General features: G+C 41.9%; 11 protein-coding genes, 2 long non-coding RNA genes, 2 other non-coding genes and 2 pseudogenes across 31 annotated transcripts; 11 read left to right on the top strand and 6 right to left on the bottom strand.

Annotated features, from left to right (window-relative positions):
- Positions 1-8,359: 8,359 nt before the first annotated feature.
- Positions 8,360-64,323, top strand: MGAT4D (MGAT4 family member D). Its single transcript, XM_043902476.1, has 11 exons — positions 8,360-8,453; positions 32,494-32,652; positions 36,294-36,431; positions 42,083-42,216; positions 45,485-45,531; positions 52,384-52,497; positions 54,206-54,281; positions 55,575-55,689; positions 58,195-58,325; positions 60,478-60,585; positions 63,340-64,323. The coding sequence occupies exons 1-11, from the start codon at positions 8,360-8,362 to the stop codon at positions 63,346-63,348; spliced, it is 1,125 nt and encodes a 374-aa protein (XP_043758411.1). The 3' UTR covers positions 63,349-64,323.
- Positions 64,324-68,592: 4,269 nt separating this feature from the next.
- On the top strand, positions 68,593-113,753 carry CLGN (calmegin). Of its 5 annotated transcripts, none has more exons than XM_043902473.1 (15): positions 68,593-68,737; positions 79,120-79,266; positions 84,245-84,318; positions 85,551-85,609; positions 88,869-89,010; positions 92,576-92,657; positions 94,216-94,408; positions 97,615-97,804; positions 105,736-105,849; positions 105,963-106,113; positions 107,711-107,926; positions 109,167-109,292; positions 109,919-110,081; positions 111,310-111,410; positions 113,206-113,753. In XM_043902473.1, the coding sequence occupies exons 2-15, from the start codon at positions 79,129-79,131 to the stop codon at positions 113,284-113,286; spliced, it is 1,830 nt and encodes a 609-aa protein (XP_043758408.1). In that variant the 5' UTR covers positions 68,593-68,737; positions 79,120-79,128; the 3' UTR covers positions 113,287-113,753. The 5 variants fall into 5 exon arrangements, with proteins under 5 accessions (XP_043758408.1, XP_043758410.1, XP_043758409.1 ...); XM_043902475.1 differs by having other exon boundaries at positions 68,644-68,791; XM_043902474.1 differs by lacking the exon at positions 68,593-68,737 and adding an exon at positions 68,761-68,893.
- A 7,147-nt stretch (positions 113,754-120,900) lies between these two features.
- SCOC (short coiled-coil protein) lies at positions 120,901-159,523 on the bottom strand. 6 transcript variants are annotated; one of them, XM_043902465.1, is made up of 4 exons: positions 159,313-159,500; positions 124,390-124,461; positions 123,946-124,026; positions 120,901-122,484 (listed from the first exon to the last, which is right to left on the bottom strand). In XM_043902465.1, exons 1-4 carry the CDS (start codon positions 159,443-159,445, stop codon positions 122,342-122,344), a joined length of 429 nt encoding a protein of 142 aa, XP_043758400.1. In that variant the 5' UTR covers positions 159,446-159,500; the 3' UTR covers positions 120,901-122,341. The 6 variants fall into 6 exon arrangements, with proteins under 6 accessions (XP_043758400.1, XP_043758399.1, XP_043758403.1 ...); XM_043902464.1 differs by having other exon boundaries at positions 123,946-124,029; positions 159,313-159,488; XM_043902468.1 differs by lacking the exon at positions 159,313-159,500 and adding an exon at positions 131,847-131,960 and having other exon boundaries at positions 123,946-124,029.
- Positions 132,180-255,803, top strand: LOC122694142. Its single transcript, XR_006341123.1, has 3 exons — positions 132,180-132,282; positions 140,142-140,182; positions 255,775-255,803. It is a non-coding gene; the product is annotated as an uncharacterized LOC122694142 (long non-coding RNA).
- Positions 218,303-218,374, top strand: TRNAH-GUG. The gene has a single exon. It is a non-coding gene; the product is annotated as a tRNA-His (tRNA).
- Positions 255,804-341,414: 85,611 nt separating the features above from the next.
- MAML3 (mastermind like transcriptional coactivator 3) lies at positions 341,415-787,376 on the top strand. 2 transcript variants are annotated; one of them, XM_043902458.1, is made up of 5 exons: positions 341,415-342,766; positions 610,105-611,628; positions 774,309-774,554; positions 778,955-779,042; positions 784,147-787,376. In XM_043902458.1, the coding sequence occupies exons 1-5, from the start codon at positions 342,296-342,298 to the stop codon at positions 785,142-785,144; spliced, it is 3,327 nt and encodes a 1,108-aa protein (XP_043758393.1). In that variant the 5' UTR covers positions 341,415-342,295; the 3' UTR covers positions 785,145-787,376. The 2 variants fall into 2 exon arrangements, with proteins under 2 accessions (XP_043758393.1, XP_043758394.1); XM_043902459.1 differs by lacking the exon at positions 341,415-342,766 and adding an exon at positions 540,758-542,468.
- Positions 539,287-542,508, bottom strand: LOC122694139. The gene is made up of 3 exons (XR_006341122.1): positions 542,429-542,508; positions 541,363-541,482; positions 539,287-540,772 (listed from the first exon to the last, which is right to left on the bottom strand). It is a non-coding gene; the product is annotated as an uncharacterized LOC122694139 (long non-coding RNA).
- Positions 787,377-791,101: 3,725 nt separating the features above from the next.
- MGST2 (microsomal glutathione S-transferase 2) lies at positions 791,102-828,598 on the bottom strand. Of its 3 annotated transcripts, XM_043902461.1 has the most exons (6): positions 828,373-828,598; positions 822,959-823,058; positions 796,349-796,419; positions 793,617-793,782; positions 793,035-793,116; positions 792,492-792,557 (listed from the first exon to the last, which is right to left on the bottom strand). In XM_043902461.1, the coding sequence occupies exons 1-5, from the start codon at positions 828,428-828,430 to the stop codon at positions 793,041-793,043; spliced, it is 471 nt and encodes a 156-aa protein (XP_043758396.1). In that variant the 5' UTR covers positions 828,431-828,598; the 3' UTR covers positions 792,492-792,557; positions 793,035-793,040. The 3 variants fall into 3 exon arrangements, with proteins under 3 accessions (XP_043758397.1, XP_043758396.1, XP_043758398.1); XM_043902462.1 differs by lacking the exon at positions 793,617-793,782 and having other exon boundaries at positions 791,102-792,557; positions 828,373-828,580; XM_043902463.1 differs by lacking the exons at positions 793,617-793,782; positions 796,349-796,419 and having other exon boundaries at positions 828,373-828,594.
- On the top strand, positions 823,437-824,432 carry LOC122695653 (ribosomal biogenesis factor-like). Its single transcript, XM_043905779.1, has 3 exons — positions 823,437-823,449; positions 824,114-824,250; positions 824,358-824,432. Exons 1-3 carry the CDS (start codon positions 823,437-823,439, stop codon positions 824,430-824,432), a joined length of 225 nt encoding a protein of 74 aa, XP_043761714.1.
- Positions 828,599-848,210: 19,612 nt separating the features above from the next.
- On the top strand, positions 848,211-848,282 carry TRNAS-GGA. The gene has a single exon. It is a non-coding gene; the product is annotated as a tRNA-Ser (tRNA).
- Positions 848,283-851,965: 3,683 nt separating this feature from the next.
- On the top strand, positions 851,966-852,778 carry LOC122693322 (40S ribosomal protein S6-like). The gene has a single exon (XM_043900840.1). It carries the CDS (start codon positions 851,985-851,987, stop codon positions 852,729-852,731), a length of 747 nt encoding a protein of 248 aa, XP_043756775.1. The 5' UTR covers positions 851,966-851,984; the 3' UTR covers positions 852,732-852,778.
- A 48,386-nt stretch (positions 852,779-901,164) lies between these two features.
- Positions 901,165-921,116, top strand: LOC122693159 (annotated as a pseudogene).
- Positions 921,117-921,139: 23 nt separating this feature from the next.
- On the top strand, positions 921,140-973,742 carry SETD7 (SET domain containing 7, histone lysine methyltransferase). 3 transcript variants are annotated; one of them, XM_043902457.1, is made up of 9 exons: positions 921,140-921,410; positions 922,234-922,366; positions 932,527-932,656; positions 946,928-947,129; positions 951,940-952,129; positions 958,110-958,191; positions 960,640-960,757; positions 962,255-962,412; positions 968,163-973,742. In XM_043902457.1, exons 1-9 carry the CDS (start codon positions 921,396-921,398, stop codon positions 968,341-968,343), a joined length of 1,209 nt encoding a protein of 402 aa, XP_043758392.1. In that variant the 5' UTR covers positions 921,140-921,395; the 3' UTR covers positions 968,344-973,742. The 3 variants fall into 3 exon arrangements, with proteins under 3 accessions (XP_043758392.1, XP_043758390.1, XP_043758391.1); XM_043902455.1 differs by having other exon boundaries at positions 921,381-921,431; XM_043902456.1 differs by lacking the exon at positions 921,140-921,410 and adding an exon at positions 921,491-921,535.
- Positions 973,743-1,003,666: 29,924 nt separating this feature from the next.
- On the bottom strand, positions 1,003,667-1,025,834 carry RAB33B (RAB33B, member RAS oncogene family). Its single transcript, XM_043902454.1, has 2 exons — positions 1,024,216-1,025,834; positions 1,003,667-1,006,439 (listed from the first exon to the last, which is right to left on the bottom strand). The coding sequence occupies exons 1-2, from the start codon at positions 1,024,462-1,024,464 to the stop codon at positions 1,005,999-1,006,001; spliced, it is 690 nt and encodes a 229-aa protein (XP_043758389.1). The 5' UTR covers positions 1,024,465-1,025,834; the 3' UTR covers positions 1,003,667-1,005,998.
- Positions 1,015,323-1,016,235, bottom strand: LOC122694134 (annotated as a pseudogene).
- Positions 1,025,835-1,059,919: 34,085 nt separating the features above from the next.
- NAA15 (N-alpha-acetyltransferase 15, NatA auxiliary subunit) lies at positions 1,059,920-1,134,962 on the bottom strand. 2 transcript variants are annotated; one of them, XM_043902452.1, is made up of 20 exons: positions 1,134,595-1,134,962; positions 1,110,336-1,110,420; positions 1,108,068-1,108,172; positions 1,105,634-1,105,791; positions 1,104,249-1,104,383; positions 1,102,870-1,103,023; positions 1,099,392-1,099,511; positions 1,097,993-1,098,088; positions 1,097,729-1,097,835; positions 1,095,596-1,095,668; positions 1,092,854-1,093,023; positions 1,091,519-1,091,671; positions 1,090,652-1,090,780; positions 1,089,234-1,089,447; positions 1,084,581-1,084,774; positions 1,079,569-1,079,677; positions 1,076,034-1,076,132; positions 1,071,115-1,071,261; positions 1,070,116-1,070,213; positions 1,059,920-1,069,084 (listed from the first exon to the last, which is right to left on the bottom strand). In XM_043902452.1, exons 1-20 carry the CDS (start codon positions 1,134,646-1,134,648, stop codon positions 1,068,884-1,068,886), a joined length of 2,601 nt encoding a protein of 866 aa, XP_043758387.1. In that variant the 5' UTR covers positions 1,134,649-1,134,962; the 3' UTR covers positions 1,059,920-1,068,883. The 2 variants fall into 2 exon arrangements, with proteins under 2 accessions (XP_043758387.1, XP_043758388.1); XM_043902453.1 differs by having other exon boundaries at positions 1,071,115-1,071,258; positions 1,134,595-1,134,942.
- Positions 1,134,963-1,142,266: 7,304 nt separating this feature from the next.
- NDUFC1 (NADH:ubiquinone oxidoreductase subunit C1) lies at positions 1,142,267-1,149,132 on the top strand. Of its 2 annotated transcripts, XM_043902451.1 has the most exons (4): positions 1,142,299-1,142,454; positions 1,142,966-1,143,069; positions 1,145,020-1,145,099; positions 1,146,038-1,146,255. In XM_043902451.1, the coding sequence occupies exons 1-3, from the start codon at positions 1,142,388-1,142,390 to the stop codon at positions 1,145,077-1,145,079; spliced, it is 231 nt and encodes a 76-aa protein (XP_043758386.1). In that variant the 5' UTR covers positions 1,142,299-1,142,387; the 3' UTR covers positions 1,145,080-1,145,099; positions 1,146,038-1,146,255. The 2 variants fall into 2 exon arrangements, with proteins under 2 accessions (XP_043758385.1, XP_043758386.1); XM_043902450.1 differs by lacking the exons at positions 1,145,020-1,145,099; positions 1,146,038-1,146,255 and adding an exon at positions 1,148,857-1,149,132 and having other exon boundaries at positions 1,142,267-1,142,454.
- Positions 1,149,133-1,152,172: the final 3,040 nt, after the last annotated feature.

The following is a 1,152,172-nucleotide window of genomic DNA, read 5'->3' as shown; positions in this document are numbered from 1 at the left end:
TTCTGTCTCCTGCATTAGCAGGTGGGTTCTAGAGCCCCCAGGGAAGCCCCGATCCATGGAGGACACAAACAAAACATCAGGTCCTCTTTTGAGGTGTGTGAACTCTGGGATGCAGCAAGTTTATACTGAGAAGGAAAACTATGTACTCCTTCCACTAACAGTGAAATGGATTACTTCTGTGGAAGCATTAAAAATGTTAAGGACAATCGACAGATGAATGGATAAAGAAGTTGTGGTACATATACACAATGGAATATTACTCGGCCATAAAAAGGAGTGAATTTGAGTTAATTGTAATGAGGTGGATGAACGTGGAGCCTGGTATTCAGGGTGAAGTAAGTCAGAAAAACAAATTTTGTTTATTAAAACATATGTGGACTCCAGAAAAACAGTACGGATGAACCTATTTACAGGGAAGGAATGGAGACAGACACAAAAAATGGACTTGGGACACAGCAGGGATAGGAGAGGGTGGGACGAATTGAGAAAGTAGCATTGACAAATATATACTACCATGCATAAAATAGACAGCTAGAGGGAAGCTGCTGTATAACACAGGGAGCCCAGCCTGGTGCTCTGTGACGACCTAGAGGGGTGCGATGGAGGCTCAAGAGGGAAGGGATACACACACACACACACACACACACACACACACAGAGTTGTGACTCATATGTGATGTTGTACAGCAGAAGCTAACACAACATTTTAAAGCAATTATCCTCCAATAAAAAATTTTTTTAAATGTTATGGACAGTGACAACCCTGATTGGTTTTATGATGACTTGTGTTGCACTTCCCTGAAACTATGTTGGACACTGTGCTTAGGGGACCCCCAGTGTGTGAATTCCCCATATAATTCCTTTAATGGAAGAACAAGGAAATACACAGAATTACAAGGTAAATTTGTACAGCTTCTAGTAATGGGCTTTACCAATGAAAAGAAAATTTAAGCTGTGCAGAATTAAGGTAATGGGCTGGGGTAAGCCAGAACAAAGCAAATAAACATTGAATTGAGTAGAACTATTTATATGATCAAAACAAAACAAAAACCAAACAAACAGAGGGTAAGAATGGGGGGGAGTAAAGAAGCAAGAATTTTGACAGGGACCCTACAGAGAGTTTGGTGGCACATTAACAATGATTGGGAGCAGGGAGACCTACTCTAGCTCCTACTCTTAGCGCCACCTCACCTAAGTTAACCTAAATCTGTTCCAGTTATCCCAGCCTGGATGAGTTAAGGGCTAAGGATGCTGAAGATAAGAGGGAAATAATGTGTGTTTAGCACAGAGAAGTTATTTTATTCCGTCTATTAGGATTGTGGGAGAAAAGGACAACTAACTTGAGGGTCAGGAAGTCTTCAATTGACCACTGGTAGGAGGTCCAAAATTGTATGATACAGTTTATGTTGAGTGGCAGAGGATAGTGAAAAATCTTTGGGGGATTATCTAACTGTGGTGCAAAATGTACTGTATTATCATCAGGGGAATGGAAGGACAATGTTAAGGTATGAAATCAAAATTTAGGACAAATGAAAATGTTATGGTGTGTGCATGCATGCTCAGTCACATCAATTGTGCCTGACTCTCTGCAACCCCATGGACTGTAGCCCACCAGGCTCCTCTGTCCATGGGATTCTCCAGGCAAGAATACTGGAGTGGGTTGCCATGCCCTCCTCCAGGGGATCTTCCTGACCCAGGGATTGAACCCACATCTCTTTTGCCTCCTGCATTGGCAGGCAGGTTCTTTACTACTAGCCCCGCCTGGGAAGCCCGAGTGTTATGGTAGGCAGCACCAGAATCACAATGAGGCTGAAGCTGGAGAAATAAAGTAGGAACTATCCAGTGCTTGTCATTCCCCGAATCTCTTAATTAGAGTGGATGTGATGAAGTGCCTTGTCACTACTAGCTTAAAGCTATATGTCTTTTAAGAGAGAGAAGTTTGCCCTTTTATGTGTTTTCAATTAAACACACAAAAGGAGGGCCCTGAGGACTGCTCAGACCTGCGTTTGTAGTTAATACCAGGCAGTGTCAGGTTTGGGAAAGACATAGGAAACCTCATCTCTCATTAGGAAACAATGCAAGCAGCAGCGCTAATCTCCACCAGTGCTTTCTATTAATCCTCTGTGGTCCACAAGAAAAGACCCTTGGAAATAACTGTTAGTGATAGTGATTTAAACAAAGTAGCTGGACTTCCCTGATGATCAGGTGGTTAAGACTTCACTTTCCAATTCAGGGGGCACGGGTTTGATTCCTGGTCGAGGAGCTAAGATCCCATAAGCTTTCAGGGTCAAAAAACCAGAACATAAACAAAAGAAGCAATATTTTAACAAATTCAATAAAGACTTTAAAATGGCCCACATTTAAAAAATCTTAAAATAAGCGAGGTAGTTACCATAATTTAAGTTAGTGTCTGTTGTACCAAGTATTTTTAAAAAACCATATAAGAGGTTCAACAAACTAACTTTGCAATATTTTTTGTGACATCAATGCCGTCTTCTTTTTTTTTAACATTTATTTGACCTCAGTTGATTTACAGTATTGTGTTAGTTTTAGGTATACAGCTTCGGATTGTTTTCCCTATAGGTTATTACAAGATACTGAATATGGTTTCATGTGCTAGACAGTGAATCCTTGTTGTTTATTATATTTAGTGGTGTGTATCTATTAATCACATACTACTACTCTCCTTTTCCCTTTGGTAACCATAAATTTGTTTTCTATATCTGTGAGTCTGCTTTTGTTTTGCAAGTGAGTTGATTTGTACTTTTTTAAAAGATTCCACATATAAGTGATATGATATGATATTTGTCTTTGTCTGACTTACTTGACATAGTGTGATAATCTCTAGGTCCATCCATGTTGTTGTGGATGACATTAGTTCATTATTTTTTATGGCTGAGTAATATTCCATTGTGTATATGTACCACATCTTCTTTACCCATTCATCCGTCAGTGCACATTAGGCTGCTTCCATGTGTTGGCTGCTATGAACCTTGGTGTGTGTGTAACTTTTTGTTTTCCACTCTTCCAAATGTATGCCAGGAGTGGTGGTCTTTTTAGGAACCTCCAGACTGTTCTGCATAGTGGGTACACCAACTGACATTCCCATCAACAATAGAGGAGGGTTCCCTTCACAGCTGGGGTATCTTCTGATGTCACTCTCAGAGTAAGATCAGTTTCCTTATACAGGAAAAGGAATGTATAATATGTTTATGGTTCTTCCTCAACGACATCTGACCCTGGGGATTCCAACTCACTGCTACAATTTGGTGAGATTATATTTAGAGATGATCACTATCAAAATGAAGTTAATTCATTATACTGATTACATCATGATCATTCCCCACCCTGGAAGGAGACACTCAGGAGATATGAGAGCTGTTACTGGTCCATATGACGCACAGAATCAATCCAGTTTAGATTAAGAGCTTAGCTAAATCAGTGAAATTTCTAAAGCTGGCTTAGGGCCTCTAGAGGTGTTATAACAAATATATATATATATAACAAACAATACATTACTCCCCCTCCAGGACTCTGTCAATAAAAAGGAGGCTGCTGCTACTGCTGCTACTGCTAAGTTGCTTCAGTTGTGTCCGACTCTGTGCGACCCCATAGATGGCAGCCCACCAGGCTCCCCCGTCCCTGGGATTCTCCAGGCAAGAATACTGGAGTGGGTTGCCATTTTCTCCTCCAATGCATGAAAGTGAAAAGTGAAAGTGAAGTCGCTCAGTTGTGTCTGACTCTTAGACGGACTCATGGACGGAGAAACCTGGCAGGCTGCAGTCCATGGGATTTTCCAGGCAAGAGTACTGGAGTGGGGTGCCATTGCCTTCTCCGAAAAAGGAGGCACCACGCCTTAAAGGAATATTTGACAAGCTATGAAAAATATATAATGGGTATTGGCCCAAGGCTGCTGCCGCAACCCTCGGTTCTAACACATTCATACACAAGTTTACATTATTCATACATAAGTTTCTGATACCACAATATATTCACATTGGAAACTTTGAATTAAATATAACACTGCCACCTCGTGGTGACCACTGGGATTTGGGGCTCAAAAAGTTCCTGATGATGGCACTAAGAGAGCCAGTTTGCCAGCATGTTGTTTGTGCTCTGGTATAAACAGTCCCCATGGCGCTAGTGGTAAAGAACCTGCTTGCCAGTGCAGAAGATGGAGGAGACATGGGTTTGATCCTTGTGTTGAGAAGATCGCCTGGAGAAGGGCATGGCAAGCCACTCTAGTATTCGTGACTGGAGAATCCCATGGACAGAGGAGTCTAGTGGGCTATAGTCCATAGGATCGAGAGTTAGACATTACTGAAGCAACTTAGCACACATAAACAGTCCCCATAACTTAAGAGTGGCAAATTATATTAAGATCTGAACTACCTGTGATATAATATGGGTGATATCAGAAAGAAGCTGCACAACAAAATTCTCAAATAAAATGAAATTCTTGTCCTGAGAAGTGTCTCTGTGGAGTTATAAGACATAGCAGGCAGCATCTCTGCTTTTGGACTAATTAGAAGTTCACTTCTGTTGCTAAACTGTCTAAACCTCATGACTCTTTCTACTAAAATGAGACAACTTTCTTGGTTTATCCATAAGAGACCCTCCATTGTACAAACCTGAATATAAAAAGCAGCTACTGTTTGTTCTATAGACAGTAAAAACAGTCAGATGATGTCAAGGTAAGTTCAAGCAATGGGCCGAATTGAGAGCATATAAGATGCTGGAGGGAGAACTTAGTTCTTTGCCTCGGGCAATGTTTGGACATGTTCAAAAGAGTTATAGGCAGTAACCAATAAGCCAATCTGGGTGATGCCCCTATTGGTTACTACCTGTAAATTATAATACTGTACATCAACGAAAATAAAAAGTGTTTATTCTAGTCCAAGTTTCTTCTCCACACACTTGCCCCCAATCCCCCAGTGAAATGGAAAGAATCCAAAACCTGAGAGGAAAAGGGAGCCACACCATGGAAGGGCCTGGAATCTCAAGCGATCACATAGAAAATTGCTGGTCAATTGGACATTACTTGAGCAAGAACAAAACGTCTATTGTATTAATTCATGGAGGTTTCGAAGTTCATGTGTTCCTGGAGCTGGTTGTACTTTAATTAATTGGTTGTTAATATGTTTAAATCATCACTATGAAGTAAATAAATAGTGAATATGAAGATAATGTGTTTGGATTTATGATTTAGACTATATATACAGATTTGAATTATAATAGCATACAGCTTATAGCAAAATGTACAGAAATAAGCAGTAAGCTTGGCTTTTCACTATTTGGATCTAAGAGTCTTGATGCAAATACAAAGTGTTTCTACAACCGTCGAGTGTGTCACACAGAGCCTGGGTGTTGTGAATAAATCCATCATCCTTTTGAGGTTAGCATCATGGCCTCCTTGAGTTTTCCAACAGAGGTGAACTATGTGGATAAATTAAAGCACCAGCTCTTTTTCCATTGGATCTCCTGATTAGCTCCTTCCAATACCAACAAAAATCTAGTGACATTCAGAAGCAGTTAAGAGCCAAATTTAGAGAGATTCAACAGTTAGAAACTCTTGGCTACTATATTGCTTTCCTTCAGTTTAGCAGTATGGAAAATAATCCTAGGACTTTTTTCTGGGCAAATGGACTTGTTCAATTAGGCCTGTTTACACTGAGGTTTTTCTTTATATATAACAGTGACGGCCTTGTAAGTTATCAACGTTAACTACATCTACCAACATTTTGTTGGGCTCTCATTGTACCTTACCCATGAGGTTTATGTGTACAGGCTTGTTCCAGTATATTTATTGTTTATTTGGGGAAATTAGGCTCTGAAGCAGTTTTTCCTCCTGTGAGTCCCATGGTCTCCTTGGAAACAGGCCTCCGGCTTCTGCCCACAGCCAGCTCTTTTTCTCCCAGAGCTGGTCTACATGGTATGGTAAAGAAGCAGGAAGCCCTCTTTTCCCAGGCATCCATGCACAAGTATTCTCTATACCATTAACCTTCTTAACCACTGACATGAGTGTCTGGAAGTGCATTTCTTAGGAAAATCATCAGTTATTCAATCTGCTTTAAATACATTTCTCCCTTAACCGTGGATGTAACTCAGGCTCACCTTGGGGATCTCCGCCCCTATAGCAAAATGAAAGCAGATACCTGATACACTAAAAGCATTCAGAGAAGCAGTCTGCTGTAGTCACATTTTGATTCATGAAACACAGAAAACTTGAGGCCTTCAGGTGGAAAAGAGTTGAACGGTCAGGGAGGAGACTGGGTATCGTGGACTGTGTGTAAATATTAAGAGAGAAGGCACAGAAAGAGAAGAGTGAACATGACATGTTCAGGATAGAATAGAGTCTGGCAGGTCCTTAAGGCATGTAAGGAAATATCAGGAAATACTCTTGAGAAAGCAGAGAGCATGGATTGAGCTTTATCACTAAGGAAGAATGGAGCTACTTAAATAAAACAGTTGACACTAGGGAACTGGTAATCTACTGGAGTAAAAAGTGGTCTGCAGAGTGTAGATACTACAGATAGTGTGGCCAGCCTGAGTATCATCGTAAGAATATGGCTATTGGGGTAGTGTAGAGCAACAGAAATGCAGGTCTGGAAGATGAGACATTCCAAAGGAGGACTTTACAGATTTATAGATCATGGGGCGTAATGAAAAAGAGTAAATTGATCGGGAAAACTATGGTGACCTTGACAAAAGTCAGATGACTGTGGGAAGATAGCTAGGTTGGGGAGGAAGTTTGAACATCATCTTTCGGGACATCCAAGAAGTGCTGAGAAGACAGGTAATGAGACAATGGAGCTCAGGTAAGAGAACAATGAAATATTGATTTGGAAATTCCTTTGTGCTGGATAGCTGGGTGCTCCCACTTCAATCTACTCTACATCTTTTCCCACCCTGCTTCATATGCCGGGAGGAAGGGTCGTATAATATAGCATATAGTACATCAAGCTGAAGTTCCTTTTCTTTTGGTTTCCAGTAGAGCTTAGCCAGTAGGAAGCACTGGCAAGAGACTGAAGGGATGGAGGAGAAGAAAGTAGAGGTATTTATTCCTCTGGGCTTCCTCTTTTGGCATCTGGGTAGATCACTGCTTAACTGAAGGCCACAACTTCTAGCCTTTCACTCATGAGTAAATGCATCTTAAATGGCATCCTCATGCTGGCTTGTGTTCAAATCTTTCTCCTGTCATGGGGCCAGAAACTAGCCCAGCCAGTGGTGCACTGCTGGTTTGAAGTAGTAGTAGAATGATTGCTACCAGATATTGCCAGGGAATCCCAAATAAGATCAGAGCAGAGAACCCAAAACACAAACCACATTTAACCTGCCCAGAGAGTATAACCCTACTGATGTTCTCCTAGTGTTTCCCAGTTTGGGGTAAAAATATGAGAAACTGATACCTTGAACTTGGCTGAGCCCAGCAAATCTCTTTTGGGCTGTTGCTCATTGTATTCACAACCCCCCCTCCCCCCGGAACAAAACTTGACTCCCTGCTCCTTTCTTGGGGGATGGGGTACCAAAATATTTAAAGATAAAGGTAAGGGGATTAAACTAAATGTCTAGTCTTGGTCACTCCCCACGCAAAAATCTAAGCCTCCCAAGTCACTTGGGCACTTGACAGCTACTGTTTAAGGCTGTGCTGTGTGTGTGTTAGCCGCTCGGTCCTCTGTCCATGGGATTCTCCAGGCAAGAATGCTGGAGGGGGTTGCCATGCCCTCCTCCAGGGGATCTTCCCAACCCAGGATCAAACCCTTGTCTCCCACATTGCAGGCGGATTTTGTACTGAGTCACCAGGAAAGTCCATTTAAGGCTAGCAAATTCCAAGTAAAGACATATTTTCTTTAGGAAATTCTTGTCCATGTACAAAGTTTGTACTTTGTACGAGAAAAAAGGAACCGCTTCCAGCTGTGCAACTTGCAGCTAGTTGCTCAGCATATTAGGAAGATGATGTTATTCTCATTTTATACTTAAAAAGAAAGACTGAGATTTTGTGAGGACTTAATGAGGTCATGTATGCAAACTGTTTAGGCCAGTCTGGCTAAAGCGACATCTTACAGGACAATAAAGTTACTGAGCATTCACCTGGAGTGGGAGCTTTCGCATAGTTTATTTCATTTAATAATCAGCAGCCCTGGCAAGCGGTTCAGGATCGAAGGCAGAAACTGCTGCTGGGGAACGGGGCTGGGTGCGTGTGTGGGTTGGGGGTGGGTGGGATGAGTGGGGAGTTAGTTTTCTTGTGCAGCGGCGCGCGCAGCGCCCAGCGCGTGACCATCCTTAGCCGGCGGGGTGGTTGCTGCGTGCTCTGCTATTCTAGTCAAGCTGCCGGTTGCCGCCGCCATCGAATCCGCACCATGAGGACCAGGCACGTGAACCTGCTCATCACGCTCATCGCTGTGGTGCTCTTCAGCTTCTCCTGCTTCTGCATCTCCAGGATGACTCAAACCAGTAAGCGGTGCCTGGCTTCTCCCGCCTTTTTTCTCGGTTCTGGGACTTCCGGGCTCCAAGATGACTGGAGCGGCCGGGTTGGAGAAAAGTGGGAAGATGTGGAACATGATGGCTGTCTCTCGCTCTCATATTAGGGACTTTCAGACGTGACTCCCACACCCAACCACCACCACGCCCTTAACCGGCCAGCGGTTAAACTGTAAAGAGCGCCCTGGTTCACCGGGTGGTCGTGACCCCTGTGGGGCGCGCGCTAGTGGTCGGTCCGCGGGGCTCCCGGGTCCTCTCACCTCTTCGGGCTCTTTTCCCCTCAGAGGTTTAAGGGCCCCTTCCGTGCCCCGCATTCCCCACAGTTCGTCGTTCTTTTCCCCATCGTTTTTAAAAAAAACAAAAAAACAACGGATGTCTTACTTCAGGAACTACTTTTACACAGCCAGCCTCTTTCCTCTTTCCTGTTCTATCAAAACGTCATAGTTTTGAGCCACACTTCAGGGCTCCCTAGCGTGTTTTGTTTTGTTTTGTTTTTAGAGATGAGGTGACTGGGAGAGAGACACTATGAATTTAGAGTGCTGGTTTAGCACCTGATCTTCCTCAAATGGACCATGTGTATTAGTTACCGATTTAGCAAGTAAAAATGGAGGTTGTCATCTTAAATTTGAATCTCAGATGAACAATGAATGCATTAGTTTGAAGTACAAAAACTGCATGGGATATATTTATACAGAAAATATTATCATTTGGCTGAAATTCAAAGCTAACTAGGTTTCCAGTATTTTTTCTTTCAACTGTAGTCCATAGTGACCATATATATAGTTGAATTTTGAATTTAAGACTCAGGAATCCAGCAAATATATTAACTCAGCCTTCCAAGATTATTCTTAGGTTGTTTTTGGTTAAATTTTAATTCTTCTTATTAAGCACATTTATGTATGACTCAGGGTGCACACTAAGTAATCTTAGTAGTAACGGGCCAGTGCAAGCAGGAAGAGAATTGTAGAAGGAAGAGATTATGGAGACCACAGTAAGAGTTATGACTTTTATTCTGAGTGAGATAAGAAGCCATCTAACAAGTGTTGGTGAAGATGTGGTGAACAGAGAAACCTTCCTCATTGTTAATGGGAATGTAAATTGGTGCAGCCACTATGGAAAACAGTAATGGAGGATCCTGAAAACATTAAAAATAGAACTCTCAGGGAGATTAGTACGAGATGGCAGAGTAGAAGAATGTGCACTCATTTGCGAGAGCACCAAAATTGCAACTGGCTATTTCACAACCATTAACAGGAGGACGCTGGAAACCACCAGAAAAAAGATATCCCACCTCCAAAGACAAAGGAGAAGTTGCAATGTCATGGTATGAGGTGTGCAATCACAGTAAAATAAAATCCCATACCCACCCAGTAGACAACCCACAAACTGCAGAACAATAATACCAAAGAAGTTCTTCCTGTGTTGGGAAGGCTCTGAGCCCCACATCAGGTTTCCCAGCCTGGGGATCCAGCAAAAGGACTAGGACTCCCCAGGGAAATCTTACTTTGAAGGTCAGTGAGATTTGATTATAGGACTTCCACAGAACTAGGGAAACAGAGAGATTTCATTTTTGGAGGCCACAAGCAAAATCTTGCATGTACCAGTACCCAGGGTAAGGAGCAGTGACCCCACCGGAGATGGAACCAGACCTCGCTGCTCGTATTGGAGGATCTCCTGTGACAGCGTGGGGCAGCAGTGGCTGACTGAGGAGATGAGGTATTGGCAGCAGCAGTCCTGGGAGGTGACTCTGGGGGTGAGCCCTTTTGGAGCTCACCATTAACCCTACCATAGAGCCTGTAGACTCCAGGGCCGAGTCGCCTCAGGCCAATCAACTAACAGGGAAGAAATGCAACCCCACCAATCAGCAGACAATTAGATTAAAGTTTTACTGAGTGTGGCCCTGCCCACCAGAGCAAGAGTCAATTTTTCCCAGAAAGGTTCTCATCAGGAAGCTTACACAAGCCTGTTAGCCTCATTCACCAGAGAGAAGACAGAGAAGCAAGAAAAACTACAATTCAGCAGCCACCAGAATGAAAACCACATCACAGAAAGTTAATCAAAATGAAAAGGCAGAGGGTCATGACCCAGATGAAGGGACAAGATAAAACCTCAGAAGAACAACTAAATGAAGTGGAGATAGGCAACCTTCCAGAAAAAGAGATCAGAATAATGATAGTGAAGATGATCCATAGTCTCAGAAAAAGAATGGAGAAGATGCAGAAAAGGTTACCAAAAGCCTAGAAGAACTAAGATACAAACAAACAGAGATGAACAATATTCTAGAAGGAACCAATAGCAGAGTAACTATTGGTTATTAGCTATAAGCAGAAGAGTGTATAAGTGACCTGGAAGACAGAATGATGGAAATCACTGCCACAAAACAGAATAAGCAAAAAAGCATAAGAGACCTCTAGGACACATTAAATGCACCTATATTTGCATTATAGGGATCCCAGAAGGAGAAGAGAGAGAGAAAGGACTGGAGAAAATATTTGAAGAGATAATAACTGAAAACTTCCTTAACATGGGAAAGGAAATGGTGTCAACCAAGTCCAAGAAATGCAAAGTCCCAGGCATAATCAAAGTGACAAAAATTAAAGACAAAAAAATGAAGATAAAATATTAAAAACAACAAGGGGAAAATGGCAAATAACATACAAGGGATCTCCCATAAGGTTATCAGCTGTTTTCTCAACAGAAACTCTAAAAGTCAGAAGGGAATGGCATGATGTATTTAAAGTGATAAAGGAGAAGAACCTAAAACCAAGAATACTCTATGCAGCAAGACTCTCCTTCAGAGTTGACAGAGAAATCTAGAGTTACAGATTAGCAAAAATTAAGAGAATTCAGCACTACCAAACCAGCTTTACAACAAATGCTAAAGAACTTCTCTAGGCAGGAAACACAAGAGAAGGAAAAGGCCTACACAAAATAAATCCAAAACAGTTAAGAAAATGGTAATAGGTTCATACATATCAATAATTACCTGAAATGTAAATGGATTGTACGCACCAACCAAAAGCCAGGCTGGATAGATGGATGAAAACATGTATACGTATGTACTTGCACTTACCACATCACTCTGCTTGACCCTCCCCCAAATTGTGTGTAATTATTTTATATTGTTAGGTTATCATGTTTTCATTGTGGCTTGCAATTGTAATTATCTTTTATTTTTTGTCTGGCTATTGATTGTGAAAACTAATAAACATCTTTTATTATTTTGTAACTTTTTTGTTTAATACCATTGTATCATGATTGGTCAACAGAAGATAATTTTCTATTACTAAAACTACCATTTAATAGAAAAACTTGTAGTCACTTTTTAAAATCCAGATGCACATTAGAACTATCTCGGAATTTTTTGAAAAATACTAATGCCCAGGTATTGTTATTTTCCTCCAAAGCTCCAGATGTGATTCAAATGAGCAGCCATGTTTAAAAACAACTGGACTATATGACGGTGTTTTATCTTGTTTGTTTTACTTTTTCTATTTCATATTCAGTGCTCCCATTTAATTTAGTTTATCTTTTCCAATTTCTCCATCTCTTTTTGTTGTTGTTCTTTCTTAAGCCTTGATCAAGTGTAGTAAAAAAGCTTTTGTAATTCTGAGAATATAAAGAAATACTATGTTGTAAAAAAAAATCAAGAAATTAACACATGATACAGTATTAACTAAAGTACAGATTTTGTTCAAATTTCACAAAATTTTATGCTAGTGTCCATTACTTGTATTCATACTTTATTCAAGATTCCACATTGTATTTAGTTGCATTGAGCAGCTTCAGCTGCATGCAACAAATTCTGATAAATTCCCTTCTCATTTTTATTCTGTTAAAAATATTTTCTAATTTTTCTTGTTACTTCTTAGATACACTCATCATTTAAAAGTGGACATTTGATTTCCAATACTTGGGGTTTTAAAAATATCTTGGATATTAATTTCTCATTTTGATATTAATTCCTCATTTAAATGCTTTTTTCACTGCAGTCAGCCTCTGTGTTTTTTCAGTCTTTTAACTTTATTGAGGCTTTCAATGGCTAAGTCAAAAATCTCTCTTGGTAAATGTCTTATTGTACTTGAAAATATGTGGTTATTTTAAAATATCTTTTGACATTGATTTCTAACATAATTCCACAGTGATAAGAGAACAGACTCTGTATGATTTCAACACCTTTAGACCATGAGATTTTTGCACCTTGTTTTATGTCCCTCAATATGTTCCAGTGACTCCTGGTTTATAGTCTATGGGAACGTGAATAGAATTTATATCCTGTTGTGTGAAAATTGTATAAATCAATTATGTTGAATTGGTTCATAGTGCTTTTCAGGTCTACTATATCCTTCTGCTTTTCTGTCTATTCATTCTATTAATTTTTGAGAGTTTGATATTGAAACTCCAACTAAATATCTTAATTTATCTACTTAAAAATAATTGTAATATATAGTGAAACTATGTGTAACTTAGTTCTGTGTTTTCTAAGTCTCCAAGTAAATATGTTATCATACTTTCATAATTTGAAAAAGAAAAAAATACTTTTAGGAAAAAAATAGAACTGCCATATGATGCAATAATTCCACTTCTGGGTACTTATCTGAAAGAAAGGAAAACTAGAGTATTACTCATGCATTTGCTTCCAACAGTGGATAACTTTCCTACCTCATCTCACTGATGTTAACTACTCTCCTGAATTATGTGCTTATTGTTTCTTTGCTTTTTAGAATATAGTCTTTATCAGTTTATACATGTCCCTTATAATATGCTGTTTAGTTTGCTTTGTCCCTGAGCTCTCTAAAACTCCCATCTGCTGACAGTCTTTATACGCCCTTCTAAATTCTCTGTCATGATCAAAACCAGTAGTCTGTTAGATGCCCTGGCCAGCTGTGTTCTCATTCCATCTTGCCAATGGGAGGCATTTGTGCCAGATTAGAGGGTGCACAAAGGTAGTAGTCACCTTGCTTTTTGTGGTTCCTCAGCCAAACTACTAGCCCTCACTGGAGTGTAGGGGTTCAGGCAGCAGCAGCAGGTCTAGTATTGTCAGGGATGACAGGCATGGGAGGTAGCTAGCAGATGGCCAGGGGTCCCTGAGGAGGCTGCATCACCCAATGCACTTTCACGAAAGAGAATCTGGAATTGCTTATTTGCCTTACTTGGGCTTAAGAAAACAAAAGAAAAAGTGAAAGTGTTAGTTGTTCAGTCCTCTTTGACTCTTTGTGACCCCATGGACTGTAGCCTTCTGGGCTCCTCTGTCCATGGAATTCTCTGCAAGAATACTGGAGTGGGTTGCCATTCCCTTCTCCAGGGGATCTTCCCAAGCCAGGGATCAAACCCAGGTCTCCCGTGTTGCAGGCAGATTCTTTACCTCTGAGCCACCAGGGAAGCCCCAAGAACACTGGAGTGGGTAGCCATTCCTTTCTCCAGGGGATCACTTGGACTTAACCATAGTGATATGATAACCTACCACACTGCCAGGGAGCTACCCTTCTGGTGGATACTGGAAGTCCAGCTGATAGACACTAGCAAAAGTTCTCTCGATTATCATCTGTGGTCAACTGGGATGAAGTACCTATGAGCACTGAGGCCTTGGAGATCAAGTGGCTGCTGCTTTCACCAATTACATGTGAGTGATGGCTTTAAGGATTGTGGATGCAGTGGCTTTTTATTACTGTGCTGGAGAACTTTATCTGTATACTTTTTTTTTTTTTTTTTTGGTCACTGTTACACTCTTCTTCTTGAAATATTTTCTTGGCTTAGGTCTCTCAGTTTCCTAGTTTTTCCTTGAGTTTGAAATACTGGAACTGAGGGTGGAAATGCTCCCCAGCCTTAACTTGGTGGAGAGAAGCCTCATTCTGGAGCACCCAGACTTTATGAGTGAATTTTGGGGGTCCTCTCTGTTCTTATTGGAAGGAATACACCCTTCTCCCCAGCCAAGTGGGAGAGTATATGGGTGCACATATTTATGTAAAACCTTGTTGGAGTATGCCTACAAAATAGCATGGAGCAGAACTGCTGAGGAAGATAGCTCCCAGGAGTAGCTCTAAGTCAGCAGAGTCCAGGATCCAAGTATGGGCTGTTCAAGACAATAGTTGAAATGGCTTGTGGAATTTAAGCTATGTAGAACAAAATACATGAAAACAATTACAAGAAAAAGTAGGAGACGGGTAAATAGAGTTAAATGGTACTCAACTTGTAGCACTATTGAGAAGTGAGGGTGTAAGAATGTGTATTAAAGTGTAGTAAGTCAAGGATTCATGTTGAAATCTCTAGTCTAACCACTAAAATAATGTTCAAATAATGCATAATGATATCACTAATTGTATTAATAGTAAATTCTTCAAAAGAGAAATTAAAATATTTCCTGATTGGATATAAACACAACGCCCTGCTTCATGATGTTTACGAAAGAAACACTTAAATTTTAAAGTATAGACATGTTGGAAGAAAAGGATGGAAAAATATATATCAGCAACCCAAACCAAAAGAAAGTGTAGCAATAAATATCAGCAAAGTAGACTCTAAGACCAAGTGCAACGTAAGTGTTGAACAAACGTTGAGAAACTTCATGAGTGATCAAGGAAATGCAAATTAAAAACACAAGATATCATTTAATACCATTCAGATTTTTAAAATTAGGAAATCACATTTGGTGAGGATGTGGAACTGTGGATTCACACACACATTCCCCTTTGGGGGGATGTGAAGTATATATTTAATTACTTTCATCATGAAACATATGCATTTCCTGTGTCTTTGCAACTCTACTACTAGTCAGGGCTGAAATTGGTGTGCAGTGTTATCAGTGTCTTATGATCAAATTCTCTTTTTACTGCTGAACAGACTGTAGCCCGCCAGGCTCCTCTGTAATTGGAATTCTCCAGGCAAGAATCCTGGAGTGGGTAGCCATTCCCTTCTCCAGGGAATCTTCCCAACCCAGGGGTCGAATCAGGATCTCCTGCATCGCAGGCAGATTCTTTACCATCTGAGCCACCAAGGAAGCCCACTCATGCCATACAGATTGCTAAATATTTAAAATAATACCCTCAGCACCAGCTGAAATTGGTATGCAGCCCTATCAATGGCTTATGGGCTTCCCTGATAGCTCTGCACGCAGCCTGTGGGATCTTCCTGGATCAGGGATTGAACCCATGTCTCCTGCACTGGTAGGTGGATTCTTCAGCCATCAGGGAAGTCTCCAAGACCCTGCTTCTTTAACATGAAGGACTCAGCCAGTAAAAAGCCATGGCCTCTGTTACTGTAGTGCTGCCTACTTCCTTTTCCCCTCTGTTAAAGAGTGCTTCTTCCTTTGCTGTGGAGGGACTTGCATATGGCTCACCATGGTTGTGGACTCTGGATTGCAATTCTCTGCTGATACCGAATAAACTCTTTTTTTTTTTTTTTTCGGGCGAAATAACCAGCAATCTTGGAGAAGGCAATGGCAGCCCACTCCAGTACTCTTTTTTTTTTTTTTTTTTTAATTTTTTTATTAGTTGGAGGCTAATTACTTCACAACATTTCAGTGGGTTTTGTCATACATTGATATGAATCAGCCATAGATTTACACTTATTCCCCATCCCGATCCCCCCTCCCATCTCCCTCTCCACCCGATTCCTCTGGGTCTTCCCAGTGCACCAGGCCCAAGCACTTGTCTCATGCATCCCACCTGGGCTGGTGATCTGTTTCACCATAGATAGTATACATGCTGTTCTTTTGAAACACCCCACCCTCACCTTCTCCCACAGAGTTCAAAAGTCTGTTCTGTATTTCTGTGTCTCTTTTTCTGTTTTGCATATAGGGTTATCATTACCATCTTTCTAAATTCCATATATATGTGTTAGTATGCTGTAATGTTCTTTATCTTTCTGGCTTACTTCACTCTGTATAAGGGGCTCCAGTTTCATCCATCTCATTAGGACTGGTTCAAATGAATTCTTTTTGACGGCTGAGTAAAATTCCATGGTGTATATGTACCACAGCTTCCTTATCCATTCATCTGCTGATGGGCATCTAGGTTGCTTCCATGTCCTGGCTATTATAAACAGTGCTGCGATGAACATTGGGGTGCACGTGTCTCTTTCAGATCTGGTTTCCTCAGTGTGTATGCCCAGAAGTGGGATTGCTGGGTCATATGGCAGTTCTATTTCCAGTTTTTTAAGGAATCTCCACACTGTTTTCCATAGTGGCTGTACTAGTTTGCATTCCCACCAACAGTGTAAGAGGGTTCCCTTTTCTCCACAGCCTCTCCAGCATTTATTGCTTGTAGACTTTTGGATAGCAGCCATCCTGACTGGTGTGTAATGGTACCTCATTGTGGTTTTGATTTGCATTTCTCTAATAATGAGTGATGTTGAGCACCTTTTCATGTGTTTGTTAGCCATCTGTATGTCTTCTTTGGAGAAATGTCTGTTTAGTTCTCTGGCCCATTTTTTGATTGGGTCATTTATTTTTCTGGAATTGAGCTGCAGGAGTTGCTTGTATATTTTTGAGATTAATCCTTTGTCTGTTTCTTCATTTGCTATTATTTTCTCCCAATCTGACGGCTGTCTTTTCACCTTACTTATAGTTTCTTTTGTAGTGCAAAAGCTTTTAAGTTTCATTAGATCCCATTTGTTTAGTTTTGCTTTTATTTCCAATATTCTGGGAGGTGGGTCATAGAGGATCTTGCTGTGATTTATGTCGGAGAGTGTTTTGCCTATGTTCTCCTCTAGGAGTTTTATAGTTTCTGGTCTTACATTTAGATCTTTAATCCATTTTGAGTTTATTTTTGTGTATGGTGTTAGAAAGTGTTCTAGTTTCATTCTTTTGCAAGTGGTTGACCAGTTTTCCCAGCACCACTTGTTAAAGAGGTTGTCTTTTTTCCATTGTATATCCTTGCCTCCTTTGTCAAAGATAAGGTGTCCATAGGTTCGTGGATTTATCTCTGGGCTTTCTATTCTGTTCCATTGGTCTATATTTCTGTCTTTGTGCCAGTACCACACTGTCTTGATGACTGTGGCTTTGTAGTAGAGTCTGAAGTCAGGCAGGTTGATTCCTCCAGTTCCATTCTTCTTTCTCAAGATTACTTTGGCTATTCGAGGTTTTTTGTATTTCCATACAAATTGTGAAATTCTTTGGTCTAGTTCTGTGAAAAATACCGTTGGTAGCTTGATAGGGATTGCATTGAATCTATAGATTGCTTTGGGTAGAATAGCCATTTTGACAATATTGATTCTTCCAATCCATGAACACGGTATGTTTCTCCATCTGTTTGTGTCCTCTTTGATTTCTTTCATCAGTGTTTTATAGTTTTCTATGTATAGGTCTTTTGTTTCTTTAGGTAGATATACTCCTAAGTATTTTATTCTTTTTGTTGCAATGGTGAATGGTATTGTTTCCTTAATTTCTCTTTCTGTTTTTTCATTGTTAGTATATAGGAATGCAAGGGATTTCTGTGTGTTAATTTTATATCCTGCAACTTTACTATATTCGTTGATTAGTTCTAGTAATTTTCTGGTAGAGTCTTTAGGGTTTTCTATGTAGAGGATCATGTCATCTGCAAACAGTGAGAGTTTCACTTCTTCTTTTCCTATCTGGATTCCTTTTACTTCTTTTTCTGCTCTGATTGCTGTGGCCAAAACTTCCAACACTATGTTGAACAGTAGTGGTGAGAGTGGGCACCCTTGTCTTGTTCCTGATTTCAGGGGAAATGCTTTCAATTTTTCACCATTGAGGGTGATGCTTGCTGTGGGTTTGTCATATATAGCTTTTATTATGTTGAGGTATGTTCCTTCTATTCCTGCTTTTTGGAGAGTTTTAATCATAAATGAGTGTTGAATTTTGTCAAAGGCTTTCTCTGCATCTATTGAGATAATCATATGGTTTTTATCTTTCAATTTGTTAATGTGGTGTATTACATTGATTGATTTGCAGATATTGAAGAATCCTTGCATTCCTGGGATAAAGCCCACTTGGTCGTGGTGTATGATTTTTTTAATATGTTGTTGGATTCTGTTTGCTAGAATTTTGTTAAGGATTTTTGCATCTATGTTCATCAGTGATATTGGCCTGTAGTTTTCTTTTTTTGTGGCATCTTTGTCAGGTTTTGGAATTAGGGTGATGGTGGCCTCATAGAATGAGTTTGGAAGTTTACCTTCTTCTGCAATTTTCTGGAAGAGTTTGAGTAAGGTAGGTGTTAGCTCTTCTCTAAATTTTTGGTAGAATTCAGCTGTGAAGCCATCTGGTCCTGGGCTTTTGTTTGCTGGAAAATTTTTGATTACAGTTTCGATTTCCTTGCCTGTGATGGGTCTGTTAAGATCTTCTATTTCTTCCTGGTTCAGTTTTGGAAAGTTACACTTTTCTAAGAATTTGTCCATTTCATCCAAGTTGTCCATTTTATTGGCATAGAGCTGCTGGTAGTAGTCTCTTATGATCCTTTGTATTTCAGTGTTGTCTGTTGTGATCTCTCCATTTTCATTTCTAATTTTGTTAATTTGGTTCTTCTCTCTTTGTTTCTTAATGAGTCTTGCTAATGGTTTGTCAATTTTGTTTATTTTTTCAAAAAACCAGCTTTTAGCTTTGTTGATTTTTGCTATGGTCTCTTTAGTTTCTATTGCATTTATTTCTGCCTTAATTTTCAAGATTTCTTTCCTTCTGCTAACCCTGGGGTTCTTCATTTCTTCCTTCTCTAGTTGCTTTAGGTGTAGAGTTAGGTTATTTATTTGGCTTTTTTCTTGTTTCTTGATGTAAGCCTGTAATGCTATGAACCTTCCCCTTAGCACTGCTTTTACAGTGTCCCATAGGTTTTGGGTTGTTGTGTTTTCATTTTCATTCATTTCTATACATATTTTGATTTCTTTTTTGATTTCTTCTATGATTTGTTGGTTATTCAGAAGCGTGTTATTTAGCCTCCACGTGTTTGAATTTTTAACAGTTTTTTTCCTGTAATTGAGATCTAATCCTACTGCATTCTGGTCAGAAAAGATGACTGGAATGATTTCAATTTTTTTGAATTTTCCAAGACTAGATTTATGGCCCAGGATGTGATCTATTCTGGAGAATGTTCCGTGTGCACTTGAGAAAAAGGTGAAGTTGATTGTTTTGGGGTGAAATGTCCTATAGATATCAGTTAGGTCTAGCTGGTCCATTGTGTCATTTAAAGTTTGTGTTTCCTTGTTGATTTTCTGTTTAGTTGATCTATCCATAGTTGTGAGTGGGGTATTAAAGTCTCCCACTATTATTGTGTTACTATTAATTTCCTCTTTCATACTCGTTAGTGTTTGCCGTACATATTGCGGTGCTCCTATGTTGGGTGCATATATGTTTATAATTGTTATATCTTCTTCTTGGATTGATCCTTTGATCATTATGTAGTGTCCTTCTTTGTCTCTTTTCACAGCTTTTATTTGAAAGTCTATTTTATCTGATATGAGTATTGCGACTCCTGCTTTCTTTTGGTCTCCATTTGCATGAAATATTTTTTTCCAGCCCTTCACTTTTAGTCTGTATGTGTCTCTTGTTTTGAGGTGGGTCTCTTGTAGACAGCATATATGGGGGTCTTGTTTTTGTATCCATTCAGCCAATCTTTGTCTTTTGGTTGGGGCATTCAACCCATTTACATTTAAGGTAATTATTGATAGGTGTGGTCCCGTTGCCATTTACTTTGTTGTTTTGGGTTCACGTTTATACAACCTTTCTGCATTTCCTGTCTAGAGAAGATCCTTTAGCATTTGTTGAAGAGCTGGTTTGGTGGTGCTGAATTCTCTCAGCTTTTGCTTATCTGTAAAGCTTTTGAGTTCTCCTTCATATCTGAATGAGATCCTTGCTGGATACAGTAATCTAGGTTGTAGGTTATTCTCTTTCATTACTTTCAGGACATCCTGCCATTCCCTTCTGGCCTGGAGGGTTTCTATTGATAGGTCAGCTGTTATCCTTATGGGAATCCCTTTGTGTGTTATTTGTTGTTTTTCCCTTGCTGCTTTTAATATTTGTTCTTTGTGTTTGATCTTTGTTAGTTTGATTAATATGTGTCTTGGGGTGTTTCGCCTTGGGTTTATCCTGTTTGGGACTCTCTGGGTTTCTTGGACTTGAGTGGCTATTTCCTTCCCCATTTTAGGGAAGTTTTCAGCTATTATCTCCTCGAGTATTTTCTCATGGCCTTTCTTTTTGTCTTCTTCTTCTGGAACTCCTATGATTCGAATGTTGGGGCGTTTCACAGTGTCCCAGAGGTCCCTGAGGTTGTCCTCATTTCTTTTGATCCTTTTTTCTTTTTTCCTCTCTGCTTCATTTATTTCCACCATTTTATCTTCTACCTCACTTATCCTATCTTCTGCCTCCGTTATTCTACTCTTGGTTCCCTCCAAAGTGTTTTTGATCTCATTCATTGCATTGTTCATTTTTAATTGACTCTTTTTTATTTCTTCTAGGTCTTTATTAAACAATTCTTGTATCTTTTCAATCTTTGTCTCCAGGCTATTTATCTGTAACTCCATTTTGTTTTCAAGATTTTGGATCATTTTTATTATCATTATTCTAAATTCTTTTTCAGGTAGATTCCCTATCTCCTCCTCTTTTGTTTGACTTGGTGGGCATTTTTCATGTTCCTTTACCTGTTGGGTATTTCTTTGCCTTTTCATCTTGTTTAGATTGCTGTGTCTGGAGTGGACTTTCTGTATTCTGGAGGTCTGTGGTTCCTTTTTATTGTGGAGGATTTACCCAGTGGGTGGGGTTAGACGATTGGCTTGTCAAGGTTTCCCGGTTAGGGAAGCTTGCGTCAGTGTACTGGTGCGTGGAACTTGATTTCTTCTTTTTGGAGAGCAATGGAGTGCCCAGTAATGAGTTTTGAGATGGGTCTATGTGTTAGGTGTCACCTTGGGCAGCCTGTATGTTGACATTCGGGGCTATGTTCCTGTGTTGCTGGAGAATTTGCGTGGTATGTCTTGCTCTAAAACTTACTGGCTCTTGGGTGGTGGTTGGTTTCAGTGTAGGTATGGAGGCTTTTGGACGGTCACTTATTGCTTAAAGTTCCATGTAGTCAGGAGTTTTCTGGTGTTCTCAGGTTTTGGGCTTAAGTTTCCTGCCTCTGGATTTCAGTTTTATTCTTCCTGTAGTCTCAGGACTTCTCCAACTATACAGCACTGATAATAAAACTTCTAGGTTAATGGCGAAAAGATTCTCCCCTGTTAGGGACACCCAGAGAGGTTCACAGAGTTACATGAACAGGAGAAAAGGGAGGAGGGAGATAGAGATGAGCAGGAGGAGAAAAAGGGGGACTCAAGAGGAGAGAGACAGATCTACGCAGCTGTCTGTTCCCAGAGTGTTCTCCGTATCTCAGACACCTACAAGGATTCACAGAATTGGATTGGGAAGAGAAGGGGAAAGGAGGAAATAGAGGTGTTCTGAGGTAGAAAACAGAGATTCAAGATTGGGAGAGAATAATCTTCGCTTTAAAGATAGGGCTTCTCTTTTTTTTTTTTTGGTAAGGTTATAGTGTAGTGAAAATGAAAATGAAGAGTAGTAGAGGAGTTCTAGAGGACTTTAAAAGAAATAAGAGAAAAAGAAAAATAGAAAATAAAAGAGAAAACAGAAAGGAAAAAAAAGAAGAAAAAAGAAAAAAAAGAAAAAGAAAAAAATAAAAAAAAAACAAAAAAAAAAAAGAAAGAAAAAAAAAAGTTTTTTTTTTCCCCTAATTAAAAAAATCGTAAAAATCTATGAAAATGAAAGTTAAGGAGTAATGGGGGAGTAATAGGGAATTTTAAAGGAAAATAAAAGAGAAAAAATAAAAAAGAAAAAATATAAAAAGAAAAAAAAATTTTTTTTTTTTTTTTCCTTACTTAGAAAAAAAAAAGTAAAAATATATCTAGGAGTTTCTCTGGAGCTGTTGCGGTCAGTGTGGGTTCGGCTCAGTTTCAGATAGCTCCTCGTTCCAGCTTACACTTCTCGATATCTACAGGGCCCTTCCCGTGAAGTCGGTGTTTTCTACAGGGATTTTAATCTGTTGCACCAGTCCCTTCTGAAGCGGGTCCCTTTGTTTATTTGGCTTCTGTTTGCCGGTCTCTTCAGAGCCTCATTTCCGCCGTGACACAGGCGGGCGGAGGTGGACTCTTATTCAGTTAGCTAGTTCCCTTGCGCTGCTGGGAGGGGCTGACGCTGCGGGGCGGGGCTGACGCTGCGGGGAGGGGCTGGCCCTGTGGGGGCGGGCTGGCGCTGCCGGGAGGGGCTGACGCTGCTTTCTCCGTCTGCGCTGCTCAGGCTCCCGGCTGTTCTATATGGAGCGCGCCCCGCGCTGCGCTAGGTTCCAGCCCTCGGGTGTTACACAAAAGCGCGGAAGGAAAACCTGCGCCTGCTCTCTGTGCCTTCCCCGTCAGAGCGGTCCAGGCAGCGAGGGGCTTGATGGGCGCACTATCCCCAGGTGTGGCACACTCACTCCCTTCCGCGGACCCAGTCTCAGTTTCCGCTGGCGCCAGTCGGGTGCGCGCGCCTTCCGCCCTCTGCGTCCCCAGCCCCAGTCCCCGCCCGCGCCGGTCGGGTGCCTGCGCCCTGTGTCTCGCTGCGACCTTCCCCTACCCCCTGCCTCCTGCCTCCGGCGGGGCTGGGCGGGTCCGCGCGGGTCCGCAGCCTGCGACCTCTTCTTAGGACTTTCTCCGTCCCTTTGTTCTGCGAACGGCCGGCAGTGTGTTCCGGCCGGTTAATTTTCTCTCTTTTGGTCTCCCACAGTTCAAGTTGGCACCTCACAGAAGCTCCCTCCGATTGTCCTCAGGGCACTCAGGCCCGGACCCTAGCCCAAGCAAGGCCGCCTAAGACTCCCTTCCCGGGACGGGTCTCCGTCCTTAGCTCTTTTGTCTCACTTTTTATCTTTTATATTTTGTCCTACCTCCTTTCGAAGACAATGGTCTGCTTTTCTGGGCGCCTGATGACCTCAGCTAGCGATCAGAAGTTGTTTTGTGAGGTTTGCTCTGCATTCAGTTATTCTTTTGATGAATTTGTAGGAGAGAAAGTGGTCTCCCCGTCCTACTCCTCCGCCATCTTGGCTCCTCCTCCCACTCCAGTACTCTTGCCTGGAAAATCCCATGGATGGAGGAGCCTGGTAGGCTGCAGTCCTTGGGGTCGTGAAGAGTCCGACACGACTGAGCGACTTCCCTTTCACTTTTCACTTTCATACATTGGAGAAGGAAATGGCAACCCACTCCAGTGTTCTTGCCTGGAGAATCCCAGGGATAGGGGAGCCTGGTGGGCTGCCATCTTTGGGGTCGCACAGAGTCGGACACAACTGAAGCAACTTAGCAGCGACAGTAACCAGCAATCTGTTTGTTTTAGGTTGTCAATACTCTTTGTAGTGTTAAAATATTTCCCCATAAAATTAGGGCATAGGGGAACCACTCATAGGGAGTTTAAAGAGCATGGTACATAGTATAATTTGATTATTGCAAAGCATACATGGAGGGGTGTAATCTGAAATGTATTTACCTTTTTACCACCTCAAATATTCTTTCTTTGGAACCACAGTGGGTATAGAAATAAGTGAATAATAAGTTTAAAATGGACCAATACTTGAACTTAATGCTGTTTCTCCATCTTTTCCTTACTGACTGAATCACTGGCTTTTCCCTTGCTACTCATACTATTTTATACTTATGTATTTATGTTGTTGTTTTCTTAGTCTAGAATACCCTTCTCTCTTTTTGCTATATGCAAAATTAAACACATTCTTCAAATTTTCTAATATTCCCTCTTCTCTGAAACTTTTCCCACTTCCCTCCCTGACTGCTCAGTCCTGCTTAAGAATTAGTCATTTAAAAAAAAAAAAAAAAAGAATCATTCTTGACTTCCTTTGCCTGTAGCACTTAATGATAATTCCATTTTAACAATTAATTTATAGTTAGTTGTTTAAATAGATGCTCTTTTCCGCAACCAGAGCACCCTGATTGTCAGTTATTTAGGGCAGGAACCTGGCTTTATCTGTGTTTATTTACCTATCACATAGCACAGTGAATGGTACATGGTAAGTATTAAATGGAAGAAAGTATGACTATATCAGCTTGCTTCTCATTACTGGAAATGTTTGGTGAGTGAAATAAGATGGAAAAGTCAGACCGTGGCTATATTGCATCAGACTTCCCGTTTTAAGATAGGACTCCCTGGTGGCCCAGCTGATAAAGAATCCGCCTTCAGTGCAGGAGACCCCAGTTTGATACCTGGGTTGGGAAAATCTGGAGAATGGAAAGGCTACCCACTCCAGTATTCTGGCCTGGAGAATTCCATGGACTGTATAGCACCAAAGAATTGATGCTTTTGAATTCCGCTGAAGAAGACTCTTGAGAGTCCCTTGGATTGCAAGGAGATCAAACAAGTCAATCGTAAAGGAAATCAACCCTGAATATCCATTGGAAGACTGATGCTGAAGCTGAAGCTGCAACACTTTGGCTACCTAATATAAGGAGCCTGTGATGCTGGGAAAGATTGAAGGTGAAAGGAGAAGGGAGCGGCAGAAGATGAGATAGTTAGATAGCATCACTGACTCAAGGGACATGAGTTTGAACAAAAATTTCAGGAGACAGTGGAGGACGGAGGAGTCTGGCATGCTGCAGTTCATGGGGTGGCAAAGAGTCAGATACGACTTAGTGACTGAACAAGAACAATTTAAATTTAGTAACAGAAACAGTGCAAATTCTTTCTCAACTAAGCAAAATTTTGTTGTTAAGACTGCATTTTACTGTAACTATCAAAATTTAGCATCTGAATTAAGGTGTATTGTAAAAATATAAAATATGCCCAGGATTTAGAATACTGAGCACAAAAAGAATGCAAACTGTTTCATTAATTGTCAATACTTTTGTGTTGATTACATGTTGAAAAATATTTTAGATATATTGGATTACATTTTCTATGCTATTTATAAAACATTTACTTTTTTCTTTTCCATTTTTTTCAATGTGGCTACTAGAAAGTTTTAAATTACAAATGTGACTTGCATTTTACTGTTCCTGGGGAGCAGTGCCTTGGACCTCTGCTGTACCTCTGCTGTGAGAAGCAAAGTCAGTGGTACTAAGGATCTTACCTGGACCCTTCTTATGGGTGAAGTCACTTTTGCCCAATGTACGCAGGGACTGATGTTTGTTTTCACAATTTCCCCTCAGTTAACTCAAAACGTCAAATTATTCAAACTTTTGCAAAGTAATTTGCTAATGGTTCTTCCTCTAAATATGTAACTGAATATTCAAGTAACATAAATATTTTAAATAGAACATTGATGAATTGAATTATCAGGTAAGAATAAACAAGGAGCAGAACCAGGAGTAGAGATTATATCTTTTAATATTTCTGTATGGTTGTTTCTAAAACTACTCTTACCTCTGGAGAAAACTCTCTTGTTTACCAAATTAATCCCTCAAGGACTGACTTACATTGTGGAAGTATAGATATGTTGCATCATCCATGACTCCAAACATTTTGCATTTGCAAAGAGTATATTACCCTGGAATCCCAATGGCAGGATTATCCTGGTTAAACCCACATCCATTGTAAACAGTTTAAGCATCCTCAAATAGTATCCACTGTATGAATATTCAAGATTTATCTGGATAGTGGCAGTTCTTTTGATCAAAGCGTGATTCACTTTTAGAGTCACTCAAATTAGTTCCTATGCTGGCCAGTCCATTTATACATTAATTTGTTCATTCATTCAGCATGTATTTATGGAAGTGCTATGTGGCAGTTACTGTTTCAGGCATAGAGAATTTAATATTTAAAAAATCCAAATTTCTTGCTGTTCTCAAGCTTTCATTCTATAGAGTTCTAGAGAAAGACATAAAAACAGTGAATAATAACAGTAATAGGAATAATAAACAGTAGTAGGAAGTCAATGATAAGTGATTTGAGGGGAAAAAAAGGATAAGGGGAGAAAGGGATGTGCTATTTCATGAAGGATGTTAGGGTAAGTTTCTCTGAGGAGGCAGCATTTTAGCAGAAAAGTGAATGAAGTTAGGGAGCTCTGGCCACTCAGCTCATCTACAGATGAGCTGAGAAAATTTGCAAGAGTCAAAGTGTAAGGTGGGGAGAGTGATTTGCAGGAGGAATAGCATGGAGGCCAGTGTGTCTGGAGCTGCTCCCCAGAATCAGGTGGGAGGGACGGGGATGAGGCCAGAGAGGGAGCCAAGGCCTGACATGTAGGGCTCCATCCTGGTAAGGTTTTGGCTCTTTGTCTGAGTATGATGAGAAATCTCTGAAGGGTTTGGAGCAGGGGAATGGCATTACCCAGCCTTTGCCATAGGCTACATATGTGTGTATTCTTGTTTATAAAAGGCAGACAAGTGAAAAAATATTAAATGTTTCAGCCCAGATATATCACCATTACTTTTATACCTTTGTATTTTACCTTAATTAAAAAAAATTTGTCTGGAATTTATTGTCTTCCAAAGGGTGAATTCTCTTTTATTCCACCTCAACTGACAGCCAATTCTGTGCTTTCCTTGGTAATTAAAATATGATTTTTCCCCATATTCTTGTGTTTCTAATAGTTTTCCTTATTTATTTTGATATTGTACTGTATAATATATAAAGAATTTGTTTTTATCATAGATTATGATGAAAGCATAAGCCTTTTTCAGTGTAAAATGAGCCACTTTAACTTAATGCATTTTTCCCCTGTGTGATTGTTTTTTACATTTTTATACTGAAGTGAAGGGAAAAAAGTAAGCACAAGTCTAGAGCTATGTAAAGCTAAACATGTATGGTGGTTCTCTTTAAGCAGTGAAATTACAATGGGTTTTTTTCTTTTCTGTGCCTTTTTCTAAAATGCTAACCTATGTATTGCTTCCCTGAGAAGATGCTTCCATATTTCAGCAAAGTGGCCAAGACTGGAGACTGCTCGGTGCCCTCATTTTCTCTGAGCCATGTGTTTGCCGCACATTTGGATGCCTCAGAAGCATCTTGACTACCTCTGGCCCCGCTACTTTTCCTGTTTCCCAATACGGATTGAATACCAGGTTAGAAATCTAGAGTCATGTTGGAATCCTAAGAGGGATTCTGTTCTCCTCTCTGTCAGGTGAAAGTGAAAGTGAAAGTTGCTCAGTTGTGTCCCACTCTTTGCAACCCCATGGACTGTACAGTGCATGGAATTCTTCAGGCCAGCATACTGGAGTGGGTAGCCTTTCCCTTCTCCAGGGGATCTTCCCAACCCAGGGATCGAACCCAGGTCTTCCACATTGCGGGAGGATTCTTTACCAGCTGAGCCACAAGGGAAGCCCAAGAGTACAGGAGTGGATAGCCTTTCCCTTCTCCAGTGGATCTTCCGGACCCAGAAATTGAACCGGGGTCTCCTGTATTGCAGGCGGATTCTTTACCAACTGAGCTATCAGGGAAGCCCCTCTATCAGTTAAGTCTTTGCAATAAAAGTTCTCAGATATTTCTCATATCCATCTCCTACTTCCTAATCCTTTGTGCCCTGGTTTATTCTTTATCATCTCTCACTTGAAACTAATATCACTATAGGTTCCTAACTGATAGTTTCTCTGGTATTAGTTTTGCTTTCCTGAAACAGTCTTCAATGGGGTCATCAGAATGATCTTTCTAAAACTGTTAGGTAGTGATTACCTAATAGTCTTCAGTGATGCTTCACAATTGAGATAGTTGTTCCCATGATAGTCTGTAGTGGTGTTCTAAGATATATAAAGTCACCCAAAGAAAAAAGAGTGATTCCATTATCTTTCTATTAAAACAAAAAGGTGCTGTGGAATGGGTTACAAAATTTGCCCACATTTTAAAGAAACGTTACAGAAATTCCATTAATGTTGTAGGCATTTCAAGTTATGCCTCCACCTGTGTCCTTTTCTTCAAATTCACTGCCATTAGAGGTGTTTTATTTTATTTATTAAAAAAAATTGGTTTTTTTTTTTTTTTGGCTATGTTGCATGGCATGTGGGATCTTAGTTCTCTGACTGGGGATCAAAGCCATGCCCCTTGTATTAGAAGCTTGGAGTCTTAACCACTGGACCACCAGGGAAGTCCTCTAGAGGTTTTATAGAAGAAAGGTTTGAGAAACACTGGTTTATATGAAAAAGTTCAAGCTCCTTCTCATAGCTTGTTAAGAAGACCGGTATAATGAGACCCTTTTTTACCTTCACTGTGAATTTTCCCTGTGTTGTGCTGAGATAATGAAAAGCTTCTGGGTTTGTAGAGACGTATTTTTGAATGCCTCGTCGCCTTTTCACACTGCTTTCCAACAGAGTACCCTTCCCTGTTTCCCTCGACTGTCTAATAACTCGAGCTCCTTCAAGAGTCCGTGAACTTTTAAGTTTAATTAGGTCCCATTTGTTTATTTTTGCTTTTATTTCCAATATTCTGGGAGGTGGGTCTTAGAGGATCTTGCTGTGATTTATGTTGGAGAGTGTTTTGCCTATGTTCTCCTCTAGGAGTTTTATAGTTTCTGGTCTTACATTTAGATCTTTGATCCGTTTTGAGTTTATTTTTGTGTATGGTGCTAGAAAGTGTTCTAGTTTCATTCTTTTACAAGTGGTTGACCAGTTTTCCCAGCACCACTTGTTAAAGAGGTTGTCTTTTTTCCATTGTATATTCTTGCCTCCTTTGTCGAAGATAAGGTATCCATAGGTTCATGGATTTATCTCTGGGCTTTCTATTTTATTCCACTGATCTATATGTCTGTCTTTGTGCCAGTGCTTTTGCACAACAAAGGAAACTATAAGCAAGGTGAAAAGACAGCCTTCAGATTGGGAGAAAATAATAGCAAATGAAGAAACAGACGAAGGATTAATCTCAAAAATATACAAGCAACTCCTGCAGCTCAATTCCAGAAAAATAAATGACCCAATCAAAAAATGGGCCAAAGATCTAAGCAAACATTTCTCCAAAGAAGACATACAGATGGCTAACAAACACATGAAAAGATGCTCAACATCACTCATTATCAGAGAAATGCAAATCAAAACCACAATGAGGTACCATTACACGCCAGTCAGGATGGCTGCTATCCAAAAGTCTACAAGCAATAAATGCTGGAGAGGGTGTGGAGAAAAGGGAACCCTCTTACACTGTTGGTGGGAATGCAAACTAGTACAGCCACTATGGAGAACAGTGTGGAAATTCCTTAAAAAACTGGAGATAGAACTGCCATATGACCCAGCAATCCCACTCCTGGGCATACACACCGAGGAAACCAGATCTGAAAGAGACACGTGTACTCCAATGTTCATCGCAGCACTGTTTATAATAGCCAGGACATGGAAGCAACCTAGATGCCCATCAGCAGACGAATTGATAAGGAAGCTATGGTACATATACACCATGGAATATTACTCAGCCATTATAAAAAATACATTTGAATCAGTTCTAATGAGTTGGATAAAACTGGAGCCCCTTATACAGAGTGAAGTAAGCCAGAAAGATAAACACCAATACAGCATACTAACGCATATATATGGAATTTAGAAAGATGGTAATGATAACTGTATATGCAAGACAGAAAAAGAGACACAGATGTATAGAACAGACTTTTGGACTCTATGGGAGAAGGCGAGGGTGGGAAGATCTGAGAGAATAGCATCGAAACATGTATATTATCAAGTGTGAAACAGATCACCAGTCCAGGCTGGATGCATGAGACAAGTGCTCAGGGCTGGTGCACTGGGAAGACCCAGAGGGATGGGATGGGGAGGGAGGTGGGTGGGGCGTTCAGGATGGGGAACACATGTAAACCCATGGCTGATTCATGTCAATGTATGGCAAAAACCACCACAATATTGTAAAGTAATTAGCCTCCAACTATTAAAAATAAATGAAAAAAAAAAAAAAAGAGTCCATGAGCGATCTCATCCTTCAGAATCCTCCCCCAGCCTGCTCTCCCCTTCCACCCCCAACCATCTCACTGCTGTCCTCTGTGCATACTATTGTCATTGCGTGCCAGGGGTTGAACTTGTTCTCTGCCCATGTTTCCTTAAGGGGATATCTTTCATTTCACCCTCCTAGAGAGGGCATTTGCAAGGGAACCCTTGGAACTTCGCCCAGCAGCTCATTACATTTCTCAGAACACTGAGGGTTCTTCTGAGTGGTGAGATTGTTCAGACCTAGCATCAGTGGGCCAGGTTAACAAGGTGGCAGAGTTGCTTCCTTAAAAAGTCAACTTGGGCCATCTCTGGCTTGTCCTCTTATAATAACTGTCTGAAAGAAGGAAAAGCCTTCCTCTTTACTCTTTCCTCCTAAGTGGTAAGCACACGCGGCAAGTCATCCCTTTGTGGATGTGGCCTCTCTCTTGTCCACCCCCTCGTTCAGTAATGAGGTGAGAGTGGGGGTACCGTGGGTAGGGGAATAGGGCATCCCAGTGCATTGTGCAGTACCCCATCGTCAGAGCTGCAAATAAAGCTCCTAGTCCCTGTTTGGAATTGATGTTATCAATGTGTGTGCTTACTTAGTTAAAACCTGAGGAGAAGAGAATCTATAATATCAGAGATAGCACATTGATTTCAGTCACTAATGTAGTTCTACCAGTCAGCCTATAAACTTCCTGAAAGCCGGAACTGACCATCTCTATTTTGTATTTCCATGGACAGAGTACTTGACAAATAAAAGGTGTTTAATTTCTTAATTTTTTTCTGATTATAGACCCAATGAAAATGATTTTAGGAACAGAAGAATTTTGTGAAAATAGGAAATAAAAAATGATTCAACAAACCAAAGATTATATATTAACAAAATATAAACTTGTACACACTTTTTTTTTACCATATTAATGTACTTTCTTTGCTAAATGGAAATTATAAGATTTTATTCTTAAAAAACAATTTTATAAAACTTTAAATATTCTTCTACAGGGTGATTTTTATTGCTACAGAATATTTAATTGATAAATGAAGAAAGAGTTGTCAATTGATCAATAATAATATTTGTCAGACATTTGTCAAGCATTTTGTGTATGTGTGCTTTGCCACATGGTTTACATGTATAATAGCGTTACAACTTCATAACAGCTCTGCAGCAGGAATTTTTATATATTCATTTGCATCTGAAGGAGCAAAGGCTAACAGAAATTAAGTAGCTTACCCAGCGTCACACAAATATTCAGCCAAGAGCCAGCAAAACTCTTAAAAGGTATTCTATAATTTATTTAGGATGCTTCCATCCCTGAGCATTATGGTTGTTTCCAGTTTTCTCACAGTGATAATTAATGCTGCCTATGTTGAACACCCTTAGAGCCAAATCTGTGTACATATTTCTGGTCATTTTCTTCAGAAAAATTCCTAGAAGTGAATTTTTTGCCTTCACTTGCTTTTCCCTCTAAGTTCAAATCTAATACATGCACAAAATGGAAAATTTGGAAAATACAGAAAAGCACAAAATAATAAAGCAAAAAACTATTGATAATCTCACCTTCTAGATATTACCATTTTTAACACTTCATTCTTTTTTTTATGTATACGTGTACATACATATTATATATATATAGCACTATATGGGCTTCCCTGGTAACTCAGCTGGTAAAGAATCCGCCTGCATTGCAGGAGACCTGGATTCGATCCCTGGGTTGGGAAGATCCCCTGGAGGAGGGCATGGCAACCCACTCCAGTGTTCTTGCCTGGAGAACCCCATGGACAGAGGAGCCTGGCGGGCTACGGCCCATGGGGTCACAAGAGTGGGACACGACTGAGCGACTAAGCGCAGCGTAGCACTGTGTATGCCGTTACTATTCAGTAGTTAGGTCGCGTTTGGCTCCTTTGTGATCCCATGAAGCCCACTGGGCTCCTCTGTCCATGAGTTCTCCAGACAAGAACACTGGGGTGGGTTGCCATTTCTTTCCCCATGCACTATATACACACACACATACATATAAGTGTAGTGTTATATATAACTGTATTCAAGCATATACTTTACATTTTGTTATAGAAAATTGTATGATATCACCTGCATCTCTTATGTCTCCTGCGTTGGCAGGTGGGTTCTTTACCACTGGCGCCTCCTCGGAAGCCCATATATTATAGAAAATTATATGATATTGCTACATGTATAAATATCTACATGTTTTCTTTGTAGGTAATCAATTAACTAACTGTAGAAACCATATTTCGGAGTTTAAGGAAAGTATACTACGCTTAAAAAACAAAACAGAAAGAAATCGCCAGGAGTTACTTAATGCCTTCAAGGAAATGAAGCTTGACATTTCAGAGAAAGAACATGATGCACAAAATGCAGGTTTGCATTGTTTTTGTTTTGTGTATGGTGGTTTGTTGTGTAATCTTTTGTGTTTGGAAATTTAGATTTTATGCTTTCTGATTTTAGGGCATTTCTTTCCAGTAGATATAACTAAATCAGTACTCATTCATTTTACTATGAAACATGCAAAAGTGTGGTAAGAGGCATCACTGATAAGTTTCCTCTCACTTGTACCTCGAAAATGGTCCTCTTCTGTTTTCTGTCTCTGAATGGCACCACCATCCGTGATCCGTCTGACAGAAGCAGCCAGAAACCTGCACATCCTCTCTGAATCCTTCCTCTTCCTCTAGCATACTTCTCCCATGACTGTCAGTAAGCAGTCCTATTCATTGATAATCCTGTATATCTCACAAATCTATCCACATTTTTCTGTCACCATCTCTACTACCCTAATCAGGCTACTTTCATGCTTCATCTGAATGACTGCTAACATACTTCTTTTTTTCCCCTTTCTCTCTCCAGTCTTGTCCCCACCTGTTTATGCTCATGTTAGCCAAAGTGAAGGCTACACTGTCCTGTAAATGAACTTTCAGTGGCTCCCCATTTCTTCTGGATGAAAAGTTCTGCCTCCTGCTTCCCCTTCTGTAATCCAGTACCTCCCCTGAATTCAGCCCCTGGCAGCCGCTGATCAGTTCTCCATAGTTTTCCATTTTCCAGAATGCCATACAAATGGAATCACACAGTGTATAACCTTTATGGACTCTTTCACTTAGCATAGATTCATCCAAGTTGTTATGCGACCAATTGTTTGTTGCCTTTTTGTTGCTTAATAGCATTCCACTGTACGGATGTGCAGTGGAGAGATTGTTTCACCAATTAAGACACATTTGGATTGTTTTTCAGGTTTCTTTGTTTCTTTTTTGGTGATTACAAATACCTGTTGCCGTAAGCATTCGTGTACAGATTTTTTTGTATGAAGGGAATTTTCCTTGCTTTAGGATAAATATCTAGGATTGATGGGCATATGATAGGTGGATGTTTAACATTATAAGAAACTGCCAAGATGTTTTTCAGAGTGGGTTGTGCCATTTTGGAGCAATGTATGAGAGTCACAGTCACTCCAGTTAATTACAGCCTTTCTGGTGTCATGGCCTCTCATAGTTTTGTGTATTTCTCTGGTGACTAATGATGTTGAACTTTTTTTATGTGCTCCTTGGCCCTCCATATATCTTCTTTGATGAGATGCCTGTTCAGATATTTTACACATTTCTAATTGAGTGTTTTTTTCTTGTTGTTGAGTTTTGAATATTAAAAAGCATATTAAAAAGCAGAGACATTACTTTGCCAATAAAGGTCCATATAGTCAAAGCTATGGTTTTTCCAGTACTTATGTATGGATGTGAGAGTTGGACTATAAAGAAAGCATCAAGAAAGTTGATGATTTGAACTGTGTGGTGTTGGAGAAGACTCTTGAGAGTCCCTTGGACTGCAAGGAGATCAAAACAGTCAATCCTAGACGAAATCAGTCCTGAATATTCATTGGAAGGACTGATGTTGAAGCTGAAACTCCAATATTTTGGCCACCTGATGCGAAGAGCTGACTCATTGGAAAAGACCCTGATGCTGGGAAAGATGGAAGTCGGGAGGAGAAGGGGATGACAGAGGATGAGATAGTTGGATGGCATCACCCACTTGATGGACATGAGTTTGAGCAAGCTCCAGGAGTTGGTGATGGACAGGGAAGCCTGGCACGCTGCAGTCCATGGGGTCAGAAAGGATAGGACATGACTGAGCAACTAAACTGAACTGTTGAGTTTTGAGAGTTGTACATATCCTAGATATGTATCTCATGGATGTGTGATTTGGAAATATTTTCTCCCAGGCTGTGGTTTGTCTTATTCTCTTTGTGGTGTTCCTCAGAAAGCAAACATTTTTAATTTTGATGAAGTCGAGTTTTCCTTTTTATATATTATGCCTTTGATGTTGTATCTAAGAACTCTTTATCTAGCTCAGGGTCATAAAGATTTTCTTTTTAGGTTTTTAAAAAATTTAACATTTTAGGATTTACATTTAGGTCTATGAAACTTTTGAGTTTATTTCTATAAATGGTATGAAGTATAGGTAAAAGTTCAGTTTTTATTCAGTTCATTCGCTCAGTCGTGTCCGACTCTTTGTGACCCCATGGACTGCAGCACGCCAGGCCTCCCTGCCCATCACCAACTCCTGGAGCTTACTCAAACTAATGTCCATCGATTCGGTGATGCCATCCAACTATCTCATCCTCTGTTGTCCCCTTCTCCTCCCGCCTTCCATCTTTCCCAGCATCAGGGTCTTTTCCAACAAGTCAGTTCTTCCCATCAGGTGGCCAAAGTATTGGAGTTTCAGCTTCAACATCAGTCCTTCCAATGAATATTCAGGACTGATCTCTTTTAGGATGGACTGGTTAGATCTCCTTGCAGTCCAAGGGACTTTCAAGAGTCTTCTCCAGCACCACATTCGAACACCACAGTTTATTGGAGTATAATTGCTTTACAAAGTTGTGTTAGTTTCAGTTGTATAATGAAATGTATCAGCTACATGTATACATGTATCCCTTTCCCCCTGGACCTCTCTCCCTCCCCTCCTTCCACCCACTGAGGTCATCACAGAGCTCCCAGCTGAGCTTCCTGTGCTATACCACAGCTTCCCACTAGGTATCTGTTTGACACATGGGTGGAAGACCAAATAGACAGCTCTCCAGAGGAGATGTACCGCTGTCCAAGAAGCACATGAGGAGATGCTCAGCATCACTCATTATTAGAGAAATGCAAGGTTCAGTCTTTTTCATGTGAATGCCTAAGTGTTTTAGAACCATAGGTCGAAAAGGTTTTTCTTTCTGCAGTTACCTTTGCATTGTCTTCAAAAATCAGTTGACCATATTTGTGTGGCTCTATGTCTGTATCTCTGTTGTTCTGTAGGCCTGTGTGTCTGTTCTGTAGTGCTCCACGGCCTTGATTACTGTATTATGTATTATGAATTAAATTGGGTAGTGTACGTCCTTCAACTTTGTTCTTCTTTTTCAGAATTATTGGGGCAAATTTGAATGAGTGGAGTCATTAAATGTTGAGAGGCTAGAAAACAAAGTTATAAAAATACAAGCTTTAATGATGTGATGTTAAAGTGGTAGAGCAGGCCAGCTAGAGCATGTTTCGGTTCTACTTCCTTTGTTTGGAACCGTCTGTTCTGTTAGCCTCTGGTTGTGTCACTCATAGTGTTAGATTTACATTAAATACCTTGAAAATAAATGGGCTTCCCTGGTGGCTCAGATGGTAAAGAATCTGCCTGTAATGCAGGAGACCTGAGTTTGATCTCTGGGTTGGGAAGATCCCCTGGAGAAGGCGTTGGCTACCCACGCCAGTATTCTTGCCTGGAGAAATCCATGGATAGAGGAGTCACAAAGAGTCAGACATGACTGAGCCACTAACACTTTCACTTCAAAATAAACATGAATCAATAATCTTTGAGCTATATTTTATAGCTTTACAATGTTGTTAATTCATAGTTAATAGTATGTATCCTATATATTGAATACTAAATTAATCGTGAATTAACTTATTAACTACTATGTTAAAAAATTGTACTGGAAAGAGAAGAATCCCTATAGTTGTGAACTCAAAAACCTTATCTTTTCTCTTTTTCAGTTGAGAAGAAAGTGAATACCTCAGATACGAATGAAACAGTGTTTGATGCATTTGAAGTCTTAAAGTTCTTTTTCCCTCATCTAAGGAAAGTAGACAGAATTTATCCTGATGTAATCATGGGCAGAGAGAAAACAGGCGGTAAGAAAACTTAGCATTGGAAGATCAAATACAGACATTTTGATCATTGGAAACATCCTTTTAAATTTTAAAATGTAATCAACTCATATGATATTCAGACAGACCTCCAGCCTATCTGGCATTCATTTGTATTACTGGAAATCAATGTATTGTCTTGTAGAAAAAAATCATTCAATAAATATTTGGAGACTTGAATTTAAATCCAAGTTTAATGAAGATGCTTTGGAAATAAGTCACTATAAGCCAGACATCATTAAGCATCTTTTACGTGCTTGGCAACTCTTTCCTCCTTTGGTTTTGATAAATCTATTTCTTATCTGGTTGTCTTCCTATTGCCTCATCTTTCTGAGGAGCAAAGTCAACAAAAGCCTTACAGAAGAGGTAATGCTTGAGTTAAGCCTTGAAGAATGAGTTCAATTTCACCAGATATAGGAGAAGAGAAAAAGTATTTGCATTGGAAGCAGGGATATTAGGTTAAGTCTCAGAACACCTGCCATTCCCACCAACCACGTTCATTCCAATGAGTGAGTCATTCCAGGTCAGAGGTCAGCAAACCAGAGCCTGCAGGCCAGATTTGCCTATCTTTAAGAAGCCATATTGGACCGTAGTCATGCTTGTTGTTCACTTGTTGTCTCTGACTGCTTTTGTGCTGCAGTAACAGAGATAAGTAGCTTCAGCAGAGATGATACAGCCCAAGAGCTGAAAATTGTACTGTCTGGCCCTTCAGTAGAGAAAGTGAGCTGACCTCTGCTCTTGGCAGTTCCTTGGGAATAAACAGTGTTGGTCTATGTCACATGCCTCTAACAAACCTGTTGTGTTGGGATGGAGAAGCCAGGTGACATTGTTTTCCATCTACTGAATTCTGTGTCCCATATACCAAGTTTGATGTTTTCTTTCATTATCTCATTTCATTCTCACAATCCAGTGAAGTAGGGGCTGTGATTATCTTTATTTCTTACCTGAGGCCTAGAGAGATGATGGAACTCTCTGAGATCACACTTGTAGAGGTCTTCACCTGCATCATATTCCTTCCTAGAAGTATTTTAATTGTGGCCTATAAATATGTACATACACATGCGTGAATGTATGAGAGAGTGCACACCAGACAAGACTACATTATACAGAAAGAGGAGGAGTTGAAAGACATAGAAAAGATGAAATCAGTCCCCAGTAACTCTAAGATACTGGATACCAAAGAGAAGCCCAGCCTTGGATACGTGTCAGAAAAGATAAACCAAAGCCCATGATACAGAGTGAAAGGAAGGGGAGAGAGAGGTTGGTAACTGGGAAGAGCAATGGAATTCTTTGTGTGGGAGCTCGGGGTGTTGAAATAAACCAGTTATCAGTGCTGTATTAAATCCTGAATAATTGTCTAATCCCCCAACTATTTCCTTCTTTCCAACCAGAGCTGAATATATTGATCAGGTTTGATTATATTGATATATAATCAGTGCTGTATATATTGACCTAGGATTTCCTAGGTTCTTGAGAGGAGAGGTTTGCATATAAACCTTCATCACCAGAAGTAATTTAAAGGGAGACTTTAGTTACCTTAAAGATGACATAAAACATTTGCAAGAGTGCTGAAGTCTATAGCATGTCCTCCTGGGGAACCTGTCATCAGGCTTGTATCTTCTCTATTCTGATATATCTCAGATAATTTCTACTCTATAGCCCCTCTGTAACTACTTTTCATTCAGCCTTCTTTTCTTGCCCGGTCTATTGAAATAGACTTGTCATTTTTCTCTTGGCTTTAGTATTGCCAAAGTCAGTTCATTCCTAATACTTTGCTCAGAGGTACATACTTAAGTGCATGACTCATCATGCACAACTGTTCCTTAAAATCCTTCAGTAGATGCTCAGTGCATATAGAGTGACATTAACTCCTTGATATGGTATATGCACAGTAGTTTATATCTTTCAAATCTCATTTTCTGCCGCTTCCTTTTTTTTTGCAGCAACCCCAGACATTCCCTACAAGTGATCAGTTGATAATTGCCTATAAGGAACATATCACCTCTGTCAACCCACAACTAACTTGTCATATCTCTTATCCAATATGACTTTTCAGCTTAACTGACAACCTCTTTGTGAACTTCTTTGTGAAGGCTTCCACGTTTCCTCCTTTAACAAGCTTCTGCCCAGCACCAAACACTTACTAGGCTCTAGTGAGATAGTGGTGAACAGACGCGGAACTTATCCTCTTAGAGACAAATGAGGAAACAATTACAATAGAAATTAATCAGTGCTCTGACAAGGATATACAAGGGTAGAGCCAAATCTACTTGGGGATTTAGGGAAGGCTAATCTGTACTTGGGGAATTAGGGAAGGCTTTCTGGAGGAGGTGACATCTAAAGTGAGACATAAAGGGTAAAGAATTGCAATGGGATGAGTAAGGAAAAGGGCTTCCCAGGTGGTGCTAGTGATAAAGAATCTGCCCGCCAATGCAGGAGATGCAGGTTCTCCTGCATGGGTTCGATCCATGGGGTGGGAAGAACCCCTGGAGGAGGGCATGGCAACCCACTCTAATATTCTTGCTTGGAGAATCCCATGGACAGAGGAGCCTGGTGGACTACAGTCCATAGGGTCGCAAAGAGTTGGACACAACTGAAGCAATTTGGCACACATGCATGCATACAAGTAGAGAAAAGGCAGATGGTGGATAGCAGAAAAGGAGAAGAAAGAATGTGAGAGGTCTAACAGCAAGAGGACTTGGAAAAAAGATGTGGTTTGTGTGCGCAATTAGGGCTGGTGACTATTGGCAGTAAAACATGAAATGGAGGCCACATAATAGAGGAGTTTGGCTGTGTTTATCCACCCCAGATTTTTGGACATTATTATGTGGCAGTCGTTATGTTAATGCTAGATTCATAATAACGGTGAACAAAACAAGCAGAGTCTACCCTCACTCAGCTTGCAGTCTAGGTAGGAAGACACATGGGTAGCAACAAAAAGGACAAGTTGTATGAGAGACGAGGTCAGAATCCACTTAGAAAGAGTGAGTAGAACTAGCACAGGTGCCTGAAAAAGAGTGTTCTGGGCACCAAGGAATTGCGCGTGCAGATGCCTGGAGAGGAAAGAGGACTGAATGATCAGTCTGGGAAGCTCAACGACACCAAGGAAGACTGGTTTCGAGAGAGGGTAGTTGAAACAGAAGAGGTAGGTTGGGACTGGGTCACTAAGGGTCTTGCAGACTTTTGTAAATGTATTCCTTATCCTAAGACATGGGAAGCCATTCAAGAAATTGCTTCCGAGAGTAGATCCCAAAATTTGAAACTTGACTCCTGCTTTACACCATTCATAAAAATCAATTCCAGGTGGATTGTAGATCTAAATATAACAGACAGATAATAAATCAGCTAGAAGATTATCTGGAAAACATCTTTATGGACTTGAAGATAAGCAAACATTTCTCAGCAGGAATCAAAAAGCACTGGCCATAAAGGAAATGATTGATAAATTGCACAATGCTAAAGTTAAGAGCGTCTTTTCTTAATTTTAGGAAATCCGTGATGGAAGATGGTATGTGTAATACACATAACTGACGAAGGGTTCATATTCAGAATCTATAAAGAGCATCAGTCAATCAGTAAGGAAAACACAGACAAGTTAATAAAGAAATGGACAAATCTTGAACAGGGATTTCACAGAAGAATATCCAAAGGTCAATAAACATATGAAAATATGTTCAAACACAATAGTAATCAGGGAAATCCTGATTCTTACTGCTGTCACTGAAGTTCAATAATTTTTCTTAAGTAAACACCTCTCAGTGTTTTGTATACCAGGGCTCTGATGGTTTTGACAACTTTGTTTTACAGTTTCATTATTGCTTTTTAGAGAGAGGATTTTTCTGAGTTCCTCACTGAGCCATTCTCGAAGTACTTATCTCCATTATAAAGGTGTGGAAATTAAGGCAGGACAGGGTAGAAAAACATCTACTTTTGCTTTATTGACTATGCCAAAGCCTTTGACTGTGTGGATCACAATAAACTGTGGAAAATTCGTCAAGAGATGGGAATACCAAACCACCTGACCTGCCTCCTGAGAAATCTGTATGCAGGTCAAGAAGCAACAGTTAGAACTGGACATGGAAAAACAGACTGGTTCCAAATCAGGAAAGGAGTACATCAGGGCTGTATATTGTCACCCTGCTTATTTAATTTATATTCAGAGTACATCATGCAAAATCCTGGGCTGGATGAAGCACAAGCTGGAATCAAGATCGCCAGGAGAAATATCAATAACCTCAGATATGCAGATGACACCACCCTTATGGCAGAAAGTAAAGAAGAACTAAAGAGCCTCTTGATGAAAGTGAAAGAGGAGAGTGGAAAAGTTGGCTTAAAACTCAACATTCAGAAAACTAAGATCATGGCATCTGGTCCTATCACTTAATGGCAAATAGATGGGGAAACAGTGGTTGACTTTATTTTTTTGGACTCCAAAATCACTGCAGATGGTGATTGCAGCCATGAAATTAGAAGACACTTTCTCCTTGGAAGAAAAGCTATGCTCAACCTAGACAGCATATTAAAAAGCAGAGATATTACCTTGCCAACAAAGGTTCATCTAGTCAAAGCTATTATTTTTCCAGTGATCATGTATGGATGTGGGAGTTGGACTATAAAGAAAGCTGAGCACCGAAGAATTAATGCTTTTGAACTGTGGTGTTGGGAGAAGACTCTTGAGAGTCCCTTGGACTGCAAGGAAATTCAACCAGTCCATCCTAAAGGAAATCAGTCCTGAATGTTCATTGGAAGGACTGATGTTGAAGCTGAAACTCCAATACTTTGGCCACCTGATGCAAAGAACCAACTCATTGGAAAAGACCCTGATGCTGGGAAAGATTGAAGGCGGGAGAAGGGGATGATAGAGGATGAGATGGTTGGATGGCACCACCAACACGATGGACATGAGTTTGAGTAGGCTTCGGGAGTTGGTGATGGACAGGGAAGCCTGGCGTGCTGCAGTCCATGGGGGATCAAAGAGTCAGACACGACTGAGCGACTGAACTGACTGACTGTATATCTTAACCCAACTCAAATAGCTGAGCACTGGTACAGTGAAGATTGAGTTTGGGTAGACTTTGCTGATAGAATATTAACGTGTATTGGAATAACATGGGATCTGTTCTCCTAATGCTTCAGTCATTAATATGCAATAAAAGTCACTTAAAGGCATGGATTCATGCCTGATAGATTCCATCAGTCATTTAGAAATTACTTCATACAATTTTTTCACAGGTGAAAATATTTCAAAGTATTTTTCCTATTTCAGGTTCCAGCATCTCCTTTGGAAGAAGAATAGAAAATCAGCCAGTGTATGATGTTTTGTACCCAGTTAGATGAAAGCTGTAATAAATGGAGAATGGCTAGTTTTATTTTTCAGTACATTGAAACTCTTCACATGAGAGCATCATAGAGTCTATTTAATGCGTTTGCTAACGATCCTCTGCAAATTGGAATTTCCTCAAAAAGAAAATATGTGATAAGACTTAACAGCAGTTTGGATTATTTTTGCAATAGAGTTTCAAATACTTTTTTGATGACCACACAACTAACGAAAACATAGTAATAAGCATACATATTAATGCTAAATTATGTTTTTCTCTGTGCTTTGAAATGATACCATATTCCTGTGCCTGCAGTTACCTTTGCCCTGGGTATTTCCACTGTCAACAGAGGAAATTATAGTTACCTGAAGCAAACACTGACCTCTCTCCTCTCCAGGATGACTCTTCCAGAAGAGAAGGACTCTGTGGTGATTGTCTCTATCGCAGATGTATGTATGAAAAATGAATAGGTCCCCTCACTCCTGACCCATAGTCTCTAAACACTGTGGTAATCACAGTGGTAATTTCCTCTGTGGTAATCACTGCATCGTGTTGAATTTTATCTTAAATTTTAAAAAGCATCTGCTAGATGCCTTTTTTGAATAACAATGTATTTAATACTTGTTTGATACCACCATCAGTTTAAGGGAAATAAAACAGTTCTATGTGGATAAATATGATTATATTGTTAAATATGTTACCAGGAGCCCTGTATACTATAAGGTACAGAAATTATATTTAAAAACAGGACATTTAAATGGGTGCTATAGTAATAAAACCTGTCCAGCCCAAGAAAAGGTTGGTATATGAATCAAGAGATAATTTGTATTAAGTCACAGTAACTATGATTAATTGAGGGACTCCTTTCTATGTCTGAAGGATTGTAGACAATTTTTATATACATTATTTATAACCTGCATTGCATTCCCTGTAAAGTAGGTATCCAGATGAAAAACCTGGATCTTAAAGTAAATAGTTTTCCCAGCACTTAATAGAGCAGGTTCAAATCTGCATCTCTCTAGTGGCCCACAGTTTTCTGTCTTGCCTCTAATGCCATGTAAAATTGTAAAGTGTGGTATAAATATTAACACCATAAAAGGTGTTTCAGAGGGGAGTTTGGCAGAAGATAGCAGATTTTAAATGTGTCTATCCTTTGAATCAGAAATCTCAAGTCTTGGGAGTTATCCTAAAGAGATAAGCAAGCAAGAATTTCAAAATAATAAAAATGTGACAGTAGACAGTGACAGTATGTTTGTCGTACATAATGTAGTACAAAATGTGCCAATATGATTGAGAACAGAGCCTGGATCTAGATTGTCAAGGTTCAGATGCCAGCTGCTCCACTTCCTGCCTTGTGAACGTGAACAAGTTACTTAACTTCTCCATGCTTCACTTTCCTTGTTTGTGAAATAGTGATGATATTGCCTACAGTATATGGATGTTTTGGCCATTAAATTAGCTAGTATTGGGGGAGTATTTACAGTGATGTATGTCACATAGCAAGTGTTCAGTAAGTGACAATTTCAAAGATTTTCAGTGCACTGTTGTTTTATAATACAGCATATTAGATACAATCAAAATAGGTATCAGTGAGAGGGTATGTACTTTTGTCTATGTTGCAATAATTTGTAACCATTGAAAGAATGAATATCCATATTCAGTAATATAGAAGATGTCCGTATCATATTGTTGACTGAAAAAAGTTGTAAAGTATCATGTTTGACATTATATTATCTGTAGAAACTGTGATAGAAGAAAGGAAGCAAGGAAAAATAGAGGATAGAATACATAAAAAAAAGACAATGAACAAACCTCAGAATGATGATCTTCAAAATATTAATAATGGTTATCTCTGAATATTGGGAGTTTTTTTCTTTCCATTTATTTTTATTAGTTGGAGGCTAATTACTTTACAATATTGTAGTGGTTTTTGCCATACATTGACATGAATCAGCCATGGATTTACATGTATTCCCCATCCTGATCCCCCCTCCTGCCTCCCTCTCCACCCGATCCCTCTGGGTCTTCCCAGTGCACCAGCCCTGAGCACTTGTCTCATGCATCCAACCTGGGCTGGTGATCTGTTTCACCCTTGATAGTATACTTGTTTCAATGCTGTTCTCTCTGAAAAAAATCCCATCCTCACCTTCTCCCACAGAGTCTAAAAGTCTGTTCTGTACATCTGTGTCTCTTTTTCTGTTTTGCATATTGGGTTATCGTTACCATCTTTCTAAATTCCATATATATGTGTTAGTATGCTGTAATGTTCTTTATCTTTCTGGCTTACTTCACTCTGTATAATGGGCTCTAGTTTCATCCATCTCATTAGAACTGATTCAAATGAATTCTTTTTAATGGCTGAGTAATATTCCATAGTGTATATGTACCACAGCTTCCTTATCCATTCATCTGCTGATGGGCATGGATATTGGGAGTTAAAGGGATCTCTGCTGTCCTTTAAATTTTTTTCTCTGTTGTTTGAATTTTCTATGAAAAACATGTCTTAGAATGCAGAAAAACTCAAAACAAGCAGAAGAAGAATTAATAGGAACATAGAAACAAAAGATTAAATAATCATTCTGTCCAAGTTTAATTTTTTAATATTGGAAGCATTTACATAATCTCCAAAATGTTTTATCACATTACCGTGTGTTACATATTACAATCTTTATTTCTTTACTGTTGGCACATCTGCCTAAAATGTTTAGACCAATAATAAAATATTGGGGGACAAATTTTAAAATGGAATATAAAATGCTTAAGAGGTATAACTTTAGTAGTATGTTTAACATGTGTTTCAGTGGTTAAGAAATAGCTGGTGAGAGAGGGATGTGGGAGGGGGGATCAGGACAGGGAATACATGTAAATCCATGGCTGATTCATGTCAATGTATGACAAAAACCACTACAATATTGTAAAGTAATTAGCCTCCAACTAATAAAAATAAATGGGAAAAAAAGTAGCTGGTGATTCCATTTTTGGCTATCTTAAGAAACTGAAGTACTATAATAGAGTGGCCTGTATCATGGCTGAGCATTTTAAACAAGCAGTCTTAACTATATACATTCAAAGTTGCCTTTCAGACTACTCGGATTTGACAGTAGTAGAACTATAAGTATTCAAATATTCTCAAAATTTTGTGTTGGGAATGCTTGTGGGCCCTGAGGCTACATGTTATAAATGCCATAGGTTATGTAAAAAAAAATTACCTGAAAGTATAAGCCATCGAAAGCTACTTACAAATGAATGTGTCACCTAACATAGCAGAGTAGATACACACAGTTTGCTGATGGAAGGAAATTTGGGAATCAAGCCAACAAATACTGTCTCGAAAAATGTGGTGTACTTTTGAAGAAAGCTCCTTGTAGTACAATACTCATAAAATGAAGACACTTTCAAAAAAGGGCAGTTCTTTGAAATAAGCCATCCCATTTTTAGGACGAAACTGTTTTAGATACATAAGTTTTTGTGTACTAATTTCTAATTGTAAATAATGTGTAGTGATATTTCGTATTATGACAAAGGGAGAATAAAGTGTTTTCAGTATTCCAGTCAGATCTTTTAGATGCATGAATATTTTAAATTCTTTCATAGAAAGTAGAAACAGTAGAAATATTAAGACATAGTAACATTCCACACATAAACTAGATTTACATGTATTAGTAGAACTATGAGGTATGCTTCTTCATTTTAGTAAAATATTTCTCTCATTTTTAGAGTAACGAAAATTATGTAAAATCCGTGGTTGACATGATTACAAAAAAGTAAGTACTGTGTGATAAATTTAAAAATAACTGTTCTTTCATTTTTCTGTCCAATTACATGTTTTTATTAGTGTCTTATTCTATTTAATGAGTGTAACTGTGCAGAAAAAATATCATGTAGCTCTATCAATGCTGTGATGAAATGTAGCTTATAATTTCCCCCCAATTCTGTACATCATCTACCTATTAAAGTCCATATTTGTCATGATATTATTTTTATAGTATCTATTCTTCATTAAATCCATGGCCTCCGAGAGAAGCCTGCTGGATTATTTTTAAAGCATTCTTGTGTTCCTTACTGTATGAGGTTACTTTCCCAGCTTCTGCTTAGAATCTCCTGCTGCATGCAGCTCAGGAGATTAAAGCACGTTCTGATGAATCGAAATGAAATTTTTTATCAAGCAAGATGCTGTGGAATGGACCCAGCCTTCCAAATCCTTATGCTTAAGTGGGCCGTACAACTGGTGAGAAAAAAAAGTAAGTCCCAGCAAGGAAGCTGGTGGAATGGGAAAGGCAGTGTGAGAACACACTGAGTAGGAAGCGTTTAACTCTGGGTTCAGCCAAGAAGGGCTTTCATGAGAACTTAATAATCGGACTGCCTGCAAGTGTAATTAGACGTGTTTCGGGCAGACAGAAGGAGAGAATGCCTGGCAGATAGAATTGCTTGGGAAGGCAGAAGGGCCAAAGAGGGAGTATGTGGGGGAGGGACTCTAAGGACTGATGTTTCCTGAATGTAGTAGATGTTTGGAATTAAGGAGGAAAGACTGATGGGAGACAAGGCAGGTCATGATGAGGTCATGAAAAGCCTTATGATCAGTGCTAGGGCTGTGTGCTATTTGTGCTACAAGCTAGGGTTGCCTTCAAGCTGAATCTGGCTAACAGACATGCTTGTTTCAGCCAGCAATGCTTTGCTTTTTTTGTTTTCCCCTCACCAAATAGCTCTAGCGGATGAAGCCAACTTATTCTAGTTAAAAGAATTCCAGTCAGTGACTGTGGAATGAATAGAATTGGCAGCTTGCCATTTTGAAACATAATCGATTCAGGCATATCATGAAGTGACTGACAGGTGGAGGGGAAGCTTTCAGGGAAGGTGTATCAGTCAGCAGCCAAATGGGAAACTCTTGGTGGTTCAGAGAGAGGAAATAGAGACAATTTAATACAAAAAAATTGGCCAAGGGACTCCCCTGGTGGTCCAGTGGCTAAGACTCCTTGATCCCAATGCAGGGGTCCAGGTTCAATCCCTGTTCAGGGAACTGTTAATAGATCCTACATGCCCTGACATGACCAAGACCCAGTGCAGCCGAATAAATAAATATAAAAAATAAAATTATAAAATTAGCCAGAAAAGTTCACAAGAGCTGAGAGAAGAAAAAGAAGGAGAAAGGAGACAGGAGCATCGTAAAGGAAGAGGGGGTTGTGCCCCGAGGTCTGAGGCTGCGTGCACGGCCGCTGCGCTGTGCTCGATGCTGGGACACAGCCCTGTTGCTCCTGCCGGTGCTGCCAGGTCGCCGCGCTCCAGGCCCTGCCGAGACTTCTCCAGACCGCTCCAGGCCGCTGCTGGAGACTTCTCCAGAAACCAGCCATGTGGACAATGCCCTCCTACTGCCTTCCAGTCTCTTCCTTCCTGCCTCCCATGGGGCTACCTGGAAGGAGCAGATAAGGGGTCTCGGAATGGTGGCTTGCAGACCCCCCCACCCTACAATATCTGGCACTGTGGAAGTGGGGAAATGGGGGCTGAGAACAGATGGATAATTATTAATAGCAGGAAGGGATCAAGTTCCCCTTCCTGACCCTCTAATCGGGGGCCATGTCACTGCAAGTTAGAGAGTCAGACATTTGTGCCTTCTGTTATGATGCAGAGGAAATGCACCAAGAAATACCTGTAGGGTGTACCTGGTCACCAACCTCAAAACAAAACAAAACGAAACGACCTTGAATCTGTCAATGAAAATTTAATTAACAAGTTAAGGAAAAAGAGAATTTTAGTAGAGCCAAATTAGGATTAAAACTTTGGAGACATTCTGTCAGAAGCTCTGAGGACTGTTTCTTCCCCCTGGTAGAAGTCAGTTACATTTTTGAGACAGAGGATCATACATCAAAACGACAGAGTGCTGGTCTACCTAAAGTTCCCCAAAGATACATAGTCCAGGTAAGCACATACAAAGTGAGCAGTAAGTCACTACGAACCCTTACAGAGTTGAGAAAGGATACTAATCTTCTAAGAAATTTATGCCAGAATAAAGGGGGAAGAAAAAGGATCTTTATGGATTAGCTGGCACTCCCATCTTTGAAGGGGTCTGGTTAATGTGTGTGGAATGCAGAGGCGCATGGTACACTGGGAGAGAGGGTTGGGACAAAGAATTTTATGCTTAAATTTTTTTGTCCTGCCTTAAAATATACATCTTATCTCATCAAATTTAATCACGCCTTTAGAGCTAAGCTCCAGTTCAGAGTATACACAGTGAGAGGAGAAAGTAATCTGGAGCAAACCCCTAGGATGTGGGACCTTCTTTAGGACAGCTGACCCACTTCCTTCAAAATGGCAGTTGCATGGGGGAAAAGAAAGAAAGAAAAACTATAGTGACTGGTCTAGATAATAAGCTTAAAAGAGAAATAACAGATAACCAATTACAATGAGAGGATCTTAAGTGGATACTCACTTGAACATCTTATCTCCACCCCCCACCTTTAGACCCTGTACTTAAACTACTAGGGATTTGTGAATATCCACTGAGTATTATGTGATGTTAAATAATTACTCTTAGTTTTGTGAGATGTGATCCTATCATGTCGTTACATAAATATAAATTTCCTTTTACAATTTCACACTGAAGAATTTAAGGGTAAAATATGATATCTATGATTAGATATCTATGATATCTAAGAATCTAAAATTCTTAAGCAAAGAATGTGGACTGCATAGATGAACAAGTTAAAAAATTAATGGTTGTTAAATCAGGTGATTTGGGATTTGCATATTTTGTGTGATTTTCATAGTAAAATTTTCAAAAACAAGTCTCTTCTTTTTTTTTTTTTTTTACAACTGAGGTTTTTCTTTATTGTGGAGTTTTGAGGGTATAAATAATACGGCTCTCAAAAATAAGAAGTTTTTTATATTGCTCCCTGGTGTTACTTTTTTCTTAAACTCAGGTGATATTTTTTTTGTTTGGTTGGTTTTTATTTTTTTTATTTTTATTTTTTTCATTTATTTTTATTAGTTGGACGCTAATTACTTTACAGTATTGTAGTGGTTTTTGTCATACATTGACATGAATCAGCCATGAATTTACATATATTCCCCATCCCGATCCCCCCTTCCACCTCCCTCCCCACCTGATTCCTCTGGGTCTTCCCAGTGCACCAGCCCGGAGCGCTTGTCTCATGCATCCAGCCTGGGCTGGTGATCTGTTTCACCCTAGATAATATACATGTTTCGATGCTGTTCTCTCGAAACATCCCACCCTCGCCTTCTCCCACAGAGTCCAAAATTAGTCTCTTCTAAATGAGCTTAACTGACGGGGAGAAAAGTTAAAACTAGCTCGAGGGAGACATGTTTGGGGAGTTCTGAGATGGGAGCAACTTGAGGGTTTTTCTTTGTGCTCAGGTGAAGAGGGAGGAAGCTGATAGAGCAAGGACTGTGGGGGACTGGATGCAAGGTACACATGGAGATATAGGCAGGACTAAGTGAAAAAAAAGATCAGAATGGGTGAAAGAGTAAGACAAAACTAGTTTGGACAAGGAAGGTGAAATGAAACAGTCCCCTCCTTAAAGGTAGCTCTCTCTCTTCTCTGTGAGAGAGGTAAAGATCATATGTTCAGAATGAGGAGTTAATTGGCAGCCTATAAACTTGAGAACAGTATGGAAGGCTTGAAATAGCTGATGTGTGTAAAAGGAGACAGAGTTGAGCAAGATTGAATAAAACATCATGGATGTGTAGTTTTCCCCAAAGAAGATTTCCTAGGAAAAAAGTTGTGTTATATGCAAATCCTGAAAATGCCCTCATATCCCATGCTATCCTACCAGTTGCTTTACTCTGAATGATAAACCACTGTTCAGAGAAGACACATTACCTGAAATGGTGTTAATCCATACTAGTTTGATATCCTTATTAGCGATTCTTGACAGAATCAGCTAAAAAGAATACACAGGTTTACAAACATTTCCTGTGGATATGATTACATAATTGCAAGCAATTGTTTCATGACCATTAAACATTGGTCAAAATGTTTAATACTCTCTGACAGCTATAAATGTATAGAAAAATGAAAAATATAGTAAAACTAATATTCATCTAGTACACTGTAATTTAAAATGTGGAGACATGAAAAATGCTAAACATCACTAACATCAGGGAAATGCAAATCAAAAATCACAATGAGATATCACCTCATGACTGTCAAAATGGCTATCATCAAAAAGTCTACAAATAATAAATACTGGTGAAGGATGTAGAGAAAAGGAAATGCTTGTGCACTGTTGGTGGGAATGTAAATTCATGCAGCCACTAACTATGGAGAGTCCCCCCAAAACTGAAAGTAGAACTGCTGTGTAAGATCCAGCAATTCCACTGCTGGGTACGTATCTGAAGAAAACGGAAAGACTAGTTAGAAGAGAAACATGCATCCCCGTGTTCATAGCTTTGTTTGTAATAGCCAAGATATGGAAGTAGCCTAAGTGCTCATCAAGAGATGAATGGATAAGGAAGATGTGAGATATATGTATATCATGGAATACTGGGCTTCCCAGGTAGCTCAGGGGTAAAGAATCCACCTGCCAATGGCAGGAGATGAAGCTTTGATCCCTGGGTTGGGAAGATCTCTCTGGAGTGGGAAATGGCCACCCACTCCAGTATTCTTGCCTGGAAAATCCCGTCGACAGAGGAGGCTGATTGAGCTACAGTCCGTGGGGTCACAAAGAGTCGGACAAGACTGAGCCCAACACCACAACAAATGGAATACTACTCAGCCATAAAAAAGAAAGACATTCTGCCATTTGCAACAACATGGATGGATTAGGGAGTATTACACTTAGTGAAATAAGTCAGAGAAAGACAATAGCCTGTTACCACTTATATGTGGAATCCAAAAAATAAACGTGCACATAACAAAACAGACAGATGCACAGATAGAGTGGGGAAAGGACAGGGGAGGAGTGAGATGCAGCCACGAACAGCTGTGTATAAAAAAGCAACAAGGAAATGTTGTACAGCACAGGGAAATATAGCCATTATTTTGTAATAATTTTAAATGGAGTATAATCTATAAAAATGTTGAATCACTGTGTTGTACACCTGAAACTAATATAATATTGTAAACCAACTGTACTTCAATTAAAAAATAAATAAATAAAACATGGAAATCATTGAGAATAAAGTATTTCACTTAGAAAATTTATTAAGAGTAGTTTAAGCATTGTTTGCCTTTTTCCTGTCCTATAACTTAAAATTGAGAGTGAACATTTTTTTATGCCTTGGCAAATTGTCATACTCCTGAGTTTGGATCAGGCACCTACGTTTTATCATTTATATTTTCAATGTCGTGAAACATCTCTGAGTGTTCCTTTAACGTGAAGTTTTTTGCCAGCATCATATCCTACGGGATATCCTTTCCGCTACAAGCATCTTCCTCATTTATGTCAGGCAAGTTCACCTTCACTTCGCAGTTGTGCTGCACACCCCGGGTCTCTGGAGAGCGAAGGTGTCAACATTCCCAGGGTCTGTGGCCGTTTAGTTGCATCCAGAGAAAGTTTCAGCATTATCACTGTCTGTACTTTCATTAGCCAGTCCCCTCTTTTGGTTATTTTGTTCGGTGTCATGTGGGTTTGTTTATTACTAGGAGACCAGGAGGCAACACAATTGCATGTTTTGCCGGCTGTCAGTGACCTGAAAAGCAGATGCATGGTGACCAGTTACCAGCAGACTTGGAGAGAAGTGACGAGATGATGTGCATCTGTTACTTATGTAGTGATTTATGCACTGAGGAGTTGGGAAGTGAAGTTTGTACTTTATACAGTTATTCAGCTAATATTCCATGAAGAGTCACATTTGAAAAGTTTTGGGGAAAACAGACATTATTTAATTAAAATGTAACTGAAATTCAAAGCGAGGACTGCCTATTTTGCACCTAATTCAAATCATGTATATAAACTCTGTTCTGCTTCCATTTTAATAAATAATGCCATGCCTAGATTTAAATCTCATTTAAAATCACATTATTTTTCTCTTATGGAAAACCATTTAAAATGCTCTACCTGGTCTCTCATTATTTTACCTTGATGGTACAAGATTTATAGTACAGTTTTTGTGAGCAGTATTTTATGCATTTTAATGATGTCCTTGTTGGTCTATAAATGTTAACTTTTAAAAATAAAGAGACTAAAAAATACTCCTCCAAAGAATTGTGGACAAGAGTCACACTTAATCCTTTCTATGACAGTCTGATTTCAGGAGCCACATTGTTATTTGGTAGGACTCTTATTAAACTAAAATTATGCATTTAAATCTTCTAATGTTCTTGCTTTTTTGCAGTTACTATATTGTGCTAACTAGTCAATTAACTTGCATCTGTTAGAGTGCATATCTGATTGAAAACTTGAAAAAGTCAAAGTACTTATAATTTTTATAAGAGGAAATTAATTTTATATTGTATATTGTAATTTTTTACATGTGTCACTGACTTAGAAAAGAAATATTTTGGCTTAAAAAGTATTAGTTAAAAAGTATGATGTCATTATCAGATACATCATGAAGTTATTCAGATCAAAATACTGTATGGATATACATAAGGAACTTCTTTTTAATTGTATGATTTTGGTAAATCAAATTCAATTATACGCCTCTACTTCTGTTTATAGATTCAAAAGGCAGGTGACATCTGGATCCTTAGAAGTCATTTCAATACCTGCTTATTTTTATCCAAACATATCACATGCCGCCGGATCAACTGACGACTCAGAAAAATTAGAGAGGTATGATATATTGAAAAGTGGTATCCTTAAATAACTGGCTTCATCTGATAAAATGTTAGACTTAGCATGTAGTAGTTAATATTTGATGCACAGTGGTGTGCTGGAGCCAGCTTCTGTTGGCTGGCACCTAGATTCTATTAACACTCCCAGCTTTCCTATTTGCTGATCATCTGAGGCAGGTAATTTAGCCTTTTTTCCTTAACTTTCCCAACTTTCTAGTGTGTATAATAAAATCCACATTACGTATATGGGAAAGGCATTGTAAAAATAAAATACAGTCGTGTTTATGAAAGAATTCTAAAAAATAAAAAGCTCTATACACATACAAAGGATTGCTATTGTTTGATTATAAATGTGGTATGTATTACAAGAAGTATAATAATTTGGTTCCTCAAAACTCAAGAGCAAAAGACATTAAGATTCAGAAAAAGGTCTTATCCAGGAAGCTTATTGGCACTGGGTTCTTTTTTTAAGTAATAAATGGTAAGTCCAAATCTAGATATCTTTTAGAGATTTTGTTTTGCTTTTAATGACCCACATTTTACTCTAATTTTTAGAGTCCTAAAGCTGGGAGACATTCTAGATCCTTGTTTTCCTTCTGTCCTTTATGACTCCATCATCATTTCATTTTTAGATTCTCTCTCTACATTATCCCTCTCATCCCCAGTCCTCTGCCTTGAGCTTAGTTCAGACCATTGGAGATTTATTGGCTTCCCTTAATCCTGGCCTAGTCTTGCCTCCAGTTCATTCTCCATCTTCTAGCCAGAAGAATCCTTTTTCATATGAGATATATAGTTTCCTGCATGTCATGAAAGACCCTTCATGAGCAGGCCCCTGCTGATCTCACTATCCTTGACTTCCTTTCCATCAGCTCACAGTGTTCTCAGAGGTGGATTGCTCCTTCACACATCCATGCCTTTGCAGTACTGCTCCTCTACACTGAATGTTCTTCTTCCTTCTGCTCCGCCCTCCCCATCTTATTATAAGTCATCATTGTCCATATCTTTATGTAGTACCTGTCTAATGGCTCTCAGTTTATGATTTTTCTCTTTTTCCTGCTAGATTATGAGACCCAGAAGGGCAAGAACCACGCGGTGTATTGCTCTCTGGAGCTTCAGGACCTGGCCTAGTATCTGTTGTTGTTGTTCAGTTGCTAAGTCGTGTCCGACTCTTTGCAACCCCATGGACTGTAGCCCACGAGGGTCCTCTGTCCATGGGATTTTCCTGGCAAGAATACTGGAGTGTTTTGCCATTTCCTCCTCCACGGGGATCTTCTTGACCCGGGGATTGAACCTGAGTCTCCTGTGCTGGCAGGCAGATTCTTGACCACTGAGTGACTAGGGAAGCCCAGCCTAGTATCTGGTTTAGTATTAAATTAGTGTAATGGTTCTTTATACTTTTATTTAAACAAGACCTAAGATCAGGAAGAATATTAACTTTATTATATAAATGGTAATTTGACTAACCAAAACATAAAATAAGTAGATTATGCTTATCCTGGTTTAGCAATGGCAGACACTGTCCACTGAATAAAGTTGGAAAACCTTTTAGTATAACTTTAGTACAAGATATTCAGTTTCACTTAATGTAGAGAGTACTTTCTGTGAGTAAAGTGTAAAAGAAGTTTGTTTTTAATTACTAATATATGCTTATAAATAAAAATTAAATAAAATGAAAAATGTTAACAAATTTTATTATTTATCTCTAGTTGGAGAATCAAACAAGTATTAGATTTTTGTTTTTTGATGCTGTATGCCCAGCCCAAAGCTATGTATTATTTACAGGTAAGACCTTATTTAGATACATAATTGAAAGTGGAAGTATTATATCCTCCTTCTCTCCTTCAGTTACTTCTTCCTTATTGTAGCCCTCCACTTGACTTTGTACTTAAAAAGTGGAAATTATCCATTATATTAAAACACCAAAAGGAAGCTTAAAATTGGTTCTGTGTCAGTCTTCTTTCTGGGTCACTGTTAATAGAGGAAATTATAATTACATGAAGCAAACGGAAAAAAAAAATCTCAAATTAGCAAGAAAATAAATTATATTACTTCCATTTTTTCTACTCACAAGTATATTAGATTAAGCACACATATTTTGGGCGCTTATGTTAAACACTATGTATGTACAGTTATCATTGCTGTTCTGTGTTGCCCCATTTTATGAGTAACACAGCTCTACAGTGTCTTATGTGTTTGTGAAATAAACCAACTGTGTATAGTTTGTACCTCCTAAATTCCTGCATGGTGTTAAGTAATAATACTGCATTTCCAGCAGTGAGTATAGACCACACATGAGGGAGTGCACAGGTGCGACAGGAGTCTGCAGATTGTCACTGAGAATAGAGGGAGTTTGAGAAAGGCCTGAAGCCAGATCTTCTCTTTTTACAGTAAAAAACCAAAATCCCTTTCAATTCCCAGTTAGAGGCAATGTAATAGAAACACAAGATGCAGCCAATGTACTCATCCCCTTTGGGAAGAACAGGATTCTATTTTGTGCCCTGGTATTGTGCCTGAGGACTTGCGCATCTTCCCAAATCATTTAGGAACCCCTCTTCATCTATAGATTCCACATAATACACATTAAACTTAAAAAGGAAATTCTAATTTCCTTTCCACCCCACCTCCTCATGGAGATCTATTTCTAGGCTTATTGGCACCATACTTCTAACCAGCTAGGTGGGGCCGAGAGTGCCAGCTCCCTTTTGTCACCTCTTTGCCAAGCAAAATATTTGGCACCAGAACGTGGCACTTACCAACTAAGCATAAAGCCAGTTAGTCCTAACCAAGAAACTAAATAGTTGTGAGTGTGAAAATGAACCCAGATGGATAGACTCTTCTGAAGAGGATTTAGATTGAATGTTACTTATTAGTATTTAGGAAAGAAACTGATAATCTCTGGTCTCAGAATTAGAAAATGAAAATTGACTAACAGGAAATAACCTCAACATGAATTGAGCTAAGAAATCAATCTACTACATCATAAAAATGTGGTTTTTTTCCTATTGTATTTTCAATTTTCAAGCTAATTTGTTCCGGGGAAGCATCAAAGGTACTAACACCTTTTTTTTTTTTAAGCTGGAAGATGATATCATAGCTAACAAGATGTATCTTACAAAAATCACAGATTTTGTACATAACATCACTTCAAATAATTGGCTTTATATTGAGTTTTCAGTTCTTGGATTTATAGGTAAGCAGTGGATCTATTTTTGTGGGGTCAACATTTTCAGTACAAAAGTTTTTAAGAACTTATCAAAGAGATTGTTACTCAATGGAAAGGAATGGCATAATTTCTAGAAAGATACTATTAGTTTAGCAGAAAAATTAGATTCGAGGACCTGAATTTCAGAAAATGTGTTTTTAAACCAAGGTTTTTATAGATAAACAGTATAAATAAGCAGATTGACATATATTCACATGTTATAAAAACATAAGGCAGATACTACTTATAAATGCTAGGTCTGAGTCTGGCACATATTAGCACAGTGACTAAGATGTACTTCTATATTACATAGAAAAATATTGAAACTCAAAAAATTAAAGTTATAGAGGAAGGAATTTTAACAGGACTATTGTACTCTGAAGGCCTTTCAATTTCTAGTATGCTGAAACTAACATGCTTAAAAAATGTAAAAACATAGGAATTATACCCAGCACAGAAAAGTTCCTAAAATTGTGCCCATAATGTATTGTTTTTATAATTCATTTATAGACTTTCCTTTTGCTTCCCTCCATTTTTTCTTTCCATCCTTCTATCCTGTTTTCTTTTATTTAACCCTCACTGCAGGAGGCCAAGTTACCTAACTCGCTTCATATTGCATTTCATCTTTGTTTACAAGCAGGAGACCTTTTTTTATTCTTCTGTTTAAAGCCCCCCACCCCCCGCTACTTCCACCCACTCTCATGATAGGTTTGCACTCAATGTATTTCATCCAGAAGATACATATAAATACCAGATACCATGCAAAAGATTTGGTGTTCATTGTGTTTGTACTTGTTTAAAATTTACATAAATGGTGATTTGATAAACATATTTCTGTTCCTTATGTTTTTGTCCACAAAACTAGATTTTATAGCTGTCTATATGATGCTTTATGTTCATTTTCCTTACCGTTGCATATGTGCTACATAATAATCTATTTGACTTGTCCATTCCCAGAGTGGTGGACCTTGACTGCTTCTAGCTGTCTGCTGCCACAAAGAAATGGAGTGATATATATGTGTCCTGGGATGGGATCACTGGGTAAACATAGCCAGATCTCAAAAGTACTGCCAGACTGCTTTGCAGGTTGACTGTGTAGTATACTCTCATATGCAGTGCATCTGAGTTCCTGCTTCCCCATATACTTCATAACGTTTGATTTTATCCGTTAAAATTTTTGTTTGCCATGGGGAGGAGAATAAAGCGTTTCTCTGATTGCTAGTAAACTCCATCTATTCTTCTATATCTACTACTTCATATACTGACCAGTTTCCCCCTCAAACTTTCTGTAAAGTGGTGTGGATTCCAATTTTAAAACTCTGAAAGGTTTTTTTTTTTCCTCAGCTTTGGTTGCAATAAAAAGAAAAATTGTAGGTGACAGTAATACCCGCTGAAAGCTTGGAGAGATAATTTTGTTGGTTTATTACTTTGAGAATTTTAAATTCTTTTTGTCTTTCTCAGAAAAGTCAGGTAGTAGAAGGATAGAGAGTATTCACAAGAAACACTGTATATATGATACTGAATTCTTATTTAAGCTTAAATCTATAAAGGCTTCATTTTCTTTGTTATCATTATAACAATTCTGTTGTTCAGTATTTTCCAAAAATATGAGCTTGCCAAATAGAATTTTCAGAATGCTGGCAGCAGATAAAGAAAACAGATATTAAATCAACTATTTCTATCATTAAATCACTTGTTTTGGTTACTATGTACATAGGTGCCTAAAATTCAAATACAACCATACACTTGATCAACTGACCCATATAGACTCAAGTCTTAGTGAAAAATGAAATTCCTACATCCTACTATCATATTTATTAGGTGGCTAGATGTGTTTTACACTGTTGAAGGTGAAAATTTACCTGAATCTTATACCTTCAGCTTTATTTTTCAAGTTAAAGATGCAATATGTTAACAATAAATAATTAGATGTAATGAAATCATACTTTAAAATACAGTAAATCTTTAAGAATCATAAATACAAAAGAAAATAACATTCTTATAAAATAATGTTCAAATATTGAAATAATACTTTATTTTATTCAAAATTAAGCACTAAAAATAAAAAATGTAGTATGTTGATAAAGTTCTATGTAAATAAGCTTACAAGTTATGGTTTCTGAAAAACTAAGTGAAAGGTTACAGGTCCTAAACTTTCCATTTTATTTGTATATCTTGCAAGTGATTTGAACAGTTGATCCTCCTTAGTTATCAAAGTTAATTTCTTGAGAGTATTCACGGTTCTAAAGTTGCTTCTTACTTATCCCACCAAAAGTGGTAATTCTTAATACTGAAGCAGATATATGATTTTGCTTCATCATCCTCCAATTCATTAATGCTTTAAGCTTTGCAAGGAATAGATATATTTAATTTTTAATATTTTTATACTCTTTCCCATGTCAGTGGAATGAATAACTGTATATAAGGGTGATGTTTTGATATGTGGCATAAACACTGAAGAGTTATTGGGCTTTGTTTACTTTTTCTCCATAGGAAAGCTATTTAAATCTGAAGATTTAACTGACTTTGTACATTTTTTTTTAATGTTCTACAAAGATAAACCTGTAGATTTGCTCTTGGGGGACATTTTTCTGGTAAAGATGTGTACCCCAGGAGAAGCTCTTGTGAGTATTTCTTTACTTTGTACTTTTAGGAAAATACTATCTCTCTGATGTAATTACCTAAATTTTGTTTACAAATTTTAGTGCATTGATTTTTTTTAACTGGATATTTATATATATTTTAAAAAGGAATCGATGTAAACATATACCTGTTACAAATATTATTTCAAAGTATATCACCTAAGTATAAAAGATGAGACTACAAAATTTTTAGAAGAAAACATGGGAAAAAAATCTTTAGGACCCAGGATTAGGTGAAGAATTCTTAGACATGACACAATGCTTGATCCATTTTTAAGAGTTGATAAATTGGACTTCATTAAAATTAAAACCTTTTGTGTTGCAAAATTTACTGTTAAGAGAAGGCACCACAGGATAGAAAAGATATTTGTAAATTCCATGTCTAACAAAGACTTGTATTCAGAATATATAGACAGTTTTCAAAACTCAACAACAGGAAAACAATCCAGTTGAAAACTAGGCACAAGATTTGAACAGACTCTTATCAAGGTATTTTCTCCCTTACTGCAGTAAGCAATGAACTCAGCTTTGCTTCATCAACAAGTTATTTGAGTGGTATTTTGGGCAAGCAAGAATTTGATAATACCATCCTACTGAAACTTTTATTAATAGATTAAAGGTATTACTATATTTCCTATATTTTAAGTCTTCAACTAACTTTATCTGAACTTTAGTTTCAAATTAACTGTACATTATTTAATGACTTTACAGTTTTAAAAACAATTTTTAATACAATATTTTCCTACATGTTAACATCAGTAGAAATGAATTTAAATAAGCCTGCTATTTAACATTAGCACATAAATTTGAGATATATTTTAATGAATTTTATATGTATACATTGCATAAATAATGATAACGATCATAATAATTGTTTAAACTATTTTATTGATGTATAGTTGATTTACAATGCTGTATTAATTTCTAATGTACAGAAGAATTATTCAGTTATACATATACATACATATCTATATATATATAGATAGATATATATACACATACGCATTCTTTTTCATATTCTGTTTTCATTATGGTTTCTTAAAGGATGTTGAATATAGTTCCCCGTACCATACAGTAGGACCTCATTGTTTATCCATTAAATATAGAATAGTTTGCATCTGCTAACCCCAAACTCCCAGTCCACCCCTTCCCCACCCCTTCTCCGTCTTGGCAACCACAAGTCTGTTCTCCATGTCTATTGAGTTTGTTTCTGTTTTGTAAATAAGTTCATTTGTGTCGTATTTTAGATTCCACATATAAGTGATAGCATATGACATTTTTCTTTCTCTGTCTAACTTTCTTTCTTGGTATGATAATCTCTAGATCCATCCATGTTGTTGCAAATGGCATTATTTCATTTTTTATGCCTGAGTAATATTCCATTATATATATGTACCACATCTCTCAAATGCTTGTTTTTAATAGGGGTGATAATGTCACAGGCCATCTTTCTTTGAGAAGATTATCCAAGTCTTTTTCCATGAAGTATAATATTGTTTTTTTTAATCATATATCTTTTAAGGAGAAATTGAAGAGGGAGTAATTTAGTTTTTAAATCAATAAATGGGGAGAGAATAATGTAGACCAAGAGAAATGGATAGATGGGAAAATACTAGAAAGTTCATGTTACTGGAATAAAGAGAGAGGAGAGGAAAATTACAGTTCACACAATAGTAGCCTGATTTTCTGAGCTTTCCAGGTGACTCAGTGATAAAGAATCCACCTATAATGTAGGAGATGCACAGGAGACTTGGGTTCCATCCCTGGGTTGAGGAGATCCCCTGGAGTAGGAAATGGCAATCCACGCCACCATTCTTGCCTGGAAAATTTCATGGACAGAGGAGCCTGGCAGGCTATAGTCTATGGGATCACAAAGAGTTGGACAAGACTGAGCAAGCAAGCCTGATTTTCTAGTGAACTAATAGAGTTCATGGAAGAAAAGACATGCTTTTGCATCTCGATTTCTTTGTTCCATTATTCTTACAAAGAAAAAGCTAAGAATTTAAATGTTTTGTTTAAATTTTAAAGTAGTAATATAGAATCCAGGCAAAAATTAATAAAAGGTTCTGCCACCAGTAAATGCAATAAAAACGAGTATTTGAGTTTTTACACAAGATTGTTGTTTCTCTTACAGGAAAAATGTATAGAACGAAATAAGCATATTCGTATTCGATATAAACCTTCTCTTTTCCAGCATGTGGGTATACAGTCATCATACCCTGGAAGAGAACAATATTTCAAAGTAAGTGTTTTGACATGTAGTTGTGTAATACACAAGGTTTCATGAACTTACAAAATATTATTTAGAAAAGGAATGATGAGAACATGAGAGGCTATAAAAATTGTCTAAATACAATTCATCTCATGACAGAACTATTTGTTATGAACAGCAATCAACTTTGCAAGATCCAGGTTATCTATCATGGTTAGAAAAATCCAGCCTATGTAAACTTCTATGCCTTACTCCTCTCAGCTCTATAATTTAAATAATGAAACTAAAAAGGTGTTTTGAAAATTATAGTAAAATTCACTATTTTAGTTTAATATTCAGAATTATAAAAAAAATTTCAAAAATAAAATGCCTCTATTATTCAATTTAAATGTAGCAGCATTCTTTTTCAGGTCACTTTACCAAATGAACAAAATTTTAACATTATTTGATTTTTAATCATTCCTAAGTTTTTCATCATTTTCAAAAACAATGTTATTTATAATTGACTTAGCATCTTGGTGGGGTAAAAAGAGCAAAGACTTCAGAGTCAAAACAATCAATTTTTAGTTGTGATGACCTGTGTACATGAGACTGGGCAAGCCCTACCACACTTCTGAGCTTTAAAGAAAGCTAGAAAATGAGGTTGAAATTAACAAGCCTTAAGATTTCTTTTACCTCTGCCATACTGTTGACATTGCTATCCTTCTTAGCTTCTTCACACAACAAAGCTAATGATTGCTTTAATATTCTCAGTTGAAATGAGACAAATGCACATGCACACCCTCTCATCATTTCATTCATTATTTGTCTGCCCTTTTTTCACCTTTTCTATTCTGGGTATTTATTGTACTGCACCCTTTGAAACAGTACCTTAGAGTGTGAACTCAGTATACATTAGCTGTTAGCCATCAGGCAAGGTGGAATTCAGATTTAAAGTGCTTGGTGAACAAGTATCTGGAATAGTAAGAACTTTTATGAATCTTTATCCGGAAAGTAATATCATCAAAATACATAAAACATAGTCACAGGTGATGCAGACAGAAATTAGTCTATGCCTTTTTGCTTGTTGATGCTATTATAAAGGGATTCTTTTTTTCCTTTATATATCTATTTTACAAGATAAGATATTTTAACCTATCTTTGTAAATTTGTGACAGATTAAGGAGAATGTACATCTAATCATTCATATGTTGATGTTATAATCTTAACTTTATTCTTTCTTTTCTTCATACCACATAAAACAGAAATAGCAATTTAATCATGTGTAAAATATGATTATATTAAATTATTTAAAAAATTTCCAACAGGATATCTATTATTAGGAATTTCAAAATTTAACACCTTCTTTAAAAATGATCAGAATCATTCTTTGGAAAAAATGGCATAACAAGGATTAGACTATTTCTCAACTTTCTTCATAGTGGGTAAGAGAGAGATTACATCATATTAAAGAAAGTTAAATCGTCAATAAAAAGGTGGTAAGTATAAAAATTGATATAAATATATAGAAAATTGTCAGATAGTCATCAATGTGTTATTTTATAGCTTTATGTTAGGAATGTTTTTAAATTTTATGCATGTAGCTTTCTAACATTCACTAATATTTTGTTTCAGAAGAATCAGTTTCCTTTTCCCTTTTTATCATGCACTGTAAAAGGGAATATAATACCATGTACTGTAAAAGAGGAATTTCCTTTTCCCTTTTTATCATGTACTGTGGATGTACAATGAATTTGGAGACAATAGAGCTGAGTTTGAAGGCTCATTCTTATCAATAGATGCACCAATATGGATAAATCACTAAAATACTATGCTAACTGAAAAAAGCCAGGTGCAAAAGACTACATATTGTATGATTCTATTTATATAAAATTCTAAAGCAAGCAAACCCTGCTATCTCATGATTTTAATTTATATATCTTTAATGACCAGTGATGCTGAGCATCTTTTATGTGCTTTATGTAATTTTATATATTTGTGTACATATAAATATGTAAATTTTAAGCAGAAAAATATTTAGCTTGTCTCTATTCATCTAACTTATAGTTAAAAAATAATAATCTAATAAAATAAAAGTTCATCTTAGTGGTGAATTTTAGTTTTACAAATTTTAAAATTTTACCTATGTCTTCAATTTAAATGTCCTTTATCATTTCATGTTCTACATCTATAATAAACACAATTTCAACTAAAATGTCTCAGTACAAATAACTTCTGAAAACTCAAAGTACTTAAAGAGTTTCTATTATTTGATAAGCCAGAGAACAGTGTGTTTGATAATTTGCTAGTGCTTCGTCCTACACAAAAGGTCATCTTCCTTTTATTGCAATGCATTGGACTCAGGGCAGAGTGTTTCAATGTGTTGCAGGCTGGGTTGCCAGATAAAATACAGGATGCCCAAATAACTTTGTTTCTTTTCTTTATTTTTTTTCAAACCCAAATAACTTTGAATGTCAGTTAAACAATGGCTTTTTGTGTGTGTATGACCCATTTGTTTTGTGTTAACCCTGGTTGGAGGTGATGGAAGAAGGCATAGAAGAATAGTTCCCATCAAAATACATTACCTGTTGAATAATGACATGCAGCATGTTTGTATTTTCTTCAAAATTGTTATGTAAAGTTTTATGTGTCTCTTTTATGTAAAGATAGAGCAGACGGAGATGGTTGCAAAAGGACAGAATAAGGAAAAAGTATTGTCAGAAAACTGTCATGAAAATAATTACGTCCTTATGAATGAATAATATGCCATTTCTAGATGTTACAGATTTCTTATTTTTATTACAGGAAATATGAAAAAATGAAGCACAACAAGACGAAGCTCTGTAATACTTTAATCTTAGGTCACCGTGATTTCCAATGGCATCTTTCAGAAATTTTAATATTCAAAACAAATGATTATATAAAAGAGGAAGGAATAATGAACAAACTAGTAATTTGGAAGTATTTAACTGCCTCTATGTCAATTTTTTGCAATATGCAAATGCAATATGCAAACAAAATTTGCATATTTGTTTCTGATACTTGTACCCTTACTATTACAATTTTTTATAAAAATAAGTAAAGACAGGGAGGTTTTTAAAAATAAAGAAATATATTTTGTTGAATTAGATAGTTAAGTAGCTATCTAAATAGCTAAACATTTTAGCTAAGTAGCTAAAATTTCAGAAACTTGCTATCATCCAGGACAGGTTCTGTGTGAACCGGTGCGTGCTGTTATCTGTTTTGTTCAGACACCTAAAATAGCAGAAGGCTGAGCAGCTCTGAGGCTGGCAGTGCCCAGTATCTTCTTGTCTTTTTAACAAATGCATTTAAAACCCTAAAACTTCCAAGTGCCATTTGAGCTGATTAACAAACATCTTGATATATATGTATTCTGACAGTCATTCAGTTCTAAAGATTTCATATTTTCTCTTATTATTGTATTCTTAACTCGGGTTATTTGGGAGTGTTTTTTTAATATCTTGGTTTTGCCATCTTTTACTGTTGATTTATAATTTAATTACCTTGTTGTTAGAGACTTCGTGTGATAAACTTTGAGAGTTATGAACTCATATTTCATATGAATTAGAGAAGAATATATAGTCTTTACATACTGCCTTTAAAATATGCATCACTCATTTGCATTTTTATTGAGGTATAGTTGATTTCCTTTTTTCATTTGTTTTTATAAATGTTAGTTTTGTGCTTTATAAATGTCTTCTTTAAATATTCCTATTCATTGGATGCTGGTTTCTCTTATATCAAGCTTTTTAATTTATTTGTTAAACGCTTTTAAATCTTTATTAATTCATCAGTTTCTTATAGGAATCTATTAAAATCTACTATTTTTCCTCTTATTATTCTATTGAGTTTTACTTTGAGAAGTAATGAGGTATTCCTTCTTTCTTATCCTTCATAAAATATGAAAATCTTAATTCAAACCGCTGTATTATCCTTGACTGTCAAAACTTTGCACATTTACATCAACATGAACCGTGTCACATACTAAAGTGAATATGAATGATGAACTATTCATATGCACCCATTTCACTTTCTTCTTTAAAGAAAGGAGCTATATGTCAACTATTACCTCAATAAAGCTGGGAAGAAAAATAAGAATAAAAGACATGTATTTTTAAAATTTGACTTCAGTTTTGAGCTTTTAAAATTAAATCTACCAGATCATATTCCAGGTTAATATGAAAAACTACAACTAATTCCAGGTAGAGCATTTCTGAAAAAGCAGCACGATTCCTTGTAAAGGTACCCACTAGACTTCTTAGTTCACCATCCAAAATTGGAACAAAATACCTGAAGGGTTGATACAATAAACTGGAATAGTATTAAATGAGACTGTCCAACATTCCACTGGCTGTTGTTGAAAAACCTGAATGATTCCAGATGATTCCAAGGGAACTCTGCTGTGACACTCAGAAAGAGGCATTTGAACACTGACCGATATACCCTGGGCATGGCAGATGCTGGAAGTTATGATACAGAGAAGGAAGTTAAAAGGCAGCCTTAAAGATTCAACCCAGTGACTACTGTCCTTAAGGGAATGATTCCAGAACAAGAGTGTTTCAGTGGTCAGGACAAAGCAAATCTCGAAAATGTTTCTAATGTAGCCGGGAGAGATGCCCCATCTTCCATTCCCATCCCTACTGCTCCCAAATGGTAGCTATTTGGAGGGTCTCATTCACCACCCACAGCTTCTGGTCTGAGTGTATGGGGAAGGGGAGATTTGGAGAACCTTAGACACCTATCTGAAGTATAGCAGAGCAAAGAGTGATCTCTGGTTGGTTGGGGGCATTCATTTTATAACATACTGATTTTGCTTTTTAAAATCACTTTTCTTCAAACATATATATGGAAGCAAATTATGTATTTAAGCACCTGACTCAATATATCAGATAAGTTTGTAAAAGCCAGATTCAGATAAGACTTTTTTTTTCAACATTACTTTTAAATGAATAGCTCTGTAAACATTGGAGGCATGGTAAGTGAAAGTCTCTTGCCAGAATGTCTCTTAAGTATTGATAATAGCCACCATCATCTGCTTTAAATACTGTGGAAGTAAATGGTTATATGGTAGTACTACTAATAGTAGTTGTAATAGTAAATGTGGTATACTCCTGGTAGAAGGAAAAGAGACACTTTTTTCTAACGTAAGTGTGTAAATTATCTAGGGATTTGCTGTGTTCTCCTCTATGGATCTTCCACCTGGTGACAGAATTGAAACAATTATGAACAAATAATGGGAGCTAAATCTGCACAGGCATTTTCCCATGGAGACCATCATCTTATGTTTTTTTTTTTTTTTCCTAACTTACCTTAGCATATATTTTTATTTGCTGTGTTGATATTAGTAGTTACTCATAGGTAATGAGTGAATCATGAGATGAAAGATTTTTGTTTTACTGATATTTTCTTTCTGAAAGCTTAGATCAAAATGAGTGATTTCTTAGGGTAATACAGTTTACCCAAATTGATAACAAGTAGAGACAGAAAATGTCAACCATGATACCAAGAATGCCCACTTCCTTGGCTTTCATAGGATGGGTCCAATAGTACTTCTCTGATAAAACTTTGCTTTAGTAAAAATGAATGGCAACATACTCTGTCCCAGCATTTTGTCCGTTCTATTATGTAACTTACACATTATTGGATATTTAATTTGATGATAAATTAAAATTATAATGGAGTAATCATGGATCAGGCATACAAAAATGGAGTTGGGTGGCCAATGAGGACCAGGTCTCAGAGAAGTCTCTGCACCACTGAGAACTTGAACTTTCTTTGAGCTATGCGAGACTCGAGAACACCACCAGCTGTATTCAAAACAGCACCTGTCAGCTGCAACCTTACGGTCTCAAGTTCTTCCCTTATAACTATGCAAACATTTGGGGCCCCCACCAATCCTCACTTAATAAACACCCTTACTTCTTGCCAGCTCCAATTATAATTCTTGATAACCACTCAAGTAACTTTAAGCTTTCGATTTTTGCCTTTATAAGCCTCCCTCATTTTGTAGTCCAAAAAGAACACAGTTCAGGTAGTTCTTGAGTCTGTGTCTCCAGGCTGGAGTCCTAACAGACCCCAGATAAATGCCTTTTTATCTCAGTTGGGTCTCTTTCTAGAATGGTGGTCAACAGATTATGTTTTTCTAAATACATTATTAGCTACTTGAAAGCAGATCTCATATAGTTGTCATCTTTTGAGTTATCAGTATTTTCATAGTTTAGCAGACAAGATAAATATTCAATGTCTGGTAAGCCTCTCAGTGACAGGAACATGGAAACACTTTAGCTTTTCATTCTGAATTCCTTTTAAAATAACAAAATAGATAAATAGGTACTCCCTCAAACAACATTCTAAACTGAATAAGTATTAAGCATACATCTGAATCTTGGAGTTTTAATAAATCTTCACATCAGTGGGTCAGATTAAGGGCTCATTTAGCTCAGATTCCTTGTTCCTAAAGTTTAAGCTTTCAGCTTCTTCATTGCAAACTTGGGATCCTTCAGAAATTCTTTTCTAACAAGTCAAATTTGTTGCTGGCCACAGAATTATGTCAAAAAACAGAAGTTGCAAAGCCTAAGAAAAGAAGAGCATAATACTGTTAAAAGTACCTGGAAATGAACGTGTCTTTTTAAACCCATAAATACCATCCAAATACCAAAAATACCATCTTTGACACAGAAGATGACAGTCTCAAAAGTCTAGATATAGTGGCCTTATCATGGATGCAATGTGAAAAATGTTCAGTGATCTTGATATCTAGCCAATAATCACATTTTATGCATGGAGCTCCATCAATTCCCTTAATCTGAGACTCTTTAACAGAGATATCACAAGTTAAGTATTTTATTATTCCAATAAAATGTAAAGCATGATAATACCAAAATCAAAGTCAAAATTTACTATCAAGTATAAGCAGTAAGGGCTTATACTTATATGATCCAACATCTATGGGGCAAAGAAAGTTGTGATTCACTACTACGTTTATGCTGTATTTTAACTTTTAGTGTGAGTTAAAATGACAGGCTTTGGAAAAGATTTGAACTCCATTTTCACCATTTATTAATACTTCAAGCCAAAGGCAAGTAATTTTCTTCAGTTTTTTTCACCAGGATTGTTGGGACGTTTGATAACATAATGAATGTATAATAAAACCGTTTCAGTTCAGTCGCTCAGTCGTGTCCGACCCTTTGTGACTCCATGAATCGCAGCACGCCAGGCCTCCCTGTCCATCACCAGCTCCCGGAATTTACTCAAACTCATGTCCATCGAGTCGATGATGCCATCCAGCCATCTCATCCTCTGTCGTCCCCTTCTCCTCCTGCCCCCAGGAGGAGACCCTCCCAGCATCAGGGTCTTTTCCAATGAGTCAACTCTTCGCATGAGGTGGTCAAAGTATTGGACTTTCAGCTTCAGCATCAGTCCTTCATATGAACATCCAGGACTTACCTCCTTCAGGATGGACTGGTTGGATCTCCTTGCAATCCAAGGGACTCTCAAGAGTCTTTTCCAACATCATAGTTCAAAAGCATCAATTTTTCGGCGCTCAGCTTTCTTCGTTTAGAGCTCAGTAAACACAACGAAAGATTAACAATTGGTATCAGTAGCATTTAAAAAGACACCATGTAACCATGTGATACTATTTATTATGTTAATATTTACTGTATCTCCATCATACAGTTTCAGGGAAGAATAGCTCCCTGCTGGCCACAATGAGCTCTCATCAGAACGTCTAGAACCCTAGGGAAGGCTTGCGGTACTAACCGGACGCTGTTAAAATGTGATTTACTCAAAATTCAGGGCCCAATTATGTGCAATAGGAGGTAGGACCTCACTGTTTGCAGGGAGCAGGCGCTTTGCGGGAGGGAAGGGTCTTCGGATGGATAGCGAGGAATGCCTCCCGGGCCATCCCAGGAGCCGGACGCACGCCGCAGCCGGCCGGCGGGGGCGGCGCGGCGCGTGGTCGGGAAGGTCCCTCGGCGGCGGTTGAGCCCCTCGGTGCAGGTGCGCGCAGCACGCGCCCCCGGCCGCCGCCTCCTCCCCGCCCGCGGCCGCACGCGCACGCGCGGTTAGCAGTCGCTGCTGCGCGGCCGGCGGCTGGATTGAGCTGGGGGAGACGCGGGGACCAGGTGGCAGCGGCTCGGACATCGGAGCTGCCCCTCCCGAAGACGGGCCCGCAAGCCAGGTGCGTGGGCACTAGTAGGGCACTTTTCCGCGTCCTTCTGCGCTGCAGCTGGGGGTGAGGAAGCCGAGTCCTACCTCTTCCCCGCAGGGCGGGGGCTCCTGCTGCGCCCCTCTCTTGGGCGTCCGCCGGGCGGACCCGGTAGGGACCCGTGAGGAGGTGGGTGTGGAGTCTGGGGATGGGGACGCGGCCAGCGAGGTTCTCGGGCGGGCTCTCCGGGCCGCGGGGGAAGGGAGGCCGGCCCGGGCGGGCGGCGGTGGGGCGATGACCCTCGGGGTCGGTTGGGGGCCCCGGAACTTCTGTGTGCATGGCCACCTGCGGCGCTGGGGCCGGCGCGGGGAGAGCCAGGTGGCCCCTCAGCCCGGCCTGTCCCCGAGGGTTCAGAGGCCCCGGGGAGCCAAGTCCGTTATTCCAGCGGTTGCCATTTCAGCCCCGTTCCACGCTCGAGCCCCGGTGCGCGCTCCCGAGGGATGGCGAGGGGGCCGGTCTCCTTTCGGCGCTGCTCACTCCGCCCGCTCCTTCGCACCGACAGGCGAGTCAAACCCAGCTAGGCTCAGTTCACGCCCTGCCCGCCAGGATCCGTAGAGGCGAAGGGACCTGACTTCACGGCGCCGGTGGCCCGCGACTCCCGGCCGCTCCCTCGGCGCGCCGCTGGGGAGGGAGGGTTGTGGTGAATCCCACGGAGCCCTAATGACTCGAGACTCATTATCGCCCACGGCGTGTTTACGATCAGATAGTTTAGCTGATTTTATTTTTAGCACCTGCCGGAGCAACAGGAATCCGAGGCGTTTGCTTTGGATATATAAGCAAACGGCAACGACGCCCAGAAGGGAGAAAGCAGATCAATCGAGAGTGGCCATGGGAAGAACTCTCGGATTAGGAAAGTTAGTTTGTATGGAAACTTTATGATGCTTTAAAGCCATCAAAACCTTGATTTAGCCTTGCGATTTTGCTTGCTCTAAAATTTTTACGTCACTCTAGGTATTTTGATTACTGAAGGTAACCTTCCTTTTGGCAATTGTTTGACTTCTTTTCAGTTTACAAGTTTGTCTTCACATGCAATGGGTTTGATCTTCCAATCACATTAAAGGCCGTCCCTTGGTAGCTCAGATGGTAAGGCATCTGCCCGCAATGCGGGAGACCCAGGTTCGATCCCTTGGTCAGGAAGATCCGAATCAGAAAGGTTCTCTAGAGAAGAAACTGGCAACCCACTCCAGTATTCTTGCCTGGAAAATCTCATGGACTGTGGAGCCTGGCGGGCCCCAGTCAATGGGGTCGCAAAGAGTCAGACATGACTGAGCGACTAATGCTTTCCAATCACATTTAGAACTTATCCGTAAATCCATGGAAGATAGCCCTCATCTAGTTGATAAAGTTGATTGTTGTGTATGGATGGTGTATGTTATAGATCCTCAGAAACTGAACAGTGCTGTGCTTAGTCACTTTAGTCGTATTGGATGGACTCTCTGTGACCCCATGGACTATATAGCCCGCCAGGCTCCTCTGTCCTGGATTCTCCAGGCAAGAATACTGGAGTGGGTTTTCAAGTGCTATAAATTAACCTTACTGCTTGTTCCTAGTAAGTTTTAGTGCTCTTAACTGGAAAGCTAGAATTGCCAACTCTGATAGACCTTTAGATCATCCAGCTTAATCCTTTCACTTGATAAATGGGGGGGAGGGGGTTAGAACAGTTTCAGCCCTTTCCTTTTTAGTAATAGAATATGAAACTTGGTATGATGGTGCCAGACTCAGTGTACTTTCTATCTTATCACTTTGTAGTTGAGCTACTGAAGTTACATGACAACTAAAACTTCAGTGATTTTTCCAACACTGCTTTGGAGGCTTAGCCGTGCTGGTGAGTCCTCAGTCAGCCATTAAAACTGAATACCAGAAACATCTCAGTTATAATAGCAGATAGAAAGCATGAGTGTGTTAATAGGTGAGTGTTAAGAGTAAGAAATGAGTCTTAAAAGGGCAGAATTTATGCTGAGAACTGTAGACAACTGTTGAACGTGTTTATGAACAGGTAGTACCATTAGACTTGTTCTTCAGAAAATTCATGCTGGAGAGAAAGTGGCAGATAGATGGATTGGGAAGACTGCAAGTGAAGAAGCAAAGTGGGACTTTACTGATGTTTTCAGAAATCATGGATTCCTAAATTAAGGCTATGGCATGGATATAGAAAAACACATTCAAAAACACCCAAACAGGTTTAGCTACCAGTGATACAGAATATCAGCAAAGAATAATCTTAAGATAGTGACAGAGTAACTTGGCTGATTTGGTTGACCAGAGGTGCAGTTAATGGAAGAGGGGAATTGAGATTAGAGAACCGGTTTGGGTGGAAAGATGAGCCTCAAATTAATAGAGGCTTTGATACATCCTTGAAGAAACTAGAGTGGTGGCTTCTGTGCTGTGGATAACACTTGGGAGTCTTTAGTTAGTCTTTATAGGTAGAGGTCAAGAGTATGAAATGTAAGGAGAAAGCCTGGGGACAGAACCTGAAGGAACAGCATCATTTACAGGAGATAGAGCCCATAGAGGTGGCAGAGAAGATGAAGAGAATCAAGACTCAGGAATAGCATCATGGAAATCAAGGAAGGAGAGAGCTTCAAAGAAGCAGTCAGCAAGGTCGAGAGACAGCAGTAGGCAATAGGACTGAAAAAAGCTGTTGCACTTACAAAGTAAGATTTGGTTCATGGGAACTGTTTCAAAGAAGCTAGAATCAAGTACAGGAATAATAAAAGTATTAGTTTTTCATTGTTGTCCTAATAAATTACCACAAACTTAGCAGCTTAATGCCGCACATTTATTTTCTCACAGTTCTATAGGTCAGAAGTCTGACCCAGGTCTCACTGTGCTGACATCAGGTGTTGACAAGGCAGCATTCCTTATTAGCAGCTCTGGGAAGATTCTTCCTTGCTCATTCAGATTGATGACACAATTCAGTTTCTTTTGGTTGTAGGACTGAGGTTCTTGTTTCCTTGTTGATTATCAGCTGAAGGTTGTGATTTTCAGCTTCTAGAGCCCACTCACAGTTCTTGGCTCATGACCTCTCCTTCCACTATCTTCAAGATCTCTCTGGTGGGTGGAGTTCCTCTCACTCTTCAGATCTCTTCTGCCTGTTCTCACTGACTTCCTCTTCCACTTTTAAGGGCCTGTGTGACTATATTGGGCCCACATGCATATCCAAAGTAATCTGTTTTAAGGTCAGCTAGATAACAACCTTAGTTCCATCTGAGAAGCCTCCTCTGCCATGTGAGGTAACATTCACAGGAACCAAGGAATAAGATGTGGACATCTTTGGTGGGCGGGGGTGGTCATTGTTGTGGCTACCGCGGGAGGTTAAAAATGCTAACAGTTAATGAAGACATTCTTTCTAGATGCTTTCATTAAGATGATACCCAGAAACATTTACATTATCTAGCATGTGATAATTATAGTTCCAATAGTAAGCCTTACTGTTTATCCTTGAGCTTCATAACTGTCTTCTTAAATATCCTGAAATTTGTGTGAACACTGTAAAATTTTAAAGTTTCAGAGAAATATAAGGTAATACTATAAAGTTGTTCGTTTTTGTTTTTTGTAGCCTTAAGCTGCTTTAAAATCTTTGCTGGAAAGATTTTAGAGGCCATTTAACCAACTAACTAGATTTGTGTGTATAAATTATAGTTTGCATAGACATCAAAATATGGCTTTTAGAATATGAAGCCCACAGAAACTGGAATGGATGTCTAAAGGATGGAACATATTTAAAAAATACTTAGCCTTGTATTTATAGGCCTAGAGCCTCAATTTATAGGCCATTTAATAAGCTAAATAGTTAAACCTTCTAACTTTAGAGCTTTAATGAAATGAATGTAGAGTTTGAAGCTATACCTATTATAACTTTGGGTCTTAACCTTTGCTATTTAGTAGCAGTCTCTATTCTTGAGTAAGCTGCTTCCTGAGTCTTGCTTTCCTTATGGAGGATGGGGTACCAGTACCGGCATCAGAGAGTAGCTATAAGGATTGGAATTAATTATACCTGAATCGTAGGTACTCCAACAGCACTTCCTGTTCTCCTTGTCCCACTCTTCTCTTTCCAGTTCCTTTCTCGAGAGCCGCTTCCTTTGCCCATGTCCTGGGGAAATCGGTCCTTTCTGGCCTTTGTACCTCAGTTTGAATGTAGCTTTCTCAAGGAGGCTTTCTCTGACACTTCCTCCACCATGCAAATTTAGTTCCCCAATTACCGACTCTTACAAATCCCTTACTAGTCAGTCACTTGTCACAATTTACTATGTGTTAAACCTGGGTTATTTAGCACCTGCTTTCCATCCCAAACTATAAGCTCTTTGCAGTCAGGGGCCATATGTTTTGCTAATTTCTATAAGTTCAGTAAGTTCTAATTGTAAATTCTAACATCATGCCTGACACATAATTTGACAACCATAGTATTTGTTAAATGAATTCATGAGTGATGAATTTTTTTATCTACTGAATTTCTGGAAATATTAGATACTACAATATTTATAAATCCCAGGTGTGACTTATTCTGAAGCATGCTCGCTTCTTTGAGAAAGTCGCTGCATTTCAAATGGAGTCTTGCAGCTTCTTTGGAAGAAGGCTGCCTCTGTAAGATGCCACTATCAGCCCACTCCAGTATTCTTGCCTGGAGAATCCCAGGGACAGAGGAGCCTGGTGGGCTGCCTTCTGTGGGGTCACACACAGAGTCGGACACGACTGAAGCGACTTAGCAGCAGCATTATCTTTCTCTTCGCCTTATTTGTGATGCTTCCAAGTGAACTATGTGCACCATGGCCAGATAATTCCAAGAATACTCTTTAATTTTGGTGAAAATTTGTCTAGTTTTATTTTTATGACGTGGTAACAGATTTTTTTCATCTAATTTTTTTTTTTACTATCTTTTCTAGTAAAGTTATGAACTGACTTATTAAAATGCAGGATGTCTGTAGCAAGATTCTGAAATACCTCACAATGAGGTATTTCTTCGTAGATGTAGAATAGAAATGAATAATATGTTTAATTCTCCCAACTGCAAAATTTCTAAATTACTATCTTCTTTATCTATAGGAATACTTTGTATTACATTTTAACAATGTTCTAAAAGACTTTAGAGGGCCAGTGTTGGAAGCGTTGATGTAACCATTTCTCTCTCATAAAACCATAGTTTAAAACATCTACTGTATATAAGGTTTCAACCCATGAATTTTTCTAGGAGTTAAATTCTAAAAAAGGATTTTTCCTCCAAGGATCTTGTAGACTTTTATAGACAGTGAAACTCCTTCATTTTATTTCTGGCCTTCCCCTAATTGCCTAGAAATCTTTTTGCCAAATTTATGGTTGCAGGGCTGCTACAACAATAAAGTCATTCTAGTTGGTTGCTTAGTAACATCTATTTATCTTCCCCTGTAACATTTTTTCCTGTCATTTTTGCATTCATTCATTCTGTGAACATAAATATGTCTCTGTTTATCATGCACTGGCGCTCTTTGGCTAGCACTGTGAATACAGAAAAGAGAATTCTGGCTGTCAGTGAACTTATATTTTTGTACGTTTTTTGTTTTTGCAAATTTCCTCATTTTGGAACTATGTAGAAGTACTATAAATCCTCAATAAATAAATGTATCATTATAATGTTTATTTAACTATTATTTTGAAAATGATGCTCTTCAGTCCACTTTAGTGTGTAGCTATGTTTTAAAAGAGCCCAGTGCAGATTCAGTTTATTCTTTCTATAACTACTAAAACCAAACAATATTTACATATCCTGGATTTCTGCTCTGATCACTTCACTACTCTCACATCTTCAGTGGTTTCTGAGTTTTATAGGATCAGATCCAGAATTCTTGGAACACTGTAGTTATTTGCTTAAATCATTAGAAAGTTGCATTTTCAACTATTATTTCTGCTATTATGGTTCTTTCCCCACTTTTTGCTGCATTTCCTGAGATATTTTCATTGTTTCTAAGTCCTTCTGATTTAGAAAAATATACCCAGTTTCAGTTAACAGTATGTATTAGTTAAGGTAATGCTCGAATAGTAAATTAAAAAATCCCAGGGGCCTAACATAATTTCTGGTTGCTGGTGTCCTAAGGAGTAGATGGCTGTGATAGTTAATTGTATGTATCTGCTTGACTGAACCACAGGCTACCCAGATATTTGGTCAAATATTATTTTAGGTGTGTTTGTGAGGGTGTTTTTGGATGAGATTAACATTTGAATGGTAGGCTGAGTAAAGCAGATTGCTCTTCCCCTAGGTGAGTGGCCTTATCCAGTCAGTTGAAGGCCAGAATAGGACAATAAAACTGATACTCCAGTGAGGAAGAGGGACTTCCTCTTGCCTAGCAGGCTGAGCTGGGACTTCAGTTTTTTTCCCTGCCCTTGGACTTGAACTGAAACACTGGCTCTGCTTGGGTCTTGAGCCTGCTGGCTTTCAGACTGGAGTTTATAGCATTGGCTGTCCTGGCTCCCAGGCCTTTATACTCAGGCTGTCACTGCATAGTTAGCTTTCCTGGGTCTCATCTCACTCCATTCACCTGAGTCATGCTTAACTCTAGAAAAAACACAGTATAGTTTTGTCTCCTGGGAAAAAAAGAAAACATCAGTGGTGATCAGCCTGAAATCTCTCCCAAGTATCTCATACTTGGCCAGAGTTAGTTATACTTCGCTTTGTTATTGAACCAGCCTGCAGGCAATGCAGAGAACATACATGAGGTCAAAGATACATGCAAATGGATGTGCTTCTCCATTGCTTGCTTTCTTCACAAATATTTTGTGATTTCAACAACCTGTATGAAGTGAGGAATACACAGGAAGCTTAGAACCCTGGGATTTTATATTTTGCACATTTGTAAGGGGGCAAGGGGATAGCATCTGCACTAGAAGTTCTGTATTATACCATCTAAACAAATTCTTGCTTTACTAATCCTGTATATCTTAGGACAACCATATAGTTCAGTAAGAAATTAGAAGACAGCTAACGCTACAGAGCAATTGGACTTTAATACATGTACACAAAACACTTCACCTAACAATAGCAGAAAGAAAAATTAATGCCAGTCTTCCTCAAACTCTTCCAGAAAATTGAACAGGAGGAAATACTTCCAAACTCACTATATGAGGGTGGCCTTACCCTGATAGCAAAGGCAGATCAAGACACTGAGAAAACTACAGACCAATATCCCTGATGAGTATTGATGAAAATACATATTTTTCTTAAGTGCACACAGAATATTCTCTAGGATAGACCATATGTTATACCACAAAAGAAATCTTAACAAAGTTTTAAAAGTTTGTTTAAACTGGAAAAGATTCAGAGTATCTTTTCCAGTTACGTTGTGATGAAACAAAATCAGTAGCAGAGGGAAAGCAGGAAAAAAAAATCCACAAATATTTGAAAATTAAACAATACACTTTAAAACAACCAAAGGGTCAAAAAAGAAATCACAAGGAAATTGGAAAAGATCTTGAGATAAATGAAACAACAACAACAAAAAAAACAAAAGAAAGCAGACTCAAGCTTATGGTATAGAGTGAAGACAGTGCTAAGGAAATTTATGGCTGTAAACACTTACATTAAAAAAGAAAGATTGTTTATTAACAACCTAACTTTACACCTTAAGGAACTAGAAAAACCCAAAGCTAGAAAAAGGAACATATAATAATGCAGTGGGGGTAAGATTAATATAAGAAGTAGCATGGTATAATGTAAGGTTTTGGATTCTCACCTTGTCTCACATTTGCAATTATGAGAATTTGATCAGGTTTCTGAACCTCTCAGTTTTCCGTATGTAGACTGGGAGTAATAATGTCTTTCATAGTGATGTCCTGGGCTGCAAAGATTAAATTAGCTAGTTGTTTTATGCAAATGAGTGATTATAGTCATAGAACTTCAGAGAAGAAGCAAGCTTCCCAGATAAAGGTTTTAAAATTTTTTTCCTGAAGCTTTGGCAACTGGTTCTGAAGGAAAGTTACGAAGAACTGTGATATAGAAAACAAACAGTAGACACTGTTTATATTTAAAATAGGTAACCAATAAGGATCTACTGTATAGCACAGGGAACTCTGCTCAATACTCTGTAATAACTTAAATGGTATTTTCAACAAATTAATTATTAAACTAAAGTGTGCATTCATTTTGAAGGAGAAGATATGGGGCTAAAATGATATTAATGTTCATTATTACTGCTGTTATTTATTTTATGCATTTCTGTTTACTCAAATGTTATTGATAGTGTCAAGAATACTTTTTACTACATTGTATAAGCCATGGAAAGCTCTTTAATTTTTAGAACAATGAAGCTTTCAGGGTTATTAACAATTGATAAGCAGTTTGCAACTGTACTCATTTGTGTGCCAGTAAGTGAAAATTTTAAAAATCCATAGCTTCCTGTTATTGAGTTCAAATTGATCCCTTTACATTTGCTTTCTATCTCAGTTAACCTTTTTTTATGACTCTAGAGAAGTTACACTCTTCTAATTATGAGTAGTATGCATCATTTTTGTATTCTTTTCCATAAAAATGGTGATATTAATACATCTTTTAGTATAGAATATTCATATTATGTTTTTTTTTTTAAGATGTATTTTCAAAGTAAACTTTAAAGTTGTAGTCAGTGGCCTTTAGAAGAAACTAAAGCTAACTGGCCCATACATTCGTGTAGAGTTTTACTCTCATTAAAAAGCTTTAGTTGAGCTAACCAAAATGGAAGAATGCTTTTTATAGTCTGATGTTTCTTTTTTTAAAACACAGCTTTATTGATGTATTATTTGCATACCTACAAGTTGACCTGTTTAATGAGTACAGTTCGGTGAGTTTTAACATATTTAGAGTTACACAACCATTACCATATTCCAATTTTAGAACACTTTTGTTACCCTCAAAAGAAGCCATGTACCAATTAACCCTTTCTTCCCACTCCTTTCCTTAGGCAGTTACTAATCTATTTTCTGATTCTATGGGTTTGCCTATTTAAATGGGGTCATACAATATATGGTTTTTTATGACTGACTTCTTTCACTGAGCATAATGTTTTTGAGATTCATCTGTCTTGTAACACTTCAGTACTCCATTCTGTTTTATTGTCAGATAATCTTCCAATGTGAATATTCCACATTTTGTTTATCTATTCATCAGTTGATGAACTTTTGGGTTGTTTACACTTTTTTGGCTATCATTATTTGGCTATCATCATTAAGCATTTATAGTCCAAGGTTTTGTTTGGACATCTGTTTTCATTTCTTTTGGGTAGAAGAGTAGAATTGCTGAATCATAAGGTAATTCTATTTTCACCGTTTTGAAGAATTGCCCTACTGTTTTCCAAGCTCATTTTGTATTCCTGCCAGCAATGTATGAGGATTTCAACTTGTCCACATCCTCCCAACACTTGTTGTTATTGTCTCTCTTTGAGTTTAGCCATTCTGGTGGGTGTAGGGTGCTGTGTCATAAATTCAGTGTTTCTTAGGCAGACCCATGTAGGTCTATAAATATGTTCTACAGCAGTTAAGAGTTCTCTCAGAATATACTTTTTTTTCAATAGAAACTCTTTCATGTTGATGGTAATATAACTATACCCTGGATCATTTGAATGACTATCTCCTAATTTCATTATTCATATTTACTTGTTTAAAAGTCCACTGGTGCCAAGAAATAAACCCTGAATTTTTAACATGCTAGTGGGAAAGAGGAGGGTGTAATTATGTAAATTACATATTTCTGCCAAGAGGCAGTCAAGTAATATTTGTCTTCTACTCATCTCAATGAATCTTATAAGGAACAGAGGTCTTGGAGCTTTTGAATGGAGAAGTGGTTATGTATGTAATTGAATCATCATAGTGTTACAGGCATGGTAAATGCAAAAGAACTTCATCACAGCAGTCAACCTCATTGCAGTAAGTCCTGTATTTATTTGAATTTTCAGCTGTAATTTGTTTTCAGTAAAAGGCTGTCACTTTCAGTTGTGGTAAAATTATTTTTCTTTTTTTGGTGTTTACATATAAATGTATTTTGGCTTTACAGTTATAAAATGTCCAATTGTATGTTTATATACACTTAAGCAACATTATAATAAAAAAGTAACTTGAGCGAACATTTAGGAATCACAATCCTTTTTTAAAAAACATGAGTTTGGTGGTCACTTCTGTATCTTTAGGTTTGTGCCATTGGCTCTTTGCTTTTCAAGGCAGGCCTTCAGCTGTAGATGCCCATGGGATTTTGAAGTTTGTAGTATCACTTGTTGAAAGCATAATTTAAGTAAGTTTGGTAAGTTTTAAAAGCCATCCTAGTAAGAGGTATTAAAGGAGAACTTATTTCTTGGTAAGTATACTTACACTTATTTTTCATGATGTTGTTTTATTTTTACTGATTACTGTCACTTTTACAGATAATCAGTATGCGTTTCCAAGGCTTTCGGCTATGTTTGGGTCTTCTTTTCATCTCAATTAATGCAGAATTTATGGATGATAGTGTTGAGATGGAAGACTTTGATGAAAATTCAGAAGAGACTGATGAAAATGAACTCTCCTCAGAGGTAAGGTTATTGAGAACCAAGCTATCCATTATTCCTTTACATGATACATAGGGCTAACTAATTTCTTAGGATTCCTTTCAATTGGAATAGCCTTTAGTTTCTAAATAAATAGAAAAAAAAAAAAAACCATTGCCTTTTTCCAACCATTTGTTGCTGTGTTTTTTAGGGTGCCCATGTGCTACAGAAATTTGTGCATGGCATCTAGCACAGTTTTATTACCAGATAAATATGGGAAAGATTTTTATGATCAAACTTGGAGTTCATCACTAGCTAAAGAGGGCTAAATACTTAAACCCTTTTCAGATAAAAGAAAAGGTAGTAATTTTCAGTTCTTCTAAAAGTAGAGAAAATGGTGTTTCTTCATTTCTCTGAGGAAGGAAATGCTGAATAGGAGGATGGGTTCGAAAGGAGAGTGATGATGAAATAGGCATTTATTTAGTAAGGCTCCCACTGTTTCGGTCTCAGCATGAAGATGTGTGTTTTGAGGTGGTGACTGACAGGAGTCTGGAAAAGTTTTTAGAGGTTTTTGTGTACTCTGACAATCCATAAGAACTTTCACACTGAGGAATATTCATATCTAATATTGGGACAATCAAAATTTTTTCAGAAATATTTTTGGTAAGAAAATACTAATTATGTTCTGCTGGCTGCTGTTTAAAGGATTGAGAAGAATAATACATAGTTTTTTTTAATGAATTTATTTATTTTAATTGGAGAATAATTACTTTTCAGTATAGTGATGGTTATTGCCATACATCAACAGGAATCGGCCAAGTTGTTATAAATCTCTTTTTAGAGTTTTTTTTTTTAATTTGCAACTGCATGTGTTGTTTAGCTGTTCAAGGTGAATATTCTTTCTCCTGTTAAGTTTGAAGCTCCACAAGCTTCAAACTTAAACATTTAAATTTTTTTTTAAATTTTATTTATTTATTTATTTATTTTTTGTCATACATTGATATGAATCAGCCATAGATTTACACGTATTCCCCATCCCGATCCCCCCTCCCACCTCCCTCTCCACCCGATTCCTCTGGGTCTTCCCAGTGCACCAGGCCCGAGCACTTGTCTCATGCATCCCACCTGGGCTGGTGATCTGTTTCACCATAGATAGTATACATGCTGTTCTTTTGAAATATCCCACCCTCACATTCTCCCACAGAGTTCAAAAGTCTGTTCTGTATTTCTGTGTCTCTTTTTCTGTTTTGCATATAGGGTTATCGTTACCATCTTTCTAAATTCCATATATATGTGTTAGTATGCTGTAATGTTCTTTATCTTTCTGGCTTACTTCACTCTGTATAAGGGGCTCCAGTTTCATCCATCTCATTAGGACTGATTCAAATGAATTCTTTTTAACGGCTGAGTAATATTCCATGGTGTATATGTACCACAGCTTCCTTATCCATTCATCTGCTGATGGGCATCTAGGTTACTTCCATGTCCTGGCTATTATAAACAGTGCTGCGATGAAAGCTGGTTTTTTGAAAAAAATAAACAAAATTGACAAGCCATTAGCAAGACTCATTAAGAAACAAAGAGAGAAGAACCAAATTAACAAAATTAGAAATGAAAATGGAGAGATCACAACAGACAACACTGAAATACAAAGGATCATAAGAGACTACTACCAGCAGCTCTATGCCAATAAAATGGACAACTTGGATGAAATGGACAAATTCTTAGAAAAGTATAACTTTCCAAAACTGAACCAGGAAGAAATAGAAGATCTTAACAGACCCATCACAAGCAAGGAAATCGAAACTGTAATCAAAAATTTTCCAGCAAACAAAAGCCCAGGACTAGATGGCTTCACAGCTGAATTCTACCAAAAATTTAGAGAAGAGCTAACACCTATCTTACTCAAACTCTTCCAGAAAATTGCAGATGAAGGTAAGCTTCCAAACTCATTCTATGAGGCCACCATCACCCTAATTCCAAAACCAGACAAGGATGCCACAAAAAGAGAAAACTATAGGCCAATATCACTGATGAACATAGATGCAAAAATCCTTAACAAAATTCTAGCAAACAGAATCCAACAACATATTAAAAAAATCATACACCATGACCAAGTGGGCTTTATCCCAGGAATGCAAGGATTCGTTAATATCCGCAAATCAATCAATGTAATACACCACATTAACAAATTGAAAGATAAAAACCATATGATTATCTCAATAGATGCAGAGAAAGCCTTTGACAAAATTCAACACTCATTTATGATTAAAACTCTCCAAAAAGCAGGAATAGAAGGAACATACCTCAACATAATAAAAGCTATATATGACAAACCCACAGCAAGCATCACCCTCAATGGTGAAAAATTGAAAGCATTTCCCCTGAAATCAGGAACAAGACAAGGGTGCCCACTCTCACCACTACTATTCAACATAGTGTTGGAAGTTTTGGCCACAGCAATCAGAGCAGAAAAAGAAGTAAAAGGAATCCAGATAGGAAAAGAAGAAGTGAAACTCTCACTGTTTGCAGATGACATGATCCTCTACATAGAAAACCCTAAAGACTCTACCAGAAAATTACTAGAGCTAATCAATGAATATAGTAAAGTTGCAGGATATAAAATTAACACACAGAAATCCCTTGCATTCCTATATACTAACAATGAAAAAACAGAAAGAGAAATTAAAGAAACAATACCATTCACCATTGCAACAAAAAGAATAAAATACTTAGGAGTATATCTACCTAAAGAAACAAAAGACCTATACATAGAAAACTATAAAACACTGATGAAAGAAATCAAAGAGGACACAAACAGATGGAGAAACATACCGTGTTCATGGATTGGAAGAATCAATATTGTCAAAATGGCTATTCTACCTAAAGCAATCTATAGTTTCAATGCAATCCCTATCAAGTTACCAACGGTATTTTTCACAGAACTAGACCAAAGAATTTCACAAATTGTATGGAAATACAAAAAACCTTGAATAGCCAAAGTAATCTTGAGAAAGAAGAATGGAACTGGAGGAATCAGCCTGCCTGACTTCAGACTCTACTACAAAGCCACAGTCATCAAGACAGTATGGTACTGGCACAAAAACAGAAATATAGATCAGTGGAACAGAATAGAAAGCCCAGAGATAAATCCACGGACCTATGGACACCTTATCTTTGACAAAGGAGGCAAGGATATACAATGGAAAAAAGACAACCTCTTTAACAAGTGGTGCTGGGAAAACTGGTCAACCACTTGTAAAAGAATGAAACTAGAACACTTTCTAACACCATACACAAAAATAAACTCAAAATGGATTAAAGATCTAAATGTAAGACCAGAAACTATAAAACATTTAAATTTTTAAGTTTAAAAATTTAAATTTCTTTAAAATCTGGCTCTGTGATCCATAGAAAGTAAGTAATAATCAAAGTGCTCATGGCTGACTTAAGATACAGCTACTGTGAGGGTTTCGGTAGGTTAATACTTTAAAGAAATTGCCAGATACCTTCGACTCTTAACTATGCGCTGTGCTTAGTCACTCAGTCGTGTCCGACTCTTTGTGACCCCATTGACTGTAGCCCACCAGGCTCCTCTGTCCATGGGGCTCTCCAGGTAAGAATACTGGGGTGGTTGCCATGCCCTCCTTCAGGGCATCTTCCCAACCCAGGGATTGAACCCAGGTCTCCCACATTGCAGATGGATTCTGTACCATCTGAGCCTCCAGGGAAGCCCAAGAATACTGGAGTGGGTAGCCTATCCCTTCTCCAGGGGAACTTCCCGGCTCAGGAATTGAAGCAAGGTCTCCTGCATTGCAAGGCAATTCTTTACCCGCTGAGCTACCAGGAAAGCCCATGACTCCTAACTATATTTGATGATGATTTGAAAAGATGGTAAGAAATGGGAGAAAACAATTTTTGATGCTTCTAATTTTTTTTTTTTTTTTTTTTTTTGCTTCTAATTTTATAGCACGAAAATTCTAGGTATGGTAAAGTATGAATAAAGTATATTGGCCCATTTTTGCCAATGCATAAAAATATAGAGAACAGTAAAGTTGTAATTCAGTAAACTTCATAGGAGATGGGCAATTTGGGTAGCAGAATCTTGACCCTATAGAAGCATCTGGGATTTTGTTTAATTACTGATTTTCCTCCCTTAACTAGAAAGTATGCTATTAGGGAAGGGTAAGGACAGTGAAAGTTGGGTCTGCATTGCTACGCAGGCTCTTCTCTAGTTGCAGGGCGTGGCTTTCTCATTATAGAGGCTTCTTTTGCTGTGGATCACGGCTCTAGGGCACGTGCGCTTCAGTAACTGAGGCACAGAGGCTCAGCAGTCGTGGCTCTAAGGCTCTAGAAGTAAGTGAAAGTCACTCAGTCGTGTCTTTGTGACCCCGTGGACTGTAGCCCACCAGTCTCCTCTGTCCATGGAATTTTCCAGGCAGGTATGCTGGAGTGGGTTGCCATTTCCTCCTTCACTAAGACTCTAGAGCACATGCTTAATAGTTGTGGTTCACATGTGGTGTGTGGGATCTTCCTAGATCAGGGACCAAACCTGTGTCTTCTGCATTGGCGGGTAGATTCTTTACCACTGAGCCACCAGGGAAGCCCAGGAATTAATTTTAAACTAACCTATGTGCTTATCAAATTTTTCATCTTATATGTTTATGATCATTCTACTTCTTTTGCTTCTAATAATTTTTATCTCCAAATACTGTCACCTGTTAGAATCCTTTCAAGGCCATGTCCACTGCATTATGAGACCTTGGCTAAGTACTTCCTCCCATTCCTCCTGTGTTAGAGGGAGTCAGTGTATTCTGTTTGCCTGTAGTGTTTTTTTCTATCATGTATCTCTTATGTTCTGTATTTTATTACCAGTAGGATATAAAGTTTTGAGGAGACCATGTTATGTACTATCTCTATTACCTATATGTGCATTCCATACTAGGTTCTTAATTAATGAGATTGTTTAATTAAAGTGTTTGTGAAGGTGAATAACTTTATATTTTTAAAATCTGTTTTCTAGATTAAATATAAGACACCTCAGCCTGTAGGAGAAGTGTATTTTACAGAAACTTTTGATAGTGGAAGGCTGGCTGGGTAAGTATTCATTCAGGAGAATTTTTTCCTTGATTTGATTAGCTTTTTTGAAATTATTGGTGGTTGATTTGTGAAAATTGCCTCTGCCACAGAACTATAAAAAAAAAGGTTAATGTACTAGTTAAGGTTAACTAGCACCTTAACACGTTTTCATTATTGATAGAAATGTTTAATTTGAATTATTTATTTATATAAAGAATATATATTAATGAAATATGAATATAAAGTAAAAACTTAGAACATTTCTTCATTCCTTAGGACAGATAGATATATATAATAGTTTATATTTATATTTATATATATACAGATATATATATATATAATAGTTTAATTTCAGATGTTTCATCCTAAATAATGGTAAAAAAAACATAAAGATTACTGTCTATTGATTATTATATTGCCTGTAGGTAAGAACTGTCTTAATCTGCCTTTTACCAGTGAAGAAACTGAGGTTTAGTGGACCTTGCCTATGATCATTGTTGTTTAGTTGCGAAGTTCTGTCCAACTGTCTTTGTGACCCCATAGATTGTAGTCCACTAGACTCTTCTGTCTGTGGAATTTCCTAGGCAGGAATACTAGAGTGGGTTGCCATTCCCTTCTCCAGGGGATTTTCCCGACCCAGGAATCACACCTGCGTCTCCTGCATGCAGGCAGATTCTTTACCACTGAGCTACCAGGGAAGCTCACCTATGATCATACAGCAAGTAAACTGCAGATTCCAAATTTAATTTAACTCTAGCTTTGCAAGATAGCTGGGCTTCCCTGATATCTCAGTTGGTAAAGAATCTGCATGCAGGAGACCCCCAGTTTGATTCTTGGGGTGGGAAGAACCGCTGGAGAAGGGATAGGCTACCCACTCCAGTATTCTTGGGCTTCCCTTGAGGCTCAGCTGGTAGAGAATCTGCCCGCAGTGTGGGAGACCTGGGCTCAATCCCTGGGTTGGGAAGATCCCCTGGAGAAGGGAAAGGTTACCCTTTCCAGTATTCTGGCCTGGAGAATTCCATGGATTGTATGGTCCATAGGGTCACAAAGAGTCGGACCATGACTGAGCAACTTTCACTTTCTTTGCAAGATAGTATATAGACATCCTTATTTAGCCTCTAAGTATTCATGTATCTTAGAGTGAAAAGAGACTATTGGATAATCTTTTGTTGTATTTCTGATACACATTGTATCTATAAATTGTTAGTTTTATTTTAAATGATAGATATTTCTTTCAATTTTATTTATAGGTGGGTATTATCAAAAGCAAAGAAAGATGATACAGATGCGGAGATTTCTATATATGATGGTACAGTATTATTTAAATATTCAACATAACAAGGATGACCCAGAGTTCATGAGCTTTTGAAATTATATTTCTGTTAAATATATATATGGGGGCCTCAGGATTCATCCTGCTTCACAATAGAATGTTCAGTCTTTTGGCTTGTCTCCTTTCCAGTATTTCTGGAAGTCCAAGTAATCCGTACTTAAGCCACCATCCAGATTTCTAACTGTAAATGGTTGAATTTTCACTCCTCTGCAGTTAGTCTTTTGAAGGATTTCCCAGGCTACTGCTCTTCTCTACTGTTTCATCTCAAGCATAGGCCCATCTCAGTTAAGTTATAACTTATGGCATGATCCTCCTAGAGGGTGCAAGACAGGGGACATCTATGAGAGCTACAAGAAATGTGGCTGCTCCTGGAGCCACCATCTCCAGGCCCATAACGTATCTCTGATAGGTTATCTTCAGGCTTACCCTTAGAAAGAAAGGTTCTATTAGCAAGGGTCATCTTTTCTTCCTTAACAGGACTCTCCTGGAGTATGATAAAAGAATTTCTTCTTCCTGTTAGTCTAAAACCAGCCTCCTCAGTTGTTAAATCCTAAAGCAGGATCAGCCTCAGTCAAGGTGATGGTTAGTGGGAATTTCCTCTCTCTCAGACCACCTAAGATCCATAAGGATGTGACCTCACATTCAGACCCCATTAGGAGTTACATGAGAATAACAGCGGAACAGATAACAGCGTGTGTAGGAGGCCAGCTGTCTGCTTCCTCTTCCATGGTGTCTATTTCAGTGTGAGATACAGGTCATGCCTGCGTGTCTTCCATGCTGTATTCTCTATCCTAGTACACGTGCTTCTAAATAAACTCCAGAAGGAACTCCGCCATATGCACAGAACAAGCAACACTGAGCTTAGTCATCTGAATTCCTTTAGAGAAGAGAATGGCTGCCCTCAAAGAAGCAGTGTTTGCAGAGATAGAACTGTATCATACCCACAGAAATACCTGCCATCAAACAGGATGCTTGACTTAAAACATCTATGTTTAGCTTACTTTACAGTTTTTTAGAACAGCATAGGGTAGATGTATGCTGTGTGTTTTTATTTTAGAAGTATCCATTGATGGAATTTTCCTAAAATTAGGTTATGGTCTATTTTAGAAGTGAGTTTAAGTCTGGACGGAATGACTCTTACTGCTTAAATGAGTTTTTCTCTCAGCTTAAAATTATAACTCAAGCAAGCAAGCAAAAAACAGGCTTATTAACAACACCTATGTTTTGTCCATAGTCTTATTAAACATAATTACCCACAAAATAATTTTTTAGTGTATTAAATTTGGTATGGTTGGTTGACTTTTCAAGTTCTTGAAAGCACCTTTGAAAAATACAGAATCTCTTACTAAAGATTCAGGCCCTGAAAGTGGCATTTTTGTATATAAATATTAGCGATGTCTTTTATATAGTGGTTAGTTGAGACCAATTTCTTTGCAGGAATATTTAGTACTTGTAGTCATTAATCATAGCTTCTGTCAAGTGCCACTTGAGTAAAACCAATTGCTAGATTTTCAGGAGCAGTCTGTGAGAAACATTATATACTGGAGAACAGGGTATGCATTTGAGGGAGACTTATTTAAACTGTCACATTAAGTTATTAATAAAAATATAGCTGTTTAAAAAATCACCAGTTCTTTAAGTGACTAATTTTCAGGCTATCTTATAAAACTGTTTGAATTCTTTTCGAGATTTTACTTAAATCAGAGTTCACATTACCTGGCCTTGAGTAAAGATTGGTTAATGAAAAGTTACCACTGATTTGAAGTTAGGAAAAACTTCTTGTCCTTGAGGAATAATCACCTTGTCACAGGTTTTCTAAAATTAAAGTAGTACTTTTAGAGAGTATCTTTTCATGGCTGATAAATACATGCACGTAATTACAAAAGAAAGACAACGTAGTTTTAAAAAATCCTTTACTATCAGTATTCTAAAATCCCTAAAGATATAGTTGTTACTTCTTAAAAGAAGGCCTTTGTGATTTGGTCACGCCAAAGGTTAGTAGTGATAATATAGTTGCTCATCAGTGTGAGAGAAGAAAATGAATTCACCTTTTTAAGAAAAGTTTAGTATAACCAAATTGGGGGACAAAAAGGAAAACAAACCTGAAAAGTTGAAAAAATGAGTTTTTGAAAGACCAAGAAGGTGTGCACAATGATAGACCTCAAAACACCCCTGTCTGATTAGTGAGACTAATCAGGTGGTTCAGGTTCTTGCACTGTTGTTTTTTAGAAAGAAAAAATGTATATAAAGTGCATTGGTAAATTCAGAAGTGCCCATTAATATTTCATGTTGGCATAATTCTGGAAAATAGCCAGCATTCACTAAATTTTCTTGGAATAGCCAATACATCTAATTTTCGAAACTGGAACGTTTTATACAAACTAATATAAATTAGTTATTTACTGCTTTAAAAAGAGTAAAGGAGGCAAGTCCAGCCCACAACTTTGGGGCTACAGAGGACCCATTCAGCTTTGTATTGGATGCATCCCATGATCTAATTGCAGGAGCTTCCTGGTCTTAAAAGGGGGCAATTCCAGCCCAGAGAGGGCCTCACTCAGCTTTGCTCTGCTACAGACTAGTGCTAATCTAGCTTATAGGACTTTCTTGGCCAAAAGTTCTGAGAACTGATTGGCTTAGCTCAGAAAGGGTAACTGCAATTTGTGTTCTTCGGCCATACAGTTTTCAAAATAAAATTTAAATCGCTATAATAACTTCTGCCAAGTAAGAAAAGTAGCTGATGACACCATGAATTTCAAAATACATAGACTGAGGCAAACTCATTTTGTGTTAAAGAGGTATTTTGTCTCCTGTGTCATTTAAAAATAAGTCATTTAAAAAATACAATGAGACCCTATGAGACAAACAGATTCTGTAATTTCGTTGATTACAGTCTCTCAGAGAAATCCAAACTAAGCCAGCTTTGAAGGTCCTTTAATTAAATGCTGTAGTGTCTGTTGTTTATTAGTTGGTCAAGAAGTTCGTTTGGGTTTTTCCATAAAAGGTTACAGAAACACCTGAATGAACTTATTTTGCCAACCCAATAGTTCCCACAATTTTAGGAGAAAAGAGAGCAGACATACCTACAAGTGCAGGTACAAGTTCCTGATTTAAAATGTGATTTTATTTTTCCAAAATCAGCCTTCAAGGAAAAATCTTATTGGTTACCATTTCTGATAAATAATTTTTAAGTCAGTGTGTTTGGTTTTAGTTTAACTTGCTTTGTTTTGTATTTTAGGAAGATGGGAAATAGAAGAATTGAAAGAAAATCGAATACCTGGTGATCGAGGACTGGTATTGAAATCTAGAGCGAAGCATCATGCGATATCTGCTGTGTTAGCAAAACCCTTCATCTTTGGTGATAAACCCCTGGTAGTTCAGTAAGTTTCATTATGTTTTGAGTACTTTTTCTAACATTTATTTTAGTTTTGTATAATTTGGCTTCTGAATATGGGTATAAAGTGGGTATAAAAATTCAGATTTCCCTTTCCCATTTCATTTATTTAAATACACAATGTGTGTATACACACAAACACCCTGAGGTTTTGAATGAAATGAAGATTTGTTGCAAGATTGCATTAATATAATATTTGCTATAATATGCAGTATTTCACCAGCATAAACTATATAGTACATATTAAAATCAACATTTTTGTTTTAACTCTTTATTTCAAATTGACTTGCTGTTGAGATATATTAACTTCAATATATTTTAAATAGAACTATAAATATTGCTGTTGAACCAGTGATAAGATTCAAAGGCAGTAAATTTGTTTTCAAGAGGAAATGCCCTTTTAAAGGTCTGCGTTCTCACAGAGTTTTCCTCTCCCCTCCCTCAAAATATGACATACACTAGTTTTGTGCTATTGCTTGCATGTGTAACTATCATAAAATCAAGTATTAATTCCTCAAGCTTGTTTCACCTATACTGGTATAAATCCAAAATATATCTGTACAAATACAGTTACAAAACAAATGAAATTCATATTAAAAACAAAGGAAAGGAAATGTAGAAATGTTATTTTCTATCTTATATCAAAAGATTGGGCTGTCCAAAATTAATTACAGTCTAAGAAGTACTACTAACTATAAACTAACTATAAACTTGTTTTAAATTTTTTGTTAGCATGTTAAATATATGCATGCATGGTATAACTAAAATGCCATTTTGTGTTTTAAAAATGTAAAACAATATAACATTTGGTATAATTGGTTTAATTTTTTGGCTGTGATGCTTTGATTTAGTTGCATTGTTATTTCAAGAAATTTAAAATATCAAATGTCAAAAAAGTATACAACCATTTAAACAAATGAAGAATATTACCACAAGTATTTACTGGGATTAATATTTGAGCTTGATGTTATGGCAGTATTCAGAGTTTAGTATTTATTTCTTCTTGAAAATTTGAAAGTAATCTTATTCTGTTAATTTAGGTGAATATAATATAGTTTTCTATTTTAATCTTTTGTGGCCTAAATGAAAGGGTAAAGGAAAATAATACAAAATTTAACTTCTCCAGAGTAAAATGAATCAAGTTTGGTATTTTCAGAAAGTATAAATCACTGCTAGGCAAGTAAGTGAAGGATAGCTTACAAGATTGGAAGCAAAGATAGTAAGTCTAAAAAATTATTAAAGCAATTATGAACTGAAAAAAGAAAAGGAGAATCAAAAAGAATTGAATTAGTGGTCTTTGATATGCTTGAAAACAATTCAAAGAAGGATAGTGAGTATTTAGTTTTCTTAATTTGGATAAAATGAAATAGTATACATAAAATAAATTTTGTATTAACTATTATAAATACTATTTATAATGATTATAAATACTATAAATATAGTATAACTCATAAATATGAACTATTTAAGACATAACTTTAAAACTGCTTTTCCCAAATTATTAATATGCATTATGTGGTCATATAAGTTTTAGAAACTAAGAATATCTGAACCTTAAAGATAAGGAGCCATATTTGCCCATTAAAGATTCTGAAGAGTTCTACATAAAAAAAAACCTATTTTTAATTTGAACATTGTGTTTCCCAAACATATCTGACCACAGAAGTTTTTTCCACCCTAAACAATAATTACTATTTCATAGGACAGTTTAGAAAATGGCACCCTAAAGAGAAGAGAGTTAACATATACTCTGCATTTATCCTCATTTTTCCTGTGATTTAAGATTAGCAGCAAGCAGTCCGTCCAGCTCTATGACTTACATTTCACTGATCCTCGATTTCATTGTGAACTGTTTATACTAGGCACAAGGTAATGATTTGAAAAATCTGGAAGTGTGCAGCATATGAGATAGACATAGTGATCAAGTCTAGGCATAAAAAGATAGCATAATTCTCTTACATTTATAAAGACAATTTACACAATTGTTATCTCTAGTTCTTTTCATGGATCCCTTAGATCACCTATAATAAAGCTTTATCATTTTATTTTACTTAGAGTCGCAAATATTTACCTTTAGTTCACATTATGCACCATTTGTTTTACTTCATGCTCTTCAAAGACAAGTTTCATGAAGGAAAAGTTTATCAGCTACTGCTAAAATAAAAATATTGATAAGGCCTTGAGGAAAACAAACTCCTTGATTTAAAATGTGAAAAAGAACAAAACAAAACTTTTTTTCTGATCATAACAGAAGCTAACATTTTTGAGCATTTATTGACCCATCACTGTGCAGGACGGCTTCTAATCATAACAGTCCTTAGAGGTGTAGGTATGGGCAGTGTTCCCTCATGATAGATGAGCAAATAGAGACCAGAGCTTCAGTAATGTGTCTTGAGTCAAGGCCTACCAAAATCAAGAACAAATCTCAGATCTTTCTGACTCCAAAGTGCTTGCTTGTAACCACTGTTGTAGAAATCTGGAGAAATAAAGCAGAATATAAAGTAGGGAGGGGAAATCACCATCAAGTCCAGCAACTCAGAGATTATCACTTAAAATTTTACTGTATTTTCTCTACTCTTTTCTATATAAAATGCATATTACTAATTGGGCTCAAACTGTCAAAGTTTTGTATACTTTTTTTTTTTTACTTTGTCACTGAAGTCTCTTCAGAAGCATTTTAAACTATAAATTTTTATTAAAATTATCACTATATCCTGTTACTTCTCTGGTTTTCATCTGCTTTTGCTTTAATTCATTAAACCAGTCATAACAGTTTTGGTTTTCACTGTTTTTCACTTTGATATCCATTTCCTCATTGACTTTTGTCACATGTAATTCACCAATTTACTGAAAATCTCTTCTAAATATTGTTCAGTAAGACTGTCTATTGCCTAAACAAGACAACAGAACTTTTGATGAGAATTACAGTGTTGTAAATCCATGAGAAGACTGCCATGTCAGTTCACTTTTTTAGCTGTTAACACTGTATTTCCCCTACCTCCTGGCTGCTAAGATATGAAATATTCCAGGTTTACAAAATCTCTTTGCTGGGGTTATTTAATTAAATGTACAACTTTATAAACCTGGTTTAGGTGTAGCTGAACTAAAAGACAAATTAGTATTGAACTGAATAGCTAAGATCATTAGCAATTTCCTAGAAACCTATGCTGTAACTATGCTCCCCATAGTCTTTGTTTTTCACTTTATAAAAAGTATGTATAGTACGTACCTTATTTTAATTTGAAGTTTCCTGCTGAAAGTTTTAATCAAAGTATCTTATTCTTAATTAAACAGTTTTGGTGAAAAATTTATTTCAGCAAATTAGTTGGCTTTTCTATAGTTGTTTATAGTCATTCTATTTTCAATATTTTAAGGATGTTCATGGAAAAGGCCTTTCTGCTTGTCCTCACAGGTTGTGGATGTACTTTGTGTGAGCTTTCTGGTAATGTAAATGTTTGTGTTTAAATGAATTGAGCGTAATACATTAGATTTTGAAGAGCAATCAGTAATTTTTATTTATCAGCAGTATGATTCTTTTTCCCTTCATTTAGATATGAAGTAAATTTTCAAGATGGTATTGATTGTGGAGGTGCATACATTAAACTCCTAGCAGACACTGATGGTTTGAATCTGGTATGATATTTTAATGTTTAAGAAAGCCTTATTAAAGTTAATAAGTATTTCTAAGGAGTAATTGACACAACTGAAATTTTTATTTTCGTCTGAAGTAAAAAATAACTTTGAAAATTTGTATCTAAGATGAATTTATAATAGCTTTTCCATGTGCCTTCAAGTTTCATACACAGCCATGTTACTTGATGGCATCAGTTTTGTAATCTTTAGCAACGTGAAAAAGGTTGCCAAGTCTATAAAATAAAATATAACCTGGTGCTTATAAATGTCACCGAAAGATCGACTTACAGTTATTTTCCTTACAAAGTAATAATCATAAGTTTGTTAGGAGAAGTAAGATAATGGAGCAAAGTAGTAAAACAAAATGGCCAAAGAATCAAATTAAAAAGGCAGGTCAGCTCAGGAGTTAGCAGTCTGCAAAAATTTACTAACTTAAAAATGTTAAGTTCATAATGAAGCAGGTTATATTAGAACCATTTGAAATTTGGAGACATTTCTTATAGCATCCTCCCACAGGAGGCTGTGTCAGAATTCCTGCATATAACAAATATAAAACGAATGAGACGTTAATGAGATATTTGTCAGAATTCCTGGATATGAAACATTAAAGGATTCATTTACTTAGATAAGGTCAAGGGGAAGCCGTTTGTAGTTTATGGTGCAACTCTTAGGTGTTGTGAGGTGACAGTCACCTGGGGTACAATGGCAATAAGAAAGTCAAATACCAAGTATTTTTCTAAACACTTTATCTGGTTAACTCAGTTAATCCTTAGAGAAGCCTTATAAGGTACGTACTATTATTATCCCCATCAGAGGTGATGGAATAGAATGACAGGGAGGTTGGAAGATTTGCTCAGGGCCACACACAGCTGGTTTAAAGGCAACAGCAGGATCTGAACCTCAGTATCTGATGCCAGATGCCACGCTCTTAACCAGTAGGCCATGCCAAATGAATCCATGGGATTTTCTAGGCAGGAATACTGGAGTGGGTTGCCATTTTCTTCTCCAGGGGATCCTCCCAACCCAAGGATTGAGCTCAGGTCTCCCGCATTGCAGGCAGACTCTCTACTGTCTGAGCCACCCGGGAATCCTGAAGAGAAATGACTGTGGTAAAATGGGGAGCAAGTCACTGTATCTGTTCTTCACTTTGTGCTTCATTAAAGGGCACCACTTTCTGGTGTCTTACTGAATAGTAGTAGTGGCTAAGTAAGCACTGTAGTCTTCAGTCACAGTATGTTTTTCTCTATGCTTAGTTTTCTTAATAAGATATTAATCAGATCTATATAGAGTAATTAAAGCCTATTATGTTGTTAAAGTGGTTCCAGCTTCTCTCCTACATCTTCAAAATGGAAGTAGTGTGTGCATTTTAAGAAAAAAAAATCTGTTTTGAAATAAAATTTGTCATTTTTCCACATCCTTTATTGTCAATGTGTCAACTCACTCTTTGGTGAATTAGCATTTAATACATTTTTGTGACCTCTACCCAGTGGGGTAGAATAGAGAAACTCATTAACTATTTCAGTTCTGGACTAATCCTAATACTCATCTCTCTTTGAAGGAAAATTTCTATGATAAAACATCCTATACCATTATGTTTGGACCAGATAAATGTGGAGAAGATTATAAACTTCATTTTATCTTCAGACATAAACATCCCAAAACTGGAGTTTTTGAAGAAAAACATGCCAAACCTCCAGATGTAGACCTTAAAAGGTTCTTTACAGACAGGAAGACTCATCTTTATACCCTTGGTATATCCTTTTAATTCATTCATTAATTTAAAAGTATTTCACGGCAAGTGCGTTGGGAGAAGCAAGCATAGGTACTTCTGTTAAGGATTTATCTTTTTAGGAAAATCAGACACACATACTTACAGCACAGGCAGAAAGTGCCATATGAGATACAGTTAAGAGCTCAAAAGCAATACTGCTTTCACTTAAGAAACTTCAGGAAAATCTGGTGAAGGTGATTCTATTTGACCTAATCTTGAAGTTTAGATATACCATGTGGAACATAGGAGAGGAAAGGGATATTTTAGGTGACCTGACATTAGTGATGCTGACAGAATAGAAAACTGGAGAATAAGGTTAAAGAGGGAGAAACCCTTAACATTAGACTTTATTCTATTAGGCAGTTGTCATTGTTGGGTCCTGCCTGCTGGTAGTTAAAGGGAAAGCGCTCAGCAACCATCTGTTAACATACTTAGCTTTACCTTTGCAGCTAGGAGTTTGCGTGTACACTGACTGGGAGGAACATTATATAGGATTGTCTCTCCTCTTTCCAGGTGCATATGGTTAAGTACTGTGATTATTTAAAATCCGAGCATGTCAGAACCTAACAGGACAACTCCATCCAAGACTAACATGTATCAGCTTTCTTCCTCAAAACCGCAGTTACAGAAACTTTCCTTTTTGTCTGCCAAGGCAGAGACCAGTTTTATTTTTAATATTAATATCAAAAACCTTTCTCTGAAATTGGAAAGTAGTACTGGGCATTTGGGGGAATGTAAGGTAAACTGTCAAAACATAGAAATAATGAGAAATTATAACTAGAACAGAAAAAAATGAATTTTAATTAGGCTTTGTATAAACCCAGTCAAAACCAATATGATAGTATATATATCAGAGGACACAATTCCAGTTTCAGGAATTTATCCAAAGAAAATAATCCAGAAGGAAGAAAATGACCTGTGTGTAAAAATATACTGTAAATTAGAAGCAACTCAAATGTTGCAGTAGTGGTTTTCTTTCTATGCAGTACAATACAAAAAGATAACTATGAAAATGTTCAGCTTATAACATTAAAATGGGGAAAGAAAGAAAAGTTGGAGGCACATTCTGATGGCCACTAGACAAATTCTGCAAACAAAAACAAAAGTTTAGAGAAGTGTTTAACTTTTATTGATCACCTGATAGGTACCATGCTCTGTGTAGGTACTTTGTTGAGAACAATCCTGTGAGGTGAGCAGTTTTTATTTTGCCTTAATTTAGGTTAAGTAACTTGCCCTAGAAAATAAAAGTAATTGGTAGAGCTGGAATTAAAATTCAAGCAAATTCTTAAACATTTGCTTTTCTTACTATGATACACAAAAACTTTGTTGTGCTAGGATTATCCACTTTTAAAGGACTTTTTTCCTTTTAAAAAAAGTTTCTGTATTATATTTTCATAACATTATTCTCTAGTTGTTCTAAGATCCTTACAGAATCCCTTTAAAAGAGTTTATAATCCAGTGCCTTTTGTGGTGAATTCATTTAGAATATTTAAAACCGTTTTCTAAATGGAAAGTTTTTTGGCTAAAGATTTTTGACAAAGATGTCTTTTCATATATGTGTAATTGTCATGTGCTTTTTTGGATTTACTGTAATTTTAAAATACTTCAGTTGAAAGTTGAGTCAGAAAATACTCTTTCAGGGGTTTTTCTTGAGAAATACATGTTTTGAATTAGAAAGAGTCTAGTACATTTTTGCATTTAAGATCTTATTGTTAGTTGTACTTCAGTCTTGACTTTTTTCCTTTATGTAGTAATATAGTTTTATAGTCTCAGCTGTAATAGAAAATGGTGGAGCAAAAAAGAGAAGGGAGGAAATACTGAGTGTTCATTTGCATTATTTGAATTTGTATATAAATTGCAGTATTTGATTTTGACATAAACAATTTGGCATTGTTGTGACTGAAAACCTCTGGAGATTGCTTCAGTAAAGTTTTTTCGGAAAGTGGTAGTCTACATAGCTAGTTAAGTCAAGATCATCCTGACATTTATTGATGGCTCCTACTTCCTTAACTGGGCTTCCCAGGTTGCTCAGTTGGTAAAGAATCAGCCTGCAGTGCAGGAGGCCCAGGTTCTATCCCTGGGTGGGGAAGATCCTTGGAGAAGGAACAGCTGCCCACTCTGGAGAGAATCAGACACGACTCAGCAACTAAACCAACGCTACCATCACCCCTTCCTTAACTAACTTCACTAAAAGCAAATGTTAAGCTATTACTTTTTATCTGCCATTCTTTCCAAAGATAAAAACTGTACTCAGTGACTCCCCAACCCGTGTTTACAGAAGGGAGAGAGAGCTTTTCTTTTGTTTTTATGCTCATAGGAGTCCTTATGAAACTTTTGATGTGGTAACTTTTAAAGAGCTAGAGTTTACCTTGAAACAACATACAACATACCAAAGCATGAGCTTGAGTGTTTTCAATCATCCTTGAAATACTTTACAATGTAGGAATCAAAGAATTTGAAATGCCGATGAGTTTTATAGATTTCTAGGAGATCATAAGAGTGTGTGAATGCTAAAGTCCTGATTTTGGCTTCTAGATTAGGGTTATATAGAAGGATGTCCTTGTTTATAGGAAATGTGCATTAAACCATTCAGGGATGATACGGATGAGGTCAATAACTTACTCTCAAGTAATTCAAGAAAAAGTGAAGTTCTTTATATATACTTGCAACTTTTAAATTTTGAGGTCATTTCAAAAAATTATTTTAAAATAGTGAAGATTGGAGGGAGGTGGGAGGGGGGATTGGGATAGGGAATACATGTAAATCCATGGCTAATTCAAGTCAATGTATGACAAAAACCACTACAATATTGTAAAGTAATTAGCCTCCAACTAATAAAAATAAATGAAAAAATAAATAAATAGTGAAGATTGGGTTGTATTCTGTAACTATAAAAGACTAAAGCTGAATGGTTATGTGAGTCCTAAATTGAGTTACCAATTGGGTATTTTTTATTTGAGAAGTAATGGAGTGTTTTATTAAATATTATTAAAATTTTATGTTTGGTTTTAGAAAACATTGTATCTAGTGATTTTTGGCATATTTTGATTTAATACATTGGTAATTCCTCTATTCTGGTTGAGAGTAAATTTTACCCATGAAGTTTAGGGTAGTTTTATTATTTAGAAGATTATTTTTAAATTTCTATCAGTATGATAAGTATAATATGTTTAAATTGGTCTTTAGTGATGAATCCAGATGACACATTTGAAGTATTAATTGATCAGATAGTTGTAAACAAAGGAAGCCTACTAGAGGATGTGGTTCCTCCTATCAATCCTCCCAAAGAAATTGAAGATCCCAGTGATAAAAAACCTGATGATTGGGATGAAAGAGCAAAAATCCCTGATGCTTCTGCTGTCAAACCAGAAGATTGGTAAGCAAAGAATTCAGTAGCAAAGCACTGTTTGGCACAAAGTAATAAAATGTAACATATAAGTGAAGTTTACAACAATGAAACATATTCTTTTAAACATCAGAAATACTTATTTTGACTTTTAGGAGAAATACTTCTCTGAAATGGATTTTGCACTTCCTGCCTTTTAATTATCTTAATTTTCATTTTAATTTTGTTCCCTTTTCATATATGTATATATATGTATTATGTATACTTCCAGTATGTATATTTTATTTTGTATTCTTTCAGTGCTGTGGGGAAAAATACCATGAGTCCAAAGCACCAGCGCTTTAATTTCTGTTTCCAGTTTGATCTTTCTTATGTATGTATGTGCATATTTTACATAGTTGTGGTCGTTGCAGTTAATGATTAGTTGGCTTTAAATAACCATATCCTCAGCATCTTATAAAACTGTATGGGATGCACTCGTCTTCCCAGGAGGCACTAGTTACATTACATTACATTAAATAATCTGCTTGTGAAGGCAAAAGACGCAAGAGACAGAAATTTGACCCCTGGATAGGGAAGATCCGCTGGAGAAGGAAATAGCCACCCACTCGAGTCCTCTTGCCTGGGAAGCCCCCTGGACAGAGGCGCCTGGCGGCCACGGTCCATGCAGCTGCAAGAGAGTCAGGCATGCTGAGCACACATGCAGCAGCAGCATGCAAACATTGCCTTTCTCTCTGGGGCTGGTCAGAATTTTTTTAGCAGAGAACAGTTTTAAATTTTTATGAAGTCTGGTTTGTCAATATTTGTCTTTGATTATTTATGGTTTTTGCATCTTCCTAAGATACTATGCCTAAATGTGACAAAGATTTTTTGTTTTCTAGACAAATAATTTTGACTAAAACTCTGTTCGAAGTTTGTTATTACATGTAGTGTGAGATATAAATCAAGATTAATTTTCAAAAATATTGATGTCTAATTGTTCTACTCTTAGCATCCATTTAATGTCCATACTTGATGTCCCCTCTTTCTTTTCTGCTATGGTGATTAGAGTTTTTTCTTGATGCGTTTAGCTACAGGTTGATCAATTTTATTGAGCTGTTTGGAGGACAGGCTTTTGTTTTAGTTTTTCTCTTTTGTTGGCCTTTTTTCTATTCTTCTTACTTTGGACTTAATTTGCTTCCCTTTTCTTCTTTTTTAAGGTAGAAAGTAATTTCTGATAGAAGCACCTATAAATTTTCAGTCAGCACTGCTTTAACTACGTTCCACAAATATCTACTGTTTCTGAGAACATTCATTCATACTGTTTTACAATTTCCCTAGTGATTTCTTCTTTGATTTACATATTTTTTAAAGTGTTACTTTGTTGCCAATTATTTATGGATTTTCCAGATAAGATTTTCACTTTAACTCCCAGTATAATCCTGTTGTTGTCAGAAAACATTCACAAATGTCACTTACTTCAGGTTGGTTGATAGTGTTGTTCTAAAGCCTTTATATTCCTAATGGTTTTCAGCCTGTTCTCTTATTGGGAAGAGAAAATAAGTCTTCATCTATGATTGTAGATTTGTCTTTATCTCCTTTGAGTTTTATTTGTTTTGCTTTGTGTAATTTGAAAGTCTAGATCACTAGATCAGTTCACAGAGTTTCATGACCACTTGAGGAACTGACCTTTTTATTATTATGAAATGTTCTTCTTTATAAACTCATAATACTCTCTGTCGTGGAATCTGCTTGGTCTGACATGAGATCAGCACTCCCATTTCTTTTAATCATTGTTCCACTGAATATTATTTTCCATTATTTACCTGTAACCTGTATGTTGTTGTTATTCGGTCCGACTCTTTGTGACCCCATGGACCGTGGCACACCAGGCTTCCAGGTCCTTCACTATCCCCTGGAATCTGCTCAAACTCATGTCCATTGAGTTGGTGATGCCATCCAGCCATCTCATTCTCTGACACCCCCTTCTCCTCCTGCCTTTCCATCTTTCCAAACATCAGGGTCTTTTCCAATGAGCCAGCTTTTCACATCAGGTGGCCAAAATATTGGAGCTTCAGCATCAGTCCTTCCAATGATATTCAGGGTTGATTTCCTTTAGAATGGACTGGTTTGATCTCCTTTCTATTCAAGGGACTCTGAACTGTCTTCTCCAACACCACAGATTGTTCGGCACTCAGCTTTCTTTATGGGCCAGCTCTCACATCCATACCTGACTACTGGAAAAACCACAGCTTTGACTATATGGACCTTTGTTGGCAAAGTCATGTCTCTGCTTTTTAATATGCTGTCTAGGTTGGTCATGGCTTTTCTTCCAAGGAGCAAGCATCTTTTAATTTCATGGCTGCAGTCACTGTCCACAGTGATTTTAGAACCCAAGAAAAGAAAACTTGCCACTGTTTCCACTTTTTCCCCACCTATTTGCCGTGAAGGGATGGGACTGGATGCCTTGATCTTAGTTTTTTGAATGTTGAGTTTCAAGCCAGTTTTTTCAGTCTCCTCTTTCACTTTCATCAAGAGGCTCTTTAGTTCCTCTTTGCTTTCTGGCATTAGGGTGGTATCATCTGCATATCTTAGGTTGCTGATATTTCTCCTGCAGTCTTGATTCCAGCTTGTGATTCTTCCAGTATGGCATTTTACATGATGTATTCTGCATATCAGTTAAATAAGCAGGGTGACAATATACAGCCTTTGATGTACTCTTTTCTGAATTTTGAACCAGTCCATTGTTCCATGTCCAGTTCTACTTCTTGACCATTAGAACTTGCCCAGTTCTACTCCTTTCTCAGGAGGCGGGTAAGGTGGTCTGGTATTCCCATCTCTTTCAGAATTTTCCACAGTTTGTTGTGATCCACACAGTCAAAGGCTTTAGCATAGTCACTAAAGCGGAAGTAGGTTTTCTGGAGTTCCCTTTCTTTTCCTATGATCCAGTGGATGTTGGCAGTTTGATTTCTGGTTCCTTTGCTTTTTCTAAATCCAGTTTGTACATCTGGAAGTTTTTGATTCATGTATTGTACAGCCTACCTTGAAGGATTTTGAGCATTACCTGTATATGCCTTTATTTTTCAGGTGATTTTCTTGTAGTCAACTATATTCGGGTCTTGCCTTTTAATTGGAATGTTTTAAATCATCTACATTTAATGCACTTATTGATACAGTTAGATATAAACCTGCTGTCTCGCTGTTTGTTTTCTCTTTGTCCCATATAGTCTCTGGCTTTTTATAAAATTGTTTCCTGACTATCTTTGGATTGAGTTACTTTTTTGAGTCTTCCGTTTTTTCTTTCTGTTGGCCTTTTGGCTTTTCCTCTGTAGTCTGTGTTTTACTGGTTGCTCTAGGTTTCGCAGTGTACATCTTAAACCTATTTCAGTCTGCTCTCAAATACTGTTATACTGCTAATGGGTAACACTTGGCCATTATTTCTCTAAATATTTGTATATGCCTCCCCATCTCTTTTGGGGAGATGCCACTTAAAAATGTGTTAGACTGCTTTACATTTGTTAAACAAGTCACTGAGGATCTATTCATTTTTTTTAAACCAGTTTTTCTCTGTGTACCTCATTTTGGAAAGTGTCTATTCCTGTTCAAGTTCTTGTTTTTTGGTAAACATTGAGGTTACCACCTATTGAAAGCACGGAATGTTGCTCCTGGAAAACCAAGTGTTACCTTGTTAACTCTCTTGTAAATAAAGAGGGATACTGATTAGCAATGAAAATGGCTTTGCCTTCAGGAAAATAGTGTAAGAGGGAAGTAACTTGTGCAAGATAGGAAGTACAGTACCTTTAAAAACAATTAGTAGGTCACTTACCAGTGTATCACTCCCATGACTCACGCTGTCAGAAGAGACGGGACTGTGTTTGTCTGTGTGCACTTTCTAAGTGCTTCATGTTTGTCTGCCCATGAAGGGTAAGGATGGGACATACGTTTGCCCTTAAAGAGAAAAACTGTATTTACCAATCTCATTCTGATGGGTGAAATCTGTGAGAATTTGTTTTATAAAGTACTAAAAGAGCCTTAAATTTTAAACTCAGGTTACTCCGAGCCCTAAGAGACCTTCAGATAGTAATGATATCAGGAAAGTACAAGTCTTTACATGTAAACAGTGGATTATTTCAGTTTTGTTACTCAGTCTTCACATATATAGAGTAAATTATTTCAGTTTGTTATTCAAGTTTTGTATGGAAAAGCATAATGTAAATTCTAGATAAAATTCCTGCTTTTCTGAAAAGATGAAAATTATATTAGTAATTCTATTCTGTACTTACTGTGACTATGTGTATATACTTTGGAGCTTACTTTCTAAATTATTTTTTTTAATGAAAATATAAAAATTACCAGAATATGGAGAGTTTTAAAAAAATAATATTGGAGTATGGAAGACCTTTCCAAATACAGCATAAAATTGAAGAATCATAAAGGAAAACACTAATAAATTTCAGCTACATGAAAATAAATTATTTTTGTATGACAAAAAATCCCACCATAAACTACCTAAAAATACACAAGAAACTGGAAAAAAATTTAATTCACACAATAATTATAATTATTATAAATTATAATTAATTATAATTAATAAAATTAATAATTTCTTGTTAATTTCCAATATATTCCAGGATATTAATTGTAGCATTATTTGTTATAGTAAGCTTTGGGAAACTAAATATTCTCAACAATAGATGAATTATTATTTATTCACAAAGTAGAAAACTATGTGAGGAATAAAGCAGATATATATTTATATAAAATAGAGCTCCTAGAACAGTCTTGACATGTAGTAGTCTTTCTGTATATGTTTTTTGATGAATGGTTTCTTTTTAATTTTAATAATATATTTTATTTAACTCAATAGAGCCAAAATGTTATTACTTCAACAAATAATATAAAAAGATGAATGAGTTTTTATGTGAACAAAAACAAGGTCTAACATACTCTGTAGTTCAGTCCAGTCACTCAGTCATGTCTAACCCTTTGCGACCCCATGGACTGCAGCACACCAGGCCTCCCTGTCCATCACCAACCCCCAGAGTCCACCCAACTCATGTGCATTGAGTCGGTGATGCCATCTAACCATCTCATTCTCTGTCGTCCCCTTCTTTTCCCGCCTTCAATCTCTCCCAGCATCAGAGTCTTTTTAAATGAGTCAGCTCATCACATCAGGTGGCCAAAGGATTGGAGTTTCAGCTTCAACATCAGTCCTTCCAATGAACACCCAGGACTGATCTCCTTTAGGATGGACTGGTTAGATCTCCTTGCAGTCCAAGGGACTCTCAAGAGTCTTCTCCAACACGATAGTTCAAAAGCATCAATTCTTCGGTGCTCAGATTTCTTCATAGTCCAACTCTCACATCCATACATGACTACCTTACATGACTCTTCTCTCTCCTTGCTATTCTTTGGAACTCTGCATTCAAATGGGTATATCTTTCCTTTTCTCCTTTCCTTTTCACTTCTCTTCTATTCATGGCTATTTGTAAGGCCTCCTCAGACAGCCATTTGCTTTTTTGCATTTCTTTTTCTTGGGTCTTGATCCCTGTCTCCTGTACAATGTCAGGAACCTCCGTCCATAGTTCATCAGGCACTGTCCATCAGATCTAGTCACTTAAATCTATTTCTCACTTCCACTGTATAATCATAAGGGATTTGATTTAGGTCATACCTGGATGATCTAGTGATTTTCCATACTTTCTTCAATTTAAGACTGAATTTGGCAATAAGGAGTTCATGATCTGAGCCACAGTCAGCTCCCGGTCTTGTTTTTGCTGACTGTAGAGAGCTTCTCCATTTTTGACTGCAAAGAATGTAATCAGTCTGATTTCGATATTGACCATCTGGTGATGTCCATGTGTAGAGTCTTCTCTTGTGTTGTTGGAAGAGGGTGTTTACTATGACCAGTGCATTCTTGTGGCAAAACTCTGTTAGCCTTTGCCCTGCTTCATTCTGTCCTCCAAGGCCAAATTTGCCTGTTACTCCAGGTGTTTCTTGACTTCCTACTTTTGAATTCCAGTCCCCTATAAAGAAAATGACATCTTTTTGGGATGTTAATTCTAAAAGGTCTTGTAGGTCTTCACAGAACCATTCAACTTCAGCTTCTTCGGCATTATTGGTTGGGGCATAGACTTGGATTACTGTGATATTGAATGGTTTTCCTTGGAAATGAACAGAGATCATTCTGTCATTTTTGAGATTGCGTCCAAGTACTGTATTTCGGACTCTCTTGTTGACTAAGATGGCTACTCTATTTCTTCTAAAGGATTCTTGCCCACAGTAGTAGATATAATCGTCATCGAGTTATATTCACCCATTCCAGTCCATTTTAGTTTGCTGATTCTTAAAATGTCGATGTTCACTCTTGCCACTACAGTTAAAAAGCATCAGTTCTTTGGCGCTCAGCTTTCTTTATACTCCAACTCTCACATCCATACATGACTACTGGAAAAACCACAGCCTTGACTAGATGGACTTTTGTTGGCAAAGTAATGTCTCTGCTTTTTAATATACTGTCTAGATTGGTCGTAACTTTCCTTCCAAGGAGTAAGCGTCTTTTAATTACATGGCTGAAGTCACCATCTTCAGTGATTTTGAAGCCCCCAAAAATAAAGTCAGCCATTGTTTCCACTGTTTCCCCATCTATTTGCCATGAAGTGATGGGACTGGATGCCATGATCTTAGTTTTCTGAATGCTGAGCTTTAAGCCAACTTTTTCACTTTCCTCTTTCACTTTCATCAAGAGGCTTTTTAGTTCCTCTTCACTTTCTGTCATAAGGGTGGTGTCATCTGCATATCTGAGGTTATTGATATTTCTCCTGGCAATCTTGATTCCAGCTTGTGCTTCATCCAGCCCAGTGTTTCTCATTATGTACTCTGCATATAAGTTAAATAAGCAGGCTGACAATATGCAGCTTTGACGTACTCCTTTCCCTATTTGGAACCCGTCTGTTGTTCCATGTCCTGTTCCAACTGTTACTTCCTGACCTGCATATAGATTTCTCAAGAGGCAGGTCACGTGGTCTGGTATTCCCATCTCTTTCAGAATTTTCCACGCTTTATTGTGATCCACACAGTTAAAGGCTTTGGCATAGTCAGTAAAGCAGAAATAGATGTTTTTCTGGAACTCTTGCTTTTTTGATGATCCAGCAGATGTTGGCCATTTGAACTCTGGTTCCTCTGCCTTTTCTAAAGCCAGCTTGAACATCTGGAAGTTCACAGTTCACATATTGTTGAAGCCTGGCTTGGAGAATTTTGAGCATTACTTTGCTAGCATGTGAGATGAGTGCAATTGTGTGGTAGTTTGAGCATTCTTTGGCATTGCCTTTTTTTGGGATTGGAATGAAAACTGACCTTATCCAGTCCTGTGGCCACTGCTGGGTTTTCCGAATTTGCTGGCATATTGAGTGCAGCACTTTCACAGCATCATCTTTTAGGATTTGAAATAGCTCAACTGGAATTCCATCATCTCCACTAGCTTTGTTCATAGTGATGCTTCCTAAGGCCCACTTGACTTTGCACTCCAGGATGTCTGGCTCTAGGTGAGTGATCACACCATCATGATTATCTGGGTCGTGAAGATCTTTTTTGTATGGTTCTTCTGTGTATTCTTGCCACCTCTTCTTAATATCTTCTGCTTCTGCTTGGTCCGTACCATTTCTGCCCTTTATTGTGCCCATCTGTGCATGAAATGTTCCCTTGGTATCTCTTAATTTTCTTGAAGAGATCTCTAGACTTTCTCATACTATTGTTTTCCTCTAGTTCTTTGCACTGATCACTGAGGAAGGCTTTCTTATCTCTCCTTGCTATTCTTTGGAAGTCTGCATTCAAATGGTATATCTTTCCTTTTCTTCTTTGCTTTTCGCTTCTCTTCTTTTCACAGAGGTAGGAAGTGCCTATTGGTACCTTCTGAATTCTGTAACGTACATTTTTAACTGTTTGAATAATTAGTAATTAGCATAAAATACTGTATTTTACAGGGATGAAAGTGAACCTGCCCAAATAGAAGATTCAAGTGCTGTTAAACCTGATGGCTGGCTTGATAACGAACCGAAATTTATTCCCGATCCTAATGCTGAAAAACCCCTTGACTGGTAAGCATTCAGATGTCAGTTTCCTGTTTCGTACATGCTCTTTTGTTACCAGCTGATATGACTGACAGGAGAGTCGTGAGATTACTCCATGTGCTTTGTTCTGATACCCTAAGGAATGAAGACATGGATGGAGAATGGGAGGCACCTCATATTTCTAACCCAGCATGTCGGATTGGGTGTGGTGAGTGGAGCCCTCCCATGATAGATAACCCGAAATACAAAGGAATATGGAGACCGCCAATGATAGATAACCCTAACTACCAGGTAATCACCACTTTTTCCCATCCCACAGTAAACTTTCTAAAACGCTGTGTTCTTTTATACATATAGTTATTAATAATGTTAACTTGAGGAAATTTGATTTGTGATAATGTGCCTTAGCTCTCTGAAGTCAAAGAAAATAGATTCCAACCAATTTATGTTTAAAAAGTAAAGTGGGGCCTGCTTCCCTGGTGGCTCAGTGGTAAAGAATCTGCCTGCCAGTGCAGGAGACACAGATTTGATCCCTGGTTAGGGAAGATCTCACAAGCCAGGGAGTAGCTAAGCCTGTGTGCCCCAACTACTGAGCCTGTGCTCCAGAGCCCGGGAACCACGATTGCTAAAGCCGGTGTGCCCTAGAGCCCGCTCTCTGCGACAGGAGAAGCCACTGCGGTGTTCTCTCCAGTCTGCACGCACAACTGGAGAGCGGCCCCCACTCGCCCCATCTAGGGAAAAGTCAGTGCAGCGACAGAGACGTAACACAGCCAATAAATAAATAAAAAAAATTTTTAAGTAAAGCATCCTTTAATTTTCTGGGGTAATAAAACTTAATAACTAAAGATAAATCACTTCATACTATTTTCCTTAGTGATCAATTGATGATCACTTTGGAATATTTTATTTTAGCATTAAATATAAGAATTGAGTTCTGATCAAGAGGACTCACACTGTACATTTTAGTAATTGAAGTCTGTGCTTGCTATGGTTTTATTAAAATTGAATTTTTTTTTCTAATATGAAACAGATATTTTTTGCGTATATACCTAACTTTTGGGGTAGAAGTCCTTATGTTCATTTAATGCTGTAGTTTTATCTAATTATTCATTGACATTTTCTAACATTTATTTTATATATACAGTTATAGACTCTTTTTGCTCACTGTAGTTTTTCTTAATAGAATGACTGTTTTGATAACATTTTTGTTTGAGATATATCTTTCCTTCATCAGACTTTAAACACCATGATGCAGGGACCATGTCTGCCTTGATTATCACAGCAGAGCATATATGGCATAGTGCTTGGCACAGAATAGACGTAGGTGATGGCAGAATGAGTCAGTGAGTGATCATATTGTCCAGTTTATTTGATTTGGTTAACTTTAATCATTTAAGTCTTAATGGAACTTCTGTGTTGAATAATTGTTCTGAGATTCAACCATGAGTGACTATTGATGCCCATCATAAGTGTATGTTAAAAGACATGGTTCCATTTTTGCCACACAGTAATCTCTTTGATTTGAGCAATTTTAATGATATCGTGCCTTGAGTATCTTTACTAAATGTAAAAAAAAAAAAAAAAAGAAACTCATCTAATATAGTATCAATTGTGGAATTTAATTACTCAAGTTTCTGTGGGATTTTCACTCTGCCTCTTTTTTTTTTTTTTGCTGAGTTTAAAGTCAGTATTATTCATAGGGAACATAGTGTACAGGGTAAGAGGAAATAAGATTTTATTTCCAGTGAATTACTAATGAATTAATTGTCAGTTAAAGTTTTCTTTTTTCCAGTTAGTATTGCTAATTTCATTCAACAGCAACTGCTTCTTGAGTAACACTTATAATGAAATTGTTGTTTGAAAACGTGTTTAAATTATTTTTTTCCAGGGCATCTGGAGTCCTCGAAAAATTCCTAATCCAGATTATTTTGAAGACAATCACCCATTTCTTCTGACTTCTTTCCGTGCTCTTGGTTTAGAGCTTTGGTCCATGACCTCTGATATCTACTTTGATAATTTTATTATATGTTCAGAAAAGGAAGTAGCAGACCGCTGGGCTGCAGATGGTTGGGCAGTGAAGATACTGATAGAAAATGCTAATGAGGTACACAGTTTTTAGCATATGATAATAATAGGATATGCTCCTGGTTATAGGTTATACAGATGGCCTTTTGAAGAGTAAATAGGTGCAATAATTACTAAATGCTGAAGAAACATAGTTAAATCTATGTAGACAGAATATGAGCTTCACCAAATTATGCTACAACTTCATTATAAACTGTATAGTGAATTATATATATGTAAATCTTCATTTATTAGATTATGATAGCATAAATGGATTGAATGCCTTTTGATTGTTTATAGAAATGAGACTGTTATTACTACTATTAGAAATGAGACTTAATATCTTGTTACTTTATCAGTTTGAGGCCTAAGTGGGAACAGAAATCTAAACCTTTATTAATTTTAACTACTTTTCACTTAAAGGAGTACAGAAACTTTTAAAATTTAATTACGTTCTAGTTTTTTCCCCAAAATTTTAACACTACTTAGGAAAGCTTAAGTTAAATATTTCAACACAGTGCATCTTGGAGAATCTATCTTTAAAACCAATTACCCTAAAGAAAAATGTACCTTATATTAGGTTTCTTTGAATATTAGCAAAAAGCTCAAAAGAGTAAATAAAGGTAAAAGGATTCTCATTTTGAAACTCTTTTAACTAAAACATTTGAGCAATTTGCTTCCTGAAGTTTGTGTGTGAAATTTGTTAAGAAATAAGAGAAAACATAGCTATTCTTAGGTTGACTTTTCTTTTTTTTTGTAAGTTCTTTAAAAGTACAGAATGAGTTAGAGAGTTTACTTCTAAATGAACCAAATAATACATCCATGATGAGTAGTACTATCCTGAAACTTACCAGAAAAGAAAACTGTCCTAATTGTTGCTGGAGAATTAGCAATATATAGTATATAGTATAATGTATCTTCTGCTACCCAGTGTCAAACTGCAATGCATGTGAATAATTAAAGCTTGTTTAAGGGACTTCCCTGGTGGCCCGTGGCTAGGACTCGGTGCTCTCAGTGCAGGGGACCTGGGTTTGATCCCTCGTTGGGGAAGTAGATCCCACATGCCACAACTAACAACTGGCATGCCAGATAAACATTTTTTTTTAAAGATTGTTTAAACTTTACAAAGTATAAAATGGAAAGTATTTTTTGTCTTATAAATTTGACTCCTTAGTAGAATACTACCTAGGTGAAATAAGTTTTTTTGTTTTTGTAGGCTGTATTTATGAATGAAAGTTTATAAACTCTGAATTGCCTTTTTATGCTTATTTCTTCTTTAGCCTAGTATATTCAAACAATTGATGTCAGCTACTGAACAGCGCCCATGGCTTTGGTTCATTTACCTTGTGACAGCAGGGCTTCCAATAGCATTAATTACTTCATTTTGTTGGCCAAGAAAAGTAAAGGTAAAGAAAATGAATTTCCTTCAACGTTAAAAAAAAATCTCTTAGTGTTTAGGAGTTCTATAAATGGAGTCAGGGGTTCTTAAAAGTAATAAACTAAATTTCCTGTAAGTTTTTACTGAGAGTTTACTGTATATGATATCAGTTCAGTTCAGTTGCTCAGTCGTGTCTGACTCTTTGCCACCCCATGGACTGCAGCATGCCAGGCTTCCCTGTCCATCACCATCTCCTGGAGCTTGTTCAAACTCATGTCCATTGGTCCATGATATCATCCAACCGCCTCATCCTCCATTGTTCCCTTCTCCTTCTGCCTTCAGTCTTTCCCAGCATCAGGGTCTTTTCAAATGAGTCAGTTCTTCACATCAGGTGGCCAAAGTATTGGAGTTTCAGCTTCAGCATCAGTCCTTACAATGAATATTCAGGACTGATCTCCTTTAGGATGGACTGGTTGGATCTCCTTGCAGTCCAAGGGACTCTCAAGAATCTTCTCCAACACCACAGTTCAAAAGCATTAGTTCTTTCGGCACATGTGTGATATCCATCATTGCAAAAAAAAAAAAAAAAAAAGATGTTTTTTTTAAAATAGTGCTTTGCTTTTAGTAAAAATAGCTTATGTTAAACTACCACAGAAAAAATATGATGAAGATGTGGATTTCAAAAAACTGGACATATGTAAACCACAAACCAAGGGCGCACTGGAGCAGGAAGTGAGGGAAGAGAAAGCCGCCCTGGAGAAGCCAGCTGACTTGGAAGAGGAAAGAAAGCAAAGTGACGGTGAAATTGTTGAAAAAGGTAGGACAGTGATGGCGATACATAAAGGGGGCCCTGGGCAGAGCTCATTAAAAACAGTAGATTAAGTGGCAAACACTAGCTGTTGCACTTGTCTGTTGTCAGATTTATACCATCTGAATTTGCAAGAGTGTGTGACTGTGGTGAAGAGGAGTACCATCCTTGCTTGGGTTGTACCTGAGCAGACATCCAGTGTATGAGTTCTCTCTTCTAGGAAGAAAGGGTTGTCAGAATTGTTCAGTTGCTTCAGAACCTAGCAGCTATCAATCCCATATGTCAGAGGTTTTTGCAAGGGTTTTTCTTTCCTCCAAGGATGAGATGGGAGGCACAGATCACAGCTTCTGTGAAGGAGTAACTGGTTTAAGACAGGTGACTGCAGCAACAGAATCCACACCAAGGGCTGTTGTTTATCAAATAGTTATCATATCAAACCAGTAATTTAATCTCTTCAAAGGATTGCTGAATCATATGTCCCTTCCTACCCTCAACTAAACTCCAGAAGATGTTAGAAGTGAAGACAACTGCAGCTCTTTGGTACCTCTCCAGTGAGACTTCCTTGTACACATCTAGGTAGCAGTAAAACTATTGATGTTTGCCAGATGTCCCAAGCCAGGCTCCAGAATGAGCCCTTTATAACCTGCACTATATTTTGAACACTATTTTTAACTTAATAGTTGATGAAACAATTGACTTAAAAACCATGCTCTCTCAAAGCACACATGTATATTTACATATTTATGTGTATACATACACATATATTCTTTGATTTTCATTTCACATACAGACTGAATGTTTTAAAATTCTTTAAACCTGCTCCTTTCCTCAGATATGATGGTTTATTTATTGTTGTTGTTTAGTTGCTCAGTCATGTCTGACTCTTGGTGACCCCATGGACTGCAGCATGCCAGGCTTCCCTGTCCTTCACTATCTCCCAGAGCTTACTCAAACTCATGTCCATTGAGTCAATGATGCCATTCAACCATCTCATCCTCTGTCATCCCCTTCTCCTCACACCCTCAACCTTTCCCAGCATCAGGGTCTTTTCCAATGAGTTGTGGTAAAATAACGAGTACTTGTATTTAATTTTCAAAAATGTCTAATGAAAGAAATTGCTTTCAAATGTTGGAATTTAAATGCACTCCTCCACTTTTACTTAATACTTTCAAGTAGAAAAATTCTAATTCATTGAGTCTTTTTCCTTGAATAAAATCTGTTTAATAAAAAATTCTAGAAGAGGAAGGTGAACCTGAGGAAAAGAGTGAAGAAGAAATTGAAATTATAGAAGGACAAGAAGAAGGTAATAAATCCAATAAGTCTGGATCAGAGGATGAGGTAAGCATCTCTTTAACAGAAAATAAACTAGTTTCTATGTATGATTGTTAGTCTATAAAAATATTTTAATAAAAGTAGTGATCTCGTTTGTGAAGAATTTTTTGCCATATTTTCTCCCAGCTTTCTTAAAGAGCATACATATTGGTATAAAATGTATCCGTAAGGAAAGCATGAAAAAACTAATTTATATCCTCCTAATGCCTAATGAAATAGTATAAAATAAGCCTTTGGTTTGCAAAATAGAGAACTACATCTGTTTAAAAAAAAGAATTTTTATTAAAGTGTTTTGTTGAAAGTTGTAACAAGCAGACCAATTGAATATTTAAGAGGTAATTATGTTTATTATAAGGCAGTCTTCTTTATAGCCATTGTGAAAACATTCTGTCACGTTTATATTTACTGTAAAATTTTAAAGGATTTCATTCTTTGGCTAGTGGAGTACTGTGTCTAGTAGTGGTGTTTTTCTCAAATCTTTAAGCGTGTTTTTTCATTAACTTGATATGTCTGCCCTTTCTTCCCCCATCCTGATGTATAATTAAATTTTTCACAGTGCCCTTTTTTATAGTCAGTTATGAAATCAGAATCATCCAGGGTATAATTCAGAACCAGAGGTTTCTTTTTCTTTTTCTTTTTTTAACCTACTATATACCCCCAAAAGCCTGTTTTCTCTACTTCTGGCCTTTTGAGAGCTACACAACCTTACCCGCCCGACAGAGTCACTGTCCCTATCACTCTCGTAGCTTAGAGTTAGGCAGGGTAAATGTCCATGATGCCCGGGCTGTTGTGTATAAATAAATATTCTGTTTTGTCTGTTTGAAGAAATCATGGAAATAAATATGTTTTTATTGTTTTAAGTGTTTTCTAAAGCTTATTCTGTACGTATGCCTGGTTACTAGTCTTAACTGTCTTGTGAGTTTTTAAATATATTTGGGGGATCATTACGAATATCTTATTGAGAGGGATCTGGGTGAAGAAAGTTTCTTCCAGAACATAGTTTTATAAATAGTCCTTGTTTCCCTCTATTATACTTTTAATAACAATATTTGCAATTATATATGGAACACTTATTCTAGTTATATTTTGCTTTGTAAAAAAATATTTTGTATACCTTTAAAAGTATATTAATTCCATGTTCCAGTCTTTTAATCTTTTATGCATTTGTCAGTGAGCTAAAATAAAGCAATTTTTATATAGTATAACCTTGAGAAATAATTTTAACTATTTTGTATAATACCTCCATTATTTACTTGTTATACAGGTTTAATTTATGTACAAATGATTATTCTGGAAGGATACGAGTTAAAGAATAGATAAAACCCAAACCATAAGTTTGATGTTTCCCTTTCCTCTCTCCTAATTTTTCTCAAGTACTGTGTTCCAGAAGTTCTAGAAAGGTCTCTGTAAAACCAGTGCAGCAGTTCCTTATTACAGAGACATTGTGATGTATAGTTAGTGGTTACTATCCACATGAAAACATTATGCAACCTTTAATTAACCATGACATTAGATTAAGTTGGAAATCATGAGATAAAATCATGAATTGAGCTGTTAGCATTATCCCTTGTCAGATGCATATCTTGACAGGCAGAGTTACTCTAAAAATGTAATCATGGCAAAAAATGAACAAACTGAAACACATCAATTTATATACATGTTTTTGACCAATCGTTAATTAAAGAAGTGTGAAGAATTTGATTAGAAGCATGTATTTTGGAGAATAAGAAATATTTTACATACTACTATCTACTAGTTGCCTAGTGTCTGAAATAAACATTTTCATGATGTTTTTTCCTAGATGAAAGAGGCAGATGAGAGCACAGGATCTGGAGATGGACCAATAAAGTCAGTACGCAAAAGAAGAGTACGGAAGGAGTAACCTGCCTCCAACTGTTTTTCATTCCTGAGAGAGCAAGCTGGCATTCTCAAGGCGGTGTGCCAGAACTGCGCTTGAGTCAATCTGCACATCCCTTTTCTACTATCTAGCAATGTTATTCTTTCAGACATTTCTTTTAATCTTCTTTTTCAGAAATGAAAAATCTTTGAAGTTACCTGGTCTTTGAATTTAGAATAAAAGAAAAGTGGCACGTTACATGTCATATTTTAAGAGATTAATATCATTAGAGGTTACACAGTTTTCATAGTTAGGAGAAAGTTTTGGTTTCTACAGAGCAAAATAATATGCAGTGGCTTCATTGCTATGGGACAAGTCAGTTACTGGAATTTCCCCTTAAATGGCTATACCACAATATACCTGGTAGTTCTATAGTATAAGTGAGAGAGTGTTCTGTTGTATAGAGCTAATTGCAATAAAGTTTCTGTATGGCTGTTTGGTTCTGCCAACAATTGAAAGTGTTATATGTGATCCACATTTACCTAGTTTGTGTCAAATTATAGTTACAGTCCATTGTTCACTTAAATTACAGAATCCTTTAAAGAGGTGCTTTGTTGACAGACCAGTCAACAAAATAAAAACGTGTCTATCATGCGTAGAATCACTGGTTAATAGTGCAGCATATTTACATTTGAATACAGAGATAAGAGGTTTATCAAAATGAAATGGTGTACAGATATTTTTCAAGCTGTTATAGATGTTTTATGCCAGAATGGATTACCCTATTCACAAGATTGCTTATGCCTACATTGCTCTTAAAAACAAAATTTTAAGTATTTTTTCTTCTTTAAACAATACCCACTTTAATAGGTAAATTATTATTGGGGTCTGATCATTAAGAGATTCTAGTGGCTGATAGATATCGTTCATCATGTTTTGTATTTTTATCTTTTTTCTGACAAATTCAAATCTATTGTCTTATCTAGCTTCAAAGCTCCCTCTCTGGTAGACAGACTATTGCTCCTCTTTTTAAAATAGCATTGACCCTTGAACAACACAGGGTTTGTTTGAACTGCATGGGTCCATGTGTATGTGGGTTTTTTCCCCCAATTAATTCTACAGTACTCCATGGTAGGTAGTTGGTTGAATCCTCCGATGCAGAATCTGCAGATAAAGATGGTCAACTGTGGGACTTGAGCAGCTGTGAATTTTTATATCTGCCACGGGTCCTGGAACCAATCTCCCATGGATACCAAGGGATGACTGTAGGTACCAGAAGTTACAGAAGTGCATTATGGTAGAACTGTATTATTCCATTTAACATATCTAAGAATTTTTCATATTTGGGTGATAAACCCTTTGGAAGGCAATCTAAATCTTTGAGGCCATGAAACTACTTTAATACTATCTTGAGAACTCTGTACTAGTTGGGTGATATTTTGGATTCCTTCATGAACATACACATCCCATCACTGGGCTAGCCCCCTTCCCACTAATACATTTAAAGCTCATGTATAAGGAAAAAGAGTTTCTAACTTCTCCTCTGACTGAAGGAAGCCAAATAGCTAGTGTAGCCACTATTCACTTATTTCAGAGAGTGAATTGAAAATAAGTGCTTTATATTCATTTCTGTGTTCTGAACTTTCCATATATTGGTGGTGGACAATCTTAATACATGGCTAACCATACTTTGTATTTATTTAATATGAACTAAACCTAACATATCTTGCAAGGCCTCCTTTTCTTGCTATGTACTTTAAATGAACTAGACACATTGAATGATTCTAGATGAGAATGTTTTTGAAAGTAAACTGCTACTTCATGAGGTAAATTTTTATGGGAAACTTCTTGCTTGACAAGTGTCTTATATGTGATCTTTTTTCCCCTAAAGATTTATTAAAGCTTTTTAAAATTTATTGATTGCAGATTCATTTAAACTTTAACATTTGGTTAAACTCCATGAGCTTGCAGTGGTAAAATCTGAGCAACCAGTTTTGCCAGTTCGCTGCTCTTTTCTGGGAGTGTCCCCTCTGTGAATATACCATTGGCTGACAAGTTTAACCAAAACTTAAAAACGTCTGTGCTACATGCACTCAGTAGACAAAGCATAGAGTTTTCTTTAATAATGAGATCATTTTTTCCTTCTACCACCTTAATCTGACTCTATTGTTTTAAATGATTTAAGTTTTATCCTTTTCTCTAATAAATGAGAAAACTTAATGTATTTTGCTCTTTTCTTTATTTTTGGGGGGCTTTTTACCTTGATCAGACTAAAGTAGCTTTCTTTTTCTTGAGATTTTTTTTAAGGTAGCCTTGCTTCCATTGGTCATTCCTCTAGAAAGATAGGCTACTAGAACTAAGAGCTTTTTTGAAGCATCAGTCCACATTTGCAAGAAACAGAAGATGAAATTCCTTATATGTCAATATTAACTACTAGTAATGAATTTAATGAACCTTAGAAATTTAGAATACTAATTTAGAAAACGTAGTTTTCAGTGAAAACTATTCAGAATAGTTAAAACATGAATACCTTACTATAAATTTAAATATACTCTAGGCATCTGTGAAGTTTTTTCTTTTGTCAATTGTGGTTATGTTTTTAACTTCAGCAGGATTTAGAGATGAAATATCAGATGGCTAATGTCAGGTAACTCCTTAAGTCTCATGTAAAGAGTTTATTTTATTTAAACATAGTAATAGCATTTCTACATAAATTTTAAGAATATCTTCCCAAATTATAGCTCTTATTTCCATAGTATGGTAGCTGTGAGGAGTTCAGGAAACAAAATTATCTCTAATCTGACAGGTCAGATGAAGTAGGTTGATGGGAGGGAAAAAAATGTATTTTTGAATGCATTTGGAGTTTGTACAGAGATCGAAATGCATGGAAGGAAGAGCAATGGTAATTTTAGAAAAAGATGGGCAACAGGGTAATTTTTAAATGATCTTTTAACACCTAACATGGTATCATATCACACATTTTATGTTTCTTAGATGAATATAATTTTACATCCTTTGTAAAATTTTGGAGTAATTTAACGTTTTAATTACTTAAACATTTGGTAAGCCATCTATAGATAATATAGAAAATTTAAAACAAGGCAAATACATTATACAGTTGATTACAATGTATTACACTAGCTTCTGTCATTGCTCCTTAATACCCCTTCCATTATATGGTAAATTAGGTCCTACTGCTGCTGCTAAGTCGCTTCAGTCGTGTCGGATTCTCTGCAACTCCATAGACGGCAGCCCACCAGGCTTCTTCGCCATCCCTGGAATCCTCCAGGCAAGAGTACTGGAGTGGGTTGCCATTTCCTTCTAAGGCCAATGTAAAATCCTAGTTATAGTAAACATCATCAAATTTCATTAATCTCTTTAAGTGAAATAGTCTGTAGCTTGTCTTTTGGATAGAGTAGCTAAGAGGCAATTAAGTCATTCTTCCAATTCTTAACCCTTTCATGTTAAGTCACATTCTCTTTTCTTTCATGATTTATAAGTGGTCTTAGCAACCACTAAGAGGGTGATAACTCAAGATAGGGAACTACACAATTATCGGGGGAAGTAAAGAAAGGCTGCATTCTAAAGAACTAAGATCAATTTTGCTTTGTTTTGGATCATAAAAGTCATTCTAGAATATATAATTCACTTTCCATTTCTCATTTGGAAAAAGACTAGATCAGAGGGAAGAGTAATGAAAGGAATGTAAATGTGACATCATAAACTGGTTGGAGGGCTTCCCTGGTGGCTCAGATGGTAAAGAATCTACCTCCAGTGCAGGAGACCTGGGTTCCATCCCTGGTCAGAAGATCCCTTGGAGAAGGGCATGGCAACCCACTCCAGTATTCTTGCCTGGAGAATCCCATGGACAGAGGAGCCTGGTGGGCTACAGTCCATGGAGTCGCAAAGAGTCGGACACGACTGATTAACAAACTGGTTGAAACTGCAAGCTTCGATGATTTTGGTTACTTCACAAATTGTTTTGTTGTTACATGTACAATTCCAAAAATCTGTGAAAATCTAAAGTTTTTTCATGTTTGACATCAAAACTCATTTGGCAGCCAAACCTGACCTCCCTAACAGACTACCTATAGTGTTCATTTATCTTAGTATTCATACATTTCGCTACAAAAGTGTTAATGTATTTGATTACAAGTACTTTCCCAAGCTGTATTGGTGTATGAGTTACATAATACTTCATCATGTATGAAAAATTCCAAATTCTGAAACATCTGGGCCCAAGAGTTACAGATAAGGTGTTATGAGCTGTACTGACTTGCTGTAAGTAAAGTTCATAGTGAATATAAAGACAAATTTTGGATGGAACGTAGTGTTAGTATTGAGGGAATTTCTGCTGGAGACCCTGAGGAAGAGGGGTCCCTGCAAGTTGTCATTCCACTAGCATTTAGAGCTGGGAATTAAAAATGCATTCTGACACTGGTTAAAACAGTACAGAAGACTTTATTCAGGGCTATTGCGGCAGGGGCCAAGGCTGTGGTGACAGGGGCAAGAGAATGGGCTCAACTCCAACTACAGTGAAGACGGCTGAGGATGTATAATCATCAAGCAGACTGGAAGTGGGTCACCAGTGGATGGAAAATCACCAAGAGAAGACACCAAGGTAGGGGGATGCTTACCATGCTGATTTAACAGGATTCTTGCTGAAGGCCGGCAGGGTGATAAGATTTTGAGAGTAGGGGAATTCTCTCCAAACTGAATTTTTTTTTTTTTTTTACTAACAGGATTTTTACTAACAATGGACTAGTCATAGTCAGGCTGAAGACGGGACCTGAGATACGAGGCCTAGTGAGAAAGAGGGCTCAGAAGAACCTGGCTAAACTTTGGTTAAGGAGAGTCTTTATCAGAAGCTAGGCACAGTCTCTGTGTACAGTTTACCACCTGTATTTCTAATATAGAAATTGACATCCAGAAGATACTGCCATGATTAAGAGTGTGTGTATGTGTGTGTGTATGCTCAGTCATGTCCAACTCTTTGCAATCCACTAGGCTCCTCTGTGCACTGGTTAACCATCTGTATGGCAAGCAGGTGGAGCATGTATTTCAAGTAACACTTGTCACCTTTTGGGTTAACAGCTGTAGGATGGCAGTTGGAAAAGGCCAAATATGAAATGAATTGGGTGTGCCTGGATGCTTATAGCAAGAAGGTATCACAAGAAGGAACTTGGTTTCCAAGCAGAGATGAAACCGAGAAAAATCACGTATTAGGTACCTCACAACATTAGAAAAGCTAATTACTTCTGTACCCTGAATGGCAGAAGTTCAGCACTGTTTTATTTTTGAGGTGTGGGAGGTAGAAGGGGAAGCCCAGTTAAGACTTCTCTGCCAAGTGTTAGGCAGACAAAGGAACCCGGCCCTGCAGTGATACCTGGATGCTGCATTCCCAGTCCTGTTTTCAGGTGGTTTCAAAGTAGCCTCCATTAAAGGAGGCAGGGTCCATTCAGAGAGGCAGGGTCCTGTGAGGAAGGAGAGAGGAAACTTTGGAGAATTTGGTCTAGAAAAGAGCGTGATTGTGATTTCCAGCATATGGAACTGAAACATATAGACAAGAAGTCTATTTCTGAGGGAAATGTACAGCCCGAGAAATGTGAGCCTGGCCTGCAAACGATGGGCACCAAACTAACACCTGCGAGAAGTGGGCTGTTTCATAATGTAAACCTGTGCAGGGAACACCCCTAAACTCTGAGTCCCGGGAAGGGGGCCGGGATGGATAAGTAACTTTCCAGCAAGGGGGAGCCATGGTTCAGTTCAGTTCAGTCGCTCAGTCGTGTCCGACTCTTTGCGACCCCATGAACCGCAGCACGCCAGGCCTCCCTGTCCATCACCAACTCCCGGAGTCCACCCAAACCCATGTCCATTGAGTCGGTGATGCCATCCAACCATCTCATCCTCTTGTCGTCCCCTTCTCCTCCTGCCTTCAATCTTTCCCAGCATCAGGGTCTTTTCAAATGAGTCAGCTCTTTGCATCAGGTGGCCATAGTATTGGAGTTTCAGCTTCAACATCAGTCCTTCCAGTAACACTCAGGACTGATTTCCTTTAGGATGGACTGGTTGGATCTCCTTGCAGTCCAAGGGACTCTCAAGAGTCTTCTCCAACACCACAGTTTAAAAGCATCAATTCTTCGGTGCTCACATTTCTTCATAGTCCAACTCTCACATCCATACATGACCACTGGAAAAACCATAGCCTTGACTAGACCTTTGTTGACAAAGTAATGTCTCTGCTTTTTAATTTTCTGTCTAGGTTGGTTATAACCTTCCTTCCAAGGAGTAAGCGTCTTTTAATTTCATGGCTGCAGTCACCATCTGCAGTGATTTTGGAGCCATGGAGGGCAAGGAATAAGGGAAGTCCCTTGCCAGAGATTACACACAGGTCTAATCAAGGAACTCTGTCTACTATGAAACAGAATCTTCCAGGGTGTCTCTCCCAGGAGTATTCCACAGTGACTTTGATGTGTTTCCCTTTGTTCCATTTTCCAAATTAAGAGTTATTTGGGTATCCTGTCTCCACTACACCATTATAAATGGACAGAGCAAATACAGTAAGTCCCTTACATATGAATGAGTTCCCTTCAAAGAGCAAGCTGCTAAGTCCAACTTGTTCATAACTTCAACAAAGTTAGCCTATGTGCCCAATTAACACAATCTGCTATGTATCACAGCTTTTACACTTGCTTCCTGGGCTTGAAATTACGATGCTGTAGTACTGTACAGTAAAGTACACAAAAACACGACCACTTACAGAGGGTACGTGCAGGTGACAATATGCACTAGACACGTGAACTTACGTGACTGGACGTGCAAAGGCACACTCGCGTCTTTGAAAGTTCTTATGCAGGGGAGTTATATAATCTGTCATCAGTTTAAAGGTGGTCAGACTATGAGGAGTCACATCTACAACTGACAGACCTTGACAGAGATCCTGGATTTTGCACTGCATCAGAACTGGACAAAGAGAGGCTGAGTATGTTCTATGTATGGGAAGAGCTGGGCACAGATACTTCACAGCACAAGAGGGCTGTGGCCAAGGCTGCTACCACCTTATCCTCTGTCTGCTTCCATAATAAAGTTGTAGCTGGAACACGGCTTCCAGCCAGGGGTTACATTTCTCAGCAACTCTTGCATCTAGGTTTAAGTAAATTCCCACACCCTTGGGAATGTGAGAAGACAGGAGCCATTTCCAGGCAGGCCCAGCCCATAAAACCCTGCATGTGTTCACCAGGCACTTTCTGCTGCAAATCTGAATAGAGAAAACTAATGTGACTTGAAAGCCATGGCTGAAAATGGCAGAGAAATCCCCAGCTCATAAAGCCTACTAGTTTATAATGCTCACCTCAGAACCATTAGCTGGAAGAGAAAACTTCCATATATTTAGGCACTGTGTTTCTTGTTAAAAGACTTTAGCCTAACCTAACCTAAAAAATTACAACCACCTTTCTCCTGACAATCTTGGATCCTTGTCTTTGAATTCTTTGCTTTTATTTTTTAAAGTAATGTATAATATCATTGTTTTATTTAATATAGTATTCCCTTAAACATTCAGTAACTGATACTTAAGTAATCCTGTGGCTTTGAACAACCCTGAATATACCACACTGCACCACTATATGTATCCCAGTTACTTAGGCAAAACACACGCAGTTTTTGAAACAGCTTTTTATTAAACAGCAAAGCGTAACTGCAACACAGTTTTAAATGTTTGAAAATTAGGTCACAAAGAGATGCAAAATGTTTGCAGTATGACTATTATATATTCAAATAGCTAAAGTCATCAAATCTTACACCAATACAAACATAAGATTATTTAATGATTAGCCTAAATTTAATAACTATAAACTATATTAGTGGATTTCTTTTCCTATTTAACATTTTAATTAACACTACTGATTTCCTTACCAAATGGAACCTACTCAACTAAATTTTAAAAAACGGTTAAATGACTAAAATTCTGCAAACCAGTAGTTGGGTTGCAGAGATGTCTGGGAGAAGTAGATAAAATACTGAGAAATCATCAATTAGTTTACATGTAAAACTCTCCCATCTTATTCATGACTCTGATACTAATCCACTCTTAATGGACTTTGCAAAGTTGATCTGCTGGGTACTACAAATAAACCTGAGACCAAACTCTATTCTCTTCCAGGTGTGGTTTACATAAGGTTAGCCAAACTTAACCCATTTTTAAAAATATTCCTTCCAAAATCCAATCTGTGCCAGAGAGAACATAAATCTGGAGTAGAAACATTTGCAGTGGTTACAGGTACTTACCAAGTACTTTTCCCATCCTATTTCTATTTTTCCTCAAAAATTTCTATTTCAAACACACACACAACCAGAACTCATCTTTTCAGATACCAAGTGGGTTATTTTGTGCAAAGGAAGTTTTTAATAAAAAATCTTCCCCATACCATAATTTGAAGAAAAATCTTCATTTTTATAGCCTCCATTTTCAATTAATGAAAGAGAAAACTACTATCCTTACTACTAAACATAATAAATTAAGCCCTAACTGAGAAAGTATCTTATTTTGGTTAAGTTTCAACAGTTAGCGTTCCAACAGTTAGAGTTCAAACTACTCTCCTAGATGATTAGCTACTGAAATTACTTTTTACAAATATGAAACCAATTTTTTCCTTAGGGGAAGGAAAAACAGCAAGAAAGCAAATGGAAAAGAGGCACACGATGGTAGACAGGGTACATAAAGCTGTGCATTCAGTACATGATTTTGGTTACTTTTTCACAACACAGTAGTTATTTGCTTGTATCTCTATGCCTACAATATAAGACAATGCTAACCCTATAGATCAAAACAAATTTGATAAAACATTCATTTTCAAGTTTCATAAATATATGCATTTCTAATTATAAAGTCTCTACATTTGCACATTTTCATAGACTAACATAATACACAAACTCATGGAAGTCTTCTGTTATGCTCTTAATTTTGCCTAGATCTGACATTATCTTCATAAATACTCAGTGAAGCCACAAACAAAAGTACTATAACTTTTGGGATCTATCCAAGTTTTAAAGAAAAAAAAGATCAGCAGCAATTCCATAAGACATAAGAGATATCAATCCCTTATTTTCTTTTGCTTTTTGTGTCAGTTGTTTGAAAAACACTAGAAGCTGACATGAGATTTTCTATATATTGTCCGAGAACTTGGTTTTCTGATTTTAGCTTCAGATTTTCTTCCTTAACTGCATCTACTCTTGCAGACAGATCTATATCAAAAATTAAAAAGTGCATTATCAATAAAGTGGTGACAATGACTTCATATTACAAAATGCTTATCAAAATTTACTCTTAAATACCACAATCCTGAGTTTTCTGTTTTTAAATTCAGACTACTTTAGAAGTTATATAAACAAAGTAAGCTGAGTATGAATCAATAGCCAAAATTCCTAAAAAGAGATATCACATTAGGTTAAATGTTATACTTTGCAAACAGCATTTTTGTTAAGTAGTTAATACTTAAAATGGCTGTTTTTTAAAAATATTGTTATGTGAATTTGGTTCATATCTTAGCATCATAAAACCATAATTCTTTACTATAAGTGTTTAAGAAAATGTAGGTGAACATAACTAAATTTACATACTGGATATAGGCAGTCAGTTTCCAAACAATTCATCATTTTGTATTTTTGTATTAGCAAGAAATTCAAAAGAGCAGGCCCTGAGGATGAAAAGAGATACTACGTCTATTCAGTCACTCAGCAACTAAGTTACTCCATGCCTTCTAGTAGACAAGTACTTTTCTAGTGACAATAGTAACAAAAAAGGTCCCTGCCCTTACCCAGTTGACACTGTAGTGTGCATGTGAGCACATGTACATTTAGGGGCCTCAGGAGAAAAAGCAAGAAGGATAAGGATCATAGGAAGCAAAGGGAAGTAGTCCTACAGTATAGCCAAGGACAGCTATTCTGATTAAGGAAATTTCACCAGAAACCTAAAGGAAGTGAGGGAACAAGTCACACAGATATGCAAATGACTAAGGGTTGAGTCAAACACGGGGAAACAGCAACTGCTAAGGCCCTGAGGAGAAGCAAGGAGGTTGGAGTGTCTGAGGCAGGATGACTGAGTAGTGTGTGACAGGACTCTGAGAGGTAAAAGGGAAGTAAGAGACTCCCAGAGAGGGACCTGGCTTTCATTACCCGGAGTGACATTAGCCCTGGAGTGACATGATCTGCTCAACCTGATATAAAAAAACCACCACCGCGTAAATTCATCCAAAACCAAAAGGTATTTTGGTGGTGCAACTGACTTTATACAAGACATTTAGAAAATGAAAAGACTCAGGTAAGTTCCCTTATAATCTCTGAGGCTAATACACTGTTTTTACTTTCATGTAAACTTTATTAAAGTGGACTTAATAATACCATGCAGGAACTTAAAAGAGGTGCTCCTATTATGTTAGACCTTAAAGAGGGAAGCACAAGAATACTACCTGACTTCCTTATTGAGACAGATCTGTGTTTTAAAAATCACAAGTCAAAAAAATAAAAAAATAAAAAAAAAAAAATCACAAGTCAAAGCTACAGGCAGGAGAAACAAACTATTGAAGTAGACTTTGAAGTTTATACATTTTAAAACTGTCTGTGCACAGTAACAAAATTTAGCAACACAAATGCTTACAATTTCAATACCTGGGTGTTAGTCAAGAAAACTACAAAATGCAAGCTAACCTTCAAGTGTGTGTTGGAGTTCCAACACTTGATTAATAAGTCGTGTTTTTTCCTCCAGTTCCACCTGATTTTCAGCATCAACTGCTGTAATGAAAAGGTTCAAATTTACTATTATTAACTACCATTTGTGTAGTATAGCACATAAAAGATCTGCACAATGTTTTACATTTATTATCTTCCTTGACTTATACAAGAGCCCTGTAAAATAAAAGATGGATCCCACATCACAGACGACAACACCAAAGTAAAGTGTTTTACCAACATCTCGCAGTTAAAGAATGGAAGCTGCCTTAAATTCTTTCTAGAACTAGATAGGATTATAAATAAGTACAACTGGCCAAGATCCAAGCCTTCCTTCTAAATACTGCTTCTCTGCTCTTTCCATTGCTTAATAAAGCCATGTGTGTGCCACAAAATATATAAAAGGGAAAACAAAGAACATACCATCCATGTCAGCATTCATCATCTTCGGTAACAAACTTCTGTGCCTTGGATACAAAATTCTTGATGAATGGTCTGCAGTAAGAAAAACAAACATAGATATCACTCAGTCCAAAAAAGATATTAAACCTCCTTTACACATAGCATTATTAAAGAATTAACTAAGTACAAATGGAATAAAAATAATGTTTAATAAAACTACCCAATTTTTCCCACTTAGCCAGCATTAGAGCTATTCTCCCTTATATCTTTTACATATGGTTTTAATTCTCTGGTTCTTTGTACTTCAGAGAAAGTTTTAGGTAAGACATGTAGATGGGTATAGATGCACGCACACACACACACACACACACACACACACACACACACACACACACAGATGACCCTTCAACAAGGTTTTGAACCATGCAGATCCACTTACACTCAGATTTTTTTCAATAAACACTACTACAGAACTACTCGGCCTGCAGTTGATTCAATCTGCAGATGCGGAATTGGATATACGAAGGGCTGACTATAAAGTTTTATGTGGATTTTCAATTGTGTGGACGGTCAGCACCCCTGATCCCCTTGTTGTTGAAGGGTCAACTGAATAAATATGTGTGTATACACACACACGTCTACTGATACATAAATCCAAATAGTCTGATCACAAAAATGTTTCTCAAAAATTCTATAAGTTATTCAGTCCTTTTTAGTATTTGAAGACCACACAAATTACTCCTCTCCATTCAAAGTGTCTTCATAATTGAAGAGGAAGGGTGTTAGCAGTGAAAACTTTATCTGGCCTTTGCCCAAGAGAAGAGCACTTTTATACCACTTCAACTACTTGTCTGGGAGGGACGACAGAGGTAACAGTCAAAAGCAAAAGTGAGTGACTTTGGGACTGCTCAGCAACAACAGCCATCAACTTGGCTATTTCCCCTGTTACATAACACAGGTATCCCCAGGTTTTTTTAAGTTTTATTTAATGCCAGTGCACTTGTATAAAAGACCTACATTAGGACCTGTTTTTGCTAAACAAAAAAGATCTGCGAGCGTTTTTGCTTTCATGAAAAAAGGCAAAAAACAAAAAAAGCCTTCAGTGTTTGTTTAGCAGCAGGGTGTTAGAGACAGCGCTCACTGTGAGCAGTGAGTGATACCACCAAGCTCCTGCCCCGAGAATACACTCGGCATCTCAGCCTCAAGCTGCCATAGCTCTAAGCTGTGTGAGCATCTAAACTGTGTCTGTGAGCATCTGTCCTTTATCTCTGTTCTGTCCATCTGTTAGCAAGGTGTGTCCTAAGATAACTGCTTCATCACTTTATGCCATCTCAGCTTATAAGAGGTAAGGAATGGTCTCCTTTCAGAGAGTAGGGAGAAACCTGTATATTAAATGCTCCAAATATCTAATATTCAGTCTTTTTAAAAATACACCTGAAATAGGATTTTCATGGCAGCTGAGAAGAGATGATACACAAGTCAAAGTAACAGATAAACACAAAATCAATGCACTCGATTTTAAAGTCAGATCTAGTATAGGGATGGGTTATACTTCTTTTGCCTCTGTTTTCATCTAATACCAAAACCAAAAAGTCTTCCATAAAAGCAGAGTGTTCCAGACTGGTTAACGTAGTAGGTAAGGAAAAGAAGCCCGTTTCTGAAATTCTGGCCACATATATCCAAACAATCGAAAAATCTACGCATGGCTCATCAACAGCTTGACTTTGTCTGAAAAAATTTAAAAAGGCAGTAAAAAGGGCTGGAGGGGACTTATTAAAGGAAAAATTATTCTCAGAAAAGCACATCAAGATTGGTGTGGAAGAAAAGCACAAAATCAGGGCATGAGGAGAGTGCTACAGAATATATCACATAACCCAAGAGAGCACTACTCACATCACAGTCCATGTAAGACTGCCCCGAGGACTGAACAACGCAAAACCTGCCCAACCATACATAGCATCCCTGTGCAAAACGGCATTCCCCTTTAATAAAGCAGACCAGAGCATTATCAGCTGTCTCTACATGACAACAAAAAATAGACAAGTAGCCTGTTTTTCTTACTGTGATGTGATCAAATAGATCAGTCTCAAAACACTACTAGTATATATTCTAAGTCTTTCAGGAAATTTAGAGTAATAAACATTTACTATATATATGGGATCAAAAGATTTGTTGAGCTCTTCATAGCAAAGTATTTTAGCCATGGATTTTATTTCCTTCAAAATAGGACCAATCCTCAAACTTTGCAATGCCTAAATTAGCACAGTAGTATGTCATAATATGCACTCAACACAAGATTGACTTTTTCAACTATAAAATTCTTCTTCTCAATCTATAGTTACTATCATATCAATAAAATTCTGTGTCAAGTGTGTTCTTAAAAGAGTTCATTTTCAACACCTGCGCATACACATAAATCCAAATCTGACATGAAAAGAGAGAGAGTCCAGGCCAAAGTATCTCAAGTATGGGAACAATGAAATAAACGTGGGGTGCTAAGGCTGGTCTGCTCATCCAAAATGTACCTTAGCTCTCCACGATGGATACAATTGTCTGGGATTCCTCAATTCTGACCTAAGCTGAACTCAGCTCTCTTAAAACATTTTCAAAAGTCACAGTAAATTTTGGTGCCTATTTTCATCTAACCTTGGTCAGTAAAAAAGAATCTAGAATTATTTTGATAATTTAAGTCCAGGGAGCAGAAGTATGGAGGGAACGAGGATCCAGAAATGTGGCAAATATTAGTACAGACCCATTTTCAATACCCACACAGTCAGCTGTAACAAAAGGCTATTATCTTACCAAATACACCTCGACCTTCTTTTCTGGCACGGCCAACAGGAACATAACATCCTCTTCATAAGAGGCAATTTGCATGAGTGCTAAGTCCCTTTAGTCGTGTCTGACTCTGTGCAACCCTATGGACTGTAGCCCACCAGGCTCCTCTGTCCATGGGATTCTCCAGGCAAGAATACTGGAGTGGGTTGCCATGCCCTCCTCCAGGGGATCTGACCCATGGATCAAACACACATCTCTTGTGCCTTCTGCACTAGCACATGGGTTCTTTACCACGAGTGCCCCCTGGGAAGCTCAAGAGGCAGTTTAGCACAGTGATTAAGAACATGGATTTAGACAGTTACTGCTGTTCAGTCACCCGTAGTGTTACAGACTCTTTGTGACCCCATGGACTGCAGCACACCAGGCCTCCCTGTCCCTCACCATCTCCCAAAGTGTGCCCAAGTTCATGTCCACAGCATTGGTGATGCCATCCAGCCATCTCATCCTCTAATGCCCTCCTCTCCTTCTGCCCTCTAAGTCCCTCCTGGATTTAGATTACCTGGATTCAAATCCCACCTCTCCTATTTATAAGATCTGGAACCTCAGGTAAACATCTCAGTCTCAGGTTCTTCATCTGTAAAATGAGGTTAAAAACAGTGCACCTCACAGTATGTTGTGAGAATTTCACGAGTTGATATACATAATGTGAGTATTGTTGCAGTCACATTATATATGGAGCCACCAGGGGGAGCCCCATATATAATGTGACTGCAACAATACTCAATAATGTTAGCTACTGTCCTTTTCATTATAGGGGACTGGAATGCAAAAAGTAGGAAGTCAAGAAATACCTGGAGAAACAGGCAAATTTGGCCTTGGAGGACAGAATGAAGCAAGGCAAAGGCCAATAGAGTTTTGCCAAGAGCACCCACTGGTCATAGCAAACACCCTCTTCCAACAACACAAGAGAAGACTCTACACATGGACATCACCAGATGGTCAATACTGAAATCAAACTGACTATATTCTTTGCAACCAAAGATGGAGAAGCTCTCTACAGTCAGCAAAAACAAGACGGGGAGCTGACTGTGGCTCAGATCATAAACTCCTTATTGCCAAATTCAGACTCAAATTGAAGAAAGTAGGGAAAACCACTAGACCATTCAGGTATGACCTAAACCAAATCCCTTACGATTATACAGTGGAAGTGACAAATGGATTCCAGGGATTAGATCTGATAGACAGAGTGCCTGAAGAACTATGGATGGAGGTTCGTGATATTGTACAGAAGGCAGGGAGCAAGACCATCCTCAAGGAAAAGGAATGCAAAATGGTTGTCTGAGGAGGCCTTACAAATAGCTGTGAATAGAAGGGAAGTGAAAGGGAAAGGAGAAAAGAAAAGATATACCCCTTTGAATGCAGAGTTCCAAAGAATAGCAAGCAGAGATAAGAAAGCCTTCCTCACCAATCAATGCAAAGAAATAGCAGAAACAATAGAATGCGAAAGTCTAGAGAGCTCTTCAAGAAAATTAGAGATACTAAGGGAACATTTCATGCAAAGATGGGCACAATAAAGGACAAAAATGGTATGGACCTAACATAAACAGAAGATATTAAGAAGAGGTGGCAAGAATACACAGAAGAATTATACAAAAAAGATCTTCATGACCCAGATAATCACAACAGTATGATCACTCACCTACAGCCAGACATCCTGGAGTGCAAAGTCAAGTGGGCCTTAGGAAGCATCACTACGAACAAAGCTAGTAGAGGTGATGGAATTCCAGTTGAGCTATTTCAAATCCTAAAAGATGATGCTGTGAAAGTGCTGCACTCAATATGCCAGCAAATTTGGAAAACTCAGCAGTGGCCACAGGACTGGAAAAGGTCAGTTTCATTCCAATCCCCAAAAAAGGCAATCCCAAAGAATGCTCAAACTACCGCACAATTGCACTCATCTCACACGCTAGTAACGCTCAAAATTCTCCAAGCCAGCCTTCAACAGTATGTGAACCATGAACTTCCAGATGTTCAGGCTGGATTTAGAAAAGGCAGAGGAACCAGAGATCAAATTGCTAATATCTGCTGGATCATTGAAAAAGCAAGAGAGTTCTATAAAAACATGTATTTCTGCTTTATTGACTATGCCAAAGCCTTTGACTGTGTGGATCACAACAAACTCTGGGAAATTCTGAAAGAGATGGGAATACCAGATCACGTGACCTGCCTCTTGAGAAATCTGTATGCAGGTCAGGAAGCAACAGCACTGGACATGGAACAACAGACTGGTTCCAAATTGGGAAAGGAGCAAGTCAAGGCTGTATATTGTCACCCTGCTTATTTAACTTATATGCAGAGTACATCATGAGAAATGCTGGGCTAGATGAAGCACAAGCTGGAATCAAGATTGCCAGAAGAAATATCAATAACCTCAGATATGCAGATGACACCACCCTTATGGCAGAAAGTGAAGAGGAACTAAAAAGCCTCTTGATGAAAGTGAAAGAGGAGACTGAAAGAGTTGGCTTAAAACTCAACATTCAGAAAACTAAGATCATGGCACCCGGTTCCATTACTTCATGGCAAATAGATGGGGCAACAGTGGAAACAGTGACAGGCTTTATTTTTTGGGGGCTCCAAAAATCACTGCAGATGGTGACTGCAGACATGAAATTAAAAGATGCTTGCTTCCTGGAAGAAAAGTTACGATGAACCCAGACAGCATATTAAAAAGCAGAGACATTACTTTACCAACAAAGGTCTGTCTAGTCAAAGCTATGGTGTTTCCAGTGGTCATGTATGGATGTAAGAGTTGGACTAAAAAGAAAACTGAGTGCCGAAGAATTGATGATTTTGAACTGTCGTGTCGGGAGAACTCTTGAGAGTCCCTTGGACTGCAAGGAGATCCAACCAGTCAATCCTAAAAGATCAGTCCTGAATGTTCATTGGAAGGACTGATGCTGAAGCTGAAACTCCAATACTTTGGCCACTTGATGCAAAGAACGGATCCTGATGCTGGGAAAGATTGAAGGCAGGAGGAAAAAGGGATGATAGAGGATGAGAACCTTGGATGGCATCACCAACTTGATGGACATGAGTTTGAGCAAGCTCTGGGAGCTGGTGATGGACAGGGAGGCCTGGCATGCTGCAGTCCATGGGGGTCACAAAGAGTTGGACGCCACTGAGCAACTGAACTGTATCTTCTCTGCCTTTTAGCTCTAATACAAGTCACAAAAAGAATTTTAGAAAAAAAATCAGATGGCCCAACTGCCTCATTTTTACAAATAAGCCAAGGCCAAAATGATAATGGCTTACCCAAGATCATAGTAGTAGTTACATAGAGCCAAGACTACATATAGTCAACGTCCCAGTCTAGTTTTTCCCACATCACCACTGGTATGCTCACATCAGAGACCTGAGCTTTTGAGACTTTTCTCTGATATCCGCAACCACTCACTTTTCTACATCTAAAACTGATTTTCATCATCTATGATCCACTTATTAATGAACTAGTAAGACTATTAAAAGTCTCTGTGCTTTAATATACTGTTTTACACATATTATTAGCTCATGAAATCAAAAGGACATGGCAATTTATAAATGTGGACACAATCTCAGAAAGACTATGTATTTTGTCTTAGATTTCACAGCCAAAGTCTGTATCAAGAATTTGAACTCATATCTAACTATAAAATCCCTGCATTACACAACAGAAGGCGCTTTAATATGACCTTAATCTAAATTTGCAAAACATTTTACAACCCTTGATGTCAAATTTTCTTGCTATTTCTGCTATCTAAAAACCTAAATGTAAGTTTCATAAGATGCATCGACTATCAACAAAGTTTTTTCAGGTACCTTCAAATTCTGACTTGTTCTGGTTAAATAAATCCAATTTTAAATTCCGCAAAATTAAGGGACTGATTGCCCAAACAAGGATTTGCTCATAAACGAGATCCCCAGAGTAGCTAGCTATACTGGCTTTAATCAATGCATGAGAACAGGCACAGAATATAAAAGCGAAGCTTTGGATTCTCAGGTACAGATTCAGCGTTGGAAACATAGCATCTGTCCTTAATATTATTACGTCATAGTACCAGAATCGATACATTAAACAACAAAACCCTGTCTTTCAGGGATGTCTCTTGTTACTCCTCCAATCCTAACTCCCCTAGATGTGTCCATCAGGACCTTGAGAGATGCTCAGTGAGAAACTAACCCAAGGTCTACTTTCAGAGCCTGAAAAGATGCCGCCAATCCTGGTTTTACCGCTCACTTGCCTCCCTCCCCGCCTGGGCGTCCTCTTCCCCCATCTCCGAGTTCTCAGCAGGTCCAGGAGTGCCAGGTCCCATCCCACCCGAACACCCCCTCCCACAGTCCCATTTCAGGGCTGGACAGAGTCCTTAGACTCCGGAGCGGCGGGGACAAGGCGACAGGAAGTCTGCGCGAAGGATCGCCGGCGACCCTCCACAAAGGAACCTCAGTGCCCAACACTGAGAGGCTGAGACAGAGAGGTTGCGCAGGAGTTCTCCGGGGAGCCAGGCCTCAGCCGCTCACCAAATGCCCAGGCGCTCTTCCCGGGTCCCCGATGCGCCGGCCGGCGTCCAGCCCTCCCCGCCCTCCAGAGGCTCTCAGCAGTATCGAGGCCGCAATTCCAGCCGCCCGAGGCCGGGCCCTTCGAGGTCCACGACTACCCTCACCTGCCTTCTGAGACGCCGGCAGGGGGAGGGTTCAGCAGGACGCCTCAGGCCTGAACACTTGGACCAACTGGCACCGGCAGCCCCGCCCTCTCCGCCCACAGAGCGTGCGCTGAGACAGGAGTCCCGCCCCTGCCCGGCCTGTTGCCAGCCAATCACCACTCAAGAAAACACGCCTGCGCATTAGCTTCCCGACGCCCCAATCGTCCTATCCTAAAGCCTCAGGATCCACCTTTGCCATAACAAAAGGACAGTGGTATCCAATCAGAGTTGAGATCGCTGTAGGCGGGTCTGGGAAAAGCAACAGCCAATGACAGTACCTTAGCTAAGCTAAGCGTGTGAAAGCCAGTCCGATAGAGGCAGCTTCTCAAGTCTCAGCAGGTCCCTGAAAATGGGGTCTAGGAATCTGTGGAAAATTCTGACAGCTGTCAGGAAGGAGGTTGGTAAAACTGAACCCTGGGCCAGAGAGTGAAATCCTTCAAATTTAAGACAAGGGCATGTGTGGACATAATAGCAGAGAAAGTACGGTGGTTTTCAATTCTAAAAGCAGACTTTGCCATATTTTTAATTTCCCAAATCGGAAAGCTCTTAAGTGTAACACTAATGGGTAGTTCATCTTCGTATCTTCCCCTTATTTAAAATCCATTAGTGCGCCCGATCACTTAATAATATTTTAGAATTGAGAAAATACCTTAATACTACTTTGGTATAGAGCACTTTTGCTCACTTTAATAATATTTGATCCTCCCAGCAACCCACAGAAAGAAGCTTAAGAGTAAATTAATGTCTTGCTCAAGGTCATAGACACAGTGTGAAATGCTGTGTGCGAGCCTTTGGGATGTAATGTTACCGACTTGATACCAATCACACATACCCAGCACGTGACACAAAGCAGCATCCTGTTTTGTCGTTGTTATTGTTTTTCCAATTCAAATGTGTTTATTGTTTAATTTTTAATTTTTTCTTAAGTTATGAATGAAAGTATGATAACACATTTACAGGACACTGGGAAAATACAGAACAAAGTTACATATAGTTCCACTATATGTTACAATGATTTTTTTAAGTAGATGAATTAAAAAATTTTTGGTTGGAGTTCCAATAACAAACTCTCAAAAGTTAACAATGAATAGACAGAAAGTAGAAGGATATAGTAGGCCTGAAAAGCACTATGAACCAATTAAACATAATGAAGATTTATACAGTTTTCACACAACAGTAGGATACAAATTCTGTTTGAGTTCCCATAGACTAAAAACCATATCCTGCTTGTTTTTAACATTTTTTTTTTATTGTTTTGGCATTGACACTCTCTCCTGAGTTGTAGGGATGAGGCTTACATCTACTTGGTTTCTTGACTTTTTACTTCTAGCACAGTTTGCTGACCTTGAGCCTTACTTCCTTTAAGGAATATATTTTAAAAAATTTTCCATTCAGTGTTTGAGAACTATACCTTCCACTGGAACTAAGATGGACACCATGAAGAAAATTTACTAGACTTCAATGCAGGAACTAAGTAAATGGGAAATAAGAAAGGTTCAACATAAGTCTAAGAGTGTCAAAATGAGAGACTAGAGAGGATGGGTGTGGGCAGCATGCAAAGAATAATAACTAAGAATTTTTCAGGGTTATGGAGTGATTGAGTTAGAGTCAAGAAGCACTTATTCTTGAGCAGAAATTCCATACCTGGATACATTGTGGTGAAACTGCAGAACAGTGAAGACTAAGAGAACTTTTTAAAAGCAGATTTTTCCCCCTAGATGAACAGGTTTGCGGGGGTGTTTTTTTTAATTTTAAATAGGGTAAAACATACATAAAAGATTTACCATGTAAATAACTGTTTTAAGGTGTACAGTTCAGTAGCGTTAAGTACATTCTCATTGTGCAACCAATCCCCAGAACTCTATTCATGTTTCAAAACTGAGACTCTATGCCCATTAAACAACAACTCCCCGCTTAACCTCTACTGCCAGCCCCTAGCAACCATCACTCTTTCTGTTTCTATCAATTTGACTATTTTAGGCACCTTATTTAAGTGGAATCATACAGTATTTGTCTTTTGTGACCTATTTTGCTTAGCATAACATTCTGAAAGTTCACCCATGTTGTACTTGTGTTAGAATTTCTTCTTCTTTAAGGTTGAATATTAGTCCATTGTATGTGTATACCACATTTTATCCATTCATCCTTCAGTGGACACTTCAGTTGTTTTTAACTTTTAGCTATTATGAATGCTGCTATGAATGTGATATATGCAAATATCTATTTGATACTCTGCTTTCAGGTCTTTTGAGTATATAACCACAAGTGGAATTCCTAGATCATATTGAAATTATATTTTAAAAGCAACTTTTTAAAATGCAGTATTAACACAAGGACAGACATAAAGAAAGTTAGAAAGTCAAGTGCCTGTACCTGGAAGTTGGTATCCAATAAAGGTGTTTGGTAAGGAAGAAATGTTAGTGAAGTTGTGGGAAAAACTTGTTTTCTCTTCTTCGTAGTAAAATTGGCACAATAACTTTGTTAATGTGCTATAGAAAAGATAGATTATGGTGGTTTTAGTTAAACTGGCTATTCATATAAAAATATGAGATTAGATCCTGATTTCACACCACAAATAAAATTGAATTACAAATGAAGTAAATATGCAGTGTGAAGTAAATATGCATTCTGAACTTTTAGGAAAAAACAAGTATCTTTATGACATCACCATAAGGAGGAATTTGTTAAACCAGACAAAACAGTACCATTCGTTAGGAAAAGATTTTAAATTTTGATTGTTTTATACACAGAGAAGACATTTTAAATAAAGTTAAAAGCAAGCCACAGACTAAAAGAATAAAGTTTTGAAAATATAAAGAATCCCAACAAGGATAAAAAATATATTCCAATAACATAAACAGGCAACTCACAAAAGAGGAAGACTTAGTGGTCAGAAAGATTTTTTTAATGTTTACCTTTACTAGTACCGGGGAGATTGATATTAAAACAAGATAAAGGGATCAGTTCATTAAAAAGATACAAAATCCTAACAGCTACAAAATGGCACTGAAGCAAAAACTGATAGAACTGAAATAAGAAACTATCCCACAACAGTAGTTGAAAAGTTCACCTCTGTATCATTTGTAAAACAAATGTACAGAAAATCTGTAAGGATACAGATCCCCGGTCTACAGCTTACCTTCACGTTAGACTCACCTGGAAATCTCCTAATGACTTCAAAGAAGAGTGATTAAATGATACATCATCCCACCCTTATTAAAATTTTAGTCTTTAGGGTGGGATAGTGGCATTAATACTTTTGGAATTTACAAAGATGGTTTCAACAGAGTGCAGACAAATGTGGGATCTATTGATATAGAAGACCTGAATGAAAACTCTTATCAATATATTTAACCTATTTGACATTTCTAGAACATTCCACCCAATAACTAGAACACATGTCTTCTATTTAAATGCTCATAGAATATTCACCAAAATGGACCATAAAACAACCTCAACAAAGTTTAAATGATTGAAGTCATGACAAAATATTTTCTCTGCCCCCAAAGAAATTAAACTAGAAATCAATAACAAAGAGGTATTTTTTAAAAACCCAAGTAATTGGAAGTTAAACTACATGCTTCTAAACAAAATGTGAGTCACAAGATGTCACAAAAGAAATTAGAAAATGTTTGTAATTAAAATGTAAACATCAGATTTATGAGATGCAATGAAAGCAGTACTTTGAGATATTTCCTTACCATTAAATGCTTATATGAGAAAACAAAGGAGGTCTCAAAATAAGAATCTAAGTGTTCACTTGAAGAAATTAGGAAAAGAAGGACAAATTAAACTCAAAACAAGCAGTTGGAAAGAAAGAATATAGAGCAAAAACTAATCATGTTGAAAAACTTTAAATTAGTAGAAAAAAATAAATGAAATCAAAAGATGGTTCTTTTAAAGGAACAATAAAATTAAAAGCTCTAGGCAGAGTTGTCTAGGAAAAGAGAGAAGACACTATAAATGACAGATTATCAAGAATAAAAGAGGGGGGCATCATTATAGATTCTATAGACATTAAAAGGCTAATGAGGGACTATTAAGAACAACCTATGCCAATAAGTTTGATAATTTAGATAAAATGGACAAATCCCTGAAAGAAAAAAAAAAATAAAAAGCTCAATCAACAAGAACAGATGATATGAATTTTAAAATTTATCTTAAATTTAAAAATTTTTAATTTTAAAATTTATCTGTTCATATTTTAAAATTTATCTGTATTTTGAAATGTCATTACCAGGTTAATCTTCCCACAAAGGATACTACATATTCAGATGATGTCACTGGTAAATTCTTCTATTTTCGGAAATTTTATCAATTCTCCATAAACTGTTCCAGAGAATAAAATGGAAAGAACACTTCCCAACTCATTTTATGCGAACAGCATTACTCTGATACCAAAAGTAGATGAAGACATTAAAAAATATAAAACTGAACATAGACGTGAAGTCCTCAACAACTTACTAGGAAATCAGATCCATCAATTGTCCCTAGACAGGGAGCCTGGGCAATTGTGATGTTAGCCCCATGAGTTTCATTTCTCTCAGTAACCATGTTCTAAAGCTGATTCTAAAATTCATATGGAAATACAAAGAATCTACAATAGCCAAAACAATTCTCTAAGAACAAAGTTAAAGGACTTATGCTACCTTATTTTAAGCTTTATTATAAAGCTAAAGCAATAAAATAAATGGAGTGTTGGTATAGAGATAGACATATAGATAAATGAAACAGAATAGCATCTACACACATTACATATGGTCAGTTGATTTTCACTATGATACCAAGATAATTCCATGAGAAAGGATAGTTCTTTTTTCAACAAATGGTGCCAAAAAAACCCGGATATCAGTATAGGAAGACAAAGAATCTCAACCCCTACTTACGTCATACACAAAACTGTAAATTCAAAATGGATCTTAGACGGAAACATTGAGATACAGTTATACAACTTCAAGAAGAACAGAGAAGAAAATCTTTGTCTCCTAGGTGTTAGCAATTTTTTTGAGAAAGGTCACAAAAATAATAATAAAAGAGAAAAGATTAATTGAACTTTATAAGAATTAAAACTCCATGTTCTTTGAAAGGTATCATTAAGAAACTGAAAAGATAGTCACAATACATTGTCTAACAAAGGGCTTGAATTTGGAATTTCTAAGAACCTTTTAAATCAATAATAGAAAAACTCCCAATGAAATAATGGAATACTTGCACGTGTGTGTTAGTTGCTCAGTCATGTCTGACTCTTTGCGACCCCATGGACTGTAGCCCACCAGGCTCCTTTGTCCACGGAATTCTCTAGGCAAGAATACAGGAGTGGGTTGCCATTCCCTTCCCCAGGGGATCTTCCCAACCCAGGGGTCAAACCTGGGCCTCTTGCATTGCAAGGAGATTCTTTACCGTCTGAGCCACCTGGGAAGCCACATTGCAGGCAGAGTCTTTACCACGGAGTCACTAGGGTAGCCCAGTGGAATACTAGTCAGCAATAAACAGGAACAAGCTATTAATATAGATGAACCTGAAATAGATTGTGCTGAGTGAAAATAGCCTGATGAAAAATGTATAGACTGCATGATTTTGTTACTATACAGTTGTAGAAGAGACACAACTTATCTACTGTGTAGAAGTCAGATCAGTGGGTGCCTGGGGTTGAAAATAGGTAGAAGGTTGACTGAGAAGGGGCTGGTGGGCGCTTTCTGCTGTAATGGAAATGTTCCATAATATCTTGATTGGGGTGGTGGATACACAGTGTATACAATTCCCAAAAGGTATCTTCTGTAACTTAAAATGTATATATTTGATTATATGTTACTTTTCCTCACCAAAGCTGATTTCTTGCTTTAGTGAACTACCAGCCAGGTTTCCTTAAGGTTTGTGGTATGCTTGGTATGCTACATGTGATATTTTACTCAGTCCTCGATTCAGTGATCTAGGGATTATCAACCCCATTTTACAGATGAGGAAATCAAGGCTCAAAGAGTGTCTTGTCCAGTATCACACAACTCGTAATAGACTGAATTAAAACCTATCTTTTTACCTGGAAAATGAATATCATAATACATACTCTGTTGAATTATTAAGATTGCTAGAACTAAGTAAAAATAAAGCACTGCCAAGACTTTCCAGATTGAGGTGACATTGGAACCACAGCCCAAAGAAGGTGGTTTGGAACTTGCATCTTCAACCTAACCAACACAAATTCCTACCAAAACAAAAATATCAGCATTCTCCTTGGTACTTAAATAAGACCTAGGGTCTCATAATGTTGTACACAAAATGTCCAGGATCCAATCTGCAGTTATTCAGCTTATGAAGAACCATGAAAATCTCACTTTATGTGAAAACAACACAGCAACTCTGAGATGGCACAAATGTCGAAGTTGTACTGAAAATATTTTAAGCAGCTATTTAAAAATACTTGAACAAGCAATTATGAAAACTCCTGAAACAAAAGTTATAATTGAAAGTATAAGCAGCATAATAAAAGCTATAAATAGGACCCAAATGGAAACTGTATAACTGAAAAATAAAATAACCAAAATTTAAAACTGTCTACAAAGATCCAGTGGCAGGATGGAGATGAAAGAGAGAAGAACGAACTGGAGGATATTTCAGTAGAAATTATCCAGCCTTCAAACAAGGAGAAAAATGGTTGAAGAAAAAAATAACAAACTCAGAACTCAAAGATGACAAAAAAGACCTGGCATTTGTGTCATCAGAATCATAGAAAGAAAGGAAAAAGAGTGTGGTACTGAAAAATATTTGAAGACATACTGGCTTTCCAAGTTTGGCAAAAGACAGTTTCCCAGGGGGAGGGGATGACCAGGAAAATAATGTCTAAAAGGCTTTGGGGTGGGGCATAGTGAAAAAGACTGTTGAGAAATACTGATCTTGACACTGGGCACCAATATTATTAACAATACACAGAGAACCTGGCAGATGGCATTTACTTCCGTGGTGTAAGAAGACTGCACCACCAATGAAATAGTCTCGCAAAAAAAAATTTTTTTTTAATGCAGCCTGACCTGATCAAGCCCACAAACTAGCAATTTAACAGGAAATACAGAGAACAGAGAAATGTGTTAAATCTACTGTCTGGATAAACATCGAAATCTGATAATGGAACAAAACAGCAACAAGTCAAGAACAAATAACATGAAAAAACCAAACAAAACAAAGTCCTTTTGTTTAACAAATAAATTGCACTGGAAGAAAAAAGAATGGAAAGAAGACTTGTAGATAAGAAGACACTTAAACTACATTTTAAAAAGCAGACCCAAAAACCCCCCTATGGTTTATCTTGGATACACCCTTGGAAGATAAAACTATTTTTAAAATGAAGGAAAATGATTACTAATAAGTAGTATATGGTAATTCTAGAGCATTCACCTTTTTAAAATTTCAGTATCAAACATGTATCTTGCTAGAGAATTTGAACTTAGAGAAAATCTTTAGACAAATTATCTGAAGAAGATAGCATACAAAAAGGTAACCATAATGTCAGAAGCAACATGTCATTCACAAAAGATTGCAAACTGGATAAAACAATGTTGCTGATAATTAAGATGTGTCCTTGAAAGAAAAGGAAAAAAATCTTGAAATGGCAAAAAGTGACAAAAAGAAACAGTACATCCAAGTGAATATAAAAAGGGTATAGAAACCTTGGCAAACTTTATATGAAGTAAACTTTTGTTATATTGTTTCATTTGCATTACATTTTTCAGTTAAGAAATCATTTAAAAATAGCCACAAAATTCCCTTCTGAATAGGAAAACATTCAATAGAGACCACTGAAATTGCATAGAAATAACTGATCATAAGATGATCATTCGTGTGATCTGGAATGTGCATATATTATAAACTATATAAATAAAAGCATAAATTAAAATATTCTTCATAGAGAATGGGGAACTCCAAATTGGAAACTATCATTTATCATTACAAGGCAAAATATTGTGTGAGGAAGAAATGATAAATAATAAAATAGAGAAACTTCCAAGTTCATTTTGATGTTCTAGTCTGACATACTCTCATCAAGCTCATAAAAACTTTGAACTTGTTTTTAGTAATTAGAGGGTTCTAAACATACCGTGGATATTTTAAAGTGAAATATGCTAAATGGAACATTTTGATAACTTTCAAGTGTAACCAGGTGTGTTCCTCATACTTTACACTCATTAATTTGCAAAATATGTTTGATCTCATTCCTAAAAAAGAACTCACATTTTCCTTTTTACTTTTTTTTTCCCTTGAAAGGTTACTAAATTCATTGGAGAATGAGTGTTGTCCTGAATTTGGTGAGTAAAGAATATATTCTGCTTGTTGAAACTTGATTTCAAGACTAGAATTAATAGTATGCTATAGTGCTATTTGGTAAATTAAGTTGTTTTTGTATACTTTTCTGAAGATTATAATTTCCTAATAATAACCAGTAGTTGGCTAATTTGAAGAGAATCATTTCATTCATTTGTTCAATAGAGAAAAATGTAAGAAATTACCAGTGTGTTTTTAGTGTTTCTCAAGTGAAAGTTCAGAATTTTAGGGTCTCCTTGGAATCAAGATTTGAACTTATCAACAAAAATGAAAACAGTAAGGAATGAGTCTATGCAGTCTTGATGCTTATTTTTCTCTAGACTGTCTAATCAATGTTTCCCAAAGATTGTTGCTTCTAGCTCTGGTTGAAAACAATGAGCTTTTTAAATAGTTCTGTATTTTCTTGGGGCTTCCCAGGTGGTGCAGTGGTTAAGAATCTGCCTGTCAATGCAGGACGTGGTTCTGTGAGTTGGGAAGATCGCCTTGAGAAAGAAGTGGCAATCCACGTTAGTTTTCTTGCTTGAAAAACCCTATGGACAGAGGAGCCTTGTGGGCTACAATCCAAGGGGTTGCAAAGAGTCAGACATGATTGAGCGACTGAACACACACACACGTATTTTGTAATAATAGAAAAATATGAATAACACAATTAATCCTCAATTTGCAGATATTGTTTTGAACAAAGCTAAGTTTGAAAGTGATGTTAATTGAATGGTTAGATTAACGTGGCAAAAATTGCAACACTGGTATGCAAATGACTGGTTTGGAAAATCAGGTCTATCAATAGGGCAGCAAGCACTGGTCTGAAGAAGAGAAAATCCGGATTCAAGCTCTGACTCAACCTATATGTATTCATTCAATTCTTCATATAGTCACTAGTTTAAAAGTTTAATGTTCATTAGCGCTAGATGCTGTAGTTGTTTAGTCGCTCAGTCGTGTCTGACTCTTTTGTGACCCCATGTACTGTAGCCTGCCAGGCTCCTCTGTCCATGGGATTTTCGAGGCAAGAATACTGGAATCAGTTGCCATTTTTTTCTTCAGGGGATATTCCCGACCCAGGAATCGAACCGGAGTCTCCTGCATCAGCAGATGGATTCTTCACCACTGAGCCATCTGGGAAGCCCAGATGCTGTAAAGTATCCAAATATTTGAAATTGACTGTAAGGCTGTGGGAGATGAGTCACTTTACCATACACCTCTGCTTCCTCAGATGAGAGACTGAGATAAAGTTGATTCTGCTTCTCTAATATTGTATAAAATAACATTAGGGAATTTATCAGGTAACACTTTTAGCAGTTGGTTCCCCATGTTTAAGAGTCAGCCTTTGATGCTTTGCTTGTGTCTGACAGTCCATTCCTTAGCTCCATGCCTGCCATAAGATCTGAAAGCTTTCCTGGGCTAGTATCTTTGAGCCACTTCATTTTAGCTTTTATGATTTGAGGTTTCTGTGATTCTCTACACATGAATCTACCATTATCAATCATTTCATAGCTGAGTACCTATTCCACTTAATTTTTATAAAATCAAGACTAATCATCAGGCTCTTGGAGCATAAAAGGGATTCGGTTTAATAAGACAAAAGTGATTCTTGGAAGGGCAGAGGAGTCAGGGTGGCAAGGAAATTAACATTTTATGAAAGAAAGCATGTGAGTTGCTAGCACGGCTCTAAAATGCTGGGCTGCTGATGGATTTTCTTACTTTAGATACACAGACATAATCCTTATAGTTTTCTATTTGCCTGGAAATCATTTGCACTAAATAATCCACTTGGGAGAGTTCCTCTGTCAGACTGTGTCAGGAACTGGGATTCTACACAACTTACAAGCTTACAAGTTAGCCTGCTTTGATTTTGTGAATGCTTGAAGATCCGAGATGTCTATGTCCAAGTCCAAGGACTCTGTCCTTCATGGCTCACAGCACGTGAGCTTCATGCGGATTTGCTTCCATTTCCCACCCTCCCCCAGATCCCCCTCTCCCAGACTGGGCACCTGCACACACAGAGGGCTGTTATGTGGGCAGAACGCTTAGCTCACAGGAGCTCTTGCCTTAATTTTAAGGCAAGTGGAAGCAAGCTCACTCTTCAGTCTCTATGAAGAGTAGAAGGCATGACCTTGTCCCTTAGAGATGTTCTCTGCAAACACAGCTTCTGAAACGGCATGGGTAATGGCCAGGCAGGGCCGTGTGCTCTTGGCAGACCAGCAAGAATGGGCAGTGACACTCAGGCCCCATGGCAGACTGCCTCAAACCTCTAACCTCTTTAGTGCATGAGAGATTCCTAATTTCCTTCCTCCTTCTTTATACAGTTATCTCGAGGGAAACAAATGGAACAGATAGGGCCAAATGTCTCATAAGGTGATGGTGGGATGTGTATCAGTCAAAAAGGAAGCAAACTACACTATCTGGCATTGGAGAAACAAGAGTAGAAGTCAGTGGCATAGTTACAGTAAACACATTTTTAAATACATCATATTTTGTAGCCCCCCCACCCTTTCTTTTTCACTATGTCATCAAACTTTGCAACAATCAGAAGGCAGAACAAGCCTGTCTGTAGTTTGTTTTGAAAACAAATGGTTAAAATTATTAATTGCCAGGGTAATTAGTAACACTTAACACCGCAAAAGCAGATCAAGTCTTCTTCAACTTGAAGCAAAGATTTGTCCAGGCCCCCTTTCTTCCTCTTCTCTAATGAGGGAAGAAAACAAGAGAATGCCTTGCTGCTAAGGGCCAGGCGCCTTGCCTGTCCTGCTCAGATATGGCCTTAAAGCTGTAGAAGAAATAACTCCTCAAGTTATCGAAAGAGATGAATAACTTGACAGAACCCAAGAATTCTTTGCTACTCATCCTTGATGGTAGAATTGTGGGTTTTGGAATCTGAAGTAGGTTTTTTGGTATGTTCTACATGAAGCAAGTGTATGAGAAAATAGGGTGTAATTTTCATTTGGGGAGAAAATTGATATGCCCTTCAAAGGCATCCTGGAGTTCTTTCTTCTCACAGAAGTTTCTTCAGAGGCAAGTGCTATGGATCTTTCTGTTTCAGGGCATTCATTTCGCTTAAGGCACTGTTTCTCCCCCTTAAAGAGTTTTATTTCAAAATAGGTTTTCATATGTTTTCTAACAAGCATCACTGGCCACAATCCAACTCAGCATTTTAACATTTCTGGCACGTGTCTCTGTGGTTTAGTTTTGGATTTTAAGTAAAAGTTACATAATCTACTCTTAACGTCACCTCAGCAAAATGTCATCAACTTTGAAAAGCCACTGGCTTGGCCATGCTGTAAGTGATCACCTGCAGACATGGGAATTCAAGTGCTTGGTGGCCTGTGGGTACTAAGAGTGTCTGAACAGAAAGCCTCCTATACCTGATGCCTTAAATTCCTTGAAGAAGAACCAGCTGATTTTCTTAATTCATATAACTCAATTGGCAGCACAGTGCCTCATACATGTCTGTAAATACTGGCTGAATGAGCGAATGAATGAACCTTCTGTTCTGGCTCCTTCCTTTTTTTATCTCATGAAAAGCAGATGTGTCTGTGCTGCGATAGAGGGTGCCACAGTATTTCCACAGCGCCTTTTCACTTCAGAGCTCACATGGCTTTCTACCAAATTACCTCACTGCCTCTTAACACAGCCCAGTGGGAAGGGAAAAAAGCCAATCATTTTCTTTATGGTCTGAGTCGTGGCTCTTCACACTTACAGAACATTAGGCACATGTGAACCATCACCTATAGTGACAACTGGGGTCACCTATCATAACATGTCTCTGGCAGCTGTTGGGAGATCAGAATACACTAAAAGACAACATGACTAACATCTGGGGCCATAGAGAGGGAAATGCTGACTTGATGCCATTTATTCTCTTTGAGATGGTACACTGGTGACCTCTAGTGGCAAAATTGATTCAAGATACGTTTCTGTTTCACCACGAAAAATGTTTATTTCAATCCTCCTGTTCTCCTTTCATTTAGTAGCATTTTCTACTTGTAGGAAGACCTTAGATATGCACAATGATTTATGTGTAGCTGTTCATATCCAAACATTATTTTTTCATTTCATAAACTCAACTTTTGAGCTGGAAGAGTTCTCAGAAGAATTTGCCCATTTTATTTCATTATCTGTGGAAAATGAAACCTAGAAAAATAAAATGACTTGCCTGAAGTCTCCCCTCAGGGGTGGATCTAAAAGTCTCCTGAGTCTCAGGCTCTTTCCAGACTTCAGAGGACTGCAGCAGCCTTAGGGATTTTCAAGGGCAAACTGCCCATATAACCCCCTGCCCCCTGAATCTCTAAGTCACAAAATAGTGAACAAACAAAATGACTGTTGTCTTACAACATTAAGTTTTGGAATATGTGGTACAGCAATAATAATCAAAACAAAGAATTTATTTAGGAAATTTCTGAGTCTATAAAAAATACTGAATAAAAAATAACAAAATGATGAACACTTGTAAGGTATAAATTAATCTTCTATTAAACATCAGCTATAAAAAAAAATCAAAGAGCTCTCAGACCAAATGAATACATATTCTAATTGACAGAAATAAGTTCTCCTTCCTCCATTAGACTGCACATTTTAAAGATATGTACATTTTAAAACCATGAGCCCAGAAGAAGACATATGTGTTCTGTACCCTATAAAAATAAATATGTGAATCTCAATCAAAAAGTGTACTTTGAACTCCTAATGTGTTGGTCACTTAGAATATAGAAGTCTCTTAAAGAGTTTATAATCTAGTTGTAAGACACATCGAACCAAATATTAGCTGGTTTCAAAATATCCCCCCTCCTAAATACTTGCTAATTATTAAAAGAAGGAGTAAGACACCACTGTAAGCAAGGGATCAAAGTGAACCTCACTTGAGTTCTCCACACCCTCTCCAGCATTTATTGCTTGTAGACTTTTGGATAGCAGCCATCCTGACTGGCGTGTAATGGTACCTCATTGTGGTTTTGATTTGCATTTCTCTGATAATGAGTGATGTTGAGCATCTTTTCATGTGTTTGTTAGCCATCTGTATGTCTTCTTTGGAGAAATGTCTGTTTAGTCCTTTGGCCCATTTTTTGATTGGGTCATTTATTTTTCTGGAATTGAGCTGCAGGAGTTGCTTGTATATTTTTGAGATTAATCCTTTGTCTGTTTCTTCATTTGCTATTATTTTCTCCCAATCTGAGGGCTGTCTTTTCACCTTGCTTATAGTTTCCTTTGTTGTGCAAAAGCTTTTAAGTTTCATTAGGTCCCATTTGTTTATTTTTGCTTTTATTTCCAATATTCTGGGAGGTGGGTCATAGAGGATCCTGCTGTGATTTATGTCGGAGAGTGTTTTGCCTATGTTCTCCTCTAGGAGTTTTATAGTTTCTGGTCTTACATTTAGATCTTTAATCCATTTTGAGTTTATTTTTGTGTATGGTGTTAGAAAGTGTTCTAGTTTCATTCTTTTACAAGTGGTTGACCAGTTTTCCCTGCACCACTTGTTAAAGAGGTTGTCTTTTTTCCATTGTATATTCTTGCCTCCTTTGTCGAAGATAAGGTGTCCATAGGTTCGTGGGTTTATCTCTGGGCTTTCTATTCTGTTCCATTGATCTATATTTCTGTCTTTGTGCCAGTACCATACTGTCTTGATGGCTCATGCAAACTAGTATAGCCGCTATGGAGAACAGTGTGGAGATTTCTTAAAAAACTGGAAATAGAACTGCCATATGACCCAGCAATCCCACTTTTGGGCATACACACCGAGGAAACCAGATCTGAAAGAGACACATGCACCCCAATGTTCATCGCAGCACTGTTTACAATTGCCAGGACATGGAAGCATCCTAGATGCTCATCAGCAGACGAATGGATAAAGAAGCTGTGGTACATATACACCACTCAGTCATTAGAAAGAATTCATTTGAATCAGTTCTAATGAGATGGATGAAACTGGAGCCCGTCATACAGAGTGAAGTAAGCCAGAAAGATAAAGACCAATACAGTATACTAACGCATATATATGGAATTTAGAAAGATGGTAAAGATAACCCTATATGCAAAACAGAAAAAGAGACACAGATGTACAGAACAGAATTTTGGACTCTGTGGGAGAAGGTGAGGGTGGGATGTTTTGAGAGAACAGCATCGAAACATGTATATTATCTATAGTGAAACAGATCACCAGCCCAGGTGGGATACATGAGACAAGTGCTCGGGCCTGGTGCACTGGGAAGACCCAGAGGAATCAGGTGGAGAGGGAGGTGGGAGGGGGGATGGGGATGGGGAATACGTGTAAATCCATGGCTGATTCATGTCAATGTATGACAAAACCCACTACAATATTGTAAAGTAATTAGCCTCCAACTAATAAAAATAAATGAAAATAAATAAATAAATAAAAATAAAAATAAAATGGAAATATTCAAACACTAAAAAAAAAAAAACAAAACCAAAGTGAACCTCACTAGTAAAGGGATAAATAGAGAGTATGTACCACCTGATGGGGTGCAATGAGCCAAACACAGCATCACTTCCACTATTGCCAAGTGTATCAATGTTGAGGACCCTTTTACAAAATAACTGCCCTCTAATCTTTCAAAGTATCCGGGTTGCAGAAGTCAAGTAAAGATTGAGGAATTGTTCCAGACTGAAGGAGGCTAAAGTGACGTGACAGCTGAATGCAATGTATGATTCTAATTGGATGCTTTTACTGTCATAAATATAATCAAGACAACTGGCAAGACTTAAATGCACTTTGAAGATGAGGTGACAGTAATGTACCAATGTCATTTTCCTGACTTTTTTGGTTGTACTGTGATTATGAAGGAGAGAGGGTCCTTGTTTGTGGGAAGTGCATACTAAAGTATCCGGGGAGGATGGGGCATTACATTGGCAGCTTACTCTCAAACAGTTCAGGAGAAAGGATCCTTCTTCATGGACTTTCAAATTTTTGTACTTTGAGATTATTTCATAATAAAAGTAAAACTTAAATAAGATATGACTGTGCTGAAGGGTGGACTTCCCTGGTGGCTCAATGGTAAAGAATCCACCTCCCTATGCAGGAGATGTGGGTTCAATCCCTGGGTCGGGAAGATTCCCCTGAAGAAGAAAATGGCAACCCACTCCAGTATTCTTGCCCGGGAAACCCCATGGACGGAGGAGTCTGGCGGGAGTCCCTGGGGTCGCAAAGAGTGAGACACGATTGAGCAACTAAACAACAAGGGCCGAAGGGTGGCATTTTCAATTTATGTCTTATCTCCCCTGCTCCCCACCCTCTGTGCCTAGCATGTCCTATAGTCAAATCTACCACTTGCTACATTTTATTTCACTAAGGCACCTGATTGCATGCATCACTAGAAAGGCAGAAGGCAGTCGTGATATTTTGATAGGGGCCCTTAATCCTAAAATCTGAGCAAACTGCAGGAGATAGTGAAGGACAAGGGGAGCCTGGCGTGTTGCAGCCCATGGGGTCACAAAGAGTTGGACGCAACTGAGCAACTGATCAACAGCAATCCTAGCACTGGTACTTTCACATGCTTCTCAAAATCAGCACTCCTGTTAGGATTTGTGTTTTACTTCCATATATCAGAAAAACCTTTTAATTTTATCATTAAGAAAAAAATTGCATAAATAGAACATGAAAATCTCTTCACACTACTAAATACATTTTCCCGAGTTCTCTTCCATCCTAGTCCATACGCATAAATTACTTTCACATGGTTATGATCACAACTTGGGTGCGATTTTATACTCTCTATCTCTCGTCTGAGCATACTCCAGTATTGTTAGTGAGCCTCAGGGGTGCTTCTTGCCCTCTGATTCTATGATTACATTTTGAAACACTGACCTCATAACATAACTAGGGGGCCATATTTCATTGTCCAGCACCTGAACACCTTACTGTTTCCACCCTGTCAGTATAATGCAGTTATGCTATCTGGTAATCTGTGTCCTGATGTGTAGTCTTATGATGAAGGCTTTGAAGTCACTCAGACCTGGACTGCTCGCCCAGTTCTGTTTCATATTAAGTTGGCCAAAACAGTTGGTTCAATTTCCCCATAAGATGGTACAGAAAAACCCAAACGAACTTTTTGGCCAACCCAATACAAGTTCCTAAACCTTTCTGAGTCCGAGTCTTCAATCTAAAAAACAGAGGTAATAATATCTATTAATATAATATCCATTAATATAATAATATCTGTTATGCTATTTGTGAGGATTAAATAAGACAATGAATGTGAAATTCTTAGCACAGTGCCTGGAATGTATTAAGGTCTCAATAAATTTTATTATCATTTATCAAAGGATACATGACAAAATGTGGCCTTACTCCAAATACTTAGTTTTGTGACTCTTCTAGTTTAATTGTGATGGGTGATGAGTTATTTTTTAGATGACATCACACATCCAAAAGTTCACTAGAATTTCTAAAGAAACCAACTGATTCTCTCAGTTTCTCCAGATTTGAGAACCTATGGAAAAAATAAAGTGACAACTGACTAATGATCTTTCTCCAATGTCTGCTTTAGTTTTTCTGCATAGTACCCCTCAAAAAAAAGTTTTAAAAGTCCTTAAAAATGTAATCACTGGAGCATGACAGAAGTATTACACACAGTTTGCTTTCTAAAGATAACTAGTTTGCTGTGAATTTGCCTAATTTCTTTTATGTCAAATGATTACATACTATGGAAAAAGGATAATGTCTCAATTTACAAAATGAACCAATAAAAGAGTTACTGCTTTTTTAGCAGAAAAAAATTCTACAAAACTCTATTCTTTGGGAAATTCCTTGAAATATAGTAATTGTGTATTTGATGATCACTAAGTATTTCACAGAAAGGCATTGGCTGAGAAATTCAGTCTGCCTGAATTATAACTGCCAACTGTTGAGTTGCTCAAATTATACATCAACTATGTTTTATTTAACATAAACATAGGAATTCTGTTCTTATAGTATATTAAAGCAAAAGGGCCAGGAGTCCACTGTACGTTGAGGAACACTGTCCTGGCACAAAGCTCAGGCCATTTAAAATACTAAAATTAAAAAAGGTAAGGAAATTGTTGACAAAAATCTCCTAAACTGTGGTGTTGGAGAAGACTCTTGAGAGTCCCTTGGACTGCAAGGAGATCCAACCAGTCCATCCTAAAGGAGGTCAGTCCTGGGTGTTCATTGGGAGGACTGATGCTGAAGCTGAAACTCCAATATTTTGGCCACCTCGTGAGCTGACTCATTTGAAAAGACCCTGATGCTGGGAAAGATTGAGGGCAGGAGGAGAAGGGGACGACAAGAGGATGAGATGGTTGGATGGCATCACCGACTCAATGGACATGGGTTTGGGTGGACTCCAGGAGTTGGTGATGGACAGGGAGGCCTGGCGTGCTGCAGTTCATGGGGTCGCAAAGAGTCGGACACGACTGAGCGACTGAACTGAACTGAACTGAAATACTTCTATAAACAAATCTTTCTGAATAGTTATCATAACCTTGGAAAAACCCACTAACCTTGCCACCAGCAATGCAAATGAAGGCTCAATAGTCACACAGATGGGCAAGTAAGAGTTGTCTTTTGTCTGTTGGGAAAAGGGAGTGAAGTTTCTCAGAATGGATAAGAAAGGACGAATGTGTCTTAAAATGCAAGCTTTTTCCAAGAGTTTTTAGAGTGTCATGGTACCAGCAAGGAGAAAACCATGCATGTGCACAACCAAAGTCATTAAGCTGACAATGAAATGTGTGTGTGAAAAAACAGGGGAACAATGATTAAATGGGGAAGCAAGCCAGTAAGGGCTAAGAAGAGGCTACTGTTGGCTGCGAGCATCCCTGGGAGGCTGGTGGACGGAAGACCCAGGTTGTTCTTACAGAAAGGCAGCGAAGGAGGCTCTCTGTTCTCCTGGACCATTCATGTGGGCTGCCACTGAGCCCCTTCTGTTTCCAGTGTCAAGTCCAAGGATGAAAAAAAAGGCTGAAGCCTATCCGTGAAAGCACAACATGTCTTTCTGAAACAGCTTTTCCAATAACTGATTCTGCGATTGGAGTACATACTATTTCCTGTAGGGTCACTGAGAGCTTTGGGATCATTCAAAAATTCTGTTCCAAGGGTTGATGAACACAGCTAAAGCTGGTCCCTCCAGTCTGCCCTGTTTTTTTAGCGTAAGCCTCCTTCTCTCTGTGCTCCAGATTCTTTTTTCTGAGGGTCTCTCAGAGGAACTCCAAGGGCCTCTAAGGAAACCAGGCTGTGACCCTCAGATTCTGAACAGATCAGGTAGGCTGGAGGCCTGTGAGGAAAAGTGGTCCAAAGCTCATCCAGTCTAAATGGGGCCTTTGTGATATGAAAGTCCACATAAGGAGAATAGCCACCTAGGCCCCCTTCTCAGCAGGAAAAGGACCTAGGGAAGGGCAGCATCTCTTTAGCTCATGAGCTCAGGTAGATAAAATTCATCCTTGATTTTTTGAATCTCATCTGGATTTTTCTCTAGGAAAAAGAAATTAGCACAATTATGAAGGATTTCATATAAAATTAACATTCTTTCCCCCATTTTTGTTGTTGTTAATCTAATAAAGGGGCTTCCCTGGCGGCTCAGCAGTAAAGAATCCACCTGCCAATGCAGAAGATTCGAGTTCGATCCCTGGGTCGGGAAGATCCCCGGAGAAGGGAATGGTAGCCCACTCCAGTATTGTCGCCAGAAGAGCCTGGCAGGCTACAGTCCATGGGGTCGCAAGAGTCAGACACAACCTAATGACTAAATCACCACAATCTAAGAAAAAACACATTGCTGATGCAGGGCCATTGATGGATGGTTTTGTCTTTTAAAAGAAGAGTCAAAATACTACTTGTGTTTTGATAAGAAAATTAGAGAATACTCTAGATTACTGAAAATATTTAGATACTGTCCTAATATTCCATTTCTTAAGCTTGTTTATTAAAACTAGGTTTTGCATTATGCTAGATTATTACAGTTAAGTAGATTTCCTCTGATGGAAGATTTTTTTTCACAGAAAGAGCACTTACAATTTCTAGCAATACATTAGTGATCCCAGAGTCATAGCATTCTCAGAAACTACTGAGAAGCAAAATTAATCTCCTTTTTCTTATTAAATCTCTTCCGCTGAATCTCTAGGGCATTTTACTGGGCCAGGGAGGTATTTTTAATGTCACTATCTATATTATATTCAGCTGGCAGGAAATGAGACTTCACTCAGCCAATGTCATTATCTCTACTCATACAGATCCCAAATGCCAATTAAGATTTGCTGAAACTTTCTGCCATCATTGGTACAATGAACACGCTCGTTCAAATCCACAAGAAACATTTCTACTGTGCTAGAGATGATCTCTCTTGACATCTCTAAGGATGTCTGAATAATCTTTTAAGTTAATATTCATGGCCAAATGGGTGGCTGGTGTAAACTGAGGTGACGTGGGGAGCATATCCTGACCAGCACACGTGACCAACCCTCTCCTCATCCGTGTGTAAGTACGTAAGGATGCCACCACTCTGAGACTCTCACCACCACCAGATCCTCCCATGAGGGACAGTGTAACCCAGCCAAGCCATTACCAGCAGGGTAGGGGACATTGGAAACCTACTGGCTGCAGACAGTGGCCCCACTCACCGTCAGAGAAAGGCCTGCTCCCTGTCTCAGGCAAGATCCTGCCATGGCTCTCTGTGTTTCCCAGCTGGGTAGCCACGAGCCTGTTTCCTTCTTTAGCCTGCATTATAGTGGAGGGTGAGATGAAAAGGAGTACAGGCCCTTGATACCTTTTACTTGGAGTGCTAACTAATGCAGGGCCTCATGTCTGATCTGCTGCATGGCTGAGGGGATGGCAGATGGCCTTCAGAAAGCTTTTCACACCCACCCTCCTTTCAGCAGGGCATGAGGCAGGTATTGTTACATTTTCTGTACGGTGGTAGAAAGCAGCACCAAATAAAAGCACACAACAATTGTGACACTTCTTCAGGAGGCTTATGACCACTTTACAATGAAGGCTAATTGGCTGATGCCAAAAGCAGACGCAGAAGCAGCTTTGAATATCATCCAGGAGAGTTTTAGCGAGCAGAGTCAGGAAGGAGGCTGAGCCATAAAAGAGGTCGGCGTTGAGAAGAACATTGGCAGGGAAAAGGTGAGGGCCAGGATGAAGACGACAAAGAAGAGCTGTCTTATTTGTATCAGAAAAGAATCGTGCTCTTGTTAAAAGAGTTTGTTCATCTGCACCTCCCCCTTCTACCACAAGCCTCTTTATCAGGAGGACGTCAACAGCCAGTCCCGGCTGTGTCCACAGGATGCTGCTGTTACCATGACAACCGATGTGACCAAATCTTGGAGCCTTTCAAGAAACTTGTGGGTGATCTCCTTGAAGTGGGCAAAGGAGGAACTAAAACATACTGAACACTTAGTAAGCCAGATTGTTTCGGAAATTTCCTTTATTATTTCATTTAATCTTCAAAACAATTCTGAGACATATTCTTAGGATCATTTCACAACTGAGGAAACTGAGGCTCAGGGATGTTAAATAACTCGCTCAAAGTCCAACGGACTCAAACCCAGGCATTTCTGACTCCCAAGTTCAAGCCTTTTCTGCCATACTACGCTGAGCTGATTCTCCAAATAGGCAAGTCCTATCTACTACCTGGTATGTGATGGTAGTGGTCAAAAAATGTTTTCTGAAAGCAGAACTAAACTGACCTAGAAATGGAGATAGGAAAGAAATGATTTAAGAAAGTTGACCCTAGCAGTCGATTCTTGGCTAGGGGCTCTCATCCCAGTGTATACAGAAACTCAATCAAAATTATTTAGCAGAAATGTTTTGAGCATCTATTAGGTACCAGACATTGGGTTAGGTGCCAGAAATACAGACATTTTAAAACCCAGGTTCCATCTTTTAGCAGTTCACAGTCTCTTAGCAGAGGGTAGAGGGGCTCGTATACATACAAGCTCATATAATATGCTATGAAAAAATGTAATTTTGGAGTGTTTGGGAAGGAGAAAGGAAACTTAAATCAGTATGGGAAGGCCAAGGAAGGCTTCCTGGAGAAAGTGATGCCTGGGTGGGTTCTTAAAGAATAAACAGGAATTAGCCAGGCAAGAAAGGGTGAGTGGTATTATTCCAGGCAAAGAGAGCAGAAGGAGCAAAGTCCAGAGGCATGAAATAGACAGCGTGTGCATAGGACGTTAAGTGTTTCCTACTGAGCTGAAACCACGTGGCAGGAAATGACACTGAAGAGATAGGCAGAACCAGGAAGAGGGAAACTTTAAATGCCACGTTAAGTGTTTGAACTTCTTCCAGCAGGGGATGCAAGGCATCGATCGGTCTTTGCAGGGAGAGGCAGTGATATGGTCAGTGTGGAGGAGAGACTTGAAGGGATAAGAATTGAAATAGGAAGAACAGTTGGGCAGTTGATGCTGTGGTTTATGTGGGAGATAATGGGGGCCTAATCAGGGAAGTGGTGGTGGGGGTAGAGAAGGCCAGATTGATTTGAGAAACATTTTCAAGGTCAAGTCAACAGGAATAAGCAATTTGATTGGGTTGTGAGAAATAAGAATGGGACAATGGCATGTGGATTTCTTGCTTAAGGAACAAGGTGGATGATGGGACCATTCATTAAAATTATGAATCAGAAGTGGGAGCAGATTAGGGAGTGTCCATGGGATAAGAAGAGATCATTTGACAACTGGGAGGTATTTAGCAAGCAGTTGGATTATGAATCAGAAGCTCTAAAGAGAGATAAAGACAAATCATGAAGATTTGAGAAGTCTGAAAATAGATTCTTCTACAGTCACTTTTGTCCTGAAGATGTGTTTTATTTGAACTTCCATGATATTGTTTTAAAAATCAGGATTAGGTAGGAAACATAAAAGAATTAGGAAGTTGCACATGCCCCCCCAAAAGAATCTATATTTTGGGTGTCTCTTGAAAATTCTGCTTTTTTTGCATTTCTGTTCTTTCATGACAGTAGTCAGCTAGAAGTAGGAAGAAGTGGGGCTCTCTGAGGAGGGCACATGTTCTGCAGGAGCCTCTGTCCTCACCTGGCTGGGCCCCGGCTCAGGGCTCAGCATTGTTTGCTATCTTATCATCACTATCACTGTTGCCTTTCTTACAGTAGAGTTAAGAGAAAAGTAAACTTTTCTTGTTCTCTTATCCTAGTTAAAAGTAGAAAATGAAATCTAGTCCAAGAGGACTGTGTTTTAAGAAAAAAGGTGTTGAGAAATGAATAATGTTCCCATATATTTGATGTGCAAACAATGCATATCCTTGTTGAAAGAATTAAACTTCAGATATCACTGTGAAATAAACCGTATTAATATTTCTGTCTGCTGTATTTAAAAGATGCGTGATGACTTCCCATTTGTTTGTATCTCCTTTAATTTCTTTCATCACTGTTTTGTAACTTTCAGGGTATAAGTCTTTAATATGTTAAAATGTCCATACCACCCAAAGCAATCTACATGCTCAATGCAGTTCTTATCAAAATCTCAAAGGCATTTTTTACAGAAGTAGAAAAAACAACTCTAAAATTAATATGAGACCACAAAAGACCCCAGATAGCCTCAAAAATCTTGAGAGAAAAAAAGAACAAAGCTAGAAGTATCATACTTCCTGATTTCAGTGTAATAAAATATATATTACAAAGGCATAGAAATTAAAATAGTAAAAAAAAAAAAAAAACTTATGGTACTGACATAAAGACATACATACCACCCTATAGAATACAGAGTCCAGAAACACATCCATACATGTAGGTCAACTAATCTTCAACAGGATGCCAAGAACATTCAATGGGGAAAAAATAGTCTCTTTAACAACTAGTGTTAGGAAAACTGTACACATACAGAAAAATGAAGACCTTTATCTTACGCCATACACAAAAATCAACTCAAAGTGGATTAAAGACTTAAATGTAAGACCAAAAGCTATAAAACTCCTAAAAGAAACTGTAGAGGAAAAGCTTTGTGACATTGGTCTTGGCAATAATTTCACAGATATGACACCAAAAGCATAGATGACAATGCAAAAATAGACAAGGAAGATGACATCAATGAAAACACTTCTTCACAATAAAGGAAACAATCACTTGAATATAAAAGAAACCCGCAGAATGGGATGAAATATTTGCAAATGGTATAACTGGCCATTTAAAAGGTTAATTTATACTAAAATATCTAAGGAACTCCTCAGTTACAAAAATGTCGATAACCCAGTTAAAAATGGGCGAAGGACTTTGATAGACATTTCCTTAGAGAAGACATAAACATGGCCAGCAGGTAAGTGAAAAGATGCTCAATATGACTAATCACCAGTGAAATGCAAATCAACATCATAACAAGATCTTAGCTCACACCTGTTATGACGGTAATCAAAATAAAAAAGCCCCCAAAGACTACACGTGTTGGTAAGAATATGGAGAAAGGGAAACACTTTATCTACTGAAGGGAATGTAAAATGATGCAGCCACTATGGAAAACAGTATTGAGATTCCTCAGAAACTTAAAAAGGGAAGTACCGTATGACGAATAATCCCACTTCCAGATGTTTACTCAAAATCATTGAAATCAGGATCTTGAAGAGATAGGACCACTCTCATTTCACTGCTGTCCTAGTTACAGTAGCTTAGATGTGGAAACAACCAAAACATCAAATCAGCAGGTGACTGGATAAACAAAAAGGTGATATATGTGTACAATGGAACATTATTCAGCCTTAAAAAAGAATGAAGTCCTGCAGTATGTCACAATTGAATCAACCCTGTGGACATTATACTCGGCAAAACAAGCCAGTCACAGAAGGACAAACACTGTATGATTCCACTCATATGAGGTATCTAAGATAGACTCAGAAGAGAAAAATAGAAGCGAAATGATGACTGCAGGGGCTGCGGCAAGGGGAAAGAGGCAACTGCTAGTCAACAGGTATAACATTTCAGGAATGTAAGGCTATTCTAGAGATTTGATGAATAGCACTGTGTCTGTGGTTAATGGTGCTGTACTGTTAAAGATGTGTTAGGGAGGGCTTCTCTGGTGGTCCAGTGGTTAAGAATCCACCTGCCAGTGTAGGGGACGCAGGTTCAATCCCTAGTCTGGGAATGATCCCACATGCTGCAGGGCAACTAAGCCCAAGAGCCACAACTACTGAAGCCCAGGCGCCTAGAGCCTGTGCTCTGCAACTAGAGAAGCCGCCGCAACGAGCAGCCTGCGACTGGAGAGTAGCCCCTGCTCACTGCAGCTGGAGAAAGCCCACGCGCAACAAAGAAGACCCAGCGCAGCCACAAGTAAATAAGTGATTTCTTAAAAGAGTATTTAAAAGACCTGTTAAAGGAAGGAGATCTCATGTTATATCTTCTTACCACATTCAAAGTAAAAAGTTTAAAAACAAAAAGATACGTAATGGAAAAACCTAATAAACTGAAATAAGTATTGAAATTTCTTCAATAGTTTGTTTAGGAAACTGAATGAAATAAACGATGATAGGCCATTGCCCCGTTCCTACAGATACAGTGCTTGGCCCTAAAGGGGTTTATTTTACAAGCTCTGTTTTAGGGTCACTGGTATATAGCATGGACAGTAAGAGTGGAACAAGAGGGAGAGGAAAAGCAGGCCAAGAGCAGAATCTTGGGGAAAGACTTAGTACCACTTAGACCAGAGATTCCCAAACTACCTTGGCTCACAGTGCCCTTCATTTTAAGTAATTTTTTCAGTGCTCCAAGGCCAAGAGAGACACCAAACAGTTCCACAAATTAAGTATTCACATCCAAACACCTTAATAAGTGTTTGTGTCCTTAAAACTTAGTAATCATTTGGAAAAAAAAAATACTGCACCTAAGCTGAAAGACATTTCAATTTCTTTAAAATTTCATTCTTCAGTAACACACTTACCTAACGGGATGTGTGGGCCTTCTGGGCACTTCACAACTTCTCCAGCCTGCTCAAACTGACACCCTTATTACCTGTTCTACATCGATTTTTACACAGAACTTGCTTTTTATCACACCATTGGCAGGAAACCCAGCATGGAAAGAGATGTTACTGAAAGAAATGCAGTTCAGTCTAATGTGAAATTGTGAACAAGCTGCATTTGTTTCATAATAATTTGTCTTCCTGTTTTTATTTATCAAGGACCAACAACCTCTTATTAATAACAGCAAACTAGTATCCCCACATCAAATTGATACATTTATCTCCAAAAGCCAGGGAACATGGGGTTTCAGTTCTTTCCTGCTACCAAGTACAGGAACAACCTCCATTTTCCATCTTGGAATGCTGAAACAGCAGAATTAGAGCTAGTGCCTCAGCCCACCACTGGTTCCCACACTGGACCACCCCTGAAGGCCCCTGATGCCCTGAAATTCTGTGACTCGTCCAACTAGGAATGACGAGGCTTTGAGTCGGATCCTGGTGCCCTCAAAGCCCTCCTTCTGCTGCCGCCTCTCACACTAACAGGGGTATCCTGCTTACTCCGTCCCCGTTTCTCAGTTTATTCTGAGTCTATGCCCCTGGCCTCAGACTCGGTTAGCAAGCAAAACTTCGATGGAGACCCTCTCCATTGGCAGCCGTGGATTGGACACCTGAGTTCAGATCCCCGCCCTCGTCTCTTTTCATCCGGCTGGAAAGTGTGAGGGTAGCAGATGGTGAGATGCAGACGGCAGAGTTGAGGCCCTGCCCTGGGCTGGATGAAAGACCTCGGTTTCACAAAGACGCCTTCTCCGCCTTGCCGACCATCGCTTTCAGGCCCAGCGCACGTTACAAGGGAGAAAGAATCCTATCCCGGGATGGGGGGCGAATTCGGAGCAAGCCAGCAGTCTATAGGAACCGCAACTGCCCCATGGCATATAGGACTCCCCAAGCGCATGCCCAGTGCTCATCGTGCCTTCCAGAAGCTAAGGGGCAAGTTTCCCTGGTCTTTGATCTCTTCACTGCCTTCTCCAGCCCTGTCATTTTTCTAAAACACCCTGATGGGAGCATGTGAAGGCCAGCCGTATCCCTCTTCTTCGACAAACCCCAGACCTTGTTGTACCTTTCCTCCCGTCGTAAAGACTGAAAATGCTCCTCTTTGATTTTTCAAAGCCCTCAGCATGTTTATGCGGTGCCAGGAGGGGAAGCTGGCTGGCAGTTTGTGCTAATTGTCTGGCCGCACTTTAGAAAGAGGCTTTTTGAATCTGAGCATTTAGGGAGAAAGTGGAGAAGCGTGGCTGTATGAAAGAGCAATTGATGTTAAATATTCATGCTCTGCTCTCGGTTAATCAAAATCAGTAACCCCCACTGCTTAGCTGAGTCTTGCTGGCTTCTATTAATAACTATGATTTTGCTGAGGGAACTTGGATATAAAACAGTGCCACTAACACACACGCACACACACAATACTTGGGTGCTTATAGGCGTGAAGTCCTTCCAGTTAACATTGTGCAAGGTGCAAGAGATGCGGGTTCAACCCCTGGGTGTGGAAGACCCCTGGAGGAGGAAATAGCAACCCACTCCAGTATTTCTTGCCTGTAAAATTCCATGGACAGAGGAGCCTGGCCGGTTACAGTTCATGGGGTCACAAAGAGTCAGACTCGCCTGAGCGACTGAGCATGTACTCCCAAGTCAGACAGTGTCTGTTTTCTCCCCTATGTTGAACGAGCTGTAGTTATCCCTTCCATCAGCATGTTAGAAACACCACTCCCTTCTTTTTCCTTCTTTCACGTGGAATTCAGCAAACTTTGTCCTTGCTTAAAAACCAGACATGTTCTGTGACAAATTTTAAAGTGAATTGCAGAGTATTCTAGTTCATTTACCAGAAATGATGCAACTTCACATAACAGAGAAGAAATAGACTATAATTGAACAAATTCGGGTAATAATATCATAGGTTGCTTTAGTAACAACTTTAAGATCATGTTTCCTGAGTCTCCAGGAAATAAACATTTTATATTTTTATTTGTTGATTGATTTTTAAAGTACATGTAATTCAACCACAGGAGCTTTTAAAATAATCACTGAATTTGAAAGGAAAAAGAAAAGTAGCTCTTAAACATTTTTTCTAGCTTTTTTTTTTATCAAGTTTTCTACAATGACTATGTTTTACCATCATAATAAAAACAATAACAATTATTGTTTTACAAAGCTGCTGAGCACTTGCTGGATTTTATGTTTCGGAAGTCATCAGTTTCTTCCTTACCTGTGTCATCTGCAAGAGAAATGTTGGTGAAGGCACGATCCTCCTCTTCCTCTTTGGCGGACCCGTCCATCTTGTTCACTTTCAGGCCTGTTAGTGACAAGTATGAGGGCAGGGGAAAACGGCTGTCCCTCATGTGATCGCCCTGGTTAAATCATTAATACATGAGCGTCCACGCAGGTGCTATCTGATACTTGTAAGAGCCACCCTCTTCCTGTTTTCCACCTGAAGAGTTCTTACTGAGTGTTCTAACCGGAAGTGGTGAGAGGTTAGGTCTGCAGGTTAAAGAGTTACAACCCTTGAAGCTGTTGAACTGGCACTGGGGCTGCACTCTGGCTGGGTGCCAAATCCAGTGTCAGCCTCCTGAGACTGAATTGCCCGAGAACATTGCCCCAGAAGCCCTGCAGTGAGGTTGGGGAGAGGGAAATGTATTTTATGTGATCAGTACATCTTTTGGATGCCTACATAAACTTCTTAGGGATTTGGGTCAGTGACCTACTAGCATGACTTGGTTACAGAGCCTCGATTTCCTGTCCTTTATCAGGGTGTCTTCTGTAAGGATTAAACATAAAAGCACTTGATATGTGTCAACTATAATAATGACCCTAAATGATATGCGAGGGACTAAGATTCTATACACATTAAACTCATCAATGCCCTTTCATATTACTGTGTATGTACCTCACTCCATGAAAGCTTGTTAAAATGTCAGAATCTCCTTTCTCTACTTCTGGAGGGGCTGAAGGAGAGAGATGTTGGCCATCCCAGTCCTGAAGCCTAGGGCCCTTTGCTAGAGGAGGAAGCCCTTTTTTATAGATACGTTTCTTTGTCTCTTAGTCCCCATGCATATACATAGACAAGCCCAAAATGATTTTAGAATTTTACATCATCACTCTGTAAGGGGTGGAAATCAGCCAAATCTGATGAAGAATTTCAAGCAGATATTAAAACTGAGTTACTGCAGGCCACATTTTGCTCTAAGTGTTTTGAACATTGGGATTTTTTTAATTCATCTGAGTTCATTGTTGCTTTATCAATCAAAATGGATGTAAGCTGTTGGAAATCCTGAATGTTAAAAGTTAAATTCACTAGAATAGAATTGCCCCTAATTTTCCAATTCTATCCTGCACGTATTTGTGACTGCCTATTTGATACACCTGGGGGACTTTGGAGGGCTCAAAGTAAGAAATAATTATTGCTGTTAATAAGCTTAATAAAAAGCTCAAAAGCAAGAGTCCTTGAGGTTTAGAGAAGGTAAAGATCTTAAAGGCTTAGAGAAGATGACATTTGAGATGCATGACTGGTGACAAGTGTCATCCAAAAGGCAAAAATGGCCAGATGGTGAGTGCGTTCTTGGTGAAGGGGCATGGGCAAAGGCTCAGAAATGCAGAAACACAAGGCACATTTGGAAACCAAGAGTGGAAGATACAAGCAGCTAAGAAGTAGGAGATCAAACCAGTCAATCCTAAAGGAAATCAACCCTGAATATTCATTACAAGGACTGTTGCTAGGCTCCAATACTTTGGCCACTTGTGAAGAGCTGACTCGCTAGAAAAGACCCCCTGATGCTGGGAAGGATTGAAGGCAAAAGGAGAAGGGGGAGACAGAGGATGAGATAGTTAGAAAGCATCACCAACTCAATGAACTTGAATTTGAGCAAATTCTGGGAGATAGTGGAGGACAGAGGAGCCTGGTATGCTGCAGCCCATGGGGTTGTAAAGTCAGACCACAAGAACAACCACAAGAGGTAGGAGATAAGGCAGCATATAGGTTAAGTTCAGAGCCAAGAGAGCTTGAATGCCAGACTGTGTTAGTCCAAGTCCTCTAAGAATCTGACACTAAGGTGAGATTTAAAGGGAAGGAAACAGGAAAGGCTGCGAGAGCCATCAGACCATGATGCAGAACTGACCCAGAGTGAAGACAAAGCAGAATAGGAAGTCTGACTTATCCTTCAGAGTAAGGAAATTTCAACAAGCTTGTCAAAGAAGACTTGAGCCAAAGTTGACCATAAGAGGAGTCCTTTGCCTCCCAGGAATGACCTCCCTTAGCATTTCTGCAGGCAGTTAGTTACTGGCTAGGAGCAGCTGATGGGAAATGAGACTCTGCAAACACGGTGTTGGATTTCAGAGCACAGCAGCTGGAGCCCTTCTTCAGTTACCCAAAGTTGAAGGTCTACAAGGCATATGCTAATGGCCACGATATAAGCTGCTTTTTAAAGCAACTGTATACATAATCATGGAAGCATAGAAATACCTCTTTTGCCTGATCCATCTTCTGTCAGTCCTAGAAATAATAGCACACACTGAAGTAATTACTATGTGCTAGGCAACAATCCCATGAATATTAGTGCCTATTTTAAAGGTGAGCGAGCTGAGGCATGGAGAGATTAAGTAAAATAATAAGCAACTAAATAAGGCTAGGATTGTAATCCAGGCCCTCTGAATCTGGAGTCTGTGCTGTTAATCACTATTATCCTTATTCCTGGCAAAGAATTTAGAAACCAAAGGGTGTGTTTAGTTTAACTTGTGTATATGGGTTTTATTATTATAACTCGTAGCCAATTGTACTTTTTGTTAGGATTAGCCTAGGCACTTATTTTCGTTGTGATTGTTGTTTTTGTTTGCTTGTTTTTGCCTTCTTTCTGATCACTTTCAGTGACATTTCTCCTAAAGTATCTATCTATCTCCTAAAGTATCTAATGGACAGAGGAGTGATGGAGATAAAAACTCAAGTCAGTCAGCTCTGCTACCATTCCCATAGTCTTTGGGCAAAGTTATAATGGGAAAGATATTCACCTTTAACTAGAGTGGAGAATTATCTGTGGATTTAAATTGTCTATGGCAAATATTTACTCCTATGTTTTCTTCTACTAATTTGATTGTTTTGGTTCTTAACTTTAGGTTGTTTATCCGTTTTGAGTTAATTTTTGTACATAGAGTCAGGTAGGGATGCAGCTTCCTTCTTTTGCCCTTGGATATCCAGTAGCTTTGTGATAAGTCTTGAAATCAGGAAGTATGAATAATCTACCTTTTTCTTCTTTATTTTTTTTATTTTTTATTTTTTTGGCCAGAATTCTGTTTTATTTTCTTGTCTGTGTGTTTTTTTTTTCCCATTTATTTTTATTAGTTGGAGGCTAATTACTTCACAACATTGCAGTGGGTTTTGTCATACATTGACATGAATCAGCCATGGAGTTACATGTATTCCCCATCCCGATCCCCCCTCCCACCTCCCTCTCCACCCGATTCCTCTGGGTCTTCCCAGTGCACCAGGCCCGAGCACTTGTCTCATGCATCCCACCTGGGCTGGTGATCTGTTTCACTATAGATAATATACATGCTGTTCTCTCGAAACATCCCACCCTCGCCTTCTCCCACAGAGTCCAAAAGTCTGTTCTGTACTTCTGTGTCTCTTTTTCTGTTTTGCGTATAGTGTTATCATTACCATCTTTCTAAATTCCATATATATGTGTTAGTATACTGTAATGTTCTTTATCTTTCTGGCTTACTTCACTCTGTATAATGGGCTCCAGTTTCATCCATCTCATTAGAACTGATTCAAATGAATTCTTTTTAATGGCTGAGTAATATTCCATGGTGTATATGTACCACAGCTTCCTTATCCATTCGTCTGCTGATGGGCATCTAGGTTGCTTCCATGTCCTAGCCATTATAAACAGTGCTGCGATGAACATTGGGGTGCACGTGTCTCTTTCAGATCTGGTTTCCTCAGTGTGTATGCCCAGAAGTAGGATTGCTGGGTCATATGGCAGTTCTATTTCCAGTTTTTTAAGGAATCTCCACACTGTTCTCCATAGCGGCTGTACTAGTTTGCATTCCTACCAACAGTGTAAGAGGGTTCCCTTTTCTCCACACCCTCTCCAGCATTTATTGCTTGTAGACTTTTGGATAGCAGCCATCCTGACTGGCGTGTAATGGTACCTCATTGTGGTTTTGATTTGCATTTCTCTGATAATGAGTGATGTTGAGCATCTTTTCATGTGTTTGTTAGCCATCTGTATGTCTTCTTTGGAGAAATGTCTGTTTAGTCCTTTGGCCCATTTTTTGATTGGGTCATTTATTTTTCTGGAATTGAGCTGCAGGAGTTGCTTGTATATTTTTGAGATTAATCCTTTGTCTGTTTCTTCATTTGCTATTATTTTCTCCCAATCTGAGGGCTGTCTTTTCACCTTGCTTATAGTTTCCTTTGTTGTGCAAAAGCTTTTAAGTTTCATTGGGTCCCATTTGTTCCAATATTCTGGGAGGTGGGTCATAGAGGATCCTGCTGTGATTTATGTCGGAGAGTGTTTTGCCTATGTTCTCCTCTAGGAGGTTTATAGTTTCTGGTCTTACATTTAGATCTTTAATCCATTTTGAGTTTATTTTTGTGTATGGTGTTAGAAAGTGTTCTAGTTTCATTCTTTTACAAGTGGTTGACCAGTTTTCCCAGCACCACTTGTTAAAGAGGTTGTCTTTTTTCCATTGTATATTCTTGCCTCCTTTGTCGAAGATAAGGTGTCCATAGGTTCGTGGATTTATCTCTGGGCTTTCTATTCTGTTCCATTGATCTATATTTCTGTCTTTGTGCCAGTACCATACTGTCTTGATGACTGTGGCTTTGTAGTAGAGCCTGAAGTCAGGCAGGTTGATTCCTCCAGTTCCATTCTTCTTTCTCAAGATTGCTTTGGCTATTCACGGTTTTTTTGTATTTCCATACAAATTGTGAAATTATTTCTGTTTTTCTTCCTTAAATAATGTTTTGACTATTTGGGTCCCTTGCAGTTCCATATGAATTTGAAGATTGTATGAATTTGGCAATGAATTCTTAGATTTGACGCAAAAAGTATGAGCAACAAAAAATAAATAAGTTGGATCTCATAAAAAGTTGAAATATCTATTAAAAACATTATCAAAACTGAAAAAGCAGCCTATAGGATGGAAGAAAATATTTGAAAATTGCATAGCTGGTAAGGGTTTAATGTCCAGAGTATATAAAGAACTGTTCACAACTCAACCAAAGAGACAAACAACCTAGTTTTTAAAATGGGCAAAGAGCATGAACAGACATTTCTCCAAAAAGATATACAGATGGTCAATAAGCACATGAGAAGATATTCAGTATCACTGGTCATTAGAAAATGAAAATTAAAACCATAGTGAGATATCACTTCATACCCCGTAGTATAGCTTTAATAAAAACAACAACAAAAATGGAAAGTAAGTATTGGCAAGGATATGAAGGGATAAGTACCTTTGTACATTGGTGGTGGGAATGTACAATGATGCAGTCACCATGGTAAACATTTTGGCAGTTCCTCCAAAAGCTGAACGTAGAGTTACCATATGACCCAGCAATTCCACTCCTAGGTATTTACCTACAAGAAATTAAAGCATATATCCACACAGAAACTTGTATTATAAATATTCATAGCAGCATCCCAAATGCCCATCAATGGATGAATGGAAAAATAGATTGTGATATATGAATACAATGGGATTTTGTTCAATAATAAACAGAAACAAAGTTCTGACACATGATACAACTTAGATGGACCTTGAAAACATTATGTTAAATAAAAGAAGCTAAACAGAGGAAGTCACATATGATCCCTTTTATATGGTATAACCACAATAGGCAAGTCTCCAGAGGCGTAAAACAGGGCATAAAGGAAGGAGGGAATGTGGAGTGATTACCCAGTGTCTGTGGGATGTTCTTCTGGGTGATGAAAAAGTCTGAAACTAGAGAGAAGTGGTGGCTGACCACATAGGGAATGCACTAAATGTCCCTAATTTGTATTCTTTATTATACTTCATCACTTGTCATATCAGTGTCACCTCATTTTTTAAAAAGATTAAGAAAATCCAATCAGGAAAAAAAAACATGATCTATGGTTTGCCTGTCTCTCCATAATTGGACTTCCCTGAATGTTCAGATGGTAAAGAATCTGCCTGCAATGTGGGAGACCTGGGTTTGATCCCTGGGTTGGAAAGATCTGTGGTTTTCCTGTGTCTCCATAACTGGGCTTCCCTGAAGATTCAGATGGTAAAGAATCTGCTTGCAATGTGGGAGACCTGGGTTTGATCCCTGGGTTGGAAAGGTCCCCTGGAGGAGGGCATGGCAACTCACTCTAGTAGTCTTGCCTGGACAGAGGAGTCTGGGGGCTACAATCCATGGTGTTGCAGAGTCAAACAGGACTGAGCAACTAACACTTTTTCTCCATAATAAGAATGAATGATTTGAATTATTTCCTTAAATCATAACATACTCTACAATCTCAAATTCAGCATAAGGCTAGTCTATCACATATCATAGAATTAATAAAGCCAGGATGGACCTTGTATCCTCTCTACCGTGTCTCATACAATTAAAAAGGCTAGGAAGGAGGTTAAGGTAAGGATGCAGAACTTTATTAAAATACAATCTTCCCTAAAACAGGATTCAAAAGCATAAACATTAAGATCAAAATAGTTATATAACAAATCATTTTCACTCATTTTAAACTGGGGTGTGTGGGATATAATTGTGTGTGTATATGTAGGTATGTGCATGTCTGCATGTTAATAGGTGTTGGGGTAACAGAGCTGAAGAAAACGTAAACTTAAAAGAATTAGTAAACTAACCAGGATTCTCACACTCTCTGTTATGATCTCAAGATTCAACATGAGTACTGAAGCACATTGGAAGCTAGTGTTTACTGTGGGCTTTCTCGGAGTTTTTTCTAAGCAATGACTCAGGACACATTTCTAAGGGCTCTGAGTACCAATTATGACATCTGGAGTATATGTAATCAGGAGATTCCTGGAGAGAAACTGGCATCTCTGAAGGAGGTGCTAAGCATTCCTCTGCTGTATAAAAGGTTTTCTTTCTTTAGGAGTAATTTCACAGGACTATTTGGATATTTTTGACAAATTAGTGCAAATTGGATTAATTCAACCCATTAGCTACAAAGGGGGCTAATGTGATGGCAGAACTTTATTTTCAGGGTATGTAGCTAATAATGATAGCTATTATTTGTTGAGTGATTACTCTATGCTTATCACTATTCTAAGTGTTTACCTGTAACCAGCCTCATTATTGCTTACAACAACCCTGTCAGGAAATGGACATACTTGCCTAAGACTCACAACCAGGAAGTGACAGCGCAAATTCATATCAAGGCAGTAAAGGTCTAAAATCCACATTCCAACCACCCTGGCACATGACCCCTATAATCACAGGTATTGAAATACACAATCTGATTAATATTGGATTCATATTTCTATGCATTGATTTTAAAGATAAAGATCAAATACTAAAATATGTAAGAAAGTAAATAGGAAATTTTAGATTTATACTCTTCTCTAGGCAAGAAGGCAAAGCGGTTTGAGGAAGCTTTACAAATAGCTGAGGAAAGAAGAGGAGCAAAAGGCAAGGGAGAAAGAGAAAGATATGCCCAACTGAATGCAGAGTTCCAGAGAAGAGCAAGGAGAGAAGAAAACCTTCTTAAGTGAACAATGCAAAGAAATAGAGAAAAACAATAGAATGGGAAAGACTAGAGATCTCTTCCAGAATATTGGAGATCTCAAGAGAACATTTTGTGCAAGGATGGGCATAATAAAGGACAGAAATGGTAAGGACCTACCAGAAGCAGAAGAGATTAAGAAGAGATGGTAAGAATACACCGAACTAAACAAGAAAGGTTTTAATGACCTGGATAACCATGAAGATGTGGTTACTCACCTAGAACCAGAAATCCTAGTGTGTGAAGTCAAGTGGGCCTTAGGAAGCATTACTACAAACAAAGCTAGTAGAGGTGATGACATTCCAGCTGAGCTATTTAAAATCCTAAAAAAAAAAAAAAAAAAAAAGATGCTGTTACAGTGCTGCACTCAATATGTCAGCAAATTCGGAAGACACAGCAGTGGCCACAGGACTGGAAAAGGTCAGTTTTCATTCCAATCCCAAAGAAAGGCAATGCCAAAGAATATTCAAATTACCATACAATTGTGCTCATTTCACACGCTAACAAGGATCTGCTCAAAATCCTTCAATCTACGCTTCAGTAGTACATGAACTGAGAATGTCCAGATGTACAAGCTGGGTTTCAAAGAGGCAGGCTAACCAGAGATCAAATTGCCAACATTCATTGGATCATGGAGAAACCAAGGGATTCCAGGAAAAACATCTATTTCAGATTCATTGTCTACACTAAAGCCTTTGACTGTGTGGACCACAACCAACTGTGGAAAATTCTTCAAGAGATGGCAATACCAGACCACCTCATCTGTCTCCTGAGAAACCTGTATGTGGGTCAGGAAGCAACAGTTGGAAATGGACATGGAACAACTGACTGGTTCCAAATTGAGAAAGAAATACATCAAGGCTGTATATTGTCACCCTGCCTGCTTATATAATTTATATACAGAGTATATTATGTGAAATACTGTACTGGATGAATTACAAGCTGGAATCAAGATTGTTGGGAGAAATATCAGTAACTTTAGATATGCAGATGACACCACCCTTATGGCAGAAAGTGAAGAGGAGCTAAAGAGCCTCTTGATGAAGGTGAAAGAGGTGAGTGAAAAACCTGGCTTGAAACTCAACATTCGAAATAGTAAGATCATGGCATCTGGTTCCATCACTTCATGGCAAATAGAAGGGGGGAAAGTGGAAGTAGTGACAGATTTTCTTTTCTTGGGCTCCAAAATTACTGCGGATGGTGACTGCAGCCATGAAATTAAAAGATGCTTGCTTCTTGGAAGGAAAGCTATGACAAACCTAGACAGCATATTAAAAAACAGAGACATCACTTTGCCGACAAAGGTCCGTGTAGTCAAAGTTATGGTTTTTCCTGGAGTCATGCACGGATGTGAGAGTTGGACCGTAAAAAAGACTGAGCGCTGAAGAATTGATGCTTTTTGAGCTGTGGTGCTGGAGAAGACTCTTGAGAGTCCCTTGGACTTCAGGGAGTTCAAACCTGTCAATCCTAAAGGAGACATTAACCCTGAATATTGTTTGGAAGGACTGTTGCTGAGGCTGAAGCTCTGATACTTCGGCCACCTGATACAAAGAGCCGACTCATTGGAAAAGACTCTGTTGCTGGGAAAGATTGAAGGCAGAAGGAGAAGGGAGTGGCAGAGGATGAGATGGTCAGATAGCATCAGTGATTCAATGGATATGAATTCGAGAAAACTCTGGGAGTTAGTGAAGGACAGAGGAGCCTACAGCCCATAATGTCAAAAAGAGTCAGACAGGACTGAGCAACTGAACAAAACTACAACAGCAATTAGGTTAGTTATTAGTGTAATATTTTAAGTAAAGTTTTCCCGTTAGTTATACCCTGTTTTAAATGAATTTATCGTGTGGTTCTCACAAGTGTTTTTAAATCACACATCGTTTGAATCATGTATTGAATTTCAGTAAATATATTTTGATATACTAACAGCTCTCATCAAGAAATCTTTAACATACACAATTAGATTTGACAATAGGGTGATACTGAAAGTGTTAGTCACTCAACTGTGTCTGACTCTTTGTGACCATATGGACTGCAGCCTGCCAGGCCCCTCCGTCCATGGAATTCTCCAGGCAAGAATACTGGAGTGGGTTGCCATGCCCTTCTCCAACGGATCTTCCCGACCCAGGGATTGAACCTGAATCTCCTGCGTTGCAGGCAGATGCTTTGCCATCTCATCCCCAGTAGGATGAGAAATAGAACACAGTTCCTGACTTCTCTGATGGATATTTTCTCATAGTGCATCAGCCTGGTTCTTCAGCATTTGCAGTCGTGAACCATTATATTCATAATGTATTCGTTTACTTATGTAACATGTATTTAATGGTATAATTTAATACTAATTGGTCAAAACGAACAAACATATAGTAAGTTTAACGTTTCGTAATTCAACACAAGGCCAACAATGGGTTAAGTAATGTAAGTTAGTAGCTCTGTTCGGCCGAATCGCCTTGAGGCAATCTACTCACAGAACAGGAAGATGGTGGATTTCAGTCCAGTTCAGTTCATGACTCAGTGTTTCAGTTCATCAAACATTATATGGCATCAGTGTGCTTCACGAGTAAACACCTTATTTCTTTCTATGCCTTTTAAGATACCCAATTCTGGAAAATTTTAAGGTAAACCTTAATACGTTTTATTTTATATATTGCAAGTAACTTTTAGTCAGTGTATAAACTGGCTAGATTCATTCAACATTCATTCAACACATATGTATTGAACATTTGCTATGTGCTAGGCATTTTTCTATGTACTGGAGCTGTAACAGTGAATGGAACAAAATGCTTTCTATCAGAGGGGGTACTTCCTTGGTGGGGAGGACAGTGATCAAACACACGCACACTATGTGCGTGTGTACTCAGCCTCTTCAGTCGTGCCCGACCCCATGGACTGTAGCCCTCCAGGCTCCTCTGTCCACGGGATTCTCCAGCAAGAATACTGGAGTGGCTTGCCATTTCCTCCTCCAAAACACAGCTGCCCATGTAGAGCCTTAAAAGGCCCTTTCAAGCTCATTGATTTCACTGTGGAAGGTGGAACACGTTACGCAGAAGAGAGACATGGTCTCACTTGACTTCACTTAGGATCCCACAACTGTGGCGAAGAAATTTGGCTCTGGTTGGAGAGTGGGGAGGGGAGGAAGGGCAGAGTCAGGGAAATGAATTAGAAGACTGTTGCAATAATCCAGGCCGAGGAACTTCCCTGGGACCCAGTGGTTAAGAGTCCACCTTCCAATGTGGGAGACGTGGGTTTGGTCCCCACTCAGGAAACTAGCTCCCACATGCTGTGGGGCACCTGAACCTGCACCGCAACTAGAGAGAAACCCATGAACCACAGGGAAGATCCCGTGTGCCACAGCTCAGACCCGATGCAGCCAAATAAATACTAAAGAAAAAACTTGGACCAAGAGGTGATGTTGACTTCCATCTGAGTGGCAGCTGGTGGTGTGAAGTAGTCCATTTCTGGACATAATCAAATCTGGAGCCAACTGATGTTGTCGATGTGGAGAGTGAGAGGAGGAGATGAGCCAAAGATGATGCCAAGGTTTTCCATATGAGCAACTAAAAAAAGGGGGAGTACCATTCGCCCAGGTGAAAGGCTGTGGGAGGTATGCATGGTGGGCAGAGAAAGAGTTTGCTTTGGGCATGTCGAGTTTGAGCTGCCTTTAAACATCCGAATGGAGATGTTGAGAAGGCAGTTGCATATGAGTCTGGAGTTCAGGGCATAGACCGAAGGAGATATAAACCTGGGAATTGTTGGGAATAGATGGCGTGTAAACCCACAGGCCAGGTGAGATCCTCAAGGAAAGGGTGTAGACGGAGCAGGAGAGAGGATGGTTCATGGATGTCAACACTTAGAAATCAGGAATATGAGGAGGAATCAGTTCAGGAGACTGAGACAGAGCAGACATATAGGAGAAGGAGAATCCAAAGAGCTGTGTCCTAGAAGCCAAATGAAGAAACTTTCCAGAGGACAGAGTGATCCCCGGGGTTAAGAGCTGTTGTCAGGTCAGTTAAGGTACAAACTGAGACATGGTCAACTGCAAGATGTTGAAACACATGCCTACTTTCAGTTTCCTCCTACAATAAATTTCAACCCATGAGAAAAATTCAGTTACAAAAATAAGGGGCTAGGGAGTGATCAGGAAATGGAAATTATAAAGAAAAAGGCAACTTGGAAAATAACAGCAAAACCTTTCCAGCTGGGTAGACTGAAAGCAGAAAACAGGATGGAAAAGGTTTCATTTCCAAAGCTTAGTGGGGGACCCAGAATGTTTCTTTAAGGAAGTCCTTAAGGTTAGCGTTCTGATCAGAAGGGGGCAGGTGGGCAAATTGTCTTGAAACTTCATTTTGCAAGAGATAAAAATTATTGTTCTTATCTAATAATTGAGCAGAAAGAGGATTAAAAACTACCCTCAAGCATCCCCTTGGAGCCGCCACGGCCCAGACTCAGCTGAATATGGTCGTGCAGGTATTCCTGTGCAGAGCTGCCTGGGAGGGGAAAGTGGGACTTGAAATCCATCCCTTGTTCCTGTTCACCAAGCTTTGCCCCAGACTTCACAGATGTGCCTTTTTCTAATTTGCATGTTTGCTAGCCGTGGTCATCCATGGATCCAGTGGAAACTATTTTTTCATCTCTAATAGGCACCACAAACCATATTTATAAGTTATATTCACATATTAAGGAGAACAAATGCCAGAACTCACTTCTCTGCCTAACCTGTAAAGCATTAGAGGTAATACAAAGGTAAACTATCCTTATTTCTGTGTCCATCTCCTTATTAGGCATTTATTAGTGTTTATGACATCAAGATGCCTCTTATTATTACAGCATGTCTACTGTTGAGAAGAAAAAATAAACCCATGAATTAAATCTGAATTTAATAAAATTTCATCTGCCTTCCTAGGAGCCTAGAAAGTAATACTGCTTGTGTGTGGAAACTGCAGTTCTTGTCTAGAAAGGTTGATAGGTCGGCTTGCTAGGGCAGTGTGTTCTTACTATTCGGGCTCTGTTGGCGCCCTCTGGTGGATAGATTATGCGAACGTTAATTTCAGATGCTCTTTAGCAAAGAGCTTTCTTGTCTTGAAGGCTCGAGGCTTTTCCTATTCATGGTAAGCAGCAAATTTCATGTAATTTTAAATACCGTGTGTATACCGGATGCCTTTGGGAGGTACCAAGGAAAGGACAGTCGGGGTACCAATGGTGATCTTTTAAACATGTGTCAGACAGAATTGCTACAGAGAGGCAAAGGGCCTTTTAAGATTTTGTTTGGAGGTATAACACATGTAGTAAATTGTGAAATTTTAAGATTATAGGTATGTATTGATAAAGTATACCCAACACCCAATTCAAAACCATTTCCAGTACCTTAGAATGAGACTTTTTGAAAATTGGTTAGCATTCAGGTCTATTTTGCAGCAGAGCAACAACCTTTAGTTACAGAATCCTCTCCAGTAGTCTACCAGAAGGCATTGTGAGAAAAGTTCCATTAAATGCATTGAGATGAAATTATGTTGGCACAGAGATTGACTCTAGGGTGGTAGAGATTGACTCTAGGGTGGTACACAGCCATTACTATCCTCCACTCCAGAGTGAAAATGACTCATTTCTGTCCCTTACTTGGTTGCAATCTTTTTGCTCTCTCAAACAATTTTCCAATTCTGTTCCCTCTCTTCAGTTCGAAACACCTCGATTGAGTGTTGTGTGCTTGGGGCCGTGGGAACAGAGGCGAGAAGTTATGGTCCCTGCCCTTCCAGAACTCATAGACCAGTTGAGTTTAAAGCAAGAAGGGGAAATGGGTGATTCCAACCCAACACGTCAAGTGGGACAATAATCGCAGCTAACATTTATAGATTATGTCCCAGTATGAAGCTTTTCTCTCAGGATGTTATGTGCATCTCTACATTTCAACCACATCACTGTTACCATCAAAACAGTCAATCCTAAAGGAAATCAACCCTGAATATTCATCGAAAGGACTGATGCTGAAGCTGAAACTCTGATACTTTGGCTACCTGATCCGAAGAGCTGACTCTTTGGAAAAGAGTCTGATGCTGAGAAAGACTGAGGGCAGGAGAAGGGGGCGACAGAGGGTGATATGGTTAGATAGCATCACTGACTCAATGGACATGAATTTGAGCAAACTCTCAGGTGTTGAAGGACAGGGAAGCCTGGCATGCTGCAGTCCACGGGGTCGTAAAGAGTCGGACACGACTTAGTGAATGGACAGCAACGATGAGTGACCATTACTTTCCTGATGAGTGAATGAAGCAGAGAGGCTGGTGATTAGCCCTGCCTCCCCAAAATATGGCTGGTGTGTGTGGTTGCCAGGCTCTGGCTCTATCACCCACAGGTGTGTCCACTTTCCTGCAGCTGTTTCTCAAGTGTGGCGTTGGGAGCACGTGCAGGGCAGGAAGGGAGCAGGAAGATCACTGACACTTTGTCACTGGAGCTACACAACCAGGAGCTGCATTCAGTACTACAAAAAAAATCCCGTCAGCGTCTTTCTCTGATGCAGCCCTAGTCCAGCCCCTAGCTTGCTATCTGACAAACTCAGTTAAAAGCTGGCTGCACTGTTGCAAAAATTCAAAGGCATGCTTTATTCTCATATGACATATAGCAAAAAATGGTCCAGAATTAACACGTGAGTATTCATTGTTATGGCACGAATTTCTCCAAATCACAGGTTAATCAACAGAATCAGGAGTCAAACAATTTTTTTTAAATGTTCTATTCAAATTGATGAGTTATGAGTGTTGCCCACTTATAAATGATTTACTTTTCGACCTTGAAAGCATTACTATAACCTTAGGGAGTTCACGTCATTCTGAATAGATCAGTGTGGTGGTGCAAGATGTTGAAATCCCACCTGAGGGTGGCGTTTGCACCTGCCTTTTGTCAGGATCTTCTGAAGCAGGCAGAGACTCAGGACAGAGAGAGCAGAGCCATAATCGCCAGCAGAGTCTTTTCTCCTCAAACACAGACAAACCATGCCCATGTGAATCCTCGTGATGTCTTCACACTTAGGCTTTTCAGAGGACAAGGACCACGCATGCATGCATGCTAAGTCACTTCAGTCATGTCCGACTCTGTGCAGCCCTATGGACTGTAGCCCACCAGGCGCCTCTGTCCCTGGGATTCCCCAGGGAAGAATACTGGAGTGGGTTGCCATTTCCTTCTCCAATGCAGCATGCTAAGTCACTTCAGTCGTGTCCGACTCTGTATGACCCCATGGACAGCAGCCCACCAGGCTTCTCTGTCCAGGGGGTTCTCTAGGCAAGAATACTGGAATGAGTTGCCATTTCCTTCTCCCGGACAAGGACCAAGTTTAACCCAAATTTCATGTCATTGATCACAGGTTAGGTGCAGATGAAAATAGAATAATCCTAACAGAGTCTAGTAGTCATTGTGATGGTGTTCATGTGGGAAGTGATTTCAGATTCACCTTCTTCGAGGCATCTTATGTGCCGTCAGGTGGGCTGTAAAAAAGGAGGTTTGTGATAATCTTTTGTAAACAGTAATGGCGGCAACATTGAGTAGTCCTAACAGTAGTCAGGAACGCTTACCTCAGAAGACCCAACAACACTGTGAGCAGTGATTTGGTTTTACCAATTTAAGGTTATCAGATGGAGCTTTGTTGGGGTTACAGTTTTCTTTGTATCTGATTTATAATTTTGTTAGTTCATATTGTATATGAATTGTAAGCAGAAATGGGTATATTTGTATGTTCATACATATTCTTAAAACAAGAAGATAAAAGACATCAACATGAGCTGACCACACATAAGTTTTCAAAGGAGTGTAGATGACTCAAGTTGGCGGGACACTGTACTGCAACCCGCCTGCCTCTAGAGGGAGGCAAACACAGGCCTTGCTCCTGGGAGCTTCCATTAAGCCAACATTCATCATCCACCGATCACAGTGGGTAGAAGGGGAGAGGTTGTGCACCAATGGTTTTGAGGTCATGACACTATATTTACTGCACTTTGTTTTTTCTGTTCTTCAGCATACTTTAATAGTTGCCACTCAGCCCATAGTATTTTTTGGCGTTCCTTCTCCCAACAGGGATCTCCTTGACATCCTGGTTGATTTATTTTTTCCATATGCACATATGTTCATACTTTGTAGTGCACAGCCCTATGCAGTTTGACAAATCCATAGAGTCATTTTTCCTCCACCCCAGTACCATATAGAGTATCCTATCACCCTGAGAAATGCCAGGTACAGCCCCTTTGTAGAATGCCTCTTCCTTTCCCCTCATCCCCTGGCAACCACCAACCTATTTTCTGACTCTATAGATGTGCCTTTTCAATAATTTTCATAAAGATGTAATCATCCAATATGTAGCCTTTTGAGCCTGACTTTTTTCACTTAAAGGATGCATCTAAAATTCTTCGACATTGTGTGTAAATCACAAGTGCATTCATTTTTATTACCAAGTAATAGTCCATTGTGTGGACTATGCATTTGTCCATTAGCTGGTTGAAGGACAGCCTGGTTGTTTCAGTTTGGGTGACTTTGAATAACATTATTATAAACATTCTTATGTAACTTTTTGTGTGAACATAAAAATTTAAACTCATTTGCAGTTGAGATTTCCAGATTCTATTGTGACCATATATATTTAACTTTATAATAAATGACCAAACTGTCTTCCAACACAGTTGTACTATTTTGTATGCTCAGTCATGAGTAGTGAAAATTCCTGTTGCTCCGAATCGTCACCAGAATCTGGTACTGTCAAGTTTTTTTGTTTTTTTTTTTTAAATTTTAGCAATTCTAATAAGCATGTGGCTTCCTTGGCGGCTCAGCCGTAAAGAATCCGCCCGCCAATGCAGGAGTGTGCCTGTGTGCTTAGCCGCTCAGTCGTGTCTGACTCTTTAGACCCCACAGACTGTAGCCTGTCAGGATCCTCTCTCCGTGGGATTTTCCAGGCAAGAGTACTGGAGTGGATTGCCATTTCCTTCTCCAGGGGATCTTTCCAACCCAGGAATTGAACCCAGGTCTCCTGCACTGCAGGCAGACTCTTTGCTGATTAGCTATGAGGGAAGCCAATGCAGGAGACCCTGGTTTGATCCCTGGGTTGGGAAGGTCTCTTGGAGAAGGAAATGGCAGCCCACTCCAGTATTCTCGCCTGTAAAATACCATGGACAGAGCAGCAGTCCATGGGGATTGGAAAAGAGTCGGACATGACTTAGTGACTGAACGACGACAATAAGTATTTAGTACTGTCACATTATGGTTTTCATTTGCATTTTTCTGGTAACAAATGTTGTTGAACATCTTCCATGTGCTTATTTGTCAATATTTTCTTTGGTGAAATATCTTTTCAGGTCTTTTGTCCATTTAAAAAATTGGATTATTTCTTTCCTTATTGTTGAGTTTTAACCAATTCTAGATACAAGTTTTTGTGACATAAGTGATTTGTAAAAAATTTTTTCCCTGACTAGCTTGTCTTTTCATTTTCTTAACTGTATCTGATCATTCCTGTCAAATGTATAAACACACATTTAACTGGTATGTTTACATTATTCCCATTAAAAGTGATTTTTTATATAGTTGGATTAACATCTATCATATTACTAGTTACTTTCTATTCTTTTATCTGTTTATTTCTTTTAACCTCCTTCTCTGCCTCTCCTGCCTTTTCAACATTTAAAAAATATTTTTATTGGTTGCCTTAAGGTTTATAATATACATTAATAAAATCTGAAGCTACCTTCAGTTCCAGAACCTTCTAACAACATACTCCTAATTTCTCGCTCCCTCTGATGTGTCATTGTTCTCATATATTTCACTTTTATATATGCTACAAGCACATAATATAGTGTTAATTTTGTTGCTCTAAAAGGTCAGTTATTTTTAGAGCAATTAAAATAAGACAAAAATGATTTTCTAAGCCTTTTATTTGTTCCATTTCTGACACTCCTTGTTTCTTAGTGCAGGTCCAATGCTCTGACATGTATCTGCCTTGAAAAACTTCCTTTAACTTTTCTTGTAAGCTAGGTCTGCAGCTGGTAGACAGGTCCCTGCGTTTTTTGTTTGTCTGAGAAAGTCTTTATGGTTTCTGTACTTTAGAAGGACGTTTTTTCCAGATGTAGAACTCTGGATCATCATTTCCCCCTCTTTCAGTATATTGAAGATACCAGTCTATTTTACAGTTTCTCACAGGTAACGCTAGTGGTAGAGAACCTGCCTGCCAATGCAGGAGGCATAAGAAACCAGGGTTTGATCCCTGGGTCAGTAAGATCCCTTGGAGGAGGAAATGGCAACCCACTCCAGTTTTCTGGCCTGGAGGATCCCATGGACAGAGGAGCCTGGTGGGCTACAGTCCATAAGGTTGCAAAGAGTCGGACACAACTGAAGTGACTTAGCATGCACACACATGCAAGAAGTCTGCTGTAAGTCACAAGGGAGATGAAGGAGATGTAGCAGAATAGCGTTTGGGCAGTGGCTACTCTTCTCCATACCCAGCTGGCACCTCACAGCCGGGGTCCCCAACCTCTGGGATCTGAGGCCAATGATCTGCGGTGGAGCTGATGTAATAATGATAGAAATAAAGTGCACAATAAATGTAATGCACTTGAATCATCACAAAGCCACCCCCCTCCCTTACTCTGTCCATCGAAAAATTTCTACAAAACTGGTCCCTAGTGCCAAAAAGGCCGGATACCAGTGCCTCAGAGGACATTTTCTTAGGGTTCTCACCATATTCTTTGGGAGTACCTGCTGTTCCTGGAAGAAAAACCTAAAGAGGATGTGAACCCTCCCACGTCTACAGCTCCTTGGGAGTTCACAGCCTCCTGCTGGCCCACACTTGGCCTTTAGCAATTCTTTAAACATTTCTAGTTTAATCTTCTTACCAGCTTTTAGACATTTGGCAGCATCTGTCTCAGGTGAGCAAACACTTGAATCCTGTTTCTCCCTGCAGTCCTTTGTCTTTCTCTTGGTTTTAAGTTAGTTGTTTGCCTGCAATATCGGTTTTCTGATAGGTTCAAGGAAAGTTGTTAGTTTTATGTTTATCCAGCTTTTTTTCTTATTGCAAGGATGGCAAAAATGCTTTTTCCAGCTCTTAAATCTCTAAGCTTTAACCAGAACCTTTATTTATATTTTTAAATTTAAATTTCACCAGCATTAATGTGATTTTTGAAAGTTTAGGAGGATTTGTGCAACAGCCCCCCAAATATCTCTCAAGGTATATTAGAAAGCTGGAACTGGGAGTCACCAATGAAGAGTGTATACAAAATATGATGAAATAAGATTTGGTGTCAAATCTTATTCTAAGTTCTATAGATTTTTCTTTTCTGTTTCTCTCACTCAGACTTGGAGTTGATTCCGTGTTTCAGTGCCTCAAGGGAGGTATATGTTAGGATAGAGAGAAGTAACTTCCAAGAATTTCTGTGTTTTGTTTCTGAAGCCTGAGCCTGTAGAATAACTTAGAAGGTTTGCTGAGAAAGAGCAAATAGGGGTTTGTGAGATGAGGTAAAGAGGATGGATGGCACAGGGAAAGGAGACTTTTCCAGAGTAGAAGAAAGGCCAGGGCTGGAGATGAAGGGAGGCCTTGGGATAGAGCAGGGGGAGCCTGCAGGACTCACATGGCCCTGCGTGAGCTCTCCAGGTGGACAGGACCCTTCCAGCCACTAAGAGAGCCTCCTGTCTTAGGTATATATTTTAAAAAAACATACTTAGGAAAGTATAAAAAAATTAATAAGCAGATACCTCAATTAAAATAGTCAGGAGACCAGAAGGGGGAACTCTCATGCTCTGTGACCCTAGCAGAGCCCACCAGGAAGAAGAAAGACTCCTCTTTCCTGGCAAGGACGCAGCCAGTGAAGAGCCAAGGACTCTTTGCTTGCTATATCCTTCCCCACTTCCTTTTCCTCTACATAAAGGGGGCCTCTCCATTTTGGCTGGGGACTTAATGGTTGCAGACCCCAAATCGCAGTTCTCTGCTGATCCCACGTAAACCCATCATTGGAGAAATATCTGACAGACTGGTTTAGATGAACAAAAGCGTCAAAGTGCCACAAGTCCTAAAAAGCCCCTGGGACCAAAGACAGCGACGTCTCCATGGGAACCTGTGAGACAGATGGAAAAGACAAGAGTACTCCACCTCCTCAGATACCTTCACACTGCAGAGTGTGCTGGACACCCGATGTGACCTTGAGGGAGGGAAGGGAGGTCATGGGAGTGACTGAGATGATACTTTCTCATGAGCCTGGAGAAGTCCAGGCTCAAATTCAGATTTAGCTGATTTTAAATATTTATTTATTTGACTGTGCTAGGCCTTAGTTGTGGCACTTGGAATCTTTAGTTGTGGCATTCGAACTCTTAGTTGGGGCATGTGGGATCTGTTTCCCTGACCAGGGATTGAACCCAGGTCCTTGGCATTGGGAACTTGGAGTCTTAGTCACTGAACCATCAGGGAAGTCCCAAATTTGGCTGATTTCTAGAGCTAGAGATTTAATATTGCTTGCACACCTTAATTTGTGGGCTGAGAATCATACCTGTCACTTAAAAGATTCCATTCTCATCAGTCTAGTTACCATTCTGTTGAATATGTTTTGGATTCTAGTGACCTGAGGTTTCTTTTCACTTAGACACATCTGAGGGGTTTGACTGTAAGGACTCCTCCTGGGGTGGGCCGGGTGGGGTGGTGGAGGCAGCAGGAGAAAGGCACTTTGAATGAATCCCCGGGTGCTTCTGAAGCCCATTCCTTGCCCATCCCTTCCCTGAGAATCCCTCTTTTGTCTGAGTCTGGGTGCTGTCCTCCACTTAGGACCCTGAAACAAAGATACAGTTTGACTCTTGCAAGCAGGAGGTGTGTTCTTATACAGGTGTTAAGTAAAGCAAACATATTTCTGTGAAAACATAGTGCTGTATACGTAAGTTGAAATGATGACCCTTATTTGCATTACACACAACTGAAGAAAAAGTATATTTGTGAATCTGTGGCTAGAAGAGAAAAAATTCCCTGGGAAGTGGTTGTTGACTTGGGAAACTGTCCTCCTTCTGACCCAGTCTCCCACTGAGGTTGTAAGAAGTGTCCTGTAAAGAACACAAAAGCCTCTGAATGAACATGTCCCCAAAGTGCACAAGTGAGGAAATTACCACTCTTCTCCCATTTGGTTCTGTTGTCAGCGTCCCCTGGCGCTGGGCATCAGTGAGGGCTTCTGGATGCGACCCCAGCAGAGGTCACGTGTGTATGTTCCGCTAGTGTTTCTGCCAGTGGGAACATTGTATTGTATTTTCCAGAGCTTCTGTCCAATGCTGTTGTGGAAAAACACATTTAGGGACATGGCTGTGGGACTTGCTTTCTACCTTTTGAAAATTTACACCATCACAAATGACCACAGCAGCCCGATCTTTTTCAGCTGCTGTACCCGTTGAGTTTATCTCTTTGATCTAATAAACTCGTATTGTAGCACTCCTCTCCTCCGAGGGTTGGTGGGAGGAAGGCAAGAACCAGGTAAAGTAGAGGCTTTTAAAACTCTAGGTTAAAAGTTTCAAAAGCCTGATGAGAGAGGAAGATCCCACTAGACAGTGTTCCTTTGATTCCACCAGCCAGTGTGGGCATCACCGAAGACATCTGAGGGAACCTAGCTGCTGTCCAGAGAGGTGAGGTGTGGGCTTTACCGGACCTGCTAATGGAACACTTCCCGGGAACAGAAAATGCCCATCCGGAGACTGGATGGAATGGGTTTTTGAGAGTTTGCTCCTATGACAGGACACTGGTTAGGAGCTCAGGCTCCAAAGTTAAAAATGAGCTTGAGGGGAAAGGTGGGGAGGGACAGATTAAGAGTTTGAGGTTAACACATAACATGCTGCTATGTATAAAATAGATAAACAACAAGGACCTACTGTGTAGCACGGGGAAATGTGCTCAATAGTAGTAGTAGTGTTAGTTGCTCAGTTGTGTCCGACTCTGCAACCTCAGGGACTGTAGCCCGCCAGGCTCCTCTGTCCATGGAATTCTCCAGGCAAGAATACTGGAGTGGATTGCCATTCCCTTCTCCAGAGGATCTTCCCAACCCAGGGATCAAACCCAGGTCCCCTGCACTGCAGGCAGATTCTTCACTGTTTGAGCTACAGGGGAGATCTACTATACTCAATATTCTGTAATAATCTATAAGAAAAGAGATTCATATGTATGTATCCTAAAGGAAATAAGTCCTGAATATTCATTGCAAGGAGTGATGTGGAAGCTGAAACTCCAATACTTTGGCCACCTGACATGAAGAACTGACTCATTTGAAAAGACCCTGATGCTGGGAAAGATTGAAGGCAGGAGGAGAAGGGGACGACAGAAGATGAGATGGTTGGATGGCATCACCAACTCAATGGACTTGAGTTTGAGTCAACTCTGGGAGTTGGTGATGGACAGGGAGGCCTGGCGTGCTGCAGTCCATGGGGTCGCAAAGAGTCGGACACGACTGAGCGACTGATGAACTGAATTGAGATATATATATATCTGAATCACTGCTGTACGCCTGAAACTAACACAGCATTGTAAATCAACTATACTCCAGTTTTTAAAAAGAGAGTTTGAATCCCAGTTCTAGCACTTGCTAATTGTGTGGCCTCCGGTTAGTCACTAAAATATGAAAAGGGGAAAAGCTAACACCTATCTGACAGGGCTGTTTTGAGGGTGAAGTCAAGGCATGCAGTACTGAGCCTGGAGAGCTACACGATAAATGCTAGGTACCGTTAGCCACATTCTTCCCTTTTGAAATATTTAAGCTCCAGTCTGCTACTTCATACCATTTCTCAAAGGTCACGTCCCCCTGGAAAAGGAATGTCTGTTGACATCCAGGGGAGGAACAGACATTTTGCATTTTTATTATTTCACTGACTATGAAGAGAGAATACTATACTCTGTTCAGGGGATTTGTTGGGGTCAGATAACCAGGTTCTTTATGTAGGAGTCCCAACATATTATGGAGTAGGAATCAGTGGGGACGCGGACTTGGCACCTAGCCCTCAGATTCTTAATAGAAAGTATAACCCAGCACGTGATTCTTTTGGGTTCAAGGGAGTCAGACCCATTTGGTGGTAGGAGGTTATTGTGAGAATAGATAGGAAAGTTAATTAAAAAAAAAAAAAAGGCAGGGAGCCATCAGCAACCAGCCGCATAGCCCTGCCTCCTGGAGAACTGAAGGGGTGCTCGCGGCTGTCACAGTCTCAGGCCTCCGTGGCTCCTCTGGCTCTGGTCATCTGTCTGTCCTCGGGGACCAGCTTCTCACTGCTCCTAAGACGAGTGTGTCCACCAAACTCCTAGCCAGCTTCTCTGCCAATTTCTGCATCTGTGGTTCTTGCTTCCTTGTCTCCTTCAGATTCACATGCAAGAGAAAGAACTGGCCTGGAATATTTTGCTATCCTCTGGTGTGTAAGAGTCTTGGTGTGGTGCTGAGTTGTCATTCATAGGAAGCACTGAAATCCCAGAAGGACATAAAGAATAGGACCCCGTTTTTTCAGGAAATAATGGCTTCCTGCCTATACCCTCTCTTGACTTTGTAAATTAGCAAGAGAGTCTTGAATTAAATGGCTACCTCCTCCAGGATGGGCTTTCCTTGTGTCTCAGCTGATAAAGAATCCACCTGCATTGCGGGAGACCTGAGTTTGATCCCTGGGTTGGGAAGATCCCACGGAGAAGGGAAAGGCTACCCACTCCAGTATTCTGGCCTGGAGAATTCCTTGGACTGTGTAGGACTCTTTGCATGAGATCGAAAAGAGTTGGACACTACTGAACAACTTTCACTTTCACTTTCCCCCAGGATACTAACTGAGGCTCTTGGATCTGAGACTCTTGTCTCTTAGGTGTAGATGGAAGACTTGCAATAAAAGAGAGAAATAATTTGCTCTTATTAGTTGCCACACTAGCTCACATGCTCTTTAAAATCCCCTTTTTTAGTTTGATATTTTTTGTTTGTAGAATAAACTTCAGGTTAGTGACTGTTGAGTTTATTTGTCCAAGTAAAAGTACAGTTTATAAGAGTGCATCAGATGACCTGAAAAGATGGAGCATTGACTCAGTGAGAGGTAATCTGAGGAGCCTCTCACCTGGACATTCCAACTCAAGGACAGGAATAGAACTTAATCAGCCATCATTTATTATGTCATTAGTTAACTTGTAAAATGTCATCTCGGTTTTCTAGAAAACTCAGGTGAAGATGGGCACTTAAATAAAAATAAATAAATTTGATGCTTAAAAAATTGGCAAAGAGGCATTCTGCTCTGTTGCAGCAACAACTCCATGTCTACGAGATGAGACAACAGAAATCCCTAGATCAAAAAAAGATAATTTTACTCTAAACTACAAATTGGGGCTTCCCAGGTAGCGTTGGTGGTAAAGAATCTGCCTGCCAATGCAGGAGACGCAGGAGACGTGGGTTCCCCTGGGTTGGGAAGATCCGCTGGAGGAGTGCATGGTAACCTGCTCCAGTATTCTTGCCTGGAGGATCCCGTGGACAGAGGAGCCTGGTGAGTTATGGTCCATAAGGTCACAAAGAGTGGGACACGACTAAAGTGCCTTCAGCACAGAAACTACAAATTAAATATATAATTATGTAATCACATATGTAAATTTGGGTCTTGTTTTACTTTCAGTGCCCCTAGTTCAAACACAATGGGTATTTTTAGTTCCCGTTTTTCCTTCTTCACCAAGCTTGATCAGTGAACGAGAAAGTCTTATCAATCATCTACTTGTTGGAAATCGTGACGCTTTTGAACCACATAGCTCGTTTCAAAATTAGAAATGCCCCACGTAGGGCTCCATGTCAAGACTTTCAGGAGGCAGTTGTCACTGGATCTTAGGTCTGACATGTGTCTTCAGGGGAAAAGCAATTAAGAAATGTTCCTTGAAATGGTGTGGGTAGAGAAAGCAATAAAAATGGGACTTCTATTTTTTAACAAGTATCCCATTTGTGTTTGTTAGAAAGCTATATAGCTGTTTCTCACTTTCAGTGTTCCTCCTGAAATATTTGCAAAACAAAATTATTTTATAAGAAAAGCACATTTTCCCATTGACATATCCTAAAGATGCATCCTCCTGGGATATTTTTGGTGACAGAAAAATATTTTATTGCTGCAACTAATAATCACTAACATTTATTGCTTACTATCTGCCAGGTATTGTTCTAAGATCTTTATAATAATTCTCTCATTTTGTTCTTCACAATGATCCTAAGAGATATTGTCCCAATTTCCCAAATAAATAACCTAAAGGAAAAAGAATTTAAGTGACCAGCCCAAGGTTTTATTTTTGGGGTGGAGACGGGATGAGCTCAAGTACGGGTCCTGGGGTCCCCCTTAACCATGCTGCTGTGCTGTTCCCAAAGCGTCCCAGGCTCACCAGGAGGAGGAGGGCAGTTTCACAGTCTACCAGACATCGAGATGAAAATCCACTGAACTTCGGATGGGCTTGAGGTCTCCACCCTCACCCTTGATATCATTCTAGGAACTGAATCTAAGATGGCCCTGTCATTTCTGTTTGCTTTAGACTCACTCCCGGTAGACAGTTGAGAAATGTTAATTGTATGATACAGATTCATTCATTTTAACAGTGGGCTTCCCAGGTGGCTCAGTGGTAAAGAATCCGGCTGCCATGAGACCTGAGATCTCTGGGGGAGGAAATGGCAACCAGCTCCAGTGTTCTTACCTGGACAGAAGATCCTGGTGGGCTACCATCCATGGGGTTGTAAAGAGTCAGACACAACTGAATAACTGAGCATGCATGCACATGTGTGTTGTAAGGTATGAATTATTGTGCTCCCTCCCTCAGAGTAGTTACAGAATTGGTAGTTTAATTGAACTGAATTCAGATATTATGGTTTCCCACATGATAGTGAAAAACAATTGCAGAAATAAGACAGATGACTTTAAAAAAATGTTTTATTAATGATAAGGTTGGATTGAAGACTAAGGCTTCATTGTGGCCATAGTCAGAATCCTTTAATGCCTTTCCCCAAGTCTAAAACTTGGTAATTCTCACTCAGAGAAGGGTTGGCTCTGCAGAACATACACACAGGACAAGATAGCTGCATCTGCTGCCTCTCCTGTGTCCATCCATTGAAACAGAGTGAGAGCCGTGTCTTCAGACCTGGCTGTAGTGGTGGATGGCCCTGCACCCCTCATGACTGCCATCCGTGAGGCAGGAGGTGAGCCAAACACACCCATCTTCAGACTGGGAGGTTTAAGAAGAAAGAGGAAGAAAGGGCTGAGTTTCTCATGCTCGGTCTTTCCAAAGTCACCAAGCAGATAAGGTATGACTTGGCCCCCAGGGAAGAGCAGACAGAGAAAGGGGTGAAGCTACCTTCCAATGCTTCCAAAAAGGGGGAAAGCTCCTATGATAGAGGGAGAGGAAAGAACCCCTCAAATGCCAGGGCTTGTGTCAATTGCTCTGAGCATGCTGGTTGCTGCTTCTGCAATGAGTTCTTATTCGGTGTAAACAGGGACACAGATCCGTTGCATATAGAGTGACGATAACTGAAAGGTCTATTGTTCTTTTCAGTTTGTAGAAGATTTGACCAAAACCTATGGAAAAGGAGACATGAGTCCAGCTGGCAGTAGTTAGGTAGCCGGGAACACACCCACCATGGCATCCTAAGAACATGGCTGTCAAGGGGAGAAGCTGGCTATTTGTGACTGAGAGGCAGCAGCGGACTGTTTGAAGTAACAAAGCATCAGATTTAGGGAGCCTTGAATTAATACTGTGTTACTTCCAGCACTCTAGGAATTTAATAATGGACCAACCCAACCAAGGACAGTTAGTTGAAGGTCACTTTGACTTGAATTTTCATGTGGCAAAAAGGAAAAAAAGCCTTGTAAAAGAATTTACAACCATTCCTCTCCCCATATTTTAAGGACAAATTGTTGTCTCAGTTGCTCAGTTCCTATGTCTCTGGTGTGTTAGTCAAGAAAAGGAGAACTGGGAGGAAGTGAAACAGTTTGATCTACACGTGAAAAGTCTTAGAGCCACCAAAGAAAGCAAAAATTAAAACCATAAGGCATTCAGGATCCAAGAAGGATAGCAAGAGAGAGGGAAAATGGAAGTGACAGGAGAGGCAGCCTGGGCTGGGGATTTAGGAAGAGAGAAATTTGAGTAACTTCAGTGCTGGGGGTAACTACCCCATTGAGTAACTACCAATGGGATTTGGGGAAGAAAGGGATGAGAAGGGGATTTGTGGCAAGTTTGTCATGGGCATTTCTGAGTCCCTTCTATCTCTATCAAGGAAAACTTGAGTGAAGATCATCACTCCTCAAGATTTAGGAATGGGGTTTGCATTTCTCTTGGATAAATTATCATGAGGGGATGGGCTTTAAGAAATGACAAAGAAGCCCAGATCTATTTGCTTCTATCTCTTTGGATCTTCCTGGTGGCTCAGATAGTAAAGAATCTGCCTGTGATGCAGGAGAACCTGGGTTCGATCCCTGGGTTGGGAAGATCCCGTGGAGAAGGGAATGGCAACCCACTCCAGTATTCTGGCCTGGAGAATCCCATGGACGGAGGAGCCTAGCAGACTACACTCCATATGGTCACAAAGCGTCAGACACGATTTAGTGACTAACAACAGAGTGAGTCACCGCGTGGGTACTGACACTGAACTTGTCCACACAATATAAAGCAGTGAATGTAGAAGTGTGTGTCTGGGGGGTGGCCAGCAGGAGTGACGATCGCTCAAGCACAGAGCTGTGACAGCGTACATTAGATGGTGGCCCTCAGCGGAAGCCAGAGTTCTGAGATACTAATACAATCACCTCTCCACGCACTTATCACCAACACACTTCTGGTCACCGATCAGCAGGCTTCCCCGACTAACGCTTGTGAATGGTCTTTAGCACGTTGTCTTTGATCCTGACGTTCTGAAGGATGTTTGCTGGGGAAGTGAGGTTCCAGCTGCTGGGCACGGGGTGGTAGAAAGTCACTGCTCTGGGATTCAGTAATACAGGCCTTCGAGATCCGTGATGGTGCTAGATTACTTTTGACCTACTTAGCTTCGGCTTCCTTACCTGCAAAACAAAAGTCTTGGGAAGATGACATCCAGGATGCCTTTCAGCTCTAACATTCACCAATACCTTCCCAGGTTCTCTGTCCTTACTGCAGCTATTGCTGCCAACTGATCCTGCCCCGAGTCTGCCAGCTCCCCTTCCCTGCTATGCAAATGGTGCCTTTCACGACTGGACCTACTTGGGAGTGAGCACGGATCGGGGCCCTGGCTAGGGCAAGAAAGCAGCAGCCTTCTAAATCATAAACACCAAGCTGACTAGGGAAGGAGGAGGGTGTCTTTCAATGACCCAGGAGATCCAAGAACCAGGGCCCCTGTCTGCGCGTGCAGACGTGTGCACGCACACACACACAAGCCATTAGAGTCTGTCTCTGGAGTTCAGACAGCTTGCATAGCAGGAGGAGGCAGCTTTGTTGTTTTCCAGACACTTCTCAGAGCCACTGAAACAGCAACTGGATAAATATAGGCGGATGACGCATCACTCTGAGTGCGTGTACATGTGCTAACAAGTCCGGAGCTGCAGACTGCCACGTGGCCCCCAACCTCCAGGAATCGACACTCGAGCTCCCAGAGCCAGAAAAATCTGAACGGAATGTGGCCTCATCAAAGCAGCCTGGCAGGAGGGTGAGATGAGGCCGCAGGCGCGGTCCTGCCCTTGGCACCTCTGAGCGTTCTCCGAGGTTGCCCTCTGCTCGGCCTTGCCTATATATAGCCCTGCTGACTGCAGTGCACACGCGAGCTTTCTGAATGAAATACCAGAGATCCTTCCAGGCTCTGTGAAAGCGGCAGCTAAGAGGCATTTGAAAGTCCCAGGAAATGAGTAGGGGAAACAGAGCAGGTGTTTTTTTCTTGTGGTGAAAGGCAAACGCTGATTTGGAAGGTTTCGAGGTAGGGGAAGTGGGCCAAACTCAGTACTGCCAATTTTTAATTACCAGCACAATTAGCAGCCTGGCTTCACAACAAGCGTATTTTGTCAAGCTCTGTTTAAGAACCAGCGAATTGCAGCATTAGCACCAAACAGATGAACAGTGCAGTGATCATATCCTTCTCTGGAAAATCAATGCTCTGTCTGCAGTCCTGGCCTTGTAGCAGCTCCTGCCACCAGCAAGTGCCTGACACCCTCTTCTTGGCCCTGACTAAACTGACCTAAGGGCAGAGACCATGTCTCTATAGGGCCATCTGCCCTGCGGTTGATCAATCCACAGTAAGTGAACTATTCAATATATTAAATCAATGTGATGTACATCTGTATTAACTTCTCAGGATAAAACACAGCAGGGCTTCTCTGTCCTCTTATTGGCATCCCTAGTGATGACCATCACTTGAAATAATTTTGAACTATTTCATGTAAAGGCGTACACCCCTAGAAGTTACTAAGTAGCATCTCCTCGGGGACAGGATTTCTATGGGAGATCTAGTGCCCAGGAGTGTCCACAGGGCCTTGGAATGCTTGGCAGAACTTGTGTCTGGTTTAACCTGTCATTCAGATCATGCCTAAGAGACTCATACAGGTCAGGAGTGCTCCTCTGTGATGTGTGAAGTCTCTGAGGAACAAGAGAGGCTCAGAAATGGTATTATAGCAGAGGACCTTTTTGAGGAAAGGGAGACTGCAGACACTTCTGGACCACAGACTCTGCCTCTGAGATTGAGTCAGAGAAGGCAGAATCCACAGGCTTTGATCAGTTCCCACTCTGCTTTCACTGAGCCTGCAGCCCTTTCATTCCTGGGTCAGACACTCCAGAGCAAATCTTAGGGCAGTCATGGTGGAAGGAATCTCAGACCTCTTGGGAGAGACCTTCCCAATGGTTCTGATTTCAGCTCCCCTGCCTTAGGACAGGCAGTGGACTGAATTGTGTTAATTGTAGAGTCACTAAGAATATCTTGCCCCCGAATACTGCCTCACCTGATGCCAGATTCCACCATTTGCAAGAGACAGGCATTGCTTTTCCTTGAGAGTCATCTGCAGATACTGAACAAGGGAATGCCAGTCATTTCCCATCCCTTCCCAGCTGATGCCTACAAATTAGGCCAAAGGGAGGTCCTAGCAGGAAGGGGAGAAGGTAAGGGCTATTTCCAGTCCTCTCTTTCTGTCTTGGGCAGCCTCTCCCATGGCGTCTGTGTTTCCTTGTGGTCCCAGCTCCCACCAGGCCACTCAGCCATGGCCCTGGTATCTTGTGGACAGTCCAGGCTCTTCACCTTTAGTACCTCCAGCCCTAGCTGTTACTAATCTCTGCCTCAGCATCTCCTATTGGCTGTTCAGCTCTTCCATCTATCTATAGCTAGATCCCCTCTTAATTCCCTTTATTGAAGGTACCCGGGCTCTGTTTTCTTATCTCAACCCTGGCTTATTCAGAGGATTATATAGAAACATCTTATAAGTAAGCTTAATGATAATTTTTTCTCAGCAAGGCCTACAGTAGCAGGGAATGCTTGGGAAGCTCAAGAAATAAGGACCTAAAGGGGAAAATGATGAATATTTCCCCCACAGGTCTTGTCTACCCTACAGCAGGCCCCTCCCAACTCCAGTGTTGTGTGGGAAGGCCGTAACCCAGCAGCCCCCTTCTAGCATCGTGACTTGTCACCCTCTGGCTTTACACTGTGGGATCTCTGCCCCTGCTGACATCTGTTTGCTGGCTCGCATGATTTGTGAGCTCCCAACTGCAGACTTTTGTACACCCATCCTCCTCCCCTGCAACAGCATCGCTCCTACTCATCTCTCTGTCTATGTGACTCTTCCTCCTTTGCAACCCCGCTTAAGGCCTAGAATGTAAGCACTCTGTTGTGGTTGTATGGCCTTCAGCAAGTTATAGATGCAATATGAGCCCCAATGCTCTTGCACTCTTTTGTTTGTTTTTGCCAGAGATCTTAGAGTTTTAGTCATATGTACTTTCCTGTTTGACCAAAAGAATTCTAAGGTCCGTACAGTGATGCAAGCATGTCTTCTATTTCTTTTTCTCCCTGCTCCCATCCCTCCCTCCAGCCCCGGCAATTATAACATCTAGCACTGCTCTGGTGTGTTCAACAAATATTGATATGCTGCCTAAACAGATTCCCTCAGCTAGGAAGATAGGCTTCTATCTGTCAGGACCGCATGCTTTCTGTGGTCTGAGAAACCTCAGATCTGTTCTCTCTTTGACAGACCACCCTTGGTAGAAGGTGGTCTCGGGCATGAGGTTCACTCAGTCATTATTTTTATTCCTCCCTGGGCCTTGTGTTTTCCCACTACATTTGCAGCGCAGTTGTTTCCCGCCCCCCCCCCCCCGCCAGCACAAACCTCCTGAAGGGGATTCTTGCTGATGGCATCTGTGACAGAGACGAGCTCATGCCTGCAGATATAAATTATTTATGGTGAATGGTGCCCTAATGGATTGTGTGATCAATAAAGCTTATAATAGTACAGCACTGGACAAATCACAGAAGGGCTTGAACGCATGTCTACATCATTCTGAGAATGATGGGTGAACCAGATAGCAAGAGGGGAAAAATGGTACTCATGACGTCAACCTCAGAACAGCTCTGGATGAGGAGGAAAGTGCACAGTGTTTTTTCATTTAAAGAGACAAATCAGGTTTTAGTCACAGGGATCACTGCATCAGAATGCCCCCAACAGTACCCAGTTACCAAGACCAGCCGTACTGCACTGATCTAGCCATGCTTCTGAGCTTTTCCAAAAGCTCTGCAGAGGGAAAGCTGAGTTTCTCCCTCTGTGTTGGTAGAGGACCTGCCTGCAAGTAATGAAGACATTAGTATCTGTTGCTTGGAGTGTTAATTGCTTCGCTGTATTGCTTAGCTCCAGTTTCTAGGCAACATCCACTGTCTCAACAGGCCTCTGTGTGCACATGTGATCCCATGTCTGAACTTTCTCAAAACTCTGCTCTTTCTGTCTGCTGGAAAGCTCCGCTGGGGTGTCCAAGTGGAATTTCTTTCCTTTTTGACCGTGAGGCACGTGGGATCTTAGTTCCCAAACCAGGGATTGAACCCCTGCCCCCTGCAGTGGAAGCACAGAGTCTTAACCACCGTATTGCCAAGGAAGTCTCCCAAAGAGATTTCAAACTCAGCAAGTCCAGAGTCAGTCACATTAGCTCTCTCTTTCCCCATCTCCTACCTGCTACCTCATCATCCATCACCTCCGGCCAAAATAAATCCCTGTTTTCCCTCTTTACCTACCTTCATCCTATCAGTGGCACTGACATCTTGTGGTTTGCCATGCCAGAACATCACACTCTTCCCTTTCAAGGCCCAGCTCACATATCTTTCCCTCCCCGAAGTCCTTGCTTGTGTCTGAACTCTCGTGGTACTGGGGTTTCTCCCACAGCACTTACCACGTTCACGCTGATGTTATAGATATTGGTACACGTGTCACCTTTCAAACTACACAGTGATTTTAGGGCATGGACCATATCTGATCATCTTTGGATGTCCCAAAGAGACTGGCCCAACACAGTAGCAGACTTTCAGTTAGCATTTGCTGAAGAAATGAGTGAATGATCTACAAGCATCTGCCTAGTGGAGGTGGCACAGGCAATGCTTGCTTTCTTTATCATCTCTACCCCTAAAATGGGCCCTAGAGGAGGTTCAGAAGGGATTAAGAGGAATTCTAGGTGAAAAGTCCCAGAACACTTTCAGTTTGACTGAATTCCGCTTCCCTCTCCCCGACTGCTCATAGGTGTTTCACAAAGACACGAGTCCAAGATGTTGGTCCCCATCCCCAGCTGAACCAAGGAGCTCAGGAGATAATTCTGGAGAAGAGGGTGAGGAACCTGGGTCTTCTAGGCTGGCTTGAGTATGGAGAAGCTATCCCAGACATCTTCAAGACTCTGGAAGGCTGCAAAGGAGAGAACCAGATCAGGACCCCAGTCAGGGCACTGGACCATGCCGTGGCCTTTCTAATACTTCATGAGTGCCAATAAGCAGCAAGGTTGGCGGGAGGACTATGGGACCTGAGGCTTCACTTCTACACACTCATGCAGGCTTTGTCTCATCTTTCTGAGTCGATGGGTCATCTGGTAGACAAGGTGTAGGGGACAAAGAAAGACAAAATTATTTTTAGATAAGATTCATACAAACGCTCTGCTGGAAGTAGGACACTCAGTAAGTGGTCATTTCTTTCTCTCCCCTCCTTCAACTGGTGCAACCCAAGATGCACTCCTGGATGTAAGTCTCAAAAAAGAGGCTCTTGGCATAATCTGAAAGGAAGAAAACTTTCCTTCCAGCTCTAGGACAAGGCAGTACTGGATTTGCAGGCAGTTTCCCAGTCCTGATTTTAGTATCCACGTCACAATGAGTTCCAACACGTGGGGTGAAACCTCTCCTTGTTACCAGGCACTGTGAGACTCAATGGTTGTAGTGAGAACTTTAATTTTGTATTTTCTCACGTGGGTGCAATTAAGTTTTCAAACATAAAACTGAGCTAATGTCATCTTTGAGCATTTCATTTACTTTTTTTTTTTTCCTCATAAAGGAAACCGCCCTTGAGTATATTTGGCTGTGTGATTGCAGAGTCAAATAAGGACACATTTAAATATTCAGCTCAGTAACTGCATCTACTTTCATTACTGACTTCCAGCACTATAGATGGATAGGAACACCTACCCTGATAATGTCTCTTGATATTCACTTTGGCCTCTTGTGAATGACATAAGCATTACTTAGCTGATTTATTTTCCCATCCAATCTCAGCAAATCTCCTGATTACCATTGAGGATCATATCCATTTTAGAGGTGCCATTTAGGATGACACTATCTGGCTTATTTTTAGTGCATTTTATCTAAGGATTTTTCATATAAATATGAAAAATGGAATGAAATGAAAACCTTTAGACAGGTAACTAACCCTACACAGTTTTATGTTGATTGGTTCAGTGAACATGCCAAAAATCAAATCCATGATTCCTGATTGTTCCTTCCAATCCTCTAATTCTTTAAAGGCAAGAATCTCAAAGCAGCATATCTCTTTAATACCTTTTGTCAGTTAGGTTCTCCTCTTCTCTGTAGGGATTCCCTGGTAGTTCAGCTGGTAAAAAAAAAAAATCCACTACAATGCAGGAGACCCCAGTTCAATTCCTTGGTTGGGAAGATACCCTGGAGAAAGGATAGGCTACCCACTCCAGTAGTCTTGGGCTTCTCTGGTGGCTCAGCTGGTAAAGAATCTGGCTGTGGTACGGAGACCTGGGTTCAATCCCTGGGCTGGGAAGATCCCCTGGAGGAGGGAACGGCTATCCCCTCCAGTATTCTGGTCTGGAGAATTCCATGAACTATATAGTCCATGGAGTCGCAAAGAGTTGGACACGACTGAGTGACTTTCACTTCACTCTCTCCTGTGTTACTTACCCTCTGCTCCGTAGGAGGTCTCTAGCACTAATGACTGATGAGGACGTGACAGGAAACAGGAAACAAGTAAAATGACAAAGACCCCTGGACCTTCTATGGATACAGGGCCTTGCCTCTAGTTTTGTGAGCTGAAAAACAAAAACCCAGCCACGATCCAAACCACGGCTAGAGAAATCAAAAGCGAAAAAAAAAAAAAAGAAATCAAAAGCATGTTGCGTGTGCTTTTGACAGTTAGGCTTCTTTTCAGAAACATAAATTTACGGGAAAAGAGTGATGTAGTTCCATGACAGGTTCGTGGTTATGGGAAAATGTGTACTTTGCCATAGGCAATTGTAGCTGTTTGTAACTTCACAGCTGAGACCCAGACTCTCATTTTATTTTCTCAGCTAGGTAGAATTGAGCAAGGATCAATCCTACCAGAAAAAAATTCTCTCATGACCCTGGCTTCACTCCAGTAGGAGATGATGGTGACAGAGTTCTGGGAGACACTTAGAATGAATCTCTGCGGAGCCCACATCCAGTGCAACTGCCGTCTCTGAGGAAAGCTGTAATAAAGAACTTGCCTCTTGGTGGTAAATAAAAGGGTATGTGGGCCAGTGGTTAAGACTTTGCCTTCCAACGCAGTGGGTGGTGGGTTCGATCCCTGGTCAGGGAGTTAAGGTCCTACATGTCTTGCGGCAGGAAAACAAACAAACAAACATAGGACAGAAGCAATATTGTAACAAATTCAATAAGGACTTAAAATGGTCCTCATTAACTAAAAAGGATTATGAGATTGTATATAGCAGTAAAGAACTGGTTAAACTGACTATGTGAAGCCCATGAGTATAGCAATATCAGAAAGCAGACACTTTCAAATTTTGTAAATTTCATAGACACCCCCACTGATTCTACAGAAATGAATTGAAGATAATTTTTTTCTAAGCTAAAAGGCCCTAGAAAGGAGCATGCAAAAACTACTGTTTAAGAACTTACTAGAAGTACCAGAAAAAGAACAACAGAGTTCTTTCTGCTGTAAACTCCCCATCAGATATATTCATGCTTCTCACCTACAACTTCGAATATGCCCCCTTCATGAAACTGGGAGAAGAGCCCAGATTTGTTCCCCAACATTTTCCGTCTGCAATTCCCTGCTCTAGGGTGATGACTGCCTTTCTCCCTGTCCCTGGACTGTGACCTAAATTTCCCCTCTGCTTTTTTGTAAGCTTAGCTTATTGTGGCAAACATCCCTTCCTCAGGCTCTGGTGTTTTGAGGCATGTATAATGTAAGAAGATGGCTGCCTAAACCAGCCAGCTCCTCAAGCTTGATCCATTGATAAAAATGTCACTGCCATTAAAGAGGTGCCAGCCCTCTGTCCCGAGGTGGTGGCTCATTCCAGAAGAAGGCTGCCTTGCCTGTAGTGTTGGAGGACAGGAAGTGAAAACACCAAATTAATCCATTTCCTTAAAGCCACTTAGATGCTAAAGAGCAAAAGCAGAATTCCCACTAGCGCTGTTGACATTTTCCGCCTCAGAACGATTCCCTTTCAGTCAACGAAGTAAGTGCTTTACAGGCGCTGAGTTTGGCTTGAACAGCACAAGAAAGACCAAAATACCTCCCAGGGGCACTCTTCTGGTGCAGACTGGCTTCCATCCACGTGCTCAGTAGGTCTGAGGTCCTTCCCCACCCCTCTCGTCTGGTATAGCTACCCAGCTTTCTCTCCAGCGCTCTTCTGAGCTTCTGCCAGCACCCAGTGATGAGACCTACATTCACTAGTGCTGCTTATTCATATGCTATGCTTTCTGATCTGGGGTCGGGCGCTGTGGAGCATCTGGAGGAGGTGCTGGGCTGTGACTGCGAGCACCTCTGCTTTCTAAAGAAACCTGTACGGTGCAGGCATGTGTGAAGACGCAGACTCTAGCTCTGCCAATCCATCCTCCCATGGAGGGCAGACTGAAGAGGGACTGGGAAGAAGGAAGTGAGGTCACACAGAAGCATCATGCCTCTCTGACACTCCAGTTCTCTCTCTTTTTTTTTACACCGATGTAGAAAAGAGATTTACTTCCAGTTTTGTCCAAGGAGTATGTTAACTCTTCTATCCTCTGTTTTAATACAGTCTGAAGAGATCTGGACTGTCTGGACTTCATGAATGAAACGATTCTGATTCTTTGCTAATGAGGCTTTAGACACTGGGAGCCTTGTGCTGTCAGATAACTGCTCACAAATATGGCAGAGAAGCTACAATGTGCTCACCAGACCTGTTGCCTTTTTCTCCTGGGCCCACTGCTAGATGATATTCCCCAGCTCCCTTTGACTAGATGGAGCTGAGAGACAGTTGTGGCCAGTGAAAGATGAGCAGAAGTGACGTCATTACCTCTGAGGCAGGCCATCAGACATCCAGCGTGACCCTGCGTGCTGTGTCTACCCCATTTGTGGGCTCAATGTCCTCACTCAGGGTGAACTTGGGAACCATGCATTAAAGGCAGAGGTTGGATCCCCCGATGAGTCTGGACTGTGAAGTGGGTGAAAATTAACCTTTTTGTGCTCAGGCATGGAGATTTTGTGGTAGTTGTTACAGGAGCTAGACTTACCTACTTTGACTAATACGACCATCTCCTTTCACTATAGTCTCCAAACTGTGTGGCCACTGCTCTAAATTTTTAATATTAGTAATAAAGGCTCCAAATACATAGATCTTTAAAGAGGCAAATGACATTACAATTCTAAAGGGGGTGTTCAAATCCTTCCGTCTTAGAATTCACTTGTATCCGGTACTGCTCAAAGTAAGTAAATTCCAGGGTAAAGCTTTGTTATTTCTAGTTTAATCACAGATTTGAGCTATAGTCATATTTGTTGATACAGAGTCTGACCAATATTCTGTTTGGCTTCTGACTTTAAGAAATTGCCACTGCCTGTTAAAGAGTCCTAATTCCTTGAAAGGGAAAAATGAAAAAAAGGAAAAGTGAAATGAAAGTCACTCAGTCACGTCTGACCCTTTGCGACCCCACAGACTGTAATCCACCAGATTCCTCTGTCCATGGGATTCTCCAGGCAAGAATACTGGAGTGGGTTGCCATACCCTCCTCCAGGGGAGGCAATTATGAACTGACTCCTTTTTTCCTTATCATGTCATTTGACTCCTGAATTGGTGTTTAGCATTACCTTTATAGGTATAGGTTTCTTACAGATAAGACCTATGCTTTGCAATACTTTATACCCCCTCCCAATGCCTAGTGCAGCATTTTGTAGTGTCCTGGATATTTTATAATAAAATTCTTCTTTGGCCACCTTTTACTTGCATCCTTTGGATCATTCCTCTATTCAGTCACTTTGTACTTTTGACCTCAAGAAAAGAATGACACAGCAGAAATTAGAGAAAAGAGGAGAAACTAATTAGCTATGGGGAGGAAGGGAGTCAGAAGAAAGTTCGTAGGGCTTAGATGCTGGTGGGTCCCTGAGAAACATCCCTGTGCCTTCTTCCTGGGGTTGAGCCTGGTGCAGGAATGAGAAGGAAAGACAGATGCCCTCCTAACACAGCTTGGCTGGTTCCACCTAGGGAAGGAAGGGACTTGCATTAGGATTTCCAGGGGCGTGCGAACACATGCTCAGTCATGTCTGATTCTCTGCAACCCTATAGACTGTAGCCTGCCAGGCTCCTCTGTCCATGGGGATTCTCCAGCAACAATACAGGAGTGGGTTGCTATTTCCTCCTCCACCAGGTTCCCCCAAAGCCCCTAAAAGCCCAGGAATCAATGTGATCCCACAAGATAATGCTATTCTCATGCCCCTACATAGATTCACATGAATGGCAAAGAAATTTGGCAAGGTTTTGGACAGCCTCTTGAAGATTTCTAAGGCCCAAACTAGGGTGACAGAAACAGTTAACACCTACATGCCCAGGTGGTCCCGGAAGGAGCTGAGAGAGAGCTGGATGTGAAGAGTCCCGCGGTCAGGAACGAGGATGACTCAGCAGCCCCCTGCTGCTCCAATAACTGCAGACCAGGTGGCGAGGTGGACGCCTTGGGGGAGGCTGGCATGGATGGAGAGTGATCCGAGGACCAGATGTCCCCTCCCCATACCTGGCACAATGGAAGCCTCCAAAATTTAGATGCAACCCAGGGAGTACGGGGAGGGGAGAAGCCAAATTAATTGAAATTCAATTTCTGCAACCCCCAGAGGAATGGAGGCTTAGGAAGAAAAAAGGAAAGCAAAGAACTGCACCTCTGACACTCCTGTGGAATGAAACTGATTCCTTTTAGGTGTGATCCAAGAAACAGGAGTTTCTGTTAACCTTCATGAAAAGGCTGAGGGATGTTAACTAGAAATTGTGACTTCAGAACAGTGAAGACCCCACTTTCCCTGACCTTGGTGAATTTCCACCATTGCCATCGGTTCTGCCCTTGGATTTAAGATTTTCCTCTTAAAATACCCATACTATTGGGGGATGTTAACCTTGTTAATCGCTTACTCCTTAATGTGAATTCACTTATCCGATATGTTTCTGACAGCAGGGTGCAAGCAAGGAATGATCTCTAGAGAAGGAGGGAGCCAGAGGATGAGGGATGGAGAGAAAGGAGGAGAGTGGAGAGGAGGCAGTAGAGAATGAATGAATCAAGGGGCGAATATGTGCAAAAAAACTTGAGAGTAGTACCTCTAGATGTGAATTTTGCCTGCGCCATAATTTGGGGTAGGAGCGACTATGTGGTTGGACATAATTCTGTAATTTAGAACTGCCCTGCTTCTCTTCAAGGTGGCTGCCCTTCTCTAGGTGGGGGATGGGGATTGTAGGGGGAGGAGGGGGTTGGGGTGCTTTGTGTGATTCATCGCTAAGTTCTGGGTAGGGTACCGCAGCAGCATCCGTGTCTAGTTACCAGACCCGATTCCCTCTGCGAGTCTCACAAAACCTTACAAACTAATGAATTCATTCAGTCCGACAGGATACCTGCGAGGCAGGTGCCTATTCAATCAATTAAGCACCGATAAACATCATTTCAGTATAGAGATGGTGCTCAGAACAGGCAGAAAATATGATTCATGAAAGTCCCAGGGCTAATCAAATAACAGCTTTCTGTTGAGGAGTTAAACCAGCCTTTTGTGCGATGAGGCTGCAGCAGGGGCAGAGCATATAAAGCAGGTGTTGGCTGTGACATGAATCTGAAAAGTTAAGCCAGGGGAGAAACAGGTAAATAACAGCAAATGTAAGATCTAAATCCCATGGTAAGTCCAGTGACAGGGAGAGAGTCGCTGGGCAACCATGGAAAGATACTATTAAAAAAGAAGAAAACAATGCAGGGTGTTTGGTGGACCAGGATAGTGAATTATGAGGGTTTTTCCTCATTGTGACCTTGTGATATTGAATAGCCTCCCTTCAGACAATCAGTGTTGACATCAGCTAGGCTCTCCAATCAATAGACATCTCATAGGATGTTGAGAAACTGTGTTCTCAGAGGCAAAGGCGGCAGCCTTGGTACCTAGTCCACTGCTGCGTCACCTGCTTTACCGGGAGATTAGGATGTGGAAATGGGTCAGCACCCTTGAGTGGACTCTCTGCAAGAGAGGCTTTTCCACTGCACTTCAGGGATGAGCGGGTCTGCAGGTTATTTTCCACTCACCCAGGCACGTGGTCATTCATTAAATCCGGAAATAAATCATGCACAGGGCCCCAGGGGAGCTGTATTTGTTTTGCATGGTTCTAATTCAGCACATCCAGTGAGAGAAAACAGCTGCTAAACCCTTACCAGTTCCAAGGAAATAAATTGTTGCTTAGTTTTCAGCCTTTCTGCCTTAAGAGATTGCCAGTTGCTGGCTTAGGATTTCAAACCGGCATTTCTCAAGAAGAACAAGCTCGTCAAATCCCATTTTGGATTTGATCCTGGTGAATATCGGGGCCAGTGGGGGTTGTGAAGACATGCCCCCACACCCCCCACCGTGATGAGCCTGCCACAATCAGATACGGATTCAGGCCTAGGCAGGTGGAAGTCCCCTGTTGGGGTCTGCACAGTGTGCCCGGAGCAGTGAGTCTGGAATTTTCATTGTGTAAGACTCACCCAGAGAACTTATGAAAATACATGCACATATTCCTGGGCCTGGATCCCAAAGATGCTGATTAAACAGGTCCGGGGCAGGGACCCAGGAACCTGCATCTTTGTAAGCTCCTCGGGTGATTTCCCTGTGGGTGGACTTGTGACCCTAGTTTGAGCCAAGCCCAGCCAGCAGGCAGGACAACTTGGAGGAAAGGAGAGTGTCTTTTTCCATCTTGGGTATCACCTCCCCTCCCTGCTGTTCTTGCTGCCTCTCAGCCCTTGCCCTTGGGTCCCTTCCTGCTTGGCCTGATTCTGTTAACTCCTTTGCCAGAGCACACTTGGCCAGCCCAACTCTGACCGCTGAGCTCCTGGAGAGTGAACGTCTGTGTGCCTTCAACCTCAGCGTGGTTGTGAGTGGCAGATGTCATGTTCGCGTGGGGTGGTGGTTAGCGATGGTAGTTAGCGCTTCGGTGACTTTTTTAATTTTCATGGTCCAGGCCACCAAGCTTATTGTCTTTTTCACTGTACTTTTCTTTCTTTTTTGTAATGTATTATCTTTTCATTCTTTTTGGCTGGCTGGGTCTTCATTGCTGTGTGTGAGCTTTTCTCTAGTTGCAGTGAGCGGGGGCTACTCTCTAGTTGTGGTGTGCTGGCTTCTCACTGAGGTTGCGGAGCATGGGCTCTAGGCACTTGGGCTTCAGTGGTCACAGCACATGGGCTCAGCAGTTGTGGCATGAAGGCTTCAGGGTGCACAGGCTTCAGTAGTTGTGGTACATGGGCTTTGCTGCCCTGTGGCATGTAGAACCTTCCTGGATTAGGGATTGAACCCGTGTCCCCTGCATTGGCAGGCAGATTCCCATCCTCTGTACCACCAAGGAAGTCCCCAAGGTTACCTTTTTCTAGTACTTTCCTCCTTACCTGCCAGTTGAAGGTAGCAGACACAAGTTCCTACGCACTCCCACCCAGGGTGAGTGTCAAGGGCAGGGATCCCCATCATTACATTATAAGCACTTTCTTCAAGAAGGAAGGAAATAGACTACTAAAATCTCCCAATTATCTGCACTAATGAAGAAAGCCATGGCACAGATGATCCAATTATTTTTTTACTTTGAAATTAATTGCATGGTTTCTTGAGAGCAGCTATGCCTCCTAACTGTGCCTTGTTTTTACTGGTGTATTTCCTAAGCCATATGCCAGCTGATTGCATGGCGAGCTGCGAGTATGTGGGGTGGCTGGGGGAAGTGTGTATGGGGTGTGACTTCAGATTTATTAGGATCACTCCACTTTTGCACAGTATGTAAGCTCTCAAGTCACAGGGCCCAGACCTTTGGACACAGAAAACCTTGGACAGCAAACAGTTGTAAGAACCAGAACATGGGCCAGGAGCTACTTCTAACTGTGTCCAGAGCAGCATAAAGGAAGGCAAATGTGACTGCAGAGTTGACATGGATGACATCACCAGGCTTGACATTGCCAGCATTTCAGGTCATGAGGAGTTGCATGGAATGGTTTGTATGCTCCTTGTATGGTCCTTTCTAACTTTGAAATTCCATGAACTTAGTGATCAGATATGGTTCTAGAAATGAGAATGACTCTTGATAAAGTCTCTACTAGCCCAAGAAACAGACCTTAGCCACTAAGATTTCCTGCTGTTAGAATTTGGACTCATTTCTTCCAAGTTTTTGAACAAGAGAGTTCAGTCAGTTGGTCAACAAGTTAACAGGCACCCAGATGAACTCTCCAGGGTCCAAGTTCCTTCCTGGCAGTGAACTGGGTGATTAGATATTAAGCAGAGAATTGCAATCACAGGGGCAGGAAACTTGTAAACACAAACTGAACCAATAATATCTTAAGCTGGGGATCACTTGGTTTTCATGTTGGCATCAAGTGCTTCCATGGGAGGAAAACTGAGAATTGTTTGATGCGTCAATGTCCCTTCCCAATACCTTTCCTTGATATTGACATTGCCTTATTTTCCTATTCATAAATGGAGTCACTTGGAAGTTAGAAAGAGATGGGCATTCCAAGTGGGATGACCTGGCCTGACACACGTGGAATGTGTGTCTGACATGGCCAGCCTCAGCACTACTTGGTGCTTTGGAAGCTGTGGTGGTTATCTCACCTGCCAGTGTGGGTTTTAGGCTCTAGCTACAGGACCAACCTAGATAGCATGTTAAAAAGCAGAGACATTAGGGTCCGTCTAGTCAAGGCTATGGTTTTTCCAGTGGTCATGTATGGATGTGAGAGTTGGACGGTGAAGAAAGCTGAGCGCTGAAAAATTGATGCTTTTGAACTGTGGTGTTGGAGAAGACTCTTGAGAATCCCTTGGACTGCAAGGAGATCCAACCAGTCCATCCTAAAGGAGATCAGTCCTGGGTGTTCATTGGAATGACTGATGCTGAAGCTGAAACTCCAATACTTTGGCCACCTCATGTGAAGAGTTGACTCATTAGAAAAGACCCTGATGCTGGGAGGGATTGGGGGCAGGAGGAGAAGGGGATGACAGAGGATGAGATGGCTGGGTGGCATCACCGACTCGATGGACATGAGTTTGAGTAAACTTCGGGAGTTTGTGATGGACAGGGAGGCCTGGAGTGCTGCGATTCATGGGGTCGCAAAGAGTTGGACACGACTGAGCGACTGAACTGAACTGAAGTGACAGATGTCTTTATTTTTAGGTTCTTTGGATCTTTAAGGGTTTTCTTTAGCTTCTTCCCAACTTAACCAAAGTGGTAGACAGTTAAGACTGAATAAGAGAAATCTAAGTTAGGAGTTGGTTTCTGGGGTCGTTGTTGTTGTTCTTTCACTAAGTCGTGTACGACTCTTTGTGACCCCATGGACTGTGGCACGCCAGGCTTCTCTGTCCTCCACTGTCTCCCAGAGTTTGCTCAAATTCATGTCCATTGAGTTGATGACGCTATCTAACTATATCACCCTCTGCTGCCCTCTTCTCCTTTTCTCCTCACCTGAATTTTTCTACCACCTGGTAAACTTCCTTTCTGGGGAGCACCCAGAGGCTGGCTCCATCAATCCTGAGAGCAGGGCTGTTCTCCCATTATGGTGGCCATGGATGTGCATCACTCAGATCTCCTTTTAAGGGATCCTGCTATGGGGAGCAGAGCTGATTGACAGTCTCTAGCTCATGTATCTTCAGGTTCACCATGGTTTTCTGGGCTGCTCCCAGTCAATGAGAGAGAATGGAAGGGTTTCTAGACTAGTCCATTATTCCTAATATGAAATTCTCTAATGAGCAACTTTGGCTCAGGGCCTTCCCCTCCACCAGGCCAAGACTTACCTAGACCTGCACTGTGGTCCATGGCTCTTCCCACTCAGTCTCTCCTTCCCTCTCTCGTTTATAAATGTCAGACCTGCATTGCAGTCTAAAGACTGTCGTCATACTCTTGCTTCTCTTTTATTCCTTGAGATTTTAGCATAATCCAAAGATGTATTGGGTTTGATGAGGAAAGAAGAAGCTTACATCGTTAAGGAGCTGTGAGCATTAGCTATCATGAGCCAGCAGGAGCCACAGGAGTACCTCTGGATTAGATTTTGAACATGCGTGGTCAAGATGGTTGAACTTAAGACGGGGCAAAAGAGATGGTCAGCCAGTGAGGGTGCTGATTAATCCCTACAGACTGGAGAAGGCATGAACAGAGGAGCAGGAGCAGAGAGTGGTCACTCCAGGAAAAAGTCATCACCATTTTTTTTATTTTCTGGACCTGAGAAGAGGCAGTCAGATCCTTAGGCAGAATGACACTGCAACACCGTGGCAAGTACACACCACAGTGATTCCCCGAGTTCTTTCCCAAAAAGCCCTCATACACTGGGAAAGGAAAATACCCAGATATTCTAAGACTGTCAGACACAGATGTGTCGATATTCAGTGATACCAGGCGACCTGAAGTGAGATCACAGCACCCTTTAAAAAATTTTTTTGATATACATTTTTCTGTTAATTTAAAAAATTTATTTATTTTTAATTGAAGGATAATTGCTTCACAGTATTGTGTTGGTTTCTACCAAACATCGACATGAATCAGCTGTAGGTTTACCCATGTCCCCTCGCAGCTGAGCATCCCTCCCCGCTCGCTCCCCACCCCACCCCTCTAGGTTGTTACTGAGCCTGGTTAGAGCTCCCTGAGTTACATGGCACATCCCCGTCACAGCCCCTTTTAGAGCTGGGGCTGGCTAAAGTCCTGGCTAAGCCCTGGCTGATTGTGCGTTCTCTGGGTGGTCTGTAGATCCACCCAGTAGTGATGTCTCCTATCTCAATATGAATTGATATTTTCCGTCCATGGGGCCTCAGCCAGCACCACTCTCCAGGGCTGGTGTACAGAATGTGTGACCCCCTATCTCAGAATCCCCCACATAGCATCCAACAGGGACCCACTTCACAGTGGTGGTAACCTCATGGGGTCACTTGTCATGTCACATAACACACCATCCAAAGTCTGCCAGTCTCAGAATTCTGGAACCACCTCCTGAAAGCACCGCTGAAATAATCTGCAGATCAGATGCCATTCTTTAGGATGGTATGTGCAGTAAGTCAGAAGTCCCTTTATGATGCTGTGTCCCCTAAATGGAAAAATTTACAGGTCCGGGAATTAAGGGACAGGAGCAGTGGTGACCCCATCACATCACTCCCATTTCCTGTCCCCACAACTCTGAGCTCTGCAGATTCAGTGTGCTCGTCCCTAGTGGGCCACTAGCAAGGCACATTCTGTGTGTGCTCGTTGTGTGTGGTGATGGGATGTGTGTGAGGTTATGCATGTTTGTGTGGTAGTGCATGTATGTGTTATGTGTGTGGACATGTGAGAAGTTTCATCACGTGTGTTGTACATGTGCTGTGTGTGGTCAGGGGTGTAGCATATGTATTTTGTGTGGCATGTGTATGTTATGGGGCTGTGTATGTATGTATGTAGAGTGGAGGTGTTTGAATGTGTGAATGTTTGTGTGTGCTGTCTGTGGGTAGATGTGCACACGTGTGGTATGTGTATGTGTGTGGTGTGTGGGTGAATTGGATGATGCATATGTGCTATATGTGAATATGTGTGTGGTGTATGTGGGGTGTGAGAGGATTTCTGTACATGTGTGAGGTACGTTTGTAAGACGTATGCCTGGCGTGTGTATAGTATGTGGGTGTGGGTGTGGTGTATGGAAGTGTGTTTTCATGTGAGTGGTGCTGAGTACATCTGTGCATTTTGTATGGTATGTGTTTTGTGTATACAGGTCTGTACTGTGAGTGTGATGTGTATACTTGTGTGATATGAAGTATATTGTTGTTGTTCAGCTGCTCAATTGTGTCCAACTCTTTGTAACCCCATGGGTTGTAGCCCTCCAGGCTCCTCTATCCATGGAATTTTCCAGGTAAGAATACTGGAGTGAGTTGCCATTTCCTTCTTCAGAGGATCTTTCTGACCCAGGGATCGAACCCACATCTACAGCTTGGCAGGTGGATTCTTTACCACTGAGCCACCTGGGAAGCCCCATGAAGTATATGTGCTTGTGTGTATGTGTGATAAGTATTGATGTGGTGTGTATGTCTACATGTATGTAGTATGTATGGAATTGTGGGAAGGAGCACAAGTGTGTATGCTGGGGGTATGATCTGGGGCCATTTGTGTGTATGTGTGGTGTCAGTGCAGTAAACATGCATGAGGATAGTGTGGGGTTGATGTGTGTATATGAGTGTGATGTATGTGGATATACATGTGTGTTGTATAGGCCATGCATGTGTGTGCTATGTGTAGTGTGGTATGTGCATGAGTCTGGAGCATGTGGAATATAAACATATGTGTGATGTGTGGTCCACATGGCACATATAAATTTGTGTGATACATGTATATGTATCTGTGGCTGCCTGTGGTAGGTATGTGTGCCATGCATGTACATGTTTGTGATATATGTAGAGGGCGCATGCATTAGGTGTGTGGTGTGCATATGTGTACATGGGTGTGGTGCATGTGCTGTGTGTACACACATGTGATGCATGATGTGTGTTTATATGTGGTCTGCCTGTGGCATGCACATGTGTGGGGTATGTGCAGAGTGCCTGTGTGTATGTGTGTACATGTGTGGTCTCCCAGCTGAGCAGCAAGCCCTGTGGGGACCAGCTGCCCTCACCCCCAGAGCACCTCCACTCAGCGAGCTCTCAAGCGCTTCCTTGGCTGGCCAGAGTCCATTTCCCAGGTAGCATGAAGGCTGCGTGACTCGGGTGGTCGTCCTTGACAACCGCCTCCCACATACATCAGCCGGCCCAGCCTAGTACTGCACGGGAACTAATCAGCCATGATATTGGCAGTCACACTGGTGTGCTCCAACCACCCACGTGCATGTGAGGGGCGCAGCACACAACTGCACACACCAGCCCAGCCGGGCCCCTGACAGTACTGCATTCTTAACAAGCAGGCTAGGCTCATCAGAGGGAGATGCGGGCTATAATTCCGTGTCACCTGGGCTCTTGGCCTGGGTTTGTCTTTGCAGACATCAGGTCAGATGCTTTCATCGCAAGCAGCACGTGGCTTGTTAAAAGGGCAGAGTTAGGGGAAGGAGTGGGGCTCACCAGCCAGATGCCACGGTTCCCACCCTCCCTCTTTTTCTCTTTCCAGCTTTTAAAATGTCTCTGTCTCTCTCTCTTAGTTTAGCCTTCTCCCATCCATCCACTAAAAACTATGCACCTGTAGTAACTACCATTTATCAAGTACCTACTCTGTGCCAGGTACAATCTTATGCCATCTCTGATCTTCATGACAACCCAGTAAGGTCAGCATTCTCAGCCCGCAGTACCAAAAGGGAAATTGAGTCTGTGGGCTTAGGAGGCTGCCTGCATGGAGGAGCATGACTGAGAGGCCAGGCGTGTGTGGCCCTTCCCACACACAAGGGCCAGCATTGTCTGAGTCCTCCAGAAAGGGGAAGAGGGTTCTTCCCCACCTAACCTTTGTTACAAGGGAAATGCTGTGTTCTCATCTAAATTTCTCCAAAAATTTGGAAAAGCCCTATTTCCATATAATTTCTCTTGACATCCCCAGTCCACCAAAAGTTAAAATCTAGAGACACCTACAATGCCCCAGCTTTTCATGGCTCCAGCTAAGAGTGCAGTGACCAAGAGCTCCTTTCTGCCCGCCCTGTCCTCAGGCTGTGCCTTGGAAGGACTGGCCCCTAGCCCATTGCTGATCTGCTAGGCCAGTAAACCAGGCCCCAAAGCAAATAAGCCCACTCTTTCCATTTATTCCCTTCAGCCACGTGGGGCCTTCAAAGACCTGTTTGTGACAGAGGTGTGCTCTGCCACAGTTTTCCTTCTAGCATCTAAATTGGCTCTTCTCACCTCTGGCTCCTTAAGAAAAACCTGTTCCTGATTGCAAGGATGCATCCTGTTGCATGTTGGCAAGAGAAGAAATATAATGTGATGGCTATGAATGGTGCTTTAGAGTTAGACCTCAGAGATTCAAATCCTGTTTACACCGCATATAAACTCTGAGATGTGGTTGGAACTCTGCTCAATGTTATGTGGCAGGTGGGAGGGGAGTTTAGGGGAGAATGGATACGTATATATGTATGGCTGAGTCCCTTTGCTCTTCACCTGAAACTATCACAACACTGTTAATCAGCTGTACTCCAATATAAAATAAAAAGTTTAAAAAATTAAATAAAAGCAATGGAGCAGGAGATCTGGACAGTGAAAAATAAACTTCAAATCAGTGCAATGTTATTTCAGTTCCCACAACTAAAACAACTCTTGTTAAGGTCCACTAATTGCTAAATTCCTATGGCCTACTTTCTTTTTTTAATTATGTATTTACTTATTCATTTTTCATTTTAAATTGAGTTTTTATTGGAGTATATAGTTGATGTGTGTCATGCATAATAAGTTACTTCAGTCTTGTCCAACTCATTTAACACTATGGACTGTAGCCCTCCAGGCTCCTCTGTCCATGGGATTCTCCAGGCAAGAATACTGTAGTAGGTCACCATGCCCTCCTCCAGGGGATCTTCCTGACCCAGGGATGGAACCCATGTCTCTACATCTCCTGCATTGGCAGGCAGAATTTTTACCACTAGCGCCCATAATTGATTTACAGTATTATGTAAGTTACAGGTATACAGTATAGCAATTCACAAATTTTAAAGGTTATACTCCATTTATAGTTATTGCAAAATATTGGCTATATTTCTCATGTTGTACAATATATCCCTGTAGCTTATTTTATACTTAAAAGAAACTTTGAGATGTGTTGATTTGCTTCAGTCCACTAAGCCTCAGTTTCCTCATCTGTGGTTTAAGGAGAATATAATGCTCAAAGCTCTGAGCATGGTATCTGGCCCCCAGGAAAAGTTCAGGATGTTCACAGTTATCATTAGAGTTTTCAGTTGGAATGAATAGGAGACTAGGTGAAATTTGCATGATTGTACTTTTACAGTAAGCCATTAATGATGCATCCATTTAGTTTTCAACTCTGAAAGAACATAGATTTGATTAATTACAACAGGAATTTAAAATATTTCCATTATTCAGAAATAACCTACAGAGAGTCCAAGCTCGTGCCTCCCTCCTTCCTCCCTTCTTTCTCTTTTTTTTTTTGAGAGATAAATAGCAATTTTGCTATTGGATTCACTGGCTCATCCTTACCCTGGTAACAAGCTAAAGCTTTAACCTTGATTAAGCAACATCAAATCTGATGCAAGTTCTCCCCACCTTCAGCCCAACCCCTGCTTCCCAGGCTCAGCTTCGCCCTGGACTCTTCACCCCTACTTAGCATCAGCACACTGCCAAGGCTAAGGACCTCAAATTTTTCTTTGAAATAGTTGTCTGCCTACTTGAAGTTGGAGCATTTTATCTGTTCTGCAGGGTGGTCCTGCCCCTCAGAAAGTGCTTGAGCATGTTAAGTTGTTTGAAAGGTTTCTGAAATGAAGCAGGGTCCAAACCACACCCCTCCCTGTATTTCTCAGCTGAGTTGCACTGGCATTCTCTCGGGGCCCTGAAATGCCTTCCATTTACCCTTCCTGTGAATGCAAGGCAGGAAAAATCTCTTGGCACAACAAATTCAGAGCAATGGAGGGGGTTTTGGCACTTACTGTGACTCAAGGCAGACCTATTTCTAGATGGTAAAGTATGAAAAGAGTGATTAGTTTAACATTGAGGAAAATTGAATGTTGATAAATGAATTGCTTTCACTCAGTCTTTCAGATTCTGTCCCTCACACCCACATCCTTAAAGGTACCTATTTCCTGGACATCATCCTTAGGTTAATCTCAATTCAAAAGGATGCACTGACAGCATTGAATCAGTCATTCTTATTCACAAAGCTCTAGATTCCGCTAAAGTATTAAGACTGAACAATGGACTTCCAATTTGGGACCTAGACCTACTCACTGATAAGAGTGACCTCCTCATTATGGGTGAAGACATATTTGACACTAAATTTGTTGCAAATTTTAACAGTGTTCAGCCTCGAGCCGGTGAGTGACTGTATCCTGCATGCATTGGTACCTTACTTGGATTGAAAATGTGACAAATAAATGAGAGTCCTTTCACCCAAGGCCGTATTCCCTTTACATGAAGGTCATGTATGCACTAATTGGACAAAATATAAATAATCTTTCTTTCAGCTTTCAGTGTTAGATCCTGACCTGTTTCGTGTCAAGAAACCACAGGGAGCCCAGCTCCTGTCATCAGGTTGTCTTGATTTGCTGATGATCTCCTTAAATCACAGAGTGATATTGAATGCAGTTCCAAAATAAGGAATGTCAAGTTCCAAGGGACATTTGTTTAAAAAGCCTATAATGTTATAGAAAAGGTGATGTGAGCCTTGACTCCATTTGCTTTCCTGTGTCATAGAAACTTTGAGGACAGGAGAAAAATATAACTCCTGCTGGGAAGGCCTGTCAAATCCTTCCTGGGGGAGCAGATACAGAAGAACGTGTATCATTTCGATCAGTTTAACAGCTGATTTTGTAACCAAAAGTGGGATCTGGCTGCTCTTTGCTCAAAAGCCATTAAAGAGGCCAAGCTGGTGGGAAAAGAAAGCTTGCTTTATCTTGATGCTGGCTACCAGTGGGAGGAGGGGAAGTGGTCGCCTGTCTAAAGGCTGACTCCCCACAACCCCTACCCTGACAGCCAGTGAGCAAGAACTTTGGTAGGCTGAGGGAAGGGGCTACATGAAGACATAGCACAATCAGTTCTGACAGTCATCTTGAAATTGGTCATCAGTGGTCTGAGCAGCATTGTCTTGTTTTAAATCCAGTAATCTTCAGTTCCAGGGTTGGTTTGTTTCCATTTCTTGGGGCCATTTCTCAGAATTGGACAGCTTCTGTCATGCCTACGGCCTGGTCATCATGTAGGTAACTTCTTCTACCTGGTGGGGGTGTTAGTATCTATAAGGCAGCTCACAGGATATGACTCAGAATATTATCTTTGGCCCTTGAGAAGAAACCAAAGGTCCTTGACTTTTTTAGTGACTGCATTATTATTATTATTTGGTCCCCTTTGACTGTTTTCCTTTGTTTCTGCATTTTCTCACTTCTCTGATTAAACTTACTCTTTGGTTTTTTTCCCACAGACAAAAGGCAGGCAGAGGACAGAGAGGGGTAAGGGCCACAGGGTCCTGCTCTGTTTCAGCTTCATCCTTGCCGAAGGATTCATTGATCTGGTCTCTAATTTATATAAAGCTTAGAATTTTTGACCTTGAGTAAAGTGGGTGGACTCCATTTTTATTTTTCCTGTTAAATATTTATCTTGAAGATGTTGAGAAAAGTGTGCTGGCATAGTTTTCATTCCAAGATGCCCATTCTCTAAACTTAAAAATAAAATAGACATACTCACCGGACAAAGAAATAGACCAATTTGCTTCCTGAACACAGGGGATGGAGTGGGGAGGGATAGGTGGGTGGGGGAGTTGGGGGGGCAGGGCAGTCTAAGGAGCCTGAACAGAAGCCCGCTTCTTCCACCCTCAGCCTCTTGTCTCCCAAAACACAGGTGCCCCCAAATAAGATTATCAGATAAAATCGGGATGCTCAGTTAGATATGAACTTCAGATAAACAACAAATAATTTTTTACTTGAAATTTTTTCCCAGTATTACATATCGCTTTTCCTTTGCTCAAGCTGGCCACCCTACCCCAAAAGCCTTTAAACAAATGCTCTGCAGCTGTCCTGGGCAGTCAGAGCTAAAGAGACGGATAATCCCCAGAATCAAAAGCGGGGTGGTACCTAAATGTCACTAAATCAACCTTTCATTTTACAGATGATCAAACAGAGGTCAAAGAGATAAAAACCATTCTCTAAGAACACATAGCTCCTGGCTCTTATCTCCCAGGGCAGTGCGGCACCCTCTAAGGAGCCTGCCTCATAACACTTCTTGAGACTGGATTCTGACTTTAAAGTTAGCACGTGAGCACGTGCATCTGTGTCTCTGTGCCTCTGTCTACGACAGCAATAAGAACATGGCACAAGTAAGTTCCATCACCTCCCAGAGAAGGGAAAAAGGATGGACCACCTTCTTGGGTAAGGAATGGGGTGGGGGTGGGGAGACGGAGCAGAGGTAGGGGAGACAAATTACAGAGAACAAAGCACAGATTAGCATCTTAATAAATTATCCTGCCGCCTTAGACTCACTGGAGCTAGGCTTTCTCAAAGTGGGGGCACGTTCACGTAGTAACTTGTGATTACTGTGGGCGGTTATAGAACCTTCCCCTGGAGACCTTTCCAAATCAGACAGAAAACCATTTGTCTTTGTTAGCCAAGTTGCAGCCCTGCCTAGAGACCCACAGGAGGATGAATCTAAATGACTTCCCCAGAACTCTTCTGACCTTGGAATCTATGAAAATTTAAACAACTAATATAATAATGTTCAAATCTAAGACTAGAATAAATGCAAAAGTAGCTTGGTATTATTACAGAGCTTCAGTGTTGCTCAAGGCTTTACAGAATCAAGGAAAATCCCTCTTAAGGCCATGGGAACGCCCGGGTCGCTTTCTTGAAGCTTTACAAGGAAAGTGTAGCATTGGTTGATGATGATTAAGGATGCTATTTATATGCATATAGGGCACTCAATTTCCTTACCATTTGCAAGGGATACATTCTAGAGAGTGCCTGAAACAGGAAAATGCATTGTTCAGCTATAAACTGGGATAACCAAGGTCAGAGACCAAGACACCCAGACTCCCAATTTCCCAGACTCTGCAGTGACTCAAGGGGCTTCAGTTCCAACTCTCCCAGTTCCCATATCTTCTGCTTTCTCTATGTAAGCTGATTAGTGGTGCAGGGAGAGTGTTCAAAGGAAGCTCCCACATTCCTCGTGCCTTGCTGTTATTTAGTCTCTTAGTCGTGTCTCTTTTTTGATCCCATGGACTGTAGCCCCACCAGGCTCCTCTGTCCATGGGATTTCCCAAGGCAAGAATACTGGAGTGGGGTGCCATTTCCCACTCCAGGGGATCATCCTGATCCAGGGATCAAACCCTCATCTCCTGCAGAGGCAGATGGATTCTCTACCACTGTGCTACCTAGGAAGCCCCCCTGTGTCTTCAATGGTCCTATACTGGAGATGCAGGGAGGCCACCTGCTCCCCAGCCCTGAATGGACTGGGTAAGGGACCTGCAAGGTGGAGTCAAGTTGTCTGGGACCCAAGTGACAAAGACTGGGGCTAAAAAGTAGGAAATACAGCACTGCCTATGGAAGCTTCCCACATAACCCAATTCACCCAAAATTTAAGCCATGACTCTTATAGTTGGAATTGTTTCACACATATAGGGGCTGGGAAAGGCTTTGGAGCCTACATGGTCTCAGCTATTCATTGAACCAGTGAAGAGAGAGGGACTTATGACCAGAAATATTTTTTCAACCTTTGTTGTTAGGGGAGCATCCTTCTTCCCTGCACCCGTAGAAGCAGACTGCTTAGCATGAAACCCCTGCCGTCCACCCACTCGTTACTCCAGGGAGGAAAGAGTGACTTAATATGCTGGGGAGTTTGGGAAGAAGAGGGCTTCCTTGGTGGCTCAGACAGTAAAGAATCTGCCAGCAATGCCAGAGACCCAGGTTTGATCCCTGGATCAGGAAGATCCCCTGGAGAAGGGAATGGCAACCCACTCCAGTTTTCTTGCCTGGAGAATCCCATGGACAGAGGAGTCTGGCGGGCTACAGTCCATGGGGTCGCAAAGAGTCAGACATGACTGAGCCCCTAACACCTGCTACTTGTTTGGAGGAAGAGGTTGTTCCCCTGGCCCCGTCCTCCTCTGTCTTTCCTGGGAGTGAGTTGTCCACTAGAAGCCTTTTCTGCTTGTCTCCTTCAGGGAAGGTGATCATCTGGTAGGGAGGGGACAAGATGGTGTGTTCAGGTACAAGGCTGTAGAATAAGTCTGCTTGAATCTACTGTTCAGCATTTGGAAGACCACTTGTCTTCCAAAACAAATATGTCACGTTCCTTTTTAAAACTGAAATATAGTTGATTCACATTGCTGTGCCCGGTGCCAGTTTGAGGCACAGTAAATTAACTGTATATATAATTTTTCAGATTCTTTTCCATTGTAGGTTATTATAAGATATTGAATATAGTTCCCTGTGCTATTCAGTGGGACCTTTTCGTTTACCTATTTTATATATAGCAGTGTGTATCTGTTAATCCCAAACTCCTAATTCATCCTTTCCTCCCCTTCCATTTCCCCTTTGGTAATGATAATATTTTTATGTCTATGAGTCTGTTTCTGCTTTGTAAATAAGTTCATTTGTATCATTTTTTTAGGTTTCAGATATAAGTGATACCAGGTGGTATCGTATGTCATATGATGTCATTTGCCTTTGTCTGATTCACTTCACTTAGTGTGATAATCTCTAGGCCCATCCGTGTTGCTGCAAACGGCATTATTTCATTTTTTATGGCCAAGTAATATTCTGTCATGTGTGTGTGTATCTCACATCTTCTTTATCCTTTCATCTGTCTATAGACATTTAGGTTTCTTCCATACCTTGACTATTGTAAGTAATTATGCCACATTCTTGAATACCAACTTTTATCGTAATATAGGTAAAAAAAATTAGCCTCCATCTGCCTTAGTCTTTTGCCTTATTTCTCAATTTGTTCTGAATTCCAGCAGATGTACTGGGACCCCTCAAACCCCACATTCACACCAGGGGCTCTCAAACATTCTCCAGTTACCTCCAGCTTATGTAAACCCTCTCCCCAGAAAAAATGAGTTCTCTGAAGCCAATATATGGGCTTAAACATCACTTGAAACACCCCTAGTTAATTTTCATGATGAATTATAAAAGTTGATGCATAGAGCAAGCCAGAAAGATTGATTAAACTTCTTCTAGGAGTTTATAAAAGCACTGGCATTTGACAAACATCTGCCTACCAACATTCAGCTATTCTGAACCCACATCAAGTTTGACTTATTTCGCTAATTAAATAAGCAATTACTGAGGGACTGGTACATGGCAGGCTCTCATTTAGGCACTAAGGAGGAACACAAAGAAGGACAAGATAGTATTCATGGCCTCAAAATACCCAAAGTCTAATGGAAAATACACAATAGTAAAATTTCATAATACAATGTACCTTGCATTTGGTGTGGCCATATCATTCAGCTGTTGTCAAGGGAGTGAAATTGGAAGTGGTATGTACAACCTTCAGTTCATGTCCCTACAAGCAAGAAACAAAACCTCCCCTTCCGTTTTCTCCCTTTCTAATAGCTAGAATGTGGCTATAACGGGGAAAGCTGGAGCATCCATCCTCTACCTCAAGATGAAAGCTACAGAGTGAGATGACAGAGCAAGAAGACGTCAAGAACCCTGGAAGAGGTAGAGAGGAGTTCCCTGGTGGTCCAGTGTTTAGGGCTCAGCGCCGTCACCGCTGTGGCCTGGGCCAGCCCCTGGTCAGAGAATTAAGACCCCGCAAGCCATGCGTGTATATGTGCATGTTCAGTTGCTAAGTCATGCCTGACACTTTGCGGCTCCATGGACTGTAGCCCACCAGGCTCCTCCAACCATGGGATTTCCCAGAAAATAATACTGGAATGGGTTGCCATTTTCTTCCCCAGGAGCTCTTCCCAACCCAGGAATCAAACCCACATCTCCTGTATCTCCGGCATCACAAGCAGATTCTTGACCCGCTGAACCACCTGGGAAGCCTCGAGCCAGGCATGCTGCTGCCAGAAATAACAGAAGAAGCCTGGGGGCTGACACTACTGTGCAAACACACCAGCTCTGGAACGCTTACCTGGGTTTTTCTCTGGGCGAGAAACAGAATTCCATCTCATTTAAGCGCTGTAATTTTAGAACTCTTTGTTACAGCAGCTAAACCAGCATCTAAAATTTGAGTTAATACAATCTGCAGAGATGCTGACTCTTTGGAGAATGGTGCATTTGATATGATGAGCCCAGGGGCAACAGGAATTTTTGTTCTGGTGTTATAGACGTGAAACCAAGGCAAATCAATTATATCTTCTAGCAAGCCAGAAGAATAGAATCAGAGCTAGAATTCTCCTCAGATGTTTCTAAGTCTAATACTTGCTTTACTTAATGTATCTCATATACAAGGATATCCCTTAAAGCAGATTCTTCCAAGAAATTCTAAGCAGTTAACCAGCGGCTGCTATGTGCCACTTTGTTGAGCACCAAGGTTGGAAAATCAAGCAAAAACAAGGTTCTTGCTTTCATGCCTGTAAGTTGGTGATGGGCTTCCCAGGTGGTGCTAGTAGTAAAGAACCCACCTGCCAATGCCGGAGACACAAGAGACGTGGGTTCAATCCCTGGGTTGGGAAGATCGCCTGGAGTAGGAAATGACAACCCACTCCAGAATTCTTGCCTAGAAAATCCCATGGACAGAGGAGCCTGGGGGCTGCAGAGTTGGACATGACTGAGCAGTCATTCATAGTTGGTGATAGGGGTTACTTTATCACAAAAATGAGTGTGTAATTATGTACTCACACTAGTTTGCTTAAAGGGAAGGAATATGAACTTTAAGAAACATATAAAAAAAAAATGTGACCTAAATAAGTGTCCCTGGGAAGGCTTTCCTGAGAACATGTGCTTGAGCTGCACTCTGAAGAATAGAAGGATTTAACCAAGTGGTAAATGGGAGAGATTGAATGGTCCAGACAGAAGCAACAGCATGTGCAAAGGCCCTGTGGTGACAGGAAGCTTGGCAGGTGTGAGGAATTGAATGAATGTCTGAGAGACAGGGAGACAGTGGTACCTGATGAGACAGAAAGATAGTGGAACCAAATCATAAAGAGTCTTGAGTACTGTGTTAAGGACCTTGGTCTTCAACCTCATAGTATTTCATACCCAAGGAAGGATTTAAGCAGAGGATGAGGAGGGGGGAAGGATGACATGCTCATATATGTAAACTAAACAATGCCTCTATTGTGATTAACAGATGGGGGAGGGTGCAGAATGAATGCAGGAAAAATATTGCAGTTGCCTGGATAAGAAGTGAGTACCATTAGGACCAGAGTTATGTCAGGGAGTGGAAATGATTATTAGCTGGATGTTAATTTCCTGGCATAAAAGGGAATCACAGCCTTGCCAATCAGGTGTAGTTCACATAGAGATCTCAAAAGAGGCAAAATTGTAACCACAAAATTATATAAATGGTGTGAATTGCAAGTGTACCAAATTTCCAGAAACGACTATGGTAAAAATTTGCTTTTGCTAGAAGTTTTGTCACCTTTGACAAAATAAAAATTCTGGGTTTAATTTTTGTATTGGTTTCACTGTCTTCCTCTTCTTAGGGGGCCAACAAATCTCTAATCATGTAAGTTACATCCAGGATAATAATTTGAGCCCTTTACTAGAAACAAGTACACATCCACATTTGTTAAGTGACTAATACAGAAATCAATGACCATCACATTCTCTGGATATGTCTCTACTGTTTTCTGTTGTTTCGTCCCACTTGTTTTTATGCTGCCTTTCTACTAAAATGGGAAAATAATAATCTCTTTGTTTGTCTAAAAATATCTCTTTGTAAATATTCTTCAAAAGCTCGTAGGCTCCTTGAGTGAAACTATTTCCCTCCCTTTTATGCCAAAAGTGCAAAGATAAGTTATTTCTTGATGAAATTATTGACTGTACCTCCCGTAAGATTCCCTTCAGTAGCAAGTAAATATTCCCTCAATAACAATGGATGTGGAATGGAATAAAAATGGGAGAGTGTGGAGAATATGAAAATTCTTAGATTTAATAAAAGATTTCCAAGGGGATCCAAGGAGGCTGGTCTTAAACAGAAGGGACTTGGCAACTCACAGTAGGCACCTCCCCTCAGTGGGAGGGGCTTGCAGCCTCAAGGGGTGTGGCCTCCACCGGAAGGTGAAGGAACATCGATTACTGCTGGAGTCTGTGTTGAGCTGAATAATAGCAATACATTTTAAAAATTTAATCCTGAAGAGCCTGGATTTTAGGCTTTTTTCCTTGAAATAAGGTTTTCCAATAAGCCTTTTTAGAAGTCACTTTCTGAAATACAGAAACTCAAATGAAGATCGCAAGAGTGGTCCTTAAAAACCTTTAACTAGGAGGGAGAAAGATAATAGCGTTTATGTTGTTGCTATGTACATGAGAACTCTATGCAGATCTTGGTTTTCCTGGGACCCAGGGTAACTCCACAGCTTTCCAGGGGGTGCTAATGGTAAAGAATCCACCTGCCAATGCGGGAGAACTTATGAGACAAGGGTTGGATCCCTGGGTCGGGAAGATACCCTGGAAGAGGGCATGGCATCCCACTCCAGTATTCTTTCCTGGAGAGTCCCAGGGATAGAGGAGCCTGACAGGTTACAGTCCATAGGGTCATAAAGAGTCGAACATGACTGAAGTGACTTAGCACACACGCGGGCAGGGTAACTCCTGGACACAGAACTCTTTGTTTTAAAACTGGGATGGTTAGGAGAAAACCTATATAAGTTGGTCACCCTCCCTAATATATATAGTTTATTCATCTGCTGAAAAAGTTTAAGCATCAGTCGATCAGTACATATTTATTGAGTACTGCTCAGTACTTTGCTAGGCACTGTGAGAAAGTAAGTCATCGGTACATCTCTTGCCTGAAATTTTGTAGCTCCTTCAGTGCTTCCCAGGAGTTTATAATTTCCCTAAAATACTCAAAGTGTGCTAAGTGGCTTCAGTCGTGTGCAACTCTGTGCAACCCTATGGACTGCAGCCCGCCAGGCTCCTCTGCCCATGGGTTCTCCAGGCAAGTATTCTGGGGTGGGTTGCCGTGCCCTCCCCCAGGGGATCTTCCTGACCCAGGGATCAAACCAGCGTCTCTTACATCTATCTGCATTGGCAAGCAGGTTCTTTACCACTAGCGCCACCTGGGAAACTAAAAACAACTCAGTGATTGTTTGCCAAACATTATTTGTCAGGCGCTGTGGTTGGCCCTTGGAATACGAAGATGAGTGAGAAACTGGGTCTGGCCACGAGGAACCGAACTCCTTCTTGAAGAACAGAAAACGCAGTAAGATACAACACAGTTTGGTAAGGGCTGCTGTAGAGCTGGAACAAAGGCCCGGGCATGCCCTCCGTAGCAGGCCCCAGCTAACTACGGCTGCGGCTGTGTGCACGCACAACCCTGGCACCGAGCGGCATGAGTTATGGTTCATGCAAGCAGCGGTCTGGACTCAAGCTAATAAATACGGTAATAATTCAAAGGAGGGAAAGAGCCCTCTTAGTGGGGTCATCATGCCTATGTGTACAGATAAAGAGCTTATTGAAAAGACAGGATTTAAGGTAGACTTGGGTCAAATTTTAATAGGTACTTCTACGTATTGTAATTATACATTGTAATGTGTACAATCCCTCATATTCATGTAAATATGAATAAATATAAAAGAGGCTCTCGAATGGACCGATCATCCTAGTGTGTTTTAAAAGAAGATTGTGACTTACCCAGTTTTGTGTACCTGAGGTGCTAAAACTAAGCAACAACCAGCAAGAAAAGATGAACAGGCAGAGATGATGTAGAGAAAATCCTAGGTAAGTGTAATGGTATCACTAAAGATTTAGACTAGAAGAAAGAAAGACTAATATCCCTTGGTGGGAAACAGATTTAACCAAGGAGGGGAGTTTGTTGGGGATCCCCAATATTTTTGGCACCGGGGACCAGTTTTGCTGAGGACAATTTTTCCGTGGACCGGGGTGGGGGATGGTTTGGGGATGACTCAAGTGCATTGGGGCTTCCCTGGTGGCTCAGATGGTAAAGCGTCTGTCTGTGATGCAGGAGACCCGGGTTCAATCCCTGGGTTGGGAAGATCCCCTGGAGAAGGAAATGGCAACCCACTCCAGTACTCTTGCCTGGAAAATCCCATGGACGGAGGAGCCTGGTAGGCTACAGTCCATGGGGTCACAAAGAGTCAGACAAGACTGAGCAACTTCACTTTCACTTTTCACTTTCACTTTCAAGTGCATTACATTTAGGTTTTGTGCGACTGTGAGAATCTAACGCTGCTGTTTCTGTTGTGACGGGAGGTGGAGCTCAGTGGTAATGCGAACAGTGAGTAGTGGCTGTAAATACAGATGATGCTTCACTCACTCACCCACCACTCATTCCTACTGTGCAGCCTGGTTCCTAACAGGCCATGGACCCATTCCAGCCTGTGGCCTGGGGGTTGGGGACCCCTGATGTGGAAGACAAGGATTAAGAAAAATAGGTTAGAAGACATGGAAACAACATAAGTGTCCATCAACAGATGTATGAAAGGGAAGTGGTAGATAGATAGGTACATGCATATGTATATATGCAGTGGAATACTACTCTACCATAAAAAAGAATGAAACTTTGGCATTTGCAGCAACATGGATGGATGGAGGGTGTTATGCTAAAGTGAAATAAGTCAGTCAGAAAAAGATAGTGATATTGCTTACATGTGGAATCTAAAAAATGCAGGAAACTAATGAATGTAACATTTAAGAAGCAGACTCACAGATATAGAGAACAAACTAGTGCTTACCAGTGGCAGGGGGAATATAGGGACAGGAGAGTGGGAATTACAAACTCTAGGTGTAAGTAAGACTCAAAGATTTATTGTATAACACAGGGAATATAGTCAATATTTTGTAATAACTATAAGTGGAAAGTAACCTTTAAAACAGTATAAAAGTCTTTTTAAAAAAATAGATTAGGGTCAGGTGATGAAAGATCATGAATTTCTGAGAAGTTTGGAATACTTTCTATATATGCTGGAGAGCCATGAAGCCTTTTGGAAAGAAAGCAAAGTGCTTGGTGAAAGTTACATTTTTAGAAGCTTAATCTGGCAAAAGTAATAACCCAGGTCTTGCATGAATTAAAAAAGACTCTGAGTTAATGAATTAAAACCAAGGAAGTTTTTTTTAACAGGCACTTTGGAGAGCATTATGGAGATTCCTTCAAAAAGTACACATCAGTTCAGTTCAGTCACTCAATCATGTCTGACTTTTTGTGATCCCATGGACTGCAGCATGCCAGGCCTCCTTGTCCATCACCAACTCCAGAAGTTTGCCTAAACTCATGTCTGTTGAGTCGGTGATGCCATCCAACCATCTCATCCTCTGTCATCCCCTTCTCCTCCTACCTTCAATCTTTCCCAGCATCAGGGTCTTTTCAAATGAGTCAGCTCTTCTCATGAGGTGGCCAAAGTATTGGAGTTTCAGCTTCAGCCCTTCCATGACTATTCAGGACTGATCTCCTTTAGGATGGACTGGTTGGATCTCCTTGCAGTCCAAGGGACTCTCAAGAATTTCCCCCAACACCACAATTCAAAAGCGTCAGTTCTTCGGCACTTAGCTTCCTTTATAGTCCAACTCTCACATCCATACATGACTACTGGAAAAACCCTAGCTTTAACTAGTTGGACCTTTGTTGACAAAGTAATGTCTCTGCTTTTTAATATGCTGTCTAGGTTGGTCATAACTTTTCTTCCAAGGAGCAGGCGTCTTTTAATTTCATGGCTGCAGTCACCATCCGCAGTGATTTTGGAGCCCAAAAAAATAAAGTCTTCTCTGTTTCCATTGTTTCCCCATCTATTTGCCATGAAGTGATGGGCCATCCTAAAGGAGGTCAATCCTGGGTGTCCATTGAAAGGACTGATGTTGAAGCTGAAACTCTAATACTTTGGCCACCTGATGTGAAGAGCTGACTCATTTGAAAAGACCCCGATGCTGGGAAAGATTGAGGGCAGAAGGAGAAGGGGACAACAGAGGATGAGATGGTTGGATGGCATCATTGACTCAATAGACATGAGTTTGGGTGGACTCCAGGAGTTGGTGATGGACAAGCAGGCCTGGCGTGCTGTGGTTCATGGGGTTGTAAAGAGTCGGGCATGACTAAGCGACTGAACTGAACCAAACTGAACTGATGGGATGGGATGCCGTGATCTTAGTTTTCTGAATGTTGAGCTTTAAGCCAACTTTTTCACTCTCCTCTTTCACTTTCATCAAGAGGCTTTTTAGTTCCTTCTTTACTTTCTGCCACGTGTGGTGTCATCTGCATATCTGAGGTTATTGATATTTCTCCCAGCAATCTTGATTCCAGCTTGTGCTTCATCCAGCCCAGCATTTCTCATGATGTACTCTACATATAAGTTAAATAAGCAGGATGACAATATATAGCCTTGATGTACTCCTTTCCCGATTTGGAACTAGTCTGTTTTTCCATGTCCAGTTCTAACTTGCTTCCTGACCTGCATACATTCCTTAAGAGATTACACATTGCCATATAAGCTGGCAATCCCACTCCTGGGCGTATATTCATAGAAAACCGTAATTTGTAAAAACACATGCACCCCAACATTCGTTGCACTGCTGTTTACAATAACTAAGACATGGAAGCAACCAAAATGTCAATCAACAGATGAATGGATAAAGAAGATGTGGCACATATATACAATGAAATATTACTCTCCGAAAAAGAATGAAATGATGCCATTTGCAGCAACATAGATGGAGCTGGAGATTATTATACCAGTTAAGTGAGTCAGACAGAGAAAGGTGAATATCATATGATATCACTTATAGGCGGAGTCTAAAACTTGACACAAATAAACACAAGCAAACTAATTTACAAAACAGAGACAGATTCACAGATGTAGAAAACAAACTTATAGTTACCAGAGGGGAAATGAAGGGAGGGATAAGTTAGGAGGTTGGGATTAACATATACACACTAATATGTGTGTATATAAACTAGATAATCAACAAGGACCTACTGAATAGCACAGAGAACTGTTCACAACAGTATGTAATAACATATATGGGAGCAGAATTTGAAAGAGAATAGATGTATGTATGTATGAATGACTCAAGTTGCAATACACCTAAAACAAGCACAACATTGTAAATCAACTATACTCCAATATAAAATAACAACTCAATTAAAAAAAAAACCAAGGGAGTTATACTGTGCATGGAAAGAAATATTTTTAAGAGTTCTCCATTTTTACTGTGGAATGCAGCTGCTGGCTGGAGGGAGGGAGTGGTTCTTGACATCTTCTTAAGAGGACTGGGATGTTGATGCACCTGCAGAGAGAGGAATTGGTCCTCCTGTACAGAAAGAATCATGGCCTCCAGGAATGAGCTCTTCCTCCACTAACAGTAATCTCACAAGTAGAGATGGTCACCTACAGGGAGAAATCAAGGGCAAAGAGTCTTCCAGCTCCAATTTCAAAATAAAAACCAACCAGGTAAATGGTTACACCTATGTCTGTCTAGACTGAATTAAGCCAAAGTAAAGAGAAAGAGCCTCTGTATCATTTTCTAACATAGACTCCTTCAAATTCCTTTCTCGCAGTCTATTTCCATTTCTAATTCTACCTGTACAAAATATAATCATGCTGCTTTTAATTACTTATGCATACATGAATACTAGTAAGTTAAACTTGTTCTTCTATTTACAAAGACAGAGTGATACGGAGTAGCTTAGGAATTGCTTCTTTTCCCAATGATTTTAAATGTGCAGCGAGTTTCTTTCTAAAACACATATTTGCAGATGTCACTTTAAACACTATTTTCTGAGATTATATTTTCCATAGAAAACAGATGTCTGCAATTATCCCTTTTTTGACCTCTGAGACTTATCAAAGTCAAATAGGTAATCATCCAATCAGACGGGCTATCATTATCAGAAGAAAAGTAATTATAATCTGAATATGTTTGAACATGATTATTATAAGCTTTAAACTGTTACACTTTTGATTGGGGCAGAATTGGAAGACATTATCACTTCATAATTCAAATGATGTAACTTCACTTGTTTTTGTCATTTAGAATCTGGAGAGCTAAATTTATTTAACAATATAATTCTTTAAACATGAACAAATTATGCAATAATCTCTTTAAAACCATGAGAATGCTTCTCAAAATCTTGACAGTGAAATTGGGGGAATTTTTTTTTTTAACTAGAGCAAATCAGAGCTTAGCACTGAGCCCCATCAGAGTGGGAAGCTTGAGGCAGACATATTCGTTTGACAGACATTTTGTGATCTGCTTGGTTCTATTAAAACACCAGCTACCTTCCTGCCTACCTCTGGAGGCCCACCCATGGCTGGCCCGAATCAAAAGGAGAACTAGGCCAAACAGACAGAAATGATGAGTGAAAAGTGTAATAAAAGTGGGAAAATGGATAAGAAAAAGTATCTTTCCCAAGAAGATGTGTGAATAGAAGAGTGAATTAGATTTGAAACCAGAACTGAGGATTCTTTCAAGGACATGAGGATTTAAGGGGGGAAAAGCTGGGTTGAAAACCTCACGCCTGATAGACATTGAGTAAAACAGCATTTCCCATTGAAAAGATTTTATGAAACCCTACAACACAGTCCTTCAGGCCAGGTGTTTGATGGGGTGTTTGCCTAACTCGGTGAGACGTCTGATTTTTCTCTCCATCCTTTCCAAGATCTGCTCCTGTCACACTGCTTTCAGGCAGGCGCGCCCTTCCTCCCCCTGGAGGGAGGTTGGAAGAGGGAGGGTATTTCTGGGCCAGTGCAGGACTCCAATTCACTTAGAACTGTATAAGCAGGTGGGGCCTTGAGAGAGAATTCCTGTAGCTTGGAAATGTTGGCATTTGTGGTTTCTGAACAAGGCCTGGGCTGAGGATTAGAAGTAGAAAGATAGAGGAGCCTTTATCAGGTTGGAAAAGTACTGAATGGTCATTGTTCCCTAAGCACAGTGTTTCTTAGAACTATGGCTCAAGTTGGAATTTAACTTGGAATTCTAGTTCAGCAGAGTGGAGACCTGTGGTTTTCTCCCCCACGCCAGCAGAACTTTGGTAAAAGCCAGGTTCATACTTAACATCCTCCCACCTCCCTTATTCAGAGTTCCCCTTTCTTCTTGCTGTTTTGGTTTTTTTTTTTTTTCCTTTTTCTGTTTTTCACTTTTTTGGCCACAGTTTGAGACATGTGGGATCTTACTTCCTCGACCAGGCATCGAACCGGCACTCCCTGCAGTAGAAGTGTGGCGTCTTAACCATTGAACAGCCAGGGAAGTCCCACTTCTTGTTTTTTCTTGATATGACTTCTTCCTTTCCCCTACCTCTGCCATGCCTATGTGTCCAATTTCTTCATTCAAAAAGACCTAGTAAGTGTAGAATATGGGCCAGACAGTGTGGATATAGCAGTGAACAAAACAGACAAACATCTCTACCCTTCTCCAGCTTACTTTCTAGTTACATTCTTGCCAAATTCCAGCTGCTGAAATGTTAACTGTTAAGCAAGGGATTGACAGAGTTATCAAGGGTTTAAGGTGGTGTTTCCTTATCACCCAGGGAATCAGCATCTTTGGGGCTGGGACCCAGCGATAGTGTGCCTTGTCAATCCCACCAGCCCTCAGTGATTTGGACCCACCTGTGATGACGCCAGGGGAGACTGCCCCCAGAGACAGTGGGAGACTTGTGCTGCCAGCATCTCTGCGGTGCCTCTTGAAATTTCAGCGCAGACAGGTGCCCATTCATCACGCCTCTCCAAGGCTGGGCTGGACCGAAGCCTCCTCTATACTCTCTGGTGCTGCAGAGACTCCCTCAATAGCAGAGACCCACTTTCATAAACATGGCTAATGATTTCTAATTCCCCATCACCTTGCACAGTGCCTGGCCCAGCAGAAGCACCCAGAAACAGCCACATGAACGAGTGGCTGTCAATTCCACCTGTCAGAACCTTTGACGCCCTGTTCAGTCCGAACTTTCTTTGTCTGTGTTCTCCCCGTTGGTCACAGATTCCCAGCCTAGCTGATTATCTTGCAAGATGTTGAAGTGGAAATTTCCAGCTTGATTCTGACGCTGCCTTTCATCTTGCCCAGGCATTTAAATGATGGCGCTGTTCCTAGGTGGGAGGTATTTCGTTGCTGTCCAGCCCATCACACTGAATGTTTTGTATGTTCAGGCACTGCTTCTGATGGATTTAGCTTATTAAAGTGGGTGGTACCCAGCTGCAGCTCCCTTTTCCCTTTCCTTCTAATTGACTTTCAAGTAACCAAGGCAGCCTATTAACACTTGGGGTTTTCATCAGACCTGGCACGTTACTGCCTTTGAGCCTTGCGAGCGCATCATTTCCTGTCTTTTCAGAATAGTCTCCCTCCTCCATTTTGCCCAGCGGCATTCTCTCCAACTTTCAAGACCCACCCAGCAAGCCCGATGACCTTGTCACCACTGAGTGGGGTATCAGTCATCCGAATAACATTTTTTTTCCCCCACCGAGACTTGTTTGACCATTACAATTGATCTCTTCTTCTTCTCATGGCTGAGTGTAATTATTTTATATAGAAATCCTCCTCCTCCTTTGTCAATTATCTTTCTGTATAGTTGTAGGTACCCCCATACTTAATTAGCTAGATGAACAGCAGTATAGCATGGGGGTCAGAGCATGGCTGGAGGGGTCCTGTAGACCTAGGTTTCAATCTGGGTTCTCCCCTTGGCGAGACATGATCTATGGCAGGTTTGGACTTCAGCTCTTTGGACTTCGGCTTTGCCATCTGTAACTAGGTAATGGTGTCTATTTGCATTAAGCATGTTTTTATTTTATTTTGATGCTTTGACATCTGGGGCCTTTGACTCTGGAGAAACTGTCCCTCCCAGGGCTAGCCAATTCCTAGAATTGGCAAGGGACTGACCGGCAGACACACCTCTCCTATACAAACCAGCCAACCCAGATTCTGCACCACCGACCGCCTCCCTTACGGACTCTCACATTTATCTGGACCACGAGTACCCTGCCCAAAGGGTACTGCTCCAGGGCAACTAGACACAGGCCCTAGGCCCCAGAACCCACTAAAATTATTCGAACCGTCCAGTTCTATGCCTGCTTTCCCTGCTTCACCCCTTTCTTCCCACAGAAGCCATAATAAATGTGCTTGCCCGTGATTTCCCCTGTTGCCTCTGTCTCCTGACTGACCCTGGTGTTTCCCCAAATGGCCTCCCCTTGGCATGCCAACTACTGTTTCTAGGGAAATGTGAGTAAAATCTTCTTCCTCTATGACAGTCATTTCTGCATCTGCATGTCTTTCCATACCTGACTAAAACTAATCCTGGGTGTATTTTAAAACACTCCCTCATAGGGCTAAGGTAGTGGTTCTCCACAGGAGATGACTTCTAACTCCCAGGAGACATGTGGCAATGTCTGGTGACGTTCTTAGTTGTCAGAGCTGGGGAAAGTGGTGCTGCTCGCCTCTAGAGTAGAGACCAGAGATGTTGCCAAACATCCTGCACTGCACAGAGCAGTCACCGGCAACAAGAGTGATCTCACCCAGAATGTCAGTCGAGATGCCCAGGGTTACAGTGAGGACTCGGGAAGATAAAGTAAGTACAGTGCTTGCAGTCCTCAGACTATAGTGTGCATTAGAATTACCTGCTGGTTTTACTAAAATACATGTTACTGGGCCTGCCCCCCCAAGTTTGTAATTCCATAAGTAGCAGGAAAACATGGATTTCTAACACATTGCAAGGTGAACCTGACACTGCTGTGTCAGCACCAACGTTGAGAGTCATTAGCCTAATTCACAGCCATCATTTAATAAATGATATCCCGTAATTATTATTTTATCAGATCCTGTAGGTCAGAGACTGAACCGTATGCCTCATATTCCACACAGCACTGGGGTTTGCAAGAGGCCCTCAATAAAAGGTGCTGATGGCCGTTTGACATTGAAACATTTAGTGTGTGGCAAGCTCTACTTGCTACCATACACTTGGGAGTAGATTTAAAGATTTGTCTAGTAAGGAATATCTTCTACTTAGCTGTTGCCGCATGAAAAATTACTGCCAAACACAGTGGATTAAAATAACAATCCCTGGTGGCTCAGATGGTAAAGAATCTGCCCACAATGCAGGAGACCCAGGTTTGAACCCTGGGTGGGGAAGATCCCCTGGAGAAGGGAATGGCTTCCCATTCCTGCTGGAATTCTTGCCTGCAGAATCCCACGTACAGAGGTTACAGTCCATGGGGTCACAAAGAGTCGGACATGACTGACCGATGAACACTTCATTTTCTTGGCTGGTTGATCTGCTTCATGGGGTGTGGATGGAAGCCACCCAAAGCTATTTACCTGGCTATTAGGCCACTTCCTTCACTTGTCTGGTACCTTGGTTTGAAGGCTAGGTGCCACTGGGACTGTCCACGGGAATGCCTCTAAGTGGTCTCTCCACGTAGCTGCTTCGGGGTAAACAGACTCCTGTTAAATGGCAGCTTAAGGTTCTGAGAAAGTCTGTCCAGTTCACAGGGTGAAAGCTGCACGGCCTTTTATGACCCAGCCCCAGAAGTCCCATTTTGTCACTTCTGCAGTACTCAGTTGATCAAAGCACTTACAAGCACCTCTCCCCACCTCAGGGGTAAGAGATAAGGGTCCCATGTCTTAATGGAAGATGTGTCAGAAAGCTTGCTGGCCATGTTTTGTTTTTAATTTTAGGAGTGGATTTTAATTAACCCAATATATCCAAATATGATCACTATAAAGGTTATAAGATTTATGTTCTTTTTATCATATTAGACCTTCACAATTCAGGGTGTAATTTACACTTCAAACACAGCTCAATTCAGGGTCTGTTGGCTATGTTTTTAAACTGCCACATGTTTGGTTGCAGCCTTGTTTCTAGTGAGGGAATGGAACAAATAAGCAAACAACCCTCTGACTTTCTGATTTTACCCTGTTAGCCTCTGTTCTGAATGTCTGCTGTGAAGTCCTCTCCCCAAGTACATCATTGCAAGCCAAGCAGCTCCCTCACTGCCATCTTCATCTTATGACTGGGAGTGGGAATAAGTGTCCATATACCTGTCAGAATCGCCTGGTACAGTAAAATCCACAGTGCAATGCCCTTCCCTGTTGCAGGTTCATTACCCAGCATGAAAAATCACATCCCCCAAGGACACAATCCCAGATGGTATTTCTCTCTCCCACTGCGGTGCCCATGAGACAGGTATATGACTGCTGCCATCCCCAGGGAGGTGATGAGGTCCTGGTTCAGCCCATTCAAACGGGATGCTCACGTTTTCTCTGAATGGATGCACAGGAGACCTGAGCGATGCCCCGTCTCATGTCTCCAGGGCCATGCCCCCTCTGAAATCCTGGGCTCTCTGACTGATACCACACATCGGCAGGAGCTCAGTGATAGCCTCAGCGGCAGGCCAAGAATTATTTTGGTTGCATCGTTGTCTGTGATTATCCAAAGGGGAAAGTGAAAAGTTGTTTAAGCATGCAGCTTGTGCTCTTCCAGTGCAACAAAGGATCTCCTGGAAACCTTTTATTATTATTTTTTTAATGACATTATAATGTATGCTTTGTTTTGTTTTTCATCACTTTTATCAACGTTTCTTAGCAGAGGCCCGAGTGGCTTGGCTGGGGTAAGGGGAAAAATGATAATGATTCATTTGTACACATGTGTCCTGGTGGGAATTTGATGTGGTAGAAATATTATCAGAATATTAAATTAGAGACACTCAACACTATTCTCTGTTCTGTTTGAAATCAGACACAGGGTACAAATATTACATGGGACCAAGAATGCTGTGATAATTCAGTGATTCATCAATGCCCACCAGAGCACTTTTGGTTGTTTCTAAACTGACTTGACATAAGCTGCATCCTATCTCTAGGGCCCTTGGTGGGACTGTTTTAGCGAATTCTTTAACTAGGGTCCTCCTGTCTTTGTGCTGTGTGCTCAGTCACTTCAGGCGTCTCCAGCTCTTTGCAACCCCATGGAGCCCACCAGGCTCCTCTGATCATGGGGATTCTCCAGGCAAGAATACTGGAGTGGGTTGCTATGCCCTTCTCCAGGGGATCTCCCCAACCCAGGGGTCAAACCCAAGTCTCCTGCGTCACAGGCCGATTCTTTACCTGCTGGGCCAGCGGGGAAGCGACCTCCTCTCCTTATTTCTCTTTAAAGTGCCTCTCTTAAGGCAACAGCTGTTGTGGTTCTGGAGAAGATGGGAATAGACAGGCCAGCACACACCCATTTGTTCCGAAGACCTTGTGCTTTCCAATAAATCTCTTCCAGCAAGGTGTCCCCGTGCTGGTCCTTAGCAGCTTTCCCCCTGCCTCAGAACTCACCCGCTCCTGAGACCAGCGCAGGGTATCAGTCAGGATCTAGCCAGGAAACAGGAAACCACCAGTTAATCTGAAACAGAGGTCTTGGCTACAGGGATGGATTACACAGCGGGTAGAATAGCCCGAGTCCAGCCAGGGGCAGGGGTCATTGCGGCATGCAGGGACCGCAGTGTGGAAAGCGGACACTGCCGCGGGGCAGAGGACAGAGGGGAGGGGGTCCTAGAGCTGGATGGGGGCGCCTTGTCACCGGGTGCAGGCTGGAACCACAGTGGACTGACTCACGGGGCAACCGTTGCAGCCAGGAAGGTTTCAGAGCTGCTGAGAAGGAGAGAGGTAGCGGCTTCTCCCTCCCTAACCTGCCCTCTATCCACCAATCAGTGCCTCCTAGCCTCCAGTCTCGGAAGGACAGCCAACAAGGGGAAGACTGATTCAGAACAGGGTAGAGAAAGGGCGGGCTTCCCTGGTGGTTCAGCAGGAAAGAATCTGCCTGCAGTGCTGGAGACACGGGTTTGATCCCTGGGAGGGGAAGATCCCCTGGAGAAGGAAACGGCAACCCACTCCAGTGTTCTTGCCTGGAGAGTCCCATGGACAGAGGAGCCTGACAGGCTCCAGTCCAGGGGTTCACAGACTTGGACGTGACTTAGCGACTATACAACAACAACAAAAGAAAGGGCAAGGAACAGATCCAGGGAAGGATCCAGGGAGGCATTGCAGTGAGTCAGCAGAGCTGTCCTCTACCCTGCAGCCCAAGGTCACTGTCAGCTGCTCAAAGGTCTCCGCCAATGACTTTATTCTGACTACACCAATATAATCTGGTCAATAACAGCCTTTCTCGTTAAGATTCCACCCTGGTCGCCTTTCCAGCTCCAGCTCCAGTCAACCTGCTCCTCCTGCCTCCCAGCGGGGTCTGTGCTTCCTGCCTCTTCTTCCTGCCTCTTCTCCGATGCCTTCTAGCCCACCAACCCTCACTGACTCGCCAACACTTTACCAATTTGTCTTTACCACTGACCCATTTTTGTAAGACCCAGTTCCAGTGAGTACAGCCTGGGTTTGGTACCAAATAATCCTCTTTGGTGATTCAGATGGTAAGGAATCTGCCTGCAGTACAGAAGACTCGGGTTTGATCCCTGGGTTGAGAAGATCCCCTGGAGAAGGGAATGGCTACCCACTCCAGTATTCTTGCCTGGAGAATCCCATGGCCAGAGGAGCCTGGCAGGCTATGGTCCATTGGGTCACAAAAGAGGTGGACACGACTGGGCAACTAACACTCTAGACATATATTCACATTTTCTCTTCTCCAGCAGAAGGTGGTATTACTATTTTGTTGTCATAGTGGGTCTAACTCAAGGGGAAGGGAATGGGACTCCACTCCTTTGCAGAGGAGCTTGTGGGATAGGAAATATTATGGTGACTAACTTTGAAAATATATTGAGCCTTTATAGATCTCCTCAATATTAATTAATAATTTTTCTCAAAGATTTTCTCCCTCCTTCTGTCTCTCCCTCCCTCAGTTCCTTTTCATTTTCTTATCCTTCCTAGAGACAGGAAGACAATCTTTGCGAAATAGTACGTCTCTGCATACAGCTTAATTGCAGTTTAAGATTTAATGGCTCTTTCTTGTTTCTTGATATTGCCAGAACAGACTCTTAACATCTTCACTGTTAACATATTCTAATATACTAATTAATAGAATGAAACTGAAATCAGGACCTACCCCCAGAAAACAGACTCTACTTGCTAACTTCCCCACTACTGTCCTATGACAAAACCATCTTCTAGGTATATAGGACCTTCTCAACCACAGCGTTTTTCTGCAGCTGTTCCTCTTCTCTCTTTACCCATGTCAGGCGGGTAAACAGATCCCCTTATGAAAGGACTTAATAGCAATCAGGCTGGAGGTGGGGCCTCAGATTAATTCTGTCATGTCTACCCGACAGGTAGAACCTCTGGACTATGGTTCTGGTTGGGGAGATAGCCCTCAACCTGGCAGCAGGCACCACAATGAAAGGGCGTCCTCCAATCTTTCTTGCCTGCTTGCCTTGGTCTTTTCACAGAGCAGGAGGACAGAAAGCCCAGAAAGAGGTTTTCCTGGAGTGATCTAGCTTTTACAGGAAGAGAGAGAGGCGTTGACATGTGGCTAAGAACAGATGGTCTTTCCTCTAGAAGTTAAGTATTCTACAGAAACTTGTCAAATCATACTATCTTAATCATGAAGTAGATATCAAGACCCTTGAGGACAGGCGCAGGCTGACCACCAGAGCATTTAAATACCAAAGAGAGGGCATAGGCTAATTTAGACCCAGTGAAATGCCTGCTCTTGGCGTCCTGACTCCTTTATCTCAGGGGCAATGTCTGGGAACCACAACTGTGCTGAGTGTGGCTCTAAAAACCTGTGGTTTTCAGACCTATGAGAGCTAACACTAACATCTCTGTTATGACAAGTGTTTTGCAATGCCCCTTTAATCTCCTGAATAAAATTAATAAACATGTTCAGACACTTCAAAAAGAAGTCAACATCATACCTTAACTGATATAAAAGAAAGGCATATTATTGATAATGAATTAGTGGGCACTGCTATATGTAAATACTCAAGCCCTGTGCACTGTGACCCCTAAGCCACAGTGAAGTCCTGAGGCTTCACCCCTGTGGAGAGGCCTCGGGAGCATGATAGTCACAATGCTGCAGCCCATATGGGGGGTGGTGTTGCCATCTGCGAGGTGATTTGCTGAAATATTGAATGACTCTTGACTGCTACAAGGGTTTCCCTTGTGGCTCAGCTGGTAAAGAATCTACCCAAATGTGGGAGACCTGGGTTCAATTGGTTGGAAAGATTGCTTGGCGAAGGGAAAGACTACCCACTCCAGTATTCTGGCCTGGAGAATTCCATGGACTATACAGGGTCACATGGACTATCAAAGTCACCAAAAGTATTTTACCGTCACATGGACTGTAAAAGTTGCTCAGCATGAGCAGCTTTCACTTTCACTGACTGTTACAGGATACTTTGTTTTATTGCGCTTTGCAAGTATTGCATTTTGTTTTATAAATTGAAGGGGTGGCAACCCTGGGTCAACGAAGTCTATCAGGGCCATTTTGCCAACATTTGCTACTTCTTGTCCCTGTGCCGAATTTTGGCCATTTTCACTGTATTTCAAACTTTTTCATCATTATTGTCTTTGTTATGGTGATTTGTGACAAGTGATCCTTGGTGTCACTGTTAGGGTTGTTTTGGGGGCTCCATGAATTGCGCCCACTTAAAGACAGGGAGCTAAATCAATAAACGTGTGTCTTCTGACTGTTGACTGTTCCACTAACTGGCTATTCCCCCGTCTCCTTTTCTTTGGGCAGCCCTCTTCCCTGAGACACAATAGCATTGAAATTGGGCCAATTAATAACCCTACAATGTCCTCCAAGTGTTCAAGTGAAAGGAAGCATCACACATCTCTCACTTTAAATCAAAAGCTAGAAATGATTAAGCTTAGTGAGGAAGGCATGTTGTGTGTAAAGCTGAGACAGACTGAAAGCTAGGCCTCTTGCTCCAAATAGGAATCCAGATTTTGCAAAGTACAAGTTCTTTAAGGAAATTAAAAGTGCTCCTCCACTGAATACACAAGTTATAAGAAGGCAAAATAAACTTTTTGCTAAAATGAAGAAAGTTTCAGTTCAGTTCAGTTCAGTCGCTCAGTCATGTCCGACTCTTTGCGACCCCATGAATCGCAGCACGCCAGGCCTCCCTGTCCATCACCAACTCCTGAAGTTTACTCAAACTCATGCCCATCGAGTCAGTGATGCCATCCAGCCATCTCATCCTCTGTCGTCCCCTTCTCCTCCTGACCCTAATCCCTCCCAGCATCAGGGTCTTTTCCAATGAGTCAACTCTTCGCATGAGGTGGCCAAAGTATTGGAGGTTCAGCTTCAGCATCAGTCCTTCAAATGAACACCCAGGACTTATCTCCTTTAGGATGGACTGGTTGGATCTCCTTGCAGTCCAAGGGACTCTCAAGAGTCTTCTCCAACACCACAGTCCAAAAGCATCAATTTTTCGGCACTCAACTTTCTTCACAGTCCAACTCTCACATCCATACATGACCACTGGAAAAACCATAGCCTTGACTAGACGGACCTTTGTTGGCAAAGTAATGTCTCTGTTTTTTAATATGCTGTCTAGGTTGGTTGCATAGAGGTCTGGATAGAAGATCAAATGAAACACAACGTCCCCTTAAGCTAAAGCCTAATCCAGAGCAAAGTCTTAGCTCTCTTCAAGGTCAGAGTGGTGAGGAAGCTGCAGAAGACGAGTTTGAGGACAGCAGAGGTTGATTTATGAGGAGTGAGGAAAGAAGCCATCTCCAAAACATCAAAGCAGTAGCATTGCTGATGTAGAGCCTGTAGCGGGTTATCCAGAAGATCTCACTGAGACAATTAAAGAAGGTGGCTACATAAACAACAGACTTTTAATGTTGACAAAACAGTCACATTATTAGAAGAAGATGCCATCTAGGACTTTCATAGCTAGAGAGGAGAAGTCAGTGCCTGGCTTCACAGCTTCAAAGCACAGACTGACTCTCTTGTTAAGAGCGAATGCAGCTGATGACTTTAAGTTGAAGTCAATACTCATTTACCATTTTGAAGATCCTAGGACTCTTCAGAAATATGCTTGGGCTCTATAAATGGAACAATAAAGCCTGGATGATAGCACATCTGTTGACAGCATGGTTTACTGAATATTTTAAGACCACTGTTGAGACCTACTGCCCTTTCAAAATATTAGTGCTCACTGATGGTGCATCTGGTCACCTAAGAGCACTCTTCGAGATAGACAAGATTAATGTTGTTTTCATGCCTGCTAACACAGCATCCATTCTGCAACCCATGGATCAAGGAGTCATTTCTACTTCCAAGTCTTATTATTTAAGACATACATTTTTGTAAGGCTATAGCTGTCATAGATAGTGATTCCTCTGATGGATCTGGACACAGTAAATTGAAAAACTGATGAAAAGAATTCACCATTCTAGATACCATTAAGAACTTTTGTGATTCATGAGAAGAGGTCAAAATATCAGTAGTAACAGGAGTTTAGAAGAAGTTGATTCCAACCCTCAGGGATGACTTTGAAAGGTTCAAGATGTCAGCAGAGGAAGTAACTGCAGACGTAGTGGAAATAGCAAGAGAACTAGGATTAGAAATGGAGCCTGCAGATGCCTGGATCACTGCAATCTTGTGATAAAATTTTAACAGATGAGAAACTGGTTTCTTGGGGTGGAATCTACTCCAGGTGGAGATGCTGTGAAGATGCTGTGAAGAGATGACAACAAAAAATTTAAAATACTATGATACATAAGCTTAGTTACTAAAGCTATCAGGGTTTGAAAGGATTTACTCCAATGGTGTAAGAGGGTCTCCTATGAGTAAAATGCTATTAAATGCCATTGCAAACTTCAAAGAAATTGAAAAGGCATCCAAAAAAATATTATGTTCTAAAGTGTTAATCAGCTAGCCCTTCTGACTGTTTTCTAAGTACTAGCAACAGTTCTAAGAGTTTTGTATGTATGAAATTAATAGTACTATTATTATTTCCTATCACACATGGAGAAGAAGAGGCACAAAAGGCTAAGCATCTTTCCTAGCTCACAGAACAAGTAGGCGGTGAGGGCAGAAGTCAGACATTAAACTGTTAGTTCCCTGATTGGGGATGGAACCTGTGCCCCGTGCAGCTTGGAGTCTTAATCACTCCCAGGGAAGTCCCACCACTCCCTTTCTTGATTTGCATCTCCAGTTAATGAGATTTTGTTCCCCTCAGCCTCTTCCCTACTGAGAGGTCCAGGCTCTGATAACATGAGAAAGACCTCCAGACCATCCGAGGGAACTGTTTATTTACTCTTTCCTATTTCTCTTTCTAAGCCTGAGCCTCCAGTAGCAGCGTCTCAGCTGGCCCCTGGAAGTGCCTCAGTCCCTCGCTCACCCCTTGGACCCCCGTCTGATCTTGCTTTTCAGCCCTGGGTCATGACCTATTTCATCCACTCTGACAATCTAATAAACCAGCCCAAGTGAAAGAGGCGTAATTTCCTGCCTTCCCTCTTCTTTCTCTATGATCCCCTTTGAGCCTCGCTAATTTTCTCCTTACCGCTCCTCACCTCACGGAGCTCTTCTGTTTGCTCTGTCAGACCACTGCATATGGCAGTGATAACCTGCTCTCACTCCCAAAGACACTCAAACAAAGGCGGCTTCCCAAATGGGGTGTTTCAGGGGCAATTAGCTCACCTCTCACCCAGGGCAGCTCAGCGAGAGCTTCTGAAAGCAGCTCTAGGAGGCCGGGGGCCTGCTCCCCACTAGCGGGAGCCTGCCCCCCTCCACCGCTTCTGCATTAGCACGTTCTCACTGGCCTCCTGTGCAGGTGGCCTGTAGGCCCTGCAACACTGATGGTCCAAAATTAAGTTGTGGAAGACCAGGTGTCATCTTTCTCCATGGAACTTGGTGTCAAGTAAGTAAATATAAGTCGGCTTCCCAGGTGGAGTTAGTGGTAAAGAACCCGCCTGCCAATACAGGAGACGCAAGAGACAAGGGTTCCTTCCCTGGGTCGGGAAGATGCCCTGGAGGAGGGCTCCAGTATTCTGGCCTGGAGAAGCCCCCTGGACGGAGAGCCTGGCGGGCTGTCGTCCATGGGGTTGTAGAGTTGGACACAACTGAAGCAACTGAGCATGCATACACAAGTAAACATGTCACTAGGTCTTTGAACATCTATTTCACTTGACCTTTGAACAACACAAGTTTGAACTGTGTGGGTCCATGTATATGTGGATTAGATAGATACACATAGATATATAGAATATATACTATAAATGTATTTTCTTTCTTATGATTTTCTTAATTACATTTTCCTTTTTCTAGCTTATTTTACTGTAAGAATACAGTATATAATACATAAACACAAAACGTGTCACTCAACTATTTATGTTATCAGTAAGGCCACCAGTCAACTGTAGGCTATTATTAGTTACATTTGGGGGGAGTAAAAAGCTATACAGGGATTTTCGATGGTGCAGGGATCAGCACCCCTAACCCCCATGTTCAAGGGTCAACTGTAATCACCCTGGCAAGAATCTCCACAAGGACTGCCCCAAGGACAGCATCCAGCTATATGTGATATTTTCAAGAGACACACACACACTGGAACAGGATGATGCCCATGATTTTAACTTGCGCATGCCTCTAATAGTTACTCCAAGGGGATTTTCAAATCAACATTTTGATTTTATTCTCTTATGGCTATTTCTTCTTCCTGCCATTGTCCACTTCTATGCAAACAGCCCAAATCATTGAACCCAACATTCTCTATCAGAACAAGGAGAGAGGAAGATATAATAAGGAGGGACTTTCCTGGTTGCCCAGTGGCTGAGATTCAGCACTCCCAATGCAGGGGGCCTGGGTTCGATCTCTGGTGCTAAAATCTGGCACAGCCAAATAAATAAATAAAATATTACCAAAAAGAAGATAAGGAGAGAGAAAGCAAAACATATGAGGACTGTAGGGCAGTTTTGGAGATTATGTATTTAACCCAAAAGGCCAAAGAGAGGGGAGTTTTCAACATTAAACCATTTGAGACCCTAGCAATAAACCCAGCCTTCTAAAAATACCATATCATCCCAATCAAGTCACAATCAGAATATGTATTCTCCTCAGTGTCGACAAATACAGGTGCCACGAGAAAGAGATTCTGTTCTCTCTTCTTTCTTTTCTTCTGTCTCTCCTTCTTCCACTTCCTCCTGAATAAAACAAACACAGAGGAAGTCATCTGATTCTAAAAACCCCCTCTCTCTCAAGTCTAGCAGAGACATTGGTCAGGCTACATGGAAAACATTTAAACTCATCTCCTTAGATGAGCAAAGGGAATAAATAAAATGTATTTTATTAGTTATATTAGTAAATAAAATATTTTAACACCTTTCAGACTTTACAAGTACCATCTCCCAGAGATTACAGTCCTGCCAAAGAAGAAAATCTTGTATGTTCGAGTCATCTCCCTTGGGTGTCAATTTCCCTTTTCCTGCCAGCTAGATCTTTTGGCAATAAAACCTAGTCTTGTAGCTTCATACGCCTTTGGTGTCTCTTCTCTTTACCTCTTACAAGCTCTGGTCACACATTTTCTAACTGCTTACAGGCCATTTTCACCAGAATGTCCCTCAACGTCTGCACCTTGACACAGCTGAACCTGAATGTGCGCCAAACCTGAACGTGCCTCCCAAAGGCACAGCCCTCTCACTCCTCATCCCTCCCGTTACTTCCAGCCGTCTGGACCCCAAACCTGGCTGGAAGTCACACTATAGTATATTTGCTTATATTTGACTTTGTGACAAGGTATTTATGTATGTGATGTATCTCTGTACTAGATGTAAGTTCCTTAAGAGTAGCACCTGTACCTGATTCATCTTTATATTCATCACATCATTTAGCAAGTGCCTTGCACATTGGAGTACTCACTAACTATTAAATATTTATTTCATGCATGAAGAGGGTACTCAGCCTTTAGCATAGGTTGCAGTGAAATCAAAAAGACCCAGATGAATGGGGAAGGACTGTAACACTGTTATGGAAAGTCTAAGGCAGGGAGGAGGGGGAACATTGTTCTCTTCAAATGCCTGACAGAGTCCTTTGTATTTGTATGCTCAGTTACTCAGTCGTGTCTGACTCTTTGTGACCTCATGGACTGCAGCCCACCAGGCTGCTCTGTCCATGGAATTTTTCAGGCAAGAATACTGGAGTAGGTTGCCATTTCCTACTCTGCTTGCTGAGCCCTAGTCATTCCAAATGTTTGATAAGGCATGATTGAGTGACTGAGTGACTATGCTCCTCTCTTCTGCAAAGCTGTTGGAGTGGTGGGGTGATGCATTTTCTTTCCATTATCTCTAGAGGCACAAAGTTAGGAGGCAGAATAAGGGGACATATTATACCCACTTTCTACCTAGAGTCATGAGCCACGGACCCCAAGTCCCTGCCCCGCTGGACTGCCACAAACTTATGTAATGTCTACAGACTTTGGATGAAAGGTGATAGGTCAACACCATCATCATCATAGTTTTTCATTTTCCTTTCTGCTATGAGGTTCCTAAGGCTAAGGATCTATCTACCTTAATAGTTAATTCATTCATCTTCATAACACTGATGCCTGGCACATTGGTGCTCAATAAAGATGTGTGGAAGACCAAATGTTCCTTAGAGCTTAATAAAGATGGGTTAAAAATAAAGATGGGTTAAAAATAAAGATGGGTTAAAAATAAAGATGGGTTAATAAGGATGGGTTAAAACAGTTAGAACTGGACTTGGAAAAACAGACTGGTTCCAAATCAGGAACGGAGTACATCAAGGCTGTATATTGTCACCTGGCTTATTTAACTTATATGCAGAGTACATCATGAGAAATGCTGGACTGGATGAAGCACAAGCTGGAATCAAGATTGCCAGAAGAAATATCAATAACCTAGATATGCAGATGACACCAACCTTATGGCAGAAAGAGAAGAACTAAAGACCCTCTTGATGAAAGTGAAAGAGGAGAGTGAAAAAGTTGGCTTAAAACTCAACATTCAGAAAACTAAGATCATGGCATCTGGTCCCATCACTTCATGGCAACTAGATGTGGAAATAGTGACAGACTTTATTTCTTGGGGCTCCAAAATCACTGCAGATGGTGACTGCAGCCATGAAATTAAAAAACGCTTGCTCTTTGGAAGAAAGTTATGACCAACCTAGATAGCATATTAAAAAGCAGAGACATTACTTTGCCAACAAAGGTCCATCTAGTCAAGGCTATGGCTTTTCCAATAGTCATGTATGGATGTGAGAGTTGGACTATAAAGAAAACTGAGCACTGAAGAATTGATGCTTTTGAACTGTGGTGTTGGAGAAAACTCTTGAGAGTCCTTTGGACTGCAAGGAGATCCAACCAGTCCATCCTGAGGGAAATCAGTCCTGAACATTCATTGGAAGGACTGATGCTGGAGCTGAAACTCCAATACTTTGGCCACCTGATGTGAAGAACTGACTCATTTGAAAAGACCCTGATGCTGGGAAAGATTGAAGGCGGAAGGAGAAGGGGACGACAGAGGATGAGATGGTTGGATGGCATCACCAACTCAATGGACATGAATTTGAGTCAACTCCAGGAGTTGGTGATAGACAGGGAGGCCTGGCGTGCTGAAGTCCATGGGGTCGCAAAGAGTCGGCCACGACTGAGCAACTGAACTGAACTGAAAAATGCTCATGTAAGGACACATGATTACTAAGAAGAATTATTAATCAGCTGTTTGTTAATATTCACAGAATGGTCCTAGAATCTCTATGCGTGAATTAGAATTTTTAAAAATACTATATCAGAGTAGTTTTCACACTCACAGTGAGTACTCCAGACCACTTGTATCAGCATTACCTGTGATAAACGTACATGTCTGCAGATATACATTGTATGTATAGTTCAATTCATGTGTCCACAGCCCAGAATGACTGAATGTAAGCCCTTGGGGTGAGCCTGGGAACTTACATTTGAAACATGCAGAGACTAGACTTCCGGTGGCTAAGTCTGTGGTTAAGACTCCCAGCTTCCGATGCCATGGGTGCGGCCTTGATGCCTTGTTGGCAGACTAGGATCCCACATGCTGCAGGACACAGCCCAAAAGTAGAAAACAAAAAACACCACACTGTAGGAGTTGTCAAGGTAAGTTAAAATTTCAGTACACTGGCCTAGAGTGACCAGTGACAGAACAGTCAAGAGTTTCATGGGAAAAGTTGATGCAGCTCAAACTCAGTTATCCAAAAGATCCAGGGAATTTTGTTTCTGAGTTCTTTAAGCATGTGACTGATCTCATTTTGTTTTAGACACCCTAGAGCTAGGAAATTGGAAAAGATGGCCACATAAGATCCTTCCTAGATATGTAACGCTATGAAAAACACATTCTCTATCATCCGCCACCGCCCCGCCTGCCCCGAATTTAACATACCCAGGAACAAAACTCTGGACCTGTCATTCCGTGTTGGGGATGAAAATGGCTCAACTGGTTTGTTTTCTTTTTCAGTTGCTTTTCCATCTGCTAATTCAATCCAGTGTTCTTCAATGACTACTTAGTGCAAGGGCTGGGCAAGATACTTCAGAAGAAACTTAGAATATGAATCAACAATCTGTAAGGAACTCACAATGCAGGACGCAAGAGAAGAGGTGAGCATTTGAATGTTAGGGAGCGACTCAAAACACAAGAAGAAAGGTCATGAGACAGTGTTTGTTGAGTATGGGAAATTAATCATACAAATGATAACATCCCAGAGGGTTCTGAGGAGAGCAATCATTTCAACCTGGGACTGCTTTTGAGCCCAATCTTTACAAATGAGAGAAGATTTGGAAAGGCAGGAAGAAAAAGGGAAGGGTGTATACAGTAACTGGAATGACATGAGCATATATTGGATGAGAAGGGGTAAAATTATTTGATATGGCTGGATGTTTAATAAAGATAGGAAATAGATGAGTAAGTTGGAGAGTGGCTTTGTGGGGGGTGGGGGTGGGGAGGGTTTCTGAAGCCATTTCATCAGAATTTTAGACATTTTCCTGTAGGTAAATTGGAGGAGGGACGTGATCATGCACTTTGGAGAAAGTAGTATTTTAACAAGATTCATTAGATGGCAGCTTGAAGATGGTGTTTAAAGAGAAAAGATGTGAAGTAGAATAGGCCAGTTAGAACGCTATTGCAATGGGCCAGACACATGGTCAGATGACTTTAGCCAAGATGAGAGTATAAGGGGAATGAAAAAAAAAAAAGATTTCAAGAGACATTGTGAAGTAAGAAAGGATAATGGAACTCAGTGATCAATGGGAGATGGGGCTGCAAAGGAGAGGGAAACAAATGAGCAGGCTTTGTCACTGGATACGTTTTGTTTTCTTTTTTCAAAATATTTATTATTTGGCTGTGCCAGGTCTTAGCTGTGACCAGGGATGGAACCCAGGCCTCCAGCACTGGGAGTGTGGAGTCTTAGCTAACTGGACCACCAGGGAACTCCCACCGGATAAGTACTGATCACTGGTCAACCTTTCACAGCTGAAGATGTTTCCAGAGATGAAAATGCTCTGCCAATGCATTTTTCCATTGACTTTTATCAGCTTTAGTAATAATCCTGTCTGTGTGCCTTTCCAAGCATTTCTCTATTGCATTCCAATGTGAGCTGCTACCAGTTCTACTTGTTGAGAGCAAACAGAGTCTGACAAAAACCAGGCCATTGTATCAGTGATCAGTCATATCTGATCATATCTGCTGTTCAGTGAAAGTACGCTGGGTCCGATATAAGGAAATAACTAACAAAAAAACCATAGACAATGTTAGATAGATAGACAGACAGACAGACAGACAGATAGATAGATAGATAGATAGATAGACAGATAGATACAAGAATTATGATTAGGAGGAAATGATCAGTCCTTATGATGTGCCGTCATTTCAAAAACACTGAACCTGAACTCTAGTTTCCACACTGTGTTTGCTTCCTGAGAGAGGAAAGTGCAAGCTATTCTTGGGGCTTACTTAACAGCTCAGAAAGAGAAGAGAAAGCAGACCCTGAATCCCCTGAGGGAGAGCAGTGCTCCAACTCACAAACCATCAAAAGGGGATCTTCCGCTTCTACAATGAATGAGTGTCTGACCCAGTTGGTAAATAAGGAACTTGAAATAATGAGAGTAAATGACAGAGAAGTGTGCGTGGCACTGGCCTGCTATTCCAGAGAGAAAGGCCAACACCTCCGGGAAGGACAGTCTGATCATAAGGATTGTCTTATCCAGCGAGAGGCAGACAATGTCCTAACCTAACCCTCAATCAAAAACGAGAGGTTTGATGGCGATGCAGGTGGAGCCGTCTGGAAACAGAAGGTTTCCAAATGATGGCCTCAAGAAGGGGCACAGGAGACCACAGAAAGCGGTCAGTGAGGGTGCACTTCTGGAAAAAGTGAGAAGATGAGACCGCAGATCTGAGTAAACACTGGAGAGAACTTAATAAACATCACAGCCAGAAAAGGGGGGTAATTTCCACATCTGGGGCCTTCCAGAGCTGTGCGGGCAGAAGGAGAGAAGCCACGGAAGGCCCAGATGAGGAAATTACCCCAGAGGGCAGAGAAAAGGCATCTCCTGCAGGCTGCCTGGACGAGAGCCCCCCAGCGGCAGCGGAGGGCCAGGTGACAGCTGCGAGAGGGGCAGCAGCAGTCGGAAGGAGAGGCGGTGCTATCCCAGGACCCCTCTCAGCTTGCCACCGCTTCTGCCTGGGCTTGTGTGCTGCCCATGGAGCAGAGGTTGATATGGGGAGTCCCAGCACCACAGCCAGGGGTATGTGATTCTTCCAGCAGCTCCAGGGACCTGCCAGGGCAGAAGGCTCTCGGTTGGAAAGAGGATGGAAATAGGAAGGATGATAATGCAAGCAGATACTGAGTGCTTATTATGAACTAGGAGGGCTTTCTTGGTGGCTCAGTGGCAAAGAATCCCCCTGCCAAGCAGGAGACTCAGGCTCAATCCCTGGGTTGGGAAGATCCCCTGGAGAAGGAAATGGCAACCCACTGCAGTATTCTTGCCTGGGAAATCCCATGGACAGAGGAGCCAGCTGACCAAAGTCCACAGGATCACAAAAGAGATGGACACGACTGGGTGACTAACAGCAACATGATGTGTGAGGTGCTGTACTAAGTGCTTTGCACTTTCTGTGGCTCTGAACCCTCCCAGGGCTGTCATGACACCCAGATGAGGAGACCGAGGCACAGACAAATAACTTGTCTGTATTTACACAACCTGGGTTCCTCAACACTGCAAGAGACCTCAGACAGCTCTCCCTTTACCTGTCTGAAAAACAAACTCAGAGGAAGCGCAGAGGCACAGATTAACTGGCTGTCCCCGGCTTCAGCACTCTCCTGTAAATGTTTACACTCAGAGGCCTTGAACAATGCCTTTGCTTATCTTCCAGACGACCCCCTGATGCAGGCAAAGGGGAAAAAAATAAATTTGGTAAGCTTCCGATGTAGGCATCGTTCCGATCAGAGGCAACAGCATCTCCGTAATGATGAAGAGCACTATAATTTTAACCTTGTTATTGGACTAAGCACAATTTACGCTGGTGATGAAAAAAAAAAAAGGAAAAGATTTATGAGATGTAAGATAGAAAGATAAACTCTTGTCCCTTAGTGGCTATTAGAAACATTGCCAAAATACCATAAACATGTGAAGGATGACATGATTATTTTTGCATTTCCACTGGGCATTCCCTGCACTGCAGGAATTTATGGGGACAGAAGTCCACAGTACAGATGGCAGAGATGGGGGGTGGGCAGAGAGACGCCATACTGACCAAGCCCCAGTCTGAGGTAGATATGGAGCAGGTGGCTACAGGCATTGAGAGCATCCACCGTCACCCAAGGCGCCACACCTACCTGCATCCTCTTTACCTCCTGGTCCAGCCACCTGCTCTTCACAGTTTTGGTGGCCATTACACTGTTCCATGTTACATCAGGATTTGGTGTCAGATTCTGATCCACCGAAAAATCTGGAACCTGAATGGACAAGACAGTCAAGGAAACACAAAGAGAATCAGCTGACACTCATCTACCTGCCTCATAACTACAAAGCTCCATCAACAGAAGCTTCCAAGATGTTAGAGCCCCCAACTCGGCCCCAGGGAACCATGAGAAGTTTTCTAAGACAGAAAGGGACTAGACGGTGTAACGTGGTTTAACTGAAACCACTTGGGAAATGTTCTTGCAGCTGACCAGTCTAGACTGGAAGGGACTTCGTCAGCATTCACATCTGAAGGTCCAGTCACAGGAAGTTAATCACAGCTGGGTTTGCTGAGTCAGGTTCAGGAGGCAGGCTGTATAAAGACCCGGGGTTAAAGCAGGTAATGGGTTCAAAACTCCGCGGAGCTAGTAGCCAACCTCCTGGGCAGGAAGTAACTTCGGGCATTGACCTCTGGGGAAACTTGAGAGCAGTTTTGGTCTTAGTAAGATAGAACAACAACTACTGGGGAAATTGGGGTTCCGAGATTTTGTTCTTTCTTTGATAACATCACTCATTTCTTCCTGAGGACCTAGTACAGACCTCTGCACCTCATGGGCCTGTCAACCAATGGGGGTGAGGTTTAATTTTCCACAAACTGGGTCTCATCTCAGTGGATCCATATCACTCCAATACAGCTCGTGAGGGAAACAGTTCTAGAACATCTGCCGGTCAGGACTTCCTTGTGGTCCAGTGGTTAAGAATCTGCCTTCCAATGCAGGGGATGCAGGTTTGCTGCCTGGTTGGGGAACTAAGATCCCACATGCTGCAGGGTAACTCAGCCCAGGCTCAGCAACTACTGAGCCCACACCACAGCTAGGGAGAAGCCCGCATGCTACAACTGATAGCTAACACAGCCAAAAGTCAAAAGATATTCTTTAAAAAGAATATCTGCCAGTCACTTGAGATGTCCCAAAGAGAAATGCTATGTGGACAGGCATGCTGTGTAGGTAGTCTTGTGAAGCACGTACTTGTGAAGTTGGTGATGTGGAGTCCTTCCCCGTGTGTACAAATGAGGGCCACGCGCCAGAGATACCGGATTGAATTATGACAACTCCTATATCTGACCAAGAGAGTACTTCAGTTGCTGTATTCCACATCTAAATTTAAGCTGCAAATGAAAAAAAGCAGATTTTACAACTCTAAATACACTCTCTACTACAGAGAACGGTGACTAAAGCAAAAGCAAAAATAACTGCTCACACCACAATTTGAGAAAACCTAAATCTGAAAATAATCATTTTTATTTGTATGCAACCAAATAAGGATATTAGGGAAGCAGTGAGTCACCAGTATTCTAGCATTTACCAGATACCAACATGATGTGAGGGAATTCTTTAAGGTCAGATTTGCATATTCTAAAATTTACATTAAACCTTGCCCCTGATGTGTAACCTTAAGCTCCCATCTGAAAAATGGGCCAGTCACAACTTTACAGAAGAGCTATGGTACAGCGCCAATGAATGATTTCGATACTTTCAAAACCTCAAACACATGGGAATAAGTCCTCACATCGGAAGAGTGCTTTAGGCTTTTAAAAGCACTTTTACCTACATCATCTCATTTGATCACATTTGATTCTCACAACATCCTTGAGGCAAGGTGTTTGTAGGTGGGTGGTTGGCATAACAAAATATCATTGAACTGGGGGTCTTTCTGTAGAGACAGGATGAATCACTACTGGGTACGAAAAAAAAAAAAAACATAATAACTAAGAGATGTAGAAAATCTAAACTCCCTGTTAACATGCCACACAGCCTCAGTATAAACCATAGTGCTTCAAGTGCCACAACTCAGCAGAAAGGTTTAAGAACTGTTTGCAATCCCAGTGTGTTTTTGTCTTCTCTATGCTTTTAGAACACAGTTAAAAGAGAGTTAGAGAATGCTCTGGGCTTTTGTTTTGAAACCTCTTCGGCTTGTTGTCTGTTTGTCTACAGATTGTGCGATTAGTCTATTTGCTTTAAACAGATCGAACAACCTTTCAAATAAGCAGACTTCTATGATGGGTTGACTTATTTTGGATGTGCAAAGATGTTTACTGAGCTTCTCACCTGAGATTCGACAATCCTGTCTCAGTTAGCATGTCACAGTTAAGAGTTGAAAGGGGAGCGCCGTCTGTTGTAGTGTGTTTTGCAAAATGGCAGAAGAAAAATGTCTCTGTTACAATATGATCAGCTATCTGCATCTCTCCAGGGATTTTTCATGAACCTAAGAAGGAAATTTTAGTCAAGTTCCCAAGGGTAAACCATCTTTGTCAAGAGATCACTGAAAACAATTTCTAAAGATGGAAGACACACCTTCTGTTTTCCCAGCATCTGGGTTAGCACTGGAGATGGAATGGAGGGCTGCTTAAGCCTTGCATCTCAGAAAAAGCATCTTCTAATGAATTGTGGATACTTGTATAGGTTTTACATATTAACTTATCACAGCAAAAATAACAAAATTAAGGAATGAAGATAATGTCCATATTGCACCCTTCAATCCCTCCTTCGTTCTACAGAGTTCTGAAAGGGGTGAAAAGGGAATAAAAGGGCTGCCGCCAATCAAAGAAGTTTACACTTCAGCCCACCCGGCTCAGGCCTGAGTTGCCACCCATCTTTGTGCACACAACTCACTGCCTGGGTGTTTGTCCAGCCAGAAAGGACAGGGTAAGAGAGTCAGGGGGTGTTGGGCAGCAGGACATTAAGCAGCAGGTCATGCTAGAAACCAGGGCTCAGGATACAAGCTTTCTGGCCCTGACTGCGTCTCTGATTATTTGCGTGACTTTGGACAAGGCATTCTGCCCGCTTCCTGTGTACCAGTGAGGGGGTTGGTCTACGTGTTCTCCAAGGCTCCTAACAGATCCTTAAAATTGGTGTCCTTTTGGTAAACGGAGTGTAGGGAGGTTGTGAAATGAAGCATGATTATCCCCGTTGGCTGTAAAAGAACAGGCCCTTGAAGGTAGTGCAAAAACAACCCACAAGGAATCCTTGTGATGGGTTAGGCAACTATATAGAAACACAGAATTGTGTGTCCCGCATGACACCAGGGGAGACACATGAGGCCATATAAAACGGGGCTCTTGTAAGAAAGCCCACATCTTAATGCAGAAAATCAGGCTTCTGAACCTAAGCTGTGCTCTGGCCTCCTTACAGTCTCTCCCCGTGATAATGTAGCACCTTGCTCACACAATTAAATGTCAGCCACAGAAAACATTTCCCTTGGCTTTGTTGTTCCAGAAGGGGATTCTTTTGTCCTCAATATAATGGATATGCAGAAACAATGATAGAACAGACATTTTTTTTCTAAAGCGATGACAAACACACGGCTGCTTCCTCCCTCCCTCCCTCCTTTCCTCTTATCCCCACCCCCCAAAATAAATCATTGTTTAAAAAAAAAAAAAATCCCATTGTCTATTGTCCACGGAGATCAAGATCTGCCTAGGAACCGCGCTGGCTGGCTCGAAGCTGCCGCGAGCAGCCGGTAGGTGGCGCACGAAGGCAGCGCAGGCGGGAGCTCGGGACCCATCCCGGCGGGGGCGGTGGGTTGCGGGGGAATCTCACCGCCCCCACGCCCGCCCGCCGCCGCCTTCCACCCCCTCCTCACGTGCTAATTGCTGAATACTCTACTGGGACTTGGGTTAAGGGAAAAGAAAGCGGGAATGGGAGGTGGGGGAGGGAGGTGGGGAATCCGGTTCCGAATACACAAAGCCCCCGGGGTCGGCGGCCGAGGAGCAGGGCGTCCCCTCCCTTTCCCCGCATCACCCACCACCGCCCGGCCGCGCCCGGCCCGGGCTCCGGCCTGACGGGCAGACAGATCACTGGCGGTGGGAGGGGGGTGGTGAGGAGTGGGGATCGCCGGGGGAGGGGGGTCGGGGGGTGGTGATCTGGGTTCAGAGCCCCACGCCCCGGTCCTTGGCGCACGCCTAAGCCTGGTTACCTCACTCTCTAGCTCACCTATCTTGAGCACCCCAGTTGCCGTCCAGCCGAGCATGGGACTGCCTTCCGACTCGGGCAAGGCCAAGGCCAGGACCCGCTGCGGGCCAAGCCCCCAAGCAGCAGGGTCCGGTGGGCCCCGGAGTAGCAGGCTCCCATGTGGCTGCCTGAGCCCGGCTGGCGCCATCCGCATGCGTCCCTAAGGAGGACTGGCGACCCTGCCCCTCCCCGGTCGCGGGCTGGCGCTGTCAGCCCGCGCTGAACGGGCCACGCGGTCGTCCACGACCCCCAACCTCTGTCTAGTAGAACATGGTGTTAAGGTGCTTGATGGCCTTAAAGTCAGACGCCTGGGTTGAAATGTCACTCTTGACACCTGGGGTCTTTTGACCTTGGGGATGTCCCTAAACTCCCCAGTCCTCCATTTCCCCAACTATTAAAAGCAGCAGTAATACTTACCTTACAATAATGATGTGAGGATTTTTTTTTTCAAGTGATGCTTAACTTAGCAGGAGGCCAGGCTAGAGTAACTTATTATTAACAACCCGACTCTCCTTGGAGCCAGAGGAAGATGCACAGTTTGTTGCCCCCTAAGACCCATCTGGCATCTCTGTCTCCTAGACTGAGGAGAAGGGGGCCAAGAGATGAGCCGAAGAACATCCTTAGACTGGTCACTCCCGACAGCAGATGCCATCAGTTTGCCCCTCTTCAGCTCTCTGCCCCCATCCGTCTTCCTGCCCCTGATGCTGGGCCATGGCAGTGTGGGGCCCCTGTCCTCTCCTTCCTCTTTCCTGGATATACGTTCTCTCTTCTCAGCTGGAGAGGTCTCAGAGAGTGTATAACATGGGCTCTGGTGTCAGACACACTCAGATTGGAAAATTCTGAGCCCACGTCTCCTAGCTGGGACATTGGGTGTGTCATTTAACCTCCCTGAGCTTCAGTTTGCAGCTTTATGAAATGGTGGTCATGATACCTACCTAAGGGTTCCTCTGAAGATTAAAGGAGATAATGTTTCTAAACAGCAAGGCATGTACTATCTGTTCAGTTGATTTTTAAGTTTACAGTTGAAATTAGGTTAGATTATCTTGCAGATCACTGGAGTTTCTGCAGACAGCCACCAAAGTTGAACCCCAGAACTACTACCGTTGAGCGTCTCTACTCCCTTCTGAGTCAGCAAGCTTTATTTGCCCTCCAGCAAGAGAGCAGAAATCCAGGGAGGGCACATTCTCCCCAGAGCTTCACGGGTATAACTCAGACACTTAGATAGGCTTGTTTAGTCTTTGGGGCTCCCAAAGGCTCATTTTAGAGCAATACTCCATCTAGAAGTTTCTCTGGGGGTGGGCCTTGCTTTCACGCTGCATCTAAGCCATGGTGTGTGCCTGGATAGTCAGTGACCAGGTTACTGTCAGCATTTGTCACAGGTGTGCTTGCTGCTCCACAGCAGAGATGCGGTGGTGGGGGTGGGTCACTGAACCCCCTACTGGAGGCAGACAGGAGGTCAGGAACTGTTGACTCTTCTCTGGAAAGACACTTGGACATTTCCATGAGCATCAGATTTGTGTAGCTCTTGTGAAGAGCTCAGGTATTTGTTTTGTTTTTTGGTGGTTTTTTTTTTTTTTTTTTTTTTGGCTATACCAAGTCTTAATTGCAGCATGTGGAATCTAGTTCCCTGACTGGGAACTGAACCTGGACTCTCTGCATTGGGAGCACAGAATCTTAGCCACTGGACTGTGAGGAAGTCCCAGCTCTGGTATTTGTATAGCTCTTGAGAGAAGATCATTTCCCATGGGCAGCAGTAGAGCCACTAGGCAGCCGTGGTAGCCAGCCTCTAGGATGGCCCCCGAGGACCCCTGCCTCCCGATATTCATGTGCTCATGTAGTCCCCTCCCTGTTAAGCAGGGTGACTTGTGTAACCAAGTGTGTGTGGCTTCCAAGGCCAGTACATAAGAGACATTGTGACTTCCATTTTGCTGTCTCCTGTATCACTCACCATAGGAAAAGCTGGCCACTCAGGCAACTATGTGTGTGGATGTGGTCCGCATATCAAGGAACTGAGGCCTTCTGTTGTCAGCCAGCACTGCCTGCCCAGGGAAAGTGATGTGAGTGAGCATCTTGGATGGAATGGGTCCTCTTACCCCAGTCAGAACTTTAGGTGACTGCAGCCCAGGCTGATGTCTTAACCTCGTGAGAGACTCTGAACCCAAAACACACCCTTAAGCCATCCGTGAATTCCTGACTCAGAAGTGCGTGCATGCTGTCTTTTCAGTCTTGTCTGACTCTTGGTGACCCTATGAACTGTAGACACAGAAATACTGTGGGATTTTGTAAAAAAAACTCAAGACGGTTTTAGGTGTCCAGAGGCTGCATAGATGACTAATTTAGCAACACTGAAAAGAGAGGGCTTCCGTGGGCCAAAGTGGTGCTGGGAACGGGGGTCCTGCCCCTTCACCTGGTTGGCTCTGCTGGGTCCGTATACACGTTTGGGGTCTAAAAGCCCCCTTGTTGATCTTAGTTGAGTCCCATCTCCAAAGGTTCTGGGGAAAAAAAACCAACCCTTAAGCCAGAGTCTGCCAGCAGCACTCAGTTAGTAGTAGCCCTAACCTTTGTTTTTGCAAAGGGTTGAGAGCAGGGCATTCCTCGGCGCACCTCCTCCCCAGAGCCAGTTCTGGCACTTGGCCCAGGTATAAAATCGCCAGCACCATCACTGCTTTCTGCTCTTATTATGAGTGTGTCTGTCCTGACGCACTGGTTTCAGCACGTCATGAGGGAAGTGTGAACACGGCAAAGGAGGCTGTGTGAGCGCTTTCTGTCTCCATGTTAGAGCCGGCTGCTTAAAAGCCCATAGGTCGGGTGGGAGGAGACAGGTTACCCTGTCCTGAAGGGCTCAGAGCCCAGCTGCTGCATGGATCAGGTGCAGAAGCTAAAGTGGTCGGCCACTTTGCTTCTTCCTGAAGTTTCCCTGGTCATTTCCACCGGTGATCTGGAGAGAGAAGTGTGCGGCTGAGCCCATGCCCCTAAAAGTGGCAAATTCACACATGTGCACCACCTCTATCTAGTAGGGCTCTCAGATGTGTGCACTGCTAGTCACAGTTGAGAATCGTGTGTTGAATTCAAGCAGAGTGAATTAAAATGCACTAGTAGATCATAGTTGTGAGCTGACCGAATGCTAATTCAAATCCTATTCTTTCCTGAAATATCTGCCAATGAGTGTAGTCAACTCATAGTTCTGTGAAGTCTAAGCAGATCTCAAATATTCTCCTGGGCGTCTACACATTCAGCTATATGTCTAGGGCTGAGATCCACGTGGATCTAGGACCGTAACAGAGCTGGTTTGTCAGGAAACCTCAGTGGCTTGAAAAGCATCCGGATCCCCTAAAAATCCATTTCTCATTTTTGATGTGATTCTGAGTTTCAGCTTTTTTAATTTTTTTCAGAAAGTTTTATTTCTGCTATATTTTTAGATTCAAAAGTATTTATTTAAGGTGAACAAATGATACAGCATACACAACTGCTGGGACTGCTTTTTAATTGAGAACAAGAAGGAAATACCTAGGACAAGAATATACAATTACCAACGCTTATTGTTCTCAGTGAATTTTTGTCAAGTTTGTTTATCTTATTGTTAATGTGATGATACAGCAATCCTTGGCAAAAGAATAACATTTTGTGTTGAAACACAAATCTAGATAAAAATGGAAAACGGAGTTAGCCACAACCCACAAGGCCTTCTTTGGGAAGAACTCTTGAAGAAAAACCGACGCGCACTTCACAGAAGAATATGGCACGGTTGCCTTTCCCTTTATAGTACCAGAGTGTTCCTGAACAAAGGCCTCAAGGCATTATCAACTCGTCATCTATTTTTTGACGTGCTTTCTATTTTCGGGACCCTGCTTCCCTGCCTCTCTGTTCCTAATGCATCTGGTCATTGGCGCCTTTGGTCCTATTAAACTTAGTGTGACCAGCCCCCACCTGGAGAGTTCGCCGTGGACACCACGAGTCAGAGCAACAGGGTCACTGTCCACCCACGGGACCAGAGAAAGCCCTCAAGGATACACCCACTGCATTCAGACTAGCTGGAGAGATGAAAGACGCTGAAGGACGATCAGGTGATTCCAAACCATCTGTAAAGAAACTAATGGGCTATCCAAATATATCCAAGCCCAGGATATTGTTTAACAAACAAGCAAAACAGAAAACTTTGTTTTTTCTTTTGCTGGATTTCTGATGGTACAGAACACAAGTTCCAGTGTGCGACCCAATCAAAGATAGCTATAGAGTGCTTGGGAATTTTCATAGCATCAAGCTTGCGGAAAATAAGAAATTGAGGATATTTATACTTCACTGGTAAACAATGGCATAGATTGTCTCTGATCACGTCTTCCAGCTCAGAAGTTCCGCAGCTTAGATTCTGTAAATGACTTTAATCTGCTTTTACTATTCATTCATTCATTCGACAGTTATATAAATGCCTGTTATATGCTGTGTACAGATGTAACATTAATGAATAAACCAGAAATGTATTCCCCCTTACAGTCTACAGACAACCAGCCCACAAAGAACTATAGATAGGCCCACATGCTGCATACATTTGGGTAGAAAATTAAATGGATTCAGAAATAAAAATAACATAGTCTACCTCCCTAGATAGAGGTATTAGAAATGGCCTAAGAAGAAAGTATTTAAATCAACATGTTAACAATAAAAGAAATGGTCAACTTTGTGTCAACAGCCATGTGTTGACATTCCAGGGAAAAAATACCAGGTGGGCAATGACCCTAAGAAGAAGAAAGTGTGATGTGTTCAAAGAGTAGAACATTGTGAATACAGAACTTTGCAGATTAGAGAACATGCTAAACCTTAACCTGTCTGGGTTTGTCTCGGTAATTTAGTGTGGCCACCATTCTAGTTCTTAAACCCCCTTCACAATACCCTTCAATAGCCAGTCATCCTGTGCTTGAGTGTCCCCACGAGAAGGAATGTTCTACCTCTTGAAGCATCCATGTCAGATTAGGTTAAAAATATGAGTTTGTTCCCTGGATTCCAGCTCCAGGCAGCTGGAGTCATGAATTATGATCATGGGTCTGCACCTGGGGAAAATTTTAGGTTGAAACAGAAGAAGTGGGACTTCCCTGGTGGTCCAAGGGTTGACTCCGTTTCCAGGCCAGCGGGCCAGGGTTCGATCCCTGGTCAGGGAACTAGATCCTGCATGCAGTAAATTAAGACCCAGTGCAGCCAGAGAGATAGCTCAGGACCCTCAGAGCACAAAGGGTATAGTGTTGGAGGCTAATCTTAGGTTAGGGGGAAAAAAAGAGAAATAGAAGAAGTGACTTAGATAGCTGTATTTACCTATCTTTGTTATGTAGAGCCAAGAACACATAGCAGGACTCTAAGTTCATTACCCTTTTTGAGAAGAAAAATCTATGAGAATGTTAAGACAGCTCTCTCAAACTTCCAGCAGTTTTCTGTTGCAGCACAATTCATGTCAATATGCTTGCAAACCAGTGGTTGCACAATAAGGTCAGCTGTACTCTTGAAAGACAACCGTGTGTTTGGGCTTCAGCGTGACGTGGGAGTGACTTTCCTGTGGTATTTGTGGCATATCACGTAGAGGAAGTGCAGTGTATCCACCAATTTTACAAAAGTCTTTGATAATAAGAGTTGACTTACACAAGATCTGTTATTGACTTGACTAAAAAATTTCAGTGGGATTCCCTGAAGATTCCACCATTTATATTCTGGTATTCCCCACAGCCACTTCACACCACTGACAGTGTGAGACTGGCTTGAGAATTTATTTGTTCCAAAGTACATTAAGAAACCTACGTTTCAAGGTCTCAGGGAGGCACTTTCAACTTCACAACCTACAGGCCATTCTCTGTTAAAGCCATTTATGAGCTGTTATGTGGTGACTGGGCTTCCCTGGTTGCTCAGCTGGTAAAGAATCTGCCTGCAATGCAAGAGACCCTAGTTTGATTTCTGGGTCGGGAAGTTCCCCTGGAGAAGGGATCAGCTACCCACTCCAGTATTCTTGGGCTTCCCTGGTGGCATAGATGGTAAAGAATCCACCTGTAATGCGGGAGACCTGGGTTTGATCCCTGGGTTGGGAAGATCCCCTGGAGGAGAGCATGGCAACCTACTCCAGTATTTTTGCCTGGAGAATCCCCCTGGACAAAGGAGTCTGGCAGGCAGGCAGGCTACAGTCCATGGGGTCGCAAAGAGTCAGATATAGCTGAGCGACTAAGCACAGCACAGCATCTGGTGACTGCTAAGCCACACTGGGGCTTCCCAGGCGGCTCTGTTGGTAAAGAACCTGCCTGCCAATGCAGGAGACACAAGAGATACGGGTTCCATCCCTGGGTAGGGAAGATCCTCTGGAGTAGGAAATAGCAACCAACTCCAATACCCTTGCCTGGGAAATTCCATGGACACAGGAGCCTGGCGGTCTACAGTGCATGGAGTCTCAAAGAGTTGGACACAGCTGAGTGACTGAGTGGCTGAAGCCACCCTACTTAAAACAGCCTCCAAAAGATTTTGGACCATCTTGCAAGTTATGATACTGTTAAGGGTGTGAGAAGTCAAAAAGTTGACCATGATTGAATGCTAACCCATGCAATGAGAATCCCATTAGTAACCAAAGGAAGTTCACCTCTGAAATACAAAAGAAACACCCTCCATTGAATTTTTCTTCTCAGCGGTAATGTTCTGAAAGTATCAAGGCAATAGGAAAATTAGGCAAAAATCAATCAAGATATCTTGATGAGGCTGGTAGATGGAGTATGTACTTGTACTCATATGTACAAGTACATACTCCTGGTTCTAGACCAGACTAAATAAAAATCTACATACCAGTACCAGAAATATCACAGCCAACTTCTTGAGTAAGCTCATGAGGATCATCTATTGTTCAGACGATAAGTCGTGTCTGACTCTTTGCGACCCCATGGACCGCAGCACGCCAGGCTTCCCTGTCCTTCACATCTCCCAGAGTTTGGTCAAACGCATGTCCATGGAGTCAGCGGTGCATCGAAGCATCTCATTCTCTGTCATCCCCTTCTCCTCTTGCCTTCAATCTTTCCTAGCAGCAGGGTCTTTTCCAGTGAGTTGGCTCTTCAAATCAGGTGGTCAAAGTATTGGAGCTTCAGCATCAGCATTAGTCCTTCCAATGAGTATTCAGGGTTGATGTCCTGAACCCTGAGGATCAGCTAGATTGTCTGGTAGAACTTTAATTTAAAAGGTAAGACAGATTCACCACCATGCCTGGAGTTCAGCCAGTATGCCAGGACTGAAAGGATGTCAGTTGGGCCAACCAAATGTCAAACAGGACTGCCAACAGGAGATGGTCTTAAATTACCCCATACTGAGCTGAGGTAGGACACCTCCAAGGAGTAGGACAAAAGATTGTTTTCAAGACTTGCTTGAGCATGACCTTCGTGATGACTTCTAGCCATGGCAGCTTGGCATAGAAGCTTGCTGGCCAGAAGTAAGAAGGGGAGCCAAGCCTTCTGAGCAGAGGCAGATGACAGCTGGCTTCATCAGCTAGCCCGTCTGGAAAGAGTCACCAGCCCTGTGAACCAGGACTAGTCTTGTAAGCTGCAGGTTGGTCCTTGCCTTCTATATGACACAGAAGCAGCAGCCACTTGCTTATCAGTATGGTATAGTGATTTGGCACCCAGCTTCTCAACCCAGACTACTTGAGTTTAAATTCCCTGTTCATCATTTACTAGTTGCTTGCCATTAGGACAGTTTCTTAACCTCTCTAAATTAATTTCTTTATGGGAATAATGAGCATGCCTACCTTAGAGAGGATTCAGTGAAATTGAATGTGTTAACTGTTAGAACAGTGCCTGGAATATAGTCTGTGCTTAGTAAATGTGCTTAGTCTTTATGGCTCCTCCCAGGAAACTAGAGCTCACATTATAGTCTGTTATTAACAAGTCTGTGTTCATGTTTCTACCATTTACGAGTAAACCTAAAGGTCAAATTATTAAAAATTTTAATATCAGTTCCTTCCTCTGTCAAATGCAAATAATACTAATTCATAGGTTATATGAAGATGAATGAAAATAGTCATAAAACACCAGCAGTAAGGTCTGTATGCTGTTGTGTGTGCTGAGTGTGTGCTTAGGCAGTCTGACTCTTTGCAACCCTATGGGCTATAGCCTGCCAGGCTCCTCTGTCCAAGGGATTCTCCAGGCAAGAATACCGGAGTGGTTTGCCATTCCCTTCTCCAGGGGATCTTCCCAACCCAGGGATCGAGCCCAGGTCTCCTGCATTACAGGTGGATTCTTTACCATATGAGCCAACAGGGAAGCCCCTGTGTGCTGTTGGGGCTCAATAAATGATAGTTATTCCTATTAAACCCTGATGGCCTAGCATCTGGCTGAGCAGAGCTGTGCCATAGAAGTTTCCATGATGAGAGCGATGCTCCATATCCCAATATGCCCAATGTCACAGCCACAAGCCACTTGTGGCTATTGAGCATTTGCAAGGTGAAGACCTAAAGAACTAAACTTCTAATTTTATTTAAGTGTAATTAATTTGCATTAACATTCCACACAAGGCTGGTGACTAGTGTGTTGAGCAGCACAGGCTGGGTTGTTCAGTCCTCATTTTGTCCTCCCATATCCTGTCTGGGCTCATGTCATGACCATCTTATTTCCATTAGTATCTCTTTCTCCCAGGGTTGGACAAGAATGAAAAGAGGATATAAAACCTAATGTCGGCAGGTTGGTGGTGTGGCATCATAGAAAAAAGAACAGTCCGTGGGTCTATGGGGACCGTCCCATTCCAACTCTGCCTGCTATTCTTGGGCAAGTCACTTAAGCTCACATTCAGAAGGAGAGTTGATACTGGCGTGACTTCAAAGCTCCCACCCATCACATGATCACCACGGGGCAAAAGTAAGAAATAGCACACAAACTTAGATTACTTTTTAGGTGCTATGGATTGTAGTTAGCTGTGTTTAGTGTCTCCCAGATTTAAAGGTGGTATATTTAATTTAAGTGTTAGCATACAAACTAATATAAGTGAATAGACACGGGTAAAAAGGAAATTGAGGACAAAGAGAAATTAACCTTGGAGCAAAGAAAAAGGTCATAAAAAAGAACAGTTGTTGTGTGCCTGTATGTGTTCCTGCTGTTTCCTTATGCAGATACGTGGCCTTCCAACAGTGGGGGTGAAAGTGAGGTGCTGGGGAATGTTTGACTGATAAGGACTTTGGGTACATACACCCATAATATGATTTCTTGTCTCTGGCAGAGTACAAATTGGAAAGGAAGTTCTGCAAAACAGATCTCCTAGAATCCACCTGAGTAGAAAGAGCGCAGAACAAGGAGCGTGGAAGCCCAAGTTCCTTCTCTGGCTCTGTGGTTAACCAGCTGGGTGACCACACTTATTCTGGTTTACTTCTCTGGTCCACAGTTTAATCATCTGTGCAGTGAACTGGTTGGACTCTACTCCTACAAGGATGGAAAATCTATGGTCGTGGTTAGAACCCTAGAAATCCCCAAGATGCTTTTCTTTACCAGGAGCCCAAAGTATAAGAAATAACAGCAGCTAAAGAAGAAAACAACCCCCTCCCCCAACACACACACACACACACAGAAACATAATTTTTAATCTGCTGAAAATCAAGGCCATGCCCTATTGGATATGATTTCTCAGTGTCTATCTGAAGCAACTACTTGTGAACCATAGGTGATAGGATCCCACTTGGTTATAAGCATAATTCTGACTGATTAGCCTTGACAGTTCCCAAAGAGTTTTCTAGATTTTTTTTAAAAGAGACAGAGCACAATAATTTCTCAGAGTATCAGTCTCATGTTGGTTGGACTTCTCTGATCATCCAGTGGTTAAGATTATGTACTTCCAATACAGCAGGGCATGGGTTCGATCCCTGGTCGGGGAAGTTCAACATGCCTCGAGGTGTGACCAAAACAATGTGGCCAAAAAAGAGAGAACTCATTTCAGAGCAGGATGATGGTGTGTGTATGTGTGCGTGTGTGTGTGTGTGTGTGTGTGTGTGTGTGTGTGAAGGAAAAGTGAGAAACCTCACCCCCTGCTTCTAAAAATGGTGAAATATAGAATACACACAGGGTCATCTGGAACCAGCTAGTTATTAGCAAGAGAAAACACTGAAGTTCAGAATAAGGAAACCAGTGGCTAAAGAAAACCATTCAGGATAATCAAGTTTATTATTAATCTATCTGACTTGAAATCATCTTGCCTCCACCATTCTTATAGTCTCTTAAGTCCGCAAGTTGTTTTGAAACTCGGCCCCTCCTCCCCTGCTCCTCTCCCAAGGCTGCTGCCAGATAAATAGCTTTCATGGCTCTCCCCTCCCCCCTTTCTTCTCACATTCCTCTCTAGCCCTGTCGGTTCTTTCCTGAGAGGAGGGTGGGAATCTATGCCCCACCGGTCCACTTGCCCGGACCCTGTGTCTAACAGCAGGAAGTCCTGGTTTTAGAGCCACTCAGAGTGATTCCTCCACACACACAAACAACTTTCTCAGACCAGAAGTCCCCTGGAGGCAGTACTAGCTGGACCTTGACCTCTAATAACATCAGGATGAAAGCGAAGAGACTATAAAGCCAACCAAGTCCGCTTTCCACGTTAAGTCCTGCTGCTTGGCAGCTTTGCAGACTCCTCTGCATCCAGGCTGATTACAAGGGACACCAGAACAGTCTTCCCTGCAGTTTCTGCTTCCTGGTGATAGCCTGTCCCACTGACCTCCCTTGTTAGGAGAGGATCCTTTTCCTTTGTTGGGACCCTTGCGACCAAATTTATGGCTCTTTTATGAGGTTGGCAGGTGCTTTAAGTGAGGGAGGGAAGAAGTGGCCTGATTTGCATAGAGTTTCAGTTCAGGAAACAGGAAAGTGGAAGAATTTATCCACGGTCATTTTCGGCTAAAAGCTTGCAAAATTCTTCAGCCACCATTGAGAAGAAACCTCCCTGTTTCAAGCCTAGATTTCTGGTACCTCATGGCTAGAAGGGATTTTGAGATCATGAAAACTTCTATTGGTAGGAGAGGGGGCCTAGAGAGAGAGAGGTTAAATAACAGGACCAAAAGATCATGGATTTCCCCAGGGCTCACCTCTCTCTCCCTTTGTCTCCTTGATCATCTTCAAAAGGAATCTTCTTTGGTGGGCCTAGAAGAAAACAGTACATGTCTGAAAGACACGGAGAAGATTGGCAATCTGTCTGCTGGCATCCCTTTCTTTCTTTCAAGATATTCAGTATTCTGACTTTGCCCAGGAAATGGAGATGAAGAAAAGAGCACCAGATATCATTTTGAACAAAACAAAGCAAATAAAGAAAACTGCTTTTAAAAGAAAAGTGTGTGTGTGTGTGTATGTGTGTGTGTGTGTCCAGGGCCATGTATCTTTATGGAGTTAGTTAAATAAAAATGTAAGCGGCCTTCTCATTAAATGAAACATGTAGAACAAGGCCTTCTTTCCCTAGTTTAGCCTTTAAAAACCTTAAAAATCAGTGAGGGGACAAATAATTTACTCTGCCTCACACCCTGGGTCTCTGTTCTGCCCTACATTCTTCAAGATCATCCAGTTTCCTCTAGGCTCCTCTCGTCTCTCCCCAACCGTTGTCAAGCTGTCTCCCTTCCATTATTAGTCACTCTAATAAACACTCCTAATAAACACAAATTCAGGGTGCTGCTTTAGGAAAGACTGGTACCTGCATTAACTTTGTCATCTGTCCTGGGGAAACCCAGCTGAGATCTCGAACATATTCTGTTGCAAGCTGCAGTATAATGGACAGATTTAGTGTGTATTTTTCTGTTAAATGGAATCTGCATTCCTAAGTGAACTAAAAATGCTTAATTATTAATAAGTCCCCCAGGGATTGGTGACATTTGGAATGATTTTATCATGCTGTAGATATTTAACAACATAATGTGTGTGGTAGTATCTAATGCAACTTCTTTCATTTAAAAGAACATTCCCTCCCAATTCGTTCTGACTTAAATGCCACATGGGTGAGTCCCTGAATATCCAACCCCAGGTAGAGGCAGAGGGAAATTGCTGAGGGACAGGATGGGATTGAAGCTGGGGCTACAGTGCAGGGGAGACCCAGGAAGGGGCACCAAGGAGCTACCCTCTGAGAATAGAAATTGGTTTGGGGTAGATGATAAATGAAGGGCTTCAGTTGGGTAGAGGCAGTGGTCGCCGTGGATGGCAGCTCCTGGAAAGATCTCAGGTCTGGGGAATCACAGGACTAGTGGCAGGTTTGTGCCAATATGCTGTGTACTCTGAGCACATTACTTAACTTCTCTGAGGCAGCATTTTCTCATATATTTGGCAAGGATAATTACACACCTCTGAGCTGCCTTACTGAATTGTATATGTGCAATAGACATGAAAGTACTTCCTTAAGGAAGAGACTAGAAGACGGGAGGGAGGAAGTATCATTTACTAAACACTCTTTCTGTACCAGGGCTTGTGTTCAATACCTTTACTAACATAAAATCAATTAGTATTAGCAAAAAAATAAAATCAGAGATAGGCCTGATTACCCATTTACAGAGGAGAAATTTGAGGCTCAGAGCTTTTGCCTAAGGTCACAAAGCTAGTGAGTGGTGGAGCCAGGTAGAAAACCTAAAGAGATATGGTATGTATTTGAGTACACAGTATGTAAATGGAAAATGGGTCACAACCTTAAAGCTTAAGTAGAAATATTCAGTCAGTTTAAACATTTGGTTGACTTATACATAATGACATGCATTATCACAACATATGAACATTCATATGAAATTTTAGTTATTTTGTCTTCAGTCTATTTCTCTGCACAGTTCTGATACCAAGGAAGAAAAATCTCTTAGTGTCAAAAATAGATGGTTAAATAAACATTCAGGAGGTCTTGCCATTAGGTTTATATGATCTTTGTTAGTACAAATGGACCAATCATGTGGAGCTTTCCACCCATCACTTCCTTGTTCCTGGGGCATCACTCTGAGTGGTCTGTCTGCCTCCAGTGGTAACCTTTGTCTCTCTTCCATTTCTGCCCAGATCTTGGCTTTGCTCAGGATGGTGGAGATCCCGTTTGCACACTGTGGTACCTGGCTGGCAGTGTTTGGCCTGGAGATGAAGTTATCAATGGCTGTTTATGAGAGAGACAAAGTGAGCAGAGCTTAGAGAAAGAGGCCAGAAGCCAGGCCATCACCTGTTCCCCCAGAGACCTCGCTTTACCTCTTCATGCTTCAGCTTCTCCATCTGTTGGTGGAAAGAGTGACACATGATATCTAGTTCTCAGAGTGTCAGGAACATCTTTGTAAAGTACCAGGAGATGCTTGAAGGGGCCTGAGAGTGGTCAAATAAAACTCCATCCGATGGGCAACAAGTTACAGGCCCTATATATTTTTTTAATTGAAAAAGGTTCTTATACCTGAAAAAGTACTTGTATTTCTTTATTTATCAGTGGATGTTGTCCCATGAAACCCACTGCAATGGCAGGACCTAAATATTCATTTAAATAATAAACAAATAAGCCTAAGCATATGCAAGATACACATATGGCTGCTAAGATCTAATGTTTTTATTTTTCTGTGAACTTATGAGTTTACTTTCTTTTTTACATAAATTCCAGTATACCTGTCAGATACTATCAATATTTTTCCCAGTGTTCAGATAATCTGTTATTTTTAAAATTTATTTATTTATATATATTTGACTGTGATAGGTGATAGTTGTGGGATGCAGGGTTTAGTTGCCTGACCAGGGATCAAACTCAGGCCCCCTGCATCAGGAGTGTGGAGTCTTAACCACTGGACTATCAGGAAAGTCCCTGGCTGCTAATACTTATACTAGTTTACTGGCAGTGCTAGTGGTAAGGAAGCTGCCTTCCAGTGCAGGAGACATAAGAGACAGGTTCGATTCCGGGGTGAAGATCCCCTGGAGGAGGGCATGGCAACACAGTCCAGTATTTTTGCCCAGAGAATCCCATGGACAGAGGAACCTGGCCGGCTACAGTCTATGGGGTTGCAAAGAGTCCAACACGACTGAAGTGACTTAGCATACACACACTACTACAAAATGCGTCTCTACCACCTTTAACATTCTTGGTGTGCTTGTTCTCAACACACACACACACACACACACGATAGATTAGCAGTGAGATGGTATCACCACCCTATTTTATAGATGAGAAAACTTAAGTCAGGAGAAGTAAATAGATTGTCAAGTCCGCATGGATAATTAGGGGCCGAGTAAGAAAAATAAGTCTCCTGTCTTCAACATCTGGCATTTGTCCCTCTCAACCTCACTTTGATCATTCTGAGGACTGTTTTCTCTTCCTGTTCTTGTATATCTTTTGTTCTCCACTTACTGATAGAACAGGGCTCTAGGTGCCTTCTCCTGCTTCTTCTCTGGGAGCAGAGCCCTTTAAAGCTCTGAAGTCCTCAAGCAAGGTCTGCGGCGGAGTGAGAACTCAGACATGACTGCTTGTTAAGCTTGTTCCTCATCGCAAGCCACTGAAGAAGAACCTGCCCCAAATCATGTTACTCCGTCCCTGGGACTTCCCGGCTGCTCTAGGTGGAGGAGCTGGTCAAGCTGCATCAGTCATATCCGCGCTCAAAGAGCCGCGTTGTGTTGCTCTCGCAGACTGGAGTTTGCTTTGCATGTGCTTCTAAAGTGTATCCAGGCTCAAGAATCCGAAGGGAAAGCGTGGGTTGAGCATCGAAAGAACACTCTAAGTGGTATTGTTTTCTTCCTGTGGGGAATTAAATCGCAAAGGTTAGCAGAGACTGTTGAGGACATACGGAAAAGTCACAGTTGGTGAGGCACTAACCCCAATGTGGATACATGCTCAAGTGTGACTGGTTCTTGGCATGCCCTTGGCCAATCCATGCTGCTTTAAAATTCCTTCCAAGGAAGTACTCCCTGCCTGGGACCACTCTGCAAACCAAGTTCTACTGAGGTTTTAAGACAATGAGACAAAGAAGGCTGCGAAGGCGAACCCCAACACGACAGCCCCGCTGCTGCCTGTGGTCTGGCTGCCGAAGCTCAGACAGGACGAGCCGCCTCGAAGATGCTGCCGTCTGCACCGCTCCTGCCAGGGCCAGCAGCCCTGGGAAACAGCCCTGTAAAATGAGCAGCTCCTGATCCACAGCAGATTCCCGGCTGCTCCCCACCTCCACGGCTGCGGTTGGACATAACAGAGCAGCAGGCCCAGCCTGGCTCGGCTCTCACTGCTGAAGACCTGCCGGGAGCCTAGGCTGGCAGGCACAGGTGGGCAGAAGCCTCACGGGCAGCGCTGGGTGGCACGGCCATGCTCCTTCCTGCAAGGTCTCCTCCACCTTTGGCTGGATAAAGTGAGTGATTTGAGGTTGTGATGCCCTTCCCAAGCATATCAATTTCCCCTCTACTTCCTGAAGAGCCCACGCACCTTCACCCATCCTAAAACCCTGCCTAGAAACAGAACAAGACAGAACACCAAGGCCAGCCCTTCCCCCAGGAGCCAGAAGGGCCAGCTCTGGCCCGGAGCCAGGCTCTGAAGAAACGGCAGAGGGCAGACAGAGGCGGTGGGTGGGGCAGGGAGCCTGGTGTTACACATCCAAAGCCTAATTTTGGATCAGAGTCATACTTGTAGTCAAGCCTGAAAAATCACTGAGGTCCCCGAATGAACCCACAGCTCTGAGGTGGGTCTGGGGCCATTCCTCAGCTCTCACATGCTCACTCGCTGCTCTCCTTAGTTCCAGAGACTAAGTCAAGCTTGTTTGGATTTTCACTAGTGTCCTTTTAAAGCAACCTCAATTGTCTCTTTGCCTCCTGCTAGCTGAGAGCAGGGCAAATTTCCCACCTCCATCTCTCCATGTTCGCCTTAGCTGAGATGCTGACCAAAAGCCAGGATCCCTGGTGCTCCTGCCCCCTGAGTCAGACCTAGGACATGCCACCTGCTTTATTAAAATTTTAAAAATTAAAAAATTTTTGGCCACATGTGGCCTGTGGAATCTTAGTTCCCCCACCAGGGATCAAACCACTGCCGCCTGCAGTGGAAGCACAGAGGAGTCTTAACCCCTGGACAGCCAGTCCTACACCATCCTGCTTGGAGGTGACATCAGGCTGCTAGGGTGAGGGCAGCAGCAGGTGACCCAGCAGACACCTTCCTCTGAGCAATGGAAACGACCCTCTCTGCCTCAATGGAGAAGAGAGGAGGCAGCTGCCCTCTGGGAGCCACGAGAGGGACACGGGTTGCTCGCTTGTCTTCCGAGGGCGTGGGCGCTGCCTTCGGAGGATTTGCTGCTGCCAGGAGCCGGCTGTGGCCTCCGGGGGAACTCCGGGTATCAGGACGCTTGTTTGCAGAGCGGCCGGCCAGCCGCCCAGAGCAGGAGCAGCTGGTTGTAATTATGCATCGCAGCTTCAGAGGAAGTTGCTGGCTGCGGATCCAGTGCTGGGCCCGGCTGCACACTGGCTGCCGGGCTTCAGGGAACAATGGAGATAGAAACCCGTGGCGGCAGGGGAAGGGGAGGAGGAGCAGGACGAGGGTGAAGACGGGCAGAGAGAGAGGGCGCGAGCTGTTCCCACCGCTCCCCAGGCTGAATCCGGAGAAACCCGGGTCTGCACTCCGAGGACCCCCGGCTCTCATTCCCAGACTCACAACCCAAGTCTGCATTTCTCTGGGAGCAGCTTCCTGACTCTTTTTTCTTTTTTTAAAGCTGTACCTGCTGAACTACCGGATTTCAAGAAGTGTGCCTGGCTGACATATCGAATAGCACTCCTCAGCCTGTTTAATCTAAATTGACTGCATCTTTGTAGCAATGGCCACAGAGAAAAACAAAAGAATTCTTAATGAAAAAGGCACTTCTCTCCTGACTCGAAAGTACGGCAGCAGCAGCAGCATCTAAACATTTCTTAGCATTCTACACACTGCTGTTCAGATGCAGACATGGGGAGGGAAGGAAAAAATGAACTTTACAAAAGTGAAATGTGGGTTAATTAACAAGTGGGGTTTTCTCCCCCACCCCGGATGGAGAGAAATGAGAAACGTATTAATGTCTGGTTCTTTATACTCTCCAAGATTTCTTCAGTGTTTCCTAATTAAAATGCAGCTGGAAAATGAACACAGGGGAGAGGGTGGTAAACGGGGTGGGGGTCTGTCTTCCTGAGGCTTCGTCTGGAGCCCCCAGACTCCCACCAGCAGGGATCTGCCCTCCCACACACAGACACTCCCATCCATGTCTGTTTGTGTTTCCTTCCTTGAGTCCGATAGGAGGTTGCCCGCATCATCCGCATGGCTTGGAGTCCCCAACAAACCACTCAGCATCCTGTTTTTGCCAGCTCAGAGAACAACCCCAAGGCCCACAGCAGACCAGCAGACACGCTTGAGATTCCTGTGGTCTTTGGATCACCCCTCTCCACTCACAGCTCCTGACTCATGTCACTTTAAAAGGGGTGGGAGATGTCCTCCCTGGTCTCGGACACCCTTGATGTGTAAAAGCCACAGCTCCACACAATAACCCATGATTGGCTTGGGCTGGTCAGTGACAAGGCCATCCCGATGCTTTCCCCCTTGTCCATTGCCTTGCTCGAGATGGCTGCAAGTGCCATCAATCAGGAGGCATGAATGCAGAGCAGTGCCAGCCTGTGTGTGGGCATGACAGCCTTGCTCCCAGGTGATTGATGGAACCTCATGATGACACTGTTCTCTTTGGGCCTGATTGCTAGGATCTCCTTATTGCCTGGGTGGGGATAGTATAGCGACGGTGGGGAGAATTTTTCTAGTAGAATCCAAGTAGGCCATATCTTTTCTTCCTTTTCCTTCTCTTTCTTTCACATGAGGTTCTACATTTTCTAAACACACACACACACACTGTTGATTCCTAGAGCCAAGCCAGTCAGTTCAGTAGCCATTAGCCATTGATGGCAATTTAAATTAATTAAAATTAAAGAAAATTGAAAATTTAGTTCTTCAGTCATTCTAGGAATATTTTGAGTGCTCTGCAGCCACATGCGCTGGAGACTACTATATTGGACCTCACTGAGTTACAGAACATGCGTGTAAGTCAGTCATTTCAGTTGTGTCTGATTCTGTGCAACCCCATGGACAGCAGTCTGCCAGGCTCCTCTGTGCATGGGGATTCTCCAGGTAAGAATGCTGGAGTGGGTTGCCATGCTCTCCTCCTGGGGATCTTCTGGACCCAGGGATTGAACCCAGGTCTCCTGCATCTCCTGTATTAGCAGGCAGGTCCTTTACGACTAGCGCCACCTGGAAAGCTCCCATCATCGCAGAAAGGTCTATCAAACAACCTCTCCTAGAGCATCTGTTTCCTCTTGTATCTTAAGCACTCCTATGCCTTTGAGAATCCTCTACCAATAATTTTTACAAAGTGAAACTTTTTTTCTTTAATGACAAGTTAACTCAAAACTAATGAACTCCCTTTAGGCTCCTAATGGAAAGTTCCCCAGCTACTGTACTGATTGATAGAGCCTTTTCAAATAGTTGAACAGGGTGTGGCATAGTAGACACTGGAAAGGACCTCAGGTCAGCAGGATTAATCTCAGGCAGTCCTGACCCTTACCTATTCCTGTAGGTGATTTCCCTAGGCAGTCCTAATTCTAGGTAGAAGAAGATAGTTTTTGTTTAGTCGCTAAGTGGTGTCCAGCTCTTCGTGACCCCATGGACTGCAGCACGCCAGGCTTCCCTGTCCTTTGCCATCTCCTGGAGTTCGCTCAAACTCGTCCATTCAGTCAGTGATGCCGTCCAACCATCTCATCCTGTCACCCCCTTCTCCTCCTGCCTTCAATCCAAGAAGCTACTACAGGCTAAGCTGTGAGTCAAGAAAGATACCAAGGCATCTCCATAAAAATTTGCACAATAAATAGAAAGTAATAGCTCCTTTAGAACTACAAGGTAGACCACAGAACAAGTTCCTGGCGGTGGGGCTTTGAAGTTGGGTGGAGATGCAGGGAGCAGTGAAGCACTTTGATGCAGCTGGAAGCACCTTCAAAGCTTCTAAGGGGAGAGATTATAGCAACTACCTGTAAGGATTGTTCAGGTCCTTTGTGTACGTGTTGGTGGGGGCAGGGACTGGACCACACAAAAAGTAAACAAATAAACCCAAAGCTCAGCTTGAAGCACTGTCCCCAAAATAAAGACAACCAAAGGAAACAAAGGATAGAATATGTAGTTGAATGCTTTTGCTGGAAAATTAAAAATTCCACCCGAACTTTTATTTGTTTTATTTGCTGACTTAGAATAGAACCTTGGTGGCAACTAGTAAATCCTTTCAATATCTAAATATCTGTCATTTCGGTTCTTTTTTGCAAAATTTCCCAATCCTTTTTCTTCTCATCTTTCATAGGAAGGATACACTTTGCATCTGATGAACAAGTCAGACAGCATGAATACAGGCTTTATCCCCGAGTCCCTCTCAATTTAATTTAAGATGGAGGCGTTCACAGTGCAGGCTCCATGACCATGTTATTATTCACAAATTCTTATGAAGTTTTCTTCTGCTCCATTGTGGTGAGGGTATGGGTGGGTGACGGCACATTCCTGGAAGCAGATTAACAGGATATTACCAAAGTCGCTTTCTGAGTCCAAGCTGCTTTGTCACAAAGCAGCTGTGAGCTGTTACAGTCACAAACCTGGGCTACCAAATGGCCCGATGTTTCCCATTTTTCAAGGAGTAAATGTGGACACAGGCTTGATCGAAAGTGAAAGCTGAATCAGGGAGGAAGAGTAGAAAAGAACCAAGGCTCATCAACTTTCCAGTTGGGAAAGTTCCAGAGGCTAGTGGTTAGAAATGTCTTAGAGTAAGAGATCCTGTGGCTTCCCTGATGGCCCAGACAATAAAGAATCTGCCTGCAATGCGGGAGACCTGGGTTTGATCCCTGGGTTGGAAAGATCCGCTAGAGGAGGGAATGGCTACCTACTCCAGTGTTCTTGCCTGGAGAATCCCATGGGCTCTCTAAGTGCCTACCACAACATTCCGTAGGATTCCAAAGAGTCGGACACGACTGAGCAACTAACACACACAGGAGATCCCAGCCCTTCTCTTTCTGACCCACCATGTTGGGGGAGTATGGATGGGATTGGGGAAAGGAGTTCTGTTAAGGCTATCTCTCCTGAACAGGGATGCTGAGAGACAGTCTGACCGAAGCTGCCAGCCTGGGTACAAATTAAACTTGGTCCCTCTTCAACCTTCTCCCACGTCCTGAGCTGTAGACATTGTCTGGAGAGAAGCAATTCCAGGTCTAAGCAACACTTCTGATAGGATACTTTGGCCCCTTTCAGAGTCACTGACCCTCCTGTGGCAGCTGAAGACCCTTGTTCTTGGGGCTACAACTCTGACCTCTTCTTACATAGAAAAGTGCAGAGTGAAAGTGTTAATTGCTCAATCCTGTCCGACTATTTGCAAACCCATGGAGCCTGCCAGACTCCTCCATCGGTGGGATTCTCCAGGCAAGAATACTGGAGTGGGTAGCCATTCCTTTTTGCAGGAGATCTTCCTGACCCAGGGATCAAACTCAGGTCTCCTGCATTGCAGTCAGATTCTTTACCATCTGAGCCACCAGGGAAGCCCTTCTTACACTGCAGACATCCTCATTTAAGCTGGGGATGGGGCAGGGGTGGCGGGAGGGGAGAGCTGGAAGCTGTCCTTCAGCTCCTTGCTGGTGGAGGCAGCCCCACTGTGTCACTCAGAGAGCGAGAAATAGTACCTTGATCTTGGAGGGACAAATCCCCTGAAAGTGAAGCGCCTTCATAATGAAGCTGGCTGTTTTCTTTTTCTTTAATTCTCCATAAATCATATGCACCAGTGTTGGCATGAGTCATATGGCTCGGCAGCAAAGCTCCTGCTAAGCCACACAGCTGCACAGGACAAAAATACCTCGGTGAATAGAGCGTGTTTGTCCTGCATGGTTTATGGTACAAATACAAAATCAGCAAAAATGCAGGGGTTCCCCAGCCTCTGAGTCTCACAGTCCCTTGGCTGGCTCCTCTGTCCCTCTGCTGCTCTGTGTCAACCCACTTCCCCACTTCCTTGCTTTTGTCAGGAAAGAGAAGGCTCTGATCAGGGTCACTGTCATGGACTGATTGATTTATCGATGAGCAGCACTTGGGTGCGTGTGTGCCCCGTCGCTCAGTGGTGTTCGACTCTGCCACCCTATGGACAGCAGCCCGCCAGGCTCCTGGGTCCATTTTCCAGGCAACACTCCTGGAGTGGGTTGCCATTTCCTCCTCCTGGTATCTTCCCGACCCAGGGATCGAACCCACGTATCCTGAATTGGCGGGTGGATTCTTTACCCCTACACCACCTGGGAAGTCCTGGTCAACACTTTTAAGAGAGTTTTAATATAGAACCTGCACCAGGTAAATGTACTTGGTCTTTTCATTCTAATGGAAAAATGGCAGACATGCCCCTTGTGAGAAGACTCGCAGGTGGATGGAATGACATGGATCCAATGCAGTCATGTAACCCCAACGATGAGCTTACCCTCGGTGGATTTGGGGGCCCCTGGGGCATCAGAGATGCTGTCTCTCTGTTGTAGATAGCTGTGTCCTTTCAGAGACTTGTCTGGTCAGGCTCAGTTCCAGCCCCTCCAGGCCTGATCTGGGACTGCTGGAGTGACCAAGACAGTGGAGTCCTTTCTGCTATAACCCAGGCCTCCTCTCCCCCCACCCCAACCCCATGACCAGGTTTTTCCTCCAGACCTCTTCCCCACTTCTCTGGAGCAGCAGAGATTAGCCCTGAGGCTCCTTCTCCCTCTTTATATCCTGTTTTAGAGCTGCCAGAGTCTTGTTTACAGGCAAGCTGTTTGTTTTCTTCTGGTTCATATTTAACAGTTTTACACGATCCCACCTTCTTTCTCCTCCTTGTATGGGTCCTTATGATCTCTGTGTTATTGCCTCATTGGATAATGAAGTTTCTGACACTAAAGTGTGCCATTGGAATGCATTTGCCTCCTTAATGGAGATTGTACTGAATGTAGGTCACAGTATCTGTTAGGTGGCATGTCTCGTTTACCTTCAGATTACGGTATCATTTAATATGTATTTAGGGCTTTGGTTTTAAGAGATGTATTTTTTTAATTAAACACATATTTTGAGTCCTGACATCTGACATGTTGGGCTTATATATAAAGTGTTTATATAATTTGCCTAAGTTTAGCGAAATATAAAATACACTAATGAATGATAGTAAATCACTCTACACATATAGACCTCTGTTTATTTGTGGCTAGACTAGAAACAGCCTAAGAGTTTTTTATTTTCAGAGCAGGAATAGAGACCCAGATGTAGAGAACAGACATGTGGACACAGGGGAGGAAGGAGAGGGTAGGACAAATTGGGAGCGTAGAACTGACACATATACACTACGAAGGGCTCCCCAGTTAGCTCTAGTAGTAAAGAATCCACTTGCCAAGAGGATGCAGGGGGCTCGGGTTAGATCCCAGGGTTGGGAAGATCCCCCGGAGGAGGAAACGGCAACCCACTCCAGTATTCTTGCCTGGAAAATTTCTTGGAGCCAGACGGGTTGCAAAGAGTCTGACACAACTAAGCGCGCACACACACACACAGGCACACACACACAGACACACACACACTACCATGTGTAAAATAGATAGCTAGTGGGAAGCCGCCGTATAGCTTAGGGAGCTCAGCTCGGTGCTCTGTGATGACCTAGAGGAGTGGGATGGGTGGGGGAAGGGAGGGAGGCTCAAGAGGGAGGAGATATATGTATACAGATAGCGGATTCACCTGGTTGTACGGCAAGAACTAACATAACATTGTAAATCAGTTATACTCCAGAAAAAAAAATAAGGGAAAAAAAGACTTCATAGGTAGACACATAAAAGAACACCCATTAAAATTTTCTATTTGTATGTATTTAAGAAAAAAGACTTCTTTTTCTAACATTCCGAGTACTATTGCTTCTGGATTTGCTCCCCCCTCCCCATACACAGGATAAATTCCTGCCTTTAGGACAGATTTCCAGCCACGTTTCTGCTTTGGGGCTTTAGAGGTGGAAAACAAGGAGAAAAGTAAGAGACAAGATGTTTTTAGTGATCATCTTTTCTCTTTGAACTATCCGCTGACTTCCTCAGGGAAGCCATCATCTTATGTGGTGAGAGAGAATGGATTTCAATGTCAAAGGGAACTGGATTTGAATCTATTAGTTTGTGACCTTGAACAAGCTGCTTAACCTTTCTAAGTCTCACTTTTCTCAGCTTTAAAAACTGGATGATGATATATATTTCCTGGGTTGGTTGTGAAATGAAAATGCTTAGCCCAGTCTCTATCTAAAAGGGTATTCGATAAGTGCCAATTCTCTTCCTATTTGGATCTTAGCTTAGACAACAGTATCAGATAAGTCATATGTAGAAGATTATATGAGGAAGTATTTCTGTCCTGTCCCCATCACTGGGTAAGGTAATTAAGTCATCAATTAGAATGTGCATCTGAAAAGTTACATTCATCTCGCATTGTGGATGCCCCAGCACTAAGCGACTAAGCCACTGCCCTAAGCCTCTTCTCCACTTACCACCCCTGGTCACATGGAGTCAGCCCTGTGGGGATGTGGGCAACAAGAGTGCCAGCTAGGCTCCCTGTTGGAGGAGGACCAAGTGAGGTATACACATACCTGTCACAACCAATTCCATTGTGGACTATGTTTTGAAGACTAGGGAGAATTATATGCCACCCACCCACACACATCCACCAAATTTCTATTTAAGTGGCTCCCCAGGTGGCGCTAGTGGTAAAGAACCCACCTGCCAAAGCAGGAGAGCTAAGAGATGCAGGTTCGATCCCTGGGAAGATCCTTTGGAGGAGGAAGTGGTAACCCTCTCCAGTATTCTTGCTGGAAAATCCCATGGACAGAGGAGCCTGGAGGGCTACAGCCCATGGGGTTGCAAAGGGTCGGACACCACTGAAGTGGCTTAGCACACATGCACTACTGTTAAAGATTCATTTCTTTTGTTTAAGAGCTTATTAGTGGCAAACACACACCTCAAGATAGCTGTTTTGAGGAATGGGGACTTCTTGGCTTGTGTAACTTGGGAGTTTAAAAAGGTGACATTGATCCCATGTCCATCTGGAGCACATGTGTTCATACTAAGTCATTTCAGCAGTGTCTGACTCTTTGTGACACTATGGACTGTAGCCCATCGGGCTCCTCTGTCCATGGGATTCTCCAGGCAAGAGTACTGGAGTGGGCTGCCATATCCTTTCCTACTCCAGGGGATTTTCCTGACCCAGGGATTGAAGCCATGTCTCTTTTGTCTCCTGCATTGGCAGGCAGGTTCTTTACCACTAGTGCCACCTGGGTGTCCACCTGCTAAACCCATCCCTCTGTCTGGGGTGCACAAAGGTTGCACTGGTTAGACTTGGGTCACAAGCCTTCTCCTGGAGCAAGGGTTAGAGACTGTCCTACCTAAACTACAGGGACAGAGAATGAGTTTGGGGAGGCTTGCCAAGATAAAAAGATGGTTTCTGGGCAGACAAATGCAATAGATGCTGACTATAAGCTACTATAGAACAGAAGATATTGTGGGAGTGTTAACACATGCGTCCAGGTTGTCAGCTGTATATCAGTCAGGAGACAGAAACTCCCCTACTTATTTTAACAAAGAGAATTTAATATAAGGAATTTATAACTAGGTACTGAAGCGCCAATACTTTGGCCACCTCATGTGAAGAGTTGACTCACTGGGAAAGACCCTGATGCTGGGAGGGATTGGGGGCAGGAGGAGAAGGGGATGACAGAGGATGAGATGGCTGGATGGCATCACCAACTCGATGGACATGAGTTTGAGTAAACTCTGGGAGTTGGTGATGGACAGGGAGGCCTGGTGTGCTGCGATTCATGGGGTCGCAAAGAGTTGGACACCACTGAGTGACTGAGCTGACTGACTGACAACAAGATAACTAAGTGTAAAAAGAGGATATTAAGATCCTAGGGTTGCGGTGGGGCGGGGGGGGGGGGGGGTGGTGGGGGGGTGAAAGGAAAGAAAATGGAATTATAAAAATCTAGAAGCTTGGAGATGCCATATAGAGCTAAAACCCAGACCCCTGAGGACGGGGTGTGTTTGGCTGGCGCTGGTGACTAGGGACACACACGTGTCTGGTTCTGCAGGGTCAGACCACCTAAACACTGGTTGTACTGGCTGCTATGGGAAAGAACCGCTTCTGCGAAGTGAAGAAGGGTGACTGAGGGGCTGCTCCAGGGCATGGCAAACAGACATGAAGCCAGTAGGGAGCACGTGGCAAGGAGTTAGTCCCTTCTCCTCCTCCAGTTTTGCAGGCTTGCTCTCATACCCACAATCCTCAGAACCTAATGTAGAGCTGTGGGCAAAGAAGAAACATGGTTTGTAGACTCCATATCCAGCCTCATAAAGCCAGGTGTGCAAAGGTGGGGCTTCCCTGGTGGCTTACCTGGTGAAGAATCCGTCTGCAATGGAGGAGACCCCAGTTCGATTCCTGGGTCGGGAAGCTCCCCTGGAGAAGGGATAGGCTACCCACTCCAGTATTCATGGGCTTCCCTGGTGGCTCACATGCTAAAGAATCTGCCTGCAATGCAGGAGACCTGGGTTTGATCCCTGGGTTGGGAAGATCCCCTGGGGGCGGGGGCATGGCAACCCACTCCAGTATTCTTGCTTGGGGAATCCCATGGACAGAGAAGCCTGGTGGGCTACAGTTCATGGGATCACAAAGAGCTGGACATGACTGAGTGACTACGCACATGCAAGCGTGGGTGTGGAGCAGAGGGACAAAGAGTGCCTAATCTGGAGGTCATCACTTTAGTGTGTGGCGTTTCCTTCCTCAAAGATGAGTGAATGGACCAATGACATGGAGGTTTGGGTGGCGCTGAGGAATGCTCAGGAACTCCTATTTCACAGTTCCTGCTTCCTTGGGCGGAGCAGACTTGGTATCAGGTGGACTTTACCAAGTGTGACCGTCAAATAAAGGGATGGCATAAAGCATTTTGTTAACTTGAGTTATTCTCTCAGGTATCCAGGTTACAAGTAGGTCAGGGTTTCCCTTTTCTCTCTAGGCTGTAGGTAGTCAATGTCTTAGTAATTACTGAGTCATGGTGATCAAAGTTCAGCTGAAACTTTCCTGATGACTAACAGAAACAGCCTCGACAGAGGACAGAGCCAGTGTGTTTATACAAAATGTCGGTCTTTTTCCTAAGGTAAGATTCTTCTCGTGGTGAAAATTTCTCCCTAACGCTGTTGCTTGAGATTAGCTCTGAGACCCTGAAGTTTTAGACAAATTGAATTTCTCTAGTTATTCTCACCATACTAGTAGGACTACTTTTGGTCCAAGAAAGTTTTGCGTGTATGTATGTGCTTAATAAGACCAGGTAGAAAGCTTACAGTCTGTGTAAGCAATAAATGTCAGAACATCAAGCACAATTTGATGAACTTTAGAAGAACAGTTATTAAGCAACAGAGCCCTTCTCTTTGCTGCAACAAATTATGAAGACTTCACTCTTTTAAAAAAGGAGAAAAGCTGAACAGCACTATGAAGCCGTGAATCCATTTTTGGTTTATTGTTAGCAAAAGGCTGTCATCAAAACTATTTTTATGCCTATTAATAAATGAGTCATAAATAACAATTGTTTCCAATCAGAATATACTTTCAAGAAAAAAAAATTATGGAGAAAGAAATTTATCGATGTGACTTGGCGCCTAAAAAAAAAAAAGTAAAAAAAAGTATCCTAATGTATTTCAAATAAGTTCTTTATAGTTTTCAAAATGCTTTCACATCTATCTTCCTATTCAGCCCTCACAGGAACTGCATGAGGTAGGTAAGATTTATCTTTCAGTCTTACAGGTTGGGAAAACAAAAAACGAAACATGTGAAGCTCAGAGAGGCTTAGTAATTTGCTTAAGTGGTGAATTGTGGAGCCAGGTCACAAACCAGGTTTTCTGAATCCTGCATCAGCCCTCTTTACTGCTTCTTTAACTGTATGGTCAGATTTCAAAAATATGTATAAAAGGAAATGATCATAGCCTGCTATTTCCTACATATGTCAAGTAGACAGGATCTAAACAAGATCTATCCCATTAGATATACCTATGAAATTTAACTTACTGGTAATTGGAAAGCAAGGTTTGGAATTTGAGAACAATACTATAGCTAACATTTATTGTTGTTTAGTTGCTAAGTCTGTCCGACTCTTTGCGACCCCATGGACTGTATCCTGCCAGGCTCCTCTGTCCATGGCACTTCCCAGGCAAGAATACTGGGGTGGGTTGCCATTCCTTCTCCAGCAGATCTTGCCTTCCCAGGGATCAAACCCGTGTCTCCTGCACTGCAGGAGCCCCCAGGGAAGCCCTAACATTTATCATTACTACTTGCCAAACTCTCTTCCTTGTATAAGCCCTAAAACTACCCAAAAGGTACATGTTTCTTTTAGCCTCATTTTACAGAGAATAGACAGAGTCTCAGAGAACTCTCCAAAGTCACTTAACCAGTAAGTTACAGAACAAGGCTCAAATCGAGATTTGTCTGATCCAAAACCCACACTGGTCCTGCAGGCTCAGACACCCGGTAGGACTGCCCCAGTAATAAACGCTGATCCATCCTGTTTTCCCAGACCTGCCCAAACTCAGAGCATCTAAATAAAAAGTATGAAGCCACAGTCTAACACAAGGCAAATATAGCCTCATCTGGGAAAGACATGAACTTCAGCTTTGATTTGCTGAGTCATCTTGGTTAAGACCCTCCTTCACATTCTTTCTCTGTTAACAGGAAATGACAATATCAGGGCTGTCTTATTGGCCATTAGCCCCTGATTTCTCGCCATCAGAGCTTGTCATCACAAGGACACCCCATTGACCAGAAGAGCGGGCCTTTCTTCCCTTACTTTGTTCAATATCCTAGAATGCAAGATGTCAGCTGTTAAAGCCAGTTATTACCTAATTGACAATAGTGGATAATATTTTTTTATATTTCAGCCCCAAAGGCAGACAGCAAAATTCAGTGTTGGCATGAGCAGTGGTGTTTTTTGAAATATTCAGGCACAACATATATCCCAACAAATAGTTCAGTTGTTTTTGCTAGCTTTGTATTGTCTTCAAAACATACCACAGGCATTAATCCATATCATGGACTTGGAGCTTTCTTTTTCCTGCTTAAAGTCTAACTTATTTTCAAATTATAAAACTTAAAAGTGCCTGAAACCACAAAACTTATTTTTTTTTTCTGGCACTCATAACTGAAAAAGAGCTGATTTTTTTTTTTTTTCCGTAAGATTTTTTAAATAAGGGATTTGCTCTTAGGCGGATGCTTGTTAACTGCAGCTCTTTTTTTTTTCTGATCAACTTTTAATGTTCTGAAAATCGGGGCTTATGATATGAAGAAGGCACTAACAAGTCCTAATCTGGGATAATGAGCTGGGTGGATAAATGAGTACATGGCCACCACCAAAAGATCATCATGGCCACAGATTTGCCCCCCGAAATTAAGTATAGATGTGATTACCTGAATAGGCAGCATTATTCCCTTAGCAATTGTGCTAGACTCGCAGTCTGAATTTATTTTATGTAATATTCTTTTCACTAACAATGTCTATTAAAGACATCTGGTGAAGGTCTGTAATGTTTATTCCATGGATAGGCAGCATAAGAGGGTGCTTCAAGAATTCTGTTTTCAGTTTAATGTTATGGGCTGTTAAAGAGAAGGTTTATGGGTGTCACATTATTAGTTGGAATTTGACTCAAATTGAAATCGGGCCCAAGAATTTACTTATCAGTAATATTATGAAGAGCTTTTAAAAATATTAAAAAGTTTCACTAAACAAGAATATTAGTATAACTTAATGTTTTACCTGCAGTTCTCAAGCCCATTCAAAACACTTCCTAATCACCAGATTTCAAATTCATATGTTAGCTTGTCTCTCATACTACAAGACTTTTAAAAATCAGAATTTTATTACGTCAGGTCAATATTTTAACCACAAGAAAAAAAAGGAGATATATATTTGCTGAAATGTTTGTGTACAGATGAAAAAGAAAAAAACCCCATATGCCATGGACCCTTCTTTAGGGTCTGACGAGCCGGCTTGAGCCACAGGGGTGGTATCGGGCAGGGAGGCCTGGCCTGAACAGAAGCTGCCGTATTCACACCACTGCCAAGTAGAAATGAATCACCCTGCCCACTGGCCGGGCTTAGCATCCCTGTAATTTCATTTTAAAACCTCAATGATCAAGATGAAAAGAAAGCAATAAAACATATCAAAGTTCTCCTCTTGCAGTTTGAAGAGCCCCCCATTCTGCCTGCCTGTGGCCTTGACACCTCTTTTGGCATCACTATTAGTGACACAAGGAGTAATTCACCACTGTCAGGGAATTTGGCTATTTCATCACCTACATGGGAGACCTGCATAACTCCATGGTGATTGCTGTCTAGATGAATTATGTGGCTCCTTCATGCACTTTTTGATTGAACAGTGATAACTCAGATAATGCATTATCCCGTGCCTCTCCTGGAGAGGAACCTGCTCTTTTTCCTTACAGAGCAGTGAAAGAAAGATTTCGTCAAGGCATTTAAAGTGACATCACCATGCCGATTCCCCTCTCCTTATAGTCAGTGAGAAGCAATTGCTGGGCTAGATTAAATATAGTAAAGGTAAATCTCCGTGACAACGCTTTCAGCTGTTTAGAGCTGGTGCTAATTGTTCATCAAGCTCAAAAAACGGTAGATGAAGCAATGCCCAAAATGTCGCTGATAACATTTATTTTATAATCTCATATTCATGTCTGCCAGGAAATCTACTGGCTTTGCCATTTATTCCTTCATCTTTCCATTCATCCATCAATCCATCCATCCATCCATCCATCAGATCCTCCATTTGTCATCCATTCATTCACTATTTTAAAATATTTTATTTATTTATTTTTGGCTGCACTGGATCTTCATTACTGCACTCAGGCCTTTGTAGTTGCAGAGAGCCAAGGCTACTGTTCATTGCAACGTGCAGGCTTCTCACTGCAGAGACTTCTCTTGCTGAAGACCACCAGCTCTAAAGCACAGGCTCAGTAGTTGTGGCACATGGGCTTAGCTGCCCAGAGGCGTGTGGAATCTTCCTGGATCAGGGATCAAACTTGCGTCCCCTGCATTGACAGGTGAATTCTTAACTACTGGACCCTCAGGGAAGTCCCCATTCGTTCACCATTCATTCAACACATACTGTGGCAGGCTCACTGGATGCCCAAGCTAGGCACTGGTGATTCAGTAGTAAGCCAAACAGATGGTGTTGCTTTTCTAGGAATTACTGTCTATTGCGGAGATAGAAATTAAGTATTTACAAGTGTGATGAATATTGGGAAGGACATATGCAGGATACTGTAGAAAGCATGTCACAGAAGAACCTAACCTCTTCAGAGGAGACAGAAAGACTTCCTGAAAGAAATGATCTTCACTGGAGACCTAAAGGATGAAAGACTGGGGATGGAGCCCCTTTGGCAGAGGACCAGCAGGTGCAAAGTGTCTGAGGCAGGCAGGAAGTGCAGAGCAAGCACGAGAAACTATGACGTCGATAATGGATGAAACATGGACAGGGAGGGGCAAACTGGTATAAGAGCAGGCTTACTACTGGTCCACACTGACCCGTGGACAGCAAACTAAGAAAAAAATAAAGTCAATAAGATTTTATTAGAACATGATTCTAGAAGCATAAGTAAGTAAGTAAGTGAAGTTGCTCAGTCGTGTCTGACTCTTTGCAACCCCATGGACGGTAGCCCACCAGGCTTCTCTGTCCGTGGGATTCTCCAGGCAAGAATACTGGAGTGGGCTGCCATTTCCTTCTCCAGGGGATCTTCCCAACCCAGGGATCGAACCTGGGTCTCCTGCATTGAAGGCAGATGCTTTGAATTTTAAATAATATTTTATTACATATATAATACATACTGAGTATACATATGTCTATAAAATATGTATATATATACTATATGGTGTCTGTGTATGTATACATATACGTACTGACACATACAGTTTTGATGACTATTCTTATTAAGCTATTCTCAAACTATGATTATTAAACTATAGTTTAAGTGAAAATAATAAAATGATCATACTTGTATCCACCACCCAGATTAAGGAATGCCTCTCTATAATGTAGTTTCTTTTTTTATTTTGCCATACCACGCAGCTTGTGGGATCTTAGTTCCCCGATCAGGAAACTGGGTCCTATCCACTGGACCACTAGGGAAGTCCTATATCTCTGTAACTTTTAAGACACCCTTTTTACCCTCTCCAACATATTCCTTCTCCTTCATATTTGTTTAGAATTTTACCACATGAATGCATATCACAAAACACCATATTGGTGTGTGTATTTCCCTGAATTTTATGTAAATGCAATTACATTCTATGTATTTTTCTGAGACTTTCTTTCTTGCACAAGATATGTTGAGAGTCATTCATGTTGATGTATAAACATTTCCTTTTCCTGGCAATAGAATTGAACTTCAATTTGGAGGTAAACTTTATGATGAGAGACAAAGCAGTATGCATTTTGCAAATCTATAGGCAATTTTCAGATTTTTTTTTATTCATTAGTTATCTCTGGCCTTCCTCACCCATCTGCATTAAGTGGCAGTGAAGCCAATAATGAGCAATATATTTACTGGATGCTACCTGATGTTTTCAAAAGGTTCTGTACTTTATGCCGTGCAAGCATATCATTGCATTTAATCCTTACCACAATGGTAGGAGGTAGGCATGCCCCAAATTTCCAGTTTGACAAGTGAGGGGAATTGAGGTCTAGAGAGATTAGGTGACTTGGTGTGGTGTCCCTTTAGGTGGCAGAGAAGTACAAAATCCAGTATTTTCCTCTCTCCTCTGAATTGCCAAACTGGACCATTCAAGCCTTTAGGCCTGCCTTTGTTCCTGCCAAAGTGGGAAGAAGGTGGTCCTAAAGGCTTGAATGATTGGAAAACTCCATGAACAATTTTTCCTAATAGTTTGTCTCATTTTAACCTCTGGGTGTGAGTCAAAGACAAACCCATTCTGATTCAATCCCAAGTCTTAAACGTACCCTTTCTTCTGGACTTGCAAGATTTTAGAGAAAAGCAACATCACAACCTACACTGATCAAGTATTGACCCCAAGGAAAGCTACATTCAATACCTACTCTCTACACTGTGTATAACTTTGGGGTACATTGCAGTGATTTAGTGATGAGACAAATTTGCCACAAATACCTTGCATTCTAAAACTTTCAAAGCTTATTTTCATTAATTTCTCATAACCCCAGTATCCCTCATAGACAGTATTGGCTCCACAGGCACACTTGCACTTGTCAGGAGTTGAATGATTGTTCAAGGAGACGAAGTGCTCAAGAGCAAAGATCTTGTCACTCCTGATCGAGTTTTCTTCTCCGTCTCACATGCTCTGTCTACACCCAAGAGTGCTTTCACCTGTGGAACTGCCTGGGCTCATCTTCAGAGTGTCTCTGAGGGCCTGAATCTAAGCGGACCACTGAGCTCAGCCTTGAGCAGAAACTATTCGCCATAGTTCCTGCGCAGAGGGTGAGTTCTCCAGGCTGGTTCTGTAGTCCAGGGCTGGGTCACCACAGGACAACCTTTCCAAGCCTTGGAGATGATGTGAAACATCAGGTATTGGTGTGTAACTTGCACACCAGCCTCTAAATTTACAACTGTATTTTTTTTTAATCACACCATTCTATCCCATTAGCTCTGTTTTGAAATATGTTTATCTACAAAACAAACCACTTTTAAAAAGTTTTTATTTTATACTGTGGTATAGTTGATTAATAATGTTGTGTTAGTTTTAAACCACTTTAAAAATACTTAGGTCTCAGGGTCTTTTCTGGGACTTCCCTGGTGGCTCAGTGGTAAAGAATCTGCCTGCCAATGCAGGAGCCACAGGAGATTCGGGTTCAATCCATGGGTTGGGAGGATCCCCTGGAGAAACCCACTCCAGTATTCTTGTCTGGGAAATCTCATGGAAAGAGGAGCCTGCTGGGCTAAAAAAGGGTAGGACATGACCACGCACACACACACACATATGGTCTTATCTTGCATAAATGAATGCCTAACTAGGCTTTAACACTGGAAGAGCTCCTGGACCTCCATTCTACTCCAAGGACTGTCACACATCTGCACCCGAGCACTGAAGTCCACTAGTCCCTTGGCATTTAAAGAGTTTAGATTCACTGTTTGAATCGCTGCAGAGAAACCCAGGAGAACCTTGACCTGTACTGATCTGTAGCTGAGCTGAGACAAATTTGATGAAAGTGAGCTGCAAGGTTGGAGAGTGGACACCCAGATACTTTAGCTACTGAATGAAAGTGATCAAATGCTCATGATTTGAGTTTGGGAGCAGCTTCACTCCTCTCTCAATTCTCAAGCTCCATTATGGGAGAAGTTATGTACTAAAGTGGTATTTGCTGATTTGGGGATACACAAAGGTCTGGGGTATCCTTCTTAAATGCCAGGAGTCTTCTCTAGTCATCTGTAACATTCCTTGAATGAAACATTCCACGTATGTATACATATATGTTGTTGTTGTTCAGTTGCTCAGTCGTTTCCAACTCTTTGCAACCTCATGGACTGTAGCACTTCAGGCTTCCCTGTCCATCACCAACTCCCAGAGCTTGCTCAAACTCATGTCCATCGAGCCAGTGATGTCATCGAACAATCTCATCCTCCATCATCCCCTTCTCCTTTTCCTCCTGCCTTCAATCTTTCCCAGCATCAGGGTTTTTTCTAGTAAGTCAGTTTCTTCACATCAGGTGGCCAAAGTATTGGAGTTTCAGCTGCAGCATCAGTCCTTCCAATGAATATTTAGGACTGATTTCCTTTAGGATGGACTGGTTGGATCTCCTTGCAGTCCAAGGGACTCTCAAGAGTCTTCTCCAACACCACAGATCAAAAGCATCAATTCTTCAGCACTCGGCTTTCTTTATAGTCCAACTCTCACATCCATACAAGACTACTGGAAAAACCATAGCTTTGACTAGATGGACATGACCTGCATACAGACTTATCAGGAAGCAGGTAAGGTGGTCTGGTATTCCCACCTCTTGAAGAATTTTCCATGGTTTGTTGTGATCCACACAGTCAAAGGCTTTGGCATAGTCAATAAAACATAAGTAGATGTTTTTCTGGAACCCTCTTGCTTTTTCAATGATCCAACGGATGTTGGCAATTTGATAGGACCTATGAAAAAGTTGCAAATATGAAAGAAATGGTATTTACTTGGTATGGTTAGAACAGTGGTTCCCAGCTCGGGTTGCTTCTTGCTCCCTGGGGGCTTTTGGCAATATTTTGTTGTTGTTGTTGTTGTTGTTTAGTCACTAAGTTGTTTCTGACTTTTGCAACCCCGTAAACTATAGCCTGCCAGGCTCTGCTGTTCATGGAATTCTCTAGGCAAGAATATTGGGATGGGTTGCCATTTCCTCCTCCAGAAGATCTTCCCAACCCACAGATCAAACCTGCATCTCCTGCAGCTCCTACATTGGCAGGTGGGTCCTTTACCACTGAGCCACCTGGGAAGCCCCCTTTGGCAATACTCAGAGATATTTTTGGTTGCTGCAACTGTCCAGAGGGAGTGTGTGGGGTTTGGGGTTGGGGATGCTTCTGCATTTACTGGGCAGAGGTCAGAGATACTGCTAATCCTCCTATAGTACTTGGTGCAGCTCTCCATAACAAATTGCTGTCCAGTACAAAATGTCAATAGTGCAAATGTTGAGAACCCAGGATTAGAGTGATATTTTCTCTATTGTTCCAAAATTTCATGACATTTTTATAATTCAGGCATAGTTCAGAGGTATTACGGGCTCAGTTCCAGATCACCACAATACAATGAATATCGCAATAAAGTGAGTGACACAAGTATTTTGGTTTCCCATTGCGTATAAAAATTACATTTATACTATACTATAGTATGTTAAGTGAACAATAATAGCATTATGTCTAAAATCCAATGTTTATATTGGGTTGGCCAAAATGGTCTTTTGAGTTTTTCCATAAAATATGACAGAAAAATCCAAATGAACTTTTTGGCTAACCCACTACCTTAATTTGGAGAAGGAAATGGCAACCCAATCCAGTATTCCTGCCTGGGACATCCCATGGACAGAGGAGTCTGGTGGGCTACAGTCCATGGGTTTGCAAAAGAGTTGGACATGACTTAGTGACTAAAACAAAGAGTGAAAAATACCTTAATTAGAAATACTTTACTGCTAAAAGATGCTGACCATCATCAAAGCCTTCAGTGAGTTACAGTAGTAACATCAAAGATTGTTGATCACAGGTCAACATAACAAATATAATAATGATGAAAAAGTTTCAAGTATGTTGAGAATTACCAAAATATGATAAGCCTGTATGTACAATATTGCATAATGACATTGTGCTTAGGTTTTCCTTTTTTTTCTTCTAGTAAGTTTTGTCACCCCAAATTCCAAATGATCATCATTCTCTTTCTGAAGAATTTCTTTTATGATTTAAATTGTGTCCTCTCCGTTTATTAAGGCTGACCAATCAAAAGCCATATGTGAAATCTCTGTATTTTGGGTAAATCTATTGTTTAGGATAGAGTTAACAATGATACTGAGTTTGTTTTATGTAAAGATGCTTTCAGAGTATACTTTTCTTAACTCTCAGGGCTAGAAACATTTCACTTTTGTAGGTTATATTTGTTGACTTTGGGGCCACAAGCAAAGTGTGTTCCTCACTTTGCCTTTGCTGCTAGGAAACTTAGGTGCTAAGTTTTCTTCTCCCATCTTACTTCACCCTCTTTCCTTGCTGATTCTTCCTGTCTTCTTAGATCTTGTTCACTTTTCTATCTGTACATAATGTTATTTATAAACCTTTCAGAGTTAATTACTTTCTTAACTAAAATTGTCCCCTCCTCTCTCAGTGTCCTCCCTTCCACAAATTCTTTGTGGAATTTTTCCCCCAGAGACTTTTTTCCCCTGTGATTTTTTCATTCCATTACCTTATCTCTTTTGTAATTTTAAATGTGGCTAATTTATTAGTTCAGAATGTTGCATTAGCTCATGTCCCTCTTTGATGTTCCTGCTGCCTCTCTTTTCACAGCAGATTGCTGCCTTTGTGTGATTTGTAAATTTTGTGGGGAATTTGTGATCAGTGGGAAATATGGTTTGTTTGTTGTCATTGGAATCCCATGCATCTTTGTTGGTTAAGAGATGAGCATATACATATTCTTTTTGAAAGTTACTAGGAGTGATTTTTGAATATACACATATGCTATATTTCATAGTAAAAGTAGAAAATTATTTGAAATTTTTGTTACATCATCATATAAACAATAGTAAAATGAACTGGGTGTCATATAGCTGGGTATTATCAAATAAGAGCATATGGAACGTTAAAATATAAAAGTTGAGTCTGTGATTTTTTTAAAAGTCCTGGCGCAGAAGTAACATTCATCACTGGTCTTTCTATTCCTGTGGCAACCATTCCAGTGGCCTTGCTTAGATGCAAAGGGAACTAGAGTCTCTGGTTGAGCAGCTGTTTCTTTACTTAGAGGGAAGTGTGAATTTCACTGATCAGCTTGTCATTTCCACCACAGTGGGCCTGATCCCAGAGTAAAGGTAGTTCTCCTTCTTTCTCTTGCTTGTCTCCCTATGACTGAGCCTTTTGTATGTTACAGGGTCTCCTCATCACACCCTTACTCCACACTCACTGCTTTTCTAAAGATAGCATCAGCAGTTGGGGGAAAGATCTGTGTACCCAGCTGAGTGCTAATGAACTCAGCCCTTCCCTAACCATGGAGAAATAGCAGTGATGAGCTATGCTGTATCCAAATAGAGCCACAAGAAAGGTAACTCTGTGAAGGCAAAGAATCTGCTGGTCTTGTTCACCGTTGTGCCCTCGGTACTTGAAGAGTACCTGGCATGGATTCTTGCTGGAAAAAAAAAATGAGTGATTAAATGAATACATCTTTTTCTCTGCTCTTTCTCACCTGGAATAAATAGAATCTCTTTCTATCCCCCCTATCTGTCCTAGAGGCCCACTCTCAGGAGCTGCCCCGCCTCCTCTCCGGTTGACAAACTCATAACTAGGGTTACCTTCCTAGTAGACCTGGCTAGGGATGTGCTGTGCCTGACAAGGAAAGAGATTATTCCCTAAAGGTGTTATGAGAAATACCCTGAATGTACCAGCAGAAGCAAGGGAAGTACCCCTGGAATTGAAATTTTGAGGGTGCTTGATCAATAGGGTCAAATGTAAGGAATGATAAACAAGATTTTATTGTTTTAGAGGTATTTTCTCAGGACACTGGTTTAAAACGCTAGCAAGGGCCCTGGGAAGCATGGTGGTTCTTAGACGCCTGGAGAAGTCACTGGACAATGCAGAGCAAAATGCAGTGCCTGAGACACCCTGGCCGATGGTTGAGTAAGGAGTAAGAAGACTAAAGGGAGTGAGCGTGACAGAAGGGATGGATATATTGTGTGAGGTCAGAAAACTCATCAGAAGACTATATTGGGTTGGAGGGTCCAGAGGACCCACTGTTTAAAAGGTCAAGCTAGTTATTGTTGCCTGTGAATGTCCAACCCGTCCACAATAGAGGCAATGCTGAGCCCCAGTATGGACCTATTCCTCGAAGAGAACATCTCTCCACTTGGCGGCATGTCAGCCACATGGGGACCCTTTTATCCTAGAAGAGCCTGGGTGGCTTCAACAACAAACATTTATTGCTCACAGTTCTGGAGGCTGGGAAGTCCACAATCAAGGTAGCGTGAGGTTCAGGATCTTGTGAGAGCCCACTTCTTGGTATCCAGAGGGTAGACTTCTTGCTGTATCCTTACATGATGCAAAGAAGGAAAGACAGAGGGAAGGAGGGAGGGAGACAGTGAGTGCTCTGGTCTCTTCCCCTTCTTATATGAGTTAATCCCATCATGGAGCTCTACTCTCAAGACATCATCTAAACCTAATATCCCCCAAAGGTCCTACTTCTGAATTTCATCATAATGGGGGTGAGGTTTTTAACATATGAGTTTGGGCTTCCCTGGTAGCTCAGTGGTAAAGAATCTACCTGTAATGCAGGAGACCCAGGTTCAATCCCTGGGTCAGGAAGATCCCCTGGAGAAGGAAATGGCAACCTACTCCAGTATTCTTGCCTGAAGAATCCCATGGACAGAGGAGCCTGGCAGGCTATAGCCCATGGGGTTGCAAAGAATTGGACATGACTGAGCAACTAACACTTGGGAGGGGTACAAATATTCAGTTCATTGCATCTGATAACCATGAAAATGCAATTCTCAGATGATTAACTGTGAGAAGTGTAAGTGACAGGTGCTCCCAGCTTCTGCCCTTCTAGACCTCCCATTGGGTTTGCGCCATGGTCAAACCTGTGGGCTCCCAACCTATAACCGAGCGTGGTAGGGGTGCTAATGAAAGCCTGTTCCTTCAACAGCTAGGATTCTTCCAGCAGGGGACTTTGGTTGGAAGATTTCCCATGGGCCTGGCTAAAACTTTCCCTGAACTGTGCTGCACTTCACGACTCTTCCTCTCCAACTCCCCTTCCTTCACGCTCCCTTTCAAGGCTGTCAGACCTGCAGCTGGTGGCTCTCCTCACTTCCTCTTGCTCCCTCCTCCCTTTATCCATCCCAGCCAATTCTCCCAGTAAATCTCTTGCATGTTTAATCCCATCTAGGCATCTGCTTCTCAGCAGATAAGAACTAAAATAGTCCATAAAATATATAGAATGCTGAATGTTGTGGTGGAAAATAACATGGTGGTGATGGGGGTGGGAAGGTGATGACTCTATGAAGAGCAAGTGGAAGAGGCTCTGCAGAGACTGGTCTCAGGTTCTAAGCAAGTGACTGCTGAGTTGGGATATAAAGTAAGAAGAAGACAAGAACCAGGAAGAGAGCCAGGGGCTTTGGTTTCTGGCATGGGGAAGACCAGGAAGGCTGGAGTGGGTGAGGGGAAGCGGCAAGAAGAAGATGAAGAGGTTGACACCAATAAGTTCCTGCGGACTGTTGATCATCTGGATCAGATGGTCAACTAGATACAAGGGAGGAGCAATCTCATGTATGAAAATAACACAGTGATGCAGAGTTTATAGTTCTGGATGGCAGCTCCTCCTGGAACTAATGTATTCATTCATCCATCCACTTATTCATTCATGTTGAAGTTTTAATTCTCCAAAACAGAAAACTGCTTTCCCTTCATTCACATCAGAGCTAAAGCACAAAAGCTCATTTGCAGGGGATGGTAAAGTTCTGGGGTTCTAGGGTCTGGAACTCAGCTTTTAGATCCAAAAACTGTTTTCTGTCTGCCTGGATGAGATCAGACCATTAAAGATCCTCACACAAACCAAACTCAAGAGGTTGATGTCTACACCAGAATAATCCATGTAAAGGCCAACGTGGTGGTTAGTTGGAGTAGCACTTTCTGTTGTTCTTGTTCAGTCAGTCAGTCATGTCTGACTCTTTGCGACCCCATGGACTGCAGCATGCCAAACTTCCCTGTCCTTCACCACCTCCCAGAATTTTCTCAAACTCATGTCCATTGAATCAGTGATGCCAGCCAACCATCTCATCCTCTGTCATCCCCTTCTCCTCCTGCCTTCGAGTAATACTCTTGCTATATGGCAAAATCTATCCAGAGAGTTAAGATTTAACCCCAGGGTTGTTTTATCAGCATGCATCTCCCAACAGATCAAACCCTCTCTCATTTCTCCTAATATATCTTTTTGTAGTTTCCATACAGATCATACTCTTAGGTCCATTAGCACATTCTTTCTTCCATCAGAGCATAATGCAATTGATTCGGTTAATGCTTTCCAGATTATAGCAACCTTTTTCTCTGAACCTAAGGTCAGGTTATTGTGAAAGAATTTGGGGTGTTCTTGTAACTTTTCCACTGATCTCCAGTAGCATATTGGGCACCTAACAACCTGGGGAGTTCATCTTTCAGTGTCCTGTCTTTTTGCCTTTTCATACTGTTCATGGGGTTCTCAAGGCAAGAATACTGAAGTGGTTTAGTGTTCCCTTCTCCAGTGAACCACGTTTTGTCAGAACTCTCCACCATGACCGGTCTGTCTTGGGTGGCCCTACCCGGCATGGCTCACAGTTTCATTGAGGTAGACAAGGCTGTGGTCCATGTGTTCAGTTTGGTTAGTTTTCTGTGACTGTGATTTTCAGTCTGTCTGCCCTCTGATGGAGAAGGAGAGGCTTATTGCACATTTCTTGGAACATTTCTTGGATTATGAATAGTTGTAACTAGTAGTGTGCATGTGTGCATTAGTCACCTAATCATATCTGATTCTTTGTGATCTCATAAACTGTAACTCGCCAGGCTCCCCTGTCCATGGGATATTCCAGGCAAGTGACAGGAGACGGCAAGAGTGAACATAGACATTTTAGGAATCAGCGAACTGAAATGGACTGGAATGGGTGAATTTAACTCAGATGACCATTATATCTACTATTGTGGACAAGAATCCCTTAGAAGAAATGGAGTAGCCATCACAGTCAACAAAAGAGTCTGAAATGCAGTACTTGGATGCAATCTCAAAAATGACAGAATGATCTCTGTTCGTTTCCAAGGCAAACCATTCAATATCACAGTAATCCAAGTCTATGCCCTTACCAGTAACGCTGAAGAAGCTCAAGCTGGATGGTTCTATGAAGATCTACAAGACCTTCTAGAACTAACACACAAAAAAAGATGTTCTTTTCATTATAGGGGACTGTAATGCAAAAGCAGGAAGTCAAGAGATACCTGGAGTAACAGCCAAATTAGTCCTTGGAGTACGGAATGAAGCAGGGCAAAGGCTAATAGAGTTTTGCCAAGAGAACACACTGGTCATAGCAAACACCCTCTTCCAACAACACAAGAGAAGACTCTACATATGGACATCACCAGATGTTCAATATCAAAATCAGATTGATTATATTCTTTGCAGCCAAAGATGGAGAAGTTCTATACAGTCAGCAAAAACAAGACTGGGAGCTGACTGTGGCTCAGATCATGAGCTCCTTATTGCCAAATTCAGACTTAAATTGAAGAAAGTAGGGAAAACCACTAGACCATTCAGGTATGACCTAAATCAAATCCCTTATGATTATACAGTGGAAGTGACAAATAGATTCAAGGGATTCGATCTGATAGAGTGCCTGAAGAACTATGGATGGAGGTTCGTGACATTGTACAGGCAGGGATCAAGACCATCCCCAAGAAAAAGAAATGCAAAAAAGCAAAATGGCTGTCTGAGGAGGCCTTACAAATAGCTGTTGAGAGAAGAGAAGAGAAAGGTAAAGGAGAAAAGGAAAGATATACTGATTTGAATGTAGAGTTCCAAAGAATAGCGAGGAGAAAGGCTTCCTCAGTGATCAATGCAAAGAAATAGAGGAAAACAATAGAATGGGAAAGACTAGAGATCTCTTCAAGAAAATTAGAGATACCAAGGGAACATTTCATGCAAAGATGGGTACAATAAAGGACAGAAATGGTATGGACCTAACAGAAGCAGAAGATATTAAGAAGAGGTGGCAAGAATATACAGAAGAACTGTACAAAAAAGATTTTCATGACCCAGATAATCATGATGGTGTGATCACTCACCTAGAGCCAGACATCCTGGAATGTGAAGTCAAGTGGTCCTTAGAAAGCATCCCTATGAACAAAGCTAGTGGAGGTGATGGAATTCCAGTTGAGCTATTTCAAATCCTAAAAGTTGATGCTGTGAAAGTGCTGCACTCAATATGCCAGCAAATCTGGAAAACTCAGCAGGGGCCACAGGACTGGAAAAGGTCAGACATTTCCAATCCCAAAGAAAGGCAATGCCAAAGAAAGCTCAAACTAGCACACAATTGCACTCATCTCACACACTAGCAAAGTAATGCTCAAAATTCTCCAAGCCAGGCTTCAATAGTACGTGAACAGTGAACTTCCAGATGTTCAAGCTGGATTTAGAAAAGGCAGAGGAACCAGAGATCAAATTGCCAATATCCGTTGGATCATTGAAAAAGCAAGAGTTTCAGAAAAACATCTACTTTTGCTTTATTGACTATGCCAAAGTCTTTGACTGTGTGGATCACAACAAACTGTGGAAAATTCTTAAAGGGATGGGAATACCAGACCACCTGACCTGCCTGCTGAGAAATGTGTATGCAGGTCAGGAAGCAACAGTTAGAACTGGACATGGAACAACAGACTGGTTTCAAATAGAGAAAGGATTACGTCAAGGTTGTATGTTGTCACCTTGCTTATTTAACTTATGTGAAGAGTACATCATGAGAAATGCTGGACTGGATGAAGCACAAGCTGGAATCAAGATTGCCAAGAGAGATATCAATAACCTCAGATATGCAGATGACACCACCTTCATGGCAAAAAGCAAAAAAGCACTAAAGAGCCTCGTGATGAAAGTGAAAGAGGAGAGTGAAAAGTTGGCTTAAAGCTCAACATTCAGAAAACTAAGATCATGGCATCTCGTCCCATCACTTCCTCGCAAATAGATGGGAAAAGAGTGGAAGCAGTGACAGACTTTGTTCTTGGGGGGGAGGGGCTCAAAATCACTGCAGATGGTGACTGCAGCCATGAAATTCAAAGACGCTTGCTCCTTGGAGGAAAAGTTATGACCAACCTAGACAGCATATTAAAAAGCAGAGACATTAGTTTGCCGGCAAAGGTCCATCTAGTCAAAGCTACGGTTTTTCCAGTAGTCTTGTATGGATGTGAGAGTTGGACTATAAAGAAAGCTGAGTGCTGAAGAATTGATGCTTTTGATCTGTGGTGTTGGAGAAGACTCTTGAGAGTCCCTTGGACTGCAAGGAGATCCAACCAGTCCATCCTAAAGGAAATCAGTCCTAAATATTCATTGGAAGGACTGATGCTGCAGCTGAAACTCCAATACTTTGGCCACCTGATGTGAAGAACTGACTCATTGGAAAAGACCCTGAGCTGGGAAGGATTGAAGACAGGAGGAGAAAGGGATGACAGAGAATGAGATGGTTATAGCATCACTGACACAATGGACATGAGTCTGAGTAAACTCTAGGAACTGGTGATCAACAGGGAGGCCTCACGTGCTGCAGTCCATGGGGTTGCAAAGGGTCGGACACGACTGAGCAACTGAACTGAACTGAACATCTTTATCTAATTTTGTCTTGCTATGTAAAACCAAAAAGTGCACAGTTTAGCCAGGAAAACATTTTTTAAAAGTAATAATCATAATAGAGTGTAGGAGTGTTAAAGCAGCCCAAGTACACAGTGTTACAAAAGTGTGGGAAGGGAGGATAGGAGGTGCACTGTACCCAGCTTCAGAGTTCACTTTAGGTTAAAGTCCACCTCCCAGGGAATTTCCTGGCAGTTCAGTGGTTAAGGCTATGTGCTTCCACTGCCAGGGACCCAGGTTCAATCCTTGGTCAGGGAACTAAGATCCTCCAAGCTATGTGGTGTGACCAAAAAATAACAATAATAAAATTAAACCCATCTTCCAGCCATCAACTAAAACTGAGGGGTTTTACTTTTACAAAATGTGTTCAATTTTCAGGTCTCTTAAAACTTCTCCCAGCTAAACATTACTTTTCACCCATTTCTTATCTCTTGTAAGACATCAACCTCTTAAATTATGGGCCCCAGAATAGACTGCAGTAGGACCTTGGCCTATGAGAATTTAAAATTTGCAGTTTTAAGAATCTGTGTGAAGTTTCATTTGTGTGAAGTTTTGTGTGACCAATGGTTTTCTGAAGGCACAAATTTGACACCTTTAGGCTTCTGTGAAGGAACACCTTCGTTTATCTGTCCATCCATTCATTCAACAAATATTTAGTTGACATTTGTGCAGGAATCACTCCTGAATGAGTCTAGCTTGTTTTCTTTTTAAACCTTATTTATTTTTTAAACTTTTGGCCCCACCTTGGGACATGTGGGATCTTCGTTCCCCCATGAGGGATCGAATCTGCGCTCCCTGCTTTGCAAAGTGGAGTCTTAACCCCTGGACCACCAGGGAAGTCCCCTGTCTAGCTGATTTTCAGTCATCTACGTGTGAGTCCACCTTCTTGTTGTCTACACTAAAGCACACTTGCATCTCGAGCAGAAGTGGGTGAGGATTCTAGGTGAGGGGTTTCATGATGCTATCAAATACCTGGCTTTGCATGCCCTATTTCCTTCCTTTTTAAAACGGTTCTTTTGAGGTACAATTGGTGTACAGTGCATTACATGTTTTTAATTGTATAATTTGATTAGCCTTTGCATATGTAGAAATCTATAAAATGTTCACAATCAAAATAATGAACATGTTCATCATTCCTTAAAGTTTGTTCATGCCCCTTGGCGTGTATCCCATCCCTTGGAAACCACTGATTTGCTTTCTATCACAACAGGTCAGTTTGCCTCGTATAGAATTTTACACAGATGGAATGAAATGCTTGTATTTTTTGGTCTGACTTCTTTCATTCAGTATAATTATTTTGAGATTCATCGATGGTATTGGATGTATCAGTATTTTGTTCTTTTTACCACTGAATTGTACTCCATCATATGTATATAGTACTTTTCAAAAATTACTTAATTAATCTCTTGGCTGCACTGGGTCTTCGTTGCTGTGCATGGGCTTTCTCTAGTTGCAGCGAGCAGGGGCTCCTCTAGTTGCAGTACATGGGCGTCTCATTGTGGTGGCTTCTCGTATTTCAGAGCACAGGTTTCAGAGCATGGCCTCAGTAGTTGTGGTGCATGGGCTTAATTATCCTGCGGCATGTGGAATCTTCCTGGAGCTGGGATTGAACCCGTGTCCCCTGCATTAACAGACAGATTCTCAACCGCTGGACCACCAGGGAAGTCCAATATAGCACTTTTTATGTATCCATTCATCTGTTGATGGACAAGTGGTTTGTTTCCAAGTTTTGGCTTGCTTGGAGAATTCCATGACAGAGGAGCCTGGAGGGCTACAGTCCATGGGGTCTCAAAGAGTCAGACACAACTGAGCAACTGAGCACCTTTCTTTTCTTTTCTGTAAAAATGTTATAGCAACATTGAAGAATTTTAGAAAATATCATTTAAGATTTCATTCTATTGATACTGTTTTCATTGCTGCCTTATTTTCTTCAAATTTTGCCTGTATGCATACCAGTTTTTATATCTCTATCCATATGCATATACATTTTTTTACTTTTATTTTTTACTAACCTTTTTATTTCTCTCTCTCTTTTTTTTTTTTTTTTGGTTTGGGGAATTTTTTTTTTTTTCCCTTTATTTATTTATTTATTTTTTCAGTGGGTTTTGTCATACATTGATATGGATCAGCCATAGATTTACACGTATTCCCCATCCCGATCCCCCCTCCCACCTCCCTCTCCACCCGATTCCTCTGGGTCTTCCCAGTGCACCAGGCCCGAGCACTTGTCTCATGCATCCCACCTGGGCTGGTGATCTGTTTCGCCATAGATAATATACATGCTGTTCTTTCGAAACATCCCACCCTTACCTTCTCCCACAGAGTTCAAAAGTCTGTTCTGTACTTCTGTGTCTCTTTTTCTGTTTTGCATATAGGGTTGTTGTTACCATCTTTCTAAATTCCATATATATGTGTCACTCATTATCAGAGAAATGCAAATCAAAACCACAATGAGGTACCATTACACGCCAGTCAGGATGGCTGCTATCCAAAAGTCTACAAGCAATAAATGCTGGAGAGGGTGTGGAGAAAAGGGAACCCTCTTACACTGTTGGTGGGAATGCAAACTAGTACAGCCGATATGGAAAACAGTGTGGAGATTTCTTAAAAAACTGGAAATAGAACTGCCATATGACCCAGCAATCCCACTTCTGGGCATACACACTGAGGAAACCAGATCTGAAAGAGACACGTGCACCCCAATGTTCATCGCAGCACTGTTTATAATAGCCAGGACATGGAAGCAACCTAGATACCCATCAGCAGATGAATGGATAAGGAAGCTGTGGTACATATACACCATGGACTATTACTCAGCCGTTAAAAAGAATTCATTTGAACCAGTTCTAATGAGATGGATGAAACTGGAGCCCATTATACAGAGTGAAGTAAGCCAGAAAGATAAAGAACATTACAGCATACTAACCTTTTTAAAATTGAAGAATAACTGATTTACAATGTTATGTTTATTTCTGCCGTACAGCAAAGTGATTCAGTTTTATATACATATATATATATTTCACATTCTTTTCCATTATGGTTTATCACAGGATACTGAATAGAGTTCCCTGTGCTATACAGTAGGGCCTTATCATTTATGCATCCTGTGTCTAATAGTTTGCATCTGCTAATCCCAAACTCTCAGTCTATCCGTTCCTCCCGCATCCACCTCCTCCAGGCACCCACAAGTCTGTTCTCTATGTCTGTGAGTCTGTTTTGTAGATAAATTCATTTGTGTCATATTTTAGATTCCACATATAAGTGATGTAGGCTTCCCTGGCGGCTCAGATGGTAAAGAGGCTGCCTGCAGTGTGGGAGACTCAGGTTTGATCCCTGGGTCGGGAAGATCCCCTGGAGAAGGAAATGGTAACCTACTCCAGTATCTTTGCCTGGAAAATTCCATGGACAGAGGGGTCTGGCAGTCTACAGTCCATGGGGTCACAAAGAGTTGGACATGACTGAGTGACTTCACTTTCGTTCTTTATAAGTGATATCATATGGTATTTGTCTTTCTCTGACTTACTTCATTTAGTATGATAATCTCTAGGTCCATCCAAGTTGCTGAAAATGGCGTTATTTCATTCTTTTTATGGTTGAGTAGTATTCCCTTATATATACGTACCACACCTTCTTTCTCCATTCATCTGTCGATAGACATTTAGGCTGTTTCCATATCTTTGCTATTGTGAATATTGCTGCTATAAACATAGGGGTGCATGTATCTTTCAAAATTATGGTCATGTCCAGATATATGCCCAGGAGTGAGATTGCTGGATCATATGGCAACTCTATTTTTAGTTTTTTGAGGAACCTCTATACTGTTTTCCATAGTGGCTGTGCCAACTTACATTCCCACCAACAATGTAGGAGGGACCCCTTTTCTCCACATCCTCTCTAACATTTGCTATTTATAGACTTTTTGATGATAGCTATTCTGACTGGTGTGAGGTGGTGTCTTATTATAGTTTTGATTTGCATTTCTCTAATAATTAGTGATGTTGAGCCTCTTTTCATGTGCCTGTTGGCCATCAGCATGTCTTCTTTGGATAAACGTCTATTAGTTCTTCTGACCATTTTTCTATTGGGTTGTTTGCTTTTTGTTGTTGAGTTGTATGAGCTGTTTGTATATTTTCAAAATGAAGCCTGTGCCAGTTACATCATTTGCAAATATTTTCTTCCAGCCTGTAAGTTGTCTTTTTGTTTTGTTTATGGTTTCCTTTGTTGTATAAAAGCTTGTAAGTTTGATTAGATCCCACTTGTTTATTTTTGCTTTTATTTCTATTGCCTTGGGAGACTGACCTGAGAAAACATTGGTATGATTTATGTCAGAGAATGTTTGCTTCTGTTCTCTTCTAGGAGTTTTATGGTGTCATGTCTTTTTTTTTTTTTTTTTTTTTGGCCAGGCCTGCAGCATGTAGGATCTTGGTTCCCCAACCTTAGTAGCACAGAGTCTTAATCACTGGACCACTAGGGAAGTCCTGTATAGTGTCATGTCTTATATTTGTCTTTAAGCCATTTTGAGTTTATTTTTGTATATGGTGTGAGGGTGTGTTCTAATTTCATTGATTTATATGCGGCACTCCAACTTTCCCAACACCACTTGCTGAAGAGACTGCTTTCTCCATTATATATTCTTGTCTCATATACTTTTACATTTTATTCTTTTTATTGGATATTGTATATTACACATTGTTCGGCACTAGGGAGAAGGCTGTGTTGCCAATTTGTCTGTGAATTTTCTGAAGGGTGCACATTTAGGGATGGAATTACAGAGTCACAAGATACAACATTTTATTTAAAATGCAATACCTATTGCCATGGAGCTCTGAAAGAGTTGCATTGACTTATAATGTTACTGAAGTCCATGAGTATACTAGGTTCACCAGTAATATAACTGCTGACTCTGCAGTGGTAATATGACCCAGGTTTTTCTCATTTCCATGTCTTTGATAACTGCCACCCATGCTCATTGAACCCACAAGGAAGCCGTGGATGGGGCAGTAGAAAGAAGTGAAGGGGGAGTCATTACTTTTCTGGCCCAGTCTCCATGTCTGGGATTGTGAAGCCTGATGTACCTGCCCCTTCCCTGGAGCTCCTGGAGAGTCTCACCAAAAAGCGGATTTGCTGTGGCTGATGGCAGCTTCCAGTCTGGCTCCGTGTCTCGGGACCTGGGTCATGTGCCTTCCCCGCCTCCACTGACGGCCCCTTCTTCCTCTGGCCTCTGCCTTGTTGACTAATAGCCACTCCTCCCTTCTGTGCCTCCAAGGTCGGGCTGCCGAAATGCAGACAATTCCCACCATCTGCCCAGACACTTACCTTTGCTGCAAAGAGTGCTTCCCGGTGAGCTCAGTTTTCTTACAGAGAGTCAAAGCCATTCATACATCCAACTACTAATTATTCAGCAGTGTATTCGTCAAAATCCCAGCAGGAAACAGATGGCACACTCAAACTGGGCAGCTGAAAAGAGTTTAATAAAGGGATTATTTGCAAATATGAGCAGGAGTTGAGGAAGCCAACAAAGGCTGATGGAGTGCCCAGGGGCTTGCAACAAACAGGACCAATGTCCACCTAACAGGACAAGAAGAGAGTGGTTATGAAACTCAGGGACAGTAGCTTGATAGAGAGGGCTGCCTGTAGAATCTAGGACCTTAGGAAAAAGGATGCGGCAATCCATGGTAACTCAATGACGAGGACATCAGGGGAATACACACCTAGGCTCACTCTCCTCCTGCCCCTGGTATCCTGTCCCGGCATCCATTGATCGAATCTAATCAGAGGCCATAGAGTCAAAGAGCCTGTTTATGGAGGCGGGCGTTGGAGACAAAGCGACAGTTTTACTGCGCATGTGAATAAGTCTCCTGGGGATGAAGTGTGTTCTGAGCGTCCTATGATGACTGAAGCAGACAGGAATAAAGGCCGTGATGGGGTTGTTCCAGATTGTCTCAAGGCAAATACTGACGCTACCAGTGTTCAGAAGGGGTTAGAAAGAAGGGTGAGGGTCTTGCCAGGAGCGGGCAAAGTTCTTGTGCCATCTCTTAACTCTTTCTAACAATGAGGATACATCTGGGGAGGGGCAGTGTTTTCCTGAAAACAGGAGATCCAAGGGTCGCTCTTAGACTCACAGCATGGAGGTGTGGGGGCCTGTTCATATTGTTACCTACTCTGTAATTTGCTGTGTTCAGTTACCCCAAGTCTTTCCATGACATGCTGTCTCTATCAGGAATGTGGATGCTAACTTAATTTGTAATTACCAAGTATTGGCCCCTATGATATCATGGTGCTGGGAATACAAAGATACTTGCTATGTTTCCTTCACTCAAGAGGAGGAGATCTAGCATGTGAGCATGTAGTATTTAGAACAGAAAGTAACAAACACGCCTAGAGAAACTATAGGAGCACAAGGATGCCAGGGAGTGACGTCACCTGACATCACCCGATCACTTCTTCTGTTGGTGGGGATTCTCTGTTGAGAGCCCTGCATCCATCACTAAGACAGACCCTCAGAGACTTCCCTGGTGGTCCAGTGGTTAAGACTTCATGCTTCCAGTGCAGGGTACATGGGTTTGATCCCACGTGCCAAGCAGTGCAGCTAAAAGATAAAAATAAAGAAAGAATTTTTATAAAGACAGAACTTCAGTTGGATAGAGATACCAAGAAACTCTCTGAGACCCCATTGCTCTGCAAAGCATGAACTTTCATCCTATGAATGTGTCTTTTGAATATGTTATGTATTTCCTCTTTGGTGAATTATTGTCTTTATTCATCATCTTTTTTTCTTATAAATTTAAATCCAGTTTTTTCTTAGTATTATAGATATTATTCTGTCATACTTGATGCAAATCATTTTGACAGCCTGATTTTTTTCCTTTTAACATTAGTGATGTTATTCTACATTGTATAGATGTCTTAAAAGTCTGCTTATTCAAACCTGTCATTTGTCAGTCTTTTCTGTTGATATTGTTTATGTTTCTTTAGAGCTGAGAATATTACCATTTCTCTACAGATCTACATGCATCTTAGTCTATTTTCTACCAGACTTTCATGTAATTTTGAATTCTATAGCACTTTTAATCTATTTGAGAATGATTTTTTGTGTTCTTTAACATACAAGCCTACATTAATTCTCCTCCCCAATATTTACATATATACCATCTATGCTATAGATTATGTATCGTATATTGCATTATCATCCAATTTACCGAGAAAACTTCGGGAAAGTCCAGAGCAAAGTCTGCTGCCCAAACCATTAGAAGATTCCTTTTGGGCTTATACTAATCCACTAGTCAATATTCTTGGTGACTCTCCCAATGGATTACCTGTTTCAGTGTGTCTGCCTGGTAATTGTCTGTTTCTGCCATAGATGATAAGTTCCATAAAAGCAAGAACCATCTATATATCTTCTCACCTAACAAGTACCTTAAGCATTGTTTATTTGGCACCATAAACATTTGCTGAATGAGTGAATGAATAAAAGAATGAATTAAATCTATCCACTGTTTTAATATTTACCTTCCTATAAGTCCACAAGGAGCAAGTCAAAGACTTTGAGATGCTACTTAAGCCACCTGGTTTATATTATTTCCTGGATCCATTAGTCTCATAACCTTCCCAAAAGAGAAAATCATGTTAGGTGTGCCACATGCCTAGTGGATGCAAACTGACTCCCAGTCATCACTGCCCTTTGGTCTAAGTGCTCACAAAACATCTGCTCAGTAATCTTTTCCAAAATTTTGCCGGAAACCATCAGGAAGCCTCCTGACTTCCAGATGCCATCCTCGCCTTGTCCTAACCCCGTTTTGAAAAAGAGGACAGGGACCATGACTTAACTTGGCTTGATTTCCTCTGTGCTGAGCGATATTCTGAGAAATAAAAAGTAGTTGCTTAATAAATGTTTCATGAATGAATGGACATATAAACAGATGGAAAAAAACCTAATTATTATCCACCTCCCCTGATACCTCAGTTGGTAAAGAATCTGCCTGCAATGCAGGAAACCCTGGCTTGATTCCTAGGTTGGGAAGATCCACTGGAGAAGGGATAGGCTACCCACTCCAATATTCTTGGGCTTCTCTTGTGACTCAGCTGGTAAAGAATCTGCCTGCAATGCAGGAGACCTGGGTTCAGTCCCTGGATTGGGAAGATCCCCTGGAGAAGGGAAAGGCTACCCACTCCAGTATTCTGACCTGGAGAATTCCTATGGACTATATAGTCCATGTGGTCACAAAGAGTCGGACATGACTGAGTGACTTTCACTAAACCTTCTAGACGGCTTAAACAAACAGGTGATGTTAGGAAATACGTACCAACAGATCCCCTCTGTTCTGTGCTGTTCTGGGTGTGATGTGGGGGCAGCTGGAAAGTGTTGACTGCGTTGGAAGGAATTCACAGAGAAGCAGACTGATGAGCTAGCCCCTGCCATCAGGGCAAAGCACTTCCTGGTGAACATGGAAATTCCCAGGTTTAGGTCCTTTGAGCAAGACGTGACTCAGACTGGGAAAAGTTTGTAGGCATGTGACTTCAATTCCAATTTGCAACCACTAGACCTTTTATTTCTTCGTCAATAAAACAAGAAAGTGGGGTTTCCCTGATGGCTCAGTGGTAAAGAATCTGCCTGCCAATGCAGGAGACACAGGTTTAATCCCTGGTCTGGGAAGACCTCAAATGCCAAGGAAGAGCTAAGTCCATACACCACAGCTATTGAGCCTGTGCCCTAGAGCTTGAGAGCTGCAACTGCTGAGCCCGTGTGCTGCAGCTACTGAAGGCCGAGCGCCCTAGAGCCTCTGCTCCCCAACAAGAGAAGCCCTCGCACCGCAGCTTCAGAAAAGCCCGCACACAGCAACGAAGACCCAGCATAGCCAAAAATAAATAAATAAAACTAAAAAAAATAAAAATAAACAGGAAAGAAAGCAAATCTATGTGTCACAGTTTCTTCTCTGGTCTCACCACCTGTGCAGTGTCCAAGCTGGATCACTAGTTTTGGTGTGTGTGGCAGGAATATGAAAAATCAAGCCAAGTATACTCTAAGACATCTGCTTCAAATATCTCACTTAATTCTTTAATGTTATTGCACACCAGTGGTGCTTAGTTCCATTTGTCATAAAGCAGAATCGAGCTAATCTTTCTGAAGGTCAGGCTGAAAGTTCTCTGGTTTAGGGACCCATCGATATGAAATTGGAATGAATGCCTTTTGTGTTGAAATAGCTGATAAGCGAGGCCCAATCAAAGAAGAGAATGAATGCAAGGCTAAGGCTACATTGGGTATTGATGTGTTCCAACCAAGGTCATCAGGCCCCTCTGCTGGCCTGGAGACTTGTCAGTTCAGATGAAGAGGAAGAGTGGATAGCTGGAGTTAGCCTCAGCCGGCACGTGAGCAGCAGCATGAGTCAAGGGAGAGTCCCCCTCGATCCCTTGCTGCCTGCCACACCTCTCTGCAGGACTGTTACTAAAACAGGGGACCCATGGCTGTAGTTTGCTGACACCTGCCCTATATTCTCAGCCTCCTCAAAGAAGAATGTTTCTTGACCTTCCCCTGGCTGACATCTGGCTCCCTCTCTCAGACGGTTGGCTACTTATTTCCTCTTCACACAGTAGAGCCAGGGTGGAGCAGGTATTTTCCATGTTTTACTGTGCTGAGACTGCCCTCCTTCCCTCCTTCCTAAAAATACTTTGAATCTCACGCATCAGATGATTCCATCCCCAATTTCAGCTCCCTGCTGATCCCTACTGCTGCAGTCCACAGGGTCCCAAAGAGTTGGGCATGACTCAGCAACTGAACAACAACTGATCCCTCAGCCACTACCCTTCACTCCTTGAAATTTTTAGCAACCAATACATTATCTCTGTTTTCAAAATCAGTGTGATTATTATTCATGTAATTTCAATAGCCAGATATTCTTTCCAATGCCCTGGCCTTTCAGTCTTTCATCTCCTTTTTCCAATGGCCTCATCCTCTCTGCAGTTCACTTGATGACCATATCTTTGAGCTTTTCGTTCTTAATAAATTCAACACTTCTAAAATCTTAATTTCAGACATCCTACTCTCTTACCACTGTCTATTATCTTTCAAACTTGTACCTCAACATGGACAATTCTTCTGTACCACGACTTTAATCCAATGCTCCTATCACCTTCTCCCTGTTTCACCCCCTGACACTCTCTTCTTGCTGCCCAATTTAAATTCCATAGCTAATTATCCCTCTTGCCCCTCTCTCCCTTGTACTGGTTTCACCAAACCAAGACTCTAGTTAAATTTCAACTCTGCCTCCTGGACCAGCACACATCACACCCTCCCAGCATGGCCAAACATCCAAACTTGCTGAGTGATTTCACTTTGGATTTACGGTCACTATCCTCAGGTGGTTCTGGATATTGCCTGGAATTCACCCTGATTTCATCACTTTGTCATGTTCCCAGGCAGCCAGATCATGCCTGCTGTCTCTTCAAACCTTCAGCATCTCTTCCACCATCTTTGTTCTTAGCTGATGGTGTTGCTTCCTATTTCACTGAGAAAACAGAAGTGATACTCCCAATGGCCACAACCATCCACTACCTCCCTGTGCCCATTTACTCTACCTTTGGGTCCCATCCTCTCTGACCTACTCAAGGATGTTACCACAGCAAGTATCCCCTTTCTCCTCCAGTATCATCAAGTATTCCTTTTCTATTGAATAAATCTCATTATCATCAAGCAAGTTGTTATTTTCCCATTAGAAAAAAGTCCCTCTTGACTCCACTGAATCCCATTTATCTCTTTCTCTCGACAGCAGAACTTAAGAACTGTCTGTTCCCACCATTTGCAACCTCTCTTCTCCCATTCTCCCTGAAACCCACACCAATCAAGACTCCAGCACCACTCCACCAAAACTGCTCAAATCACCAAGGACTCCGCATGGCTCAGCTCCATCAGGCAGTGCGTGGACCTCATCTGATGGCTCTCTCAGCGCTTTTTCTCTCTGTGTGAGCCTGCAAGGTCCACAGCACACTGGGCTCCTAAAGAATGGATGGAGTTCTGGTTGGATGGAATTCAATGTGTGGGATATGAACAAACCCATGGACACAAGTATGTCTTATAGCTACTCACCCATCTGCCTTCTCTGAGTTAACGATGATTGATGACAGAGCAGTAGTAAGGAATGTTAATTGGTTTCATTTTCGTACATTTGGGTTTCTTTCCAGGGACTGTGGGTTGATGGGGGGAAAGTCTGAAGGAACCTTGTAATTTTTGTTTTCCAACTGAAACTGAGCGTCCTCTCTTCCATTTCAATATCTGAATCACAGAATAGTGTTAGATTTGGAATGTGTCTTACGGAACAACTAACCAAAAACTTCACTAGTCCAGAGAAGCTGAATGACCTCCCCAAAGTCTCATGGCCAGTCAGTGGTTCATTTGAAATAGGACCCTAACTTCTCTGTCAAGAGTCCAACATCCTCTCTACACACTTACTGTTTCTCTACTTCTTTACGGTTCTTTCAATGTCCACATTCTGAAGTGATGCTTTCAATTCACTTTGCGAGGAATCCTTTTATTCTCCTGGGCTGTGCAGGGTCTGTAAGTCCAGCATCTTTCCCAAACACACTTGGAGATGATAGGTTTTCTAACAGTATTTCAGTGTGGGCATTCTTCTATAAAATTTAAGTACAATTAATTTACAAGGTTGTGTTAGTTTCAGGTGTACAACAAAGTGATTCAGTTATATATACACACATATTCCTTCTTTTTTTAGATACTTTTTTCATATAGGTTGTTATAGAATATTGGGTAGAGTTCCCTGTGATATACAGTAGATTCTTGTTGTTTACCTGTTTTATATAAAGACGTATGTTAATCCCAAACTCTTAATTTACTCTCCCCACCACACTTGCTAGCCTCTTTGGTAACCACAAGTTTGTTTTCTATGTCTGTGAATCTATTTCTGTTTTGTAAATAAGTTCATCCGCATCATTTTTTAGATTCCACAAATAAGCAATCTCACATGCTATTTGTCTCTGGCTGGCTTACTTTACCTGCGTGCACTCTTTATTGAGGCCTTTCATTCCCTGTTTGAGGAGTCCTGTTGTCCTCCTGGATGGTCTGGAATCTTTGGTTCCATCAAAGAACATAACTTCACTTATCAGCGATAAATCTGACAGCAGCTTTGATTTGTAGCTTTGCCCCCAAGTTGTAAGAGAGATACTCTTGGCAGAACCCCAGAGTGCATTCCAGGGCCAAATACTTAAAGACATTCTCGATTGTGCAACATTTGAAAACGCCATCCTACCCTAAAACTCTAGACTCACTCCTTGTTCAGTTACCAGTCCCATGCGATCACTCCAGCTCCATTCCCCAGTCAGTCCTCTCTGGCCTCTGAACCTCCAAGCACTTTCTGAAAGTCTCCTGAGCTCTGCCCAAGTTGTTCTGCAACTGAGTTGTCCCTGTATTTTTACGGATAGTGAGGACAATGGGAGGAAAATAAGGCCATCCCTCTCCCCCTCACGCAAATGACAGATCTTTTAGGACAATCAGCAAGGACACCTTCATGAGATAAACTGGTTTCAAGAACAGAGCCAAACTTGTTGAAAGCTACTACCATACCTAAAGGAAGACCGTGTCAGTTTAAATGTGGGGATGGCCGTCTGAACAACAGCTATCATGATGGCTAACACTTCCTTTCATACCCAAAACTAGTCTGGATACTTTCTGTGCATTATATCAGATGTATTACATTTAATCCTCACAACTGTATAAAATAGGTACTGTTTGGATGAGAAACCTGAGGTACAGAGAGATTAAATAGCGGCCAAGTTCGCACAGCTAATATGATGGTAGGATGATTAGAATCAGGTCCTGACTCTGGGGGTCTTCACTCAACCATGGTATATTTTTAGAAGTCACAAATAGGAGAGCTAACATCCATCCTTGGCAAAGCCAGTTGGGGACTTGAAGACAAACTGTTCCCCTCTAACCATACTGGCAAGGTCATCCCTTCAGTGGGTAAGAGGTCCTCAAACTATGTCTGTTAAGGGGCCATTTCTAACAGCATCTGTATCTCTGACTCTCCATTTTAAAATCCACTTTAAGATTATAATGTAAGCTTCCCTGGAGCTCAGCCTACAGAGAGAAAATGCAAATAAACACAGGGAATTTGGGTCTTTTGCTCAGACTCTGCAGCCTCCCAGGTGGCTTAGTGGGTAAAAAAATCCACCTGCAATGCAGGAAATGCAGGAGACACGGGTTCAGTCCCTGAGTCACGAAGATTCCCTGGAGGAGGACATGGCAACCCGCTCCGGTAGTCTTGCCTGGAGAATCCCATGGACAGAGGCGCCTGGAGGGTTACAGTCCACGGGGTCACAGAGTTGGACATGACTGAGGACTGAGCACACATGCGTGTCTTCCTTAATGTGGGTCTGGCAGCTCCTCTGAATCCACTCCATGGATGCTGACAGATCAGGTGCCGGGCTAGGAGCCAGAGCCCGGAAGCGCAGATTGCTGCCCTGGGGAGATCCAGGTGCCGATCTCGCCTGGAGTCTTCAGACATCATGGCATCACAAACCTTTTCCTTTGAAGTTTCAACCTGCCTATCTTCCTTATTTGATTGGTGGCTTCACGATGGAAACTACCGTGATTTAGATGTCTAGGTATTCCCCTATTGGGTCTGTCACTGCCCCGCCTGCATCCTCAAGAAATGTCAGATCGCTTCAGCTGACTTCCAGCTGCCAGAATTGCATGTCTGTGCTGAGAACTTTCCCCCAGAACAATAGAAGGCACAGAGCAAAATGAAATTGCCTGGCACATAATCTACTCCTCTCCCAGTAGTCTTCAACCAATGAGTCTTAGGACTAGGTGTATAAATACCCCAGCTCTCTCCTCCCTCAGGTGATATAATGCTGAAGTTCTGTGTTGCACTGTTTACCTGTGGGTTTAAGTTCCAGTCATCCACACAGGTGTGCATCTTAAATAACATATCCTACTGACTGCTTCCCAATCCCTGTCTCACTTCTCCACTCCTCTGGGAGCATCCATGCCCTGGAAACTTTCTCTCAGGGTCTGCTGAGGGGTGTGTTTGTGTGTGTGTGTGTGGGTGGGTGGGGGGGGGGGTGGGTGTATGTTAGTCACTCAGTCATGTCTGATTCTTGCAACCCCATGGACTGTAGCCCACCAGGCTTCTCTGTCCATGGAAATCTCCAGGGAAGAATACTGGAGAGGATTGCCATTCCTTTTGCCAGGGGGATCTTCCTGACCCAGGGATCAAACCCAGGTCTCCCGCATTGCAGGTGGATTCGTTACAGTCTGAGCCACCAAGGAAGCCCCTGCTGTGGCGGGAACCTCAAGTAAGACAAAGGGTGAAGGCAAGGAACGATGACAGAACGCCTACAGTTTCCTGCATCATGTTAAGATTGTTATAGGCATGATCTTATTTCATCCTCTCCGCAGCCATAGGCTATAAGGAGTTATCTTACAGAGGACAATCTGAAGCCCAGGAGGATGTATAACTTGCTTATGGTCACGTAGCTGCTCAGCAGATAAGCTGGATGCAGAACACTCACTGTTCTCTTTGGCCCCGTGGCCATCCTGGTTCTACCCTTCCCTGTGGGTCCAGGTCAGTGTTTCATATTCCAGATTAAAGACTCAAGAAAACATGGAATCAAACTGTTGATCTTTCTGGAATAACCTCTGATGATTTGTCATCCTATTACCTATTCCGTGGATAGCTCAGCAGTGATAAAACATGTAGCAACATAAGCAAGTGTTTTCAAAACACCTTTTCCTCCTCTGCCATGTCTCCCTCTGTGGAGACTGAGGCTGTGCCAACGTTAAGGCAGGGAGCAGGCATGACTCACGAACAGCCTGCTTGGCGGACTGCTTTGTAATACTCTTTGCAGACATATGATGACACAGCCACGGAGGTGTGAGAAGACGAAACTGGCTGCGGTGTAAAGACTCCATCTCTTCACATCTCTGTGCCTGGCTTCATTCCTGCAAGCGTGTCCCTAGGCTTTGTGTGGGACAAAGCCTGAATAACTCCACAAAGAGAGATTTGGTGTCTTCTCATATTTGGCAAATAAGTGACCAGATTTTGTTCTTATTGTTTGTTTTAGCCTCAGAGGAAAACTACGGTTTTTTCTTTTTTTCTTTTTGCTCAAAGATCTCTCTAGAGTCAGTCCATCAGTGTTTACTGAGCACACACAGAATATAAATTTAGCAACAAGCTCTTGTCCTCAAAAACATTAGGATCTCATAGTAGAATTGACCAACCTAATCCTTCCATGGAGCTAGAAGTGTCCCCACTCTCTCTGCTGTCATGCCTCACCCGGACACCTGGATCTCAGGGCTAAGAGTGACTCGCTCAGTCACCCAAGGACAGAACATTGCCAGTTCTGCTACTTTCTCAGGGATCATCTGTGAGAGTCTAGCTTCTGGACAGTCCTCAGTTCCACAGGTAAGACAAGCAGGGTTGAACAGGGGCTGTCCATCCTGATCACCTGTAAAGACCCTCCCTCTCGGGATGTCGAGATGGATGGTCTGTGAGGGAGTAATTGTCCTAGGGCCACTATTGATTAAATGCTGAGAAACATGCTTAGGTTGCACATGCTGTCAGCCGAACCAGTGACAGTTTTGTGTCTTCCTATAAATTCTTCTTTTCCAGCTGGGCTTTTTCTGTGGTTTCGTATTAAAATAGACACTTCCTAATTAGACGGATTTCTGTCGTGAGGATCCATCTGAGAACTTGGGTGGTATTTTCCTATTAGATATCTTTTCACAAATCAGCCCGGTGCTCTCCAGCTTTTCTAAATCATAACTCACTGAATAGCTCCTCGAGCAGGCAACAGCCACATAACTAGTAATTAGTGTCCTGTCGGCTGATATCAGCAGCATTAGTTTTTAGCTGCTGACATCAGCAAGTCATTCATATATTTAAAGCCATAGCAACTCATAATTGCAATGAATACATATGAACTATCTGATGAACAAGAAGATCTTATATATATATATATATATATAAACCGAACCATGTTTGGGTGAAAATATATAAAACAGATTAAAGTTAAGAATTACAAGACAGATTTCAGCATGAAAACAAGTCTGTGAAGAGCCCACAGTCCTAGACAGTCTTCCCAGTTCTGACACAGACATCTATCATAAATCCACAAACAAGTCTGCTCCTTTCTGATTAGAGGATGGAGTGGTGTGATCAAGGTTATAGAGAACATCTGTTTTAATGACAGAAGTCAGTAGAATGGCAGTACTTTGAGCCCTTCCATTTTTGTATTCACTAATTGCTCATAAAGGAGTCAGTGATTTTTTTTTAAGTACGTTCTGATTAAAAAATAAGGCCAAATAAATACTTGACTCTTATTCTGAAGGGAAAAAAATACTATGTAAAGTTTCCTTTTATTTGAAAATTCAAAAATTGAAATTTCAGAAATGTGAACCCTATACGAACAATACCTATATAGGTTTTTAGAAAACTTAGAAAAATTAATATGATCGAAATACATAACAGGAAAACAAGAATAATTTTAAAGAAATTAAATATGAAGAAAAATTCCTATTTTGTTGGAAAAGCTATTTTATGCTTAGGAAATCGTCAGAGAAATAATAATTTTCTTTAAGGAATGTACTTCGTCTATTACTTAACTTCTTCTAGCCCCTCAAAAGACTATCAAAGTGACATCTATTTTTAGATTTTGTTCTGAGGTTTTGCACCAAATTGATGATTGCTACACCTGCAAAGCCTCACCTATCAAATTGAGTTAAACACGAAACAGATCGCAGTTGCAACTCATCTTATCAACCTCCAGAAAACCCAAAACACAAGAGCTCAGATTTAATAAAGGAATTCTAAACAGCTAACATTTTTCTTTCTTCACAATTTGAGACAGCGTTTGTTCATCATATAGAAATGCCAAATATGCAAGTTAGAATTTCAGAAAACAAATATGTCAGGAAGCATTTTATGCATCATTTAAAATTATATTTAAACAGTTCCCCAGCTGTAAATTAAAGAAGAGAAAAATTATGTGCCTAAGCTTAAATAAATGTCATATAGCAAATTCATAGAAATTAATAAATACAAATCAAGTACAGTTTATCTTTTTTTCCCTCATTGAATGAAACAGTCACTCACCAAGTCCAAATCAGAGTTACAGACACTTCCACATTACTAAAGGGAACAATGATACTGTATTGCCAGAAATGTTAGTAACACATTAGGTATGTTGCTCCAACTGAACAGGAATAAATTAGAAATAGCATGTGTGTTTTATGACATACAGGTAGTTTTTCTTCCTCGTTTAATCCTTTTCTCATAGTTTAACCCTTCCCCGGGGGCAACAAATGCTATCTGTTCATGTCACAAACAAGTTCAGGGCGATGGAATGGCTATTAACCCAGGAGCAAAGGATAATAAGGAATATTTATATACTTGGGCAAGATTGGAGAATAAAATGTTGATCTTTCACTAACTTTTCTCGTTTCTGTTGACCTGCACAGGCGTTTTCATTTTTGAAAACAGAGTCTGGACAAGGGGGGCAATTTATCATGGTGGCTTGTAATTCCCTGCAGTGGATTATAACCCAGGAGGTCTGTGTGCTTTGTAGTCTAATACCAATTGGACTGGAGAGGGAGATGTTGTGTTGAGACAATAAAGGGGGTAGAGTTGAGGGCTATTTTCTTTATTAAAAAGGAGATTTTTCAGATCAGAAAATTTCTATCTACTATATGATTTAGAAAATACAGAAATCAATTAAAAAGTAAAAATCACTGGTCATTTAACTTCTTAGAGATGATCATTGTTAAATTTTGGTGTGCTGTTTCCTGGTTGTTTAAAATATATATATGACAAAATTTGAAGTGTATCTTTTATTTGTGAGCATATTTCATCTTACTAGGTATTCCTCAAAGATATGCTTTTTATTGGCAACATAATATTTTCTTGTATGTACTTTCATCTATTGAGCCATCCCCTGTTGTGGGACATCTAGGTTGTTTTCAATTCTCTAATGTTCTGAATAATGTTGTAACAAAAACATCCTTGCCTATACATTTTTGTGTGCATGTTTGGTTCTATTCTTGGGATAATTACCTATTATAAGTGTGCTCTTGTTGCATACTGCCAAATTACTTTTTAGAAAATGTGATACTGATTCACACAACTAACGTCTATGATGATTAAGAGTAAAATTTTAGAAAATGTGATACTTATTCACACAACTAACGTCTATGATGATTAAGAGTAGAATTTAATTGTGGCCTGGCCAGCACTCAATGTAAATTTAAAAAAAAAAGGGGGGGGGTAGTTTAAACTACTGAAAACTGTCGTTTCTCTTTCATTTTAGCCTCCTTAGTTTATTGATAGAGCCCCTTACACCAGGGAGGAAGAGGAAGTTCTCTGGGCTCACACAGCAAGTAAGGGCAAAGGTGAGCCTAGAAGCTAGGTCTGCTGGCTCCCAAGTCTTTTCCCAACTAGGTCCTGCCACTGCCCTGCCATTCTGTTCCATTTTAATTTATATTTCTATGGTAGGTGACTTCTAAAGAACTGTATCAATAGTTTTATTATGTTTGTAAAAGTACCCATGATCATTAAGAAATAGGGAAAATAGCAAAGAATATCTACTATCTAAATATAACCAGAGAAAAATCATTTAGAAATTTTTATTTAACAATTCTGATATAAATATGGACATTATGTACATATAAAATTATACTGTATAAAATATTTTGTAACCTTTTTCATTCAACAAAATATTTAGATATTGTCCCATATTGTATAAAGCATCATTTTAAGTGTTTGCATGGTAATTTATTATGTACTAACGTTTGTACTAACTAAAGTACTAACATTAACTAGTTCCCTATTCATGGGTATTTAGGTGATTTTGAAGAAACTGGACATTTTGATAATTTTCCTTTTTCTTGATTTTAAAATAAAATATCTTAAATTTTAAATGTTTTGGATAAAATGCTTCAAACATACATGCAATGTAAATAATAATATAATAAACACTTCTGTCTAGCACAGAGTTTTAACAAATCCCAGCAATTTGTCATAGTTAAATCAAAATTTTCTACAGAAAAAACAACATATCATTAAAGCCTCCTGTGTAGCCCTTTCCAGTCATATCTGCGCCATTTCTTCCCTAAAGGGAAGTTGCTGCATAGCATTCCCATGAATGGTTTTATGTGGATTATATCTGTAAGTGTATAATATATCCATGAACAGCAGATAGCCTTGTATTTTTGTTCTTAAACTTTAAATAAATATTATCATACTCTATAGGGCTTCCCTGGTGGCTCAGTGGTAAAGAATCCACCTGCCAATGCAGGAGAACCGGGTTTGATCCCTGGGTCGGGAAGATCCCTTGGAGAAGGGAATGGCAACCCACTCCAGTATTCTTGCCTGGGAAATCCCATGGACAGAGGAGTCTGGCTGGCTACAGTCCATGTGGTCACAAAAGAATCTCACGACTTATTGACTAAAATACACAAAACACATCGTACTCTATATATTCTCCAACTTACTTTTTCCATCATTATATTTTTTTAAGCTTTATCCACATGCAAACATGTAGCTTTAGGTCATTCATTTTCACAGCTGCACAGTATTTCGCTATGTGACTGTATTTGACAATGTATACAGTTATTCGTGTATATTGAAGTGCATTTAGGTCATTTCCAATATTTTGCTACTACAAATTACACAGCTGTGAATATTGTTCCTTGTGTAAGTGTTTATCTTGAGTAGAGACTATTTCCTAGAAATGGAATCACTGGGTGGTAAAAAGTACAAGCATCTTAATTTTGCTATTTCAATTGTCCTCCCAAGTTGTTCTACCAATTTATATCCCCAATGGTAGCACATCAAAGTCCCTGTTTATTAAAGTCAGGCTTTTTATTATTTACAATCCAATAGATATGAAATGGTATCTCATTTTTATTTTTACTCCCCTGATTATTAGTAAGGTTGACCATCTTAACATATGCTTTTTGACCATTCAGTTTTCTTCTATAAATTGCCTGTTCATATTTTTTGTTCATTTGTCTATTGAATTGTCTGTTTTACTAATCCTTTGTTAGTTCAACACATAGTGAATGTATTGTAGTCTGTAGCTTGTCATTTTACATCCTTGGGGGTTTGGTTTTTTTTGTCATATGATTGTTCTTGCTCTTAATGTTGAATTTTAAGATTATGATGTCATCACATTTGTCAACATTTCTTTGTGGTTTGGGATCTCATATCTTAGCTAATAAATCCTTCCCTACATTGATTTGTTATGATTAAAATTGTATTTTCTTGTAAAAGTTTTGTTTTTCACATTTGATTCTGTAATCCATCTGATTTTTTTGGGTGTGATATGAGGTAGGACTCATTTCTTTTTCATATAAATTTCTTTAGCATGACTTATCAATATTGATATTGATTTGTGATGTGACCTCTGTCTTAACACTAGTTTATAGTCCAATTTCTGGGTTTTTGTGTTTGCCTCAATGGTTTGTTTCTCCTTTCCCTGAAGTCACACTGCCTTAAATGTTCCTCTGTGATATTGAGTCAGGACTATATTAGATTTTTCTGTTTCAAAAATTTTGGCTAATTTTTGCCCTTTACAAAAAATGAATTTTAGGATTAGCTTGTCAGGTTTTGTGAAAAATTCCATTGTGGTTTTCACACAATGGAGTTGTATTTACTTTTTAGATTAATTTGGAGTCAACAGGCTTCTTAATCTATAAAGTCTTTTTATCAATGATCATAGCATTACACTTCATTTTTTCAAGTCTTCTTCATCAATATGTTTTTGAAAACTTTCAGAAACTCTTATGAGTTTTTGTTAGACTTATTCTTAAGTAGTTAATAGTTTTATTACACTTATAAATTGTCTTTCATTTATTATGTTTTCAGATTAATTATTACTGATACATAGAAATGTTATAGAGCTATAGAGTATGTAGGAGTGTGTGCATATGTTAGTCACTCATTTGTGTCTGACTCTATGCGACCCCATGGACTGTAGCCCTCCAGGCTCCTCTGTCCATGCAATTTTCCAGACAAGAATACTGGAGTGGGTTGTTATTCCCTTCTGCAGAGGATCTTCCTGACCCAGGGATCAAATCTGGGTCTCCTGCACTGCAGGCAGACTCTTTACCATCTGAGCCACTAGGGAAGCCCAAACTTTCATCTTATTTGGCATAAACCAAATTTTCTTAATTTTACTAATTAATTGTCTGAACACATTTTTTTTTAAAAAACAATCATATAACTTACATATAAAGATAATCTTGTCTCTTCGTTTCCAGTTCTTATTCCTCTAATCATTATTTTTGTCTTATCACATTGTTGAACAGTGGGGTAGTATCAGATATCCTTGTTCTTCTCCTTTAAGTTCTAAAATTGCACAGACAGAATGGTGTCTATTGTTTTCCATAGTTGATGTCCATCTTCAAGTCTATTGAGCCTTTCCCTTAGTACATTTTTACTCAGAGCTTACTCTGTGTCAGGACCTTTTCTAAGGGATGGGGACAGAGTAGTGAATATGAAAAAGTTCTTCATGGAGCTTACAAGATAGAAAGGAACACACACACACATATTCAGAAATTGATACATGATATAAAGAAGAAAAAAAAAGAATTCCCAGGTGGCGCTAGTGGTAAAGAACCCACCTGCAATGCAGGAGACTCAGGAGATGGGGTTTGACCCCTGGGTCGGGAAGATCCCCTGGAGAAGGAAATGGCAATCCACTCCATTTCCTGCTTGGAGAATCTCACGGACACAGGGGCCTGGTAGGCTACCCACAGGGTTGCTAAGAGTCACACACGACTAAGCAACTAACACACACACGAAGGAAAATAAAGAGTGACAGGAATGCTTATCATTGATACGGTATTCACAAAAGGCTTCTCTGAGAGATTAACATGTAGCAGAGAACTGAATAAGTGAGGCGGGTCGTGTGCTGCAGACTCTGAGGTGGAATTCAGCATGCAGGTGTGCAATAGGAAGGGAGAAGGGAGGTGAGAAGAGCGGGCAGGAGAAGTGGAGCTGTGCTTCAGGTCCAGTAACAGCCTTGCTTATTTTGATAGGGAGCTCTAGGTTGCCATGACCCCGTTCAACCTCAGGGGTAGAGTAAGTGGGGCAAGGAAACTTCACCTTTACACTCTTGCAGGGATCAGATGTTAGATGCAGCTCCCCAGGAAGTAGTATAACTGTGAGCAAGGTGGCTTTCTTTAGTGAGGGTGGAAAAAGCCACCCACTCGGGCTGTCCATGGAGATTCTAGGTGAGGCAATGAGGCAATGAAACCTCTAAAGGAGATCTGGTTGAGCATCAGAAGCCATATGACGATCTGGAAGAAAAGCAGTCCACGCAAGGGGGCTATGAAAGAAGTGCCTGAGTTAGGTGTCAGCCTAGGGTGTCTTGAGCTTCCCTGGCAGCTCATGGGTAAAGAATCCCCCTGCAATGCAGGAGACCTTGGTTCAATTCCTGGGTGGGGAAGATCCCCTGGAGAAGGGATAGGCTATCCATTCCAGTATTCTTGGGCTTCCCTGGTGACTCAGATGGTAAAGAATCTGCCCACAGTCCGGGAGACCTGGGTTTGATCCCTGGGTTGGGAAGATCCACTGGAGCGGGGCGTGGCAACCCACTGCAGCACTCTTGCCTGGAGAATCCCATGTCCACGGACAGAGGAGCCTGGTGGGCTACAGTCCATGGGGTCACAAGGAGTTGGACACGATTGAGTGACTAAGCACAACACACACACAGCTAGTAAGTCTAACAAGCAGATGAAGAGCAGTGCAAGCAGAAGGAAGCAAAGAGGGAGGTCAGCACTGGGAGAGCTGAGTCACTGGGTGGGAGCTGAGTCACCGAGGTAGCATTGTCAGGCCACGTAAGTGATGGCAAGAAGCTTGGCATTTACTCTGAGTACCAACAGAAGGCTTTGAGGAGTCATGAGGAGGGACCAATTTGAATGGATTACAGTTTAAGAAATTCTCTCTGGTCTACTGTATGGCACAGGCTGCTCCGTGTTATGTGGCAGCCTAGATGGGAAGGGAGTTTGGGGGAGCATGGGTACATGTATATGTGTGTCTGAGTCCCTTTGACGTGCACCCAAAGCTATCACAACACCCTTAATCGTCTACATTCCAATATAAAATACAAACTTAAAAAAACAAGAAGAAGAAGTTCTCTCTAGCTGCTGTTTGGAGAATCGCCTGTAGGGAACAAGAGTGGGAGCTGAGAGACCAGTTGGGAGGTAACTGCAGTCAACTGTGTAAGAGGTTATGCTGGCTTGTACTGTGTTGGTAGCTGCGAAGGTAGTAAGATCGGCTGACATTAAGGATGTATTTGAAGATGAAACCAACAAGGTATAATGGTGGCTTCGATATATACTAGATGAAAGGATGTATATATACATTACTAGTCAAGGATGACCTGACATATTCAGCCTGAGCAACAGTAAATGAAGTTACCTTTACAGACTTAAGAAGGTCCTAGAGTGGAAAAGGTTGTGTGCTGGCAAAAGAAAAAGGGAAGCCAAGAGTTCTGCTTTGGACAAGTTAGGTTTGAGACATTTGTGCTACATTCGATGAATGTCAACTGGTGGGTTGGAGCTGGATATGCCTGTGGGTGTTATCAGTGGGCGTGTGGTATTTAAAGTCACAGGAATGAAAAAGATCATTGGGATGGCAAATGTAAAGAGAAGAGGGTAGGGATTTCCCTGAGGGTCCTGTGCTAAGATGCTGTACTCCCAGTGGAGGGGGTCTGGGTTCAATCCCTGGTCTGGAAAGTAGATCCCACATGCCACAACTAAGAATTCACATGCCCCAACCAAAAATCCACTTGCTGCAACTAAACCTGATGCAGCCAAATAAATAAATATATTTTTTAATAAAGAGAGAGGAGGGAAAAACAAAGAGGGTGGAGGGCTGAACTTCAGGGAACTTTAGTATTTACATACTAGAAAGCTACAGGGGCACCAGTGAATAAGAGTGACAATGGATGACCATTGATCCAGGAGGGAAATCAGGAGAGTGTAGGGTCATAGTAGCCAAGGAAGGAGAGTATTGCAAGAAGGAGGGAAAGATTTTGGGTGTCAAAAGCTGCTTGCTGTATATCTCAGGAAACTCAAACAGGGGTTCTGTATCAACCTAGAGGAGTGGAATGGGGAGGGAGATGGGAGGGAGTTTCGAAAAGGAGGGGATACATGTATACTTATGGCTGGTTCATGGTGAGGTTGAACAGGAAACAGCAAAATTCTGTAAAGCAATTATCCTTCAATAAAAAATAAATTAATTTTTAAAAATCTGCTGAGAGAAAAAATAATAATTTTCCATTAAACTTGGTAGTGAAAAGGTGATGGTTGTAGCCTGATTTAGTTGGGCTCAGGAGAAAATATTAGGTGATAGAGTGGAAACAGTGAATCTAGAAATAAGATTAAGGGAATTCTGTTCTATTCAAAATTTACTAAGATTTTTTAAAATCCTAACTATTTAATTTTATCCCAACAGTTTTTTGCATCTGTTGATAATGACTTTTCTCTTTCACTGACAATGCTGATTACATTCATATACCAATAGTTTCTGATGTTGAAACACCTTTGCATGATGGGGAAATTCCATTTAATTATGGTGTATTATAAATTCTAGAACACCCCAAAAAGATGTACTCTTCGTTATAGGGGAAAGAAAGAAAGTGAAAGTGAAGACGCTCAGTCATGTCTGACTCTTTGCGACCCCATGGACTATAGCCTACCAGGTTCTTCCACCCATGGAATTTCTCAGGCAAGAATACTGGAGTGGGTTGCCATTTCCTTCTCCAGACAATCTTCCCAACCCAGGGATTGCACCAGGGTCTCCCGCATTGGCAGACGCTTTACCGTCTGAGCCACCAGGGAAGTCATTATAGGGGACTGGAATGCAAAAGTAGGAAGTCAAGAGATACCTGGAGTAACAGGCCAATTTGGCCTTGGAGTACAAAACGAAGCAGGTCAAAGGCTAACAGAGTTTTGCCAAGAGAACACACTGGTCATAGCAAACACCCTCTTCCAACAACACAAGAGAAGATGCTACACATGGACATCACGAGATGGTCAATACCAAAATCAGATTGATTATATTGTTTGCAGCCAAAGATGGAGAAACTCTATACAGTCAGCAAAAACAAGACTGGGAGCTGACTGTGGCTCAGATCATGAACTTCTTATTGCCAAATTCAGACTTAAATTGAAGAAAGTAGGGAAAACCACTTGACCATTCATGTATGACCTAAATCAAATCCCTTACAATTATACAGTGGCAGTGATAAATAGACACAAGGGATTAGATCTGATAGAGTACCTGAAGAACTATGGACGGAGGTTTGTGACATTGTACAGGAGGCAGGGATCAAGACCATCCCCAAGAAAAAGAAAGGCAAAGTGGCTGTCTGAGGAGGCCTTACAAATAGCTGTTGAAAGAAGAGAAGAGAAAGGCAAAGGAGAAAAGGAAAGATATACCGTTGAAATAGAAGAAAACAACAGAATGGGAAAGACTGGAGAACACTTCAAGAAAATTAGAGATACCAAGGGAATATTGCATGCAAAGATGGGCACAATAAAGGACAGAAATTATATGGACCTAACAGAAGCAGAAGATATTAAGAAGAGGTGGCACAGAAGATATTAAGAAGAATACACAGAAGAACTATACAAAAAAGAGCCTCATGACCCAGATAATCATGATGGTGTGATCACTCACCTAGAGCCAGATATCCTGGAATGCAAAGTCAAGGGGGCTTTAGGAAGTATCATTATGAACAAAGCTAGTGTAGGTGATGGAATTCCAGTTGAGCTATTTCAAACCCTAAAAGTTGATGCTGTGAAAGTGCTGCACTCAATATGCCAGCAAATTTGGAAAACTCAGCAGTGGCCGCAGGACTGGAAAAGGTCACTTTTCATTTCTAATCCCAAAGAAAGGCAATGCCAAAGAATGTTCAAACTACTGCACAATTGCACTCATCTTACACGCTAGTAAAGTAATGCTCAAAATTCCCCCAGCCAGGCTTCAACAGTATGTGAACCGTGAACTTCCAGATGTTCAAGCTGGATTTAGAAAACGCAGAGGAACCAGAGATCAAATGGCCAACATCCATTGAATCATCAGAAAAGCAAGAGAGTTCCAGAAAAACATCTACTTTTGCTTTATTGACTATGCCAAAGCCTTTGACTGTGTGAATCACAACAAACTGTGGAAAATTCTTAAAGAGATGGGAAAACCAGACCCCCTGACCTGCTTCCCGAGGAATCTGTATGCAGGTCAAGAAGCAACAGTTAAAACTGGACACAGAACAGACTGGTTCCAAATCGGGAAAGGAGTACGTCAAGGCTGTATATTGTCACCCTGCTTATTTAACTCATATGCAGAGTATATCATGTGAAATGCTCGGCTGGATGAAGCATGAGCTGGAATCAAGATTGCTGGGAAAAATATCAATATCCTCAGATACACAGATGACACCACCCTTATGGCAGAAAGCAAAGAAGAACTAAAGAGCCTCTTGATGACAGTGAAAGAGGAGAGTGAAAAAGTTGGCTTAAAACTCAGCATTTAGAAAACTAAGATCATGGCATCTGGTCCCATCACTTCAAGGCAAATAGATGGGAAAACAACGGAAACAGTGACAGACTTTATTTTGGGGGGCTCCAAAATCACTGCAGATGGTCACTGCAGCCGTGAAATTCAAAGACGCTCGCTCCTTGAAAGAAAAGTTATGACCAACCTAGACAGCATATTAAAAAGCAGAGACATTACTCTGCTGACAAAGGTCCGTCTAGTCAAAGCTATGGTTTTTCCAGTAGTCATGTATGGATGTGAGAGTTGGACTATAAAGAAAGCTGAGCAGTGAAAAATTGATGCTTTTGAACTGTGGTGTTGGAGAAGACTCTTGAGAGTCCCTTGGACTGCAAGGAGATCCAACCAGTCCATCCTAAAGGAAATCAGTCCTAAATATTCATTGGAAGGACTGATCTGGAGCTGAAACTCCAATACTTTGGCCACATGATGGGAAGAACCAACTCACTGGAAAAGACCCTGATGCTGGGAAAGACTGAAGGTGGGAGTAGAAGGGGACGACAGAGGATGAGATGGTTGGATGGCATCACTGACGGGATGAACATGAGTTTGAGTAAGCTCTGGGAGTTGGTGATGGACAGGGAAGCCTGGCGTGCTGCGGTCCATGGGGTCACAAACAGTCAGACACGACTGAGCAACTGAACTGAACTGAACTTATATATATTATATGTACTCACATATATATATGGGGTATTATATATATTATATATATATATTCAATTTCTGTCCTTTTTTATGTAGAATATTCCTATGTTCATAAATGAGATACAATTGTTTTATACCTTTTCTTATGCTATCTCTTTCTAGTTTTAATTTCAAACTTATACTAGCCTCAAAAAATAAGTTGGGTAGATTTTCTACTTTTCTAAGATATTTATATAATATTGGGATTATCTGTTTTAATTCCAATAAAACTGTCTGGGTCCAATGTCTTTGGCGGTTAGGAGGTTAGGGAGGGTACTGAGAATATTGTATTTGTGTATGGTTGCAGTTTTATCATTGTTGGTTCTTTTTCTTTTTTTCTTCTTCTTCTTGAGTCTATTTTAAGAATGCCATTTCTTTCCTATTTGCTCTCAGATGATTTCTCTGTCTTCCTGCTGCAAAGTGCATTTCTGAGATTCCCTATTCAATTAGCCGGTTGGTCAACGGTGAGAACCAGCAGAGGACCGTGGGGCAGGACTGGGGGTGAAGCCACGCCATTTCCCCCCATCCTCTCTCTGACTCCAGCGGTGACTGTCTCTTCTGGGGTTCTAGCTCCCACTAAAAAGCTTTGCTCCAACTCCCTTTCAGCCCCTTGTCACAAATCCAGGTACCACTGGTGATTCTGGGTCTTACCCCTCAGTAATACCAACTCCCCACCGTGATCCCTCCAAGTCCTAGTGTTGGTAAGAGCTTCTGATGGTGCTAGTTTCAGCGTTGGCTTACCACCTGCTTCTTCACGTTGAAATTTTCCCTTTGAAGTGAACCTCTTGCGTTAAATCGCTGTTATTGGACTACCTGGAGAGGCTCTCGTTTCATGACTGAACACTGATTAACCCAGATAGCGTATATTTTTCTGATAAATTATCTACCTCCTTTGAGTTTTCTAGTTTATTGGCATACATATGAAAAATGAGTGACATAATATTTAACTAGGATGCCTAAAATCTTTACCATATCCCTAGTTATGTCCTTTTTTTCATTCCCAGTAATGTTTGTGTCTTCCCTCTCTCCCTGTCTCTTATGTCAGTCTTGTTAAAGATCTGTTTATTCAGTTTACCGTTTGCTAAAAAAAGGAAATGCTTACTCTATTACACTGGCTTCATGTATAAAAGTGATCACTGGGAAAATGAGAAAGAAAATAATACTGGTTGTCTGTGGGAAGAAAATTTGATGGTTAGATTAAAAAAAGTAAAGAAAGCTTTTTAATTGCACACCAGTCATACATTTAAAATTTTGATCCATATGGAAGATTTATCTAATCAAATAATTTGGTTTAAAATAGTTTTAAAAAGCAGATTTTGGGTTTGCTTGCCTTCTTTATTTCTATTTTATTAATTTCTACATCATTATTATTATTTTCTACCTTTTACTTTATCCAGGTTTACTCTGTTCTTCAAGCTCTCTTATTTTCAGTTTTCATGTCTTTTCAATAAACAAATTTAAGGCTACAATTTATCTTTAAAATACCATTTTAGCCTATCTCAGTTTTGACAGGTAGTAATTTCATAGCATTTATTTCTAAATATTTTATTATTTCCATTATGATTTCCTACTTACTCATTGGATTACTTAAGTGTATCTTTAATATTCCAAATATATGTGTCTTTTTGTTTTCCTTTTCATTGTTGGTTTCTAATTTAAATGGATCATAAGAGATTTGGTCTATATGGCAACTTCATCTTGATATTTGTAACCTCATTTGGATGGTTCATTTTTTACAATTTCCACTAGTATTTGAAATTAAAGGATATATTATATTAGTTGGATATAAAATGTGTGTGTTTGCACAAATACTAACTCAAACTTGATTTTTTATATTTTTATTTTCTTATAGTTTTTTTTTCCTGGTTGATCAATTAGTTTTTAATATGTGTCAAATTACTCACCATATTTTGCAAAATTGTCTTTATAATTGTCAATTTTTGCTTTGCTAATATCAAGACCATGTTGTTAGTTGCATAGAGAATTATGTTTTCTTGGTAGATTGATACTTATATTATGCAGTGTCTCATTTTTATCTTTACTGAGGCTTATATTCTAATCTTTCTGATATTACTAAGTCTTTACAATCTGGTGTGTGTGTGTGTGTGTGTGTGTGTGTGTGTATTTGCCTGGTGTATCTTATTCCATTCTTGGTTTTCAAATTTTGAGAATCTTTTAAAGCCATATATCTTGAAAGAAACAAATAACTTTTGAAAATAAAAAATGATGAAAGAAAAAGATAAAACTGTCTCTATTTTCAAGTAACATGATTGTTTAACTAGAAAATTTGGCAGACTCTAATAATACCACCAACAAAACTTGCCTTATAAATCATAAGTGAGTTCAGCAGGTTCACAGACATAAGATCAAAAACTAAAATCAACTGCATTTCTACATACTAACAGCAAAGAAGTGGACCACAACATTTTTAAAAATGCAATACCATTTACAGTTGCTCCAAAGGATATTAAGCATTTAAGTATAAATCTAACAAAAATGTATGGAATCTGTATGATGAAAATTATAAGATGCTGATGAAAGAAATGTAAGGTGATCTGATTAAGTGAAGAGACATACTGTGTTCATGGATTGGAAGACTCAATAAAGATGTCAATTTTCCTAATTGATAAGTTTAGTGTAATTCCTATGAAAATACCTGTAAGACTTTTTGTAGACATAGTTAAGATTATTCTAAAATTTATGTGAAATAGCAAAGAAACTAGAATAGCTAATGCAGTGTTGAAAAAGAATAAAATAGGCGGAGTCAGTGTACCTGATTTCAAGAAATGTAGCTACAGTAATTAAGACTATATAGCCCTGATGGAAGGACAGACTGATAGATCAGTGAAACAGATAGAGAACCCAGAGAGGGACCCAGACAAATATGCTCAACTTATTTTTGACAAAGGAGCAAAAACAGTTCAGTGAAGGAAGGACAGCCTTTCCAACAAATGGGCTGAACCAACTGGACAGCCATAGGCAAAGAAAACAAGCCAGAAAGCAAACCCCACCTCAACCTAACACTGTATACAAAAATTAACTAAATGGGGACTCCCCTGGTGGCCCAGTGGATAGGAATCCGCCTGCCAGTGCAGGGGACAGGGGTTCGATCCACATGCCTGGAAGCAACTATGCCCGGGCAAGGCAACTATTAAGGCTGTGAGCCACAACCACTGAAGCTCATGAGCCTAGAGCCTGCACGCGGTGACAAAGTGTAGCTATGCTTGCAGCAACTAGAAAGCCCTAGAAAGCAACCAAGACCCAGGGCAGCCAAAAAAAATTTTTTTAATTAACTAAATGGACTCAAAGTGAATCACAGACTTAAATGTAAAATGCAAAACTATAAAAATTTAGGGAAAAACATGAGAGAAAATCTCTGGGACCTAGGGTTAGGCAGAATTCTTAAATTTGATACCAAAAGCACAAATCCCTAAAAGGAAAGGCTAATAAATTGGACTTCATCAAAAATAAAAACTTTATTACTGGGGAAGACTCTCTTAAAAGGATAAAAAGAAAAAGTACAACTTGGAAGAAAAACATTTGCAAAATGCATACTGGCCAAATGATTTGTTTCTAGAAAATACAATGAATTTTCAAACTACAATTAGTAAATAATCAAATTAGAAACGTGGGCCAAAGACATGAACCCATGCTCAAAGAGAACGTACAAATGGCAAATAAGTCCATTAAGTGATATTCAACTTCATTAGCCATCTAGGAAATGGAAATTAAAACCACGATTGAGTTATCATTTACACCTATCAGTATGGTTAAAATTAAAAACAGTGACTACACCAAATGCTGGCAAGAATGCAGAAAAACTGGTTCACTCATACAATGCTGGTAGGAATGTTAAATGGTACAGCCACTCTGGAAAATAGTTTGGCAGTTGCTTTTAAAAGTAAATGTGCATTTACCATATGACTCAGCAACTGTACTCTTGAGCATTAACCACAGAGAAATGAAAACTTATGTTCATGCAGAAACTTGTACATGAATGTTCAAAGCAGCTTTATTCATAATAGTCAAAACCTGGAAATTATCCAATTTTCCTTTGATGGGTGAATGGATAAGCAAACTGTGGTATATCCATGCCAAAGAAAGTACTCAGCAATAGAAAGAATGAAATATTGATAAATGAAATAACTTAGATGAAACTCAAGCGAATTATGTTAAGTGGGAAAAAAAAGTTGCATACTGAATGACTGTCTGTTTACAACCCTCTTGAAATAACAAAATTATAGATATAGAGAAAATACGAGGGATTGCCAGGGGTTACGGTGGGAGAGGGAGAGGGGGTTGCTTTATTTTAAAGGGGTAGCAGAATGAGCCTTGTGGTGATGGTACAGTTTTCTGTCTTGATTGAGACGGAGGCATATAGGAGGCTCTCTGTACGCACTTTATTAGTTTAGGAATCTTTTGCACTTTGCAATCAAATAGGAAAGATACTGGCAACCTGAAAACTTTTTGAGAATGTTGTGACAATTGATAGTTTCCATGGAAGATGCAGAAATTAGTTTACTTGGAATTATTCATGATGTGAAATCTACAGTATTGATCAAGGAGAATTACAGTTTAATGCCATACATATTCAGTACATGGAAAATAAAAATTATTCCTTCTGGTTCAATATGTTAAATGCTAGAGACCATCTGGATACATTAAAAATCATTCAACTTTAAGAAGTACGTAGATATTTAGCCTTTTATCAATTAGAAGATTTCCTGTAATATTGATTGGAAAATCATTCTGATAGCTATCCTTCTAAAGTGTTAGGAGGTAAAAGATTAAAGATCGCTAAATATTTTCCTTTTGACTTACTCTGGACTACAATTAGGAAAAAATGTAGTTCTGAAACAATTGTTCTCCAGTTAAAGAAGGTGTTGGAAAGGACTTAGTTCAAGGACTTTCCTGAAATACCAGTTTTTATAAATATCCATCTGTTTGGGTTATAATTTCCCTTATCATCATAGTTACATAAATACACGTCTCAGTTTTTTAAATATGGGTTGTTAAATAAGAAATGCAAGATACTTATCTTGAATGTTCTCAATATATCATCTATTAAAATGATACTAATCTGTAGGAGGCAGATATAAAACTTGGATAATAAAATTTCTTAGCTAATTAAAAATACAGTAGATCAGTAAATTCTTTTAATAATTAAATTTCATTTCACCATTATTTATTGTGATTAGTGATATAATTGAATATACCTTTACTACGGTCTATTTTCTTTTTACCCTCCTTTCCCTTTTTATAATTTTTCTTCTTATTTTCTGCTGAATTGATAAATGCCTTGATTCCATTAAATATTCTTCTGCTAATTTTGAAACTGTAAATTACATTTCTGTCCTTTCCGGGGTTACCCCTATATTTTTAACTATGTGACTGTAAATTTTCATTGAAAGTTTTAAGTTATTCTTTACCACCATTCTCCTAAACACGCTGAGGGTCGTAACGTGATTTAGCCACTTATGGAACAACTCTTGATAGTATTATTACATAGAGTTAGTTTTCCTCCTTTTTAAAGTAAAAATACTGTCAGTGATTAATTAAAATATATCCACTTATTTTGTCAATTTCTTTACTTATTACTATTTCTTGCATCCAATGTCTTTCCAAACCACCTAGTTCAAATCCTCATTCTTACCGGCTGGGAGGTCTTACCATTTCTGTTTCTCAGTTTCTTCCTTTTAAAATTAGGTTTAAAATATGGCTTCCCAGTTGGCATGGTGGTAAAGAATCCCCTGGCCAATGCAGGAAACACAGGAGCTATGGGTTCGATACCTGGGTCAGGAAGATCCCCTGGAGGAGGGCATGGCAACCCACTTCAGTATTCTTGCCTGGAGAATCCCATGGACAGAGGAGCCTGGCGGGCTACAGTCCATAGGGTTGCAGAGTCAGACCCAACTGAGCACACACAGAAATAAATGTATCTACCTCATAGTATTATTGTGAGGATTAAAAGTAATTGATGTATGTAAAGTGTTAGCTATTGTTATCATTATTATGAGGCTCTTCTCTTAATATTCAAATCAATCCTTTAACAGACCTATGAGGGGTAAACTTCCCATGGGTGAAATGTCTTTATTTTGTCTCTCTTTTGAATGCTAGTTTAGTTTTGGCAGGAGAATCTAGCTAGATGGGAAATTATTTTCCTTCAGCAGTTGGGATAATCATTTCATCTATCAGTGCTGATGAGAAGTGAGCTGCCAGCCCAGCTGTTACTCTTCTGTCAGTGAAAGTGAAAGTATTAGTTGCTCAGTTGTGTCTGACTCCTTGCAGCCCCATGGACTGTAGCCCACCAGGCTCCTCTATTCACGGAGTTCTCCAGGCAAGAATACTGGAGTGGGTTGCCATTTCCTTTTCGTGGGGATCTTCCCCACCCAGGGATCAAACCCCAGTCTCTGGCATCGCAGGCAGATTCTTTGCTGTCTGAGCCACCAGGGAAATTCTATTTGCCCTTGATGTTTTTACAGTTTCCCTACAATATGGATATATTTTTGTTTATGTTGTGAACTTTTAGTTGCAGGACTTTTCTTCAATCCTGGACATTTCTTAGCCTCATCTTTTCGAATGTTGTTCCTCTGTCTTTCTCTTTCATCTATTTTCCCCTGGAGTTCCTGAATATTTGCTTTGGAGCATCTCCATCTATTATTCATGACCCTTAACTTCTCTTTCGTAGTTTTTGTCTTCAGGTGATGTTTTCTGTGTGAATTCCTCAGCATTATTTTCCAACTCTCTCTTTGGCTGATTTCAATCTAGACTTTATTCCATCTACTGAGATTTTTAATTTCAAAGAGCGCCTTTCTCCAAAATTCCTAATCAGTTCTTTTTCATATCTGCTTGTTCTTGAGGATGTTCATTTTTGTTGGCGGTTGTAGTTTCTATAAATAACTACTCAACTGTGGAAATATCCAGTCATGCAATGAAGTAAGGAAAATTCACGACCTTGACCAGCTAAATTTTCAGCAGGGTGAATGCTTTAAATTCATTCTATATTATTTAGTTATAATTTTTCATGAATCGAATGCCGATTTTATGTAATAATTACTCCACGGCAATGACAAGGATTCTTAAAATGTCTTATTTTCTGCTTGTGTTTGCATGCTAAGTCGCTTCACTTGTGTCTGCCTCTTTTCGACCCTATGGACTGTAGCCCACCAGGCTTCTCTGTCATGGGATTCTCCAGGCAACAATACTGGAGTGGGTTGCCTTGCCCTCCTCCAGGGGATCTTCCTGACCCAGGGATCGAACCTCTATCTCTTACGTCTCCTGCATTGGCAGGCGGGCTCTTTACCACTGGTGCCATCCGAGTTCAGGGAACCAAAATTGTGTGTAGACGCATCAAAACTACTCCCACTGCACACACATTGCCAGGAAAATCAAACTGAAGGGTAACAAGCATGTAAAAATACAGTATCCTGGGCCCCCGCCCCTGCTTTTAACTGCTTCCTTGTTTCTTCTCAGGCAGTGCAATGGGCCCATGCTAATTTGCCTGGCTCATTGAGGGCAGTAATTAGTAGCCCCGTGGATTCAGAACATTACTAGCGTAGCCACTATTCTGAAAACCTGTCTATGACCTCCCCTCCCAAAGTCTCCCAAGACCCGTTCTTCTATGCAAAGACGTCCAACTAGAATCAGAGGAATGTTCAGGAACATTTTCTTGCCACGAGGATGCTAGCACCACCGAATCAGTTACTCAACAGTCCCTTTCAATCTGCAAAATACACCCAGTTGTCCTGGATGAGCTTTACTCTTTCCCAAAGGTAAAATGGTTTTAGGCTAGCGCATTTTATTAATTCTGTTTCTTCGGAGTTCAGCCTGAAAGTGTCTTTTTATCTCAAAGTACTATAAAGTCCTCAAAAAGTTATGTTGTGGATAATAACTCCTAATGTGAAGAGCATCCTCCTCTGAAGAGCTGGTCTGGACTGAACCTCAAATCTAATATTGACTCTAACTAAATATGCCATAAGGTTCCCCAGGTGGCTCAGTGGTAAAGAATCTGCCTACCTATGCAGGAGACTCATGTTCAACCCCTGGATCGGGAAGATCCCCTGGAGAAGGAAATGGAAACCCACTCCGGTATTCTTGCCTGGGAAACCCCATGGGCACAGGAGCCTGGCAGGCTACAGGGGTCTCAAAGAGCTGTACGCGACTTAACAACTAAACAACAAGAACAACAACAACATTCCATGGAGTTGGTTAGGATCGGTGCACGATGGATGATGAAAGTTTTAGTTTTCAACTTTTTATGCATGGTATCAGCTGTGTCAGCATTTGCATTTTCAAATAAGTTTTTAAATTTATTTTTGGCTGCATCAGGTCTTAGTTGCGGCATGTGGGATCTTTTCTGTTGTGGTGCGAAGGCTCCAGCGTGCTGGTTCAGTAGTTGCCGTGAGCGGGTTTAGTTTCTCCCTGGCATGTGGAATCTTAGTTCCCCAACCAAGTATCAGATCTGCTTCCCCTGCACTGGAAGGTGGATTCGTAACCACTGGACCATCAGAGAAGTCCCTCAAATAAGTTTTTAATGTTTGATTTTTTTTTCAAGGAAGTGAATGTAACTGTTACATATCTTTATGTTTTAAAAAAATTGTATATTATTACTTTACCTTTTATCTCTATCCCACTGTATGGCTGTAGCTGGGTTTACAACGTGAAATGCAAGAGCCCTTGCAGAGAACAGGAGTTTCTCTGTTCCTTTATAAGTCCTTCTATTCTCATGTTCAGTTCCAAGTATCAAGTAGGATAGATTTTCTGGCTGATGAGTTTTATTTAAGGATGATTGTAGAATTTGAGATTTGGAAGATGATGCAGACGTTAACCTTCTGATACAGATATATAAGGTAACAAAGCACCAGCAAAGTCAGGATCAAACAGTTCACTGGTATCAGGTCTAGAATTAGCATTTATGGTTCCTAACTCCTGGTCTAATGCCCAGGAAGACAGAAGGGTCTATAAATAAATATAAATTTTTGGTCCGTTCAGAAACCACCTGAGATACCCCTTATACCTCATAGTGAGTCTATTAGCAGTATAAAAGTTGTTACTTCTGACATGTTACAAACAAAATCAACAGTCTCCTGGACTCCTTACAAGGCACTTAAGAACTTTTTTCGAGGGCTTTGAAACGCAAAGGAAGATGGCCAAAGGAGCTCTCTGCAAATGGGCAGTGTTCCCGGATAAATCCAGAAGGAAAAAAGAACGAACAAATTAGTGAATCAGAGTTCTTTTAATAGACCTATTAGGCTGTCTAATTGTGGGTGGAAGACCCCATGACTTAAGCACAGAGTTTAGCACTCTGGTTGAAAAATCTGGAGAAAGCCTGAATTCTTTTTCTGTTTAATATGTAACTTTATCTATTTTGTTGTTGGCTGTGCTGGATCTTCGTTGCTGCACCTGGACTTCTCTCTAGTTGGAGCGGGTGGGGGCTCTCTCTGGCTGTGGTGCGTGGGCTTCTCTCTGCAGTGGTTTCTCCCGTTGTGGAGCGTGGGCTCTCGGGCCTTGGGCTTCAGCTGTTGCGGCACGTGGGCTCGGCGGTTGTGCTCCCGGGGCCCTAGAGCACAGGCTCAATAGCTGTGGCACACAGGCCTAGTGGCTCTGCCGCATGTGGGATCTTCTTGCATCAGGGATGGAACCTGTGTCTCCTGCATTGGATTCTCTACCACTGAGTCACCTTCAAGCACCAAACCTGCATTCCTTCAAGGCACTAAAAGTCGGACAAACTCTTGTCCCTTAAGTGAAGAGACACCCACCAAAACTCTTAAGTTCATCGTTTGTGCAGAACCATACTCAAAATCACAGAAATCATCTTTATAGGTAGTATAGTTCTGAATGCTGAGTGTGTATCAGGCCATTTTATTTAATCTGCCGAGTAAGCCGCTGTGGTAGATCTTAGAACTGATAGAGCCTCCATTTTATAAACAAAGAAACAGAGATTTAGGCAAGTTATTTGACTTGCCAGAGGTCATGCAGCCAGTACCAGCGAAGCTAGGATTTGTACCCAAGTCTCTCTGACTGCAGAGTTTAGCTCCAAATCACTCTAAGCTCCATTTTCTTACACGTGGAAATGAGAGTTTATGGAAGAAAGTATTTCCATACCACCCCCACCCCGTGCCTAGAACTGTGCCTGACACCTAATAGTACTTAGTAAATATTGATTGGATCCGCAAAGGAATCAATTCACAAGGGTGAGAAGGACTGCCAGCATCTTCAAGTAGGTTTGTAAAGCTACAAGGTATGCGTGACCCAAGAAAGGGTTTCAAACAAGTCTTTCCTGTTATTCTGTTAATCTCTGCCAAATTGCCTCAAAGATGTCACAGTGTAAACTGCAAGGGAGTCCCGGGAGCTTTCCACTCTCTGCTTACTCTCTGCTGAGCTGTTTAGCTGTAAGCTGCTCCAGATACTATGTAGAAGGAAATATTTTTATGCCTGGAAAATAAATTTAGGGAATAAGCCTTTTTTCAACCCTTGCTGTTCTTCAGTACCTCTTAATGAATTTACAAGAAATACATTGTGTAACAGGGCTTCCCAGGTAGCTCATTGGGTAAAGAATCTGCCTGCAATGCAAGAGACCCCTGTTCGATTCCTGGTTCGGGAAGTTACCCTGGATAAGAGGGAGGCTCTCCACTCCAGTATTCTTGGGCTTCCCTGGTGGCTCAGATGTTAAGGAATCCACCCACAATGTGGGAAACCTGGGTTCAATCCCTGGGTTGGGAAGATCCCCTGGAGGAGAGCATGGCAACCCACTCCAGTATGACATTGGCAGAATTACCTCTGCCTCGGATTACTCATTCAGAAAACGCTAGAGTTGTGGCAATGAAATAAGTTAATTTATAGTATTCCCATATCAGAAACATGACCTAGCGCCATATAGTATGTGCTCTGTCATGTCCGACTGTTTGCGACCCCATGGGCTGTAACCCACCAGGCTCCTCTGTCCATGGGATTCTCCAGGCAAGAATACTGGAGTGAGTTGCCACTCCCTTCTCCAGGGATCTTCCTGACCAGGGATCAAACCCAGGTCTCCTGCATTGCAGGTAGATTCTCTACCATCTGAGCAACCAGGAAGCCCATGTTATAAGCTCTATAAATGTTAGCTATTATTGTATCAGAAGTATCTTGTTTACTTCAGTGTACAGAAAGAAACCTCATTCATTCACCAACGAACAGGTATTGAATGCCCGCCAGGTGCCAACCTCTGCTCCACGTGCAGAACTCAGAGAAACGAGGGACTTTCATGGGTCTCATGTGCCAGAGGGGGACTTTGAAGATAAATTAAATAAGACACAGTGTATGCCTGGTGGTGAAATATGGCTCAAAAAAAGATCAGTTGGTGGGGGAGAATTGTTTCACACAGGGTGGCAGGGGAAGTCTCTGAGGGAATTTAGGAAGACCCTACAGATAATTGGGGCTCCTCTCTCCATTGGATTTTCCAAGCAAGAATACTGGAGTGGGTTGCCTTTCCCTACTCCAGGGGATCTGCCTGATTCAATCCAGGCATTGAACCCGTGTCTCCTGCTTAGCAGGTGGATTCTTTACAACTGAGCCACATGAGAAGTCCCTGTTGGAGATATTATTAGATCTCAAAGAAGAGATGTGCTTAAGCTGCTGGGTGCAGAGACCAGTGTTCTTGAGATATAGTATTTTTCTTATCCCTTGTATCTTTCGTATGCAATCCCAACATGAATTTCCTTGTGTTAACATTGACTTTAATTGATCCTGCCCTAGTTATTAGGGTTAAATGCTAGTTTACTAATACTGATTTAGCTGAATCAGAAAATTTATTTCTTAACATACCATGGCTTCTTACTTCTCTGAACTCCTTCACCTTTGCTGTTTCTTCTTTTCGGATGTCCTCTCTTCATCTCTCCATCTGGAAAATACCTTTTGAAGAGTCATGAGATGGTATCACCTCTGCTTTGAATATTTTCCTAAATCACTTAGGCAAACCTCAGGCTACAGACACTCCCATTCTTCCTTCTCTTCAGATCCTCCTTCCATTCCCTCTCTCTAAATCTCTTTCTTTCTAGAAAATAGAAAGTTTTCATGTTCTATCCTTATTATATAAACACACACAATTAAAACAATAAAGAAAAGAAATCACCAAACATCCCCAAATAATAATGAAGAGCTTTCTAGAGTTTGCTAGATTTATATACAGAAAATTACATAATTTTATAAAATGCTCTTACTTTCACTGTGGACAGTGACTGCAGCCATGAAATTTAAAGATGCTTGTTCCTTGGAAGAAAAGCTATGACCAAACTAGACAGCATATTAAAAAGTAGAGACATTACTTTGCCTACGAATGTTGGTATAATCAAAGCTATGGTTTTTCCAGTAGTCATCTATGGATGTGAGAGTTGGACCATAAAGAAGGCTAAGTGCTGAAGAATTTATGTAGTGCTGGAGATGATTCTTGAGAGTCCCTTGGACAGCAAGGAGATCAAACCAGTCTGTCCTAAAGGAGATCAACCTTAAATATTCATTGCAAGGACTGATGCTGGAGCTCCAATACTTTGGCCACCTGATACAAACAGCCAACTCATTAGAAAAGATCCTGATGCTGGGAAAGATTGAGGACAAGAGGAAAAGGGGGCAACAGAGGATGAGATGGTTGGATGGCATCACCAACTCAATGGACATGAGTTTGAGCAAACTCCATGAGATAGTGAAGGACAGGGAAGCCTGACATGCTGCAGTCCATGGGTCACAAAGAGTTGGATGTGACTGAGCGACTGAACAACAACAAGAGCATTTTTATAACTTGTTTTATAAACTGCTTTTTAAAATCAATAATATGTCATAAAGATCTGTTAACATCAATCAATATAGCTGAATAGGACTCATTTTTAACATTGCTTACTTGAGTATGTGGGTAAATATACTTTTCCCATCCCCTAATAGTGGTTTTGAGTTGTTTTCACTTTTTTTGCTATGATAAGTAATGCAATAATGCACATGTAGCTATACACAAATCCCTTAAATTGCGTATAATTCATTGTTTGGATATAATATAATTTATTTAACCAGACACACATGGGCTCAGACTGTAAAGAATCCACCTGTGATGTGGGAGACCTGGGTTTGATCCCTGGGTTGGGAAGATCCCCTGGAGGAGGGCAAGGCAACCCACCCCAGTATTATTGCCTGGAGAATCCCCAAGGACAGAGGAGCCTGGTGGACTACAGTCCATGCGGTCCCAAAGAGTTGGACACGACTGAGTGGCTAAGCAACTAAGCACAGCATACACACACACACACACACACACACATTTGAAAGAATGGAAGGAAGGAAGAGAGGGAGGGAGAGACAGAATGAGAGAGGAAAATGTAAGAAAAGGGAGAATTATTGGCTTATATAATTGAAACTTCTAGGGCATCTTGGCTTTAGGCCCACCTGGATCCAGATCAGAAATGGTGTCACAAGGACTGTCTCCATTTCTTGGCTGTTTTCCTCTGAGTTGGCCTTGTTTTCAAACAGGCTTTGTCATTGTTAAATCAAAGCTGGCCCCAGGGGGCTTCGGGCTCTTGTGGTCGTTAACTTCCATGATTCCTGGAGGGGAAAATGTTCCTTTTCTGGTATTTCCAGCAAAATTCCCAGAGAGAGCTTTAACTGGACCCTTTGAGTCACATGTCCATCTTTGTTATCAGTTACCATGGTCAAGAGGAAGGTGATCTGGGTGGGCGCCATGCCCCTGGAACCAGGGCACATTCAGGGTGTCCACCCCGCTACAAACTGCATGGGCTGAGAATGCGCTCAGGAGAGTTCTGGAAGGCTGTACAGGTCTTCTGTTACCGTATAACATGGCCATGCTAATTGAGAAGCCAAAAGCAACAATACTTAAGGGGGATTAATGTAGCTTTAAAAAAAAACACCAATTCTTGTGCCAAAAAAAACACTTTTCAATGACTACAAATCTGTATAATGTCCATGGCGGGAATTTCATTTTAACCAACAGATGCCATGTCGCTTCTGCTTTAAGGTTGGGCAACTCCTGCCCCATGCCAGTCAGCCTTTTCCTTCTTGTCTTTTTTTTTTAAGTATTAATTTTTAAAGATTTATTTTATTCTTTATATTTTTTGGCTGCGTTGGAACTTCGTTGTGGCACACGGGCTCTTCGTCGCTGCGAGTGGGGACTACTCTCCAGTTGTGATGTTCGGACTTCTCACAGCAGTGGTTCCTCTTATCGCAGAGCCTGGGCTCTAGAGCACATGGGCTCAGTAGTTATGGCATGGGAGCTTGGTTGCCTCATGGCCTGTGGGATCTTAGTTCCTGGACCAGGGGTTGAACCGGTGCCCCTGTATTGCAAGGCGGATTCTTAACCATGGGACCACCGGGGAAGTCCCTTCTTCTTGTCTTTTTGCAACATCTCTGTTACTAATCCACAGATGCTGAGCAGGATTAGATCAGTAAACATCCTCTGTCTTGGACAGCCATCGCTTCATCCCTACGCTTGGTCTATTGTTTATGGCACCTGAGGTATTACAGACTTCTTCCTTCTTCCATGCTGAAGATTTTCTTTAACAGAGAATTGGCAGAAGAGGATGCAGAAGAAATGAAAAGTGTGGCCGCCAAAACTGAGAACTTTGTTTCATTTATTTTATTTAGTTTTGGCTGTGCTGGGTCTTTGTTGCTGCATGGGCTTTTCTCTCTCTGCAGAGAGCAAAAGCTATTCTTTGTTGCAGTTGGAGGGCTTCACAAGTCTGGCAGTTTCTCTTGTTGCAGAGCGCAGGCTCTAGGGCAGCAGGGCTTCAGTATTTGCAGCATGTGGGGTCAGTAATTGTGGCAGATGGGCTCTAGATCACAGAGGCAATAGTTGTGGCACACAGTCTGAGTTGCTCTGAGGCATGTGGGATCTTCCCAGGTCAGGGATCAGACCGGTGTCTCCAGCACTGGCAGACAGTTTCTTTACCAATGAGTCACCAGGGAAGCCTTGAGACCTTGGTTTTAAATATTACGGGTGTTGACTAATACACTGATCCTAAAATGGTCACATTTCACATCTGATGATTTTCTGGCCACCCCCAAAACCAACATAGAGGCATGACTGGACTAAGGTGTGTGGATGCCTGGATACGTTTATTGTTTGGAGACCTTGAAATCATTCTGTTTGGCATTTAATCAAAGGAGAAATTGAGGGTAGGAGAAGGGGCTCCATCCCTAGTAGCTGTTCTGGTCTATAGTCCCAAACCTGTGTATCCCACCCAGCAAGACAAACCCCTGTAGTACCAAGACATTTCCCTCTGAGCAGGCAGAATTTCCACCTTTGCATGATTATAGGGTCTTGCAAACCCCACCCCACCACTACACCAGGCAGATGATGCTAGCACACTTTCTAAACATGCATAGTCCTCCCCAGTGGATTTCCAGACAATGTTGTTTTCTTCTTTTCATCACACACTTAGTTGGGTCATCCTTATACCTGCCTAGCTCAAAGAAGAGAAATTTGAGGAAGCTGATACGAACAAGTGGATCACTAAATGCGGGGGCCAAAGTTAACCAGTTCTGAGCCAGTGTGAACCAGATCTTACTGACATCGAGAAGAATGAAATGATACATGTGTGATGGAAGGAGAAGATTGTATGGGGGAGAGACAGAGAGTTTGCCAGGAAAAACAAGACGAAACATAGAACTATTTTTGAATACTTTTTAGCTGTGGAACCCTTTCTTCAAAGGCAATCTTACTCCAGCATGAGTTGAGTTGAAGAGCAGCCAAGACCCAACCAATCCCTTCCCCACCAGGCGCAGCCCCAGAGGCCCCTCCCGGGGAATTTTTAGGGCTCTGCGTGGCTTGAAAACCGCTGACCTAGACTGTCTACCAGAGTAACAGTGAAGAATGCAGTTTACTCAGAGACAAACTGATGTTGCTTCGGCTTTGTTCCAGTGTTAAAAAGGGAGGGCTAGGCTAAGGAACAGACAGTATCAAACCATTAAACAGATACCTTCGGGCGATTTTTCCATCAGACAATGAAAGCTATGCTTTGTTTACTTAAACGGTTGTTATCTTATTATTTTTTTTTTTTTACCTTTTGAATGACACGTATAGAATGGTAAACCTTCCCTTAATATTGGGTGTCATTCTAACTAAGCTTAGGTTAATTGTTTTTTCCAATCCCATTCTCACCGGTTTTAACTGTGACAAACCCATTCCTCTGTGGCTTCAAACTCTGGTCATTCAAGAGCTGACTGCAATTTGCTTCTGTTAGACTGCTGTTATTATTTATGTTTCCTTCTCCCCACTAGATGGTTAAGCTCCTTTGGGGAAGAAACTCTTTCTGTTCAAGCATGCATCCCTTGCCGCTAACTCAGGACTTGTCAATAGTCAATAAATATTTGCTGAATGGGTGACAATAGCAGCAACAGAGTGGCCCCAACAACAACGACAAAACAACAACCAAACATAGAGGGGAATCCAGGCAGGTGGATAAGGCAGAGGCTTTGGAGTTGATTTGGATACAAGTTATGGAAACTCTTAAACCTTCATTTTCTCATCTGAAAAATGGGAGTAATAATATGGTGGAGTTACAGCTTTCTCGGGCGTGTAGTATTTACAGTTGGCAATCACCTTAAAACCTTTATATCATCCATGAAGTGAAATAAATATACATGATTTGGTACCTTCCTCTGCTTCCTTTGTGGCTCAGCTGGTAAAGAATCCACCTGCAATGCAGGAGACCCGGGTTCAATCCCTGGGTTGGGAAGATCCCCTGGAGAAAGGAAAGGCTACCCACTCCAGTATTCTGGCCTGGAGAATTCCATGGACTGTACAGTCCATGGGGTCACAAAGAGTTGGACACTACTGAGCCTCTTTGACTTCCACTTTCTACTGACTCTGAGTGACTTCAAAACAGTCCCCTTAGCGCCCTCCCTTGTTTATTTTTGAGCACAGATGAAGTAGATGGAATACACACACACACACACAAAACTGAGAGCATGTAGTTGAATTCCTCTCAAAGGCACATTTCGGCCAACTCTGGTTTGTATACCTCCTGGTGTTGTTGGCATTATTAAGTTGGTTAACACAGGGAAGACTCCTGCCTGATATCTGACCATGGCCCTGGGTGTACAATAAATGTGAGCCCTTCCCCTTGCTGACAGACAGCTGATGCCCTGAGAAAATCTGGAAAAGGCCGGCCCCACTCCATCTGCCTCTCCTTCACCCCTGCACTTCTCCAAGCCAATTTACAGATCACCTCAAACCCCTGTTCATCTCTGGTTTGGGAAAGTTACTTAAACTTTCTGTGCTCGGCTTCTTCACCAGTGAAGTGGAGGCTAATAATAGAACCTAGAATAGAGGAAGTTTATCCTGAACGTTGACCATGAAAATTATATCCTAGGCGATTGCTGATTACCAGTAAATGTTTACAGCAAAGAAAGCACAATTTTTCAGTTATTCAATTATTTGTAAGGTAATTATTTCTGAAGTTAACAGTTTGGCCTCAGTGAATAAGATATTTTACAAATATCTTCCCCAAATTTCAGAGATCTTTGACATATTACATGGAAGCCCAACCTTGTTCAAGGCAGATGCCTTATTATTTCAAATTACTTAGCACTGGGAATGGAGATATATGTGAAACAGAATGAAGGGCTTAAAAAAAAATCTGTCTGCCTTGGATTTTAGATAACCTTTTTCCTAATAACCATAAAACTATTATATACCTATTAAAATACATGAATAAGAAAATAAACCCCATTAATTTATATTCCTCTCAAAATTTATGACATGGTTGAAAGCTAAGTTAACTCCTTCTTATAAAAAGTGGAAGTCATGTAAATAGGCTCTTGCTGCTGCTGCTGCTGCTGCTAAGTCACTTCAGTCGTGTCCGACTCTGTGCGACCCCATAGATGGCAGCCCACCAGGCTCCTCTGTCCATGGGATTCTCTAGGCAAGAATACTGGAGTAGGTTGCCATTTCCTTCTCCCAGGCTCTTGCTAGGAATATTTAAATACTTGCAGAAACAAACCTTTGAAACACCCCTTATCCATGGGGATGTCCCCTACATATAGTGGGTTTACTAGGTAGAAGGAGCTCATCTAAGTAGCTCCAAGAGGCCAGGAACTGTTAGGCTAGACAGAGGACATGCTTCAGAAGTTGTGTGCGTGAGTGCAAAGTCGCTTCAGTCGTGCCAACTCTTTGCGAACCCAAGGACTGTAGCCCATCAGGCTCTTCTGTCCATGGGGATTCTCCAGGCAAGAATACTGGAGTAGGTCGCCATGCCCTCCTCCAGGGGATCTTCCAGATCCAGGGATCAAACATGTGTCTTCTATGTCTCCTGCATTGGCAGGCTGGCTCCCCACTACTAGCGTCACTTGAGAAGCCCTGCTTAAGAAGTTATGAAACTCTAAATCTTTAAAGGTATTACATAGTTGAGATATTCATTTAAATATGACTGACCTGTCCCCTAAGGAGGTTTCATTATACAGAGATGGATATTATCGTGACATACTCCAAGAACAAATGCTGAAAAAGGCAAGTCAAATTCACCATTTTGGGATTTTCACCTTTGTATTGCTGCTCCCTACTGCTTCAAGGTCAGAATTTAACATATCCAGTTAAGGTTAGGGAAGGATTTTGAGGGTCTTCTCTGGTGGCTCAGTCTGTTAAGAATCCACCGGCAATGCAGGAGACCCCAATTCAATCCCTGGGTCAGAAAGATTCCCTGGAGAAGGAAATGGCAACCCACTTGGCAGTATTGGCAGTATTCTTGCCTGAGAAATCCCATGGATAGAGGAGCCTGGTGGGCTACAGCCCATGGGGTCACAAAGAGTTAGACACAACTGAGCGACTAAACCACTAGCGAGGATTTTGATCCCTGGGTACTGGTGATTCTGACAAAGCAGATAGTAAGAGGAGGGTCTTTGTCACAAACTATCTGCCCAGGCAATTGTAAACTTAAATAGATTTACAACTGCCTTCGATTTGTACTCTCTCCTACACAGAGCTTTCTAGAATGCGTTTCAGTCTCTGGAACATAACAGGATCTTGGCAATGCTAGGTTAAACAAAGTTAAACATGCTTTGTGGCAAGATTTCTTGTGGCCTTCACCATGGTGATGAATTTTCTAGACAGAGATGCAGTCCAGATCATCTCCTAAGCTTACTTGACTCAGGAGGCTTTCTGGGGAAACATAGGACCGGGTTCTTCAGAACACACTCTAGAAAACAGTGTAATAATGCATCCATTGCATCACCAAAGTAAAATGTATAAATCAGTTTGAATCCTTCTAATGGCAGCCTGATCCCAAGGATATAGTCTGGACTGCTGGATGGCCTTGCACGACCTGGCTTGTACTTTTCTTTCCATCTCTGCCTTGTTTCTCATCACACCCTCTCACATTCACGCTCCTGTGAGAGGGAACGACTGTGGATTCGCTGGAACAATGGGCCTCAGAGCCTGGCTCCACGTTTTCCTGGCTCCCCACTTTGTACCCCCCGAACCGCGCCCCCTGCACCGCACCCCCACCACCCGCCAGCCTTAGCTTGGCTCACTTCTGCCCAGTTATGAAAGTGAGTTCTAGAGAAGCCTGCTTACACTCCCAAGCATGCACTTGAGGCCTCTTTTGTGTGTTCTTGCACTCACTTCATGTTAGTCCCATCCCTGCATCTACTGTCCTGAGTCTAGGTGACTATCATTTAAAAAAAAACAAAAACATTAACTTATTTATGTATTATCTGGCTGCACTGGGTCTTAGTTCTGGTGTGTAGGACATTCCATTTTTGTTGTGGCACGTGGCATCTTTGGGGCTTCCCAGGTGGCGCTAGTGGTAAAGAACCTGCCTGCCAATGCAGGAGACATAAGAGATGTGAGTTCGACCCCTGGGTTGGAAAGATCCCCTGGAGAAGGGAATGGCAACCACTCCAGTATTCTTGCCTGGAGAATCCCATGGAGGGAGGAGCCTGGAGGCTACAGTCCATGGGATTGCAGAGCGTAGGACACACCTGAAGGGGCTGAGCACTCACGTGGGATCTTCAGCAGGAGCACTCGTAGATGTGGCAAGGGAGAACTAGTTCCCTGACCAGGGACTGAACCCCAGCCCTTTGCCATGAGAACTCCGAGTGTTAGCCATTGACCCACTCACCAGGGAAGTCCCTAGTTGCCCATCACTGATGTTGGGACTGTGTTCTTTTATTTCTCTTTACTGATTTACAATAGTTGATTTACAATATTGTGTAAGTTTCAAGTGCATAGCAAAGTGCTTCGGTTATATGTGTGTATCTGTATTTTTTTTTATTCTTTTCATCATCGTTTATGACAAGGTATTGAATATAGGTCTTGTGCTATACCGTAGGTTCCTGTCGTTTTTTGTTTTATCTATGGTAGTGTGTATCTGTTAATCTCATACTCCCAGTGTTTCCCTTTCCCCTCCTGCCTCTTCGGTAACCACGTTTGTTTTCTACCATAAGTTTGTTTTCTGTCCGTGAGTCTGTTTCTGTTTTGTAAATAAATTCACTTGTGTACTGTTTTTTAAATTCCACATATAAGTGGTGTCATATGAGATTTGTCTTTCTCTGTCTGATTTACTTTCCTTAGTATGCTGACCTCCAGGACCTTAGGGACTGTGTTCTATACACTGTCCATGCTGTATTCCCAGGGCCTACGACTCCGGTGACTGACACACAGCAGGCCATAACTATATTTGTGGAATTACCGAGGTGATAGTTCTTATGAGATGGTTGAGGGCAACCCCGTGTGGTCAGTAATTTGGGACTGCCTGGGCCCACTCTGTGGGCACATAAAAAGGTTGACTTCCCTGTAGGTGGGCAGCGGAGGATCCCTGCTTTACCCTGATCACCAAGTATTCTCTAGGGGACAATTATGAAGCCAGTTCTATTGATCTACATTAATAGGGATGAAGAAGTGGTACATACACTGGAGTTTCTACACAAAGACCTCCTTCTTGACTCTGAGACACTGAGCCCTATCAGACGGACATGGGAGCATGATGCAGAGATGACCTAAAGAAAAGGGAATCTGGTTCAACACTTTAGAGACAGCTTTGGCTCAGAGCCATAGCCTCAGGACAGCCTGGCACAGGTCATCGAGTCCTTCTTCTCTTTGGCATCGCGGGAGATAGCATCAACGTCTCGGGATACACCATGTAATTTCTTTCTCGTCACTGCTATGACATCTCAGATTTCTTTGCCATTCTAGAGCAATAGCACCGATTATGTGTCCACAGCGCCCATCCAGAAGTCTGGCTTTGTAGCAGGCTCGCATAATAGATAAAGATGGTCATACCATCAGAGTGCACGGCAGTCCTTTAGGAAGAGACTAAAATCACTTCCCCAGAACTTGGACTTCTCTTAATGACTTCTGAGCAGATCTTTAGGATGGTGACCAGAAAAGCTGGCAATCTGGTAGGAAGATATCATGCAAACCTAGAGGTGACCGGTAAAGAAGGCTTTGCTTCTTCTAAAGTCACTGGAGCAGATGGATAACTCTAGTTCAGGGTATGCCTCGGTTGCTGAAGACTCACGTCTTGTTCACTTCCTGCTTCTTTCTTCTAATGGTCTTGCAGTTAGGATGCGGTTTCTGACCTCAACTGTGTCACAGTAGAGGACTTACTGCACAGGTCAGTTTCCTTCACGATTCTCCCCACATTGGCCGTCACATGGCTTCACAGTCCTTCTTTCCCCACACATTGGTCTTAGAGCCTCTGGCAGCCACTCCCACCATCGTGGTGAGAAAAAAGATGGGTGCAGTATGCGTACGTGTGTTTGTGTGTACATATACTCATGAACAGTCAGCCAGCCATTTTTTTTTGTGTTGTAGTCCACTCATGCACTAAACTCAGGCAACAGACTATCCTGTGGTTGTGCAAGAGTAGCTCTACTGGCCTTTGGGGAGCTCTGGGATAAAGCCGCAAAGTGTGCTGCTCCTCCACCAGCTGATGCCCCAAAGGGAAGGATGCAAATTCTTGTGTATTTTTGGATTCCTTTCATCACAGGAGAGGTGAACAACTTGATGGGAATGCATGTTGCTGCTATTGTTGGGATTTTTTTTCAGAATGACAAACTCTCAATGAAAAGTTAAATTCCAAGGCATGGGAAAAAAGAATTAGAATCCAAGTCTCCAGACAGAAGCCTCAATGCTCAAGACTCTCAAACTCATTGCCTCTGTTAATCAAATTGTAGTCTTGTCTGGGTGGGGTAGGAGGAGGGGTAAGAATTAGACACCCGTGCAGAGAGCACAAAATGAATGAATGTGGAGTCATAGCTTCCTCTCCGCAATGAAGCCATGTTTCCTGAATTAATAGAGATATTATTTACTGCATGTGTAAAACAGACAAAGGCTACTTCATGATGTCATTTTCTTATAATTTCTTACAATTTTCTCTATGTTTTTAGAATTAGGACTGACTTCTTTTTGCTATAGAACTTAAGTTTAATTTCCTAACAGATGTGAAGGAGGGGCAGTTAGTTATGATACAGAAGATTATATGTTAAATAACTAGCCCTCTGAAAAAGTATAGCAACTTAAGTGAAAGATACTCTTTTACATTGGTTTCACTACTTAGAGGTAAGCTCACAACATGCTAATCAATATTTTGCTGTCCATTTTACCATATAATCCAAAGGATGGTAAAGATAAAGTTCACCATATAGATCTGATTAATTGAAGAAAAATATTGGTTCTTATTGCTGACATTATGAGGTTAGAAATAGCATCCTATGCTAATCTGCAATGCCAAGAAATGAAGATGGTTTAAATCAGATCTCATGACTAATGCATGAGATCCAAAGTTCTTTTATTCCTGGCTATTTTAGAAAACTGGGGTGTATTTTTACCCAAAAAACTAATTCTGTAAGATTTATTGAGATAATACAAAATGCCTTATTACAAACAGCTCACAATCAAGATTTTGTCCTACTGATGATCACAGAAACTGTTCCTCAATTTTAATTTTTTCAAAATTATGTGCACATGCAACAGATTAAGTCCAGGTTACTTTCTGTGGGCACTATTCCATTTTAATTGTACTTTATTGTAAGTTCATTTAAACGGAAAGAAATATATCTAGAAAGTGTGCCTGTTATTTTTGCTTGTTTTTGTTTTTGTATGACGAACTGTGAAATGCTGTGTTTTTCCTATAGTTTTAGTCCATGAAATCTGCAATCTTTCCACTTGATTTAGGAAGGACCCTTAATTACTGCTGTCATTAGCGCCTAGTGTTCAAAACAGTCTGTTAAAATGTACTGTTAGTCTCACCTCTAATCCCTGCTTGCTTTATTTTAATTTTTTTCCAGGGGTAACTAAAACAATAATTGCCCTAATAACAACAATCATGTACAGCGAATCAAATAACATTACAAGTTTTTTGTTGCCTATTTCTTTTTGTTCCGAATTCCGCTTTTGTGTGTTAAGATTGGCCTAGAGTTTGAAAAAGTGTCCATAAGCAGGATTACTACTACGGAGGTCTTATTACCTGGGTTTTTAAAACAAGCCACTCATTTGCCTTTTTCTTTCCACATGGACAGGGATGACAGACAACTGCTGGGAAGCTTTAATGTTTCTGCCTGGTCATGCACAGTTCTGCACTATATGCATAAATGTATATCAACAACTTGGGATCGCTTGATACCTCGCTTGGAATAAGGGAATCCAGCCAGGCGCGTCCACGCGACCGTCCGCGCGTGCACACACGCACACTTACACCCAGGCGCGCGCACGCGCGCGCACACACACAGAAACACACACACACACACACACACAGGTCAAAAGTTGATTAATTCCCGAGATCCCCCAGAATCTTGTTCTCTTTTCTGCCAGCGCCGACTCCCCAGTCCGGGTGGCAGTGAGGTCGGGGGCGTGCGAGGGGCGGGGAGGAAGGGCAGAGGGAGGCGGGAGCTGGGTGCCGGGCGCCGGTGCGCGCCGCGCCCGCTCCTGCCGGGTGCGAGTCCGGGCCGGGTTTTGCGCCGTGTCCCCGGGCTTGTCTCACGGCCTCCAGCCGCCGCCGCTGCCGTGTTTACTGAGCTCGCGCGTCCTGATATCACTCCGCTGGCATGGAGGAGGAGGAGGAGGTGGAGGAGCGAGAGGAGGAGGAGGCGGCGGCGGCGGCGGCGGCGGCGAGCAGTTGATCATTGTGATGGTGGCAGGAGCAGCGGCGGCAGCGGCAGCCCAGCCGAGCGTTAGGGGCTGCTCTCCGCGCGGCGTTTTGCAAAGGACTTCACCGATCTACTTTTGCAGTCGCCTCGGACTGTCCATGTGTTTACTTCCCCCAGCCCGAGGATTCGATATCTAGGTTCCTGTGAAATGCAACTGAGCAGCCAAAGTACTTTGAGAACACGGGGCGGCATAAACACCAAAACTTTTTTGTGGAAGGAAAATGCAATAAGCAAGCTTGCCGTTTTCCGATGCGGTGTGGAGTGAGTGTGTGTCGCGCGTGTCCGCACTGGAGGCATATGCTTGTGTGTGTACATGGGTTGTGTTTTTCGGTACGTAGGGAGAAAATGCTTGCCAACCACCGGAAATCTCTTGGAATTTATTAGAAAATAATGGATTATGAAAAGAAGGCAGGCGAAGAGCGGATCTTCCCTTGAGTTGCAACCCGATTTGCTGCTGGCTCAGTTTGTTGTGATTCTTTTTGTTGATAGGTGTCTGATGGTATTCTGATAACACCCCCCCTTTTTTTCCCCTCGAGCTTTACAGTTTAAAAAAAGGAAACAAAAAAACCACCCCAAAATCTCTCCCCCCCCCTTTTTTTTTTCGCCCGGTCGGGATCGCTGTTTCCATCCATGTGCTTGCGTCTCCCCCGCGTTCCACTTAAACTATTTTAATCCTTGGACCCAAGGAGGAGGCTGATAGGGGGTGGATAAAAAAAGTTCTTCCAAAATAGTGTGCCCGGGGAGCAGGATGGGGGATTTCGCAGCCCCCGCTGCTGCCGCGAATGGCAGTAGTATTTGCATCAACAGTAGCCTGAACAGCAGCCTCGGCGGGGCCGGGATCGGTGTGAATAATACTCCCAATAGTACTCCCACTGCTCCGTGTAGCAGTCACCCCGCTGCCGGCTGCGGCAGCGGCGGCTCCGGGGGCCCGGGCGGCGGATCGGCGGCCGTCCCCAAGCACAGCACGGTGGTGGAGCGGCTCCGCCAGCGCATCGAGGGCTGCCGGCGCCACCACGTCAACTGCGAGAACAGGTACCAGCAGGCTCAGGTGGAGCAGCTGGAGCTGGAGCGCCGGGACACCGTGAGCCTCTACCAGCGGACCTTGGAGCAGAGGGCCAAGAAATCGGGCGCCGGCGCCGGCAAGCAACAGCACCAGAGCAAACCCCAGCAAGATGCGGAGGCTGCCTCGGCGGAGCAGAGGAACCACACGCTGATCATGGTGAGGGCGCGCTGGCAGCGGGCACGGGGCGCGCGCATGAAGGGGGGTGGGGGCGCGTGGAGCTTCTTAACAAGGGGGCGCGGGGATCTGATTTGCACGGCGGGCGAGATGGGCAGAAGCCGAAGGGTTAACGTCAACTTTTTTGAGGTAAAAGCTGCCGTCGCCGCTACCTGTTAATCTGTCAGTGTTGTCAGATTTGGGGAAGAGGGGGCGAGAAGGGGGGAAGCCAGTCACGACTGCAAGGGGCGGAGGGAGCCTAGAGGAGCGTCGGAGTAAGGCACTGGAAAAGTTTTACCCCCTTCTCCCTTTCTTAGATACCGATTTGAAAGAGTGTACCGAGTTTAAACCTCGCTCCTCCTCCTCACCGCTCCCTACCCCATCCCTCACCTCGCCGCCTGGGCTCCCCAGACCCGTCCCCCTTCGCCCACCCGGCTCAGCACATCCGCCGGGTGTAGAGAGGAATTGATGCTGTCGCAGATTCTGGGCGGGCACCAGGCTCTCGAACCCCGCGGGGAGGAGGAGGGACGGAGAAGCTCTCGCCTCCTCTCCCCGGCTCACCCACTTTGGGCTGAGAAAGTCTAAGAGTTTTGTGAATGAACTTTGAAGTGGGTGAGAAACGAGCGAGGGTGGCGGCGTGCGCGCGCGCGCGCGTCGGTGAGGGCGCGCGCGGATGCGGGCGCGGGTGCGCTCCCTCGCGGTTCGAGACCCCCAGCTGGCCCGGCAGGTGGAACGGCCCCGAGGGTCGAGGCAGGAGCGGCTCGCCGGGGCGGGAGGGGAGAGAGACTCCCTGGGCTAGCGCCGAGAGTCCCCGCCACGCAACTTCGCTGGGGATTCTCTCCCCCCCTCCTCTTAAACTTGCTTGCACGGAGCTTTCTCCGCTTCTGTCTCCCGCCCCGTTCCCCACCAACTTTCCGGGCCTGCCTGATAAGCCTGGAGGAGTGGAAGGTAGCGGGGAGGTGAAGGAGGCTTAAATGGCTGGGTGGGTGGGTTCGAGGTAGGAGGAGCAGCCAATGGCTTAACTTCTCCGGAGGAAGGGGCAGTTCCCACCCCCTAACCCGGAGGGTAGAATCCTTTCTCCTATCTCCACTCTCCGGTTCTTTTGCTTTCCTTTCGGGGTTGGTGGAGGGGGCGCGGGGGGGAGAGCCGGAAGTTTGGGAAAGGTGTCTGCAGCCCCCTCCCCCGCCGCGCCGCCCTGGTTTGGGTTGCGCGCGTGTGCGGGGTGGGGCGGGCGGTGGGAAACCGGGAGCGCAGCGGGGCCGCGCGCCTTCGCCTGTTTAACCCGCAGACCGCACCTCGATCGGCGGCGCGGGAGGCCCTGTCTGTGTGCGGCGTATCAATAGCGCATGTCCCCCGTCCGGGGGTCGTAGGCGCCCTGGGTGGTGCGGGTGCTGGCGCGGGCTTTCGCCGGGCGTTCCGTGACAAAGAGCCGCCTTGGGGGAGGGGAAGAGGAGAGGCCACTGCTCTCACTCCCCACCTCCCCCACCCCGCACGTGAAGAGGAACAATTTGTTTATCTTGGGCTTCAAGAATCCTTCCCTCCTCCGGGTTCTCCGAGGCCGCCCAGCCCCTCCTCCCTCCCCTCCCTCCTCGGCGCGATCCTGCCCAGTCCCGCCGGCAGCACCTTCCCTCCTCCTTTTCCTTGGCCGCCCCCCCTCCTTTTCCTCCTCCCACCTTCCTCGAGCCCGCCTTCCCCCTCCCTTCTGGAACGCGGCCGTGGGGGAGGGAGCGGGAGGCGCTTTGTCCGCTTGGCGGCGGGGCTCGGCTCGGGAGGCCGCCCGGCTGGGAGGGGCGCTGCGCCCCGCGGCCCTGCCCCTCCCCTGGGGACCCGCGCTCCCCCCGCGCCCGTGCGCGAAGAGGCGGGCATGGTGGGGAGGAAGAACGACGGTCACAGAGTCAGGGAGGGAGGTTCTCGCTTTACAAACAGGAAGCCGAAAACCACTGACACCCTAGCTTTTCTGATTGTACCCGGAGGCGGGGCGGACCTGCATCTCGACTGTATCTCGCGTGCCCTGGTGGTACCCATTTCTCTACGGGTCCGCGCCGTCTCCCACTCCCCGCCCCCTTTAGCGCCCTTCCACGGACGAGGAGACTCACTTTTGTACCTAAAACTCAAGTAGCATTTGAAAGGCACTGAGAATGTCATCCTTGCCTGCTACACGCCCTCTTTTCCTGTTTTTTTGTAAGCCCCACGCGCTCGGATTGCGTAGGAATGGGCTTCTTTTGGGAGGCTCCAAAATTTTAGTCCCACCGCCTCTCTGCCGACCTCTCGGGATTGGAGGGTTGGAGGACTACCGCGCCAGCTGGGCAACGCGGGAACAAAAGCCGGTGCCCGGTCGCTTTTGATCGCAGGCGAGAGCAGTAGAGTTTGCAGCCAGAAAGTTTGAGCGTTTGGGTTGTGTTCCCTCGTGGGGGCCATATGGGCCCTGAGAGGGGTAGAGAAGGGGGACTCCTGGTGCGCGCGCCTGGGTTATGATACACCCGCAGGTGGGAGACAGCGCAGGGTCCTGACGTTATCTGGAAGGACATAGCAAGCCTAAGCCAGAGCTTGCTTTTGAAAATGAAAAGGTAGAGCTTACTTGAATAGAGGAGTCGTAAGCTGTAAATTTCATGGCGAATCCCAGTTCAGCAAGTTAACAGCTAAACTTGAAAAACGATTGCCTGAAAATAACATTCTTCTGTCAATTTTATGACAATAATTTAGCCTATTGATGAGACTGATGTACAGGAGTATATTTTAGCTTCAAGTGTATTTCATACGTGCATCTCCCATTGATATGTGGCACAAGTTTGTGTGATCAGTGTGATGAAAATCAACAGCTTTCAATCTTAAGCCGAGTTGCATGTGAATTCTATGTACCACATAAAATAAAGGGGAAAAGTTAACATCCTCCCTTACAAGTTATTTTTGCTTTAAAGATAATTAGTTCAAAATTTTACATAGATCCCTGAAATGAAAGAGTATTTCAACTTGGCCTGTTTATGAGGTAACAATCTTGAGAACAGGTTGCAAAGAAAACGTTGATCTTGAATTAGCAGCTGGATTTTAGTTGGGCTCTGGGAGAGGGGGCACAGAGCAATTATATTTAGTTCTCAGGTTGAGCTCTTTATTTGGAAGGCCTTAAAGAAAAAACAGCAATCAGCCAAAATCAGATAATAATAATGGTGATGATAAAAATAAAGATGAATAGGATTTTTTTCTGTTTTATTGCTATTGTTTACCTTCTTAGGGCCAATATGTCTAAAGTACTAAATATTGATTAGTTCTCTTTCTGCTTGATTTGGGTTCAGAAGGCAGTCTAATCAAGGCTTACCTCTTTTGATTTGTTTTCTTATCTTTCACATTTACAAGCATGGGCATGAAAAACAAGCAAGCAAACCAGAAGCAGAGTGGGTGAGGAGACACAGAAATCTTCCTTGGCTCCAGCTTCCTGGAAAGGGCTTAGGTTTTTGTATGGGTCCATAATAGCCCCTGTGGGCTTCCCAGGTGGCATAGTGGTATAGAATCCACCTGCAAGAGAGGCAGGAGATGTGGCTTTGATCCCTGGGTTGGGAAGATCCCCTGGAGAAGGAAATGGCAACCCACTCCAGTATTCATTGCCTGGGAAATCCCATGGACACAGGAGCCTGGCGGGCTACAGTCCATGGGGTTGCAAACAGCAGGACATGACTGAGCACACACATAATAGCCTGTTTAGAGAGTAGATGGCCCAGGCCTGGGTTTGCAGCTGCATTCTCTCAGGTGAAAGATAGTTTCTAGAGGTGTAGTTAAGTGACTTTCTCTACACACACTCTATTTATTTAGAAGGGTCTCTCCCCCACGCGCCCACCCCTAAGAGTTGCTGGTAAGAAAAATGCAGTTGAAAAGATGGCTTTTCCTGAAGTAGTTTTGTTTGTTGTAGCAGAATGAGACATTGTTCATTTTCTGTACTTGAAACTGAACCCCTGGATAAAATTTTAAGATAAATTCCAGTTGACAAGTTCGTTTTCATTCAGGCATACCAAATGCTGCATGAGGATGTAGCCTTCAGAATCTCAAATGGCAGTAGTTTACTTGACCTGGATAAATTCTGTTTTCATGACCTTTCTACTTATCAGCACTATCATAACTTTCACATGTGCTTAATTTATACACAGCTTACAGACTGCATAAATCTATGTGATTCCTGCTCTTAAGAGTTTATCACATTGTTTATTTGATAATAAGCAGATTAAATGCTGAGCTTTAGAGAAAACTACCGTCTATCCAAAGTGTTTGGATTTCCAGTCTTTTCTTTAGACAAGACCCTGATGCTGAGAAAGATTGAAGGCAGGAGGAGAAGGGGACAGCAGAGGATGAGATGGTTGGATGGCATCGATGGGCATGAGTTTGAGCAAGCTCTGGGAGTTGGTGATGGACAGAGGTGCCTGTTGTGCTGCAGTCCGTGGGGTTGCAAAGAGTTGGACACGACTGAGCAACTGAACTAATCCAAAGTGTTCTTTGTCATCACCTCCTGGAAGAGAAACAGGAAATATCAATATACTAGTCCAGGGCTAAACCTCCTTATAAATGAAGCTGGTTTGCCTTTGCTTATCCTGTTGAAGGTAAATTACTGGCTTTGTAGTCAAGTTTTTTTGCAAGCCTGTTACGTCAAACCATTTCTGAATCTTTCTTATGAACCTTTTCTCTGGCTTATCCTGTTCTACTGCTCTCCTGGGTGATAGGATTTTGACAGTGTCTCTTGAAAAACTTTCCATAGCCCACACAGGGTGTGCCTTAAGTTTGTGAAAAACTTTTTGAAATTTCATTTCCCTTCACAAATGTTTGTCTTTTAATTCTCAAGAAGCATTAAAAAAGAAGATGAAGAAGCACCAATACATACTTAATTGTGTTACGTATGTTCTTTAGTTGTGGTACATTTTGTTCAGTACTGGGTAGCCAATGATCAGAAAAGTAAAAGCATAGTTAATCATTTGTCACAATCTAAAATACTCTTCAGGCTGAGTTTCTTATCAGGGAAAGCTGAGTTTCCAGGGGGATAGCGTGTTTGATGCTTTCTATCCTGCCTCGTTAGAATCTTTGGAGGTTTTCTGCCACCTGATTCGAAAAAAATAAACAGTCCATGGATATGGTGTACTGACATTTCTGAAAGAAGGACGAGAATTTTAAACAGTAAAATGGAGTTGTACAGAGGTGTTTTCTACATATCTCTCTGAGACTGATAGCCAACTGTTGTGAAAAAGGTTCCCTGATGGGGTTTTTCCATTTGGTTGAGATATGAATGCAGGAGTCTTTTCCGCTGTCTCATTAGTGCTACTACCGGAGAAGGAATCTAGTATAATAAACCATTCTGTACACTACACAGTAATTTTTGAAGACATCTCTAGTACTTATGTTTTATTTAATGTCATGGAGTTTTACTTGTGATCACTGCTCCATGTGTATTAATTAACACTTCTGTGCTACATTCCTGAGCTTAAGATGGCTGAATTCTGTCATCTCTTTGCATATTACCCATCATAGAGAACTGTGACATCAATCAGACATCAAAATCTTATAAAAAGGAACGTATTTAAAACTCAGTCCCAAGATTTTCATAATATTTGCCTTTTAATTCTCCCAAATAGCTTTGCATTTTCAGAGGCTGATTACTGAGTTTTCAGATCCTGCTGTTTGCTTTGTTTTTCTTTTCTCCGCCTGCTGCCAACCTTTTGGTCTTTTCACTGATCTTTCGCACTTTTACCAAAGAATGGGAAGAAGCAATAAGAAGACAATTTTGGTGCTTCCTCCTCTTGTAAGTAATGACTTGGATAAGATACCGATTATTTTGGGTTAATTATGGGTTCAATTTAGTATGCCATTTATTCTTCATTAGCACAAATCACAGAGAATAGACTAAATTTTTAGATGTCATTCACTCATTCTACGATACTGGTACACAGTTCATAGTGCTTCATAGAAGTGAAAATGCTAAATCACACCCTTGCATCCAAGACTTTGACAATGTAGTATTTTTTTGGGTAGATTTTCAGTATTGTTTAAGCTAGGTTTAAGGGAATAACAGGTATTTGTTATTTAGTCAGCATTAGCCTTGATGCCACTTCACAACAATTGTAGGCTGTTATTCCCCTTTTGCATGACATGTTAAGTAAAATAATATGCTTAGTTGCCTGTTGTTTCAGACTAATTTGACACTACAAAAAAAGCTGATTTACAGATGACCATGCCAGAGTTACTGGACCCCCCAAATTAAATTTTCATTAAAAAATACAGCATGCTTTTCAGACAAGCACATTCCAAAAATTCATTGATTCATGTTTGTGAGATGGAAATGGAGCTTTTGGAAAATTAGTTATCACCAAAAACTAATTTTCCTAAACTTAGAAAAACAAAAAACTTTTTTTTGTTATTTAGCAAAACTTAAAGAACTAAAGGAATAATACTGGATAAAATTACTCAGAAGATGGAGTTGAGGGCCTGCCATATAATGAATACTTAAAGATCATAGTGTTCCATTCCATGGATCAGAGAAGATGCATGCTTTTTTTTTTTTAAAAAAGTATACCTGGCTATTCCATCTGTTAAACAAACAGTTGAGGGACTTTTTAGCTATGGATAAGCAGCTCCATTTAGGAAAGACGCACAGTGTTCCTTTAGGGCCACCACACATATGTGCATAGAAAAAACCATTACTACTATGGTTCAGGGTCTTTTTTAAGGGCAAGCTGTGCCTACTATTCTTGGGGGGAATTTAATAAAAATCTCAAAAGACCAGCACTACTTCCTCTGACATAAGGAAAGTGATTTCTTAAGAATAATTTAGACACCTCTCTTTAATTATATTGGACCTTCCATTGGTTAGAATGACTTTTATGCTGAAGTTGTTGGTCACAAAGCAGTGTCTGACGTTTTGCCACCCCATAGACTGCAGCACACCAGGCTCCTCTGTCCCCTACTAACTGCTGCTGCTGCTGCTAAGTCACTTCAGTCGTGTCTGATTCTGTGCGACCCCATGGACAGCAGCCCACCAGGCTCCTCTGTCTCTGGGATTCTCCAGGCAGGAATACTGGAGTGGGTTGCCATCTCCATCTCCAATGCATGCATGCATGCTAAGTCACTTCAGTCATGTCCGACTCTGTGTGACCCCATGGACAGCAGCCTACCAGGCTCCTCTGTCCACAGGATTCTCCGGGCAAGAATACTGGAGTGGGTTGCTATTTCCTTCTCCCCTCTACTAACTATCTCCCAGGTACTGTTCGTGTCCATTGAGTCAGTGATGCTATCTAACCATTTTATCCTCTGCTGCCTCTTGTTCCTTTTGCCTTCGATCTTTGCCAGAATCAGGGTCTTTTCCAATGAATTGGCTCTTTGCATCAGATGCTGAAGTAGAATCTTTTAAAGTAAGAATAAGTAACACTCATCTTCCTTGAGCAATGGCTTAACAACCACAGAAAGCTTGAACGAAATATTTAAACTAACAACCTCCAGAATGTCTTAACTCCTTAAGTGCCCATTCTATTGGGTAGAATCTGGTTTCGTAATGTTTCATGTTACGGACTCTCCAGTCCTCAACACAGTCACTTGTGCTTGTGCATGTAAAGACATTAGAACCATTACCATATCTCTTTCACAGTATCTCTCTCCACCTCCAGAAGACACATGTCAGGACAGGGGCCTCTTTCCCTTCAAAAGAAAAGGCTGAAATGCTGAGTCTATTTGTGCAGATTCAACCTGGGTTGTAACTGTGACTCAGAAGGATGCCAGAGCTCTAAAGACAAGCTCTGCTAGTGCCCTTCCTTCTCACAGTGCTGGGTTATTTTTCTTTCTTTGATTGTTTGTTAGATGTGGAAAGTAACTCGATGATTGAGAGTGAATCTAAAGGGACTGGTTCCCAGTAAAAGGCTTTACGAAACTCTAGTGGTAAGAGAGAGAGGCAAGAGGTGGTTGAGGATTTTGGAGACGTCTCCTGGAATGGATGGCAAGAGAGGTTTTGCCCATCTGGGGTAAACAGTATCCTGGTGCCTTGGGAGTTTATGGCAATAACATATGATTTTAGTAGTCTATGCTGAACCTGCAGAGATTACTGAAACTCAAATATATATTTTTCCAAGCTAATGTCAAAATCATTTGTATCTGAAAAAAAGTTTTTTTTCCTAAAATATTTCCCTGCTCCTTTAAATGACTACCTCTGCCATGTAAGTGGATTTACCACAGGATTCCTTGAAATCAGAGACTCTCCGTTAGTGGAGGTTTTGCCCCCAACCTGAACATTTGGCAGTGTTGGGAGACATTTTCAGTTGTCACAGTTGGAGGGGTGCTACTGCTGTCTAGAGGGTAGTAGCCAGAGATGCTGTTAAACCTCCTACAACCACAACAAAGAACCATCCTGTCCAAAGGATCAGTGTTGCTGCTGAGAAACCATGCCTTAAACAAGGAGCTCCCCTAGAATGTTGAAAATACAGTGTGGCTTTCTTTACAGCTTTTCAAAAGCACTCTTACTCCTTACAGGGTGGAGAGGGGAGCGGTGTTGCCGGGAGGTAGACAGCCAGTCCCTGGGAGGAAGGTAACCTTGACCCGGTCATCCTGGCTTCCTCCATCGGCTTCTTTACAGCCAGGATTTCTTAAGTAGAACAAACACTAAAAAGCATTGGCCTGTGCCTGGCTGGCTCCTATCTGGATGTTGTCCCATCTCCCTCCCAGAGTGGTGTTTGGCTCAAATGAATTAATATATGTAAGACTCCCAAAGATTTTATGGTGCTATGCAAATGCTGGGCTTGTTTTTATGAATTACTTTCCTGTCACTTTTTGCCTCCTGCAAAAGTGCAGACTTAGAGTGATCTGAGGCTTATTTCACTCATGTGGAACGTGGGGTCTCATGGCAAGGTCCTAAAAAACTGCAACGTATTGGATACTATTTCTGGGTGCGGGGGATTCAGTAATGAACCCAAGTCCTTACTGTCATTGGACTCACAGCAGAGCATCATTCATGTTTCAGATGAGCTGGGTAAAATGGTCTTTGTGGTTTGATGAGAACATGTTCATGGAAATCATTAACAAGCTAACAGGGGTTCCCAGGTGGCTCAGAGGTAAAGAATCTGCCTGCCAGTGCAGATCACACAGGAGATGTGGGTTCCATCCCTGGGTCAGGAAAATCCCCTGGAGGAGGAAATGCCAACCCACTCCAGTATTCTTGGGCTTCCTTGGTGACTCAGACGGTAAAGAATCCGCTTGCAATGCAGGAGACCTGGGTTCGATCCCTGGGTCGGGAAGATCCTCTGGAGACGGAAATGGCAGCCCACTCCAATATTCTTGCCTGGAGAATTCCATGGACAGAAGAACCTGGCGGGCTACAGAATGTGGGGTTGCAAAGAGTCAGGCATGACTGAGCAACTGAGCATGCACACACCATAAGCGAATGTTTAAGGAAATCCTAAGGATACTAGCTGCTTTGTATCTTCTGGCAAGCTTTCTATAGTTTCTGGCATTGCTTTCTGTAGCAACATTTCACTGTTTTTCAAATAAAATAACTTTGTGGCGGGGAGAGGATTAGTTGGTATGGTGGAGAATAAGATTAAAGGGTGGTTGTTAAAAACAAGGCTTTAAAAACAAGAAAGATCAGGTTTCTTTCTTTTTTTTTTTTTTTTTTTTGAGTAGGTGCCCCTGGCGGGCTACAATCCATGGGGTTGCAAAGAGTCAGACACGACTGAATGACTAAGCACACACACTCATTGGCACCATAATGACGACTTGATGTCAGGCTTTTAGAAGAAATTAGAGAGAAAGAGGGAGCATTTGGAAAGGAACAAGCAGGAAGGCATAGGGACTTGAAACCATGTCACATGAAGAGTAGTTGAAGACCTGGAGGTGTTTAGTCTGATTTGGGAGATGATATGATTGCTTTCTTAAAATATTTGAAGGGCTGTCATGTAAAGAAAGGATTAGATGCGCTCTTTGTGGCCTCCAAGGGATAAAGTTAGGATCAGTGGTTGGTGGTTATTTGGAGCAAAGTTTGGTTTAATATATTAAAAAAATAATTATATGAAAATAGAAACTGTTCACAGATGAAATGGGCTGTGTTGATGAGCCAGAATGTTCCAGCAGAAGTTGTTCAATTAGCTGAAATGTTGGAGATGACAACATCCTTCTTTTTTTTAATGATAAAACTTATTAAACAATATGAAAATAAAATACCAGTTATAAGAGGATAGGGCCTTTGTCTCTTTCTTCCTCTTCATATCCTCATGATAGAGAAAGAACTCCCTGGGAATTCCCTGGTGGTTCAGTGGTTAAAACTCTATACTTTCACTGCCAGGAGTCTGGGTTTGATCCCAGGTCAGGGAATTAAGATCCCACAAGTCACTTGCTGCAGCAAGAGAAAAAAAAAGACCTACCTCTGTGTGTGTGTGTGTTCAGTTCCTCAGTTGTGTCTGACTTTGTGACCCCGTGGACTATAGCCCCCCAGGCTTCTCTGTCCATGGGATTCTCCAGGCAAGAATACTGGAGTGGGTTACCATTTCCTCCTCCAAGGGATCTTCCTGACCCAGGGATTGAACCCGCATCCCCAGAATCTCCAATCTCCTGTATTGGCAGGTGGATTCTTTGTCACTGTGGCACCTGGGAAGCCCCCCCCCCCCCATTCCAGAATAAGATATCGCAAAATTGATTGAATGACCCCATACTTTGACTGGCAGTTTCTCATTTCCTGCCTATTAAGCCTTACTTAATTGCAATGGACATCCTTATCCATTTATCCTTGTACATATGTGAGATTTCTGTAGCACAAATTTGGACTTTTTTCCATATATGTAATATGTATAAACAGAAGAAGTCTGTTCCTTCTGAAGAAGCCAGATCTCTTAATCTGATATTGTTTAACATAGATCCTGGATCTTATTTATTACAATCCATTTTAGGGCGAGTGATAATTGTGTCTTCTGAAAAATATGGCTTTAAAAAAAAAAGTATCAACTCTGGCGGTTGGTGTGTGTCATTGCGACACTCTACGTCAACACTGTTAATTTTTAAAGGCTGTATGTCTGGCCATACATCTTACAGAAATGACTTTCTTTCTTTTTATCTGGTCCCAGTGACGAAGTGAGTAGGAGTCTAGTTAACCAGCGCTGGTTCAGGCTGTGAACACAGGGAATTCACTGTCTTGAACAACTTTTGTAGTTCTCTATACCTTTCTTGAGCATGGTGTTCCCCAGGCCTGCATGGCTTTATGTGCAAAACGTCTTCCTGTTGGTGACACGGTACCTGGGGTGGCGGTGCGTGCAGGTCTGAGTGGTCGTAAAAATCACAGGTCTGTGAGTTGCCACTTCCTCCAGGTTCAATTACCCTGACTAATCCAGTCATCTGTGTAACATGGTAATAACAACCTGCTGACCTGGCCAACTGAAGAAAATGCATCAAAATGGACTTGCCTCGACAGTTGCCTTACAGTGTTTGTTTAGACAGAAATCCTATCAGTTTTCAGCATACCGGTGAAGTGGTCTCAAGACTGCCCTTCTTTGTCATTTTGATTTACCTTTGGCATGGCAGCTGCCCTCCAGTAAGATTCTCAGAACTATGGTCTGTGTTTTTACAAGAGCCGGAGCACTTTGGCTCCAGAGTCTATACTCTTGGCTACAGTGGTGTTCTGCCTGCGCCAGACTGAAGGGTTCTGTCTTGAAAAGATGATGTGAGCAGCCGCCTTTTCTAAAGAACTGTGCTCTCCCCAGAAGCAGTCCTCACCTTCCTTTAGGTTTTCAGATCTGTTTGAACAGGAGCCCAGCATGAAGATCCCCGGATGTGTTGGTCCTTGGTTGGCTCTGCTGTTTCATTTTTATAAGACTTTTATTTTTTCGACGAGGACCATTTAAAAAGTTTCAGTGGTGCTAGTGGTAAAGAATCCATCTGCCAGTGTAGGAGATACAGGAGATGCGGGTTGGATTCCTGGGTTGGGGAGATCCCCTTGTAATAGGAAATGACAACCAACTCCAGGATTCTTGCCTGGAGATCCCATGGGCAGGGAAGCCTGGTGGACTCCAGTCCATGAGGTTGTAAAGAGTCGGACACGACTGAGCACTCACTCACTCATTGAATTGGTTACCATATTGCTTTTGTTTTATGTTTTGGGGTTTTGGCCTTCAGGCATGAGGGACCTCAGCTCCCCAACCAGGGATTGAATCCCTGGTAGCATCCGCTTCGGAAGGCCAAGTCCCAAGGACTGGACCACCAGGGAATTCTCTGGGCCCTGCTGTTTTCTGAGAAGATCCGCTCTTGGCTGTCTCCTGGCCCCACGTACCTCTGGCCTTGGTGACCCTCTGTCTTCGTCTCCTTTACCACCAACTCATGTTTTGCCTTTGTCACAGTGACTGTAGGACCTGGAAACTCGGACAGAATGTCGGTGGCGGTGATTTGAACCACAGAAGTAAACCAAAGGTGGAGCCTCCACTTTAGAGGTCATGCTCTCCCAAATGATTCCAATAAACCAGGCGTTCTGCTTCAGTTGATGATCTAGATACTGACTAGAGACAGTCATTTTTTGTGTGGTACCATTTAGCCTTGCCACATAACATCTTAGTGAGAAAAACCCCTTTGGCCAGCTAAGCTAATGCAGCTGTGTGCAGTGCAGCCTTTAGGGGAAGGGGCTTCAGCCTAAAGACAGCTAGATAGCTTCTGCCCCAGTAGCTTACAAGAGCTGGTTAGCACATGAACTAGCAAGAGCTGGTTAGGCACATGAAATAAGGACCTTACTCCTGATCCTGAAACTAGGCCAGCCAGGACGATCCACGGAGACATCCTTCAAGTTGCTGGTCGGATCACGCAATACAACTTCCACCTCTGACTCGTCTGCTGACCGTCAAGTTTAAACGGTCAGATTTCGTTTTTGCTAGTCTACTGTCCCTCTGAGGAGTGTCATCTGACTTTCTCTGTGTTTCTTTCTGATTTTTCCTGGATCTGTTTCTTTCATTTCTAGCACCCAGATGTCTTCTTTGAAGGATGACTTCCGTGTATGTAAAAGGTGGACAGCTGCCTTGCATTTTGCCCCAAGTATAACATTAAACCTTTACACTGATGGTAGACAGTATAAATGGTTCTCTGTTTTGAATATTAGTTATTTCATAGATATCTGGCTATAGCTGTTAGGTAAAAACTACTTTCTGAAGGCTTGTGATATTATAGCAATGCTGCAATAAACTTTTAATTTCTAGTTCCTTTAAAAAGCATTTTCTTATTTCCTTTTGAAAGAGTTCAGAGGTGATTTGTGATAAATGCTCAGAATCAAGTCTTATCTCATTATGGAGTTTTTTAAAAAACATATCAAAAGTATGTTTCAGACCTTTTTTTTTTTTTAAGAACGTTAAATTACTATGGATATAATTCCTGCAGAGGAATATATCTGGAGGTTAATGTTAACATTTATGCAAAGAAATTGGACATATGTCCGAGCTCAACAAACTTTTCTGGATAGTACATAAAAGAAATAACAACTGTTTGAATGGTTTGACCTTGAGTTTTGGCTTCAGAATGGCTACGTGATAATAATGCCAGAGTTCCCATAGGGGGTAAAACATACATCCCCTATGCTGTTTAGTCGCTAAGTTGTGTCCAACTGTTTGTGACCCTGTGGACTGTAGCTTGCCAGGCTCCTCTGTCCATTGGATTTTCCAGGCAAGAATACTGGAGTGGGCTGCCATTTCCTTCTCCAGGGGATCATCCCAACCCAGGGATCGAACCCGGGTCCCCTTAATTACAGGCAGATTCTTGACTGAGCCACCTGCTGCCATATTCTGTTTTGGCACCCAGTTCTAATCCACTGTGGGATTTCAGTCCCGCCTTTCTCCTGGCCACCACGAGAACACGTGTGGCTGCAGCAGCGGCCCGCTTTACAGAATCTGCAGGTGGTGTTTATCTTTAATCACTTCAGGTATTTCCTTACAGTGGGGTCTGCAGGTCAGCACCTCTCCTGTTGTAACATTCCCTTACTATTCACATCCTGCAGTAGCCCTTTCCCGGGAGAGCCTCTGAAGTTGGGTAAACAGAGGTGGTTTATATAAAGAAGCAACTTTCTCAGTTTAGAAGTTGTTACAGCTAAAAGGTTGAAAACGTCTTTTACTGTGTAACTGGGAATTCCTAAATGGTTTGTAGCTGCTATTGGATTTTTTGAAGACACGTTCGTTTTTCGTCACTGAAGCATAGAAACAATGCCTTTAGATTTTGGATTTCACGCAGCTTACTTCTTAGAACCTGTTGAAGGACTATTGGGAAAGGCTGTTTGTCACAACACTGAATAACTATACTGGAAAAAAATTTTTTTGGCAGATATGGGCTAGGTCTCCAGACCCTGATGAACTTGGTCCGTGTCACGGTAACTTCGAGGGTGGCAGAGTAGTAGATACGCTGATACTTTGTAGGTCTGGGATAACAGTCCTCTTGGCTATTGAAATTCAAATAGACTTGCTTTTTCTTTTTTTTTTCCTTCAACATTTGATTCTGTTCTTAGATTGAAAGAACTGATATGAATCATTCAGGGGCATTTTCTTTTAACTTGAAGTTTGTGGTCTGAGATTGGAATTGGAACACTTGGAAATATGTAACAATAGTTTCAAGGAAGGGAGCTTAATGACAGTGTGTGCAGGGCAGACTGTGTGCCTTTGTTCCGTCTGCTGAGGTGCCAGTTGTCTGTGTTACTGGTTTGGTAGGCTCCGTGTTTATCTGTGGTCCGGAATGTCAAAGGACTGCCAACCTAAGAATTTTGCTTCCCTCTTTACCCTAAAGTGATGGTGTAGGAGTTTCTGGTATTGGCTCATGGGGGTGGGGACAACCATATATGGAAGAGGGAAGGGGGATTGGCTGGCTTTGGTATTCTCATCCATTCTTCCTAATGCCATTTTCATTACTCTATTAACAGAGAGTGGATGCTCTGAATAATTATTTGTCTGTCTTTTCCTTCACAGTGTAATGCACACTTCACTTGTTTTCTTCAACTTTTTGTAATCTATGTGTTTATGATACACTGAAGAGCAATAAATTAGAGAAGAGAGATAATTAGCTTTGACAGCCTTACAGAACTGATACTGTAAGAGGAGGAGGCAAGAGGGTTGCTTTAGCAAAGGATTCCATGACTGGGTTTGAGTGAAATTATCCAGATAAATTCATCAGCTGTCTGGGTGGCCCGGGTCATAGGAAGAAGTGGATTATGGTGTGATTTTTAAGAATTTAATTATTTTTCATAGTTTAAAAAATAGTTTTTATCCCCAACATAGATTTTTTAAACCATTTTCAATTGAAGTACAGTTAAATTTCCATGTTGTGTTAGTTTTAGATGTAAACTGATTCAGAGATATATATATATATATTTTTTTTCTTTTTAGATACTTTTCCATTATAGGTTATTACAAAAGATACTGAATGTAGTCCCCTGTGCTATATAGTAGGTCCTTGTTGTATAGCTGTTTTATATATAATAATGTGTATAACAATGTAGGATTTTTAGATGGAGAAATTCAAGATACTGAGCAATGAAATGGGAGGAAGAAACAGCAACTCAGCCACTGGTGTTAAAAATTCCTAATGTTCTCAATGCCTCTTAATCTCTCTCTGAGCATGAGCCTGTGTCGTTTTTTGAGAAACGTTTGTTTAATAGCCCTCTTACATTAAAGGAAAGTGTTCCTTTCACTTTGGTGACTTGCCCATTGGGGGATGTGGCCTTCAAGAAACATGGTTCATTTGGCATATTAACTTGACTTGATAGTCCCTCCCAATGTGGGGATCCTTTGCATAGGAGACCTGTATCAGTGTCTGTAGGGAAGGAGGTTAACCATGGGTTGGCTTAAATTATTCCTACTATTGTACTTATTTTCTGATTTTTGGATTGAAAAGAAAACGTGGAACAGAGTGTGAGCTTGACTTGGGCAAAAAGGGAGGGTAAAATTCACATCATCTAATAAAAGAAATGAGCAAATAAGGCTCCCGTGTCACCATTATTCCTACGGCTCTTCCTCCCTGGGCTGGATCAGCCCCTCATCCATAGTGGAGGTCATGGTGATACGGGAAAAAAAGGGATGTATCTAGAATGTTCTGAGATATACCTGGTTAGTGCTCCCAAGAGAGGAGAGAAGGCGGTGTAGAGGAGTTTCACTGAGAAAGAAAACGTTGAACCAGGTCACTGTCAGCTCTATGGGGTGAGTTACTTTCAGCCACTATCAGCTCTTAGCCACAGGTCTCTAAGCGTTGGCTCAGGACTAGCTTGAAGGTGGGAGCTTGGAAAGGTTTGGCTTTTCCTGCACACAGAACCCCGTGTCACTGGAGATCAGCAGGCGGAGCTCCTTTAAAACATCCAGCTTTTCTCCTCTCCACACCCAGGGACTGCTTCTGCTTCCCTCCACCCCCTCCAGCCCTCTGTCTTTTGTTCCATGAATAAATATTATGTGGTTTGGTGCTCATTACTCTTTGATATGAAAAAAGGCAATTCATTAGGTTGAAGGAGGAGGGGGGAGGGAGGCACCATTTTTCACCCGGCGCATCAAGCGCGGTTACACTGATTTGAATTCCCAGAAAAGTAATAAAACAGTGAAAATAATGATAAAACAGCGCCTGGGCTGACAGCTGTGCGGCGCACAGGAGCCCGGCGCGCCGGCCCCGTGCTGCAGGAGGACAATATTGCCAAGCATATGGTGCCTGGCAACCCGGTTGTTGGACTCGGTGCCCGGCTTTTGTCCGAGTGGCTCGAAGCATTGGGCCTGTGGTGGCTCTTCAGAAACTTCTAGTCTCCTTGGCAGGAGGGCTCTTGGCTCTAGGCCAGCCAGGCTGTACTGTGGCTGACTCAGACTTGGGCAGGGTTCACGCCTCCTTCCTTTGGTCACTAATCAGATCATTTGTTCTGCAAGGAGAAGCTAGGATCTTTTTTTCCATTGCAGCCCAGTGGCTCCATTACCAAAGGGAAATTTTCTGCAGGAATGCCAGTGAGTTATTAGAGATGCATTAATTCACCGGGGCTCACTTCCTCTGGCGAGAGTGACCATTGCTTTGTTTTGTGTTTAGCGCTTTTCAGATGCGCTTTGCATGTTCCCTCTTGATTCTTAAGACTAGGATAGCTAAAGCCAGCTAGTACCTTAGGGCCAGGGTTGCTGCTCCAAGGGAGCGTGTATGCCCGTCTATCTGGTTTTTACCAGACACTGCTAAAATAGGCCCTTTGCTTAGCATGGGTGTATTTTTTAGATGTGTGAAGCTGGCATGTGTGTGTGCATAAAAAGACTAATTAACTCCACTTTGCTCAGAGGGTTCTCCTTGGCTGCCCCGTGACCACACCCCACACCGGCCAGAGTTGTACCAGCACCCTGAATCCTTTACGACTTCCGCCTCTATGGAGGTCAGGGTCACTCATTCTGGTTCCTTTCTTCTTGACTCCAGAGTGCAAGAAAAGACCCAGAAAGCCCACATGGTCCTGGGAGAGTGGTTCCTACAAACATAGCAGAAGGCGAGTTTCAGAGAGAATCACACTCCATGAGGAAGAGCAGTAGCCTGTGCTATTGTGCTGCGTGCGGGAGAATATTTTTATTTCAGGAGCTGAAAGGAGAAGACGGGTGGCATTGATACCCTGATTAAGGAGCACCAAGTGTCACCATATTCTTGATCTCTTCATGCGTACGTGCTAAGTCAATTCAGTCGTGTCTCTTTGCGACCCTATGGACTGTAGCTCTCCAGGCCCCTCTGTCCTTGGGATTCTCCAGGCAAGAATACTGGAGTGGGTTGCCATGTCCTCCTCCAGGGGATCTTCCCGACCCAGGGATCAAACCCAGGTCTCCTGTCTCCTGCATTGGCAGGGCAGGTGGGTGTTTTACCACTAGTGGTGCCTGGGAAGCCCATTCTTGAAGTCTAGGGAACTTTTTTTTTTTTTTTACAGAACACCCATAAAGGTTTCGTTCTGGTGTTGGAATGAGTGAATTTCTTTTTCTCCTGAATAAATGTCACCCCAAGGCCGAATCTACTGGGAAAAAAATATACATATGTATGTGTATGTATATTTATTTATTTCTGTGATGTTCTACTAATGACTAATCAGAGATTACATTGGAACGCTCTGTGGGAACTGATACTTTTTCAGGCCTTTAGTTTCACATTTGTGATCACTGGCCTTGAAGAAAATGTTTCTATTTGGAGGGAAATAGATCTCTTCTATAAATCTGGTGTGAGTAATGGGGCCCTTGCTGTAGCCCTGGGGGGCTGGGAGAGTCCATGTCTGTGCCCAGATGAGAGTCAGAGCATCCTGAAGAATGAGGGGTTCCTGTTTGCTCTTTACTAGCTGGGTTGGTTGTAGAAGCTCCTTGATGGTGGGAACATGCTTTCGACCTTGCCTCAATGGTGTATTTTCACAAGTCATGTCCTGGGAGAAATATTTCGGCTTTCACTTTGCTGAGTTTCCTGAGTTAGGGGAGCAATCTTTACCTTCTCTGCTTTTAAAAGGTAGAAACAAGAAAATGACTAAAAAAGACCTACACTTAACTCTTCATCTCCCTTGTCCTGAGCACCGTGGAGCCACCCACAGCCACTGGGGAGGTTTTACTACAACTATCACAGCCTCCCCCAGGGAGCACTGGTGGAGAAATTGGAAGGGACGAATAGGGGGGAAAGAAAGAGAGCTGGAAAGGAAAGCGGGAGAGAAGAGGAAGAAGGTGAGGGTAAGAAATAAGACATTTTGGGGTATTAAGAGTAGGTGAATATTTGGATAGACAAAGGATCCTTGGTTCCACTGAATGGAACTTGTAGATTCTCTGGCCATTTTATATTTGCACAATAATATTAGACATTCTGTTATGCAGCACATTTATGGGATAAGCAGAGCTACAGTGAGACTCAGCTCATTTACCAGGTCACTCAGTGAGTAGGAGGCAAAGCAAAAGTAGAAACAGGCTATTGACATTCTACGTTTGGTACAGCTTTTCCAGTTGGATGAAGAACCGTGAATCTGAAATTCCAGCTGTGTTGTTTTTCCAAACTATTAAGGAACAGAATTCTGCAGGGGTTATGGGGACAGTTCAATTAAAAAAAAACTTGCCCCCCCAATGTGGTTTGTATTATAATTATTTAATACCTAAAGGACTCTTATAATTGAATTTTAGGGTGCTTCATTTACATTCTAGCTGGTGAGAGTTAGAAATACTATCACTTTGTGGTCCTCTAATCACCGTCCCAAACATTCACAAAATGCCCTGTGATTCAATTATAAGTATCTTCTGGGGACTGTGTAATTATATACTTTCTAGTTATCATTATAAAGCACCAGGGAATGGTGAGCCAATCACATAGTGTCAGTGGCTGGTTGTTCATAACCCTGTCGTGGATAGTACAAGGTGCTCTGGGTATAACTGCACACTTTATAAGGGGGAATGATCTAGCTATAGGGGCAGAAAAGGGTTACATACTCATTTTTAAGTTATACCAACAGAACTTTTGAAGTAAAAACTTGATGGTGATATTAAACAGTTGACAATTTTGTTTCGAGTAAATGAAACACAGAGTCTAAGGATGTAGACCAAAACCCCTATAGCAGCAAGAGAAAGGAGAAGGTACTGTTGTATACATAAAGCTGTGTCTTTGTGAAATGAAAATGAAACAAAGAACACTATAAGGAAATATGCCACATAGAGGAAAGAATTACTGGATGTGAGTATCTAGTGATGATCTTGGAATTAAAAAATGGGGCATGAATATTTTCAAGGATGTTTGTGCAGAATAAGGAGGCTTCAGCCTGCTCCTCCCAGGGTACCATGGAGGCATCTACGCGCAGACCTTGCCGGAGCTCTTTAAAGTGGTCGCCAGCTCTCGACAGCAATTGCTTCTGAGTGGTGTTCAAACGGCCCTGACACGAATCCCTTGGTATGTCATTATTGAGTCTCATATTAACCTTTTTCTAATAGCCTCCCCGAAGCCCAGAGTTTTCAGTGAGCTCCAGAGGAAGTCAGAAAAGGTGTTTTTCCTCCTCTTGACTGCACAACTGTGAGGAGCATAGTTATCTGGAAGTCATCTTTGTTTTTCCTTTTTTTTTGGTCCTAGGAGGGGAGCAGGTGGATGCAAACAGAAAGTGGCTCTTTGAGATAGGCCAGACTTTGTGGCGAGTGTCAATACATTAATAAGACCATCTCTTTCTCCAGTTTTCTTTTTTTTTTTAATTGAGTCTCTTGCTCAGTAAAAGAGCTCTGTTCTTCTGGGAGAGGACTAGGGAACACAGGCATTCATGGAGTATGTGGCTCTCCTCTTCTTCGCTCTCCTAAGCGTGTTATTAGTGACGCAGGCGTGACGCTGAGAGGTCAGGGACGCGCTGCAGAGGGTGGACAAGAGCAGAGCTGATGGTCACACTGGCGCAGGACCCCCCGTGACCCCTGCTTACAGGAGAGAAAACAAAACCTGTTTGCCCAGCTGTTAAACAGTGTCATCAATCTCATGACCACTGTGCTTTTAGAAGGATGGTCCTTTCTTTTCTTTTCTTTTTTTTTTTTTTTTTAAGGTTGATTTGTTTGTTTGGCCACACTGCACAGCTTGCAGTATCTTACTTCCCCGACCAGGGATCAAACCTGTGTCCCCCGCAGTGGAAGCTCAGCATCCTAACCACTGGACCGCCAGGGAGGTTCCAGTCCTTTCTTATTAAGAGAAGCATATGGACTTGGTGACATCTCTGATGTCCAGAAATCAGAGAGAGTATTCCTGATTTTAGGAGGGTGGGGAATGCCCAGCAGTTCTTATCCTAAGAGGAAACTGGAGGCAGAGATCCAAAGAAGCTTCCCTTTGCTGCTTTCCAGCCTCTGGCCCTGGGGCAGTGGGCAACTGCAGACGCTCTGGCCTCTTGTCACCACCAGTGGACGTGGAGGAGAATGGGCCCTGGGAAGAGAGCTGGAGAGACGAAGGAGGCGGAAATGAGGCAGAGAGGGCAAGGACCGCTAGAGATGTGTGGATGTGGACCCGTCATGACCTAGAGCTGCTTTGTGAAATAGCAAGTCTGTGCAGGTGTTTGGAGACACACGGAACGTCTGGTGAAAGCCCTGTTCTGACTGTCCGTCCTGGCTTGTTCCCTACTGACGCATCTTTTTCGATCTGCACAAATTCCCAGGTGCCTTCTGCCTCTGAGTCCTTCTCAAGCAGAGCAGCTTGTGGTTTGAGGGGTAGAAGTGAGGTCACCTCTTGAAAGGGTCTCCTCCCTCTAGTCCCTTACCCAGGATGTCCCCTCCTTCCCCTGACAAGGGCTCTGCCCTGGGCTCTGTGGGTGCTGGGTGCTGAGAACAAGGGAATGCTCCAGCCTTTGATCTCAGCAGCCGATGTCTGCTGCTTTTAGGGGTTTTTCCCATTTTTCTCCTGGCCTAGGGCTTCCCTAGTGACTCAGACCTAAAGAATCCACCTGCAATGTGGGAGACCTGGATTTGATCCCTGGGTCAGGAAGATCCCCTAGAGGAGGGCATGGCAACCCACTCCAGTATTCTTGCCTGGAGAATCCCCTTGGACAGAGGAGCCTGGTGGGCTATAAAGTCGGGCAAAGAGTCAGACTCAACTGAGTGACTAAGCACGCACATTCTGTCCGCTAAGTCAGCACCACGCCAGTAAGTTCCTCTGGGTGGCTGTATAATCTCTATTCTATGTATAATACAGACAGAATTTCTGATTATCAAATATAACAAATGCTCCCACCACCCTCTGTCTCTCATCCCCATGATTGGGGTGCAGTTGGTCTAACTCAGAGAACATTACGTCAAGAGCCAGGAAATCTGGTCTAGTTCAGGCTTTCCCTCAACAAACGGTATGACCTTGAGTGAATCACTGAATATCTTAGGACCACAAAACTCATGGTTTCATTTAGTGGATTTGTAAGGACACTTTGCAGTAGGAAGAAAATATTTGTACGACGTGAGCGTTTAGCAACTTTGTGTAGCCATGCTGGTACTGACTTAAATACTAGGAATATCTGCATCCCTCTTTCTGGTTACTGAGAGGCCCCCACCACCGCAGAAAGAAAAGAGAGTTCAGCCTTTGCCAGAATGACTGGAAGGTTTTGTCTAACAGATCATAGTTTATAAATTTAATACACATGTACATGTGCTCTGCTTGGAAATAGGGTGTGTAAAATTTAGTAAGTCAGGAGAACGTGAAGGAATGTTTTCTAATTCTGCTGGTGCTCTCCATTTAGAACCTTGGCCCCTTCTTTTCTCATCATGTTCTCCTAGCGCCATATACGTCAGTGGTCCTTGTCTTGTGCAGCTTATGGGTGAATAGCCAACACTGTGGTGAGCTTCTTTAAAAGAGAGATTGGGCCTGATGTATAGGAGGAACTCCAAAGGTATCTCTTGAGCAGACCTGAGCTATAATGTTGGCTGAGGTATTTTATTCATCCCATCCTTACTATTTATGGCATGGGTCCTAAACTTCAGGGCTGGAGTCTTCAAATGTGGCTAGAAAACTCAACTTTGTTTTTCTAGTTGGTTGAAACCATTTTTCTCTTCTCTTTCAATCAGCCATCTGCCATATGGTGAAACCAAGGTGTCTTTTTTGTATTTGTAAATATATTTACAAATCATTGTGTGCATGCTCAGTCATGTCCAGCTCTTTGCAACCCCATGGACTGTAGCCCTCCAGGCTCCCCATCCATGGGCTTCTCCAGACAAGAATACTGGAGTGGGTTGCCATTTCCTTTGCCAGGGGATCTTCCTGACCCAGGGATTGAACTGGTGTCTCTTGTGTCTCCTGCATTGGCAGGTGGATTCTTTACCACTGATTTTAACCTTTTAATAAGCCCAAATAATATCCTGAGGATCTTAGTCAGTTTTTGAAAATCAGTGTATAAAATTTCAGTTTATAGGCTTTTGTAGCATATTTGTATAGTTGACCTTCAGAATGATTCTTTTAGACTCTCTTAATTTCTTACTGGTAGACTATCTTGAACAATGTCATACTGTATTACAGTATTTTAGCTGAATTTCCTTTAGAAACATGAGTTTGGGCTGATAAAATTATGAGGATGAGCAGTGGGCTGATTTATGAGACAATCTACACAAATAATGAGGACACAATCTGTAAACAGAGATATTGTTTCTTCAGTTCTAAAGAAGTTTACTTTGTAGTAGGTTTACCAGCATATTTTATTAGTAAAGAATTTCATAAATTAGACTGCTTGGATGGTCTCAATAGAGCAAGAAAAATGGCAGAAACCTTCCAGGTGGAGTACACTATCAGGTGGATTCTTGGTTACAAAGCCATTTTTCTGTCCTCTGCATCCTCCCTTTTGGGCAAGCACATTTTCTCTCTGGTTTCTGTCTGAATAGTTTTGACAAGCATATGAAAATACAGGAGAAGGCCCCAGAATTAAGTCACATTCAGATTGTTTTGCTAACAACTCATATTCTTTTATCATTCCAAGGTGAAAGATAAAAGTCACTCCAATCAGATTAAAGGGCAAGAGATGAACTTGGTTGAGTCTAATGTTTATTTTAGACTTGGGATTTACACAGGTGATTCAATTGCTATGATACACTGATAAACTTCTTGTCCCATGCCACAGTTAAGAAAGAAGACAAATGGACTTCCCTGGCGGGTCAGCGGTTAAGATGCTGCACTTCCAACGCAGGGGGTACAGGTTCAGTCTCTGGTTGGGAAACTAAGATCCCACATGATATTCAGTGTAGCAAAAAAAAAAAAAAAAAGGCTAAACTAAAATGAGAACAAAACAAGCAAAACAAAAAATCTGTAAAACAAACCAAAAACCTTACCTACTTGGTTTTAAGTTTGCAGACAGGCTTTTTTTTCCAAGTTAGCTTTTTCTCCTCTATCTCTTGTGTCTCTGCTTTAGCTAATACCTGCTTAGATGACTTATTGAGACCCTTTCCACCACTGCAGATATTAGAATAGTCAGAAATAAGAGAGTGTTTTGATTGTACATGACCACCTTTTTTGTTGTTGTTGTTCTTTTAGTAGCAACGCTGATTAGCCATCAGCTTGGAAACTCCTCTTGTTTCCATTTTCTTTTTTGTTTCAACTTTCTGTCTCTCCTTCAGAGAGCCGGGGGGCAATCATTATTCTTTTAAATTAATTTTTATTGGAGTGTAGTTGCTTTACAATGTTGTGTTACTTTTTGCTATACAGAAAAGCGAATCAGCCATACATATATACATATATCTTCTCTTTTTTTGAATTTCCTTTTCATTTAGGTCACCACAGAGCTTTGAGGAGAGTTTCCTGTGCTGTACCATGGGTTCTCATTAGCTTCTATTTTATGCATAATATTAATAGTGTATACTTGTCAGTCCAGTCTCCCAATTCATCCCAATCTCCTCTTCTGCCCTTGGTAACTGTAAGTTTGTTCTCTATATCTGTGACTCTATTTCTGCTTTGCAAATAAGTTTATCTATACCATTTCAGGGGCAGTTATTAAAGAAGGAAAAAACTCTACCCTTAGTTTTGTCTTCACCTTTTGAAAACATGTACTGCAGTCAAAATCAGTTTTGACTTAATAAAATATCTTAGAGAAAGAAGGCATGTATAAGAATTGTGTGTTTGTGTGTGTGTTTAGAAATTTGGTTGAATTTTTGTTTTACTTCAGAGTGGGACAGCTCATGCTTCTAAGCTATTCATTTATGTCACGAACTATGTGGCTTCCAGAATTTGCCATGGCTTGGAAGGGTATCTCTGTGATCCTATTGATGGAAAAAGTAATAATAGTAACAGCTCACATTTTCTGAGTGCCAGACACTTTTAAATGCTTTACATATTATCATCTCTTTTTGTGTTCACAGCCATCCTATGAGGTTGTTGTAATTATTGTTTCCATTTAAGAGAAGAAGTGACTGAGTCCCAAAGTTTTGACTGCTTGCCAAGGTTAATGAGTGGTAGGACAGGGATTCAAATCCAGACCATGTTGCTCCAGAGTATATGTGACTAATGAATGTGTCTAATGACTTCTCCCTGTTGGTCCTAGGAGGAGAATGATGGGTTTAGGACTATGGAACACTCTTAACAGTTGCTTGTGCTATGGACCATGATTGAAGGGAAATTTGAAGGTCCACACCCAGATGCTGTTCTTCACCATTTTCTCCCGATTGGCTTTCTCCACTCTGCCCTGACCTGGGTTCTGGTTACTAGGGGTGTCTGCTCTGGGTTGCTTGGCCCCTGTGTTTAGCCTGATAACCATGGCTGTTCTCACAGTGTACTGTGTGCTTTTATTAACTTGCTTCTCTCCCAGATGGCCAAAGTCAAAAATCTTATTTGGGCTTTAGCACAGATTTAGAGGACCAGCATAGCTGCCTTTGGAGCGATCTCTGTGAGAGCCTGTGTGTGTATGCGCCTTTTTGTAACTGTTATTACTGAAGTATTGTTGCTCAAACTAGTAGGTATAAAATGTGCCTCTTTGCATTTTTTTGTTTTAATTTTTGGCTGTGCTGAGTCTTCGCCGCCGTGTGGGCCTTTCCGTCGTTGATCCGTGTGGGCTCCGGAGTTGCGGCTCCCAGGCTCCAGAGCACAGGCTCGGCTGTTACGTGGTGCACAGATTGAGTTGCTCCTCAGCGTGTGGGATCTTCCTGGATCTGGGATCAAAGCCCTGTCTGCTGCATTGGTAGGCAGATTCTTTACCACTGAGTTATCAGGGAAGCCCTAAAATGTGCCTTTTTTTTTTTTTTTTGACAGCATACAGAGAGAGTGTTTTCCAAGAGCCTCAAGGTTAGATGGCAGCGTCTACTCCACAGACCAGTTTACCCTACGGAAACAACCAGCGGTCAGAGCTTGAGGCTCATAAAAGCAGGGATCTTTGTCTGTTGTGTTCCTTGTCTTCTGGGCCCAGAATAGTGCTTTGGACAGAGTAGGTGGTCGTCCACACCCGTGGACCTAATTAATCTCCCAGCCAAGTGTGGCTGTCCCTTGGTACAAGGTTTCCTCTCTGGGTTTCACACTTCCTGTTCCATCCTTCCCTTTTTATAAGCCACTAGTTTTCTCATCCATCAATTTATCGAAATCCTTCTTTGTGAATATTTTTGGCATCTATACCTCCCGAGGTGATGAGCATTCTGATTTTATGAAGAAGAGCTCTTGCCTCCTGTATGTTCTAAAGCACCCTGAGTAATCAAAGGTGGGAGGAGAAGTTGGGAACAAAGCAGAGAAGAATATGGACAGATGCGGGGGCAAAAGAGAGCCAGGGAACAGGGGAAGGGGCCTCACTCGGGAGGAGAGGACGCTGTCTGTCTGGTCGCTGAGGTCTTGATGTGCTGATGACACTGTGAGGCTCTGGGTGAAGGCCTGATCCTGTCAATTAGCAAAGTGACTTTATTTGGTGAGAGCAGTGGCTCAGAGGGTAGATGACGCAGTAGGTTCTTTCATCCTTTCATTCAGGGTCAATTCTTGATACACACGTAGTTTTGGAAACTAAGTGAAATGTATATGGAGGCTTGGCTTGCATTCCACTCAACAGTGGAACAGTCAATATTGATAGTCAATGAACAGTCAAAGAATAAGTGCCTTGAGTGCCTTAATAGTTTCCCTGGTGGCTCAGATGGTAGAGAAATCTGTCTGCAATGCGGGAGACCTGGGTCAGGAAGATCCCCTGGAGAAGGGAATGGCTACCTACTCTAGTATTCTTGCCTGGAGAATTCCATGGACAGAGGAGCCTGATGGGCTACAGTCCATGGGTTGCAAGAGTCGGACACGACTGAGCAACTACCACTGAGTGCCTTAATAGTCAACCTCTGTGCCTTGAGTGAAGTTACTTAATATGTGGGCCTCAGTTTCCCTACCTGTAAAGCAGGGATAACAATAGTTCCATCCTCACAGTGCTGATGTGAAGACTGAGAGGTATAATTCATGTAGAATTTTCAGAGAAGTTAGAGAGAACACCATAAACATTCTGTAAATGTCAGTGGTTGTTATTGGCACATCACCAAGGTGCCCACTCTTGTGCCTCATGATAGCAGGCTCAGTGGGTAGCCAACATGTTTTCTCTAAAAAATATTAGAGCATGACTCCAGGTGTGAGGTGGGTGTTGAGGAGGAGTTGAGCTCCTACAAGCTCTCTTGCACTTCTTGTGTGGAAAGTATTAAGTACATGTAGACCCCATTGCAATGACTTTCAACATGAGTTCAAATTCCTTCAACACTTTCTATCGGTGTCATTCATTTTGGACCTACTCTCCTATCTCTTCTGTTATTTATTCCTGACCATTCATATGGCACCTTTAATGAGCCAAATGCTGGGTTAAGCTCTGAAACAACAGCCTAGTTGGGCTACCGCCCCTGCCCTGGAGGAGCTTGAAGAATACTGGGGCGGATGAAGGATGGAGGTGTGAAAAACAGGGCATTGGCATAAAATCACGAGTTGCTTAGTGTTGTTGAGATAGAAGTTTCAGGGTAGAAAATGGTGGGAGAAGAGGCTGGTAAGTTAGGCAGGTATTAGGAAGCAGAGGGCATTATAATGCCATGCTCAAGAGCTTAAATCCAGTGCTACAAGTGAAGAGAAACCAGTGATATAGGTGAAGAGCTTTAATCCAGTGATATAGGTGAAGAGAAAGGGTTGTAAACAAGGGAGTGATATGACCAGCCAACTTTAGATAACACATTGTGTCCACTGTGTGAACGATGGGTTTGAGACAAGGGCTGGAGATAGGGAAGTCAGTTAGGAGATTATTGAATCTTCTGGCAGGAGATGTTGAAGAGCTTGAAGTAGGAGAGTGGCCAGTAGAGATGGAGACATGAGACCATTTTTGAAAAATATTGAGGAAGTAATTCATTGAGTGCTGTGCTGTGCTTAGTCACTCAGTCGTGTCTGACTCTTTGTGACCTCATGGACTGTAACCCACCAGGCTTCTCTGTCCATGGGGATTCTCCAGGCAAGAATTCATTGAGAGACTGGGATTATTGAGAACAATCAGAGATAACGTCTAGATTTCTGGCTTGGCTGTTTGTTGTTGTTCAATCACTAAGTCACATTCAACTCTTTGTGACCCCATGGACTATAGCCTGCCAGGCTCCTTTGTCTGTGAGATTTCCCAGGCAAGAATACTAGAGTGGGTTGCCATTTCCTCCTCCAGGGGATCTTCCCAGTCCAGGAATTGTCTCCTGCATTGGCAGGCAGATTCTTTACCACTGAGCCACCTGGGCAGCCGCGACTGATGGTATCATTACCCAGTCTAGGAGATGCCTTCTGTTTTGGAGGGAAGATGATCAGTTCATCTTTGATTTGCAAAGCTTAAAAGAGGCTATGGTCCATCCTGCAAGGATGTCCAGCAGTCATTTGGATATACAGGTCCTAGAGTTGAGCCCAGAGGTCTGAATGTAGGTGGAGACATTGAAGATGGCTAACACATCAGAGTGGATGAGATTGGGTGAGGGTAGACAGCATAAAAAAAGAGAATGAGGTCAGGAACCTGGAAAAACAACATTCAGTGTATTTTTAGAAGGCCATGTGGCCACAGCGTCCCCTTATTTGGGCTTCCCTGGTAGCTCAGCTGGTAAAGAATCCGCCTGCAATTCAGGAGACCCTGGTTTGATTCCTGGGTCAGGAAGATCCCCTGGAGGGGGGACAGACTACCCACTCCAGTATTCCTGGGCTTCCCTGGTGGCTTAGCTGGTAAAGAATCCACCTGCAGTGTGGGAGACCCGGGTTCCATCCCTGGGTTGGGAAGATCCCCTGGAGAAGGAAACAGCTACACACTCCAGTATTCTGGCCTAGAGAATTCCATGGACTGTATAGTCCATGATGTTGCAAAGAGTCAGACATGACAGAGCAGCTTTCACTTAGAGGGGGATATCCTCAAAAGGAGAAGAGGAAGGAGTAGTACAGTTGGTGAAGAGTGGTACATAAACTAAAGAGAGCGTAGTATCACATGTAGCAAGATAAGGACTGAACAGTACCCTGAGATTTGGCAACTGGAAGTTCCTGGCTTTTTGTCAAAGTTGTTACAGTGGGATGGTGTGTGAGGCAGTGAGTGAGATAGTGGAAGAGGAGAGGCTGGCTGGACAGGAAAAACCAGCATGCATGGGAAAGTAGAAAGGGGTCCGGGAGGTCTCACATTCAAGAGAGGGGCCCCTTTACGTCGTCAGTAAGTCTATGGGAAATTACGGTTTCTTTGGTACTTGTTGTTTTGTAGTAGTTAGCGTTGTTTTTACAATGTACGTGCTCACTGTGCTCAGGCGTTATGTCCAACTCTTTGTGACCCCAGGGACTGTAGCCCACTAGGCTCCTCTGTCCATGGGATTTCCCAGGCAAGAATACTGGAGTGGGTTGCCATTTCCTTCTTACAATTCATAGTATGGTCTAATAATAATAGTAATTATTATTATTATTTTTTAAAGAGTATGAAATTGAATTATGGTGTTGCCTCTTTAAAACCTATACATTTTCCTCTACATAAGAGTGATATGATCAGTGGGTTTGCCTTGTGTATGAGTAAGTATATGTGTATAATATAAATTGGATTCTTGTGAAGGACAAATAGGAAATAAAGCCATGTGATTACCAATATATTTTTTTGTGGTGAATTCTTTATTGTTTCTAAATATACACATTTAATGGCTTTTATTTTGCAGAAGAATGTTCCTTTTATTGAGTATGTATCAGTTTATATACATTAATATTAATTTCTGTTCTGATATGAGTTGGAGTGTCTTTTAATAGAATCTATACGAATTGAACGTCAAAACCTCAGGATGTTGAAAAATTAAGCAAAAGTTTGGGCTTAATTAAAAAACCGAAGTCATTGTCCAGCTTCTTTAATTAGAGAACATTAGAGAACAATTAATTTCTATGAATCATTTCTTTTGGAAGAATTTGCCTCTTCTGCGTTATAGACTTGACTGTTTGTATTGGATATAGGGCATTTGTATACTGGGTATCAGCCTCTTTTGTGGGATTTTCGGATGCTGGACAAAAGTTACTCTGTTCATGATTCTAATCATAGAATTTAAGGGGCTGGGGGCTCTGTTGCTTGCATCACGGACTTGTCTGTAGTAAGGACATGGTGTAATTCTTCTGCTCTTAGGAGTTTACAAGCTAGAGGACTGTGAAGAAAGGTCCAACTCAAGACTAACAAGAGCTGGAAGTAGGCCTGGGAGCCTTGAAAGTCTAAAAACTAAATCCACCTTCCCTAGTTATTCTGCTTTTTTTTTTTTGGCCATGCCTCTAAGCTTGCAGGATCTCAGTTCCCTGACCAGGGATTGAACCTGGGCCATGGCTGTCAGCTTCTGTTATTTCATCTAGATTTTATTGTGCTTTTCAGGGATAACTTGTGCAGGGTCCCCAAGGCCTTTGAGAGAGCACTTCCTGAAGATTCTTATTTCTCTGCAAATTAAGAGTGACTTGGAAGTGCCTGAGTGTTTTTCTCTCCTAGAGACTTTCCCTCCAGACTTAGTCAGGGAGTTGAAGGAGACTGCATCATTACACCAGGGACAGAGCACTGTCCTAGGCACCTGCTAGGAGCTGCAAAAGGAAATCAACATGGGCTTGGTCTTGGCGTTTAGGGGCTGATCAGGAAGGTCGGATCTTGGGCCTTGTTTCAGATGAGTCATCATTTTTAGCCTTCTGGTCAAGATGCTGACATGTACCTGGCAATGTGCAAGGTGGTGGATGAAGATTAGATGAACAGGAAGCCTCATAGAAACTTTGGAGAGAGAAAGCAGAAAAAGTGATGGTTTAAAACCTCAGAGAAAGGGGTGGAAGGAGGCTTGTTGGAAGGAAAAGCATTTTGACTGCTCAGGTTAGAAGAAGAGAGAAAATGAGTTAAGTGGTTACTGGTAACCACTTGGAAATTTTGGGGGGAAATCTGATGGGATTTTTCCTAAAAACTGGAGTAAACCTTAGGGATTTGCATCTCAAACCTTATTCACTTTGGGGTTTGCAGTGAAAAGTGACACATGAGTGTTTATTTGTCTTGAGGCTAATTAAAAAAAGACCTTACCTTGGTGTAGCCCAAAGACCTTACAAAGATTTCCCCCCTGTCCCTCTCCCCCTTGTAAAATTTATAAGTGAGTTCTCTCTCACCTCCTCATCTTCATTTCATTATTCAGAGGGTCTATCAGAACCTCACTGCGTAGAAAGAAATCAGTCACCCTTTAACAATGTTGCATCACGAACTTGAATTTAAATATTTTTTACTCATTTGATGCTTCATGTCACTCAGATCTAAGTTGTGAGGAGTAATAACAGACGTCAAACATGATTCTTCTGATGGGATGTGCTGGGCTGTGCCTTTTTTTTTTCCCAGGGCCAGAGAGGGGATTCCTCTGAACCCATCCGATTTAGGAAACAGGAAACAGAAGATCAAGCAAAAGTGATATTTGAGAAAATATGAAAGTATGTGCAAGGATGAGATAGTAAGAGAAGCATTTCAGAAAAGTTCATACCTTATCAGTACGATCAAAACTCTAAGCACTTGAAGTACTTTGTAGATATTTACTTGATAGTTAGCTAAATGTTGCTGTGTTTTAAGAAATGATACTTTCAGTTTTACAAAATGGTTTTCCTAAGTGGATTCAAGGTTGATTATTCCTGTCACTGAAGTGTTTTTCTTGAGATAAATCTTTTGCCTCGGCACCTTTTAAGTACAAATACTTCTGGTATATTTTCTAAATTTTGTTTTGGTTTATTAAAACGACTAGATGCCACCTTGAAGGAACAAAGTCAATTCATTGAATAAAGTCTAGCTGGAAAACTCTATTTTTTGCTTTACCATATTGAGTCTCTATCAACACAAGTAAATCAGGGGCTAATACATAAAAATAGAGGCTTTCCCTTCACCTCCAGAGACTACATGGCCTGTCACCTCCTATTCCCTTTCAAAGTGGCAAAGTAGTCATGATTGCCAGCTGAAGAATATTTCTGATTGATTTCAGGAGAGCATTGGAACTTATTTACCATTAGAATCAAGGGAAAAACATGTTGTGTTGTAAAGTGGCCAAGACAAGTTTCTAAGGCACAAAGGTCAGATTATTTCTGTGAACATAAGGAGTCTTTAACATTTTAAATTGTACCTGGGCCCTGGTGAGTTCCAATGAGACATTAATATTTGAGCCTCTTTGGCACAACTATAAACAGACAACTTTCTTGGCTTCAGAGACCACTGCACAAAATAAAACAAACAAAAGCTTTAAGAAGCCAAGAAATTGAGTCTGAGCTCATCACAGTTTATGTGCCCGAGTGAAAATGACTTTGCCTTTTGATGTTTCTCTCCACAGCATATCCAATGGTGGGATTTTCCATAAAATAGCTCTTCTGTAAACTTAGAAAAATGCAGACTATTTTAAAAGCTTAATGTTAAGTCTTTTCCTTAGTCTGGATTCAGAGTTTTTAGCCCCAAAGATTTGCTTTGATACAGGAAGTACATTTTCTCTAAAACTACCCTCTTTTTTTTTTTTTAAAGTAATAGTTAAAGATCATCATAATGTGACCCATTCCTAAGGATACTGTTGAGGTGCAAACTGAATATTACTGATTCTTTTCCTCTGGGAACAAGAGGTGAAAGACACCTTTCCCTCCATGTCAGTGGGTAATTTCAAAATAAAAAGTGAGAATCAAAGGAACAGTTAATAACATAATCCATATGTTTCTCCATGAGCGGGGAAAAAAAAAGATTAAGGAGAAACTATTAGATCCTAGCTATGACCAGTCTTTCTGTGGGAAAAGATTAATTCAAGTGGACTAACTATATCTAAAATTAGAACTGTGGGAAAAGGATTATATGCAACAAAATGCAAAAGATTAATGTGGAATCATGAAGCCTAAGGATTAGATACCTTTAAAATATTAATCTACATTAGACAGAGTCACAAAGTTCCATGTTATCAATAAGGAAATAGAGAAACAAGAATATCAGTTGAGCCAAAGGTTTTGTTAATTAGTCTTCGGTTAATAACTAGTTTTGTAAGACACCATCTCGCTTGGATGTGCAGCTTTTTGTATAAGGTATCGGTGGTAACCTGTAATTTCCGGCTGCTCCTTACTCATTAGGAGAGGCGCTTAGATTCACATGGTAGGCGTCACACTTTGGTTAGCTTTTAACCTTAGAAGGAAAACTTGATTGTGATTGGAAGGTTTTTTCTCAAGCCCACAATAATTATTAATTTACTTCTCTGGAATAGCTACTAGTAGTGGACTAAATGGTGAGATTAAGAGATGTTTGACCACAGAAAGGTGCCTGTCTTGAAATGTGTAAATACTCCCAAAGTCCCTTTAGGGAAAACTGTTGAGGAAGTCTGTAATGGCCATGCCCTAAATGAACCACCAGTTCATACCCAAGTGTGGATTGTGGGGTATGAGGAAGGTGTGAAATACATGTCCATCGAATTAGTTAAATTAAATTGATTTTTGTAGACTGTAATATAAGACTTTAATGGCTGAATCTAGGTTCTTTTCATGTCATCTGAAATGAGTAGACAAATGTTTACAATTCCATCTCAAGCATATCTGTTAAAAATTGTTCATTTTACAGTAACATCTTTTCAAATGGTCTCTAGGATGGAGTAGGTTTTCCTATCCCTTGAGATTGGAGCCGAGGACCTTGAGGTTGACTTTCTCAGGGTGGATTTTGAAAGCTCCCTTACACCACCCCGAACTTCTGTCTTGAATTCTGTGGGACATGCTGTCATATAGACTTCGACTTTAGAACACCTATAAGAGCTGCTGTTAGCTCCTATGCCTGTAGCAACAGGCCTACATTCATTTCCCAATCTCTTGTCAAACAATAATTCGGTTGGTTTGGATGACTGCATCTCAAACTCAGGCCCCTGTCCCTCCCCCTGTGCCATCAGAGGCCTGGACAGGAGGGAGAGAATCTAGTCCACCTGGAGTGGTCGATCGGAAGTGGCTCTTGTGTGTGTGATTTTTGCGGCAGGAGACAGTGTTCTGCTCTCTTCAAGCTTGCTCAGTTCCAATGGGCTGGGATGTAAGTATTGACCAGAGGAACAAATCAGGGCCGTGCAAAATATTTTCAGTGTTACATACTTCTGTCTTGTTAGGAACTCATTTTCTGCCCCCACACTTGAGTGTAGAAGCCCTTCAAAGATAGTCAGTGTTAGGGTTGTGGTTTCACTACCAGATCCTTTGTGTGTTCACTGGCTCAGTGGATCCGACTCTTTGCAACCCATGGACTGCAGCACACCAGGCTTCCCTATCCTTCACCAGCTTCTGGAGCTTGCTCAAACGCATGTCTTTGGAGTTGGTAATGCCATCCAACTATCTCATCCTCTGTCTCCCACTTCTCCACCTGCCCTCAATCTTCTCCCGCACCAGGGTCTTTTCCAGTGAGTCGGCTCTTCACATGAGGTGGCCAAAGTAGTGAAGTTTCAGCTTCCTTATACAAAGATATTTTATATGCACACACACATACATATAATCATTATTAACTAATAGTACTTGTATGGCACTTAACTATTTACCAGACATTAAGCATTTTACACTTATTAGCTCATTTAATCTTCAGAGCAACCAATGAAGTAGGGGTGTTTACAGATGAAGAAGCTGTAAGTGACTAAGTGCCTTAACCAAGGTCAGATAGCTAAGGGTAGAGCTTGGTGTGAACTCAGGCAGGCAGCTCCCAGCGTCTGTGCTCATGACTATTATTTTTTAAAAAACTGAACATGTATATATATATATATATTTTTTTTTTTTCCCCCTTACAGGAAAAACCCTTCTTTAATTTGTAGGTGGTATCAGAGAGAAAATGTTTTGTGGCAAATGTCTAGCTGTAGACACTGAAGAAACACTTTCTCTGGATATCGTGATTCTTATTTTAGATCATTTTAAAAATTGAATTTAGTGTGCTCTTTCAGGGTTTGACTTCTTTTGTATATTTGCATATATCACTGGGTATGTTTATCTCAGAGAAGCCTTAAAAGCATGTACACACAAAATGCCCAGAGAGTTACTAGACAAAGTTAGCTGCTTTAATCTGAGCTGTGGACATCTCCCATTGTCTGATATACTTCGAGAACATGTTTTTCTCCTTGGATAATCTCAGGCTTTTGTAACTTTATGAAAGATATAACCATTATTTAGAAACTTTAAATTTGTATTTTAATGAAACCTGGGAGGGTGGCATCTGATTAGACTAATTTCTCTATTCTCTACTTATTTTCTTAATGTATTTCATGATTAAAAAAAAAAAACTGTGTATCTTACAAAGGATTTCTGATTTGCAGTTCCTTGCTTTGTCACTGATGGATCACTTGAATATTTTTTTAAAGAAATCAGTATTCTATAAATCATACCTTTTAAGTTTTATGTTTAGGATATGCTTAAAAACATAACGTTGCATTCAAATTTAACTTTATTTTTTAGAGATTCGATTTTTAAGTGGCCACTAGTCCTAAGTTAAAAGTAAATATAGAATTTCTCTTTATTGCATTGCAGGCAGATTCCTTACCATCTGAACTATAGGGAAGTCCCCTTTATTGGAAATACCTTTTAAAAGTCTTACGTGAGGGCCTTCCCAGGTGGTTTAGTGGTAAAGAAGTTGCCTGCCCATGCAAGGGATGTGGGTTCAATCCCTAGGTCGGGAAGATCCCCTGGAGTAGGAAATGGTGTAGGAGTAAGCAACCTGCTCCAATATTAAAAAAAAAAAAAAAAGTCTTAACTTGATAGTGAATACGTGGTTAAGAAAATATGAGCAAAGTATTTGAATCAATCTAATTAGGAGCCCCAAACATTCACTTTGAGATTATAGTGAAAAAGATATGATAATAGCCTTTCCTATAATTAAGATTTTATTTGTATTAAGACCCTAAAAATCACTACAAATCACACTAAAGATAAAAGAGGAGACAACAAGGTCCTATTGTTTAGCACAGGGAACTATATTCAATATCCTGTAATAAATCATAATGGAAAAGAATATGAAAAAGAATGTGTTTATACATAAGTGTTAGTTGCTCAGTCATGTCTGACTCTGCAACCCCATGGACTGTAGCCCGCCGGGCTCTTCTGTCCGTGGGATTCTCCAGGCAAGAATACTGGAGTGGGTTGCCATTCCCTTCTCCAGGGGATCTTCCCAACTTAGGGATCGAACCCTGGTCTGAATCACATTGAATCATTCATATAACTGTATCACATTGCTGTATACCAGCATTATAAATCAACTATAATTTTTTACAAAAGAGGAGACAAATAAACCTATATTTTGAGAACAAAAAGTAGAACTTTTTTATTCTGTTGAGGAAGAGGCAAGATGGTCCAGACAGGCACTAGGCTTGTTCTGCAAGTAGAGATTCCATCACTGAGGTGCCTAGGTTGTTAACGAAAGCAGTCTGAGCGCTGATACTGAAGAGGTGGTCTTAGGAGCTGGGCTGTGTGTGTGGGGGTGAAATGCCCCTGCTTTTTAAAGTCTCATCTGCCAGGGGAGATGTAAATCCAAAGTGCTAATCCTTTGTCATCAATAACAATCCCATGACACTGCTTTACAAGATAAGTGTTACTGATTGAATTTGGTTGGCTGTGTTGAGCTTCCTGAAAACCTATTGCACTTTCAGTTGAGTAAAGCGTGAGTCCCTTCCTGCCCCATGAGGTACTAACCAGCTCTCTTGGTTGGGTCTGGAAATGGCCAAAGCCCGGGAGAGTGGAGGGAATGCGACTTTGGAAGCAGGGGGTTGGCCCCTGGAGTGAGAGTGGCAGTTTCTGAGTGACTTTCTGAAGGAATTGAATCCTTCCAGACATCCAAAAGGCAGTTGGCGCCACGTGACTTGTATTTTCTTTTGACTTTCTTTGTCAGCCTCCATGTCCTTGTACAGAAGTAAAATAGACACCCTCTTGATTTCTGACGACTGGCAGTAGCTCTGAACACACCGATGCAATGCTGTGTGTGTAAATGTCTTCCCCAGGAGACTCATGAGCAACACTTAAGGGCCAGCGATAGGTAAGGAGCTCCCTGAATCATAAAGTACAAAAGGGCCCATTCTCTGGGGACCCTGGATACAGGATCAGGTTTGATACACATGAAGAAAAGGAAAAATTCAGAATATAGGAATACAGTATGACTTGATTAACTTGAACCTAGATGTTCAGAATGTGTGTTAATGGTAATATGACTTTTTACCATATATGAATGAGTATCAGTAAACAAGTTAACTGAGTAAATAACACAAATAGGGGAGGATATTTAACCTGTTAAATAAAACAAACTCCTTTTATTTAGAATCATTTATTTTTTTAAACAAGGAAAACAGTAATTACAAATAAAATCACCACAATGAGGATCTAAAAGGGCATGTGTTTAGCAAATATTTGTAGCCTATAAATTTGTATCTATTTCAGAATAATTCCTAACTTTTTGCTAGTCCATATCAGCTTATCATCAGTTAGTGTGAAGTACTAAGTATTTTCTGTGTTTAACTGCATTTCTAGTGACATTGTGGTTTTGGTGGGAAGCCTTCTGTGTTAAAACCTAAATTTAAAAAGGATGATCTTTGCATTATAGAAAAGAATCTTAATATCTCAAAGTCTCTGCCTTACTATTCATTTAATGGCAAGATTTTCTGCATATAAATGTTTGGTTATTTGTTTTCAGTTTTTCATTTCAGTTGCATAAATTAAGTGCACTTACTTTGTGCTTTTCATGCATCAGTTTCCGATCCCAAATCAAGAAATATATACTATGTGTCCAGGGTCATCAAGAAATGAATTTAGGAAACTGTTCTTAAATCTTCCGCTTGCTTCTGAATATCCCTGTAGTCTTAGGTTCTGTCTGAAGAGACCGATTACTTCCCAGATTTATCCTGGTCTTGGTCTTCTGTGCTCACTGACTTCTTGTTATTGTGGATGTAAACATTTTATATTAATGTGCATGCCCAAGTGAAACTTAAAAGAGGTAGTTTATAGGTTTGCATTCTTTACCTTTGAATTGTTCTTGAGGGCATTTTTTTTTTTTTTTACCCATGGTTTTATTTTAAAAGTAAAAGTTTAGTGTGAAAGCACGTGTGTTAATTAAGAGTGAATACTTGAGTTTCAGGAAGAGGAAAAACTTATGCTTTAATATTTAAAAAATAAAATGTATTGTTATGGTCTATGAATAACTCAAAAGTAGTGGAACTCAAGTGGAAATCTTTGTGGAATAAGATCTTTGAGTAAGAAGGTAATGAACTGAAAACAAATTATTTTCTGTATCTGTATAGGACAGATGTTTAACAAAATTTCACAGCATAATTAATACATTACAATGAAGTGAGGCTTCACGAGTCTTGTGGCGTGTTATGGCTCTATAGGACACAAGTTTGGGACTTTTTTATTTCAGTAGTACAGTTTGTTTATGAGTTGTGTGAAGTCGCGGTATATTTTCCCTGTTAAAAATCTAGTAGAAAAGATTGAGACAATTGGAAATTTTAACACTAACTGAATATTTGATGAAATTGTTGTTGACATTTAGTCACTAGGTCGTGTCTGACTCTTTTATGACCCCATGGACTGTAGCCTGCCACGCTCCTCTGTCTATGAGATTTCCCCAGGCAAGAATACTGGAGTGGGTTGCCATTTCCTTCTCCAGGGGATCTTCCCAACCCAAGGATTGAATCTGTGTCTTCTACTGGGAGGCGGATTCTTTATCACTGAGCCACCTGGGGAAGTAGTTTGATAAAATTAAGTGATCATTCTTAACTACTTTCTAGATGTGATAAAGGTATTATGGCTATGCTTTTGTAAAAAGAGACAATAACATTGAAAAGTACATTCTGAAATATTTATCTATATATGATGACTTGGATTTGCTTTAAGATATAGGAAGAAAAAGTAGGTGTGATAGTCTGTTTGAGCTGCTGTAGCAAATTGCCACAGACCAGGTGGCTTATAAGCAGCAGAAACTTACTGCTCCAAGTTTCAGACCCTGCAAGTTTGAAATCAGGGTGCCAGCATGGTCTCAGTGAGGGTCTTCTTGGTCGCTAACTTTGGGCCAAAAGGACTAGGGATTTCTCTGGATCCTCTTTGATAAGGCACTGACCTCATTCATGAGGGCTTCACCCACATGACATGAGCATCTCCCAAAGGTCCTACTACTAATTAATACCATCACTTCTGGGGGTTAGGATTTCAAAATATAAATTTTGAGGGGGAAGAACGCAAGCACTCAGGCCAGAGTATTGGGTATGAGGAATAGCTGAAACAGGACAGGCCAAGGGTTGAAGCTCAGCATTGGGAATTCATGACATTCTGAGTGCCTTTGTATGTTTGAAATTTTTGATGATAAAAGTTTTTAAAACTTTTGTTTTATGTGTGTAAAACACATACATGCACAGAACTTACATGGTGGAAATACACTGATATTTTGTCAAAGGTAACTAGGGAGGGTTTCAAGGGAGAGATGCCTAAAAATATCAGCGCTTTGATTATGTTGCAATTATATACAACTACATACAGCTTACATGATTTTAAAACCCAATAATATTGTAGTTTTATTTCAGTTAAGATCAGCCTTAAAAAAGAAAAGAACACTTGCAGTTTTGGCAAGTCTTTAATTCAGCAAACATTTTTTTAAAGCCCCCCTGTATTAGGTACAGTAGAGATTGTTGGAAATTCAAAGAACAACACGGATATGGGCCTTGTACTAATATAGCTGGAAAGAATTTTACATGTCATTCCCCAGTATAATGTGATCAGGGCTCTAATAGACTTATAAAAAAAAAAACTATTATAGAAACACAAAGGTTGGAATGATTTAATTCTTCCTTTTGTAGGTCAAGGAGACCAGGTAAGAAGCATATCAAGGGAGACAGTGCAAGGAGCTGGCCTCTGATCTGGGCCTTACGGGGAATGAGCAGGGTTTTTCCAGGCAGAGAAGATGGGAAAGCTTTTGCAAGCATAGAAAGCAGCACAATCAATAGCAGGGAGCTGTGAGAATGAATTCACCCAATGGTAATAGGCTCAGGGAACATGAAGTGCCAGATAAAATGGGGTGAGCACAGTGGAGGAGGAGGCAGACACAAGAGCAGGAAAATCTGACCCACACTGTGAGTTCTCCCCACCGCCTGAAGAGCTGCATCCCTTAGTCTCCCTTGGATCTGTTAGCCTGAACTTCCAGGTCCAGTTTCAAGCGATACCTATGACTTTAGGTAGGACTTGTCACCTGAACTTGATTGAGGGGTTCTAGGTGCCTAGCTGCTGTGTCACTTCACTTGGGGGGAACAGACTGGCATCTGTGGTCAGATGAAGTTGGCTAACAAACAGCCAACAAGACCCTTCACTCCTCTGCCAATCAGATGGCTCTCAGGCTTTCATGGGACTTCTGCTTACTTTCCTGTTTAACACTGGATGATACTGATGGGTTTGAAGCCCATCTCATAGATATGTCCTTGGTTCTATCTCCTGGAGTCGAACCTGGAGGCTTTGACTCTCTCAGACCATTGGAGGGCTGTCTGACTGGCCATGCTGCAAAATTATTCCCCTACTGCTAGACCTTAGGGTCTGAAGCAAGAAGCTGAAATCACTATTGAGCAGAGGTGAATTTTTACAATGAAGCAAGTGAAATTTAACGTATCAGGTCCCCTCTCTTGCACAGCCCTTCGCAGAGTTCTGGGGCCTGAGAAATTTCCATATAGGCATGCTTTTTTGATATTAGTAATTTCACTATTAAAAAGTTAAATGTTACAGGCTTCAGGCCTCACAAACCTGAAATTGCTCTTGCTTCTGAGCACCTTGTAAAAGCATCTCTGCTTTATTTTTTCCTTTCTGAAGAGAACAGATCACAGCATCTTTCCCCTCACAAATCGGTCAGAGACTACTAAGCTATTGCATGGAAAATGAAGCCAGAAGCTATTTTTCTGAGCAAGTGAAATGTGAGAAGTAATTCAGTGCTGAAGGGAACAGGGAATGGTCTCCTCCTTGTAGGTTTCCTGGGTAAGTGCTCCTGGTCCGTCTGAGAATCTTCATGGAGTTTGGCCCTGCCCAGGGCAGACTGGCTGGCGTGCAGTGCGTTGTCTTCACTGACTTCACTGTTGCTTTTAACTCTGATCTGTGGTGTTACTTCTCTCCTCTCTGCCCTACAGCTGCCCCGTAACTCTCATAGCCCACCTGCATGTAGCCAGATGCAAAGCCAGTGTGGATGTTCCTGGCAGTGAAGAACATGAAAAAAGTCCTTGAGTCAGAAAGAAGGGGACAATGGTCAGATAATCAAAAGAGTCAAAGGATCTGCTCGATGGGCTCCCACTGGCCAAATTGGGAGAAGCTGAACATCAAAATAAGTATGGCAGTGGGTTATAACTAATTGAGTAAAATGAGAATCCATGAGCCCGTACTGATACAGGAATTGAGTCAATAAATAGATGAGTCAGGGAAGGGAAAGCAAAACTCTAACTTAGCAGGCCAACCACTAAACATAAAAGGATGGATGGCGTTGCAAAATCGCCAGTGTATTGTAAAAGCAGTAACTGGTGAAAGTTTGATGGGGAACTGTAAATTTGGATAGTCTCAGAGTATCTCTCCACACATTGCTCATTAATTACAAAGGCAAATATAGTAACTTTATATTTGAGAAACCTAGGGAATATCCCTCTAACCAGATGATCTAAGTGAATATTGCCAGTAGAGAGACAAACCAACATCATGTGCTTCCTAGTATGAGGCATGGAGGGCACACAGTGTTATTCTAAAGAATCACCTGAATCTAATCATGAGGAAACATCAGACATACCCACACTAAGGATCATTCTGTAAAGGAATGGGCCTGTAATCTTCAGAAGCATCATGATCGAGAAGACAGAACTGCTGAGGAGGCCTAGGCAAGGGCAGCAACCACAGGAATGGACAGGTTGGACAGCGGAAGACAAACACTTCCAGTCTTTGGGCTGGTGATGAGAGCTTCTGACTTCCTCAAGAGCAGGTTTCCAAACCAGTTTTTGGAGTTCCTTCTTCAGATGAGGTGGTGTAGGAGAGAGGATCCTTGAAGTGAAGCTTACAAAAGACTTCAGAGAAGACTCTTACAAGTTGGATCTCCTCGCACAGCCAGGGAGTGGGGGGAGTGAAGCGTGGTGGGGCTGGCGGTGACAGGAAATTTTTTGCTGATGGCAGCTTGAGTTTACAGGCTCTAGTCTGTCCAGTCCTTTATGTTTATCTGGTTCTTGTTATCTAAATGATGTTTTTCAAATTCCACCATAAGGGGGAGGGGACAGAGCTAGGATGACTAAGTGAAATCCACAAACAATTATGTAAAAGTGTTTCGTCGTTTCAGCGATGGTGAAGCTGGGGAGATCTCAGCTGGGAAAAGGACAGTGGGTCTCGTGGTCCTCCCAGCCCTAAGATTGTCCCCTGAAGCCCCTCGATAAAATGGCTTGATCTCTCTGCCTCCCCTCAAAAAACTTCCATCCAAGTGTTTTAAGTTGTCTGAATTGATTGGAGTGTTCTGGTCATGGGTTGGTTGTTTTGACTAGAGATTTACTCAAAACCCCAGTGTTTGCTGGCCTCTGTATCTATGATGTCCTGTGGAAAATTATATAGACTATTGAATTTTTCCATTAGAAGGCTCAGCCTCAGTTTCCTCTCAGACCATCTTTTTTTGGTCTTCAATGAGGACTAATAATGAATAGTGCTGTGGCCAAAATTCTTTGGGAATTAGTTTTCAAGGGACACTGAGAAGGCCTGTCTACCAACCACCAAATAATTATAGTGGCTGTAATTACAAAAGCCCTTGGCTAGTCAGGCTTTCCATGTTTGTTGTAAAATGTATATAATGCCATGTTTAATACACAGTGTAGTTTATGTTGGTTCATAACTATAATGTTTTTACAGCTGGCTAAATGTTTCATGGCTCTAGTTTTTAGGATTTAGCCTAAATAAAACATTTCAGGTTCATTCTGACAGGTGTACAAATACTAACCTCAGAATTAACCCTTTTATACATAAACATCACATTACTTTCATCCTTTTGTGGATTGGTATTTGTTCCATCATTTGAAAATGCTTACTGTCTCCTAATGGGAGTATTTTTTGTTGACCATGAAGCTAGGCACCGCTTCATATATGGTGGTGGGGCACCACTCCCCATTTTGGGGGGAGTTAATGAGTAGTTGATGGGCATGATTTTGTCTCTGTGAAAACGACAGAAGAAGGTGGAGAGGTCTTACCAAGGGCTGAGTGCCTTGCACCTGGAGGGTTAGATTTCTCTGTACCCTTTTGTCCATTTTCTGCTGTCAGTAGTTTGCTTTTCAAGTCACGTGGCTTTTGACTTTGTTTTTCAATTTAATGACTTTCCCATAAGTGCTTTCCTCCACAAGGTTTTTCCACAAAAGTGTTTGCTGGTCAAAGTTCACTTTTTAATACTGTAAGAATGAGACTTTTCTCCAAGATGGTGTTGTACCAACCACTGAATCCAAAAATCAGACAGTCACTCATTCGTTTCTGTTCCTGGAGTTGAGGGGTTGGAAGGTACAGGGGGAAATGGCTGTAAGAAGTATCCAGGCCGAAGGCGTCTGCTTCTTCCTCATTTCCACCCTTGTGAGCTGTTCAGTGTCAGCCTGACTCTCATGAACTGTATGGGGATCGTCATACCTGTCTAAGGGCTGCAGTGGTGGTAATCGAATGCCTTTAGAATAGGCCGAAATTGGGAATTTTTACCAGTTTCCTTACTCTGTTTTTTAAAAATCTTAAGATGGTATCCAGTGAACTCACCTGCTTCTGTGTACCTCTTGCTGGCTGGTGCATTCTTTGGCAGCAAAGGGACATTTCACATAGTCAGCCCCGTTTGTACCAGTCACAGCCGTCTCTTTCTCCCACCCACCCCCCTTCCCCACTTAAGGTTTTCTTTTAGTTTTTGCTAAGCAGCCATGTGAAAGGAATAAAATAATTTTGAAGAGCATTATATGGTGGGAATTTTGACAATGAGTGGAAGATGGTAATTACTCTCTTCCATTAGACTCAGTGGCTTTGGACAGATAAGCTGTATTGAAACGTGTGACCGGGGCCTGGGATCATGGATTGTCTTTCACTGTTGTCATGGCGACAGTGATGCAGGTGGCCTATAACTGCCGGGCTGTCAGATCTTATACATCAAACTGGTGCTAAGTGAAAATATGTTAGAGGCATTGGGGAAAAAAAATTGCCAGCAGTGTTTATAGGATCAGCTGGAGAAAAGCGAGCCTAGTTGAGAAAAGATTTCCATTAAAAGCTCTAGGTGGTTCTGAAGAAATCGGAGTTTTTACTTTTTATTAATAAAAGGAAGTCGGACTATTAAAAGAAAAAAAATTGCTTCCTGGATGTTGCACTGCTGTCTGCGTACACATAATTAGCACAATGCCTTTCTGCTTTCCCCATGAGCTAAAGCGATAATGTAGTGGCTTCCGAAGAGGCAAGGAGACACTGTGTGGTCTAGAAGCTTTGCTGGGGGGCTAGGGAGCCAGTTGTGCACACTGCGAAGCTTGAGTATTTCTTTTTCAGGAGAGCCTCACTGAATTTTTGTTAGTAACACGCAGTAAATGAGTCATTATTGCAGAATTCTAATACAGCGCTTTAGGTAGTCTGTAAAGTTAGACACAGTTATGCATTTCGGACTAAATCTGTCTGAATCTAGAAGGATACATTTAAATGTGGGGAGAGTCCTCTTTGGCAAGCGCTGTTACCACATCTATTTTTCCTCTTTCTTTTTTTCTTCTTCTCTCCTTGTCTCCTCTTTTCTTAGTATTTTCTGTCTTTCCTTAAATATTTATAAGTGTCTTGAACTGAAACCCTCAAGGGCCAAGCAGCAGTGAATATTGTGTGTGTGTGTGTGTGTGTGTGTGTAAGTGTGGTGCCTTGACTTAAGTTGAAACTAGCTTTATAGTTCTCATTTAATCATACTTATCTTGGTAAATAGGAAGAAGAAAATCACCTGTGTTTCTATTTCCATGTTATATTTGAGGGGAAAGAGGTTCTATGTAAGTTTAAAAAGAAGTATTCCTGGCCAGTGCAGTTTGTTGGTGAGTCAGGCATAATAGACGGGGCAGTAGATCATTCCTGGCGGCCCTCTGAGTTAGGCAGTGTGGCCCCAGCTTCTGACTTTTTATTTGGAATATCTTCTTTGGTATATTCTTTGGTATTGAAATCTAAGTTAACAACAGTAGATGAAATTACCTTTGTATATCATTGGCATATAAGTGACCAGTCAGAGTAATAGGGATTCAGTTTAATGCACATGCCTGTACCGGACATGTACCAAATCATAGTTATTTTGCTTGTGTTGATCTTCAGAAGGAAGTAGCTCTCACATTTGTTGAGGGTCTACTATGTGCAAAGTAATTAAATTATTTAATTCTCAGTGTTCTTGAAAAGTAGATATATCACCATTTTGTAGATAAGAGCCTTGGCAAAATCAAGTCTCTGCTTTTTGTTTTCTTGATTTCATAAAATCAACACTCTGAAGAGTCTGACTGTAGACTCCATGTATTTATGTCTATCATGTGGTTTCAAGAGATGTACAAGACCAGCTTGTTTAATTTCTATTTTTCCCTTCTGTGCCTTCTCTTTTTTGAGACTATTTTTTGCCAACCCCACTTTTTCTTCTATCATTCTGGTTGAGGGTTCTCTTCTTTCTCTAAAGAAAGCTAAATAGAAGGAGCTAGTAGGCAGAAGAGGTAGACAGACAAATGATGTAAATAACTAAGATGAGGAAAATTTGTACACTCAAAGGACTCAGTGGTGATAGTTCTTCAGTTTTAAGTCCCAAGCAGCTGATTGAAAACCAAATTCAGGTTTAGTCTCTGTGCTATTGACCAATATATTTTCATCACATGGTTTATATACATCATAGAGATTTCAGTCCTCCATTCAGTAATGTTCATAAGTCCTCTGCTTTTTGTTTTCTTGTTTTCATAAAGTTTCTGCTCCTTTTAAACCTAACTTCTTGGTTAATAAGATTTCATTCTGAAATTAATCTCAGGATTTTGTTAAGCATTGTCTACTTTTTTGTTTTTAATTTTTTCATTTTTTAAAAAGAGTTTTAACTTTGTATATGTGTAGCTTGTGGGATCTTAGTTCCCTGGCCAGGAGTTGAAACCATGCCCTCAGTAGTGAAAGCATGGAGTCCTAACCACTGGACCACCAGGAAAATTCACAAAGCTTTGTCTATTTTAGATCAAAGAAGAAAAATAATGACTTTTTCTCAAGTCATCCAGACAATTATGATACCAGTGATTAAGGAAAACGGTGAATATTTAAGCTGTAAAAAGGGATGAAATTTGAGTGCTGGTGTCTGTTGGTATCCATGTCACACTAAACTAGTTTGTTAATTTAAGATTTCAAATTCTGGTATTTTAGAGGTATTTGGAACTACCCGTTTGATTTGTTCAAAGAAACCAGCGTCTAAGGTCTTAGTCACATGAGGAAGAGCCTTCTTGACTTTTACAGCTCACTTGTCTGTGGATGCACACACACAAATGTTTACTTCTGTTGGATTGGTATGCCGAAGACTATAGCAATTTAATAGTGTATTATGTAAGGATATTTACTCGTAGAGCTATAAATCCATTGACCAGAGCCGAGGCTTTTGATGGGCTTCCCAGGTGGCTCAGTGGTAAAATATCTGTCTGTCAATGTAGGAGACTCAGGTTCAATCCCTGGGTCGGAAAGATCCCTTGGAGATGGAAATGGCAACCCACTCCAGTATATTGTGAGGCTTATGATAGTCGGGAGCAATTGGAAGGAAAAGAGTATTTCTGTGAAATCCAGGGCTGGCTAGATGGATTAGTCAGTACACCCTTGGCTCCGAGCAGGGAGTGTCTAATCAAAGAGGGAGATTTTTGGAAACAACAGGAAATAGTAAGTTAATTTAAGCCTCCTCTCCCTCCATCTTTTTACATGTCTCTAGAGTGGTTTTTTTTTTTTTTTTTCCAAGAAAAGTCAGTTTTTACAAAGAAATATCCTGAACTATTGATGTCAAATGATGCGTTCATTTTAGAATGACTGTCCTGGTGGTATAGCATACTGCAGAGTTATGGAATTAGTAAAGAGTCTTAAAAATGGGATTAGGAGCATTGAGGTGGAAAAACCATGCTAGCTCATTTCAGATCTTTATTGAATTTGGAATCATATTCAGTTATAATTTCTTCAAGGACAGAAATGTTTCCCTAGTTATTCCTTTGGGTGTTTGCACACCAGGGTCTCAGGATTTCATCACCAGTGGTTCAGTATGCCCATCCCTCTACTGGTATTCATGGATATACTGACCAGACTGTGGAAGAGGGTATCATTTCTTTCCCCTCCATGTTCCTTCCAAACAACTTCTTAGAGTTACATGCTTACTTATTAATTTGTCAATTAAGCTATTTAAACAGGTAACTGTTTGTTATACTTTATCAACACTATGCTTTGTAAATAAGAAAAATGGATGTGATCAAACTTGAAGAGGCACTATAGGGAATAACCCTGTTTTGTGAGACAGAGGCTGGGCTGACCTCTTGGGTCTTTGCATGTTTCATTCCTGTTTTTCATTCCACAGAGTAGTAAGAGGTTCTGTAGGGATCCTTGACGCTAAGTAACCTCACTTAGGTTAGCTCTGAATAAGTAGAACAGGAGATGTAGACGTGATGAGAACTTGAAAACAGAGTGTCAGGCTAAGAGCATGATAATCTAGTTCCATATGAAACCTCTGGATCCACCCGCATTAAACATAGTGTCATGATTATTTTGATCACCATTTTAAAGTGCTTTTTCTCTAGTTATGAATAAAATGCTTTACCTGAAAATGCGAAGTACCAAAAATAAGAACTTTATTTTACTCATCTTTCTTTTTTTGGCTGCATGGCTTGCAGGATCTTAGTTCCTCAACCATGGTTTGAACCAAGACCCCCAGCAGTGACAGCAGAATTCTTAGCCACTGGACCGCCAGGGAATTCCCACACAACATCTGTTTTTGTGTGTGTGATAGGACACAAGGCATACGGAAGTTCCATGCTTGTGGTGATGGCTTCGAAGAGAGTGGAAGGTTTTCTGTGGTCAGGGAGCTTCAACATAAGGATCTTACTAAGCAGAGGATCCAGGTAGAAATACTAGGATTATCTTTTACTCCTTACATAAGCACTCTGGACCCTCCATACCCATTCAGAAAGGTTAGAGAAAAAGCTGAGGAGGCATTGAATTCATATCTCAGATGACAATGTTGCTATTATACTGTTAAAATATACACATTAAATATATATATGTAATTTAAAATCCTTTTGGCTAGTAAAAAATGTTTTATCATGGTGCCTTAATTCTTTTTAAAAATGTTTATTGACATATAATTGATGTATAATGTTGTGTTAGTTTCAGGTATGCAAAATGATTAATTTATAGGTATATATTTTCATATTTTTCCATTATGATTTATTGCAGGATATTAATGTCGATCTCAGTACTATACAGTAGGACCTTGTTGTTTATCCATCCTATATATACTAGTTTGCATCTGCTAATTCCAAACTCTAATCCCCCACCACTTTAAAGAGATGCCTTAATTCTTTTATTTAGATTTTGTTTTATTGGTTTGGGGGCTTCCCAGCTGGTTCAGTGATAAAAAATCTGCCTGCCAATGCAGGAGATGCACATTTGATTACTGGGTTGGAAGGATCATCTGGAGAAGGAAATGGCAACTCACTCCAGTATTCTTGCCTGGAAAGTCCCATGAACAGAGGAGCCTGGCAGGCTACAGTCCTTGGGCTCTCAGAGTTGGACATGACAGAGTGACTGAGTACATATGCATTGTTGGTTTGTGGTACCAAATGAGCAACTGTATTCAAGAGCAGAGGTTACTTACATGATGTGTGCAACTATACATACTGTGTTCTTCCTGGGGGGGAACTAGTGAAGAAATATCATTGTTAGAGTCATTTCCTGACCAATGGGATAGGTTGCTCTCTAAACCAAAATTTGATCTCTGCCATGGCGGATTTGATGTTGATGTGCTAGTTAGTAGCCAACGAGACTGAGGATGAGGTGGAATTTGTACCTTAGTGACCGTTCTTGGGTGAGCTGGTAAGGCTAGGCTGTCTTGTAAAGCCCAAGAAAGTGGTCTTATGAGGAGAGGTAATGGGCAACACGGATGTCGTTTCAAGTTACATCAGCCTTGCTGTGTCTCATGTTTGTTATGGAATGATTCACACAGGAAAACCATTTTGATTCTTCATATCTTTTTAAAACAATATTTTCAGCATGTCTTAATGCTTTGTATAAAGCTGTATCTCCAATAGGCCGGTTTAATTTGGTATGAAACTGGAATTTCAGATGAAAGGCTTCCTAATGCACAAAAGAACCTCAGCTTTCCCTCAGAACCAAAACAAACACATACATAAACAACAACAATGAAAGAGTTTCAATTAAGATTTTCAGAACACAAATACCCATTTAAATGCACCTAATTCTCTGCTAGCAGCCAGTTTAAATTATTGTTCTTTTTAAAGGAAAATCCAATATAGTTGAAAGCGTGTGCTTTTTTGAATATAAGATGCTTCCTTGCATTATCTGACAGAAGGAGAAAAGCATGTTTAGCTTTTTCAGATTTAACATGTTCTAGCTAATCAGAAAATCTTTATTAATTACATTTCTGAATGCTGTAGCACTGGAAGAGGGTCTTTGTTTGGTTGTGTTTTTTTTTGTTTTGTTACAAAAATATGAAAAAGTTAAGCCATAAAGTTATAAAGCCATAAAGCCAAAAAGTTAAGCCATCTTGTAATTTTGGAAACAGCATGTTATAGGGTCATATCAGTCTAGAGGCTTTTAGTAGGAGAGCAAACACTGGTCCCCAAGACCTTCCTTACCATCTGAGAGGATGAGAGAATTTCCTACTGTTAAAGCAAAACCAGGGTCATGGGCTCAGGAGCAGACCCTTGGCCATGGAAGAATAAGTTTGGGCGTAAGCTGTATTTCCTGTTTTGCAAAGAATCACTTTCTCTGCATTTTCTGCATTTCAGCTTCCTTTTTCTCCTTTATAGCCTCCCCATAGCCTTCATACCCTTAACTTTTGTGTCATGGGCCATTTTCTGCGTACACAGAATGAGGCGGTGGTGGACGGCAAAGTGACAAAGAGAGCAATTGAGTGGATCATGGGGAGGGAGCCAAGAGGCACACCCGAGCTCTACCACTACTGGCTTTGTGATGTGGGGAGATGTTATAGACTCACTGTGTCCCCCAAATTCATAGGTTGAACCCTAACCTCCAGTGTGATTGTATTTGGAGATAGTTCCTTTAGGGAGATAATTAAAGTTAAATGAGGTTAAAGGGTGGGGCCCCTAATTCAGTATGAGTGGTGTCCTTATAAGGAGTCAATGAGACAACAGGAGTGACTGAATACAGGCAAAGGCCACGTGAGATGCCGTGAGAGGGCAGCTGCCTGCAAGCCCAGGAGAGAGGCCTCTGAGACATCAGACCTGCCAGCACCTTGATCTTGGACCCTCAGCCTCCAGAGCTAGGAGAAAATTAATTTTTGTCATTTAAGCCACTCTGTGGTATGTAGTTATGGCAGCAATAGAAACTAATCTACGAATTTAGATTCCTACAAAAGCGTACAAAATCTCTAGGCTTTCATTTCCCCATCTACATTAGAGATGGAGATGGAAATCATTCTTACATTGTAGGGTTTTGGTATGAGAACAAATGATATCATGCAATCCATATAGTGCCTCGTGGATACTATCTCATATACGGAGGGAATGAGGCCCACAAGAACAGGCTGGTGTTCATTTTCTCATGGCCCAGGCTTTTTTCCTAAATACTGAACATTGCGGCAAACAACACAAATCATTACTCACGTAAGTTTGAAGTTTCCTGCCACATTTTGCCTGGCTGATGTCTTATAGAAGACCCAGACTCAGGGCATGAATGATTCTTTTTGCTCCTGACACATGTTGTATCACCTTCAAAAGTTAGTTGAATCCTCCCTGGACATTTGAATGTTGCTGTATTTACTATACTTTAAAGACAATAAAAGGGAAATCTAGTAAATGTGAAGCAAATGCTCTGCTGACCCAGCACATGGAATTGCATCTACTAATTCAGGCTGTTTGATATACTAGAATCGCATATATGTGCAGAGTGATGATGGTAGGTTGAGTTTACCCATCATTGTTTGGTCAAGGAACTGAAGGTGTTTTCAATCCTTAGTAGTAGTAGTGGTAGCATTAGTCACTCAGTCATATCCAACTCTTTGTGACCCCATGGACTGTAGCCTGCCAGGCTCCTCTGACCATGGGAACCTGGTCATTTCTAACTTACAGTGACCTAAGAGATATCAGATATGGTTCTGCCCATCAGATAATTAGACAGATGAAGGTGCAGAGAGTTCTTCTTCACGAGCCTAAGAGGTTGGACTGGTTAGGAAGTGGATGGGGGTGTCTCCTAGCTCTCTATACCATGTTCCACTGAGTTGTTCCTAAAGTTCTCTATTAACTGTACCTTTTCAAATATGGGTGGACACATCTGTCTTTTCCCTTTTCACAGCAAAGTACAGAGATGAGGTGCTGCACATCCAGGGCTTCTAATACCATGCTCTTTACTAAGCTGGCAGTCAATAAATCAGATTCAGATAGTATTGAACACCTGCTGAGTATGGCACTCGTGGTAAAGAACCTGCTTGCCAATTCAGAAGATGTAAGAGATGCAGGTTTGATCCCTGGGTTGGGAAGATCCCCTGGAGGAGGGCATGGCAGCCCACTCCAGTATTCTAGCCTGGAGGGTCCTATGGATAGAGGAGACTGGCGGGCTACCATCCATAGGGTCACAAAGGGTTGGACACCTCTGAAGCGACTTAGCACACTGTGTACCTCATCCTGTGGAATAAAGATGTCATGTAAGACATGGGTGCTGCCCTGGAGTTGCTGATTATCTAATTGAAGAGATGAAAGCTCTAACAAGCTCCAAGACAGTGGGGCTTATTTTGTTTGTTTTTATTGGTGTATAATTGCTTTACAGTGTTGCATTAGTTTCTGCTGCACAGAGAAGTGAATCAGCCTTATGTAATCATATCTCCCTTTCACTTAGACTTCACTCGCCTCCCCCCATCCCACCCCTCTAGGGCATCTCAGAGCGCCAGGCTGGGCTCCCTGTGTTATACGGCAGCTTCGCTCTAGCTGTCTATTTCACACGTGGTAATGTATATATGTCAGTGCTACTGTCTCACTTTGTCCCACCCTCCCATTCCCACCTGTGTCCACATGCCTGTTCTCTATATCTGCTTGTGTATTCTGGCCTGGAAATAGGTTTCTCTGTACCATTTTTCTAGATTCCACATATGTGCATTAATATACGGTATTTGTTTTTTTCTTTCTGACTATTTCACTCCGTCTGACAGACTCTAAGCCCATCCACATGTCTACAAATGACCCACTCTCGTTCCTTTTATGGCTGAGTAGTATTCCATTGTATATCCATCTTCTTTATCCATTCATCTCTTGTTGGACATTTATGTTGTTTCCACGTCTTGGCTATTGTAAATAGTGTTGCAATGAATTTTGGAGGACAGCTGGGCTTATAATAGACAAATGTAACATGTAATGCACATTTCTTAAAGATAAATTCAGTTTCCCCAAACTGTTCTATTTATTAATATATAAGTATTCCGTCTGGAGGAAACGTATTCCAGTAGTTAGGCTGGGATGTTGGAGATAAAATTGATGAAGATGGTGTTCCAGTTACATCTTGCTGATAGAAAACCACATTAACACTTGGTAGCTTTAAACAACCACCATTTTAATGATATCTGTGATTTTGTTGATCATGAATTCGAGCAGGCATCAGCCAGGTAACCCTTCTGTTCCCTGAAGTGTATCACAGGTCACTCAGTGGTATTCAGTTCATGGCTGGTCTGGTCTGGAGGGTCCAAAATGACTTCACTCACCGCCTGGCACCTCAGCAAAGGTTCCCAGGAGGCTGATCTCCCCTGGATCCCTCCTCCATGTAGACTCAGGCCTCTTCACGCAGTTTCTCTTTTAGGGTAATCAGATTTCTCAAAGTGATGCTCAGGGTTCCCAGAGACCAAGGCCAAAGCTATTAGTCACAGGAAATGCTAGACTTGGAAATGTCAGAATGTCATCATATTGCTTAAACTGGGTTAAAGGCAGTTCATACTCAATGGCAGGGAAACAGACTTACCTGTTGGTAGAAGAAGGCTCAAAGAACTTGTTACCATCTGTTTTTCCCTTTGAATATTTATTTATTTGGCTGTGCTGGGTCTTAGTTGTGGCATGCAAAAACTCTTTACTTGCATGATGTGGGATAGATCATAGATGTGGTATCTAGTTCCCTGACTTGGGATCAAACGCAGGCTCCCTGCACTGGGAGCTCAGTGTCTTAGCCACTGGACCACCAGGGAGGTCTAAAGATGGCATACACCTTTGTGGTTTGCTGGGGTTTTAAAAAAATTCCTTTTTCTTTTTTCCTGAATACACCCAAGAATTCACTTCCAATGTATTTCAGGGTTTTGGGGTTTTTTTTTGCCAGAATTTGAAGCACCTTGGGAATGTCTTGCCCCATTTTTATTTTTTGGTTCTATCTTCTTCATGTGAGGCATGATAAAACTTGAGGATTCTTTTTTAAAATGTATCAAATATGGTCTCTAGCACAGAAGAACTAACAATCTAGTGGAGAAGGACTCCTGGATGCGGGTAAATTTAGAACATAAAACTTAATAAAAATTAAGAAACCTATCCTTAGTGTGAGGGGAGCACTGAGTCACCCAGGGTATCAGGGAGGGTTTCAGAGGGGAAGTGGCATTTGAGCAGAGCCTTGTGGAGGACGGTGGTCTCTACAGATGGGGAGGGGGCGGTGGAGTGGAGATTGCATCTGGGAGGGGCAGGGAGCACAGCCCACAGATGGTGGGACCCTGGAACGAGCAGAGGTGGGATGGCGTGGAGGGTGAGGCTGAGCAGATGCGATGGGAGGCATGAGGACTTGGCTTTGAACGCCGAGTTGTTCTGCAGGTAATGGTCATGCACGGATTTATGGCAGAGGCATGCCATGATCCGATTTCTGATTCTGAATGCTATTTCTAACAGTAATTTCAGGATGGATTGGAGGAATTGCAGACAGGAGGACATGAAGTCAGTCAGAGGGCGGGTAATCCAGGAGAGTAGTCACTGGGCAATGGAATGGAAGAGACAGATTTTGAGAGTGATGTGTTGGGGAACAGCGTAGTAGAACAACTTTTTTTTTACTTATATCCCTTGTTGTTGTTCACTTGCTAAGTCGTGTTGAACTCTTTGCGACCCCATGGACTACAGCATGCCAGGCTTCTGACCCCATGGACTGCAGCACGCCAGGCTTCCCTGTCCTTTACCATTGTGACTCCATAGACTGCAGCACGCCAGGTTTCCCTGTCCTTCACCATCTCCCAGAGTTTGCTCAAACTCATGTCCATTGAGTTGGTGATGCCATCCAACCATCTCATTCTCTTTTGCCTCCTTCTCCTGCCTTCAATCTTTCCCAGCATGGGGGTCTTTTCTAGTGAGTCGGCTTTTCACATCAGGTAGCCACAGTACTGGAGCTTCAGCTTTAGCATCAGTCCTTCCAATGAACATTCAGCGTTGATTTCCTTTCGGATTTACTGGTTTGATCTCCTTGCAGTCCAAGGGACTCTCAAGCGTCTTCTCCAACACCACAGTTGGAAAGCCTCAATTCTTTGGCACTCAGCCTTCTTTATGCTCCAACTCTCACATCCGTCCTTGACTACTGGCTTATATCCCTTACCTAATTTATTTCTCTCAAAAATCCATTTTTCAGATAGGTCACTGAAACTTAGAAACATTTTAGAACCTCTTTGACATGAAATAGCTAGAAATGAGGAGGGTTGAGTTTCAAAGCCAATTATCTCTGACTTCCCACAAAACCTCATTGTCTCACCCATTGAAAATAACCGAAACTTTCTTACTGGGTGATTGGTTGTGCCAGTAACAAAAATAAAGCACACCTATTCCCTTAAAGGCTTTATGAATATGTCTTCCCCTGAGTTGTAGATCTGTATGTGCCTGTGTCTGTATCAAGCTCTTATGTCCTTGAATATAGTTTTAAATGTTTAAAGTTTTAAAGTTTTCAGCTAGTGTCTTTATCGGTTTTATCAACTTGAATGTTATCAATAAGAAAATAAAGTGCACAATTCATGTCAGTTTACCTGATACTCCCTTTTTTGTGTGTGTGTGCCTAAATGATTCTGGGTTTATTAACAGGTTTTATTGCATATTAGAATCTTGCACACAAAGAATGTATTGTTGCCACAGACAGAGCTGGGAAGGAAAAGTAAAAATGAGTCAGAGGGTGAGAACCAATGTAGCGGTTCATTTGGGAACTTCCTCTGTGTAAACCTGCCCCCATAAGTCACCTTGCTCATTTTAAGAACAAGGGGGACAACAATCTATGCCTCTAAAGTTCTATTTCTGCCTAAACCCTGAAGGCCAGGGATGGGTTGCCCCAGACCTTTGTGGTTGGGTTCCTAGGTGGATGGCCTCACATAGACCAGTAACCACAGAGCCTTTGTGTCTGACTGCTCAGGACTCAGGGCTGCAAGTGGAATCTTCCCTAAAAATGCAATTCTTGGTACAGATCAAAATGAGACATCGAAAGTCATGACATCTGGAATATCGGTATGGCATCCACCTGGTTTCACGTTCACAGGTTTTCAGGGTCCTGTTACGTCCTGGTGAGGATATGTAGAAGGTGAGGGGAGAAGAGGGATCTCACTTCTCTTTTTTGTTGCTGAGGCTGCATGGCTGGATCAGAGCCTGCAAGTAGTGATGAATATTCACTGAATGAATGACTGCTTAAATGCCAGGTGCTATGTTCTGCTAGGTGCTTGACATCCCGTGTTTCATTTAATCTCCCCCAAACAAGGAAACCTGGTCCTCCTTTAAACAGATGAAGAGATGGATGCCTAGAGGAGTTAAGTTACCGTGGCCAAGCACAAGCACCTTTCATGCAATCGAGCTGGAATTTAAACCTGGATTTGTATAGCCTTTCAACCTCTGCCCTTTTGCGTATGCTCTATTTTTTTTTTTTTTTTTTGCAGCATTGGGTATTTATTGCAGTGAGCAAGGCTTTTTTTTTTTTTTTTCTTCTCTAGTTGTGATGCACAGGCTTAGTTGCCCTGAGGCAAGTGGGATCTTAATTCCCAGACCAGGGATCGAACCCTAATCCCCTGATTGGCAGGCAGATTCTTAACCATTGGGCCACCAGGGAAGTCCCTGTATTATATTCTTTATTGGAATATTGTTTGGGTGTCACTCAACACACTTCATGCAGCAAAGTAGAAGTTACCCCCGTTTGGGAATTTGAGAACTCTAACTCACTGGATCAAGCACACAGTCATTGCTGCATGAATGTTGACCAAATGCCAGACTAGTGTTTTTTTCTCTCTGGTCTACTACATTGTCATTTATTGTTGTGGAGAAAAATATGGAAGACTTGAAGGTTTTCAGCTTTCAAAATGTTATTTTTAAGATATGTTTCTTAACATAGGGGATTTGAGAAAATGCCAAACCAATTGGAGATAGCTGGTTAATGCCTTCTTTCCTATGCCAGCTTGTTAACATTTGGTAGAAACCCAGTACTGGGACTATTGTAGTAATTTCTCCCACCTTGCTAAGAGTGATCACCTCTCTCTTGTTACCCGGAAGGGAAGAAACAGTGAGCTGGGAGATGCAGTTGTGAAATTTCTGGTTTTTCAGGAATGGTCAGATGAGTGGCCAAACGTCACCTTCTTTCCCATTATTCTCTTTACTTAACTCTTTGATATTGTTCGTGGGATTAACCCATTACTTCTTCTGGTCACCCTCCACCCTTTCTTTCCCCTCAACACATTCCTTCTTGCAATATCCTGTTTATGAAAGAGCCTCTCCTTTCATATTTTCTAATCCAACAGCCTTTTCTTTTAATCCCATTTCAAACTCCTGTCTTTTGTGGAAAAATAACCAGGTATCCCCAAGCCCTCCCCTTTTGTGGATTTACCTGGGTCATACTGGCTGAACTAACTGAAGAAACAATGACCACGTGACTGGCCTGAAGCAAACAGAATCTAGTCTTCACCTTTTCCCTCATCTGAGCTGCTCCTGTATGTTTAAAGGTCTGAGAAAAGGTGGGGAAAGGCCACGGCAGAGAGGACAGGAGGGGAGAGATATTTATCTGCAGGGGACGTGCCATGATCACCAGCGAGGAGAGTGCAGGGGAAAGAGCGTTATCAAGACCTAAAGAAAATTGTTTCGGAAATGGGACCTGCCTTGAAAATAGATCCATCTTTGTGCTCTTGACCTGAATTTAAATCTTAGTCCACGAGTGTTTTGCATGGAAGGGGAGGTGTGGGACCTGCTATATTTGGTAGTTTTTTTGGCAGATAGGGTTTCCTGTTTCATTGTGTTTTAAAATAAAGCTGCCTGTGCAGATGAATTCTCTAGAGTGTTAAGTTGTTTTAGGGCATATACTCTGGGTGGGCAAGGCCTGTAACATGGTTGCTTAACAGTTCCAACCAGGTGAAGGTAAGTAATGGTTCCCCTGTTGGGTATCTCAGTGTAAACCTTACACAATAAACACAATCGACCCCAGTAACTGCTAAAACTTGAAACAAGCAAACAAAACAAACAAAAACAAAAAACAAAAAAAAAAGCCCTTACTACATGCTGATAGAAATGGTTCTTAAAATATTTTATATTTCCTTCTCTCTGAAAGTTGAGAAAACTGGACAGAATTAGAGTCTCTTTGGCTGTATCGATCATCATCAGGAGGGTAAATATTGTCTTTGTGCTGTGTGATGGTATCATCAGAGTCTGTTCATACCAGTGAGACTCATTGTCCCTAAACATGAAATGTCCCCAGACTGCTGTGTACTCGTTCTTTTTCTAAAATTAAAAAAATTTTTTTTTTCAATACAGTTCTTGTTTTTAAGTTTTTATTGAATTTGTTACCATATTGCTTCTGTTTTATGTTGTGTATTTTTGGCCATGAGACACGTGGGATCTTGTCTCTTGGAGCAGGGATTAAACCCATACCCCCCGCATTGGAAGGCATAGTCCCAACCACTGGACTGCCAAGGATGTCCTTCTCTGTCTTCTTTTAAAGTCTGTCTTCTCTTTCATACCTGGTTGTACTCCTACCACTGCGTCAGCCCCTGGGAGCCCCTTTCCACCCCCACACCCCCTCATATTTTGCATCTAACTTGCCATGCCTGGGGAATGAGATCCCACAGATTATTGGAAGGGGAAGTTAAAAGGGGAACAAATAGGCCATGAATGCAGACCAGACACCTTCAAGAAAGTTATCTCTTTAAGCTCTGCTGGGCGAACTCTCTGATATTTTGGCTTCTCCAGAGTGTGTCTCACTGAGGTTCCAGCCTGTGTTCTGGTTAGTTAAGGTTTCAAGACAAGTGAGCTGTCATCTTGTGACTCATCATGTACTGTTTTAAGCAACGACCTGGCCTCTGAGAATAAAAGGCTGTCTAATCATCTCCAGTTTCCTGCCATGGCTGACGTCACTGTCATCGTCATCACCTTCAGGTCCATCACGTTATTAAGTCCCCACAGTAGATAAGTTGCCAGACTAAACATGTTACGTAGACACCATCCTTAGTGTCTCGGCGTCTGTCTTCTTTAAATATAGATAACACAAAAATGGATCTAATTTGGACCAAGGTATTGATTGCCCTGGGGTAATGGATGGCCTTCACCAGCCATCTGAAAACACAAGTGCGGGATACTGATTGCTGAGGACCTGCTGTGTGCAGCAGGTGTCTACTGCGTGTCTACTGCGTGAACACAAGCAGAAATGTTACACACACCCTCCTCGCCCCAAGCTACCCCTAAGGAACTGGATGCAGTGACAGAAATGTGTGTGAACATGATGGGCCCAGAGAAGCAGTATGTAACCTACATACTCTCTACAGGAGGCAGAGAAGTCAAAGAAAGAGGAAGCCTGGGCAAAGTCATAGTTATTAGCTGGGTGAAGTGAGGAGGGGCCATTCTCAAGGGAGCCTGGGCAAGAGGGGAGGCAGGAATCACCCTGCGGGGGCAGGTCATGTGACAGGGTGACTGCAGTGCCAGCAAAGTGGAAGCCAGGTTCTGTGTGTCGTTCTGGGGGCCTTGGCGGGCAGAGCTGAGGAGCACTGGATAATGGTGTTACTTATAGGTCCTTCCCGGGGAGGTTGGGGTTATGAGCAGGATGGATCTGTGCCTGAACAAGAGCCGCGGCCTCATTTCTGGATACTGGGAGTTGGATTTGAGAAATGTCTGTGAAGTAAAATTCAAAAAGCATGCTGATGGATGTAAGCGGTGAGGAGAGGGTGTGGTAAAGCACAAGCCCTAGTCCTGAGGGCAGGCAGAGGTACAAATGGAAGGGTCACAGTGGAGGAGATAATGGATTCAGCTCTGTGAACATGGCCGGGGAAGCACTGACCGCCCAGGCTGCTCTCACTATGATCTCAGAGAATCTGGGGTTGGTGGGTGGGGGGGGGTCCAACGGATTTGCTCTGTGAAAGTTGGAGACAGCAGCTGCCATTGCTGGGAATAGATAAGGTAGGGGCAAAGGTTCTTCTCATTCAAAGTCAAATCTGACAAAAGAAGGGTATGTATGTTGCATCGCAACTGCAGGGGACTCTGTGACCCTTTGAGAAAGGCGGGGCTCCTGGCTTAGCCCCACCTCCCCAAACCCAAGGGCGGCTCTGGGTGGCAGCAGCCCAGGCTCTGGCCAGGCAGGTTCCCTCCAGACCCGGCTCAGGTCTGCCAGCTGATTGGTCTGGGTTTTGTCCTGGGCGATAAGTGGGAGGCTTCCATACCTTTCCAGGGCTGCCACTCACCAGGGTAGGGCCGGAGAAGAGGAACTTGTTTCTGTATAAAGTGATTTCCGGCTTTGAGACCAAAAAAAAAAGAACAGAGCAGTTTATTGCATATTTCATAACCCAGAGAGAAGCTATGGATCAGCTGAGATAAACAGACAGGGGAAAGAGGGAGGGAGCTAGAGGGAACAGATCTGAGTAGTTTGTTCAGCTTGAAACACAGTTGTTAAGGAAGAGAGTTACTTTTGTGCGGATCCTTCATCAGGAAGTTCACACTCTGGCCAGCAGCTCTCTTAGGAACCATGCTCTTTATCTTTTGAAGTGCTTTCTCGCTCATCTGAGATGGGTCAGGGTGATGACTGAAAAGGAGCAAGAAAGGTGCAAACTGGCTCCTTGTTTAAGGTTTTCCTAATTAGAAGAGCGGAGAGAAGGTGAGTGAGGGCCATCCGAGTCTCCCCCAGTGTGGCTGGCCATGGTCAGCATTGGGGGGCGGGGGGCGGTCAGGAGTTCCCCTGGTTAGCTTTCTGTGACTTGTGATTTTTCTTTGTTATGCACCGAACAGATTCCCTTCTCTGCTATTCAGTGGGGGAGCACATAGCCTGAGGATGGCAATTAGCTAGAGCTAGGCCATCTCTTCTTTGCACAGCCCAAGATGAGACATACAATTACTTTGGCTGCTCACCAGCCCTTTCAGCCCCTCTCTATACACACAGCAGGAGGACAGGTTCATCCTCCCGCGCCCCCCCCCCCTCCCAAATTCCTCCTTACCTGGATGAAATCCTGGTATACACGGACCTTGCCTGCAAATAGAACTGCCGGCGCCTCTGACGTCATCAGGCTCCGCGAAGCTGATTGGCGGAGAAGTTAAGAGTCTTATTTTAGACCCAGAGACTGGGCCCCCTGGATCCAGCTAGAGCAGGTCTCTTCCACCCTCAGCTGCCGGCCCTCCTCCCCTTCCGTGGTTGCTGGGGCTTCAGAAGATGGAATGTCAGAGGCGGCTTGCTGCTAACTGCAGGGTGAGCAGGACAAGCTCACTGCTACTCAGCTGGGAAAAGGAAGATGCTGACAACCCAGAGATGGTTTACCACCCAGCTCGCCGATGCCCTGCCTTCCACCTTGGCACACGCTGGCTGCCTTCCTAGTTGCCACCAGCCTTTGTGTATCGGGCAGCAGCCAGTGGTAAAAGACTTGGGCGGTTTCTCAGCCTCTCATCCTGTCCCTTTTGCTTCCCGGAGTCAGGATTTAAAACATGTGCTTTTAAATCGTAAATGGATCAAGTGCATTCCAAAGGGTGTCTCAAGCTAGGTTAATACATTTCAGTTAAGATGCTTCCTTTGCAAGCGGGAGGTATAAACCTTCCGGGATAAAAGCTTTAATGCAGTGAACAGTGGTGTAGATTTGATCCAGGAAGACTGAGTAAATAAATATTTGAAAAGATAAGGCTTCACTTCTGTGGTTAGGACCCACTGAGCAACCAGAAAGTACTTTTTTTCAGAAATTGAAAATCTGGACACATCATCTGGCAAAGCCTTTTTTCTTTCCCCCTGATTTAATTATAAAAATTCACATCTGGTTGTGCCTTTGAGAAATCTTTTTTTTTTTTTTTTAATCAAATTTTGTGACAAAGTACAAATCTACCACAAACCTATAATAGGACGGTAGGCTACAAAGAGAATTTTTAGGTGTTTCAACTCACTGTTGCATCAGAGAATTTACGTTCCCTACACTTTAGGGCCAAGTTATAGACGGATAACCTCCTTGGGTGGAAATCTGAGTGCAAAAATACAGCAGTGAGAGCGGAATTAAGATCTTGCTGTCTTCACGTTTGGCGACTGTGCAGGCCTTGATTCCACAATCATCTATTGCAGTCCTACTTCCCCTGCTTCTCTGCTGTCACGCAGCTACTGCTCTAGTGATGTTTAATATCACCATCGCTGTTATTGACTTTGGATTCTTGAGGATCAGACATCCCTCTTGCTGGTGGCCTCCGTGTAGACCAGGCTCAGAACAAAACCAGAGTGTGGCGGAGGAGACTGGGGTCCCCGTGGAGTGGTTTTGTGAGCATCTTTGCTGAACACCTCTGCAGGTCCCACAGGGAAGCCAGCGTCCAGTCCCGGGGTTTTCGGTTCCTTCGCCTGGGCCGGGCCCCAGACACATTGAAACGCAAATGACAGCAGTAATTGGCTGAGAGAGAAACCAGGACGAGCTAGCGAGCAGTGCAGCGGGGAGTTAAGTAGCTAAGTGACAATTACCGCACTGCAGCCTCCGGGATCACGAGCTGCGGGCCAGCCCGTTTGTTCTCGGTTTTAAAGGAGCAATAACAGTAATTGGAGGAGGGCGTCCCGGTTACCGTGGCCTCGCCCGGGTTCTCTGATTCTCTTTGGAGGAGGAGGAGTAGGTGGCCTGGGGAAGGATGGCTGTGTTGACGGCCCCTCCCAAACCTGTCCCCCCCACCTCCTGGCAGATGAGAATTTTGGAAATGAATGTCCTTGATTCCAGTAAACCGATAGTTGGTTTAGTTTGAAGATTACTTGCTGGGAGGGGCGGGTTTACTCTCCGTCACAAGATTCTGGTGTCTACAGAAGGGAAAGTGCCGGTGGGGCTCAGTCCTGTCGGCCTCTTTACTACCCCATGGACGTAGCCCCTCTGGCTCCTCTGTCTATGGGGTTCTCCAGCCAAGAATACTGGAGTGGGAAAATAGGGCCTTAAAATCCATCCAAATTGCCCTCTTTCCTTCTGAGAAGTCCCATTTCCCCTCTGATTTTTTTTTTTTTTTAAAGTTTTTTTGCAAAAGTGATCAATTGGCTAGATACAGCAATGAAAGACAAAGAAGGCCCCGGGTTTTTTGGAGCTTGTAGTCTTGTTTGAAGAGGATAAGTCGTGACTAAAACTATGGTCTGCTATTCGACTTGCTCTGAGTGGAGATCCTTCATAAGAAGTTTGGGGTCCTGCAGGAGTTGGGAGGGGATGAGGACAGGGGAAGTTTCTATCCAGTGGAGACTGGGGGCGGCCTGCCCTGCTTTCTTTGAAAGGCCATTTTAACCCTCTTCTGGTCATAAACAACCATTAAGATGATTAGCTTGGACTGTAAATAAGCAGACTAAACAAACCCAGGAACTAGTTAAGAGTCCTTTCTCGGTATAATCTGCGTTTCTACTCCATTCTCGGGGTCTAAATACCTTACAAGTACTGTCTAATGGACTTGTTTGGGGTGGGCTGGTTTCCTTCAGCCTCACCTAGATTTTCCCAGCCCTCCCCTCTGACTGAAGGCTGCTTTCGCCTTGCACAGAGAACTGTTTCAGGAACAGGCACTTGTCTGCTTTGGGGATTATTTCTACATGGAGGCCCAATCTACAAAAACCAGCAAAATGATGAAAGGAAAAAGTAGATCCTGTCTAATGGCAGGGAGAAGCACAACCTTCTCTTGCCTAGTCTTGGAAGACCTCAAGAAGAGCTTGCCTCTTGGCAGAGGCCAAATTTGTTGCAGGCCCTGAGGGTGGACTAGAAAGAGGCAGCTGGGTTTTTGCTCTGCCCACTTCTTTGTGAACTCACCCAGTGGAGGTGAACATATTGACTTGTCTAGTTAGAAAAGACCTTCTGTTCAATTTCTGAAGAAAGCCTGGTTAAGAATTGGTGGAATTGTGTAGTAGAAGCAGACTGGTTCCAAATAGGAAAAGGAGGATGTCAAGGCTGTATATTGTCACCCTGCTTATTTAACTTATATGCATTGTACATCATGAGAAACGCTGGGCTGGAGGAAGCACAAGCTGGAATCAAGATTGCTGGGCGAAATACCAGTAACCTCAGATATGCAGATGACACCACACTTACAGCAGAAAGTGAAGAAGAACTAAAGAACCTCTTAATGAAAGTGAAAGAGGAGACTGAAAAAGTTGGCTTAAAGCTCAACATTCAGAAAACTAAGATCTTGGCATCCGGTCCCATCTCTTCATGGCAAATAGATGGAGAAACAGTGGAGACAGTGGCAGACTTTATTTTTGGGGGCTCCAAAATCACTGCAAATGGAGACTGCAGCTGTGAAATTAAAAGACGCTTACTCCTTGGAAGAAAAGTTATGACCAACCTAGTCAGCGTATTAAAAAGCAGAGACGTTACTTTGCCGACAAAGGTCCGTCTACTCAAGACTATTTTTCCAGTAATCATGTATGGATGTGAGAGTTGGACTATAAAGAAAGCTGAGCGCCAAAGAATTGATACTTTTGAATTGTGGTGTTGGAGAAGACTCTGAGAGTCCTTTGGACTGCAAGGTGATCCAACCAGTCCATGAGATCAGTAAATTAGATCAGTCCTGAATGTTCATTGGAAGGACTGAAGTTGAAGCTTAAACTCCAATACTTTGGCCACCTGATGCGAAGAGCTGACTCTTTTGGAAAGACCCCCCATGCTGGGAAAGATTGAAGGCAGGAGGAGAAGGGGACAACAGAGGATGAGATTGTTGGATGGCATCACCGTCTCAATGGGCATGAGTTTGAGTAAGCTCCGGGAATTGGTGATGGACAGGGAGGCCTGGTGTGCTGCAGTCCTTGGGGTTGCAAAGAGTCGGACACGACTGAGCGACTAAATGGAACTGATAGTGCAAAGAAATGAGTAAATTGCTCCTTTAAGTAAACTTTTTTACACAGCATCTTAGTGTGGTGGTAAGAATTAGGCTGTCTAGGTTGGACCTTTGACTCTGCCACCTGCCTAGCCATTTGACCTTGAGAAATTGTTGAATCTCTTGGTTTTGCTGGACCTATTTCAGGATTATTCTGAGAAGTAGATGAGTTACTGTAGCACTTAGTAAGGCTGTGTGTGAGCACTGCGAGCAGGGCCTGGAACATAGTAAGTGCTCATTAAATGTCAGCTGCTGTTGCTGCTTCTGTGTTGTTATTATTAGGCATGTCCTGTCCCTCATATCTTTGGTATGAATCACAAGAGTAATAACAACATTCTGACATTCTCTGAACGCCATTGTGAGGCCTGGGCAGCCCAAGAATCGTTCCTGCCTGGGTTCATTTGACTTTTTCATTGTCAAAAGCTTACTGGAAAATGAAAGGAAGAAAAATCTTTTCTTCCATGAGAAAGGATTGTTTGTCTAAAGGTTAAAAACAACAGTAACTCCACAAAAACAAGTTGTGGATCATTTGGATACAAACTTAGCTCATCTGTCTTGGGACAGAATGTTATTAGCAGATACTGAAAGTCCATATTAACTTCTTAGGGGAAACTGTTCATGATGTCAAAAATTGCATTGGATTAGAGGTCTATATATTTTTTAAATGTTATTTGTATATTTTTGGCTGTGCAGGGTCTTTGTTGCTGTGTGGGCTTTCTCTGGTTGAGAAGAGCAAGGGCTACTCTCTAGTTGCAGTGTGTGGGCTTCTCATTGCAGAGCGTGGGCTCTAGGGTGGGTGGGTTTCAGTAGCTGTGGCATGTGGAGTCAGTAGCTGCGTCCCTGGCCTCTAGAGCATAGGCTCTGTAGTTGTGGCACACAGGCTTTGTTGCTCCCTGACATGTGGGCTTTTCCCAACCCAGGGACTGAACCTGTGTCTCCTGCATCAGTAGATGGATTCTTTACCACTGAGCCACCAGGGAAGCCTGAAATGCATCTTTTTTTTAATTGTCTTAAATCATGTGATTCACATACAGCAAAATTCACTCGTTTTTTGATGTACTGAATTTTGGCAAATGCATAGAGAGTCCTATAACCATGACAATTAACTTACAGAATAATTCTATTATTATACCTCCAAAGAAAATTTCTTCATACTACCCTTTTGTAGTCAAACCCTCCCCTTTACCTTTAATCTCTGGGGACCACTGATCTCGTGACTCCTAGTTTTGCCTTTTCCAGAATGTCATGTGAAGGTAATCCTAGAATATGTAACCCTTTGGCGCAATGCATTTGAGATTCATTCATGCTGCTGTGTGTATCAGTGAAAAGCTTATTTTTAACTCACAGATCATTGAATTGAACTCTAGAGCTGGATGCAATCCTAATGACCAGAGCCAGACAGTCTTATTTCCCAGGTGAAAAAACAGAGACCCCTGGGGTGAAGTGACTTGCCCAAGGTCATGAAGCTAATTAAAGAAAGAGCACAAATTGGAATTCTCTACTATTAGTCCAGGCAACATCTGTTAAATCATGCTGGGATTAAGAAAAGTAGCTGAAGTCAAGGGGGAATTCCATTCTTCTTATTTTTGGTCAGAATCTGGTCAAGAAACTGAGCCTTGTAAAGCTAATAGTTTTGGAAGGAGTGCATTTCTAAGTGGTGTCATTTCTTTGGAAAGTATGTGTATTAGTCTGGGTAACACATTTCTTTCTATAGCACATCTATTATGTTAATTATGATCTGGTAATGGAACTTAGCCTGAAGGCCCATTATTTTTTTTTTTTTACGTTTACAATGTGTTCTTTTTGATATCTAATTTATAGGAGTATCCTGAATATTACTATCTTCCTTTCAGTGGACCTCTTAAATACCAGTGTGTTTCCAGGTGGCTTTTTCTAGAGCACACAGCTAGTGGATCCAGGTTGGAGTTAAGAGCTAGAAATTCCTTAATTCATTTGTTAAACCATTATTTGTGTAAATTCTACTATGTAGAAGCACTGAACCACGGGGGATATAAAGACACTGTTTTTAAGAAGTTTACATTTGACTCTGTACTAAGAACTGAGTTACAGGAGAAACTGTAATTCAAATTAGTTCTTTTGAGTACATGGCAGAAAGCGAAGAACTAAAGAGCCGCTTGATGAAGGCGAAGGAGGAGAGAGAAAAAGTTGGCTTAAAACTCAACATTCAGAAAACTAAGATCATGGCATCTGGTCCCCTCATTTCATCACAAATGGATGGAGAAACAATAGAAACAGTGACAGACTTTATTTTTTTGGGCTCCAAAATCACTGCAGATGGTGACTGCAGCCATGAAATTAAAAGACACTTGCTCCTTGGAAGAAAAGCTATGACAAACCTCAGCGTAGTTCAGTCGCTCAGTCGTGTCTGACTCTTTGCGACCCCATGGACCGCAGCACGCCAGGCTTCCCTGTCTATCACCAACTCCTGGAGCTTATTCAAACTCAGGTCCATCGAGTTGGTGATACCATCCAGTCATCTAATCCTCTGTCGTCCCCTTCTCCTCCCACCTTCAATCTTTCCCAGCATGGGGGTCTTTTCAAAAGAGTCAGTTCTTCGCCTCAGGTGGCCAAAGTATTGGAGTTTCAGCTTCAGCATCAGTCCTTCCAATGAATATTCAGGACTGATTTCCTCTAGGATGGACAGACCTAGATAGCATATTAAAAAGCAGAGACGTTACTTTGCTGACAAAGGTCCGTCTAGTCAAAGCTATGGTTTTCCCAGTAGGCATGTATAGATGTGAGAGTTGGACCATAGAGAAAGCTGAGCACCAAAGGATTTTGAACCTAGGTGTTGGAGAAGACTCTTGAGAGTCTCTTGGACTGCAAGGAGATCAAACCAGTCAATTCTAAAGGAAATCAGTCCTGAATATTCATTGGAAGGACAGATATTGCAGCTGAAGCTCCAATACTTTGGCCACCTGATGTGAAGAACTGACTCATTAGAAAAGACCCTGATACTGGGAAAGATTGAAGGTGGGAGGAGAAGGGGATGACAGAGGATGAGATGGTCAGATGGCATCACCAACTGGATGCACATGAGTTTGAGTAAGCTCCGGGAGTTGGTGATGGACAGGGAAGTCTGGCATGCTGCGGTCCATGGGGTCGCAAAGAGTCGGACACGACTGAGCTACTGAACTGAACTGAACTGAAAATCTTGTGAAGCACTATGAAGATATGAGGGACTTCCCAGGAGGCACTAGTGGTAAAGAATCTGCCTGCCAGTGCAGGAAATGCAGGAGACATGGGTTTGATCCCTGGGTCAGGAAGATCCCCTGGAGTAGGAAATGCCAACCCACTCCAGTATTCTTGCCTGGAGAGTTCCATGGACAGAGGAGCCTGGTGTGCTATAGTGCATGGAGTCACAAAGAGTTGGACATGACTGACTGAGCATACACACACACATACACACATACACTCGTGCATGCACACACACATGAAGATATAAAGATGATGATGCACACTCTTTTCTCAAGAAATTTAACAAATTCCAAAGAGAGGTACAAATTAGAGTGCTATTGGAAATGTAGTTTCTTGCCTGGAACCAGGTGGGATATATTCTAGTGATTCATGAAGTCCCCCGGAAATCAGGGATGGACAAGTCAGTTCTGTGCTAAACGAGGTTTCTCTGGTAGCAGCACATGGGTTGGATGGAGGAGCAGAGCCTGAGCTAGAGAGCAAGTTTGCTGGGAAATGCATTGGTCTGGGGAAAAGTGAGGAAAGCCAACCAAAGGGGCACTGAGAATGGAAAGAAAAAGGTGTTTGAGGGAAGAAGAACTGATCAAAAGAAGGAGTAGTCAAAGAAAATTACGAGATTGTGCCATGTGACTGGAGGGGTTGTCCTAGCATGAAGGAGATGTTGGGGTATGTCTGGGAGAAGGGGGCAGGTGGTAAGTGGGTGGTGGAGAATAGTAAGAAGCAGGGGGACAGACTTTCTCCCTTTGATTAGATGAATTGTGTGGGAACAGAATTTTGTGGGAACTGTTTTTGCATATGTGGGAACTGTTAATAAATATTTTTGATTGATTGTTACTCATTTCTAGAAGGCTAAATATTTCCCATTTTCTTTAATTCCTTAAGAACTGTGTTTTTTGTCCTCAACAGTTGATGGCATGGTTGGTTACGACTAGGCAATGACTTTTGACCCCTTTCCCCATCTATGGCATGATTCATCGCTTAAAAAGAGGCAGCCTGAGTAGTGAAGGAGACGGTTTACATAGGGTGGAATACAGACCATAATTTATCACTCTGAAAAGGGCACACCTTAGTTGGGAGTTAAAGGAACACGTATTAAGACAACTTTAGTGCAGTTGCATATCTAGAAGACTGAAGAAGTAAGTAAAAGTTTTAAACCTAGTGTTGATCAAAATGTGGGAAACCATCTTCACTTACATTTTGTTGATGTTTATATAAATGGATATGATCTCTGCAAAGAATCTGGCATGAAGCAAAAAGAGCTGAAACATGACTTTCCCTAGCCTTATAGGAAACCCCCAATACTTGTAAAGAATGGAGTTTCTTGTGGCAGCAAAATTTAAAACAGTGGGGGACTAAGAACAGTACAGATCTCCAAATAACAGGATGTTGAGGCAAAGACTGCTTAACAGGATATTTTATTTGGCTTAGAATGGGTTGCTGTGACAGACACAAGTGTCTAAAATAATATTCAGTGGCAAGATGTACATGATAGATGGACCCTCTGCTGACAAGCAGAGAACGCGATTGCTAAAAGAATCCAGAGTCACACAGAATATGGAAATTTGTAATACAGGGAAGGGATTGGTGAAAGTGTCCATTTTGTGTTTTCATTTTTTTTCCCCTGAGTTAAATGGGGCATAGTCAAAAACAGGAAGAAGATTTCTAGTGAAGTAGTTTACTGTTCATTACTTCGTCTCCCCCCTTTTCTCTCTCTCTCCCTCCTCCTTCCCCTCTTTAAGTGTTTCAAATTCCATTTATATTTACTATATATTCACAAGACAGAGGCCTATGACAAATTAACCCTGTCGGCAAGAGTCTGAAAGCTGGTACTTTAGTTCTGATTCCATCTAACTTGTACGATCTGGAGCCAGTCACATAGTTTTTGATATTTTAAATTTCCTGGTCTTCTCTGTCTCACATCGATGTAGAAGACCATTGAAATAAAACAGGTAAAAGCACTTGAAGCATTTTTGACGGATAAAATATTGTTTAACTCTATTGTGAGATAAACGAAATGGATACCGGAGCTGAACTGGCAAGAGTTTGAGTCCAAAAATATGTGTTTACCAAAGAGGAATTAAAGAAGGAAAATCGCAGGGGACAAGGTCTTAGGGCCATACTGGTGAGGCAGAGTCCACGTTGGGGACATTAGAATCTCTGCGAAGATCAGCTAGTCTCAGCTTAGAGTGACTTTGGACACCTTCATGAAGCTCTTAATGTTTTATGTATGTGCGGAATGATGCTCTTACTTTGGAAAATGAACATGCATGGAGGGCCTTTAATAGCAGTAACTTAGATTCAGAAAAGACTTATGCTGAATCCCCGAAGAGCATCCTGGTGAAATGGAAAGTTTATATGAGTTTCATTAGGGCCAGAATTTCCTTTAGTAAAGTAAATTTAGACCGGTAGTAGTTAAAGGAGAAAGCATAAATTTTGACAAGAATGTTAGAGGCCTAAGAAGCCGTCTGTCAGACAAATGGCCACAAATGTAAAATAACTTAAAATGATGGTTTTCAGTACACCTGGAGCTAGAGTTTCTGGGAAAATGTGACTGTTAATGAAGGCAGCAGCTCTACCCAACCACTAGGATTTTGCGTGTTCCTAAACAACCTGGGAGCCTCATTTTTAGTTTTGCAACTGTACTGTAAATTAAAACTGCAAGGGACCTGTTGGCTAAGCATGCTTTTGCGTGGAAAGACAAGAAGAGAAATCGGAAGTATTTTCAGAATTGCTCGCTTAGTACAGTGAGTCGCCTGCTTTGGCCAAACAGCTCTGAAAACGTGACTTCTCTGAGCATCGATAGCTTGTGTCCATGCACAGAGAGCGGGGACCATGGCAGCCTCCCAGTTTCTCTTTACCTTTTCCACAGAGTCTAATAGGGCCCAGCAGGGAACCCTTTTGGCTCAGGAGCGGGGAGTGATAACTGTTGCCTGGGTGCCGTGGGCCTCAGGTAGCTAGGGGCAGGGAATGAACTCACGGTTCTGAGTTTTATGAGCCCCCCTCCTCCCCGGGCATGGGCTCTGTCCCTTGTGAAACTGATCCAGGCTAGGGGTGTCCTTTGAAGTTACTGGCTCCTCTGCCAGGGCCAGCCCTGTGACTGCAAAACAAGCTGAGTAACTAGTCCCAAATGTTTAACTCCCCATTACCTGTTTGTGGAGAGCTTGGGAAGAAATAAGCAAAGGCAGGAACAGGTTAGACCACACTAGTTAGATCTTTTGGCTTCTCTATGCTGTGGCTGGAATGGAAAATCCTTGACTTTGTGAACTTGTTCACAGCCTGCTGACAGCTTCACTGTGGTCCCGGGAGCAGCTCCTTAGCTGCAGAAAACTTGAGAGGGGATTTTGAAGGGAAGCATTTCCAAATGGTCACTTAGCAACTGCAGCCCCCAAAACAGTAGCAGTCACACAACACCACACTGTGTGAACTGTCCTTTTAAAAATAATAATTTCTGAGGTTACTTTTGGACGAGGTGGTTATTAACGTAGGGGAAAAAATCATAGCATTTTAAACATTAGACCTTTGTCTTTTCCCCATCTTATGGTAAAACCTTGAACCTAATGTGTTCAAGGCATGTTTTAGTCCTCAAAGTAGGTTAAAGGATTCTCTCTCTCTGGAAAGCTAAGCCTTGTTTATGGGGTCCAAAAATAGTTGCTAAAAACTTCCTCTTTTTTTCTTGTTTGTGAGTCTTTTGCGTTTTGGAGGTCAGCAAATAAATGCTGGTTTGAGGTCAGGCTTCATAGTAACTTGAAGTGAAAAGCAGAATATTAGGAATAAACTGATGGGAAAAGAGGTGATGGGGGAAATCTGAGACATAAACACTCAGGAACAGGAATCTGGAGGATTTAGCAAGAGATAAACTTCAAAATGGCTGATCTACTAGTAAAAATGTATAACAAGATCAACGACATTTTAATTTTCTTTGAGGAGTCTGATCTTTAGAACTAGAGTGTGCCAGCATTACACACTTTACTGGTGTATATACACATATTGACATATTGTATTGCTCATATGACAGCAAATTATCAAAAATAGCTGAGAAAAGTTTTGTAAACAAGTAAAACATTGAAATGGTTGTAACAAGACAAACAGGACTTTAAAGTTGTGTCTACGACTAATGGGTAGATATCTGAATGGTCATTAACCCTTAGCTTGTCCAGCAATTTATATTTTCAGCAAGAGCTTGGAAAAATTTTTCTTATGCAAATATTACAGGATAATGGTAGTCATTCATTCAGTCTTACTGAGTGCTGAGGGATGGTGATCTATCTCCAGAATTGGGGAGATGAGTTTGGCCGGTCTCTGCTGGCAGCAAAGTTAATGGTTGCACCTGGTGTTCCTGGGGCTGAGTTCCACTATCAGCAGGTTGGTTTTTTTAAAAAAAACATAGTGTTTCTTTTGCCACTGGGCTCCTTTGAAGCCTGTAGCAGCCAGTGTGTGGGAGAGAACTTGGTCCTGGAGGAGGCGTGGAAGGGACCAAATGCCCAGTTAACAGCCTGGGACAGGCAGGGAATGGCAAGTTGATTTTAAAACAAAACCAAATCCCTAAACCCTGCCATTAACAAAACATCATTTGGCTTAGTTAAAACAGAGAAAACTTTGCACAACTTTCTGGTAGAACTGAGAGGTAAAACTAAAGAGTAACTGGAGAGTCCAGAGGTGGATGGCATAACTTTTCCAGGCTGATCTGCATTTGAGAAAAAGAACTTGATTCAGGAACGTCTTCCATGTTGGGTCTGAGGAGCCCAGATGACCTGTATGTGCAGAAAAGGTTCATACTGACCTGCATTTCTTCTTGTTTTCCTGTTAGGATTCCATATGCAACATATGTGCTTGTATGTACACGCTCAGTTGCTCAGTTAACTTTTTGCTACTCCATGGACCCCTCTGGCAATTTTCCAGATAGGGATACTGAAGTAGGTTGCCATTTCCTCCTCCAGGGGATCTTCCTGACCCAGGGATCAAATCTATATCTCCTGCATCGGCAGGCAGATTCTTTACCACTGAGCCACCTACATGGATGTCCCTAAATCTGGCCCAGGGCAGGAAGGAGGAAGGTATATTGAAATGGCATGTAGTGGGTCTGATTCTGTTGGATTTTAGGGCTATTGGTACGAAGTGAGTCCCAGTGGGGCTCCAGTCTCACTCTGTTCTCTGACTTTAGGGGATATTTATAGTAGTTTTGATAAGTCCTCAATTCAGTTTCTTTTGTAAAATCCCTAAGTGGTTTAGTTCTGATCTGGGGAAAGCCCGGTGGGTGCTTCGCATTTGAACTTGCATGTCCAGACATCCATGACCGAGACGAACTTGGCCTGTGAGGCTGCATGCCGCATGCAGGGGACTCTGAAGGCCTTGCATTGATGTGGGCTAGTGGCCATGGTAACCACGCAGACTGTAGGCAGAGCCCCGTGTTAGGCCCAGGAGGCTACAGGTAAGGAAGGTATGCGAATGAAATGGAAGGAAACCCTTTTTCATATTCTATTGGGGCGATTCCGTCCTGCAGGCCTACCTTCCTTCTTAGAGTGAGCATCACTGCTTTACCCTGTACTGTCTCTGTGTGGTTTGTTTTAAATTAGACCAGGCCTGCAAAATGAAAGGAAAGCAAGGGAAGAATGTTGCTTTGAGAACATATGGAGGTGACCAAACTCGTCCCACTTGGGCCCCCGGGCAGAATAAACTTGCTCTACTAGTGGTGAACAGCAGCGTGCCATAAAACATTCTTTTCTTGAACCCCTTTGACTGGGAAGGAGGCACAAGGGGAGGACACAGCAGGAATTCTTTCTTTTCAGCGGCTTCCCACTCTGTTGCTTACATTCACTCAACAGATCTTATTGGGCCACTACTGTGTGAGAGAGAGAAGGAGAGAGAGCCTGTATTTTATGGACGAGGCTGATTAGCTCGGGCCCTGTTTTGTTGTCATTGGTGGGGCTATGGATCCTATTTTATGTTTACTGCCCCTTGACATTTCTTAAAAGGAGTCTTCAAAGCAGAAAGTCCTATTCTGAAGACAGGTTTCTGGGCACTAAAGCTGACGGAGTTTAACCTCAGAAAAGTAAACCTAATAGAAAAAGGAAGCAGGATAAACAACTCCAGCTCCATTCCGCGAAGGCCTTTGATGGGAAAAGGGGCCTGTTTATGAAGTTCTGGGGGAAGGTCTGCAGCGTTCCCATCCTTCGTGGTGTCGGGCACAACGTCTGTTTCTTACCTTCCCGGTAGATGACCCCTGTGTGCAGGAATGGCTGAATATTAAAGCTATGAGTGAGATCATGCAAGTGAGACTTCAGTGTTTACTAACAGGACTTCTCAGATTGAGCCCCTGTTGACTTGTTTTCACCTCACCATCTATTTCTCCCTCGACTCACCCAGTAACAGGGTCCCTCTCTTGTTCAGTCAACCAGTGTCTGTGTATTTAATACCATTTGTGTCTACGTATTGAACTTGAACCTGACTTGCTAAATATCATGGAGGCAATAGCTAAAAAGTTTTATTTTCGGTAATCACTTAGTGTTGATAAATAAAGGTCCCTGGACATACTGCTTTTCTTCTCAGTGATGAATCAGTGACTCAGGGAGGATTTTGCTGCTGGGACTTCAGGAGTGGGTTGTAGATCTGGTTTTAACACTCGCGCTCATGTACAAATGTGTATGTATATTATGGTTTCTTTGATGTGTTTAATGTTATGACAGGGACATCTTTTATGCCCACACCTCCTCATAAACAGGATTCTAGGGGAAAAAATATCTAAGCAGAAGAAACCTCAAATATTTTTAGAAGATAAAAATGATATTGCTATAACCACAGAGGGTAAAACAAAAAAGAAGACGTCAGGAATGTAAAGCAGTCCAGATATTGTAACACATTCCTTTACAGTAAAACATGGGGGAGAAATGAGCCCACCTATCTGTTCATGTATTTTGTGTTTAATGATGTATAAATATTTGGCTCTGCTTAATCATTAAAACTCTTAATTCCTTTTCCTCTGGAGTAGACCGTTCAGTTCAGAAGTCCTTTTTGCGTACAAATAAACAGAAAGATTATATGGGGTTTTGCCTTATGTGGAATAGATCAACAGTTCAAAACCAGGGCTGGGTTTGAGGGGAATCAGTGTCTTCAGCTAAAGTAGCCATCACATCTCACTTCTGTCATCATTCTCTGCACCAACCGGGCAGCCTTCTGCATCAGGGAAGCATAAATCACAGGTAGAAACTGAACAATGGAAAATTTTGATGTGTTTTCTTAACTCACTGTTGAGGGCTTACCATCTGCAATTTTAGGTTTTAGGTTTTTAGCAGGTTCTGCAAACTGCCTCTGGTGAAAGATCGGTTTCTTCTTCTCCTTCCATTTCCAATCCACGGTGGACTAATACATAGACAAAACACAGTAAAAATGAATCTCTAGAAAAATGATCACCTGTTTGGATGTTCCTTCAGTTACAAATTGCTAACTGTGCACTCGCAAAGCTGGAACTTATCCTGGGAGCGTTGAACATTATCAGTTTGGGGACTCGCACTAGGTCTGGAGACTGTACTTTGAAAAACAGTCTTGGGTTACGTTGACCCATGACCAGAGTGTTCTTATAAGAAGCAAAGGGTAGATCTGTGATGGTCAAGCAAATGTCTGTCTGTGATAGTTAAAGGAGGAAAAGAGCTGAAGAAGAAATATTTCAGCCATGTGTCATTTCTGCGTGTACTTCTGTGCTCCCTCATTTTAGCTGTTTCGTTAGTCTTTTACCTACCGTTCTTTACATTGTGTACCTTGGGGTTAATTACACATATCTTAACTTCCTGCTTCCTGCAGATTAACCTTTACTTCAAAAATGTTACGTGATTACATGCGCTTCTTTTTCCCCAAATTAACTACCACACACTCTGGTTTTCTTTGTGCAAGGGAGTAGCGTGTATCTTTTTTTCTTGAATACTTTTGAAATAAATCCAAACAACTGTCTTGTATTTTGTAAACATGGATTTCAGAGTGAATTACACCTTCTGGAATGCCGGACATTTTAAGGGTCAGTCTGAGACTTTTCCATAACAATTAAAAAATGAATATTCTGATGACTTCCTGTCTTTTAGCTTTGAATGCCTATAAACAGGACGGTCAGTAAGAGGGTCTGGGGATTGGTAATGCGGAGTCTGGATTTGGTGAGGGGGACATCTGGGAAATTTCAGCTACTTTTATGTATGGCTTAACCTCAACTAAACATTTTTTTAGGCTTCAGAGGAAACTTTCTTTTGGAGATACGAGTTGTTTATTCTTTAGTTTCCCAATGAAAGGAGTACAAATACAGATATGTAGATCTATCATTTGCTTCTTATATGAACTATGTTTATTCATAAATTCAGTTTCCCCCAGTTTCTTCCATTTTAAAAGCCCATCCCGGGAGTTCCCTGGAGGTCCAGTAGTTAGGGCTTGGGGCCCTCACTGCCAAGGACCTGAGTTCAATCCCTGCTCGGGGAACTAAGATCCCACAAGCCACACAATGTGGCCAAAAAAAAAAGTCCATTTTCCTGAGGTTGGCTTCCTTTTTGGAGAGTGATGTCGGGGTTTCCTTGCCAGTGGCAAATCCCAGAAGAGAGAAGGCACTGAACTCTTAGTCCCTATTTTCCTGGTTTTCTTCATGACCCCAGAATGGGATTCAGAAGTCAGAGTCTCCAAGTCTGAATGAGCAGAGTCCTCTGGGTCTTTCACGTGCCTTCGTGGACATAGTTTGGTAACAGCGCCCACCCAGACTTTTCTCTCTCCTGCCTGTCTTTATTCCAGTGATAGTGCTAGTCTCCAGGAGCTGGGGGCTGCGAGTCTCTCCCCACTCCCCACCCCCCAGGACCAGCCCTGGTGAACTGTCCTGAGTTAGGAAATTCTCTACCCTTGAGCTGAGCACAAAGCAGCTCCTGGCATCAGGCAGTGGATGCTGGAGTCAGAGCTGAACATATTCAACTCTAGCTGCCTTTCCACTTTTATGCCCTGCTCGACTCTCTTCTTTCCTTGGATCTTTCATTTTCCCCCCTTAAAACTTTCTTCTAAAGACACAAATGGCTCATCGAGTCTGGGCAGGCATCAGGACTGGGCTTCTTCTAAAAGCAAAGTTTCAAGTGGTCGCCCCATCCCTTCGGCAGAGCTGGTGTCCCATTACCAGCCCTGAGCTCTTGTTTTCACTGTGCGGGAGGCACAGCAGTGTAATAAAAACGGTAATGATTAAAAGAGTCCTCCTTTTCTCTAGGGTTCTTCTGCGATTTCTAAACTAAACAGGGGTCGTAAGGCTAATGCTTGACAGTCTGATCAAGCTGCAAATGATTGGTGTGGGAGTGGGTAGTATATGTTTTTTAAAACCCCAGCATCTTATTTCTGTTCCTTGGTGCTGGAGTGGTGCCTATGGCTCCTTCTTGTCTTTGGCTTCACTTCTTTATCCCTGTTGTTTTCAAGCCTCTTGGAAAGAATGGAGGGAGGGACAGTCCTGAATTCTAGTAAGGACTGTTGATTGCAACTGATTCAATTGCAAAAGTATACAGGGACCGAAGATCGGGCTTGTTTTTAACTCTGCTTTGCTCAGGAGATAGTGGCTACTGTGATAAATACTACTAGTCCTCTGTGCAAAGATCTGATTTGCATCATCCCTTGTAAATACCGTGGTCACCATAAGATAGCTATTATCATCAGCCCCACTTTGAGGACTAGTGCACTGAGGTTTGGAGCATTTTAATGATCTGCCTGATGTCACAGAGCTTTGTATTAGGTTTGGAATTCGAATTCAAATCTGTCTGACTCCACAGCCCAGGAGCCTATCGGAAGATATGGTGGGTTAAAAACGTGACCTCCCCAATGGAGGGACGCTTTGGGGCTGCCTTTGACGTGAGGCCTCCGGAACTTGTTGGGTGTGGAGGGAACAGAGTCTATAAGGGCTTTCGTGGAAGTGGGGACCAGGCAGGTTCCTATGAAGTAGGAACATTTGTGTTATAAAATGTATCAACGAGGTGTCCGCTCGAGATGGAGACAGACAAACAGAAGACACTTTGGGGTGTTTCCAGTGAAAGAACTTGCCCAATTTGTTGAGGATGAGAACATGATCTCTGTCTTCATGACAGCAGGAGCCGTGGCCCAGTCAGGGAAATAGCTCTTGTGACGACAGCCCAGATTCAGGAAGATCAGACTCTGCAGTGGGCGTTGGAAGGGGGACAGAAAAGATAAAGCCAGGCTTCAGGGGCAAGATGACCCCAGTGCCAAGGCCATGGGTGAGGAAATGCTAGTTCAGAATAAACGACAAAGAGAAAGAGCTTTGGGGAAGGTTAGAAAGCCTCAACAAAGTCAGAGGAGCTGAAGGACACCAAGAGAAGTAGGGCACAGGTGAAGGAAGGCTGCCCGGAGCCCAGAGCCTGAGGCCTTGAAGAGGCAAAGAGAACTGTGAAGTCAGGGCAGAGTGACTGGAGACTTTTCTGAATCTGATCCCAAAAATCTCTTGTGTCTCCTTTTCCTGTGTACCCTTCATCCTAAGATCTCCACCGGCCAAGGAGCTGAGTTCGTCTTATTTCTGTTGTTTGTTTTGTAAAAGCAATTGACCTGTATTTGCATTTTGAAGATGCAAAGCTTAAATGTTAAATATCCTTTTTCTTTAGGTTTGCGCCAAAAGACAATCTAAAGTGGAATCTTCAGTCATAATATCTCATCTGATCCTCAGAGACCTTGGGTTGGGGGATAGAGCGAGAATATTCCTTGAGAGAATAAATAAGAAATAGTTTTGTTATTGTGTTGAAAATATGTGAAGCTTATGCACATGTATTATATGTCCCTCCTAACACCCTGGGAGGAAAAGCGGCTGGCAAACTTATACATTGACAGACATTTAGATTTTGATGTTTAAGAGCACAAGAAAGAAACTTGTATTTTAACTTTTTTTTTTTCTTTAAATTTATAGGGTGTTTTTTTTCCCTTAATTCTTCAGTAAGTTTCATTTTGGAAAATCTCAGCCATTTCTTGACTGAGAGTATAGGAAAGACCTTATAGTGAAGTGGTTAGGAGCCCTGACACTGGAAGGCAAAACCTACCTGGATCTGGTTCCCGCCACTGTCACCTGCTAGTCGTGTGACCTTGAGCAAGTCATTTAACCTCTCCAAGCCTCAGTTTTCTCACCTGTACATTGGCAGTGATAGCAACCTCAGAGAGATGTTGTGAGTATTAAACGTGGTGATAGATCTCAGGCACTGAGCAGATGCCGAGTCTACAGTAAGCACTCAGCCTGGGAAACAATTACAATTATTGTCGTCGCTATTCGTCTTCTCCCCGTTAGAGGTCATTGCGGTGGCGGCTGAGGAGTCTGCCCTGCGTGTGTTCTAAGAGCCAAGGAAAGCTGGCAGACAGAAGGAAACGGGAGGGAAGCAGGGGCCAGCTGGGGGTGAATAGTGGGCCTCTCCCCACCCTTCTTTTTCTGATTTCTTTGCTTCCTGCTTTGAACCTGGCCTTGTTTGACTGGGACCCTTCAAGTTTTTCTCACTGATATCCTTGACCTGTCCAATCAAAGTACCAATGTGACTTGTTGGCAGAAAGAAACATATGAGCGATTTTGAAGATTTGTTTTTTCAGCTTCAGAAGCTATGAATGTTGATTGATGTCCACTCTGCAACCCACCCCCCCGCAAATGGCACCCCAAACCTGCCACCCCAAAATGGCACCCCCCAAAATGGTAGGCTGGGGATCCCCCTTCTCTTGTGTTCCTCGTGTATTCCTAGCAGAGCACCTCATCCCCAGTAGGTGTTAATGCCTGGGAGGAAGACAGGGCCAAAGGGCCAAGGAACTCCTCTATCCTGTCAGTACCAGAGTCCCTCTGGCGGAAGTTCGTAAAAGATAAAGCTGAAATGCTAGATAAAAATCGGTACAGAAAGCCAGACAGTCGCAGATCTGTTGATTTCTGGTCTCCTCTTGTCATCTTCTGCCTCCCTCTGCCCCAGTGAAACACACACACAGACACACACACACACTTTCTGTTACCCAGGTGGAGTGGTGACTTAAATTTAGAGATATTTTACCCTGGAATCCCTGTGGTGGAGATGAACACATCAGACCCCCTTTTTCTTCTGACATCTTCCGGATGAACCCAGAAGAGATGCCCAAGAAGGGACAGTTTCAGCCAGCACGTCTCCCTCTGTGTCCCTCTATGTTTTTCTGATGGAGAGGCACTTATGTCTAGAAAAGGAGGAATTGTTGGCAGCTCCGGGGACCTCTAAATGGTTTTCTTCACTATTAATGCTGTCGGGGGAGCGGGTGGAATGGAAGCCGGAAGTGTCTGGGTAACCAACTGCCACTGAGGTGTTCGTGGTTGCTGTTTGGATCACAACGGGCCGTGTGTTCCTCCCTTCCTCCCCCACATCTCCAGCGCTGGCCTCATATCTCAGACACACACACACATTCTTCAGATATCACATTCTGGGACATTCTTGCCCCCCACACCAGCCTGCCCAAGGGACTTTTAGATAATGAATGAGAGCTTTCTTAACTAATGATATTCTTGACCATCTGTCCAGCTGGTCGCTGAGACCATAAGGCAGATGCTGGTCGTTTCTTTTTTTTTTTTTGTTAATCCCCATCCTTATAAAACTATAAATGTAAAAATTTCTGTCATTGGATCTGAAAGAGAATGTCTGCTAATCCATTTTCATGTTTTTTTAAATTTTTTTAATGATTACTGTGAAGCTGTGGGCCTCAGAAATGAAGCAATTTTTTTTTATTAAGTCCTGAATTAGTGTGGGTATCGATACTTATTCTCTGCCACTTTGAATTTCTCGGTATTCAAAAAGTGGGCTTTCATATCACTCTGTTGTTAACATTTAAAGTTCACAGGGGCAATGGGAATGTCGGGTTGGGAGGGGGTCTCACCTCCGTGTAAAAACTGTAAAATTAGAAAGCCCAACAAGTGTTGGTTCCCACCTGGTTTCCTGGAGGCTCAGGAATGTACGTCCAGGAAAAGGGTGGCACAGTAAGCTGAAGGGAGCAGATTCAGGGCAGCCTGCAGCCTGTGTGGATGGTGTTTGGAGCGAAGGGAGGGAGGGAGGGAGGCAGGGGAGTGTGTGCGTGTGGCCGTGCACACGTGTGTCTTCTGCGGCAGCTCTTGCAGACAGCTGTTGAGAAACTGTCGCTTATATTTGTCCTCCCCAACAATGACAAGGCCTGGTGCGAATCCCCAGGAACTAAGAGACAAAGGAGGCTGCAGGAAAGGAGACTTAGGCAGGCGATCCCGGAAGCTGGAGCTGGGGAGCAGAAGGATGCCACCCTCTGATTTCTGTGGCATGCGGTAGTCTGTTGTGGGAAGTTTGGCAGTTCTGTCCAGGACCCTGGGCTGCCCAGGAGGCAGGGCTGCCAGACCCTGCTGTGAGGTTATTAGCATGAAGGACTTTCCCCCATGGAGCGGGAACGGGCTTTTTTACTTCCCAGTGATTTTAAATGGTGACTATGTTGACCAGATGCAGGGGGAAATATCATCTGTGTGGACCAACAAGGCTCAGTCAAGTTGAAATGCATTTAATAATGAGCCAAAGCCTGAAGTTGCCTTTGAGAGGTGACCCCGCCCCCTCGGCCATGAAGGGGCTCAGTGGAAGGCCTTTGCTCCCCTCTGTGTTGAGGCTTTAAGGATTGTTCATCATCGCAGAGGTACCCTTTTTATTTCAAGGATTTGTTTTTCAAGATTCTACTTTAGGCTTTGCTAGTGTTACTTGCTCAGTCATGTCTGACTCTTTGTGACCCCATGGACAGTAGCCCACCAGGCTCCTCTGTCCATAGAATTCTCCAGGCAAGAATACCGGAGTGGGTTGCCATTCCCTTCTCCAGGGGATCTTTCCTACCCCAGGGATTGAACCCAGGTCTCCTATATTACAGGCAGATTCTTTTACCAACTGAGCCACCAGGGAAGCCCTAGGCCTTGCTGGCAAAGGTCAATTTCCTTTTGATTCTTGGGTGTCCACTGAACAGCTGCTGTGCAGTTTGTTTGCTTGTTTTGGGGGTGCTGTCTTTACTTTTGAGGCTTGCCTTTTTCTCCCGTCCACGCTGTGTTCTACTTTATTCTGATTATCTTCACCAGTGAACTGAAAAAGTAAGCTCCCTTTCAAAAGGGAGAAACGTTTTCATAATGGAAAAACAAGATTATAACAGATTAAAATAAGATGCTCTGTAGGCTCAAAGTTGAAGTACTTACTTAAGTTGAAACATTTAGAGGGCTCCTTTCACAGGCATTTGTTTTATTAACATAGATGTGTGCAACTCATTCGGCAAATACTTCTGAGGCCTTTGCTGACTGCCCAATATTGAAGTGAGTTTCAGAAATGCAGCAGTGAACTGGACAGATGTCACAGAACTTAAGCACCTGGCTTGTCTTTAGTTTGGTATAAAAGAAAAAACAAACGACTAGCAGCACTATCCCAGTAGCCAAGACACGGGAGCAACTTAAATGTCCATCAGCAGTTGAATGGATAAAGAGGATGTGGTGCATATATACAATGGAATATTATTCGGCCATAAAAAGAATTAAATAATGCCATTTGTAGCAACATGGATGGGCTCAGACATTATCATACTAAGTGAAGTAAGTCAAACAAAGACAAATGTCATATGATAGCTCTTACACATGGAATCTACAAAAACAAGATCAAAAGAACTTATTTGTGAAACAAAAAAACCCATAGAATGACATAACCCTCGAGAAGGAAATGGCAACCCACTCCAGTATTCTTGCCTGGAGAATTCCATGGACAGAGGAGGCTGCGGGCTACAGTCCAGGGACATAACTGAACGTAAGCCTCTCTCCTCTTCTAAGAAAGACAGCCACACTACAGTGGAACCTTGTCCAAAGAAAAAGACTCTGTGCTTCGCCTTCTACAGGATGATAACATTTTGAAGTTCTGATATTCAAGGGAAAAATTGTTTTCTTAGATCGAATCCAAGATTATCAGCCTGATCTTTCTTAAAGTTACCCATTTGTGGGCATTTCATTGTTCTTTTTGACATTTTTCAGGACATAAAGAAGGAGGATAGGAAGTTCTGAAAGTCTAACCGTCAAATTGTGAATTTTATCGACTTCTCCCAAATGTTTGGGTGTAAGGGGGAAGGTAGAGGGGGGATAGAAACTGGACAAGATGAGGGTTAGAGGGGTTATCATTATATTAAAAGTTAAAATTTATAGAGTGCTTGCCATGTACTATGGAGTAGTCTAAGGATTTTTGAATACCAAATAATGATTGAAAAAACCACACATATGTATTGAGTGCCAACTATGTGTCTGGTCCTGGTCTTAGACTTCTGTAGAGATTTACATATTTAATTCTCACACCAGTACTATAAGAGAGGTGATATTTTTTCTTATTGGTTTAAAAATCAGAGAAAGGTTTTAGAGGGGGTGAAGTCATGCATTTTAAAGTTTGGTTTGTAAGGGTTAGGGTCAGTATTCTGCTCCGCACTTTTCTTACTTGAGAGATGATGGAGTGAGCTCTTGGTTGAGCTCTCTTTGCTGAACATGCTTGTTTGCATTCCCTTACAAATTTAAGAACAGGCCCAGTTAGTCTCTACCTAGATACTAGATAGAGACCCTTGGTTAAACAGGCAGATACATGCCAGGTTTTTGAACACTCCTTTGTGAGCTGACTTCAGGTTCGTGACCATGCCCTACTCTTTGTTCTAGGAAAACTATTCATGATATACCTTTCAAACATTTGTTGAACACCTGTTGTATACAAAGCCTGTGTCTCTTCAGGCTCATGGGCACACATTAAACTGTCTGCAAGCATGGTAGAGAACGCAGACTGATAGAACCATCGTAACCGTTGTAAAACATGGTTCCCAATCTTTTTGACACTCTTTCCGTTAAGAGGTGGGGTCATTATCTCTTTGCAACTGGACGGGCTGGTGACTTCTTGGACCAACCCATGGAAGTGATGCTTCGTGACTTCCAAGGTGTCCAAGTCCAGGTCAGAAAAGGCCGTGGTAACTTTGACCCAGTCTTCCTGGAACCCTTGCTCTAGAGGCCAGTGCAACCCAAGAAGTCCAACCATCGTGACACTGTCGTGCTGGAGAGGCCAGTGGTGGTAGATGCTCTGCTTGACAGCTCTGGTAAAACTCCCAGCCAACAGGTACTGTCTGCCACGCGATGACCCACGTTGGGTAGCCAGCCCGGTGGAGCCTTCGGATGATGTGATGAACTCTTCCTGAATTCCTGACTCGTTTATACAGTATGGTTGTTCTAAGCCAGTGAGTTTATTTCAGGAATGGCTGATGTAACTACAGGAATCAACTCCACACACAGAATTTAAAAATTCTCAAGTTTTGATAATATTGTGTGGTTTAATGATTTTTTCCCACTAATTTTATTGGAAGGGATCATAGTTTATGATCTGAATATATTACAGTGTTAACAGTGGTCACTTAATTTAGAGATGATGTCAGTTCCAAATGATGTTTTTCATGTAAGTGATTTCTGTAGTCACCTAAGTTACAAATATTTACTTTAATTATTATTACAGTATTAATATCATATTGTTATTGTATGATCTTTATTCTTCAACTTATTCTTCCTTTTCTGTTCACCAAAAGTGGATAAAATCAGGGTAAGATTGACATGTGTATATTACCTGAAGTGTCCATTTTAAATGTTTGAAAACTAATACAATGAAAACTTCAGTATTGTATTATATTTATTATCACAAATAGAATAACACTTGGTCTTGGCAGCTGAGTAGTAGAGACAATACAGAAAAACTGTGTTGTTTTAGGATTTTAATACTTTCAACTGCACCCTCTCTCCTTGAATGACTTTTATATTCTAGGACATTGTAGTTAAATAGTTAATATGGGTAGTGTGTGCATGCTGTGTGCTCAGTCACTCTGTCGTCTGCAAATCTTTGTGACCCCATGGAGTGTAGTCTGCCAGGCTCCTCTGTCCATGGGATTCTCCAGGCAAGAATACTGAAACGAGTTGCCATTTCCTCCTCCAGAGGATCTTCCTGATTGAATGCCTGTCTCCTGTGTCTCCTGCATTGGCAGGTAGATTCTTTACCACTGAGTCACCTGGGAAGGAGCCATTAGCAAGTTTTGTGTTAATTCCACTCATGCTGTCTCCCCCCAGCTTTGTGGCTGTCCCTGGCACATCTCTAAGGGTCTGTGTGACAGATTTGCAAACTTTTGGCCATTTTGATGACTGGGCTCAAGTGATCTACCTGAGCAGTAGAAGGAACTGAACCCTTTCTGAGAGACTTGAGTCTCTCTTTCTCTGTTCCTTTTCTTCTTTTTTTTCTTCTCCTTTTTCTTATTCTATCCTCTCTCTATCTCTCCCATGCACACGCTTTCCGTGATCCACTGAGATTGTAATATTCTATGATTTCCTTCATTACTATCTTGAGTCCCTCTCCCAGCCTCCAAACTAGGGAAAATATTCCAGAAAGCCTTGAGATTGGAGAAGCAGCTTGCCAAATGCATCACTCAGGGATTCATAGGTGAACATTGTTGTTGCGTTGGCTGATGGAAGAGATGCTGGTCCTAACCCAATTACATAAAAGATTGGATGTCTCTGAGATTAAAAATAACCTGTCTGGTATAAAATTCCCTTTCGTGTCTGAATAATGGATTGATAAAAAAGATTTGTGGTTCATCTCTCAATACTGATCTAAAGACATTAAGTTCAAAGTGATACTAATCAAGACTTAAATTGGATGGGCTCATCCAGAAAGGAAGCGGCAGCTGGGAGAATTGGAAAATCTGAGGCAGTTCTGACCCTGCTGGCCAAGTGCTCAGCCATTCCAGACCATGTCAGGCTGTAGCTTTCTACAGTAGCTCCTATATAAGCCTCCAGTGCCATCCGTAGTCCCTGCCTCTGGTGACCTTGCTGCTGCTGCTGCTAAGTCGCTTCAGTCTTGTCCGAGTCTGTGTGATCCCATAGACGGCAGCCCACCAGGCTCCGCCGTCCCCGGGATTCTCCAGGCAAGAACACTGGAGTGAGTTGCCATTTCCTTCTCCAATGCATGAAAGTGAAAAATGAAAGTGAATTCGCCTCCAACTAATTAGTAATTAGCCTCCAACTAATAAAAAAAAAAAAAAAGAAAGTGAATTCGCTCAGTCATGTCCAACTCTTCACAATCCCGTGGACTGCAGCCTACCAGGCTCCTCCGTCCATGGGATTTTCCAGGCAAGAGTCCTGGAGTGGGTTGCCATTGCCTTCTCTGCTGGTGACCTTGGGGGAAATGCAAATGGGATTTCTGCTTAGCACTTAGCATGCTAAGTCACTTCAGTCATGTCTGACTCTTTGCAACCCCGTGGACTGTAGTCCACCAGGCTCCTCTGTCCATGGAGTTCTCCAGGCAGGAATTCTGGAGTGGGTCACCATGCCCTCTTCCAGGGGATCTTCCATCTTCCATGGTGGGATTCACTTATCACCCTTTATTATTTTGTAATTATCCAGCTTTGAATCACCAACTTCACATTGGTCATTTTCAGCAATGTGATTTTTTCCCCTTTCTCCTATTTTTATGGGTATACTTGTATGCTGCCCTAATGTGGAACACCTAATTCTTAGATTAATTCCCAGGACACACCTATCCACACACATGTCAAACTGGGCAAACCACCAATCTGTGTGGCCTGAGAAGTGTGTATTTGAGAGAGAACTCTGCAAGTGTCAGGATGACACTTTGTAAAACCTTTGTTCTGGACAGCAAGCAAAGATGCAGCCATTACTTAGGGAACCAGTGCATATTAGGAGGTGGCCTTTCTTGCATGTCTTTAATGTTACCTACTTCATAGTTGCTTTACTCCTCACAGCAACTTCAAAGGATAGTAGCCCCACTTCCACTGTTAGAGTAGTTATAGTCCTGCCCAATAACAAAGTTGTGATTCAAGCTCAGGTGTGTTTGCCGCTCAAGTCCATGCCCTTGAATTTCCCTGGTGGTCCAGTGGCTAAGGTTCCATGCTCCCAGCGAAGGGGGCTGGGACTCGACCCTGGTCAGGGAACTAGATCCCACATGCTGCAACTAACACCTGGTGCAGTCAAATACAGAAATAATTTTTAAAAATCCATGCCTTGTCTGGATTCTGATTCTAATACTCCAGTCTTGAAAACCAAAGGTCTAATCAGGGATGCTTCATATGTCTCTTCTATGTATCTTTGCCAATCCCTTTTGGACTGCCTGGTGCAGGAGACACATGGGCATGTCCCGGAAAAATGTGGGTAAATCAATCATTGCTAACAGTGTACGCTAAGAGGGCTGACTTTTACACTCTTACAATGAGGAAGATCTTGGTTAAATCCTTCTGTGAAGTTAGGATGCCATTCACTGATAGAGCTGCTTCTTCATGCCAGGATCTCAGCTTTGGCATGCTTCCACCTGGAGAGTCTGTCTGGCGGAGGTGCCAGGAATGTGGTGGCAAGGGAACTGGGCAGAGGAGAGTGCTCTTTATGATGAGAATGATCTCACAGGGATCCGGTTGATTGATCGATCGCTTTGGATTTTCACAGGTTAGATTACTTTTTAAAGAGGGAGTGAAACCTACAACGGCTGTGTAGTCTAGGAGAGATCTTTCAGGCAGGGCTCTGCCAAGGTTTCAAAAATCTTAAAATGGATGGGTCAAGGCCCAAATTCTCAACACCAAACGCTGTTAAGCTGTGCAAGGCTGATGATTTGTGAAGGTCAGCAGAGACTGTCTGGACTGAGTTTAATCCAGAAGGTCTTGAAGATGGGAAAGCCAAGAGACATTGATTTTGAAAAGTTACAGCTCTGTGGGTGAAAGGCGGCTTCTGATTTCCAAACGCAGAAGGAGTCAGCTGCATTTTATATGAGAAAGAGCACCCTCAGTAGGGCCAACTGATATGAACAGTTACATTTATTTTCCTTCTGCTTCAGTAAAATATACATTAGCAATGTGAATCAGAAAAAAAAATTAAAAAGAGACATGGGATTCTAAAATAATGAAATTTTACAAAGGAAAGTCAAAGCAAATCATAGTTCCAAACACAACTGAGAATTTAATGTCAATTTGTACTTTCACTTCTGTATATGTACCCGTCACAAAATGGCTTTTGGATTTTGCTGGTAAAACCCTCTATTGTAAAGCAAGTCTTACTTCTGTTTCCTTCTGAGGTCTTGGCATTTAATGGTGGCAACGCCTTCACAGATAGGAGTTCCAACCTGTCAATCTTTACGAGTCAATGAGAGATAAAGACAACCTCTATGCAGATGGAATGGACCTGGTTATTTATCTATTTTATCATAGTAGTTTGTATCTGCTAATCCCAAACTCCTAATTTATCCCCCACCCCCACCTTTCCCTTTTGGTAACCATAAGTTTATTTCCTATGTCTGTGAGTCGGTTTCTGTTTTATAAATAAGTTCATTTGTGTCATGTTTTAGATTCTACGTATAAATGATATCATATATTTGTCTTCCTCTGGCTTACTTCCCTTAGTATGATAATCTCTAGGTCCATCCACGTTGCTGCAAATGTCATTATTTTATTCTTTTTATGACTGACTAATACTCCATTGTATGTGTACATAACGCCTCACATTATCTTTATCCATTCATCTGTTGATGGACACTTTGGTTGTTTCCATGTTCTGGCTATTGTGAATAGTGTTGCTATGAACACCAGGGTGCATGTATCTTTTGAATTACAGTTTTGCCCAGATATGTGCTCAGGAGTGAGGTTGTTGAATCATATGGTCGCTCTGTTTTTAGTTTTGTAAGGAACCTCCATACTGGTCTCCATAGTGACTGTACCAATTTACATTCCCATTGACCATATCAAAGGCTTCCCTTTTCTCCACACCCTCTCCAGCATTTTTTGTTGTGAATTTTTAAGTAATTGTCATTCTTTAAAAAAAATTTTTTTTTTTAGTTTTAAAAATTGTTTTGGCTGCATCTGGTCTTTGCTGCTTTGCACAGGCTTTCTCTGGTTGTGGTGAGCAGGGGCTACTCTTTGCTGTCTTGCTCTGGCTGCTCCCTGTGGCGGCCTCTCTTGTTGTGGAGCGCAAGCTGTAGGGTGCTCAGGCTTCAGTACTTGTGGCTGGTGGGCTTAGTTGCTCCTTGGTTTGTGGAATCTTCCCAGACGAAGGATTGAACCTCTGTCCCTGCATTGGCAGGCGGATTCTTACCCGCTGCACCGCCAGGGAAGTCCCTAAATAATGGTCATTCTGACTGGTCATCACACACATTCTTACATGAGCTCTCCTTTCAACATGCCCAGTGTGTTTTATTCTACCGGAATCCACTCACAGCATCTGTTTGCACATTCATGTTTTAGAGAGCACTGAAAAGAACATAGTGGTACTGTATGTTCAGCAGAATTGTAGGCGAAGAGAAAGAGAATTTTCCTTTTACTTTCCCTTTCCTTTTTAAGGAAAGTGAGTAAGTAAACAAAGAAGTCAATAGGACGTTTTGATTTATATCATTCGGGATGGTCAGTTATTATCAGTTACAGTATCTCAGCCCTGGGCCAGAAGATTCTGACTTCATGATGTTTATGAATATAAAGATTATGTATGCTTTAAACAAGCTTAAATAATAACTGTAAGGACCCCAAAATAGACTATAAAAGGGAAGCTGGATCCTTGTGGAAAACAGATCGGGAGCCTTTCTTAGTGTGGACAGTGATAAGTTTTGACTTTCCAGATAGGATGGCATGCCTTGAATCTTTTGCCTTCCTTGATTCCTTCCTAGGAAGGACATTCCTATTCCTTTACTGAATATGAACCATTTATCACAGTCCTGTCTTGCTTTTGAGTTTCGTCCCCATCCCCACTCCACCCCCTTTTTCTAAGCTTTGGGTTCACACCTGGCTGCCTCCATGCTACTTAGCCCAATGATTAAAAAAAAAAGAAGGAGAAGAAGAAAAAGAAAATAGGTGGATTTGGAATCCAGCTGACCTGAATTCTGGCTATGTTTCTTACTAGTCCTGTGATCTTAGGCAGGTTTCTAAATAGCTCGGTGCTTCTTGTTTTCTCATCTAGAATGAGGATAATAATACCTACGTCAAGTCGTGAGGATCTAATTAAATAATGTATATAAAATGCATATAGCCCAGTGCCTGGCACATAGCAAATGTTTAATGAATGACAGTTATTACAGTTATGGTAAAAATACTAAGATGAATGTGGCAGTGACTCACTCGTAAACCACAGAAACATTTCATTTTCTGGAACTCAGTTATTTAGCAACCTCTCCTACTGATCAGGAATAAAAACAAGTAAATATTGTACAATTGAGGAAGTAAGCAGAAAAGCCTCTAAATGACCAATGTCTACTCAGAAATTTATGTCCTAGAACTATGCATTCCCTTCACAGGGGTGCTTTCCCAGTTTTTATGCACTTCTTGTCTTATTTGAGCCTATGTATTTATATTTTACACATGATTTTTAAGAACTGTGACCACTGATTTCTAAGGCTGTGGCAGATTAGATACAAACTGGAAAGGAGCAAACTGGAAGGGAAAAGAACCAATAGAGGCAGATCCACGCTGGGCAGAGGAAACTCAGTAACTTTCCATAAGAGGAAAGCCCATTGAAAGCAGGCAGAAGATTCTTCAGAGCACAGAAATTCAGAGCTATGTAGTAGATGGCGGCTGCTGCTGCTAAGTCACTTCAGTCGTGTCCGACTCTGTGCGACCCCATAGACGGCAGCCCACCAGGCTCCGCCATCCCTGGGATTCTCCAGGCAAGAACACTGGAGTGGGTTGCCATTTCCTTCTCCAATGCATGAAAGTGAAAAGTGAAAGTGAAGTCGCTCAGTCGTGTCCAACTCTTCGAAACCCCATGGACTGCAGCCTACCAGGCTCCTCCGTCTATGGGATTTTCCAGGCAAGAGTACTGGAATGGGTTGCCATTGCCTTCTCTGGAAGTGGATGGCAGTGGTCCTTACGCCCTAGTGTGTGTCAAACTCACCCTGTTAAAACACAGATTGTTTGGCCCTTCCCCAGGAATGTCTAGGTTAGAAAGATATTATATTCAAAATAATGAATTTTTAAAAAACCCTTTTTGTTTGTAAAGAGGGGCCATTCAACTCTCCAGAAGAGCTGGCTGTCCACCGTGATGCATTGCCTGAGATTCTGGGATAGCCACGCCTACTGGGTGTTGTTACCGTGGGAGTGGGGAAGGTATCTGTTCCCACTTGACAGTGCTATTTATGATTTGGGGGAGGTATTTGTGTGCGTGTGATGGCTGTGCTTCCTCCTCCTTTTCTTAGTGACTTTCTAGACAAAAAGACTTCACAGATGTTTTTTCTGCCACACCAACTGTTTGATTCAACTTAGCTCTCATAAATAGTTGAGCTTGTTTCAGTAACAATGTCAAAACACTGGGCTCTGTGGCAATTGCAATACAGGCACCATATTGTCATGCCCTTCTCGGTTCCTTTTGCCAGCTAGTGGCACTTTCTGCCAACACCAAATAAAGTCTAAGGAGCAAATCGTGGACGAAGGTGACTGTGAAAGAGGCAACCGCCTTTCTCTTGAGTCCCATGTGCATTCTGAACATCAGATTTTTAAATTTTTCGTTGAATAGAAGGAAGAGAAGTCTATGTTGGCAAAAGTTATTACTGGCCATGGTTGCATTTCAGTGACTGGGTATCAACTGAGTCTTGCTACTTTCCTTGAATTGACATTTTGGAACTCTTACGTGGTGGTGCACGTTGATCACATTTGATCGATGCACATTTGATCACATTTCGATTACAGACACTGTTTGGAATTCTCTCACACCAGCCCTTCTGAGAGCTGCAGTTTGTTTCTTGCTGATCTTAGAGGTGTCTGAGTGCTGTCTTCTTCCTATGTCGGGGCAGTGTGTTTTTTAACTAGAGAGAGAACGCAGTCTTCCGTGTCGTGGTCAGGGGATTACTCTCATTAGGCAGATCTCTCTCTATGATAAATCTCCTTGGTGCACTGAGTTGTTTAACTTACTTAGGGACGGTGTTTTCTTTTGGGTCCTGTTCTGGGGAAAAGCGATGACTGTTCCCAGGGCGTTCACTGAGAAATGAAATATAGCTCTAGGGTTTGGTGCTGATGGTTGAAGGAGTAGGGGGGGAAAAAGGGGGAGATGAGTAGAGCTTTGAAAATTCTCTCTGCATGTGAGTGCCACGTAGGTATCCCCTTCAGATGTGCATGCCATATTGTCACTACTGAGGATACAAAATCTGAGCTGTCGTCTTCCTTGATGATAACTTGGAATAAAGACAAAAATTTCTGGGACCACAGTTGCTTATTCTCCTTGTTTAGCTGAGCAGATTATTCTTTGCTGATATCATTGAATTTCAGCTAGAACCTGAACCTTCTGGCTGAAATCCAGTGCCATGTGTAGTTAGATTTCTGTTTATACGTGATCACACAGATCATTGCATTAATACTGTAATTAGGAATAGGTCAGACCTTTTACTTCCATTATGAATAGCACAAAATATTCAGTATCTGTATTTAAATAGATTCTTTATATTTAAGAATATCAGAATATCATTTCTAACAGTGATAGTTAGGCAGTGGCTATTCAGAAATGTTTCATAACATTAACACAGGATCGGAAACTCTCTGTAGCGGAAATCCATAAAATAAGGAAGACTTTCATTTTCCTTTTAATTTAGTATCTGGCTTTGAAATGGCTTTCTTTGCATTTACTGTGACTGGCCGTGTCAGCACTAATCTAATGTCCGCCCAAAGAAATCTTCATAATGTTTTCTAGGATCTGTGTTACTGAGCTGTATCAGGGCAGGGTCAGAGTGTTAAGTTAGCCCATTTTGGTTCACAGTTTTTACTTTGATTTTAGTCTTGTGCTAATGATGTCTGTGACTTCTAATGGCTTTTATGTCCCTTTTCTTTGAAGCCTTTGCAAATCCAAGCTAGACTCTTCCAGACTTATTATTAATGTAAATAAAAATTGATATTGCTTCTTAGATCACATCATGTATCAAAAATTTGAGTTCTAAATATAGTAAATATGTTGTTGGAGAAAAACACTTTTATCTGTTTTAAATGCTTCTTACCTTTCAGTTTGAAAAGGTGTGTATTTGATTTTGCCATTGCAGTGCCACAGAAACCATGACAATTTCTGCAAAAAAATCCTTTTTTTTTTCTTTTCTCTTTAGCGGATCTTTAATTCTTACAGACATGTATAGATCACCAAGGTCCACTTTTACCCCAGCCTTCTTTATAAAGGTTGACTCCTTTTGTGAGAAATATACCAGTACAAATTTATAAAATTGAACCTGTATCAGACGGTCTTCTGGTTCAGATGCGGTATTCCCTGTATTTATTATTCATCCAGTTCTTTATGCTTTTATTTTATAATAAGGATTTATATTATTTCCTTAATAATCAGATCCTGAGAATGTCAGGGCATTTCTTTTCTCCTTTGATCTGCATCCCTGTTGGCAAATGCTCAGAAACTATGCATTGTTTTGGAACTATGCATTACCAGAGTTTAAAGACTTTTCCATCCATAAGTATGCTATGGAGTAGGGTAAAGTGATTTCCTTCGGGGAAAGGAATACAACTCTGCCACCCACCATTCCTTCAGAAAGTGTTTACTGCATTCCTGACTCTATTCCCATGACTGTGCTTATCAGCTACCTACTGTGTTCCTCTGAATGTGCAAGGGGTACTCCAGCGATTCAGAAGGTTGTTTTTCTTTACTTGCAAGCTTAAAATCACCCTTAAAGCTTTTTTATAAAATAATGATAACTATTTCTTTGTAGTCTCCAACCCCTTTTTTGTTGTTCAGTTGCTCAGTCATGTCCGACTCTTTGCGACCCCATGGACTGCAGCACTCCCAGGTATCCCTGTCTCCTTGTCCAATTCCTTTTAGACAAATTTAAACAATGAAAATGTGAGCTTCCCAGGTGGCGCTAGTGATGAAGAACCCTCCTACCAATGCAGGTGATGCAGGTTCAATTGCTGGATCAGGAAGATGCCCTGGAGAAGAGAATGGCAACCCACTCCAGTATTCTTGCCTGGAACATTCCATGGACAGAGCAGCCTGGTGGGCTATAGGCCATAGGGTCAAAAAGAGTCGGACAGGACTGAAGCAACTTAGCATGCACGCACAGAAATAATGGCAGTTGTTCTCCTACCCCAGGAGCCAAAGCAACATGAAACAATTGGTCAAACATCGTTGGGTCCAATTCTGAGAGTAGGTGATTTCTAGACATGTCTTTCAGGTCACCCTCAACTACCTCAGGTTTGAAGGCCCTAAATTAAGCTGATTACTACTCATTGTGACAGACCGAGGAGGGTTCGGAGAAATCTTGGTGATAACGCACGTGTCTCAAACTTACAACAAACTCTGTCACGTTTAGGTTTGCAGGGGTGGGGTTGGGTTTGTTTTTTCTTCTGTTTTTAACCTTTTCCCCTAATTTTCCATTAGACTAGTTCCTACCAATGAATTTCATTTTTCACTGAGTGCCTACCTTCCCAGGACAGGTAGCCACTGGCTTTGTCTCCTTCCAGGAGTACTTTTATTATGGGTATTAAGACTTTTCTTTGTATAATACATAGCATCTGTGTTTTCAATTTTTCAATAAATACTTCAACCTGGCAAAAAAAAAAAATAATAATGGCAGTTGTTCTAGAAAGCACTGAATCCTGATTCTGCTCTCCAGTTAGAATTTCTAGGCAATAAGGCAAATCACAGTGAGGAAAGTAATCTTCACCTGGATCATAGTGTCGTTCAGCATTTGAAGTAGAACAGGTGATATAACCAGCATTTTACATACAAGAGGCAGCCTTCTCCAGACAAAACTCATCCCCAGACTCTTCTTTCATTTCTCTCAAACCTGTTCTCATTTTCTTTTTCTTCCGTTTGTCTTTCCTAACTGTACTTGGATTTTGTTTTTTAATTGAGTCAGTAACACAAAGATCCATGTTTAAACACGAAGGATTAATTTAGAAGAACAAGTCTTTTTTATGAAAATATACACTGTCTTTTTTTTTTTTTTAAACCACAACAAAATTGTAAAGCAAACAAAATGCTCAATAATAAGGGAATGGGAAAAATAGAATTCCAGACAGTTATGACATGGTAGATTGGGTACTATGTTGAAACAGGGAAACATGAAATAAGATAAAAGTGACAGGCAGAATACAAATTCTGTGAATATATATATTATCAACAATGCCATATGTATTTGTATATATTATATATAATACATTTCATGTCTAATATCTACCCATTTATTGACCAAAACAAGCAGGAATAATGAAAGAATTGCATCAAATATTAGGTTATTTTTCTTACCAAAGTAACTTAAATCTGCAATTAAAAAAATACCCTAAAGTTGAAGGAGTATCACTTGAAGTATCACATGAAGTGTTTTAGGGAAAACAAAAGTCTTTTACTTTTTAAAAGAATCACACTTTTTCCCCTTTCTTTTCCATTGTATGTTGATATTTAATTTTAAAAGGTATGGTTCTGATTTCTCAGATGAATAAAATAAAGCTTCTCCAGAAATCCACACTCTAGTTTTTAAGAAAGACATTAAAAAAAAAAAATTAGAGTAACTTTACCTTTAATTGGAGGTTAGGCTTCCATCAACCTCAACCATCTGGAACTGGGAAGTGAGTTTAAAAAAACCCAGAATAAACATTGCAAATAAAAAACTCAGGGAGCAGTAGTAGGGGGATACCCTTTACAATTAACCCTGGAGATGGTATGAAGCCACCCTGAGATCCTCAGCAAACCAACCAAGTGGAAAATAAGAAAGCAAACTGGAAACAACGTGAAAGCAGGAAGTGCAGAGAGGAGGAAAAAGAGAAATATAAAAGGCAGACTTGGGGACCTGGAAGTGTGGCAGTTTGGAGTCATCTCATGCGACGTCATTTAATGTGGGGTCACCTGATGCAGGGGCAGAGAGCGCTAGTGAATTTAATACTCCCCTCAAGGGTAATTGTTATTACTAATAATATTCATAATGAGCATCCTGTAAAAGAAGCATCAAGGAAATGATATTTTCTGTTTAAGACTATGTAAATGTAAGTATGTCATGTTTTAGAAAGATTTCCATCAAAATAGCTTTTACTTCAATGACTCAGCTTCACTCCCTGATAATTCAACTATGTGGGGTACCATATTTTTTTAAAGCCAGATAAAATCCCATGGAAAGAGGAGCCTGGCAGGCTGCAGTCCATGGGGGTGCAAACAGTCGGATACAACTAAGCGACTGAGCACATACCCACAAACACACACACACACAAAATGTTATCTTAACCATTACCTTAGAGCATTCTTTTGCTGACCAAGAGGATGTTCCTTAGACTTCTTGTCTTAATGCCAATAAATTCACTGATTTTTCCTCTTCCTATAATTTCAGAAAAAAAAAAAAGCTTCTGGCAAATTGTCCCTGGAATCTGCATCAGTCTTTTGGGGGTACATTTTGTTTTGGTTTTCTAGGACATGGTTTTTATTCATTGTGGTTTCTTTTTTCAAGAGAAGAACTTTTCAATTAGACTTTTATTAACATGTAAAGTTTTACCATCTCATTCTCTGATGTTCAAATATTAAAGAGCTCCTGCATGGTCTGAAGGTGAGAAGGCTGCTGACATTGAAGAGGCAAGTCAAGGAGATATTCTAGATATTTTACCACATTCTGTGTTGAAGAGCCCTGAATTTCGAGCAAGATCTCTTGGGTTTAAATCCTGGCTCTGTTACTTACTAGCCTTAGGATCTTGTAGTAAGTTTCTAATTTCTCTAATCCCTACTGTCTACATCCAAAAAACAGACCTTATGTAATAGGGGTGTTGGGATAATCCATTTATTTTTTTTTAAACTTTTTAGTTTTTAAATATTTATTTATTTATTTGGCTGAGCCCGGTCTTAGTTGCGGTATGTGGCATCTTTGGTTGTGGCATGTGGGACCTAGTTCCCTGACCAAGGATCGAGCCCAGGCCTCCTGCATTGGGAGTGTGGAGTCTTAGCCAGTGAACCACCAGGGAAGCCCTAGGATAATCCATCCAGAGTTCTTAGCTTAGTGTCTGCGCATAGTCAGCTCGCAGTAATTAGAAGCTCTTACTAGTACTCTGAAGTGGAAACTCACTCTAGGATTCTTGCCTGAGAAATTCCATGGACAGAGGAGTCTGATGAGCTATAGTCCATGCGGTTGCAAAGAGTCAGACATGAATTAGCCACTAAACCACCACCACTACCACCACCAACATTACTCCCTGATTTGTTTTTACCGCCATAACATGATTGAATCTTTTCTTAATGACCCAAAAAGACTTTGAAAAGAAAACCAACATTAGCTGAATGTATACTGTGTGTGCCAGGCTTTCTAGGACTTGGGTCAGGACACTCTTAGAGAGTTCTTGGAAAACACAAGTTTAGAGAAGTGATCTCTGATGATGAGCACAGTTAGTTTGCTGAAGTGAAGGCATCATGTAGCATTGGAAGTTGTGGACACCTGGAGTAGGTGCCCCAGTGATTTCTGGAAGTTTCTGTATTAGCCTTCAAATGGTGTCTTTCTTTTCTGTCAGAGTCTCCTTACTTTTTTGGGGGCGTGGTGGTGATGAGTAGTATATGGGATTTTAGTTCCCCCACCAGGGCTGGAACCTGCATGCCCTGCAACGGAAGCTCGGAGTCTTAGCCACTGGACCACCAGGGAAGTTCCATCATCTCCTCACTTCTAATGCCACGTGGACCTGTTGCTGCAACTGATTCTAATTCTCCTTTTCTTCCTGCCTTCTGCCCTGCTGTCTCCTCTGTTCTCTCTCCTGCCACCAGCTCTCAGTTTCTAGGCTTTTCAATAAAACGGTTGGTCTCTGATAGGCACTGGAAGCCAGCCAATGTATTTCTTTCTATTTTACAGCTACCTGGGCCTTCTGGGTGACAGTAAAAGTCCTTGGGCTAGGGTCTGTCCCTGGTACTTACTGCACTGCCTGGCCCAGGGTGGGTGTTCAGCAGCGGCTTGATGAAAGAGCCCATGACATGTAATTTTAGAACTTTGTTTACATGTCATGGAGGGCTCAAAGGTTATAATTTTTTTCCTTTTTCCTCCAAAGAGGTGGTGGGGTATGTGTATCCTAAGTTCCTTTTGAATCTGAGATTTTCCCAGAATTCTAAAGGATCTAGAAAGCTGAGATGCAGGATAAGCAAAATATAGGTGTTGTTCTGATTTACAGGTTGTCATTCAGACAGCTGATCAGTGACCGAAACCCAACAACCTTAAAAAAAGAATAAACAAACAAATGGATAAACAAAACAATAAGAAAACCATCCCCAGGGGGCTATGTAAATAAGAGACAAAAATTCTCACGACGCTGGGATCTCTCACATTAGTATTGGTGGTTTATCAAAAATATACTAAGCCTGCCTAGAACAAGCCAATTAATATCATCCTAATGTACCCACAGAATTACAGCATTTTTGATGATCTGAGTTGTGAACGTGCCACCCCTCTTACTTTAAATCACTTAATTTTAACTTATAAATGAGGTATTTGGGGGGTAAGGACAGAGTGTCAATAAGAATAACAAATTGTTGAGTGAGAAGGGACTTTAGAGCCCATGTGGTCTGACCTAAATAATACAGGAATTCCTTCCACAGAATCCCTGACAGATGGTCATCCACTTGTGTTTTGAATACTTTTTAGTGTCAGGAATTGTGTTATTTTAAGAGGCAGTGTATTTCATTGTTGGACAGGTTTAAAAGTTAGAAAATGGTATTTTCACACATCAAGCCAACATTTCTATCTTTCTGACTTCTATCCACTGATCCTAAAATATTTATTTGATATTATCCTGTTGTATTTTGGCTTGGGTTAACCAAAACGCTGTGAAGTATTTGTTGAACACCTAAGTGGATATTCCTTACTGGCTGGTGCTGCAAGGACCCTGAAGGTTCCCAGGTGGTCCCTGCCTGTGGGGAACCCAAGACAAACACACACTAAAGTAACTGACAGGTGATCAGCAGAGAACTGAAGTTTTCCCTTTACTGTCCTGGGTATGGACGTCTTAAGGGAAGAAGTTAAGACTAGCAAGTAAGCCTTGAAATACAAGTATGAAGTTCCCAGGCAGCAAAGGCATGAGAACAGGAGAGAGACATAGAAATTTAGACAAAAAAAGAGATACAGAGGATAATAATGGAAATTAAGTTAAATAAGAAGGTTAGGGAGGAACTTGAAAGCTCTAAAAAGCTCTTGAAAGCTCTAAAGGAGTCTAGACGTCTAATTAATCACATAACATCTTCCATGACTATTTTTCAAATTATAAAAGCAATAACACGCCTGTAATGAAAAGGTAAATAATATAGAAATGTCTTAATTAAAACATGGTGGTGGTGGGGGAAGGACTTATCTTTCTGCTCTCCTGCCCTTTCCCTCAACCTAACCACAGTTTTCACTGCTTGGTGTATATTCCAGGACTTGCAAACCATGGCCCATAAGCTAAAATGGCCCCACCATCTGTTTTGTGTGGCACATAGGCTAAGAATTATTTTTACGTATTTTAAGAAGTTGAAAAGAATTCAAAAGAAGAATGATATTTTATGAGATGTGAAAACTATCTGAAATTCAAATGTTAAGAGTCCACAAATAAAGTGCTGAATTTTGTCAATAAGAAGTTTGTGGAAAATTTTCTCTCTCATTGTGTAAGTTTCTAGAGAAGAGCCTTGCTCTTTCCTTTTGGTCCCTCAAATCTAGACTGTTTACTAAATGCCCTTTTGCTGGTCCTGGTCTGTACTTTCAAAAAATTTTATAAATGTAGTTTAGGGTGTTCTGTTTTGTTTATAAAAGTAGGCTCGCAGGAGCCATTTATGGCAACTCTTAGATATGAAACAAGTAAATAAATAAGAAACCCTGTTGGTGGTGAGGGTCAAGGGCAGACAGAGTCTCGAGGAGACCTGTAAGTAAGCCTACACGGCCAAGAGGAGAACCCAAGGATCCGGGAGTGTGGTCCCTTCAGTGATGCAGGGGGAAAGTGATGTGCTCCCAGTCTGGACTACCTGAATTCAGTCGGGAAGCCAGATGGAGCCAGAAGAGTCCAGGGAGGCAGGTCAACTGAAGGAAGCAAGGTGGGGAGCAGTCAGACGTGCCCCCACCTCCAGGTTGGTGCTGTGGAAGGTGTGAAGGATGCTGAAGAGGACTTTTTGCAAAGCTGAGTGTCAGACTTGCTGACTTTGGGGCACTCTATCCAACTCTAAAAACCAGGAGCACTGGTGGTTGGTGCCGACCATTCATGTTGCTGTCTGAAGAATGTGTTATCCCTCACTGGGCATTTGCATCTTGCACAACTGACGTGGTAAGATACAACTTTCACATTTTGAGTGAGGGGTGTTCTAGTTGCCTCTTTATAGCTATCTGTATACAACTCACAGATGATGTCCATTAAGTTGACCCTGGATATTTGGGTTCATGTTAAAACATCGACTGGAAAAGAATCAGGACAAATTGATCATCAGTTTCTTCTCTATTATGGGGAAATAGTTGTAGGTTTAAGAATATTTTGAGGGAAGCAGGCTTTCATTATAAAAAAAAGTGTGTGAGATTTTTAAGGGACACTTGTAGATGTCACTTCTAGCACCCTCACCGCACTGACCAGATTTCTGCACACAGGGTGGATGATTCACGGCAGAGGTGTAGGTGGAGCTTTAGTGCACACGCACAACACAGGTGTGTTCTGTCAGTGTGAACTTCTGGGGAAAAGAGGGAAAGTTCCCTTGTTGTGCTGTAATTAGAGTAGTAGCCGGATGCCCCATAGCAGCTCCACCTTGTGGATTGTATCTTAGTGGTGAGTCCCTACAGCTACTTTTCAGAGTATCCTCAGCTAATACGCATTTCAGTGTCAAAATGCTAGACCGGTAGTTAGAGGTGGGTATATTTAGCCTTTCATTTGCTGTAAGTTTGAACCATTTCTGGTTTTGTTTTGTTTTGTTTTGATGGGTTTTACTCATGCCTCTCAATACTATTTTTTTCCCTTAACCCATTTGGTGAAAACACCAGATAAAGGGATCACCTTTATAAGAGGAATGTCAGAAGAATGACATTTCAACTCTGAGACAGTAGCAGAAATTAACACACAAGAATGAGGCGTCCACAAATATATGAGGGAGACCTCACTGTTACTCAGAGAACTGCTTGGTTCTAGCGGCCCAACGGTGAAGCCCTGGACTTGAAATTAGGAAGCCTGGTTCTGATTTCATCATGTCCATTGGCCTGCTCTGTGACCTTGCGTAAGCTGGGAGACTCCACTGTTTCCCAGTTCTGGAATAAGGATATCACAATTTAACATTCCAAGTGGGTAGTTTGGGAATAAAAAGCAGAATATTTGCAAAACACTTTTGAGCATCCTTAAAGATGAGCAGTGTTTGAATTTTCAGCATTACTAGTGTTCTGCTCAATGTGTGAAGACTTGGTGAAGACTCACTAGATATTTTTTGCCTAAAATGAATCAAGCTATACCTCCTGACCCATTGCTTTTATAATCATCCTGGCACCTTTAAAATTGTTTTTTAGTGCCTATTTGGGGAGAAATCATTGATTTTGTTAGTGACATTGTTTCTTGGCCTTGTTGTAGAAAAGAATCATAACATAGATATTTTCGCCATTAGCATAGCATTTTTGCTATGCTTTCAGAAAAGTATAACTTTAACTTTCATTAATTGTATGGACTTTTTTCTCAATGAAAGGGAATTTATGGGATCTGACTGAACACACAGAATAAAAGAAATATGGATTGGTAAAATGCTATTCTATACTAGGTGGCTCAATGGTAAAGAATCTGTCTGCAATGCAGGAGACACAGGGGACGCGGGTTCGATCCCTGGGCCGGGAAGATCCCTTGGAGAAGGAATGGCAAGCCACTCCAGTGTTCTGGCCTGGGAAATCCCACAGATAGAGAAGCTTGGCGGGCTGCAGTCCATGGGGTCACAAAGAGTCAGACACAACTTAACGACCAAGCACAGCACACACTAGTCCTTCACGGTCAGGTTTTTCCCCTGTAGAGTAAAATTCCATGGATACTGGATAAAAGTTTCATTTTCCCCAGGATAATTTAATCAAGTGTCAAAGAGGATTGTTAATAAAAGCGATTTCACCTTAGCAGCGATTCTGAATGAGTCGTGGGCTCTTAATCAAACTATGCTTTCTCTCCCTCGTGTGTAGAATCACTGCTCAGTGGAGTCAGTTTCTACATGGGAGCTTCTGTAACCCAGGGCTGAGGATCCCTAGACCCTGAGGAGTCCTGGGTTACAGGTGCTGAGGTCAGCCCAAGAATGAGAAGCTGAAAACGTCCTCATTCAGCTATTAGGAGAGAGAAATGTGTTCCGAGGAGCCCGCGCCAGTGGAGCAGATTGAGAACCTGGTAGGTGATAGGGGATTGTACAACTGCACCCCGAGCAGTAGGTGTCACTCTAGGCAGTGGCTTTTACTGCTCAGAGCTGAAGGGGTTAATGGGGTCTGGCTTATTTGGGTGGATAGAGGTCCATCTGTGTGCTCTGGGCTGCTTGTCCTTGTCTCTAGGGGCCGGGGCTGACACCAGTGAAAGGCTCCAGCCCATGCTGAAAGGCACCATTTTTCTCTAAGAAGGAAAGAAAGACATTCTCCCATCTGTAGTTTTGAGGCTGTCTGATGTGATGGGGTGGGTTGAGTTTACATGGGTAAAGAGGTGAGATAATCCTTCTAAAGTCTGGTGGGGGACCTGGGATGGAGGGGAAGGGAAAATTCTATTAAGAGAAATGAAAGAAGGGACAGTGGAATACATTTCCTTGTTGTTATTGGCCCTGGGCCCTGTTATATCCAGGCAGTGTGAGCTTTCAGAACTTCTATCGGCATCCTTCTCAGAAATTTCCCTTTCACCACAAAGGAAGCAAAGCAAAAAAAAAAAAAAAAAAAAACCTCTCTCTAGCAGAGATGTACTTCTCTTTTGCCACTTACCACTCCAGAAAGTTAATTCTCAAATGCTAAAATGGAATTTAGGATTTAGAAAGAGCTACTGTTGACTAATTAAAAAAAAAAAAATTCCTGGGATTACATAGCCAATTGCTTTTTCAAGTACACCCAATTTTCCTTTTCCTTTTCTAGTAGCACCCTGGTGTGAAAACAAAATAAAACCGAGGAAACCCACTGGACAGTTTTAGATTCCTCTTATCTCCTATTTTTTTTTTTTTCTTGCCTAGAGAACCCCATCTCTCGCCCCACCCGCCACCCAGGCAGCACACTGTCGTTTGTCCTTTTAAAAAAAATACATGAAGGCTTTCTGAATATGATTTATATCCAGATACTCATTAAAAATAACTCCCGTCCAGTCTCCGTTCTCTACCCCCCACCCCAATGCCTGCCGGTCGGTTGTAGTTAACACCCCGATTAAGCCTTGCTCCTAATGGTGCAATATGTTAAGCTCAGACTGCTCTCTTTCTCTCCACCCCCCTCCCCCCTTTTCTGTCTCCCTCTGAGCTAGTGGCTTGTTTTAAACCATCCGCAAGCTCGCAGGAGCCAGGTGGCGTTGCTTCCTGCCTCCCCTGCTCGCTGTTGCTAAGTGAGAGGCACCAGATCACACGTAAAGCTGAACCAATAGCATCCTGACCCCCATAGGCTGGTAAAAGCCGAAGAAAAGAGACTCCCACCGTGTTGTCGGTGGCCGGCGGGTCCTCCTCCCCCTCCCACTCCCCTCCCACCTTTTCTTTTCCAACAGGAAGGGGAGGCGGTGAGGGAGCCGAGCCGGCAGGAGGAAGAGGGAAGAAAGAGGATGGGGGAGGTGAAGCCTCCCATGCCTCGCTGTACTTGAGATAAATGCCATTTTTTCTTTGTGAAGAAAAGGAACGGGCGCTTCTCTTGAGCAATCACAGACGGGCAGTTATGCCGCTTTCTGCCCCCAAACTGCTTGTGTTGTCAAAGCTCAAACTCTGAATAAGACGTCCGTCCAGCTGAGTATCTGCCCTGCTTCCTCCTCTGTCTCTCCCCCTCGCTCCATCTCTGTGAATCTTTTAATCCCACAGTTTTGCAGATCTTGGCACTCTCTATTCATTCTTCCTCTTCACCTCTCCATTTCCTTTCTGTCTCCCAGGATTCTCCCAGTCCAGAATGCCTTTCCCTCAATGTACAAGTGAGCGGAGGGTATTTATCAGATCGTCCTAGGGAACAAGCAAGAGAGGAGGAATATTTATAAAGGCAATTAAAAAAGAAAATCCTCCCCCCACCCGGTTAAGAATGTCATCGTCTTTGGCAGGGTCTGTGCAAGCACAAAGTGAAATGAAAGGCTGCTCTTAACTGGATAACTGCCAGGGGAGACACCCAGACGTATAGTTGCCAGTATAGAGAGGAAATGACCTTTCTCCTATAATTACCTAGATATTTTGGGCAGCATCAGACCCAAGTTACCTGGGTAATTATGGCTTTGTATACCTGACCTCAGAACAAAACAGATTCCAGTGAAGTTCTCTGTGGAAATTTTTGCTCTCTTTGGTGATAAGAATGGCAAAGGCATCCATTGCTTTTGCAACCAGGTGAAGTCCAGGTACAGGGGGGACTTCCTTTGGTTCTTTTGTCTAATAGGTTCTAATTTCTCCCGACCTTTTGGAGGTAGCTGATTATTTGGGCGCTCATGTGCCTTTGGAAAAAAAATAACCTGTGTTTATCTCTCAGCCAAGAGTGTTGTGGTTTCCTGTAAGCTATTCTTGGATCTGCTTGTGTTTTGGGGGGATATCAAAAGGACGATACTCGCGGTTAAAACTGCCCATTTCCCTCAAGTCCTTTCATACTTGAAATACTTTCTGGGCCAGAAATCCAGTCTCCTTATTCAGTATCATACAGAAAAGTGATCATTATCCTCCCACTCCACCTGCTTTTTCCAGCCTTTCTACTAATTTTTGTCTTTGTGTCTTTTTTTTTCCTTTGAAACAATGCTAAAATGGTTTCATAAAGGGCAGCATGGGAGATCAGATTAACCGAAAGGGAATTATCAGTGAAAAACCTTCACCAATGCTGAGTAACTGCAATGTTTTTTTCTTTTTAAGAGTTTACCTTTTTCTTATTATCATGAGGTAAAAAACAGTCTATACATTCCCACATATCCTATTTAAAGCTACAAGTCCTAGAAAATCTGCAGACATCATTTCACTCACTTTCTGTCTCCTCTAGGCTTCCCTAGTAGCGCAGAAAGTAAAGCATCTGCTTGCAATGCAGACCTGGGTTTGATCCCTGGGTCGGGAAGATCCCCTGGAGAAAGAAATGGTAACCCACTCCAGTATTTTTTTTTTTTTTTTCACTCCAGTATTCTTACCTGGAGAGTTCCATGGACAGAGGAGCCTGGCGGGCTACAGCCCATGGGGTCGCAAAGAGTTGGATACGACTGAGTGACTAATACACACACCAGGTTAAATTAGAACTATTTACAGGTAGCCCAGTGCTCAGATCTGAGTGAAACCTTCGTTTTTTGACTGTGCCCAGTTTTGGAAGGGAGACACAGTGACGAAATAAAGCTTCCAAAGTGGGCAGAGATGTTGAAAGGGGGTGGGGGAACAGGCCAGCCTGCCCTGTAGACCTGCCTTGCCCCTCATTTGGTCAGTGAGTTAGTATTGTTAGCTGATGTTCAGTTACTGCTTGCCTGGTTTATCCTCAGTCCTCTGCTGAGAGTTTTGAGCTGTAAACACAGCGCCCGCCAGGTCCATCTTGCTGCCTCCATGCTGGGCTGCAGCCCCCTTGGCTTTACCACCTTCATTGTTCAGACACAGGCGGCATGCTTCAACCATGTCAGCCGGCCAGGGGCCAGCGCTTCCTGCTTCTCTGCTCTTTGATCCTTCTCTTCACATCCCTGGGTCCCGCCCACCTCCTGCCCGGACTTCCCTGACTGAGCCATCCGTGTTAGCCGCTCAGTGGTCACTCCCCAAATCTGCACTTACCTAACCAACTTTCCAGACCTCAGTTATGACTTCTCTCTGCCCTGGATAGCATTCTAGATCTGGCCACTGCTTTCTCTCCTGTGTGCCTCTGCTTATGCTTGGCTTTCCTTCTGCCTGGCTTCTCTGCCTCCAGCCTCTCCCTGCGGAATTCTGGGCTCCAAAGCTCATCTCAAATACGGTGTCCTCGGTGAACGTTTTCTCTCTGTGTCTTCCACTCAGACTGTGTCTTCCAGTCCTCTGAACATCACAGCCTCTTTCTTTAGAAGCTCTCCACAATCTGCTTGGAGATGTCCTTGCTGTATCCTTGATGGTGCCAAGGTCAGCTCAGAGAAGGGCTTTGGATACTTTACAACATTGCTCCTCAGCCTCCCTGCAAAACCACTTCAAATAAATATATAATTACACACCCACTGTGTTGGCTATGCAAACACAGCTTCAAGCTAGTCTCCCATGTGCCCTTTGCATCCCAATTGCTAACCCTAAATTCCTCCTTTAAAGAAATTCTGAAACTGTATCCTTCCCACTTTATTTTAAGCTTCTCAGGGCCGCAGCTGTGTCTTCATCTTTCCCAAAGCATGTAACGTAAGTGCCTGGCACCCAAAAGGCACTAGAAATACCATCCTTGAATGATCACATCATAAAGCCCAGGAAACCTTAAAGGTCTGTGACTCTCCAGGTTTTCAAATTATATGTGTAGAAAAGAATGGAATTTCATGTGATTATTTTAAATCAGATTATGAGACAATGAAATTCGGTAAAACAGTTATTGTATTTATTCATCAAGAGAGGGTGAGTGGTGATATAGTAACAAATGGCCCCCACATCTTAGGCTTTGAAGCAACAAAACTTTAATTCTTGCTCATGTTTGTTGTGGGGGGAAGAGAGACTCTGCTTATCATCGTCATTCAAGGACTCATACTTCATGAAACTACTTGCTATCTCACATCAGTGGTTGTGCCAAAGAAAGAGAGTTCTCCAGAGAGTTTAACATCCGCAATTTAGTGTTCCAGCCCAGAAATGGTACCTGGCACTCTGCTCTCAGTTTATTGGTCGGAACTACTCACATGATCCCATCTCACCAGAGGAGGGCCAGGAAGTGCAGTTAGAAATATCTGGAAAAGAGCGTAAAATAACTCCCACATTGTATTAGTCATTCAAAGATTTTTGTGGCTCAGTGGAAAAGAATCTGCCTGCCAGTGCAGGAGACTTGGGGTTGATTCCTGGATGGGAAAGATCCCTGGACAAGGAAATGGCAACCCACTCCAGTACTCTTGCCTGGTAAATCTCATGGACAGAGGAGCCTGGTGGGCTACAGTCCACGGGGTCACAAAGAGTTGAACATGGCTCAGCGACTGAACACAACAAAGGCTTTTAAAGGACCTTTCTATTTAATGTTGAGCTTGGAAGCATATAGAATATTCACGTAATTCCTCTCCCTTCACGTACAGTCTTCTTTCCCTCACCTGCCAAGACAGATTGCTTTGCTTAACTCTAGAAGGCTTGGGCACAGCTATTAAGGGATAAGTGGTTCTGTTGTCTCGACATATAAAATGAAGAACTTGTCCATTGTTTATACCTCTTCAGCTACGCTCATCAGTGCTTCAGAGGCTCTTACGATGGGTAAATTATGCTCTAGACACCTATCCAAGGACTGCCCCCTGGTTCACGCTGAGTGTTGTCACAGTCAGGATCATAGAGAATCAGTACATGTTTTTATAAATTTATTCCAAGAAATTAGAGAGTATACACATTTGACATGATAGCTGTGTTGTGTTTTGTAGTAAAAAGTTGGAAGCAGCCTAAATATCCAACAGTAGCGGATAAACTCTGTGAAATCACGGTATATGTAGAAAATGGACTATGTGTCACCATTCAAATTATATTTTAGAGGAATATTTAATGAGATTGGGAAGATGTTCACAATATATTGATTGCTGAGTTTTAAAAAAGCAAGCATTCGAACAGAACAAAGGGCAGATTCTGTTTTTTAAAAAGGCATTATCCCTGGAAAGAAAAATCCCGCTCTGTGAATGTGACCAGGGCTCATCTTTTTGTGGTAATACTCTGAATGGTTTATGTGCCTCTTCCCTTGCCTTCTTGTTTTAAGTAAGCAAGGATGACTTTTCTAGCGTATAAGGAGATAATGTAAATAACTCTGCCCTCTGACGTGTGTTAATGTCAAGTGACATACATGGTGTTAGTTCTTTTAGCAGAAGGAGAGGCCCTCAGTGGAAGGAGGCCAACGCCAAGACCGAGGTTCAGAAACAGTGCGGATCAGGAGACAGCTTGACGTCAGCTCACACTTGTCCGGGCATCGGCATGTTACCGTTTCTTGCCCTTTCTTCTGCCGAGGCGCCGTATAGATCTTTCGTGGCATTTTGACTTGACATTTCACAGCTGCTGCAAATCCACTGAGCAGGGACGTGCCCCTGGCACTTTGAGGCCACTGGTAGCGCATGGTTTTGTCAAGGGATGCTAAATTTGCTGAGATAGTGAAACACTGGCATGTATTTATTTGGGGTTGATACCAACTCCCGCGAAACAGGCGCCCGTCCTGGAAGAACACTTGTAACACTCATTCATCTTGTGTTGTTCACTGTGCTGTAATGCTACAGCTGTCATCCGCTCTCAATGAAGGATTGTCATATTGTCAATCCACAATAATAACGGAACAATCGTCACTCCCCATGTTGAAGTATTGCCATTGTAATATAATTCAGTTCGTATTAACAATGCTTTGATGACAACTCCTTCCCATTCCACCCTTTCAGCCCTCCCTCCCTCCTTTTCTTAACCAGAAGGAAATGTATTTTGACAATATCTCCAGTGTTAACGGTTTTCTGCTTTTAAAACATTTTGGGCGCCATAGCCCTCATTGAAACGTCAGAGAACACACCAGTCTTTTTTTTTTTTTTTTTTGAATCCTTATAGAACTGTCTTGGGATTTGGGATTAGGTGGTGCCTTGCCTAGAACAACTAAAAGCATTTTTCACCCCTTTGTCTTACTTATTCTTAAGACATTCCCTTGGAAAAAGAACATATATAATGATTCCCTGTTTATAAGTGAGCACAATTAGAACTCAGCCGTATTCACTTCAGGGTCTACAGTCTGTTCATTAGAAAAGGCTGCTTATTTTTCCAAGTATTAACAGTGATGTCAGGAACTGCTTACATGGTGGAATTAACTACCCTAATGAATTTATATTCGCTGATTTTCCCTAGAGGGGAACTTGGTTCTATGTATGAGTCTTCACCAATTTTCAAGGTACTTTCCTGTCACAATAGACTATTTTAAACTGATTGAGAATCTTGTCTTTGTTAGAATTTTCCCAAGAGCTAAATCTAGGTGGGCACAGTTGATATGATTAAAATGTACGATGCATACCTGTGAAGCTGTTCCAGCTACACTGGGGCAATTTTAAGAGAAAAAAAAAAAATTTGCTGTGACCGTTGGATGTTTTCACTTTTCTGTTTTTAATTCTTCACTCATCCAGATACTTGCCCCCAAACATGTGACAGAATGTGGGGAGAGGGAGAGAGTTCACAGAAGGAAGGAAGTTGGATGTCAAAAACCACCAGAAATTTTTGTAAGGTCACAAATCCCCCAGATGACTGTTTGGAAAATGTTACAGTATTGCCTTCTGGGGGCCTCTTCCTTAGCATTCTTATAAGCTAAAAATCAGGACTTTTTTTTTTTTTTTAAACCTTTCTTTTATATATCTATTTTAAAAAATCATTTATTTATTTATTTATTTTTGGCTATGCTGGGTCTTCACTATTGCACAGGCTTTCTCTCTAGTTGTGGCAAGTGGGGGCTACTTCCTAGTTTTGGTGCTCTGGTTTATTGCCGAGGCTTCTCTTGCAGCAAAACACAGGCTCTAGGGTGTGAAGGCGTCCATAGTTGTGGCCCATGGGCTTAGTTGCTCCGCAGCAGGTGAGATCTTCCTGGAACAGGGATTGAACCCATGTCTCTTGCATTGGCTGGCAGATTCTTTACCACGAGCCACCAGGGAAGTCCCCCAAGTTAGGACTTTTGAAGCAGCACATTTCTCAAAGGAAACAAAGTTGAAGCTGAGTAAGGAAAAGAATGCTGCATGGGATCTGAAAGCTGAACAGATCTAAAGGTAAACGAGTCTAGAACTGTCTCCTATTGGCCTCCATAAATGGAGGATCGAGAAATAAAGAGAAGAGGGGTGAGAAGCAGAGGGAAAGGGAAAAATGCATTAGAACACGCATGTCATGTTCAAATCGTCATATGTGTAGTGTTCTGGTGCAGCTTAGGATGGTCCAGAATTTGAAGCTTTTATGTCTTCGGCCCCATGTTGAGGGAGACCTGCTTGTGAGCCTCTCAAGGCCTTCACCATGCAAGTGGAGACACCTCAGGGCCGTGAGGTACACGATTGTTACCCAACAGCTTGGAACAGGAAGTGGAGACCCTGCCACTAACTGAAACTTCAGACTTTGTGGAAAGTTGTGTGCCCGCTTGGGATGTGGCCAGAGCACCAGGACTCAGCTCTGTTCTCCAGCAGGAAGTGCCGTGGAGCCCACAGGAAGCCCCCCAGTCACTCTTGCGTGAGGCTCCGCCTTGTCGCATGTTCCTCACGGAAAGGGTCAGACAAGGGAGATGTCAACCTTCCTTCCGACTTTCCTCCTTTGAAAAAGGAGGACCAGGTCGGGATGGGGATGCGGTGGGGGTGTGTGTGAGGCATGGTTTCGGTGACCCATGTTTAGAAGGCAACTGTTTGTGGTACCGACAAGCCCTGCCAGCAGCCATTAAAGCCACAAGTTAGGAACTATCGGCATGACTTTTGCATTCATTCATTCATTCACTCATTCCCTCCCTCCCTCCCAAAATGGTTAATAGTGCTGGATCTGTAGTTAGACCACTGGGTTTGAATTCTAGCTCTGCCATTTCCCAGCTATGTGATTTGGGTGTGCTTCTTACTTGTTACTAGTAAAATGTGAATAATAATAGTTATTATTATATTAATATAATGATGGGAAGCTCCACTTCCCCGGAGCTTTCTGAGGATTCAGCGAGTTAATATGACCTCCTGTCAGCACCTTTCACTTAGTTAAGACCTTGGTCAAGGTTAGCTGTCGTATTCATTTATCTCATGAATGAGAGATGTCTAGCCACCTAGTCTCACTGAGATGTACTCTAGTTAGAGGTCTCTCCTGAAATACCCTCTCTGGATGATGGAATTGCAGCATTCCCTTTAAATCCTAGTTTGGTTTTTCTTTGCTTATCTCATTGTCTGAATCATTTTAAAAAATGTTCTCCCATTTTAAACAGTGCTAGATGTGAGATCACACCTTTGATTGTTTGAGGGAAGAGTGATGGATTTAATTCCATTTCTCCAATTTTGAATAGTTATGCACCTGCCTTGCTCCCTCTTCTTCTCTTCTGTTTCTTCTGTTCTCCTTCTTCCTGCCTCTTTTTTATCATCATTTCTACCTCTGCCCCACTCCATGGAACCTAAAGGTATAGTTCCAAGTAGTAGGTGTATAACCATGTTCATTCATAGTTGGTGCTTCAAGACTTTCTCCCCAAACAATGTAATCTGCCTCTCTAAAATTAAGGTAACTCAATATGCATCTATATAGAAATGCTTGCATATTATTGGATATTAAATAACTCCTACCTACAGAAAATACAGTCTTATTTTAAACATGAGAATAAAAGTTTAAAAAATATTCACAGTGTGTCATAGAACAGTAATTCCATGAAAGTTTCATGGAATGCATTCGGAGGCAAGCAGAACAGATCCAACACTTGCTAAATAGTAATTGTAGTTCTGTTCTCTTGGGGACTTGAGTTGAATTAAATGTATTAGCTCAGATTGTCATAATGTCTCCAGAATGGAAGGAGGGTAATATTTTATGTTTATGTAATAGTGGAAGAAGACTGCTATTATGTATAATATATATACTTGAATCCTATTTGAATCAGTGAAAGGTTCATTCCTGACACTGATTCCCATACTCTGGCAAGATGAGGTCAGCATGAAAGACATAAATATGCCAATTACTCTGTGTGTAGTTTAACATTTGCATTTTTCACCAAACTAGGTTGTCCTTTTGTTAAGCACTTTACCCTGTGTATTGTTGATTTTTTTTTGAGGGGGTGGGCATTGGAGTTTCTAATTCCTACTGAACATCATATTAGATGTAATATGGTACCCAGGGGTTAGATGAAGGAGGGCTGGACTCATTAGTAGATGTCAACTGTATGCAGCTTGTATGGGAGAGAATGGGGCTCATGAATTGTGCACATTCATGTGGAAGGGCCACCTGAGATGAAGTACCATCTTTTCTGCCTCGAGATGAATTCCTTCTGTGAATTCTGTGTAGTGGTTGAGAACCACACGAGGCATACCTTGCTCTTGGGAGTTTTGAAATGTCTCCCAAGTTCAAGATACATTTCTTTGACTCCTGTCCAAATGTCAGCTCATTCATTCAGATGATTGCAGACGTCCTCAACACTATGATGGACTAGAAATGAGGATGAGAAGGCAGCCATCTCTCCCTCCCCACTCCCTCCTTCTCCCTCTCCCTTGGTTTTTCTCATGTGAGACTCCATATTCATACTCTATAGGCTTCCCTGGTGGCTCAGTGGTAAAGAATCCACCTGCATTGCAGGAGATGATGGCTCAGTCCCTGGGTCAGGAAGATCCCCTGGAGAAGGAAATGGCAACCCACTCCAGTATTCTTACCTGGGAAATCCCCATGGACAGAGGAGCCTGGTGGGGTACAGACCACGGGATTGCAAGAGAAAAAGGACACAACTTAGCGACTGAACAACAACATTCATCCTCTATAAAGGGAGAGTCAGAAGTCAGGCGGCGTCCCTTCCTGTCCTGAATGTTCAGTTCACACGCGCGTAATGGTCTCGTGTGTATCCACCTGTGTCTCCACGTGCTCCATCTCCCTAGTTCTCTTGTTTGGCTTTTGTGAGCCTCTGGGCGTGTCTGTGGCTTCTCTCTGTACCCCAGCAGCGGCAGAAGAGTTTGCCTTTGCTCTCCTGTGTGTTTTCTTTTTCTTTTGGGGGGGGCGGCAGTGGTGGTAGGTGTTCTGGTAGAGTTGCTTTGCTGTGAAAAGATAAAAGGGAAAAGTCTCAGATGCATTTTCCACCAGTGCATTAGCACTCCAGAGTAGCTCTTGTTGCTGGGTGTCTGTGACACTGGGCCCATCCAGTGAAGGGGCCCTTTTGTCAACTTCTTGCCTGACCTTGAGTTCAGGAAGCATTCCTGGGGAGTAGGAAATTCAGAAATGGAAAGAGTGGGGGAGCCTTGGCAGTCAGCCCGCCGTGAGAGTGCAGTGTGATGAGGGCAGGGCAGGGGCCCAATCAGAGGAGCAGGTGAAGGAAGCCTCACGGGAGAGGTGACGTCACCTCCAAGGTCAGGCCCTGGAGACTCCCCGAAGGGGAATGTTTCTGACCAAGGTGTATTGGGGCTCTCAGACCTCTTGAGTGCTCAAGAGTCAAGCTCATCATGAAAGATCACCTGAAACAGGGCCCCTTGGCTAGTGGGCTGCAGGAGTGAGTGGATACACAGAACCCCCAGGCAGGTCAGATGTTATGGCATCATCATCCGAAGCTTCAGTGATGCTCTGACAGGTAGCTGTCTCAATTGCACCAGCCCCACCTTGGCTCTGCCTATGAAATGTAACTCTTCTTCCCATCATGCCCTCAGCCATCATCCTAAAGAAGGTTATGGAATGTACTTTCTAATTTACCACAGCATTATTCCTGTACACATAGAGGTTACCCCAGCTGTCAACCCAAGAGCACCTTCCCCAATAACAGCAGAGCTTGCATGCATTAGTTCTTTGGGTTTTGTGTAGACCAATTCCTTGCTCCTGATAACAATCCTGAAGGGTAGGTAGTAGTACTATCCCCATTTTATAGATGGGGAAACTGAGGTACAAGGTGTGCAGTGCTTGCCCAAGGCCACACATCTAGTTGGTGGCTGAACTGGTGTTGATGGACTCAGACAGTATGGCTTAGAAGTCATTGCTCTAAATACATAGGCTGCTTCCTCAAGATACCACGTGAAGTCATTGTGCTTAGCCCTAGGAAGTCCAGGAACTAAAATGCAAGATCCTTACCCCCAGCAGAGACAAAAGATGGATATCAAAATATCAGGGTTGTCAGAAGGTACAGCATCTTGCATTTCTGGGGAGGACGTCTGTTGGTGGTGGAGTGAGTGTATCTCTACCTTACGTGCACTCTACCTGGGTCACCCAGATGGAATGGGAGGACAGCAAGGAGGACTCACCTCCACCTCACCTCTGTATGACCTGGGGGAGGGTCGGCTAAAATTACAAAAAAGAAAAAATCAGACGCCTTGTGTAGGTTGTGTTGTCTTTGATTTACTTGTTTTCAACATCCTTAGTCTTTTTATTTAGGGCACTGAGGGGTACACCTCTGCCAGTCAGCTGTGTGACCTTGGATGAGTCATTTTGTTCCCTGCCTTATCTGTAAAACCAGGGAGTTGGATCAAATTATCTCCAAGGTCGCTTCCAGCTCTGAAGTCTTTTGGTTCTGTGTTTTTCGGGTTTTCGCGTAGAGCACTGGCGGCACAGAAGACATCTAGCGCCTCCGAGTGCATCGCCCTCTGATTTTCTTCTTCACCGCGTAGAGTTTCTGAAGCATCCTGTGATCTTTATTAATCACACAGAGACTGTCATCTTCTCAGACTCCAGTGGAATGGCTAAGGTGCCCTTTGCAGAAGATACCGCGGCTAATGTTCTCATTACTGACTAATTGGCTAAAGAGACTTCTCTCACATTGCATTTAGCCTGATTGATAGTCTTCTATCACCTGATGGGTGGAATGGACAGCCAAACCAATTATCCCCTCAAAGAGAGCCCCATCCGGCAGAGCGGCGCCGCCCTGAGACAAAAGGCCTTTCCTTACAGGTGATGTCGAGTTAGGGGACCTGCCTAGAGTTTGTTAAATGAAATGGTTTTCTGAAAAGTAGTTTGACATGCCCTGAAATCCATGTGCCTTGGGTCACTCCTGAGCTCACTGGGCCGTGTCTTAACTGAAGAAGGGTGCGTTTCCGGGTGTGTTTCAAACCTGGAGAGCTGGGCTGTCCGGTTAGCACGACGCTATCGCTGCTTAGCTTTGTGCGGAGGGAAACAGGGCGGCCGTTCAGAACTGGAGCTGCGGGCCTCTCAAGAGTCATGCCACAAGGAGAGGCGCACTTACTCAGACACAGTCTTGTAGACACCCAGCATTACTCAGATGTCCTTTTCAGATTCATTTTCTTTTTATGTTGGTCAGGCTGTTGAGAGCAAATAACGTGCAGGTCACTTGCTTAGTCATTTCAGTGGAGGCCATTTCTCTTTAGCTGATTTATCAAAATCTCTGCTTAAAGCGCCAACGCTGGTTTCAGAACAGAGTGATCCTCATGTGGTAAGGATTCATGTGCAAACTAAGTCAGCAAACTTCTTCCTCACATCTTCTATTTGTTTTTTTAAAAAGCACAGGGTCAGAAAGCATTTCTAGTACCTCGTGGTAAACAGCCTTGATTTTTAAGATGTTCCAGGGAAATAAGAATCGAGGTTCTTTGCACCTCATTTTTCAGGTAATGTACTGAATTGTGTTACCCAATCAGCAGCAGAGTAAGGGATACCAGTGAAATAATACAATGTCTTCTACTTCGGTCTCCCCCCAGCTAGGGCCACTATGATGTCAACTTCTGCTTGGGACCAACTTGTGCCGATATTGGTATGATATAAATCTTTGTGGTTGAAGCCAGTGTCAGTCCATGTTGGGAAGGAAGATGGAGGAGCCCAGGAGAAAGGCTGTAGTTGCAGCGTGTAGCACGTTGTACGGGCTTCCCTGATGGCTTAGACGATAAAAATCTCCCCGCGGTGCAGAGACCTGGGTTCAGTCCTTAGGTCAGGAAGATCCCCAGGAGAAGGAATGGCAACCCACTCCAGTATTCTTGCCTGGGGAATCCCATGGACAGAGGAACCTGGCAGACTACTGTCCATGGGGCTGCAAAGAGTCGGACACAGCTGAGGGACTAACACTCGCACCATCATGTTGTACTCTTGAGCCTTGTTGCCTTCCAGGGCTCTTGTTTGCTGTTTTTTTTTTTTTCCTTTAGAGCCACTTTATTGAGGTCTGACTGACAGCATAAAAAATTTCCGCATTTAATGTATGCAACTTGCTGAGTTTGGAGGTATGAATACACCTATGAGATCATCACCACAATCAAGACCTTCAACTTACCCTTCCCCTCCAAAATTTTCCTCCTGCCCCCTTTATTTTTTAAAGATTAATCTTTTTCCCTCCATGGTACAAACACGACATAAGATCTACCCTCTTGCAAATAGGCATGCAATTCAGCATTGTTTATACTAGGCCCCTTGTGCAGTGCATCTTCAGAATTAATTCATCTTGCAGCTTTGTAGCCTTAGACTAGCCCCTTCCACATCCCCCTCCCCATTCTTAGATGCTTTAAGATTCACACCAAGGGTTTGACTCTCGAGATCAGCTCTAGGGGACCAACTGCCGGGAAAAGAAATGAAAGAGAGGAGCATGATTATTTTTGTAACCTAACAACTTTTAAGTAAATTACCCTTGTGTGACTATTAAATAGGGAGAGGAAGAAAGGATATTTCCCTTGGAGTGGGAAGAGGAAGGCTGAAAGTGTGTTTGAGGCAGAACATGGGACCCGTTCCATCCCAGCATCTCTGTTCCTTCTGCCCAAGGAGATCCTGCTGCTGTGGCTGTCCTGGGATCAAGGGTGTGCCTCGCCTCTGCACTGTGCAGTGGAAGGGGCCGAGACCAAGGCGTCAACTCGAAAGCGCCGTTGTGTGGCACCGCAGCAGCAGAGCCATTCCAGGAGGCGTAGGTTTGCAGTTGCCGTAGCTCTTTCATCCTCCGTGTAGTATTCCCTGACAATGCAGATGCACGTTCCTGCATGTTGGGTGACTGAGGTCTCTGCAGCCCGCTCCCTGACTGCTGTATCCACCTGCACTGCAGGCTGCAACCTGGGCAATTGGTACCTTCTCCTCTTGCCTCACATTAGCACGTGCTATGGCAGAGTGGGCCTCAAATGCATTGGAAAAACACACACGCTTAGTATTTGATGAAAACCTTGACCAGCAGGGTATGTAAGCAGAAACACTGTGAACAGCATAAGGCTGTGGTCTAACAAGCCATTCAGAAAAGAAACACGTCCTGATACGTGCTTTCCCTAACAAGCCATTTCCTGTCAGAGGTATGCTTTGTTTCTGGTTTGAGTTCATCTTCCTCCATTCCCAGCCCTGCTGTTAGATCTGTGAGCTCCTCAGTGAGAAAGACAGCAGGAAAAACCTCTAATAAAAAAATGAGCAGCTATGGGTGATTGGTAAACTTACGGTTACCAAAGGGGAATGAGGAGATAGATTAGGCGTTTGAGATGAACAGATACACAACATGGACCTACCATATAGCACAGGGGACTGTACTCAAGACCCCATGACAACCTATAATGAAAATGAATCTGAAAAAGAGCACTTATATAGCAGATATATATTTAAAAAATATATATTTTCAGAAACATATATCTGAACCACTCTGCTGTACCCCCGAAACAAACACACATTGCAAATCAACTATACTTCAATTTAAAAAATTAAAAGGAAAAGGAAAAATAATGGTGGTGAGAATGGGGGCAAGAAAGCAAACAGCAATTTCTGAAAAGAAATAAACTATAAAGTTTTATCCCTCAACCTTAAATGGAATAATTTGGTGTTAAACTTTATTGTTCTATTGGGCTTCCCGGGGGGCTCAGATGGTAAAGATTCTGTCTACAATGCAGGAGACCTGGGTTCAATCCCTGGGTCGAGAAGATCTCCTGGAGAAGGGAATGGCAACTCACTCAGTATTCTTGCCTGGAGAATTTCATGGCCAGAGGAGCCAGGTGGACTGCAATCTATGGGATTGCAAAGAGTCGAACATGACTGAGTGACTAACTCTTTCACTTTATTGTTCTATTAGCATTTTAAGGGAAAGACTTTGTATATTCTCTAGAGGTAAAGACACAGTTTCTCTCTTAAAAACTGTATTTTATCAAGTGATGATTTCATTAGTGGGGCTATTGGATAAAAACAGGGAAGAAAACCTGGTCTTGAGTTCAAACTTCAGCTCAGAAGATGACTGTATTGATCTCAGTCATTTGGAGCATGGACCCTTTATCTTTGAGGCTTTAACCTTAGATCTTCCTGGACTCTGTTGTTGAACAGCTTAAACACATTTTGACTTGTGTCTGGTAAATTGCCTTCCAGTAGAGTTTGTGAACCCTACCCTGCCTTCTACCGATAAAGAACCCCCACCATTTCTTGCTTTAATTTGGTTGTATATCATTAAGTGAAATTTCTTGGAATCAGACAAGGAGGACGTCACCTACAATCAAATAATACTAATAGCAATGCCTTTTTTAATGTTGCTGTTCAGTCGCTAAGTTGTGTCTCTCTCTTTGAAACCCCATGGATGGCAGCCCTCCAGGCTTTCTTGTCCTATGCTATCTCCCAGAGCCTGCTCAAACTCATGTCCATTGAGTTGGTGATGCCATCCAACTGTCTCATCCTCTGTTGCCCCCCTCTCCTCCTGCCCTCGATCTTTCCCAGCATCAGGGTCTTTTCCAATGAATTGGCTCTTCACATCAGGTGGCCAAAGTATTGGAGCTTCAGCTTCAGCATCAGTCCTTCCAATTCAGGGTTGATTCACGGTTGATTTTATTATTAAAATTAGAGTTATTCAGGATTGATTTCCTTCAGGACTAACTGGTTTGATCTCCTTGCTGTCCAAGGGCCTTTCAAGAGTCTTCTCCAGCACCACAATTCCCAAGCATCAATTCTTTGATGCTCAGCTTTCTTTATGGTCCAGCTCTCTGGAAAAACCGTAGCTTTGACTATACAGACCTTTAAATCCAAAGCAAAACAGAACTTTGTTCAATTACTGAGTAGTTGAATTCATAGATGTTTGAACATTGGACAACAAAACCAACAAATTCGTAAAGGTTGACTTTTTTGGTCAAAAGTTTCGGTCAAAGTCAAATCACAACCATATTATTACACATCAGATGTTCTTTTATAAGGAATGAACTTCCAGTTTGCTGCTTGAGACCAGGTTGTATTCAGTCCCTTCTCTTCCATGAGGCCACTGGGTAAGCAGTAGGAGCCCTGGCAAGTACTTGGAAACTCTGGGTCCTAGCCTGACCTCTTTCATGACACTTGGCTGGCTTACCTCACAGGATTTTTGTGAAGGGTATAGAAGCCTCTCATGAACATTTGGGTGCTATACAAAGCTATTGTTGTTTGTCTGCACCATGAGAAGAAGGGCTTTGCAGGTGTTGCAGTGGTAAAGAATTCACCTGCCAATGCAGATGATGCAGGTTCAATTGCTGGATCAGGAAGATGCCTTGGAGAAGAGAATGGCAACCCACTCCAGTACTCTTGCCTGGAGAATTCCATGGACAGAGGAGCCTGGTGGGCTACAATCCTGACTGAGCGCACGCACACACACACACACACACACACACACACACACACACTGTAAGAAGAGCTGTGTATAAGGATGACTCTGAGAGACCCATTGTAAGATGATTAGTGATCAAGAAAACAATTTATATTCAGGCAGCTGTGTTTTCAAAAGCAGGTAAATCATTTCATCTATCTCATGAAGGTTTAAAAATAAGTGAAGAAAGTTTTTGAAGTCTTCTATCTCTGTGTAACACAGACAGACATTGTTCCATTTGATGCTCAGTGCCTGGCCAATGTGCTCCACTTACACCTTCTCACCCATAAATGATTGACTCCTCCTCACGACCCTGTGTGATGGGGCACTCTGCTCCTACCCATTTCACATACCTGGAAGTTGACACCTGGAGAGATTAGGTGACTGATCCAGGATCACAGAGCCAGGAGGCATCAGAGCAGCTTTAAATCCAGGTTCTCAGCACTCTTCACCACTGCGGTATGCCTCAGGTAGTATCTTGCACAAAATAGACCTCCGGTGAGTGTTTGCTTACTGATGGTCAAATGCCGTTAGAGACTCAAGGTACCCTGTAGGCTGGACCAGGCAGCCTTTCCCTCTGACTCATATCCTACCCCTCAAAACCAGTGAAACCTTTTTCACCCTGTCCTCCACTTTTCACTGTTACTTATATTTACTCATTCTCTCACTTCCTCTTTGGGGAAAAATGCTTTTGACATTCTCCTCAAGACTAATAATGCAAAGTCTGGGAAATAAAGTACTACATGGTCCCTTGTGTCTATGCAGTTCATTGTCAAAAGTGGGTGGCAGAATCCTAAACAGAGTCATTATGGTTTTTTATAGAAAGATGGTTTTTATAAAAGCATGATGGTGTCATGAACAGTGTGAACAACTAGGGGAAGGCTTCATGGTGCAGCTGACATTTTGACTGGACTTTAAAATATGTAGGCATTTACAGGTAAAGAAATAAGGAAAACAGAGGGAATAGCATATGGCAAGGCAAGGAACCAAAACTGGAAGGAAATTCAGTACAGCGGGGAGCACTGAAGCTAGAGGTTTGGGTGAGACTGGGAAGGAAGGGCTGTCTGTGCCACTGGGTTTTAACTTCATCCTGTATGTGAAACTTCTGAAATGTCTCATGAACTTGAGGCACTGTATACCTTTTTGAAGTTTTAAGTATAATTGATTTACAATAACACGTTCGTTTCAGGTATACAGCAGAGTGATTCAGTTATATATGTATTTTCAGACTATATTCCATTATAGGTTTTAGAAGATATTGAGTATAGCTCCTTGTGCTAGATGGTAAATCCTTGTTGCCTATCTATTTTCTGTATAGTAGTTTGCATCTGTTAATTTCATATTCCTAATTTGTTTCTCCTTCCCTCCCTCTCCCCTTTAGTGCCCATATGTCTCTTTCCTGAACACCTTTATTTATTTCACTGCACCTCCTAGGCCGACCCTTTCCCAGACATTGCCTCCATCTCTTTTTCAAGGCTTGAATCCTTCCTGCTCTGCAAAGCCTGTCAGCATCATGTATCGGTTTGACCAAAAAGTTTGTTTGGGTTTTCTGTAACATCTTATGGAAAAATCCAAATGATAGTTCCGCCTGAGCATCTCTGTTTTCTAAATTACTCCATTTTGTATTTGGAAATTTACTGTGCCTTTCATTCACGGTCATCTTTTCATGGGTTTATGTCATTGTGTGGGGATACCCTGGTGGCTCAGATAGTAAAGAATCTGCCTGCTATGTAGAAGACCCAGGTTCAATCCCTGGTTTGGGAAGATCCCTTGGAGAAGGGCATGGCAACCCACTCCCATATTCTTATCTGGAGGATTCCACGCACAGAGGAGCCTGGGGGGGCTACAGTTCATGGGGTCACAAAGAATTGGATACGACTGAGCAACTAACAACATGTCATTGCTTCAAGGCAGAGACATAGTCATGAAGAGCAAGGAGATGCTCATGAATGTGTTTCTACAGTGCTCGCAGTGCCATGCTGGTCAGAGGTTGTGTTCAGTGAGTGTTTTTAGGTCAATTGATTGTGTGAAATCCATGTGAGAAGAAGACTTTTAGCTGGATCCTTGTTCTTCTGTAGCTTTTCAAAAATTCGAACACCAACTAGTGTTCCAAACACCTGTTCACAGTTACAAGTTGGTGACCTCTTCCAGAAAACACAGTTTTTCAGTTTCTATAACATTTTGACCACGAAGAAAACATCAAGCACAGCCTGAGAGAGCTAAAGGTGACCTTGGAGGGTCAGCAACCAGTTCCATCACCTCATTCTTTATGAGAGTTTTTTTTTCCTCCAACGACAGAAATGACATAAATTCATTGTAAGAAATCTTGGAATGTCTCCCCAAATGTAAAGAAAGAAAGATAAAAATTGATCATATTTCTAGATCTCTAGTGAATTTTCCTTAAAATAAATTTTTAGAGGTAAATTTGACAGGTTGAAGAGGATTCATATGTTCTAAGTCTTTTATAACATTTGGCTAAATGTGCTTTTTTCAGTAAGATTATACCCATTTACCATGTGTGTGAGTCTAGTACTCTTATTTTTGTGTAATGTTCAATAAACATTATTCTCAGATGACTAACAGCTTTTATAGTCAAAAGACTTTGAGCTTGCTGAGGCTTGGTGAGGAACTGAATGGAGAAGTGAGATGATTTTATTTTATTTTTTTTAGATTTTGGTTTCACTGGATCATCATTACAGCACATGGGCTTTCTCTAGTTGTGACGCACAGGCTTCTCTTCTTGTGGTGCATGGGTTTCTAGAACTCATGGGCTCTCTGGTTGCATTGTGTAGGTTTAATTGCTCTGTGGCATATGGGATCTTAGTTCCCCAATTGGGGGTCGAACTCACGTCCCCTGCATTGGAACGTGAATTCTTAACCACTAGACCTCCAGGGAAGCCCTGAAGTAAGATGATTTTAAATCTCTGCTTTAACTGTAACTAGTTGACAGTTTCAATCTCCCTGAGAACAGAATAATTTCATGTCTGAAATTTTCATTCAGATTAAACTCATTCTGCATTCAATGCTAGTGGGCATGTGTGCTAAGTTGCTTCCGTCGCGTCTGATTGTTTGCAACCCTATGGACTGTAGCCTGCCAAACTTCTCTGTCCATTGGACTCTCCAGAATCCTGGTGTAGGTTGCCATGCCCTCCTCCAGGGGATCTTCCTGACCCTGGGATCAAACCTGCATTTCTTATGTCCCCTGCATTGGCAGATGGGTTCTTTACCACTAGAGCCACCTAGGAAGAAGTCTAAGCAATTCCAAGCCCAGGTCTTCTGCTGCAAAAACAATCGAGAGCAGCTCCTTGCAGTTTTATCTGAATTTTACCACCAACTCTGATGAAAGGGACACTTAACCTCTTCAAGCTTCCCTTGCCTTATCTTTGAAAGTGAGTGTGTTGAATGAAAGACCTAGAACCATCTCCACTGATGAAAACCCCTGGAGTTATGACAGTACTGTTTGTAGGGTGGGGGAAGTGAGAGCTAGTTCAAAGCTAAGGCAAATCTGAAACAGAGCTAGAGTTAGGATCCAAAATTCCACATTTCCACTGGACAGTTTTTATTTGTTTAGTACTTACCGCTGCAGAAGGCACCTGGCCAGTCAGCCAGAGCAGAGGTTGCAAAGTTAGTTCTAGTTGCTGATACAGTTGCTTCCAGAAAGGCATGGGAGTGGGTATTAAGTGGGGCTGGAAATAGACCCAGAAGAGAATTTGAGCTCAGTTCAGAGGGTGGAGAGATCGCCTAATTGGGAGAGAAGGCAAATCTTTGTGAAAGAAGAAACTTTCAGCTGTGTCTTGGCAAGTAAAGATGGTGGAAGGCAGTTTTGAGGAAACTTGTCATTTCCAAAATATCATGATGACTAACCCTATGAAAGATGAAAATTTATGAAGAAAAGTTTCCATGCCACTACTCCGGATTATTATAAAATTTAAGTTAAATTCCACTTCGACACTGTCATTCATTGAAAATCTTTGCATAACCAATATTGCGAAGCCTTTGCCAATGGATTACTTATTTGAATCAAAATTTAATATCACAAATTTTCAGCAAAAGTATTGTGTCAGCCTTGTCGGGTTTGTTGTCTATCCCCTAATAAATTTTTAGTCCCCTCACATACAGCTGTAGACTTTCTCAGAATTTGAACTAGTGCAAAACTTTTTGTTCTCTGTGGTAGTCTATAAGAAAAAAATAACTTAGTTCACTTTTAAATATTTATTCTTTCTATAATAATATTATATACACACAATCTCAGCTTTGACTGTCAGAGGAGAGTTAAAGGTCCAGTGTTCTGACGTTTCTCTCGGACACTCACTGGCCATATATGAGGAATAAATATTTAAATCATAGAATGAGTAAACGTTGGAAGGATAATGGACAACTGTTCTCTTTTGTTAATCTATTTGTGCTCCAGTGTCTTTTAAATGCCCAATTTTTTTCTTTTTCATTCTTCTCCCCACCCCATCCACCCCCTTTCCCCCTTGGTATGCATACATTTGTTCTCCATGCTTTTTTTTTAATGCCCAATTTTAAAATTTCCTAATGTAACAGACTAGCAAGAATAATCCCAACTAGTGGCAATATTGAAGGAGAGGGTGATTTAGTGCAGAAGCTCCATATCGCTAGATTCTGCCACTGTTTCTGGTTGGGTTTTCATCTCTGCTGTCGTTGTTATCGTGAGATAACCAGAGCTTGAGTTATGGTATTATAACTCAATATGGCATTATAACTCAGATGGTATTATATGCTGATGCTGTGTTACTAACCTATGTAATTTCTGAGTTTCTCTTTATCAAAGGTGGCAGCCTTAATCTCTATCTAATGCTGCAGCGCCTGGAGAGGTAATAATGATGATGATTTTTACCATCCCTGGGGTTTAAACTGTCTTCTCTGTTATGAGGCTGGCCCGGTGGCAGGGGGTAACCTCAACACTGTCTCCTCCCTACACTTTTAGCTGTCAGCACTGGGAGACCGCATTTGTATCTCATCAGGCTGGGAGTCTAGGGTGGAGAGCAAGGAAATGGTGGCGGTGGGGATTAAATGCCTGAGATTTGGAGGAAAAGAAGCTGTGATCATGTAAAGGAACCTGTGGCTTTAAGGAAATACAGAAGCGAAAATGGATGGAAAAGGAAAAAACCATTAGGAAACAAGAAAATGCTGGGAGGAAGTGGAAGGGATAAGGATGACATGCCTTGGGATGAACTGTTTCGAGCCTGGCCCTTGTTTTTGTTGTTGTTGTTGTTTAGTCGCTAAGTCATGTCTAACTATTTGCAACCCCAGGGTCTGCAGCCCACCAGGCTCCTCTGTCCATGGGATTTTTCCCAGGAGAGAATACTGGAGTGGGTTAGCGATTTCCTTTTCCAGGGGATCTTCCCTACCCAGGGATCGAACACAAGTCTCCTGCTTGACAGGCAGATTCTTTACCACTTAACCATCCAGTAAAATCTGATTTTGTCTTCCTATGTCAAATCTTCACCCCGCCCCTCCGGCCCGCTGGGAAGGGGTCTTTCCCTTCGCATGTGATGGAGACAACTTATGATGGGCCCCTTGCCATAGCTGGTCTTCCTTGTCTCATGTCTTATGCTTGGTAATTTATCAATAAATGGTTGTAATATTAAAATTTGACCTGCTATCTCCAAAGAAGTTACCTTGAAGTTACTGATGTGTGATTGGCGTGGCATTTAAAGATGCAGAATGCAATTATCCTAAAATTGGGAGGGGACGGGTGGAGTGACCTGTGAACAGGTTCAGTGCCCTAACTGACGAGAAAAAAAGAATCATGGGGGAAATAAGTCGGGGGCCATATGGACACAGAGAAACCAGGATGGGCAAAGAGAAAGATGTGGTGGGGAAAAAAGATCCACGCTTCACTTTATTAATTTCTTCTTGTTATCGCTCAGTCATGTCCATCACTTTGTGAGCCCATGGACTGCAGCACACCAGGCTTCCCTGTCCTCACTGTTTCCCAGAGTTTGCTCATTTCTTCTCATGCTATATCCATGCCCAAATTTAAAAAAAAAGTGAATATGTGAGTAGCTCTTGCTCAGATAGAGGAGGGAAAAAAGTCAACTTATTTTGTCTCTATCACCTTCTTTTGCCAAACTGAGCAAAGGGTCCTCTTTAAATTAGCCACGATAACTGCAGTCAAAAATACAGGTTTGGGACTCAAAAATTTAGATTGGTTAATTTGGTGTGAATTTTAAAGAACATCATAAATTGACACCTTGACTTTTTTTGGTTTTGAAACAAAAATGCACAAATTTGCTAAGTTGATATAAAAAATGGCATTTATATAATAATTATGGGTGTCTTATTTCGGTCTTTTAAACATCATATAATTGAAGGGAAATGTTTGCAAATCGTATTATACTTACTAATATAGTTATAAGCCTTCTTTTTCTTTAGATTGTGATTTCTTTCTTGTTAGACTCTTTAGAATGAATCTTTTTCTTAAAATTTCCCTATTTTTTAAGAAACATATTTTGTGCTATAATACAAGGAGAAAGCAAGATGGTAATTAATCTAGCCTAGCAGTGAACAGCCACAAATTGAGATAGCACACAAATAAAACATTTAAAAAGAGAGTGAATATCTAAAGTTGAATATAAGCATGGATATTACCCAGAGAGGAAAGAGTAATGTAGTGTTTCTCTTGGTTTGTGGTCTTTGAGACGTAACTGATAAATAAGGGAGATAATTAAATTGTCCTGGTGTCAATGCCAGTTTTGAAGAGAAGGGACTGTGGCTGAAAGTGGCTCAGTCTGCTCTTTTGAGGGGGAGACTCACAAATAGGGATCGTGTCCCTTTTCCCCAGTTGAATCAGCCCCACTGTGCTGGGAGAGTTTGGTTTTACCTAGAAGATGGAATCTGGCCCCTGGGGGCAGGAGCTTGTGTGTCCAAGCAGTCTCTGACCCCTGAGCTCCTCCCTGTGGCCCCACAGCACTTGTCACCCTGTAAAATTGGGCCAAGGGCTTCAACTGGGATCAGTGGTTTCACCACAAAGGCCAGAGGTCGTTGGGAAAACCAGAAGCAATATCCAAATGACACTGACAATTGTGTGCAAAAATGGGGGGGGGGCGGGGAGAGAAACCTGTGAGTTGATAAAGTTCATCTGTAGGACTCTCACAGGAGTGCGTGAATCATCAGAGAGGTTCCTGAGTTACAACCAAGAAATATTTATGGTGATCAGTGGTGCAAAGGGTGATCATACAAACAAAATAAAGAAGAGAAAGGAAGGCAAGCCAGAGATAAAGGAGGCCTCTCTTTAAATGAATAGGGAGATAGGCTTAATGATTATGCTCAAATGACTGAGCTATTGATGGCAAAATGGCCAAGCTTCTCAACTGCTTTTTAAAACTGGCCTTTAAGAAGATAAATAAGGATAATTAAACAGTAATGAAGACCTGTTTCATTAAAAAAAGAAGAAAACAAATAAATAGGCAAGGTCTTGTAGGATGTGTTAACCCGTGTTAATGGAAGTAGTAATGAATTCATCAAAATATGGATGCTCTCCTTTGGAAATCATGAAGAATAATGAGGGGGAGAGAGAGAGGAAAAAAAAAAAGGAGCTGACGCTGCATGATTATTCAGTGTCTAAGAATGTATATCCAATTGTTGGCAGAGATAGCATAGATAAAGCACAGATTCATTCTAATATCTTATTTCAGCTTTTTTTTTTTCAGAATTCTTACACCAGGAACCTATTTATCATACCTTCCAATAAGACTTCAAACTCAGATTTCTGTCCTTTTTCTGCCCCATCTATAACAGTTTAAGATAGTGTTGTCCTACATGTTTCACAGAACAAGAGACCCTTAATAATTTATTTCTAAATAGAATTAGTTTTAAACCTGTTCCAGGCCCAGTGCCTACTGATGGTAAGTGCAGTGATCCCTCAGTATCCATAAGGCATTAGTCCCAGGACCCACCAGGGAGACCAGATTCTGAGGATGCTCAGTCCCAAGCTGGCCCTTGTACCTGCAGTTCCACAACCACATAGCCTGTAGTTCTTTAGTGTTTATTGGGAAAAAACCCATCTTGTGTAAGTGGACCCATACCTGTGTTGCTCAATGATCAATGTGTTCCATAGACATTTGTGGAATAAGTAAATGAATTAGGAAAACCACGTTGCTAACAAATAGAGTATTTGAATGAGTAAATCTATGCACATCTAGGGGATATTAGAGCCATGAGCCACAAACAGCATAGATTTATCAAGCTTTTTATGTTAGACCAACTTAATTGATTTTGGGGGGGAAATCTGCGAACAAGTAGAGAAAAAGAATGCACTGGATATATTATTTCTAAATACATCCAGATGTGAATGGAAGAATTGATACCAGGTCCCATAAAATCTAGTTCGGAAAATGAGTTCAAATTGACTCGAATGTGTCAAATTGATTGAAAATTGCCTGAAGGACTGCAAGCATAATGATAAACGGCAATGCATTGAGTCTAGGGGAGGGGGGGAATCTGTTCAGCAAGGTCTTACTGAGCATCTTCATTAATTATCTGAGAAAGGATGTAAACAGCACATTCATTAAATGTATAGAAGAAGCTAAATAGAGCAGCATTTTAAGCACTGGGTGGGGCTGCGGGTAATACAAAGGGAACCAACCTGCTCAGGAATAGAATGATGCTAATAATCGGATTGAAATCAGCTAATGACCCAGCTTCCCTTGGTGGCTCAGGCAGGAAAGAATCTGCCTGCAATGCAGGAGACGTAGGTTCGAACCCTGGGTCTGGAAGATCCCCTGGATAAGGGACTGACTACCCACTCCAGAATTCCATGGACAGAGGAGCCTGGCGGGCTACAGTCCATTGGGTCACAAAAGAGTCAGAGGTGACTTAGTGACTAAACAACAGGAAGAATCAAGAGACTCAGCAGACAGATGATGCAAACAGCTGACTCTAGAGTGAGGGAGAATGAAGGAAATGCAACATTGGAGATGTAGCAAACTGCTGTGGGAGCAAAGAAGGGTGATGAAACTCCACAGAGCAGCCAGGACTGCAGACTCAGGTTGTTACCTTGTAAGAAAAACAAGGGGGCAAGCAGCGTTTAGGGGAAGTGACCAGTGTCAGGTCAAGGTTAACACAGTGAGCAACAAAAACCACTAGGACAGAGTGACATATTTCTTCAAGCACGCAGTACAAGCCACCAGTTATGGAGTCAGGACGTTAGGGCTCTTCTAGTACACACTCACCTCTCAGTGGGTGGGACCTTTTAAAAATTGTTCTTTTTTTTTTCTTGTGTTAAGGGAAATTACTAGATATTATTCTTAATTTCATTTTTTATTATGCTCTGAGGATCAATTCTATAGAAATACATATAATTATGTAAGAAAGTATTGCGCATAGAGATGTTCATTAGAGTATTATTTATAAATTGAACCAGTGGCAACACCCTGATGTCACATAGTTGGGAAAAATTTTAAGTTTCCCATCTTCACTTGATGGGATATTCTCCAGCCACGTATGGGTATTTTTGAAGAATGAGAACAGAAAAATGTTCATCTTTTAATGTTAAGTGAGAAACTAGGATGCAACATTTACCTTGAGTTTAATTAAAAGCAACAAGCTAGTGTACACTTAGAAACAAATATATCAGTGCTTGTCTTTGTCGAGGGGGAAGAGGATGCTAGAAAGTAGTATTTGTTGAGTCTGACCAACTAATTTGTTCAGAGTGTTTATTCCTGTCTTTGAAGGTTTTTATTTGTATTTTAATATGTTTCGATGAGCCTCCAGTAAAGATACTTAAGGACAGTGTAGTGATTTTAGCTGTGTGGTTTTTCTTTGGGGAAAAATGCCCTATTTCCTAATTATTGAGGGGGTATTAGCTCTCCTAAAGATGGATGTTCAGTAAGTATACCTGGAATGCCAAATGGAAACATGGCTCTTAGTCTCATAATAAAGATGGAACCCAATGGGTGAAAGACAAGGATGTGTATTATCACCACCATGATAAAGGATGGGTTCATCTCCCACACATACACCCACACACACACAACCCCTCTCAATGATTAAGCCAGTTACTCTTAAGAACTGAGAGCCAGTCAGGGGATGAGATTATAAACACCAGACACAAAAGGTGAACAGGGAAACCAGGCTCATTTTATTCAATATTTTTCTAAGTAGCATATTAAAAACCAGGCATCACTTTACCAACAAATGTCCATCTAGTCAGAGCTGTGGTTTTTCCAGTAGTCATGTATGGATGTGAGAGTTGGACCATAAAGAAAGCTGAGTGCCGAAGAACTGATGCTTTTGAACTGTGGTGTTGGAGAAGACTCCTGACAGTCCCTTGGACTGCAAAGAGATCCAGCCAGTCCATCCTAAAGGAAATCAGTCCTGGGTGTTCACTGGAAGGACTGATGCTGAAGCTGAAGCTCCAATACTTTGGCCACCTGATTCGAAGAGCTGACTCATTTGAAAAGACCCCCATGCTGGGAAAAATTGAAGGTGGGAGGAGAAGGGGAAAACAGAGAATGAGATGGTTGGATGGCATCACCAACGTGATGGACATGAGTTTGAGTAGGCTCTGGCAGTTGGTGATGGACAGGGATGCCTGGCATGCTGCAGTCCATGTGGGGTTGCAAGGAGATGGACACAACTGAGTGACTGAACTGAACTGAACTGAGTTGATAGTACTGGGTGAGAAGCCCATTTCCAGACAAAGTCTTAAGAAGAACCGATAAAACTAGAGCTGGCAGGCTAGTCCTCTAAAATCTCCCTGAAACAATGGAGTTGCTCTTCTTTCTTCCTGTCTCTTTTTATTCCATAGTCACCCCATGTTCTTCCCTTTCATTCTCATTCATGGCCTTAGTCTTACGAGAACTGAAGTATATACCTAGGTGTGCATCTGGCCAGTGCTAAAGTACTTTGTTTTCAGCATGTTTGTTTTCAAAATATTTTTCATCAGAAGGGAAAAATCCTCCCATTTTCTTTATCGACATATTTTACCCTGAAAACTGTCAAACATGCAAAAGCGCAGGAACAGTAAGATGACCCTTTGCATATCGTCGCTCAGATTCAACAGTTGTCAGGATTTGCTATACTCACTTCATTCAGCCCCCTCTTTTTTTTTTTTAATCAAAGTAAAGTCTCAGACATTGTGTTATGCTATTTCACCCTTATTTACTTTGGGATGCACTTTTACACGTTATGGCAATTTCTCAGATAATCATAATGTATCATCAGACCTAACAAAATGAACAGTAACTCCTTGGTTTCATCCAATACCCAGTCCATAATGAGATTGTCTTGATTATCTCAAAGAGCCTTTTCCTAGTTGGTTTGTGTCAACCAAGATGGAGACACACACATTACACTGGTTGTTCTGGCTCCTAAAGCTTTTAAATCTCAGTCCCTGCTTCCTCTCCTCCACCACCACATTTCCATCCCATTAACATGTTAAAGAATGTTCTTTCAGTGACTTGGAAAAATAATGGCGGAGTACTCTCAGGAAGGACTTGGGGTTACAAGGTTGAGGATAGTTAACTGGACCCGATTCAGTTTCTGTGAGAATTCTGCCAGAACATTTCAGATGCTTCTCTCACTTTTACTGTTAAGCACTTGGGAGGGAGATTTCCCAGCCTCCTTAGGTAAGCCAGTCTCATATCACTGAGAAGACAGAACGTGTTTTTTTATTTCTAACCAGTATCCTTCCTAATATAGGTCAGGCCTTTCCCCTTGATCTGACTCCAGTAGAACTGAGAGGTCTTTAGTTATTATCGTGGAGTTCATGTTGTTGTGTTGTGTTAGTTGCTCAGTCGTGTCTGACTCTGCAACGCCATGGACCGCCAGGCTCCTCTGTCCGTGGGATTCTCCAGGTAAGAATAGTGGAGTGGGTTGCCATGCTAACCCCAGATTATGTCCCCCAGTGACTTATAAATATTTGTATAGCAATAGTTCTATTGTTTCACACATTTAAACAAGAGGGCCTATAGTGTAGTGGTTAAGAACACAGATTTGCCAAGAGGGAGGGGATATATGTATCCATATAGCTGATTCACTTGTACGCAGAAACTAACACGACATTGCAAAGCAATTATAATCCAATGGAAAGAAACCCACAGATTACTGGATTCAAATCTCAACTCTGCCACTTTCTAGCAGTACATGAGCTTAGAAAGTCACTTATCCTCTTGGCACCTCAGTTTCCACTTCTGTAAAATTGGGACAACAAGAGTACCTACTTTATAGGATTGTTGCTAAAATTAATGCACACATGCACACGTTGCTTAGAATGAAGACTGTCACATCCTGGACACTTACAGAAGTATTAGTTATTCCTGTTATGCATTAGTATCGCCTTGTCATAAAACAAGAAAGTCAGTCCACCTCAACCTGCAGACCGTTAACCCTGAGTTTTCTTTAGTCTGTTTTAAAGGAGAGAGACATGTAAGTAAAAAGAAAAGGTGAATAATTTGTGAAACTGTGTAAAAGTTATATTTTCAGTATTAGGAACCATTCTCTGGATCCTGATCATGTTTTTCCCCCAGAGAAGTTGAAATGTCAAGTTAACAGCATTTCAAGTGAAATCAGCTGAGAATAGCACCTAAGAACATAGGCCTGAAGAATCAGTTGTAAGAGTTTGCCTCATTTCTCTCTTTTGGATGAATAATGTTTATTAAACTTGCATATTTAAATGAAAAGGCACAAGAAACTATTTTAACAGCCACTTCTGAATGCCAGCAAATGTTTCAAAGAACAACTGTGAGCTTGTTTTAACAATTCTCTACAAATTTCAGCCCCCGCTCCCCACTTATCCCCCCAAAGCAGCTTTTGCAATGTTAGCCTGAGCATAAAGGGCCAAATGTGAAGGGTGTAAAAGAGCCCATTGTCTAGGCTGCTCCTGGGTGATGTGAGGACCCCGGAGGTGTGGGCCCAGCTGGAGGAGCTGGCTGGCCCACAGTGGCCTCCCCAGAGCCCAGCCGCCATGCTGCTGACCAAGGCCACTTAGGAAGCTGCGTTGAAGATACTCTTAGAACCTTTGACTGGACAGACTGAAGTCCTTGGGAAGTTAAGTGACTCGGGTCTCATGGGAAGCAATGATGGGAACTCAGTTTGCCCTCCTCCTGGTCTAGAGTTCTCACTTTGATTCTGCACTGATATGTTAATAGGAAATAAAAGAACAGAATGACATAGCACAAGACTTCGGAGATACCGGGTTACTTCTGTGAAGCGGGTATCTTTCCTGAAAGACTCTGAGCCCTCTTTTTAAAATGTATTTATTTATTTGGCTGCACCGAGTCTTGGTTGCGGCAAACAGGATCTTCTCTCTTAGATGCTGAATCTAGTTCCCTGACCAGGGATGGAACCCGGGCCCTCTGCATTGGGAGCTCAGCGTCTCAGCCACTGGACCACCAGGGAAGTCCCCCTCAATATCTTAAAAGGGGGTTGTCATGTATCATTTCTCAGATTTATTTGAACACAGAACTCCTTTTTTATTGAATATGCTTTAGCTAAAAACTCCCTTGTCCAGTCCTTTACTTAAATAGAGTACACCACACAAGAACAGAGGGAGAACGTGATAACTTAAGCTCGGAATATTTATACTAGTCATCCTGACCTGTGTTTGAACTAGGGTCATCCATTCTCCTATTGAACTAGCAGTGGCAGATGAAGACAGGGAGGGAAAGGTAGAAATTGATTAAAGTGCTTATTTAGTAGGTAGAGCCAAAAAGAGATGAGCATGTTTTATTGTCTATTCTTAACTCCTTGAATCATACAAGGAAGAGATGAATTTCTCTTCTGACTGCGCCTCTTGTCTCATGGCATCCTTCTGGGCCTACATGAATTTTGCTATTTCTAGAACCAAGTTAATCCATTGTCTTTTGCTAGGCATCTTATTGATCTTCTGTGTTATTAATATTCACTTTCGGCTGCCAGATTAGCTCTAACAAACCATTTATGTTTATTTTTAGTGCACTTAGAAAGCTGGGATGTATTATCCAGATTTCATTCTGAATTGTGGCTACTAGGAACTTGAAGTGTCTCCTTTCTTCTTTTTCCCCTCTTTTTCCTCTTTTCCTAGGAATTTTATCCTAAATGGAAACAAAGGAAGTCTACAATTATGAACAGGCTGATCCAATAGTGTTTTTTTTTTGAAAACTCAGAACTTCTGTTCCCATAAAAACAATGTTCCTAGGCTAGCCCACTACAAAATAATTTTATCCATAGTGATTTTTGTAAAAAATTATTTATTTATTTATTTTTGGTTGCACTGAGTCTTCATTATTGGATGCGGGCTTTTTCTAGTTGTGGTGAGTGGGGGCCGCTCTCTAGTTGTGTGCAGGCTTCTTAGTGTGGTGGCTTCTCCTGTTGCAGAGCTCTAGGGCGCTGGGCCTCAGTAGTAGTGGCCGCTTGTAGACTTAGTTGCCCTGCAGCATGTGAAATTGTCCCAGACCAGAGGTTAAATCCATGTCCGCTGCATTAGCAGGCAGATTCTTAACCACTGGACCACCAGGGAAGTCCATCCATAGTGATTAAAAAACAACAACAACAAAAACACATTTATAGCAAAAAGGAAACAGTTTTATTTCAAATATCATAAAATGTATTTACCCAGTTTTTAAACAGGTACCCCTCTCTCCTGCTCAGACTTGCTTGATGCAATCAGGGATATACTTTGGGTTACTCCAGGGCTATGGAAGCAGGGTGGTGTAGGATTAGATGAAGAACTTTGGAGTCAGACTGCTGAGATTGGTACTCCATCTCTGCCCCCTACTCTGGGCTCCTGGTAGGTAGGCTATTTACCTTTTCAGTGACCCAGTTTCCACACTTCTAAAATGGGATAATGATGGTAACTATCTCACAAGGTGTCCAGTACTTAGAAAAGTGCTAAATAAGTGTCTGCTCTCATTGTGATGGTGATGCAGATGGTGGAGATGGATCTAATAGGAGCTGTGGGGTTGAGGACAGGGCTCCAGCCAAACTAAATTAGGTAGAAGTCTTGGGATCAGTGGTTCTAGAAAGTAAGCATGTAATGTTAGGAGGGTTAAACTGGCCAAAAAGGGAAAGAAGAAAGACTCTGAATGTAGTTGTGACCTGCAGTAGCATTAGAAATAAAGGACTTAGAGAGGGAAGGGAAATTCATGGGTCATTTTTAAAAAATGATTTAGGTAAATGACTTTGCTATTTTTCAGTTTTGAGACCAAGTCTAATTCCTTAGCTACTTTAAATTTGAGTTTTCTTATTTTATAAACTGAAAATAATAGTGTTAACCTTGCAGAACTATATAAAGTTTAGAGTGATGTATCTGACATGCCTGGGATGTGCGAAACCTATTCTTATGTAAAAGTTATGTTGTAAGGTACTTCTGGCAAAATCACTGTTTTGTTTTGTTTTTTTCAGCCCTATTTCATCTCTTCTATATCAGTAATCCACGGTCACTTTTGAAAAATAAGAAAATTAAAAACAGTTAAGACGTTTGTCCAAGATTGCACAGCTACAAAATGGTTAAATTGGAATTCAAAGCTTGCAAGTGTAACTCTAAAGCCCTTGCTCTAAACAACTCTCAAAGTTTTAATCCTGATGGAAATAGTATCACTGTTTCATTTCTTAAGGCTCCTTGTACAGAAAAGAAATAGTCTTCTGTTCTCCACACCTTGTTTGTTTTGATCTCTATGTAACTGCTTGGGTACTGAAAAAAATGAAAAGGTGACCCACACCTTTGCTTTCCGTGCATCAGATCTTGTCCAGGAAACCTCGTGTATCTGGCTTCAGTTTGTTTCACTGGCAGAGTGTTCCCTGCAATTGCTCCAAGGATGGAATTTTGCCTTGTCATCTGACCCAAGCCTAAACTTAAGGAAATTAATGAGAGTGAGCAAGTTTTTACAGAAAAGCTGACTCTAGTGAAACGTTTTTCCCCCCAAGTCAGTTTTTTATTTATATTTGATCTCTTCTGAATGGTGTTTGGCCCTCCTCTTTGCAAGTTTTGCAGTTTCACTGTCCAACAAGCAGTATCTGGTAGGAGTTTTAATCAAACCCTTCACCCTTCTTTGTGCTCAAGTAAATTGGTCAGCTTTCTTCATCCCCTCAGAAACAGGCTCCTACCCACTTCAGCATAGCTGTCCCACACCGGAAACCAAACACATAAACCTAAGCAAAGAGTCCAATGCCAAGGCTTATTTCTTTTCTCTTTATTCTGTGAAATATTTACACACCATTTACTCAATAGAAAACTGAAGCCATTATAAACAAACCCAGAAATAGGTGCTTTATAACCCCCATGTGCAAGCTAGGTCGACTTCAGTCCTGTCCGACTCTTTGCAACCCCAAGGACTGTAGCCCACCAGGCTCTTCTGTCCATGGGATACTCCAGACAAGTGTTCTGGAGTCGTTGCCATTTCCTCCTCCAGGGGATCTGCCCCACCCAGGGATCAAACTCGCATCTCTTCTCTCTCCTGCATTAGCAGGTGATTTCTTTACCACTAGCGCCACCTTAGCAAAAACCTGAAGTGGCCAAACACACACACACACACAAAAAACAGTCGTGAACAAGATTTCATTGTGCAGTTATTTTATGTGTATCTGGAAATGACGTTTTTAACAGCTCCTGTTTCCTTCTATCCTTTCAATTGTCTCCAAGTCTTCTCCCTGCCCCCACTTAGCAAAAGATAAGGCTCCTGTTTGCACGAGGGCATTTACATAGGCACGTCTTTCCTGGAGAAATATGGCAGCAGCTGAGACAGCACCGGCCTTGTTAATACTTAACACTGAATAAACAGGGCAGGTAATGACCACTGTGAATACTTCCCAATGCAGTACAGCTACACAGTTGACAAAGATCAGGAAGAAAAAAAAATGGCACTGCTTTTTTTGCAGGGGGAAGAACTTTCTGAAATGAGACGTGAGAAAACAAGGGGCTGGCATACATCCTATGTCTTAAGGCCTTTGTCCCTGGGAGCACTGCTGAGCCCTCTCAAAGCTGCTGTTTAAGGATTTGCAGTCTCAGTACTGAGAAAGATGGGAACTTAGCGGCAGACTCGGTAGTACCAGGAAATCCTTTCTTTAAAGTACACAAACCTTTAATATTTCTCCAAGAAAATGAAGCAGTCAGATTAACCTACCTCAGTATTATATTGCAGGCAGCCTTTTATGCCACCTTCACTGGGGACACTCCTAGCTGCCCATTGCACGCTGAAGCTGTGTGATGTATCTTTTCGAGGACCTTGAAGTATTTGCTGAAAAGGACTTTGGTACTTCGAAGAGTAACTCATGGGAAACACCTGTTAGATTAGGTGGGGTTATCTGAAAAGATGCTTAAGGGTCCAGTTTGTGTAGCGGTAGAATGACGAAGCTCTAAGATAGATTCGGGGCATCTCCAGGGAGCTTGCTTATCCTGTTGATCGTCTTCATAAGCGAGACTCGATCATCTGGGTGACCAAGGAGTTGCCCATCTTCCTGTGCAAGAGATTTAAGAATCTTTTTGTTCATTCATTCATTTTCATTCTTTCATCACTCTTGGATATTCCCTGAGCATCTGCTATGGATCAGGCCATTTTTCTTAGTGCTGGCAATAAATCAGTGAACAAAATATCATCCCTGCCTCAAAGAGCTTTGGATCCTTTGGGCAGACAGACAAGTAAAGGGCTAATTACAGTATGGTGAAACAGTTACAAGACACATGAAGGATGCTTCACCTAGACTTCTGAGGGATCTGGGAAGATTTCACAAAAGAAGTGTCTTAGAAACCCAGTGATTCAGTAGGAGATAGTTAGTCAAAGGGCTTCCCAGGTGGCGCTAGTGGCAAAGAACCTGCCTGTCAATGCAGAAAATGTAAGAAATTCAGATTCCATCCCTGGGTTAGGAAGATCCCCTGGAGGAAGGCATGGTAATCCACTCTGGTATTCTTGCCTGGAGAATCCCATGGACAGGGGAGCCTAGTAGGCAACAGTCCATAGGGTCGTGAAGAGATTGACATGACTGAAGTGACTTAGCACACACTCACGGTCAAAATGTTGAGTGGGAAAGTTTTCAAGACTGAGAAAATACACCAGATCCCTGGAAAAGAACATAGGCAATTCAGGGAATTGAAAATATTTCAGCATGGCTGCAGGATAGAGTTCAAGGGTAACTTAAAATGAGTCAACAGAAACCACTTGGAACTCAAGTTGATTAAGAAGCTGAGGTTTAAATAACAATTTAGAAGAGAGAAAAAAATCATCCTCCAATTACTAACTTTTCATACTAACAATTTAAGTTGAGAGGTTAAGATTTCGTGTTTCTTTAAGTAATTTTTTATCTTTTAGTTTTTGGTCTTTTAAACTTTTTTGTTTATTGTCAGTTATGACTACTCTTTGTTTATTACAATCATGAAAAGTTGAGAAAACGTATAGATGTCCAACATTAAAGGATTAATTGCATTAATTGGTAGCAAGCTAAAACACACTTTACAATAGGAAAAAAAAATTATAAAAAGACATTGAGGAATGATTCAGTTTTTTCAGCCCATTTTTTAGAAGTTATTAAGACGGGAGTAGGACTTCCCTGGTGGTCCAGTGGTTAAGAATCTACCTTGTAATGCTGAGGATATGGGTTTGATCCCTGGTTGGGGGACTAAGATCCTGCATGCCACAGAGCAACTAAGCCTGTGCACCGCAACTACTGAGCTTTCATGCCAAAACTAGAGAGTCTGTGTGCTGCCAAGAAAGATCCCTCATGATGCAACAGAGATCCTGTGTGCTGCAGCTAAGACCCATTGCAGACAAATAAATAAATATTTAAAGAAACATGAGTAGCAGAGACCACTTCTAATTCATCTTCCTGCCTCCTTCAGTACCAAGCAGTACTTGATAACAGACTATCAACAATGCTTGTGGACACATTAACGAATGAGTGGGGAAGACTTAAGTGTGGCCATGAGAGACTGTTGGATATTTCATTTCACAAAAAAATTAACTACAGAAAGTGAATTGCACCAAATTGGACAAAACTATTTTGATTAATATAATATTTGAAGTTAGTAATTTAGGGCCAAATAAATGCCCAAGAAGAAATTAGTATAATTTAGTGAAATTAGCCATAGAAAGGAATGAAATGATGCCATTTGCAGTGACATAGCTGGACCTAGAGACCTAGAGAGAGTGTCATAGATAGCGAAATAAGTTAGAAGGAGAAAGATAAATATTGTATAATATCACTTATATGTGGCATCTAGAAAAATGATAAAGATGAACTTATTTTCAACGCAGAACTAGAGTCACAGATATAGAACACAAATTTATGGTTATCAGTGGGACAGGGTGGGTGGGAGGAATTAGAAGATTGGGATTGACATAAATATGTTACTATGAATAAAATAGATAAGTAATGAGAATCTGCTGGAGAGCCCAGAGAACTCTATTCAGTGCTCTGTGGGTGACCTGAATTGGAAGGAAGTCTAAAAAACGAGGGGATACGTGTATCCATAAAACTGATTGACTTTGCCGTACAACAGAAACTAACACAGCAATGAAAACTATACTCCAATAAAAAGCAGTTAAAAATAAGACAAAACCAAAAAAGAGAGAAACAAGACTGTTTTCCTTATTTAGAAATTTATCACTGCTATAAAAATATTGGAGTATACTTTTGTTTGAGTTATTTATCACATTTCGTAAGGAGATATGTGGAATCCACTCACTTTCCACTTTAGTACTGTTGTATGAAGACTTTTGATTTTTTTTATGGTGTCTTATACATTTTTTTGGTTTGTATTCAGTGCATATATCAGCAGCCTGGACTGCAGGGGAGAAAGGGAAAGCTAGAGGTTTTAAATTCGAATCAGGATTAGTTCTTAAATTAAAATTTTAGGTTACTTGAACTTGAGATCTCTATACCAGCACTTGTCTGTAGACATCCTCTTAAATTTGTTAGGAAGTTAGCTGACTCTAACTAACTCTGATCTTCATTTGTTTTGATTTTTCCCATTAAAGTTTTAATTTTAAGATGATTATAGATTCACATGTAGCTGTAAGACATGATACAGAGGGATCCCATGTATTCTTAGCCCTGTATTATAATATCACAACCGAGATATTGACATTGATACAGTCAAGAGAGAGAACGTTTCCATCACCATCAGAACTCCTCATATCTGTTTATAGCCACACCTTTTTAAATACTGGCAAGCATTAGTCTGTTCTCCATTTCGATAATATTGTCATTTCCAGAGTGTTATATAATTGGACTCATATACTCTGTAACCTTGTAGCCTTTGGGGACTGGCCACTTTCACTCAGCGTAAATCTCTGAGGATTTGTCAAAGTTACATGTATCTATCAATAGTTCATTCCTTTTTATTGCTAAGTAGTATTCCATGCTCTGGATAGACCACATAATTTTAACCACTTACTTTTTGAAGGACATTTAAGTTTTTTCCACACTGTCAATAAAGCTACTGTGAACAGCCATGCACAGGTTTTTCTGTGGTCATAATTTTCATTTCTCTGGGATAAATGCCCAGATTACAATTGCTTGATGGTATGGTAGTTGCATGTTTAGTTCTGTTGTTTTTTTTTTCAAAAGAAACTGCCAAACTGTCTTCCATGCAGCTGTATTACTTTACCTTTCCACTGGCAATGTATGAATGATCTCTATTCCCTGTATCTTTGTTAGCTGTGTTTTGAGAATTCCTAACTGCTGTGTTTTGAGAGGGGCTTTCCAGGTGGCACTACTAGTAAAGAATCCGCCTGCCAATGCAGGAGACAGAGGAGATGCTTGTTTGATCCCTGGGTCGTGAGCATCCCCTGGAGTAGGAAATGGCAGCCTGTTCCAGTATTCTTGCCTGGAAAGTCCCATGGACACAGGAGCCTGGCGGCTACAGTCCATGGGCTCGCAAAGAGTCAGACACAACAGAGCACATATTCTGAGAATTCTTTATATATTCTAGATAGGACTCTTTTGTCAAATAGGTGGTTTGCAGTTATTTTCTCCCAGCCTATAATTTGTCTTTTTTCCTCTCTTTTAAGAGTCTTTCACAAAACAGAAGCTTTAGGTTTGGTGAAGTCCAGCTTATTAGTTTTTCTTTTACTCATTCTGCTTCTGGTATGAAGTTTACAAACATTTTGCCTAGCTCTAATATCTCTAAGATTTTTTTCTTTCTTGAAAGAAAGAAAAATCTTTTTTTTTAAGATTTACTTCAACATTTTACGTTTAAGTCTGTGACTCATTTTGAGTTAATTTTTATATAAGGTGTGAGGTTTGGGTCAAAGTTCTTTTTTATCCCTTACCTATGCAAGTTCAGTTGCTCCAGCCCATTTGTTGAAAAAGTTATCCTTCCTACATGAAATTGTTTTGAACCTTTGTGAAAAATCATTTGAACGTATTTATGTTGTGTAGATGTATTTTGGGGTCCTCTGTTCTGTTCTATTGAAATACTGTATTTCTCTACTACTGCAATCTTGATTACTGTTAAGTTTTGGCATTAGGTAATTGATTCCTTTCATGTCATTCTTCTTTTAAAAAATAACTTTGGCTGTTTCTGTTTCTTTATATTTTTATACAAAGTTTGGGATGTTCTTGTCTTCAAAAAAAGAACTTGCTGAGATTTTGATAGAAATTGTATTAAACTTTTATATCAATTTGAGGAAATTGACATTTTTATTGAAAACTATGTTGAATATTTCAGTCCATTAATTCAGCAAGTCTCTCCATTTTATTTGGAACTTCATTGATTTCATTTATCAGTATTTTTAGTTTTCAGCATATAAGTCCTTACATGTTTTGTTAGATTTACATCTCTCTTATTTTCAGTGACTGTAAATGGCATTGTTTTAATTATGGTGCCCACATTTTTTGCTGGTGTATAAAAATATAACTGTATTTTGAATGTTAATCTTGTATCTTGCTACGTTGCTGGTCTTACTTAAAGTTGGAGGAACTTTTTTGTAGCTTCCTTACTGTTTTCTACATAGACAGTTGTGTTCCCTGCAAGTAGACACAGATCCTCTCTCATCTCTATACCTTCTATTTCCTTTTCCTGCTTTATAGTCCTGGCCAACACTTCTAATATTGTACTTTATTGAATAACAATGGTGAGAGCAGACATTCTTGATTTGTTCCTGATTTTAGGGAGAAAGTATTCAGTCTTTCAGCATTTAGGATATGATATTTTATAGATGCTCTTTATCAACTTGAAGAAGTTTCCCTCTGTGCCTAAAAATTAAGAATTTGAAAGAATAAAGAGGTTTGAATATTAAAAATCTTATATAGATTATTATTGTTTAGCTTAAGATATTCTTATAGAGTTTATCTTCTTGCTAGTTTTATATACCTTTAAGACTTATGCAAAACCAGACAACCCAGAGAGGCAGATTTTTTAAATTGCCATTTCATAAGCTATTTAAAATTTCATTTCTTTTTGCTCTTTGTATTTGACTTTGATTCTTTTCTCTTTCTGTTTTTTTTTTTTAGCACGTCAATAGACAATAAGTTTACAACATAATTGACTAACAGAAGCCTTTTAATTTGCACTTAAATATATATTAATAATGAGCATATAAAATATTTTTTAAAGTATCCTAAAATTAGGATGAGAGTTGAGAGTCAAATTAACCTTTATTTGATTTGTACTTGCCTTGGTTTCACTCAAAATTTTGTTGAGAATATGCAGTTTTACTTTATCCTATAACATTAAATATCACCAGACCTACTCATGAAAAGGTCTATTTCTTCAAGGCAGGCTATGAACATAGAGCACGTATATCATCAAATTATGAAAAGCTGTAATAACAAAATGTTTAACTTGTATAAATTATATTCCATTGCAACCCACTGAGTCACTCAACAACATAAAAATTTTTCCCTTGCATATTCTCCTATATTGTCATCTAGACTCTAAGCACCATGAGGGATATTGTCATTTCTTTCCTGTTTATCTCATACAGGGAGGCACTCATTTGTATTTGTTGAATGACTGAATAATTTCTAATGGCTGTGAGGTACTTCATTGTTTGGATACACCATTGTTTATTTAAGCTGTTCCTCTATGTTGAACATTTAGGCTGTTCCCAATTTGGGGGAACATGATAAACATATAACTAAATCTTTGTACTCCCTCCTGCTTTGATGAGTCATCTCATTCCAAATTAAGTTATATCTGCATTAGACTTTTGGACATCCATCCAAAGTCTAGTTATTTTGATGGCTCCACTCACTGGTTAGTTGGATATTTATGTCAAGCTGCTTAACAGACGAGGATATGGATTACTTCACTGTTCTACTGTTGGGAAGTCAGAACAGTGTTGAATGGTGAGTTCTCAAAAGAGCTGAGAAGGAGGTTGACCAGGAAAGATTAAAAACCTGTGACTAAAAGACTGCTTTAGCAGAAGATGATGGAAAGGTGGTTCCAAGTTGTATAGCTTCTGCAGTGCTGCTCCTGTAGGGATTGACTTTGCCTATACAACCAAAGGAAGCCTCCTCACATGCTGGAAAGTTGAAGATGTAGTGGAATATACACATCATTCCTCTCAGAAGAGTCAAGGAGACCCAACACCATTGCTGACGTACATTTATTGACTACGCCTGATGGTCAAAGAAGGGGTCTCCTTTGGGGGACTGTGGAGAGTTACATAGATACCAAAAATGTGATGCTTGCCATCAAATAACTTAAACTGAGGAGGTCAGACTAAAGTTATGTGGTAAGAGCTCAGCCTCCAGAATTAGGTAATCTAAGTTTAAACCATGCCCATTCCTGGGTATATGACTGTGAGAACGTTATCTAACTTCAACAAACCTCAGTTTATTCATGTGTAAAATAGAATGAAGATACCATTCAAGGCTATTTTGAAAAATAAATAGAAAAATGCACAGAAGACTCTTGGAACAGGGCTTAGCATGAAGTTGGTGTAAATTTTTTCTCAAGAAAATTGGCACAGAAGACAATATAGCATTGTGTCAGAGATAATATAGAATTTCAGAGAACAGAAGGATTGCTTATGGCTAGATTAAAGGGGCTTCCCTGGTAACTTGGTAAAGAATCTGCCTGCAAGTAGGAGACCCCAGTTCGATTCCTGGGTTGGGAAGATCCCCTGAAGAAGGGATAGGCTACCCACTCCAGTTTTCTCAGGCTTCCTTGATGGCTCAGATGTTAAAGAATCCGCCTGCAGTACAGGAGACCTGGGTTCGATCCCTGGGTTAGGAACATCCCCTGGAAAAGCAAACAGCTACCCACTCCTGTATTCTGGACTGGAGGATTCCATGGGCAGAGGAGCCTGGGGTCTCAAAGAGTCGGACATGACTGAGCGAATTTCACTGTCACTGTCAGTGAGATTAAGGAAGATGCCACAGAAAAAGCAGAATCTTAAAGGACAGTTGGAATTGCAGGTGGCTGAGAAAAAATGTAAGGGAGGTACTCCAGATAAAGAGATGACATGAGCCCAGGAAGGAGGAAGAAAGGCAAGGTGTGTCCATGCTGTTGGAGGGTGCCCAGCTGAAAAGGGTGAAGGTAAACTGAACTATGCAGGTGTCCCTGGCAAGCTAAGCATCTGGCTCCTAAGTATTTGTTGAACATTTCCTAGTGGGATGGATAGTAAGGAAGAAATGGTTTTCTATTAATAAGATTAGTATACCTTTCTCCAGGGCTTCTCCTGTGGCTCAGCAGTAAAGACTCCTCCTGCAATGGAGGAGACATGAGTTTGATCCCTGGCTGGGGAAGATCCCCTGGAGGAAGGCATGGCAAGCCACTCCAGTATTCTTGCCTGGAGAACCCCATGGACAGAGGAGCTTGGTGGGCTACAATCCATAAGGTCACAAACAGTCAGACACAACTGAAGTGACCTAGCACGCATGCATACCTTTCTCCCTGTTTCTTTATGCTCAAAAGATGTCTATTACATGCTCTGAACGCAACATGATATTGTAACTTATTTGGGCTTGCATTGCATTTTACAGTCTTCTTTAATCACTCACAACTGGATACAGTTGGTTGTCCTCACCATAGACAAAGGTAATCTTGGAGGATACAGTCACGTGCTTTCTTTGCACAGGACGTTGTTTCCTTTGATGTTAGTCGGTCTGGTTCACATTTCACTAGTGAGTAAGGAATTTGAGGGTAGAAACCTGAGTTAACTGGCTCTGTATTTCTGATTTATTAGTAATGTTTCAGTGCCCCCTATGGGATCTCATTAGGTGTCCACATCATTGGATAATGAGGATGAAGGACAGAAATAGAACCCAGAGCTGGAAAGGTAGGCTAGAGCCAGATTCTGAGGAAACTTGACTCAGTAGGCATTTTATTTGTTAATCAAAGAGGTCTCTTGGGAGACTGCTAAACAAGTGCCCACATGGACTATAGGAGCATTTTCTTTGGTGGTGAAGGGTGTCGGTGAATGAAGGTGGAAAGCTCCCTTGGTGGTAACTTCAGAAGTGTAGGTATAAGGTCATAAATGCTGCCTTTGGATGGCAGGACAGCCTCTGGAAGGAAACTGAGAGCTGGGCAGCATGCAAAAAGAGCGGATGGGCTGGATGGCTGAGGATGCAGAGGACGCTGGGAGGAGGGAGTGAGCGGGGACGATGGAAACCTTAAGTCACATTGACCTTCCAGGTATGTCTGTCACCACAGCCTATAACACTCACAATTTATGTCCTCTGGCAAATACAAGGTAATAGATTGTCATACATCAGGGGAACTGAAGCTTAGATAGTAGAAGCAAAACTTGTCTTTGAATCGAAACAGCACCCCTTTTATCTCCTTTTCTTCATTGAATTAGTTCCAAAGTAAAAGTTTTTTGGTTGCCAAACTTGCAAAAACTCTGTTTCTCAAAACGTCCCATTTTAAGGTCCCTTTCTCACAAGAAAAAAATTTGTCTGATGGAAGAGGTATTACATAATAAGTAAGTGAACACCTCTATAAGACCTTTTTTGAGGTTTATATTACTTCTCTAATATATGTAAAAATTAATTTAGGCTTACTAATTCAGAAATTTTTATAACTCAGACAAGTAGAAATTTTCCTTGTGATTCTCCATGAAAAAGGTTTTCCTCCCTTTCCCCTTATTTTTCAGAGGTAGAATGTTTAAGATGGGTTGAATAAGAGAATAAATTGTTTACAGCACTTTGGGAAAATGATTAACAGCTAATAAAAGCATCTCTTCTCCACATATAGAAACTTGCCAAGCTACAGATGGACAAAGAAGTTAGAAGCAGATAGCCAAACATTAAGCACTAAGTAAGAAAAATCATTAGAACTCTTAGTGTACATGATTCAAAAAGGAAAAATAAAAAAACACCCCTCTTCGGAGTATAACTAAATGAATGGCCTTTCTCTACTTTTCAAAATCATCAAAGTATAATATTTAGGGCCTATATGCCTCATATATTGCTATTGTTTAATGGATCATTATTTCATTAGTTTCCCTTATTTCAAATTAGAAATAGCTTCGTGTTTTTTATTGTGTGGTGCTAGTGGTAAAGAACCTGCCAGCCAATGCAGGAGACGTAAGATATGAGGGTTTGATCCCTGAGATGGGAAGATCCTCTGGAGAAGGAAATGGCAACCCACTCCAGTATTCTTGCCTGAGAATCCCATGGACAGAGGAGCATAGTAGGCTACAGTCCATAGAGTCGCAAAGAGTCAGAGAGGACTGAAGCGACTTAGCACACACATAGGCCCTGTTCAAAATATTTTGACACTTACTTTCTTTTGACTGATTCTAAATGATTTTTTCTAACATAAGTTGATCTTATGAAACTGCTGTGGATATGTGAGTATACTCAACAAAATGCATTCAAGGAGATACCTTAAGGACTTAATACACTTGGCAATAGTTATGTTTTATTGATTTAGTTCTAGTTAGTTATGGGCTTGAAAACAAATAGCATTTCTTTGAATGAAAAATTCCTAATTCTAATTTTTAAATGGTGCAGACTAATCTTCCCCCTACAAAGAGAATGAATTAAAGAGCAAATATGACTTTACTAGCAAATAAGTATATATTTACATATTCAGTTTGAATGAATGCTAACATTTAGAAAACACTTCTGCCATATGGCACAAACATAGATGTATGTGTGTGTATGTGTATATATAGGTGTACTTATCAGTGGTACAAATTTCCAATCACCCCAGTCAAAACATCTGATTTAAATTTGTTCCTGCTGCTGAATGCCATATATACAGTTTGGAATCAAGTGAAATGAGCCTTTTAAAGAAAGGTCTAGAACTAACTTCTAAACAGGGCCCTAGTATTTGTAGCTAAGATGAATGCTTTTTTTTTTTTTTTAAGTGGAGCATGGTGGAGCATAAAGGATGAAGTTTTTCTGATGCTCCTTCACTTTAGTTAGTATATTTTGTGCCATTTTCATGCATGGGAGGGTGAAGCTACCTTTTTCTCTGGGAAACAAAATTTTTAGAACGTGGAGGAAGCCAATGAAAGCAGTGCTTATTTCCACACCATCTTAGTTGAAAGCAATTTCTCTGAGTAGCCAGAAGTTCACTCATTTTCTATAGTATCCAGCCATCCGCTCAACAAATGGTAAGCCCAGCCTCAGGATGTTTAAATAATAGTATTATGCTAATAGGGCTTCCCTTGTGGCTCAGCTGGTAAAGAATCCGCCTGCAGTGCGGGAGACCTGGGTTCAATCCCTGGGTTAGGAAGATCCCCTGGAGAAGGGAAAGGCTACCCATTCCAGTATTCTGGCCTGGAGAATTCCATGGACTCTATAGTCCATGGGGTTGCAAAGAGTCGGACACGTACATTCTGTCTCAAATGAGTTTAGCTTCAAGTGATAAAATTCCTTGATTTTAGACCTTCTTTTGTTACTCAGGACATTTTTGTTGAGTGAAATAAACAATCAACTCTCGTGCCTGGATTACTGAGATTAGTTTCTTTGATTTAAGAACTTCTTAGTGAAGTGATATTTCAGATATATTATTATTATTATACATGCTGGAGGAGGACATGGCAATCTACTGCAGTAATCTTGCCTGAGAAATCCCATGCAAGGAGCCTGGTGGGCTACAGTCCATGGGGTCCCAAAGAGTCGGACACGACCGAGCGGCTGAGCATGCACACATACACAGCACACATAACACGTTACTGTTGAGTAAGAGAATTCACTCATGTAAAGACTTAAACGTTGATCAGCATAGTTGATTGAGGACAGAACACCTTATAGGAAAAGATGTCTTGCTAACCAGAATAAGAGACCTAGGAACTGACTCGGGGAACACATTCTATTTTGGCTTCACTGGTGGCTCACAGGTAAAGAATTCTCCTGCAATTCAGGAGAACCAGGTTCAATCCCGGAGGGGGAAGATGCCCTGGGGAAGGGAATGTCAACCCACTCCAGTATTCTTGCCTGGAGAATTCCATGGAAAGAGGAGTCTGGCAGGTTACAGTTTATGGGATCTCAGAGAATTAGACACCACTGAGGGACACACACACACACACACACACACACACACACACACACACATTATCTAAGCTGAACTGTGGCACGGACTAGGGAAGTGGGTCAGGATTGGCAACATTTGTGATGAGATGGCTGCGGGAAATCTTACTCTAAACAACTGAGACAGCTCAAGTGGCAGGATAAAGTCTGGAAACTGTGGGCTTGTTGATTCCTGACTTTGACCCCACTCTCTGTCTTCCTGGCAATTCCCAGTTGGTAAACCAAAATTCTAGGGACTGAGAAGCTCATCACATGTTAACAACAGGCATGGGCTCATGTTCTCGCCCAGTACTAGCTCTTGTTGGACTTGAGCAGATCGTGCCTACAGATGTAGGCAGACTGAGGCAAACAGTCTGTGTTACACAGACTGTGTTTTGGGTATCAATCATGATGCTATAGTAAGAACTCAAATTCACAGGAGCAACTACCATCACGTCAAGAGTTGTAAGGCATTACAATTTTAAGGAAAACTGAGTGTTTTAGATATTCAGAGAACTCCAGCTTAAGCCATATATACAAATAATAATTTATGAGCACTTTCAGTGTCCCCTTTCTGTCAAACCCACTGGTAAAGAGCTTGTGGCATGGGGAAGCATACGGTGGGTCTATATCCCTGTGAAGAGGGGGCACAGTTTGGGGCTGACAGGAAAATCTGTTCTGTAGCCGGATCAGTTGTGAATCAGGTTAATGAATGTGTGTGTGTGCATATGTGTGTGTGTGTGTGTGTGTGTGTGTGTAAAGGTTGTTTACAGATATGGATCCATCTCTTTTTTCCATTCTCATAAATTTTATTTGCTTATTAGAGTAAGACACATTGAGATTATCTGGAAGATGAACTATGTATATTCAGTATCTGAAAATCAATATAAAGGCAGGCTTTTAACTTGTGAGAAAAAAAGAATAAGATTTGTCATTTGCCTTTTCATCTCTTGTCAGCCCATAGTTTCTCTCTGGAGTTCCTTTAGGCTCCACGGCCATAAGGGAATAATAGGTGGTAAACTATTTCTAATAAACCTCCTTTATTTGAGGAAATATTTGGTCAGAAAATGTTTGGTTCTCACCATGTGATATGATTTTAAAAGGTCAGGAACCTGTAAACACCATGTGAAAACATTTAAAAAAAATATTCTAACTCTAGAGTAAATATCACAAATATTAATCCTAGACATTGGAATCTCTTTTCTCAGCAGTCCAAATTGACTTAACAACACCCAACAATGCCATTTCTTACTAATGAAAAATTCTCTTTGACAGTATGGCCAAATGAATGACTGTGAGTTTTTGAATTAATGTGGTCAAAAGGGCCATGTCCCTGAAGAGGCAGGCTTTTCGGAGATGTTAGTCAAAGAGCAGAGAAGCAGTGTTGGTTGGTGAATGGAAGCCAGTGGCTTCTCTAGGGTGGGATGGGAAAGGCAGAGGGTCAATTGGAGTCTGGTAAGGCTAGTATTTGAAGAGGAACTAAAAAGCCTCTTGATGAAAGTGAAGGAGGAGAGTGAAAAAGTTGACTTAAAGCTCAACATTCAGAAAACTAAGATCATGGCATCTGGTCCCATCACTTCATGGGAAATAGATGGAGAAACAGTGGAAACACTGTCAGACTTTATTTTGGGGGGCTCCAAAATCACTGCAGATGGTGATTGCAGCCATGAAATTAAAAGACGCTTACTCCTTAGAAGGAAAGTTATGACCAACCTGGATAGCATATTTAAAAGCAGAGACATTACTTTGCCAACAAAGGTCCATCTAGTCAGGGCTATGGTTTTTCCAGTGTCATGTATGGATGTGAGAGTTGGACTGTGAAGAAAGCTGAGCACCAAAGAATTGATGCTTTTGAACTGTGGCTTTGGCGAAGACTCTTGAGAGTCCCTTGGACTGCAAGGAGATCCAACCAGTCCATCCTAAAGGAGATCAGTCCTGGGTGTTCATTGGAAGGACTAATGCTGAAGCTGAAACTCCAATCCTTTGGCCACCTCATGCAAAGAGTTGACTCATTAGAAAAGACCCTGATGCTGGGAGGGATTGGGGGCAGGAGGAGAAGGGGATGACAGAGGATGAGATGGCTGGATGGCATCACTGACTTGATGGGCATGAGTTTGAGTAAACTCTGGGAGTTGATGATGGACAGGGAGGCCTGGCGTGCTGTGATTCATGGGGTTGCAAGGACTCAGACACGACTGAGCGACTAAACTGGAAGACTAGTATTTCCCCCCAACTTACTCAGTTAGCTGTATGGAAGAGAGTGATCAGCCTGGTCTTCCAAGGCTTTTCTGGGCCAGTGACTTTGGAATACAACCTATACATAATCTTTTGTTCCAAAGATTTTAAATGGATTGAAAATGGTTGAGAAGGCAATAGTAATTGATACAGGAACACCTTTTCAATTGTTATTTATTTTTCTTCTTTCTTTCTAGATCTCCCAGGCTTCCCTTGCCCTGCCCCCAAATGTAATAGAAGTCATAAACATTTCCTATCCTCCTTTTGCTTCCTTTTCTGTATCTTTACTATTATTTTAGCTACTAGGAATTGGCATTAGGATGCATCCGAGGAAGTGGAAGCTGATTATGATTTCTAAGGAGAACCACCCAGTTTTCTTTTGAGATTTTCTTTGGTCCTCTAAGTGAGTGTAGACAATTTTCCTCAAGTTGATGGCAGATTTGTAGCTTCTGTGAAGTCTTTTCACCCTCCATTACATATCTTTTTTTTCCTAATCTTTTTAAAATCTTACTTTTCTAGTAGAGATTAGTTTTCTCTTCAGTGGAAGCTTCTGAGCTAGGCTATTTAAACGAAATGTAGCTGAAAGATTCCTTTTTGTTTTCTTTGTGTAACATTTGGCCCCAGCAGTATACAGGGCAACATCCTATGTTATAGGACACGTGGAATTCAGAGATTCCTTTTGAAAATTATTACCCACCTCTATCTCTTTATACCGCTGCCATTGTGAAGCTTTTCATTTTTCATGTGTAACCAAGTTTATGTTCATGTGTATACAGTACCTACCTTGGGGGTTGTTGGGAGGCTTAAAGGAGTAATACATGCAAGTACGTAGAACAGTGTCTGACATAGGGTAAGATATATTCAATATTTGCTATTAGTATAACTACCTGTTTTATTGTTTTAATTTGATAGAAGAATATAGAAAGTCAATTTCAATCCATCGCCAACTGTGGTTGAATGCAAAGTTGGCCCAGAAATTGTTTGCTCATGAGAGGTCAACAGAACGACTTCAGCTGAGTGAGAAAACATGCCAGCCACCTTTTTCTCCATTTTGATCAGGGGTTGTGAAATGTTTCCTAACTTGTTCACTCTAAAACCAGTTGAGGAGGGGAGGGCTACAGGTCTCTCTCTCCTTCCATTCTCTTTCTCCCTATTTCTCCTTCTCTCCCTTATTAGAAGTAAGGACAGGAGAGGAGAATATTTGTTTTTTTGATGCCTCATTTGTTCTGACAAAGAAGAGTCAGCTTATTTTATAAAGCCCACTTAAATTTGGAAAACCCGTACCTAGCACATGATCTCAAGTGGCAGCCTCTAACCAACAGATAAGTATACAACCCCTGGAATTCAAGGTCAGGCAATTAAATAATGACTGTTCACCAACCTGGTGCTTTAAGACTGACCTGTGTTTCCCACAAGATATCTTGAGGTTGAATTATGTCATAGCAGTAACATCTTTAACACCGTAAGGTGAGATGATTTTAGAGAGATCAGGCTTCATCAGGTGAGTGACAAGACTAACTCCCTCTGGCAGTGTATAAAAACAATTAAACATTAAATGCATTTTACGGAAGTGTTTGACTCACATGTACATATTAAAACATTTTTTTTCCAAGATCTGTGAAACACGAACCTGTCTTTCTATGAATGTTTATAGCACTCATTACCAAAATTCATCTCCAAGACGTATGTTTTTCTGTTTTCTCCTTCTAATCTCCTTTCAGGAGAGTGGAGGGTGGGTGGAAGTCAATTTTCCCAGCTAGATCTGCATTCTTCCAGTTAGACGAGATGTTTCCTTTTAATTTGTTGTTTGATGGTATTTAAATATTTTTTCCCAATCTGTTGTAATTTAAAAGAGCAAACCCTATTCCTGTCATCATGTACTGCCTGGGGTATTATTTATTAAGTGCTTTGTTTGTAAACAGATAGTGGTTTTTAAAAGATCAAGCCGAGCCGTGCAGTGATCATCTTTTCAGCATCCTAGACTATAGGACCTGCAGTTGTTAGATTTCCTCTTCTCCAGGTTTTAGTTTTAGATCTCAGTTCTGCATTGATTTTTTTTCCCTAATGTTTTCTAGGGTAAGGAAGATTTTACACATATTACTTGAGAAATCCCCAATTCTTTTTCTGTCAAGGATGACTAGGGCTCTCGAGTGAACTAACCTGTTCTAGATCTTTCTGGGGAAAGAGGAGAGTTGAAATTTGAAAAACTCAACTCTTGTGCATTGTCTTATCACGCTACAGCTGAGCAGGACAAAGGGCGCTGATAGCATCAGGTTAAGGTTCATTTCCTGGCATTAACAGCCCCGGTCTCCCAAACCCCATTCCGCTTAGGACCCCAATTTTTCTACCTGTGTTTTTCAAACCAGCACAGATTTGAACTACTTTGTTGAACTTCTCCCCCCCCACTTTAATTATTTATTTCACAAGCAATTCTCAACCCTTCAAGAAACCCAAATTGTTGTTTGTTCTTTGGATAGTTGAAAGTACAGCTGTGTCTGGGGAATGTGGGGATGAAGAGGTGTTATTTCTTATCTTTAAAAAAAAAAAAAGAGCAGATGTAGTTAAAACAGTCGAAATCCTTTCAGCCAGGAAATGACTGGATGAGGCTCTCTGCAGTGGAGCAGCTGCTATGAGCCGGTCAGCTGGCACCAAGCGAGCTTGGGTTTAGGATGTGGGGAGCCCCTTCCCTGGCAGCCCCAGCCCACTCTGCGTTAGCTCTGAGCCGTCGCCTGGCGTTCTTTGTCTGCGGTGTCACACACTCCACTCCGTAGCCAGCCTCCCTTGGCCTCTGTTCATCCCATTTCTTTCTTTCTTTTCCCGCTACTCCCTACCCTCCCACCCGCCCTGTCCTCTCTTGACTGGTTTTATGCTTCAAGTGATTGGAGAAGATTTTAGTGAAGTAGATGCTCTAAAGATCCAGCTTCTAATGAGCTTCCAAGAAGTGAAGACACAAGATATGATGCCTTTAAAATGGACAGTGTGCCTGTGTGGAGTTGGGAGTTCCATGTTCTTGATGGAATAGTTTCTAGTGAAAAATACAGGGGGCGGGAGGAGGAGGGAGGGAGCTGAGTGAGAGGGTGGGGCTTGTCCTTAAGTAGCAAAACAAGAATAAGCAAAGGGTATCGCTGCTAACACACCCTCTCCCAATATTCTGGGGGTCTGGAGAGACCTGTCAGTATGCCCTGGCTTCTGGGCCATTGTTAATAAGGAACGAAATGTGACAACACATACCTTGTGAATTTAAATGGCTAGGTACGCGTTCAGAATGGCTTCTGAAGGAAACACATGCCTCCCCATTCTGGCTAGTGCAAGGCATTAATAATGGCTTGGTGGGGCTTGACTCTAAAGAGCTCATTTACAGTCTCCCTCTTCCCTTCTGCCTGTTACCTGTAGCTAACGATGCTTTTTAAGTGATGCTCTTGCTTGTGCTGAGGAGAACAGGGATGGGAGAAAGACGGAGTTGACAAGGCTTTTAAAGCCATTTGTAATTGACAAAAAAGAAAAAAACAACTTTCCTTGCGGGAACTTCAAGCCCTCCGCGTATAGAAATCTTATACCTGGGACAGACTTAATTCAAGGAGTCAGTCCCTCGTGGTTAGAGACGCAGAAACTGAGCTTAGAGGATGCTGCAGGCCGGTTCCTAGGACACAGAGCCCGTATGTGACCACGCCAGGGCTTGAATCTGGTGCGCTTTCAAGACTTTCAGGGGCACAGGCTCATAGTTTTGGTCCTCTTTGGAGGATGTCACTGGCAATGTGTTAGTATCCCCAGACACAGAAAGAGCATTTCCTGGTGGTAAGCCTCTGTGCCAAAGCCAGTGAGATCGGACCCTGTGTTTCTCACCAGCTTCCTGAGCTGTCTGAAATTAACCGTATTGTCCTTACAGGCATCAGGCCCTTGACTCCCGCCGTCTCAGAGTTCTTGCTTCTGCCTCTCTTCCCTGCACTGCCCCCTGACCTATTCTCTACGCTCGACACCAGTTAGCACCTTTTCTCTTTATACCCAAGGCGTGTCCTGTATTTTTCTTACACTCGGTGTTTCCCTCTCAGTATATTTGGAATTCTGTCCGAGAGCTCCTCCTGAAAGTTTCTCTTAGGTAACCCAGGCCTGCGCCAAGAAGCAATGCTAGTACCATTTCCAAATGGGCCCCAGCCTGGCACAGCAGGCTCAGGGGCTGGAGATCAAGTCCTGGCTGGCAGCAGTTCAGGAGAGCGTGTGAACTCCCTGTGGACTCCCCTGCAAAGATCCCTCCAGCTCTAGAATTCTAAATCCTCTTATACTGGGTTGGCCAAAAATTTGTTTGGGCTTTTCCCTAACATCTTACAGAAAAACCCGAACGAACTGTTTGGCCAACCCAGTACATTTACAAAAAGGGATTTGGAGAAAGAATTGGTCAACTGAAGCATCAACCCAGTCAAACTGTGTTATTAAAAGCCCAGGTTCCTGGAGCCCAGATCTTTAGTCCCAGGTTGGAGCTGAGTGCCTTGTCCCCGCACTGCTCTCCTGCTGCCTCCGTGGGCACATCTCCACGTGCTCTGCCAGCTCTCGCCCAAGGGACCAGTGCTGCTAGTGAAGGATAAGGACAAGGGATGCTGTGTAATTGGAAAAGAATTCTCATACACACAAGTTTCTTTTCTGCCAAGATGGTTTGGGTATATCTAGTAAACAAATCAAGGAATGGGGGTAACTGTGTTCATGTAATTTTTTTTTTTTTTCTGTGTTATGTGAACGTTCTGATTCTATTCCAGAATGTAAGCTCCTTACAGGCAAGCCATGTAATGACACAGTGTTAGGGGTCTGTGGCTTGTGCTTGTTCCACAGCAACCCTATGGACTGTAGTCCACCAGGCTCCCCTTACCCTGGAATTTCCCAGGCAAGAATACTGGAGCACGTTGCCATTTCCTTCTCCAGGGACCTTCCTGACCCAGGAATTGAATTTGCATCTCCTGTTTGGCAGGCGGATTCTTTACCACTGAGCCACCTGGGAAGTCTCTAAATAATTAGTGACAGTAACAGTAAGTCCTGGGTATTCTGATTTTAAGTCTAGTACTTAGAACCTCTAGTCTGATGGAATTTGAAGTCATATTGTCTTCTGAATATTTATGAATGTATCATGAAAATGAATTTGATAGAAAGTTGACTGATCTTACTCTTTCCTATTGTGACATTAAAAATCATGATTTGTGTTTTCTGCTTCTACTTCTGTGTAAGTTTTCCCACTTCAGACCTCAACTTGAATATCTTTTCAGATTTTTACTTTTATTCTAAATGTAATCAGAAGTTCAACAGAACAGATTTTATGTAGAGAAAAAGCAATAGTGTTCATATGAATGGTTTTCATCTTTCTATGTTGCCGTGAAAAAGGCACGGTAGTCCAGGTGTGAATCTGGTTTTGTTGGGGGTATTTTGAAAAGGAAAATGTCTCCCAGTGTAAATGGATAGTATCTGTTCAGCTAAGGCTGTGAATAAATAATGAGGCAAATATAGATTTCATTATCCAAATAAGTTTGAGTATATGGGGAAAGGCTCATTCTGTTTTTTGTACAATCATCTGGATAAACTGGAAAACAATGTTGGGTTAATTAATATACAAAATAATACCTTTGATGCATGAATGAAGGTGTTCATATGAATAGATGTGCAAACAGGTGAGAGTATTCATCTAGCTCTTGTATTCGCCTGTAATTTTGACTCATTCCCTATGAGGACTCAGGATAGGGGTCAGCTTACTTTTTTAGACACAGCTCTGTACCAGCTTCAGTGACTTTGGCTTGTCACTTTGCTGTTTATGAACTCTGAGACCTCTGGGGGGCATTCTTTAAGCACTTGGTTTTCCTTTCACTGGTATTATAATACCTGCTCCCTACCTTTCTTAAATGAGTATTAGAACACTTATCAGGATATATAGGGTAACATCCCCCATGAGAAAGCAATTTGGAACCTTCAAAGTGGTTTCATTATAGAGAAGAAGCTCTGAAAATGTGTTTTAACACGGTAAGAACTGATGGTGGCTAAAACTGCAACTGCCCATGGGGAAAATTGGAGAAGGATGTTGCAAATGTTGCAGACATCTATTCTATTCTGGACTGAAACAGCAAAATCAATCTGTGCTTTGTTTATTTGAGATCCGGTTTTGTGGTCACACTTCCCTGGTGGCTCAGATGATAAAGAATCTGCCTGCAATGTGGGAGACCTGGGTTTGAACCCTGGGGTGGGAAGATCCCCTGAAGAAGGGACTGGCTACCCACTCCAGTGTACTTGCCCGGAAAATTCCATGGACAGAGGAGCCTGGTGGGCTACAGTCCATGGGCTTGCAAAGAGTCAGACACGACTGAGCGACTAACATGACTTTGAGCATGCCTTTGAGATCATACTTGCAGTTCATTTGAAGGGACTGATGGACACATCCTTCATTTTTAGGAAAACTGTCAAGCAGAAGGGGTGCTGGGATAAAGATTTGGGTAGCTGGCCCTTTAGTTTGGTTTTGATGTAAAGAGAGGGAGACCGGGTTGTGGTGATTAAAGGACAAGCATTCTGGTCTACTTTTCTGGTTGTTGTACCAATCTGTTACATGATCTTAGGCAAATACATTTATGTTCCTGTAAGGGGCTGGTATTCATTTGAACTTCACTAGCTGTGGTGAGTTTTAGTTGATGTTGGCAAAACAGTCTGTGTTCCCAGGTTGACACATGCTATACGAAGTGCTGTGTTGTTTTATTTCAGAGATAGGAACTAGAGGTTCTGAATTTCCTCCTGTTTTTCTGGCTCTATCTCATAATTTCAGACACAGAACAATAAAGCACCGCTGAAAGTAATGAACAGTCTTTATTGAGGTAAATGAAGATGACCCTGACAGTTTCAATATATTAATCAAATGATATTGCTGTTTTAACCACATCTCAATCAGACGCTTCCTTGAGATTAAATGGAAAACCCACTATGACTTTCAACAGGAAGATCATGTGAAAAAGTAAAACGTAGCTATTCTTGGATGTTTTTAGGGAAGGTATTTTTAAAATAATCCTTAATTATATCCTTCATATGGCATTTGTTATAAATGCTTGATGAAACACTGTAGGCAGAAATATTGTAAAAAATAGGGGGAAATAAGCCAATTTCTCCTCAAAATATACGTGGTAATCCACATCTATGAGCCAGGGGGTCATTTACTGAGTTTCTACTATATACCCAGAATTGGAACCTGAAATGGTTTGACTTAAATTTTTAATTTATCAAGGGTGGGTGTTTTTAATCCCACAATTTCCAGTTAGACCTTATTTCACTTGAAAAGATAAATGTTTTATCAGACCTACAAAGAGCTATGTAACATTTGACATTGTAAAAATCACAATGGATGGGTTATAAATAATTTGGAGTACCAAGTTTTGCGTAGTATCCACAGCATTCAAAAATAAATCCTGGGGCAGGACTTCTGGCTATGGCCAAGTGAGGAGGTCAGCAAACCCTGTCTTTAAAAAAGCAAACATAAAATTGAACAGAATGAACAAAAACAATCATTTCATTTCCAGTGCACTAGAAATTGAATAAATGCATAAAACAATCTGAGAAATGTTTATACTAGAACAATTGCTGAACTTCTATTAAGAATAGTGGGCGTTTGTGGAATTCTTGCCTGGGGCTCTGCACCCATTCCTTGCCCCAGTTGTTGTGGAGGTTCTGGGGGTGGGGAGACCATTGTCCATAAGGACTGGCAGGATGCTGCTGTGGTCAAAGAGAACTCACTTGATTTGGAATAATGGGCACCACTCATGACCAGTGGTGGGCATGATTTTGGTGGCTGGCGACTGGGGAGGGCCAGTGACTGTTTTCTTGAGGTTGCAGTCCTGGTTGGAGAAGGCATATTTCTAGATGAGGCTGCCCACATATGCAGCAGACAACCTAGAGCCAAGCTAACTTTGCACTCCTGGCCAATCCTGAGGCTGAGCACATGCATAGAGGAAATGAAGGGCAGGTGGAGAGCCAAAGCTGAGATCCTCTTGAAGATGGCCTGGACTTTGAGGGTACGCTAGTCCTTTGAGGGTACTCTACCTGTATCCACAGATAGATCGATCAGCAGAGAATGGAAGTCTTACTGGGTTGGGCTGTTTGATCACAGTATCGGTCAAATCATTAGCCAGTCATTAAGCTCTGCAGACACAGGGGCGACAACTAGGAAGTCAAGATTAAAAATAAAAGCAAGAATTAAAAAAGAAAACAAAACAGAAAGAAGACATCATTGACCTCACCCTACAGAGGTGGTAGATTTCACAGAATTAATCCAGGCAAATTATTAAACAAGAAATAAACAGAAACAAAGAAACACATACACACATAAAATGTTCAGGGGGAAAATATAACAATCCAGAAATGCTACAATAAATTCATCTCTAATGTCCATTTTCAACAAAATATTGTGGGATATGCAAAGAAAGAAGGAAGCTTTTACCCTATACTCAAGAGTAAAAGCAGTTCATAAAAAGTGTCCCAATTATAGTAAAGTTGAAATTAATTGATGTAATATACTACATTAATAGAATGAAGAATAAAAGCATTTTCATCTCAATAAATGTAGACAAAAAACTTTGGCCACTTGATGCAAAAAGCCAACTCATTGGAAAAGACCCTGATGCTGGGAAAGATTGAGGGCAAGAGAAGGGGGCAATAGAGGAGGAGATGGTTGGATGGCATCACCGACTCAGTGAACATGAATTTGAGCAAATTCTAGGAGGTAGTGAAGGACAGGGAAGTCCTGCAGGCTGCAGTCCGTGGGGTCACAAAGAGTCAGACACAACTGAATGACTGAACAACAGCATGTAGAAAACGCATTTGACAAAACCCAGGACCCAGCCATGATAAGGACTCTCAACAAACGAGGAATGAAAGAGAACTTCCTTACCTGATAAAAAGCACCTACAAAAAACCTGCAGCTAATAACATCATACAGAAGACTGAAAGATGAGATGCTTTCCCCCTAAGAGAGAGAACAAGGCAAAGATGTTTGCTCTTGCCACTTCTATTCAGTATTGAATATTGAATATCAGTATTATTGAATATTCTATTCAACAGTTATTCAGTAAGTTCTAGGCAATGCAGCAAGGCAAAAATAAAAGCATCAAAAATGGAGAATTTATTTGCAGATTATTTGATCCTGTAAGTAGAAAATCTACAAAAATCCATGGGATCCACAAAAAAACTATTCGAATTTATAAAAGAGTTCAACAAGGTTGCAAAGTACAGCATTAATTTATTAAAAAACTTTCAGTTTCTCTTATAAGCAGCAAATAGTTTTAAAATTAAATTGATACTATTCCCAATAGTATAAAAAATGAAAGTCTTAGAAATACAGCTAATAGAAGTTTAAGACTTGTGCACTGAAAACTATAAAATATGACTGAAAGAAATTAAAGACCTTCATAAATGGAGAGCATTCCAGTTCATACACTAGGAGACTAAATATTGTCAAGATGGCAGTTCTCCCAAATTGATCCATAAATTCAGTGCAATCCCTGTATGAAAATCCCAGCTAGATTTTTTTTTTAGAAATTGACAAGCTGACTCTCAAATTTATTGGGAAATGTAATGGACCTATGATAGCTAAAACTGTTTTGAAAAAGATGAACAAAGCTGGAAGACTTACTCTACTCCATACAGTATTTCAAAACGTACTATAAAGTCAGAATATTCAAGAAGATGTGTTATTGGTGTAATAATAGGTATATGGAACAGAACTGAGAATCCAGAAATAAATTCTTACGTTCTAAACTTCCAGTAATACTATTTTCAAGGACAAGATTTATGTTGTAAATACAGTAATTGATATTAATATTATCATTTAAAGCTAGTGAATGTCTTTGTTACTATACATATATCTTTTAGCACATGTGAGTCATAATCATTAAAAATGACCAGATTTTGTTATTTATTATATGTGGTTTTTAGGTTTATCCAGGTAAGTAAATACTAAGATTTCTGGGTTGTGGGGTTAGTTACTCATATAGCTATAAAAGTTGTAGTTAATAGAACTTCAAACTATGAAAAGTATGAAACAAAATGGAAAAAAATATTTAATTACTTCATGTTAGAGCCAAATAATTAATATCTTCTAATTCTATCCTGTTTATTTTCTGACAGTCCTGATTTTCTTTTCTTTTACCTGCCAATTTTCTCTAAAATATTAGCATTTAAAATATTTAAATTATTCTTTTTTACATTTCATTGAAGTGTACCTTCAGAAAAGTGCATGATCTTAATTTATAACAATGAATTTTCACATAATGAACACAGTATTGTCACCCACACCAAGATTAAGAAATAGAGTATTACCAGAAACCCAAAAGTTCTGTGCACTTTTCCAGTACTTACTACATCCCCCCAGAAGTAACCACCATCAAAACTTTAAAACATTTTTTATCTTATTGTGAATAGAATGCTTAATATGACATCCACCTCTTAACAAAATTTTTAGTGTATCATGCAGTATTGCTAACCATAAGCACGTTGTTGTATAGCAGATCTATAGAATTTATTCGTCTTGTTTGACTGAAGCTTGACCCTCTTTGAATAGCAACTCCCCATATTCCTCCCCACTCCCAGTTCCTAACAACCACCATTCCATTCATTATTCTAAAAATCTGTCTATTTTAGATACCTCATATAAGTGAAATTATGAAGTATTTTTCCTTTTATGCCTGGCTTATTCCACTTGGCTTAAGGTTCTCAAGGCTTATCCATAATGTCACATATTGCAGAATTTCCTACTTTTTAGAGGCCGAATAGTATTCCACTGTATTATACACCACGTTTCCTTTATATATTTATCCACGATGCACCTTTCGGTTATTTCCACATCTTGGCTGTTGTGAATATACTGCAGTGAACATGAAAATGCTAATATATCTCCAAGATCCTAATTTCAGTTCTTTTGGATAAACGTCCAGAGGTGGGATTGCTGATCATATGAAAGTGCGTATTTTTATATTTGGGAGAACTTTCATACTATTTTCCATAGCCTCTGCACAATTTCTAATCCCACCAACAGTGTGAAAAAGTTCCAACTTCCCCATGTCATTGTCAACACTTGTCTTTTGTTTTTTGTTAAGAGGCATCCTCACAGGTGTCAGGTGATATCTCACTGTGGTTTGAATTTGTGTTGTTCAGATGAGTATAATGAGTGTCTTTTTTAGGTGTCCGTTGGCTATTTGCATGTTTTCTTTTCTTTTTTTTTTATTTGCATGTTTTCTAAGAAGAAATGTCTATTCATGTGTTTAGCCCATTTTTAAATTGAGCTATTAGTATTTTTTCTGTTGCATTGTAGGAGTTACCTATATATTTTAGAAGTTAACCCCTTATCTGATATGTGGTTTGCAGATATATTCTCATATCCTGCAGGTTGCCTTTTCACTCTTTTGATTGTTTTTTTTTTGCTGTGCAGAAGCTTTTTAATTTCATGTTGTCCCATTTGTCTATCTTTGATTTTGTTACCTGTTCCTTTAGTGTCAGATCCATGAAATCATTACCAAGACTAATGTCATGAAGATTTCCCCTTATGTTTTCTTCTAGAAGGTTTATAATTTCAAGTATTTAAGTCTTTAATCCATTTTGAGTTGGTTTTTTGCATATAAGAGAAGGGTCCGGTTTCATTCTTTTCACATGGATGTCCAGTTTTCTCAATGCCATTTGTTGGAATAGACTATCTCTTCCCCAATTGGGTATTCTTGGCACCTTTCTTGAATACCAGTTGTTGACTGTTTATGTATGAATTTATTTCTAGGCTCTTTATTCCATTGGTAGCTGTATGTCTGTCTTTATGCCAGTACTATACTGTTTTTATTATTGTAGCTTTGTAAGATTTTGAAATGAGGAAGTATGGTGCATCCAGCTTTGTTCTTCTTTCTCAAGATTGATATGGCTATTCAGGGTCTGTTGTGGTTCCATAGGAATTTTAGGATTCTATATCCCTAAGAGATGCCATTGGAATTTTGATAGAGTTTGTTTTGAATTTATAGATTGCTTTGGGTAGTTAAATTATCCTTGAAGTAAATACTTTGTGTGTGTGTGTGTGTGTGTGTGTGTGTGTGTGTGTAGGCAGGAAGCAGTGATGCTGAGTGCAGGAGTGAGATAAAATTATTAAAATACCAGACTCAGAGTTATAGCATTAACATGTTCATGTGTTGTCTGCTGTGATCTAGCTCCCTAAAGGCCTTGGACTGTTAATTTTCAGAGAAAATGAGTACCTGAGTGTGCCCATAGCATCTGGATGGAAAGCCAGTCAGATTATGTGTCCTTTGTATAATAGCAAGAGGAAGCTTGGCACAAATCACTTAGTGAGACTGGTGGGATAGGAAGTAGGTAGAGTCTCTCAGTCTTAGTGAGTCCTGTGGGCTCCGTGACTCATGGACATATAATAACATCCCAAACTGTAGAAAGTTCAGCTGAAAAGTTATATACATTCAGTGACAAGTTCAGCAGAATCTTTGTGCAGGTTTGCATAATAGAATTACCATAATAGGGATGGAGAAGGGGGAAAAGGCAGTTAAAGCCATCGAGGTATTTTGTCCTTAAATGCTGGCTCAAGGGAAGCTGATGGTTCCGATTTGCCTCGCATTCTCTCTGGGAAAGTACTCTAGAGGGCTCATTATTTCATTAATTCTCACAACGCCCTTGTGGCATAGGAAGGTGGTGTATACTATTAGGAACAATCTCGGTAATAGGACATTAATGAATCCATTTCCAATGTTCTTTTGTTGGAGGGCAGCACCTTTGGTGGTCCTGGGAGATTTGTGTCCTTGGCCAAGATTCTTGTTTCTTTGCCCTCCAGAGCCCTCCTCTGGGCTGTGCTCTTGGATGGACAGTGTTCATAAATCCCAGGGAGGAAGCAGTTCTGCCGATGGAGGCGACTTGCAGCTTAGTAAATCTGTACCCAGCAGCTGCATCCAAGAGGCAGTCAGCGAAGGAGCAGGTTCAGTGAGCACCACCGCGCTGAGAGCAGAGCAGAGCTGGGTGATTCTCCAAGGAATGCACAGGATTTGAAAATGATCACCCTCGGTTTAATAGAGGGTAAGACAAGGACATGTTTATCTCACTTCCCCATCCAAGAATCTAGCTCCTTAGTTGGGAATTGCTTGCCAATCAAGAGTTCTTAACTCAATTTTTTTGAGATAAAAATTACATACAAGCAATGTACCAATTTTAAGTGCCCAGTTTGAGCTTTGACAAATGCATACACTCAAGTAGCCACTTACACTATCCACAATATATACTATTTCCACTATCCCAAAATGCTCTTTCTTGCCCCTTCCTGTCCTTGTCTTGTGTAAGTTTAAGCCAGGACAGCTAAAGAACTGAAGTGATTTGTAAACAGCAGTTTAATGGAAGCCTTTAATGGACTCAGACTTTGCTATTCGCTCCAGCTCATGAAAAGGGAATTTATACTTGTCTGGAAAAAACTGTTAAAACACAGCAAAAATAAACCTTAAGAATTAAGTGTGGGACAACTCTTCAGAGGCTCCCTGCTCCCCACCCTCCACAGTGTGCTTTTAATTAGCTGCCATTTTTGTCAGGCCAAAAGGTCTATCAATGTAGTAATTGTGGGACAGCCCACCATTTCACAGAAGACTGACACTGGGCAAAGAGGTTACAAAAGAGAAGGCACCAGAAGCCCGGTGAGGGTTGGAGAAGACTCCGTAAACTTATACCTCTATGTTTCTTCCTGAGACCTTCCATGTTGCAAATGAAGATGACTGTGAAGGGAGGCAACATGATTCCCAAGCCCAAGAGGAGAGGAACTGACTCGTAATTTTGACATGCTAGGGACACGGAGAGGCTGATTTCTTCTTCAGCTTCCTGTGGACAACGTAAAGAACAGAAAAGAGCCTTCTGGGTGTCCAGAGGTGAGGCGTGGCATTTCCATCACAGAACAAACAGGGGGTGACATCATAGCAGCAGAGCTCTGTGGTGACTGACGGGATCCAGAGGCAACAGGCTGACTGTGTTCCTGCTTGACCACAGCTCCCGGTCAGTCATTTTCTTCGAGGTCGTTGGCTCATGTGAAACTGCTGACCAGGATACCTCAAATTATGCCCATGTGTTTATAAACGGTCATCCTCTTGGGGGAGAGAGAGAAAGGGAGAATAGTGCTTGTTTTAAAAGAAACCTTAATGTAGGGCAGACAAGTGGCTAATTTATCCATTTATCTTTGAACATGAAGGGAAAGAAGCCTTTCCCCCTTACCCCCCCGCCGCCTGAAGACTCCACAGTGTCTACCTCACATATCACTTCTCAGCCTTTTCAAACTGGCAGGTCGGCAGCCCTCAGGTTGACAGTGCAGAAGTGCTAAGTGCGTTTGATTGGTATCATTACTGGTCCCTAGTAATTGATTACTGTCCATGGTGAAATATGCTGGGCAAGCACACAGCCAATAGCAATCACTTAATCCATCATGGCTGTTTGTTCCTCATCTCCTGAGACCTACCAGCCCCATGCTATTCGACCCCACCAGGCAAATTGCCGATGACTGTTTTGTGTGTACAATTTACTGTGTATTCACTGCGTTTCCTGTGTTAACCAAAACCACTAGCTTTAGTGAAGAGGGAAATACAGGGGGTGGTTCTCACTTGGCAGTGTCAAGTTCACTCTCTGGCTAACCTCTTTGGCCTCCTTTTCATGGAGCTTTGTGATTCATTGGCCTTGGTTTTGTTGCTTTAAAAAAAAAAAAAAGAGTCAATTGGCATAGTGGTTGTATTAGGAATATTAATTGTAAAACGGGAGATAGGTTGATTGGAGAAAGATCCCGGAGGGTTGTTTGTAATGCAGATTTTCTAGAAACAAGAAGTGGAGAATAATGAATAACAACCAGAACTAATCAGTTTCCTGCGTGTGTGCGTGCGCGTGTGTTTAATCCAGTGATAATGACGAAAAGTAGTTATAAAAAGAGGTAGGAATTCAGTGGCTGCACCATTTTCTCGGCTTCTTTCCAAGATGCTTTATCCTTGGATCTTGGCAAATATGCTTGTTCGTGACATATACTAAGGAACTTTGATACTCAAGCCAAGGGAACAATGATGGGAGGGGTAGGAGTTCAGCTGGGCGGAGAAGAATAAAGAAATGACTGTCACGTGTGACGGTACTCTGATGACAAGTGATAATGCTGCCTGTGACCAAAATCAGAGAAAGCACAGTTTATACTCAGCAGTCTCTAGGCAAATAAATGAGAGCCAGGGAAGGTAGAAAGCGCGCGTTGGTCTGCTCTTCTGGCTCATCCTGACGCTGCTTTCAGTCAAACTGGAAGAAACGATGTGATAGGTGCTACTAGGTCCAAGAGTGAACTTGGGAAGCCAGCAGAGGTGAGACTGGAAAGAGCATGAAGTGTCACCTTAGAGACAGCAGAGAGATGCAGTCTCTTTTTATAGCGACCCTGCAAGAGCTTGTATCCTGAAACTCACAGAAATTGTAAGGATCTCTGCGTAGATATTTTTGGGTGTTTTTTGTTTGTTTCAACACTTCTTGGGGAAGTCATGCTAATTCCCCACAAACTAGGGCAAATATGTGCATGTGTGCTGTGCTCCCGAATGAGGCTTTTTAGGACCTACCTCCCGACACATGGTCATTTCTAGAGAGCATGGAATCCTAGTCCTTGTACATATTCATTCCTCATTTGGGGCCTCTTAGCTGAATGACATGGACAGCTGGTTTAAGTGATTCCCAAGTTATGCATGTTTCACTGTTGATCACAATTCATTTTAGCTCAAATAAATAGATGAAACACATCTAGAAGCATTGACATTTTATTGTGTGCTGCAAGACTTGAGTCATTGCAAAGTATGGGCTCATCCTTCTCCTTATGATCCAACATGTGAAGTTGTTGATGATTTGAGGATCTTTGAGACTTGATCTTTCTTTCTCCAGAGCTCTGTTCCCCAACAAGATTTCCCTTTCCTGGAGTCTAGTGGTACAGTCCTCCTTCTCACTCTTGAGTCACTTGACACTGAGAACCAAAATAGCAATCAGTAACTTCAGCTCTGTTGCTGGAAACTTCTAGATCAAGCCTGTGCTCTGCTAATACCCGTCACTCTTCTGTACTTATTTACCACTCTGCAGTGGTGAACTATGAACCCGCCCCTCTCTATAAAAGCATTGGTGTTCGAACTGGTTTGAAAAGGTTACATACTGTATGACTCTATGACAGCCTGTAAAAAGCAGAACTATAAACAGAATAGCGGTTGCCAAGTATTTGAGGGGAAGAGAGATTGAATAGGTGTGCCATAGGGGATTTTTTTGGGTGGTGAGCTATTCTTTCTCTGATGCTGGAGTGATGGAGACTTGACACTGAATTTGTGAAGACCTATTGAACTTGGCAGCACAAAGAGTGAAGCTTACACAAATTATATACACATATATGTGTTTAGGGAGTCACAAGATCTGGGAATAGAATTCGGATTGTGGCAAAAGAATCTGTTTCAAATATATGAAATAACTTTACTCATGGGAGTGGAGGATAAGGTGCTGACCAAGTAGCTTTATAATGGTGAAGACTGCAACAGTCAAGGCTAAAGGATCCACATGTAAGCGCTGTACTCTGATAGTTTTCCCCGAGATTAACGATCTGAAACAACTACTGTTGAACAATTAAGTAAGTGAATGGTGGATTGTGGGAGGCAGATTTCTCACTGTTGAAGTGAAGGGTTACAGTGAAGTAAGAGAAGGCTAGAATGATCCATATGACGATAGAGGTGGACATTAGTATGAATTCATGTTGGGTATACCATAGATACATTTGCATACAAATAGAAACATTTATAGATGTGTGTATATACATCTTGGGCTTCCCTTGTGGCTCAGCTGGTAAAGAATCTACCTGTGATGCTGGAGACCTGGGTTCGATCCCTGGGTTGGAAAGATGCCCTGGAGAAGGGAAAGGCTACCCACTCCAGTATTCTGGCCTAGAGAATTCTGTGGACAGTCCATGGGGTCACAAAGAGTCAGACATGACTGAGCAACTTTATATATATATACTTTATATATATATATATAATTTTTTTTAACCTTACATCTTACTCTACTAATTTACAGTCCTTTGCTCTATCAGTTGAGAGGGCCTAGAAATGATACCCTAGTTAACAATGAGCACATCTAGTGCTCAGATCTTGGTTTCTAATACCAGTCTCCAGTCAGAGGAACCAGGGCTTCTTGAAGAAATGGCTGATTCTAGGGCTGGAGCAGAAGGTATAGAAGATGAGCCTGGAAATTTTTGTAATGTCAAGAAGTAAGAAAGTGTTTAAAAAAAAAAAAAACAACCACAATACTGGGGGTATGCCAGAGGGACACAGGAGCCAACCAAAAGAGCTCCAAATGGCCAACACTGGAACAATCCAAACAGCAAAATAAATAAAATAGCACTGGATTATAACCCAAAGTATAAAATAAACATTCACGAGTTCATACTGATATAAATAAACGATTGAATAAATAAATAAATGGGGAGAAAGTCAGATCTCCTGCACAGAGGAATTCCAAATCATTTATGGAAATACTCCACTGAGAAGGAAGTGGAACATAACCTCCCACTCTGTAGCTGTGTTCACCGACTCACATAGTGACCTCTCCCTGAGGAGAAAGAGGGAAGAAAGAGTGACTTTACAGTGAGGAAGTCTGGCAAACACTGCCTCAGCCAGACGATGTCGCTTCACGTCAGCAGAGATGAATCAGGCTGATACCACGCACTCTAGATGAGATGTGATGAAAATGGCACCTCACCTCTGCGCACTTCCTCCCGAAGGCCTGTAATGCCAGTGTAGCCGTGAGCAATGCATCACACAAACCCCAAAGAGTAGATCGGTCCTCTCCAAACCAGTCGTAAAGAACAAAGGGTAAATCTATGGCTGATTCATATCAATGTATGACAAAACCCACTGAAAAGTTGTGAAGTAATTAGCCTCCAACTAATAAAAAAAAAAAAAAGAACAAAGGAAGCCTGAGAAACAATCACAGCCAAGAGGAGCCTGAGGAGACATCACGGATGAATGGGATGTGGTATCCTGGATGGCATCCTGGAATCAAAAAAGTGATATTAGATGAAAATAAAGGAAATCCAAATAAACTATGAACTTTAGTTAATGCTAATGAATTAGTATGGCTTCATTAGTTGTGACAATGTACCATACTAATATGTTAATAATAGAGGATGAGGCATACAGGAATTCTCTGTACTATCTTTGCAACTTTCCTATAAATATAAAACTCTTTTCTTATGAGCTGAATTGTGCCCCTCCCCAAACCCTGAGCACAGCAGAATAGAACCGTATTTGGTGACCAAAGGTCTTTAAAGAAGGGATTGAATGAAAATTAGGCCATTAGAGTGGGCCCCTAATCCAGTATGATTGGTGTCCTTCTAAGATAGGAATCCCCAGCCCCTGGGGTATAGACTGGTACTGGTCCATGCCCTGTTAGGAACTGGGCTGCACCAGAGGAGGTGAATGGAGGCGAGCAAGCAGAGCTTCTTCTGTAGTTGTAGCTGTTCTTCCTCACTAGTATTCCACCTGAGCTCCACCTCCACTGAGATCAGTGGCATAACCAATATAATTTGCTTGCTGTTGTTGTTCAGTCAATAAGTTGTGTCTGACTCTTTGTGACCTCAGGGACTACAGCACACCAGACTCCCCTGTCCGTCACTATCTACAGGAGTTTGCTCAAACTCATGTCCATTGAGTCTGTGATGCCATCCCACCATCTCATCCTCTGTCGCCCCCTTCTCCTCCTGCCCTCAATCTTTCTCAGCGTCAGGATCTTTTCCAGTGAGTCAGTTCTTCATATCAGGTGACCAAAGTATTGGAGCTTCACCTTCAGCATCAGTCTTTCCAATGAATATTCAGGGTTGATTTCCTTTAGGATGGACTGGTTTGATCTCCTTGCTCTCCAAGGGACTCTCAAGTGTCTTCTGCAACACCACAGTTCTCTGGCACTCAGCCTTCTTTATGGTCCATCTCTCACATCCATACATGACTACTAGCAAAACCATAGCTTTGACTAGATGGACCTTTGTTGGCAAAATGATGTCTCTGCTTTTTAATATGCTGTCTAGGTTTGTCATAGCTTTTCCTTCAAGGAGCAAGTGTCTTTTAATTTCACAAATCATAACCCTGACCTGGTCCATGGAAAAAGTATCTTACAAAACCAGTCCCTGGTGCCAAAAAGTTTGGGGACCACTGTTCTAAGAAAAGGAAGAACCACCGGCAGCACACTTGCACAAAAGGATGGCTGTATGAAAAGATCAATTGTAAGACAGTGGCCTCCTGCATACCAAAGGAGAGAGCTTTGGAAGAACCCAGCTGCTGGCACCTTAATCTCGAACCTTCAGCCTCTAGAATTGAGAAGAAGTACATTCCTGTTGTTTAAGCCACCAGGCTGTGATATTTTGTAAGAGCAGCCCCAGCAAACTATTAATGATACACTATTCTAAAATGAAAGGTTGCTTTTAAGATGACACTGGCATTGTTTCTGTTCCCAACCCAGGCCCTTTGCCTGGATTATTTTCATGTTCATTCAGATCTCAGCTCAGGGTCACCCACAGAGGAGCCTACTCTGACCACACCATTGCATTACCCTATTTTACTTCCTTGCATGGGGCTTAACCACCAACGGCTATTTTTCTCATTTGTTTATTCATCTATCACCAGTCTTCCTGCAATAGAATGCGAGGTCCTTGAGAAGAGGAACCTCTGTTGTCTCTTGCATAGTTGAATCCTCTCCACCAAAACCCCAGGACCAGTGCTGGCTACCTAGTAGACACTCGGTAACTATTTGTTGAAAGGATAATGAATCCCCCTGGAGTAGGGGCACTCTTGATGAGAACTACTGATTCACTTCTTTTACTAGACTGGAAGCACCTCTATACATCATTCTAAGTTTCTGGGATCTAGAAGGTGAGCAGTTGTATAAACCATGTGGCCCAAGGTGTTTGACTTTTGATATGTTCTCCTGTCTGAGAAGCAGCCTGAATCTGAACAAGGAATGGAGGGCAAGGGATGCTGACTGGGCCAGAGTCCCTCATCAGCCCTCAGAGACTGGGACAAAATCAAGTCAGAATAAGGCAGTGGTAACAGCCAAGGGAGGTGTGTATGTGGGCAGGGGAGAGGGAGCCTCAAAGGGAGTAGAATGGAGGGGGACAGCTAATGCTGAGGGCAAGCCTAGTCTTTATCAGCTACGTGCAAACGTGTTGAAAGGCAAAGAGGCCCTTCAAGATGAGGCTCCAGTGCTAGCATAAAGAGACTGGCAGGAACTAGGGCCCTCAGCCCAAAGCTGGGTCCTGAGGGAAGCTGAATGGGTGGGGAACCATCTGCCAGAAGCTCTGTGTCAGTCCAGCCAAGCAGGTAGCAGGATGGTCCAGGGAAACCAAGCTCAATGCTCAGTCAGGCCCTGGGACTCTGTCCACACCCACCTAGACTCCTGTGTGTGACAAGATAGTCTCAGGCCCCATGTACTATAAGGGTGGTACTGCAGACCCCATGTGTTAATGATGGATTGTCCAGCTGTTAGCAGCTGGACCTGGCCAGAGCTGAGACAACAGGTGGAAAAGACCATTGCATGTTATGTGGAAGGGACCCAGCAGATGGGGCAGAGAGGATGGTGGAGAAGCTGGCCTCCACAGAACAGAGGATGATTGAGTTTGGCCTCTAGGCACAGAATGTCAGAAGCCAAGTTTCAGCGCATGTGTACATGCTAAGTCGCTCAATTGTGTCTCACTCTTTGCGACCCTATGGACTGTAGCCCACCAGGCTCCTCTGTCCTTGGGATTCTCCAGGCAAGAACACTGGAGTGGGTTGATGTGCCCTCCTCCAGGGATCTTCCCAACCCAGGGATGGAACTTGCATCTTTCATGTCTCTTGCATTGGCAGATGGGTTCTTTACCACTAGCGCCACCTAGGAAGTGAACACAAGGAAAACGCTTTAAGGAGGGAGCTATGAGCCAGAGAAGGCTACATTCATTTATAGCACATTGAAGCGAAAGCCAACTTAGGCTAAAATGCTTTAAGATTTTTATTTACTGACTCTGTGATCTTACCATCATTCTAATCCTTAGTTCCCTCACCTTTAAAATAAGAGTAAAAATACCCATGTTCCAGGGTTGTTGAAAGGCTGCCGTAGGAGTGACTCTAGCATGGGGCCAGACACATACAAGATGCCTAATAAACAGGGGCCGATGTGATGTTTGACTGATACCACACAGGAAGGGTTGTGGCTTTTGTTCCTGGCAGTTTGTCTAAAAGTAACTAGTCACGAAGCCCTTGGAAAGTGAAAGGGGAATGTGTCTTTGTCCCAGTGTCATCTGGAGATGCAGAAGTCACCGGTCTGCTTCCTATTCTACAGTCCTGTGGGTAAAGGCCAGGTGGGGGCGGCTGGAGAGGGGCAGGCGAACCCACCAGGGCTTGGGAGGAGGTCGCCTCTAGAGGCACCCGAGCCCCCAAGCAGAGGGGGCGTGGAGAGGCAGGGAAGACCCTGGTTCTTAGACAGCCTCCCAGGGCCGAGATGAGAGACCTGGGAAGGGGAGCGTGATGCAGGCGCTCAGGGTGCTTGTGTGGTCTCTCCTGTCTTATGATGTGGCTGGTCCGGGAAGTCATGGCAAGCATCTGGAGAGGGTGGCGAGGGCCAGTTGCCCCTGATCCAGGAAGAATAAGAGCAGAGAGGCCACCATCCTAGGCTGCTGGGTTTGAAAGGGTTCCCAGACCTTCATGTTTGGGTAGAACTTTCCCTTCAGAGACAAGTGGTACTTGAGAGGCTGCCCTTGACATCTGTTGGGTTTGTTCTGTGCCCAGGTTAACAAGCGCCCTCGAGACGTCCTAGCTGATGCTGGCTGGGCCTGGGGAGAGGTCCGCAGTCAGACTGGTGCTGATTCCTCTGCTTGGATGGCTCGCCGCTCCTGGGGGTATAGAGCCTGGCATGCCTTGAGGCTTGGGCTTCCCAGGTGGCACTAGTGATAAAGAACCCGCCTGCCACTGCAGGAAACATAAGAGATGTGGGTTCGATTCCTGAGTTGGGACGATCCCCTGGAGAAGGACATGGCAACCCACTCTGGTATTCTTGCCTGGAGAATCCCATGGACAGAGGAGCCTGGTGGGCTATGGCCTATACGGTCGCAAAGAGTCAGACACGACTGAAGCAACTTAGTATGCACTCAGGAGCTCATTGCCTTTGAGGCTGGCGTCAGAGGTGGACTTTGGCCCTAGGGTTTTCTTGTAACCTCCTGGGGATCCACTGTTCCCATCTGCTTCTCAGGTAAGTTGGAGGAGCATAGACCTGGGGGATGAGGTGAATTCCAGTCCCGGCAGAAAACCATGAGCTGGGAAGCATGTGCCCTGAGCTTCACTGGGCATTGCCCCCATTGCCATCTCCCACCCGCATGGGTAAGGTGAGAGAGTTTGCTTGATACACTCTAAGGGCTCTTCACTTTTGCTGTTTCCAGATTCTGTGATGATACATTTCTCTGAATTTCTGTGTAAGAACAGAAGAGAGCACAGAATATCCTTTTAATGCTTATCTGGAGATTTAATCTAAATGTTCCTAATTAGCATTACCAATAGGGACAGAATGTTCCAAAGCAGAGCTGGACTGCATTTTTAAATAATGCAAGTCGAGGGTTTTGGCTTTTCTGCTTAATCTTATGTGAAAGATACACTTAGACTAAAAAAGCTATTACTCTTTCATAATTTGGTGATCTCTCTCAGAGATGATTTGTTGTTGTTCTTGTTGTCTAGTTGCTGGGTTGTGTCCAACTCTTTGAGACCCCACGGACTGTAGCCCACCAGGCTCCTCTGTCCGTGGGATTCTCCAGGCAAGAATACTGGGGTGGGTTGCCATTTCCTTCTCCAGGGGATCTTCCCAATCCGGGGGTCAAAGAGATGCATCTCCCGCATTTCCTGCACTGGCAGGTGGATTCTTTACCATTGCGCCACGAGGGAAGCCCCCAGATTTGGGACAGGGTTTTTCACCTTCAACACTGTTGACATTTGGGGGTCAGATAACTCTTTGCTGTGGGGGCTGTCCTGAGTATTCGTAGCATCTTTGGACTCTGTGTTCAGATGCAAGTAGCTGCCCCCAGCATCCCACAGTTGCAACAACTAACATGTCTTTAAACATTACCAAATGTGGCCAGGCGAGGCGGGGAAGTGGGGAGACAATATCACCCCCAGATGAGAACCGCTGATTGAGGGCTGATTTGTAGTGTGTATTTAAAAGACAGAAAAATAAATATAGAAACAAACTTAATTATGCAAATACCTCTGGGAAAAAATACTGAATTTCTAAAGAGGTAATAGTAAAATCCAAGTTAGCAGAAGGGTAGGGCTTTAGTGTAAAACTCCTTTCCTACATATATACCATCTGTATATACCTTCTCAACTGCCCTTGAGAAATCATTTCAAGAAAGAGAGCCACCCAACTTTTTTCTCTTCTGAAGATGTCACATATGATTGCAAATAACATTAGATGACTGAATGTTAATATACCATGTCTTAATGCTTTCTTAAAGAAGGCATGAATAAGACATCAACTTCACATATATAGTGTTTTCTTGCTGTGAGTCTAGTCAGATCCTCCCACCTACACAGGCTGGTAATGGCTATGTCACAAACCCTCTTGCTTTTTCCAGTTCCAGTATGTTTAATTACACCAAAGCCGATGTTTGAAAGATTTATTATCATCCTCATCGATTACTATTTTATGGGAGGAGAAAACACAATAAAGAGAAGAGGAAAACCCCAGAAGAACTGGCTCTGTCTTTCCTGCATTATATTTTGTGTTCCTGAGAACTGATGAGGAAGAAATTGTGAAATGCGGGGTGAGGTTTGCCTTGTCATTCAGGCTGAAGTTGCCTTAAAAGGAAAACGTGGCATGCTGTATATATTTCTCCCTTCCTTCTCTTTTACTTTCCTTTCAGTCATTCTTAAAATTAAGAGAGAATGTAAGCAGGAAGAAAATTGCCATCAATTATGTTGAGAAACAACTGAAGTTAAATCCAGCTGATATTTGTTTGTACAACTATGCACCATTTTATTTTCAGTGCGTCTCCAGTTCCTCTTTTGCCCTTGAACATTCTCCAAACTCCCATGGTGAATATCTCTTCTTTAATCCACGCCTGGATGTTGAATTCATGAACATCCCTTTTGGTTATGATATGATCCCTCAAAGTCAGCCCTTTCACTCTTCCCATGGCCCTTCTTTTTTTTAAAGGAAGTAATTATTTTATTTATTTAGTTTTGGCTGCACTGGGTCTTCGTTGCTTTGCATGGTCTGCTCTCTAGTTGCGGGGCACGGGCTTCTCATTGCGGTAGCATCTCTTGTTGTAGAGCACAGGCTCTAGGCATGCAGGCTTCAGTCGATGTGGCTCTCAGATTTAGTTGCTCCATGGCATGTGTAATCTTCCCGGACTTGGGATCGAACTAGTGTCCCTTGCATTGGCAGATGAATTCTTAGCTACTGCACCACCAGGGAAGTCCCCCGTGGCTCTTCTTTAGTTCCTGCTTTCATAACTTCACCCTCCCACAATGATAATAACCTCACAAAACTTCCCCCCTTTGCAGTTCAACCTGTGAGATTCATTGGCCTCATACTTTTTCCTTGTATTTGTGCATTTATCCATGCAGGTCCCATTTGGGGCCAGACATTGTTCTAGACTCTGGAAATACAGCCATGAGTAAAGCAGACAAAAATCCCTGCCCTCATGGAGTTTACATTCCACTCAGGGCAAGCAGGGAGGGTTGCATATGGAGACAGACATTTATAAAATGAATAAATGATAGCATGTGATAGAATATGATAGATGCTATGGAAAAACAAAGTGGGAAGGCTAATAGGGAGTGTGTGTCTGTGTGCATGTGTGAAAGTGAGTGTGTGTATGTTTGTGTATATGGAAAGAGTGGGCTTGGTTTAAAACGTGAGGGACTTCTCTGGTGGTCCAGTGGTTAAGACTTTGCCTTTCAATGAAGCGGGTGGAGGTCCGATCCCTGGTTGGGGTGCTAAGATCCCACATGCCTCGTGGTGAAAAACCCAAAACATAAAACAGAAACAATATTGTCACAAATTCAATAAAGACTTTAAAAGTGATCCACATAAAAAAAAAACTTAAAAAAAATTAAAACAAAACAAAACAAAAAAGATGTGATAGGGAGGGCTTCACTGAGAAAAATGACTTTTAGGCAAATACATGAACAGGTAGACCAACATGTAGATACCCAGGGAAAGAGCTTTTTAGGCAGAGGAAGGCATGTGTAAGAACTCAAAGCATGTCTGGTGTTTGAGGTAAGGTCTGAGAAGGCTGGTGTAGGAGAGAAGTAGGAGGTATGTTGAGAGAGTTCATGGCATTGGGGAAAAACAGATGATGCAAGGCCTTGTGGATCACTGCAGGGACTTCAGCCTTTATCTAGCGAGATGGGTTGCTGGATAATCTGAGAAGTATAGTGTGTTCTCTGTGTGTGTGTGTATTAGTCGTTCAGTTGTCTCTGGCTCTTTGCGATCCCATGGACTGTAGCCCACCAGGCTCCTCTGTCCATGGGATATCCCAGGAAATAATACTGGAAAGAAAGAAAGAAAGATAGTCCCAAGTTGTGTCCGACTCTTGCGATCCCATAAACTGTAGTCTGCCAGGCTCCTCTGTCCATGGAATTCTCCAGGCAAGAATACTGGAGTGGGTCGCCGTTTCCTTCTCCAAGGAATACTGGAGTGAGTTGCTATTTCTTCCTCCAGGGGATCCTCCAGACCCAGGGATCGAACTCTGTCTCTTGCGGCTCCTGCATTTGCAGGCAGTTTCTTTACCACTAGCGCCACCTGGACCAGGAGACTGTGTTCTGACTTACAGGTTAATAGCATCATGTCATCAAGTCAGTACTACCCCTCCTTAAACCCAGCACTCGACAGCATATAATCCCGTTATCCACAAACTCCTCAATCTCTTGGCCCCAACTCACAAATTGTCCTGCTCATCCTGCAAAAGCCCTCTGCACTCTCAGTAAAAAGAATGATCCCCACCTTCTTCAAATTCTACTCGTCCTTCAAGTCCAAGCTGAAGTTTCTGCTTTCCCAGAAAACCTCTGCACCCCAAAATTGATCTCTCTCTGCTCTTTCTTCCTGTGGTACTTGATCATTTGTGTGCATCTGGACTTGATCGTTTACTGTCTTGCCCTACTTTCAAAGCAGGTCTCATAGGTATTATACCAAAAGATCTAAGGAACTTAAGACCTGGAAGGGCCTTAGGAATCCTCTGTTCTAACTCCTTCATCTTGCAAATGAGGAAACTGAGGCTCAGCAGAGTTTAGGACATTTCTCAGATTTACTTAACTGGTGGTTGATGTGTAGGAAATAGCCTTTTGTAATGGCATTATACACTCATTAGTGAATGACGCCATGCCTTACACGTCTCCAAAGTCCTCTATAATAGTAGCTAATATTGTCCTTATATAACAGATGCTTATTAAGTTCAATTCGATATAAAAGTAAATTGATTTTTTGTTTGTTTTTAAAGGATCAATATAGCCCCCTATATTCATCAACCACATCTTGAACTCACAGACATTCTGATGCAGAAAGCCATGTAAAATGCTTGTGTATTTTCAGCTGTGGATTTTAGGGATTTGCTTGTGAATGTAGTTAGATGAAAGAATGAAAAATGTTGCCTTTCTTGTAGGTATTTGTTCTGGTGAAATGGTATCATCCCCACATGATAACAGCTATTTTCAATATTTGAATAAGATTTATCAAAGCAATTGGGATTAAAAATGAATTTTTGAAAAATCATTCTTTATCCAAAAGGGAAAGACCAATCATGGCTGAGTCCCATCCACTGAGCTATTTCTTTAGATAATTATTGGTTTTGATTGCAGACGTGAACTTTCAATGTGTATAGATATTGATCTATCAGGGCAATTTCAGGAGACCTAGTTCATCCTGTCACCCAGAGATGTCCTTGTGAAGCACAGAGTTTTCTTGAAAATATACCTCCATGTGAGGGCGATGCTAAGACCCTGTTTCAATAATAAGTGCACAACCAAATGAAGTGGTTTCCATGAGTCTGTTGTCCAAAACATGGACTGGTTACACTTAACCTTACACACCCGCCCAAACAAATCAATAATGATTTTCCAGTGTTGCAGTCTTTGCCAATCTGTTTAGCACTGTTCTGAGTTTGACCTACGTATGATCAAAACAAATGACAGAAGTATGGAAAGTGAATTCAGTTGCTATTCATGCACAGCGGCCAAAGCAAAGCTCCTGAGGTTTGAAATAACTTGTGGAGAAATCCCTCTGGTTTTGGAGAACTCTTTTAAAGCCTAGTATTCTAGTGTTAGTGACCCATGGTCTGATGTTATGACTCAGTCAGTTAACTTAGCTGACTGTATCATGATGACAGTAATGCTAAGAAGGAGGAAATTCTTGATTGAGCCAAGTAGCTTGATTTATGGCTAGACTCTTAACTAATCATCTAATAATGAATATCAGTGGTCAAAAATCCAAGATAAAATATAAATGGTATGATCAAAACAAATGACAGAAGTATGGAAAGTGTCTTACAGTCTCACTGGAGGAGAATCCAGATATATTGGGTTGGCAAAAAAGTTTGTTTGGGGTTTCCATAACATCTTATGGAAAATCCAATCCATAACATCTTTAGCCAACTCAGTATATTCATATGAGAGACAAAATGAAATTCCTGGCATTTTGTGCATATTTTAGGGAAAATATTCTTTGTGGTCTTGCCCTATATGTTTATGTATCTGTATCTATAGTTCTCTAAATACTCTAATTGAATGTTGTTCCTTTAGAATTGTCAAAAGCTTCATGCACTTATCTTTATCCTTAGGATACAGACAATTCCCCTTTGGAAATTTTCTTCAGAGTTCATATTTGTTTCCATTTTTGAAATTGAGATATCATTTACATAAAATAAAATTCATGACTTTTTAGGATACATTTCTATGAGTTTAGATAATGCATATATTTGTGTAACTACCTCCACAATGATGATATAGAACATTTCCATCTTTCCCCAAAGTTCTCTAATTTTAGTACATTTGTGACTATTATTTTTTTTGGTGGCACTACTTTAGTGGATTAGACTTTCATAGGAACTGAAAAGTATAAGGAGCAAAATCCAGTGGCTGAGAGTTAGATCACATGGAGTGATTTGACTTTGGGTCACAAACAAGATGTGACTATTGAATCATGACATCTGCTTTCTGATGAGGTTTGTAAACTGGTTCTGTCACTTCAGAGATGAACTCCAAAAACATTTTGAGCAATGGATTGCATTTATTTTGTCATAAATGCTGGTGTTGTCTCCCAGTGTGGTTGCTGCTATAAAGGATAATGCTTGTTTGGTTCCTTAATAGACCCCTGGTATTTACAGACTGAACATTTTGTGTATTTCAAAGAACCTAAAAGATCTGAGAGAGGAAGAAAGTTGTAATTCTGCAAGGCACAAGTTTGAGTCTCAACTTTCTGAGCTGGATGGGTACAAGAGTAAGTGAGTTCCCTAGTGAGTGAGCCCACTGCAAATCATCCCTGTTGCCCAAAACTGACCATTGTAAGGATGTCTTCTGAATCTGAAGGAGGTAATTTTCATAGAGTGATAGAAACATGGTGTCTTGATGAGAAATGACTCCCCAAAGAAAGTTAAATGTAGTATTGGACATGCAAATGGAGAGGGCGAAGAAAGTAATTTTTCTTAAAATGGAAGCATGGATGGCCATTAATGAATTTATTATATGGAAGTAAAAAAATTTTAGTAGTCTCAGAGAACAATTGGGCTAATGCAAAAAATAACTCCTTAAATGAGAAACAATTCGCTAGGGATTGACGAGATCCCTTACGTTTTTGGTCATGTTTATATTACCATGAAGCATGAGGCAAATGATATGCTCTTGTATTTCTGAATCTGGGGATTCGTGAAGATTGAGGGTTTCTTCTGCAGGCTCTGTTGTGTAGCTTAGATACCAGCATCGTTGTCGTTGTTTAGTCACTAGCTCACATCTGACTCTTTTGTGGCCCCGTGGACTATAGCCCACCAGTCTCCTCTGTCCATGGGACTTCCCAGGGAAAAATACTGGACTGGGTTGCTGTTTCCTTCCCTAGGGGATTATCTGGACCTAGGGGTCGAATCCGAGTCTTCCTACATTGGCAGGCAGGTTCTTTACTACTGAGCCACCAGGGCAACCCACCAGCATCATTAAACATGGTTATATCTTGTGTGTCCAAGAATAGGGGTAAGTTGACATTTGAAATAGAATCTGTTACCCTAGGGGTGAAGAGAGGCCTTTGGGTACTTTTGGTGAATTAGTGTATCAATACAGTCATTGGATTGGCAGTTGATCAACAGAGACCCAGTAGGCTGGTGGCGAGTCAGATCTACAGTGCCGTTTAATTCACCCAGAGGGTGCGGTGGGGAGTGTTCATAACTGGGAGGGCTTATTCAAAGGGAGTGGAGGCTGGTGGCAGTCCTTCTGAGAATTAGAGAGGAAAACAGATTTGAAGAGATGCAAACTAACCCCAAGGTCCTTAAAACATAGATATGGATTCTAAGACTGCCTTAGCATCATTATGACAGTTTCTAATGATGAGTATGAACCAAAGATAGAGATTCTTATTTTCTCAGTGATCATGGGACATTCCATGTCTTTATCTGGAAACTGGAAATTGCAGAGTAATTTAGATGTCTGACTGCATACTATGTGCATGGTCCCCTTCTAGGTCTCTAGAAATAGAATGAAAAGGCACAGGTTCTGCTCCTAAGGCAGTTGTGATGATGAGAAGACAGCCGTGAAAGTGGACCACAAGAATTCCATGCAAGTTGCTATAATGAAGACAGGTACCAGGCACAATGAGAACCCAGGAGAACCAGCCCATAAGACTGTCTCAGTTTTTATCCTGTTCCGTGAAGAGTATGCAGACTTTTAAAAAATTACTCCATAAACAGAAAAAGTGACTCTAAGAGCAAAAGGATACCTTTTCTATGAAGTTCTGGAAAAGGCAGAACTATTGGGATAGAAACCAAATCAGTGGTTGTCTGGGGCTGTGACATCCTGCTGGTGTGATAGAAATGTTCTGTATCTTGATTGTGGTGGAGCAACAGGCTGGATATGACTATATCAAACTCCAAATAAGGAGAAAGTTCAGTTTAGTTCAGTCTCTCAGTCGTGTCCGACTCTTTGCGACCCCCTGGACCACAACACTCCAGACTTCCCTGTCCATTGCCAACTCCCGGAGTCTACCCAAACTCACATCCATTGAGTCAGTGATGCCATCCAACCATCTCATCCTCTGTTGTCCCCTTCTCCTCCCACCTTCAATCGTTCCCAGCATCAGGGTCTTTTCCAATGAGTCAGTTCTTCGCATCAAGGTGGCCAAAGTGTTGGAGTTTCAGCTTCAGCATCAGTCCTGCTAATGAATATTCAGGACTTACTCTGTGTGAATTATACCTCAATAAGCCTGACTTAAAGTAAAAGGGAAAAAAAGACTGTCTCAGGATACTTAGCATCATCTATACCATGATAGACCTTTTCTCTGCATTTGGAGAAAAAAAATGATACTAAGACCCTGAGCAATTAAATGACTTTCCTTGTCATCTGTCATCTAAACTCCTTGGGCATCTTCCTAACCTCCCTCTGCTTCCTAATCCCTTGATTCTCTCATCCATTCTTAAAACCATTGCTCCGTTTTCCTCTTCGAACTCTGAGGGGAGCCTAATTGCCTACAGAGTGAGTCCAGGGCCCCTGCCGTATCTCAGAGCCACCGTCTCCTTTCTTCCGACTGCATTCCTCCACAAACTAGAGCTCAGTACCTGCCCTCTCTCCAGCCTTAGCTTCGTGTGGCCAGCATTTCCTGCTTCCAGCTTTTGCTCAGGTTCCTTCTTGCCCAGTTTCTTTCCACCTGTCAAAATCAATGAATGCCTTCAAAGCTCAGCTCAAATGCTAGCTGGTCCCTCAAGCCTGCTCTGATTCTCCCAGTTCAATTATTGATTCCTTGCATCTCCACAATGCCCATTTGCAGACCGCTCCTGTGACAATGGCTGCATGTTGCTTTGATTATGTTTAGTGTTTATAGTTCTAGCTCTTTCCCTAAATTCTAAATCCGTGAAAGACTTAGGCTGGGACTGCATCGCTTATAATCCATTGACCTCAGAGCCCAGAGTTAATAAATAAACCCTCACCCACTGCTGTTGATTATTGCCCACAGTCAGATGTTAGCAGAAGATCTATTCTAAAAACCTGGTTCTTCTGATCTATATCAAGATTTTAGGAACTCCAAGACTTTTACTGAGCATGTATCCAGTCCATCAGTGGCTTCATCTTGCAGAAACTTCTCTGTGACTCCGTGGTGCAAAATTGCCCTTGTTGTCATGGCTCCCGACATTTCCGGGGCAGTCAGGTTGAGGGGTAGTCAGGATGGATGTGTTTCTGTTGAGTATAATTTCTCCGTCTACAGTACACCCTATGAATATTTGAAGGGGAGCCTGGAAGCTGTTTCCTGTGAGGGCAGTTAAGTTGAAATGCAAGAAGTAAAGATTAAGGAATATTAACATAAAATCTGTATTGTGAATTCTTTTACATAAATATGTTACCATTGTAGGGAGAAGTGGTGTCAGGGAGCTTTTCAGATGTCTACATTTTAATACCCAAATGAAAAGTTTGTTATAAATTATGAAATGTGGAAATTCTTCATCCTTATAAAGGTCCTTGACTAAAGAATGTGCTGAAAGGAGATACTCTGTGTGTGTGTGTGTGTGGTTCATTTTTCCAAGTATAATTTTCTGATGCAAGAATGTGGGGCAGCAAAAGGCAGCAGAGGTGAAGTGAGGAGTGACTGACTGCATCCACCTCTCATCTATCTATCTGAACTGTGTTATGAGAACTGTACAAGTCAGTCCATTAGCATCATCGTACTGGGGGGTCTGGAAGCAGGAAGGGGGTTGCAGCCATCCCCCCTTACACTCTGCAGGCTCCTTCCTCTGCAGGTCAGGGAAGGATCCCAGTCCTTAGCATGCTATCATGATCCGTGCTGTGGGTTCATGGAGCTTTCACCTGAAGATTCCCTTTTACTGACCTGCTGGCCCTTCTCCCTCCACCTCCCCCCCACCTTGGCTCCAGCCACCCAACGTCCTTTACCTGTTTCTCTTGCCCGAGTTGGCCGTCTGGTCTGGTTTAGAGTCACGTGTCTGAACACTTCCGGACAAGTCTTGGGCCACACACTGGTCGGCTTACTTTCCCAGAATAGGAAAATGCTAGTAGATGAAAGCATGGGCAGCTTCCTTGTTCTCCACTCTTCAGCAGGAAGGCTTTGCTTTCTGTAATCCCCACAACCACTAAATACTTAAAATGAAGGCATTTAAAAAGTCCTCATTGCTGAAAGAAGTTCCTAGTGAGAGGTAGTAGTTAAGACCAACCTCAGCAGGTCTTTTTGAGTCTTAGTGTCTCCATCTGTGAAATGGGGGGTAATAAAACCCACTTCATAGGGAATTTTTGAGGATTAAGCAAGCCAACGTAGATATAGCACTTAGAAGAATGTCTAAGAATGTCTAATAAGAGTGTCTAATAAGCTCTATATAAATATCAAGCTATGGTTGCTATAAGAAAGGTTTTGCCTGCTGCTCAAGAATTCAATTTGTGCTAGTTGGAATGAACTTGTCAAGAGGGATCAGCAACCTTCTTTACTGGAGGAGAAACTGAGGTGCTGAGAAAAAGTAGCCAGTTTATGGAAGTCAGATTAATTTTGTATCGCTTGACTTAAAATGCATATAAACTCAGCTTGAGCCTCCGCCCACCCTCTGTGTATTCTGAAGGAAACACAGACACACCAATGTGAACCTAAAATCAGAGGGACCTGGGGGAACGATGTGTCTGCTGGGATGTCTGTTGGGAAAGAGGACTTGAATTTAGATGAGAGCATAGCAAGGAAACAAATAGAGCAATGAACCCTGAATGCAGTTCAAGGCCGGCTGTGAGGCAGGGAGGCTCCATTCCCCTTTGCCCAGGTGTTTGAAAAAATCATCGCCAAACCTTGGCCAACCGGAATCCAGTCCTGCACACACTGTGATTTTGCAATTTGCTTGCATTTGTGTTTTGCTAAAAGCTTTCACTTTTAGGTGCCCTCCAGAACCTTTCAGACCTGGCAGAGAGAACCTGTCTCTCATTGCCTTCCGCATGCAGCCTCAGGACATCAGGTTTCATTTGAGAAACTGCTGGGAATAAAGAATTGTGTGTGTGTGTGTATGTGTGTGTGTGTGTGTTCCTCATAAAAAAAACCCTACTTGATATTTTTTCACGTTATGTTTAAAGAGGCATGGACTCTGGACTGTGCAGGAGTACAGAGTAAGATTGTACTGTATTCTAATGCCAGCTCACGTCTCAATCCCTCTTCCTTCTAGTGTTTCCCAGATGCTACCAACAGGAAGGGCACAAATGCAGAGGCAGATAGGTGACCTCAGGGAAAGAACTGGACATTGAACAGGGGTGACCCTTTCACTGAATGTCTCTAAGTGTCTCCCTTCCATCTCCTTCTCTCCTCCTCTTACTCAGCAGAAAAGAATCCCCAAATATCAGCGAAGCTTCCCTAATGGAGTTCTTTGCCATTGCTGCTATATTTTTGTCTATTTGTTTTTTTTCTCCCCCAACAGAGAATCTAAAGATTTTGCTCTTAAATGAAACAGAACTGAATTATCCCAGTTGTTTAAAATGGCACCGATAGTCATTCGGTTACCAGCTAGATCTATGTCCCATCTATTTCCGTGTCCATGCTCACTCTGCATATAGTCCTCCCACAGAACTTGTATTCTTCACATCTCTTGTTTCGTGTCTTCATGAAGCATGGCTATTGTACTTGATGAGTGGCGAGTTGAGAAGTCTCTGTCATAATCATTCAAGAACACTAGATGTAGGGAATACCTTTTCTTTCATGATGAATATTTTTGTCACTCTGGAAGCCTGTTAGCCAGTCTTCTGATTGATGTAAAAATTTCTGTTAAAAAAAAAAAAAACACCTAGGCCTAATTTAGTGGTAATAAGTTTGCCCGTCTGACTCTGTTACACAGTGATCATCGGCCAGAAATCTCTAGTTAATGCGAAGCTTAGCTGGCAGTCATCAGACACTGGTAAGAAACATCCAAGATAGTAAAAGGCTTTCCTCTGGCTAACAGATTCATCCACAGGAGTGGTAAGCCCATCCCATTAATAATCCTGTCAAACTAGAGATGAGCCCGGTGCATTTAAATGCATTTTAGGAAAAGGAAAGGCATGGACAGATTCTGCTGTTTTACCTTTGATGAGCTGACTTCCACCATTTTTCTAACATGAAAAATCCTTGCATGTTCCTAGTTGCTAACATCTGGCGGATGGCAGGGGGTATACTGTACTGCGTTCTGCTTGTGTTATAACCTGATGCGTTCCTCCTAAACAGGGTTCTCAGTAAAAAGAGAATTTTAAAAGTTCTAAACCTAGGAAGGCTTGGCAACCTGTATTTTTGAAGACTTAATAGGTGCCCAGGGTACACAATTCAAAAGACACAGAGTGAGCAGGATGGAGGCAAGCAGGAACACTCGAATGGAAGCAGTGTCTTCCCCTGATTTGTTTGAAATCAGTATTCATGTCAGCTGCTCTGCCAAAATCATTTGCACTCAGGGTGGTGGGCGAGTGTGTGGTGGCTTTTTGTTTGCTTGGTTTTGGCTTTTGCTGATGGAAAAAGGCATGAGTGTAGTCCTGATGCAAATGTTTTTCTTCAAGTTAATTACATTACTTGGTTAGATATTTTTCACCAATTCCTCCCTCCCCCCATCCTGTGAGCTGTAGCCTTCTCCGCTTTTGTTTTCATATAAGAAGTTCATTGGCAATAAGCAGGTGAACGTGGGTAAAAATATGAAGCAGGTATATAAAGAATCTCAGATGGACTAAAAGCAGAAGGAAGGAATGATATATTAGAAAGAGTTGTGTACATTAAATGATTAAATGTGCAAAAAAGACATCTATGTTACAACTTTTTGTTAACAAATGCAGTTTTCTCATTCTAGTGTCCTTTTTAATATAACATAGTTTTTTTAAACTCTTTATTGAATTCGATATAATATTGCTTCTGTTTTATGTTTTGAGTTTTTGACTGCAGGATATGTGGGGTCTTAGTTCCCTGACCAGGGATTGAACCTGCACCCCCTGCATTGGAAAGCAAAGTCTTAACCACTGGACCACCAGGGAAGTCCCTAAAATAGTCTTTAAATTTGAAGAAAATAATTTTGGATATAGGGGAGGAAATAAAGACATGAAGTTCTTGTCAGTCTCAGAAGTAGTGGTGCTATGCTAAGTCGCGTCAGTTGTGTCCAACTCTGCAACCCTAAGGACTGCAGCCCACCAGGCTCCTCTGTCCCTGGGATTCTCCAGGAAAGAACGTTGGAGCAGGTTGCCATTTCCTTCTCCAGGGAATCTTCCCGACCCAAGGATCAAATCTGCATCTCTTACCTCTCCTTCATTGGCAGGAGGGTTCTTTGCCACTAGCACCACCTGGGAAACCCATCAGAAGTAGTTAGTGGTGAGGTGAAGTCTCTAAGTCGTGTCCGACTCTTTGCGACCCCATGGACTGTAGCCTACCATGCTCCTCAGTCCATGGGATTTTCCAGGCAAGATCACTGGAGTGGGTTGCCATTTCCTTCTCCAGGGGATCTTCCTGACCCAGGGATCAAACCCGGGTCTCCCGCATTGCAGGCAGACACTTTACTGTCTGAGCTACCAGGGAAGCCGTAGTAGGGAACAATAAAAACCATGAGGATGGTGATTTCAGCCTTTTCTGCAGATGCATAGGCCTCAGAGTCTGACTGAGCTGCGTGCCTTAGAGTCCATGAAAGGAAGAGCTTGGAATGAGCCAAAAACGGGAGAGTTCAACGCTCAAGGTCATATAGAAGAATTCTGAACTTTCAGCATGTTTGTGTCATTAAAATCCAAATGACTTGTTTTATGAGATTTTGTGGTGATTATACAGATTGTGAGACTGTCATTAAAAAAAAAAACTAGCAGGGAGTTATTTTTGGTGTATAAAGACACAAGGACTTACGGCCTTCTTCTGTAACACTGCAAAAACATTTTAAGAAACAAGCTATTTTGGAATGATAGAATACTTTTAGCCCTCCTAGATTTTTACAATTTAATTATGGAAACAACAGTGTTTTGTGTCTTCAGGGTCACTTGTTATTGTGTACCAAAGCTGACTCATAGAGGTTTGTAATTATGCACATTTCTTTCTGGTATTTTTATTCAATAAAGTCAGGTTGGTACTTGAAATTGGCCATAGTGGTTGTATTTACACCATAAACATTGGCAAAAGCTACCTACCAGGGCTTTTTTTTTGTTTCCTGGAGAGCTGGTTATTAAATATTTACCAGCATATCACTGGATATAAAGCCTAATTGAGTTGCATTAGTCAAGATATGGAAGAAATCCAAAATAAGTAGAATCATAGAATCATAATTTGAAATTCAAAAAATGTCTTAAAGGGGTAACAAACCTGGTGGAATTGAACCAGAAATGTGGCGTTTGTGGCAGTTACCACAATACTTTCCACGAGTTGTAAGAAATATGTTTTTTTGCTATTCAAAGTAGCTGATGGCCTGGTCTTAGCTTTTTTAAAAAAAAAAAATTATAGTTGCTTTACAATGTTACATTAGTTTGTGCATTCAGCAAAGTGAATGGGCTCTATGTGTACACATATTCCCTCCTTCCTGGGTTTCCTTCCTGTTTCGGCCACCACAGAACACTGAGTCGGATTCCCTGTGCTCTCTTTAGTTATCTGCTTTATATGTGTGTGTGTTCAGTCACTCAGTGGTGTCTGACTCTCTGTGACCCCATGGACTGTAGCCTGCCAGGCTCCTCTGGCTGTGGGATTTCCCAGGCAAGAATCCTGGAATGGGTTGCCATTCCAGTGGATCTTCAGGGGATGATCTTCCCCACCCAGGATTGAACCTGTGTCTCCTGCATTGGCAGGTGGATTCTTTACAACTGCACCACCTGGGAAGCCCCGCATAGTAGTATATACATGTCAATCACAGTCTCCCAGTCCATCCCATCGTCATCCCTGCCTTGGTATCCATACATCTGTTGTCTGCATCTGTGTCTCTATTTCTACTTTGCAAATAGGTTCATCTCTGCCATTTTCTAGATTCTACATGTATTCATTAACATATGATATTTTATGTGTTTCTCTTTCTGATTTACTTCGCTCCATATTGCAGTCTCTAGGTCTTGCCACATCTCCCCAAATGTGGATTTTACCATTTGGGATGGAGTCACATGAACATATCTTCATCAAGTGACTATCAGCCACAAAGGAGGCAGGGAGACCTCCATTCTATAACAGGAGCTAAGATCTAGCTCTGTGCTAGATGGTGCCTCTTGGGAGGCTCTAATAGTTACATGACATTTTTTTCCTTAACCTCAAAATATTACTAGTTCTAATAGCTAATATTTTATAAATATAGAATTTGAAATATGAGGAGACATACAGTCAAAATAATAAAAATTAGATCACTGCACACACACACACTGACTACCACTCACCCATTTTCCCTGATGCCTCCCTATCATGGCTGAGGCACTTTGAAGGAGAATAGTTACTTCTATTATTGGGATTCTTTGAGCTAATGGACAATCTGACTCCTGGTATAATGCCATTCTACTAATGTATTTCAGATTTTTTACACAAGGGATTATTGGCCAAGGAAAATAGAAAATGTATATCTGTTTTGTTGGCAGCTGCTTCTTGCAGACTTCTTGTTGTCCATCATGTAGTCAAGATATTGTGGTTCTGCTTTTGGCCAAGTGCAATCACTCTCCCAATCACTAGTCCTTATACCCTTGCTACTCAGAGTATGATCTGTAGATCAGCAATTTTGGCACCAACCAGTAGCTTGCTACAAATACAGAATCTTGGGGACCATTCTAGACCTACTGAGTCAGAATGTGATTCACAAGATCCCCAGGCGATTTGTGTGAACATTAAAGTTTAGGAAACACTGCTTCCCCTGTTCGCTATCTGAAGAGCTCTTTGAACACTTTTTGAAAGTCATGGTGGATTTAAGACACACAGAGAAACAAACTAGAATTTTGGCTAAATGGTGGAAGGATGAATTTTATTCATGGCATTGTCTTTCCATTCACCTGATTCTAGTCTCCCATCACAAACTTACTCGCAGAGGTAAAAAAAAAAAAAAAAAAAGAATACGGCTGTACCCCAGCATAGAGAGAGAATAACCCAGAATTTCTAGAGGGAACCATATTTTTTAGACTGTTTGACTATTTCTAAAGCTTGATTTTACCTGCTAACCTGGTAAGATGGCAGTCTTACATTAAGTAGCACTTCTCTTTCTCATTCCTTCTTTGTCCCTCTTTCTTGATTTTTAAAATTAAAGTCTTTATTTTGGAACAGTTTCAGGTTTACAGAAAAGTTACAAAGATGGCGCAGAGTTCCCAGTTACATCATGCCCATCCATCTCTCTGGATCTTTGACCAGAGTTGTATTTCTGCTTCTCCTTGATTGGCAGAGTTTCCTGGCTGAGGAAGCAAAGTTATAGCACCTAACACAAATAGTATTTGATTAAGGCTAATTACAGTGCTGTCACATAAAAAGGGGAGAAAAGAAAGCTGGCTTTTTCAACCAGCAATGAAATAACCTGCTGTCTATCTACTGACTTAATAGCTTTAATTGCCAGAACATAATCAAGATCTGGTGAATTTGTTTGAACATATCAGCAGGCACCAAATATTTCAATGAGATCAAGTTGTATAACTAGTTGTGCTCTAACTCAAGCAGAAATTGCTCTGACAAAGTAAGCTTTGTAGCCTGAAAGGCAACAGCTGTTGGGAGAGGCCCTATGTTCTGATGATCTGTTATTAACACTCTCTGGATTAAGAAAGTTGTAGGTTTCACAGGGCTGCCTGAGATGAGCAATAACTCTCCACCACATCTGACTTCTTAGTTTGCAGGATGAATTCGATCAGGAGTGTATTTACACTTCATTAGGGCTTCCCTGGTGGCTCAGTCTGTAAAGAATCTTCCTGCAATGCAGGAGAGCCAGGTTCCATCCCTGGGTTGGGAAGATCTCCTGGAGAAGGAAATGACTACCTGCTTCAGTATTCTTGCCTAGGAAACCGCATGGACAGAGGAGCTACAGTCCGTGAGGTCGCAAAGAGTCAGACATGACTGAGGGACTAACACTTTCACTTTGGAGACTCATTCTACTTCCCATTTATTGAGAACTTTTTTCTAACAAGACATAGCAAAAGTGGGCAACTCTTTTAACAGACTTGGTTACTACACTTCAGACCATCAGTAAGAGTCATACATGAAAGTAACCATTCTTCTACATTTTATTGACTTCTACTTTCTGGTTCTTAGGAATGTAGAACCAGACATTAAGACTCCTGTAAGATAGTCTACTTCCAGGAAGCCAGACCAGGAAGGGAATCTAACACATGATTTTGAAAAAGGGAGTCCCAGGCTGGGTCCATCTGGAGAACTTGCAGAGTCAATCACATCTGATGGGTTCCTCCCTACCCTGGTCAGATACTTAGTACCTGCTTCAGGATAATCCAGTGGAGGATTGTCTGTTAGTGGCTAAATATGTGCACCCTTGAGCTTTCTGAAAATAAGATGTTCAAGTGAAAAAAAATCTTTTTGTATAATAGTAAGAATAATTCCTCTCCTATTTAGTAATTGAATTCCTCGGAGGAATTCAAACTCTTTACCAAAAAGCAGCCAGCCAAAAATGGTCTCAGAAAAAGGTAAAGGTGGGTAGTGTTTTCTTTTTTTTTTTCATCTATTTTATTTATTTAGCTGTGCTGGGTCTTCACTGCAGCATGCAGGATCTTTGATCTTCATTGCCACGTGTGGGATCTTTAGTTGTGGCATGCGGGATCTAGCTCTCCAACCAGGGATGGAACCCAGACCCCCCCCCCCCCCGCCACCGCTGCCTCAAGACACACGGACGCGAGCGCGCATTCATACACACACACACACACACACACACACACACTAGAAGTGCAGTCTTAGCCACTGGACCACACACACACACACACACACACACACACACACACTAGAAGTGCAGTCTTAGCCACTGGACCACCAGGGAAGTCCCTAGATAGTATTTTCTTAACTTCTAGAAACAGAGATGAAATTGCAGAGGCAACAAGCAAGGCCAGTCAGTTTCCCAGAGACATTCTTTTTCAGGAGGGTGGTTGTTAGGGGATGGGTCAGTGGAGAGGTGACGGTCTCTGTCTGTCAGCCTGCAACCTCAGTTCTGGGCTGGGGTTAGTGACAACTGCCCTCTAAGAAGGTTCCATGCCTACAACAGACCTGTCTGCTGGCTGACTCCTGGGGAGCTAGTAGACTGAGCCACAGGACTTGAATAAAAGGATTTGGGCTGGGGAGGAATCTCCCCCATTTCTTCTCCTCTTCCTTCTTTTTCAGCTAGGATCTTCTGATCTCTTTGCCTCCGGCATTTCCTCACAGGCCCTGCAAGGCTGTGGCTCCTGTGTGAAGCTGCTAAGGGCCTAAGAAGGCTTCTCGTGGTTCATGTTCCCATGTGCAAAGAGCCTAGCGTGTTGGGAGGGAGGGCCGTAGGAAGGGGCAGAAGTCTGAGGGTTTGGCTTTTCAAGTTCCTACTGTTACCTTTTTTTTTTTTTTTCATTTTCCTTTGCCTCATCTACTAACTCTTTGAGGCCAAAGAGGCCCAAAGTGAAGTCTGTCCTAATTTTAAACTTGCCTCTGTGACTGCCCTGTAATTTTCATTCCACAGCCTAAATTGGAACATGTCTCCGTAGGTTGGGCTCAGAGCATCTCTTTCAGTGAAGGTTTAACAAATTACCCTTGATACAGCAGAGGAATTTCAGCATCAAAAGCCAGGATTCAGTCTTTGTCAGAAGACCACCTTCGGAAGAGCTTTATCCAGTTCTAGGAGATCATGGTGGAAGAGGGGTTAATATACCCATTGGCTACCGCCGGTCATCTCTTAAAATAGACAAATTTCAGCAGATGCCCACAGAACAACATGATTGTATTCCTTCTTTGGCAGGAGGAAATTTGAGAAAATTTTTACAGAGATTATCTGACCCAGATTCTTTGCACATGTACTTCCAAGGTTTGAGCTGTGACTTTGCCCATGAAGATCATGTAGCTCTCAATTTCTGTGGAACTCAATTCCTTATCTTCCTTCCCCTATGTGGGCCTCTTGGAGTGACCTCGGACCACTGTGAGCTCTCCTTTCCTCTGAATTTCTCCAGATAAATCATGCTCTCTTTCCATTTTGTATGTGTCCATTACCTGCCAGGGGCTTCCCAGGTGGCACTAGTGGTAAAGAACTCACCTGCCAGTGCAGGAGACATAAGAGACATGGGTTCAATCTCTGGGTCGGGAAGATCCCCTGGAGTAAGAAATGGCAACCCACTCCAGTATTCTTGCCTGGGAAATCCCATGGACAAAGGAGCCTGGTGGGCTATAGTCCATGGGGCCCGCAAAGAGTCAGTCACAACTGAGCACATACCTGCCAGGAGTAGGTTGAGATTTATAACACAATCTTAGTGAATGATGCTTCAATTCAGTAATTATTATCCATTGCAATGATATGAGAGTCAGGAATTTTCTTAGCATTTTAATCATAGGTACTAATGGCCTTAAGAAGTTCTTCCATTACAAAAATGGAATATTTATACTTCCTCTACATGAATCTGCCCTACAAATAGAAGATAGATTTCTGTTTACCAAGGAGCATGGAAGAAGTCAGCAGTCATTATCCTCGTTTTTCTCCAATAACAGCCAATGTTTTTCCAGATTAGTCCAATACAAGTAACTTGTTCATTTCCTTCAGGACCCAGATTGCCTCAGAAACTTCAATACCTGCCAGTGGCTGAGGCCCAAGAGACTCAGACAGTCATGAAAACTACTGCTGGCCACTTAGTTTTCTGATTCCGTGAGCACACCTGAGCTCTGATCTTGAGGGTTGCCTTCCTTTCTGCCATGGAATGGTACCCAATATGAAGGAGATGTCTTTTCTTTAATGTTTTTTTTAAAAAAAAAAATCGTAATTTAATTGGAGGATGACTGTTCTGCAATGTTGTGTTGGTTTCTGCCACACATCAACATGAATCAGCCATAAGTACACATATTTCCCCTCCCTCTTGAAACTCCCTCCCAAGGAGATATCTTGAATCCTATTTTGCTATAGAGGCCTCAGAATAAGGATTTCAGCCTGAAGGCAGCCCCACAAACTGAATCACCATGGATGCAGCCTTGAGAAAGCTATGAAGGGCCCATGCTCTGGGCATCAATCTATGGGCTACCTGGTTTCTACAGGTAGATGTCAAAAACTGGAGGCTTTGAGATTTCACCTTATTCACAAGTTAGCCAATTGACTGCCTTTCTTCATACGGGTGATTTTGTTAAAATTCTCTCGTTCTGCTGAAAAAGACCACCAGTGAAATACATGTGCAGTCGCTGTACTCAGACGGTAATTGTCTGGTGCCCCAAAGGCCAGGCTCTTCCTTTCAGTCCTCACAGAGACTTGTTAGCTCCATCCTGGGGGAGAACATGGTCTAAGAACTGTGAATTCCAGCTCCCGTGCAGGATAGCCATCTTACAAAAGTGTGCTGCTGGTCCCAAGAGAAATCCATAGAGGACGATGGAGATGCTGGCGTGAATCCAACACTACTGCAAGAAAAACAATGCAAGCACAGCGCTACGAAGTAATTAGTATCATTGTCATCTGTGTGAAGGACAACAGAGTGTTACTGCTATCGTGCTCCTGATACTGGAGGTTTTCCAGGGCCCCAAAGGCATAGGTACTTTAATCACATTGGAAAAATGGAGGAGTGGCCCAATCGGCTACAGAACTAGCACAGTGTAAGACCTGAGTGTGAGGACAGACACTGATTCACCTCTAGTTTCGCCAGCACATGACTCTCTTGACATGGCCCAAACTCTGTGAGATCCGCTTCTTCTACGCCTTCCGTGTGTCCTGCTTACATGCCACTTCCTCCATGAAGCATTCACCAGTCCTCCCCCTGCCTGAAGAAGTCTGCTCTTCTTTTGAGTCAGATTGATGCTCTCTGGCAGTGTAATTCTCTACCTTAACATGTTACTTTTATGGGTACACTTAATTTTTTTAATATTTGTTTATTCGGGTGGGTCAGGTCTCAGTTGCAATGCGTGGACTTCTCTACTTGTGGTGTGCAGGCTCTAGAGTGGCATGCGGGATCCTCGTTCCTTGACCAGGGATCGAACCCACGTGCCCTGCATTGGAAGGCAGGCTGCCAACCACTGGACCACCAGGGGAGTCCCTCTGTGTATATTTTATGTCTCGTCTTTCATGCTAGATGGTAAAGTCACTGAGAGTAGAAACGCTGCCAGGTGCATGTACATATTCTCCATGTTGTCTTCAGTACAGAAATCACACCCAGTAAACCTATAGTGAAAGAATAAAGGGATGAACAATGACAGAATACAGACGTAGGTAAAGCATCTCTAGAATCACGCTGCTAGTGACATATCTAAGCTTTGTTGACAGAAAAGGGTCCACACACACATCTCCCAACAGGTGGAGTCGTCAGAAATACACACGAGGGGAAAGACACAAATGAAGACAGATGAAAGGTTGTAACATCATGTGACTCCTTCCACTGTGTCTAGTTCTTCTCACAGAAGCTTTTCTCTTCACTTTATTTTTGTGGTCAGGGTTGGGTATTGTTTGTGGAATTTGCTCAGGAAAACTTAGTACGTAGTTAATATTCAGATATGAAAAAAATCTCTTACAGTTTAAATGGTGAATAGATGCTAATTTATACATATATACTTATGCTCAGAATGCCTAATTAATGATCTTCCATGTCAGTCATGGGCATGTTAATGAGCTTCTTTTGCTCCTGTGTCGTAATTACACTGCGCCTCTCTTGCTTGAGGTTGGAAGAACATTTTCTCTGTGGGTTAGCAAATGATGCAAAATAACAACAACAAAACAGCTAACAATTACTCAGTGATTCGTCAGTTTAGGGGATGTGGAAGTATATGATCATAACAATTTAGTATGAGACGACGTAAAGACAGCCAAAAAAAGATACTGGCTATTTTCATGGAAACTCTCCATTTGCTGAATTAAGAAAAGGTTTGCTTGATCTGCAGGACTGTCTTTCTTTGGTCCGGTCAACTGACCGTCTTTCTTACTCTGAGGACAAAAAGCCTCTGTGATAACGGGAACTCTATCAATAGGTGTTATCCTATATTTAGATCTGTTCTATTTCTCGGGACCCAGAAGTGCCAGCTTCTACCTACCTTCCATAGTCTTTCTTTTGTCTGTCTTACTATTGTATTTGGTTTCTTCCCTAAACTCTGGCATATTTTTCAGCCATAAACCGTCCTACTTTAATCTAACAGAATCAGGTTGGTGCCTAACTTTTCACTTTTTGGCTCTGTGACTTCAGGTGAGTTAATTGACCTCTCTGAGCCTCTGTTTCTCTACTTGGAAATGAGGTGAGAATACCAATTGTTAGAAAAGATAAGACAATGTGTGGCAGAAACCAGCACAAGGAAAAATGAAAGTGTTAGTTGCTCAGTCGTGTCCAGCTCTTTGGGACCCTATGGATCGTAGCCCTCCAGGCTCTTCTGTCCATGGGATTCTCCACGCAAGAATACTGGAGTGGGTTGCCATGCCCTTCTCCAGGGGATCTTCCCGCCTCAGGGATGGAACCTAGGTCTCTGCTAATGTAAGCAGAGTCTTTACTACCAGGAAAGCCCAAGCAACATAATACTGTAAAGCAATTGTCCTTCAATTAAAAATAAATATGTATTTTTAAAAGTTAAGGACGCCTAACTTTGAACCCTTTCTGCAATATATAAAAAAATAAAGAAATATGACAATGAAGTGAGTTAAAGTGTCTGGAGTCCATTGCAAGGCATGTAGGAGGCAACAGGATTGCCCGTTTTCCTTCCTTTTTGCCGTCCCACCGTGGTCAATGCAGTGGTTAAGACTACAGCATCTGGAGGTAGACTGTCGGGGTTTAACTCCCCAGTTCTGCTGTATCCCTGTTCTGTGACCTCAGACAAGTGACTTAGCCTTGCTGTGCCTGAGTTTCTGGGTATCTCAAATGTCAGCGCTTGGCATTTACTGAGTGCTCACAAAAGGCAGCTGTTACTATCTGACAGTCCGAGCAGCTGGGTGAAAACAGCCCTCTGCGACTCCCTCTTTGGATCGGTGTCATCCACAGTCAGGGTCAGGAAGCCCTTCTCCTGTGTTAAAAGCAGGGTGCCTCCGCCCTTTGTCAGGGACGGCGGGGCGCACAGACGCGGGCCCTACGTCTAGATCTTCTCTGTGCGGAGGCCATCTCTCCGTTTCCCCTCTCCTCTGGGGAGAAATCTGTCTTCTTTGTGAGAGGAACACAGGAGCAGATTTGTGCTACCCCGCCTGGGTGTGCAGGCGCTCTCTGTCTCTGTGCAGGGGTGGAGTGTGGAATGCCCAAGCTCTGTGTTCCGCCCCTGTGTCCTCCCCCGCTCCTCCCCTCTGACAGGCTGCGCGAGGAATCAAGGGCTTTGTGCCAAGCCTTTCACTTGGGGCCTCTATTTTTCCTTTCTTTTTATGCCAGAGGCAACTAGTTGAGTTTGCTTGCTGGAAGTGAGGCTTCTGAAACCATTCAGCTAGCCCTGACATTTTTAAGATAACGAATTATTCTCCAAGTGGTATTAGAATCTGACTTTTCATGATCTAGATCTGTCGGTGGAGTGTATTGCTTGGCTCTTTAAGGATGACGAAGCTGCAAATTCAAATAGCTGACCCCTCAAATAAGCAGTCTGATTTAGCCTCTTAAGTTGTCCAGACAGACCCACAGCAGCAAGGCTGGCACTTTATATCTCGGCTTGCGATTTACAGATTTCAGAACGCTTTCAGAAAAAACTCGTCTGATCCTCAAAAATCCCTGACTGGTAAACAGGCCAGAATATGTTATCCCCATTTTACAGTTAAAAAAAAAAAAAAGCAAACAAACAAAAAGCCGGAAGCTCCAAAGCATTAGGTGACTTGTCTCCTAATGACATCAATGTGAAGTCTAGTGTCCTGATTAGAACCCAGAGATTTTAAGCCAGTAGCTTTGATGAATCAGAAAAGGCAAGATTACCTTGCAGTATCCAGTTGTAACTGCCCTCTCTCACCCCTTGGCCCCACTGACCTAACACAACAAATATTGTTCCTGCCACACTTCCAACTTGAGGTTTGTGGGAGCGGGTGTGCGTGTGGAGGCTCTGCTCCCCCTGGTCACTCAGGGATCCAGGCTGACAGAGGCTCCACCAGCTTCCGACACTGCCATCTCCATATGTGACCTCAAGGTTTGCTGCAGCCGGGGAAGAAAAGGTGCAGAATTCATAGCAGCTTTCCTCTGCTTGTAGCTCATTGGTCGGATTAGCTGCATGGTCTCAAATTAACTACATGGGAGCCTGGGAAATCCTCCCATACACTCAGAAAGCAGCAGAGCCCCAGAAATCTCCACTTCAGGCTTTTAGGTGGTCCATTTAAAGACACTGTGCAGTGCAGGGGCCCCATTTTGAGTTAATGATGCTTTCTAATAAATGCATCTTCCCTGGTGTCTCAGATGGTAAAGAATATGCCTGCAATGCAGGAGACCCCGGTTTGATCCCTGGGTCAGGAAGATCTCCTGGAGAAGGAAATGGCAACCCACTCCAGTATTCTTGTCTGGAGAATTAACAGAATTCTCCAGAAGAGCCTGGAAAGCTAAATACTGTAACCTGGGCATTTCATTTCTTTGAGAAGGATGGGAAGAGATAAAGCAAATTTAAACAGCATCTGATGCATGAGGCACTTGCTAAAAAGAAAAATGAAATAATTTGTAGTCACAACAGGTTATGCTAACGTTTCTCTTTGTTTTAAATTTTAGCTTTATTGAGGTACAATTAACAAATAAAATTATAAGGTATTTAAAGTGTACATCATGGTGATATGATATATATATATATATATACACGCACACATTGTGAAGGGTTTCTCTGGTAGCTCAGCTGGTAAAGAATCTGCCTGCAATGTGGGAAACCCCAGTTTGATCCCTGGATTGGGAAGATCCCCGGGAGGAGGGCATGGCAACCCACTCCAGTATTCTTGCCTGGAGAATCCCCGTGGACAGAGGAACCTGGTGGGCTATAGTCCATTTGGTCGCAAAGAGTCAGACACAACTGAGCTAAGCACAGCACATACATAGTGAAAGGATTCCACCCATCTAATTAACATCCATCCCTTTACATTTTCATCTCTCTTTTTGGTGAATATGCTTTCCCTTTTGGGACCTGATATTTTAAAAATTAGAATGTTCTCCAGAAAGTAAGCAGAAAACTTGTGATCTAAATGTATTGATCTCCCTCCACTCCCCTCTATTTCATAGAGAAACTTTCAGATTAAAAGAATTCTTCAAATTATTCCTTAGAAAATATCAAGATTTACTTCTAAGATATTTTAGAAAACTCGTGATGTCATTCAAACAAGTTTTCTTAACTACTCGGATTATTTCCCAGGAAATAAGCCTCTACGTGGTTTGCCCTCTTTGTTTGATTATGGATATAGAGGGAAATGCTCTCTGTGTTTGGATAATGGATATAGAAGAAAATTGCAATCAGGGACAAGAAGCAGTTTGACTTTTGAGTTACATAGAGGGCTTGGCTGTAGTTGGCATTTTGGTGTGAAAGATTTTAGAATATTCAGAGAGAAGGATGGGACCTGTGAGCTGAACAGAAAATAAAGTGGTGCAGAGCCAGCTGGACTGCAGAAGATAGTTCTCATGCAAAGTGAATCTCTTACATCCGTCCCCGTTCCATATGGTAATCTGCCACAGAACCAGTTGCTGCCTGAATATCCTTGTGTTAAATTGCCCTCACCTCTAGCTACTGGACTCACCTGTGGAGCTTCCCTGTGGCTCCTGCCCTGCTCTCTACATTCTGGAAGCAGCCGTACTTGTCATGGGTGGACGGTCAGCTCAGTGTGAGCTCCCTGCTAAACACCCATCAGCGCAGCAGAAATTCTTAGAAAAGCTTTCCATGGAAACATAGAACTTGTTTTTTACCCCCACCCTCCCCTTTTAAAATGAAGTGGGTTTGTTTTTTGATAAAGTGAATTTTAAAACATAAAATAGCAATCCAGAGCACAGATACTAACAGTAATTAATTATCATCATCATTGGGGCTTGTATGTAAATCTCATGATGTAAGGAGTTTGGCTGTTTTCATGGGCATCACCTTCATCTCAGCAGACATTTGTTTCATAGATCATAAATTTTATCCTCTGTATTCCAGGGAGATAAAATGTGAAAGTGAAGCAACTTATCCAAGATCGCAGGTAGGACATCTGGACAGATGAGGGTGGGGTCTCCCAGGTGTGGCCAGGCACGGGAGTCCATGACATGTGTTAACAACATGGATCCCAGGTTGCTCCTTAGAACTACTGACAGAATTTTCAGGAAAGAGGCCCAGGAATCCTTCTTTTTACCAAGCACTACGAATGACTTGTGTGATGCACAGTTAGCAGTAACCCGATCCAGCAGAACGGACAACTCTTCTCTCATTTCAGCCTCCTGTCACCACTGCAAGGAAAGGAAAGTCTCTGAGAGGATGAGAAAGTTAACCCCCAGAATTCAGGCAAACTGTGGGAATAGCAGCTACTTCTGCCCATCCCTGGAGTTTTCAAGAAAAGTACAGTTTTATGTATTTTTAAATGTCAACACTTTGTACCACTGCTTTTCAAAAAAGGCCCTAGGGGCGAATAGCCGTGTCTGTAAGCGTTCTCTGGGTGGTTGGAAAATAGAATTCTTTCAGAATTTGTGTTCTTTAAATGTAACTTTTGACTGGGTAATAAATACACAAAGTACAGAATTCAAAAGGTTAAAAACAGTATATGGTAGACGATAAATCTCTTTTCCATACCCCCTTTTCCCGTTTCCCAGTTCCTTTTCCTAAAAGCAACCATCATTACCATTTTCTTATGTTTCCTTCTAGTGACAACCCAAGCATATAGAAGTGTGTGTGAGCGAATACTTATTTTTTAACCCAAATGGTATCCATGTTTAACATCTATGTCATTGTGTCTAATTAAACTGATACTTTTCTTCTGGTATCACATTGATGTTGTGGCATTGCTTTTGTGATAGAGAACACTAAATCTCCAGTGGCTTACCAATAACAAAAAGTTCATTTCTCTCTTGTGCAATAGTCCAGTGTGGGAATTCAGTGGACAAGCAACCAGATCCCTCCATCTTGAAGTTTGTCCACGGGATTTAGAACCTGCTGCTTCCAGCTGGTGGGGAAAAGAGAGAGCCTAGAAGAGCCTAGAAGATGGAGAATCTTGCAGAAGATTTTTATGGGTTATCCCCAGAAATGGCGACATCATTTCTGCCCACAATCTTTTGGCAAGAACTAAGTAAAATATCCCCATCTAGCTGTAAGGAGAGCTGGGAAATGTAGTTCTTTACGGGCAACCAATCATCAGTATCTGATTCAGACTGGCGAAGGGGCGCACACACCTTTGGTGGACAGCTGGCCATTCTTTCTGGCTATGCTCCTCAGCCCCAGATGTACATGGTTTTCTTGTAATTACAGTGAGTGGGGTTTTTGACCCTCAGCCTGTGGGAGTTCAGTAGGGAGGCTGCTAAGAGATTTTTATACTGCAGGTGTGACCTGTGAGAGCTTGGGAACCACTGCTTCAGCCAGGAGGCCAAAGGTCAAGTTCAACTTTTGCCCCTGCTAGTAGGCAAGCCGGGGTCCCAGAAATGCCCCATGGCATCTGTCTGTGAACATGGAAATCCACTGCCTACCCGAACACTCTATTGGACCTCCTCAAACTAAATGGTTTTTGTCTTATCTCACCCAGATAGAGCCAAGAACAGAGCGATTCCGTAATTCCCAATGTAGCTGTAAAACATTCTAGCAATATTCTGATTTTTCTTCCCAAGCTTTAATTTAGCGGCCCCTCCCCACCCCCTCCTCTCACGCTAGACTTGTTACACAGGAATTTTCCGACACCCTTTTTGCTTACAAAACTTTCTTTGCCACTAGAGGGGGGAAAAAAATGAACAAAAACACATCAACAATATAAAGAACTTTTGTAAGTTAGGTGCTAGAGAGGGAGAAGTCCTGAAGCGGCTGGGAACCTCACCGCCTGACCCCCGTCCCCCGTCCTGTCCATGGGATGTGATGGCGCCCTCCTGCAGGGCTCTGCCTGCGTCAGCCCCCAGAATAGAAACCTTGGGATGAAGCCTTGATGGAAGAAAAAAGCAGAATGAGGTGAGCGCCTTCTCTCCCCACTGCGCATCCGGCATCTATGAGCCGGGGGCCTCCGGGGCGGACCTCGGCCACCCTGGGGAGGAGCGACGCCTCACGTCGCGCCGAGCCCTTCCGCCTGGGGTTTCTCTTCCTTGCTGGTCTGTGCGGACTCTGTGGTCGCTGTTCTCTGTGTCAGCACATTTGAAATTGCTGACTGTAAACACTGAAGGCAGCGTGCCTGCTCCCGAAGAAGCCACAAGGAAAACAGCTCTGGGCAACTCCGGATGTTCTCGGTGGGACCAGCTCCCAGCTCCGGCCCTTTACCGAGTCCAGGGCTCAGTGGTTTGGGTGGGATAGGGGGGAAAGACAGAAGCCGGGGGAGGAAGGACATCGGCCTTTGGAGGTCTCTTCTTAAGGAAGTAGATATTGGTTTTCTTCGGGTCCTTTCTTTGGGAGCTGCCATAGGAGAGGAATTCGGACGGCTGGAATGGGAGGGTTGCCAGGTAGCAACACGGAGATAACAACCCACCCCACGTGCACATGATGGAAATTGGGAGCCATGAGTATCACGAGGGCGTTCGCCATGATCTGGGGAGGAAATGGTGACAGAACACCACTGTAAACCAAGCAGCCCCCTCAGGTCTCTGGGGCCGGCCCGGAGGGGCACCCAGCGCGGCGATGGTGGGCGGTGTCCTTCCCACAGGGCCGGGCTTGGCTGGCCTCTGAGCCCGGAAGGCAGCGGGTCTCTGGGGCCCTGCGGGGCCTTCCACAGACCAGGGTGTGTGTCCCTGTAGCCTGTCAGACCACAACCTTTCTCAGAGGCTTGTGGATTAGACTCTTCGTGGTCAGACCAGGAAGAGTGTGTTACCCAGCTCCAGAAAGTGTGTGAGTCTGTGCTTGTGCTTAAAACCGCCAGCTCCATCGTCTCTTCTTAGAAGGAGAATGGGGAACCAGGAAGGAGGCTTTACCCAGAACACCTCATGACTCTATGTTGAGAGCCTTCTATGTAAAAGTGATGGAGGCTGGGTTCTGGGGTGGATGAGTCAATGCTCCAGAGAAAAAGAACCAGGAGGACATATATATATATATATATATGTCTAAGCTATGTATGTTGTTTGTTTTGGTGGCTAAGTCGTCTCTGACTCCTTTGCTGCCCCCATGCACTGTAGCAGGCCAGGCTCCTCTGTCCATGGGATTTCCAGGTACAAATACTGGAGCGGGCTATTTCCTCCTCCAGGGGATCTTCCCCACCCAGGGATTGAACTGGGCATCTCCTGTGTCTCCTTCATTGGCGGGTGGATTCTCTACCACTGAGCCACCTGGGAAGTCCATGGTATGTATATGAGGATATATAATACAGGTATCTATATATCCAACAGGATATATATGCCAGTAGATGTGAGTGTGTATATATGTGTGTGTATATATATGTTAATAGGATATATATATTTCTCTTATATATGACACAGACATATATATACATATTATACATATCATATATATCTCTTAGACATCCTATATATATATCTACAATATGTGTGTGTGTGTACACATATATGGGGATGTGCATTTTATATACACATATATGTAAAATATGCATCCCTATATATGTATATGCATACACACATTGTAGACATATAGGATATATATGGAGATAAATAGGATATATGTGATATATATAATATGTATATATGAGTGTGTATATATATGTTGAGAGAGAGATTTATTTTAAGAAATTGGCTCATGTGATATATATAATATGTATATATGAGTGTGTATATATATGTTGAGAGAGAGATTTATTTTAAGAAATTGGCTCACGTGATTATGGGGACTGGCAAGTCCACAATCTGTAGAGCAGGCTGGCAGCCTGGAGATTCAGGTAAGGGTTGATGCTACAGTCTTGGGTCCTCAATCTGCAGGCTAGAAACCCAGGCAGAGTTGCTATGTTGCAGTCTTAAGGCAGAATTGCTTATTCAGAAACCTCAGTCTTTGCTTTCAAGGCCTTCCAGTGTTTGGATGAGACCCACTCACATTAAGAAGGGTAATCTGCTTTACTCAAAGTCTACTGATTTAAATGTTAATCACATCTAAAGAAATAACCTTCACAGCCACATATAGACTGCAGTTTAACCAAAGAACTGGGCACTAGTCAAGTTGACACATAAAATTCAACATCACATGGGGAATTTCTACACTGAAAGTGGAACATTTTATTCAGATGCCCATACATCAAATTATAGAAATTTCTTTAGAGTAAAACATGCTATGAGCCAGGCTGTCTCAGTGATGTGCTTTCTGGTTTTCTTGTGACAGATTGTGCTTGGTGTAATCTCTGATCTAATGGGCATTCATTGGAAATAGTCCTTTTTACCTTGATGTCAGAGGAATAGCACTTGGGCTAGTGCAGATCTCTGAAAAGAGCAGTGTTCAGTTCCTAATCCTGCTTCTGTCTTGTGATAAGAGCCTGCTCAGTCACTTTGGTCGTGTTTGACTCTAAGAGACCCCATAGACTGTAGCCCTCCAGGCTCCTCTGTCCATGGGATTCTCCAGGTAAGAATACTGGAGTGGGTTGCCGTGGCTTCCTCCAGGGGATCTTCCCGATTCAGGGATCGAACCCGTGTCTCTTACATCTCCTGCATTGGCAGGTTCTTTACCACTAGTGCCACCTATAATAAGAACCTGAGAGTAATTAATTTCTACACCACTTCTGTATTTTGAGAAGTGTGTTGATAAGGTGCAGAGGCTCCATCGCCAGAGGGGGAGAGTTCTAACGGTGGGATGGAACTGCCCAGGTTCAGCTCCTAGCTAAGCTGTGTTGTTTAACCCGCCTGAGCCTCAGTTTCCTCACAGGTACAAGGGGGACAATACCACCAGTTGCTACCTCATAGGGTTTTAGGACAACTAAATGTATTAACATACATTAGTGTCTGCACACAGGTTCAGTTCAGTCCAGTCACTCAGTCGTGTCCGACTCTTTGTGACCCCATGAATCGCAGCACACCAGGCCTCCCTCTTCATCACCAACTCCCAGAGTTTACTCAAACTCATGTCCATCAAGTCGGTGATGCCATCCAGCCTTCTCATCCTCTGTCATCCCCTTCTCCTGCCCCCAGTCCCTCCCAGCATCAGGGTCTTTTTAATGAGTCAACTCTTCGCATGAGGTGGCCAAAGTACCGGAGTTTCAGCTTCAGCATCAGTCCTTCCAATGAACACCCAGGACTGATCTCCTTTAGGATGGACTGGTTGGATCTCCTTGCAATCCAAGGGACTCTCAAGAGTTTTCTCCAACACCACAGTTCAAAAGCATCAATTCTTCGGTGCTCAGCTTTCTTCACAGTCCAACTCTCACATCCATACATGACCACTGGAAAAACCATAGCCTTGACCAGATGGACCTTTGTTGGCAAAGTAATGTCTGCTTTTTAATATGCTATCTAGGTTGGTCATAACTTTCCTTCCAAGGAGTAAGCGTCATTTAATTTCATGGCTGCAGTCACCATCTGCAGTGATTTTGGAGCCCACAAAAATAACGTCTGACACTGTTTCCCCATCTATTTCCCATGAAGTGATAGGACCAAATGCCATGATCTTAGTTTTCTGAATGCTGAGCTTTAAGCCAACTTTTTCACTCTCCTCTTTCACTTTCATCAAGAGGATTTTTAGTTCCTCTTCACTTTCTGCCATAAGGGTGGTGTCATCTGGATATCTGAGGTTATTGATATTTCTCCCGGCAATCTTGATTCCAGCTTGTGCTTCTTCCAGCCCAGCGTTTCTCATGATGTACTCTGCCTATAAGTTAAATAATCAGGGTGACAATATACAGCCTTGATGTACTCCTTTTCCTATTTGGAACCAGTCTGTTGTTCCATGTCCAGTTCTAACTGTTGCTTCCTGACCTGCATACAGGTTTCTTAAGAGGCAAGTCAGGTGGTCTGATATTCCCATCTCTTTCAGAATTTTCCACAGTTTATTGTGATCCACACAGTCAAAGGCTTTGGCATAGTCAATAAAGCAGAAATAGATATTTTTCTGGAACTCTCTTGCTTTTTCGATGATCCAGTCGATGTTGGCAATTTGATCTCTTGTTCCTCTGCCTTTTCTAAAACGAGTTTGAACATATGGAAGTTCACAGTTCACGTATTGCTGAAACCTGGCTTGGAGAATTTTGAGCATTACTTTACTAGCGTGTGAGATGAGTGCAATCGTGCAGTAGTTTGAGCATTCTTTGGGTATTGCCTTTCTTTGGGATTGGAATGAAAACTGACCTTTTCTAGTTCTGTGACCACTGCTGAGTTTTCCAAATTTGCTGGCGTATTGAGTGCAGCACTTTCACAGCATCATCTTTCCAGATTTGAAATAGCTCAACTGGAATTCCATCACCTCCACTATCTTTATTCGTAGTGATGCTTTCTAAGGCCCACTTGACTTCACATTCCAGGATGTCTGGCTCTAGGTGAGAGATCACACCATCATGATTATCTGGGTCATGAAGATCTTTTTTGTACAGTTCTTCTGTGTATTCTTGCCACCTCTTCTTAATATCTTCTGCTTCTGTTAGGTCCATACCATTTCTGTCCTTTATTGAACCCATCTTTGCATGAAATGTTCCCTTGGTATCTCTAATTTTCTTGAGGAGATCTCTAGTCTTTCCCATTCTGTTGTTTTCCTCTATTTCTTTGCATTGATCACTGAGGAAGGCTTTCTAATCTCTCCTTGCTATTCTTTGGAACTCTGCATTCAAATGGGAATATCTTTCTTTTTCTCCTTTGCTTTTCACTTCTCTTCTTTTCAAGCTATTTGTAAGGCCTCCTCAGACAACCATTTTGCTTTTTCGCATTTCTTTTCCATGGGGATGGTCTTGATTCCTGTCTCCTGTACAATGTCACAAACCTCCATCCATAGTTCATCAGGCACTCTATCAGATCTAGTCCCTTAAGTCTATTTGTCACTTCCACTGTATAATCAGAAGGGATTTGATTTAGGTCATACCTGAATGGTCTAGTTATTTTCTCTACTTTCTTTAAGTCTGAATTTAGCAATAAGGAGTTCATGATCTGAGCCACAGTCAGCTCCCGGTCTTGTTTTTGCTGACTGTATAGAGCTTCTCCATCTTTGGCTGCAAACAGTACAATCAGTCTGATTTCAGTGTTGACCATCTGGTGATGTCCATGTGTATGTAGAGTCTTCTCTTGTGTTGTTGGAAGAGGGTGTTTGCTATGACCAGTGCGTTCTCTTGGCAAAACTCTATTAGCCTTTGCCCTCCTTCATTCCGTACTCCAAGGCCAAATTTGCCAGTTACTCCAGGTAGTACATAAGTAGTGCCACATAAGTGTTTGCTATTATGATGATTACTCCCTGGGAATATGACGAGAGAAAGTATGAGTAGAGGATGGAGGTGGTTGAAGAAAAGGTTTTAGAAATAGATTATATATGAGAACTTTGCTCTGATTCTGTCCATGTTTGAGACTACTTTTCAATGTTGTCCTTTAGGGAATTCTGTTCGTAATCCCCTTAGATGAATTGACACCAAGATGGAGACTCCTTGTATCCAATTCTGTGCTGTAGTTAATATTGTCATGGAGAACTTCCAAGGTATTAATAATGAGCTAATACACCTACGAATGTTAAATGTGTTGGAAGCAGTTTCCTGATGAGCAAATAGCAGATGTGGCAATAACCATGGTCTAATTGCCTGAAAGGCAATTAAATATGGTTTTTAGTTCTTTTCTAAGAAGATATTTGAAAGTTGAAGTATTTGCCACCCAAGGCCTTTCAGTTGTTCTTAGCGAGATGAAGTGTAATACAGAGGAGGGGTGCTTCAGAGTGTGTTTCCTTCCTATGCATCTGATTTATCTCTGTAAATTGTAGAGTTTTCTACATCGGTTTTTGATTTATATACTTCCTTGTTTGACTTTTTGGTGTAGAGTGATAGCTTTCATTGTCCTACAATTTCTAATGAAAAATAATACTAGTTTAGCTTTCATTGTCCTACAATTTCTAATGAAAAATAATACTAGTTACCTTTTGTTAAGATCCTCTATGGGTAAGGCACCGTAGTGAAGGTTTTATATGCATCATCATACATCATCTTCACAATAATATAATGAAGTTACTCTGATTATCACTGTTTTCCATTTGAAAAAACTGAGGATTTCCCAGGTGGTGCAGTGGTAAAGAATCTGCCTGCCAATGCAGGAGATGCAGGACAGGCAGGTTTGATTCCTGGTTTGGGAAGATCCCCCGGAGAAGGGCATGGCAACTCACTCCAGTATTCTTGCCTGGAGAATCCTATAGACAGAGAAGCCTGGTGATCTGCTGTCCATAAGGTTCCAAAGAGTCAGACATAACTGAAGCAGCTTTGCACACACGCATACATGAGGCTTAGGGGAAGACCTTTCTCCAGGTTCATCAGAGGTAGCTGGATTCCAAGTGGCAAGAGTAGGAAAGTCCAAACACTAACCACAACCCTCTAACGTTCTTTAAGTTTCATCAACTGAAATCAGCCCTACCCCCTGCTAGGGGCTTGGAGGTGTTTTACAAAGTGTGCTTTGAACTGCTCTTGTGTCTGGAATTCTTTTTAGGAGACAGTACTGCGTCCAGTCTGGTATGTTAGGAAGTTGGCATTTTCACGCCAGTATTGTCAGTGTATTTCACTGAGCAGGGCTTTGCCTGGGTGCTTGACAGCTGCTGTGTGTGCAGGTTCTCTGCTGAGGACAAGTTTTGTTTCTGGAGGAGACCTGGACACAGTGTTCCTGAAATACCGAGACTCAGGACTTGAGCTCTGGCCAGTGCTCGTGTCCATTTAGCAAACAGCTCTTCCCTGCCTTGACAGCGAGAAGGAAAATGCCATTTGAAGAGCGGTTTAGAGCTAGAAGAGGGGCAAAGAAGGAAAGAAATTTACCAGAGATATTAACAAAATCTCTAGTGCAAATAAACAATGAATGTGGCACAGCTTTTACATCTACTCTATGTGTATTTTCAAAAAGGATGATTCTTTTTTGCAACAGAGATGCTGACATATCCATGACGAGTTTTACAGCAACCATAAGAGAGGTTGTGCATGTGGAGAGTTCTTCCTCTAAATTTAGAATAAAACTCTGTGTCTTTTATTGTCAGGATGGGAGCTTAATTATAGCATGTTGCATACTTTGCCTTTGTAAAGCATGTGTGTGTGTGTGTGTGTGCGCGCGCGTGTGCACACATGCGCACACATGTATGTCTGGAGAAGTTCAGGTGCTATTTTTGTTTTCCTTTTGAAGCATCAGTAGTAGTCAATCTATGGTAGTTTAAGAAATATGCCATTTCTTGACCCTCAGTGAATTGATAAGTTCCCTGAGGGCAGGAAGCATGGTTTTTCCTCTGTTGTAGCTCTTACTATACTACTTAATATTTGTTTACTTGAATAAAACCAAGAGTGTCAACTTAGGCTATTTGGAAGGCTTTCAATTTGATTTTTACTTAAGTACTAATTTTTCTACTGGAAATAAATTTTTTCCAGCATGAAAACTTACATTTAAAATAAAATCTATAATTATTTATCATATTATCCCCCACATTAGCAGTTATGTGTTTGGTTTAGTTATCTTTTGACTATTTAGGATTACTTTCCCATGTGTTTAGCATCAAAATCTTTTTTACTGCATTGAGATTATTATTCACATTGTCAGGCTCATTACCCAGACTGAAAAGTACTTGATTCTGGCCACAAGTCCTTCATATCAACCATGAAAATTTGCTCCAACGCATATTCCCTGAGCCTGAAAGAATCAGCTTTGATGGTTTACCTATAAAAATAATAAATTTCACTTTACCTTTAAAGACTTTAGTATGAATCTGATGCATATTTTATCTTTAGCTTCTGAACATAAGATTTTTGCCTCACTTAGCACACTGTAAGTTTTCACCATTGTGTATATTGAATGATGAATTCAAAAAACATAAAGATGAAACTAGCCCACATTTTGGGGGGTACAGTGTTCACAAGATCTTATTGGTATTTTCCATTCTATTTCTACCATCATATCATTTGGGGAAACTTAGCATTTTCTCATTAGAAGATATCTGGTGCTAAAATAGAATGTAGTTAATCAGGACAGAGGAGATGTGCGGTGCATACACTTATTAGGGAGCAATCCGCTGGCTCCTTATTACAGCTGTTAGTTCCCAGGCAACACCTTCCTCCTTTTTTTGTTTGTTTCATGCAATGGCTTATTAAAAACCACTGCCTGATTAAACACTTTGGTATTCGGTACCTGGGTAGGTAGAGGAACATGTGCTGATGACCTAGAGGAATTAAAACATTTTAACAATTGAAATAAAACTTTGATTTAGTTTTGTTAAATGTAGGGGGAAAATCTGCCTAGGACAAACATTTATGAAATATCTATCTAGTATCAGGCTGTCTAAACTCAATGAAACCAAGTTGGTGAAGCTAAAGTTAACATGATGATTTGTTAACCTTTAAATATCTCTATGCAGTTAAAACTTTGACTTTAAATTGTGTCTAAAAGAGTGTTGTAGAAAATGCTGTCTTGCGTGTGTTTAGTTTTCATATTAAGGATAAATGTTTGACTATAAAAAAAGGAATTAACATCCAGCAATCATCAATCCATAATACTGGGTATGAAATTTTGGGGCTTAAAGATATATCTTTTTAAAAATGTTTCTTTACAGGGTTTTAGACAAAAGTCACATCAGTGTATTGCTGGAATTTGTTTAAACTTCTGAATTAATTAGAAGTAAGTAAAATAATTTAAATAATTTGCAGGAATAGAAAGAGTTCTTTGTTTTGAAATAGTTTAGTCTTTTTTAAAAAAAATCTGGAATCAGCCATTCTTCCCAGGAGCCTTTCTTCATTTTAGTAGAAAGTAGTTTTTGGAGGCCCCAAACTGGACCATAAGGACACTCATTATTACAGGATTGCCTTGTTGTTAGGCCTTTCAGTTAACAGAGCTCAGAAATGTGTGTGTGTGTTTTAAGAAAAACTGTCATGGATTTAGACTGATATTTTAAATTCAAATTTAACATTAAATGATTTTTTACTTTAAAAAATTATTTTGATAAATTCAGGATTTGATATGCAAGTGTTAAAGATGCTTTCATTGAGGTATAATTGATATACATTATATTAATTTCAGATGTGCAACATAATATTCAATATTGTATATGTTGTGAAATTATCTCCATGTTAAGTCTAATTAACATCCATCACCATGCCTTACAGAATTTCTTTTTCTGGTGATGAGAGTTTTTTAAGATTTACTCTCATAGCAACTTTCAGATATGCAGTTAAATATTATTAACTTTAGTCTCCATGCTGTGCCCTACAGGAAGAGTTACTTGCCTTGGAATAATTCAGTCTTAATTGAGAAACTAAAATTTAACTAGCGGAGAAGCAAAGTTCCCCTTAATTGCCCAAGAAAATAAGGAGGAAAAAGGGAAGCCTGGGAGAGTGAATGGAACTGCGCAGAGCCAACCTCAAATCAGATCTTCCTGGAAATCGCCTTTATCCTTGACTAGGGCTTGAGGAGAGGGAATCCTCTGTCTTTTAAACTTCTGCTTTTAGCTTGCAACCTAACCTCTAGTACCCTGTTGTGTTTCAGATTTTTTGTAGTGAATAATCAGCAGATTGTAGATAATCAACAGAAGGGGGCTATTTAGCATATAAAACCTGCTATTGCAAGAACACCTCCACTGAACATTTTCTAAACAAGTAAATTACATACGTTCAGTGTAGACATTAAATACAACTTGACCCACATCCGTGTTTAGTCCTGGTTCTTTCTATTTGCACTTTAGCCCAAATGATATGCTGCATGAGCTTCCCAGGTAGCGCCAGCGGTAAAGAACCCACCTGCCAATGCAGGTGATGCAAGAGACTCGTGTTCGATTGGTGGGTTGGGAAGATCCCCTGGAGTAGGAAATGGCAACCGCTTCCAGTATTCTTGCCTGGAAACCTCCATGGACAGAGGAGCCTGGTGGGCTACAGTCCATGGGGTCACAAAGAGTCAGACATGACTGAGCAACAGAGCCCATACGCTGCATAATTACTTGGATCCAGAGCTGGTCATTCCCTGGAATTCCAGGTTTGCTGCAGTGAGCTTATCTCCTTAGATAAACCCCAGACATCCTCCTGTGCCCATCCTGCACCCCCCACCTGCCACCCCAGGGCTAGTTCCCCTGACTTGTTTTCTTCTTCCCTAAGGTTCAGTTTGTTTCTTCTCTACTTCTTTTCTCTGTTTTCAAAGCAGGGCCACTTTACTTTTCCAGCCCCTGGCAATTTCTGACCTCTCTAGAGCCCTCTTCAGGCCCCTTCAATTGTGGGTCCTCTTTATTCTTTTCCTGTCAATCATACCTGGCTTCTCCAATATCTTCTTTTACCTCCATAGGCTGTAAAGATTATAAACATTTTTTTCTCTAATAGAAGAAGCTTTCTCTTCTTTTGATGTTATATGATTGGAGGGACACAATGCTATTCAAAACAATCCTATATTTTAAGTGTTCTATTTTGGAAGAATCCTTTTATTTAAGTGAAACATTTTTTAAATTTTTACCAGCACCCCATTTCACAGTTATCAGTAAAATAAATTCTGATTTTACATTTTTGTTAAAAAATTATGTTTTATTGAAGAAAAAGATTAGAAGACAAATTTATATAAACATTTTACATTGGCACAAACTTAATACCAGTTTTCTGAGCTATGATGGTTGTTATTCTAATAAAGCAGAACCAAAGAATGTTGCCCAAATTAACCTGTCAAATTGAAAATGCTTTGTCTCACTGTAACTTCCCAGAAACCTGCTTTATTTAGCTTTGAGGAATAAACTAACCAAATCGCAATTCAGTTTTCTAATGTAACTGCTCCAACATGTGTTTCTATGTAGTTTACATATATAATTTATACTGTTTTTACATGGGAGAACCAGAAATCTGAGTTTTTTCTCATTAACAGTGGCAATATGTACAACAGGGGGCATACCTTGGTAAGAAAAAAAAAGAGTCATGAAATCGTACCTTCGTAAAGTTTGATTTAAATCATCTGAGTAATTTAAGTAAGATACAGTGTAAGACAAAGGGGACCCAGGGGCCTCGTGTCATAATTGTAAAGTGGTGTCTCTCAGATGAGATATCTGACTCCATTCTTGTGGTCAGTGTCCTGTCCAGATTGATCAGAGAATTGACTTCAGTAATCACACAGCGGTTCCAGCATGTTTGTAGCAGGGCAGAGGACAGGAAAGAGCAAACTGCCACTCTTTGTTTGTGTTCAGCGGCCCACAGTTAAGCGGGCATGGACTCCTGAATCTCTTAGCTTGGCTATTAAAGAAGGTAATGAAATCCTCTGGGTTGTGTCCTCCTTGCTGTTAAGCCTCTTTGTTTGGTATTAAAAGTTTCTAACAGGAAGTAAGAGAGGATTGAGTAATTCACTCAGTTGTATGTTTCATACTGAAATATGAAGGCATATTAGATCAAAGGGCCCAGGGGCAGACCGTATGTCTATGTCTTGCCACTAGTGAGGATTAGCATGTGTCTCAACTCTCTGTACATGCACACATGCCTAGAACATGCTGACACTCATACATACACATATCACACATAAATGCACATACCTTGTTAATGTCTGGTCATTATTACCATTCTTTCTGCCTCCAGAATTCTCTCCCAACCCTCAAAAAAAAAAAAAGAAGACTCCAATACCATCACCAGAAACAATGGCAAATTAGGATTATTCTGGTTTCATGCACTGGAAGGAGGCTACAGCCTGCTACTTGAGGAGAAAACTTCTTAACAAACAGCATACAAGTTGAAAGTTTTATACCTAATTTGTCAACCCACCTCTGTATATTGATGGCTTTGTTTCAGACTTACAGTGATAAATTCACGACTCCATGCATTATTTTGCAGAATCTACAATATGTAGGAAAACCAAAGATTCCATGCATATAACAACTTAGACTAGAAAATCTTACACCCTGAAAAGAATTTTCAAAGATAGTATAAGTTATTACCAAATTCTGCAATGGGGGCAGCATGTGTTGCCAATAATGTACAGCTAAATCTAGAAATAGAAAGCAAAATAAAAAAGCCAGCATGTCTTTATGAAAATGAGAGGAATATTATGTCATCATAATGGAACCCTACACCAAATCTACATAGTAGGGGTAGAGAACATTTTAATATATGATTGTAATTGAACTAACACAAATGTGACATTCAACTCACTCAACAGCATCGCTCATGATCTATATTTAACATGGATTATAGGACAGTATCATTAATAACAAAGTCTGAGAATTGAGCCAACCCCTAAGCTATGTAAGTAAATCTTAATGGGCAAGAGTCCCCTGGTATTGTATCTCTGTGCACTGGGACACAGCATAAATGGAGACTGAGCTCTACTGCGCTCTTAAAGAGAAGGGTGACCCATGCCCAGCCTTGTGTTGTACATGTGAGGAGACATCAGTAATGGCTTCCATGTGAAGGAACGCAGAAAATATATGTATCTTTAAACCACCTTTATCAAGGGAAAAATAGCCTTTGTTGACTTGAATGAAATATTTTTCTCTTTACTTAGAGTTTTGTCTTTTTTGAAAACATTTATTAAAGTATAATTGATCTACAATGTTGTGTTAATTTCTGTTGTGCAGCAAAGTGATTCAGTTTACACACACACATACGTATGTGAGAAAGAGAGAGAGAGAGAGAGGCGTCCCAAGTGGTGCTAGTTGCAAAGAACCTGCCTGCCAATGCAGGAGACGTAAGAGACGCGGAGATGTAGGAGACACAGGTTTGACCCCTTGGTGGGAAAGATCCCCTGGAGAAGGGCATGGCAACCCACTCCAGTATTCTTGCCTGGAGAAACCCATGGACAGAGGAGCCTGGCGGGCTACAGTCCATGGGGTCACACAGAGTCAGACACCACTGGGGCAGCTTAGAACACATGCATACAGGTATATATACATTCTTTTTGCGTTTAAGTTAGCTTTAGTGTGATAATCATTTCACAGTGTATCCATATGTCAAAATATTACATTGTACACTTTAAATATATACAATGTTTACTTGTCAATTCTACCTCAATAAAGTTGGAAAAAGAATCTCTTGGCCTTGGAAACCACACAAAGCCCTTGGGATCAGACTCTGTAGAGATGTAAGAGCGTTCACACTGGCGCAGGAGACAGGAAAAATGGGGAGTGCTGTGTGTGGCATCAAAGAGGTGCTTTTACCTAGCAGACAACCACAAAATCAGCATTTGTCTGTCTAGCCTCAGAATCCAGCAGGGATATCAAGTTGAAGTCTGTGCGTCTTAATCTGTCTGGCTCCTGAAATTTTGAAGTCTGGCAAAATTGCATGAAGGCAGGAAAGGTGTAATATAATTGATGGAGGCAGTTCTCCTAAATTCATCAGCCAAAAGCACATGTGTGCAGAAAAGCAAAGAAAATAAGGGGCCAATGAAGCTATAGGAGTGGCTGACATGAAGTTGCGTTCTGTTCTGTTGCCTTTGAGGTTAAGTAATAAAAATGTCCCTTGATGTAGCATTGTCTAGACTGACTTTTGCCATTAACCCTTCGCTGTAAGTTGTCACTGACATGAATGCTGTCAGGGTTTGTGATAGCAGGTTAAATCTATGACTGAGGTTAAGAGTAAAATATTTAGTTCTAAGAAACAAGAGCGCAGTAATCATTACATTTCCAGGAAGGGTGATACTTGATGAAATTATGCAGATTTTAATTCAGTACTTAAAGAAAAATATCTCTACAAAACATGTTACTGAGTGTTTCTTTTAGAAATTATAGCTAATTAGAAATAAAAGTTGGCGGATAGCATTTTAGCCTCTCTTTCCTTCTCATTCCCCTTGTTTAAAAACAAAAATCAAAATAAACAAATGGTTTCTGACTTATTTTTGGAAGACACTATGGTACAGTTCTTTGCTACCTGGTAGAAACTTGACCTTGCCTGGTGTGTGCATTCTGACTAAGTCGATTCAGTCGTGTCCAAGTCTTTGCAACCCCATGGACTATGTAGCCCACCAGGCTCCTCTGTCCATGGGATTCTCCAGGCAAGAATACTGGAGTGGGTTGCCTTGTCCTGCTCCGGGGGATCTTCCCAACCCAGGGATCGAACCCATGATCAATCCCTAAAGTCTAGTCTAGACTAGATCCCTACATCTCCTGCTTTGGCAGATGGTTCTTTATCACTAGCGCCACTTGAGAAGCCCCACTTTCGTGTAAGCCCCAACTTACTTTCATCAAATATATGAACAGACTGCTGGCTCCTGACCAGCCTCTTTGCTTTTATGAACAAGATGAGTTTCTAATGTTTTGGGTTCTTGAAAAACTCAACTGAAACCATGATTTCAACAGAACTTCCTTTAGAGGGGTCGCTTTTTAAGAGTTATTCAGTCTTAGACATACAGTATAGAGTGGGAAATAAAACTCCCTAAAGATCACTTAAAGTATGATACTCCTTTGATAAATATAAAAATAAGCAAAACTTGATAGATAAATAAAGAGACAAGATACTTTCAAGTTCAGGGTATGTCTGTTCTTTAGGTAGAAGAACAGGTCAGTGTTCTTCTTTAGGTCAGTGGTAAAGCCCAATCTAAATCCTGAAACAGTTTCTTGAAGGAGACTTTTCAATAGGGAATGAGGTCCTAAGGAGCCTTCTGGTATAGTCTTATCAGATCATACCCAAAACCTAAGGCTCAATAAAAGAACCTAAATGTTTATACGAAACAATTCATTGAATAAACCTGTGTTCCATAACTCAATACTTCATTACCACAAATGCCATATCTTCATTACTTAGTAAGGATAAAATTTGATGTGCTATTACTTACCTGCAACACATTGCTTGTAAAGGATAGAAAAACACTGAACACTGTATTTTGTGTATATCTGTATGTGTTTGAGCTGACTCTGGGAGATAATGAAGGACAGGAAAGCTTGGCACACTGCTGTTGGTGGGGTCGCAAAGAGTCGGACATGACTTAGCAACTGAACCACATTCATATGTAATAAAACTGTTACATAAAAATAAAGAAAATAATATTTAGAAAGGCTATTCAAATGGCATTGTTGGAGGGGCTGGGGGACCAGATAAAGAGGAGGCAGTGGGAGAAAATATATCTTGGAAGATCTCTAAATTACTCTTTTAAAACAACAAGCCAGGGAACACATGTAAATCCATGGCTGATTCATGTCAATGTATGGCAAAAACCACTACAATATTGTAAAGTAATTAGCCTCCAACTAATAAAAATAAATGAAAAAATTAAAAAAAAAAAACAACAACAAGCCAGCTGAAGCATTGAATGAGTGTTAGAAAAAGGAAACACACAGTCTTTGCTAAGAAAGGAACGACCCCAATATTGCATGTAATGGATTTATGATCTTACCAGAAAGGAAGGACAGGGAATGTTGGGGTGGGGTGGAGGGGTCTATTATCAAGACACGGGTGAAATCGCCTGTGCTTGGTGAACAGAAAGCTTCCTGAGTATTGTTTGTGGAGTATATGTTTATTGCTTAAATCTATTTCATGTAGATTATTTATTTATAACTTTAAAGATAATTTAATATGTAAGACCTCCTCTGCAGAAATGTGGGTATTAATTTACAAGCATCATTTATTGCACTTATGGCTGATGGATTGTTATGAGTCAGAACTAATAAACTTGCAAGGATTCATAGAATATCTGTCTGGAAAAAAAAAAGGAGTGTCTTCATGGTTGCCATGTAACTGCGTCTGCCGGGAAAGCTGAAGACTGCTGGGCCCGTGTCTTGCTGAGGTGGGGATGGGGGCTGATGAGCAGTAGGGAGAACGGTAAAATGGATGATGAATACCTTCTCATTGGGTGGATATTGGCAGCAGTACATTGCCCAGGACAATGTCTGGCAAAGCGGAGAGCTTTGGCTAAACCCAGTTGCACCCACATTGAAGTGCCTGATTTACAGAATAAGCCAGATGATGCTAAGGAAACTGGGCTTTGTTGAAACAAACCAGGCACAAGATTCAACAAGCAGAAAATTGCTATAGGCTTCAGGGTCTGTTTTCTCTCGGTAGATAAAGAATCTTGTCTCCACGTTCCAAAGTGGTGTTAGGCCAAGGATGTTTAGAAAAACAGGAGTGGCAGCCCACCAGATTTCCCAGACACAGAGAGAACACATCGAGTTGAGTTGGGTGTTTTCCCCAAGCCCTTTGGAAGACGAGGTCGTTCTCTCTGCATGCTCTTAAGTGAGGCGTGCGGAGAACTCCGTGGTTCGTATTTGTCTTTGAGTAGAAATAGGAGCGCTGAAGAGTCCCTGCCAACTCCCCCACTCCTTTCCGAGAGAATGATGGGCAAGCATGAAGGCAAGGGGCATCCGCCTTCTGATGAAGGGAGAGTGACATCACAGCTGCCTAGAAGGCAGATTCACTTTTAAATCTGTATAGCCAGTTGAGAGAGGAGAATTTCCATGTGCCTTTTCACATAGCCTTCCATTTCTTTCTTTCTTTTTTTTGCTTGTTTTTTCCTCCATTTCTTCCCTTCCTTCTCCCTCCCCCCTCTACAAACACTCACACACACATACACACTCGCCCTCACACACTCACAAATGTTCACAACACGGTGTCTCTCTTACTTTCTCTCTCTGGGTTCCCCCTTGCTGCTTTGCTAGATCCTGCTTTTCAAACAAAACCCCAGGCTGACCAGGAGACAGAAGGGACTGTGGATTAAGAGCTGCCTGTTACTGTAATCATTTATTAGAACTGAAGTTTGATTGGCCAAATTGGATTAAATGAATATTTAGCAGGCAGAAGCTGTCCTGCCTGGGAACATCAAAGCAGTGTGACAGACCCCATGACCCACCCTGGCATCAGGCCTGACAGAGCAGCGGCCAGTGATGGCTTTTACAAGCAGGACCCAGGCCTCAACCATCCTCGAAAGACCTTTTTGTGATTGTGTTACCTGTGAAGACTTACATACAGGTAATAGCCTAACTGGGAGGAGAATTTGGAAAAGGATAGGTACATGTACTTTGCAGCTGAATCCCTTTGCTGTACATCTGAAAGTGACCAACACTGTTAATCAGCTCTGCTCCAGCATAAAATAAGATTTAAAAAAATTCGCATCTATAGGAAGGAAGGCTCTTCCAGTGTAAAATGTATTCTCTGTTGGATGTCTCTCTGTTTTGTCCCATAGCCACAGCCACAACCCCCCCACCCCCACCCCCACCAGGCCCCTGACTTTGCTCCTGTTACGAAGATGTTTGGGGACATTTTAGTTCATCTCTGACAGCAAGCTACAGAATAAGGAACAGCAACACATTCAGTTTATCTCCGAAGATAAAGAGGTTCACTCTAAGGATGCTTATGGGCCGGGCCTGAGTGGAAAAGTCAATGAGGAAATCTGGGTGCAAACCATGCCCTCTCAAGGGTCACGTGGTCCATCTGTCATCTGTCTTGTCTGTGTATGTATGGCTTTCATTTTATTCCTTCCCTTCCTTTCTCCCTTTTCCCTCTCTCCCTCCCTCCCTCCATCTCTCCTCTTCCATCCTTCCCACTTCCTCCCTCCCTCTCTCCCTTCTTCCCTCCTTACCTCCCTCAACAGCTCTGTTTCCTCAAACAACTCAACTTTTGCACATGGCTCACCCCTGCTCCTGGCCTCCTCTCTTAACTGCCATCCTTTTAGTTCTGGGGCAACTGCTAGCTGCATCTCTTTCTCTTGTGTTCCCCAACGTTTCCCAGAGTCAGAAGCTGATGGATGAAGTTCATCTTTCAAGCCAGCCTTTGTCACATAGAGACTGCAGCTTTTCCCTGGATCAGGGGCTGCTCCCTGGCTCCATCAGCTGTGACCAAAGGCAGATGGCCTCGTGAACAAATCTTGTAGAGTTTGGTCAGTTCCCTTAAAATGGAGACATAGGAGATCGACACTGCGGGTGGAAGTGTGTGAGCCTAGATTAGGTCTGTGAGTATCACTGTTTCTTTTCCAATGGTTTGTCACTTATGCAAACCTACTTTAAAAGGACTTCAGATAACATTTTTCTAGAAATAAAGATTATTAGTTGACAATACTTATTCGGAATTTGTGGTTTAGCCAATATTTCCTTGGCCTAGCAGAGAGCTGCTTGGAAAATAGCGTCTATTAGTACTGAAATAAATGATGTGTGGGGGGAGGGGGGATTTGAAACTCTTCACAAGCTGTTCGGTTGATCCCCTCAAGCACTTTAGAAGCACTGGTTTATGTGTAAATAATCAATATGCTAATTACAAATAAGCCTTAACTACTAATTAAAGCCCTTAACTGACACCAAGTCACTGTTAACTAAGCAACACTTTGTTACCCTTAGTTAGCTTGAGGTGTTGCATAATCCTGAGATTAATGAGACTCCTTTAAAACATTTTATAATTTATTCTTCCCCCACAATGACATTTCTCCATTTTTTGTGGTTCAGCATTTATAGATTTATCAACAGTGGATCATGGGGTCCTGTGGCACTTACTGAAAAAAATCCACATAGAAGTAGACCCCTGCAGTTCAGCAGTTCAAATCCATTGTTCAAGGGTCAACTGTATTTACATAGCACTTACTTATTAAGTATTATAAGTAATCTAGAGATGACAACGTGTACAGGAGGATGTGCATAGGTTTTATGCAAATACTATACCGTTATATTTAAGGGACTTTATCATTTTGGTATCTACAGGTGTTCTGAACCAATCCTCTGTGAATCAAGGGATGACTGTATAAATCAAGCAATAAAAATCTGATCATAGGGACAGAGGTTTTGTGGGAAATCTCTTTACCGTCCCCTTCAATTTTGCTCTGAACCTTAAACTGCTCCAAAAAAAAAAAAATTGTAACAATTTGTTAAAGAAGATCAAACAAAAAAAATGCAAGCATAATAGAAAATTAATGCCCTGATATGAGAAACAAGAAGAGAATACCTTTTATTTACATCATATTTTTCTAAAGTTTAGTCAAAGGAAGGCAGTCAAAAGACCACTATTCAATGAACAAAGCAAATCAGGATATTATTTCTGAAGTACTTTTTAAAGTTCTTTTCACTCTTCAGAAAGTGATTCCAAAAACAGAGGTTACTTGAAGGAGACCACACAGGAGGGTTGCTGACATTGTGAAGATGTTTAGCTGGCAGGAAGAATGCCTTCCTTTGACCTACACAAACATCCAGGACTGCAGTTTGGTAGAAAAAAATTAGAACAGGCATGGGGACATGCTCCAGAATATGTTATTCAAATAGGCTTCCCTCATAGCTCAGCTGGTAAAGAATCCGCCTGCAATGCAGGAGACCCCAGTTCGATTCCTGGGTCGGGAAGATCCCCTGGAGAAGGGATAGGCTACTCAGTATCCTAGGACTTCCCTTGTGGCTCAGCTGGTAAAGAATCTGCTTGCAATGCGGGAGACCTGGGTCTGATCCCTGGGTTTGGAATATCCCCTGGAGAAGGGAAAGGCTACCCACTCCAGTATTCTGGCCTAGAGAATTCCATGGACTGTGTAGTCCATGGGGTCACAAAGAGTCAGATATGACTGAGCGACTTTCACTTTCTTGTTATTAAAAAATGAATACAAGATGAAATATTGCATAAAATAACAAAACCTAAGGTGGAAAACATTTTTAAAAATAATTTTATTTATTTATTTATTCAATTTTGGCTGTACTGGGTCTTCATTGCTACGCGGGCTTTCTCAAGTTGCAGTGAACAGGCTTCTCATTGCAGTGGCTTCTCGTTGAGGAGCACAGGCTCTAGGGGACGTGGGCTTCAGTAGTTGTGACTCCTGGACTCTAGAACACAGCCTCAGTAGTTGTGGCTCATGGGCTTAGCTGCACCGAAGTATGTGGGATCTTCCCAGACCAGGGATCGGACACATGTCTCCTGCATTGGCCAGGCATAGTCTTTACCACTGAGCCACTTGGGAAACCTGAAATCATTTTAATATGCTTCTGCAGTTCTAGGTGGAACAAGGTCCAAAGAAGAAATGGCAGATGAAACCTGGTCATGATCAAGTAGTGTCTCAGCCTGTTGGTGAGTTTTAGTGTCAAGAATGACAGACTTACTCAGCAAAGAGGAACTTGAAGGCAGAACAGCAGGATTTTGTGGCTTCTGGAACTTGAGCATGGGTTCGTGCTCTGCTGTCACCATCTGAGAATGTTTATTTTGGATTAAGGAGTCCTGCATTTTCATTTCGCACCGGGTCCTACAAGTTGTAGAGTGTGTCTCGCTGGCAGTGTCTCCTTCACAGCATCTTGGAACACAAGAACCATAACCTAAGTGATTCCAGGATAACAAAGGAAATATAGACTCCATATTCCTTCCAACTCTGCCACCTCACTTCTTTAGAGAACTAAAAATGGGATCATATGGCCCTTCTGAATGCTCAATTCATATAGCCCACAACTGGCCAAGACCTGAAATTCCCATAGCAGTGACAAAGCCTTCAATTTCATAATTATAAACCAAAATTTTAAAAATCATGGACTCAATTAGTAACATAATAACCTAAGCAACCAACATAGTAAAGTGTCATTAATCAATAAACAGTTTAAAGGTCTAGTGTCCCATTACACCATATTTAAACACAGAGAAAGGGACTTGGAAGGACAGAGAAGAGGGAACGTGGCATGAAGGGGAAGGGGGATACTTCGGGGAGGGGGCCAGTGCACGATGACAGGTGTCTTCACCACTTCACAGCTTTTGCCTTTAATTCTTTCTCACTGATGCATTCAGTTCTACCAACCTTGCTTGCCTTAACTGATAAAGAAGTCTTTCAACATGGCAGTTTCATAAAGGGGGGAGCTTTATCTCCATTAGAATGGTTGTTTCACATCTTCAAAGCTGCTGTCTCCCTAATGGTGCCCTCTTTGACCTCCTGTGTGTCGGTGTATTAGTCTCTCAGTCATGTCCAACTCTTTGCAACCTCGTGGACTATAGCCCACTAGGCTCCTCTGTCCGTGGAATTCTCCAGGCAAGAATACTGGAACAGATTGCCATTCCTTTCTCCAGGAATTCTTTCTGGCCCAGGGCTTGAACCTGGGTCTCGCACACTGCAAGCAGATTCTTTATCATCTGAGCCACCAGGGAAGCCTCAATCTATCTTTGTACTAGTGAAGCTTCCATGCAAGGCTGTCCTCAAGCCCCCTGTCAACTCAGGGTATGAATCTGGGTCCACAGACTCTGCCTGGAAGTGTGTGCTGGTTGGTGATGGACAACTCTTGTGGTCACAGAGCTTTCTTAACAGGTGATAACATGGACTCTCTCCTTCGGTGTGACTCCTTTGATTCCACTGAATAATAGCCTCTGTTCCACCTGATAAGAAGGCCCTCCATTTCTACTGGAAGAATGTCTGTTTTCTAAATCATTCTAGCAGCTTCATCCTTTGAGAGCCATTAGGGTAGCAGAAACACCTTGTCTAAGGAGGTGAAGGCCTTCCACCTGAAGGCCTTTCATCTCCACAACCAGAGGGAGGACGAGCAGGCCATTGTGGATTGTGGGTGCTGGCCCATCCGGACGTGGTCACCTGGCCGGGGCCAGACTGAGCATCCATGCCAGACTTCCTTACAGCCAATAGGTCTGCAGCCCCGACTTCATCACAATCTAGTAGAAGGAAAGTGTGTACTCTTTTCCTCCACTTCTGTCTTCTCTGTTGCCCTATAGCATGATTAAGTGTCTAGCATCTTGCAAAACAAATGAACAAACTTAGCTCATTCCTTTATTCCTCTAAAAGAACACAGTCAACAAAGACTGTGATGTAACAATAATTGACTTGTAGTTGCTTCTCGAACCTGAAAGTCAAATATTCTCCAGCAAACACAGCCTGTACCTGTATATTATGTACTGACTAATAACTGCTCTCGTGGTTGTATGTGCTGTGCTGTGCTAAGCCATGTCAGTCGTGTCCAACTCTCTGTGACCCTATGGTCTGTAGCCCGCCAGGCTCCTCTGTGCATAGGATTTTCCAGGCAAGAGTACGCGAATGGGTTTCCGTGCCCTCCTCCAAGGGATCTTCCCAACCCAGGGATCAAACCTTCACTGATAGACGGGTTCTTTACCACTAGCGCCACCTGGGAAGCCCCATGGTTGTATAGATGCTAGTGTATTTGAGTTTCAGCTGTTCCCTGAGGTAAACCATCACATCTGAATAGTGATACATCATTAATAGAGGAGCTGTTATGGTTTCATTCTAACTTCAGTGTTCTAAAACTCCCTGGTGACTGGAGTTATATGGCTCCGTTTTACTAGTCTCCAAGTCATTATGGATAAAATGTTGGCAATTTCTAGTTTAGAGAGTGCTAACTAACTTCAAAGAAAATACTCCTTTGTGTTGATTATCAATGCTAGTAGTTAAGCAGCATAATGGGCAAATGAAATTTCATTATCATCTTGAAATTTCACTTTGCTTTTTAATGCAGGTTTTTCTTTCTTTCTTTTTTCTTTTTTTTACTCTGACATTTAGCATTGCTGCTAGAAAGTAACATCACTGCTTGATATAATGTGTGATTTTCTCTCCTTTCCTGTCCACTCATAACCAACATCAGGATGATCACATGGGAAGTGATCTCCCTCAACTCTGCATTTTGGGGGCTGTTGGACAGTTTCCCACTATGTTGCTTATATCCTAGTTTCTAACTCTAATCGCTTTTTAATATATCTCCTTAGAATACAGAAGCTACCTTTGACTCTTTCCTGACTTTCCTCATCTAAGCTATTGTCAATTGTTATTGACTGTGCTCACCTTTGCTCCTCATATATAATGCCTCCTCTCTAGACTTGTTCTTGCCGTAGTTCAGACCATCTCTGCTTCCCTAACCTGTGTCAGTAGCTTCTAGACTGATTTCTCTCCTGCATAAATCTTCCCTGGTTCACAGATTCCCCCGCCATTCTGAGTCCCATTACATCCTGTCTGGTCCTGTCTTGCTCACAAAACCTCAGGAGCTCTCCATGGCCCATGAACAGAGCACAGATTCCACCATAGCCACCTGTCCATGGTGCTCTGCGATCCAGCTCCAGCCACTATGCTCCCTCCGTAGCCCTGGACTCCAGCCAGACACAGGTACTCTTTTTCCATGCCTGGCCTCCACGACCTTCTTCCAGTGCTTTTGTTCAAGCTGTTTCCTTTTTCTGAAGCCGCTCTTGCCGTTCAGTCACCAAGTCATATTTGACTCTTCGAGACCCCATGAACTGCAGCAGGCCAGGCTTCCCTGTCCCTCACCACCTCCCGGAGTTTGCCCAAATTCATGTTCATTGAATCCGTGAGGCCATCCAGCCATCTCTGGAGTGCTTTCCCCTAATCATCACAGATCCCATCCTGCCTGCTCTTAAGATCCATAGCTTCTTCAGGAGCCTTCCCTACTTCTCCAATAGGAATGCATTTCTCCTTCCTCTGCACGACCATCACCATTTATTTGTTTCTCCTGACACTCCTTACTTTCTGTATTATTTTTATATATTTCCTGGTAGCCCATAAACTACCTGAAGGTAGGGTCTATGATTATCTCCCTTCCACCCAGAGTTCTTTATTCGGGGCCAATTCATATTTGTACTTGCCAATTCATATTTGCTAAATTAATAACTCCATTTCCAGTCTGATCTATGAATGGCTTTGGAGTTGATTAAATTCAACTGTTTTAAGTTAAAAGAAAGCTATTATGGACATCACAATGATGAAGAAAAAGATATCAATAAAGAGAAAAGTGAAAGTGTTATTCACTCAGTTGTGTCTGACTGTTTGCGGCCTCATGGACTGTATGTAGCCCACCAGGCTCCTCTGTCCCTGAATTCTCCAGACAAGAATCCTGAAGAGGGTTGCCATTTCCTCCTCCAGGGGATCTTCCGGACCCAGGGATCAAACCCTGGTTTCCCTCATTGCAGGCAGATTATTTACTGACTGAGTCACCAGGGAAGCCCCTCAATAAAGAGACAGGAAGGCTAAAAAGAACCCTATTGGATTAGGATCAGAGTAGTAGTATAAACTACTATCTATACACACACAGAGATACAAAAATATGCATATCTGTATATAAATGGATTAGTATGCATGCATATATTACTAATACCTAGCTCCATCTGCTGAGAAGGCTAGAAGCAAGAAGCTCACTCAGCATCCATATCTTGTTTCTAAACTCTATTTTCCAATGAAGGGAACCAAGCCTCCTTGGAAAAGCAGTTGTGTTTCTGGGCTCAGGCAAGAAAAACACAAAACAAACCTGAATATCTTCTAGTGCCAAGAAATAAGGAAACACTCCTTCCAAAAGACAAGAGCTTGTCGAAAGAATACAGGAGTCGATGTAAATGTGTTCCTAGTGACCAAAGTTGGTACAAGTTGGGCAGAGAGATAAAGAGAGTACTGAATTTTAACCTGTAGAATAAATTAAATATCAAGGATTCCATACTGACTATAAAAAACATGGAGAAGTGACAACTCTTCTTTAAGTAGAATTCCAGATAATAAACGTGGAAGGAAACTGGAAAACAGAATCACCATCAGGCAAACACCACAGTAATGATTGTTTAAGGCAAGATCCACAGATGTATGCTAAAATTAGTGGGTAACATTTAAGGAGAAATGGGATTTGTATAGTGTCAGCATATCTCCCTCAAGACACTTTTTCACTACAAAGGGAGAGACAGTAAAACTTTACACTGGAAAAATAAGACACCATTCTAACCAAGTGATCATGGGAAAAAGCACCAGTGATAAGTCATACTGACATCATGAACCCCTTGATATGATGCGCCAAGAATAACACAACGTCCTTTTTGTAGTATTCTTGCTAGAAAGGCATAAGTTCATTCCAATCATGAAAAAAAATGTTAGGGAAGGCCAAAATGAGGGACCTTCAACAGAATGACTGTCAGTACTCTTCAAAAGTGTCAAGGCCAAGAAAGACATGAGGAGAAGACGACTAAGGAAAGCTAACAACTCATTGCATTGTGGGATCATTCTGGATGGGATCCTGCAAGAGGAAAAGGATATTAGTGTTAAAAATGGTGAAATTCAAATAAGGTCTATAGTTTAATGAATAATATAGCATGGATATTAATTTCCTGTTCCTGATAATTATGCTATGGTTAAGTAAGACATGAACATTAAGGAAAGCAACGTAAAGGGCTTTGTACTATTTTTGCCACTTTTCTGTAGGTCAAAAATAGTTTAAAATTAAAGAAACTTTTTAAAGGGAAGCTATTAGTAATTAAAATTGTAAGCACTTTTTATCAAAGATGATCCAAACTGCCTTTAATGAAAGTTAAGCAGTCAAACATCCTTTGTATCCTTTCTAATTGTCATTCTTTTCTTTGTCTTACGTCTTGTTTCCACATTTTTTTTTTTTTTGGCGGGGGGAGCGGATATATAGGTCTAACAGCCTGTTCAAAAAGCTGTTTCCTTCCGGTCAGACAGTATAGGACATATGCCATCTCTGTATGTGGATGCTTGGGTTTTCGAGTTGACTAGGGCTCTGTCTGAAATCTCTTCTGATAACATGAGGTAAAGAGCAGCATTTTCTCCACTGCCTGGACCTTCCCATCACCCGGGGAGTTCTCTGAGCAAGAACAGAGACTGCCCTCTGTGCTCCTGTGATTTCTGCGTCCTCCTCTTTCTTCTTGCATTATGACTTGGCAGACAGCTCAAGATCTCCACCCGAAGATGACTGAACTGATACAGTACTCACTTCCCTTGCCCTCTGCATTCTTCCTTTCCAGTGAACCAGTCGACATACTTGTTTCAAAACGTTTTATTTTGGATATGTCCAAACATAGGGAAGAAATAGAATACAATAAAACCTTTGTCAACGTGTTCTTCACCAGACAGGTACTGTTTCCAAGGGTGTCATCAGTGGTCTCTCTTCTGCCTGGTGAGGATGAAGGTGACTGTACTGGCTCCAGGTCTTGCACTTTGTTCATTCTTATTTTTATACTCTTGGTTTTGGGACTGTGCCTTGTATCTTGGCCGCTTTATCTTAACAGTAGGAGCAACTGCTCCATTGCAGGGACTCACAAAAATTCTCTCTCTCGCACCTTTTTGCACAGTGCAGATTGAGGTCATTTCTGCGGGGGCTCATGAAAGAGGGACCTCTAACTATCTGCTTGCGTGCATGTGTGCTAAGTCGCTTCAGTCATGTCCAATTCTTTGTGACCCCATGGACTGTAGCCCACCAGACTCCTCTGTCCATGGGATTTCCCAGGCTAGAATACTACAGTGGGTTGCCATGCCCTTCTCCAGGGTATCTTCCCCACCAAGGTATCAACCCCCATCTCTTATGTCTTTTGTATTGGCAAGCAGGTTCTTTACCACTGGCACCACCTGGGAAGCCCAAATACTTCCTTAGGGGCCCAAATTTAATTTATGCTTTTACTCTCATCTTGAAGTCACTTTTTGGTCTAAAGGTTTAATTCTAACAGAAACTAAAATCGTGTTTTGCTGATTGTGTTATTAAACAACTGAAGGAAAAAGGGTAATGAAAGGTCACCCAACCAGGGTTCTTCCAGTTGTTAATCTGAGTTTTTCCATCATCAATAAGTCAGGTTTAAGAATCTTGGGTTTTATTACAAACAAAGCATTCCAGCAATTTTTTGGTAATCAGAAAGTGATGATATAAATGGATACTGAAATGAGATAAATAAGATGCTCCTTTCCTGAGCGTAAGAGATTTTTACATCTGTATCCAAGTATGATATCAAAGGGTGAAAGCAACACCTTTTTGGGGGAAAAAAAAAAAAAGCTACACCTTTTTGAGAAAAGTAGTATTTGGGAGTGAAGCCTGCCAGATGATGAAAATACACTTTGGGATAACTGACTTAAATGGTTTTCATAATCATCTAACAGTTTTGCAAGAGGATATGTGCTTTATTTCATGGTGGTGAGAAGGAATGCCATGTCTTGGGTTGGGATAACAAAATTCAAGATGTTTGCATGGAGAGAAAATTTCATATGTTACAAATTAGGGAAAAAAGAGAAAACGTTGTTACGTAAATAATAGGAAAGGTAGAGATTTCAGAGATTATTCTTCATATAGTTAAGTGAAAACAGCCTCAATGTGCACACAAAGAAGCAATCAAAAGAAGAGGAAAATCCTTATGTTCAGTGTAACTGTTTTCTCTACTTTCGTCATCTCAGACTCACTACCAACAGCATGTTCTCTTTAACCATACGTCTCCATCTTGGCAGCAGACTTTTTTTTCTGTGATTTTAGTACACTTCTGCTGCTGTCTCTGGATGAGAGTGACACTGTGGGAGCCCAGAGATTTTGTGAGTTTCTGTGTCTGGGGAGAGAATAAAAGAGCAGGTTGAAAATGTTTGGGGCCAGTATCACTTTTTTAAAATTTCATGATGATATTCAAACACTAAGAAGAAAAAAGAAATGAAAATGTAATGTTTCTGCTGAGTGGGGATAGTTCATGTCTTGTTGAGAAACAAGTCTAGCATTCCTACAGAGCTTAGACTCTGGAAATACAGCAGAGTGGTATCTCCAGACAGATCATAAGTGAGTCTCCTAAATGTATTGGCCTATTATCTTTTGCAAGGTTCTCTTCTTTCCTAATAAACAGTGGTAATCAACTATCTTTTTTTCCCCTAACCAAAGAAATTAAGCAGCTGACTGATAACCAATAACGAGGTTGGTAATATAGGACACTATGAGTTATCAAAAAAATTATCTACCTAATGAATTTATTTACTAAGAAGAAACAAAATCACAGACCTAGAGATCAAACTCATGGTTGGGGAGGGGGTAAGGAGGGGTAGAGAGATAGTTAAGGAGTTCATGATTGACATGTACACAGTTCAGTTCAGTCACTCAGTCGTGTCCAACTCTTTGCGACCCCATGGACCACAGCACGCCAGGCCTCCCTGTTCATCACCAACTCCCAGAGTTTACCCAAATTCATGTCCATTGAGTCGGTGATGCCATCTAACCATCTCATCCTCTGTCATCCCCTTCTCCTCCACCTTCAATCGTTCCCAGCATCAGGGTCTTTTCAAATGAGTCAGCTCTTCATATCAGGTAGCCAAAGTATTGGAGTTTCAGCTTCAGCATCAGTCCTTCCAATGAACACTCAGGACTGATCTTTAGGATGGACTAGTCCAGGGGACTCTCAAGAGTCTTCTCCAACACCACAGTCCAAAAGCATCAATTTTTTGGCACTCAGCTTTCTTTACAGCCCAACTCTCACATCCATACATGATTACTAGAAAAACCATAGCCTTGACTAGACGGACCTTTGTTGGCAAAGTAATGTCTCTGCTTTTTAATATGCTGACTAGGTTGGTCATAACTTTCCTTCCAAGGAGTAAGCATCTTTTAATTACATGGCTGCAGTCACCATCTGCAGTGATTTTGGAGCCCCGAAAGATAAAGTCAGCCACTGTCTTCCCATTTATTTGCCATGAAGTGATGGGACCAGATGCCATGATCTTAGTTTTCTGAATGTTGAGCTTTAAGCCAACTCTTTCACTCTCCTCTTTCACTTTCATCAAGAGGCTCTTCAGTTCCTCTTCACTCTCTGCCATAAGGGTGGTGTCATCTGCATGTCTGAGGTTATTGATGTTTCTCCCAGCAATCTTGATCCCAGCTTGTGCTTCTTCCAGTCCAGCGTTTCTCATGATGTACTCTGCATATAAGTTAAATAATCAGGGTGACAATATACAGCATTGACATACTCCTTTTCCTACTTGGAACCAATCTGTTGTTCCATGTCCATTTCTAACTGTTGCTTTCTGACCTGCATATAGATTTCTCAAGAGGCAGGTCAGGTAGTCTGGTTCCCACCTCTTTCAGAATTTTCCACAGTTTATTGTGATCCACACAGTCAAAGGCTTTGGCATAGCTGATAAAGCAGAAATAAATGTTTTTCTGGATCTCTCTTGCTTCTTTGATGATCCAACAGATGGTGGCAATTTGATCTCTGGTTCCTCTGCCCTTTCTAAAACCAGCTTGAACATCTGGAAGTTCACAGTATTGCATAAAATGGATAACCAGCAAGGACCTATCTTATAGCACAGGGAAGTAACTATATTCAGTATCCTGTGATAAACCATAATGGAAAAGAGGAAAAAGAATATGTGTATGACTTTGCTGTACATTTAAAACTAACATAACATTGTTAATCAATTATACACCAATATAAAATAAACAAAAAAACATATTATGATTTTCCATGAAAAGTTATTAATATCTACCTTTTAATAAACTAGTGAAGCACCTAAATATTTTTAGAAAGTTTTTCATCACAAAGTTTTCAAATCTTTTTCAAATTTATTTTTCAAATCTTTTAAAAATTATTTTGGCACTTAAAGAGTGTAGCCTGTGTGTGTGTGTGTGTGTGTGTATCTTAAGTGGAACACTTCATTCCCCAAAGTACAGGATAAGGAAGGCATTTTCTGTAATTTTTGGAAGGGTTTTACCATAGTGCTCTCACCCATATTTTCAGGCCTGAGAGAAGGCGGCAATTCCGTGAATGTTAAGTCAGAAAGCCAAGGAGAAGGCAAGGACCAAATACACCAGCTGCGGCTTATGTAAAATCAGCAGTACTTGACCTGGTGTCAACAGTCATGGACATCGAAGGCTACTGTCGTCCTGAGTTGCCATGACTGTTCCCGGTCAATTGGAGAGGAACAGGCCTGCGTCCCGCCCTGCAGTCGGCCGGGCAGCCGCGCTGCTCGCCTGCTGGGCCGTCACTACCTGGTTCCCTGCCTCCTGGAGCCCGGGCGTGGCAGCTGGGGTTTTTTCTACAGCAGGTGCAGCGGGTAACAAAAAGGCAAGTCAGGGGTGCAAGGCCGGGGCCTCTTGTTCCCGGAACGAAGTGCGTGCTGGTCTGGAGGCTGCGTAAAGGCTCTTGTGGATGGACTGCTGTCCAGTGCGTTATCCATAATCAGCCGTCTGGAGCCCTGTGGTGATTAGAGCTCACTGAGACCACAGACTCCCTTCGGCACTCCGGCCCCATCCGCCTGAGAGTCAGCGTCATCCTTCCGCGCATTGGATTGGCCTGCTGCTGCCTGAGGCTGACAGCAGCTCAGCTCCATCTTGGCTGTATCCCTTGTGCCAGGAACCTCGGGGAATAGACAGGGATTTGGCAAAAACTCCTGGCAAATGGACGGCACCCCAGCGAGCGCTGTGTGTAGCGTTTCTTAGCATTGCCGGGCACATCCGCTGCTGCCGTCTCCCGGAAACAAGGGCCATTGGGGGGCAGATTTTAAATGAAAAGCAGAGCAAGGTAAAAGGAAACCGAAGTTCAGAGCTTAATAAAGGGTTTTCCAAAACTTTTGCTTTACATCTTGTGTCCCCTTCCCTTACTCTCTCCGACTTAGCCAAGGCAGAGAACCAATCTATTGCCTTATCTATTGATATCATTAGCCAGAGGTTAGGGACCCACCGACCTCTCTGAAGCCCTGCCTTCTCTCTGCCAGTATATTATCCCTCTAAGATTTTTGCGTGTGCTCTCTCTATCGCCTTTGATATGGTAATGATCTCGCACAAGAAAAGCCTTTTTTTTTTTTTTTTTTAAATATGAGTGCTTAAGGAATTAAAGGTGAAAGAGAGGTGCAGGATGTTAAGAAGGATGGCAGTTTGTCATTAAAAAATAAATAAGTATACCCCTTGGAATAAAAAAAAAAGAAAGGAAGGAAGATAAGGGAGCCAAAGTGGCAGGACAGGCGGGTGTCTCCGCAGAGGCAGGAGCCGGGTTCCTAACAGGCTGGCTCCGGGCGCCTTAACGTGGCGCACGTGCTCCCTCCGGCCGCTCATTGATTTCCCTCTGCCCTCCGCAGACCTGGCTGCCGTTAAGCCTTGTGTCCTCCACGTGATGCTGAGCCGAATCAGATTTTCCTTTTAGTTGTTCGATCAAATTTTCCTTCCTAGAGCTTCGAAGGCACACTTGGGAACATCTCCTAATTGCCTCCCCGCACTGAACTGCTGATACCTTTATTGGATTGGCATAGGGTTTCAGAGGACTGTGTTTAACATGCAGTGAGCCGCAGCAATGCAAACAGCCCCAGTGTTTAAACAAGCATCCATTAGGCCGGGAAACAAGGCGGTGCCAACCCATTTGGTGCGCTGTAGCGCTGGCAGCTTGAGGTGCGCGGGGTGGCGGGGGGCGTCCGAGTGGCAGAGGGGAAGGGGGACAAATCGCCATGTCAGGAAAACAGCAGATTCTGCGCGGAAGAGGGGGTGCGGGGTGGGGGGAGGGGGAGAGAAATGTTGTAGCTGGGGACATGTGCAAAACTCATTAATATCTCATTATGTTAGAATTGCAATCTCCCCGCAGATAGGCGTTAACATGTGCAGTGCCAGAGGAAGGGCTTTGGGAAAGCAGCTAACCGCCCCCCTCCGCCTTTTTTGCAAGCCCCAGCAAGCTCTCCACGCTTGTTTTGCACTGAGGGAGTGGTGGTGTTGAATTTGTGAGGGAAGGCTGTGAGCAAACCCCAAAGGAGCGATAGAGAACGATGATGCAGTAGAGTGAAGTGAGAGGGAGAACTGGACAGTTTGTAAATAACAAAGTGACCCGCCTTTCGACGTGCTGCGGGGCGAGTGATGGAAAGGGAGGGGCGTTGACCGGAAGCCTGGAAAGGAAGACCTGGGTCTTCAGTAGGAGCTGCCCCAGAGCCTAGGTGTGAGGAATGGTAGATAGACAAGCTCCGAATTGAGACCCTCCCAGAGAAGGTTGCACTTGCCCCCCCGAGTTTGCCCAGTGCTCCCTGGGATCAACTAGGACAGCATAAGGCAGAGAGGAGAGAGGAGACAGGAGGAATAAAGAGAAGAAAACGGGGCAGGGGGATTCAGCCCAGGGGATTTGAGAGGCTGCATTCTCAGTTGCTGGAGGAAGAAATGACAACCCACTCCAGTATTCTTGTCTGGGAAATCCCAGGGACAGAGGATTCTGGCGGGCTGCAGTCCATGGGGTCACAAGACCTAGCCTCTAAAGTACCACCATCTTTCTCAGCAGCAGCCATCTGCTCGTTTTGGTATGGGTGGAGCACAGAGAAGGTGACAAAGCAGATAGAAAGAAGATTGGTCTTTGTTCAGATCTGACCTAGCTGGGCCCAAACCCATCCAGGCTTCAACCCAGGGATTAAATCCCAGTATGCTAGGCTCTGTAGCCCTGGCCCAAACTGGACCCTGCCCCTCTGCAGTAACCCCACGGGCTCCAGCAGCCAGACAGCTGCCTCATGGGACGACGAGTTGGAGCCACGTTCTGTAGAAACTACAACTTTCCCACTGGCACTTAATCCTATTCCGTTAAAGGATCAGGTGTTTCTCTCAGCCCTGAACCCAGATGTGTCCTCTGCCCAGAAGTGAAAGGTGGTGACCGCCACTCTAGCAAAGACTTACACAACAGAATGGACCAAAATACAACCATGTGTGGGTTTTGTATCACTGCTGCTGCTGCTGCTAAGTCGCTTCAGTTGTTTCCCACTCTGTGCGACCCCATAGATGGCAGCCCACCAGGCTCCCCCGCCCCTGGGATTCTCCAGGCAAGAGCACTGGAGTGGGTTGCCATTTCCTTCTCCAATGCATGAAAGTGAAAAGTGAAAGTGAAGTCTCTCAGGCGTGTCCGACTCTTCTCGACACCATGGACTGCAGCCTACCAGGCTCCTCCGCCTATGGGATTTTCCAGGCAAGAGTACTGGAGTGGGGTGCCATTGTATCACTAGGGCCGCTCAAAGTAATTCATGTTCCTGTCCTTTGAGAATATCCCATTTCTGCCTCTTTGTTTTGCTTTGCTCTTATTTCTACCTTAGAAGTTTCTTTCTGCAAGCATCTGCCATTCGGGTTCTGTTTCTATATAAGCGGGCACAGGCACACCCAGAGGTCCACAGGGATGTCGCCCACGTGGACATTCTGGAAACATTGAGCAGATGAAGGAGCACCTGACCTTGATGGATGTCCCGTGAAGTGACAGGGCCGGCTTTCAAGTATGGTTTGGGAAGACCTTTATGGTCACACTTCATTCTGGCTTAACACAATATTCCATAATAGTATGGATTATCCACTAACTTACCAAAAGGTGAAAGAGTTAATTTCATCATTGAAAGCTGTTTGTGTTCCTTTTGGAAGAAAGAAAAAACAAAACCACAGTCCTGTTGGCCATTAGTTTGTTATGTACTACGGTGCCCGTAATGAACATTTAAAAATAAATGTATTTGATCATCACAACCAGGTTTATTTAGGTTAGAAATACAGTTATGGCTACAAATGTTGCTGAGGAACATTAAGCAAGGCTTTTTATGGTGTGGCCTCTGTAGTAAAAATAGTCAAATTCAGACTCTTGTGTATTAAAATCTATTATTCTTTCGACTACACAGCTTTGACAAACCAAGCAAGTCATAAGAGAAGTGCTCAGCAACAGTTCAACTGCTATAAATTTCATAGCCAAATGTAAGGAAAACATATGCCTTATGCTGTTTACATGTTGACTTCCCCAAACTTGATTCCATTAAAGAAATAAAACAGGACAAAAAATGAATTGTTGCGAACAGCAGATGAGACTTCTGGGCTTAACTTCTGTGTGGAAGCATGGCAGGTCCCTGTCATGGGATGTGTAGCATTCCACCAGGTCTTGCCTGCTTTTATCTGGGCTACTTCTCCTCCTCTGTTGTTTTCAGAGGTGGGAGCAAGACCCCCACGGATTTGTGCTCTTCACACTGTCATTTCTCAACATCTAAACTCCTCTATCTCAGATTCCTGTGCTTCCCTTTCAGGAAGAAAGAGAATGGAAGTTAAGTGTCATCTAAACTTTCTAGCTAACCGAAAAATTATGACATCCAAATTGCCCATTTGAGGAGAAAAGGAGAATGATACAGCAGAATTACAGCTCAAAGGAAAATGGGATTTCACTTTCTGTTAACAAGAAAAAGTGAATTCCTAGCTCCTTTCAGGCTTTTGCCATGAATAAAAGCTTAAAGTGAAATATCAGAAAATCAAGGATGAGATGGGACTTAGAGAGATCTTTCCTTTCCATCCCCCTTCTTCAATAGAGACCATATCTAAATCATCCCAGATGGCTGTTCTATTTTTAAAGATCTCCAGAAAAGGAGATTCTACCACCTCCTCAGTAACCCATTCCAGCATTTCTTGCTCCTCTCAGCCAGAATAGTTTTTCCTGAGAGCCCAAGGAGGAAGAAAAAACATGCTATCCTAGGTTTAGGGACTTGGGTTGTTTTCTCTCTACGATTGTACCCCTCAGCGGACACTCCATGGCATGGATAATGTCTGTCTTCAGTAAAAAAAATTACTTTTTCTAATCTTTGACTTTATATTTGTGAGCTTCTTGGGGGGCCATGAAAAAATTCTTTGAGGACCTGCTGTGTACACAACCCTGTCCTAGGTAAGAGGATGAACAACAAGGAAGCATATTTGTTTCAGTCTAATGCAACAAGGTCACACACAGCCTCAGAGCCAACCATCTGTACTGAACAGACTTGTTCATACAGTCACTCACCCATGCATCCATTCTTTCATTCTGAAAGTGCTTACTGACCTCAACCATGGGCCCGTCCCTATGCTAGACACTGGCCACAAACACATCAGTCAACAACGTGGACTAGGTCCTTACACTCAGTGAGCTACACTGAGATGGGGGAAGAATACCAGCCAAAAGTAAGAAGAAGGATGGTGATAAGTTGTGATAAGAGGTATAAAGGAAATGAAACTGGTATGTCAAGTGTAGGTGGGGTGCGGCTGAGACGCAGTGCCAGGGACAGCCTTTCTGAGTTGACACTTGCCCTGGGATCTGAAGGATGACCAAGATCTGGGAGGAGCAGCTTCAAGGTGGAAAGGAAGCAGGTATAGGTGCAGAGGAGGAGAAGAGCAGGAGGAGAAGCCCGTGCGGCCAGAGCTCAGGTAGAGAAGGGCGGCTGGCCTAACATGAGCTTGGAGGCACCAGGTCATCTAACACCTTCCATGTCATGACCCTGAGCGTGACTTTAAGAGAATGGGAATCGAAAGAAGGACTTTAGACAGCAAGACCAACCTAGACAGCATATTAAAAAGCAGAGACAGTACTTTGCCAACAAAGATCCATCTAGTCAACTCTATGGTTTTTCCAGTAGTCATGTAAGGATATGAGAGTTGGACTGTAAAGAAAGCTGAGGGCCAAAGAATTGATGCTTTTGAACTGTGGTGTTGGAGAAGACTCTTGAGAGTCCCTTGGACTGCAAGGAGATCCAACCAGTCCATCCTAAAGGAGATCAGTCCTGGGTGTTCATTGGAAGGACTGATGTTGAAGCTGAAATTCCAATACTTTGGTCACCTGATACAAAGAGCTGACTCATTGGAAAAGACCCTGATGCTGGGAAAGATTGAGGGCAGGAGGAGAAGGGGACGACAGAGGATGATTGGATGGCATCACCAACTCAATGGACATGAGTTTGGGTAAACTCTGGGAGTTGGTGATGAAGAGGGAGGCCTGGTGTGCTGCGGTTCATGGGGTTGTAAAGAGTTGGACACGATTGAGTGACTGAATGGAACTGAACTGAGACAATAAGACATCCTCTGATGAGTAGTTTTAAACTATTCCTCTAGTTGCTCGTGGCGAATACACTGGAAAGATCATAGGTGGGAAGCAAGGTTAAAGTTAGGCAGAGAGCCCAAGAGTCCCGGGGAGAAGGCTGGTGGGGGCAGAGCAGACTCAAACAAGGAGGTAGATGGGCAAGGTTTTGCTAAAAACACAGGCACAGCATTCTGGGCACAGGTTTACCCCATTTTAAGGCAACAAAATACATAGAAATTAAAAGTTTTAAAAAAGAGTGATTATCCTCCTTATAAAATGATTCACCATAAAGATCTATTATATGAAGTAAGGGAACATGTGTATGCATCTTTGACTATAAATTTTAATAAGAGATATAAAATCTTAATAGATCATGGAATTAGAAGGACTCGTAGAGGTCATTTTCTCCTACCTTCCACCCAATAAAGAATCCCTTTTACAAATCCCTGGCAGATGAACATGCAACATGGTATGAAAACTGAAGGGACAGGAGGATCTTAGCCTCACAAGGCAGCCCTTTCTATTTTCAATCTCTCTAATCATTTTTAAAAGTTCCTCCTTAACAGAGAGGCTGATTTCTTTTTCCCAGTAATTTCCAATGCTTGACCTTAGTGCCATATTCTGGAGTTAACATAGATTAAACTAATCCATTTCCTACATAGCAATGGTCACCCATTTAAAGATGAGCTCTGACATTCCTACTCCCCAGTTCCTCCCTTCTCTGGCAAAAAATACTTGGTTCCTTTATCTGTTTCTCACATGATATGGTTTCTGGGACCTTCTCTGCCCTGGTCATGTCTTCTTGCTGCCCAATGAGAATGAGGACTCTGGAACCAAGCCCAGCCTTCCAGCTCCCATGAGTGTAGAATAAGCACAACCTCCCTGGATCTGGAGAACATACATTCATTAATGCAACCTGGAATTGCAAAAGCACATGGTTTTGAACTTTGAAAAAATCAAAGTTGCTTATAAGGCAGGCTCTCCTTGACCTTACCTGTTACTGTACACTTTTGGAGGACCTTAAACCACACTGAGAATGTGATGAAATTTTGAAATCCTCTCTCCTGAAATAAGGGCATATAACCACAGAATTCTGCATATATTTTGGGGGGTATCAGAAATCCTAAAATCCGCTTTTATGTAAGTTCAGTTTAGTTCAGTCACTCAGTCAGGTCTGACTCTTTGCAACCCCATGGACTGCAGCACGCCAGGCCTCCCTGTCCATTGCCAACTCCCAGAGTTTACTCAGATTCATGTCCATTGAGTCGGTGATGCCATCCAACCATCGCATCCTCTGTCATCCCCTTCTCCTCCTGCCTTCAATCTTTCCCAGCATCAGGGTCTTTTCCAATGAGTCAGTTCTTCCCCTCAGGTGGCCAAAGTATTGGAGTTTTAGCTTCAGCATCAGTCCTTCCAATTAATATTCAGAACTGATTTCCTTTAGGATGGACTGGTTGGATCTCCTTACTGTCCAAGGGACTCTCGAGAGTCTTCTCCAACACCACAGTTCAAAAGCATCAATTCTTTGGCACTCAGCTTTCTTTATAGTCCACCTCTTACATCCATACATGACCACTGGAAAAACCATAGCTCTGACTAGACGGACCTTTGTTGACAAAGTACTGTCTCTGCTTTTTAATATGCTGTCTAGGTTGGTCATAGGGAGAAGACAATGGCAGCCTACTCCAGTGCTCTTGCCTGGAAAATCCCATGGACGGAGGAGCCTGGTAGGCTGCAGTCCATGGGGTCGCCAAGAGTCGGACACGCCTGAGTGACTTCACTTTCACTTTTCACTTTCATGCATTGGAGAAGGAAATGGCAACCCACTCCAGTGTTCTTGGCTGGAGAATCCCAGGGATGGTGGAGCCTGGTGGGCTGCCGTCTATGGGGTCACACAGAGTCAGACACAACTGAAGCGACTTAGCAGCAGCAGCAGCAGGTTGGTCATAACTTTTCCTCCAAGGAGCAAGTGTCTTTTAATTTCATGGCTGCAGTCACCATCTGCAGTGATTTTGGAACCCAAAAAAATAAAGTATTTTTCCAATGATTAGGGTTAGGGTTAGGAAAATAGATATTTCCCCATCTATTTGCCATGAAGTGATGGACCAGATGCCATTATCTTAGTTTTCTGAATGTTGAGTTTTAAGCCAAGTTTTTCACTCTCCTCTTTCACTTTCATCAAGAGGCTCTTTAGTTCTCCTTCACTTTCTGCCATAAGGATGGTGTCATCTGCATATCTGAGGTTATTGATATTTCTCCCGGCAATCTTGATTCCAGCTTATGCTTCTTCCAGCCCAGCGTTTCTCATGATGTACTCTGCATAGAAGTTAAATAAGCAGAGTGACAATTAGCAGCTTTTACGTACTCCTTTCCCAATTTGGAACCAATCCGGTGTTCCATGTCCAGTTCTAACTGTTGCTTCCTGACCTGCATACATATTTCTCAGCAGGCAGGTCAGGTGGTCTGATATTTCCATCTCTTTTAGAATTTTCCACAGTTCATTGTGATCCACACAGTCAAAGGCTTTGGCATAGTCAATAAAGCAGAAATAGATGTTTTTCTGGAACTCTCTTGCTTTTCTGATGGTCCAGTGGATGTTGGCAATTTGATCTCTGGTTCCTCTGCCTTTTCTAAAACCAGCTTGAACATCTGGAAGTTCACGGTTCATGTATTGCTGAAGCCTGGCTTGGAGAATTTTGAGCATACTTTGCTAGCTTGTGAGATGAGTGCAGTTGTGCAGTAGTTTGAGCATTCTTTGGCATTGCCTTTCTTTGGGATTGGGCTGAAAACTGACCTTTTCCAGTCCTGTGGCCACTGCTGCGTTTTCCAAATTTGCTGGCATATTGAGTGCAGCACTTTCACAGCATCATCTTTTAGGATTTGAAATAGCTCAACTGGAATTCCATCACCTTCACTAGCTTTGTTTGTAGTGATGCTTCCTAAGGCCCACTTGACTTCACATTCCAGCATGTCTGGCTCTAGGTGACTGATCACACCACATGATTATCTGGGTCATGAAGATCTTTTTTGTATAGTTCTGTGTATTCTTGCCACCTCTTCTTAATATCTTCTTCTGTTAGGTCCATAGCATTTCTGTCCTTTATTGTGCCCATGTTTGCATGAAATGTTCCCTTGGTATCTCTCATTTTCTTGAGGAGATCTCTAGTCTTTCCCATTCTATTGTTTTCCTCTATTTCCTTGCATTGATCACTGAGGAAGGCTTTCTTATTTCTCCTCACTATTCTTTGGACCTCTGCATTCAAATGGGAATATCTTTCCTCTTCTCCTTTGCTTTTCGCTTCTCTTCACAGCTATTTGTAAAGCCTCCTCAGACAACCATTTTGCCTTTTTGCATTTCTTTTTCTTGGGGATGGTCTTGATCCCTGCCTCCTATACAGTGTCACGGACCTCCATCCATAGTTCTTCAGGCACTCTATCAGATCAAATCCCTTGAATCTATTTCTCACTTCCACTGTATAATTGTAAGGGATTTGATTTAGGTCGTACCTGAATGGTCTAGTTGTTTTCCCTACTTTCTTGAATTTAAGTCTGAATTTGGCAATAAGGATTTCATGAACTGAGCCACAGTCAGCTCCTGGTCTTGTTTTTGCTGACTGTATAGAGCTTCTCCATCTTTGGCTGCAAAGAATGTAATCAATCTGATTTCGGTGTTGACCATCTCATGATGTCCACGTGTAGAGTCTTCTCTTTTGTTGCTGGAAGAGTGCATTTGTTACAACTAGTGCGTTCTCTTGGGAAAACTCTATGAGCCTTTGCCCTGCTTCATTCTGTACTCCAAGGCCAAATTTGCCTGTTACTCCAGGTGTTTCTTGACTTCCTACTTTTGCATTCCAGTCCCCTATAATGAAAAGGACATCTTTTTTGGATGTTAGTTCTAGAAGGTCTTGTAGGTCTTCATAGAACTGTTCAACTTCAGCTTCTTCCGCATTATTGGTTGGGGCATAGACTTGGATTACTGTGATATTGAATGGTTTGCCCTGGACACGAACAGAGATCCTTCTCTCATTTTTGAAATTGCATCCAAGTACTGCATTTCAGACTCTTATTGACTATGGTGGCTACTCCATTTCTTCTAAGGGATTCCTGCCCACAGTCGTAGATATAATGGTCATCTGAGTTAAATTCACCCATTCCAGTCCATTTTAGTTTGCTGATTCCTAAAATGTCAGTGTTCACTCTTGCCATCTCCTGTTTGACCACTTCCAATTTGCCTTGATTCACGGACCTAACATTCCAGATTCCTATGCAATACTGCTCTTTACAGCATCAGACCTTGCTTCCATCACACAACTGGGTGTTGTTTTTGCTTTGGCTCCATCCCTTCATTCTTTTCTGGAGTTATTTCTGCACTGATCTCCAATAGTATATTGGGCACCTACTGACCTGGGGAGTTCATCTTTCAGTATCCTATCTTTTTGCCTTTTCATACTATTCATGGATGTAAACCTCAAGTTTAAAAAATTTTCAGTATTTGTATCTTGGAACCTTGGTTCTGTCATCTAAAACTGTATTCATCTTTATACTTGATAACAGCATTGAACAGGGTGTTAAGGGACACCCGCTTGGACATCCCCACCCTCTTCATAGGTTACTATGAAGTCATTAATGGAAGAGGAAAGTTACAAGAAGTCTTCAAGTGGCTGTGTTGAATACATTGCCTCATTTGGCGTATATAGTCGTCTTCTGAACTAGAGAATATTAACCCTGTCTTATGAGGACAGTGAAACTGAAGGGAAGGACAGTCATAAAGAAAAATAAAGAAAATTACAAAGATCCAAGTGAAGGCAGTGCCAGTGTAGTGTGTTTTTACTGCTCCAGTGATGAACCGTGGTTGAGGAGCAGGTTTGGTTTCCTGGGAAACGTGTTCTTGTGTTGGTGCCCTTGCAGTGATGTTCCTGGAGAGTGGTCGTCAGTGTGATTGGCCATTCCTGTGACCCATGTGGGTGGTGTGCCAGCCGTTGCTGATACTGTTCTTTTCTAGGATCAGACAGCATTGGGTTAGTGGCTGGTATGTATCCATACCTGTGCAGCTCAGGCAGCTGAAGAGCTGCCCTGAGAACATCTGAAAGAACTACAGCCCTTTTTGGAAATCCCGTTTCATATAGTTTTTCCTTATGTGCCAGGCAGCCACTGCAGAGAGAGAGCGGTTCAGAAGATGCCTCCGCTCTCTTCCTGTCTCTTTCAGAGCCACGCTCATTTCAGAATAATTTGGAAATGAGAAACATTCTATTCACAAGTAGAGAAGCATGAAATGGAAAACCACAGACTTTAGAATTCAAACCTCGACTCCCTCCCATGACCTGTGTGACCTTGGGCATTCTATTTCGTCTCCCTGAGCCCTAGTTTCCTCATTTGTAGAAATGATATGTATTACCTTGCAGGGTTGGTGTGGGAAGAGAAGAGATTCTGGATTTGCCTGGCATAGGAGGGTATACACGGTGAATGGTGGCTATTTGCTAGTAACTTCGAGAAGAGTTTCAGTTGTTGGGGCTGTCTGGATAACAGTTGGCTCAGCAATACCATCAGGTTTATCCTGGATTGGACCTGGATCCCTGGGCCATTCCAGAGGAATTCCTGTCCCTGTCCACACCCCACATCACCACCAAAATTTTGCTTAAGATAAAGAGGAAGTCAGAGTGTATCCACCATAAGCTTACCCTTCATGAGAGGTAACGTGACGGGGGATTCAGAGTATTTCCCAGGATTACTTAGTCCCCAAACTCACAAGGTGTGTGTCATGGTACTTTGGGTGCACACACACACACACACACACATCAGAGAGATGAAACAGTATGTGAATTTAGCAGTTAGCAGACCTCCGGGGTCGTTCACATGGACATTTCTGAGAGAATCCTTGGTTCCACAGTCAAAAAAGCAGAACTAAATACTGGGTGGGGCTAATACTGCTTATATAAGTGCTAGGAGACTCAGTCTAAAAGTCAAGTTTAAATATAGAGATGGGGCTAGCTAACCTCATCATTCTGTGAGTCATTAGCTGTAGACTAGACTGGTCATCTCCCTTTGCTAATAAGGAAACCGGTTTAATTAACTGAAGGAAATTAACTTAAAATAATTTTGCAGCATGAGTCTGTTTCCAGAGAAGGGGCTGAATTCTTCCCTTTGCTGAGAACTGATGCACATATAGCAGTCAATTCAAGAGGCTGTGTTGGCATGCCGTTGCTGCCAATTGACAAATGTGGTATTTTCCTGATCAAGCTCCCAAGCCTTTCTCCTTGTTCCTTGAACAACTGAGCACAGAGTAATAAACTATCCAGAATGATTTTGCTACATGGGAGTCATTTGCTTGTCTTTGTAATATGGGAGTCAAATGCCTATTCTCAGTAAATATAAGCCTCCCAATTGACTTAAGGTAATTGAATGATTTTAGATTTATTGTGTATATGCTTTCCTCTGCAGCCTCTGAATCTAAGCAGGCATAAAACCACATCAGAAAAATCTGAGTTTGGGTGTTCACATGGGCTCATCTGAGTTAAAAGCAAAATATGTAGAAGCTGGGTCATCAATTCCAGACTTGGGTGAATTTGTCTGTGAAACCTCACGCTTCCAGTGGAGTTCTGAAGGTAATGTCTTTCTTCAGATGTAATTCTGGGAGCAATTCTGCAAAGGAGAAGGAGAGAAAGATGCTTTTGAGTCTATGCCAGTTTGTTTTGTTTTCCTTTTCAGCCCATTTTTACAGTGTGTATGATTTTCTTTCCCCATCAGTTTTTAATTTCTCTCATTTAGTTCCAGGTGTTTGTCGTGGTTGGGTCTGGTACAGTTTGCTTAGGTGTTTGACTGTGTTCTTTCTTCTCTCTCCCCTTCATTCAAAGGAGGTCTAAGCTCACAGAGTAGCTATATTTCTAGAGAGACCTGCCACCTTCGCAGGATTTACTGTGGTCGTTTTCTCCCCCCCCCTCCCCACAATATGGTTCTTTGTGAATTAAAATCAAGGTTCCTGAAGCTGGAGCTGGAGGTAGGAATAGGGCATGGGAAGCCTGGCCACATTGTAATGAATAATAATGACTGTCTCCCTGTGTTGTGAGCTCTTCCAGACCAATCATGTCCTATTCATCTCTGTATCCCCAGCTTCTCATGTAGGGCCCAGGGTATAAATGATGCTCAGTGAGTGTGTGTTGAAGGAACAAACTAATTTTTGCAAATGCCTTTACAATTTATAAAGATATTTCATATAGCAACATGGGGTGATTGTTTTCAAGACTTCAACAAAAACCGTTTCCTCCCTCATTTCATTAGGATTGTGAAATTGCTTTGGAATTTTGGAACAGTGATACTTTTACTGTGGGCTTTTCATGAAAAGCCAAAGCATTTATTTTAAATTTTTTTTAATGGAAGGGGCCATAGGAGGGAGGGAGAGAGGAGGGAAAGGGTTTGTTAACTGGATATGTTGCTTGTAGAGAAATTTAAATACTGAGTTCTCTCTGGATTTTTTTCTTTGTAACTACAGTTTTACAGCTCTTTTCTTCCTTTTTTACTGGGATGTAAGTGAATTTTTACAAAAGTGAGAGGTACGTTTTCAAGGGAAAAGAACAAGCGGGCAGCAGGGGAAAGACTTTGTTTTTATGACTTATGTCTTGACTTGGCAAACACTCAAGATGATCCAGCTCAACCAAATAATCCACACTGCTTCCACATCAGCCATCACTGAGCTCCCCTTCCGGGGTGCAGCAGCACGACTCTTCTCTTAGGACGTCTGAGGGATCCCGACTCTTGCCTTGTGCTGCAGAAAACGGCAGTGGTGACCCCACACTCCTCAACTCTCACAACCACTGTACATCCGCCTCCGGCAGAGACTCACCCAGGATTCGTAACCAAGCAGCTTTTTCTTTTTCTGAAATTGAAGTATAGTTGATTTACGATGTTGTGTTAATTTCTGCTATACAGTTATTCATATTCAGTTATACATATACATATATATTCTCTTTTTATATTTTTTATTATGATTTATCGTAAGGTGCTGAATATAGTTCCCTGTGCTATACAGTAGGAGCTTGTTGTTTACCTCCTCTATATATAAAATAGTTTGTATGTGTATCTGATGGTCATTTCCAGCACAAGCTGGAATCAAGATTGCTGGGAGAAATATCAATAACCTCAGATACCCAGATGGCACCACCCTTATGGCAGAAAGTGAAGAGGAACTAAAGAGCCTCTTGATGAAAGTGAAAGAGGAGAGTGAAAAAGCTGGCTTAAAACTCAGCATTCAAAAAACTAAGATCATGGCATCCGGTCCCATTGCCTCATGGCAAATAGATGGGGAAACAATGGAAACAGTGACAGACTGTATTTTCTTGGGCTCCAAAATCACTGCAGATGGTGTCTGCAGCCATGAAATTAAAAAACACTTGCTCCTTTGGAAAAAAAGCTATGACCAACCTAGACAGCAGATTAAAAAGCAGAGACATTACTATGCTGACAAAGGTCCATCTAGTCAAAGCTGTGGTTTTTCCAGGAATCATGTATGGATGTAAGAGTTAGACCGTAATGAAAACTGAGCACCAAAGGATTGATGCTTTCGAACTGTGGTGTTGGAGAAGACTCTTGAGAGTCCCTTGGACAGCAAGGAGATCCAACCAGTCAATCCTAAAGGAAATCAGTCCTGAATATTCATTGGAAGGACTGATGCTGAATCTGAAGCTCCAATACTTTGGCTACCGGAGGCGAAGAACTGACTCATTGAAAAAGACCCTGATTCTGGGAAAGATTGAAGGAGGGAGGAGAAGGGGATGGCAGAGGATGAGATGGTTGGGTGGCATCACTGACTCAGTGGACGTCAGTTTGAGCAAGCTCTGGGACTGGTGATGGACAGGGAAGTCGTGTGTGCTGCAGTCCATGGGGTCGCAAAGAGTTGGACACAACTGAGCGACTGAACTGAACTGTATCTGCTAAGCCCAACCTCCCACACCATCCCTCCCCGTTGGCAACCAAAATTCTGCTCTGTTATGTCCAGGAGTCTGTTTCTGTTTTGTGGATACATTCAGTTGTGTCTTATTTTAGATTCCACATGTAAGTGATATCATATAGTATTTGTCTTTCTCTTCCTGACTTACTTCACAAAGTATGACAATCTCTAGTTGCAACCATGTTACTGCAAATGGCATTATTTCATTCTTTTTTATGGCCAAGAAGTATTCCATTGTGTATATATACACCACATCTTCTTTATCTATTCATCTATCCATGGATATTTATGTTGTTTCCGTGTCTTGGCTATTGTGAATAGGGCTACTGTGAACATAGGAGTGCGTGTATCTGTTTGAATTTTGTTTTGTCTGGATATGTGTGTGCTCAGTCGTGTCTAACTCTTTGTGATCCCATGGACTGTAGCCCACCAGGCTCCTCTATCCATGGAATTTTCCAGGCAAGAAAACTGGAGTGGGTTGCCATTTCCTACTCCAGGGGATCTTCCCAACCCAGGGGTCAAACTGTGTCTCTTGTGTCTCCTGCATTGGCAGGCAGATTCTTTACCACTCACCACTTGAATGTCAGTTCAGTCACTCAGTCATGTCTGACTCTTTGCAACCCCATAGACTGCAGCACACCAGCCTTCCCTGTCCATCACCAATGCCTGGAGCTTGCTCAAACTCATGTCCATCAAGTCAGTGATGCCATTCAACCATCTCGTCCTCTGTCATCCCCTTCTCCTGCCTTCAGTATTTCCCAGCATCAGGGTCTTTTCCAATGAGTCAGTTCTTCACATTAGGTAGCCAAAGTATTAGAGCTTCAGATTCAGCATCAGTCCTTCTAATGAATATTCAAGACTGATTTCTTTTAGGATTGACTGGTTGGATCTCCTTGCAGTCCAAGGGACTCTCAAGAGTCTTTTCCACCACCACAGTTCAGAAGCATCAGTTCTTTGGTGCTCAGCTTTCTCTATGGTCCAACTCTCAAAACCATACATGAGTACTGGAAAAATCATAGCTTTGACTAGATGGAATTTTGGTGGCAAAGTAATGTCTCTGCTTTTTAATCTGCTGTCTAGGTTGGTCATAGCTTTTCTTTCAAGGATCAAACGTCTTTTAACTTCATGGCTGCAGACACCATCTGCAGTGATTTTGGAGCCCAAGAAAATAAAATCTGAATTTATCCACCTGTATATATCAGGCAGCTTTTTCTTAAATGACTTAATCTCTAGACGCTCATCACCTTAATGCTGACTTTTTCCATAAAACTCAAATGTAATAGTAGGAATGTAATTATATTACTAGTCCCCCAAAATCACTGAAATCATTCCCCGAAATCATGAACACTTAAAGTCCAAAGTCAGCGAAAGCAGACAAACTTAAGAATTTCAGAAAGTGGACTTTTACAAGTGAAGCAAGTGCCATACTCAGCCTAATAACCCAGAAAAAAATTCAGGAGTCAGATGTAAGTGAATTAAACTCCGAACAATGTCCAGGTAATGACAGTCCCAAGGTATGGTTTGTACACTAGTCCACATGCTTCTACTCAAGATTTCTTTCCTCCCTTGATTCTTAGAAGCATGCAATTTATGTGCATGTGCCATTTGTTCTTGTGAAAGACAAACAGGAAGAAAATCTTTTAGCAAGTACTATGATTCAAAATATAGGTTACATTGACTGATAACCTGTCTTATCACAGTATATCAGGAAGCATATTGCTGGTAGGTTGGATGCACAGTAATTTGTAAATACTTATTTTGGCCTTGGCATGGGATGACCTTGGCCTATTGCAGATTCATACTCTGCGGCTGTATTAGTTCCTAGGGCTACCATAATGAAGCAGTACAGACCAGGTGCTTTAAAACCCCAGAGATTTATTGTCTCACAGCCCCAGAGGCTGGAAGTCCAAAATCAAGGAGTCAGCAGAGCCCTGCTCCCTCTGAGACTCTGTGTGGAATCTTTCCTTGCCATTCCCTAGCCTCTCGTGGTTACTAGCATTCTTTGGCACCCCCTGACTTGCAGCCACGTAGCTCCGTTCTCTGCCTCTGTCCTCACCTGGCACTGTCTCTGTGCATCTCCATGTCGTCACAGCTTCGTCTTCTTATAAGAATGACACCACGCGTGTTGGATTAGGAGCCCAGTCTATTCCAGCGTGACTTCCTTTTAATGAATTATATCTATAACTCGCTTTCCAAGTAGAGTCGCATTCTAAGGTCCTGTGGGTAAGACTTCAGCACGTCCTTGATGGGGACGCACGATTATGTCCTGTAACAGTCCTGGCTGTACTTCTGCCTCAGAGATCTGGGAACGTTTCCCTGTATTTTTCTTATTTAAATTTTTTAGTAAACTATAGTTGGTTTACAGAGTTCCAGGTGTACAGCAAAATTATTGAGTTTTATTTATATATATATATATATATATTCTTTTTTAGATTCTTTTCCATTATAGGTTTACAAGATATTGAATATATTTCCCTTTGCTATATAGTACATCTTTGTTGCTTCCCTGTTTTATATATAATAATGTGTATCTCCCAAATTACCCTAATTTATCCCTACTTCCTCCCTTCACCTTTGATAATCATCGTTTTATTTTCTATGTCTATGAGTCTATTGCTGTTTTGTAAGTTAATTTGTATCATTTCTTAGATTCCACATATAAACAATATTGTATGATATTTCTTTTTATGTCTGGTTTACTTCACTTCACTTAGTATGATAATCTCTAGGTCCATCTATGTTGCTGCAAATGACGTTGTTTTGTTCTCTTTTATGACTGAGTAGTATTCCATTGCATGTGTATGTATGTATATGTGTGTGTGTGTGTGTGTGTATGCTCATGTGTGCTGAGTAGCTTCAGTTGTGTCTGATTCTTTGCAACCCTGTGGACTGTGGCCCACCAGGCTCCTCTGTCCATGGGATTCTCCAGGCAAGAATACTGGAGTGGGTTGCCATGCCCTCCTCCAGGAGATCTTCCCAATCCAGGGATCAAACCCATGTTGCCTGTAGCTCCTGCATTGCAGGTGGATTCTTTACCACTGAGTCACCAGGGAAGTGAGTATATATATATATATACACACACACACATACATATAGGCTTGTCTTCAAGCAGCCTTGTCCACCTGCCCCCACCCCATACACACACACACACACACACACACACACACTTCTATCTCAACATACCTCTTCCCCATATTTGCCTTTAGAGCCATCTTTCAGTGGCTCTGATGTGCCATTCTTCATTGGTTCAAAAGCAGATATCTCAATGGGAATGTGAAATAGTACAGCTCTATGTGAAACAGTGTGGTAGTTCCTCAAAAATTTAAAAATAGAACTACTGTATGATCCAACAATTCCATTTCTGGGTATTTACCCAAAGGAACTGAAAGCAAGGTCTTGATACATTTTTGAACCCATCTTCATAACAGTACTATTCACAGTAGCCAAAAGATGAAGCAGCCCAAACGCCCTTGGACAGATGAGTGAGATATATATATATACATATATATGTATATATATGTGTATATATATAAATATTTTTCAGCCTTAAAAAGGAAGGAAATTTTGACACATGCTATAGTGTGGATGAACTTTGAAAGTATTATACTAAATGAAATAGTCCAGTCACACACAAAAAACCAAATACTCTATGATTCTACTTATGTGAGATATTTAGAATAAATTAGTAAAGACAGAAAGAAGAATGGTGCTTGCCAGGGTCTGAGGAGGTGGGGTAATAAGAGGTTATAGTTTAATGGGTATAGAGTTTCAATTTTGCAGGATGAAAAGGATTCTGGAGATGGATGGTGAAGATGATTGTACAACATGAATGTACTTAATACCACTGAACTGTACACTTAAAAATGGTTAAAATGGTAAACTTTCTATTATGGATATTTTACCACAATTAGACATTTCCTACACAATTTTTCATATGCCCCTCCTATCTTTTAAAAAAATTATTTATTTTAACTGGAGGCTAATTACTTTGCAATATTGTGATGTTTTTTTGCCATACATTGACATGAATCAGCCACAGGTTGTCCCTCCTATCTTAATGTCCACCTCTCCTGTTCTCTGATTTCCTTCACCTCTGAAACCATTCAGGCCTTCCTTTTCCTGAAAAACCTTGACTTCACCTCCTGGCATATAAGCCATGATGCCTTTTCTCTCCTGCTTTTCCAAATGATATTTTATCTATAGAAGAGTCCATGCCAGCATCTCCATTCTTCACCATTTGCTTCTCTTACTGACCCAAAACCTAGTATTCATTCACAGCAGAATTCTAGAACTTTTCTCTCCAACAGAGTTGCTGCTAGTTGCATGCAGCGATTTTAAATTTAACTAAAATGAATGAAATGTAAAAATTGGTTCCTTAGTAGGACTAGCCACATTTCCAGTACTGAATAGCCACATACAGCCCGAGGCTAATGTATTGGAAAATGTAGATACAGAACATCTTCATCAACTCAGTAAGTTCTGTTGAACAGACAGCACTGTTCTTGATGTGGACCATTTTTTAAAAAAAGTCTTTATTGAACTTGCTACAATATTGGTTCTGGTTTATGTTTTCGTTTTCACAAGGCATGTGGGATCTTAGTTCCCCGACCAGGGATTGAACCTGCACCCCCTGTAGTGGAAGGCGAAGTCTTAACCACTGGACCACCAGGGAAGTCCCAGACAGCACTGTTCTTGAATAAGGATTCGCAAATCAGGAGAGTCACTTGTTCTGGAAGGGGGACAGGCTGATTATAACACAGATTCTGGGCCCCATCTTTCGAGTTTCTGATTCAGAAGTCTGGAGACCTGACCAAGAGTTTGCATTTCCGAGTTCCTTGGTGATATTGATGCTGCTGGGTGTCCTAAAGGAACCTTCTCTTAGATCCCCACTGAATTACTCTGATACTAATTTAGTGGACTCTTAGTTCTCATTTCAGAGCTGCAACTGGCATGACAAACATGACCACAAATTGCTCTTCTTTGCTTTGTCCTACTTTCTTGATGATGTTTTATTTTAGTCTCTCACTGATATTGTTTGTCTCTTTGCTGACTTCTCTCATCTAATTAAGAGGACCCGTCTCCAACCATGTGTTCACCTCCTTTGGGAATTTTTGCTCCCATGCTGTGCAGGCCATCTCAGATGTATGGGTGGCTGACTCTCAAATAAACATCGCCTTATTTCTAAGGCCGTATCTTCAGGTTTGTGGGATAACTGGATCCGGATGTTTAATTCCTCTGGAACACCCTGATAATAGAAACAAAGCTTCTGTATCTCTACCCTCTCTGGCCCATGAGCTAATCTTCTACGGTCTCTGATCATTGTTGCCATGCATTTCTTTAAGTGATGTAAGAATGCTTGCATGAAAAGCTCCATAGAAATGTCAGGTATTATGTGTACCTGTTCATTAAATATTCATGCAGTTGGAGAAGTCAGCACTGTTGTGTGCTGAGTAATTTCCTTAATGTCTTTCCTCCTGGTGACCAACTGTTTTATAGACCTAATCTGCTTAATCCTTTCTATGAGGTATAGCAGGGGTCATGCACGAATATGCCCATTTTCAAATTAGAAACTAAGGTGCAGAAGAGTTTCAAAGAGAGTCCAGAGGCTCAAAGCTGGTGATGCCTCTGCCCAGGAACTGCAGTTCATGTGCATGACTCCCAGGCTAAGCCCCCTATCCCCCTGCAAAGCCCCCAACTCTTTTGCAAAGCCCCCAACTTCCATGCAAAGCTCCAGCTATTAAAGAACACTAAGCCTCAGGGTTTTGAACATAAAAAGAAATTGCTAAGTTTGATTCAACGTGTACTTCACATAATGCATTTCTGTGACACTTCATAGTAATGAGATAATTACCATGGGTACAGTATTAGAGTATACATATTCTGATAAGTTACAGCTCTAAGAAATCAGTAATGGCCATTAATCATTCCATGTTCATTCTTTACGAGGCTCAGACTAAATGGTAAGCTGCAGAGTTCCAACATATCTAAGACGAATTTTATAGTCATCATTTCTGCCATTTAGATGAGGCGTTGATGGGCACAATAGATTCTCCCTAATTTAAACCAATTTGGGCAAACTGCTGCCCAAATTGAGAAAAATCTGAATTGAAGTATAGCAGTAAATATATACTACCTGTGAGATATTTGAAAGTAACAACTGCAATCCAAACTAGACCATCAAACGGTTAATAAATAAACCATCTTCAGGAACTACCTTAATTAATATATGGGAAGGAATCATAGTACCTGTCTCAGGACTTGAGTCATTGAGTCCGTGAAACCCATTTCTGTCTTAAGTAAATTAAGCATTTCCTCTTATAATCATTATTATACCTATTCTTTTACATAGTGAGCTTTTCTTTTTTTTTTTTTCTTACATCAGGATAAACATCAGGTTGGCCCTTAGCCAAGTTACAGCTAAAGGCAAAATTAGCAGGAATTAAATTAATCAAGTTTTACTACACAGTATAGAAACAGTGATCGATGCAAACTTTTTCATTCTTTCAAGTTTAGGAATTAGTTGCATATTTTAGAAAAGAACCACAAGGTTGAGAGGAAATCTAAAATGCCAGTTGGTTCATCATTCAGCCATATCCAAGCTGACCTAGAGATTTTAAAATTCTAGGCTGTTGGATCTGTGAGGGATTTTGGAGATTATTTTGTCCAGGAGAAAACGGAGGATGAGAATAGATACCTGACCTCCATAGAACACACGGCTTGGTCATGGGAGAAGTAATTCTAGCTCCCAGCACCTGTGACTCTAACCTTGTGATTCTTAGACTCACACCCATCTGCATCTGCTAGGTGACACACCAGTGATCCACACACATCTAAGCTGGACAGCTCCTACCTGTAACCTGGTGGATATCCAGTTAACCAGCAGGCACATCTAGACTCTTCATGAACCTTAAGGTCATTTAGTCAAAACCATTCATGGTGGAGGTGAAGAGACAGCCATGCAACACTCTAAACATTAGCGAAGTTAGCCAAGATATGGTCACCAGAATGGAAACATCGCTGTTGTCTACATCAGACAGATGCTAAGCCTAATAGGAACAGTCTCCCAAAGTATCCATTAGATACTAAGAGCAAAAGGAGAATGTGCAGCAAGCTCTGAATTTCTGCATCTTTCCTGTCTTCTACACGGAGCTCAGCACCTGACACTGAGCAGACCATCAGAAAGTGAGAAATTCTTTTAAATGAACCATGTGATTTACACCCTTGGGTTTCTGGTTTTTTAAAAAAGATCTGGGTGATTAGGATTTAGTTTAATTTTTCTTTCCGATTTACTAACACTGGGAAGCCTTTGCAGAAGGGTGTACTGCCTTCCTGCTCACTGCCTTAAAATGAAGCTCTTAGTTATTCAGTAGCTACCTGGCAAATACAGCTACCCTTCTGAGTTAACAGTACCTTCCAGGGTGATTTTGAAAGTGAGTCATTGATTTGAATCCAGAGTCCAAACAGAGCTGGGACATGCCTTGGCCATCAGGTAGTCCAGCCCTCTCCTTACAGAGGTCCAGAGAGGTTAAGTCACTGTGGCCTGATCACATAATTAAGTTTGTTTATTTGCTGTGCTTTAGGGAAATCTAGAAACGCCACATGCATAGTTTTGCTTTTCAACTTCCTGACATTTTCAGTTGTGTGCACTCAGGGTATTTCTAAAATACTGATAAGCATGTGAATGCAAACCTTATTTAGTGAAATCTTGCAATGTGGGCAGTCTTCAGTGAAATCTATTACTCTACCTTGCTTGATACTTTTATGCTCAGCTCTTTTTGATTTGTGGTGTTTGATTAGACAAAAGGTAACAAAATATTCGTTGCAGTAAAAAATAAAAAAAAATCCTCCTTTCTTTTACATCCACATAACTTCAAAATAGCCCTAAAGTCATCATCTGTTGTTACCAAAAAAATTTACTTCGGAAGTGAAACCAAGGTGAAAAAAATTCTGTCCCAGGGGAGTTTTAGAAAGCCATAACCATGCAAAAGTACGTGGTAACAGAAATATTATGCAAACTTCACTGTGGCATTATAATGGAAACTGCATCAATAATGAAAACTGCATCAATAATATCTGGATGGCTAGGTAAGAAAGATAAAACCATTGAAATACATACTTTCGACTCTGCGCTGTTACAGTACATTTACAACGTACCACAATTTGAACAGAAAGTTGACAAACTCTGAATTTGTTACAGGCAAAGTAATTTATAGCATGGGGCTGGAGCAGGAATTCTGACTATCATTCTTTGTGCTTTCTCTGACTAAGCTGTGGTCCTTGTCTCTTGGTGCCTCGATTTTCCCTCTGTGTGTCTCTATGAAGTCAGATAAATTATCAATGTAACATAACATTTACTAAGCTTCAGGGAACAGCTGGTCATTATTCAGAGGCTTCTAAATCATGACAGGCTACTTCTGAGGTTTGCTTGGAGTCAGTCATCTCTGAGGGCTTCCCTGATAGCTCAGCTGGTAAAAAATCAGCCTGCAATGCAGGAGACCCTGGTTCGATTCCTGGATTGAGAAGGTCCCCTGGAGAAGGAATAGGCTACCCACTCCAGATTTCTTGGGTTTCCTTGGTGGCTGAGATGGTAAAGAATCTGCCTGCAGTGCAAGAGATCTGGGTTCAATCCCTGGGTTGGGAAGATCCCCTGGAGAAGGGCATGGCAACCCACTCTAGTATTCTTGCCTGGAGAATCCCATGGACAGAGGAGCCTGGAAAGCTACAGTCCATGGGATTGCAAAGAGTCGGAGACAACTAAACGACTAAGCACAGCACAGTCATCTCTGACTATGCTTCTTTGCTAATGGTTCAGGTGAAGTCTCTTTTGAATTTGAGATTAAAATTGGGAGACACTTTTCGAAAAAACATAGTGTTCAGCTCTGTACCAGATAGAATTGTTGAGGTTCTTGCTTCAAGACCGAGTGTGTGCTATATTGGGTAACTTCAGCCACTGGCATAATCAGACATGCAGGGAATAATATTGGATCCTGTTATGGGCTGCAATGGTGTCTTCTCTCAAAATTCATATGTTGAAGATTTGGGATGGGACTACATTTGGAGATAGGGCCTTATAAGAAGTGATAAAGTTCAAATGAGGCTGTTAGGATAGGCTTTCATCCAATCTAATGAAGGTGTCCTTCTAAGAAGAGAAAATCTGGACACACAGGAAGACCCCAGGGATGCACACACAGGAGGAAAGACCATGTGAGGATGTAGAAGGTAGCCGCCGGCAAGCCAAGGAGAGAGGTCTTGGGAGAAACCCAGCCCGCCGGTTCCTTCATCTTGGACTTCCAGAACTATGAGACAATACTTTTCAACTGTTTAAGCCTCCCAGTCTGTGGTGTTTTGTTATGGCAGCCTTAGCATCTTCACTTCCCAATCCCAATCCCTTCAAATACCTGACATTTGCAACCAATGTCTATCACTGTAGAATCAGAAGTTAGCATTCCAAGGGACCCCTTCTCCTCCTGTGCCTCTCAAAGCCTCCGGATAAAGTCCAAACTCCTTAACACGGCAGACAAGCCCTCCACGATCTGTATAGCTCTCTGTGCTCCAGCCTCATTTCGCAGTGCTCCCCCCTCACACCCTGGCTCAAGCCAGGCGCCCCCACCTGAGTTTCCCGTAGAAGCCATGCTTTCTTCTCCTCTGATGTCTTCTCCTCGCTGTGATTCCTTCCCATCTCTGCTTACATGGCAGTCCCCCAGGGAAGCTTTACCTCAGCTGGACTGGCGGGCTACAGTCCAGGGGGTCACAAAGAGTCGGACGCAGCTGAGCAACCAAGCATATAGCACTTTTGTGCTTCCATGGCACAGTTATCTACATCAAATTATCTTGTCCTTGTTCATCCCCTTCTTTCCCCTCCACTCTGAAGACTCTGGAGGTCAGAGGTTGAATCTTATTCACTGTGGAGTCCCTAATGCCCGCTCTAGAACTTGGCACACAGTAGGGTTTCCATTCATTGAATCAAAGTGTGAACACATCTTGCAGGATTTTCCTCTGAAATAGTTACTGAATGCCTAACTGCGATAACAGAGATATGCCTAAATCAGATTGTCAGTTGCGTTAGTCTACTTGGGCTGACATAACAAAGCATATACACTGGGTGACTTCAACTTCGGGAATGCATTCCTTACAGGTACTAGAAGTCTAAAATCACGGTGTCAGCAAGGTTGCTTTTCCTGAGGTCCCTCCTCTTGGCTTGTCTCTGGCCATCTTCTCCCTGTGTCTTTACATGGTCTTCCCTCTGCAAGTTATCTGTGTCCTCATTTTTCCTTCTTGTCGGACACCAGTCAGATTGGATGAGCGCATGCCCATAGGACCTCATTAAAGATCCCCTCTCCAGATACCCTCACATCCTAAGCTATTGTGGGTTAGAACTTCAACATATGAATTTGGGGCGGGACACAGTTCACGTTCATCATGAGCACTGGCTTCATAGATTTTTACCACTATTATGTTGCCATCTTCCTGAGTAGGTTATTTGCTATAAAGGTTTGGTAAGAGATGTACATTTTCATTAAGATAGTGGCATTTTGGAGCTGATGGTTGTTTCCAGGGCTGGACCAGGCTATCTTATTGGGAGTTCCACACCCCCAAAAATAAAATCCCAGAGGATGAAAGTAATAAAGCAGTTCAGAAGGTGGTGGTGATGGCCAGCGTTACCAGACTCACTGGAAATTCTCATTGTGAAACAGCTAGTACTTGGGGAACCCCAGAAAATTCAGTGGTCGCGTGTCCCATTCCTACCCAAGAGATGAAAACATCAGATGCAACGGCTTTTCTCTGATCTTCCCTGTTTGTTGACTCTCAGGACTGGGAGAGCTCTGTGAAACACGAGGGTCTGGTCTTTTAGCTTTAGACTGGAATAGAGGATTTAGGCTTCCACTCCTTAAAGGGCAGAGAAGGGTTCCCCCGCCAACCCCGCGCGGCTCAGCCATGGTCACTGCCTGTGCATAGCTAAAATCGCTGCCCAGGAAGTCAGAGTGAGGTTGTGGGAAAGAGGCTGTGTAAGTGACTCTGACTGTTGCTATAACAACAGTACCTTGGTCTAATTTCTTTTGAAAAATGAATTTCAGCTGGTGGGATGAAGCCGAGCAGCTTCTCCCCACAGATGACAGCCTCCGGAGCTCTGCTGTTTGTGGGCTGAGTGCGTGGTGCCCTGCCTGCCCCCTGCCCACTGGAACATCCTCAGAGCCGGTTAAATCATACCCATATTTGCCTGGAAGTGAGAATGCGCCTGTCCACACATGGACCTCGCCACCCCCGGGAGATTCATCCTGGAGAGAAAAACCCTTTCCTTCTTTCTGCCTTGTCTCCTATTTGTGGACTGAGTTACTCTGAAGACATAAATAATGGTGATCTCTTTGCTGGCAGCTGAAGGCAAGTCCCTTAGCTCTCAGCTTTGGGGCAAAAACCTGCTCAGAAAGGGAGGTGTGGGAGTCAGATGCCATCCAGGAATAAGAATAACGTCTTGTCTGCTCACTGAGATGGGTTTTGTGTGTGTGTGTGAGAGAGAGAGAGAGATGAAGAATTCTCTTCCTTTGCTGTCTGTAAACTCCAACTCACAAGGAAGAGTCTGACCTCGCTGAGGAAAACAAGAGGCTTTTAATGGACTCAGAGATCTTATTTCAATACTTTTGTTTTCCAAAGGGAGATAAACACGTGCTTGGATTTTTATTCAGAAGCTGTGTCAGGACCAGGCTGGGGGCTGTTGGCATCCCATGAGCTGTGGGACAGGCCGTCAGTGCGGTGGAGGCACTCCTGGAAGGGGCTATAAACAAAAGGAGAATTTCTCATTAAAAAGAAGGGACATGTTGAGTAAACAGTGAAATAAAAATATTCTTGATTCCTACCCCAGGGAGAGAAAAGTACTCAGCCTCCCTGAAGTATTTCTCCTGCTGCCTCCCTCCTCCCAGAAAATAAACAGATTGAAACCTCATGCTTCGTTCCAACATGCCTGTTCTTTGGAATGTGTTGTCGGTGTAAGTCTCCAGCTGTGAAGGACGAAGATAAGATCTGATCTTTCCATTTGCCCTCTTCCTCCCTACGGTTTTCCCTTCTTCTTCCCCGACCTCCTTTGCTGTCATTTCTTTTCAGCTCTAAATAAAATCCCATTAGGAATTTCAGATTGTAATACAAGGTCATGCACACAGGCGTGTTTGAGTAGCTAATGTATGCAAGACGCTCTAGGAGGAGATATTCCTAAGGAAATGGTTTCTTGTCCTTAAACGTAGTGTCATGTGTATGTGTGTGTGTTTATGTATCTGAAAAGACAGAGCGGAGCAGCGTTCAGACTGTAGAATTCTGATGGCAACGGCAGATCTCAGCGGAGCTTTTCCTACAGAAAGCTACTGAGAAGAGGAAGCTGCCAAGGGATGCACACATCTGCTCCCTCCTGAAGTTTTCAAGGCTACAGCTATCATCACTTCTCAAACACATGCTAAATTTGCAGAGTAACATCTTTCCTCGTAGAGGAGCACAGTGCTTTTCTGTGAATCAGGCAGCTCTGACTCAAAACACGTGAACACATCCTCCCTAGCCCGTCACGACACCAGCGTCGAAAACATTTTCCCCGAATTTCTGAGCCAGGTTTGCTCGTGTTTGATCAGGACAGGAGTCATCAGATGTAGAACAGTGCAGGAGGTGAAAACGCAGATTTGAGAGGCAGATGGAACTAAGTAAGGCCCTGCTGCGTGTCCTGGGACAAATGACCACAGTCTCTGAGCCCACTCCTCATCCATCATAGGGGTATTGTGAGGATTAACAATCGGGCTTTCCTGGTGGCTCCATTGATAAAGAATCCGTCTGCAATGCAGGAGACCCAGGTTCAATCCCGGGCTGAGGAAAATTCCCTGGAGAAGGAAATGGCAACCCACTCCAGTATTCTTGCCTGGAGAATTCCACGGACAGAGGAGCCTGGTGGGCTATATAGTCCATGGGATCACAAAGAGTCAGACACAACTTAGCAACTAAGCCACCATCACCAGCAATATACATAAAGCATGTGGCATGATGCCTGGTACATTGCAAGGTCTCAGCCAATTAGAAGATTAAATGACAATAATATCTTCAGTGAACCAGATTTTCTAAGAAAAACTTACTAGTTAGGTCTTTCTACTGAAAACAATGTGAGGAGATTTGAAAGTTGACATTTGCAGAGATAGTCTCAGTTTCAACAAATAGTTAATAAATTCACTGAAATACCAATTTGAACTACGTATATGGAGCTTGTGAAAAACTTCATTACTTCAGATATAAAGAGTACACAGAATTCACCTGACTTGCAATGAAAATATATGTCATTCATTTAATCGAGAGAAAGCCATGCACCTCTACCAACATTCATGTATTTGGAAATATGGAGATTTGAGAACATCTTGGGACTTGGCATTTCTCAGTGTTAAGGGCCTTGGCTGCCACTGCTCCTGATGTTTGATGATCCATTCTCAATGTGTTGTTGTGGATTCAGGTGGTGCAATTTAGGCATAACTGAAGGATAAAGGGTACCTAAAAATTCAGCCACACACAAAAGATTTTAAGTGCTTTTTAAAAATGTCTTAATTTAACAGCTTGCAGCTCGAATTGGGCAGGCATCCACATTCCCAACACTGAAAAGAGGCACCGCCACTCGTGTGTACATATCTAAGGTGACTTGGGAATAGAGTTTGCTTCCCAGGCGGCACTAGTAGTAAAGAATCCACCTGCTGATGCAGGAGATGCGGGTTCGATCCCTGGGTCACTAAGATCCCCTGGAGAAGGAAATGGCTGCCCACCCAGTATTCCTGCCTGGAGAATTCCATGGACAGAGGAGCCTGGCAGGCTATAGTCCATGGGGCTACAAAGAGTCGGACATGACTGAGTGACTGAGCAATACAATATATAATAGCAAAAAGGAAAAAGATCATGATCATTTCTAAAGCTAAACTCAAAGTCTCCCAGAACGTTCTGCATGGTCCTTTTCCCTTGGGCTGGGGGCTCAGCAATGCCCCAGCATTCCTTTGGGCCCATGTAGTTGAGGTTTCAGATGCTTTCCAGGAGGGCAAGGTCACTTTTAAGATGATCCATTTCTTCCTGGAGCATTTCAGAACTCAGATTTTTTTTTTCTTTTCTGGCTGTGCTGCCCTTGTGGGACCTTAGTTCCTAGACCAGGGATTGAACCCTGGGCTATGACATTGAAAGCACTGAGTCTCAACAACTGGACTGGGACCAGAGGGGATGTTAGGTTTTTAACTGACATCCCCTCCAAAGACCCGAATTTCCTCTTGATTAGGTCCAGAGAAGCTGTATCCTGGAATGGTCACAGGTAGAGGTTTTAAACTCTTGGCTCTCAGGCAAATTGTGTGTGTGTGTGTGTGTGTGTGTGTGTGTATTTAAACTCATATGAATTTTATTAGGTAATAAAGTTGTTTTCTCTCTAAAATAATGTTAGGAGTGTAAAGGCTGACAAAGCAGATTTCAGAAGTCATGAGAAGATTTATCTTTTTCATGTGGGTTGCTCTACCCTTCATGTTGTTGCTCTTCAGCCGCTAAGTCATGTCCGACTCTTTGCAGCCACAGGGACTGCAGCACGCCCTGCTTCCCTGTCCTACACCATCTCCTGGAGTTTGCTCAAGTTCATGTCCACTGAGTTCGTGATGCTCTCTGAACATGTAGACTCTTCACGTAGATTCCCTTAAAACAAACATATTCGACTTTTCTCAACATACATCTGACACACATTCACTTTCTGACGTGGTCCTTGTCCTGGGGATGAACCCACCCATTTGTACCTGGCACACAGGCATACAACACACCCTCAGTTCGTGAGGAATGAAAATGAAGGTAAGTATGTATAATATGGAGGGAGAACATGATCTAGGGTATTATCCTACTCAGAGAAACCCCAGATATAAAAAATAAACCTTTTCATGTAAAGTCGTGTAGAAATTCAGCAAGCTCCTATAGGATTCAAGCTCCCCTGCCCTTGGAAACATCTCCATCTAGAGCTTTGTTTCTTGGTCTAGTTTTATGAGCTGTCCCAGAGCGTCACCAGTCAACTTGGGACCATATGATATTTTACTGGGGTTTTTTTGTTTATTGTTTTTTTTTTTTCTTTTGTCACACTGTGTCTTGTGGGATCTTAGTTCCCCGACCAGGGTCCAAACCCAGGCCCAGAGCCTTGAAAGCCCTGAGTTCTAACCACGGGACACCAGAGAATTCCCAGGGATGTCTGATATTGACATCCATTAGGTTTGTGTGCGTAAATATTTTTAATCAAATGGACAACTTCAGAATTTCAGGACTCTAACAGGATTGTTAGTCCAGATAGGAATTTCTAAAAACCGGGAATGTTGGACAAACTCAGAGAAATCAGAGGTTTTTATTACGTTTCTTTAGATGCCTGTGCCACCAGTCTTGTCCCGATCTGGGCCCCACCTTGGATGATAAAATCAAACTGAGGAAGTGGGACCAAGAAACCTGCTTTCTTAATAGCTTCCCAACTCACTGTAAAGTCAGATAATCACTGATCTAGAAAACTGAACCTCTAAATAAACCTCAAAAGAGCCTTTCTAAGGACACTTAAATCTAGAAGACAGTTCTGGAAATGTTTTCCACTCTATTCATATTCTACTAATTAATATATCTAACACATGAATATTCTGGGTCATTCATCAAATATATTAAATAAGCAAGTCAAATTTATCCATGTGTTCATATGCTTATTATCTACTGATAGAATGAGAAGAAAATAACCATATGAAAATTGATTCCATGAATCATCTTGTGGTTTGACTAGAGCAGATTAGAATAACCAGAATATTCTCTTGGAGCCTCTAAATTACTTATAGCACCTGCAATTCACCTTTAATTTTTGTATACTTGTATCTCTACTATTTGGTGAAAAGTTCACCCACACTTTTGGTTGGAAAGAGCACGTTGGTGGGTGAAAACCACTTGAAATCTTTGTAAAGAAATTTAAAGTTTTCAACTATGAAAATATCCAGCATTTTGAGTTCAAAACATGTCAAAACCTGTAAACCTGGTAATGTTATGTAAAGTCTCTGGGTTTCAAATTCACTTTTCTTCACCATGATGCTCTTCATATGCTCTCAAGTTGTTCTCAACATAGGTTTCCTGGACCCATAGAGTTCTCCAACATCTTGAGGAAGGGACAGTCTGTGGGCCATTTCCAAACTTTTAAAATAACCAAAACAAATCATACATTTACTTACTTGTCATTAAAACACCATACAGGCCAACATTTTCAAGTGCCTGCCTTAGGGATCAGTTACACAAACTGAGTGTGGTTGTTTGAGAAATCTTTCCAGTTTTCATTCATTCCTACAGTCTTATGAAGGAAAGGCAAGCTGTTACGGTATGATGTATATTAGGTGCTGTGGAAGCACGTCGGGGGCCTCCAAGATCAAGAGGTGTGCAGAGGCGCTGTCAGGAGAGACTGTATAGAACATAATGTCTAAATTGTATGGTGATGGACAAATAGAATTGGTCAGGTGAAGAAGCTGAGTGACAGTATAACACATGCAAAGACTCAAGAGAGACAGAGAACAAACACCGTGCATCCTGAGAATGGCAAATAATTCAGTAGAGCTGGAGGTTTAGATTTGCTTGGAGTTGGAGGGCCAGTGGAGGGGAAGAAGGTTCAAGGTGATAGCTGAGACTGGAGAGGTGAGGAGTGGTGAAGATCAAGTTGTGGAGGGCCGTTGTGTGAGGCTTAGATGATGCTGATGACAGCAGACAGCTCCAGAGGAGCTGAAAGTGAAGCATGGGTTCACATTTTATAAGGAAAATCACAGCCCCAACAGAGAGAGAATAGGTTGGAGAAGAGCCAACACTGGAGCAGAGAGGCTAGTCAGGAGCTGCTGCCGAAATCAAGAGAGTAGTGTTGATGATCTGAACTAAGGGAGTGGCGTTGGGAGTGGAAGATGAGATAAAAATCTTTTATTAAGATAAAAATCGATAGTGATGAGAACAGATGGCCTTGAGGTGCAGTTGGCTTTAGGTGGTGAGGAGAAGGTAGAATAAGGATGAGTCCTGAAAATGTCTGAAAACACTTTATCATGAGTAGCATTGGATCCCAGGGTCACTGATGAGGGCATGGCTGTGCTTCACCACCTGCATGAGGCGAGGTGTTGATGCAGTCACCTGAGTCTGAATTTGAATCCAGGTTGAGTGCCCCACCTTACCCCCACCCCAGGCACTATAATCTGGAACACAGTGCTTTATCTCACTAGGCCTAAATCTCCTCCTCTGTAAGGTGTTTCAAGTGAATCCTTCCCACCTTTTAGACTCTGTAGGAGAAGACAGGAATCTGATGGTTACCCCCAGTATCTTCCATCTTAAAATCTTCATCATCTTAATAGCAGGATCATCATTTTTATTCCAAGCTCCCAGATCCTCCCCAATTTCATGCAAAGTCAGAAACAGTCAATAAGATTTGAGTTTTGTTCTGTTTTGCTTTGCTTTGTTTAAGCATACTGGCACTGCTAAAAGTCTACAGAAAGAAAGATTATCTTTGTCATGGACCCTTTAGAATCTGCTAGAAATGTCAGCAGAGGTCCAGGCATCTCAGCTATGTTCCCCGTTGTGGTTATCATCTGCCCTCTCCATTTTGCCTCCTGTAGAGCCATCAGGCCAGCACATGCATGCTCTTCCCCAGAGGTTTGCTATGTGGATAATATATGATCCTGCATAAAAGTGCATTATAACCCCAAAGGCTTAGCTGTTCTTGTTACTACTGGTTTGGATGTCATATCACTGATCCCAAACCATTCTGTCTCTCCCTGTTTCAACTCTCTCTATCACACACACACATACACACAGAGTTTCACAGAAACACAGCCATCAAGCCACACTGTAGGCAAGACTGTGCTGGAACCACTGTGGTGGAGGATTTGTTTCCTGCAGAGTAACTGACACACAGGAGAGACCCCCACTGTCACAGGCAATGGATGACTTCAGCTCCGGGCCCCGCAGTGTCCCTAAATGGGAGAAAACGTGTGCATGTAATAAAACAAGAATAGTGGAACAAGAAGCCGACTCTTGGTGAAGAGTTCCTGTGCTTCTTCCAAGGGGGCACAAATCACATTAAGAGGCTTCCATCTTTGGGAAGCAGAAGGACTAGGGACTTCCTGTTCAGTTTAGTTCAGTCGCTCAGTCGTGTCCAACTCTTTGCTACCCCATGGACTAAAGCACGCCAGCCTTCCCTGTCCATCACCAACTCCTGGAACTTGCTCAAACTCATGTCCATTGAGTCAGTGATGCCATCCAACCATCTCATCCTCTGTTGTCCCCTTCTCCTTCTACCTTCAGTCTTTCCCAGCATAAGGGTCTTTTCCAATGAGTCGGTTCTTCACATCGGGTGGCCAAATTATTGGAACTTCAGCTTAGGCATCAGTCCTTTCAATGAATATTCAGGGTTGATTTCCTCTAGGATGGACTGGTTTGACCTCCTTGCTGTCCAAGGGACTCTCAAGAGTCTTCTCCAACACCACAGTTCAAAAGCATCAATTCTTTGGCACTCAGTTTTCTTTATAGTCTAACTCTTATATCCATACATGACTACTGGAAAAACCATAGCTTTGACTAGATGGACCTTTGTTGGCAAAATAATGTCTCTGCTTTTTAATATGCTGTCTAGGTTGATCATAGCTTTTCTTCCAATGAGCAAGCATCTTTGAATTTCATGGCTGCAGTCACCATCTGCAGTGATTTTGGAGCCCAAGAAAATAAAGGCTCTCACTGTTCCCATGGTTTCCCCAGGGATTTCCTAAGATGAGGCTATTAGGGAAGAGACCCTGACCTGAGTCCCCGGGGCGTGGGGAGTCCCCAAGACATTTCCATGTGTAGGCAGTTGTGAGCATGAAAGTTGCTGCTTGTGAGTTCCTCAGCCTGCAGGTCCTGTCTCCTCCTGCCCACTCTCCTTCCATCCCCTAAGAGGGACATAAGGAGGGAGTCAGACTCTCAGACCACCCTGCTGTCTAGCAAAGTGGGACACAGGAGGGATGCTGAGATGGCTCTGCTGTTCTGGACACAACTAAAACCCTGATGCTGGGAAAGATTGAAGATGAAAGGAGAAGGGGGCAATAGAGGCCCGATAGTTAGAGAGCACCACCAAGTCAATGGACATGCATTTGAGCAAGCTCCGGGAGATAGTGAAGGACAGGGAAGCCTGGCGTCTGCAGTCCATGGGGTCACAGAGTTGGACGCAACTGAGTGACTGAACAACAACAAAAGAAAAACTGTAACATGTTTCTTCTATAATATCTTTCTTCCACTCCCAATTCTGGTACAGGAAATATATGTCAAGATTTGACTTAAAGGGGCCGGCGGTGGAGAACTCTAGGCCCTCAAGGAAAAGGAAATACTCAGTAGCTTCATTCGGGTCACATCCTGGAAATGTATTTGATTTGAGCCCCAACCATGCAGCGCTGTTCTACAATCTAGGACGCGAATGCATTAGCACTTGGACTCAGGCTTGAATTGCAAATTTGATTTTTGTTGTTTATATTTAAAAAGTTATACAAGTTGCTTGGAAAACATTAGGCTATTGCAAGCTAGAGAACAAAAATATATCATTGTACCTATATGTATTTAGAGATTCAGAAACTAAGTTGCAATTGTTTCAATGGGCATCACTGCATTTTTTAAAAAAACTTTTTAATCACATTTTTAAGATAATAATAGCTAAGGCCTAGTGGGTGCTTACAGGATTCCAGGCATGAAACTAAGTTCTTTCCGTTTTATTTCTTTTAAGTTCATCCTCACAGTAACTGTATGAGCTAGATATTATTGACCCATTTTACAGATGAAGAAACCAAAGTTTAGGAGAGTTTAAATAAGTTTTCCAGGGTTCATTCACTTAACATGTATTCATTGAGTATGTACTGTGAGCCACTGGGCGAGGGGGGGGGGGGGGACGGTCTCCAGTAGTAGAAAAAAGCAAAAAAATCCCTAACTTCATGTAACTCTCTTTTGTTTTTTTTTTTTAATTTTATTTATTTACGGCTGCACTGGGTCTTCACTGCTGCGCACAGGCTTTCTCTAGCTGCGGTGAGTGGGGTCTGCTCTTCACTGCGGCCCACAGGCTTCTCACTGCAGTGGCCTCTCTCGTTGTGACTTGCAGGCTCCAGAGCAGGGGCTCAGCAGTTGTGTGCGTGGACTTAGCTGCCTCTCGGCACGTGGGATCTTCCCAGGCCAGGGATCACACCTGTGCCCCCTGCGTTGGTGGGTGGATTCTTAACCACTGGACCACCAGGAAGTCCCCCTAACTCATTGTCTAGTGGAGGGCATCCTGTGTGCTCTCAGTCGCCCAGTTGTGTCCTAATATTTGTGACCCCACGGACTGTAGCCCGCCAGGCTCCCCTGTCCACGGGGATTCTGCAGGCAAGAATACTGGAGTGGGTTGCCATGCCCTCTTCCAGGGGATCTTCCCAACTCACGGATAGAACCCGGTCTCCCGCATTGCAGGCGGATTCTTTACCATCTGAGCCCCCAGGGAAGCTCAGAGGGCATCATAGCTAATATTTACTGAGTACCAGATAACATTTATACATATGAACTCCTAGAGGGGGTTCTTGGGGTTGAAGCCAGACATTCTGACTCCAAGGCCAACAAGGCTGCTTCTGCGTTTTTGCCATATTCTGCCTCCCCCACCCCCAATCCCCCTGGGCCTGCTCTGCTGGTAAGAGGTGAGCCTTGGGGTTCCCAGCCAGACTTGTCTGTCTCCATGATCCCAGTCTCCACTGTTCCCAGAGGAATAAATAAAGCATTTGTCTTCATTTCTCCATCCTGCCCTGTCCACTTCGTGGCCTAGAACAGAACCCTGGATCTGTACCTTTAAAAATAAAGTCAGGGTCATTTTTAAGCTGCTGTTGTGCTTCAGTCACTACCTTCTGCCCAACTCTTTGTGACCCCGTGAACTGTTATCCCACCGGCTCCTCTGTCCATGGGATTTTCCAAGCAAGAATGCTGGAGTGGGTTACCATTTCTTTCTCCACGTTATCTTCCCAAACCAGGGATGGAACCTGCTCTCCTACATTGGCAGACGGATTCTTTACCACTGAGCCACCTGGGAAGCCCTCATCTTTAAGACAAGTGCTTACTTTTTTTAAGGTTAACATCCGTTCAAGAAGTGCTGAGGGCCCCAAGCGTTACTTCCTTTAGATTCTGAACCTGTCATTTCTGACCTTGCCACTATGTGTTGGAGCTACATTCAAGTGTCTGCCATACCTAAGATCAGAACCACCGTTTCCCGGTTTGTTCAATAAATAGCTTCATTTTCTCGAAGTTTCTGCCTTGTACGATAGATGGAGCCAGTATCTTCTTTGAAGTCAAATTCCAGTTTGTCTGAGTCAGTGTGTCTGAGTTACGGCCTGATTTCAGCAATTCAGGAGTGTCTACCAAGCAACTACAGAATGTTTGGGGTTGTGATTAAAAAAGAAAGTGTAGGAGCAAAGTTTAGACTGGATTTTTACTTAAAGACCTCTTCTGTTTACTTTTAAAATGGAATCCTCTACTTAGGAGATGATAGCAATAAAGCGGCACTTCTTAGAACCCCTCATGTCGTCTCCAGGTTGGTTTTATTACACGTGTGCCTCCCTGAGCGTGTGTGGGGCCAGAGGGAAGACTGTCCCTCTCTGGCCTCGATCCTGGGATGCTCTGCCAAGAACTGGAGAGGGCCCGGGTCGGGGCTGCTCTGCTTCCCGCCTCCTCCCCAGGTCTCTCTGCCTTGTGCCTGCAAAGTTACCAGAGCCTCCTTCTAACCCAAGCTAGTCTTCCTTTTGTCATCATCCAGCAGGTGTTTCCCCACAACCTCCTCTGTGTCAGCCTCCTTCACTAGAGCCCTATGGACTGGCCCTGTCTGGCCAAAAGGAAAGGGACAGACAGGTGAATTAGGTTTATACTTACGAAATCCACAGTTAGCAAGACTTTTCTTAACTGGACTTTGCAGATAAGTCCAGGTAAACAGACACAGCACTCTCCAGGGTTAGATATCCCATTACCAGGAATGTAGAAGTTCAAAGTCAAGCATTCCTTCATGTCAGTGAGGTTGCCTCCTGCTCTGATTCAAACTCACCTCCTTCAGCACCTGTGAATTAGACAACAGAATCATTCATCTTTGCTGTCACCTGTTAACCACTGCTATGAACCTGAACTGAACACTACCTGCAGCCCCACAAATGCATAGTAAGCAAGTCAGCCGTAGCCCTAACCTTCTTGGAGCTTGCTAAACAGACACTTAAGCAATTGTCCCAGTGTACCGTAAAACGTATGATGGGGAAGGAGAGGTTGCTTGGAAATATGTATTCCAGAATTCTCAACCCGGTACTGGTGGGTCAAAAGAGGTACCCGTTGTAGTTGGGGTGGGGAGGGGATATGAGAGATTTCTTGGAGGAAGTGAAATCTAAGATATAACCAGGAAGATGAGTAGCTATTACAGGGAAGGGGAGAGAGAGGGGGAGGAGTGTTTCAAGATAAGAAAACAATAGGTACAGTGCCCTGGAGGCAAAAGGAAGCTTAAGACCAAACAGTGAAGAATGCCATCATTTAGGAGAATGAAAGAATACAAAAGAGAATGAGCAGATGGAAAGAAAGAAGGAAATCCAGGAAAGTGTGATATCAGGGAACTCATGCATGCATGCTTTTAGATCAGAGCAGGCTACTATGTCACGAGATGCTGGGAGGTCAAGTACAATAAAAACCAAAAAGAAGTTTTGGGTTATGTTAACAGTTAATCTTCATTTCTGTGCTATTCAGTAAATGTGTTAAATGCCATATTCCTCAAGGAGTTTCAGTGTGCTTTATAGTATTGTTGATTTAATTCCTTGATGTTCTCAATTAAGGTGTGACAAGAATTTAAGATAGGTATCAACACCTTTCTTGAGTATGGCACATTTTGGCCCCAGTCTCACATGTAGCATTCATTTGAAAAATATTCCTAGCTGATTCTTCCCAGTAAGACAAGCGTTGATTGCCTTAACTGTTTATTTTCTTTTGTTCCACCCTTCAGTCTTTGATTTGCTTACTATCTCTTAGTCCTGTGAACTCTGCTTTTGGATAAAACCTCTTTGAAAAGCATTTGAATCTAAGGCTGGGCAGTTTTGAAATTAGATATATAACATCTTTCTGATATATTCTAAATAATTTAACAATTAGTTCATAGCAATGCATACTGCCATGCTTGAAGAGTCAACTGTGACTTGGAGATTTAGTCATTATCTTTCCTGTTTATTTTCCAGCTCCAAGAGACTGTGAAAAGGAAGTTGGAAGGAGCCCGATCACCACTTAATGGAGACCAGCAGAATGGTGCTTGCGATGGGAGCTTTTCTCCAACTAGCAAGCGAATACGAAAGGACATTCCCACGGGGATGGAAGCCATCAACAATTTACCCAACAACATGCCACTGCCTTCAGCTTCTCCTCTTCACCAACTTGACCTGAAGCCCTCTTTGCCCTTGCAGAATAGTGGGACTCACACTCCTGGGCTTCTGGAAGACCTGAGTAAAAATGGGAGACTCCCAGAACTTAAACTTCCTGTGAATGGTTGCAGTGACCTGGAGGACAGCTTCACCATCGTGCAGAGCAAAGATCTCAAACAAGAACCTCTTGATGACCCTACTTGCATAGACACATCAGAAACCTCTCTTTCCAACCAGAACAAGCTGTTCTCGGACATTAACCTGAACGATCAGGAGTGGCAGGAGTTAATAGATGAACTGGCCAACACCGTTCCTGAAGACGACATACAGGACCTGTTCAATGAAGACTTTGAAGAGAAAAAGGAGCCGGAATTCTCGCAACCGGCCACAGAGACCCCGCTGTCCCAGGAGAGCGCCAGTGTGAAGAGCGACCCGTCTCACTCTCCTTTCGCTCACGTCTCTCTGGGCTCGCCCCAGGCCAGGCCTTCCTCTTCGGGTCCTCCCTTCTCCACCGTCTCCACGGCCACCAACTTACCTTCCGTGGCCACCACTCCCGTGGCGCCCAACCCCGCCAGCTCCCCCGCAAACTGTGCGGTCCAGTCCCCCCAAACTCCGAACCCAGCTCACACGCCGGGCCAGGCTGCGGCCCGGCCCGGCAATGGTTATCTCCTCAATCCCGCCGCCTTGCCGGTGGCCGCGGCGGGCTCGGGCCCCGGGGCCGTGCCCGGCTCCGACCTGTCCCCCGCCGAGCAGCTCAAGCAGATGGCCGCGCAGCAGCAGCAAAGGGCCAAACTGATGCAGCAGAAGCAGCAGCACTCCAATCAGACTTCCAGCTGGTCTCCCTTAGGGCCGCCATCCAGTCCCTACGGAGCAGCTTTCACGGCGGAAAAACCAAATAGCCCCATGATGTACCCCCAAGCCTTTAACAACCAAAATCCTATAGTGCCTCCCATGGCCAACAACCTGCAGAAGACGACAATGAATAACTACCTCCCTCAGAATCACCTGAATATGATCAATCCGCAGCCAAATAACATGGGTACAAACTCCTTAAACAAACAGCACAATATTCTGACTTATGGCAACACTAAGCCTCTGACCCACTTTAATGCCGACTTGAGTCAGAGGATGACGCCTCCGATGGCCAATCCCAACAAGACCCCCCTCACGCCCTACATCCAGCAGCAGCCCCCGCAGCCGCCGCCCCCGCAGCCGCAGCCCCCGCCTCAGCTCCAGGCCCCCAGGGCGCACCTGAGTGAGGACCAGAAACGCGTGCTCCTCATCAAGCAGAAGGGAGTGATGAGTCAGCCCATGGCTTACCCGGCGCTGCCATCCCACGGCCAGGTAAGCGTGAGAGTGAGGCTCTTGGAGATGCTCTCGTGGCGCCTTTCAGACCGTGGACATGCGATGCTCTCCTTGCTTCTGCCCTAAGGGGGTTAATTACCTTCAGACGTCCTTCCTACACATCCTCGTGTAGTTCCTGGGTTTGTCGAGGGGTTTTTTTCTCTTTTTTTCTGAGACATGGGACAAGGTGGCAGAGTATCCTTTCCTGTGTTTGAATGCCTGGGGAATCAAACTTCTTTTACTCTGGATGGCGGATAAGAAACCAAAAATGGCTTAAAATGCTCACTCAATGGGAGGCTATAGAGGTCACGTGGCACAGCGTGTTTCTTCTCCTCTAGCTTCTCTCCCAGGTCATGTGTGGTCCAAGACTGGGGAGGCGGGAAAGTCGGAGCCTTTCTGGGTCTCTACAGCCGTCTTATGAGGTCCCGAACAAGCTCGGCCTGACTTCCCTGTATTATGAATTATGGAAATTTGGATTCTGGATATTCAAAGGTGGGAGCATTTTCTGTGTTTTCAAAGTGAAGTGGAGGATAGACTTTTGTAGGACCATGCAGCGTGTCAATACTTGCTATACAAATGCATCGAGCAGCTGTTTCTACCTTGTGATTTGAGAGTATACTGAAACCATCTCCGATTCATCAGCTGTGATTCAGGAGCATTTGATGGTGACTGTCTCTTAGTGTTGTGTCCAAGTCTCCTCTTTCCTGCTGTCTTCCTTTATGGTATAATGGTATCAGGTGTAGGGATCCATGGTTAGAGTGAGGGGCAACCACTGGGGAGTGAATGAATACTCATTGACAAGCATCAGCTCTCCCTCACCCTGATCAATGTGGCCAGCAGCCAACACTCCTTTAATTTAACACTTTATCTGCCGCAAAGGGGAGAGCACTGTGGGAAAAAGCACTGTCCTAATGACCTTACCCCTTCGCTGGTGACTTCATAAGCCATCACTTTATTGGCAGTTGATATGAATTGTGGAGGCACAGTTCTGTGCCCTGGTCCTCTCTAGACGCCCACACTTGATGGCTGTTGGAGATTTTGCAGAAAAGTCTTTGCTTTAGGGGCCCTCGTGTGCAAACAGGTCTTAACTAGCGCTTGGATACGCATCCACAGTGGGGTGCTTTAGAAACACCGGGAATTAAGGCGGGCAGATCTTGCATCACTGGGCGCTGTTTGTGTCTGCCTCTCCTGGTATGTCCCACCCCACCCCCACCCCACCTCCCCAAGCTTGATGGAGACTGCAGGGCTGAAGGTGGTGCTGGCCTGCAGAGACAGGCCTAAACTCTGTGGTTTGACGCTTGTCCTTCACAGCACTTCCAACCCAAAGCCTCACAGTGGTTTCTTGTCTGCACATGCCAACCAGCTCTGAAGAAATTCTGTCTGGAGAAATAAAAATATAGCTTGGTTGACATAAACTGCCATCAGTGGCTGGTAGAAAACCATCATTGAAATGGGAACTTTTATGTTTTATCCTGGTTCCGTTAAAACTATACTATTGGAAAATGCAGCATTTGATACATTTCAATGTTAAGTTCTGAAGCATGCAGAAATATAGGTGATACACAGAGGTGTTTGCTGTAGTTCAGAGGTTTATGAGATGGCAGGCTGTCAGCATGGTCATCCGCTGCTTTTAATACAAATTGTGCTTCTCCCTCCACTGTTTTTTTTTTTCCTTCTTCCTCCAAGCCAGACCAAAGGTGATTAATTCCAGCTCTGCACACGTGTGGGTACAATATGAGCCATCCTACCTCCCCACCCTCACTGAATATCTTTTGAAATTTGCTAGCTTGGGACGAAGCTCCTGTCTTTGCTGGAACATGAATCTTAAAGGTGCTATTTCAGATCCTTGTGCTTGCCTAGCTGTGAGTAACTGAAGCCTTGGACCACAGAGGTCATGTTTAGAAAGAACTCTGTCAAGTGATGAAGACAGAAGTGATGGTTTTCTGGATTAAATCTGTGGGTTTTCCTCTCCTCCTTCCATCTCATGAGGTGCTTTTAGAACTGGACAGAATCTTCCTCATTAAAATAATCATTTCTTAACCTCATAAAGAACCATCAAGCAAAATCATGCTTTTTAATGAAATATTAACTCACCACTGAAACAAGCTTCAACATACATATATAAACATGAGAATAGCTTTCTGCAAACATACCATTCATTTCATGCTTTTATCTGATTGTGGAGAAGTATTGACACAGCTCTCAGAGTAGTTAATTACACTCTATGCAAGTGCACTGCACAAATATGAGCATGCATTACAGGTAAGATATAAAGTATAGTTATACATAGGTGTAGTTCTAATTTGTTTTCTGCTGTTGCTAGTGAAAATTCATTTTATTCTTTGTTGGCCACAAGGACCGTGATGAACACTTAGTTTTAATGAATAACTTGAGCACCAAAGCCAATAGCAAGAGAATTTTCTTGTACAGATGTTTACTTATTTGGGACACTAGCAGCAAATGCCATTTCTCTCAGGAACAAAGAGAAATCCACTTTGTTCCTGAAGGTTTCAAGAAGGAGGGAACCAAAAATTGAGAAAAACAAAAAATAATTTATTCCAAAATTTTGAATATATTTTACCTGATAGCTCCAGTTCTCAGAATTTTCATATTATTCCTTGCAATTCAAAAATTGAACAACGATTTGTATACAAAGGTTATGCTCTTGGTGTTACTTGGGATTGTGAAAATTAGGACCATAATAAACATTTTGGAAAAATAAATAATATACCTGAAAATCATGCTATTAATGAATGATTAATCACATGGGAATGCTCACAGTACAAGTGAAATAAGCAGATCAGATTACAGTTTGTATGTCACAATCCAAATTGTGTTTTTTAATATGTATAGAAAAATACTGAATAACTAAAACATTAAGAATGGTATTTCTGATTGGTAAAATTATGAGCACTTATTGTTTTCCTGTTTATACTTTACTCAATTTTTTAAAATGTTCCATCATACATGTATCTATGTATGTATGTATGTATATATTCTATCATTAGGAAAAAAAACTTTTTTAAAGGAAGAAAATAGTCTATATTTTAAAAGTTTACACTTTACTTATTCAAAGAATCCTTATCCAATTTGCCAGTAGAACTGAGGTGATATCATTACTTTCTATTCATTTATATGTATGAGTTGTGAATCCCTGCTTATAGAGGTAGTTCAGAACCCTTCTCCCCACCCCTCACTCTCTTTTCCTTTCTCTGCTCACATCCCCTTTCACTCCTTACAATCTTAATTCATCAGCTAAAACAGTGACAAGGAGAGTATTCATAAAATTTCCACTAGTATAATCCTTCAACTCTTCTCCAAGTTGTGCTCTTGCATTATTTCTTTGATCATCTCTCCCTTCCTTTTTCAAACTTCTCTTCATCAAAACTTCTGTTTTGCTTTCTAATTTTTAAAATATGCATTTCTGTGATGGAAAAACCAGAACTTACTTTGGTCATGTCTAATTATCTTTTCCTGATCTTGTTTTTCAAGGACAGGATCTCTCATCATGCTCGCTCTCTCTCTTTTTTTTTTTTTTTGCTAGTTTTTGCATAGCACCTAACATTATGTCTTAAACATAGGGATGTTTCATAAGTCATTTGGTGGCAATGATCAGTGTTTGGGCCAAAAATACATTTACAGTTGAAGATCAGCTCCAAGAGGGAGAGTGTTAGCGCGAATAACACAGAACTGCTATTGAGATCCAACAGAAGACCTGGGAAGGCAAGTCGAAAAGAGTCCTTGGCTAGGAGGTGGTCATCTTGAACCTATGGAACAACAACGAGATTGCTAGGACAGCAAACTCTGTCTCAGTGTGACAAGCAGAAAAACAACAGAGCAGCTATCGCTGAAGTAAAAAAAGCAAAAGCCAGTGACTACTTGGCTGGTCTAGGAGGGGGACAGGGATACAGGGGAACAGGCATATGCATATACATAGAGCCCCAGAATAATTCTTACAGGGAAGAGCGGAACGTGAATAATTTCCAAAATGGGATGTTAATTTTTACTCATTGCGATTATAGGACTGGATGAATCATAGGCACTTGGCTAGTATATTCTTCATATGTGTGTTTTCTGTGCGTGGCTGTGTCTGTCATAATGAGTCCATATATGCGTATGTTTTACAGAATGTTTTCCCTTTTCAATGTGATTTTACTGAAATCTATTGGGTCTCTTGTGAGGTATATTATTAATATTATAACCTTTGTAGCCATCAAATCTGCACAGAAGGAACAGAGCTCTGATATTCACAGACACCATGGAAGTCTCTTTGAAGATACATTTTTTCTTAACTTCAAAAACTTGGTGCCCCTTTGTCTAGTTTCTGTAAATATATATATTGTTGATTTTTTCTATGACCTAGTTCAGAAAGTCAAAGCATACTCTAAGACATGGATAAGAAAGAGCAGTCCCTCGTATTACCCCTCCATTCTAGTTTCTGCTTCCCGAAGGTGGTTGCTTCACCTCATTCAGTTATCTTCTCTTATTTATCTCCATAAACTGCTGTTCCTGACCATTTCAGTTATTCGACTCAATACAAGGATTTAATTCAGTTGTACGACCTCCTCACAAACAACACCCACCTAACACTGTCCCTCTTTTTCTCTTCCCATACTCTCAGTAGAACTAGATAGATCACAAGTTATGATTTTGAAAATAGTCTATATTTACATGACTGATTTTTGCATAGTGCCTCAGAGTTTAGCTATGCAGTGTTCTATGGTTATATTTCCTTTCTTGTGTAACTTTTTTCTTTGCCTGGAATTTATAACCGTCTCTGTTTTTAACTGGTGTTATCTCTGCTCCCTGGGCTTCTCTGGTGGCTCAGATGATAAAGAATCTACCTGCAATGCAGGAGACAGGGGTTTGATCCCTGGGTCTGGAACATCAGCTGGAGAAGGGAACAGCAGCTCACTCCAATATTCTTGCCTGGAGAATTCCAGGGATGGAGGAGCCTGGTGGGCTATAGCCCATGGGGTCACAAAGAGTCAGACCCGACGGAGCAACTAACACTTTCCATTTTTTTTGTCTCTGCTCCTACTTTCAATGTGCCCTCAACCTTTCTGACCCTGTCAAACTTTTAACAGGATCAAGCACTTCAAATGATCTTTATTATTATTTTCTTGACTTTTTTCTCTCTCTCCCTCTTTCTCTCCTTCCCTCCTTCTCCTCCCGCCTCCTACGTCCCACTCTCTCTCAATCTCCTTCTCCTTCTCTCTGTCTCCCTCTCACTGTTTTTTCCTTTTCTTCAGTGTCTCTCCTGAAGACTTAGAGACTTTCATTCCAGTTTTCTGTCCTATACATTTCTTGGCCGGCTGCTTAACTGAAGTTATGCTGCTGGCCTGCACCCTTCCCTATTGTTCTTGAACTATTTCACCCACTTCTGCGCTGCACTGTCTGTTTTCTTGATCCCTCCTCTTCTTTCTTGGCTTAGCCCTGCTAATTGGTAGAGCACATTCTCAGTGCTTAAGACAGGGAGTACGGGACATTGGCTTTTATTTAAAAATGTCTTTGTTCATTTTTAGTCTTATTGTTCTCTTAAGGCTCATTACAGGTGAGAAACAGGGATTTATTTCACTGTTCCATGTAGCTCTGATGACACTTTTTTATTCATTTTTATTGGCGTACAGTTGCTTTACAATGGCGTGTTAGTTTCTGCCCTACAGCCAATTGACTCAGTCACGCGTATACATAGATCCCCACTTTGTAAGGTTCCCTTCCCACCTCAGTCACCACAGAGCCCTGAGTAGGGCGCTATAGAGCAGGTTCTCATGAGTCATCTATTTCATGCATAGTAATATATATATGTCAAATCCCATCTCCCAATTCAGGGAGATCGTTTTTATGAAAATGATTTTTGAGAATGTCTTTATCCTCACATTTGATTCATAGTTTGCCAGATGTAGAATTATAGTCAAGAAAACGTATTCCATCAGAACTGAAAAGGCATTTTTTCATCGTCCTGTGGCTTTCATACTGGTGAGAAGTCCAGTGACATTTGGATTTCCCACTCTATGTGTATGATCTGTTTTCTCACTCTGAGAACTTTTCAAATCTTACTTTATCCCTGAAATTTCATGACGATATGCCTCATGACGATATGTAGCTATTTTTCATTCACTGTGTCTGGTACTGTGACCTTTTTCTTTTCTTGGAAATGTGTCTTTAAAATATGTTCTTATATGATTTCTTTGATAGTTTCTTCCTTCTCTTTTCTCTCTCTTTTTAAGTTTCTGGAACTTTTATTCATCATGTAGCAGACCTCCTAATCGTTCTCTAATTTTCATGTTTTCAGTTTTCCATATCTTTGTCCTTTCACATTGCATGTTCTGTGAGATTTCCTTCACTTTACATTCCAACTCTGAAATTAACCATTTTATTTTACTTATCACATTTTGTGCTTCCCTGATAGCTCAGTTGGTAAAGAATCCACCTGCAATGCAGGAGATGCCAGTTCAATTCCTGGGTCGGGAGGATCCCCTGCAGAAGGAATAGGCTACCCAGTCCAATATTCTTGGCCTTCCCTTGTGGCTCAGCTGGTAAAGAATCCGTTTTAAATTTTCATAAGCTCTTCTTTATTCTCTGATTTATCCCTTCCAACCTAAGGATAGTAATTCTCATTTTAAAATTAATTTTTCTTGTACTCCCTGCTTTGCCCTTGTTTCTCCTAAGCACCCTTTTTCCATATGCTCATCTTATTTTTCTTTCTTTCATGTTAGAAGCTTTTTTCTTTATTTAAAGAGTGAGGCACACTAAAGCTAATTCATTGCTCTATGCACTTAGACAGGGCTTGTCAAATGTGGGGCTTCGCTGTAGAGGGATTGAGCTAGAAACCCAGCCGCTTTACTGGGTCAGAGTCTGCAGATTTTTACCGCAGCGCCAGTCAGAAAAGACTCTCTCAACCTCATCACAGAGAGTTGTGAATCTCGAGGCTGGCTTTCTGGAACTAAGCAGAGGAAGGGAATCGGCAGGTGGTAGTGATGGCAAAGTGTATTTCACTAACTTTTTTGTAGGCTTTCACTTTATCTCCCAGTTTTGTACGGCTTCTCAGTTCACTGTCAGCCAGAACTGGGACATAGGATTCCAGAATCTTGTGGTTTCACCTCTCCAGACAATTTCTTCTAGAGTTGTGTAGCTGGTTCACCGCTTCCCAAAACAGAATTGTAGCCCATGTTCCTTTTGTGTGCGCTCTGGCATTCAGAAGTGCTTCTGCCACCTGAGACTTTACAACATCCCTTACCCTGACCCATCTTGTTGAGTTTTGGCTTCCTCTATCAAGAATAAGCATTAGCTTTCTCTAAAGAACTCAGTTGTCACCGCTCAACCATCTGATTTTCAGCTTCCAAAATTTTGTTGACACCCTTAATGGCCATTTCCATCTCCCGTCCTCTTTTGTTTTTGGATGCTTCTTATTCCTTTATTGTCACTATACCAGAGAGTTGGAGAAATCCAAGATGAATGAGGATGTTCCATCTACCAGAGGCTTCCTCGGTGACTTCCTAAATATTGAATATTATCCAATACTGAAATGTATGTGTTACAATGTATTTCACATTATTACTTCTAACATATTGGACTTTAATAGTGCTGGTTTCAGGAATGCTAAAGTACTCTCTTGACATGAAATTTACACGTCCAATACATACATTCAGAAGGACGGGGAAGAGTCACATGATCATCATGCTGTTTTAGAATAAGAGCTGGTGATTATAACCGTTGGGTAGCTTTTAGGATCTCGAAAATATCGACTGACTTCAAGGACTAGAAAAACAATTTAAGTTCCATGACCCTGACTAAGCCAATAGAATCTGGCAAGTCAGATGCAAGGTAAAATATTGACAGAACTCTCATCGAAGACTGAATCTAGGGCCTCCCGGCGGAGGGGAAACCTACGGGCAGAAGCACTACCAAACTCCATACACTAAATGAAACATTCCAATTGATGGGTGTAATAGGTCATTTCCATCCACATACTGGCATATTTTGAAAATCCTGATTGATATTCTGTCAGAGTCTTAGAAATATGAGGCTAAGAGTAAACAGCAGAAAAAGAGAAGTTTTAGGAAAGGAATTCATTTTATAATAGTATTGTGGAAGAAAGAGGTTTTAATTAGCCCCCTGTGAGAATACTCTGTAAAGGTTTTGTGGAATGAGAATATTCTTGTTTACTGAGAGAGCTTACACCCTGTCAAACAGTCATTATGAAAATTGGGGCGGGGTACGGGGGTTCCTGAGGATCACCTAGGGAAATTGTTCAAGATACAGGGAATCAGATTCCACTGCTAAGGACTCGGAATCAGTAGGTCTGGGATGAGGCTTGGAAAGGTGCATTTTAATAAGCAATCCACCACCATTTTCTAATGGAGAAATGGTGCATAAGATAGCTCTGAACTGCAATTAAAGCAACCTGTGTTTATTTCATTGCTTGATATTTGCATATGCTTAAATTATTGTCTGTGGAACTATAAGTTCTGCAAGGTCTCAGACTTGTATCATTTAAAGTAAGATGGAAAAATTAGGCTACTCTGCTTACCAGATTTCTTTTATAGGATATAGTAAGTTTTTAAAACATTTTTTTTTTTTTAGTACAGTTGCTTTACAATGTTGTGTTATTTTCTGCAGGATATCAAAGTGAATCAGCTGTTCGTATACTTATACCCCCTCCTTTTTGGATTTCTTTCCCGTTTAGGTCACCACAGAGCACTGTACGGAGTGCCTTGCGCTATGCAACAGGTTCTTGTTAGTTATAGGACAAGTGAGTTTTCTTAAGAGATGAAATCTTGTGGATCCTGGCTATGTTTTTTAAATTATGGAACTGCTCCTACTGATTCTCTTAATAAGACAAAACAGTTCATTCTCCATGCCGCCCCCCCAACCATGGTGAAGAGTGGAATTTCCCCTTGTCGCCCAGACAGAGGGTTGGTTATCCAGCCCTCTGTTTTATTAATAGGCACACTGAGGGCCTTGCCTTGTGTGGGTCAAGTTGCTTTTTTCAAGGTCTGTGGGAAGAGAGACGACCGTGGCATGGAAAGTGCGCAGGTTAGTGGAAGCACAGGGCTTACTGAGGACCTCTCTGGGGACATCCTCCTCAGGGCAAGACTGCTGCAGGCGCGTCAGCAGGACTGCAGTTTGGGGTTCTGTGTTTTGACACTGTTAAATCAAGAACAGCATCCAAGCACCTTTCCCAGATGTTCCGGGGCTCTGAGAGAGGTGTTGCCTTAGCCAGATGCTCAATTTCATTCTACTTCCAGAGTCACAGCTTCCCAGGTGGCGCTAATGGTAACGAACCTGCCTGCTAATGCAGGAGACGTTAGAGACACAGGTTCGATCCCTGGGTTGGGAAGATCCTCTGGAGAAGGAAATGGCAACCCACTCCAGTATTCTTGCCTGGAGAATCCCATGGACGGAGGAGCCGGGTAAGCTGTTTTCCATAGTGTCGCAAAGAGTCGGACATGACTGAAGTCACAGCATAGTGCTAGAGTCATTGATTTCCTTCCTGGCAAGGTCATTCACTGAATCCTAAGCCCCAGCCCAGTGCTCCCCACTGGATAGTCACTGCATTCACATGTAAGAGAGGAGATCTGGCTTTATTTTTACCCTGACAGGAGCCTACTAGCCTAAAGGTCTATCACAAATGTATAAAGTTGTGAAACCTGACCAGGCATACTCTCCCCGAGTGTATTCACTCCTGAAATTCTTAGAATTCCAAGTTTAGACGAAGAAGAGATACCAAAATAAAGTCACCTACAGTGCCTGGCAGTATGTGGTCTAGTTGGGGAGATGAGAAGGCTTATGATGCAAGTCAATCTGTGTAGTTGCTAAGGTGTGTCCGACTCTTTGAGACCCTGGCTGCCCTGCCAGGCTCCCCTGTCCATGGGATTCTCCAGGCAAGAATACTGGAGTGGGTTGCCATTTCCTCCTCCGGGGGATCATCCTGACCTAGGGATCTAACGGACATCTCCTGCATTGGCAGGCAGGTTCTTTATCAGTGAGCCACCAGTGAAACCCCTAAATCTGAGTTTGTTTCTATTTTGCATGTGTATTCATTGTTAAGTGCCATCTTACTAGGTTCTTCATTAAGGCTTATAGGCAGAGAGAGGGCAAGGGTCAGGACTGCAAGGAGTAGAAAGGAGAAGCCTCCAAGGGGGAGGTAAGCTTGAGTTAGGAGTCAGATGGTGGAGGGTGGGTGGAAAGACATTCTGTTGCAGGCAAGGAATTTTTCCTTAAGAGATGATACAGATGATGGCCAGGCTTTTGAAGAATAGTGAGGTGAAATGCATGGGATAACAGCTAGGGTACTTTCTACTCTTTGAAGTAGGAGATAGTATGAATCTCCATCTGGGTGTGGTATTTAAATTTTAAGGAAAAACAGTGCATTTAGAGGAAAGGAATAGTAGAACTTGGTGAGTGAATATATGATAAGAGGAAAGGGAAATGAATCAAATATTTATGACCATAAAATTAAATATTAGGTGGTATAATAGTTTCTGAAAGATGACAGACCTGTCATATATACATCTAAATATCAAAACTTATTTGTATACAAAGCAACTCAAACAGTTATTATTTATCTTATTCTGCTGGCTTGTATTTCTTGTTTGCTAAGGTACAGGTTCCACGCTCAGCAAAAGGTGTGAAGCAAGCTCATAGCACCTTTTAAAAAGTTTGTGTTAAAGTGAGCCACAAATAGCTTCTCCTATGTTTTAGAGTTAGGCTTTTTGTTTTAATAAGCATTTGATTGTCAATAAATTCGTATTATTGTGAAAATGGTTGTTTTCATTATTTAGAATAGTATTAGACTATCATATGTTCCTTTTGCTTAATATTTTTATCATAAGGATTTACTTGGTCACATCTGTGACTTGAAGAAAGTACTCTATAAAGATAGTCATTATGCAAGCATACCAGAGGAGCAGAGTTCCAAGCTTTCAAACATAATACATCATCATTCATTAACTAGTTATAGCAACTCTGGACTTTTATTTGAAAAAAAAAACTTTTTTCCTGTACAAAGATATTCTATAATATCCTGGTTCCTGAGCAAGTTTCTATGGAATTAATCTTTTTTATCACACCAAATGGTTTGTATCTGACCCAGTGCATAAAGAATCAAAATGCCTTTCATGAGTTAATTACGTTGCTAATACATTGTCATGATTAGTTAATATGATTCATGAGATTATGCAGCGTACGTATACATTTTCATTTACTAAACAGTAAGTATCGACCCCATGTAGTATCCAAACTGATAACTCTCATTTATTAATATGATTTTCTAGAAGAGGTTTTATCAACATACCTGCATTCCCTAATTGCTTTTGCATCTGAGACGTTTGAAAGTTTATCTGGGCTTCTTTTCGGCACTGAGCTCCAGCCAGTTCATACAAAGGACATTAACGAGCTTGTTAGGCCACGAATGCTTGTAGTGCCAAACTGAAGTTAGACAGTGGTTCAAAGGAAAAGGTCATCTCTGGGGTGCCTGGGAAGTGGCCAGGAAATGGTCAGTGCCTCTGAGCAAATGGACTGAAGCTGCGGCCTCCCAGGCACCCCAGGTGTGATGGCAGCCCCCTTGCACACTCCACTGGATGCTGTTGCACTATTAATGAATTCTACAACCACAGATGATGGCTGTGATACACCTGCCCATTCCTGCAAAGCCATGAAGCACAGCGCAGGGAGTCAGCTTCTCAGGCCCGTGCAATAGGAATCATGAGTTCTGTGTGTCGCCCAGTACCAGACTGTGCTGTGGCCTGGCGGGGCCTGGAGTGTGATACTATCCGGCTGAAGGGTGACCAAAGGCCCTGGGATGCAGGTGGGTCATGTCCGACTGTAGAGAAACCTTCATGGCAGGTAATGCTAGTTTCAATATCACCTCTAAGATATTCATAGTTCGTTTCAATAGTTGGATTTTCATAGCTAGTTTCAATATCGCTACTAAGATTGCTGTGGCAGAAAAGGCCAGAGAAAATCAGCCTCTTAGAGCCGTGACAGGTTTGGATGTACCGAACTCTAGAGCAGCACCACCCATTGAAACAGCGTCCACATCACAAATACAAGCCATGGAATTTTAAAATTCCTACTCATCACATCATGAAAGGCCCACAGAAACCAATAAAATTAAGTTAAATATATACTTTTTATTTTTAATAAAATAGTTAAATAACAGTTTAATTTTAGTATATTTATAGTTTAATGTTTTTATATTATAATATGTTATGATGTAATATAAATAAAAATATAGTGCATCTGAAATGATTACAACATTGCTAATTGGCTATACTCCAACGTAAAATATAAAGTTAAAATATATATATACATATCATATATTATTTATCATATACTTTTAATATAATTTTATTTAATAGTATGTTAATTAATTAATTTTATTTAATTATTTAATAAATAATAAATAATAAAAGATATTTTAATTAATATGTTATTTAATAAAAATAATGATTATTTTTCAGTATATGAAAATATGAGGTTATATTGATGTGTAATCAATATAAAAATTATTAATGAGACATTTGACATTGTTTTTTTATGCCAAGTCTTTGAAATCAGATGTGTCTGTTATATTTACAGCACAGCTCAATTTGTGCAGGCCACATCTTCACAGCCACACGTGGCTAGCGGCCACAGTATGGGACGGACAGGTCTGAAATAACAACAGCAAAAGTCTGCTCAGTGATCAGAAAGGTGATGGGCAGTGTGAAAGCGGTGAGGCAGGGGGGATACGTTTTGGCTGTTTCAGGGACACCGATTCTTTTTGCCACCTCTTGACAGCTCTGTGACCCTAAACTGGGCAGAGCAGACTAGTGCCCCCTGTTGCCCTCCAGCCATCCGGCGAGCCTCACGCAGCAGGCTGTGTCCTCGGCATTAGAATTCACATGCTCTGTGCGGCCCACAAGCCTTAGATACTTCCGCAGCCGTGTGAGTGTGTGTGTGTGTGTGTGTGTGTATAACATGGGGACTTCCCCTTATTCATCCAAACCCCATCATCAATGTATAACGTTTGTGAGCAGCAGCCTTGGGGCCATATAAACATCCTGCAGTGGGTCAGGAGCCCCTGACCCCCTATTAACATGTCAATGAGAGTGGCTGGTGCTCTGGGCTTGTTTTCTAGGGTTTTGATGAGCTTCATTAATTATGTTGAGAAAAAAAGGTGTGCAGCTGGAGAAGAACCCACTTAGCGCCACGTGAATGTGAATAATTGGACAGTTGGCAGAGTGTTAAATCAGCGGTCTAGGGAGAGAAACTCGTGAATAAACACAATTCCCCCAAACGCCACAGAGCAGGCACCGCTGCCTCGCCCACCACCTCCACCTTCTCTGGACTTGAGAGTTGGCTGGTGTGAACGAGTGTGAAGTTAGGAGCAGACTCTGGAGCCAGGACAGGTACTCAGATCCTGCCTTCACCATTTCGTTATCTCTGGATCTTGGGCAGATCACATAAACTCTCTGAGCTCCTTGGACAGGTTGCATAAGCTCTCTCTGAGCGCTAGTTTTTTCATCTCGAAAACGGGGACTGTTATGATTCCGTGTCTTAATTTATGTGAAGCATTAGAATAGTATCAGGTCCACAGTATGTACTATATGCATTTTTAATTTAAAATATTAATCATATCATAAGCTATTCACACCTTTTTAATCCTCTAGGAGAGTATAACTGTCTTTCAGTTTTCCTGTAAGCTAACTTCATTCATTCATTCATTCTATAGACATTTATTATATACCTGAAATACTTAGGTTTTGGGCATACAAAGATGGAAAGAGTCTCGGAGAAACATTATCATGTATATGAAAATTATGTGGACAGAGACTGCAAACAAAATGGCAAAGTGTATTAATATTCTCTTTTAAAAGCCCACTGTTAGCAAGTTTTAAGTGCTGATAAAAAGAATTTTCCTTCATCCTGGCCATGACAAGATTGTTCCTCCTGCAATTACCTCTGTTTAAAACTAGAATTACTTGTCATATTGTAACACATGAATATGTATACTTTTTGTTCATTTTTGTAAAATGAGCAAAAGCACCTCAAGAGAAAATCTATTTCCCCATCCCTTAACTTAAAAAGATCTCTTAGACTATTTGAGGCCTGATTATTTCTGAAATCTTAGGATATGAGAAAAATCATCTGTCTTTGTAAAATTCAGAAGCTTAAAAGGAAATGAGATTTAATTCAAATGAAACACAGAACAGCTAACCTTCTCGTGTCTTAGGAGCAAGTAAACAAGTATTCCCAAAATAATGAAAGCTATGATTACTTTAAAGCTTCTCTCTCTCTCTCTCTCTGGGGAGTTATTAAAACAGGCATTTTAGTAAAACTTTTAAAATTTAACTCCAAAATAAATTAGAGCACTATTGGAAATTTTACAATATGAGTTTATCTATCAGTGTGTAACGTATTACACCCAAAATTTAGCAGCTTAAAACAGCAAGCAGTTCTGAGGAAATCCAGAAGCAGCTTAGCCGGATGAGTCTGCCTCAGGGTCTCTCATAAGGTTGCAGCCTTGTTGTGGCCCTGGACTGCGGTCATCTGAAGGCTGGACCAGGGCCAGAGAATCTGCTCCCCAGGACTCCCTCACATTGCAGCTGACTAGAGGCCTCAGCCCCTCACCACACAGATCTCTCCAGAGGGCTGCTTGAGTGTCCTCACAGCTTGGCAGCTGGCTTCCCCAGAGTGAGTGATTCAGGAAAAAGCAAGGAGGAAGTCACTCTACCTTTTATGACACAGTATGGAAGTCATACACCTACACCTCTTCATTATTCTCTGCCTTTGAGGCAAATCATCAAGTCCAGTCCCACTCTAGGGGAAGGGCATTCTACCCTCTGAATGGAGTGTCACAAATATGGGGCATATTATGGCACCATAATTACCATGAAAGGCTTTTGACATTTCATAAAGTGCTTCAGTGGTGTTGGCACAAAGATGCTTAGGTTAGGGAAAACAGAGCTGGCAAAGACGAGCAGACTCATCTAGGGGATATGTGGGTTGGCATGGTGTGCCAGAGTCGTGGGGCGGTGGGGGGAGTGGAGAGGCAGGAAATCATAGACTCCAATGCACCATGAATTTGTTTCATTTTTACTTTGCAGGCCCAGATCTAATGTCAAATATCCCTAGTGGCAGAGAATTAATGTAGAATTCTGTAGTCTAATGCGAAGAAGCCTCTGCTTTTCTTTAAAGTAGGAAATACAATTTTAGAAGACCTAGCGTCTGAGCTATTATCTCATTGACACTAAACCCAACCTTGTTAGTTAAGTGACTTGGTCACTTCTGCTCTAAGAATTCTTTCCCTAATCTTTTCACTTGAAAGCGTTTATTGTTTTTATCCCTTGGCTTCTGTCCTTCCCCTAGTCCCCTGTGCTGGGTTTCCTCCTGAAGTATTTGCACCTGAAAGGCATTGCCTACTGATGCTGCAATTCCAAGGCATCTTTAGGCTTCCTCCAGCACATCCTCCCGTTCCTGTGTCTTCCATATCACGATCTGGGTGCTGCCGTCAGTCACACTGTAACTTCCTATTATTGCATATTTCAGGGGTGAAAACCCTCCGTGCCCCATGCTGTCCACTTAGTCATCTCTCTCCACATTTGATTATTCACAGCAAGATGCATGCACGCAAATCCTTTAAGTCCTTCAGGCTTTTCTTTCCATTTCCCCTTTAAATATGAATCACCTAGCAACATTTACTGAGGACCAATTGCACAAGAATCAAGCTATAGTTCCATTACTATGAGCATCAGAAAGGGTGTAAAAGGCATGGTCCCTGCCCTTAAGAAGTTTATCCTCTAGTAAAAGTTGGATTTTAAAAAAAAATTTTTTTAAGTAATAACAGCATACATATTCCTATTTATATTCAACAGAGTGACATTTTGTCCAAGTTACAATGATGAAATTCAAAGGTTATTCTTTTGCATACCTTTTAATAGAGAAAACTAGCTGTCTTTGGATTAAGTAAATGCATGTGCCTTGATGAGAAATACTGCTACAAGAAAAGCATTTAATGGGGTTGATTTCCTAGGATTATAAATACATTCCACCCAAACTGGTGAAACGTGTTTTTGAAACTAAAAGAAAGCAAGCAAGCATATATGAACAATCTGTAAAAAAAAGATACACCTATTAACGTAATAAATATTTACCTACAACTGGTAACTGAAATAGAAGCATAGGATGACTTATTAACATTCTAGTTTTTCTTCTGTTTTGGAAGACATCAGCCCTGTGCTTTGATACACTTTACTTTTAATGGACTGTTGCTCAGGAAAGGGAGTCAGGGAACTGTGGGCTGTGAAGAGTTGATAAGGAATAAAATATGTAAGCTGAGGAGCAGGAAAAGATGAGGCTTTGAGAAGGACTGAGGCAATGATGAAGCCCCTTGGAGTCCATTATTAAGATCTAACCTGTGATACAAGAAGCAATGGGTAGTCATTGTAGGTTTCTGAAAAGAGGAGAGTGCTATCTTGATCCAAGTGATTGGCAGGAGTGATGCTATGAAACAGCATACCTGGAACAAAATAATTAGGACCTGACTGATAAGACCCAAGAAACAGAGTCAGAGAAAAGGTATGAGATGAGTGGAAGTGACCACGGGCATGACTTGGGACAAATAAGAAATGCGGAAGTCAAATTTCACATCCAAGTCTCTAACTTAAAAAATAGAAGAGAGCCATCCATTACTGGCAGAGCGTTGTCCAAAGGGGATAGTTTGACACTATTTAGTATAGGTGTCAGTTGGACATTCAATTAGAGATGTCTTTGAGTGGAAGAGTACAGTACTAAAGCTGTGAGTTTTAGATTTCTTTACACCCAGGTGCTACTTGAAAGTATGAAGTGACAAACCACTCCTTGAGGGAAGTTGTACAGGAGAAGAAATATATAATGTCTAGTGCTAGGTCTGGAGATAGCTAGAAATGGAGACTGGAAAATATGACAAGCATATAAGAAATATCTGTGTGTATGTGTGTGTGTTGTATGAATGTACATATACACATGTGTTTGTGTATATACACATGTGTATATTTAAACGAAAAATATCTAAAAACCCATTCATCCTAATGTTAACCCTAGTTAGTCCTAACTGCTGGAATGATAAATGGTATTTGGTTTTTTTCCTCCCTTCTTTCTTTTTCACTTATCTGTATTTCCTGGTTTTTCCAGTTGAAGATGTAGCACTTAGGTAAGTTTCCTCATGTAAGTTTCCTCATTTTTAAGTCCTTGGTGAAATGAAAAAGACAGGAATACAATTTTCAAGGTCAGAATAAAAGGGAATCTTGAAATGATGGTATTAGGATGAGAAAACTAAGACCCCCAATCGTTGAGTGATTGATGACTAGGCTTTCAAAATAAAAGCAATAATTTTTTAAAGCTGGAGCTTAAATATGTGCATGTTTAAGAGAAGAATTAAGTTATCCTCATCTTCTAGAACCTGAATTGATCCAAAGCAGTGGCTCCCAACTAGGAGTGATTTTGTTTCCGTGTCCCCCAGCAGATGTTGGAAATATCAGGAGACAGTTTTGGTCATCACAGCTAGGGGAGGGGAGGGCTGCTCCTGGCATCTAGTAGGGATGAGACCAGGGATGCTATTAAATATCCTGTAGGCACAGAACAGGCTCCCGCGCTGAACACTTCTCCCGTTCAAGGTGTCAGTAATGCTGCGGTTGAGAAGCTCTAACCTAAGGGTTGATATGTCTACCATCCATGGAATGCCTTGTGTGCCAAGATCTGTGCGGTGCTGAGCACTTCACATGAGTCATTTCAAGTCATCTTCAAATGACCTGGAAACTCAGACATGTAAAGTGAAGGAGCCTATTCAAGCTCACACAGTAGGCATTGGAACTAGGAACTAAAATAAAGTCTGTATGAACCCAGACCTGAGCTCTGAAATGTTACACAGTCTTGCCTCCACGTTAACATTCACAGAGTGAAATGGGGATGAAAAAAGCCATCTGAAGAGCATGTCTGACAGTCTGGTCCCCTTTTGTCCTACCGTTGCCAAAGCAGTGGCTTCAGAGCCGCTTTTATTCCCCTGGAATGTACTAACTGGTCAAACAGATTGAAACACTTTCCTGTGTCTCCTTCCCTCCACCCCTCCCCGACCCCATTTTCCAGAGAGATGTTTCTTTTGTATGAGTGGCGTGTGCCTTTTGTTGGAGCTGAGGGTGGGAGGTGGTTTTGGTTGGTTGTGGTTTTGGTTGGGTTGGTTGTGGTGCTGTCTTTCTGGTCTGCCGGCCTTTGGGTCATGGAGTAAGAATCTGAAAATACTTGAGAATTCCTGCTTGGTAGCATCCTTTAAGCACACTGGCAACAATGCAGGCAGACCTTTTTATAGTATTCTCACCCAGCTTCCTGGGTCTCTTCGTCTTTATCTCTGGATAAAGAATTCTGATCTCCAGCAGTCTACAGATACCTCAACCTCCTTGTCACTTTCACCAAAGGACATGGCATATATGAAAAACAAAAACTGCATCGCTTGTAAAAAGCTGCCTGCTCTGGGTCCTTGAAAACATAGATCACCAACTCGGTGGATCTAATTGGCTTGCTTGTCGGCTGGGACAGAAGAGACGAGTTCCCACTGTTGTGTGCGCTCATATAGCTCCACTCGCTGCCAGCAATCACCACTTCTTTTCTGACTCAAACTTGGGTTTTTTAAAGACTTTTGTCTTACATATACCGAATTACGATATAGACAAGAATTAGGAAGACCCAATAAGGCTCTTCAGTCTCTGTTCCTTTTGCCTTGTTTCCCACACCAGCATGGGATAGAAATAGAGTCATCCCTTGGAATCCAAGGGGAATGTTTCCAGTGTTCCCTATGGATGCCAAAATCCGAGGATGCTCAAGTTCCTTATATAAAATAGCATAGTATTTGTCTGTTACCTGTGTACGTCCTCCCTGATATTTTAAATCAACTCTAGGTTACTTATGATACCTGTTGTTAAGTCGTTAAGTCATGTCTGACTCTTTGCAACCCCATGGGCTGTATAGCTTGCCAGGCTCCTCTGTCCATGGAATTTTCCAGGCAAGAATACTGGAGTGGGTAGCCATTTCCTTCTCCAGGGGATCTTCCTGACCCAGGGATCAAACTTGAGTCTCCTGTACTGTAGGCAGATTCTTTCCTGTCTGAGCCACCACCAGGGAACTTCTTATAATATCTCTGCAATGTAAATGCTATGTAAACAGTTGCTGCATGGCAAATGCTTTTGCTTTGGGGAACTTTATGGAATTTTTTTTTCAAATATTTTTGATCCTCAGTTAGTTGAATCCACAGATGTGGAAGCAACCCACAGATACGCTGTAATTAGTTCCAACGCTGACTTGTACCATAGCACATTTTAGCGTGCCCCACCCATCTCTATGGGTCTCTCTGGATCACACAAGATTATTTTAAATAATAAAATGTCAACAGTAATAAATATAATTAGGAAGGAAATTTGGTTAAACCTATGCACAGGAAAAGACTTATTTTAGATTTTAGAAAATCTTTTCCTGTGAACTTTTTTTCGGTCAGGATTGAGTTTCTTTCTAATACCAGTGCTATCACTTAAAAAGAAGAATTTATTTGTATCCTTTATCCTGTTTTGGTTTTGAGGGAGAAATTTTACAAATTCCTTATTTCTTTAGACATGAATCAAAAAACCAAAATACTACCTCTTTTAAAAGTGAATACAATATTTCAAACATTGTTCTACGTAGCCTATCTACACATCTTCATTTAATCTTCACAAAGCTTGTCATACTATATAATTATTTCCCTTTATATGTGAGAAGACTGAGGCTTGGAAAGGTCAAGTGTTTTTTTTCTAAGGGCGCATAGCTGGTCAGTGGGAGGGTGGAGATTTGAACTCAGATCTCTTTGAATTCAGGGCCCAGGCTTTGCTTAATTACTGTGCAAAACTGCCTTCCAGGTTACATATTAAACCTGAATTTCAATATTGTCTTCTCTCAAAGAGCTAACAGTGCTTTCATATATTAATCTGCTTTCATTGTATCAAGCTGAGTAGCTAAGTGGAATGAATTCATAATATCAAATGAATCCTGAATGGTCCTGTGGCCAACCTTCCATATATACCCAGTATCAACAGTACTGTCTCTGAGTTCCTGCTAAATGTATAATAGTATTCCTTGAGATTTGAAGAGGGACTGTTACATCTGAGGGCCCAGTCACCGTTTTCCTAAACAGTCCTAAGTACAGTCATGCATCAGAAATAGCATCCAGAATTCTAGTTAGAACGTATTGTGGTATACTGAAACTGGGCCCCATTTTTTTGTGTGATTGTCATGGGGACTGTCATACATGATTTTTGTGTAAAAGTCATGAGGAAGCCAGGCTGTTCCAACAAGGGGCTATGAAAGGCAGTGAGGAGCAGTGGGCCTAGGAAGTCGGTGGACCTTAGTTTGAACACTAGCCCCTTTTCCTTATCAGCCCCTTTCCTTATCAGCAAGTTATCATCTGTATTTGAATTTCATATGTATTTTTTAATTTGAATTTTTTATTGCAGTATAATTACTTTACGTTAGTTTCTACTGTACAGTGAAGTGAATCAGTTATATATATACATATATCCCTTCCCTCTTGAGCCTGCCTCCCTCCGACCCCATCCCAGCCCCCTAGATCATCACACAGCACCGAGCTGAGCTCCCCGTGCTATATAGCAGCTTCCTACTAGCCATCTATTTCACTCACGGTAGTATATATATGTCAGCTACTCTCCCAGTTCATCCCACCCTCCCCTTCCCCCTCTGTGTCCACGTGTCTGTTCTCATATATGTTTCTTAACTTCAGCTTTCCCATCTGTGACGTGGGGACAATAGTAATCTACCCAAAGTTAATGTATTTATTATTATCATTATTCATATTCATATTTTAGGTAGGGCATCAGAGCAAGACAGAAACAGTTCATGAAAATTTTCCTATTTTGGAATCAAACAGATCCTGTTTCAAATCTCACATTGGATGTTTAATAACTATGTGCCTGGGCAGGTCTCTTCGGTTTCTTCATCTATAAAATGAGATGATAATGCCTCCCTTGCAAGGAAGATGAACTATGGTGAATATCAAATGTTTGGTGTGGAACAGAGGCTCAACAGATGTTAGCTCTAGTTAGTATTTTCTGCATACCAAAGCAGCTGAATTATTTTCCCAGAAGCTTAGACCAACTTCCTTAATACCTTCCAAGCTCATAGATTTTAACGTTTTTTTTTTTTTCTTAAGTAGCACATCCCTCTGAGAATACAGTGAAAGCTCCAGCAATATCACCAGAAAAATACACATTCCCAAAAAAATGTGGATACAATTACAGGGAATTCATAGGCACTCACCTCCCCCACCCCCAGTATAAGATTCCCTGGTTTAGGCCCAAGAATTTACAAATATATGACAACCCAAATGGAATGATGATCCGCTTTGTAAAAGAACTTATCGTAGTATTCCCATTGCAAATGTAGTAGCATTAAAGTTGAATTCTCTTTACCAAAAACTCACTCGATTCAGAACACTTGAAGAACACATTTATTTCATTAATGGAGACAAGCCTCTTTTAACAAAACATATTTATCAAATGCCTATTATGTGCCTAATAAGGTGGTGGGTGTTCTGGGGAACAAAGGCAGCTTAACATGTGGTCCCTGCCCTCCGAGTTCTCTTCTAATTGGAGAGGCAACTGAACAAGGCAGCGTGAGATGTATTAGTGTTATATGCTGATATAATCAAGCACTAAATTGTGTGTGCTTGTGTGGGTGGGCGCACAAGCCTCACATATCATTCTCTGACCTTGAATTGTACACAAATCATTAGCGTCAAACTGGAGTTGCCCACTGCTCCCCCACCCTCTATCCTTGCTTGGCCGACTTCCATCACAGCCACTCTCTCTGTGTCTGAAACACATTTTAGAAATGAGGGGAATGAAATAACACAGTGAGGAGGGAGGAAAAATCCATAGAGAAAAAAGGGGTCACCTGTCTATCTGTGATTATCACAGCACACAGGTTCCATGTTGGAAAGGGGCTGACCCAGGAGGACCCAGGCTTCACAGAAACCTCCCAGTGGGATGTACCACAGCGTCTCTTCCCTGTTTACAGATTAACTCCAGGGCCTTCTGTCAAGACCTGAATCTGAATAGGGGGAAGAATAGTGGGAAGGGGCTCTCCAGGTGGCTCGATGGTAAAGTGTCTGCCTGCAATGCAGGAGACCCAGGTTCTATCCCTGGGTCAGGAAGATCCCCTGGAGAATGAAATGGCAACCCACTCCAGAACTCTTGCCTGGAAAATTCCACGGACGGAGGAGCCTGGTAGGCTACAGTCTGTGGGGTCGCAAAGAGACGGACTCGACTGAGAGACTTCACTTTCACTTTCATAGTGTGAAGGAGGAGGCCTGGTTGGCAGGATGGGAAATAAAAACATGAAAGTTCCAGACCCTGTGTAGTCATCATAGCAGAGATGGCAGGGGCGTTGGCGGGAGATCTGCAGGAGGACTGTTGAGTGAGGAGAAAGAGGCCTGCCCCTGACATTTATGGGCCCGGGACAAGAGTACAGAGGTGGACTTACGTACCATGTTGTTGCTGTTGTTCAGTTGCTCAGTTGTATCAGACTCTATGCGACCCCATGGACTGCAGCATGCCAGGCTCCCTGTCCGTCACTATCGCCCAGAGTTTGCTCAAACTCACGTCCATTGATTGAGTTGGTGATGCCATCCAACCATCTCATTCTCTGTCACCCCCTCTCCTTCTGCCCTCAATCTTTCCCAGCATTGGGGTATTTTCCAATGTATGCTTCATATTTATTTGTTCTAGCTAGCTGTTAAGTAAAATATGTTCCATCCTCTGGCTTTGACAACTGTAACTTCCTAGCAACTGGCATGGCCAGGTTTAAACACAGTTGGTTCTGCAGCGTGGGTTCCCTGGACTACCCTCTTCTCTCCCCATCCTTACCTCTGTGCTGAATCAGAGGGGCCTCCCACACTTACAGGACTTTCCGGCCCACACCTCCATGCACACACCACTTGTCCACTCTTTGGGCCGGAAGGTGCACACAGGTGTGTGTCCACCTTCCAGAGCACAGACCTGGGAAAGCAGACTGAGTCTCTCTGGGGAGGGAATGTGAGGGTTCCAGGTATCCAGAACACAGTCTGGAAGGGGAGACATGGGCTGTTCTCCCCTTGGGCCTGCCAAATACCTGCCCTGGTAGGGAGGGGTGGCCAAAGGAAGACCCCAGTGGGCCTCCTAAAGCTGGGACTCTTGGCAGGAGCCCCTCAATGCCTGTGTCGAAGGGCATAAGTGAAGAGGAGGAGGACTCAGGGAGGAGTGAGTTTAAGTCACTGTCATTAGGGTTGCTCAGTTCACTTGGCGGAAGGGGGTGTTGGGAGGAGCCAAACAGATGCAAGAGGGGTTGATGAAAAGATGGGAAAAGGCCAGACCTCTAACAAAGATAGGGACTCAATTTATTATTGTGTTTAGTTAGAGAAGTGAGAAAAAAAACTGCTTTTTCAGAAGCCAAAGGGTTCTATAATTCAGTGACAAGAGATATGAAAGGCAAAAGAATGATGGTTTTGGAGCTAAAAGCAAGGACTGGAAATGATTTCTCCTCAAGGTCACCTGGCCGCATCTCAATTCTGTACCTTGTGGCAACTGCCTGCAGTATACTGGCTTCTGAACCCTTGGAGAATGAAGCATTCCACTGTGCTCCTCAGAAAAGAACAAAGCTAAAGGTTAATTCTGATTCCCCAAGAGGAAAAAAAATTACTTTTTAGAATATTGAATATTGAGAAATAACTTATGTAGATGATTCAGTTATAAATATTGAAGATTTAGCTAGACCAAGAGAGGACAGTTGCTGTATTTGAAATCGCACTATTTGCAGAATTAAAGATGAAAGATATTTTGAATTTCACAGAAATATAGTTTGTAGAATTGAAGAAAATGCTAATAATATTTATCATTTGTCTCCATTTCACGAATCTTTTTTCTGTTTCTGAATAAAATATTTGAGTGATTTAAGAGGGAAGAAAGTGAATAATAAGTTATCATTACAGCAAAAAAAAAAAAATTAAGATGCAACTTTGTATTACTATTGTCCAAAATACTAAAGTATCTTTTATCCATACTCAGTTCTATTTCTGATCAAGTTAGTAAGCAGGGAATTAGAGGGACCTTGAGTATTTTAACCCCACCTAGCATTGTCCCTTGGCCTGGAAACATGTTGATGACAACTGTAGGCCAAAAGTGAATGAACGTAGTTGACTTCCAGTATTAGGAATATTAAAGCCAAAGAACTATAGTACCAGTATTAATAAATAATAATTATACTGGTGTATGAATTTTTTTAGACTTTTGAAAATTTATTTGAAAATTTTTCTTTTGAAAATTTATTTGGCTGTGCCAGCTCTTATTGCAGCATACAGGATCTAGTTCCCTGACCAAGGATCGAACCCTGGCCCCTTTATTGGGCATGAATGATGGACCCACCTTCATTCTGGACCACCAGGGAAGTCCCTGGAGTATGAATTTGAAGCCTCTATGAGGAACAAGCAAAAGGAACAAGTGAATGAGCCCAGAATGGCCCAGGTCTGAATCTTCTTTCCACCTCTGTGTTCCTGTTTGTAATCTACCTCAAAGTAGTGCTCATGAGATGAGAATGCTATGATCCATCACTACTGTTTAGCGTTTACAAATCTGGTTGAGTTCATGTCTGATGTTAGTATAATAGTGATGTCACTGACACCTGTGTTAGGAAATTATTTTTGTGGCAGATATTATTTTAAAAGCTGTAAAAAGTTCTTTGGTCCTGTTTTGGTCAAATCATTATGGATCTGAAGGGGTGACCCTTAATGAAATATTCAGTCCTAGTTGGCTGTATTTTCTGAGGGAATGTATCTGTTCTGGTAGTATTTGCAAATTTTGGTGTAGGGATGTTTCTGAATATAGTCCCCTTGCATGTCCAGAGTTTGTGGTACAAGAAAAATGCTTTCTCTGGTATTATCACAGAAGGTAGAAGAAAGCACAGAAATTAGGAAGTAAATACGAACATGGTACACTTGTGGAACAATTGAAACTCTTTCAGTGAAGCCTTTCAACTTCCTTTTGAGAGAGAAATATTGCTGTGCACATTTCATAGATGAGAAAAAGACACAGAAAAAGTATGTAATATTCCAAAAATCTCACAGCACACAAATGAGCAAATCAAGGTTAGTGAGGTAATAATAAAGCTAAAATTTTTTAATACTTGCGGGTGAGACATTATGCTGAGCATTTCACAAATACCAGTTTCTACCTTCCCCTTCCCAATAATGAAGGTATTACTATTATTATTTTCATTTTTCTATAGAGGAAACTGAAATTCCATGTATTTCAACAGCCTAAAAAGAATCACATAGCTCATATCTAGAGCCAGTGTTCAAATTCATGTCTGTACTGCTCCAAACCCCAAGCTTTTTCATTCCATGTTGCAACCTAGATTTTGGTCTTCAGAGTATGACAGTCCAGAAGTATGATTTCTTTTTTTTTTAATTAATTTTTTTGGAGTATAGTTGCCTTACAGTGTTGTATTAACTTCCACTGTACAGCAAAGTGAATCAGCTGTGTGCCCGCATGCTGAGTCGCCTCAGTCGAGTCCACCTCTTTGTGATCCTGTGGACTGTAGCCCATCAGACTCCTCTGTCCGAGGGATTCTCCAGATGAGAGTACTGGAGTGGGTTGCCACATTGTTCTCCAGGGGATCTTCCCGACCCTGGGACTGAACCTGCATCTCTTATGTCTCCTGCATTGGCAGGTGGGTTCTTCAGCGCTAGTGCCGCCTGGGTACATATACATACATCCCCTCCTCCTTGGGTTTTCTTCCCACTTAGTGAGCACAGACTCCTGCGTAGGGTTCCCTGAGTGCTACAGTAGGCTCTCCTCAGTTATTTATTTTATATATGGGATCAATAGTGTATATATGTCAGTCCCAATCTCCCAGTTCATCCCACCGCCCACCCCCCTTGGTGTTCTTACATTTGTTTATGACTGTGTCTCTGTCTGTACTTTGCAAATAGGTTCATCTGCACCATTTTTCTAGATTCCACAGATATGCATTAATATACGACGTTTGTTTTTCTGACTTTGTATGACAGCCTCTAGGTCTGTCCACATCTCTACAAATGACCCTTCCACTTCCTATCTAGGTATTTACTGACTCGCTCATCCATCCATTCGTGCACAGAGTATCTCCGGGGCACTGTGTTCTGGAAGGAGATACAAAGAGGTGAGCAGGAGTATCCACCCTTACTTGCACACGTCTGGGGAAACTGCTGGGTAAACAACTAGATTACAGGGGAGTGTGAGTGGCTGGTGGCGAAAGCAAAGGGCAGAATGGTGGTCAGGGCAGAGAAGCTCAGAGGCACATTTGAGCTGAATATCGAAGGATGTAGAAGTTGGTCAGAGAGAAAGGACCCCAGGACAGAGAGCTGGATGGTTAAATCCACAGCAGGGTTTGAAGCTGGGAGATCCATGGTTGCTGAAGAGTTAGGAAAGAGTCAAAACAGAAGGGCCATTGGTTCCTAACTCAGTGGTTTCCAAACTTGCTTGTCCATTAGAATTACCTGGGATTTTATGAAACAAACGTCAAAACCCAGCCACTTTCCAGACCAATGAATTCACATCCTCTGGGGGTGGGAAGCGGGCATCAGTGGTTTTCAAAACTCCCCAGGTGATTCCAATGTTCGGACAAGCCTTGTAACCACTGGCCAAACCAGCTAGTAAGGACTTAATTATGGAGTATAGTCAACAGAGGCTTCTAGAAAAGAAGAGACATGGTCATACTCATTTCTGGAAAAAGTAATTCTATCCACGCCCATGGCGCCCCAAGCAGGGAGTGTCTGGAGGCCCTCACTGGGCAGAAGAAGCAAGTATGTCAGGACTGGGGGGTGGGAGGCTAATGGTGAGCTGCAGGGTAGCCTGCTCTTTGGAGCTTGAGACCTCGATGCCAAGTAAAGACCCTTCTTGACCAAATTTAAATTCTAGGCTATGAGCTAAATCTCTGTGAGTTCAGTTTCCCTATCTGAATGGGAATGTATAGGATCTTCTTTGCTTGATTGTTGTAAGGCTTGTGAAATAATATACATAAAACACCTGACAGATTGTGCAGCATTGGACAGACATTCATATGTATTAGTAAGCTTAACCCAGTGAAATAGTGATGGGGAGGCGATTTTATGATAGGTTGGTTGGAGTTTTGATGGTAGGACAATGTCGCAGGGGACAAGAGGAAAAACTATGAGAAGGAGCCAGGGCTGCCTAAAGTGTCTGGTAGGGAGAGTGGATAAAATCCTATGGTGAGAAAGTACATGCGAAGAGCAGAACCAGCCAAGGTTAAGCCTTTGGGAACACCAATATTTTTTTTTTCTTTTCCCATTTATTTTCATTAGTTGGAGGCTAATTACTTTACAATATTGTAGTGGTTTTTGTCATACATTGACATGAATCAACCATGGATTTACATGTATTCCCCATCCCGATCCCCCCTCCCACCTCCCTCTCTACCCGATCCCTCTGGGTCTGCCCAGTGCACCAGGCCCGAGCACTTGTCTCATGCATCCCACCTGGGCTGGTGATCTGTTTCACCATAGATAATATACATGTTTCAATGCTGTTCTCTCGAAACATCCCACCCTCGCCTTCCCCCACAGAGTCCAAAAGTCTATTCTGTACATCTGTGTCTCTTTTTCTGTTTTTGCATATAGGGTTATCGTTACCATCTTTCTAAATTCCATATATATGTGTTAGTAAACTGTAATGGTCTTTATCTTTCTGGCTTACTTCACTCTGTATAATGGGCTCCAGTTTCATCCATCTCATTAGAACTGATTCAAATGAATTCTTTTTAACGGCTGAGTAATATTCCATGGTGTATATGTACCACAGCTTCCTTATCCATTCGTCTGCTGATGGGCATCTAGGTTGCTTCCATGTCCTGGCTATTATAAACAGTGCTGCGATGAACATTGGGGTGCACGTGTCTCTTTCAGATCTGGTTTCCTCAGTGTGTATGCCCAGAAGTGGGATTGCTGGGTCATATGGCAGTTCTATTTCCAGTTTTTTAAGAAATCTCCACACTGTTCTCCATAGCGGCTGTTCTCCATAGCGGCTGCATTCCCACCAACAGTGTAAGAGGGTTCCCTTTTCTCCACACCCTCTCCAGCATTTATTGCTTGTAGACTTTTGGATAGCAGCCATCCTGACTGGCATGTAATGGTACCTTATTGTGGTTTTGATTTGCATTTCTCTGATAATGAGTGATGTTGAGCATCTTTTCATGTGTTTGTTAGCCATCTGTATGTCTTCTTTGGAGAAATGTCTGTTTAGTTCTTTGGCCTATTTTTTGATTGGGTCATTTATTTTTCTGGAATTGAGCTGCAGGAGTTGCTTGTATATTTTTGAGATTAATCCTTTGCTGCTTCTTTTGCTATTATTTTCTCCCAATCTGAGGGCTCTCTTTTAACCTTGCTTATAGTTTCCTTTGTTGCGGGAGCACCAATATTTAAGGATTGGGCAAGTAAAGAGGAAAAGAGAATGAAGAAGCTGGGATTCCAGGGGGCTTGAAGACAGCTAGGAGTGACATCCTGAGGTACGAGGGTGGCCAGCAGGCAATACCACGGAGAGGTCTGGAGATCAAGGGCTGGAAAATGAGACACGACTTGCATGATGGTCTCAAGCCAGGAAAAAGGGAGGGCTTCAGCTTTAGTTCTGGCAGTTTTATATGCATTTGTGTATATTATGTACATTTCTGTATGTACAGGTAGATATATACATGCAGGTAGACAACAAAGCGTCATTGGTGGGTGTGACCCATGCACACGGGCTGGGCTGGAGCCAGAGCTCAGGCGATGCAGGAGGAAGTGGGACCTGGCCCAGTCCTGACAGGATGGGTGCAGGACGGCGCCAGAGTGAGCAGGTGAGCCCAACTCTCCTCGGGCTCCAAGAAAATACAGTGGATATTCACACTTTATTTTGGGGGAGAGCAATGGTTGGCTTGATGGAACGAGAGAAAAAATATGAGAAAGAGATTAAAGGGCTGCATGTTAGGAGCGTCTGCTCAGCCAGAAGCCATCCCTGGGACTCTCCCACTTATTTCCATGAGATCCACACGTGGCAAATCCTCTCTGGGAACTTTCTAGAATATTGAATATTGAATTTGGCCATGAGAAATGACCAAATGCTTTACAGAGAATCCAGGAGATCATCTGCAGAATAATATACTTTGGAAGCAGAGAGACTAGCCTGAAGGGAGTCTGTTCCAGATGCTGGGAGGAAACAAGTCCAGCCTCCTTTCCCAGGACCCAGGGGTCACGTCCCTCTGCTTCCGTGGCCTGAGAGTTACTGATTCCAGCCACTCAGGCTGTGGGTACTGAGACGTCTCCACTGACAAAAGACAACCCTTCTGATGCGACTTCCATTTTACACTTAAGAGCAGACTGAGGCCCTCTCCGGAGGCCTCCTGGAGACAGCCTGAGGCCTGTGTCTAGCCGACCTTGACCTGTAGTTCAAGGCCCAGCTCTGCGGGTTCCACGGTCACTTTACTGCAGAGGCCTCTTCCACCCAAACATGGGCTGACCTTCCCCGGCCGCCTACCCCCCGCATCACAGGGCTCCTCTGACGACTGACAGGACTCGGGGGCTCCCCAGATGGTGAGGTTAAGACCCTCCCACGGACCGTCCCCCTCTAATCTTCACCGGGGGGCACCTGGCATTGCCATCTGACCCCTCTCTCCCATGCACGTGTTTTCCCTTAAAAAAAATTCTTGACGCCTTTAGTACCATCTTGGTGTCTACTTCTTGGAAGACCTGGACTAACACATACTATATTTAAGAGGGTAAGTGTTCAACAGCGCTGGAGTCAAGCTTCAGTGTTCTGCTAATTACAAACAAGGTAATTAACCTCTCCCTGCCTCAGTTTACTTATCTGTAAATTGGGAATAATTTTAACATAATTTTTCATGAAGTTGTTGTGACCATTAAAGGAGACAAGGTGTGTTAATCAATTAACATTGTTCCTGACCCTTATTAAGTACCCATTGCTTGTTATCATTTTTGAAGTTAACATTATATTCAGATTTCTTTAATCCAGTGTACTTCAAGGTATTTTATGTAAACTAGAAGAGAGACTTTGATAATGTTGGTGTCAAAAGACAAGACTTTTCAAGATAAAATCAGCACTGTTCCTCCTGTGAGTGCAGATCTGGGGACAGGCTTTGACCTTCCGCATTAGCACGCTGAGATGGATGGTGGTTCTCAGACCAGGGCTGCCCTCTGGTATTGTGGTATTATTATGTTCTGAGAACGGGAGTAGGAATAATGCATGATGGCATCCTCAGAGGTGAGGGGTATGCCTCCAACTTCTGTTTATTTCTACTCTAGCTTCTAGATTCCTGTCGTATCCTAGTGGACAAATAACTTCTCATTAGGACTTTATTACAGATGACCTGACTTCTGAGCCAGTTTTAATAAATCCAGTCTTCTTCTAAAATTCTCACTGTCCTGTTAGATCTCCTGTCTGGAAGGCATTACACCCCAGATCTCTTCCCTGCTCTGATGGCTTGTGGGAAGCACAGAAGAGCCCGCAGGGTAAGGCTGGGAGGAGGACAGAACAGTCAGTAGTGGAGAAACTGTTGGCCTGTTAACTCTGGGACTGCAGGCAATGTGTGAGCCAGCCCCCGAGCCCTCCCTTGGGCTTCACATTTCAGAACACTGTACTTCTTTCAGCGATTTTTACCGAGTATTAACTAGCTGTGTGGGATGCAAAGAAATATGTGACAACCATTCAAGGAACTTACAATGAATTCATTTTTAAAATAAAGTCTCATAATTTGGTCAAATGGAATAATTTCTACTGTCATTGCAAAAAAAAAAAAAAGAAGGAGCCAAGAGTCATTAGGTAACCAAGTCATTGTTCTGTCCTGGTCAACATTTTATGAATGACTTGGATAAAGTTATAAAGGGCACGTTTGTTGAGTTGGACATAGCATGGGGCTGGGAGGAATGATGAATACAGTACATTGAAGGAAGAAATGGATGTCTGAAAAGAGCATCACAATTTGGAATGCTGGACAGCGTCAATCAAAATACAGTGTATCAGGATTCAGCGGACGGCTTGCTAGTGACTCTGTGACTTTAAACCAGTTAATTAACCTCTCTGTGTCTTTGGGCTCTTAGGTGTGAAGCAGGAAGTACAGCAGCCCTGACATAGGCTAGTTCTCAGAACTTAACTCAATGTATGTAAAGTGCTCCTACGCCCATCCCATCATAGATATTCGCTCAGTACATGTGACCAGCACTCCTTTCGGTCTGCAGCTGCCTGATCAAACCGTATGGTAATCCCAAAATACTTTGATCCTTTGGCCACCTGATGCTAAGAGCTGACTCTTTGGAAAAGACCCTGGTGCTGGGAAGGATGGAGGGCAGAAGGAGAAAGGGGCGACAGAGGATGAGATGTTTGGATGGTATCATCGACTCAATGGACATGAGTCTGAGCAAACTCTGGGAGACAGTGAAGGACAGGGAAGCCTGGCGTGCTGCAGTTCGTGGGGTCACAGAGAGTCAGACACGACTAAGCCACTGAACAATGAACAACAACAATCGCAAAAAACATGGGGATGGTTCACGGTGATTGATGCTTGCCAAACCACAGTATGTGACATATGTCCAGTGAGTATGTTGAGAGATAGAAAAAAAACTGGACTGAGTTCAGAGAAAAGTAGCCACAATAGTGAGAAATATTAAAATCATATGATGAAAGGTTAAAAAAACAAAGTATATTTAGCCTGTAGTACAAAAGACTGGACTAGTACATAATAGCATTTTCTAATATTTGAAAGGTTCTCATATTGTAGATGGCTTAGATTTATTCTCTTCCCAGGGACCAAAGGTGGCTATTTCAGAAAGACAAATTTTAGCTCCACCTAAGGAAGAATTTGCTGATAATCAGAACTGCTCGAGGATGGTAACAACTGCTTCAGGAAGAAATGAGGTCCTTGTCACTAGATGTGATGATAGACCAGATGCCCACTTGATGGGTGGACTCAGTGACCTTTAATGTCCAATCTCTGAAGTTCAGTCATTTTGAGAATAAACAGGGATATTTTAATTAAGACAATAGGCCAGAAAAATTATTATTGATATATTGGTTTTTGTTTTTTTTTAATGCACCAAAAAGAAGGTCCAGGAATTATCAGATTGGAGTCTGAGGATGGCAGTTTTCCTTTCACGTTCACTGGGCAGGAGTGAGGTGGGAGCAGTGGGGTCTGGAACTTCCATCACGTTCTAGAGCAAGAGCTCCCCCATCCTCTGTCCTCCTGGCTTCCTTGGCTGTATGTGAGCCCACTTGCTCAAACACAGACCTTCCTCTTGGCTGGATGCGTGCAGACAAATAAAGAGTAGCTTGACAGACTGCTTATTGTTTATCTTTCTTAATCTCCTCTAAACCTCTTCCTGCCTCAGCCAGCAGTAAACCCCTTGCAGAGGTTAAGCTGACTCCCACTCCTCTTGCTTTTTGGTGTTTAATGTCACTGATATTTGTGTTTCCTGTTTGCTTTGGGTTCTCTTTGTTGTTTAAAATTACAAAACTTCCTTACGCCTATGCTAATTAATTATCTTCTTTTATGTTGTGTTTTCATGACTTTTTCTTATTTGGATATTCCTTCATTTTTCCACTACTAAAATTTAAAATTTGAAACCTCATAGATACTCATATGGACTTTCCCAGTGGCTCAGGGGTAAAGAATATGCCTGCAATGCAGGAGACCTGGGTTCAATCTCTGGGGAGAGAAAATTACCAGGAGGAGGGAATGGCAACCCACTCCAGTATTCTCCCCTGGAGGATTCCATGGACAGAGGAGCCTGGTGGGCTATATAGTTCATAGGGTTGCAAAGGGTCAGATACAACTGAGGCAACTTAGCAGACACATAAGGATATTCATACACAGTTTTGCCTCACCTTGGTGTATATATATTGTTGTCTTGAAAATGTGTTAATGTTACAAAATAGCGTGTAAGTACAATTTATTTGTTGCTGTCTCCTGAGAGTTACAAGTAGTGCTCTTCAATGATAGCAAGGATTATAATAGTTTATTTGCTTTCTTTTGGTGAGAGGGTTGGGCCAGCAGAGCTCCCCTGTACTCTTCTGGGAATCACCAAGTTGAGAGGTGAAAGATGGCTGTCTTTCTTAAAAGCACAAACTCCTCCCAGCTTCTGTGTAACCTTAGTTCAGACTCCGCACTTCATGGAACTTAGACAAGAGGCTTTACTCCAGCCTTCACTGCCAGGAAGAAGCCATTCATTTCCTTTCTGATACCTGGCACTATGGAATGGAATTATGTAGTAAACCTCAGGCTATGGTAATTTAAATTTAAAGGCTCCTCTATACTGGGAGAAGGGAATGGCAATCCACTCCAGTCTTCTTGCCTGGAAAATTCCATGAACAGATACTGTCCATGGGTGGCAGAGTTGGACACAACTATGCAACTAACACTTTTACTTCTTTCTTTCTATACTGGGAACAGTTAAATCATTTCCCTGGTGGCTCAGGTGGTAAAAAATCCACCTGCAATGCAGGAGACCTGGGTTCGATCCCTGGGGTCGGGAAGATCCTCTGGAGGAGGGCATGGCAACCCACTCCAGTATTCCTGCCTGGAGAATCCCCATAGACAGAGGAGTGTGGCAGGGCTACAGCCCATGGGGTCGCAAAGAGTCAGACACGACTGAGCGACTGACACCGACTGACTTAGCATTTGACTCTGAGCACTGCTGGCTCATTCTCTTTCCCCCATGTCTTTCTATCCTGAGAACTTCTGGAAGCTAGAAGAGGCACATTAATGTCAGTCACTGCTGTGTCCTTCCAGGTTCCCTACGCTGTAAGTCCTTGTAATTGTCCTTTCTCTAACAGGGGAATCTTTTTCATGAGCCTTCTCCTGTGCTGTATTTGAATTTGACTTCATAAGTGATAAAAGCTGTATTCAGCTTATTGCTTCAGAAGATTCTTTGACTCCACCAGCATGTTCCCAGTTCACGCTCACACTTTCTGTAAGGTACCTGTTGGCCATGGACTTTTCTGACCATTCATTCCATATATACTGAATCCCTCCCAGTGCCTCACCCTGTAAGAACAGGAAAGATAAAAACCAAGACATTGGAGACTGGTGGTCCAGTGGTTAAGACTTCGCCTTCCAATGCAGGGGGTGAGGGTTCAATCCCTGGTCGGGGAGCTAAGATCCCACTTGCCTCGTGGTCAAAAAGCCAAAACATAAAACCAAAACAATTTTGTAGCAAACTCAATAAAGGCTTTAAAAATGATCCATGTCCAAAAAAACCTAAAAAAACCAAGACATTGGCATTGCTGTCAAGGAGCCTGTGGTCCATAGAAGGGGTCCGTAGCATGAATGAGCCAGGATACTAGCAAAGGCGGGTGCATGTGGAGCTGAAGGAAGGGTGCACATCCATGCAAAGAACAAGGGGTCAGTGGGTGCCCTGAAAGAAGTGAGACCTTCGTGGTTCCCAAGGTGAGTGGGTGTTTTCCAGAGCCAACATTTGAAACAGAACAGTTTTCCTGAAGAATTTTGATGAGGAAACGTAGTGGTTTCCTCATAATGCATTTATTTGGTTCTCCTGTAGACTCATGAAACACTTGGTTGTCATGTGAAAATTAAAACTTAGAAAGAAGGGGTTTGTAAAACAGCCCCACACAGACCTGAACTAGTCTCCTGCTCTCTGCATGGTATCAAACCTTCAATGCCCATGAGAAAGATGAGATAATGTACAGAAAAGCATTTCATGAAGTAAAGTTAACAATGTAAGGGTTTCTGTTTAGGTTTATCAAATCACCTTTTGGGAATATTTTTCACTCCTTCTAAATTCCCCGGTGATTTTAAATCTGAAGAACTGAAATCCTTTAGAAGTAGGAAGCCAAGAACACCATGCAGTGCATATAGATATGCCACTAGGGTGATAAATCTAGTACATGTGTTGAAAACCAGGGAGCAAGAGAGAAGACTTGGTGCTTTTTAAAATTGCTTTAACTGTACACATCCCCAAAGCCGTTTTATTTGGACAGTTTTTTTCTCTAACATATACCTTGATAAACTTTTTATTCTGACATTCGTTCATCTCTTTGCATGAAACACTTTTTATCTGGCAGCAGCTTCATTCCCTCAGACCTCCAAAGGTGTCAGACCCCGAGATTTATGATTCACCAGCATGTAGCAGAGGATGAAGTTCACATTCAAATAAGGCGAGAACAGGATTGCTTACCATCTGACACCTGCTCCTACGACACCCCATTCATCCTCTGGCGAGTCTTCTAGAAATCTCAGACAGCCACACAGATCCAGCTCTAGGGATAAGAGACAGATTTTAACACACAGAGCAACCCCAGGACCAAGTCTGTTGACTAGGAGTTGAAAGTAGACAGAGGTTGATGATTAAACAAGCTCGATTTCCCTTTCTCCAGGATGAGAGCACAGATGATTTAGAAAACAGAGGGATGGAATTGAGTCATTTGTAGAGATGTGGATGGACCCAGAGTCTGTCATACAGAGTGAAGTAAGTCAGAAAGAGAAAAACATCTATTGTATAATTACATAATAAATATGGAAACCTAGAAAAATGGTATTGATGGGCCAATTTGCAGGACAGGAATAGAGACACAGACATAGACAACAGATGTGTGGACGCAGAGAGAAAAGGGGAGGGTGGGATGAACTGGGAAAGTAACACTGACGGATGTACGCTCCCATGTGTAAAATAGGTAGCTAGTGGGGAGCTCCATATAGCTCGGGGCTGTGTGATGACCTAGAGGAGAACTGCAGCGAGGCTCAAGAGGGAGGGGATGTAGGTATACGTATAGCTGATTCGCTTCATTATACAGCAGAAACTGATGCAACATTGTAAAGCAATTAGACTCCAATGATAAAATTAAATTTAAAAAAGAAAGTAGAGGGAAGCTGAATGGGGAATTAAGAAGGATCAGAGTGAGCCTTGAGAGGGGAATCTAAGGCTCAGATTCTACAACCAGGCTGGGGCCATCACAGAGGAGGTCATCCGCTCCAGCGGAAGTGGCCTGATGGCTGTCATGCTGCTGAAGACGGCTCTAGATGACCTGAGTGCCTGACACCATGCCCTGCAGGAAGGGGCCGGGCTTAGTCCTTAAACTGCACTCAGCTCTGAGAGCTAGTCGCCCTCAGGACACAGACGCCCTGCACTGGAGACGCGGCTTTGCTCTCTGCTGTCACATCAGCCCCGAGTGGATCATCTGCAGCCTGGGGTCCTTCATGAACATATTCCTTACCATTCACACAGAACGTTGAGAAATGGCTGTGTGCGCTACCCCGTCATTTAACATCGCTGATTCTGTAGACCTAGAAGGGCCCTCAGAGCCCATCAGCAGATGACCATCCCTGGGGCACAGTGGGCATCACCATGGAATGTGGAGGAGAATGTACTGGAACATCGGCAAAAAGATTCAGTGTGCAGTCCATATTTTGCCATGAATCTGAACCTTTTGGATTTGGGCAAACCACCAATACTCTCTGGCCCTCAGTTTTCTCACAAGGAACTTAAGAAGCTAAATTCATAGCAAAAACAGCTGACATTTCTAGAACTTACTACATACCAGGCAGGCACTGAGGTGAATGCTTCATAGACATCAGATTTAATTCTCAAACAACCTATGAGGTTATTTCTCTCTGTTTTCAGGTGAGGACACAGAAGGGATAAGAAACTTACCCAAAGTCTCAGCTGCTAACAGGCAGAGATGGTATCTGAACTGCATCCTGCTGCCTTCAGCTTGGGGATACTGAGGGCTCTTCCGCCTTTAACATCCTCTGATTTTCTGACTGGGGTGCCTGGAGACTTTATTGGTGAGGGAATAAAACAGGGAGGGGTTATTACCAGCTTCGCTGCTGCTCTCCTCGGCACAGAAGTGATCAGACATCATTTACCTCCTGAAGAGCCTATTGTGCTCCTGTCGCCCAGCTTTTAAAACTCGGCCCTCTGGAGACCCCCAGGCCATATCCATAATCCTCAAAGCATCCTTCCAGCCTCACTCCCTCATCACACTCAGCGAACACACCTGCGGGCCCCCAGCTTGCGTCTCTTTCACTCTTGTGTATTTAATAATACAAAGACTATATATTCTGGATCTAGAATATATAGGCACCCACAGCAAGGTTAGTGGGCTTGTTCTCTATCATTTTCAAAGGTAGGGAATGCACTGTTATTATAAAGAAAGAAGCAACTATGTCGATGGTACCATTTGAAACTGATTAGTGGATTAGTGGGCTTCCCTGATAGCCAGTTGGTAAAGAATCCACCTGCAATGCAGGAGACTCCGGTTCGATTCCTGGCTTGGGAAGATCTGCTGGAGAAGGGATAGGCTACCCACTCCAGTACTCTTGGGCTTCCCTCGTGGCTCAGCTGGTAAAGAATCTGCCTTTAATGTGGGAGACCTGGGTTCGATCCTTGGGTTGGGGAGACCCCCGAGAGGGGAAAGGCTACCCACTCCAGTATTCTGGCCTAGAGGTCACAAAGAGTTGGACATGACTGAGCGACTTGCACTTCACTTCACTTCGTGGATTAGCAGCCCGTTCTTTGTCTGTGTGCGTGGGTGGGAGCAGAAATGAGAGGGTGAACAGTGTCCTGGGTGTGTGAGTGCTGGCTGAGTGCCTGGCTCGTAATGAACTCACCACATGCTTCTGCTCAGTTCATTGTCCTAGTCTTTTGGTGTCATCAACTCTTCATCTGTAACACAAGAGGACAGTGATAGCTTGTGTACTGTGCATTCCCGTTTATAGGTTATTTTTACCTGTAAAATGTTCATATGTTATGTCTCTTACTCCTCACCTGTAAGGGCAAGTATTTCGTAAGTAAGGAAACTGAGGCCCATAGAGTGTTCAAGACTTGGCCAAGATCATCAACTCATAAAGGGCAGAGCCAGGAGGCAAACGTCACATGCTCTTTGCTCTTTCTGTTTCACAGTCAGTCAGTTCAGTTCAATTGCTCAGTCATGTCTGACTCTTTGCGACCCCATGGACTGCAGCATGCCAGGCTTCCCTGTCCATCACCAACTCCTAGAGTTTGCTCAAACTCATGTCCATCAAGTCGGTGATGTCATCCAACCATCTCATCCTCTGTTGTCCTCTTCTTCTCCTCCCTTCAATCTTTACCAGCATCAGGGTCTTTTCCAATGAGTCCATTCTTTGTATCAGGTGGCCAAAGTATTGGACTTTCAGCTTCAGCATCGGTCCTTCCAGTCCTTCCAATATTCAGGACTGATTTCCTTTAGGATGGACTGGTTGGATCTCCTTGCAGTCCAAGGGACTCTCAAGAGTCCTCTCCAACACCACAGTTCAAAAGCATCAATTCTTCAGTCCTCAGCTTTCTTTATGGCCCAACTCTCACATCCATACACAACTACTGGAAAAACCATAGTTTTGACTAGATGGACCTTTGTCGGCAAAATAATATTTCTGCTTTTTAATGTGCTGTCTAGGTTGGTCATAGCTTTTCTTCCAAGGAGCAAGTGTCCTTTAATTTCATGGCTGCAATCACCATCTGCAGTGATTTTGGAGCCCAAAAAGATAAAGTCTCTCACTGTTTCTATTGTTTCCCCATCTATTTGCTATGAAGTGATGGGACTAGATGCTGAGTCTATAAGAAAGGCAGAGACAGTGAGCCAGAATGCTTCTTATGCACTTTGAGAAAGGTAAAGTTCTAGAAATGGATCACTACCTGTCCAGAACTGGGAAAAGTGCCATACAACTAAAGATGTGTGTGTGTGTAGTCACTCAGTTTTGTCTGACTGTTGTGACTTCATGGACTGTAGCCCACCAGGCTTCTCTGTCCATGGAATTCTCCAGGCAAGAATACTGGAGTGGGTAGCCATTCCCTTCTCCAAGGAAGCCCTAACTAAAGATATACAGCCTCTCTGAATCTTTGTGAATACTAGGAACAAAATTAAGCTATTGGTGATGGTTTTACACATCTTTAGACCTGGGGTGATTTCTAGATCTTTTACGGTTTACTCTGTGACTGTGACATGGACATAAGTTGATTTACAGAGAAGTTTAAAAAGTATGAAGCTTCTCCCTAAAACTATTATGCTTTGCAAAGTTTCCATCAGGCTTTGTTCCACAACATAGGGATGATACACTTGATCAAATGATCTTTAGCAGTATAGAACAAGTGTCCCAAAATGTGTTTTCAATCATTCCAAAATCTGGGGACTTCCCTGGTGATCCAGTGGCTAAGGCTCCTTGCTCCCAATGCAGGGGGCTCAGATTCGATCCCTGGTCAGGGAGTTAGATCCCAGATGCTGCAACTAAGAGTTTGCATGCCCAGCTAAAGATCCCACATGCCACAGGGAAGATCAAATATCCCACATGCCACAACTGTGACCCAGCACAGACAAGTTAATAAAATAAAATCTTAAAAAGTAGTAATTCCAAAATTTGTACCTCCTTTGAACCTGATTCCCATAGGTGGTGAATCTATGAATCTCTTAGAGTGGTTAGCATAGCCCGTGACGTAGCTGGTAGAACCAGGGTGGAGATTGCTATGTTGCCAGCGCCAACTCAAAACTCAAGTTCTGAGGTCATCAGGCTCTTAAGAACCCTTTTCTTTGTTAGAGACCAGGTACCGAATTAGAAAGGCGGCTTTCGCTTCTCTACTTCCCATTAGTGACCCCTAGCTAGTCCACTCAAGGAGGCGAAAGGTCAGTTTCATACGGGAACAACTCTTCAGCCTCCTTGCATGATCGGCCGTTCACAAGTAGCCATTGTTTTAATATGAGAACATCTGTGTACAAGCCAACATGATTACAATCTGCAAACCTGACCATACTTTCCTATTTCTTTTGCAATCTCAAGAGGAGTCCTGAAGTCATGTACCCCAAATCCACTTTCTGCATAAGGGCCTAGGCCTGTCTGCCCACTCAGCTTAGTTCACTTATTGTTTCTATCCGCTTCATATTGCCCAGAATCAACATGGTTCCTCTGTATGGAAAAAGGGAATAATGAACTATTTATATGTTGGCTGTCAGCACTTGAGAAGAGAAAAGGCCTGAAGACATTATATATTCTAAAAACAATTTGGTTGCCCTTTCTTGCTCTTTTTCTTCCATATTTCTCCCCAGGCATTTACAGCCTTGGGCACTGGCAATATACATCGGATTTTCAGTGTGAAAGGAAGCTGTCCTTCCTTTGAGGAGTCTCAGAAAACCCTGGAGAAGAATGAAGACATCCGAGTGGCATATTAAGTCTGTGATACCACACGTGCCAGTCAATAGCAGACCTAGGCCATAGATAAACAGCACCCAAAAAGCTGGATTGCCATAACTGTGATGCTCTGTATCTGAGAAGAGGTTGACTTTCTGGTTCTGGTTAGCTGTCAGAGCCCCAGAGGGGAGTCTGCAAGATTATAGAGTCATTGATACCTTCACAAAAAAGTCACCTATAGAAAAATCATGTATAGGACAGTATCTGAAATGGAGTTAGACAAAGTTCTGGAATGTAAGACATCCAAAGAGTGAATGTTTGAAAAAACAAAGAAATTTCATCTAAAACTACTATGATTTCCACGTTTCTGGAAAGAGGCTCTTAAAATATGAGTAATCCTCTTAAGGTCGACCATATTCTAAACATATTTAGTGAAATGTTCTCTTTACTTCCTTTCATCTTGCAAATAGTCCTGTCTCTCTAATCATAAGTGTCTGTACAGCAAAAGCTTTATTCTCAAACATCCTTTTGGAAGCAAAGAAAATGTTTGAGGTTGAGATTTGCACCAGTGCTAGATGTTGACAACACAACCTAGCTTATCCTGTGGACTCATAGAAAACCTTGGACAATTCCATCGAATTTATCATCCTAACCAGGACGCTTTTGAAAGTGAAAAGGGACACTAGCCAAATGGGTCACCAGGACAATGCTGTAAGCCAGAGACGTTCTGAGCAGATGAGGAAATACCAGCATCATAATTTTGCCTAGTGAGGTTAATTGAATGAGCAGAGAGGGCTAAGGCAGTAATAATGACTTGATCTTTTAGGATTTTGTCTTGCTGTTGTTTAAATGTTTAATTTCTTTAATGTAGAATCACCTAGAAGCTTAAAGTTTCATAAAATACTACTTGCTCTTTTCTTGTTTCTTTTGTTCTGATACAAGCTAAGGATCAACTAGCTACATATACTACAGGGTCTAGAAGAAAAACAAAAACAAACAAACAAACAAAAAAAACCATTGAATCTAAATAAACTGGATTTTAGGCAATCAAGAATTTTAAGCAAACTGAAAAGATAAGGTCCACAAAACGAGGAGTTCTGTTCATCTGTAAACCTCATAGAAGTCATGGAGCAAGAGGTTTTTTTAATATATTGAAAATGTCTGTGTGTCATTTTGTTTCTAGGAAGTATCCTAAGCATGTTTTCCTTTAAGATGGTTCTATAACTTCTCTACATAACAAATACTATTTAAAATGCAAACAATTATAGAACAATAACTTTTCAGAATTGTATGTAAAATTTCAAAGAAGTGAACCGAGCCACAAATGAACTGTAAAGGGATATTTTGATAGGCTGGAGCACACAGAACACATTAAAAGCTGAATGGTTAACTAACAGCGGGTCTCATTTTTTGGTAACTAATCTGTACGTGATGATTTTATTGCCACCAAGCTCAGTATTTTCAGGACGCAAGTGATTTTCAGACTCAAGATTTTAAACTGTTCTTTCCAATGAGGCTGCTTTTGCCTTCACGGTTTTTCATCCCTGCTGGTTCTCCTTCTTCTGCTTAGACTCCTGGTGTAACCTCTTAACGGGGAGCCAGACACAGTCGTACAGTTTAACCTGCGTATCAGCCACAAGGTCAGACCTCGTCTTATTTTTCCCCCCTGTGTTTCTTGTAGACACAGAATCTAGACCCTCCTTTCAACGTATTTGCTCTAATTCTTTTCTACAGGAAGTTTCTAGGGACCAATCAGAGCCAAGCGGTTGATATAGTTTTCCTTTTAACCACTTAGTCACTGGTCTGGAGAATTAATGGAATCCTATTACAGAATGACAAGCTTGAGTATTTGCTCGCCCACACAGAGAGGTCAAACTGTGTCTGGCTTTTTCTCTCTGATACCTGTGTTTGTTCATTATTTTTCCCTTTTCCTGTGACCCAGACAGTCATATATGCTATTGAGTCGGTGTCCATTTGGAAAAAGATGGTCTGAATGTAACAGTGCAAGGAACAGTGAGATTTAATGGTGTTTAAATCTGTGAATGAGGAAGATTTCCAGAAAAGAACAGTAAGAAGGGATCACAGATATTAAAGAAACATCGGTTCATCCTAGCAGATTGAAATCACAGGCATTTTTCAGTCCAGCTAATTATTCTTAGTTGTTCATAGTCTCAGCCACAAATAGTGGCCAAAGAATACATTTGGTGTAATTTCATCTCAAAAAATGTATCCCTTTTCAGATCACTATATCTCTTCTATTGAATTTCCTCTGAAAATTGACTTGCATTTTCCCTATTCATAGAGGAAAATTAGGTCCTATTTCCCACTCAGTTCATAGCTAAAACTTAGACAAAACTTATTCTCATCTCTTCTTCTGTCTTTATTTTTATAACCTATAAGTGCATGTTTCTCCATGGAGAACTTTTTTAATCGAAACTTTTTAAAAATTTTATTGTAACACTGTCATTTTTCTTAGCATGGGATTTTTAAGTTACTTTTATCTTATTGCAAAAATAATTTGCATTTATTGTAGAAAATGTTTTTGAAAAATGCAGACAAGCAACAATAAGAAAATTAAAATCACTGAAAAATCAGAACGACCCCAAATCATCACTATCAAAATTGCTGGTGTGTTTAGTGGGGATTTTTTTTTTTTTAATAATTAAAGGGCTGTTTTTGAGGGAAGCATTCTACCTGTTTCCACATTGTATATTTTCAGACATGTGTATCTCCTACATTAATGCTGCTGGATCTATAGAATAATTTTTTCAATGACAGGAATATTTAACCAGAAAATATCTGACATTTGCAGCTTTTGCTCAGCTTTAACGGTGCCCTGGTGAGAAGCAGCCGTCGATGTGTCATTTCTGTGCACACACACAGACATCCATCCATCATGAATATTTAAAATTCAATCATTAGGTGCAGCGGCGGCGGCGGTGGCGGCATATTTGTTGCAACTGATCAGCCACTAATGGTTTAAAAACTTAGAAATTGGGGGCTGCTTTTGTCAACTGAAGGGGATTATTCCAAGCCACTGAAGCTTCTTGTCAGAATGGAAAAGTGTATTAAAAGAGATGGGATTGCACACCCCAGGGTTGCTAACAATGTATAATTCACTAAGCACACATGCTTAGGAGCAAACTAGATCAAACGGATGAAATTGGAGATTCCTGAAACAGTCTCCCGCCCAAATCAAACATACTACCAAATAAACAAGCAAACAAATATTCCCAGTTCTGTTTCTTCCTGGGTCCCATGCAGACGGAGTTTGCAGCTCACGGGGGCCTGGGTTTGGTGACCTACGTTTGGCACCCCGCTCATTCATTCCTCCAGATTAACTTTCCTTTTCAAGCGAGCCTTTCACAACAATAGAAGCAGCAGTGTATTCTGTTGTCACAGTTATCAGGTGAAGTCTGTTTTCTGTCATTATTGGGAGCTTGGTGATCAGCAGCGAGGCATGGTTGGAAAGTATCTTTGAATCTTCTATGTTTTGTGCCTAATTTGAACAGTTTGCCAGTATCCTCCACTTGCTAGCGCTAGCTATAGCACTTTTTTTTGTTTGTTTCTTAACCATTCTCAACTTTGTAAATCAGATTTAGGAGGCTTTGTAGAGAGGCACAGAAAAGGTGTTCCAGCTTCCCTATCACTTCCTGATAACCTGAGTTGTCAGAAGTCCTTGAGAGAGAATGACAGGATCAGGGATGCATGGAAACACATTTAAAACAAGCATTCTGTAATTCCTTATGACTCCAGCAGCAACTGGGCCTCCAGGTGGCTCAGTGGTAAAAAATCCACTTGCCAGTGCAGGGGATCTGAGTTTGATCCCTGGGTTGGGAAGACCCCCTGGAGGAGGGCGTGGCAACCCACTCCGGTATTCTTGCCTGGAGAATCCCGTGGACAGAGGAGCCTGACGGGCTACAGTCCATGGGGTCACGAAGAATCGGACACGACTGAGCATGAATGCACACGCGCTGGCCACAACCACTTAAAAAGATTTTTATGATTTGCTCCATAGATTGAATCAGTGAGTGATCTTGTTCTTTCCACGCTGTCCTCAGCCCCCAATTTAACATGCTCACCTAGACCAACCGTGATCTGTCCTAACCCAGCAGGAAAGAACAGTATGTATGTATTTTTTTTTAATGTTCTAATTTTACACAACCTGAATAATGGAGAAAGACCGAGAAAGGGAAGAGAGAGGGAAGTCCCATTACCCTTTAGCTGGCCTGCCTAGATTCAGAAAATCCTGAGTGTGAACTGTGAAAATCTCATTGAATAATGTGAGAAAAAGCAGATCCATCCAGTCTCATGATGTTGTTTTGGGTCCTTCTGCCCCACTGCCTTTCCAGGGCTGTGACATGGATCGGTTAGCTTCTTAGGGAAACAACACAATTTTTCAGCAAAATATCAAAATGAATCACTTTGATTTTCTAAATTATAGGATATCCTGAGAAAGCTACACGAAAGGTATTTTTAAGTACAGGGGAGAAGCAAAAATGTTTAAAATAAAGCTGTTTTAAGGACTATGACTATAGAGAAAAGCTCTGTCTGCCACCAACAGTCATCAACTAGTAACTTTTAAAATACATCTTGGAATATAAAATAATACTTAAACTATTATTCAAAGATCATTTACTTCTTAAAATCTTCCCCTCATAGGCAGAAATGCTTAGTTTGGTGAGGGAATCTGACTAGTCAAATAAAAATAAGGTGCAGGGCTAGCTGGTTATAATCTGTAGCTTAGTCAATAAGGCTCCCGGCAATCTGCAAGAAGGGAAATTAAGGCACAAAATAATCTGGGGAAGGCTGCATAAAAATTCAGCCACAAAGTTGGGGAGAAAGCATTCTAACACCTAATGTTTTTGTCACTGTCAAGCTGTCACCAATAACTTTAAGAAAGTCTGCTTGGGTCATTTCACACTCTGAATTCTCCGTTTATATGGATGTTAGGATTTCCTCCTGCTCCCAAAAATATATTCTAGGACCCAAGGATTAAAGATCAACATTACCCTGATACACCTTACTCTGACTCAAGATTTACTTAACCAACTGTAATTTTACTACTGCCCAGATTCAATCTGTTGAGCAAACAAAAATCACTTTGAAAATGACCTACCTATGTATTTATCCAGTTTGTATTTTAGAATTATAATGGTGGGCATAGGAGATGGTGGTGCCAATGAAACTATTATATACCACTTGCTGTAGATTTATAAATGGGCCTACAAAGGAGAAGATAAGAAATCACAAAGGCTTTTTCATTCAGATAAGCATCTGTTTCAAATCCAAAAACACTGAGTTAAGTAAAATTGTATTCAAAGTAGCTTCCTGCTTTGTTTTGGTCTCAAGCCGGTCTAATTCCTGGTATCACTTACTGTGTGAGATCTTGGCATAGTCAGGAAGAGGGTATGGACATGAACTGAAATTTTCTGACATCTCTGTGTTCAGAAGTGGACTTGCCATGCAACAAAAATGTGATTTATTTGCTCTTACTTAGTTTTTCTAACTTCAGTTCCTACCTCTGTATTTCTGCCAATTTGATCTCATTCAGACACCTTGACCTTGGATAAAGACATTCAATCTTGGGGAGAGGGATAAAATTAGGAGTTTGAGATTAACATAGACACACTACTACATATAAAATAGATTAACAGTGAGGACCTACTGTATAGTGCCGGGAATTATACTCAATATTTTATAATAACCTATAAGGGAAAAAATCTGATATATCTGAATCACTCTGCTATACATGTGAAACTAACACAACATTGTAAATCAACTATACGTCAAAAAAAAAAAGACACTCATTCTTAATTTATGTCTTTTCCCATTTCTGTGTTGGCACACCCTCTCCACATTCTCTGTTTCATATAGACATATGTCCAATTCCTGCTAACTTTCTGTCACCTTCCCTGCTTCTCTCTTTCCATCTTCTTCTCTTTTTTAACTTTTAATTTTATTGGAATATAGTTGATTTACAGTGTTGGGTTAGTTTCAGGTGTATAGCAAAGTGATTCAATTACACATATAAATATATCCACTTTTTAAAGTTCTTTTCTCATATAGGTCATCACAGAATATTGAGTAGAATTCCCTGTGCTACACAGCAGGCCCTTGTTGGTTATTTGCCGTATATATAGCGTGTGTGTAAGTTCATCCCAAGCTTCTGATGTATCCCTCTCCCCCACCGCCGTGTTCCCCTTTTGGTAACTGTAAGCTGGTTTTCAGTATCTAAGTCTGTTTCTGGTTTGTAAATAACTTTGTATCTTTTAAAAATTATATTCCACGTGTAAGTGATATCATATGATATTTGTCTGACTTCACTTAGTATGATCGTCTCTAGGTCCATCTATGTTGCTGTAAATGGCAGTATTTCATTCTTCTTTATGGCTGAGTAGTATTCCATTTCTACGTATATATATATATATATATATATATATATATATATATATATATACACCACGTCTTCTTTCCCCATTCCTCTGTCAGTGGACACATAGGTTGCTTCCATGTCTTGGCTATTGTAAATAGTGCTGCAGTGAACATGGGGTACGTGTGTCCTTTTGGATTATGGTTTTCTCCAGATATAGGCCCAGGAGTGAGATTGCTGGATCATATTGTAGTTCTATTTTAAGTTTTTAAAGGAACCTCCATACTGTTCTCTACAGTGGTTATACCAATTTGCATTCTACCAACAGTAAATGAAATTAAGACACTTACTTCTTGGAAGGAAAGTCATGACCAACCTAGACAGCATATTACAAAGCAGAGACATTACTTTGCCAACAAAGGTCCATCTAGTCAAAACTATGGTTTTTCCAGTAGTCATGTATGGATGTGAGAATTGGACTATAAAGAAAGCTGAGAGCCGAAGAATTGATGCTTTTGAACTGTGGTGTTGGAGAAGACTCTTGAGAGTCCCTTGGACTGCAAGGAGATCCAACCAGTCCATCCTAAAGGAGATCAGTCCTGGTGTTCATTGGAAGGACTGATGCTGAAGCTGAAACGCCAATACTTTGGCCACCTGATGTGAAGAGCTGACTCATTTGAAAAGACCCTGATGCTGGGAAAGATTGAGGGCAGGAGGAGAGGGGGATGACAGAGGATGAGATGGTTGGATGGCATCACCAACTCGATGGACATGGGTTTGGGTGGACTCCGGGAGTTGGTGGCCAGGACAGGGAGGCCTGGCATGCTGCAGTTCATGGGGTCACAAAGAGTCGGACACGACTGAGCAACTGAACTGAACTGAACAGTGTAGAAGAGTTCTCTTCTTTCCACTCCCTCTCCAGCGTTTATTGTATGTAGATTTTTTAGTGATGGCCATTCTGATCCGTGTGACATAATACTTCATTTTAGTTTTGGTTTGCATTTCTCTGATAATTAGTGCTGAACATCTTTTCATGTGCTTTTTGGTCATCTACATGTCCTCTTTGGAAAATGTCTACTTAGATTTTCTGCCCACTGGGTTGTTTGTTTTTTTGACATAAGGCTACATGAGCTGTTTGTATATTTTGGAGATTAATCCCTTGTCTGTTGCTTCATTTGCAAATATTGTCTCCCATTCTGTCGCTTGTCTTTTCACTTTGTTGATGGTTTTCTTTGTTGTGCAGAAGCTTTTAAGTTTAACTAGGACCCACTTGATTATTTTTGTTTTTATTTTCATTATTCTAGGAGGTGGATCAAAAAAGATATTCTTTGGTGTGTCCGCTCCGTTGGACTCCGTGCAACTTGTGATTCCTCCCGACATTCTCTCTCCCTGATATCTGACCTCAGGATTCAATTCTGAGAGCCATTAGGCATTAGTGACTATTTGACTGAGAAATCAACACCCATTATCTCTTCTTAAAAAGAAAAAGAGACCCCTCCAGAACAAAAAGCTTGCAAAAACCACACTGACTCTATAAAAAAAGGAAAGGAGGATAAACAGTGTGAGCCAAATTCCAACTAAACCACTGATAGGCTTTGGCCTCTGAACAGTGGTTCTCCACCTCTCCGCTCACCAAGTCCCCAGTCTCTGCTGCCTTGTTTTCTAGCCTGACTCGATGCCATTCCGCTACTGGTGTCCTGCACACTTGGGCTGTTTTCTCACAGTTCCTCTTTCACACGCACACCGCCAATGCCAGCCCCTCAACAGCGTGTGAAGCAAAGCAGTGGCTAGATGATGGGTAGGGGGTACTGTCTATATTGGCGAAATGGCCATTTCATAAGGCACCAAGGAGACGCTTAAGAGCAGTACAAAGGCTCTGGGCTCTGGGGTGTGGCTTAGCGATAAAGAATCTGCCTGCCAATGCAAGAGATGGGGGCTCGATCCCTGGGTCAGGAAGATCCCCTGAAGGAGGAAATGGAAACCCACTCCTGGCAGGCCACAGTCTGTGGGGTTGCAAAGAGTTGGACCCGACTTAGCAAGTAAACAACAACACGCTGCTCTGATAGCCTAATTTCACGACCAATTTCAAATGTGTTGGCAGTGATTCTGAAACCTGCTAGAAAAAGTAGCTAGTCTTAAGAGATTGAAGAGTTTACTAATGATCGACTCTCTTTGCCAAGGAGTGTGCCCAGCCTGATATTGTGTGCCCCACATCATATCTGTACCTAATGAACAAGATAAAGACACTAGAATGCCACTAACATCTAAAAACAGTGGCACTAATTGATTTTAATCTTAGTTCAACAGTGTGACTGGAAGGATGTTTCAATTACTATCACCATATGGGACACTAAGTGTCTGATGAGTAAGGATGGCCCTGTTCATTCTTTCAAGCAACCACTCATTATTCTGTAAGTTGTTGTCTCAGTTGATGAAATTGTGCCCCAATGGACTCAAATGGTACGCACAGATCCTTGAAGATGGTTGTTAGCTTACAATCAGGGAGCAGCAGAAGCTTTTGGAACAAGCTGGGTCCTACGTAAGTGGTTCCTCCTCTAGCCAGCAGTATAGCAGATGCAGACTCCCACACTCACCCCACCTCACATATTAGTTGCGAATTTGATAAATGCCATTCTGAAGAGCAATTGATTTATTAATTAGCTGATGCAGAATGTTCTTAGGGCTCATTTGGGATATGGAGCCATTATAATTTTAAAATGCCAGTGCCATGCAATAGAAGATGAAAATGGCTCCTCCCGGGGCCCTGTGGGCACAGCTTTTCCTTGGATGGGTGGGGTTTTCACCCTTGCCATGATGCTGCCCACTGTAGGTAGGCATCATCAGGCCTTTGAGTGAGGTCTCCAGAAATGGGGGAAATCCCCACCATGAACAGTTGAGATCAGGACTAGGACAGGACCAGACCAAGCAGGATAGTTCTGTCTCTTGAACTGGGGATAGTAGCCATTTCGTTAGAAGATACAGATAAATCAAGGTACCTCAGAAGTAACTTCTAGAAAAACCCAAGCTGCATATAATTGTGTGCATGCTTGCTAAGTCACTTCAGGCATGTCCAACTCTTTGCAACCCCGTGGACTGTAGCCTGCCAGCTTCCTCTGTCCATGGGATTCTCCAGACAAGAATACTGGAATGGGTTGCCATGCCCTCCTTTTTCCTGACCTAGGGACCAAACCCGCCTCTCTTACATCTCCTGCATTGGCAGGCAGGTTCTTTACCACTGTGCCACCTGGGAAGCCTGTATGTAATTACCTGTATCTGTGAATGTGTACTTGGTCGCTCAGTCGTTTCCGACTCCTTGTGACCCCACGGACTGTAGCCTGTGAGGCTCTTCTGTCCACGGGGATTCTCCAGGCAAGAATACTGCAGCGGGTTGCCATGCCCTCTTCATATCTATGAATAGGGAGTCCATAAATTTCTTTCCAACAAAAGACTTGATGAGATGAGAAGATAAAAAATATGGGCTAGATTAAATTATCATGAATATTAACTAACAGGTTTTTATTTTTGCATTGTCTTTAAACATGGGTAATGAAGACTTGACAGTAAGTTGGCATTTTAGTTCTTAGTGTTTGAAACATTCTACTTCCCTGTACGGGAACTGGGTAGTAAATCTAAAATTGCAATGTATCAAGTTATTGTCTGGTGTGGTTTTAAATGTGACCCATGTGATCCAGAAAGGTGATGTGTCCTAGTAACATACTCAACCTTTGGGCAAGAGACAGGCCTGTTCTTTCTGTTGAATGCTAAGTTCTACAGTAGACTGAGGAGTTGCATTGGGGGAACTAGGTAATTCCCAGAGCCCCATTATCAAATGGATACACATGGAGTTTCAAGGAAAATCAGATGTCATAAGTTATAATTTTACTCTTCCCTTTTCTTTAGAGGGAGGAGGAGTTGAAAAAAGCATCTTCAGGTAACAAAAGGAGCCATGCTTGTTTTTCTCGTTACTGTCTTAAAACTTTGTTGGTAGAACAGGGCCACAGACACACAAGAAGCTTCCCAAAGGCCTCTGTAGCTTTCAAAAGTATTTGAATAACTCCCCAAACCAGATCACCTGGCTTCTTACACACAGGTTCAGTACCCAAAATGACCTTGAGGAGCTTGGAGTGAGATGAGACTCGTCTCACTCCAAAGTCGGATGAGTTGAATTGTGAATCAGCCCTTTGGGTTGTTCAGTCGCTCAGTCATGTCTGACTGTTGGTGACCCGATGGACTGCAGCACACCAGGCTTCCCTGTCCTTCACCATCTCCCGGAGCTTGGTCAAACTCATGTCCATTAAGTCGGTGATGCCATCCAGCCATCTCATCCTCTGTCATTCCCTTCTCCTCCTGCCTTCAGCCTTTCCTAGCATCAGGTTCTTTTCCAATGAGTTGGCTCTTCACATCAGATGGCCAAAGGACTGGAGCTTCAACTTCAGCATCAGTCCTTCCAATGAACATCAGGGCTGATTTTCTTTAGGATTGACTGGTTTGATCTCCTTGCTGTCCAAGGGACTCTCAAGACTGGGTGAGTGATTTTGAGCAAGTTGATTCATCTCCTTCAGCCTCAGTTTCCTCAGGGGTGTGTGTGTGTGTGCATGTGTGTTTCTGCATGCATGTCCCTGTGTGAGTGTGTCTCGAAGACCCGCCACCTAGGATGGTGGAAGTGACTCCACTAGAAAATATATCTGAAAATAACTGACACGTAGTGGGTGCTCAGTAAACGCCAGTTCGCTTCCTTTTTTCAGACTCATGACACAGTCACTGACCTTGTCTGTCCTTTAGTTTCCTTGTATATGAAACGAGGGATGATCATGTCAACATATGTTTATCTGTTTACAGTTCTTCTATTGTAAAGCAACTACCTGAGCGTCGGTAAAACAAGCCCTCTCTTCTTTTCAGCTCCCCTTCCTTACTTGACATCTTTCAAACCTCTCGGTCTTCTTAAAGGAGAACTTCGCCCCGAGTCCGGACCCAGCACGCAGGCAGGGCTACACCTGCTGAGTGTGCGTGCATCCTCGCCACCGAGGTTGGAATTCCCTCGGCCTCCCGGGGACTCCTTGTTGGCAGGTACTGCCCCCAGCCTGCAGTGAACCCGGGACCTTTTATTGATCTTGTGTGCCTCTGGCTCCGCTGTGATACCAGGAAGAATGGAGGTTGCTGGCCCTGGACTTAGTCCTGGACAAATAAATGTGTTTGTCAGAGCCCTTTTCCTGACATCGGTTGTCTCAAGCCCAGGTGGCTTTGTGGAGGGTAATTAGTTCTCCTTATTGAAGGGAACATCAGGAGCTCAGACTGCTTACCGTGGACACAAGCAAAAAGAGTCTGTGAATGCAGCTGTTACTCGCCCTTTCATCATGCTAATGGGTCCCCGCAAGAAATTTGACTTCCTATTCCTGGCAGCAAGCAACCGCTATCAAACAAAGCATTGTTTCTTCTCACCGTTGATAAGTGTGACTTGTGGAGGCCGGCGATAGCATGCTCATTTTTATCTGCTAAGCGCACAGCACTTGTAAAAAACCCGCGGTGGCCTTGTTACCACTTGACATGACACTAGGTTTAGCTGTTTACATTGACGCACTGCCGCACCCTTTTAGAGCTGCAGCCGGGGGTCAGATTCATTAGCGAGCGCCAGCGCCCACAGGGAGGCAGCGTGCAGTGAGGACTCTCTCTGCTTCTCCGTTGGGAGCAGCAAAGCAGGAGACTACGTCTTGGAATGGGTGGCTTTTCCTTCTTTGTTCTGACTGTTTGAGAACCCCTGTGTATTCTGAGCAGCCACGGAGAAGAGGAGAGAGAAAGAAAGGTCTGGGACTGGCATCCACCCCCCAGTGATGAAGAAAAGGGACACTGGGACCTGCCCTATGTTGCTTTTCTCTTTGCTAACCGCGTGGCTTTTTGTTGCCCAGGAGAACTGCAGAGAGGGAGTGAGATGCACGTGTCTTTCTTGCCACAACAAACAAGGCTGAAAAGCGGTGGTAAATGGAGCGGAACTTTATCCTTCATCCTCTGTCCCCTCCTTTTTCCTCTCAGTTTTATGAACATCCCCTGGACAAATTTGGGGACCACATGGCCTTTATAATGCCTGAAGCCACCAATTTTTTTGCATCTGGTCTTCCTATTCCTTTGGATATAGGAAATGGAGGGTGTCTTCCAGAATCCTTGGTTTATTTTGCAATCCCTGTGAGCAGACAAGTTGCTGATGACCTAGAATAGCTAGAATGCCCGTTGCATCAAGAGCTGAAGAACAGGCCTTCGCTCTCGCCCCACATAACTCTCATCCAGGTCACTCGCAGCAGGATGCGCGTGACCGACGAGACGCCGCTTCGCAGCGCCGTCAGAGTGTTGTGTGAGACTGTGCTGCCTGCAAAGGGCAGGCAGACCAGAGCAACTGCCCTCTGTGAGTTCAGGGACCTCTGGCGATACTGCACGGAGCAAACAGATCTAATGCCCTGTCACAGCTTCTTTGTTTGACAGGCAGCAGAAGCGTCTTTCCACCTCTACCTTTCCGGAAGGATGTAAGGATAATTAATGCATTTCCTGGGGTTAAATAATACACCCATTTAAAAAAGCAACCGCTGTACCATTCTGCCCTGGCCCTCGGAGGCTGGCTCACCACATTTGTCAAGAATATTCCTTGCCAGGCCTTTTCTTCTAGCTGCTGCTGCTAACACTGCACAGTGGAGTCTTCTGTCTGAATGATTCTTAGATCTTGCCAGGAGATGTTTGGGCGTTTTCTTAAAGTGCATCATGTGACATCATAATGCCCCTGAGTCCTGAGGTTCTGAGAGTGGTATCAGGATGTGTCATGGCTTTCTCCATTTAAGCATCCTGATATCCAGTCTGCAAGTCCATTGTCAGTCCGTTCAGAATTCACCAGTTGCCCTGGGGAGTGATCCCATCCCATGAACTGTATTTATATCTGCACCTTCTTTTCCCATATGCCTAGTACACAGTCACTAAGGCAGGATCCCAGGGGTCTTGGCGCCATTTAATGGCTTAGCATGGTTTACACATCAATGCCATTTGCATCTCAGGTCCTGAGATGCTGCCAAGGACTTCCATGCACAGGAGGAGAGAGGTGTTCATGGTGGCATAAGAACTTTTACACAAGACGCCTTTCCATCTTTGTGGGAGCGGGGAGCTTTTGATACCTTCCTGTTCACCTGTATTGACTCAGAGTAAGTCCTTGCTCTGCTGGGAGACTTCGTGTTGGGTCAGAGAAGCAGGGGGAGTTGATTTCGGGTACCATGTCCACCCCCTGCCCCCAAGGTCATCTGCCCCCACCCACAGCTCCCCCCGCCCCTCCCCTTCCTCTCCACCATCTCCTGTCTCTTTGCGGGTCATTTATAATCAGCAGTCATGGTGTACAGGCCTCATTAGCGATATAGCCATTCCTTCAGTGCTTCAGAAATAATCATTTAGAAAAAAATGCACGGTTTCCTTCCCTTGAGAGCCCATGAGTGATGAATTTATTTCAGTTTGGCTGGCTTGGCTGTCTTGCTCAGCCTTATTTCCATATTTATTTCAACAAACAATGTAGGGTGGGAATGAGAAAACACATGCTGGGTGTACACACGCACTGCATCTCTGCTCCCAAACGCTGCTCCTCTTGAGGGAGGTGTAAAAGGCATGTCAACAGAAGTACCCTCCTTTTTAAAAAAAGAATAAGAACCATCGGCTAGGATGGGATACCATGTAGCAGAAGATGAGGTAGTTCATCCTGGTTTATATTTGAAAAAATGTGGGTAATGTGTCAAAAGCAATTGATTCTTAGTCTCCATCCTAGTAAAGCCAGTGTCCCGGGAGTGCTGAAGCCCTTGACCCCATGTTCTCATAGGGTCTGATTTCTGTGACAGTGGACAGCGATGAACTTTGGATGCCGACTGAGCGTCAGATGCCTAGGTCCTCGGGAGGAGAGGGGAGGGGTGTGTGTGGGGATTGCAGGTTGCTCCGACGAGGAGCGAGGCCAGCAGGTTCTTGATGGCAAATGGTGTCTCAAGCCAGACTTGCAGATGTGCAAGCCACCTGGCTTCCAGAAATCCGCACCCTGCAAACGTTTTTCCAGTGTATCGAGAAAGTGGCTCAGGCTTGCACTTGTCCCACCTGAATGTTTTCGGGTGAATGTTTTCACATGACCTCAGCTGCGGGTCAGGAACGAAGACCTCAGAAATCTGCTGAGAGCTTCGTCACTTGACGCTGTGCCGAGTGCCAGACAGGCGCCCGCACCGTCATTAACCTCGCCATTACAGCCGAGGAAGAGAAGCGCATGCCGTGTCTTGATTCCACAGAGATGCTTTAAAAGTGGCAGTTAGTGGATAATAATAATAATGATGGGTTTTCTGTTCTGGGGTGAAAAAGCCTGGAATGTGCAAAACCTTGTCTTATCCTAAGCATAACGTAATACCATTTTCCCACAGTGAATTTCCACAATTCACCCATTTTACAAAAGAAAGAATGGAAAAAGCAAATGAGTAAAGAACGAAGAATAAAAAGTTTTGATCCAGGGACCTCAACAGCAATACTTCCAGAGTTTCCTTTTCTTAGAAATGCATTTTACTAAGCTTATAATTCCTTTTTCTAATAATGACATCTTGACTTCCCCAATATAGTTCAGTGGACAAAGCAGGAGTCCTCAGGGGTGAAGAAAAAGATGAAATTAGACAATATCTAAATGATACTCTATCCTCCCCCAAATTAGACCTCAGATGATACAAGATAGGAGGAAGTATCTGTAGGGTAGGTAAATATCTGTAAGGTAAGGAAATACTGCTGAAATGCAGTTTTTTTTTTTTTTTCAGGAATAATTCCCAAAAAGAAAGTGTAAAATCTAGTGTCTGGTTGAAAATTAATAGAAGAGTCACATACATGCTAGTATTACTGTTAAGAGTAGCCTTGGAACCAAAAGAAGATAACCTTTATTAACAGAGGGAGTTGGGTAGAATGGCATGTATAGGGCAGCCTCCATCCAACACATTGTATGATCCCAGGAATTACAGCCTAGGAAAATGCATTCCAAACTAGTCTCTGCTGATCCAGACATTCCCTTACTGGGAGTATAATCTAGAATGGCAGATCTCTCCACCAGCTTATCTTCCATCCTTTCATCCTTTTCATCTCATGCATACAGTACAGCATGATTTTTTATTTATTCAGTCAGAATAGTTTTTACAATCCTTACAATGAAATGAAATAATTGTTGGAGTATATATATAATTAATATAATACATATAGGGGCTTCCCAGGTGGCACTACTGGTAAAGAACCTGCCTGCCAATGCAGGAGACGTAAAAGACACAGATTCAATCCCTGAGTTGGGAAGATCCCCTGGAGGAGGGCATGGCAACCCACTCCAGTATTCTTGCCTGGAGAATCCCATGGACAGAGGAACCTGGTGGGCTACGATACATAGGGTTGCAAAGAGTCAGACACGACTCAAGTGACTTAGCATCAGCAATAGCATAATATATGTAACTATTCTATAAAATAATATATTATAAAAAAAAAAATGGTGGGAAAAGTACCTTCTCTTACCCTATTTGAGAGACCTGAAGTGGCTCTTGTGGGAAAAGAGATGGTACTGGGTTTGGTAACTCTAGCAAATTAAAGGTGGTCTGTAAGCATGCCATACCCTCTTGGAAAAATAGTTGAATCATAATAAAAACAGTATTGTTTTACAAGTGAGAATAATGATGTATTCAGCCAAGAATACGGTCGCCAATGTTCTTCAGCATTCCTTAGTCTTTGCAGCTGAGAACGCCCTTTTGCCATGCTATCAAAGGAGTGCTCCGTCACTTTGCTAACCCCCTGGGGAACTGTGGTATTCCATTTCTAATTTATAACCTGACCACCTCTAAACCTGGCAGTAAGACAGCAGAAGTTGATATTTGAATGAAGTTGATCATCCTTGTTGTTTTGTGTTGGAAGTAATTCTCATAACAACCTTCCGAGGGTACTTCCTATCACCAACCTAACTCCTGCTCATGGAATCTTCTGCTGTAGAGGCCTGTGATTTTAATTGTATTGCTTGATTTCTCCCAACTGCCCTTTCTAGATTCTTCTCTTGTACTGATGAGTTGGCAGACAGTAGGTATGTAAAGCAGACAGATGGATTGAGTGGCTGAAATGTAGATGTTTGTCTGGTCTCTCTAACACTTTCCTCCTCCTATTTGTATTTATCTGTTTATGTGTGTACTATTTTGCTACATTTTATAATGCAATCTCTTTATAGAAATGACTATGGAAGTACAGAGCCAGAAGGATGAGTCTTACACCTTTTTACTGGCATTTTGGGCCTAGGGAGCCCAGTCACATGGATCACATGAGTCACCACCTTCACTGTCTTCCCTGATAAGGTTCATCTGCACCCTCTGGTGCAGCCCCCAGACCCCCTTACTCGGGGCTCCCTTACCTTTAAGGATGAGCATAAGAACATGCTCCTGAATATCAGTTCCCTGAATTATAAAGTTATTCTCTTCTATTACATAAGTGGAATTTCACTTCTAATTTTGCGTTTAGATTTGCTTCTTTTGTATCACAATAAGTTCCATCCCTCTTCGTGGAAATAATAATGGACTCTTCTGTTATTGTATGAAGGAAATGAAGGACCTCTTTGGAAAAGCTATCTTAAAATTTGGGTGAAAGGCATCAAGATGTGATAGACAAAGCTTCCAACAAGAATTAAGAGGGTTGCATTCAAGTCCAGGAGCTGACATGACTCAGTCACTCATTTTCCCTTAGTGACTACAGGTCTCTGAGTGAAAATGGGGAGAGTTCCTACTGCTAAAATGGGGAGGTCGAATTAGATCACTTCTAGCCTCAGTTCAGCCTTTAAACTATTTTCCAGGCTGTGAACATTTATTAAATAGTATTATTCTGGGTATCTATATGTTACTACCCACTGCTGGATGGACTTGTAAACCCAACCACAGGCCTTCTGGTTCATGGAAACCTGTGGGCTCAGAGTCTGTGGAGACTATGGCAAGAACTGAAATGAAATCAGTGTTAGGACACCTCAAATGATAAATCAAAGTTCAACTCACACATCTTAAGCGGCAGCAACGTTCACCGAACACTTTGAATTTGCAGCATACCATCAGGTGTCCTGGGGCATGAGCTAAAATCCATTCCTTGTCAACGCAGGACGGAGCTACACCCATGCCCACAGCCAAGGGTACTGGACACACAGGCCATCTGTGATCCGGGGCAAAGGGGTGACCCCTCTCCCTCGGTGTCTGCTCTTTAGGAAAACATTTACTTTAGTTTAACTTTGTTAAATGCAAATCAGTATGTGAGAACACGTAGCAGAAGGGAGATACCCTTGTCTTATCCCTGGCCCCTATAACTGGGATTTTTGCTAGAGCTGATTGCTTCTTCATCTTCTTCATTGCTTCTTCATCTTCTTCTTTATTGCTTCTTCATACAGGAAACATATTGGTGGAAAGTGAGTAAAAGGCCAGGACTCCTTTAAGATGACGTTTCCCTCGAGAACTGAACAATATTCACTTCTTAGAGTTAGCATAAAATCAGGGCGTGTTTCATGGTTCGCACCCACTCTCTACCTAGTCTTAACTCCCCTCCCCTTAGTCCCAGGAAGGGGTGGTCACCCTTTCACGATCTCTGTAGTCAATCCAGAGTTGAGATTACTTTTGAGTCAAAATTAGTAAAATTCCCAGAGCAGTTCTGTGCAGTGCTTCATGTTCAAGAAATTCTCCTTTATTCCACCCAACTAGTACTGCACAGGGGTGGGGGTGGGGGGCGGTAATTTTAGAGCTCTGCTGCTCTCCTGAAAGCTAGCAACATCGACTTCACTTTGGACCTTGTTAGACATGCGGGAGTTCGGGCCCCACTCAGGACCTACTGAATGAACTCTGCAGTTTACCACAGTTTTGGTGACTGGTGTGCACGTCCAAGCTTGAAAAGCACTGTTTTAATTACAGATGGCACGCAGGAAAGCCCAGGCCTTGTAGAGGGGTGGCAGTTGGGGTTTTCAAGGCTGCTACTTCTAGTGGTAGCAGCAAGCAGAGGCTATGGGGCAACCCTCCCTCCAGAGAACTCCCAGCTCTTTCCAGCCGGTGATGGTGATCTACAGAAGATAGTAGTGTTCCAAAGGGAAGAAAGATCGATGTTTAACCACACTAGATAGCCCTAAATATAGATTCCCCCACAAGTGTGTAAATCCTCTACAGAAAGCTTTTGTGTGGGAATGAAGGTAAGTTTCCTATGAAAACCCACAGTGGGTTGAAGTCTAATTCCAAAATGGGTAGTGTGCTGTATTTTCCATTTCTGTTTCCCTTGTACCTGTCACCAAGTTACCCAAGTGATTTTGGATCTTTGCTAGGGTAATTTTCACATCAACCGAAAGCATGAGGGACCATCTTTTATTTTTTACCCCCAGCTTCTTTCACTGATTTTTTTCCTCTTAAAAATCCTCGCTGTAGCTTTCTCCCCACTCTCCACGAAACCCACCCCACACGCAGTCTGTCAAAGAGGCCCCACTCACAGACGGGGTCCCTGAGTGAGCAAGGATACAGCTATTCACTTTTCTAAAAAGCTTCCAGGAGATTTCCCAGCCCCCACTCCATCAGCGGCTTTACCCTGCTTCCAACCAGCTGCGTCTCTTTACAAGCCCCTGGGGACTCAAGCAAATGGGCCAGTCGGTTTGTCCCCATGCTGCATCCCAGGGTGATGGTGACGGAGGACTGTCCCCACCAGCCCCGGGTACTGTGGTCCTTGAACAGGAAGGAAAAGCAACAGCTGCGTAAACAGATTCTTGCCTCAAACTTGTGGCGTCAGAACACTATTTCTCCTCGTCATCTTTCCACCACGATCGTCATGCCAGAGAGCCTTATTTCTTGGGTTTTCTCCCGTCTTTTCTCTCTCCCCTTGCCCGCTCCCCTTGCCTCCCACTCCAGCCTCCACGCCCTGCTCTCCACTCCCCAAATCGAACATGTACAGATTTTACGGTTCACTGGAGAATAAGTGGCTGTCATTTCACAGACGGGCCAGGATGTAATTAGCCACAATGCATTGGAGTAATGGAACAGATGTCTCTTTGTAAACTGAGTTTGCTGCCGAGCACCGCGTGTGTGTGACCTACCGACTGCTCCAGGCGATTCCGCGCGGCTTGCCTCCCCCTGGCCTTCTCTGCCTTCCTCCAGCCCCTCTCTGGCCTCCTGAGCCAGAGGCTGGGCTGACTTGACTGTTTGTGTCTTGACTGTTGTTGTTTTTCCCCCTCCATGCAGTCCTGGCATATTTCTGTGGCTGAAAAGCTGCTGGTGACGTGAAGAAGTGTGAGTGTGCTGAACCTACATTTATTGATGGAGTCACTGAGAAGGGAAAAGGTGATACCCCTCTTATGAGATAATTGGCAGTTTCAAGTTGCGCTTATTACTGGATGATAATACACCAGCAAAATCATAAATGACCGTTATACTCTCTGGCCTGTTGTTTTTTCTTAACTAGACATAAAGGAGATGCGTCTCCTCTCGTCTGAGGTTATTATTTAAAATTTAAGAGGAAGAACCCATGCTGGTCACACAAGGATGATACATCCAAATATCAGACACTTAAGCTTACTGCCTCGTAACCTGGAAGGTCATTCATTTACACAGACTTTGATCACATGGGCCTCTGCTTTTCTATGTGTTTCACTTTAATCTGAAAGTCTTCTCTTTTTTAAAAAAAAATATTTTTTAGTAATAACTTTTGCACATCCTTCCTTTTGAGGCTGTAAGTTTCATAAAAATGTGCCAGGCAAAATTCCTGCTGTATTTACTGTCTCTTCTCTTTCCAGGGGGGTTAAAGGTACAGAGAGTAACTACACCCATCTTCTCCCTCAAACCTCCTGCACATTTGGAGAAAAACAATTCTGATTAAAATATGTGGGGACATCAGCTCCCTGGGCTGGTGCTGGCCTTTGTTCCTCAGGATATCATATTCAGTTTGATTGATTTTTTTTGTCTGCTGGCCACATGCATGCTCAGAATCCTGGCTTTGGCCATCCACGGGAGAAGGTGATCCTGGGCTTGAGTTTGAGGCTGTTCTCCAGTGTGTACATGTATTTGGTACCTTTGTAGGGTGAGAAGTACTTTTCTGACTGTCACCTTGGTCCCTGGGATCAGGAAGGCCACAGTGATAGAAGAAGTTACTATATAACATATCTGTATGTGCTTAGTATGTTCTTAGTCACTCAGTCGTGTCCTACTGTTTGCAACCCAAGGACTGTAGCCCGCCAGGCTCCTCTGGGCGTGGAATTCTCCAGGCAAGAATACTGGAGTGGGTTGCCATTCCCTTCTCCAGGGGATCTTCCCAACGCAGGGATCGAACCCAGGTCTCCTGCATTGCAGGCAGATTCTTTACCATCTGAGCCACCGGGGAAGCCCATCTGTAACATACTATGTAATTAATAAGCAGGGAATGGTGTATTTATCATATGGGAAAATTGACCACAGTGAAATGGGAGTGAATAATTCTAAAGGCTCTAGTCAGGACCTTAGGTTTAGGTTTGGAACTTGGTGTCATTAATCTTAAATGATTTGGTGAACTCAGATTTTTCATTTTAAGATTTTAAATGTTGATCATTTTTTCCCCGGCAGAATCAAAGACCTTCATTTGGGCTTTTAAAAAAATCATTTAAAAAATTGAAAACAGCAATCTAAAGTTAATTTTTACCCTGAGGAGTTTATAATAAATAATAGGTGGAAATGGATCTCTGGTGTATGAAATTGATACTTCTACTGGTTTAGCAACAAGTAATTGGAAACCTCCTCACCATGACCTCATTGATGGTCCCTTGCTTATGAAAGTTGAAACCTTCCCATCCTCTGAGGGATTTTGATGATCATGATTTTGTCATGGGTACAAATTTGGAAAAAAGTTTCTCAATTGTTTGATAATCTTCTTATATTAATAGCATAGCAGCCAGAATGTGGAGTCCTGATATGCTGTTTCAATACCACTTTTATTGTCCTAGTTTTGTAACTTAATGGTAAAAATCTAGCTGCAATGCAGGAGATCTGAGTTCAGTCCCTGAGTGGGCAAGATCCTCTGGAAAAGGAAATGGCTAGGCACTCCAATATTCTTGCCTGGGAAATCCCATGGACAGAGGAGCCTGATGGGCATTAGTGCGTGGGCCCACAAAGAGTCGGACATGGCTAAACAACTGACTTTCACTTTATAACTCAAAGGAACCCTTCACATCCTCAAAGTGCATTATAAGCTCCATTGTTAATAAGGCTATTTCGAAATGATTTCTACTTCCAGACTAATGGCAAGCTGGGATCAGGCCCCAGTTTCATAAAAGGTCATTGTTTGTACATAGAATCATGCTGTGTGCCCTGAGGACAGGAGAGGTGATAGGATCATGTCTTATTGTTTTATTCTCCTGGCACAGAAACAGTTGGTAATTATTTTAACATGAACTAAATTTTCAGAGATGTAAACTGTGTAGGATCATTGGTTATTTTGAAATTACAGATATAGAGCCAGGATATATTGCCAAGTTTTGTAGAATCTGTAGAGAAAAAGGACAGTCAAGTTGATCCAGCTCAGACTCTGGCCAAGAGCAGGAATCTCCTCTGAAACCCTTCTTTGTCAGGATAGCTGTCAAGTCCCAACTTATCATCATTTCCTTTTTTTGGATATGGAATGATTTGGAAGTCCTTCCTTGCATTCAGCTGAAACCTGTCTCCATATAACTGCCATTAAACCTATACTTCTTTTCATATACAACTAACTTTAAAAAACTAACAAAAGGTTTTCGTATTTTTCTGTATTCTCTTTCCCAACTTGGACTCCCAGTCCCTTTCATTCTTCCCTATATAGCATGATGATCTGACCCTTTGTCACCAAGACTGTCCTCTTTCTGACATGCTATCTTTTTAAAAATGAAATTCCCAGATCTATGCGCAAAACCCAGATGTCATTTGACCAACACAGAGATCAATAAAAATCATCACATCTTGTTGGCAGCCTAAAGGTGCATCAATTCTAACTTTTAAATCTTTTCACTTAAACCACATTTAGACAAGATTTTCCTAGTGCAGCACAAGAGAAATTAGTGTTTGTGAATCTGTGTTTTCAAGTATTAGTACTTAACCTTTTGTGACCCGGTAAGATGTATTCTTTTTTCCTTGTCGTTATCATTCTTCCTGCTTACTGCTAGGCCAGTATACAAATCACTCACGTAAACGGAGAGCAAAATTCCTTCAGGGGTTGTCCATCACCACACAGAAGAATCTAGACCCCTCACATCATCCAACTCAATCACCTGCCCTCTGTCAACCTTGGCAGCCTCATCTCCTCCCCACTCCATCATCATACATTCCCTGCGACCCACTGCCGCAGTTCCTCCAACACACATGTTCTTCCTATCTTCACACAGGCTAGGTCTCTGCCTGGAACGCTTCGGTTGCATTTTCTCTGACTCACAAAATTCTACTCATCCTTTTGAAACTTAACTCAAAAATCACCTCTTAGACCAGACTTGTGGTTCCAGAGGTGGATATGAGATCTCAGGGGTGAAGTGAGCGGGGTGGAATTGCATGAAGGTGGTCAAAGGTACAAACTTCCAATTATAGATACGTAAGTACTAGGGATGTGATGGAGAACATGATGGCTTTACTTCTTCTTTAAGAAGGACTTTTTAATTTACTTTTCATTTCTTAAACTGATTTTATTGGAGTTGATTTATAATGTTGTGTTAATTTCTGCTGTCCAGCAAAATGAATCAGTTATACATATATCTACTCTCTTTTAGATTCTGTCCCCATATAGATCATTACCGAGTGTTGAGTAGAGCTTCCTGTGCTATGAAGTAGGTACTTATTAGTTATCTATTTTATATACATAGTAGTGCGTATATGTCAATCCTGGTCTCTCATTTTATCCCTCCTCCTCCCTCTCCCCCTCGGTAACCATGTTTGTTTTCTACATCTGCGACTCTATTTCTGTTTTGTAAATAGGTTCATTTGTACAATTTTTTTAGGTTCTACATATAAGCTATATCGTGTGATACTTGTCTTTCTCGGTCTGACTGACTTCACTCAGTATCACGATCTTAGGTCCATCCATGTCAGTGCAGATGGCATTATTATGAAGACTATAATCAACACAGCTGTATGATAATGTGAAAGGTAAGAGCATAGATCCCAAGAGTTCTCATTACAATGAAAAAACTTCTTTCTTTTTTGTGTCCATGAGATGACAGATATTAACTAAATTTTTTATAATAGTAGTTTCCACAATATATGAAAGTTAAATCATTATGCTATATATTGTAATAATCTCATACAGTGCTGTATACCAGTTATATCTCAATGAAACTGGAGGAGAAAAGAAAAAATGTGTGCACAAATGAACAGACTTAAGAATAAAACAAAAAAGTATTTCTGGTGAAAAAAAAAGAATCACCTCTTAAACTCAGTCAGAATTATGAAGGGGAGGCACATCAAAGCTAACCTTGAAGCCAGTGTCCCATGTCTATTTCTGTTTTGTTTTATTTCAACATTATAAATAAAGACCATAATTTATCGGCAATTAAACTTTAGAAAAAAGAGAATTGCCTCTTCTGCAAAGCCTTCTCTTGCCCACTTTCAGCTTTCATCTTCTTGAAGCACCCGCTTCACAGAGTCACTGTAACACGTATCACTGGTTATATTTCATTTCACTGCCTGTTCATTTTTTCACGCCTCTAGACTTTCTACCCCATGATAGTCAGGGTTCTGTTTTTTTCTGTGGCTTTCCACTGTCTTGGGCAGTGCCTGGTGTTTCGTAAGATTATATGTGAATATGACATTCTGCAGGTCTGCTGGTATGCTTAGCTGTCTTTGTTCAGAAGGACAGTGGAAGACGTTACATCCAATGCTTTGTTCAAATCAAGACACACTGACCTGTTAGTGGAGTAATATTATTAATGAAGTGAGCTTCAGTGATTTGTTTTCTTCCCTCCTTTTAAAAAGCCCAGGCTAGATCCTCTGCCCCCAGTGTGAAGACTTTCTCACCACGTTGAACATCCACTTAACTGATGATTACAAACACCATTATGGCTCTATCCTGAACCATACTATAATTGTTTTTTTCTAAATGTTAATGGGTTTATGATTAACTATAATTGCATATAGGATCCCACATTGAGGAATAATTATAGGTACTTACTCACTATCACCTTTTCTATCCCTACTATGTGCAGGTATGTCAGACGGATAACATTCTGACAGCACTTGTAATGACAGGGTAATCAGCAGACAAGATAATGCTGGATTCTTCAATTACATGCTCACTTTTTCAGGAGTTGACATACCACCACTATATTTATCATCAATTAAATTTCCCTATATTAGTTACTTGCAGTAATTTTTGAGGCAATCACCTCAGCTCAAATTGCCATAGCAAACCACGTAATCTCACCAAATAGAATTATTATCAGCAGTCATCATCCTCATCAATTCTTTATTAAAGACTCATTTCTCAAACCATTTTAAATTGTGGCTTAGAGTAAGTCATTTATAACCACATTTTGGAAATAGGCACATTATATTTCCATTTCATAAATATGTTTTATTAGTAATGAGTAGTATAGAATGAGATGACTATTAGTATTCTCAGCAGAGGTTGGAAAATGCTTAATTAAGAAAGATACTGGATTGGAAAAAAATGACTCTGGGCATATTTCTTCTTGACCAAATTATTGTCTATTTTTTTTCCCTCTAGTCCTTGGTCATTTTTAATTGCATGCACCTATCCCAGAGAGAGTATCTTCCAAGGGTCTGTGTAGGGAAGCCAAAACCCAGCAGAAGCAGATTTTCTGGAGACTTTGAAGTTACTTTGTCAGCATCTCTCAGTCCCTTCACCTGAACTCCACTCCCAGTTCCTTTTTAGAAACCATCATCAGTCAGTCTTTGTTCCTGAAGGGCATTGCTGGGAATCTTTTACAAATCATAGAGCAGCTCGATTTCTGTTCTGGTTGTGGTAACCTAAAACTGGTTTTTGAAACCCAGAGCCATTTTTTTCTGTCACCCTCTGGGTGTCTTTCATTCTGAGAACATGAAACTCCCTGTTTTCCGTGCTCTCATTCAGCCTCAGTTTTTAGAAGAGCTGCAAGCATCAGCGGATTCACCATCTTAGGGAAACCATGGAGATGTTGATACCAGACTGTCAGGCACAGAAATAGTACTGTGCGTGCATGCTCAGTCACTTCATTCGAGTCTAATGCTTTGGGACCCCATGCACTGTAGCCCACCAGGCTCCTCTGTCCATGGGGTTTTCCTGGCACGAATACTAGAGTGGATTCCTCCTCCAAGGAATCCTCCCAACCCAGGGATCAAACCTGCGTCTCTTGAGACTCCTGCACTGCGGGCAGGTTCTTTACCGCTGAGCCTCCAGGGAAGCCCACGATTGTACTAATCTTGGGCAAATACAGCTCTGCTGGTGCCAAAACCTTTTCTTCACTGTTGCTGTTTTTCATTAGAGCTTCTGTTTTGCTTTCTTTTTTGTCCTCAACTCTTGTTGGGATTCTTCCACTGTTTATTTTATTTCCTTTCTATTTTATAGATGGCATCTTTAGCATCCTTTTATTATCTCATAGGAGATGTGTTTTCTCATTTCCCATTATTATTTTTCCAAGGGATAGGGGTCTTTTTGTGATGGTGTAATATATTCCTACAAAGACATGGATGCATTCACTGAAAAAACAATCTGATGGCTGCACGTGTGGATACTTTGCTAACACACAAGGGCAGGAGTTTGTGTTTCAGCCCAAATACGGGGGTTGTGGACGGCTTAAGCCTGAAGTGGCTTGCTGGTTCCCTAACAGCAGGCAATTATATTATACTTGGGGAGCCTCCACTCAGGCTGTTCTTATGCAGATAGTTGTCTGAGGGAACAGGAAGAGCAGTGGAAATATGTGAGAAACACGTGATTTCTCCTTAGCGATTGATTGCCCACAATTGTGTCCTAATTGCTGAGGACACTGCTCTATTCATACTTAATGTTTTGTTCAGATATCTTTCCCGAGGTACCTAGTTATGGGATTCGTGTTCATAAAAGCTTCTAATATGGCCCTTCTGTTCACCCAGCAGTCGAATAATCCCCAAGTTAATAAAAAGGTAAGCACTCCTATGAAGACAGCATTCAAAGACTCTGCCCAATGGAAGTTCCTACTATGAGGGAAAAGGTAATCTTTCCTGACAACCCTTGTGATGTAAACAAGTGAGCTAGCCCACAAATCTTGCCTAAAATGATGTGGAAGGACTTCCCTAGTGGTCCAGTGGTTGGAATTCTGCTTTTCCAATGCAGAGAGGGCACAGGTTCCATCCCAGGTGGGGTAAGTTCCACATGCTGGGAGGTGCAGCCAAGAATAAACAAATAAACTTAAAAAAAAAAAAAAAAAGATGTGAAAGAGGGCATTGGAACTTCCCTGGTGGTCCAGTGGTTAAAAATCTACCTTCCAAAGCAGAGGGTGCAGGTTCAATCCCTAGTCATGGAATTAAGATCCCACATGCCTAGCAGCCAAAGAAACAAAACATAAAATGGAAGCAATGTTGCAACAGATTCAATAAAGACTTTGAAAGAAAGAGAGAGGGCACTGACTTGGAATACTCAAGTGGAGAGCTGGGATCGGAGGGTCTTAAAGTGGCTTCCTGGGAAAGGTGCTTAGGAACAACAAAGAATCTGCCACCGCATGCTCTTCTCAGATGGCGAGGAAACGCTTCTCATTCCAACGGCCCTGTTCTTTGAATCAGAGCCCTGCCCTACACATGAAAAGGACAGCCTTGCTTAGCCAGGCAGACCTGTGGCACTTGCCCCCTTCCCGGGGCAGGGCTGCTGGGGGTCGGGGGGCAGGGAAGCTACCAGGGACACAAAACCACCCCCAGAGCAATACCAGGACCCCAGGTTACAAATGAGGATTGATGTTAAGCTGAGCAACTGTAATGGCCTTATCACAGCAATCATTCTAGAACACCCTTCTCTCTTCACATCTGACTGGTTATCTATTGTTCTTCATTGCCAGTGCTTGTTTGAAGAGCTCTGCAGCATTTGCAGGTATAAAAGAATGTGCAACTTTTTTTCCCCCTTGAAGTCATTGTCTATATTTAGGTCAGTGACGTCGTGAGGGATGTTAATGTGTTTGGTACTTCATGCTGAAAAATGCCTCCCCAGACATGAGCGCAGCGGAGGCGCAGACGGCCCAGCCCCTGAGCCCGCACCCCATGCTGCCGGCAAGCAGCCTGAGCTCTCTGCCCTCCGCCAAGCCGCGGCCCAAGGTCGCAGAAGTCTCGCCCTGGCCTCCCCAATCTCCTTCGGTGTGACAGAGGGGAGTGTCTTATAAAAAGGTGAGAAGGAAGGGCCAGGGAAGTCGCTTTATCCTTCACGAGGCATCCTCACCCTACAGTCTGCTCTGTCAAGTAGGAAATGCGTCCCAGATAAATCCACAAAGGAACTGTGCCTTTTTAACATGCAAATGTTCAGTCGTGGAAAGTAAATAGACATCTCCTGCTTCAGGGAACTCTCGGAGACAGTCATGGCCAACCCCCTGCCCCACCCCCAACACCATCCCCCCTTCTTCTTCCCATCCTAAGAGAAGGATGTTCTGGGTTTTTTTCCCCCATTATTTTTTTTAAGGGAGGGAGGGGCTTGCATTGAATTGCTCTGAAGCCACTGTCTTCTACCCCAACTTCCTCCCGCCTAGATAGGCTTCATTAATTTGATAAGCCGACACCAAAAGCAAGGGGTGGCAGAGAGCTGGGGGAGGGGGATTGCAGAGGGGCTGCCTAGGGGCTGCCCTGAGGTTTTAGAAGATGAACTGCTAATGATGTTGAAGACGTACATTTTCAGACTGCCTGGTCCCTCTGGAAAATCAGGGTCCTCTTTCACTTATTCTGACTGTGCTGCAAGAACTGAGAACTAGGGGCCTGGGTGGAGCAGAGGAGGGGGCTTCATGCTGGAGGGGTGGTAAGAAGACAGACAGATCTGGGAGGGGGAAACCAGAACGCTGTTACAGCCTGTGCTTTCGCAAAGTGTCTGATATTGTCATGCTCAAGAGTCAGAAACTAATGGGGGGAAAGAGATTCATTTGCTAGGTCATTTATTGAACAGTCTTGCCTGATACAAACTAGTGAAATTAGTGTGAATTGGCAATATGAATATTTTTATCAACATCTGTGACCCTTGAATTCAAATGGACTGGGATGCAAACCACAATGCTTTTGACATTTCAGATGTAGTCATCTTTGCTGACCCTTTCCCCTCTTCTAAAGTGACAGAAGCCAATTATACCTAAAATAATCATAAGTAGAATCTGCCCAAGAAATCCGGGTCATGCCGCTCAATCCTGATTTGAGCAAAAAAAATATTTATTTACCCTAATTATACCTCTCAGCAACTGGGAAAACTTGAAAGATACCCAGCTTCAGTATGATTTTTATTTTTTATTCTCTGTTCTGTTGCATATTTTCAAGATCATGCTCAAACATTTACTGAAAACAAAGGCGTGAGACCTTCCAAGGATAGAAGGCCATCTAAGCAAGGATCTTTTCTCATTTGAGTTAGTAGCAAAGTAAGCAATTTGCAGATTTAACAGAAATCTAGAATATTATTGAATCACAGATCAAAATCCTACACTGGCTTGTTTTGCTTCTAAAATAAATACCAAGCTGGGGAGTGGGAAGTCAACAGGCATCATTAGGTAAGTGAAGACAACCCAGTCTGCTGACCACCCCCCACCCCCTAAGTTTCTACTTCAGTAAATATTTTACTTCCTCCTCAGTTTTGCCAAGTGACAGAGATTGTTTGGTGGTGTCAGAGCTCACTGCTCTGTGGATACCAGGAGTAGTTTTGAGCCTGAGGGGTGGGGGTAGGGGTAAATATTTCAAGTAAACAAACAGGTCTTGGACTGTGGAGTTAGTAAATGTTTAACTGGAATCTGAATTCTAATTCGATTCTGTGTGTGTGTGAGTAGCTCAGTCAGCGGCTGGCTCTTTGTGAGCGTATGGACTATAGCACACCAGGCTCCTCTGTCCACGGAATTCCAGGCGAGAATACTGGAGTGGATAGCCATTCCCATCTCCAGGGGATCTTCCCAACCCAGGGACAGAACCCAGGTCTGCTGCACTGCAGGAGGATTCTTTACCGTCTAAACCACCAGGGAAGGCCTTTATACAGAAAAGGCAGAGGCAAAACAAGGAAATTATTTAACTGGCTAGAGCCTCCACGTTTGTCTTATTTGGGAAATCCTAGTTGACTGTGATTGGTTGTGCTTAGGTTTTGACTTCTTAACCTTGAGGCGTCACAAGCTTAGGTTTCGGTTTGTTTTGCAAAGGCTACTAAGGCGTCAGAACACCTCAATCTAATCGTTTCTTTGTGTAATTAATTCAACCACTGGTAGAGTGAAGGTTCTGCCTGGGCAATGGGTTTATCAGCTGGTGAAGCCATAAATCCCACCCCTGTATGATGGCAACCCACCCGAGCAGGCCCACACCAAACACCAGGGACAGGGGAGGCCAACACTCACACTCATGAATCTTCAAACCTGCATGACATAGGCAACAGCAGCCGTCATTGGGTACCTTAGTTGCACGAGCTGGGGCTGCCATTGACAGTGGTACTCTGTGCATGTGTGTCCATGAAAGAGTTCAGGGTTAGAGGACGGGTGAAATGGTCCAGGCTTTTCCTTTGAGGTGGAAGGCAGCTGGCTGTAGCAGTCCTGGCTCAGCTCAGGATTCCCCGATAGAGTTTTGGGTTCCTTTTCATCCGTGTCTTATCACATAACCTGCAGCATGAACCTTACCTCTTCCTGACAACGGTCGTGTTCATAGAATCACAAGTGTACAGTTAAAAATACTAAAATGTGGCTGACCTGGCTGATGAGAAGTTATTTATTGATGTTCTAAGGAGGACTAAGTCAGCATCTTGAGTTCCTCAACACCCAACGACAAAACTAAAAAACATCCAAGTGTCCCTATATTTGGTCCATTTTATTCATTTTAAAACGATGGTTTTTTTCCTTCCCCTGCATGTATTCTCTGTCAGTTCAGTCATTCAGTCGCGTTCGACTCTGCGACCCCATGGACTGCAGCACGCCAGGCCTCCCTGTCCATCACCAACTCCCGAAGCCTGCTCAGGCTCATGTCCATCGAGTCGGTGATGCCATCTAACCCTCTCATCCTCTGTTGTTCCCTTCTTCTCCTGCCTTCAATCTTTCCCAGCATCAGGGTCTTTTCCAATGAGTCAGTTCTTCACATCAGGTGGCCAACGTATTGGAGTTTCAGCTTCAGCATGAGTTCTCTACCTGCAACTAAATAGGAAAGATCAAGGCAAATAGACTCACAACCCTCACGCTCCCTGATTTCAGGGAGAGGTAATAGACGATCATTTCTTCTGTTCTTCAGAGTCAGTGCGGTGCTTCCCGCATCACTGTAGAGATGATGTGATGGCATCGATAGTTGAAAAGCAAAACAGATAGAGTTCTAATTTATTCTTTACCACTCCTTCTCTGGGACTGAAATTAGGACTCCTTGCTTCCTGCCTGAATAGGGCTTGCAATGTACAGTTAGAAGATAGGCAAAATGGTTCAGACTCTCTCTTTGAGATGGAAGGCTGACTTTAGCTGAGATGTGGAGCAGATCACTGAAGTGGGTCCACATTCCCCAGCACTGGCTGTCATCCTGATGTCTGTCCGCAGCTGCTTTTTTTGTGTCTGGGGCCAGCGTAAGAAAGGACTGGTTTCACAGGAAGCCCCACCTCTGATGGAGCAGATGCTGTGTGCTTAAGTGTGGAAAACACTCACCCTGGCAGAAACGCCCTGCCCATATGTCTAGGGCCCATAATGGGACTCCTGAGACTGAAAAGCATGAGGCCTGATTCCTCCTGCAGCAAACCTGTTGCCCACAGAGGCAGAGTGGGGCCGGCAGGAGGCCTGAGGACCAGAACTGACACTAGGAACTCAGTAGTGGGCATCTCGTGGAAGGCACAGCCCAGCTGCAGCCCCTTTCAGCTGTGTGTAGGGCCCCTCCTCCCTTTGGCTCCTTAATGATGATGCCAATGATGATGGCCTGACTTTCAGCTGCCTTACAAAGGGCAAGGAGAGCTGTGGGGGGCTTCCCTGGTGGCTCGGTGGTAGAGAATCCACCTGCCAATGAAGGAGACACAGTTTGATCCCTGATCCAGAAAGATCCCACATGCTGCGGAGCAGCTAAGCCCATGCACCACAACTACTGAGCCTGTGCCCTAGAACCCAGGAAACGCAACTGCTGAAGCCTGTGTGCCCCAGAGGCTCTGCTCCACAACAAGAAAAGCCCCTGCAATGAGAAGCCGGAGCACCGCAACTCCAGAGTAGCCCCCGCTTGCCACAACTAGTGAAAAGCCTGCCCAGCAGTAAAGACCCAACACAGCCAAAAAATAAACAAATACAATTTTAAAAAAAGAAAGGAAGCTGTGTGAACTTTAGAAACGTTGGGTCCCAAATGGACAGTTTATTTCTGGTTCTATTTCCAAATACTGAAGTTCCATAGGTAGTTGTGAACACAGAATTAGTAATTTTGAAAAATAAGTATTTCCTGGATGCTTGCAATTCAGCTGGTACTGAGATAAGTATTTTATCCCACTTAATCTTCATGCAGCTTTTGAATTTAGGCACTGTTATCCACCTTACGGAGATGAGGAAAATGAGCCTGACTCAGGTATCCAGGTACCGAGTACAGAGTCAGGCTTTGAACTCAGAAAGGTGGGTTCTAACAGCCAAGGCCAAGCTCTCTGACCCTTCTGTTCTCCTGATTGGTGTGTGGTAGAAAGACATGCCCTGCAGCTGGGCCCTGCTTACTTAGATTATCTTATTGCCTAATACATGTGTCTGAAAACCTTTGCAACAGACAGTTCATCTGATTAACGAATCTGAAACTCAGTGATCAGCTGCAGGCAAGCAAACAAAATAATGCATTCCTATAATGAGAACAGTAGATTTACTCAGATAACAGAGGTTGCTGCTTCCGGTCAGTTTGACAGTGGGTTTTCTCATAGGACTCTTCACGTGGTGTCACCAAATATTTGACACGTGGGAAACGGACACAGAACACGCTCACAGTGTGTAGTGCGTCTGTGCTCGTGTCCCAGTCGTGTCTGACTTTGCGACCCCATGGACTTGATCCACCAGGCTCCTCTGCTCATGGAATTTTCCAGGCAAGAATACTGGAATGGGCTGCCATTGCCTACTCCAGGAGATCATCCCAGCCCAGAGATGGGACCTGAGTCTCTTGGGTCTCCTGCATTGGCAAGTGGATTCATTACCACTAGTGCCACCTGGGAAGCCCGTTAGCCGTATGTAGTGAAGTGAGGTGTTAGTTGCTCAGTCGTGTCTGACTCTTTGTGACCCCGTGGACTGTGGCCCACCAGTCTCCTCCGTCCTTGGAATTCTCCAGGCAAGAATACTGGGGTGAGTTGTTCTCCTGTCCCCTGAACAAGCAATTCTACTTCTATATATAAGGATGTTCACTGCAGCATTATTTATAGTGATGAAAATTGGAGAAAAAGCACGGTATGACCAAAAGTAGAGGACTAGTTAAATAAATTATGATACATTCAACTGAAAGAGTATTTCAAAGCTGTTGTTTTAGAAGAATGTTTAATAACATGAAGAAGTGGCCATAATATAATAAATGAAATAAGGTAGAATATAAAACTGGCTTAAAAGCTGGCTTAAAACATAACATTCAAAAAACTAAGATCATGGCATCCAGTCCCATCACTTCCTGGCAAATAGATGGGGAAACAATGAAAACAGTGACAGACTTTATTTTGGGGGGGCTCCAAAATCACTGCAGATGGTGACTGCAACCATGAAAGTAAAAGACCCTTGCTCTTTGGAAGAAAAGCTATGACAAACCTAGACAACATTTTAAAAAGCAGAGACATTCCTTTGCCAACAAAGATCCATCTAGTCAAAGCTATATGGTTTTTCTAGTAGTTATGTATGGATGTGACAGTTGGACCATAAAGAAAGTTGAATGCTGAATAATTGATGCTTTTGAGCTGTGGTGTTGGAGAAGACTCTTCAGAGTCCCTTGGACTGCAAGGAGATCCAACCAGTCAATCCTAAAGGAAATCAGTCCTGAATATTCATTGGAAGGACTGATGCTGAAGCCGAAACTCCCAATACTTAAGCCACCTGATGCGAAGAGCCAACTCATTATAAAAGACCCTGATGCTGGGAAAGATTGAAGGCAAGAGGAAAAGGGGACAATAGAGGATGAGGTGGTTGGATGGCATCACTGACTCAATGGACATGAGTTTGAGCAAGCTCTGGGAGGGAGATGGTGATGGACAGGGAAGCCTGGTGTGGTGTGCTGCAGTCCATGGGGTCCCAAAGAGTCGGACATGACTGAGGACTAAACAGCATCAACAAGATTATAAAACTACCTGTGATCCCAGTATTTTAAGAAGAGTGAGAATATAAACAACTTGAGATTGGGTTTTTGGCTTGATGAAATGGAAGCTAAGTATTAGGATGTTTTTCCCAAAAACGAAATCTGGAGGAAAGCTTGGAAGAAATAACATAGAGAAAAGTGTAACTCTGGAAGAAGTACTTTCTCTCATAAGTTCCCAGTAACATGAGTGATTGGATCGCTCAACATCAGTCTTAAAACTACTTTATGTTTCTCTTCAGCTTTTCCTTTTCTTTAAAATACATTTAACCTGAAGTTACGTTTGATCAAAGCTAATGTTTTTGCAATTTTGCGTTCCTTCAAAAGCAGCCTCTTTCAAAGAAGTAGAGATCTCTGTGCCATGTGTATAAGTTACTTCATTGCCAGGTTCTTCAGACAAGTCGGTGAAGTGGCTGACAAACTGTTTCCTGATCTGAAAAATAGCAGGTGGAGATCTGCAGCGAACACGTGGAGGTACCAGTCGTACCCGCCTTCTTCTCGTGTGGCAGTCATATGGGTAGAAAGAGGGCAATTTCTCCATTATCCCAGAGGTGAAAGAGAGAAAGTTTGAGTATTGGAGTGCTGAGCACAGCACCAGTGACCAAATGAGAAAGCCCAGGTTATCAAAATCCTACCTCACTAGACATGTCAGAGCAGGAGAAAATGAACAGGTTATTCAACACGTGAGAAAACAGCTATAGAGGAGGACTCTGTGTATCTCCCAGTTTTGACCAAATGTAAACCAGCCATTCAGAACCAAGTGAAGAACGTCTTTGCATCTTGGTAGGGTTAGCATGGAGAGAAATCTGAGTCAAGAGTTTGTAAAAAAGCTACCCAATTCTATCTAGATATTTGGGCTCATCTGGCTTTCACAGTTAATCATATCTCTGAGAACCCTTAGGTGTTTAGAAAATAAAGTTATAATTACTACCTGTGATCCCTAACCTGTTGGCAATGTGGCCCAATTGGGGAAAAAATACCCTAAATACTCCAAAAGGCAAATGGAGGATTAGCCTTGCAAATCTAGCCAAAGGACTGTAGATAACACACCTGTCTACCCTAAGCCAAACCAGAGAAAAAATGTATCATATGAAGGCAGCATAGAGGAGGCAGTTGGAACCATATTACCCATGGAACAAAATACTAGCTCCTTAGCCTTGCATTCAAGATTGCAAGATTATATATAATGCGACAGGAGACTATATTCAATATCCTGTGATGAGCCATAATGGAAAAGAATATGAAAAAGAATATATATATATATATATGTACATATATATATGTATATGTATACGTATACATGTATGGGCTTCCCTGGTAGCTCAGCTAGTAAAGAATCTGCCTGCAATGCAGGAGACCTCAGTTCGATTCATGGGTTGGGAAGTTCCCCTGGAGAAGGGATAGGCTACCCACTCCAGTATTCATGGGCTTCCCTGGTGGCTCAGATGGTAAAGAATCCACCTGCAACGTGGGAGACCTGGGTTCGACCCCTGGGTTAAGAAGAGCCCCTGGAAGAGGGCATGGCAACCCACTCCAGTATTCTTGCCTGGAGAATCCCCATGGACAGAGGAACCTAGCAGGCTACAGTCCATGGGGTTGCAAAGAGTTGGACACAACTGAGGGACTAAGAATCACTTTGCTGTAAGGCAGAAATTAACCAACATTGTAAATCAACTATACTTCAATAAAAATTTTAAACAAAGATTATATATAATCTGGATTTCCCTGATAGCTCAGTTGGTAAAGAATCCTCCTGCAGTGTGGGAGACCGGGGTTCGATCCCTGGGTTGGGAAGATCCCCTGGAGAAGGGAAAGGCGACCACTCCAGTATTCTGGCCTGGAGAATTCCATGGACTGTGTAGTCCATGGGGTCAGAAAGAGTCAGACGTGACTGAGCAACTTTCACTTATGTCATATATAATCTGGCCTCAAATATCTTTCCAGCTTTCTCTCCTTTCACTATATCTCTCATCTCTGCAGGCACAGTGTTCTTTTCTCTTTCCCCTGAGTGAGCCACGCACTTCAAGGAGTTGGACCCTCAGCCAGTGATGTTCCTTTGGCCCCAAATGGCCCGAAATGCCCTCCTTCATTGCTCACCAGGATCATTCCCTACTTTCCAGGTCCAATCAAACACTACCTCAGTCAGAAATGATCTGATCTTCCTCTCTATACCTGTGCACTTTTACAGGTGCCTTCATCTCATGTTGATTTCATTCTGCCTTACATTTTAGCCAGTGATTTATGATTCTCTGCTCCATCAGATTGTTACTCATCTGTGAATGCCTCTGGTGAATGCCGAGCCAGATGACCTCATACAGTAGTCACTTAATACATATTTGCTGAAATCAGGCAAACACAAAATAGTGTATGAATATTTAGATATGTGTAACCATGTTTTCTGGACCAAAAATATCAAGCAGTGTGACCTTGGGACAGAATATTGGAAATTAGACTCGTCCTAAAAGACCCAGATTGCCAAGGCTAACTGAAATACCAGCCCATATGTATTCATCCACTTATTTATTCATTCTACCTCTTATGCCCTTCCAGGAGCATGGACACCTTTGAGATTGAGGAAGATTAGTAGGTAGGATGGGGACCATCTATGACAGATCTTGAATTCTGAGCCAGTAATTTTGGGCCACCATTGAAGGTAGGCAGGGTTACATCACATAGGTAGGTATGTTTGGGGAAGCTGAACCTAGCAGTGTTATATACAGGCAAGAAACTAGAGGAAAGCCATCACATAATTCTAAGGATGCTGAAGGACTGCCTCACTCTTTCGGATTGACATATAAAATTAGCATTTGGGGACTACAGTCAAATTCATATACATTCATTCATTATGTTCCATGGATATGACTAGGTATCTTTAACCTATCTCTCCATTATAGGTTTGGGAATAGGAAAAGAGAAACTTTGAGAGTGTGGATACTAGGTCTTTTTCTTGGTTCAGTTTTCCATAACCAAGCAGAGGTAAGATGTTTTTCATGGAAGTTAATGTTAATCAGAAGTGAAAGACCTACAGGTAGTAGGCACTTAAAAAGAGCTCTTAAATGGAACTGGACTGGCCCGCATGGAGCAGTGAGATGACGCAGTCCCCACTGGATCCCTCAAGGGGAAAGGGGAGAGCATGGGGCCCTTGCATGAGAATTAGGACCTTGGTGACCCCCATCTGTTCCTCCATCCCTCTCTCCCTTCCCCACTGCTGCCATGGCGACATGTCTGGAATCACAGTAAGCCTTATACCCCAGAGGAAACAATACTCTGTTTGAACACTTGTCAGTTGGCCTCTGAGGCCCCCAGTCTGCAGGCCCCATCCCCCACAATCACGGGCTTCTTACAAAAGGCAGCATTTTACCAGAGGGTCAGCTGCACTGCCGATCATCGATTTGAGCCCATTTTATCCCTTGGCACCTCCCACTTGTTTGTTTTTGAAGTCACACCACAGCCTCAATGCTGTTGGTCTCCTCCTGGCGTGAAGTTAACTGATGTGGCCGCTTGCATCCGCCTGCATCCCGTCCGCTCGGCCCCACAGAGTATCATGCTTCTTTCTTTCTCGTGTTTTCTTGTCGCTGCCGTTGACTCATCAGGCTGGGCTGTTGGAGCTAAATGGAATTAGTAACAATGCAATGAACATCTCTGTTTTTATCTTTGCTCCCCCCACCCTTTCTCCCCTCTGGATTAACTCACCATTTCTAGGTCTCAGAGCTTGGCAGTCTTAGAAGAATTATATTGGGGCTGAGGCGTATATATGCACAGATGTGATATTTCTACCATGTGATAAGATTTTTTTTCTTCTGGTGACACAAGGGTTCAAACGTTACAAAGTATTTATTATGTCCTACTTATTGTTGTCCTCTTGCTGCTCCAGCTACTGTTTATCTCTGGAGGTCTAAGATGAATTGTAGACAAGGGCGGGAGCCCAGATCTGATTTCTGAAACTCATCTTAAGAGAGAAGTTCAGTTTTTGAACTGAAACTTTTTACTTATATCCCAGTTGAATTCTGGAAACCTGAGCTGGAATCCATACATATAAAGAGAATATGACCTGTGAAAAAGATTACCTGTAAATAATTTACTCTTAATGCAAAATCTCTTTTCCTACCCAGTCCTGTAATTGTCATTTTATCATTTATTTTATCATGCACTTATCATTTTTTTTTCATGCACTTATCATTATCATTCAATGTTATCATTTATAGACTTGATACAAATTAAGAGCCTGGGCTTTTGGACTCTCCATTTGAATTCCACTCTGCCACTCTCTACCTGTAGTCTTGTGCTAGTTACTTAATTTCTTTGTATCTTAATTTTCCCTTCTATTAATATAAAATGGAGACTTTTTACCTCTCAAACATACATCGTGTACACATCTCACAGAAGAGTCTTGAGGATTAAGTAAACCTGTATTTAAAACAGAGTTTGTATGCATGCATGCCAAGTCACTTCAGTCGTGTCCGACTCTTTATGACCCTATGGACCCTTGGGGTCCATATCCCTTGGGGGATCTTCCCGACCCAGGGATGGAACCCAAGTCTCTTATGTCTCCTGCATTGGCAGGCACGTTCTTTACCACTACTGCCACCGGGGAAGCCCTAAAACAGAGTCTAGCACATTATAAAGTCTCAACATGAAGTGAAAGGCGCTCAGTCATGTCTGACTCTTTGCGACCCCATGGACTATACAGTCCATGGAATTCTTCAGGCCAGAATACTGGAATGGGTAGGCGTTTTCTTCTCCAGGGGATCTTCCTGACCCAGGGATTAAACCCAGGTCTCTCACATTACAGGCATATTCCTTACCAACTGAGCCACCAGGGAAGCCCAAAAAGTGTCAATAAATGTTGCCTATTATTACACTACAGGCTGTATTTACCTGTTTTAAGAGAAATGATTGAGTCCTTAAAAGAGTTCTTTTTCAGCAAGCACAGAATCAAATCTGCCAAACCTAAGGGGACTGCTTCCCTGATAGCTCAGTAGGTAAAGAATCCGCCTGCAATGTGGGAGACCTAGGTTCGAACCCTGGGTTGGGAAGATCCCCTGGAGAAGGGAAAGGCTACCCTCTCCAGTATTCTGGCCTAGAGAATTCCATGGACTATAGGGTCACAAAGAGTCAGACACGACTGAGCACCTTTCACTTTCACTAAGGAGGCTACCCCACATACCTTTCAGCTTTCAGAGCTATACCAAAAATTACCTGAAGCACAGTTCATTGCAACGAGGTCATAGCTACAGAATAGCCACAGATTAGGACCCAGAGACGCTGAGGGGCCAGTTTGTAGGAGGCAGTGCTGCTGGCATTCAGCTGTTCCCCTAGGGCAGGAAACACCCTCAGGATGGCTTCCAAAGCCTGAGAGACTTAGATACACTCAGTCATCTTCAGTCTGTGTGAGTGCTCAGTAATAACTAGTCAGTTCTTTGTTTTTCAATAGTACCTTTATCACAGTATTTGGGTTCATAATTTGAGGGACCACATGGCTCTACACCACTGCCCCCCATGCCCTACCCTTCTTCCCTTCCTTATGGCTGTTCCCCAAAGCTTTAACATATTCTGGCTGTTTCTGCCGGTTTGAACCTCTGCTTTTAAATAACACATTTCTACAGTTATCTCTCTCTCTTTTTTTTTAAATTTTTTTGCTGCACTCAGCCTTTGTTTCTGTAGTTTCAGGCATGAGCTTAGTTGCCCCAAGGCATGTGGGATCTTGGTTCCTGACCAGGGATCAAACCAGCATCCCCTGCATTGGAAGGTGAAGTCAATCCCTGGACCACCAGGGGAGTCGCTCTACAAATATCTCTTGACTATCATGTTTTAGATATTTACCCGTTGACACATTTCAATGGAAAATGTGAATTCAGCTCACTTTCTCCTTCCACTTCTTAAACATGCTTGGTTTTTCTCCCTCTTCCCAGTTATCCTTCTATCACAACTTTAGGTAAAATCAGTATCGTGTGTGTGTGTGTGTTATGGCTCAATAAATGTTCACAACTGGGCCAGATGGTGGACTCTGGTCACATTTTTATCTCATGCACTGTTGCTCTTCCTGCAGTTATTGGCTCTGTTGCTTTGTTTGCTTGCTCGGTGTTTTATGTTCCTGCCCGTTAAGTCATTCACAGAATCTTCATCAGCAGTGTAGATCTCCTTTTGACCCACTGACAGACACCTGGGCGTCGGTCCACTTCCCAGAGTCACTCCTCCTGGAGTTCTGCACCCTGCTGCCCCCACCTGAGCTGGTGCCGAGACCGCTGCAGAGCTGGCTTCTCCCGCCTTCACCTGCGTTTCACCTCACTCCCAGGCTGGATCCTCGGTGCAAGGATCCCACGTCTTCTCCTGCTTGATTTGTCCTCATTTTACTGGAGCGTGGCCTCTGATTGTCCACTGAGCCGGGGATGCCATCCAACCATCTCATCTCATTCTCAGCCACCCTCTTCTTCTTTTGCCTTCAGTCTTTCCAGCATCAGGGTCTTTTCCAGTGAGTCAGCTCGACATGGACATGAACTTGGGCAAACTCCAGGAGATAGTGAGGGACAGGGAGGCCTGGCGTGTTGTAGTCCGTGGGGCTGCAAAAAGTCAGACACCACTTAGTGACTGAAAACAACAGTCCTCTCATTACTGCCTAAGAATTCATGAATTTACACGAGAGATACATTTTTGAGGTCTTGTATGTATGAAAACAGCTGTATTCTTCTCTCACATCTCATTGGATATAAGGTCCTAGACTATAAATAACTCTCAGAAAGAATTCTGAAGCACTGAATGCATTTTTTTCCTAGCTTCGAAGATCACTGTCAAAATGTCCATAACCATTCTAAGTTCCCAATCCTAGGACACTTATAGCATTTTTTTAAAATTCTTGACTTTCTTAAATTTCATAGTGATGTGCCCTACTCTGGCTATCTTTGTATTCATTGTTCAGGGAATTTTCTAGGCTCTTTTAATATGGAACTCATGTCCTTCAGTTCTGGGAAATTTTCTTGTATGATTTCATTGATAATTTCCTCCACTCTGTTTTCTTCTTTCCTTCTGTACTTATTATTTAGATGTTGTACCCTCTACATGGGTCTCCTGTTTTCTTATCTTTTTTCTCCTGTTTTCCATCTCTTTGAATTTTGTTTTACTTTTCAAAAGATTCCTTAACTTTACTTCTCCACTGTTTACTTTTATATTATCTCTGCTACTATGTTTTTAATTTATAAAATTCTGTTTTAATTTTCTAAATGTTTATTTACACTATTCTGTTCTTAATTCATAGGTTCAGTGCATTTTTTCCCCAAGAATATCTAAGCAATTTTTAAGTGTTCTCCTTTTTGCCTCTGTTTTCTCTTTCTCAGTTGTTTATTTGGACTCTGGATTTTGTGTTAGGGGCTTTTCTCAAATGTGTGGGTATTCTTGTCTGTATATTCATTGTTAGGAAGAAAGTGTTAACAGTCTAACTGGGAGTCCCATGTTTATATGTGAAAACTTTCAAGTGGTGGTGATGGGCCTGGAACCCAGCCATGGGGGCATCCAGGATCTATTAGTCATTTCTCTTGGTCTGGTTAATTTCCCTAGAGGAGTCTGCTGACCTTCTGTCTAGAAGATGTTAAGACTGGCTGCCACGGTTCTTCTCTTTAATCATATTTATTTTTTTAATTGACATGTAGTTGATTTAAAATGTGCCAACCTCTGCTCTACAGCAAAGTGACTCAGTTATATCCACATATACATTCTTTTTTATCTTCATTTCCATTATGGTTTATCAGAAGATACTGATTATAGTTCCCTGTGCTAGACATTAGGACCTTGTTGTTTATCCATTCTAAGTGTAATAGTTTGTATCTACCAGCCCCAAACTCACAGTCCATCCCTCTGCTTCCTCCCCCTTGGGAGGAAACAGACTCCCCCAGTCTGTTCTTTGTGAGCCATGTAGATAGGTTCATTTGTGTCATATTTTATATTCCACATGTAAGTGATATCATACGGTATTTGACTTTCTCTTTCTGACTTACTTAGTATGATCATTTCTAGTTGCATCCATGTTGCTGCAAGTGGCTTTATTTTGTTCTTTTTTATGACTGAATGGTATTTATTCCACGTTGCAGAAGGAAATGGCACCTGACTCCGGTATTCTTGCCTGGGAAATCTCATGGACAGAGGATCCTGGCGGGCTGCTGTCCATGGGGTCACAAAGAGTTGGACACAGTTGAGCAAGAGTATTCCACTTTATATATCTTCTTTATCCATGCACCTGCTGGTGCACATTTAAGTGGCTTCCATGCTTTGCCTATTGTGAATAGTGCTGCTACGAATGTAGGAATGCATGTATCTTTGTGAATGATAGCTTTGCCCGGGTATACGCCCAGGAGTGGGATTGCTGGATCATATGGTTATTCTATTTTTAGTTTTCTGAGGGACCTCCATCCTGTTCTCCATAGTGGCTGTACCACTTTACACTCCCACCAACAGTGTAGGAAGGTTCCCTTTTCTCCCCCACCCTCTCCAGCATTTGTTATTTATAGACTTTTCAATGATGCTGCCAGGGTTCTTGAAGGCAAGTGGGGGAAAAGTTTGGAGTTGGGTAAGGTTGTCTCACCGGTGACTTGGAGATTTCCACTCATTTCCCTTGTATCCAGTACAGCAACCCCACCTTCAGCTTCAACTCTGTGTCCATGTGCTAGATCCATCTGCTTCTGCTTCTTCAGAGAGGAAACCACCAGCCCTTTCAGGCTGGAGAAGAAGAAGTTGCATGGCTGTGTGCAGTGGGAAAAGGGTCTCAGAACCCAATGCTTCTTTATACAGATTTTTAAGCATCCCTCCTTTGTTTAGCCCCATGTGAACCTGGTCATCAGAAGTATCTGATCCCTCCAATTCCTGAGTTTTTTGAGGTTCTTAACAAGTGCTGGTTTCCTTCTCCTTAGCTTTCCCCCAGTGAAAGTTTAGATTTCAGCTTTTTCTGCTCTGCTAAATTGGTTACCACTCATTCATCTGCTTTCCAAAATCATGTCGACATCTCATATCTGCTTTTGGCTCCTTTCCTATCTGCTCTATGTAGAGTCTTGCTCTTTTAAAACAACCTCTTTTTTGTCATTTTTGTGAAGTGTAAGGAGGCAAGGTAGAAAAGGAGTGGAGATAACCATGTATTCAGTCTGCCATGCTTCAGGGCAAGTCATGAGTCCACCCTTTGTTCCTAAGGGATACACTGTTTCTCTATGCATCAAAATAAAACTGTCTGAGTTACTTGGCAAGTCCCACATCCTGGACTATTTCCACTTCAGGCTACAGTAGTGATGTGAGTGTGCATCAGAATACTCCTAAGAAATGCATTGAGATCTAGAACTTTCTGGGGTAGTAGAAGTGCGATTTCCCACAGAAGATTAGAGCAGACTCCAGAGCAGAGTGGCCTAAAGAACCAGAAGTCCCTAAGCTATCAGTCCCCTTATGAACCGACAAAATTCAGCCATCCCCTTGTCCAGGCTTTTCTAAACTGTGCGAACGTGCTAAGTCGCTTTAGTCATGTCTGACTCTTTGCTACCCCATGGGCTGTAGCCCGCCAGGCTCCTCTGTCCATGGGATTCTCCAGGCCAGAATACTAGAGTGGGTTGCCATCCCCTCCCCCAATGGATCTTCCCAACCCAGGGATCGAATCCGTGTATTTTATATCTCCTGCATTGGCAGGCAGACTGTTTACCACTAGCGCCACCTGGGAGTAAGCAATCTGAAAACAGTGTATCATAGTATTATAGGGTATCATAGTATTATAGGGTATCATAGTACTAGCATCCTTGTACAACCAGTGTTCTTAGGGAGGCTTTATTTGGGTTCCAACTTTAGCTCTGCCCCTTAGCAGGGTGTTGATTGGATCACATTTGTCTTTATTCAAGAAGCACTAGGTTAATTTAAAAAAAAAAAAAAAAGATGTTTCACTTTCCTTATGTAATAAGCTAGATGAGATGAAATGCAATCCTGATTCAGGATGTCAGATGTCAGATATTTCCCACCTCCTTAACTCTTTTTGAGCTTCCCTGATGGCTCAGTAGGTAAAGAATCCACCTGCAATGCAGGAGATGCAAGTTCCATCCCTGGGTTGGAAAGATCCTCGGGAGGAGGAAATGGCAACCTGCTACAGTATTCTTGCCTGAAACAATCCCATGGACAGAAGAGCCTGGTGGGTTATAGTCCAAAGGGCAGAAAAGAGTCGGACACAAGAGGACTAAGCACACACGTTGCTCTTTCCACCCTGATCTGTGGCTTTCATCCTCATACCTGGTAATCACATCACTGGATGGTCTCTTCACCACCTGCACTCTAGGGCTGAGGGAAAAAAAAAGGGACAAGGAGAGGGGCGGAGCCAAACACAAATTCCCAGCATGCTTTCTGTGCATCTCATTGGCCAGCAGTACATTACACACGCCCAGCTGCAAGGGACGCTGGGAAGTCCCCCCTCAAACACAATCAGGATTTTAATGAAGAAAGTAAAAAGAATATTAGCGGAGCAGCCAACAGTGTCTGCCACACTAGGTGTAACCTTGAGCAAGTTATTTCACTTCCCTTGGCATCAATAGCTTTATTTGTAAAGTGAGAATAAAAATACCTACCTCACAGAGTTCCGGGGATAAATAAAGGAGAAAATACTTAGAAGACGCAGAGCAGCATACCAGACATATAATCTGCCCTTCATAAATGTTAGTTCCTTCTCTGTGATCCCTAATATCAGTCGGATCTCTGAACACACCACACTGTCAGCGTATGCTGCCAAGACCTATACGGATGTATGCTACTTGATAAAAATTGTTTGCTTTGATCCTTACATAGTACCTGTTGGCAGAGCATTTAGTAAGAATGAGATTTGGGGGTCACAAGTCAAAGAAAAGTCTATTTTTAGCACAGATTGTCTGCATAGAAGATACAGAGGACACAAGACTATAAAGATGATTTTACAGTCCGTGTCTTTTATTATAATCCTTAATCTTCCTTTATGTCCCTTCCTTTTATAGCTCTCCCCCCGCCCATCACCATCTTTTTACCATACTCTTCCCTTGGTCTGTTGTGAGGTTCCTTAATTTGTATTTACTATTATTTATCTACAAAGCTTTATTATGCAGTCATTGGACCGTCATTCTGCGTGTGTTTTTTTATTCATCCCCATGACTGGCTGCAGCTTTGCTACCTTCACCCAGCAAAGCCGTGGGAAGCCCTTATAAACCAGGTTGGGTCGAGGAGGTGGGGAAGTTAATGTGAGGGGAGGGCTGTGGCCAGCCAAGCCACAGCTGAGGATTTATGAAAACTGCAGTGGTCTGTTAGTTCGGGAGCCAGGGCGGGAGAACATATAGGGCTTCTGTCTTTTTACGTTCAGAGAATTTTCCTGCCGGCTTGTATGTTGAGTGCTTTACATCTCAGGTCTATCACCTATCACACCCCAGGCCCTGTCTCCATGCTCTGCCCAGCAGAGGACAGCGACCAGGGTGACAGGTTAATAACCTCAGTTGGAAGGGGCCTTTATTTTCCTCGCTGCAGCTAAATGAGCACCGGAAACGGAGAGCGGCTTGGTGCTATGGATGGATATTTCTATACAGCGAAAAAAAAAGAAAGAATATTCCAAGCCACGCAAGCCAGACTGCCTCCTAAACTCAGCAGCGACAAACACATCCTCTCAAGATAAATACAGAAGGGAGGGCAAAGAAACCTCTCCTGTTGAAAAACGTTTCCCTTCCCTCGAGGCCTTTTCCTAGCTGGTCTTTGCCTCCATTGAGCTCCAGCTGTCTGTGTAGAAACCAAACGCCACAGTCCAAAGGAGAAGCTCTTTCACGGGGAAAACAAAAGGCAGCTGTCAGTTTAATCCCAAGCTCCCTGATAACATTCCAGCAGAGTTCCTTTTTCTGGAGATGAAATAAGAACCCTGGCAGGCCCTCTTGACTGGCCACATAAATCATTTGTAGTAATTGCTCTGAGAGGGGAGTGCCTCTCAGGCTCCGCAGTTAGAAAGAGGGGGGAAATCACACACTGACATTCTATTTCTCTCCCTCTGTCTCTCTCTCACACACACACGCACAGGCATGCACACACGCATGCACACACAGACGTGCACACATGCACACTGTACCATTGCCTCTGGCTCGTCCACCACGTGCGCACTTGCACCCAGATTGGATGCCCCCTCTGTCCAGGAGTTGCTCACACCAGGGTGGGCTCAGCGATCCATATTAAAAAAAAAAAAAAAGCATGGCACAGAATATAATGAATAGTCAGTTTTATGTTTCCTTCTCTTTGAGCTTGAGCCAATTTAAATTCTTCAGCAGTATGGTTTGGGAGGGGGTTTCAGGAGGGTTGACAGGGAAAGTGGGAGGGTCAGGACACAAAGGTAAGAGGGGGATGGTTAGGATTTGGCTTTGTTGGGCTTCTCCGTCGCTGTGTATTCTGTGATGTGTCGTCTGCTTCCTCCTTTCTGCCTTTTCTGGTGAGAACTGAGATGTGGTCATAAAAATCCCCCACAGTGTGATCTGGGAGCTGCTGCTGAGGCTTGGCAGTTCACTAAGGACCTTACTCTCAAAAGCCACAAAGCTATAATATCCCTTCCCCTCTGTGGCCAATAAAGATGGTGATAATCAAATAACAGGGCTCAGAAGTGGTGTGGTGCCTGCAGCGGTTGGCCACAGGCCGGTGATATACACCCTTCCCTTGTACCCTGATGTACGTTCATTGAAACTATTGAGGCCACCAGAGATTGCAGGAGGGGCTGCCGGCACACACAGCTGTTTGAAGAATGAATGGATGGAATGAATAAATAAATGAATGGATAGACGGATGAATGAGTGATGGATGAGTGGAGTTCAGTGTCCTGTTAGGAACAGCTTGAAAAGCTGAAAAGCCAGGAAAGCTGCAGCGCCTCTGTGACAGATGGATGCCTTGTCCCTGTCCATGTACTGTACATTGTAGTGATCCTCAGCCTTGCACCCGTGGCCAGAGGAGAAAGGGAGGGAAAGGAATTGCCGGACGTGAGTGGAGAAGGGTACCTTGCCCCCCGCCACCCTTCGATCCTGACTGCCCCCTAGCCCAGGTTGTAAATCAGAACACTCTAATGTCACCACAGACGTTGGAACCTGCTAAGCTAGAATTCACTGTCATGTGTTTAATCTGGTAAGAAAAACTATCAAACTCGAAGTGCATCCTTTATGCCTGGCGTCCATTTCACCTTCATCAGGCTAATCTTCAAATCAGCCTTCTGTATTTACTTCTCAGGTTATTGGACACTAACTTTCTCACTTTGAAAGGAGAACTAAATGTGGGCCAAGAACTGCATTCCGCCTGCTGGACTCCACACTGAGCACGAGGTGTGTGCTCCACCCCAAGTCACTTCAGTCGTGAAGGCGTAGGGGGTTTTGGGGGCGATGTATCCTGTAGAGTCTGAGCTCAGCCCTTCCTAGGTTGCATCTTTCTCTTATCTTCTCCACCCATAACCCTTGAAGTGATCAATCATTTCTTTCCTGGCTGCGAAGCCAGCAGATACAAGTCAGCATGTGCTTGTACATGGAACAAAAGATGACTTCTGTTTATGAGGCAACAAGTATGGACATTTCACTTTGAGATTTTTCACGACCAAGGCTTCTCAGATATAGGCTAGCACATTTTTGCTTTAATCTGCAAGGTCCATTTAGGTTGGAGTTCTAAATTCAGTCACACACACACAACTAATATAATAGCCTCTCCGTGTGCAGTGGTTTATAGTTTGCAAGGCAGCTTTCCCTATGGCAGATCTTGTTGGTAGCTATTTGTAAGCAGAAGAAACCAAAGCTTAAAGAGAGATAAGGAACTTATTTAGGGTCATGGAGCAAATAAGTGGCAGAAACAGGTTTGGAAGGCAGCTGATGAAAAACATTTTAGTTGCCATTAAGCATATATTGTCTCTCTAAATTATTGTGGCAAATTTTAGCAAATTATTTTTACATTGTATTTTAATACTAAAAAAGATGTTTATTTTAGAATTTTTAAAATACACACATGGTATGTTTTACAAATCATGCATAATTGTTCCAGCCAAGATGGTCTCTCCAGTATCATTTGAAGCAATTCATGCTAGTCATTTCTATGCATGTTAGACTAATATAAGGCTTTGATATATTCAGCCTTACGTCAGGCAGTATTTGGTTTTATATCTTAATTTTTCACTTATTTTATTGGGAATTTATTCTTTGATATTAAATATTATTTATAAAACATGATTTTTAATGCCTGCATAATTTCCCCTGGAATGACTATACCATAAATGATTTAAAATTTAATCTCTCTCCAATTGTTGAACATTTTATTTGTTTACCTTTTCTTGTTTTCGAACCTTCTTGTAAATAAACCTTCAGTGGCTTTGTGATTATGTATATAGTATAGATTCCTAGAAGATTGCTGGGTTGGAAGTTGTTAACAGCTTTTTAGGATCTTGTCATGTGCTGCATAACTGGTTTTCAGAAAGATATTATCAATTTATAGCAGCCATTTGAGTGAGCTTTCTGTTTATACTCTTTTCTGTTTTACAAATTATGAATTTTAAAAATACTTTGGCAATATAATAGTAAAAATATATTTCTATATTTCAATTTGCATTTGTATGATCATTGTTGTTGTTCAGTCACTAAGTCATGTCCGACTCTGCCACCACATGAACTGCTTCTGTTCAGGAGTTCAGCACACCAGGCTTCCCAGTTTTTATCTCTGGGAGTTTGCTCAAACTCTTGTCCATCAAGTCAGTGATGCTATCTAACCGTCTTATCCTCTGCCACTCCCTTCTCCTCTTGCCCTCAGTATTTCCCAGCATCAGAGATTAAACATCTTTATTAAGAATTATTAACTAAATTATAGTTTTCATTCATAAACTCTCCTCTATTCATGTCTGTTCCTCATTTTTAGAATGAGATATTTCTTTTTAAAAACTTACATACTGCAGTTTGCATTTTTTTGCAAATATTTTATCCCAGTTTTTAATTTGTCTCTTAATTTTTAAGGTTTTTTATGTGTAGTTTTAAAATTTTTATGTAAGGAAAATTATTAACCTCTTCTTTTGTAACTTCTAGATATTTTTATACCTAGATTTAATGCCAAAATCATTAAATATTGACTATTAAGACATTTTTTGGAGTTCAGTTTTTATAGTTAATTATATGCTTCGCAGAAAATGTATTTTGGTGTAATTGTGAGGTCCAGACCTAGCTTCAAATTTTTCTGTTAACTCTTACCTATTTATTTAATAAACTTTCTTTCCCCATATTTTAACATGTAAGTTCTTAAGATCTGCTTTTGGACTATCATTTCTCTTCCACTGATCCATCATTCCTACCTCAATAGCACAATCCTCAGTTACTCTGGCTTTATACTAGCTTTTAATATCTCCCACTGCCTATCTTTAGCTGCCTTAGCTCTACCCTCCTAGTTTGTTTTTACGGAATAACTATAAAAAAATTTCATTAGATTCATAAATTAATTCCTCTGGAATGTTGATTTGAATTACATTCATTCTGTAGAATAATTTGGGAAGAATTGACGTCTTCACAATATACAGTCTTTCCATTCAGGAATATGAAATTTATCTCCATTCATTCAAGTCGTCACGAGTCTCTCATTTTCTTCATAGAGTTTTTATTCATTTCTTATTCAGGTTATTCCTGGGTAACTCAAGTGTTTAATTATTTCTGTTTCTGAACTCACTGCAAAGTGACATTTTTAAAAGGAGGGTCCTGATTAGCTAAATTGGGGTTACACTATGAGAACACCCAACAGAACTTGACAAGCTAGAAGTCATTAGTAATTAAATAATTTTCATCTGAAAAATAATTGGATTAAATTAACCCATTTTAAGGTATTATTTCTCAGATAAGAAGCTTCAGACTACTATTCTTATATCATCCTCAGTGACTATCCCTAATAGCACACCACTCTTAGTCAATGAATAAGTGAGAAATAAATTAACTTCACACCTACAGTAAATTCATTTTTAAACACTTTGCTATTTGTCACTGTGTGTGTTAGTTGCTCAGTCATGTCCGACTCTTTGTAACACCGTGGACTGTAGCCCACCAGGCTCCTCTGTCGGGGAACTTTCCAGGCAAGAATACTGAAGCGGGTAGCCGTTCCCTTCTCCAGGGGATCTTCCCGACCCAGGGGTTGAACCGGGGAGGGGGGGGGAACCCAGCTTTCTCTGTGACACCTTTCCTCACAGCGTATGGAGATTCTATCAGATCCCCCCACACCGCTTATACCCGTGTTGCGTGACCTGGGTGCAGTGGAACCATTGTGGAAGTTGGAGTCCAGGCCTCCAATGGAGATTTGGATCTGGACACACCAGAGGGGGCTTACAGGAGGCTTCTCTTCTATTTCTCATGTATCCATTTATGCTTTCACCTTGAGAATTCTTCAAGCTGTTCACTTATAATGTGTCCTCTTTTAAAAATTTAACTTTCAAATAGAAAAGAAAGCCAGTATCTGAATCCTAGGTTTTTGTGTTTTCTATAATGCATATCTAATTGCACACCAAGGAGGCAGAAGTAGCTGATGGACCTTGGATGTTCAGTAAGGTCTTCTGTGCTGACCTGTTTCCTCTTCTATGAAATTGTGACGATTAAGACCTGCTCACCGAGTTTAGAGAGGATATAATGGGATGCCGTGTGTGTGCTATACCCAGGTACTTGATAACCTGTAAAGGACTTGGGAGTGTTTGTTATTATTTTCATCACGGCTCTGGGGGAACTGTAGTAAGGGGGGGTCGGCTACAGTGGAGGCACGTGGCACCTTTGGTAACGTTCAGCCGCCACCTTGCATGCACCAGACCTCTCAGACTCCACCAGAGCCAACCTCTCAGTGCTAATTAGCCCTCTCCACTGCTTTGATAGCAAAACACGGTTATTAACTTAACACGTCTCCCAAGCACCTGCTGACAAAAATTCTCTTTATGATGATACGCCTAGGAAAAAGAACATATAACACTTAGAACTTCATAATGGGGGTCCTGTTTTTATTTTATTTTGCTTTACGAAATCTTTATTTTTTCCCAAAAAAAAAAAAAAAAAAGATGATAAGCTGTATAACATACAAAGGATGGTGGTAAATTGCAGCTTTAAAAAAAAAGTTTTTGAAACTTTTTTGGGGGTAAACTGCCTGGTATCACTGCATTTTAAATTGGTCCCCAAACTCCATGGAGTGTTCACCAGTTCATAGTGTGAAGCATCTTGGAAAAGCCACAGAGGAGTGGTTGTAAAATTTGTAGTATAAATTCATTTAACAGTACTTGCTATAGAGTACAATGAGGCATAAGACATTTTTGTCATTTAGGTAATAACACCTTACTGTTGGGGCTTCACAGATGGCTCAGCGGTAGAGAATCCAGCTGCCAAGCAGGAGACGTGGGTTCAATCCCTAGGTCGGGAAGATCCGCCGGAGGAGGAAATGACAACTCACTCCAGTTATTCTTGCGTGGGAAATCCCACGGTCAGAGAAGCTGGGGGGTTACGGTCCATGGGGGTGCAAAGAGTCAGACGCGACTGAGCAACTGAAAAACAACAACAGTATTTTACCTGGCAACTCCCCTCGGGAGAGCGCTGAGTGCCCTGCCAGGGAGAGGCCTGGTGATGGACAGAGCCTTGTGCTAAAGGTAGTCTTTGCCGTGGAAACTGGCCTATGGCATAGGGGGCTCCTTAGAAGCCTGCTTATTTCTAAGAACCAAGCAGATTCCACTTGACCTGTTGGTGACGCCTGAGCACATCTGAAGCCCCGTAAGCACCAAACCAGATCCCTGAAAAAAAAACCTTCCCACCTGGATGCAGCGCTTTACAAGCATCGAATGTCATTTTATTTTTCTCACAGCCAGGATTTCCTCTAACTTTCCAAATAAGGGCCAAAAACACTGCAGATAATTCACACAATTTGCCAGCCCTGTCTCTCCTCAACAGCATTACTGGTTGCAAAATAAATGAAATCAGTGCTGTTTACAATTCATCATCCAAAATTATTATTCATTTTGGGCAAACGGCTGTTTGTAAAACTAGTCTGCCATATTTTGAGTCATTATCTCCCATCCCTTTCAAAAAGTAAAGCTGACTTTGAGTTTTCAAATGAAAACAATTTAGAGGCCTGTGGGATTCTTTCTGTTTTGTCTTATGCATGCAGAGTCATCAGAGAAGGAAGCCTGCTTGGTTACTAAGGTCCAGCTAAAGAGGTGTGGCACCTTCTTTTTTTCCTCTCTTTTAAATCGCTCTCTGACCCATAAAAGTTTCAAACAGAAGCTTTATAATTTTCAGTGAGCTATGTATTTCCCATTCCTTTTCATCTTTCTTTATTCTCACATCGTCAAATCAAATACTAAATACTTACGTGTTCCCATCTTTATAAATCTGCTTTTGCCAGGGTCACACACACAGGCTTCTGTGTGACTCCTTCTGGGAGCTCTGGGACTCTGCCTTTCCAAGGAAGATGAGTAAGCAAATCAAGGCATAGACCGGGCCTTCCTCCATTTCTCTTCTCCAGGGGATCTTCCCAACCAGGGATAGAACCCGGGTCTCCTACATTGCAGGTGGATTCTTTACCAGCTGAGCCACAAGGGAAGCCCAAGAATGCTAGAGTGGGTAGCCTATCCCTTCTCCAGTGGATCTTCCCAACCCAGGAATTGAACCGGGGTCTCCTGCATTGCAGGCAGATTCTTTACCAACTGAGCTTTGAGGAAAGACCTTCCTCCATCTCCAGCGACTCCTAAAACCTTGCATTCATCAACTTGCATGGGAAACATGGAAGAATGTGTGGGTGGTACAGTTAGTGTTGGTCTTTCAGTTGTGTCCAAGTCTTTGTGACCCCATGAACTGCAGCCCACCAGGCTCCTCTGTCCATGGATTTCTCCAGGCAAGAGTACTGGAGTGGGTTGCCCTTTCCTTCTCCAGGGGATCTTCCCCACCCAGGGATCAAACCCAGGTCTCCTGCATTTTGCAGGTGGACTCTTTACCATCTGAGCCACCAGGGAAGCCCAAGGATGGTGCAAGTAACATTTTAAAAAGTACAAGCTGTGAAAGTCTGAAAGAAATAGCCTGGCTACTCTTTTTCAAAATGAAAATAATGTTTGGCTTCGATCTCATACTGTAATAATATAGTTTCTTTAGTATGGTGGAAGCAGTAATACAACCTTTTACAGTGCAGTTAGGTTTTATACAAAGATTTACACTTTTTCCTTGATAGTATAAATATTTGGTCTCATATTCCCCCTTTTCTTCTATTTCCCTTACTTCTCCTGAAACTTGAGATGGTAAATATAAAAGTGCATTTGCTTCTGTTTATATCTGAGTCATGGGACTTAGCAGGAGCCCTCCCTCTGGAAAAACAATTGTAAGGTGTCACAGCTGAATCAGCTGTAGCTGTGCTGAGTCCTCCCTTGATGTAGCAGGGGATGGCCTGGTTCAGAAGTCCAGTCTTTAGAGAACAGAAGACGTGAATGATTTCAACCTGGAAAAAAGATGAGACCCAAGCTCCTTCCTGTTGTCCTTCCCTTCCCCCACCCCAGTCTTGTCCTGCTTCTAGTGTATAAGCTTCATTTCGTTTCTTTACGTGAACCTGATAATATACTGTCGTATGAGGACAAAAAGAGTTTAGTTCTGTGCCTTTCTTGGATTTTTGAGTTTCCCTCCCACTGTCCAGGGTTTAAATTAACCATCTGTTTCCTTAACACACACACACACACAAATACATGCACACACACATTTATCTGTGAACATTTGTCTAGTTACTTTCTGAATTCGGTTACTTTCACCTTGAAAGTAGAATAGCCACCTTTATCATTAGACAATTTGTAGCATTAGGTTGATGTATTAGCATCTGGGGTGGGGGTTTCCTAGCAAGACTCACTTGAAGAATTACTGATCCCAAACACATAGAAATGGTTATAACTCATGAAGGTGATTCACTTTAGAAGAAGTTGGACATTTAATTGTTACTTCACACACAAAAATGGCCCTACTCACCTACAAACAGTAAAGGTCATGCTTTTGAGTGTTCTCGCCTGATCTTTAAACCTAAGGGAGCAGGGATTATAGAAGGCTGGCTAGAGTTGGAATGCTCTTATTAGCCATAGTAAAGAGAAGAAGGCTCTGAAAACAAACTCAAAACCTTACCCATAGTTTAGGCTACTTTAACTGCCTAAGCTAATTATCAATACTTCTAATTGGTGGTTCAGACAGTAAAGAATCTGCCTGCAATTAAGGAGACTGGGGTTTGACCCCTGGGTCGGGAAGATCCCCTAGAGAAGGGAATGGCAACCCCTCCACTATTATTGCCTGGAGAATTCCATGGACAGAGGAGCGTGGAGGGCTACAGTCCATGGGATCACATAGTCAAACACAACTGAACGACTAACACAGTAACACACAGGCCAAGAGATTCAGTTGCTTTTAATATGCTCCGTTTAGATAAAGAGATGAACATATTAGGTACTAAAAATTACAAAATGTAATAGGTGAAAGTCACAAGTGGGCCTGCCATCTAGAGGATCAGGATTTAAAAGTAAATGGTTCTACATCCTAGTTAAATTGGGTAGCTTTCTCTATTTTAAAGTACATTACCCAAAGTAGTTTATTTTCTTTAATTTTGGAGGTGAGGCCTAGACTAAATTTGAAAATTGGCAGAATGTCAGTCTCTGGGAGCTTCTACTTTCTATGCTTGAAGGAAGCAGTATTTTGGTGGGACTGGCCCTTATCTGTCTTACCTCATAGACTATGAGCAATACGCTACGGGTACTAGGGCAACACCCGGGGTAAATAACATCAGGAAAGTTCATCATGACCAGTGGGTAGTGGGCTTGACCATAAAAAGCCAAGGCAGGTCACAGCTATGGGTTTTGGGCCGATTTTATCTTTCCCTTATACTTTGTGATAAGGAAGATGTGGGCTACTAAAGGCTAGGAGATTTGGGGTTTTTTATTTGTCTTTCATACCCTGTGTTTAGTATTTCTGAGAGGTTTTAAAAAGCAATTTTTAACTGACCGTTTTAAAAAATGCATTATGGTTTAAACTACTTTGTGAACAAAGTAACATTGCTATCCCCATTTTAAGGTGGGTATGGAGGTTCTTGGTGGTAAAGAACTCACCTTTATAAGAGACTTAAGAGATGCTGGTTCAATCCCTGACCTGGGAAGAAGCCTTGGAAAAGGGAATGGCAACCTACTCCAGTATTCTTGCCTAGAGAATCCCATGCACAGAGGAGCCTGGTGGGCTGTAGTCCATAGGGTCACAAAGAGTCTGACACGACTAAAACAATTTAGCACCTGGGCACAGAAGCAGATAAATACTTTCCACGAAACAGAACTAAGGAAGATTCTGAAGCTTTGTCCCAGAATTTGTCTGATTGGGTCCATATGTTTCAATACTAACCACACTGCAATACAGTTTTAATAGAAGCAGTTCTTGAAGGTGGTTAACCAATATCTAACTTTTTGGCCCATCCCTGGAATGTCCAACACCTTTGGGTACTGAGCTGCATGTAGAATTTCACTCTGTCTAGGGTTAGGAATAGTCTATCAGAGGACCAGGCCCACCCCTTCACTGGTCTCTAATTATAAACATCAGGGGGGGTGTGTGTGTGTGCGTGCACGCGCACACACACGTATCTATTGTGGTTTTTATTGACTTTAATGCTAACTTAGTTGAAGTAAACTATAAAACGGTAAAGATTCACATGATATAGATATTATTTTCTTCACTTGCAAGAGCAGATTGAAAGCTGCAGTTTCAGTATGCAGTGTCGCCTCAAGCACCTGCACTGGGCCAGGCCCTTGGACGTTGTTACACGTTGAGGCATCACAACAACCCTATGAATTGTCAGCCCCTCATTATGGATGAGGCAATTGAGTGTAAGGGAAATTAGATAATCTACCTAAGGTTTTTTTCAATCCAAGTCCAGTGCTCAGATGCAAAGTAAGATCTGGGAAACCTAACTCCTGAGTCTTTGTGCTAATCACCATCATTCAGTCATTCATTTAGATTTATACATACAGTCATTCATTCTTGCTCTGCCCCAGGCATTAAGCTTGACTTTGGTTAATATCCTTCCTCTTTTGATTCTTTTTAATGTTTTAATCTCTCTTTTATTGAGGTATAGTTGATTTACAGTAGTGTGTTCGTTTCAGGTATAGAGATAAGTGGTTACATTTTTTAGATTATTTTTCATTATAGGTTATTATAAGATATTGAATATAGTTCCCTGTGTTATATAGCAGGTCCTTGTTGCCTATCTATTTCATATATAGTAGTGAGTATCTGTTAATCACAGGCTCCTAATTTATCCCCCTCTTTTGATTTGTATCACTTTAAAGCATATACATTGTAACCTTTTTTATAATTGCTATAGAGAATTATAGAACTAGCCTCTGCCTTAAGTCTCATTATTCTATTAATTATTTGCTATAGTTTCTGGAAGGGTGAGCTAAACCATGGCTTGTAAATCCATGATGGTCTGTTTTTTAACACATTCATATAACTAGATTTCCCAGCATAGTGGACTAATTCCTCTAGAGGCTGAGAGTTGAGCCACAGAGTTCCCACCCGCAGAACTCTTACAGAGTCCTGTAGCCTGGAGGGCTTTTAACTGCCTCTGAAAAGCCTGGGAAGAAAGGTTTTGTTGTTGTTTAGTCGCTCGGTCATGTCCAACTCTTTGCCACCCCATGGACTGTAGCACCGCCCACCCTCAGGCTCCTCTGTCCGTGGGATTCTCCAGGCAAGAATGCTGGAGTGGGTTGCCATTTCTTCTCCAGGAGATCCTCCCAACCCACGTTTCCTACATTGCAGGCAGATTCTTTACCCCTGAGCCACTGGGAAACCCTGGGAAGAAGGCAGTGTCTCTTGAAAATCCATGTAGGATCTTTGTACCAGCTGGGCTTCATTTCAGAACCCATTGCTGTCATTACAAAATAGCTGCTTTTTCTTTAATCTGTGTGCCACATTGCAGCAATTTTCATCAAAAATATATTAAGCCCCTGCTGTAAATTGGCCCCACACACCCTTGTCAGACACATGAAGCGTAAAATATGTTCTTTTTTCAAAGTTTTCCCTCTCTCTAAATCCCTAGCAGATATCAGCACTTCCTAAAGCCTCATAATAGTCCATCGTGTCTGTAAGCCAAGGGTTATAATGCGTAACAGATCTGATTGAATGTCAGAGATGGATCTTATCCTTTGTCGATAAAAAATGATAGAAAATGCATTCTAGAACTGAAAAAAATAAAGCCCCTACCTTTCAATGTCTGATGAACTCTTACCTCAAACTGCCTGCCCAATAGAAGCTAGTTTCCAACCTCAGAGAAGAAATTTCCATGTGGTACCTAAAACTTACCCTACCAAATGCCAGTGTTGTATACACCTGTGCCCAAGAAATAGTCATGCTGATAGGAGCAGGCAGGTAAGTGCATGGAGGGGTCATGTCTACCTGTGAAAGGTGGAAGGGGAGAATGGATTTGTGGGTCCACTTCTGCACACGTACAAGCGTGGGAATGAAGTGGACCACTCTCTCCTAAAGTAACTCAGGACCCTCCGGAAGTATTTACATCCCAACAGAAATACCACCACATGTCATGAGTGGGATCACCTTGAAACTTCACTCAAGAGGGTCCACTGAAAAGACAGAAGCTCTTTCCTGACCCGCAGCTTTCAAGACAGTGCATCGCTGTGGTAGGGAGATTTGTCAACCTGATGGCTAGAAGTCGGGGTTATGGAGAAAAGAATAGAGTCCGTTCCTTCCTGGAAACTCTGAATTTCTCTTCAACTTTTTTCACTTTCTTATAGAAAAGAACACAAGGACTGCGGTGACTTAAACATTCCCCAGAAGCTCCTAGAACAAAATAGCTTTGACAATTTAACAGGAAATTGCCTCCGATTTTTAAGCCTTTCTAATTTCACCCTTAACACTTACTAAAATGCATTCAAAGACATTTCATGTATAAGATGCATGTCACACAAAGCATGACCCGTTTCACTGAATTCAAATGCAGTTGACATCCTTGTTTTTTTGTTTTTAAAAAATGAGAGCCAGAAGTCCACATTTTAAGGAGCATACCCATTTACTTGCTTGTTTTCCTCTTCAATAAAATGTCTATGAAATTCAGCACAATGTTGAATTTGATTGTTGTTTGGGGCTAGTCTTTTTTTTTTTTTTTTATTACTACCATTAATTAAATTTCAAGTTAGACAGTTTTCCGGGCTTTCCTGAATTTCAGGATGGATTCTTGACATACGTGACAGGTGTGATGCGAGTCTTCCATCACTTCCCCTGTGCCTTCTTGCTTGACTTTGTGCAGTTGCCCTTTCTGAGCCCTGGGGAAGAAGCCAAATACCTTCCGGCTCAGTCACTTTTTAAGAGAGAGAACTATATTGGTGAGGCGGTGATTGTTTCCCTCGAAAACCTCAGCTATTTGGGAGTTTCCAGACATCACTGCCACCAATTCTTAGCTTCCTGCAGGAAAGAAGCCTTCAGAGCAGGCAACCTCTTGGCACCTGACCCCCAGTCTATTAAGCAGTGTGAAGACAGGAATAATCTTGGCTGACTCCACAGAGGAGCAAAGGCTGTTGGCAGTGCCAGCAGTTAATGTCAAATAGAGATGTGTTCCTCCAGCATAGAATCCAGAGGTGCCCCCTCAAGCCACATTTCTGCCACAGAATTGGGAGCAGAGAGGGCTAGCATTTTTCCAATAGGAAGTACTTTGGAAAACTTAGCTGCAGGAGCAGAATTGCCTTTGTCACCATGCCTGAAACTTAGCAAGTGCTCAATAAATGACTGAACTGAATTCATTTGTTTAAAGTGACACTGTTTGTATTAAGGCTTCTCTAGCCTACAGCATGCATTGGCCCCAATACTGGAAAAATCTTGAGCTCAGAGATGCCAGTGTATTCGGCACTTCCCAGCAGACAGGGCCTCTGGAATCTCTGCCCATCTGTCATCAGTGGCTGCTTTGGTAAGGAACACCTTCTATAACAGTCCAGTAAGCTGGCTGTTAACAGTAGCTTAGGTTGGTGAGGAAGCAATACAGAACATGTGGCTAGAACACAGGGCACTAGAAACACTATAAAATGTGCTCAAGGTTTGGGAATAATATTAGTTTGGAATAATGTGCCTTGTGGCCAAACAGCTCCACGGTTAACCTTCAGGAGGTACGTTTCCCAGTATTATGAGCAAGCTGCCTTGGCTCTCATCTTGAAATTAAGAGTGTTAAAACATAAGTAAATGCACTGACGGGAATACTTTTATTATGAAACTTCAGAGAAAATTCATCTATAACTTTGTAAGTCAATGACATAGTCTGTTTGGATAAAAGATACCTTTATCTTCAAGGATAATGGAGAAGAATATGCTTTATAAACTTTAAAGATTTTTGTAACAATAAGGTTCCATTATAAAGCTTTTGAAATTCAGTACATGTTAAGAGTTAAAAGAAACTTAAGTGAAATTTCTAGCAGGATTGTCTTTAAGCTTGACTTAATATCATGAAATCAGCTTAGTTTTCTATTCAAAAATTTTGTTTAATGTTTTTCATTATGGTCGTTTAAAATGACGTAATCTCCTCTGGTAAACTTCCAGAACAAAAAAGAGGGGACACTGGTTGGTTGAGATTTTAATGTAAGATTACTCAGGTACAGCATTACTCATAAAACAGCCAAAAGATGGTAACAACCCAAATGTCCATCAACAGATGAGTGGATAATTCAAATGGTGTATGATGGAGTTATTATTCAGCCTTAAGAAGGTAAGATTCCCATTCTGTACATGCTACCACATGGATGAAAACTTTGAAAACATGGTACTACATGAAATAAGGCAGACACAGAGGAATAAATATTGTACAATTCCATTCATGTGAGGTACCCAGAATAGGCAAATTTATGAGCAAAAAAGTCAAATACTGGTTCCCAGTGACTAGAGAGAATAAGCCGTAGTTTAATGGGTACCAAGTTTCTATTTGGGATGATGAAAAGGTTCTAGAAATGTATCCTGGTGATGGATGCATATCATTGCTACTGATCTGTACACTTAAAGGTGGTTCAAATCATGAATTTCTTCATGTATATTTTTCACAGTTTAAAAAAGTGCTTTTATCTACATATCAAGAAAAAAAACAATTATTGTGGTAATTTTAAGAAGAAATGGAGAATAATATACTGTTGAAGTTATCATCATTTGATTAGTTTGTTTTCCTTGTTACCATACTTACATTCCTTGTCACCGTAATTCTTCTACCAAGCTTTTTACAGTTCTCACCATACCCTGAAAAGTTAGTATTTTTAGAGTCGCGATTTTAGACACATGAAATTGAAACAACTAAATACGCTTAGTGACTTCCAAAATCTCTTCTCGATCTGTTTTTTTTTCTTTAATTTTTATTGGAGCATAGCAGCTTCACAATGTCATGTTAGTTTCTCGAGGTGCGGCAAAGTGAACCAGTCATGTGTACGCGTGTATCCCCTCTTTCTTAGAGCTCCTGCCCACGTAGGTCCCCGCAGAGCGCTGAGCAGGGTTCCCTGTGGTCTGCAGCGGGTTCACTGGTCATCTAGTTTATACATAGTAGTGTGTATCTGTCAGTCCCAATTTATCCCACCCTTTCTTCTCAATCTTCAAGAGATGGTTAAGAAACTAGTATTTCTCGAAAGAAGAAGTTATTGGAGTTTTAGCAGTTCTTTCCACTTCAATTTTGTTTTCTTTGAAATCAAAGTTATTTTCATCTATGAAATTCAAGTGAAGTTAAATCAAATACTATTATTTTTTTTATAGTAAAGGAGCCTTAATATGAGACGATGTTACACCCTTGGAATTAGGACAATACAGGAGAATATTAAATGCTCTTGATTACCCGCTTTGAATAATGTACATCTGGGCTATGCTGATGGTTCAGTGGTTAAGAGGCCACCTGCCAGCACTGGGAACACGGGTTTGATCCCCGATCCAGGAGGATAGCACATGCAGAGGGACAATTAAGCCCATGCTTCACAACCACTGAGCCAGCGAGCCTCAGCTGCTGAGCCCAAGAGCCACAACTCCTGAAGCCTGTGCGCCACAAGAGAAACCCATGCACTGCAACCCAGAGTAGTCCGCTGCTCGCCGCAACTAGAGAAAGCCCTCACATAGCATCAAAGACCCAGCACAGCCATAAATAAAAAATAAAATAATTTTTAAAGATTAAAAAAAAACAACAACTGAGATCTGCTGAGTTCACCTAAGTTTCCTGAGGTCACCCAATCACAAAACAGTGAAACTCCTGAGTCTTTGGTCCCGACCGTCCCTAACAGCCTGCAGTTTCCACTGGGAAGTCATCTTCCACTGCATGCTTTATTCTTTTCCTGCCACTCCAGCCACTTGTTCTTGGTCTTCCTCGTTGATCTCTTCTTGCTCTACCTACTCCTTAAATCATATATGAAATGGTGAGTTTGCCAAAGGTCTGCCTGCTGTTTCCTTCTCTTCCCACCATTCACCTGCTCCATCACCTGCTGACGTGTGTTCAGTCATCACTTGGGGACCATGCCTTCTAGGTTTCTTCTGTCCCCCGAGCTCTCCACTTCATTCCAGATGTGGATGTTCTCTTTTTTATTGGTCACTAGAATCGAGTCAACTAATTGTTCAGATGAGGTGGGTGGCCCCTTTATCCCTCACTGCTCCCTTCCTGCCTCTAACATCCTCAGGGACTGTTAGCTGAGAGAGTCTGAATAATTACTTGAGCTTCCAAACAAGGTCTGAATGTCCCATGCACCTAACCTCATACCCACAGTCGGCCAGACTTCTTTTTTTTTTTTTTTTTATTTCAACTACAGAGGGCAGGTCTTTATTCCCAATCCCGATCCCCCCTCCCACCTCCCTCTCCACCCGATTCCTCTGGGTCTTCCCAGTGCACCAGGCCGGAGCACTTGTCTCATGCATCCCACCTGGGCTGGTGATCTGTTTCACCATAGATAGTATACATGCTGTTCTTTTGAAATATCCCACCCTCACATTCTCCCACAAAGTTCAAAAGTCTGTTCTGTATTTCTGTGTCTCTTTTTCTGTTTTGCATATAGGGTTATCGAGAATATCATTCCAGCACCTCACTCTCACAATATTCCAAAGTCTAGTTAATAGCATCAAAGCCTTTCAGTCACCCACATTCAGTCAGCCTCAACCCCCAGGTCCAGATCCTGCCATGCCCTTCGCATCACTCTCTTCCTTTTTGAACAACATTGCCCTCACTGAGGTTGTGAAATATCTCCGGAGTAATTTCGTCTCTGATCGCCGATACTTTCCTGTTTCCAAGACTACCTTAAAAAGCTGATTATATATCACTTCTCTGGTCAGAAATCTTTGATGGCTTCCCAGTACTTACAGATTAAAATAAAAACTTCTTAGGAATTCCCTGGTGGTCCAGTGATTAAGACTCCACACTTCCATTGCAGGAAGCCCAGCAGGGCGCCGGGCCTCAATCTCTGATCAGGGTACTAGATCCCACGTACTACAACTAAAAAAGATCCCAGACATGGCATCAAAGATCCTGAATGCCTCAACTAAGACCTCATTCAGCCAAATAAGCAAATAAAAAATTTTTTAAAATAAATATTGAAAACAAACTTCTTATGTGACATTCAAAACTCTTAAGATTCCAAGCTCCCATCCAGGCCTTACCCCGGCTACATCCTTACACCCCACTGCATCTGCTCACTCTGGAATACCAATCCTCATCCAAACTGGATTCACCTGCTCTTCACCTTTCTTTGCTCACAAGGCTCCCTCTGTCTAGACTGTGTTTCTCTGTCTCTCTCTGCCCTTGCTATGACATCCTACCCCTCTTCAAGGCACAGTCCAAACACCTTTTATGAAGCCATCCCTTGTTCAGGGCCCCTCACGCTGCCCCCTCATCACTTGTAACCCTCCCAATGTTTCGGCGGCACACACTCTGCGTTCCTCCCCTACGAGGTTTGACAGGTTCTGCCATATATTATTTTCAGTTGTGTTCAACTCTCCCTTAAGGGAAAAGCCGTATTTCACTGCATTTTGCCTCCTCTATGGCACTTTCACATTAAGTGGACTCAACAGATGAAATAAATTGGACTGCATTTAAGAGGATTGTACTTGATGATCTCTAAGGCCACTCTCTAGTGTTAAAAGGTCTTGGTTAAATGAAATAAACCTAAACCAGCTCTTTCTGAATTGGTTAAAATTAGATGCAGTTGCAAAAACAGAGGTTCCCCACCCCCACCCTCACCTTCCCACTCCCAAAATAGTGACTTTAAAAAGAGCATAGTTTATTTTTCTTTCTTATACAGGAAGTACAGAAGTATTCAGATCAGGGCTATTATGGCAGCTCCACAAAGTCCTCAAAAACTCGGGCTTCTTCCAACTCCTTACTCTGCCGTTCCTAAGTGGTGGCCCTCATGGTCTATAACTGCTTCTAGAGCCCCAGCCATCACGTGAGAGTTCCAGGCAGAACTTTCAGGAACAGGAGAAAGCATGCCTTCTTTGAAGGAAATCTCCAAGAAGATATACCCAAACTTCCACCTATATCCTACTTACTTGCATCACTGACATCACTTAGTTTCTTGACCACCTTTATCAGTAAGAAATGTTGGGGGTTATAGCCTTTCAGCTGGATAGCAGTGGGCCCAGTTAAAAAAGGGGGAAATGGAAACTTGATAGGTAATTAATAGTCTCAGCTGCTTTCTTCTTTTTCCAGCTTTATTGAGATAAAGTTGACAGATAACATGTGTAAGATGAAGGTGTACAACACGTTGGTTTGATCAATTTATGTAGTGCCCAGCAGTCATCATCATAGCATTAGCTAACACCTCTATCACCTCAGGTAATTACCATTTCTCTTTTGTGGTGAGGACATTGAAGATCACTCTCTTAGCAACTTTCAAGTGTATAATATAGCATTATTACCTATAATCACCAAGCTGTCCATTAGGTCCACAGAACTTATTAATCTTATGTTAAATAACTGGAAGTTTGTACCCTTTGGTCAGTAATTCCTTATTCCCACACCGCCCACCCTTCCACTCTGTTTGTTTAAGTTGAGCTTTTTTAGATTTCACATAGAAGTGAGATCACACAGTATTTGTCTTTCTCTGTCTGACTTATTTCACTTAGCATAATGCCCTCCAGGCTCGTCTGCATTGCTGCAAATGGCTGGATTTCCTTCTGTCTCGTGACTGGACAATATTCCATATATCACATCTTTATCCATTCTTCCATTGATGGACACTCTGGTTTTTACCATCTGAGCAGCATTCTGAACAGTAATTTTAGAGGTGGAGAATTTCCTTTTGTCAGTTCCTCTTCCGCCTGTATAGGGGAAAATAATTGGAGACAACTTGGAGCAAAAAGTTGGTGCCAAGATGCAACATGTTCATTCTCTCTCTGAATATCTAAGAAAAGAAAGAACCATGGATGAGCACCTAGTGAATTCACTGGTCCTTGTTTCTTTCCAATTCAAAGAAACACCACCATGAAGAAGAGGGACAGGAAGACAAGAGTTTGGCAGGCCCCCTGCCGCCCCACAAAGAAAGCCAGAATAGGGGGTAACTCTCCAGGAAAATCAGCCGCCTGCTTGGATTCCCATCTGAGTTTTTAATGTAACATCCCAGAGAAGGGGGAAACATTTTAGGATGATTTCTTCTCAGCACAGGAATGAAAGTGCTTCCTAAAGTTGAATTTGGCTCTGGAGCTCACCTTCAGGTGTGTTGTCATTCATTTGCTGGGGTCTTTTCTGGATCCCTTAGCATAGCATCTTCTCAGATACTGCTTCATTCCACACCTTTTAAAATTCACTGATTTCCCAAAGTGTGAAGGGAGTGGAGGGCAAAAGCTCTAAAGCAGAGTTAAGTAGAAAGCTCTGAATTGGCACAGTTAAAAAATTAAGGATTGCTATGAGACTCTTCAGGCGAAGCTAAGCAAACTAGGGGATTGGGTAGCGTGAAAGCAGATGAAATTTAATTTGGTTAAGTATAAAATAATGCACTTGGGGAAAAATAATCTAAACTTCTCATAATCTCTGATAGGCTCTGAACTCATAGTAAAATAATTGAAGAGTCATGACTGATAACTTGGGGAAAATATCTGTCTGGTATCCAACAGCAATATAAAAAGCCAATAGGATGCTTCGGGTGGTGGGGGCGGGGTGGGGGGATAGTAAAAGAAAAAAAAAATAATATAGAGAATTTAAAATAACATAGAAAACATCATTAGTGCTATTCTGTGTCCAGTTTTGGTTATCATAGGAGATATTAACTCCCAGAAAAGAGACTTGAAAATAGTTTAGAAAAGTAGTGTGACTTGGGGTATGTGTAAGCTTACTGACTCGGAAAATGGCATTTTGAAAGAAAGAAGAGGAGGTATGATACAGAGAAGAGGAAGAACAGTTTAGAAATGATGCTTACCTTATGTCTTACCTTATGAAAAGGCAACACTCAGTGAATTCAACAAAAAAAGAATATTAAACAGAGATATCCGATGTTCTTTGACCAGTGTTCCTTTAAGCTGTAGATCTTCCTGTTCCAGGAGGGGACTTGTATTTGATTAAGGGGCACAGAATTACATTAACATTTGTGTCTGTTCGACTGAGAATGAGTAAGTGAAGTGTAAGGAAATTCCCTGCAGAGTACCGGCCAGAGTGGGGCTGCAGAATGAGGAGCGCTGAGCCTGAGAGACAAACTCAGCTAAGAGACTTGGCAGCCAAACCCAATTAAATCATGGCCCTGTTCCTCTTAGACATAGAAGACATATTTTTCCTCTGACCATGCTCTCATGATTCAGCACTTCCTGCAGCAACAATTGGCAGGGACGCTTCCAGAAGGCAGAGGGTGTTTAGACTCTGCTGAAGGACGGCCCTGGACGGATGAGAAGCAGGACTGGAAAGCAAGGCTGGGAACACATATCATTTCCCTGAAATCAATATATGGTGTTCTCTTTCTCCAGTGGAAACTGTGCTAGCATTAACCTGGCCCTTGACCCCACTTTAACCTCACCTCCTGAAACACATAATCCTGGGTTATCCATTTTCCAAATATAAGTGACTGCTGAGCCGTGCTTCCTGCCGGGAACACAACCTGCCCGCGGACTGCAGGACTGTCGTATTGACAGATATGTCTGTTACCAGCTGACATGTTGGAGAACCGATTGATTGGTTCACACAAAAATCTTGAGATTTATTTGAAGGGCCGGTGAGGTCCTTCACAGCATTTGCTCAGTTCAAGATGTCAGTTCTGCCTTAAGAACAGGAAGCCGAAATGCAGCCACTCTTTTGCAGGTATCCTGCTGATGGAAAACAGCCCCATTTCCACCTGATGTCTGAAATTGGCATCTGGGTCGAGACTTAGGGTCTTCTTAAAACAGACCAGCTAAAATGATGCTTGAGATCCCCAAAATACTGTGAAACTCTCCTTTCCCCCTTCCACTGTTTCATGAGTACGTAGTTTGCATGGGATGCTGTAACAACGGACCACAGACTGAGTGGCTCAAACAACAGGATTTATTTCCTCATGGTTCTGGAGGCTGGGAGTCCAAGCTCAAGGTGTTGGCAGAGTTCATTTCTTCTGAGAGGCATTATCCTAGATTGCAGATGGCCATCTTCTTCCACTATCTTCACAAGGTCTTCTGTGTATGTGTGTGTGTGTATGTCCTAACTCGTTTGCTTACAAGGACACCAGTCATATTGGATTAGGACCCACCCTAATGGTCTCCTGTAACCTTAATTACCTCTTTAAAAAATCCTGTGTCAAATATAGTCACATTCTGAGGTCCTAGGGGTTAGGACTTCTATGGTCTGGCTGTGGTGGGGGACACAGTGTAGCCCATTTTACCACCACCAACTTAAAATTCAAGAGTTAGTGACTTTCCCTGGCCCATATGGCAAGTAACTATGGGAACTGAAACCCACAGCCCTCCTTTTCACAGGTCTGAGAAGCTTGCAAACCACAAGTTGGCCCCTGCTCATTTGTCAGTCAAGGAGCTTGCTTTCTTTTCTTTTGTAACAAATGTTTGAGTTTGTTACAATTTTGCTTCTGCTTTTTGTTTTGGTCACTAAGGCATGTGGGGTCTTCCCTCCCCACCAGGGATTCAACCCACACCTCCTGCACTGGAAGATGAAGTCTTAACCCCCTGGACCACCAGGGAAGTCCCTCAAGGAGCTCTCTTAAAACCCAGAGTGGTTCCAGGACCAAAACCCTCAGTAGTGTTTTAAAATCCAGAAATCCATTTGTTTTATCCCAGGGAAAAAAAAAGAGTGAGGCAGCGTGTGAATGAGGCCGCAGCGCTCTCCACACACCGCCTCAGGCGCTGGGTACCCATATTGTTCTTGCTGGGTGATGTCTTTCCAAACAATGCTCTACAGAGTGACACCAGCTGAGCAACAGCCCAGCAACCACATGCAACCTGTTCCTGTCAGTGGGGAATCACCATCGTCCACACAAAAATAAAAAGCCGCGTTTCCTGCCCAATGCACTCATCAGGAGCTTTCTGACCCAGCGCAGGCATCGGTAACCATTTTATTCCCGCTCACAGCCTTTCCAGGGGAATTAGGAATACAGTTCTGCTGTCAGTTTTATTTTCTGGCCGGAGTCGTACTAAAATGAACTCTGCTGGTTAATACTTTAAACATGTAAATAGCAAACCTTCAAACACACTCTTGAGATCAGGATCCGGCAACGCCTGGCAAGACTCAGACGCTGAGGGGCAGGCTGGTGTTCTGACAATGGGCCCCCGGGAAGGCATGTGGCGGGGTGACTGTGGTTTAGGAAGGCAGCTGTCAGTCTTGGGCGTGTAAGCTTTTGTCACCAGTCTAGCCTTCTACCCTGTCCAGGATCTCTCTCTCTCTGATGGCAACAAAGAAATGAAGCAGGAGAGCCCCTCAAGCCCTGATTTTGGCAGCTCCTACTGATCGGAGGTGAAAGAAGGGTGCTGCTGCCTTGGCCAAGGCATACCTGGGTGAAGGTAGAAGGCCCTGGAAAAATGGAGAAAATACCACACCGAGGGACTACATAGGAACAGGTGGGATTTTAAGAAGCAATGCAAACCTGATTCCTTTTAAGGAAGGGAGAGAGATCCTTGAAAAAGGACATATACACACATGCATATATACAAAGGCACACATGCGTGTACTCACGCACGCAGGAAGACAGCAGTGTTCATGCAACAGCAGCCTAGGGCCACAAAGAAATATTCTTAACAAGTGGAAGTAAATCGCACTAGGAAGTGTAGAGGCGAGGGGTGACACGGGGGGCCCCCGAGCCTCCTGGGTAACCCCAGAGCCACCTAACCAGGCCCAGTGCGCTCACACTCTGGGTCAACTTGTCCTGACACCCACCAGGGTCGTCTGGAATGCCGCTGGATTTGCAGGACAGTTTTAGAAACAGGAAATGGAAGGTGTGCTGCTTAAAATACTTCAGACTGCGTGTGTGACAGAGAAAGAGGGGGGTCTGTGTGTCGATAAGAGAAGGGCTTGTGTGGAGGCACCCAGGAGGGCTAGTGGGCAGGCAGGCTGGCATCAGGCTGGCCTGACCTCGCTGGCTTCTTTCTGCAACAAAGGCTTCTTGTTTTGCATGACCGTTGCACGGGAATGGCAGGACCAAGGTCTTGTCTCTTCTTCCCGAGCTGCTCGCTCTTGCGTCAGGGAAAGCGGTTGTGAGCGGATGCTCAGGAAAGTAAACATATGCATTTTAATATCGGCAGCTCCCTCACAGTCAGTGAGCTAGTTCCTCCACCCAGGTGGAAAAAGGACGGCGGGCCTCTCTGACATGCTGGTTAGTCTGAAAACAGACCGCTAAATGCATAATGAAGAGCCTCAGAGGAGTCAATCTGCATGTTAAAATGGTGTTCAGCAGCCCGGGCTGTCACACAACATAATTTGAAGACGAATGTGCATCCAATGAGACGGCCAATCGCTGACGGCCAGGGTCCGGGCTCGGAGATTTACCTGTCTGCTCACGGCAGCCGGGCTTCCGAGGGGGCCACGCTTTCACACCGCCACCCCCCAGTCTGTGACCCCCAGGCCCTCTCCTGGCCCTGCCCAAATTTGCATGGTCAAAAGGATACCAAGAGAATATGAGTGAGCAAGGAGCAGTTAAGGAGGTGGCTATTGATCCCAACAGAAAGACACGGGGCTTTAAGCCTGCCGGGGCCCAGGGGCTGCAGGCGCTAACAAAGGGCAGTGTTCCACTTGACACTTAGAAGCAGAAAAGCTGGCTCTGAGCAGCCGGGCCCTGGCAGGTACTGCCCACCACGCCCGCAGCCTGGGTCTCAGCCGCTGCAGCCGCCCCCACAGCTCCCAGCCAGTAGCAGCCTTCACGGGAATGATGCATGGATGCCACTTTCCTCTCTGAACATTTTACAGCCATTAGGATCTGACTCCAGGGGCAGGACATCACGCAAACACAGGAACGCTGGAGAAATGAGGTTAGAGCGGAGAAATTAGCCATCTGCCCAGTAAAGACTGCATCCTCAAGGCAGCCTTTGTATAAGGACAACAGGCTACACGTGTCCATATCCATATCTCCATCGTCCTGTGCCACAGCTAGACGCAGCACAAAAGGGCTGACAAGGACCACATTGTCTTTAAGGCCCCTGGACTGTGGGAGGCTGCGTGCGCCTTTTATTTTTCAATTCTAAATGCCTGATGGAACTGCAGCTAAATGCCAAGCCCTGGGAAACGATTCATATTAGCTGAAGGTTTTTATGCATTGCTGCCTTCTGGGGGTTCCCAGACACTGAAAATAGGCAGCCTACAGCTAAATTTGGAGCCTAGGAAAGAGCAGCAAATAAAACTGGAAGGCCCTCCTTGAGATGATGCAAATCCTCATCTGAAAGATGGAGGGGAAGGCTGCTTTTAGGGGAGGAGTGATTCAAAATTGAGCCACATACATGTTCCAGACAGCCAGAGCTGGGGTTGAGAGCAGAGTCTCTGTTTAAAGTGAAGCCTCCTCCCCAGATGCTGTGGGTTCCAAGTACACACCCCCCAGGGCCGCAGCCATTTCAGCCCACAGATGCTCCAGGGCTGGGCTGTTCCATTCTGTATAGACTGATAGAAAGATGCAAAGGAGACTCTCCTGCCCTGAGTGCGTGTACTTCCTGAGAAGTACAAGTCCTTTCTGCAGAGGTGTGTGAGCTAACATTTGTCTCTGTGTCCGCATGAACACACGAGGCACAGTCCTCTTAAGCTTCACTGTCCTTGGTGGGCCCACAAGTCATTCAAGTTCTTTAAAAAACATTTTGGCTGACTTTTTTAAGCCAATTTGACTAAATATGATTTATGAGTCGGGCACATAGATTTAGCCTTAATTCGGAACGTCATCCTTTCCTCTCCCTTCCACATCCCATATGTTATCTCGATGCTCATGCAGTTCTCCCTGGTACCCAGTATCCCTCTCCATCCCATCAGATTCATCTTCTGTTGGACCAAACAGGCAACCAAATGTATGATCTAGTCAAATGACATAAACAGGGTGCTTGCACGTGGGGGGAAATGTTGTAAAGGGATTCTGACATCCTTAGCATTTTACACCGTTCGTTTTACTCAGTTGGCTTGACTTTAGGATACCAGATATTTTCTCAAGTTTTGTAGGAAAGAAGCAGCATCACCACGCGTGGGGTATTGAGTGAGGAAACCCGTGCCCGCGTGGTCTAGACGTGAAATGAGCTTGGCTGTGTTCAGTGTCCTGGAGGTGAAACCACACTTCACTGCCCGTGGGAGGTGTTAGTCCTTTTTTTTTAATTGAAATATAATTGCTTTACAAGGCTGTGTTACTTTGTGCCGTACAACAACACGAATCAGCCATTCATGTACTTATATTTGCTCCCTCTTGAGCCTACCTCCCACCCTCTCCATCCCACCCGTCTAGGTCATTACAGAGCACCAAGCTAAGCTCCCTGTGCTATATAGCAGCTTCCCACTAGCTATTTATTTTACACATGGTAGTTTTATATATGTCAGTGCTACTCTCTCAGTTCATCCCACCTTATCCCTCCGCTTTCTGTGTCCACAAGTCGGTTCTCTACATCTCTGCCTATTTTCCTGCCCTGAAAATAGGTTTATCAGTACCATTTTTCTAGATTCTATATATATGCATTAATGTATGATGTTTGTTTTCTCTTTCTGACTTACTTCACGCCGTGTGACAGGCTCTAGGCTCACCACATCATTACAACTGACTCAATTTATTTCCTTTTTATGACTAAGTAATATCCCATTGTATATATGTACTACATCCTTTTTATCCATTCATCTGTCAGTGGACATCTAGGTTGCTTCCATGTCCTAGCTATTGTAAATAATGCTGCAATGATCATTGCGGTACATGTGTCTTTTTGAGTTATGGCTTTCTCAGAGTATATGCCCAGTAGTGGGATTGCTGGGGCATGCGGTAGTTCTGTTTAGTTGTTTAAAGAACCACCATGCTGTTCCCAATAGTAGATGTGTCAATTTACATTCCCACCAAGAGTGTAAGAGAGCTCCCTTTTCTCCACACTCTCTCCAGCATTTATTATTTGTAGATTTTTTGATGATGACCATTCTGCCAGTATGAAGTGATATCTCATTGTAGCTTTGATTTGCATTTCTCTAATAATTAGTGATGTTGAGCTTCTTTTCATGTGCCTCTTGGCCATCTGTATGTCTTCATTGGAGAGATATCTATTTAGGTTTTCTGCCCATTTTTGGATTGGATTGCTTACTGTTGGTTTGTTGTTGTTGTTGTTGTTGTTTTAGTATATATTGAGCTCCATGAGCTGTTTGTATGTTTTAGAGATTAACCATTTGTCTGTTTTTTCACTTGTAAATATTTTCTCCCATCCTGAAAGTTGTCTTTTCATCTTGTTTATAGTTAGTCTTTACCTCTGTTTTGCCCACCTATGACATTAGAATAATAATAGCTAATCCAGCTTAATGCAGGAAAACAAATGAGGTTAGTGCAGAGAAAATAGCCATAATGGATGTGCAGTACAGCTTATATGGATGAGTGCTTCAAAATCATTAGAATCAAGCTCTTACCATGAATCCAATCTAATAGTAGAATTGGGACTTAGAAGTTTATCAAACGTCAAGACCCTGAAGTTTACCAAATTTAATCACCACACCCCAACCTTTCAAACCGCAGCACTCTCCAGTTTTATTTCCACTTGTAAGTGTAAAGGGCTTTCCCGTTTATTGTTCACATCCCAAACGTTCAGCAACTGAGTTGTACAGCCTAAGTTCTGATCTGAATTGGAAAGGGTAGGTTATACTGCTTCATATTTTGGTGTGTTTCTAGGTTTTCTCCTGAAATTTTATTTTTCACTAATGATGTACAACTTATATTGAGGGCAGTAAGTGAATTAAGAACTTAGGATTCATGCGACTTCCCTAGCAGTTTAGTGGTTAAGATGCCACACTTCAACTGCAGGGAGTACAAGTTCAATCCTTGGTCAGGAAACTTGAGATCCCACATGCCAAGTGACATGGCCAAGAAATAGGGGGAAGAAGAAGAACTTAGAATTGATAATATGTATGTAATGCAAGCAGCATCCAGAGACTGCAGCATTGAGGGTAAGAAGTTAGTTGAACCAGTCGTAGTGATTGTTGAGCGTTGAAATTATGATTTCAGTGACTGCCCTAGAAGCAAAGATAAATTCTCAGAGTCTTCCCAGTGCACCAAAAACCACTACAATATTGTAAAGTAATTAGCCTCTAACTAATAAAAATAAATGAAAAAAAAATTTCTCAGAGTCTCTGTAATTCTTTGTCATCAGAAATGGGAGACACATGCAGAGTCCCATAGAGGAAGAGCTGCAGATGTCAGGCAACACAGGTAAGGTGCAATGTAAAGGTAGCAAGTACAGGAGGAAGCGTTCCGCGTGCCTTTCACAGTTTGGTAGGATCAAAGCCCAGGGTAGGCTTCCACTGAGAAATCTGAGGTTCTCTCAGAGTCCTTGGTTTGAGATTCCCTGAGCTGTGTCACAGATTTGTGGTACCCGCATTTTACATGGATGCTCGGCACCCAGAAAATTCTCAAATACTAAGAGACCCAATTCCCTTCCTCCCCACAAAGGTGTGAAGATCTCAGAAGCTGTGAACAGAGAAGGAAGGGCCTCTTGGCACCAAGTGAGTTTTTAGGATGAGGGCCGTCCCATCCGTCTTTCTGGAATTGTCAAAGATATCATTTAACTACTGTCCCATGCAGTCACCACTAGCCACATGTGGTTATGAACACGTGAAAAGTGGCCAGTGCCACTGAGGAACTGAATTTTTTTACTTATTGTAATTTAAATGTGAATAGTGGTACTGCGCTGGACAGCCAGGCTCCTGATCTTAAGGAGCCTGGAAGTCAGAAGCAGCAGCACCTGCTTCTGGAAGCACAAGAACAGCACAGTCCAGGTGACAGAGAATGCACTCTACACGGGCGACATATGGTTCGTGCCCTCCAAAATAAACTAAGACTGATCTGTGACAGAGGAGGGGGATTGTCTTTCCTTGTCGGCCTCCCCTCCTCCACTCATTCTAATTGCAGAGAGTGGAGAAGGGGCCTGTGTAGTCAGGCCTGGTTATTGTCAAGCTCAATTTGCCATGACTTTTATTTTCCAATAAGCAATCTGGCCAGCTGTGGCTGAAAATGAAATCACCAAAGCGGACAGTCCCTCGTCCCTCCTCTAGTTATTGATTTATAAAGAATCCAGCTCATGTTCCAGTCTGTCATCATATCCTGGGCTTATATGTATTGTGGCAAATCCTGGGATACAAACAGAGCCCAAGAAATACTTCTTGAAATAGACAGCAGATATTAACTTGTATTTCTAAGTTTAAGGAGATTTCCTGGCCTTTCTTAGACATTTTAGAAACAATGTTTAATATAACCATATAACCGGGGCTATAAACCTTAAAAAACAAAATTCAAATTCTGGCCACTTGTGTTTTTTCTGGCAGGGGGTGGGGCGTAATCATAAAGTATTTTTTTAATTAAGTTTCTAGATTTTTTTCAATTATCTTCAATTATTATCAGCCACCTGATGATAACACTTTGAGATTTTGAAATGAAGGGCAGCAAAACCTACAAGAAACCCGCTAGAGTGTGCATTCTATGGGGTCTATGAGTCAATCAATCATTAACATTTATACAGCCTCCACTCCCTTGCTCCCCCACCCTGTCAAAGGCTGCCCTTGTCTCTTTGGGGAAATTAAGGGCAAAAATAAAATAGAAGCTAGTGACCCTGATCTCAAAGCCTTGGCTAACTGGCTGGGGTGATGGAAAGTCATTGCATGCAAGGCCTATGGGAATCTTGCAGCCTTGTCTTCCAATGGCCCTTCTCATCCCTCCTTAGTGCAATTCTGAATCAAAGTAGGTGATGTAGAGGGATAAATTGAGAAATTGGAATTGATGTATACACACCTCTATATATAAAATAGATAAGTGATAAGAACCTGCCACATATCACAGAAAACCCTACTCAATACTTTGTAATACCCTATGTGGGCAAAGAATCTAAAAAAAAGCAGATATAAGTATGTGTATAACTGATGAGCTTTGCTGTACACCTAAAACTGACTCAACATTGTAAATCAGCTATACTCCAATAAAAATTTTTAAAAAGTAGACTATGTGAAAAGATAAATTGGGAGATTGGGATTGACATATACATGCTACTATATGTAAAACAGATAAGGCTCTACCATATAGCACAGAGAACTCTACTCAATACTCTGTAATGACCTATATGGGAAAAGAATCTAAAGAAGAGTGGATGTGAAGTAATTAGCCTCCAACTAATTAAAAAAATTAAAAAAAAAAAGAAGAGTGGATACGTGTGTATATATAACTGATATATACATATACATACATCAGTTGTATATGGATATACATATAAGTGGATATATGTGTATATGTGTGTATATGCATATGTACTCCCTTTGCTGTATGCCTGAAACTAACACAACACTGTAAATCAACTATACTCCAATAAAAAGTTTTTTTAAAGTAGGCACTATGACCCAGGTTTAGGATGACTCAACATTTCCTAGGGGACTGTAAAACCACGAAGGCCTTATAAATGTTTTGGAAGCAGAGCTATGGAGCAACTTTCAGGAAGAGTAAGGGAGCAGCCCAGCCTCTCATCTCTCTTTATAAGATAGACAATAGACATCTCAGTTCATCCTAACAGATGATCCAGCTCAATGGTTTTTGAGTAGCGTAGTGGATCTTATATCTCCATCCTTCTCTCCTCCCACTGTGACTGTCCTCTAAACCCAAGGACAGCCCTTGGTGCTTTTCCCTTTGCTCAGGGAAACACTCCCAAAATTCCCTGACTCTAGCAAGGATGATGTGCCAGTGGGTTTTACTGTCCTCTAGGACTTCAGTGGAGTAAGCTTGACCCCCTCCCCACATCAAAAGTACACAGCCCTGTGAATCTCTGACCAAAGGGTCACCTAGCCCATTCACAGCAGTTTCTCTTTCTCATCTCCAGCTCTCTTGGGATAGAACAACCTTCTTTTACAGTCAACCTATTCTTTATTCAACCAGTATTTATTACATTACCTGTAGTGCGTCAGGTACCTGTTTGAGGCTTGAGGACACCATTGGGAAAAAGATACTCTCAGACTGTTCATGTACAGTCCCCTCCTGTGGCTGGAGGAGGCGGGAAGAGATGACCCTTGAGCTGAGACCCCGATTGAGAAGAAGGAGCCAGCCGAGTGAAGAGGTCAGACAAGAGCGTACCCGGCCAAGGAGGCAGAAAGTCCAGAGATGAAACAAGACTGACTTGTTCAGGCACATCCAGGAAGTCGGTGTGGCCAAAGTGAGCAGAGGGAGTGAGGAGGAGGTGAGGAGGACCCAGCAGTAGGCAGGAGCCAGATGATGCCCAGCCCTGAGACTGTGGTAAAGAGCGTGAATTGTATTCTAAGTGTGATGGAAAGTCTTTGGAAGTTGACCAAGGGAGCAACATGCTCTGATTTATGCTCTAAAAAGCAGCCCTATGGAGAATGGATTGTATCCTCCTGGCTCGGATCCAAGCAAGTGAAGCTATGGACTTGGATGGGGAAGGTGGTAGTGCAGATTAAAAAGTGATCCAGTTGAGACTTTGCTCTGAAGGTCGAGCTGACAAGATCTACTGGACGACAGGATTGGGGTGGGTAGGGAAGGGAAGGACACGTGATGGATTCCTGGGACTTTTTCCTTGGCCAACAGAGTGGATGTTGGCATTGTTTACTGAAATAGTGAAGACTTCATGAATGTCGGGGTCGAGGGGAGAAAGGAACCAGAAATTCTGTTCTAAACATATTAAGTCCAAGATGCGTATTGACCTGAATGTAGTTTTTATTATCCTTCCTTTCCCTGAGTTCTTCCTTCCAGCCCCCTGAACTTGCTCCAGTTTTCTGTTTAAACCTCTTGTTTCTTATCAGTCTCCCTGCACGTGAAGGAGCTGGTCGGTGCCCCTCCAAAACCCTTCCTGTATTTGAATACACTCGCGGTCACCCCTTAACCTTTTGTGCTCCAGTTCCTTTCATCTCACTTTGAGAGCGTTTTTCTATCCTTTTAATCATGACCATTGCTGGTCTCTGGGTCATCACGGCTTTTCTCCATGGTCATTTTGTAAATACCACAGCCAAAGTATAGGACACAGAATATCAGTCTAATACTGGTCAAGCACAAGGATTGTTTCCTGCTCTTTGTAAGTCACTTTTCTAGCCACCCCACCTCTGTTTTCCCCAAACCCCTTGACTTGGGTCCTTGGTCCACCTGTGATCTCTGCCCCTTCGCTTCAGTCTTTGTCTGTGCTTTGTTATCCACTGTTTGCCCCTTTTGTTTGGGGGTTTAAGGGCTCCACTTTGCAGATAGCTGCTTTGGGTATGTTTCTACGCTGCTTTTATAGGAGTATCCAAACACAGTTCAGGGAAAGACTCTACTTGAGAATCTCTGCCGAATGCCTTGTAGCCCGGCTCCACCTTCTGTGTTTTTCCAATAGCGGCCAGTACCTTCATTATTTGTCTTTCATCCATGTGCGTCTTCGAACTGCTTTCTGATGTGTTACCTGCAGAGTCACTTCCTCGGCCCTCTCAAGAAAGGTTCAAAAGAAAACCAAAAAACAGAAGAGCGTGTGGGGTGTTAGGGTGCTGTATCAAGACAGTGGCCTTGATATGTGATCAGATATGGCCTTGGATGTGATCAGACCTCAAGTAGATCTCTTTAGACATGTCAGAATGTTTTAGTTCTTGCAAGACAAATCGCAACACTTCTGCCACAAAATACAGCACAAATTAATAGTCCAAAACAAAACTAGAGCAAAATACCATAAATTAACTGCAATTGATATCAAAGAACTGTTGATTTATAAAATAATCATTTTTTTCAACCTAGATGAATTGGAAAATTGTTTATGCAGATACATTTATCATTTTGCCCGGGGTTAATACTTTCATATTTGGCATGCTATTTGGTGGGAAATATTTATGTAAGATTTTCATCTCCCATAAATAAGTTAAATGGCAGAGGTAGAAACAGAGCTTCTCATATTCTCTTTGGCTCTGCCCTTCTTTCCCTGAGCTGAGGGAAGGTCTTCCAACAGCTGCAAGTTGTACCTTCAGCATGAAAGAAAACCAAAATATTTCCTAAGCAGTTGGAACCATAAAACAATGTTTTCTACTAAGCTGAAGATAACGGACTTTTGAGGGAACCCTGAGTACAGTGGAAAACAGAATGTTCACCGAACCTTTCACAAAGTCAACAGATGATAGCTGTTTGATTTGATATCAGGGGAGGATGTAAACTGTCACAGTGAAACCAGGATGTGTTGGAAAATAGCATGCAAATGGGAAATCAAACAGAAATCGAACAGGAATCATTGTATCCCCGGAAGCACTTTGGTTGGCTGCTGACTGTCCCTTCTTTGGTTTTCCAGACTCACAGCCCACAGTTTCACCTGGGAGATTGCTAACTCCAGTTCATTCCTCATCCTTAATTTAGCTAGACAGAGCTTCGAAATGGCAAGTAAATTACCTTTTGGTGAAATCAAATCTTCCCTACTAGCATCAAGCAGAGAGAAAACCAGACCACGAGGGCCAGTTAATGCACGCTGGCAGGGCCCAGAGAGGGTGCAGGCCATTAAAAGGGTTACTCACATCCTTTGTCCCCTGCAGTTTATCCTGTGGGGCTTACTCTCTGCACAGGCTTTTCTCTTCCCACTGCCTGCCTAGCAGAGGGCTGCTTAGGGCAGTAAAATGTTTATTACCTGTTTATTGTGTGAGTAACTGCACTCTAGGAGGAGAAAATATTTCCCAGTTTACCTAGGGCAATGAAAATAGGATTAAGAGTTCTCAGGGCTGAGGAAGGACCAGTATAAAGCCCAGAGAATCATCTACCATGCAGCCAGGAGAAGCCCAAGTCCCCCTGCATTATCCTTTCATTCTAGTCATGGTGACTTTTCATTTTATTTTCAGACCCGTGTAATTCACCACTATGGATTTGGAGATTGCCAGTATTCTAAAATTAAGTCTTCCCCCCAAAGAGATTGTGGCTCATATCCCAGGTGGAGCTATCAAATTGCACCAAAAGATAGGTCATCGACCTGATTAACATCTACATGCACATTTATTTCTCTTTCCTCCAAAGTCATTTACAAACAGCTTAATTTCCACCAATTTTGCAGTGTGAAGATTCAATAAAATATCATGTAACAGTTCAAGCCATCCTACAGCCACCATTTACACTAAATTCAGTTATCATGGTTTAGATAATTTATGTCTGAGATTTAAAAATTACGAGTATAAATCTTCAATTAGCTCTTAAGCATGATTTTCCTTCTGCCGTCCTCCTCTCCCTCACCTTTTTTCACTTCTTAGGAGTCTCTCTGTCTTGATCATTCATGGAGCAAAGCAGAATTGAAATCCTATTCATACCTCACAAATTTATAGTGATCTGTGAATGCAGACTGCCAAGAGTCTTCGAACATTCTGTCATTCGCAAAAGTGGACTATAGAATGAGCCCTAACTACTTTTGGAATCTATTCTTATCTCTCCATTCATTCATTCACTTATTTATTCGCTCACTTGTTCTTTCATCCTTTTGACAACTATGAATTGAGCTCTTATTATATACCAACCATAGTGCTAGGATGGCCAGGTGTAGTTTTAGATTCCAAAACTTGAGAACTGTTTCAGAAGTAAAGCACCCCATTGGAAAGAATCCACATGTGTGACTTAACAGTGGTCCTGTCATTGTCATTTCTCATCAAATTGAACATTTCTCTTCTCAACCATCATCTCAAAGTGCTCTTTTCAAGTCTGAGGTCCAGATCTATCAAGGTGTTTGCAGTCCATACAACACGAACTGAAGGGTGGGTGATTTGGCAATCATTTTATCAATATGATATTTGTAAATGGTTTTATCAGATAATTCAGGCTCCCCAAATGCACTCTGCACTTAATCTGAAATGATGATATTTAATAATTGAGGAACTACAGGATCCCCATTTTATGTTGTTTGGCACAAACCCATCTTCTGTTCCTGTTAGCACTGAGCCTTTTGATAATATGCTAACTGCAATTCTACCCTCACTCCCATCTCTGCTGGAATTCTTTTCCGGTAGCAATGATCCATGCACATACACACACATGCTTGACCAGTGAAGACTAAACTCTAGGGTGGTAGAAAACAGCCACACCAGTCGGCACCGGCAGGCATTTATCCTTTTGAGGATTGTGATTCCATGGTCGTTTAGTGATAGCCTCCTTTGGGGTTGAAGAACCTGAAGCCCTGGAAGGGATTTTGAGGTCTGTGATCTGATGAACACCAAACTGAAGGGCAAAAAGCCTCAGCAGTCATTTCCGTGCCATCCAATAGCAGGATGCTTGAGGCGTGGACACCTTGTGAAGACTACACACTCTTTGCCCTTTATCCACTTGTCACCATGAGCGTACTGCCAGCCAGTAAGTGTCAGAGCTGGAATTAAAGCTAAGGACCCCCAAGTTCATTGTTGGTTCTGGACTTCAGATTTGTAGACTGGTTTTCTTGCTGCTTTTACAAGCTTTTAATAACAATAAAATTTCTGAGTGTACGCTCAAATTTTTTAAAATGTAGTACATGATATATTAAAGCTGATTTTGTTGTAATATTATTATAGGATCATAGAACTGGAGAAATGTTCTACCTTAGTAGAGGGTTGGGACCTTCTACTGACACTTGAATCCTTTCTATAGTATCCTTGCTAAGTGGTTTTCCAATCTCCATTTGAACACCTCCAGTGATGGAAAATTCACTAATCATTCCATTTTCGGAAGCTCATTCTTTAAGTCTTGCCACAATACATGTAAAAGTTAATGGAGAGCCAATAATATTATCGGAGAAGGCAATGGCAACCCACTTCAGTATTCTTGCCTGGAAAATCCCATGGATGGAGGAGCCTGGTGGGCTGCAGTCCATGGGGTCGCGAAGAGTCGGACACAACTGAGCGACTTCACTTTCACTTTTCACTTTCATGCATTGGAGAAGGAAATGGCAACCCACTCCAGTGTTCTTGCCTGGAGAATCCCAGGGGCGGGGGAGCCTGGTGGGCTGCCGTCTATGGGGTCGCATAGAGTCAGACACGACTGAAGCGACTTAGCAGCAGCAGCAATAATGTTATGATAACTTCTTTAAAATGTCTATGAATTGAGTGAGCCAGAACTCTCCCTGAAGAACAGTTATGTCCTTTTCTGTTTGCTTGTTTTAAAGAGTAGGAGGAGGTTAAAGACATAGAATGACTCCTAAACTTCATTGTGTCAAAGAATCACCAGGTTAGCTTGTTCAAAAGGAAGATTCTCAGGCCCCATTTCTGAGATCCAAGTCTGGGATGGGCCCCTGGAATCTCTGAAGCACCTACAGCTGATGCAGGTACGAGTGGTCTCTCTGGACCACCTAATGAAGAAACTCTAACCTAGGTTAGGGAATTTGGACTCTGATAAACTAAGGATTCCCTGAGAAATCTTTTACATCTTCTATTTCCTCAACCAGAAAATTATTTCCAACAGCTGCACTCTGGAGGCATAGTATGTAAATTAACTAGTGGGTTTGCTCATTATTTTAGACCCTATAGCTCTAGCCACTTATATAGGAAGTAATGATTTAGGTTTGAGTGACCCTTCTTCCCAGTGTTTCCTGAAGGGCAAAATGTTTTGGAGCATGACTGCCCATGCTCACAGAATCTTTTTCCTCTTCCAGGGATGGGAAGGTCTTCTTCACCATCTGACATTCTATTTATGCATTTAGTCTTAAAGTGGCTGACACTGGGATAGTTAGGGCAGACACTGCTAAAAGGGTCCCTTTGGGTTTTGGTTTGTTTTTTGTTTTGTTTGTTTTCAGCCATATCTCGCCGTATGTGGGACACAACTAGGGATCAAACCTGTGCCCCCTGCTGTGAAAGTGCGGGGTCTTAACCACTGGACCACCAGGGAAGTCCATCCCTTTGGGCTGGGAAAGCTCTTTGTACACAGGACCATCAGCCCATCACATGAGACTCAATCCTGGAAGAGCTCAGAGAAACGGCTTCAATTCTTGGACCCATCACCGTGCATAGTCGGTCTAGACAATGGATGGCCCAAACCTTTCCCAAATAGAGCCTCTTCAGAGGAGAGGGGTTGTGGTCCTTCTATCTGCTAGATATGCAACATCATACATCACTGTCCTTTATTCACCAAAGCTCTAAGTTTAGGTGAAGACTTCATGAATGGGGAACTGTCTAGAAGGAAGATATGGTATAGATTCTTCATTGGAGGTCTTTCTATGAGGCATCCTTGCCACCAGCACTCCTTGAGAATTTTGTTTGATGTAATCTATTTCCCCGACATCTCTCTCTTTTTCTGACTGTGCCATGCGACATTCGGGATCTTGGTGCTATTGGCGGGTATGTTTCGTGCAGGATTTCAGTTCCCCAACCAGGGATCGAAGGCCCCCTGCAGTGACCGTGGAGAGTCTTAACCACTGCACCACCAGGAAAGTCCCCATAGAGAATTTTCTAAAGCACACTGCTCATCCAGTCATTAGTCACTTTCACCCACTCTGGGCAGCCATTCCGACCCAGTTTTCTCTTCCTAGTCCTGCCCACTCACCCTTTCTGCTGAGCATTTCTTTTTTTTTTTTTTTTTGGCTGAGCCTATTTTGCTTTACAAATATACACTGCAGCCATATCCTTTCAAGAGAAACTGACATCATTTACTTTATTGTGGAGCATTTTAGGAGGAGCCAGAATATCTTAAGGGTCTTTGGAGTTCACCTTTAGGCTGAGGGCTATTGAGCTAAGCCTAAAAGGGGGCCAGCAGTTGGCTGTCTTCATCCCAGGGAAGAATCCAAAAAGGGAGGCTCAGACGTTTTATTTTTAGGAACAAAGAGTGATTTTCCAACTGAGTGCCTGCCTGGCCCTCTGACATCAGGACCCTATCCTATCCTGCTTCAACCCAACCCGCGACCAACCTCTCCTCCTCCACCCTCTCTACCAGCTCCCTTAGGAGCCCGGGAGAGGCTTGTTACCAGGGACACAAAGAGATTATCCTTAGGAAGTTGTGTACTACACTAAAATGAGGGCTGTCTTTCCCTTCCTCACCCTTGGGAATAGCTGCTAGACTCTAAGAGCTTCCACTCTAAGCCCATTTAAGCCAGAAGGGCCCAGAGGTTTTTTCCCCAGTGCCATTATTTACTTTATTCATATTCAGAGAGAATGAAAATATTTCTCAGGATGTCTCTGATCCTGAAAAAAGGAACCTTGACATGGAAGGCCTTCTCATCATTCAGATCTTCTCACTGGTTGATAAGCATCGTATCTACATGTGAATTTTCCTGGGGCTTATACTATTAAGTCTTGCAGCCTCTTGTACCTATTACAGTACTATATAGCCAATTGTGTTAGTTGGATACCTGGGCTAACATTGTTGGACTTACAAACAAACTGGAGTTATGAACACAGTCTCAGAACAGAGCTTGTTCATATGAAGGGGACTTGTATACACAAAACGCTGGAGGTAATGAGACCCGTTCCTCCCTACGTCACCATAGGCTATATAGCACTGTACCGTGATAGGCTTATAATATTTTGCACACAGATAATACATGATAAACACAAATGATAAATATCTTTAAACTTACAGTACAGTGTCTTGAAAAGTACAATAGTAAAGTGCAACAGCTGGCATACAGGGGCTGGCATCAAGTGAACAGGCCAGACTGGAGAGGAGGGAGAGGAGGTGGGGAATGGCGGAGCTGAAGGACTGTCAGTGATAGGAGGTGGAGGCAAGCTGCAGTTTCACTCATGCCTGAATGCACATTCACATCTTTGAAAGTTCACAACTTGAAGTTTCCTATGTAGGGGGCTTACTGTACTGAAATATGGAGAGTAAGTAACTAGCTCAACGTCACACATAAAATCTTGTGAAGCTCACCACCTCCACTGGCTACAGAGCTGGAGTTCAGGGAGACAACCTTGGTTGTCTCAAACCTTGGTTCTTTGCTCCATTCTGCTCCTCATCTGCTGGGGGCCCTGAAACCAGAACCTTCACCTCATCTTATCTCCATGCACCTCCCTGTCAAACAGAGTAAATGATTTCTGAACTCAAGGTTGAGGAAACGATGAGCTTGAAGTCATCCGGAGAAAAATCAGAGAGGTTGAGCAGTTGCCCTTTCTATTGTTCCCTGAAAAAAACAGCTAAGGTCTGCCCTAGGTGCCAGAACTTATTTTATCATGCTTTATGGTTGTTGATTGAATGAACCCCAAGTTATTAGACGCTCCCTCACTGCCATTATCTTGGCACCTACAAGTTAAAAAAAAAAATCACACATGAAGCAAGATGACCACTGAGTGCCTTGCAAAACAACCAGTAATGATCCCTTCATGGTAGAGTAGGGGAAAAGATGAACAAAGAGGAAATACACAACACTTGGCCCAGTGTTCAGCCCATAGGAGGTGCTCGATAAATATTTCATCCTTCATTAATTGAAAAGAGTGTAGATGTTGAAGCATTTTCCTAATTAAAAAGCTATGATATTATTTCCAATTTTTAAACCTCTCACTCCCTTCACCATTTACGCATACTCAAAAAAATACCATGAAGTGAAGCAGGCCACTGTTAAAATATTTTGGAGGCTGAAAATATAATTATTACATTGAATTACTTTAGTCTATGTGGCATTTCTTAAACTTTGCACTTCCAGGTCCTGTAAAGGCAAAATCAGAGCAACCAGGTGCCATTTTATAAATTGTTACAACTCCAATTACAGTTCCTCTCATTCGTTTTAAACAACATTAAGACACTGTAGGAAAGGAACTTCCTCGGTGGTTCAGTGGTTAAGACTCCCGGCTTCCACTGCAGAGGGCATGGGTTTGATCCCTGGTTGAGGTGCTAAGATCCCGTGTGCTACAGTGGTGCAGTCAAAAAAAAAAAAACAGTGTGGAAAAGAGGCAAGGGAAGCATTCACAATCCCACCATCCTAACACAACAAATAATTCCATTTTTTAATATTCCCTTCTGGACTTAGACAACACAAGTGCATGTTTATAAATCAGCTCCGTTAAGTGATGGCCAAACAGCAGCTGTTAGAGGGGCTGCCTAAGAGAAGATGGGCGTCTCTACACCTCCCAGCTGGAGCTCACCAGCCTGGGGACCAGTCCCAAGGGAGGCCCTGGGGATACCCTGCCTCCATTCACATCAAGGCCAGGCCCACCTCTGCCTCGGTCCCTGCTTCCCAATGACATGAGGCCCAGCCCCGCTTTGCCAGCTGCCCCGAAGAGGAGCAGCTACTGCAACAGAAGCAGAGACAGCCGTTATGACAAGGAGCCAAGCTGAGAGCGAGAGCAGGCCTGTGCCCTCTGCTGCTCTGAGCCGGGAGGTGGACATGGCTTTTAGCTGACTGAGATACTGCCGATCCCACAAGAGAACACAGACTAATGTGCCCAGCGCTTTCTAATCCCCTGAGGTGCCGTTCCTTCCCCGCCCTTCCAGGAGAAGGCCCAGTCACAACAGTGACCGCGACAGCCTCCACAGGCTCCGGCTGTCCAGAGTCACAAAACGCTCTTGCCTGCGTTAGCTTGTTCTTTCTCCACCCTTAGAAGGTCTTCAGGGAGCACTTCATTAGCTCCACACTCCAGGAAAGGGAAATTGAGACTCCAGAACCTACTGGATAGCACAGGGAACCCTACTCAGTGCTTTAGGGAAGGAAATCTAAAAAAAGAGGGAAGATATGTGTACATCTAGCTCATTCACTTTGCTGGACAGCAGAAACTAACGCAGTGTAAAACAACTGTACTCCAATAAAAATCAGTTTTGAAAAAGCAAAAGAAAAGAAATTGAGGTCTGGGAAGATGGAGGCCGTGTCCTAGGAATGAAGTTCTTCAAAGAAGGAAAGTGAACTTGAGCATGGATCCACTGGAAGGAGTGGTAGCCTGCTCTGTCTGCCCACATCCCATCACACACACTCACCCTTGTCTGTTCTCAAGCAAGTGGCTTTGCCGGGCATGTAAGTAGGGACACAAGTAAGTAGGGACCTTTCCAGTCGGGCATTAGTGAGCAAAGGCGCGGGGTTGCTGATAAGGGAGTCCAGCAAACTGATGTTTAAAAATAAACAGTTCCTGACCAAGATGGAAAAGGTTTGCTTGTCAGCCGGGTGGCTTGTCAGCAGGACTACAGATCCAGGTATGCAGTGTCTTTTTGGTGCTACCATTTCTGTCTTCTGTTACTAAAAAATAACATATCGATTACTTAGGGAAGCCATTTATTCTTGAAAAGTGGCAAAGGTAGGAAATTACTTCCTTCACTTTGGCATGGTTTCTCATCCTCTTTGGGGGAAATCTCATAGCCTACCCTCTCCTCCTCACCCATTTCTTTTTTCTTTTTTATTGCTTTACAATACTGTGTTGGTTTCTGTCGAACATCAGCATGAATCAGCCGTAGGTATACATGTGTCCCCTCCTTCTTGAACCTCCCTCCCATGTCTCTCCCCGTCCCACCCCTCTAGGTTGTTACAGAGCCCCAGTTTGAGTAGCCTGAGTCATCCAGCAAATTCTCACTGGCTGTCTATCTTACATATGATCATGTATGTTTCCATGTTACTCTCTCCATACATTCCACCCTGTCCTTCCTCTCCCCACCCCCACCGTGTCCATAAGACTGTTCTTTATGTCTGTGTCTTCACCCATTTCTCTGTAGGGTTAGAAAAGGAGTATATCTGTTCAGTATTATTTTAGCAACAGAAGCACTGCCACTTTGCTATTTTTAGCCCGTCAGGTACACTCTGCCTACCATGAACTTGGTATATTAGAGTGTTTAATCCCGCGGCCTCTCTCATTTAAAAGGAGGCTATTCCAGCCCCTTGACCACCATAGCCCCTCTGTTACGACTGCTCGTCAATTTCTGAACATGCAGAGGTATCTCTAGCGGTGACTCCGGACTTTCCCGTTGAGCTGCGAGATGCGGTCCTGTGAACACATTGAGCCGAAATATACCTCTCCGCCCAGCACTCAGCCAAATAAACAGGGACTGGGTCAACAGGATTTTTCTTAATCCAGTGCTGAACAGGTTCTTTCAGTCAGATCAATTAAGTAATTTCGTTGATTTGGGCAAGTGAAGTCATTTCACCTACCCCTGAACTTTGAACATCTAAGATTCATTTTCTCTCTCTCTCTTTAGAGGGCAAGGCCTTTTTTTTTTTTTTTTAAGGGCAGGGACTTTTTAGAATATTTATTTGTTTGGCCATGCCGGGGCTTAGTTGCAGCCCTCTGGTTCTTGGATCTTCACTGTGGCATGCGAACTCTTGGTTGTGGCATGTGAAATCTAGTTCTCTGAGCCAGGATCGAACCGGTGCCCCCTGCATTGGGAGCATGGAGTCTTAGCCACTGGACCACCCAGGAAGTCCCCATTTTCCTTCCTGATTCAAGATCCGACCAGAAGTCCACAAACAGGGACCTATACAAGGTGTGTTTCAATTCTGTGCACCTCCTAGCCCAGTACTTGGTTAAACAGATGGCCCTGCAGCAGCCAACTCAGCAGCATCCTATAGGTTTCACGGAATCCAGACTCTTCTACAACCTTGCCTGGGGCCTAAGTCATCAGGGGGAAGAAAGAGATGCCAGGCCTTGCTTTAAGGAATGTATCCTTTGAGACTTGAGAAAGGATGTTAAATTCCTCCGGGGTCTCATAGGAGGCCTGTGGTAGGAAAAATCCCCTCTCTGGAGTTAACTTCTTGTCCACAAGGGATGCACTGACCTTTGGTGTCTGTGCGCACCCGTGTCCAACTCTTTGCGACCCTGTGGACTGTAGCCCGCCAGGCTCCTCTGTCCATGGGATTTCCCAGGCAAGAATACTGGAGTGAATTGCTGTTTCCTTCTCCAGCACTGTCGTTTTTACCAGACGCTAAAAAGTTAAAGTGTTGTTCCTGGATAAGACTGGATTCTCAGAGAAAATGGTGTTTCTTCTGAATCTTCAGAAGCAGTCTTGTACATCAAACAGCCCTGTTCAGCTTCCCTGTAACCAAGATCAGCCAATCCCAGGCCGGGAAGACACTACACGCTGAGAAGCCAGAGGAATGCGAGGAAGGCTGGATTTGGGCCTTGGACCACCGAGCACATACCCCCACCCCAACTCCTGCCCTCCTTATGGAGGCTATGGGATTATGCCTGCCCTCACCCCACCAGATCAGACTCCCTTCAAAAGGTTGCTAGAGTCAAATGGGGTCTCCAGGTGTCTGTCTGTCCCCACAGTGTTCCACCTGCCTCTTATCCAGTGGTCACGGGGGGCACACATTTTGCCCATCAGTCTAACAGTGGAACCATCTCTGACCCAGGCACCTTCTCTTCAAGAGGTGCAGAGGCAGACCTGAGGTTCCCACAGGGGAAGCAGACTCTCAGCTGTCTCCTCCGAATGTCATCTTGTGGTTACGATGCCGAATACGTCCATAACTCTCTGTGCTTTGAAGATTTCTTTTCAGGCTGTTATGGTCTGACAAACACCATTAGTCATCAAAATGTATTAAGCAAGGGTGGCCACAAAAGCAAAGGTATTAAGCAGTGGGCTTGCAAAACCAACCAGATAGGAGAACAAGAAACACTAATTAATAATAATAATAACTCTCCTTTATTAGTGCTTCCTAGGGCCAGGTGCTGCTCAAAGCGAGATATATATAGTAACATAGAGAAACTCAACAGTCTTCTAAGGTTGCATCCTTTCTTTCCCTGATATTTCAGTGAAAATGTACAGTATTTATTGGGCACCTACTGTGTGTAGGCTACTGGGCTAAACACTGGGAATATAACAGTGAAGGAGATAAAGAAGGTTTCTGCCATCAGGGAGCAGAGCAGACATATGGTAATGAAACAGACAATTGTACTATAATTTCTAGAAGGCAGGGACCAATTGGGACCCTGCAGCTTGAGGAAGAGTCTTGCATGGTGCAAGCGTGCGCATGTGGCCTGTGAACCCTTGGGAGCCCACGGTGGGGCTGTCTGGGCTCAGCTCGCCAGCCCAGTTTCCTTCTGAACCGTGCTCTGCACTTCCCAGTCCAGCGATACATGAAATGTGGCATCTTACCTCCATCTCTCTCTCTTTTTTAAGTATTTATTTATTTGGCCATGCCAGATCTTAGCTGTGGCACGTACACTCTTAGTTGTGGCATGTGGGGTCTAGTTCCCTGGCCAGGAATCGAACCTGGGCTCCCTGCATTGGGAGTGCAGACTCTTAGCCACTGGGCCCCCTGGAAAGTCCCTTATCGCCATGTCTTTGCTCCTCACGTTCCTGCTGCCTCTGCTTCTTTCCTTGGCCAGTCTCGACACAGCTTCCAGAGTCTACTCCCCTGAAAGATCCTCCTTGACCCTCCTTCCCCACTCCGGCTGGGTTAGTCAAACTCCCTTTGTGCCTCCTGGACCCCTTAAATGCGCTGATCATTATCCCTGCCTTTGGCCTCACCACGTCCCCAACATCTGTTTAGGGGTCTGTTTTCTCACGAGCCTGGGTGCTCCCTGGGCACACACTGGCTCCGTCTTTGTTGCCTCTGTCAAGTAGCACAGGCCCTGACCTGTAGACGGCTACCGATGAACACTTGTGAGATGTGTATGCACCTGTCCATGAGAACATCCCTTCTCTGCCCTAGTGGGAAAGGATGGGGGTCAGGAGACTCTTCATTTTGTTGTTGTTATTGTTGTTTAGTCGCTAAGTCGTGCCTGAATCTTTGGGACCCCATGGACTGTAGCCCACCGGGTTCCTCTGTCCATGAGATTTCCCAGGCAAAATACTGGCGTGGGTTGCCGTTCACTTCTCCAGGGGCTCTTCCTGACCCAGGGATCAAACTCGCATCTCTTGCGTTGCAGGTGGATTCTTTACCACTCAGCTACCTGGGAAGCCCTAGACTCTTCATTTACCTGGTAGTGATTGATGGGACAGAAGGGAGCCTGGTGAGGGGAGCGGTCAAGTTGGTTACTGCAGGGGTCGGCAGGGAAGGAAGGGGAGGGGTGATGAAACCCTCCCCATCTCCCTTAAGGGATGCCCACCCGGACCCTCTTTTAACAGTCGCAGTGACCGAAAACTTGCTGCTTTATCAAGCAATCCGTTCCCCTGCCACATCTGTCGAAAAGCTCTCCCTTTCGTTAAGCAAATTCTGCTGAAGACTTTCAGAACCTCGTCCTCTGGAACAGCAGAGTAACTTGATTCTCTCTTCTGTGTAAGAACACTTCAGGTATCAGAAGAGCGTTAGCGTGACACGCTAGATTTGGTTTTTCCTTATGAAATAATCCTAGCACCTTCAGCTATTTTTCACTATTGTGTCACACAACAGGACACCCTCCAGCCTCTTGATGTCCCTCTGAAGACATGGTGTCCTGAGCTGAACAATGTATTCCAGAGGGCTTCTGGTCCGTGTGGGCTATAGGGATACAATTTCAAATGCCTTTGTTTTACAGCCTCATCACTTTGTCAGTTCTTACTGCTCTTGTAGGCAGTGAAACACCTTCGTGTTCTCCATGGGACAAACTCCTCAGACCACGTTTAATAATTATGTTAATAGCAGCTGCAGTTATTGAGCATGTCCTGGGCCCATGAGCCAGGCACCATTCGGACCGTTGTACCATTACTACCTCCCAGCATTCTCCCATCTGCCCTGAGGCTGAGTTAGGTTCAGTAATTTACCCAAAGTGTTGGGATTTGAACTCAGCAGACTGTCTGACTCCAAAGCCCACCCTCTATTTAACCCACTGCCCTACCTCCCATCGTAAACTTGTACAACTGATTGTTATCCCTCTAAACGCCAGATTTAGCTTTGTTAAGTTGGATCTGAGTTTCCACTCAAGTTTCCAGCATCTCAGAAACTACACACACAGAGTTTTGAGATCATCATTTCAGATTCATGTCATAATCTCTGCTACAGTATTCCAGATCAACGACAGTGCCCACGGCTTCCCATCAGAGAACCCTTTCTGAGTTGACATCACCTGGGGTCAGTAGGGCCCAGAATTTCCATCAGCTTTCAAGAAACCTACCTTTAAATTCTCTGCCCCTTTCCCCATGTGTCCAAAAGTCATCATGAGACAGACCATTAGAGATTACATTGGTTTGAGACGTGTTATGTACGAAGCATGTCTTCACTGTAGCATATTAACAACTAACATGCTAAGGAATAATGCAGAAGGTGACTCCTTTGTTTTATGTATTTTCACAAATTCTGTGTGTGATCTGTTGTATAAAAATTTTTCCAGAAATCAGTATCATGTTCACCTTTACCTCCCGTGAGAAAGTGAGCTGTTGCCTCAACTCTAGGCTTCATTATCCACTCTCATCGTACATTATTCATCCATTCATTTCAACATTAGCAGTGTTTCTACCACCACAGAGCAAGAAAGCATTTTATCTTTCATCATTTTCCTTTTCCCCAAATATAAAATAATGCATACTTCTTGTGAAATTATGGGCAGTATAAATATAGGTAAAGAAAACTCAAAATAATATGGTCCAGCAATCTTAGAGATAAACTCTGACAGGTACTCATTCTTTCTATAATCTAGAAGGCCCTTTGCCTATATGCTGACATAATTTGTGGCAAGACCTAGGCCTGATTTCCCATATCTAGAGCAGGAACGAGAGCCTAAGAGCTGCAAGAAAATGAGTGAGGAAGACATATGCTGCTGGTTCAAGGTGAGGAGGAGGGCCGGACCCCCAGGTGGAATGAGATGGATGATGGAGTGGTGGGAGGCAGGGGTCTCCCCAGTGTGTGAGTCTCAGAGCATCTCCCTGTGCAGCCAAATGTGTTCTGTTGTTACTGATGTTCAAGGCAGCACATGGAAGTCCCCAAACCTCTTGATGTTGTTTCCCGGAGGAATTACTTGACTGCTCTCCGGCTGTGGATTTTCTCATTCTGTCATAACTATAGTGCTCCCTGCGACACAGCTTGAGAGTTTCATCTGGACACGTTTCTCTCTTCCCCTCAAACGTCAGTGTGAACATCAGAGATTAGAAGAGGAATCATACGGGCGAGGAGGTTCCCTCTGGGTGACTGTTACATGTTGGACATCTGTCTCCAAATACGTTAGGTTCAGTTTAGAACCCATCTCGCAATCAATCACCGTGATTTTTCACAGATGGATGGATGGACAAACATCTAACAAAATGTCTTGTAGAGTCTCATCGCGAGAAGTTCAGGTGCAGCGTTGCCCGGAGGTCCCTTCCAGCTCAGTGATTCTTTGAATGTGTGATTGATATTTTGGAAACACGGGTATCACTTGGCATATTTGTCAGTGGCTGGTGATCTTCATGAAAATTCAGTACAGTCTAGGGAAAGCCTTGAGGAAATAGGAGTCGTATGGAGGAGTTTGGGGAAGAGACAAGCTAGTCGTCAGATGGCCCAAGTAAGAATGTGGAAAAGCCTGTTCTGGGAAAGATGCTGGTGGAAATAGAGGGGGAAAACAAGAAAGGACCAGAACAAGTGTTTGAAAACACCCCAACCCAACCCTGCGTGGCAGGAGAGGATAAAGGAAAATTACAATAACCATTATGTCAAGAACTTCACCCCAAAAGGCCATACAAATTTGTAGGTCATACAAATAGAGGTTTCAGACATAGGTCAAATTATGTGTCTGGTATCAAATGAACAGTTGGGCAAACATCAGTCTTTCTGGCCACTTCTGAACACACAGATGGATAACCATCAGTTGTAGTAGCCACATCTTAAAATATTGTCCAAAAAAAAATTAGAAGATGTATTCAGGTCCTACAGTGCCTCCTCAGTTCTTTTCTTTTATATAGTAATGTGTACACAGACTACATCTGCCAAGTAGGAAAACACAGCATCTCTTCCACACACACTGAGAACGTAGTTTAGATAGAAGCTCAGGAAAAGCAGATGGCTCTCTCCCAAGATGAAAAACTCAAGATGAGTTGACCTGGGGAGGAGTCAGGAGGGAATTTAGAAGGTTATATGAAGCAGCTAATCACAGTCCTATTTTCTGTCACTCACTCATTCATTGAGTTCCTACCATGTGACGGGTCCTGCGAGAAGCAGATGAGTACAAAGATAGAAGGCTGGCTGGTGAGGGACTCACAGGCTAACAGGGGAGATGGACAGGTAAGCACACAGCTGTGATTCAGACAATGAGGAGGCCAGTGGAGAAAAAGCAAAGGGTGCTTTTCCAGCAACCAGCCAAGCTGATGACAAAGGAGCACTTCCTGTGTGTGATATAGGAGTTCAGCATTCAAGGATAAGTAGATGGAGTTTGCCAGGTGAAGAATGAAAGTAGGGGGGTTGGAGGGAGAGAAAATAGATAGGAGTGCAAGACACATTCAACGAAATGGAAGTAATTTGGTAGGGCCAGAGTTAGCACGGGGGTGCAACTCCGATGGGCTGGAGAGCTTGGACATGAAGCATGTTGGCTAAGGAATATGATTTCTACCCTGCGTGTGGTTAAGAGCCTGGCTGGGATGAAGAGTACAAACATCATCAGAGACCTCAGCCTCATGGCTAGGTGGCTGGAAGATATTGGAGGGCAACAAGAGAGGAAAATGGAAACCAGTGAGGACCAACAGAGTGACCCAAGGGAAGTGCTGACAACCTGGACCAATGAAATAATAGGAGGTAGAAGCTGCTAGATTCTAGAATGGAGTAGACCCAGAGAATGAGAGGGGTAAGGAAGAGTCTAGAAGGACTCCTTGGCCCAGACATCAGGCTAGCAAGATGGCAGCACCGTATTCAGAGTCTCAGGTTGGAGTGGAGGGGGCGGGGGAACATCAGGTAGCAGATTTCATTCTGTATCTGTTTGCTGTGGAGAATTTGCTTCCAAGCTGTCGATGGGGGAGCTGTACAGGCAGGAGAGTTAGTCACACATTCATATTATGTTCTGCGAAGCTAGAGAGCCTACCCTGGGGTTGGGGGGAGTTTTAGGGAAAAGGGCAGGGGCTTTGGGCTTTGCAAAAAAAAACAGATGTTTCTTAAGGGAACAGTTTAGTTCTAAATTACCTGGTTCTCAAAATTACTTTGGTTCTCCAGAATACTGTATGCTGATATTCCTAGTCACAACTGTTTCACGGGTGCCAAGCTGTCAGATACTGACTGAGTCCAGAGCAAAATTGCAGGTGGGGTGGGGGCAGGTAGGGAGGCATGTGCAGGGAGCAAAGAGCGAGGCCATGCTGGTGGAACCTAAACCAGCTTAGCACAGCCTAACTGCTAAGATGCATCCTAGCCATTTCCAAGAATATTTTATTACCAGTAGCCTGAATTTGCACACCGCCTTCTCAGAGGCAGCTTCCTTATGAGGCCAAAGTTACCTGATGCCTCTGGGTTCATTTAAGGTCTTGTGGCTTGTAGTGCTTTTCTTCCAGGCATAGTTTTGGGCTCTTCTACGAGAATATTGAGGGATGCAGTTTTAAGGCCATTTTTCTCTCTTCAGCCAAGTGTGACTCTGTTACATAAATTCACATGCTTCTGGCTTTAGTTTGTATTGTGCTAAGATGCTTTAGTCGTGTCCAACTCTTTGCGACCCCATGGACCATAGCCCATCAGGCTTCTCTGTCCATGGGATTCTCTAGGCAAGAATACTGGAGTGGTTTGCCATTTCCTTCTCCAAGGGATCTTCCCAACCCAGGGATCGAACCCGCACCTCTTATGTCTCCTGCATTGGCAGGCGGGTCTTTAAGTTTGTATTGAGGGATATTAAAAAAAAACTTCTCAAAATTAGAGAAACATTTCATTCAACACCGTGGTAGACTTTAAAGTGAATAACCCTTTATCAACACACATAATTTTCAAAATCATCTACTTTTTCATGATGGAGGAGTATTACTTTTAAAACATACTAAAATAGTTAATAAACTGGGATTAGAAATTCAAAGAACATTCTTCAGCAGAGAACCCACATGCTTCAATTGTCTGCGAAACGCTGCTTTTCTTCCCTTCTATTACGTGCAGCTTTTCTAATGAATTATGCAGATGACCAAATAACTTTTTTTTAGTGGGGATTTTTTTTTTTTGGCCACACCTCCAGTGACATGCGGGATCTTAGTTCCCCAACCAGGAATCAAACCCATGCTCCCTGCAGTGGAAGTGCAGATTCTTAACCACTGGACGTCCAGGGAAATCCCTCAAATAACTTTTAGTCAACTTCCCATTGCCCTCTCTCACACTTAGTTTTATTCTCAGACCACTGAAGTTATCCCAGCATAAGTTCTAAAGAGTAGAAATTTAATTTCAAATTTGCAAAAACTGTTCTTAACCAGCTTCGGGCCCCACAGTGCCCATTAGATATATTAATTGATAAATTACAGAGTTAGAGTTTTTAGGGAGTTTTTTTCTATTTTAATTATTGTCATATCCTGATGCACTGCCTAAACTTAAGACAAACAGAAATTTCGGTAGAACTTCCTATCCTCTAGTATTAATAGTTTCATCAGCAGAAGCACCCAGATTCTCTTTGTTATGTGCATCAGTGTTTATCTAATAATAACATGCAAAAGCTTCCTCTCTTTCTTTTTTTCACTATTGTTGTGAGCCTCATATGGGGAACCAAAAAAGTCATTTGAAACCCTGAATCAAGTCAACTGCAGTTGTAACAGAGCGGTAGACTCTAACCTGATTGGTTGTCCTCATTATTGGCTTAGTTATCTTGGATCCAAGATGCTAAAGTGGTGGGAGGTCCAAGCCAGATAACAAAAGCATCCTTTCTCCAGTGTCATCCCAGGCACTTTTCATTCCCAGAGCCTACAGGTGTTATCCTGGCTCAGGGCTGTTGAAATATGGAACAGCAAAGCAGCTTTCATTCATAAGAATCGGTACTGGCCAGCTGGCCACGCCAACTCCAGGGATAAAGATGTGCCTTTTCACTCTGATACCCAGGGACCTTGCCTCTGATCAGACAGCTGAGGAATCTCAGGTGTCGGGCCCTAGCGAATAATGCTTGTGGCACCCAGGTATTTACCACCCTGAAGAGGCCGGGAGACATCAGCTGTCGGCATGCTGATGACGGAAAGCACAGCCTCACCAGGCCTACTCCGCAGGCTTGGGTAGAAGAAGAGGAACTGAGGGAAAAGCTGAGATGACTACCTGCTATGAATTCGTCTTATTTGGAGTGTCTTCCATTGTATTCCTTAGGAAGGAAACATGCAGAATCATAGTTGCACTGGGGCAGTTGGTCGTTTTTAAAAATTGAGCATAACATGTAATATAGAGAGACCCTTGTGTGTTCCTGATGTGAGTGCAAGTGTGTTAAATCTTTCTGGAAGGCAATTTGGGAATATGTGCCAAAACGGGAGCCTTAAAAATGTCCATGCTCTTTGTCACAGAACTTGTACTTCTAGGAAGTCAGCCTAAGAAAATAATCAGGAATATGCATAAATGTTTATGGACAAAAGTGTTAATTTCAACATGAATTAAAATGGTGAAAAACTGAAAATGGTTCAAATGACCAACAATAGACAGTTGGTTAAATAAATTATAACACAATGGAATAATATGATCCTTGTTTTATTTGCCTGAATTTGGAAGGAAATTTACCAAGTGATTACCATTTTTTGATAATGATTTCCAGTCCTTTTGCTTTCTTGTTTTATATTTTTCTGTGTTTTCTAATTTTTCAATTGTAAGTAAATTTATAATCAAAAATAAAATAAATTTTAAGGAACTTAATATTATAATATCATATATTAATATAATATATCATTGTATAATATATTATTAATAACATGTTGTATCAATATAATTGAATATTATTAATAATATTACTATATTATTCATAATTTGTTGTTGTTGTTGTTTAGTTGCTAAATTGCTTCCAACTCTTTTGTGATCCAATGGACCATAGCCCACCAGGCTCCTCTGTCCATGGGATTCTTCAGGCAAGAATACTGGAGTGGGTTGCCATGCCCTCCTCCAGGGATCTTTGAAACCCAGGGATTGAACCCGGGTCTCCTGCATTGCAGGCAGATTCTTTACCCCTGAGCCACCAGGGAAGCCCATTATTAATACTATATAATATTATATATTCATATATATACTATATATACTATAAGAATATATATTATTAATTATATATATTATAATAATATTATAACATAAGCACATGTTTACATTTCTAAATTTAAAACACACCAAATTCATCAACCTAACACAACATATTTTTATTTTTCACATATACATAAAGTTTTAACACAGTGGCAGTCATTGGGCATATGCTATTTTATAGCCTGCTTTTCAACTAACATTATAGTTCCATGTTACACATAGTATATAAATCCACAACTTTATAACATGATAAAATATTGATGTATAAGCACACAGGAAGTAGATTAAGTCTCCGTGAGTGTAAAGGGTTTTCATTCCCACCTCCTGCCCCCACCCCAGTCCTAGGACTGAATTATTCATTCCCTTATCTGTGTTTCACTCATTTCGTAAGTCTTTGTTTCCGTATTTGTCTTCCTCCTGATGCAGGAGTTACTCGGGGGCAGGCCATTACCTGTGCATCTTCAGAGCCAAGGGGCCAGGCACGGGCCTGCCTGTGTGCCTCACAGCTGCTCACTAAAGGTGGCCAGGTGAAATGAGGGGGAGATGGAGCAGCAGTCAGGTCTAGGATTTGACGATTTCATGTCTGTTTGGCTCAAAGAGCCATGCAAACCTACTAATTCTGACCTGGGCTCAGGGAATTGTGTAGGTCAGTAGTCTAAAGGGCCTGCAACTGCCCTAATACAGATTTTTCCCTTTAGTCATTTTATAAAATAGTAATTTATTTTCACAATAAGTTTTAGACCCTGGATTATAAAGGCCTGTTTATAAAAGTTCTCTTACCAGCTTGGAAAACTCATCTTCAACTTGTTGTTCAGGACTTTCCCCATGTTGCCTTTGTCACATTCCTTTCCAAATTTGTATCAATACCCATTACAGCAGTTAAAATGCTCCTAGCAAAAAATTTAAAAAAAACAGAATAAACAGAAAAGAACAAAGAAAAGAAGGCTCTTTAATGGGTATAGCGATTCTCCCTGGGATGATGAACAAACTCTGGAAATAGTGTGATGAGTACAGTGTTGTGACTATGCTTAAGACCACTGCATTGTCCTCTTTTTTTTTGGCCGCAAGGCATCTGGAATCTTAGTTCCCTGACCAGGGACCCAACTCACCTCCACCCCCACCCCACCCCCATTGGAAGGGCAGAATCTTCACCACTGGACCACCAGGGAAGCCCTCGTTGTACATTTTTAAAAGTGAAAGTGAAACCATTAGTCGCTCTGTTGAGTCTAACTCTTTGCAACCCCATAGACTGTAGCCCTCCAGGCTTCTCTGTCCATGGGATTCTCCAGGCAAGATTATTGAAATGGGTTGCCGTTCCCTTCTCCAGGGGATCTTCCCATCCCAGGGATCAAACTTGGGTCACCTGCATTGCAGGCGAATTCTTTACTGTCTGAGCCACCAGGCAAGCCCACAGTTTTAAATGATAAATGTTGTGTACATTTTACCACAACTAATAAAAGGAGGAAAGGAAGATGATTAATAAAGAAGGAAATAAAAGATGAAGAAAAGAGGGAAGGAAGGAAGGAAAATAGAAATTGAGTCGTGTGGCACCCACTCCTTCTATAAATCTGTTTTTTATTAGTTGAGCCCTTTCCCGAATAAGATTCAAGACTGCAGTAAGTCTTTTCGAAGACAGGAAGAATAAATTCCTCAGGTTTGTATTGTATCCTATTATCTTGACCTGGCAGATAGGTCCAAAAAAAATCACCCCAGCCTGCAAAACCTTTTCTGCCCCATTTTCTTTCTTCCTCTTAGCTCTTCCCAGTGTCACCAGAAGGAAGCCGCTGATGACCATAAGCATTAGCAGCTGGAAGAACTATGGTTATAAATGTAGGGGCTCATTTTTTTCCTTTAAAATTATTGCCTGCTCCTGGCCTTTTTTCTTCTAGAATCAAACTAAAGTTATTTCGGTGCTGGCCCTGGGTTTATTTGAGTGGTCCTGCTACGTCTTATCTATACACATGCTGTCTTAGAAGAAATATTTGCAGTGCTGTGTGGTAAAGATTTTTTCTTAACTATCATTTAGAAAAACACAGAAGGTGTTGGTGCCAGGTCTTGCTCTGAATGAAGCCATGAGAGGGAAACACTGGCTTCCAAAGCTCCGTTGCCCCGTGGTCACTTTCCCCAGCCATCACGTCATTGTTCCCCAGAAGAGGATGGGGGTGGGGGTGATCACTCACCCCTTTTCAGAGGTGGGGCCATGAGCATAGAGAGAGCATAGCTAGGTCCAGGGTGGACGCCACTTGTGGGCAGAGGAGGAGCCACTACTTTGGGCCTACTCGGTCCTGCATGGGTGCTGACATCTCAGTCGTGTCCAACTCTTTGCCACCCCATACGGTGTAGCCCACGAGGCTCCTCTGTCCATGGGATTCTCCAGGCCAAGGATGCTAGAGTGGATTGCCATTCTCTTCCCCAGGGAATCTTCCCAACCGAGGGATCAAATCTGGGTCTCCTGCATTGCAGGCAGTTTCTTTACCATCTGAGCCACCGGGGAAGCCCAAATCTCTGGATTGCCCCCTCTGAGGTCACCCCACCCCACCCCACTTAAGACTTGTGCTTTGCCTACACTGCTTGCCAGATCCAGAGTGAAAGCCCGACGACTCAGGCTGATTTTCAGGTCTAAAAGTCTTTAATATGGCAAAAGGAGTGACTGGATCACAGGAGGCAACTTGCTGGCTGTCCCAACCAGAAGACACTTCCGCTCCTACTGCTCATAAAAGGATAATCACTTTCAAGTGAAAGCTGAAGGCTGAAGTCAGAAATGTGAAAACAAAACAAAAACGCTTCTTCTCTTCCTCTCACTTCCATTTAAAAAAAAAAAAAATTACTGGGGTGATGATGAGATTTTTCTATGAGAAATGCTGGGATGAAAATGTATCTCTGACTTTTGAAATTCAAAATACAGTAGTTTCAGACCATTTTTACGTGAAGCAGAAAAAGAAGTGAATGGAGCCTAAAGAGAACCTAACTACTTCTTTAAATGTCTGTTTTTCTCAGCCTCACCAGTGTAGGTCTGCACTAAGGTCAGACAGCATGAACAATGGAGGAGGGAACCCAGGGTGTCAGATTTCACCACGTGACGTGATATGGTTTAGACACAGCCCCATTGGTAACTCACAGTCAAAGAGGATTTAAGGCTTAGTATCTCCAAGGAACAAAGGGGGAGAAAACCCACAACGGCACCAAAGGCTATTTCTGGAGGCAGCCTGACTTGTATTTAGTGCAGATGCAGCAAATGCTGGATAGTCTGCCGAAGCAGAACCTAGTGGCCCTCCACCCAGACGGCCTCTCCTTCCCTCCAAATCCATCGATTTTATTGGAGATGGAGAGTAGCCCACAGGAGAGCACCTGGCTCAGGTTAAGTTTCTCAAGCTTCTAATGCCACCTAGGAAGGGGCTAGAGAATTGTCACTTTCCCTTCTCTTTCTGATATGGGGGGCACCCAGGGAATCTTAACTCTTTCTTCCTTCCCACTTAGCAATAACACATGCTACGTGGGCCCTAAGGTGCCTTAACTAGGAGCACTGGGATTCTTGCAGATGAATTCCAAAGCATGCTACCATCCAGAGTTTCTTGTGTTTTTTTCACGGCTGCATTTGGCATCCTATTGGCACTTCGGGGCAAAATCAGATTCACTGTCACTCCAGTGACATGAATAATCCATCCATATTAATGAAATGATGGCTGTTCCTTGCCATGTCTTTTCCTATTCTTAAACGTATTTCAAATAACATGAATCTCACTTTTGGTGGGGTAGGGGGTGGGGGATGGGTGTGGATTTTCTGATTCAATTCCACCACTATGGTGGGGATGATGGGACAAAGAGATAATGGAATGCTGGTGATGCAAAATAACTGTAAAATAATTACCACGTTGCTCAAAACTCTGTATTATTCATCCATGTAGCGAGAGCCCCTGTTCAGTACCACACTTGAGTGGCAACCTCACCAATTAGCACTGCCGCTGCGGGCCTGTGAATTGCATGTGAAAACAGAATTTGTCCAGAAGTGTTCATGCAAATTGTGCAACATGAACGTGGCCTCTGTGTCAAGTCCTTTCACGTGTTCTGACAGACTTGTGTCTTTCCAGATTTCTCTGATTGGTCCCCCCGCCCCTTGACAGTTACCAGAGCTCAGAAGCCAAAGAAAACAGCTCCTGTTGCCATGAGGACTATGTCTGTGGTGAGGTTTACGAGTTGCTCCTGCAGCTGGGCTTCTGCCTCAAAAAAAAAAAAAAAAAAAATCAAATTTTCACTCAGATCTATGAGAAAAACAGATTAGGAATGGAATACATGCCAGTATCTATGAGAGTCACCAAAGTTACATACCCTGGCCCCATGGTGCCTGAGTAGCCATTTTTCTTAGTGGAAACATTTTTAGTGTTTTAGCATGAATATATGTTTCATATCTTAAAAATTGGCAATAAGGCAAAGATACCAGAAAAGCAAAAGGGTCAGGTCAACCGTAAACTTTGCTTTTATTTTATATAATCAGGGCATAGCGTATCTTTATAAATACAATAACTATACATTTATGAGGCGTTCTTTATTTTTCCCCAATATGAAGAAATTCCTAATGTTTCCTGAAGAAGAGATTATTTCTTCCCTTTGAGCTTTGTTTAGAACTGTTGGGTTGTGTCTGATCACAGTTTGGAGGGCCTAGATGGGAAAAAGGAGGTGCCCTCTGGGGCTTCAAGGGCTTCAGCAGTCACAAATCGTGGCCACTCTGTTGACCAGTGACACACGATCTTCTGAATGTCGCTCACACAAAGGGGGCCCCCAAGACAGGCTGTCGTCTGAGGCCAGCAACACAAAGCGAGGGTGGCCATACAGGCCTGGCAGATGGCTGCCCGCAGGGTATCTGGCCAGACTGAGACCTTCCTGCTTTTCCTCCTGCCCTTCCACCATCCAAAACCTCAGAAGCACTCACTTGAAATCGCTCAACTCTCCAAAGATACTTCCACTGGGAGTAAAAGAAAAATAAGCAATGTCACCCCAATAGCGCTTTACCCCCGAAAGGTATAGGCAACAGAAAGCACATCTTTGGATAAGAAGTTCCCCAAGACAAACCTCATCCTGCTTTTGGGAACAAGGATGGAGGTGCCTGCCAGCCAGGGTCTCACCCTGATTCTTCTCCAGCGGCATCCTGTTCCCTCAGTTTCAAAAGTTCCCCATTCTCTGTACCCTCCCCTCAATACACAAAGTCCCCAGGTTTTATATTTCATTTCTTAGCAGTGCAGATAGTGTGGATTTGGTAGGAAGTTATAAGGGTTTCAGTGGATTTTTTTAAGGGTTTCAATGGATTTTTCTCCCCACCTACCAGCTTCCTTTATTATTTTTTAATTAATTAATTAATTAATTTCTCTGCACTGGGTCTTAGTTGTGGGATTTAGTTGCCCAACCAGTGATGAAACCCTGGCCCCTGCATTGGGAGCATGGAGTCTTAGGCACTGGACCACCAGGGCAGTCCCCTAACTTCCATCAAAAGCAGCCCATTCTACAGACATGATATTTAAGTGCTGGCTTCCCTGCCCATCTGGAGGGCAGGGCCTCCCTCTCTTTTCACCCCACTCCCTTCCCCCCAGAACACAGGCCAAAAGGGCTGCGTGCTGCAGAGACTCAGCTGTCAGGATGCAGATACCCTGAGAGACTGCTGTGGCCGACCTCTGGCCCCTTAGTAAAATCAGGAGCGAGTCACCCAGAATTCCTTCACCCCCAACAAGAGCTGCACTAGCCCAGGACAGCAGACCCCCAGCCGCCCCCTCTGCCACTCTGCTTTGCCTGGTGGGCCTGGGATTACCTTTACTCGGTCAAATGAAGGCAAGCATTCTGTCTCTCTTCTATTTGTTTAAATAAAAGAAAACCTAATCGTAGTCTGACGCATTACTCTTGGTGGGTGCACAGGAAGAATCTCCTGCATTCGAAAGGGAGAGCGGAGGGGGAGGGGCCCTCGAAAGGAAAACAAATTGGCTGCTTGTGGAGGTTCAGTGTCAGACGTCAGAGGAATCTTGTTCCTTCAGACCCTGTGGGAAGGACCATGGCAACGAGGGGCCCCGTGGGCGAGCAAGCGAAGGAGACAGATGCAGAGATGGGCTCCCGCCCCCCTCAGATGAGAAGACAGAACAAATAGGTAGAAGCCGTCATTTTCCAAAGCCCCGTGGAGATTTCCGAGTGCTGCAGACCAGACAGACGGCCTCAGCGTTGTCTCTATAAGGGATAGGAAGATTTTTTTCCAAAGAGGAGATTTTTTCATTTGTTCAGAGGAGTCACCTAGTGTCCAAGTTGCTGATAAATAAAGCACGTTTTTACGTGGGACCACCAACGTATTCTTCAATCATGAATTTGCAAAGGCCTGACTGGTTTTTTAGAGACTATTTTGTTAGAAGTTCTACTGCATCGCGCAGAGAACTCGACTCAACGCTCTGTGCTGTTCTTGGTCGCTCAATCATGTCCGACTCTTTGCGACCCCATGGACTGCAGCCCACCAGGCTCCCCTGTCCCGGGGATTCTCCAGGCTAGAATACTGGAGTGGGTTGCCTTGCCCTCGTCCAGGGGCTCTTCCCAACCCAGGGATCGAACCCAGGTCTCCCACACTGCAGGTGGATTCTTTACCTTCTGAGTCAGCAAGGGAGCCCAGGAGTACTGGAGTGGGTAGCCTATCCCTTCTCCAGGAGGTCTTCCCAACCCAGGAATCAAACTGCGGTCTCCTGCATTGCAGGCAGATTCTTCACCAGCTGAGCCGCCAGGGAGGCCCAGTCAGTGCTCTCTGGTGACCTACGTGTGAAGGAAATCCAGAAAAGAGGGGATATGTGTACAGCTGGTTCACTTTGCTGTACAAGAGAAACTAACACGGCATTGTAAAGCAACTATACTCCAATAAAAATTAATTTTTTATACAAAAGATTAAAAATATTTTTTTAACTCCCATCTCCAGTTGAGATTTAAAAGATTGGTGGAATTAGTGTCATATTAACCATCCTGTGAAACTATGTGGCACCACTGCTGTTGTAGACAAGGTCTGGCACGAAAACTGAGAATGATTTTTCTGACTTTTTAAAAAGTCCGTTAGAGAGCATAAGCCCACTAACAGCCTTGATGGAAATACTTAATCAGGTTTGTTATGAATTCTACTTGTCATTAAAAGCCTTTAATTGTGTCACCATCTAATTTTCCTTGGGCTTCCCAGGTAAAGAACCTGCCTGCCAAAGCAGGAGACGTAAGAGACACGGGTTCCATCCCTGGGTTGAGGAGCTCCCCTGGAGGAGGGCATGGCAACCCACTGCAGTATTCTTGCCTGGAGAATCCCATGGACAGAGGAGCCTCTCGGGCTTACCAGTCCATAGGGTTGGCAAGAGTCAGACACGACTAAAGTGACTTAGCATGCTAACTTTCCTTATTCTTCATCAGATCTGCTTGAAAAAAGTTAGGTGAAACACTTAGCCGGAAGTATAAAGTTGGGGGAACCAGGGAAGGAAATACAAAAATAAAAAGGTTTCTTCTTCTCAAAGTAGTTTTAGGCATATTTCCTGTTTTTGTTTGGCATCTTCATCCCCAGAATATATTGTCAGAGCTTCAAAAATATTCAAGGTATACACCTACCATCCTCCTCCCGCTTAAACAGGTGGTATGTTTAAAATACCCTCTACTAAATTCAGATGTAAATAAATTCAGTTTTTAAAAAGTAGGGAGGACAAGGGAAACTGGAATGATTTACACTCAAAGTTTAAGCAGGGATCAATGTCTCTGCCAGACCTCCAGAGCCATGTGAGGGCAGAGGGAGAAAGAGGTCTGGGAGTGAGCGGGAGGGGCTGGGAACCAGTGGACCAGGGAGTAACCCAGACTTCTGCACACGGCGAAGAACGCGTGCATTCCTATTCTTGCCAACATTAACCTTGCTGTTAGATTTGACTCTTTACTCTTTTTAAAAGTATTTATGTGTTCATTTGGCTGTGTGAGGTCTTTGTTGCAGCTCACAGGATCTCCCTTGCTGCGTGCAGGCTCAGTAGCTGGGTACAGCACCCGGGCTTAGTTGCCCCATGATATTTGGGATCTTAGTTCCCCGCTCAGGGATCAAACCTGCACCCGCTGCATTGCAAGGCAGATCCTTAACCACTCGACCACCAGGGAAGTTCTTTGACTCTTTACTCTCATTCCCACTGTCAGTAATGGAGTCTTGGTCACCACCTCCCCTTCAGGTCCTGGATGGATTCCCCCCAACCCTGCCTCCCCACTTCTCTCCTTCTGATCCATCCCCATTCTAATCTCACTCTACCTGACACCAGCTTAATCATATTAGAATAATCCTTCTATCGTTTTAGTCCCTCTAAGAGCCTGCTGTGTCTCCCTGGCTGTTGACTGAGTCTCCTGTCTGTGCCGCTCTCAGACCTTTGGTGGTCAGACCCGCCCTGCCCCACATGGCCTTTCTCCCTCATGCCCCAGCGCACACCTCCCTGCTCGTGCATGACGGCGCCTTTCCTCTCCTTCTCTGCTCCCTCAAATCCAAGTCTATACTAACACTGAAGCCCCCAGTCAAGACCCCGCTTTATCCATGAAGTTCTTCTCAGAGAATTTTAGGGCAGGTAGGTCCTGGGAGATCACCTGGGCAGGTGCCCTCATTTTATAAAGGAGAACATGAAGCTCAGAGATGTTCAGTGACTTGTCCTGAGTCAGACAATCCCTAAAAACCCATGCATCCCCTACCCCTGCCCCTTCCCCTTTCTACCTTGTAACTGACCATCCCAGGTGTGACCAGATGGGCTTTATGGAAATCCTGCGGAACCAGGGCACCTGCCACAGTTTCACCCTTGACAGGCTAGGATCGTCTTGGGGGTTTTCAGTGAAGGGGAGCTTTGTCCACCCACTGGAACTTTAGTATCCGTCCAGGAGCGAGGCCATGGCTGCCTTTCTCTTAGATTCCACCCACAACACCTGCCATTTGCTGGGCCCATGGGGACTCCTGGAGCATTCAGAGCTATTTTAAAAGTGTGATGTCATATCTGAATTGAAAGAAAACTTTAGTGGCAAACTATACATTCCGCACACGATGTTCTAGCGCTTGGACAGCGCGTGGAGGGTTTGTGGTATATGCTTGCTTTCTGAGTGGGTTTCTATTTTGGTCATGGAACGGTATTGTCATACTGTACATACCATCAAAGCACAGTTGTAAACACAACCTATACCCGTGTATTGGGGGTATTTCATTAAGAAGTCAGTTGTTTGCTCTTTTGGTTTGTTGGTTTTACCTGGATACTGTAGGAATAATGAAATCTGAGACTGGGAATTGAATTGAAAATGCCCTTCAGGGTTGTGCAGTGTTGTCTAGTGACAGGCATAAGGCTCCACGTTCTTGAACCAGATCCTTGAACTTCCATTAGGTTAGCAGCCTTGGCAATATGTCTTACTGACCTCATCACCCTTCCTTATCCGAGTCCGTTAGCAGAAAGTCAACCAGAGTATTCCAGAGCTCTTGCTTCCTACCCGGGGTGTGTGTGTGTCTGACTGTAGGATATATTTAGACTCTGTCCCCAGCGAGCCTCTGGGGTGTGCTGAGAGGGAGAGGGACCCTGCAACTGCCCCAGATGCTTCCACGGTGATGTGGCTGGGCCCAGAGGCAGGGGGACGGCATCCCCCACCCCCATGTTGTGAGTTGTCTCTCAGCATCCCTTATAGTCAGGCCTCTGAATCCACAGGTTCCGATTCCGGAGACTCAACCAACCACAGATCAGAAATCTTCAGAGAAAACATTCCAGGAAATTCCAAAAAGCAAAACCTTAATTTACTGTGCCTGGAAATTATTGACATAGTGCTTACGTTGTGTTTGCAACTATTTACATAGCATTTACATTGTGTTCGGTATTGCAAGTCATCTAGAGATGATTTAAAGTATAGGGGAGGATTTAAAATACAGGTTATATGCAGCTACTGAGCCATTTTATGTAAGGACTTGAGCGTCCATGGATTTGGGTATCCGCAGGGGATCCTGGTACCCCCTGAATACCCAGGGATGACTGGGTACATGGACTTCTACTCTTGAGGGCTTATGTTGACTGCCTAATGGAGACTCAGGGATGACTTCTTTGCTTGGAAATTCTCTGCAACTGCATCCAAAAAGGATTGAAAGATTGGCCTTCTCAGCCTTTTTTACAAGCTTCTAAATATGAATTAAGAGGTAGTGTTCCCTAGGCCTTACATAAAAAGTAATCTTCAATTTAAAAAAAAATTAAGCCCTAAGACAAATAAAGAAGGGAATCTCACTCTCACTGGCTTTTCCTGTGTGTCACATAATGGGGACATCAGACAAACTGAAAGTTGAATTCAGAGGTTTGCCACCCCTACCTCCCCACTATATATAAAGGTTTCCAATCATTTATACTTCATCTCAGCTTCCAGAAAATATTTGGTTGACTTGGGAAGGATTTCATCATTTCTGATTGAGAAATACTATTATTTTTTTTTTAATGTTGAACCAAGATGTGGAGTTTTATTTTATTTTATATGTTTGTTTTTGGCTGTTCTGGGTCTCCATTACTGCACGTGGGCTTTCTCTAGTTGCGGCGAGCAGGGGCTACTCTCTAGTGGCGGTACACAGCCTCCTCATTGCAGTAGCTTCTCTTGTTGCAGAGCACTGGCTTTAGGGCACGCAGGCCTCAGTAGTTGGGACACTCAGGTTTAGTTGCCCAACCAGGGATTGAACCCGTGTCCCCTGCATTGGCAGGCAAATTCTCAACTACTGGACCACCAGGGAAGTCTGAGAAATTCTTTATGAAGAAAGAGAGGGGATAAAGAGGAAGAAGTAAAATAATTAGTTGGACCAGTGTAAAAGAAACTAAGCTTGTATATTAGAGAAATGATCAAAAGGTAAGGTAAGTCCAGAAATAGGCTTCTTAGTTCCCAGGTTGATAAATATCCTGAGCAGCAGGTTAGATCACCCTATCCTACTTGAGCATCCATCAGCCCGATCCTCCTGCTCTGATTTTAACCTCCTACAAGCAAACAACTTGGAGAGAAGACGCAGCTGTGAAAGCTTTTAAAAGAGCTATGAGGGTTTAGGTGATGTGGGTGCCAGAATCACATGTATGTTTTAAAGGAACTGAGCAGGATCTGGGAAGGGTAACTGAGGGGGATGTTAAGTCAGCTAAGCTAGAGGAAAAATTAGCACAAGACACTTTGGGGGAAAGTGGGAAGGGGATGGGCATTTGAGATGATATTAAGGTAAGGGCTCAGACCAGACTTTAGCTTCTGGTAGGAAAGAGTAACGGAGAAGGCAATGGCACCCCACTCCAGTACTCTTGCCTGGAAAATCCCATGGATGGAGGAGCCTGGTAGGCTGCGGTCCATGGGGTCGCTAAGAATCAGACACGACTGAGCAACTTCACTTTCACTTTTCACTTTCATGCGTTGAAGGAAATGGCAACCCACTCCAGTGTTTTTGCTTGGAGAATCCCAGGGACGGGGGAGCCTGATGGGCTGCCGTCTATGGGTTCACATAGAGTCGGACACGACTGAAGTGACTTAGCAGCAGCAGCAGCAAGAAAGAGTAAGGGCTTCCCAGGTGGCACTAGTGGTAAAGAACCTGCTTGCCAATGCAGGAGACAGAAGAAACATGGGTTTGATCCCTGAGTCGGAAAGATCCCCTGGAGGAGGACATGGCAACCCACTCCAGTATTCTTGCCTGGAGAATCCCATCAGATGAGCCTGGTGGGCTACAGTCCATAGGATCGTGAAGAGTTGGATACAACTGAAGTGACTTAACAGACACACATGCAAAAAAGAGTAGGAATCTGGTGATACATACCAGATGTTGAAGCAAAAATACTTAGGCTTTTACAGGGGCTATGCGGCCCATGACCCCCATCTTAGAAGGCTTCTGTAGCTGTTGCCAATTCAAATGTATTTACTCCTCAGTAAAATGAAAGTTTCATATAAACTTCAGCCTCATGCTAGTTTCTGGTTCCATATTTAGTTGTCAACTTAATTTTTATCCTAAGCAAAAGGTAGCCATTTGTGAACATGGATTTCTTCCCTCTGTAAGGCTGAGGAACTGATCTGACCATTAAGAAAGAACAAAATAAAAAAATAAAAAAAAGAACAAAATATAAGCTGAACATATAGGCGCCTCACTGTTATTCATATTGATGATAGTGATTGCAGAAATTTATCAGCACTTGCTTTGCCAAGCACTGTTGAATCATGCTACCTGGAGAAGTTTTGGTGAAATGAGTAAAAGTTTAAGAACTGTGGAAAGGATGAATTCTAACTGCTTCCAGATTCCTTTATCCAAGTTACTCTGTGTGTGTCTGTGTGTGTGTGTGCAGTCAGGGGCTGTGTTCACTGTGATGGACGAAACTCCCTTTGAGGCCCATATTTCTTCTAAGACTATTTTATCCCAGTCTGTCCCCACCTCTTCTCAAAGTTAACAAAAGACCTGGACCACTTTTAATTTTTGGAGTCATCAGGTATATTTACAAACTGAAGAAACACCAATAAGGTTTTTTCTTTTAAAAAAGAAACTTTATTTATTTTTTTAAATACTGGACAGTGTAATTATACCATTCACAAGATAAACACAGGACTGATGAAGACTATTAATTCATAATGGACTTAGTGCAGTGTGATCTAGTTACAGGATACAACTTCAGCCATAAAATACGAGGCATCTTTTAATCATATCAGGGTTTCTCAGTGCCCCCCTGTAAAACCTTGTATGAAGACTATATCTAAGGCTCTTGGGTACCTCCCTGGTGGTTCAGTGGTTTAGACTCCACACTTCCACTACAGGGGCCACAGGTTCAATCCCTGGTAAGGGAACTAACATTCCACATGCCTCACGGAGTAGCCAGAAAAAAAAACAAAAAAACTTATCTAAGACTCTAAATCCTCTATATCGAAGATCATGGTGGATGTAAGACCCAGGGCCCAATGGCCCCCATGCCCACTTGCCCATTGCCCTCCCTGACCCTGCGTGAGCCCCCTCCTAGACTTGCTTCCTCTAAGAACCTGGTTCTCAGGCCAAATCTCTAAGCGTGTAAAGTACCAACCCCAGATTTCTAATGTGCCTCCTCTTTCTTCTCCTTTCCGGTGGCCTCCCATAACCCCACCGCGGCGGCTGGCCTGACTCTACTCTCAGGAGTGTGGCAAGGGCCATCCTCCCCAGAGCCTTGCTGCGATCACACCTGGTTTGCCCAGAGACAGGTTGGACCGTGAAAAACCCAGCAGAGCGGGCTGACACAGACCTTCCCTCCCCTCCTGGGGAATGGGGAGACCAGGGGAAGTCTTCATAGAAGTGGCTCTTCCCAGGCATTCTCATCCAGCAGCCCCGAGCGCCCCCTCCCGTGACTGCGGGGAGGACAGGGAGGACAGAGGACGTGACCAAGCCTCCTCTGCATGGCGAGCCCTCCACTCCAAGCCTTCCTTCCCTTCTTCCTGTCTTGTAGTGGCTGCCGCAGAGAGCGCCATTTGGCAGCGTGGTGGTGCTGTTGTCTATAAATGGAAACACTGGCCTGACTCCCAGTATAACACAAGATAGGTCTCTGCAGCGGTTATGCAATCTGAGCTCTGATGACTTCATCAGAAGAGGGTGGGGGCAATGAAAGAGAAAGGTACAGGGTGGGGGAACAGTAGCTTGGGAGGAAAATTTTCCCAGGAGCTCACCTGAAAACAATGGAGAATTCTTTTTCCTCCCCTCTCGATTTTTAAATCAAGAAAACAAAGGCAGCAGACAAACGGGTAAAAAAAACCTCCTTCCTGGAGCCACTGACAAACCACTTGCAGTCCATGCAGCCACCTGGATACAGGCGGTGTCCCCTGCTGTACTGGGTTTTCTGACAGCCCCGAGAAGCAGACAGCCCGTAGAGGTCGACAATGACATTCACTCATCTCTCGGAGTTCAAAAGGCTGGTCTGGTTCTGGCCATGCTCTCTGGTTTCGAGCCTAGAATGGAAAAAAACTCCCGAAAGCAGGGTGGTGCCCCAAAGGAAGTTTATCTAGGTGCATCAGAGAATTCTTGCAAGATGTCAGTCCCCTTAGAGCCTTCTCTGGGACTTGAAGGCTCTTTGTTGAAGCAACGAAAGCCTGGCTTATTTGCTGAACCTGTAGCCAAAGCCAGTCTGTTCTCGTTCATGCCACGTCCAGGTCTAGACAGGAGAACTGCCCGTTAACAATGTCTGTTGCACACCCCAGAGTGTGAGGTGGGCTCTGGTGGAAATAGACACTGGAGCCCCTCTCAAACTCACTACACTCCTGGTCTGTTTAGCCTAAATAATCTTTTTTTTTTTTTTTAATTGGAGGATAACTCCTTTACAGTGTTGCATTGGTTTCTGCCATACATCAACATGAATCAGCTATACATGTCCCCTCCCTCTCACGCCTCCCTCCCACCTCCCATCCCATCCCACCGCCCTGGGTCATCACAGAGCACCAGGCTGAGCTCCCTAAACTATTCAGCAACTTCCCGTTAGCTATCTGTTTTACACATGGTAATGTGTATATTTCAATGCTACTCTCTCAATTCGTCCCACCCTCTCTTTCCTCCATTGTGTCCATAAATCTGTCTCTATTCCTGCCCTGCAAATAGGTTCATCGGTATATCTTTTTAGATTCCATGTATATGTGTTAATATACAATATTTGTTCCTTCCTGACTTACTTCACTCTATATGTGCGTGCATGCATGCTCAGCCGCTTCAGTCGTGTCCAACTCTTTGTAACACTCTGGACTCTAGCCCTCCAGGCTCCTCTGTCCATGGGATTCTCCAGGCAAGAATACTGGAGTGGGTTGCTGTGCCCTCCTCCAGGGGATCCTCCTGACCCAGAGATCAAACCTGTGTCTCCTGCCTCTCCTGCATTGCAGACAGATTCTTTACCGTTGAGCCACTGAAGAAGTCCCTTCACCCTGTATAACATAGCCTAAATAGTCTTAATGAGGTTTAGTTATTTTTGGGGAGGCAGGGAGGGTATATTATAGTTTAATGAATCCTCTAAATATTGGCCATTTATGTTGTTCCTTTTTCGTTTTTTTTGCTACTCAAAAGCATTTGTGCTATTTAAGATAAATATGTACACAAAGCTATGAATATTTCCAGGGAAATGAGTCCTTTGAAGTGGAATTTATGCATCTGATATACTCAAGTCTTTGATCATTCTGTCCCTCCACTCTGGAACCCATTCCCCTGTTGGCTAGCTGAGGCCTGCCGAGACATCACTTCCTCCAGGAAGTCTTCAGTTCCCTCCCAGGCAATCGGGTGTTCCCTGGTGAAAGGCCCAGAATTGTGACTTATGCCACCTCCTCTTCAAGGATGCCATGAGTGGCTCAGGACCTAAGGACTCCTCCCTCCCCATCAGAATTGTGGACTGCTTGAAAACAAGCAAAGAGACCCTTTTTTTCTTTGCTCTTTTAGGTCAATTTAAATACTTTATTTCTTTACAGCATGAGACCTTAGAATATTTATTTGAAGCAATATGTTCATAATAGAAAATTTGAAAGAGCTTAAAAACAAATCACTTAAAATCCCCATATAACATGATTGTTCTGTGGCTAGTTTTAGTAACTGCTTTTTCTTCCCCTCTTCAATATATATTGTAAGAGTTTGTATTATGTGATTAGATAGCCTGAGAAGGCATGATTTTTATTGGCTGCCTAGTATTCATGGTATGGATGTACCATAATTTATTTAATCAAGCTCCTATTGTTGCACACTAATGAACATTTAACCAATTTAGAGTTGCTTTGGTGGTGGAATTAATTACAACACAGGGATCAAAAGGACTCTATAATTTACATCAAAGGCAGAGGAAAAGCATAACTCTCAAAGTTGTGTTTCCACTGGAGGAATCTATGGTAACTATGTTCAAAGTACCGATAAGGACAAATAGTGTTTTTGTTGTTTTTACCTCCAAGTAAGTCCTTGAAATTCTGACCTTCTTATGGCTGGTGGCACTCTCCCATCTTGCTCTGGACTGCCAACTTTAACCCTTTCTTTCATCTTCAGTGGAAGGTCCGGCAGGCTGGAGAAGCAGTCTGTGACAGGATTATCTTTTTCCCTCCTCTCTAGTCTTACATGAGCTTGATCACATACAACTCATCACAGACAATCAGTTCAGTTCAGCAAATACTTATTCTGCTGCAGCTGTGGACGTAGCTCTGTGCTGATGCTGGGAACGTGTGTGCGTGTGTGCATGCTCAAACACTTAGGCATGTCCAACTCTTTGCGACCCTGTGGACTGTAGCCCACCAGGCTCCTCAGTCCATGGGACTCTTCAGGCAAGTATACTGGAGTGGGTTGCCGTGCCCTCCTTCAGGGGATCTTCCTGACCCAGGGATCGAATCCTGGTCTCCTGCATTGCAAGCAGATTCTTTACCGCTGAGCCACTGGGGAAGCCCCAGTGCTGGGAGACCCATAATGAAATCTGTAGACCTTGCAGGAGTGTTGCCATAAGGTAATATCCTACCAGAAAATTACTGCTTATAAGCATTTAGAAGGGCTTCCCTAGTGGTTCAGCAGTACAGAATCCGCCTACTGATGCAGGAGACGCAGGAGATGTGGGTCCCATCTCTGGGTCAAGAAGATCCCCTACAGAAGGAAATGGCAACCCACTCCAATATTCTTGCCTGGGGAAATCCTGTGAACAGAAGAGCCTGACAGGCTACAGTTCATGGGGTGACAAAGAGTCAGACACAACTTAGCAACAACAGAAAGCATGTGGAAAGTTGGAACTTCCTACCTCTCCACGAGTTGCTTAGTAAGAAATAGTGGTACAATCATGTATGTATACCATGATCATGAGCATGGAAAATGTATTATTGTACTGGGCTGGAAGCTGAGAAGAAACATAGAAACACATCAGAACATTCACATGGTTGCCTGTGAGTGTTAAAAATGAAAGTTGTCTTTTAAAAATAATACATTTTTAAATATTTATTTATCTGGCTGCACTGGCTCTTTGTTGCAACAGACAGGATCTTAGCTGCAGCCTGTGAAATGTTAGTGGTGGCATGTGGGATCTAGTTCCCTGACCAGGGATGGAACCCAGGCACCCTGCATTAACAGCATGGAGTTTTATCCACTGGACTACCAGGGGAGTCCCCTTTCAGACATTATTTTTAAATTTTCCCAATGATTGTGGGGAGGGTGAAAATCAGCAAAACGTGTATTTGTTGAAGAGTCAAAAGTCTGAGTAGGAATGCTTTCCTGCTCACTGAGAACCTAGAAAGAAAATCAAGTTTAAAGTCTTAGACCCCATTATCCTAGGAATTAAGTTAGAACCAGAGACACAGCACTTCCTTCACCCTGACTTTCTAAAGCTGCATGATCAAGAAGTCATAGCAGTAATAGTGATAACAAGCTATTTGTTGTATGGTCAGGACATGCCAGTCACTGGAATCTCGATGGAGCCGAGTTTCTACCCAAGCCTATTGGGTTCCTCCCATGTAAACTGCTCCTTCTTAAAAGCCGAACAAAGAGCTTTCCTGCACCCATTTAAACAGACTTAGCATTGCACCCCCAAGTTACTGTCCTGTGCATGATAAGCTTGCTAAATTGGTATACTACCTCAAAACTCAATCATCTTGGTGACAGAGCCACATCATAAAACAAACTTTTTTATCCAAACTTCCTCAGTAATCTGCTGAGACAGAGGAGTTTATATGGGGTGGGTCTCTTGGGGCACTGCTATGAATTTATTACAAGCAACTCTCCAAACCCACAGTGAAAAATTATTCTGGACAAGGACAAAGAAAGTCTTTAAAAGAAGCCACCATCCTGAAACCAAGTTTCTGCTCTGACACTTGATCAACTTCAAAGAGAATTCTAAGGTTTTATTTTATTTTGTTTCTTCCTTTCCATTTCTGGTTGAATGGTCTAATCTTATGCCCTTTCTTTAAATGTCAAAGTTGATACCACAAAGGCATCCTAATTTTGGGTATCAGGCAACATATAAAACATGATGTATATTTTTGTGCTCTTTCAGCTTCATCCTTTGATCCCAATAGAGTGTCTACCTTTTTCTTCTATTCCCATTCCTCTCCCCCACCCCCCTCCTTCCCATTTCTCTTTACTCCAGAGCCCTCTTGGGTGGTCTGCTCAATTTAGACCAGATGCATGTTCTGGTCAGTGGAAAAAGTCAGAATCCCAAAGACTGTGGGACATCAGGCAAGTAACTTAACCTCTCAGAGACTCAGACATTTTATTTTAATCAACAAAATAAGTTTGATTACACAGATGAAAACACTCATACAGTAAGGTGCCCCATATGCGTTAGTTGTCTTCTATTGTTGCTTTGGACCTTTTTCATGTCTGAAGAGGGAACTTTCCTCAAATCTTAGCTTTCCTACTGTCTATCAGACCAGGAGACAGGAAGCCTAGTGGCGTTTGATGCTTTCTCCCTGAGCAAAGGAGTTGAACTGGCCTCACCCATCCCTGGATCTTGGCTGCTCCTCAGCCTTTACAGCAGAGCTGCAGGAACACTGACCTTTCTGGAAGAATCACAGCATAGGCTTTTTCCAGAATTCTTAAGCTTATACTGCCTGCACAGCCCTCTGAAAATTAGATCTGTTCCAACTGCAGAAGAATTTGCAATAGAAACCTCAGTGGCTCAGCACTCTGACTTGCTTTGGCAAGTGCAGGGTTTGTCATCTAATCAGGGCACAGACAGCGCTGACGGCCCAGGTTGCAGTCAGGGCTCAGACACCAGGATTATTTGCCCCAGTGAGTCTCAACATACGCGGCATCGTGCTGATCGGTGTGTGTGGTCAGTCGCTCAGTTGCGTCTGACTCTGTGACCCTGTGGACTGTAGCTGGCCAGGCTCCTCTGTCCATGGGATTCTCCAGGCAAGAATGTAGGAGTGGGTAAGCATTCCCTTCTCTAGGGGATCTTCCTAACCCAGGGATCAATCTCAGGTCTCCTGCATTGCAAGTGGATTCTTTAACATCAGAGCTACCAGGAAAGCCCTCTGGTTATCCTGGGGCATGTTAACTTGCACCCAGAGACTCTAGATCTGGAGACCTGGAGTAGAGTCTGAAAATGTGCATTTCTAACAAGCTCCCAGGTGATGCTCTCGATGCTGGTCCTAGAACCACACTTTGAGAGCCGCTGGTTTAGCCCGTCATGTTTCCCCAACAGCCAACCCCACCCTGATAGTGGAGGAGGTTTTAGCACCTTCTTAGCCATTTCCTCTCTATAGCTCATTCATCCCCAAAGTTTCCCTTGTCGAGGGAGGAGTCCTACTGGATATGATGTCCATTTGAGGAGGTGAGGGGTAGAGACCAAGCTGTCAGGTGGCCTCCTGAGCCTGAGAATGCCAGTTCACCACCCTGAGCCCCGGGGAATCCACCCAGCTCCGCAGTGGGTGTCGGATTCTGACACCAAACTGCTGAACTCCTTCCCAGCAAGTGTGGTGTTCTGCGTGAAACGTCAGCTTCCACCTTTGAAAAGACTTCCTCTTTCTGAAACTTAAAACTTGACCAGTACCTTTGCAGGAGAAAGCACCCCGAGAGTGCTGATAGGTTGGACACAGAAGCGGCGGGATGTGTATAAAATCTAGACAAAATTCCATTTGGGCTGTTTTGGTTTTTTTTTAATTACTTGACCCGCTTAAGTGTGTGTGTGTGAAAAGCACAGATTTGTTTTCTGAGACATGCCTTTTGTTTCTATATTAATTTTACTTTTCCCTACCGTGAACAATCCTCCTGTCTCCCCCCATTTCCTCCGGCACCCACTTCCTTCCCAGTGACGCCCGGCGAGGAGAGGGTGGCGAAGTGCGCCCCGGAGCGCGCAGCGACCTCCCCGGCGGCGGAGCAGCTCTCAGGCCGAGGGCCGGGGGCCCCGAGGCGGCTCTCCCGGTCCCCTCGGCCCCCCGCGCTGCCCCCGCCGGCGCCCGGACCTCCGGGTCTGTTTCTTTGTTAAGAACGCCTGCGCGGAGAGGCATCTTCGGCCCTTCAGGGGCGCACGGGTTCCACTCCTGACTTCTCAGTCCCCAAAGGGCTTGTAAGCACAGAGGCTCGAGTCGAGAGGCTAAATTACGCCCCAGGGGGCTTCTTAAGTAAAATCCTAAATTTCATTTAGGCTCTTCGTAAGCCCTCCGATGGCGAAGCCGCTAAGCCCAGGCTCGCCCGCCCCCGGCGCCGCCCTCCCCGCGCCGGCTTCGCGCAGACAGGGGCGCAGGGTTACGGGGGAACCCTGGCCCTCTCAGGCGGCCCGCCCCCCTGGGTCTGCGGTACGCCACTGTCCCTCCCCTCTCGGGTCGCCACCGCGCCCATCACCTCCCCCAGCTCCCGGCCCTTCCGCTTTCCTTCCTCCCCCACCCCCCACTGAAATCGCCCTCCCCTCGGGCTGGAAGCAGAGTCGGTAATAAGAAACCAGTTCAGTGTCAGTCGGATAGAGGGGGGAGATAACCCCAGAGATACACGGCAATGGAGAGAGAACTCGTTTTGTGTAAAGAGGCCTCGAGTCACCAGGGAATTCCTGGATTGTCTCGGGCTGTCGTGTGTGATGTCCATCACGCCGTGCGAACACCATCTGCTCGGTATTATGCTCTCAGTTGCCAGGCTACCTGCTGTACGCAGTAACACTTGACTGCCTGGCTCCACGCTCGCAGCGTTAGCCCAGACGCGCCGGGCGGGGGGACCGGTGGGGGAGAAAGGCGAGTCATGATTAAGCCATCTGCAGGCTGGGGGCGGGGGGACACGCCGCGCGGGCGGAGCGGGCGGGCTGGCCGCGAGGGCCGGGCTGACACCACCATCTGCTGGGGCAGAGGCAGAACAGCAGCTGTTCCTTGTTCCCCACCCCCACCCCACCCCCCCAGAACACCTGAAAAAAGGCTGAAGCCCTCGGCATCCTCCAGACAGTTCTCCACTGAGCGCCCCCTACCCCAGTCTCCATCACCACCCGCAGCCTCCCCTCCAAGGAGCCGGCAGCCTTTGGTTCACCGCCAGCAGCCCCAGCCCTTCTCACCCGAACACGATGCATTTCTTGAAAACACGTAAGAGACATGAAGCTTCCCTGTGCATAGATTTATAAATAAACAGCTGGCTGCTCTTAAGAGATATTTTTACCACAGCTGTTTTTTGAAGTAGAAAACGGCCTCTTAGGGGGGAGGTAGGGTGTTTTTTATACCTCCTACCTCTCTCTCCAGCCCATAGAAAATTGCTAAGATTTTTTTCCCTGGAGGAGAAGATACGTAAAATATATTCATTGGTTTTGATGCCCACCCCCCCCCCTCCTGTATTTTACTGAAGAGTGAGAGCTTTGGGAAGTAATGAAGATCTATGTAGTCAATTGGATTTCTGAGAGGAAGAGAAGGAATTAAGATTCTGAGTGGAAGGCAAGGGAGGTCGTTGGGCAGGGGATGGAGTGGAGAACAAGCTAGTAATTAAAACTAAAAATACTGCATCATTTGGCTTCAAGGCATTACATTTCTGGTGACGAAAGCTCAGCCTGGCTTTCTCTAATTGCACACACAGTGTGTGTCCTCCTTAGAAACAAGAGCTGTGGCTTGAAATCCTGAAATTCGACAGACTCTTGCTCATTAAGAACTCTTAGGCTGGAGGTTAAAAGCCACCATGTCAAGTGAAACAGCTAATGGCCTCAGCCAGCTCAATTTGTAAGGGAGTCACTTGGCGTGGCTTCACACTTGGCATACACACCTAAGGCTGGGGCCCTAGCGTCACTCACCCACTGCTGAATGCAGCAGAACTGGTTGGGAGAGGTGTGTCAACCTAGGCTCACCGATGTTTCCTATGGAAGGAAGCCCTTTAAAAATGCACATAGCCCTCCTGCCTCTCCGGGTTCCATTCGAGTCACTGCAGGGAAATCGGTCTTCAGGTCTTCAGTGAGAAACCTGAAGGCAAAAGCTTCGAGAGGGAATCATTCGGGGAAATACATAATCCTGGGAGGTAATACCAAACTTTCCCTTTGGGAAGGGTTTTTCCCACTGTGCTTTTGAAGTACAGCACCACCCCCAGCCCCATCTGAAAGTAGAGCATTGCTATGAAATCTTTCCTAAGCCGAAATGGCCTGCAGTGAGTAAGCAAACACCTTAGGACACATCTTGCCAAGAGTGTGCAGAATAAATAGAGATAAAACACAGATGCTCACAGAGTTCAAAGCTGTGGCAACTCGCTGCTGAGATGCTGAGTGTAGTTCCTGGGGGAGGGGCTTGGCAGTGCCCCTCTCACAGCTGGGGGTGCCTGCTGTCTCTATAATCACTTCCCGCAAAACAAACTCTGATGATGTTTTAGATTTTCACCTTTTTCTATAAACTCTAAAATCTTCTTCAGATGTCTCCTGGTTAGCAAAACCAGGTACTAGTGTAGGTCTTCTGTAAAAGCTAAGTGGCGTAAAGTGAGCTTTTGAAAAGTGGGTGATACCTATATTTATTTTTGGTCCAGGAAGACGGGGACGAGAAGTGCTGAGATGAATCTACATCCTCACCTTATTTGCCTCTCCCTTTCTTTCTGGGTGGAGAGAAGGCTGGGAAAGCAACTTATCACTACTTACCACTTCTGGGCAAGCTCACCAGGTACTTGCGGGCTGATCTCATAGGACAAGAATATCTCAGAGTGCACAAAGATAAACGGGGCCAGCCCACACCAGACCTCTCATAAAACCAAGATGAAGAAAACTTGATCTCCCCTTGGGTCTCATTTTCTTTTCCCACTGTCTCCTCCTTATCAAAACTGGAGGTTTCAAATATGCTGAAATACACAGAAAAAAAAAAAAAAAAAGCTGTGTATCTGTATTTTTGCTGATTGGTTAACTGTCTGTTGTGTGAATTCCTTTGTTAAAGTGTTAAGTCAGTTGGCCATTTGTCTCCAAAGGTGGCAAGAAACAGCTTTATCCCACTGGAAGAAAGGGTTTGGAAAACAGGCAACAAGTTTAGGGGGAAAAGAAAAGAGTAAAATATCTTGACCTCTGCAGGGATTAGTCTTAAAGTAAACTTTTTGGTAGCATAAAGTTCCAGGCATTATTGAATATGCGGTATTTTTATTAACATAAATATTTCATAACTCTCTACCTTTTCATTGTCTATGTACAGAGAAAATACTCAAGGACAATAAGTTTTAACTTCAGCAACATCACACTTGCATTTGAAAACTAGAACACAGTGTATTTGTGGGACAGACACTGTATATTTAGTTTACAAGCAATTCTTAGGTTCACTCTTGGCACCACGGACCCATAGTCCAGAAACAAACCTGTGCTTATGGAAAGAATACTGAATGTAGTCTCAGAATCAGTGTTTCAGTTCTGTGAATGCTGATTCTTCCATTTACTGACTGTGTGGCCTGGGCCACCACACTAACCAGAGCTTTTTTAAAAATATTTTTAAAAATTTTATATAAGTATAGTTGATTTACATTGTTATGTTTCATTTCTGCTGTACAGTAAAGTGACTTTTGTATATATATATATATACACACATTCTTTTCATATTCTTTTCCATTATGGTCTGTCACAGGGTATTATATATAGTTCCCTGTGCTATACAGTAGGACTTTATCCATATATATGTTTATCCATCCTATATATAATAGTTTGCATCTGCTGATCCCAGACGCCCAGTCCCTCCCTCCTCAGCCACTCTCCCCTTGGCAACCAGGAGCCTGTTCTCTGTATCTGTAAATCTGTTTTTGTTTCATAAATATATTTATCTATGTCATATTTTAGATTCTACATATAAGTGATAACACATGGTACTTGTCTCTCTCTGCCTGACTTACTTAGTATGATAATCTCTAGCCCCATCCATGCTGCCGCAGGGGCAATATTTCAGTCCTTTTTGTCACTGAGCAGTATTCTATTGCATATATGTGTACCACATCTTTATCCATGCATCTGTCGATTTAAGTTGTTTAGATTTAGGTTGTTCCCATGTCTTGGCTATTGTGAATAGTGCTGCTGTGATCACAGGGTGGCATGGATCTTTTCAAATTACAGTTTTATCTGGGTATATGTCCAGGAGTGGGATGGCTTGATCATATGGCAACTCTATTGTTAGTTAGTTTAGCACTACTAACCCAACCTTCTTGAGCTGTTGTTACCTGGATGAGAGGAGTGGTGGGTTTTTGTTTGTTTTTTTGTTGCTTGTTTTGTTTTGTTTGGGTACTAGAGGGAGGGAAGAAGATCCAACACCATTCTATGTTTTGAGAGGAAACTCCCCTCAGGGTTGAGTGTATTGACACTGAAGAGGAAGAAAAGTGAAAAGGGGACAACTATTAAAATCCAGTTTGACTGCATGTTTTTAATTTAGGATGGCTCAAAAGAGGCAGATAAAATTCATGTTGTTCACCAAGCAGGCTTGTTGAATGCATTAATGAAGGAATGCATTAATACTGATGTAAATACCATGGCAAATAGAAGTAATATATAAAATTTGATAACTACTAAACATCCATTTAAGACAGTTTTGTGTCTACATCTTTATAACCTTAATTTCCTTCACCACGTATAACTGAGACTAATAACCAGTAGAAACTGATTTCATAGATTTTACAATGAGGAAGTCTTTCTTAAAAATCCAGTCTAACTGCCTAAAAAAAAATTTGATGTAGATTTATTCACATTTGTCTCTCATGATCTCAGTCTCATAACTGTCCCTCACAAAATGACTGTGTATGTCCTTATCCATGTATTCATGTAATTTGTATACTTCAGACAGCAGCTTCTCTTTGTTCAGATTAATTACTTGAAACTTTAATGAATTAAAGGGAATCTTTCTGCAGAATGATCAGATAATACTTTGCCATTACGAGGTGTGCTTGGTAGAATGAACAGGAAAGGAAGCATCAGGAAACTACATCTTATGGCCACACACCTACTTTTCCCATCAGTTGTTTGTTCCCAAAGGTCTACACTGTTGGGTTGTTGCTTTACCTCTGAGCACAGTCTCAGAGGAGTCGCCTGGGCTCTGTATGAGGAGTTCCTAATCTCCTGTTCCTTAAGGACTGGTCCTTAAAAGTTGACATCCTTTGACGGACTGACATAATTATTGAATCTAGAGACCCAGTTCAACCCCCAGCATTTAAATTATCTCAGACACCTGAGACTCAATTCTGTTTTTAAAGATGTTAAGAGATTCGGTATCTTTGGTCAGTGTGAAGTGAAGTGAAGTCACTGTCGTGTCCGACTCTTTGCGACCCCACGGACTGTAGCCTACCAGGCTCCTCCGTCCATGGGATTTTCCAGGCAAGAGAGACTGGAGTGGGGTGCCATTGGTCAGTGTAACACATTCCTAATTCTTCCCATCAACAATTCTCACTAGCAAGATTTGATTGTTTTTTTTGTTGTTGTTGTTTTTGTTTTTGCGTATGTCAGAGCTTTCAAATGTCACAATTAATTAGAATTTCATCAAATAGCAGTTCTGCTGATTAATCAATTCCAGCAGCATTCTATAAATGTCTCTCCTACTAAGTAAGTAGCCCATTTTGGCCAGGCAGGCAGTAAGGATGAAGAGGCAGTCAGGCTGCCTCATATCAGACTGAAAATGAGCCCCACCTGAGGGCTTATTCCCTTTCCTTCGGAGGAACACTGATGGTTAGCTGAAAATGCAATTCTTATTCTTTAGCCAGGGCTTCCATGGTGACTTAGAGGATAAATCGTCTGCCTGCAATGTAGGAGACCCAGATTCGATCCCTGGGTCGGGAAGATCCCCTGGAGAAGGAAATGGCAACCCACTCCAGTACTCTTGCCTGGAAAATCCCATGGATGGAGGAGCCTGGTCGGCTACAGTCCATGGGGTCACAAAGAGTCGGACACGACTGAGCGATGACACGTTATTCTTTAGCCAATCCTATCAGAAACAGGGGCTTCGCAGGTGGCCCAGTGGTAAAGAATCCGCCTGCAATGCAGGAGATTTAAGAAACATGGGTCCCATTCCCCAGTTGGGAAGATTCCCTGGAGTAGGAAATGGCAACCCACTCCAGTATTCTTGCCTGGAAAAACCCCATGGACAGAGAGCCTGGGTGACTACAGTCCCTGGGGTCGCAACAATTGACACGACTTAGTGACTAAACAACAACGACACCAGAAACAGACTGGACCTGGCCTCAGATTCCGCGGAGCCATTGCCAGCCCCCTGTAGCCCCTGCAGCCCCACTGTGTTAAGAGATTGGAGGACCGCTGTGTTCTCTTTATGGAAATGTAGTGTGTGCCACTGGGGATCCCATCCCCCTGTGCTTTCATTCGGATGTGAAGTCACCACATTCACTTCTTTCCTCTCTTCTCTTGCCTTCTCTTCCTGTTCTCCCAGGAGCAGCACCCAGTGGGGCTTCCCCGGACCACGGGCCCCATGCAGTCCTCCGTGCCCCCGGGCTCAGGGGGCATGGTCTCCGGAGCAGGGCCTGCGGGGCCAGGCTTCCTGGGCAGCCAGCCCCAGACAGTCCTCATGAAGCAGATGCTCATTGACCAGCGGGCCCAGCTGATGGAGCAGCAGAAACAACAGTTCCTGCGGGAACAGAGGCAGCAGCAGCAGCAGCAGCAGATTCTCACGGAGCAGGTAACTCATGCCCGTGGTGGGCTTCATGCGATTCGCAAACATTTCTGCAGGGCCTGGTGTCTGTGAGCGAGTCTCAGGTCTCGTCCTTCATCCAGAAAGTCACTGGCCAGCACCTCCCGAGACTACAGAAGAGCCTGAAGAATTTAGACCTTTCCATTAGTTAGGTTTTTTTCTTAGAATGAATTGGTTTGTTCTGAAAAGACAGGCTTCAGCCATGCATTTGAAGACCCCCTTGCCAGAGACCTGTCTTCAAGTCTGGCTTTTTGCTTCTGGCTTCTGGTACCGGGGGTCTGTGGAATCAGCATGGGGGTGGTGGGGGTAGAAGGGAGCTGGCTTACATTCTTCATAAATTCTGATATTCCCAGCGGGAAGAAAAAAGAAAATAATTCAGAGAACTTTGTTTCTTGGAGGAAAGAGTCAGAAGGGGGGATTGAGAAGAATTCTCACAGCGTTGGTCATGAACAATGGAACGGGAACAATTGCAGAATAATAGGGCCCACAGAACTACTTGGAAACCTGAACTCCGGGTCACAGAAAGGGTGCAAACTTGAGAAAAATTCCCAGCAGCTTTGAAAACAGCTCAGGAAATCTTTGAGTTAAAGGCCTAACACAGAGAAAGCTTTACCTGAGGCGTGTTTGACCACCGTTGACACATAATTCCTCCGGCTTTGAAAGGAAGCCTTGCTGTGGGCTGCTCCTCTGAGTGTCAGTGTCTTGTTTTTTAAGAGGCCTTTGCCTTATTTCATGTTATCCTGAGAGAGGCCTGAGGTCTTCCATCTAGGCCGTCCCTAGATGGCTCCAGTGGGGGGTCTGACCCATGCATCTTGCCCTTCTGTTATAGGAGCCATGTAAGGCTCAAGGGCCACAGTTACCCTTCTAGAATGTTCCTAATAGGATCTGAATTTTGGACATTTATCAAGCATCCTCCACCACACCCTTTCTATACAAGGACCAGAGGCACGTTGAGGTCCTTAGTGACCAAGAGCAGCGTTCAAAGTAACACCAGTCATCCCCCCGCAAACAGAAAAATTGCACAGTTCACTTAGCTTCCCTTTTTCGCTTTTGTTCTTGAACAGCTGTGTAATTATCTCCCTTTTTACTGAGGTCAGTCAGCCGCCTGGCAGCTCTTGTACAAACAAACCTCTGTCCCTCTCACCCTGCGTAAGGTGTGTGACAAGGAACCGCACTCATGTCTCTCGGACAGTGATAAATGGGGCTCCCGAGGGGAACACGGGGAAGCTGGGCTTTGCAAATCCTCCCCTAGCCAAGCCTAGGAAGTGTGCGATGTGCCTGGTCCTTTAAGTGATTGTCTTGGATGGGTGTGCTATGACCATGGCACAAAGGGGAGTCGGGGTAACCAGGCCAAACTTGGCTGTGCCAGTTCAGGGGTGTCCCTGCTCAGTGAGACCAGCCAAGCCCAGGGATGAGGAAGGAGGTGGAAGGAAGGAGAACCGCCAAGGATGGTGCCCACAGACCACGGGGCCAGAGAGCGCGGGACCCTTCAGAACCCGGGACGCAGAAGACAAGACACAGGGCTCCTCAGAAAAGCTGGGGAATGGGAAATGGCAAGCAAAAAAAAAGAAGAGAGCGTGTAATTCCTTAATGACTGTGTGTACCAAGAGCTGAAGAGGCAAGAAAAGACCAGTTTACTCTGGGCCACATCTTTTGCTTGTGGTATGATTCTGGAAAAAAACCGCTTCACCTCTCTCATCTGCCGAATAGATTTTCCTATTTCCCAGCCTTGTTCCCGATGTTCTCCTGAGGCACGTGTGTGAAATCCTTAGGAAACAGCACCAGGTGGGGCTCTGTCACATGACCCTGGTGTCACGGAATGTGATGTCAGAAGCAGCCACAGGTGCCAGCCATCCGGTGGGACCAGCCAGAACTGGGGCAGAGGGATGGAACATGCCACCTGCCCCTGGGGACAGTGCTTATCGATGCAGCTCCCTGGGGATCTACACTCTTGAGGATGAATGTGGCCATATCAACGCCAAGCTGATTTTCTTGGTCCCTGCAGCAGCAGAGAAAGTGTCTTAACGTTTTCAATTTTGCCAACAGCGTACTGGGAACACATGGATTTCCCCAAAAGGACATGGGAGGGAAAACAGAAAGACTGGGGACCTGGCATATCTTTGGGAACATTCAGATGGTTCTCAGTGGACTTAGAAATCAGAACAGAGCAAGTAGAAACCAGGTGTGAATTCACATTTAATGCATTTTTCTCAGCGCACAGAGCGTGTCAGCTGCCGTCCGTTCACTAAGGTTCAGTGGATCCTGGAATTTTAGATCTGAAAGAAATGTTAATCATGAAGTCTCTTTATTTTACACATGAGGAAAACTGAGGCAGGGGAGCTGACATGATTTTTTTTTTAGAGATCACAGAGCTAGCGAGAGCCAGAGGCTAGACTGGCACCTTGGAGCCCCTGATTCCTGACCCACAGCCCACCACCCCAGACTCCTTCAGGGTTTATACCCATTTGTAGGTGGGACACTAAAATTCTTAGATAATATGGGAAGTTTGGCTTCAGAGAAGCTTTTAAATGCTCAGCTTACTTTCAATAATGTTCTTAGATTGCTGCCTAAAAGATTAGCATGTTTCCTGTCTATGCTGTGTCTACACAATTAATTCATTTCAACAGCAAAACACCATGGTAGGCCCTACAGGATAGGGTGAACAGAGGCCGTTCTTTTCTTCAGTTGCCAGAGTGCTGGCTGGCCTTGTCAACAAAAAGAGAAAAAAGGGAAAAAAAAGAAAGAAAGAAAAAGAAAATTATAGAGCTGCCCAGGAACAAAAACAAGAGAAAAAAAATAGAAATAAACACATGTGTTAAGAAGTGGTCAATGTGTGTTATTTTTATAATGAACACTCTGAAGAGCAGAACCCTAGTTATTTGTTTTTCTAGCCCTTGCAGATGAAAGGTGCTTAATGAATATTCCGCAGCTGCAGAGGAGGTTAAATGACACCCCGAAGGTCACCCAGCTACTTGACATTAGACCCAGAATGAAAATCCCTTTCTTTGCTCTTTCCACCTCATTCTTATTTTCTCTCCCTTTTCACATTCAGCATGATAATGATACATAGTAGCCTCCCCAATATATTGGTAACAGCACCAGCAGTGCAGAAGCCCAGAGACTGGAAGAAGAAAAACTAAAACACAGGTCTCATGGTTCCTGGTGTATGTGGAATCCCACGCGGTTCCCTCAAGGCAATAGATGCTGTATTTTTGACTCGTGGAGATGTATTTTGCAGGCAGTGTGACACCCTGGGACTGAAATGAGGCTTTTTTAAAATAATCCCTGAGAATTCCATCTTCCTATACCCGAAGCATCTATTTTAGGTCATTAAAAATTAGTTGCTTGTCTGTCTGAGTTCGGTCCCCACGATACTGAGAAAGGCATGCAGCTGGTACTGAAAAAGCAAAGTCAGAACTGCCTCCCTGGGCTTCCTGGTGGCTCAGGGGTAAAGACTCTGCCTGCCAATGCGGGAGACATGGGTTTGATCCCTGGTCTGGGAAGACCCACATGCCATGGAGCAACGAAGCCCATGCATTACAACCATTGGACCTGTGCCCTAGAGGCCAGGAACCACAACTCATGTGCCCGTGTGCTGCAGCTGCTGAAGCCCTCTTGCCCAAGAGCCCACGCTCTGCAAGAAGAGAAACCGCTGCCACGAGGAGCCTGCTCACCGAAACTAGAGAAAAGCCAGTGCAGCAACAGCAACCAAGCACCACCAAAAATAAGTAAAACTATTTTTTTAAAAAACTGCCTCGGTGACTACACATCCCTGTTAAACCAGCAAGACCACATGGCAGACATGCCACAGAGGTTCACCAAGGATGTTGGTGGAAGAGGTGGCTCTGACAGCCAAAAATCGGAAACACCCTAAATAGCCATCCCTTGCAGCACAGATAAAGCCACGGAGGTATGTTCTTTGGGGGGGAATACTACTCAACAGTGAGGACGAACCATCCACACTGCAGGCATCAACCTGGATGAAGCTCGAAAATGCAACAAATGCAAAAAGACAGACACAAAAGCCAGACTTAAATACCATGTCTAAACCCACTTCTATGAAGTACAGAAGCTGACGTAACTAATATAGAGTTGGGTTGGGGGTACTCCCCAGGGGTCAGGGGGAGGGTAGTGATGGGGAAGGGACAGGAGGGGCTCCTGGCAACATTTGTCTTGATCCAGAGGCTGGTTCCCAAAAGTGTGTCCATTTGGGAATATCCCTCACACTGTGTACGGGTGCTGCGCGCCTGGGTGCTTACCTATAGGTGCGCTATTCTTCAATACAACGTTTAGTTTGTAAAAGCCGCCTTCCTCAGGACGGCTGGGGTATCTAAGTGCACGGTCGCTCCCGTCTCACCTCCTGGCCCTCCTTGTCCTTGTCGTTGCAGCAGCTGCAGCAGCCGCACTTACCCCGGCAGCACCCGCAGCAGCAGCAGCGGAATCCGTACCCAGTGCAGCAGGTCGCCCAGTTTCAAGGTGAGGCCGGCGCACGCCTCTGCCATTGTATTCCTTCCAGCGGGGAAGTTAAAGTGAATGTCACCCGGTAACAGTGCCTTGGGAGCTGTGTTTGGTGTCCAAGTAATAGTGAAAATAGTTAAGACCTGATGTACCAACCAGTCAGAATACCAGGCATTAACCTTTCAGCCACTGGGCCCCAGAGACGTCCTGGTGGGCCCAGGGTGGGGTCATGGTGACTTTGGGGCTAGGACTGGAGCAGCTATTCTTTATCAAAGTATAGAAGTATCTCAATATTTTAACAACCAGGGCTTCCCTGGTGGCTCAGATGGTAAAAAATCTGTCTGTAGTGCAAGAGATCCAGGTTCAGTTCCTGGATTGGGAAGATCCCCTGGAGTAAGAAATGGCAGCCCACTCCAGTATTCTTGCCTGGAGAATCCCATGGACAGAGGAGCCTGGAGGGCTACAGACCATGGGGTCGCAAAGTGTTGGACACAACTGAGAGACAAACACTTTGACTTTCCAAAGACATCCAGGTGCCTGTTGACCCAGTAGCAGCCTTGTTGGTATCTAGATCACATCTCACTGACCACAGTGGGGAAAATCCTGTGTCACATTTTTCTTACTAATCCTAGCAGGTCTGCTGACCAAAGCCCTAACTTCCAGCAACTGCAGTGGAGGAATCTAGCCTTGAGCAACCACTAATCGCTGAACATAGAAGACAAACAGGGACTTGAGCTTGATTGGACGGCCTTGATCCTGCTGCCCTTTGCACAAATCCTGAAGCATGGCCCCAGGAGGGATGGCGGCACTGTCCGGGGTTGCCGTTCCTCTGTAGATTGCTGTTGTTCGGTCGCTAAGTCCTGTCTGACTCTCTGCAACCCCATGAATTGCAGCACGCCAGGCTTCCCAGTCCTTCACCATCTACGGGAGTTTGATCAAACTCATATCCATAGAGTCAGTGATGCTATGTAATCTTCTCATCCTCTGTTACCTCCTTCTCCTCCTGCCTTCAGTCTTTCCCAGCATCAGGATCTTTTCTAATGAGTTGTCAGCTCTTTGAAACAGGTGGCCAAAGTATTGGAGCTTCAGCATCAGTCCTTCCAATGAATATCCAGGGTTGATTTCCTTTAGGATGGACTGATTTGATCTCTTTGCTGTCCAAGGGACTCTTAAGCATGTTCTCCAGCACCACAGATTGGTTGCCTCAAATATCAATCCTTTCTATCTCCAACAGAGGGAACCCCTCTTCATCTTATATGATGGTGGAGAATGAGTCTGAGGACCCTCCCCAGTCTCATCCATAGGAGTTTCCAGGGGGCCACAGGAGTCATGAAGCAGCAGAAATCCTAATTCCTGTCCTCTATCCTCTTGGAGGACCTAGATCAATGCATCCTCACTTCTCAAATGTTACCTCTCAGTTTGACAATCTGCCAGAAGCCAGGAAGTCCCTTGCACAGAAGTATGCATATATAGTAAATAAATACAAACTTTATGGATCACTTACAAGAGCTACCCTTTTCCATAGACTGTGGGTGGAAAATTTATGATCTGGGGTAGCATTTTTCATTCTTCGGGTTGCAACACCCAAGTAGTTTGTGTCTGACTCTTTGTGACCCCATGGACTGCAGCCCACCCAGGCTCCTCTGTCCATGGGGATTCTCTAGGCAAGAATACTGGAGTCAGTTGTCATGCGCTCCTCCAAGGGATCTTACCAACCCAGGGATCAAACCCAGGTCTCCTGCATTGCAGGTGGATTCTTTACCGTCTGAGCTAACAGGAAAGCCCATTGAAGATAATTTAGTGGGCCACAACTAGCATTTTTAAAATGAAATAATAGGAAAAAAAAGATCAAAGTGTATCAGCAGCTTTTGTTTCTGTCCCGAGCCCACGTGTTTGAGTACTGTGAGCTGTGGTTCAGAGTCTGAAAGCCGCTGGTGTTCACAGCCAGATCTTCCTGAGGATAGCCTGTGGACCCCCTGGGGCTTGAGCAGCTACCACCCTTAAATCTGTGGGACAGTTATATCACTTCAGATCCTTCTGGGCCCCACACAGGGAAGGACAAAGGGAATTGGGCTGTCCATGAAAGTTCTGTGTAGTAAATTAGTGCCAGTATTCTTTGAAGAATTCTATTTTTCACTTGGCCATGGGTGCAGAAGAGTGGGAAATAGTTACTGTTCCAAGCATGGTTTTCATTGCATACACCAAGCCCTCCTTTTATACCTGTAGTTCTCAGACTTGAGCCTGCATCAGGTCACCAGCGGAACTGGTTCAAAACATAAATGGCCCCCTCTCACTCCCAGAGTCTCTGATTCAGCAGATCTGGAGCCAGATCTGTATTTGCATCTGTAACAAGTTCCCCAGAGATGCTGCTGCTGTTGCTTCTGGCCCAGGGGCCACACTTTGGGAACTGGTGCTTTATATTATGAACTAATTGAAACCATTAAATCTGATAAACCTGGCACCATGTCCTTTGAGTTTTCTAGATTCATACTCATTATTTTTTAGAATAAAAAGACCCACCAAAATTTAATAACTCCTCTATGAGTTATTCTAGATGGCTTGGCTCCAATTTAAAAGTTCTACTCTGAACTTTTCTAAAGCCCCAAATTACAGGCAGTCCACCTAAAAATTTCATACACTTAAGCTGAACAACCAGTTATATTTGAGGGTTCCTGAGCTGATTGATATGATTTTTTTTTTTACTCTTTTCAGTATTTGACCAACATCCTAGATAGCATAATGTTATGTACCTGAGAAGATAGCAAATTGATAGATAAGAAATTTTGTCGTTGGACACAGGTTCTGTTCAAATTAACTTGTCTGAGACCTACAGGTCTGCCCACCACTATACTTTTCAAAGGTTTTAAAGATGATCTTTCGCTTACTGAGTTCTGTGCCTCTGGGCAGTGTTACATGCCTACGGGGAAGTGCTTATTTTTTATAACTATAAACTTCCTGTGAGTGAAAATAAAACATAGATCCTTTTCGGGAAAAAATTGCATGTTACTGTCTCTTTTTGAATATGGAAATTTTTCTTTGACATTTTGATGTTAACCGATAGACAAGAAAATTAATTTGACTATAATGTCTTGCAGTAACACCTATTTTAGACAAAAATTTGAAGAAAGTATGTTGTTTGACACATGCAGTAATCTTATTCACAAAATTATCCCAGACAAAACCTAATCCTTCAACATATTAATTCTAAAGATACAACAAAAATATCCAGAATACAAAAGTCCTTTCATCTGTTTCCAGCAGCCTGTTTATGTAATTTGGGTCTGTTCAATCAATGAGTCAGCAATATTTTTCCCTTAAATTTTTTTATAAGCAACCCAATCACCCATTTCACCCCAGTTGATCAGACTGGCTGTGCAGTTGATACAAATTTAGTCATTAAGGTCACAAGACTTCATAACAAGATCGCAAGCTGCAATATATGCTACCATCCAGTGTTTAATTAGGAACTTTTTAATATCTTTATTATATCTAAATCCACTTTAGCTATCATTAAGCTCAAAACAAAAGATTGAAATGCTTCTAGGGATCTCCCGCAGATCTTTCTGGTTTCTTCACAGTAACCATTTCATTTTTCAATGCAGCCTGATACTGACCTCAAGCCACAAAAACTTAAGTCATAACCAAATTTCCCATAATTTTCTTTCTTGAAAGAAAATATGGAGACATGGTCGCTGCCCAGAAACCAATAACCCCATCAGAAAGACAAGAGACACACTTCTCTTATCTGCCACGGTGCCAGGATTAACAAGGTTACACACTATTCTCATCTGATTTCTCATCCCACTCCCAAGAATGATCAAATTTGCTTATAATATTGATTGGCTCCCATGCTGCACCTTTTTTTAAATGTCCAGGAAAAAACTATTTTTCTTTTTTTCATAGACCTCATCCTTAGCAGAGAGACAGAAAAATCTATTTTCGTGCACCTCCTAGCCCTTGAACATTGACTGGCCTTCTAGAGGTGACATTTTTATTCTCTTGGCTGGTTTAGAAATTTCCTGGAAACGTGTAAAGAAGGACTCACTCAAACGTCAAATAGAGTTGAATGACTGGACGTTGGTACTCTGGTCAGCTTCTAAGCAGCATCATTGAAACTGCCTTAGTGGTCATTGCTGATTTGAAGGTGTGGCCTTTGCATCAGTGCATCAAGTTCATTGCCAGGTAACAAGTAGGAGGATGACTTCTTTCTCTAATTCAGGAAGCTGGCCAGTTCGCACTGACATGTTATGATTCAGAGAATCTGGAGCATGTGGAAATCTACAGAGGGGACCAAACAATGTCCCATCTGTCAAAATAGCTTCTTAGCCAAAGCAGGGGCCTTTAACCTCTCAAATCCTGCTCAAATCTTCAGGGAAATTAGTCTAATGGTCTTTATTGATAGTATTCTCTACTGAGCCATATTCCACATCACAAATAGGATGTGCAAAGTGAGCCGCCATTTCTTCTTAATTTAGCTTGGGAGGTGAATTTCCTCTCACCTCCAAAAGATGCTGTCTTATTGGTTGAGGATCATATAAAGAAGTGGTGGTTTAGTCACTAAGTCATGTCCGACTCTTTCAACCTCATGGACTGTAGCCCGCCAGGCTCCTCTGTCCATGGGATTCTCCAGGCAAGAATACTGGAGTGGGTTGCCATTTCCTTCTCCAGGAGATCTTCCCGACCCACGAATGGAACCCAGGTCTCCTACATTGCAGGCAGGTTCTCTACCGATTGAGCTATGAGGGAAAGAAACAATTGTTTCTGTAATAGGAGCAAAAATAATATCAGGGTATATCAAATAGAAAAGTCAACTACTGTGTGATCCCAATTTTCATGTGTATTTTTATATGTTAAGGTAAGTTAGCAGTAGTCATCTCTGGATGGTGGGAATTTGGGTGACTTTCATTTTCATTTCTGTGCTTTCCCTATTTTCCAAAATTTTCAAAATCAGTGTGTTATAGTAAGAAAAATAATCATCTCTCTTTCTTTAAAGGATTTATTATCAGAGTAGATCCTTTCATCTATTAATCAAAGCATTTTTGTCATTCCCAAAGTCCAGCTACGTGTTACTGTGCACCGCTTGTGGAGATGAGTGAAGAGGTGTGTCCTTTTTTCTCTGCAGGGTCTCCCCAGGATATAGCGGCTGTGAGGAGCCAGGCCGCCCTCCAGAGCATGCGAACTTCAAGGCTGATGGCACAGAACGCAGGCATGATGGGAATGGGACCCTCCCAGAATCCAGGGACAATGGCCACCGCGGCTGCCCAGTCTGAGATGGGACTGGCCCCTTACAGCAACCCAGCTACCAGCCAACCGGGAATGTACAACATGAGCACAGGCATGACCCAAGTGTTGCAGCACCCAAACCAAAGCGGTATGAGTATCACACACAGCCAAGCCCAGGGGCCGCGGCAGCCCACCTCGGGGCAAGGGGTTGGGATGGTGAGTGGGTTTGGTCAGGGCATGCTGGTGAACTCGCCCATGACCCAGCAGCGCCAGCAGATGAAGGGGCCGGTCGGCCAGGCCTTGCCCAGGCCCCAGGGCCCGCCGAGGCTGCAGAGCATCATGGGAACGGTCCAGCAGGGAAGCCAGAGCTGGCAGCAGAGAGGCTTACAGGGGATGCCTGGGAGGACTAGTGGAGAGTTAGCATCATTCAACAATGGCGCCAGCTACCCACTGCAAGCTGGCCAACCACGGCTGACCAAGCAGCACTTCCCCCAGGGACTGAGCCAGGTGGTGGATGCGAACCCTGGCGGGGTGAGAACGCTCAACCCGGCTGCCATGGGTCGGCAGATGATGCCACCACTGCCGGGGCAGCAAGGCACCGGCCAGGCCAGGCCCATGGTCATGTCAGGCCTGAACCAGGGTGTTCCTGGCATGCCAGCCTTCAGCCAGCCCCCGGCACAGCAGCCGATGGCCAGCGCCAGCTTTGCCTCCAGCAGCCAGAGCCAAGCCTATGAGCGGAACCCCCCTCAGGACATGTCGTACAATTACAGTGGTGACACGGCTGGGGCGTCCTTCCCCGGCCTCTCGGACGGTGCCGACCTTGTGGACTCCATCATCAAAGGTGGACCGGGGGACGAGTGGATGCAGGAGCTCGATGAATTGTTTGGAAACCCCTAGTCAGGAGCGGCCCTGGCCACCACAATTCCAGTGGTTTAAAGCTCCAACCGTGAAAAAGAAACAGGATGTCACCACATCCTTGTTTTTTTGTGTTGTTTTTTTGACCCACGTGATCTGAGCAAAGCTGCAGCCAGCTGACTGTGGAAGATCCAGGCCGTCAATCCACAGCCCCGCCGGGCCCCGTTTCACCTGATTTTCATACAGCAATGGAGACAGACGCCCTGCGGACCCTGCTGCGAGAGAGGGGGACACACCAGAGGTGGGCAGGGAAGATGATTCCGGAGCCCTCAGCTTGGCACTCCCTGTGATCACCCAGCCCAGCAAGAGTCGCTGCAGCCAAGACAGACTGCTGCCCCACGTGAGGTTGCCGTCAGAGCCTCCTGGCCTTGGCCGGGGTCTACAGCTTTGGAGACCCAGAGAGGAGAGAGCCTGGGGCCGAGAGTCCCACGGAAGCCCCTGGGTTGTGGCGCAAGCCAAGAGCACAGGTCAGATACGCGCTAAACTCTGGCTGCAGAGGTATCAGCCTTCAAGACACGCTACTGGGCTTGGAGGGAAGGTACAAAGAACAGTGAGATGTCACAGAAGACAGGAGACCCTACAGCCTGTATCCTGCTCATGATGGCCTGCAGGAATCTTAGAGCTTGGAGAAGGGTCCTGGCAGTCCTGGGCGGGCAGCCCTCTGCTGATGACTGTGGTGGCTATTACTCCGGGGAGTTGGCCTGGAGCTTCCTGGGGGCCCGGTATGACCCGATACATCTCAGCGGGTCCTTCTACTTCCGGAGGCCGAGGATGAGGAGGCCCAGGGTGGACGCTGTGTGTCTTGTCAGTGCAGCCGCCTTCCCCCGAGCTGGTCCCTGCCCTCATTCCTCTTCACCTACACCCCAGCCTGCCTGTGCTGGTCCTTGCAGACTATCCAAGAAGAAATGAAGCTTTTTGTCTTTAGGGAGCCTGGGTGGAGGGAAAATAAGAGCAAGAAGAACTTAGACAATGCCTGAAATGCAAAGGCCACACTGGAGTTTTTCTTTCTCTGCCTGGAACTGAGCGGGTTGCTCTGCTGCTCGGTGGTGGGTTTCCATGAGCTGCATCTGATGTTTCTGGGACACTAGGGAGGACCAGCCTGGACATCACCAGCTCTGGTTCCCTTTGGGAAAATCCCAGGGGTGATGCTCTTAAAGCAGCCTGACCCTTCATCCCTGCTCATCAGAAAGACAAATCTCAAGCCCCGAAAGCTGAGGAACTGAAAAACCCATTGCTCCACTTCACACATTTTGATAATGAAAAGAGGGAAGGTATGGTTCCTTTCCTTGAGCAAAGCGATCCCCTCTTGAAGTTCTGTACAGTTGTTCTTTGTGTAATTCACGCAGATCTGTCCTAAGTGAAGTCTGTTGGAAGGGATCCACAACCTCTGCTGCTGGAGGGCTGGTCTCATCTGCCCTCCCCTCCCCTCCCACTGGCCTGTTTCGGAGGCCACGGGACGTAGTTCTTGTCCTGAGTGCATGAGCGTGGCATAAGCATTTCTCCTGCCATCCCTTCCCTCCATGTCCAAAGGCAGGCTTGCTTCTGTGCACTCACATGCCACTTGCCACACCAGAGCCCCTGCCCAGCCTGGGGAGTCACACTGGGGCCAGGTCCTGGGACTGAAGCGGGTAAAAATGAAGCGCTGGGACAGAGGATGTAGAGAGGCAGCAGGCAGGCAAACACTGCCCGGGGCCTGCTCACCAAGTACCAAGGTCACAGCTCTCCTCGGCAAGGGGCAGCCTGGAGACCAGAGCGGGCCACGTGGGCGAGGACCCAGGTCGGGGCTGTGGTCCCTGGGGGAAGAGGTGGTGGCGGGCTGACCATGAACTCCCTGCTTGGGGAGGGCCACCGCCAGGGCAGCTCTCGAATGGAAGCAGATGAAAACCAAAACCAAACAAGAGAAAGTGAAGAAACGAGAAGACACAGAAATATATAGTTACCTTTTTCTGAAAGGTACAGGAAATAAATATATAAGCAATGATGAGGAACTGGAGGTGGCTGATGGAGGGGGGGCGAGGGGGCCTCCATTCTCCCTTAAAAGCTTCCTCCGAATGCTCAGTACTGGGACCAACTACATAGAGAGGTAGATTTTAATAAGGTGGCTTCGTTTTGTTTTTTGTTTTCACTACGGTGCTGATGTATATGTAATGTCTAAAAAAAAAGTTATTTGTAAATAAGTTTTTACAATACTACAAATATCACTGGGTCTACTATCTGTAAAAAATATACATATAAATATATATATACTGTTTGTTTAAAATAGAGTATTTTTATTTCATTCCTTAACTCATCATCCCAGCAGTGGTATTGCACTTCAGATGATATTGAATTACTAATTTGTACTGTATGATCTATGGCAACTTCCTCCATTTGATTCAGATTTTTCTAGTTTTCTGGTTTTACTTTGTACATTGAGCATTGCTTCTTTCCTTTTGAGAAATGTACAGAACTTGGAAATGTAGAAATGAAGTGATGTTGGCATACCACTTTTAAAGAAAAAAAAAAATAAAAGATCGTTATCTGAACCAATCCAAAGTTTAGTTTATTTTAGGGAATTCCCTGGCAGGCCAGTGGTTAGGACTTTGATTGCCAAGAGGCACAGGTTTCAGTCCCTGGTTGGAGAACTAAGATCCCACAAGCCTCACAGCATGGCCAAAGGAAAACAAACAGAAACATCACTTAAAAAAAAAAAAGTATCTTTTAGGACTGGCACAGGCGCTCCAGCCTTAATTAAGCAGATAAACGTTTTATGCCTGGGTTTTAATTGATTAACTGCAGTTCTTGTCTCGAAGTTTTGATATCATTATTTAAACATTTAAGTAACAGTGGAGATCAATCAATCATCCCCAGCCTTTTTAATTCCAATACACTGTTAAAACATTCCAAATTTGCTCTCCAGGGGAATGTGGCAAAAGTAAGAGAGTCACCTATGAAAGGAGTATACTGGATCCATCCAGGATTCAGAGCCATGATAGTTCAGCTTCTACCTGGTTCACTCAGGGAACTTGGAAAATGGATCGTACACGTTTCATTTGAGAAGGAAGAAAACTCAAGGAATATATTAGGTGGGAGAGTAACAGTAGGCCTTGCCCCACTTTAATGGACACTGTAGTTACACACACGCGCGCGCGCACACACACACACACCATGGGTGCCTTACCTCCCAGCTGCGGCTCTTTAGAGGGCGGTCTCCCGCCAGAGCCCGGCTCAGCCAGCAGCTGAGGTCCACAGGGTTGAACGTGCTTAGACGTTTACATCCCTCCAGACTCACTGAGCCAATGGCCTGCTGGTGCAGGAGCGTGAAAGCCCAGTTAACTTGCCCGGACAAACCCTGAGGCAAAATTTCTGTCCCGAGCTCCCCTGCAGGAGCTGGCAGAGGTTGGGACTTCGCCAGAAGGTGCTCCCTTGCTGGGCTTCCTGCCTTTTTCTGCCCTGTTCCCCTCACCCCAACTCCCTCAGCTTCCCCTTCCTGGGAGCCCTTTGTTAACAAATCACTCACATGTGAATCCACTCCACTTCTAGAAGACCTGACCTAAGGCTTTCCATCAGACTTTGAAAGGCATGGTAAAAGAGCACATGTCAAAACTGTCTGGATGAAGCAAAAGAGGCCACAAGAACAGAACAAGGTCATCATCAAAAATAGATCCAAACCAAAGGTGAGTTTTAATACATACAAACCAAGAGAAGGAATGAACTTGACTATGGAAGAAGAGTCCCTTCCATGGGTAGGGACTGAACCCTACCCGCGGTGGGCTGTGGTTCCAGACCAGCTGACAAATAAGAGCATGGAGGACAAAACTGTGTGACACTGGGCCTTGTCCCAGTAATATAGACTTAGTGACTTGTGGTCAAAAATCAACTGATTTGGGGGTGGGGATGGAAAGGCTGACAGCAGAATAAATCATGAAGCCTGAGAAGGGTTGAGTACTCCTTGTCTGGGTTAGTTAAAACCACATGTTTTTACTTACTGCCCTGGATGGATGGAATACCTTTCTCCTTTAAAATGATTTCTTATTTGTACTCATGTTGACCTTTATAAATTCTCGGTACAGCAAGTGTGTAACAGGGGAAGAAGGAGGGAGAGAATAAACATTTTTCCAAGAAGTCACTGGGCATCTGCCCCCGTGAGGAAGTATTTTACTGCTGAAAGTTAAGGAACATTCAGAAGCATTAGAGGAGCTATTTCTGCCTTTAATCCATCTTTTCAAGGAAGGGTCTATTAATATCTAGAGAAATGGGGTTAAAGAAAACAAAGACTTGATGTTTTTCCTTATAATGACATTTTAGCCACACCTCATTGTCCACCAATCCTGCAAAGAAAAGAAGGGGAGGAAAAATACCGTGGGAGAGAGCAGGGCTACTTGTTTGTGTAAATAGTCCTTTATCTAACTTCTTTGTAAGTTGTAAGGACATTAGATTTCACGCTGCTGTCCTCTGGACAAGTGACCACAGACACGTGTCTCATTTCATAACAAGCAGAGGTAATTATGGCATCACTCACACACTTGGGGCTTCCCAGGTGGTGCTCGTGGTCAAGAACCTGCCAGCCAATGCAGGAGACATAAGAGACACGGGTTTGATCCCTGGGTTGGGAAGATCCCTTGGAGGAAAGCATGGCAACCCACTCTGGTATTATTCGCTGAAGAATCCCATGGACAGAGGAGCCTGGTGGGCTACAGTCCACAGGGTCCCACAGAATCCGACATGACTGAAGTGACTTAGCCCACAGCACTCACACACTTGGGCCATATCCAGGACAGCTGCCGACCGCAACTTACGCTATGGCTCTGTTCCTAACACTGATCCCAAGTCAAGCATACAGCACTCAACATTAAAAAAAAGATCTACAGAGCTACCAAGAACCTGACTTTAGCTTTTAACTTTGCTTCAGAATTTTTAACTTTTCTGTTATGAACCTTTTCCAACAGGCAAAAAAATAGAATAATGCAATGAAGAGCTATACACTTAGCAACTCAATTTGATACTTATTAACACCTCGTCATATATGCTTCACATATGTATTTTGTGTAACTATTTCAAACGAAGCTATACATAACCAGTCACTTCACCCCACAATCTCCCAGCATACAATGCCAAAGAATTAGGGCATTTTCTTCCCTAGCCATAACAACATTATAGCACTGAAGACATGATTCCCTAATACTGAATTCTTATTCCTTATTCAAATTGTCCCAAATGTCTCCCATAGCTATTTTTTTTTTCTAACTAGGCTTTGATCAAGGACCCCACATCACCATTTGGGTTTTATGCCTTTGAAGGCTCTATTAATAGAGGAAAGTTCTTCTCCCTTTGTTTATAATATTGACTTTTTGAGGCAAGGAATCTGATTTCTAAAAATATAATCAAAAAACAAAACAAAACAGGGACTTCCCTAGCAGTCCAGTGGTTAAGATTCTGCTCTTCCAATGCAGAGGGCACAGGTTCGATCCCTGGTTGGGGAACTAAGATCCCACATGCACCACACAGCAAAAAACAAAAGGAAATAAAATCAGTCAACTTACTAATACACAAAAAATATGTATGTCAAACATATCAGAAACTCACATCTCTCTGGCCAGCACATTTACTCCCTGCAGCCAAATTTATACGAATTAAAATCATCAAGAGGTTGCCTTGGTGACAACAGAATTAGAACAAAGGGAATAAGTTCTATAGTTCAGATACTATAAAGATACAAAGTTTGATATACTGGTGGGCTGGTCTTCATTTTCCACATGTGTGGTTTAACCAAACTGTGTGTGTGTGTCTGTGTGTGTGTGTGTTTTCAGTTTACATATTTAAACAGTTCCAATTTAAATGCAAAATTCAAAGTGTTTACAAAACCTGGAGAGTAAGATGTGGAAAAGTTGTGGGTTTTTTCTCACTTCCAAACGACATGAGTCTGCAGAAATTGTGCTTTCAGGTCAAAAATTTGCTCTCTCTCTTCCTTTATTGTCTTCAATGCACAATTAAAATGTCACAATACAAGTCACTATAAATGATCAGAACACTAAAAAGTAAAAAGACCATAGAATCATGGCATTGTAAGATATCAGTCCCATTTTACCCGAGGGAAAAAACTGAGGCAGAGAGCTACCAGGGCTTTGGTAGGATAGCCGGCGAGTAGTGGAACAGGGTTAGCGTTGACTGGCTCTGGGGTCTTCACGTCTTGGCTACACGACCTCCACTGCAAGCTGCCTTAGCCAGAGTCAGAGAGCTAGTGATCCCAGGCTGATGGTTCTCAACGTGCTCTGGGCTACTCACACTGTCCTCTGGGATGCAAGAGGTGGTCATGTCTTCTGCCCACTATTCTGGAAACGCTAGTGTTCTAATGCCTTTATTTTTCTCTATTACTCATAGTCTCTGTAACTGCCTTTGTACCCATATACCAAAAAAGTCCTAATAAAAAGCTGCTTGAAGATTCAGGCTGTCACTTTCTTTAGAAAAATTACAGAGAGTTCTCCTGATACTAAAAAAGTGTTATATATGCTCATAATTCTATTTCCCTACGGTTCCTGAAGACTCATGCCCATTTTACAGATGAGGAAAGTGAAGGTGATCAGTCTTGTGCCAGACCATGACTGCACATCAGGGTCCAAGACTCATGGACCTCTGCAGCAGGCCCCCAGCCCCGCAGGACAGAGGATGGGCAGTGGAACCCAGCCTAGGTTCTCCGGCCATGACCATGATCTCTCTTTCCCTATCCAGGGGCAAGGTATTCCCCAGGCACTCATCTCTGGATGGTTTCTTGAAAATGACAGATTTTTTTTTTTTCTTTTTAACTTTGTAAAGTCCGTTTTCACAGCCAGCTGTGTTCTGTGCTATTAGTTCATGACTCTCTTCTCTGTCTACTTTATGTGTTTGCTGACTTCCTCCACCATCTGTGGCATTCCTGCAACCAATGAAGTGGGCTCAGAGCCTTTTCAGCACCTGTCTGTAACTCCCCATCACGAGAGAAGCAGTCTTAGAGGCAAGTGATAGTGGTGGTCCATGGAAAGCCCCAGACACAGACAGGTCAGGTTGCTTTCTGCCCACATGAGCAGCCATGACTTCAGCATGTGCTTCTAAAACCAGGGCTCAGCACACATCCACTGATGTTAGGATACTTCCCCTCAGAGCATATTTTAGGAAATCTAAAAGGTATGTTTCTATAAAGCCATTTCAAATAAGAGAGAGAATTTTATTTCTTTTAATGGAACAAGTGGCACCATCTAACCTTGAGAGTGGAAACATCTATAAGCATTTGCACAAAGGAAGGAGAAATGTTAGAAGTGCCTCAGTTTCTTGGCAATATCGATGTCCAGGTATTCATCCAGAAAGCTGTTCAAAATCCCCACGGCACCTAGGACAGTCAACAAGGCCAAAACCCCCAGACTCAGCCGGAAACCAGTGATCCTGTGGGCAGATAAGAGAGAGACAAAGGTGATGAATAAACAGGGTTACAGGGAGGAAGCTGGGGAGCCCAGAGCAGACCTCGCCTATGAACACTGCCCAGAACTTCTATGCTGTTGCCATTTGAACATTTTGATTCATCAAATAAATTAAAGAAGATGCCTAGCTCCTTTGAACATTCAAAGGATTATCAAGGCTGGGCAGGATTATTTCCTTGGTGACTTTTGGGAGATAATGCAAAATGTTGGCAAGGATTTAAAGTGCAATGGTCAAAGAGTGCACACTTAGAGCACAGTTTTATGCCTTCAGTTTTCTGCCTCACAGCTAAGTGTGTAGGCCTTGGTGAGATCTGGCCGTGGGTAGGCAACATACATCATTTTTGTCATCACAGCCATCAGTGCTATACTACAGGGACAGGAAGCTAATATAGACCATCCTGCTACTTTCTGTCTAAATATACAATTCTTGGGTGCTCCTTACCTTTTTTTAGCAGCTTCTGCATATCCCCAGAAATACTGGTGACGGGAATAGATGTACACCAGACCCAGACAAGTAGCAAAAGCTAGAGAGAGAAAAAAAAAAGCAAAGACATAGAACATGATGGCAGACTCTCAAAAAGTGGTATGCAAACTGAGAAAACACTCACAAAACATGTATCTGACAAAAGACTTGTGTGTAGAATCTATAGAGAACTCAGACAATTCAATAATGAAAGGAAAACAATTTTTTAATGGGTAAAATACTTGAATAGAAAATTCACATAGCAATATAAGCAAGTGTACCAATAAGCATGTGAAAAATTTTTCAACATTATTCAACATCATTTGATATCAGCAAAACTGCAATTTAAAACCACAGTGAGGGGACTTCTCTGGTGGTCCAGTGGTTAAGACTCCATGCTCCCAATACAAGGGGCCGGTGTTTGATCCCTGCTCAAGAACTAGATCCTGCATGCTGCAACTAAGACCCAATGCAGCCAAAGAAATTAAAAAAAAAAAAATGTTCCCACTCATTTAAAAATAAAAATAAAGCCATAACGAAATGATACCACTGTACACCTACCAGGATGGCAAAATTTTTAGAAGACTGACAGTACCAATGTTGGAGATGTTGGAATCCTCATACATTATTGGTGGGAATACAAAACAGTTCGGCCTCTTGGGGAAAAGATCTGGTAGTTTCTTAAAACACCAAACGTTACTTTTTGACCCAGCAAGTCCTTCCTTTCCTGTGTATTTACCCAAGAGAAATAAAAGCACGTATCCATAAAAAGACCTGTTCAGAATAATCACTGCAGCTTTATTCATAACAGCCCAACACTGGAAACAGCTGGGAATCCATCCCCAGGAGAATGGATAAGCGAACTGTGATAACCATGCAATACGGAACCCCACTGTCGATGAAAAGAAATAGAAAACTTGCAACAGCATGGTGAATCTCAAAAACATTTTGCTGAGTGAATGAAGCCTTATATAAGAGTACATACTATATGATTCCAATTATGGAAAGTTCTAAAATAGGCAAAACTAAACTATGATGAAAAACATCAGAGCACTGTTTGCCTCTGGGCAAGGGACAGGGAAGAACCTGAGAAGACTTCCTGAGTGGTAGTCATGTTCCACATCTTGATAGGGATCTGAGTGACACAGGTTTATACATTTGTCAAAACTCATTAAATGGTGCCCTTGAGATTTGTGCATTTAACTAAATACAAATTTTACCTAAAAGAAATGTGAAATGCAGGGTGATGGTCTGCCATCTTGTCCAATGGAAAAAAAAATCTTTCTTGTACTAGGGACCCTCTCTTTTCCTCAGCAAGTCACAGATGCAAATTGCCAGAGTCCTCTTGAAAAGACTAGAAGTCTGTTTGTGGGACTCTGACATGATGGATAAAATTAAATTCATAATTTTATTAGGTCACAAACTTTTTTTTTTTTTTGGTTTCTACTACATACCAAGTATCCTTATACTAAGGGTTGAGGTTAGAAGTAAAAAAGACACAAGCTCCCTGCCCTTATGGGTTCATCAGCAAAGACAGAGGAAAATGAGAAGAAAAGTACAGACGAACATGCTGTGAAGAAAACAAAGGGGGATGGGCCAGGGTGAGCTGGGGGGCCCCACCTTTAGGAAGGGGTCAGGGAAGGCCCCTCTGAGGGGTGATGTTTGTGCTGGGCCCTGAAGGATGAGAAGGAGTGGGTCCGGCAAAGAGCTGGAGGAGAAGGGCTGGCAGGGCCACCTGGCCTCTGAGGAAGGGGAGAGATCCTGAGCACACCATGGTTCTCGAAACTCCCTTTCTAAGCAACTACTCCCACAAAGTCAATGAGAACTGGTCAAGGAATTAATAGGCCACCTAACTCTGGATGAGAAAGAATGAAAATTACAACGAGATACCCAAGACACCCCTCCCTGACAGGCAGTCAGCCTTATTCAGCTCACCACAGTGAAATCCAAAGGGTCAAATGGCACAGGCCGGGTGCCATTACCAAAAGGCTCGTATTAGTTGTCAATGTGCTCTCACCTGACAAGAAACTACCCTTCTTGCCCTTAAGGGATTTAAAAAAAAAAAAAAAGTGAATTGGAATAGAGTTAAGTCTTTCTCTGAAAGATATTTTATCTGAAATTTCTCAGTTGACAGTAAAAAAATTACAAGAGGGGAGGTGACAGGGTTGCCTTTGGGAAGCAGTTGAATTTTGGTTGATTTAAATCTTAGCAATCAAATGTCAAACACAAATGAGGCCATGAGAGTTATCAGAAAGAAGAGAGATTGAATTTCTCCAAAAAGGTAGTTGGTGTTAATCTGACCTATGAAAGGGCTAGGCAGAGTTTCAGTAAAGCCCTCAGCTCCTCAAAGTTCCCCCATTCAAATAGAAAACAGATATTTACAAAGTTTCTAAATCCAGTAGACCACATTCTTGGAAACTCCTAAGAAAAAGCACATGGGTTGTTGGTTAAATACCTATGAAACCTGCTCTGAACTTGAAAGCTAATTTTCTCCTAAACTGGTGAAAGCTAAGTTGGACAAAAGACTTAACCACTCTGTACTTCAGTTTCCTCACCTATAAAGCAGAAATTATGGAACCTACCTCATAAGAAGGTTTTTAATCCTGTAAGTGCTGCATATGAGATAATATATGTGTGACACTTAAAAACAAAGCTTGGCAGGGACTTCCTTGGTGATTCAGTGGTTAAGAATGTGCCTTCCAATGCAGGGAACATGGGTTCGATTCCCGGGGAACTAAGATTCCACATACATCAAGGCTTCTGAGCCTGCATGACGCAACTACTAAAGCCCGCAACTACTCAAGAGCCTGTGCTCCACAACAAGAGAAGCCAACGTGCCACAACTAGAGAGGAGCCCCCACATGCCACAACTGAGGCCCAGAGCAGCCAATTAGTTTAAAAAAAAAAAAAAACAGTACCTGGCCTGAAGTAAATACTCAATAAAAATTAGCTACAATAACTAGGGTGAACTGTTAATTCTGTGTTCTGTTCCTACAGATAAATTAGAATTTATAGAGTGTTAGACTTGAAGACAAAATCACATGTCATTTTCATTCTGGAATCCCCCACATCTGGTTTGTTCCAAGTTTTTATAAAAAAGAAAATCACTGAATTAAACTGAAATGAAGCCAGAGTTAGCCTATCTGTAGCACACTGCTCTTTGAGGCAAACGGACAGTGCTTCTTTTGCTTAAAACAATTTCCAGGACCGGTAGATGTGTAGGTGAATATCTGTTACTTAATGGCTGTAAGGATCACAGTTGTCATGAGGACAGAGTTGTCTTTTAAATTTACCTTGGTTGAAATACCATCCAGCCATCCACAATGTGATTATGAATATTGGATAAAACTCCACACAGTTTTGCCTGCAGGTAAAAAATAAAGATGCAGGTTATTCTATGAGAAAACTATACACCAAAGCAGTGATTTTCACCTAGAGGTAAATGTCCAGCCTCTTCTTACAAAAATAATACAAGAATTAACCTAAAGAGCATAAGTGTCCTTATAGGTAAAATCAGTCTTTCAAATGAAAGTGTGAGTCGCTTAGTTGTATCCGATTCTTTGAAACCCATGGACTGTAGCCCGCCAGGCTCCTCTGTCCGTGGAATTCTCCAGACAAGAATACTGGAGTGGGTAGCCATTCCCTTCTCCAGGGGATCTTCCTGACCCAGGGATCAGACCCAGCTCTCCCACATCACCAGCAGATTCTTTACCATCTGCACCTCTAGTCTTTCAAGGTGAGACTCAAACATTTTTCAAACCTCAGAGCAGGGCCAAGAATCAGTCTTCTACCTGTAAGTTGCCAGTAGTAGAAACGAATTATAGCTTTTCTGAAAGACAGGCCTAGAGATGGTTCCAATTCTGAGCCTAAAGATCATTCTGTATCTTATCTAAATAACCCAGTAAATAGCTCATTTGTATTAAATGGATTTCTTGCCCAGAATTCTCTTGCATCCCGTGCCTTCCATTTGAGTTGCTCATTGTACTAAATAGTTTTCAAAGAAATCCCCTAAAACCTCCTGAAACGAATGAAGCATATTTCATTCCCATTTTATGGAGGAAAAAACTAAAGACTGAGAACCCAAGCTGACGACGCCTCCCAGAGAATCAGAGGAAGTCTGTGTCATCTCCAGACCCCAAAGCTCTGTCCTAATGTCAAGTTAAATTGCTTCTATTCATAGAAGACTTGGGTGGAAATTTTGATACTATTTTAAGCAAAAGGCAATCATTATCTGGAACTATAATTAATTCATCTGCACCTAGCAAAAGGAAAAAAGATGAATTATATTCATCTTCCTTCCTGTGCTATGCCCCCAAGTGATCTTGGTTAGGTTGGCTGAGCTCTATGCTGACAATACCACAACGAGGTAAAAGAAAGCTTTAATGTAATGTGTAATAAGGTCTTGAGTCGATCCTGGAGGAAGAGTGATAGACGACAGGATTAGAAATGATCCTACATCCTTCCTGTAAGGAAGCTTTAAGCTTTAAGTCTTAAAGCTTGAGTATGTAAGGTTATAAGGCAAATGACCAAGAAACAGCTGATTCTGGTTCTTAAATGCCGAGTCTTCTAACCCAGGTCACCTTGAATGATTCTTTTTTCTCTCTCTCTCTTTTCCCTCTTCTTTCCTCAATGGGCGGGGGAGGTGGGGGAGTGTTTTGTTTTGGTTTGTTCCCTTTTGTGACCAAGATGCTAACATGGGAGGCTCTTAAACTTCCCTCCTCCGGCAGATGCAATGAATGTGCAGATACACACAGAGCAACTCCCTCTGAGAGAAATCCTGAAACCAGCTGAATGACTCCTGCACATCAGGCAAATAAGAAAACAGCCACACTGGGAGTTCCCTGGTGGCCTAGTGGTTAGGATTCCAGGCTTTCACTGCTGTGGCCCAGCTTCAGTCCCTGGTCAGGGAACTGAGATCCTGCAAGCTGAATGGTGTAGCCAAAAAAAGCTACTTTGAAACAAGCAAGAGAAGCTGAGACACTCTCCTCACCTCTATCACAGCATCATACATTCAGGAGGAAATCCTCAACCCCAAGCTTCTCCCTGAGGAGCAAATTGGTTAGACTGCACATCTCGCGCTCCAAGTTTAAAGACTTCCACCTGAGGTTTCCCCCAAATGCAACCCCACAGGGCTTGCATCCATGAGACCCACAGGACTATAGCAAGCAAAGAAGCATTTCTTTACAGAGTACATGAACACTCAGTATAGCTAACCATCTGGGGCTCAGTGCAGAGGAAGTAGGCAAAAAGTCATGTCTCTAGTCTCCCTCTAGAGAGGGTCTGCCTCCATACTTACAAGTTGATGCCTGGAGACCCTGCTTCTAGTTTAGCACATATCCGGGGGCTAGATGAGATCCTCCCTGGAGCCCATGGGAGCTGATGGGCACTTCCCTTACCTACTGCCTTCAATTCACTCCATTGATAAAACGAGATTGCCAGCATCTGTCCAGAAGGAGTTTGCACACACATCTGGCACCCTAGATTTTGCAGTTTCTCCCTGAGGGACAGGCCCCCAAACTACCCAGCTCTGATAGCCAATGAGGCTTGCATTCATAGATCCTACAGGACGATCACAAGCAAGGAAACAGTTTTAAACTTGGTGGGCCAGAAGCAGGTGGGAAGATATATTCAAACTGTTGAAAGAAAAAACTGCCAACTAAGAAAACTCTACCCTGCAAAGTTGTTCTTCAAAATTGAGGGAGAGATAAAGAATTTTAGAAACAAAATCTGGAGGAGTTCATCACCACTAGACATATAAGAGATGCTAAAGGGAGGTCTTCAGAAAAAAACAAATACTATATGATATCACTTATGGGTGGAATCTAAAAAAGTACAACAAACCAGTGAATATAACGACAACAACAACAAAAGCCATAGAACTCGTATAAAAAGGCTTAGGGGAAAATATCCTTGGCATTAGCCTTGGTAATTATTTTTTTTTATTTGGCACTAGAAGCAAAGGCAACAAGAACAAAAATAAACAAGTGGGACTAAATCAAACTAAAAAGCTTCTTCACAGCAAAAGATGTCACCAAAAAAAATGAAAAGGCAATCTGTAGAATGGGGAAGAAATACATGCACACCACAGATTTGATAAGGGGTTAGAATCCAAAATATAGAAAGAACACATACAACTCAAGAGCAGAGAAAACCAAAGAACCCAATTAAAAAATGGGCAGAGAACCCAAACAGACATTTGTCCAAAGACATAAATGACCAACAGGTACATGAAAAAATGCTCAACAGTGCTAACCATCAGCAAAATGCAAATCAAAACCATAATGAGATATCACCTCACACTTCTTTAAATGGTTATTATCAAAAGACAAGGAACAAGTGCTAGCGAGAATTTGAAGAAAAGAGAACCCTTAGACACTGTTGGTGAGAATATAAATTGATGCGACCACTATGGAAAACAGCATGGAGATTCCTCAAAAAATTAAAACTAGAACTGCCATATGATCCAGCAATCCCACTGCAGGGCAAATATCCAAAGGAAATGAAATCACTATCTTGAAAAGATATCTGTATTCTCATCTCGATTACACTGTTATTCACAGTAGCCAATATGGAACCAATCTAAGTGTCCAGCAGTGGATGAATGGATAAAGAAAATATGATATACATATATACAATGGAATATTATTCAACCTTTAAAAAGAAGGAAATCCTGCCATTTGCCACAACCTAGATGAACAAGCAGGGCATTATTCTAAGTGCAATAAGCCAGACAGAGAAAGACAAATAGTGCATGGTACCACTTATATATGGAATCTTAAAAAAAAGAAAAAAAAAGTGATCTCACAGAAACAGAAAATAGAATGGTGAGTGCCAAGGCCTGAGGGTGGGCAAAATAGGGAGAGTCTAATAAAAGGGTACAAACTTTCAGTTATAAATTAATAAGGTCTGAGGATCTAATATATAACACAGTGACTGTAGCTGATAACACTTTATTGTATAATTGAAGTCTGCTAAGAAAGTAAAACTGTGGCCACCTAATGCAAAGAGCCAAGTCATTAGAAAAGACCCTGATGCTGGGAAAGATTGAAGGCAGGAGGAGAAGGGGACAACAGAGGAGGAGATGGATGGCATCACCGACTCAATGGACATGAGTTTGAGCAAGCTCCAGGAGATGGTAAAGGACAGAGAAGCCTGGTATGCTGCAGTCCACGGGGTCACAAAGAGTCAGATACAACTGAGTGACTGAACAACAACAAAAGAAAGTAAAACTTAAGTGTTCTCACAAAAAAAGTAAATATGTCAAGGGTAATGGACGTGTTAATTAACTCAATGGGGGAAATTCTTTCACAAATTATGTGTGTGTCAAACCATCATGTTGTATACTTTAAATATCTTACAATTTTGTCGATTATACCTCAATAAATCTGAAAAGAAAACCTCTAACAAAAAAAGAACAAAGAATAATTATAAAGTGTAATTCTTTCCTCATTCTCCATAAAATCTACAGGAAATTGCAGATGGGTCAACTCAACCTTATTAGTTTTGACTCAACTACATGAAAAAAAACTCCCTGATAATCATTCAACCATCTCTTAAAGCTGGGTAAGAAAGCTGCATAATTAACTGCATAACTCAGTGCTCATATAAAGCCCACTGCCGGCGCAGTCAGAAGCGCGAGTGGACCTTTCTAGCCCCGCACCGGTAATGACGACAGTGAAGTCACCCACTCATCTCTCTCAGAGCCAGGGAGCAATCATCAGACCCCCTGGCACATCAGAAATGCGGAATACAAATGTCAAAAGCTCTCCTCTTCATTTTCTACTGCTGTCTTTAAAGTCTCGAAAGACCCATAGAGTGACCTAAGGAATGTCTCGTCCAGAGTCTGACACGGACACCCTCACGAATCATTGCCACAACTTTCTCACACTCGGGGAAAAACGGAGATCTGCCTTGCTGCCCTTTCCCCTCCCTGGCACTATTTTGCTTGTGATGGTTGCTTTTTCACTAATGTAGCTCACTGCAGTAGGTTAACCGAAAAGACACTTTATAAATGTGAATGGTCAGAATAATTACAGCGATGTTAAAAATCACTTCCTTTTCCTCAGTTAAATCCATGGACCTGTCTTTCGTGAAGTATAAGAGAATAATAGCAGAAGAATGCTCTATTTTCCACACTCATTGGATGTTTCTGTGATCCTTTCTGGAAACAAAACACAGTGGTCCTTTTATCTAGAACCTTCCCTGGTAGCTCAGTCGGTAAAGAATCTACCTGCAATGCAGGAGATCCAAGTTCAATCCCTGGGTCAGGAAGATCTCCTGGGGAAGGAAATGGCAACCCATTCCAGTATTCCCGCCTGGAAAATCCTATGGATAGAGGAGCCTGGCGGGTTACAGTCCTTTTATATTGTCTTGTAAAACACCTTACGGTGCTGTGCTTAGCCACTCAATCCTGGCCGACTCTCTGTGACCCCATGGACTGTAGCCTGCCAGGCTTCTCTGTCCATAGGATTCTCCAGGCAAGAATACTGCCCTCCTCCCAGGGAGTAAAACACCTTACAATATTCCAAATTTAATGGTTAAGTTTTTCCACAACACGACTGAAAATTAGCCACAATGAGATTTTCTTTTTTTAAAATCACCCTTGAAGGCAGTCCATTTTATTCTTCATAAAAATCTTGACTATTTAGAAGGTTTTTTTCCCACTGCACTAGTGGTCCTGGCTGGGCACATGGGGTAGAGCGATGGTGTTATATAAAAGGCTACTCTGTAGTGACAGAACCTCTCGGGTCTGTGGCCCCTGTGGGCATCCTTCCACATGTGCCGAGAGGCACCAGCACTTTCGTGTCTCATCTACAAGAGGAAGAGGGCCTCTGAGCAAGAAGGGGTGAGGAAAGAGGAGAACGAACATATGATCAAGAGTCTCCCCCACACCCACCTAAGCCAGGGAACCGGTTTCACCCCTGAGTGGAGAGCAGGCTGAAAGCTGAAGGACAGTCGTGAAAGGACTGCTGAGACTCCAGACACCAGCAGTGCTGTGCCTCCGGTGACAGAAGTGGCAAAGATCTGCGGAGAACCACCGCCCTCACCTCCCCTGGCCCCAGACCACAGAGCACCCAAGAGCAGTCACGGAAGGTTCTAGAACCTGGGAGGGGTCCCGCACTCACAGGACAGGGGGACTGGGGCAGGGCAGTGGCCCGGCCCCTCCTGTCGAATACCAGCCAGCAGGGCTGTCCCTGCCCACGGCCCTGGCGCTCCAGGGAGTAACTGAGAAGATGGGGAAAGGGGTGCTGAGGCCCAGAGGAGCAGGGGTGACCAGAAGTCACAGAGGCTCGGGCAGGGATGTGAGCGTCACTGCGTCGGTGCTCCCGGAGGGCAGAGCCTGCAGTGTTGGGGCGGCTTGTCTCTGCACCCTCCTCTCCGAAGGAATGAGACTCCGGTCATGAATCACTGCTGGGCTCACCCTGACCCCATGTCCCTGGGGCGCTCATTGTACTTTTCTCCTGGTCCCTCATTTTCTGACTTGCCTTAAGCCCCAAGGCTTTGTCCACTTCCACTAGCGTCTTTCAGAGATTGAAAAGAAGTTTCTGACAGCCAGCCTGTGCTGTCTGTCTCAGTCATATCCGACTCTTTGCGACCCCATGGACTGGAGGCCTCCAGACTCCTCTGTCCATGGAATTTCCCAGGCAAGAATACTGGAGTAGGTTGCCATTTCCTTCCCCAGGGGATCTTCTTGACCCATGGATCTAACTCAACTTCCCTGTGTCTCCTGCATTGGCAGGCAGATTCTTGACCACTAGCGCCACCTGTGATAGCCAGCCTGGGACCCTGCTATTGCTAACAGTTGCTGCCTGCTGAAGACACCAGGTACTGCTTGGCCCTGAAATAACTGGAATCCTGACTTCTCGCACCCCCGTCACCATGTGACCAATCCTTGACCTCCAGCACTTGCGGGCCTCCGCAGACCCCACAGCTAGGTTAAGTGGTCCATGCCTGGATGTGTCCCGGGACTGCTTGTTCACAGCGAGCTGTCCACAGATGTTGTTTTACTCAGGGGGACCAAACTCTGAAAATGTGTTCTTTGCAATCCTTTCAGTGACTAATTACAGTCACATTGACAGGAAAACCAAAGTGAAAATAATTGGTGGTCTCTTTTTGGACATGAAGGCAGATCTATTATTACAAGAGATTCTCAGGAAAACCTCCTAAGGGACAGAAATGGGGCAGAAATCGGCTGGCAGCAGCTGTGTCAGTTTCCCTTTGCACGGGAACAGAGTGGTGCTGACCACTGCTGGACTGCCCCCCTTCCTGCGTGTCCACTCCAGGGGCAAACAAGTCTGTCCACTATAGTCCCTGGTGAGAGTCCTTTTTGCACTATAATCCTGTGCACTTTGATATTTAAGCATCCCATGAGGGACGAGGTTCTCTTTTGTTCCAGGCAGATGTCACCCTGAGCCTCAGATTCCACCTGGGGTAATAACAGCAAGAGTCTTTGCTGGAAGGATGGTAGGCTGCCCAGCCATGCTGGTGTGCCCCGCACTGAAGAGGTTTTCAGAATGTGGGTCTTTGATTTAAAAACCAGGACAATCCCAGCTAAATTGTCCTGGTTTGCCTGGAACTGAGGGATTTCCTGGGACACAGAAACCAGAGTGCTGAAACTGGGGAAGTCCCAGGCAAACTGGAAAGAGTTGGTCACCCTAAAGGATGGGCCGATGGAGTCTGTGGAGATTGAATGGTCAAAGCCACTGAAAGTTCTCATGGCCCATCCCCAACTCCAAGGCATTCTGGACCTGGAGCCTCAGGACACGTGACCACTGCAGATCGCTGCCTGGACCCAAGGGCTGGGAACAATGAACGTAGTTCTGAAGTAAGGACTGTCTGGGCCCTGTCCCCATCATCAAGTGTAGCTACTACAAAGCTCACCACATATTGGGTTCTGGCACAGTGCCTAAAACCCCAGTCTCTGACTTTTTCAAACTGTACAACCCTGATCAAATAAAAAATATCCACATGGCCTGCAGCAGCAGAGAGGGCTGGCTGACAGCAAGGATGGTGTGACGTTGGTGCTGTGTGGTAGCTGCCTGGTCAAGGATACACTTCCCAGCCTCCTGGGATTTTGATGGGGCAACTTCTTGCCAATGGAAAGAAACTAAAATAAAATATATCACTCCTGAGCCAGACAGCTAAGTAGATGGTGTGCCAAGCCCCCTTGCCCCACACACTGGTTGAAGGGAGAGCACTCTTGAGCACCTGGACAGAGACAAAACCCTGAGATGGAAGAAGCCATGGCCCCTAAATGACCATGTGGAAGGCCACCCAACCAGGAGCACCCATGGAGGCTTTGACAGTGAGCAAGACGTTAAGTTCCATTACATTAAGCCCCTGGGAATATGGGATTGGTCCATCAGCACAGCTAATACATTCGACTGGAAAAGAGTATCACATACATTATAAAACACATAGAAATTAAAATATGGTATTTTAAGAGCAAATATAAATAGAAGCTCCAATATTTTCCTCACGCCCACAGCAGATTCCTTAGTGCGCCCCCTCAGTGTATGTACATCACTTGGGAAATCTCTGGCCTAAAACACTTCTGAATATTTTTGCTGTTTGAGAGATTTCTCATGAACACTCAATGTGAATCTTTGCTTATGACAAACTTGTTCCTAGAAAAATCTGAACCATTTGCAAAGGGCAAAACTTGAACAGTCAAGAGAACACTTCTAATTCCATGCTTACAATGTGTGTGTGTTAGTCACTCGTCATGTCTGACTCTTTGCAACCCTGTGGACTGTAGTCCACCAGGCTCCTCTATCCGTGGGATTGTCCAGACAAGCATACTGGAATGGGTTGCCATGCCCTTCTCCAGGGTATCTTCCCAACCCAGGGAGCAAACCCAGGTCTCCCACATTGTGGGCAGATTCTTTACCATCTGAGTCACAAGGAAAGCCCTTATGCTTATAGTATTTTTATTTTTAAAAATAAAAGGCAGACAAGGCAACTTAAAGGAGACGTCCCTCGTTCAAGATTTTTGCTGCTCCTTTTTATCCTTCTTTTGTTTTGATGACTTGTTCTGAAACTCCAATAGGTTGCACACTGCCATAAGCTACTTGCACTATTAATAGATGATCCAGCCTTGATCTGCTGGCTTTTGACCCTGAGAAGTGTTTGGGTTTATTACACTGGCTGGGGAGGGTGGGGGTGGTCAGAGCAACAGGTCGATATGCTCAGAAAAGGCTTGGGAATGAGAGGTTGTCAGAGATATCTTTTTATCTAGCTCCGTAACTATCTAAATTGTCCCTTGTCAAGTAACCACTGACATGGGGACCCAGGAGGAGACTGTTGCTGACGGCAGAAGGGCATGAATCCTACCAGCACTTCAGTGGTTCACTTAGCTGCGGCTAAGGGACAGCATGGGGAGATGACGAAGTGAGGCTTGCATTTCACCCAAATTCTAGCTGCCTCTCGTCCCTTGGGGCTTCCCTTGTGGCTCAGCTGGTAAAGAATCCGCCTGCAATGTGGGAGACATGGGTTTGATCCCTGGATTGGGAGGATCCCCTGGAGAAGGGAAAGGCTCCCCACAGTATTCTGGCCTGGAGAACTCTGTGGACTGTATAATCAATGGGGTCACAAAGAGCTGGACACCACTGAGCACACTGTCACTTTCTCTTCCCCTGACTGCCTGAGAATCTCCCAGCCTGTGGGACAGAAGCTGTTTGTCTGCTGGTGAGTGAGTGAGTGAGTGAAGTCGCTCAGTCGTGTCTGACTCTTTGGGACCCCATGGACTGTAGACTACCAGGCTCCTCCCTCCATGGGATTCTCCAGGCAAGAATACTGGACTGGGTTGCCATTTCCTTCTCCAGGGGATCTTCCCGACTCAGGGATCGAACCTGGGTCTCCTGCATTGCAGGCAGACAGACGCTTTAACCTCTGAGCCACCAGGGAAGCCCTTGTCTGCTGGTGGTATGGAGTTTTGGGCTTCAGCAAGTAAACTTTGGAAAGACACAAACATTTAGCCTGTACTATTGTCTGCTGGTAGTAGGGGCTAAATGTTTGCGTCTTTCCAAAGTTTACTTGCTGAAGCCCAAAACCCCTAGGGCACTGTATTTGACCTAAGAAAGTAAAGTTAGATGAGGTCCGAAGGTGGCATCCTGATTCAACGGGATTGCTGTCCTTATAAGAAGAAACATGAGAGAGCTCTCTGACACTGGCAGACTCTCCCCCTCTCACACGCTCGCTCTCTAATAAAGGCCATGTGAGGACACGTCAAGCCAAGAGAGGAAAGCTCTCACCAGAAACAGAAGCAGCCAGAACCTCAATCTTAGACTTGCAGCCTCCAGAACTGTAAAAAATAAATACCTGTCACTGAAGCCACCCAGGCTGTGGCATTTTGTTTTACCGAGGCCCCAGGTGACAAATACAGGTAGGCTTTAGAGGAGGATAGAGTTTGAAAAGCTCCTCGTGTAGTCATTCTCTCATCTCGGAGATCTCAAGCCCTTTATAACTCAGTGGATAAGTACAGCTTGTGCTTTCAGCTGATGCCTAAGATCAGTGCACTTCTAAGGATGGAAGTGTGTTTATTGTCTATTATGTATCATCTTTGTCATTCCTACAAAAGAGCTGACTCATTACTAAAATCTTGTTACAGAACATTTGAAAAATTACCATTTTGTGAATTTTCCTTTTTCCCGTGGTTTTTAGACAAGCATTATGGTCAATAATTTTAATTTCTAACAGGATTAGAATTCAAAGTGACTATAAAAAGTTAATAAAATGGCAAAAAAAAGAGAACTGCAACAGAGTATGAAAAGAATAATATTTCTAAAGACTTCTCAGGTTCATGATGATTGGGTTTACTCTTGTCTTATGGCCAGTTAATCTGGGAATAGGAACTGAATAATTCAGCATTTAAGCAAATAGTGGTATATATAAGATGGAAATAAGAAGCAATTCTTCTGCCTTATGCAGAACTGATGGAATCATTGCTGGAATACTACATACGTTCCTAGGCTCCAGGTTTAGAAACAATATGAACATTTTTTCAGTCTAAAGAGAACAACCAAATATTTTAATGATTGAAAAAAAAAGCTGAATTTGTGCTACCTAGCTTCAAAATATAGAAGATGAAAGATATTTAATAATGATCCTCGAGTGTATGAAAAAGAATGAGGTCATCAGCAGCTGTTCTTCTCTTCCAGTGAGGATGGAATCAGAGGAAATATATTTAAATTACAAGATTAATTTATTATTTGGATCTACTTTTTAGATTTAGAAAAGCCTTTAATCTAAAGGGATCAAGGTGCTCAAATTAGACTAGAAAGACTTTCATAAGCTTAGCAATAACATGAAGAAATGGTCCTCAGTGAAATTATAGTTGTTATTTTCACAATTTCAAAGAATGTATTCTGGCAAAAGGGTGCAAAACTCTAGAGTCACCCCAAATTCTCTCCCTGGAGGAAAGAAAGAGGGAATGAAGGGGGGTCTCTAGAAAAGGGGTTAGTAAACTGGCTCCATAATAATCATCTCCACTTGACAAATATCCAATCTGAGGTGACCCTCGGACAGGAAATGGGCACTTCAGGGGTGGTCAGAGGAACTATGAAGTAGCTGCTATGAGATGTTGTCCAGTTCCACTCAAAGAAAGAATTAGTCATAATTCTTCTTGGCTACACTTAGAGCAAAGCAGCAAGAGGAAGAGTGGGAGAAAGGCAGCATTTCTGCTATTGACGAGGCCAGGAGACCTTCACAGGAGACTGAAGGGGCTCAGTGCTTTGGTCCAGGAGCACCAGAAAAGAACGCGCATGCCCTCGTGGGAATTTGCAGAGCTCAAGGGAGCCTCCCCTAAGAAAGAGAACAGGTAGCCAAGTAGGCTTGGGAATGGACTGGTTACCCAAGGGGCTTCTGCCCTAACCACCTCAGATAAAAGCTGAAATGGCTTCACTAACAATGAGACTACTCTTATCTGGTCAAGTTCATCCTAAATCTTAGAACCTAAGGCCAGAACTGGGCTAGTGCTCTGGAATATCCAAGAAGAAATTCAGGGAAGGGAGTAAGACCATTCTCGTTCATCCTAAATCTTAGAACCTAAGGCCAGAACTGGGCTAGTGCTCTGGAATATCCAAGAAGAAATTCAGGGAAGGGAGTAAGACCATTCTCGTTCACCCTTCCAAGAGAGCCCAAGACAACTATTTTTTGTTGTTGTTCAGTCGTCCGGTCATGTCCCACTCTTTGCGAACCCATGGACTGCAGCACATTACTGTGCCCATGATGGTATTTCATGGCTCCAAATCTCCCACCCCCACTCTAATATTGTCTATTATTTTTTGTTGTTGTTCAGTCGCTAAGTCACATCCAATGCTTTGAGACCTCAAGACCGCAGCATGCCAGGTTCCCTGTCCTTCAGTACCTCCCAGAGTTTGCCCAAATTCATATCCATTGAGTCAGTGATACTACCTACCCATGGCATCCTCTGCCGCCCGCTTCACCTTTTACCTTCAATCTTTCCCAGCATCAGGCTGCCAAAGTATTGGGGCTTAAGCATCAGTCCTTGCAATGAATATTCAAGGTTGATCTCCTTTATGACTGACTGATTTGATCTCCTTGCAGTCTAAGAGACTCTTAAGAGTCCTCTCCAACACCATAATTCAAAAGCATCAGTTCTTCGTCACCCAGCCTTCTTTATGGTCCAACTTTCACATCCATACATGACTACTGGAAAAACCATAGCTTTGACTAGACGGACCTTTGTCAGCAAAGTGACGTCTCTACTTTTAAATATGCCATTTAGGTCTGTCATAGCTTTCCTTCCAAGGAGCAAGCATCTTTTAATTTCATGGCTGCAGTCACTGTCTGCAGTAATTGGGAGCACAAGAAAATAAAATCTATCACTGCTTCCACTTTTTCCGCTTCTATTTGCCGTGATTATTTTTTAACCCCTCTCTGTTCTGCAATGATTAATCAAACAAAACACCTCTGACAAGGAAACTGAATTTGGATACTTACTTTGTAAACAGCAACTTAAGAGAAATATTTGGAAACGGTGTCCAGCTTTTATTTCTAGGACAAGAGCAGTACAGACATAGAAAAGGAAGAAGAGAGAAATAACTTGAAGGAAAATCAAATTTGTGAAAACAGTGTGAACAAACATAGAACCAGAAGTGGCCCAAGAATTTAACCTGCTGAAAATCCAACACTCCCCAACAGGAATTTCTCAGATCAGATCATGAAAGACAAAGTGGGAAGATGCAGAATTTCCTCCCATAATCATTTTTATAAATAATATCTCCCAAAATTCAAGCATTAATATGTTACTGTCAAAAATTTAGCCTATCCATATACTCTTACCAGCTTCACTGGTGGCTCAGTTCGTAAGGAATCCACCTGTAATGCAAGAGACTGTCTGCAATGCAGGAGATCTGGGTTTGATCCCTGGGTTGGGAAGATCCCCTGGAGAAGGAAATGGCAACCCATTCCAGTATTCTTGCCTGGGAAATCCCATGGACAGAAGAGCCTGGTGGGCTACAGTCCATGGGGTTGCAAGAACTAGACACGACTTAGCAACTAAACCACTACTGCTGCTGCTGCTAAGTCGCTTCACTCGTGTCCAACTCTGCGACCCCATAGACGGCAGTCCCCCAGGCTCCGCCATCCCTGGGATTCTCCAGGCAAGAACACTACTACTATACTCTTATTATTTTTCTATGAATCAACTTTTTAAAAATTATTTACTTTTAATTGAAGGAAAACTGCTTTACAATATGTTGGTTTCTGCCATACATCTCAACTTCTTTTTTACTCAAACAAGTGAGGAAAAAATGAAATTGTTCCCATTTGTGGTAGTGATATAAGAATACCACTTTCTAAATAAAAGATAAGTATAAAAACAAATTAAGTATGAAATAATAAGTAATTGTATGAAAATAAAAAGTTGTCAGATTCTCATTAGATGCTGTTAACTGCTTGAGATCCCCATGAACAGTATGTACAGGCAAAAAGATAGGACACTGAAAGATGAACTCCCCGGGTCGGTAGGTACCCAATACGCTACTGGAGAAGAGTGGAGAAATAACTCCAGAAAGAATGAAGAGACAGAACCAAAGCAAAAACAACACCCAGCTGTGGATGCGATGGGTGATAAAAGTCAAGTCCGATGCTATAAACAGCAATATTGTATAGGAACCTGGAATGTTAGGTCCATGAATCAAGGCAAATTGGAAGTAGTCAAACAGGAGATGGCAAGAGTGAACATCAACATTTTAGGAATCAGTGAACCAAAATGGACCAGAACAGATGAATTTAACTCAGATGACCATTAGCCACACTAACTTCCTTGCTAACCCACCAGATACATTCCCACTTAGAAGCTTTGCACTGGCTATCTCTTCTGTCTCAAAACCATCTTCCCTACATGTTGACATGGCTAACTCCTTCATGTGCTTAAGTCTTTGCTCAAGTGCCACCTTACCTGTCGGGTCTACACTGACCACCCTATTCAAATTGCAACCCACCCCAGCAACCCACACCCACGTGCCCATGCGATGCTTTTTCTTGTATTTCTTAACACTTAGCACTCTCTTGCACAACATATTCTTTTCTTAAGTTACTATCTCTTTATTGTTTATTTTCTGTCTTCCTTGGCTATAAGGTAAACTTCAGAAGGGCAAGGGTCTTTGTCTGAGTATCATATCCCGCTACTAAAATAGTACCTAATACATAGAGGTGCTCAAAAGATACTTAATGAATGAATAGCAAATAAAAATTAAAGACAATAGCTGGAATAGACAGAAGGAACTTGGAAGAAACAGTAATGATAAAGGAAAAAATTTTAAAACAATATCATTAAAATCCTCAGATATAAGAGAATAAACTGCATCTATGAAACAAAGGAATGATGTAACTGCAATAAGAACTAAAGATCAAAGGACAAAAATTAATTCTTAAGAATTAAATTCATATCTGAATTTTTGTTTAAAAAAGTCAATTAAGAGTTGGAAGTTCAAGGAATTCCCAGAAAGAATAAAAGTACAAGAAGATGAAAAACTCAAGATAAAAGAAGACTAAAGGAACAGTCCAGGAGGTCAACTTACAACTTATATATATTTTAAGAATGAAAGAATGGAGAAAAGAAGACAAAATTTAGGGGTAAATAATATTGAAGAATATTCAAGAATAGAAGGGCATGAGTTTTCAAGCTACAAAAAGTCTCCTCTAGGGCTCAGCATAAGGGCTTCCCTGGTGGCTCAGATGGTAAAGAATCTGCCTGCAATGCAGCAGACTGGGGTTCGAGCTCTGGTTTGGGAAGATCCTCTGGAGAAGGGAATGGCTACCCACTCCAGTATTCTTGCCTGGAAAATTCCATGGACAGAGGAGCCTGGCGGGCTACAGTCCATGGGATCACAAAGAGTCAGACATGACTGAGTGACTGTGAAGAAAAATACCTCTGGCTGAGTCAGCACAGCACCATAACATCTCAGGACAGGGATCAGGCCAAGACCCCCGAGCTTCTGCCGTTTCCAAACAAAGGATCAGAACAGCACAGAACACCTCGACAATAGCAGTGGAAATCAGATAACAATGAAACAAGGTTTTTGAAATTCTGAGGGTAAGGATTTTTTTTTTTTTAAGGTAAGGATATTTAACATCGAAATATATGCCTAACAAAGTCATCAATCAACTATGAGGCAGAATAAAGGCATATTCAGAAATGTCAAGACCTACCATTCCCCTTCTCTCAGAAAGTGCCTAAAGGGTATACTCCACCAAAATGAAAAATAAAAAATAAATAGCCTAATAGGAAATCCAGGAAACGGGGGATCCAGATCAGTAGTGCGCGTGCTAAGTCACTTTAGTCGTGTCTGACTCTGCGACTCTACAGACTGTAACCTGCCAGGCTCCTGCGTCTGTGGGATTCTTCAGGCAAAAATACTAGAGTGGGTTGCCATGTCCTCCTCCAGAGGATCTTCCCAACCCAGGGAAGAACCAGTGTCTCTTACGTCTCTTGCACCGGCAGGCAGGTTCTTTACCACTCACGCCACCTGGGAAGCCCTCAAATCAGTAGAGTACAAGGGAAATTCCTAGGACAATGACAGGAAATCCTGGGATGACAGCTATGTAACAGACCTAAAGTGTAACCTCCAGATTGGAGCAGAAAAATGGAAGATTCAAGCAGAAATGACTCCAAGCACAAATTAAGCACAAATGACTCAAAAAAAAAAAAAAAAACCCTCCAAGGTATTACTTAATGTTTTTAAATGTATTAGAGGAGATTTTCAGCTCTGCTAAAGATATGGAGATGAAACTAAGCAAGCAAATAAAGAGACAAATATTAACCCCACATAAACAAAAAACTATACAAGAAGGAAAGGTAATCATAGTAAACTACTTGATTCAGCTTTGAACATTATTTACTTAATCACAATAACATAAACACTGGCTATTGATTTAACTTGATGAAGCGATATAACTTTACAGGAAGGATGAAGTGAGGAAAAGAAGAAACAGAGGAGCATGAAATTTTTTCTTCCATAAAAGGAAATCAATTGATAATGTCTAAAATTTCTGAGTCAATAAATAGCAGTGAACACATAGTATTCAAAAATATGGAAATAAATACCAAAAGTAGTTAAAAAAGAAAAAAAAAAGGAGTGCCAATGGCTGTCTCTGAGGATGGATTGGGGATAAGGAGAATTATTTGTTGTTACAAATTTTGTGATATTCAAGCTGGTTTTAGAAAAGGCAGAGGAACCAGAGATTAAATTGCCAACATCTGCTGGATCATCAAAAAAGCAAGAAAGTTCCAGAAAAACATCTATTTCTGCTTTATTGACTATGCCAAAGCCTTTGACTGTGTGGATCACAATAAACTGTGAAAAATTCTGAAAGAGATGGGAATACTAGACCACCTGACCTGCCTCTTAAGAAACCTGGTCAGGAAGCAACAGTTAGAAGTGGACATGGAACAACAGACTGGTTCCAAATAGGAAAAGGAGTACGTCAAAGCTGTATACTGCCACCCTGCTTATTTAACTTATATGCAGACTACATCATGAGAAATGCTGGGCTGGAGGAAGCACAAGCTGGAATCAAGATTGCCAGGAGAAATATCAATAACCTCAGATATGCTGATGACACCACCCTTATGGCAGGAAGTGAAGAAGAACTAAAAAGCCTCTTGATGAAAGTGAAAGAGGAGGGTGAAAAAGTTGGCTTAAAAGCTTAACATTCAGGGGGAGGAGCCAAGATGGCGGAGGAGTAGGACCGGGAGACCACTTTCTCTCCTACAAATTCATCAAAAGAATAACCGAATGCAGAGCAAACTTCACAAAACAACTTCTGATCGCTAGCTGAGGTCATCAGGTGCCCAGAAAAGCAGACCATTGTCTTCGAAAGGAGGTAGGACAAAATATAAAAGATAAAAAGTGAGACAAAAGAGCTAAGGACGGAGACCCGTCCCGGGAAGGGAGTCTTAGGCGGCCTTGCTTGGGCTAGGGTCCGGGCCTGAGTGCCCTGAGGACAATCGGGGGGAGCTTCTGTGAGGTGCCAACTTGAACTGTGGGAGACCAAAGGAGAGAGAGAAAATTGACCGGCCGGAACACACTGCCGGCCGTTCGCAGAACAAAGGGACGGGGAAAGTCCCGAGAAGAGCTCGCAGGCTGCGGACCGGCCCAGCCCCGCCGGAGGCAGGAGGCAGGGGGGAGGGGAAGGTCGCGGCGAGACACAGGGCGCAGGCACCGACCGGCGCGGGGCGGGGACTGGGGCTGGGGACGCGGAGGGCGGAAGGCGCGCGCACCCGCCTGGCGCCAGCGGAAACTGAGACTGGGTCCGCGGAAGGGAGTGGGTGCGCCACACCTGGGGATAGCGCGCCCACCAAGCCCCTGGCTGCCTGGACCGCTCTGACGGGGAAGGCACAGAGAGCAGGCGCAGCTTTTCCTTCCGCGCTTTTGTGTAACACCCGAGGGCTGGAACCTCGCGCAGCGCGGGGCGCGCTCCATATAGAACAGCCGGGAGCCTGAGCAGCGCAGACGGAGAAAGCAGCGTCAGCCCCTTCCGGCAGCGCCAGCCCGCCCCCGCAGCGTCAGCCCCGCCCCGCAGCGCCAGCCCCGCCCCGCAGCGTCAGCCCCGCCCCGCAGCGTCAGCCCCTCCCAGCAGCGCAACGGAACTAGCTACCTGAATAAGAGTCCGCCTCCGGCCGCCTGTGTCAGGGCGGAAATGAGCCTCTGAAGAGACCGGCAAACAGAAGCCAAATAAACAAAGGGAACCGCTTCAGAAGGGACTGGTGCAACAGATTAAAATCCCTGAAGAAAACACCGACTTCACCGGAAGGGCCCTGTAGATATCGAGAAGTGCAAGCTGGAACGAGGAGCTATCTGAAACTGAGCCGAACCCACACTGACCGCAACAGCTCCAGAGAAATTCCTAGACATATTTTTACTTTTTTTTTTTATTTTTCTGTTTTTTCTAAGTAAGGAAAAAAAAAAAAAATTTTTTTTCTTTTTATATTTTTCTTTTTTATTTTTTCTCTTTTATTTTCCTTTAAAATTCCCTATTACTCCCCCATTACTCCTTAACTTTCATTTTCATAGATTTTTACGATTTTTTTAATTAGGGGAAAAAAATTTTTTTTTTTTTCTTTCTTTTTTTTTTTTTTTTTTTTTTTCTTTTTTTTTCTTCTCCTTTTTCTTCTTTTTTTTTCTTTCCTTTTTCTCTTCTATTTTCTATTTTTCTTTTTCTCTTATTTCTTTTAAAGTCCTCTAGTACTCCTCTACTACTCTTCATTTTCATCTTCACTACACTATAACCTTACAAAAAAAAAAAAAGAGAGAAGCCCTATCTTAAAACCGAAGATTATTCCCTCCCAATCTTGACTCTCTGTTTTCTACCTCAGAACACCTCTATTTCCTCTTTTCCCCTTCTCTTCCCCATCCAATTCTGTGAATCCTTGTAGGTGTCTGAGATACGAGAACACTCTGGGAACAGACAGCTGCGTAGATCTGTCTCTCTCCTCTTGAGTCCCCCTTTTTCTCCTCCTACTCATCTCTATCTCCCTCCTCCCTTTTCTCCTGTTCATGTAACTCTGTGAACCTCTCTGGGTGTCCCTAACGGGGGAGAATCTTTTCGCCATTAACCTAGAAGTTTAATTATCAGAGCTGTATAGTTGGAGAAGTCCTGAGACTACAGGAAGAATAAAACTGAAATCCAGAGGCAGGAAACTTAAGCCCAAAACCTGAGAACACCAGAAAACTCCTGACTACATGGAACTTTAAGTGATAAGTGACCGTCCAAAAGCCTCCATACCTACACTGAAACCAACCACCACCCAAGAGCCAATAAGTTTTAGAGCAAGACATACCACGCAAATTCTCCAGCAACACAGGAACATAGCCCTGAATGTCAACATACAGGCTACCCAAGGTCACACCTAACACATAGACCCAACTCAAAACTCATTACTGGGCACTCCATTGCTCTCCAAAGAGAAGAAATCAAGTTCCACGCACCAGTACACTGACGCAAGCTTCCCTAACCAGGAAACCTTGACAAGCCAAACGTCCAACCCCACCCACTGGGTAAATCCTCCACAATAAAAAGGAACCACAGACCTCCAGAATACAGAAAGTCCACTCCAGACACAGCAATCTAAACAAGATGAAAAGGCAAAGAAATACCCAACAGGTAAAGGAACAAGAAAAATGCCCACCAAGTCAAACAAAAGAGGAGGAGATAGGGAATCTACCTGAAGAAGAATTTAGAATAATGATAATAAAAATGATCCAAAATCTTGAAAACAAAATGGAGTTACAGATAAATAGCTTGGAAACAAAGATTGAAAAGATACAAGAATTGTTTAATAAAGACCTAGAAGAAATAAAAAAGAGTCAATTAAAAATGAATAATGCAATGAATGAGATCAAAAACACTTTGGAGGGAACCAAGAGTAGAATAACGGAGGCAGAAGATAGGATAAGTGAGATAGAAGATAAAATGGTGGAAATAAATGAAGCAGAGAGGAAAAAAGAAAAAAGGATCAAAAGAAATGAGGACAACCTCAGGGACCTCTGGGACAATGTGAAACGCCCCAACATTCGAATCATAGGAGTTCCAGAAGAAGAAGACAAAAAGAAAGGCCATGAGAAAATACTCGAGGAGATAATAGCTGAAAACTTCCCTAAAATGGGGAAGGAAATAGCCACCCAAGTCCAAGAAACCCAGAGAGTTCCAAACAGGATAAACCCAAGGCGAAACACCCCAAGACACATATTAATCAAACTAACAAAGATCAAACACAAAGAACAAATATTAAAAGCAGCAAGGGAAAAACAACAAATAACACACAAAGGGATTCCCATAAGGATAACAGCTGATCTATCAATAGAAACCCTCCAGGCCAGAAGGGAATGGCAGGACGTCCTGAAAGTAATGAAAGAGAATAACCTACAACCTAGATTACTGTATCCAGCAAGGATCTCATTCAGATATGAAGGAGAACTCAAAAGCTTTACAGATAAGCAAAAGCTGAGAGAATTCAGCACTACCAAACCAGCTCTTCAACAAATGCTAAAGGATCTTCTCTAGACAGGAAATGCAGAAAGGTTGTATAAACGTGAACCCAAAACAACAAAGTAAATGGCAACGGGACCACACCTATCAATAATTACCTTAAATGTAAATGGGTTGAATGCCCCAACCAAAAGACAAAGATTGGCTGAATGGATACAAAAACAAGACCCCTATATATGCTGTCTACAAGAGACCCACCTCAAAACAAGAGACACATACAGACTGAAAGTGAAGGGCTGGAAAAAAATATTTCATGCAAACGGAGACCAAAAGAAAGCAGGAGTCGCAATACTCATATCAGATAAAATAGACTTTCAAATAAAAGCTGTGAAAAGAGACAAAGAAGGACACTACATAATGATCAAAGGATCAATCCAAGAAGAAGATATAACAATTATAAATATATATGCACCCAACATAGGAGCACCGCAATATGTACGGCAAACACTAACGAGTATGAAAGAGGAAATTAATAGTAACACAATAATAGTGGGAGACTTTAATACCCCACTCACAACTATGGATAGATCAACTACACAGAAAATTAACAAGGAAACACAAACTTTAAATGACACAATGGACCAGCTAGACCTAATTGATATCTATAGGACATTTCACCCCAAAACAATCAACTTCACCTTTTTCTCAAGTGCACACGGAACCTTCTCCAGAATAGATCACATCCTGGGCCATAAATCTGGTCTTGGAAAATTCAAAAAAATTGAAATCATTCCAGTCATCTTTTCTGACCACAGTGCAGTAAGATTAGATCTCAATTACAGGAAAAAAATTGTTAAAAATTCAAACACATGGAGGCTAAATAACACACTTCTGAATAACCAACAAATCATAGAAGAAATCAAAAAAGAAATCAAAATATGTATAGAAATGAATGAAAATGAAAACACAACAACCCAAAACCTATGGGACACTGTAAAAGCAGTGCTAAGGGGAAAGTTCATAGCATTACAGGCTTACATCAAGAAACAAGAAAAAAGCCAAATAAATAACCTAACTCTACACCTAAAGCAATTAGAGAAGGAAGAAATGAAGAACCCCAGGGTTAGCAGAAGGAAAGAAATCTTAAAAATCAGGGCAGAAATAAATGCAAAAGAAACTAAAGAGACCATAGCAAAAATCAACAAAGCTAAAAGCTGGTTTTTTGAAAAAATAAACAAAATTGACAAACCATTAGCAAGACTCATTAAGAAGCAAAGAGAGAAGAACCAAATTAACAAAATTAGAAATGAAAATGGAGAGATCACAACAGACAACACTGAAATACAAAGGATCATAAGAGACTACTACCAGCAGCTCTATGCCAATAAAATGGACAACTTGGATGAAATGGACAAATTCTTAGAAAAGTATAACTTTCCAAAACTGAACCAGGAAGAAATAGAAGATCTTAACAGACCCATCACAGGCAAGGAAATCGAAAGTGTAATCAAAAATCTTCCAGCAAACAAAAGCCCAGGACCAGATGGCTTCACAGCTGAATTCTACCAAAAATTTAGAGAAGAGCTAACACCTACCTTACTCAAACTCTTCCAGAAAATTGCAGAAGAAGGTAAACTTCCAAACTCATTCTATGAGGCCACCATCACCCTAATTCCAAAACCAGAGAAAGATGCCACAAAAAAAGAAAACTACAGGCCAATATCACTGATGAACATAGATGCAAAAATCCTTAACAAAATTCTAGCAAACAGAATCCAACAACATATTAAAAAAATCATACACCACGACCAAGTGGGCTTTATCCCAGGAATGCAAGGATTCTTCAATATCCGCAAATCAATCAACGTAATACACCACATTAACAAATTGAAAGATAAAAACCATATGATTATCTCAATAGATGCAGAGAAAGCCTTTGACAAAATTCAACACTCATTTATGATTAAAACTCTCCAAAAAGCAGGAATAGAAGGAACATACCTCAACATTATAAAAGCCATATATGACAAACCCACAGCAAGCATCACCCTCAATGGTGAAAAATTGAAAGCATTCCCCCTGAAATCAGGAACAAGACAAGGGTGCCCACTGTCACCACTACTGTTCAACATAGTGTTGGAAGTTCTGGCCACAGCAATCAGAGCAGAAAAAGAAGTAAAAGGAATCCAGATAGGAAAAGAAGAAGTGAAACTCTCACTGTTTGCAGATGACATGATCCTCTACATAGAAAACCCTAAAGACTCTACCAGAAAATTACTAGAACTAATCAATGAATATAGTAAAGTTGCAGGATATAAAATTAACACACAGAAATCCCTTGCATTCCTATATACTAACAATGAGAAAACAGAAAGAGAAATTAAGGAAACAATACCATTCACCATTGCAACAAAAAGAATAAAATACTTAGGAGTATATCTACCTAAAGAAACAAAAGACCTATACATAGAAAACTATAAAACACTGATGAAAGAAATCAAAGAGGACACAAACAGATGGAGAAACATACCGTGTTCATGGATTGGAAGAATCAATATTGTCAAAATGGCTATTCTACCCAAAGCAATCTATAGATTCAATGCAATCCCTATCAAGCTACCAACGGTATTTTTCACAGAACTAGACCAAAGAATTTCACAATTTGTATGGAAATACAAAAAACCTCGAATAGCCAAAGTAATCTTGAGAAAGAAGAATGGAACTGGAGGAATCAACCTGCCTGACTTCAGACTCTACTACAAAGCCACAGTCATCAAGACAGTATGGTACTGGCACAAAGACAGAAATATAGATCAATGGAACAGAATAGAAAGCCCAGAGATAAATCCACGAACCTATGGACACCTTATCTTTGACAAAGGAGGCAAGGATATACAATGGAAAAAAGACAACCTCTTTAACAAGTGGTGCTGGGAAAACTGGTCAACCACTTGTAAAAGAATGAAACTAGAACACTTTCTAACACCATACACAAAAATAAACTCAAAATGGATTAAAGATCTAAATGTAAGACCAGAAACTATAAAACTCCTAGAGGAGAACATAGGCAAAACACTCTCTGACATAAATCACAGCAAGATCCTCTATGACCCACCTCCCAGAATATTGGAAATAAAAGCAAAACTAAACAAATGGGATCTAATGAAACTTAAAAGCTTTTGCACTACAAAGGAAACTATAAGTAAGGTGAAAAGACAGCCGTCAGATTGGGAGAAAATAATAGCAAATGAAGAAACAGACAAAGGATTAATCTCAAAAATATACAAGCAACTCCTGAAGCTCAATTCCAGAAAAATAAATGACCCAATCAAAAAATGGGCCAAAGAACTAAACAGACATTTCTCCAAAGAAGACATACAGATGGCTAACAAACACATGAAAAGGTGCTCAACATCACTCATTATTAGAGAAATGCAAATCAAAACCACAATGAGGTACCATTACACGCCAGTCAGGATGGCTGCTATCCAAAAGACTACAAGCAATAAATGCTGGAGAGGGTGTGGAGAAAAGGGAACCCTCTTACACTGTTGGTGGGAATGCAAACTAGTACAGCCACTATGGAAAACAGTGTGGAGATTCCTTAAAAAACTGGAAATAGAACTGCCATATGACCCAGCAATCCCACTTTTGGGCATACACACTGAGGAAACCAGATCTGAAAGAGACACGTGCACCCCAATGTTCATTGCAGCACTGTTTATAATAGCCAGGACATGGAAGCAACCTAGATGCCCATCAGCAGATGAATGGATAAGGAAGCTGTGGTACATATACACCATGGAATATTACTCAGCTGTCAAAAAGAATTCATTTGAATCAGTCCTAATGAGATGGATGAAACTGGAGCCCATTATACAGAGTAAAGTAAGCCAGAAAGATAAAGAACATTACAGCATACTAACACATATATATGGAATTTAGAAAGATGGTAATGATAACCCTATATGCAAAACAGAAAAAGAGACACAGAAATACAGAACAGACTTTTGAACTCTGTGGGAGAATGTGAGGGTGGGATGTTTCAAAAGAACAGCATGTATACTATCTATGGTGAAACAGATCACCAGCCCAGGTGGGATGCATGAGACAAGTGCTCGGGCCTGGTGCACTGGGAAGACCCAGAGGAGTCGGGTGAAGAGGGAGGTGGGAGGGGGGATCGGGATGGGGAATAAGTGTAAATCTATGGCTGATTCATATCAATGTATGACAAAACCCACTGAAATGTTGTGAAGTAATTAGCCTCCAACTAATAAAAAAATTTAAAAAAAAAAAAAAAAAAAAGCTTAACATTCAGAAAACTAAGATCATGGCATCCGGTCCCATCACTTCATGGCAAATAGATGGGGAAACAGTGGAAACAGTGGCTGACTTTATTTTGGGGGGCTCCAAAATCACTGCAGATGGTGACTGCAGCCATGAAATTAAAAGATGCTTACTCCTTGGAAGGAAAGTTATTACCAACCTAGACAGCGGATTAAAAAGCAGAGACATTACTTGGTCAATAAAGTTCCATCTAGTCAAGGCTATGCTTTTTCCAGTGGTCATGGATGTGAGAGTTGGACTATAAAGAAAGTTGAGCGCCAAAGAATTTATGCTTTTGAAGTGTGGTGTTGGAGAAGACTCTTGAGAGTCCCTTGGACTGCAAGGAGATCCAACCTTAGTCCATCCTGAAGCAGATCAGTCCTGGGTGTTCATTGGAAGAACTGATGTTGAAGCTGAAACTCCAATACTTTGGCCACCTGATGTGAAGAGCTGACTCATTTGAGAAGACCCTGAGGCTGGGAAAGATTGAGGGCAGGAGGAGAAGGAGATGACAGAGGATGAGATGGTTGTATGGCATCACCAACTCAATGGACATGGGTCTGGGTAAATTCTAGCAGTTGGTGATGGATAGAGAAGCCTGGCGTGCTGTGGTTCATGGGGTCGCATAGAGTCAGACAGGACTGAGCAACTAAACTGAACTGATAAGGTTTGTAACCTCACTTTATTTTCAGACTACAAACATACATTACCTTGCTAAAAAAATAAATATTACTTTTGGGATGTGGGACATATCATCACCAAATCAATACTCTCCACTTGATATAAAGATTCAAAGGTTAAAAAAATAATAATAATAAAGATTCAAAGGTAATGGAAGTGACTTCCTTATCATGTGTTTCAATGTTATTTAAAATCATACCTTGGGTATAAAGTTTCAGCCATGTTAGATTAATAACTCTAAAAATCTAGAGTTGTACACCATTGTACCTCTAGTCAACAATAATGTACTATCTACTCAACATTTTATAACAGGGTAGAGCTCATGCTACACATTCTTACCACATTAAAAAAAAATTTAAGCATGTCTATGCACCTCTTATACTACCAGTGGTATTCATCATACTTTTAAGCCTAGGAACCAGTGTGTACCATGCTCGTTGGAGCAATTTGATGGACAAGAGACCAATGTTGTCAGCTCAAGAGCCAAGTCTGACCCAAACTTATTCAAGACACAATAAAAAGCCTGAATAATTCCATAATCATTATATAAATCAAATCTCATAGTTTAAAATTTTTTCACACAAAAAAATCAGGTCTAGATCATTTTATAGGCAAACTTGAACAACTTTGAAGGAACACACTCTTCCAATCTGACTCAAATTCTTTGAGAAAATAATTCTCTCATTCATTCTGTGAGACTAATATAATCTTGATATCAAAATGAGCAAGGACCATACAAAAAAAAAAAGAAAAATTATAGTCCAACCTCTCTTATAAACAAAGTTGAAAATTCCCAAAGTATTAACAAAAGAATCAAGCAATGCATAAATGGTGATATGTGCAATGTTTTTAAAAGCATTTGGTTGGGGGAATTAAATATAAAGGGAGACCTAGCATCTTGCATCAGGCAGAGTCATGGTGGAACATTCTATGTGGATCTGAAAACAAGGAGCACAAGATGATCTTTAAAAAAAATACTAGGAATACAATGAAATAGCGTCCTTATTATTGCAGGTTTCTGGGTTTAGGAAATAGTCCATTGGCAGAGGATAATACTGACTTGCCTCTGCTTCAAAGTGGATAAGAAGAAATAAAGATTTTAGATAGAAAAGGGACAGCATAACTACTCCAACATGAGGCTACTGAACTCTCAGGGGGACCCCTCCAGGCTCTTGGACCAAACTGTCATGTTTAGAGACATATGGCAGTCCCTCCTCCGAGATTCCAGCTCTTTCCATGAATGGATCAGCTCAATTTGTACTGTGGGTGGGTAGAAACTCCATGCACTGACTACTTCAAGCCTCAAGGATCCTGAGAAGGGTCTTGGCCATAAAGAGTAGCTTGTTATAATGGCATATCTTCTCTGCGCATCTCTCCCCTAATTAGGAATTTTATGTACGTGGCTGGTCCATATTCCGGAAGGGAGAAGCATTACTCACTGTGCACGAAATATTCTCTCAAAATCTGGTGACCCAGAGACTGCTGGGGGCATAACTTTGTATTTCGATCTCGCCTTTCCTACCTGCATAGCAAAGTAACCTGCAAGTAAAAAGGAATGAACGTTAAAAATGCGGCACATCATTATTCATTAGTAAAATGCACGACCTACCTACTAAAATGTGAAAAATTTAAAAAGTTGGATCATACCAACTGAAAAAGGCAGACAGATGAGGATACAAAACAACTGAAATCCTCATACATCACTGGCGGGAATGTAAAATGGTACAACTGCCTTGGAAAACCATCTGGAATTTTTTAGTTAGACATATATTGAACATATGATTCAGTCAGTCCACAACTCGACATTTTCCCAAGAGAAATGAAATCATATGTCCATAGAAACACTTGTACACAGTAACAGCTAAAAATCAGGAACAGCTTGCTGACGGTTAACTTTATACGTCAACAAGGCTAACCATGGTGCCCAGTTGTTTGGTCAACACCAGTCCAGATATTGCTGTGAAGATAATTTTTCAGAGGTGATGAACATTTACATCAGTAGACTTTGAATAAAACAAATTATCCTGCCTATTGGCATGGGCCTTACCCATTCAGTTAAAGGCCCTAAGGGAAAAGCTTGAGGTCCCCCAAAGAGGAAGAGAGTTTTGCCTTCCTTTGGACCAAGACTGCAACATCAGTTCTTTTTTTTTTTTCTGCCACACCATGTGGCATGTGGGATCTTAGTTCCCCGAGCAGGAATCAAACCCATGTCCCCTGCATTGGAGCACAGATTCTTAACTACTGGACCACCAGGGAAGTCCCAGCAACTTCAGTTCTTGTTGCAATTTCCAGTCTTGCAACAGATCCTGCAAATTTCAGACTTTCCAGCCCCAACTGTTGTAAGAGCCAATCTTTTAAAGCAGATGGATGAGAGTGTGTATGTGTATCATATAGGTTCTGTTTCTCTGGAGAACCCTGACTAACATAAATGTCTATCAACAAGTGAGTGGATAAACAATTTGTGGTGTATCCATACAACAAGATACTACTCAACAATAAAAAGTAATGAACTACTAATAAACAACAAGGGGGAATCTCAGAACAGCTATGCAGAATGAGGCGCGTGCAGATGGCGTCACCTGGAACTTGAGCAGCTTCACGAGAATCAGAGGCCAAGGACAAACTAAGAGAGCAGAAGTCCAGGCATGTACTCCACATAGTCAACCAAAAAAACTTTCAGGTTAAAGATAAAGCAAAACTAGCTACCACCGATCTTAAAGAGAGAAACACTGTGAGTGATGAAAAAGTTAACAGAGTGAATAAAGCTTTTGTGGATATACAAAAGGAAGCCACACACACGTCTCAAAGGGCCTTCCTCTTGAACCTCTGCAGAAACAGCTGATTCCTCAGCAAGGTCATGAAAACAAACCAGTTAATGTTGATGAAGCTACAAGTTTGATGGCGCAAGTGTAATACACTGGTGATGCATCAAATTCCCTCAAATGACCAATAATTTAAATGTTTTATACCAAAAAACTATGCTGAATGAAAGAGGCAAGACCCTTCCCCCTCAAAAAAAGGTACTACTGTATAAGGTTATTTGCACAAAGTTCTCAGAAATACAAATGAATTTGCAGTGACATAAAGCAGGTCAGTAATTGCCTGGAGATGAGGAGGGCAGGAGGTGAGGGGGGTCACAAGAAAACTTGGGGATGATGGTTCCCTATATGACTCAGTTTCCCTATTATGAAATAATTATGACTTTCTCATCCTTCATTTGCTGCATGGAAAATACATTAGATTATCAAGCCCTGATGCCTGGAATCACCTGCTTCTGATGATCAGTTCTATAACCTTCTTTCCTTTAGACCTACACTTCCTCCTTGTCGACAGTTATCACCACTTGTCCTCTCTCTCTCTCTTTTCACCCCTGAACTAACTTCTGGGGTCTCTTTATTTCTCTTCAAATTATTTCCTCCAGTTTCACTTTCTTACCAGTTCTCTCCAACACTACACTGGCCTCCCTTACTTCAGTACCTCAATATCCATTTCCTACTTGCTCATGTTTTAAACATAATTTCCTTTTCCACACCAAGTATGCAGCTCCAGTGTCTCACTGTGTGACAGGCTTAGGGACCACGTGTTTCCTCCTGACACATGGTACAATCTCCTCTCCAACAAGAAGTCAGTAAATATTGGACCTGGTCAAGTAAGGTTCTCACAGCTGGCCACCGCCCTTCCCCTTCATTCCCCTTAGAATTACCTTATAGCTTCTAAGTCCTGACAGCCCTGCAAATGAAGGAGAAGGCAATGGCACCCCACTCCAGGACTCTTGCCTGGAAAATCCCATGGACGGAGAAGCCTGGTAGGCTGCAGTCCACGGGGTCGCAAAGAGTCGGACACAACTGAGCGACTTCACTTTCACTTTTCACTTTCATGCATTGGAGAAGGAAATGGCAACCCACTCCAGTGTTCTTGCCTGAAGAATCCCAGGGACGGGGGAGCCTGGTGGGCTGCTGTCTATGGGGTGGCACAGAGTCGGACACGACTGAAGCGACTTAGCAGCAGCAGCAGCAGCAGGATTTAAAAGCTATAGCTGAACATCTAAGTGTGTAGACACTTAGGACTGGCATCTTTCTCATTCAGACTGTAGTCATATCACTAAAGTCTAGGGGGCAGAGTGAAAATAAGAGTGGGATTGGGCATTAATGGTTTCCGACTCTGGGCTAAGCCTTGTCAAGGCATCATAAATCTGGAGAGACCAATGGCTCACGGCATCAGCTGGAAATCTGTCCATGGAGGGGAAAACTGAGATTTGGCCATCCTGGACCTCGTTACTGTTGCTTTTAACTGGGTCCACAGCCTCAGAGAAAACAGGAGTCAAGTCTCTTTGTTTCCATGTGTAAAATGGAAACAAAGAAAGTGTGCTTCTAGATTTATATCAGCAATCGTTTCCCTATGGGCTTCCCTGGTGGCTCAAAAGTTAAAGAATCTGCCTGCAATGTGGGAGACCTGAAGTCAATCCCTGGGTTGGGAAGATCCCCTGGAGGAGGGCATGGCAACCCACTCCAGTATTCTTGCCTGGAGAATCACCATGGACAGAGGAACCTGGTGGGTTACAGTCATGGGGTTGAAAAACCCCGTCCACCCTCAGGAAGGAGGACCCCATTGCACCAGCTCTAGTCCCAGGGAGTCTCATGTCAGGGCCTTCAGAGAGACCGTGGCTGTCACTGAGCAACATGACAAGGGTGAAAAGGCTATTTCACCCCTTTTTCCGGAGCACTTCCTTTTTATTTCCCTTCCTGTGAGTTGTTTAAAAACTACTTGACAATGAGCTCCTTTGGCTTTGACTGTTTTTTCCCTTCCCTCCCTCTCTCCAGGGGGACACATGTATGCTGGGGAAAGTGAATCAAGACCTCTCGTCCTGCCCTGCCAGCCGCAGCTGGACTTCTCACCGCACGTCTGCCTCTCGATCCAGCAGAAACTCCTCTCTGTGGGGAAGCGGTCAAGTGAAATGACCACGCTGGGTGCCAATGCTGGACCAAGCACCCTGGTGGCACCCCCTCCCAGGGTCCTGTCTAACATTCTTTGCTGAAGACCCTGAAGGACAGAATTTCCTGGCCAAGGGCACCCAGCTGGTAAGTGGCTGGACCAGAGGTTGTGAGTCTGTCTGTGTCCAGCCTTGCGCTGCTTCTGCTACAGCCCAGTGCTGTCCATCTCCATAAACACCAGGCTTCGGCTAAGCAATGAGTCTGGTTCTTCATGCCAACTGCCTCTCTCCCTTCCTCCCTGTTCTGTCTCCCACCCCTCTCCACTTGTCCACCGTCATTAAACATTCCTGGTCCACCACCAACCACCACTGGCCCAGTCTCCTCTTCCCAGCCCAGCTGCCTGAACTTCACACTGCAATTCACGCTGTCCCTGGCACCCGCCAGCAAACAGAGCCTCTGAGTGGGGAAGGCAGAGGCGGAGTCAGCCTGGGGACACGCATGGACCTGCCTCTGTGCCCTCTTCAGGGCCGGGACCTGGGCACACGCGGGGTGGATAGTGCCTATGTGTGGGTCTATGTGAACCAGAGCTTCAGACCTAAGTGATGCTTAGCTGGCAGTAAGCATTCTACTTTACTGTAAAAAAGAGGTCAATCAAACCACAAACTGTGTGTCTTAAAGTATGATGTTCTCATAAATTCACAAAAACAGACTCGCTGGCAGGTTTTCCTGTTGGGTGTGCGTGCAGGCTGGACTCAGTCCTAAACCATTGCGCCTCTGGAGCTCAGGGCCGAGCAGTCCACAGCTCCGCCCCATTTCCTGGTACAAGCACACTGGGGGAAATTAACAAAGGTGACTTGATAAAGAAGTCTTGCTTGCCAAGGCTCAGACACTTTCCCCCAGTTTGCATGCTAAGGAAGCATGTGCCTAAAATAATAGGAATTGAGCAAAAGTGACGCCAGAGGAGAAAAAGCCTCTATTCAAGCAGGCGATCAGGATACTGAATAATCCTAATGGGAAGGCACTTTAAAATTTAGAATGAACTGCTTAATCTGAAGCTCGTATTTTTGCAGGAACTTTTTTTGTGTGTGTACCTGATAACCATACCTGCCCTAGGCAGCTTATTTAGGAAACACAGGGCTCGAGAAATCACAGCCATGATTTGTAAGCAAGGTACAATGTTCCCTTTGGAACACTCCTAATTAATATTTAGAGCCCACTTGGCCCAGGTTCAGTCAAAGAGGGCTGTGGGTTGTAACCACAGATGATGCAGACTCTCTGGGCTTGCAGGGCCCACCATGGCCCCGTAGGGAGAACTTAGAGAGAAGTAACCCCCAGAATGTTCTAAATCTTTGCCTGTCTCCTGGTGACCCTGGGTGCTCTGCAGGGCCCCCAGGCCCCCAGTAAGTGAGTACAAACCCCAAACCCTTCCCCGTCCCTCTAACACACACACACACACACACACACACACACACACACACACACCCCAGGATGCTTATAAACCCCAAGCCCTTCCCCCTCCAACACACACACACACACACACACACATACACACACCAGGATGCTTACAAACCCCAAACCCTTCCCCGTCCCTTTAACACACACACACACACACACACACACACACACACACACCAGGATGCTTACAAACCCCAAGCCCTTCCTCCAACACACACACACACACACACACACACACACACACACACACACACCAGGATGCTTACAAACCCAAACCCTCCCCCTTCCAACACACACACACACACCAGGACACTTACAAACCCAAACCCTCCCCCCTCACTGTAACACACACACACACATACACACACACACCAGGACGCTTACAAACCCCAAACCCTCCCCCCTCCCTATAACACACACGCTCACGCACACACACACACACACACACCCCACCCTAGAACGCTTACTTTGCTGACAGGCTGAGAGGACAGAGAGTGCAGCCAGCAATATCGAATTCCCTGCCATCTTTCCTGGGGAATGTTCTGGTTCACAGAACTATTTGCAGAATAGTTCCTGTTAGAGGAAGGGCGACTTTTGATTTTGCAACGTTGACCTGCCTTATAGGGTCAGCTGAGCTGAGAAAAGGGAAAAAAAAAAAAGAAGGAGGTTCAAACTGGCTGCGTGACCTTTGCTCTGGAAGAGGAATCAGGAAGGCAGGCGGGCCCAGGCTGTCAATCAAAGATCAAAGCTCTCGGCCTGGATCGGGCGCTGCTTCCCAAACCTGCTTCCTGTCCCTGAGCTCCGACCTCCGCCTTTAGCCCTCAAGCAGCAGCAGTACCCTGCAGTCAAACCACCTTCTCAGCCAACTCAAAAACAATCCCCAGTCCCTCTCTTTCAACCTCTGGGCCGCTTAGTCCCCTCCCTGGATCCAAGGCCTCCTAAGATCTTTCACACCTCCTGTGGAAAAAGAGAGCAGGTGGAAGATTTTATTTAATCCCATTGAGATTTACACAGCAATTTAAACTGATTGTAACTTTATTCCTTAGTAAATGACAGATCCAGGATTTGAACTCACGCACAGTTTCCCAAGGTGGCCTGAGCCCTGAACCAGGCTGCCTCCCACTGTCACCTCAACTCTCCCGTGATCATGCTGACCTTAAATTTTTTTGTTATAATTGACATATATCATTATTAGTTTCTGATGTATAACATAATGATTTGATACATGTGTATATTGCAAAATTATCTCCATAATAGGTTTTAGGTTCAGTTCAGTCACTCAGTCGTGTCCGACTCTTTGCGACCCCGTGGACTGCAGCATGCCAGGCTTCCCTGTCCATCATCTACTCCCAGAGCTTGCTCAAACTCATGTCCATAGAGTCAGTGATGCCACCCAACCATCTCATCCTCTGTTGTCCCCTTCTCTTCCCGCCTTCAATCTTTCCCAGCATCAGGGTTTTTACAAATGAGTCTGTTCTTCACATCAGGTGGCCAAAGTATTGGAGTTTCATAGGTTAGCGTCCGTTATGTTGAAACCTCACAACTCAGATTGGGACTTGAATCCCCTGTCTTTTCAGTGGGCTCACACTCCTGGTCTCAGGAATTTAATGAAGCTCAGGTTCTTTGTGTCTTATTGCAGAAAGAATTCAGGGAGAGATAAAATGATAGGTAAGAAGTGGAATCATTTAGACATCTCATGGTCAGTATGCAGTCCATTTCAGAAGATGAGAACAGCCTTGGGAGAAACACACTCCATCGTCAAAGTGTGGGCCATCTCAGAAGACGAGAGGCCCTGAAACATGGAGTGATTAGTTTTCATGGGCTGGGTAATTTCATAGGCTCATGAGTGAGAGGATTATCCCAACTATCTTGAAGGAACTGGGTCAGAACCCATTTTTGGCCTTTTATGGTTGTCCTTAGAACTGTCATGGCACTGGTGGGCGTGTCATTTAGCATATGCTAACGTACTACAATGAGCATATAATTGAGGCTCAAGGTCTATAATTCCCCTACATACAAACCTTCAAGTTGTGAACTTTCAAACATGAGAACATGGAGCTTACTAATAAAGACCTGATGGAATTGGAGGCAGAGAGAAGAGAGACAAGAGCAAGAAGAAGGAACAGAAGAACCAAAGAGATTCATGAGGAAGGGAAGGGAAAGGAGAATTTTTTTATTTGAGGAGGTATCTTTAGTTCCTGAGGCACAAGACCTGAAGGGATAGCAGTGCACGAAGCTTTCAGCAGCTGCTCAGCATGCAATCTGCTGCTACTGTGTCATCTATGGCGAGAGAAAAGAGCTATGACCCAGACATCACTGGACCATTTTCCCAAGAGAGTAGATACAGTTGAACCCAGCAAGGATCCAGGGCCTGTGCCGTCAACATCAGGTGTGAATGAAATTGCCGCTTGCCCTCCGTCTCCTATTGCTGACGACCCTTCAGCTCTACCATCTCCCACCCCTTCTCCCTCCTCCAGTCAATAACTCTCGCCTGCTCACTCGACGCCAGCCCCTGTGTGCCAGCTGTTGTTCTGTACTACTGGATTTTTTGAGTTTTTGAGTAAGATTTAAAATATCTTATTTATTTTTTATGTTTTTTATGTATCATTTGTATGAAAAGCATTATCAACCTATTACAGTGCAGTATCATATAACCGATTGTGTTAGGTACCTAGACCAGCTTTGTTGGACTTACAAACAAATTGGACTTACGAACGCACTCTCAGAATAGAAACTCGTTCACATGGAAGGGACTTACTGTACTGGAAGTCAAATCTTATACCACGTTGGGCCTCGTTGGTTCTAATCAGTTTCTGCGTATCCAATGGCTGTGTTGTTTTTCTAAAGATTATTCCCTGCCCCCTTCCCTCCTGCTTCAGCCTCACATAATTACAATTTTTCTTGTGCTGAGAACTTTTATAGCCTACTTTCTTAGCAACTTTCAAATATACAGTACAGAATTGTTACCTATAGTCTTCATTCTGTCCATTGCATCCCCCAGGACTTATTTATGTTATCACTGGAAGTTTGTACCACTAGGATGTACATTCTGAGAAGGAAAAGGGCCCTTGAGGGAAAAAGTAGGTCAATATTTTTATGTAGTAAACACAGCACACACGGTCTCCACGCCAGTCCAGGGCCTCTCCATCGCCAGAGCAACATCCCACACCACCCGCTAGAGCTGTCCTTCCACACCTGGTGGCTTCTTCTGCAGAACCTATTCATCACAGCTCCTCCTCTCTGTCAACACAATTATTTCATTCTTTTCTTATAAACACGTTTTAAACACCTATTTATTATTTATTTGGCCGCACCGGGTCTTAGCTGTGGCTGCAGGACCTTAAGTGCCACATATGGACTCTTAGTTGCTGTGTGTGCAATCTAGTCTGTTGACCAGGGATCGAACCCAGGTCCCTTGCATTGGGAGCATGGAGTCTTAGCCACTGGATCGCCAGGGAAGTCCCTTGTTTTGCTCTTTATAAAGATTTAGCTTCCCTATTAGTCGCCCATAAAAAGGAACACATTTGAGTTAGTTGTGGTGAGGTGGATGAACCCTAGAGCCTATTACACAGAGTGAAGTAAGTCAGAAAGAGAAAAATAAATATCAGATATTAACGCATATATATGGAATCTTGACAGACGGTACTGATAAACCTACTTGCAAGGCAGGAAGAGAGGCACAGAGAAACACTGCTGGCCACAGTGGGGGAAGAAGAAGGTGACCAAACCGAGAGAGTAGCACCGAAACATACACATGAATAATGTTACCGTCAGTCACTCAGTGGTGTCCTACTCTTTGCCACACCATGGACTGTAGCCCCTGGACTCCTCTGTCCGTGGGATTCTCCAGGCAAGGAAACTGGAGTGGGTTGCCATTTCCTCCTCCAGGGGATCTTCCTGACCCAGGGATCGAACCTGAGTCTCCTGAATTGCAGGCAGATTCTTTGCCATCTAGAGCTACCAGAGAAGCCGAAACATATACATTACCGTGTATAAAATAGACAGCTAGTGGGAAGTTGCCGTATAACACAGGGATCTCAACCCAGTGCTCTGTAACAACCTAGAGGGATAGGATGGGCTGGAGGGGTGGGAGGGAGGTAGAGAGGGAGGGGATATATGTATATACTTATGACTGGTTCACGTTGTGTGCCAGAAACCAACACAACATTGTAAAGCAATTACCTTCCAATTCAAAGTTTAAAAATAAAAGGGGGATTTGACTTCCCGTGAAACAAAGATGAGGTCCCTTCCTTGTCCCACACTTCAGCTCACTTAGAGGGAGCCCAGCGCCCGTGGGAAAGCCAGTGTGTCTCAGCCCCACCGAAGCCAACACCTGGGCTCCCAGCCCAGACACTTAGGGATGACACACCCTCGGTCAGGAGTTGAAACTCACTTTGATAAGATGGGCCAATGAGATCTGGAGGGAAATTTAAATGAGATAGGGCTGCTTTAAGGATTGATTTATTCATAGGTAACACTTATAAAGTACTTAAAAACAGCACACGGTGGGTTCCTGCCGGCATTAGAGCCGGCCTTCTCTGCTACCAACAGGCCCTCAGCAGAGACAGAAAACGTACCAGCATCCCACGGATGCCCAGAAACAGAATGATCACAATTATCAAGGACCATAATACTCCTGACAGAAAACCAGCCCCGGTAAGGATTTCCAAGTGCTTAATGTTTATTACATTCTCTTGCTGAAAGTCCTGACCGATTCTTCAAAGCTCAGATAAACCACACTTGAGAAGTTATGCCCCAACCTACACTTGGCAAACATCTAGGGAACTGTAGCAGTCCTGCAAAACATTTTCTCCCCCTTCAGAAGCCGTAGACTCCGCTCTGTGGCCCTGGGTGTGGAAACCAAGCTACAGAGGGCCGCGGCGTTTCCCCGTCGAGGAGACCTTTGCCCTGGGATGGGCAGGGTGCGGGCAGAGGGTTACAGTCCCTTACATCAAGCCTGGGGCAGAAACTGCCAGTTATCCAGCACCTGGATGTCCCATCCGGGCTCAAAGACAGAAACAAAAGGGGAGCAGAAAGGAGAGGAAGCTAAAGACCAGTCCCGGGGGTTGCGCAGTGAAAAGAACACAAACTTTGAGCTAGTGATCTAGGCTCACATCCCTGTATGGTGTTGTTGAGTTGCTAAAGGTTCCCCAACCTGTTTTCTCAAAAGGAAACAATAGGCCCAACCACACAGGTCCCTCAGACCGAGTAACGAAATAATGTGCAGGAAGCAAACAGCTTAGAACCTGGCACGTGGTAGGGCACCCACGAGGTCTCTCTGGCATCCCCCCCACGCCCTCAGGCCTGGTGGACTCACAAGAGACAAGATCTATTTGTCAGGAAGGCTTGGGTACAAAGCAGCGATGATCAAGGAATACTGATCTAATGATCAGTATTATAATTATATAATATCAGTATTATAATTTCCCGGAAGAATGGAAACAGCACTTGAATTGCTTCAAAAACAGCTTTTGACAGTTACAGGAGGTCTGAACCTGAGTTGTCTAAATTTTCCATAAATCTTCGGAAAGGATAAAGTAACGCAGAATCCAGAGACTGGGGAGGGGAATTGGAAATTCCCACAGACAATCCCCAGCACAGGCAGCCCTCCACACACACACACACACACACACACACACACTCACGCCCTACACACCCACATATTCATAAATACACACTAACACACACATATAATCACAGACTCATATATACCCACTCAGTCACACACATGCACATTCTAACCTCATGTCCCCGAAGGGGATTTGTAAACTGAATGTTTGGACCCCAGGACACATATGCTCACAAAAACAGCAAGTGGCATTGTTTTCACGTGGCCTCAAGTTAAAGAAAAATTTAACCCGTAAGTGAAAATTTTAACCTATAAGCCAAAATGTTAACCCATGCTGCATACTGGCAACTGAATAACAACCGCAGAAGGAACTAACATTTTTCATTTGTCTCTTTTGTTTAATAATTATTAATTAAAAAAAAAAAAACTAAGTCGTATTTGAAATGCAGTACGTTTAAAAAGGGCGTTGGCATAAACTCCCTGCCCCACCCCATGGAGAGGAGTCAGGCTCCCTGTGGGCTCAGAGCTGGCTTCATCAACTTGCTGGGAGCAGAGCAGCAAGAGGTAGGGGGGCCCTGGGCCCAGACGGCTGGTGTGGGCCTCAGTGTGATGGGGGCTCTGATGTCCTCCATCCCAGATCCCCATTCCACTCAATAGAAAGGAAGTTTTGAGCAGGTGCCAGGCCCGCTGTAGAACTGTGTCTTAATTACTCTTAACTTACTCTGCTTAACCAGCAATGAGCACATGTCTTGTTGCCATTTTTCAGATGGAGAAACTGAGGCTCAGGGGTGAGTGACTTGCTCAGGGTCAGTACAACCCCCAGTCCTGTTGCTCCCAAAGCCTTTGTACTTCACTTTGCCTGCACACTGGAATCACCTGGGGGTCATTAAAAATACTGGCCCTTAGCTCCCCCCTCACACAGCGATTCTGATTTAATTGGTCTCTGGTTTGTCCTAGGCACCTGAACTTTACATCTATATATATTTTACTATATAATTTATTTATTTGGCTGCACCAGGTCTTAGTTGTGGCACTCGGGATCTTCAATCTTCACTACGGCATGCAGGATCTTTCAGTTGGGCATGCCAACTCTTAGTTGCAGCATGTGGGATCTAGCTCCCAGACCAGGGATCAAACCCAGACCCCCCTGCATTGGAAGCCTGGAGTTTTAGCCAGTGGACCACCAGGGACGTCCTGTACCTGAACTTTTCAAAAGCTCACCAGATGATTCCAGTGCACAGCCAAGATGGAGAACCACGGTCTTAAACACTGTGGTCCTTACGACCCACTACCATCACCTAAGGTGATACGAACATGCAGATTTCTAGGCTTCAGCCAGGATCCATTATTGAGCATGGATTTCATGTTGGTTAAGCATGCACGGCCTCACATACTTTACACAATACTGCTACGAAGTTGTAAATTATTCTCTGTTCACAGATAAGGACACTGACACTCAGAGAGCTTTAAGAACTGGTCTAATTGCCCCATCTCACTGCCTTCTAAAGAGGAATGATCACACCACCTCTTGGAGTGGGCCTGGGGGAGTGAACAACCTGGGGGAAGCCAAAATGAGCGTCCTTGGAGTCCAGGAAGGAAGAGGAACTGGAAGGATCTGGATTGGCAAGAGGGAAGAGGTGAGGGTGGGAGGACAGGATTCTGGGGTCCTCAAGGTGCAGCCCAGAAGAAACGGAGGGAGATTTCCCCCAGAGGAACTTCTGGGGTGCCTGGGTGGAGGAAGGAGGAAAGACAGACACAGGAGAAAAATCCAGGCTGAGATGGGGGAGAAGGGGTATTCCCAGCAGAGAGCAGTCTGGCCGGAGCCTGTGTCTCAGCTAATTCCTCACCAGGTCCATCGGTTTCGTTGTTTAGTCACTAACTCGTGTCTGACTCTTTTTCACCCCCATGGACTGCAGCCCACTGCACTCTTCTGTCCGTGGGATTCTCCAGGCAAGAATACTGGAGTGGGTTGCCATTTCCGCCTCCAGGGGATCTTCCCGACCCAGGGCTCGAACCCATGTCTCCGGCATTGGCAGGAGAGTTCTTTATCACAGAGCCACCACAGGTCCACCAGTGTTTGCTGGCTAACTGGTTTTGATGTTCATTGAGACTTGGCAGTTCTCACCTCAGAATCACCAAGGGCGCTTTTGAAATAGACACAAATGGAACTGAGAAATTTCTCAGACTCGGTGACACCAGCATGGCCAGCTACTGCCTCTAAGAAATTACTGAGATTTCTACACACGAGGAGAGGAAGGTTCACCCCCTCTGAACTAAAAGCATTAGGCATTTCTCTGCAGCTTGTTCCTAAGGCGTAAATGTCCGTCTGTCTCTCGTGTGTTGCCCGGTTGCTTCACTAGGCCTCCAAGCCAAGCAGGACAGAAGCCCAGCACAGAGGATGCAGGGTGATCGGGCCACTTAAGGAAAAGGGGGAACCGTGGCTCCCCTTTCTGTCTCTCTGGGGCTTGTTAAGGCCAAAGGAAAGGGCAACTCTTCACCCTCTTGATGAGAAAGGTTGCAGATCAAGAACAAACAGTTAAAAGCAGCTCAGGCTTTGAAATGTGGCGCTGAATCCACAATAGGGCTGGCACACCAAACCACAGCCATTGTCCCACAGCCCAGCCTGGGCCAGCCTGACTCGCAAAACACCCACCTATCAGATCATAGACTCAGTCAGGTCCTGCAGAAGAAGAAACATAGCAAAATAAATTAAGAGCTTCAGATTAACAGACAGACTGCTGCTGCTGCTGCTGCTGCTAAGTCGCTTCAGTCGTGTCCGACTCTGTGCGACCCCATAGACGGCAGCCCACCAGGCTCCCGCATCCCTGGGATTCTCCAGGCAAGAACACTGGAGTGGGTCGCCATTTCCTTCTCCAATGCATGAAAGTGAAAAGTGAAAGTGAAGTCACTCAGTTGTGTCCAACTCTTCGCAACCCCATGGACTGCAGCCCACCAGGCCCCTCCGTCCATGGGATTTTCCAGGCAAGAGCCCTGGAGTGGGGCGCCATGTCCTTCTCCAACAGACACGCTACTATATATAAAATAAACAACAAGGATCTACTGTGTCGCAGGGAACTATATTCAACACCTTGGAAAAATCTACACTGGAAAAGAATCTGAAAAACATATAGACATGAATCACTTTGCTATACACTAGAAACTAACACGACATTGGAAACCAACTATACAATTTAATATATATATATATATATATATTTTTTTTTTTTTTAAGCACTTTCAGAGTCCCTTGTGGGGGTTCTCAGTTTGTCCTGGCTCTTCCACTATAAAGGCAGCCACTGGCGAGTGGCCCCTCGTTTCTCCATTGTTCCCGTTTTGCCTGAGCCTGGTCCCTCCTAGTTGGCCCTCCAAAACTGTTATGGAACCAGGTTCATTTTACCAGATGCATGGCACGCCAAGAGGCTAACACACCGAGGCTGGCAGCAAAGAGGGTTCATTTGCAAAGCAGCCAAACGTAGAGATGGGAGAGCAAGCCCCAACTCCACCTCCATCTGTTGTAACTCCTTGTACATGGCCAGGAGCTGTTTTTCCATCTCACTAAATCATTACCCTGCCCCCTCCCACAGCCGGGAGCCGAAACTCAACGGCCCTCTGATTATTTTGCCGTTGCCACAGGTCCGAAGCGAACCCTTCTGGGTAACTGGCCACGCCTAATTGGCAAGCCCGTCCCTGAGTTAATATCTCTAAAGCCTGTGTCTACCATTGCTTAGGGGTGGTGGATTGGACCCAGGGTATGTTTCCATTTTGCAGACGATCCAGGCCTTGTGTTTTGCCCGTATTCACCAGCCATTCCCATGCAGTCAGCAAGCAAGGAGCTGCTACTTTTAAACTGGAAAGAAACACGGAGGTTAACAGCATAACACCAGTATAATGGGGGAGAGAGAGACATCTCTTGTGATAATCAGCTGCCACAGGGTTGCACGTGCTAGTGGACGGCCGCTTCAGGATTGTCCCCAAACAGGAAGCCTCTACGTGACACGAACCTAGGCAGGAAATTCTCTGACTGTTCTGTTCCGCTACCTTAGCAAGAGGATAAGGAATTTCAAAGACTGATGCCTGGCTTTCCCTTTCCTTTCCTTTCCCTTCTTTCTTCTCATTTATCTCTCCTGCTTCCCCTTAGACAATGTTTGGTTCTCACGTTTGTTGCTGGAACTCCATCAGCGAAACATCCTCGGGATTTCAGTCTCAGATTTTCCGGGACCAGGATTCCAGACAAAAGAGCTTCATCTGCCCCCGTGTTCATGGTGCCCTCCAACTCCATGAGCCCGTTTCACGTCCTCTTCGTGGAGGGCCCACCAGCTTATTACCTCTCTTCACCCCTGATTTGCCATCTGAAGATCTGAATAGGCACACGTTCAGACCAGGGAGCTGTGGCTTAAACATCAGGAGATGTTATATTTCGTCAAGCCACTAGAGGGAGTCAATCCCAGGGTTACCAGAAATCAGGGATGCAACAACGCGGGAAGGATGCTGAAGCTTCAGGGACCGGCAAGTCTCCAAGCTCAGTTACAGCTTCCTCCTCCAGCCTTCCAGACACTGTGAGTGTGCACATCAGCGGAACAGGAACAAGCCAGTTAACAGAAACTGTTTGCCAGAATCATTCCTAAATGATGCCCTAAAAAATGTCAGGTTTTCGGAAACCAACATATTGACTATTGCCAGCAAGAACCTCGTGATAGCAAAATACCCCAATGCTTAGACTTAAAATGACCAGGATTTAACCCTTCATCCTGACCCACTCAAATCTAGACACAGGCCAAACGCAGACTCTGCCCTAAAGGCTTACATTCCACTGAGAAGGGGTTCGGAAAGGACATGACATTCAAACTGGGCAGCCCTGCAGGAGGCAGTCAGCAGTGAGATGAGAAAAGATATAAGAAGTCCCATTTAGGGGACACAGCAGCCAAGAGAGGAGATCCCATCTATTTGTAAATATCTTGAGGGCTCAAATTCCATGTCTTGAACTTCAATTGGATCCTTCATTGTACCTCTGGCTTCTAGAGTAGTTTAGTAAAATCAAAAAAGTACTTCACAAAATACATAAATTCTTTGTAAAGGAGAAGGTCAAAGAGCTGGGCAGAGTCTGGAAAGATTCTCAGGATCAGGCATACAGTTTGGTTGATAAAACATCAGAGAATGGGGGGACTTCCCTGGTGGTCCAGTGGCTGGAGCGCCAAGGTCCCAATGCAGCGGGCCTGGGTTCGATCCCTGGTCAGGGAACTAGATCCCACTTGCTGCAACTAAGACCTGGTGCAGCCAGATAAATCAATATTAAAAAAAAAAATCAGAGAATGAAGTCTTTGCCCACACATGAAGTAAGGGTCCCACTTCACAGAGACAGAGAAAAATCTGAAGCAAGAAAAGGAAGGAATCTGAAGATACTCCAGAATACAGGTTGTTGTCGTTCAGTCACTTAGTCGTGTCTGACTATTTGCGACCCCATGGACTGCAGCACACCAGGCTTCCCTGTCCTTTGCTATCTCCCAGAGTTTGCTCAAATTCATGTCCAATGACTCAGTGATGCCATCCAACCATCTTGTCTTCTGTTGCTCGCTTCTCCTCTTGCCCTCAATCTTTCCCAGCAACAGGGTCTTTTCCAATGAGTCGGCTCTTTGCATCAGGTGGTCAAAGTATTGGAGCTTCTGCTTCAGCATCAGTCCTTCCAAAGAATCCAGGTAAGTAGTATTTGTCTGTTCATTCATTCCCAAAGGCACTAAGCACCTCGCACTTGCCAAGCTCTGTGCTTCGTACTGGGATGCAGGGCTGAGCAAGATAACAGCATCCCACTCTAGTGGTTCACAGAGGCTTCAGGACAAGCATTAACAGGGCTTCCCAAGGCTAATTAATTCACCATCACTGTGATGAATACTGTGAGAAGTCGCTGATGCCGTGTGAGCAGGCATCAGGGGACTCACCTAGTCTGGGAGGCCAAAGGAGCCTTCACAAAAGTGATGTTTTAGCTGAGGACTGATGACAAAATGTTAGCTTGGTGAGTGGTGTGCAGGTGTGTGTGACAAGAATGGACAGGCAGGAGAAAAGGGAATGTTCCAGGCTGAGGAACAGCAGTAAGAAGGCCTGAAGAGGGAGCAGCCATGGCATGGTCAAAGGATGCTGAGAAAAATCCGGCATGGCTGTTACATAAACACCTGGGAGAGGGGGTGCATCTGGTGAGCCAGGGCCGGTCCAGGCAGGGCCATGTCCAGGATGCTTACTTGAGACCAGAGGCTCTCGGCCAGGAAGCCTTCACCTCCCTGCCCTCCAGGGACATTTGGCAATGTGCAGAGACATTCTCACTTGTCATAACTGGGGGATGGGCTGCTCCTGGCATTTGACGAGTGTAGACCAGTGCGTGCGTGCTAAGTTGCTTCAGTCATGTCTGACTCTGTGCAACTGTACCCCGCCAGGCTCCTCTGTCCGTGGGATTCTCCAGGCAAGAATATTGAAGTGGGTTGCCATGCTCTTCTCCAGGGGATCTTCCTGACCCAGGGGTCGAACCTTCATCTCTTACATCTCCTGCTTTGGCGGGCAGGCGCTTTACCGCTAGTGCCACCTGGGAAGCCCTGAGTAGAGACCAGGGATGCTGCTAAATATACTGTGTTGCAAAGGATGGCCTCACAATGAAGATTCCCCCACTCAAGGTGTCAACAATGCTGAGGTGGAGAAGCCCTGTTTTATAATGAGTATCAGGAGCCACCCAAGGGTTTTAGGCTGGGAGGTTTTGTGATGAGATTTCTCTCAAAAAGATCACTCTGACTTCAGTGTGGACTGCTGAGGGAGACCCACTAGTGGAGATCTAAAGGGGTCTGTTGGGAAGATCTATTATGATCTGGGCAAGACATGTGGCCCAGCCTTGGGGAATGTCAGTGTGGATGGAGAAAAGTGAATGGATGAGAAAGATGCTTAAAAGAATAAATCAGTGGGACTGGGTGACAGATTGGCTGCAACAAGTATCTTAGCCCATGCTCTCTAAATCAACAATCAACAGAGCCCGAGGCAAGTCTTAAATGATGATGCTTCATTTGGACCGCATAGTACCAGGGCAGCAAGAGTGAAAGAAAGCGAAGCAGAATGATGGGAAGCAGTGTTTCCACCTGAACCCCCGCTTCAGATAAGCAATGATGAGACACAGCTAGTCACTGAACAGGCACCCAGCCAGCCACCCAGCCAACCACCCAGGATAACCCTGGATGGGCTGCTAGAGTAACTACATCTCGAAACAGTCCACTGGAGAGAGAGAAGAGAACATATCATCTATCTCCCATCTCTTAGTTTCTCCTGTGGCAGTTTTGAAACCTACCTGCAAATTCTCCCACTGAAACATATCTGCAAATTTCTCCCATCAAGGGTGGAGGCTGCATCCTCTATCATGTATCTGGGCCTTAATAACTCACTCACAGCCAAGACAACACAGCAGAAGTGATGCTATAGGACTTCCTAAGCTAGGTCAGAAAAAGACACAACTTCTGCCTTGCTCACCGGAGCAGCTGTGTGTGCTTGGAGGCCTTGGCGTTAGGACCGACTGTAAGGCCACTGCTCTGGGATGAAGTCCAAGCCACACAAAGAGCCTGGGGGTAGCGGGAAGGGCTCTGCTCACCAGCTCCAACCACAGACCCAACCAACAACCAGTGTGAACTGCCCACCCCTCAGAGTGAAGGTACTTCCAGATGATTCTATGGCACAAGCATAGCGTCACTCGCAGTCATGAGTCTCCCAGCTCTGGCCTCAGACGGGAGAGCAGAGACAAGCCAGTCCTTCTGTGCCCTGGTGACCCACATAATCCATGAGCCTAAGTTAAGGATTGTTTTAAGCTCCTGAACTTCAGGGTAATTTCCATACGCAAAGTCACTGGACACACTTGTTCCAAGTTAATGACTCAGCCTTCCAGGTTGCATCATTTGGCATTCTGATAGCACCCCATATCCCGCAATGTGGCACTTCAGACAGGAGCCAGGGACGCCAGGAGTATGACTGAGGGGCCCCAGATGGCAGATTACAGGTACCCTACAGGGAGTTAGTCAGCCACAGCAGCATCTAGTAGATCACAGGGCTGAGAATTTGGGACAGACACGAGGTCAAAGGGCATTGGGCATAGTGCACCAATATGTCTGATACAGAGGTGAGGTGGGGACAGGCAGGAGGTAAGGGTTCTCACATTTCTGTTTAGACCTAAGCAACCAGGTAGATTAATGCTTTTAATCTGAATCATTAGGGCAATTTACTGAGAGAGGAGCTGGATAAAAGGAGAGGGCTCAGTTCGAAGTGCCTGTGTGTTCGTCAGATATGGCAAAAAGTAGGAGCCCAAAACAGTCTTCCCTGGTGCTCAGATGGTAAGGAATCTGCTTGCAATGCAAGAAACCTGGGTTCAATCCCTGGGTCAGGAAGACAGCCTGGAGAAGGGAATGGCTATCCACTCCTGTGTTCTTGCCTGGAGAATCCCATGGACAGAAGAGTTTGGCAGGCTACTGTCCATGGGGTCTCAAAGAATGGGATATGACTGAGTGATTCACACACACGCACACACACACACACACACGAGTCCAGGACACGAAAGACGGTCAAGGTCATTGATCCAGGGCCCCCAGAGGGCTTGAAAGCCTGTTCCTGAATCTTCTCTCCTGCGCAACGAATATTTTCCTGGTCTTTGCTTGGGACCTTTGTCCGAGGATCCCAAGACTAATGTATTAGAGAAAGCAGAAGGAGCCCCAGGAGAGAACACGGCATCTGCAGGAGCCCCCATATATAAACACATGCCCACTAGCCCAGTGCCAGCAGCAGAGATACCATCAGATTTTACATATTTTTTAAATGTGTGGGGAAAATATTTTAGTTACCTTCAGATAGGTTGGAATCCTTTTTCATCACGCAATGCTCCTCTTTCTCCTCCCTATCACCCTTAACCCAAATTGCAAATGCTCCATATGTGCATAATGCTAGCCTATTTTGCATCATGTGTTTAGATCATTGGTGCGTTTCACTGATTTCTTGTCAATGGTGCTTTAGTTCACAGACTTATAATATTTCTAGGCCTGAGGTGATGGGAGCCTGCCACCTCTTGTCCGTGATCACTGGTAGGCAGGGTCCTCTTCTGAAATGAAAAGTCAGGATTAGGTCTAAGGACACTAGGTCTGATTCCTGCAAGGGCAGAACCTGGGGGCCTCCCAGTCCCGCCCGGGACTCCCTGGACCCACTCTTTCCTGCTCTCCCAACTCATAGTTTCAGGTCCTTCCAGACCCTCCTCCCCCAACTCCACCATTAAAATTTAAAAGGCAGTGCCTACAGCAACAAGAACATTTGATTATTCACAAAATCATGTAGAGGAGGGCAAATACAAGGAGGAATGAAGAAAAGAAGGGATGAAGCATTTGCTGAGGCTTTCCTGTTCGGGGTCTTTATTGCAATGAATCCTTTACAAGATCTTGTTGGTATCAGTCATTCCTATTTGTTACATGAAGAAACTGAGGCACCAAGAGGTTCATCAATTTGCCCAAGATGATGCAGAGGATAAGATGCAAAGCTAGAGTCCACTTTTAACTCCAGTCCAGTGCTCTTTGCACTATTGCTTTCTTCCCCGGAGTGTCTGTATCCACCCTTCTATTTATTACTCTTGAACAACAGAAGGCATTTCTCCAAGTTTTGGGGCGAACTGTATTTGAGCGCAAGAACCACTGTACCGCTCGCTGAGCGCCACTAGGTGGCGCCGTGAGAGGCTCAAGTCCTGCTGCTGCTCTCGGTTCCCTGGGCGAGACAGACAGGCGCGGGGGAGAGCAGCTGCGGGGAGAATGTCAAAACAGAGTCTATTTAGGAACGCGGAGCCTTCTGCCTGGCCCTGTTTCCCACTGGGATCCTCGCTTGGCTCCTTACAGACTATAAATGAATTTGCTTTTTTTCTTCCTTCCCCGTCCTACCGCTAACCCACATCTCCGATTCTATTTTCTCTCTACCCCTGACACCAGGGCAGGAGTCCCACCCACATCAGCGAATATCGTGTCCCGAAGAGAGAGGGCAGCAGGCCGGCGGGGTGGTGCCGAGAGTCCGGGTCTGCAGTCGGTCCCCATAGCGACCTGTGGGCCGCTTCCCGCACAGACCCTTCCCACCCACTGACCCAGCACACTGGCGCATCACAGCAGCGCCAGGACCCACACGTGCCCCCGACCCAAGGGACCTGTCTTAGTCTGCCGGCTGCCATAACAAAGGATCAGAGTTCTGAGGGCTGGCCCTCCAAGATCAAGGCGAAGACAGTGTGTTTACTTCTGAGGCTTCTCTCCAGGCTCACTGTGTCCTCCCGTGATTATTTCCCTGCGCGCGCCTCCCTGGTCTCTCTGCGGGTCCTACCCTCTCTTCTTAGAAGGACACCAGTCAGACTAGGGCCACACAAACAGCCTCCTCTTATTTTTATTTTACTTGTGGGTGTGTTACTATTCTTTTTTTTTTAATTGAAGTATAGTTGACTGCAATATTGTATTAGTGGTAACTGTTTCAACAAAGTGGTTAGGTTACATTTTTTTCCAATTCCTCTCCATTACAGATTATTATACGATGCTGAATATAATTCCCTGGGCTATACAGTAAATCCTGTTCTTTATCTGTTCGATGTATAACAGTTTGTATCAGTCAATCTCATACTCCTAATTTATGCCCCCCCCCACTTTCTTCTTATGTAACAAGTTTGTTTTCTATGTCTGTGAGTCTGTATCTGATTTGTATATTGATTCATTTGTATTATTTTTTGGATTTTTCATGTGAGTGATGCCATGTAATATTTGTCTTTCTCTGTCTGACTTACTTCATGATGATAATCTCCTGGCCCATTCATGTTGCTGCAAATGGTATTATTTCATTCTTTTTTATGGCTGAATAGTATTCTATTGGGGAGCGTGTGGGAGGGGGGCTGCTTCCACATCTTGGCTAGTGTAAATAGTGCTGCTCTGAACATTGAGGTGCATGTATCTTTTCAAATTAGAGTTTTCATCTAATTCCCAGTCAGGAGTGGGGTTGCTGGATCATATGGATATTTTTTTGTTTGTTTTCCGAGGCACCACCATACTGTTTTCCACAGTCAACCTCATTTTATTTTGATCGCCTCTTTAAAGGTCCTCTCTTCAGATGCAGTCACCTTCTGAGGTTCTGGGGATTAGGGCTTCAATATATGAATTCAGCGGGGTGGGGACACAAGTCAGTCCATAACAGGATCCAATCACTAATGGGTAGGGGTAGAGGGCAGAATTCTGTGCCTAATTTTAGCCCCAAGAGGTCACAGGAAAAGTCGTGGTCACAACGTGCTCATGAAGTTCACCTCATGAAGTTCAATTGTGTGATATTAAGGATAAACATAGCTGAAAGAATCCAAGTAATTGTTAAAAAAAAAAAAAAAAAACAGCCAGTCCATTCTGGGGCTCACACAGTAGCCCTGATGGATGTGGTTTGGGGTCCCTAACTGATGACCTGACAAGAATGTCAGCAACTGTCTATTCCCTGTGAAAAGCAACTTCCCCTCATCTCTCTCCTTCGCAGGCCCCGACTGCAGCACGCTCCTGGAACTCACAGAGCTCCCTCGTTCTCTGGGGCCTGTCTCCCTGGGAGCCAGCTCTTGGGTGGCAGCCTGGATGTGCCTGACTCACCCTGAGTGGCTGGAGGGTTGGCAGGGCCGTCCCAGGTTGCAAGATTAGGCCAGAGGGTCTGTTCAATCTGGGAATGCTCCCAGGCCAGGCTCCATGGAGACTCATTTAGAAGAAATTCATAGGGAAGTAAGAAATCCTAAAGAAGTCGTCCCTTTCTGGGGGGAAAATTGTAGAGGAGAGACAAGAGAAATGCCTGGCTGGAGAGTGGAGAAGGCAGCTCCTGTCTGACAACGTGGCCGGCGGCTGGGGACTGGGCTGCCCTCTGCTGGGGCAATGCCTGAGTGGTCATTTGACGCCTATGGATCTCCCTCACCTGCTTTTTTTTCAGGCCGCTCCGCTGTTCCCTAAGGGAGAAAACGAGCCCTGGTGTGATAACCTAAGTCCTTCTCAACCCAGCCCCGATGCAGGCTTCTCAAGGGCACTGTGTCTTCTTCAAGCTATCAGATTTCTGTATTGGCGTGCTTCCTCATGGTCCAGCGGGAGTCACATGATGCTGGAGCCCTAAGTGAGTGTATGCGGTAGTTGTGAGCCCAGCCTTGTAGTCCAGGCTGTGGTTTGTGCAGATGTATCTCGGGCAGAGAAGGCAAACCTGTATCCAGAAAAGTGTCTATTTTAGTGAGAGCCAACTCTTCCCCCTTCCATTAGGGAAGCTATCTTATAATCAACCTGCTACCAGGAGACTGGGTTTCCCGGGTGGCTCAGTGGTAAAGAACCTGGCTACCAATGCGGGAGACTCAAGTTCAGTCCCTGAGCTTGGGAAGATTTCCCCTGGAGGAGGCAATGCCAACCCACTCTAGTGTTCTGGCCCAGAGAATCCCATGGACAGAGGAGCCTGGTGGGCTACAGTCCATGGGGTTGCACAGAGTCATACATGACTTAGCTACTCAGCAGCAGCCAGGAAACTGGCTGATGACTTGAAAAGTGATGACATTCTCCAGGGAAGTGTTGCTTCCTATCCCTGCAATGTGAGGCTCCATTAAGCTAGACATTTTAGTTCCATCAGTGGATACAGCAATGGTTCCATGAAACTGGAAGTTTAGACTGCCATCTGGTCACTTTGGGATCCTCAGGCCAGGGAAGTCAACAGACAGAAAGGAGTTATGTACTAGCTGAAGTGACAGACCACCAAGGGAAACTTGGGATCTGGAGGAGTATATCTGGAACAGAAGGGGTCACCCAGGGCATCTCCTAGTCCCCTCACCCCTGGATTGGAGTCCGTGGAAAGTTACAGTATCAGGACTGATGATCACCCAGATCTTTCAGGAATGAAGATTCAGGTCATCCACTATCACGTCCTGTCAAATTTGCTAAGGGCCAAGGAAATATGAAGTAAGTGGTGGAAGAAAGTGTGAAAGTGTTAGTCGCTCAGTTGTGTCCGACTCTTCGTGACTGCATGGACTGTGGCCCATGAAACTCCTCTGTCCAAGGAATTCTCCAGGCAAGAATACTGGAGTGGGTTGTCAATCCCTTCTCCAGGGGATCTTCCTGACCAAGGGGTTGAACCTGGGTCTCCTGCATTGCAGGCGGATTCTTTACCATCTGAGCCACAAGCAATGGAAGGAAACAATCACAAATACCAGCTAAGGCCATGTGATCACCTGGAAAAACAAAAACTATGATCGTTATGAGTCTTTCTTTCTTATTTCCATATGAATTTGTTTCTATATTAACTTTTTTCTCTTTTCCCCTCTTCCATTCACCTACCATCTAATGTATGTGTACTCATAGTATTTAACTTTCTATCTCACAGAGACAGTGGGGCCCTAAGAAGATACATAATTATCACCCAAAGAGGGGGAAAGGACTTGGGTCATCTTTTGGAGGAAGAGTATATTTTCAGTTGTATGAGGGACAGTTCCATTGGGAAGTGGCAAGAGACTACCATGAGTTTTAGTCCTTCCTCTCAGCTCCAGCCCATCTTTGGATGGGCTAATATGCAGCTAATAAGCAGCTGCTGCCTCCCTTCACATCCACCTGTCCTCCCTAACTGCCTGCCCTGCTGACCTCAGGCTCTGACACCAAAGCAACAGCCACCTACAGGCGGCATAACCAGCTCCCACAGCTGCACAGAGTCAAACGCCTATAAAAATCCCTTAAAATGTTTGTGTGCTGCCTGACTGAATGTTTGTGTCCCATCACCCGCCCCAGTTTATGTCCTGAGATCTTAATCCCCAGTGTGATGGTGTTAAGGGGTAGGGCTTTGGGGGAGTGCGGGGTGGGGGGTGATTAAGTCATGAGGATGGAGCCCACTTGAATAGCATCAGTGCCCTTTTAAAAGAGGCCCCAGAGGGCTTCCTCCCTCTTTCCTCCATGTGAGGGCATTTTAAAAAAGGACCATCTATGATGCCCATCAGCAGACGAATGGATAAGAAAGCTGTGGTACATATACACAATGGAATATTACTCAGCCATTAAAAAGAATGCATTTGAATCAGTTCTAATGAGATGGATAAAACTGGAGCTCATTATACAGAGTGAAGTAAGCCAGAAAGATAAATACCAATACACTATACTAACACATACATATGGAATTTAGAAAGATGATAACGATAACCCTATATGCAAGACAGAAAAAGAGACACAGATGTATAGAACAGACTTTTGGACTCTATGGGAGAAGGTGAGGGTGGGATGATCTGAGAGAACAGCATGAAAACATGTATATTATCAAATGTGAAACAGATCGCCAGTCCAGGTTGGATGCATGAGAAAAGTGCTCGGGGCTGGTGCACTGGGAAGACCGGGAGGGAGGTGGGAGGGGGATTCAGGATGGGGAACACATGTAAATCCATGGCTGATTCATGTCAATGTATGGCAAAAACCACTACAATATTGTAAAGTAATTAGCCTCCAACTAATAAAAATAAATGGAAAAAAAATCAGCAAAAATAAATAAATAAATAAAAGCAAAAAAATAAAAAATAAATAAAAAAGGGCCTTCTATGAACCAAGAAGTGAGCCCTCACCGAACACCAAATCTACCAGCCCGTTGATCTTAGATTTCCCAGATGAAGAACTATGAGAAACAAATTTCTTTCGTTTCTGATGTACTTATAAGATATTCTGTTATATTAATAGTAGTCTGAACTAAGAATGGGCTTCCCTGGTGGCTCAGATGGTAAAGCGTCTGCCTGGAATGCGGGAGACCCAGGTTCGACCCCTGGGTTGGGAAGATCCCCTGGAGAAGGAAATGGCAACCCACTCCAGTACCCTTACCTGGGAAATTCCATGGACTGAGGAGCCTGGTGGGCTACAGTCCATGGGGTCGCTAAGAGTCGGACGCGAACTAAGAACTAGATATGTGTGTATACTTATGTATGTATGTGGGTGTTTCTGTTTCTCTGAGTGACAGAGGGGAGAACTTCACCAGCCTGTTTTCCCTTAGTCTCTTCCTTGCCCTGTCTCTGCTCCGCCCTGCTCTGCAGAGGACTGCATGACCCACTCGGGTGGTGTCAGCTCATCTTGGCCCTCTGGCCATGCTCACGGTGGTTTCACCTCTCACCCAGCGACTTTGGTCCTGGGCCCTGGCCGTAGTCTCCATCTTTGTCTCAAACTCAGGCTGGTAGAGCACCATGCTGCTGCTAAGCCCTCTGGCAACCTTGATTTCTTAGATCAACTATCACTTACAGAACCAATTCCCTGTATCAGATTCCCACTGTTTTAAATACTTAGTTTCTTTTTGCCTGGTTGGACCCAGACTGATAGCTGCCCATTTGAAGTTTGAGTTCATCAATTTAAAGTGAGACCAGGGAATTCCCTGGCAGTCCAGTGGTTCAGACTCCACACTTTAACTACCAAGGGCATGGGTTCAATCCCTGGTTGGGAAACTAAGCATTGCAACTGGCACAGCATGGCCAAAATAATAAACAATAAAACTTTTTAAAAATGAGACCAATCTGAAGAGCATGTGATTGTTCTCAGTAGCCTTCCGCTTTTTAGGAGTAGGTAGAGAATTGGATTTAAGTAGGGCTGGAACCTTGCCAGGAAAAGGTGATAGAAGCAGCAACTGATGGTGATTTTCAGGATGACGCAAAGACTCTCAGCTGGGTTAAGAGATAAGTAAGGTGATGAAAGGGTGGACAGAAATGCAAAGATGGGAAAGTCAGTGGGTTAAACACCCAAGTGTGGCTGATCATTTTTAGAGCAGAGGTGCTATAGGGAGGAGCAGAAAGGGTATGTAAGGATGATCAGGGATTAGGATGCTTGAAATCAAAATTTTGGAAGAGATGCAGCAACTGATAAGACCCTGAGAGTGAGTGACCGAGACAGGTTGGAGGACAAGATCAATGGAAATGAGGAGATAAAGGGACTAGAGGTCACAGTGTTGATTATCTATGTGGATATTAAGAATGATCCTAGGATTTCTGAAGGATCTGGGTTTCTCCTCTCTTTCTTAAACCTTGGAGAGCGGGAATCTGCTTATTCTCTCCTCTTCTCTCTCCTCTGCCTTCTCCCTCACCATGACCCTCCACACCTGGCCACGGTTACTCTTTCATTCCTCAAGCCCCACCAGCATGAAGCTGTTACATATAATAGACACTTAACAACTATTCACGGATAAAAGAAGAGACCACAGCACAGCATAAGGCTAGAAAGAACTTAAAACTGAACATCACCTATGAAGTCTTTGTGAAATAAAATTCTTATTTATGTAAAGACAAGAAAAATTTAAACACAAAAATTCTTCCCTGACCTTTGGCCTCCCTTCATCACCCACTCTGCATTGTGTACCTGCATTATGCATCAACCACACCTCCCCCATCAGCAAGAATACCTGCTCAACCATAAAGAGCAACATTCTCCTAGCATCAAGTTGTTGGTGTTGTCGTCTAGTTGCTAAGTTGTGTCCAACTCTTTTGTGACTCCATGGACTGTAGTTCACCAGGCTCCTCTGTCCACAGGATTTCCCAGGCAAGAATACTGGAGTGGTTTGCCACTTCCTTCTCCAGGGGATTTCCTGACCCAGGGACCAAACCAGTGTTTCCTGCATTGGCAGGTGGATTCTTTACCACTGAGCCACCAGGGAAACCCCAGTGTTTACAAAACAACTCCTTAAAACATAACATTCCTATAATTCCCTAGTGGTCCAGGTAGGAGGACTCTGCACTTTCACAGCTGAGGCCTGAATTTGATCCCTGATCTGGGAACTAAGATCTAAGTCCTCTAAGATGAACAGTGTTGCAAGCAAACAAACAACCTTCTTGATCTTGTAAAGGTCACACAACGTGCCATGGTGGTGCTTAAATCTGCATTATGTAAACTGTCAATAATATATCAGTATACAGCCCTCTGTCTTAAAAAAAAAAAAAAAAACACATAAACTGTCTTGATTTTGATGTGGAACAGTTCTCAGGGCTTTCTGGGATGGTGTTCCCAGATTGCAATCCTTGAATTTGGCTCAAGAAAAATTTTCCGATTTTAGATTAACTAATTCTTGGTCAATACCTTCGAGTCCTCAATCGGAATTTCTCAAGGACCAGTTTTCCCGTTGGGTGCTAACACTGGCACTTTTGTTCATGTCACCTCTCTCTATAGAGACTCTTCTCTACTTTGCATCCTCTTTAGGTCTGGTCCCCCAACCTCCCTATATTGCAAGCCTCCATGATAATGCTCTTAAATTCACATACAGGGAGTGTACATGCAATGATGCAGTTCTTTCACAATCTTTGTCACCAGGGGTGTCCCACCTTTTATTTCCATAAGGTCTGTCAAGGTATTTTCCTCAAGAAAAAAAGCCATCAACCTCTAAGAGGAATTCTGCTCCTCCCCCAAAATACAGAACTGCAACAGGCATGGAATTATTCTAATAAAGCAACTTTTTCACTTTTCCATTACTCAAGTTAAAATGACATCATGCATACCACAGTGTTTAAAATCTGAAAAGCACTTTTCTAACTCAAATATAAGAGGAGAGGAATAATATGTACAATCTCACAACCTAGTCTAATAAGGAGATGATCAAGAACCAAAACTCCATTTGTCCACAAGGCCCCACATATGCAAACTCAGGACAAACTTGGGTTCGGACCAAATGCAGTGTTCAGTTGAATGCATGCTTAAATTAATGAATGAAGTGTACATAGGTGTATATAACATCATGACTTATAATAACAAATACACATTTGGTCAGGCTTCCCAGGTGGTGGTAGTGGTAAAGAACCTACCTGCAGGATACACAAGAGACACAGGTTCCATCCCTGGGTCGGGAAAAGCCCCTGGAGGAGGGCGTGGCAACCCACTCCAGGATTCTTGCCTGGAGAATCCCATGGACAGAGGAGCCTGGAGGGCTCAGATGACCATTATATCTGCTACTGTGGGCAGGGATCCCTTAGAAGAAATGGAATAGCCATCATGGTCAACAAAAGAGTCCGAAATGCAGTACTTAGATGCAATCTTAAAAACGACAGAATGATCTCTGTTCGTTTCCAAGGCAAACCATTCAATATCACGGTAATCCAAGCCTATGCCACAACCAGTAACGCTGAAGAAGCTGAAGTTGAACGGTTCTATGAAGACCTACAAGACCTTTTAGAACTAACACCCAAAAAAGATGTCTGTTTTATTATAGGGTACTGGAATGCAAAAGTAGGAAGTCAAGAAAGACCTGGAGTAACAGGCAAATTTGGCCTTGGAGTACAGAATGAAGCAGGGCAAAGGCTAATAGAGTTTTGACAAGAGAAATCACTGGTCATAGCAAACACCTTCTTCCAACAACACAAGAGAAGACTCTACACATGGACATCACCAGATGGTCAACACTGAAATCAGATTGATTATATTCTTTGCAGCCAAAGATGGAGAAGCTCTATACAGTCAGCAAAAACAAGACCAGGCTCTTTTTCGTGGCGCCTTGGAGGCTGTCAGCCACTTCAGAATGAAGCTGAACATCTCTTTCCCGGCCACTGGCTGCCGGAAGCTCATTGAAGTGGACGATGAACGAAAACTTCGTACCTTCTACGAGAAGCGTATGGCCACAGAAGTTGCTGCTGACGCTCTGGGTGAAGAATGGAAGGGTTATGTGGTCCGAATCAGTGGCGGGAACGATAAGCAGGGTTTCCCCATGAAGCAGGGTGTCTTGACCCATGGCCGAGTTCGCCTGCTACTGAGTAAGGGGCATTCCTATTACAGACCAAGGAGGACTGGGGAGAGAAAGCGCAAATCTGTCCGGGGTCGCATTGTGGATGCCAATCTGAGTGTTCTCAACTTGGTCATCATGAAAAAAGGGGAGAAAGATATTCCTGGACTCACTGATACTACAGTGCCTCGTCGCCTGGGTCCCAAAAGAGCTAGCAGAATCCGCAAACTTTTCAGTCTCTCTAAAGAAGATGATGTCCGCCAGTATGCTGTGCGAAAGCCCCTAAACAAAGAAGGTAAGAAACCTAGGACTAAAGCACCCAAGATTCAGCGTCACGTGACTCCACGAGTTCTGCCACACAAATGCTGGCGTGTTGCTCTGAAAAAACAGCGTACTAAGAAAAACAAAGAAGAGGCTGCAGAATATGCTAATATGGCCAAGAGAATGAAGGAGGCCAAAGAAAAACGGCAGGAACAGATTGCCAAGAGACAGAGGCTGTCCTCTCTGAGAGCTTCTACTTCTAAGTCTGAGTCCAGTCAAAAATGAGATGTTCTAAGAGTAACAAATAAATAAGATCAGACATAAAAAAAAAACAAGACCGGGAGCTGACTGTGGCTCAGATCATGAATTCCTTATTGCCAAATTCAGACTTAAATTGAAGAAAATAGGGAAAACCACTAGACCATTCAGGTATGACCTAAATCAAATCCCTTCTGATTATACAGTGGAAGTAAGAAATAGATTTAAGGGACTAGATCTGATAGACAGAGAGCCTGATGAACTACGGACAGAGGTTCATGACATTGTACAAGAGACAGGGATCAAGACCATCCCCATGGCAAAGAAATGCAAAAAAGCAAAATGGTTGTCTGAGGAGGCCTTACAAATAGCTGTGAAAAGAAGAGAAGTGAAAAGCAAAGGAGAAAAGGAAAGATATTCCCATTTGAATGCAGAGTTCCAAAGAATAGCAAGGAGAGATTAGAAAGCCTTCCTCAGCAATCAATGCAAAGAAATAGAGGAAAACAACAGAATGGGAAAGACTAGAGATCTCTTCAAGAAAATTAGAGATACCAAGGGAACATTTCAGGCAAAGATGGGTTCGATAAAGGAAAGAAATGGTATGGACCTAACAGAAGCAGAAGATTTTAAGAAGAGGTGGCAAGAATACATAGAAGAACTGTACAAAAAAGATCTTCACAACCCAGATAATCACGATGATGTGATCACTCCCCTAGAGCCAGACGTCCTGGAATGTGAAGTCAGGTGGGCCTTAGAAAGCATCACTACGAACAAAGCTAGTGGAGGTGATGGAATTCCAGTTGAGCTATTTCAAATCCTGAAAGATGATGCTGTGAAAGTGCTGCACTCAATATGCCAGCAAATTTGGAAAACTCAGCAGTGGCCACAGGACTGGAAAAGGTCAGTTTTCATCCCAATCCCAAAGAAAGGCAATGCCAAAGAATGCTCAAACTACTGCAGAATTGCACTCATCTCACATGCTAGTAAAGTAATGCTCAAAATTCTCCAAGCCAGGCTTCAGCAATACATGAACTGTGAACTTCCATGTGTTCAAGCTGGTTTTAGAAAAGGCAGAGGAACCAGAGATCAAATTGCCAACATCTGCTGGATCATCGAAAAAACAAGAGAGTTCCAGAAAAACATCTATTTCTTCTTTATTGACTATGCCAAAGCATTTGACTGTGTGGATCACAATAAACTGTGGAAAATTCTGAAAGAGATGGGAATACCAGACCATCTGACCTGCCTCTTGAGAAACCTGTCTGCAGGTCAGGAAACAACAGTTAGAACTGGACATGGAACAACAGACTAGTTCCAAATAGGAAAAGGAGTACGTCAAGGCTGTATATTGTCACCCTGCTTATTTAACTTATAGGCAGAGTACATCATGAGAAACGCTGGGCTGGAAGAAGCACAAGCTGCAATCAAGATTGCCGGGAGAAATATCAATAACCTCAGATATCCAGATGATACCACCCTTATGGCAGAAAGTGAAGAACTAAAGAGCCTCTTGATAAAAGTGAAAGAGGAGAGTGAAAGAGTTGGCTTAAAGCTCAACATTCAGAAGACTAAGATCATGGCATCTGGTCCCATCACTTCATGGGAAATAGATGGGGAAACAGTGGAAGCAGTGTCAGAATTTATTTTTTTGGGCTCCAAAATCACTGCAGATGGTGATTGCAGCCATGAAATTAAAAGATGCTTACTCCTTTGAAGGAAAGTTATGACCAACCTAGATAGCATATTAAAAAGCAGAGACATTACTTTGCCAACAAAGGTCTGTCTGGTCAAGGCTATGGTTTTTCCAGTGGTCATGTATGGATGTGAGAGTTGGACTGTGAAGAAAACTGGGCACTGAAGAATTGATGCTTTTGATCTGTGGTGTTGGAGAAGACTCTTGAGAGTCCCTTGGACTGCAAGGAGATCCAACCAGTCCATCCTGAAGGAGATCAGTACTGGGTGTTCCTTGGAAGGACTGATGCTGAAGCTGAAACTCCAATACTTTGGCCACCTCATGCGAAGAGTTGACTCATCGGAAAAGACCCTGATGCTGGGAGGGATTGGGGGCAGGAGGAGAAGGGGACGACAGAGGATGAGATGCCTGGGTGGCATCACCGACTTGATGGACATGAGTTTGAGGAAACTCCGGGAATTGGTGATGGACAGGGAGGCCTGGCGTGCTGTGATTCACGGGGTCGCAAAGAGTCAGACACGACTGAATGACTGAACTGAAATGAACTGATGCACATTTTCCATCTGGCTGCTTCTGACATACCTTCTTATAATAAATCGGTAACCTAGTAAGGCAACTGTTTTCCTGAGTTCTGTCAGCTGCGCTAGCAAGTTAATTAAACTGAAGCAGGAGGTCATGGGAATCTCTGACTTACAACTGGTAGGTCAAAAGCATAACTGAACTTGGCATCTAGGGGTGGGGTGAGCCTTGAGGGACCGAGGACTCTGATGCTAGCTCTAGGTAGGGAGTGTCAGAACAAAACTGAACTGCAGGACACCCAGCTAGTATTGCTGAATTGGCCAGTGTGGGAATAAACCCACATCTTGTGTCAGAAATGTGAAATTAGAGAACAACAGGAGCAAGTTTTTTCCTTTACAGTGTAATGCAAGGAGATGGTTAGCAGGCACTTTTTGAAAGTGAAAGTGTTAGTCACTCAGTTGTGTGATTCTTTGGGACCCCATGGACTATATCCCGTGAGGCTCCTCTGTCCATGGAATTCTCCAGACAAGAATACTGGAGTGGGGTGCCATTTCCTTCTCCAGGGGATCTTTCTGACCCACGGATCGAACCTGGCTCTCCTGCATTGCAGGCAGACTCTCCCATCTGAGCCACCAGGGAAGCACTTTTTGCCATCTCAATAAAAACCATTTCAGAATTGTGGTGGAAGACAAGCTGGATTGGAAATAAAGTGGAATAATGAGTAAAATAAGTGTGACTCTTTTTCTAGAAGCTAAATACGAAAAGGAGAAAGACAGTGTAGTAGCCACTTAGTTCCAGCACTCCATGTCACAGTCCACACTCTGCAGTCTAGTTATTTGACACTCTTGGTATCTTGAGGCAACTCTGACAAAAGGCACCTCCCAACCATCCTACTCTCCATCCCACCCCCACCCCCTATATTCCTAGGGCGGTGCCAGCTATGCCCTTTCCGGAGTGAATATTTTGATGAGTTTTGGGGACAGAAGTAAAAAGGACAGGCCTGCTAAAACTGAAAAGAAGAGGTAGGAGATGTGCTATAAACTGAATTCTATGTCCCTTAAATCCATTTGTTGAAGCACTGACCCCTCACTGAGACTAAATCTGGAGCTAGGGCCTTTAAGTAGGCAATTAAGTTAAAGGAGGTCTTCAGGGTGGGCCCCTAATCCAATAGGACTCACCTCCTCATAAGAAGAGAAAGAGAACGGAGGAGCTGACAGGCAGAGGAAAGGCCATGTGAGGACACAAGAGAAGGTGACTCTCTGCAAGCCAGGAAGAAAGGCTTCACCAGAAAAGAGCCCTGCCAACGTCTTGATCTTGAACTCAAGCCTCCAGACCCTTGAGAAAACTAATCGCAGTTGTTTAAGTCACCAAGCCTGTGGTTACATGGTGATGGCAGCCCACGAGACTAACACGAGAAAAAACTAATAGTAATAAAGCAGGGAGGTTTGTCTAGGATGTTTCTCCATGTCTAGATGTCTAGACTTCTCTTCATGATGTTGCAACGGTCTGGCTCTAGTGGCATAAGTGGAGAGGGAGGAGGGAGGCAGGTGACAAATGTGGGTTTGTCACACAAGGAGACATTGACTCTCACCTGGCCAGCCCACCCGCCTCCCCCACACCCTCCCCCAGGCCCATTCACCATTCTCCATTCTCTGGATTTCCGGAGCCGGCTGTCAGACAGGAAAATCCTCTGCCTCCAACAAAAGCAGTTGTTTGAGTTGGGAGCCCTCTGCCTTCATCTTGGGTCACTTCACTGTCCTCTCAAAGGTTTGAGGAGTTTTTAAACATCCCAGTTTAGATAACTAAAGTTCTATGGTGGGAGGCGTGGATTTTTTTCCCCCTTCTGATTTATGCCAGGATCAAAAGCAGCTTTAGCGTCGTCTTTCCTGTGGTTATCAACCCATTGAGAGCCCCGCTGCAGCCAAAGGCCTCGCTGTGATGGAGGGACCGCTGGGGATAAGGGAGGGTTCCGCCAGAAGCTTGAAAAGCCGCACGCGGAGAGGACACCTCGCCTCCCTCGCTGCAAGCACAGAATGGACCCAGAGTGGTGGATCGCTGACAAATGCATTCCCCACTTGCTTCATCTCTAACTTTAGCGGGAAAACCGCATTTATTAAACAGCTGAGCGGCTCAAAGGCTTCTTTTCAGCTTCAGCTCTCGCGTGGCCGCCTCTTTTATCACCGGCAGGTTCCTGCTGCCAAGGGTGGGCGACGGAGGGCGCCCTTGCTAGGACCTCTTGTTTAAACAAGGCCGGTTTCCAGCCTACTTTGCATGCAAATGCTTACAAGAGCATGCCGGCTTGCTCCTTAAAATTAGATGAAATAAAGACACTTGGAAGGGATATGGCTTGGTGCGTTTCCAACCTTTTCCTCTTCTGGCTAAAACCAGTTTCTCCGGAGCGTCCTTTGGTTCTGCACTGTTGAGAATTTTTCATAAGGAAAATTACTTTGTTCTTCAATACCACAGGTGTAAAATGGAAACCATTTAATGGTTTTTGTTGTTTTGGCTGGCTGGTTTGTTGTGGGGGTTTTTTTGGCCATACCTTCCCTTCTGGGATCCTAGTTCCCTTACCAGGGATCAAATCTGAGCCCACCACAGTGAAAGCTCCAAGGCTTAACCATTGGGCAGCCAGGGAATTCCCAGGAACTATTTAATGTTGTTGCTTTAAATTTATTTAGAATAGTGTCTTTTAAAACCATCTGCCTTGGAAATGTTTTGTCTTGTTAATTTTTAATTTTAATTTTGGTTGCACCCTGTGGCATGGAAGATCTTAGCTCCCCAACCATGGATCTAACCCATGCTCCTTGCATTGGGAGCTTGGAGTCTTAACCATTGGACAGCCAGGGAAGCCCCAGAAGTGTTATTTTTATGTGCACAATTTCAGGTTTCCTGAGGTTCTTTCTTGATCATCAGGGCACCTTGCTTACAGAAACCTGCAGGAGGTAAATGTGGTCTTAGCATTTCTGTGTCTGGCAAGGTACCTGTTATGCACACAGTAAACATTCACTAAATAACTTCCTTGGTGAATTATTTATGGTGTGATTGCATTAATCTTTTATCTTAGACTAATCCACACTCTCAAATGTTGGTTTGGCTATTTTTGTAAATCATTTCCACAAACAGGCATTTCCCCTGTATTCACTAGGTCGTTAGCGGTTCAGTCAAAAAGTGTTAACATGTGTTGATGATAGTCTTCTTTGGTTAACTTAGTTTTGTGTTTTTTTTTTAATTAATTTAATACCCAATATTACCAAGATTGACAATCTACTTATAGTTCTTCTGGCAGCAGTTTTCAAACTCTTAAGAATAGTGAGGAAAACACAGCTTTTTTTTTTAATCTGTCAAAAACATTTTTATGGGTAAAATAAAAGACGGCAAGAGACTGGCAGCACTATTTACAATAGCCAAGACATGGAAGCAACCTAAGTGTCCATCAGCAGATGAATGGATAAAGGATATTTGGTATAGATATATAATGGAATAGTACTCAGCCATAAAAAGGATGAATTAATGCCATTCACGGCAATATGGATGAGCCTAGAGATTACCATACTAAGTAAGTCAGAGAAAGATAAATACCATATATCACTTATATATGGAATCTAAAAAATAAAACTAGTGAATATAGCAGACCCACAGACATAGAGAGCAAACTAATGGTTTTCAGTGAGGACAGGGAGGGGAAGGACAACATAGGGATAAGGGATTAAAAGGTATTAACTACCATGTAAAAAATAAACAAGCTACAAGGATACATTGTACAACACAGGAAATATAGCCAATATTTTATAGTAACTATAAATGAAACTTTTAAAATTGTGACTCACTGTGTTGTATGCCTGAAACATACAATATTGTAATCAACTATATCTCAACAAAAAATAATTTAAAAAAAAAACAGAAAAATAGAAGGAAAAAAAGAAGGAAATTGGCAACCACAGAGTGGACAAAAGGAGTCCTGGGGCCTCCCATTTATTCTTTTACTCACATATCAACACAGGCATTCACTGAGGGTTGGTTAGCCCTGGCTTGAGAAGCCCACAGTCTAGTGATACAAATAAGCCAGTGATTACAGGGTAAAGTGATAATGATGAACACTTTCATAACTTATTTATTTATTTCATTTATATATATATATATAAATTTTTTTGGCCATGCCATGTGGCTTGGAGGATCTTGGTTCCCTGTCTAGGGATTAAACCCAGCCTTCAGCAATGAAAGCCCAAAGTCCTAACCACTGGACTACCAGGGAATTCCCAGTGTTTTTATTTCTTAAATATCACCATTTGGTTGTCCCAGGAGCATCTTCTTTATGAGATGGACTGTGGCAGACATTGGTACGCAGCTGAACCTATTTCTTTTTTTCTTTTCCATTGTATTTTTTACAGGATATTGAATATAGTTCCCTGTGCTATGCAGTAGGACCTTGTTGTTTACCCACTATACATGTAATCGTTTGCATCTGCTGATCTTAAACTCCCAGTCTATCCTTCCCCCTCCCCCTTGGCAACCACAGCCTCTTCTCTCTATCTGGGAGTCGGTTTCTGGTTTGTCAAAAAGTCTGTTTGTGTCATACTTTAAATTGCACAGAGAAGTGATATCATCTTTCTCTTTCAGACTTAGTGTGATCATTTCTAGGTCAATCCATGTTGCTACAAATGACACTATTTCATTCCTTTTTATGACTGAGTAATAGTCCACCATTGTATATATGTGGACTATATATACATATATATATATCCACCATATATATATATATATATATATCTCCATCCTCTGTGGATGGACCCTTGGATTGATTTCATGTCTTGGCTACTGTAAATAGTGCTGCTATGAACATGGGGTGCATATGTCTTTGAGCTGAGCCAATATCAATTCCCAGAGGCCTTGGCCCTGTGGCCTCACCCTCTCTTCTGTGCAGGAGGCCGGTCTGCTGAGCCTGGTGCTGTAGGGGGGTGCACAGCACCCCATAACACACTAGTCAAACTTTCATGCCTGGCCTTGGTTTGCCTTCCAGAAACATCTGCCTCCTTACCTTTCTGAGCAAAAGAAAAAAAAAAAAAAAACAGAGGGAGAAGTGGGCCAGTTTATCGGCAAGGTCACTGGTGACGGCCTTCCTGCCCCTTGGCGCAGTTCAGCCCTGATCAGTGCTCTGTGCTCAGCCACCAGCGGTAGGGAAGAAGCACGGCCTCAGCAGACAGCGGGGGTGGGAAGCCAGCCAGCCCTTCTGGCAGGACTTCTAATGCCAAAGACAAGAGTGGTCACACCCCCCAGGAATCCCACAGTTAGAGGTGCGGAGTCTTCCAGTAAATCTATCATGGAAGGCAATCCGTCTTGCCCGCGTCCCTCAGAGGTAGGTCTGTGGGGAGTTACGATCACCGGTGCAGCAGTAAAGACCTGGCTGAAGTTGGGAAGGAGAGCCGCAGGCTTGTTGTCTTAACCACAGACAATTGGCTCCAAGCGGAATTTACCAGTTCTTCAGAACACCTTTTGAGAGAATCTGGCAAAACAAGCCCAAGCTGCCCTCCCTGCATGTGTGCCCTTGTCTGGCTTCTCATGAAAGAAATGAAACCAGCAGTGGCCACAAGAGAAAAACACTCTGCACTGGCTGCTTTTGTCCCTCCCCCTCTCCCTCCGCCACTCCATCCTTCTCCCTCCCTCCGTCACCCTGAAGAGGCCTCCTTCTGGAGACCTGCCTTTCATCCCTGTCATCTTCAGTATGGCTCTAAGAATGTCCTTCTCTAGGACCCGGGGACCTTTGGAAAGGTAATCATCAGAAGAGACAACTTCTCTATCTCAGCCTCTGGCCTAACAGCAGAGAACATCTTGCTTCCGATTGTAAAGCTACCTTCTGCCATAAAGACAGGAGACGTTTATGATCAACCACAGATGGTATTGGACAGCACCCTAACACTGTCCAATAGTTTTCTGCTAGCTCGCCCCAAAATTTAAAAACCCTTCTGGGGACCCCCTTGGTGGCCCAGTGACTGGGACTCAGTTCCCAGTGCAGGAGGCCTGGGGTTCCATCACTGGTAGGGAACTAGATCTCACAAGCCACAACTAAGGATAAGAATAAGAATTTAAAGAAATAAGAATTTAAATAAATAATTTAAATTTAAATAAAAATTTAAATTTAAATAAGAATTTAAAATGAAAAAAAATAAAATCCTTCTGCCCTCTGAGCCAGGGCAGTTGAGTTAAGTCTGAGCGCTGGCCTCTCTCCATTATTGCAATAGCCTTGAATGAAATTTTCCTTGCCTGTTTGACTTTGCACACTGCAATCTTTGACAGGCCCCTGCTCACCTCTCCAAAATCTTCTTGTTCCATTGCAGCAGTGACTCAAACTGGCGTGCTTCTGAATCGCCTGAAGGGTTTGTTAGAACACAGTTACTGAAGCAGGAGGCCTGAGTCTGGGCTTGACATGTTCCAACTAGTTTCTACATTTGGCTGGTCCAAAGACCATACTTTTTAGCCTGGGTTGTTGCTTTTTTTTGCATAGAGTGTCTTAACCTTCTGAAGGCCCTGGGGTTCACGGTGGCCCCAGTACATAGTCTTGTGATAGGGTCATTTCCAGAGCTGATGGAGATGCTTTCTTTCCCACAATCTTCTCCCTCGCTCTTTTGCTCCCCCGTGAGACTTCCCTGGTGGTCCAGTGGCTAAGACTCCACACTTCCAATGCAGAGGGCATGGGTCTGATCCCTGGTCGGGAACTAAATCCCCTGTGCTGTGCTGTGTGGCGCAGCTGAAAGAAACCCAGACCCAAGCAAACAGCTTGCTCTCCCTTCACTCTCTGGCCTTTCCCCTCCCTTTTCTTCCCTCTCCTTGGACACCCAGGTCGCAGCAATTCTCTTCTGATTAGCCTTCCCCTTAAGAAAAAAAAAGGATCCTGCTACTTCTTAGGGTAGCAGTTAATCTTTCCTTGTTTGAGGCTATAGTTGTTTTGTTTGTTTCTTAACTGACATATCCTTCTTGGAGCCCCCTTGTCTCTCTGCTTCCCTGGGGATGGGGGAGGGGCTTCCCTCACACTCCCTGGTTACCTAGCAACTCGTCTCCTTTCTGACAAGTCACTGCCCCTAAGGAGAAGCCGGCTGCTGTGCATGCAACAAAGAGAAAGTGACTCCCCTCTTAGAAGGCCTCCCTGTTCATTAGCACTGCCATAAGTGGCTTGATATGGGCAGGCCCCCCTGATGCCCTCTCCTCTATTAAGCCAGCTGCATTGCTCCTCCCAGGGATCTTCGAGTGATGGCAGCTTGTCAAGGTCCGGAGACACTGGATATGCACTGGGAACTTCAGTTTCAGTCCTTAATTACACCCAGCCCATCACCTTTGTAATAGGAGCCATAATAGCCTTTTCATTGTTGTCTTCAAGTCAATGGGGCTGGGTGAAAAACTGCATCCATATTCACGCCTGTGTTTTCTGTTTTGCTATTACATCCTCTCCTGACTCTTCAGAATGAAAGGAGTTCTGCTTTTCTCCTGCAAGAGCCTTTCTGAAAGAAGCTGTTTGTTTTATACCCTCCAAGCGTCTGACCCTACCATCTTTGTTTCTTCTTTACACATTCCTGAATTAATTGGGCCCGATAAAGTTGGTAACCAACTTTATTGCTGAAGACATAGATGCCCCGAGGTAGTGCTTGTAGAGTGGAAAAGTGGTTGATCCTGGACCAGCCTCGGAAGGAGGGCCTCTCAATCTCACCTTCTTTAATCGTGAAAAAGACAGTACAGTGGGGGGAAAGGAGAGAGAAAGAAAGGGAAAAAAACTCCACTCTAAAAAAAAGTCATTCGTAACAGTAATAATTATAACAGAGAAAAATGGTAAATTACTCAGATGTCCAATAGATGAATGCCCAAAAGTCAGTATCATAACACAACAGAAGATTATTAGATTGATTTTGCAAATGGCAGGCCATTTATATGGATCATATCAGTCACATGGATAAGTATATATTATATATTTAAATATGCATGGTGCACATATATCTTTTTTCAGGGGAAAAGAATGCAAGAGTTTGAGTAACTGGTTAGATACATGAAAAAACACTTATAACTGTCCAGAAAAATTAGAAGAATATATGAAAAGATGTGAATAGTATAGAGCTGCACAGTCCAGTATGGTAGCCAATAGCCATATATTACTAGTGAGTACTGGAAAATTGACATGTGATAAGCATAAAACTGGATTCAAAGACTTAATATGAAGAAGCATAAAATATCTCATCAAAAAATTTATCTTGACCACCTGTTGAAATGACTGTATTTTTAATACATTGGGTTAAATAAATATATTATTAAAATTAATTCCATGTGTTCCTTTCTACTTACTTAATGTGGTTACCAGAAATTTTTAAATTACATATGTGGCTCATTATTATACTTTTACTAGACAGTGCTATTTAGAGTTAAAGTTTATTAGGTCTTTTTTTCTATGAAATTGTGAAATTTCTTGTTCTGTTTATATTTATAAGGTGTATGAGTCTAGAATAGAGAGTATTTGGAAGCAATACTCCCACAAAAACTAGTTCTATGATTTTCTACATTCTATACCAGACTTTGGACAGATAATGGAAATTGTGACTTCCCTGGGAAGATATATGAGAGAACATAGAAAAATCAAAATAAAGTATTTGGCCTTCCTTCTTTCCTCTCCAGGCCTTATATCTTCCCTTCCTTTGGGAAGGAAGTCTTCCTTTCCAAATGAACTCTTTCTTTTTTTTTTTTTTCAAATGAACTCTTTCATGCTGGCCTGTCAGCTTTACCTGTTAGAGTTGAGAAGCATGCTTCTGTCTACTGTCCTCAAAGGAAGAACACATTGATTAAACTACAAGTCAATTACATGATGTGTGTGCATGCTCAGTCATATGCAACTCTTTGCAACCCCATGGACTGTAACCTCCTAGGCTCTTCTGTCCATGGGATTTTCCAGGCAAGAATACTGGAGTGGGTTGCCATTTCCTACTCCAGGGGATCCTCCAGAACCAGGGATGGAACCCACATCTCCAGCATCTCCTGTATTGGCAGGCAAATTCTTTACCACTGAGCCACCTGGGAAGCCATTTGCATAAGTTGATGTGCAATTCATGAACTTTGTCATTAGGCATTTGGTTTCATGGTTTGAATTCTTTCCTTCAGGACAGTTTGTTGACCACAGGTTTTAACGGGGAGGAGGCAGGTGGAAGAATGGTGAGCAGAGCACCACTGGGGCTGAGGATGGGACAGAGGCATGGGAGTGCCCATAAGGAACGGGGACACAGCACAGAAATGAGACACTCACTTACCTAAGCAGCCTTTCAGTTCAGTTCAGTTAGTTGTGTCCAACTCTTTGTGACCATGTGGACTGCAGTTCGCCAGGCTTCCCCGTCCATCACCAACTCCCAGAGCTTGCTCAAACTCATGGAGTCAGTGATATCACCCAACCATCTCATCCTCTGTTGTCCCCTTGTCCTCCTGCCTTTAGGTACCAATAATCAACCTAGCTAACCAACGTTTAGCTATAAATAATCATGGGATTGTGACCAGGATGTTCTAGTAGCCAGAATTGTCCTAGTATGTGCTCTAACAAACCATTTTGGAGAAGAGATGATAGACAAAACTAAGGGTAGTCTACATTTCAGAGACTGTCCAGTGAAATACAGCACCACTCCCTGGCTGGACCGCAGAGGGGTTACCAAGCCATGCTCCATGGGGGACAGCTCACCCTAATTAAAAGAATCATCCTTTTTAATGGATATCAGAAGACTTAAGAAGGCAGATTGATTTAATGGGGGTCAGGAAACCTAAGGGGATTGATTAATTTAATCAGGATTAGGAAACCTAAGGTGTTGGTTTAATGGACATCAGGAGATTTAAGAAGGAGGGTTGATTTAATCAATAGAAGCCACGTGATTTAGGGGGCTGATCAGATCAACAGAGTCACAAGATAGAGGGGCCTGATTGAATCATTGGCAGCCCAGTGATTTAAGGAGACTGATAGAATCAAAGGCAATCACCTGATTTAATAGGGCTTATTGTTTTAGGGGCTGTCACGAGATTAAGAAGGGTGATTGATTTAATTGGGGTTCAGGAGAATTAAAAAGGCAGAATGACTTAATTAATGGGTATCTAGAGAGTTAAGAAGGCAGATTGATTTTGGGGAGTGGTGTCAGGAAACCTAAGGGATTTGATTGGTATAATGGGTGTCAGGAGATTTAAGACAGATGACTGATTCAATGGAGGCTAAGATATTTAACAGGGCTGATTTAATAAATTGGAGCAGGTGATTTAGAGAGCTGGTTTAAAGGGTGCTGAATAATCCTTGTATTCAAGCCTGATCCTACTGGAAGCTGTCTTGGGGGGCCACACTTATTAACATGGAAAAAATGTCCCCTGAAATGATCTATGGTCACAGAACCTCACTAAACTTGGAAGAACTACTTTTTCTCCAACAGAAAAAATATCAAAGTGTAACATTCCTTCTTAAGTAAAAGTAATTGTTATTCAACTGCTATATCCCACTTGATCAACAAACGTTCATTGAACTTGTATCAGGTAGCATTGACCCATCAAATAAATACTAAGCCCCCACTATGTAGAATATTGTGTAGTTGAGATGCTAGACTTTGAAGACTGCATGGATTCAAATCCTGTCTTTGCTACTTCCTATTGGGATGACCTTGGATATACTTTTTAATCTCTCTGAGCCTCTTTCTTCATCTGTAAAGTAGAAAAACACAATAGTGTTATTGTAACAATTAAATGAGTGAGTACAATTAAACGAGCTTTAAAATACATGAAAAATATTTAATATGTGAAAGACACAGAGTAGATGATATTTAAGTATTTGCTGCTATATGCTGGCCATTGTGTGATAGAAATTACAAAGATGAACACAACACACAATATGTGCCCTCAAGGAAACTCCATCTGATGGCCTTTCAAACACATTGTTTCATTTAACCTTCATAGTTAGCCCATTTTCTTGGGCTCCAAAATCACTGTGGACAGTGACTGCAGGCATGAAATTAAAAGACGCTCCTTGGAAGAAAAGCAATGACAAACCTAGACAGCATATTAAAAAGCAGAGAAACTGCCTTCAAAGGTCATATAGTCAAAGTTATGGTATTTCCAGTAGTCATGTACGGATGTGAGAGCTGGACAGTAAAAAAGTCTGAGCACCGAAGAATTGTTGCCTTCGAACTGTGGTCCTGGAGAAGACTCTTGGGAATCCCTTGGACAGCAAGGAGATCAAACCCGTCAGTCCTAAAGGAAATCAACCCTGAATATTCATTCGAAGGACTGATGGGGAAGCTGAAACTCTAATACTTTGGCTACCTGATTCGAAGAGCCGACTCATTGGAAAAGACCCTGATGCTGAGAAAGATTGAAGGCATGGAAATATTTTCTTTGTTGCAAAAAAAAAAGAAAAGAAATATTTTCTTTGTTGCAATAATAGAGTGTCTGGGGAGTCAAGTAACAGAAAGTCCTGACTGAATTTGGCTTTTAAAAAAGCCATTAAAAAAAAATCTCACATTTTTAAAACCTCAGTGTAGGTTGCTTCAGAATTTGATGGTTTCATGATATCATGAAGGGTCCAGAGTCACTCCATCTCTCTGCTCTCACTGTCAAGGAAAATGGGATTATCACGACTGGCTCAACAAAATAGTGATCTATCCCCCCAGGTAGGAAGCAGGGTGACCTTCACAGAACATATTAGGACTGATACAACCACAGAATCAGAGCTTCTGCTGTTGGCTGCATAGGCCATCAGCAGTGTCAGCTACAGGTGACAACAAGTGTCATCAAGTAGCATTACTTTTACAACTAATAGAATCCTCATCTCAATTCAGAAAGAAAATTCGAAACCAAAGTAGACTATAGATAAATTAAATGGGGGCATCTACCACACTATGGTAATGAGATTTTTAGTTTTGCCCAAACATTTTTTATTTTAAGAGCATGGTTTGGATCATGAAAATATCTAAGTTGTTCTAGCCAGTTTGAATTTTTTTAAACATTATTTGTGTGGGGGGGGGGACTTATCTTTTTATCTTTGGGAAGTGCCTTTTTTTAACCACAAAAAGAGATGGTAGAACAACAAGGACCAACAATATAGCACAGGGAACTATATTAAATACCTTGTATAACCTATAATGGAAAGGAACCTAAAAAAGGACATATATATATATATATATTTATATATGTATAACTGAGTCATTTTGCCATTCATCTGAAACTAGCAGCATGCTGTAAATCAACAATCAACCATACTTCAATTTTTAAAAAATTAAAAGCTAAGAAAAAAAAAGAGTAGAAGATAGCAAAATATTCAAAAGGATGTGTAGCAACCAAAGGGAAATGTAATCTTTCCTAGGAGACAGGATTTTATAGGATTCTTGGATCTTTTTTTGTATCTGATTGTTGAGGTCTTGACAGCTTTTCAATTGAAAAATACGGTCATGTCTGTTAAACTAATTGTAGCTGTTCACTCCACTATATAATTTTACAACATTTCAGCTTCAAATAGAATGGCTTCAATAAACATAAAGCAGACTGACACATCCCAGATTTCTGCAGTTTATTTTACACCAAGAGATTACATTTAGAGATTTTCAGACACATGCTATAAATGAAAATCCAACAGGAAGTTTCTTTCACTTCCTCTAGATCTGACCTACATTTCAAAAATATGTGAGTGGGCTATAACCAAGAACTTCTCTTGCTGCCATTATTCATGCTGTGTTTTCTGAAGACTTCTTTTTTTCTTCTCAGTGACTCTAATGGCCGATAAAGGAACTATAGACCTCAGGAGTCTTTACACAGCCCTATGTCAACTGGCAAATGTTTTCAGTAGAGACGACCAGATGGTACAGCCCTGAGCTACCTACATCTATCAGATTAACCAGAAAATTCAGACCTCTGTGCTCTTTTCACAGAATAGTTGAAACCTATGGCTTTTTCAGCTATGCACCCTTAGATATTTGTCTTTTGATTTTTGGCCACACAGCATGTAGGATCTTAGTTCCCCGACCAGAGATCGAACCCACACCCCCTGCACTGGAAGCCTGGATCTTAACCACTGGACCACCAGGGAAGTCCCAACCTTAGATATTTTTAATGTGAACAGCCATTTGGTAGCTACATTTTCCCCCAGTCTATGCCACCCACCTATCTTCTCTAAAGGAATCAGTGTGGTGATGCATTACATCCAGTATGTGCAAGATTGCTAGCTTTTTAGAGAATGGTGCCATACAAATTCAAGATCTTGTTAAAAATGAGCTAAAGCCCATAATACAGCAACCTACATATATTTTATTGTACTCTAGGCTGCAATATAAACACAGAATATTCCCATACCTCCTCTACCTGCCATCGTAGGAGTTCTGGAATTCAGTCCAGGAGTCTCATGAGGTCCCCAGATGGATGTGTGTGGCTTTGTGCCTGGCAAAATATGTGCTTCACAGAAGTTTTCTTTCCATTTCAGAGTGACTCCCGCAAGGTAGCTTGGTAAGATGCTTACAGCAGAGTGACTGCTGCCCTGTCCCTCTCAGGTGAAATGCCAGGAGACGTGGAAGACAGGGGACAGCCCTGTTAAGTAATAACGTGTTAATTCAGTTTAAAGATCTGAAGCTGAAAAGCAGCTAAGTGCAGAGTAAGGAAGTTTTAGGCACTTCAATCTTGAAAAGGGATTTAAAAGGCAAATGCGTCGATGGATCAGACAAGTTAATATAAATTGTAGGTGACTTTAGCCAGTAGGAAGTGATAAGGACAGAGGTAATTTTTTTTTAACTGTTCCATCTCCTTTTGTTACAATCTTATCCTTGTGTTCCAGAATTAATCGCTATTTAATACACAACCCAAAGCATTCCTAAAATTAATCTTAACCTTTCCATTTCTTTCTCAGCATATTAAATCAAAAGGCAGGTTTAATGCATTCTAGGAAGAACACCTTTATTAAACAGAGGAAACAAAACATGTCAGGAATCTGACCAAATATATAAAGCAGCAGGTGAGATTTCTGATAGTAAAGAATGACTCCCAATGGAAAGTAAACAGATCCTCTCAAAGTACATGTATTTCACAAGCATGTATGTATGTACGTAATATATTAAAGCAAATCTGGTTTCTGCCACAAGAAGCTGCTTGGGGAGTTCAAATTTTAAAAGTTAATAAAATAAAACATAAACAAAAAACACTGCATGTCCAAATAAAGTGTGCCCCCAGTTACTACGTATGATCTTATGTAGAAGAACCTCTAGGGAGATGGTTGGTTTTTAAGCTGTTGAGTGTTCCTGCCTAAAAGTCAGATAGGCAGACTCTACTTCAAATAAGGTGTAAAGTATTGCATGTGCTGAAACCACTACTTGGTCTTAGGTTAAATAAGACAATGTCTACGTATTTTTTCCCACCAGGCTCATCATGTAACAAGAGCAACAAAAAAAACAATAATAATCACTGATACTCATATAGTCCTTACTATGTGCCTGGCACTCTTCTAAGCACTTTACATATAGTAATTCATTTTTAATACTCAGAACAACTTTCTAAAGTGGATACTACTATTATCCCATCTTACACCTGAGGAAAGAAAGGCCCAGAGTCAGACTGTTAGGAAGTGGTAGAGGCTGGATTTGAACCAAGAAAGAAGTTCACTCAATGCTTCTCTACTAAACTCAGAAGGATTTGAGCTTCACACGGATTTCAGTGCCTTATTCATGACATGGGGATCGTGCACATACCGATCCAATCGCTTCATTCACACAAAGTTTGAACTTAAACTTTTCAGGGACTTCCCTGGCAGTCCAAAGGTTACAACTCCAATGCAGGGAGCACGGGTTCAAACTCTGCTTAAGGAATTAAGATCCCACATGCCACTTGGTGTGGCCAAAACAAAACGGTTTCATAATTAGAAATGCATTTTACCTCTTCATCCAGTAAACACGTATATGATGCAACACTCACCCTCATAGCACACAGTGCACTCTGGTGTGTTCGATTCTTCCCTGTTCTGTAGCACTTTTTTTAATTGCTGGTCACAAAAATTTAGGTTGATTTCCGCAATTTGGAAATCACTAATATAAGGCTCTTTTCTCAGCCCCAATCTGCATATGGTCAAATATTGACATGGATGTCCAGAAAAAAAATCTTTATGAAACTTCTTGCCACTTCTTGCACTTCTTGTACTTCTTCATGTGCACCTCCCCAAAAATGAGGAGTGAATTAATGTCACTCTTTGCAAGCACAAAGGCCTCCTTCACAATTGTCGTTGTCAAAAAACCATTAGTGCACACATAGAACACAAAAGTTAAATGACTTGTCCCTGGAGACTGTGTGCATACGTGTGTGTTCAGTTGCTCAAACCTGTCTGACTCTTTGCGACCCCATGGACTGTAGCCCACCAGGTTCCTCTATCCATGGAATTCTTCAGACAAGAATACTAGAGTCGGTTGCCATTTCCTCCTCCATGGGATCTTCCCCAACCAGAGATGGAACCTGAGTCTCCTGTATCTCCTGCGTGGCAGGCAGATTCTTTACCTCTCAGCCATCTGGGAAGCCTAATCTTACATTATTATCCTCTATTCGACTACTGCTCAGCATATATCTAAGGCTCCTGAATAAAGAGAGTCCACTTTCTTTTCTTCTCTCGGTTTCTTTTGTTCCTTTCTTCCTTCCTTTCTTTCTTCTCTTTTTTCTTCCTTTACATCCTTCTTTCTTTTTCTCATCCTTTAATTCAACAAACGACCATTGAGCATCACCAAGACAGACATATACTTCCACCCCATGGAACTTAAAATCTGATAAAGATTGAAACAAGCTGCATACTCAACCCGGACATGTATATGTCAATGCCAATTTAATTCCTTTTTCTTTTTGTAATGTGACCTACAAAAATATTTCTCAAATGCAGTTCAATAAATATTTTATGTCAAGACACCAGGCAGGCATCTAAAATGAAAACAAAAACAAATCCTCAGTACTTCTCATGTCTTATGCTGTTTTCCCTGGAAAATGTTTGCCTGACAACCAAAGCCAGAGAGGAAACAGGTGTTGGGTCTTATTTTTCAGTAGCTTCTCTTCTGGTTCTCTGTCACTTGCCTGTGATGTTTATCTTGCCCCTGAATTTTACAGATGTCCTTGTTCAGTTCAGTTCAGTTGCTCAATCGTGTCCGACTCTTTGCGACCCCATGAACCGCAGCATGCCAGGCTTCCCTGTCCATCACCAACTCCTGGAGTCTATCCAAACCCATGTCCACTGAGTCGATGATACCATCCAACCATCTCATCCTCTGTCATCCCCTTCTCCTCCTGCCCTCAATCTTTCCCAGCATCAGGGTCTTTTCAAATGAGTCACCTCTTTGCATCAGGTGGCCAAAGTATTGGAGTTTCAGCTTCAACATCAGTCCTTCCAATGAACACCGAGGACCAGTCTCCCCTAGGATGGACTGGTTGGATCTCCTTGCAGTCCAAGGGACTCTCAAGAGTCTTCTCCAACACCACAGTTCAAAAGCATTAATTTTTCGGCACTCAGCTTTCTTTACAGTGCAACTCTCACATCCATACATGACTACTGGAAAAACCAGAGCCTTGACTAGACGGACCTTTGTTGGCAATGTCTCTACTTTTTAATATGCTCATATATGTACATGAATCAGATATACTGGCATAGGGAGATCTCTGTTTTCATCTAATGTCCAAATAATCGAGGCTGTTGTTGTTTAGCCACTAAGTCGTGTCCAACTCTTTGTGACCCCATGGACTGTAGCCAGCCAGGCTCCTCTGTCCATGGGATTCTCCAGGCAAGAATACTAGAGTGGGTTGTCATGCCCTCCTCCAGGGGGTCTTCCCAACCCAGGGATCAAACCCAGGTATTTTGCTTGGCAGGCAGAGTCTTTACCACTGAGTCACCAGGGAAGCCCAAGCTATATCTATATATTATTAGTTACACTTTTCAGTAACTTGATAATCTAAGTTTGAGTCCTCTGCTTGACGAGAATTCCAAGGAGTCTACAGATGGTATGGTAAATATAATGTTACCATCTAGATAGGAGGTGCAGATATTATTCTGGTTTAAATTTCACTGAGAAAGATTTACAAATGTAGAAGATGACTGGACAGGAATCCTAAGAACTTCTTCTCCTTGAATCCATGCTCAACACCACCCTCTCAATGAAGCCCATCCACATACACCCACTCCCCACACCCATTACCTTTGCTCTATTTCTTTCATTGTATTTAATACCTTCCAACGCACTTTACGACTGACTTGTTTATTATGTTTGGTATATTAATTGTTGGCCATTTATTGTCATGGCCCTCACTGGAAGGAAAACCTCTAATAAAGGGCAGAAAGTTTTCCTGTCTTGTTTATTTATATATACTAAGCCCAATAAAAGGGCTTCCCTCATAGCTCAGTTGGTAAAGAATCTGCCTGAAATGCAGGAGACCTGGGTTCAATTCCTGGGTCGGGAAGATCCCCTGGAGAAGGAAATGGCAACCCACTCCAGTATTCTTGCCTGGAGAATCCCATGGACAGAGGCGCCTGTCGCCACAGTCCATGGAGTCTCAAGAGTCTGAAATGACTTATCAACTAAACTACAACAAAGCCCAATAAATGAACAAACACCTACTGACTGACTGACTGGATAAACAAATTCAAGGAAGAATGCATCCATTGATTACCTATTGTAATTCATAATGCAAAGTATGGGCTTTGGAATAGAATTGTCTGTGTTCAACTCGCAGCAACTCTTTATTAGCTGCTAGCATAGGGCAAGTTATATATTCCCGTTCATTTCCTCGACAATAATACTGGTAGGATAATAGTCATGCCTACTTTCAAAGATGGTGTCAGAGCTAATTAGGAAAATGTTCCCCATCCAGTACATACTAAATCCTCAACAAACGTTAGTTATATTAGTGTGCACCTGGCATCTTCACACATACTCTTTCATTTTTTAAAAATTGATTTATTTCTCTGTGCCAGGTCTTAGTTATGGCCTATGGGATTTTTAATTTCAACATGTGAACTCTTAGTTGTGGCATGCAGGATCTAGTTTCTTGACCAGGGATCAAACACAGGCTCCCTGCATTGGGAGCTCGGCATCTTTGCCACCAGACCACCAAGTAAGTCCATGTATATCATTCAGATACAGGACTCTGACACTGTACCTGTGAAGTTTCCCTAAGAATCATAAAAACACTCTTGACTAATCTGAATATGACCCCTGACTGGAAGATCCTTGCTAAAGCCAAGAGTCAAAGAACAGTCTTAGAAACACAGTGAATTTTGCTGGAAAATAAGAGGTATTGATTTTTCTTCCCTCCAAACAGCAAGGAATGAATCAACTAATCATTTTCCCTATATGCTACCACCGCAAATAGGGGGCTCCAAATTCCTGTAGAGACCAAGAGAAATAAGATTGTGAATACAAGGGAAATTTTTCCTATACTAAAAATAAATTGATCAAGAGCACATTCCAGAAATACTGTCCTTGAAAGTCTCTGTTTCGACAGTTGATGAGAAAGTCACATGCATCTAGCCAGCCATTGTCCATTCTCAGGGGATCAACACAAAGAGGTCAAAATCCAAGTATTGTTACCAACTAGCAACCTACTGAGTTGCACAGCCCAATAAAATGTAAAGATTATAATCATTTATTAGCATGCTTAAGTATAAGACTTTATACTTTCTTTTCTATTGCCCACATTTAAAACTTCACATTAAACAGTCCAAACTAAGGATTACCAGAAAAATAACCTGCTCCAGTATTTTAAAATTTGTGTATAAAATATGAATGTGAGCTGTTATGCTAGTGTTTTACCCCAGTCCCTTTGTATCTACTTATGAAGAACTGGCTATTCTGAGATGTGGTAGACTGTGCTATGCTCCCCTGGGAATGCAAATTTTTGTGGCTTTGCAAGAGGTCAGCCTAGGGAAAAATACACACACTTTTTTACCCAAGAATCACATTTCTAGGATTTGTTCTGGACATGTCATCTGAGATATGCCCAATGAACTGCCCACAAGAATGTTCACTGGAACATTACTTGTTGTAATTTAGAAATGGAGGCAAACTTACATCTCAAAACTGGAGATTACATAGAATAGAGGTATGTATATGAGGCTATTCCAGAGGTCAGAAAGCTGTCATCCACGGGCCAAATCCAGCCTATTTTTGTAAATAAAGTTTTATTGGAACACAGACACATCTGCTCATATATATACTGTCTATGACTGCTTTTACTACAGCAGAGTCCAAGAGTTGCAATAGAAACTGATGTTTCCTTTTCTGTATGTTGCTGCTGTAACAAATGACCATAAATGGGTGACTTAAATCATACAAATTTATTTTTTTACAGTTCTGGAAGTCAGAAATCCTAAAAATCAAGGTATCAGCAGGACTCTATTCCTTCTGGAGGCCCTAGGGGATTATCTGTTTCCTTGTCTTTTCTGGCTTCTAGAGGGCTTCCCAGGTAGCTCAGATGGTAAAGAATCCACCTGCAATACAGGAGACTCAGGTTCAATCCCTGGGTCAGAAAGATTCCATGGAGAAGGAAATGGCAACCCATTCCAGTATTCTTGCCTGGAGAATTCCATGAACAGAGGAGCCTGGTGGGCTACCGCCCATGGGGTCACAAAGAGTCGGACATGACTGACTAATGTTTTCACTTTTCATTTTCATGGAAAACTCACAGCTAGCATTATACTTAGTGGTGAAAACCTGAATGCTTTCCCTCTGAGATCAGGAACAAGACAAGGATGTCTGTTGTCACCATTTCTATTCAACATTTGTACTGTAGGGTCTAGCCAGGGCAAGTAGGCAAGAAAATGGGATCAGTTCATTTCAGTTCAGTCGTGTCTGACTCTTTGCGACCCCATGGGCTGCAGCACTCCAGGCTTACCTGTCCGTCACCAACTCCCGGAGTTTACTCAAACTCATGCCGTCGAGTCAGTGATGCCATCCAACCATCTCATCCTCTGTCTCCCCTTCTCCTTCTCCCTTCAATCTTTCCCAGCATCAGCGTCTTCTCCAGTGAGTCAGTTCTTCAAATCAGGTAGCCAAAGTTTTGGAGTTTCGGCTTCAGCATCAGTCCTTCCAATGAATATTCAGGACTGATTTCCTTTAGGAAAATGGGATAAATGTTGGAAAAGAAGAAGTAAAACTATCTCTATTTGTATATGACAAAATCTTTATATACTAAATCCTGATCAATTCATAAAAAAAAAAAGAGTTAATAAACAAATTCAGTAAGATGGCAGGATACAATATCAATATACAAAAATCAGTTGTATTTCTACATACTAACATGAACAATCCAGAAGTGACATTAAGAGAGCAATTTCATTTACAATAGCATTAAAAAGAATAAATACTGAGGAATAAATTTTATAAAAGAAATGTAAAACGGTTACTGAAAGGTTTGGGGGTCTGACGACCCGCCACCCAAAAGCCAATAAACAGGCTAGGTTGGTGGAAAGGAAAGTTTGCTTTATTTAAGATGCCGGCAACTGGTGGGGGAGCGTGGATATCTATCCAAAGGCTGACTCCCCCCACACATTGGCAACCACTGGGGCGAGAGCTTTTTTAGGAAGAAGGAGGGGTCTATGTGAAGGGACAGCACAGTCAGCTCTGACAGTCATCTTCACATTGGTCATTGGCGGTCTGACCAGCATCTTGGTTGTTTTAGGTGCAGTTAATCTTCAGTTCCGGAGTCCGTTTGTTTCCATGTCTTTGAGGCCAGTTCTCAGAACTGTGGCAGCTTATGCCGTGGCTACAGTCTGGCCATCGTGTAGTTAACTTCTCCACCTGGTGGCTGGGGCTTTTGGTATCTGTAAAGCAGCTCACAGGATATGACTCAGAGTATTATCTATAGCCCTTGAGAAAGGAATAAAGCTCCTTGACTATGCTAAGTGAGTACCTTATCATTATTTGGTCTCCTTTGACTGTTTTCTTTGTTTTTGCATGGTCTCACTTCTCTGATTAAACTTACTCTTTGACTAAAGATTTCCACAGACAAAAGGCAGGCAGAGGACATGGGGTACAGGCAAGGACCATAGGGTCCTGCTCTGTTTCAAGACATGGACACTGCAGAATCATTACACTACAAAGAATCATTGAAAGAGATATTGAAAGATCTAAGTAAGTGGAAAAACTTCCTGAATTCATGGATTGAAAGATAATGTTAAGGTAGCAACAATCCCCAAACTGATCTACAGACTCAATACAATTTTTTATCAAAATTCTGGCTGCCTTCTGTACAGAAATGAATGAATAAGTTGGTCCTAAAATTCATATGGAAAGGAAAGGGACCCAGAACAACAACAACAAAAATCTTGGAAAATAAGAACCAAGTGGGAGGAGTCAGAGCTCTCAGTTTTAAAACTTACTCCAAAGCAACAAGAATCAAGATTGTGGTACTGGCATACGGAAAAACATGTAGATCAAGGAAACAGAACCAAGAGTACAATTTTTTAAAAAATAATATTTATTTTTATTTATTTCTTTGACTGGGCAGGGTCTTAGTTGCAGCATGCAGGATCTATTTCCCTAACCAGGGATCAAACCCCGGGCCCTCTGCATTGGGAGCATGGAGCCTTAGCCACTGGACCACCCAGGGAAGTCTGGAGGGGATAGATTTAAACTCCAAGACTAAACAGCAACCCTGTAGCGGAGAATTCTGATGAGGACCTACCCCAGGGATGAGACGGCACAGTTCAGTTCAATTCAGTCACTCGGTCGTGTCCGACTCTGTGACCCCATGAATCGCAGCATGCCAGGCCTCCCTGTCCATCACCGACTCCCGGAGTTTACTCAAACTCATGTGCATCGAGTCGGTGATGCCATCCAGCCATCTCATCCTCTGTCGTCCCCTTCTCCTCCTGCCCCCAATCCCTCCCAGCATCAGGGTCTTTTCCGATGAGTCAACTCTTCGCATGAGGTGGCCAAAGTATTGGAGTTTCAGCTTCAGCATCAGTCCTTCCGATGAACACCCAGGACTGATCTCCTTTAGGATGGACTGGTTGGATCTCCTTGCAGTCCAAGAGACTCTCAAGAGCCTTCTCCAACACCACTGTTCAAAAGCATCAATTCTTCGGCGCTCGGCTTTCTTCACAGTCCAACTCTCACATCCATACATGACCACTGGAAAAACCATAGCCTTGACTAGATGGACATTTGTTGGCAAAGTAATGCCTCTGCTTTATAATACGCTGTCTAGATTGGTCATAACTTTCCTTCCAAGGAGTAAGCGTCTTTTAATTTCATGGCTGCAATCATCATCTGCAGTGATTTTGGAGTCCAGAAAAATAATGTCTGACACTGTTTCCACTGAAAACATACACGCTGAGACGGCACAACTAAGAGTCAAATCCAAAAGTGCGACGAGCATCTGACTAGAGTCAGAACTTCTAAACTGGAGCCACTTGTCTGCTCCCAGGCTGAAACAAAGCAGAGCTACCGATTACAGTCCTCCCACCCAAGAAGAAGAGATGATCCCAGATAAGAAAACTAGAAGAGTGTTAAGAAATGTATTCTAGGGAATTCCCTGGTGGTTCAGTGGTTGCATGCATGTGCATGCTAAGTCGCTTCAATTGTGTCCAACTTTATGTGACCCTATGGTCTGTAGCCTGCCAGGCTCCTCTGTCCATGGGATTCTCCAGGCAAGAATACCAGAGTGGGTTGCCATGCCCTCTTCCAGGGGATCTTCCCCACCCAGGGATTGAACCCAGGTCTCCTGCATTGCAGGCAGATTCTTTACCATCTGAGACACCAGGGAAGCTCAAGAATACTGGAATGGGTAGCCTATCCCTTCTCCAGGGGATCTTCCTGACCCAGGAATCGAACCAGGGTCTCCTGCGTTGCAAGTGGATTGTTTACCAGCTGAGCTACCAGGGAAGTCCAGTGGTTAGGGCTCCGCATTTTCACGGCCGAGAGTCTGGGTTCGATCAATGACTAGGGGATTAAGATCCTGCAAGCCAGCAGTGTGGAAAAAAAAAAAAACAGATGAATAAAATTTACTCTAGGCTGTTCCTATTACAGATTTCCATAGAGTAAAAGAGTAAAAAGCATATTCTTAAAGAAACAGAGGTTTCCCACACCTCATTTTGGAGTTTTGACATTAAAAAACACATTACATTTTTTTCTTAGTTCTGATGTTTCTCTTTATTTATATATATTTTTTCATTTATTGCCACTCTAGTTTCTCCATATATGCCAGTCCCTGCCCTTCCCCCAACATCTTTGCCACCACCAACCTCTCTCTCTCTCCCTCTCACTCTCCCTCTTTCTCTCTCTCTCTCTCTCACACACACACACACACACACACACACAGAGGCATGCACATTCACCCTGTATTCTCATCACAGCAGCAAAAGTTCATTAATCACATGGATTTTAGAATTTAAACTGATCTTTGAATTCAGGTTTTGCTTTTTATTGATTTGTGTCCCCTCAGGCATATGCCTGAACTCTAAGCTTGTTTCCTCATCCATAAAAGGGAAATAATACAAATATTAACCTCTCAGGGGCTTTGTGATGTTTAAATGTGGTGTATTGGGAGTTCCCCATGGTTAGGATTCTGGGTTTTCACTGCTGTGGCCAGGGTTTAATTCCTCTTCCGGGAACTGAAATCTCACAAATCGAGCGGCCAAAAAAAAAGAGAATATAAGATATTTAGCCCATAGCTTGGCACATTGTAAGTTCTCACCTAGTGGCATACAGTAGCTGTGACTACAACAACTTCCTAGCAATAGCATGCGTGTATGCTAAGTCACTTCAGTCATGTCCGATTCAGTCCGACTCCCGGACAGAGTATCCTGCCAGATTCTCTGTCCATGGGATTCTCCAGGCAAGAATACTGGAGCAGGTTCTTCCTGACCAGAGGATCGAACTCACGTCTGCCTGCATCTCCTTCATTGCAGGCAGATTCTTTACCCACTGAGCCACCCGGGAAGTCCTATCAGTAGAGATGTTTGTAAAAAGAAACTCCTCCAGGATAGGTTTTGTTCTGCTGAAGATCAGAGAAGGAGAGACCCTGGCGGACCCATAGGATGGCAAAAATTATATGGGCAAAATAATAATAATAAATGCTTGTTAACAGTAGAATTATTTTTAGACATCACATCTCTCGTATCCATGTACTGACTTGCCTTTGAATACACTTAATAAAAGTACATGGTTCTATCATATCTGTTGCTTTTTATAGGAGGATTTTTAGACTTAAATATAAAATTATTAAGGGGTAAAGAAATATGCACTGTGAAAGAGATACCAGGCACAGGGTTTAGCATGGAAAAAAGGAAGGCACGAGTGTGTGAAATTAATAGCTGTCTTCAATAAGGATATTAAAAGCTATTATGATAAGTATAGTGGTCAGCTCCGTCCCATTGCCACTAAGACAGAAATGAATTATGAGGCTTAACTGTGGCATTTAAAGTACAGATTTAGCCAACTCTGGATTAAACACACTTAGCAAAAGGAATCCGGGAACGGATAATGCAAACCAGTTTATGATGGAAAAAAACTGTTTGGCTTTGAAGTCATTGACACGTATTAAGGGAATGTCTTTATTAAGACAACTATTAACTGTTTTGCAGATTTTTTTTCTCCTGCTTCATTCATTCATTGCACAATTGACTGGACCAGTTGGTTGATCTGGCAATTTTTTGTGCTAGGACATTCTAACTGGTTTCACCACAGTTTGAAACTCTTTGCACTCCCCTGCTGCAGTCCATGGAGTCACAAAGAGTCAGGCAGGACTTAGCGACTGAAGAACAACAGTTTGAAAAAAACAAAAAACAAGCCACCCTTGGACTGGTCTGCAGAACTTCATCAGCCAGAGGACCACTATTTTTTAAAGTCCTGGCTCCAGAACTCCTCACCTTCAAAGCCCTGCTCCACACGGGCTCCTCTCTTCCAGCGAAGATTCTGGCTCCCGTTTTAAGCTCTTCTTTCCACCCTGAGACCCGTCAGCATCTTAGGTGACCTCCAGATCCACCACGATGAATAGAGCTCTTCACTTCATCGTCCCACCCTTGACCAGATCCACTCCTCCTCAGAAATCATACCTAACACAGTAATCTCGTACTAGCTTCCTCAGTTACTTACCTTCCAACTATCTCATTCAGTTACTGCCCAGGTACCATCTCTCCGACCGCGCAGCCCCACTTGTTTCCTGAGTCAGCTCTCCTGACCTCCAGGGTGACTCTGCTGCAAACCTGCAGTCCCATCTCTTCCACAGCACCCTCAGCAGATCGCCGCACCCTGCTTCCTCCAGAAGAAAGTAGATGCTGCCAGAAAAGAGCACCTATAACTTGTGCCACCAAAACACCACCCCCGCCTTCTTCCACTGCCCCCCTTTCCTCTGGTTACAGTGGACAGGTCACCCTCGGGCCTCCTGTCCTCCTGGAGCCTGATCCCCTCCTCCACCACCTTCTCAGGGATGTTAGCTTCTTTTCATCTTCAGTCTCTTTCCCAGTCTCTTCTGCAGCCTCTTCCCCTCTTCATTTAAATATCTTCATTTTCTCTTGCCTTAAAAAATAAAATCAGGGACTTCCCTGGTGGTCCAGTGGCTAAGACTCCATGTTCCTACTGCAGAGGGCCTGGGTTCGATCCTTGGTCAGGGAACTAGATCCCACGTGTCACAACTAATGATCCCGCATGCCACAATGAAGATCAAAGGTCCCATGTACTACTCCTAAGACCAGCATGGTCAAATAAATAAATAAATAGGAAAATAAGTAAGTAAAATCAAAGCTCACCCTCAGTCAGCATTTCTAACCTGTCTCCTTCCTCTCTGTGAATGACCTCTCTGCTTTCTGCATCCACACCCTTTGCTCATCCCACTCCAGCTGACCTCTGGCTCCCATTGCACCAAAATAGCTTTCACCCCTTCTGACCCAGAGAAAGCTTTTTGCCATAAGCTTTGGCTCTTCTATTCTTGACCTCCAGGCACCATTTGCTGCTCAGACCACAGCCTGGTCTCCTTTCTTCCCTCTCTCTCTCCCCTCCTTTCCAGTCTCCTTTCAAGACCATCCACAAAGGACGTGTCTTGTTCTGTACTTGCCCTTAAGTCTCTGTTCAAGGCCCTTTTCTCTTTCTACTCTTAAAATTCCCCCTGGACAAGCTTTCTTACCCTGACGATGTCATTTACTATCTAAAGTCTAATGATGCTCAAGCCTTTTTCATCTTGTCTAAATCTTTCATCTGAGCTCCAGATGGCTGAGCAACCCCTGGACACCTCCCCTTGAATCTATCTCTTACGAACCCCTCAAGTTCATTATGTCCCAAACTTGACTCCTGACTATCCTTTCTTCCTCCCATCTCATGACTCGGGCAGGTTCCCCTGCTCACAGGAACGCTCCCACTCTTTACCCTGGTGCTTCTGCTGGGAACTCAGACTTTATTCTTGAAGCTTCCCTCTTTCAACTCCTCACATCAAGTTGATAGTCAAGTTTTCCAATTGTCCAACATAAAAATCTATCCATCTAGCTCCGTCTTTCCATCCTCACTGCCATTTCTTGTCCAGGCTCCAGCCCCTGCTTAGGGTGTGTAGCAAAACCCTCTTAGCTGGTCCCCCTGGTTCCTGTCTTCACCCCTGCAAACAGCTTTGACTGATCTAAGATGTTCATCAGATTGTGTCCTGTACCTGCTCCCCTTCCTCTGGATTCCTTGAGGATTTCTCATGGGCCCTGAGATAAAACGCAGACTCTCTGACATGCCTCCCAAGGCTCTCACTTCTCTGTGTCTCCCTCTTGCTCCCTGCAGCTCACCCAGAGACAGTCCTGCAACTCACCTCTCCTTCCCCCAACTAGCCTTCCAGTCTCAGCTTAAATGTCACTTTCTCAGGAGGGAAGGAGGTCTTCCGTGATGGGTTGAGTAGTGCCCCTATCCAAAAAAGGCTATCCCCATCCTAATTCCTGGAACATGTAACTATTACCCTACATGGCAAAAGATCTGATTAAGCTGGGCATCTCCAGATTTCCTGGATTGTTCAGAGCAAGGGGCGGGGGAGCAATGGGCTGCCATACAAAATTCCCCAGACTGGGTAGCATAAACAACAGGGATTTATTTTCTCATAGTCCTGGAGGCTAGAAGTCCAAGATCAAGATGCTGGCAGGGTTGGATTCTGGTAAGACCTCTCTACCTGGCCTGCAGATGGCTGAATTCCCACTCTCCTCACATGGTCTTTCCTTGGAGAGAGGGTTCCAATGTCTCCTTCTCTTCTCTTTGTTTGTTGTTGTTGTTCTTGTTGTTTAATTTTTTGGCCATGCTGCACAGCATAAAGAATCCTAGTTCCCCAACCAAGGATCAAACCCGAGCCCCCTGCAGTAGAAATTCAGGGTCTTAACCACTGGTCCACTAGAGAAGTCTCACCTTCTTTTAAGGCAGCCAGTCAGTCCTATTGAAGTGGGTTCACCTTTATGACCTCATTAACCTTATTCCCAAATAGGTTCTGTCTCCAAATATAGTCATGTTGGGAGTAGGGCTTCAGAATATGGATTTGAGGGGCACACATAGTTCGATCCACAACAGGCCTAAATGCAATCACATGTGTGCGTGCTAAGTCACTTCAGTCATGTCCAATTCTTTGCAACCCCATGGACTGTAGCCCACCAGGCTCCTCTGTCCATGGGGATTCTCCAGGCAACAATACTGGAGTGGGTTGCCTTGTCCTCCTCCAGGGGATCTTTCCGACCCAGGGATGGAACCTGTGACTCTTATGTCTCCTGCATTGGCAGTCGGGTTCTTTACCGTTAGCGCCACCTGTGAAGCCCAAATGCAATCACGTTTCCTTATAGTATAGACACAGAGGAGAGAGGAATGTAACCCTGCAGACAGAGATAGGGGAAATTCAGCCACAAAACCTGGGATGCCTGGAGCCCCTGGAATAGGGATGGACAGACACTGGGAGCTCTGGGAGGGAGTATGGCCCTCCCAGCACTGAGTTTCTGCCTCTGTCTTCCCGAACTGCAAGAGAATGACATTTTTTTGTTGTTTTCAGCCACTCCATGTGTGATTATTTGTTACAGAAGCCATAGGAAATGACTACACTTCTGTGACCTCAAAGATAAGTGAGGAGGCCATCTCACTGCCCCCACGGCCCCTCTCTGCCCTTTTTATCACCCACACCACACTGAACTGCAAGAGTTGGTTTAGAGTCAGTCTTCCCTTCTAACCTTTGTGACCCTATGGACTGTAGCCCGCCAGGTTTAAGAAGGCAGAAATGGCCTTTCCTGTCCACTGCTGCTCCCCAGGGTGTGGTACATAGTACGGACTCAGTAAATATATATGAGATGGATGAGTAAATGAGCTGATGTTGAGAATTTCTTGGCTGGGAGAGTTTATGAATAATAGACTGCACTATGACAACAAGCTAGGGAAGTTGCTCCGTATCAGAGACATTGGCAGTCCTTTGAAATAACTAGGTAAGGTCTTGTCCAGTATGACATTTCAGGGGTTTTCTAGTCCGACAGCTGTGTCCTTGTAGGTTGCAGTTTTCCTGGCAGCTTGAGCTTTGGTGCCCTCTGGTGACAGAAGTAAATTGTCTCTTGTTGTTAGTCTGTCAAGACTGACTCACATCTAGTTCCTGCTGTTGGGTGGGATTTTCTCATGAAGAAACTGAATTTTCTCCTTACTGTTAAAAGAAATCAACTGGAAAGGTGTATTTAACCATGAAATCGACAAAAGTTACATAAACCACATAACTTCCAAAGGTTTTGCAGAGGTCACTTTGAGTGTTCAGTTTCTTTTTTTTTTTTTAATTAATTTATTTATTTTTTCAGTGGGTTTTGTCATACGAGTGTTCAGTTTCGAATACTAAGATTTCCTCATGAAACATGAAACTTTCAGATTGTGTTTACTACAACACTTTCTCCTGAAATAGCCATGGTTTTTAATAGTTGAATTCAATTATCATTTGGAAAACTAATGCTCTATTGTATGTGACTTCTTATGATGACTATGACTTACAGTGCTTTCCAAGGCCCTTAAACCTTTATTGAGTTTGAAAATCAAGTTGCTATTTTTTTTTTTTAAACAAACCACACACATAAAACAATCATGTGTGTGCTGCTTGTAAATGAGAAGTTATGGGTCTGGCTGCCTCTCTGGAAACAGACTTACTTTTTATCCCCCGATCTTGTAAAACTGTGACAGCCACACGGCCTTGCAATTTGAATTCTGTGTGAGCTACAATGTCAGACAGCTCCACATGGCAACTGCGAGTATGACTATGCTTAGCTTCATGTCAAGAATGTGTTTTCCAAAGTGTCATTTGAAGATGATTTGGGTGGATGGAGTAAATACACTTTTTTCTCACCGATTACACCATCACTTTAGGGATAACTTACCATCATTTACAATGATTTTCAAAGGATCTTGCTGACCTGCTAATATATGAGTTTGAAGTGTTCCTGACCTCAAGCATTTAGTCAAATAAACAAGCACTTACTTGCAGAGGGAGCTGCTATTTATAGGCACTCAACACTGGTTTCCTTTCTAAATTAAGAGTCCTTCGGTAATGTAAACAACCACCCTCTGACTTTGTTTTGAATATTCCTAGTTTCACTTTCTCATTTTTTTCCAAAGCACTGTATAGTTGTATAAACCCATGAGAAGCTACTGTCCCCAAAGTACTTCTTACGAAGAGCCAGAAATAAGCAATATGATGCAAATGCTTTCTGGAAGATGCAACTGTTTGGAAGATGATTCTTCAGTTGGTGAGATTTTATAGCTTGCTTTTTTTAGAGAAAAATGGGTTAAATATATTTTTGTAATATGTAAAAAATATATAAATATATCCAGAAGGATCTCACCTTCAAGCAGATGGAGGAAAACAATAAATAAAATAAACAAGTAAGAGACACAGTATTTATATCATAATATGAGTAATGAAGGGGCTTCCCTGGTGGCTCGGTGGTAAAGAATTTGCCTGCAATGCAGGAGACATAGGTTTATTCCCTGGGTCAGGAAGATCCCCTGGAGGAGGGCATGGCAACCCACTCCAGTATTATTGCCTGGAGAATCCCATGGGCAGAGGAGCCTGGTGGGGTCTCAAAGAGTCAGACATGACTAATGCAACTGAGCACACAGGCATGCTCCCGCATGGAGAGTGTTGATGGGGTTGTTGTTTTAAATAGAGTTGTCAGAGAAGACTTCACTGAGGAAATACAGAAGACTTGAAGAAGATAAGGGATTTAGCCATCGTGATATCTGGGAGAAGAGTGTTGCAGGCAGGAGGAAAAGTCAGTGCAAAGGCCCTGAGGCAGACACATGATTGGTACATACAAGGAAAAGCAAAGGGGCCCTAGTGGCTGGAGCAGAGTAAGCAAGGGAGACGCAGTCTAAGATGAGTCCGAGACATCAAAGAAGCCAGCCCAGATTATGGAGGTCCTGGCAGCCCCTTGTTAGTAAGACTTTGGCTCTTCCTCTAAGGTGGGAGCTAGAGAAGTAACATGAGCTGACTTCATGTTAAAAGGATCTTGCACGGGAGAGGGGGGTGGTTGGGGCAAGGGCAGAACCAGGAAGACGGGATTGCAATATTCCAGGTGAGAGATGTAAGAGCTCAAACCAGGTGGATAGCAATGGAGCTGGTAAGAAGTGGTCAGATTCTGGGTCTGTCTGGGGGAAAGGGCCAACAGGATTTGCTGGGAGGTTGGCTCAAGAAAAAGAAAGAAGGGAAATGTTAAACACTCCATTAGTTTTCTGTGGCTGCTGAAACACAGAGCCACAAACTGGGCCACTTAAAGTGACAGAAAATTATTCTGTCACAATTCTGGAGGCCAGAAGGCTGAAATAAAGGAGTTGTCAGGGGTGCCTGTCCCCAGAAGCTCTAGGGGATAATCTCTTTCTTGCCTTTTCCAGTTTCTGGGGGATCTGGGCATTCCCTCGGTTGAGGCTACATGACTCCAATCTCTGCCCCCGTCCTCACATGGCCTTCTCCTCTGTGCTGTGTCATCTCTTATCTCTCATAAGGACACGTGTCCTTGGGATTTAGGACCTGCCCAGATAATTCAGCATGATCTCACCTAGAGAGGCTTAATTATAACTGCCAACAAACTTCCCCCAATTAAGGTCACATTCACACAATGGGAGTTAGGACGTGGCCATATCTTTTGGGGAGACATCATTTCAGTTCACTGCAATGACTCCAAGTTCTTTTAACACAAGCAACTGGGAGGATGTAATCGCCCCTCATTGAGATGGTGAAGATGTGGGTTGAACAGAGTTGGGAGAGGTGTCTAGGACCTCAGTGTTGGACACGTTAGGTGTGAGAGGCTTACTTGACATTTAGTAGAGGTGTCGAGCTGGCATCTGGGTGAACAAGACTGGAGCTCAGGGCACAGTGCAGGGCCTGAGAAATACGTTCGGAGGTGCCAGGATTCAGCAGCATGACAAGGTAGAGGACCACTGATATAACCCGGGGAGGGAAGGAGATAGAAGAGGGAAGCCATGCCAGCCTTCGCTGGACCCCGCTAAGAGCTGAGAGGAGCAGCCAGGCGGGAAGGAGGAGGAACGGGAGAGTGTCAAGTCCTAGAAGCTGAACGGGAAAAGTGCTTGAAGCGCGAAGGAATGATCAACTCCATCTTCTGGTTCTGTCCTCGTTGCAAGTTTTTAGGCCTACGGTTTCAGGTAAAAGTTGACATTTCCTCTCCTGTTTCCTGTAGCAAGATGGCGCGATTTTCATGTAACTCTTCTTTTATGATGTCTTGATTGAAATCATGAATACCCTGAAGTGACTTATAGTGAAGTAGGTTTTTAAGGTTTTGAGTTTTTTCGATCAGCAAAGCCTTCTCAGTGGGTCAGTGTCTAGTGCGTTTGACTCAGAAGGGAAAGAAAGGCATCTATCTTAACCCCACACAAGGTGGGAGAAACCATCAAGAGGGATTGCTGCCTAGAATCACACCATTTTCCTCACTTTCAGCTCCGGAGGTAAAGGCCTTGTCATCCTTAATAGAACTGTGAAGGAAATCACTGAGAGAAACTGCTTTAAAAGGCTCTAAACTATGTTTAGAAAATTGTGTAGTCACCTCGGGCACCAAGACAGCAATCAGACAAGTAAAAAAATTCCACCATCTTGACTGAAACCTGCTACACAATGCCAAACATCTGGTCAAATCAATCAATGCAGTTAAGCAAGTTGTTTGTCATTTGCAGGGAAAAGCAGCATGAGGTGATGGATTGGATTTTCCACCAAATGGGCGTCCCAAAGACACAGCTTCAATCTTGAGCCATTTTCAGGTTTTTCATGAATATGGTAATAAATGGTTAAATTAGAGAATCGAGGGCTAATCCTAAAAAATACATCTTGTGGAAATTGTTTCAGTGTCTCTGTAGCCAAAATATCTCGGGCCTCACTGGCCTGTGACCACAAATGGGATTTCATCAATATTAATACCCAGGTCTCCATGACTCACAGCCTCCACCAGCTTGACATCCAAATTCCCCTCTCCTGAGTGTACTTGGGAATCCCCAGGGTGTGTATTTATAGCATCCCTATAGTTGCAAACTTGGCTGAGAGGGGACCTCCACCCTGACCCCAGAAGAGCCCCTCCAAGCTGGAGGTTGCCTCCGTGGGTGCTCACGGGGCTAGTACGGCTCTGAAATTCTGCAGGCGATAAGACTGCTCTCTCTCATGAAGTCAGAACATTCCCAGTTACACTCAGAGGGTTGACAACACATGGGTCCTTGAACCTCAGAATGTCACAAGATTTAGTCACAAGCCCTTTCAATTCAGGCATGAAGCCCTTTTCTCTCCCCGGGGGATGAAGTCATGCTGCCTGGGTGGGAGGCAGTTCAGGAAATAGTCCTCCTTCAGGCCTTGACAGTAAGTCGTCCTCAAGGTCGGTAGGAGCCTGTGTTCCCGGGAGGCTCCTCAGCCCTGGGGAGCCCGTGGTTATGAACAGACTGATGGGAGAAAAGACCATTATCACCAGGACCATCTGAGTCTCCGCTCTGTGCCAAAACACTTCTTTAGAAAGATTTTTTTAAGGATTGGAAATGTTCTGTCCTCTAAAACACAGTAGACTGTTCCCAATTCCAGCAAAAGGCAGAAATTATCAGGAACAGTTAGAGCCCTTTGGAAGAGGGATCCAGCCCATGCCTGCTCTGCAGACCTCCATATCCTTGTACCCGACAGAGAATTCTCAGCTTGCTCAGGGTGGCGCTGGAGATACCAGAGAAACTGTCCCACCCTGGAGCCTCCAGAACCAAGGAAAGAGGAGGACACCTTACAAGGAGACCAGAAGTGCTTCTTTCTCCACCCTAGTTTACCAGCGTCACACTGTCAGTTTATCTGACAGAGAGAAAAGAATTCAGCGATCTGGAACTTTTGAACAAAAGATCAGATTTATAAAAGTAAAGTTGGTAAGAAGAAATCAAATTACTTTGAGTGTTTACATGTGCTGGGCATTGTGCTAAGCACTGTATACATAAATTTGTATATTATAAAGTATTATATATGTATACACGCATTTAATCTTACTTAATCCACACATCAAGTTTATGATGTAGATTTTGTATCCCAGGTTTGCAGAAAGGTAAACTGAGGCTCAGAAAGTTTCCATTTACAAGGCCACACCACGAATGAATGTTGAATCCAGGGGCCAAACCCAGCATAACTCTTAAGCCTGAGCTTTGAACTACAATATTGCATTAATTGGGGTTTCTCTGATGGTTCAAGTGGTAAAGAAGCCATCTGCCAATGCAGGAAACATAAGATACCTGGGTTTGATTCTTGGGTCAGGATGATCCGTTGGAGGAGGGCACACTGACCCACACCAGTATCCTTGCCTGGGGAATCCCATGGACAGAGGAGCCTGGTGGGCTACAGTTCCTGGGGTCACAGTCAGACACGACTGAGCATGCATGCATGACAACGACGACTGCTTTAATTCTTGATATTCAGATATAAACCATCCCAAACCCTCTCTGAAATCAGAAAAACCCTTCACAAAACACAATTTTATTGAAGGTTTCCTTTGGACATCACTGCAGTGAATTTGATACGTGTTCTAGAAAAACTAGGGTAAGTAAGAGAGGGAGAAAAAAACAGCATCTCCCCAGTCAGATACTCTGAAACCATGAAGCCATGGGGTGTGTGACTCTGGAAGAGCTACACTTACATGCAAGGGCTCTCTCCAGGAGTCCTCAGGCCTCGGTTTCACTTGAAAAGTTACAAGTTATGGCCCATTCCAGGGCCTCTTCACTCCCACATCTGAAAGACCAGGAGAACCTCCAGCCCCTCCAGCCTCATCAACCCAGAGGGACTGAATGTGCCTGGGATGGGGCAAGCCTAGTTAGAGGCAGCTCTACGTTCCTGAGAAACAGTCTAAATCACCAAAGGATGCTACTTGCTGTTATTTGAGAAACAAAGGACTTTTTTCTCCCAGGCCATCACTCCGGCTCTGTCCACCTCCAAGCAATTTCACTAAAGACAAGCACAGAAATGAAAAATAAAACAGCTATTAAAAGTTTTATTACAGTATATGCCCAGTGGTTATTTTTAAATCCAATCCCTTTGAAATTTTATTCTTGACATTTTTTCATCTACTGATTAGGACTGTTTGATAGATTAAGTGAAATTTCACTTTAGAATTATGTTGCTTTTTAACTGCTCCCAAAACTGAGACATTCATTTTAACTCCTTGCATCCAAAAGGAACATCAAATTCAAGCCTGGAGAAAAGAAATTGTGACAATTTCTCCCTTTTATTCGACATAATTATATAAGACTTTTTAAAAAATCAGTTCAATTATTAACCTGCAAAAATATGAGACAGATAATGAAAACTGAGATGCCACCTGAAACTCATCTGCCCATGGACAGCAATCGTTGTAGGAATTGCCGATGGAAGCTTTGTGATAAAATGCTCCCACAGAACCAATTCATTTGCATCCTATTTTGTAAGACACTAAATAGAAGAGCTAGTGTCACAATTTCCTTATCCCTGTCCCTCATGCATATTGCATTATGAATTAATGTAGCGATGCAAAGTGGAAAGCGACCTTCGAGGGGAAAACTGGAGGCTCAGAGCAGCTTACTCTAAGGTGCATCACACTGTCAACTAAAATTTACCATCACTGTGTTCCCTCACTCTCTTGCCATAACCTAATGACATCAGAGGTATTGAATCTGCAAGCTGAAGTGACAGGACACCACTCTGCGCTGCATATAATACTTAGGAGAACCAAGCGACTGGAAAGAGAACCCGCCCCTTGGGGAATGGACAGCCAATGAGTGCGTGCTTTGATGATGCAACGCCTTTTCTCCCTGGAGAGCCCTTGGTTAAATGGAAACAAAGATAACAATAATGTGCTCCAGGAGTTGGTGAATTCCTTCCGCCTGAACAACTGGCATTCTGCAGGCTTCTCATTGATCTCAGGAGGTGGGCTCCAGACTTAGGGAATGGCCAAGACTTCAAAGAAGCCCAAAGCAACAGATGGACATAGCTGCCTCTGAACATGACTCTCTCTATCCCTAGGGTTTGCTAGCCTCCCTGGATTGGGTGGACAATATCCTGGGTTGGGTGGTCCGGAATGTTTTCCAACACCACCAAGCAGTTCCCTGATTCTCAGCAGATACTGACTAGGTATCCTACAAATGTAGCTCAGTTCTGACACTCAGATTTCACTGGCTCGGGGCTGAAGTCCCATAGTCCCTATTTCAGACACCAGTCTCAAGCCTAGGTTGTCACCTGTGCCAACTGGCTGTGACCAACTGGCTGTAAATAGGAAGTTCCCACAACGCACTCCCTAGGTTCAGTAGTTTGCTAGAGCAGCTCACAGAACTCAGAAAACACTTAAGTTTGTCAGTTATTGTAAGGGATATGTATAAAAGATACAGCCATTTGAAGAGGTACATAGGGTGAGTCTGGAGGGGTTCTGACTACAGGAGCTTCTGTCCCCGGGGATTCGGGAGTACCACCTTCCTGGCACCTGGATGCATCCACCAATCCGAAGCTCATCAAATTGTTGGTGAGGTTTGATACAGCTCATCTGCAGTCCTGCATCCCCTTCCCAGTGGTCGGTGTGTGGAGCTGAAAGTTCCAACATTCTAATCCCTGGTCTTGCAGGTGACCAGTCCCATCTGAGGGAACCTAGGAGCCCCACATTAAGTCACCTTATTAGCATGAACTCAGATGGGCTCAAAGGGGGCTTCTTATGAAGAACAAAAGACACTCTTGTCACTCAGGAAATCCCAAGGGATTGAGGAGTTCTGTGCCAGGAACCAGGGAGAAAGTCCAAATATACTTCTGATACACCAGTGGGCATCACCTGTACTTTTCATGGAAGGTGGACAAGGACCACTGCAGCTAAGAGAGAGTGGTGGCCCTCCTGGGGTGAGGACGGGCTCCCGGGTGACACCCCGGCATCTGGTTTCATTGCCGCCAGCCTCTCCCACCTGATCTCTGCCAGACTCTTTCCATAAAAGCACATCTCTGACCACATCTCTCTCCTGCTCAAAATGAAGTCCTGGCATCACTGCAGTCTTGCCTTTCCAGATTTACTTGAAATAAATAAATAAATTTAAATTCACTTTGCTGTGTTCTCCTCCCTCATGCCTGTCCAAATCCTTTCCTGTTTCTATGTGAAACCATCCTCAATACGTGTCCCAACCCACTAATTCCTCTTCAGGAGAAACCTCTCTTTAGCTTAAACATACGAGAGGTACAGGGTCTGGTGTGTTGTGTCTGTGTGTTAGTCACTCAGCTGTGTCTGACTCCTTCTGACCCCGTGGACTGTAGCCCACCAGGCTCCTCTGTCCATGGGATTTCCCAGACAAGAATACTGCACTGGATTGTCATTTCCTCCTCCAGGGGATCTTCCCCACCCAGGGGTCCAGCCCTAGTCTCCTGCGTTGCAGGCAGATTCTTTACCATCTGAGCCACCAGGGAAGCCGGCAGGGTCTGGTGCAGTGGTCCTCAAACACGTTTGCTTGCAGGGTCTGGTGCAGTGGTCCTCAAACACGTTTGCTTGTGTTTGCCTCAAATAATTTTTTATAAGACCATGTGTCCCTTCACACATTTTAAATTGACATTTAAAAAGTTTCTATCATAACTTCAAGTACCTGCAAAAGCAGTAACAGATGGTACAGTGGGTCTCACACTTGGGCAGGCATCAGAATCACCTGGAGGGCAGGTGAAAACACAAAATACCAGGGCCTGTCCTCACGAGGTTCTGATTCAGTGGCTCTCGGGTGGGGTCTGGGAAGTTGCATTGTTGTAAAGTTTCCAGGTGATCCCAGTGGTGAGGGCTCTGGAACCACACTCTGAGGACTGCTATTCTCGTTTCCTGTAAATATTGGCATTTTAAGGAAAATCGTCACATCACTCCCTTAAATATATTCAGTGGAATCTGAAAGTGGCAGCAGTTTGAGAGCCACAATCATCCAACTTTTAAAAATACAAGAATAAGCTCCTCTTGACAACTGGAAATTTTATATTGCTCTTTTTTCCCTTTGAGCTTTTATTTCCATCCTATTTATGCCATTGAATTTTATGCTAATGTAATATATTTTATTCTTAAAAGTATTTTATTGATCACTTTTTCACATATCTGTCATAAATGTATGTTAGAAGTTGAAATTGAAATGTATTTAAATTTCCTATAATGATTAGCCTCTGAGTATTTAAGATTTTTATTTTGGATTAAATATTATAGTTTTTCATTGTAATACTAACAATATTATATATAGTTAGTAGTAATATATAATTGAACAAAACAACATATATATTCATTAAAGGTGAAAAATGGAATTTTATTGGAAATGTACCACAATAAGATGGGACTTTTTTTAATTAGTTCTTGTACTTTTAATTAATATTATTTAATTCTAGAATGACACAGGCTTCTATATAAATTCTATTCCTATTTTTATTTTTTATAGACACAGCACCAAAGAATATTGTTGATGTTGAAAATGGAGTAAATTACATAACTGCAATTTTACTTAATTCTCTGAATGCCTTCCAAGTTAAGGACCAACAATCTCACAGTGACCTAATACCTAGAATAATTTTTTTATGATCTACCAGCTAAAAATGTGATTATGTCTCCTATACAGTTGAAAGCAAAGAATTAGGAAACACCTGCTTTGCAAAAGGGTTTATTACCAAATATTTGAGCCATTCTCTGTTTTCAGTACTGACACCATTATTTCAAATTATCCCTTTCTTTGCTGCACTGGAGGTTTTGTTTTGTTTGCCGAGTTTTTGCTTTTTTAATTATCCAGGACAGGGGTTGGCAAATTATGGCCAGCTAATGCTGGCCAAATTCTGCCATCCTGTTTCTGTACAGCCCTCAAGCTAAGCATGGTTTTTACATTTTTAAAAAATTGTAACACACACACAAAGGAGAGGAACATTCAGAGATGTATGTGGCCCACATTTTCTGAAATATCTACCATCTGACCCTTTTCAGGTAAAGTTTTCTGAGTCCTAATCTAGGACAAAGCAACTTTCTGCTAAAGTCAGGAGAGTGACAACACAACTTAATTTGTGCAGTGAAGATGGGCCATTGTGAAAGGGTCTGTCATGATGCTAGATTCTCAAGATGATCAATTTTCTTTTTATTTTTTTTTTAACTTTTTATTTTGTGTTGGGGTATAGCCAATTAACGATGTTGTGACAGTTTCAGATAGAACAGCGAAGGAACTAGGATGATCAATTTTCACAGAGGACATATGGAACATTCAAATTGGCAAACGATTCCCTATGTATTGCTGCATAACCAATACCCAGAACTTGGTAGCTTAAACTGAGAACAGTCATTTAATTTGCTCACGAATCTGTACCTTGAGTGGGACTGGGAGGGGAAAGCTGTGCTTCACGGGACTGAGCTAAGGGCTGGGAGATGTGTTTCCTAGAGGACCTCTCACATGGATGTCAAGTTGTCCACAGCTGCCACCTGGGAGCTCAGAGGGTGGAAGCCGGGGGCTTCAGGACAAGTGCTGGCTGGTCCTTGACTGGTATTTGGGCATTTGGACGTGGGGAGGGGGTCTCACCTCCCTAACTGGTGAGAGTGGCTTTCTGTGCTTAAATTGTTTATACAAGCAATGTAGTTTATGCTAAATACCAGTTTCCTTCTGAGGGTCTAGAATCTTGGGACATACTAGGCAGAGAATGCCTACCAGCCCAGCCCACCATAAAAACCTTGGGCAGTTTGTCTCCTAGCCCTTCTTGACAATGATGATAAATGTTAGCCACTCAGTCATGTCCAACTCTTTGTAACCTTATGGACCCACCAGGCTCCTCTGTCCGTAGGATTCTCCAGGCAAGAAAATTGGAGTGGGTAGCCATTCCCTTTTCCAGAGGATCATCCCAACCCAGGGATTGAATCCAGGTTTGCACATTGCAGGCAGCTTCTTTACTGTCTGAGCCTCCAGGGAAGACCATAAGCCCTTCTTGGCAGATGTCATTTCACACGCGTGGTCACACACATTGCAGGAGGAATTCAGTGCATCCTGTGTGACCCCCAAGGGTGAGGACTCCAGAGACTTGTGCCTGTCTCTCCTGACTTTGCACCTTTTCCCTTTGTGATTTTGCATTGTACCCTTGCATATAATAATAAATCTTAGCTGGAAGGACAACCATATGCTGAGTCTTGTGAGACCTCATAGTGAATCATCAAACCTGGGGGTGGTCTTGGGCCCCCCCTTCACAGCTCCTCTTCATGTGAGCTGCTCCATGAGGTCTGGGCTTCCTCACAGCATGGCGGCTGGGTCCCAAATCAAGTGGCCTGAGAGAATGTGCCAGGTGGACCTCACCTCAGAAGTCACGTAGCATCACTTCTGCCCACTCTGTGAGTTGAGATATTCATAAAAGCCCACCCAGGTTCGAAGGGAAGATACACAGACTCCTCCTTTTGGTGAGGGTGTGGCAAGGTTCCAGAAAATATGGATGGGAAATACTGTTTAAGCTAATCTTGAACAATAAAATCAGTCATACCCTTAAAAGCACCTAAAGTTACATTCCCTTTGAAATGTCTATGAATACCTTCAGGATGGGTTTCCCAGTTTGAGACTACCAGCGCAGTGAATAAAACATTGACTTTTGAGTCAGAGAGACTGAGTTTGAATCCTGGCTCTGTACCTTCCTATCAAGAAAGCAATGTCCATTTGTAATTTCCAAACATGCAAACCTGTTGATGGTTCTGAGGGTTCAAGAGCAATTGCTTGAGGCCCAGAGACCAGATATGAAGCTTTGAGAATTTACTAATCTATTCATTCAACAAATATGTATTGAGTGCCTTTTATGAGTCAGCACTGTGTGAATCCTAGATGTGCAATGCTTAGCCAAATTGACCCAGTCCTCATGGACCTTACAGAAGAGGAAAAATCCAAATCAAATGATCACACAAATGAATAACAACATGTTGTGTGAAGCTCCATAAGAGGAGAATCCAAGGGTGAATTCCACCAGAATATAAACTCTATAAGGGTTTTGCGTATTTTGTTCTCTGATGGATCTCTAACACCTAGAAGGTGGCCTGGCACAGATCAAGTGCTAAATAAACACTTGTTGAATGAATGAGTGCATGAATGAATGAAATTGATGACGTTACTTCTTGAAGGGCTAGTGTAAATCATTATAGGAAGTGCTGTTTTGGCTGGTGTTAAAGATAAACTCTATTTTCTTAGCTCGATTTCTACTGAATGAATTTGTATTAACCCAATTCTCAAGAGACTAATTTATGCACCAGAATATACTTATTATTTTTGTAGTGGGAGACATATATGATTTAGTATTTCCCTAGGAAGCACCCAAAAAACTCCAAAGGGAACTATCTTTGGTTTTACTACAATTCTGCTGTGTTAAGCAGTAGTTAGAGACCTCTTGGGGAGCCAAATTAATTATCAGAAGGCTAATATAGAAGAACCTAGAATCAGTAAAATGGAAACCACATAGATTTAAGGGATAGTCACACAAGTCACCCATACAACTTATATAAAACCACTTTCCTACCAGGAACACTCCTGTGTACACATTCTTCCTTTCTTGGTGGTGCTTAGGAATCATAGCAAATCACATTGTTAGAATTACTCCCTTTCCTAGATTTCAAGCAAGGAACCAGACTGATATGAAATTCCAGGGCCCTATTCTTCTGCTTGGAGCCATCTGTGAACCTAGTCTCATCAAGGCAGCTGTCTTCTCGAGCTTATGCCAATGTGACCTTCCTCCTAGTTCCTGGCATCCTTTAAAATCAAGGGTCTATGAAGGTACTTGCTTGTGTAGGGGAGCAAATTCACCATTCGCAAATTGTCTCTTTGGTATGTGGATTATTTCAAACTGAAAACAACCAAAGCCTCAAAGACTCATGGAGAACCTTTGACCTTCTGTCTATCTGCCTAAAGGTTGTAGACAGAGGACAGTTCCGGGAAGGGCATCTCACCGTAGGTAACTATAGTATGGACTAGGCGTGTAGACAAGAAGAAACCTAGCAAGGTTTGTTTAAATTCCTCTCTGTCTCACTGTCTCTGCATGGCCCAGCAAACATTTGTTCACCAAACATTTGCTTTTCTATCTCCATGTCAACTGTTTTCCTCCCCCTTAAGATCCCAAACCACTTCTCCCAACATCCTCTTTTGTCTTTGAGGATGGTCTTTAATGTGAGGGTTTTGGCCATTTTGGAGAGTTACTCACTTCTGGGTCTCTCCCTGCGTATGCATGTTAACAAACTTCTGTTTGATTTTCTTTTGTTCATCTGTCTCATGCAAGTGTGCAACATCACTTCAGTCATGTCCAACTCTTTGTGACCCCATGGACTATAGCCCACCAGGCTCCTCTGTCCATGGGATTTTCCAGGCAAGAATCCTGGAGTGGGTTGCCACGCCCTCCTCCAGGGGAACTTCCCAACCCAGGGATCGAACCCGAGTCTCTTACGTCTCCTGCATTGGCAGGTGGATTCTTTACCACTAGAGCCACTTCACCTGTCTCACATCAATTTAATTCTTAGACCAGCTGGGAGAACCTAGCAGAGTAGAGGAAAATTTCTTCCTTTCCGACATATGCCTCTTACAGGAAGTCCCCCGTGCATCCACCTGCTCTCTCTGGGCAGTATACCTATGTCTGTATGGATAAGTGCAGTGTTTCTGTGTGACTCTCCATGCACCTGCGTTCAGGTGTAACAGCAAAGTCTTGTGCTTTACTTCACAAGCCCAATGAGACCACTCCCCTCACTGTTTCAGCACATCACCCAGCAAGGAAGCATACACGTGTATATCTGGGTATTGAGAAGGTAGACACATATTTGCTATCCGAAGTCCCTCAGGGGCATTTGAAGACTTCTGGTTCTGCTTAAACCAAATGACAGGTGAGTCAAGGGAGAATCTAGAAGACTGGGCCCTGCTCGGACCCCAGACAAGCTGTCACTCGCTGAACCACGAAGACGAGAAGGGAATGAGTTAACATGAGCGCTGGCAAGTCTCAGAAGAGGATTCCGCTCAAAAAACTGAAAATAGCACGTGGAAGTAGGACATTTGAGCCTTATGGAAAAGAATTAAAGGATATTCTATAACAAAATACTGTTAGGAAGGTGGGGGATCTCTATAGAACCACAGGGGTCTGCAGTGCTGTGGATTCAAAGGGTCATGTCTAGCTCATGAAACATAATAAAGTTAATTTCCTAAAAATGAAGGTTTCCCCCATCTGCCTTTATAAAACGAATGTTCCTAGTCACAGTCTTTCAAGTCAACAGTAGGACAACAAATTACGTTTTTTAAACAGCAGTGCCTTGGAACTGTCACAGCCACTAGAGCGCTGAGTAATTTTACTATAAGATCTTCAAAATCATCAAGAGAGCAGCAAAAGGAAAGCAGGGGCAGTGACCCCGAATGTTCTGGCCTCAGGACCACAGAGGTCGATGTATCGGGCTTGCTGAAACACCACTTCTGGCCTTGCCCTCCCTCTCTCCTCTCTCTGAGACTGGGCTTTGCATTCTCAGGAATGCTGAATGCATCTTGAATTGAACCTTTCCTTAAAAAAAAAAAAAAATTCTTTCCCATGTATTAAGTCCCTCCTAGGACATAGTCCTAGGTTACATCAGAGCTGCTGCTTATCCACCTGGTGCTTTTGGACAAATTAGAAAAGGCATCATTTACACTTTATCTTAATCTATTTTCAAAAAATTGTCTGGGAAGTTCCCTGGTGGTCCAGTGGCTATGACTCCATGGTTCCAATGCAGGGGGCCCAGGTTTGATCCCTGGTCAGGGAACTAGACCCCACACACCGGGACTAAGAGTTCACACGCCACAACTAAAGATCGCATGTGCCACAGCAAAATAAACATTTTTTAAACAAAAATAAATTGTCTTAACTAAACAAGACCCTTTCTCACCAGCTGCAGGGAAATTGTCTGTGATGTCTAGGATGTGAACAGCATCCTTTTAGTGGTAAAAGCCAGGCCTGGAAAACAAACTATTTGGATTCAAGCTCTAGCTCTGCCTCATCCAGAAAATTGCTGAAGTTTTCTGGGCACTAGGTTCCCCCCATTTGTAAAACTGGGATAATAGACCTCACAAACTCCTCATGGGAATTAAATAAAATGCTGTGTGTAAAGCACTTATTATGACGCTCATCACATAGTGTGGGTTGTACAAAAAAGACAGGAGCACACATTAATAACACACATGATGCAAATTAAAAATAGGATTTATCAGGGGGAAGCTTACAAGCATAGAAGTAACGTGTGGTCATGAGATTCTGAGGTCCCACTATAACCTAGACAGGTGTGGGCGACTCAGCATAGAAGATAAGAACATCATAGAAAGATCCCAGGAGAGGAGGGCCGTGTCTTCAGGGCTCTGTGCACAGAGAAAGACGCACAGGAACATCTGGGCAATTTCGTAGTAGGCTTGCTAGCGTGAGGAGGCTCCCGGGCTCAACCTCCGGCATCAGGCTCTTCCTCTCCTAGCTAACTCTGACCTGGCTGGCTTTTTGCCAGGAAAGGGGAGGAAATAAGCTGCGAGGGCCATGTGATTTTCTTTCCTCGGAGAGTGTCACACAAGAAAACATGTGAGGAAACAAGCATTTTGCTGCCTGTGGCAAGGGTTGAACTCAGATTTTCCAGTTTCCAAGGCCAGAGACGCAACTTGGCCGTGTTGCATCTGCTAACAAGTCAGCCTAGAAATCATCCAACCTGTTTAATTGAAACTAATTCCAAATCTCTTAGAGTCATAAATTGAAAAGGACAGGAGAGATGATGTAATTCAATCCAACACTGGCAGACAAAAGTGAGATTCAAAATGGGCATTTATTGGGTTACCAGTATGAAGTGGCAGAGTCAGGCTTGGATTTTCATCTTCCAAATCCCATTTCCTCTTAAATTGCAATAAAGTACAACGTAACCTTGTTTATCACACAAGTCACAGAGATGCCATTAAAAAGGGCTTTATGGCTTTAATCTACAAAGGTTTAGGAAAAGACAGCAGCTTCCAGAGTAAACTGAGAGAGTAGCAGAGCCAAAGATGATTGCTTCATTTTGTTCAAACCCTTGGAATTTTGTAAGTAAGAAAGAGAATTTAGATCATTTAGCAAATAATGATCAAGAGAATACTGCTTATTAACATCTATGAGATGTAGTCAAAATTTATTCAGAGGAAAAGTCATAATCTTAAAACCTTTTAAGCTTAAGAGTAAATATGGTACTTCCCTGGTGGTAGAGTGGTTAAGAACCCCCTGCCAAGGCAAGGGACATGGGTTCAATCCCTGGTCCAGGAAGCTTCCACATGCTGTAGAGCAAGTAAAGCTTGGGGGCCACAACTACTGAGCCTGTGGGCTTAGAGCCTGTGCTCCGCAGAAAAAGAAGCCACCGCGATGACGAGCCCGTGCCCTGCCAGGAAGAGTAGCCCCCACTTGCTGCACCAACCCCCAGCATCAGCACCGTTCAGAGAATTTGTTAGAAACGTACTTTCTGGAGCCCCACCCCAGAAGCTACTGAGTCACAGGCTCTGGGGGTGATGCCCAACAAACCCAGGTTCCAACAAGCCCTCTGGGTGATTCTGATGCATAGCCAGGCTGGAGAAGTGCTGTAGTAGCCCTCATCGATGTCACCCAGTTTAGCATCTATTAGAGCCCACTTCCTGTTGGTTGCATCACAAACAGCTCCGAAGGAAAAAAATTCCATTCCTTCGCAGCCCCTCCACCGCTATAAATAGGGAACACTTGCTCACCAGCAGCTGGAGTTCCGGCCCATCCTTGTTGGAGCTCTCCATCTCCTTTAGACAGCTGCTGCAGAATACCAATAGCCAAACGTACAAGGATACTCAGCCGTGCTGGGGGAAATTCAACTCTCTTTTAGGTCTTGCCCAATAAAGTCACAACGCAGTTTTGAGGTCTGGAAAGCAAGGGTTGCCCCACTTTTTCTTTTTTAATGAACAAAGTTAAGGTGGAACTGATAGACAGCTTCCCTCGTGGCTCAATGGAAAATAATTTGCCTGCCATTTCAGGAGACACAGGTTCAATCTCTGGGCTGGGAAGATCCCCTGGAGAAGAGAATGGCTACCCACTCCAGTATTCTCACCTGGAGAATCCCATGGACAGATCAGATGGGCAGGCTATAGAACATCAGGTCGCAAAAGAGTCAGACACAACTTAGCAACTAAAACAGCTACAGACCGTAATCCTAACTACAAGTGAAATATAACGAGACAGCCAGGTCTAATGCTGAGGCAACAAAACTGGAAGAACCAGAAACCCGAATCCTTTCCCTGTCTCAGTTACTAACTCACCACATGACCTTGGGAACATGACTTGAGCATTTTATTCTTTACTATTCCTGTCTGTGAAATATGAGAGATAATAACCCCTCCATACCCCCTCACAGACTGATGGGGAGATTCCTTCCAACATCTAGAAAAGAGGTTTTTAAGAGAAAAGAACCATAGGCAGAGCTGATCCTAAGGTACCACACTCCTGTCTCACTCACCTCCTCCCAAACTCAGGGAGTGATGGGGAAGAACTAGAATTTTAAAGATCCCCTAGCTCATGCACGGGAATAACATGAGCTTCTAACTCAGCACCAACACCCCCAAACAGGCAGACTGGGCCACTTCAGAAGCTTGCTTGTCTCTCTGCTGAAGAGGGTGGGGAGAGGTAGAGGGTGCTTTTGCTTTTTTTAATATTTTGTTTTATTTTTTATTATTATTTTATTTTTGACTATGCCATGTGGCATGTGGGATCTTCATTCTCCAACCAGGGATCAAGCCTGTGCCCCCTGCAGTGGAAGCTCAGTCGTAACCACTGGACCACCAGGGAAGTCCCCTGACTTGCTCTCTGTAGATGGAACAGCTGCGCCAGGGCATTGAGGAGCTTTACTGCTTTGAGTTTGTGTGGACGACCTGCCAATCCACGGCTTTGCGGGCTACATGGAGGAGAGTGACTTCCTGCCTCACGGTCATCGAGATAGGGCTCTGGACCCATTTGCACTCCCACCTAGAATTCCATGGAGATTGAATTACATTTGCCCAAGTCTCAGTTGGGGGTGTCAAGCCCCACAATTTAAATGAGTTACAACCTCATGAGTTCCTCGACCTCACCCACACCTACAGTGTGCGCTGGCCTGAGACTCCAGTTGAGCCTTAGAGTGACAGGCGCCATGGTGATGATGCTTGTTTCTTTCCCAGGATGCAGGAAATCCACTGGTTGTCCATCATCAATTCCACAGTGCTTTTATTCTTACTGGTGGGTTTTGTGGCTGACATTCTCATGCGTGTGCTTCAAAATGACCTGGCTCCGTACAACTTGACTGAAGAAACAACCTCTGGAGGTTCTGGGGATGACTTTGACCAAGGTGATAACGGCTGGGACATTACCCATACAGATGTCTTCCACTTCCTCCATACTGAAATCTGCTGTATGCTGATCTTGATGCGGGTGCCCAGTTCCTGGCCCTTGACACTGGTGAGGGGGTAAACATTAATCAGAGATTTCTCTCAAGGGGTAGAAGTAAGTAGGTGGTTTGTTCAGTAAAAAATCTGCAGATCTTCTCTTCCAACCCGGTAAAAGGCAGACTTCAGGGGTGGGAAGTCTCTAACAAGGACGTGTATACCTTATTGTGGGTTTTCTGGTCAACAGAACTAGAGTGGGAGTGTGGAGTGGAGGGTTGATGGAAGCTCTGGGTCTGGGAGAAAGGGGGCTGGCTGATTCCTCTGAAATTGCCAGAAAAGGGATAGATGAGCCCTGACACGGGCTTTTCACCTCCGCCCTCCAGGCGTTACTGCTGTGGTATTTCTGGGCATGTTCAGTGAGCACCGTCTCGGGGTCATTCATCCAACAGCCCTGACTCACTGCACCTCTGGCTACGTGCCCAGACACTTCCACTGGCAAATCGGAAGCAAGCGTTGGGTGTAGAACATCACTCTCACCTCTGGTCTCTTCTCTTGTGAGGACTGCCCCTTTCCTGGCTGGCCAGGATAGGACCTTAGAACACATCATGGAACCTGCTTGCTCATCCCAGATCCACCAATTCACGGCAGTGCTGACCCACAGGCCATTGAGCACTGGCTGCCAGGGTGCCTTTTTCTTTAACTGAAGTATAGTTGATCTACAATGTTATGTTTTTCAGGTAGATAGACAGATAGATACGTATATATAAGAAAGTAAGTAAGTAAGTGTTAAATGGCAACCCACTCCAGTGTTCTTGCCTGGAGAATCCCAGGGACGGGGGAGCCAGGTGGGCTGCCGTCTGTGAGGTCGCACAGAGTCGGACACGACTGAAGTGACTTAGCAGCAGCAGCAAGTGTTAGTCGCTCAGTCATGCCTGACTCTGTGATGCCATGGACTGCAGCCCACCAGGCTCCTCTGTCCATGAGATTTTCCAGGCAAGGATACTGGGGTGGGTTACCACTTCCTTCTCCAGGCGACCTTCCCAACCCAGGGATGGAACGTGGGTCTCCTGCACTGCAGGCAGATTCTTTACTGACTAGGCTACAAGGAAAGCCCATATACATGAATATATTCTTTTTCAGATTCTTTTCCACTATGGTTTATTACAAGATATTGAATATGGTTCCCTGTGCTATTCAGTAGGTCCTTGTTGTCTGTTTTATATAGAGTAATGTGTATATATGTTAATCCCAAACTCAGAATTTATCCCTCCCCCACTCTTTCTCCTTTGGTAACCATCAATTTATTTTCTGTGTCTGTGAGTCTATTTCTGTCTGGTAAGTTCATTTGTATCATTTTTTAAAATTCCTCATATAAGGGCTATCAGGTGATATTTGTGGAGGGTGCTTTTTCATAATTCTCTCTTACTCCATGGCTACCCTGATCAAATATTTTGAGCCCCAAATAGGGGTACATGCCTCACAAATGAAGGGGACCTATAGGGAAATGAGGTGAGATTTCCTAAATCAGAAGATAAATTATAGCCCCTATCACCACCTGGACAACCTCTCCCCCTGCAGGAGCCCGTCTCAGAGGCCCGTGTGCTCCGCCCCCACCTCCTTCCATCAGGAGCTTCCTCAGAACCTATCTTTTCTTCACTCTTTCTTTATGCATTCTGAGTGCTCAGTACATGTCTGTTGAACAAAAGATAAAAGAGTGAATGGTTTAATTCTTCCCCTTCAAGAGAGTGCTTGGCACACATTTTATCCTACTTTCACCTGCTTGTTACAGTCGAAATGTGCCCTGTATCCCCACCACAGACTGCCTGGGGCCACTGTTTCTTGAGATGGAGGATTTATCACAACAAGGAGCCTTAGTTGTTCAAACGTCTTCTACACAGCCAACCAAGGCTCTGAGAAAAGAAATGACCTGGATGGTGGTTTTGTCTAGAAACGTCATTGTTAAGATATTAAGTGACTGAGTGATCATCACTCTATCAAAGGGCTGGGACACCTTCAGAAGCCAGCAATAGGTCTGGGATATGAATAACATCTGGGCATTGTCCTTGAGGCATGAAGAGCAGATTCACACATAATTCAGCATTTGCGTGCATGCGTGCTCAAGTCGCTTCAGTCATGTCCGACTCTGTGCGACCCCATGGACTACAGCCCACCAGGCTCCTCCATCCATGGGATTCTCCAGGCAAAAATACTGCAGTGGGTTGCCATGCCCTCCTCCAGGGGATCTTCCCAACCCAGGGATGGAACCCGCGTCTCATGTCTACCTGCATTGGCACGAGGGCTCTTTACCACTAGCGCCCCCTGGGAAGCCCAACTCAGCATGTACATCTGTGTTGATACAACTTGATTAACTCAGGCACAGTCCAGAGAGCAGAAGTTTGGAAAATAGAGTTGATGCCTTTTGGCTCATACAAATTTGTGTGAATCCCTTCAAGGGCTAGAGACTGCCCTTTCCAAAGTCCCAGGGGAGAAGGAAGGTGCCCTAAAGAGTCTCTCTCTTTTTTTTTAAATTGAAATACAGTTGATGTACAGTGTTGTGTTATTTTCAGGTGTACAACAAAGTAATTAAGATATATATAGTATATATAAATTCTTTTTCATATTCTTTTCATTATGACATTATTATTATAATATATTGAATATAATTCCCTATTATACAGTAGGTCTTTGTTGTTTATATATGGTAGTTTGCATCTGCTAATCCCAAACTCCTAATTTATCCCTCCCTCATCTCCTTCCCTCTTTGGTAACCATACGTTTGTTCTCTGTGTCTCTGAATTGGTTTCTGTTCTGTAGATAATTCATTTGTGTTATATTTTAGATTCCACATAGAGTAATATCATACAGTATTTGTCTTTATCTGACTTCACTTAGTATAATAATCTCTAGGTCCATCCATGTTGCTTCAGATAGCATTATTTCATTCTTTTTCATGGCCAATTAGTACTCCAGAGTGTGTGTGTGTGTGTGTGTGTGTGTGTGTGTAGAACATCTTTATCCATTCATCTGTTGATGAAAACTTGGGTTGCTTCCATGTCTTGACTATTGTGAATAGTGCTGCTATGAACTTTAGGGTGCACATATCTTTCACATGAGAGTTTTCTCTGGATATATACTCAAGAGTGGGATTGTTGGATCATATGTCAATTTTGGTTTTCGTTTTTTAGGGAAACCACACCGTTTTCCATAGTGGCTGCACCAATTTACATTCCCACCAACAGTGTAGGAGGGGTTCCTTCAAATGTCTCTTAAAATGTATTCCTTAGGGAATATAATCAAGACTTTTTTAGGTGTTCTGATCTCTCCTTACATTCTAATCGATGTATGAGGGAGGCCTTGGGTTTTGTCCATCTTAGAGATGAAAAAGTTGGGGCATGAGGAGAAGCACCCGGCCCAGGTGAACCAGTCACAATCAGGGGAGGAATTCAAAGCTTAAAATGAAGTCCACCCAGCAAGGTAGGCCTGGGTGGAATCCTAAGATTCAGAAGCCTGTCCTGGCTTTGTCACCTCCCCTCTCTCTGCTCCCTCTTGTCTTACTTTCTCTGTAGATGTTGTCTCCTCAGCCTCATGCCTGCCCAACACCCCAGTGTCTGGGGTTTACCGTCTCTTGCCTGGGTCCACGTCCTCTCCAGAACCAAATACATTTTTCTATACAAGGTCTTTCCTGTGGTCTCCACTCCCAGAGAGAACTTGCTTCTTCTGTGTGGACTCATTTTTGCAAAGTAAAAGATTGCTAGTTCAGATCCAGCAACAATAGACCAGAAGAGGACAGATGGCCAGAGACAGCGCCTCCTTCCTCTGATTGCAGAGTGGGGCCACATTCAAATCATGCCCCACGTACTTTGCTAAAGTGATATGTTTTCCCTTGGAAAGATACATGCAGAAGGCCTCAAGCAAGTAACAGAAAAAGGTCCCCACAAGTCCCCCACATGTAACTCTTCAATGATCATAGCATTGACATTTGAACACTCTCTACAGGTATCAGTTCAGTTCAGTTGCTCAGTCGTGTCTGACTTTTTGCGACCCCATGAATTGCAGCACGCCAGGCCTCCCTGTCCATCACCAACTCCAGGAGTTTACTCAAACTCATGCCCATCGAGTCGGTGATGCCATCCAGCCATCTCATCCTCTGTCGTCCCCTTCTCCTCCTGCCCCCAATCCCTCCCAGCATCAGGGTCTTTTCCAGTGAGTCAACTCTTTGCATGAGGTGGCCAAAGTATTGGAGTTTCTACCAGGTATCAGACATCCCAAATCTCACCCCCACCCTATGAGGTGCTACTACCTCTGTGTTACAGATGTGAAAACTAAGGCTCAGAGACATTAGTAAATGGCTCAGTGGTGAGACAGCTTGACTCTGAACCCAGGTCTGCTTGACTTAAAAGCTTGGCTTCCTGATTTCTATGTTCTTCCACATTCAGCTCGACTCTGAGATGGCTGACTCATACCAAGCTACACTGAGAACCAGACAGCGTCCTAACATGCAGAGCTGGGTCATGCTCCTCTTGTCCTCCTCGGCTGCATCCCAAACTCTCACCCCTGTGGGAATCAAATTTCCTGCAGTTTTTCTCTCCTCCTGCCCCCACTCCCTTCAACCTCTCTACCGCTCATGGGTGGTTTCTGATGAAAAGGTATTGACAATTCTTTATAGCTATCCTTTAAGTTCTCCTTTAAAAAACCACACACATTCATATCTTAAAATGTGAAAATATGGCTCAGTGGTGTAAAAAGTTATGTCGGAACAAACATAAAAGACAGGACCTTCAGAAGGAGACCTACCAGCCTGTACAACCTGTTGCCAAGCTATTTTACATGTCAAAAAAAAATCACAAATGCTCCAAGATCTGCTGTGTCCTGGAAATGCTTTCTGGAACAAGCAGCAGTGAGAGAATCTTTGTGTTCACCTTGCAAACATCACCAGAATTAAAGCCCTGGCTCTGGAACGTCCCTGGCAGTCCAGTGGTTGAGACTCCGGGCTTTCAGAGCGGGGGCTGTGGGTTTGATACTTGGTTGGGGAACTAAGATCTCACATACACAGCCAGGGAAGAAAAAAAAAAAAGTCCTGGCATCACAGGAGAAGAAAGGTGGAGCATGCAACCAGCCCTTAACTAGGAGTCAGTCAACTATTTAATGTTGGCCAAGCATGAGGAGTTATGCAGCCTCTTTGGGCCTCATTTGGAGAGCTGTTTTAAGGTTCCTCTCTCCCCTACCACTCTGATGGAATATCTCTCAGATGAGGCCTCAGAACTGCCATATTTTAAAATTTCCCTGAGTGAACCTTCAGTTCAGTTCAATTCAGTCGCTCAGTCGTGTCCGACTCTTTGTGACCCCATAGACTGCAGCACGCCAGGCCTCCCTGTCCATCACCAACTCCCGGAGTTTACCCAAACTCATGACCATTGAGTCGGTGGTGCCATCCAACCATCTCTTCCTCTGTCATCCCCTTCTGTCTTCAATCTTTCCCAACATCAGGGTCTTTTCAAATGAGTCAGTTCTTCGCATCAGGTGGCCAAAATATTGGAGTTTCAGCTTCAACATCAGTCCTTCCAATGAACACCCAGGACTGATTTACTTTAGGATGGACTGGTTGGATCTCCTTGCAGTCCAAAGGACTCTCAAGAGTCTTCTCCAACACCACAGTTCAAAAGCATCAATTCTTCGGTGCTCAGCTTTCTTTATAGTCCAACTCTCACACAGCCAGATTTGGGAACAACTAAACAAGATGATCTCCAAGAGATCTTCCAACTCTGAGAACTCATGATAGTTTCCCTTACTCCACTAAGGGCAACTTGATAACACACCCACAGTCCTGGTACTGCCAAGTACGTCCCAAATGTCACATGAAACAGGGACACCAGTCTCTATTGCAGACCAGAGTCTTCGAGGATGGATTTGGATGACCATTTGAAATCAACACCCAAGGGAGGGGCTTGGCAACTCTCTTGGCAAGAGAGAATGGGTTTTGGTTCTTGCCTGTCTGGATGGAAGGCAGTGAATAGGGTACTGGTAATGTGTACTGAACATAATTCTGCTAGAAAGAATATCTCCCTCTTTAAACAAAGCAAATTCCTTACTTTCAAATTGATTGACCAACAGAACCAACTTAAGAGTTCATGTCTTTATATCTAAACCTCCCTGATGAACAAAATCTCAGTGATGATAAAATCTTGTGAGGAAAGATTTTAGACATATGAGACACTACTTCTTACTCTGAAGAATTTTTTTTTAAAAAAACTTGCATTACTGTTACGAATCAAATTATGTCTCCACCTCTCCCCACGTCCACCAAAAAAAAAAAGATATGCTGAAGTCTGAATTCCAGGACCTCAGAATGTAACATCATTTAGAAACAAGATCTTTGCAGAAGTCAAATTAAAAGGAGGTCATGAATGTGGGCCCTAATCCAGTATGACAGGGTCCTTACAAAAGGGAGAAATTTACACACAGAGATAGACATGTGTTCTGGGAAGACCATGTAAAGTACACATGGAGAAAATGCCTCATGCCTGGAGTGATATACCCACAAGCCAAAGCACTAGAAGCTAGGGAGAGACAAAGGATTCTCCTACCCGTTTCAGAGGGAGCGGGCCCCTACTAACAACCTGATTTCAAACTTCTAAGTCTCATGAATTGTGAGACAATATCTTTCTGTTATTTTAAGCCACTCAGTGTATGGTACTTTGTTACAGCAACCCTTGAAGATGAATACAACTACCAGCCTATATTTTAAAATAATAATAATATAACAATAATGGCCACCATCTACTGCTGGGTTTTACATGCATGATCTCATTTAATCCTCTCAATAACCAATGAAGTAGATTCATCCCTGCCTGCGTGCTAAGTCACTTCAGTCGTGTCTGACTCTTTGAGATCCCATGGACTGTAGCCCACTAGGCTCCTCTGTCCATGGGATTCTCCAGGCAAGAATACTGGAGTGGGTTGCCATGCCCTCCTCCAGGAGATCTTCCCAACCCAGGGATCAAACTCGAGTCTCTTATGTCTAACCTGCATTGGCAGACAGGTTCTTTACCACTAGCACCACCTGGGAAGCCCAGATTCATCCCTACTTTTATTTTATTCTCATCTCCATTTTAAAAAAATATAGGGCAGATGTGACCGAGTAAGATTAAGAATTTTGCTGAAGATCAGATGACTCTATAAAAGAATGGGACTTGAACTTGATCTCGGACTATCTGACTCCAAAGCCTTCCACATTATACTGCTGCTGACCCTTCGGTAGCCTCTGTGGAAGGACTAAACCTAGAAACAAAGCCTAAACAATTCCTCAGCTACTGACGCTAATATTTAGGATCTAGTGTCATTGCTCTGTTTAAAGTAAAATGCCAGGCCAGATAGCTACAATTAGGTAAATACCAAAGCACATTAAGTGAAAGTCCCGAGTGTTCATTAGAAGGACTGATGTTGAAGCTGAAGCTTCAATATTTTGGCCACCTGATGCGAGGAACTGACTCATTTGAAAAGACCCTGATGCTGGGAAAGATTGAAGGCAGGAGGAGAAGGGGACGACAGAGGATGAGATGGTTGGATGGCATCACCAACTCAGTGGACATGAGTTTGGGTGGACTCCGGGAGTTGGTGATAGACAGGGAGGCCTGGAGTGCTGCGGTTCATGGGGTCACAAAGAGTCGGACACGACAGAGCAACTGAACTGAACTGAACTGAAAATGGCTTTAAATTAAATCATCTGAGATTTAAATCAAGTAAACAGGGATAAAGACCCTGCTTCTATTAGTATAAATTAATCAATTATTAAATCTACATATTTATAAGAAAAGTGACAGAAAATAGTGATGTAAGAAGTGTGACTGTTTTTATTTTGTAGTTGATGAAACTGAGCTACTTCAGAGAGTGAAGCTTTGATCTCTGAGCCGCTCTGTCTACAAACTTCCAGAATTAGAGTTGATTGAAGTTGTTTCAGGTTAATAGGTCTTCCCCAAATGGAACACTTTCTTATGCAAAATAATACACAACATTTCAGAAGAACTGCCATCAAAGGAGCCCCCCTGCTTTCTGGGGCTTAATTTTCAGGCAATAAAAGCTTTGGCCTTAAAGTGGCAGCTCAAAGATCAGATACAGGGGGAAACATGCTTAAAATTACCTCGTGGTACTTTCAGAGATGAAATGGTGATCTTCGGTGATGAAACCAACACTGAACTTTCTCCTTTCTAAGCTGCATTGTCATGTTTATACTCAGATAACTCAGGCAGAAATTTTCTGAGAAAGCTCATGGACCACCAGAATGACTGCCTTATGGGAACGTGGTCTGATGGGAGAATTCGCACAAGTTGACTCCAGCCTCTAGAATTCAGCGTGTGGAAGACAGAGCAGGTGTCAGCCTCTCCAGCCCTCTGTGGGCACGCAGGCCTGCAGGAATGTTCCCTCAGACAGGCTCGGACCTGTCGGCTCCTAGGATTCGTGGCATTTGTCAGCGTCCTGGGTCCTTCAGGACTGAGGCGTCCGAATCCTCCACAACCTTCACCTACAGCCCCATTCTCCTTTGTTGGACATGGCTTCTCCGCAACCACTAGTATTCAAGAGAAACATCTAAACTGTATTTCTTATTCATTTTCCTTGCTTTGTTTCCTAGATTTTAAACGTATTTTTTTCCCCTACTGAGCATGGTAGGTTAAATAGGCTTTTGTGGGCTAGTCTGGGAACATTGTTTTCAGTGAAAAATGCATTCTGTGTTGGAAACAAACAACATACACAGAGAAATGTTGGGAACACGACCTCTTTTGTAGAGTGGGGACTGCCTATCCAGTCTCATGCATCAGAGTGAGAGCCTCTAAGGGTTCTCTTTTCAAATCTGGACAGCGCTTTTTTTTTTTTCTTTTTTAAGTCTCACTCTAGGTTGGAAAGCATGAATCTAGCCACATGTGGGAGACCCTAAGAAATAAATGGTTTTGATGTTTGTAGCATCCGTTTTCTAATTGGGAAAAGGGGTTAGAAATAAAGTGGGGACTTCCCTGGCAATCCAGTGGCTGAGACTCCGTGCTTTCAATGCAGGGGGCGCAGGTTCAGTCTCCGTGCCCTGTGACCTGGCCAAAAAATAAGAAAAGAAAAAGAAATAAAGTGATATGTCTGCCACTGCCTTCTTCCTCTTTCGGAAAACACCTGCCGTCTGAAGAGAAGGCGGTGGGAAGTGATTGAACTGCTCAAAGATAATTTTCACTTAACAAGGATAATTTACTTAGTTAATTAAATCACCCAGCAACTATATATTGAATGTTTACAACCACCTGGACACTGTGGTAGGTGTTCTAGAGGAAATTCTGACAAAAAGAAGAAAGTCTATGGGGAGTAATAGTGTAACAGAGTGATACAAATAAGCAAGAACATGCTGTTGCAAATGCTACCATGAAAAGGAAACAGAGGAAGAATTAAACAGGAGAGGTGTGCCTGGGCAGCTGCTTTTGGTTGGGTGGCCAGGAAGGCTTCTCTGAAGAGGGACTATTATACTAACACCAAAACCCAGCTATGAATTAGAATTGACCTATATACTCTACCATGTGCAAAATAGATAGCTAGTGGGAACCTGATGTATATCACGGGGAACTCAGCTTGGTGCCCTGTGATGACCTAGAGGAGTGCGATGGGAAGCAGGCTTGGGAGGGAGATCCAAGAGAGAGGGGATATATGTATGTATACATGTAGCTGATTCACTTCGTGGTATAGCAGAAATTAACACAATATTGTAAAGCAATTTTACTCCGATTTAAAGAAAACAAACAAAACGAAAACCGGCTGTGAGAGACCATAGGGAAGAGAATTCCAAGTAAAGGGAACAGTGAGTGCAAAGGCCCTGAGGTAGGAGGGAACTTGATTTTTATCCCAGGAACAAGAGGGTCAGGGAAGGAAGGAGGATATGGGAGCTGCTTGCAGATCTGATCAGGAACCACATCCTGCAGGGCTTGGCAACCAGGGTAAGCTGTTTAGATCCGATCTCAAATGCACAGGCAATATTTGTGTAAGCTGTGTAAGTGTAAGCAGGGTGATGGTGTATGTGAACTGACTTGAAGGGTCACCCTCCTACTCTACGAGAAGACAAGAGTAGGAGAAGCTGAAGCTTTAACTCATACAACGACAGTTGGGACGGTCCTGGCCAACAGGTACAGTGTACTCACCATGTGCCTGGGATTCTTTAAAAGTGCTTTACCTGCATTACTTTGATGAATCCACTCTGCGGAATGGAAATTATTAGAAATTATTAGAATTTCCATACGACACATAAAGCCTAAAAAAGTAAAGAAACTTGCCTCCAACCAATAGTCTTTTTTTAAATAACCTCCTTTTATAATTATATAAGTTAATAATAGTCACTATAAGGAAACTATTTTAAGTGAGCAAAAAGAAAAAGTCTAAAACTCTTGAGACACATAGCCCTGAGACAACTGCTGTTAACATTTTAACGTAAGTTTTTCCATTTGTTGTGCTGTGCAAATACATTGTCTGGAGGTGGTGGTAGTGGTTTAGTTGAAATCACGTCCAGCTCTTTGCAGTCCCATGGATTGTAGCCTGCCAGGCTCCTCTGTCCACGGGATTTTCCCAGGCAAGAATACTGGAAGGGTTGCCATGCCTTCTTCCAGCAGATCTTCCCCACCCAGGGATCACACTCATGTCTCCTGCTTGGCGAGCAGATTCTTTACCACCAAGCCACCAGGGAAGCCCCAAATACATTGTCTACTGCTCTCGAAAGCATAGGACTGCTTACTTCTATATAGGACATAATTCCTAGATTACAGAGCTTTTTTAAAACATTTATATTACTACTTTTAAGATTACTGTCCACAAATCCATTTTGAATGACAGTATGAAAAAAATGTTAAATTATAATAAACAGAACCAAGTATACTATTGGATAGTCAACTATTATGAAATATTAATTAAGAATAGTGTTAATTGGGGGAAGGATAAATTAAGAATTTGGGACTAACATGTACATGCTATTATAAATAAAATAAACAACAAAGACGTACGTATAGCACAGGGAACTATTTTCAATATCTTATAATAACCTGTAATAGAAAAGAATTTGAAAAAGTATATATGTATGTATATGTGTAACTGAGTCACTTTGCTCTACACATGAAACTAAAATAACATTGTAAATCAACTATGACCTGCTCAGTAGCTCAATTGCGTACGACTCTTTACAACCCTGTGAAGTGTAGCTCTCTAGGCTCAGACCACAGAATTCTCTGGCAAGAATACAAGAAGATCCTCCTCTAGGGGATCTTCCTAAACCAGGAAAGATCCTGAGGCTCGAACCTAAGTCTCCTGCATCTCCTGCATTACAGGTGGATTCTCTACTGCTGAGCCACTGGGGAAGCCAATAAATCAACTGTGCTTCTATATTTTTAGAAAGTGTCTGAAAGAGTACATGTGTTTAGTCACTCAGTCGTGTCTGATTCTGCGACCTCCTGGACTGTAGCCCACCAGGCTCCTCTGTCCATGGGATTCTCCAGGCAAGAATACTGGAGTGAGTTGCCATTTCCTTCTCCAGAGGACCTTCCCGACTCAGGGATCGAACCCAGGTCTCCCACATTGCAGACAGATTCTTTACCGTTTGAGTTGCCATATACCGCATTGTTTTTTTATGTTACTATGGTTTTTAGGTTTCAAGTGAGTTTTACTTTCTTCTTTTTGATATTCTACTTTTCTAGTATCTCTACAATGAGTGTTTTGCTTCTAAAAGTAATAAAGTAAATGGTGATCTAAAATTATAGATTAAGATTGGTTTATCTTTGGGAATTCCCTGGTTGTCCAGTGGTTAGGACTTGGTGCTCTCATTGCTGGGGCCCCAGGTTTGATCCCTGGTCAGGGAACTAAGATCCCACAAGACAGAGCCAAAAAAAAAAAAAGAAAAAAACAGACTAGAGTTTTTAACTTGATGAAGTTCTCTAAAAAACGTTTTTCAGTCTTCTGCCACATCCATGGCTCAAAAGTCATCTGTCAGAGTAAGTTCCTCCCAAGATGGCCATTCCCAGCAACAGGCTCTTGGTGGGCTTGTTAGAATCAGTCCCTCAATGCTGCCTCGTGCGGCAGCAGCAGCAGACATCATTTCTGGCCTCCATCGCAGCCAGCATCACCAGAATCACCAACTGAGCAATGTGGGCCCAAGTAGTAGGCCATCTCAAATAAGTGAAGGTCACCTAGGTCACCTCCATAAAAGCATACCTCCAAAGGTGGTGGAAAGGTACAAACCCTCAGTTATAAGGTAAGTAAGGACTAAAGGTGCCTTGGACATGATGACTACAGTTAACACTGCTGAATGACATACAGGAATATTGTTAAGAGAGGAAAGACTAAGAGTTCTCATCACAAGAAAAATATTTTTTTGCTTTTTTTTTATTGAATCTATATGAGATGACAGACGCTAACTAGCCATATTGTGATAATCATTTCATAATATATCTAAGTCAAACCACTATGCTGTACACCTTAAACTTATGCAGTCATGTACGTCAGTTATGTCTCAATAAAACTGGGAGGGGTGAGCATACCCTCAGAGATAAAGTCAAAGCCTTCCTCTGCTACCCAAGGTCAACCATGTATATGCTCCTGTGGTTGTATTCCTGTAAATCCATCTTGCAAGACACCATGAAAACTGATGTACTTTTCCTCCACTCAATCAGCTTCTAGAATTGTTTCTCCACCACTATCCTGTCACTTCCCTTTCCTCCGTATGTGACTCTTCATGGTTTGAACATCTTGGACTACAGTCCCAAAACCACTACAGATATGACTGTAGACGAGTTATTTAGAGTGTCAGGTTTCCTCATCTATATATGGAGATAATATTCCATAATGTCATTTCAGGATTAAATGAAGTCACATGGATCAAGGTCCTGGAGCATAGTAGACTGTGCTTAGGACTGTTCTCTTCTCACTTGTCTCCTGCCCTCCTGCGCCTATCCTCTGAAAGATCTCATCACTCTGCATGAGATGTGTGATGTGATTGAAGGCCCAACGGACCTTGATTTGAGCATCACTATGCCATGTTTTTGTTGTGGGATCCTAGGCAAGTCTTTAAATCATCATGGTCTTGAGGGTTATTTTGAGATACTGGGCTTCCCTGGTGGCTCAGCTGGTAAAGAATCTGCCTGCTATGTGGAAGACCTGGGTTCAATCCCTGGGTTAGGAAGATCCCCTGGAGAATGGAATGGCTACCCACTCCAGTATTCTGGCCAGGAGAATTCCATGGACTGTATAGTCCATGGGATAGCAAAGAGTCAGACATTCTGACTCTTTCTTTCTTTCACTTTCACTTTCTTTCTTTCTTTGAGATACTAATGAGATCATAGATAACAAATTGCTTTCTATTCAACATAAAATTCTCCATATACTAGAAGAGTATGGTAACAAAAGGGCTTCCCAGGTGACTCAATGGTAAAGAACCCCCCTCTCAAGCAGAAGGTGCAGGAGATGTGGGTTCACTCCCTGGGTTGGGAAGATCCCCTGGAGGAGGAAATGGCAACCCACTCCAGTATTCTTACCTGGGAAATCCCATGGACTGAGGAGCCTGGTGGGCTACAGTCCACAGGGTCACAATGAGTCAGTCACAACTGATTGATTAAGCAACAACAATGGTAACAAGAGAAGTAGGCCCTTAGGAACAACAAATCTACAAATGAGATACATCCATTTTATAACTCCGGATTTTTCAATAAGTATTTTCAGAAGGATTCTTTTGAAATAGGGAAGTTAATTATAAAATACCCAAATCATATAGGATTGGTGGGAGGGAAAAGAAAATCGACTTCCCAATCTCTCTTATATACAACTTATAAAGAAACTAACCTGCTTTATATCACAATCTTTTGTCACTCCTGAATGGGTAGAGAATCCCAGGAGAAGCCAGTCCAGAGATGGGGATCACAGGCAATGTGGAGGACATGCCCTGTCTTCCAAGCCAAGCAATAACTAGGCAGCCCACCTCCATAGTGAACTGATGCCCAGCCCAGGTGTGAGGCACCACCCAAGATGCCAGGTTGGGAAAAGATGCTCAGGGCTTATGGAAGACCTGCCCCCACAACACAGCTGCTCAGCTGGCATTGCTCTCCAAGGGGACAGTACAGGGCCTGCCACTGGGCTTCCTCTTTGTGTTCCTCTCTCTTGAGCACAGGAGTATTTAAGCTGGGCTCTTGAAGTTGGACCAAAAGATATTTCAAAAGTTGGCCACAGTATCTTTTCCTGGGAATTGATTTATGGGCTCAGCAAGGAGGATCAATAGGACCTTAAGTGACCTGAAGGGACACTCTACATTCAAAAGGACTGCAAGGCAGGTAGCAGTTAAGGTCCAGCTCAAAAAGGGATGGCTTAGCATCCAGTTCCTCTGGGTGGGGATGGGTCAAGGATGTCATTTCAATGCCAGGTTTCAGAAACACTTTGTTAATCTGCCCTTGTTTGTAACTTGAGTTAGTGAGGCCATGTGAATATTTTCATTTCTGAATATTGAGCTCAAAAATCAGAGTCCTGTTTGCTCTCCATCTATGCTAGAGTAGATAGGACCTGCACCCTCAAGGTGGAATTCTGCAACCTAAGTCATCATGGAAAAAGGCTAGTCTCTCTACTCCCACACAGAAGAGGAAAAATATCCTTCAGTTGGGTGCCCAGGATAAGATGGACAACTCTATCCCATCCCAGGACCTCTGGACTTTAATAAGCCTGATACCTTTATTGAAAGTCCATGATAACCAAAAGAAGGTTAGATCACTGTCAGCACCCCATGAAGCAAAAATGAGCTGCTTTTCCAAGAACTTGTAAACCAGGTCACCCTCAGAAAGTCAGACTAGCAAAATCTGCATATATGGTGGATTTGTCTAGAGTTCAGCCAGAGTAAACCAAGACACTGACTGAATTTGTGACTTAAGAATTTGTGACCCAAATTCCCATCGAAGTGACTTGACATTAATATCAGGAAGGTAGACACAGAATGTGATTATGGCTTTAAAAGTGTAACTCTGCCTATTGGCCGTAAAAGATGTTGTGTGGGAGAAACTGATTTGAAGAGACTCGTGCATATGGAAAGGAAGGCCAAACTCTCAGAAGCTGGCAGGCCCGTCTAACAAAGTATGGGTGGGGCGGGTGGGCTGCCTCATTCTTTCAGGGAGTTATGTCAGGGGTATTTCTCTGTGGACCACACAACTAATTTCATTTATTCTAAATCCAGTTTAAGCAAACCTCTGGATAGAATTTGTCTTCTCAAATACCTTTATTTATAGAGACTGTGCTTGCCATGGCAGCCTGAGTATTATGGTCTGTTGGTCATAATTCAGGTATGTATATCAGTCTCTGGGGTCTGTTTAACGTGAGCTTATTTGAGGAATTTCAGAATCTGGGCCTTGATGAATGTTGTGACATTTGTGGTAAATAAGACAACTGGAAATGCCCTTCTATTCACTCTGTGGACAGTAATGTCAAAAGACACACAAGGTACCCACCCCCTGCAACGTTAGCATTTGCACATGACTGATTACAGGACCCAATAACCTTAACTGCAGCCCACTAAAATATTTTTTAAAAAGCAACACAATAACATGATACTTAAGAAAACACATTTGGTTTTGATGGTCGTTATTTTTCAAATTCCTGCACCTTATTGATTTTTCTAAAGTATTTTCTAAAGCAGTCACCTCTTTGAAATTGTTTCCATTTTTTTTTTTTTTAATTATGTCATTCAGCAGCTTCACAGAACCCGAGACTGACAAGGGTTTTCATAACCCATAATGCAAAGACCAAAAGAACCAGGCACACGGCAGAGGAAGAACATGTGCCCAGAGTGGACCCAGACAGGGAGACCTGGGCTTCATCTTCCCTTCCTCCATGCTCCAAAAGGTCTAAATTTAGTTTACCGTATATACTGCAATGACATTAACATGTTGCAAGAACAAGAATCAAGCCAAAGAGAGAAAAAGAAGCTTAATGTGGTGAGAGATATTTAAATGCCATGGCAACACTGATGTCTTCTCCATTATTTAATTCACTTCCTCAGGTCAGGTTATCCTGCCCTCTCTCTCCTGCACTTCCTGTTGCAGTGATCAAATCAGGTCACCCTGAATCCGTGAGTCCTCCTCACGACTGCAGTCACGTCTATTTCCAGCAGAATGAATTTTCTCCATCTCGTCCTTTGCTCCCGGACCTTTATTTTGCTGCCCTTGATGTTCCCAGTTGCTCCTCGCTGAGCCCCACACGCTGTAAATGCTTCCCTTTCATCCACATCTCCTCCCCCACACCCTCCCCAGCGCTGCTCTCTGCCCTCCCTCCAGCTTCTGCAGTTGTCACTAGCACAGTTAGCCACTTAATTAGCAACTCAGTGATTCAGAAGCCAAGAACCTCAGCTCTCGGCAAAGGCCCCCGCTTCTCTTTTCAGAGTCAGATCAAGTCCATCACCCCCAGATCTCTGTACCATTCAGAACAGATGACCGGGGGCCTTGAATATTCCATTTGCCAAGTTTACCCCCAGCTTCTTCCCTTTGCTTTTCCTGTGTGTGTCCCTGGAGCTCTTCATGCTCTACTTAACTTTTCCCCAGGAAAGGTGGACAGAGATGGTTTGAGGTTAGTATTTGGGTGGACAACCAACCTCCTCGTTTACAGATGGGAAAACCAAGGTCCAGAGAGTTTAACTAAGCAGCTGCATGGCTAGTCCTTGGAGGAACCAAAACAAGTGGGATGAAAACTCAAGTACAGTGGCAGATTTGGTGGGAAAAAAAATATCTTATTAAGGGGTGAGCAGTGCCAAGACAAGACTTGGTGATTTTTATCTAAGAGTTCCTTCACTCATTCCGCTCTTGTCTCCCTGCCAGCAGAGCAAGCAAAAGATCAAAGCAGAGCATGCATACCAGTCATAGATCCACCAGGACACCTGGGGAGGCTCCGCCTCCTAGGAGCATGGAGACCCTGAAGACCGCCTGAGCCCCTCCAGCCCGGATCAGCGGGACAAGACGAGGGCTCAGAGACAGCCAGGCTAATGAACTCCACTCGAGTCCCACATCCACTAGGCTTTTCACTATTAGCCAGCACGCACTGTGGTAAATTGACAGAAAATTTCCCCCTCAGTGTAGGAAGATGCATAAAATACACGATCCCTGTGAAAAGATATTTATTGCAAAAGTTATATCAGTCTTGTAAGAAAGCATCAGCCTTCTCTGGGGAAAGGCATGGGTGGGAAAATGAATAAAATAACTCAGTATTTTGACTGTTTGCTGCAGTGGAAGAGGGACTTCTGTTTCTCAAGCTGAGTGGGAAGAGAGGGATTTATCCTTGGATGCCTAGGAACAAGGCAGAGTAGCGTAGAAAAGTCACTCCTTGGTGTGAGCCTAGAAGCAAGTCCCCACCCCTACCCCCAGGCCGGGTCGATGGTTGTTCCGAGCCCCCTCACTGCTCCCTGGTCAGGCCTGTTCCGGAGCACCGGGATCTGCTGAGTTAGGCACCAAGCCTGGCTGCTGCCGCCGCCGCCCGACACTGTGATTAAGAGCTCAGTGATTGATTTTCTAGCCCATGACCACATTGGTGGGGACAGCGTATGGCAGAGGAGGCTGGCGGGAAGCCAAGTGGAAAGAGGGTTTATGAAATGAGCTCTCAATGAAGAAAACTGTGGGAAAGAATGCGATGGAAGCAGATCTGGGGCCAGTAGATGTGGGAAAGTAGAACAACCCAAACATGCTCTTCAAACTCGAACTAACAACACAGCATTTTGCCAAACACAGGAAGGGGATCTGGTGTGTGAGAAAGGCTCAGCACTGTTTATATAAAACAGACTATTCCTCTCTGCACAACCATCACGGACAAGGCTTAACCTTCCTTCTGTACTGGGCACTCTGCTGGGTAGAGTGAAGAAAGTAGGGTAGGCTAGAAAGCCTAGCTGGGTAGGCTAGAAAGAAGAATCAGTCAGTCTAGAGAAGGGGATTGAAAACACACAGAATGATGTGTTAAAAATGCAAATGGCTCTTAAGGGAGTCATCAAAACATTTTGCCTAAACTTTGGGCCCAGAGCCAGCAGGCAGGAGTGGGGCAGGGAGGGCCTGGGACTGTGCCCTGGTGCTGCCTGCCTCCTGTGCAAACCTAAGGAAGGTTCTAGGAGGAAGACCCTGGTTGCTTCCCCCCCCCCAACCCCCTTTACATCCAGAGGAGGTCTGCTGAAGTGATGGGGGCTGGGAAAACCTCCCAGAACCAAGAGGCAGTTAGACATCCTCCTTATAAGCCTAAAGTTGTGGACACTTGTGACATGATTCCTTTCCCTCCCCCCACCCACCTCGAACTTGGGTCTTGGTTTACTCCACGTGTGTGTTTTGAGGGAAGATTTCTTTTAACCTACTGTGCCCCTGTTTCAACCGGCTTTGAGTAAAGAAATAAATTATTTGTGTTTCCTTTAGCTTTCAGCATCTTTTTTTTTTTTTTTTGCCCTGGAAAATAAACTGAAAACTGAAGAAGATGAGTATCTGTGTGTTTCTGTGCATCAGTGTAATATGTAAGAGAGGAGATGATATGTTTTAAAAGGGGAAACTAGTGCTTGACCAAGCTCAGTACCTGATGGTGTTTTTTTTTAATATCAGAAATAAAATCCTATTTCTGCAGTTCATGTCTGAAAATGGTGTAATCCAAAGCGGCTCTTTCATCTTCCACGGCAGGAACCCGATCGTTTTGCAGCTTTGGAGCCCAGGTGTCTGCCCTGGAGGACTTTAAGGAGGTTATATTTAAGCCAGAAGACTTTAGAAAAGTATAGACTAAGCTGGAGGACCTCTGAGCAGTCTAGCCTGAGTTGGCAGGCCTGATACCTGTGTAGCCTAAGCCTCTTATCTCCTAGGGGAGGAATTCAAGCTGTGAAAAGGTGGCCTGCCCAGGCCCTTCTGCAGGTGAGCATCACCAGGACACAACCTTCTTAACCCCTGGTTCAGGGGCCTTCCCTCTCTCTCTCAGTCAAAACGGACTGAAGCTTCTGGCAGCGCTGAGACAAATTCCCTAACACTGTGCTCTTTTTCACAGAATAAAAACTGAATTTAAGAAGAAACTCAGTACTCGATTGAAAAAAAAAAAAAAAAAATCTGGCATTTAAGCACAAAGCCCCAAAGCAAGGCGTGGTCTCCCGGGTACTGGAAGTACTCGGAAACCCGCAAAGTCTCATCCGTGGTTCAGAAAACAAAACAGAACAACTTTCTCTGCTCCCTCCTCTCCACTCCGCACCCTCACCCGCTCCGTGCAGTAGCTGTTCTTGGCAGATGCCCAAAGCGGCACCCGGTAATTCCACGGTACATTGTGTACATTTGCATCCATTTAACCAGCTATTTACAGCCGCCCTTCACCGCCACCTGTAAGAGGCGACGCCGTGATGACAAAGTGGCGGGGCCGGGAAGCGGGGGCCCGTGATGTTCCACACTTCCAGAGCAGGAATCCGTGAAGGGCTGGCACTTGGAGAAACCAGGGGACGGCTGGGGACATCACACGCACTGGGCGGGAGGCGCGAGGAGGAGGCGCGCCAGACGGAGGGTCCTTCCTCCGGAGCTCCACCCGGTGGCTCCTTTTCCGTTACCACCACCGCGAGGAGGGACCTGCCGGGCCTTCCGCGCGGCTTATTTCCTGCCTGATAACGAGCCCGCTGCCATTTGGATCTGCTGAAGCTCTGAATCACTCGAGACGAGACGCCTGATGGTCCCGAGGAGGGTGGGGACGCAGCGCGCTAGGGTGGGAGCCGCAGTCCGGCGGCATCCGGGCGGGATGTCACCCCCGGGCGCCTGGGAAACCTGCTCGCGGATGTGATGCGGCGGCGCGGGGACACCTGCGCTCCCGTGCGTGCCGCACCCGTGCAGCTCCGGGTGGCAAACGGGATGAGTGGGGGCGAGGCCGAGAGGAAGTTGAGGCGCTGGAGTCTCAGGAACGCTGCCTTAGCTTGCCCGGCTCTTTGGAGGCCGTCCCGAGGAGCCGGGGCGGGGAGGGGAGGGGTGCTACGGCTGGCCGGCACTGAACGCGGACTTCCAAGTGGTCCCTGGCATAGTTGGAGGTCGAGCGTTCTGAGCCCTCCCCACCCCCAAGGGTGGCTACCCAGAGGTCCGAAGTGCCGCGAGGAGCGCGCTCGGAGCGCACCCAGCCTCGCAGAAGCAAAAGCTGAACCCGTGCTGGGCTGGGGGACTGGCGGGGTGGGGCGCCGAGCCAGCGCGTACCGGGAGCGCCTTTCGTTTTAAGGAGCCTTACTTCTGGGAAGGGACAGGGAACTGTCAATCAGCGAGGGAGGGAGCGCACCGGCGCTGGGTGATGTCAGCGGATCAGCTGCTCGATAACAAAGAGGGGGTATTACAGGAGAAAGTTGCAGCGGCCGCGGCCACGGCGGCACCCCGGAGCCTGGGAGGCAAGCGGGCAAGTGGGCGAAGGGAGGAGGCACGGCTGCTGCCGGAGCAGCTTAAGGCCAAGGAATTGAAAGGGCTGTAGGGGGAGGCAGTGCGAGCCAGCCCCGACTGCTCCTCCTCTTCCTCCTCCTCCAAACTCGCAGGGTTCAGCCCCAGCGCTCGCTCAGCCGCCGGGAGCACCCGGAGGGACGCGAGGCAGCCGCGCGGCCCCGAGCTGGGCAGGGTCCCCAGCCGCCATGGATAGCGACGATGAGATGGTGGAGGAGGCGGTGGAAGGTACAAGCATCTCTGTGGGGTCCCGGGAGGAGGCGCCGGAGGGGGCACGGGACGCGGAAGGAGTGGCGGGCTGCGACCGGCGCGGCTCCGGGCCCCCAGCGGCCGCCACTGTCCCCTACGCGGGTGGCCGGGTTCGCGCAGGGGCCGGACGGCCACGGCCACGCCGCCGGGAGCGCGCGCTGAGCGGCGGGGCGCAGGCCGGGAAAGGGGCTCAGCTGGGCCGGGGTCCCCGGGGGGGTCAGGAGAGGGTTACGGCTGCTCCATCCTGCCCGGCCACCGCCTGCATCCGCCCTCGGAGTTGCAAAACCTGCCCCGCACTCCGGCCTTCCCCCTTTCGGGGATGGGAGATGGAGGTGCGCAGGAGGTCAGCGCCCCCCAACCCCCACCCCAGCCGCCGCTGGCGATCTCGATGGAGCAATCCCGAGCACCTCTCCCGGCTCCAGCCCTTTCGTTCGGCTTGCAGCTGCGACCCGCGGTGACCGCGGCCGCGGCCGGATCAGTCCCCCGGCGCAGCGCACGGGGCTGGACCAGGCACGTGGCAGCCGCGGCTCGGGCGGTCGCTCCTCCAAAAAGATGAAATCATTGCAGGGCCGGGGACTAGGCTCCCGAGCCGGGACTTGAACGCTCGCCGACCTGGCCTCCGCTGCCCCGGAGCGCACTCGGCCAAGCCGCCCCTCCCCCTTCCTGCTTTCCCGGCGGGTGCCGCTGCCGCCACGCTGTGCTGGCGCGCCGCAAGCCCGGACCCAAATTGCTGGGTGACACTTAACTTTCTGAATTCCATGCAGTTGGCTGTGGGTGATATCACCGCCTCTGTCGTGTTTCTCCGCCCCTTCGCTTCCAGCGCCCCTCCCCCGACTTTTCTCGCCACTTTGTTTTGCTGAGTTTCTCCACCTCTTTTTTTTTTTTTTTTTTTTGGCTAGTTCTAAAAAAACGAGGTGGGGACGTTATACAATCTAGTTGTTTGTATCATGAGACGTTATGATTTTGTAACAGTGAATACTGGAAAATACACTTTAGCGTTATTTATTTGATTCTACCCTAGACGGTACGTCGTGATGTTTTGCAGTGTTGCGTGGTATTATTCCAGAATATTTTAACCAAACAGCTAAGTAAACATTTTTTAGCTTTTGGTTGAATCTGCTTCCTATCTAATTTGTATAAACAAGTTCTTAGAAATGGTAAAGAAAGACAAAGTGACAAGGCTTACAGATGCATGAGAATGCAGTTACTGCTACTTTGGGAGGAAAAAAAATTAATTTTTATATCAACGTAATTGACTCCATTTGCAGTGCTCCCAAGGTCTTAGGGAGAGATTAAGTTGAATAATATTTTTAAATTCTCTAAAAGCCGTCTTCATGTAACTGTTGAAACTTCTTATTTCTCTATGGAGCTTCAAGGAATGTTGGTTTTGCTTTAAATTCACAATGCCCTGAACTATTTCTCTCTAATTAATAAAGCCAATGCTGGGACTTCCTGGGGCCCAAAGACATTGATTGGTAGTCTTACTTAAATTTTAATTATTGACTAGGTGTGCCTTCATGTTATGAAAGATAATTGAAAAAGGCTACTGTCAAATTGTTAGGACTTGGTCTCGTTCTTCAAAGTTTACTTTGACTGGTAAACATAATGCAAACCCTTGATCACAGGCAGCGCTCCCAAGGTTAGACCACCTTACCCTTTGAAGCTGTTTGGAAACCTAAGGCCCAGTTGTCCACAGTCCCAGGCTACTTGCAGAATGTGAACAAGCAGCTTTAGAAATACGTCGATGCTTTTGAGATTGCTCAATGGGTGGAAGCAGAGAAACTTCTTTATATAAGCAAGGAAGTTTCTGTGATATAGAGTGTGAGGGTGTGTTTATATACATTATTGTCCAAAGTCAGAATATACTTGAGAAGGGTCACTATTTAATACTTATGCTGGCACAACTGGCTTAAACCTTGAATGTCTGGAGCAATCCAGGACACATGGTTACCAGTCATACCAACAGTAAACAAAGTAACAGAGAGTCTTTAAGTCCTTAGAGGCACACACGGCTCAGACTCACACAGTGTCTAGAGCATGCATGTGTAAATGCAGGCTTTTTTCCCAGCCATTCTTGGCCTTTTAAAGTGCTGTCTGTAATAGTGTCAACATCTAACACATGCATGGGGGACTGGTAAAAGGCTAGTCTGAGTATCTTGCTGTTGAAGTACCAGCTAACCTACCTCTGTCCCTATGCAGAGCCTGTGTTCTCTGTAGTTTCGTTGTCTTAGCTATCATTATTGCTGTAATTATTTAGTTCTTACTGTGTGCAGGCTCTGTGCTAAGTGTTTCACACACACATTATCCATTCAATCTCATGACGTCGATACTCATATTATCCTAATTTTCCAAAGGAGGAAACCGAGCCTTAGAGAAGTTAAGAACTGATCCAAGGACCCTCAGCGATGCAGGGGACAGGCTTGGACCCCAGAACCCTGCTCCACCATACTACATTGTCTCCCTGTGTGTGTGTGTGTGTGTGTTTGTGTGTGTGTGTGTGTGTGTGTGTGTGTTAATTGCTCAGTCATGTCTGACTCTTGGCAACCCCACAGACTGTAGCCCGCCAGGCTCCTCTGTCCATGGAATTCTCCAGGCAAGAATACTGGAGTGGGTTGCCATTCGCTTCTCCAGATAGTCTCCCTACACCCTTATTTTTTATTTCTTAATAAGCCAGTCACATGTAGGAAACAGTTGGTAGCTGAGTTTGAAAGCAACAGTTATCGGTGTCATTCTTTATCAATGTCACTCTTTAGAGGCTGGTTCTGAAAAAGTTCAGCGACTTTCAGAAAAAAATATATTTGAGGAAAGAGAATTTAACTGATAGCCTCTGCTACAGACATCGTTTTTCTTCCTCCATAGAAATTTACTCTGGGGAAGAAACTGGTCTCTTCAGGACTTAAGTTGAGTGTTGATTGTCACATCATGTATCTTTTGGTTACCTCTCTGTTAGGGTGGAACTGTAGCTTGATTGGAGTTCTAAGCCCTGGCAGAGGAATCCCTGAGGGCAGGTGGGTGGAGGAGAGGGAGTTTCTGTTTACGATGTTAGCTGTGCTTCCTTGGGAAGGCAGCCCTGGGCCTCAGCGGGCCTGCAAACATCGCCTGAGCTCCCACTGTGGTTTTTATTCTTTTATATTATTATTATTTTAAAGGTTTTCTTGGCTGCACTGCACAGCATGCGGGATCTTAGTTCCTACAAGGGATCAAACCCATGCCCTTGGCATTGGAAGCACAGAGTCTCAACCACTGGACATCTAAGGAAGTCCCCTCGCTGTGGCTTTTTTTTCTTTGAGGCTCATTGGTGCAGCAAAGGGTGATGTTTAGCTTTGGGAATAGAATTTTTTATTACATCTATTTCTTTGCCTACCAGTAGACACAAAGATGAATACAAGGTGGTCCCTAATATAATTTGAAATAAATATATCATATCTAATCAGATGAGTGATGGTGGTTGAGAGGAAATGAAAATTGCATACAGCTTGTGGAAGTAGTTGGGGAAGGAATTCCCCAAAGAGTTGGCATGAAATTGAGTTCAGTTGAGAGAGGCACTTTGCAAGTAAAGAGAGGTGTGGAATGAAACAACAATTCACAGGAAAAAAAGAAAACAAATGGCCAACAAGCATTCAAAAAGAAACAACTTCACTAAATAAATACAAATGCAAATGCTGAGATAAAGGTTTTCTCTAATTAGGTTGGCAAAATTCAATAAGACTACTATCATCCTGCAAAGAAGGGGACACTCTTATGTATGATTCACTAGCATCATCAAGAAATTTCAGCTAATCAAATATTAACCCAGGTGCACCAAAACATAAAAAAAAGAAAGAAAAAGGAGAGGTTGAGAGTGGAATTATTTCAGGCACATTCAGAGACGAACCGCTGGCTTTTACTATAACAGAGGGTCGAGGAGGAGAAAAGTAGAGGGTGATACAGGGAAGGGAGTCTTGTCCCAGGCCCAGACCGTGAACCATGTCCTAGAGGCTCTGTAGAGCTCAGAATGGAAGGTTGGGGGCTCTGCTCTGGGAGGATGAGCAGGCAGTGGGGAGCAGGGGAAGCGATCATGTAGAAGGCTCTTTGAAGTAGCAGTTATGAGGGCAGGAAAAATCCCACAGGCCTGGGTACATAAAGCCAACACGGAGGAAGAAGAAAAGGGGAAAGAGCAGCATCGCTAGAATGAAGAAGCCAGAATGAAAACAAGAATCTCCGTGTTTCACTGCCCCAGTCCCCTCAGATTGTAAGAGGATTTTTTTCCCCTTAAGATATTTATTTATTTTTAATTGATTGATGATTGCCTTACAATATTGGTTTGATTTCTGCCGTACATCAAAATGAATTAGCCACAGGTGTACATATATCACCTCCCTCTTAAAACCTCCCTCCCACCTCCCACCCTTTCGCACCACTGTAGGTCATGACAGAGCCCAGGTTTGAGTTCCCTGAGTCATAGAGCGAATTTCCGTTTGCTCTCTATCTTACATGTGTTAATGTATATGCTTCCACGCTGTGTGTGTGCGCTTAGTCACTCAGTCGTGTCTGATCGATTTTGACCTCATGGACTTGTAGCCCGCCAGGCTCCTCTGTCCATGGAATTCTCCAGAAAGAATATTGCAGTGGGTTGCCATGCCCCCTCTCAGGGGATCTTCCCGATCCAGGGATTGAACCCAAGTCTTCCACATTGCTGGTGGATTCTTTACCGTCTGAGCCACCATGGGAAGCCCCATGCCTCCATGCCACTCTCTCTCAAATATTAAGAGTATTTTTAACTGTCCTCCTAATCACTTATCCTACCTGTCTCTAATAAGACTACTGATGCTCTGGGCTTAGGAAAAATACAGGCGAGGTGTTCCGGGAACACCCTTTGTATGTGGGCTTCACATTAAAACTATGACCCTCACAACTAATAACTGAGCTCTTGCAAAGGATGACTTTCAAAAATCAAATTGTGTTTTTAACCACAAGCATAAGTGCTTCATCATGAAGGCACATTCTTGCACTAAACAGAGTAAGTTTGCCTTTTTTATTATTATTACCTTTTTAAAAATAATTCTTTTTTTTTTGGTTCTTTTTTGGTTCTACAAAACCAACAATGCATGTAAGGGTCTCTGGTTCTGAGAGGAACACACACACACACACACACACACACACACTTACACACACACACACACACACACACACTTACTCAGATCTCCTGTAAGGGTCTCTGGTTCTGAGAGGAACACACACACACACACACACACACACACACTTAGATCTCCTGTGAGTAAGCCTGAGGCTGTAAGCAGCAGAGTGTCACACACACACACACACACACACACACACACACACACTTACTCAGATCTCCTGTGAGTAAGCCTGAGGCTGTAAGCAGCAGAGTGTCTGATCCAGAGGGAATTTCCTCTGCTGAGAGGAACCATCACTGCACAGAATACAGCCCTGCTCTCATCAGATTCAGGAAAAAAAAACTGAGGGAATCCGAGGGGAAAAAAATTGAACTTTCTGTCTGTTCAGTAGATAATGATCTTGAGAACAAAGGGGAAAAGTAGATTTGTGAGACGGTTCCTTTTTTTCCCCTTTCTCTAACTTCTGTCAATATTTGAAAACCGTGCTGCAAACAGGTATACACACAAGGGCTGGGGCAGCTCTCCCAACACACGACCGTCATTTGAGCAGCTTTTCCTTGTTTGGGTCTGGCACTCAGCCTCTGCTGAGTGGGAACTGGCCTGGAAGGCTGTTGGCTGACTTGGCACATTGCACAGACTGACCTCGATCCGAGCAGGCAGGACTAGTGTTGCTCTTTGCGTTGGGTAACACGTGGAGGAGACAGGCATTTGCCGTCAGCATATGCTGGTGCTGTGAGAGCTATCTTAACTATGAAGGCCCCTTCCATTTCTCTGCCTGGGACCTGAGATCCCCTCTCTTTAGAGGTCGCTTCTGCCATTGGCAGGAGAGAAAGGATACCCTGCCAGTTTGCTCTTATCCCAGGACTGAAAGAGTGGGGAAAGGGGTTCTTCGCATCCATTAGCTCATTCAGTTCAGTTCAGTTCAGCCGCTCAGTCGTGTCCAACTCTTTGCGACCCCGTGAACCACAGCACCCCAGCCCTCCCTGTCCATCACCAACTCCCGGAGTCCACCCAAACCCATTTCGATTGAGTCAGTGATGCCATCCAACCATCTCTTCCTCTGTCATCCCCTTCTCCTCCTGCTCTCAATCTTTCCCAGTATCAGGGTCCTTTCAAATGAGTCAGCTCTTCACATCAGGTGGCCAAAGTACTGGAGTTTCAGCTTCAACATCAGTCCTTCCAATGAACACCCCGGACCAATCTCCCCTAGGATGGACTGGTTGGATCTCCTTGCAGTCCAAGGGACTCTCAAGAGTCTTCTCCAACACCACAGTTCAAAAGCATCAATTCTTCGGTGCTCAGCTTTCTTTATAGTCCAACTCTCACATCCATACATGACCACTGGAAAAGCCATAGCCTTGACTAGATGGACCTTTGTTGACCAAGTAATGTCTCTGCTTTTCAATGTGCTGTCTAGGTTGGTCATAACTTTTCTTTCAAGGAGTAAGCGTCTTTTAATTTCATGGCTGCAATCACCATCTGCAGTGATTTTGAAGCCCAGAAAAATAAAGTCAGCCACTGTTTCCACTGTTTCCCCATCTATTTGCCATGAAGTGATGGGACCAGATGCCATGATCTTAGTTTTCTGAATGTTGGGCTTTAAACCAACTTTTTCACTGTCCTCTCACTTTTATCAAGAGGCTCTTTAGTTCTTCACTTTCTGCCATAAGGGTGGTGTCATCTGCATATCTGAGGTTATTGATATTTCTCCCAGCAACCTTGATTACAGCTTGTGCTTCATCCAGCCCAACGTTTCTCATGATGTACTCTGCGTACAAGTTGAATAAGCAGGGTGACAATATACATCCTTGACATACTCCTTTTCCTATTTGGAACCAGTCTGTTGTTCCATGTCCAGTTCTAACTGTTGCTTCCTGACCTGCATACGTAGCTCATTCAGGGTAGCTGTTAATGTGCTTCTTGGGCAATAGGGATGACTTTCTCATCTGTAAGACTGGAATTTGAGGGATGACTGTGAGGTTTCATTTAGATAATAGGAAATTGCATAACTCAGTGCCTGATGCCTGATGCAAAACATATACAGATGCTTTTTTCTTCTCTGTGTTTCAGTCTCCCTCTCCATTAAACTGACTTACTGGCAAGATAAATATTACATGATCTTATTGTCCAAATGGCTTTGGAACAAGAGTTGTACCAGAAGCTCCTGTACCACTAGTTGGTAGGAGATGTGAGGTCATAGCAACCCAGTCTCTTCTCTTCCTGACATTTCTTTTCTTGGAAAGTCTCTCAGTTGTTATTGTTTTGGTTGTGGGTGTTGTTTTAAACATAAACTTCTGCTACCAGAAACACCACCCCAGGCTATTAAATATTCAGGATGGGAGTCTTGAGTGATCATAAGCCTTAGTAACTTTTAGCTCCTTTTCATTGATCCTGGTCATTGATCACATCCTGGTCATTGATCACATCGTCCTGCTTTTGGAAGGATGAGAAGAGAACAGACAAGCCAACCAGAGGACCCTGCTGTGATCTGATAGAAGGCGATTTCAGAGATTTCTCACAGCACACCAACTGAACACCTTTGGAAAGGCAGTAAAGTGTCACCCATCCCAGCCTTCTTCCTAAACACATGGTGTCACCAAACGGCCATCATTCAGCAGCTCTTCTGTTCCTTTCTCCCTAGAGACTAAGAAGGTGATGGGACTTCTCTTCACTGGCCTGTAAAGAGGCAAGCATCCTTCATGGAGTGGGGTTGATGTTACCACTTTCATCTCAGTAGGATTCAGTACTGTCCCTCAAGTGTTTTTATTGTGTTCTGTGATGCTTCCATTTTTCTCTAATATCTAAATGCCGCTGCTGAGGGTGCACCTGCAATGTTTTGCCAGAAATAGGACAGGACCGTTGCAACTGAGGAAAGGTGGAAATGAATTTACATTGGGTTTTTTTTTTTCCCCCTTAGTGTTCATATTTATCATAATACTTCTCTTGATCGAAAGTAGAATAGGGACTTCCCCAGTGGTCCAGTGACTCTGTGCTCCCAATACAGGGGGCCCAGGTTTGATCCTTGGTCAGGGAACTATTAATAGATCCCACATGCTACAATTAAGACCCGGCATGGCCAAATAAACTTTTAAAATATATTAAAAAAGTTAAAAAGCGAGGTAGGATCACTAATTTCATCAAACATTAGTTTTATAAAGTCTGAAATAGGTGAACTGTTTTCTATGGAGAAAGCATTTTCAACAGATTAGTAGGTACTTCAATATAAGGCTAAAATGGTTATTCTGGTAGTTATACCTAAATCAAAAGTGGGATGCTACATTTGTAGAAATGCTAACAACTAAATTTAATTTGATCTGAGCAACATTTCATAAAAAAAGCTTTTAACTATACACTGAGTGTGTTTTTTTAATGAAAAAAGAAAAAGATTTAATTTATTTCAATGAGAAAAATGTCATCAGTAGATATTTAGAAAATAATTGTCCAAATTATTTCATATGATTCAAGTGTCATTGAATCATGTCACACACAGTTTTTGGTTTTTGAGCAAGGAAGCAAATGTGGCCTAGTTCCCTCCTAACCATTAATTTCCTGGCCCTTGGTGAAAAAAAAATTGTGTTAAGAGAAAAGGATCCTTATTGATTGTAATTTATTTAAGTAGCCATGTTTTCTTGTGATATATTTTAGGTAATTCATTTTAATGCAGAATGAGATATAGCAATAGAACAGTCTTTGTTCATTTGTATTTTGTGTTTATGTAATCAATAATACAAATAAACAGGTGTTTTGTTCTTCATAAGGGTGCTTGCCTACTATACCTTCTAAGGGATGAAACTCTTTTATCACTTTAGAAGAAATTATTTTAGGAGAGTAAAGCATTCATTGTGGTGTTATGGTCTGTGTTCTTTTTTTTTTATGTCTGTGAGCCATCTGTAAGCCATATTTAAGTGTTTAATGTCCCTGCATTGCATAGTATTTAATGCTTTTATACCTTTTCATCCATGACTCAGGTCATTAACCCAGGAAAAAGTCAGTAGATTAACTGCTGCTTCATTTTCAACCCACGTCTGCAAAATTAGCTCAGCAACATGACTTGGGAGACACCAAGGAGGTGACTCCTGGGTGTTGTGAAATATGTGGATAATAATAAGAAACCTAAATGTTGACTGGAGACATAAATATTAGAATATACCAATTGGTGATGCAAGAAGAACCAGCAATTTAAAGATCACAGTGTAATCATGGCTACTGATGTTCAAAATCACTCCTTAAAGGGTCATGTGGATACTTCTGGCTACATTTAAAGCACAAACCCCCCCCCCCAAAAAAAAAAGCACAAACCCTCTGAACCCAATGGGCAGAAGGTATATGACAAGGTTATTACTGAACATTGAAAGCAGAAAGATTCTTATAAAGTAAAGCAATGAGTTCAATGTTAAGCTTAAGCTCAAGCTTAGAAGGACTCTGAGTTTGTGTGTTTGTACGATGAGGTGCGGACGTTAGGGCAGTTGTAGAGAGGTGGGTCGAGCTCTTGTTGTCAGAAGGTAACAAAGAGCAGGGGGGTTTCAGAGGGTGCCTGGCCAGCAGAGCTCCACATCAGACCATATAATGATGTATAAAATTGTATTGTGCTTCGTTCTAGAACCACGTCACGTATTGCCAAGACGGTGTGCCATCTCAACCACGTTTCGGTTAAGCATGACCGTTCAGGGGCATTCATTCCAAACCTGAGGAGTAGCGTGTGAAGTACTGAGTCAACTGAAACTCACACTGCAGATGTTACTATTGAGAATAACTTTCAGTCCCTCGTAAAATATGAGAGCGGTTTGGGTTCCTATTCTTACATGTGTCTAAGGTGCTCTATCATGGACCGGTCTTTTTGAAACAGTATCTCAGTAGAATTGATGGTGCTGATGCAGGCAGAGAAAGCTTGGCATTCGCCCTTCCCTGAGCAAGGAAGGGACCCCCAGGCTGCTCAGGGCACCTGCTGGCAGCATCTGAGCACAGACCTGATGGTGGGGGAGCGTGGAAGCTAAGGTTTGCCCTGTGTTTGCCTTTCCCCAGGGCACCTGGACGACGATGGATTACCGCACGGCTTCTGCACAGTCACCTACTCCTCCACAGACAGATTCGAGGGCAACTTCATTCACGGAGAAAAGAATGGACGGGGCAAGTTCTTCTTCTTTGATGGCAGGTAGCACTCACGGTTTTGTTTTGTTTTGTTCGGGGGGTAGGAGGTAGGTACCAAATTATTTGGAAGAATGATATGAATGAGGGAATTTCACTATTTCAGTACAACTTTTAGAAAAGGTCAGGGTAAGCCCCACATGCATGTACTGCTTTGGGGACCAGAGAATTCACCCCCGGTTACAGAACTCAAGTGGCCTGTACGGAGTAAAGCCAATCTGCTGACCCCAGGTGGTGGTGAGGAAAGTGTTTGGTGCAGGGCACCATGCAAGGAGTCCAGGGCACCTACTGCTGCCTGTTACACTCCTGTACGGGTTTCAGGAAAGCGTTTTAAAAGACAAGGTAAGGGCGGGGCATCCCAGGATATGTAATGAGCTTGTGTACAATTCTCTGATAGTGAGGTAACAGGCAGCGTCACAGGGGTTAGCTTTACCAACCCAGAGGTGCCAGTGAATCTGGGGGCTACGCACTCGTGGTCATCAAGTGGTCAATTTCTTCCATTTGGTGAGGGATTTAGCATCTGTAAGTCAACCTGGGAAATATGCATCAGAAACTGTTATCTAGGTACTTCAGAGGGGAGCTACAGCAGAGGACATGGGGGAGGGGTCTGTCCCGGGAAGATCCCATAGGGTCCTGCTTGGTTACCTCGCCCCCACCATGGCTATGGCCTGAGACTCAGCTCTGCCGTCATCACCTCCGAGGGTGTACTTGTCAAAGACACCCTCTGCCGTGCCAGATTCAGGGGCCCCCGTCATGCACAAGTTGGTGGGTCTTTGATGGATTTCACCTGCTTGTTCAGGTAATGTGTCTCCATAAAGTTACACAAGTGGGGATCGTTCTTCGTCAGGGACCAGTGTGTGCAATCCCAGTAGTGACTGATCCACGCTCTTTTTCGAGTGTAATGCACACTTACTCAGTTGCATTCAGCCCATTCTCAGACATCATGGTCCAGTTTCTTGATTTCCTGAAAGAAGCTTCAACCACCCCATTGTTCCTGCAGCTTCATTATTTTCTCAGCATATTCTGTCTCCTCCTGAGATTAGTCAAGAGAATATTTAGCAGAGGTCTTCAAAGCCCATCATCACGGTTCACGTAGTAAGGCCGGTGAACATAGGTGGGGATCCAGACCCAGTGTTGTAAATGCTTGTCTTTGGGGTGACTAGATATTGCATGTGATACCTTAATGCTGACGTTGTAATAGTGTTTCCTATGTTCTCCCTCTAGTTAAAATATTTTTCACAGCAGGATTCTTTTACTTTGCTTTCACCTCCTGTATGAGAATACAAGGCAGAAGTTCTTCACCCTCTTGAGATAGGTGGGAATAGCTAGGACTATTCTCTTTCAAAACAGATTGGTTACACAGCCCCAGCTTGCGAGTAGTGACTTTTAAGCCTTGTCATCTTCAGAAATGAGGAGTGGCTGGGTGAATTTCTCCAGCAATTAGAGGAATTCAGAGGCACGGAAGAACCGGCTCTTTTCATACCACTTGACTGAGTAATATAGAAATGGATTTTTTTTTGGCTGCATGTAGGATCTTAGTTCCCTGAACAGGGATCCAACCCACGCCCCTCTGAGTGGAAGCACAGAGCCCTAACCACTGGACTTCCAGGGAAGATCCCAGAAATGGATTTAGCTAAAGCAGATTTATAGAATTCTGTGGGACAAGATGCTGAAAGCTCAGCTTCTCTGTATACCGGTGCTGAATCAAATCTCGGAGACAGAGTTTTGGGTGAGCTAGAAAAGAGTAGCTTTATCGCTTTGCCAGGCAGAGGGGAACACAGCGGGCTAATGCCCTCAAAACCAAGTGTCCCGGCTTGGGGAAGACAGTGACAAGTTTTATAGTAATTGTTCAAAGAGGGCGTGACCAACTCATAGACATTCTTTTGGTGGGTTGGTGGTGAGATAAATAGGAGTCCACATGGTCAACCTTCAGGTCCAACTGGTCTGGGGTCTCCATGATTGTGGGCAGCATACCGTCATTAATCGCTAACTTCTCCCACCTGGAGGGGGGTTCAGTCTCTGCAGAATGGCTCAAAGATATTGTCTGTCACCTGTATCTGTTGATGGGAAAATAGGACTTTGCCCCAAGTCTGCTCTGGACTGTTTCTCCCTGGTCTTACATCCCCTGCCTTCCCTAATTAACAACTGCTTGAATCTGCCCCTTGGAACTCAGGGGAGGTCATGGAGGCTGAATGAAGGTTGTTTCCTGGAATCAAAGAAATGGGGGCACAGAAAGGCCTTTTGCCCAGGAGCCCCACAGGGTCCCGCTCAGTATCAGACATAGCACCACTTGCTAAATTCTTGACATTGGTAATAAGCTGAAACTTCTACAAACCTTGGAATTCCTCAGGAGAGAAATTGTCTAAGCTGATAGCTGAAGGGGATCATAGACACTGGCTTGTGACCCAGCATCCCATTCCTTTTCTGTAGGTGGAGTGAGTTGCTTTTTAGAAAAATAATGTTAATACGTCTTCAGGCTCTCAATTATTTGAAATAAGGAGGGGTGAGGAAAGCAATAAAAGCCTCAGAGAACTTTTGTAAACTTTTAATTCCAACCTTCTCTTTCCCATTTTCCCCAGCCCCACACTCAACCTCATTTTAGCAGAAACTGGCTTCCAAACTATTCATGTTAATCAGTATTCTACTTCCTTTTTCCTGTGCTGGTGGATACCCAAGGTCTGTAGTGGCCTCTTGCTGGGTTTGGTATCAGTGCTTTCCTCTCTCACAACCCTTTTAAGCCATCCAGAGGGAGATTTTTCCTGCCTCGTTGCCACAAGAGTTTATTTATAACTCTTTTTTGGAAAGTGTCACTATTTACCTCATGCAGCTATTCTTTTATTCATTCAACAAATATATATCTATATAAATGTCTTATTTCCAAGGACTTCCCTGGCAGTCCAGTGGTTAAGACTCCTCACTTCCAATGCACAGGGTGCGGGTTGAATCCCTGATTGGGGTACTGAGATCCCACAAGCAGCAAGGTGCAGCCAGAAATAAGTCTTCTCTCCCCTACAGAAGTGAGGTTTCCTTGAGGGCAAAATCTGTGTCTGTTTCATCTTCTGTGCCTCATAGCACTTTCTCTTAATTTGGTACTAAAAAAAAGTTCTTGCTGAATGGGGATGGGAGATGAAAAAGGGTAGAATTCTCACACACATAGACACACACACACAAGTGTTTAAAGAGTGCTTTAAATCTCTTAGTTTGAAGGTCATACCTAATTAATTGATTGACTCTGGGAAAACAGTCCAGCAGGTTTGGTTGAATTTAGTGTTGGTTATGGGCTTGCTTTGGGCTTCCCAGGTGGCTCAGTGGGAAAGACTCCACCTGCTGACACAGGAGACTTGGGTTTGATCCCTGGGTCAAGAAGATCCACTGGAGTAGGCAATGGCAACCTGCTTCAGTATTTTTGCCTGGAGAACCCCATGGACAGAGGAGCTTGATGGGCTGCAGTCCATGGGGTCACAAAGAGTCTGACATGACAGAGTGAGCGAGTGGGCTTGCTCTATACTCAAGAGTTAGGCTAAGTTTCCCACCCGGTGCGCCAGGAATGAGGCCTGGGGTGCCGAGTGGGGCCTTGAGACTTCCAAACACATCCCTCCTCCTGTGAAGCTAGTCACATCCAGCTCTGACCAGCTTCCTCCCGTTCCTCCAGCGTGCCTTACTAATGCAGCGATCTGCCTGTGGGTTAAGACCGGGGCAAACTGAAGCACCAGGTAAGGCTGAAGCATTAGGTCAGTAACCATCTAAGGTATAGAAAGAAATTCACTTTTTTCTTTTTTTCTTCTGGGGGCACAAATTCAGTGGTTTTTATACCTACCACTCAAACACCTGAAGAGACTTAGGGCCAATGGGAGGCTCAAAGAATGCTGGTATTAGCAAGGACCTGAAAAGCTCACCCTTGTTAGCCTTGTGCATGTGGCAGGTAATCCCCTGAGGGGAGAAGATCAGTCTCACTGCCTTTGTGACATGGGATGACAGTGTGGTGACAGGTTCTTAAAAGATCGTAATCACCTTCTTTCTTAAGCCCGGTAACGATCATGTTGTGAGACATCTATTGAAAGGATTTGGGAAAGAATAGATTGATGGTCACGGTAGGGGAGGGGAAGGGTGGGATGACTTGAGAGAGTAGTCCTGCAACATACATCACCTTACGTGAAGCGGATAGTCGGTGGGAATTTGCTGCGTGATCCAGGGAACTGAAAGCTGGTGCCATGCGATGACTTGGAGCGGGCGACGGGGAGGGACGTGGGTGGGCACTTTAGGAGACAACTGGAAGCACGTCTGTAAGCCTGTGACTGACTCATGTTAATGTATGGCGGATGCCATCCCAATACTGTACTAACAGAGTAATTATTCTCCAGTTAAAAGTAAATTTAAAAAAAAAGAATTTGTGGAAAAATTCGTGAGTCTTACGACTGAAATAAAATGCTCTGGAGTCTATTAGATCTAACAGGGAGGTGCAGGAAGCGGTCATAGAGAAGTCAGTTTCTACATGAAGCAGCACCTTAGTTTACATTGCTTTGTTAATTTTTCTCCCTATTACTGCTTCCAATTTTCGGGGTCTGATGTATTGAGTAAAATGAAGTGGGCATTCAGGGTTTTTACTACCAGTCAGGAGTCTTTAGTCTGGAAAAATTCCTCCAAAAAGGGTGGAATTAAGGTTTTGAAATAACCATTGAGGAAACAAAAGGTTTCTGATAAAGTTTTTTAAAGTTGTGCGAACCTGTAGTACTAGCTTATGTTCCCATCCAAGGCTTTGTTTGCAGTTACAGGAGCCTGTGTTTGGAAAATTCCAGGGTAGTGACAGAAGACTTGGCTTGATGCATTTTTAATCTTATATAAAACCTGAACCTGGTTGTATGATTTTTTTTTAACTTGAGGCATGATTCATATACAAAAATCTGTACATGTTTAATGTACACAACTTGAATTTGGCATGGTCTGCATCCATGAAACCATCACCACAATCTGTGCCGTAGACTGGGTGTGTGATTTATGAGAAGGTTTCAAACAAATAAAAACTGATATCAAGAAAGATCTGGAATCGGTTTTTCCCTTTACACAGAATATGATAAATCTGAATAAGAATTTTAAATATGCAGATCACCAGGAAAGATGGCCTGGAAAAATAGAAGCAGAATATTTTATTTTGATTTTAAATTACATAGGTAGCAAATACTTGGTAGAAAAAAGAACTTCAAGAAATACGGAAATGTAAAAAGTGAATATGCTTAGTTGCTTCAGTCATGTTGACCCCATGGACTGTAGCCCGCCAGGCTCCTCTGCCCATGGGAATTCCCAGGCAAGAATACTGGAGTGGGTTGCCATTCCCTTCTCCAGCGAATCTTCCCAACCCAAGGATCGAACCCAGGTCTACCACGTTGCAGGCAGATTCTCTACTGTCTGAGCCATCAGGAACTAGCTATCTCTTTCTAAATCAGTATAGATAGCCAACATGGACATTTTTACTGCTGTCTCAGCTTCAGAATTGTTGCCAGTTTTGAGATCTTAACAAACAGTTGACCTGTATTTTCTTAAGTTAAATCTGGCTTATTATGTCAGAAACCTAAAGTCTGACCAACCAGATAGTTTATCCCACAATTGAGGAATGAATGAGAAAAATGACCTGATTTTTTAAACTGTCTTTTCAAGCAGCTGTTGTTTTCCAGTCTGCCCACCCCCACCCCTGCCCCAGCCTTTTTTTTTTTTTTTTTTTGACCACATCATGCTACTTGCAGGATCTTAGTTCCCTGACCGGGGATTAAACTCAAGCCCTGCTGTGAAACCCCCTAACTGCTGGACTAGCAGGCAGTTCCCCATTTTTCCCCCTTTCTAATGGAAAGAAGAAGATTGTCCTAAGATTAGGTAATTGGGACTTCCTAACATCTGCTCTGGTCCTGATATAAAAGTATTTATGTGGTGAGGAGAAAGGAATCTTGAGGCTTTGTTGGTGTGGTTCTGGAGTCTCTCTGGCACCAATAATTCACTGGAGTACTGTAGGGTATTACAAAATGTTTAGTAGGCAAAATGCTTCGATATGCACATCTCTGATTTTTAATACAGTAATAATCCCAGATTCTGGGACATCTTAATGTCCCAATTGTTCCCATCTCAACCAAGATTTGTGGATGTAAAGGCAATTTAGCAGGACTTCTCAAAATCTTAGAACGGTATCAAGAAAAAGATATTTCAATGCAGTGTGGCTTTGGCCTGTGTGATATTAGGGCATCATGTGGTTTTTAGCCTGATTATGAAATAGAGATAAATGAATTCATTCAGTTTTTTTTTTTTTTTAACATTATTGATGCTTCCTCCTGACCTGCCAATTAGATTTCAAAGTATTATGTTACTCCATGACTTCATCCTCCTCTGCCCAAGTCATTTTCTGATGTTGATTTGTTCCTAATGAATCTGGCTAAGAGGGCTCCTTGTAGTTAATCACGGACCAGATAACTTAAGAGAAGCTGCTCATCTGCTGAGCCACTGAGAAGAGTGGTATTTTCCAGGTGACAGGTCCACAGACAGAGGAGTTCTTTTGTTTGGTTTTTAGAAAGCACTTGGTTGCATTTCAGAGAAATTGGAGTTGGAACAGACTTCTGAAGTCATGTATCCCAACCTCCCACACAAGGCAAAAGTCCCTTCTATGTTGCTTTTGTTGGAACCAGGCTCAACAAATACATTCATCTGTATCCTAAGGAACAGTTCTGACTGAGGCAAAGAGTTTTGTGATGTATGAGAAGAAAGGGAGGGGGAATGAGATGGAGAACTTTGAATACCTACCTGGGCACACAGCCTTCACAACAATCTGTGAGGTAGGTTTTATAGTCCTTTTTTACTTATGAAGAAACTAAGGCACAGAGCAGTGAAGTGATTTACCCCAGGTGACCTCATCGGTAGGGGTTGGAGCTGAGAGTCAAGCCAAGGTGAGTTCAATTCCAAAGCCACCCCTCTTCTCCCTGTATCTGCTCCCTTCCTCTCACAGGAACCAAGGATATAGCTCCAAACTTCCCTGGCAGTCCAGTGGTTAAGGATTCGAGCTTCCACTGCAGGGAGCCCAGGTTCAATTCCTGGCCAGGGAACTAAGACCCCACATGCCAAGGGGGAAAAAAAAATAGCTCTGATCCTGACAGTCTTTGTTTCATGCCTTCATTTTACTTGAGGTTACTCATTAGCTTTAATTGTGGAAAATTCAAAGGAGTCCTGGGGTGAATTCAGTCACTTTCTTATAGTAGCTCAAACAACTTGGGAGCTTGGCACATTGACGGGAGATTTTCCTGAAGAATCACCTCAGAAGAGCCCTGCCCTAGCGAGTTGGCCTCCCTCAACTTGTTTCCTCATTTGAAAAATGGGGATAATTATTATCAACTTCTCCTAGTTGTGAAGACTGAGTGAAAAACCATGTAAAGACCTTAGAGTGGAGGGTACCTAGTAGGAGCTCTACTAGTAATTTTTTAAAAACTAGATCACCAGTCTGTTAATAAATAGGGTATAACTCAGTTTAGGATATAACCCTTTATAACGGGTTTCCCTGGTGGCTCAGTCGGTAAAGAATCCACCTGCAATGCAGGAAACCCAGGTTCAGTCCCTGGGTTGGGAAGATCCCCTGGAGCAGGAAATGCAACCCACTCCAGTATTCTTACCTGGAAAATTCCATGGACAGAGAAGCCTGGCGGGCAACAGTCCATGGGGTCGCAAAGAGTCAGACACGACTTAGCAACCAAACTCAGGAACAGCCAGATGGAAGGGATGCATTGAGCAAAGTCAGAGGAAGGGGCACGGGGCTCCTAGACCCCCTCCAAGGGTGTCACTCTCCCAGTGTCTTCACAAGTTCACCAACCCAGAAGCTCCCTGCTTTTTTCCTATTACTCTGTGTCTGCGTTTTTTTCCACACAATCAGATAACACCTCCATTTCCCCACATCATTGCTTTGTATGTGTGTGTGTGTGGTGATAATACTTAAGATCTAACTCTCTTGGGAGTTCCCTGGTGGCCTAGTGGTTAAGATTCCAGACTTTCACTGTCAAGGCCCAGGTTCAATCCCTGGCCAGGGAACTGAGATCCCACAGCTATGCGGCATGGGCAAGGAAAAAGATCTACTCTCTTAGCAACTTTCGAGTATAAAAGTATTGTTAATTATAGTCCCTATGCTGTATATCCTCAGAACTTACTCATCTTACAACTGGAAGTTTATACCCTTTGACCAACATATCTGCATTTCCCCGCCCTCCAGCCCCTGGCGTCCACTACTCTTTACTTGTATGTTTCGAGGAATTAGACTTTTCTGTTTTTATTTATTTTTTATTTCAAATTTTGTGGTCATGCCAAAAGGCATGTGGGATCCTAGTTCCCCAACCAGGGATTGAACCCTCGCCCCCTGCATTGGAAATGAGGGGTCCTAACCCCTGGACTGCCAGAGAAGTCCCAAGTTAAGCTTTTTTAGGTTCCACATATGAGTGGGGACAGAGTATTTGTCTTTGTCTGACTTACTTGACTTAACACAATGCCCTCAAGAGCAAGGATGGATTATTACTGTTATGATTTTTTACTACTATATTTTATTACTGATGTTACTATTATCAGTTAATGGTGGCCAGCAGGGTTTTCCCAGGGCTTATTTTTACAGAGCAAAACTCAATTTCACTGATTGCTCTTTACATATCCTACTGTTATCTTGAAACTTCATAACAATCAGAAGCTACAGACTCATAGATCTTCTATTAAAAGGTAAAAAATTTTGAAGACAGAACACAGGATTACATGGAAGCACGACAGAGCTCCATGTAGTTTGCTTGTCACATCCTGGAGGAAGTTGGCTTTTCTGGTTGGACAGAGCCCTAGTAGATGAGTTGGGTTTTTTATTGCTGTTCTTCTTTACTTAGTTCTCAATATTTTAAGAGATAATATGTAATATAATGTTGTATGCTGATGATATCTCAATTTTTTATAAAAAGAGCATTTTAAAATATATAGTCATATAACAATGTTTTAATACTGAGTCACAATTTAATTTGGTTAGAGATAGGAATTTAAAGTAGCATCACCCTTCATTTAAAAAATCTTTCTCAGGTCTTCCTGGTTTTCCAGTGGTTGCCCAATTCAGGGGTCCTAAATCTGGTCCCGAGTCAGGGAACTAGATCCCACATTCTGCAACTAAAGAGCCCGTGTGCTGCAACTAAGACCCAGCATGGCCAAAAATAAATAAATAAATAAATTTTTTAAAAATAAAATTTCCCTCTAGGTTCTGTACCAGACAGAAGGAAGGGAACACAGTGCTGGAGGGAACAGAGTTTATGCCTCAGGAGCTGGAAAGTCCCAAACCTTCTAGAGCCCAAAATATGAAGGAAAAGCCAAAGCTGTTTAGTCTCCTCAGAACACTTTTGTGTATTCAGATATTAAAGAGAATTCTTCAATGAAAATAGTTGAATAGATTGCAGATGTATCTGCCTAGGTAAACAACTATAAAATTTTTTCATTTCTTTCTAAGTTAGGTTACTGGAAAGTGAAGTACAAGAGCTTTGATAAAACAGATGAAAATGGCCTGTGTGTATATGGGAAGAAAGAAATCTAATTAAAATTGATTTTTACATTTTTTCCATGTTTTCAAGTTATTTGATTCAAGTGCTGGTACTGGAAAAATCAAACCATTTTTTGTAGCTTCTTAACATACTAAAATATCTGCCAAGTGTTGAAAGAAATTTTAAGAAAATACAAGTCAAGAACATTGGGTATGGTATGATCCCAGTTTTTGTTAAAACAGCAACCACGCAAGGTTGGAAAATGCATAATGTATTAATGGAAAAAAGTCGTAAATGATATAAGCCGAACTTAGCAAGAGTTCAGGGAGTTTCTGCTTTCCACATCTTTGTAGTGTTTGATTTGCTTTATGTTTACTTGTTTGTTCATTTTACAATGACTATGTTTTACTTTTTTCACTTAAAGAAGCATTTATTCCATCCTTCCCTCAGAGAGGAATCTTTCTAGCTGGTTTTTTTTAAGGTAAATCTAGAGCAGTGTTGTTAATTTCTTTGACTGTCTACTCCAGAGTCTCATAACCAGTTCCCCAGTGCTGCTGTTTTAAGCTAAGTTTCTCAGTAAAAAGCTCACCATCATATACGTGAAAATGCATGCTTAATAATAATAGTTGTTATTCGAGCAGTCGTTATGTCCTAGCATCTTCTAAGCACTTGCTATGTATTAAGCCTTGTAATCCTGAATAGCCTCATTAGTAGCTGCAGTTTACGAATGGAGAAATAAAGCACAGAGTTTAAGAAACTTTCCTCACTTGCAATTGAGTGGCTACAAGATAATGCCATTTTCTCATAGTTGATTTCTTTTTTAAATGCACATACACTTCATATAAAAAATTCTCCCTGCGCTTGAGAAATACTCTTAACATGGTTATGTTCCCTCTCAATTTTCTCTTCTCAGAGCAAGATTATCCCAGTTCCCAGTTCCACTCTTTCATTTAGGAAATACCGCTTGAAGATATGCTGTGTTTGTATGTGAGGGGAAAAATACATAATGCCTAATTTGTTCCTGTGAAGGGCTTACAATCTATTTAGAGAACTCGGACCCATAAGCTGATCATGGATAAAGATGTGGCACATCCTGTACTAGTCGAAGACTAGGCTCCGGTGACCGTGGTTGCAGAGGTCAAGGTAGCCTCCTTTGGAAGCAGGGCTCCATGTGGGTGAAGGGGAGGCTCCAGGGAGGCCAATGATGAGCACCCTTCTCTATAGTATAACTCCCCGTGCCATTTCAGCAAAAAAGATAAGAAAGTTTTCCCTCCATAGCTACTTCTCAAATATGACCAGATACTAACAATCAAGTACAACATAATGCCATTTTCTCATAGCTGATTTCTTTTTTAAATAGAAAAAGACCAGAGCTTGGAGAATATTCATTCTTTTTCCCAAAGTTATTTTTGTTTTGAAAGATTAAAAGGCAAATGTGACCCACAACTTTTTTTTTTTCCCCTGAAGTCATCTTCAGGAGTTTAAAAAGTTTAGTTACATATGTTTCAAGGCAAGAACCAGGGAAAACCCAGTATAGAAGCTAAGATACATAGAGGTGTGCTTGAGGCCAGTGAATAAACTAATGTAACCAGGGGATTCTAAAGCAGAAGTTGGGCAAACCTTTTTTGCCCAGGGGGAGATAGTAAATATTTTAGGCTTTGGGGGCCACATATGGCCTCTGTTGCAACTATTCAACTCTGCTGTTGTGATATGAAAGCAACCACAGAGGATACGGAAAGGAATGTTCGTGGCCGTGTTCCAGTAAAACTGTATTTACAAAAACAGGCAGCCAGCCACGGTTTGCCAACCTCTTCAGGAGGAAAAGTTAGAGAAAGAAGCGGTGCCTTTAACACCAGACTAAGAAGTTTTTTATTTCCTCAGTGACAGAGGATTTCAGAGCCTTATCATTTTTTATTGCCTTGGAGATCACAGTTCATCTGATAACATGTCCCTTTTTTGTTATCAGATTCCATCCAAGTTACCAAAAAAATTTACCAAGGAACCTAAGCTGTTTCCTCAGTCAGGGGCTGGAAAACAATGCAGTAACTTTTGCTCTCCGAAGTCTCAAGACTTTGCATTTGGGAATCTTAGGTTTATTGAGCTACAGGAAATAGCCGTTTGTTCTTAGGATTATGAGACTAATAAGGGTGGGCTCTGCCGTAAGGGAGGGGGAGACAAGCTACTGGACATGACCAGGGGGAAATATGTGCAAATCCACATGATCGTTTAACTGATTCTTGAGACCCATGCCTTGTAGATTTCATCATAAACCTAAGAAATACTGGCAGACTAGTCTGTCAGGGGATAATTCTGCCCAAACACACAGTAACATTTTGAATGTCTGACTGAGAATGGACAGAGAATTCAGTCCATAGGGTTGCCAGGTTTAGCAAATAAAAATCCAGGCCACCCAGTTAAAATGGTATTCCAAGTGGCTCAGTGGTAAAGAATATGCCTGCAAGACAGGAGACCTGGGTTCAATCCCTGGGTTAGGACGATCCCCTGGAGTAGGAAATGGCAACCCATCCCAAAACTCTTGCCTAGAATATTCCATGGGCAGAGGAGCCTGGCAGGCTACAATCCATGGGGTCGAAAAGAGTCAGACATAACTGAACACACACACACACACACACACACACACACACACATAAGCAACAAAAAATGTTTTAGTATAATTATGTCCTGTTCAATATTTGGGACATAATTATGCTAAAAAAAAGTTATTTGTTATTTATCTGAAACTACACTGAGCATCCTGTATTTTACCTGGTAATTCCCCAAGTCAAGATGGATAATTAAATAGTTTTTTGTCCTGTCTGTTGCATCATTATATCAGTTGATTGATTATCCTTCACCAAGGTTGTTCTTTTCTTTTTTTTTTTCATGGTGGGAATCTAATGACAGTGTAATCTCATTAATTCCAACCTCACGAATTTAGAATTTTGATTATTGATGCAAGGGCTATGCTGAAGTACACCCTCGTCTCTACATGAATTTACTAGGCCTATTTATCACTGATCATACAAACAAAACTGAAAGAGAATGATTTATCTCTTTGGGAGACTACAAATAGTCTAATTACATTGTAATCAGAGGGTATCGTTATTTCAACTGTGCTTTTCTTTTAATAATTACAGATCATTCTGTCATTCATTAACAGCAAGATAAGACTCTTCCAGGTAGAGTCAGGTGCAGCCACATCCATCCCCATGGCTCCCACCTGTCCCCAGTACCTGTCTCCTGGCTTTGTGGTTGTCTTGTTCATAATGCTTCCTAGATCTTCATACAGCTGTGCTCACTACTTGAAGGCATCCTATAAATATCTGTTGGTTGAATTAATGAATGAATATTATCTGTGCGTGTTAAAATAATCAAACTGTTTGTTACTAACCATCTTATGTTTTAATTGTAAAAAATAATAATAATTTGAGCTGGTCTTTCCCTTTATTCCAAATTTCTGTTCATAAAGGAATTTTTGGATAAAGTTAGCTGCATTGCATAATGGCCTTTGCAAGGCTGACACTCAAAATATGTTATGAAATCCAAAAAGTGTTTTATGAGGAGAGAATAAAAGGTTCTTATAAAATCAACATAAACACCCCTGTGAGCTTTCTTCAGTTTTGGGACTATGGATCTCAAACTTTCTATCAAGCTACTAATGAATCCACCTACAATGCAGGAGACTCAAAGAACTGGGTTTGATCTCTGGATCAGGAAGATCCCCTGGAGAACAAGATGGCAACCCACTCCAGTATTCTTGCCTTGAGAATCCCATGGACAGAGGAGCCTGGCAAGCTACAGTCTATGGGTCTCAAAAGAGTTGGACATGACTAAAGTGACTAAACAACAACAACAAATGATATTAGTCAGGTTTAGCCTGCCATCTTCCATACTTTATCCCCATTGCTCATGATTACACACACACATCACACATAGACACACACACACACAAGTACCTTCCCATATATCTTCCAAAGAGATGGAAGGGGATACTTTTGATTGGATACTAATTGTGGTTGTCACCAGTAAATAATGCATTAATAGTGTAAAACAGATAGGTAGACATCTACACCTTCTAAACCACATTTGTATTATTAGAGACCACTCTATACAAGCCATCTAAAGACCCTTGAGAACTCCCAGTGAATTCTGGACCACTCTTGAGGGAAATTAAGCTGGAGTGTTTTATGTGTGGGAAGGGTAACACTAGCATTTCTGTTGCCTGGTATTGGTCAGCATCTAGCCTTGGAAACATGTGTGCTTAGTCACTCAGTGGTATCCAATTTTTTGTGACCCCATGGACTGTAGCCCACCAGCCTCCTCTGTCCAAGGGGATTTTCCAGGCAAGAATACTGGAGTGGGTTCCCGTGCATTCCTCCAGCGGATCTTCCCAACCCAGGAATCAGACCCAGGTCTCCTGCATTGCAGGCTGATTCTTTACCATCTGAGCCCCCAGGGAAGCCCCAGGAAACATAACTTAGGTGAGGCTTATTCTGTTTCCACTTGTGGTTTCTTTCTTTTGTATTTCTTTCAGTAGAGAAACTGGATTTAATAGGAGCTAGGAGAATAGGAATTAAACCTTCCTCTGTTTCTAATCCTACCCATATCTCAGGAGTATTTTTCCCTGGCAGTCTCAGAGAACTCAGGAGGGTGTACTGAATACAGGTGGGCACTGGAACAGAGGTGGGCATGATACGATCCTCTCTTTTAGGAGAGTTGAGTCACGGTCTCACGCTCCTCTTTTGTTCTCCCTTCCCTCACAGCACCCTGGAGGGATATTATGTGGATGATGCCCTGCAGGGGCAGGGAGTTTACACTTACGAGGATGGAGGCGTTCTCCAGGGCACGTATGTAGACGGAGAGCTGAATGGACCGGCCCAGGAGTACGACACAGATGGGAGACTGATCTTCAAGGGACAATATAAAGATAACATTCGGCATGGAGTGTGCTGGATATACTACCCAGTAAGTCTTGTCACTGCTCAATTCGCTAAAAAATAGCATGTTTTAAGACAAGGCTTTGAGTCTTCCCAATGAAGAATAAGATGTATTCTCTATGTTAGAAAATGTGAGACTGTGAAAACTTGAGAGTCAGTAGCTGAAGTCAACAACTTAAGGGGGTTGTCCTCTCACTGTGAAACAGTTGACTTAAATTGTCCTCCGATCTCTATAAATTCCTCTTCAGTGTGGCTTTGGAAAGAAATGATTAGTCACGATTAAAACAAAATGGAGTAGACTTCCCTGGTGGTCGAGTGGCCAAGACTTCATGCTCCCGATGCAGGGGGCCTGGGTCTGATCCCACATGCCACAACTAAGACCTGGTGCAGCTAAATAAATATCTTTTAAAAAAGTAAAAGAAAACCAAACTGAGACAAACTGGCTTGATTGTACCACCAATAAAAACAAAAATACATTGATTTTTTTAAATATTTCTTTGGGATATAGAAAGAATGTTGGAATGTTTCATTGTTGCAATTAATTTTATTCTCTCTCATATGTAAGAATGATTCCAGCAATTTCACATCTTTTTGGACTTACTACACTATTGTTACTTGACTTTCCAATCCCTCTGCCCATTTTTTGGTTTATATTGCTTAAATCAAGGTGATTAAAATTAACTAGCCTTTGAATATTTGATAACATTTATGATCTTTCTGGAGTTGACTAGAGCAGAAAGATGCAGCAAAAACCCATGGCTGGGAATTAATGCTGTAATTTTTGTTTGCATTTCAAATACCCCATCTGTTCTTAGTGAGTTTCCAGAAAATGTTTCAGAAAATAGACCTGCAAAAATATTTTATCTAATATTTTATTTTGTCCGGAACTTAAGTCAAAATATGTTTTTTCTTACTCTTAATCCTATCCTTTTATGATTTAAAAGTATCAGTAAAAACAAAGTCTCTATTGTATGTATAACAAGAAAAGTAATACCAGCAAAATCTACTTACACATTATTGTTGCTGAAAAATAAGTTATACTCTAGCCAAAGAAAAAAATTGTGAAACATTTTTTTTAATTATTATTAAAGCATTTACACATTTTCTTGGTAGGATCTGCAATAGCTCAGAAGTTTCTGTTACAGAGGGAGAAGAGGTGGAGGTATTTACCAGATTAGGAAGCCTGAAACTTCTGTTACTTCGTCACTAGGTAGGATAAGCTTCCTACTGCCCTGTGCTAGGGAGCTGCCCATAGCACAGTGAATCTTGAAGTCAGGGAAAGTGGAATTCCTCCTGGGGGTTGAAATGAAGGAAATGCAATGAACCACAAGATTCTCCCACTACCTGTAATTTTACTTGTAACTATGAGCAATTTAAGTCCCTAGAGGAGATCAAAGATGCACTAAGGTGAATTGATCTGATTCACTCAATGCAGTTGCAGTTTGAAACCTAAAAGGCACAGCTGCATTTTAGCCTTCAGCTTTAATTAGTGTCCTTTTAAACACCAAGAGAGGACTCCACCTTAGGAAGGAAGAAGCATTGGGGAGTTACAAGCTGTCAAAATTAACTTGGTTGATGACATTTTGTGGATAGTATCTGTTGGCATTGGGGCCAGGCGTGAGGCTGGTGATCACATCCCACTGCTCTGATCTCCGGGTTGAGAATCAATCAAGAAGCGGGCTTCCCTGATGGCTCAGACAGTAAACAGTCCGCCTGCAATGCAGGAGATCCGGATTCAGTCCCTGTGTATGGCAACCCACTCCAGTATTCTTACCTGGAGAATTCCATGGACAGAGGAACCTGGAGTAAAGAATTCGCCTGCAATGCAGGTGACCCAGGTTCGATCCCTGGGCTGGGAAGACCCCCTGGAGAAAGGAATGGCAACCCACTCCAGTATTCTTACCTGGAGAATTCCATGGACAGAGGAGCCTGAAGGGCTACAGTCCCAAAGGTCACAAAGAGTCGGACTCAACTGAGCAATTAAGAAATGGACATAGGTGTCAGGGATCAGGACTTCATTATGGCGGAGTTAGAATGCAGAGGTGTCATGGGTTTCTACTTCTGCCCCTCTGAACTAAACAGATGGGCCAGGTGCCCACAGAGCAGCTAAGAAAGCTGCAGGTTTCCCCTGGGGAGTAGGGCTGCCTGGGGGAGCTTCCCCAAGGAGAAGAGAGGATGAGAGGGGAGCAGGTGCTGCCCATGGGCGCTGCCAATTCTCAGAACAGGTGAGCGAAAATGCAGAACATGGGAGAGCAGCAGACTTTATCCTGTTAACCCCCATCTGGTAGAGATGGGTGTCAGATCCTGCCTTCTCACCGATCAAGTGAAGGATTCCTCTTCCCATAGGGGGAGCCCCTGAGCAGAGGAGAAAGGGGATCAGTTTTCCCTCTGCTCCCCCTGGTACAGCCAACAAGGAAGTGTCTGTGACCTGAGGTCAAAGTAGGAACAAAGCGAGGCAAAAAAAAATGATCCTCCATCCAGGATTTGTAAGCTCATTCTAAGGGTAGTTTATTTCTGTCAAAAGCTTACCTTGGAACAGTGATAGAGAGTTTTAATTAAAAACTCATAACTCCTTTCCCTGGTAGCTCAGTCGGTAGAGAATCTGCCTGCAGTGCAGGAGACCCGGTTCAATCCATGGGTTGGGAAGATCCCTGGAGAAGGAAATGGCATTCCACTCCAGTATTCTTGCCTGGAGAATCCCATGGACAGAGGAGCCTGGAGGGCTACAGTCCATGGGGTCGTGAAGTCAGACACGATTTAGCAACTAAAACCACCAACTCCTTTCTAAAATAAAAGAAGAATCTGCTTTATCATTCTAGACAAATAAAATCACTTGCCCCCAAAATGAAGTTTAAAGTACGTAAGGGGGAAGAAAACCTGAGACCCTAGAAAGACAGAATGCTGAATAAATAGTAATCTTGATGGTTTAGTTAGTTACCGTGTGTGAGGAGCACAAGTGCTCTAACGCCACTCAGCTGTCATCGTCGCTGAAAGTCTGAAGGCAGATCTTGCAGAAAATACATCTCTGTTCCGGCTAAGTCATTAAGAATTAACTCAGGGAGGAGGAAGAGCAATAATACATCCCTAATGTCCTTTCTATCTGGGAAAAATGCTTCCAAGTATTTTTCTTTCTATGGAAGTGCTGTGATTCATTTTTAAATTTATAACTGTTTTTTTTCTCCAAAGAGCCATTAGACTACAGTGAACTGTGGAGATTCTATACCTGGTGGTTATTTCTTCCTGCTCCCTCTCTGTAAACAGCATTTGAAATCACTCAGAAGTCATCCCACATCACTGACTCTGAGTAGCTGCTTCTAGAACCTTTCAGTTGAGGAAATAACCAAGCTTTTAGAAGATGTCATGGCCTTACTAGTCTCAGGTCAAACCCACAAAGGTCTGAGATTTCCATTTATACCATGAGGACCTCCTAGATGGGAAGGAAAAAAAAAAAAGGAAACATAGCTGTACCCTAGGTTAGGTTTTTAAATATTAACTCTTTTTATTTAATAATTTATATAATTTAATAATATTTAATAATAACAGTTTATTTTTAGTGTCCCAATTCAATTTACAAAGTATTTTCATCACCTCCTGTGTCCCTAGCACTGGTACCAGGATACAGAATTCTACGATAGCCTCTGCCCTAAAGCATTTAAGGACCCTTGGGAATGAAGCAAGTGACAATAAAACAGGAAGCACAGCTGGCTCCTCTCCTGGAAGGAGGCAGAAGGGAGCAGTAAATAAAGAAGAGTGGGAAGAGAGAAGTGATGGGCAAAGGAGGAGAATTTAGTTGTTCTTTTTTCACTTCTCATTCTAGCTCAAAAAAATAAACCATGGTATAGGACTCTCAGAAAGACAGTATCTCAAAGTTCTTTTGTTTATTCCTTACAAAACTGCAGACAACTCTCTACTCACATACACTAAACTAATTCTTAAGTATCTTTGAACTAAAGATTTTCTTAATAGACCAGAAATTCAGAATTCAATATTAGAAAAGCAAATTTCTAAGAATAGTGAGTAAGACTGTTTTGCTGCAGATCCTCATCACATTTGATATTGGCCCAGAGAAACCCTTGTCGCATTTCCTTTCAATGTTTATGACATATTACAAATGGGTGGCTCAGTGAGTAAAGAGTCCACCTGCAATGCAGGAGACATAGGTTCCGTCCCTGGGTGGGAGAGATCTGGAGGAGGACATGGCAACCCACTCTAATGTTCTTGCCTGGAGAATCCCATGGACAGAGGAGCCTGGTGGGCTACAGTCCATGGGGTCCCAAAGAGTCAGACATGACTGAAGACACAAATACAGCGTATTTGTTTCTTAGATAAGAAACAAAGTTAGACAGTATCAGTAACTTGTCCAGGATTATAAAGTACAGCTCCATCTCTGACTCTGTAAATCAGGTTTATACGTTCTCTGTGCATATAGCCTATAGGGGACTGGGTGGGGAGGGATGATATGCCTCATGCTTTTCATGCTCATGTGAAAAGCTGAGTTCTTAATCTGTTATGATCCATATTAGTGCTACTAACAGTGGGCATGCACAAGAGGAATATCTTGAACTTGTGTCATATGAGTGAGTTAAAGTCGCTCAGTCATGTCTGACTCTTTGGGACCCCATGGACTATGCAGTCCATGGAATTCTCCAGGCCAGAAGACTGGAGTGGGTGGCCACTCTCCAGGGGATCTTCCCAACCGAGGGATCAAACTCAGGTCTCCCACATTGCAGGCAGATTCTTTACCGGCTAAGCCACCAGGGAAGCCCAAGAATACTGGTCGTGTCATATAGATAAATACTATAATATAATATTTTCTGGTTTTGGGTTTCTCCCATCAGGATGGAGGCAGCCTTGTAGGAGAAGTAAATGAAGATGGGGAGATGACGGGAGAGAAGATAGCCTACTTGTACCCTGATGAAAGGACTGCCCTGTATGGAAAATTCATCGATGGAGAGATGATAGAAGGGAAGCTGGCTACTCTTCTGTCCACTGAAGAAGGAAGGCCTCACTTTGAACTGATGCCTGGAAGTAAGTTGAATCTGCTCCGGATGGGTTGCTTTAATTCCAAAACAGGTTATTAGGGCTTACTGGGGAGAAGTTAGTTTCCTTGTCTTGTCTGGTGTATCAGCTTGGCTGCTAATGAGACACCTCAGCACCTCAGGGGTTTACAACATCAAACACAGGTCTGATAAGCGGCTGTATTCAACTGGTCCAGAGGGGCTTGGCCAGGCCAGATGGGACTCAAGGCTTCTAGCCAGCTCGGTGGTGGCGATGATGGTTTAGTCGCTAAGTCATGTCCGACTCTTTGCGACCCCATGGACTGTAGTCCACCAGGCCCTTCTGTCCATGGGATTTCCCAGGCAAGAATACTGGAGTCAGTAGCCATCCCCTTCTCCAGGGGATCTTCCCAACCCAGAGATCAAACCAGCGTCTCCTACTCGTTGGCAGGCAGATTCTTTAACACTGAGCCACCATTCTCTAACACTCGGGAAACCCTAGTCAGCTCAGAGCCTGTGCTGGGCCTTAACTCTGGGCCTGTCGATCCGTTTTCTCAGGCCACCACAGGAAGCCAGAGCCTGAGCAGACACCTGCGATGCCTCTTGAAGCCTCAGTGTGCAACTGACACAAAGTCCCGTTCACCCACTTGTCATTGGTCAAAGCAAGTCACACGGCCAAGCCATCAGTGAAACAGGGAACGATACACCAGGCACTTTAGTAGCAGATGCTGAAAGTCACCTGACAAGGGCATAGCTGTCTAATTCTAGTGCGCAGGAGGGGTGAAGAAATGACAGTGATAATTTAATCAGTTTTAAATATTATATCTCAGGGGGGGAAAAACCCTACAGTTTAATGATTGAATTGATAAAGAATCAAGTTAGGTAGATCTCCAAGTTGTAATGCTGAATCAACCTGAGTTCCAATTGGGGAAGATAAATGCACATTGGTACCTGGGCTTGTTTCAAAGTCTAACATCGAGACTTTCCTGGTGATCTGTGGTTAAGACGCTGAACTTCCACTGCAGCGAACATGGATTCAACCCCTGACTGGCTAAGATCTCACAGGCTGAGCTATGCGAGCAGAAGGAGGGGAACGTCTAGCATCGTCTTGGAAGACATACTCCATGCACAAATGAGCCTGTTGGTCTCCATGTTAGAAAAAGTCCTGTTTCCTTTTAGAAGTACAAGATGGCACCAAACTTTTTTTCCTTATTACAAAATTATTTTCTGTAGAAAATCTGGAAAATATACATCGAAAAAAATCAAGGTTTTGTATTCTGGGTGGCACAATATTAAGAAAGCTAAATTGGTCTGATTCCTTGAAAACAATGTATGAAAAAGTGAAGTGCTCAGTCCTGTCTGACTCTTTGTGACCCCATGGACTGTAGCCCACCAGACTCCTCTGTCCATGGGATTTTCCTAAGGCAAGAATACTGGAGTGGGTTGCTATTTCCTTCTCCAGGGGATCTTCCCAACATATATGTATTTCCAATCTAAGTTAAGGTATAAGAAGAATAAAGTAGAAAAGATAGTGCATCTAGGCATTGCTAGGCCTAGATAATATTTAGCTCTTTGGATTGGAAGGAGATTCTCCAAAGGGTGGTTGTTCAAAAATAGGAAACCTAGCACTTTACATTTAGCTCCAACTTGGGTTGTTATAAATGTCTCCGTTTTTGTTTTTTTAAGTTAAAAATTGAGGCATTTTAAATGCAGTATGGGAGTCTGGATTGGATCCTGGAACAGAAAAAGGACATTCGTGGAAAAACTGGTGAAATCTGAATTAAGTCTGGAGTTCACTCAATAGTAACGCTATGCTGGTTTCTTAATTTGGACAAATGCAGCATGTAACATAAGAAATTAACATTAGGAGAAACGGTGAGGGGCATCAGGAGTTCTCTGTACTAAATTTGCAACTTTTCTGTAAATTTAAAGTCATTCCACAATGAAGTATTTTTTTTTTAAGTGTAACAGTAATCTTTGAACTTTAAACTCTGATATCTGCACTCTTCATGTCCATTTCAATAGGAAACAGTGTTACAAAGTTCAGAAATGAGGAGACTATGGCCAGGGGAAGATACCAGTTGGTGATGCAGATTTTAAAACTTCAGAAATGGCAACACTTTTAGTGGCAAGAGTCTTGAACTTGAGAGTCACCTCGTTGGAGTCTTGGCTCCAACATTACTGTATTATGGCTTGGGGCAGGTTACTTATCCTTTTAGAAACTATTTCTTCATGATAAAATATAGATATTGGCATCTATCATAAAGCCCCATCAGGGAAGTTATTGTGGTTATTACACTTTTCTTGGTGTAAGTATGAAACACATTTTGGAAAGTGAGAGTGATCAGTCTCAGGGGAATTATGGTTTTTCTTAGAACTCCTGGATGCAAATAGCAAGCACCCTCTTCAAACTCACTTAAGACCAGAAAAGGAGGGGTGGATTTATTGGCAAGATTCCAGCAGGCCTCAGTTCTTTTAAGGCTAGGTTGAACAATTTGGGTCTCAAAGGGATCAGAAAGCATAGTTGCTCTGGGTGACTGGGAGGAACCAGGCCCAGTCTTTGCTCTGTGTTCTGCCCCTTTTGTTTCTGTCTCCTTCCTCTTCCAGTTACAAGTACTGAACCCCTGACTGGCTGACAGATGAGGGCTTTTGGGGTCATGTGGCTTCTGGCCCAGTGGTTGGGGGAGGAGGAAGCAGAATGCCAGTGTCTCACCTAAAACCCTCCTCACTGCCTTCTCCTTTCTCTCTGTGCTCTTGGATCAACAGACTGCTTCTCTCTCTCCACACTTCTTGCTGAGTTTTCTTGTGCCTCTGCCTGGAATTTCTTCTCTCCTCATTTCTTCGCCTCTTTACATAGCAATTCCATTCCCTGGCTAATGCTTATTCCGTCTCTTTTTTAGTGCAATTATCAGCATCACTTGAATGTTTCTTAGAAATGCAGGTTGTCAGGCCCCCTTCAGGACTATTAAATCAGAAGTTGCATTTTTTTAATTTAATTCTTTAAATGTTTTTCGGAGTATAGTTGATTTACAATGTTGTGTTAGTTTCAGGTATACAACAAAGTGAATCAGTTATGCCCACACATATATCCACCCTTTTTTAGATTGTTTTGCCATATAGGCCATTAGAGTATTGAGTAGAGTTCCCTGCAATATACAATAAGTCCTTATTAATTTTTATTTTTTTGGCCGTGCCTTGCAGCTTGCAGGATCTTAGTTCCCCAACCAGGGGTTGAACCTGGGCCTTTGGCAGTGAAAGTAGAGAGTCACAACAACTGGACTGCAAGGGAAATCCTTTCCTGTTCCATCCTTAAATGGCTTGGCTCCACTCTTAGAAGTAACGTTTGTCAAGTGAACGGATGAATTGCAGTCCCAGGTCATAGTGCCAATGACAGGGGAATAGAGGGAGGAGAGGGTACCTTCAGTTGGCCTGGAGCACAGGCCTGTCTAAGGGAGCAGAGGGAGGGATGGTCAGCGTTGGAGAAGACAGCTTGACTCCTTGAAAGCAGGAAGAGATGTGATATGACTCCTGCTTGTATCTGCACAGCCCCTAGCATGGTGTTTTATGTGTAGTTGGCACTTAGCACATTTGTGAGGAACGTTTTAGTCTAAGGAAAGGAGATGGGAGTTCTTAGGAGAATTTCTGCACAATAGGATGTGTATTCCACAGAAATGTTTGGTTTGGAAGTGTAGGGTTTTTTTTTTTTTTTTGCTTGCTTGAACTTCCTTTAATCGGTCGTGTGCTGGTTCTCAGCCTTCCCTGCCCTGCTTTACTGCAGGCCAGGGTGTCTACCCCTTCTCTGGTGCATTTCCCAGGCTCTGTGCCTCTGACTTCTGTCTGGGTTTGGCCACAGGCCAAGGACAGGAGCAGGGAGAAGCCCTCTGTGTGTCCCATAGAGTCCCCAGCAGGGGCCTGTCTCCTGATTCCATATCCTAACAGGACGGTTCCCCACGGGTCCAGCTTTCCTGGGCTCCCCCAGGTCCAGAGGTCCAGGGATGGTTCTGTGGCTCAGATGGTAAAGAATCTGCCTGCCAATGCTGGAGACCTGGGTTCGATCCCTGGGTCGGGAAGATCCCCTGAAGAAGGGCATGGCAACCCACTCCAGTATTCTTGCCTGGAGAATCCCATGGACAGAGGAGCCTGGCGGGCTACAGTCCTTGGGTCACAGAGTGTCAGACACGACTGAGTGACTAGCGCTGCTCCTGTGACTCAGGGTTATGGCTTTCTGCTCTTGGCAGTTTCTGGGCTCTTCATTGCCTTCTTCGGCTTCTCAGCTCTTCCATCTTCTGTGTAACCAGTTCCCTGTATTAAATTCTCTCTCTTCAAAATACTCAAATGGTCTGTGACATGGGCTGATCTGGATTGTGACGTGGACTGATCTCAGACTTTTAGTCTGAGACATTAATTTGGGTTTTGATGGTATTAAAAAGAAAGAAAGAAAGAAAGAGGACCTGGTAACCATTGGTAACTACTTAGGAACTGCTTAATGGATAATTTATGATGCCTTAGTGCCTAAAATAATTGACTTTTCAGGAGTAAACTTGTTTCTTTACTTATTAGCCTTTGGAACGCCGTATATCTTCCTCGTGCTCTTGGAGGGTTCTTGGAGGCTAATTCTTTGCCGAAAACTAACGTTAATTCTAGAGTGGCTATGTGCCTTCGTTTCTGGAATAAATTACTAATTGGTTTCTGAACCACTGTAATAGAAATAAGATGACTTTTGTTAATGCTTTATCAAAAGCAGTCTGTTCTTAATTCTGGTGAGGCTGAATGTTTATTTTTAGTGAAGGAGACAATTGCCAAGGGTGGGTGGTTGGATTCTACAGACTGTGTCTAGTGTGAAAAAAACCACAAGGAAAATTTAAAACTATTATCCAATCTTATCCAACCAGAGAGAGATCTCAAGTTTTCATGACAAAGCTTTTTCTCAGTTAAAAATTTTAATTACACAAGTAGCTTTTAAATCATGTGAATAAAGAGAATCCAAAAGCAAAAAATGGAATTTTAAGAGATAGTCCTGATGGCTGTGAAGACCTGATAACAAAACTCCAGAACAAATCTGAAAACTATCCATTTATATTTTGCACAGCAGTCTGTAATTACTGGTGTAAACCTGCTTGTGAGAAGCATGTTATCTAGCCAGCCAGCAACTATTTCATCCTATCACATATTTTAATTAGAATTAACATTATCACCTGGTACCCATGCCATCTACTAAGCATCCAATTGCTGTATTCAATAATAACCTAAAAGTATCTTTTAGCAACTCAATTCAGAATCACAAAGTTCAACAAATGAAACATCAGATTTTAATCCCCTAGTATAAGAATATTTGATGTTATGACAATATTTGTTACACTTAAGATTCTCAAATCAGAAATGATCTTGGAAGTATAGCATGAGCTCTACCAGTGGGTTGGATGATGCTTAGGTGTAGGTCACTCATGTAATTCCAGATAGTTAAAGAATGAAAGAGCTAAAGTAAATTATGCTTTGTAAAATGGTATCCATCTTCATTATTATACTCCTGAACACAGTGAAAGCATTTCAGGAGTAATAAAAAATTATTACTTTAGATTAACTTTTTCCTGAGTATCTCTCTGTATTTTTTTCCACTTGGATATTCAGCAAAAGAAAGAAAACCCATATGTGTATCTTTTACTAGGTGACAAAATGGGTTGGGATTTATGTATTCACAATAATAAATTCTCCTAAAAATAATGAATGTCATTATAGTCACCAAGAGATGCATAATGAATATGATGGAGAATGAAGCTAAGAATTTTATTGTGTTTGCACATTTACTCAGGATAAGTAAACTTTCTTATCATGAAAAACTATTACTAAAAAAAAAAGCTCTCCATTTATACTGAAGAATTTCATTCTAGTTGGTCTAACTTGAGTAACCTTTTGCATTATTTAACTTATGCTGGTCCCATTGATAGAGAGAAATGTTTCTGATGCACTTCCCTGACTCTGGGCCTGTACTGAAATTTTTGTTTGCTTTTCAGGTGCGGTGTACCACTTTGATAAGTCAACTTCATCTTGCATTTCTACCAATGCTCTTCTTCCAGATCCATATGAGTCGGAGAGGTAATTGTTCCCCTGTGGTTTTAATGACATCATTTATGTGAGTTAAATAACTCTTGTGGTGGGAATTACTGCTCCTTGGTGGCCCTCTACTCAGGCTGAGTTCCCTAGCAGAAAAAAACAAATGTATATTCTGAGCAAGAGTGTTTTCATGGTCATGCAGCATCTGTCCCTGTAAGAGAGTTTCTCCACCCATAAAGCACAGAACAGCCTGTGTGTCGGTCCCGGAGTGAAGCTTCTTCGAGGGGACAGCAGTTGGGTCAGGCAGCCCGTTATACCCTGCCCAGGCGTCCACTTTCCTGGGGCTCTTGGCGTGGCAGCCTCTCCTAGCCCCTCGGGAACATTTCACACTCTTGAAAGCTCTAGTCGAGGCAGAACCAGATGTCTGCTGCTTTACTTAGCCCAGCTGAGAGGGTCTGGAGCACAAGATAATGTCTTTATTCACTAAGGGAAGACAGGAATAAATAAAATGTAACAAGCATAAAAACATTGCAGCTTACAAATTACAATTCTCTAAGCTCCATTCGAGTGTCAGGCCCCATTCCATTGAACATGCTAGCTAAACTCTAGCTCTGGATTCCTGGAATGGCTTTCTCTGGTCTCTTGACTGGGGTTCCTGCGCCCCAGTGGCTGGCCTGTTTGTGGGTAAGAGCGCCATCTGCAGTGGACTTTCTCTTGGCCTCACTCTGTAATCGTGGCTTCTATTCAGTTTCTCTTCTGTCCGCGTCTGAGAAAAGGCCTCTTCCCTGGTTTAACTGACAGGGCTGACACTACAATGTCACAATGAATGAATGGCCTCTTTCTTGAGATGAGGCTCTGGCCTCTTTGCAGAGAGAAAGATTTGGTCTTTGTTAGCCCCCAAACACAACAGTCCCCTAACCGTATGTATCTTTTTTTTTTTGTTACTGTCGTTGTGATGATGCCACATAACAGTAGCCTTAGACTACCAGCGATTTATGAAAGCAAATATTTCCTTCTGCGCTCATACTTCTGTAGATTGGCTGAGGCTCAGCCACTTTTGACTGGGTTCCATTCGGCTCAGCTGGACTAGGCTGTGCTCCAGGTTTCAAGTTGGGTTCCGGTCTGTCTCACATGCCTTCATTCCAAGACTCAGGCTAAGCAAACAACAGCCCCCTGGGGCATCTTCTCCTTGTGGAGATGAATGGAAGCTCAAGGAAGCTGGCAGAAACTTGCCATGCTTCTTAACACCCGAGACCTAGCCTTGCAGTCACTTCTGCCTAGTGGCAAAGCAGATCACTCAGCCAAAACCAAGTCAGTTGGGCAGGGACGTTATCCTCCATGCAAGCTGAAGGGCAGTCACATGACCAAGAATCAGAATAACTCTGTCCCAGGGAGAGAGTCAGGAGGTGGAAGCAGTAATTCAGCCTTCCAGCCCGTGAAATAAACAGAAGATCTACATAACAGAAATCCCAAATGACCACTTCCCCCAAACTCTTTATCCACCACAGGGGCTGGAATAACAGAAATTATGTGATTGGGGCAGGTACTCTCCTAATAAGGGGCTTCCCAGGTGGTTCAGGGGTAAAGAGTCTGCCTGCCAATGCAGGAGCCATAGGAGATGTGAGTTAGATTCCTGGATCGGGAAGATCCCCTAGAGAAGGAAATGGCAACCCAGCCCACTATTCTTGCCTGGGAAATCCTGTGGACAGAGGAGCCTGGCAGGCTACAGTCCTTGGGGTCATGAAGTCAGACACAACTGAGCGACTTAACATGCTCACACTCACTCTCTTAATAAATCCTGTTCTGTAATCACGAGTTCTATCTTCTTAAAACCAGCACTTGGCACACTTGTTCTGTAAAGGACCACATGGTCAATATTTTAGGCTTTGTGAGTTTCTACAGCAGCTACTCAAGTCAGCCTTTGTAATGCCAAAGCAGTCATAGATAATACTGAACAAATAGGTGTGGGTGTGTCCCAATAGAACTTTATTTACAAAAACAAGCAACAGCTAGATTTGATCCTGGGGCCAGAGTTAGCTAATCTGTTATAAACTCCTTTGTTGGGAAGTACTTATTGAGTATCTTTTATTAATTATTTGTCACTCTTTTATGTAGAAGATTCATCTCAGGGTTGAGAACCTTGGGTATAGTTTTAATTAGCTTTGGGAAATGTTTGCATAGTCCAAGAAGACAGTGGAAATTGTCATTAATTAAAACATACAAATTTTTAAAAACCTTATATGAAGCACTGAGTTACTTTGTGAAGGTATGCTAATAATCCCGTTATTAGAGAGCAATGAGAGTCATGAGTATACACCGTTCTCCAGCTTTCAGTGCCGAAATCTGTATTTCACTTTTTCTTTCTGCCTCATTGAATTACTATGAACTGACATTTTGGATTCTGTAGCTATGACGGTATTTGGGTGGTTAGTAAGGGATGATATATCAAACTAAAACAAATCATTTGCCTTTTTTTTTTTTTCTTTTTAGGGTTTATGTTGCTGAATCTCTCATTTCCAGTGCTGGAGAAGGACTGTTTTCAAAAGTAGCTGCGGGACCCAATACTGTTATGTCTTTTTACAATGGAGTCCGAATTACACACCAAGAGGTGAGTGGGGTAGAAGTGGGGACTCAGTTTGACTGTGTAAAGGGCTTTGTTTCAGACACCCTTAGTTTTCTCATTAGTCCTTTTACTTTAATGTTCACTAAGAATATAAAGGAACAAAAGGCTAGGCTTTTTTATAAAATTGCTCAGATATCGTTCTCCAGCCAACCTCAGACTGCTACAGCAAAGACATTGTAGATTAGGTAGCTTATGAACAACAGAAGCTTCTTTCTCACAGTTCTAGAAGCCAGGAAGTCAAAGATGAGGGTGCCGACGGATTCAGTGTCTGGTGGGAGCTGGCTTCCTGCTTCACTGATGTCCCTTTTTTTGCTGTAACTACACATGGCAGGAGGGATGAGGGAACTCTCAGGGTTCTCTTATAAGAACTCTGGTCTTATTCATAAGGGCTCTACCTGCCCCCATGGCCCAAATACCTTCCAAATTCTCTTTTTATAAAATAAGATGGGAAAGTTAATTAGTAGTAAATTGAAGACTTCTCTGGTGGCTCACGGGCTTCCCTGTGGCTCAGACGGTAAAGAATCTGCCTGCAACGCAGGAGATCCAGGTTTGATCCCTGGGTGGGGAAGATCCCCTGGAGAAGGGATTGGCAACCCATTCCAGTATGCTTGCCTGGGAAATTCACATGGACAGAGGAGCCTGGTGGGCTATATTCCATGGGGTTGCAAAGAGTCAGACATGACTGAGCAACTAACACTTTCACTTTTCGCTTTCTGGTGGCTCAAGGGTAAAGAACCCACTTGCCAATGCAGGAGACATAGGTCCTATCGCTGATCTGGGGAGTCCTCACATGCCACAGAATAACTAAGCCTGAGAGCCACAGCTGCTGGGCCTATGCTCTAGCCTGCAAGAGCGCAACTACTGAGCCCATGTGCCTAACCACTGAAGTCCGCGTGCCTTAGAGCCTGTGCTCAGCCAAAAGAGAAGCCACCGCAATGAGAAGCCTGCACACCACAACTGGAGAGTAGCCCCCTGCTCACTGCAACTCGAGAAAAGCCCAGGCAGCAGCGAAGACCCAGCACAGCCAAAAATCAATCAATCAATTAATTTAATTACTTTAAAAATAAATAGGAAGTTGAGCTGCCCTGCTCTGCTCTTTTATGCCCTTCCCACCATCAGTGTGTGGAGTATGCACCATCAAAGTGCAAGGGATGCCTTAGGCCAGGGGTCCCCAACCTCCAGGCTCTATTGCCTGATGATCTGAGGTGGAGCTGATGTAATAGTGACAGAAATAAAGTGCACAGTAAATGTAATACAGTTGAATCATCCTGAAACCATCCCCCCACTCTGATCCATGGAAGGATTGTCTTCCACAAAACCAGTCCCCGTTGCCAGAAAGGTTGGGGGCCGCTGCCTTAGGCTTTTGCCATATGCGTGGCACTCAAACCATGAGGTTAGGGATAAATGAGTTAATATCTTCAGTGGCCTTTGAGTTCCTGGGAGGAAGCTCGTTTCCAATATTCACTTTCTTGTTTTCTGCAGGTCGACAGCAGGGACTGGGCTCTCAATGGGAATACCCTCTCCCTTGATGAGGAAACGGTCATTGATGTGCCTGAGCCCTACAACCACGTATCCAAGTACTGTGCCTCCTTGGGACACAAGGCAAATCACTCCTTCACTCCAAACTGTATCTATGACATGTGAGTAGGACCCCAAGCTGCCAGTGCCGAGGGGCTCCGAGAATGAGGAGGGCACCTCAGAGGTGTTATCCTGCCCCAAGGAAGGTGGCCCCCTTAGAATATCAGAGGGTCCTCGGCCAGGGGGCTACTCATGCTTACTACTTGAAATCCAGAAATAGAAAAGTGCTTCAAAGAGTAGACATGCTGCGGAAATACTATACTTCATGGTTGCTGTTTTATTGTGGCTTTTTCTGTTCTTCAGCTCTCTCATTCTGGAAAATTAAGGATAGTGTCATTGGAAGTAATAGTACAAATTGAATTTGCACTGTAGAGATTAGGGAATCCTTTTATGATGTGAAAGGAAGGAGGACTGTAAAATCCTAAACCTAGGGCATGAGGTCTGGGTGTTAGAAAAAAAAAAAAAAACCTATAAAATCAGAGTCCCTATCATCTGATAGCCAAGAGGAATGAAATACTGACACAGGCAAGAACATGGATGAACCTTTGAAAACATGCAAGGAGCCATTCACTAAAGACCGTGTGATGTTGATTCCATTTGTGTGAATAGTCCTCTATAGCCCCAGACACAGAATGCCCATCAATGCTTGCCTAGAGCTAGGAGCCGGGGTTGGGGGAGCAAAAGTTGATGGCTAATGAGCGTGGAAGTTCCTTTTTATAATTTCATATTGGAGTATAGCTGATTAACAGATTGTGGTAGTTTCAATTGGGCAGCAAAGGGACTCAGCCATACATATACATATATCTATTTTCCCCGAAAGTCCCCTCCCATCCAGGCTGCCACATAACCTTGAGCAGAGTTCCATGTGCTACACAGCAGGTCCTTGCTGGTTATCCATTTAAAATATAGTGGTGTGTACATGGCAATCTCTACCTCCCTAACTATCCCTTCCCCTCACCTTCCCCCTCTGGTAACCATAAGTTCATTCTCTAAGTCTGTGAGTCCATTTCTGTTTTGTAAATAAGTTTTCATTTGTATCACTTGTTTAGATTTCATGTGTAAGTGACATCATATTATATTCCTCTTTCTCTGTCTGACTTACTTCACTCCGTATGACAATCTCTGGGCCACCCATGTTGCTACAAATGACGTTATTTCATTCTTTTTTAACAGTCCATTGTCTATATGTACCATGTCTTCTTTATTCATCCCTCTGTTGATAGACATTCAGGTTGTGGGAAGTTCCTTTTGAGGCTTCCAAAGTTAGTGGCTATGGTTGCACAACTGAAAACCCCTGAATGGTACACATTAAATGGGTGCATTTTATGAAGCATGAATTACATCTCCCCACAGTCATTAGTTTTAAAAAATCAAGTAACCCCTTTCAGTTTGAGCCTCCCCTTCCAATGGCACAGTGAACCTCTTGGAAACCTCCATGGATGAGAACCGTACCATTATCCACAAGGGCAGCTGTCTGGACAAACAGATACGTGCGATGGAGTTAGCTGTTGGGCTCTGGTGACTAGAAAGTTCTTTCCGCTGAGCCCCAGTGGGTTTCCCTGACCTCTCCGGCCCCTGGCCCTAATTATCCCTTTTCTTCTAGTGTACAACGTCAATCTCTCTTCCACACAGTAGCCCTACACATATCATAGTAGTTTTCATGTGCTCCCAAACCATCTTCCCCAAGTCAGGCATCTCTGACTATTCCTTAAAGGGATAGCTGAGATTTCACGTCACCGCTGTCCTTAGCTCAGCCTGAGGATGACAGTTCCTCCGAGCAGCCAGGAGCCGCATGCAGTCTTTTCTGCTCAGCTGTAGTTTGCTGTTGCTTGGTTCTCTTGCTTGTTAACATAAGCGGGATCAGATCGTGTGCATTTAATCTGTAGGAGAAGTGCCAGGATTCGAGTGTCCCTTCTTGCATCCCTGAGATGGCTTTAAAATTGTTCTGGCAGGGACTTGCTCTCCTTGGCAGCCAGTACCAAGTACTGAAGCTACAACTTCTGTTTAAAGGGCGAGTAGAAATGGCAAAGGACATGTGTCATGTGAAATGAAACTGACACTGTTATTAACTCCAAGGCTTTCGTGGCCAATGTAAATTAGGCCAAAGCATCGTTCCAGGCTGCACACAGCTGAACAACAACCATTTTAACCCGTGGTAATGAAGGATTATAAATGCTACTTAGGCCGCCCCTTAAAACGAATGAGTTTTGTGATTTCATGGCAAGGATATGATTTTTCTCATCAAAAGTAAGAGACCACAGGAGAAAAGAGAAGGAACCATTTGTGCAAAATCAAGTCCCTCCTCAGAAATTTTTTTTTCAAGCCCAATGTGAATGATTAATTATTTGGGGTCATGGAGAGATTGTGCCAAGTCACTTTAGGCGTGTCCAACTCTGCGACCCTATGGACTGTAGCCTGCCAGGCTCCTCTGTCCATGGGATTCTCCTGGCAAGAACACTGGAGTGGATTGCCATGCCCTCCTGCAGGGGATCTGACCCAGGGATCAAACCCACATCTCTTACGTCTCCTGCCTTAGCAGGTGGGTCCTTTACCACGAGCGACACCTGAGAAGCCCCAGGAGAGACTACCTGAATAACAATCAGAACATTCAGATACCAGTCCATGGGATTCATTTGCTTCTAAAATCATTGGTGCTGTTCTGCACACTTTAACACAGAACAACAGCTTCTGTAAGCCGCTTGAGCTGTGGTCCAGTACATTGTGCCAAATGGACAGACAGGAACTGCTTTCCTTGCTGTAGATCTAGGTTGCTCATCAAGAAGGAGCCGAACGCATGTCAGAGGTTTGGCCTGAGGGCTGGTCTTGCCCAGTGTTTCCTGAGCGCTTTCTGCAGGCCAGCACTGTGGTACAGGCTTCTGTGCACGATGTCATTCAATCTTCCCAGTAACTTCGTGGAGCCGCCAGTATTACTGGTGGTTATTGCCAGTATCCCAGATCAGGGACAAGAAACACAGGACTCTTGTCAAAGTGAGGTGCTCATAACCTCTGTGCTCTAGGGCTGCCTTGCGGAATCGGCACCTGAGACTGAGTTCTTTCTTTTCAGTCTGTCTGTTTTCTACTCTGAAAATAATGAAAATGAGTAGGAAAATGAAAATGCAAGAGGACAATAAGAGAAATCTTAGGCTTCTTGTGGGATTGTTTTTTTTTATTTTTTGGTGTACCACAAGGTTAACTAGAGCTCCATTTCAGGAGTATTTTTTTTTTTTTTGAAGTATCTGATTTACAATATTGTGTTAGTTTCAGGTGTATGACAAAATGATTCAGATATACATATATGTATTCTTTTTCAGATGCTTTTCCTTCATAGGTTATTATAAGATACTGAATATAGTTCCCTGTAGGTTCTTATTGTTTACTTTCTACATAGTAGTGTATATCTATTAATATTAATCCCATACTCCTAATTTATCCCTCCTCCCTCCCCACCTTTCCCCTTTGGTAGCCGTAAGTTTGTTTTTTTATGTCTGTGAGTCTGTATTTTGTAAATTAAGTTCATTTGTATCACTTTTTTCAACTCTACATATAAGCGATATCATATGACAGTTGTCTTTGTCTGACTTGCTTCACTTAGTATAATAATCTCTCGGTCTGTCCACATGTCTGCAAATGGCAATATTTCTTCCTTTTTATGGCTGAGTGATATTCTATTGTAAGGAGTATTACTTTTTTAATGAAATATTTTGGAGACCAAGAGTTGCGATTTTAATAAGTAATTCCCAAATCCCTGGTCCAGGAATATCTTTTGTGCCAGAGCACATTTGAGAATTCTGTGCATGTGCTCAATCTCACACACCCACAGGCTTGCTTACGTGCTTATGAGTAACTGATGAGAGTCTTCAGTTGTGCCAGGCACATGCTAGTGGTAAAGAACTTACCTGCCTGCCAGTGCAAGAGACATAAGAGATGCAGGTTCAGTCTCTGGGTCAGGAAGATCCCCTGGAGAAGGAAATGGCAACCCACTCCAGTACTCTTGCCTGGAGAATCCAATGGAGGGAGGAGCCTGGCAGGCTACACAGGGTCGCAAAGAGACAGATAAGACTGAAGTGCCTGAGCCCAGCCACAGCACTTTGTCACCGCAGGAACTCTTGGAGGATAAGAATCCCTAGTCTTATGATTGCAGAGGAGGAAAGTAAGATTCAGAGTTGCAGAGGTGAGTTTCCAAAAGGAGGCAGTAACATCGTGTGGAACCAGGACTCACACCAGCATCTTCAGCCCCACATCAAGTGTGCTTGCCAGGGAGCAGGACACCCAGAACGGGTAGACGTTGACACCCCTTGAAGTGAGGGTGCAGTTGTTGCCCTTCATCCCACACAAAGTACGTCCATACACTGCAGACACACCTCTCCCACCAAGTGCTTGCCATCATGCGCCATGTGCCATCTAACTTAGGATCTAGGACCTTCTGTGACGTTTCAGTGCCTCTTGTTCAAAATGTAACTGTAAATGAACCAGGCAGATCCAACCATATGCATACAAAAATATAAGATTTTTTCTGGCCATGCCTTCCATGTTTCTGCAGCCCTAGAGGCTCCTCTGTCCATGGGATTCTCCAGGCAAGAATACTGGAGTGGGTTGCCATGCCCTCCTCCAGGGGATCTTCCCAACCCAGGAATCAAACCCAAGTCTCTTACATCTCCTGCATTGGCAGGCAGGTTCTTTACCACCAGCACCACTTGGGAATCCCTTGTTAGAGGAGACAAATCTATTAATACTTATTTAGCCCCTGCTCTCCTGCAGGGAGCTGTTGCCGGGCTGAGAGCCTTCGGCAGATGAGCATAATCCTAGCAGGAGCCCAGCCTCTCCCTTCACAGCGTGGGTCAGCGGGAAATCTGAAAGAAGCAGGATGGCAGAGTGTCTGGGCTTCCCTCTTGGAAAGAAATCTTCATTTACTTTCAAAACTAGAAAATAACACTTCCTCAAGAAGTACAGGATGGAATACAGCATTTTTTGCTTTTGAAAATCCACAGGGCTCTCTCTTAGAACTCTAGAAGTGCCCTTGCCCTGAGGCACAGCCAGGTAATCTGATGCTACAGGCCGGATGAGCTGAAAAGCTGACAGACTACACTGAATCCGGTTTCTCATTAAAGACAGATTTTTGGGGGTAGATCCTGGCTGTTGATTTATAAAGACAGAGCGCCAAATATGCTCAAAAAGGAAGATAGAGCCATACTTTTTCTTTACTTACTTGCTTATTTTGGCCATCCCAAATGGCAGGTGGGATCTCAGTTGGAACCAGGGATCCAACCCAGCCCCTTGCATTGGAAGCAGAGAGTCCAGTTGTTAAAACTGGACCACCAGGGAAGTCCCAGGGCCATGCTTTTTAAGCCTCAATGCGGTGGTAAAGAATCTGCGTGCAGTGCAGGAGACAGGAGATGAGGGTTCGATCCCTGGATTGGGAAGATCCCTGAGGAAGAAATGCCAGCCCACTCCAGTATTCTTGCCTGGAGAATCCCAAGGACCGAGGAGCCTGGCGGGCTACAGTCCGTGGGGCCACAGAGAGTCAGACACGGCTGAGCGACTGAGCGTGCACACAGAAGAGTCCCCTGGGGGAGGGGGAGGTGGTGTTCAAATGCAGATTCCACCGCCAGGTCTGGGTGGGGTAGCCCAAGTGTACCATGAGCTCCAGGCTCCCAGGGAATGCTGATGCTGACTCTCCTGTGACCCTCACACTGACGACCTGCCCCTGGTGTCCAGGGCAAAGCATGTGGGTGATTCCTGTCTCGGCCCTTCTAGCCTTTGTGTCCGACCTTCTGGTCCACCCAGGAATGACTGTGTGCATCTTGATGTCTAGGTTTGTCCACCCCCGGTTCGGGCCCATCAAATGCATCCGCACCCTCCGAGCCGTGGAGGCAGACGAGGAACTCACCGTTGCCTACGGCTACGACCACAGCCCCCCAGGGAAGAGTGGGCCAGAAGCTCCCGAGTGGTACCAGGTGGAGCTGAAGGCCTTCCAGGCCACCCAGCAGAAGTGAAAGGCCTGGCTCCGGGCTGCAGGGGACCTGGAACAGAAACTTGGATCTATGCACTACGTTTATCCGACAACGGGACAACCAGGGACTGCTCATGCTGTGACATCACACCCTCTCACTCTGCGTTCGCTACGACTTTCTCGAATACTAACTAGGTCTGACTGTATTACTCATACCAGATTTAAAATTAGCTAGCCTCGCAACAACGCCCTCCTGAGAGGTACTGTCGGCGCACTTGACAGAAGACAGCATGATGTTCTTGGGTGGTTCAAGTCTAAATCTGTACCACTTCAGAGATGCCAAATGATTAGACTGAAAAAAGGGGAAAAAAGGGGGTTTTTTCAGTCATTTTTAGTCAGTGGTTTTTCCATGAGGTTTATTTCTATGGCCAATGCAAATTGTTCTGTCATACTTGCATATGCGCCATATGAAGGGGAGAATTACTACATTTTTATTCTCTAAATGTAGTATAATTTGCCTTTTAACCTTTGATCTGTCTCTTGCAATAGAATGGCCTTGTTTTTTCCCCCTAGCGAACAGAACCCCACTTTTTGAGTCCGTTCACCCCTTAGTCCTCTTCTCTCTCTTAGGTATCTTTCACGAGAGAAAACTTCCAAACAGATTTCGTGTCAGCGCCAGTGTGTAGGTCTCTCTGGCTCTTTCTATCGATCTGTCATTGTTTCATTATTATGTCCTAGTATAAAGACCTGGCTCCTAGGGCCAGGCTATTATTATAGAATTATTATTCTCGCATGTAAACAAAGATATCTTTGCTTTAAGATGTGAGAAGAAATGAATTTACTTTGTTTGCATTAAGTTATGGAAGAGTTGTAATATATACTTTAAGAAAGAAGAGAGGGAAATTAGTATTTCTAAGCAGTAACTGTGGCAATTTTGCAGTATCTTCAATAGTGCTAGTCATTTTTTTTCTCCTTGGGTACACATTAAATGTACATAACATAGAGCAGTCTGGCTTGTGGCACAGTGCATTGAATTCAAAAGTCAAATAGCAAACTTGAATTCTAATCCAGAATTCCAAAGTCCTTTGTTTTGTTTCTTTCTAAATCGCTACTATTAAGAGAGACGTACTGATCACTAGGTACAAATCAAACCTTAACCGCTAAAACTCTTCATCATTGTAATTTCAAAGCATTTACCTGCTTCAGAGCCTTGTGAATTAAGATTAACACCTGTATAGTTTAAAAGCAACAGTATCAATAGCATTTCAGTCATTTTGCTAGCCATGTGTAATCACAACTGCAGCAATAAGGAGAAAACCCCCTGTTTTTTAGTTTAGCTAATTAGGTATGTAATTTAACTGGGATTGCTCTGAATGAATTCTGAGAGTTTGGGGGTTATGGCAAGCGCCCTCGCCACATGCCACAGCTCTGCCTTCCCTAGATGCCTCGCTGTGGAGCTGGGCGGTCTAGAGATTAGCGTTTGTTCCAAGTTGCAGCTGTCAGCGGAGCACCTGTCACCAAGTCAGTCTGGTCTTGAAAGCTGAAGCCTTCCACGCTGTAGCTCCTGTAACTAGGGAAAGCTCAGAAAGCAGAAAAGAAACAGGCAGGAGGAAGTTTGCTGTTTTGTGTCAGTTACACATGCTCTGGGAAGAACTTCACAGAAGTGCTTGATCCAGGGGCTGCTCACAACTTTCAGTTTTGGCAGTTAGCTCCAGGCACAGGATGCAGCCTTCCCCTTGGCCAGGCTTTCCCAGAGCCCCTGTGTCCCTGGCAGAGCGACTAAGTGGCCTTGGTTTCAGGGAGATATGCTGCTGGTTCACTTGTGAGAAGCCAGAAAGATCTTCCATGAAGGGAACTGAAAAGTTTTCAGATTAAAAGGCACCAGGATAGGATCGCTTCTATTCTGTAGAAAGAGACCGTTCAGTAAACTGTGACAGACGGATGGAGTCTTGGGACTTGTATTCCGACAGGTGCTTTCATTCAAACGTGTCCCAAAGTGAGTGACTGTCTCTGGAGAAAGATGGCTTGAACTACCCCTGGTCAGTGGGGTTGGGAGTGAGGTCAGGGGGAGGTCTGGCAAGGACTTGAGGCTGCCGTGGGGTGTAATTTCTATACCAATGGGCTACCCCCTTCAAATGGAATTTCTCTTTTCTTTTGATAAAAGTGATCGAATTAAATGGTAGTGATTAACCAGCACAAATCCATTTTTCAGATGAGGTCGTGAATGTCAACACTTTGAGTTCAGAGTCTGGCAGTGTGTTTGTGACGTTCAGACACATCAGAGGAGGCGGTACCCCAAGCTGAGCCTCTGCATCTCCGGCTCTTCTTTCTCCTGCCCTCCCCTTTCTTCTCTCTCTGTTGTCTGTGAGAACACCCCGGTGTGCCTACATAACAACCTACCAGCTGATCCCTCCCTCCTGCTCCCTCTGTCCTGAGTCTCCTGCCTCTGTGTGTGCCCCCGGAGCCCTGTCTGTCTGTCTTTCCCTCCAGGAGTACCTCTCTCCATCACTCTGCATCCATGTCTGAATCTACTGCTCCTGCTGTCCCCTGCCCTCCCCCGACACACTCCTAAATGTAAGACTTCGTCACAGGGTAGGGGCAGAGGGCGCCTTAAGACTCACTGTGTTCTGTAGGTAGACAAAACCATTAAGGGGATTGGGGTCCCCTGAGGAATGAACTGCTGAGGGAATAAGGGTGTTTTTTCCCTGTTTGAGCCAAAGCTGAGGGATGTATTTTTCTACTGAATCTTGATATCTGCTGTGGAAGGAACTGTGTCAGGAAGCAGGTCGTTTCATGAGCAACAGCACAGAAATGTGGAAGAATCCGTGTAGTGGGGATAGAGGAGTAACTTTCTGGCTCCCCCAAAAGCGCCAGAGCTGAGATGGGTGTGTGATGCCATGGCCCCCAGGAGATTCACTCAGAGCCATCTTAGTCCAACTCCTGCATGACTAGATCTTTCCTTAGCAGCTTTTCTATGACAAAATATTATCTTGTGTTAGAGTTAGGAATAGGAACTAATCTGTAGGAGTATGTCCCCAAATGGACATTTGAATGGACTCAGAAAAAAAAAAAAAGTAAGGACTGAATTTCTGGAAAAGGAATGATGAGATTAAAAAGCTACTGGCATGGAAGACTTGAGTTTTGCAGTACCTATTCTTATTTTAACCTGCTTCATCCCTGGTCTGCCTGAGAAACTGAGAAGAAAATTTGTTGTTGAAGACCCCTTTGAACCTGTCTGAGGCTGTCTTTAAACTTATCTGCCCTCTGGGGGTTCTTCACACTTGAAAAACAATTTCCTCATCACCAACAACCTAAAAAAGGCCAGCGTGAAGGCCAAGTGTAACCATTGACAATATTTAGTTGTAACCATAAAACTGCAGTAACTGTGAACAGTGAGTTCAAGGGTTGTCTTCTCCATGAGTCGTATGTGGCACTTTAGTAACTCCTTTAATCTATGAAATTTTAAATCACTCACTGCAAACTGCATTTAAGATCTTCCAGGAAGGTATCGTTCTTCTGTTGTGCTTTGTTTTAAAACAGTTGCCTCAAGTTTCTGTCTTAAGAGTAGTGATTTAGAATCCAGACATCTTCTGTTTTAGAAAAACAAGCAAAACTATGTTGCAAGACTGATAGTGGTATTGTTTATTTGCCGCAGATCAAAGGTTCACAAAATATATGAAATTTTTACATCTACTTGAGGTACCTTGATAGATTTTCTTTTTTTTCCTTTTCTTTCAGGAATTTGGAACTTCGGTGTCTGTTTTTATTTTAAAAATACTAAATTGTTACGGTTTTATTTTGCCAAATGTGTGCAGACATATTCAAAGCAATGAAAACTATTTCAAGCCATACAACCACAGGGATGGAAACCCTTTTCACAAATTTTAATGTGTTTGTATGTAAATAGATGTTTGTATGAACTATTTTCATGGTAGAATGAATATATTTAAATGAAGTTGAATTATTCCAGTGCTATTTAAACAAATTGCAAAAATTTTTGGTGAGAATCCTCTGAGTCTATTGAGATACAATGCAGATCAATTTTGATTTTTAAAGAATCAAAAGCCTACAAATAACTCTGACGCATGGCAACTTCCCCGCGTTGTTGCCGCCGACGTGGAGAGAGCTTGTAGGCTTCCCCAGTGCCTCAGCCGCTTCCTGGTGGAAGTTAGGTGCTCGTGGAGTTGTGTCCACCCTTTCGTGACATCACTCCAGGCCTTCGGGGGCCGGGGAGTGACTCAGAGGCATTAGAGACACTGGTGCAGTTATCTGGAGCACAATTTCTTTGCAGGGCAGCAGAATCAGAAGGCAGACGTGGCCGTGGGAACCTTGGAACGGGTTTTCTGGCCGCCATCCACCGCCACCTTACTGCCTAGTCACACACGTCAGGGAGGCTGCCCTGAGCGGAGTTGGGGTTCAGATCCCCCGGGTGGGGCTTCACGGTTTTGCCAGCAGTCCCTGCCTCTGGGCCTTCACCTCGAGAGAGGATGGAGGCGGGTCCTGCTGGCAAGGCGGGGCCCATTTCCCAGCACAGTCCACTTCTGTCTCGGCTCTGGGCGACTATGCACCCAAGCCCCGAACTTTCCACCAGAGAGAGACATCCTTGGATAACACAGATCATTGCTTCCTCTGTCTGTGACTTGACACACCGTTGTTGGAAGTCGTTTTAACATCAAGACCAGTCACCTCCCTAGGACATACCTCCCAACTGCCCTGACTCTTACTAGAACGCTCCTTTATAATGATAGTCAACTTGAGTGGGTTTGGTTTTTTTCCACTTTGGTCCTGGATGAAATGAAATGATAAATATGATGACAGATTTTCACTGTGTATACTAGCAATATGTACACACGTACTGATGTATCTTAATATACAACTTGGTTACATTTTGGATGACTGTCATTCATCTCGATACATGCATTGGGAACCTACAGGGACTACGTAGTGTCTGCTTATCATAGAAGAGAGTTGGGTTCGTGGTTCTGAGCTCCCTACTTCAAGAGTTTTTTCTCCTGCGTTTTCTGTGTTCTCTTTTTATCCTGAAACAAATTGATTAGGTTGTGAGGTATGTTTAAGGATTGGAAGCCAAGGGAATGCTTTCAGCATTTATTGCAACCAAAAGTTAACCTCATCACAGTTAATGAGCATCTTTGATTGGTCTTTTGTGGAATTTGAACTAAATCTATGAGCCTTATTCAATATCTATAATTCTATGGTTTTTTTAAATTATGGGAAATTAATGAAAGATGTTTACATGAATAATGTTTGCCCTTACTGTGTTATGAATGAGTTTTTTGTAGTGTGTCTGGGTGCATGTGCAAGAGAGTAGGAAAAATGTTTCTGAAACAAAACTTGACAAATATTTGTAATGAGAAGTCAATTTAAAGATTGCTATAATTGCGCTATAGAAACAATGCAAGTATTAAACAAAATATACAATCACCTGTCATTGTCTTCCTTTGTTTGCCTGAGACGGAAAAGCAGTAACATTTCTCATGCCACGTCTATCTATATATTTAAATTACTATGCAAACTTTACATTTGAACTAGTTTCAAAATGGTATTCACCTTTTACCATTTTCAAAGCGTTATAGTAAGAACTGAGAGAGGGCTGTGGAAAGATCAGAAACTTGTGTATTTGGCATGATACCACATACACCCATGAATCCAGAAAAATTAGCAACATCGGCCAAATATATCTGATCAACTCCATAAATGTTAAGAGTATTGAATGGAAAAGAGAAAATCAGGGAAAAGGTAAGAAGAATGGGAGACTCATGGTTAAGATACAGGAACATTGTTAGATGTCATGATAGATATTGGTGATCTTAGGATGGCTTTGAGCCAAGGAAGCTAGGAACCCCTTATTGCATTAAAAAAAAAAAAAAAAAACTTTTTATTTTAAATTGGAGTATAGCCGATTAACAATGTTGTGATAATTTCATGTGACCAACAAAGGGATTCAGCCATACATATGCACGTATCGAAACTCCCCTTCCACATAACATTGAGCAGAGTTCCCTGTGCTACACCATAGGTCCTTGTTGGTTGTCCATTTTAAACGTAGCAGTGTGTACATGTCCATCTCAAACTCCCTAACTATTCTCGCCGCCCAACCCCCACCCCCCACCGCGCAACCATAAATTCGCTTTCTACATCTGTGAATCTGTTCCTGTTTGTAAATAAGTTCATTTGTATCATATCTTTTCAGATTCTGCATATGAGGGATGCCATACAATAATTCTCCTTCTCTGACTTATTTCACTCAGTTGTAACCCCTTATTTCTGCCTAATCACAATCAACTTCCCCAAATTCTCCCCTACAACATTCCCAAAGCACAAAAGCCAGTGACAAAGGGGATAAAAATAGTACTTTGCTATCGACTGCACCATCTGCCCAGGGTCCCAAAGCGGTGAATTCCAGTGAGTTGGGCCAAGCTATGTGAGTCAGTTGGATGTCAAACTAGAGCAATCCATGAGCACGCCTGCTTTCTCTTAGCCCCCTCGGCTGCCCATTCCTAGCTCTTATCACGCTTCCTTCCACTGAAGCAAGTGAGATGACTCCGTCCAAACCAGCATGGGACCAGCTTTACCACTTGGATGAAGACCCATCCACAGACTGGATCCTTAAGGCAGAGTTTCACTCACCAATGCCCAGTATTCTTCCCGCTTGTGAGGCAGAGGAGTGTGAGATTAAAATGAATAAAACTGAAATAAATCTAAGAAGCCGAACTCTCAAAAGTGAAGGATCAGGTAATTTTTTGCGGGTTAAGATGGAGGTGGGCTAAAGGGTTGTAGAATAAGGGATTGTGAGGAAGATCGAGACCAAATTGTTTTATGCTCAGTAATTGCCCCACATACACTGTTTATAAAATATCTGCCTTTGGGCTTTAATGTTCCAGATCACTTAGGCTGGTAATTCATACTAAATTTGAAATTATTTCAGCAGTCATTTCTAGAATTAGAATTAGATAACAGTCATTCAGAAGATTGGGGTTTGGGGTTGTTCAACTAGAAAGTTTTGCCCCAAATATTTTAGAAAATAACAGTTGCCTTCCATATAAAAAGATGATGCAAACTCCCCTACAAAGTATTGGTGTGTTTTTCTTAAAGTTTTGTTTCTCTGTGAAAACCAAAAGCCATGATTTTGAATTTAGAGCTTCACTTCTTACAATATACATAGAAAAGGATGAATGGCTCCATCTACACTGCTACCAAATTTTTACTCTTGCAACTATCAGAATGTTTCTAGCTTCAAGAAACATAAAAACCTGCCTCAATATAGCTGAAGCAATGAAGATTTACTCTTTCACATCACAAGAAGTGTTGAGTGACCCTGGAGTTGGTTAATTCTAACCAACTTTTTTTCTATCTTTCTGCTTTGCAATTCTTCGCAGGTCAGGTTTGCCCTTAGGGGCCAGTTCACCCCACAGTCACAAAGTGGCTGTCACAGTTCCAGACATCACAGCCAGATTTGGCAATACACAGTAGGTGAAAAGGTAAGTCTCTTGTGTGGTCTCTACCATGGAGGAAACCTTGTATGGACCGTGGGAGCACCATTAGTATCTGAGGGAAGCATACAGCTCTGTGGGGAAGGATACCAGGGCCTGAACAAAGCTGAAATTCTCCCATCAAGGAAGGAAAGAGAAAGAAGGGTTGGGCTGACCACCCACAGTGTCTGCCTCTTTTGCAACATAGATTTTGTCTTATTTTCTTCAGAGAAGAGAGGAGGTTAGTCTCTTCAAATAAATAAATGGATTTTCTTTGCTTTCTTTTTTTTTTTCTAATTTTTTTGGCTGCACCTGGTCTTAGCTGCAGCACGTGGGATCTTTAATTGAATGTGGGAACTAGTTTTCTGGCCAGAAATCAAACCCGGGCTGCCTGCATTGGGAGCATGTTTTCTTAGCCACTGGACCAGTAGGGAAATCCCAAAATGGATTTTCTAATTAATCAAATCAACTCAGAATTTTCCAGGGACTGGTGTGGGAGAGGTTCTACAAAGATACATGTAGGTCAAGTTTATAAGGCAGTTTTAAGTGTTTAGGTTATTCATTTATTTCTCAAACAGCCATGTGTATAGGTACTGCTATCACCCCATTTTAGAGAAGGAAAGACTGAGGCATAGAGATGTTACCTTACCTTGCAGTTAAGTAACCAGTCACAGAACTAACAAGGAAGCAGCAGGGGCAAAGCATGAAGCCAGGCGGCTGGGCTCCAGGCTGCTTTCCAGACCACACTATGGGAGCGCCTCTCTCCTCCTGCCCTTCACTTCTTCATGCTCTCTACAGGGTAAAGCCAACGTCCTTTCCCTTGATCATTTACTCAGCCTCCTGATGAACTGATCTCCCAGGCCCCAGGCTCTACTTGGTCCAATTCATGCAATAGTGAAACCAAGTTGGGGCCCTATGGGGCTCCCAGGCACGGAGGCCTTTTTTTGTAGGCAATACTCCAGCCTCCATGACCTTCCCTGTGTCCCAAAGGGCAGATCCGAACCATTACTAATCAAGGGAGAAGCAGCCACTTGAGGAGAGATTAAGCTCATCAAGACCAGGAGACCAACCACCTGAGACCCTGCACACACCCCATTCTTATCAGCACCCCCCACCCTTGAACTATTGCTGTAAAACTCCTCAGCATGTCCTCCTGGATTGGGACACGTGGATTTCAAAGACGGGAACCCACTGTGTCCCCCTTCACCTGGCAAAGCAATAAAACTATCCTTTTTTTGCTTCACCCAAAACTCTTGTCTCTGAGATTTGACTCAGCACTGGTGTGCAGAGAAGCTGAGCTTTCCGCATCAATACCCAGACCAACTTCCCATAGTTTTGTGCACATCACCTTCTGCCCTGATCCAGAACTTCCACATCCTCTGCCTGAATTCCAGCTGTGGCTTCTCCACCCCAGCCTATTTCTCATTCCTCACCTTCACTACCTGAAGCTCCCTTCAGGATATTTCACTCTTGGCACTGGGGAGAGTTATGATGTGGGGGGGACCTGGCCCTGGAGTCAGACTGGTTTGTATCAGCTCTGCCCACAGGACAGTGGACTTTAGATTGCTGTCTAGCAAAAATGGATAACCCTGTGGCACAGGGTTGCTCTGGGGTTGTAAAGATTAGAACTTTGCAAGCCCTTTTCTTTCCCTGACCCTCTTCCTTCCTCTCCAGCCATTCTCACTGTCTTCCAGTTCTATAGGGGCCCCCGAAGCCATTTTAAGGACTTGGTTTTTAACTCAGAATGGATGACAAGTCAACCAATGCCATAAACTACTTCTGTGTGTTTTTTAAAAAAAGAAAACAAAAACAGCTTTATCCAATCTTAGTTTTCTGATGGCTGTATCAATTAAAAGATTCGCAACTTGAGAGTTGCGAGTTAAGTTTTCCTCCAGGCAAGATGAGGACTGCAGCCCAGGGGACAGCACCTCAGATAGCTCTGAGAGACTGCTCCAAAGAGGCAGTGGCGGAAGGTCAATATATAAGGTTTTTGAGAAAGGGGAGTTCAAAGCAATCAAGTGCATACTTTACAAAAGGTTTTCTGCTAGTCACAAGGAGCTGATGTCACCAAGAAGGGATTTAGTGATGTTCTAGATATGAGGAGATGCAAGGATTGGGATCATAAAATCAGTTCCCAAAAATATCTAACTACCTAAAGACCTGTTCCTTCAGTTTCCCCGGAGCACAGAGTGGCCCGCTCTCAGCCCTGAATCCCCCTCAGAGGTGTCAAAGGTCAGCAGCTGCAGCAGCAGAGCGTTCAGTCTCGGCAGAGGCAGATGGAAATGCCCTTGTTGTTCCGTCTCTGGCAACGATCTTGGCAAGTGCCCATTTGTAGCCGACAGTTCCAAAAATGCTGTTGAAACTGTAATTGCTGTTAGCCCTTCAATTGGAGGGCTCTGAAGAGAAGAGTGATAAGACGGGCCTTACCTGTGTAGCAGGTTCACCTTGACTGCACTCAGGGTGGAGAATAGACTAGAGAAGGGGAGGGGCCCCAGGCGGCAGCTGGGGGAACAGGACCCAGAAGGGGCGCTGGCGATGAGGAGGGGTTGAATTGGGGATATGCCGTAAAGGCAGTGACAATAGGACTTGCTGAGATGTGGGGCTAGAGATTTTAAGGTGTTGGTTTTATTATCACTCAGGTCACGAGGCCAACAGATCAGTGCTGTCAGCCAGGCAGTTCATTAGTCACAGTTCCCAAGGGGAGGGGGTACCAAGCCATGGCGGGGGTGGGGGGTGGAGGGGGGACCCGGGGTGGATCAGAAGGCAGAGGGGACCAGGAAAGATGGGGACAAGAGGCTGGACGTGGTTTCTGGGGGAAGGAACAGAGATGGAAGCTTTAGAATTAACTATTTTGAATAATTTCAGTGGGCTCTGGGGTGTGACTTAGCGGTAAAGAATCTGCTTGCCAATGCAAGAGATGCATGGGGTGGGACAAGTAACCCAGATTTAGGAAGATCAAGGATTGGCTCATGGAGGAAGTGCTGAATAAGCTGAGACCTTACATATAGGTGTGAATTATGAAGAGAGGGAACAAAGAGTAAGGAAAGAGAGAGTATTTTAGGCAGGGAACGGCATATTCAAAGTCTGAGAAGCAGAGTAAGAAAGGTGGAGACATTGAAAAAAGGCTGCTTCCTATCTTATATGGTTGTTGTGAGATTTAGCTCTTAGAATAGTGTCTGTCACAGAGTATTCCATAAATGGGGCTTCCCTGGTGGCTCAGATGATAAAGAATCTGCCTGCAATGCTGGACACCCAGGTTTGATCCTTGGGTCAGGAAGATCCCCTGGAAAAGGAAATGGCAACCCACTCCAGTATTCTTGCCTAGAGAATCCCACGGACAGAGAAGCCTGGTGGGCTACAGTCCGTGGGGGTCACAAAGAGTCAGACATGACTTAGCAACTAAACAAGTTTGAATAATTTCAACAGGCTCTGGAGTGTAAGGGGTGCTTTTAGTTACCCAGTACCTGGCCCTGGGGTGATGGAGGCCCTGGAGTGTAAGAGCCAAAAAGGAAGCTGATTTGTAAAGCAACTCTACTCCAATAACAACTAATCTAAATAAATTTTTTAAATTACATATATCATAAATACATTTCCATTGAAAAATTTGGGTTCTCGGCTTCCCAGATGGCGCTAGTGATAAAGAACCTACCTCCCAGTGCAGGAAACTTAAGAGACCCAGGTTTGATCCCTGGGTGGGGAAGATCCCCTGGAGGAGGGCATGGCAACCCACTCCAGTATTCTTGCCTGGAGAATCCCATGGATAGAGGAGCCGGGTGGGCTACAGTCCATGGGATCACAAAGAGTCGGATACAACTGAAGTGGCTTAGCACGCAGGCTTAATTTTTAAAAGCTACACTGTACTATGTTATATGACAGTACCATGATTTCTTTAACCTATCCACTATTGAATATTCAAGTTGTTTAGCACTATGGAATCATAAATAACACTGCAATGAGCATCTTTATGGATTTAAAAAAAAAGAAGAAGAAGAAGAAGCCGGTTGCCGGATGGGCTCTGGATGGGTTGGTTTGCATATGAAAGGACAAATTGTTTGCTAAAGGAATCGGTGGCCCAGCTCAGCAAGGCCTCAGATGTCAACGCCATCAGAAGAGAAAGACACGCTTAACTCATTGGGAAGTAAGGAATCAAGGACGACTCTGCTCTTGGTCTGAACTACAAGAATGAAATAATCACTTGTGAAAATCGCTTCTGTCACCACTGCTGATGCTGACAGTCTTGCTGTGAAACACCAGCACTCTCCCAGTTTCTATTTCCAAAACAACCCATTAGTTTCTTCGTGATCCAGCTCCCTCTTGTGGTAAGGATTTATTCTCATACTGTTTCTGACACGATGCTGTAGAACAGAAAGAACTTAAGCAAGAAGATGATTTAATACATTTTGAGAACAAACGTGAAAACTGAGCTGATGTTTATTCCCATCATCAGGTTGAACTTTGAACAGACAAATGAAGGCACAATTTCCAGGGCTTTTTTTATTTTTTAAATACATCCAAATTACAAAAGGGCTGCCCTGATAGCTCAGATGGTAAAGAATCTGCCTGCAATGCTGGAGTCTTGGGTTTGATCATGGCAACCCACTTCAGTATTCTTGCCTGGAAAATCCCCATGGACAGAGGAGCCTGGCAGGCTGCAGTCCATGGAGTCACAAAGAGTCGGACATGACTGAGCGACTAAGCACAGAATAGCACTTTTGGAACTTGCAATAAACTATGTTGAACAAAGCTTGTTTTCCTTTCAAACTAAAACAAACACTAAAAAACATTTTAAGGTCATATAGCTCTTTAAAACCACCGTTTTCTGCAAAATATGGGTTGTGAGTTCATTAGTCCTAAATCAATCTTATCTTGTACTTTCCTGACATATCTCTTTATTTTTTTTAATGAGTCACCCCACAATGTCATGAGAGGGTCATGGATCAGCAGGGGAAGTTATCTCCCAGCCATCCACATGCACAAACTACACTCTTTTTGAGACCCCATGGACTGTAGCCCACCAGGCTCCTCTGTCCATGTGATTTCCCAGGTAAGATTACTGAAGTGAGTTGCCATTTCCTCCTCCAGGGGATCTTTCCCACCCAGGGATCAAACCCGAGTCTCCTGCATTGCAGGTGGATTCTTTACCACTGAACCACCGCGGAGTCTGCAGAGGAATATAGTTTCTCCAAAACAAGGAAATCTTAAGCAGCTTGAAATAAAAAACAGAGTCATAGTCAAGCTTACCATATGACTGGGATGAACACTGTGGATAGCATGAGTGTTCACCCCATACTACTGACACTGGTTACTCAAAGGAAAATTTATCCCAGTAGAACTGAGATATTAGAGAAATTTCTCAAAATGGTGCTATATAGTAGAACCATTCAAAATATAACACTCTAGTAGCGTAAGATCCAGAAATCCCACTCCTGGGCACATATCCAGAGAAAACTCTAATTTGAAAAGATACATGCGCCCCAATGTTCATAGCAACACTATTTACAATAGCCAAGATGTTCATTGACAGAGGAATGGATAAGAAGATGTGGTACATGTATATAATAGAATGTTACTTAGCCATAAAAAAGAATACAATGATGCTACTTGCAGCAACATGGATAGACCTAGAGATTCTCATACTCAGTGAAGTATGTCAGACAGAGACAGGCAAACATCATATGATATCACTTACATGTGGGGTCTTAAAAAATGATACAAATGAACTTATTTACAAAATGCAAACAGCCTCACAGACATAGAAAACAAACCTATGGTTATCAAAGCGGAAAGGTGAGGGGCTGAAGGGAGAGATAAATTAGGAGTGTGGGATTAGCTGATACACACTACTATATATAAAACAGATAAAAACACGGACCTATAGCACAGGGAGATATATTCAATGTCTTATAGTAAACTATAAAGGAAATAAAGTGAAAAGGAATATACCTGAATCACTTTGCTGTACATCTGAAACTAACACAACATTTAAAATCAACAATACTTCCATTTTTTGCAAAAGCAAATCTAGCACTCAGCCTGTGTGTGTTTGTGTGTTCAGTTGCTCAGTCACGTCCGACTCTTTGCGACCCCGTGGACTGTAGCGTGCCAGGCTCCTCTGTCCACGGGCTTCTCCTCCAGGAGATCTTCCCAACCCGGGGCTCTTGCATTGGCAGGCTGATACTTCACCACCACTGCCACCTGTGAAGCCCATAGGAACACCACTTACCTAGGTAAGACCTACAGCACCCACAGCTATGTAGGACACAGTCAGGAACTTGAAATCAAGGGACTTCTAAGCAGCCAATCCCTGTTTCGAAGTTCATGCACTTTGCTCCACAGAACTACCTTGGCACAGCCACCAAGGAATAGATTCCAGCCTCAGGGCCTCTGACCCAAGAGGTGTGACAAATAGCAACAGAAGGAAGAAGGAAGCACCAGAAAAATGCAGCTGGTTTTCTAAAAGTCTCGTTCAGTTTTTCAGCACCATGGCTGGAAACCTCAGTACTTTGAATCCTTAGCAATCTCTGACAACATGCTCCAACCTCAGGGGCAGAATCACCTGGGAATTTGTTACGGATGCAGTTTCTTAGAACCAGCTCCCAGAGACCCTGCATGTGGATCAAGTTCCCCTGGGCAGAGCCCAGAAGTCTGGCATGTCTGCTTTGCACTCCAGTCCAGAAAGTGGTGATGCTCAGAGTGATCAGTTCAGTTCACTTCAGTCACTCAGCCATGCCCAACTCTTTGTGACCCCATGGACTGCAGCAGGCCAGGCCTCTCTGTCCATCACCAACTTCCAAAGCTTATTCAGATTCATGTCCATTAAGTCGGTGATGCCATCCAACCACCTCATCTCATCCTCTGTCATCCCCTTCTCCTTCTGCATTTAATCTTTCCCAGCATCAGGGTCTTTTCCAATGAGTCAGTTCTTCACATCAGGTGGTCAAAGGCTTGGAGCTTCGGCTTCAGCATCAGTCCTTCCAATGAATATTCAGAACCGATTTCCTTCAGGATTGACTGGTTTGATCTCCTTGCGGTTGAAGGAACTCTCAAGAGTCTTCTCCAACACCACAGTTTAAAAGCATCAGTTCTTTGGCGTTCAGCTTTCTTTAAGGTCCAATTCTCACATCTATACATGACTACTGGAAAAACCATAGCTTTAACTAAATGGACATTTGTTGGCAAAGTAATGTCTCTGCTTTTTAATATGCTGTCTAGGTTGGTCATAGCTTTTCTTCCAAGTAGCAAGCATCATTTAATTTCATGGCTGCAGTCACCATCTACAGTGATCTTGAAACCCGAGAAAATAAATCTGTCACTGTTTCCATTGTTTACCCATCTACTTGCCACGAAATGATGGGACCAGATGCCATGATCTTAGTTTTTTGAATGTTGAATTTTAAGCCAGCTTTTTCACTCTCCTCTTTCACTTTAATCAAGAACTCTTTAGTTCTTCCTTCGCTTTCTACCATAACGATGTTGTCATCTGCATATCTGAGGTTATTGATATTTCTCCCTGAAATCTTGATTCCAGCTTGTGCTTCATCCAGCCCGGCATTTCACATGAAGTACTCTGCATATAAGTTAAATAAGCAGGGTGACAATATACAGCCTTGTCATACTCCTTTCCCAATTTGGAACCAGTCCATTGTTCCATGTCCGGTTCTAACTGTTGCTTCTTGACCTGCATACAGATTTCTCAAGAGGCAGGTGAGGTGGTCTGGTTTTTCCTTCTCTTTAAGAATTTTCCACAGTTTGTTGTGATCCACACAGTCAAAGTCTTCGGTGTAGTCGATAAAGCAGAAGTAGATGCTTTTCCGCAACTCTCTTGCTTTTTCTATGATCCAAATTGGCAATTTGATCTCTGGTTCCTCTGCCTTTTCTAAATCCAGCTTGAACATCTGCAAGTTCACGGTTCACATACTCTTGAAGCCCAGCTTGGAGAATTTTGAGCATTACTTTGTTAGCATGTGAGATGAGTGCAATTGTGAGGTAGTTTGAACATTCTTTGGCATTGCCTTTCTTTGGGGTTGGAATGAAAATTTACCTTTTCCAGTCCTGTGGCCACTGCTGAGTTTTCCAAATTTGTTAGCATATTGAGAGCAGAACTTTAACAGCATCATCTTTTAGGATTTGCATAGGATCCTGGAATATTAGGTCCATGAATCAAGGTAAATTGGAAGTGGTCAAATAGGAGATGGCAAGAGTGAACATAGACATTTTAGGAATCAGTGAACTAAAATGCACTGGAATGGGCAAATTTAATTCATCTGCTACTCTGGGCAAGAATCCCTTAGAAGAAATGGAGTAGCCCTCAGAGTCAACAAATGAAATGCAGTACTTGGGTGCAATCTCAAAAACAACAGAATGATCTCTGTTCATTTCCAGGCAAACCACTCAATGTCACAGTAATCCTAGTCTATGCCCCAACCACTAAAGCCGAAGAAGCTGAAGTTGAACGGTTCTATGAAGACCTACAAGACCTTCTAGAACTAACACCAAGAAAAGATGTCCTTTTCATCATAGGGGACTGGAATGCAAAAGTAGGAAGTGAAGAGCTAGCTGGAGTAACAGGCAAGTTTGGCCTTGGAGTACAAAATGAAGCAGGGAAAAGTTTAACAGAGTTTTGCCAAGAGAACGCACTGGGCATAGCAAACACCAACACCCTCTTCCAACAACACAAGAGACGACTCTACACATGGGCATCACCAGATGGTCAACGCTAAATCAGATTGATTATATTCTTTGCAGCCAAAGATGGAGAAGCTCTATATGGTCAGCAAAAACAAGAGCGGGAGCTGACTGCGATTCAGATCATGAACTCCTTATTGCAAAATTCAGACTTAAATTGAAGAAAGTAGGGAAAACCACTAGGCCATTCAGGTATACATAAATCAAATCTGTTATGATTATACAGTGGAAGTGACAAATAGATTTAAGGGACTAGATCTGATAGACAGAGTGCCTGAAGAACTATGGACACAGGTTTGTGACATTGTACAGGAGGCAGTGATCAAGACCATCACCAAGAAAAAGCAATGCAGAAAGGCAAAATGGTTGTCTGAGGAGGCCTTACAAATAGCTGAGAAAAGAAGAGAAGCTAATAGCAAAGGAGAACAGGAAAGATAAACCCATTTGAATGCAGAGTTCCAAAGAATAGCAAGGAGAGATAACAAAGTCTTCCTCAGCGATCAATGCAAAGAAATAGAGGAAAACAATGGAATGGGAAAGACTAGAAGTCTCTTCAAGAAAATTAGAGATACCAAGGGAACATTTCAGGCAAAGAAGGGCTCAATAAAGGACAGAAATGGTATGGACCTAACAGAAGCAGAAGATATTAAGAGAAGGCGGTAAGAATACACAGAAGAACTATACAAAAAAAGATCTTAATGACCCAGACAACCACAGTGGTGTGATCACTCACCTAGAGCCAAACATCTTGGAGTGCAAAGCCAAGTGGGCCTTAGGAACCATCACAAGGAACAAAGCTGGTGGAGTTGATGGAATTCCAGTTGAGCTATTTCAAATCCTAAAAGATGATGCTCAGAGTGATATCCCTGGGTAATTAAGGAAAGATAAAAGTAAGTGGAATGTACCCTGCCTAATGATAATGGTAATTGTTTTCAGGACCATAGGCTTCCCTTGAGAACTAAACACTCACTCTCTGGGAGGCACTTTAAGATCAGAGCAGAGATAGCTAAAGTCACCAGAAAAAGAAAAAATAAAAATAAAAATGGTGTTCAAACCAGCAGGACTTGATTCAATAACATACCTTTAAAATCAATCAGGATGTTTAGAATTTTCTTCAAATTCCAATACAGAAGGGTAGGAGATGTAGGTGAGGATGTAAATAAAACCAGACTGACTGAGCATGTGTGGATAGAGATTGAAGCTAGGTGATGGGTACATGGGGCTCGTTAACTTACACTGTGTATGTTTCAGAATCTTCATAATAACGAGTTTAAAAAAAAAAGGAACTGAAAAAGAGACTGTTATTAATGATAAACATATTGTCAAGGAGGAAGAAATCTTCCTGTATCCTTCTAGGTTCTTCTGGCTGGTCTAAAGAATAAAATTGACATGAGACAGTAACAGGAGAAAAATCAATCAAACAAGTTTAATAGCATGTATACATGGGGACTTCCCAGGTGTCTCAGTAGTAAAGAATCCACCTGCCAGTGCAGGAGACTTGAGAGACACAGGTCTCTGGAAGATCCCTGGAGGAGGAAATGGCAACCCACTCCAGTATTCTTGCCTGGAGAATCCCATGGACAGAGGAGCCTGGCGGGCTACAGTCCATGAGGTTGCAAAGAGTCGCGCATGACTTAGCAACTGAGCATGTAAGCAAACTTGGATTCTGGGTTTGATTCTGGTCTTGTAAGCTTGATTAATGAATCTGTCCTGAAAGGTGAAGCTGTCAGTAATGTGCTGACAAAATATCCAGGGTCCGAACCCAGGAAAAGCATTAAGCCAGGGAAGACTTCCCAAGGAGTATCTCCTGATGTAACCACGAAGAGGCCAGCCAGGTGAATAACACTCTAGCCAGTTTGTGATTGTTTTTCTTGATTAATTGAATGTTTACAAAAACACATACAGCAGGCTTTGTACTAGGTGCTTTCTGCTAGCTATTTTAATTTTCACAGTAGAAAACACTGTGGTATGTAATTACGTACGTACCTATGTATATGACATACCTATGTTGAATTCTCACTGCATATAATCCATAATGATCTTCTGGCTATAGGTGACTATATATAAATATATGTGTGTATATATATATATATGTAATGATTGTTAAGCATTGTTCTTCTAAGTATAATTTCACTGAACTCTCCATCTCATTACAAAAAAAAATTAGAAAGAATTTACCATTTAAGATAACACTTCTAATAAATCCACATAATCAGGCACTTGGCAACATCTATTGCCACAATCCATTGACAGTGAATAAACAGAGAGAGTACTGCTGTTAACTTCTCCATAGTATAGACTGTAGAATCAGGATATGATTTGAATCCCACACGTGTAAGGCATGTGCCTGTCTGATACCCAGTGTCAATTCGTGTGTTAAATGTTAGCGATGCTGGGACTTCCCTGGTGGTCCAGTGGGTCCCAATGCAGGGGGCCCAGGTTCAATCCCTGAGCTAGAGCCGCGTGCTGCAACTAAGAGCCAGTGCAGCCTGATAAAAGTAAATAAATATTAGCAATGCTGAACTTCTATGTCTATAGCTGTATCATCTATATTCATGCAAACACAGGATTCTCAATGTCCTTCCCACACCCCAGTGGCCTGTCTCCCACATCTCCCAGGGTGTGTGCTCTTTCCACCTGATCACTCTGTTTGGTGGGACAATTTTTCCTAGTATAACAGAAGACATTATTTATTGTTTTATTTTTCTTTCTTCTTTTTTAGAAGGCTTCTTTCCATTTCAAAATTTGTTTTGCTGAACTGATCTCCCTCCAGGGTTCATTCAGCTGTGAAAATTGCTCAGGGACAATGAACGTTGAGATGCAAGAGGACATGTGGTGACTAGGTTCAGTCATTTATGGGGCCCAGAATAATGAAAAGTAGTGAAAATAACACATCCAATTTGAGGTCAGAAGATAGAGATCCAAGCCTTTTGAACTTCGTGCTTGTTAATGCTGTCTTCCTTTTATAGATGAGTCCAGTAAAAATTGGCTTACCTAGAGACTTCCCCGGTGGTCCAGTGGCTAAGGCTCCGCACTCCCGATGCAGAGGACACAAGTTCTGTCCCTGGTTGGGGAACTAAGATCCCGAGTGTTGTGTGGTGTGACAAATAAAGGATGTCTACTACATTTATTAAAAAAAACTTGCCCCACCTATTTCACAGGCTCTTTTTAGGAATAATACAGATGACCCTAGTGACAGACTAGAATGGCTAACAAAAAGTGATTTACAAGCCATTTCCCTCTTTGCCTTCCTGTGCCTAAAATATTAATATTTTAAGAATTCCTTTGCACCTCAATGTTTACAGTAGCACTATTTACAATTGCCAAGATGTGGAAGTGTCAGGCGAGTGTATGCTCCTTGGTTCTTGTCTCGTCACAACAATGATTTGGAGCAACGGACATTAAAGCCCTCAGCGCACCATGGCTCGAGTTTTGGACAAACCGTGTTATAGCTCTTAGACAAATCAGTGTTACAGCTTTATTTTATTTAGAAGATAGGAGAATCCATCCTCAAAGAAGAGAAGACAGCGGAGGGGCGTGCCAGCACGCGGGAGGTTGGGGGGTGGGTGTGGGGGTGTGGGGGTGTGGGGGGGCTGTGGAGACAGAGAGAAAGAGCGTTCGCATGCAGGAGAGAGTGAGCGAGCCTGGCTCCTCCTTTTCTGCGTTTTCTTCCCCTGGGCCTGCACTCTGCAAACTGGGCTCAGCCAGGAGTGCTGTTCTACCCGAAGTCCTCACGGTCCTCGGACCTTTATTTGACCTTCTTCTGTTCTATTTTTGCGGGCTTTCCCCTTCCTTGTCTTTTAGCCATGGCCATTTTGGACTCCTTTTCCCTAGTCTAACTACCTAACAGAAGCAAACTACATGTCGTAAACCAATGAATGGATAAAGAACTTGTAGTATATGTATAAACAATGGGATACAACTCAGTCATAAAAAGAGAATGAAAGTTTGCCATTTGCAACAACATGGATGAACTTGGAAGGTATTATGCTAAGTGTAACAAGTCAGAGAAAAGCAAATACTGTATATTTGGAACCTTAAAAGTAAAACACTCAAACATAACAATACAGACGCAGACTTACAGATATAGAGAACAAACATGGTTCCCAGTGGGGAGAAGGATGGAGGGAGCGGTAATATAGGGGTAGGAGGCCTCAGAGGTACAAACTACTGTGTATAAAATAAATAAGTAATAAGGATATACTATGCAGCACAGAAAATACAGCCAATATTTTGGTGGAATATAACCTCCAAATGTTTGTAACTGAGTCAATTCTTAGGTAGGTTGAAAAGAAGTCTGGGGTCCCCAAGGAGGAGAAAGGGGTCTCGAGGTGGACACAGGGGTCTGGAGTTCTCAAGGAGAAGAAAAGACAAACTTTTTTTTTTTAAAAGCCCAGAGCTGATGATTGTACAACAAAACAACTCATCTTGCTCAAGGATATGTTTTTCCTTAAACTCTGTACCAATGATTATATCACAACAATGTATCCTGCTTGAGGACATGTTTCTCCTTCTTGAGAGCCTTCTGACTAATCCCTGTCATCTTAAAATGTATATTATGTGAGTGGGTCTGGTAAAATCTTTCTATTGTTATTTTTAACCCTGTTATCTTAAAACGTAATTTGTGGAAGAGGGTGTGGTAAGATCTTTACAACCTTGAGACATTCTTTTGATTTACTCTAATAACCAATTGAAAAAGTATATAGCTCCCTTGCTAAGACCAGCAAGGGGGAGACTCTGTCATCCTTCTGATGTCTATGTCAGAAGCTTTCTCTGTCTCTTTTCATACTTGGATAAAACTCTGCTACACAAAAGCTCTTGAGTGATCAAGACTGGTCCTTGGTCCCGAAGCTAAATCTTCTTTGGAGATCACAAGTTTGACACGGTTCACTGTAAGCTATCATAACCTTTAAACATTATTATGCTGTACACTTGAAACATATAATATTGTACATCAACTATACCTCAATAAAACAAAAATTAAAATGTTCTATTATGGCAACTCCAAAAGAAAAAAGGGAATAATCCTTCAAAGACATAGAAAACAAGACTTATGGTACCTAATGGGGAGGAATGGATGGGGAGTTTGGAATTAGCAGATGCAAACTATTATATATAAAACGGAAAAGCAACAAGCTCCTACTATATAGCACAGGGAACTGTATTCAATATTCTGTGATAAACCATGATGGAAAATAATACAAAATAGATAGATAGATAGATAGATAAGTATAGGGGTTTCCCAGGTGGCTCCATGGTAAAGAATCCACCTGCCAAAGAGGAGATGCAGGTTGGATCCCAGGGTCAGGAAGATTCCCCTGGAGAAGGGAATGGCAACCCACTCCAGTATTCTTGCCTGGGAAATCCCATGGACAGAGGAGCCTGAAGAGCTGTAGTCCATGGGCTTGCAAAAGAGTTGGATATGACTTAATGACTAAACAATACTTAAAATACAGTAGATAAGTAAAACATGCACTTTGCTGCACACCGGAAACCAGCACAACATTGTAAATCAATTACATTTCAATTAAAAAAAAAAAAAGAGTCCCTTGCCGCTAAGGCTGGCCAGAAGACCCAGTTCTGGCCCAAGAGATGTTGGCAGGGAGTGGTGAGTCAGTGAGTCAAGCCTCTGGGAAACTATGTGAAAGAAAGAGACTCCAGAAGGCATGCTGCCTTCATCTCTTGAAAGTGAAAGTGAAGTCACTCATTCGTGTCTGACTCTTTGCGACCCTATGGACTGTAAACCACCAGGCTCCTCTGTCCATGGGATTTTCCAGGCAAGAATTCTGGAGTGGGTTCCCATTTTCTTCTCCAGGGGATCTTCCTGACCCAGGGATTGAATTCAGGCCTCCAGCATTGTAGACAGACTCTTTACCCTCTGAGCCACCAGAGAATCCCAATATTCTCCACTTTTCACCCAGCAACCAGAGACGAGCTTTTCAAGTAGTGATGAGGGTCATTCCATTGCCTTATTGAATCCCTTTCCATTGCGTTTAGAATGCACACTGGCCTGGTTCCCGCTACATCCCCAGTATCAGTCAGTCCATTCCCCTGCCCCCCATCCTCCAGTCAGGCCTTCTGTTCCTCAGACTTGCCAAGTGTTGTCCTGGCTCTAGGCCTTGACACCTGCTGATTCCTCTGCCCACTGCTCTCCTCCAGGTCTTTGCATGGCTGGTGTCACCTGTCAGCCCTTCACTCATGTGTGTGCCTTTGAGATGCCTTCCTGACCGTCCTCCACTCAGCCCCTCTATCTCCCGACTCACCCTTTCTATCTCCCGACCCAATTTGTTTCATTGTTATCTAGTATCCCAACCCAGTTGTGTTGTTTCTTTGCTTATGTTAGTTGTCTGTCTTCTATCACTAGAATAAAGGCATTCCCAAGGTACAGCCTTTTGTCTCATTTATTGCTGTGTCTTTAGCTCTTTGCCTGGCACATGAAATATAGCAGACACTCATTCAGTACTTGCTGAATAAATGAATGGATTTTGCCTGTACATCTCCACCTTCTACTCATTTGTTGTTGTTGTTCAGTCACTAAGTCATGTCTGACTCTTTGTGACCCCATGGACTGCAGCATGCCAGGCTTCCCCAACTTTCACTGTCTTCCACTGTTTGCTCAAATTTATGTCCACTGAGTCGTGGGACTAACAAGTCATAGTGGGAATAACAAGGGCCAAACACAGAACATGTATAACCACGGGATGAACTCCAGGAACGGATAATCAGGGAAGCCAATGTGGAAGCAAAAAAAACCCCCCAAAACTGTAAGGGAACAATTGTGATTGGCCAAGAGTGGAATGTAGTAAAAACTACTGTGTTACCCTCATTGCCCAATAGCTGTTTGGGTTTTTTGATTGCTGTTTGATTTTGCTTTTTCACTTTTTTAAAAAATTGAAGTATGGATGGTTTACAAGGTTGCCCAATAGCTGTGTGGATTGCCACAGCTCTGAGCACTGCAGGGGTTCTTGGGAGGAGACATTTGGAAGTGAAGGTGACCCAGCCAGTCAAGATGAAATGCCTGCTTCTGGCAAACTCAGCATCACATGCCTGTGAGTGGCTTTCACTGTCCGTTTAAATTTCCATTCCTCTTTACTTCCCCTCCTCTTGGGCCTCCTTTGTTCAAACCAACTGCTCTGATTCATCTCCTTAGGATTCCCTGTACTGAATAAATTTCAACCCAAGAATAAGCTAGCAAAGGTTTCTGGGACGAAAGAGCCTGCAAAGTTAGACAAGCTTCGATCAATCCCCTTGTAGCATATAGTTTTAGGAAAGTTACTTCTCTAAGAGAAGCAATAATACTTACCTCATAAGGGTTATTGTCAAGATTGAAGGAAATAATACTTAAAGCACCTGGCCCAGGAGGGACCAGAGTAATAAAGTTATAAACTGAAAACAAACAGGCGAGTTTGGAGGGGATTTAATGAGGAAAAGAAGAGGGAAAACGTGTGATATTTGATTTATAACAAGAAATGTATATCCGGTCTTCATTCCCGGTTCCTGGCTCACAGATCCCCAAACTCTTGGGATTTCCTAAGTGATAAAAACAGAGAGAGCATCTTTTCTTATAATATTTGATCTTTTGCCCTCAGTTCCTAAACAGTAAAGGTAAAACTGGTGTCCTGTTATTAATAACAAGTCTTATTGAAAGGCTAAAGAAAAATCTGGGGACTTCCCTGGTGGTTCAGTGGTTAAGAATCTGCCTCCTAATGCAGGGGGCACAAGTTCAATCCCTGGTCGGGGAACTAAGATCCCACATGCCTTGGAGCAACTATGCTGGTGTGCCACAACACTCAGCCCACACACCACAACTTGGAGAGAAGCCTGCCAGTTGCAAGGAGGCGCCCCCACGCAGCAACTACAGATCCAACGCAGCCAAATGAGTGAATAAATTTTTTAAAAATTAAAAAACTTAAATAAATAGAAAGACGTACCATATTGAAGACTCAACACTGTTAAGATGTCAATTCTCCTAAGTTCAGAGCATTCGAATCAAAATCCCAACAGAGCTTTTCATAGAACTTGGCAAAGTTGAATGGAAATTTTAGGTAGAAGAACAAAGGTCAAAAAGTAATTAAGACTCCACATAAAGGCAAGGGACTTGCCTCACCAAATATCAAGATATTAAGCTCTAGAAATTAAGACAGGTAGTATTGGTCCAGTAACAGCCAAATCGACGAATGGAATAAAATTAGCCTAGAAACAGATCCAAGAATATATGGAGCCCTTACTGACAAAAAGTGATCACTACAGATCATTAGGGAGAGAGTGGCTACTTAATACATGGTGCCGGAAAAATTAGATTCTCAATGTGGGAAAATACAAAACCAGGCTCTCACCTTACACTGTGTAAAAATCAACTTCAGGCTGATTAAAGACATCAGTGTGAAAACGATCACAAAACATTTAGAGTAGCTTAGTGGGACATCTTTTTTCACTTCAGGGTAAGAAATTTGTCTTAATTAAGACACAAAAATACACATCATAAATAAAATGACTGATAAACTCAATGGAATTAAAATTAATAGCATCTATTCCTTGAAAGACACCCTAAGAAGACAGAAACGATGATCCATAAATAGGAAGAAGATAATTGCCACACATATATTGGGCAAAGGAGTCATTATCCAGCATATAAGGACTATAGATCAATAAGAAAAAGACAACGCAATAGAGCAATAAACAAAAGATAAGAATTTCACAAAAAATGAAGCACACATAAAAAATAAATATACTAAAAACTTATTATTAGTAAACAGGGAAATACAAATTTAAAATCATTAAAGTCTGTTTTACTGTCATTAGATTAACAACAGCAAAAAATTTGTTGGACAGTATCAGGTGTTTGAAGTCCTGCCTCAAGACCTTTGCATATGCCTAACAAATACTTCCTTCAAATTGTCATATATCTTGTTCATTCCTCTAACCTGCTTTACTAGTCTTCAAAACACTTGTTAACATTTCACCGCATTTATCCCGTACATGTGTGTGTATATAAACACCCATATATCTGCTATTATCATTTTGCAGAAACTTTTGAAGGCAGGTGGTTGACATGCTGAGTAATTTTCAAATGACAAACACTTAAGAGAAAGGGATGACTGTGTAGGAAACAAATGACATTCAAATAAAAGACACTGACTGCAAAGATACAGATATTTTTATCCATAATCAAGGCTACCCATAAGCAGAAGAAATGGAATTAGTGCTTCCTTCTTTCCATCATATAGTTATTATTTTTCAGTACACTTTGATGGCAAGTTGCTAATATCAAGGTACCTTACCCCTAAATACACTTCCATAAGTAGCTCCTCAGATTCTTCCACTTAACCCCAATATCATTATCACAACTAAGAAAATTAACAATCATTCCGTAATGCCATCTAGTATATGTACAGTCTTCATTCTAATTCCCAAGCCCTCTACATCATATCGAATACATTAATATGCACCTACAGTACTGTTTTTCTGAAATAAGAAGTTTCAACAATTTAGCTACAAGTCAGCCTTTCCATTTGTAATCAATTTCTCAGCAAGCATGGTACATGGTCCTTTTGAAGGGGAATAATCTAATCTCCTTTTTAAAAAAATTATTATGATTTTTGAATATTAACATTTTGCTAATAATAGCCTAATTATTAGTTGGTAGACATTTAATTAAATGATTCTTAGTTGTGTTTTATTTTCATATTTTGAGGTCAGTCCCTTTTTTTCTAGGTCTCAAAAATTGTCATCGGTCTTCAGAAAGCTCTTTGTCCTGGGCTCCATTTAGTGGCCGCCTAAAGGGTAAAGAGCCTGTGGAGGCAGGAGTTAGGAGTGGGTGACTCAGTGAAGGGCCTCCAAAATAGAGATCCATTTAAGCCTGGGAAGTCCTTCTTCCTGAGACAGCTGCCATTGCCCAAGTTCTAAAACTTGGACTGAACTCATTATTAGAGAAATGCAAATCAAAACCACAATGAGGTACCATTACACACCAGTCAGGATGGCTGCTATCCAAAAGTCTACAAGCAATAAATGCTGGAGAGGCTGTGGAGAAAAGGGAACCCTCTTACACTGTTGGTGGGAATGCAAACTAGTACAGCCACTATGGAAAACAGTGTGGAGATTCCTTAAAAAACTGGAAATAGAACTGCCATATGACCCAGCAATCCCACTTCTGGGCATACACACTGAGGAAACCAGATCTGAAAGAGACACATGCACCCCAATGTTCATCGCAGCACTGTTTATAATAGCCAGGACATGGAAGCAACCTAGATGCCCATCAGCAGATGAATGGATAAGGAAGCTGTGGTACATATACACCATGGAATATTACTCAGCCGTCAAAAAGAATTCATTTGAACCAGTCCTAATGAGATGGATGAAACTGGAGCCCCTTATACAGAGTGAAGTAAGCCAGAAAGATAAAGAACATTACAGCATACTAACACATATATATGGAATTTAGAAAGATGGTAATGATAACCCTATATGCAAAACAGAAAAAGAGACACAGAAATACAGAACAGACTTTTGAACTCTGTGGGAGAAGGTGAGGGTGGGATGTTTCAAAAGAACAGCATGTATACTATCTATGGTGAAACAGATCACCAGCCCAGGTGGGATGCATGAGACAAGTGCTCGGGCCTGGTGCACTGGGAAGACCCAGAGGAATCGGGTGGAGAGGGAGATGGGAGGGGGGATCGGGATGGGGAATAAGTGTAAATCTATGGCTGATTCATGTCAATGTATGACAAAACCCACTGAAATGTTGTGAAGCAATTAGCCTCCAACTAATAAAAAAATTTTTAAAAAAAAAAATAAATAAATAATAATAGGATGGTAAAAAAAAATAAAAATAAATAAAACTTGGACTGAAGTAAGAAGTCCTGAGTTTCCAAGGGCAGCAAGGGGGAGAGATTCCTGACTATGCAGTCCAGTGTTAATGGGCCAACTCCGAAGAAAACAGCCTTTAAGACAGTAGCCAAATAGAGCAAATTCCCATTGGCTATCTAGTTTTACACGTGGGAGTCTAGGTCTCAGTGGTAGTTTGTGTATGACACAGGGAGCTCGGATCTGGTGCTCTGTGACAACCTAGAGCGATGGGTGGGAAGCGGGAGGGAGGTCCAAGAGGGAGGGGACATATACATTACCTATGGCTGATTCATGACGATGTATGGCAGAAACCAACACAATATTGTAAAGCATCGATCCTCCAATTAAAAATAAATAATTTTTAATTAAAAAATAAATGCCGTATACACTAAAAAAACAAAAAACAGTAACCAGATATAATCTGAGCAAGGCTCTGTGCTGGTCAGGACCTCCAGACTGGCACAACCAGTTTGGAACAGTGTGATGGCTTTTTGTTTGTTTCACTTCATTTCTGCAGTGGAGGATATCCATTGCAGAAATCAAGAGTATCTGATGTAAATTCAATTCATAAGGCTAAAAGAGACTCTGGCTGTGGGGACAGTGGCTCCCACCGGACAAAATACAACTCAAAGCAGAGAAGTTTGTATTAGAAACAACTTTGTCAACAGCAGAAGGAAGAAATCTTACGCTTCTAAGAGGATTTCATTAACATAAATCAATTTAATAATAACTATGTTAAGGCATAAAAGGAAGCAGGTATTATTAGAGACTGTTACTGGCCCCATTTTACAGATGGGGAAACTGAGGCTGAGGGACATGTAACACGGCTTGTAGGGTCTTGCCCAGGTTCAGCTGGCAGAACCTGATCTCGCTTGCCATCACGATACAAGAGAAAAACACGAGGACCTCAGTGTTTTAAGTTTACTAACATTAAGAAAGACTGCTTTGATTTCGGTTGTTTTTGTTTTTTTAAGCTTAGCAAAGGAGTTAAAGCAGAGTGACTTCATTTTTACTTTCATGTAACAAAATTCCCAGAGGATACATGTTCTTGCCAAAATCTGAATGCAGTATTGCTCTAGCATTGTGCCGGGCTTGAGCTGCTCATTTCACCAAGCATGACTCAACCATCATATCAGGAATATTTTTCCTTTTGAAAGCCCTTGGAGTCAAATCATTGACGAATCAAGAATTGCTTAAATACGAGTGATTTTCAAATGGCGAACACTTTGGGAAAGTGGGTGACTGTGGAGGAAACAAATGACATTCAAAGACTAGATGCTGACTATGAAAATGTGGAGATCATTATAGATAATCAAGGCTGCCATCAGCAGAATTAAGGCAAGTGGTTCCTTCTCCTTCCCCCTGTGATATCCTAGGGAGGGATGAATTAAGGGGAGCATGCCTAGCACAAATCCCCAAGCAGTGGCTCCTGCCGCTTCCCACGTCGTAAAGAGTTGCTATCGTTCAGTCACTAAGTCATGTCCAACTCTTTGCGACTCCATGAACTGCAGTACACCAGGCTTCTCTGTTCTCCACTATCTTCCAGAGTTTGCTCAAATTCACGTCCATTGAGTCGTGATGCCATCCAAGCATCTCATCCTCTGTTGCCCCCTTCTCTTCCTGCCCTCAATCTTTCCCAGCATTAGGGTTTTTTTTCCCCAATGAGTTAGCTCTTTGCCTCAGGTGGCCAAAAAGGATTGGAGCTTCAGCATCAGTCCTTCCAATGAATATTCAGGGTTGATTTCCTTTAGGATTGACTGGTTTGATCTCCTGGCTGTCCAAGGGACTCTCAAGAGTTTTCTCCATGCCACAATTCAAAAGCATCAATTCCTCAGCGTTCAGCCTTCTTTCGTAGAGACACAGCCCAGACCCACCAAGGGCAGGAGGACATGCATGCCAACAGCTCAGGGTGTTTCACAGACGCTGATGGAAGTGTGCACCTCAGTGGACTTCAAACTCAAGACCAGACATTCTTATCAGAAAAAGTGTGTGACCAGCGCTTCTGTAACTAGGCAGGACCCTCTGAGGCCTTCCCAAAATAGATTCCCCCCATGTCCTCTGCTGACCTTCTATCTGTATAAAAAAACTTTAATCAAAGGAAAAACTTCATCAGAGAAGTGAGAAAGTGCAGGGGGACAAAAAGGAAAACAGCCAAGCAAGGTTAAAAAAAAAAAAATTTAGCCATGAAGCCAAGCCAAGGACTTTTAGTTCCTCCTCAAGGGCTATAGACAATATTCTGAGTCATGTCCTTTGAGGTGTTTTGCAAATACTGAAAACCCCACCGGGGGGAAGAAGTCAACTGATCCCAGAAAAGAACACAGACCCCAGACCGGTTGGAACCAGAAGGGTGATGACGTTGTCTCTCTCACCACCAACCAGTCAGAAAGATGTCTATAAGTTGATCAAAACCCCACAATCCCCCTCTCACTCTGTCTTTAAAAATCTTCAAAGCCTTTGGGGAGTTTGAGTCTTTCAAATACTAGCTACCCTGAACTCCTCGCTTGGCGCCCTGCACTACACACTGCACTTTTCTTCACCACAACCTTATATTGGTGAATTGGCTTCACTGTGTGCACTTGGACAAGCAGACCCAAGACTGGTTTGGTAACACTTCAGTGAATATCCATTGGTTCATCTAAAACTATAGCCACGATCAAGGGACTGCCCTGGCAGTCCAGCAGTTATGAATCCATGCTCCCACTGCTGTGGGCACAGGTTCAATTCCTGGTCAGGGAACAAAGATCCTTCACATCACGTGGTCAAAAAATAATAAATAAATAAATACGTTAAAAATAAAAAACAAAGGAATTTGCAACTGTTTAATAAAAAAACTATAACTACAATCTGTACTGATAACCTTAAGTAGATTAAGACACATACACAAAATAGAAATTTAAGAGATGAGATGAAGTATAGTTTAAAATAATTATTGTATTTTTCACATAAAGAGCCTTTTTATTCTATCTCTCACACGGCCCTATTTAGCTGAAAATAATTTTCAGTGAAAGTGGTAGGATTAAATATGCTTCATTATTTTGAAAATCTTTAATACTTCAACATAAAGCATGGCAAAAGTCCATTTATAAACTCAGTTTATATTCATACTCGCATCTAATGACTACCAAAGTTAAGAAAAAAATGAAAAACCCACAAAGATCCTTAGGTCCAAATAGAAGAACATCATTCACAGGCCTAATTAAACCTTGATGCAGAGTTCTCAATTCCACCTACCAGATATGCGAAGGTTTTTACTGGAAACCATTTGCTAGATATCCATCTCCCCAGTTCATTCTTGCAAATTAATTGTTTCATTTTAACAAACAGATCCAAAGTCTAGTGTAAGCCTTAGTTTGGAAGAACATTAAACAGAATTGAAAATTCTAACTTTCAGAATGCTCAGATAGAATTTTTATAGGTGACACAGACTTTAGAAATAAAAGCGTGTCAGATAAAATCATTTTCAGATACCCACCAGAAAGAAATAGTGCTTTTCTAAAAATAACTATTAGGTAGCATAATCTTTAGTATGAAATACATCCCAGACACTTATCATTATAGAAATGGCCAGTAATTTGAATCATATCTTTTTGTCAAAGAAAAACGTGCAGCACATCTCAGTTCCAGTCTTTTAATGAGACAGCCATGAGATAAGCAGTGAGTCATCTGAATGGTACAAAACATTCTCGTGGTCACTCTCTGTGATGGTTTTAAGAAAGGTCCACAAGTGTTCTGACCGGCTTCCATGCACAGTTGGAGTTTATGTCTCCCCACTTTCAATCCTGGCAGGTTTTTTGTGGGGCTTTTGTTTTACAACATTCCACCAATGCCTCTTTGATTCATCGTTTTATCCTCTATATTTGTCCTTTAGGATTCCTATTATTCCCTTCCCAGCCTCCCTTTTATTCTCTTTGTTGTTGTTCAGTTGCTAAGTCGTGTCCAGCTCTTTGTGACCCCATGGACTGCAGCATGCCAGGCTTCCCTGTCCTTCACTGTCTCCCAGAGCTTGCTCAAACTCATGTCCACTGAGTCAGTGCTGCCATCCAACCATCTCATCCTCTTGCCCTGAATCTTTCCTGGCATCAGGGTCCTTTCCGATGAGTCAGCTCTTCATTCTAATCCATCTTCATTCTTTCTCTTTCTTTAGATTTTCTTTCCCCAGCAGGTTTTCCTCCATCAAGGCAACAGAGCAGGACTTCTGAGCTAAGTGAGAAAAGACCCTGGGGCATCTGCCGGTGTATCTGGGGCTGTTGCTCAGGGTATCTCCAGCCATCCTAGCAGAAGTCTGGCTACCTTGAGGCCACCATGTGGGGATACCAGACAGAAGAAGATGCCTGGGGAGTGCCAGGTGTTCCAGCCCCAGCTGTTAGATGACTACAGCCTCACGAGAGACCCAAGCCAGAAGTGCCTTGCTGGACAGCTCCCCAACTCCTAACTCACCGCAACAGTGAGAGGTAACACACGAGTGTGGTTTTTATCTACTAAGTTGTGGAAATGTTTGTTATGCAACACTGGAGAGAATTAAATTAACTCATTTAATTCTCACAATAACCCTATGAATTATTGTCAGTCCCCTTTAAAAATGAGAGATCCAAAAAAAAAAAAAAGAGAGATCCCTGGCGGTCCAGTGGTTGAGACTTCACCTTCCAAAGCAGGATCAGGGAACTAAGATCCCACATGCCTCCCAGTCAAAAAACCAAAATACAAGATGGAAGCAATACTGTAACAAATTCAATAAAGACCTTAAAAAAATGAGAGGACATTGAAGCCCTGAGAGATTTTACCATTAGATTCGGTCCGCCCGCAGTTAGACCTCAGAGTCTATGTGCAGTGTCCATGGCCTCTCAGAAAGAAGAGGATAAATGCAAGGATCAGAAACAGTGGAACCAATGGATCCTGGTGGGAGACCAGATATGCGAGGTGAAGGAAAGGGAGCCTCAAACAGAGTCTAGGAGTTTTGAGGAAACATAGGGGGAAAAAAAAAAGTTTAGGGCGGAGGATTCTAAGTTTGGATTTTGACGTATCTAGTTCCATGTGTCACTGGTACCCTAAAAGGAAGATGGCCCACAGGAATTCAGGGGCCAAGTCAAGGCCCTGTAAGTGGGTTGGGGAATCAAGAGCCTTCTGAAGATGAGATCAAAAGGGGAAGGGTGTTCAGCTAGAAGAGAAGAAGAAGGACAAAGGCTTAGAGGGTGCCTCCTTGTCCTGTTTATGATACACATGACCTTCTGTGATTAAGTTCCCAGAGTTTTCAGAACGTTTAAATGTGTGCTATACAGCGTCCGTGGATATACAATGAACTAATAGACTCCACAAAGCAGATAATATTTACTAGTCTTATATTTGCTTAAGAAGTTTGTGAGCTGCGGGCCTGAGAAACTGGAGGTTCTCTGTCAATAAGCCAAACCTAGAGCACGCATGACGGCATGGAGACTGGCAGACATGACTCTAGGGACACTAGTGAGCCACTTGTGTGTTCTCAAGCATCCCCCAGAGTGAATACATCATCTCAGATGAATGTCCGGGTTTGGGAGACCTGATTTCTTTTTGGTGGATTTTACTTTGGGCAACCTTTTCTTTAACAAAATGACTCATGTCACCAAAAGCAAAGGCAACAAAAGCAAAAATAAGCAAGTGGGACTCCGTGAAACTAAACAGCTTCTGAACAGCAAAGGAAACCACCAACAAATTAAAAGACAACCTGGGGAACGGCAGAAACTTTACAAATCACATATCCCTTAAGGAGTTAATATCCAAAACACACAAGAATCTCATGCAACTCAGTAGCAAAAGTAAGTAAATAGTGTAAAAGTAGAAGAGCCTGAACATTCTTCCAAAGAAGACATACCAGAGGCTGACAGGTACTTGAGAAGGTGCTCAATATCACTAATCATCAGGGAAATGCAAACCAAAACCACAATGAGATAACACCTCACAGCTCTTAGGATGATTATCATCAAAAAGAAGGATGTGGAGAAAAGAGAACCTTTGTGGACTGCAGCTGGGAATGTAAACTGGTACAGCTACTATGGACAACAGTATGGAGACTTCTCAAGAAATTAAACATGGACCTACCATATGATCCAACAATCCCACTTCTGGGTATACAAAGCAAAACAGTCACTATCTCAAAAAGATCTGTACTACCATACTCATTGGATCCTTAATTCACAATAGTGAAGGTATGGAAACAATCTAAGTGCCCACTGACAAATGAATAGATAAAGAAAATATGACACATACACCCCCACACAGGAATATTATTGTCTTAAAAGATGGAAATCCAGACATTTGAGACAATAAGGATAAATCTGGAGGGCCTCGTGCTAAGTGAAATAAGCCAGCCAGAGGAAGATAAGTGCTGTATGGCATATTGTTCTGTCAACATTCCCAGTTGAAAGTTCTTTCTTCTCGGCTATCACAGTAAACTGGCCCCCATGTCTCCATTCGCAACCTTCCCCTTGCCAATGGAATTTTAGGCATAAATCTGATTATTTTACTTACTTCCTTGCTGAAATGCTTTCACGCTTTCTTAAGCATTTCATATTCAAATGCTTTTTCTACCCATAGCATCACCAACTCAATGGACATGAGTTTGAGCAAACTCTGGGAGATAGTGAAGGACAGGGAAGCCTGGCGTGCTGCAGTCCACCGGGTCACAAAGAGTCAGACACCACTTAGCAACTGAACAACCCATTGTCTAAACAGTAAAGCTCAAATGATTTTGTGTGGCTTTTTCCCTTCTGTTCCCCAAAATTCCTTCTTCCCCAAACATGGAAATTTACTAATTGATCTTTTCTTAGCTATTGGTCTTATACTGGGCACCTGAATCTAGCCAAGTCATCCTAGACATTTTGACTTGGGACTGACAGTCAGTTTCTCTTTGGATTTCTGCAGCATGCAAAAGCTCAGAGGCAGTCAGTGGCCATGTTTTCTGCCAAGTGAACCAGAAAAGTGGAGAAACCCAGTAATAAAGGAGAGAGAGAATGAAGGTGTGGAGAGAGAGAATGAAGGTATGCAGCGATTTGAACCCAAGGTGGGAAACTGCTCCATCCCAGCTCTTCTTTAGACTCCAGGACAAGGATGCAGCTGGACCCAAAGTCAGACAAGTCAGACTCTGGCAATAAATGCCCCCTTGTAGGCTGATGTGGACTGAGCTTCTGATACCCGCACCCAAGTCAGTCTGAATTCCACTACACATGGCAACTTGGAGGTTCAACCACGCCCTGCCTTGCTGGTTTCATTTCCCAGTGTTCTGACTACCCCTTCATTTCACCACACACTCACTCCTCTGCATCAGAGCCACGAGGTCATGCCATTTCTGTGCTCATTGTCCTTTGTATCTGCCTCTTTAATTACATCTACCACATGACATTGTAGAATTCCTACTGGTTTATGTATTATTTTCTAAGTTCTTCAAGGACAATCTTGTTCATCTATGCAGCTCACCGCCTAACACAACTGGAAAGTGCATAGCAGGTACTTGACAAATGTTTGATAAATCAGGTTATTTCAGCAAACGAAGTGAATCAGCGTTTGTCAAGCAGGCTTCCCAGGTGGCGCAGTGGTAAAGAATCTGCTTGGAAATGCAGGAGAGGCAGGAGACTCACATTTGATCCCTGGGTTGGGAAGACTGATTCCCTGGAAGAGGAAATGGCAACCCTCTCCAGTATTCTTGCCTGGAAAATCCCATGGACAGAGGTGCCTGGCAGGCTGCATTCCAGGGGGTCGCAAAGAGTAAGACACGACTGAGTGACTGAACATGCACATACACAGGCTCTAGTAAGTTTGCCCCCCAAAGACCAACCTATTGTCTTATTATTCAATTTAAAAAGCAGTCTTTCATGAATAATGTAATTTTGTGTTTGAACAGAAGAGGAACATAAATGAGATAAACTGACCAGGGAAAGCAGTATGAACTTCAGAGGCCCCAAGCCCCGGTCCACAATCTCCTAAATCAGTTATCTGAATACAGAGACTAATTTTACACTTGCCACATCTTCTTTCTCACACATTTTATACTTATTCATTCTTCCAAATCCTTTGACCTCTAAATCTGGAAATATCAATCACTCTTGTGGTATCTGCCAATTGCACTGAAGTGTTTGTTCTTAAACAAGGTAGACTACTTAGCCTCACAAAAAAAAGCTACCCTACCAGCTCATTTTAAAACTTAGGGTTTTTACCTGAAAACTTCTTTAACCTCAAATGTACTCCCAAATAAATTTTCAAGTGAGTGTTTTTGTTTAATATATTACACATTACCTAGAAGCCAAGGGAAAAAAAGACTTTTTTTGGGTCTTATTTTCTACTCAACCAAAGAAAGAAAATAAGCTACAATTTCCTTATGTCAAAGCTGGTTTATTGAACTTCATGAGGGCAAAATTACAGTGACACTACTCCACAACAAAATTATTTAACTCTCGTTTAGATTTCAAGAAGAAATGTATTAGCAACATACTGTCATTACGAACTAACTTTATTATATAGCCTGTATTAGCTTCCTTTGGTGTTCTCCCAAACTATGACTTTTCCAAAACATATCGGAAGTTTTCAACTAAAGGATACCGTTAAAACAAACTCACACGGGAGTTATAAAACCTGTGACTTGTGCTTTAAAAATTAAGAATAGCCACCATTTTGGAAGTGATTTGTCAAGTTGGTGAAGTGTTTTATAAATATTTTGGAAAATATCTAAAAGCTTCATCCCCATTCAACTGATAAGTATGTTCCTTTTAAAAATGAAAACATGTATAGAAAAAAATTAAAACAAATCACCACAAATGGGATACAAATATTTTTAAATTAATAAATATTAAAGTGGAAAAAATAAGTCCTTTCAGAGAACTTTAAAGGATACTTACTACTCACTCCTTACAAAAAGAAATAAAGTTAAATTACTTTAAAAAATATTAATAACAGCAATGAAAAAACATAAATGTGCTTGGAAAGTCTGTAAACTTTCTTCCCCCACTTTAGAAAATGTTTTGATAAGCAATAAACAGATTCCCTTCTTTAAAAAACTGTTAACACCCACAACAATGATAACAGCTGTCATTGTTTTGCTATAAAAATAGTTACAAATTAATATCAATTTAGATAAAGTCAAACCACTTTTAATTCTAGCATGATAAGAAAAATGGATTAATCTCATTAAAAACAAAGACCATTTCTTTTTCCTTAAGGTCTAGTGATTAAAATAGAATAATTATTTCCCTTAATTATTATTTTCAGTTAGTTTATTTAATAGAAGTATCTTGTTTTTATAACTAAATTACTCAACCAGGACCACCATGATTAAGTAAAAAATTCTAAACTAGATTAGATCACATATTTCATTGGTCTCCCACATTCTGAAAATATTTTATGTATAATCACCTTTCAGCTTAATGTCCTCTAGAATGGTAAGTTCAGCAATCTTTCAGAATTAGTGAATGTGCACACTTCAGTTAGAGTTCATGGCTTACATTCCATTCATGTAATAGCGTCATATGCAAGCTTATTATTTCCTATGTGCAAAGTCTTACATTCAAAACAAAAGCATTTAGGGTAAAATACTTTCTGAAATATTCTTTCCATCACTGAGGAATTGACTAGATATTCTGTAATACCTAATTTATTTTTCATACTGAGGAGGAGTAGTTTGTTGTGACCATAAGATTTAAAGATCTAAACAGCAGTATACTATGACAGAATTCTATTACAGAAATAAATGTAGACTCACAGCAATTATAGGTATGCCCTCAGAGTTACAATTCAAATGGAAGAGATGATGGATGCTTTTAGGCATTAAGTTGATGGAGGGAGCATGAGATCCCATGTCAGAACACAGTTTGAAATGACTAAAAGCCGAGAGCTGGAAGGTCTCTTGTGGCAGTCAGGAACCATGTTTACTTATTTCCCCTAAACTATAACTTCTCAAATCTTTCAATTAGTTTTTTACTATTTAAATATATCAAAGTAAAGTATAAAGCACCTTATTATGTCATTTCATTTGCATTAAAATCTGATTTACTTCTGCATGTTTTATAGAATTACTCTTTTTTAAAATGACAATGGTATTTTTACAGACCTGATTGACACTGTTTACAAAGATCAAACATCTAGAACTGTTGGGAAAGTCATTCTTTCTGGGCTGAGAACCAGAAAACATTCTAGGTCTTCTTCCACCAGATCTGAAGTCTTAGCTCTTAAAATATACCAATAATAATGCAATTAATATACTAACAATACAAAGAAAGAACTCTAGGGAGAGGCAAATACCAGTTTTATCCTACTGAGAATACTTCCCATTCAAAGGACATACCAGTAAGTGACCTAAATCCTTAATATATTTTTTCAATTTCAGGAACACAGGATTAAACAATCACTAACTCTTAAAATCCCATTATGCTCTCATATGAAGCCTCCTCCTTGCGCTCTCAATGCAAAGATGTTCTGAATCATCCTAATATTGCTTCATTTCAACCTCATCTGAAAACTTTTTCCTTGTGGTGTCACAGTGACAAACTTGATTAAGTAGACACAAAATACAAAAATAAGCATGACGATGATAAACAGTAACGTGTCAGGATGATCCATTGTATCTGAGATTAAATTCTATGACTTATCACTGTCATACTTCAGAAGTATTTCTTTAGTCAATATTAGATACTGTAATAAAGACTGTGATTTAGCACCAGCATGTCATTGCAGGCTTTGGTTCAGGCTTCAGGGTAATTCCGTTATCAGGGGGTTGACTAAGCATTAATGGTTTGTGGCTCTTAAGCTTATGAGCCAAGGTCATAAATATAGCTTCCACATGGTCATTATCATTGGGGTTTTTAGCAGAGGTTTCAAACAAAGGCATACTGTGTGTGTCAGCAAATTTTTGTGCCAAGTCTGTGGGTACCTGAATGGCACTTCTCAAGTCACATTTATTTCCAACAAGAATCCGTGGTATATCGGTGGCTAGCAAGTGCTGTTTGCATTCTTCTATCCAAGACGGCAGGCTGTGAAAACTCGCCATGTTGGTCATATCATACACGAAGACAACAGCATGCACGTTTCTATAGTAGTGCTGGACCATACTTTTTCTGAATCGTTCTTGTCCCGCTGTGTCCCATAACTGGATCTGAAAGTGGAAAAAAGGAGAGAAAAACTGAAAATTCCATCCAGTCATACATATAGAAAACTTTCACTACCTTTGCACGGTCCTCTGTACTTCTTCACTTATACTACTTTGCTCCCTTCTAAAGTGCTTTTTCGGTGTTACTTATGTGATTTAAATGTCATGATGCTAGTCCAGTTACTTCATGATTAACACAAGTGTCAGAACAAGTACTTCAATTTAGCACTTTAATTCAGTAAGTCAAGTTTGTTTGGAAAAAATTATACCTCAAAAATTGATTTTAAAATGCTAAAAGAAACAGATATCAGATTTTAAAAACATGTTAAGTGTCTAATTTCTGCAAATCTGGTTACAATATGCCCTTCCCTGCCTTTCACTCATGTAATTTAAAATAGTAGAATTAGGATAGATGTGAAAAGTCATGGGGTTTAGCCTCTATATCAACATATATATACATCTGACAAAATCCAGGCCCCTTTAAAAAATTCAAATGACTAGGAAATCACTTATCTATCCTAAACATCTCTACCAATAAAAATATTCCAATACCTCCCAATGGAAATACGGGGTGGCGGGGGGGGGGGGGGGGGGGGGGGGGGGCGGGTACGGTAATGATATCTAAAGCTAAATACAAGTCATATGTTATGATTCTCTTAAAACATGGAATTTATTGTGCCTCTGCCTAGTTCCTAAGAAAAAGTAAATGATGGCCGCGGGATCCGGAGCTGCAGCGGCTTGCACCCGGCAGCGGCGGGGCGCGACCACCGGCTCTACAGCCCGGCCGGCCGACTCGCTGGCATGGGACAGCCGGCGGGGACCGCGAGCAGGCGCTGCGCCCCGGTCGGGCGGCGGGCGGCCTGAGCTGCCGGGACGCAGGATGCGCTCCGAGGGCACGGCCCCCGGGCCGGTGGCGCCACTGTGCGGGGCGCTGAGCCTGGTGCTGGGCGCGCTGCTGGGCAGAGATTTTTGGTCATGAAGCCTGTGGGATCTTAAGCTCCCTGACCAGGGTTTGAACCCACATCCCTGCACTGGAAGGCAAAGTCTTAACCACTGGACCACAACGGGGGAAGTCCCTGCTGTTTTTAAATGTTACTTAAAATATTCTTCACCATGCACTTCAGTGTGCCTTGGAGATACTTGCGTTTTAACACATACTTGCCTGCATTGTTTTATCATCATTTGTCAGTCCCTTATGGAGATTGACTAAATGATTAAAAAACCATAAACTATGGTTGTTTCCAGTTTGGGGCCATTACCCAAAGGGACCTGGTATCCCCACCGTACCACCCTCTTGGTCCCCCACATGATGACCGGAAGTGGTCTGGAAATGCTTTGCCCCAGAACCTGACCACCATGCTGTGCTTTCAGTAAGAAAAGGACTTACTGTCCCACCCAGGACTTCACTGGTGGTACAGTGGATAAGAATCCATCAGCCAGTGCAGGGGACACGGGTTCATTTGCTCCCTGGTCTGGGAAGATCCCACATTCCACGACAACTACAGTGCCCATGCTGTAGAAGCTTTGCTCCGCAACCAGAGAAGCCGCTGCAGTGAGAGCCTCTGCTCTACTAGCCTCTGCTCAGCACAGCTAGAGAAAGTCTGCACATGGCAACGAAGACCCAGCACACCCAAAGATAAATTTAAATTAAAAAAAAATTCCAAAGAATGCAATAAGGCAGAAATCTATCTTGGTTTTCCATCTCTATTCATCCCCACCACCTCGCTTCAACTAAACGTCCAACCTCCTTGGACCCTCCGTCATCTGTCCTCTGCATCCGAGAGGCTTGTTTCACCCATCCTGGCAGGGTTTCCGCTTTTAAGTTGCCAGAGCTGCTAGAAACAATTTACCAAGATGAATCCTTCTGAGCCTCTGGCTGATGCTCACCCACCTCCGGGTCACGAATCTTTCCAAATGCAGACACACAGATCATTCCAGATCTTCAGAGGGGCCTGGGTTTTTCATCCTGCCCCAAGTCTACTGATGGTTGAGCCAACAAGGAATCTCAATATCTAGAACTGAAACTGTGACCAAAGGAGGGAAAAAAATGTGCTTGGAGACAGCTCCTACCAAGACCTGTCCAAAGCCTGCATAATTAGTCTGTCACTTTCAGGGAGGCAGTATTGAATCAGAATCTCTATGAGCCCTTGTGGGATCTTTACCTCCTCCCAGGACTGTGTAGAGTGGAAGGCAGGGAACAGAAATGTTTGAAGACTCATTGTATGTCTCCTTGGCCCCCAAAATCTCATTACTTTACAGAATTTTTTTCTTTCTCAACTGCTCGTAAAACAACACTCAGGAATTAATTCTGTTTTCACTAAAGCAGTGCCTCGGTTTTTATTTTGATGGGCGGATTAATTTTTAGATTGAATTTGTATAATTCTGGGAAGCTCAAGACTACCTGTGTTGCAGGTGGGAAATGTTAAAAAATGTTTTTAAAAAATTAGAAAAAAAAAAGAAAAAGAAAAAGTAAATGAGTGTACTAATCACAATGGAAAAGACTAAGGACAGAGATGCTCAGACAGCTTTTTTTTTAAAATTTTTGATTGTGCTGGGTTATCATTTACACATGGGCTTTCTCTAGTTTCAGCAAGTGGGGGCTTCTTATTGCGGAGCATCGGCTCTAGGTAAGCGGGCTTCAGTAATTGTGGCACATGGGTTTAGCTGCTCTACCCCATGTAGGATCTTCCAGGACCAGGGATCGAACCTGTGTCTCCAGCACTGGCTGGAGGATTCTTATCCACTGTGCCACCAGAGAAGTCCCTTAGATAATTTTTAATTGAAAGGCTTGTATTATTTATAGATACTCAGAGTATGGAAGCCTAAATAGATGACTTCTCTGCTGCTGCTACTGCTGCTAAGTCACTTTAGTGTCCGACTCTGTGCGACCCCATAGACGGCAGCCCACCAGGCTCCCATCCCCAGGATTCTCCAGGCAAGAACACTGGAGTGGGTTGCCATTTCCTTCTTCAATGAATGAAAGTGAAAAGTGAAAGTGAAGTTGCTCAGTTGTGTCTGACTCTTCGAGGCCCTATGGACTATAGCCTACCAGGCTCCTCCGTCCATGGGATTTTCCAGGCATGAGCACTGGAGTGGGTTGCCATTGCCTTCTCAGAGATGACTTCTCTAGAGAATATCAATAACCTCAGACATACAGATGACACCACCCTCAGGGCAGAAAGCAAAGAGGAACTAAAGAGCCTCTTGATGAAAGTGAAAGAGGAGAGTGAAAAAGCTGGCTTAAAACTTAACATTCAAAAAACTAAGATCATGGCGTCTGGTCCCATCACTTCATGGCAAATAGATGGGAAAACAATGAAAACACGGGCAGACTTTATTTTCTCGGGCTCCAAAATCACTGCAGATGGTGACTGCAGTCATGAAATTAAAAGACACTTGCTCATTAGAAGAAAAGGTATGATCAACCTAGACAGCAGATTAAAAAACAGAGATATTACTTTGCCAACAAAGCTCCGTCTAGTCAAAGCTATGGTTTTTCCAGTAGTCATGTATGGATGTGAGAGTTGGACTATAAAGAAAACTGAGCACCAAAGAATTGATGCTTTTGAGCTGTGGTGTTGGAGAAGATTCTTGTGAGTCCCTTGGACCGCAAGGAGATCACACCAGTCAATCCTAGAAGAAATCAGTCCTGAATATTCATTGGAAGGACTGATGTAGAAGCTGAAACTCCAATACTTTGGCTACCTGATGCGAAGAACTGACTCATTAGGAAAGACCCTGATGCTGGGAAAGACTGAAAGGAGAAGGGGATGACAGAGGATGAGATGGTTGGATGGCATCACCAACTCCATGGACATGAGTTTGAGAAAGCTCCAGGAGTTGGTGATGGACAGGGAAGCCCAGCATTCTGCAGCCCGTGGAATGGCAAAGAGCTGGACATGACTGAGTGACTGAACTGAAAGCAATACCAAAGGAGAGGAAAACTGAGGGGATACTGTAGCCGGCCCCCAAAGTAAGCCGTATATAAAAGAGGAAGTGCTGAAACATGGTGCTAAGTGCTCAATTAAGACGTAATGAATTATTGAATACACTTTAAAAATATGGTTAGAGATGGAAATATTGATCACCACTCTCAGGCTATCTTAATTTTTCAGTTCTGATTTTTTTCATCTATTTTTTTTTTTTTATGGTAGCTCTTCTTAGTTCAAGTGTATCCATTTTTGAAATAGTCTCCCTTTCTTCCTAAGTCTAACTTTGTTCAAGGTAGAAATATAATATAAGGCATATCCTGAAGATATTGCGGATTCAGTTCCAGACCACTGCAATAAAGCAAATATCACAATAAAGCAAATCACATGAATTTTTTGGTTTCCTACTGCATGTAAAAGTTACATTTACACTATATTGGTAAAGAATCCACCTGCAATGCAAAAGACCCTGGCTCAATCCCTGGGTTGGAAAGATCCCCTGGAGAAGGGAATGGCAACCTGCTCCAGTATTCTTGCCTGGAGAATTCCATGGACAGAGAAGCCTGGCGGGTTATAGTCCATGGGGTTGCTAAGAGACACAACTGAGCGCTAACATGTTGAACTTTCAAAAGGTGGAAACAATCTAAATACCCACCAACTTAAGAATGGGTAAATAAAATATATATCCATATAATGGAACATTATTCAGCCATAAAAAGGAATGAAATATTGACACATGATACAACATGGATGAACATTATGCTTAGTAAAAGAAGCCAGACACAAAAGACCACGCATCATAAGATTCCAGGTATATGAAACTTCCACTATAAGGCAAATCTCCAGAGATAGTAAATAGATTCGTGGTTGCCAGGATCTGAAGGAAAGGGAAGAATGAGAAGCGACAGATAATGGGTAAGCGGTTTCCTTCTGGACTGGTGAGATGTTCTGGAATTCGTAAGTGATGATGTGACACAGGCTTGTGAACACAGTAAAAACCACTAAATCGTTTATTTTCAAACATAAATCTTAAATATCTCAGTTTTTTTTAGAATAAAAAAAAAATCCCACTTCAAACTGTATCTTTAACATTCAGAAAGAAATTTTGGGAATGATTTGGATGATGTATATAAAAGCCGTCCAAAGAACTGGAACTGACTTCTTCCTCTTTTAATAATGTTTTCCCAGCTCAGATATTCAAAATTCATTTCATTAATGAAGAATGATTTATAACGCAGAGTACATATTTAAGTTAAAACAATAAAAAGTACACAAGAAGGTAACAGACCAAAACATGAACAATGGCTGTCTTTCGTAGAGAACAGACTCATGGACACAGAAGGGGAAGGCCAGGGTGGGATGAACTGAGAGAGCAGGACTGAAATACATTGAAATACATACATTACCGTGTGTGGAACAGACAGCTAGTGGGAAGCTGCTATATAGCGCAGGGAGCTCAGCCTAGCACACCGTGACAGCCTAGAGGGTGGGATGGGTGGGAGGTGGGAGGGAGGGGACATGTATATTACCTATGGCTGACTCGTAGGGACCTAAGGCAGAAAACAACACAACAGTGGAAAACAATTATCCTCCAATTAAAAGTAATTTTTAAAATGATTGCATTTAAGCCAAATTCCCCCCTTTATTTTTACTTTTCTGTTTTCCATAAAAAATTAATTTGTTTTAACAAACTAAAGTTTTTAAAAAATCATGCAGAATTTAGACCTGTCTCAAAGAACTGTGAAAGTCCTCAATAAATGCAAGTGGTGATGATGAGGACATTCATCCTTAAGAAAACTTGTTTGTTTAAGCTGGGACTGACGCAACAATAAGCCTCCTCCCATCAATCTTACTCAAAACCTTCTGATCATATCAAGACTTCCAGGAAAAAAGAAGTATGGGATAACTCCTCACACTTGACCAAAGAGCCTTAAAGTATATACTATGTTGGTGAGTCACTTACAAAGAAATACCGGTGTCTCTCAGTATCCATGGAGGACTGGTTCCAGGAACCCCCACCAAAATCTAACACCAAAATCCAAGGATGTTCAAGTCCTTTATATAAAATGGCATAATATTTGCATTTAACTTACATCTGTATTCTTTAAGTCATCTCTAAATTACTTATGCAATGTAATATAATGTAAATGTAATGCAATGTAAGTGCTATGTAAACAGTTGCCAGCAGTGGGCAAATTCAAGTTTTGCTTTGGGAAATTTTTTTCCCCCAAATATTCTCCCTTAGATACAGAGGGTCAACTGAATTTAAAAGGAAGCTTCAAAATTTCACTCACTGAATTACTAGAACAAGTGAAGGCCTAGGACACACTGTTACGCCTCCTGCTGCCTTTCAGGTCTGCACTGAGGTGACGGCAGAGAGGACAGGCCAACTGATAAAAACTGTCAGCCACGAAGGCTAGAGAGAACTATGACTGAGAGAGACAGATATAGCTCCCCAGTGGGGAACAAGCCTTATGATAACCTAGAAAAGTCTTTAGATTTAGCTCTGAGTGCAGTGGTTCACAATGCTTAGAAAAGAAGGGAAAATGACACTTTGGAAACTAGGGAAGGGACAGGCTTTTGTCTGGCAGATGTTAAGTTAGGAAGTGTTTTCAGAGCAATTTTTCCCAATTTGATACTTAATATCTTAGGAAAGAGAATTGGCTCACAGGTGCTTTTACAGGGTATTCTCCCATTTGAGACATTAAAAAGACAACATAAAATATACTTTTAAAATATTTCATGAATCCCAACTTTAAATCCAAGTATCAAGTTCCAATACAAATGGCAACCTGTTTGCTAAATCCTGAGAAGTTTCTTACTATTCCTGAAAGCTCTTTTTAGCAGTTTTATTACCAAAATGAGAAATGATTTGGCAAATTGATTTAATACTTTTTTGCTTGACTAAAGAAGATAAAGTATTAGCCCAAATGATCTTTCTTTCTTTGATCAGCTATCAAATTTCCTCTTCCCCTGTTCTTTCAAAGACTACATTTTTATTGTAGCTCAGCTGGTACCAGTCTGCAATGCAAGAGACCCCGGTTTGATTCCTGGGTCAGAAAGATCCCCTGGAGAAGGGATAGGCTACCCAGTCCAGTATTCTTGGATTTCCCTGGTGGCTCAGATGATAAAGAATCTGCCTGCAATGCAGGAATATCCCCGGAGGAGGGCATGGCAACCCACTCCAGTATTTTTGCCTGGAGAATCCCCATGGACAGAGGAGCCTGCAGGCTATAGTCCATGGGGTCGCAAAGAGTAGGACAAACTGAGTGACTAAGCCCAGTACTGTTCTTTCAAAGAACACATTTTTATTATTTCTGCTTCTAAGCAGCCTATATAAAAGATCATCTGATGATTACACAAAAGCTTCTATTAATAGCTTGATGATGTAAATCAACATCACGACTAGTATTAGTAACACTGTAACAGAACCCTTTCCTTTTAGCATACTGTAGTAGTAATATGTACATCTGACGTACAGATCCATATGGCAAATTTCAAAAATAAATTTTAGCTTCCCTAACAAGGAGAAGTGACACATTTTGTGTGACTAGAAATACTTTAAAGGAAGAATTTAATTACAGCATAATGCAAGAGATACGAAGTCAGCAAGGAGAGAAAGGAAGCAAGGGCTGGGCTGTAAATTCCAGCCCAGCCACCAGTGTGGGACCTTGATCCAGTCATTCACGTTTTCAAAAGCCTGTTTTAACCTTAAAATCAGGGCTAATTTACATAACATAATGAGCTCATCTTCTTTTCTTTTCATTAGCTGTGGTCTTAAGAGTAAAGAATACACATAATTTGGAAACAGCAATCTTAGCTATCCTCTGTCCCTATGTTTCTCTGCTTATTTATGCATTTTCCATTATTACCATCTCTCCTGAAGGTATTAGTGTTCACTCAAAGAACTGATGCCTTTGAACTGTGGTGTTGGGGAAGACTCTTGAGAGTCCCTTGGACTACAAGATCAAACCAGTCCACCCTAAAGGAAATCAGTCCTGAATATTCATTGGAAGGACTGATGCTGAAGCTGAAACTCTAATACTTTAGCCACCTGATGTGAAGAACTGACTCAATGGAAAAGACCCCAATGCTAGGAAAGATTGAAGGCAAGAAAAGAAGGGAACGACAAACGATGAGAGGGTTGGATGGCATCACCGACTCGACAGACATGAGTCTGAGCAAGCTCCGTCAGTTGGTGATGGACAGGGACGCCTGGTGTGCTGGAATCCATGGGGTTGCAAAGTCTGACATGACTGAGCAGCTGAACTGAACTTAAACTACTCATATTTACTTGAGGTTTTGCACAGCCCAAGCATGTTCCAGGCACTATGCTAAGTCCTTTACAAGCACTATCTTATTTAATGTACATGGCCCTAATGTCCACTGTTTCCCCATCTATGTCCCATGAAGTGATGGGACATAGATGGGGAAACAGTGGAGGCAGTGTCAGACTTTATTTTTGGGGGCTCCAAAATCACTGCAAATGGTGATTGCAGCCATGAAATTAAAAAACGCTTACTCCTTGGAAGAAAAGTTATGACCAACCTAGATAGCATACTAAAAGGCAGAGACATTACTTTGCCAACAAAGGTCCGTCTAGTCAAGGCTATGGTTTTTCCAGTGGTCATGTGAGAGTTGGACTGTGAAGAAGGCTGAGTGCCAAAAAATTGATGCTTTTGAACTGTGGTGATGGAGAAGACTCTTGAGAGTCCCTTGGACTGCAAGGAGATCCAATCAGTCCATCCTAAAGGAGATCAGTCCTGGATGTTCACTGGAAGGACTGATGCTGAAGCTGAAACTCCAATACTTTGGCCACCTCATGCTAAGAGTTGACTCATTGGAAAAGACCCTAACGCTGGGAGGGATTGGGGGCAGGAGGAGAAGGGGATGACAGAGGATGAGATGGTTGGATGGCTTCACCGTCTCGATGGACATGAGTTTGAGTAAACTCCGGGAGTTTGTGATGGACAGTGAGGCCTGGCGTGCTGCGATTCATGGGGTCGCAAAAAGTCGGACACGACTTAGCGGCTGAACTGAACTGAACTGAATGTAACAATTACCCAATCTTGCAGATGAGGAATTTGAGGTTTACTAAGGTTATGTAACTCACCTGAGGACACAAAGAGACTATGAAGCCTTTTTTTTTTAATTGAAGTACAGTTTACAATTTAACTGGATTACAATATTGTGTTCGTTTCAGGGGTACACCACAGTGATTCAGTTATGCTACGAAGCCTTTTTTTTTTTTTAAACAAATCCACACTTTTATTTACTTACTGTTCAATAAATTTAAATCCTTGATGGGTACAGCATCACAGGGATTCTGCATCCAATGACCTTAACAGGAAGGTTGCTTCAGAATTTGATACAAACCATGCCACTGTTTCCACAAGCGCCAGTTACCTTTCCCCACATAACTCTGCTTTTGTGAGGTTTTCCACCAGAAGTTACTGTGCTGTTTTTGCTTTGTACACATAAGTACATCTCTTGCCTAGACAGAATTCAGTTTCATCTTGAACACAAATGTCTTCAATTTTACAAAGGGCTGTATGCTCCCTCTGGGTCCAGAGACCCTGCTCATAGCCGGCAAAACTGGCCTTGGACCACAGTCTTCCAGACATATTATTAAGAGTTATGCTAGAAGTCCTGTTCCCAGTAGGCCTCCACAGGCTCCAAGACGGTTGAAAGAGCTGTACTACTACGGTCTTACAGCCAGGATTTAAACCTGGGCTAAGTGATTCTATTATGGATGAGTGTTGGTTTTCCCAGTCTAAGCTGCTGCTGCTAAGTCCGACTCTGTGCGACCCCGTAGACGGCAGCCCACCAGGCTCCGCCGTCCCTGGGATTCTCCAGGCAAGAACACTGGAGTGGGCTGCCATTTCCTTCTCCAATGCATGAAAGTGAAAAGTGAAAGTGAAGTCGCTCAGTCGTGTCTGACTCTTCGCGACCCCATGGACCGCAGCCCACCAGGCTCCTCTGTCCATGGGATTTTCCAGGCGAGAGTACTGGAGTGGGTGCCGTTGCCTTCTCCATCCCAGTCCAGCATACAATCCCAACTCTGTTTATTGTTCGTTTTTCAGTCTTTAAGTTATGTCCGACTCTCTGCGACCCCGTGGACTATAGCACACCAGGCTTCCCTGTACTTGACCATCTCCCAGAGTTTGCTCAGACTCATGTCTATTGAGTCAGTGATGCCATCCAACCATCTCATCCTCCTTCGCCGTCTTCTCCTCCTGCACTCAATCTTTACCACCATCAGGGTCTTTTCCAGTGAGTTGGCTCTTCACTGGGTACTGTTAATAGCATCTCATTTTCCTTGGGGAACCACCCCTCCCCTGCCTTCAATTCACATGAACACCCAGCCAGGCATGTGACCCATCCCCACACCCATGTCACCACCACAGTTTGGGGGTGGGCATATGTCACAATCCCCAAGCAGAATCACTGAGTCTCCATTTTAGTACTGGTATTAGAACTGACAGAAAAAGAAGTACTTTCTTCTGAGTTTTCAGCTATGTGAAAAAAAAAAATCTCATTTTGCTTAAGCAAAATTTTGCTTAATTTGAGTACAGAAAGCTGACACAGACTCTAAAACAAAAGATCTTAACTATTGATGAAAGATCCCTGGAAAATTAATAATTCCATCATATCTCACATCTGAGTACAAACACCAATGTTGCTACTTTTCAAAGAAGAGCTATAAGAATCACGGGCTTCTGATCAGGCTGGAAGAACAGGAGCTCTGGCCTGGTTCCAGGGATTCTTCAGATAGTGGAATGGCTTGGGTCTGTGAAAATGGAAACTGCTCATACCATACAGGACCCAAGACCAAACCACTGCAGACCCAAATATCCCAGTTTTCTGAGCTAAGGGGTCATAGATTAAGATTCGTTTTTAGGGTACCCCAACTGTCAGTACTCCCATTCACTGAATTCCAGTGAAAATCAAATCAAGAGGACCAATTTGGTATCTTGCTAACCACCATCACCACTTCTTTTTTTTTTTTTTAATTTTTAAAAATTTTAATTGGAGGCTAATTACTTTGCAATATTGCACCATCACCACTTGTAAGATGAATTCTCAATTTAATTCTAGTCAGGTAAGGTGTAAGATGTCTTATAAAATACTCTGACTTATAAACATTGGATTACTTTTAATAAAGATCAAGACAAAACAATGGAGAAGGATAAATAATCTGATTTCTATTTGGGTTCAGCATTCATGGTATATCCTCTTCATTACATTATGAAGCCAAGTTCTAGTTCACTATCTAAGCATGTTAACTACACTGGGCGTTTTGTCTTCATCTACCTATGCTCCCCAACTTCATCTTCACAGTCATGATTATTTCCTCCAGTTCTACACTTCCAGCTGCCAATCCAACATTTCCACTTTAATACAACACCATCTCAACAAAGAAGTGATTAACACAAAATTTTTTTACAGAGCCTCTCAAAAATCAATCTTCCATGAAAGTGAAAGTGAAGTCACTCAGTTGTGTCTGACTCTTTGTGACCCCATGACTGTAATCCACGAGGCTCCTCCGTCTATGGGGTTTTCCAGGCAAGAATACTGGAGTGGGTTGCCATTTCCTTCTCCAGGAGATCTTCCTGACCCAGGGATTGAACCCAGGTCTCCTGTATTGTAGGCAGACGCTTTACCGTCTGAGACACCAGGGAAGTCTATATTCCTTATCTCTACTAAAGATACTACCTACCTTCAATCAATCAGACCCACAACCTCAGCCATCTGAGTCCTCCTCCTCCTCTTCACAAAAAGCCAGTTACTGAAGCCTTTTGGCTTTATCATCAAAATATCTCTTGTGTCATCTGTTTCTTTCCATTAGCTTCCCTCATTACCCCAATTTTGGATTTCCAGAGCAGGCTACTAACTGATCTCCTGTTTCCAATATATGCAACACTCATCCGAGTCCTATATAATTTAGAAACGGAGCTGGACACTGGAGGATGTCGATGGAATTATCAGACATGGACTCTGTCCTGAATAAAACTGAATAAGACCTAATAAAGGAGGTAGACACACATACAGTACAAACAGCAAAGATTTAAAGACTCAGGTAAGGTGCTAAAGGAAGTTGAGAGAAAGAAGAAATAGAAAGGAGAATGAGGCAGGGAGACTCCTGACAGAGACACACTGAGGTGGATCAGGAAGAATTACATGTGGTGAAATATGGGAAGGGAGGTTATTCCAGGCAGAGTGGGAAATGCAACAGGAAAACATAGGGATAAGCAAATAACTGGCTGGACTATAGGGTACTCAAAGGGAATTAATGGCGCGGGGGGGAAAGTTAAGTTAGAAAAAGCAGTCTGGAGCAAGAGAAGGAAGGTCTTATGTTTATTTTAAAAGTTGGAACTTTTTACAATACAATGGAGAACTACTCTGGGCATCTGAGGCAGGGGAGATTACTCTCCCTAAAAGGCAACATTAATCTGGCATTTTGGCAACAATGTATAAAACAAATTAATTGAGGGCTGGGGTTGGGAGATGAGTTGAGGTGCTACAATAGAGCAGAGCATAAAAAAGATGAACTGATGCTGAAGCTGAAATTCCAATACTTTGGCCACCTCATGCGAAGAGTTAACTCATTGGAAAAGACCCTGATGCTGGGAGGGATTGGAGGCAGGAGGAGAAGGGGAAGACAGAGGATGAGACGGCTGGATGGCATCACCGACTCAATGGGCATGAGTTTGAGTAAACTCCGGGAGTTGGTGATGGACAGGGAGGCCTGGCGTGCTGCGATCCATAGGGTCGCAAAGAGTCAGACACAACTGAGCAACTGAACTGAACTGAAGTCCCCATCTGCTTTGCAAATAGGTTCATCAGTACCATTTATCTAGATTCCACATATATGTGTTAATAAATGTTATTTCTTTTTCTCTTTCTGGCTTACTTCATACTGTATGACAGTCTTCAGATCCATCCACATCTCTGCAAGTGGCACAATTTTGTTCCTTTTTATAGGTGGGGAGTATTCCATGGTATAGGCGTGAAAAAGATGAACTAGGATTTTGAAGAAAGAATGCATGAGAGAAGTCATCCATGTAGAAAACTAACTGGATTTGGGAAGCAAAGGAGAGAGAATGGTGAGGCCTCTGGGAAGAGGAGGACAACTTCAGGACCGTGTAGGTCACACAGAGGAGAAACAGAAGAGGCAGATTCGAGAGAAAAGACAAACCCACCTCAGAATGTTGAGGGGAGGGAGGGCTTACCCAAATAGCAATGTCTACAAAACAAGACGGAACGCAGAGTGACAGATGAGGAGTGAGGGCTGGGCCAAACAAAGCTTTGAAAGTTATCTTCATAGATATGATACCCGAAGTCAAGAGTCTATTAAAGAAGAGAATGCAGACAGAAAACCAGTCCATCAAGGGGCAGATCCAGGCTCACTCAGGATTCATCCTCAATCGCTGCCACATTTATCTTCCTAAAACACTTGGACTTTTTAGCATGCATACAAAATGAAATCTAGATTCTAGCTGTTCAGAAACTCTTCAGCAATGTTGCTATCAACACCTATGCAATTCTTCTCACTTGCCACTTTTGCATGGAACCTTTAATCCTGCTGGAGCATCCCGCTAATGATACGCATGAAAATATCCCTCCAGTGAGAATGAGCCCTCCACCAACATCCAAAAATAACCTGGCAGTCACCGACTGCCTGGTTTTGCGAGTCGTCTTTCTGTTGTGGTTATTGTTCAGTTGCTCAGTCGAGTCCAGCTCTCTGTGACCCCACGGACTGCAGCACACCAGGCTTCCCTGTCCTTTGCTATCTCCCACAGTTTGCTCATGTCCCATGAGTCAATGATGCTATCCAATCATCTCATCCTCTGTCGCCCCCTTCTCCTCCTGCCCTCAATCATCTTCTTAGGTATATAAATTTTATCCCTATGTAGGACAGCAGATCATCTATGCAGTGTATCGGGGTCAGCAAACTTCCCTGTAAAGGGTCAGAATACTAAGTATCTTAGGCTTCACAGTCCTAACGGTCTGTTACAACTACTCAACTCGGCCACTGTGGTGCAAAAGCAAGCACAATATATAAACAAATGAGCCTGGGTGTGTTTCAGTACAACTTTATTATTTATGGACACTGAAATTTAAATTTCATGTAACTTTCACTTGTCATGAAATCCTATTCTTTTGGTTCTTTTTTCCCCAGTCACCCGAAAATGTAAAACTCATGCTTAGCTTACAGGCCACATAGAAACAGGCAGCAAGGCACAGACGGCTTCTGGACTTACAGTGGCGATCATTTCATAATGTATGCAAATAGCAAATGACAATGTAGGACACCTGAAACTAACATAATATTGTATATCATATTTCACTTAAAAAAAAAAACAGAAATTAAAAAACCAGGCAGCAGGCCGTACTTAGCTCTCAAGCATGGTTTGCTGATTCCTGCACTGTAACATAATTATTTTTGCCCAACAAAATGTCTTCTTTCCTTTAAATGTTTACCCATTAAATGTTTGATTTACCTATGGAGGGAGAGGCCCTCACTACTTTTCTTTAGTTAATATTAACATCTTGCATTTAACATGTAAAATCTCATTCACTACAAATGACAGGTAAGCTATCCCAATATTCAAATAGACACTGAGGATCCCTAGTGAGAGACAGAGATCAAATCCAACACTAGGTTTTAATGATTCTGTTGGTGTCTGACATTGTCACGTGCTGATATGAGAGGAAAATAGCTGCCATTATGAGGATACACAGAGATGGAAGGAGCATAAGGATTAAATACCTTGATTTAAATACCAAATGTATTTTTATTTAAGGAATTAACTATATAATTTTATCCAAATTTCAAAATTCTCCAAACAAGATTTTACACTTTCCATTATACATATATAGTACTTAGGAACAGATTAGCAAACACAGACTTTATCACATTTTATAGAACATTTTAAGTGATTCTGAAACAGCACTGCTATAAGATACGCTTTCTGAAAAATTTACAGTCCACAAAACATTTAACACAACCTCTCACTTTTACCAAACAAGTAAAAATAATGTCTACTTACTAATAGATAATAAAGTAACACAGAGCTTTCCAGCTTTCACCTCAAGATGAAAAATTAGAAGAAATGTCCTTTCAGGTTAGGCTTACAATGCTCCAAAGAGAATATGAACATCTCAGTAGCACTTAAGACATAATATAGGTTAATAAAAAAGCAGCAGCAATATATGGAATAAAGCTCTTCTATATCACCTCATTTTTTTTAAGACACCAAAAGAACACCTTAAACTTTTCCCCCACCAAAATACTCATATCTCTTTCTATTACAGAAATATCTATAATCTTTTTGACCACAATAAAAACCTCAAGTCTTACAGTTGGAAGTACAAGTCAACGGATAAGGCCTTAGAGACAAGAAAAAGAAATCCAGTGTCTCTACCAACTAGGATACCAACTCAGGGGCCCTATCAACATATGAGGTCAGGCTAAGGCTCAGGAAGGACAATCACAGAGAAAAATGTTTTCTCCCTGCTCCTTTCAACCAGCAGGATCAACTCTGTGCTCCCAGAGTCAACACATCTGATGTTCTGCTTCATTTATCACCACCAGCACCAGTCTCAGGAGTCTTCGATGTTACACACTGGACATTGTTCATGCGTTTAAATGCTGTGGGTATCTCTTAAATTTGCACCCAATTCATCTGTGACCAAAGTATAAATGGCAACCTGGAGGCAGGTAAAGGGTCCCTGAACCCCAGCTCCTCTCCTGCCTCCAGTCGCTCTATGTTGTCACCATCCTGCTTCGATTTGGGGGAGTACCTCCCCTTCAGCTGTCTGCCTATGCCCTACTCTATCTCTGTTTCACTCTCTGGTTGTGCAGTCACAGAACTGATGGTGCCAAAGAGAAATCATAATGTTAAACCTCCAGGGGAGAAGAATCTTCTCAAGATCACTGACTCTGAGCCAAGTGCCTTCTTTATGTTCTCATCTAACCCTCACATGAGCCTGATGGGGTACTAGTATCCCAATTTTTCAGATGAGAAAAATAGACTGAAAGATTAAGGAAACTGCCTAACCACTTGACTAGCCAACCACGCCAATTCGCCTAAGACCAAGAGGGTTCCTGGGATGTGAGACTTTACATTGAAAACTGGGCAATGCTGATCTCCCTACGAAGGACACAAAGCCCTTTCACAGGTTCAGATTTGAGCCAGGCCAGCTGGGCTTCAAAACCTATGCACTTTCTCTCAGAACTCCTCTGCCAAACAAACTCCCTCTCTAACCTCAGAAGTCCTATTATTTTCCTCCCCCAGAGGTTCCTGGGCCTAACTTAATTCTGATGGAAAATATTCAGCCTCTTATTCTACCTTTTTCTTTGCAATGTATGCAGATCTTTCTCAACTCCCTAATACAGCGCGTCCGAAAGACGACCGTTCCCAGCTTGAACGGGACAATGAAAAATTAAAGCTAAGATTAAAAGGCAAGAGGGCCTACAGAGGACTGATGCCTTTTCAACTCTATTTCTCCTTTACTATCGTTGGCAGTAAAATCCCTTTGGGGATGGGGAGATGGGCCAGAGATTATGTTATGCTATGCTACACCACTTCAGTCATATCCAACTCTTTTGCGACCCCATGGACTATGGCCCACCAGGCTGCTCTGTCCATGGGATTCTCTAGGCATGAATACTAGAGTGGGTTGCCATGTCCTTCTCTAGGGAATCTTCCTGACCCAGGGATCGATCCCATCTCTCATGTCTCCTGCATTGGAAGGTAGGTTCTTTACCACCAGCACCACCGGGGAAGCCCCTAGATTGGGGAACCAAAAACTAAATTGTTCATGTGTGAAGGATGTGGGTGTAGGAATGAAGTAAGACTATTTTTTTTCCCCCACAGTGGACTGAGGTAAAGATGAACATCCTAATTTAAAGCAAAAAAGAAATAAATAATAAACACAGTATAAGGAAGGCAGAGTAGTTCCCCGAAGCCACCTGTTTTAAGGGATTGTATGAGCAGGTGGCTGAGCATCAGTCACAGTGAAGAAGTGTTTCTAAGGTTTACACTACCAGAAGGCCTCAGCCCTGTCACTGATGCCTTATTCTCCAATGCCTCCATTCCAATCCCTGAGAATCCCAGGCTTGGCCTTGAGCTTACTACCTTCTCCACTTTTACTGTGTTATCCAGTCTCAGGAGCCACCAATAAGACTTAAGACTTGAAAGAGGGTGGCACCAAGAATGTGGTCTGGCAACCCAATGAGGAACCAAGTACAAACTACAGAATGTTTCGGCAGGAAAACATAATTTTCTAAACAACTCAACGTCATCCAGAAACTACCATAACAAAACTGCATGCAAGAGAATACCTAGGTACTTCCTCAAAGGCAACGGGGGGTTTTACTTCCACAATACCTACGGCAGTACTCAAATGCATGTTTAACAAATAATATTTACTAAATAAAATTCCCATGCTTGAGAAATTTCACTATTTTTCCTCTGGCCTTACTTCACTAACTCCCAACACGTGAGACCCAGCCTGTAAGTCAGTTCTACACGCTGGCTACTCAATGTGGGCTCCACTGACTAGCTCCAAGTGCATCACCGGAGACCTGACAAAATCAGAACCTTTACTTGGGGGAAAAAAAACAAACAAACCCAGGTAAATCTCATGCACAATAAAGTTTGAGAAACACTGCCTTAGAAGTTTGCTATATACAAATCCTTCCAATCCCCAACTCCCATCTTCACATCAGCGTGAGAAAAGATGACGCGCACGCCCTGCACCGGGCCAGCAATTAACCCACGAAGGGGCTGGCACACGGGTCTTCCCGGGATAACCTTCCTCCCGACAGTCTCCCATCCGCTCACCTTGATACGCTCCCCATCAATCTCTACCGCTCGTTCTCGGAAATCCACCCCGATCGTAGCCTCGGTGCGGTCGGGGAAGCGGCCGGCGCAGAAGCGGTAGGTCAGGCACGTCTTGCCCACATTGGAGTCGCCAATCACGATTATCTTGAAGATGCGGGAGCGAGCCGGTGGCAGAAACCCTGAACCCCCTGACACTGCACCGCTGGATGAGAAGCTCGCCTCGAGCGACGACTCTATGTCCGAAGCCATTCTCCGGACCCGCCCCAAACTGAGGCGGAGGGAAGGAGAGGCTGAGAGGCTGCGAGATTACGCCACCACCACCCAGCGCGCCCAGCCCGCGGCTTGCGCTGCTCAGCGTCCCCGGAGCCACCGCCCTCCCGCAGGCAGCGCGCGTGCGCACCTTCCCGCCGGCCTCCGCCCGCGCAGGTGTGGTGCCCACCGGCCCAGGCTCGCTGACCCTTCCGCCCGGCCTACAGCTCCACCGCAGCGTCAGTCAGGCCGGGGCCCGTCTACCCGCGAAGGCACTGGGCCTGTCGGGGGCTTGTCGGGGGCGCGGAAGGCCGGCTGCTGAGAAGCCGAGCAGACCGCCCCGGGCCCGGTACCCTGGCTGGCCCGGCCCCGCCACGTCCAAGGCTCCCGCCCCCGGGAGGAAACCGCGCGAGCACTCAGGGGGCGGGGAGAGAAAGCTGAAAGGAAGGAGGTACCACCAGGCACTCTCTCGCGAGAGGGCGGGAGAGCCGCTTCGACGCTGGCGTGGGCCCGACGAGGACGTGTGAGGTCTCCGGAAGGTTCGGCGCTGGCCTCGGCTTCTCGTTTGGGCTCCCCGGACTTGGAAGTGGAGGCGGGTCCTCTCGCCTTTGCAGCTGGGGGCCGCGGAGTCGGCCGCGTTCCCTGCTTCTTTCGGACGCTCGGGGTCGCGGGAGATGAGACAGCGACCAGGGCTGAGGGGCGCGAGGCGCCGCCAGAAGCCCGCTGGGCGCGGGAAACCCTTAGAGGCGAGCTCCGGGCCGCGCGGAACTTGAGTCTTGGCAGGAGCAGGGTTGTCAGTGAGCAGGCGAGAGTTCGAAGCCGCCCGCCGCCTTCGCGCGGAGAATTTCGTTAGGCGCCGAAGCAGTGTTCCGATATCCGCGGGACTCAGGTGCCCAAGTCCGGCGGCCCAAGAGAAGATCACAGGAGGGCCGCTTGGTGGCCTTGAACCCAGGAGCTGGCCTAGATGGCCTCTCTCATGAGAGTATAACCCACTGTGCCCAAGTTATGTCTTCTGCCTGAGTGACGATGATGTAGCCGTTGAATATTACGGAGCACACACAGTTGTCTTCAGCCATATATCCCAGGAAAATATTAATAGACGAGATCACCCAGCTTTAAAGAGGATTCTCTGGATCACTGAGAGTTTTCCGAGGAAACCTACCATACACTAAGTCATAGAAAAGTTCCAAAATGTGCAAAAATACTGCTTTTTGTGAGGAGTTTCGTTTTCTGATAAGACTGGAGTTTGGGGGGTTTTCTGTTTGAGCGCATAGTTTGGAAGTTGAAGGACTATGGCGAGGAGGACATGGCATGCCTTAAATAGAATGAGGGAAACGACAGAGAACCAGAAGCCCTAGGAAAGGAGATAAACTGCTTATTTCAGCCCATAAAATGGAAATGTGGTCAGAGCAAATTAGTAGTAAAAGCTGAGCATGCCGAGCTGCAGCAATTTGCAAAAGCCTTTAATAGACAATAATTTCTGTTGCGGTAGAAAAACTTTATACAGTTACTGATATACCAAGTTATGTTAGCCAGGGGGAAGAAGGTTACACACCTGGTTGAACCTGTGTACCAGGTGAGTAAATTACATTTACTCCGTTTCCTGTTATAGAAACCAGAACGTGGCCTGGAAAATCCTAATTGTGACTTTAGTTCCATAAAGATAAATCCCAGAGACTACTAGAGAACCTTGGAAACATGCCTCTAATCTACTCCACTTATCCCATTTAAAGGTTAGCATCTGAAGATTTAATAACAAAAAACAGTTGAAGAATTCAAAGCTGGATAATCAGGTAATTTTAAAGGACGGTGAAAAAGCATCAGTGTCTTTGCACCACAAGACCCTTGCTCTGTATTTTTTGTATTCTGATTTTTTTGGCTTGGTCTTTTTCTTGTCTGTTTCTTTAGATCCTGTTCACATTTCATATCCTACTTCAAAAGTCTCATCTCTGAGAAGCTACTCCTGATTACTTCAGCTCAGAATGTTCTTGATTTATTTTAAATCTAGTACACTTGGGGTATTGCTCAGCAATACTGGTCTCAGCAGTACTGTCTTCGCTGTTTGTTTCATGATTACGTGTTGTGCCTTCCAACTAGATTGTCAGCTCTTGACTATGGATGGAGAACTCATTGTTACTCAGCAAATGATGAATAAATGAGTTTAGTGAGAAATTTCTTGTGTAAGCTTTGTCAGTTTGCACCCCTTTACCAGCTATACACAGTTCAGCACCACTTAGATGGAAAAATGACTGTAGACCCTTGATATTGTTACAAAGAGTTTTGTATTTTCAGCCTGCAGTTTGAGAGATTGCTTATGTGAGTAAAGTGTATGTCACTCTTTTTTTATTGAATAATCCCAGAACCTCCAGGTTTGACTCTTGAAGAAGATGCTACTGTTGGGAAGAGTGGATGGATTATGCAGCCCTGTTTTCTGAGGATTCATTTGTTCTTGGAGTTTTTCACTGCTTGCTACCACTACCACTTGGCCTGAAAGTATAAGCATGTGACCATTCCTTTCCTTCGTATTTTACTACACAGCTGAGAAGAGACTGAATTTGGATCCTTTAGTGGTACAACTGGAATATTATACATAGTTTAGGGCAAGGAGGCTTATTTAAAAGTATTTTTCTAATAGAAAAAAGCTGGATATGAAAAACGAAATAAGGGTAATCTTATGTACAAAATACAACTACTTATGGTCAACCTTTATTTATTAAGAGATGCATCCACCCTGTGGCAGAGGCCATTTTTTAACTGGTCTTAACCAAGGAGTAGCTCCTAGAAAACTTCACTATTTTTTAAGTTCAGACCTGAGTACAGAGGACAAGAGAGAGTTTACCTGCTTGCCTCTATTGGCACTACTGACATTTTGTGCCAGATAATTGTTTTTTTGTAAATTTTTTGAAGTATGGTTGATTTATAGTATTATGTTAGTTTCAAGAATATAGCATAGTGATTAAGTACTTTTGCAGATTAAACTCTGTTATAGGTTGTTACAAGATAATGGCTATAATTCACCATGCTATACAGTATATCCTTACTGTTTATTTTATAAACATAGTAGTTTGTCCCTAACTTGTGCCTCCTCTTTTCCCTCTATCTTTTGATAACCACAGGTTTGTTTTCTATATCTGTGAGTCTGTTTCTGTTTTGGATATACAGTCAGTTGTATTATTTGTTGGATTCCACATGTAAGTGATATCATGCAGTATTTGTCAGTAAGCCAGATAGCTCCTTGTTGTGGGCAGCTGTCCTGAGCATTATCAGATGTTTAGTAGCATACCTGGCTTCTACCCACTTCCTGCCAGTAGTACCACACCCCTACTTGTAACAACCCAAATCAACTCTAGACATTGCCAAATGCCCCTGAGGGGTATTAATGTCCCTTTCCCACTTTTACTGAGAATCACTGGCCTATATAAGAGCTTTTCTGCTAATTCTGGTTTCCTGTCCATCCCATTTGACAGCAGGAATCATCTCTCCCTTAAAGACAGAATTCCAGTTCCCCAGAGAAGTATAGCTTTGGTCTTGTTGGACTCCACCAGATTACGAAATCACTGGTTAATAGGTATCCCCAAATATTTTATGAGAGATGAGTGAATGAGTGAAGTCGCTCAGTCATGTCCGATTCTTCATGACCCCATGAACTAGCCTACCAGGATCCTCAGTCCATGGGATTTTCCAGGCAGGAATACTGGAGTGGATTGCCATTTCCTTCTCCAGGTTTATGAGAGATACTACATTATAAATAACAAGGATTTTAGTTTTAGCACCTAAGTAGCAAATTACCATCAACATTTTATAGGTAAATTTACTGAGTTTCAGAATTCTTCAAGTTATATCTTCATAAATAGGATCATTGAGGATTTATGAAATTTAACTATATATCTCCACTGCGCTTGTGGTTGGGGCAGGGGAGAAGACTAGAAATTCTAGATGTGTTCAAGTGTGGAGGCAGACAAGGAGCTAAGTTAAAGGTGAGTGTGCCTGTGGCAGTGCCATTCTTCTTGATAATAAATTCAAATTATGAGTAAGCAAGACTTAAAGTATTGGAGATATGCAAGATGCAGTCATGGTGGTCTTTGCTGTTTCCTTGATTTCATTCCCTTTCTCCCTCCTCACCTTTAGAATGTTTGATTATGTAGCATTCCCTGTATTTGATATAACAAAGGCAACCGATAATTCTGAAGATGATCTAGGTAACTAGGAGATTTAAAATTAAACTTTCTACCTTGAACATGTAGTTTTTTAATGTCCACATTTATAAACATTTATTTATAAATAACTACACAGAAAAATCTCAATTTTAAGTTGTACTGTCTGATACCAAAGCAATAAAAACAAGCTATTCTTTCTTTTTTCTTTAAGTAGAAGGAAAAAAGAAAATTTATCTACTATACTTGGAAGCTAAGAGGAAAATCTAATTCTAGTTCAAGGAGAAAAATCACAATCGCTGATTTACAAACTGTTTAGAAAGTAATGACAATGAGAACAATAAAACAATGTAAGGATTCAGCTGAAGTAGTACATAAAGGAAAATCGCAGATCAATGTTTTAATACTAACCAATATAGAAAAATATTAGTCATATTAGTAAATATTAGTAAAATCATAGTAAAAATATGGTTTACCTATCCCTTATATAGTCCTTAATGTGTCAGACACTGTTGTTTTCTATAAAAATTAACCCGTATGAAGCAAGTAACATTCTCCCTTTTTTATCAATAAAGAATCTGAGGCTCGGAGAGTTAAGTGTTTTCCTGAAGTTCACCCAGCTAATAAGTGATAAAGTGATAACCAAACCCAGTCCTTTGATCACTACATTACACTGCCTCTTATCTTAAATGAGAAAAACACAAAGTTTTAAGGCACAGCAGGCAAAATAATAATAGTAGACAGCAGTGAATTAGAATCCAGAAATACAGAACAGATCATAAAAGGAAAGAGCTGGTTATTTGATATGTTCAGTAAAATAAATACGGCAAAATAAAAGTAGCAAAGATTTTAACACAGAAGAGAGAATGTTAGAAATGAAAAAGGAGGGACTTCCCTGGTAGTCCGGTGGTTAAGAATTGACCTTCCAATGCAGAAGACTCAGTTTCAATCCCTAGTTGGGAAACTAATATCTCACATGCTGCAGGTCAACTAAGCCCGCATGCCACAACTAGAGAAGCCTGTGCACCACAATGAAGACCCAGTGCAGTCAAGAAAAATAAATGAAAAAGGAGATATACTCTGATAAAGGAAACTTTCAATATGAAAGAATACAAGTCCATGTATTCATAAAAATATTTTGTTGAGTACCTACCACATAACCTGCAGGCCCAATGCATGTGGCTAAGGACATTGAAAAGATGCAATTTGTGGAATTTGCTTGACAGAATACTGGAGAAAAAGGAATCTTCTTTACTCCAAGAAGATTTACAGAAATCTTGAGTCTTTGGCTGACTGCTTGTGACTACACATGCTAAATAAATATGTGTAGAGTAATACTCTGCAAGGCCAAGCAAAGATCAACTACCAAGAAAAGAACAATTACCAGGGAGCTATAAATGGAAAAATTCCCAGAGCTCATAAAAGACTAGATGACTTCAGAGTTACCAGTTGGAGTAAATACCTCACTGAACACTGAGGAATTAAATAGAGACACCTGAAAGCTTATACGTTAGTAGTAGGGCTACATTAGCCCTAGATTAAAAGCTACTCTAGACGTAACCTAGTAACATTTAAAAACAAGCCTTGAAAGGATCAAACTGATCTATAAATAACTTCCTGCCAAAACAAGACTCAATACTTACATACATACACACAAGACAATCAGCAATATAATGTTTACAATGATCAGTATACAAAAAAATCACTAGATGTGAAGCTTCAGAAAAATCTGACCCATAACCAAGAGAAAAATCAGTTGACAGAACCAGAGATGACAGAGATCACAGAGTTAGCAATAAGACATTTAAAAAGCTATATGAATATAATCAAGAGTTTACAATTAAATATGAAAATTCTGATAAAAATGGAAGATATGTGGAAGAATGAAATTCAACTTCTGGAGATGAAAAATACAATATATGAAAAAAATTTTAAATCACTGTAGAACCTTAACAGCAAATTAGATACTGTAGAAGACTGGTGAACTTGAAGCCAGCAACTATTCAAACTATAGCACAATTTGAAAAAAAAAAACAACACATAATTAAAAAGGCAAGAGTTTCAGTTTCATGGGGAACAATATGACGTGCTCTAATATACAGGGCTTCCCTGATAGCCCAACTGGTAAAGAATCCACCTGCAATGCAGGACACCCCAGTTTGATTCCTGGGTTGGGAAGATCCTCTGGAGAAGGGATAGGCTACCCACTCCAGTACTCTTGGGCTTCCCTTGTGGCTCAGCTGGTAAGAATATGCCCGCAATGTGTGAGACCTGGGTTCAATTCTTGGGTTGGGAAGATCCCCTGCAGAAGGGAAAGGCTACCCATTCCAGTATTCTGGCCTGAAGAATTCCATGCACTGTATAGTCCATGGGGTCACAAAGAGTTGGACACGACTGAGCGACTTTCACTTTCACTTCAATATACAGGTAATTGGAGTACCCCTGAGAGAGGGCAGTATTTGAAAAACTAATGCCACAAATATTTCCAAATTTGATGAAAACTATACTATCATAGATCTAAGAAGCTCCAAGAACCCAAAGTAGGATAAACAAAAAGAAAACATCAAAGCACTTTATGATCAATTGCTGAAAACCAGTGAGAAGAGAATCTCATAAAAGCGGCCAGAAAAAAAACAATAAATACATAAGAACAAAGACTTGTCACTATATATCAGAAACAGAAAAAACAAGACAGTATCTCTAAAGTGCTGAAAAAAATAAAAAGTCAATCTAGAATTTTTTTATGGAGCAAACTTTTCTTTCAAAACTTACGGTAAAATAAGGACATTTTCAAATAAAAGCCAAGAGAATGTGTCACAACAGACCTTACACTATGTAAAATATTAAAGGAAGTTCTTGAGATCAAAGGCAAATGATATCAGGTGGAAATGCAGAACTACACAAAGGGATGAAAAGCACCAGAAATGGTAAATATCTGGATAAATTTTAAAAGACTCCTTTCTAATTTTAAAATTTCTTTCAGAGTCGACTGTTTAAAGCAAAAATAATAGCGGTATACTATGGGGAGTATAACATATAGAAAAAATTATATGCCCATAATATCACAAAGAATGAGAGGGAAAAACAGAAGTATACATATATATATATTATAATATGTATTATAGTATGATTAATAAAAGTAGACTATGATGAGTTAAAGATGCATACTGTAAAACTTAGAACAACAACAGAAATGATGAAAGAAGCACAGCTAAGGTAGTCAAGAGTAATTAAATGGAATATTCTACATATTACTCAAAAAGGAAGCTAAGAAAAGGGAAGAAAATTTAAAATGTAGATTGGACAAATAGAAAACAAATATCAACTATATCAATAATTAAATTCATTGTAAGTGTTCTAAACCGTGCAATTAAAAAGACAAACCTCTCCAAATAAAAAAAGCAAGGTCCAATTATGTACTGTTTACAAAATATGATGTACTTCTTACAAAAAAGGCATCATCAACATAAAGACACAGGTAAGTTCAAAGTAAAATGATAAAAAGATGTGCAAATAGAATAAAGCTGGAATACCTATATTATTGTCAGACAAAGTAGATTTTAGGAAAAAGAATTTGGCCTATCCTCAAGACCAGGGATAAAAACAGATGTTTCATAATAATAAAAGAGTCAATTCATCAAGAAGGTATAGTAACAAAGCTTCAAATTACATGAATTAAAAACTGACAACAGAAAAGAGAAACAGACAAATCCACAATTATAACACATTTCAACATTCACCTCACAGTTTTTGATAAGTTGATTTAAAAAATCAGCAATGATATGGAAGACTCAAACAATTTATCAACCACTTTGACCTAATTAACATTTATAGAATTCTGCATCAAACAATGGCAGAGTACATATTTATTTCAAAACGCATATGGAACATTCCACCAAGATACACCATAAACTGGGAGATATTTTTTAAAGTTTTCAGTAAATTTAGAAATGACTGAAAGTATCGGTTAAGGTCTAATCAGGAAACAGAAACCACAGTAATTTGACCATGCAAAGTTTAATATAGAGAATTATAACTATGATGAGACTGGGATAACAACGGGTTCACTAGTAGAAAGTAAAGAGAACCCTAAATATTATAGAATATCAGATAAAAGAATTAATTACTACCCTTAGGGCTAAGATAGATTCCCCATGGTGCACCTGGGCCATGCCCCAACTCCAGGCTGAGATCCAGACCTTGCAAGAGGACAAGTTATTGTGGTGTTGTTTAGTTACTAAGTTGTTTATTTGCTAAAAACTCTTTTGCGACTGCATGGACTGTAGCCCGCCAGTCTCCTCTGTCTGTGGGATTTCCCAGGCAAAGATCCTGGAGTGGGCTGCCATGTCCTTCTCCAGGGGATCTTCCTGACCCAGGGATCAAACCCGTATCTCCTGCATTAGAAGCAGACTCTTTACCACTGAGCCGCCAGGGAAGCCCATAGAGGACAAGGCCATGGCTTGTCAACTGACAAGCAATTTGCTTTGGTTCCAGTGAGGCATACTGGAAATCCACCTTCTGGAATTTATTGAAAATGTACCCTCTGGGGTACCAGAGAAAGTTGTTCATGGGTAGAAGTCTTGTGGGAGCCACTCTGCTCCAAAATAGTCTGAAGGTGGGGGGTCTGGGGGAGCCAATGAGTGTGGGAGAAATTGCCCCTGCTGCAGGAGCCTGGTGCTGGGGGACACACTTGTACTGCAGAAGCCGGGAAAGGAAAAGCTGCAGGCACTGCAAGAGGAGGGGTGCAAGAGAAGCTATGCGTGGTCCAAGTGCCCACCAACAAAGCAAGCAAGAATTAAGAAGGAAAATTCTTTCCAGCACTCTCCACTGCCATAGCTTAACACTGTGCCAACTGGCAAAGGAAAAATATTTAAAGAGCATAGTTCCAGTTTTAGAACAGGCAATGAATCTAGGAGATAAAACAGTTCTTAATACTACTGGTTAAAGAAGAAAAAGCTTATCTGTCTTCTCTACAGATGCTGAAAAGGCATTTGATATTAAATTTTAAACCCATTTTTAATTTAAAAATCTTTGATAAATTAGGAGTTGAATACATCCTTTACTAACAAAGAATGTCAAATATTTTCTTCTAGAAGCATGGCTGGTGAGGTTCTTAGAGGGGTTCTCCTCCTGTAGAATGGGTATAATCTGCCTAAGACATGCTCTGTTATTCTCAAGAGGTTAAGAAAGTCCTAAGGAGTCTCTTCTACCACCACCCATGCTCAGCCCAGGCTAATCAGCGAGTAGATATGCGGACCTATGCTGATATCAGCTGCAATGCCGATACACTGCCCTGGCCCAGCTGCCAGGTGGAAAGCCAAGCACGAGAGTCCCTACTGAAACAAGATTCTCTAAGGGAACTGAATTCATTTCAAGTCTGTGTTGCTCCCTGGCTATGAGCAGAAAAAGAAGCAAAACTTTCTGAAAGAAAACATCTCCAGTTTAGGTTAGGAGAACTCCCAAAATTAAGGTCAAGAAATGAGGTGAAGGGGATTTTCTGCCAGCGGTTTAAGACTCCACTCTTCTACTGCTGAGTCCCCAGGTTCTAACCCTGGTTGAGGAACCAAGATCCTAAAGCCAAGTGGCATGGCAAAAAAACACAACAGAATAGCTTACAATCAAAGAACTACAAGCACCAAGAAGCCAACCTTTTACAAGTGAGTATATGCAGAAATAATATTTAATAGACATATAACTCCAAAGGCTATAGTAGTAGAACTGATAAAGTATAGAATATCTATGTTCCAAATGTTTAAAAAAGTGAGGGATCTTCACATTGCTGTACTGCTTGCGTTGAGTACCAACACAAGATTGTAAAGCAATTATCCTCCAACTATTTTTTTTTTTAAAGGACATAATCTGATTTTGGTATTGACCATCTGGTGATATCCATGTGTAGAGTCTTCTCTTGTGTTGTTGGAAGAGGGTGTTTGCTATGACCAGTGCGTTCTCTTGGCAAAACTCTATTAGCCTTTGCCCTGCTTCATTCCGTACTCCAAGGCCAAATTTGCCTGTTACTCCAGGTATTTCTTGACTTCCTACTTTTGCATTCCAGTCCCCTATAATGAAAAGGACAAATTTTGCGGGTGTTAGTTCTAGAAGGTCTTTAGGTTTTAATAGAACCATTTAACTTCAGCTTCTTCAGCATTACTAGTCGGGGCATAAACTTGGATTACAGTAATATTGAATGATTTGCCTTGGAAATGAACAGAGATCATTCTGTCATTTCTGAGATTGCATCCAAGTACTGCATTTTGGACTCTTTTGTTGACTATGATGGCTGCTCCATTTCTTCTAAGGGATTCTTGCCCAACTAAAAATAACCAGAATATGAAACTTCACTAAAATATAAAAATATAAAAATAACTAAAAATATGAAAGAGATAATTAAGAAATGGAGGCTAGGATGAGAGGGTCAGTCATATAACAGTAGTCTCAGAAAAGTAGAGTAGAATAAAGAAGAGGCAGTAGTCTCCCCTAACATTTTATAAAACTTTTCAAACATACATAAAAGTTAAAAGAATTGTGGAGTGAACACTCATATATACAACCTAAATTCTAATTAATATTTTGTTACATTTGCTATCTCATTTAAAGAATCTGCCTGCCAATACAAGAGATGCAAAAGACACCAGTTTGATCCCTGGGTCAGGAAGATCTCCTGGAGTAGGAAATGGCAACCCACTCCAGTATTCTTGCCTGGAAAAGTCCAAGGACAGAAGAGTCTGGTGGACTACAGTCCATGTGGTTGCAAAAAGTCAGACATGACTGAGCATGCATGCACACATTCATTCTTTTCCCCATCCATCAGTGGGTTTTTGCTTGGTAGGTTTTTTTTCCTGGTGCATTTTAGAGTAAGTTGCAGACCTCATCCCTAAAAACTTCAGTGTTTCCGTTAACTAGTGTTCAATATTGTTCTATAGTTCTTTTTTTCCCCCTAGGTAAATTTTACATATAGTAAAATGCACACATCTTAAATGCAACACTCACTGAGTTTTTATAAGTGCATATACAGTTATAACTTGGAGGAGGAAATGGCAACCCACTCCAATATTCTTGCCTAGAGAATTCCATGGATAGAAGAGCCTGGAGGGCTACAGTCCATGGGGTCACAAAGAGTCGGACACAACTGGGTGAGTCACACACACACACGTATACAGCTATAATGCAAAATCATATCAAAAGACAGAACATATTCATCACCACAGAGAGTTCCCTCAGGCCTCCTGTCAGTCAACCCCTGCCCTCTATCTTCACTGGTTACTAGTGTCCTAATGAGATTAAAAATTTAATAGTAAATATTTAATATTTATTAAGTTAATTAAATATTTATATAAAATATCATGCAATATCAAATATTATAATATATATTCAATAAATATATACATATTTATCTTTTGCAGAAAGGATGAAAACAGGTACCTGCTGTTTTAAGAATCACAACATAACCAAAGCAGGATAAATAAAAAGAAATGCATAATGACACATAGTAAACGAATGAAGAACTCTCAAGACCTTAAAAGCAGCCAAAGGACAGACCACTAGCAGAAGAACAATTAAAATGACAATGGATTTCTCAGCATTAATGGAAGCCAAAAATTAATGGAATAATAGCTCTCAAGTGCTGAAAGAAAATAGGTCAGCTAGAATTGCGTACTCACCCAAACTATTGTTCAAGAACAAGAGTAAAAAAGAAATATTTAAGATAAAGGAGAACTGAGAGTTTACCTCAGAGACCTGCATTAACGGAATCCTAAATGATACAAGGGAAGCAGTGTTTCAAATAGGTTAAGAATATTTACTTTGGACACTGACTGGTGTGAGGCCCTGTTCAGCCATTTGCTAGTTGTGGGACATTAGGCAAGTGAGTTAACACCTCTGTGCTTCAGTTTTCTCATTTGTAAAATGTTGCCAGTAACAGTACACACCTCATGGACTTGCTATTAGAATTGAATGAGTTAGTAGAAAATAGCAATTAGAACAAAGCCTGGCATAAAGTGAGAACTTTAAAAAAATTTTTACAAGGGAATTATCCTAGAATAGTCTGAGATGCAAGACAGAACTGAGAGTGAATCAAAGGTAAACAAACTTGTCAATCTAGTTCAGTTCAGTTGCTCAGTCGTGTCCACTCTTTGCGACCCCATGGACTGCAGCGCACCAGGCTAAACACTGTCTAAAAAATGTGTGATCTGTGAGGTTTAAAAAATGGACAGAACTAGTATCTTGAATAATAATAGCGTGTAGGTGTTGGAAGAGTAGTCAGTGGCGTTAAAATGATTCTAAGATCATTGTTTTGTTTAGGAGAAGGGTTAATATACTGTTTACATTTTGTTAAGTTAGAGGTACAAGAAAACATCTAAAAAGAACAAATATAGAGTGTACGCATTCCAAATAAAGAGAGAAAAATGGAATTTTAAAACTCCGAACAAAACTTAATTAAAAAAAAAAATTCCAACAAAAGGCAAAAAAAAAAACAGCTCAGAAAAAGTAAGGTAAACATAAACAAAAAGGATGTAGAAATAAATTCAAATACATCAAGAATCAAAATAAATATATTTGTATTAAAATTGCTTTCATTCCAATCCCAAAGAAAGGCAATACCAGAGAATGTTCAAACTACTCTACAACTGCACTCATTCCACATGCTAGCAAGGTTATGCTCTGCTGGTTTCAGGAGTATGTGAACCAAAAACTTCCAGACGTACAAGCTGAGTTTAGAAAAGGCAGAGCAACCAGAGATCAAATTGCCAACATTCATTGGATCATGGAAAAGCAAGGGAGTTTCAGAAAAACATCTATTTCTGCTTCATTGACTACAGTAAAGCCTTTGACTATGTGGATTCCAATAAACTGCAGAAAATTCTTAAAGAGATGGAAATACCAGGCCACTTTACCCATCTTCTGAGAAAGCTGTATTATGGGTCAAGAAGCAACAGAACCAGACATGGAACAACTGACTGGTTCAAAATTGGGAAAGGAGTATGACAAGGCTGTATATTGTCACCCTGCTTATTTAACATCTATGCAGAATACATCATGCAAAATGCCAGGCTGAATGAATTACAAGCTGCAATCAAGATTGCTGGGAAAATACCAACAACTTCAGATACACAGATGATAATACTCTTATGGCAGAAAGTGAAGAGGAACTAAAGAGCTTCTTGATGAAGGTGAAAGAGGAGAGTGAAAAAGATGGCTTGAAACTCAACATTCAAAAAACTAAGAACATGGCATCCGGTCCCATCACTTCATGGCAAATAGAAGATGAAAAATTGGAAGCAGTGACAGATTTCATTTCTTGGCTCCAAAATCACTGTGGACAGTGAGTAACTGCAACCATGAAATTAAAAGACACTTGCTCCTTGGAAGGAAAGCTATGACAAATCTAGACAATGTATTCAAAAGCAGAGATATCACTTTGCCACAAAAGTCCATATAGTCAAAGCTATGGTTTTTCCATTAGTCATATATGGATGTGAGAGTTGGACCATAAAGAAGGCTGAGCACCAAAGAATTGATGCATTTGAATTGTGGTGCTGGAGAAGACTCTTGAGAGTCCCCTGGACTGCAAGGAGATTAAACTAGTCAATCCTAAAGGAAATCAACCCTGAATATTCACTGGAAGAACTGTTGCGAAAGCTGAAGCTCCAGTACTTTGGCTACCTGACTTGAAGAGCTGACTCATTGGAAAAGACCCTGATACTGGGAAAGACTGAAGGCAAAAGGAGGGATGAGATGGTTTACACAGTATCACTGACTCAATGGAAGTGAATCTGAGCAAACTCTGGGAGATAGTGAAGGACAGAGAAGCCTGGCATGCTACAGTCCACAGAGTTGCAAAGAGTCAGACACAACTTTGTGACTCAACAACAACAACAATTAAAATTACCAAAGATAGAGACTGAAATTTTTATTATTTATTTTGAAATTTTAAAAAAAATCTAGCTATATGCCACATAAAAAACACTCAATTTCAGGGAACTGTTTCCAGGATCCCCTAAGGATACCAAAATCCATAAATGCTATAAATGCTCAGTGCCCATATATAAAATGGAGTTGTACTTGTATTTAACCTAATACATACATCCTCCCATACACTTTAAATCATCTCCAGATTACACATAATATCTAACAGAATGTTAATGCTATGTAAGTATTTGTTAGCATGTGGCAAATTCAAATTTTGCTTTTTGGAACTTTCTGAAAATTTTTTCCCAAAAATTTTTGATCTGAGGTTGGTTGACTCCACCAATGCAGAGCCCCCAGATAGGGAGGGCTGATGATATATATAAGGAAATGGTTTTTCAGACACAGGGAAAAACAGCTGCAAAGCCCCTGAAGCAAAAACAAAGTTCAAGGAAGGCAAATACTAAAACTTTTAAAATTTGTATAGAATCAATGTTTGTTTTTCTTTCCAAGTGAAATACAGAACCCTTACCACCACATAGGCCCATTTATCTTCTCCCCTTTATGTTCTAGTTGTCATCAATTACATCTGCATACGTCCCAGGCAGCACTGTAGTAAAGAATCCACCTGCCAGTGCAGGAGACGTAAGAGACACAGGCTCAATCCCAGGGCCAGGAAGATCCCCTGGAGGAGGGCATGGCAGCCCACTCCAGTATTCTTGCCTGGAGAATCCCACGGACAGAGGAGCCTGGTGGTCTATGGTCCACAGGGTAGCAGAGTCGGACACAACTGAAGCGACTTAGCACGCAGGTCAAAAAAAGCCCTTCAGACAAAGGTGTAATTTTTGCTTTTAACATCAAGTAAATTTTATAAACTTGAGAATAATCTCCCATATTTATACAGGTATTTACCATTTCTCATGCACTTTCTTCATTCCTGATGTTCCAGGTTTTCTCCTAGTGTCATTTCTCTTCTGTCTGAAGAACTTCTTTTAGCAGTTCTCTTAGAACAGACCAACTGGCAATGAGTTCTTTTAGTTTTTCTTCATCTGAGAAGGCCTTTATCTCACCTTAATTTCTGAAACATATTTTTACTGCATATACTATAATGTGTTGACCATTCTTCTGCTGTAGCACTTTAAAAATGTGTTACTTCCTTCTGGACTGCATGGTCCCTGTTGAGAAATCTATAGTAATTCAAACTGATGTTACCTTGTAGTAATACACTGCATTTCTCTGGCTGCTTTCAAGATTTTTCTTTTTCAGCATTTTGATGAAGATGTGTCTGGACACAGATTTATGTTCTTTATGTTTTGGCTTTGTTGAGCTCCTTGAATTTATAGGTTTATATCTTTTGCCAAACTTGAGACTTTTCATTCATTATATATTCAAAAAGTTTTCAACACCTTTTGCTATTATCCCACGGGTCCCTGAGATTCTATTCATTATTTATCCAATTTTTCCCCCTCTATTGTTCAGGTTGGATAATTTGTGTTGATGTTTTCAATTTCACTGACACGTTCCTCTGTCATCTCCTCTGCTACTGAGACCTTGTGGTGAATTTTTGTAATTAATTTTGGCTATTACACTTTTCAATTTTAAACTAAACATTTGTTTCTTTATATTTTCTGTTTCTTGCTGATACTTTGTATTTTTCCATTGGTTTCAAAAGTGCTTTTTTTTATTGCTTGTTAAGAGCATTTTTAAAACAGAATTTGGAATTTTGAAAGGTCTGGCATTTTACTTTACTTAGAAGTTAACAAGTTAGGCTGTTGCAGTTTAATGCATAGTGGTGAAGGTGTGAGTCTCGTGAATCACAGACAAAGGACAATTTATCACTCACTGCAGTAGTGGGAAGTAGAATATCAGGATTTCTGACAGTTTCCTGGATCCCAGTTCCTACCAAGTAATGCCAGGAGGATCAGGTGATACCTGTGTATGCAGTGAGTTTCCTGATAGGAGAGGAACTTTATGGGGGAAACTCCAGTTTGTAATAAAGGACTAGCAAACCTATCCAACTGAGTAATGGAGAGAAACTCATCTTTTTTATTCTAGACAGCAAACAAATCTCCCCTTGGGCCCAGAGGAAGACATTATCTCTGTCTTCTAAGGATGTTGGCTACACAAACATCCCTGAAAAAATCAGGAAAAAGCTCTTAATGCCCTTGCCCAAAAGACATGCAGAAACACAAGAGATCAATGGAGAGCTGTCTTCCAACAAGTGAGTGCTTCAGAGCCTTTGTCAGGCAAGGCCATTATCTGTGTTCCCTCAGCACTGACATCTTTTTTTCCCATGTGAATTGAGATTTTCCTGTTCTTCGTATGCTTAGTAATTTTAGATTGCATCCTGGACATTTTGATTCTTCTGTTTGGAAACTCTGTGTGTTGCTTAAACTCTATTGAGAATGTTTACTTTCTTGTTTTAGCAGGCTTCCCAGGTATCGCTAGTGGTGAAGAACCCACCTGCCAATGCAGGAGACCTAAAAGAAATGGGATCGAACCCTGGGCAGGAAGATCCCCTGGAGAAGGGAATGGCAACCCACTCCAGCATTCTTCCCTGGAGAATCCCATAGATGGAGGAGCCTGGCGAGCTACAGTCCACGGGGTCGCAAAGAGTCGGACACGACTAAAGTGACTGAGCACACACACACAACCTGGGTAGATTCAGGCTGTAGTGTAAGGCATGCATTCAAAGGAACTAGGATTTTCGAAGGAAGGGGAAATGTTTGGAATTGGGAGCAAGCAGGACCTGAAGGATTTAAAGCAAAACAAAACAGCTACAACTTGAGAGTATTGAAAGGAAACAATATTACAGGAGATGACTAGGTTTGGGGTTAGAGTAAGAAGATAAAGGGAATGTTTAGAAAAGCTGTTAAGGATAATAGGGGATTTGACGGATAACAAGCACAATGAAAGAATCAAAACAGATTAAGAGAAGTGGGAAGTTAGGCTAGATTAAAACAAAGAGTTATGGGGTTAAGGATCTATATGTCAAGGCTTCCCTGGTGGGTCAGTGATGAAGAATCCGCCTCCCAAGGCAGGAGACATGGGTTTGATCCCTCTTCCGGGAAGATCTCGCATGCTTTGGAGCAACTAAAGCCTGTGTGCCACAACCACTGAGCCTGTTTTCTAGAGCCTGGGAGCCTCAACTAATGAAGCCTGCAGACCCCAGAGCCCTTGCTCCACAGGAGAAGCCCCCTCAGTGAGAAGCCCTCACCTGGAGAGCAGCCGCTGCTCAGCACCACCAGAGAAAAGCCCACACAGCGGCGGAGTCCCAGCACAGCCACCAAAGGAATAAAGTTATGATTTCAAAACACTACATGGTGAACATGACCTGTTAAAAGAGGCAAATAGGCATGAGGTATGATGGAATTATTTCTAATTTTTTTAGAAAGGAAATTACAGCTGGTTGGATTATTCTTTCAAACAGCTTCTAGCCTGTAATAATGGTCTCTGGGGATGGTCCCCTTAGGCAGTTAATACTGGTGAAGCAGGTAGATCCTGTGATTTGGGAGGGGAAGGGAAAAGTAGACTTGCCAGGAGCACACTGAACTCTGTGAACCGCTAAAATCCACTTGGGGTTGCGGCTGGAAAGACTTCTGGAGCCATTATTTACATCTTTGAACACTGACAGTGCGGAACACGGTCACTGAAAACCCTGGAAGCCTCCTTTATAGACTGAATCTTTGGTGTCATTGCCACTGGACAGACAATCTTCCAGGACCATGGAGACCCTGCTGTGGGGTGGGGTGGCGGGGGGCATATGATGATATAAATATCTACTGGGAAAACCCAAGAAAAACAACATCATTTTAGGTCTCTCCTCAAACTTCAACTTATCAGAGGGGGCTTATTTAAACACATTATCCAAAATCGTATTTTTTTGTGGTCAGTTTCCCTCCTCTTACTACGCTTTCCCACCTTCTTAGCACTTAGCACCTCCTGTCATATTTGTTTGGTATTTTCTCTCAGTAGAATGTAAAGATCTTGAGAACAGATTTTTTTTTTTAAACTGCTTATTTCCAAGACTCAGAATACTGCGTTGCACACTGTAAGCACTCAGTGAGTATTTACAAAATGAGTGAAAGGATAGATAAGAGTATTAGACCCGTTAAGTGAGTTCAGTAACATGGCCAACTACAGAACCAATAATCCTGAGATTAATAGTGTTTCTACATACCAACAAAAGCCATTAGAAAAATATTTTTACAGATAGTATTTATTCACAGCAGCAGCAACAAAAATATCCTGAAGCAAATTAAATGAAAACTAAACAACACTGAAATTTTTCTGACAGAATTGAGTGACTAGAGAAGTATACCATACTGCTGGATGGAAAGACAAAATATTGGATGATGCAGACTCCACCCCCCCAACTTAACCTGTAAATTTAACACAGTATCAATCAAAATCCCAGTGAAATTTTTAGGGGAGACAGAGGGGCAGAATTTGATTAAAAGATTTAAAATTTCAACAAGAAGAATAAAGGCTTTAGATAGTCAGTTAAATTCTGAAGGAAGGCACTAGTAAGTGACCTTGCTCTATCAGGTGCAAAAACAAAAAATAGAGAAAAAAGGGGGTGCACAACCCAGGCATTTCGCTTCTGGAAATTTTTCCAATCAGTGTTTGCTATGTAGAGGATAATTCAAACAAATCATGGTTTAAACAAATACCTGTGGAATGCCATGGAACTTTTAAGAATGATGATGTAGAACTACATCAATTGCTATGGAAAATGTTCACCGTATAATTTTGTGTTTAAAAAAACTGATTACAAAACAACATGTTACCCCATTTCTCATAAAAAATTGAAAAATAATAATTTACATGTATATGTAAAGATATAACCTGGATGGAAGGTTATACGTCAAAAATTTTAAAGGTGTTTCCTTGGGAATAGAGATTATGAGTGATTAAACTTTTTTTTTTAATACTGAAAAAATTAGGACGTTTCCCCCAAAGCGGCAAGTCCGTAAAACTCAGTACTGCCACCTGGTGGCTGCCATAGGAAGATTTCTTATTTCTTTCCTATCACCTTAAACAACATACATAACAAACATCATAACTATAAAGTTGTAAAGAAATCTGCAGTATCACTTAGTTCTATCGATCCTTTTACAGCTGAGGAAATAAAAGGCAAAAATGTTTAAGCTGTCAGTCTAGAGTCACACTGATAGTGAAACTTATTAATAGTAACAAACTCTTGTGGAGCCCTTTGACTAAGTACTTTATAGACTGACTCATTTTAGTCTTATAGGAACCTATGAGGTAGTTCCTATTTTTACTCTCATTTATCCCTATTTAACAAATGAGGATCCTAAGGCTCAGAGAAAATGACCTACTTGAGGTTGCCCATTTGGGGCAGAGCAGGCATTCTGAGGTCCACATTCCTGGTCTCTTGGTCTCTTGGTCTCCAGGCATCTTGGTCTCTGAATTGTCCCTGCCCTTTCCATTATATCCCACTGTCTCTTCCTTCAGTGATTTTGGTGGGAATTCTTAAACATGTCCAGGGTTAAATTCCTCCAGGTTAAAAAGAGTATAAACATTAAGGAGAGCAATATAAAGGAACAGAGTAGCCCTGCCCCCAGCTGCTTGTAAGAATCTTGTCCAGATAGAAACAGACTTACTTTACATTGTTCCGGAGTCCAGATGCTAAGGAATCTTGGGACTATAGATAGGCTTCCCTGGGTTCCCCTGCTCCAGCTTTCTCCATGGTAATGTTCCCCCTCTTAAGTTTTCATTCACCAGAGCTGAAGAGTTACCATCACAATATGCACTTGTTCATGAACTTCTTCCCCTCTCCTAGCTCTTGCCCAGGTTCTTAAAGGAAATAGTCTCTAGCTCTGGATCTATCTTGTGCATCAAAAAAAAAAAAAAAAAAAAAAGGCATATGTCCTAATAAGTGTAAAAATTGTACTAGGGATGAATCTTCAGAAAGTGAGATTAGAAATGTGAAATAACTAGTGCCATTAGCTTCTGAGAGCCTTGGAAACCTAAAAAGTCTTTCAGAACTGCTCCCAAAATGATACATACCTTTGAATTATCATCTAATTAAAGCTGACTTTTCTTAAGTACCAGTTTGCTTCAAAATAGATCAAATATTTTAATTTGATTAAACTTAGTACTAGTGCTATAAAAGTGTTATTTTCTAAGTTAGTGACAACAGCTTAGTTGTTAAATCAAAATTCACCAATAAGATGACTTGAGTAAACTATTAAATCTAACCTAAATTACAATTTTTATCTCTAAAATTAAGAATAATAACATTACCATAGGTGGTGGAGAGGATTCAACAAGTTGACACATAAAAATCACACAGTATAGGCATCTAGCAAATATTTCCAATACATTTCCTTCCCTTGTCCCTGTGTAATGTACTTATCTCATCAAAACATTCTTCATATACCTGGGCTAGGGCTTCTTTGAAGGAATCAATTCTACGTTAGCCAATGTTCTATCTGAGGTGTTTGAGGCTCTTATTCTTTTATTTCACATCCCATCTTCAGTCTCTCAGTAAGACCTGTGGACATCACTTTCAGAATAGATTCCCAATTGGATTAATTTTTTACCCCTTCACAACCACCATGCGGGTGCAAGCCATCATCATCTCTCATCTGACTGCTGTAGTAACTTCCTAACTGAACTCCCGACTTTCATTCTTGTTCTCTACCATCTATTCTGCACATGCAGCCTGATTATTTGTACATAGATTATATCAGGTCACTTTTCTATTCAAAACCTTCCAAGAGTCCTCATCACGTTCAGACTAAAGGTCTAAAATCCCCACCAAAGCCTACTCTAAGACTTCTGTGACCAGAACCTTGCCTGCTGTTCTCATACCTCTCTCCCACCTTCCTCTGCTGCAGCTGTACTGACCTCCTTCCTTTTTTTTTTTAATTGACGTATAACTGACTCACAATATTAGTTTTAGGGAGCCTCCTTACTATTACTCTTTGATGCTGCTGCACATACTCCTGCCTCAGGGCCTGTATATCTGTTGTTTCCTCTGCTTGGAATAATCCTTCTAGATCTTTAATGCCTTGCCTTTTCATTTCCCACCTCAAAGAGGCTGATCCTAGATACCCTATTTAAACAGATACCCTTTCAAGTCTCTCTCCCCAAGCTTCTTTATGCTTTCTCATAGCATTGATCAACTATTGTGGCTTTGAAAAATACATACATATGTATTTCCCTATCCACTTGCCTGAAATATAAGTTCTATGGAGATGGAGATCTTGTTTTGTTCTCTTTGTATCGCTAGCATCTAAACAGTGCCTGGCACGTGCCAGGCATTCAAAAATAGTTGTTGAATGAATAAATGGAAAAACTTGTAGCCTCCTGCCATCAGATCAGCAAACTTATCTCCTTCTATAGGCATCCTTTCCCCTCTTCCTCCACTAAGCAGAAGAGATGTTTTCCTTTGTTTGCTTCCCTATTGTTTTTTGACCACGCCTCAGGGCATGTGGATCTTGGTTCCCAAACCAGGGATCAAACCCAGGCCCCCTACAGTGGAAGTGTCCTAACCACTGGACAGTCAAAGAATTCCCGGTTTTCCTTCTTACCTGAGGTTAATGTCTCATCTCTGTCCTGCCTCCTCAATGACTTTGACTTGGCCTTTACATTCAACTCTCCTGCCTACAGAATTTTCTTGCTAGCAGGCACAAGTCTACCCCATCTTAAGTAAAAAGTAAAAGGAAAAAAATCCTCTGTCTGCATCTCCTATCACCTGCCAACCTCACCTGCTCCTAACAGCCAAACTTTTTGCAGTATTTCTTTACGCTCTTCGCACTGTCTCACCTCTCTTTCATTGTGGCTTCTCTTAAACTCCTTAGAAACGGCTCACTCCTGCTGTCATCATTTTCTTCTCTGACCTTTTCCGAGACTTTCCTCTCTTAATGTTTTCTACTGCTTCCCTGACTGCTACTCTTCTTGTCCTTCCCAAAACTCTTGTGTGTCTGAATTCTGATCAGGGTTCTTCTTATTCTACAGATTCTCCCTTGGCAATCTTACCCATGTCCACAGTTTCAGTTATCACCCGAAACTGTGTGCCCAGCCCTCATCTCCATCCACTGGACTCACAATTTACGTGACCAACTGCTACCTGATCCCACTTGGATCTCCACAAGCACCTCAAAATAAAGATGTCACCTTCTTCCTCCAAACCTGTTTCTCCTCCACTGTTGCTTAGTAAATGGCACCATCCACCACCCAGTTGTTCATGGATGTTACCCTTGGTTTCCCCTTTCCCTCCAAGCCCCTCACCCCCATCCAGCCAATCAGTAGGGTTCCACTAATTCTACTATGTTGGGTCAAATTGTGTCCCCCTCTCCCCAAAACATATATCCATGTCCTAAACGCCCAGTGCTTTGAATGTGACTTTATTTGGAAACAGGCTCTTTGCAGATACGATCAAAACTGTCTCAAGATGAGAGCATCCTGGACTTTGGATGGGCCCTAGATCCAATGACCGGGCTCCTTATGTGAGAAAGGAGAGGAGGATGAAGAGGGAGATGTGAGATGCAGGCACGGGGAGATGGCCAGTGAAGATGAGAGGTACCAGAGTTGTGAGGCTACAAGCCAGGAAACAGCAAGCATTACCAACCCTGCGGCTGACACCTTGCTTTCAGACTTCTCGCTGTGAAAGAATGAATTTCTGTTGTTTTACTCCCCAAGTTTGTAGTAATTTGTTATGGTAGTCCCAGGAAACTGACACATCCACCTTCCAAGTATCTTGAAATCTACCCACATTTCCCCATTATCATTATCCACATCTAGTTCAGACTGTGAATACAACAATCTTCTGCCTTGTCTCCAGACTGCTAGTCTCAGCCCATCTTTTTAAAATGCAGGAATTTTACTCCACTGTTGACAATCTGTGAGTGGGTTTGCCAGTGACTTCTGGATTAGACTTAATCCAGGATCTATAGTTTACTGCTTACTTGTGTAGCCTTATTTCTCACCTCTCTTCATCCTCACCCTTAATTCTATGCTCCAGGCCCAGTAATAATTTCTTATATTTATGGAATACTCTGTGACAGACACTGTTCTAAGAGCTAAACCTCACAACAGCCCTACAAGATAAGAAGCGGGCTTCTTTCAATGTCTCTGTCTTCCTTACTCTGCCTCTGGGACTCTGAGCATGCTGTTCTCTGCCCACAACACTCTCCCTTTCTCTTCTCTTGCTTTTTGTCCCCTCTCCTCATAATTCACACCTCTATGTAAGGTCTCAGCTTATTCAGCACTTCCTCCATGAAGCAGTCCTTGATCTTCCTAAATCTGGGTTACTTGTCCCACCTCCATTGTCCATATTCCTATTATACCCTCTACTTCCCCTATTGTAATATAAAGCATTAAAATTGTCTATTTACTGGTGTCTTAGCCTGTTTAGGCTGCTATAACAAAACATCACAGACTGAGTAACTTATAAATGATAAAAATCTGTGGCTAGCAGTTCTGCAGGCTGAAAGTCTGGTATCTGGGTGCCAGAGTGGTCAGGTGAGGATCCCCTTGCGGGCTGCAGACTTCTCACTGCATCCTCATATGATAGGAGGGGTAAGTAAACTCTCTCTGGGGCCTCTTTTACAAGGGCACCAATCCCATTCATGACCCGGTCATCTCCCAAATGTCCCACTTCCTCATACCATCACCTTGGTATGGATTTGGGCCAGGATTTCAACATATACATTTTGGAGGAACACAAACATTCAGACCATTCAACAGGCCTATAGCTCAGACTATTATGTTTCCTGTGCAATGAGGCTGTTCAATCTCTTGCCATTGTAACCCCAAATCCAGAATCTAGCACAGTGCCTGGCACATAAGAGATGTTCAATCAACATATTTGAGTAAATAAAAGAGGCTTTAATAAAGGCTGTGAGTAGCTTATGTTGCTACTGACATAGGGTAGGAAAAAATGCACCCCTAGACCTGGTTGCCAAATGTCCCCTTCTTCAGAAATTTGTGCCTCCTGTGCCTTTGCTTAGACCAGTTCTGAAACACTCTTTTCAAAGGAATTTCCTAGACTCCTGAGGCCAGTTAATCCTCACTTCCCTATCACACTTCGTACCTGTCAGACAAAAGGCTCTCCAGGCAGCTGTCCTCTCCCATTCCACTCCATTCTCCCAAACCTTTCCTTTTCCTGCTCTTGTCCTTTGCTCTGTGTCCTCTGGAACGCCCGTCCCATCTATTCAAAGCAATCTCACCCACATTTTCATCCTTGTAAGGAAGTACTCCTTCCACAGCCTGGCCTTAAACAGAAACTTGGTTTCCTTTTAGGAAACTATTCCCTTCCAGCGTGGGTGGAGGTCGTTAATCTGTTTTACCCACATGGAGAACCTCGGAAATACAATTTCAGAATTATACTGTTCAACCATCTACCTGTCTATTCCTGCTGCTTATGTCATCTACTCAGTAACTAGTTATTCTTTCCCACAGTTAATGGCCTTTTTTTCTGTGTAAGTCCCACCATCATCTGGGATAACGTTTGTCCATTTGGACAGCCCTATCTTCTGTTTCCTTGAATCCTCTCAATCTGATGACCTTTAACATACTACACTTGGTCTATTCTGTGACTATACTTAGCTTTTTCACCAGGAACTGCTCTACTTCTTAAATCCTAAAGGTCAGTATCTTACACTCCTTCAGTTTATTAATCTTCTTGCTAAAAGTCCTGTTTTGCTGCTTTTCTTTTATCAGCTCAGGTGCATGGCCCAGCTTTTCACGAGCCAACTTTTCACAGATATCCTCAGTCTAAGACCCTTGTTTACCTGGCTCAAATCCAGCCTGGGAACAATACAATCATTTACTTTTCATCCTTGTACCCAGGCTTAAGAGAACTTGTCTGGGCTAGAACTCTTCTGGCCAGAACTATCAATTCATGATGGTTTAGAGACAAGGGGACTCTAATGGAGCTACCAGAGTAGCTCATGTAACCTAACCAGGGGAAGGGCAAGAGAGCAGCCAGGGCTCTGGGTGGGACAGCTGGAACCAGAGACTCCTGCTGCTGGGAGTCATGCTGGCTTGTCGGCTTCTCACGGCAAGAAATAGACCCAAGCATCATATCTGATGCTTCCCATCCCTAGAAAGTTACTAACTTTTCCTTCTTATACTAGTTCAGCAAATCCCAAGGGAGGGCTCTGAGCCAGCTTAGGTCAGGCGTCCACTCACAGGCCAATCACTTATAACTAGACAAGATACTCGAGTCGGTAGCCTCCATTAGAACTAGATGACAGAGTCAGGGAAGGAACCGCTTTCCACAAGGAAAGGGTAGAGGACCCACAAAATAAAAGATGGCCATCTCAGAACTCCTAGAGATATATTAACTGATGCCACTGTGAACGTGTAATGCCAACTTCAGAAGGACTCTCAGAACTGTCTGGTAAGTCTGCTTATCCCTAAGGACTTTGCTGAATCTCCCCTGTTCTTACACTTCCTCAAAATAGAATTTGAGTTGTTCTGTAATCACACTGGATTAATTTTTCTGAACCCTGTTATGTAATCCATTTGGCCCTGGAAGTTTTACTTAGTTATCAAATTTGATCATTTCTAAGCATTGGTTATTACATAACAGAACAATTAGGGTTGTCTAAAAGGATTTGAAAACAATTGTAAAGATGTTTTGGAAAGATCCTATAACCATGACTTGCTTGAAAAATTTCACTGGACCTCAGCTACGGCCTCTGAATCTCTCACAACTACTACATTCAAAAAAAAAAAAGAAAAGTGATATGGGAACCTTGGAGAATACAGACACACCACCTGCTGGCACTAGTCCTTAGCAAGCACTGGATTTCCAATAGGCTGTATGTGCCACAGCCCGTGGCATGGCTACTACGAACAGGAGTCTTATCATCTAAACACCGGGCTTAGAGTAGCACTTACATTGCTGTGCTGTGCTTAGTCGCTCAGTCATGTCTGACTCTTTGAGACCCCAAGGACAGTAGCCCAACAGGCTCTTCTGTCCATGGGATTCTCCAGGCAAGAATACTGGAGTGGGTCGCCATGACCTCCTCCAGGGGATCTTCCCGACCCAGAGATCAATCCCAAGTTCCCACACTGCAGGCAGATTCTTCACCTCCTGAGCCACCAGGTGATTTAATTTCAACCCATGACATATTTGTTTTTTGGCAAATGCTAAAAAGCATTAGCTTTTTCTTTTACAATTCATCTAATTTCTAACCTCACATGCACTGTTGAGACATCAAAGCTGTTAAGTTCCAGCAGTAAGGTTCCTACAGCCCAAAATCCAAGGGGAAAAATGACCAGTAATCTCTTTCAAGTAGCTTCTGGTTTCTTCCTCTGGTTCTGAGCCATCTTTTAACCTACAACTTGTTTGAAGTGGATTGGTCATCCTGTATGGTGACCTTTCTCATGGCAAGTTAATACATTTAACCTGGCAGTCAAATTTATTCAGCAGTTTGTGTAAACTGATCTCTCAGACCTTCCTCACCAGTGGATGAAGTTTTAAAACTGAGTTCCTGAACCTGTGCTTAGCTGCCTATTAGGCCCAACCCTGCTGTCTACCATTAGACACCACTACTTAAGCAATCCACTAGCTGGTCATATGCAAACTCATAACCAATACAGGTCATGTGGAAATCATTCCTTTTTTTTTGGGGGGGTCTATGTATCTTACAGATTTTGATGATGAAAACTGTTCCTTTGCTAATCAAATTAGGGGCATATATAATGTCTTCACAATTATTACATTTGCAGGTGAGATAAAACTCATTCACTTGGTAAATACTCAGTGAGCATTTCCTATATGCAAGGCTTTATGGTTGGTGTAGTGAGGGACATAAGAAAGTAAAATAGATGGTCCCAGGTCCCAATCCAATTGGAATAAAAAATCTTTATAAATAAAAACATCAAATAATCAAGAACTAAATAACAGTTTGAGCTGACGCAAACATCAGATATTCTGTGAGTAGAAAGGACAGCAAAACTGAATTTCTAGGAGGGGAGCATCACTGTGGGTTAACATGGTCAGGGACACATCACAGAGAAAGTGAGACATATGCTGTACTTGGAAAGGAATAGGAATTGCATGGTGAATTCCATGCCAGAAGAATGGAATGGGCAAAAGCTCTAACTTTAAAGGTTGGTGTGAGTTAGTTTGGCTGGAAGGGAGTTGTGGGAAATCAGATTGCAAAGGTAAGAGGAAGCGAGACTATGCTTGTTGCCAATGACAGATGTTGTATGCAACTGTCAAAATTCCGCTTATATATATATAATATATATTTCATCTTAAATGTCCCTGTCGTATCAAAAGCACCATTCTAATGCTAAGACCACAAGCCTGGGACATGGTGGAATACAGTATCATGGCAACGATACCCTGTTTTTAATGTCAGTGAGGGACTTAGTAAAAAGCTCACATGGCTCCAAATGTATTTAAGTGTCCAATGGATGCTCCCTTTGGAATCCTAGCACAATCCTCAAGAAGGCTAATAATGGAACTAATTACGACTTTCCTGTTTATTGCAATATACTGAGTACCAACCAGGCATTTAGTATACACTTTGGGGGATTTAAAGATGAATAAATGTGATTTCTGCTCTTAAAGAGCTTACAATAGTATAAAAATAAGATAAACTGTCAAAAAAGTTTAACACTACATATAAAGATGAATAAAAGAAAGATGATATGTGCTAAGAAAGATTAGGGAAGAAATTCTACTTGGCTGAGAAAAAGATAGGCAGAATTTGCTCAGTTGGTAACTGAGGAAAGAACATTTCAGCAAGAGTGAGAAGTATGAAAAGACTTGACGTGGGAAAGCACGGGGAATGTTTGCAGAACTGTGAATAATCCACTTGCTGACTTATCTGTTCATACATTAACAGAAAGCAGATTTCTAGTTTTTTAATTATGATGTGCTGATTTCCACTTGGGTAAGACACTGCACAACAATGGAAGTGGCCTGTTCTTTCAACTTTCAAAGTTAGTATTTTTAACAAGCCTCCAGTGTGGTCCTCTTGACCACATTATGAGTAAAGCTAAACCTGAGACTTTCATGAGCAACAATGAAAGAGCACACGAGACACAATATTAATATAGATTAATATCATTTTATTGGCATATCGTTGCTCATGTGCACCCATGGTTGATTCATGTCGATGGAAGGCAAAAACCACAATATGTAAAGTAATTATCCTCCAATTAAAATTAATTAATCAAAAATATATAGACTAGTATTAGACCATTTTGATCAGAAAGTTTCATTTAAATGCCTGAAAAACAGAAGTCCCAGTGCTTCATGGTAATTTCTTCATCTAACAGCTCAAAATTGTTTTTTCTAGAGCACTTCTAGGGGATTATCACTCAACACTAAAAAGGAATTAGCCACTGATACATGCAACAACACAGATGACTCTCAAAATAATTATGATGAATGGAGGAAACCTGATTTTAAAAAGTAAATACTGTATGATGATCTTTTACATAAAACTCTAGAAAATGCAGACTGACCTACAGACACAGAAAGTTGAGGCTGGGAGCTGGGACGGATGGGAGGGAAGGATTACAGGCAGGCCTGAGGAAACTTTCTGGGGTAATGGGTATGTTCATGGTGGTGATGATTCATGGGTGTGCACATGTGTCAGTGGTACATTTTAAATATGAGGAGTTTACTACATGTAAACTATGCTTCAATAAAACTGTTTTTAAAAATACACCTCCCTTTGAGGACCATCAACTTCATCTTTTATACCATTCTACATCAAATCTGAGTAAATGGTTAGTGTAATGTTTTAATAAGATCTATGTATGTGTGTGTTTTAATTTCCAGACCAGATAAGATAATCATGAGAAAAAGGACAAAGGCACTTAAATGATTAGGTATTAACTATTAAATAATTAAATACCTTGCATAAGGTAGAATGGTCTACAACATATATTTCTATAGACTGAAACTGCTCAACTTTATTAGGGATTTAATGCTAGGGAATATTTAAATTCAGAATATAATAATGGAATAAACAGTCCAGTTATTACCTCATGCAATAATGTAAAACCAGGCCATTCACTGACAGAAAATTTGATCAACTTCTTCACTTAAGACACAAAGACAACATTGCCATCTAGCTGTTGAATACTGAGTATACTGCTGAAACATTCTTGACAATGTTCAATTTCTCTTTCATATAGCTACTTAAGAAACATACAGGAAAAAAAAAAAAAAAGATACAGGAGGCCCCAATCAATTAGATTTCCTTCCTAAGGGTGTGAATGTGACTACCACGATGTGGCTTATGCTGCCCCACTATGGATAAGGCGGGTAGGTGACTGTGTCTCCTCTGACCACCTCATGCTCAAGGCTCTCCTGGGAAAAATTTTATTAAGTACTTTTTGTGTTTAAGGCACTTGACATACAAGGTTCCATTATCTCCAAGATGTATATATAACTCAGAAGTGTTAAGTAAACTGGCTAAGAAGCTTTCAGGATTCAGACCCAAGTGTGTATGAGTCCATGCTTTTTCCACTGTATCATCCGTTCAGTTCAGTCATTCAGTCGTGTCCAACTCTTTGCGACCCCATGGACTGCAGCATGCCAGGCTTCCCTGCCCATCACCAACTCCCAGAGTTTACCCAAACTCATGTCCATTGAGTCAGTGATGCCATCTAACCATTTCATCCTCTGTCGTCCCCTTCTCCTGCCTTCAATCTTTCCAAGCATCAAGGTCTTTTCCAATGAGTCAGTTCTTCGCATCAGGTGGCCAAAGTATTGGAGTTTCAGCTTCAGCATCAGTCCTTCCAGTGAATATTCAGGACTGATTTCCTTTAGGACTGACTGGTTTGATTTCCTCGTAGTCCAAGGGACTCTCAAGAGTCTTCTCCAACACCACAGTTCAAAAGCATCTTCTTTGGCTCTCAGCTTAGTTTATGGTTCAACTCTCACATCCATACATGACTACTGGACCACAGCTTTGACTAGACAGAGCTTTGTTGGCAAAGTAATGTCTCTGCTTTTTAATATGCTGTCTAGGTTGGTCATACCTTTTCTTCCAAGAAGCAAGCATCTTTCAAATTCGTGGCTGCAGTCACTATCTGTAGTGATTTTAGAGCCCAAGAAAATAGTCTGTCACTGTTTCCAGTGTTTCCCCCAATTATTTTCCATGAAGTAATGGGACTGGATGCCATGATCTTAGTTTTTTGAATGGGAAGTTTTAAGCCAGCTTTTTCACTCTCCCCTTTCACTTTCATCAAGAAGCTCTTTAGTTCCTCTTCACTTTCTGCCATAATAGTGGTGTTATCTTCATATCTGAGGTTATTGATATTTCTCCCAGCAATCTTGATTCCAGTTTGTACTTCACCCAGCCTGGCATTTTACATGATGTACTCTGCATATAAGTTAAATAAACAAGGTAACAATATACAGCCTTGATGCACTCCTTTCCCAATTTGGAACCAGTCTGTTACTCCATGTCCGGTTCTAACTGTTGTTTCTTGACCTGCCTACAGGTTTCTCAGGTAAGATGATGGTCTGGTATTCCCATTTCTTTAAGAATTTTCCACAGGTTTGTTGTGATCCACAAAGTCAAAGGCTTTGGCGTAGACAATGAAGCAGAAATAGATGTTTTTCTGGAGCTCTTGCTTTTTCTATGATCCAACGGATGTTGGCACCACTGTATCATACTCTCTCCAAAAGACTGGTGAATGAAATCTTTTTCAAAAGCAGGAAAATAGGGAATTGCATATTATGTAAAGCACAGATACTCATCCTTATACTAAAGAGGGTGCAGTCCTATAGAAAAAGTCCAGGGGTCCTGTCCTCTAGAAGATAGCGTGCTGCACGCCAGTCAGAGTGTGGCAAATCCATGGTAGCTTGTTTTAAACCATGAGGAAGTCCAGCAGAGACTAGGCCAAATACTTCCATACTTAACTTTCTGCAGAGCAAGCCCTGCAAAGCAGCAGCAATCACCACCACACCACACTCCTACAAAGATAAGGCTAAACACTCCCTGGGACCCTCAGTTAACCAGTTTTGTCCAAAACAACTGGATAAAAAGCTGAGAAACTATAGTTCCATCCCAACTTTTCATTCCTGGTCACTGCTCAAAAGGTAGCCTCCTCACCATCCATCAGCTCCCTATCATTTCTTATCTCCTGACTGCTGCGTACCTGATGGCATGCCCTCTTGACCGCTCATCTCCATCATTCCCACAAAACCTTCCCTTGGCCCTTGGTGTGGGCCTTGGCAACCTATTCTGCAATAAGTAAACTCACCTGTATCTTTACAGCCTTTTTTGAAGACTCTATTTCCTCAACTTCTTTCTCAAAGATACTGTTTCCTTGGCAGTTTCCCCAAGCTGTCATATTCCACAGAGCTCAGAATTAGTATTGCCCTTCTTTGTCCCATAGTCCCTTCTAAAGCATTTCACTTTTCTATAAAAAACTTTAAGTCTTTTGAAGTTTATTCCATCTAATTTTGCTATTCTTTGCCTTGCTTTTGTCCTTCACATCTTAATCTCCAGGTCATTCTCCAGAAAAACATTACATCTGGATTATTTTATTTCTTTAAACTTCAATTCACTGCATGAAACATTTCCTATTTCCATATTTGTGTGGATGGTCTGTTGAACAGACAAACATCACAGATCAAGGGCTACTTCAACCTCATTCCGTGGGCCGCAGTCTCTGCTTTGCTATGGAGTAGCTCTGAGTGATTTCAGTACCCTTATCCTTCCATCCAGTGTCCTCAGTATGCCTGATCCACAAGCTCATCAAGACCTTCATTCCTATAATACTACCTTTACTTCCAGGTTATTCTTCATTCCACTTCCTTCCATAACTGGCTTTTATTTGGTGCTTCCAATCCCCCTCCATATGCTTCCTTCCCTGCTCTCTTCCAATACACATTTATAGAACATCGCTGTATTCTGCTGGGCACCAGTGCCCTCAACGCGCTTCCCTTCATCCTCATCTATCTTCTCTGTACCTCATCCAACTCACAGTTCTCGATCAGTCCTGTAACATGCCTAGTTCTATGAGCCATTCAGCTAAGGTACTAGAAACAATCAGAAAATTACTATACTTTCATGATTTCCAAAATCAGTTCAGTGGTTAACACTGTTCTTTAATGTTTTTGTCTTTAGTCAGCTGTTTATTCCAAATCATCCCCGTCTTCTTTTCAAACCCCTCCCTGGTTTCACTTCCCACTATTCTGTGGAAACTGATTTTGCAAAGTTTGTGAAGGGCTTCCTAACTACAAAATGTAACAAACATTAGAATTGTGAGTTTATGCTACTTTCACGAGTGGTAATATTTCCTCTCATTTTACTCAGGAAGAGTCACTCTTTGGTTTGAAGTATAATATTGTAGTTGGTGTGAAAGGACAAAAGAGACTCAGTTATCTCAGTTTTTAATCATAATACTTTAGCAAGACAGCCTGACAATCTCTAATAATCAATACATCTATAACTTACAGCTCTTGGTCAGGTTACTATGGGTATCTTAGTAACTGCAGTTGTTTCTTGCATTGCATGTAAGTTAAGGAATAAAGGGTGAATTGGTAAATGATCTTAAGGGATAAAGGAGGAACTGGTAAATGATCTTAAACATTGATCTTCACTATCTGAAAAATTCACTTCCCACTGAGTGGAAATCCAAACATAAAAAGGGGTTGTGGGGGAAAAAAGGTTAAGTTTGAAACAAAGCAGTGTCAATGTAAAATATGTTGTATATAGCAAAAAGGATAAACAAATACTGAACAAAAATGCATAGTTTAGAAAATACCCATTTTTTAAAATGGCAGCAACTCTTTCTTCTAAGGCAGTTCTAAATAGCCAAGGCATTTAACCTCAGTAATAGCTCTTTAAGCAAAATAATGTGATCGAGGAATACTGTGTAGTTTATAGTTTGCCTTCAAACGAAAACCTGGGCTCAAGTTCTGCTCTAACATCTAGTTTCGTGAACTTGAACACCTAGTTTATAATGGGAGAAGGAACACAAGAAAAGATGCGCACAGGTCCATTGAAGCAGCTTTCTACTGCGAGCTGGATACTTTAGCCAGTCGTGTAACGTCTCTGAAACACGTATCTCCATCCGTGAAGGAAGGAAGTAACACCCACACATGAGCACTTTGCTCTCCAAGGCCAAACCTGCCACTCCAGTTACTTCCTGACTTTTGCATTTCAATGCTCTGTGATGAAAACGATGGAAAAAGACCAGTTTTCACTCCAATCCCAAAGGACAATGCCCGAGAATGTTCAAACTACCATACAATGGCGTTCATTTCACACACTAGCAAGGTCATGCTCAAAATTCTTCAAGCTAGGCTTCAGAATTATGTGAACCAAGAACTTCTGGGTTTAGAAAAGGCAGGGGAACCAGAGATCAAATTGCCAACACTGGGTGGATCAGAGACAGCAATGGAATTCCAGAAAAACATCTATTTCTGCTTTATTGACTATGTGAAAGCCTTTGACTGTGTGGTCACAACAAACTGGAAAATTCTTAAAGAGAGGAGAATACCAGACCACTTTACCTGTCTCCTGAGAAACGTATAGGCAAGTCAAGAAGCAACAGTGAGAACTGGACATGGAACAACTGATTGGTTCAAAATTGGGAAAGGAGTACATCGGGGCTATATATTGTCACCCTGCTTATTTAACTTCTATGCAGAGTACATCATGTGAAATGCCAGGCTGGATGAAGCAGAAGCTGGAATCAAGACTGCCGGGAGAAATATCAACCACCTCAGAAACACAGATGATACCACTCTAACGGCAGAAAACAACGAACTAAAGAGCCTCTTGATAAGGGTGAGAGAGTGAGAAAGCTGGCTTAGAACTCAACATTCAAAAAACTAAGATCATGGCATCTGGTCTCATCACTTCATGGCAAGTGGAGAAAAAGTGAGAACAGTGAGAGATTTTATTTCTTTGGGCTCCAAATCACTGGTGACTGCAGACATGAAATTAAAAGATGCCTGCTCCTCTGAAGGAAAGCTATGACAAACCTAGACAGTGTATCAAAGACATCATTTTGCCAACAAAGGTCTGTATATTCAAAGCTATGGTTTTTCAGTAGTCATATATGGATGTGAGAGCTGGACCATAAAGAAGGCTGAGCAGCAAAGAATTGATGCTTTCGAATTGTGGTGCTGGAGACTTTTGAGAGTCCCTTGGACTGCAAGGAGATCAAACCAGTCCATCCTAAAGGAAATCAACACTGAATATTCATTGGAAGGACTAATGCTGAAGCTCCAATCCTTTGGCCGCCTGATGCAAAGAGCCGACTCACTGGAAAAGACCCTGATGCTGGGAAAGACTGAGGGCAGGAGAAGCAGGCAACAGAGGTTGAGATGGTTAGATGGCAGCACCAACTCAATGGACATGAGTTTAAGCAAACTCTGGGAGACAGTGAAGCACAAGGAAGTCTGCCACGTTGCAGTCCATGGAGTGGTAGAGTTGGACGTGACTTAGCAACTAAACAATAAATGAGTACGTTGGAAATTACAAAGGGCAATAATGTTTTAGATATTACTTGAGTCTCTTTTCTTCTGGAAAATTTGTTACACATCCTCCAACCGGGTCTTCCATGCTGTTTGGGCTTGTCTCTAGTTGTGGCAAGCATGCGCTTTTCATTGCGGTGGGTTTTCTTGTTGCAGAGCACGGGCTCTAGGGCTCGTCGGCTTCCGTTGTTGTGGCTCCCAGGCTATAGAGCACGGACGGGTCAATAGTTGTAGAGCCTGGCTTAGGTGCTCCACAGTATGTGAGATCTTCCCGGACCAGGGACTGAAGCCATGTCTCCTGCATTGCCAGCTGAACTCTTTACCACTGAACCACCAGGGAAGCCCCCTCATCACTCTTAATACATCAGTAAAAGTACTCTTAACCTTCTGGGAAACTAAAGCAGCGTTTGTTTTGACTATAGGTTTTTTCCCTCTACTTTCTGAGTTAGTATTATCTTAGTATATTTTTGTCCACCCACTTTTATCAGTAGGGAATTAAAAAAATTTTTTTTAAACTTTCTAAAAAAGTATTCCACCCAAATGAACAAAAACACCTAATGTTAACATTCTGCCATATTTATCTCAAACATATTTTTTAAGAAATAAAAGCTATAGGACCCTCACCTTCCCAACATGACTCTCCCTTGTTTAAAGAGAACCACTGTCCTGAATCTGGACAGTGGTTCTGGACAGTTTAAAATTCCCAAACCTGTTTTTAAACTTTTACTTTATGTGAATATTCACATAAACCATACTTAGTATTATCTGGCTTAAAAAATTTAGAAGAAATTTTAAAATTTCTACATACAAGAAATATAATGCCATTTAACTTCCTTTTTGCTTTTGGATCATTACTGTTTTGGAGAGCAATTCTTGATTCACTTAATGCTAGCTTATTTAACTGTAGAGCATTTAATTAAATGAATATACCACAATTTATTCATTTATGTTACATTTTATTTCCAAGTTTCATTATTATAAACAATACTGCAATGAACATCCTTGCACGTATCTCTGGCAAATATGTGGGAATGTTTACAGGGCATATCTCTATATGTCTACAGACACAGAGATCTATATCGAGGGTTAGATCTATAGATACAGGTATCCTATCAGAATAGCTGGTTTATGCACGTTTCATTTTAGTAAATGAATACTGCCCTCATAATGATTATACCAATCTATACACTCAAAGACAGGATACCTGAGAGTTCCTCTGATGTTTTTCAATATCTTGGCCAACATGTGATATTCAGTCTTATTCTAAAATGTTACCAACTAGATGGATGTGAATTATCACATCTTGATTTTGAACTTATTGACCCCAATCCTTGAAAACCTTTGCTTCCTCAAAACTATTATTTTCAAATTCCAGCTTCTTGACCACTAGGTTCTTTTATTAGCTTCTCTTCCTCTACCCCCTTTTCTTATTCTCTTTGAGCAGTTTTGTCAAATCACACCACTCATAGCTCACTCTTCAAGTCACTTCTCTTGTAAGTTTCAGACTCATACACCTAGCTGCCCACTACACGTTATGTTACATGCCTAAAATCCATGTCTGAAAAGACCTCTTTCTTTTCCCCTCAATTTCTTCTTCTCAATTCTTGACTCTGTTTAATGATAACATTAAAGATAGCTGTTTTTTGCCGAAACCCTGGGCATCACTGCTAACTTCCACTTGTCGCTGATGGAAGTCCTATCTGCCTAACATTTCTTGTATTCTTGGCTCTCTTCTTCACGTTAATACTTAACTGTTGCTGTCCTCTCTTCTTTCCAGTTGTTATACTGATCTGAAGCAAGCACTGTTATACTGATCTGAAGCAAGACATACCTGGGCCTGAACGCCTATTTTTCTCACTCACAAGCTATGTGACCAGAGGAAAATTATGATTCTCAAGCTGTTAAATGGGAACAACACCTGCCTCATATTTTTTTAAGGTTTAAATGAGCTAACTGGTACAAAATGCTTACTACATAGCCTGGCACAGAATAGAACTCAGGAGTATTAGCTCAGCTTGAGTCTTCTGATTAGCCTTGGTGCCTCCAATCTCACTCCCTATTCCCACCATCACATTGCTAGTGGAATTTTCTCAAATACTTATCATCTTTCCCTAATTCTTCAATTAGGGAATTGAATTACACAAAGCCAAATCTAGTCTTTCAGTGGGCCATCTAAGTATCGCTAATTGGAGCTCCAGCCTTATTTCCCAGATTCTGTTCATACTATTTTTCAGTCCCTGAACACATGACCTTGTTTCATGTATCTGAACCTTTAGGCACATGCTATCTTTTGTCTGTATATAAAATTCATCTTTATCTTTCCAAGCTCAAGGGAACATACGCTGTTAAGCTTTTCCCAGTTCATCCAAACAGAATTGAGTACTAATTCCTAGGGGTTTATATATTGCTGCTGCGATCATTTCTTGATTTGCCTGTCTCCTTCACTAGCCTGCGAAAACTGAGAGCAACGGCCATGTCATATATCCCCAGTATGAAGCATAGTTTCTGGAGGTGGTAGGTATTTACTAACTACTGAATGGATGAAAGGAAAGACACTGGGACTGGTTTTATTTTGTATCTTCTAAATAATTATAAAAGCAGCATCAAGAAATCTGCCACGTTTACTAACACTAGTAAAAGTTTCCATGAATGTCAGAATGATGGGAGGATGGAGGTGTTACTGGTGGTTTTCTCTATTGTACGAAAAGGCAAAATAATCTAAAGTGCTAGAAGATGTAAAACACTAGGGGGAAAAAAAGCATAATTTGAGCCATTAATATCTACAAAAAGATTATAATTTCCTGAGTATACTGGTCCAGTGTACTACAGGAAACAAACAGAGATAATCAAATAGAATGCTGACAAGTAAACAGAGGAGAACATCCTTTTGCAAATACTATAACTTAAAATGAATGTTATGCCTATGAATATTTATAATGAATCCTTATGTGTCAGGCTTTCTGATAACCACTTATATACAATATGTTACTTAGTCCTTCCAACAACTATATGAACTAGGAATTCCTAGTATCTTGCCTAAGATACCTGAGCCAGGATTTAAACTTGGTTCTGTCTGATCTAAAAACTTAAGGTGAAGGAAAACCATCCATGTCTATAAACACAAAAATGGCAATGAACAGTATTTAGCTTGTCTCATTCATCAAAATCTTTAACCAATCAAGAATAAAGTAGATACACATAAGAGCTGGTCTATACAACAATTCCTATTTCATTATAGAAAACTACTAGGTTGGATAAATTTGGGAGAACTATTCAGAATATTATTTCAACAGCTCTCATAAGCTAGTTTTTAATTTGATATATGATTCTGTAGCACATAAACCTCCTTACCAGGTTCTATACCAATAAGCCATATTTTAATTCTGTCACAGAATCAGGGTTCCTCTCATACCTGAGATTTGTAATAGAAATTCATTCATTTATAGAAATGCAGGGACTTGCCTGGTGGTCCAGGGATTAAGAATCTACCTTTCAATGCAGAGGACAGAGTTTTGATCCCTGGTCAGGGAACTAAGATCCCACACACTGCAGGGCAACTAAGACTTCACGCCACAACTAGAGGGCCCACACACCGTGACTACTCAGCCAGCGCACTCCAGAGCCCGTGCTCCACCACAAGGGAAGCCTGCATGCCGCAACTAAAGAAAGCCCGCTGCCACAACAAAGACCCAGTGCAGCCAACATTTAAAAATTGAAATAAATTTTTTTTAAAGTTAACTTTCAAGTAAAAGAAAGAAGGAAAACGTAGTCCTTTATGGAAGGAAAAAAAACCCTACATATTTGATTGGAGGTTTAGGTATGTATATTAGAGGAGTGTATGAATTCTCAGGGAATAATACCACCATCTATCCTTATTTTAACGACTTTGTGCTTTGCTTTGGTATTCATCCATTAGAAAACTCAATCATGCATCTACAGGAATTATTGCTTAAATGAAACCAAGTTACCAGGACATGCAACAAAACTATGTAGAAGTGACTTTTTTTTCTCTTCTTTGAATACCAGCATCTCAGAACAGGAAGATCTCCTGGAGTAGGAAATGGCAACCCAATGCAGTATTCTTGACTGGAAAATCCCACGGACAGAGGAGCCTGGTGGGCTACAGTCCATGGGGTCTCAAAGAGTCACTACTGAGCAACTAAGTGTACACACACACATCTCAGTAGAACAGCAGAATGAGGGGAAAAAAGCATGGGCTTTCAAAATAACCCAAAAAGTTTCTGACAATCTTCTGACAGAAAGTTCAAATACAAATTCTTCCCCTTAATGTAAGATAGGGGAAAAATCACCTTTTTGCACTTACATAGTTGCTTGTATCTCTTTAATGAAAAAATCAAATACTATGAAATATTTTGAACTTCCTCAAAAAAAGATCAGTATACCTTAAGAATCACTGGGGTAGTCTTGAAAGAAAGAAAATAAAAGACCAATGTCCAGGCCTGGCTCCAGGTAATTTAAATCAGAACTCAGAAGGTGGGCTTGGCCATTGGGATTTGTGGCTTTCAAACAATCCCCCTGGGATTCTAATATACAACCAGGATTAAGTTTTAAAAGATTCAATTGCCAGTCCTAAGCAGATAAGATCAACTACACCATAATTCTAGTTGTGATGAACACTGGCTATCTATAGGTCAAGTGTCTAGAAATAACCACTGGAGATCTCCACCTAGTGTCTCCTTACTTGTAATGATTAAAAGTGGAGATACTACGATCCATGGGGTCGCAGAGTCAGACATGACTGAGCAACTGAACTAACTACGATGCAGGAAACAGAGCCTTAAGGTTAAGTGGTTTGTGTTACCAGTCTCCCTATACTGTTTGAAAGAAAGAAAAACTACTGAGGGGCAATCTTTGAAATAACTTAATTCCACTGGACGTGACTGTTACCTGGCTGGTTGGTTGGTTGCTAAAGACATGAAGGATGAGAAGGTTCACTGCCAACTAATGCCACAATGAGGCAACTGAGAAAGAGGATGGTCCTTCAGTTATCTGCTTCCTACAAGGCCAGTCACAACCACTCCTCTGACAAACTATAGGAAGAAAACAAAAAATTAGATGTGAGAAATTCATTCAACATAAAAATAAAATAAAATGGATCTGTGGTATTCTGAGGAAATCTCTGAAGACCAACAGACAGGGCCAAAGGGAAGAAAAATGGGACTATTCTAAATCAATAGATTAAAAAAAATCTTTAAGCCTGTGCAAATGACCTGAAAGTTAATAGTGCTTTATTGCTATTTTCTACTATCTGTAGGCCAATATTCATAGCAAATTTCACAAAGATTTTAATATCAATTATGTACTTAGTCACTACCCTAAAATGTACCCAATGTTAATTCTTAAGATTTCATACATTACATTAAAAATGGCTTTACATGAGTCTGAACCAAAATATTAATCATTTAATTTAACATTGTAATTAGATATTTGTCTAAGAAACAAGCATCCTAGCAGGTCACAGAAAAATACTATGAGAAATGGAATGCATCAGCTAACAGTAGGACTATTCAAAGGCAAATATTAATAGTTCAAAAGAAAGATGAGAAGTGGTTAGCTTAGTTACTATTAAGAAACACCAAGAGTTTTAGAAGAATACTTAAGAAAACCCAGTACCTAGACCAGTTGTGATAAGGCATCAGGCACTAGACAATGGACTTGATAAACTTGCAGATCAAAGTAAACAAATGGCAGGTTTATCAAAGCTCAATGCTAGAAAACTATGGTAGATTGGAAAGACAGCCAAAAATGGTGTGGAGATTTAGACAATTCACAGGTAACTAAATATAGAAGGCAAATTTAATTATTAGCTGAAAGCAGGCCATGGGATCCAGAATATATTCAAAAAAATCTCTTCACTCCTATTTTGTTTCTGAAACTTTATACTTATTGAGGCCAAGTTGAGGATTTAAGCAATAGCAGAATTCTTTATAACACAGATAGGAAATTTCCCATCTTTTCATCACCATCAATTTTTTTTTTTTTTTCAGTTAAAGAGAACTGTACCAGTTGTATGAAATAAAACAGACTCTTTAGACAGCAAAAAAATGTGTATTAAAAAAATGTAAGAACTATATTACAGTCTTATTAGATTGCCAAGTATTACTTTTGTTACAAGAAGCCTTGAAAAAAAGTGTATTCTATTTCTTGCACATAGAACCTTTACAAATAGCATTGAGGATTAAAATTCCAAGTTTATCTATAGTTGACAGTTCAGTAAATTCTAATTTAAATAGTACCCATTTTTCTTTCTTTGGCTATAATCCCAAGATGGCACCACTTCAAAGGCCAACTGGGTAAACCAAGAGGCTGGACACCTCTCTCCTACAACACACTGCTCCCCTTTCCTTCCGCCCTTTTGCCGTCACCACGAGGGAGGGTATGTCCTGATGGAGGCAGCAGTGTAAATAGGCTGTGTAAGCTAAAGTATGTACCCAATAATCTGCTTTATCAAAGTGAGAGCATTCTTTTCTCCAGAACCTCCTGCACACTACCAACATCCCTCTAGTAGGAGCATACTGAAAGGTGAAAGTGCAATTCAACAAAGAATAACCTTTTCCAAAAATGCTTTATTGCTACAAGTTGTAAGATTTCCAACCATCAAAACTGGAACAAAACTTGAAAGGCTCAGCCCCCTGTGGGGCAGCACGGCCACTTCATGGGAGTTTTTCATGTAGATCTGGCAGTGGATTTAGCAGAGTTCAGATGACAGCAGGATGGTATCAAGAAACCTTGCCTGTAACTTAAGAGGTGGAGCACAAGGTAGAACAAGACTACCTTCCATTGGAAATGTCAGTCTTTCTTTGAATTCTCTTAGTAAGAGTAATTTCAAAGCTTAAGGCTGGTAATTATTAAGACAAATATATACATATCTTGTAAGAAAATCCAACACTTCACTTTCAAACTTTTCCCAAACAGATGCTACACGTGATAGCTGAAATATTCCTAGAAATGGTGTACAAGAGACTTCCCTGGATTTATCACAACCTACCTGATCTAGACCGCATTTTTCTGGCCTCTTCTTACAGTCACAGCTTTCGTTTCACATAGAGCAATATATCGTGGAGTACAAACAACTCTGTGAAAAACAAGGGAGTGATAAAACCCACAGGAAAGCTATTCACTAGCATCGGGGCTACTTTTAGTCATGCTATTAGATCACCTTTATTCTTGTGCATAACAAATCGGTACAGAGAAATGTTGAAAATGCTAAAAACTCAACTATCGAATTAAAGCTGAGGAAAACTAACCTGCTAGTCAGATTTTAGTTTTTGAATGAGAAATGACAAGAGTAGTAAATATAAAGAAAAACAAAAAGAACTTTACTTCTCCTATGTTAATACAGGTCAAGGGACCCTTTCTTTTCAAAAGGGTTGATAACACCAGTTCTTAGCAATAAACATAAGGCACTTGTTTAGATTACAACATCACTGCATTCCTCCCCCCCTTTTTTCCTAACCCTGTTTTCCCCCACAGCATCATTTGGAATAGAGTGAATGAGGCAAATGTGAGATGATCCAGTTCATACTATCCAGGGTAAGATAGCACAGTACAATGTTTTAGGGGTGATGTCTGGACATAAAATGAACCTATGTCAGTATCCTCTGAGACCAGACAATGTATCCACTATCAAGTAAACCTGAAAGAAAATAAAATATTTATTTAATAGTTCCAGTAAAATTGGGTTGGAATACAATATACATGTTAGGAATTTAGCTCCTCATGGGTGGCCTCTGCATCAAGAGTTCTTAGTACTTATGAATATTCATTCTAAAACAATCTACATCATTTGAACATTGTCAAGACAAATATAAGAATTTCATTTCAATATACAGTAGAGTTTAAACATAATTCACACACACACCCCCTATTTTATGGCTGGTGCCTCCTCCAAACACCTCATTAGTGGCAGAGGTAGCACTAGTGTTCTTTACCAACAACAAGAACTTCAGTTGCCACTCATAGGAGAAGTTGAAAAAAGTTTTTTTTTTTTTTTTTTTGCCATCTGTTAAGATGTTCCTGAGACAGGGCCAGTTAATAAACATAACAAAGCACTAGAGTCCAGTCTGTACTTGTCTTTACACCACTAAATTACTAGACTGGGATGTGGAATGCAGGTCATGTACTATGAAATGCTGAGTTTAGCACAATTGTTCAATCAGTAAAAGGATCATGTCTCCTGAAAATTCCCTTTAGAATATACTTTCTATAAACTAAAAAGTACCACAAAAAGGTCAATTATATACACAATCAATTCATTTTACTTAATATCCTTATTTGCTGAGATCTTGCAAATGCAATGAGAATACAGAGCCTCTGGCTAGTTCTCAGTGTTTGGGTTTAAAATTTTAAGGCTCATTTTCTCAAACAAAATAGCAGTTCTCACTTTTCCTTTCAAATTACTAATTATATTCATAGTACCTGCTGCCATCCTAGCGCTCAAGGAAATCTTAATGCAGGAACAGCACTTGCTTAATGGAATTTCCCTGACACCAACACTAAGTCCATTCCAAAAAGTTCCCATCTGAACTAGCCTTACAGCACATTACACTGCCTCTGGCTTGCACCTCTGTTTCCACCTGTGTATTTTCACAGAAGCCCAACACATATTAGTTGAAATATTCACACAACTGTTTTTCAAAACAATTTATTGCATCATATTTGGTACCTTATGTTTGACAACAAAAAGGAAATTACATCTGTAACTGCAGGAAAAAGAAGCTGGTCTGTTATTGGAAAAAAAAAAAAAAAAAAGAAAGAAAGAAATAAATCTTGGGCCCTTTAAAAATTACAAAGTCTTGGGCTTGCCTGAAACAACTGAGCAAGAAATATATTCTTAGAAATGTAGGGCTTCAAGTATTACAAACCTGTGACACTGTGGAAAAATTCCAGAGGTATCTAAACTGCAGCACATTTTTTTCTGCATATCATGAACAAGGCCTGCTGAGGTTTTTAACTATTAGTCTCTTGATCAGTCATAGAATGGTAGTCAGGAGTTCTGCTCTTTAACTTCAAGCCATGGTAGATTTTCTTTTTTCACTCTTGGGTGAAAAGTTCATGCTTGCTAATTAGTTGGTGCCACATCACAGTGCATTTGGTTCTTGCATTACAGTTTTAACAAGTTTGGCCAAAACAATGCTGAAAGGTTTGCATTGTTATTTTAGTTCTTCAAGTTTTAGTTAGAATTGAGATTGTTCCAACTGGTTCCTTCAGTTAAAAACTGTGGTACAAGAACACCAAACTGATCATGTACAGTGAATTTTGGAAACACAACAAGCGTATTGAACACCCTCTAGGTTTTCTTATAATTCTGCTTGGTATCTATATGTCCCAGCTTCTACAACATCAAGCATCTGTTGTAGGCTTCTCTGTAAATAGTGATTCACATTGCATACTTCCTATGGTCATAATCAACCCCGTAACAAAATCAGTTAGATGCTAAAGCCCCAACAACTCTTTGTGCTCAGTGAAAGAATCCAGTGCTAAAACAGCATTTATGCTGTCTGAGATATAGTAAAATCTCACAAGACAAATTTAAAGTAATATTTCTGCCACACACCTGCTTTGTTAGCCGTAACAGCCTCCAGATTTTATATAAATTAGTTTAAAAACATGGGTGGGTAGGTAGGAATAGGATAAGGTATCTTTTTTTAAACCCCTCAATTTTAGCAGCTTTTAATTTTTTAAGAAACTGAACCTATATCCTGTAATATGTTAGATATTTTATATATACTTTTTCAGCAGGATAAAAAACGTAAAACACTATTTGAAGGCAAGAACATTTACTCTTCTCATTCTGTGTAAGTTAGAGCAATGCAGCAGGTGCGTGACAAAAATATTATACACTAGATATGGTCCAAAGTCATTCCGTTTGCTTGTTTAATGATGTTCAAATTTCATTGGCCAGTTCTTCAGTTTCTGCAGAACTATCTCCATTAACTGTGATCTTCATATCCTCTTCATATCCAGGAGGCATGAAAGCCAAAGCGTAAGGGAAAAGCTTATGACAATTTGCTCTATAAGCTTCAGCAGCTTCTTTACAGTCTCCTAGGCTACCATCACACAAGGCTTCTAATACCTCCATACATGTCTACAGAAAGAAAAAAGGTCACATTATAATTTGCTTAAAAGAAAAAAAAATTTACTGTGAATTTATTGGACATTTCATTATCAAAAGGTTTCTAAAACGAGAGGCAAAATGTACATATTTAAGATACAGAAAAGTATTTATTCCCACTATGCATTCCATTAGAATTAGTTTCTTCAGAACTGCAAGGTTTACACAAAAGGATGGACATATAAACAGGGTCAGGACTAAGGTGAGACAAGCAAGGGGTGGGGTGCTACATCCAAAGACACTCAACTCTCAGCAAGTAACCTCTGGCAATGTTGCCTCAGCCTACCTGGCCCTGTGCATGAGTGTTGACATTTACATGCCACTGTCAACTAAGTCTTTAAAATTTTTTGGAGGCTCAGAGCCAGATGGCAAAATCAAACATTATTTTTTAACCTTCTATTCAAATTAAAGAGAACCTTTACGGTATGTCCACTGATGAAGAAGGAAAGACAGTCTCAGAAACACAAAGGATATACATCCAAGGAAAATTTTTCATGACTACTAATAATTCTTTCAACCAAACCCTTAAGTCAGTCTGCTTATATTTTTAAATGATTCATGGTGACTTGACATTTCTCATGCTTGCTTTCTTCACCTTTTCACTTGGAAAATCCTACGAAGTTTCCAGATATAAGTAGCCCACAAACTTTGACTGTCTACAAGGTACTAATCTAACTGAAAGTGGAAGTGTTAGTTGCTCTGTCCTATGCGACCCCATGGACTGTAGCCAATCAGGCTTCTCTGTCCATGGAATTTTCCAGGCAAGAAATACTGGAGTGGACAGTAGCCATTCCCTTCCCCAGGCATCTTGCTGTATATGTGTGCACACATATACAATCTTAAATAAATTTAAGATAAATTAAGTTTCTGAGATGGAGTCATAATAGTTTGGAGAAGAGTATGCATAAATAACAAAAAAATTAATTGGTGAAAATTATTCTGGGGAAAATAGAAACAAAGAGAGTCAAGTAACTCTTACAGAGAAATAATTAAAAACTCTTTACCTGGAGGTTTCTGTTAGTGAGGGATTCATCAAGTGTTGTTGCCAACTCTATAGCTCGCTTCTGACTAGAAGGATCTAAATAATATACCATTTTGGCAGCTAAATGAGAGGGAAAACGGAAATGTTTTATTTCAAGGTAACACCAGCATTTTATCTTCTATCCATTCAAATATAAAAAGTAAGATCTATGTGCACACAGTGTGGCACTTTACTAGAAAAATGGGAATAGCCATTTGAAATGCTGTTATCTGAAAAAACAAAAAACACAAACCTGACGGAGTAGACCAGAAGCAGTCTAACTGTCCAAACTAAGAGAATGGTTACGGTAAGAGAGACTATGAAGAAACACCAATACTTCTAATAACATCTGTCTTTGTGTGGTGGGAGCATGGATAGCTCTCTTCTTTCTAGAAGGAACGTAATCTGGGATTGAGGAGAACACTCGTGTGTCTGTGTGTTGTGACGGAGAGGCGTGTGGGAGACACCCAGCCCTGACAGGCATGAGCACACTGCTGAAGCACTGCCCGTGGTCCCATCAAGTCTGGAGTCTGGCTCGTTAGCACAGACTCTCGCCAGATGACCCCTGCTTGTAAGATGGTTTTCAGGTGCTCAGTACTGTCAAGTTTGACAGCTTATATAAGCATGAGAAATGAAAGATGGTTGCATCTAAGTGAATTTTAAGAGCATGCCAATGACAGAAAAAAATAAAAAGAACGATTCTCCTTCAGTGTATATAATAGATAGCTAAATTCAGTTACACCTGCTTCTTTATAATGCCTATGCAGAACCAGGAGAAACTACTACCCTTGATTCATAGTAATGATTTTATCCAAAACATTTAAAAATATAAAGGAGGTTAAGCTGTCTGTTTCATACGATTAAAATGTGACATACACATTTGCCTCTGCCATACAAAAAGTGTGTAACCTGTCAATGACCCCCTGTAGTAAAAACTGAAGCTGTTTTAGAGGCTGAGATAAGGACAAAATAAACTGATTACCTGATAATCTATGTGGCAATGAATCAGAATTCCTTTTCAGAAAAGTTTCATTAAAGTTCTTTGGATTCGTTGCTCCAAAAAGACGATTCATTTCTTGTTTTAATACTGTTCTAACTGCATCAGGTAAATCTTTACTTTCACACACTGCTGAACAAATTAAAAACAAACTGTTATTAGGCAGTTAGATATTGATACAATTTGTGGAATTAAGAAATTATCTACCTGATGAGGTCAATGAAACAAAGCAATTATATATACAAAGATGGGATAAACTTACTAATAATCCAACATTTAAAGAAAAGCTAATCTACATAAATTTAAAGAATGTGTTGCTTCAGCAGAATAATCTAATAATTTTCTAAAGGCTACCAAATATAGTGCAGAAGATTAACAGAATTTCCCTCACCCTATCCCATATTCTTCTGTACCCAAGTAAACCATTACAAATTTATCAGTTAAAAAAAAAAGCCATGGATCTCTATATTCAGTGATTATGTGAACTGAGCTATCACTACGTAATAATTTCCAAATGACCACCAAACCATTTTCCTGCAAGGAATACACTGTTGTCATCATATGCTTTGGCATTCAGAGATGGAAAAACTGACTCCCAGCCTCTCTGAGCTGAATCCTAGTTTGGTATAGAGAGACAGTCTGGAGCTTTGAGCCAGACTGACATGAGTATGATTTGAGCGTGGACAAATCATAACCTCTCTGAACCTATTCCTTGATCTGTAAAATTAAGGTGATATCTAACCCAGAAGGATCACAGTAAGAAAAAGCTACAAATAAAATGTTACTGTTTAGTCGCTAAGTTGTGGCTGGCTAGCCAGGCTCCTCTCTCCATGGAATTTTCCAGGCAAGAATACTGAAGTGGATAGCCATTTCCCGCTCCAGGGGATGTTCCCGACAAAGGGATCAAACTATATCAAGCCCATGTCTCCTGCATTGGCAGGTGGATTCTTAGAGCTGAGTCATCTGGGAAGCCCCACAAGTAAAATAGCTAATGACATAACAGATATTCCATATACTGTAGGTACTATTTTTGTCACAGACTGAAGAAAACATAAATAGATTTTCCTTATGATTAGAAACTAGTGTTGTGGCTTTCAAACTCTTGACTACAACCAAGTTTCTGTACTCTGATGAGCATGTTTCCTATAAACATAACATTATGGGAAGCGAAAGTTTCACAGAACACTGACTCTTACATTGTGCAGCATATACTTGTATCTTATACTCTAATTTATTTCTATTTTAAGTTTTCAAATGCTTTCAAATGATAATGACCCACTCAACTTCTTTCATTTTCTCACTAATAGATCACTACCCTAAGTTTAAAAAACACTGAACTTTTGAATAGCAAAAATCCAAGTGAAATATTGTACATGTAGTTAGTAACTAAATAATTGATTGATATGTGCCCTTTGTTGGTTGAACAGCATTTCTTCTATCATTCTATAGAACTGGTTAACTCAAATAAGTGAGCTACTAATTAAAGAATTTAGCTTAATCTCCATTATGCCTGTATTTTCAACTTGGATTTGGCAAATTTATCAATATTTGTCTTGCAGGTGGGAAATGGGCTTAGGAGAAGAGTGAACTGGAAGGAGAAAATCTGTTAAAATAGGTTATAGCCAATTACAATGAATATTATGTCAACAAACAGGTATCTATAAAATTTGTTACTTCTAGTGGCCTCAGTGGTTTGCCTGAAATGCTTTCAGGACACTTTATATATGCAGACAGGAAAGTAATTTTATGGCTCATAGCTGGAAACCATACTTTTCATGTTTTTCATCACTTTCATTAACTTGTTTTCTTCAGATTAAAAAAATCTCAGAAAAATCAAAACTGCTATTAAAAAAATCCCATACAGTTAAAAATACATATATATGAATATATATGTCTTGTGTTTAGGATGTGTCAAAGAGGGAATATTTAAATAACTCCCGACATCGACTAATAGCTATTTCCCTTTTTCTGTATTAATAGTTTATATTAATAAAGCATTCATTTATTTAACAGATTAAAAAAGGAATGTTTCCAAAAACACTTCCTTACTAATTCACAAGTTGTTTCTGGTCAACTAACTCAGTTTTCTCCTCTAATCACTAATCACATAAACTGGAACTGCAATTTCCAGGAAGATATTAATTACAATCAATCAACCAATCAATTCTGCTGTAGCAAAATTTAGAATGTCCTATGGAAGGAGTAGCCTCAAATGTCCCAGATTTATTAAATAATCTTTTATGGGTGAAGACAAATGGAGGCACAAGGAGTCAATCTAAACATTTTGTGACACTGATAAAAACTAACCCAAAATTACTGACGTCTCAAGAAAGTAAAAAATCTCAGACTATCTAACTGTCTTCCATGATACGTTAAGCCTTTTCCAAGGGGCATATGAGTTGAGTCCTGAGATACCCTAAAATTAAAACAACGTTTGGTTCATGTTATTAGCAGACTGAATAAGTTTAGTTATCACCAACAGTTAAAGTCACATTAAAGTGGGGGCTGATTCTTGGCAAAAGGAGTTTCCCTGGGTTCCCAGACTAGCCAGCATTTTTTTGTTAAAATTTCGGTAGAAAAGGATATTTTGTGTGAGATAATGATTACTTACTACTGGTTACAGTACAACCTACTGATTACTACTCAAAACAGCAAAATAAATAAATGACCATATTAATTAAGCAAGGTTTTTTTTGGAGGAAATACATAAGTACAGATGAGAAATAACCTGGAGAGAAAAGGAAAAAATGAGTTTGTACAAATGAGAGAGGAAAATAATGTTAAGATTCATTACAGATTAAGGTGACCAAAAACTACTAAGTTTAAAAACATTTAAGGGAATATAAACATGTAAGCAGGTATCAAAACAAATGAATACCTAAAGTCCTATTTCTACTTAGAACTGACCAGAAATATAATTAAAATTGCCCTAAGTTCTACAACTTAAAAAAAAAAAAAAAAAATGAAAACTTGGAAGAGATACTATCATTCGCATAATTAAAGGGGGAAGGGGACATCCTATATAGCAAAAGACTTCATGGGGCGATTACTACTTACACTAGTAGTGTAACATTCTAAAGATTTGGAAGATGCTCCTAACCATGCTAAAGTGAACATTCACTTAGAGAAGCTTCTACAACTGATAAAATAAGTGTGGAGCCATTGTTTTTTCTTTTTCCTCCATAATTTCTGGAAAGGTGTTACTGTGAGGATTTCTTCATAAAGAAATTGCTACAATATAATTTAATATGACAAATGTGCTCCTGACAAGTTACTTCAAAATCAAGTATTTTTCTCAAGAACCAAATATATTAATTAGTAAAAGGAACTCAGGGGGTTTACAGTAACAAAGATGCCTAAATTTAGTCAAAATAAGGATTACTTTGTAAATCTCTTCCTGACAATGATATCAGATGAATACCTGAAGCAATGACAATAGCTAACATTAACTCCACTCAATTAATTCTCACTTTTAATGTTAGGACCATTCTTTGTTCTTCTAAAGTTCATAAGCATTTTAATTTTCTGAAACAACTGTTACAAGAAAATGGTTATATGTTCATTAAGCCACACATTCATTAGAAGTATTTGCTTGTCACTTCCAATTTTTATTTCAAAGGAATATAACTCTAACTCCATTAACTTTATATGTACTGTTTTATTATCTTTCAGGAAAGAACTGACTGTATAAAAATGAATTGTGTATATATTGAAAATAGCTTGAATGCATTTCATCCTAACTGAAAATGATTTATGGCTGTTATTTCCAGCCTTAACTTTTTGATTCACGATTTCACAAATTTTTTTTCTTTAATACCAAAAAAAAAGACTAAAAAGAAACTTCCTTATTTTCACTAAATACAGCAATTACTTCTACTTTCTATAATATGACTACATTATTACTTTAGCTTCTCTAACAGGAAATCACTTTTTTGACAAGCATAAATATGATCTAAATAAGGCTTTACCTTTTATTTTTTTTTTACCTTTTCTTATAAGTCAAAACAATGCTAACTAATTTAGCATTTTCAAAAGAATGATTGGGATACCTAGTTTAATCTCATTATTTTTATATAATGCATGTATTCACATGGAACTGAGTACTTAGTAATGAGACAGCTAATAGTATTTTCAAATTCTGCAGACTGTTCTACTAAACGTTCAATTCTCCTTATCCAGTTACTTAAAAACCAAAACAAAAAAACAGTACTTGACTATAGAAGTACTTTATTCTAAACTTAAAGCTCTGGTAGTAGAAAGAACAATATGAAGATCTGGGCTCTCATTCCTGTTTCTTTACTAATTATTGGTGTTATCTTAAATAAGTAATTTAGTGTTTTAGTATCCTAGATTTCTCAACTATGAGAGATAATTGGCATAATATTCCACCTTTCGTTTTCTAAAATTCTGTAGCTTTACTTCACATTAAAAGTTACATATGGATCTTACTGACTAAACATTTGAAAAGGACAACAATTTGTTTTAAAGTTACTTTTACCCTACATTTACTGACAAAAATTTTATGATTCAAATCATTTTGCTAGAGACAGGTAAACAAGATAATTTGTCAATTTCAAAGAGATTTTTAAATTTTAGAACAATTAACTACGTCACATAATGAAACACGATTCAAAATTTCAACTTATTTAACCTTTAAGAAACAGAAATAAAGATGATTCTCAAATATCTGGACTGAATGATTCTGTGTCAAAATCAGGTAACACTTCTAGCCTTAAAATAAAGACCTTCACCACAAAGAAAAGACTTTGTTTTTTCCCCAGGCTAACTTAATACACAACAGCTTTAAAATGATTTGCGTTTATGATAAACTTGTATAAATCACTTATTCAGTCACTATCAGCTACTGCAGTCAAACACTTAAGTAACAGAAAATTAAAACATACCAGTACTAAAGAGTCGAATCATACATTCATGAAGCCAGGGATGACTAGAATCAATAGCAAATGCTCTCTTTACTGATTGTAGCATCAAAAGAAACTTTTCTATAAAAAGGAAAAAGATATATTTTGATCATTTAATAAAAAGAGATACCCTCCTTTAGAGGACTAACAGTATCTTACAATTAGAAAAACTCATTTAGAGTCAATCACATCTGGACAGCAACTTATGACTGAAGCAATTGACTTCCTCAGGTTAGCAACATTAGCTAATATTTTCCACGCAACATTAAGAAAAATCATTTTATTAAGTATAAAAAATTTAGATAGCACTCAATATTATTTGGACTAATGCCACATAAACAAAAAATTTTTGAAGCCATTTCACTTCTTAATCTCCTTTATGTAGTCAAATAAACAAATTTTTCCTATTACTTAGAAAACTTCATTGTTTATGCTTGAAAGTAACATTGTTTACACCTTTCTTGTGTTTTGCAACATGTGAAATCATTTCCCTTCCACCTCACTGTTCCTCTCCGGTCAATCCCTGGCTTCTCTTCCCCATCAAAGGTAGAGTATTGACCAAGGTTATGTTTTTAATCACCTTCTAATCTTTCCCAATGCTATCTCTTCCCACCCCATCCCCCAAGTTTTCCAAGCTTTAGTAGTGTCTCCACCTGATGGATGGAAAAGTGTGCTCAAATACTCACCACAATTCCAAGTCTCATCCACAGCCGTTTTTGTTAAGACTTCTCTAATACGGTACAATTTTCCAAATATCAATATCTGAAACCCTAGGCTCCTCTGACAATTCATTTTCCCCAAACCCCTACATTCAGAAAGCTAACAATACGGCTATGTCCTTTATCATTGCCCATTTCAGGCTATAGCAATAGACTCCAAATGCTGGAGAGTAATTGAGAGGTAGTAGGTAGCAAAGAAGCCAACTCCATAGGATTCAGACTGCCTTTCACTACTGAAAGCAGAACAGCTTTTGTATTTGACACTTCGGGGTTCCATGCAAAAATATTTGTTTAAAAGAGAGCTGTGTTAACTATTAACAAAACTTTAAAATTATTGGACTATTTATTAAACTAATTTTCCAAATTACAACAGGAGCACTGTGGAAAACATAGAAGAAAGTATTTTAATCACTCAAACTCCATCAAGAGACAATCTCTTTATGTTTTGATCTATTTTCTTCTTAGCTAGTGTTCTATTTTACATACTCATATAAGTATCTTAATAGAGATTAAAATAAACTATAGTTAGTTCTGAACCTTATTTTGAAACAAATGTTATATAGTAACCTTTCCCCAACATTTGATAATCATGATTTTTTGATGGATACTCTACAGAGGTATCATTTTATTCTATCTCTTTTAGCAGGACAGTTACTGTTTGGAGCAGTAACTTTTGTCAGATGTTACTAACCAGTTTCTCTTTCCTTGAATACCTATCACCTTAGTGATACAATATTTTTTTTCAATGAACCATTTGGATTCAGTTCAGTTCAGTTCAGTCGCTCAGTCGTGTCCGACTCTTTGTGACCCCATGAATCACAGCACACCAGGCCTCCCTGTCCATCACCAACTCCCGGAGTTTACTCAAACTCATGGCCATTGAGTCGGTGATGCCACCCAGCCATCTCATCCTCTGTCGTCCCCTTCTTCTCCTGCCCCCCAATCCTTCCCAGCATCAGGGTCTTTTCCAATGAGTCAACTCTTCGCATGAGGTGGCCAAAGTATTGGAGTTTTAGCTTCAGCATCAGTCCTTCCAATGAACACCCAGGACTTATCTCCTTCAGGATGGACTGGTTGGATCTCCTTGCAGTCCAAGGGACTCTCAAGAGTCTTTTACAACACCACAGTTCAAAAGCATCAATTCTTCGGCGCTCAGTTTTCTTCACAGTCCAACTCTCACATCCATACGTGACCACTGGAGAAACCATAGCCTTGACTAGATGGACCTTTATTGGCAAAGTAATGTCTCTGCTTTTTAATATGCTATCTAGGTTGGTCATAACTTTCCTTCCAAGGAGTAAGTGTCTTTTAATTTCATGGCTGCAATCACCATCTGCAGTGATTTTGGAGCCCCCCAAAAAATAAAGTCTGACACTGTTTCCACTGTCTCCCCATCTATTTCCCAAGAAGTGATGGGACCAGATGCCATGATCTTAGTTTTCTGAACATTAAGCTTTAAGCCAACTTTTTCACTCTCCTCTTTCACTTTCATCAAGAGGCTTTTTAGTTCCTCTTCACTTTCTGCCATAAGGGTGGTGTCATCTGCATATCTGAGGTTATTGATATCTCTCCCAGCAATCTTGATTCCAGCTTGTGCTTCTTCCAGCCCAGCGTTTCTCATGATGTACTCTGCATATAAGTTCAATAAGCAGGGTGACAATATACAGCCTTGACATACTCCTTTTCCTATTTGGAACCAGTCTGTTGTTCCATGTCCAGTTCTAACTGGTGCTTCCTGACCTGCAGACAGGTTTCTCAAGAGGCAGGTCAGGGGGTCTGGTATTCCCATCTCCTTCAGAATTTTCCACAGTTTATTGTGATCCACACAGTCAAAGGCTTTGGCATAGTCAATAAAGCAGAAATAGACATTTTTCTGGAACTCTCTTGCTTTTTCGATGATCCAGCAGATACTGGCAATTTGATCTCTGGTTCCTCTGCCTTTTCTAAAACCAGCCTGAACATCTGGAAGTTCTCAGTTCACATATTGCTGAAGGCTGGCTTGGAGAATTTTGAGCATTACTTTACTAGAGTGTGAGATGAGTGCAATTGTGAGGTAGTTTGAGCATTCTTTGGGATTGCCTTTCTTAGGGATTGGAATGAAAACGGACCTTTTTCAGTCCTGTGGCCACTGCTGAGTTTTCCAAATTTGCTGGCATATTGAGTGTAGCACTTTAACAGCATCATCTTTCAGGATTTGAAATAGCTCAATACCATAAAATCTTCTTAGTATCTACTACATTTAGCCTGTAAGAATTCTAAATCTAGCAACCAAAATCCTCCATCCAACCTTTACCTGGCTTAGGCAACAAAGGCAACCTCAACATTATTTATACACACTTGTTTTCTCTTAATAGATATTCTTCCATTCTATGCATCTTTTCTTTTAGAAGTATGGTCTGTTCTTCAAGATACACCTCAAACATCGCATCTTCTATCTGTAACAATAGCTATTGGTTGACATTATTTACTGCTTATTGTGTACCAGACACTATTCTAAGATCTATGTGTATTATTTAGTTACTAAATTTTATCCACATATGAGCATGATAATCACTATATTTCACCTTAATTTTAGTTATATATTGTACATCTATTTTTTATTTTAATGCCCTAGGAGAGATCATGACATCACTTAACTTCCCCATAACATACTGTAAAAAGCAGGCATTTCTTTGTGAGGAAGCTGCACTTGCATTTGCCAAAATATCCTACAGTGGTGAGGTCATCAGAATTGGCAACTATATTCTGAGAAATAAAGTGATTAATTTTATCAGAGCCACTATTCCTTAATTGCCTACCTTTCCTAAAGTAAATCTCAAAGGCAAAAAGATGAGTTTCTATCTTGTTCTTCACCAAGTTCTTCAATGGCGTTAAAAATTTAATAGCTTCTTCCAATGGAGTTTCAACCTAACAAAAATAAGAGATATTATACAAATGGAAGCAAGATTTGTCGGGGTGGGGGGGGGGGTGTCAATTTTCTCTTTCTATTCATTAAAAATACTTTTTCAGTAAAAACTACTTACTAGTCAACCAGAAATACACTGCCATATTTTACCCTCCCACAACCTAAAGGAAGGGGATTCTAAACTCCTCATTCACTGAGATAATACATTATCTGTGGATAGAAACTATCCAACAAGTAAAGAAGAAGATAAAACAGAACCAGAACCAGGAAAAGAAAGACAGTAAGAGAAACAGGTAAGATAGCCAAGGGTGGGGGGAAAAAAAAGAGAGAGAGAACGGATGTGGAACAGGATGACAAGGGCTAAGAACTATAGAGAATATTAAGGAATGAGTGAAAGTTGAGTATAATCAAGCTATTAAAAAATAGTACAATATCCACCCTGTGTTGCTTTGTTCCATTCCGAATTCTACAGAAATCCACATTTATTCAAATGCCATACTATAGGTGTGGTGTCATTTGAAAAGTTGTATATTTATGGAATGCTGTCTCTATCACCCTTTGAGTACTGAGACAGGACTAGTCTCTGCAGACTGGGTCTGGGACAAGGCATGACACTGTATTTGCACTCAGCACCTGCGTCGTTATACTTGCCCTCTCTCATCATTGAGGCAATAACAACGTACTCTCAGTGGAATTCAGACGTGCCATATCTGTCCAACATGACTCTGCCCATACAGTAATCTGTGGTTTCACAAATTTAGATTTAGGCCAAGAAAACTATTTAACAGCATTAAAAACAAAATCACGTTAAACAGTAAGTGGTGTCTATAGGATTTACCCTGTACTAGTATGTAAAGTTGAAGAAGGCAGTGGCACCCACTCCAGTACTCTCGCCTGGAAAATCCCATGGATGGAGGAGCATGGTGGGCTGCAGTCCCTGGGGTCGCTAAGAGTCAGACACCACTGAGCGACTTCACTTTCACTTTTCACTTTCATGAACTGGAGAAGGAAATGGCAACCCACTCCAGTGTTCTTGCCTGGAGAATCCCAGGGACGGCGGAGCCTGGTGGGCTGCCGTCTATGGGGTCGCACAGAGTCGGACACGACTGAAGTGATTTAGCAGCAGCAGCAGCAGCAGTATGTAAAGCACCTAGTCATTATTCAAGGATATAAGCTCTAAACCAGAAATCAGTATGTAGCAGTATCACTACTGTAACAGTCAGAGATACCAAGAGACAGAGGAGAAAACAGGGGCCCTCATAAGTACACCTTTCTCACACTGGTAAATATTCTGCTTCTTATTCCCATGACTCTTTTTTTTAAAATTAATTTATTTTTTATTGAAGGATAATTGCTTTACAGAATTTTGCTGTTTTCTGTCAAATTTCAACAACTCTATGCTTTAATGAGTTAGAATTTGTGGTATACAGGGGAGAAATGGTTACCAGGGAAAGTAGAGAACTGGAAACTGAAATTACCACCCAGCTATAGCAAGCTTTTCATTCCTTAAGAAGTACAGACTGAAGTGAAGGTCACTGCATTGACCAGGATAATTTACTGGGGAGAGACATGGCTGCTATCATTATAAAACAGAAACAAAAAAGGATATTGTAAAGTTGAATCATTACAAGCATTGGTGGTGGTGATGAAAGTCGGTCAGTCATGTCCAACTCTTTGAGACCCCATGGACTATACAGTTCATGGAATTCTCCAGGCCAGAATACCAGAGTGGGTAGCCTTTCCCTTCTCCAGGGGATCTTTCCAACCCAGGGATCAAACCCAGGTCTCCCACATTGCAGGTGGATTCCTTACCAGCTGAGCCACAAGGGAAGCCCATTACAAGCACTACTGTGACTGAAATTGAGTATTTTAATTTAAAAAGAGAAAAGAGAGAAATTAATTCTGTCTGAAACTCTAGTAAATGAAAACATATGCCCTCAAAGGAGATGTGGTTTTCTTGTCCCCACATGCTTCTGTGGGCCTCTCAAAGGTAAGACTCTGTCAAGTTAAGTCTAAATGATAAAATAGTATGTACATAACCAAGACAAAGCTAACTACATTCTACAGTTACATATATATAATGTAGTAGAGAGTGATATAAACAAAAGCATATAAATAGGGATGATGTTCTACAACCAGTGCTTTAAGATAAAACTACCCTTGAAAATCCCTGAAGTTAAGACACATAGATATAGCTATGAATATACAATATCACTAGTTTGAGTTGTACGTATGAAAACCATATATTTAAGTATCAAAATTGCAATCACTGTAGTAAGACAGTCACACTATGACAGGCACCTAAGAACTGAGATGGCAGTCAGGCCTCTCACATCTCAAACTCAGGTGGGGTCCTAATGTTCACTGAGCAAGTACTAGGTGGAACTGCCAGCATTATGTATACTCTCTTCTGCCTCTCTCAAAAAAAACATCACATCCAACCTTGAAGATCTGAATTTGTGTAACTTAAATAGATGTAGAAAAGAACGACACTGTGTTGATGGCACTTAATGCCATTTAAGACAGTTATGAGGGCATTTTCTTCATATGCAATTATTTAATTTATAAACTGACCTGAAATCTAATCCAAGTAAAATATGTGGTATAGGAGTTATCTCCTTAAATTCCCAACATAGTAACAAAAAGTGTAAAATTAGTTTAAAATTCAAAGTTTCAAAACTAAACACTACAGAGGGACCTCCCTGGCAGTGCAGTGTTAGACTTTCCTTCCAAGGTGGGGGTGCAGATTCAGTCCCTGCTCAGAGTTCAGATCCCACAGGCCTTGCAGCCAAAAGCCCAAAACATAAAACAGAAGCAATAATGTAACAAAATCAATAAAGACTTTAAAAAATGGTCCACATAATAAAAAAATCTTTAAAAATAACAACTAAAAACGACTGCCTCATGGTAAGTTGGATAAGCAAGCAATACATTCCATCAAGCTTTCAGATTTACACTCAGTTAACTCAATATTAAGTTAATAAACCTATTTTCCTTCTCTCTTTCTTAACTAGAATAACTGCTAATTTAACAATGCTTTTATTTAAATTATCTTGATCTGATGAACTAAATTTATCATTTACTGCCTGGAAGAATGATGAAACATAAGATGACCAAAACAAAAAGAAACAAACAAAAAAACCAACTATAGATTACAGACCCAGAATTGGCAGGCAGCTTTTAAAACAGCCTGCGATGCCCCTCCCGATTATGACAGCTTGGTGTAAAATCTGGCCTTGCCACCACTTTGGGGTATGGGTGAGTGTGGATTCTATTAGATGCAGACATCTTGGATGCAGTCATCCTAGAAAGAGAAAGGTGTTATGTGCCTAACAGTAAGAACAGTATACACTGAAGAGGAGTCCATGAAACTGGGTGCCTTCCACTAGGCTCCTTCCAAATAAAGGAGTCAAAAGTACTTTCTATAGTGCTTTTGCTGGGAGACTTTACAACCCTCTAGCTACAAATGACTAGACTATAACCTGACATCTGGGCCCAAAGCAGCTATCATAGACTAAACAAAGAAAACGAAACAGTGTATAAGGAGACTAAGTGCAAGAAATCTGCTATTCAGGGTACTCCTTATTAGACAGTAACTAAATACAAACAGATCCCCTCTTTAAACTATAAAGAAAGACATAAAGAGTTACAAGGAAAAAGGTCATTAAGTTATGAGACAGAGAGAAAAATGTAAAGAATGATAGCGGCAGGCAGTCAGTGATGGTGGTAAAAGTGGTAGTTAAGAAATAAGCGGAGGCATAAAGATGGAAGGCCCTGTAAAGTTGGCATTATCCCTAAGAACTCTGCAGTTCTCCATGGGGCCTGAAAGGTCAATTTTCTGTGCTTCTTCACATCCCTGTATAATCTTTCAATAAACTCCCAACAACAATAAAAAGGGAGTATCTCTGTTTCTAGAAAGCACAAAATTATTTGTTAATACAGCTTTGTGAAATCCAAGCTACATTTATCAATGGTTCTTAAATAGCAATACTGCTATGAGATATTACTGTCCATCTGCTAGGATATAATTCTAAAAGTATTTTCGAACTCTACTCCTTAGGTATTACAATTTTCCTTAGTTATAAAGCAACCAATGACCAAGGAATTTTTAGTTACTAATAAGGCTAAAACTCAACTCTAGGTTTACTGTTTACTATATTGCTTTAACATAGTAAAGCATGCAGTTACTCGCACTTGGAGGAGGAGGGTGTCAAGGGTCAGAAGAAAACTGCATAGATAGAAACTGCATAGAAACTGATCAAAATGATTTACATGACAACGAATGCCTTGGTTTCAGTCTAACAGTTAAAAATGGCAGATAAGATTTTTGGCTTGGGGAAAATATTTGAGGACTTTAAAGATATCAGGTACAAACAGTTAAGTACAATATACTGTAAGTTGACAACACAAGTGAGAGAGACATACAGAACTCACTTTTTAAGAAGCTCAATTTAGACTATATAAAAACTTAAATGCTACCACTTTTAACAGACTATATTCTTTACACATACGTTTTCTTGAGTCCTAACATCTTGTCTAGTAGTGATTTTTCCTAGTCCCATTTTATAGTTAAGAAAACCATCAGAGAAATTAGACAAAGTGTCTAAGATACACAGTGACATGTAAGAGCTAATTATGTGGTCCCAGATCAGAATGACTCAAAAGCCAAAACTTTCCAATATACCATACACAGTACTCAGAATCATTATTTCAAGTTTTAAATGTGACATACAATCAGAGAAGAGAGAAGATAGAAGAGAAAGAGGAAAGAGAGAGAGGAAAGAAGGAAAACTAAAAATAAATCTCTTACTCTAACATCCATCAGATTGGCTGAAAAAGACTCTATAAAGACAATAGCTGGTCATGAAATTTCACTCAGTTGTGCTAAATACTATTTTTAAGTACCTTGGCCAGTTTCTCCGGAATAAGTTCTTCTTTTGGACCTCCAATTTCCTCATCATCATCATCCTTCTTCTTTTTCTGATTTCTCTGCTGCTTTTCTTTTTCTGCATTTTTTTTCTCTTCCTCTATCTGGGCTTTCTTTTGAGCTCTTCTTTGTTTATTACGTAGCTTCTTTAGCTCTTTATCAGACATGTTTGCTGTAAGCAGTGTTAATAAAACGATCAATGTGTTAATCAGATTTATAATGATCAATTACTACTATGTATTAATATTCCCAAACTCCCATTAAAAATGTTTCATATTACACATGTTCATGTGCCTTTAATAATGCTGCATTTGTTAAAGAATATAAACATCTTAAAAAAATTTGTGAAACCAAGAGGAGACCTATTGTGACAACCACAGCAAAGCACAAAAGCATGAGCTCTTCCAGCAAAATTAAACTTCTTGCAGTTCTAAGAATGTAACAAGCAGTTTCAAATCCCTATGGCACTGTATTATGCTTTAGTTATGCCTTCTCTAATCCGTCAAACAGTGCTGCCACCATGCCTAAAGTATTCTGCTTGTCATAATACTTTGTCTACACATCTGTTTCTCTTTTAGACTGTGAGTTCCTTGGTGGAAGAGACTTTTGTTTTACTCAAAATCTTCGTGCTGTCAAGGCCTAGCAGCATACCAAAACACACAGAAAACACTCAAATATTTGCTGAAGGAAGAATGAATAACTGTATAGTAAATTTAAAATGTGACATTAAAAATTAACAATTATTCTTTGAGGTACAAGCCACAGAACGTCTTAAATAAAGACTAGAAATCTCTGATAAACATGCTACAATACAGTGGGAAAATTGTATTGTGTAGACTTAAAGCAATAAATCTGAAAGCCACATGTTCAATAGGTATTTGAAAAACACTTGTTGATAATGAGAAATGAAAAAAGTCATTCTAAAATACTCTACCACTGTGGTGATTTTTATATATGTTCACAAATTCTTCCCTTCAAAAAGTAAAGCCTATTTCCCCTTCCCTTGAACGTGAGCTATACTTAGTGACTAGATTCTAACTAATAGAATGTACTAGAAGTGAATATGCATGACATCCAAGATTAGGAAATACAAGCACTGTGGATTCCTCTTTGCTTTCCCTTGGATCACTCAGAGGAAGCCAGCTGTCATGCTGTAAAGAAACCCAAACCACCTCATGCAAATACCCATGTGGCCAAGAACAGGACTCTGGCCATGAGTAAGCCATCCTGGAAGTAAATTCTCCAACCCAGGCCAATCCTTTGATGCCTTGGCTGATATCTTGACATCAAGAAGAGAAAGATGGATAACAGAAACCTGTGTACCGATATCAATACAACATAGTTTTCAGTATGACTTTATAATAAGCTTTGGGCTTCCCTGGTGGCTCAGGAGTAAAGAGTCCACCTGCCAAAGCAGGAGATGCGGGTTCAATTCCCGGGATGGGAAGATCCCCCTAGAGAAGAAAATGGCAACACACTCCAGTATTCTTGCCTTGAAAATCCCATGGACAGAGGAGCTGAGCAGGCTACAGTGCATGGGGTTGCAAAGAGTCAGACACAACTTAGCAACTAAACAACAACAACAATAAATTTTAATATATGTGAGAACAAGACACCATGCCCACAACCCACCAAAATATTTTTTCAGAGCTCAGATCATGATTAAAGTGACATTTTAAACATATGGATGACCTATTCAAATAAGCACTATTTCAAACTCAGCAGTGTTTTATTTGGGGATAAAAAAGCCACCCTTAAAAAAAAAAAAAAAAAAGCCACCCTTCACCTCCCATCACATATAAAAATTATCTCCAGATGATCACACAGCCAAATGTAAAAATAACAAAGCAAACATTACGAGAAAACAAAGAAGACATTTATAAATATGTTATACATTTTGAAGGAGAAAAGCCAAGACCCAGAAGCCACAACAGACTAAAATAGTTTTGCCTTAGAAAAATTAAAACTTTACATAATGAAAGATACCCATCATAAAGAAAGCTAAGACCTAAGCAATAGGAAGAAAACATCTGCAACACATAAATAAGGATTAAGGTCCTGAACACATACAGATCTCCTACAAACCAAGAAGTTTCAAAATAAAATAGGTCAATGATATGAACAGGCAATTCATGTAAGAAACCCAAAAGCAGGACTTCCCTGGTGGTCCAGTGATTAAGAATCTGCCTTGCAATGCAAGGGACTCGGGATACAGGGAACTAAGACCCCACATGCCTCAGAGCAACTGAGCCTGCAGGACACAACTACTGAGCTCTGCGTCACACTCCTGAGGACCCGCACTGTGCAGCGAAGAGCCTGTGCTACAACGGAGACCCAGAGCAGCCAGCTAAATAAATGATTACACACCAGATGTTTCCCCTAAGTAACAAACATGTGAAGGATGAACAATTTTCAATGTGAGCAATAAAATAAAAGACAATCTCAATAAACTGTTGGTGGCAACAAAAACTTTTATGGAAGGCTACGCAATTCTCATAATCTTTGACCTAGTTAATTGCCTCTCCTAACAATCCCTGCTAAATAAATATGTGCACAATGATGCCTTACAGGACATTTACTTTAGCACTGTAATGGGGACGAGGGAACCCTCATTCCCATTAACAAAATTTAAAATGTTGCAATTAAAAAAAATAAAATAAAATAAAATGTTGTAATTTTAGAACATCGGGAATGATATCATCCCATTTATGGGTTAAAAAAATAAAACAAACAAAACAACCACAAAAACCACCCTGTAACTCTGTAGAACATAGGTACACATGAAACTGAACATGGTAATTGTGCACAAAAGAAACTGAACACTTAATAGGGCTAGCCCTTTGAAAGGAGAAAACCTTCAGGCAGGAGAAAAGTGAAAAGGGAGTTTCCCATTTGCTAGGTGTTTTTCTGAGCTGGTTTAACTTTGTATATCCAGAGTTAATTGTGTACTGGGACTTCCCTGGTGGTCCGGTGGTTAGTACTACACACTACCACTGCAGGGGGTATGGGTTCAACCCCTGGTTCGGGAGCTAAGATCTTACATGCCACATGTGTGGCAAAAAAAAAAAAAGTTAATTGTATATTATTTGCAGAATTCGAAGAAGATGTGGAAGGCAGGAAGAGTAAATAGGAAAGTAAATAAGCAAAGCCAGAGGATCACTGATATCATCTTCAATTATAAACTGTCCTATAGATTCTCACTAGCATTTTCTTTCCAGCTGAAGCAGTAACAACAGAAATTTAAGTTGAAATTTGTGCAAGGGTTTCAATATGTGACCTTAGAATCTTCTAAATTGTTCTTAGGTATTGTAAAATAACAAATTAATAAAAGGATCCAAAGGTCTTAGCAGGAGGAAGAATATAGAAAGTAACCAACCATAACCTCAGAAGAGGAAGAAACTCAGGACTGAGGAAAAAAATTCTGACAGCTTTTATGCCCCAACTCCTGTAACATTTTTGCCCTGAATAAAGACACAAAATTTTTGGACAATTAATTTTTTATCTTTTTACATGCGTAGGTCACTTTTATTCTGAGATCCTTTCCCAAATAATTATTTTAAGGAAGACTTCTTCCTACACATCCTGACATCTTGCTATTAAAATGGCATGTTAAAAATGGTCAAGTGAAAAATCACTGAGCAATGTGACTGGCTTAGTTTTAATTCTCACCTGGGTATTACTGTTCAAGCAATATTTACATTTTAGTATGTCATGGCTTGTGCTCAGTCGTGCCTCTCTGTATTTGCGATCCCACGAACTGTAGCCCACCAAGCTCCTCTGTCTGTGGGATTTTCCCAGCAAGAATACTGGAATAGGTTGCCATTTCCTCCTCCAGAGGATATTCTCAACCCAGGGATCAAACCCACATCTCCTGCATTGGCAGGCAGATTCTTTACCACGGAGCCACCATATTAAGTTAAAGCTGAAATCCAACTCCTTAAAAGCTAATGACCTATGGCTGATTCATGTTGATATTTGGCCAATAACAACAAAATTCTGTAAAGCAATTATCCTTCCATTAAAAAATAAATTAATTAATATTAAAAAAAGGTAATGATCAGTTACAAATTTTTGCTTAACTTTTAAAGACAACAGTCAATAGTATTTTTCTTTTGTTGCTCAGAGAAATTCACAAAACAGCCATCAGCATTTTCTAAAGCATGGATAACACTGTCCCACTACGCGCAAACAGAAAGCTCAGGGAAGAGGCTTCCCTGGTGGCTCAGGGGTAAAGACTCTGCCTGCCAATGCAGGAGACACAGGTTCCATCCCTGATCTGAGATGACTCCACATGCCGTGAAGTGGCCAGACCCATGTCCCACAATTACTGGGTTTGTGCTCTACAGCCCACATGCCGTAACTCCTGAAGCCTGTGAGCCCCAGAGCCCTGCTCCACAAGAGAAGCCACCCCAACAAGAAGCCCATGCAAAGCAAGTAGAGAGAGTGGCCCCTCCTCTTCATAACTAGAGAAAAGCCCTTGCAGCAAATGAAGACCCAGCACAGCTAAAAAATTAAATTATTTTTAAATCATCTTTCAGAAAAAAAATAAAAGCACAGGAAAAATCTGTTACACAAAAACATAAATATACATATATATACCACAGAAAAAAATAACTCTTTGAATATTATACCTGTATCAGCTTCATGTTCTTTATTCTCATCTGTAAGAGGGCTGTCATGAAGCTTCAAATAGATCTCTATGGCAATTCTTGCAGCCTTGAAGTAAAACGGATGCTGTCGAAGTACATCTTCTAGCTTTAGTAAGTCCACATATGATCTAAGGGTAATCTTCCTCATACAGTATGTATGAAAGTCAAACTGGTCATCAGTGATTTCTATAAAATGCTAACAAAATTATCTTTTTTATTATAGTGAAGTATAGCGACAGCAAAGAAGCTACAAAAATGAAAGCCTCGGAATTACTTGTTTCCAGGGCATGAAAATAAAAATCAGTAACATTCTAAAATATTAAAAATTACAATAATTCTACTTAAATACTTTATATATCAATTAAGCAAATACAATAGGCCATTACCTAGCATAGTTTGTGGCATACATTAGTGACTGAATTACTTGTTGAATGAAAGGAAACACAATGCTTTATTTTTTCTAGTTATTTTATGTTTATTTGATGAATTCACATTTTAGAATATCAATAAATATCTTTTTTTCACAGTGATGCTTTAAAATATATTTATCCCCTCCTTAATCATATTTAAATAAAGCTACCATCATAAATCCAACAGAATTTATTAGCATACATAATGGTGTAGTGCAATACAGTAGATTTACATGTTAAACATTCAGCTTTTATATTTAGAACAATCTGCAAAGGATTTTAATATGTAGTATTTGTCAATTTTTCTGAGAATACAAATCTGAAATGTTGGTATGTGGGAGAGAAATAGTCAGGAAGTCAGTCAAGCAACCAGAAATTAACACATTTCAACTAACCTCTGGGATTCTCAACTTGTAGTAACAAAAGAAGCATGAATTTATATAAATTATATATATTAAAAAACATTTTAAAAACTGAAAGCCAACTACTAGTCATAGAAATGACTAAAAAGTGAAAGGACTAAGAAAAAAATAAATTTATCAGAAAATGAGAAATTATATAGGTTACAGAAGTACTGTGAAAAGGCTTCAAAGCTTGCATCTAATATTCATCAAGGGCATATGGCACCACCAATCAAACTCATAACCAAGACATTTCTGGCATAGCTTAATGAGCTTTGTATGTATTAATGAAGAAGCAGCATCAATTTGAAAGAAACATCCAAAAATCAATGAAAACATAGCCAAGATACAAACTTTCCATTAAGTTTTTTACATGAATTCTGACACTAAGAGTAGACAATGGAGAAGTCTGCTAAATATGTAATCTATATTATTTTTATTATAAACTCTGAAAAATGTGAATAGTGATTTTTAGCAATCATTTGTTATGCATTAGGAAGTGAGAGGAAAGAAAAAACTAAGAGGATTTCCCCAAACTGTCAATGGGTAACAGAATAAAAGGAGAAGCTTTTAGGCATGTGTTACTTACTCTCTCAATCTCATGGCATTTCTTAAGTGCTTCACCAAATTTATTCATTGCCTTATAAGCTTGGGCACATTCTGTCTGGAACCACATGCACTGCATTTCATTTAAGTTCTCGACCGCTGATGTTCCTTCCTATATGAAAAGCAGACATACTCAAAGACAATTTCTTACCAAATACCTTATTACACCATAGGATTTAATTGATTTGAATTTTCACAACAATTTTCTATTTTTTAAAACCATTCTCAGAGTAAGAGGGAACAGTTAATATGTGAAAGAAATTAGAATTATATTTCTAACCACTAAAAAACCCTCATAAATGATTAATAAAAAAGATCTACGTAATTTGGGATGGAAAGTAATATAACAAAGAGAACACCAGCACATACTCAATTAACATGAGTATATTCACCCCTAAAAATTTCAACTGAACATATCTCAGTATAAATCAGAGTTGAAAAACCTACTATACAAACATATTTGAAAAATGGCGTGTGTGTGTGCTCAGTCATCTCCACCTCTTTTGTAACACCATGGGCTGTAGCCCACCAGTTCCTCTGTCCACAGCCTTTTCCAGGCAAGAATAACTGGAGTGGGTTGCTATTGCCAACTCCAGGGGATCTTCCCGACCCAGGGACCAGAGCCTGGTCTCCTCCATCTTCTGCACTGGCAGGCACATTCTTTACCACCAGTGCCACCTGAGAAATGATGTTTTATAGTAATACTGATTTCAATTTCTTTTGATAAGGCAATTTAATTAAAATCTTGTCTTGATATTAAAAATATCAGAAGTAAACTTTGAAAAATAAACAAGTTATACACATATGAACTTTTTATTCATAAGCAAACAAACAAACTAGCTCTACAAACCCTTGTAAACTTGGAGCACATTTCTTCAGCCTCTTTTATCAAATTGGCTTTTAGCATGTATTTTGCACACTTGGAGTTGATAAATCTGTCTGCTGTGTCCAAGGCCTGGGCCTCATCCATCCACCTTGCAGCTTCTTTAATATTCCCAGCATGCTAAAGTAAGAGGGCACAAAAACAAAATAAACCTGTCAGTATGCTAATTTTACTATGCAGGTAATTTCTTTCCTGTTCATAAATAACTAAGACACAAATGCTTCCAAAGGTAATCTTCTATCTCTTACAACCCTAATCAATGTAGATGCATACAATCTACTGTAAGTTCTGATACCTTTCTGGCTATGTAGTCTATGAGCTCTCTGACAGTAAAGATATGTTTTAAAAATTTTGTCTACTGTTATAACCTCATTGGCAACGCACTACAACAGTGCCTGGCATATAATGAACACTGAAAAATACTGGTGAATCCTGAAAATTAATGGCTGAATCAAGGAAAATAATCAAAACCTTTAGTGAGAACAACATAATTCAATATAAAGGTCGTAACAGGCAAAAGGATGGCCAAATTTCTATTCTAAGGAATCGTGGAAACATTACAATTAGGACCACTTGTGGACATTCCACAATGATCCTCATTCTTAATTCACCTAACTTAGTCCATTTGGCAAAGCCACAAAACTAATGAGCATTACCTGGCATTTTAAAAGTGGTTTAAAACATTACTTAATTTCATCATTTTTTGGTAAATAAATGATTGGTTTAGAACTTCTTCCCCAAGAGCTTCTATTAGTAAATTTCATCTGTATTAAAATTTTTAAAATGATACTGGAACATATGACTAGAGATTCTCAAGCAAGACACAGGAATTGAAGAGTCAGAGATAACATGTAGAATTCACAGTAGAAATCTCCAGTTTCATTTCATTAAGATTACCAGATACTGATACACGATCATATTCAGATGTTAAGAGAAACAAACATTTCACAGCAAATTTAATTACTTTTGATTATCTATCTCTGCTAGTTAAAATCAAGAAAATAACCAGATATGTGTGAATGCATGAGGACATATATTATGAATAACCACATATATGAATAACCATGTGTATATTTGTATACATGTGTTGGTATATACATAGATACAAATAATTGAGCAAACCAGCATGACCATGAAAAGTCTAAAAAGCAATCAGACTGAGAAAGATACTATATTTGTTATTCCATGTGTTCTGAGCTATCCAATACATCATTTTTCTTAGAGCATTTACAATGTAACATTATGTTCTTAAAAATTTATGCCTCATTACCTCATAAGAAAAAAAGCAGAAAATATTTTTACCTTATAGATTTTAGCTTTCACAAGAAAGAGTTCTATCAACGTGGGTGTACTTTCAATAGCAGTATTTATGTATTCCAGAGCAATAGATGGCTGACCAATTTTATCATAATGTTGTGCCAAGTAGTACTGGACCCAAAGTAATGTGGTTGGTGGTTCCTCTTTTCCATCATCTTTAAAGAGTGGGGGGAGGAGGTGGAGAAGAATTAGTCATTATCTATATTAAAGAGACTAGCCACCTCAAAGTGGCTTTATCTTTATTAATAAGGAAAGTAGGTCAAATAGTGTTATTTATGCGTCTAGTTATGAAACTAGCTCTAAATGTATAAGATCTTTGACCAGCACCACACTACCTGCTCTGTATCATTATAGCTCCTAGCACAATGCCATGCTTATCATAAACATGGTAGATAAATGAGATCAAAGCTTTAACAAATTACCTAAAAAGAAAACTGGGGGGTGGGGGATAGAGAAAACAAATTGTACTAGAACTATGGTCAGGAGGTTATGTATGAGGGGGAAAAATAAGAATAAAGAGAAAATTTCCATTAATGTAGGGTTAAAAAAAAAGAAAAAGAAAAAAAGAAAGGCATGATTGCTTAACTGGGTTTCTAATGTACCAAACTATACATAAATATACTTGTGATGTGGTTATTTTGAATTCTGCTGATAAGATCCTTAATATATCTTAATCTTATTTTGAATATGCAAAAATGTACACTTTGGGTTAAACTAAAAATTATACCAAAAAATGAGATAAGTAAAAATACTTTTTCTGTATTTTAGTTCAGTTTTATTTTTATATACTCACAAGAAAATGTGTAAGTTAAATATACAACCCACACATTTAAAAATGCTTTTTAATACAAATTTCTAATTCTAAAGAACTGTTATTTGCTTTCAAAGAAAGCAACAGATTGCTTATTTTTATCCTAGTAGAAGTAGGATGGCTCAGTGGACAAACAATAGGAGTGGAACTCACCAACTCCCGATCTGATAGATCTGCAACTAAAGTGCTGCATATTCTTGGGCATGTCATTGAACCTCTTCCACATTTGTAAAATATGTAGGAAAATGCTGATAATCAAAGGAACATCATGATGATTAACCAATGAAACCATGGTAACGCCTTCTAAAAAGTACTATTAAAATTAATCTGAGACCTAGAAACAGTGATCAACTCAATAGCAATAAGCACCCCAGGTCCCAAACTGGGTTTTCCCACTGTAGGAAACAGGGCTCCTTGGGAAAAACAACTTATTACAGGTCTGTTATGGGCAAGTATACAAGATGAACTAGAATATTTCTTTATACAAAACTGCAAGGAAGCTATCAACTACTACCCTAGTACGTGAAGGCTGGAACCATTTGAAACTGCAATGATTTAAAACATCAAATATGTTTAAAGCCATGAATTCAAAATAATACCTTTATAACACCTTTGAAGGATGCTACTAATAGTCAATTCACTATTTTGAAATTCATTAGTTCAAACTGGTAAAGAACAAAAAAGTAGGACAGGCAAAGTAGAAAAAGCAGCATTTTTTATCTCGCTTTTTCTGTATAACCTGAAATGCTATATTAGCAGATATTAAATATTATAATATTACTAGTTTGTAATTTGTAACAGTTCATGTAACACATTTAATAAACACTTCATGCCTCCTGATCAAAGGACACACCACCACTTGTGGAATAATCTTGCTCATCTCTTTGTCTTTAAAACAAAAAGGGGGAAAAAAATAAAATTTCATCAAACCTGTAGACAGTCAGACCTGTCCATGTGAAGTTTCTGCAGTGATGGAAATGTTCTAGATCTGCCCTGTCCAGTATGGTAGGCATTAGATTTACAAAGCTATTGAGGAGCACTTGGACTACCATGACTAATTAAATTCATTTAATTAAAAAAAAATTTAATAGCCCCATGTGACTAATGGCTACCATACTAGACTACATAGCTCTATACTTAACTTACAATGTATAATAAATCCAGAGGACAGAGAAACAACTTGTTAAGCAACAGCATATGGGTATATTCAGCAAAAACTAGACTAAAGAAAAACTAAAAACACACACACACACACAAAACTAATTAATAAATAAACTGCAGGAAAAAAGAAAAAACAGAGGGGAAACTTACAGGTTTATTAAAAAAAGTTAAAGAGACATATCAACAAAACTCAAAGTACAGATTTCATCTGGCTCTTCATTCAAATAAACTTCAGAAACAAAGAGAAAAAATATTTTTAAGGTACCTGGAAATGTAAGCATGGACATTTTCCTTTGATATTAAGGAAGCATTAATGTTCAAGTATGGTGATGCTATTATGGTTGTGATCTTTAGAATACTGAAATCTACATGGATGAAATGATGTGATTTTGGGGATTTGTTTTCTAATAACAAGGGAGTAGAGGGAAACAGGTAAGAAATATAGATGAAATAAGTCTGCCATGAGGTAAAAATCACTTTAGTTGAGCGGTGGGTAAATGGAGGGTCATTATATTATTACATGTAGTTTTGGAGATGTTTTAAGTTCTACATAAAATTTTCAATAAGCTACTGTTATCATGTTCTTATCAAATATTTTCACATAATATACATATTAATGCATCTTAAAGGGAAAAATATTTAAATATACTAAGCTTATTGACTAAATAATGAACAATACTGACCTTCTGATCAAGAATTTCATAATATAGTAAGATTTTTAAGACTTTTCTAAAACATAAAACTTGAGCACTTACCATTGGGGTTAAATAACCGGCAGCTTTTTAGAGAGGTTTCATAACCTACTACTAATTCTTCTATGATTGCCACCTACAGTACAAACACACAAGCACACTTTAGTAAAAAAAAAAAAAAAAGAAAGAAAAATTATTATATAGTTACTATGCTTGTGCAAAGCATGTTATTTACTATTAGAGGGCTAAATAAATATTCCAATTCCCTCTCTCTTCTGATTCCACCCCTGGTCTCTCACATATACACCTTTTTATAAATCTCTTAACCTATGGATAAAAATTTAAGACTATACACTTTTGAAGGTGTGCTTTAAGGCAAAACTTTTTTTAAAAACTTACTGACAACTTTTCCTGCCATAAAATATACGATCAAGCTGAACTAGAAATCAGGAACAGGCTGGACAAAAAGAGGTAATGTTATGGATGGTGTTTTTTTAATCTTGGTTCATTTTTATCTTAATTTACATAAATAATATCCACAGTTAATATCTGCACTTCAGGAATCAAGAATTAAATACTGTGTGAAAAGAGAAATTCCACCAGTAGATGACAGCATCAACTCTCAATTTCATCATCCGGGGAAACCATCAGGAAAACTGAAGCATGGGACAGCAGGTGGGTTTCTGAGATCTAGGAGGATGAGTGGCTGGCCCAGTTCTGGTTTATCTTGAGTCATGACTATACTACTGACTCATGTCTTTGTAAGAGATCTGTGAATACTTTTAATTTATAATTCCCTTCTTTGCTTAATCCATCTATAATGAGTTTATTACTATAGAAGCTCTCTTAAATAACCTCAACTTAACTGACTCAACACATTAACACCAGCTCTCTCCATTATCTCAGAAAACTGCGGTCACAGCTAGGCTATTCTGAAATGCCCATGTTCTTCTGCTCCCATAAGGTGAGCTATATGCTTACGGAGAGTTTTGTTTTCCCAAGCCTGTTTGAATTAGTTGCATCCATTATCATCATTGCAAAATTTAATTCAATATTACATAAACTTAAGAAATGAGAACAAAACAAAGAACTATAAGTTGAATGAATACTGTGGAAAGACTCAAAGATAAATTAAGGTTGTTTTCTTTTTACCAATCTAGGTTTAAATAAGACAACCACAGAGGGAAAAGTCTAATAATATACATGATTCTACAATCAAGACTGCTTCACAAGCATCACGTTCTCACTCTGCCAAAACTAGAAGAAAAAGACCACATTTTATTAATGTGATTTAAGCAAGGAAAAAAAAAAGTGAAACAGTCACCACTGAGGCCCATATCCCAGACCTCTCAACCAAAGACTGGCAAGTAAGTGCCCTACTGTGCGCTGGCTTCCCTGGTGGCTCAGCTGGTAAAGGATCTGCCTGCAGTGCGGGAGACCTGGGTTTGATCCCTGGGTTGGGAAGATCCCCTGGAGAAGGGAAAGGCTACCCACTCCAGTATTCTGGCCTGGAGAATTCCACGGCCTGTGTAATCCATGGGGTGGCAGAGTCGGACACCAATGAGCGACTTCATTTACAGGCTTAGACTGTGCTTTAACTGTTTAGTATGTTTAATCTGTTCCATCTTTGAAGTGTTGTGTTTTTTTTTTTTTTAATCTAGCCAACATGTCTTGATGTCACTGCACTTAAAATAATCTAAATTAAGATTATAACACACTTTAACAAGCATTTTGAATACTGTATACATAGCTGAAAGAGTAAACTGACTTACTGGGACATTAAACAAACTCTTCTGACAGAATTTTTTTTCTACCAACTAAAAAGGATAAAGATTACTAAGGTAAAACTTAGTTTAGTTTAAAAACAAAAAAATCATTTCTGGATTTCACCATGAGGAGGGAATAGAGACAATATTGAAGAAATCACTACTGTACCAACTTTTCATACCTGCACTGATTTATTAAAAAGTACACACCAGAAAAAAAAGATAGAAAACAAATAGGTGGTAAATTATTCAGCTAAAGAGAGAAGACGATGAAAAGGAAATAAACAGAAAGCATTTAAACTTTAAGGGCTAGGAAGACTGTTAGCAGATTCACAAAGTGTGTACTATGTGCCTGTACTATGCAATTATCCAAATATTGAGCAAAGAAATCATAGTCAAAAAATAAAACAACCATTGTATTTTGCTTTACCTTTTCTTTATCTTTGTATAACGACCTCAAAGTATTGAAGACTGGTGGACAACCCTTACTGAAGTTCATCCTTAGGAACTTATCCAAACATTCTTTAAACTTCTCACCTTGGAAGAAAAAAATCTTGTTGACTTACATTTACCCAGATAATTCTAACACGGCATACCTTAAAATCTTAATATGCACACTCATATATTTAAAACCAAGGGCAGATATTGTATACCATAATATCATTTTCATTCCTTTGCAATTATTCTCACTTACCAGATAAAAAGTTTAATGGCAGTCTTCTTGGCACTAATCCCCTGGGGTATTTAGTCCAGGCCTCCTCATAAATTTTTAGTCGTTCTAACATATTAGCTGCAGACCAAAAAAAAATTTTTCCCTTATGTAATTGTACATTTTGCTAGAAAATTATAAATTTCTGAAAATATATAAAAATTACCATATTAAACAGAAAATTTGAACACGGGAAAAATCATTCATAATCTAACCACCTAAATATATCAACAATCATTTTGGAATAATTCCTTCTAAAATTTCCATATTTTAAACCTTTATTATATAAAATACATGATTTTCCTTATCCTGTTCTGCTTTAGGCGGCCTTTCAAAGTATGACTCCTCTACTTAGTTCTAAGAAAGGCTCGGTTATTATGTTTCCATAATGGCTTTTCTAATGTTCTCTTCAGCCTCTTCTCTAACGTCTCTCCTTCGATTTCTTTTGGAACTTTGATTTATTATCTATCCTCTATCTTGATTTTTTCATATTTCTTTTATATTTTCTTTTACTTTCAGGTGAGAACTTTCCTTGTTCAATCAATCTTCCACTTCACTAATTTTCCTCAGGTATGGCCTCTCATATTTAATCTATTGAAAATTTTAAGTCACATCAGTAAGTAGGTTTTGTCATTTCCCAGATTCCTATTAGGTCCTTTCTCATAACTGTTCACATTTCATCGCCTCTCTTCATCTTGGATTCTTCTGTGCTCTCTACTCTCCCTTTCGCTGGCACTAGTATTTCCATGCTAGTGTTACTACAGAGAATGACATTCTTTGTTACAAGGTTTCTCTCACATTTATCAATGTACCAGGAATAGTCACTATCAGTTGTGTAGGAAATTTTGCTCTAAATTGTATCATCCTGGATAAGGACTCTCTGCCTTTTTGCAGACAGCATATTTCGGGGACTTGTCCTCACAAGTGGGTCCCATTCATGCGAAAGAATGGTTGGGGGAAGAGTCTCTGGACGAAGTTTATTTGTGTCCTTCTTCTCACATAGGAAAGAAACAGTGCTTCCCTTTCAGTCTGGTGACATTCACTTGCCCTGGCAGGTCACACTCTGTTTCCTTTAGGGAAACAGCTCCATTTCTATAAGTTACCATTTTCCTTTCATATTTCTGACACTGCTATTCATTTGTGAACTTTTAAAACTTGTTTCCAAAACTCTTTTTACAACTATTTCTATAAATTTGTAGAAGAGAGATTTTAGAAAACACCTCGCCTGCCATATTAAATGGAAGTTCACAAATGTACTTTTGTATTCAGATTCTGAACCAATTCTTAACCAGTTTTGCTAGTCGGCATTTTCAATGAATTAACACAATGTATGTTAACAAAAGATGCAATTAAAGCTTAGAAAGTAAGTTTTAATCAGTGTTACCTGGCTTGAGTGCCTTTTCCAAGCCTTTGTAATAGGCCCAGTTTTCAGGATTTCTCTCTTGCAATCCTCTGTAAACATCAGCTGCATCTTCCAAACGACATAATTGTAACAGAAGTTCCCCTGATTTAAACAAACAAAAAAAAAAATTGAATTAACTAAGTATGTTTAACTTTTCCTCAAACTTTCTCCTAAAACCTCTTCAATATTGGGAGGTGGGTTCTCAACTCCCTTCAATGAGACTATTTACAACATTACAGTATTGTCTCTCCTGTTTTTAAAAGTTCATGTGTAGAAATGTTATCCTCTTCATATCCTCAATTTATTCAGGTGTATGTCTAACTCCAGGCTACTTTCTCAAATTCACTGAACACAGTCACTAAGCCATCATCTACTCAATTATTCCTGACAACATACAATTACAAAATCTAAATTGATGCCCAGTCCGTTACCCTAACCTTATGATGTCTTACCCAGCTATGAAATGATTCTGCTCTAGCAGCCCAAATCACAGCCACAATGTGTCTCTTCCAACTAGCGAGTTTACTCTCTTTTTCATCTACCAAATACATTTCCTGCTTTAAGCTTAATTGTCTTGACTTTCTTCCTGTCTCACCAATCCTACCCTTCAATCTCAAGAGAAAAACTATTCTGTTTCTGCAGGCCTTTCAGCAACCTTTAAGACGACACTGCTTGTCTTCCCTGGGCCAGTGTCATCCCTGACTGACATCAGCAGCCCCAAGTATGATCACTAATCTCAAAGCCTAGGCTCCCTGGTTTACCAGTCTTACGGTCTGTGTGACCCCGTCACTCACCTGCTGCACACCTTCTCATAAAAGCAGCTGCCAGATGGAGGCACTGGGGCACTGGTTTCACTAGAAACACATCAGCTCCAAACTCACATAAGCCTCAAGCACTGCTCAAGAATCCTTTTTCCTACCTTAATGGGCTCCCATTCACCAAAGGTGGTATTTTCAAGCCAAGACTGCACTCTTGCACCTTTTTTTACTATCAGATAATAAAAATGAGCACTTACTGAGTGTGAAAATGACTTTTCAAACGTTTCACAAGCATTAACTAATTCAATTCTCAAAGCTCCATGAGATAGGCTACCATTATTTGTGTCATTTTAAAACAAAGAAAGTAAGTAAATGTGTCAAGGGTCTTTCAGACAGTTAATTGTTACAGAGTCAGGATTTGGACCCAAGCAATTTGGCTAAAGTCACCCATATTCTTAATGTCTATCCTGAGTGGTTCTCACCAGGTGCATTTTTGTCATCCAGGAGGCATTTAGCAATGCCAGAGGCATTTCCAGCGTCACAATAAGGGAAGCGGGTGCTATCGGAAGTAAGCTACCGATACTGCTAAATATTATGCAACATACAGGAGACTTCAATCTCCAACATCTTGGTCCCAAAATGTCAACAATACCAAAGTTAACAGTCTGCTCTACACTGACCAAAAGACTACTTTACTAAAAACAAAATAATATCCTGCAACCTTTCTCCCATAGGCCACACCCATCCATATTTCCTTCTCATAATCTTTACCCACCTTTTCCTTGTAGAAGGAACTGATGGTATAACAATTAACAATGAAATTTTCTGCCTAACTATGCCACTCACCCACTCCAGGAAATTCCTAAATTATCCTGACCACCTATCACTAACATCAATGCCTTTATTACTGGAATGCCCAATGATTGATGATTCTACTTTTAGTTCCCTTCTATTCTCTTTATATTCCCTGTCCCCACCACTTGACTCACCATAGATATTCAAAACATATTTTGTGGAATGAACTGATAGCTCTGTTTCCTATTTCACTGGGAAAATGAAAGCAAGAAGAACTCCCAAATTATCCACCACACTGACACATCTACTTGCCCATACACCCCACCATCTCTAATTACTGTGGATGAACTATTCATTTTGTTATCTAAGGCTAACCCTTCAATTTATCCACTAGATCACATCCCCTCTAGTGTATCAAATATTCCATCTCATTATCTGGTGAGTACAATAAATACGATCTGCAAAAATCTTTTGATTCTGCAACCCTTCCCCCCAGCACTACCCTGGATGTGCTTCCTATACAGCAAAACTACTTGTTTGAGTCATTTATGCATCCTATCCTCAATTCCTCTACTTAGATCTAATTGAAATCTACTTGACCTGTTTGGGGTTTTACTACCCTCCTTCCCAATGTTCAGAAAGTCCTTTTGGTAAGGTCACAGTAACTTCCAAATTGCTAAAATCCATAGGTCAATTCTGAGTCATAGCTCAATTCTGAGCTTGATCTGTCATTCTTCCTCACTAATTAAGTTATCAAAAGAGTAAAATAAAACAATGTACTTAAGAGTATTTTGAACAACGTCATGTATTTCCATAAAGAACCTGAGGCCCAATCTTGCCCCTCATCATATAGCTGGTTGGTAGACAATGAAGGAACTGAGACTAGTTTTTTAATCTTATCATCTTTCCAATTAGTCAGAAACCTCCTCCTTGATAACTAATAGACTGCTCAGGAATGATCAACTCATGTGAAAGAGGCTGTCTTGGATCTAGAGTTCACAAATGAGTTCCAGGTGCCTTGGACTTGCATTTTTTTCCTTGCCAGTAGCATTATTCTCTGCTGAAAAGTTCATCAGGAGAACAATGGCTATATCCACTCTGCACACAGACATCACACTTCTCCAGTGTTCGACTTCAAAGGGAGTCAGAGAAATTTGAAACCAACAAACTTCAGCTGCCTGGTCTAACGACAGCAAAGCAACATTTCAGATGGCAAGTCTTAGAAAGTACTCAATTACTTGTTGTTTTTGTTTTCCATAATCAGTTTCTAAAACTGATTTAAGAACTGTAGTTTTTAAAACTACAAAGACTCCTTTTTCACAGCCCTCTAATAAATGGTAACACTGGAGATCTTTATTTAAGGATCTACCCATCCTCCTATCATAATCCACACATACAAACCTGAGTTTCTAGTTCATGTTTTCTGTATTCAGAAAGATATTCGGGTAAACCATAAAGAAGCCTAGGAATGTCCCATAAGCATCTTTAGTGAAGTTTGATTTATCAATATATATTACCGACAATAAAGAAGTCTGTTCTACACATTCAATTTTGCTAATAAGCAGTTTCTTAGAAACTTAATCCTGTCTTTTAAAATTGAGCAACTGCCTCCTGTATTTTAATCAAACTGTAATATTTTCAGATCAGATACTTAAATAAACAATACTGCACTGAGTCACTTCATTCAACAATTTATTGTTCACCATTATTTTTTCCTATAACAACTACTGTTTAAATGTTTATTTTCAAAAAAAATGTTTATTTTCCTACATTACAAATTATCTGAAGTGCATGAGTAAGAAATAGATTTTGTCATCAAACAGCTGTATTATATGCAACATTTTTCAGTCTTATTCTTTGTCATAGTTAAACATCAGAAAAAATTACACTCTTAAAAAAAAAAATACCTTTGGTTTCTTCTACAGCAAGTTTATCACAAATCTGCTTTTCATAGGTACAAAGATGTTCCAGAGCTTCTCTATAGAGACCTGCTTCCCGAAGAACTTGATTCTGATATAAAAGGAGTTCACTATATTCATAATCCACTTTATCAGGGGATGTCTACATATGAATACAAGGAATACTAACAGTGAGAATTTTATTTTCATATTAAAAAATTTTTCACACACTTAAATACATACAAGAAGTCAAAGGATAATAAACGATTGATAAAACTCATTTTTAAAAATTCCTAAATATCTCTCTAGGAAGCAACTAAAACTGACAATATTAACTTAAAACCCACTGAATAAAATAAGAATCCATAAGTCCTTACATATAATAAGTAAATAGGGGAGAAAGGAAAGCTTACTAAAAGTAGAATGTCAAATAAATCTAGAAGGAATAAGACAGAAAAATCACCAGTTTGCAACTATCATAGGAACAGCTTATCCAGGCACGAATCATAATCAATGAATTTTGCTAAAACTAGTGGTAAAAGTCTGATGAGGAAGAGACTACTCATAAAGCCTCACATTATTTATTAAATACAAAGAGAAAAAAAATAACTGGTTTATAGTGAAGAAACCTGACATCACCACCTTAAGCAAGAAATCAAACGGATGAGACAGCACATGGCTTTTCATGTGGTAAACTGAGAGGGGCGCAACACCACTCCTGCAGTCTCCTGCAAAAATGCGTAAGAGCATCTAACACTGAGGAAACATCAAAGTCCAAACTGATGAAGATTCTACAGAAGCACCGTCACGACTCTTCAAAAACACAATGTCATGAAATAAAAGAAAGCCTTCGAAACTTCCAGATTAAAAGAGACTATAGAAAAATGATAATTAAATGTAAGGTATGATTCTAAATTGAATCATGGAAATGAGGAAAATAAAAAAATCCTAGAAAGGATATAAATAGGCCAGTTAGTAAATATTGAATATCAGTTGTGGATTAGATAGTAACAGTCTATCAATGTTAAATTTCCTAATTTCTTGATAATTTATACAATACTATCTATAGAGTTGAGAACTATAGAGTTATTCTTAGGAAATACCACACAAAAGCATTTTAGGAGTAAAAGAGCATGGTGTCTACAATTACTCTTGAATGTTTTAGGAAAAAATAGCTAAGTACATATAGACTATAAACTAAATGTATCAAATATTAACAATTAGTTAATGTGAGTGAACTTCTATTATGTTCTTCACACTACTCTCACAACTGTTCTGTAAATTTGAAACTATTTCAAATAAAAAGATAGTAAATCTAAATACACTTCTTTGTTTTAGTTATACTAAGAATCAGACCTAGTTTACTAGGTCTAACTTCTGGTTGTTACCTGCTGTGTTTTCCTAAATTCTTCTAAAATCTTTGCTGCCATTTCATAATCTTCTAATAAATGGTAAGCAATAGCATAACCAATCCATGATGCTCTCTGTGCAGGTCGAAGTTGAAGTAACTGATACCTCGTTTCCTTTAAGGGAAAAAAGAACACTTTTTCTTAGGTTTACAAAAAAAGTAAATGCTCCTTAAAGATCATATTAACTTACAACAGTAACGCAATGATGGAAATAATAATAAAAAATAGTTGTAAACATCCATATTGTGCAGCTTTATGGAAGCATAAAAATATTTAAGAAGCACAATGAAGCTTCCAAGATAATCTTAGAAATAATTTTTTTAAAAGTTAAGACATAAGACATGGTACCCTTTATTACTTACTCACCTACTTTCTCTGAGAAGAAAGAAGGGAAAAGATAGTGCAAAGGTAAAAAATTTTTTAAATGCAGTGCCCAACTACTGAGTTAAGATCTACAGGAAGCAACTCAGTAGGTACTTCATGGAAGAAAAAAAAAGAGGAACTAAATAAATCTGATTTAATAGACTGAGTTTTAAGGGTTAAAATATAGCTATAGTGGTGATCATTTTGTAATGTATAAAAATATCAAAACACTATGTTGTGCACCAAGAACTAATATGGGCAGTTAAACTTCAAAAAAAAGCCAAATAACCAATTAACGAAACTCACAGAAAAAGAAATCAGATTTGTGGCTACCAGAGGTGCGAAGGGGGTAGGATGGGGTACTGCATGAAGGTGGTAAAAAGGTACACACATCCAATGCCAAGATAAAATTAAGTTCTAGGGATGTAGTGTACAAAATGATTATATAATTAACATTTCTGTAGGCTATATGTAAAAACTGCTATGAGAGTAAACCTTAGGAGTTCTCATCATCAGGAAAAAATATATTTTTTTTCTTTTTGCATTATTTTATACCTATATAACATGATGCATGTTCACTAAGCTTGTGGTAACATTTAATGATGTAAATCAAATCATTGTGATGTACACCTAAAATGTATGCAATACTGCACATTAATTGTATTTGAGTAAAACTGAAAGGAAAAAATCTCCCCTCACCAATGTAGCTACAAAAACAGAATGTTAGCCTCTATGTAGGTAAAAAGAACAAACGTGTGTGTGTGTGTGTGTTAATTTTTCACTAAATTAACTCAATCTTGTACAGTAATCCAACTCTGCTTCACAGTAAAGTAACTTTTAAATCTGCTTAGTCCAGTTACAAACACAACCACTATTGGAGGAAGGAGGCAAATTCAATTAATATTTTTTAATGGAAAATTTTGTTATCAAAAAGTACTCAAAAAAGTTTTAAATACGTTAACAGTATTTCCTCATTAGAATAAAAAAAATTCTCTACTTACCCTGTAACCCTCAAGATCTCGCATTTGAATCTGTAATAAAGAAAGGTCCCTTAAGATTTGAAGATTGTCTTTATCCCATTTTAGCGCATTTCTGTAACACTTAATGGCTTCATCATATTTCTTGTCTGACCTCTGGAGAAGGCCATAAACATGCCAACCTAAAGGATTTAGTTAAGGATACAACCTACAAGTCAAGAAATAATATTCCAATAATATTCTCCAGGAAACTCAGAAAGTTACAGCTGTTTATAAAATTACAAGCTTAAAAAAGAGAAAATATAAAGATAGTAGTAATTTGATACAACAAAAACAATACAGCTTCTCAAGACAAAGAAAACAGGTCTAGCCTGCCTTACTTTAAATAAGTTAATTTAATCTTACTATGTTTCCTTAATTATAAAATGTAAATAAAGAGAGAGTCCATACAGCAAAGCATAGCAGTTTGGTGACAAAACAGAATAACATGTATAAAGTGCTCAGTGGCTGACCCAAAATAAATGGCTCAATAGATATTAAGCACTATCTATTTTTGAAAGAGAACAGGTATTCATGACATAGCATGACATACATTAAAATTTCCTAAGTCTAGTAAGGAATACAGGTAAGTAAAATTACAGTAGGTCATACAACTGTACTACAAAGGGGGAAAATATGTACATAATCCCACTCTCCTAATACAGGTCTTTTTTCACTTTAGATTTTGATTATTGCAAATCACCCAACCTCCTGCAGTCTCTCTGCTTTCACTCTCACTTGCCAGAGTAACCTATCTAAAATACACACAGTCAAAAGAAAAAGTCTACTTCCCTTTGCAGAAACTTAATATTTCTCTCAGATCAGGTTTAAACTTCTCAATCTGACAGCTTTTACAGCAAGAACCCTTAACAGAGTCAGTAAATGCAGAATGTCGAGGGTGACATGTATAACTAAAAATACACATATAACGTTATAAATTTTATTTGAAAAATGATCTTTGCTTTTATAATACAAATCTCGGTTGGAATGTGGCTTTAAAAGCCTGAGATATACTACCCTTCAAAATCTGGCCCCCATAACCTATTTTCTCCTTTAGCCCACCCCAACTTCAACAACAATACCCTATTGTTTGAGGACTTGTTCAACTCTCTTGAGCACTGAGATGCCTTTTCACCCGTCTAATCTTCACCAGTGGCTCAGTGGTAAAGAATCTGCCTGCCAATGCAGGAGACACGGGAGATGTGGAAAGATGCCCAAGAGGAAGAAATGGCAACCCACTCCAGTATTCTTGCCTGGCAAATCCCACGGACAGCAAAGCCTAGTGGGCTACAGGCCACAGGGTCGCAAAGAGTTGGACACGACTGAACACACAAGCACACACGAATCACCACCTTCTAAAAATCCATCCTCAGAATGTGTAACACTGCTAACAATTTAAAGAAATTTATGTTCATCAAGAGGAACAGAATTATATAAAACATGGTAAGTCAATAGAGAACACTACAGCAATATTAAAAATGATGAAAAGATACCTACAACAGCCTTATTAATTAACCCTTTGCTTACCTTTACTTTCTGGTTATTCCTAACTCACTTCTGCCTTACTGGATTAGCGACAATTTTTGAACAAGCTTTAACATTTTATGTAATACTTAGAAGTGTTAAGCTTCTATCAAATATCTTCCTGCACTAGGCTGTAAGATCCTTGAGAGCAAAATCCATTCCTTTTCTTACTTTATATTATTCCAGGGGTTGGTAAACACTTGAAAATTTGTTGTTTCAGCACTTAAAACTGTCAGCCAACAAAACAGGTAAAGAAATATTTGTTTAAAACTATTTACAAAATAGCAACCCACAATTTTGTCTCTATCTTCCCTTAGACATTTGTACTTGTTCTGACTCTCACACTTCCCTTAATGAAGTAAAATTTATCTCATACAGTACTTAGCATTATCAGGGACTATGTTAAGCATCATTAAATCTTTACAAGACCACAGTGAAGTGGGTATGATTATTCTCATTTTACACATGAGGAAACTATGCCCTAAGATCACAGTTAAAAAGCCAAGTTGAGATTCAAGCCTAAGTGAAGCATACTCCAAACCCTGGGCTTAATAAGTACATTATACTTGACTTCTAACATGCCTTATCATATATCCTTCTCTAAATTCATGCTATGATGAAATTGGCAGGGTGCCTCTTTTTTGAGTGTGGGAAGAGCTTTCATAGATATTAAAATAGGCAAATCCCGTTTATCTGTAAATAGATATAATATTAGGCCATGGTAGGTATACAAAAATGTTTCCTGAATGAAAGCAACTGATGATACTCTACTGAAGAAAGAACCATCTCTTCTTGAGTTACACAGTAAGAGAGATCTAACACTTCTGACTCTCAAATTGCTGCCTAAACTCAAGCCATCCCAATTCAACCGTTAAATATATCTCAAAAAGGATACACACATGACTCTTCAAGTCATTTCTCAAACCTCTACGAACCAATTCATAAGCTTCTTCCTTTTTCCCCAAACAGTTCAATGTTAATCCTTTCATAGCCAGAGTTTCTATTTAAAAAAAAAAAAGAAAGAAGAAACTTAAAGATAACCACCAACAACAAAAAAGGTACTGTAATCTCAAAAACAAATGCTACATTATTTTAAGTATTTAAAACTTCAAGATTATTGAGAAAATGTCCAGGCTTTTACAGAATTAAAATAATTTTTTAAACTGACAAATGAAGTAACTACACATTTCTATAATATAGGCCTACCTAGAATTGTTTTTTATATAAAAAGATACAAAAATGCATGAATATCTGGTAATGTATATGGTAACAAGACAAAATTATTTTCCATGGGATGACCTAATTGAAACATTCCTTTGAAGTATGGGAAAGTTAAATCCTGTAACAGACTCTGTGAACCCAAGTTACACAGAAATTAAATTCACTGTTAAATGATTAAAATATATGCATCAATTATCTACATTTCTGATTTTTGCCATTTTAAAACGATTCTTTGGGATCACTATTAAAAATACAAACTAAAGATGTCAGACATCCATCATTCACAATCGATAGAGTTGAGGAAAATACTAATTTTTAGAAAGGGAAAAACAATACTTCTAATTTTACAATGTATATTTTATGAAGCACAAATAAGTATAAAATATTCATCATGGTTAATCTGCCTAACTTTTAGGACTACAAATTAAAATGTACAGAAAAATTAATTAGGGATAAAAGATAAGAATTAAAGATAGAAAGGAAGAATCAATATTTATAGTAAAATAGAGATAAAGAAATGGGGAAAAAAAAAAGAAAGAAAAAAGTATGTACTAATCATCATAAATCTGTATAAATTCAAGGAAAAAAGAAGCAAACAAACAAAGTATATTTGGCAATTAGCCAAATTAGCAAGGTACCGTAGAAAGTAACACTTTGTTGTTAAACAGATAAAAATCTATTCTTAAAAAAAAAAAAATCTGTTCTTGTAAGAAACTCCTTTAAGTGTTTTAATGAAAATGTAGGTTATAAGTTTAGAATAAATCATAACTTACTGCTGTTAAAACTATTGCAATTAAATTATGACACTTCATATGCAACCTGATTTCAGATGTGTTCAAATATGCGGGGAAAGTGCCTTTAGAAACAATGAAAGCTGGTTCTACGCTGTACTCAAACTCTGATGTCTATACCACTAAAAGCTACATTACTGTTATGCATTCTTTTGGAAAGAATATAAAACAACCTAATATCCAACTGGCTAGCAAAATTATGTATATATATAGATATAGGCCATGCGGCATGGCACACAGGATCTCAGTTTCCTGATAAGGGACTGAACCTGTGACCCCTGCAATGAAAGCAGAGTCAACCACTGGATGTTCAGGAAGTACCAAGCAAAACCGTTTTTTAAGAAGGAAATGGAGAAAGAAAATTTTACATACTCAATACCCACTGCTTTCTGTCTTTAAACAATGTTGTTATTATAATGAAAGTATGCAAGAGTAAAGAAAGCTAACAGAGAATTATTACTCTCTCTCTTCAATACTAAGAAAACATTATCAACTTAACAAAGAACCATGTTTCCTAACTGTACAAATCAGACCTATAAAAGTTTACTGTTTCTTTGTCTCTTCAATAGTTTGGCTACAAGCTCTGCCTTTGCCCTACAAACTTCTCACTGTCCAATCTTCTACCCTCACACAGGCTAAAGCTACATAAACTTTCAAAATATGTATAAATCATGTCTTAAAACATGACTGTCTTCAAAAGCTAAGATACAATGCCCTAAATAAGAAGATGCTGGTTCATGAGCAAAGGCCCAAATGGACACTTTCTGAATAAATTTATTGTAAGGAATAAAATTTCTTCAGCTCAATCAAAGTTGTCAAGCAAAATTTTCTTGTAACCATTTTAAATAAACTTACTTATTAAACTTAAATTAGTATATTTGTTTTACTAGGTTCTTTTGCCTTTCCTATGGTGCTAATATTCAAAGCAGGAATAAATCAGGACTCAAGTAGATCGTGTTATCACTTTCTCAACAATAAACTCAAACTATTAGTATTAAATATCTTCCCACAGGCATAAGGATAAGGTCCATTCTCTCTGGAAAATAGTCTTGGCAGCTGGGAGTAACAAAACCCAAATAAGTGAAATCAGACAAGTAAGCAGAACCTTACCTACTTACGCTTACATGCAAGTGTACTACATTTATACTTACCTCCATGCTCAGCAAATTTGGGATTAGAGAGGATTTGTTTACAGAATTTCAATCCATTTCTGTACTGTTTATGTTCATAACACCTCTGTCAAAATAAAAGAGAAAAATTTAAGTTTAGTAAAAAAATGTAAACAACTTTAAATTTGGTGCTAAACTTTTGATTCTGTTAAACAGAACAAAATGATGTCATGTTACTTCTATATTCTAAATTTCACAAAAATGCCAATTACACACACACACACACGGAACTCCCTGGTGGCCTAGTAATTTGGATTTGGCACTTTCACTGCAGTAGCCTGGGTTTAATCCCTGGTTGGGAAACTGAGATCCTACAAGTCACATTCCACATTCAAAATTAAAAAAAAAAAAAAAAAAGCCATACTGAGCAACCAACATTTTTTTAAAAAATATAGACAGTTCAAATACAGAAAGTAAAAGTTAGACAAAGGGACAGAACACACATTAGAAAAAATAAGACAAGCATTAGCGGACTTCAAAAGGTCCAACAAGTGTTAATATAATGTGAAAATTCGGGGGAGAGGTGTAGAAATTATATTTTAAAATAACATTTTCTTTTTAACTGAAGGAAAAAAGTCTCTGAAGTCACAAGAGACAAACAAGTGCATGCAAATTAAAGAAGGGGGAAAAAGACACACACGTCATAATGAAAATTCAAAGCCAAGAAATAAAGGTCCTTAAAAACTTCCAGAGAGAAAAAAAATAAGTCACATAAAAAGAATATGTAATCAGAATAGCACTGAAGGTTTATTCTAAAGTAAAAATGGTATACTGTTGAAAGTTATAAAATATCTACACATAGTCTTCAAAATTCAGAATTCCTTACCCAGCTGAATTGTCGATCAAGTATGTAAGTAAAATGACATTTGAAGGCTTCTCAGAAAGTTAAAATTTTATCTTTGCACTCTTCCTTAGGAAGTTATTAAAAGTAATCAAAACAAAACAAAAAGATAATGTGGGACTTAGTAAATAAATAATCTAATGTAGAAAAAAGAACCACCACTCAAAAATGATACAGGATGCCAGAGGCCACCATGGAATAGGTTTCTAGCAAGGTCAAAAATGGAACCTGTGTACTTCATAATATGGAAAATATTATTTATAAGCACATGACAGAATACAGGTACATTTGGGGAAAGTGACCAATGAGTCTATAGAAAACCAACTGAATAAGTAAGATAGATTTTAACTCCAGGAGAAATAAAGGCTTATATAAGAAATTATGGTCTCAGTGTAATATTTGGCTCAATAATAAATAATACACATATAATTACAGAAATGTAATATTTAGTTCTGGTTTATCAAAATACTGTGATATAAGTACAATGACTGAGGAAAAGACGAGTGAGCAAATGTGGTAATGAAGTTCCAAGTTCTCCTTTTCTATAAATGTATCAACATGGGCTTTCATAACAGTAATTTTTAAAGCACTGTATTCACTACAGAAAATCTCTGCACCTTAAAGATATGATAATTTATGTCAGAATTTACTGTCCTAAGTTTAAACAAATTTTACTCTTAATTTTTGAAACAATACACTCAAAATCTGGCTGAGATAGTTAATGCAAATGATAATAATCACAAGAAAAGAATGTGTAGAAACAAAAATGTAAAATTTTACATTCAGCACCAAGAAATCAACTGGCTAAAGCTCAATGCAAAAGCCTACCACAGAGCTGTTCCACAGTCACTATGTACTCACCATCTCTATTTTATTGTTCACATCTCAAACCTAATATACAGTCCAAAACACAACTCATTTCCACCCCTCAGAATTCACCACGTCTTTACCATCTCAAGAGATGCATTTCCTTCAACTCAACCTCATTCAGATGACAAAACAGGAAACCTAATTATCCTCTGTGCTTTCATCCCTGACACTTCCATCCTCTAATAGATTCATCAGTCCTAGTTTCTCTGCAATAGCTTCCTAACTCTCTGCTTCTCCCACAATCAACAGGCAAAATGATCTGAGGGATACAAGGGAGGGGAGGGCAGAAGCAGTAACTTAACCATATACAGCCAAAAAAACAGAAGACTAAGCAACTAAATTTAGTGTTCCTACTTACTCAGCAGAAAGCCTAAAACAATGTTTTTCTTATAATAATAGTAAAAGTCATTAAAGGAAGCTAATTAAAAGCGACACTCATGACTTGTCACTGTTTTCCAGGAACTACACATCAAGGGCTTCCCTGGTGGCTCAGTGGTCAAGAATCCTCCTGTCAATGCAGGAGACAAGGGTTCCATTCCTGGGTCGGGAAGGTCCCCTGAAGAAGAAAAGGGCAACCTACTCCAGTATTCTTACCTGAGAAATCCCATGGTCAGAGGAGGCTTGTGGGCTAACAGCCCATGGGGTCACAAAGAGTTGGAAAAGACATAGCGACTAAACAACAAGAACATACATACAAAGAACAATTTAAGTACACTGTTCTTAAAGGCTTCAATTAGCTTTCTACAATTTTATTTCTGTAAAAATGTAGTAAGAGAACTTCCACTTTTGGCCATAGTGAAGTAAACAACAAAATGAGACAAAACGTATAAAATAACTGTTGTCAGACCCTGGACAACAGGCAGCATGGGCTGTGAACCATTGAGGCGGGGGAGGGACATGACACACTTGGTAATGTCACTGCTTTACAGATCACAGCACAGGAAGACGGATCTGAAACAGAGCTCGTGACAGTCCAGAGATGAAGAGACAAAAACTGAAGTTTAGGGAGGCTGAGGTGTTCTGTGAGACAGAGTACTGAAAATGATGGAACTATTCAGAAAAAAGACGTCCAAGAATCTGCATGGGGTCCTTCATGCATCTGTTGCCGGAAATTACAAACCAAGTTAGGGGCAAAATACCTAGAGAAGTACTGGAGGTCTTAACAGTTGAGGCCCTCTCTGAGTCAGTCCCAGTTGAGAGCTCTCTGCACCACATATAGAAATTTTATTAATGTTAAGTATTATTAAAGCCAAGAGCTGTCATCTTCTAACAGATCTTCCAATCAACAAATGCAACTTTTACCTCATCTTTTGCTTCTTTGCTTACTCAGTGCGTGTATGAGTGCATGCGTACCTGCGTGCTAAGTCAATTTGGTCATGTCTGATTCTGTGCAACCCTATGGACTATAGCCTGCCAGGCTCCTCTGTCCATGGGATTTCCCAGGTCAGAATACTGGAGTGAGTAGCCATACTGGAAGATCCAGGGGATCTTCCCGACCCAGGGATTGAACCTGTGTCTCCTGCACTGCAGGCCAACTGAGTCGCCAGGGAAGCCAAAAAGGCAATAAAAATGCCAAAAATAAGGTGACAAAAATGAACACACATAAAACAATTAACCAACTGGAAAATTCCCTCAAATAACTGAGTCTGTCAAATGAAAATTAAAAACCAAAGTTTATTTGAATATGAGATGCTATAGTACTTAGCTTTTTATTTTATCACACTTCAGAACAGTAATTATGTTTCAGTTCCTAATGATTATGTTCCTAATTAATGAAATTTGGTAGTCTTCCATATTGAAATTATACTAACCCAATTATCTTCTGTCAATGTGACCTGTAAAAATAATTAAAGATGGCATACCCTTCAGTGTGCATTTAAGGGAACAGACTTCAATCTATTTTTTTCTAAAAAGCACTACTCCTACAACAGGTCATTCATTACAAATGAGAGTAGCAGTCTCACAGTTTACTGGAAAAAGTAACAACAGATATTCAACTTACTTTATCCCAGAAATATTCCTAAAAAACTCTGCTTTTGCCCAAGGATAAACTCTAATGGCATACAGGGTTTACAAGAAAAATAGAAAGAGTGCATCATATTTCATTCAATGATTTCTTTCCTCTAAACATAAGGCCAGATATATGCATAATTCAGCTTTAATATAAGTGCCTGTCTAATCAAAATCCAATCTTATAAAAGCAGTCTTAAAATATAATAGTATAATTATAAGGTGTCCTTTTCTGAACCATTTAAAAGATGTAAATGAAAAAAAAAATAGCAATTTGCTTGTTTTTGCAACTCCCATGTAACACTATCACTAAAGTTCATTCTACAGAACCATGGAAATAAATTTACCACAATAAGATTCTTTCTTTTTTTAAACCATAAGATTTTTAATATTGTTTTAACCAAACTTGTAGACTTAAATTTTTTAGAGAATTTATTTAGGGAAAAAGAGACTGAAAATACTACACAGCATATTGTGAGCAAAGATTTCACATCAGTTCAGTTAAAACAAGCTTTGTAAAATGACATAGCGGGCAGATGTATTAAGTCTTCACAGTAAAATCATCAAACTAAATAAAAATACATGTACAAAAAAAAAAAATACATGTCCACAATCCTGTCTCTGAAATTCTTGTATATGGAGAGTTCTTGAAATTTCAGAATTATGAATAAGGGTCTCCCTTAGCATGCAATGAATGCCACAGTATTCTATTCTTCACTTGGCTTCTATTAATTCAAAATTAAACATAGTAGTATCAAAATATTAGAACACTACTGTAGACTGTTAGTTTTCCTTAGCAACTAAATTTTAAAATATCAACACTGCTACAGAAACAGTAAAGCGAAACAGGACATAATTAAAACAGAATGAACTGTTCAAATCCCACGTGCTAAATGTTGGCAACATACCCTGAGACTCCTGCTTCTAAATGTATAGGAATAACTGATACAGCTAGCTGATGCTCCTGCCAAGCATGAAACTGGTTAAGTAAATAAATAACTATTTTCAGCCAGTGAACAAGGGCCAACACAGGATTGTGCACTTTCAGAAGGGAAACAAGGTAAATCTCAAGAAAGTATTTTTTTTTTTTTTTTTTGCCTAGAGGCATTTTCCAGACTGTAAAATAGAGAGGAAGAACAAAAACAGAACATGGCAGTCTTACTGATCTAACTGGTATCGGAGTTAGAAACTGCCTGAAAAGATGAAATTTACAGAGCAAGGTATCATCAAAAAGAACTGTACAGATATGAAGTTTTAGAAATTTGCACCAGAGTCTTGGTCAAATATTAAATTGGTCAGGTACACTGCAGAATTCTACTCAAGTTGGCAAAGACTAACTACCAAGTAGCATGAACTAAATAGCTACTGATGCTTATATATGGCTGGAAGACATCTGAGTGCCAAACAGGTTTCATTAAATACTCAAAACCTTAGGAATAAGGATAATCTAGGCTCATTTTTATTAAAGCTTAAAAGTAAGAACAAGCTGATGCACAAGCAAATTAACCACTTGCCAAAACAAAACTTTATTACAAAAGAACAAGATTTAGAGCCTCCTTTCCCCGGAGCGAAAAAAAAAAAAAAAAAAAGAACAAGATTCAGACACTTAATATTCTAGTGTCCATAATATACATTATGAAAAAACAGGAATCATTAGAAAAGTGAAGAAACAGGAAATTGTGACCCTGACCTACAGAAAAAAAAAAAAAAATCAATCAACAGAAACAGATTCAGAAATAATGGCAGAAGTAGCAGGCAGACTTTAAAAGTTACCGTTATGTATTATTAAAAGATTGAAAGGAAAATCATGAACATAATCAGAAAACAAACAGGAAATCTCAATAGAGAAATGGAATTATTAAGGAATGGAAATTGTACAATAGAAAAATACAGCATTGAAAATGAAAAGTTAATGATATGGGCTTAAAATACTAAACACTGCAGTGAGCCTGAAACAGGTGCAGTGAACAAAACCCTGACGGAGCACGTCAGTGGCTGCGTGAACTTGGAAACATACAACAAACAATCCAAGGTGGGAGATGAGAACAAAATGAGGGAGAGGACACGGAGCTCCTACCTACGGCACAACGTCAAGTGGGCAAATAGCCTAACACATACATGTAACAGGAGTCAGAGAAGAGGACAGAAAAACTAGAGTGGGAAAAATATCAAAAATTGCAAATTTGATGAAAACTCTAAACCCACAAATCCAAGAATCTCAACAAACTCCAACCAGGATGAATTAAAAGAAAAGAAAAGAACAAAACAAAATAAAAAGCCAAAAAAAAAAAAAAGAGGCACATCACAATCCTAATGCTAAAAAATAAGGACAAAAGAGAAAATTATGAAAGTAGTCAGGAAAAAAACCTGTATTCTAAAAGATCTTCAATTATCATCTCAGCTTCTACCTTAAGAAATTAGAAACATTAAGAGCAAATTAAACTCAAAGTAAGCAGAAAAAACAAGTAAAAAGAACAGAATGAATGAAACAGGAAAAAAGAAAAAGAAAATCAGTGAAATCAAATGCTGGTTCTTTGAGAAGATCAATAAAATTGATAAACTTCTAGCCAAATATGGGCATGATCACAGAAGTATGCAGCAGAGCAAAATAAGAAGAACCCCAGTTTTCCAGTCAGAGGGTGAGACAAAGAGTCAAGGAAACAAAATATCAGAAACATCACAAAGGAGGAGGAACTGGGGAAAGCAATCTCATAAAGATGTTTATGAATTCCAGGGTTCATTAAACATGCATGGATCTGATCACAACACACAAGACTTTGAGAACTGAACAAATAGCTACATCATGCAGGCCTCAGACCAGCTACTGGATGGCACACAAGCAGGACAGAGCCACACAGTCTACAAAGATTTTAAAAACTGAACTGATGTAAGAACTACAGTCCACGGACATAGTTGGGGCTTACAGCCTGAATCTAACCAGATTTGCTGAAACAAAATTAACATTCCCCAAAGGATTTAAAACAAGACCCAAGGTCTGATACTAATATTCAGAACATCCAGGAAAAAATCCAACATTATGTGGCATTTGAAGAAACAGGAAAATCTCAACTTGCATAGGGGGGAAAAAAAAATCAACCACACATATACAGAGACTTCTATTCAAGACTTTAAATTAGCTATTATGAAAATGTTGGAAGAAGTTAACTTCACGTGAACCCTTTGCAACATCTTAGAGGAGATAAGGACAGAACTCACTGTATGGACCCAATACTAGAATGGAGATAACAATGGAAAGAATCATTGTAGGGGAAAAATAGACCAATAAAATGTATCTAATCTGGATAACAGAAAAAAGTTTTAAAAACTGGTAGTGATTTAGTTGCTCAGTTGTGTTCAACTCTTGCGCCCCCATGGACTATAGCCCACCAGGTTCCTCTGTCCATGGAATGTCTCAGGTAAGAATACAGGGAGTGGGTTGCCCTGCCCTTCCTTCTCCAGGAGATCGTCCCAACTCAGGGATCCATACCTGCTTCTCCTGGATTGCAAGTAGTCTCCTGCACTGCAAGCAGATTCTTTACCACTGAGCCACCAGGAAAGAGCAGAACCTGATTGCCAAGAATCCCAGAGGGAAACCCTCTAGGTGTCCCGGCACTGTCCATCAGCACCTTGGCTCCGCTGAGGCACTGATATCAATAGATCAGAGCATCTGAAAGTCACAACTTATAGATTTTTTTGTCATAATATGGAAACGAAAGGAGTATGTCAAGGCTGGGAAAGGAGTACGTCAAGGTTGCATATTTCACTTATATGCAGAGTACATCATGCAAAATGCCAGGCTGGATAAGGCTCAAGCGGAATCAAGATTGCTGGAAGAAATATTAATAACCTCAGACATGAAGATGACACCACCCTTATGGCTGAAAGTAAAGAGGAACTAAAGAGCCTCCTGATGAAGGTGAAAGAGGAGAGTGAAAAAGCTGGCTCAACATTCAAAAAACTAAGATCACTGCATCCGGTTCCATCACTTCATGGCAAATAAACGGGAAAAAAATGGAAACTGACAGACCTTATTTTCTTTATTTCTTTCCAAAATCACCGCGGACGGTGACTGCAGCCATGAAATTAAAAGATGCTTGCTTCTTGGAAGCAAAGCTATGATAAACCTAGACAGCATATTAAAAAGCAGACACATTACATTGCTAGCAAAGGTCAGTATAGTCAAAGTTATGGTTTTTCTAGTAGTCATGTATGGATGTGAGAGTTGGAGCACAAAGAAGGCTGAGTACTGAAGAGATGATGTTTTCGAACTATGGTGTTGGAGAAGACTCTTGAGAGTCGCTTGGACTGCAAGATCAAACCAGTCAAACCCTAAAGGAAATCAGTCCTTGAATATTTATTGGAAGGACTGATGCTGAAGCTGAAGGTCCAATACTTTGGCCACCTGATGCGAAGACTCTGATGCTGGGAAAGATTGAAGACAGGAGGAGAAGGGGGATGACAGAGGATGAGATGGTTGGATGGCATCACAGACTCAATGGACATGAATTTGAGCAAGCTCTGGGAGATGGTGAAGGACAGAGAAGCCTGGCATGCTGCAGTCCAAGAGGTCGCAAAGAGCTGGATGTGACTGAGCAACTGAACAACAACAAGAAAATCATTTCACTGACCCTTGTAAAAACTTATTTCTAATTTTGCTAATAAGAATATGGAGGGTAAGAAATCTCCACAACAGCTGGCTATTTATATACATAAAATAGTTGGATAAGCTGTGAAAAGTCCAGACCTATTGCTGAAAGGAAGTTCATCCGTTTTTCCAAACGCTTGTTATAGGAAAAAAAGGTTCCCTAAGATGTAGGAATGTGACATGGCAAATAAAAGAATCTAGGCTATTTATGTTAATAGAAAATAGTGATTTAGGTGATTTAAAATAGAAGATTTAAGATTATATGTAACACAAATATATAATATATATATTTAGATTTGGCATTAACATTACATAGTGCAAGTGCAAGTCACTCAGTTGTGTCTGACTCTTTGCGACCCCATGGACTATACAAACCATGGAATTCTCCAGGCCAGAATATTGGAGTGCGTAGCCCTTCCCTTCTCGAGGGGCTCTTCCCTACTCTGGGATCGAACCCAGGTCTCCTGCATTTCAGGCAGATTCTTTACCAGCTGAACCACAAGGGAAGCATTACATGATGTTAGCATTAATCTTCTTTAGCATTAAATATACCTTTCCATCGTTTTCTTCAGTGCAAATTTTTTCAAAATTGATTAAAATGAATGCAGCCTCAAATCAAGCTAAATGATAAAAGCAAAATTTAGCTTTAAAATTAAGTCAGCCATTTGAAATGATGCCTGGGATTTGACAAAATAATCCAGGGGGTAGGGGTCACAGATGAAAAAGAATGCACTGAATCATTGTTTTCATATGCTTGAAATTTTCACAACTGAAAAGTTAAAAAGAAAACAAACCTTAGATATGCTAAAAACAACTCAGGAAACATTTATTTATTAACTTAATAAGAGCCTGGCTGGCACTTGGCACTGCCAGTGTCCAGTAACTATTAGCAGAAAAGTAGGGAGAAAGGGCACCTACAGTCTATACACTCAAGAGCTATGGCTATTTAACATTTTAATTAGTTAATATTAAATAAAATTTTAAAAATTTCAGCAAAGCTCCTCAGCTACACTAACCACATCTCAGGTGTTCAGTCACATGTGACTAATGGCTAGTCAGTTCAGTTCAGCTGCTCGGTCATGTCTGACTCTTTGCGACCCCATGAACCGCAGCATCCCAGGTCTCCCTGTCCATCACCAACTTCCGGAGTCCACCCAAACCCATGTCCATTGAGTCGGTGATGCCATCCAACCATCTCATCCTCTGTCATCCCCTTCTCCTCCTGCCCTCAATCTTTCCCAGCATCAGGGTCTTTTCAAATGAGTCAGCTCTTCGCATCAGGTGGCCAAAGTATTGGAATTTCAGCTTCAGCATCAGTCCTTCCAATGAACATCCAGGAATAATCTGCTTTAGGATGGAATGGTTGGATCTCTTTGTAGTCCAAGGGACTCTCAAGAGTCTTCTCCAACACCACGGTTCAAAAGCATCAATTCTTCTGTGCTCAGCTTTCTTTATGGTCCAACTCTCACATCCATACATGACTACTGGGAAACCCATAGCCTTGACTAGACAGACCTTTGTGGACAATGTCTCCGCTTTTTAATATGCTATCTAGGTTGGTCATAACTTTCCTTCCAAGGAGTAAGCGTCTATTACCTTCATGGCTGCAATCACCATCTGCAATGATTTTGGAGCCCACAAAAATAAAGTCTGTCACTCTTTCTACTGTTTTCCCATCTATTTGCCATGAAGTGATGGGACCGGATGCCATGATCTTAGTTTTCCCAATGTTGAGCTTTAAGCCAACTTGTTCACTCTCCTCTCTCACTTTCATCAAGAAGCTCTTTAGTTCTTCTTCACTTTCTGCCATAAGGGTGGTGTCATCTGCATATCTGAGGTTATTGATATTTCTCCCGGCAATCTTGATTCCAGCTTGTGCTTCATCCAGCCCAGCATTTCTCATGATGTAGTCTGCACATAAGTTAAATAAGCAGGGTGACAATATACAGCCTTGATGTACTCCTTTCCCTATTTGGAACCAATCTGTTGTTCCACGTCCAGTTCTAACTGTTGCTTCCTGACCTGCAGACAGGTTTCTCAAGAGGCAGGTCAGGTGGTCTGGTATTCCCATCTCCTTCAGAATTTTCCACAGTTCATTGTGATCCACACAGTCAAAGGCTTTGGCATAGTCAATAAAGGAGAAATAGATATTTCTCTGAAACTCTCTTGCTTTCTTGATGATCCAGCGGATGTTGGCAATTTGATCTCTGGTTCCTCTGCCTTTTCTGAAACCAGTTTGAACATGTGCAAGTTCACAGTTCACGTACTGCTGAAGCCGGGCTTGGAGAATTTTGAGCATTACTTTACTAGCATGTGAGATGAATGCAATTGTGCAGTAATTTGAGCATTCTTTAGCAGTGCCTTTCTTTGGGATCGGAATGAAAACTGACCTTTTCCAGTCCTGTGGCCACTCCTGAGTTTTCCAAATGTGCTGACATACTGAGTGCAGCACTTTAACAGCATCATCTTTTAGGATTTGAAATAGCTCAGCTGGAATCCCATCACCACCACTAGCTTTGTTCGCAGTGATGCTTCCTAAGGCCTACTTGACTTCACATTCCAGAATATCTGGCTCTAGGTGAGTGTGAGTGATCACACCATTGTGATTATCTGGGTCCTGAAGATCTTTTTTGTTAGACTAATGGCTAACACAGTAATTCAGATATAGAACATTTCCATCGCAAAAAATTCTATTGGACAACACTGCTCTAGAGTCCCGAGTTCAATTCTTAGCACTTAACAGTTCTGTATCACTGGCTTAATTAAATTCATTAGCGCTTCAACTGTGTCACCTGCAAAATGTGGACATTAACAACCTTGCAGGGTTAAGGTGAGAAATACAAATGTATACAAAGAATCTGAGTAAGCACTCAATAAAATGTTTACATAAAGAACAATATCAGTTCTAGCTCACAATAAATATTTAGACCCAACAAATTTGATTACAGAGAAACATGAAAGCAGAAATTGAATTAAAATACACAATCCAGAGGAACAAGATCTCTATTCTGAGGTGACGTTAATGTTCTATCAACACCTCTTAAAAGGGGCATAGGCTGCAAGGGTTTCTGATCTGTCAAAACTAAAAGAACAGTATGCTCAAGACAACTAATAGAACAATACACTTAAATACCTGTGCATTTTACTGTAGGTAAAAGTGTGTGTTAGTCACTCAGTCGTGTCCAACTCTTTGTGACCCCATGGACTACAGCCTGCCAGGCTCCTCTGTCCATGAAATTCTCCAGGCAAGAACACTGGAGTGGGTTGCCATTCCCTCCTCAGGGGATCTTCCCAACATAGGGATCGAACCTGGGTCTCCTGCACTGCAGGCAGACTCACTGTAGGTAAGTATACTTCAACTTTTTTAATGTTTTTAATCTCTGAAAAACTGCCTTTATCCTCCTTTTCCTTTAATTCTTTTAGTTGGAGCTTCCATTCACAGACAATATGCTATCTTTCTCATATCCTACAGTTTTTGTCAAACTATTATAATCATGAAAACAAACTTAAGGATAATTTCTTCCCCTCCTGGTTTTATACTTTTTAAAAAAATAATCTTGTCCTACTTCTGTAATAAATGTCATCTAACACAAGGGGTCACAGAACTCTTGCTGGTACCAGCTCACTCTACTGAAATGTTGTATAGTTATATTGAGCCAAACTCTATCTCCCTCTAATTTCTGTTTTACTGATTCTAGCCCTTAAGAGTTCAGTTTTCTCTCATTCAAGCTAAACATCTTTGTTCTTTTAGCTGTTTCTCACATGAAAGTTTTAAGTCCTTTGACATTTTGTGCCATCCTCTAAGGTGGATACAATATTGTTCCCAAACCTGTATATTTTATTAAAACCAGTAAAATTTTTAAGAAATTAATTTAAATGGGGTAGCTTAATTTAAAAAAAACCAAAAACCACTTTTTAAAACTCCGTCAGTATTTCACAAAACAGAAAGTACTTCAAAAATCCAGAGTAACAAGTACACCGTCTCAGAATAGAAATAAAAGGTCTGTGAGAACTTTGCACCAGTATTTTTGCAGTATGTCAGCATTAGGGAGTCATCATTGGTCTGCATCACTCCAAGTTTTGGGTCTAGAAATTAAAATTACAGATAAGGTCTTACTAGCAGCAGAATTGAATGTGACAATCATCATCTGCTCTCTAGATACTATAACCCTGTTAATGCATTGTGAAACATGCCAGACTTCCCTTACCTTTCTTTTTTTCCCCATCAGCATTAAATTATGTCACTTGACAAAAGAAAATTCAATGGAATTTTAGAATTCCTGCTTAATATGAGTAGAACTCTGCTATGAATGTGAGTGTTTAGGGACAGGACAAAATTCAATAATAATTCCAGGTATATACATATGATTAAGAGCCAGCTATTTAATTGTTCAGTTGCTAAGTTGTGTCCGACTCTTTGCAATCCCATGAACTGCAGCACACCAAGTTTCCCTGTCCTTCAGTATCTCCTGGAGTTTGCTCAAACTCATGTCCTTTGAGTCAGTGATGCCATCCACCCTTCTCCTCCTCTGGTGCCTCCTTCTCCCCTTGCCCTCAATCCTTCCCAGCGTCAGTGTCTTTTCCAGTGAGTCGGCTCTTCACATCAGGAGGCCCAAAGCACTGGAGCTTCAGCTTCAGTATCCATCCTTCCAACGAGTATTCAGGGTTGATTTCCTTTAGGATTCACTGGTTTGATCTTGCAGTCCAAGGGACTCTCAAGAGTATTCTCCAACACCACAATTCAAAAGCATCAATCAGCACTCAGACTTCTTTACAGTCCAACTCTCACATCCATACATGACTACTGAAAAAACCATAGCTCTTTAATAGAACCTAAGTATTTCAATGATAAATAATCCCAACGAGCTTAAGGAAAACAATGGAGTGGTCATGGGGACACAGAAGTACAAGCGATTACTCAATTATATAAACATAAATTATAAATTATTTTAAAGCAAACACTACTATTTTCCAGCATAACACATAAAAACAAATGAATTATTTACAGGATAACGACTGGCCCCTAATTTCTAAACATTATAGAAGTCCTCATAAAAACCATACAGGTCAAGGAAGATGGCAAATAAAATCACCCAGAGCATTACAGGAAGATGAGACAACTAAAAGCTAACTTATGTATAAGTGCATAGACATTCAAGACCAGAAGCTCCAAGTTTCAAAAGATGTCCAAAAGAAGAATCAAGCAGGGTCCTAGTGGTCACTGAATCTGGGTTATATTAACTAGGATTCACCAAAGTCAGAAGTCCAAAGAAAGGACTGAGAGCAGTGACTACCGGGAGTCACAATACAGAGGCTCAAAGAGTCTGCAGGACCGAAGGTGACAGTTTTAGTAAGGCACAGCTTTGGAGGAGAAGGAGACACCTTGAAAGGAGAAAGTGTCACTTGAAAGCTTGATGGAGAGGGCAGCACCGAAGACAGAGGCCCTACTAAGTCAATACAGAACAATGGGAGACAGGAAACTTATTTTATTTTTATTTACTTATTTTTAATAGCTTGATAGTTTCTGTTGTTTAGGCTGTGGTTGGTCTTCACTGCAGCACATGGGTTTCTTTAGTTGTGGCGAATGGGTTTAGTTGCCCTGTGGCATGTGGGATCTTAGTTCCCTGACCAGGTATTGACCTGAGTCCCCTGCACTGGAGGGCAAATTCTTTACCAGTGGACCACCAGGGAAGTCCCGAGGGGACTTATTTTAAAAACTGCATTTGACTGTAGCAACAAAGAGGGTATTCCTGAACTAAGAGACTGAAGAAACCACCCAACCTCACCCAAAAATAAAATTGTCTGTATTGCTGGTACAGTAAAACCCATCACAAATAACCTGAAGAGGAAAAAAAGAACTCAGCATCCATACCAAATTACTTACAAAGAATTTTTAAAAGTGAAAAATTTGGGCAGATGAAAACACACCAAGAACTATTGCAATAAAACTGAGGAAAGATGTAACACTTCATCACAAATCAGAAATAATTAAAAAACAGATGCAGACATAAAAGAATATCTCAAATCAAATACTCAAAATTTTAAACAGTGAGTAAAAAGTTTAAAAAACAGGAACAAAGTGAATTTAAAATAGAAAAAATCCCACAAAACCATCTCAGAAATGAAGACTAAATTATAAGATATACAATATAAAAGAATTGAAGGGAAACAATATAAAAGAGATGCAAAGATCCAGTAAGCAAAGGTCATGGAAGAATGAAACAGCTGAACTAATATTTGAACTAATATTCAAAACTACAATTACTGACTCAAAGAAAACATAAATCTACACTCTGAAAACACATACCAGGGAAAATTTATCTAGAATAGTCAACACAGAGACATAACTAAGTAAAATAATTCAACTTTACAGATAAAGGAAAACTCACATCTTCAAAAAAGACCACATCATCAACAAAGAAAAGAAAACCAGGTTGGCAGCAGCAACATATAAACAAGACAATGGCAGGGCAATCATTTTTAAGAAATCGAAGAACATGTGATATCAAGACTGTAGAAAAACACTTCTAACATCTAAGCCCTTAAAAGGTTTCCACAAGTACAGTTGAGGAATCTCTATTAGACAGCAAGTTTCATCCAACCAAGAGATGATAAAACTTCAGAAAAAGGTCAGTCACTTAAATATTAACTCTATTTATAGAATTAAATCTAAAACAAAGGTACTGATGAGAGTAGAATATACATAAAATGGCATGTTTTCACAAAGTAATAAAGTCAGAGGAAAAGAGACAAAAAATTGAGTAGAATAAGTTCATTCACACATTAATAATCACAGCATAAAATTCCCTACCCTCTACACCCCTAAATAAGAAAAAAGAGAACTAAAAGTATTTTATTTTTTTTTGGCCGCACCTGCAGCTTGAGGGATCAAACCTGGACCCAGAGGGTAAAACGGTCGACTCTGAACTGCCAAGGACTGGAATCCAGAATCAGCTGGACCTGCCAGGGAATTCTTAGGAATTTTTCAAAGTATAAACATAAAAGTAACTCACTAAAAAATATAAACCTCCTTAAATACCAAAAAGTATACAAAACAAAATAAAAATATTTTTTAAAAAATTACAAAATGAGTAACATAAAACCATGATAAGGTCAATTACGTGAAAAAGGTAACATCTTTAACAGACTGCTGCTGCTGCTAAGTCACCTCAGTCGTGTCCGACTCTGTGTGACCCCATAGACGGCAGCCCACCAGGCTCCCCCGTCCCTGGGATTCTCCAGGCAAGAGCACTGGAATGGGCTGCCATTGCCTTCTCCACTTTAACAGACTACACCTATATTATACATTTACTAACACATACGCTTTAGCACTTACCAAGGACTTTTAACATATCTCACTACCTGACCAGTAAAGTAAGACAGAAAAATACTGTTTTTCTCTTTTTACTCAAATTTACAAACTAAGGCTTAAAAAGCATAAAAGATAAAGTAAAGCAGAGTCAGGATTAAAACCCATCATCTTAAAACACAAACTGAAAAAACATGTAATATTTTATTTCTGTTTTAAAAGTGTTACTTAGTCACCCCTTTTCAAAAATCTTTAAAAGGAATTAGCCTGAAACTTTTGATATTCTGGGTACAAAGCTTCTTCGAACAAAGAAAATGTCTGAAGAAGTTTAAGTCTATTTAATGGCAGTGGCAACTAAGTTGGCAACGAATGTGACACCGTCTCAGGTACTAGACGCAAGAAGTTCTGGTTTAGTAAATGACACACAGCAGAGTGAAGGAAGAGCTGCTGAGACCAGGCTGTGTGATCTCTAAGTTCACGTCTGGCCACTTCCAGTGGAATACTAGTTTTGAAAACATGTATTTGCTCCAACACGATTGATACTTAGGGGCATTTTGAGCACACTAAATTTGAAGTTTGCTTCTGTAGGATTTGTCTACCAGAAATACTAGGTGAATCAGAAAACTGCACTCAGCTAAAATGAGCTGAATAGGCACGCAGAGCACTGACACACACCTCAGACATCTAAGCCCCCTCAGTTCACCCTGTGGGTTACAAGTCACACCCAGCCACCTCTGGTGTTACAACTTTCTCTGAGTTTTAAGGTAATGCTCCTTCCATCACTTCACAGTAATTCACCAGCTGCAATCCTTGACACCCACTTCTACAAGCAAACTTCCAGAAGGCAGTATTCGTACTGCAGTATTTACGTCTCTGTTAGCCATTCTACACATGCAAAACCGCTTTCAGTTTTATTAGGTTCTTGCCTTGGTTTCTAATTTGTTACCAATGAAGTTTTTAATTGTTGTGGCCCAGCTCCATTTTCCCCACAAGCTCTGTGGGTTATTACCTGATTTTAGTCAGCAACTGCACAATGCACTGACTTTCAAGAACTTATGTCCTAATATAGAACAACTGACTGTATATAAAGCAATTAGAAATATACTTTAAACAATGCAATCATAAGTACTGTTTACACTTATTACAATTTCTTCAAGAGTAAAACAAGATTTATATCAGCTAATATTGGGGCGGGGGGGGGGGTGGGGGGTGGGCAGGAAGCCTAGCACAGAATCTAGCTCAAAATAGATGAGCAGTAAATGCCAAGTTACTACATTTTCCCTTTCTTAAAGATTCTGACTTAGGTCCAAAGCACTGATAACCAAAGGTGAAAAACAGGATACCGTTAAAGTGAAAGCCATTAACACAAGAGAAAGTTTTTTTTCTTAAATCAGAACTACCACCATGTGTGGAAGTACACAACCAACTCCAGGGACTTTTTCCCCCTAGGTCTGTATTCGTTAAAGCAAACTTTCATTTCTCCTTTCACACACTATCAGATAAAACACCTCTTACAAATTACAGAGAAATGTTCAACTATTTCCTCTAAAAAAAAATGAAAAAAGATTAAAATTATCACCAGCTTCAAACAAGATTGTAATTATCCCAGAAGGTTTTAGGTGAAATTTCAAAGGATCTCAACTGAAAATGTGTTCATATTATTACATTTATTAAAGAAAATCTCAAAAAAAAAAAAAGAAAGAAAGAAAATCTCAGTGGAATACAGCGTCTAAGGTAACAAAACCAGCAACATCATCATCATTTATTTCTATATTGCAATTTACATTTTACTTTTAAATAGCCAAAAAGATTGCTTTTATTAACCTATAATGGAGTAATTCCATAATGATGGAATTATTTTAGTTTCAAATTAAGTAGTGAAAATACAATTCATACCCTACCCAAAGGGGAGGGGGGAGAATCACATGCAACAAATCAAACTAGCTTTGTTGTCGTTGTTTCTAAGTTACAATTGTAATACAAGTGTGCACAGCACACACCTTAAAGCAGCTGGAATGCGTGTGCCACCGACGTGCCAGGGGAATGCCCACAAGCCAAGACTGAGGCTTTGCTTCCCTTCCTAGTCTACTATGTGCACTAAGAGCCATCGCTTTTGAACCTGTTCTTCTTACCATCAACACCAGCAACTGACATTATTTCTGAGATCATTTTCCACTAAGAATCTTAAGTTCCTCCCTCTCAGTAGGGCTACTGCCTACTGAGAGCAGAGTTGTGTTAACATTAGATGTGAATGCTGACAGTTGGCCAGGCTCACTGATTAAATGGCTTGCTCTGCTACACCAGCTTGCCAGCAAGCCTTTCTCAGATTCCAAGAATTTGATTTTTAAGTTTTCTAAAAAACACCTACAAAGCAACTCTAAATTACAAATGTTCCCCCTTCAAACACTTTATATTCCTATCTCATATTATCATATACACTGGTCCTCACCCCTGACTTTATCAGAATCAGTTTTAGAGCTTTAAGAAACTACAGATGACTGACCCAACAGGGTCCATATGATAAATATGCTCATTTAATCCAGGTACCATTTTTCCTCCAACGCTAATGTAACCAAAAAAGAAACAACAAAAATTTTCTCTTATGCTTTTGTGATGGGATAAAGGCCATGTAAACAAACCTAATACTATGATTCATTCATAAATACAACTTTCAAGGCCTTACCAAGTAATACAGGTTCTGCCTGATATCCTACAATTACCTCATATAATACTGTATCTACAATGCCAAGGCCCAGGTTAACTCCCTTCTCCAAAAACCTCTAAGCAAGCACAACATCCAAAGATAAAGATTTCTCTCTCTTGCCCTGTAGTCACTGTCTTCATGCCCACTTCATCCAAAAATATGTACTGATTAACAAAGTCCCTATTCTCACAAAACCTACATCTTAATTGTAGAAGACATGTGATAAATTACTTGTATATATATGTGTATGTGTATATATACACACACATACATCAGATATGTCAAATAATAAGGAGAAAAATAAAGCAAGGAAGAAAATACAGAGATGAGTTGAAGAGGGCTTTAGGTCAAGGAATGCCACAATATAACATTTAGAGAAAATCTGAGCAGAATTCTATCAATAAAAGGAGTAAGAGAAGAAATGAGCCATGCAGGTATCTGGAGGACAAAATTCTGAACAAACAGCCTCTGTGTATGATCCCTTCTATAACCTAGCTTTTTATGTCCAAAAGCACTTTTATGAACAAAGAAAATAAATTTGAATCAATGCTTTCTAAGAAATGCATTATCAGAGGCAGAAATATTAAAGGAAATAAGAATGCCCACTAAACAAAGAGATCCCTTCTGTTAAAGCCAGTTGGCCACTAGCTCTCCTGTCCATCAATCAAACAGAGCACCACATCTGCCTCTGTGGAAACTGCTTTTAACCAGTCTTCAAAGTTAACAGCTGGAATGGCAACTCTTTATCATCAAATAACTTAGTTTGTATAATCCCCAGTAAAGGTTCAAGACTGCAAGGCTTTCAGATACTCACAGAATCGAACATTAAATTCAGGTTCCTATTAGCTTTTGTCTGCTTTTCCACACATATAGTGTCGTGCATTACAATCGAAAACTAAAATGTAGCCATTCATTTTTTTTTAAACCTGAATACTCTATTCCCAAAATACCTGCACAAACAAGTATTGTAATCCACTCTCTTAACCCCAAAGCATCATTTCTTAAATATTTCATGTTTCTAACACAATAAAGCATTTAAAAATACATATGCTCTGTCAATTTACATAAAGACAAATACTTATGTGTTTGTTCACCCTACACCCATTCCAGTAAGAATTTAGGATAGAAAGTTAAAAGAAAACAAATTAGTGAATCTGCAACATTATCAGTTTTTTCTTCTCATAAGATTTTTTAGACTTTTTATTAAAAGCATTAAAAAATAAAAAAACTTTAAATGTTGTGCCTTATAAGGTAGTGTTTATTAAGAATATAGCTATATTTACATTATAGCAAAACTGCATTTCGTTTTCTAATTCACCTTTCAACAAATTCATTCTAGTTCAAACGTTTGATTACCTACTGTATACAGAAGAAAGGGGACTTCAGAGCAGCTAAAACTTTGTATCAATTTTTTGTTTTCATTATATTCTACACATATACAGTACAGGCAAAAATATATTAAAACCAATTTCAGGGTTACTATCCACACTCAATTGCAAAACTATTATAGTCACACAAATTAAAGTCAGTTGACCTTCCCATGTGCATATGGAAATCTCCTTGTTAACAATTCCTAATTTTAATTCCATGTGCAACTCAATCCAACCTACATATCATTAACTGTAGAAACAGCACTTTTTCCAAAAGCAATAACTAAAATGAAATAATTTACCTACAATATTTTAGGTACCCACAACATGTGTAGCCACCACCAATTATTAAAACTCCTTTTAATAAAGAACGAGGTGGGTGTGGATAAGTGCCCTGAAAAGAATTTCATTCCTTACACTAGCTGTTAACCTTAATCTCAGTGTGTTCCTTAATAAACATGTCCCTATCTTGAGATGCTTTGAGACTAGACAAGGATTCTACAGGTGCACTGTCCACTGTGGCTAATTGAATTTAAGTTAATTAAAATTAATAATTCAGTTCCTCAATCACACTAGCTATATTTCAAGTGTACAACAGCCACAAATGGCCAATGGCTATGATAATAGACAAAACAGGTACAGAACATTTCTATCATCACAGGAAGTTCCACTGTGCAATACAAAGAGTAAGTTTCCAATAAATTGCAAATATTATCACCATGCTATGCTAACTTCTCTTTCCACTTTTCTAGGAAAGAAAAATTTTATCCATTAGACTTTTAACTAACCACATAAATCATTCAGGCTATAGTCCAAAAATAGATTAATGCTGTACTTATTTTAAGTACTTCCAACTTAAGATTCTTTTTCTTACAGTTCACACTAACATCTAAAGAGAAGAGACAATAGAGCAAAGGCACCAAGAGTCACCAAACCAGCTTCACTGCAGGTATCAGGGTATGTCCCACTCCTTTTCAAGTGGGCTAAAATCTACAAAGGTGTGGCTCTCACTCTACCCAGGCAATCTCATTATTCCTATGCTTAAACTATATCCCAAGAAAGTCATGTAAAGATCTGGTAATGCCCCTCAAACTATTTAGATAAACAAATAGCATCATGAGTAGGCAAATACACATTTTCTAATAACTTAGTTTTCCAAACTGTTAAAATGGTATGTAATTACAACAACAAAACACCTCTGGCAAACACAAATAACTCTTCTTTAAACTCCCACATAATATTACATTAAATTCATCACCTGCTCTTTCTATAGACAAATTAAGACATATTTTGCAGACATTTTGACCAACTCATGGCAAGGCCTTAGCATTTCAGAACACAGCAGAGTAATATGGGGGGGGGAAGATGGGCCAAATATGCAACAAAATTGAATTTCAGATACCAACTAGACTAGAACAAGCCAGGAAAATCCACTACAGAAATTCTGAAATTTTTTTACACACCGACGTGTAAACCAGGTTTCTTTTGAAAATTAAGGCAAAAACATACTTCATTATTTTGAAATCAGTGTTTCAGATTTCTTAAAAATACAAACCAATTTCATTCTTATATAACTTTACTACGAACAAGCAGGATACAACTAACAAAGCACTAGCTGAAAAACTGAATGCTAATGGAAGGATTTAACAGTTACTAACCTGGCAACACTTGATTACAAGGTAATAGATTATGCGAACTTCTGGGGGGAAGGAGGCAGGGGTTGAAATCAAAAGCAGTAACTACTACAAGTACTGAAGAAGCAGAAACAACTTTGCAAGAGCAAATACTAACCATACTTCAGTTAATAATGTTTTCTTCATTTTTAATGTAAGAGAACAATAAGGATATTATATTCCCTTTCATTTAATGATTTTTACATTTCCTCTGCATACACTTTATAACAAGAAGCCCTTTAGCGCCTTGATTTTAGCAATGAATTTAAGGGACTTCCTCCACTATCACCAGCAAATATTTCTTTTTTTTTAAGATGTTTAATCAAAAATTGTTATGCTATGAATGGTAAAGCAAACTGAGATACATCCACAATGTAGAATTCTACTCAGCCATTAAAAGGAACAAACTGTTGATACACTCAACAATCTGGATGAATCTCAAGGGAATCTGGTTACACACACACACACACACACACACACACACACACAAAGGCTAATCCTAAAAAGTCATGTACAGTATGACTTTTCAGTAAACATTCTTCAAATGACCAAATTATAAAAACAGAGAACACATTAGTGGTGGTTGCCGGAGCCTCAGGTTAGAGGAGATGGGAGGAACAGGAGAGGGTGCGGTTCTAAAAGGGCAACAGAGGGATCCTTGTGCTCACGGAACTGTTCTGTAGGTTGACTGTAGTGATGGTTATGTAATCTACACGTGTGGCAACACTGCAAAGAACTAAATATACACACAAATTAGTACAAGTAAAATGGAGAAATCTGAATAAGACTGGCAGATTGTATCAACGTTATGATATTGAACTATGGCTTTGCAAAGCATTAGCAGTGGGGAAACTGGATAAAGGGTACAAGGTAATCTCTCTGTATTATTTTTTTAAATTATGTGCAACTCTACAGTCAACCTCAAAATAAGTTTGTTTTTTTTTAAGTGCTTCCCTAACAATTAGGAAAATTTAATAAACTGGATATTAGACAATATTAGGGAGTAATTATCGTTATTATGGTTATACAAAACGATATCCTTACTCTAAAAGGATGCTTGCTGAAGCATGTAGGGATGAAGATCAGGCCAGCAATTTCCTTTTAACTTTTGTGTATGTGTAAGGACAGAGAAAAAGCAAATCTGGCAAAACGTTAAATGTTTACAGAATTTACAGGGGCTCCTTGTACTCATCTCAACTTTTCAACTTGAATGTTTTCAAAGTAGAGCTGGGGAGGAAGATTAACGACAAACTACTATCCTAAAACTATGTTACAGTCGAACCTACACACCAATTATTCCTTTAAAAGATACAAAAATAAACTTCTGGTTAAAGAGTGATACAGTCCTACACTCCATTTAGTCTAAAAACCAAAAAATTGGCAATAAGGATTTCAAGGTAACTAAGAGTTACACCGTATTGGATGTGACTTTCTTACATGTGTTTCCATACTTAATGACTAAACCTATAGGCATATGGATGTTCTTGTAAAATCAAAGTTAGTTCAACATGTATCTAGAAAACCCGGGTCCTTGGAGCTGTTATACTTTTCAAACAAACGAAATACATTTAAATTGCAAAAGGAAAACACTAACACTTCCGGAACACACACTCCAAATTTAAGTCTTAAGTTTGGTTGTTGCTTAGTCTCTCAGTCGTGCCCGACTCTTGGCGACCCCATCGATTTCAGCTCGACAGGCTGCAGCGTGGCAGCTTGGTAAACGTAGTTAATTCTTTCAAAGAAATGTATGCATGAAAGCTGCAACCCACTCAACAAAACCGTGCTACAGAGTGTTAATTATAGCACCTAAGCTACAAGACATTCTACAACGTAAACAGTCCCTCCAAACACCATCTTATTAATATATCAAAAAAACAATGCAAACTGCACCTATCTAAAATGCAGGAAATTATCGAGCCTGAGCTACCGTCAAAAACACCCATTTCAAAAGTTCCTATATTCTCTTTTCTCTAATTTCTTGCATCCGTGTTAACACACTTCAGTCTGCAAGAAACCCTTGTCTAGAACTTCTCAACTAAAAGCTCTCAACTTTTCACTTCCTACCGGACCGCCCCCTCGCAATGGGCCCCACCTCCAAGGAGGGTGATGGGGTGGGGCTGTTTCCCGCTCGGAAACTAAGAAATAAATGTCTCTTCCCTACTCCAGAAAGGAGGGAACGAGAGAGGCCGAGAAGCTGGAGACGCAAGCATCCCTACTGCCTACAAGGGTAGTCGTTTAGAAAGCTTCCTCTCCCCTTCTGAACGCCTTTCTTCCTTCCCTCCTCCCAGGTCAATCAGGGACCCCGAGTCGGGCGGGGACAGGTGAATCCCAAGAGCAGAGGAAGAGGGAGGGACTGACCATGGAGGGAGAGCCGCGCTTGGGCAATGAATGAGCGGTGCGGCATCCGCACCACCTGTTCCTTCCAAGGGTGCCACCCTGGCCTGCCGGCAGCGTTCCCAACACCAGCCGGGCCGCCGCTCCTGCCCCTGTCGCCCAGTTCTCTGCTGAAGGCAGGCCTCTCCTCCCTTCGCTCGGGACGAATGAGAACCGGTCGTCTAGAAGCTGGGAGCAAGGGGCCTACTCCGGAACCACGGCCTTCGGAGCGTGGGGACCGGGAGGAGGAAACCTGCGGTCCCGGGCGCGCAAGCCTAAGAGGGAACCCCAAGGAAGGGACGAAGGAGTGCATTCGGCCTGACTAGGAGTACGAAGGCGGGGTCCCGGGCGGGGGTGGCCCGGTGCCCGGTGGGCCGAGGTTAGGGGTGACAGGCCCGGGTACCGGCTAAATCCTCCTCTCTGCCTGCCCGGAGCCTCACACTTACCAGGATCCGCTTGAAGAGCGCGTTCTCCTTGGGCGGGAGGCTCACGGCCGGCATCGTTCCGGCTCCTCCCGCTGCTCCCGCCACCGCCCGGCTCGGTCAGCCTGTTTGTCCGACCGCCGCCGCCGCCGTCGTCCTGGCTGCTTCAGCCTTGATTGCCCGGATCCACCGCCGCCACCAGGCCTCAGGTGTCACCGCGTCGCCCAACCCCGACACCCCCTTCCCCTCGTAGTCTTTTTTTTTTTTTTCCTTTCTCACTTAACACTGCCGCCGCCTCCCCCCCCACGGGTCTCCGTCGGCGGTTCACGTGGTAACTGAACAGACCGACAGAGGCAGCCAAAATGGCGGACGCCGAGAGCTTTCCCACCCGGGTCACACCTACTAGCGCGCAGGCGCGATGACCTCCTTTCCCCACCTCCTCTGTCCTGGAGCTTGCTGGGAAACCTGGAGGCCGTCAGGCCCGCGGAGGCCTCAAGGGTCGCGCCAGGCCCCGCCTATCCTTTCGGTTTCTCGTCTTGGAGGCGCTGGGGAAGCCTGGGGAGAGTGACCGGCTGCGGTTCCGACCGCCTCAGCATCGCGTCTCCACTGTTAATTGCTAGATTGGCCTTTCATTCATTGGGTAGGCTCTCCCAGTCTGTCTGATCAGAGTTTGAGCCTGAAGTGCTAAAATGCGGGTGTTCAAGAAGCGCTGTGTTTGATCGTGGACAAAGTGCCTGGTTGAGCAGCAGAGGCGGAGGAGACTTGTAAACTGATACAGAGAGGATGGAGCTTAATGGAGTCTGAAAAGCGTGAAAGAGTTAACCGATTAAATGGGCCTGGCTGGGGCATCCAGGATTTACTTTGTTACTTTAAGAGGACCCTGGAAAGGTAGTCAGCGTTGCACTGCCAAAGAAACGTCTGAAGGTTAAAGTGTGTGTTTTTATTTTATCGGCGAGTTCATGCAATGCAGTGTTGAGTCACCTTGGGGTAGTGAAGAATTCAAGGTCACTGACTCCCTTGCAGCTGGCTTCAAGCAAGTGCTTAATACTCTGACTGCCCGTCACTAGAAATCCTTAAATCTTAGGAAGCCGAAGAGTATCCGGCAAGGATACTAGAGAACTGCTGCAGTAAGCAAGGTCAGACTGGATACCGAATAGAGCCTCTTCGAAGTCATTTCACTAAAAATCGACAGTGAAACTATTTTAAAAGTGGCATTCTATCAATGACCACAAATTTTCACATCATATGAACAATTTTTATCTTTGATTGTTTTTTATTATCTCTCTCCAGATCCTGAATTCCATCAGTAGTAGCATTCTTTACATCGAGTCGTTAAAGAAGACTCCCAGTAGCTTTGCTCTTTTAATCATAGTTACACAGATATTTTGCTGGTTTTGGCTTGCTCTTTAATGCGCCATGGAAGGTGTGAGTTGAGTAAGATGTTTTCCTGTGGAAAAATCTGGGACTAATACTTGGGTTTTCTGACTGTTATCTCGAATGCCCTCTCCTTTTGCATGGGTCACCAATAAGATCGTTGCAGTCAAATCGCAGAATTTCTTGAAATTCTGTGATCTCTTTAAAAGTTTCATTAAGAAAATTCTGGGTATAAGAAACAGTGTTTGAGTTTTGAAACATGACCAGTTTTTTTAACTTTAGTTTTAAAAGAAAAAAAAACTAAGAACTAATTTAGAATTCATAAAAAACAGTTGTTATTTAGTGATAACCTTCAAACTTCACACCCCCCCCAACAGGTTTTTCAACTATATGAACTATTAAAAAGTAGAAAAATTGTGTAACTTAAGGTGATAATTTTAGCTTAGCTTCTCACTCAGGTTTCCAAATCTCTAGCTTCATACCCGAAAGTACTTTTAGCAATGTTATTTGCTATATTTTTCGGAGTACTTTTAGCAATATTATTTGCTATATTTTTCTAAATGTCTCCTGTAAATAATCTGTTTTCACCATGAGGGAAGAAAGTTTCTGATCTTTGAAACACCAGAAGCTGACTAACTGAATAGATGAGCCAGCGATATAGTTTGGCAAATATGTTCCTTTTGGCTGATGACAAATAACAATATTTAAGACTCGGTGAGTACTAGTCTGATTCAACATTTATGTGAGTTACAGCCTAGTTCAAATGCACCTACTGATAGTTGGACCACACAGTCCGTGATTTATAGCCTGAACTCAATAAAATGTCTACTCTGATAGATCACCACTATTTGACAAATAGAAATCCCATTTAACAGGTTATGCTCTGAATGACAGCTATGTAGGGAGTTAACATATCCAAGGCTAGATGTGAGGTGGTGATGATGATGATAATGGTTAGTTCATTCATCTTACCCCATGTATTTGCATGTCACTTTTGTGATAAGTCAACCATAACCAGATGGCTCAGTGGTAAAGAATCTGCCTGCAATGCAAGAGCCGCAGGTTTGATCTTGGGTGGGGAAGATCCCCAGGAAAAGGAAATGGCAACCCACTCCAGTATTTTTGCCTGGGAAATCCCATGAAGAGAGGAGTCTGTTGGGCTCCTGTCCATGGGGTTGCAAAAGAGTGACTAAACAACTAAGTCATTAACACTAAACACAAACTAAACACTAAGTCATGACTTAGTGACTAAACAACAACAACCATAAATATATAACTTTGCAAACTTTAATTCTACAGAAGGGAAATGTGGAGTGAAATTCCTGTCTTCAGATATGTAACATGTTCTCTATTGACACTTTTATATCTTTATATATTTAAATTTTATAGAAGGAAACATAAAAGAAATCTATGTATTTGCCACTTAACATTTACAAAATATTAAATTCTGTGATTGCTTCTTTCTTTTTTTTTTTTTTTATTTGTTTGCTTCTTTCTTTTAAATAAAAGCTTTCAGATACTCCTTCCATCCCTCTCTAGATTCTGAATTTGATATAGAGTGCTCTCATGCTTCATAAATCAATAAACATATTGTTGTTGTTTGGTCACTAAGTCACGTCTGACTCTTCACAACCCCATGGACTACAGCACGCCAGGGTTCCCTGTTCGTCACTATCTCCCAGAGTTTGGTCAAATTTATGTCCATTGAGTCATTGATGCTATCTAACTATCTCATCCTCTGCCACCCCTTTCTCCTTTTGCCTTCAATCTTTCCCGGGATGAGTCTTCTCTTTCGCATCAGGTGGCCAAAGTATTGGAGCTTCAGCTTCAGGATCAGTCCTTCCAATGACAACTGCTCATGGTTGATTTCCTTTAGGATTGACTGGTTTGATCTCCTTGCTATCCAGTTCAGTTCAGTCATGTCCGACTCTTTGCGACCCCATGGACTGCAGCACCCTAGGCCTCCCTGTCCATCACCAACTCCTGGAGTTTACTCAAATGCATGTCCTTGAGTCAGTGATGCCATCCAACCATCTCATCCTTTGTCATCCCCTTCTCCCGCCTTCAATCTTTCCCAGCATCAGGGTCTTTTCCAATGACTCAGTTCTTCGCATCAAGTGGCTAAAGGATTGAAGCTTCAGCTTCAGCATCAGTCCCTGCAATAAATATTCAGGACTGATTTCCTTTAGGATGGACTGGTTGGATCTCCTTGCTGTCCAAAGGACTCTCTAGAGTTTTCTCCAACACCTCAGTTCAAAAGCATCAACCTTTTGGCGCTCCACTTTTGTTGTAATCCAACTCTCACATCCATACATGACTACTGGAAAAACCACAGCTTTGACTAGACGAACATTCGCTGGCAAAGTAATGTCTCTGCTTTTTCATATACTGTCTAGATTGGTCATAACTTTTCTTCCAAGGAGCAGGCGTCTTTTAATTTCATGGCTGCAGTCACCATCTGCAGTGATTTTGGAGCCCCAAAAAATAAAGTCTGTCACTGTTTCCATTGTCTCCCCATCTATTTGCCATGAAGTGGTGGGACCAGATGCCATGATTTTAGTTTTCTGAATGTTGGGTTTTAAGCCAACTTTTTCACTCTCCTCTTTCACCTTCATCAAGAGGCTCTTTAGTTCCTCTTTACTTTCTGCTATAAAGATGGTGTCATCTTGATATCTGAGGTTATAAATATTTCTCCCTGCAATCTTGATTCCAACTTGAGCTTCATCCAGCCCAGCATTTCTCATGATGTACTCTGCAAAGTTAAATAAACAGAGTGACAACATATATACAGCCTTGTCGTACTTGTCAGTAAACGTGTAGGAAGTACTTTTATTTTTCTGTACTGTGTTCAGTCCTTGCTTTACTTTAAGCCTCCCTAGGATATGTGAGTTGAGTAAAAATATCTGGGACTAAAAATTTGGTTTTCCAGCAACACAGATAGACCTGGAGATTATCATACTAAGTGAAATAAGTCAGACAGAGAAAGACAAATATATGATATTGCTTATATACCGAATCTAAAAAGAAAAAAAAAATGATACTAATGAATTTATTTACAAAACAGACTCACAGACTTAGAGAACAAAATTATGATTACAAGGGGGAAGTGAGAGGGGAAGGGATCGACTGACAGTCTGGGATTGACATGTACACATTACTATATTTAAAATAGATAACCAACAGGGGCCTACTTTATAGCACAGGAAACTCTGCTAAATATTCTGTAACAACCCAAATGGGAAAAGAATTTGATAAACTATAGATACATATATATGTAAAAACAAAATCATGATTTTTTTTTTAAGCTTCTAACTCTAATCCTTCCCTTTTGCCTGGGTCATAAGTAAGGTGTTAGCATTCAAATTCTGGAGCTGCTTAAATGAATGTCATGTAGCAGCTTCTACCAAAATATAGCTATTAGATCCAGGATAGAATTGCTTCATCAGGATTCTTTTCAAGATGGAGTTTCACCTATAGCAGCCTACTCCAAGTGTAGGGTTCCATGAGCTCTAACACGCTGAGAGAAATGTGCTTATACTTCATCACTTTCCCAAAATATACACTAGTAAAAGGATACAGGGGAAAAGAAGAAAACAGCCTTTTTCCAATAGCAGGAGTGAAATTTAGTAATTTGCCTAATGGTCTCTGTGTGTGTGTGTGCTAAGTCACTCAGTCATGGCTCTTTACGCTCTGACTACATGTTGCTTCTGTTCCAACTTGTTGGAATCTAGCAAAAGCTGTGTCAGGACAAGCTTCCAAGGGATGGTGTAGAAAGGATATACAACTGACAGGTTGCTGACTGGACAAGAAGCCAAGAATTTGAGAACCAACAACTGACTCAGCATGTTAGTCGGTTGGTTTGCTTACTTGAGCGTGAGCCCAGGAGGCTCAAACTAGGTTATAAACTATAAAGTGACCTACAGTGTAGCAATCTATGTAGCCACCAGTTGAATATAAAAAGGAATCAGAAAACATCAAACAACTATTGTACTCTTTGGTCAATAATTTTTGGTTAAAAAAATTGTCAATAACATTTCTAAAAAAAAAATATAGAAGGAAAAAGAAATTTGCTAACATTTATTTTGCTTTTACAGAGAAGGCAATGGCACCCCACTCCAGTACTCTTGCCTGGAAAATCCCATGGACGGAGGAGCCTGTTAGGCTGCAGTCCATGGGGTTGCTGGGAGTCGGACACGACTGAGCTACTTCCCTTTCACTTTTCACTTTCATGCGCTGGAGAAGGAAATGGCAACCCACTCCAGTGTTCTTGCCTGGAGAATCCCAGGGACGGGGGAGCCTGGTGGGCTGCTGTCTATGGGGTCGCACAGAGTCGGACACGACTGAAGTGACACAGCAGCAGCAGCATTTTGCTTTTAACATGAGCCTACATGACATTATGTTTAAAAGATTAAAGTATTAAAATTTATTATTTCTTGTTAGTTCAGTCACTCAGTCATGTCCAACTCTTTGCAACCCATGGACTGCAGCATGCCAGGCTTCCCTGTCCATCACCAACTCCCAGAGCTTGCTCAAACTCATGTCCATTAAGACAGTGATGCCATCCAACCTTCTCATCTTCTGCGTCCCCTTCTCCTCCTGCCTTCAACCTTCAGCTTCAGCATCAGTCCCTCCAATAAATATTCAGGACTGATTTCCTTTAGGATTGACTGGTTGGATCTCCTTGCAGTCCAAGGAACTCTCAAGTCTTCTCCAACACCACAGTTTAAAAACATCAATTCTTCAGCTCTCAGCCCTCTTTATAGTCCAACTCTCACAATCATTCATGACCACTGGAAAAACCATACTTTGACTAGACGGACCTTTGTTGGCAAAGTAATATTTCTGCTTTTTAACATACTGTCTAGGTTTGTCATAACTTTTCTTCCAAAGAGCAAGCATCTTTTAATTTCATGGCTGCAGTCACCATTTGCAGTGATTCTGGAGCCCAAGAAAAAAACAGTCTGTCACTTTTTCCATTGTTTCCCCATCTATTTGCTATGAAGTGACGGGACCGGATGCCCTGATCTTAGTTTTTTGAATGTTGTTTTTTGTTTTTTTTTTTTGAATGTTGAGTTTTAAGCCAGCTTTTTCACTCTCCTCTTTCACTTTCATCAAGAGGCTCTTTAGTTCTTCACTTTCTGCCATAAGGGTGGTGTTATCTGCATATCTGAGGTTATCAATATTTCTCCAGGCAATCTTGATTCCTGCTTGTGCTTCATTCAGCCCAGCATTTCTCTGCATATGTACTCTGCATATAAGTTAAATTTTCCACAGTTTGTTGTGATCTACACAGTCAAAGGCTTTGGCATAGTCAATAAAACAACAGTAGATGTTTTTCTGGAACTTTTGGTTTTTCTATGATCCAACATGTTGGCAATTTAATCTCTGGTTCCTCTGCCTTTTCTAAATTATTTCTTTTAACTGTACATATTTTCACACGGTCTTCAAACATCAGTTTGAATTGAGAGCTAAATGCATTAAAAATTTTGGTTCAAATGTAAAAGATAAAACCTATTGGTCAGTGTACTAGGTATCAAAGAGATCAGCAAAAGCAAGTTGTTTACAACGATCAGATATGCTCTAAGCTTCCCAGGGACCTACAGCGTAGGTGTTCTGTTACAGATATAAAACTGAGGCACAGAGGTTAATTTGCTTCAACATCATTTAGAATGGCTCTTTGAACTTGGTGCTTTGAGCTTGCTCTGCAGCTCTTGGCCTTAGGGAACTGTTTAAACCTGTTGGGTGGGGTAAGGAGGATAGATCTGGAGTCTAAAAACCTCAGTCCAAGAGTCCCTGTTTCCCCAAATGTGTGATCTTGAATTGGTCAGGGCACTTCTAAAATATTAAGATTCTCTTTTCCTCACAGGGTTGTGAGGATTTACTATGCTGCTGCGTATAAACAAACTCTGGGAACTGTAGGAGGTCCTCTCTAAGGTATAATAATAGGTTACCTTGGATGAATAGCTTGTCTTCTTTGAGCTTCATCTATAAATTGAGAATAACCACAGCATGTTATGTGATTGTTGTGAAGGTGAAATGAGACCATGCATATGATGGATGCATATAAATCATATGATGGATTAATGCACAGTTCCTGGAACACCAAAATCAATCAAACTGATACTATTCAACATACCTTCATTTTCAGTTTTCTGGTTCACTTAGGAAGATTTTGGTAAATCCCTAGGGTGGGGATCTGAAATAAACTTTCAGAGCACAGAGAAGTGGCTAAACTACCTTCTCCCTTACCCCTTCCCGTCTTGAGGAAAAGGGTCTAATGGTACCTGGCCTTAACTGCAATTCTCAGGGTTAGGCAGGCGCCCAGGCAGCGTGGCCGCCGAGCCGCGCAGTTCCGCGCCGCCACCCGCCAGGGGGCGCTCGGCCCGACATCGGCCCCGGGAGCTGCGCGGCTGGAGGAGGCGGAGCCCAGGAAGCCAGGCAAGATGGCGCCGTCCGCGTTAATGCGCCCATTCTGGAAGCTGCTGGCCCCAGCTAGGTTCCCGATTGTCTGTAAGTGTCCCTCCTCGAGCAGGCCGGCCAGAGCTTCCAGCCTGCCGCTCCCAGGGTGAGCCCAGCCCTGCGAGGGCAGGAGGGGACTGCGCCCGGGCTTGTCCTGCAGTGACCTTCGCCGACCCTCGTCCCGGAGCCCACCCCTGCCTCCATCCGCGACTCTTGGCTCCTCATCACCCGCCGCCCACCCTGCTCCCAGTGCCACCGAACTCTCTGGGTCTGTGCGAGTGGACTTAAGAGCCCCTCCTCCTGCAGGCGGGGGAAAGGGAAACCCTTCCGTGGGCGCTTCCGAGTCGTCTGAGGGTTCGCAAAAGCCAATGTAGAGGGTTTGGAGGCGTCCTGGACGACGGAGGCCCAGGGAGAGTTACTCGACCTCTCTGAACCTCTCCGTGGCTGTTCCAATGAGGAAGTAGAAGGGGGAATGAAATGTGATTACATGTATTTAAATGTCAGGTTTGTACCTACAAGGCGGTAAGTTACAGATTTGGATACCCTTTCTGTCCCCTTTCAGCTTCATCGCGGTCAAAGTTCTACATCCGGGAACCGCCGCATGGCAGCCCTAACTGGCCGAAGGTTGGATTGACCTTGGGCACCTCCGTTTTTTTGTGGATCTATGTAAGTACTTCCTCCCTTCAGTTGCGCTACTCCAGCATTGGAGAGGACAGACACCAGTGTGAGAGTGAATGTTACGGAGCAACTCTCCCATACGATAGGATATTTATATAGCTTGCTAAATAGCTATTTCTCCATGAGGGAAATCCTAAGGACTAAAAAAATGTTAAGATTTCAGGCATGTACACACTACTATATTTAAAATAGGTAACCAGCAAGAACCTACTCTATAGCACGGAGAACTCGGCTCAGTATTCTATAATAGCCTAAATAGGAAAAGAATTTGACAAAGAATAGATACTTGTATGAGTATAACTGAATCACTTTGTTGTACCCCTGTAACACATCATTGTTAATCAAATATAAAACAAAAATTTTTTAAGTGTAACCAGGATGAAACTTATACCATTGTTCTTTTGCATGGTTTTGTGCATGGCAGTTTTACTACATATTATATATCCTTTATTTCTTAATGAAGGTGGAGACAGATTGAGGTTTTATGAAGGCACTTTTCTTCAGATGCCATAGGGACAGATCGTTAGTGAAAAAGAAGGGGGCAACAGAGGATGAGATGATTGTATGACATCACCAACTGAGTGGATTTGAATTTGAGCAAACTCTGGAAGATAGTGAAGGACAGGGGAGCCTAGCATGCTGCAGTCCATGGGGTCTCAAAGAGTCAGACATAGCAACTGAACAACTAATACAAATTAAATCCCATTAAATTTATTAGACATAAGATTTTGACAGTGTAAATACATTGTTGGAAATTATACCTTTTTGTTTACTGTATGCCAAATGTTCTACCTATGAAAACTTATTTAATCTTTTCTAAATACAACACTATGTGGTAGTACTATTATTATTGACCTTTTATGGATGAAGAAAACACTTGGAGATATTAATTTGCTGAACCCATTTCTCCCTAAGTACAGAGCTACACTGTAGACCACTCTGAAATAGTGTCTCTCTATAGATAAGTTTTTTAAAAGTTGACTTACAGTATTGATGCTCTGTTAGCATTTAATTTTTTTGTTTTGTGGCTAATGGTTTTGAAATTTCTCCATTGCTGCCCACCTTCAACTCCTACACCTGTTATTTGGGATTTTTTCATTAAAGTGGTTCAGCTTTATGACACAGAAAGGAGTAAAAGATACTGAAAGTCACTTACAACTTAATAATGGTAACTAATCCTTTTTTAATGGAGAAGGAAATGGCAACCCATTCCTGTTTTCTTGCCTAGGAAATGCCATGAACAGAGGAGCCTGGCTGGGCTACAAACCATAGGGTCAGACAGGACTTGGTGACTGAACAACAGCAGCAATCCTTTTTAAACAATGTTTGCTATAATGTAATTTTGTATGTTCTTAAAGTTTTCCTAAAAATGAAACATGTTGCTGAGAGCTCTGATTGATAATGAATCTTTGCAACAAGTGTCACCCGGTGTTAAGGCATTGTTCCAGTTGCATAATCCCTCAGACAGTTGTTCTAAGAAAGCGGCTGCCCTCCATGACATCTAATTAACACGTATATAATTGGGGAGCGCAGGTTGGTCATTCACTCACAGTATGAAACTTCTAAGGTTAGGAGTGTAATACACATTCTCCAACCTCATTTAATAACCGAGTTCTGCTTTGGCATGTTGATTTGGCCCCTCTCTGGTAAGGCATTCCAGTCCATTAGTTACCCACTGAATAATTTATTTGCAGAAGTTGGTTTTAAACTCTGGAGGGTTGCCTTCTCAAATTAGTATGTCAGATTGTGGTGAACAAGTATGTATCATTGTTTTTTCGACTTTTTTATCCCTTAACCTTTTATTTCTAACTAGAATAGTTGTAATTCTTTTAATCTGTCCTCATTTCTCTTGTGAAATATAAATATCAACTGTTGGTTTCCTTCTTTTAAGTTGCCAGGAAAATTACATTTCTGATTTTAACTGTTACCTACTTCTAGCTCATCAAACAACATAATGAAGATGTTTTAGAGTATAAAAGAAGAAATGGGTTGGAATAAACTTTTGAAATACTAAAATAGTAAGTATACAATTTTATAGGATGAACAGATTAACAAATATAGGATGAACAAATTAACTTGCATCAAGTTAATTTGACCTCTTTAAATAATGTGTTTTGCTTGTTATTTTATCAGGTTTATACTTTTCAGCACCTATATTCCTGTCTTTGAAAAATGTATGAATTTTTAATACCTGGTTCATATATCTCTTACCATAGTCATTTTTAACTACTACGCTTTGACTGCCCTCAAAGGAAGTTGTGCTTAAGAGTGAAACCAAAATTATATTTTCTTAAATCTAATAGTGCTGTACACAGTGCCTTTCTAGCACTTAGGACAAGTTATCATTGCTTGTGTATGTATTTCTTAATATATCTTTGTCATATACCACACTTGAGTGTAAAATTCAAGTAAAACAGGGCATTCAGTTGTTAAAAAAAAATTTTTAACTGCATACTGATTTTGTTATGATTATCACTACATCTAATACCTAGTTGGACAATTCATAATGAAACCTAGCTACGTATATGGGTGCTATATTTCTGAAAATCCTTTTAAAGAAATCCTGTATTGGTCCTTTTGTAAAAGGAAAAATCACTCTTCTAAATCTCAGCTTTCATGGATTAGGTTGATTAAACTAAATAACTTAGATCTGCCGGATAATAAAATAGTAATCACTAATGTACTTATCACCTTGCCCATTTCACTGCTTCAGTCAACCAGTCAAGATAAATATGAAATAGGTATTTAAATTGAAGTCAGATGCTTCTGTTACTCCTGTAGTTGGGATGAAAAAAAATGTTTTTTGCTAAAAGATAAAAATGAGGAGTTGATATTCTTTGTGGATTTGGTTTTTAGACTTCCCCTGCTGCTATAAGATAAATTATTCAAAATGGCTAATTTTAATATTTTTTCTGCTAGTTAATGCTATAGCTTTCTTTTCTTTTTTTCATTATAGGTATGTTCCATATAGTGATTATAGCAGTTCCTCTGGATTCACGAAATCTGTTGAGTTGTAAACGTGAGAGAAGGAATTACGTGTGAATATATGTCAAGTCAGCATTTGTGTTTTACATGTTTAAATTAAAAAATACTTCTGTATTCTTCAGATTATGTATATTGTGATAATGTATCGAATACCAATTCTAAGGAAAATTATTAAATGTATTTTAATGTGGAAAGTACCATCTGATAATAGGGTCAATGATAATTAAGGACACATTGGTAAGAAAACTTTTTAAGGATATAGATTTTTAAAAAATCACTGCTGAAGAATTTACTCCTTATATCAACTTTTAATTTCTAATCAAAACATTTATTCTTTAGTGATCAGGGTGGTAGAGCTACTCCTATTCTATTGTCTAAAATACAAAAGAACCCAAATACTGTTTTCTTCTAGAGGAGAAAGTGAAGGTGAATCCTCTCAAAAGAGTTTCTTCTGACTCTATTTCCTTGAGTTTGGATGGTTTTCATTTGGGTAACAGTGTTTACACCTATATGGCCACACCATTTGTGGCCTCTTTTTGCTAACATGAATTTCATCCAGTGAATAGCAGACTAATTCAAAAAAAGGTGAGGAAGAAAGGGTTGGTGGAAGTTAATAGACACAAATTAACAAACACCTCATTTATCCCTCATCAGAACCCTTTCTTATGAATCAGTTAAAACTTCTTTATATGCCATTTCATTAATTTAAACATTTAAATGCACTATACATTTAAATTATCATTTATATCTCCATTCTGATGTTAAATAGAAAGTTTCATTGGCTTTGTGTGTGTTTGGGGCTCTGGCCAGCACTTATTCTGGGAGATTGATGGCCCGATGTCTTTGGAAGTCACTTCCAAACATAAATTCACAGTTAAATTATTTCAGAATAAGTATTTAATCCAAGTTCAGTGAAAGACCAAATATAATAGTACCTATTAGCATTTGTCATTTCAGAGTTTTAACTGGTAGAAGTGGAAAGGACCTTAGGGGTCATATAGACCCGTTTCATAATTTTACATGTGCAAAAACCAGAGGTAAAAAGTTATTTGCCCAGCATCAATGGAAAGTAGAATAATGAATCCTAAAAGATGACCATGTCCTATTCCCTGAAGTTTGTATATATGTTAGGTTATATGGCAAAGGTGAATTAAAGTGGCATATGGAATTAAATTTGCTAATCAGACATACAGATAGATTATTCTGGATTATCTGGCTGGGCCCGATGTAATCACAAGGGTCCTTATAAGTGGAAGAGGGAGGCACCAGAGTGTGTCAGAGTAATGTGATCGGAGAAGGATTCAGTCTGCTGTGGTTAGCTTTGAAAAGGGAAGAGAGCCACGGAATGGAGAAGGCAAAGAACTTATCCCCTGAAGCCTCCAGAAAGGAACTCGGCCTTGCTGACACCTTAATTTTAGCCCAGTGAGACCCATGTTGGATTTCTCACCTACAGAAATATAAGATATGATAAATTTTTGTTGTTTTAAACCACTTAGCTTGTTAACAGCAGCAGTAGGAAACTGTTGTCACATGGTATTGGACCAAGAAGTCAGGTCCCAGCTCCCAATTCAAAGAACTTTAAAAGAAACACTTAAAATTCACATCCCTAAAGGAAACAAAAAACTCTAAGACACTTTAAATTCTGGAAGCTGATAGCCTTAGTTGGAAGTAAAATACAGCTTTAATAAGCAGGATCTACTGTACATCAGGCCTTGAAAATATTGCTTCCCTGTGTGGACTTTGATCTTGATTGTGCCAGTGTAACCACATGGAGAGCCATCATGAAGACTGGGGCTGTCCAAAAGAATCTTCTGCAGCGATGGAAATGTTTCTGTGCTAACCAGGGCAGTAGCCCCTACGTCCATGTGACTATTGAGTGTTTGTTTCATTTTAATTCTTTTAAATAGCCACACGGGGCTGGTGGCTGCAGTGTCGGACAGTAGAGGTGCGGATTCTGAGTAACACCTCCTAGAATTGTGCCACATAGGGGCACTGGTAGAAGATGGTTTCTAAACTGTTGAAACCTAACTCAAATTATATTAAACTAAAAAAGAGGCTACAGAATGACTCTAAGACCCCTTTAACAGGGTCACACCTGTGCCCAGGAATAATTGAGGCCTGGAACTCAAATGTCATCAAGACTTTTGGTCTTGGCTCTGCTCTCTGTATATCTGCTTTGTTGCCTTTGCATACAGATCATCTCCTCCCCAAGTCATTCTAAAGAGAAGGCCACAGTCATTAGCCCCTGGGTACACATCTCAGTTTAAGAGAGAAGCCAAACTGAACAAGAATCATTTTGATACTAAATACCTAAGAGAAACGGCCAAATGACAGTTCCTTTAGCAATAACATAAAAACTTCCATAAAGAAGATGCAGGCAAAATCATATGTCCAATGCTGTCAAGTTTTTTCGGTCAGAATCAGATCTTTTTTTTTTTTTTTTTCAGATTTAGTATCTGTGAGATAGTCATTTAAATTATTTTCTTAAGTTGCAGTAGGAAAAAAACAAGCTTTATGAGCTTAGTTTTAAGAAGTTGTGGGTTATATTTTGGCCCCAAAAAGATAAGTGAAGTCCTGACCCCCAGTATATCAGAATGTTCCCTTACTTGGACATAGGAGATTTGCAGATGAGTGTACTGGAGTAGCGTGTGTGCTTAGTTGTAGCTGCCAGGCTCCTCTGTCCATGGAATTTTTCAGGCAGGAATATTGGAGTGGATTGCCATTTCCTTATCTGGGGGACCTTACCACCCAGGGATTGAACCCACGTTTCCTGTGTCTCCTGCATTGCAGGAGGATCCTTTATCCACTGAGCCATCGGGGAAGCCCTTTGTAAAATGGATCCTTAGTCCAATATGACTGATGCATTTCTAAGAAGAAAAGAGGCAGAGAAGATAACCTTAAATGAGGGAGGCAGAGATTGGAGTGATGCGTCTGCAAAGCAAGGATGACTGGTAAACATCAGAAGCTGCAAGAGGCAAGAGAGGATTCTTGCCTACAAGTTTCATGCGTTGATTTCAGACTTCTAACCTCCAGAACTGTGAGAATAAATTTTGTTGTTTTAAACCATTCAAGTTTGTAGTAATTTGTTTTGGTAGCCTTAGGAAAATAATATGGAAATGGTAGCAAATGTCATGTTTCTTTTACTACAGAAGAGAAAGTGAATAGATGAGAGGAGTGCTGAGGAGCCTCCAAGAATAATTAAATTACCATCTTGATTACCCTTTCTCCATTTTGTTGAAATATTTTAGGCCATTAAAAGGGTGCTTATCAGCACCTTCTCAATTGCTTGCCAATTTGTCTTCCTAGATACTTTTTAAAAAAATATTTGGCTGCACAGGAGTCTTAGTTGTGGCATGCAGCATCTTTAGTTGCAGCAGGTGAGATCTAGTTCCCTGACCAGGGATTGAACCTGTCCCCCACCCCCTGCTTTGGGAGCACAGAAGTCCACCACCAGGGAAGTCCCCCTATATTCTAAATTGTTTCACCTTATATCCATATTGATCTGTTGAAAGTACAAGTTATAGCCTGCTACTGCTGCTAAGTCACTTCAGTCGTGTCGGACTCTTGTGCGACCCCATAGACAGCAGCCCAGCAGACTCCTCTGTCCCTGGGATTCTCCAGGCAAGAACACTGGAGTGGGTTGCCATTTCCTTCTCCAATGCATGAAAGTGAAAAGTGAAAGTGAAGTCACTCAGTCATGTCCAACTCTTAGCGACCCCATGGGCTGTAGCCTACCAGGGTCCTCCATCCATGGGATTCTCCAGGCAAGAGTACTGGAGTGGGTTGCCATTGCCTTCTCTGAGTTATAGCCTAGGGATTTAATATTAAGAAAAACAAAGCTGTTTGTAGCTTTCTATGGAGTCTAGGAAGTCACTCAGTCTCTGAAAATTGACTTTAATTATATGGAACTTAAGCCTTGAATAAGTATTAATATTGTCAGTAGAGGACTCTTAGAACATGTTTTCAAAATTAACATTGTCTTTGTCAACAATCACAATTAGGTGGAAATCATTAAACAAACCAAGTTAACTCCAGCCCTCGATTCTTGTTTTCCCAACAAGACCAAGAAAAAATGTCAAGGATATGCTCAAGGGCAGCATTATAAACAGTGTGACTAACAACTGGGAAACTTGTCTGAGCCTTACAGAGTCATCTGTAGCAAAGACCTACTGTTAAAATTCTCTTGGGGTTCTGGAGAAATGGCTTGCTATAGAATGAATTTGACAACCCACAGGCATGTCCTCTCTTGGGAAGTATTTCATCAAGATGTGAAAAGAGGTTGGCATCAAAATGGAAAGCCACGTATCCTACAAGAGAGTAGAGTAGGTAGCAAATTCCCTTTGATCCAAGAGGCACAAGCTTAAAGCTAAGATGAAAAGGGATCTGGAGAGGTGGCACTATCACAGCTCTTGCCTCTCAGCTAGGACAGCCACATCCAACATAGAGGACACAGTAAACTCCCCACCGGACTTTACCATATGATGAGATGGTGGAATATAATGGACCCTGTCACATGCCCACTGAGCGCCTTCAGAACATTGTAAGGGAAATGAGCTTCAGTTCAGACTGGAATTCAGAATCTAGCACTGCCTCCCCCAACTAGCTGAGCACGTTTTATACCTAATGTGTGTCTGCGCTTCCAAAAACCCTATGAGTAAAGGAATTACCCACATTTTACTCAGACCAGTAAATTAGAACAGGTATGTGACTCCCAAACTCAGACTCAACAACAGTGTTATACTACCTTGATTTTTTTCATGTGTAATACAAGGATAATCAACATTCCTCTGCCTACTCCTTAGGCTTGTGTAGAGGACAAAGCACAAAGACAGATGTGACAACATGTTGGGAGAAATTTTAAAGCCCTATATACATGTGATCTGGGCTTCCCTAGTAGCTCAGCTGGTAAAGAATCCGCCTGCAACACAAGAGACCCTGGTTCGATTCCTGGGTGGGGAAGTTCCCCTGAAGACAGGATAGATGACCCACTCCAGTATTCTTGGGCTTCCCTGGTGGCTCAGACGTTAAAAGGATCTGCCTGCAATGTAGGACACCTGTTTTCAATCCCTGGGTTGGGAAGATACACTGGAGGAGAGCATAGCAATCCACTCCAGTATTCTTGCCTGGAGAATTCCCATGGACAGAGGAGCCTGGCAAGCTACGGTCCATTGGGTTGCAAAGAGACACGACTGAGCAAAACACAGCACATACATGTGAGTTATTTTTGTATTGTTTGAATTAGTTGGTTTGCATTGTTTAAACCAGTTTGGCTCTAACCAGCGCTCTTCTTTTACACTTATTACTGATACCTGGCCAGAGATATCTTTGTGATCATTGACCCCCATTAATGGGAGGCTTGGCAGCCACTGCTGAGAAAAATTGTTGCTTCCATGTCTCTGTAACCTGAAACTGTGAGCGGTACCAGAAATCATATCTTGTTCTTTGAAGAATGCGCTGGAACACCAGTGATCAGATACTCGGTGAATATTTCTGCAGTAGATTGTAACCAGTCCTCAGCATCTAGAACACGCATGTTGTAGGCATTCTGAAGATCCTGAAAGACAGTGTGAGTGATTGACAGCAGGGGGCTGCTGTCGACCCTGGGGATGATCTAGGTCTCGGTCTATACTGAGACCCTGAGTCTACATCGGAATTCCAAAGGGAGAGGTCTAGAACGGTGTTTTTACAGATGTTTACTCAGAAAGAATCCTGTTTTAGGGGAGCTGCCAGTACACTAAATACCAGTATAATGTACACACTAGTTCTTTTTCTTTTTTTTTTTGACTGTGTCACCCCTCTTGCAATATTCTGAGTTCCCTGACCCTGGATTGAACCCAGGCCCCCGACAGTGAAAGAGCCTAGTCCCAACCACTGGACTGCCAGGGAATTCCCTGGCATTCTTTTTTCTCCCCCTACATTAATTTATTTAAATGCATTTACTGCCTTTGACTATTTCCTCTTCCTGGCAACTTTCAAAATTCAGACCTAAGTAGGTGAAAGAAAGAATGAGCTGTAGTGGTAGATTTTTTTTTTTTAAATCAAGCAGCACCAAATTGAAAATGGTTAGGAGCTCTCCCCACTGATTTGATTCTATTTGTCAGTCTGT

Source organism: Cervus elaphus, chromosome 5 (assembly GCF_910594005.1).
Source record: "Cervus elaphus chromosome 5, mCerEla1.1, whole genome shotgun sequence".
NCBI lineage: Eukaryota > Metazoa > Chordata > Mammalia > Artiodactyla > Cervidae > Cervus > Cervus elaphus.
This window is presented reverse-complemented; position numbering and strand designations above follow the sequence as displayed.

Bases quoted from the DNA above. Each gene is read 5' to 3' on its own strand.
- MGAT4D (XM_043902476.1), top strand. From the start codon at position 8,360: ATGAGGACCAGGCACGTGAACCTGCTCATCACGCTCATCGCTGTGGTG. The intron at 32,653-36,293 runs GTTTGCATTGTT...TCTCTTTTTCAG, and splicing joins ACATGATGCACAAAATGCAG to TTGAGAAGAAAGTGAATACC. The intron at 45,532-52,383 runs GTAAGTACTGTG...TTCTGTTTATAG, and splicing joins GTTGACATGATTACAAAAAA to ATTCAAAAGGCAGGTGACAT.
- CLGN (XM_043902471.1), top strand. From the start codon at position 69,042: ATGGCCACCTGCGGCGCTGGGGCCGGCGCGGGGAGAGCCAGGTGGCCC. The intron at 92,658-94,215 runs GTATGATATTTT...CTCTCTTTGAAG, and splicing joins ACACTGATGGTTTGAATCTG to GAAAATTTCTATGATAAAAC. The intron at 110,082-111,309 runs GTAGGACAGTGA...AAAAAATTCTAG, and splicing joins CGGTGAAATTGTTGAAAAAG to AAGAGGAAGGTGAACCTGAG.
- SCOC (XM_043902464.1), bottom strand. From the start codon at position 159,445: ATGAGGGACAGCCGTTTTCCCCTGCCCTCATACTTGTCACTAACAGGC. The intron at 124,462-159,312 runs GTAAGGAAGAAA...TTCTTACTGCAG, and splicing joins TTCTCTTGCAGATGACACAG to ACCATTCATCAAGAATTTTG. The intron at 124,030-124,389 runs GTATGTTCTTTG...TTTTCATTACAG, and splicing joins GATGAATGCTGACATGGATG to CAGTTGATGCTGAAAATCAG.
- MAML3 (XM_043902458.1), top strand. From the start codon at position 342,296: ATGGGGGATTTCGCAGCCCCCGCTGCTGCCGCGAATGGCAGTAGTATT. The intron at 342,767-610,104 runs GTGAGGGCGCGC...TTTATTTTCCAG, and splicing joins GGAACCACACGCTGATCATG to CTCCAAGAGACTGTGAAAAG. The intron at 774,555-778,954 runs GTAACTCATGCC...TTGTCGTTGCAG, and splicing joins AGCAGATTCTCACGGAGCAG to CAGCTGCAGCAGCCGCACTT.
- LOC122695653 (XM_043905779.1), top strand. The intron at 824,251-824,357 runs GTGAGTGATGAA...CTGCAGAAACAG, and splicing joins ATCTTAAAGAGAGAAACACT to CTGATTCCTCAGCAAGGTCA.
- MGST2 (XM_043902461.1), bottom strand. From the start codon at position 828,430: ATGGCAGGGAATTCGATATTGCTGGCTGCACTCTCTGTCCTCTCAGCC. The intron at 796,420-822,958 runs GTGAGTAATGCT...TTTTACCTGCAG, and splicing joins GAGAGAATATTTCGTGCACA to GCAAAACTGTGTGGAGTTTT. The intron at 793,783-796,348 runs GTAAATTTAAAA...GTAAATACACAG, and splicing joins TGGATGGTATTTCAACCAAG to GAAAGGAAGGACTTGCTGGG.
- LOC122693322 (XM_043900840.1), top strand. From the start codon at position 851,985: ATGAAGCTGAACATCTCTTTCCCGGCCACTGGCTGCCGGAAGCTCATT.
- SETD7 (XM_043902455.1), top strand. From the start codon at position 921,396: ATGGTCCCGAGGAGGGTGGGGACGCAGCGCGCTAGG. The intron at 947,130-951,939 runs GTAAGTCTTGTC...TTCTCCCATCAG, and splicing joins TGTGCTGGATATACTACCCA to GATGGAGGCAGCCTTGTAGG. The intron at 962,413-968,162 runs GTGAGTAGGACC...CTTGATGTCTAG, and splicing joins CCAAACTGTATCTATGACAT to GTTTGTCCACCCCCGGTTCG.
- RAB33B (XM_043902454.1), bottom strand. From the start codon at position 1,024,464: ATGGCTTCGGACATAGAGTCGTCGCTCGAGGCGAGCTTCTCATCCAGC. The intron at 1,006,440-1,024,215 runs GTGAGCGGATGG...TTCCACTTTCAG, and splicing joins TTGATGGGGAGCGTATCAAG to ATCCAGTTATGGGACACAGC.
- NAA15 (XM_043902452.1), bottom strand. From the start codon at position 1,134,648: ATGCCGGCCGTGAGCCTCCCGCCCAAGGAGAACGCGCTCTTCAAGCGG. The intron at 1,095,669-1,097,728 runs GTAAAGCAAAAT...TTTGTACTGTAG, and splicing joins TATACAAAGATAAAGAAAAG to GTGGCAATCATAGAAGAATT. The intron at 1,084,775-1,089,233 runs GTATAATATTCA...CACTGCTTACAG, and splicing joins AGAACATGAAGCTGATACAG to CAAACATGTCTGATAAAGAG.
- NDUFC1 (XM_043902450.1), top strand. From the start codon at position 1,142,388: ATGGCGCCGTCCGCGTTAATGCGCCCATTCTGGAAGCTGCTGGCCCCA. The intron at 1,142,455-1,142,965 runs GTAAGTGTCCCT...GTCCCCTTTCAG, and splicing joins AGCTAGGTTCCCGATTGTCT to CTTCATCGCGGTCAAAGTTC. The intron at 1,143,070-1,148,856 runs GTAAGTACTTCC...CCTGCATTGCAG, and splicing joins CCGTTTTTTTGTGGATCTAT to GAGGATCCTTTATCCACTGA.